At 38.9% G+C, this 1,124,605-nt stretch overlaps 6 protein-coding genes and 2 long non-coding RNA genes across 11 annotated transcripts; 3 read left to right on the forward strand and 5 right to left on the reverse strand.

Annotated features, from left to right (window-relative positions):
* Positions 1-39,095: 39,095 nt before the first annotated feature.
* On the reverse strand, positions 39,096-45,246 carry LOC115347107. Its single transcript, XR_003925374.2, has 3 exons — positions 44,997-45,246; positions 44,475-44,567; positions 39,096-39,249 (listed from the first exon to the last, which is right to left on the reverse strand). It is a non-coding gene; the product is annotated as an uncharacterized LOC115347107 (long non-coding RNA).
* An 820-nt stretch (positions 45,247-46,066) lies between these two features.
* HAND2 (heart and neural crest derivatives expressed 2) lies at positions 46,067-48,556 on the forward strand. Its single transcript, XM_030028083.1, has 2 exons — positions 46,067-46,648; positions 47,727-48,556. Exons 1-2 carry the CDS (start codon positions 46,094-46,096, stop codon positions 47,823-47,825), a joined length of 654 nt encoding a protein of 217 aa, XP_029883943.1. The 5' UTR covers positions 46,067-46,093; the 3' UTR covers positions 47,826-48,556.
* An 80,264-nt stretch (positions 48,557-128,820) lies between these two features.
* SCRG1 (stimulator of chondrogenesis 1) lies at positions 128,821-136,566 on the forward strand. Of its 2 annotated transcripts, XM_030009078.2 has the most exons (4): positions 128,821-129,354; positions 133,598-133,716; positions 133,981-134,243; positions 135,798-136,566. In XM_030009078.2, the coding sequence occupies exons 2-4, from the start codon at positions 133,603-133,605 to the stop codon at positions 135,850-135,852; spliced, it is 432 nt and encodes a 143-aa protein (XP_029864938.1). In that variant the 5' UTR covers positions 128,821-129,354; positions 133,598-133,602; the 3' UTR covers positions 135,853-136,566. The 2 variants fall into 2 exon arrangements, with proteins under 2 accessions (XP_029864938.1, XP_029865035.1); XM_030009175.2 differs by lacking the exon at positions 133,598-133,716 and having other exon boundaries at positions 128,832-129,354.
* A 2,777-nt stretch (positions 136,567-139,343) lies between these two features.
* On the reverse strand, positions 139,344-146,752 carry SAP30 (Sin3A associated protein 30). The gene is given in 5 exon segments (XM_030008745.1): positions 139,344-139,680; positions 141,722-141,820; positions 144,506-144,628; positions 146,103-146,280; positions 146,282-146,752. Coding segments are annotated over 5 exon segments (648 nt in total). The 5' UTR covers positions 146,407-146,752; the 3' UTR covers positions 139,344-139,557.
* A 13,479-nt stretch (positions 146,753-160,231) lies between these two features.
* Positions 160,232-162,697, forward strand: HMGB2 (high mobility group box 2). 2 transcript variants are annotated; one of them, XM_030008874.2, is made up of 5 exons: positions 160,232-160,345; positions 160,864-161,034; positions 161,221-161,366; positions 161,480-161,654; positions 162,138-162,697. In XM_030008874.2, exons 2-5 carry the CDS (start codon positions 160,885-160,887, stop codon positions 162,288-162,290), a joined length of 624 nt encoding a protein of 207 aa, XP_029864734.1. In that variant the 5' UTR covers positions 160,232-160,345; positions 160,864-160,884; the 3' UTR covers positions 162,291-162,697. The 2 variants fall into 2 exon arrangements, with proteins under 2 accessions (XP_029864734.1, XP_029864821.1); XM_030008961.2 differs by having other exon boundaries at positions 160,234-160,260.
* A 9,531-nt stretch (positions 162,698-172,228) lies between these two features.
* GALNT7 (polypeptide N-acetylgalactosaminyltransferase 7) lies at positions 172,229-249,792 on the reverse strand. Its single transcript, XM_030008414.2, is given in 16 exon segments — positions 172,229-174,467; positions 177,203-177,331; positions 178,668-178,766; positions 180,960-181,178; positions 183,244-183,366; positions 185,295-185,412; positions 188,869-189,051; positions 190,941-191,020; positions 191,287-191,417; positions 198,052-198,218; positions 216,220-216,677; positions 248,964-249,104; positions 249,106-249,399; positions 249,401-249,464; positions 249,466-249,561; positions 249,563-249,792. Coding segments are annotated over 16 exon segments (2,655 nt in total). The 5' UTR covers positions 249,778-249,792; the 3' UTR covers positions 172,229-174,329.
* A 21,087-nt stretch (positions 249,793-270,879) lies between these two features.
* Positions 270,880-782,943, reverse strand: GALNTL6 (polypeptide N-acetylgalactosaminyltransferase like 6). Its single transcript, XM_030018205.2, has 12 exons — positions 782,377-782,943; positions 606,999-607,107; positions 582,190-582,328; positions 559,863-560,029; positions 366,264-366,449; positions 360,517-360,700; positions 325,338-325,455; positions 314,296-314,403; positions 302,281-302,502; positions 293,917-294,033; positions 286,415-286,564; positions 270,880-280,369 (listed from the first exon to the last, which is right to left on the reverse strand). The coding sequence occupies exons 1-12, from the start codon at positions 782,512-782,514 to the stop codon at positions 280,202-280,204; spliced, it is 1,806 nt and encodes a 601-aa protein (XP_029874065.1). The 5' UTR covers positions 782,515-782,943; the 3' UTR covers positions 270,880-280,201.
* Positions 782,944-791,704: 8,761 nt separating this feature from the next.
* LOC115346816 lies at positions 791,705-871,494 on the reverse strand. 2 transcript variants are annotated; one of them, XR_003925271.1, is made up of 8 exons: positions 871,416-871,494; positions 868,490-868,591; positions 821,157-821,263; positions 820,663-821,017; positions 819,281-819,414; positions 812,598-814,458; positions 794,138-794,250; positions 791,705-791,966 (listed from the first exon to the last, which is right to left on the reverse strand). It is a non-coding gene; the product is annotated as an uncharacterized LOC115346816 (long non-coding RNA). The 2 variants fall into 2 exon arrangements; XR_003925272.1 differs by lacking the exons at positions 791,705-791,966; positions 794,138-794,250 and adding an exon at positions 810,973-811,981.
* Between the last annotated feature and the right edge of the window lie 253,111 nt (positions 871,495-1,124,605).

A 1,124,605-nucleotide genomic window follows, 5' to 3' on the forward strand; every position in this document is an offset into this window, starting at 1 on the left:
CTTCCAAAAGTTTGAAAGTCTGTCATCTTTCTCCATATACTCACTTCATTAAATAGTTTACAGCTTGCAAGGGGATCACAATGTTGGAGTAACAAAATGACTGTCCTGACAGATTCAGACAATAAAACAACCAGATTGTTATATGAATGTTTTCTCAGAGACTGTTGCTGCAACACGTAATAAATACAAATATTGAAACACCTGCATGATAAACATAATACTTTTAACAGATGTTAATCCCCCCTGAATGCGACCAGTGGATTTAGATCACATAAATGCAACTTGCCCCCTTCAGGTCTCCCTGGAAAATTACCAATCACATGATTGCTTTCTGACCAACTGCTGCAATCTGCATGCACGGTTTTGCTTTTCAGCTCTCCTACTATGAGCATTTTAAAAGCAATCCATAAATATAGCAATATGTAGGTGTGACACTGAAGCTCATCTACAAGTTAGGTTACTTGTCTGCTGTCAGCGTGAATCAGTTATATCATTTTCAGAAAAGAGTGTTCCAAGTGAAAAAACAAACCTATTTTCTCAAAATCCTGGCATTTCTTGGCCATGGCAAGTAGAGCAGAATGTTTCTCTCCACTTGGTGGGACTTAGTTGTTCTGCCTCAATACCCTCCGATCATATGCAGTTTCTATTGACTTCAGCCAATTTAATGGAGGTTCAGCATCTTTGAAAATTAGCTATTAACCCTATCGAAACACTACTGAGGTTTTGATACCCCTAGAGGAGAAGCACACACTTAAAACCCATTGGCTTAAACTTAAGCACCTGCTTATGCACTCTGTTGGAAAAAAAACCCCGAATGTACATCTGTCTTTTCATCACCAGAATGTATTTGAATGTCTTTTGGTGTAACTTAAGTTTATACAAATAGTTCTGCACCCGTATGGCCATATCAGTGTCACAAAAGATGACAGTATAGATTTCCACTGTGGTGAGTGAGTGGCGTTACTCAGTGTTAAGCTATCCAATCAGTAGGGTCTGACCTACTGACATGTGTAAAACTGAAAATAAGCAATATTGAAAGCAGAAAATAACTGACAAATTATTATTCATAGAAACAGAATGGTAAAGGAAAACCTGTAGACTTGATTTCATGCCTCCAGTCAATAGCTGCATTAATTCAGATAAAGTCACACAAAGAGAAACAGAGGCAGAACAGAGATCAGCACAAGAGAAAAATAGCAATTCATCAGGGAAAGGCAAAAATTTGCTTTCAAAATTGACAGGTAAACAAAGGAAATTTAATAACACAATCAGTACAAAAATTAACAATAGCTTGTTCCACCTCCATGTACCACCTAGGGACATCTAAGTTGACAAAAATGTGGGATGAGGATAGTATTTCAAAACATAGAAAGCTTCAACTGGTGAAGCATTTCCCCAGAGCAATTTGTGGATGTAGATCAGGAGAAACAGATGCAGCTGACTAGGAAGTAATAGAAGGGTTTAACAAACGGCTACAGTGAATCCCCGGAGTTTCTCTTGGTGACAAAGGAAGACAAATTCATGTCATAGATGCATGTTGGAGAAGAATAACCATCATTATCAAAAATCAAGACTCAATTTATTCAGCTTCAGTTGTACTCGTGATGAAATAATTACAGAAAAAAATGTGGTTGGTCATAATAATCAAGAAAAACCACCAAGATGTATTGCTTGAGATATGACCAGCTACAGGGAGATATCTGTTGAATGCTCTAAGACAGAGATGGACCAAGGAAAGTTTCCAAAATGTTACTATTCAGACATGAATAAATGGATTTACTTGCTTAAAGGCAAAGAGGAGGATTTTCTCACTACATCTAGTTAATTCTGCAATTAACTGCCAAAAGGTGAGGACACGGCACAGAAGAGAAACTTTTCTATTGTTCTAAATTCAGCTGATTCTTCCACTTTTTAGAATTATTAGTTCATCATAATTAAAACAGGAAAGGATGGTATTGCGTAAAAATTGTTCCACCTGAGGCAACATCATCAAAGGAGTAAACGCTGCGTTACAGTAAACACAGTACCTAATGGGTTAGAAGAGAACACGGACTTTTTCTAAGACAACAGCTATGGTTATGGTATTCAGCAACTGTAATAACCTGTGCAGCAGTGTTCACCACATTTTTAAAGGCTATTGAAGAATTAGAATGGGTTCATTAACAATTCTAAGTAATGCTGTTTGCAGGAAAATTCTCATGGGAAGAGGAACTGGTAAGATTCTTTATGTCATTAAAAGATCATAGAAAGATGCTGATAAAAACATCAATAAGATTAACTAAAAAGACCTTTTGGCCTTGTCTCATGAGATAATAACAAGAGAAGGTTCAATGAAAACAAAAAGTAGCAAATTCAAAACTGGGGAAGAGATTACTTTTTTATTCACCCCATACTTAAACTGAGGAGTGATTCTCAGCTATAGAAAGACTCAAAAATAATTTAGTCTCTTCTGTGGTTAACAAGAGTTTCAGGAATTGTTATGTATAAAGCCTGCTGGTTTTTCAAAGAAATTTTGCATCTTTTCCTTTTTTTTTTTTTTTAGTTTAATCTTAATTTTTAAAACTAAAGCCCTAGGCTCAGAGCAGGGAGAATAAACCTGCTTTGATGCAGCTTTTTCTAACCACTTTAAAGAGTTGATCAGATGAAGTAGGTATTTTCTCTGGCTTCAAAACTAATTTTTGGCCTGCTATAAGTATAGCAGACATTTTCACGCTTCTTCTGTGTGCCGTCAAAAGGCTGGTGTCTTGGTCCCTGACTGGCTTCACTGCTGTTATCAAATACAGAGAATGGAGGAAAAGGTCTGGTGTCTGGATGCAAATACATCTTAATTTTGCCAGGACTGTCTCTTCTATTCATTACAATGCCACATATTTTACCTCTGAAACTCTGAGTAACTTCCAATTTATAGCTACATGAAAAGTTTTCTATAAATTAATAGAAAAGTTACTCGTAGCAATAAAATATTTGCTCACAACACCACCCACATATAAAGTGTTTGCTCTCCTTTCTCCCCCTGTCAGATTCCCATTAGACATTATGAGCCCACATTTCAGCCTAACCTGAGATTGCGCCTGAGGTGCACCATCCCTTGTGAGGCAACAAGGCTTTAGCATCAACGTCAGGGGCGGTAGAGGAGTCTTTTCAGTGCCATGCTGCTGTTTGTCCTTGCAGGGCAAGGCAGGGGTGGCCACAGCAGGGATGGGACAGCTTTGAGGGCTTTCGAAACTGGCTCCCACGCATGGGACATCCCCAGTCCCCACAGAGCTGATCCGAGAAAGCTGAATGCAGAGCACCTGACTACTTCACAGCCTTAAAAAAGGCTGCTGCAAAGGTGTCCTGAGCTTGTGTTTTGAAAATAATGTCACCTCGCTTGACACGCAGACTTGCTGTAGCTTCTGTTGCGGCAAGTGGTGCGGTCATCGGGTTGGGGTCTCTGCTTAGGGCTGCACATGGGCACAGCCAAGCTCACCTGCTCATTCCTCTCCACCTCAAAACAGCAAAAATACTTAACCTGAGGAGACTGCAAGTGACTAGCACAAGCCAAACCAAAAAGGATCAAAACTGCCATTGCCCTCGGTGGTGGACTATACACTGCTTGGGCCTTTTTTTACTTATTTGTGCAAGCTCGTGCCTAACTAGGCCTTGTGGCTCCCGCTTGCCCAATCCACTGAGGTTGCTCTGAGCTTCGTTAACCACTTGCATTTTAAAACTAAAGCCTTGAAGCCTTCCATGTGCAGCTCCTCACACCTGGCATGAGGTCCCTGTAAGAGTCTCCAGCTACAACATTATCAATCTTCAAGATGACGATTGAAAACTTCTCACCTCTCTGGGTACAGGTGTGCTGATACCAGCATGGGTCACGCTACTAACTGGCACTGTTTGCCTGGGCTTTCCTGGCTACACATGTCTGCATTTATCTGCTTTCTCTCATCTCACGAACAAGTGTTAAGGCTTTCAGATGATGGTTTTGTTCTGTGTTTGCAGAGGGAAGGCGTGCCAGGGGATACTGCTGTGCGGCAATATTCCAAAGACTGTGTGAGTGGGGTAAACTATGGTTAAGATTATGATTAACAACAAGCAAATAGCCTTAACATGTTAAAAACAACCTTAATGATTTTCATTCTTAAACCCTGTTTTCACATTGTACTTATGCACTAGTGAACTTATGTTATTTAGGCATTTCTGAAAAGTCTACACTTTAATGGGTTCAAATGACTAAGCTGAAAATGAAATTTCAGTAATTAAAGTGCATGTAAGGGGAGGTGTTTCATTTAGGTTTTTGTTTGTTTGCTTTCATCTAAAGGCCTCCAGTGTTTTCGTATCTATTCTATAAACAGGATAAAATAAAATCATCTAGTTACAGAAGAAATGAAAAGTTGAATGATTCGTTATATTTATATGGCCCTAAAACATGTTGCAGAATTGTATTTATTACTCCGAAAAAAAACCCAAAACAATAAAACATCTTATTGAGTAGTCGATTATATGGTATTACAAAAATCTGCGTTCCAGTGGAATCCTTTGGCCTGCATATGTACAACACTATAAATCTTGCTAAATATTTGTTTCAGAAATTGTCCAGAAGGATGAACAGATTGATTTTCCAGACCTAAATCATTTCAACACCAAATAGTACTCTGGAGAAAACTGTTTCTCTTCTTGCTGTTTGCAGACACATTAAGATCACACACTGAGCTGCAGCAGTTCAGCTTTCTGGTGCTTTTGCTGGTTTGATAGTGACAAGACTGAAAAGACACAGCTTTCAGAGACTACCTAAATAAAAGTAGTTGACAAGGGGATAAAAACCGCACAGCAAAATTAAGGAACTACTGAAACCATTTCATTAATTCTGAACTTAGTAACACACTGAATTTCTAGCCTGTGGATTCGCATGAATTTGAAAACCTGAAGAAGGACAAAAACAAAGGGAATCCAGGAGGTTTTCATAAAATAAAATAGCATGTAAAGGTTTGGGGTTTTTATAAAACAAAATATTTTCCTACATTTTTACAAAAACTCAGCAAAACCTATATTTTTCAATTAAACTTGTCAAACTGTCAGGACAGCATTTTGCAAAGGAAAATATTTCAGCTATAAAAATTTCAACTTGTAAGTTGTTTATAATTTAATACCTCTATTTAATGGTGTTCGATTAATTTCCCCAAAGCATTTGCTGCTCTGTTCTGAGCTCACCGTTTCAATTTATATTCTATAGCTGTGATTTTTAAAATGCTATAATATGTATTTTTTCAACTGAAAAGAGTACTTTTTCCAAATGCACTGAAAAGATATCCCATGTGATATACCTTCCTATTAAAGACAATACATTCTTACGACTTAGGCACTTAATACTGTGCCTTTAAGTCTCTGGTGAAAGCCTGATGCCATACTTTTCCTGTTTCTACTGCAGGCTCCCGCCTGAAGTAGCATGCTTGCCAAAGACGATATTCGCAGATCTTTAACAGCAGAAAGAAAAAAACCTACATTACATCAGAGCTCATTAAAAACTGAAAAGTAAGGAGTGGTTTTTCTCACTTCTGTCATTCATAACATGCATCAAATACAATTATGTGTGTGTGCACTCATCAGTAACACTTTACAACTGCAGTTTTACTAGACTTCTAAGGCCCAGAAGTACTGATTCAGTTTAGGCTGGGTTTATGTAGGTTGATCAATTTTAACAAATCTATTTTTAAAATATGGGGGCCTGATTCTGCTCCATCTCTGGCAAAGATGAGGATTTATCTCCAGTATTGTCAAGTATGAACATATTGTATATCTGTCATGAGACCAGACTTAGACCCATTATCATGTCCACTAGATTAAATTCTCCTGAAAAGCTAAATGAAAAGTAAGGGCTCAATATACATTTTCTGGAGATTTACATCCCTTTAATGCAGGCATCCAGCTAGAGCGCTATGTGAAGGACACTAATGTCTGTCCATCTAAGTTAACTTTTAGTATAAATAAAGTTTAGTGTGAAACATCTTTTTCTTCATGGAGGAAAAAGAAACCTACCCCTTTAGCCTGGCAAGTCAATTCTTTGTCTTCAAAATGTTTTGGGGTTTGGTTTTTTTTCTGACAGGCTCAGGTTAAGAGAATAACGGTAATAAATGTCTCAAGCAAAGTCTCCTTGCAAGTGCAGTATAGAAATGTGGAATCTATAGAAAAGGAAAAAGAGAAATTTCCCAAACACAGCCACAACCTCTATCATTTACACTTTAAGCTTCTTTGGATCACAAATAAACAAGTAAACCTCTTGCATTTAGTCCCTACTTCTGAAAAAGAACCGTATCATCTAGACAGACCCTAAAAGCCATGTGGAAAGGTAGATTTTATGCATCTCTAAAAAAAAAAAAACTTCAACACCTGTTTGTCAAAACTCTCATTTCCTATTAAGTAAATGAAATTGAATTGTTGGTGTTACAGTGGTTTAGTGGGTTTCTCCTCTTCTAAATGAACACAACCTGCTGGATCCAGCAAATTCATTAAAAATGTGCATTTACAGCATAGAGAGCTTTAGGAGCTGCACAAACCCATCAGATTTTATGAGTTTTCAGACCAGTTGCATTCACAGGGTGCGAGTGAATATCTCCCAGTTCCCAGAGAGCCTCCCTTCACAAATAAAAACAACAGAGATAAGTTGAGAGACATGCAAGGTAAGCATAAAATATAATTAAAACATACTTGCATTCTCATTCTATTGCAGCTGCTAATCTTACTGATTAGCAGTTCTTCCATCTATGAGTCCTCCCAGAGATCTACTCATAGGGGGTCTGAGCTGAAAATCACTCTAGTTTTCAAGGATGCCAAAGGAGCAAATATTCAGACGTAATTCCATGTAGGCTGAAGACCAGTAAACCCACAGCATGAAGTGACAAAACATGTGTCTACTTTAAAACTATGAAGTTAATGGGATCATTTACATATATGTTAAGTGCATACTATATACACTCGCTGGATCAACACTGGTATTCTTTTTACATGCAGGAGGTTCAAAAACCAAGACAAGCAAAGTAAGCTGCTAAGCACAAGTTTCCTCCACTTGATATCTGCAAGATACACGTTGTGGTCAGAAAGTGAAAATAAAACCCAGGTAAATTCTCTGTTACTGCACTAATATCAGACAGCTGATCATAATTTTCCACTTACATCCCAGTTCACATAAGTGTTAAATATCAGTCCTGCTGGAGTTTTATGAACTTTACTCATAACGATTACAGATGGTACTAAAACCAAGTCCATTGTTTGGCTGTTCTTCACACTCCTTTCTTGTACATGTGGGTTATACATCTGTAGGAAAAGCATGCCAAGGTAAAAAACTCTTGGCCAAAAAAATGTAGAAAACAGGTGCTTGAATATTCAAATAAAGATGGGCTGAACATGTAGTATAAGATGCTCCTGAATGCTCATGTTCCCCTCCCCCGTGGGGCAGCTCCCCAGGCAGTGCCAGGAAAACTACTGGTGAATTGCTGCCTAAAATACCCGTTCCATTCAATGACGGTCTTGACAACTGTTAACTCCTTCCACTCGCTTCCTCCATCACCCCAAGCTGATGTGTCTTTTGTCTCTGTTTATGGAGACCTGTAGCAGGTTATTCTCTTCATATCACCAGGATGAGTCTCCCCCATCCTCCGCAGGAATGTACCTGATCTAGGAAAAGTGCCTCAGTTCCTGCTAAGCATTGTGAAGGGAGGGGGCAACGAGAGAGTTTCCCCCTCCAGATCCATAGCTGATATTTCAGATATTCAACTGCCAAATTCTAAAGCTGTTTATACACTTCTTTCTTTATGTACCAGCCTTCAAGGGCAATCACAGTACACACCTAGAAAAATGCAGTTACATGGGAAATCTGATACATGGGAGTTTGGTTAGTAGCTGGGATTACATGCTGGTTTGATGTGTTCTATTTAAGGGAAGTAGACTCACTCTGAAGGGTTTTGTGCTGGTTCGGTGCTCTGCCTCCCCAGCTGTCATGTATCTGCCATGTCCCACCACACTTTGCTATCCAAGGGTGCCACTTGCACTTTTCATGCAATAATCTTCTGTTCACATGGGGATTGCTCTCCTCTGGTCCATTCCCAGCCAGAAGACTGGGGCACCTCTCCGATGGCTCTGCCATCCGTGCTTTCCTGGGGTGGGAGCTGGGTGCAGCTCAGGCACGCACTAACAGATCTCTGTGTGGTTTCAGGAAATGTCATCCCAAGATTTTTTCACACTGTAAGTATGTTTAAGATTTCAGGAATACTTCAGTGGTTATTAAAATCAAAACCTTACAGATAAGAGAATGCAGATAGCCACCGGTCAAGTTAAATAAATGCCAAACGCACAGAGAGGTCCACCCAGGCATTTCTGGGTACATGGATTTATGCCTTCATACACACCTACCAAGGAATGTTTTGCATTCCCAGTTCTGAAAACCACACCCATTTTTGACGTATATGGTCATGAATCTCCTCACAGCATAAACATTTGTATTTGCAAGATGGGCCTTAGACAGTAAAAATTTTTACAGTTCATGTCTTCTTTGTCCTAAGCTATTTAAGTTTTAAAAGTTCATTACTCTAATTTCTTAATTTTTAACAACTCTATGAATGATTTTACCACTGTAGCAAATGTTTCCAATATTTTTTCAAACACAAAACCACTAAGCAATCTTTCTATTTACTATGCTTTGCTTTAATACATAAATCAAAAGACAATAACAAGCCTAATGTCAAAGAAAATTTTTGACACATCATACATTAAATAAAAGCAGCCGATAAACAGTTTAGATGAAATTATGGCTTGAAATGTAGTTCCCAAGAGGACTGTGGTTCATAAATTGTTTTTATACTGCCTCTGTCATTGTTGATTTGAGATATGCACAAGACACCCACAGTCATTACCAGTGCTACCATTACTTAACCTGCCTTTGGTCTGACTGATATTTAGACACATGGAGACTACCAACCATCTATTTCTGTGAAAAATGCTTTGTTTGGTTGTCATCACATGTGTAGCATGTTGCCTTCTATTTGAAAGCTTGACACATAATAAAAAAATTGGAAGAAAATCAGCCTTTAGGTTCTGACCATGCCTGAATCCCAGAAGCTTCTGTAGCTACTTTGGATATTCAAGGGGAGGGTGTTTTCTGATAGGTACAAAAGACATTTATTATTTGATTGGTAACTGACCTAGTCTCACATTGACTCGCAAAGGTGAACCATTTCAAGCTCATCAGTTCTTTATTGCATCACAGCTTTCAAATCTCTTTGAAAGACATACTTTCTTTTTCTTTTACACTTAATCTTTTTCTATAACTAAATGTGACCACACAAATCACTGCTTCAAAGTTTCTGGTCTGTTTATTACCAGAATATTTATATTTACTTGGAAATTAAAATGCCAGTGATCACCTTAGATATGGGAAATAGGGAACAGTTTGTGTGGAACTAACCATTATGACCTACAGCAAGCTTCAGAGCAAGAATTTCATTTCTTGTTCACTTCTGGGGGAAGAAAGTGTTTTTCAAAATACCTGAGATTATGTGATATTGCCCCTTTCACATTATGGTCTTGGTCCTTCAAAATTGCACTCTCCATACAAATATTTTCCTCTCATAGGAACAGAATGGTTCATTGAGCTGTGCTCTCTGTTATTTCACCACTGAATACTTCAAAATAGAGTTAAGAGAGAGCTAAGAGTTAACTCAAACATTCACTGTAGAAATGTTCTAATAACAATGAATTATAAACAAAACATCCACGGACGAATCTAGCAAAATGATAAATTTATTAAGTGTACCACTTGGGTTTTTATAGGTCAAGGTACCCTCTCTCTAGAAGCAAAGGTGGTAAGCTTCTCAAAGTGCCCTGAATCATTATGCTAACTATGTGACAGCACATTTGCTGAAAGCTATACAAATGGAGCATTGTACCTGAATGGCAACTATATGCTTTCAGCACAAACAAAACTAATAGATTTTAAAAGAGACTTTATGCCTTCACGAGCAACTAGTCTTTAAGGAGCATACATCCTTAGCACAAATCCTGATGATGAAGTATGTGCAAGCAGAGCTCTTAAAAAGAGCATATATGAAAGAGAGTCTACACGGCCCAGCAGACTTCCTATTTGCTGTGCTTTCAGTTCACTCTTCTAACACCTCTACACAGAGATTTCACAGCAATATACATTCAAGTGAGTCTATCTGAAATAAACCATAAATATATTCCCACTCCTCTACTCATGACATTTGTTGCCATTGTTTTGTAGGGAATGGTATAGCTAGCTGATAGCACCATTTTTTTTCCTCCCAACAATTTTTACTAGTAGGTGCCACTGATGCTGCAGAAAAACCATAGAAGCTGGCTGGCAGCTAGCAAGCTAGATTTGTAAAGTGAGCCTTGGGCAACTGTGCACATACAATGGGCCAAACTGAGAGAAGTACAAACACCTATTGCACTCATACAAGTCATGAATTTTTCAGTGGGAAGATTCATACCAATAAATTGGGTATATAAGCATAACACACGCAATTAGCTTAGAAAAAATTAACCAGAAGTGGAAAACATCTAACCTGTACTATTCATCAGGGAAGGTTGACATTGCCTTTTTTTGTTTTGTTTTATTTTCTTATTTATTTTAAGTATAATGGAAAGGCTGCTGCTTTTCTTCCAATGCCATTAAAGCATATAATTCATTCCACTGAAACCACAGGCTTTTCCTTATTTTCTTTCTCTTTTTTACTTACTTTTTTTTTTTTTTTTTTTTTTTGAGGGGGTAGGTATAAAACTAATCATCCAGTGAAGGGTTTATCCTTTTATGGTATGAGGAGTTGAGCTCACCTTTGGGCTGTGTCCAAAGAAAAAATCTACAGAGACGAAATGTATTCCTGGAGGGCCATTAAACTTGCACTAGGCATTAACATTGATAGCACGTTGATCTAGCTTCTGTCCTCTCTCCTGCCCTCATTAAAGTGACAAACAACCTTTCCTTCATCAGATCCCACTCCTTTTTACTGAAATCCCTGCTAACTTCAACACCTGGGACCAGACTCTTCTTAAACCTTTGACCTTCTTAGAGCTTCCTTCGCTCTTGTCCATCATAGCCAGGTAACTCTTCTCCTCTCTCCCTCCTCTTTTCTTTCTTGCTGCAAAAAAGAGAAATCTACAATGAGATTCAGAGCGTAGCCAAATCAACGTTGTCTTCGGTGCTCAGGACAGGAATCAGGAGGATATCTAAGCCAGAGATTCAGAAATCCTGTTCTGGAGCACAGACTAACTCTGGAGGCTCCTAAATTCAGCCAGCACTAACTCCACTGTGGACTACTGTGGATTCTCTTCAGACGTGGGTTCCCCACTTGAATGCACCCTAACTTAAGCTAATAGTGGCTGTTTGCCCTCTGCCTGGCCTTCTGGACAGAGCAATCAGTGAGGGCTACTCAAGAACCAGGCATCAGCCTTCCCCCCACCAAGAAGTCATCAACATATGTACAGGAAGGGAAGAGACATCCGAATGAGACCAATGGCTCTGGGCAACTCTGCCTCTTCCCTTTCCAATGTCCCTGTCCTGCCCTGGACTTTCAGGCTTGGTAGCACTGCTGGGACTGTGCCGTTCTCCCCTGACACCCGCACGCTTGCAGTAGTGACAAGGTCGATCCCCAGTCTGGCAAAGACACGGAGATATCCCAGAGGGAGCAGAGATGAGTCTGCATGCACCCAAAAAGAATGAAGTTGGCCAGGCTGCTAGGTGGCTGTTGGAGAGGCAGTGGGAGCTGATGATGGGCAGGACAGATGCCTGGGAACAAGGTTAACGTGGGTGCCAGGAGACACCCCTGCCTCGCTTCTGGAGATTAAATGTGCACAAGAATAGACATGTTTCATCTCTACATTATCCCCTCTGCTTTGCCGTTTTTCTTGATTATTCCATTACATTCCCAGTTATTTGGCGTCCCCGGTGGTCTTTCTCCTCTATGGCTTTCTCGGACAAATCCGAGCCCAAAATTCAGGTTGAGTCCCTTCATCTTTCCTTGTGATGACCCAAAGCTTTCTCCAAACCTCCTGACCTCATCTCCCTTTATTCTATACAGTAATTCACTCTGAAAATTATCATGGTTACCCTGTCTGGTAATCAGCTCTTCTAAGTTGGCCAGGGTTATCTGTGTGGTGTTTTCTCGGTTAGGTTTCTAACATCAGGCAAAGTATGCAGAGCATAACCCTGCACTGGAGTGGAGCTGAACAACTGCTGCATTTGACAGCATCCTGCCACGGCTTAGAGCACAGTTTCTTGACAACAGAAAAAAAGCCTGCTAACAGCCCACCTCAGCTCTTGACTTAAAAGGTTAAGATTCAGTTGTTAAGATTTCTTCTCTGCACACTTAAGGATTAATTATTGCCAATGGGCTAAAAAAAATATTAGCCACAGAAGAGGTATTCTAAATTGTTTTCTTTTGATGTCAGTTAATGATTTAATTTTTTCAAGGGCTTATGAGAAATGGACTGCTTATTCTGGAACAGGTATATAAAGTGACTTGCCTATATGTGGAACACACAGAAAGAAAAGACTTTTCACATAGTCCAAGTACAAACATGCCTGAACTACATTTGGTGCTTTCTTGCTTGTTCTTCCTGTGTGAGACTTAGTATGACATTACCTACTTTTTATTTTTAAGATTTTTTTTTTTTTTTAAAGAAAAGCAACTGAGGAATGTAGACACATTCACAACTAAAACAACCTCTTTTTATTCTTGACTGCTTTAACCTTGTCCTCTGAGAATAGTCCCTTGAGCCAAGGTTTATAGTCAATCACCAAAAAAAAAGTGGGGGGTCCATTACCTTCCCTTTTTAATTGTAGGGCAGGGGCCTTTAACTTTCTATGAAGCTTTAGTAAGAATTTCTTCTGGGCAGAATTTCCTTGAACCTGGTAATCAAGACCACAGGATATGTGTTAATTGTCTTTGACATGCAGAATTATCTGCATTTACCCAAGCTAATAACATCACCCCAGACACACTGTTTTTTAAACACATGGTTTAAAATCATCTATAAATTCAATTACTATTCAAATAATGCAAAGATTGACAAACACTAGAAAAGCTGAAAGAAATGAAGACAATTATGCAAATTTATCCTTAATTCACCCTGTTTGAATTCTATTCCCTGCAAGACTAACATGGCTTGGGAAATCACTCCTGTTTATAGTTCCTGTTCTACTAAGGCACAATTGCATTGATTAAACATCAAGTTGCAGTCTTAATTTTGAATGAGCTTGCTTCTCTGGGCTAAAGTCAATAATCTTTATGATATATACAACATTTTCATTTCCCTGAACACATTTTTTTTTCTCAGTGTCTAGCTGTATAAAATGTTGGAAAAGAAAAAAAAAGAAAAGACGCACCTTGTGGAAAAGTGAGGGTAGAAATGACTGGGTATAGTGGTTCTGAATCAAAATATCTATAAGCATTTTTAGAGCTTTAACAATTTTTAAGTGTTTATGTAACTTCTACTTTGAAAGAATATCATAGCTGGTAAATGTTAACCAGATATGAGTAAGTAATAGGTAAAACAATTTGACACAGTTCCATTTAATTTCCTTTTTATAATTTATCCACAAAACAAGAGAGACTGATTTAAACAATATTCATTGCTCAAAATTACTTGATTAATATTCTCTTAAAATTCATAACTTGTTTTCTTTACCCACTACTTAGCAGGTTTTCCACATGTAGCATTTAAAAGACAAAACTGGAAGCTGGTGTGGTTAGGCACCAATCATATTTTCATGACCAAGCTATATAATTTGATAAGAATAACAGCTTTTTGTTTTCTAATTCATGCTATTTATTTCCTAAAGACATCTATTTGTCTTTGCTCCACCTCCTCATTCCCACCCAAATCTTAAGTCTTGTCTTACACTATGCTTGTGGTGTGCAGGCATGAATGTTCCATATTTTATACTGCAATAAAGGCTTCACTTAGTAGCACTACTATGTTTTATTTGTTAAGTAGTAATACTGTGTCCTGATAAGGTGACTAAGATTTTCAGAATTAGTTTATCCTGACACAATTTTCACATTCAGATCTAAAATGTTGTGAACATTCAACAACTCTTACTTTTAAAAGCTGTCTTTCAGCAAATATTCTCATTCTTTGTTAGAACATCCACTGGAAAATGATAGCTCCGTACGGAGCCTGTGTAACGGGTCTGTGTATGTCTATAGCCTCAGCTTCCATCCAGAGTTAATTGAAGGAGAATTAACAGGCTCGAAACCCATTCATGCAAACATCAAAGCTAATAATCATGGGAAAAAAAACATTGCAATAATAGTTAAACCTTGCTAATAATTATGGTGCTGCACTGCCCTACCCAGTGTCTTTTCCCCTGCTCTAAATCAGCTGGACAGAGGACAGTACACATTGTGGTGTCTTCCTTCCTGCTGTAATTCTGTGCCTACCACACTGAGTTGTATCATTTTACTGTGAATGGCAGCAGCTGAAAGCCGAATGAATAGATATCAAATGCGTATTGAAGATGACAGTATGAAGATGACAGAGTGGTATGAAGCTTAAGATAACAGAACAGTGAATTCAAGGAAAAAGAGAGGTTTAGAAGTGAAGTAATATCTCTGAGATTTTATTTTTTCTACCAGCAAGTACTGTTTATTACCAAAAATAAGTTGATTGTAAGGTAAGAATGTGAGTGGTTTTAGGCACAAAATTGGAGCATAAATAGGAAAGGATGTAAATGCCTCCTAAAGTACATCAGGCTCTGCTGGGGTCCTGCCCTTGGGATAATCAGCCTCACCGGGAGCTGGCTTGGCTGCAGCCCCCTAAGCCCTGGTGGGGATGGGTGCCCTGTCCTGCTCGGTGATCTTTGCAGCTGTAGCTGAGCTCTGTGCTCTCATCTTTCCTCATGTTTAATTCATAGCAAAAGCAGGCAGACTGCCCTGACATGTCTGCCAGGGTCGTTGGCAGAGCCGACTGGGAAAGGTGGTGGCAGCACCCACCTGAGAACAGGAGGGGAAAGGGGAACGAGAATGGACTAACACACTTTGCCCTCAGTCTCCTTCTTCCCCCATTGTTTTTCTTCCTCTCTCATGATGGAGCTGCCTGACCTGACAGCTCCTTGCTTCACTGACTTCAGATGTCTCTAAACTTTCCTTTGAAGCTGTGAAAATCACACCATGAATCACAGCAGCGATGAGACACAAGTGCCGACAGACAGAACAAGAAGTCAGGCTGCCAGCCCTGTGCAACAAAAGGCTCTCCCAGGTCAAAGAGGTGGGTATGCTTTTCAGCAAGGTAAAACTAATGGGTGAAACCTTCAATTAAAAGCAGAGATAGCTCTCTGGATCACAGTGCTTAGGGTAGTAATCACCTCTCACAGTACTGGCTCGTCTGCCTTCAAGACTTCAGGAGTTGGTGCCTAAAGTGACCCCAGCAGAAGGTGACACAGTCTTCACCCCCTGCCAGAAGCCCAGGCGTTATCGCTTTTGTTTGGCCAACTTCGCATTCAGCCATAATCCTGGGGTTTTAGCCTTCCTTAAATTTGGTAGGTGCAAAGAAGAGGTTAGTAAAAAAGGGTCCCAGATCCATCTGCACCTTGCAGCTTGTCTTATTTCAGCACACAGCCTTGAAACATATGGGTAGGGGAGCTCTACCTGTTTGGTTTTATTTTTAGTGGTGCACGGCTTTCCGCTGTGGTGACTGTAGTTATAAATTGAGGACTGAATATCTTGAAGACAGTGGAAGCATTTTAGAGGCACAGTGAGTGGCACCAGGGGAACAAGCATTTGCAGAAAATATTTCTGCATGTAAAGTTGTGAGAAGACAGTTCAAACTGTAACTTCCATCATCAATTACTTCTCTTCATTTGTATCACCAAAGTTCAAGGATAAAGCAACTGGAACAAAAACAAGCAATGTTTACATTTTACCAGTGTTTTATATTCAATTAAACATCTTTGCTGCTATTTACATAGTTGAATGGCACTACATTTGCACCATGCAATTTCATGTTATTTCTATGTAAATATTTCTTTAAAGCCAGATGTAAGTTCAAATTAGTTGTGAAAGAAACACTAAAATAAAATAAACTTCCATTTGGAGGTGATCACAAATTACTCTAAAACTGAAGAGCAAGCTTGTTAAAATACAAAGTGAAAAGCAAACAATATTAAACCAAGCTGAATAAACGAGGGAAAATAACACACAAGGATGGCTTTAAAAATTTTACCTTATTGCAATAGATTCTGAGGATTACAGGTAAATTAAAATTCAATAGGAGTTTTAATTTAAGCAGCATGAAGTGACACAGTGGTTTAAAATAAAAGCTTGTTCCACATACATACAAGGTCTGAAATTCCTGTAGTGCAACTGAAAGCAGAATCTACCCCTTCTTCCTTTAATTCTAGTTAAATCGTAAACGGTAATTTCATTCTTCCATCCTGTTTCCTCCTTGAAATCTGCTGCCAAAGCACACACTCCCTCAGAATGCTGCCAAATTCTACATCATTTAAAAATAAACTTTAAGAGAAAGAATAGAAAAGCACAATCTCAAAACAACTAGCTCATAACCTTCCTTCACTCTTGTTTGTCTGACATCATGCTTCTCTCTCAGATGCAATCTTGTACCTAATTTAGACTGAAAAGTCCTCAGTAGTAACCACAGGTTTATTCCTTCTACATTTTTTTCCATTCTACAGATGATGTTACGTACAAATAATTAGCCAGATCTTTAAAGTTGTACATTTCCAAGTCCCTCACAAGTCTTGGGGAACTGCAGGTGTTGAGGAACAAAATCTGAGCATAAAAAAAACTTCTTGTTTGAGCTTTTTAGAGGGTTTGTTTTCAACCCACTTTATCTGGAAGACTTCATTAATCACGTGGTAGCTGGATGTTCATTTCCATGTGTCCTGACTTTCAGGTTTCTGGTGCTTAGATAATGGTATCCACAGAACAGTTATCAGTGGTTTGTTTTGCAAACAGAAAGGTGGATCAAGTGGAGTTCTGAAGAGATCTGTCCAGGGACTGATTCTTGCCAGTGCCTTCAGGAATGATCCAAATTATAAACTACAGAATATACATAAATTTCATACATGAATTTTATACATAAAAGAAAACATCAAGCTAGCAAGAACTCCATGTAGGTGGAAAGGCAAGACTGGAATTCAAAATTATCTTGATGAAATGGAAAAGTGCTTGGGGGAAAGTTATTACACTTTCTGGAGCAATCAACTGCATAATTAGATGGAGAGATCCCAGCTTGGGCTAATTTTTTAAGGAAGGATCTACTGGTTATTGTGGAACACAGGTTGAACATAAACCATCAATGCCAAATTACCATAAAAAAAAAGCAAACAGCTAGCAGGAGATATTAACAGACATACAGGCTATAAGATAAGTGAGGTAAACCTTCAGTTCCACTCAACGTAGGAGATGTCTAATTGCGCTACTGTGTCCAGTCTTAGCCACACAATTTCAAGAAAGGTACAGCTGAATTAAAGAGCCAGCAAAACACATTAGACATTTAAGAAGTGTAATATAAAAAAAAAAAAATTAAAACAGTTGTCTGGTGTAGAGAAAAGAATGCTTAAGAGGAACATGCTAATCAAATACGTAGAAGTCAGCTATAAAGAAGAACAGAATAAACCACTCTCCATGTTGACGGTAACTACAAAATGCAACGAGCTTCAGTAGCAGTGGCAGAAGACTCAGCAAAGATTCAGGAACAACTTCAGTCAGTAAGAAAGAAATACTGAAATCAATCACCTGGAGAAGAAAGGTATCTTCTCTGGAAATCTGTGAAAATACAAACCTCTGCCAGGGATGCTGTTCTTGACAGAAGATCACACCTTGCAGTAAAAGGTGAAATATGTGCCTCTTCAGACACCATCCAGCCTTTTGCTTTCTCAGGCTTCTTTAAGTTTTTACAGTGTAAGCTGAGATATCTTGACAAATTAACTTTAATATTGACATCCTTGGAGTCTAACCTTTCTTTCTGAAAACACTTTGGCTTTGTTTATTTGAAAACAGAAGAGAAGGGCCATTTTATCATGTCAGTAGCCTAGTCAGCATATTCATACTGAAGAAAAATAAATTTGTGGTCATTTTCTGATTATGCCACCATCCATCCAACACACTTCTTCAGCTAACTTTCAGTCCCTTTATTAGTATGAATTTTGACCAGGCCCTCTGCACAGGGTCAGCCCCTTCTCAGATGAATGTTCTCCAGCAAGAGATGTCACTTGATTTCATTTTATTATTAAGGTGCTCTCTCCCGAAGGTGAGGGGTTAATGATGCACCCCAAATTATATAGAAATTTCTTTAAGGAAGAGATTCATCTTAGACCTGCAGCTACAGAAAAGAATGACAGTGATTGATCTTTTCACCACTCAGCAGCGTCGGCAAAGCTACAAACATATATTGTTTTTACTCTTCTGGGAGTTATTTATTGAGCAAAGGGAGGGTGGATAGCACTTCCTTTGAAGTCAAACATCTTGCTTGGATAAGGAGATATGTTGCATGAAACAAAAGTAATAAAAGGACAAAATGCTTTATTAAATCTTCCTTATCACAATATTGTGTTCCAATAGCATGATCTAATTAAAGATGTATATGAACCTCTTTTCATCTGAGGATTAGTTCAGAGGCCTTCATTTATTCTGAAACAAACACACTGCTGAAAAGTTTCCAACATTTCCAATGATGTATTCTTTCCATTTTCTCTAATAGGTGTTGATGCTTTAACTACCTCTTCAAGATTTGTTGTGGAGGGGGGGAAAAAACAGCACTTTTTGAAAGGAAAAGACAAATTATTTCTTTCTTATCAAAGCAGCAAGAAATATACTGGTTAGTCATTTAATACAGCAAAACTTCCTAAGTTGTACACACTTAACAATGGGTAGCTCTTAAAGTGTATCTCATTGCTTACAAGTAGTTCACTTCAGGTCTTTCCATCATATGCAAGAGGTATAATATCAGATGTTTTAAAGGTACCTTGCACCAAATGTCTTTAGGAAAATTGGGTTCCTATGCATTTACCTTAAGATCAGCATGACTCCCAGATAAGGTGGGTGGAGGGTGTTACTAATTTCCCTTAGGATGGGGCTAGAGGAAAATATTTTGTGGGCTACAGCCATTACCTTTCTTCTGAACCACTCGACTAATTTTCCCCCAATACTTGCAGTTGGCTTAGTCCTGCAATAATATTTGCATTGAAAAGATCTTGTTTTACTTACAAAAACTCTTTCAACAAAGTTTGTTTCCATTTCCTGGTAAATGTGGTTCTGCCATAATTGGTATAAAACAAACAAATAAATCTGATATCTCATATTCAGTAAAATTGTATAAACACTATAAAATTGCTTAAGTGTACTATATTTCAAGTCTCTAATAGTAAGAATTGGATGACAAATAAATCCAGCCATTGCTACCTACACCTTAGTAACTTTTATGCAATAGAACTGTAAAGCTTACATAAGAAGCCTGAGTATGTATTCTGTAGTGACAGATTTGAAGAGTTTTTGTAAAATGTTTTGTATTGCTCAGAATTTCATCGAAGTCGACCTAGAGGAGATTGTTCCTTATCTGGAAACAAACATTTAATTGAAGGGATATTTCTCTTTTTTCTTTATTTCTTTTGCTCCTAAATTATTCTCTTCCATATTGTGCACATAGTTCCTTCCTTTTAATCTGTAATTGCTTTTGCTTTGGTTGCTTCATTCAACAGTCATCCCTATTTCTGTGTATGAAGACTCTTCACTGAGAACATAACTTGAGTGTAGTTTTTGTTTACTTATGCTCACAAGTATACTCCCAATTCCCCTTGTAGCCCTTTCCAGCTGTCATCAATCCTGCCTCAAGTCCTTTACTCTTCCTTTCTAATCATGTATGAAGTGACTGCAGTTAAAAAAAACTTGCCATACACAAGTACTTTTGTTCTTATTGATATTAAATATCCAAGACCTCTGTTCCTCCCGCTAAGCCCTCTCAGTGGATTCCTTATGACTGTACATTGTACTCCTTCTTACAGTCAAACAGAGCTTAGATTTGACAAACTTAGGACCTCATCCAAGACCATCTGTTTTATCAGGCCTTTTATCGACCCTTACTAAGCCATTATATTAAAACAGAAAATAGGGATGCATTATTAACTTCTGTAGTCTGGAGGAAGACAAAAACATTTTCTGCTTGAAGTGGTATGATATACCCATGTGCTAAGGCAATTGGAGCTATTACAAACAACTTTTAAATAATGCAAATTAAAGCTTACCTACAGAATGTGTAAAGCAAAATAACTTTGAAGAAAAACAGATAAAATGGACTGTTGAAGTCAAAGGAGGAGATACAGTGTGGGGGATGGGGAGTTGCGTACTTGTATTTCAAAATTAGGATTTGTACTTGTAATAAAAATTTAGCCTACATATTAAACTTTGGGGGGAAATGAACTGCAAATAATATCTACATTAGACTAAGTAAGAAGGTAATTCTACAACAGAATGAAAGAAGTATGAGCAGAATGGGACTTCCATTGTACCTAATTTTGTATAGTTCTTCTGATAACTGCAAAAAAATAAGGCCCAGCAATATTTAGATTAATACTGAAATGAACTGGCAGGTTTAATGGATTATAGAGCAGAAAGTTACAACAGTAACAATGCCACACTGTTAACTCCTAAGCGGGTGAAATTCCAGTAAGTCACAGTAAGAGCTGCGAGATTACTGTTGCAACAAGCAAGTTCACTGCCATCTCTGACAAACTGCAAGCTTCAGTATCTTTCTTCTAGACACAGAATCTTATCTTGTATCCACATTTAAGTTAAACTTTTCTTTTTCATTTCTTTTCCTGTGCCCATTCCCCTATGTATGTTCTTGATTTAAACATATAGTCTTGTTCTTAATGAATCTCTCAATGGATCCTGAAAGATATACCAAGGTCCCTCTCCAAACTTCTACAGAAGGCCCCTTCCAGGTATTACATGTATAAATTGATTCTTGGTCATCAAGATGGATCATGCAGTCAAACATCAAAGGACACTGTACTATGTACAGCAGTCCTGTCTGTGCCACTTCCTACCAAGCTGCCGTGCCTTCATCCAGCTGGCCTGATGAACTATCTAGATTTCAACAGAATTGCCTATCTATTTCTGCAAACGTTTTACTGTCTTCTAATATTCAAATGCTGTAAGCCTTAGTCAGTGACATGTTGAACAATTACTAACACAGATAAAGAGTTCCCAACTGGTTCTGATATCCCTCAGAATGGCAGGTTCAAAGACATCGAATAACCTCGGTACATTTGGCCTGTAATATGACAATAGCAGTTCCAGGAAAAATCCCATCACTTGCCAGTAGAACTGCTCATCATACATTTATTACAGCCAGTACCTAATTTACAATGCATTTCACAGATATAAGAGGAAAAGCAGTTAATGTCCCAAAACTGTTCCAACTGTAGAGAAGTGGAGAAATGTCTTTTGTTGGAAGAAGAAAAGAAACTGACCCAAGCCAAATGACAGCATAATGAAAGACGCAAAAGTGGCAACAGATTCAGCAACAGATTAGCAAGTCCTGAGCTAAGGTTAATGCTGGAAAACAGACCAAGAAGAGATTTCTCTGAGTACGTTAAGGACCTCAGCAGCATCTACAACAAACCAGGATAATTCTGACAGTAATTAAAGCTCAGGAAAAGAAAATGAACAATGTTTCTAGTTGTTTGTATGCTGGCATTGGATCTTCATCATTGGGTGCACAAGAGGTGAAGGAGAGAGGAGAGCAGTCAAGCTCATAATTAGCCTAGGAGAAGTAAACACATGCATTTGCGTATGTCCTTGTGTACTCAGCTCTCACCACATACCTGGAATACCATCTATATATGGCAAAAATGGGAAATCTGTATATATGCAAATTCATCACGTTTCTAAAAACTGAAGAAGGTAAGGCTTTTTCATCAGGCAACCTGAAAAAGACAGTGCAGGTTCTCCAAGATCTTAAAGTATTTTGAAGGAAAGACTTCCCCTCTACAGTCAAAGCAGTGTTCATTTCTCTTTCAATGAAGGGATGGTAGCTCAGCTTCCCCAGGAACAGACTTATCCTGTAGCACACCATAGATCTGGATGCCTTTTCTTCCTCCCTGAATGCTGTTGTTTTTCCAGCACACAGATGCTGGTCATTCTGGCAGGTTTCAGATTGCCCTCCGTCTTGCTTGCGTTCTCCCCTCCCAAGGAACCAGCAGCCAGGACAGTTGAAAAGCAGGGCAGCTCCCCAGCTTTTAGCAAAGCAAAGGGAAACCAGCCTTGAATTTCCAGGGGAACCCATTCAAAAGGCTTGGTGCACATCACCTTTCAGTTATCAGTAGCTCTTGGAGCAGGTTCCCAATGCCTAAGAAATCAAGGTGAAAAGTTATGATAGTTTGTATTCTTTTGTTTTGGACAAACAGAATCCTAATTCTACAAAAATACAAGTTTAACTTAGAACATCCTTTACAGAAAAAAAAATAAAAATTAGAAGATCCTATTACAAATGATGTCTCTTCCCACCTTAAAACCAGCCTTCATGTTAACAAATGAGGTCTTGCTTCACAGAAATTTTCTTTTTTAAATTGTTGTTGCCTGCACCACTTATTGTGTTCTTTGATCTTGGGCTGTAACTTTAAATATATGTCATCTTCCTTGGGCTGTTTAGATAAACGTAGCCTAATAACTTCGCAGTATTATCTTTAGTAACACAGATAACTATCGCACATTCTGTTTGCTGTTCAGTTGTGAACAAACACAAGATACTATTTTTAAAACTTCATAAAAGCCCTGCAGATAGCTGAAGGCACTTAACTTATAATACTAGTGGTTATCACTGTGATTGCAAAAAAGACCTATAAACTAATGGGAGACATCTTTTGTTTTATTATTTCAAAAACAGATATCAAAGAAAATATCATTATTTTATAAGGTCCCAGCTATTAAATAATTCTGCATTTCTTGTGCATTCAAATCTCAGATTTTATTAGTCAGACTTCTAGTGACAAATTAGGTCCCTCCAGTATTCATATTACTTCTAAAAACATTTCAACTTGTAAATCTCTTTACAGACAGTAACAAAAATCTGAGCAGGAACACTAATATACAGCAAGGTAATTTTAAAATAATGAAGTATTAAGCAGACTTGAATGCTTTACTTTATAGAAACCAAGTTAAAGAGGTTATGAGTAAACTACTGAGGGAAGATGAAGCACCAGTGGACTTATTACTACAGATTTCTAAAGAGACAGGATTTCACACAGAGGGGAAGTGTTGGTGGCTTTACTACCTAAGGTTTTCTGACATTAATGCCCTTCATGAATGCCTAAGAATTCAAAAAGAAAGATGAATCAAAAGTTAGGTGATAAATTATAGATTGGAAGATTTTGCTGAATATGGTTTCCACACGTTTAATGCCCTACACTAAAAATTTATATTGAATAAGCTCTTCCATATATTTCAAAAAACATTCCATGGCACACAGAAAAAAATATTTATTATTTTATCAGTTAGAATCTTTTGTTCTGAGCTTTTTCAAAATAGCTTCTGTGAATGAACTGATTCAGTTAATTCCAATTAAACATGATTAAGCTCATATTTTCCCTAACATCATTAATCATTCTTCCTGTTGCAAGTGATCAAAAATACAGTGTGAATAGTTAGAGATCAAATCTTCCAGTAATTCTTTCTTTTAATAGGGCCAAATATACCAATTCTGATACAGGTTGTCTCAGGTGACAGCTTAGTTTGAGGAATATACCTACTGTGTAAAATCAAGATATGCTTATAGAGTGTGAGAGATGCCTACACTAGTGAGGAGTCAGTGGTCTCTTCTATAATATCTGATCCTCCACAAAATAACAACAAGCAAGTCGAGCTAGGAATTATTACTGCTTCTTTTCACAGCGAAAGAAATGTTCTGCTGCGATAAATTACCTTTCTACTAGCAGTAAGGCAGGACAAAATGTGAGCATATATACAACACTCTCAACACTTTGCGAGTTACTCATTTTCTTCTGTTGTAAAGATTGAAGAGCTGGTACAATGGAAATGACCGCCTTTCTTTGCCTCAGTCCCAATCTTCATTTGACAAACTGAATGATAATGGTGTTTCCTGGTACCCTCTAAGTTGTTAATGCTACAGGTTCTGAGTAAGCTGGTTAGACCAGCAGCTGGGTAACTGGCAGAAGCACAAAGCAGGTGAAAGACATAGGAAAAAATATCTCCCAGATTAGCTTAGCCTGATCAATGTGTTCAAGTTCAACTAGTAAAGCTTACCGGTGATCATTCAGAAATGAATGGGAGAAAGCAGCATACAGACAGGGAGCACAGCTAATAAACATCCATGAGTCCAGCAGAAGGCCACCAAGATTCTTTCTTAAACTGAAACATGGGATGGTCTGGATATTGTGGAAAAAGATCATATGAAGAGAGCTAAGCACTGGGACACATTGTGCAAAGAGGCTGCGCAGTCTCTGTTCTCAAGAGTTTTCAGGACCCTACTGGAGAAAACCTTGAGCATCCTGGTTTGGCCCCATAGTTCACTCCGCTTTGAGACAGAGCTTGGGCTAGAGACCTCCAGAAGTTTCTTCAGCCTTGATTATTCAGTGATTGCAGATGACTGCAGATAGCAGCGATCAGTGGCATCTCAGATTTACAGTGATCATGAAGAAATTTCAACTTGTTTCAGACAATTTTGAAATTAAGAGTATGGACCATTAACTAAGGTGGAAAGCTGTGAAACAGGTCAGCTGTTTCACAGATTTTCCATCTCATGCCAGCAGCTCAATTGTATGTGCAGGAAGAGACTATAAAGCTCTGAAAAAAATTATCCTTGCAAGTATCTGTCTCTCTGTTGGCTTACTATGACCCATCACTCTACAATTTAACTTTCACACCATGGCAGGACACTGAAGTTCCCATTTTTAAACCATACACTATATGCTGGCTTTGTAGGAGTGTTGTTTGATTTTGGAGTGGAGAATAAGCAAGGGATGAGAGAAGACCAGTTAGCAATTCTTTTTTTATTGTTGTTATTGATAAAAGTTTGGCTGTAAAAGGAGGTACCGCATGATGAAAAAAATCTCAGAGAAGGTAAAATTATTTGGATTTGTCAGTCTGTAGTGAAATGGTTATTTCTCAGTTCTTTTAGCCTCAGCTTTATGGCTGACATTGTGTCGTACTATTTCCATCTACACGACTGCATCAAAAGTATTGGTATGTTTTTCATATTAATGGGGGGGGAAATGAGTAAATATAAATATTTCTTTAGTTAATCAAATATGGATTTTACATTTTGCTCAACCTCCACTGAGATTAAGGAATGCTGCTTGACCATCTTTTGAGGAAGCTCACTTAAAAAAAAGATAGCAATGGAAATGTGCCATAATAAACACATATATGGACCCATTACTGTCCACTTGCGCACATGTGCGTGCACACACACGCTTTCCACCATTTTATCATCTTGATTATTTCCCTCTGTCTTACTTAAGCTGTGTTTATTGTGATAAAAGGTGATATCTTTGTATGAGATATAGATGAGGCCCTCAGTTATGGCTTGCATAACACACAAAAGCAGAGTTTTCAAAAAGCCCATAGTAAGTCAGAGATATAGTCTACCCTGAGGGTCAATGGGGCTTGGGTGCCTGGCACACTAAGGGTCTTCTGAGAACTTCACTCTATCCGTGATTAGACATAGAGAAAAGCAACAGGACTACTAGTTAAAATTACCATCTTGTCTTTTAATTTTTCTTTTGCGCCTAAATCTGTATCTAGGGATTTTTACATACACACAGACTTATATCTAGAAATTAATTAAAATATATATTTGAATAGACTCATTTGCTTCACTCACATTGAAATACCACTGTGATTATTTGACAGCTTTCAGGAAAGTCACATATATCTGGTGTCCATGTAGCAATTAATATATTTGCCTTTTTGCCCAGTGTTACTGATTGTTCCTTGGGCTTAACCTTAGACAGTGACTTAGTTAAACGCTATATTGAATTTCACCATTTCCATTTGAACTACCTTGCTGGTAGTTCACTGAAGGGTTTATAGTTATCGTGAGTGACCAAAGTACTTGGATGTGTGTACTTAGGTCAGTGTATAGGCCTATACATGTGGGATGGGGGTGAAATCTTTTAAAATAAAACAGCTGCAGAAGAAATGGTCAAGCCATTGAAGGCAATATGATAGCTGCTATTAAATCCCACTTTGAGAAGCTTCCTTTAGCTTTGATGATTTTTTTTCATCTCAAAAGTTGCTATCAATTTTTCACTGACCTCAGCTCAACCTCACAAAATCAACCTAACTTCTAGTCTGCTCACATTTTTCTTGTGTGGGGACAAAAAGAATAAAATAAAAATAGTGAATTGCATTGAAACTGAAAGTGATCAGAAGTCAGGTTGGTTTCGGTTAAAAAAATTCCATAAATTTTGTTTTGCTTTTGCAAAGCCAATACCCTGAGGTAGCTCACATCAGGATCTCTTTTTGTCTGAAGTTCAGGGAGGTATGAATAAGTAGTTTGAGGCTTTGACTTTAATTGTAACCAAATGCCCTCTTATGAGGGATTGAGGATTACCGTAAAGGTGTTCTCAGCTTTTCTGGGGTTGTTGCTGTTCTTGGAATAAAAATAATTTACATAGTGCCTACTCAATATAAAGTCTAAATGGCTCATAATCTTTACTTATGTTAATAGCATCTTTATTAGGCATCCTTGTTATCGTGAACTCTTATATTCCTATTCAGATGGTAAATGAAGACATAGATAGACTAATGCCACAGCATTCAATGCAACACGAGCTCTGCATCGCCTAGAGTTGAGATGCCTGCCTGATAGTGGAACCTGGCAGCATGAGTCAGGCACTGAGCATCTTTTTCTCAGTGCGTATGAGGCACCTTGCAATAAGGTCAGCAGAATCACCATGCCAAGCAGCAAATTCCTTGTGGCCCTCATGCCGAACACATCTTAAAATATTGCCCCTCCTCAAGACTTAAGCATTTGGCCAGTATAGAGCTCCCATATTTCAGCCTGGGAAATCTGTGCAGCGTATGTGCACTCCACCCCACACTTCAGGAAGCAACACGTCCTGCTGCACATGCAGCATTTCATTGCTCTGCATATTCACAGTAAATCTGACTTACAAAGCCTTTACTGTGCATGTTCCCAGTGACTGGGCAGCACATGGGCAGTAGGTCCATTAGACAATCCCCAGAAGTGTAAGCCTTACTGTGCAGGCATGCGGTGACTTTGTCACATGTGCACAATAAATATGATGCTCTCTAGAAGTGTTGGCCTGACTATGAGGGTTCATGCAGTCTTGTGGTTACCACCAGGCTGTATACAACCTGCTTGTAGAGCAGCCTGGGCAGAGCATCTGACCTGCCACAGCTCCCAAACAGCTTGAAATCCTAACAAATGTATAAATTTCTCAACAGCTGCCCAAACAATGCTTCTGCGCTGAAAAAGGGAATGTGTTCAGGAAATCCAGCTGTTTGGTAGCCTTAAGTCTACGAAGCCTAAGTTTACTAAGGTGTCCCTGAAGTTCATGATCTTCTCTTGAGTGTTGGCACCTGTATCTCTTTCCTCACCCTGGGATAAGTGACCCTCTACCTCCACCTGCATGGTCCAAACTCCACCTCAGGTAGCGAAGGAGCCTGTTTCTTTCCTAGCCTGGGTGATGCTTCTGAAAAATATGTGATTTTATAAAGTCAGTAGAGGGACTGGCAACCATTATATTCAAAGCGATATCTACAGCACTTATTCAGAGCTCTGAATAATTATAAACTAAGAATGATTTCCAAGCTGATAAATACCTGCTTGAGGATTTAGGCATCTGTATTTTGGCTTGCCCAAAATGACAGAGAGCCTCTGGAGCAGAACTGGAGTGTCCCAAGCTACTAATTTTGTTGTCCCGTCATGGATGGAACAGGTGACGCATGATTTTCTAGTCAAGCCTTTCAACACAGGCAGAGTGACAGGCATGTTCTCAGGAACACTTTGCTTTCCAGCCTGCTCTCTTCTTTACAGAAGCACGCAGACCCCAGCACCACAAGCAGTAGCATGCAGTATAGAGGGATGGGATAGTCAGTGACTTGGTGTCTTTCTCATCCTGTCTCCTGTGTGCATTAAACTGTTTACTAGGAGATTTTTTAATGCTATTTTTGTTTCTAAATGTACACATATTAAGCGGTTAGATCTGAAGGAGAAAAACAGGAAGAAAATTTCATATGTTGGAGCTGGCGAATCCACCTTTCTGATGGCTCTTAGTAACCGTGGGGTGTCACCTCACCCTCCTTAATAGACCCCAGGAAAGTTCTGCCTCTTCCACAGAGTAATTTTCTTATGTTGACAGAAATTAGCATCCCAGGTGAGGGACTGGACTTGCCAGGCAGACTGCCTGTTCTAGAATTACAGTTTTCTAGAGTTACAGTGTTTTTATCTGCAGCGTCCAGTAGCCATTGAACATCTGGGTGAAACCTTGCACCACTCCACAGAAAGCCAACAGAGACTGTGCAGGGTGGGTAGCAGGTACTAGTGCTTGGTGGGGAGACCTGCTGTGGCACTCTGCTACCTGTCTGAAGCTCCTCACACATTCACATCTCCCTGCTCAGCTGCGTGGTATTGTTTTACTTCATATGGGAGATAGCAAAGATGTGTGTAACAGAAGCAGCACCACTCTCCACCAAGATGAGGCAGCCACAAGAAGTGTTAGATGCTATTATACACTGTTACAGCTATATGAAAGTGTCAAGGAAAAGACTGGACAGTTACTAGCACATCTTCGTGTTTATTTTATTTTATTTTATTTTATTTTATTTCATTTTTTTAATTTTCTTTTATTTCAATTCTTGAACAAAATCTCCCAGAAATTTGTAGTCCCTAATTTTATGACAACACTAGGAACTTTGTGTTACATGCGTGCTCTTGACAAATTTTCTTGTATAAATCTGCATACTATACCTTTTTACAAAATCTCCAGCAGAGACCAGAAGAAGTGAGCTAACGTGGGGCCAGGTTCTGTTCTCAAATACACTCTGGCTCCCTCTGACTTTGGTGGGATTTAAGAATGTGACATAAGGGCAAAACAAAATGCCTAAGAGCAAGCTTTCCGATTAGCCATATTAGTTTATGAGGCACTGGCAAGCTTCCAGTGAGTGTCATTCCAATTTTTATGACAAATTTTTCACTGAAGGTCTTCAGCAGGAAGACATCTTATACGAGCACTTTTTTTAATGGCTCTGGGACCTCCCCGAGCCAGCAGCAGCAGCCATGATGCTGGTTGATCCAAGGACGAGGGAGTTGTACCACTGGGATTGTAAAGAGGGATCACAGAAGGAATAGCAGTGGTGACGTTGTGATTTCATCACTGATATCAGTTTCAGGGAATCATCAAAAACCGGAAGCCAGACTGTGCATGTGTGGTTCTCAAGTTGGGTATGGTCTTTGGTGTCCACGGAGGGTCCTAGGTGACCTTATTAGAGCAGCCATAGGAGTCATTTAGCTTACAGCAAGGGCCAACTAGACTTTGAATACGAAATGCCACAAAATATCTGTCACTCAGCCGGAACACAAGTAATCGTAGGGAGTACATACAATAGGGTCTCAGTGCCCCATGGCATGCACAGACATGAGCAGGCTTGCCCTGTACACTTATACTGGGCACCTCCCGTGGCAGGAGCTGTTCAAGCCTTACCTTTCAGCTCCTGAGTCACTTCCCGTACCTCTTCCAGTTTTCACACTAGGTCCTCCTCTCACGTTCCAGATCTGATCTTTTTTTTTTTTTTTTGTCCTTTCCCTATAGTACTTTCACCTCTATTTTCTTCAGTCTGCTCTTCTTTCTTTGCTCTTGTCTCTCTCTATTCTTATTTCCCATTTCTTTTTTTGACTCGGTTTCTTTCTCTGACTCTCTCTTTAAAGTCTGTAATCTCACTCCCACTCAATAAATCTATTTTTTCTGCTCTTTTTAGGTTACTCTTTCATAATAAGTTTGGTTTTCACCAAAATCCTTAATTTCTGTCTTCTACATCTTCAGCTCACATTCCTTTAAATTCTAAATCATCACAGTCTGCCCAGTTCCAAATGTAACCTTCTTCTCTACTGTCATGGTATCTGTCCATCTGATGTTGTCTCAGCCACAATCTGCTCTGCTTCTCCATCCCCTTGGTTCTTGAAGTAAAGGAAATGGCATACCATGCCATGGATGAATGTCCATACAAAACTTCCGACTTGCTACCCAATCCTCTGCAGTTTTCTTCTTAACCCACCCCATCAGGAAAAATGTATCTGTTGTCTACATCTCACCAGCTGGTGGACAAGAACTCTTATTGCTCAAGAAGGCTGAGTCAAAGGCAATTTTGGTTCTTGGAATTCATCAGGAGTCCTATCCATTCTCTATCTACAGTGGAAGGCTTTTGATTATCACGGGTATTCTCCACTAGAAATCTCTTCATCCTGGAATAATCATTCTGTTGCAGCATCAAGTCTAGTTATGGAACAGGGAAATATCAATATTGTTCTGACCAGATTATATAAATTTAGGAAAAGGCAACTTTGGAGAACAAATCTGCTTACAAGAAATGATCTATGAACATATTCCAATTCTGCAGCTTTTCAACTGCATATATTTCCGTTGAGGATAAGAAAAACAACTGTTCATCTACCTAGTGTTTTTCAGTCTATCCCTCAAAGAAGTCATGTAAAGCATTGATTCTTATACTTCAGTCTATCTGCCAGTAACAATGTAGTATGAATCCATGGAAATGTTGCAAGAACCCAAGTAGCTGACCCCATCCTGATAGATTTTTGAATGCAATCCTTACTTTTTAAAAAACATTCAGCAGATCAGATCTATTTGACAGTCTCCCACAAAACCCTTTAAGAACATGTTTTACCATGTATTGTAGGTGAAAATTGCATATCTACCCATATCACTTTCAACCACAAAACCTTTCCCTTTCTATGCTGCTTCTTTTCTGATAGCAAATAAATACCCTGGACTGCCATACATCTCATCTAAAACTAGCAATAAAGACACAAATTACTCATCTTTCCTAGACTTCTTGCAATCTGACAAGAAATTCTTAAATGTGAAGGGAAGCCCTTGCTCCTTGCACAACTATCAGTTGATCTTTTTTCTGTGAGAGAGCACCCCAACACAGTATAATCTCTGTACTTCTCTCAGATCAAAGCCTGATCAAGAATTAAAATCCACAATGCCTTTTGCAAAGAATGATGGCAATTTGGTGCATTCAGACTGCTTGTTAGAAACATGAGGAGAAGGTTTGCAAAGCTAGAAGATACATCTGCTTAGAGGGTTGTGAATTTGATGTTTATTTATGCTGCCTAAAAATGTGAAGATGAGCAATGTAAGCACTCACAAATGATATTTTTCTTCCTCTACTGTATAGAAGGTTAAAGTGTAAACTATATAGAAGTTTAAAGTGTAATTGGGTGATGATTTCGTAGTGACCATAAGGATGATGTAAGGCATGTTTTGTATCTACAGATGCATGTCATGAATAACTGCAGAAGTTGCTTCCGGTGTGAGGATTAAGTAAATGCTAGACTGTCAAGGAGGTAGTTGCCTATTTGCAGACCAAAAATTGGTCTTGAGTTACAAATAACAGTTCTCCACTTTCAAATGTCTATCTTCTCTTTCTTTTCCATGCAATAGCAGACAGATTGTGCATAGGAAATAACAAGACTGTCAAATTTGGGGAAGAATGGGGAGAGGCTAGTATTAGCTTGGGATGCATATCGGGTCTCCTGTTGTGTGCTGGCTGGATTTCTCAGGGCAGGTCCTTCAGCAGAGAGGAAGACTGGACTCATTGGCACAGGCTTTGTTTCCTGCCTAAGAAGCCTGTACACATGCCGTTAGTGAATCCACCAGACTTGAGATAAGTTGATAGGGACTTGGACTAGCAACACAGAAATGAAAGGCTCCATTCTCTATTCATGGTCTCATAAACTATTAACTCCCACTTGAATTGCTCCCTTAGATTCCCACTGTAAGGTCTTCGGCTTCCTTTTGGTCTTTTTTTCTTCACTTTATCCCGTTGTTTGTGCAGGACACCATTTTAGACACGTAGTATTTTAAGCTCAAAGGTCTCTTCCATTGGAAATTTAAATAGATTGGACTGCATGAAAACATCTTACAGCATGCATGTGTTGCGTGCTACAAGGGAGTGCGGTTTCGGTCTGAGTCCAAGCTATTAATAATGATTTGTATGGAGACTAAGTAACAGAAAAAATATTTAGGAAAAGATTTCTTAGTTCTTATAAGATTGATTCTTTGGTAGGCAACTTTCTTAGTTTATGAAGTAATTTAGAAAGTGCTGTGTTGTAAATTACGAAGTACAGTACATAGCACTCAGGCTAAGGGCAGTTTTGTTATTATGACTGCCTGAGATCTGATAAACTATTATATCTGCCTTTATAAACACTTTATTAAATATCACACTATCACAAACCCAAGAATGTTGTATAAAAGCAACTTGAGCAATTCAACATCCACTTTTTGTCATAAAAAAAGAAATATTCTCTTGATTAGTTTCTATGAAGCATAATATCTGTAAAATAAACAAGATAATCCTTGTGTAAACAGCACAGGGTACACGGAGCACAGAAATGGATAGAGACACAAAGAACATTCTTGGCTCTAAAACATGAAAGCAAATTTCCGCTTCATTTAATCTAGTTTAATAATAGTTTTAATTGCAGTATTTTTCAGTCACTGAAAAAAAAAATTCTCTAACTTTTTTTTTTTGTGTGTGTCTATCTTCCTAGGTAGCATCTCCTGGACTGCAATGAATCTTTGCGTTCATGTGCCCCTTCAGACCTATCTCTAGATTTCAACAGTGGAGTTCTGCCTGGCAACTATCATTCTGCTCTTCGTATTTCAAGGAAACAAAATGTGCTTCGCCTGTCCTCAGAGTAAGTATCTAGCCTGCAGTCTACTGGCAACACTCCTTACTCCATACAAGAAAAACAACCAGTGTTTCATATCCATAACTGTAAGAAATACAGATTTGTCTCATAATCAGCTGTTTCCCTTCTATATAAGCATTTCCTTCAAGTCAGATGTAATGAATGGATTTTACTTTCTTTTTCTCATTATTTTCATCCCCAGTTTTGAAGGCACAAATAGTTTACATTTCTACAATGACTGACATCTAAAGCATTCTGTGCGAATGTTACTTAGTAAAACTCCATGGGGCCAGCTGGAATGAAGACACCTGCCTCCACAAAGGCCATGATTCATGAGAATCCCAAGGAAGCAGAATCAGACATTTTTCAAGAGCTGGATAGTTCTCAAATATTACTAATCCTGCCAGATCCCAATGTTTCTTTTGAACTAGAACACTAGTTAACATGGTTAAGATGTAAATACTGAAAGGAAATTACTAAATCCTGTTTTTTTTCAAATTCCTATGTATACGTGTATATGTATGTGCATATGCACATGTGTGTTTAACAACTTATATAGGATATAAACAGTATTAGAATTTAAAGTCCTGGTTTTGTCTTATTTATAACTTTATAGCATCCACCCTACAAATAGCAGATTTCCTGTGGACAGCAACTGTGGGAAGGTGTAGTGGCAATCAGTATTTAAAATGACCTGGAGGTCTTCCAGACCACTGCAAGAGAACCTGTCTTCAAACTCTTTTACCTACAATCCAAAGGAAAGACCAATTCTTCCCAATACAGAAAAGTATTTGAATGTATTTTACTCTTTTCTAAAAGATAGATAGGCATCAAGGTATTTTTTTTACTTAGTTTTACACTAACACCATGTTTCATCTAAGTTTCCATTTATACATCATTTCTGAACCCCCAAATTTACCCAGTGGCAGATTTATAAGGATTCAAAGCAAGAAAATGACTTTAACCTCCATTATTTACTTCTGGGTTGCACCATACACACTCCTATGTCACATAACACTTTCTCAGTCATGCACTACCTCCATGTAGTTTAAGGAAATGTCCTCCCATGGATTATCCTCCCTTTTTCTTTATTCCCATGTCAGCAGGATCAATACTTCCCATTTGCAACATTTTTTTTTCTATTTAAAGTCAGCATGACAGGCAAAAGCAACTAAATGTCCCACAGACACACCACAATATTCAGTGCAACTCCACCTTTGATTGCACTTATGTCACTAGCACAGCAATCAATGTGTTAAGTGGTAGTCAACACACATAATTACTCATTCTTGAACAGGCACGCACAGCTTAGCTTCAATATAAGAGAAGCTAAGACAAGTATTGAAGTTTTTCCCAATTATTTTTAAGGGGCGCATAAAAGGGAGGAGGTTTCTCTCCCCTGACTTTGCAGAGGAGTTTCTAGCCCACGGTGCCTCTAATCGGGATTAGATGATGGTATCTGAAACGCAGGCAGCTGGGGCTCCATTCACCGCTCTCCCCAGTTCCAAAACCGTGTCAGATAGCTGATAACAAACATTTAAAAGCCTAACGCAGACACAAACTCATCTCTTTGGGAGCTGTCTTGGCGAGATGAGGGTGAACCCTTGCCCAGTATGCAGGGCCTGATGGTCAGAGAGCAGCACACAATAGGAATCCCATTACCTACAGAGGTATTAGCAAAGTGTTCCAAGCTGAAAGCCTTTATCCAATTCCAATTGTTCGTTGAACAACAACATTAAGGGCAGCATTGTTCCATTTGCTACTGTGTCAAACAATGCAATGACTGTTTAGAATCACATTTTGTTTCCCGAGTAGCTGAATTTACTGTGGGAGTAGAGAAGCATTTACATCCAGAAAATCTGCATTCCTTAAAGCAGATGTTTTTAATTTTAATAACATCAGCCTATAGAAATGAATATCTGAAATATTCTGATTGCTGTGTGCGTGTTGCTGTTTAGGAGTAACACTCCATCTTGGTGGGTTTGCAGAAAAATTCGGGAGCCACCGGGAGAAATAAGCTGCTACTAACTGTGCTACCAAGAATAATGCTGCATTTTTTAATTTGAAAGGCACTTAAAAATGCCCTCCTGTGCAGAAGAACGTCATTTTCTGCGCTGTAGATATGCCACATTATAGACCCATAGGAATGGAAAATTGCACATGTAAAATTGTTTGCGGTGTGTGCCTTTACTTTTCCACACATGCAGCCCAGATGTGTGCATGCACATATCATACGAAATGGGCATGTACTGTTTTTACAAGCTAGGACATATCTGTATGAGTAGTACACGAATGGAGTCACGGGAAGCTCTTCATGGGCTCCAGGGTATGCAGGGCAGAGCCCCTGGCCTCCAGGTAAGCAAAGGTGTATGTATATAAAGTACTCACTTTTCCCACTACTCTGTACTGCAGACTGCAGCCTAGTGCAGCCGTCCTTGAAGTGGCTGTAAAACAGTACTTGCAGTGCTTTAGTGCAATAGCATAGAGCTCAGTCCAGGCTGCTTTGCTCTGTGAGCAACAGTAAAATTAGCCCGCACTGTGCTCTGCCTTCCTATGCAAGCCTGGTAATGGTATATGAGCTAGCTCGAGTATGTACAAATTGTTTCCATTAACAGTAGGCTCATGCAAAATTTGAATTCATCCAAATAGGTGCCACTGTCATGAGCAGTTGGCTTATGTAGTACAACTTGTACCGATGAGGTCTGCATCTGTGAGTTTTTGTGATCTTTCTTTTTCCCAGGGATATATTTTGTAGGTCTTGTTCCACACGTGATTAGGATTGACATGTCTGAACTGATCATTCTACAGCCTTTCTTTAAAAAATCGGGGCCCTGAATTCACTTGCCTGTTCTATTCAAAAAAAAGCACAGGAAAAAGGCAGTGTGACTTTCATTCAGCTATATATAAGAAAAAAATTAACTAAAAGGACTTATTTTTGAAAGAATACGTTTAACTGCATACGCTACCTCTGCTTTCACAGCTGCTAGACTTCCCAGTGACCAGTCAGTTAAAGAGCCATGCTGCGTGCATGTGTGTGTGCTGAGATAGGAAAAGCACTGCACTGTGAGATTGTATGTGAAGCAATTGTTTCAAGCTCTGCGCTTCCAAATCACTGCAGCCCAGCAGCAAACCACCGGACCTACCAGCTATTCCCTGCTCTCTAGGGGACCTAAACCCGGATTTGGGTGCTCAGGGTAAGCAATGTCAGGACTTGAGAATAAGAAAGAACCAAAACAAGGTATGGAGACAGATAACAAAACACACCTAGCACCTTCGATGCAAACATGCTTGCATTGAATAAAACAGTTTGAGGATGCATGAATGCTGTTTTACAGCGGAACGTGACTCCGAAAAAACATATTTTCCATGAGGCAGATTTTTAAAGGTATCGAGATGCAGAGACCTATGTATTTTGGTTTCCAAAAGTATCCAGGGTTTAAATCCTCAGAGGTATTTATATGCTGAACCTGCAGTTATTTCAAGGAGAGTTAGACCCTTTGCCACTTTGAAATCCTGCCCCTGAAGTACCTACCTTTATTTTAGCATGCGAATCTCTCTGAAAAACTGTCCCTGTAAAACTACAGCTGTAATTTATCTCCACGGATGGATAAACGATCTGAAACGTTAATAGTTTTGGAGTAACTAGAAAGAAAATAGCCTAATGTGCGCATTGTGAGATGGATGGTGGAGCGTTATTTCTGACTTAAACTTTTGCATATCAGTAAACTATGAAAGGGTAGTGCCAGTGGCACCATAAATACTCGAAGCGTATCCCTGCAGTGGTCAGACGCGGACTCTTGTGCCAGCGCTGCTCCCATGGAAGTCACAGGGAGTCTCGTCCTTGAACTGAGGGGGACAGAGTTGGGTCTCCCCGATCCGGGGGCGGGGGGCTGGAAGGTGGGATACGGGGTATTCTTTTCTATGTAGGTATCTTTAGATGTACCTGCAAAATAGTCGAGTTGTAAAACCGTTGAATCCTTGTGTTTTGCTGCTAGAGAAAATCCATAAAAAGAGATTTATTGTCATATTTCCCTTTTGTGTTGTACTGTTCCCCTCCATCATAAAATATTCTCGTCGGTTTATAGCAAAGCAAATATAGCAGCTTAGTTCATAAACGCCAAAGTTTCCCTCTGTTACACCCCGGCTTTCAGAGGTAATTGAATTAGCTCCTATTTTTGTTGATACTAGCGAGCGGATTGCTGCCCCGAGCCGCAGTAACGAGGCTTATCGAGACCTGATGTCTGCAGTGGGGTCGTTACGCAGGGACCGAGATGGACCCGCACCAGCCCGCAAGCCTGCAGGAACCCCTCCAAGCAGTTTTAACTTTTATTCTTCCTGCCGAAGATTTAAAGCGGCTTTGTACAATAGTCAAAACAAGAATAAGCAGCTGTGGAAAATATAACAAATCGTAAGAGTGGTTTAACGGAGAGAGGGGGAGCGACGCCCGCGAAGCAAACCAACCGCTCCGGGAGCCCTGCGTGGGGGACAGGCGGGACGCCTGCCTGATCCCTGACCCCGGCTTTAGGAAGCGAGGGGGGGCTCGGGGGAACTCTCTTGTGCTGGAAAGCTCGTGGCTTCAGAGCAGCGTTGCAAAAACCTCAGGCAGCGTTTGCAGGGGGAGATTCTGCTTTTGATTTTGATTTTTTTTTTTTTTTTCCCGAAGACCACTTGCTAAGTGGCTCCTCCGGGCGGTCCCGCTCACCTCCCCGGCCCCGGGAAAGGTGTTGGCGAGGGAGAGGCGGGGGGGGCAAGGGGGGCAAAGGGGGCAAGGAGGGCTCGCCCCAGCGGGCAGGTAACCACCAGCCGGGCCGTAATTACAAAGCAAACAAGGGTGAAATATTGGATGGGCCTCGCCCGTGACAAGATCTGCGCTTTTTGCCGCCAATTTGTTTGTGGAGCTCTATTTAAAGGCGCTTGATTGAGGAAACGTTGAAAATAGCAGTTAGGGTTTCCCTAATGAGACCTCTAGAGGAAAGCAGTGGCATTCAGGGGGCTCCGGGAGGAGGAGGAGGAGGAGGAGGAGGAGGAGGAGGAGGGAGGGGAAGCGCTTAACCCTTTCCAGCCGCCCCCAGCCCGGCGGGGCTCCTCCCGGGCGCGGCACCGCCCGCAGGGCGCCGCCGGGGCCGCCGGGGGGGACCGGGGCCGCCCGCCCCCGGGAGTCGCGGCGGGCAGCAGGGGCTAGCGGGGCCCAGCCCGCCTCCTCCCCCTCGGCCTTTAGCATTTCGACCCCCGGCCAGCGGGAGGGGCGGCGGCGGGCCCCGCCGAGGGCAGTGCCGGGGCAGGGCTGAGCATCCCCGGCCTCTGCCGGCGGGGGCGGCCGGTGCCCCCGGGCGTGAGCCCCGGCAGGACCGCGGCGTCGGGGCTCTGCCCCCCCGCCGCCCCTTGATTTACTGAGTCGGCTCGTCGGGTGGCTACGGGCTAATGCTTCGACCCAGCAGCTCAAGGGCGGGCTGAAAAAAAAAAGAGGGAGGGGGAGCCCTTAAAAATGCCAAAAAGACCGGGAATGTAGCGAACAAGATGTGTCACATCAATGTGCCCTGAACAAGATGTGTCATATCAATGTGCCCTGCGCTGGGGCCTTGTGACACTGTCGTCCATGTATTCGTTGCTCCCTGTTCCCTGGCTGTGTGAGCCTGCCCTGGCACTCGTTCCCGCAACCTCACGTAGGCTTACGTGCTCAATTAGCGCCTGCCTGAATCCCGCATTAAATACAAAGGAGATCTTTGGTAAAACGCATGTTGATACTATTCTGAAAGGTGCTAACGCCTGTGTAAGGGAGTGTGGGCTGCGGTCCTCTTTCAGGACTCTTCCTCGAAGCGCTGACACTTGAACGGTATTGAAATCTCCCCGCTCTCGAATTTACGAATCAACTTTAGTTCCCAAAACTGGGGCTCGCTTTCGCTCTTTTGCCTGCAGCCCGCAGGGCCCTCGGATCTCACCTAGGGCATGTCTGCCCGCTCCTCTCCCGGCCACCGCACCAGCTCCTGCACACACATCATCGTCCGCGTTTCTGTTGTATATGTGTGTCTATGTATGTATAGATATAGATATACACACCTGGACAGAGATCAAAATAATCTTTTAGAGAATATCTAATAAAAAGGGAGCATCCCCTCTTCCTCGAGGGAAGAAAAAATGAAAAGCAGAAAAACAAAGTGTTAACTTAGTAAAATATGTTCTGCTCCGTGATGTAAAATATTTATTTTTTGTTGTCGCATTTACACCCGACGTTTTGGCCACGGTTCCGTTTCCCTGCAGGTATGAGGAGGTACATGACACTCGGTTCTCCATTTTTCGGCTTCTTCAGTTACTTTCCTGAAAAGAAGAGTAATGACAGTTGGAGTTTTTTGGTTGCGTTGGGGTTTTTTTGGTTTGCTTTTTTTTTTTTTTTTTTTTTTTTTTTTTTTTTGCCGGCTAAAGCGAAGCAAATAAACATTTTGCGTATCCACGGACCGGTTGTATCATCTGTAAAGACAAATTACAGTACGGCCGCGCATTTCTAGTAAAGCCTCCTCCCTTCTGTTTACGTTATGCCATTTCTGTTTGTAATTATTTTTATTTTAATTTTATGTCATTTTTAACAGAAGCCAGACCGTTTTTCCCCTCGTGTTTTGTACACAATGCTCTCTGTCTCGATAAGACGTTCTTTCCTATCTTTTCGTTTTTTCTTTCAAAAATGTTTATAGTTCCCCACGAGCAATTCTCCAATATTCCTCGCTTGTATTTTAAGGACTTGTCCCTGCCTTGCTTTATTTGTTTGTGTGAAATTTAGTTTGAAAGGAGATCAGAGAGAGCAGGAGGGGTTTGTAATAAGAGAATGACCAAGTGACCTAAAGGCTGATTATATGTCATTAACTGGAGACTTGGTGTATCCAAATTACCAAAAAGACCTCACTCAGCCAGATCAATTACACCGAGATACGCATACAGGAATTGCGGTACGGGCTGATGCTTCTAACAAGTGTGCAGCCGACATTTGCAGGAGTCAACTGCTGAGTTTTAAGACGAGCCCCAGTGCTTCAGCCGGTCCCGGGCAAGCGGGAGCGGGGTGCGGTGCGGCAGGTACACGGCGCGGGGGGGCACCGGCAGGACGACACCGACATTTGGGGGCGTGCAGTCAGGGCGCAATTGCAGTTAATTGTCACTGCTCCAGAGGGATTTTTTTTTTTTTTTTTTTTTTAAGCCAGGCGAGGTTACCTTTGATCTGTGAACGCTGCTTAAAACCCAGCCTTGTTAAATGGAGACTTTCCATGAAGAATGGCGATAGAAGTGTTGATTTTTGTTAGCCTAAACCCCAAACGATGCCAGCCTAACCTCTGCTTCCTCCAACGCCTGAACCTCAGATGCTGGAGGACAGAATATTTATTCATGAAGGCAATTAGACTGGCGAGCAATTTCATCAGCGCCGAGCTCAAGAGCGGCTTAAGATGCTCCTTCCCAGGAATGCAAACAACATTACGTGACAAAAACGTGTGCGTGTCTGTGTACGTCCTCGTGCGTGTTGATACACGTGTACATATAGGATACATATGTGACAAACCCAATAAACAGAGACACACTGTGCGTTCACTGCAGAATTTTATAAGGTCTTTATGATTGTTCTTCTGACAGAGAAGGGGTCTTGATTGGCGTTCCTTGTGTTTTTCTTTTCTTTCTGTGATTCCTGTCTAGGGTCTAAATGCAACTCTGGATCCTCAGTCACAAATATAAGCAGTCCTCGAATAATTGCTTACACATGCAGTGGTAAAACGCGTAGGGTCCCGCGCTTACCGCCAATCATTGCGACTTACAAAATGGTCAGTGTCTCGGGTTTTTCTCATCCCTGCTCTTTTTTTTTTTTTTTTTTGTGTACACAACGGCTGCGAGATTATCATGCCTGAAATATGTGGGCGTTCATTACCGATAATAGTAACGTAAACCAGGGTTCCTCCACCTCCAACGGCAGCAATTAATTCGGGCCTGCTGGGCCCGATTCTGCCCTCTGCCCTGGGCGTTGAAGTCCAGGTTGTGTGAGTGTAACGGAGGGCATAAGTAGGCCTATTAGGCACAAGTCCTTTTCATTAACCCGCGCTGACAGGTTGACCTTCAAATGATATTTCTCCGGCGCCTATCCACAAAAATCCGTTTTCTTGCGGGTTTATGTTCTTCTGTGAACTCCTAAGCGATGGCCTCGGGACAGGCTGCGTCGCGTCCCTGGGACACGGGCTGCTTTGGCGTCCCCGAATCCATCCAGGAACGATACCCCTTTCTGCTACGTTTGGTCCCGGGTCAATGACATCATGCACTCTATAAATTCAAACGCGTCTCGACTTTTCAAACTGTGCACCGGGCGGTTGAGCGATGTGGTAGGCAGCCGGGCGGGAGGAGGAAGGAGAGGCACCCTGCAGCCCCCGGCCCCGCACCCCCGGGACTTTCGGAGCTGCCGGGGAGGAAAGCCGTCGAGGGGACTGCCCGGCCAGGGCTGAGCCTCAGCTGCGAGGGGTGCCCGTGGGCTCCTTTTGTGGTCGGGTTGTTTTGTTTGCTTTAATGGAAACTAGAAGGCAGAAGGGAGGACGCGGGCGCTGCCGGGCTCCGGTACCGGGCACCGCAGCGCCGGCGCGGGGCCCGCCGCTGCCTCCCCTGCGCTGCGCCGGGCGGCTTGGCGACCCCCAAAATCGCCCCGCCGGTATCGGAGGCTCCTGGAAAAGAAGGGGAGCAAACGAGTGAGACGCTCGCTGCTCAGGCACCGGCCAGGCGCTTTCATGCCCCTGGCCTGCTCATTAAAAGGCCCGGCCCGGTGTGCCTGCAGCTCTCCCAGCCAGCTAGCCCGACAGTCCCCAGCAGATGTGGGTTTCCGACCACCCAGGGTCGGCACCTCTTCCCCGTTTCCATACGGTTTCCACCGATTCGGAGAAATTAGCTTAATTTGCAGTTTAGCCTAATTCACACGAGCCCGGGCTGGGGACGGGTGGGGGGTGGGAGCACAGCTCTATTGTTTTGTTATCCCCAATCCCACCCTACCCTTGGCCCGGAGGACAGAAGTGACCTGGCGATAAGCGGCCCGGTGGCGGCCGAGAGCCGGTCCAGGGCAGCCGGGTGGCCCCGGCGGCGCGACCGGGGCCGGACCCGCTGAGCGGGCGCCCTGCCCGCCGCCCCCCGCCGCCGCCCCGCTCCGGGGCTCCTGTCTCCCGCTCCCCGGGAGCCGCGGGGCACCCACCGGCGGCGAGGGCAGCCCCTTCCTCCCGCTCAGCGCCGCGGAGGGCTGTCGTGCTGGAGAGGCAACGACCGCGGGGCAAAAGCAACGATACAGCCCCCTACCCCCCCAAAAAATCAAATTTAAAAAAAAAAAAAAAGAGCGGGGGCGGCGGGGGGGGGGGAGGGGGAGGGAAAACCAGCCTCGGCACAGTCGCCACCAAAATTTCTTAATTGCAGCGAACTAGGAAAGTCCTGTCTGGCAGCAGAGCCCAGCTAAATCGCCGCCTAATATGCAACCATTTTGGCAGGGAAATAAGTGACATAAGGCTAGAGGTTTTTTCTTTTTTTCTTTTTTTTTTAATAAGCAAATGATTTGTGCGCGAAAAAAAAAAAATCTAATCAAATCACTGAATGGAAGCTCGGCAAAATGCTGGTGCTTTTTAGAGGACTCGAAACCTAGTCTTGGGAAAGGTACTTTGGGCTGTAGCGGTTTCCAATGCGTTGATCAAACAGAAAAGGCTGTAACCCCGGCTCGGGCAGCCTGAGTAGTTGAAAGCTGAGGGAGGACACAAGAGCTGCATTTGCTCTAAAACTCGCTTTATAAAACGCATAAACAACTGCTGGGGGGTAGGAGGAAAAAATACATATATAAGGTCCTGCTGGGTGCTTTATCTAGAGACCCTCTTTCTGCAACGTTAATTAAGCAATAAGGATGCTAGCTTTGGAGACTGGTGTTCTGACCGGTATCTCCCGTGTCTTTTATTACTTTTTCTCTGCCTCATGTTTTCCGTTTCCTTCATCATTGGAGATGTTATCGGAGTGACCGTAGTGGCTCGCCCCACAGACTGTCACAGTTGCAGTCCAGCCTGCAGTATATTGGAAAGCTCCTACACAAATAAGGAGAGCGCAAAGAAACACGACCCTGTTTGCAAGCCAGTATACCTTTCCGGCCTTGACAATGCCCGCTTCTTCTTCGCATCAAGGAAAACATCGCAGCAAAATGAGACTGGAGAACCGCCGCAGAAACTGGGTGGATTTCCCGGCTGCGCCCTGCAGCCAGGGCATCCCGAGCGGCGGGGGAACGCTGCCCGGCCCCTCCGGGGCTCTGCCTGCACTGTGTGCCCACGGCCTTTCCTAGATTTAAAAATCCGCACGGTATGTCCTTAGGATAATACAATATATACGTGTGTGCGCCTGCATCTACAGATGCAGGTATCCATCAGTCAGTTACTAGCATGTGGGTGTACGTATAAGATGTACGTGTATATACATCAGTTCTACATCTGGACTAGTTTTTCACTTTCGTACTCAGTTTACACCCAGACGCACACGCATATGTGTATATACTTCTGTAAATGTACGTCTGCGTTTCTGCGCTCTGTGCACGTCCCCCCGCCGGGTCCAGCTCTGCGCTCCCCGTCCCGCCGAACCGCGGGGCCGGCGCCCAGCTTCCCTTTCGGCATTTCCCCGCCGAGGCCAGCTCCCCGGTACCGCCGCTGGCTGCTCCTCGGCGGGCGCCCTCATCGGCGGAGACTGCCCCCTCCCCGCAGAGCTTTCCCCGCCGAGAGCCCGCAGACCCACCCGCAAAGCCCCCGGCCCCCCAAAGCCCCCGTGTCCCGGCGGCACCGCCGAGGACGAGCCACCGGCAGCCCCTCTTCGCGCCGGCACCGCTCGGGCTCAGCTCGGCTCCTCTCCCCAGGCGCTGAGTGGGTTCCCCACAGAGAAGCTTTTTCGCCCTTTCCCCCCCCCCCCCCCCCCCACCGCCCCCCAGCGCTTCCCCCCAAGGCATCCCCACCGCCTCTGCAGTGGGGCCGGAGAGGGCACTGAGCTGCTGCAGATATCGGACTTGCGGTTCTGGCTGCCTCCTTTCGCAGACTCCTCCATCTCTATCTTTCTCTTTCTTTAATTTATGACCTCTCAGCTCCTGTTGACACAGTTTTCCACACTGCCTATATTGTAGGATTGCTTTGTAATATACGCCGAATCAGCCTAGCCGTCAGCCAACACACATAAGGGTGGGTATTTGATATTTCGCAGCTATTTAGTAATGCTCGGCTCCATCTGAAGATGACAACAATTCGCCTCGCCTCCAAGTTATCCATGAATTACAGCTTGAGATCCATTTTCCTTTTGTAATGTCTTCAAGCTTACCAAAGCAAAACACCTAAATAGCTACGGGAGATTTCCTCCTGGCCTGGCCGTTAAACAGACATTTAACTATTCCCTTTCGATAACTAAACCTGCTTTCCGCAGATGCTGGTCTTTTTTATTGCAGAAGCAGGAATGCGGCGAAATATTTATATATTTGTTAGTAAAAGCTAGAAAATAAGCTCTGAACATGCTGTAAAAAATATTCGGTTACTTACCGATCAGACCAGTTAAACAAGCATGAAACTGATTTCAGGAGCGTAAGTCATTCGGGCGAGTACTGGTCGAGGTAGGCGTAGGCAGGCAGCAAGCTGGAAAAGAATCGGTGAGAGTCGGGTTTATTGTTAGTGTCTCAGAGCAATTCTTTCTGGAAGAAAATACCGTCCCTGGCCGAACCCTGAGCTCTCCGCTCCCTCGGTTAAGTCGGCAGCCGCGAAGCCGGAGCCAGCCTTCGCTAACTCGGATCGCAAGCCGGGTGACAGACAAGGCGGAGTAACTTCGTCTCCCTCCTCACGGGAACTACTGAGCTCTTTGTGGATATTAACCAGCAGTAAAAATATAAGCCAGAGCGTTGCTGGGGCACGCCTGTCACAACCGGGCAATCGATAAAGTGCCCCCCGAAGCTGGTTTTATTTGTTCCTCTACCGGACCGGCACGAAGCGCTTGGTAAAAGCGACCTCGGAGCGCATCGAGCTCTCACACAGATTTTTGCCGAGAAGTTCCTTGGATCCATACTGTACCTGGTTGGGGATTATCCGATATTTACGTTTTAATGAGTTTGTTGTTTTTTTGATTGTCGGTTTTTGGTTGTTGGTTGTTTGGGTTTGTTTGGTTTTTGGTTTTTTGTTTTTTTTTTTTTTTTTAACGCAGATTTTACAGTAAGGCATCTGCTGAACACTTGCATTAACCTCTGCCTCCATGATAATTTTTCCCCCCTTGTTTTAATTACATTATGGATGCGGAGGGGCAGCCAATCCTAAAAGAGGAGCTCGGCAATTAGCAGGGCGAACATCAAAAAGTTTTATTGCGGAGGGCGGCGGGCCCCGCCCCCGCCGCCAGCCATTGGCGGCCGCCCCTTCTGACGACATATATTAACCCGAGCGGCCCTAAACATGTAGCTGTACATGGAGATCGTGCCGGGGAGCCCTGCCAGTGCCCCGCGCCGCGCCGAGCCCCGCCGCCGCCCGCCGCCGCCGCGCCCGGCCGAGCGGCGCGGATGCCCCAGAGGAGCGCTGGGGCGCTGACCCCCGCGGCGCGGCGGGCAGGGATGCTTGCGCCCGCCCGGCACTGACGGCCCCCGCCGCCGCCGCCGCCGCCGCCGCCGCGCAGGGCAGAGGGGAGCGCCGCCCGCCCGCCCGCCCCGAGCCGAGCCGGGGGCGCATGGAGGGGGGCCGCGTGTAAGTACCAGCCGGCCGGGCCGCGGCGGACTTGGCGAGAGCGGAGGGAAGCAAGAGGCGAGGAAGATCCCGGGCTAGGAAGCCAAGCCATTTTGTTTTGGTCGACTTCTCTCCATAGCCTTTTTTTTTTTTTTTTTTTTTCTGTGCGCGCTTCCTCGAAGACCCGGCCCCGGGCGAGGAGGAGGAGGAGGAGGAGGAGGAGGTGGAGGCACAACGCATGAGCGGCGGCGGCGGCGCCTGGGGAGGGGGGATCGCTCGGGCACCCGCGGGGACTCTGCAGCAGCGCCCTATGGAGAGGCAGCGGGCAGCGGGGCAGTGCTGAGGGGTGAGCGGCGGGGAGCATCGCCCGCCGGTGCGGCGGGGGGTGGGGGGCGGGCGGGGAGGGGAAACCTTTGTTTTGGGGCCCGGGGGGGCGGGGTGGGGTGCGCTAGGGAGCGGGGATGAGTCTAGTGGGCGGCTTCCCCCACCACCCGGTGGTGCACCATGAGGGCTACCCTTTCGCCGCCGCCGCCGCTGCCGCCGCCGCCGCCGCCACCCGCTGCGGCCACGAGGAGAACCCCTACTTCCACGGCTGGCTCATCAGCAGCCACCCGGAGATGTCCCCCCCCGACTACAGCATGGCTCTGTCCTACAGCCCCGAGTACGCCAACGGGGCGCCGGGCATGGACCACTCCCATTACGGGGGGGTGCCGCCCGGGAACGGCCCGCCCGGGCTCGGGGGGCCCCGGCCGGTGAAGCGCAGGGGCACGGCGAACCGCAAGGAGCGGCGCAGGACTCAGAGCATCAACAGCGCCTTCGCGGAGCTGCGGGAGTGCATCCCCAACGTGCCCGCCGACACCAAGCTCTCCAAGATCAAAACCCTCCGCCTGGCCACCAGCTACATCGCCTACCTCATGGACCTGCTGGCCAAGGACGACCAGAACGGGGAGGCGGAGGCCTTCAAGGCAGAGATCAAGAAGACAGACGTGAAGGAGGAGAAGAGGAAGAAAGAGCTGGTCAGTGCTCCGGGACGCGACGCGACGGGGCGGGACGGGACGGGACGGGACGGGACGGGGCGGGGGGGGGCGGCGGAGAGGAGGCTGCTCGGCCGCCCGCCGGCGCCCCATGCCCGCGCACACGGCGCTCGGCTGGGTCGGCTCGCCGGGCGATGTCCGGGGGGGACACCTCGGTCGCGCCCGTCCCCGGCCGTCCCTGCGGGCCGAGAGCGGGACAGGGCCCGGCCGCGGGGGGCCGTCGGCGCCCGAGGCTCTCGCAGAGCGCCCGGATGCGGCCCGGCGGCTGCGGGCAGCGGCGGGGGAAACGCCGCCGCACTAGGGACCCCCGGAGGGGGCCGTGCCCGGGCTACGGCTTGTCCCGGATCCCAGACCGCGATCCCGCCAGAGACAAGCCTCCGCTCGCTTAAATAAAAGGCTAGAGGCGCGACTACCTGCTGAGCCCAGCCCGGCTGTAAACCCTCGGCAAGTCAGACGTCCGCAGCGCGGGGCTGTCCTGCCCTGCCCGTGCGCTCTGCGCTTGAGCTTTTCCTGCTTTTAACGGGGGGGGAAGGCTCGGCTTTGACGAGGCAGCTCAAGCCCTGCTTCGCGTAGGCCCTGCGGCACGCCCGGGCCACAGATACTCTCGCAGATTTCGGTGGCCGCAGGCCCGATGTTTTGCCCCGGTACGTGCCTGTGCCCGTCTCCCTCCCGGAGCCCGGGAGGGGATGCTTTAGCGCGGACCTTACCGTAATCCCCATCTCCCCGCAGAGGGTTGGCGCAGCTCAGACCCCAGCCCCGCTCCCCGTGCCTCTGAGCGCCGGGGACCGGCCCCGGCAAGGCGGCCGCGCTGGCGCGGAGCGGGGCTCGGCCTCCGCCGGGGACGGCGGAGGCTTCACCCGCGGCGAGACCCCGCGGAGGCCGGCCCGCTTTGTCCCTGCAGGCCTCGGCGGGAGCCCGTGTCTCCTCGTAGGTTTCCCTCTCGGGGCAGGGCAGAGGCGGCCTGGAACGGGGAAGAATATCTCTAACCTTTTTTTCTCCTCTCCCCCTTCCTTTTTTCTCTCTCTCTCTCTTTCTCTTCCGTCGCATCCTGTCTCCCCAGAACGAAATCTTGAAAAGCACAGTTAGCAGCAACGATAAGAAAACCAAAGGGAGGACTGGCTGGCCGCAGCATGTCTGGGCTTTGGAGCTCAAGCAGTGAGCACGGCAGGACTGGAGGAGACGTCCTCTCAGTCTCGGTAGTGAGCTCTCCTCTGAGGACTCTTTGTATTTGGAATCGTCCGGTTTATTTATGTGCAATTTCTCCCCCAACCCCCCCAAAATGTGGATATTTGAAGGAGAGGGAAAAAGCATTCCATATATGAAGAGGAAACTCCAGCTTGGTAAGGGGTAATGTCTCTAATAGTTTCGTGAATGTTACTTGCTCTGTATAAAACACACGGGGAAAACAGAACCATAGAAAAGGAAAAAAAGAAAAAAAAAGAAAAAAAAATCCCTCCCTGGCATTAGTGTGTATGTGAAGTGTATCTTTAATACTTGGCCTTTTGGATATAAATATTCATGGGATTATAAAGTTATATTTCAACAGAAGCAGTTGCACCAATGTTTCGGTTGACTCGGTATTTAGTGTTGTAATTTTGTTGTGGTCGTTCAGTATTTGAAGATGTTTTCAACAGTTATTGGTTATGTGCACTTCCGTCCGTAAGGGAAAAAGTGGAATCTAATTAATATTGAAGGTGTAAACGTTGTAAGTACTCAATAAACCACTGTGTGTGTTTTTTACAAAACCAAAAAAAAAAAAAAAAAGAAAAAGGAAAAAAAGAAAACCCAAATCTTTTTATGTTTTATACCTCAAAATGTTTTGAATAACAGCGTTGTTTATGGCTTTTTTTCATAATATTTAAAATATTCGGAAGTAAACTAAATTATAAAGATGGCTCCTAAGTTTATTTTTAAACAAGTGACTGAGCGAAAGGAGGGGTAGAGGGAGGGAGAGATCTCGCCAGCCCCGTGAGTGTTGAACAGAAACCGGCAGTTCAGCCGAATAGGAATTCCTTGTGGTGGTGTTCTCCATGCAGGAGACCTCCTGCTAACGGGAAGCGGACAAGGCTGCGAACCCCGGGCGGCTCAGGCCTGGCAGAGGTGTGCGGTTTTCGTGCCGCCGGAGCCCGGGCGGCGGCGGTGCCAGGCGCTGGCGGGAGCCGAGCCCGGAGCGGGGCCGGGCGGCGGGGGCGGCCCCGCGGGGGCGGCTTCCCCGGAGGGGTGCCGGGGGCAGGCGAGGGAGGCCGGAGGGCTGTGCTCGGAGTGATTATGTAGCAGGTAATTTTACGTCAAGGAAGAAAGAGCGAACAAGGCGAGGGATTTGCGGGGGGGAGGGATATGTAAGATTTACAATGAGCTACGGTGAACTTAATATTAACTTTGCGGTTCCCAAAACTCTCCTGGGTTGCACGTTTCCAGTCCGCCACGGCGAGCATTATTTTCTGTAACCTTTTTTTCTGACTGCAGGCTGCAGCAGCCCGTGCTCTGGCTCTCTTTTAGGACGTTCATCTGCTCCCCCAGCATGATCTCTCTTCCCTCGTAACTGCGCAGTTATCTCTCGCCTCGTCTGCCGACTCCTTTACAAGGGTCCCGGTGCCAGGCCGGTGGCTTTTCTGCTCCCCGGTGCCGGGGCGAACTGCAGACATTCAGGGCTGGGAAATGCGTGGCATCCCTCTGTACCGTAGGCAGGCAAGGAAAAAAGTTAAAGCTTTTTACATAAAGAGTCCGCCCTAGGTGTTTTTGGCAATTCCCGGGGAAGCGCAAGGTTTCCCACCTTTTCCATAATAAAATTCGGGTTCGTATTTTAAACCCTTACTTAAATCATCTCAACTTAAACCAAGCTGGCTCTCTCTCCAGGTCCAGGGCCGCATTACCTGCCTGCCTTCCCCTGCCGCCGCGCCTAAGGAAGTGGCTCCCGAGGAGACCCGGCACTAAGCGTAGGTAGATGTGCAATTGCCCATAAAAAGATAAGGGAGCCCCTGCGCCGTTTCGCCGACCCTGCTGACAGTGGGGAGGTTGCGGGGTTACAACAACCAGACAAAAGTGATGTGCCCTCCCTCCCGTCGGGTCAGGCAGCCCGGCTCTGCGCTCCGGCGTGGGTCTGTGTTTACAGACACTTGCCTTTGTTTATAACACTTGGAGAGAAGAATCTCCCCGCCCCCCCTTGTTTGCTTTTCCTTGCCTGTTAGTTGCCCAGCTGATAAACCGGAGCATCTCGCACTCCCCCCGCTTGCCCGAACTTTTTTTTTTTTTCCCACGGCAAGCAAAAAAAAAAAGGGGGGGGGCGAGGGATGGCTGCGAGGGCTGCAGTGCGGCACGTCCCGGGCAGCCTCCCTGCAGATGCTGTGTCTTTCTTTGACCGAGTCGCCGGGCTGCAGCTCCCCCGGGGGATGCGTGGCGGGGTGGGGGGAGGCGGCAGGAGGCTCTGAACCCCGCGCCCCGGTGGGGCGTGGGGTGCGGAGCCTCCCAGCGCACCCCCTCCCTCCCCGCCGCCTGGAGAATCCCCTCTCCGAAATTTCCCCATCAATAATTTTCCATTTTTGAAACGTTTATTTCTCAGAACCGGGAGCTCCTCTGGATCCGCTAAGGAGGATCTCTTTTAATTGCTCGCTAATGAGGATGTTGCCATTTTCTCAGGAGCAGTCATTCCCGCAGCTAAATCACAAGAGCCCTAGACAGGCCGGAGCCGACAAAAATGTAGGTTTTGACGTTAAAAGCTAAATGGGGAAGCAGAAGGTAAATTGATGGTAGATGGGGATGTCAGTGCTCTGGCCCCAGCTCTCCGCCAGCGGAGCCCAGGCCTGATAACAGCGGAGGGCTGCGCCCGCACCCTGCCCGCACCCGGGGGCATCGCCGCCCCGGCGGCCTGCCCGTTAATTCCTGGGGGCCAAAGCATTTGGGGGAGCTTTTTCAGAGGTAAAAGGCAGGTAGGAGGAGGGATGGTAGCCTGGCCCCCTCTGCAGCATTTCTCTGCGCTGTGCGGGTGGGGGGAAGGAAGAAAGAGAGGGGGGCAGGGGGGCCGGTGCAGCGCAGCCGGGTCCTTGAAACCCCTGTCCCCGCAGACGGGCTTATGGCGCCAATTTCCTCGGATTTTAGCCAGTCGCCTCTTTTCATGGCTGGGGGAGTGAGAGCCTTCGCTCTGCCTCAAGAGAAAATAACGTTTTAATTTTTTTTTTCTTCCCCTGAAAGAGACACAGCAGCAAAACTCCCCCGGGTGGTGAGTGTCCCGCCTCCCCTGCCCTCCCAGGAAGCGTCCCCTCGGCTCCCCGGCGTGCGGGCCCGGCCGCACGCCCGAAAACAGCGCGGCCGCTCTCCCCGCAGGTCCCCCGAGGTCCCCGGTTTAGGCAAAAAAGCAGCCCGGTTTTTTAGAGTTGGTCGGGTTTTGGGGGAGCGGGGAGGCAGGGAGCGGCCGGCCCGCTGGCCCGCCGCCGGCAGCGAGCGCCAGGCGGCCGCTGGCGGCACTGGGTTTTGGGGGGCTCCCTGCAACGTGCGGGACCCCCAGCCCTGCCCCTGCTTTTGGGGTTGTGTTGCGTGCCCTCGTTGCTATCGGACGCGCATGGCATGCCTGCATTCCTGCAGGCCGGGAAGATAAACGGTGGTGGGGCTTTTTTTCTTCGTTTTGCTTTGTGTTGTGCGCTTTTTTCACCCCTTCGTTCCCAGGAGCTCTTCTCTGCGCCAAAAGATTATTGCAATAATTAGTGCTAATTTGCTATCCTTGTCAAAGAGGTGTAACGGGGCCTCTCCGGCCAAGCCGCAGACACTCCTAGAACAAGCGCCGAGACGTCCACGGGCAACTGTAAGCATATAAACACGGCCTGGGGATGCCATGGAGACAACGTGAGCTTGAAAGGTGGGCGGGGGGCGGGAGGAGGTTAATAATAAAACCTCTAAGCAAAATATCCTCCTTTTGCGCTTGGAAACCTAACCTTAATCCTCCTTTTTCACACGTACTCGCCCGGCGACTCACAAATACACACAGAAGAAACCTCCAAGTAGCGATGGGAAGGAAACGCATTCTGCACGCCTGCAAACATAATCCCCTCTGCTGTAACGAGGGGCTTATCAATGTTTTATATATTTTTAATTTGGGATTTTTTTTTTTTTTGCGGGCCATGAAATATGTGCCTTCACAAACGAGCTCCGATCTTTTCTATTTCTAATTGGCCAATTACTGTTCAGCTGTTTCAGCTCGTCCCGTACAATAGAGATTAAAGCAGAGTTGTTATCTGAATTATATATTCACATAAATTCTAGCAAATCCGGGCGATGCGCGGGGCCAACACCTCTCTGGGAATCCCTGTGCCCCCCTCTCCCCCTTCCAAACCAGCGTGGTGTGTGTCTCCCTCTTCCCCAGCCCCCCCCCCCCCCCCCGGTTTTCCTCTAGAAATGTCGTTGCTTTGATGATCCGATTGTAGAGCATTGATTACAAATTTATTCTCAGACACTATATAAGTCTTTATATCTGCTATTAGAGACATCTGGGAATGATTAGAGCCCTCCCTCCCCCGGCTCTGCTCCCTCTATCTTGCAGCGAGGAGCTAGAGACATGTTGACGTCAGATCAGACGGCTAGGAGCCATCCTGCTCTCCACTTGGGTGTAATCACGGCGGCGCTTTCCAAGCTCCAGCCCGGGCCGCGGCCGCCAGCTGGGATGCGGGTGCGGCGGGACGCGGGGCTCCCGCCCCCGGGGCTCCTCGGCACAGCTCGATTTTGAGCCCCCGGAGGCTCCGGCTCTTCTGGAGTTTGCCGCCGAAGTTGTTTGTTTATTTGTCTGTTTGGGATTTTGAGAAAGCAAAAGGGGTGCATTCCGCGGGCGGTGCTTCCCCCCCCCCCCCCCCCGCCTCCGCTCCCGCCCAGTCCCCGGCCCAGCGCTTGCTTTATCTCAGCCCGATTTCTCCCGGCGCATTCGCTCACAGCTCTGTCTTCCAAAATAAATATCGAGCCAGGCAGATTTCCACCTTATGTCTTGGCAGGGAGAAATTAGCCAAGCAAAGTGCAACGCTTACGAGCGGGCAATCGCCGGCGCGCTGACACTCCGCTATCCAAAGTGGTAGTCAGGTTTACAACCAGGCGGGAGAGCTGGAGGCTGCAGTAAAACAAGACGATTCCCTACCCAAACGGCAGTGCTGCTGGCGAGGAGATGGCTTTGCACCTGCTATTAAATCCTAATGAATCGCCTCTAATTGAGAGCTGGGGCTGGCTGACGGTAACGCTCGACAGCCAGCATGGTAGCCCCGGCTCAGCGGGACCCAAGACTGCGTTTGCCACGCTTACTTTCACAAACTTTTTACTTTATGATTTTGTACGCTTCGTACCACTGGTTTGGTTTTTGGTGGGTTTTCTTTTTTTTTTTTTCCCCGAGGAGTTGAAAAATAATAATTGAATAAATACAACTTGAGCCTCCGCCGGCTGTTCGCAAAGTCTTGGACGGCTGACACTTGTCCAGCTGTACGTTACAATCAGTGCTGCTACCAGGAAAGGGGGGGTGGATGAGAAAGCAGTTGATCTCGTCTCCAGAGGAAAGAGATAATGTTAGACTATTTGTATGAAGGATTAAATTCTCGGGGTAAAATACGCTTGCCAGGAGGGGGAAGAAAAAAAAAAAAAAGCTTCGCCTAAAAATAAATAAAAAACTACGCTTCCACTTCTTTGTTCCAGCAGAATACAATAAAATAAACCCCCTAAGATACCGCAACGCTCCGCTGTGTCTATCTGTAATCTCGAAAGGAAAAGGAACATTTCCTTTCTGAATCAGTGCAAACGGTATGCTGTGAGCTCGGCTTCCCACCACAGCCACCAACCCCAGGGCTAGGGCGGGTGGGGGTGGGGGGTGAAGGGAAGAAAAAAAAGGAAGTAAAGGGAGAAAAAAAAAATATCACCCCGTGAAACAAACCCGAACCGAAAAAAATCCCAGCAAATCCCATCGCTGGGCTTTACGGGAGCGCCCTGACTGGTGACGGCTCTTCTGCAGGGCTGAGGCTGTCGCCCCGGCCCCTCTCCCCGGGGGGAGCGGGGGGAGCCCCTGGCCCTGAGGCTGCAGCCGCCGGGTCGGCCGGGCCCCGGCGCAGAGCGGGCCGGGTCCTGCGGGCCCCCCTGGGGAGGGCGCAGGGGTCTGCAAGCCCGGGGGCTAGGTACGGCTGGAGCCGGGAGCTGGGTTCTGGGAACAGCAGTAATGTATTAGGGAAACAATGGGGCTCGGCGCGCCCGCTTCTCGGAGCCGTTTATTTGCTAACCGTGAAGGCCGTTCAAAGCAGGAACGAGCCCCTGCGTTGCCCAAAGTACTCGGGAGAAAAATGTAAAATTATATTTTAATGTATAGCAGTACAGTCGTTTTCCCGGCCACGTATATTGAACAAACATGTGGGGATAATAGAGAGGACGATTCTCCTATAGGGGTCTCTATTTGCATGCCATATGTGGCCATAGGCTGAAACAGCTGCGTATAATGAACTTTTAAAAAAGCTAAAGACGCATGCCAACCCATAGCAGCTTTCTAAAACCGGCCTAAAAGACAATGAAACGTCCTGCCAGAAAATACAGGAGGCGGAAGAGATTAAAAATAATAATAATAATAATAATAATATTAGCTTCCCCACCCCAGCCAAGCCTCAAGCCTCCGCAGGTTTGCTGGGAGCCCTGCCCGAAGGAGGACGCCGGCAGCTGGGGCGGGGTGCGGGGGTCCGTGGGCGCCCGGGGATCGGGCAGCGGGGCGGGAGGTGGGGGGGGGGGCTTGGGGGCACTGGGGCGGGCTGGCAGGGGCGAGCCGAGGCGCACGGCCCGGCCTTGACTGCCTCTCTCCCAAATCTGGTTTTCATAGAGCCGCGCAGTAATTACCTAAAGCCATAACTGTCTCCGAAATTATTCATTAAAGTCATTCTCGGGGATCTCGCGGCGCTCGCGCTTACATTTATGGCCTTTGCGCCATCCGAGCGTGACATCGCCTCTCGCCCTGCTTCCTCGGCGGCCGTGTGTTCAACATTGAGGAGGGGAAGGGCGGGCGGGGGGGGGGACTGGTCTCTCTTGCCTTCCCCGCGGTGTGCTTGTTTGCCGGGGGTTCAGGTTGCCTTCCCCCTTTTGGCGAAGGAGAGCGATGCAACCCGGCAGACACCTTGGGAGCGAGGAGGGTATTTTGGGGAGTTGCAGTGTTGTGCGGAAGATCATGTCTGTGCCCTGTGGTGCTGTCAGCGGTGACAGATCCCAGATGCAGCCGCTACTGTATGGCAGATTGAGTTTCTCAGCAGAAAACTCTCTCCCTCCCTCCCAAACGTCTTCAAAAACCTTCTCCAGATACTGCGGGTCACTTCGGCTCAAACGGCGAGAGAAAGGGGGGGGAAAAAAAGGCTTTCCCTCTCCCCCTCCCTCTCCGTTCCTCCCGCCGGATCTCTCGGGGGTGCGGAGGGGGCCGTGACGGGGCCCTTCCCCACCCGGGGGGCCCAGGCCTCCCCTCTCGCTCCCGGCCCGCTGCGGGCACGCCGCCGAGCACGGGGAGCCTCGTCCAGGTAAGCAAGGGGCGGCGGCGAGCGGGGCCGGGGCCGGGGCCGGGGTGGTCCCCGGAGCCCGTCCCCCATCTCTCGGTCGGGTCTCGCTGCCCGCCGGGGGCGACCGGGGGGGAGGGGTTGCCCAGAGTTGGGCGGCGAGGGGGGTCCCCCCACCCCAGGCAAGACGGGGGGGGGGGTGTCGGGGGGACGAGGTGGGACCCCCCCCACCTTGCCCCGCCGGCCGCGGCAGGAGGCAGCAGTCGGGAGCCGGGTCCGACCAAAGCCCCCGGCCCGGCGGGGCTCGGGCTCCCGGGAGAGGTAACGGAGCGGGGGTGAATTCGGGGGCTTTACGGGGAGACGGGGGACGGGAGGGAGAGCGGGCGGAGGAGGGGAAGGGCAGCCGGCGGGCGCTGGGCGCAGACCCCGCCGGGAGCGGGGAGGACGGGCCGGCTGCGGACCCGGGGGCACCGCTTCCATCACCGGCACCGGCAGCCGCCGCCCCGGGAAGCGGCGGAGGTCGGGAGCCCCCCCGTCTTCCCCCCCCATCCCCGACTTTTTCTCACCGCTGCCAGTAAACGGCAAGAAGCACGGAGTTTAACAGCGCCGGGAAACTCAGCCCCCTCTTCGGGACATACATCATGTATCAGCCCTGCCGTCCTCCCCCCCACCCCCGGAAAATATTCGCCCCCCCCCGAGTACCGAAATCAGAGGCCAAGGGGCTGGGGTGTCTCCTCCTGGAGCCCTTCTCTCCCCTCGGCGCGAGTGGGTGATGCTTCAGGGCTTGTTGGGGGCTGTGGCCGTGGTGCCCTCTCCTCCCCACCTTAGAGGAGCAACGCACATGCGGTGCCTGGCACCAGCGAGCTCTCCCGCCCGCGGATGAGCCCCCAAAATATTTAGCACGGCCGCGGGGGAGGCTTGCTGCTCCCGACGGGCAATTTGGCGTGACAGCCCTGGGGCCGGGGTGACCCTCGTGTGGAGCGCCCCGGACCTCGTCCCCCGTCACTTTCCTCTGGCTGGAAACAACCTGATTTTCCTCATGCCTCTTGGAAAGGGTTCCTACTAACCCCGCTCTCGGTCCTTCCTTCCCCAGATGAATTGAAAGGCTTTAATTCAACCGCTCGCCCAGCCCCCTCCCCTCTCTCTCTCTTTCTCTCTCTCTCTCTCTTTTTTTTTTTAAAAAAAAAGCTCTTGCCTTTAGCAGAAGTATAATTGTGACCCTGCCTGATCCACAGAGCCTCCTGTTGGGAGCAGTTAGCTGTGGTTGCATTAGGCCAAAGGACCTCCCAAGTGGCGGTGGCCTGGGTGTCATAGGAAGGGACTCTGCACATTGTCCATTCTTTCTCATCAAAGTCCCAGGCACCGTGGAGCCAACAGTTTGGTGGAGCAGGAAAATAGTAAACAAGCCTCCCCCCTCCATTCCCAATCCGGCAGTCCTGCGATCTTCCTCGGACGCAGAAAAGGGAACAAACTTTTTCATAACTTTAGCTCTACGGTGTGATTTACATTTCCGGCTGCTCTGTCAGAGGGCCAGTAATTTACAGCCTGATAAAAAACGCTTTTACAACACCAGAACATGTTCAAGTGGTGTCTTACTATGCAAAAAGATTTTAAAAGAGGACACACGCAAGAAAAAAAGCTCATTTCTCTGCCTTTTTTCACCGTGGCTTTCTGAAGAGACGAATGGGTTGAAATTGTAGGGTAGGCAAAAGGAAAAAAAAGTAGGCACAGGCTGAAGAAAACGGGGATGAAATCAATCCCGGGCTTTTGTTTATATGGTGTATGTTATATGTCCACATTTCTCCTATTGCTCCAAGGCTTTTGCTTAATGGATACTTCTATTTTCGTGCTCTCGGGCCAAGTCCTGCTTGTCTTGCCCCAGGGAATGCTTTCATTTGGGCATGGATCTATTGTGTTTAAACAATTTCTTTTCTTCCATAACTCATTTCTTCTCCGGAGTCTAAAATCGAGTAGGTCTGGTAGCGTTTATGAAAGGGGAAGCATCTTTTATTCAGTTCTAATTTCTCTAATCTGATATGGAAAGCTTGTCCAAATACCGCGGTAATAGCGTTATCCCTTTTTGAGGAGCATCCAGTTTGTTCCAGTCAGGCTCCTCCACCGGGGCAGGGCAGGACGGCTCTGGAAGCTAATGTGCAACATCCCTATCCTGGTAGAGACGATAAAGTTTAGTAAATTACAAATATGTGAATTTGGCAAACGGTTAAGGATTAAAATGATCAAACGATTAAAAAAAAAAAAAAGCAATGAATAAACCACATGTAGCAGTTGCCGCTTTCATGACTTTGGTAATTATTTACACCTGAATTACAGTTTACTCCAGCCACGGTTTCAAAAGTAAACCTTTAAAGAATTTAATTATTTCCAGTTTTCGGCAATAGAGATGAAAAAAAAAAAAAAAGTGTAGGTTAGGGAACAAATGCTGTCTCCCGAGCTCTCATAAAAGGCTTTACGTGCATTTCCATCCGAAGATACCAGCAGCCCCTCCGTGTCCCCCGCCCTCTCCCCGACACACATGGGCGCGCACCGTCATCTGGGCGCGCATTTACGGCCTAATGAGCGGGTGCTGAGGGGGCTCACATGGGACCATCCCGCTGCATATATGTATATATATGTATATATGCTTGTGTGTGCGCGTGTTCAGTCGAGGCACAATGCTGAAGCATGTGTGGATGGACTCCCCGGCTCCTTCCTTCAGCTCTATAATAGCTCTGTTATTTTTACTAAACGATCAGGATGGCTCTACGTGACCCCTCGTCATTTAAAACCATTTTCTATCATTGCACGTGTGCCGGGGGGGGCGGGGGGGGGGGGGGGAATCGACAAGTCATTGAGAATAACCGGGAAAGCCTGTGATGTATAGCACGTTTTATCTTTATTTAGGCAACATGTCGTTCGCAGGATGGCCTGGGTTTCCATGCGCGGTAGGGGCACGAAGCGCATCCATCCTCCCAGGGAGAAACAGGCAGGCTCGGGGAGCTCCTGCGGCTGGAGGGAGCCAGGGCCACCTCTCCTTCCCCTTCTGCCATTTTCTGCATGTGAATTAGGCACATTCGGGGGGGGGGGGGGGGGGGGGAGAATAAAAAAAAAAAAAAAAAAAAGAATAAGAAAAAAGCAAAAAAGCGGTTCGCCGCTGCCGGAGCTCCGCGGCCGCGCTGGCCGGGGCGTGTGCGGCGGGCCCGGGGCAGCACCCCGGGGGCTGGGACCCCCCGTCCCTGCCGGAGCCCGCCTTGCTGTGAGCACTGCAGTACTCGCAGCTTGCAGTTCGCTTTCACTATTTCATTGCTGCCTCTCCGTAAATTCACCCCCCAGCGCCCGCGTCGGGGCGACATTGGCATCCTTTCCGCAGCCGCGCAGCATCCCCGCGTGCGCTGTATCCCGGGGCCGGGCCGGGGTTTAAAGGGCTCTGAAACGGGTAGTTTGCCTTTAGGGAACCGGCACGGGCTTGACTCCGGTGGGGGTCCCGGGGGGGCAAAGGGAGGAGAGAGACAAGCCGTGGTTTGGTTTGGACCGCAGCCTTCCGCGGGCGGGGGTATGCTCCTTCCCTGCCCACCGCGGCCGGGCAGGGGGTGCCGGGCTGCGCCCTGGCGGGAGCTCCGCGCATCCTCCGCGCATCCCCCGCGCATTCCGCGGCGGGGGGAGGCGGTGGCCGGGGAGCCCGGGTCCGCCCGCCGCGGACCCCCTTCCCTCTGCCCAGCCGGTGCCTGGCGCGGCGGGCGTCTGCACTCGCCGAGCGGGGGGCGGGGGGGTGCCAAGGAAAAGAAAAGGAAAAAATATCCTCAGACACATTTTTTGAAACTTTCTGGAGCTTCCCTAAAACAGCCAACAACCCAAAATGGCTAGACCTGTGAGGGTTTTATATGCACCCCCTTTCCGTGACCCAGAGTAACACTCTGCTCGTGCGTTAGGCGCTAGCTATAGGAAAAACATCATATGTGTATATATATATATATATATATATATATATATATAGGGGGGGCATGGATAAAAGAGCTTTGCATCGCCTCGGGTTGAGGGCTCAGTCCTCAGGATTTTTTTTGGTGGCTGGCTCCCATTCTGTAAAACATCTGTTAGAAGTGATGATCCCTGCCGGACAACGAGCTCGGAGTTTTTTTGCCCCCCCCCCCCCCCCCCCCCCCGCCTTGGCTGAGGGAAGGGAATATCTCGCTGGATACAGGGAGGCGAGGAGGCACATAAGCTAACTGCAACTCATTTTCTAGAGGTAAATCACCTCAAGCATGTGCTTAGTCATACTTTTTTATTTTTGATGGCCAATCATCGTAATAGATGTCAATACTGCTATATTTATTACGTCATGTGTAACGCCATTACTCGCTCGTTTTTCTTATTTTTGAAAACAAAGGTATTTCTGACCTGTCCAGCACTAAGAAGACATACACTAACCTAAGATTAAAAGAGTACAGCTTATTAAAGACGGGCAGCGACAGTTCCCACTGCAGCGTCTCGTTACAAGCGACAAGAAAATAGAGATTGAAACATGATAAGGTCATATAATATACTCTGACTGAGTCTGAGCTGTATAAGCATAGAAGGTGTTTAAAACTTAAACATTTCTCTGTTATTTCTTTCGCACACATATGGTTTAAAAGACAAAGTCGTCTTTTTATTTAATTGTACATATATAGAGACATATATATATAAACCCTCCCGAAGAGAGCTCTGACACCTGTTGTAAGCTCCAAAACAGGATTTCACACTGTAAATGCTTTCTGCGTTGTTGTTGTTTTTATTTTTTTTTTAAATGATAAACACTCTTCTCAGACAAAATAGCTACAGGAAAACTTTACTAAGTAAAAGTCCTACGAAAATATCCTCGAAGTGGAATTAATCTTCGGTTGGGACGAAAAACCTATCAGATTCGCCCCATGTTTCCCAAGCCGGACACCTCCGAGGAGACCTCTGGCAATCTTTTCGCTATTTTATTAAATTCTGTGGAGGCTCCTTTACTGAATTTGCTTGGGTTTATTTTTTACTTGCTGAGTAGCGGGACGAAAAGCGTGGTAAAATTAAAAGGGCTTGCAGGGAGAGTCAGAAAAAAAATTTCTCGTTTCACCCTTCGCCGAAGCAAAGACTATTCGGGGACCCTTTCCCGGGGTTATCTGCATCCAGCCAGGAGCGCACCGGGTGCCCGGTGCCCGCGGAGCCCCCGCGCATCTCCCGAGCGGCGGGACGGCGCACCCCCCCCACCATGCGCTTCCCCCCCCCCCCCAGCCACCAGCCGGCAGCGCGTAATGGAGGGGGGCCGAAGCCGCCGTAATTGTTTTCCCTGCAGATGTTGTCCTGGTATTTAAAGGACTAAATCCCAACTTCCAGGCACACAGCTGGGGTATGTTGTATCCTATCAATTTATAACAAGGAGGCATTCTGGAAAGACTCGTAAGGATATTTATTTTAAAATGTGTGCTGAAAAGATATATGCCGGGGGGAGGGGGGACAGGGTTGGGCGTCTCGAGTTTTGTTTCTAAGCCAAAATGGCACAGTTCGAGTTGTGAACAAATGGTTTCCAGAGAATAGTTCTTTTCTCTTTCTTTTCCCTGCAAAAAGTTTGTTTGAAGTTCCCGGACTTTAAAATGTTAAATAATATTAATACCAAAAAGAATTCTTCGGGGCTTCTTGTTTTAATTTTGAAGAGCTGGCATGTGTGCTTGCTTGCTTGCTTGCTTTTTCTTTCTTTCTTGTCTTTCTTTTTTTCTCTTTTTCTCTCTTCCTCTCTTCCTCTATCTCTTTCTTTCTTTTTTCCTTCTCTCTTTCTTTTTCTCCTTCTCTCTTTCTTTCTCTCTTCCTCTCTCTGTCTTTCTTAACCTCTCTTCTTTTCTCTCTCTCTCTGTCCCTTTCTTGTTTTGGGAAACTCCTTCTTTCAAACGGACTGTGTTCGGGGTATTTAAAAGAAATAAATAACCCAATAAATAAAGCAGGCTCCTGTTATGACAAGTTCCAAGCCAGAGCAACATTTTACGAGTTAAAAAAGCCCTTAAGGGGAAAAAAAAAAAAAAGAAAAAGCAAAAGGGTTTAATAACAGAAACGCTGTCAGTTGCGGAGGTGTGGGGCAGCGGCGCAGGGCGCACCTCTCCCCCAGCCCCACCGCGGCGGAGCTGCCGGTGCCCCGGGCACCCGGGGGGACGGGGCGGGCGCCGCTCCCGGGAAGGAGGGCTTGCGGGATCAGCCCGCAGCGCAGGGTTTATCACCGGCAAACCCTCTGCGGAGCCGGCAGCACCGGGAACGGGCAGCTGGGCAGGGCGCTGCGGTTGCCTCCCCGCCGCTTTTCTTTCTTTCATCGCTGCCAGCGTGTTACAACGATTGCGAAAATAGCGAGGGGATCGCGTCAGCTTTCTGTGAGGGCTGGACGCTTCCTGCCCACCTTCAACCGGGAGTTATCCCGGCTCCGGGGGATGCGCCCGCGGCTCCTGCACGCCCGCCCCGTCGCTGCTGCCTGGGGCGGGCAGCGGCGGGGGCCTGGGGCCGGTCTCTGCCGGGAGCCCTCCCTCCCCCGGCCGGCAGCTCTAATCGTGCGGCCAGCGTGCAAACAACGCCATCCCGCCGTCTCTGGGTGGATTTTTCTCCAGAAATCGAGAGGGGGGAAAAAGAAAAAAAAAGAGGTGTTGGTAGGGGTATTGTGGAGAGTCAAAGTTTGGAGACGGTTTTGTTCCTCTGCGGGTCCTGGGAGGGGTTTAACTCCGGCCGTGGGGGGGGGGCGACCCCCAGCCGAGAGCGAAGCGGCGCTGCCTCCCCGGGGAGGGCCGGGGGAGGCCCAGCCACCCCCCCGGGGAGCTGCGCTGGCAGCGGTCCCCCCCCGGCCGGCGGGAGCCCCCCGCTCCCCTAATCGCTTGCATGTGCCTGCGCCCCGAGCAGCCCCGCTCCGAGCTGTGGCAAATACCGTAACAACTCGCGTGTCGTAAATTACGGAGACCTCACCCTGGCAGGGAGATGCCGGGGAGGCGTCCGGTTTGTCTGCAGCTCTGGAAGGCACGGGAGGAACCGGGCTTGCTGCTTCCCTGGTTTCCCTTTCCCCCGTCTCCCCCTTCAGCCGCCTCCTCCACGGAGGGTGATATCGCAATGACTCACTGACACGTTTCGGTGGAAGGGAGGCTTTTTCTCTTCACCCCCCCCCCGCCTCTTTTTTTTTTTTTTTTTTTCCTTTTTAAGCTGTTAACTCCCGTTTATGATCGAAATGTTACTCTGTGCGTTTTGTTTCGTTCTGGCTGCCATTGGTTGGCCTGGGTTTAATCAGAGGGAAAAAATGCTCGCCACAAATGTAGCTATTGTTTGGCTGGAGAGACGGGGACCGGAGGAGGAAAGCAGAGAGGACGGGGGACCGTGGGTGACAGCGACGGTGGGACCAGCCGTCCCTCTCCCGGACTCCTAGTGCTGCGCTCAGCCCTTCCCAACACAGAGCTCCCCCTTTCCCCAACCTGCCTGCAGCGGTATGCAGGGGAGCCGGGGGCATGTTATCTCAGGAACATAATACTAATAAATGTGCTCATATGTTGGACATTCCCCTTGCCTGTTTTATAGGGTTTCGCTGGTGGTGCTTAATGGGCTGGGTCACCGGGACTGATGCTAGCGAGGTTATTAGGATTAAGTAACCTAATGAATCGTATGGCCATTAGCGGGCTTTGAAAGAAGGTAGTTTTCCCTGTAACCTGGTCTTCTGCCTCTTAACACGGGCAATTATTTTTAACTGTCCCTCAATCACAGGTCGGAGGGGGGGGACGTTTTTTGGTTTGTTTGTTTAAAACCACTCTCTGATGCTCAGAAATTGATTTATTCACAGGAGGAGCCTGTCTTTTTATCTCGGGGTTCCTCGGAACCGCAGGGCGAGCCAGACGCCGCGGCCGCTCTCTCCCTGTCCGGCCGAAGGCAGCGCAGCGGCCGGCGGAGGAGCTGCCGTCGGTGCCCGTCCCCGACGCCGGCCACGGCCACGGCCACCGCTCGGGGCGCGGCTCCGTGAGTCCTCGAGGAGAATTTTTTTTTGTTTTGTTCCCAGCGGAGGGTTTTTTCCCTTTGTGCCTTTTGCCCAAGCCAGGTAAGAGGCGCGATGCTCGGTTCCCTCTCCAGGGGCTCGCCCCGCACCCCCTCCCGGGGAGCCCTTGGAGTCTCCCTGCCTGGCGGCCCGGGCCGGGGGGCGGACGGGACGGGCAGGGGCAGGCGGGCGGCACCGGTGCCTGCGGCAGCGCGGGCGGGGCGGGCAGCTTGCGGCTTGTCCGCTCTCCCCGGGGCAGCCGTGCTCGGGGGGGGAGCGCAGGTTGACAGGAGCGGGCTCTTGCGCCATCCACCGTCTTCTCTGGCGGGGAGAAACCAAACCTTTATTCTGTTTGGTTTGGGTTTGATTTTTTTTTTTTTTTTTTGGCACCGGGGTTTAAGATTACGCCGCGGAGGATGGTTTTGCAAACCTCGTTGCTTGCCCCCCCCCCTCCCCGGGGGAAGGGAGAGTCTGAACGTAGCCACAAGTTACGGGGCCGTAATGGTCACTCGGGGAGTGACCGTGCCAGCGGTGCGAATCTCTGCTTTAATTAGAACAAGTGTTAACGGCTGATTAAATTTGATCAGATCTGAAATATTTGTCCCGTGTTGATTTTTCGGACCGTTCATACTGAAATAAACCAACGCCAAAACGGGTGTACTGGGAAAAAAACCACCCCAAAACCCAAAAAAACCAACCGGCAAGAGGGTGTTGGGAGGAGAAGAGACCGCAGGCTTTTGGCCGGGCGCCTCCGGGAGCTCGGCGGTGCCTGCACCGCTCAGCCGGCGGCGGCGGCGGGTCCGGGACGGGGTCCCCGGGAAGGACACAGGGCTGTGCGGCCGCGGCGGCTGGAGGCAGAGCAAGGCCCAGCCTCCACACCCGGAGCAAAAGAAGCCGGGAAGTCCCGGCCCGGCGAGGCCAGGGTGCCTCCGGCAGGACTGTCACCGAGCGGCACCTCCCGCGCCCGGCGACGTGGCGCTGGCAGGGTGACAGGGGCGAGCGGACCGGTGGCAAAACGCGATGCCCCGTTTTCCAGCTCTAAAAGCTCACGGTCGAGCACCTGCCGGGCTGCCTGACCCACGGCTGCAGGGAAAGAGGCTGCCCCTTTGGGGGGCCGGCGGCGGGAGCAGCGCAAGGTGTCCGCCTGCAGAGGGGAGGAAAGCTCCAGCCCGCCTGACTTGGAAAGGATCCACTTTCCCACAGCTTTTTCAATCCCCAATACTTTTCACACCCTGTTAGAAGTTAATACCGCCGAAACCGCTAAACGCTTCCATGCCTAAAGGTACGCCCCGCCGGGGGCTGCGCCTGCCGGCCCCCAGCCCCCGGGGCAAGGCCGGGCCGCAGCGGCGGGGATCGCCGCCAGCCCCGCGGAAAGGGCTCCTTTCCCTGCTGGAAATTCCTCGGATGCTTCGTGCTTAGGCTAACGCGTCGGGCCTGCTTTCTTTGCAAGGGCTTCGGAGGGCAGGGGAGGGGAAGGATTCCCGGGATACCTTTTGAGGAAGAGCTGGGGGATACTGCCAGAGCAGCTCCAGCTCCCTGGGTAATATTTCAGATGCCACTCCCTCGGCGTGGAGAGCCGGCTCGGGGTCAGCTCTGCGGTCCGGGCTCTGCAGCCAGCATCTCCGGGCGGCAGAGAAGGGTCCCGGGGTGGGGGGGTGTGTGTCAAAGGCAGGCTAGATCTTGGCTGTAGCCGGCAGATTTTTTTTTTTTTTCGGGGCTGGGGGATGTTTTCCGCGTCTGTGGTTGAGCCTCGCACCTTTCAGCCGCCTCCCGCCCATCGTGGTCGCCGGCAGCCTGTACCGCTCCGGCCCGGTACCGCCCTGCCCAGCCGCCGGTGTCCCTGCAGCGGGCCGGGGCAAGCAGGCGCTCCGCTGCGGCAGAGCAAAAACGCAGCCAGGCCGGGAGCCGACCTCGCGTTTGATGTGTCCCCAGCCTCACCACTCACTCCGCAGGGCCAAGGGCAGGGAGAGGACCGCTCTTTCCCTAAGCTCACGGGGACGGTGCGGTAACTGAACCCACGCCGCAGGGAAGAGCCGATGGGGGGAGCATTTCCCGTCCTTGTTCCCCACTGAAGTAATCGCCGGGAAATTCCGTGTGACATTTCTTGCCACTCCTTTCCAAACCTGCAAACACCGTCCCCAGCAAGACCGACGGACTGGCGTCTCCCCAGCTCGCGGCAAGGGCACTCGTCTCCGAGAAGCACAAAATTCATCCAGAAGGCCTGATCCTGCAATGCCTGACGGGCAGGCCAGCTGTGCCCAGCCTTCGAGGCAGTGGGACTGGTAGGTTGGCATTCAGAGCCTCAAGGGTTTTGTTCGGCGGGTTTGGCTCCCCAAACCAAGGAACTTGTCCCCGGCGGAAAGCGAGCGCATCTCTGGAGCCCAGCTCTGCCGTGCTCCCCTCCAGCCCTCCGGACACAGGGATGCGTCTCTACTCGCACCCCTCAGCTCCCCAGCAGCCCTGCTGTTGCAATAACTCCGGGGAAGGCCGGAACACCAGTTCGGTGGGCACTAAGTGCGCGGGATGTACCTTTAGGTACAACGTCCCCAGCACCCCCCCCCCCCCCCCCCCGGTGAGCGCTGTTAGCCTTGTAAACGTTGCAGCACCCCTCAGCTCCGCGTTTGCTCTCCGTTCAAAACCTTTAAAACCTTGTGGCGGGAAAGGGAAATCCATCAGTAATACGCACTTGCAGGGATGCTCTATGGCCCTGATTTGGCTTTTCCCATCGCCGTCGGGAAACCGCACGGGGAGCAACCGCGGGTGCGGTGCCAGGAGGGCTCCCGAGGAACAGGCTGCGCAGATCTCCGAGAGCGGCCGGTTCCCAGACGGGGGGACGCAGAGATTTCCTCGACTGCCCAGAGATTTCCCCGGCTGCCCTGGCCCTGCCCCTGCCCCTGCCCCAGGCACACGCAGCCACCTCGGGTTACATCCCATGGGCTGTGGTCGGAAAGTGACACGGGGCTTTCTGTGTATGACCGGGGAAGGGGGGCCACTTCGGTTGTGTCTGGGCACGAATATATCGACATCTGTAGCTTTCCATTGAATCTGCAAGCCCTCACATTGCTTTTTCCCAGCCGGAGCATCGGATCAGAAAAAAGAAAATAGAAAAAAGAAACTAGAGAAGGAGATCCTCTCCTCTCCCCACCCGCCCGGTGGGAAGAAACCGCGGCAGCAGAGGCAACGACCGGGTTCAAACTCCCTCTGCAGCCCAAGGGCTCCCATCCCACAGCGGCTCAGCCCGCCCCTTCTCGCTTTCCCTGACGGCAGGAGCACCCTTCCCGGCGGCAGGAGCACCGCAGGGAGCCTCCCCCCGCCACCGCCCTCTGGTCTCCAGCCCCCGGCTCCTCCCCGCGCCCACCCAGCGCCTTGCGGCCGGTGGGGATGCGGATGCCCCACGCTCGGGGCTCTCGCCCAGCCCGGAGGGCGGGTGCCCTCGGGGAGAGGGCCATCTCCTCCCCCACCCTCCCCAGGCTTCAGCGGGACCCTAAACCCTGTCCAAGGTGAGGGACCCGCGGTGGGGGTGCTACATAACCAGGCAGAGGGCCTCACTGCTCAGGTGTAACTACAGAGGGTCTCTTCTCCCACCCAGCTGCAGGCCGGAGGCCTGAGGGTACGTATAACCCATACCCTGCCCGACACTGAGCGCATTTCAACGCGGTGGTATCATTTATGCAAATAGCATACAGACCCTCAAGTCGAGAGCTAGGAGGATCTTCAGGCAAAGGATGCTCCCGTCAGACGCCGGGTGAGGGTGAGGAGGAGGCAGGGAGCCGAGCGCCAGAAGGCACCGCAGCAGCGGGCACGGCAGCCGGGTGCCCAAGGCGGGCCCTTGCCAACAGCTGTGACCCGCGGAGAGCTGTCACGGCGTAGCATCCGCAGCCGCAAACTCTCTGCCTCCCGCGGGGCAGGGGGCACCAGCGAGATGCAGGCGCCCGCATGCCCCAATTCCCCGAACCCCCCGTCCCCCCCGCACCGCCGGGCCGCTCCGCGCATCCAGCACCCGAGCTTCCCTTCCCTTCTTCCCTTCCCTTCCTTTCCCTGGACCTCCGCAAAACTCGCAGAAAGAGAAAAATACAAAAACCGTGGCGTGCACAAAGGTGGTTTTAAGTGGCTTGGGTGTTTTGCTGTTGTGGGGTTTTGGGGGGGGGGGGGGGGTGCGAGGGAGTATTTTTGGTGTGCTGCCGCCCGGACCGCCGCGGCGCAGGCAGGGTGGGAACCGCGCTGCCCGAGGGGATGCTCGGGTTTAAAGCCGAATATCGCGCCCTCCCCACAGGTCTGAGAGCAGCAGCGGTGGGAGCAAACCGCCCCCCCTCCCTTCCCAGCCCCCCCGGCCCAGGTGCTTCCGCGGGCGGCGCAGCGGCACGGCTGCTCCCCGCGTGTGCGCGGCGGGTCTGCGTGGGCTCAGCGCGGCAGGAGGGGTCATCGAGCCTGGCTGGGGACCCCCAGCCCGGGCTGGACGCGGCAAAGCATGTAGGTGCGTGCGTGTGAATGCGTCTGCATAGATATCTATACGTATGTGTGTATAAATACATGCGCATGTACGATTAATATATGTTAAATTAACACAATTGAATATATATTATAGTATTTTAGTTACCTTATTAAATAATAGTGAGTTAGTCCTACAGTTTGCATTCGTTTCATGTACTTGGAGATCTGCAAGAAATACAGGCTGGGGAATATTTAAATATACATGTTACATATTAAAAATATACATATACAAATATTTTATACTCTATATATGTAAACACATATCAACATGTATGGATGAATGCACATGTGAATTTTACTGAAATGCCCCGGTTTGATGATATGGTAGGATGGGACATGTGACGTGGTATGACGCGATGTGATACAGCGTCCCTTTGGATGTGAAGCTGGCGGCAGGGTCTGCCAGGATCCCCTCCCAGGGCTGGCAGCTCGGCCCCCCCCGATCCCCCCGTGGGCTCCGGCCGCCGCGGCCCCGGCCCGGCCCGGTCTGGATGTGGCCCGTGGGAAAGGGACGTGATTTTCCCGGTGCTGCTGCCCTGTGCTCGGGCGAGGTGGGGCAGCGAGACATGAGTGCCTTGTCTGATAGCACGGTGTCATCTCCGGCTCTTCCCTGCAGAAATAAGTCTTATTTATCAGAGGAGGCAAGGGGCGCCTGGAGTTACTAGCAGATCTGCCCACACACCCCAAGAAAAAAAAAAAAAGTAGTTAGAAGGAGAGAGATCACTGCTGGCAGCAAGCAAACGGGACGAATGAAGTCCCTTCTCGGTGCACTGCGTGGAGGCGAGGCTGGTTTTCCTTCGTGCTTCTTTTTGCAAACCTTTCCCCAGTGCCTTAAGTCCTGCGATACCAGTTCAAAACTGCCGTTTGCAAAATTCGCGTCTCACAGACCAGAGCTGTCAAACACCTCCTTGCGAAAGAACTGGCATTTCCCCGACTTCTTGTCTTTTTTTTGCTCCTATAGCTGCAGGCTACGGGATAGAAGCGACGTGGATAAATGCATCCATCCATCCCTCCTTTAATAATCTCTTCTAAAGTCACCGTATAATATTTCAGAACAGTGATTTCAAACCTGGATCGGTCACTTAGCTAAAAGAAAAAAAGGAAAAAAAAAACCAAACCCCGCTGCTACCAATAATAACAACGGAAAGGAAAGGGAAGGGAAAAGGAAAAGGAAAAGGGAAAGGGAAAGGGAAAAGGAAAAGGAAAAGGAAAGGGAAAAGGAAGAGGAAGGGAAGAGGAAAGGAAAGGAAAGGAAAGGAAAAAGAAAATAAAAAACCAAGAAAAGAAAAGAAAAGAAAAGAAAAGAACAGAAAAGAAAAGAAAAGAAAAGAAAAGAAAAGAAAAGAAAAGAAAAGAAAGAAAAGGAGAGAAGAGGAGAGAAAAAAAGAAAAGAAAAGGCGAGAAAAAACAAAAGGAGAGAAAAGAAAACAAAAGGAGAGAAAAGGAGAGAAAAGAAAACAAAAGGAGAGAAAAGAAAAGAAAAGAAAAAAGAAAAGAAAAGAAAAGAAGAGGAAAAGGAGAGAAAAGAAAAGGAGAAAAAAAAGAAAAGGAGAGAAACGAAACGAAAAGAAAAGAAAAAAAAGGAGAGAAAACAAAAGGAGAGAAAAGAAAACAAAAGGAAAGAAAAGGAGAAAAAAGAAAAGAAAAAAGAAAAGAAAAGAAAAGAAAAGAAAAGAAAAGAAAAGAAAAGAAAAGAAAAGAAAAGAAAAGAAAAGAAAAGAAAAGAAAAAAGAAAAAACCCCACCGTTTTGATTATTAATATTTTCCCACCGGTTTCTTGGGCGAAGAGCCGAGAGTGGGCAGAGAGCAAGGCAGAGGGAGCTGCCGAGCCCCTGGAGCCCGGGAGCTGCAGGCTCCCGGCCGTGAGTCCGGGGGGTTTAAGCAGCCCTGCCTTCCCGCGGGGGAGGTGGGCACTGCGTTTCAGGGCAGGTACGCGGCCAGGCCGGCGGCCAGGCCGGCTCCCCGCGGGGCACGGCTGCCGGCCCCTCGCTGGGGCAGCGCCCGGGGCAGACCCGGGACTGCGCCTGCCGAGAGAGCAGGGATTTCGGTCAGGCCGGGCTTCAGTCGGGTTTGCAGCGAGGAAAGCAGAAAGCTCGCTCTTGGTTATTAGCTGGGGGGGAAGGGAAAAAAAATGAAAAGAGAAAAAGGAGAAAAAAAAACAAAAAAGAAAGAAAAAGAAAGAAAAAGAAAAAGAAAAAAGAAAGAAAGAAAAAAAAGAAAAAAGTGAGAAAAAGGGTAAGGAAAAAAGAAATAAGGAAAAAAAGGGGGAAAAAAGGAAAAAAAGTCTTGTGTGCTTGGGACTACAGGAGCAGCACTGGGGATGGGGCTGGATCCTCACCCCGGGATGGATGGTGCCAGCCATCGTCACGGCTTGGTGTGTGGGGCTGGCACCTTCCATCCCGGGGTGAGAATCCGGCCTCACGCCTTCCCATGAGCCGAACCCGACATCAAAGGGCACGCGATAGGCAATGTGGAGCGCACATGGGAGGCTCGCAAAGCCTTTTCTGTCAAAACGTGTTTCCTGGCGTTTTTCTGCCCTACCAGACCTAGCCCCCCAGCACCCGCGCAGGACTGTGGAGAGGCAGCAGGGACCTATAGACTTCTAGAGATGGGCTGTGCATACATACAGCATACATACAGCTTCCTGAAGTAAGCCCGGGGAGCTGCTGGTTTCCTTTCTTCCTCCGTGGGATGCAGTGACTTGCGGCAAGTTAATAGCCATTGTCATCCAGGGGTGTTTTTAATTATCTTTTTGGGCCTCTCCAGATTTAACTCGTCTTCTGCCACTTTGCTGTACAAACTGGGCATCAATCCAACATCCACTTTCAAACTTAGCCCTTGCAATCAATATCTCACCTGCTTCGCAGCTACCCCACTGGCCAACTTCTAGTTCAGCCGAACACAGTAACTGTGGTCACCTCAAGTCCAAGGACTTGATGGATATTCCTCTACCCCTGCTTAGCGACTGTGTGTGAACCCTTGGCATGATCTGCCAGGGTCTGGAGCCACAGCGGGATCCAAGGTGGGTTGTAATGGGAAATGGAGGAGGATTTCAAGGCTCTGGACTGGTGGGGACTGGAGAGGAGATGGGAAATGAATTTAGACCATTTGGTTGTGCATGAGTATTCAAGAAAAGAGCCTTATAAAGGTTTTAGGTAATAAATTTTAAAAAGTTCTGATTTAGGAGGGAACTGGGAATTTGTAGCACATTTTAACAATGATTTGTTTCTATACTTTTTTTTTGAAAAATTTTCATTCACACCATGTTGTCTTGAGAATTTACAAAAAAGAGCAATAGGTTTCTGTGCATCAACTAATATAATGCAGTATACTACAAAAAATGCTACATATTTATAGGTGTACTCATTTCTCATTGCCGTAACAAATCTAGAGGAAAACTTAACATTTTTGTAGAGATTCCAAGACACAGCATTTAGAAAGAGTCACTGCAGTATGTCATAGTGTCTGTACCTAGGAAATTCCTATTACTTAACTGGGACACAGGTCCAGCTCACAAACATACCAAAACTGGGGATTAGGTGGAAATCTGGTGTTTAAATGCAGACTATCTTTTTCATATCTTCATGCCTTTACCAAGTAACTCCCCCGGCACCAGGGAAGTCTCTGAGATGCCTGAAGTTCTGCTCCGCACATGCACCGAAGCCTTTTGGTCTTGACAGGGCTAAGTGTGTATCTTGCACCTAATCCCATCCAGATTTGCAGACAAAGCATTTCTCCTCCCCGGAGGAGCCGGCTCTGGCAGTGCACATGTAACGTATGCTCACACAAATGGGGTCTGCACAAAACGCAGTGGTACCGGAGCACGGTGGAGAAATGCCAGCAGCGAGACAGTGCAGTCAGCTTCATTTTACAGAGTAGGTTGTTAGTCATGAAGGACTTGAGGGAGCTAGTGACGTCCATCTTCTTCATCTCTCTGCTTTAGGGAATTCGCAACCACATCTCCCATCACTGTGGCGTGTGGCTTACATAATATCAGGCATCAGAAGGACAGGGAGAAGAAATAGTTTTCTTTCCTTTGAAGCTGCGTTAATCTGCATGGCACAATTAATGATTTGGTCCCTTTTCCCTTCTCCCCTCTCCTGTGCCAACACCAGAACAGCTTCTACCCAGACATCGGTATACTGTTACAGAGGGGGGGAAGTAGAAGTTTAACCTCCCTAAGGAACTGAATGAGGTCCCCAGAGCCTCATTTCTAGAAAAACGAATGTATTTTTCAGTTTCTGGTTGCAAAGATTTAATTTCCACTGCCACAATGCAGGAAAGGACTAGAAGCCATTCAGCCGGGCAGCCAGGTCCCTGACAGACCTCGGTGGCTCTGAGCTGCTTGCAGGGAAGTGACAGGAGATTTTGTTGCCTTGGGAGAGAGGGTGGGAGGGTTTTTAAGCCTCTATGTCTGTCTGTCTTGAAGCAGTCAGTGAAGAGGCTTTGGAAAAGGGGTTGTGTGAAGTGGTGATGGACTCTTAGATGCTGAGTAAGGACAGCGAGTAGCTCTGCCCGTGTGGCTGGAAGGCAGGAAACACGTGTCCTCAAAGGCACCAGCACAGGATGACGCTTGTGTGGGGCATCTCTGGCATGAGCTAACTGCAGCTGGAGTCCCCGGGGAGTGCGTGCACGCCAGATGCCTGTCCTTCTCGAGGACAAATCCTGCAGGCTGTGTGCAGCCACGTCCTCCACCACCCACTGATGCTGCCATCCCCTTGGTGGGGCTCCTCGCCCTCCCTTGGTTCCTTGTCTAGAGCTCGCTTTGCCCGTAGCATCTGAAAAATTACGTTCTTGAAGTTCAGCCTGACCTCACTTACAGCCTTTGTGGAACCAAGCCAAACTCATTACAGGTGAGGGGGCCTTTAAACGTGCATCTACTTTGCTTAATGTAAAAGAACTTAAAGGCCCAAACCCATGCACCTATTAGTTGCTGAGACTGCTTGAATAAGGAGTAGAGCAGAGGGTCCAAAAAGCACAACTTCTGAGAGATCTGAACCAAGTCTTCCTTCTGTACATGTCAGCATGGCCTGTCAAAGAAATTTATTCCAATAAATATTTTAAGATCCCAGGGATGGTGCTGAAATGGAATACTTCTCTCCTTACGCTGGCAGTCAAACCGACGTTTCCTAGAATTCACACAGCTGATCAATAGGGGAGGTTTTGGGGAGGTACAATTTCTGGTAAAGAAAGGAAGTGCCGAAGTATGGTTCATGTGCCCAAGGCCTTAATCTCCCCCTACCCCACCCCCATAAAATTAACCACATAATTTGTAATCATTCATAACAGTTGGAATTGTCTTGACTTTTAAAAGACTTTTCTCATTAGACAATCCTTTATTCCTTGTAAAGCATATTATTGATCTTAATATGCAGAAAATGCCATAGCTAGCAACTCAGAATGTCTGTGCCATTTTTGCTAAACAATGAGAATTGATGAGGTTTGGCAGGACATTAAAATATTTAACATTATAGCTTTGCGAAGGCTTTTATGTGTCTGTACTAATAGGAAAATCTTTTAACAGGAAAAATGTTTTTCTCTGCTCCACTAAAATCTCCAGTGAGGGCTGATTCTATTTGCATTAAACCCAATGGGAGGTTCGTTACTGACTTCAAAGTCAATTCCAAGAGGAATTCCAGTCTGGAAAATCATGACTAGAAAAAAAATCTCAGCCTTTTAGTCACATGACTAATGCCATTTAAATTAGCATTTCATTACACGCCCTGACACTTCAGAAAGCATCTGGGGCTGGGACATTTGGCTTTGCCCAGAGAAGTTGCACATTACCAGCCTGAGCATGGTGGAGATGCCAACTCCTACACTGTCACATCATCTGAAGCATGAGATGGACCAGGTGCAGCTCCCAGGGGAGCCACAGGCCTGAGTCACATCCCTCTAAGAGCCTACATTTGAGACACTTTTTTTTTTTTTTTTATTTTAGCTGCCCAGATCTCTGTTCTCACTATCCAAACCTGACTTGCAGGGCTGAGCTCTGCTACCTTGGCTGATTCTCTGTCTTTACAGCATTATGTGTAGGGTCCAGACCTTGGGGGAAGTAATAGAGGAGACAGCCGGGTGTTCAAAAACCAGGCCATCGCTACATAGAGCATTACAAGACCTAAATAGGTAACTGTGACAGGAAAGCGTATCTGGTTCGATTCCTTGACTCATCAAGGCATATTTGCCAGCTGGCTAATTTGCCTTTTCAGCTGCTTAAGGGCTGTGGCAGAGCCGAAGCAAAATGGGGCCATCGTCACCTTAGGGCTGCAAGAACATCTCCAGGCACTCCTCCATCCCGTGAGCCTGAGGTCTGCCTTGGGCTAGTGCACACCAGCGCTGAGCCCTGCAATGTGTTTAAGGTGAAGGAGGAAAATTATTTAGGCTAACTAGGCAGCCTAAAAGAAGTTTGTGATGAAAATGAGATTGTAAAGTTCATGCCTGTCTTCGTCTTTCAGTACTGAGCTCACCTGAGGATACTCCGATCCTCTGGGCACCTGGAGCACAAAGGTCCTTCTTGCCTGCATTTCTCTTAAAAGCTCTAAGGGCAGAGCTCCGGGGCCCGCTGAGGCCTCTTGGACCTTTTGTAACATTAAATGAAGGCTGGTACACTTCATTTTAACTAGGGAGCTCATCCCCAAATTTTCCTGAGGTGGGCAATTTAAATATAAGCATCACATCATTTGTGAAGATCAGATTTGCTTTACCATTCACAATCTTCCCTTTATCCCCAGAAGGACAGCACCTCTTATAAATGCCAGCAGGAAAAGAACAAAACGTAAAATTGGTATCCTGTAATCATATTTATTCCTGTACACAACAAGCTCAAACGCTGGGATCTTTTAATAGCTTTTTCCATATTGGACTCTTTGTTTGGATGTGGTTTTCCTGATGTATCCTAGTAACATGTTTAGTTAATTTATATTGTGTGTATGTGTAGACAGATATACACACATCCATATGTATGCACACACATAGTCCTCATTAAGTAAGTGTTAAACCTCCCACAGCAGAGTTGGGTTTGGAGGGCAAGAGGGCTGAAAACTAGAAGTCTGTTCCCTTTGCAGAGGGGTACCGCAGAGACTACTCCAAGGAGGCACACACAGCCCCCAGCGGGGATCTGGAGCCCCCGCGCCTCTGGTGTGAAGGTTGCTCTGACGTGTGCACCCCAGGCAGGCTGAAAACCCTTATTTCTCACTGGGAGCAAAGCGCCATGCTCACAAGCCCTCCGGGGGGGGGGGTTCGTCACGCCCCCCCCCAACCCACACTTGCACGTGCAGAGTCTGGAGCGCTCGGCCAGCCCCTTGGTAGCAGAGGGGTTGCTTGCACGTACTTGACGGTGTGAGGACTTTATCCTTAAATTGTTAGAGTATCTAGGCTGTTGCAAGACAAACTCCAAACCCGGAAACATTTGGCGGATGATGAAGACAGGAGTGATTCCACATATCGCACAGCAAAACACAAATATAACCTACTTGTCTGGTGTTACAAGACTCTCTTGAAGGACTCAATCCTGGCCATGTCTGTCTTCCTGAAAACAAGCGAGAGCTGGCTCCAGGGATACAATATGCACTCTTGGAAAAGCCACACACTCCTTATCCTCTTTTTTTTCCAGGCCCACAAGTGGATTGAATGAGTCCTGCACTGTCGTGTTTACTTAATAGCAAAATTCCCTTTGAGGAGGATTCTGCAGACCTAAGGACTGAGGAGTCAGGACTGGGAGCTAAGGAGAGGACATAAATAATTTCCTTCATAGCTGGTTTAGAAAAAGCCAGCTGCTTTCTACAGTTGTGCCAAAACTAAGAGGAGATGGTCTGAAGTTAAGAAACACGCGGGATAGTTTTCATACCAAATGTGAAAATGAGAAATTGCTTTAAAGTATAGTAACTTGCCATAAAAACGTGATACGTGTTCCCTTCCACCTTTAAAAGGAGACTTTATAAGCTCTACCATCTTTGATTTGTTAAGGCAACTTTATATTTATTTTTTTAATTCATAAGTTTGTGAGAAAACGTAATGAAATCCTTGATGTTGTTATGATCTCAATTAGCGCTTCACTGTATAAGTATTTGGTTATTGAAACATACACTACATATTACACTGTAAAATGCAACTTATTCAATATCTTTTGGAATTAATAGAAAAAAATGACAAGATTGCAAAAATGGTATTAATTTTTATTTTATTTCATTTAATAAAAAAGGTCACTTGACTGCACAGTCCTTTGCTTTATTTTCTTGCTTATTGTGTATATATTTGAAGAAAAATGTCTGTTGTATATCATCTATCTAACACTAAAAACTGATGCTGTTATTAATAAGTTACTGAGAAAAATAAACCAGTTTGCACTTTGATTTCTATCACTCCTGACGAGTGATTCTTCTGGAATAAACATAGCTCTAACACATGTAAACAACACAGGAAATTAATAACAAAATTCTTTGGATTTATTTCAGATGCCGCATATACTTTATGTAAATATGTGGCTTTCAATTTCAATGATTTTCCAGTAAGTAATAAACTTTGCTCATTAACCTCCTCTTAAACTAAACATTTATTACTTTATAAGTGTTATTTCAACTAAATCAAGTGGATGTTCTTGGTAAATTAATGCAACAGATCTGTTCAACCAGAGAAGCAGGATTGCTTCTTTTGAGTTGGGAAAATTCTGAGTTTCTACTGAAACTTCAAGGGAACGAGATGCAATATAATATGTTGATTTTTGATGCGAAAAATGTTGATAATATCTTTTTAAAATTAACCTACCTTTCCCTCATAAGCTGAGTGGTAAAGCATGTGAAAAATCCCATCAGTTGGATAAAGTTACATATATCTGCTCCATGAACCTTGGGTTAGTAGTTTTTCACAGAACTGGCTTGGTGGGTTTTTTTTCACTGCCAGTTGTGATTAGTCAATATTTTCCTGGAGTAATGAGTGGGGTAGCTTTTCTGGAAACAGAGGTCTTTTAAGTGTACAATTTTAAGAATATAAAAACAAAAATATTTTGCATTTTCTGTACCAACAGGAAAAAATACATATTAAGAAACATTCTGCTCTCATGATTGTCGTGATATACATTTGACTTCTAAAAAGTGGTCAGCACTGGCCTCTGTGGAGACTTCGGACCCTTTGAAAACCCACTCCCAGGGGTATTGTTGTGCAGCTCATGATGTGGAAGAGGCCCTGCCACGACGTAAAGGTTTGGTGTGGGTCACAACAGCACCTTTGTTGCTCTTCCTTACCTGAGAAACTAGGAGCAAACCCCTAGGGCACCGTGGGAACCAGGCTCTTTTCAACCCAAACTTCTCGTATTAGGGCCAGGACTGGGAGAAGCCCGCTGTGCCACTGCTGAACGCCCTCGGCTCGCAAGGGTGTTTGGCTGATGTCAGCTCTTTTCCCATGCAAGAGCCAGAAGGAGGCAGGCAGTGGCACGGCGTGGGCATCTCTGCCTTTTTAGGGGGTTGCTAGCACATGCTGGGGCTGCTGGCTCTGAGGCCCGTGGGAGGGATTTCGTTGCTGTGACCATGTCAGATATCAGCACACAGCTTAGTATTTAACATGAGTGCTAGGCTTCTGGATTTTATCTCTTAATGAGGCACAGGCTATCCTTGGGGGACAGTGAATCATCACATTTCTCCAGTGCGAGCTCGCAACCAGCAGCACTTATTTTAGGGATTGTGTTGGCCAGGAGTCTGCACGAGGTGACATTAGCTCTGATTACAGGACTCAAGCATTAAAATCTAGTAACTCAGATATAACAGTTTTCAGTTTCTTTTGGTTTTATTTTGTTTGGTTCAATTGGATTTGCTTCAGACATGACTCATTGCCACTTCCTGCATCTCCACGATGGTTCCTGCAGGACCCTCAGCCGCGGAGCATGGCTTGCACCCACTTCAAACACAATGCAAATTCTCATGTATATTTTTCATACTGAGGCTTCATCTAAATTAAACGTGGCAGGCCAGAGGGTATGCAGTACACATCCTTGGTTCCCTTAGTAGACTGAAAAGAGAACTACAAAGAAAAAAAAAAGGGGAAAAAAAAGGAAAAAAAAAAAGAAAGAGAGAGAAAGAAAAAACCTCTGGATATATAAAGGAAGAAGTCAGATTCCAAAAGCTCACAGGAAGCCAAATTCTCCAGGCACAAGAAAAGTGACATTATCCAAACCAAACCTTAACACAGCATGGAAATGTGATGAAGAGTAGGGCTGGTATTTTCAGTGAGGCTATAGACATATATGTAAATACGATCAAATTGGGAACACATTCGAGGGATTAAAGAGATCTGCGTAGCACTAGGAGAAAGAAGCAGCAGATGTAACTTGCTAACAACAAAAGAAGGGATTTCTGGCCAAACTTCAAGATTTTCTTGCACCCAAGCCCATTGTTGCAAATGAATCTGAACACAGTAAATAACGTGTAGCGACTTGTGGATCCAACTTCTTTTTGTTGTTGCTCATGAGCTAGCTGCCATTTACCAACATGCTGACTTTTATAAATGAGTTCCCTCAGAGCCGTTCAGCAAACACATAATGCAGATGTATTTCCATCTAGGCAGTGTCACTGTTCTATTAAACTGAGCTGCTACAGTGGCTGTGAGATGGAAAAGCATTGATGACTGAAGATGACCAAAAAGTTCTGAGCCCTGATCAGCAGGTTTCCGGCAGCAGAGGGGCACAAACTCACATGACGCTGACCTTCAAGCTTCAAAGAGGTCCTAGGCATCACGCTTTATGTAAGCCTGTCTTGATGAAAGAGGAGAGGTACTAGATGGGGAAGATGCCTTGGTGCAGCAATGGCCAGGGAAACAAGACCCATCAGGATAGTTCAACACTGATTTTAATTTCTTGGTGTCTGTAGCCAGAGCTCTCTGGCCATCTTCGCAGCAGGCATTAAATAAGCCATTAAAATTAGGCTGCATAATTAGAAAATTCTGCTGGGTCAAGACAGGCATTAAAACAATGATAAATAAGTCACCTCAACTTCCACACATAGTTGAGAACATCCCGAACACACAAGAAGAGTGCTCAGCCAAAATTAACCTGGAAATAAGACCCACCTTGACAAGTCGCTTACTTTTACTGGTCACCTGAGAAATATCAACGGTATTTCCAACATTATTAATTTAACATTCCTGTCTGTATGTTGTGAAGACCAGAAGCCTGATGGGTTAAGGAAGCACATACCTAGAAGTGTTGTACGCAGTGTTCACACACACTTCACAGGTCTCCACAGCAAATGCTGCAGTTCGACAACTTAAAACTAGTCAAAAATAGGAATGCCAGCGCAGATGACAGTCCTCTGTCTTACAGCCTGCAACAAGGGGGTCTGCGTCTCATGTCATTCAGTGATCCTGAAGGACAGAAAGGGCTACCATATTGTCCCAGTGGGAGACAGAGAAACAAATATCTTCTGTCCGTCATTATTTTTAAGGGATTGGCAGCGGCAGACCTTCCAGATCTGGGAGAAAAGGAGCTACGGGGTGGCGAGAAAGCGGAATTCCTCTGGTTCCCACGATGGTTTTCCATGTTGACGCCATAGCCAAGCAAGGCCACGCGCAGGGCCTGCCCTGTGCTGGGCGGTCACGCTGGCAGCCTGGCCATGCGGTGCTGCCCCAGCCCTAAGGGAGCATCACCGCCGGCACCAGGGTCTGCAAACCCACTGCTGCTGGCCGCCCCACGTTCCTAGATAACCACCCTGCTCTCCCTCACTCGCTGCAAGCCACTGCCTCATCTCTGAGCCCAAACCACAAGCCCGAGCTCTCATCTTCTTTACACTGGGGATGGCAGTAGATTAAACAATGAAGAAGTAAGATTATTTGTTCTATTTATTACTCAGAATGAAAGTCCCACTTTGGCACACAATCCTTTTATTTTTGTAAGATCCTGTTCTGTCAAATAAAAAAAGGGGCAGATAAAGGAATCAATTTTATATATAGATTTGCACCGCCCTTTTAAAGTCTTAAAAGTCTACATTCAAGCACTTCTATTAATGATCCAGGATGCTAAACAATTTTTAATATCTTATTACAAAAGCTTTTCAGCTTGCTTTTAACAAAAGGAAAAGCTGGTTTAATATATGAAGCCTGAAAAATTGCCAACTATAAAAGAACATCACTCTTTTTTTTTTTTTAATTATTTGAAATGCTTCTGAATTCCCAACATAGCTATTGGGATCCAAGGTTATGATCTAAGAGAAAAGATATGTTCATTTAATTAAAGTAGCCTTTTACATTTTTTAAAAATGTTACTTTTAAAGTGTTCATATCGCCATTTATGAGCTTTGGGAGGACAAGAGGCTCTGGGGATTGCTAACGACATACAGATAGCCATATGTTCCTCTCACCTCCGCTGTTTTCCCTGGGACTGATTCTTCATTGCTTGTGCCACGTGCAAAGTAATAATAATCTAGGTCTCTTTTATGGAGCTTTTCAATCTTTGATTGCAAAGTACTTAATGTTTATGTTGCAGATGGGAAACGGAGGCACTGGAGATGAGTTGATTTGCCCCATGGGGTCACACTGCAGATTAGTGGCCAAGTTTGCCCCTGAGCAGTACCCTCCCAAGTGACCCAGGCTAGGTGGAAAATGCTATCATCTGAAACTGCTGACTCCTCTGCAGCCCATTGCTACTGCAGATGCAAAGAATGGAGAAACACATCTGTTGATTTTAGTGATTTATATATACCTCATTGAGAAGAAAGTCAGCCCCAGAGCATCATCAGCATGATTAAAAAAGAGCAATAAGAGATCATCACCTAATCGGTATTTAATAAGAGATCAGTTTGGCAGTTTCATCCCAGCTTCAAACAGACAAGTGTCTACAGAGCAATGCTCTGGTCAGTCTTCGGGAACTGTATATATTGCAGCCACAGCGTGCCATCAGCAGCGAGTGCTCTTACTTGGCGTTCATTTTTTACCTACTGCATTGTCAAAGTAAATGGAAAGCTGAATAAAAAGCCAAAGCTACACAACAACATGAAGAAATTCATACAAAGGGATCTCTGGCTCTCACCAGTCAAATGGTGAAACAGTTTGATTTTCTTCTCTTCCTCAAAAGTTAAACCATGCTGACCTCCCTCAGAGCCACAGATGTACTTACGAGGTCTAGCTCCGTGCCTAATTACCAGAACGCTGTCTATGATGGAGCCTATTTTTAAATAACTTCCCTTCCATCTTTGAAATCAAAGAGAGAGTATGTGATGTAAAGAACAGCCTAGGTCCAGATAAAGTTTTAAAACTATAAGAAAGGAAGTAAAGAACAAGTAAAGGAAGAGAAGGATGGTCTAGCGGCCAAGATAAGGCTCATAAATTCCCCAGGTTTAAGGGCAGAGGAGTCATCAGTGTCAACCCTGCACATATCGTGGGCCACCAAATTTCACCCTGTCAGGCCGGCAATGAAGTCACACTGACTACAGCATAACTGGTATTGGCCCCTGCTTTATTTTGTCATAGCTTCAGTGAAAGACTAACCAAACCCTCACTGCAATGAAAGAAAACTTTCAGGAACAGGGGTGGAAATACAGTGAGAGTAAACAAAAAAAGCTTTCATTGGAACTGCCTGGGATGAGCAGCACGTCAGAGTAAAAGCTGGAGAGTCAAAGATTGTGTCTGTAGTGTCCTGTTCCCTAGATGCTTGAGCTAGCTTCTCTGGTGACCCACATGGTGGTGTGACCGCTGGAGCAAACATATCTTCCCTACCAAGGCAGGGAGACTGGCTCACCTTGCCCATGGAGGCAGCCTGGATGCAACTAAGGCAGACCTCATGTGCAGGGCGACCGAAGTGCGGGCTGTGGGCAGCACAAGCGCAACCGCAGACGCTGAGCTGCCCGTCCTCCTTGCACCTGAACTGCACTACCACTCCTGGGAATTGTCACTCCTCCAAAAAGGCTGGGTTTGCAGCGGAATAGTCCTTTTTTGTCTGTAGGGCACTCCAAATGTCACATCTTCAAATGGCAGGAATTCCTTCTGTGGTTCCATGCCCGGGTAACATGCAGTGCTGGGGAGAAAAAGCAAAACCAAGGCAGGAAGCCTCCCTAGAACCACCATTCCTCTCCTCGACTGGTACCACTGCAACAGTTTGCGGGAAAGAAGCAAGGAACGTATCAGATGGAGACGAAATGGCAAGAGGAGACTGCGAAGTAAGACACTTCTTGACCGTAAGCAGGTTTGCTTTCTCTCGACAGGCTCTCCTATTCTAAATACAGCACCTGGTACAAGCCTGGCGTGCAGATGGCCCCGCCGTGGTGCGCACAGCGCACAGCCCTCTGAATCTGGCAGGCAGCTGTTTCGGTTTCTTTTTGCCAGGCTGCCAGCTCAAGATTGTTTTTACTTTTCTTTCCCCTTTTCTGCTCCCTCTGTACTCAGCCTTACCCTCCGCGATGTAAATTGGAAGAGCAGATGTATAATCTGGGAAATTTTCCACATCCATCTTTTAAAGAGGAAGGTGGATAAGCTAACTCAGCTTTTTAAGGCCCCAGTTCGGAAAAAGCACTTTAAGCAAATGCTTAAGTCCTGTTGATTTAGGAAAGGCAAAAAAGGCTGGTGATTTCATAGGTCTTAAACACATGCTTATGTGTCCTTCCTGAAGAGCAATATGCACCTGAACAGTGGCCCAATTATGGCAGTGCAGAAGGCACAAAAATGAGTGTTCACTGTAAAATACACAAGCCGAGTAATGCCCCAGTTTAGGTCTTTACAATGATCACAGTTTCATTGATTTTTAAGGTCAAAGAAATATGCTGACTCTAGAGTCTCATTAGTATCGGGGTGCTCAAAAGCAAGTATTTAAATCCTGGTCGCCCCCGAATCCTCCAAGCTCTTCCTCTGTCAGTAAAGCCCTGCAGCCCTTATCCCTCAATAAAAATGTTGACAGCCTTACCTGAGCAGTCATGTTCGCATTTTAGGAAGGAGAAAATGAAAACAGCTAAGGATTCCTCACTAAGGATGGTTTCCACCAGATGTTGAGATTAAATGTTTTCCTCGGCTGTTGCAATACCACAGAGAAATGTGGTACAGCATAGGCAATTTTGCTGGTCAGTCAAGAGTACCTGGATATGAGCAGCAAACCAGAGTGAGCTGCTCCCTGGGAGGACCAAACGAGCTGCGTGCGACGCAATGGTTGTACCTCTCACACATGGGTTTTTGCCCTTTGTTTTCTCTCCTTCCCAGCACCTGCATGCAGCCTTGCTCTCTCCTTGCCCTTAAGCCCCCCCCTCCCCAGCAAACCCTCTTGTTACTGCTCCTCCGCCGAGATGGGGAACATGGAAAAGGGGGGGACCACTTTGGAGCCCACTTCTCCAGAGGGCACCCTGAGGACCTAGGCTGGCCTTTCCGTCCCCGGCTGTCTGTGGTCACAGCTTCTCGACTCGTCATCAAGGACTAAAAGCACTTTGCAGGCTGCCCTGCCTGGAAACACCTTCCAGTGCCCCAAAGCGAAGGAAGAGTGGGTAAACTGCCCCAGCCCAAGGAGCTGCCATCGTTGCTCCCACAGCCCTGTCACTGGCTGTCCCCTTCGGTCCCCATATCTGTTGCCACCTGAGCTCCAGGGCCCAGGATCCCCGTTGTGCAGAGTGAGCCTGGCATCTGCACCAGCTGCTTTTAATGGAACAGGCAGAAGTCTCATCTGGGTATTGTTGACACAGTGTCCCAAAACGCCTGACAAGCAAAGCACACAAGTGAAGCAGAGCTAGCTCCTGGGGCTAACGAGCAATCATCACTGCCATCTTCGGGGTCCTCTTTCCAGGGAAGAATAATTCCAGCCTTTACGACTGCCGTGTCACAGGTCAACAAGCACAGAGGTACGAATATAGCGATTTGGCTTTTGTCAGAAGCCTGTTGGCTGATGATTTCTGCCAAAAGGTTGCTGTGAAGGTCTCCGTCTGACTTTGGACTTGCTTTTTGCTGTCTTTCAGGAAGATCTGAGAAGAGCAGATAGCTGGAGGGCCAAGGCTCACCTCTGCACTCTTGGTGCACTGAGGTTAGGTATCAACAGGCACAAGTCAGACCAAGGAAGGAAGAAGAAACCGGGCTGGAGAAATTAATGAGGAGACAGGTTTACCTTGTCTTTTCCCTTAATCATGGCTTGTGGCAGATTAGCAGAGATCAGCTTTCATTGCAGCTGCCTATACTGTACTTGACCTATGCAGAAAGAAAGAATTTGGTCCCCAAGCCTGGAAGTCAGGCACCCTTGCCTAGCTCTGATTTCTCTTAAATAATTTTAATTAAACAAGGAAAAAAAAAAAAAAAGGGAACTGACAGTTATGAATAATGAAGTGGAAATGGGCTATGAATACAATAAGAACTAATTAAACAGTGAGGGTAAGACCATGTTGATTTATTTCCCTCTTTTTTTTTTTGTCAGACTTTTAAATGAAATACATGTGCATTAGGCCTAAGGAGGGATTTAAATCTGCTGCACACACTTTTCCTTCAGAGCACAACACATGACAGATGTTAGTCACATCACTTAATGCACTACTGCACTAGGCTTCAGACACTGGTGAACAATGCAGGGTAGGAACCCATATGGGAGGGCAGAGGAAATGATGCTGGAGAAGTACATTTTACCTTCTGTCATGGATGTGCTTGCACAAGTGCACACTGAACCTGTGGCACAACAAGTACCATAAAGCCAAATCATTCCCAAATGTTAAGATGCTTCAGCCTCTTCTAATAAAAGTATCTGTATTTCCCTAGGATGTTACTACTGAAGATGTGCAAATAACAATAGCAATATATTGCACCATAATGAAAATGAAATCACCGGCAAGGGACCATCCCACAGGCCACCTGCAGATTATATATCATTTCTTTTCAGAAAAGCTGGAGCAGAGGGGAAAGGGGATTATTTTATTCCACAGAAACTGATGGCAGCAAGCTGTAAATGTTACAGGCAATATTCATTCCTCGCTCCCAAAGAGAGGAGCAAGGGCCAGCTACAGAAAATGTGAAGGTTTTACTGAAGTCTTTCCTGGATGAATTCCTCCGCAGGCTCCTTACTGCTGGTTTCGAGGCAAAGGACAGCAGAGCACTGAAAAAGACGACCCATACAGTAGCTGACCAAGTAGCCTCTGCCTCCCCTGGCCCGGCACCGTGAATCCCGTCCTTTCATTAGCACTGTTAGACTTCCCACAGGGAAGTGGGTGGCTGAGCATCCCCCAAATATTATTGAGAACTGGCTGCCTGCCTCCGAGCTTGAGACCGACTCCAGGCTTCCCAGGTCCTGCAAAACGTCCCTCCAATTCCCTCACCCTGCGTTCGCTGCTTGTCTGCACTGTCTTCGAGTTTATCATCTCCAGCAGAAAACGTCACTGAGCTGGAAGGTCTGTTAACACCCAAACAAACCATATTTTTCCAATTGTCTTACGGAGCGGATTGTGTGATGTGGTTGCTGTGGAGACTGTCAGAGCCACAGCAGTATATCTGAGAACGGATCACTTCATACATTCCTTGCTTCTTACACATTTCCCTAAACAAGCGCCAGGGAGAGAGGAGGCAGAGGTAGGTGGATCTTTGACCTGAGCCACCACGGCGAGAGCAGGGGGCTACACCTGATGCTTGGGAAGCCCTCCTGAGCCGGTGCCCCAGTCTCCTTCCCCTACCCCTTGCTTAGAGGGACTCACATCCACGTACAAACCTTTGAAGGCCCTTTGATAACCTGCGTTCAGAGCTGCAAAGCAGTTTGGCCCATCTATGCAAAAAATGTAGTTTTTGTCAAAACGGAAGGGCTGTATTTTCACGGAGCTCACTTGTGCACAGAAAGTCTCATTTATGAATCTACTACATGCAGTGAAAATGTGCCCTTTTTGTGAATAAAGCCCCAACTGTCTACTAACAGTGCTAACACACTGACATCATTCTGCAAACATTTTCACGTAATACAGTCTCTGACAAGCTTTGTTTCCACTTGGGTCAAATTACTTGGAAAAATCACACTTTTCCCATTAAAGAATCGTTTTCTCTTTAAGCAGTTTCCAAGGTACTCCACCCCACCAACTTCCAGTTGGAGCTGGCTCACTTTACTTGACCAGGTCCGATGGCCAGACCACAGCTGGTCCTCAGTGCCGGGGCAGGTGGGAGCTGGGCAGATGCCCTCAGAACCAATATTTACCAAGACTACAATTGCTTAAGTACTTTCAGCTCTGACCGCAGTGTCCAGCCGACAGAGATTAGAAAGCTCTGCACCTCAATAAACAAGTAACTTGTGGTGATTTACAAAGCAACACTTTTACTCCCTGAGTTCATTCAGAGATTTAAATCCAGGTGAGCCTTGCACAGGGGTCATTTGGATAAGTAAAAGCATCCTAAGCTGCCGAGTAAGGTCCAGATTTGCTGATACACTCTGAATGCTTTGTATTTTCTAGCAGTACAAACCCAGCTCTCAGAGGCCAGTTTGTGAGACAAATAAACTGAGAGGAGCTATTTTGCCTACAGAAAAAGGTGTCACAAATCTAAGTGGAATAGCAGAGGAAATTTGATAAGTGCTTTGAAGATGAAGAGTGAAGTAATTGCTAGCTGTTGCCATGTTAATTATCCTTGGGCATATTTTCAGAAAGGGTGAAACCTCTCTTTTGTGGCTGTGAGTTGGACTGCAGATGAGGCTGCAAAACGGAGCTAAAAAACCAAATCAGCTTATTTCTGTATATGTCTACTTGACAGTAGCTGGAAATTCATAGCTGGAAATTAAGGCTTGATTTTCATTTTCACCAAGTCTGTGCAAATTTCAGGAAGGAAATTAAAACAAAACCATACACCCCCAAAACCCCCTATGACTAAGAAATCAGTCCTTGCACATTATCTTCTCCACAGGAAAAAAACTTGGTTTCAAGAATTTTGGCTTGATTATTTTTAGTATGGGTAATGACCTTAGTGTCACTTCCTCTATGAAATTCGTACTCTGACACCTTTCTACTTGATTCACTTCCTGACTTACTGAATGACGCTAAAGTGTTTTGTAAGTGAAAAGGCAAAGTTCAAGCACTATCCACATGCAAACTTCTGTCTTTCAAAAAAGCTATAAATGTGGACTCTTCAGACTCACTAAGATGTATTTTGCTCCTAGAAATAATTTACTTCTATTAGCTGTTTTAATGTGAAAGGTTGTTCTTTTTTTTTAAACTCCAAATAATAATACATAATGTTTTCATAGTGGTTTTTGCCAGCTTTTAAAAATTTTTATTATTTTTATAGAAAGCAGGCAATTTTGTTATCCTCATTCTACAGACAGGGAAAATGCAGCACAGATAGAGTGAAGTGGTCACACACTGGACTGATGGTGAGGCAAGGAGAGCACCTATGGCTTCAGAGGTTCGGTACAGTGCTTCAGCATAAACTGAGCAAAGCTGTTACACCCAATGTTTTTATAAGATTGATGACAATGTGAAAGGAGTTGAGATCCCTCATAAAGTCATTTCTTTAACCCATGCATCCTACAAAATGTGGAAGAAATGTCAGCTCAATATGGATTCCTTCAAACAAGAAAAATAGCACTGCAGTAATACTGTATGCGATTCAATCAAACAATTTTTTTGTTTTGTTTTGTCACCATTCCTTTCTGCACATTATTTATGTTTGCATCCCTACTAGTATATTGATCATCTAAATATCCTCCCGGGGAATAGTCATGTACTTTCTCTTTTTTCTTTCATGGTACCAATGTTTAGAATTGAGAATATTCATGTGCTCCTCTACCTAATAAATTATTATTCTAGGGTAGTTTCATTAACTACTATACCAGAACTTGCTTCATTTCATTAAAAATTGCCTATAGAGATGGTTGCAATGATTGCTGCATAAACGCATAACACAGACATTTTGTGTCCTGCTTGGCTTAAAGAAAACCAGAAGTCACACAGAAGGGATAAATGACATAGATACTGCACAGAAGCACAGGGGGAAGAACCAGAACCATTCTTCATTTATTTGTAATGAAAAATCAAGATATTGTTTTAAATTATTGGGGTTTCATAGAGGCAGGCAGGTGGGAAGAGGAGGAGAAAGGGAGGTAGGAGAGAAGAAGGGAGGAAGGTGGGAAGGGAGGAAAGAGGGAAGGAGAAAAAGGGAGGGAGGAAGACAAGGAGGGAATGGTTAAAGGTTAGCTCCCAAGTCTGATCAAAGGACTGGCTTTCTAGGCACCAGCAGCAGAGATCTAAAGAGGCCTGAGGAATGTGAATTTGCTGTGGTGTTAAATGGCTTCCAGAACTGACCCTTGTCCAGCAGTTCCAAGCACAGGCAGAGCAGGTGTGCAACTCCCTGCACACGTCTATGGAAATGGGGCCTAGAGAAGTCTATGGTTGAAATGAAAAGGCTAGGGAAAAGTACCTTTGGGCTATCTAGGAGTCTTGCTGTTGATGGGCATTTAGTCTTGTATTTGCAGCCTATATCCAACCTTGCACTGAATAATCACATTGCTTTATAGACAATCACAGAAACTCACGCGGAGCTTTGCTAGCACATACTGGGAAAAGTCTTCAGCTAAGGCAGTCCTGTTCAGTCTGAGCAACCGTTTCAGGCTTAAATTCCTCCAGGACTCCATGCCCCTCAGAGTTATAATAAGCATTTATGTCCATCACAGTGAACCAGGAAAAAAATCATATATAGATCTAAGGTAATCAATTAAGGGTCCTTCTAAACCAATTTGGGTGCAAATCAGTGTGATCCAATTTGTATGGCTGCTTTTGGGTGAAATTAATCACTCCTTAAAAGTCCTTATCTCTTTCCAATTGCTCTAAAAGGACTCTAAAAGGGTAAGTCAGATTTAGAAATTTACGTTATAGATGTCTGTAGCTGAACCCCAGTCTTAACACAGGTACCAAAGGTTGTGCTGATAATAACCTTTCTTGACTAAGCTGAGGAGATGTTAGTGTCTTGAAGGTGCTGGCTCCTTAAGGTTACCCTAAGCATGCTTATCATCCACTGACAGCAGTGAGTTCAGCTCCCAGGAGTGGTCACAGCGGCTTGCTTTTTCCTGACGTCCCCATCAGAGCACTTGGTCTGGAACTGGGCGATGCAGCGCTCGGTCCGCCTGCAGCCTGAGAAGGTTGGCCTTCTTACAAGGATACCCAAAACACCAGGCTAACGGGACGTTCCCACCCAACTCTAAGCTGACACTTGGCTGTTCTGCAGTTAGGGACGCAAAACTCCTTCCCCAAATTGACAGGAGTGTGCTGGCATCAGCAGTCTGGTGGTAACCAAAGAGAAACGCAGGAGTCCCTCTTTCTCAATCAGGTGCCTATCTAACGCAAAATGAATCCATATACACTGTCACAGGGGAAGGAATAAGTGCCCAGTCTTCCTCAGCCCACAGCTGGACTGCAAAATTAAGCTCAAATTTGCTTTTCTCCCCCCTCCTCCCTGATGCGTTTGACGTGCCTGGCTGCCCCACCTCGCTCTGGCTTGACCTCCTTGCCTACAGGCAGGATGGGCATTTGGGCACACATCAGCAGCACCGGCTGGGACGGCTGCCTCCTCCCTGCCCGCTCGAGCTCCGGTGCCAGCCGAGCCCCACAGCAGGGTGAGCACCGGTGTCTAAAGCAGGAGTCCTAGCCTGGGCTGGTATCTAAGCAAAAAGCAAACAAACAAACAAAAATAATCCGTGTGGTGTGTATTTTCGCGTGCTGCCGGGGTGCCAGATGCCCCTGCAGGCTTTGAATTCTGGAGCGGCAGCGCAGCTCCAACAGCCACAATTTTCCCTTTGGCTGGCCTGGGTTGCCAGCAGCCCTGCGGGGCCACACTTGCCAGTCCCAGTGCAAGTAGCCCATCCATCCCCAGAGGCGTTTGGTTAGCTCGGTACCCTGGTAACTTTTGCTTCCAGAGGCAGCACCATCTTCCAGTGGTGGCATGTACAGCACCCTTTCTGCTCTCGCCCAACACGCACATATGGGTGCTCTCGTGTATCGCACCCCTTCTTGTCTCCTGTCCTGTGTCGTAGGTATCAAAAACCTACTCTTGGTCCTGGGCAAAATCTCCTGGCAATGCTCGTGGGCAGGCTGGTGCACTCATGCCACAGGCTTTTTCTCACCTACATCGCTGCAGGGCACGCCAGAAGTCCCTTGGGGTGTGTCAGGCTCAGGTGGTCCACGTCAGTGGTGATACACCCCAAATACACTCAGTGCAGTCAGTCCCAGATCGTGCCGTGCTCAGGAATCTGAGTCTTGCCTGAGTTTGCCCTCAGTAGACACCAGAACTTCCTTGGCAGGTAAAGGCATCTCCTTGCCTCTCTACTACAACCCTTCCACTGTTTTAAAAGGAAACAGAAATCCTTTCTCGTTAAAGAGCCCCCAAAAGGTGTGCAACATGATGTGGTCCCATGTGAGCAGGATTTCCTGCCTGACATCTGAACATTGCTCAAGAATTATTTAGACTAATTTTCCTTCTAACATGTAATGTGAAGTTTTCCAGTTGTTATTACTTACAAATAAGTATCATGACTAATTTGACAAATAACTCCAGACTTGAATACCTCTGCTAGAATCTTTATTTAAAGACTACATCATTCTGGACTAGTTGTTGTGCAAAGCAAAGGAGAAACAACCTCTTTGGCAACAGATAGAAAGCAGCTCTTAGTTCTCATTAAGGAATGAAATAGATTTCGTCTATACCTGTGGTCTCGAATTTGGTTTTATACATAGATGAAATTTTGTCCCCACAGAGATCAGTGGGAATTCCAGCTGCCAACGTCAAAGGGCTGAGAATTAATCCAAGGTGAAAATTATGGTTTCTGGGGGAATTCTAAATTATCAGTGGTGTAAAGCAAGCCTGAGATTTCTCTTTGAACAGAGAATTTCCTGAAGAGAATTCTCTTAATTTTCATTTAACTATGTATATCAATAATGAATATGAGACTAGCAGTCTAGTCCCATGATACTGAATAAATTACTACCCTCTGGATCATAAATCAAGTGTTTGCATAATTTGGCTATTTACAAATCAAGCCTCAGTCCAGAAACTGCTTTTTCCCAATGCAGTCATTGTAGTTAAGCGAATACTTGGAAAACACACAAGGTTTCATCTATTTATCAGTTTCTTTTAAAACAGCTGTTCGTATCCGTAGTAAAAAGGAAGATGCAAAATGTTCTTGGAATGTATTCAAAATATGAAAATTATCACAGTAACAGTGAGAACAACATAAAACCTCACAGAGGGGATCCAACTTCCTTTTCATTGGCTCCCAGGACATGAATGCCAATGGAACAGAGCCTCCCGGGAGGACATTTTGATAGTGCAAGGCGGGAGCACCTTTTCCTGGCCGAGGGATGGCTGCACACGGAGCAGCCAGCACATCTGGTGGTTTGTGCCCAACTCTGTCACCATATCCGAACACAGTCCCGTGAGTAGGTCTCCCTTGCCAGAAGGGCACAAGTAACGTGTGCTGGCTCCTTCAAATGCTGGTATAATGGAGAGATTTGCTGCTAGGAAGAAGTCCGCGCTCAGAGACTTGTGCTCCTACTATTGATATTCCTGAGGCAGGTCGGGCCAGCACTTACTCCAAAGCCAGCCCCGACCTGAGCTTACCCAAGTGTACCCGTCAGGGGAGAGGGGTTGACCCTGTGGAGTTTCCATCTTTCCTTACACACAGCGCAGGAGTTTCACCCTGCTCAGATAAACGGCTAAGGGCCAGAGTCTGCCCGAAGTTAGGGCAGGACAACCCCCCGTGCCGTGCAGCAGGTAGCTCCCCCCCCGTGTCACAGGGAAGTCTGGCTTGATGGTCCGAGTCTGATGCTGCTCCAGCTGAATGCCCTGTGCTGGCTTCTCCACCCACTCCACTCCACTCCACTCCAACCCGAGGCGAGTGGGCGCGCAACCCTAGCCAGAGCGTTGGAGTACGCAGCGTTTCCACCCATGTAAATGGCAGTGTAAGGACCAAACCAAAGAGTCAGCTCGCTTGGAAGCCGTGCCTCCGACCTCATTCCAAACAGATATGTAGAACCATAATATTGTACTTAGAAATAGATTTGAGTTTCTGCAATCATTTTTAGATGCAATAAACTAGTGAGAGGCATGAAAGCTGGAATCGGCCACCATTCACATTTCCAAGATAAACATCTTAAAATACACTATGATCAAAATAAAGCAGACAAAGTTACGAGTAAGTTTTCCAAGAGTCAGTGGCTTGTTTTTCATTTTGTTTTGGTGCCAGCCTGCAAAGCAAAAATTCCAAGAGATAACATAAAGGTACATGCTCAAAGGAAGAATAAACCCATTATTCATCTATTGCAAGGCATTTGGCTACAATGAAGTAAGAGGGATGGAGAATGGCAAGTTGTTGACGTGTCCGGAAGATGGAGGTTATTTTATGGAATGTAGCGCGAAGTTTAGCGCTATCTAAAAAAAAGAGAAAAGATTGCTGGGTTGTGGGAGAAGGAAACCAGCTACCCAGAAGACAGAAGAAGCCCCACAGTCACAGCAACATCATCCTGGGTTAACCCATCCTGATTAACCAGTGTGCAACCATGCACTTGGGCAGGAGACACAAGACCTTTACTTCTCACACCTGCAAAACTCTTTCCTTCTCCTCTGTAACAACCATAACACCCGCAGTAAAAAACCAACACCTGCAACTATAAGATACTAGAGGAAAAGAATATTCTTATTTTTTTTATTCTGTTCACCAGCAGGTAATCGTCACATACAACTCCCAGAACAGCCTCGGAAGTGACCCACACCTCGCACTAACACCAGCGATCCCTGCCAATCTAGCTCAGGAGGAAAAAGAGCTGCAAAGCTAAGGCTCAAAACGAAACACATGAGCAGGTTACAGGAGTCCTATTGAGAAGCATTCAGTATCACAAGGCTCTTGGGAAAAGAGCAACTGCCAATACTTGAATAATACTGCTACTATTTGCTTTCTTACATCTCAGCTATTTTTTTTTTTAATTTAAAAATAAAGAATTAATCTGCTTAAGCAGGAATTTAAATCCAAGATTGCTGGATTATTGACCTCCATTTTTATAAGCTTTCACAGAAATAAACGGAAAGGAATGTCTGGGTTCTTGGAGTCTAACAAGGGCAAAAACATAGAAAAGGGAAAGTTCAAATTTTGTTGAATGACTATATCTTGTTTGTCTTAATATTTTATATATATATATAAATTTAATAAATTACATATATGTATGATTTGTCTATAGCTAAGTCAACATATTTTATAGCAACATTTAAGAAAGGAGTTATGTTATATTCATTAAACTTCTTTTATGTACAATTTGTTATTAAAGGCCATGTTCAATAATTATGTCAGTCCTGCATGAATGTCTCCCTGTAAAACACACTCTACTTTTCTGGCTCACACGTATGGTTCTCAAGAAAATAAACTAACAAATGAGCTAAGAAAATTTGTCCAAATCTGATTTTGCTGTCCCTGTTTTAGATACCGCTAATCTCCAACAGCGGCTCCAGCAGAATGACATTACAGCTGAGGATCTGTGGGCGAGCACGTACTCTCCATCTTCGCTGGGGAAGCACATCTCCGGTCCCTGCAGAGGTTTTAGCTGGCTCTCGCTGCCTGCTGGGAACAGCCAGATTGCCGAAGGAATCCTTCCACCCACAGATTCTGCAGGGAGTACCTGGGGGAAAACAGAAGGAGGGTTCAAGAAGGGGTGGGAAGTTCTGACCTTTACACTGAAATGAGTACATGCAAACTTTTCTGATGATAACAAGTCTCAAGCTTTGGCCAGCTATAACAAAGTCCCCCCTGGCTGAAGGCCTGGGCTTTTGGGGAAGCGAAGAGTGTTCCAGTGCAGATACATCACCTCCCATGGTGTGAACTGCACCACTGATCCCAACATAGCAGCTCTCCAGAGACTTTCCTTCCCCAAAATATAGTTCAAGGCGACCATTTTCAGCTGTGCCCTGGCAGTGATCAAGCTCATAATCTAAAATCACTGAGCATCAGGTGTTAAAAAGAGCCTTGATTTTTAAAATAGTTATTGATTAACTTTAACACAGTGTTGATCAACAAAAGTACTACGCTAATCAACATTTGACTGCTATCCAACTTATTAGGTCATAACTCATCACCTGTGTCTCAGGACTGTGCGGTGGCAGCTGTGTGATCAAGCTCCAATCCATCAAGGTTTCTATGGTTTTAGGGCTGCGGTGCTGGAGCCTGGAGCTGGCATCGTAGGTATCAGCTGATGTTTTCCTGCTGAAGCCTTACTGCGTGAGTCATCTTACCATTCTGGGAAGCAGGTCTTAAAAGGATTGTTTTACAGGCACAGTGGAAAGGACTGCAGTGGGAGAAGGGACAGCAGGACTTTCAGAGGTTGTCCTTCTGGAGCTGGGAAGGTGCATGAAAGGGTCCAAACCTGGCACTTAAGAGTTAGAGTAACCCCTCTGCCCTCCAGTGCCCTGGATGGATCAGCATTTGTTTGTCCAACGTGCCTACCAAATGAGCATCTGAATTAGTCAACAGAAGAATTACAATAGTAATACTGATGTTAAAATGATCAGGGAAAGTTCATTTCCAAGAGTGTTTTTTGAGGTGGATCAGTTTCTGACTTCCAACGCATTGTGATATAAATCCCAATACCTAGCTGAGTTATTGCTGATTTACACCGGTGTAACAGAGCAAAATTTGGTCTGAATATAGGCTGACGAGCAGTAATCACAACCTTCTGCTCCCAAACCACAGGCCTCTTACCACTCGAGCTAAAGGAAAACTTTCATTCATTTTGATTAATGTAGCGTTCTTGCTCAGGACTAATTTAGACCATGCAAAGCTGAGAAGCTTCTAACCTGACCTTTCAAACACACCTAGGGGACGACTTCTGGAGCAGAGTCATGTAGTTTATCTCTAGTTACCACAATTCCATGGAAATTTTGTGTCCTCTCACATACAGTTGTACAGAAAATGAAGAATTGCAAAAAAGAGGTTATGGGGGTATTTGTACTAGAAAAATAAATCCCACAGCATTTCAAGTTTCCTGCTTGAATAGCAGTAGCAAGTTTGGGGTTTTTTTTTATGACACTCAGTTTATATCTGCCATGCATTTGAGTTTTGCCAGGCAGAGAATTGTTTCAAATCTGAACAGCAAATTTCTCTTCAGGAATCGGCAATCTTCAGTAAACCTGAATCTGAATTTCAGGCTCATCAAAAAAAGCTGAAGGTGGGGCTTTGCCTGGTTTTATGTTTCATCATAAAAAAGTTGCACACCTTTACTCAGAAGTACTTGGTGAACCAACCATTAGAGGGTAAGGTTTTTTCTAGTGGTCAAGGAAGTAAGGTTCTGCTCAGCAGTGATTACAACTGCACTGTTTTCTTTCCTTCTTCAAAATATTTGATCTTAAAAAAATTAAGACTACCAATATTTATTGTCAAAAATACAGCTTTTTTCTAGTCCTAACATCTGAGGATATGGCCTTTTCTAAGCTGATGCTTGGCCTACAGGTTTTCTCCATCACTTTCTAGATCACGCATCCAGCTGATAGGCAGGATTCGAGTGCCTGCCTCCACTGACCTGTGTCTGGCATCTCTGGGTGGGCATGGCAGTGTCTCTGCAGCAATAACTGCATTTTCCAAATTCTCTCAAGGTCAGGATCTTGCTATTTGCCTCTGGTGCCCTCAGATTCTTTCTAATGAAAATTGCCAGAAATCTGCTCTGGCATGAATTAGAACATTAACACCCTCCTGAGCCATGAATATTTGATTTTTCTCACTTCTGCACAAGAATTAACATTTTTGTTGGGCTGGTTTGCATTCAAAAGATTTTTTTTTTTCTTTGAAAGGCCAAAGAGGGAGATTTTTCAAAATATTTTAGGACGTTAAGACATACACTTCCCTTAATTAATCCAATTCATTCGGATGGGTGAAAGGTGTTGAAATCAAAGCCAAGTACTTGATGAGCTTTGGAATCACAGTCAAAAGCATGTCCCTCTTAAGTACCAGCCAGACAGTCTTTCTCATTCACAGTTAGAAACAAGTTAGAGCAGCAAAATCTGGCTTTGCATTTCAAACACACCAAAAGGTATTCAGACCATACCACTGAAGAAACAGAGCCATCTATGAAGAGTAAGGATGCATCCTGCACCTTATATGCACCTTTATAAGGTCCTCCATAAGGGAGATGGGAAAAAAAGGTGTTTTAAGCCTTCTTATCCTTGATAATGTGCATTAGCACTGCTACAAAAGTGGAATATATCTTTGGCAAAGGGAATAACCCTGACATTTGCCTTGTAAGGCTGAAGGAGGGAGATCACTACCTCTTCTCCAAATAATTTTCCTTAAGAATGGTTACCCAAGACTGAGCTCTCTTGCAGGATTAACATTTGCAGCACTTTCTAGGCTGTGGTATATCTAGACCTCATCCATACCATAGGCCAGTCCATAGTGTGGAGTGTGCTGCAGCTCCTGGGCTGGAGGGGGAGGCAAAGATACCAGGACACAGAGGTGGAGGAGCAGGCCTGGACATGGTCCCCATTTCACTCCATGCACTAAGGTCCGCACCATGCTGCTTGGGTGTGCAATAATACCCCTTGCCCTTGCGTGTCTACACTTTGGTGTCTGAAGCAGTCCTAAAACATGCCAGATAAGTGTCCCACCATCAAATCAAATTCACTATTTTAAGTTGCTCTCCTCACACTTATCCCTCTCCTCATGTGTGTGGGGGCAAGTGGCTTCCAAACACTTGTTAATTGTGACTTGGTGTTTGGACACAAAACCATTGTGGCTGACTGCTGTCTATATGGTACAATTATCCACAGTTTCCAATAGTGTCAGATAGAAACCTCCTGTGGTTCTTTAGGACCCATCTAAAACACCTTTAATTTTTTCTCATCTTTTTATCACAAATACTATAAAATGCAGTTAAAAGACTGAAATAACAAATTCACTCTACTTGGTTTTTTTATTCCTAGAATATAGAAAAATTAGTTCTAAATAAGGGCATTATTTGGTTACTAACAAGTTATCTGGGTGTCATTACTGCTGATGCTGTAAACCTGGCATCCCACAAACAGAAACCTTAGTCTTGTTCAGGTTTAAAGGTGGTTTCTGGGACTTGTTTGTCGACTAGGTCCTCAGGCTGTGGTACATGACTTTACTCATGAAGAGGAAGATGTTGTCCATGGAGTATCTGCACTGTTGGTCTAGTAATAAATTTGCTTAAAAATATAATGTTCTGCATCGGTCATAGAGATTTAATCAGCTAATGGAAGAAATGGGGCTATAGCTGCAGCATCAGTAAACTGATTATTGTTCTGTCCATTGTGCTGGGCCTGTGTAGCAGTGAAGTGATGCACAGAGGACACTTCCAATAATTCCCTATGTACTTTAACATTAAAATGAAATAATTCAGGACAATGTCAACATAAAAACGTATTCATTAAAAAAAAAAAGTGTTGAAAAAAAAGTGTTATGCTATGATTGTCCAGCTAAAAAGTACAAGATTTAACAACAGAAGATCAATCTAGCAAGGTAATTGTTATATCTTCTGTTACTTATATCAATATTTATTTCCCTCCTTATTGACTTAAGCAAAAGCCCCTTCTACTCTCTAAAGCATAATGTGTGCCTCCAAAAAACTCAAACTGTTACTGCAATGGAGAAGTAGAAGTTAGAAAAACAGTATAGACAAGATTTGTGATTTGTACCACAGTAGTGGGAATGATGAACGGTACCAAGAAGTCCCATATAAAAGTGGGGGTTAAATTAGATGGCCCAAGTGATCTCTCCAGCATACTGCCTACTACCTCATAAATATACAACCCGGTTGCCATAGTGTATGCCACCTGTACCCAACATTAGTACCTGGGCCTTCTTATTTTTCTGCATTGAGGGATGAGGCTGTGTAAGACAAGAAGGCAACACTGTCCAACAGGTTCTTCACTCAGATCATTGATAATACTACTTTCTGCTTTAACTCTCTGAGCAGTAGCATACTATCCCAGTTTATTTAAAGCAAAAGACTAAAGGTGATCTGGTTTTTGCACCTTGGTCAGAGGTCCTTTACCCTGCCATCTTGGGTAAGGCAGCTGAATGGCTCCACAACCACCTCACAGGTAGCACCAAGTTGCCACCTCAGAAGTTAAGGAGAAAAAAGGGCAATCCTACTGATATTCCAATTTCATCAGATATTGCCAGCACTGATCCTGGATAAGAGGTAAATCCATGCTTCACAGCCCTTCATAACAGGGTAACAGAAATTTCATGACCTCCTGGAAGTAACTCATTGTCCATGTTGTGCCTGCCCAGAGCATATGGAAATTTTGTGACAGAGATGGATGAAGGAATTGAATCATCATGAATAAATGGTGCTACACCTACCTTCTAAAGTCTCTATGGCTCCTAAATCTTCTGACATGCTAAAGTTCCACCATTTTCTAGAGGATTAAGCAAACTTACCCTCAATTTTGTTTTTAATTTCTCTCTTTTATACCGTTTACAGAAGAAAAATATTTGGAACTTATAGGTCTGATATTAGTCTTTGGCTCAGGTTTGCTTGGCCATTGTTCTTGATTTCCATGTCAGATGGATGAAATCTGGTTTGAGGGGAAGGGAAGAAAAGAGGAGACAAAGCACAGCAGAAAGCCTGACAGGCATAAATTTTGCTTTCCAGCATGTCTGTGCTTGCAATCAGCAGCCTAAAAAGTTCTGCTATGATCATCAAGAGATGATGCCTATCAATCAGTCTTTAAACACTGCCCGTTAGTTTCTCTTGTTGAGGATGTAACTGAATCTACAATTCCCTGAAGGCTATTTTTATTCCATTTTGCAGCCAAAGGAGAAATAAGGGAAGTTCTTTTGCTTTCCAATACATTAAGTGGTGTGGATCAAAGGGATTAGCATCATGGCCTAAAAAGTTATTTTTTAGAGCTATAATAGAATCTATACTGCTTTTTTTTTTCATAGAATTGTTTAAGACATAATTCAAGTCACATAGTATTGATTGTAGAATATATTTGCAGATGTCACCCCTCAGTATAAAGAGACTTGATTTCTAAGTGTTTTATTTTCTGGTGCTGTAGGATTTCATACATTCAATAGGGCGTATGCGAAATGCATTATATCATTCTCTGAGTTTAGATTTTTTCCAGACGACAGGCGTTACTTTTATGATGCCCTCAATGGAATGACAGAGTAAATTGCCCTGATTTATACTCCATTACAACCAGTGATACTGCTGTCACGACTGCTGCTCTTTCTCATTGCACAACATCATACACTTCCTTGCCTAGCAATGAAATAAGTTGCAGTGTTCCCAAATACCAGCAACGCAGGTCGATTCCCATCGTGTGTCTTGCTCGCTCAGCCTGGGAACTTTTCCATTTTAGACCTCGGTCTACAGCTCCTCTTACGGATGGTTTCCATTCCGTTGCCTTATCTGGGGTATACATGGTATCCCATTCTTCATTTTAGATGTACTGTTTGGAGACAAGCACCAAAACAATAAATCATGGGGCTAGGTTATTTTTAGGCCACATTTCCGAATCAACATTGAGACTATTTCTGAAGAACCTGCACAAGGAACTTATTGTGTGCATACACAAATAAATGACACAATTCAATGGTTTAATACTATCTGCCAAGTTAAACTACTGCAGAGCAGCTGTGTACATTTAAAATGATCCCTGGCACTTCTGAAGAGTTCATAAATCAGCAGTAACATACTTTCTTCCAATTAAGAGAGTTAAAGGAAAAAAATCAGAAATTAATGTGTCTAGGACATAAATGACATCTCTATACACTTGTGAATGTGAATCTGAAAAAAAAAAGAAACCAATGCTCTTTACATTATTAGGATTATAATAATTTTAAAATGTCAGGTTTTGTAAGTAAGTGTTTCAGTTGTTGTCAAAAGTATTGTTATAAGGAGGCTTGCTTGAAGCCACTCAGTGATATTAACCCAAATCTACTGAAGAAATGAAAGACGGTCATCAACCAAACCTCAAAAGTACCTTACCAATGCCTCAAACTATGGCTCCCTCCACTAAGAGTAACATGAGATGTACTCCCTGTACGGGCAGCCACAAATCATCTTTTAGAACTCACTCTGAAAGCAATCTCTAAAATACTGATTATTGCTCTAAAGAACCACATTGCATAGTTTCACTATCTAAACTTTCCTGCCAATTTCCTGGCATCAACAGCAACCACCACACTATTGCTCAATGACTGTGTGCCTTTGGCTCTTGCGCTCTGCTATAGCAAACACTGCAGAAACACAAAGGAGAAAACAGGCATCACTGAGTCTTTACCACCTATGGCAGTCTGTTTCTTCTGTTTGCCCATCCTCTCCCTTGCAACTTCTTGCCTTCTCACCATGTGCCCGTTTCCTGCATCTTTTCACAACAGAGTTTGTTACTCTCCTGCTGTAGCTGGATCTTCATCCCAAACACATTTGACATAGTTTGTTTGTCCTTGTGACTACATGCGTAAAAAAGTATATTTTCCTCCAGTTTAGCTCTTACTAAGGGAAGCAGAAGGAAGAACAAGTGCCTTAATAAAAATATTTAAAAAATAAAAAAAACCCACCTCACCAAAACAACAGCTTTGTGCAGGAACCAACACCCCTCTGACCAAGTCATCTCCCTCTGCTCTTCAGCAGATTTCCCAAGTATACACCAGAAAACTCCAGCCAATGCAGCCTTGCTTCCTCCCTTTCTTCTTGAATGATATCTGCAACCAACTTCCCACAGCACTAGCACTGCAGGACACACAGTTCTTGCACACATGCAATCTGAGAAACGTGGGTTGGAAGGGACCTCAGGCAGTCACCTAGAGCATCCTCCTGCTCAGAGAAGGTTGTTAGAGCAGGTAGTCAACACCTTGTCCGGTCAAGTTTTGAATATCTCCAAAGATGGGGATTGCACAACCTGTCTGGACAATCTGCTCCAGGGTCTGATGACTCTTAGGGCGAAAAAACCTTTTTCCTTATACTGAGTTGGGATTTCCTGTTTTCCAGCCTGTGCCTGTTGCCTCTTGTCCTTTTTCTGCACACACCTGAGAAGATGGCTCCATCTTCTCTACACCCTCCCATTAGGAAGTGATTCCCAGCAGCGGGCAGCACAGAAAGGAGTTTCATTATTACAATCTATTTACTCATAAACTACTATTTCCATTGGATACTTCCTAAGATCCATAACTGGTCCTCTCTACACTCTAGAGGCGGGATATCTCCTTTCACTCTGTGCTCTGGCAGAATGGAGGACTAATGTACGCCTAATTGCCAGTGTGTCTGGAGCACGCTTGAATCTGCTTCTTGTTAACTAGACCGTCATTGCACATTTGAAACACAGAAGCTGTGTTAAAGCGTGTCCTCGTGTTTTAAGCTTGCAGTAATCCAGGCCGTCTTTGTTGTAAACCAAGTGTTGAATGGATAAGATTTGGAGGACTGGGAGACAAGTCTGGGTCAATGCTGCTGTATATTGATATAATGAGTTCATAACATCATTTAGCTGTAATTCTTAAACTAGTGCATAAAAGTTTCAGCATGGTATGATGTTAATTTAATTAGAAATAAAAGGCTGGCTTTAATACAGATTTGTAAGATATTTTGCAAAACTGCCGTATCACTTGATTCTTCCACGGTGTTATTTCCTTTGCCAGCTGTCTCTGGTGACAATGATCTGTTTGACAATTCAAACGAGGACACTTTAGGCCTGGAGAACTCCAGGAACTGAACAAGGAGACGTTTCCAACTAACAGCGTAACCCTTCTGGAAAGCTGACAAGCATTCGGGAGTGCTATAATGCACTTTGCAGGTTCTTCACTGCTCACACTCATTTGACAACAAAGATGAGGAGTTCCTGTTCTTCAGGTGAAAGCTGATTTATATATACAAAGTGTGGGCAAACAGGCATTATGTGGACACACTTCAGGGGGTGAGTCAGGTGAATCACAGCAGCCAGCTGGAAACAGGACTAACACGCCTAGGGGCTGAGACTGTCCCGCAGGGCTTCTGTGTGGAGGATGCTGCACATTAAAGGATATGGTTTTCCATGACTAAGGCTCTCCTCTGTCGCTGACCTCTTTGCTAGCCTCTGCAAGAACAGCCAGAGGATCTTTCTCTTCCACGTCTATGGGGAAAGCCCAGGCATCACCTGACCTGATAACTGATATGAAAATGGTCATCATCTTTGCTTGGTTTTTCCACCCCCCTGGAGCTAATCAACAGAACTGATTTGTTTTCCAGGGGGAGCATCCTGTGATCAATGCACCAAACTGGATAGTGATGAGAAAGCTAAGGTGGTTTGTAAATTCCCAGTGACAGAAAAGTAGGTAGACCGAGTATATCACTAGTACATAAGTGCTGGAGAGTGCTAGGCCAAGAAATGGGCTTAGACATCTCAGTCCCCACTGTTCGATCCCCTTCTCAGCTGCTGCTTGCCCAGAAAGAAGGTGTAATACACCAGCACCTCCACTTGCACCTTTACAACTTACTAGGCAAGGTCTGGACAGCACTGAACTGCTTTGCTTTGCCATGAATAAGCAGATTTTTACAAAGCTGATCCCAACCCCCGCTGAGTTCTAGCCAAAATGTCACTGAAAAAGGAGGCCAGGTCAGGAAACAGCAGGCAAAGCAGAGTTCAGGTGATACATTGCTGCTTAAGTCCAAAACTGTGATTCTGCAACCTTTACTCAGCCGAGCCCTGCAGCATCAAGCTCAACTGTCTTCTTGCTTTTTTTTATTATAACATTTCCCTGGCAGCCACATCTCTTGGGATTGCAGAAGAGCTCAGCTCACCCATTAAAAGGACAGAGAAACTAGCATCCCTACCCTGAGTGCCCAGAGGAGATGCTGCAGGAGCCCCCCCCCCAACCCATCTCACCCCAATTGCCAGGCTCCGATTCCTCACAAGCAGCAGTGAAAACTGCCACGATGGTGTTTTTTCAGTGCTTTCACAGTTACCCACCAGGAGAGTGCTCTTTGGTGTCTTGGGTGGAAAAGAGACTCTTTACCCTTCTTGTTGGAGATGTCCCTCGAACCGCCTGTGGATGCCACGCAGGGAGGGGCCTCCCCTGCAGCCCTGCGAAGGGGACCAGATTTAAGATACCTGGTGCCCTGTACCTGCCACAGAGCAGGGCAGCTCTGTGCAATTTCGGTTGGAGGGGCTTCCCTCCTGCAGCAACCCGCCTTTCTCCATGCACAGCCTGGGAAGACAGAGAGCCTGGCATCTCTTCCAGAGAGCAGGCACCTAAAAACCCATCAGCTAGGTCGTCTTCTGGCCCTAATGCTTAGGAATCAAATTCCCCCTTGCGAATAAAGAAAACCCAGTTTAATGCGATGAAATGTTTTATACTTTCCAGTAACTAAATGAGTAGGAAATTGAAGATTTTCCATTGTGGAAAGTTAAGGAATTGTTATTAGTAAATGCAAGTAATGCTGCAGAGTATAAATTTCTGAGGAAGTCTGTGTTTATTTTTGGGGAAGATAGTAGGGCTGATCTGTTTTCTAGATTTTCATGCCCCTGATGAAGTAATATTTTGCAAATGTTGTTTACAGTTTCAGTCTTACAAAGCCACATTATGTATACATGTATGTGTGTCTGTGTGTGTGTATATATATCTATATATATATATATATCTCCTTACCTAGACATTCTATGAGGAATCCATATCGCATGTGAAAAGTTAAAAATGCTTTTGCAGAATATACATCTTACTTTGCCTGTAAATATCTGGCAGAGACAAGAGATTTATATGATTATTTTTATGATTATTCTTTAATTTACTGTCACATCTAGCAGGTATAAAAGCCAAAGTTTCAGTTAAAGCACAAAATATGTAAAGACTCCCACCTAAAGAGTAGTATGATAAGCACAAAATGCTTTCAGACAATCATAATCTGCCCACTTTAAAAAAATATGCACTTCATAGCTGTAGAGTACATGGCTAAATGGAAGGAAAATTCCACCGAGTATTTTATCAGCTGGCTGCCATTCTCTGTACGTGAGCCAATAAAAATGGAGAATTTTATTGGGAAGCAATAATTTCCTCTATATCAACTCTTGCAAGCACTATTACATCAAATCCCAAGTGTGCTCACAGAAACAAAACACCCTTTTAAATGTTTTCCCAAGATATGATGCAGCCATTCCATCTATCATTTGGACCCCACTATTTTAACCAAACATGCTCATACTGAGTCGTCAAAGGTTTGAGCTGCAAATAGCACAGCCATGCAAAAGGACTACAGGCTTGGTAAGGCTTTCCTTCATTATTTTGGGGGGTTTTAATTTTGGGGGGGTCAAAATAGTGGGCTATCCTGGCTGTGATGTAACACAGCTCTAAAAGGTAATGGCAGGAAGACCACAATTTTATTGAACAGCTCTGGTTACACAGGGAAGGGATGTGAAAAGCCTTTTCAACACAGGAAGCCATAGTCACTCCCTTGACCAGAGGCAACACTTTAAACCAAATTAAACAGAAGTCAGGTGACTAGAAGAGCACCTGCATATTCCCAAGACCATTTGGCTATTGGTCTCTGGGACCTGACCATCTGAACCAAAATGTAAGTCAAATTATTCTTTATGACCTTAGAAAGCATTAGAGCTACCCCCCAACCATTTATGCCTTTACTGCAAAGTTTTGCTGATATGCTGAATTTAAATAATCTCCCATTTTGTAGATGGCTGAGATGGGTAACAGGCCATCTCTTCGACTTCGGTCTCAGCCTGGCTACAATAAATAAATTGATGCTTCGTTTACATATTTTTGTTCATACAAAACTGCACTATCTGTATAGCCACCCAAAGCCCTAAGGAACCTTTAACAATATCTAAAAGCAATCATTCTTTTGCCATCAGCGTCAGTCTACGTTACTACCTTTTGCTCAGCTGGTTAGTCAGAACCGAAGGTGAGCAGAGAGAGAAAAATTAGGGATAACACCTCAACAATGCCTAAAAGCATTTCAGCTTTAGATGAAACCGCAGATAATTGGAGGACACTGAAGAAACTCATTCCCCTCCGGTGGCTGGCAGTACACCAGCTCCCTTAGCTCTTGGGGGCTCTGAAATAAATGTGCATCCCGACATGGAGGCAGCATTTGGACTTGAAGACAAAGAGGCAGTAGCTAGGTGGGAAGAGTGCCGTGCTTTCCGGATCTCCTGCTTCTAGCTCACAAAGGTTGAATTGTCTCACCTGAAAAGCCTCATTCAGCTCTTGTCATTGCTCTAACTACAGACCACCAAACTGCCCATCAGAAACAACCCCAAACCCTGACCTGGTTACTGAACTACATGTCAGTGCTCAACAGCTGAGGTGGTGGAAAGGCACACTACATCCTAACAGGAACGCAGTTAGAAAACACTGCTTCCAGACCCAAGCATTTGCACTTGCTTTGAGTAACCTTCCTAACCCCCAGTCAGCATTCTTTCTTGAAAACCCATAGAGGCAAGGACACAACCTTTTTATAATATTTGTGGCCAAATATCCATCTCCATCAGAAAAAAACCCAAACCCCAGGAAAATATGCAGCAGGAAAATATGTCCTTCTTTGCCTTTTGATCAAAAGCTTTTAATCCAGCTCAGTTGAGCGCCAATAAGTGAACACTGATCATACCGGAGAAAGAAAACAGCTGTTGACACCAATAGCAACAGTCCTGCTGTATCATTTCATTTAATGATCTTCTATTTTTGCAGTTGATATTTACCTCCTTGAAGTTGGGTCCCATCCACCAGTGATACATCTTCCTTTCTTCCTCTTGGAGACTCCATATACATCATAATGTTCATTAGTCAAAGCAAAGCTTTCTTCCGTTTTTCTACAGCTGGCATTGCTGCATAGCACAAAATGAAATAAGTCATACAGCAGCCCCAAAATTAAGATCCAGGCAGTGAAGACATAGTTTTCTCAAGGGTATCTAGCCTGACCCTGAGAACAGGGGGATGCAGCCCTATCACTGAACCCCTGATCTGTCTTTACAGCAAACGTCCCCAGTCCATCCCAAAGGTGATTTCAAGAACGGTGGTTCTGGTTTAGCTTGGTTGACTTTGAGCCTCTGTTTCATGGTGAAATAGGTCGTCAGAAGCACTGGGAGCCACAGTGTTGCCTCTGCACCAATCATTGTAGATAACTGCAGGGCCACTGGCAGGATGGAGCAAACAGCAGGAGCGAGGCGAGCTGCCAGCCCTTCTGCATGCGAAGAGAGGGAGGAAGAGGAGGCGATGCTCCAAATGCTGGGTTTTGGGTGTTGCTTTCTCTTCCCTTCACTAAGCTGAGTCAGATTTAGAAACATAGTGTTCTGAAGAAAAAAAAAAAAAAGAATGAGAGGGGTTTCTGTAGAAAAATGTTGAAATGAAATATTCTGACTTTTCAAATTTTTCTTTCATGTTCTTGACTGAAAGGAACTTGCTAGGAATTTAACCTTAAGTCCCAGATAGTTTCAGTCAATCCAAACCTGCATTTCAGGCAAATGAGATATAGATACCTAACATATGTCAGTGCAAGACTGCTGACCATTTTTCCCACCAGAATACTGGGAGCTCTCATATGTCACTGAGAGCTTAGAGTATAACAAATTTCTTTTTGTTTTAAGCAATTTCCTTTAGTGCTCAGTGAATTACCCTGTCACACATTTAGCAACTTGTTTTCATATTGCTACAAGCAATTCTGCTGGATGAAATTAATGTAGTAAAATGTATTCTCAGTTTTTATTAAGCTCTCTTGGCTGAGGAAAGATCAATATTTAATAGGAAGACGGGGGAGGCAATGCAAGCAGAAAGGTTTCTCTTTTTTGTCTAGTATCTGGGAAAAAAAAGGGATCTAATTTCATGAATGACAGACCAATTCAGCTGGCTGGCCAGATTCTGCTGAGTACCAGTTGCAGTCACAAAAATCTCAGGCCTCTGATGCTTTGAAGTCAACAGAGCTGTGCACAGGCAGTACCATAAAAAGAAGAAAACAATCAGAAAGAAATGTAAAGGCCACATATACTGTTTAATTGACATGACTTTGGAGACGCCTATGTGAGCAAAGTAATTAAAGCCCAGGCAGCAGGGAGAACAGGAAGAAAACTGAGAAGCAGTAATTAATTAAAAATATTATGATGTTTCTCTCCGCAAATTCAGTAATTTTCACAACCTAAAAGTAACATCTTGCACCTTCAGGATGCTGATCTCTGCAGGATATAGACACCTACCCAATACTGTATGTATAATAGACGAATAAAAGGAACAATTGTTTCAGCTTCAGCATGATGGTGAACTTTGATGGCATCCTAGTAAAACATATAACATTTATTGCCATGATAAACTGCTCTTGAGGGAGTGATTTCCCTGCCCTCCCAGCTGGAGCTGTCGTGCTGCAATGACAGAGTGGGTAAGGAAGGGATGGAACAATAGCAAAGTCAAGAAGCTGGAGCCTGACCTTAACAGAGTGGGTGGTATTTGCTGCAATCCAGAAAAGCAAATAACTCACTCAAAGGTGATAGATTTTACTGGGGAGTGGAAATAACAAAGCTGAGAAATAAAGTGGAGCAAACATGGCATGAAAGCATATTAAAGTAACTGAAGGGGCGGGAATTTACTTGTCAATGGATTCAGCTATCAAGGAAAGAAAGAGAGAGAAAGGAAAAAGCAAAAGAGAGGTGAGAGACGAGAGGACTGGGGAAAGGAAAAAAGAAAAAGAAAAAGAAAAAAGAAAAAGAAAAAGAAAAAGGAAAAGGAAAAGGAAAAAGCAATCCTCATGACTGTGAGGTGTTCTTGATTAAATGCCTCACTCAGTAACATGTCCAAAACACACCAACCCACTTCATGGAACACCTCGCCTGACAGCGAGGGTGTAATTGAGTAGTTGGTACTGGAAAATTTGTTTCTGTTTTCTCTTTTTTGAGACCAGGGATTGCAGGGACCTACAAGCAGGAGAAATGTCCTTCTTGGTCGCTACCTCAAGTCAAGAACATGCAGGAGAAAACCCCAGCTTTCCAAAGCATAAAGAGCTTTTTTTTCCTTTGTGTAGGGCAACTACCTGTACATTTTAACCATTCTTGCCTATTGCCCTATTTTCCATAAAGCCTGAGAATGAGAAAGGCCAGAGACCTACTCATTGATCTAAAAATTAGGAGTTGCTTTGGTACCAGTGACTTTAATCCAGTTGCATTTGCTGTGGGCAGACAAAACATGACACCAGTCATGATATGTAAGTTGGGAACTTGAAAAGGGTCAGTTTTCTGAAGCTGAAATAAATCAGTGGAATGACTGACTAAAAAGTGGTATTGTTCAAGGATATTTTATTTGCTCAGCAAAACACCACAGATTGATAGGAAAAAGTATTCTGGCCGAAAGGAGACACAGAAGCTGCAATAAGCCATAAATATGCATCTAGAATGAAAGAAAAGGGGGAAAAAAAGCATCAAGGAGTTCAAGTTGCAAGCTTTTATGTCTCACAGCTGATTTAAAAAGGAAGATAAAGAAACCGACGAAGTATCCATTGCCTTTTCTGCAGGGGCTTTTTTCCAAAACATGTGTAATAAAAGATTCTCTCTCAGTCTGAGGTACTTTTATGGCTCCTGTTCATATTGCATTAAACTGCTTCAAAACAGTAAGGTATTTAATTTTACAGCATACTTTGGAGAAGCAGATGTCTCTTTTGCCTCCATGTTACAGAGGGGAAACAGGTACAGAAATATTCAGGGATATCCCCAATGTCAGATGGGATACATGCAGTGATAGAGCAAGATGAACTTACACCTCTGAAAATGGCAAGAGCGTGTCGTGGGTCATCCTTTCTCCAAGAATGACGGCCACTGCCCCTTTGAACCCTTTAGGGTAAAGAGAACATCATCATCATCATCATCATTATTATTATTATTATTACTACTACTACACAAAGCTGTTGCTGGGGACTACAAACACCCCAAAGAATTTACAGACTGGCAGAGAGGAAAGAGCAGATGAATAAGCCATTGGTAAGGCAAGTTAACTTGTATAACAAGATATATTCTTTTCATAGAGGATAAGGACCGGGAAGCCATCACCACCCCTTGCAGAGACTGCACAGGTTTCGGTTTCTGCATGCCTTGTGGCATGGGCCAAACCTAAACTGGGACTTGACTTGTGAACATCAGAAGTAGTGTTACACACTTTGGCAAATTGGCAATGTGGCATCAGCTTCAGGCTGTTTGATGGAAACCATGAGCTGTGCTGATGGCCACTGGAGGGGTCATCAGATCAGATGTTTCTAAGCATGTGAAGGAGTTTTTACTTCTTTCTATTCTAGATGGAATGGTGGGACGGGAGCACTACTCTTAAAAAGACAGTAATAAATTATAAGTGAATGGCCAGCTCTACCGTATAACAATGCCATGATTATTATTTTTCTTTCCCTTAAAGCAGTGTCTCTCAAAAAGCTAAGTGGCAACCAGCAGCTCCCTCACCCCACGTCCCTCTCCGTGGCCTCCTCCTGCCCCCCAGCCCCCAAAGGAATGGAAGGAGACCTCAGCTGCCAGGAGGCCCCAGAGCAGGCTGCAGCACCCCCACCACCAGATTCTGCCGCTGTTTGCATCTCCAGAGCCCATCTCCCCTTCCCCTCCAGCACGTCTGGGCCCAAATACCCTGTCTTCGCAGGAGCAAGGGTTACTGCTGGTTGGGACTGGGGCGGGACAGAGCATTTGGGGGACCCCAGTGGGGGCTTGCCAAGGCAAGCACACCGGGAAGATGCTGCTCCTCAGGATGCCCGGAGGCTCACCACCTCAGAGCTGCTTCTCACACACCGCCACCTCTGCCCTCCTTTTCCCTTGCCTGCCGGCTTCGAGAATCAAACATCTCGGAGTAGCTTCCTTTCTTTTTGATGTAATTACCCTGCAGGTCAGCAGTGGGCTCCTCACTCTCCACTCAAAAACACAGCATGATACATACAACCTCTTATGGAGAAGGAAAAAGAGAAGAGGTGATTACAGAAGCACAAAGATGTAGATGGGATGTTCAGCTTATTGCATGTCTAAGAGGATCGTGATTTCCAGATGCAGTGAGGCAGCATCTTCTTTGCATCTCTAGGTTACGTTACTGCAACTCACAATGCAGAGGCTGTACTAGAAGGCTGTTTGCTTGTGCGAAACGTAGACAACCACCAGGCATGGAGCTCCTGGAAGATCTCTTCCCCTTTGCTCCCAGCCCCAAATAGTATGCTGTACTACGTGGCACAGCTCTGTAAACCCCCTTACTCACATCAGCACTTATCCTGCTCAACTCAACTAATTTTATTGTTTTTTCCTACTTTATTAAAAAAAAAAAGTAATGTATTTACCAGAGTACTTTTCATTAATGAATCCTTTAAGTCTTGCAACTCCTGCAGAGCTGATGATTTGCAAGAAAAATATTCAGCAGCTGAAGCATCCCATGGAATATCTAAAAAATGATTTGCAAATCTGTGAGCGTGCCAATTGTTCAAACTGAGCTTTTCTAATCTTTTCATATGTGGCAAAACCAAACCTATGCCCGACTTGAGCTACACCACATAGCTGTGACTGCTTGGGTAAGTCATATAATACCATCTTCCCCAGCGAGAAAGCACTTCCTTTTGGAAGAGACACATAAATCTCCCCGGAGAGCGAATTTCAAACCTCTGGGCTACTGGATCGCCTGAATGCTTGCTGAAAGCAGACGTCACGTAAAGAGCCTGCATTTAGAAATGGCACGGCTGGCCGCAGCATTTCCTCCTCCCCTCCCACTCAGCTCACTCCAGGTATCGCTCAGACTTGGACATGCTGTCTGTCTCTGGGAGCTCGTCCCCTCTGATCCAGGTCAGCGGAGACATCCCAGGCTGCCAGTCCCCTGCGCGGGAGCTCCTGGAGCGGAGGGTCCCAAAGACACAGCCCCTCTTCCCCATGCGGAAAACAACCCGTTGTGCAGGGGAAGGCTAGGTATGCCGGGGTTGTTTTCCCTTCCCGGTGAAGGTACCGGCGAGGGAGACGTGGGAGTCGGACACATTTTTCTGTCAGAACCACTACGTTGCAGCCAGTTTACTTTTAATATTATTTGCGTGCACGTGTTCAATACGTCCCTGCAAGTGCGACAGCAAGACTGTGATAGAAGGTATGTATAAACCAAAATACGTGAAATAAGTAATTCTTCATAATTCAATATGACATCCTTCCTTTAATTTAAACCTAATCAGGGAATAAGAAACTAAAAACAGCTGTAAGCATTCACATTACATCTCTCCGGGGAAATGTACATAAAGTTAGGATTTGTTTTCACCCAATGGAAATTTTGCGATTTCACACAGCCACTCTTTTTGTTTAAGCTGCTTCTTTATTACATTTTCCATAACAGAATTTACAATCTCCACAAAATAAAAAGCAATTCCACTGCATTTTCCTTGGGCGACTCTCTTGCCCTACCTTCTCCCGCTCAAAACATGAAAAGATTAAACACATAAGTGTTTCTAGTAATCTGGCTATCTCGGCCATAAATTCAACAGGCAGGGAAGATTTTTTTTTTTTTTTTTTTAAATCGGTAAAATATGCCTGGAAACTGCGCATGGCCCGGCACGATGTGCGCGTTTTGGTTTTTTTTACCATTCATACAGTAAATAAGCATTTCGCAAACCACATCCAAAGGCCTTTTAAAGCTCTCTTCTCCGCATATATCAATCCTGGCCAACAGCACAGAACTAAAATGCACGGTGAGCTCAGAAGCGAACACTTCCAACGGTTAAAATGTTCCACCAAGCATTCCAGTAAGGAGACGCCGGCGGAGAGCATGAGGGAATGCGAGCCCTCGCGGCACAAAAGGACACGGCCCCTGGACTGCAGCCGTTCAACAATACCTCAGCTATTAATGGGAGCAGGGAAGGACCCAACGGCAGTGCAAGACAAGCAGAAGCCTGTATCCTCTGCATCCAGCGGGAAGCGAATAATCTGATTACGGCCTTCACTCTCTCTGAAAGTCAGTCGCTAATGAAAGTTTTGAGAAAAAAATGCTCCGCTGCTGAAGCTTGCTCAAATAAAATGCACAGTATTTGTGAACAGAGATGCCTTATGAGTCCAAAGTTAATGCTAGCAATGGCCTCTTAATCTGTACTTAATAATCTTCTGGCAGAGTAAAAGGCTGACCCAAGGCAAAGTTTAATGACCAAACTGGCAATTAGAGCTATTGGTAACAATTCATTTTTCGGCAAACGTGCTTTCTACGGTGGGAAGTGCAACTATTAAATTTCCAGACATTTTTCACTACATTTTAAAAAACGTGACATTATCAGCCATAAATACTGCTCGAGACTGTACCTGATGTTAAACCCAGGAACGGTGGCAAGAAAAAGGCAGTAGATGCAGTCGTGACATTTGGCTACGGTCACAGCCACGAGCGTTTTCTTCGTCTCGTACAGGAGGAACTTAAGGAAAAAACACTGTAAATTTTGTCTCACAGCAAAAGACTGAACTTGCCCTTGTAAAGGAGCAAACCCACAATGCTACAAACTAGCATCGCCTCTTGAGAGCCCATTGCCTTCAGTGGTACTGCCTGGGTTTATCAGAGGACAGACACAGGCCTTGCCAGCCTAATCCCCCAAAGTATGTAAGTACCTGCTTAATTTGGAACAAGTGGTTCCAGCGGGACTATTCACAGCACATAAACCGGGCACCGTGTCGTTCTCCGCGGCGTGGGAGCCCAGGAGCGTGACTTCTGACGCTCTTCGGCGCTATCGAGATTGCTCTCCTCCGAGGCAGGGGGAATTTTGCAGCTGCTGACTTTCAGGGGTGCATCAAACAAGGCTGGATGCTCCTCTCCGTGCATCCAGAGGTGTTGGCCGTTCAGGGTTGCAGCCGGATTATGCCAAGCCTCCCACATGCTCAGGGGAGAGGGTGAGGGATGGAGGAGATGTCCCTCACTCTTGGTGGGGCTCACAGCAGTGCCACAGGCAACCCCCCCCCACATCCCTCTATGTGATCGTGATGAAATCCTCCTGTAAGTCACTGGAGCAGCATTGTGTAGCTCTTATTATACACCTGTAATGGTAATGTTGGAATTAAAGTGTTGATGTACTTTTTATGACGACAGAAATGTGCTTGTAGGCTGGTGTACGAGAGAGTTGTGGGAGGTAGCAGGAAAGAGGCAGTAGAAGGAAAGCAAGAGAAAGAAGCCAACTAAGAAAGACCTGTTTTCACCCTGTTTTTAATGATTTGCCCAGCCAATATTGTAGGTTTTAAATGTGTGCATCAGAAAACTGGTGAATTTTTCTTCTGCATTTTTGGAACCTCCTTTTGTCTTTTTTTTTCAGCAATTACAAGTTTAATTCCAAAGGAAAAGGAAAAGGAAAGGGAAAGAGAGAACTATGAAAAGTAGATACTCTAAAGGATATTTTACTAGACCATTAATATATGCCTCAGGTATATAGAGGAGCAAATCTGAACTTGAGGCAAGAATTCATAGCCTACTAAAACACGTATCGTCATGTCTGAAAGATGCAGTCTGTTAGAATTATACTTCCAGTTAGCAAAGACAAAAGTGTTTAGCAAATGCAGAGAGTACAAATGCATTTCATATATGGCAGTGAATATGCTGAAAAAAACTTCTGGCCTATATCATCAAATTAAATTATGATTAAATTAATTTCGAATCTATCTAGGTTCCAGACTTGTTTTTAAGAAAAATACACACACATATACATCTATACATACATTGCCTAAGATAACCATAATCCTGTGTGCAATGCACTAACATTTATAAGACTTTTTCAATCATTACTTATAAATATAGTTTTCCTTACAAATTTCCTCCTAAAATTCATGTACCCCATGTAGTTGAAATCAGGACAAGACAAATCAAATATGGCTCAAGAACAAATACAGGTATATGCAATTCTTAAAACCGGTTTAATCTATTATCCTGACATTCCCTCTCTGTGTGGGTGATTGTTTTGTCTGTTTGTGTTTGTGTTTTCTCTTTTTGCCTTTTTTTTTAAGCCTGGAAACTGCCACAGAAAAGTCTGGCAGCTATAACCTCCAGCTAACTACTAGCAAATGCTAACATGCTGTAAAGTGGAACATTTATACAAGATCCATCTGGCGCATACAAGTAGGAATCCAAGATTTAAAGCCATTACACTGTGCATGTGCATTTACACCTTCACCAAAGCTGGCAAAAAGAGTAGATTTTACCCCATGACTCCAGTAGTAAAAGGAGGGGTGTGAAACGTGTGCTGACCTACGCTCCTCCATCCAATTGTAGTTATTATATACTGCACTTTGGCGTGTTTCATCCCAGGCTTCATGCCAGGAGTAAATTAGTCCAGTCCTGAACTTGCCTATCAGAAATTAAATAGTACAAGAGTGAAACATGCCTATAAAGTATTAGAGTAGCTAAGCATTTTCTTTTGATCAGTCTTAGAGCTTTAAAAGGGCACTCCACCAGGTCTGGTAAAACAAGCAATACTCCCATCAAAGGGATGTCTCAGCTGACTCTTTTTGCCATAACTGAACAGTAAGGAGGGAAAACCAGCTTTGAGCATTTTCGTTATTCTTCATGAAGCTCAGGCTTGCTCAACCATATGCCTAACGTTTTAGTATTTTTCTGCTTGATACGTTCCCATCACCTCAGGCAGAGTAGACCTGGGTCTGTCAGCAATATTTGATTTTATTTATATACAGAATGTATATAGGAAAATATGTGGATATGAAAACAAGGTATGCATGAATTAATGGCAAGCCTAGTCATCATCATGATTTAAAAAAAAAAAAAAAGGGTAAAGGCAAAGGGTACCTTTACATTACCAGTGAAGTTCAGATTTTTGTTGGGCAGCAAACCGCGATGCTTAATGCATTCATTAATGCCCTCTGCCGTCTGTCTTGGCGAATTTCAGCGAACGTGGACCGCCTCTCCCTAAGAGAAGCACCAGCTCAGAAAGCCGTTTAGGATAACTCAGATTTCTTCTTTTGTGCGCATTGCCCCACCTGCACGATGCAGCAAAGCTGGAGCTCCGGGTTACCGCATCACACGATGATTTCTGCCTGTAACCCAAAAATACGAGCCCGTTCCTCTGCAGGCACGCGTCCTTCCTCAGGCTGGTCATTTAAACACCAGGTGGCACCAAATAACAAGTTTCAATAGAACTGTGGCTTTTTTCTTTTTTTAGTGGGAAAAAGGTAGTGAAAAGATCTCACAGAAATGTGTAATGAGAGTGGGGAAAAAAAAAACCCCAGACAAACACCACCCGCCCCCCCCAACCAAAAAAGCCTCAGCGTGACTGTGGGGTGAGTTCACCAAGAGCAATGCCTCCACTCCATCCAGACGGAGACGGGCAGAGGTGGCAGGGCAGCCGGGAGCCCAGGCTCCACCTGCCTGCACAGATGCTCGCCCTGGGACCTGACAGCAGTTACTATCTCAGTAACTTCCAACAAATGCCTGTCTGAAGAGGACAAGCACTTTGGGAAGCTGCAACAGATCGGTCATTAACCCTTCTAATTAACTGCTACATAGTCACCAGGTTTTTGAGTGGGACTCTCCTTGCCACCGCCACTGGCTAACACCGCCCAATCTGATAGTAACACACCACCAAGAGCAAAGGCAGTACTTTGGAGGGAGGGAAATCATGCTTTTAGAGCATGTAAGCACAGACCAGACATGCTGGATAACCAACAGACACGATTTCTAGCCCTGCACTTTGGTCAGCCTGACAGGTCACCCTCTTTGTAACAGCCTAACCGTCAAATTTTGTATGTTCAGCGCAAAACTGGGTCATGTGTTACTGTGCTGAGATGGGGTAGAAAGGGTGGTGATTTTTCCTCAGTGGAATATTGCTCAGAAGTCCAAGAGCACAAATGGATCAACTGGCTGGTTTGCTTTTATCAACATTTCCATACTCAATTATAATTTTAGAAGCATTGTAACTGTACCTGGTACAAAGGCATCGCACTGTAGTGTTTCACGGAATCGTGAAATTATTGAAAGGGACTTTTGGAAGTCACAGACTGCAGACCCCCTGCTCAAAGCAGCGCTAACTCAAGTTAGACCAGGTAGTTCAGCATCTTTTCCTATGAAGTTTTAGAAACATCTAAGGTAGAAATCCAATGTGTTCCAGTTCTCAGCCACTCCCATATGCAGTCAGAGTTTCCCTTGTTGCAACTTGTCATGCACTTTTTAATACACACTCCTGGGAAGAGCCTGGCTCTATCTATCTCCTCGATGCTCCTGCCCACCTCTGGGGGTTCCTCCCGGAGCCTTCTCCTCCTGAGGCTGAGCAAACCCAGCCTCTCCTCACACATCACCTGCTCCAGCCCCCAAACCTGGCTGCTCTCCACTGGTCTCTCTCCAGTTTGCTGCCTCCCCTTTGGCCTGTGGAGCCCAAATCCAGGTGTAGTACCCCAGCTGCAGCCTCATAAGCACTAGGAGGGGAATCATCTCTTGCTCCTGTAGCTCAGTAGATGTCAAGCCTTCACCGGCACCGGGACACAGTGCTGGCTCATGCCCAATGTGGTCTGCCAGTACCCACGTGTCCTCTGCCTCTAAACTGGCCAGGGCTGGTCCGTCCCCAGCCTGCGCTGGTGCACGGTGTTACTCCAGCCCCGGTACAGGGCTGTGCGTTTGTCTTTACTGAACTTTTTGGCGGTTGGTGCTGCCCTGTTCCTCCAGCCTGTGGAGGTACCACTGAAGAGCTGCTCGGGCCACCAGTAGATCAACCAGGCCCTCAGAAAACGTTTCTTGTTTTAACAAAATCAGAAGTAATTGCATTAGGAAAAACATTAAAAAAACAGGACAAATGCAAAACACCATTACCTGTTAGGTAGCCATAAACCTCTATATTGATCACAGTGAAGTTACTTCAAATTGTCATTGATATAACCACTGAAGTTATTCTGGTTGGACGTTTTGTGTGTGTCTGTGCAAGAAAAGCAGACCTGAAGACTACCATGTAGGTGGTTGAGAAGCCACAGTACTGCTGGAGGTGAATTTTCAAACTGAGGGAAGGGCAATCCTGATTACACAAAGTCAATACAGTTATTTGAATAATTGTCTTTTACATGCCACCGGTGTTCAATCCGATGCCAATTATTTAATTTCGTTTCCTTTGCGGGACGCGAAAGGGAGCGATCAGAAGTTATATACTCGCATCTTGCCAACGGGCAGAGGTTGCTCTTAAACTCACAAGCAGAAACTTAACCCTGAAGCTTCCTCAGGTTTTGAAAGAATTTCAAGCCGCTATTAGAGATTGTCCACCAGATGGAGTGCGCGTATCCCAGCCGGAGGGTCGCTCCCCACGGGGGGAAGACGTGACCCGCGGGTACCAGCTCCCGCAGGCTGCGCATCCCCAGAGCCTCGGGGCAGGGCAACAGGGAGGCAGGATAAAATATGCCATATTATCTACACAAATATGTATGTTCGTACTATACACGCGTGCTGTATGACCGTTATGCTAGCAAACTAACCCTATGGACAGATTGACAGTTATCATGTAATTTCTCAAGGCAATGGCAGGTTTAGGGGTGTGATTAGCACAGTCAGAACAAGCAAAAGAAACCAGCACAGCCACAGCCATGTCCTACCTGTCTGATCAGCTAAACAAGTTGTGTAAAAGTCAGGCTTTAACTAATAAAAATAATTTTAAAGGAGAATTCGTTTTGAAAAAAATCAAACAGCCTGTTTAAGAAATGTCAATAAGGAAACCCAGTTCTGCACTTTAATACTTACCACTGTATTTTGCAGCTGAAGTTGTCCAAAGTTAATTATATAAACCTCACTGCTTTCTGATACACTAATGAGGTACATTTGCTATGCAATGTGTTTCCTGTCCCTCCTCTTTCCTTTCTCATTTACGCTACTGGGGTACAATTCAAATCGGAGGTGGAGACCGTGCTTGTCAGATTCTCTGTATGCTAGATGTCTTCAGACGTTCAACTAGGCCATAAACTTTTTAATGTGTTTTCTATCACAACGAGCAATCAGGCAGTAGTCTTGAATTTCGGGTTCTTAAATGGCTGAATTGGTGTCCTTCCCAAATCCAATAGCATTGGGGGTGCTCGCTCTCTCCACCGCTGAAGAGACAAAGCGCGTTGCTGAAACTTCCTTCCTCTAAGTAGAGGCTCAGGAAGGATGGAAGGCATGATGCAATTTTGCAAACTTCAGACTTAATATCTGCATGTCAGAATTACTGTTTAGGGTGATGATGGTGATGGGTATAAGAAATTGAATACCAGCTTCAGTAAATGATAACTTTTACGTTTGCTTCTGTGGTAGTTGTGTTGTTCTCTGCTGGCCATTAACATCTAAAGCAAGTAATGATTCAGGTTATATTTTTACTTTTGACAGGGCGAAAACAGTTTAAAAGATCTATTTTTAAGAATGCATTATTAGCCAAATCTCCCACTTATCTGCTCTGTAATTGCCTGTCTCACCAACAACAAACAATTCTGCTCTTTATCTGCTCTGTAATTGCCTGTCTCACCAACAAACAAATTCTGCTCTTCCTCCATCCACACATAGGTCCATAAAGACAAATTAAAATAAGCAAATATTACATGAGTAAAAGGTTGCAAGATTGGACACCAATCGCACAATATGGAGAATTCAAGATCAGATCCCTCTGATAAAAGGTCAAGGGTATACTCTCCTACAAAGCATTTCTCGTTCAAGCAAGTCATATAAGTAACTTTTCTCAGAGAGCTACTCACATGAACAATGTGACAAGACCAGGTTCTTGTGTACTATGTGAACTTAGATACTTTCAAAGTTATAACTCCTATGACAATGATACAGTGTTTGCCTGCTAGAATTAAAAATTATTTTTAAAAAATTACATTCTACAGAATTTTGTTATAACTTCTCATTTTTACGTTTAACCAAACCCCCCTACTTTTCAAAAGAGATTGATGCTTAATAACAAATGCTTTAAACTAGCAGACTGTACACCTAAAAAAAAAAAAATCTGTGCTTTTGTGCCACCATTACATCATTAGAATGTAAGCTGCAAATGTAAGCAATAATGGGCCAGAGTTACAAAAGGGCTTAATGACTTTAATCTAAAACTGTGATCCAAAACTCTCTTTATCCAAAGCCTAGCATTCCTCCCAGTGCTCCCCTCAGGGCCCAGGCTGTCCGGTGTCCTCCAGACTGCCAAACAAAACATAGGCAGTGGCAAGAGGAAAGCCACGTTTCATGCAATAGCTTATTTACAATGATCACAAAGATCAGCCTGGGTGGAATTAGTCATGCTTCAGTTTGGCCATCTAGAACTGAGACGTCTGATCTGCAATTGCCAGCTCATCTTACCTGTAACGGAGATAAGTTATTCTCTCCTCTTTCCCTTCCATAAACAGACAAGTAGTTATGCAAAACACAACAGCTGCCAATTATCCTACACAAACTATACCCTGCCTCTCTTATCTTGGTAAAGTTGGCTAACCGCTGAACTACTGTATGGCTCCCTTCCTAGCTCAAGGAAAGAGAAGAGCAGATTCTTGCTTTCTTTTCAAGTGAGAGAGTTTAGGCTTCTGCCTCTAAAAAATACTGGGCTATGAGGGCTCTTAAAACTCCTGGTATATTTAATCTGTAAGATCTCACATGATGGATACAGCCACAGACTTTAGATCTTCCTGACCTGTATGGTCTTTCTCTGCTCATCTTCTTTCTCTCCCTTTTAGTCTTGTGCAGGAACACCTTCTCCATCCATCTGGCAAAAACATTACCCTTTATGGACTATCTTTCTGCGCAAAAGCTTTTTTTGTCAAAAATCTCATTTCTTACGGAAAGTCATCAAGGAAGGAAGTTCCTCACAGTTCCTACCTTGCCCTCCCATATGTGTCTTGCATGCTTTTAATGATGATACTAGATCAAGGACACATATTCCAGGGAGCTGATACAGGGAAACATTATCCCCCTCCTCTATTAGCCACCCTGAGCAGAACCAAGCCTTGGGGTTTACATTTAAGACAAATCCCAGCCACTGCGGAGGCAGTGCCAAAACAACCTATAAATGATACGTACCCTCTTCAAACCATAAACCGGGAAAATAAAAGCCTAAAGGAATATGTGATGCCTACCAAAGTGACTTTTTTAGAAAAATCATTACCTATCTAGTGATTAAGTGTGACCAGTCAGGGATAAGTTGTGGTCAGTGGAAGTCTAATTTATTCCACTTCAGAATCCACCTTTGGTATGCTGCTACAGTGTGCTGTCAACAGCATTCATACTTCTACAATTTAAATGCTTTGGGGGTGGTGGCAGTGTTGTCCGAGCTTTACATGTGATAGGACAGTGATAGAAATGGAATAGCAAAAAAAAAAAAAAAAAAAAAAAAAAAAAAAGGAGCAAATTGGCTATGCTTAGGTTTATTTTTCACATTAAATTAGGCTCAACATCAAGTAATATGAGAGCAGAAATGAATCCTTATCCAAAAGGAGAACTTACCAAGTCATTAATTACATAAGATGTACCATGGAGAAGGCAAGCAAAGAAAAGGGCATTACAGTAAACACTGCAGGAGTATTCAAACCACGAGAGTCTTCACGCTTTTCAGCAAATCCAGCTTTATGGTATACAATTAACAATGAATTACATTCCTATTGGATAACTAAAAGCCCTCAAGAACTGGCAGAATAAGGACTAGGATTTAAGTAAGCCTTCCTATGTTTATTCAGTTGGTGAGAAAGCAAACCCAAGATATTTAATGCAGACAGCTTCCAAGCATGAACTCCTCATGATGAATTTATAAATGGTGAATATTCAGCACCTAGAAGTCAATTTGCTGCTTTGCATGCCAGTTATTTTCAAGCACAGATTTGTCAAACTGTACAAATTCTTTTAGTGACTGTGCTGAGAGAGCTTATGTTTCAGGGTATAAAAATGGTCCCTGAACTGTGTATGCTAATGTGCTGGTACTGACAAAAGCAATCTGGTAAAATTGACTCAGAATTAACAAAGTTCAACAGTGAGCAAGAGCACTGGCAAGAGGGGTTAAATGTAATTACAACTCAAGTAATCATTATTAAGTTGTGAATCCCAGGGAGACAGTCCCATTACAGGACAACAAAACAGACAAATATATGTTGGAAACAGGGAACTGGTTAACCTTTTGAACCAGTTAACCAGCTCTCTAAAGAACATGCCTCAAGAAACGTGAAGAAAGCTCACGCTTGGGTTGTCACCCTACCAGACAGAAAAGTTTGTCCGCAATTGTTTCTGAACTATTAAAAAAAAAACTATGAACCAAAAACTCCCACAAAATATCAATCATTTATCTGTAATCTGTAATCATCTGCTGTAAATGTATGTCATACAGGCAATTAAGCTTTTATGCTGTGATATATAAACAAAAGCCCAGATGGAACAGTTTCTATAGTTTACTCCCATTGAGCTATCTTGCAAATATGGTGATGAAATTTTTTAAGGAGAAAGATATGTCCTGATTAATTTAGTGGTGACAGGCACAGGGCAATACATAGAAAACAGTAATTTTATATAAATACTTACATAAATACACACAGCATTCTCAGGTCAAATTATTTTTGTATTTTGCAGTGTTGGGTGTATCTTAAGCTTAATGAGTGCCAAGGTTGCTGAAGCCAGCAGTAAACTGTTTCATAGTTTTTGCTTTATGCAAAATTGTCCTTTTTCTCAGGCTACTTACTGTCAAAACATGAACTCTACTAGGTCCAAATTGAAGAGTTGCATAATGTTTACCTAACACTCAACTGTCAGGTCTTCCTAATACAATCAAGGGTCTGTGCAAAGATGATACAGTAAAAATTCAGTTCAAGATACGCTGAACATGAAGCTTTGAAGTCTCCATTGAAGCAGGGACAGTCTGGAAAGTATTTTTGACTATTCTTTGGATTAAGTTCTCAATCATTCCAGCGACCCAAGGAAGACTGCATAAGAAGAAATTGAGGACCTATATATACACATATATTAGATAACTCATAAAAGATACCTTGTAAAGATGTATATTCTTATCAAACCTTAGAAATCAGAGATCTACTGTAAGACTTGACGTATTCAATTTAAATGCAAAGTTAAAAGCTCTGGGAACTGTTTACAGTGATGACAAGAAACATGCAACAATGAAGTAGTCACCTAAGTACCCTTGAAGGAGTTACCAAAACTGTTCCTCACGGAAACTGAAAGTACAAATATACTCTTTATTGACTTAAGGTTCACCAAGAAAGGCATATGAATACACCAGTATATGAATTGGTTTTTCAATTTAATTAGGGATTATGAATATTGAGGAAATAAATAGCATCAGAAGAGTAATGCTCTTGACCATAGTGACCTGGGAGAACAATGTGAAAGGTATTCATTGTAAGCTGTATACCTCAGCAAGAGAATAATCATCATCCCCACTCAGCTTCTGTTCAGCAATAAAGATTGATAAGCTGAATTTCACATTTCCACAAATAACATTCCTTTGTGGATTTTTCTGGGTTATGATGACAGTAAACTGCAATAGTAAATGGTCGTCTTTTGTAGTTAAAGCTGATTAAAAATGAGCTGCACTGACATACATTACAAATAAGACCATATTATTTGTCTCTGACAAGTGTCAAGTCTAATATCCTTCAAAAAAAGGTTTCAGCTGTGATTTGTAGTTTTGCTACCCAAAAGTCTAGGGAGCGGTCTCTCTCAATGTCAGTTATGACTGCAGTCTGTAGCTTGTACAGATAAGACACTGACGTTTTGACTTCTTGTTTTGAGTCCAGAATAAAAATCTGGATTCTAAAGTGATATTAGTAAAATTCCTCTTTTTTCATTATTGTAGAGAAGCCCAGACAGTGTTTAGCCTAGGGCCTCCAGCATACTTAAAACAGCCCTTCCAGAAGTAAAGCACACTGTCTCGCTTTGCATAGAGAAGTCCCCAGATGGGACTATGGAGATGTTCCTCTCTCCATCTCCATCCCCTAACAGAGCCACGTCTGCCTAAGAGCCGAGGATCTATCTTTTTTAGATATATTTCAGGGGGCTGCAGAATGCTCTATCTGCCAACAGCAGTGATGTTTGGGTGAAACATCTAAATGCCTTGTGTGGGGCTTCATTTGGGGTACACACATAGGTGTAGATAACAAGTCTCCAAAGTCTTCATCTCCCAAGATATGAAGTAATCTAAGCACACAGCTATGAACCCTGTTAGCTCCATTAACACTAGTGGATTTGCTAGCCATTTTGTATTACTCCTAAAGCTGGTAACGTTTGCTATCAGCAGCTGTATGAATCAAAGAGCTGGTACAGATAGCAGCAGTTCTGCTCAGGAGCTACAACACTTTACAGATACAAAACCTTTGTAGATGAATTTGAAGTTACCAAAGGACCTTGTAATAGATGCTGAAGGTAACAGTTCATTTGATGAGAGAGTCAGGATGGACAACTTTGCAAAAATGGGATGAGTACTTAAGAACCATAACCATTACTCTGTTAGTTATTAGAAAAACAAATCCCTTCCCTCTCAATAAGCATCTACAATTACCTCATTATTATCTATCAATAAATGAAGAGGCTTTGGTGAGACTCAAAGGCAAAAGTCCTTTTCAGCTTTTATATATGCCCAAAACTATTTCTGGCAGGTAAAGCAGGAGGAAGAAACACCACTGCGAGATGAACTGTGACTAAGCGGATAAGGGTGATTCAGCTTCTATCACAATACTTCACTTTCCAGAAAGTTTTTGGCAAAAATCCCTCATCAGAGGCTCTTAAGGAAACTAAATTTTCTATTCATACTTAAAGTTCAGAAACAAACGGTTGCATACACAGTCACTTGCCACGATGCAGGGAGGTTGCTGTCCTCACAGGGCATCTGGGCTGTGACCTGACAAAGAGTGACAGGGACCGATAAGGAGTCTGCAAACAGAAGATTTGCTTTGTCAAACCACGATTACATGAGCTCATTCAAGATGGTGCACCCAGTACAGGTGATACAGTTCTGGAGCCTATGGTAAACTGCTAACTGACTTCCATTTGAGCATGGGGCTGAAATCACAGAGTAGTTGAGGTTGGAAGGCACCTCTGGAGACCATCTAGTCCAACCCCCCTGCTCAAGCAGGGTCAGCTATAGCAGGTTGCCCAGGTCAGCTGGGTTTTCTATATCTCTAAGGAGATCTCCACAGCCTCTGTGGGCACTATGACCTTCTTCACACGTAAAAAAGTTCTTTAGACTTTGAAATGGAATCTCCTGTGTTCCAGCTGCTCCCCATTGCCTCTTGTCCTGTCACTGGGCACCACTGAGAAGAGTCTGGCTCTGTTTTCTTTACCCAATCCCCACCAGGTATTTTTAGATAAACAGATAGAGATAAAAATCTCCTCTGGGTCTTCCCTTCTCCAGGCTGAAGAGCCCTAGCTCTCCTGGACACTCTTCATACAATATATGCTCCAGTCCCTTAGTCACCTTTGTGGGCCTTCACTGGACTCACTCCAGTTTGTCCGCATCTCTTTCGTACTAGGTCACCCAGACCTGGATCCAGCATTTCAGGTGTGCTTCACCAGTGAAGAGCAGAGGGGAAGGATCACCCCCTTCAACTTGCTGGCAACACTCCTCCTAATGCAGGCCAGGATACTGTTGGCTTTCTTTGCTGCAAGGGTCCATTGCTGGCTTATGTTCAACTTGATGCCCACCAGGACCCTCAGGTCCTACTCTCCAAAGCTGCATTCCAGCCAGTTGGTCCCCAGCCTATCCTAGCGCATGGAGTCATTCTTCCCCAGGTGCAGGACTTTGCATTTGCTTTTGTTGAACATCACGGTGATACTGACAGCCTGTTTCTCCATACCCTTTGAGTGGCAGCTGAACCATTAGGTACATGGTCTCCTCCCTCCACTCCTGCTTCTTTTGCAAGCTTCCTGAGGTTGCCACCACTTCCTCACTCAATTGTGGGTAGCCATCTCCCTTCCCTGTTCTTCCTTGTTTAAGCCTCTCCTCACCAGGTTGGCCAGCCTGTTGGCAAAGATGCTTTTGCCCCACGCAGTCACACTTGACACTTTCCAGGTCTCTGCTGGCTGTACTGCTGATGACCACTCAGATGAGCAGCAGGGCTAAAAGCCTGAGGGCTGGACAAGCCTTTATAGTCTCTCTGCAACAGCCCAGAGCTGAGCACCCAGCAAGCAGCCTCGTGTAGGGTCAGAGCTACCCTGTAACAGGCAAAAGGCAGTGGTGTGGTCAAGGACTTCAAAAGTCAGTGCAGCATCCGTCATGTTTTTAGTGACGATGATGAAGGAAAACTAAGTCAGACCTTACAGTAAACATAAGTTTGGGGGTTTTGTTTTGCTTTTTCTTTTCTTTTTTTCTTTAACTACAGAGAAATTAGCACAGGTGATAGAGGCAAAGGTATCTCTCGGTTTTCTATCAGACTCCTGGCACCAACCACCTTCAGCAGCCACAGAATGCTCCACATCCTCAAGGCCAGGTGCCTTTAAGTATCAATAGCTAATGCCTAGCAAAGCAGTAAAAAAAAAAAAAAAAAAAACCAAACAAAACCCCATAACATTCTGAATCAACAAAGAATGAGATTAAGCATGGATTTCTAGGTATCAGACAACCAACATCTGTGATGGCTGGTAACTGGGAACAGTTTCCAAATTTAGAGTAATTTTTCCGTAATACATTCAAATTCATTTGCCAGCCTGAGACACCAGACTTTATACATACACACTTACAACATTAACTCATTTGGCCTGCCTGGAGTTGATAGTTCACAGCATCAGCAGGTTCTGAATATATTGCATCTTCTCTGCCTTCATAGAAAAGCAGCAACAGCCTGAGCATGCCAATAGACCATCGATCTGAGGAAATACACTAAAAGATGCCTTTGATTAGCCCAGTGCTTTGTGTCGCATATTTTAACCAAGCACAGCCTGCAGCCTGCAGAAAGAGTTGAGAAAACTAACAGCAAAACCAGGAAGCCAAAAATCAAAGAGAGAGGAAACAGAGGGGCCCTGGGACTCCACAGAGAACAGCCACTGGGAGTAAAGCAGCACCCAACAACAAAGGCAAGAGACAGAAGAAATGTTGCATGAACAAGAACTGCTATACACCCGATTTCTTCAGAACAATGAACAGTGTTCCAGAAAACTCAGATGAATCCCCCAGGCTAATGCAGGTAGAAGGTATAAAGCAAATTATCAGATGCAGGAATTGCAAAGGTAATTGTAGAGTATTTAACAGCACAGACATTTTCTAAAAACAATCATCAACAGAACAAAGGACACAAAATTAAAATTACACAAAGTAAAAGCACAAAAAACTGTTTTCAAATACTTTTTCTGACTGACATTATAGATGTGGAGTGATGGAAGGCATGACATGAGTGGCACAAGGCGAGTTATATTTGTTTTACACACGTGAAAATTTGCAAAATGAGCATGTAAGATTTTTTTATCTTTGCTTAAAAATCCATTATGCTGAAGATTGACTCCAAGGCACCCTACCCACTGTGATCCTGTAACAAATGATGACAGCAGTTAATGTCTTAGCTATGCCGGCACTGTCATTAAGTCTCCGAGGTCTTTATGCATCCCTACAATACTACATTCCTTTACAATCTTCAAGTACAGGTTTTAGACTGCATCATCCGCCAAAATCAGGTTCTGAGGTTCCTTACAGATCTCCTCATATAAACTCTACGTATTAATGAGCCAGCTGACTCATAGGTTAAGTGGTATCTTTTAAGAAGATTTAATGTGAGTGGAGAAGCATCAGTATTTCTCACTGTCAGCCTGCAAAGAGCTGAACGTTGATCTCAAGGATACAATAAGATGCAAAGTGATTTTTGTTTACAGAAAAAAGCTAAACCTGTGTGGCTTGTGTTAAAAATGCAAAGCACATTTAGAATGCTGAATACTTAAAAAAAAATAAAATTAAAAAGTAAGATTATTTTCCCAGGGCACATTACACAAATCTAGTCTAGAGTAATGCTGTATGTCAGAGGCTGCCACGCTTTTGCAGCTGAATTTCAGTGCTGCCTTTTCTTTCTTTTCTCAACCTACCAGGGGCCATTCCCCTTTGAAAACTACTTCTCTCCTATGGATTGCTGCTGCTACCTTGTCACCACCCCCTCCTGCCTCCATCTGCCACTGCCTCCTCATGGGCCATCACTTCTTGCTGGCTCCAACAGCTCCAGCCTGGGGGGGGCAAGAAAAAAGAAAAGCCAAAGCAGCTCCACTTTGCATCTTAACTCTAATATTGCCAGACCTCTTCAGACAGCAACAGGGATATGTATACATCTAATACAGAGTCTCTAAATATAGGGAGTTGAACGTGATTCATGATTACCATCTTTACGCAGACGAAGGAGGGTGAAAAAGCAAGATTTCCTTACGGTTCCCCTGCAGCTCCCAGATGCCATGGTGGGGATCAAAAAGCCTCTGCGATTTTCGATACCGCTCTGTCACGGCTGGCACCCCGCCAGCCTGCGCCAGACACCGGCTGCCGAGCCCGCTGGGGACGCGGTGCTGGAGCAAAAAGGCAGAAGGAAGCCGAAAATAAAGAGTGAGCCACCAGGGCTGGAGACAGGGAGGGAGACAAAGTCAGTATAGAGACAGATATTCAGGGTAATGGGTTAGGGGCAAAGTGGAGAAAGGGTGAAGGAGGTAAGATCTGGAAGTACTGCTTTGCACTTTGCTTCCTCCCATGGCAGGCTCCCCTGCTCTGCAATGCATTTTCCTATAAACTACCTCGCTTCTCACACCTCAAAGAGTTGTTCCTACAGCAGCCTTCTCCTACCTCCTCTTGAGTTGCATTTCCCTGCCAAAATTCCCTAAAACTTTTGCTTCCTCCAAATTCCAGTTTGCTTCCCAGTCTTTACTCTGAAGCAGCATCATGAGGGAGAAAATTTCCTCCTGTTCCTGAATGTTTTCAGTGACTGAAAACATCACACGTGGAGCTATGGAGAGAGAGGAAAAAAAATCACCAGCAAAACTCCAGCTTTGTTAGAACTGTCTTTTCTCAAAATGCAGCAGGACGTTTCCTGAAGAAAACTATCCCTCTCACACTTCACTTTATAAACAAATCTGTCAGTCCACCAGACTGCTGTCCAAACAGGGCTCTCAAAATGTGTTCCGGATACTCCCTGGAAAACACAAGAGAACTTAAATGGGCAGCAAGGGAATAATCCTAGTACGTTTCCATTACATCTTCTGACAAAAACTTCAAATTATTCATACGTAAATTTATTTGTAATTAACGAACTAAAAGGGCATCCAAATCCAGAGCATCAGCACAACGTGCTCTCATTCCCTCCTCCGAGTTTTATCCCTGCTTATAGCCAGTTGCTTGCTGATGGACATCCGCACCACGCTCCCGGCCTCCTCCCGCGGCAGAGCGCTGCCCCGGAACACGGCGTACTCCCAGAGGCATTAGGATAATCTCGTTTAAGGCATGGACCACCCTGGCCGGGATCCACACCAGAAGAGAATTTCTGTAGAAAAGCAGAGGCAGCACCAGGCATTTTGTCACCCTGAAAAGGCAAAGGACGTCCCGTTCCGACAGCAGCTGCCCGCAGCTACCTCCCCTTTTAAGTTGCCATGCCCATACAGAAGTGGCAAAAAATGCCCTGCCTGACTTCTCTAATCTGAATTAGAGGCAGGGGTACAACATGCATCCTGCTCTCTGCTGACCCAGCTGCCCACCTCCAGCAGAGCGGGGAACACCACGAGCAGGTAGGCTCAGTTTCAAGAGGTTTGCTTCTAAGCATCTGGGCCCTTCGCCTACTCTCCTTGCTGCAGCAGCAGATGGGACATGCACCTCTTACAGAGGCCCTAGTTCACTTCTGGCATACGATAAATCAAACCGAACAAGCACCAAGACATCAAATTTTGAACTGAGTCAGCTGAACAGAGAGGCACCTTTTTGTACTCCCGACAAACCCCTGCACTGGAAGCAGCCCAACAGAGAGAGAAAACCAAACTCTTACAAAGCAACAACAGAATCAAAACCATGCAGACTAGAGAATCTAAGAATTACAGCTCAACAGCTAAGGTGCAATCACACTTCTCTACTCACATCACAAAATAGATCCAGGATGGCCATAATAGAACAAGGGCCAAATTGCAACAGAAATATGAGGACACATGCTTCACCCTCAAGACTGTTTTCTCATTAATACATAATACTTCAGCTCCACTTAAGAACCTCACTCTGTGTTTTTATGGTACCAGATAATTCAATTAGCTATATTAGTCTAAAATAACTTCCTCTGAAATACTCTTCAGTGTAATGCTTTACCTCTTGATTAAATGTTTGGTCAGCAAGGAATTCAATGCATGGCATCGTTGAGTATGCTGTACTAGCAGTCTGGTTAAAGTAATTACAGTTTTTTTATTATTATTTCAGTTTCAAAAAACCTGAAAGAATCCCAAAGTCAGGAATTAAAGTATTGCATGAGATTGTTGGCTAGGTCTGCTCTTCTCCACCCAATGCAAAACAAGGCATCTGTCCAGCCACCACATTCTTCTGCCTGTGCAGTCCTGGGACCCCACTGCTTCCCGCTCCCCCTGCTCAGGCTCCACAGCAAGACACAGTTATTCCACGGGGTGTTTCCTCTTCCCCCGTTCTGGATGTTACGCTTCGCTCTCCGAGGAGACACCTTCTCATTGGATCCTGGATGAACTAATCGTTTCCTGCCGGAAAGGATACGTTCATTTCCCCCCCCCAGTCTAGGTTGGCAGTGACTGAAAGAGGTAGTTCTCGAAGCCCATCCTCTGGCCCCTCGCTGGAGAAGGGAGCACATCAGTCACAGGCAGAAGTCAGGACAAACAAAGGGCTGTTTGTACAGCATCTCCCATCAGCCCTCCCTCTTCTCATCCCCGCTAGCTCTCGCTCTCTCTGCGTACATCTAAAGAGATACAGCTGCCAAGGACGTGGAAGGGATTGAAGCAGAAGAGAAAGGTATGTCTTGCTCCTGAAATTATCCTCGTGCACTTGTTCTGCTGATGCTAGTTACAGAGCAGAGAATTCAAAGATGATTTGGCAGAAGCAGATATATTCTAGACAAGAGATGCTATTCAAGACAGATGCATGGATATGACCCAGCTAAAGATAATTCTTTTATGATCTTGCTCTTCAAAGTTGGATGCCACATATTAATATCTAAAGTCATTAAACATACTATATTGCCTTCCAATGCTCAATATTATTGCAAAATTGGTGAATATGGAGGGGGTGTGTTCACAATGAATTGCTCTCTTTAAGAAAACTGAATGGGTTTTAATGAGAACTCAGTTTCTGGAAAGAATCATGGTATTGATGGTAATTACAAAGCAGTAATTCACTGAATTCATCCTCAGCGGAATAGCTGCTGTCCTTACAATGCACCAACTGTTCAAGCAAAATAGATTTGAAGGATTTTTTTTTAATGGAAAAAACTTCTTCATAATATTATCAGTTATGCAGCTCTTGTGTAATGATTTCTTAGGAATGCACTAATAAACCTAACTAATATACACTAACACACCTAAATATTAAATGCTTAGCTCAGCATTTTACAGGTGTTTCTGAAATGGAAACTTGACAAACAAATAAAAAGACATTTTATTTTGAACAGATATTTTTAGCTCTTGAACTCAATGCACATTAAGAAGCAAATATATATATTAAATTTTTTTCACTTTAAGTGCGACTTGTTAACCCAGCACATGCCACTGGACAGACTGGAAAAGATCATACACCAAAAGTGTACCAATTAACATAGTCCTTGTTTTCAACATTAGGCAACTGGAGATGCAGCCTGCTTAATAACTCTGAAGGGTGTATTTAATGGTTGATAGACCAAACTGTAAATATTTACCTTTTCCCAAACATGCAGGATGTCTAGAGCTGCTGAAATAGACATTTCGTGCCATTTCTCAGCTTTCCGTATTTCTATCCCCTATTTCTAACACCTGAGCCCCCACTAATATCAGGTGACCTTTAAAGGGCATCATTTCTCATGAAATATTACCCTGTTGTTCTTGGCCAAGGAGGCTGAAACTTGTTTTTTTCTCTTTGGTTTTTTCTGCTTACCCCTGCATCTAGCAGATCCAAAGACTATATGGTGCCAAATTGCCTGGCAGGATAATTCAAACGCTCTCAGCTGAATGATCAGGGATAGCACTGATTCCTGGCTCACCATGCATATTCCCAAACTAATCACCTTCCTTTACACAAATCTCCAAATTACTTCAAAGCACTTGTATTCCCAGCTGTACTTGGTCTCAAACTTTACTTACACCATGTCAAAGTAACCAAAATAATTCACTGAAAAGAACTTATGCAAATGCAAGGAGCTGGTCTTAAGTATTTTTAGATGGCTTTACTCCTGCTAGAATTTGAAATGATATAATCTCGATAGAGCAACCTGGTCAGGCTTAGCATGATTGGCATTGCTACCTTTTCAGAAGGTTTTATAAAATAAAGAAATGTAAGAGGGTGCTTGCTAGCAGTAAGTTTTTGAGTCACCTTAGGGATTGGACTTGTTCATCACATTTCCCTGATTTGTTTTATGAGAAAGGACTGTTTCCATGGTATGTAAAAGCAGGTAAGGTCTTTGACACGCATTTTGAAATAAATATGCACGTACTAGCTCCGTTCTTTACCTAGGCAATCAGTGACATTCCATCACCTGTCCAGCCGTATTCAGGAAAAGAAGTTGCAGCAGTTTGTCAGAAAAAGATGTTGCATCTGAAAGGTCTGCCGAGTTTATCAGCATCGATCCCATGCAGGGAGCTGATGAAACGCTTCAGGTCCTTGGCAATCTTTCATCTGCAAATAGGGACCCTTCCCTCACAGGAAAGAAATAACCCGTTGAAGAAAGGTCTTCCGACTAAAAATTTCCTTTTGGTTATGATCTGCAAAAAACCCAGAGAAAATATAAAAGCAGAAATAAAGTTATAATAAAATAAATATTTTTCTTCTGAATAATAACAATGCTGAGCATTGGCAAGATGCACAACTGACCTGTTAGTGAAGCTGTCTATCCATAGCTCACCAGCATATTGACTTTGCTAATACTGATTTTGGCAGTCACCCATACGAACCCTCTCGATGATGCACTACAGCAATATCCTGTTATATTCCAAGGCAAGTAGTGAGCTACCTAAAATTGTAGGTTGCAATTTTTTAATCCAGCAATCTGACAGTCTATAGAAAATCCGCCCATTTTCAGGACGGAATGACTTCCTATGAATTTTGAGCAGACAGGCAGCTGGCAACAGATTCAAATGAGCATTCCAGCTGAACTCCAGGTAGGGAAAGGACACCCAAATTTTTTAGGAATAAAAAAAACATACACAAGAGCAAAATATGATGAATGCCTCATCCTCAGGGGAAGAACTCACAGAATAATCCAATCACAGGAAACAAAGGCATAAACGCCCTGCTTCCTATATTTCTCTTTCATGGAAATTTTCTTCCATTAAATACTTAAATAATTAAGCTCAATTATTTGAACAGAAGAATGTTAAACTGTACTCCTTGACATTGGCATTTATCAAGGTATAGTATAAACAAACTTGTTCTGTTTAAGCATTAAGACTTCTCTGAGCAGGACCCTCATAACTGCAGTGTTTATACTCCTACAAAATAAAACCATTATTATAATAATACAGATTCTTTACTCAAGTCTAAAAAACAACATCAGGCAAAGTTAGAACAATGTTTACTTTATTTGAGAAGTAGTTTTGAGGTCTAAAACTAATAAAGACAGTATGTTATTCAATACTGCACTCTAAGGTAATTAAAAAATAGATCCCCAAGGCTCCATTACTAGTAGTTTATAGGAGTCTCCTACTCAAAAGTTCACATACAAGTTCATGGAAACTAAAAGGAATCATTCAATGAATTTTGCTTCTGCAACAGAAGTTAAAAAATACTCAAGAGCTTATTTTCACTTCAGTCATGTTCTTTAATATATTGGCCACTTTTTAACACTTTATTTGGCTACTGGTCTTCAAAAAACAAGTTTGCAAAAATCTTATGCAAAAATACAATTGAAGAGCATCGAGGTGTAGTATTTTATCCCTAGTATGAATCCAAATTCCCAGATTTTCTTATAGTCTCTGGCGTGTCATTCATTGGCTGAAGAAACGGAAGATCAACAAGATAGCTAGCTATGGTAGTGACATAACTCCCCAGAAAAAATACTACATGTAAATTTATACATTTAATAGCTTATTGTTTGTTTTTCAAGGGTGATCTCAAGAGTTTTACAAAGTAACCTAAGCGGGACTATTAATTGACTTCCATAGCTGGCATGCCTTTCCCCCCCCCCCCCTTATCTAGATAATAGCTCTGCCATCTTAACTTGACCTTTGATAGTCTTTGATCAGACATTGCCTTATGCCTAGTTATTTTGGGGTTAGTCTAGAGCACTCTATCCTGCAGCCCTGCGAGAAAGACTAGGGCCAGCCCATAACATCACAGTGTCAGGGGATGGACTCTGAAGCGCCGACAGCATGAAGGGCAGCAAAGTCTTCCTTGAGGCAAACGCAACTCCAGTGAGGAGCACTCAGGGAGAGCTCGCCGGGCAGAGCTGGCCGTTGCTTTAGGTTAGCTTTCAGAGCAGAAGTCCTATTTAAATTCAGTAAGGTATCAGACCCCTTTCATTCAAGCACGAGGAAAGGTAAAAACCCCACTCTCTCTCTTAATACCAATAAAGTCTACGTTGAAGCACTATTCAAAATGCTAATTTAAAAGCGAATGCAAGTTCAAGGGTCTTATCCACAGCGTTGGGCATGGTCAGCCTCTGTGCAAAGCAGCACAGAAGAGCACAGCTAGCATTAAACAAGCTCATGCAGACGATGGAAAGCCTCGCCACCAACAGGCGAGTGTTACAAGGGGTAATTTATCCCGCCTTTTAAAAAGCCAATTAAACCATAATGACCTCCTGTAGCAAGACTCAGCTAAGCAGTTTGCAGTACCAAAAAGAGAGGAAAAAAAAAGAGAAAATTCTCAGTAATGCTATACCATGCCAGAGCCTGCAGTCCAGGACAGTGGCACTTGGCAGCACTGCAGAGACCTTCAGCCTCCTTTGCTGTTTAACGCTTCATTTTCTCAAGCAGTTGATGACAGAGGATTCAATCAGCAGACAGTTTTTCCACAACTTTGATGGGGAAAGATACTATTAATTTTATGTGAGTGACTCTTGTTTCAACAGGCAAAATGACCAGGAAGGCAAGGAAACCCACCCGGACATTTTCCCCCGGTTTGGTAGCAATCGATACACTCACTCACACCACCAAGAGAACACGGCCAGCTCAAAGCAATTTTCTCAAGGTGAGAGGCCAAAGAAACAACAAAATTGCCCGGAACAGAAGCCTCAATTCCCAAGGAAAGGATTCCCAAGGTTGTACAGAAAGTAATGAATATCAATTCTGCTGCAATATTATTTACCTCCTAAGAGAAAACACTCTCCAGCACTCAGGTTCAAACCTCCCAAAGTTCACAGGAAAGAAAAGAAAAACGCAAGCCAGAAAGCGAATTGGAGAAAGAGATCTGTTCAACAGCTATACCTGTGTCACGTACCTCATTTCTCTTTAGCACCTTGCTGCAGGAAGCTTCGCAAAAATGAAGATGGTCTCGGCGCTGCTTCTGCTGAGCACCCTCCTGGGTACGCCCGCGGTGCCGTCCCGGCGGCCCTCTTGTTACAAGAGGGCCCTCAAAGACCACGACTGTCACAACATCCCCGAAGGCATGGAGAACCTTCGACAGATCGATGACGGTCTGCAAGATCACTTTTGGGAAGGGAAGGGCTGCGAGGTGATCTGTTACTGCAACTTGAATGAATTGCTCTGCTGCCCAAAGTAAGACCACACTCATTTCATATAAACTTGTACAGTTCTGTATGACCGCCCATTGTATTTTCATCATTTTACAGTTTCCACTGGTGGAATAAGCTACCATTTTAAAGAAACGCATCACTTCAGATGGTTTCAAATTATATCAAGAGATAGCCAATTATCTGATACACTGCCAGTTTTCAGGTTTTGTTTTTCAGGGGCTCACCTAGGACTTGCTTAGCGTATTTTATAAACCTGCATGTTCTATTATAGGGGACTTTAGCATTTAAATCACCCAACTTTTCACTCTTCTGTTTGATCTAAACTAAGTATGAGAACTACATCAAATCTTTATTCGCAGCACTTTGCAATGAAGATGTTTTCAGGATCATAAAAAAACCCTATTTGATTTCTGTTCCACGGCAAAGAACTGTATTGCTATTCTAAGGCGCATGCACGTATGTCAGTTGAATAAATTATTCTGTAATGACAGCTGTTCAAAGTAGGAAGGCAAACAGCGGGGAACAGAGGTTCACAAATGCCTGCAAGGGAGGGAAAAGATTTAGCCCAAGAACATCAACACTCCTCTGGCTCACTGGCACTGCTGACAAAGCTGAACGGCGAAGTTCTCACTGAACGTGGGCTCTTTTGTTGTTGTACTACAGAAAGAATGTACATGCCAACAAAATTAATATTGAGTTAAACACTACCACCAGCCCATACTGGTTTGAAGTAATAAAATGTATTAAGACATATTATTTCATTCAGCTTTCCAGGAACATCTTTTCTTCAGGAAATTTAGATTAAAAACATCAACACTTCAAAACCTACTAATACTTCAGGGACACTAAAATGTGATGGCATTACATAGGCAAGCAAAAATGACTTTTTATATGTGCTCCTCTTACCACCCAAGTTTCTCAAGTCCCCTAAAATCCAATAAAAGTCAACTTTTCAGCATTCCCATGGGGGAGTAGATTTGAACCAAGTGGGAATGAATTCTAAAGCTAGAGACCTCACATTCAAACTGAGAGCAGGGTTTAAGTATTTCATCTTTCACTTTCCCTAAAACCGCATATGGCATCCTCACCCTGAAGCACACTTTAGGTTTCTAGCTTCAACCTCTGAGCTTTGAGCAGCCTAATAAAGCCTCTTACTTTGATACAAATACCTAAGGAGGTCTTCCTCCAACCACCCTGAGGTACAGAAAACTTACTTTGCAAGTCTGCTCTTGGGACAAATTGCACTAAACAGTATGAGTGTACATGCCAAAGTTCTTTATTTTTATAATATTATGTATTTGGTAAATTTACTTTCTCAAAGCTAAAATACCAGGGTGGAGTCCTGGCACTCTGGTCAGTCAATGAAAGTTTTGCCATCACTTCCAAACCAGGCCAGTTGAGGTAGAAATGCAGTACCTTCATCCAGACCTGCAGTTGCATTTGCATTGCTGGAGCGGCATCCCACAAACACAGTAATCCCACCATAAGCTAAAAAAATCCACAACTGGAAATGCATGTCATGTTAAAGCTCTGATAAACCAATCTAATTATTTAAATATCTGATAATATCTTTCAGGGATATTTTCTTTGGACCAAAGATATCTTTTGTGATCCCCTGCAACAGTCAGTGATGAACATCAAGTCTGCGGGTGAAGCAACAGACGTCTTTCTCTACCATCACATAACAATACTTGCAAGGGGAAAAACAAAACCACCACCACCAAAAAACCCCTTCTTTTCTAACCACAAGACAGTGCCTCTTTTTACACTGTGGAAAAATTACCTTTCTATACCTTTTTGGAATCTTAAATACATAAGAAGTTCTCCTTTCTGATCTGGTAGCTGACTTAATTTCCATAATGGTGTAAAAGACTGTACAAGCTCTTAATGCAACCTAATATGCAGCCCCCAGCAAAAAGCCTAACTCTTGTTACTCAGCACATTTTCAACTAGTTTGGATGAAGAAACTTCAAGCCTAAGCCTTCACATCATTAGGAATGTGACTCTCATTGCAACCTATGGCAGTGCGGCTGCCTATTGCTTTTTTTGCCATCACACAATGTTGTTTTAAACTGAAGCTACTCAGTCCCTGGCACTTCTGCAGACAGGCTCCCACGTTCTACTTAGGCATCTTAAAATACATGCACATACAAAAGGCAAACTTTCACCATTTGTATTTGAAAACTCCACTGGGGGGAAAAAAAAAAAAAGAGCCAAAACTCACATTAATAGGACTAAAGCACACTTTGGTCTTAATTTTATGGTCACCTGCATTAACTATGCGATCTGTAAAACCTGAAACTTCTTAATCTTAACATTGAACATTAAAAATACTGTAACAGTTACAATAGTGCGTGTGTACATATATACATTCAGAAAGACATCTAAAGAGGATGGGACTGATGCAAGGTCTGTTAAGGCAACAAAAAAATCCACACTTCAGCAGCTTTTTTTAATCAAGCCTTGTTTGAAATAGAGTACCCCAGAATAAAGTTAAAATGCTGGCTTTTTATTTTTAAGACTAGCCCTGTAAGGAAATAGCTAGGGAAGTGAAGACAAATCGGTATCTCAAAATAGTGGAAGTAATCATCTTTATGTTTAAGAGGTATCACGATCTAGGCTGTAGATACACAGTCACCTCTCAACACCTGCCAATACCAATTGCAATACAAGAAAAAAACAACCAAAAATTTATGTCCCTTTGTGAGTTTAAGGAAAGCCACCTGAATGAGCCAGGCTTACAGGCAGCAAGCCTGGCTTATTGCCTTACATATAAAAACTCTTTAGCTATCAAGTCAGTCACATGGAAGGTGTGTAGTACTGAAGTAACTGTTTAGTCTTTTCCACTCAAGAAGTGTACTGTTCATCTAATAATTTTACAGCATTACACCACAAAAACTGCCAGCAGCAGTTTACCAGACTTATTTCACACGCAGTATGAAATATCACGATGACTGTTTTTCTTCCTCTGTTAGTAGATGAGGGTTGGATAGTGGGGGAGGAGGGTGATTATACATAGCTAATAATAAATGTTTCAAGTAAATCTGTGTGTACTATTTTTGCCAAGTAATTTTTAGGCTACTGACTGTTAAACAAACAGTTTGTGTCACCAGGCTTTTTAAGCCTGGTTTGTGTAATTATTCCTGAGTCATTTGGGCTTCCTACCAAATCATCAATTAAGGGTAAAAAAAAACCCATAAATCTGGCAACCCACAGTCAAAATATCCAAAGTCAGTGCTCTGCTAAGAAAACATATGGTATCTGCTCTTGTGCAAAGCCCTCTATAAGCTTCTAGCAGTAATACGGGCACATAACTTCTGTTGGTTGTGCCATCTAGTTTCTACATGAATCATGTTGCATATGCCTGGCATTCACAGCTTTCCAAAGCAGCAGTAGCAAAAAATTTAAGGCAGATGCAAATCTGGGTAGTAAAGTTAGTAGGTGGTTTTCAGTTACTTTCCTTCCACCGCTCCTGGCTAAGGGAAATCCATAATCCACTGGAGAAAAATTTTGCCACTTTCCACATGCAGCAGGATACTTGGGCTACTACTTTAAGACTGATTTCCCAGAGAAACTTGCTTTTGTTTCTCTCCCCACCCTCCTTCCCTCCCAAAGCTTCTTCTATGGGTCCTGCCAGGCCTAGGTGAGAACATTCACCCCCAACACACACTCAGAGAAAAAAAAGCCTTTATCTTTCGGATGTCCTATCCACAGCCAGGTTCCCTGGCTGTTTCTCCAACTACTACTTTGAAGACGACCAGCTGAATTTGTGCAAAGGACATTTAGCAAACAACTTTATAGTCGCTGTAGTGAAATGGGCACTAAAACACCTCTTCAAAGGAATACCAATTTTAGCTGCCACTAGCTAGATATCACTAACTGTCTTGAACTTAGGCCAACACTGCAGAACTTCATTGTGGAAATACATAAGACACTGCAAGTGAAAGAAATCAGGCCACTGAGAGCTACTGGGAAGGCAGCCAGTTCGAGGTTAGGGTTTATCATCATTCAGCTCTGTGCAAGTGTCACAAGTCAAAAAAGCAAAGTGGAGTATCTTAGTTGCAGTGATGCCAGCAAAGTAGTAGTTTTCAAAAAACTCACAAGATTAATATTGAGCAGATTAGACCAGAGACATACTGCTTTCTCATTTTTCCCAAATTAAGAAAAAGCTTTTAAACACCTGGTAAGGTTATGAGTTGCAACAAATGTTAACTGAACAAGCTGAAGCTGTGTCCTCCTCTGCTTTAAGATGAGAACTCTCTTCCCTCCACCTTTTCTTCAACCTACAAGCACAGCTTAAAGCAGAAATCATATTCCATACACCACACATTTAGACTGGCAGAATAGTTAAACGACAATACAAGAAGTCATTCATAATACCATTTTCTTTACTAAGCTATTCAATTAAAAGCAAAAGTATTGCTGGATATTCTTCTCCTATGTTATTACAAGGTTTGGTTTGTGGTTTTTGTTTTGGGTTTTTTTTTTTTTTTAAACAGGCCTGAGCTAATGCATGCAATGAAAAAGAAATAGTATGCCTATTAGAAGATACCATATTGACCCAGCACAGACTCTGTCTTCCTTTCTCCAATTAAGTTCGTAGCCACAGTCTACGCAGATGAATGAAAAAGTCAGCAGCTAAAGGATTTCTTACCGAGTGGAAGGATTCCTCAGCACAGTAAGCTGCAGCAGTCTTTTCATCCATACTTAAAGCTTTGAAATTTGAGAGCTGCATTTTTTTCCATTTTAATATAGGAGCAGGAAGGCCTTAGTGCTTGGAAGCACATATCCCAGCAATGACAAGATGAATAAACAAATCAAAGCCCCCATCAATCCTTGTTTCCAAAGAGGAAAAAAAGAAAATGTTATTCAGCCATTTTTGCCCAGCTAACAACTGGAACTGTCATTTAAAGCCTTTTACCTTAGGAAAAAGAACCTACTGCCAAGTCTGTTACAGCTTTTTTTTTTTTTTTTTTAAAGGCATTGCATCATGAGAACTTGAAGTACATTCATAAATATATCCTTGGCACAATTTAATTGAAAAATATTTTAATATCACATAATTAGTCAAAGCTTAACTATTAGGTACAAGTAACTCACTAAATAAGTTAGACACACCCACTTGAGCAACAATATCAGTGATATTTATTTAAAATACTTTTGCCGAGGAAATTTGTTTCATAAGAGATGTTTTTTCAAACAAATCAGCAAGATTATGAAAAATAAGAGACAAACTCTCTGGGGAAAAAAAAAGTTACAAAGAAAGCTTTTGCATATCAACAAAAACCCTCAGTCTTTTGATTTGCAGCCTGAGTCTCAGTCCCAACTTTTCCTGTCTAATGAACCCCACTATCCATCTTTAGATCTGGTTTGTTCTTGTCATTCTTCACAGAGTAGATGAAATATGTTAAGGTGTCCTTTTCATTCACTGGAATTGTCCTAAAATGGCAGCCAATTATCTATAAAGGAAGAATGCAAGGAAATTAAATAACCACTCATATGCAGAAACTGAAGATTCAGATTTAAATTGACTACATTAAACAAAGTTTAAAAGCTTGATCAAGAAGCTTAAAAAAGAAACTAAAACCTACCTCTTCAAAAGTCTAACAGTCATAAAAAAGGTAGAACAAGAACCATTTTATTGAGAACTATGAACCAAGTATAGCAGGTTGTACCCTCATCTCCTAAGTAAAAAGCCTATGAAAATTTTGGGGGCGGGGGGGTTTCTCAAAACAAGCATAGGAGTAGTATTACACCTATATGGTCAAAACTTGACTATAAAGCAAGTAATGACTATAGAGTATCAACAGAGCAACAGCACAGCAATGAAAGACTACTGCTCATTACTCAGGTTGGGGGGGGGGGGGGGAGGAATATGTGTATCTGTATCAAGTCAACTATAGAAACATCTAAGACAATAAAAGAATCTTCAGGATTACAGTTGAACATTCAGCTCTTTGAAACAGAGCTATCAATGATGGAAATTCACCATCTGTAAGTACTAAAATACGACAATCTCTAAACAGTTCTCAAGTCAGAGGTCTTTTCCTTCATCAAAATGAACACCAACTTTAAAAGAAAGCACTCAAAATATTATACCTGCTCAAGCCTATTCTCAGGCTTTTTGCAGAATACTTTGGTAGACTAGAATTACCAAGTGCAAGTCAGAAAAAATGGGACTGCTCACTTAACTACTACAGGGTTTAAGTATAAATGTTTAGCATAATTAGCGAGTTAGAAAGCTTTCCAAACCCCACCCTCAAAAAATTCACAGAGAAACAGTTTGAGAGTCCTTTAAAGTGCACTTCTAAGCAACAGCTAGAGGAGTGTCTATTGTACATTAGGACAGGTTACAAGGAATCACATGCCCTGTAAACTAAGGAAGTTCTGCAGCTACGGCTCACAAATACCTGCAGGTCAAACAAAGCATGCGGCAGAAGCCTTGCCTATTCACATCAAACAGCATAAGCAGCATAAGCTAGTGCAAATACCTTGTGAGATGCACCTAAAGCAGACCCTTAGAAATGCTAGTTTTGCAGAACAAAAACTAGTTGTGCTTTTTCAAATTGCAGTCCTGCTAATTCAAGAGCTAGCTCTACCTCAGCTCACATAGGAAAAAACCATAAGACTCATTTTACATTCTTAATCATAGTGGCAGCAGCACTATTCTTTTGCAGCTCAGCCTTTTTAAGAACCTTGCTTTTAATCCACACAGATTAAGGGAGAGACCAACAAAACGTCACACCAAAGTAAAACTGGGCGTATCGCTGCACAGAAGTGAAAAAACGGTAGCTATACCTCCCTGTTAAGAGAAGATCACTGGTTCTCCCACGTATTTCCATCAGCATGCTGTAACTGCATCTTTGCAGCGCAGAAGTATTCTTTTAAAATTACAGTCACATGCAGCAAAGATGCTTCAGCACTTTTAGAAATATTGGTAAGAAAAAAACCCCTGATTTCATAAAGTTGCATTTTTCTGATGGCAGATGCCAGTGGTTTTAATTAACAGAATTAATCATCAATAGAAGCCTGTTTTTCAGGTTTCCATAGTTTACATATGGAGAAACACGTATGTTTGCAGTACCTAGCTTTTTAAAGCAAAGTCTGAACCTTGCTGGAACTTCACTGCTGCCTCTCAGTTTCTAGTTCTTTTCAGCTGGACACTTTGAATGAAGGTGTGACTGACGCACAGACTACAAATCCATGATTCTATGATATTCATGGACACGCAGATCATCTTACTGTTCCAACCCAACACTTTGTGTCTTTAAGCAGCGCACACTCCTTTCAGAAGTTGAGTCCCTCCTCTGGAAAGGGCTTTTACTTTTGATTTACTTGGCTCAGGAGCTGTGGCCAATGAAGGAAGCTAGATAAGCAGTTCCCTTTTGTTCTCATAAAATCCAGATTACATATGCTCTTTATGCAAGGATCACATTGCACAGAAAACCCCATGCCAAAGCAAGTTGCATTTTCTATTATGGAACAAACACTCATACGTACTTCAACGAGCTGTGCTTTGTTAAGTCCCGGTCTGGTCTGTAGCTTGAAGTGTCTTTTGTACCTTCGAAGTGTGTTTACTTGTAACTGATATAAATCAACCTAGAAGAAAAGGGGGGGGAGGAAAATAATCTAATGTAACTGAAAAGGATTCAGTCATTTATAGTTGGCCTCTCAAAAACACTTTGGACTCTCATGGATACACAAGCATAGACCATCAGCTCAGCAGATCTCATTTTGACAAACAAAAACCCTCCACCCTGCACCTTCCAGTGGAAAGGAAAACAGCCCAGTTCAGTTTAAGAGCATTTTACTGTTACTGAGCATGGCTCTGCCTCCCGTTAGCAGTGGACAATATTTGTAACTCATTATTGTCCTTTAATCAGTTCTGGGTTTTTCGTTTGTTCCCCACTTTGAGCGGGGTAACACAAAAGCCCAGTAACAACTTTCATACAACATCCACAAAGATGCTGATTCAAAGGAGGCCCCTATACTGTGTGATTTCAGGCATCAAATTTTACACAAGTGGCATGCAAGATATAGCACATCTGCACCATCAGATAGCACATATTAGAACCAGGAAAAAGTCTAGAACGCAAAGGTTTCTTGGCTTGAGGTGAGAGAAGAAAACAGCTGCTCTTGCTCTCCAAACATATCCCTGCTACATAAGCACAATGCAGGAGTTATGTGCACAGGCATAGTTGTCCAAAACTGTTTTTCAGTGCGACTTGACAGTTGAAAGAACTGCACAAGGTCCTCTCAGGAATACAAATACACAACCTTAACCCAGTACTCCCCCAGTTTTGAATCCCACGAACTCTGATCAACAGTCACTTCTCCCAGCAACAGCTTACCTTCCCACCCTCCTTGACAATGTAAGAGAGCTTAATCGGATGACTGAGTGGGAAAGCAAGGTGAGAAAGCAGGCTGAATGAAAAATTCTGCTAGATCAGTTTCAGATCTAGCAGTTGCAGATACTAGATACAGTAGTATTCTCCAAACTCACTGCATTAAAGATTGGTTAAGGCATTCACTTCCATTTTAAACTCATTTAGCAGCCTCGACTATGGAATATTTAAACAACAGCAGTGCTACTGCATACTTGGTAACCTGGCCAACCTTGACATGATGCTGCCTTGCATGATAGAGGATGGGTAGGTATCCTTTGGTATTCTAAAGTTTACATGGCACAAATTCCACTTCCCAAGTCACAGTGGAGAACCCACACCCTAGAGCACCACGCAGAGGAGGAGCAGCAGCTTTCCACCAAGTCCCTGAAGCTACCAGTACTGTGGAAGCCTCTTTCCCTCCCGTAGGAATCACTTCTAACAGGTAATGATGGTCATGACCGAGATGGAAACAGGAAGGCCTTGCAAGTCTTCAGAAGAAGGTTTTTTTTTTTTTTCCCTTAGTAAACTGGATAGCAATTGAAAATAAAGAAAGTCAAGAGCCAATGGGCATCAAAGGCACACAGTAGTCACATGGGATGAACATACTGCCATTGTCCAAACGGCCAGCTGAAACTCCTCAAAAACACCTCCCAGGCAGTCTTCTTTCCTGCTGTAATACCATTAAAAAAAGCTTGCTTTCTTGTTCTAGAGATATCCATTGCTTGTGACACGTTTTATAATTTTCGCATGAGAAAACCAAACAGGCTTGCAGGACAGCTGCAATTACCACTGTGCCAGAGAGCCACCTGAAGTCACAGAGAACATTAGCCTTAGAACTTTCCAAGAAGCAATCCCACATATTTAGCAGACAAACAACACAGCCCAGCATCAAACCACTCCCAATCCCCTAAAATCCTCTTAGAGGATCCTCTTAGCCTTCAGACTGGAGCCACGTGCCTTTAGGCACAGAGTCTTGCCCAAAGTTTCATCACTTGCATTGCTGGTATCTCCAGATGCTGACCATAAGGTTGTCATTAAATTAACACTTATGGAGCAATTGCTGAAGAATGCTTTAAAAAAACCCCTCTTGGAAGGGACCAGGTAGGCATGACAGGCTCTGCTCAAAATTAACACACTGAACAGCACCTGCTAAGCCAGGCTGTAGCAGAAATAACTCAGAGCACACGTACGAAAAAGAGCCTCAGGTGCAGTCTCTCCCACTATACTATGCAAAAGGTTTGAAAGCTCTAGCTCACTTTCGTAATGGGTGAGGTTTCACTGGTCTGCAGCAGAGAAAACAGGGGAGAAAAACACCATCTCTCTCCCTTCCTTTCTAGCACAGCTCCCTGAACGTTTCTTCCCCCAACATGGGGTAAAAACAAAGATCTACCATCATTAAACTTTCTGTTTAACGTAACTAAGGCAATGGAGTAATTGCAAGAGCCATCTGCAACACATTTAGCACAGAAGGAAAGGATCAGAGGGATGGGGCAGCGAAGCATTTATATCCCGAGTCCTATGTGCAATTCCCTTCAAGTTGTCAACTCCTGCAGAAGACAGACTGTGCTGAGATGTAGCAAAGCACCTCTTCTAGTAGGATGCTGGAGAGGAAGCATTAATAAGGAGAAAGTTGAAAAAAGCAGTTTTCTGAGAGAACTAGCGGACACTTAAAAAGCTAGAGTTGTTCATTCTACTCTGCACAATCAATACAGAAAATACACTGTAAAATTCAGTTAGCTTTTGTTAAGAACTGAGTGAATCAGGAGTCTTCCCTTTCCCTGCATGCCCCAAAATAAGGAGAGCTGCAAGGGTGGAAAAGGGGTATCTGTGCAGATGTGGTACCTGTCAAGTACAAGCTTAACACAACAATTAGAAAAAAAACCAACTACTTAGCTACCTCTGGAGTGTCGATGTCTTGCACTGGTGAGTCGCCATCATCATCGCTGCCTTTCCTCTTTCTTCTATTTCTCACGCTCTGAATTAAGTTTTTGTGGAAGTCACAAATATACAGATGTCTTGCCTAGAAGAGCAATAGGGCGTCTTTCAATCAAATCCATGTAAGCATTTCCCAGACTTATAAACGCACACACAGAGACAACCCTTCAGCAACCACAGTCACATTAACTGCATCGAGGAAGCTTTTCTACCGGATTCTTCTAAATAAAGAATGCGTTGTGCTACAGATCACTGCCACCGGCTTGGCCCAGAGGACGCTGAAGCGCTGCAATCGACTGATTCAGTAGTAACAGCCTGCAGAGACACACGACCACAACCCTCCCTCCAGCCACTCGTCGCAACTCGGGGATCGGGAAGCAAACAAACAAAAAACAAGCTTTCAGTTGTTCTTTGGAGGGCAAACAGCCGGCTCTCATTTCACACCGGTTCTCATTCCCCATCTATAGCCTCTCCTCCTCGTTCTACTTCCACTACCTAGGCGAGGTCAAGCAACACACTTTTTAAAATTTTCTTTCTTTCCTTTTAAAAAGTTTCCCTTTGTACGGACCTGCACGCTTTGGGAGAACTCTTCGGCGCGTACCAACCCTGAATTTCAGAGTTGCGGGCTTTAATGGCAACGAAAGCGCGGAGCTGCGTTGGGGGGGGGGGGGGGGGGGGCGGCGCGTTGAGGGCGAGGGACCCCCGGGCCGGGCTGGGGGTTTGAGGGGTTCCCTGGGGGCGCACGGAGCTCCAGCCCCCGCGCCGGCAAACGCTCCCGCGGTACCGGGCAAGGGCAAACACCCCTCCGAAACGCCCGGGCGTTTCATTCCGCAGAAAGGGGCGCGAAGGCGGCCCCCCCGTCCCTTCCTCCTCCTCCTCCCCTCCGCCGGGGGGGGTCCGCTCCCCCCCTGCCCGGCCGTGCCGAGCCGAGCCGCGCTGCGCCTGATGGCTGCCGAGCGGAAGATCGAGAAGCAAGGGGAGACGTGCAACGCTGCAACACGAGGCGGAGCAGCCGAGCGCTGCCCTCGCCAGGAACAGACACAAACTAGCGCGCCGGGAGCCATGCAGGCTCCGCTCCGGGGAGGAGGAGCGCGCTCCCCGGCCACGCTTCTTCCCCCTCCAGCTACACGGGGAGGGGGGGGGAGACGGGACGGGACACACGCAGCCGATGCCCCCGGCTCTTGGGGGGTGGGAAGGGACCCCAGAAGCAGGCGATTCCCTCCCCAGCCGCTTCCGCAGAGGGAGAGCACTTTCAGGCCGTGCTGCTGCAGCGCCAGCCGAACTCCACGGTGCTACGGAAAAAGCGAGGGGGGGGGGGGGAAACAACAACACCACTCCCCCGCCGCTAACCCCCCCCCCCCCAAACCCTAAACTTTATTAAAAGCCCCCAAACCAACTCAGCCGTGGGAGCAACCGGCCGGCGCGGAGCGGGGCTGGGGCCGGACACGCCGCCGCCGCCCGGGCACGCACCGCCGGGACCCGCCGGCCGCTTTTGTCTGCCTGCCCCGCCGGCGGCGGCGGGGGGCGGCCCCGTGTGTGTCCCCCCTCCCCAGACTTACGCTCTTGTCCAGCTCGATCTTCACCTTCTTCTGCGAGATGCTCTTCTGGATGCGCTTGCTGAAGCTGGCGTTGCCGGCGGCGCGGCCGCACCGCTCGCCCTCCTCCCGCAGGCAGCACAGCGGCAGACGGGGCCGCACGAACCCCGGCCAAGCAGCCAGAGAGGCGGGGCCGGACCCAGCCGGGGGCCGGCGGCGGCGGCGGCGGCACCACCTCCACGGCGGAGCCCGCGTTGCCCACCGCGGCGGCGGCGGCGGCGGGGTCCGCCCCGCGCTGGGTCACCTCCTCGGGGGCGAAGCCGTTCATGCCCGGCGCCACCTCCGCAGCCGGCGGGAAGCCCGGGGGAGGGCGGCGGGATCCCGCCCCGCACCAAACTTCCCCGGCGAGACGCCGCGGCCCGGCGGGGCGCTCCCCCGCTGCCTGCCCGCCTCCTCTCCGCGGCGGCACCGGAGCGCAAGCCCGCCCTCAAGGGCGGCCAGCCCGCACGCCGCGGGAAGGGCTCTGCCCGCCGGCTGCCGCTGACCCGAGCCCCGCGGCTACCGGAGCGGCGGCGGCGGCGCCCCGCGGGTCGCCCCACTTCCTCCTTCCCCCCCTGTCATGTGGAGACTCTTCAGCTGTTTCCTATGTAACAACAGCAACCTGCCCGCCGCCCCGCCCCGCCCCGCCCGGCCGCGCATGCCGGCTCCCCGCCGCGGGGCGCCACGGGAAATGCAGTTCTTCCCCCCGCCGCCCCCTCCGCGGCCGCCGCTGCGGGGGAACTACAACTCCCGACGGGCAGCGCGGCGGCGGCGGCGGGAGCGCGGGCGGTGGGGGGCGCGGCGTGCCGCTTTGCGGCGCTCGGGCCGGCGATGCCGTCCCGCGGTGGCGGCAGCAGCCGCTACTTTTTTCCGCGGCGGCGGCGGGCCGCCCTGCGCTGCGCTGCCTTTTCCCCGCCGCCAGGAGGCCGGGCCCGCCGCGCGGGAGCGGCGGCAGCGGCTCATCCCACTTTTAAAAGGCCCCGTTCGTGTCCGTCCGTCCCCCGCCCCAATCCTTCCCCCCTTGTCGCTCCTCCCCGCCGGCGCGGCCGTTGGGATTTGAACGGCGGCCGTGCGGCGGCGGCCGAGCCCGGCCCCGCCGGGGCGGAGGCGGGAAGGCGAGAAAGGCGCGGGGCAGAAGGGGGAGGCCGGCGGCCTCTCCCCCCGGGGCGGGGGCGGGCGGAGATCGGCGCTGCCGCCGGCGCGGCCGAGGGCCGAAACGTGCTTCAGCCAAAAAAGGTTGAGGCGCCCGCCCTTCCTCTTCCCTGCCCTCTCCCGTCGGCATCAACTCCCCCCGTTTGTACTTTTTCTAGCTCCGGCGTTTCGGTCTGAGCCGCGCTTCCCCGGCTGCTTGTTCAGGATTTTCTACGGGTTGTTGTGTTTTGTTTGGGTTTGGTTTTTTGTTTTTCTTTTTTTTTCCTTCTGCCTTCCGCCTCGCTGCCCTCCGTCTCGGTCTTGTCCCTCCCCGCCTGGCCGCCTCCTGTCTCCGCCACTCTTTCTGTGAGCCATGGCTGGAGAGCGGGTGCCCTGCCCCGGCGGCGGGAGGGAGCTGCCCCGGGGCCGCAGCGCAGCCTCCCGCCGCCTCTCCCCGGACCGAGAACGACCGAGGCTCCGGGTCCCTTTGTTAAAGCTGCCTTCAAAAGGCATTGTAATCGGGGGGTCCGTCTTGCGTTCCTTTGGTAAAGGCCTTTGAAGGCAGAGAGGACTCGCGGCGCCGGTTTGCAGTTTTGTCATTTAAAAGGAGTTTTTGTTAATAAAGGTGACTTTAACAACAAAAAAGACTGAGAGTGCAGAATGCTTTTCGCTAGTGAGGAACCAAGACCTTGCTGTGCACGCGACCAGCTGAACTAGATACTGTGAAAATGCTCGATAAAAGCAAGTGGTTCGAGACTCGGCGAAACTCCGTTAAGAGATGCACTGGCGTTAAACCATTTAACAATTCCGCTGCCGACAGCAGAGCGGCAGAAGCAGCAAGCTCTGACCTACTATTTTTCTTCAAGCGCATTCAAAGTGCACGCAAGGAAGGGTGAGGTTTTGCTTTCCTTTTGAACGGCCGCGGATATTCCTTTACATCTCAGAACCGGCATTCGAGCTGACCCTACTCAAAGCGTAATGATTTAATCACTGAAATATTTGCCCGTATCGCTTGCCGTGCGTTTCCAGCCTGCAGAAGGAGGAGAGGAGAAGCGGGGAGGCCGGTGAATGATTCGAGGAGACACAGATCCTGCGTAAGCCCAAGTTCTGCGTGAGCAGGGAACGCGATTATAGCGCAGTTTTGGTTTGCGCTGCAGATGGCTCCTTAATCTGATTGCATAACCTGGTATTAGAGAGCAAGGGTAGGTCCCTGCTCCTCGCAGTTGCAACTGAATGAAGGAGACGAGAACAGAAGCCAAACTGAGCATGAACTCACAGACGGCAGTTACCTAGAAGGCATGTTTCGGTGATTAGAGAGGGGAATTGGATAAAAGTTGGAAAAAATACCAAACCCCGTGGTGTTATCAGCCGAGCTGAACGCTACATGGAGTGCCTGGGTTCAGTTCCACGCTCTGCCGCTGTATAATCTCGGGCAACAGATGTTTAACTTGCTTTTTGAGTTACTTGTGATTTCACACTTGCAAAAAATGTAATAATGTTAAAAAAACCCCACCACCCCAAGCCCCAGTAACAATGATAGCGGGCCTTAAAGAATAACATAGGAAGCACGAGCTGGGAAAAGTGGGACAAGGGTGAGTTCCAGGAATTCTTCAGTGGAAATCTGGGTCATGAATAGCAATTTCTGGACTCTTAGGCTATGTCTTTTGAGGTCCCTTTTATTTCTTCAGAGGGATTTGACCTTACTGTGAGCATAAAATATGTCAGTCTGGGTTTAGCTGCTGTGATTCGGTACAATGGAAAGATCACTTGTGCATTTTAAATATGTTTCTGATCCTCTTTGTATAGTTTGTGAGCAGTTAAAAGCCCAATTATGTTACCCAGCCATGCTTGCCAGTATGTTAATTTAGAAGCGGAATTTCAAGTAAAGTAGCATCATAGTTTCATGATTAGATCACGATAAGACAGTAGAGGGGCTGAGAAAGACGGTTCTGCTTCTGCCGTAAGCTGCTCACTTTCACACCTGTGCCTTGTCCTTCTTTGTGCCTGTAAAAGCATTTCTATGGCTGCATGGCAAACTGGATTGGGTTACAACTAGACCAGCAAAAAGAAAATCAGTTAAGTTTAGCCCTGATCTGCTTTGTGTGATGTCCCAGCACACAGGAAGGTCCAGTGGAAGGGCAGGACCGTGTGACCGGTGCAGGGGGATGACCACCTCGTTTGGTATGAACGCCTGCTTACAGGAACAAAGAAATCATGTCACTTTTAATCTTGCGTCATATGTGGGATCAAAAAATACAAAGGGCTGCAGCTGGATGGGCTTATCGGGCAGTATGAAGCTCACTACAGGATGGATGCGCAAACTTTTACAAAGCTTGGGCCCCGTGAAATAAAAAAAAAACCACTCGTCATAGAGCGATTCTGCTAGATTGTATGTATGTCGTCTAAAATGATGGTTTTATAACATAAGCTCTAGTAGTGGTTAGTAGAAGTATTCAGATATAACTGAAGCATATATAGGGAGAGATTTTTAATAAACATCAAAACACGCAGTATTGCAACAACATACTGATTAGAGTAAAACATCAAAAATTGTATCAGTTCAAAGGAAACGGCAGCTCCAAACCAGTAACTGTACGTGAGACTTCACTAGCACTTATGGTCCATGCACACAAGCAGAGCAAAAGTAATCTACATCCCTCATGGGTGCCAAAAAGACAGCATGGATGACTTCTAAGTGGCATGCAGAAGGAGCAGGAGCTACAGCATCTTGAAGAGCGTGCCTGAATTCGCAGCTCCGAGGCTCCGAAGTCAGCAGGACTTGGTGGCCCCTCCTGGCACCGAGGCGGGCCAGGCGCAGGTGGGAGCAGAGCAGCTTGTCCCTCTCTGAGATGCCATATGTCCCAGCTCCTGTTAGCTTTTGACTGATGTGTTTTGTAATTTGAGAGAGAAGAATAATTGGACGGACGCATCACCTTGGATACATTGCAAGCACAGTGCAAACATATTATTAGTAATTAATCTTGGAAAGGAAATGGGGCTATAACTGTGTATACATCTTCACACGATAAGGTTCAACTGAGGATGACTATTCCCTTCCCCAACAGGTACCATTCATCTGAAGTCTAAGTGTACGTTAGTGCGTTTGTGTGCAGCACCTGAAATTACCCTGTAATAATAAGGAAAACTATTGGTATACATTTTTCACAGCAAATATACATTTTCTTTGTTTTGGATTGTAACTATTTCAATGAAAAATAGTTTCCTTTAAAACACATCAAAAATTCTGCAAATTCCACCACATGCCCTGGTGTTTTTGATAAAAGAGCACCCTAACCAATAGGCATTCACAGGCTGTGATAAGGAACAGTGACCAAACCTCTCCTTCCTTATCAGAAACAAGTCCTATTCTTTTTATTGTTCTTTTTTCAGATTTTGAATCTCTGATTTTTCCCTTCCCACTCCAGCACCAACTAACCACGCTACCGCCTGTTGCTCTGCCTCCAATTTATCGTCCAAATCTGTTAAAGCGTAGAGCCCAAAGCACAGGAATATTGGGACTTACCTACAGACTGTATTTTTTTTTTTTTTTTTTACTTCTTTATATGTTTTACACGAGGATAGCTAAAATGTAACTTTGGATAGTTAATTGTATAACAAAACTTAATCCACATTAGCACACACAGAGCTTATTGTATATGATTCAAGTAATACAGTAAGAGGAAAAAAAAAATCATACCTTTAACCAAAATGGTGATATTGGTGCAAAAGTGGTATTTCCAGGTCTTTGAGTATTCCAGCTGAAGCCATTGTTCCTTTTTTTTAAGCATTCTGCCTTGTACAATGGAAACTAAGGGTGTATGAAAGAGTTTACGTAACACAGGCTTTTATTAGAAGATTTAAAGCAGTAAACAGGGTCCAAAACTAAACATTGTATTTTAAGAATAATCTAGGTGTTACGGGATTAAAACTGATAAGCCTGTGTACTGTAAAAGCTTTAAAGATTTGTAATACATGTCCCTTAACAGTTTGTGCCAATTCACTTTCGCAATAAGCCATTAGTTACAGGAGGCATCAAAGGACCTTCTGTTGGAAGGCTTCGCTCTTACGTGCAAAAATACAGAAACGTTGGTACAGAAACTTTAGATGTTCTTTGTTGAATGTAGGTGACAGATTGTTTGTTGGGGGACTTAAACAATGAAGTGTGAGATAAGGGAGATACCTCAAACGCAAGAACTGCACAGAAGCAGAGAAGCCAACCTCCAGCTTTGCACTGAGGTACCCCCTACATTTCAACCCCCCTCCTCCTCACAAGCCCCCATTCAGCCAAGTTAAAAGTGGACATCTGTCTGCTTCTTTCAGAGTCACTGATCACCTGTCCATCCAGGTTGCTTTGATTAACATTTTGTTTCACATTATGAGATCTCGCAGTCAGAAAGAGACCCAACGAAATCGTCATTAGTGCTTTTCTGAAATGTAATGCAACTATCTGGAATATATAGTGGAAAAGTATCACCCCCAGGGGTTTTGTGTAATAATGCCCTAAAAATTCAGCTGTGAGTAACAGACCGATGTAGTATATTGCTTAAGAGTTATTTTTTAATCCCTTGAAAATAAAAAGCTTGCTCAGCTTTTTTTTTTTGCCTGTAAAAGAAACCGTCATATCTTTTCAGCAAATTTTGCTAGTCTCTAATGCACTTTTGATACCACAAAAAGCACTGTATACTCTTTGCTACAGTCTTACATTTTGTGAACCACTGTTTTCTGTTTATAGAAATTCAGATTCGACACTGTCTTTGATCATTTGCTTTTTGCTTTGAATAACGCGTATTACACCATCTCCACAGTTTTGTCAGAGGGTCCTAGAAACTACAGTGCTCCTTTACTCCATCATGTCCTCCTCTGATATGGATTTGTTTTACAGAAAGCAAAATGGGAAACTTCTGTAGCCCTGAAGCCTCTTCCAGTGCCCTTGTCTTTGCAGTACAGTTATAAGCATCTCTAGGTCTGACTTAGCTCTTGTTGAAGTTAACAGCAGGTTTTAAGTGCCCCTTGGGAGTGGGTGAACACTTCCTCCACCCGAGTCCAGAATGGACCATTTAGAAGGTCTTTAGAAGGTATTTGGATTCTGTCAGTAAAAACAAGATAAGAGTCCGACACTAATACAGATAGTTTTATAAAAATAAAATGAGTAAAATTACATGTGGGTTTGGGGTTTAAATGTTTTCCTGACTTCCCGCAGAGCTCATTCTGGGTAAAAGATAAAGGCTTATACTCCAACAAACTCAAGTATAATGATAGTTTTGAACTGCAGTTGGGTTTTGCTAATGTTACTTGACAATAAACCCTTACCTGAGAAATATTATGGGAAAAGGATCAGATAAAATGTTTTGCAAATTTTTTCACAAAAAATGGCCACTAGGCAGAATGTACCAGGTTTTCTACGTTTGGATAGTACCTGCTGCTATAATTCATTCAATATACAGCAGCTGATCGAAAGCATTGCTTCTTCATTAGATATTGCCATTCATCTTTAATGCTCCTCAAACCTCAACTCCCATACTTGAAAGATAACATTAGAGTCTCAGCTTTCATACTGATAAAGGTTCTAGCCTTTAAAGTTGCAAGGTAAGTTTGCAATCCGGTCAAGGACATATCCTAAGGCACAGAACGCAAGAGCCCCCCACCCTCCAGTTTCAATGCAACATTTTAACAGATATGGTTTTGGAGGTTTTGGTATCCAAGTGTTTGGCTGTTAATATTTATTAACATTATAAACACCACAGATGAGACCCGATTCTGCTATTACAGCTATCCAGAGGCACTAAAAGATCCTTACCTTTCTCCAGAAGTGACTGCTGAAGCAGGATTTTCCATGATCTTGTAAATTATTTCAGAATTAGGAAAATAATACAGATCTTTTACCTCTTAAACAACTTTAACTTCTTTGATTAGCTGTGTTTCTAGTTATATCATGAAAGTCTGTTCCAAAATGAATTACATGTTTACAAAGTAAATTTTTAACTACTGGAAAAGGAGAATGGGGGTTTTATGCTTTTAATATTCGTACATATTACCATAATTTAACAAGATGCAAATGCTAATTATTAGTGTAAAGTCTAGTGACGTAAAAATTGCACACCATGATCAAGCCTATGAACTGGAACGTATTTATCAAGATGGTTTATGTTGAAGTTGAGAGTTTACAGGTTTTAAGGATTCTTTTTTCCAACTTTTAAAAACTGGAAAAGGCATTCTTTGGGCTGCACTTTAGTTTCTTGTTAGCTTTGAATAAGCCTGCCTTTCTTTGACACAGAACAACTTCACTTGAGATTTCCTTGTTTATTTCTTCAAATGCATGACTGTGCCGCTCCCTATTTCTTTTTCATTTGTAGTAGGTGTTTATCCCTGCCAGTGCTTAGGGAGAGCTTCTACTTAACTTCACACATGGTCAGACTAAATGATGAGGATTAATCATAGGCCCAAGGGTTTATTATCGAACTTACTGAAGATTTTTTTTTTTTTTTTCCCCCACAAGAGTTGGGGCTGTGGAGTAGAAGCATTAGCTTTTGACTGGTATTATAGACAGGCACATTTTCTAGTAGCATAAGATCTCTGGAACAACCTTCTTTGTTACTGTAAAACACTTAACAGTACAGAGTAGGGTATACAGGGGGATCCTCTAGAGAAACTATACTTTTATATCATCAGTTGCTGGAAAATCCTACAGGATCCATGACTAAAAAATGAGACTCATGAATCAACACTTTCAAAATTTCCTGAGCATTTTCTTTCTAGTCTCAGATTACCTGTGTATCCTATGATCATTCCTATGACACACAACAGCACTATTTGCCAGAAATAAGAGGAGAAATTAATTATTCTACTATGACATCTACATTAGCAACAGCACAGGATGTACTCTGCGTGACCAAAACTTGAAACCCATTTAAGTTTAATGAGACCCATTGACATTAATTTAAGTTTTTCCACTACCTGGACCCAAGGGCAACGTGTTGACAAGTATCACAGTGCTTACAAGGAACTGGGCTTGTTATCAGCCAAACCCGCTTCTCTCTTCTGGCTGTGGGAGACAGCAGGGCATGACTCCTCCTGCCTCCTGTGGCCCGTGGCACACAGACTTGTCAACCCACACTATTCTTTCTCTTTCCTAAAAGATTTTAGAGCCACAATTACATTGGAAACAGCTTCTACTGCCAGGCTCTGCTTGTTTTTAAGTTTCTAGCACTCACAACTGCAGAAGAAAACAGTCCCTGAGATTAGACACGGTAGAAACAAAACGTTCTGCTTTGTTCTGTTGAAGTTTCAACATTTCGAAGTCACCATGGGTTGGTGCCTACTTCATTTGGGCAGCAGTGAGCACCAGTGGCTAGCCTCACATGGGTGCTTGCACTGTTCGGGAGATGGACAGTGATTACAGCCTCTTTGGATCTGCTCGCTGGATGTCACACCTCTGGCTCCAGACACAGTCCAACCCTTTGTCTTACTGCTTAGAAGGAGAAAAAAAAATAGTATCCTGGAACTATATTCTCCACATCCCAAACAACACAACATTTTTTAGTAGTAATTACATTTTATTCCTTAAGAGTAAGTCATGTATATATTTCAGGTAAAGTACCAACATTTACCATGGCTAGAAGAGTTTGGTGGTTGGGGACCAAAGGATAGAAACTTTTTTTACCCATTTAAACTGATTTCATAGTGTAAGTTACAGGTATCCACATTTTAAAGCCCCTCTAAACTGCCCGTGAAACTATCTAATGGATGAACAAAGGCAAATTACTGCTTTCTTCTCATACCTGTAAAAAGGGATTAACAATACAGCAAAATATAAAGGAGGTCTATTAAGATCTCCGGGGAAAACGTGTTATATAAGTATTGCTTTGAATGTAAATAAGAAAGTAAATGAAAGTGAGGTCTAGGAATAGAAAAGTAAAAAAAAAAAAAAAAAAAGCACATTAGCCCAATGCGAGTGGAAAAAAGTTCTTGTCAAATTAAGACTGAGAAAGTACAGATAACAATTATTGTGACCAGGAACAGCTGGTGTTCCTAATATTATCTGCATGAGTACCACGAGAGATTTGTTGTATTTATTTCCTATCATATGACCTACTGCAGTTCAGTCTCTGCTCTGCAGCTGTCCCGGGTAGTGTCTAATGTAGGCTGCCTTTGTTTTAGGTATTTGGTACACAGCACAAAGTCAAAACAAGTTTCTGAGCTTTCAGAATAAACCAGCCTGGTGTAACACGGCTGCTGTTTGCCTATGAGCTGCTTAACTGGTTATGCAGGCTTTACAGTAGCACATACAATAAAACTGTAATGTTTAAAGGGTAAATATATTTCATTTTTATAAAATACATATTATTTGCATGTTATACAACAACAGAAAAAATGGGAAAAGGTCTAATATTTTAAATGCAATTCTTTAAGATACTGACAGAAATATCAGTTTTGCAAACTTTTGGGCAGCTGCAGTTATATGTTTTTATTAAAGTACAAAGAAAGCAACTGCTTATAACTGGAACACTACAGTAAAGTAAGTTCTGCTTTGAATTTAGGTAAGCAGTAGCCTAGGTAGTTCTGGTTTTTGCGTTTCATCCTAAAGCTCCTACCATGTATCTAGTATGAGACGCTCACATGAAAGGCCAAAAAACATAGTTGCTGTCTGTAGACTTCATAACTCACATTGAAAGGGAGTTTTCAAAGCAGTGACCTGTTTAAATGCTTTTTGAGTCTTGGATTTTAATCTTTTTCTATAACAAAAAATTGCTGATTAAAGCTAAATTCGCTTTTTCTTTCAACATCTTGCATTACTATTAATGAAGTTAGGTGACATTAAAATCAAGAGCAGCTGTAACTCGCTTTCATTATTCATCTGGTAAATGCTGAGTTCTCAGGTCCATAAGAGAGACCCTTTCAGCAGTAATCAATCGAGAACTTTCGAAAGCAGAACGTTATTGCCATTAAGGCATATTCCATACAGGAATTTGGGTAATAGCAGAGTCTCTGGGGAGAGACAGTAGAGCTTCTTCATCCAACTGACTGAATTAAAACTGACAGTGTCACCACATTAATACACTTACACCAGAATAAAAGTTTGGTCAGAGTTAAGGTCATGCAACGGTAGTTTGCAATTTCCTCAGCTGAACGGTATCTTGTTGCAATGGATCTGCTGATGGAAACGTTAATTCACATAAAAGGTCTTTGTTACTGTCTTCACTTGCTTTGTCCATGCTGACACCAGTATCCAGAAAAGCTGTAGAAGCTGCCCACAGAAGCCAAGAAATATGGTATGATGTAAAGTATTATCACTCCAATCACACATTTTTATTGTCTGTGACATACTTTTCTTTACATCCATTTCTCAGCTCTGTAACCTGGTCTCACTCGCCTGGTCTTTTCCCTTCTTTCTATCCAGCATTTCTAGTCACTGCATTGCTCCTCTCTCCTCACACGCAGTTTACTGAAGATTAAGTGAAGTTAACAATAGCACCCAAAATTGTAATTGTGGAGCAGATTAGGAACTCAAAAGGGCTTGAAGCCAGGGAGCTATAAAACTTAACAGTCATTTCATGAGCTGAATTATTCAAGCAGAAGTAAGCTTCAAGTCCTGGAGTTTATGCTTCTTCCCCACAACTGTCTTCCACATGTGGTTAATAAATTAACCACGCGGACTGACCGAAGTCAATACTGCATAGATCACTGCTTTAGACGAGTAACAGTGACCAAATCTCTCGAGACAGAATTTGTGGTTTTGTCTGAAAAGGAACAGTGTGGTGTAATGAAAAAACGGTGACAGCCTATTGTGGAACCAGGCGCACAGAGAAGCACTTTTCCAGGCGTGAGGGTGCTGGGAGGAAGGCACAGCTTTGAGACTGACAAGTTTCTAACATTGGCATTCTTGCGTGGAGCTTTCAGCATTGGCGCTGCTGTGGAAAGCTTCCAGTATCATGTTCAGGCGTGGAAAATTTTCAATACTGCCTTCCTTGTTGGAGGACAGACAGATGTTAAAGAGTACAACTGTTTGGTTTCTTACGCTGCCCTATGTTGCATGACATCGCATGACATAACCCTCTATGTATATATTTAATTGTACAAAAGCTTTCTTTTTCAGAGAAAAGAATCTAGAAAAAGAGTATCGTCAAAAGAATCAAGAACCTAATTTCTTTCTCAAAACATTTGATTATATCATTTGAAAGGCAGGTCTCATTTTTTCCCATAGCAGTAATTACACTTTCTCACCCTACCTGCTTTTCCACAATCATTTTCTTCATATTCTTAGAGCAGATATGAAAACAGATGCAACAGAGGAAGCCTCGCTGCAATTATATCCCATAATTTCCAAAGACTGTTCCAAAGTAATTTTTTCCATGAACTTGCTATATTAATGTTAAAAGGAAGAGTAAAAATATGTTAATAATAAACTTACATAAAGCTTTTTTGTTTTTGTTCAGGAACTTACAGAGAATGGATTTGGAAGGGTAAAATGAGAAAAATTCTTCTTTCAGCTGTTAAAAATAATTTCTGGTGCCTGTAGCCATCCTGATAACTTTTCAGTGACAAACTCCCAGAGGTCATGACTTGCTATTTTAGAAGCACTGACACTGAGAAAACTCTGTTTCCTGAAAACTAGTGGACCACTTCATTGTTCTTTCTACTGCATCAGCGAGGATTCAGAAGTAAAACTGATTTTGATGGAGTTAACCTACATTTTTATATGACTGTAAACAACGCAGAAGGTACCTATCAATTTGTTTGAATGGTACGATATGGAAAGCTCTAGGTAAGTCTGGTGGACAAAGAATGATTTTAGACCAGATATACTAATGGCTGTACTATGATTCATTCAGTATGCATTAGCCTTGGAAGATTCTGCCATCTGTTACAAAACTACTTTAACAACTAGAAAACACTCTGCAAGAAACTGTCACATACAGGTGGTTTACCGCAAGGTCAATGAGTAACCCATCTGGCAGCTTAATTCACCAAACAAAATAGCGCTTTCCAAGTAACATATGAAATAAAGGCATTTTTAAAGCTACATAACAAATTAAAACAACTCCTTGCAAAGTGGCCAGGCCTTCACAGAATTCAGTACCACAGAACTGAGAACATCAATTTGCTACTGAGAAGTAGTGGAATGGTTTACAGTAGTAAAGAGCTGAATATGGAATAGCCCTCACGTGAATGTTTATTTTAGAAGGTAAGCGTAAGCTTTATTTGTAGGTTAAACACTATCAAAAGGAATAGCCACAGAAGTTAGCCAATATAAGAATTTGGGTAACTGGCTTCTGACAGGCTTTGACATCTGCAAAGGGAATACATATCTCTGCATTGCTCTGGCAATATAACTCCCAGTTATCCTCTCTTCATATTAGATTTTGACTTAACTTTTTTCCAGTTTACATTACGTCCTTTAGGGCTGCAGTTTGGACAAATACATAAAGCTTAAAACAAAACAGGGATAAAGGAGGCATTTAGTGCCATATTAGCAAACTGTTCTCCATGAACACATCCTCCTTGGACGGAAAAAAAGAACAAACACGAAGGACTGGACCGGGTAAGTGCTTCTTATTCGATGCTCCTTACACTGAGTGAACCTGGAATGGGGGAGACTCTGGAGATCATGACATTGGCCACTCTCACACCTGCAACTAGTCAATACCCTCAGATAGCTTAGGGACTCTTGCTGCTGTCTTTTTAAAGGTTTGGGGGTTTTTGTTGTTGTTTATTTTTACCACTGAGCTCAGTTAACATGATTAAAACTCTGCTGAAGGCATGGCATCTTCAGTAAGCAAAGTTATGACCTGCTTTTCACCAGTGCTATAAACTACACCCGAAGAAGCAAGAGTGTTAGAAACTGCCTAGATTGCCAAGAATATTAACCTCAACTGAAGTTAACTAGAGAATCGGATGAGAGTAACCAGACAGAAGAAAACCAACATCAGCAAAACCCGTATCGTGTAGACGAGGGTCAAATCCCGGCAAAACAGACCGACTGACTGACTGCAGGGCAGCTTCGGTTTTATCCCCAAACCGAAAGGGCCAGATTCACGGCTGGCGGTTCACTTGAAAGCAATCGACGCAAACCGCGGCCGTTCCACCTTCGGCCCGCTCCGCTTCTGCTCCCAGGCCTTCCGCCGCGGCGCCCTTCGCTTCGCAGGCAGAACGAGACACGAAGCCAGGCGACGCTCTCCCTTCCCACCGCCGCTGCTCTTAGCCCGGCCTCAGAAGGAAAACCCGCCCCCCTGAACCCGCCACAGCCACGGGCTCTTCCTCGGAGCCCCGCCAGCCCGGGAGGCGGCGGCGGACGTTCCCCCCAGGCTCCCCCGCCCGCCTCCCGCGCTGTAACTCCCGGGGAGGGAGCCAGGCGCGGGCCTCGCCAGAACCGAAGTCAAAGCCCCGTTTTACAGCGGGCGGCTGCCGCTGCCCGCCAGGCTCGGCCAGCCGTGGGCCCGCCCGCCCCCGGCTGGAGGAAGGTAGCGCCGAGGGGGCCCCACGCTCGCCGGCGGCCAGGCAGCTGCCAGCCGGCAGAGGCCGGTCCCGAGCCCCGCCCGCCCCGGCGGGCCGCCGACCCCGTCCCCTTCCGCGGCTCCTCCGGCTTTGCCCGCCCCACCATCCTCCTCGCTCCCTTTGTATTTTTAAACCACGCTACAGCATCCCGCACCGCCCAATCCAAACGCGCGCAGTCCCCGGCAGCCAATGGCGGGGGCCCCCGCGGTTTTTTAAACCGTCCCTCGCCCCCAATCGCCGCCCAGCGCTCTCGGTTCCGCCCCCTCCACTATCCTCACCCCAACCGGTTCCAGCGAGTATGAGCGCTAACGACCCCCTCGCGCTCCACCTAGCCGAGGAGCTGCTCGGCCGCTGACGTCGCGACGGCGGCTAGCGAATCCCCGGCGGTCCCGGCCCTGGGGGGCGGGGCCGCAGGCAGTTTGAACCGGCGCGGCAGCCAATCCGCTGCGGCGGGGGGCGGGCCCCCGGGCGCCGCGGGTCAAGTTGCTGTGGCGGGTAGGGCTGTGGAAAACAAGAGGCTGTAAGTGCGCCGCCGGGAAACCATTTAGCAGCCGCCGCGGAGGGAGCAGAGCCCCGCGCCGCCGCCGCCCGCCCCACGCAGCCAGGCAAGGCCCCGCGCGCCCCCCCCGCCCGCGGCGGCCGCAGGGCAGCGGGAGGGCGCTGAGGGGAGAGGGAGAGAGAAGGAGGGGGAGCCGCCGCCGGTCCTGGGCACGGAGGGAGCGCGGGGTGCCCAGGGCGGGCGGGCGGCGCGCCCGGGGCTGAGGGGGGAATTCCCACCGCCGGGCGGGTGGGGCCGGCCGCGCGGGGTGGGCGGCGGGCGGCCCCGCCGGGGCGGGCTGGGGCGCGGGCTCCGGCGCCCTGCGGGCCGCCCGCCGCGGGGGGGTGGGGGGGGGGGGCGGGTGGACGCGGCTGGCGGCGGCGGGAGGTGCCGCGGGGCGGGCGGGCGGGGAGAGAAAGAGGGGCTGCGGCGGGGGAGGGGCCGGCGGCCGCGGGGGGCGTGTTCGGGCGGGAAGGCGCCGGCGGTGGGGGGGGGGCGAGAGGCGGGAGCGGCGTGGGCCGCGGCCCCGCCCGGCGGTGGCTCCGCGCCGCGGCCCCGCCCTCAGGCCGCCCCCCCCACCCGCAGGGACCCGCCGCCGACCTCGCCATGGGCAAAGGCGACCCCAACAAGCCGCGGGGCAAGATGTCCTCCTACGCCTACTTCGTGCAGACCTGCCGCGAGGAGCACAAGAAGAAGCACCCGGACTCGTCCGTCAACTTCGCCGAGTTCTCGCGGAAGTGCTCGGAGCGGTGGAAGGTGAGCGGGGCCGGGCCCGGCCGGGCCGCGCTGAGCCCTGCCGGGCCGGCCCCGGCCCCGGCCCCCGCCCCTGCCGCGGGTTGCTGGGAAAAGATCCCTGGTAGCAGCTGCTGCTTAGGCGTTAGTGGGTCACCGGGCGCTTTATCTGATCCAGGCTCTTCTCCTTTCCCCTCCGTGTGTCCGCAGACAATGTCTAGCAAGGAAAAAGGAAAGTTTGAAGAAATGGCTAAAGGAGACAAAGCTCGTTATGACAGGGAGATGAAAAACTATGTTCCTCCCAAAGGCGAGAAGAAGGGAAAGAAAAAGGACCCCAACGCTCCTAAAAGACCGCCGTGAGTGTTTCTGTGGCCGGGGGAAAAAAAAAAAAAAGTATTAGTTCTCATAGTCTGACTCTATTTTAGACTCTGCTAGTTTGACCCTTAATCATCACTGTCTCTCGTTTTAGATCTGCGTTCTTCCTTTTCTGTTCTGAACACCGTCCAAAAATCAAAAATGATCATCCTGGCTTGTCTATTGGAGATACAGCAAAGAAATTAGGTGAAATGTGGTCTGAACAGTCGGCCAAAGATAAACAGCCATATGAACAGAAGGCTGCAAAACTAAAGGAGAAATATGAAAAGGTACGGTGAAAGTGATAAAATAATGGTTAAGGTTGTAGAGGTCACTGTAAATGCGTGACTTTTTGTTTTGTACCTAAACTATATATGGTTCGTAGTTCTAAATGTTTATGTCAGCCTTTGCCAGGCTTCAGAAAGATGTGGCGTGGGAGGTATCTGGAACCCTTACAGTGAACCTGAATGTGGTTTTTACGTGTCTTAAGAGATTTTACCAGTAAGACGCTTTACTTCCAGAAAACAGGTCACCTGCTTGGTAAAATACACGGTCATACTCCAGAGCAACTGCAGTCATAAAATTCCTAAAACTGTCTGGGTCACGCGTTCTCTTGCCAAAAGATGCAAGCATGAAAGTCTCCAGCTTGAAACCCTCCTTTTCTGCACACGCTGTATTGGATGTGCACAGTGTAGTATTATTAAATTATTGAAGCAGTACAAATTTGTCTTCAGAGTTATATTGCCAGCAACTAAACAGCATTTTTCTTGCAGGATATTGCAGCATATCGTGCCAAGAGCAAGAGTGATGCAGGAAAAAAGGGCCCAGGTAGGCCTGCAGGATCTAAGAAGAAAGCAGAACCAGAAGAGGAGGAGGAGGAGGAAGATGATGATGAAGAGGAGGAAGAAGATGAGGATGAAGAATAAATGAATGTCCTGCTGTAAAGATTTATGCTCAAAATCCAATATTTTGCTAAGAATGTGAACTCAAGTGCAGCTCATTGTTAGCTTCAGTATAAAAATCTGTACAGAATTGTGTATAGGTAACGTGGTTCTTTGTAGGGAGACCTCTATTTTTAATGTAAGTAGTAGCCGAGGGCTGCTACAGTTCGGTTTAAAAAAAAAAAAAAAAAAAAACAAAACAAAAAAGAAGAAAAAGTTGTGGAATGTTTCTGCATATTTAATGGTTTTGTTGAAATTCAGTGACTGATAGCCGGGTGTTTCTTTATAGCTAAGTAAAACAAAGGAGGTAGCTTAATAGCTGATCTTGTATTTTGTAGTATATTGCATTGTATTACTTTTTTAACAATTTTGTAATAAAATGTTGTACATGATTATTGTTGTATTCTTGATGTTTCTGAGAGGCTGGGTACTCCCAGAATGCTGAAGCCCTGTGCGGGATAGTGCTTTGCACTGTTGTTAGGCTGTTATCGTAAAACCGGCAAGTCTCTTAAAGTGTTGACTCCTGGAGTTTATACAGGGGTTTAAACTTTTTTAATGACAATTCTCTCTCCCGCATACGCTACCGTTAGTTGCAATTGATGTTTTTCCTTACAGTGGCATTTGCTTCTATTGCCTTGCAAGTGAAAAAAATACCTCTAATTTTAAGTACTGAAGTCACTGGTAATTAATTATTCCCGGATTGTTTTCTTTCCCCAAACTACTGAAGCACAGGTCTTAAAGTTTTGTCTTGGTGGGTTAGCTGATAACGAGTAAATCTTAGGAACTTACTTTCTCTCACAGAGCTCAGGGTCACCAGCCTTTTCTGCAGTCCATATCAGGACAGGAAAGTTGGCTATAGGACAGATGTGGTTAGAGGTATGTTTTCCCAGATGTTCCCAACTCCTTCCCACTCCCCCTGGCCCCAGTATTAGTGGCTTCTCATAAAATACACAGCTTGCAGAACAGCATGAAAAATGCTGGAATGTTATCTCTGCACATGCCAATAGATTCCTCAGAAAAGAGGAGGCATTTGTAAAGAACACGTGCTCCTGATAGGTTCCTGTTTGTGGTGGTAAGAGTTATTGCCAGTTCCACTATTTGTTGAGTGTTTTGTTTGTTTTGTTTTTTACTCAACCTTTAGTGTATTTAAAAGTCTAAATCTAGCTATCTAACAATATTTGCAAGTGGGAAATTGGAGATCCCACGGCTAAACTAATAGTTTAATTTGTTGAGATAAATACTAGGCAATAGCTTTTACTAGCCTTTGAAAGCCCAGCACTGAAACACATTTAATGTCTAAAATATTAAGTACTACAAAGGGCAGGCTTCCAACTTTTTTCTTCTTCTGTTTCTAAACTGTCACCCTATTGTCCATCAACGTCTGAAACAAATTTGCATACAGTCATTGTACATCTGTAAGATAAAAAGTGATTTCAGCACTATAACCATGGTAAATGTCTGTGGTAGGCTAACAATGTGCACTTTCTGAAACAAGTCTTGACAAAAACACTTTGTGTATTCCTGGAAGTATGGCAATAAGGTAACTGTAAAGGCAATTCAAACATTTTTATACTAAAGTAGGTACTAATCTTTGAAGGCCTTAGAAACCCAGAGTTGTTTTTTCCTTCCCACCCTGCCCCTGAGATGCTTAAAGTAGTATCAGAAAGGATTAGCTGCTGTTTTACATGTTGGCCCTGCCAGAGATACTCAGCACAGGCGGGATCAATGGCTCCATTTTGCAATCTCAGCTTTTGGGAAGCCGCAGATGGAAACTGGAAGTGAGAGGCAGTTGTTCTCTGTGCAGTACATCCAGTGCTCAAGAACATTTTCTCCTGTAGAGAGTTTACAATCCTAGAGCACCTTTATTCTTAACTCAAAAATTCCTCCAGCTAGAGGCAATTCCCTGTCATAGCATGTAGCTGAGACTATGCTGGTCTCACTCATTTTCAGCATATTCTGTTCAGATTTCCCTGTAGAAACGCACCATCACCTCCCCTCAATTCTCAAACTCCCTCCCTGAACAGAACTGTGATGCTTCAAGAAGTCTTTCTGATTAGATTTAAATAATCTTTTGCAGTGGAGCAGTAGCATCAGACTAAATTGACTAGTTTGATTATTTGAAATGTTTTTTACTTCTGCTCAAGTGCTTTTAAATTGAAATGAAATATAACCCTTCAGGTGTCCTAGAAAGCTGCATGGGTTACAGAATTTTAAATATGGTGTCAGAATAAGAGCATATCTTGAGGTAATTCAGAATAAAGGAGCTCTTTAATATTTTCCGCAGTGAGGTAAAATGGCTTTTGGGTTCTATTTCATTTAGTATTAATTGGCTAATTTAGCTTCAGCACAAATCAGTGCAGACCTGCCTAATGTTGCCACTGTGTTGTCCCCACATCCTAACGATGCTCTATGAAAAGCCACCTATGGGTTACTTTTGTTTATGATCTCATTTACAAATACATCCCGACTGCTGGAGCAAAAATAGTGTATCGCACCACTCTACTAGCCTGACCCACATCATTACACAGATCGTTTTGTGTGCATGCCATGTCAGCGTGAGCTGCGGCAAGCCACGGCAAAGCTCTGCATCAGGCTGATCTATCAACTGAGAATGATGTCATGATATTTAGATAATTAGTAATTTTTTAAAATAATATTTTGTCCTTTCAATAAGAAGGATGTTGAACATAGATTAAAGGCAAATGGAAAAGAGCATGTGGGAATTACTACTTTCAAATTAAGCTTTAAAAAGGATGGTATGTCTGGTCAGGGAGTTCGGATAATGCCCATCTGTGAGCACTGAAAGAACTAGTGCTGGAAAGGACTAGTAAGTGATCAAAGGGTAACGGGAATGTTCAGAAAAGATAAGGTCATAGAAGAAAAGCTAAATTAGTTTTTCACATCCATGTTCAATATGGACAATCTTATGAAATGACTCACTGGAAACTTTTCACTGGAGGTGAACTGGGAGGTCTGTCTCAAACCAAAACTAAAAGGGATGACCAAAATGATCGCAGGCATCAGGGGGACTGCTCACATTGCACTAAAGGTCCAGCATAAAGGCATACCACCCAGTAAAGCAGACCAAAAGACCACCGAAAATGAGACTGAGGTGGATAAAGAGCAGGTATGACAGAATAAAAAATATAGGAAGGCAGCCTTTAAAAAGTTGAAGTTATATTTCTAAACCAGTAAACCAGAAGAAAACTGCACCCTGACAGGCCAGACACAGCAATGTGTGGCAGGGAAAAAGCATCAGAGCAACTTCAGAAAACAGACGGACTAATAACTTTCAAACACATCAGAACCAGGAGGCCTGGCAAGCTGTCCTAGGGACAATAGATGCTCAAGATATAGTAGCAATACCTAGAGAAGATTTCAGGAAAAGAAAACGACTTTTTTTTTTTTTTTGTTAACCTCGTAGAGGAGCTTCAGGAAGTTTTAACGACAGAACTTTTTAATGGGAGAGGCATGGTGGAGCATCTGTCTCAAATCCAAGTGTAAAAGGTTTTGAAACAAAATGACAGGACAGATGGTATTCATCCAAGAGTTCTAAGGAAATTCAAGGATGAAATGGCTGAACTATGAACCGTACTTTATATTTTTTCACTTAAAACTGCCTTAGTGCTAGAGGAATGGAACGTCACAAATATGACACTAATTTTTAGAAAGCATTCTGTGGAGATACAGGGAACTTCAGACCAGTAACGCCCATATGGCAAGCTGGTAGGAACCATAGTACAGCCAAGTGTTGCTGGACAAATGGCTAGACAGTCCTACTGCCATCTCACACAAGGAAATCCTGTTCCACAGGCCTGTAAATATTCTTCGAAGAAATCAGTGAACATGAAGGTAAAGGAGATCAGGTAGTTCTGGTCTTCTTGAGTAAGTCGTCATTGAAGGCCTTGCATGAATAAATAGCTGGTTAACAATACAGGAACAAAATGGGAATTAGTCATCAGTTTCAGTGGAGGAAAATCACCTATGAAAACCCATAGGTTATTTTTGGAGATGGGGTTAATGACTAGTGCTTGTTTAATATATACATATGTGACTTGGAAAAAAGTGCTGAATGGTGCTGCAAGAAAGATGAGAACAGCGAAGAACGGCAAAGCCAGCCTGCAGCCTGAAGTGACAGGATAATAAAACCAGCAGGTGAAATACAGCGTTAATACAGAATGTATTACATATTAAAATGTGCTCCCCCAACACATGTGAAGGGGAAGAAACAGGCCTAACATTTATGTCATGGGTAATGTGGGTGGACAATAAACTACATTACATTAGTCTGGAGGAGATGCTGGAGCTATAATAGATAATTTTGTGAAGAGGTAATAGATGTTTGCTAGAAAAACAAATAACATGTTAGGCATTATTAGGTAAAGAGTTAAGAACAAAACAAATATTTAGTATTTCCTTACCATCTTCGTAAAAGAATATAAAGTTTCCTTTTTCTTAGATCAACTTAGAACAAAGCCTATTTACAAAGTTGGTCTTGTTTTTCCCAAGCAAAACCTATGTCTGAAGAACTGTAAATATGCCTCTCTTGGTTTTGGGGGTTTCTTTTTTTGGTGTGTTTTCAGAAGGAAAACCTTGAGTAGAACAGCTACAGACCTGGGAACTGAGCGCAGTATATACAGGCTTTAGAACTCCAGTAACACAAAAGAAATTGCAAATGGGTGTGGAGAGAAAATCAGAAAAAATGGAATAGGAGTTTTATCTTTGATTAGCTAATGATCTATTGAACTGTTTCATAACAGTGTATCACAGGCATCTTGTATATAACATTGGTACATGATCTAGTACATATTGCTCAGCGATAGATTATTTGCTGTGGTGGTGACTGTCACTGCTCCTGCTTCACTTGCTGTACCATCCTTAGCATATATTTATTTTTCTGCTTGTTTTCTCATTTTGGCTTGCATTTCTTTCCACATCTTGAAATATATGTGTTTTGTCAGCAACCCCTGCATTTCCAAAATTGCTGGGCCTCTCCTATGAGCTGCATCACAGCCCCATCTGCTTTTCCGTGATCCCATTTGAATCCAGTGTCAAGAATCCCGTAACGGAGCCCAGATGTCGAGCTTGCTGCTGCGTTCCCCAATGCACGCAGCCCTTAAGGAACGCATTAACTCCGCTAACTGTGGGATGTGCATGAGATTCAGACCTACCTGGTAAAAAAAGTTGACTGCCTATGCAGATTTCTCTTCATTGGTGCAATTAAGTAATTGTCACAGGCCAGCACCAATTAGTGAGTGAACCTGTACATTGCTCTGACTATCCTGATATCCTGAGATCATTTATCCCCCCTAGCCTCAGTGTTGGAGAGGGTCTTGATGTTCCAGGACTGAACATGGAATCAACCACCAGAAAAATCTTCATAGCCAGCAAATCTGGTGCTCCACCTCTAAGTTGTATGGCTACTCTCAATATTTCCTGGCCCAAACATCTAATGGTAAAGTTTGTACCCATAAATCAGTTCTCCAGCAGAGCTGAAGGAATGATGTTTGTGTGGACAAGACCACATCCTTCTAAAAAACCCTGTGAAAAACATGCTGTGATGATGTTACTGTCAGTGCTGCCACCTTGAAGCCAGCTCCTGGCTGGCTGGACCCAGCACTGACCTAGCACTAACTACTCCCTTCAGGAATTAAGACCTTTAACAAGCCTTCATAGTTCTTCTATATCTCACCGATTTGTCTCAGCAGAGGAACGAACCGCAGAGCCAGCATGCCTCTTCAGCAACCTTGAAACCTTTTGCATAATCAGATGCGACGGATGACCAAAGTCTGCCTAGATTCAAACAGCAGTTAGACAAATTCTGGACTGTTAAATAGAAAATGCCATCTCTAGCTCAGACAGTGCTTGAGTTGTATATTGCCAGAAGTAGGGACAATGCTAGACCCTTGCCCGTCCTTTCACTCTGCCCTCTACTCCTTGACCACATTGATCCTACTGACCACTGAGGGAGACAGGCTACTGTGCTAGCTGGACTTTTGGTCTGATCTTGCATGTACTTTTTAAGTTCTTATGTTAAGCTCACTTCTTATCCTAAGGCAAAATATTTTTTCAACTTTGTCCATCAGAGACAAAGGGTCCTGGTATTTCCGGAGTGCAGACTTGATTCCTCTCATAATCATCACATGGAAGATAATGGGATACCGTAACAGGAAAAAAAAAAAAAAAAAAGCAGGAGTGGTTCCTATCTCCAATTTGGAATGGCCCTGTTCAACAGTACTTTATCCCTAATAGCTTTAATATCAGTAGGAACCAGACTCCACTCTGCTACAGGGTTACAAAATTGTTTTCCTCAGCAACACCCATGCCATCTTACCTTCACTCCCAGGCAGCAGGACAGGCAGCTTTCCCTTCCACCGCCAGGTTGATTAGCTCTGTCTTTAGAGGTTCCTTGGCATCTTCAGGACAGGTAGGACTTCAGGGGATCCCTCAGTGCAACTGAAAGAGCAGTATGACTAGAAGCACTTCCAGAGCTTGGCGTGCTTTTTCTCCTGTTCAGCTCTTCCCAGATCTCCCTTCTTATGAACCCACAGGAATCCTCCAGAAGGCTTCTACTTTCATCCAGTTCTACTTCCGTTCATTGTTTCTGCTGCCTCAGAAATAAAAAATATGAAAATTGCAATCGTAGCTGCCTGTTGGGCAACTGTGATGGCCTTGGGGACTCCAGCAAGAGGGCTGATGGCCGCCGACGGCAGCTGAGCCATCCTGCAGGCTTTGGCTAGCAAGGCATCCGTTGCCAGGTGGGGCTCAGGGTCTCCTGAGCGTACCCCAGAACGACACGGTGCTTCCCCCGTGGGACGAGATCCCTGGCTGTGCGGAGGCACAGCTTGCAGAGGGCACCTTTTCACCCAGCAGCCCTCAGAAATGCAGGTTGGAGTCTTCATGGCTCTGGCCCACGTTCGTTACCCGTAAGCGCCAATCCTGGCTCTTTGTGACAGGCCCAACTCGGGGAACACGCACCCACACACAGAAGATCCAGAGGACTTTATACTCAAAAGATCCACCACCATTTAATGTCAGGGCTTGTTCAAAGATACTGGCCTACACTATTTTCCTGGGGAAATCCTTCCACAAATTTAAAGGGAAAAGGTTGTATTTTGATTCCTATTTCCACTCTAGTGCCTTCAAGTGATTCAGAAAGCCTATTCCAAGGAAGACATCTTAATTTCATTTGAAGACTGTGCTTGAACAACTGTCTGGGCATGCCACCTTTTTGACTGACACACACTGCCACCAGCAGCCCTTTCCAGGAAAGCAAAATAACATCTCTCTGTTCATTTTCCCTTCCCCTTTCAGGACCCGTGGGATGCTCAGCCAGAGGGCTGCTGTTGCCATCAAGCGCATCTCAGGCGTTAAGAGTTTTTGATTTGTTTTAATAGGAGTTAGTGCTATGCTGCTTCTCCCACCTTTCTGCTCCTTTCTTGTGCAGGAGACATTACTCTTGCACAAGAAACACCGCCGAGTTGTTTGAACTGGCAGCCCACTGGAGGCAGTTCTGCTTTCACATTGAACGATCGCATTCATGAGACCTGCGGGACCCAGCTAGCCCTCAGCCCTGCTTTACCTGCACGCCACTTTGGATGGGGCACAGTTCTTGTCCCTAAAGCAATCGCGTTTCTCTTCAGTGAAGTCTATTAGTGAGAAAAAGAAGGGATCTAACACACAAACATACCTTTTCATCTCAGTGTCTGAACAGCTCTAACTCCTCCTTACAGGCTTTGATCCTTGTCACCTTTGTCAACCTGTTAACTGAGGGAATGTGCATTTTTCATCAGTCAGTTAAGATCCGTCAGACCATAAGGTATTCCACTGCCTTGCTGAAGAGTCTCCATCCACACTGTTGTTCAGAACAGCCACAGAGCAGTGCAACGTGATAAAAACCCTGAGGGCTGTGCAGACAGCTTATTTTTTCTTTTACCAGGACCCATGTTACGTGGTAATGGAGAATACTTAGTTCGTTTCCCAGTGTAAAGAACGGACTAGTTTTTTTGATTTAAAAACCAAAGGTTACTAACCATTAACTGGGTTACCAAGATGCATAATCCACACAAACACCTCTTCCCACTTTTGCTGTGCTCCATGCTGGTTAATGCAGCCGAGGGCGCGATGAGCGAGGCAGCACACGCCGACGCACACACTTGTGGCAGCAGCGGGTGAGGGAAGATGACCAGAGGCTCCCCACAGAGAAAGGAGGGCCAAAGGGGCTTCAGTCTTCAGGGGTCACTCACAGTTCATGTAGCTTTTTTCTTTTTTTTTTTTAAAAAACACAAAGGGAGGCAAACTCACCTACATTTTTTGATAGGCTATCACTTTTTCTACCTAGACTTATTGTATGTAAAGATTCCTCCTATACAGTGCCAGCCAAACTACACAACTTACTATTCCAATGCTACAAGAGTTCAGAGGAGGCTTGCAGGGTAAGTAAAGTCAACAACCAGAAGACTAAATGCTGGCAACCGCTTCTCATGTTCCCAGAAAGTAAATATTACCCTGGAAGATAACCACTGACACTTCTCAAGGATTGCTCTCATAAATGTAAGCAAGATAAGATTTCAGAAAACAGCGAGACAGGATTTCAGAACACAGCAAGACCTAGTATTCCCATGCCTTTACTAGCAAGGAGAAAACCAACCAGAAACAGAAACACTGCTAATTTGTTTCTCCTGAGTTGTTTCTTTTCACCTATTACAATTAATGGATCTAAGCTTACCAGCAGGAAACAAACAAGAAATGCTTTTACAAAAAACCAGTTTGTGTTCAATGGTATAGATAATTTCTTCTGCATGTTCTGAAATTCTCCTCCTTATTCCTATGTCTCCATGGATCTTGCACAATTTGATCTTTTTTAACCTATAGGGAAAGTTGTGCTTGATACACAGCAAAATCTCCCAAAGCATCTTTTGTGTTTTTATAGGCAGCGGTATGTTTTTTCTTTTCTTGTGAAAAGTCTCACAGATCAGGGATAAACATGAAATTTTTACATCCCTGGCATAATGTAATAGATCTCAGGCTTCTTGGTCTAGTTTCAGAGTAGTAAGTTGTTAACTTCTGGCTTTAGGGACTGCAATTTGGAGGCAGATGGTATGGAAGAAGCAGACAGTAGTAAAGGAGATTCACTGGCATTAGGGAAAGAGGATGAATTAATTCTATGATGCCATCAATGGGGACAGCGTCTTTGGTACTGCCCAAAGGGTGCTGTTAGTTCTCCTGGTGCTAGGATCTCTGGTAAAGAAGAATGATGTCCCCTCTTTCCTATCAATCCCTGTTTCTCTACATAAAAGGGTATTCCCTACATGAACCGCTTGCTGCTATACCCCCGGGGTTTTGCCAAAGGAGCCTTTTGAAATCTGAATACACAAAAGTGCACTGACAGGTGTGGCTAGGAAACAAGAATACCATCTGTAAAGAAGTACTGTAGATTTCAGCATTTAGGTTTGCTCTTAGGCCAGAACTTGTGTCTTCCGTGTCCCAATTTAATTGCATACTCTTTTGCTAAGAAACCTTCTCAGGAAAAAAAAAGTTTGTTCGAAACATGTTTGTTGGTGGAAACATAAACGGACTAAGATAAAATATAGAGTCAAAACACTACCAACTAATCCTGACCTCTGGTTCTACTTTAGAAATCATTCTCAAGTTAATTTTTCTATTAGCATATTAAATCTACCTAATTAGATCGGGACAGGTGATACAAAAATCCAAATGTGTCCACGTGGCAACTCTCAGTGGGAATTTCATTTCATTTCACGGGAAAAAAACCTGAGTCCCCACGGATGAGACAAAAGGTACCTAGATAAAAAGTAAAATAAAACACTTTTAATATTTGTAAGTTTGTAACACTGAAGTTGTCTAGATTTTGAGATACGGGGTTTCTATAAAGATAATAATCCATTTTTACTCTGTAAAAGTATAGTAAACCCAAAAATTCAAATATTTTATTTACTTCACCTAAAAAACCAGCAACCCATAAGTAAGATATACATAGGTTTCCCAGATTTATCCCTAATAAATTTTTTAAAGATTTATACAATTTCTACAGAAACATACAGTGTATCAAAATCTGCATAAATCAAATTTATAAAATATGTAGAAATGCATAGTGATATTATCATCAACTTACAAAGCAAGAATATGGGAATTATTTTTTTCCAAGCCGGCTATAGTAGGAAAAAGTCATTACAGCAACAGCTTCTTACGATCTCATGTTTTGTAAGGTTTCAGTCTCACATACAGATTCATATTCACATACAGCATCAGCTTTCAATGAATTGCACAAAGTACCCATTTAAAATGCACACCCGCACAATTTATGTGCCACCATTCTTTCTCTTATGCATAGTCGTATGATTAAATTAATCTACCCAACACACAAAAATGGAGTCAGTTTTCATACACACAAGGAACAAGTACCAGCACACACCCTTATTCTCCTTTTTTTCCAGTTTCCCCCTCCTTTATTTTCTATTTTTCATAGCTCTGAAAGGATAGATGAGAAGTTTAAAGAAACTAGGAAAGATCCCAAACTAATAGATCAGTGCAGACAGCCCTGTAAAGATCAAACTCTGTCACCAAATAAGATACATAACCCTTGTTAACATCAATGGAAGCTGCATGCAATGCTATTCTAGATTTCAGGGAAGTATTTAGTCATATTTAATAGTGTGACATGTTATAGGCATAACTCTTACGAAATCAGTACACTGATGTCAACATTTAACAGTCACAAAATCTGGAATAAGGAAGTGAGGACAAGTCATTTCTCCTCCACCTCTCTGTTCACTCAGAGTAAATATTTATACTCCTAAGGGAGTTTGCATCAACTCCTTTCCAGAACATTTTTAGAAACTTCTTCGCATTCTATTCTGTACACTATAGCACCAAGCGGTTGTATTTTGTGTTTGTAATCCCTCAGGAGAAGTTTCCAATGACAAAAAAATGAAGAAAATTAGTATGAATAAATGTGGTTTCAGGATTTCCATTTCTCTTTTCAAATCTAAATCTGGCATCCAAACTGGTTGACAGATGTCCTTGTAAAGAATTACACAGATGTGTTAAGAAGCTGGATGTTTTTTCCTAATTAAAAGTTTTAGTCCACCTCTTCAGTGATTTCCATTTAAAATAACAATATAAATGAAGCATTGGATTCTTTCTAAGTTTTACATAATTGTGCAGCTTTATTTTATTTATTTTTTAAATTATTTTTATGTAAGGCATGGTTTAAACAAGCAAGTTAGTGCTTCTAAATTCTTAACTGGAATCGCGAGGGTGCTTACTTCCATTCAAATGTACCACATCAGCACTAAACTCGACACTAAGCTCTTCCTTGCACCGTACAAAGCGTCCAGTTGAAGTAGAGCAGCCGAACTGGCAATAGAAATTTGTCTTCGGTAACACAATAATTACACAGGGTAGTACGGTTGGTCCCTACCCCTGGTGACAGCTCAGAAAAATCCACTGGATAATTTCCAACAAATGCTTTTCTTGTGAAAGAGAGAAATGAAAGAGGCACTAAATATGTTGAAATTCACCTTCCAAAAAAGCAGCATGACTGTGAGAGAAGGCCACCCTGGCTAATAACCTGTGGCAGTGCTTAGTAAGATGTAAAATTAAATAAAAATATACAACAGGTTGATAATCACCAAGTTCTGTGAAAATCTGGTTACTCCAACCTTTTCAAGTGTGTGTAAAAAAACTGCCTTCAGACCCCTGAGTGTAATCCCAAAGAAGACGACAACGCTTTTAACTATGTTCCTATGAAACATAGCTAACAGCACATTAATTTACCAACATCTTAAAACAAAAAGATGTAAACATCTACAGAGTTTAAGGTAAAGCAGTTTTGTAAACATTAACTGCGGATGATAATGTTATTGTAATAATCACAGTTCCTCTATGTCCTTCATCCAAGCCAGGAGGCTCGCAGCTGTACAAAGTTAATAATTGCAGCAGTTTTCAGGCTATTTTCAGTCCTGTACAAATTAATGTTGTCAGTAGGTAGGTTTTGTCTGTCTACACACTAAGGATGTTGTTCATTTCCCATTTTTGCGTTGCTTTACTGGAGTCACACTCTGAAATGAAAACTTGATGGAGGACTTCGGAGCGATCCAAGCACTTCCCTGATGGAATGTGAGTAAATCTGTGCAGATTCTGGAAAACAAAACCATCAGGAACATGTGTGTTTGGTTTTGTTTTTTGTTTTGTTTTTTTTTTTAAACATTTTCTACACAACTGCAATACAGCTGTTTACAAAACCAGGTTTCAGGGTCCCAGAACAGACCAGTTCTATACTCATTTTACTATTTGTTAAACCTATAGACCTTCACAGCCATTCACATTATGAAGTGTTTGATACGTGTAGGTCCACTTGAGACGCCTCCCATTTCTCTTAGGCAACAAACAGCTAAGAAAATGAGCAGGACCGTGTCTAAAATGCTTCCAAGCCTTTTCATGCATCCTGTAACCAAACCAAAAGATTAATTTTTGAGGACAGCTCTATGAGAACTGACTTCACTGGGCAGATCCTCCTTTGGTTAGCCCTCACATAAAGCAACTGCACACCACCACCATGAACCACATTGGGGGAAAAAAAAAAACCCAAAACCACTTACTTTGCTCCCTGTTTGGCTGGTAGAAGGAAGAGAAGAGGGTATGAGAGCAAGTCTGGCCTCCCGAGCAACAACAGGAGGCCGCCTAAGAAACTGCAGACCTATTGTGCCTGGCCCGTTCAGGCTGAGACTCGCACGTTTGGCTCCTTCCACCCGCCCGCGCTGCCATGCCCGAGTCCCACGCATTTGCAAAGCGGCCTGTGGCTCCTCTCCCGCTTGCTGACCCCCTGCGCCAGACGCAGCCCCGACTCGCTGACCGGTTGCATCTAGCGTGGAGAGCAACGGAGCAGAAGCAAACCTGCGGCCGGGCTGGGGCTCTGCAGCCCTGCCCCGAGCGCCCAGACTCCCCCGGCACCGGGACCCTCTCCCTCACCCCGTCACTCCCACGCGCATCTGCGTGTCCAAACGTTGGTTCAGCTTGATACCCGCTCCTGCCGTGCGGCCAGACGCGGGGGTCCTCTACTGGGAGAGGTCAACAGATGTCTGGACAAAAGCAATAGGCAGACCACCACCAGCCCTGTTCTGGATGTTTGCTTATGGGCACTGAAGCCCTGCTACTGCTCAAAGCTCAAGCAGCACAGATGTTATGCTCACCAAACTGGCACGCCAGTGTTTATTCCAGAAACAACCAACCGACCAACCAGATAAAAATCTCCTGGCAGCTTTCATTTACACAAGGCCACAACATTTTTCAGCGGTTCATAAGCATTTCACTCCTTACACCCTCCTCATTAGAAGAAACGGTCATACCCTCTGTACTGCACAGTGGAGTGTGCCAAATTTCTAGTATTTGCTTGGTTACACACCCTTGGTGGTCCTTTTGCTTTCACCCCCCTCCCCTTTTTTTTTTTCCTTCTGGAAGCCAGTCAGTGTTTTGTTCTACAGCCCAGACCGTGCCTACTGGGCTTCCTTATAACTTGCAGTAATAAGCAAACAATTATGCAACTTGGTACCACTGTGGAGGAAATGGATCTTCTCGCATGAAAGAAATGCTTAGAGAAGAGCCAAGTAACATGCTGGGGCACACTAGAATGGCTGGAGAGTTAACAAGTGCTATATATTATTCCAATATTAAAGCAGAAGTTGGCAGGCACTGAAACTCTGCTTATTGATTTTTAAATTTCAGGTTTAAAGAATTTTGTCTCTCTATATGGCACAAGAAAACTGGGTGGAAATCCATTATGGTGCTTGGTATTTCCTAGCTCTATGCAAATACCAGAAAATGTGGAGTGGCTTAAAAGATAACAAACAGATTTCGCTGCACTCAGACAGTGCCTACATCTTTCAGGCAAACACAATCCAGATAATCAGCTAATGAATTAATAATTATGTAATATACTAGATAGACTGAAGAAAAATCCGACACAGAATAGTTTCTTAGACACAAAACCAAGTTATGTGTGACTATATCCAAGGATAACGTCACCCTTAAGACTATTTGGTCTCATTTTTTAAGAGACAAACCTTAGACATTTTTTAAAGTAGCACTTTCAAAGCTAGCGAGGACTTGGAGATGTAGTGACTAAATAGACTGTAGCAGCCCTCAAGTGTATAGGCCAACATTCCAAGTCTTTATTAAAAATTCACAGATTTTGCAATAGCATTACAATGGCGCCACACCCAGTATTCACAACAGAGCATATTATTAGCAAACAGCTAACGAACAGGAAAAAGAAATACTGAAGAAGGCAAAGACAACACAAAAAGGCAGAGTAACGCTATGTTTACCTATTCCTACGTAGGCTTAAAAAGATCTTGTGTCTTTAAGCAGAGCAACACTTCAATTTAGACCTCCCAAAATTAGACTTAATATTGACCCTAGCTGCTAAATGCACATCAGCATTTAAGTAATCTTCTCACAGTGTACATTAGATAAAGAAACTTTCTTCACAGAAAGCATACAAGCAGAGAGGGTGATGACACTACAAGCTTTTAGAAACTCTGTCACTGGTAGTGGACATCCTCTTTGCTTCCTCTGAGACAACTGCTAACTCCTAACATACCTGTGGCAGCACATGTAGCTTCATCAGGTTTTCCTTAAAGATTCTGCTACAGAAGACAGCAACTAGAACCACTAGCAAAAGCATCTTTCCCTAGAGGAAGTTTTCCTGGCAAGCATGGATTTCCAAGAATGTGCAATTAACAATTTACTCTACTTGGTTCAGTTAACCTTGTTGTAGATCTTTATTTTCAGATATACATAAAATAATTTTTAAAAGGTGCAAAAAATCAGGATGCAAATTCTAATTTCTTTTCTGCTATGTATCTGTTACATACCTTGAAGTATTGCCAATCCTTGTATTCATTCTGATTACAGTGTGTAATCATAATTTTGGATCCATCCGGTCCTTTAGTTAAGCACTGATCGTACTGCATGAGTTGATTAGCTTCATTGATTCGGAAAAGCTAACAGGAAAAAAAAAAGCCACCTTTTTAACAGTTGACTCAAAATAATGAGAATTTTAGAAACACTGAAAATACCAACAAAATTGCACCACTCAAAATATTCTCTGGTGTTATTATACCTATCTTTCAGAAGAGTTCTTTATTTTACATGATGTAATGCACTTTTACTATCACGACACTCAACTTCACGGATAACTTTCCTGTAGGATTTAGAAGGCTAAGAAACTTAGCTAGCAAGATAAAAATGATAAGAGTAAAGGGATTCCTATTTGGGAGACTTCTGAAAGTGTTTGATTAAAAGCCTTTGTATGATTTGATGGCCAAACAATCCACTATCTTTCTACAGGTCTGGTAGCAAGTCCTTGGTCCTGGACAGTAATTTCATTTAAAGACAGTAAAACTTTGGCATTTTACCCATGGAGGAAATCAAACTAATGCATCCAGATACATTAGCTGTCCTAGCTACTTCTTATGAAGTAACTGTTAAGGGTTTTTTGGGGTAACGTATACAGAAAAAGTAGTTTAGGGAACTTTTTAATTAAGTATCAAAATAAAAGAGACATTTCCAGGGGCTACCAAGAGCTAACCCAAATATGATTTTTAAAAGCATCATCCTGCACGTGATTTCAAGACTGCTGTGACAAAACTTGCCTGGTTCAAGTCTACATCAGCATAAACAAGGACTTAAAATGAAAAGTTTTCCAACTGAAAAAGGAGATGTAAAGACAGAACAGCATGTTTGTGTGGTAGTGTGGGTAGGTTTGTGAAGATACAGGTCAAACACGACAGCAGCTTGGATTGCAACTATCTATAAGTAACCATGTTCTGCCAATTAATTTGTAAACAGAGCAGCAAGAAATTTGTATTCATTTTCTTGTCTTCTGTAGTGGAAGATGAGTTACTGCACAAAAGTGTTTTATACTTTCATTATAGCAAAACAACTTTGTGAAATAATTGATCCAAAGCAAGTAAGGGGTTGTTTCCGGAAGGATTAATTATTAAGTGAAGATAAATGATGAATCAGCAGCAATGCTAAGAGCTGCAGTTATTCTAATGCAGTGATACGGTTGCTTTAAAACACAGTTCTTGCGTCCTCACGTACCTGTTTCATTGAAAAAGAGATTACGAATTTGCCTTCAATTTTGTACTGTTTGTGTTTGAAATGATACTTTCAGATTCCCATATTTTAGCAATGTCAATATGCTTATGGAAAATCCCTAGCTCCCATCTTTGTAGCTGGTACCTAAGTGACTTTACATACAGGCTTAACAGAAAACCAGCCTGTTACCATCCACAGCAAGCGATTCTCCTTCAGACTTGCCTCCAGGCTCCTTACCTGATTTCCTCCCATTCTGTGGCACGGCCCAAGCTCAACGAAGCCACCATTGGTGTGCCCCATGCTATCGATGCAGTAAGCGGTTTCAAAGCCTCTAATCTGGAAAAGAGGTTTTGCACTCTAAGTTAGTCTCAAGGAAAAAATAAGCATGAAGGAGTTCAGAAAATTCCCATGTATCTTTCAAACCAGAAACAGATATCTGACAGAGAGATACTGTGCGTGAAATTTAAATTCTGATGTTAACTGTTCTGGGAGATGGAGCTTCAAGCTGCCCATGCTAATTTGCAGGCTCTTAGTGAGTTAGAGTACACTGATAAAGCTAGAGTTGCAAAGCTCAGTTCCAAATTAATGACACCGAAATGTAGTACTTCCAAGTATTTTAATTTATTCAATCTCCTATCAAAGCATGTTCAGTCTCCCAGGTCTTCATAAATAAAGCAGGAGCTCAGCTAAGTTGCTCTTATCTTGTGGATGAGAGAAATGGGATGCAGAGAAGTTATGCACAGCAGTTATTAACTGCAGCCAGGCACAGCCCACTGACCCGGCTGCTCAGATGTACCTCTTGCAGCAGCAATTACATGGAAAAAAAGAGGTAAAATTGATGAGGGGCAGGCACAGGCATAGGGATAAAGAACAAAAGTCCTGTCAGAAAGCATGCCTCAACTGCTGATTACCCCATTCCCTTCTCAGAATGGCCAGCAAACAACTTTACAAAGACTTTATGACACCAATAACATTCTTTCCAGACCTATTTTCTTTGCCAGAGCCTCCTCCTTCTTTGTGATGGTAGAAGAAAATCTGGAGGACTAAGCTTAGACCTGACTTCCAGAGAGAGTGTTAAGGAAGACAAACCCCACACTTTCATTCCTGACAGTTCGGAAATGCAATTAGTGTGGTGTTACAAATGGGGGGCGTGGGGTGGTGGATTTCTCACATGTAGGATAACTAGCAGCCAGCGAAGAAGTATTGAAGAAAACTTCAGAGAAGTCTCTGAACTTCCGACTTTCCTGTTACTTCACCAGAGCCACTCGCTTTTATCAGGGATGATTTCCCACAAGGTGGCCATTATTATTTTATTCTCTTCAGATACTTTCACCTCAGTGAATAGTAACATATAACGTGCCTTCCCAACCCTTTATGTCATTTCAAAAGGAGGTCTAAGGCTAATGTAGTAACTGATGCTTTGTGCTAGCTTTTAGGTAAGAAATAAAGGTGGCATTGTTCAGCTGGTCCCTCAGATCCAAGACTATTTGTACCCCCTTCCACCATGCACACGCTCTGTATCACTAATTCCTCAGAGAAATTAGAGATGGCACTTGCTTGGCCACAGGAAACAGCACAGATCTGTACTTTCTGATGCTTTTTTGAAGTTACAAAAATGGGTCCATCATTTCTTGGGAAAGAAGGTTGTTAAATTTGGTGGGACACAGGAATCCTCCTCTGCTAGTGAGATGATTTTCCGATTTTGCCTCCATGATCTGCAAAAGTGAAATTAATAGCAGAGACAGGGCAAGGCTGGAACCAACTGAAAACGGCAAAAAAAAAAATAAAAAAAAAAATCTGAAAGCAGGCAGGAGACCTGCAGTAAAAGCTCCTCAAGGTGTGGGCTAGATGGCAGAACGAAACAGGCAGGGTTCAGTGAAGTGTCCTGCATTCACCTGGCAACATGCTGTCTCTCTCTGTCAACCACGCCAAAACGCCAAATTTGTAACCACATTCCTAATTTAGCATAAAGTCATACTCATATACACTAATGCTGGAAATGACTGTTAAGGAATCACATCAAATTATTACATGCAGATAAGGGATGTACTGAGGCTGTAACCGTATGAGTACATCCCACGCCAGCAAACATAGGCAGAATGCATTCCACCTGGATTTCACGATCTGTTCTCTAGGCCTTCACAGAAAAAGATTTTCACCTATTAATCTTTGCCAATACTCCTACACACACAGGATTCGCATTTTTTCTTTTAAAAAAACCTAAATTCCCATTAAGGAAAAAAGAGCTTTAGATATAACTGAAGACAAGGCTAGAGATAAAACTATCCTTCAAGGACCTATGGAGCTAATAAAAAAAAAAAAAAAATCACACCTCTTAAAATATATATAAAATTCTTTTCCTACGGTTATAAGCTCTATAGCTCTCTGGCTAGTATCATACACCGTAGTATACCAGTAATCAAAGAGCCTGTTCTCAGATTGATGTCAAGTAACAATCGCTTCCTTTTGAATTCCCAATTTTAAAAAAAAAAGCTCCTAAAATAAATACAGGTTATGTACTGTACTTACCTCACCCCAATCCACGTTTTTAGGTGGTAAGGGATAATATGAAGTTATATCATACGCTATTTCTTCCATAAACCACTTAAAACTTTTGCAGTTGTGATCTTCACGGAATTTTTTCAGCTCAGATATATCTCCATAGGGTAGTGCTTTTGTCTCCGGCCGACTGGCATAAAAGTAATCTTTGTATTCGTCCCACCACACTTCTACAACTCTGACATAGTTCTGTGAAGAACAACGACATTGCTCCACACTCAAAGCACACGCAACAGGTCACATGCAACTGCGTGTTAATTCCAGAAATTTAAGGATTTCCCCTCTTAAAAAGTGGCAGCATGAAATTTTTATATAGTACTAATAATCTGTCACCTTCAGCAGATTATACAAGACACACGCATATTATTTTCAAATGACAGTTTAGGACTGAAGCCAGCAAAATAAACTGGCTTGCTTAATGAGAGTACGAAGTCTTTTTCCAAGCTTAGAGAATGTTTATTTGAACATAAAGACTCTTCAGTTATGGGTGCAATAAAATGTTGCAATCATTTGCTGTGTACAAGAACTGCAATTTAGAGTTTCTATTCACCTTCTACAGTTTTAATACAGAGAATGATATGCATTAGTCCACTAAGGGTGAAAAAAAAAAAGTCTTAAACAGGTAGCTATGACACACCGAGGAGATTTTATCTTCTTAAGTAAAGTAGTTTATTGCTGCTTGGAGAAGGGGAAAAAACGGATAGGTCGCCTGGCGAACAAACCTCTCCGTCACATACTTCTTCTCGGTCTCTTTGATGGCTCTTATCTCTATATTACCTGTACAAGTTTTAGATGCACACCTCACTTTGTACGGTTCTGCTAGCATTAATGACCTGGTGTTAAAACAGTCTACTTTAATAGATCTGACTAAAGGCACAAATTATTGTGAGCTTTACTTTAATCCACATCCAGCATAAATTGAACAAAGCTATAAAAAAACACATTTACTATGGGGACAGGAGGGTGCCCGAAGAGGGAGAAACCTACTCCTGCATCCTGCCTTGTACAGAGAAGCAACTTAATATTTAAGAACACTCAGCAGTGTTTTGTTGTATTCAGTAAGCAGACAAGCAGACTCATGTAAGGTGTTTAGATATGCAGTACGTATTTTCGATCAGCTTTTCAGAAGAGTGAAATGGTTTTTATAATTTCAGACAAGGCAAGCAAACACCTTGCCTGCATTGAGCAATGGAGCTATCATTTGCTATCCTGCCTCCCATTGCTCTGTCTCTATTCCCAGCTATGCCCACTTCCCTCTACCCTCCCTTGCACTGGTCCTGGTGCTTGTTTGATCAAAATGTTAATCAACTCACATTACTAATAGAGGCCTTTTTTTTTTTTCCAGGGTGTCAGGTTAGTTTTCTACCATTAAGCTAGGCTGGGACATTCCCTTTTCAGCAGAACCAACTGCTAGCTTGGCTCAAGCCATACTCTGTAACCCTACCAATAGTCATCGTCACTGGTAACGTCTAGGAAGACGGCTCTGGGATTGGAATTTACGAAGAACTGGGTCTTTGGGAATGTGATTTACCAATGCCAAAACACTGCACAAGAGAAAGCTTAAACTAGGCAATAGGAAACCTTAACAGGAGGGTTGTCTCTCTTCCTGCTGGTAGGTGCAAACTTACATGAAACAGTTTTTCTTGATTCAAATTTTTTCTTCAGATATAGGCAGCTGGCTCACTCTTTTCTTGAGGTGATGTCTATTTTTAAAATCATGGCTTAAGCAACACTTCTGAACCTGCAAGGTGCCTGTGGAGTTACCAACCTTTACGATGAAGTGCAGAGCATGCCATTTTCCCAGGTGTCATTCACTGCCTCTTAATTAACAAATGCAGCCACAAAGGTCTGAGAGATGCTACATTACAGCGTTCGCTACCTCAGCCTAGAATCACCAAAGGGTGATTTCAAACCCATGATCATCATCTCCCGGAGTGACTAGAGTCGTTCGTACTTCAGTTGGGCACAGCACAGCAAAGGCTTGGGGTGTTGAGAGTAATAGGAAATGTGGTTTGTACCTCAAAGGTGGGGCAGGGTGGAGTAAGAAGATGGGTTCCAGGAATCTCTAGTCTTTACAACAGTTGGGATTGGCACAAAGATTTCCTTCCCATGGGGATGACCATCTTTACTTTAGACACTGAACAGCTTTGGATGAAGTGCTCTCTAAATTGCTACTAATAATTTAAATAGATTTATCTTAAACTGTTGTTATCCAAAATCAAAAACCACCTTCAAGGTTGCAGCAAAACAGTACCTTTAATGTAGGAGAAGACCCAACGTACACAGGGGGTGGATTTCCTTGCCAACCCTGGAGACGATAGATGTGTCCAACACGAGAACAGGGAACAAACAACAGTTTTCCCCCACACTGCCAGATCTACGAGTTAAAGCAAAGGTATTATTAATATATATGCACAGGAATTTAAGACAGATAAATAGATAACAAAATTGTGGGAGAAACATCAACTATTTTTCTTACTATACCAACTGTGCGATAGATTTAAATATTTTCGCTTCAGATGTAAGCATAACATAATAGGTCTCTGAAATGAAAGGCTGCATTGAGTACATCTTCAACTCAGCCATGAAATTACTCAACTAAATTGCTTTTTAAAAAGTTTGCCATCTCATTTCATCGCTATTTTAAGACAACAGTAATGAATGAGTGCACAAAGTCTGGAACTGGGTAATTTTTATTATGACAGAATTAATAATATTTTGATTTTATTAAAGCAATTCACATACCATCACTAAGATGGGTTTTGGTTAAGATGCCCATCACATTGAAGTTTCTCTTAATAAAGACTAGTAGGAGATAAGGATGTCTTTGGTAACCCATTGTTCCAAGTACAAACAGATTTTTCTCTAACTATAGTAGCCGAAAATAAAAAAATGGGTAAAACATACTACCATTCTGAAATTCACTCCCTCCCACACGTCCTTGGATAATGCATTTATGCGGAAAAGAAAACATACCTAAATCTGAATATAGCTGCTCATAGTTTTGACAAGTTTGAAATGTAGCATCAAATCGAAATTCAAGCTAACTTTGGGGATGTTCCAAATTAGTCTGAATTCCAGATTAAAAATATGATTTAACAGTATTAGGAAAGATAGGCAGAATAGTTTACTTCCTTCATTGCATCATCATATTAATTTTCTTAATTTTCATCAAAAAAACCCCTCAGATATGCAAGGCCATTATATTTGCTATCTAGCAGTCAGCATGCAAGACTGATAAATGTTGTTTAGTTCTTCAGATTAGTTGTGATCTACATGAAACCAATTTGGAGGTCTCTACATAATCAGCACTTCAATCACAAAACTCCTGTATGTAATTTCAATCATGATTTAGCTCTAAGCAAGATGGAGAATTAGAAGGATAAAGACCCTGTATGTGTAACATCCTTAATAACTACCTTTTGCATATGGATTTACAGCTGAGCAAGTGCACTTGGAGCTCTCCTCAAAACCATGAAGAGCAAGAGTAGCTAGGGGAGCTCTGAATGTACTTTTAGTAAAATTCAGCTATGATTTTACAGATCGCTACTGAGGATATTAGATGTCTCCACTTTTGTTTGTTAATTGGGACAGATTCCTGCCGTCTGCCACTTGTGTCATTATGAACACTGAAGCTACAAGAAGCTAATGATTATCATCTTACATTTCCTGCTAACTGAAGAGCATGCATGTGCCTAGGAGTGAAAATAAAATCTTCTGCAGTGATTATGAATTATGCAGTTAACGTTTCAATTATGAAGACTTCTCTCGTAAAGAAGTTCTTGAAATTTTGAGAAGTATACGAGATCATTATTCACCCCTAAAAATGGTAGGGAGGAGGAAACCAGCACAGATTACTTTTTGTTGCATCGTTATACACTTTACAGGCATCTATGCATAAACTGAATGCTACTTGTTCTCTATAATCACTTTCATTAGAAACAAATTTTTCTGTACTCACCATAAGAGCACTCAGTCCCCCCCCCGCCCCATCAAATTTGTCAGTCTGTTTTCAGATTAAGTATTTAGGGGTGTGTGTGATCCCAAACCATTAACAAAATCTAGATTACTCAGCATTTGGGTCTCAGCACTGGGCCACCTCTCTGAAGACTTCTGCCCCAAAGCCCACAAGGAAACATTGAGGACACATATCTCTGCCATAACATCTCCTCACGACAAAACCTTCTGGGCTTCATGAGGCAAGAGGTGGTACAAATCAGAGGTAGGTCTGTCTGAATGCCAAACAGAAGTATTTACAGAAAAAAGATCTACTAGACTGAATTAGTTTTCAACTTTTGGTGTTACCTTGTAAGAAATTTCAAAATTTTCACCACCCCAAATTTGAAGCCCTGGATCATAGAGACCCAGTTCAAAGAAGAAATCGCGTTCAATGGCAAACAATCCACCAGCCATTGCAGGGGACCTGAAAGAGTAAGACAGTGTAACTCCTTCTGCCAAAAGGATATGGTAATACTTGGAGAAAGCATTAATTAAGGAAGCAGCTCACTGTTAACATATAATAAAGATCAGATAAATGGCAATACACTGAAAAATCATAAAGCTTTGTCATCAGCTTCTAGCAATTTTCTGAAGCGACAACTGTATAATTTCTAGTGAAGTCCCAGTTTTTACTATGTTGTGGGTTTGGTTTTTTGGTTTTTTTTTTTTTTTTTGTTTTTTTTTTTAATTTAATTACACAAAATTTTGGTTGGAATTATCCATTCAGCCAGCCAGCATGCTTCTATTAAAATAAACAAAGGTAAGAATCAGTCTGACAAGACGTTTCTCTTTTGAAAGTTGTTGAAGTTTTTCAGATAACACATAAGAACGCATAGCAGACTTAGGTTTACACTCTGAGGAGCTGCCACATTGAAACGTACTGTCTATTAAACAAGCAACAGAGTTTTTCCAGCTAAAAAATACCATTCTATCTTCTCCCTCTGGCTCTTTTTCTACCACTGCCATATGAGACACTTTTCGTTATACTCAGTGAAATTTTTAAGAGGGCCTGGATCAAGTTGTAGAAGGTTTCCATTTTGGTTTAGGTTTTCTTTTTTTTTAGAATGGCTTTGTAAATCCCTCCATGTATGCCAAGGTGCAATTAGCAAGTTTTAATGTGTCAAAAAGATGTGGCAGTTTGGATTAGAGCATTTTTGCAGAATAGCTCTAACCAAAATTCTTTGGTAGCTTGCTCACACTGAAATAGAGAGTAGGGCATGTTAAGCCATTTCCAGCGCACATACCAAGCATTTTTCACCTGAGGATCAATAAATATATAGAAATCTTAATGGATACAAGCTGGAGTCCCTACTAAGCTGGCAATTGAAAAAAAAAAAGCTGGTAAGGAAAAAGTTGATTCTTTCTGACTTCAGATGATCTGCAGCACTGAAAGGAGGAGGATCCAAGAGTCCAGATCACTCTGGTGAGTCAAGTAAAACACAAGTGAAATATTCCTTCATGACCAAATTATTGAGAGATGGGTCATTTCTAGCACTATTCAGTCTCTTCATTCCATTAGATTTTTAACTTAGTGGTACTCCTTTTAACAGCAATGATTATTTATCTCCCTTCTGCACACAAATGTCTGGAGGAGAACTGCTTAAGAAAAAGTAACCCGTAGGGTTAACATATATCCCCTCTGCATAGCAGGGGCAGGGCAACAACAAAAACTGAGCTGCTGGGTCTACCAGCTAGGTGTAATGGTTATCAGTTTATCTGCTCTCCAAATCACCTGATCAGATGCTGAGTTACTCCTAAATGTCCCCTTCTACTTGTCTGCCTACTGTATTTTCCTCCAACGCTGCTTTTGCATCACAGGGGTTCAAAGGGTAGGAAGCCAGCGAGCACAGCAGGGAGAAGCACGTTGCATAGCACAGCCCTGTGGCTTGCCTGCATTTTTGGTTTTCCTCAGCACCATAAAGACTTGGCAAGTGTAGAGGCCTCAGATGCTGAAGTTTCAGTCTTGGCCTCCAACGTGCTGTCAAGTGTGTTAAAGAACACATAAACTACTGACCTTATGCGGATTTTACTTTTATAGGATATGAAGAGGTAAGCACAATATTACTGAAAGAAGGATTCAGTCCTGGGGCAATTCTCGCATTACAAAAAGTTTGTTTCTGCACTTTAAGCTGTTGAGGTTTTTTTGTTTGTTTGTCTTCTTTTTAAACTAAGCAATCCTGGCTATGGTTTCAGCAAGACTTTTACGTGGTCCTACTTGCCCTGGTATTGCTGCAACAAAATGCATACAGCCTGGACATAAACAGATGCAGGGAACGTCTCTTTTTAAAAGAAGCATTGTAACTCTGGAAGTATTATTAAAAATAAAGTCATCTTTTAAACCATTCTGAGAACATGTGTTCTGTGTTTCTGGGAACAGTTTAAAGGATTTTAAGACCTGTTTGGATGGTAAACACAGAACACAACAGTGATGTTTGAAATAGTTTATCCCCCTCTAAGCAAATATTAAAGTTCCAATATGGACAGCCTTGTCAGAAAATGGTATTATTTATACTGTATACAAAACAGATCAAAGCTTCATAACTTCCTTGCATGTGTTGCCATTTTAGCAGAGAACAATCACGGGTGAGGATAGGGAATTACCAGCATCAGTTCTTACCATGTTTAAATCATATATACAAGCAATAGAAGACATTAGATTCTGAAGATGTGAGGATTGCTTTCAAATGTAGTAACACGATTAGTTAAGTGTGAAGGGGAAAGTAATAAAAAACAGCAGAACCACAGTCTCCCAGTCTTGAAAAGCCATCCAGAAACCCTAGCTTCTAAGCTAGGGTTTCTAGCCAGTTTCTGTTTGCTAGGAAGAAAACATACCCCCTTACAAAGCATCAGAAAAAGGTGGGACTTCTGTGAAAGCTATTGGAGTTTTCCCAGAAAATAAGGTGGTGTTTTTTTCTTTTTTTTTTAATGTTGTGTGTCTTAAATTAAAATCCCCAAACATACTGACACCTTAGAAAATATCTAGCCAAGATTCTTAAACAGTATGCTTCTTTGTCAGATGTGATCTATTATGAAGCAAGTGGGAGAAATACGACAAAAGGGATTTTTTTGATGCACTTGCATAATCCATGAGCTGTATGCATGCATCAAGCCATGACAGCAGGCTACAGATTTTATGCATTACCGGCTATTACAAAGACTCACAGCATGCTCGTTATTTCAAATCAAATGGTTAAATAAGCACTGTTGTTTCCAACACTACTTTTAAAAAAGTATCATCGCTAAATAAAGTTTTGCCTGGAAACAAAGTCATACGATATTTTATTCTGCCAGACAAAACCCTGTCATTCTAATGTGCGCCCTATTAACCACACAAGAGCAGGAATGGAGAGGCAACACAAGGTAGCAAAGGTATTTTGAGCAAATAGTCAGCTGTGGTAAACAGGTCTGATTAAACAAAGCAGCTGCTGTGGTTAGAAATACAAAGATTTTCAGGCTAGAAGTACATGCAAGTTTTAGTGGATCAATATTGACTTCAGAAAAAAAAGAAACGGGTAAGTGATTTAGTGATTACCGATACGGTTCAGTTTTTGTCTTTCTGCTTTCCTTCTCTCGCTTGGTCAAGGGAACCCTCTTCCATAGCATACTCCAATCCCACGCTCCTCTAGCAAACCCATCTTCGTCACCACCCCCTTGCGGCACAATCTTATAAGTGTTGCCATCTATGACATCTATAAGCGGCACAGTGCATGTGGTTCTGCAGGGTGACGGATGGTGGCAAGGAAGATGCAGTTATGTGCAAGGACCCGCGTGGCACACGTGCACCGACCGTAGTTCATGGGAAAAGAGGGGGGGAGGGAAAAACGAAAGGGTTTAGACAATTATTCATTAAGATTCACAGTATGTAAACAGCTCGCTTTACCGATAAGGCTCAGTTTTATGTTTTCGTTTGGACTTTTCCTTGTGGCTTAACGGAATTCGTTTCCATAGCAAACTCCAGTCCCAGGCCCCTCTGGCAAAACCATCTTCATCCCCACCTTGTTGTGGCTCAATGGAATAATCATTCCCATCTATGTAATCTATTAGAGGTACAGTACATGTAGTTCTGAAACATTTATAGAAGGGAAAGAAAGAGCAAAATACAATTTCAGAAGAGTAATCTGTCTAATCTGAAGTTTACACCATTAATTTTTAAGCTTATAGAGCAGTTTATATGAAAAGTCACTTGTAAACACATTATTGAAAAATGAAGCCTCATTAGAAGAAAAAAGAGATAGGCCTTTCTTTATGTTTTAAGAGGTTCTGAAAGCAGAAAAGTTAGGTCTGAAATGCTAATATATCAATTTGTTTATCAGTACTTTTTCCTTTATGTGTATTTCTTGACATGGGTCTTCTAATAAAGCACTGCTGGAGGCAACAGAGGAGCCCTTAGAGGACTAGGGTTCTCACAGTATTATTATTTCTTGTAATTTCTATTCATATCAGATCTTAGCTGTCATCAATTACGATAAGCTCTTAGCTTTTACTAGTGTAAACAAGGATTTTCAATGTTCTGTCCTATTCGACTGCCCTGCAAATCCAGCCTCTCAGGATTAAAAAAATGTTACTGGTGCTCTCCTAGCAGCAGTCTTCAGTAGAACTTTTCCTGTTTGATTTGCAATATACTCCTCGCTGTGATCTATCACATACAATATTCACCAAGAAAAAGACATTATCTTGTTATTCTCCCCCAATTTTCCAAATGAGTTTCCCGGTCAACCAAACTTTGCGAGCATTTCCATCTTTTTAAGTCAAATCCTTTGAGATAGGAAAATAAGCGGGGTGAAAAGAAACGCTAACGCCGTGCTCTTCTGTGAGGCAGAAGCAGCAGCACGCTGCACCCAGGCTACCAGGGCTCGGAAGAAGGCTGCCGAGCGATGCCCTCCTGCACCGCACGCCTCAGCATCGCTGGTCCTCATGTAACCTCTGCTTGTGCGGGAGGTGCTGGAGGATGCCTCTAAAGCTGCCTGTTCTCACCAGCCTTTCTCGTGTAAAAGAGTAACACGCACTCGATGGAAGCACACAAGCATTTCCATCTTCTCTCTAGCACCCAAGTCCAAATACAGTCTTGAAGCTGAGTTACAGCCTTTAAAACACACAAAATCCACCTCTTCAAGAAAGTTCCGGTAATACGACAGGTGAACAAATAGTTTTTAGGATTAAGCAGTTATTTTGTGGGATTACAGAGTTTACACGAGCACATGGTTTCCTAAACACACATACCCCCTGACCACACAAGCTAAGAGCGCGGTAGCACACAGCAACAGCAGCATTTCAACAGCTGGAAGAAATGAAGCCCCTGGGGATGTCCCTCCTCTGTCACCGGTCGCAGATCCCACGCACACAGCGCAGGCATTTCCACCACTGACTCCGAGCAAGCGCCTGGGCTTGAGGCAGAGACAGGCTCAAGCGCTGGCCTTGGTTCGCTAGAGACAATGCTCCAAAATGCTTCAGAGGAAACAAATAAGACCATATTGCAAGACCAAAGATGAGAAAGTTATAAAACTCTTTGAGATCATGGTGGCTTTAAACCCCCATTAAATCAAAACACTTACTGCTACTTTTCCTCTACCAAAAATCACATTTTTGTTTAGTTATTTTGTTTAATCAGGTTCCTTATTCAGCCAGAACAGAACATTTTTATAACAGTCCCTCAGATCACTGCAAAAGACAAAAGCTGTCTTATATTTAATCTACACTAAGCAAAATATTCAGTATGCCTATTAGAATAAATTATCCAGAGATTTATTTGGCTGACTACTTTCCTTCCTCCTTACATAACTTTTACGCTGGGAGATAATAAAATAATCATACAGCAAATATTGATGTAGTTTGATATAGATATATATAGATATAGATATAAAACATATTGACTATAGTTTGAAAAGTAAAGATTGTTACTGTGACTTTTTCTTCCTAAGAGGCCAGACACTGGAAATAATGGGAGAACATTACCTGTCCTTAGATATAGGAGCTATAAGTGGCGCATACCAATTAATTCCCACCTCACAATGGGCATCAAGGTAAACCAAAACCTTCAAAAGAAAAAGAGTAAAGACATTTACATTTCTGTATATGAGATCATGATGATTTAATTAAGCTTATTTACACTGAAATGTTTTCATTATAAACAAAAAAAAAGAAGTTTAAACGAGTAGAATTAATCTCTTTTTAAAACAATATCGATAATACAATACTACGTTTCTGCACACCTATTTGAACATAGAACCACCACCACCACCACCACCTCTCCTCCCAAAAAAGAAAAATACGACAGACTTGTGCGTGAACCAGCTCCTACCTGTCCAAGTTTAGCCTTCTGGGCGCCAATGCTCCTAGCTTGGATTAAACCTTCTCTCCTCTCATTTCGAAATACCTTTACAAGGCCGTTCCACTGCTTAATATACTCATCCAGCCTTTCTTTTAAGTGTGCTATCAAATAACAAAGAAAAAAAACATTTTGGTGAGGTTTAATAATAAACAGTTTTGTACTCTTAATACAACCCAAATCCAACTCTACTTAAAAATATCTACAGACATTTAGAAGAATCTTTAATTCGACTGCTCATACTACCGCTCACAAACACTAAACATGAAGAGATCAAGACTTGGAGCTCTCTGACTTCATGGCACAGGTTTGGCTCTGGCATATCTGAAGAAAAAGCAGCTGAAGGGGTTGGCCACACCGCAGGGCAGGCGGGTGGACAATTCCCAGTCACTTCCATATATCACACAGTGGCTTTCAGGTCTTTGCCTGTATTTCAGCCAGGCAGAGAAGCTTCTACACTTCAGCACATGGTCTTTCCTCAGCAGATAAAGTCGCATGTGCAGTTGAAGGCACCACTTTTCAGTTAAACATTTCTGTTCACTCACTTTCTGCCTCACAAAATTTTCTGTCAGTCTATTAGACCTGGTGTCGTGGTTTAACCCCAGCCAGCAACTAAGCACCACACAGCCGCTCACTCACTCCCCCCCCACCCAGTGGGATGGGGGAGAAAATCGGGAAAAGAAGTAAGACTCGTGGGTTGAGATAAGAACGGTTTAATAGAACAGAAGAAACTAATAATGATAATAACACTAATAAAATGACAACAGCAATAATGAAAGGATTGGAATGTACAAATGAGGTGCAGTGCAATTGCTCACCACATGCCGATCGACACCCAGCTAGTCCCTGAGCGGCGATTCTCCGCCCCCACTTCCCAGTTCCTATACTGGATGGGACGTCACATGGTATGGAATACCCCGTTGACCAGTTTGGGTCAGCTGCCCTGGCTCTGTCCTGTGCCAACTTCTTGTGCCCCTCCAGCTTTCTCGCTGGCTGGGCATGAGAAGCTGAAAAATCCTTGACTTTAGACTAAACACTACTGAGCAACAACTGAAAACATCAGTGTGTTATCAACATTCTTGGCATACTGAACTCAAAACATAGCACTGTACCAGCTACTAGGAAGACAGTTAACTCTATCCCAGCTGAAACCAGGACACCTGGAAACCTCAGAGAGAAACCCACCATATTCAAATTATTGCCCTCCTTCATCTAGACCTGTTCCCTCTTGGGGTTGGGTGGTCTTACGCTAATCTTCTAATGAAATTAATAACAACTGGAGGGCCAAAATTGCAGTGAACGAGCTGTAGCTCATCATACTGATGAGCCAGGAAACCTTTAGCCAAAGGGACTTGGTCAGTAAAGGGACAAGTAACCGCCTAAGAATCAAGATGGGCTACACTTAAATGGTTACAGATTTGTATTTGCACATTGGTCTTTGCCAAACTGATCTGGAAACCACATTCCTACCACACAATTTGAAAAAAAGGATCCTAGTATTGCATAATATTTTTGCACAGATGATTCTGTTGAGAAAACTCACAAAGGCAGAAGGGCCGGCAGTCAGGCACTGGCCATTTGAGGCTACGCTGTTTTAACTAGCAGTGTTCATTTAAAATCTATTTTTGTACTGAAAGGCTCAAAAGAATTGCCTGCAGCTTCAGTTTCTCTCAGCTGGGAACCACAATAAACCACCTCAGCTACAGCCGAGGCATCCACGCACTGGTTTGCACCAGCTCCGAGAGGCTGCTAGATGCCATGCCTGTGCTGATCTAACAGGAGAGGGGATGTGCAGAGGTGGAAGGAGAAGGATGTCCCTTCCAGCAGCAACAAGCCATCAGGTTGCTTCAGCAGCAACATTTTCTGCACCCTGAATGAAAATGACTGAAGTCTGGACCTTGCTGCTACTTACATTTCAGTATGTTTTATATTCTTGCCAACAGTATTTAAAGAATTATAGTTTTAACAAAAGCTACAAATAAATAATTGAAACTGAAATGGTGTTTTTTGGAAGTGAAGTTTCCAAACTTGAAAATGCAGCAATTATACCAAAGAACAATCTTCTGAAACCACTATCTTTTAATACTCTTGTTATCCCTCCTCTTCAACTTCATAAAAGAATAAGGTTTCTCAACTAAAAGTTTTACGTATCCTCTTCTCCTTTCCCACACATATTTACAATTTCTTTTGTAAACCCTTGTGCATTAGGAAAACTTCAAGAATACATAAATATCAAACTAGAGAAAACAATGTTATCACATGCTGTATAGAATAATATGCCATGTAATATATATATAGAATATATGATATGATAGCTGTGATATAAATTTTTATAGGATAAAATCAACAAGAGTTATGAGGTCATACTGAAGTGGTACTAAGAGAATCTTTATACCACACCATTATTTATTCTGCAAATTCCAAGTACATGTTACAGAAGAACTGTCAGGAATGTTTTAAAGATTTAAAACCTGAAGTTATTTCCAGCTCTCCTGCCTACGAAGCCAAATGTTTTAGTTATCAAATGTTCAACTATGTAAGGCTCACAGGGAGCTGTAAAAACCTGTCATATTGATTGTGTAAAGTTTTTCTACAGTACAAGTCTCAGGACTTTGCAGTCCATTATCTGAAACCATGCCAGGGTTAGCAGCAAGTGCTATTTCCCACAGGAAAACTGAATTTTCCCTCCTTCTCATACTACAAAGCCTGCATGACAGTAGTGTATAAAATCCTGATACTTTTACAGTTAGAAATACTGTTTGGCCAACATTAAATTTTGTTCACCTAGAACATGTATTTATGACATCTGTTAACAGCCTTACAGCATTCTGGTTTTTGTTTAAAAATGTGTATTTTACCTTTCAAAATATTATAACCACCTAATCTGGTCTTCCCTTGTTTGGGTTCTTCTCTCATGTCTCAGTGCATGATTAAAGCATGGATCAATGTTATTTAAAAACATGCCCTCTCTCCAAAAAGATCTTAGGCGTTGCAGATTACAAGGGGGGAGAGGAGGAGGAAAGCAGTTTTTTTCCCCTCGACTCATGCATGCCAGTTTGAGAACTAGAAAAATGGTATCAGAAGTCATCCCTAAAGCAGCTGCCCTGAGTCCCCTGTACTGTAGTACTACTAACGTGGGGTGCTCGCTCTCAGCTCTAACACAAGCGCTGATTAATGCTTCAGTTTCCTCACTGCAAGCACTGTTAAACAAGTTAATAAAAATACTGTTACCTTTCTACGCTCATTACTTCCCCTTTGGTTATCTTACAGGATGCTGCATTAGTGGGAAATACAGATAGCGATAAAAGAAAAAATAAGTAAATGCAAAAGGTAGACAAAGCCTTTAAACACTACTAGGAACATTGGTATTTACCTTGCAGTCACTCTTTACAGGTGCACGGGCTACAAAAGCAAGCTGCACCAGCTGACCTTTACGCTTCAAAAAGAAATAAAGCTGGTACCTAAATACATAAGAAGTAGTCGTTGAAGACCTATATACACAACTGTAATTGTAGGGAGCTTCAGAAAATCTGGTGTTATGAATTCTCATTGCCCTTCCAGAACAGCTGTATCCTCCACACAGATAGCACTCACAGCAAAATAAACTGTTTCTATCAAGAAGCACAAGAAAAACTGGGGAAAAAAAAAAGCACGTGCAGCAGTGTGGCCACACTGACACTGTGATAGAAGCTGCTGCGACACTCTTGGACTCTAACATGCATTAATACAGAGGTCTCCATTGAAAATACCAGAACTAGCATCATTCAATCAGCTTGGCGTCATCTTCTTGTTACTGTTCCCTCTGTGCTTTGACAAAGGAAAAAATGCCCGAGCAGAACTCAGCACATCTCTCCATGCAGTCTTCCACAGTTAAACCCTGCTGTTTGCAGAAGAGATTAAGGAAGGAAGAGAGAGTGTCGTTCAGCAAAAAGACTGCTCCCAACTGACTCTGTATAAAGAACTACAATGAAAAGAACATTTTCCAAGCATTGCAACTGTTCCTCCCTGTAAGGCATAACATATATAAGCTTCTATGCAGCTGTAACTCCTTTCTGATGAAAGAGGATTTCTCGTAAAGGAGGACAGGCTGGGCTCTTTATGAGCTAGCCTTTAGAAGTGTTTGCAACCGCTACGCTCCATTTTAATTTCGTATCGCTGGAGAAGGCGGCAGCTAAGAAATAAGGACAGCCACACCGAGTGTGAGCAAATGTCTACCCAGTCCAGCATCTGTGTCCCTCAACACTGGTCTCAAAAAGCATAAGACGCTTTTTCCTGGGTGGAAAGGCAGGTATGAAGTGTGCAGTCTGAAAGCAGGTGGGGAAGGAGAAAATCCTGTATCTGTGCTGCCAGCACTGCTTTTCTTCTGGCTGAAAAAGCAAAAAGCCACCAGCAGCTCTGCTATGATTAAGATTGTTCGTGTTTTGCAGCTCGCCTAACAACTGGAGATCTCTTCAGGCAGCTTGGCACTCTTCGCAGCCTGTACTAGTTCATGCTTCTCTCTGGGGAGAAAGAAGTGGAGCAAGATTCTACTCTCTTGGCCATTTTTCACCTAGAATGCAATTTGAATTATTGAAATTAAGTTAATTATGTTTACCAAGTAATAGCCTAAAGCAGTTTGAAGAATTATTATAGTGAAACAGCACAGTTGCAGCAAGGTGTTCAGAGCCATTCCAAGTCCGTGCTTGTTTTCCAGTCACTCATACATGAGAAAATTGCATCTCGAGCTTGCTTTACTGAATTTTCTGATTCAAGAAAGTTACTTGGGAAAATGAAGTGTGGGAAATATAGAGACAAGGGTCTGCTGGATGTTAGGTCCAAGCTAGCTGTATCTGCTAACCATTCATATATGAGCAGAAAGCGTAAGTAAAGTTCTGTATTTCAAAACAAATTTCTTGAAAAATACTGCCTTTATTTAACAATCGATATACACTGGAAAACTGTAGTACAAGTTGTTATGCCAGACAAACTTATTCCATGAATTACATATACACAGCACAGAGTCACCTACAACTCATGTGAAACCCAAGTACTGAGTCCAATCATCAGTAAAAAATCTGGTAATTTTTCTAGAGACCATCAGTGTTGTAGTTATTTTATACAGCTGACTCAGTCCTTGAATAGCTCTGAAGGAAAGCTGTGATCCCAGCCGAAAAGGAGAAACACAGCACATGTCTGCTGACTGCATTATTAAAATTATATCCCTTAGGAGAGAAGATATTTTTGTTTTATAGCGTGTGTGTGTATCTAAGCCAAATTCTCAAAAGCTGTAAAAGGATACAGGAGACTATAATGTAGCAATCAGTATCTTTATTAGACTAAGCCAGATGTAGTCAAATTTACAATACAGGTAACTTTTCCTCTCCTGTAAAAACAAACAGAAAATGATACCTACCTACCTAAAGGTGTGATGTAAAAATTAACATACAATAACTACTTTTAATGATGATTTATACTCAAAAAAGTATAACCCAACCCCAACTATGTGATGAGTTCAGTTTTAAAATTTATAGTGGGTATACCCACAGCAAACAACCTCCTGTCAGGCTAGAACTGGGAGAAGCCCAGATCACTTGATAAAACGGAGAGTTTCAGAACAGAGTCATCTGCTTTCCATGCCACTACCCAATTCAGCTATTATAAAAACAAAGAGGAGGGTAAAGGGAACGTATCCTATGCTGCTGACCAGTTCAAACTCGCCTGTGCTCCTAAAAGCCATGATCATCGTCTAGAAGAAACTGTCATCCTGCACACCCAAAGTTATGTTTTTATTTGTGCATCTACTCTTTTTCTCTGTCAACTTCTATTCAAGAACTATGCTGCAATAAAATCTTGCAGACTGTGCAGCTTTGGTGCACTATTTTGAAATTTGTTTAAAGCTTAAAACCAGACAGATTTCCTCTATATCAATCATCTTGTATCTCTAGCATACCACTTCCAGTTCTTCTCTGTATTCAGCCTTAATTTGCATTAACACTGAAGATATCACTATTAAAGGAAAAAAGTCAGTGTATGTTTATGTATATAAGAATCACACCTAAGTACATGCATTCTGACTATAAACCAAGACCAGAATGTACATTACAAGGGAAAAGGAAAACCTCTGGACTTCTGAAAATGTTGCTATGCAAGACTCAAAGAAAGGCAGAAATTAAAACACACTTAAATTCTTAAAAGCCCCTCCCCCCAATAAGAAACAATAAACACCTTAACGTGCTGTTTAATTAAAAAAGGATGTTGGAAATTAGAAAGATATTGAAAATGGATCAGAATAATTCAATAGCCTTAGATACATTTTTATGATAGTAAAAAAAAACCCCAACCCCCCTAAAAACTGGAATCTGGACTCCTATATGGAATGAAGCAAGAAATTATTCCTAAATAGGCTTAACTTAAACTCCTTCAATACTCTTAAAACTACTTGTTTTCATAAGAGCTAACAGAGGTACTAGCTATCCCAGCTTTCTACTATATACTACTCCACAACTGTGGTAGAGAGTCCACCACAAATCCTGTATTTCAAACAGTTGAACACACATGAAGGACTGCCACCTTTATGAAAGCAGTTCATCGGAAAAGAGCTTTCCCTTCACTGAAAACTGAAAGGACTGTGAAGAAGCAACTTACTTTTCTTGCAGAGTTAACTCAATTCCATGGCACATAATAAACCAGAAGAAAACTATTTAAAGAAAAAATAAAGCTTCCTTTTCTACAAGTATTCGGTTAATATTCCAAATATACCTTTGTTGCTAAAATCATCAATCAGCACGATTTCTGCCAAGTATTTCCTTGGAGTTCTCTTAATGACACTGTGAACTGTCCTCATGAGTGTGGACCATCCTTCATTATGGAAGACAATGACAACGCTGGAGGTGAGCAGGTTATCATCATAATGCCAGTATTTGCATCTGTAAAAAGATTTGATTTTATTAGTTTTCACGCTGTGATTTACAGAACTGCTTAAGAACATCTTTGTGCAAATGCAATCTTCACTGATGGCTATTCTTCAGATTAAAAGAGAAACAGGATATAAAAGGTAATATAGCTTAAGCATCACAGAGGTATGAGACCCAAAGAGCAGCTTGCTTCCAGCCAGCAAGCCTTTTTGCCTTCTGAAAGAGGAAGGATGCAGCTGGTGAACAATGACTCCTGCCTCAACAGCTACATGCTTCCTCCTGTGTAGGTGGATGGCATTACACGGACCCTGCCGAGAGACATGCCTACCACCACCACCACCACCTCGCTGCTTGTGTGGCCAGTAGAGAACAGTGGAAGAAAAAGCCCCAAACTGCATCTGCCAAAATGGGGGTCCCCTTCAAAACATCAGATATCACAATTTAGGATGGACTGTGCCTTTGGCTCAACCTACTGCATAACATCGCAGTAAGACAGTGCTGTTTTTTTCCAAGGCTCTTTAAATCAGATTTACCCAGTAGAAGGACTGTCTGTAAAGGGTTTCTGTTGGCTTTATACAGTCCACATGCAGAATCTGCATAATTAGCAAAGTTACAAACATTGTTGTAGGAAGGCAAAACTCATTAATTTCTGCCCTTTCACAATAAAAGAGATTTGAACATAGTAAGTAAACTTGCTAGAAGTACAGCAGCAGCACATGAAATGCTCATGTCAGTTGCTCTGCATAAGACTATCTCGATTTGCAAGAACTGTCAGAAAAGCAGTTACTTGTGGGAAAAATGTAATCCCATGGCAGACAAGATATGATCTCTACTATTTATTATTCATGGTTAAACTTTCAGGTATAACAAACATAGCTAAAATACACCATCTTACCAAACCCATTCAACCCTCCATTCCCTAGTCAAAATGCAGAGTCACATTTCACCAGATGTAAGAAGGTTAACAGCTTTGGCCAAATTTGTGCAATTGTACATTTTTTTTTTTTAACAGATAGAAGTAAAAATTTAAAAAAAGTAGACTGCCAAGGACAGGTTTCAAACCTGGCACAATTTCAATGGGCTCCTTCCTTGAAAGAAAGGAGAAGAGGGGAAAAAAACGAGAGAGATGTGAGAAACCAAACAAAAACCATGTAGCAAACTCACAAGGAATAAAGTGAGAAAATGAACACTGAAGGGCTGCCAAATTTTAGAAAAAGGCCAAGAATTTATAGATCATTTGAAAATGTAATGCCTTTACAAAATTTGACAAGAAATGCTATCACAACAACAAGATGACAAATTTTGATCAAAATAAACAGTTTCTAACCCTACAAACGCATTGAATGGACATTCAAGTAACAGGTTCAATCAAGCATGTATCTGGCTATAACATACATCTTTCTAGTAGTCAACATGACAGATGACAATTGCATCAACCAAACATGCAAGACTAACCAGCGTCAGAAAGAGTGACACAGGAAATGTAACTATTGCCTATGTTCATTCCTGTTAGATTTTTTCTATTTAAGCATCTGTATCAGTGGGTTCCAGCTTGGCGTGCCATGAAAAGCACTTATGTATCCATTTAAAACACACTGCATTTCAATTTTACTGTGGACCTGGACTCAGGTCTTTTTTCCTGAAGGATGACAGATGATTTAGAAACAAGCAAAATGAGTAATTCAGTCCACACTTTCCAATATTTATTAATCACATTTATCAACAATGGATTTCATTTGCAATTGTAGTGTCCATTTCCCCAACTGCATCCCTAAATGAGACTGTGAACAGTCTCCCTAACTACAACCAGTCCAGCTATTTCCTTACCTGGAAGTTTCCCTACCTGATCACTAGCCCCTTTCCCAACTATAATAATACAATTCCTATCACCAAATCCAGAGACATGGCACTTTTGATTTCAATGGGCAAAAGACTTCCTTTTTTCATCTTTTAGCAAGTCAAGTCTCTACGAGGGAGAATCTGACCTTTCACAGACAACTATTATGTATTAAGAAATTATTCTTGACAAATAGAAACTTTTAAACTTACAGATGCACAGACTTCCATAGTTATATTTCTCTCTATACAATAAAAAGCTTAAATGCACATAAACATTCCTGTGTTTGAAAAATTACCTTAATCATCAGAAATAACCAGAGTTTCTGAAACTCAATGAAGTTAAACATGGAAAGAACTCATGTAACAGATCTACAGGTATTTAAAGAGCATTTTTTGGTAAAGAAGGATGTATTTCACTTATTGTCAGGGAACAGCATCAATATGTATTTCTCACCCACCAGAAAAAAAAAAAAAAAGAAATTGGTAGAAACAAACTATTAATTTTGGTCCTGTGGGAAAAGAAAATTACAGAATCAAAACAGTTTGTAACTAAGTCCAATCTAATAAGGCATTTCTTCTCTTACTCAGGCATGCCGTAAGCAACCTCTGAAACAGCACAATCTCTACAAGTACGGTTTACTGACTAAAATCCTCCAGCTCAATTGTTTTTATGCCTTAAGTAGCTGCAGCTAATCATATTTATCAGCTACCAATATACAAGTGCTAGACTGACTGTTTAAAATGCACAGTTCGGGCCACTGTTGCCTTCCTTCCACAGATCCCTCTCAAAAGATTTCAGCTGATTAGAGATTGCAATACAAATACAAATTGCATTTGTAGCACAAGCTACAAGAGACAACTTATTCAGCCATTTGCAGAGATAAAGTGGATATGCTACCTAGGTACGTTAAGTTGGCTGCGTAGAAGATTTTCCATTGTGTGTTTAATAACAGATTAATACCAGAACTGCGTTGCTTTACACATATATTCACCCGGATTAATTCTGGTGATACAGTTATGTTAAGATGGAGGAAAATGGGGTGTTACACATTCAAAATCAGCATGCCAGCTGAACACCATTCAAGAGCTCCATGTAAAATACAGTGGAAATTAATAGCACCTTTTGCCTCAAAGGAGAAGGCAGTATCTGATGCACTGTGCCACTGACCTGCACCTTCAGCAGTTTAGCTAGGAAACTTTTTTGCTCTCCAATAAAAAAGACAGCCAGCTACAACATTTCAGACTGCCTTCAACAGAAACAAACGAAACACTGCAAAAAAACCCAAATCTTTTGATTGCTTACTTGTCTCACTTCCTGCCGTGTAGGTAAGTCATATTTAGGAACAAAACGGTGAAGAGCAAAAGAATGAAAGACAGTAAGTAACTTAAGGTAATTTAAAAAAGCCAAACCTATTACAAAAACCTGAACTGAACAACACATCTGTGAGCAATTTTTAAGCATTTTTTGATTTGTATTTAATACCTTTTTAAAACATAAAACCAGAGGTCTAGACAGGCTTTTTGCTACATATCCAACTTAATCTCCTCACATCTGTCAGCAAGTTTTACTTTTTAAACTTGAAAAATCATGTGTTGCTAAATGTGCCATTTGCAAGCCATAAAAGCACTACATTTATACCTCTAGTAAGATCATACTTTTAGTTTTTTCCAGAAGCTTTATTTCACTTATTGGACAGTCCACAGACTGACTCATCAAGCCCATAAGCTCCAATAGACTGCAGTAACTCCTATGCACGATCTTGTCTCTCATCTTGCATTGAGAATTGGAGGTTTGAAACATGGTAGTTGTTTTCGATACATGCAGTTTTATTTTAATATTGAAGAAGTTTGAATAGTGAAAGAAATATTTTAATCTCTGTGGCAATTTTTTCCAGGAAATGCAAATGTCGCTCAAGTATTTGATCGACAAAAATCAGGAGCCTCCACTCTCATTTCCTTCACATCCACAGGGAAGGAAGCGGGGAAGAGCTTTTCTTCAGTGGAGCAGCACTGACATCCAGTGGTTGGCAAACCAAATACCAAGAAACCAGAAATGCATTTTCCTTGTGTTTGAAGCTGAATTTTACAGTACTAGTTTCCCTGTAAATTTTAGGGGCCAGAAAAGGAAAATAAAAAGGCTGAATTTCCAGACTCATGCTTCGGTTTTAAAAGATAGGGTCAAGTAGATACGAGTGTCCAGGCAAAAGCTGCAAGCTATTGAAAACTGGCATGGGCAGATTCAAAGTACAAAAGACTCAGTGACAAAGAGGATTGAAATATGTTTCACCTCCAGCTTCATCCCTGGGTGCTGTCCTGCTCACATACGGTAGCACGGTGCCCTTTCAGGTGCAGCCTGCAGGCCAGCTGTGGTTATATACTGTGAACCAAATCAGTAAACAAACTCACTTAAAAAAATTTAGTTTGAATTCTTATTGGTATAGCTGAGAGGACGGCACATTGCAGCAGATATGTAGGAATGAGAGGGTAGCATCCTTAAGCTAGTCTTGCCCCTAGACATTTCACATCGCTTTTCCTGGCCCCTGTAAAGAGTTACTGTACGGGGCAAGAAGGAGCAGGCACGCACCGATCTGCGAAGGGCTGGCAACGCCGTCCCTCGAGGGCAGCACTGCAGGGAAGAGCAGCTCTGTTTGCTTCCTTGCCTCAGGGAACTCAGGAGTGAGAGGAAGCAACCGCCTTCAGATCAGTCCATGAATAAAAACTTCCCGTCCCCAAATCAGCACTGGTGTTACTGAGCAAAAACATGGACTGACTCATCACTGGAACGAGAAGAAACCTTTTGAAAGATACAGCAGTGACCTAATGGAGAAACAGGGTGAGTAACATTTCTTCTGACTGTTAGCCTGCATACTTAAGACATGAATTAGTCCTACTCCCTCTCCACCCCTGGGAGGGAACAGCACTGTTGGAGACTGTGCCACACGCACGTCCCTGTCCCTCAATCACAAAGTCATGCGCCAGCCACAGCAGGAGAGGAGCCCTTTTATGGGGGACCCATACGGGGCTGGAGCACTCCTCGGCTTGAGGAAATTTCTGCTTTTGCAGCTTTATACTCCATTCATTAGCTTGCTCTTACTGATGTCCCCTGGCCCAACCAACGTGACCGTGGGTAGATGCTCCAAGGACTGGATGACCCTACAGCCTCCCTGTTAGCAACCACTGCGGCTGCAGATGTGGGCTTAAATTTCCTCAGGCTAAAAAGAGCCCAAGCTAGAGGCTGCTTCTACTGGAAGAGAAATCCAGGCATCAAGCAATAATGCAAGGGAATAAGGAGAGCACCTCAACAGCAATTCAAGGGTGAACCCCAGTAAGATAGATACGTGGAGGGCAATTTGAGATCTTGAGCCAACACAAGTGCTTCTCATGTCATCCTGAATTCCGAACTTCCCCTAGCATACCAGCACCTAAGCTCCAGAGAAAAGTAAGAGGTATCGTGGCCACAACTGACTCTCTATCCCGATACTATCTTCCTCAGGTCAACTATATAACTAGCACCTGCACTTTCCAAAGGCACATCAGTTCCCTCTCTGGGTTTTAAAGCACTATACTTGCGTGCTCAGACCAAAACATAGCAGCACCCATTTCTCCAAGACAGCAGGCAGTTGCCATCACATTCCTGTAACCACTCCAGCAGCCAACTCCTAAGAAGCTCGAGTCAGCTGTTTCAAGCCGAGAACCCTGAATCAGTAGAAAAGCTGAAGGTCTCAGGTTAGCATTTATCCTGAAATTGTAGTTGACACACAAAAAAAGGAATCTCTCTTCTCCATTAATATAAAACTGTTCACAATTTTAAATTGTATTTTAAGTTTTATTTCATGTTTAAAGTGATATGAGATTCATAGTGATATTATCACCTACTGATAATTGCTTTATAGTGCATGCATTTTTCTCACTCTTTGAGAGTGTCTAGCGCTAGCAGAGCCCAAAAATGTTAGGAGCTCTGTTTTCATTTGCAGCTTCCTCTTGTAGTAAGGCCTGTTCTTATCTTATAAGGAGACAGTCCTTCAGCAGACAGCATGCCATCTACATACTTTAATACTGAATTCAGGGCTGCTTGTTATTTTAAATCATCAATTTATTATGACTACTGCATCACCGCCCAAGAAGACATATGACAGTTTCTTTCACGAAACACCTTCACCAGTTTGCTCATCTGTACAGTTGAGCCACCAAGGTCCTAGCTGCGACCAGCTGCTTGATGCCTGCAAGTCAGATGGATCATTGCCCAAGTCTAGAGTAGGCAGAAACAGATTACAGAACTGGGCATTTCTTTGTTAAGGTATGACTAAGTAAATCTGAAGTTAATACTGGATTTGTTACCTATGAAGCCTTAAAGAGTATTTTTATGCATCATCAACATCAATGTAAGATTACAGTAGTCAAAAAACAGGGGTTCTGGAAGAGAAGTGAACAGACAACCCAAGAAGGACATTTTGATCAGCTGAGTAAATTTTTTTTTCTCCCCTTCAGCAGACAGCAGCAAAACCTCTACTACACACTACCTAACAGCTTAAACCTATGCTGAAACAGCATTTCCTATTTTTACAATAGCTACAAGCTTCATCTATTTCCATTCCTGAAGTAGCCTGCAAGGCTATGTGACTAAATTTTGTTATTAGTGCCCCTGGAAGCACAAGCTACGTCTCCTATCATACCTCTGAAAGTGCCACAATCCAAATTCAAGGCAAGGTTTGTACAGAGACCCAACGTCAGGGCTAACATGAAAATTAAAGGAATACACTTTGCATTTTTTTCAACCACCAGATTCTTGCCCATAGTGTCACTTGCCCAACACTGAAGAAGTTAAAGCAATAAACACCACAGGGCAGGAGAGCTGGGGCAGGTAGAAGGTCAAAATAAATCCCCTTCCTCGGGGAAGGGGAAGCCACATTACAGGGAGACGGAGCCAAAGCCCTCTTCTTTCCTGGTTTGGTTTAAAGCGGCGCAGTATCTCTCCGCACATCTCCAGCCCTTCTGCAGCGCCGCGACGCACCGTGCAGGGAGGAGACGGGGCAAGCGGGTCACTCGGCGCCGGCGCACGAGAGCAGTTTGTGGCGATGCGCTCCCCTCTCCCCTCTGGAGCAGCTATAGCGCTGCGTCCTCAGAAAACGCTGGCAAGAAGCTACAACTCGCTGCACGTGGCGGTTCTCCGCATTTCTCCACTGAGGTGGGCACTAGTTTACGAAGTTACGGATTGATGCATTTGCTTACGTACAGCTCAAGAGAATCCAGGCTGCGCATACTTTTGGATTTATCAAACGCTACCTAATATAACAAACCTAATTTACCTAATATCATAAACAAAAGGCTAGAAAGAAGCTTGGGGCAGTGGACTCAGTCCCACAGAAGTACTTTATTTCCACCATGCCTTGCTCATCAGAGATTAAACCTTGAAGTTCCTGCCCACGCTCAGCTGGACTGAATTATGACTTATATCATACATGTTTATTTAAATGCTTTACCACAGTAAGTTCTGGTTAACAGGAACAAGACAGAGCATAAGAAGTTCATTTAATTTTTTAGTTTCACATTCAGATTACAACTCATTTGACAGAATGCTTCTGCCATTTGCCCCAAAATTTCTATGATGCAAGACGGCACCTGGAAGGTTACACAAGCAGCTGCAGGAAACCTCTCAGACTTCTCTCTGCCCCCTCCTCCAAAGTCAAGGTTTACGGCAGTATTTAAATATACTCCAGGTGCTGCACTATACTTTTCTGTTGAGCAGGAGGTCCTGTTCAGAGCTTGGTCTTCTCATTTCAAATGCACAGGTAAGTAAATCCAACTACAGATAACACACCTGGTGCCTCTGTCAACTTCTTTGTACTCTTCCAGTGAACTATTTCTCTGTTGAAAATTAAAATTTGAAACGCTAGCAGCCAACACTAAAGAGACAGGATCCATCTTCACTGTAGTTTTCACTACTGGGACCTGAAACGTTAACAGAAAATGCTTGGTTTTGCTTTAAGGCCAATGCCTGGAATTCAAATCTTTCCTGACCACAAGGAGATGCTCTGACAATACATGGCTAATTACATTTTAAACACATTTTTTTCCTCCAGGAGTCTTGCCAGCAGTAAGGCAGCTGATAACCTGCAGAGGAAAGCCAGCCTTCCTGATTTAGTGTGACCACTATAATTCACCTGATTCTCAACCCCAGCCTTCAGTAAGGCATACAAAGATTTATGCGCATACTATAAAATTAGTTTTCTTGGTTACAGAACAGTTCCAGTGTACTATGTGGCACTTGAATAAAAGATTTTCCCAAGGTACCACACGAAATGAAACCAAGTCCCTAATGCTCCATTTCCAATGACACAGATACCAACAGTAATTACTGAAATCTTTTTTTCGTATAACAGTATCAAACATGTAATTTGCACAGTGCTATAATTAAGGAACTAATCACATTCCTGAAGAAAGCAGGCTCCACTCCAGAGCTTTTCTAGTCAATCTCCTTAGCTACAACAAGATTGACTGGACACCTAACTACTTACTGTAAAAGAACATACTAAATTCATGTTATTTGTCCAGAGTAAAAAGACCAGCCATTTCTAATGAGCAGCCAAGATTGATCTGCCTTATTTCACACCCTGAGTAATTGTTTACAACTAAAGATTTTGGTATTTTTTTGACTCAACTCCAGCACCAAAAATTTTCTATACAGTTTGATACTTTTAATAGCACTTCAGCCAACCAAAGGGTCCAAGCTGTCACCATCAAACTATGATAGGAAAAATATCTTTACTAACAGCTTTGCTTTACCAACACACAGCTCTGCATGTATGTATTCGTAAGTAAAGTCAGAAGGCTTTATTTTTGGCAAGAATTCCCTCCTCTGCTTGTACTAAAAATAATAAAAAAATAAAACGAACGCCCTTCAAAACTACATGTATGATTTTTAAAAACAAGCCCATTCTCATTCCCTTTTGATTTGTTTTATAAAATGTTGTGAGCTGCAAAAACAGTTTTCCAAAAATACATTTCTGTACACAAGGAACACTGTACTCAAGCAAGGAAGAGTTACTTTTCAAGGTTTTTTCAACAAAAGCTTATTACCAGTTGTTCTGTTTGAAGTAAAAAGGTGACCCATGGCAACAGATCCAATTATTCAAGTACAAATTTGTACGGCCCAGGGGGCATGCCCTGTAACAGCAATAACATCATTAAAAAGGAAAAGTCAAACTGGATAATCCATGGAAGAAAAAAAACACTTTAAAATATTTATTTTGCCATGGTCAGACTGACAGATGTGTGTGGGTGATGCAGTTGAAATTCTGGCTCACGCTGGTGAGCAGACAGTAGTTATCTATTGTCATACTGAAAAAAAAATAAAAATCCAGGAAGAGATTAATTTGTCTCATGCCATAAACCTGCACAAAGAATCACAATGCTTCCTCTCCCAGTCAAACAACTCAGGATAAGATTCCTGCAACATCTGTCAAAAGAAGCTGTCAAAAAAATGTAGTTTAAATAGAGTCAAAATACTAAAACCCTCTGGGTCAGTAAGAAAAATATGTAAGCAAGTCTTCCATGGGTTGGATAACAACAGCATATCAAGCCTGAGCAATGCGTGTTGAGCACTGATCCTTTCTTACAGCCAACACAGTAATTACCCTGGCATGAAATCTGATCAACAGTATGAACATCCCTGGCTTAAGGGCTCTACAGTAATGTAAGTTAGTTAATAGGACAGATAAGGAGTTTCACAGAGCATCACTTACAATATACTTTAAGAGAAAGCTTCTTGACTTAAATTTCAACCCAAAGTGCAATAAGCATGACCCAAGCCCAGCAAAATATACCAATAGAAATGGCAGATGTGGATTGGAGTGTTCTACTGTGAAAGTGAACTTCATCAAGGAAAACCTGCATTGCTCCTTAGTGTTTTTGAGATAAAAGAAACTACAAAGAGACTACTGCAACTAATGCATTGTAGATACCTTTTTTTTTTTTTTTTTTTTGAAATACTGAATACAGATTCTTTGGAACAACTCACACTGCTTTGGTCTTGTGTAACCAGGTGCAGCTCTTGAAATGAGCCATGTATCAGATAGCCTCCTCTCAGAGCTCCACACTCGTAGTCATAAGCGGTTTTATCCATCAGGCAGTTTCTTCTCCCTTTTTGACTCTTTCATAGAGAAACCATTATTTGAATGTTTCCTAACACCTGCCATGAGAAGTTCATGATCTCAGGTGTTACACCTTTGCCAAAAAGGGGCCAGGAATGGCTTATTTGAGGACAACCTCCCCAAAACACAGGAACAGCCCACTCCCACATGCAGTAAGTCAAACAGGCATGGCAGAAAGCCCACCTGGCTGCACCAAGAACTCCTGATGGAGCTCCAATGCAAAAAAGGAAGAGTAGGGAAGGTAGATGCATGGACTGGCTACCTAGGAGTACAGAAACATTGCCTGAGCACATGCAGAAAGAATTAAAGGCAAAGCTCCGGTGGAGTTGAAATCTGTGAGATGGGAAGGACAACAGGAAGGGCTTGTAGGCAAAAGGAAGACTAAAGAAAACACGGGCTTAATGCTGAATGAGGTGCAACTTGGTGTCAAAGGACACAGAAAAGACTGAGACACTTAACACCTGATTTCCCTCAGTCTTTACTTGCAAGGTTTGCTGTCACACCTCCCAAGTCCCCGCGTCTAGTGGCAAAGTCTGCAGAAGTGAAAGAATATCCACCATAGAGGAAGGGTGGTTCAGGGACCACTTCACTGGACATATCGCAGCAAATGGGATAAACATGCAGAAGTCCATGGGACTGGATGGGCCGCACCGAAGGGTGCTGAGGGAGCTTGTGATGTCATTGTGAGGTCACGCTCTACCATTTTTACAAGGTCCCGGTACTTGACAGTGGTTCCTGACGACTGGCGAAGACAAATGCCATGCCCTCCTTCAAGAAGGAGGATCCAGGGAACTATGGCTAGCCAGCCTAATCTCAGCCCCTGGAAAGATGACACAGCATATGCTGCTGGAAGTCATTTCCAAATGCATGAAGGAGAAGGTGACTGGGAATAGCCAACGTGGTTTTACAAAGGGCATATCCATCATCCTGACCGTGAAAAAGCTTCTAACTCCAAATTAATACCTTCTCCCCACAAAAACCAGCTATTAGCAACAGCTTCTGGGAATAAAAAGCATAAGGCTATGTCCTGCAAGGATCCATTTAGGATAATGACTTCAAAAGCAAAATGCAGTTTGCCTCTGCCTCGTCAGAAGGAGGCCAACACACAATGACAACATTTAACACTGGGATTTGTATTAATATTTTTTTAAACATACCGAGATTATTATACAACACTTTCTGCATAGGTAGTCATACAGCAGAACTAATGTCTTCAATGAGAACATATGAAAGAACATTAACCACAGACTCCATGCAATTGGACTTCTAAAAGTGACAGTAACTTCAATTAGGTCTCTATTTTAAATCCATTGAATTGGAGGACTGATTTTGCAGCAAGTGTCTTCAGTGAGGCTTTTACCCACAGCTCCAAATGCCACAGCCCCTTTGGCCAGCACCGTGTCTGCTTTGCCATGCCTATCTTTAGCTACACCATGGAAAGTAGTAAAACAGATTGGAAGAAGCACAGCAGAGGCCTGGCCCAAGGACTCATTCAGCATCTCATACCCACAGCCGTGGGGCGGAGAGGACATGGACAATTTATTTATTTTTTCCAGATGGGAAGAGGCAGAAAATAGCTGGATTTACCGAATTTCCAGGCAACGGCCAAAAACCCAAGAAGCAGAGCTTCAGTGCCTGGATGAGAAAATGGTGTAGGGCAGCGTGTTTTGAATTCATTAGTACCTGGTGAAATTTTTGGAATTGATTAACTTTATCCAGGAAGGACTGCCTTCTCTAAAATAAACCAGATTACTAGAGCTTAAATGTGCGAGGGACCTTCCAGCATGAAGACGAGGGGAAGCCATCGATACCACCACACAGAAGTACCGGCTGCCCAAGCAGGACTCAGACAGCACCTGCGACATGTACGGAGGAATCCGAGCACCTGAGAGGACAGAAGACACAGGCAGGAGACTCCCACTGCCTCAGGAGACTCCCACTGCCTCAGGAGACTCCCACTGCCTCAGGAGACACAGTAAATACAAACCGTGCTTCAGAGACCACCATTTCAGGCATCACTAGTTAGTGTTTCCAGGGGCAGCGCATCACAGAACCCACAGGAGAAGCAGCATATTTTGAGCCCTCAGCGCAACATGGAGCTCAGCTGAAGACATACCTGTGTAGAAGCCACGCTCTAATTGTAGCCAAATGCACTGAAGTTCTAACGCCAAGAGAGAGGTGTCCTAGTAACACCTCCTTTTGAAAAGGGGAACTACAAAGAAGTGAGTTGGCTTATTGAAGAGAGAAACTAAGGGTAAAATGCTTTCAGGTAGCATGGAGCTTTTTCAAAGACACCGTATTAGAAGCTGAGAGTGTTTATCATTAATCATAAAAAAAAAAAAAAAAAAAAAAAAAGCCTAGTCAGGAACTAGGGATAGCCAGCATGATTGAAAAACAGATGCTGTTAGTAGTAAGACAGACATTCTTTAAATGCACAGCGTGGTGTCCAAACAAGGAAAACAGAAATGAGCACTAATTCAGGCAAACTGAATGTAAATAATGATAGATTAAAAAAAAAAAAAAAAAGAAGTTTGAGAAACAGCTTACTGAAGTATAAAAGCTGCTATTGAAATATTTTTTTCAACCACCACAAGTAGGATGCCTGCCAGAAAGTCTGTTGGGCTGATAGATGATCAAAATGAAAAGAGACCACTTCAGAAGCAGGAAAGCTAAATTAAGTATTTCCGTTGAACTCTTAGCAGTGACCAACGCCAGATACCCGAGGAAGAGAACAAAAGCAGGGCAAGCATGCAGTAATACTTCCCATTTTATGCTCCTATCTTCAGCTACCTAAAGCTTAGGGACTTTGTAATTTGGAGATAATAGATACCTGCATGATAGCTTCTACTGGATTTTTCTGCCATGAATAGCCTAATTGCTTTTTTCATTTTTTTTTTTTATAAACCCAGTATTTCCAAAAGAATGCAACACGAATTGACAAACTATTGTGGTGTATAACTATTGCTGACACCAGCCTTGTTATCAAACAAACAGAAGGAGGAAAACATGACACCAATTTTTATAAAAGGGCCCCAGGGAGTTAAAAGAATTGCAGACCACTAGGTCTGACTTCTGTGCTGAAAAGAAGCTAGTAATAAATAACAAAATCAGTAAACCATAGACACAGCTTTTGTGGAAGAAAGCCATGCCACAGAAATATATTATCATCTTTTGAAGAAATCAAAAACTATGTGGACATGGGTGAGCCTATTAACGGAGTAACTTGATTTCCAAAGCCTTTGATGAGGTTCTTTGCTTTCTTTATAAGCAAAGTTCTTCATCAAAGTATGGCAGGGTAAGATAGAAGATCTCTTAGATAAATAACTGAAGTGTAAAAACTGTCTGTTCAGTCCAATTTTTTAAACGAGTTTGTCGCTATAGCAGCATAAGTGTCTGTGCTGGGCACCAAGCTGTCCACCTCCTCTTCCAGGTCATAACTGAACAATAAAAAAAGAGTTCTTGGTAGTTGCAATTAAAATGACTATAAACAGCTGCAGAATAATTCAAGGACACTATCAAGGAAATGAGCTGGCAGGAGAGCTCACTGCAAGTGCAAATGAATGTATGTGGAGTGTTAAGACCAGTCTTAGTGCACATACTCAGTGATAGACCCTGAACTTGGCATTACCATTCGAAAAAAAATAGATCTTGGAGTCAGACATGGATAGCCCTTTGAGCATTTTAGCTCAGAGTTAATGAAAGGGCAAATTGAATGGTAAGAATAATAAGGAAGGAATATGAAGGAATATAGTAGCTTGATGTAGATATCTCCCATATTCCCATATCACAGGGTGGCAGAGTAACAGAGTTACGTGACAGTATCCGGGAGGAGAGGTTAAACAAACACCATGTTCTTCAGCCTGGAAAAAGTCACTGACTCAGGATGTCATTAATTCCAAGGGTATAAATGCATTTAAAAGACAAGTCTGTGCACAGAAAAAAGTCTATGAAGCATGACAATCCTGTTGCAATTTTTGGCTCAAGTGTCCAAGCCCACTGGTTGCCAGGAATGAAACTTAGTCCATTCTGGTATGTTTTCTCGCAAGCATATGTTATTGGCCAGAGCTAGAGACCAGATTGTCAAGAAAAATGATCTCTGTTCAGACCCAGGATAGCTGTATTTTTTAGATTTCATTTTATTTTAAAATGCTCTGAACAAGTGGCTCATTATGCTGTAAAACAACTCACTTCTTGTTCTCCCTAGCAGCAATGCTCTTCAGTTACAAATTTTTTTTTGAGAGGACACACCTTGTTACCTGACAGCATTCATCCTCAAACCTAGGTCCATTTTTTATTTCCTTAGCATGGTGTGTTTGTCTTGAATCCAAGATAATTCAGAAACTTTATCACTCTATTTTTACCTCAGCTCTACCTCTGTGCAGACTCCTGATCACAAAAAAAAAAAAAATATCCAGGGAGCAATTGAATTAATATCCTTCTTCCCTAAAGCTAACATTAGTTTTATCACAGGTCTGCTAGAAGGCAGGGACAACATGTAAAATTCAATATACATGACTGCTCTTACAAGTAAAAGGCTGCCACCTATCAGTATAAAAAAAAAAATCAAAAAATGGTAAAAATTACCAAGTTTTAAGAAAAAGTTTTCTTCCAGCAACTGTACAGAGGTTTTGGACAGGGCCTGCTAAACCTGCTCTACTTCTTTGCAACTAGAAATAAGGTGGAAAATAGGTATTGCTCCCACCTAAACCCAGTTTATGACTCCCCTGGCCCTCCTGCAGAGTGCTGAAAGGCTGCAGTGAGATGATGCCATCTTTGAGATTTTGTACACTGACTTTTACATATCCCCATACATTCTTGATTTTGTTTAATCAAACCTATGACTTGCTGTATGCCAACAGAAGTGCTTGGCTTCAACCTCAAAACAGATTGGTTAAAATCCATAAGGCAACAGTATGCAGTACTGGCAAAATGGAAATATTCTGACGTACCTGACAAACAACTTCAACGCACCATCCAACGTTATTCCTCTCTACAGGGCGCAGCAAGAGTTAAGGCTTTTTACAGCAGCAGAGGCTGCCCAGAATCACCAGAAAAGTTCCTACTGAATCAATAAAGGCAGCTGGCAAATCATCTTGGCAACGTGTCCGACTCCAAAGTCAAATCTAAACAGCAGCATTGAATCCCCCTTTATTAGCATTTCTTCCTTCTTCCCCCTCCAGCAGGGACAAGCCCTAAGGCTATGTGGCTTTTAAGCTGAGAGAGACAGTTCTTGCAGCACTATTTCACTCCCGCTAGCACTGCCTGGGAAAGCATTTGGCATACTTCACTGAACAAACCTGACTGCTTAGGGTGACGCTTAGAAATTCTGATGCTTAAAGGAAGAGAAGGCTGAGGTGAGGTCTACCTGGATTGGAATGTCTATGAACGAATGAACACGGTCTTTGCCCGAAAGATCTTCCTCAATTAGCAATGCCAAGATACCATTAACCAAAAAAAGATGACTATACTGCTGTTTGGTAGGATTAAACTGAATGTTGATCAGCCTTATCAACCAAAATGGCTTCTGGACTTTTTAAACAGATTAGTGGGAGGAAAATAAATGGTGCATCCAACAGGCAATCTGCTACCTTTTGCTGCATTTCCCACTGGTATCAGGGGATGAGCAGGAAAGCGAGTATGTTGATACCTGAAAGCATATAGCAGTATCAGCCAATCTTACATTGCCTTCCCCTCTCTTCTGCTGTTCCCAGGTGACACACAGAAGCTATAAACCTTTAACCCATTTAGGGCAATTGCAAGCATCCCAAGTATTCAATACATGAAGTATTTTGATATAAAGTTGCCTGAAAGATGCCTTTTGTTCATGTTTTTCATGCTGTTTTGTTTGCTTGCTTAGAACATTAAACAATAAAATGTAACTTTGATTTGAGCTGCTGGCTTTGACCTCCATGGAAGACTTATCTGCAAGTGTGCTTGGAGGAAACTGTTTCTAAATTTCATCTTTTCCGCTCTGATCAGTCACATGGCTATCTCTCCTTTTCCTCAAAGTACGCGAAGCATTTAATTCTTCTTTGGGAATTTCCATTTATTACTTCCCTTCAGAACAGAAGCAAAGACAAACTCTGAGATTATGCCAAGAATACTTCAGGAAGCTATAGCTGTGGAACTATTTGGCAGATACGTATGCTCTCTGATGCCCTCCACCTTGGGGAAAAACGGGGGGGAGGGAGTACTTGAGCTCTGCTGCCAAATATATGGCTGACAGCCTGGGCAGAGGCAGCCCAGTCCCACCTGCACGTGACACGCTGCCACTTCTGCTTGGCTGTCCTTGTGGAGCAGAGAGTGAGGAGGGGAGCGTGCTTCCAGCTCCTTCCCCCCTCTCTCTCCAGGGAAGGCAGGGCCAAAGCGAGCTCTGCTAACGTGACCTCCTGCCATCAGCTCCCCTCTGCATCAGTTAACACCCGATGGGGAAATGGTTTTTCTCTGCGAGTTTCCTTAGTCCTGTTGCCTCCTACAAAAGGGGCCCCAGTGGCTGCAAATGCCTCAGCAGAAGCAGCAGTGTCTAGGGAATAACCTCCTGAAAGAAAATGCTGACCTACGTTACCCAGATCACTTCTTCCCCTTCAGAAAAATCTCATTAGCACAGAGGTCCAACGTTGATCGCAGCGAAGAAAGAAAACTGAAGTGAACCCTAGGACAGCCAATGCTTCCTCGCCACCGGCAGCAGACAGGCATGGTCCTCTCCTCTGACTACCAGCAAGTGGAAACCTTTAGTAAGTCACCTGAGGAACACGGCACGATGGAAGGGAAACACTGTACTCTGTGCTCTTCGTTCACTTTCAATGGGTGAGCACCAGGTAGTAAATTCAAGCAGCCGTACATGCACAGGCATGAGTCAGACTCACAGCTGGCCAGTTCTCTTCTACCTCGCAAAATGGAAAAACAACCACCATAAAAAGCCACAGCAGAGCCTCAGTAACCAGCCAGTGACCAACCAAACAGATCAGCTGCCACAGCTGGAAAGATACAACCCAGAGGTTGGCACCCAGTCCAAGGATTGGCATGGCTCCACTGCTAGGGATGAGGGGGAAGTGAAAACAGGCAAGTACCTCATTTCACATCTGAATTCATATACCCTCCCCTCCAAAAAAAAAAAAAAAAAAAACCAACCAAACCAAACCAAAACACCCCAAAACCCAAACAAACAAAACCCCTACCAATCAATCAGTTTGCTCAAAAGACCTATCCTTAGCTGATATTTAACAAGGAAAATTGTATCAAATGCAGATTAGCCTGAGAACAAATTTGGCTCCAGCATATACCAAAGATCAGAAGAGACTGTGTAAACCTGTTAGTAATTATTGAACAAATGTTAGTAACTTCCCAGAATTTCCCCACACCAAAGTAGACACCCTCTCAGTGAGTAAAAAATGTTTTTTCTAGAATTGCTTCCTTCTTTATGATAAACGTGGTGGGAAACTTTTAGAAGACTACTCTTCCATCAGCTCCATACCTGAAACACCACTATGGCAGATCTATACTTCTGTTAATGCAGGTAATTAAGCAGAGTTATTTAAAGGGAACAATATTTCTTTGTTTCTCTTCTCTTTATTTATTTAGTTAGTTTTAATTTTTAAAGCATCAAGGTAAAACCAAAGCTGATAAACTAACTAGTGTAGGAATTTCTGCAGGAAATAATAAAGAAAATCATTCTTTCTTAAAAACAAATCTTAAGAAGTTACGGATTAAGAAAAGAAGATAGTGCAACGAAGACTGCGGCTGGACCTGGAACATGCAAATACCTGCAATTAGACACTAAAACAGATGACTTCAGAGATAAATCAATATAGATAAAGTATTCATGAAAGGAATCATTGCAACAGCATTAAGAATAATATACGGAAACATTTGGTATAGTACAGCACTCTTGCCTGTCAGGACAAGAAACCTTAAGTATTTGGCCTAATTAATAATATTATTTTAAGCATCAATTAAGATATATGGAAAGAAAATAATTAAATCCCATAAAACCAGAACTAAAAGAAAACAAAAAGTTTGCTTACTCTTCTTGACGCAAGTCATTAACGCTCCGATCTAGTGAGATCATATCACTTGCCACCATATTAAACCCAAACTCTTTAATGCTGGCTTGAATGGATTCTTTGTAATCTGGTCCTAAAACATATGGCTTCGCTTCCTCTCCAGGGCCACCAACAACTCCGTGAGGCTCAGGCTCTTTGGGTTCAAAATTACCAAGGACTCCAGGTCGTAAAACAGGATCTCGGTATACAAATGTCTGAGGCTTAAATGTGAGATACTGCCTCTGGATGATGTTTTGCTGTTTGTTATCACCACCACCATGATGATTTAGTTCATTTTTGGCCTTATTTTTCCTCCGAATGGATTCTAAGTCCACTTCCACACCTTCAACATGAGGCCAAGGTACCACAGGTTTGAACTTCTCATTTCCTAGTCCATGGTCTCCTTTGTTTGGCATGGGTCTGTTGGCTTCTTTGTCATCCTATATATACACACAGAGAAACAGCAGGAGATCATATAAATTGGTGACCCTTTATTTATTTAAATCCAGTACCTTAATGCACTGAGGTACTAAATATACGTTACGCAAGAAGGGAGAAGTCTCTGTTAAGGGGCTCAGTGAACTCTTTTTACTAAAGCAACTGGCTGCTGGAGAACATCACCAGCCGTTGCCCACACTTACCTTAGCGAGCAGGTCCTGGAAATGGCCTAACGCCCCAAGCATTCCCAAAGACCAAACACCCACGTAGGATGTGATAACCTGAACCTCGTTCAGGCAGCACACCAAACCAACGTGCAGGGAGCACCGACAGAGCATTTAATGAAGGAGAGGGTGGTACGGAGGCGGACAACGCCGCAACGCGGAGCACGGCGTCCCTGGGAGCACCCTCGGACGCAGGGTGTTTCTGAGGCTGCGCATACCAGCTGCTGAGACCTCCGCAGGGTCTCGGTGGTTGCTAGATACAGCCTCAACACGCTCCTGTGCTGGGAAAGAGTGCCGTGACTACGTGTGATCCGGCACGCACGTCTGCGGCAGCCTCGAGCCACAACTGATCCCTACCCTTCACCCCCCGTGACTTGCTCCCACCACACACCGCTCCCTCTGCTGCGACAGCAGCCGTGAGGTACGCTGAGGGCACTGGGGACAGCAGGCAAAAATGAGATGCAGCCCTGATCTGATCCGCTGCACGGCCACACAGACAGACCCGCCTGGGGAAGCAGTGCCGGGGCTGAAGAGAGCTGCCCCAGGCACCGGCACTGATTATCTCCTGCACCCTTGTTTAAAACAACTTTACCGTTTTACGAGCACTCTTCCCTGCCTCCACACCAAGAGATCTGAAGTTCTCGCTGAGAACAAAGGCTGGGATTTTGAAAACTGCTCGGCATTTCTGGTGATCAGTGAAGTTGGTGGGGTTAGGAAAAGGGTGGGTGATTTTGGAAGAAACTGGACAGAAAGGCTCTGAAGTCTCCGAGTGTGAAGCCTCCAGAGTACAACAGCCCCACCCACGAACGCTCCCCAAAACATACAGTCACTGCTTTTTCCAATACTACTGTCCAAGAGGACAACCGGGAAACACTGTTGAAAGTTCAGATTTCCTGCTAAAATCATCTATTTGTAAACAGGACAGATGTTAGATCACACCGAAACCTGCAGAGAACAACGCACACATTTTAGCAATGTCTCGCTAGCTATTCACAAATACAGAATCAAACAAAAATTGAGATCAGAAGGATGTCACCTATTCAAACCTGCTGGAGGGAAGGATAGCTTCGCAGTCAGACCAGGTTTCTCACGAGGCTCGTCCAGTCACACCCCAAAAACCTCTGTTTTTCTCAGGACAACCTGTTCCAGTTGCTTGACCAGTTCACAGTGAAGGTATTTTTCCTCATACCTCAGTGGAAGCTTCTCACATTGCATCTTGTGATGATTGCCTCTTGTCCTTACTGTGTGCACCCCTCCGAAGATTTTACTTCCATTTTCTCTGCAAACCTCACTTTTGAGGGTGAAAAGATGCAATTAGATTCCCCATTAGACTTTTCTACAGCCAAACCAAGCCAAGCTCCTCTACCCTTTCCAGGTCTGTGTCACGTGCTGCAGCCCTCTAACCTCCTTAGCAGGTCTTTGCTAGGTCCTCTCCATTTGTTAATCTCTCTCCTGTGCTGGGCAGCGCAGGAGGAGAAACCAGACACAGTACTCCAGATGCAGGCTTGTTAATGCTGTGTGTCGGGAAACAAACCACATCCCTTTCCTTGGTGGCTAAGCTCTTCCTAGTGTAACCCAATATGCAGTTTGCCTTTACTGCGGCAAGGGCACAAGGCTGACTCATGTCCACGTTTAACTAAACCACACAATACTTACTACTACATTACAGTGTTTTCCTCACATATCATTCTGCATAATAAAACTTCAGAAATTAAGAAAAATCCAGTATAAAATACGTCTAGGTTAACATGATAACAATGGGAGACAGACTGGCTCCAATTCAAAATAATAAGAGTTTATTCAAGAAACTTTCTGCTCTCTCTTGCTTGTTCTGGTTTAAACAGGGAAGACGTACAAAATGCAGAAGTGTTACATGAATCTGTTCTGCCATCTCCGTTTTTTGAAGAACGCAAAAGCCAGCATGAGAAAGAGAAGGATAAGGGCGTGTGAAAAGGCACATTTTGCAAGGAGGTAGAAGGCTGCCATGGATCTATAAATAAAGCCCCAAGAGGACTTTTGAAGAGAGCATCATCTCATGCTTACCCTAGAAATCAAAAGGAAGGCTATGCCACTCGACTGTCAGAACACTGCTGAGCACTCAGCTCTTACCAACTTGCATCTAATTCCTGCTCCAAGTGCGGAGGCAGCTATAAAAGCCAACAAAATAGTAGGCACCATCAGGAAGGATGCTTAAAGAGGGCATAATTTTGACTGCACAAAATTTTGAGGCATTCATGTCTTCAGTAATATTTAGTTCTGGTCTCCACATCTCAAAAGGAGTTAGAGAAGGTACAGAGCAGGGCAACCAGAATGAAGGAGAAGGCAGATAGGTGCCTTGAGATGAAAGATCAGAAAGGCTGGCCTTTCGTCTTAAGACTCTGCAGTTTGGGGATGTGATGGCTGAGAGGGATACAACTGAAGTTTAGAAAATCATGAAGGTAATGGATAAATTGAGTGGAAACCCACTATTTACCCCAAACACAAGAACTGCAGGAGCTTGATAAAATTGATTGGAGATCAACCAAAAAATGTTCTTTGCACAGTGATCTCCTGGAATACGCCACACAGGAGGCTGTGGAGAGAGACGGTACAAACAGTTGAACAAGGGATGAGGCAACGTGATGGATGACAGGGCCTTAAGCGGACTGCAAAAGGGCTGAGCACGGAGGTACCTTCTAAAAGCTCTAATTCAACAGCTGTGGATGCTGGAAGAGCCCAAAGGGAAGGGAGCATAGAAAGCAGCCAGGTTTACATGCTGCCATTCTCAGACACCATCCTGGATCACTAGTCTCAATCAGGCAGGAATTTCTTATGCCTCTGGTCTGCATGAAATTAAATATCCTTTCATTCCACTTCTGTCACCTGTTTCATAACAGTTAGGAGCTTCCACTTATCCAGGTCTTCAGCTGAAACATAACACTTCTTAAAGTAATTTGTTTATTTTGCTGTCGTCGGAACTATGACTTATCTTGTATTACATTTAGCTTCATTATAACTGTTACACACAATTTGCATTATAATGTATTTATTTGCTGCTCCTTTCCAGATGCTAAATATATTCCATTTTTGCAGGCCTGGGAAAATACTGCATAAACCAAGAAAATTATACACAGACACACACACTCATTCACCTCTTTCCTCCAATTTTTATGTACCTAGGACAGATATGATGGAAGGCATTTGTTATTTGCTGTGGGTTAACCCCTGCAGGCAGCTCAGCACCACACAGCTGCTGACTCCCCCTGTCACAAATCTAAACCACAGCATCATATGGGATGCTACGAAGCAAATTAACTCCATCTCAGCGTTTTATGGGCATTTTTACAAAAAAAAAAAAAAAAAAAAGGAACCAGCAGTGTTTAAGTGCGTGCTGCAGACCACAGCTCCTGGAGGTTATTCATGTCTCCAGAGATAACTCAGACAAAGGTTTTCCAAATACTGTCTGGAAAAAAAGCAAAGTCAAACCACAATCAAAGAACTATTTTGGTCATCATATAAGCCACAATACCTTAGTTAAGAACTTCTAGAGCTTCTTGTCTTCTATGAATTATGACTTCCCCCGCCCTTTTAAAATTATTTAATGACATATCAAAACAAAAAGAAATAATTTTTAAATCAGTGTGCCTCACTGATTAAAAGTTTGGCTCAGCTAAAAATGTAGTATCAAACTTCTAAAAGATTCATACAACAATGACAGTCAAACTAGAAGGCATGCATATTAAAAAAACCCAAAACACAACAACCTTTCTAAAGTAGAAAAACAAGGTAGTCTTAAAATTGAGTCTTAAAGTCTTTAAAAAAAGTCTGAAAAACTTTGGAAGAGACAAATCAATGACAACAAGGTAAAGGGAGGGCTTGGAAGAAGTGAGCAGTGAGCATGATGTGCATCTGAGCACTGCACTTCTAGGTTATCCAAAAATGAGGGGAGAGAAGCAAAAAAATCTGTGAATTCTCTCACATCTGAAGACAAACAACAACAAAATCTCATTACATCTTTATAAAGGACACATAGTAAGCTCTTTACATACAGTAATACAGAAAAATGTTTTTTTTCCACAGATCATTGTTTTTTTTCTATAGGGCTAGATCCAGGATTTCCTGCCAGCTTTTCTAGCTCCAGTTCAGCGCGTGCTTCTTTATTTTTCAAATGTTCTTTTCACTCCTTAGAGGATTATGTATGAGTCACTGCAATGGGTGTTTCGGAAACAGAGAGATGACATAAATACAGTCAATTCCTGACTTGTAAAAAAAAAAAAAAAAAAAAAAAGAAGGAGGTATTTGGTATAATTTTTTTTGCAAATTAGGTTCTTCCTTTTTGTGAAAGAGGAATGCAATTGAAGTTTCAGGGAACATAACCGTATCCTTTTGGAAACATGTTTCTAAATTATACAAAGTAAAAGGAAAAAGTGGGAGAGGTCTTCAGAGGGCTGCAAGATTGGTCAACTGGTAGGAAGGTTGGAGCTGTCGCTGGCAATAAAACTGCAAATGTAAAAGTTGCATAATCTGCTTTTCTTCAGTCAACCAGGGCAAGACTGGCAACTCCCTAAAACTCCCTATGAAATAATGTCTGAAGTACAAATTGATGTTAAAAAAGTGGATTTGCTTAATTTCTAAAATGGAAGATTATCATACTGAAAAAAGTTTGCTAATTTAAAGCAATGCCTATAAAAGCATCTTGCTCATCTAGACAAAGATCAGTGATGCACAAAAAATGAAAAGGGGAATAATTAAGTAGAATCCAGTAGTAGTCTCATTACCCAAGGACGCAAAAGGAAATTAAAAAACCCTTTCATTCCCAGAATATACATGTTCATACCCAGCTGATTAAAGACAGATACCGAGTGTTGCAATATTCTGGTGTTCCTCATGAAAAAACTATAAAAACTGATACAGTTTAATATTTTAGTAAGGTAGGAGGCCAATCCCTACGTAGTTCTATTTTCTTCAGTCCAGCTTTTACCCTTCTTAACTCTTGGCTGCATCTACACCACTGCACTTGCCATGAAAGGCAAAGACAATGTATGTTCTTCTACCATAAGGAAGGGTTCAAGGACTTTTAACTGAGGATGAACCAATAGCTCTCAGACCTCCCCTGATGCAAGTTCCTCTTCTACACAAAAAAAGAAGCATTTTGAATAGAGCCTCTGCCACAGATACTCTGACACAGACCACACAGCTATCAGTTTAGCAAGGATTTGAACATATTTAAAGTATTTTGCTTTGTTTGCCTCAACTTAATGCAGCCATGCTCCTAGTTTATCAGAATAAAAAGGCCACTGGAGAGAAACGATACGGAGCCTAGCATTTTCAATTATTTGAGTAAATAGGAGGGGGTTGTTCCAATTTATTCAGTTACCTTGTAAAAAAAAAAAAGAAAGAAAAAAAAAGAACAAAGACTACAAGCTGGATTCACAGATTTCCTTATTGATTAGAGTCATGCTGGGAAGATGCTAAAATAATGCCTGTTCTCAGCCAAGCTTCTAGCATGATTCTGCTCTGCCAGCTAATAAGAGAGAGAAAAAACCCCAACATGTAGTATATTTCAGTTTGCTTTGAATCATTATGTGTGGGTCTTACTTACCAGGTTACAGGGCATAGATGGAAAAAATAAAGTGCTACACCAAATTACTTAGTCCTGTAACTCTTTTTGTGCCACATGATAGAAAGACTCCTCAACACTCTCACGACCAAAAAATGGGAAGACTTCTCAGTATACAGGATCAAACACAGACAAAAGGGAAAATCAACACATCCAACAACGTATTTCTGAACAGATTTCACTCTAGATACCCACTAACTTCAGAATAAATAAAATGAGCAATGATTCTCACAAGAGAGTTGGCTGACTGTGAAAGGGACCCCGTAGGATTGCACACCTTCCACTTCCACCACCTGTGGTAACCTCTATCCAAGCAATCCGAAGTTCTACCTACTGCAGGACCAGCTGCAGAGGGGAAAGCAAAACCAAAAGCACACACAAATGGAAATCCACAGGTTCTCACACAAGGATAAAGATCTATGGCACAACTGCCATCACTTCAGAAAACAAATAAATAGTTAAAAAGTCCTTTGTAATAATTACAAATTTTTTTGCACAAAAAAAGTCTGTTTTAAGCCCCACATGCAGCACTGCCTTCAAGTCCTATTTTGCAAAACCTTCCATCAAACAATTTCATCACAAGGCAACCACATTGACTCAAATTAGGGCAGAAGTTGGACCAGGAGAATTCTTTGCTGAATATGAGCAGTGGCATTCAAGCCACCTGGCTTGAAAGGGGCATACCCTGTCACAGCGCCTGGGCAAAACTGTCTCTCTCTTGCTTTGGCTTCTTCTGTCAGTGTATTTCAGAGGCACTCCAAAGGTGATGGAGTGCATACTTAGTGCTCAGTAGCTCCTACAGTGACTTTTAAAACTTGTGTAAACTTAGAACAGAGCATGTATAGGAACTGTAGAAACACAGAGAGAAATACAAGTTCACACTAAAGTATAGAAAACTTTTGAAGTTTAAAAACACATGCTTGTAAAAACAACAGATTGCTAAATCACTGTAATTGCATGCTTTGTACAACTCAAGTGAAAAACCATACTGTTGATGGTATTTGTCACCAGCGTTTCCAGGAAAACATAAGTCTGTGAGTTATGTTCTTATGTTCATAGTTGCCCTCAATTTTGACAGATATACTGACAACATCAAAGTCCATTATGCAACCAATGCCATCTCTCCATAGTAGATTTTTGCCCTGTCAAATATTCTAGGGGAAACAAAACATACTTAAACAAGACCTAAATCATACCTATTAGCACTAAAGCTGTGTAAATTGTGCTATACCAACCCAGAGTAAGCTTTGGTAGACAGAACTAACTTGACTACAGTTTTGTACCACAAACACATTACTGTGATGGCATCTCCAAAAAGCAAGTAATCCTACCAGACAATGACCGCATCAGTCTACTTTTTGGAGTGATCAACACAAGACTTGGTCAGAAGTCACTTATGAGCCACAAAGAAAACTCCAAACAATTAAAAAGAACCTTGATGATCTAAACAAGCAAGCATTACATTATATGCATAATTTTTATACATAGGTATGTTCTAGTCATTTAAAAAATACATAACTCCGTAGTGTAACTGAGGTGCAAGGGCCACAAGCAGCCTTAGAGAAATGCGTGTTCAGCACTAGTTTTAGACGACTGTGTATTGTACTCCCACTTACATCTGAAGAATGAAAGCTAAAATGTGTTTTTTTGGGTTTTTTTAATTTAAAAAAAGCAAGGCAACTTCCCCCTTCACCTACATTTCACAGCATCTGTCAAGCTGATTGATATGTGATGCACTACTCATTGCCCTGCACCATCCTTTATCCAGCTTACTTTTTCTTGTCCACTTTCTCCGATTTCCTGAGTAGCTCCTTGAGAAGGAACTGTTTTGCCAGGGATAGATACCTGTAATAAAACTGCTAGTCAGCAGTATTGAGGAAAATCCCTTTTCCCACTCATTCCTTATGTCCTATCTGATAAGGCAAAACAGGACAATCATTAGTATTTACGCAAGTAAATGCAGAAGTAACTTAGTTTTCAGTAAACAGCAGTCATTAATATCGGCTCACCCCACTGAAAAAAAAAATAAAATTAAGTAGCAGTATCTTTGAGCCCCCAAATTACCCGAGTTACCTGAGGCAAAACAACCTAGGGAGTAAGATCAACAATTTTCTTCTATCTTAGGGTTGACATTCCTGAGGTTTGAGAGCATTGCTTATGGAAAAGCAAGTCACATGTTCAAAAATAAAAAGGGCACATAATAAAGGAGAGGAACTGTTTGTAAAAATGTGAATTTGGCAACAGCTCAATGTTCTGCTATTATGAAGGAGTTTTACAGAATTTAGCATTCAAGTTCCGAGTGACTTGCGTTAATCTATGTGAGTCTCTGTATCACTGATTCAAAAAAAACAGTAAAAACAACTTCTTGCTACCCACCAATGAGTCTAAAACCTAACAATATTCACTAACATCTGAGGTCATCTCTGCTGGTGTTTGAACCTGTGAGTGGAAGAAAGACACTGTGGAAGATAAGGCTCAGTTTCTCAACTTTATTTTATTTTTTAAATGGTTGCTGTTGCTGTAAGAGTTCCCTGGGCAAAAAGACCAACTAGCTCTTCCTGTCATCTTAGATTTTTGTGAAGATACTGTCTACTTGTCACAACAGAAGCACTCATCCAGGACACTGACTTCAGGCTATTGCTACATACTGCCATGGTCTGCAGCCAACATCTCACAACGTCATTGCATGCAAACTTGTTTTAAGCTATGGAAGCTCTCAGGTTAACAAATCCTATGGAAACTGCCTCTGCCCCCTGTCCTTCCCTTTTTTTTGTGGCATATCAGTAAATACAAGTAACACTGATATTCAAATTTCTAACAATGCAAGAATACTTATTTTCAGTTGAAATAACTTGATTGCCCAGCTATTTGCCTAACAGAGGGGAACACCATAAATCCTGAGTTTTACCCATTTACCTGCAGAGTACCTTGTTTAAAGATATATATCCACATTTAGATAAGTCAGTATGATACCCACCTAAGCATCCCATTTAAATGAAATGGTTCTGTTGCAATATTATCTTTCACTTGCAAAGGGAATTCGTCTGCGCTAATGATGCTTCTGTCATCCTCTTTGGCCTTGCTGTCCACGTATCACTTCAATTCCTGCAGAGCAATGCAATCCTGCCACAAGTGCTGTTTTGGCTTGCACTGCTTTACAGGCAAGCGACAGGCAGTTTCACAATTAAGACTCTGCCTGACTGAAAGCAAGTAAAAATAAAGACAATGAGTGCTTCAGAACAAATTACTGTCAGAAATAGCAGTCTTTTATTGTCCTTGTTTTTACTGGCACTCAGTGTTTGAGGAATATCAAACCAGCTGTTAAACCTTTCAACTCGCCTTCCTTGTTGCTTGAGATTCAACTCTTACTCAGCTTTTACACATCCCATCCTTCCATTCCTGGTACTGTCATAGTTTATTATACTTGACCCATACTGCCCCTGGTCCCATCTGTAGTTCAATAGTCATGCTGCATTAAAGAAGTCTTGCCAGAGATCCACTTCACTCAAAGCCTCCACTTAAGAGATGCCCGAGAACTTTGTGGAGGTAGCCACAAGCAATGCACCTCTGCTTATGGCTCTAGAAAGCACCACGTAATCTGGGATAGCAATTAATTAGATCTAAAACAGGAGGACTCAGACAAATACCTGAATAGCAGATATTAAAGAAATCTCTGCTTAACTTTGTAACTTAAGGCTAGTTTTAAAGCAGGCAAAATAGCCTCTTACTATTAAGATTACAATAATTTTCAAGTAACACAAATATTCTTAAAGTGAATCATAAATGAAGCTGCTGTATTACCTAAGGTGATGTTGCATTTTAGTCTCTCCCATGTTCTAGAAATGGAAAGATGTTGGCATTAGTAGCCTGTGCAATAAAAAAACCAAACCACATTTGCAGCTGCCTGCTGCAGAAGAATAGAAAAGTTATTAGAGGACCCTGGATAAGACAGAAGTATGATCCAAAGCCTCCTAGATCCTTTCCTCGCAGACAGCACACCAAAGATGACAGAAAGGCTTTTAAACTCAGAACAGCAAGAACTGATTACAAGTTTATTACAAGTAGAATAATCAACATTTTCAGTAGAAGAAAGCCAAAGTGATCAAGTGGGACAGAACACATAAAAAAGCATAAAAGCAAGCATCTCCCTACACACTGCATCTTTTCAGGTGTGTTTTTGCTTCTTGTAATCAAGGGGCTTTCTCTGTCGCATCAAAGTGCAATTTCTTGGGTCCCCAAGAAACCAGAGACCACAAGAGACCACACGATTTCCTTGCCTGCAAAGAAGGTTGCCTGCACTGATCCCGGCCCCCTCTTCTTAATAGAACATGACACAAATCGAGACAAGACAAATACTGTACATCATACAAGGTAAGTCAGTTTAGGTTAAGTACTTAAGACTGGTCTAATCAACCACCAGCTGACTCAGAGACTGTGCTTCAGCTATAAGAGTCTGCCATCAACTGCTTTTCAAATGTTCATAACCTTCCTTCTTTCTCTGCACAACAGACAAATTTCTACATACTGCAGCCTACATTGTCATTAGCATGTATTTAACATGGTATTTCAACTGCAAACTTCTGCAGAGCATCATCCACAGTAATTCATTCTCAGAGACTGCAGTGACTCAGACCTCCAAGCCAACAAAGAAGCACCTGTTCAGTGTGTTTACCCTCAAATGCACCATATGGGTTGCTATACCATAGATGACACGCCGCACAAATAAAAAAAAAAAAAAAAAAAAATCAAATTCACATGCTGGTTGACTCACTTCATGCTAAATTCAGCCATTTAAAATATTTTATTGTAATTTAATTGTTCAGAACACTGTTATGGTAACAGCCAAGCCCCATAAACAGGCCAAAGAGCAAGGAGAGCACCAAGCCCTCGGGCACAGTTATCATTCTACTGCAGCACCAGGGAGAAACACTGTCCCAGGTAAGCAAAGCCCACCAGACACTGACCCCTATCTTTCCAAAACAAAGTCTAGTTTCTTGTCTAGTCTTGAGAGCAGAGACCCTAAGGACCCAATCGTTTTCCTTCTTTTCCGCAAGCAACTATCCACTTGAAGTCTTAAGGGATGTCAAGTTGCATCTACTTACAGGAAGGACAACGCTTATTGCCTAGAAAGTTAAACCTTGTTTTCTCTTAATGAAAATAATTATTTTTCAACTTCTCAACCTGGAGGCAATCCATGGGGTACCCTGCTGCACGAGAGGTTCAGCAAGGTGACTTGTTCCTCAAGCAAATATGCCAGCTGCTGTTGGTATCACAGGAGCAGCAAAGCAGTAGACAAACTGATGCATTTCTAAACAAAAAGGGCAACAAACTGGCTTCTAGGGACACAGTCAACCCCAGAAAAATGTTTAAGCAGATGAAGGCTGTGGGAAGTCTCCAAACGCTCAGACTTCTGGCTGGTTCTAATCAATATTATCATCTCTCATTTCTGTAAACATTTGTTGTTATGTATTTTGTTCAAATGCAACCTTCTGTTCTCCTTTTAATTTCTCTCAAATTTCCAGTTTTGTTTACATTGCTTTGATTAAGACGGTGCCATTGCTTACCCTATTTTAGAGGGGCAGAAGATGGAGGCAAAAGTTTTTTCTAACTCTTTCTTCTAGACAAAAGCTGAATATCAGGAAACCCCTTTTGAAAAGTGGATTGCAGAAATGGATGGCAGAAAACTCAAGATCTTTCTCCCTGTCTCCCTCCTCCAAGTGATGAGGAATACCACATTTGCACATGGCTATGTGGTTTGGAGCAATGCTACGCATTCGATCAGATTTTGAAAACAGTGCTGAATGGCTCACATAACACATCTAGAAAACAGTAAAATCAACAAAAAAAGGAAAACATAACTCTGCCCTTCAACTTGCATACAAGGGCTTCAGAGTCAAGTATTAGATGCTTTTCTCCATCTTCCCTAAGCTTTTCCTAGGAGACATGCGTTTGGACCATGTAATACAGAACACCTCACAACCCTAAGATACAGTTTTCTAATGAGGCCTGATAAACTAAAATCCATTTTTTGTTAATAGAAAAATAGATTTTCAAGTCAAGACCAGCAAAACAGAGTGAAGATAAAGGCATTTATTATCACACATTTACAGTAAAATTAATCGGAAGCATACTTGGGCTATAATAAATTGCTTCATAATAATTTGAATAACCAACACGTTGCTGGCCTATGAAGTTTTTCCCTAGGATACAAGGAAAAAAGGAGCATACCATAATTAGACAGCTGTCCACAATTTTTCTCTGTAGAGGAATTTTATAAATGCTTGACTGGAAAAATTATGAGTATTAAGAACAAAATGGACAATTGCTTAAGACATCATCTCCATCAGAGCTGACTGCAAGATGCAAAAGGGCCTCCAGGTATCAAGTGAGGTACCTATGACTCTTGGACTATTTCTTCCCTTCTTCAGAAAAAAAAAATGCATTGATTTTTCATCTGAGCTTTGCTATCTTTCCCTGTATTGCCAATTAGAGGCTAGCAGAATAGCAAATATTCTGTTAGTCAAGTAGATTAGCAAAACGGTATTCACACCAGAAAGCACGTCCCATTTCTTAGCTTAAATGACCTCTTTCCCTTGTAGATCCCTAAGAGTATTCAGCTTTAACAATTAATAAAAATTAAGAGGAAACGATCCTGAATACCTGAAAATAAATATAGTGTTGTATTGATGTCTTGTCAATTTAGTATATGCTGTTCCATGTAGTTTAACTATTTCCACAGTAATATTCTACTACTGCCACACGCACATGTGTTCAAGTGCTTGGCAAACAATTCCAATAGTTTTTGCAATCAAATGGAAGACAGAGGAAACAGCCATGAGAATGAATAATTTCACTGCAATACTGCCATAATCCAGAACACTATCATCTCTATCACTAAGACCTCCTCTCTGGTACTTTCTCATTTCACTCCTGCACTCCATGATCTTCAGCTGCATCGCCTTCTCTTTTGTGCCCCGCAGCTGGTCTTGTCCAGTCCTACACCTATGCTCAAGGCATTGCTACAATTGCCAAGAAGTTTCTTCCACAGCCCTTAATGGCTGAGCAGTAACGAGCCATCTCTTTCCCATCCCCAAAACCTCTTTCATCTTTTTTCCCTGTAAGTTGTGCCCTCCAAGGTGAAAGGCGTAAAACACAGCATCACCGAAGAGGTTCAGTACAAGATTTGTTCCCGTCACTGCATTTCAACATTCAATGAAGCTTGTGACCTTTCTAGTTGAGTCATTGCTCCTTCCACATTCTCTCTTGCTCCAGGAATAGCCTTCATTTTATGCACATGGTTGAATAAGATCTTAAAAATAGAACCCATGTTTATTCATATGGACATTAGAGATTCTTAAGGACTTCTAATATGTCCAGCTTAATTTCCTTCCATAAAGGAAGGACTACTCTCCTTTTCCCGTGTAGTAGTGTTACACAGTGGACTGTGAGGGGGCAATGCTTTTCATTTTACTAAGACCAAGCCCCTTTTAGGAGTGTTCTCTGTAGACTGAAGAAAGAAATAGATGAAGCTGTTTCTTTTGGACTTAAACAATCAAAATTTAAGTAATCAAATTTTGAGTTGTAGACATAAGCAGGTAAAAATAAGCATATGCTTTGAATTTAAAAAGTAAGAGACCAAAGAGTTACAATTTATAATCCGTAACTTTGCTATTGAAAATACCCAACTTCTATTATTTTTCCCTCCAGAGAGAAAAAGCCTCAGAAAGAAACAAGACCTACCATCAATCCTCATGTTCTAAGCAGCTAAGGACAGCTTTTCCGGCCCTCCAGGCATCAGCTATGAACATTGCACTGGTTAAAGCCCGCAGAGGAACTTCATCTTTGTTTCTCAATCATCTGAGACAGATGGATATTTAAAAATCATGCATTTGTCTTATATACCTCAGCAAGTAAATGACATTTACAATACAATAAATCCATCACTGATGGACATGCTTGAACAAAGAATGCATACTTCTGCGCTGTATCTTGTCTGCCTCAATTTTTAAAGACACATACGTCAATCTCATTCCATATTTCTTGCTATTAAGAAGCAAACTGCATTAGATTTTCATTTATCTTGAAATATTGTTACCATTCTCAAGCTTTACAACAGCCTATTTCTGTCTTCTTTTTTTAAATTGCATTTCACAATTTGATCAACCCTACCACTTTGAAAGCTTTTTCAAAGAAACAGCCAGCTGAAGCCAAAAGCTGCATTGTATAAAAATTACACATACAATTTACGACCCGTTTCTGCAAGTTTCATCTGAACTCCCGAAAGATTTCAGAAATTCAGAGTATTTACCTAATTACCTTGTGTACTGCTTGACTAGATAAGTGAGGGGAAATCACTTGTTACAATCAATTGTGTTCTCTGTCTCATCTTTCCTTGACCCTTCATTCCTGCGTCTTTACTACATAGGATATTAAAGAGAATCTGTGTGGTATTTGCCAATAAATTAGTTACATTCTACTGATTTGTTGAGGTAAGGTAAGTTCTTATCTGTCCTAAATACTTAAAAAATAAATAAATCAACACAATACATGCATTTGAAGCGTAAGAGGGAAAAAAGACCTGCAACAATCTAAACTAGTAAGAACCAATTTATTGACCAGATAAATTGAGTACTCTTCCTGTGACAAATACAGCTAGTGACATTAATTGTTTTGCTGTGAAGTAAACATGATGAATATCAAAACCTATTTCATAGCTTTGCTTTAGAAGCCACATCATGTGTGAGCACAGCCAGGTTCTTTGCATCGACAGCCAGCAAGAATACTGTAATACAATTCACAAACTTCTTCAAACGGATTCCACTGAACCTGTCTGCTCTCCACTATGCTTCCAGCCTTGCACTCAGCTCTGCACTCTCCATGCAGTATCTTTTATTTCGACTACAGAAGCCACCACGCTCACGTTGAGACCACAAGACCTAGCAGAGAGGCAGAAACGCCGCACTGGGACTTCACAAGAAACAGACTGCCTTGACATTTACTTTGTTTGTGCAGATGATTCACTGTGGTGCCAGCAATCTAAACTTGAAGCTGCCTGAGACTAACACTCAAAACATTGCTCTCAAAGCTGACTTTGGGAACCGACATCCTACTGCTTTCTGTTAACATGGCACCAAGGATCCACCTCTAGCCCTGAACATCTTCCAAGGGACCTGCCTACGTCTGCCAGATCCTGAAGAGAGTTTTCACGTGACCTTTGCGTTTCCAGCTCAGGTACGCTCTGGCCAGCATTTCTGATCACGTCTGGAAAAGATGCAAATGAACAGCATCCTCCCACATGCACCGACTCCTTTGCAATTGGACTGCAGCATTCTACTGTTTAAATTACTTGGCATACAGCATACAAAGATGCGTGAGGATCCATCTTGCTTCCAACGAGTGAAAGTCGGTGTTCTCAGCACTGGGTCTAACCGCAGGATACCCCCACCATCCAAACAGCATAGCAAGAGGCATTTCCCTGAAGCACTGTAATCTTTTCAACAAATGTTCACTCCTCGGAAACATTTCTGTTATGAAATCAGAAGTCTTGGCAATTCAGATTCTCCGTGTAAATAACGACAATGGAATTTTGGTTAAAAATTGATCTCAAAACAACAGCGAGCCTTTCCTCATGTTATACTTGCCCCAGTAACGCTGCTCCCAGCTGGAGCGATTTTCACAAGCCCTAAGCGTGCACACTCCTGGTACGCTTCAAATGGAGCTGCTAATAACTGCATTTATGAAAACGGTGCCCTTCACTCAGTGCATCTAACACAGAAAAGATAATTAGCAAAGCATAGTTATGATCTATCCAGGTCATTAAATGGGTGTTTAAATCGGAATGCACTTCGCTGAATGAAGACCTTTACATGCTAGCCTTGCACTTTAACTTCTAACAAAGACAATGTTGTTAAAGCCTGTCAGAAAACTCATTTCAAAAGCTCTCTGCAGTCCCCAAGAAAGAGAGTCTGTTGTCTCTAACACGGCAAAATCTGGCCAGCAGCTGGAGAAGGAAAAGTCAGTAAGGCAGTTCATAACTTAATGTCTGGCTGGGGAGAGACAGTTCCTCCCAAGAGGAAGAACTGCAAAAGAAGAAAGATGTCAGCATTTCGATCTTCAGTATGAAAGAGAAGCTACATGCATAAGCCATCAAATACCTGAGAAGGATGAACTGACAGATGTACCAGGACAGGACAGTAAACAATATAGATTTGTTTACTGTACATCAAAAGAGAATCAGCAAAAGAAACCCAAAAATCCTGGCCTGGTTTCAGCTGGGATACAGTTAATTTTCTTTCTAGTAGCTGGTATAGTGTTATGTTTTGGATTTAGTATGAGAAGAATGTTGATAACACGCTGATGTTTTCAGCTGTTCCTAAGTAGTGCTTATACCAAATCAAGGACTTTTCAGCTTCTCATGCCCAGCCAGCAAGAAGGCTGGAGGGCCACAAGAAGTTGGGAAGGGGCACAGCCAGGGCAGCTGACCCAAACTGCCCAAAGGGGTATTCCATACCGTGTTGACATCATGCCCAGTATATAAACTGGGGAGAGTTGGCCAGGGGCAAGGGTGTGCAGATCGTTGCTCGGGAACTAACTGGGCATTGGTCAGCGAGTGGTGAGCAATTGCATTGTGCATCACTTGTTTTGTATATTCCAATTCTTTTATTATTATTATTATTGTCATTTTATAATTAACACCACCACCACCACCTATTATTATTATTATCTTCCTTTATGTCCTATTAAACTGTCTTTATCTCAACCCACGAGTTTTACTTTTTTCCTGATTCTCTCCCCATCCCACTGGGTGGGGGGGGACGTTAGTGAGCAGCTGCCTGGTGCTTAGCTGCTGGCTGGGGTTAAACCACCACAATCCGCAAGGATGATACTCTCATCAAACTACAAAAGAATTAAAATCCACTGTGTTTTGCTACCTTTCAATAACCTGCAAAACTGTTATATTGAAAATACTAAGGAAAAGCTATACAGAAGAGCCTCTTCTAATAAGAGACAATACATTCACATGGTTGTCAACCAAACCAATATTACTGCAGTCATTAATCAGTCACCTTTCGGGATGAGGTGCTTTCTTTTTAAAAGCTCTTGCACACAAGCACAACATAAAAGGTATATGCTCTGTTTAAAACTGTCACATGCGAGTTACCCATATCAACACTTTCTCAATATATTACTTTATCATACAATGTAGACTTGGACAAATCTTCTAAGGTAAGACAGAGAAAACCAGAGTAAGTCACTATCCCACTAAACAGTTCCAGTAAACTAAAATAAACAAAAAAGCAAAGCAAAACAAAACAAACAAAAAAAACCCCAATGCAAAAACCAATGAGAAAACCCACTAATTTTTTTTCTTAAATTACAATTAAACAGTTCTACAGTTTTAAGTCTCATGGCACACTAAAAATATCAGGGACAGCAATGAAGAGGTGTCAGTGTGTTCTTTGGTGAAATTGATGGAAATATCCAACCGGATATTAAAAAAAAAAAAAAACTGGCACCATGAGAATGGCCAAACAGTGGGACAAGTTAGGCAGAGCGGTTGTGCTGTCTCCCTCCTTGGAGGTTTTCAAGGCCCAACTGGACAAAGCCCCAAGCAACCCGTCTGACTGCACAGTTGACCCTGCTTTGAGCAGGACGTTGGACTGGGGACCTCCTCAGGTTCCTTCCAGCTTGAATAATCCTATGGTCTTATGTAAGAAATTTGGACAGCCTTTCTGACATCATTAAAGCTGGAATTTTTTACTTTTTAACCCACTTCAATTAAAAAATATAAATGCTTAAAAGTAAGCTACTATTCAGCTTTCCATTTTAATAATTTCAACAGAAACATGAACAACAGAAACTCTGTGCATCTCTTTAGCAGTGAGCAACTGAAAGCCACAAGCAGTAAAAGTCATTTCAGACATAATATTCTACCTGGAAACAGTGTATTTTCCTTGTGTTTAGTATAGCATTTCCTGCTGTATAATTCTTGACAATATGACAACTGTAGATTTGTAAAGGATGTCAGATTTATGTAAGATGTGGCAAAAAAAAAAAAAAAAAAAAAAAAAATCACTTGCCTACTCTTCCTCCTGAGTAAAAGGGATTCAAGGCTGACTTCCCTGTTTTATTTAAAAAGCAAAGTTTGGAAGACTTCTGAACGTCAATACTATGATGCGATGCATTGACGTTTATCTTCCCAAGACTGCAGATACACAGTAAAACCTGAAGGTGATATTTTTCATCTCTGCTGCAAGGTGAACTGTGGAATAACAGGAATACGAATTACAAGATGCACCTAGCTCTTGCAGAAAGTTAACGAAAACTGTATTTTTCAGCCGCTGCAGACGAGCTGCCTTTACATTTTTACTTTTGCTAATTTGTTGTGGCTTTAAACCTCTGTCTGACAGGTGCTGGATTTTTCAAGCTGATGTTCTAGAGTAGGATGGATCCATTTCTACAAGCAGATTACCTCTCCGCTACACATTTTTGTCCTGCCTGCGCGCCAGCACAAGCACAGGCTTACACCCGCGCGCTGAGCCGGGTCAAGGACTGCCCGCAGCCAGCTGAGCGGGCAAGACAAATGAAACTGGCGTCCACAAGCAGGGCGAACACCAGCGCCGAGCTAGTTCAAAACAGGAGTGTGGGGGAGAAAATAATAATAAAAAAAAAAAAAACCAACCCACAACAAACCACCAATACCAAATGCTGCTGGAAGCGAGGGACAGCTGAAAAACACAGAGGAGAACGCCCTAGTAGCAAGACACGCGGAACACAGCTGCCTCCCCAGGCTGCTTAAAACCATTACCTGCGCGCAGGCATACAGCCGAGAGGCAAGGGCCGCGCAGCCCTGCTCCGTCGCCGGGGCCCTCCTCCGGAGCTCCGCGGGGCACCGGGGAGAACACGTACCTGCAGGCTGGCAGCAGAGCAGCTGCCTGGCTCAAGGGAGGGTTTGCTTCTTTTATAGCTTTAAAACAAAACAACACAACACAACGAACCCCGCTCCCCCAGAACAACACAAAACCCCAGAGCGCCTCTCTCCAAACCTTTCTTCCCCCTTGGAGGAGACCCGCTTGCTGTGCTGAGGACGGGCAGGTGTAAAAGCAGCACGCTTGTGTTCCTACTGAATTGAGGGCCAGACGCTCACAGTGCGCTAAGAGCATCAGAAAAAACCAGGCAGGCCTGCCCGGTCGTGTGGTTTTCCGAGTCACCGCGCCCAGACCCCATCTCAGTCTGGGTGTTCCAAGTGCTCCTGCGCAGGGAAAGCCTGTAACAGCAAACCAGAGCGTGTCGGGTGGCCTGCGTAATGGCTGCTGCTCCCCTCCCCAAGGCACCCAGGACTCTCTTTCCAGCACTGCCTGTGGTAAGCGCTAATGGTAACGCAGGAACACCGTTACGCCCTAAACAAAAGGACATTTCTGTTAAATATTCTTAGCAGCATGAATCTCCCTTTCCGCTTCTGAACCAAACCTACAAAAAGAAGATTATTTTCCCTCTTACTACAGAATTAAGGAGACAGCTGCACGTTCTTAAATTCTGGGAGGAGAGGGAAAGCGTGCATAACCAGTGGTTGCCCTGCACTAGGTGAGGGCACTTCTCCCTTTTCAGGAAAGCGCCAAGCCTCAGTAGAGTTCTCATCAAAAATATATATAAAATTTCTCAGCATGATGATTTGAACACATATTTCTAGATCTCCAGTACTACCCTTTCCTTAGAAAATGCACCCAAATGTCAGGCAGAACTGCCTTCCACGTAAGTATTTTCTCACTCTCGTATCCATTCTTCTATGCCACTGCAGCTAGATAAGAAAGGGTATTAGGGAATGTGCCAGTCTAGTGCTGGCCACATTTCTTCAGTCTACAGACAAAAGAAATCAAACTAAGTAAAGAAACCAAAACTTTAAAAGCAAAAATGTATGAAGGCAAAGGAACATCACAGAGGTTAACATGCATTGGGATAAAACCAGCACCGGTTGTAAAACATCAGAGTTGCCATAACTGGTCTCTTATATGGTTTAAAGTTTCTTTGAGTCCTGTAGCTGATACAGTATAAAAACAGTTAAGCAACATTAAGGTCTGACAAAATTAACACATGCATGCGGGGGAGAAAATGGACTTCCTACAGGGAAGTTGTTGGGGTTTGGTGTTAGACTATGAATAGATCTCCTAAATATACACTGCTGGAAGGCTTCCATTTGTAAAGCCAAAGTGACTTACAGAAAGTCAGCTATATACAACTACATACAGCAATATTTAATGGGTTCAGCTGTAAGACACTGATTCTGTATCCAAAACCTTAACCTCCTCATCAGTAAAACCGGGCTTAAAAATAAATGCCCGTGCATTTTAGTAAATATGTAAAAAGTATATTGCTCTGGACTTAGGAAATCTCAGGTTTGAGAATGCAAAAAGGAAGACAATAAAATACAATTATTTCTGATACGTGAAAGCATTCTCACCGATGAACATTTTAAGGCATCAGAGTCAAGATTATTCAGTTGTTATTAAAATATATTTTTGAAGCACTGACCTAAAAAGTGTAATGAATTCTGCCTGCAACATTATGCCTTTGGTAACGTTAAGCCGTAGATTATGGTTGTTACATAAACCAAATGAATAGATAAAAGTTCTGCCTGTTTCTTAGAAATTAACAGCCGTGAACCATTCCTGAAAATTAGGATTGCTGGGATTAGACTGCAAACTGTATTTTGACAAGTTATCAGTACAGACTAAATTCTTGGAAATATCATGCAAGATAAAACCTGTTCAAAAACCTGTTCAAGCTGCCTCTCCTTTGCAGCAACGTTAACTGGCCAAGTTCTATCAGTGAAAACTTTGGTGCTTAGTGTTTAAGGCTGTGAAGACTTCTTTAATCACAGACATGAACTGCAGAGTTTAAAATGAAACCCTTTTTTTCCCCCATAAAAACCTTAGCATTTTATATCCTGTGACAAACCTGTTAGAAGACAGACTGCCCAAGCTATTACAGAGGATAAAGTCAAGAGTAGTCAGATCATTTATCTTTCTCCCTTATTTCCAGATATCCATATCATTTAATATCTTACTGCGATGCAAGAAAACTCTTAAGCTGTTGAACAGTGGGTCGTGAGAATAAGCCTAATTAACTCCCCAAATTCCCACAAAGAATGAATGAGGAAAAAAAAAAACTGACCAGGAAAAAAAGAAATAAAGTGAGGTATTCATCCTTCAGCTGAGAATGAGATTGGAATAAGAACCTGGAATAACAAGAGATCAATGCACCTCATTACACTAACATGGACTTGTGCTGGCTGCAGTCAATCAGTGATCACCATCAAGCCTCCTCATAAGGATCCGATCATACCTGCATCACCTGATGCAAACATACAGGACTGTTTAAAAAAGGGGTTTTTTTTGTTTGTTTGTTTGTTTTTTTAAAAAGATACCATATTGTTTCCAGGAGATATAAAAATTATGTTAAGATCTGAAAATCAGTGTCTCGCATGCCTTATTGTAAGCCCAGCAGCCTCTCTGTCCTCAGCTTAACAGCAAAAACCTAACTAGCTACCTCTGATTACCTGCAGTCCCTGTGCACATTTCACCACGCACATATGTGCAAGTCAGCTTGGGTTTAGAAATTATGCACCCCTGGGAAATATTGCCAAAACAAACACCTCCCAAAGAGGCACAAGGCATCTCTCAACCACGAGATCTAGGCATATGGGAATCAGAGAAAGGGGACGTAGGACAGATGAATTGTGCTCAAGGACAGCAGATTTCAAAGAATTCTAATTATTTTTAAAGTAGGCCAACCCCCAGGACATATCCATTTCATCCAGAAAAATTAATCCAGCCTGCTCCCTGCCATCCTCTTTTCCCAAGGCCCCTCAGGCATACACAAAGATTAAAGGCTACATGAACTATCCTGGCAGTCTGCTCCCTTTTATCACATGAGCTTGACAACTCCCCTGTCATCACCAGCCTTGGTAGAAGATAATAACAGGAGCAAAACTTGTTAACTCCCCAAGAGGTGATTGACGTGACTATTTGTGGAAAAGGTAAGTCTGCTCTCTAATACGGCGACTCTGTATCTTACAGAGAGTCGCCCTCCGAAGCCTCGTTTCTCTACATGAAATAATGGCGATGGCACTGACACTTTGGACGCCTGCCTGCTGCTCCGTATATGAGCACTCAAGGGTCTCATCATACGTTGCCAAAGCTGGGCCAGAGTAACTGTTTGGCCCAGGTTTGACATCAAAGTCTTCTCCCAGTCTTGATTCCAGCGCCATGGACAGCTGCTTTCCTTGAGGATGTTTTTCCTGCTGGTGACCCTGAAGGAGGAGCTCATGCCTGGACCTGCTCAAAGAGCTTCACGGCCTCAGTGTTGAGTCAATGCTTCTTGGCCTTCCTTAGCCCAGCCTTTCTTGTACTGTTTACATAACTAAAAAATAAGCAAGTGTTCAAGGCAAGTATTTTGGATTGCTATTGCAAAACACAGAGAGGGACAGAAGACAGAAGGAGTCTTCAACTCTTAGACACCGAGATCACACAAATGCATCCCAGAAACTAACCTGCAGTCTTGCTTCAGACACCCAGGGCTGGAATACCTCCACAGAGAGTACTCGAGACCACTTTACACACTCAGTAAATCTCATGCTGTAGGAGTACCTTACATTGCATGAAATAGCAGCATTTGGAGCTGAGGATCTCCAAAAAGTGATACAAGAAGCAGCAGGCGATTCTTCTCCCACACCCACAGGAGCTGAGGCACAGGAGACGCATGCACCATCCTTCTGGACTTGATAGCTTCTGGCTAAGAGCTCTCCGATCAGAGGCAGGTGGTACACTTACAGGCAATCACTAAAAGCTCATATTCCATCAAAAGAAGCAAACAACGAAAAAAACCCACCTCCCACCCTTTTTCACCTCTGCAGATTACCGAGATACTGTTTTTAAGCTAATCACTAGTGAAGGTCTTGGTCCTGTGGAGAAGGAACATATTTCATAGAGGGGAGGGAAGTAAGGGTGGAAAACGTGGAAGAGGTGAGAAAAAACCAACATATTTCATAGCTGCTGTTTAAAGCTTCTCAGGGGCTTTGGCATGTTAGAATAACACTGTGGGAGATGGATTAGCAGAGACAGAGCAGGTGAAGCAGTCGAACGTGCATGATAAATGCACCATTGACACATGCATGGCTTATAAAAGACAAATATTACAAGCCTTGAAGAGCTGACTTCAAGGCCTCATTTAAGTGAAAGTGTAGCAAATCTTGTTTCAAGACTAAAGCATGCAGAGAACAACTTATTTTCTCTGAAGAACACGTTACCTCAATATTGTCTTTCTTGGTCTTCCTTCCTCAATAGGAGGAACAGAAAACTCATGACATTAGCATCCCAGATGCTTTTAACAGGCAGCCTGGTTACTTTTTTTGGCTTTGCTTCAAAATGTTATTACAGATGAAGCACTTTCTACAGCCAACTTAAAATTATAAATATCTCTTTCTTTGACATATCTAGAATTATTAACTAGCTCAAAACAAAGACATTGCTTAAATATCTCAAATCCATAAAGGCAGGAACTGAGAAATAAAATGGGGTGCTGCTATGCTTCAGCCCTGTTGAAATGCTACTCCTTGTTTTATTTAGTCATCCTTAAAAGGGAAATCTTTTACTACAGGTTAAAACCAAAGCAAATTTTAATCCCCAAATTGAGACAAAAATGTTCAAATATGAAAAAAACTTATTAAATGTCATTAAAAATATTTTATTTTTTCTAAAACACACTATTTAACATAATACTTTCTGCCTTATTAAAAAAAATCAACTGTATTCACTCAAGTCAGAACAACTCTTGCTGAGCTATTTTCATTGCCAATTTTTTAAAAGACAACAAAATAAGTAAGAAACTTTGTGGGCTGAGCACCATCTGCTTATGCTTTAATTTCATTAACAGTTGTATTTTGAGACTTTCAACTGTAAAGAAAGTTTTCCAAATGTAAACAGCATGTAAACTGGTATACTGTTTTTACCTTGCACTTTCCTACAATTCTCTCCTGCTGCTCAGGGGTTTACTGCACATCAGTGCTGACTGCTGCTATTTGCAACTGAACGTTCCACAAGGAAATCAAAGGAAAATAAGTTGTAGCTTAGGAAAACCAGAGCAATACTAAAAAACATTACTGGAGTCAGCGATTAGAATGAAGGATTCAAGAAGACGCGGTAGGAGAGAAACTTAAAAGAAATACAGACCACCATAGAGCAGCAAACAGTTTATTATAACAGAGCAGGGGCGAGGGGAAAGCAATTTGTTTTGCAAGTTGCAAGAAAGCATACTTGCGCATGGAGAACCATGTTTAATTCCTGCTTAATACAATCCTTTTTTAAGCATCATATCTTCATTACAAAAAGTAGCCATTTTTGTTTTACTAATAATGTATTGTATGTATGTAGCCCGGTATGAATAACATTTTTATTCCCACATGGGAAGTCAATGGGTTTTCAGAGAATAGGAATTCTGTGCTATAAAATGCATCCCTAAGAAAGCACCAACCCATTTCAAAAACAGCTTGCACTAAGCAAAGAATTCTTACAGATTTTTTCAAATTTCAGACCTACCAATTCAAATGATATTCCAGTGAGTAAGCAAGTATTTTAAACCTGTTTGGTCCCAAGCAGGGGGAACACAATAAGGATGTTTATTTGAAAATCAAAGGTAGAATACAAGTATTAGCCTTCTCCTCTGTATCTTTTTGCAATTCTTAACAACAAAACACCCCTTTTCCACAAAAACACTTTCCCAGCAAGCTCCTGCGAGGAGGAGGCTATAATTAAACTGATAAATCCCCACCTAGAGATCTGCTATAAAGTACAACCTTAACCTTTGGTTTAAGTTTACAGAAATCTACTGAGTTTAATTTTTTTTCTCCTTAAGACCTATATTAGGTGAAAGGCCAGAATACCCCCAAATCCAAGCCTAAACAGGATCACAGGTTGCAAAGATATGCATGCCGCTGGCTGCTTATTGCTCCCCTTTGTTAGGCCATTCTGCCAACATTTTCCTTACTGAACACGTTACCTTCACATTGCTCTTGGTCGTGGGTGGGGGGGACCTCACTCACCAGAACAGTGTCTAAACCTAGAGCGCTGTGGGGCGCAGGTGGACTGCTAAGGGCAGATTCAGCAAGATAAATTCCCTTTAATTCACAAAAAGATTAAAGAAAACTGATGGAGGAAGCAGCCTTTTAAACAGCATGTTGCTATTTTTAAACTAATCGTTCACAGTAGACGTTTGTTTTCCATACTTACGGAGGAAATCTAGTAATTAAACGTAACTGTTACCAGACTTGGAATCCTTCTCTCAGATTATATGGCCTAGTTTCTGTAAAAAGCATCCCACCCGCCCCCCCAAGGTATAAGTCAAACCTATTAATATAACAGCTTATCCTGCCCTATTTCCACTTGGCAGTCTCCCGTAATGCTGATTTAATATCTGACAAAAATAGGACAAAGATACTGTCATTTTTCATTAGGGAACGTCAGCTCAATACAAGCAATTTTAACTCTGCTGAGCTTGGATTAGGGAAGGTGCATGCTGCTTGGCCATGTGGCGAAAAACCCACCTATCTACTTCTGGATACGACATGCCTTCTCTCAAGGCTGGCATCCTGATGACCCACTGAGCCTTTTCCAATAACTAAATTTACTAGCACCAGAACTTCTGCTACTTCAGCTTAGCCATCGTATCTTAACTCATGACCTTTAAAATAGAGAGTTAACTATTACCTAGATTTTTATTTAAAGAAGGACTTTATAACATGCTCTTTTTAATGCCCCTTTGCTTGGCCACTAAGCAGCACGAATTATCACTTCTGTTATCTTATTTTTTTTTTTTTTAAAGAACAAATGACAACCTACCCAACCCATTGTGTTGATCCTTCTTTATTTTGGTGGTCTTACTCACAGTTTCTCCATTAGGTGCTGCAACAGTGGGATAGTTTTACCTGTGTGATCCCCGAATCAGACACAATCACTAAGTTTTTTATTGCATAATCTTACCTAAGAGTGCAGAGCCACCTTTCGTCCTATGCTGAGGATCCTGCCAAAGGCTCCCTGGATGCTCTAGATCCCCTTCTCCTGCAATGGGATTCTTGAAAAGCAAACACCAGCCTTAACTTAAGATCCTTGATTTTTCAGCTGTTCAGTTCTTTTACATTACTCATGAATGGTAACACTTGGGGCTAGAATAGAACAAAAGGAATCTTGTCACATACGTATAAAATGGTGCGACACTGCTCTCTCTGGAGGAGTAGACATTTACATAATTAATAGTATTGAGATAATAATGAATTATTTACCTAACTTATTACAAGGGATCTTAATGACAAAAGAGTTCAAGAAACTTTTAATACAATCTATGTATGTATACATAAATTGTAGGAATTATGTAGGCTTTTTTTTTTCTTCCCCCATTTCTTCACATAATTTGCTTTGTGGTCATTTATTCTGCAACATAACTGGAAGCATTTGTCAAAAGATTTCACTTTTAATATGGTAGGGATTGGGGTTTTTACACTCTCCCAAGGGTGACAAGCTTTTTCAAAGCCAATTTAGATGAAAGCACACATTAAAAAAAATTAGCATTTAATATCTCAAAACATTTTGCCTATTACTGTCCTAGCAACACTAAAGATTACTGTAATAAAGAGAGGAGGAAAAAAAACCCGATGCTTACTTCCTACAACAGCAATACTTTGGCTATAGCAAGCTCACTGCCTCCCTGCGCACAGATTTCAAACCGAACTTGTTGAACATGAAAAATTTGCCAAGGTGTTCATTTCTGCTGTCACACAAGCAGTAGTGACTTATTACGGTTTTGACTGTAGAAGGCAGCGTGCCCATGTCTAGCCCTGCACCTGTAGGGAGCTTTTCACACCCAGATGATGAATGATTGCATTGAGCTTTCAGGTAATGACGGAGTGGCAGAACTGATGTGGCGCTCCTTGTGTTAGGTCTCACCCCATTACAGAAAGGCAAACCAGCAAAAAAAAGTGACCAACGTCTAGATAACTATACAAAGCAATTGGAGAGAGAGAGAGATTATTCTGCTATTTGATCACCTGTATACCGCAATGTATCACGTCTTTACCAAACTCAGACAACTTGAATCCCTTCACTACTGAACACCACTCTCCCTGTTACATCAGATTTATCACCTTATTCCCTTTCCTCCAGTAACGATATCAACTTCAGACTCCTGCATCTCGGTTTCTCTCCTAAGCACATTTGCCGTTACTCCTTAAGGGAAAGTGGAGAATTTCCGCTGGGACTTCCACTGCAAAGAATCTAATTTAAACCACAATAACACCTCAAGTTCAGTCTGCAACTTGTCATTAAGTTCTCAGTGACAATCCAGCCAAGGCATACAGGATATTAGTGGTCCTTAAAGTGGGGGAGAAGGGGTGTCACCAGAAAGCTCAGAAAACGTCCATTCAGCTTTTGCTTCTTTTTTTCTAACTCCTCCACCTCCACATCATAAATTCTCCACCTTCTAGTGGCCACGTGGGAATTGTAATGTTTAAACTTGGCGGTCGGTGAGGTCCCACAGCCGCAGCTGCAAGCCCACCATCTGGCTTCCTGAACCGGGGGGACATGCCAGAATCGCCACCTGCAGAAGGGCCCTCGGCAGAGCCTCCCTTCCCGATCCGAGGGCAACCGCTCCTCCCTCGCTACGACACGGCTGCCGTGATCTATGGCAGCAAGGACAGCTGACCAACCTGGTGGAGAGACGAGGGTATAAAAGTCTAAGGGTGGGAGACTGTGCCCTCAAAAGCTCCCGTTTAGTTACAGAGCACTGAGAGCACAGCTGGCGTAGGAGATGGGCACGTTTTCAGGGGTGGTAGGATTGAAGGTGACAGTTTTCTAATTACTTGTACACACAAAAAAAGCCCTGGGAACCCAGTCCAGAAAGTCTGAGAACTGTTGATAAACAAATACTCCCTAAAGGAGAGCGCATTGAGAACATGTCACTTGCAGACACAGAAAATTAAATGCCTTCAATACATGGCAAGGCAAGTTAATGGCAGCCCATCAGTGGCTCAGGTGCAGTGGCTACAGGCTAGCTGAAGTCAGGAAATACCGCAAATACTATAATGCTTTGAATCTGAAGCACCAGGTTCCCAGACACAAGGCCAGGCAGCCCATGCCGAGATTTCAGGAAGTTCTCCTTGCTGCACACGAGAAGAGGGCAGAACAGGGAATTTATTTTGTGGGTTTTCCAATCTTGCCACCACATTTCTGACCTGTGCAAGGTCAGACACACACTTCCAGCAAATCTTTTACTACCTTCCTAGGCTCTGGAAGGGGATTAGTAACACGCTGGACAGTCTTTCTTACTTACTGTCCTTCACAGAGACAAATGAATAGGGTCATTTCTATCAGCTTCTTGGATTGCTCCAGTGAAGATTACAGTAAGTATGACACCACTGATCATACTACTACCACATAGACTATGAGCATGCAAAGTTGTACTTCGAGTTTTGCCTCAGGTAAGCTAAAAAGAGCTTTCAAAAAAACCCCCCAAAAAACCCAAAACCCCGACAAACAAACAAACCAAACCCCCGAACCACCAACCTCAATCATACATAGCTTTTAAAGCTTCTGAATACTAATCTGGTCACTTTAACGCTTTGTAATTGGTCAGATTTGGAGAGTTAAAGTTGACTTTATATACTACATTTATATGTACATATATATGTAGTATATACATGTATATACTACATTTATTCCTCCAAATAAGCTGTTTCAGTAATGAATCTTTCTTTACCGTTTCAGTCCATTGGTTCTGCCTGCTGTTCTACCCACTCCTTGATGACACCAGCTTTTAAGGCTGTACCTCTGAGGCTGATCATTAGCGACACATCTCGCTGGAGACCAACAAGTACTATAGCTGGGATCCCTACAGCAATCTTCTTACGATGAATAGCCTCAATCATTTCCTGCTAGCTCAAAAACCGTGATCCCTCGATCCAGAAGAGCAGAAGGTATCAGAAAACATCCAAAAGACCCCACAACATGCACATAATAATCAAATCAATGATTCTACCTAATCTTTTCTCACAGCCACGAACAAGAGTGTCCCTGCCTAAATCTTCAGTACCCTTGTAATCCTTACTATCAGTTAGCAGGTGTCCTTACTTACATAAAAGCAGATATGCTTTTAAAGACTCTGAGGATAGACCTTAATATATTTTCATTGTTTCTGTTTGGTTTAGATTGGAAACTAAAAGCTCTCCAGGATAAGAATTATTTTATTCTGTTTGGATACTTCTGATAATGCAGATAAATAAATACTTAACCTCTCCCTCTGAATCCTGCAAGCACTTTTTCCTCAAACGGTCTCTTGCAGAAACAAAGTTCCACAGTGGGGTTACCTGGTTGTCCCCCCAACTTCTGAATATGCTTTCACAGAACATATACATCTGTGGCAGTCTTCTATCAGAAAGAAAGGTCTTACCTCCAACTGTCTGTATTACTGTTATTACCTCTGTGTTCTCTCATTTCCTTCCTGAACAGCCACTTCTCCACTTTCACTTTTTCTTTGAAAACTCTCTGTACATTAATCATCTTGCCTCTCCAAAAGATCCCTGAAATCTTTTACAATCAGTAGAAACAACATTAACACAATGTTTGAAGGGAGAATATACTTTAAAAAAAAAAAAAACACAAAACTTTCTAAAGTTATAACACTACTACAAGATCTTCAGTATTACCCATTCTTGTCTGCTACTGTAAGCAGGAAAAGATTCAAGGTTATAAACATAAAAAGAACAACAGAGCAGAACTTATAATCTTTGCTTCTTTAATGCCTTGGTGTTATTAAAAAGTGCCCAGGGTTACAGTGCAGAGAGGGAAAGGGTACTGCCTGAGGTTAGCTATAAAAAGTTAAATTCTATTTTAAGCTGGTACTGTCTGAGGGGGAATTCTACATTTGTTGGCTAGAGCTTTCAGCACAAGCAAAGGGAGGAGGAGGGTGTTGTACGGGAAGAAGAAGAATTATTCTGTTATCTTTAGCTTAACAAACTTTCTGGCAACTAACAACAGAGCAAACATATTTGTATGACTTAACAAAGTGCACGCCACCAGTGCATTTCAGAGAAGCAGTTATGATTAAACTCCTAGTTCCAATGTGCAGGAACTGCACCAACGCACAGGTGTTGCGGGGAGCATACCCCCGGAGACAAGCCCACCTCATGGGGTCAGCGCTGCCTCACCTAGCAGGACTGCAGGATCCAAAGGCCCTTGCCTCCGGATGTATTCCCGGGCTCTGCCAGCTCCCCAGAAATATGCTGGAGCACTGCTAGTAGCGAGCCCGCTCACTATTGTTTAACTAGTCCTCACCTGAGCAGCTTGAGGAAGAAAGCAGTCCAAATCAAAACACAAATTTAGTAATAACAATACTGCTTCCCAGAAACGGTGAAGAAGCACGTGTTACCCACTCATATATATCACAACAAGTAAACAGCTGATATAGCTAATGAACCAGATATTCTGTTTAGATTTCATCTTTGACAGTGTTTACTTAATATAATTGTATTTGTTCCCAGCAAAGACTGAATTATTTCCTGAGGTGGCTGTCATAGACGGGTATTTCCTCCTCCAGTTAAGGCATGGGTAATCAAGACAGAGTGCTGCTTTATCAGGGGCTGGACTGTAAAAATTCTTCCAACTCCTTTATTGCCACGTGCACCAGCTAGAAAAGATTTCTGAATTAGACCTCACAAGCGAATGGAGGTGGATACAAGGGTTCAGCTCAAAAGTCTCTGAGCAAAAGCCTTCAGACTCATGAGAAAGGACAGCATGACTCATTACAGCACCTGAATAAACTGATAGAGCACGCATGCTGTAGGACTGCAATATTTCAGCTGTCATCGCAGAATAATCATCTGAAGATGGTCACTGACCTACACAGCAATGCAACCGCAACTTTTTTTTTTTTTTTTCCCCTCCCAGAGGATGTCACTTTACGGGTCTGTTACCCGTTCCTAAGCAGGAAAAGTAATTCGACTGGTTTTGATGCAAAATGTTTACCGCCCGACATTTTCTTGGGAGGTATGCTAGTAAAATTCCTGAAGATTTTTCTGTACACAGACAAGCCCACGTTGTATCTAGAAGAACAGATTACAGAAACTTCACCACTTAATAAACCGTGTATCTCCAAAAGAACCACTACGGCCTATTATCTCAGCAGTAACTGCCAAGACACAGCAAACTGTAACAGCTTCAGAAGACAGAGCATCTGCTGAAACAGTCCAAAGTAATTTCCAGTTTTCAAAAGCAAGAATTCTGTCAGCTCGCTTGCCTTCCACAATTATTCAAAGCAGCCCACTAGAGAGGACCAAGATCGTTAGTGAACGCATCATAAAAGATCACTTTTTAAGATAATCACCGTAAAATTTTATGACTTTACGAAGATCATTATAATCTTGACTAATCTTACTTCAAGCAGATCTCCTTAAGTCCAGTTACTGTCGACAGCTCTAAAACACCTGGCGAAAATGGAAAAAGCCCTTGACTCCAAGACCCGGGTGTCGAAGGGTCAGATTATTCTCACCTGACGGATGGATACAAGGCCACGGCAAGGCTCGCTCGGCAGAGCTGCCTGCCTGACCCGAAGCATATCTAGAGCTTGCCAGTCCCTTTCAGCCGAAGGGCTGCCCAGCCCGCGCCTCACGGGTCGGTCGCCCCACCGTTTCGGGCTGGGAGACCTGCACCGCCCGCACGATCAATCCCACGCCGTTGGGCTTTCCGTGCGCTGTTCTTAAATTACCTATCTGCTGCTTCTCCTTGGCGAAACCTGCCGCTCGGTTAGTAAAACGCCAGGAGGCAGATCCATGGCGGCGGGGCGAGCGGGAGAGGGGAACACCTGCAGCCCTTGTCGAAGCTCGCTCTGGGGGAAGACCTCTGCAGGGTACTCACGCCGCTTACACCAGCACGCTCATTTTAGGGACGGGAAAGCCCCCAGAGGGGACACGGACCCACGCGGTTTGGGCGCCCGGGGCGTCGCCGGCGGGGAGGTCCCGGGGAAGGGCCCCGTCGGAGCACTGCCCGCCCGCACCACCGCGCCGGCGGCGGACACCGGCGGCGCGCTCCCGGCCCGGCCGCCGGCGGGCGGGGGGAGCTGCGGCGGCCCCGCGCCGGGCGGGGCGGCGCGGACCGGACACCCGCCCGGACCGGCTGACGGGGCCCATCGCGGCGCGACGGCCCCGGGCCCCGCCGCGGCCAGCCCCCGCGGCGGCGGCGGCGGGCCGCGGCGCCGGATCCGTGGGCCGGCCCCGCCGCTCCGCGCTCCCCTCTCGGGCCTGCAGGCGCCGCAGGCCGCAGCCCGGGCAGCCGCCCCCTACCCGCCCGCAGCCGCCGCCGCCGGTCACCCCGCGGGCGGCGGCCCCGCCACCCGCTCCGTCCCCCCGCCCAGCGCGGCCGCACACTCACCCGCGTCCGTCCCGGGGGAGCCGGCTCCTCGGTGCGGGGCGACAGCGAGGACCAGAGCAGCAGCAGCCCCAAGAAGCTGCCCGCCAGCAGCACGGCGCGCAGCAGGAAGCCCAGCTTCAGCCGCATCCTCCCGCCCGCCCGCCCTCTCCCTCCCGCCGCCGCGCACGCAGCGCCCGGCCCCGCGCACCGGCGGGCTTCCGCCCCCCGCCCGGCGCGGCACGGCACGGCACGGCCCGGCCCCGCCGCCGCCTCCTCCTCTCCCCCTCCTCCCCCGGCCGCCGCTGCTCTCCGGCAGCCGCCCGCCTGCGGAGGCTTTCCTCCCGCCGCCGCCGCCGCACGTACAAACTTTGTTCCCCCCCTACCCCCTTCCTTTTTCCTTCCCCTCCTCCCCGGCAGTCCCCCCCGCTGCGGGCTGCCGCGCCTGCCTCCCCGCTGGGCGCAGCAGCGGCGGCGGCGGCGGCCGGGGTGATGCGGAGCAGGAAGTAGCCGCGGCGGGAGCCGCGGTTCCACGTGGCCGCCCCGCACCGGGGCGGGGGCGCCTCGCACCGGGCCGCCGCGCCGGCCCCTCCGGGCGTGGGCGTGCGCCTGCCGCTGCACCTGCACCTGCTCCAGCCCGGGCTGCGGCCGGGGCTAACCGCGCCCGCACCCCACCTGGGAAAGGGGAAGGGACGGAGGAGCGCGGGGGGGGGGGGGGGGGGGGGGGGGAGTTGAGCTTTTCTCAGCTGGGTGGGCAAGTCCGCTCGGGGCAGCGACTTGTGAAAATTAAGGTGCAAACTTCAGCGGTTGTCGTAGGAGTAGGGTAGCGCAGGCCCATTAATTGCAGCGTGCAGCCTGGGCAGAGGAACGCTGACAAGTCAACAGATTTTTCTTGAGGATAGGAGATGAAGTACGAGATTAGAGAGATGTTATCAGCCCTTACCTTGCGTGTGTTTTGTTACTTGTTTTCTGCCCTAAGTGTTAGGCATCCTATTTCCTCCTCTGAAGGAGTCTCACACGTGCATGCACGCACACACACAAACCTGATAGTACGAGCTCTCCACAAAGCAGAGCGATGCAAGAACAATACTTCCAATGTAATACTTTTGCCTCTTCTGTGTATTCAGTACTACCCGCTTGCCTTGATGCTTTTCAGTTCTGTTTCTTGTGGGCACTGGCAGGATATCAGATCCAAGGATCCTGAACGTTAACTTTAAGTGATAAGCACTGTAGAAATAAAACGGGATATTACACCCTGAACAGGATCACTTTGGAGAAAAAAAAAACCCCACACCTAAGTGACCTTTGTAGTTGGACACACCTAGACACAGAAGTCTTTGTTTATTCATACAACTTGGGCTGTAGCACTGTGTGGTTTCTTTCCCCATTCTGTAAGATCGTGGTACGAGACATAGACAAATGCGATGTTTCAAGCATGGGCAACATCTCTTATCCTTAGGAGTGTTGGCAGAGCCGTCTGGCTTCCACAGGTCCCCAGAGGTGTTTTCCCCAAAGCCCCCTCCCTGTTTGCGGTTGCAGTAACCACACAAACATCCCAACGCAAAGGTTTACGTGACTGTTGTCAGGTAGGTAACAGCACCTGCACAGGGGTGGGAGGGATTGGGTTTTTTGCTGGGAAAGGCGTAGAGTTGAGGTGTCCGCCTCTAAACAGATCCCTTGGCTCTCTGAGCCAGGTAGGAAAAGGCAGGTTGGGGCTACAAACTGTGAAGCTGTGTAGGCTGTCAAAGGTGTGGAAATGTTCCCCCCAACTTTTCTTTCACTGCTTTCTGGAGACATTACTGTGGCAAAAGGTTCTCTTTCCTCCCGTTGTTTTATTCTCCATTTTTGGGATCCCTTTTTACTGTCCTGTGCTGGTGCTCTGGGCACATTCAGGAAAAGCGAAAAGAAAAACTAAGTTACTCTTAGCACTGCACAGAGGGTACTGTAAAACCAGCCGCAGCCATGTGACATGATACCTCTGCTGCTGCTTGTCAAAGCTGAGAGTGACAGGAACAGAGCCCTCTACGTGCGAGTCGATACTACATGAATTCACATTTGTAAGGCTGCCTGCCGAAACTTTTTTTTTTTTTAAATGGAGGATTATGTTTTGCAGAAACCCACGGGTGACCCATGCATCCGTGATTATCACAGCGAGCTGCATACTGGAAGGTGACCAAGAGTTTTGTTGTGTTTTGGTTTTAGATACCAAAAGGCTCGCCATCAGTGAATTCCCCTGCTAGTTGTCCGAGGACAGCGGTTCCTGCACTGGGCATTTTAAAAAATCCTGTGTTTTCCCCTGAAAGAGAAGTAGTTGGTGCCCACCGGGAGGCAGTACGGGCCAATGGACAGGGTGTTCATGTCAGCTAGCCCCTCTCTCTTCTGGAACTGCCCGTGACAGGAGACTGGAGAAGGCATCATGTTTCTGTTTTACTCTTACACCTGCCTGCCCTGGCCCCTGCACAACGGGGAGCATCATCTGCCTTTCTTTCTCACACACAGGCCATACAGTGACTCCAGACGTATCAGGTTAATACTGACCTTGGAAGTAGTTTTTTTCAGTTTTATCCTCATTAAGGATGCACTGAAGTTTCAAATTCTGCACTTACAGTTTTTCCTATGTAGTAAAGTGCCTAAAAAGACCTGCAGAACATATTTTCACTCTTGCTGAATTCGTACCGGCTAAGACAGAAAATTCAAATTAAAGTTGGCTTTGGATTGCCTCCAGTAACATTCAAAATTACTTTAAAAAGTCTTTTATGACCTGGAGAGGGAGAAAGGGAGGGTTAAACATGAATTTTTCCCTCTCTCAGCTGCAAAATACTGTATAAACCATGATGCTTTTACTACCCAGCCAGCACTAAAACAAGACACAATCCTGACTGTTATTAGGGAGTTAATCATCTCTGTTAGAGTGATATTCTGTCATTCAAATGTTTCTAACAGACTGGCAACTGTCATAATGTTTGTATCTCTATGTGGACATGTCTACTGCTTGCTGCACGGAAATCATATGTTTGCTTCTTCATATGCCTCCAAATAAATATCTGATGGTGTTTAAGTCATTACAAAGCCTTGCTGCTCTTGAACCAGAGACCTACAATGACCTGGAGGTGAAGTATCCGATTACCAATCCCCTAAGTCCCTAAGTTACCTTATTGCTGGGGATTTGGGGGATGGTGTCTGGAGCAGGGTCACTAGCAAATGTCAAAATCTCATGCAGTTGCTCGCATTGGAGAAGCATCATGATCTGGATATGCCTCTTCACTCTTGTCCTGAATATCTGGCCGCAATAAAGCACTCTGCTTATTCATTAACACACTGTTTGAGAGGAAATTCCTACAGACTTTTGTACCTATCTAGATGAAAGTCATGTAGTACAAAGTTCCATAATACAAGCTGCTGTAAAGGCTTTGCTGTACATAAACCCCCCCTTTTGCTCATCTGCGGGTTTTTTTCCTGACAACACATAGGTCTCCTTTGCAAAATCTGCAAGTCAGAGACCAACTTCTCTTTCTACCCAGCGCAGTAAGCACAAAACACAAGTGGGTTTTTTCATGTAAATAGGTTCTTTGAAATTAGCAATGGATTGTAGACCTCAAGCAATTTCACTTTCCTTACAAGTTTCCAGATTTATCTACCAACACTTCATTTAGTGCGGTATTTCACTACAAAATATACTCTAGGCTTCCTGTAACGGCAAACTTGGTCATGCTTTGATTAAAGAAGAAAGTGCTGGAAAATGCCAGCTGGCAGACAGTAACTTGCTTTCCTAAACTGAATACTCTCAACAAAAGCAACACCTCTGCTCCAGTGAAAACTTCCAGCTCTGTGCAATCCCTTTTCCCATCCCTTCTGACCTTCCCTACTCCACTGGCAGCCCTTCTAAGGTCATTTGCATTGAAGTGGTCACCTCTGAGCAAAGCTTATGCAGTTTTCCATATTGCTACTTCGGCTCTAAGGCGAGCTGCCCATTGACACTTATGGAAAACTTGTGTAGTGTATGAGGACTACAGCAGATCTATTAGTGCTGCATATCGAAGTCCTGGGGTGTCCGGGTGCAATCCAAGACACAACTTCCCTAGTTTGCATCTGAGAAGGTAGACACTCAACGTGTGGCTGGAGAAGCCTGGCTAGATCTACCTTAACTTACGTTAAACAGGCTCATGCTCCCTTCTGACAGTGTCCCCAGCGTTGAGGGATGTGCAGTGAGATTCTGGATTAATGAGGTGGTTGCTGCTTGGAATAGTCCAGAAGGAAACCGTTTGGCATGCATATGCCCTAAATATTTATAATGTGTGTATATGTAACCTCAGAGTTGATAAAAAGGAACTGAAGTACAGGATTTTAAATTCTTAATTTCTGCGTTGTTTTAAAAGTACTTAAATTAAATAAGTGGCTCTCAGTAATACTTAATACATGCTTTTGCCAATTAGACTGAGATGGGCTTCATCTTCATTGTTTTGTGTTCATGATCTCTAGTCTTTACTACCATTCTTCCTGTAATTCTCATTTATCCTTCTTTTTTTAAGCCAGAGGTTTAGCAACGCGTGTCCTACCAGAAATTATCCTTCAGTATTTCAGGATTTGAATGGATGCTTTTGGCAGAGTGCAGTTTGCCTCCTTTGCTTTTCCTGTCACTTTTATGAAGAACATGTTATGAAGTTCCTGTCATATTTAGCCCCCATACTCCTGTCATGCCTACTTAGTCAGTTTTCCTCCTGCAATATCACCTCCAGCTCCTCTTCTCTTTTCCCACGCAACAACAGTAAGCGAGCTTATTATTTTGTACTGGTCTGGATTCTACCTATGTCCTGAAGACTGGAATGTAAAAAAAAAAATAAAAAAAATCTGTATTTTTTTTTTCAGCTGCCTTTCTGGTATTGAGTAGCAATCAATGTTTATGAATGATGTTGTATTATTAATACTGTTTTTGTCTAAAGAAATTTGACTTCTTTTGGATTTGCAGGTCCTCAAAATATCCACACTGTGATGAGTGTTGACAATCCTATGACAGATTTAGATCTCATTAAAACAGCGGATGGGATGGTCTGTTACGTGGGTGTTTCATTTAAGTTTGAAGAGAATTGGAATGATTCTAAGCATGGTTTTGCCATTTTGAAAGTAAAAGTAAAATATTATTTTAAGTGGCTTTTTTTAGGAACTCTCACCTGTATTTTGAGCCAGATGTAAGTATAAGTAGTCATATATCTCAGGTCCGGAAAATATCCTTTTCTAAGGTGTCATATTTCTGAGCACTTCGAACAGAAATTAACTTGCATCATTTCCTGAATCTAGGGCAGAGAAAATTGAAATAGGTTGCTGCAATTTCTGTTACGCTGAAAAAATGAACGGTGTAAACACCCACATTTCAGATGCTGATTTACTTTTCCAAAAAAACTTTTATAATACAGTAAATTAGTGGCGTTAACTCCATGAAATTGTCAGTCTGAACAAGATCCACAGTGCATTTGAGGTACAAAATGGGACATTTTACAACTATAAATTAATGATATTTTCATATTTCTGTGGACTTTTACTATTTATTGATAAACTGTTGATAGTCTAACAAATAACTGGTAACTTGGCTATTATCTATTCAGTATCATACCTGCTATATCGGCTGTAAATCTTCAATAAATTTGAGAGCTTTTTCTTCAGGTTATATTCTGGTTATGCTGTTCAAAATGAAACAAAACCTAACTGATGAACAGCATAAACATTTGCAAAGCATTAGATAAGTTCAATAAAGCCAACATGTCAAATCTGAACAAGATAAAGCCCTATGAAGCTTCATAGACAAATAAAAAAAGACACTCAAAAGTTGTTACATAGAAAAGCGTGGACGTGCAATAGTTACTAGTCCCTAAACCATGTATCTTTTGTTGTTCCTTAACTTAGTCACAGGGCAAGTGAGCAAAGTACTATTTCAGAAAGTGTCGTCTGCCTCATTTTACATAAATACGTAAAGGTCAATTAATAATTACTGGAAAAGTCCAGTCCAGTAGATAGGTTTATACATTAACATGGAAATAATAGAAACTGAATAACATCACTGAGATCAGCTGGAGTCTGATTTTCAAACTGGGGTCCCTGGATGCCTGGGGAGCGGGGAAGGTGTCTGCAACAGAAAACGAGAGCAAGAGTATTGCCATTAGTCATTTAAAGTTTGTGGTACAAAGCCTCCAGCACAAATTGATAACTGGAAGTTGAGAGTCTTAGTAGCAAAGAATCATTAAAGCATTGCTAGACAGCTCCGAGCTTTCTTACTTCTTTGCAGATTTCATAAGCTCTAAGTTTGATATTACCAGTGGTTGAGAACCAACGCCGGGGTGCTGAGCAGCCGCTTTTCTTACCGAGCTGCTACTTGGAGACAAATTCTTAAATGGTGGATTACTTCTATTATGTATCATCTGACACCAAATTGTATTGGTTAGTAATTCAATGAAATGATTCTGTTATAAAAGGCATGTTTTGTGGGAATTGCTCGTGGAATTGCAGGCAATAGCAGCTGTTGGATCATAACACTGCACACATTCAAGTCTTTTACTAAATATAACCATAATGAAATAGATTTCGTAAGGGCTTTAGTACATCATGCAGATGCATTGTTTTGCGGATGTTCCTCTCTTTTCTCGGGTCCAAAGTTACCTATAGATATCCTTACTTGATATGAATTAAATGATTTCCAACCTGTACAGTTTTAGCTCAGGTATCGATACATATACTTCTTTCAATTTTTTTTTTTGGGGGGGAGTATGTTTTCCATCCTTGTCCCAAACTGAAAGCTACCCCCCCAAAAAAAAACCCCAAACCTCGAAACAACTAACTAAAGAGAAAAAATTCCTAGGCCTGTCAAAAAGACTTTGAAATAAAGGTGAAGAACAGTAATAAAGTCATCATCTTGGCAGGCTGAACTCCATTGCTTTTTAGTCACCTGTGACAAGTAATAGTGACAATGGCAGGATCTCATCCATCTTCAAATACTGTGGGTTTCCAGATCTCTCAGTTCACTGCCATTCAAGTCCCTTTTCTAATGTATAACTGCAATGACTTAAAAACTAGTTGGCTGAGTATTCCAATTAAACCAAAAATTTTTTTTAAATTCCCAGGTGCATGCAATTAGCAGGAAGCAGACCTCTAGATTGTACTTTTATTTTAACACTGGCTTAACTAAATCTTTGTCCTGAGTAGTTTGATCAACTCAGGGACATCCTTTAGGTTTAGACGTTAGTTGGAATTTACAAAATAAGTGGGAAAAGATTAATTTAGAGTTTTGTCCTTAAAAAAATAATAAATCAATTTATTTCACTGGTTGCAACTTGAAAAGCATGCTTCTAGAACAGAAGACTATTCCAATTAACATGATTTCAAATTAAACTGAAGAATTACTGATTTATTCTTATTCCCATTCACTGACCCTTTGAGTAATGAAAGCTGCTCCTGTAAACCTTAGGCCGAAGTGTAGTTTATTCCATTCCTCATTTACTATCAACAACTTTGACATATTTGTATATATTGAAAAATGAATACAGCATCTGTGTAATTAATTGATTTTTTTTTCCCTTGAAATGGTGCTTTGGGACAAAGTAGAAGCAATAGGAAAACTTCATATTCTGTTAAAGCACAGTGATCCACAGCAGGGCTTTTGTAGACTCTTGGCTAACTGCTTGAAAAACGTGGTTGACTTCTTACTAACCTACAAGATATAGGAAGCTAAAACATGTCTTCGATACATTTTAGATTTAAATAACCAGACTTACAATATTAATAAAAATTAATGTAACAATTTGTCTCTCTTTCAGGCTTATATCCAAAAACTCTCTCCAAACTTGGCCTGCTAAGCCTTTGGTGTCAGGATTGATTAACAGAAAGGAGGAGAGAAAGGCACTGTTCCTCGCAACATTTAGGTCAGCTCTGATACTCTCCGGCATGTATCTAGGCCACGTCTAATTAATCCCAGAATATTCCATCACTGCTGGATTACCTCTGTCAGCTTCTCCTACGGAAACCTGGCAGCAAAGGTTTTTACTTTAGGTGAGGAATTTCCCTTTTCTAAAGGCAAATGGGAGTGGTTTTTTTCATTGTCTAACTACATAATGTTTATGCAACAACTTATTGAGCCCTTAGGATATAAAGTATTTAGTAGGGGTGAATACCTTCACGTGAAATTAGTGGAATGTTGCCGCTGATTTAAATAGGGCCAAGATTTCACCCCCGATTGTTTTTAGGATGAAATTTACCAGCTATGGCCTTCTCAACTCCAAATCTGATGCTGCTATTCAGAAGAATCACATATTTTTTCTTTTTCTAAGCCAAATGTGAATACAAGGTGTTTAATCAAACTAAGATCATAAAATACAGGAGGTCTACAAAATAAGAATTCCACCTAAAAGCCTGTTGCAGATTGGTGGAAGTTAAGGAGCTAAATTGTATTAGTGGACTTTAAACTGCAGTCTACAGTTTTCCGTGGTCATTACTAGAATTACATAAACAGTTTGCAAAGACACCCACCAGCTTGGGGAGGTGCTTAAATCAAGATGAGCTGCCACTGTGGAGCAGTGGATACACAACTGGGGGCAGCTACAATATAACCCAGACACTTACTGAACTAAGGATACACTACATCCTACACTGCAACCACAATAGTGATGCACAGAATCACAGTACTATAAATAGAGCATTAATTAGCAATGCCAAATTTATATGCAATTATGCAAGGTGCTGGGTGTCTCAAGCAGCACCACGTTTGCATCCTGAGGGCAAAGTATTGTGACTTTTTAAATCAGTGCTCTATAAGCACGCATTCATCTAGTATGCACAAAGCCAGATGATTTTTTTTATACCTGATGGTAAAGTACTAGATGACAAGACAACTTACTACTTGCAGAACAAGAAATACATGTTATTGGAGACCTATTAATACGCACTTAAAACATAGGCCCAGAACAGCACAGACATCTTTGTAGTGGGCAAGGTATGTTTTTTAACCCCACCCTCAGATTTTCAAATTATGTCCTTACAATCTCCTTTAATTAAACATCAAAAGGATTTTCACTGCATTTGGTACAGCACTGTTGTCAAAACCCTCATTTAAATGCTTCTACTTATACCTTCAGCATTATGTAATGTAACAAATGTAAATAAGATGCAGATTTTTCATGTGATTTCCTTTCCTGTGTGAGTTGATTACTAAAGCAGGAAATGCTATTCATAGATGCTTGATACCAACACATTAAAAAAATCCATATTGAAAAACTTCTTTTTTAAATTTCATTTGAGAAATAGTCAAATCAGTATCAACCATGAGTTTTGCCTGAGTTAAGATTTACCTGCCCTTTAAATGTGCAGTCATGGGTCAGCTGGTAGCTGCATTAACATGCCTTACATGTACATACTGTGTTTGAGAAGTCGTCTTATGTTTTAGCTTACATGAGAAGCAGGAAAGCAGATTTTCTTAGGTGTAGGATGAGTGCACCTGCAGCAAAAGTACATATAGGTGTATCACATTCCATAGCCAATGCTGTGAAAGTGCCAAATTCCACTGTCTTGCGCTTAATGTTTTAGAATGAATCCATAGATATGTAATAACATAATGTCATTTTGACAGGTAAAAAATGCACACAGGGTGGTGATGTGACATTAATAATACTCCACGTTAGTCTAAGCTGTCACAACGCACATTGCTCTTCCACCAAGGTCCCCTACTATGATACTGGACTTTGCTGTAGGGGAGAAACTCTTATCTTTTTCATCGTGGCCCACGTTTCTGGCTGTATCTCAGTGTCCTACAAGTACATGCAGCAACAGTGTGCAGTAAGGCAGGTAGGCTCTGCCTGGATTTTGGTCATGCAGCTCAATTCAGAGCTGATGGATGAATTAGATTTGTCAAAGTGTTTCTAACAGTGATGGACTTCCTGATGCTATGCATTAATCAAGATACCAAAATAAGCTCGAAGGTGTGGGACAGAGCACAGTTACTGAGGGATTATAGCAGATTTGTCCTTTTGCTTTAGGGATGTTACTCCTTCTTGTGTTTCATCGCTCCGTTCAAACACTGTATGAATTGTGGTTTGGTGGTGGTAGCAATATGAAGACACCAAAATGCTTTGTAACCTCGTCATTCCCCATCATGTACAATGCCCACTAAGCTACTAAATTTTCACCACTTTTTTCTGAACAGCCTCTCAAATTTGTCTGCCTGAAGTATCTGAGCAGGTTGTAGACTATTAGTGAAAGTTACAGCTGTTTGAGTTATCTGTAGTCTTCATGATATCAGCTTGATGAAACAGAGATAGATGAGCACTGCAGAGGGGAGTTATTTGTGTGGATTATACAGGTGCTAAACTTGGACTGTTACTGCTCTGTACACAGCAGAAAAACACAAAGTTGTTATTCAAAAAGCGAATTAGTCACATTAACTTAAAAATTCCCTACATTCAAGAATCTGTACTTTAGACTGTTAGGCATAATTTTCCCTGTAATACCTACAGAAGTTAATTAAACAAGTAGTTACTGCTTTGCAATCCAGACAGAGATGCACTATTAACTTAGGTAGGAGTGATCAATAACTTGCACTTTCTGAAAGAGTAAGTGCATATAGTACACATAAAATGCATGCAGTTATCTTAGAAAGAGCTTTTAAGTTTTTATGAGTAGCTGCACAACTTGAATTGTTGTTGAAAAATTAAAATAGTTCACTGTATGCCTCCCAGAAATTGCTTCATCTGATAACGGTGTCCTCTTTGATCATTCAAAGCTTTCACCAAATCCTTCCTTTCCTGCTACTGCCCTTTTGTTAGTCTGTCATTCTTTCCTCTCCCTAAAAAAAAAAAAAAAAAAGATTGTTTTATACAGTATAAGTTCCTCAGCAGGCTCCAACCTTGATACCCGGATTTCCAGTTTCCTAGTCAATTATCTGGGTACAATTTAATGATTCTCTCTGTTTAATTAATCACAATAATCTCCAATATGAAGGCAAGTGTTTCACCCTGCCCACAGTGCATGGAGAGGACCAGCGACAGCATCAGCATCTACACTCACTACATAGACTAAGAAAAAGCCAGAACTTTTTAAAGCTTCTGGTGTCACAGCCTTCTCCCTGCTACTTGCAGGTGTGGGAAATGCTTCTCACAGTGATCAAACAAGCCTCCAGCACTTTAGGGTAATACCAGTCTGTTGCTGATGAATCCTGAGACCTGGTATAAAAGACAAATAGGCAGATGCATTCAGTAAATGGCTCTCATGGTTGAAGAGCTTCTGACAGGCAAAGTCCTTAACAAATACCTGCACCCTGGGGATGATCACCCTGATGAGGTTTGCACCAAGGTAAAAAAGATGGTGCTTTTTTTTTTTTTATTGTTTCTTTTGACATAATAAAGATCTGCTGTCCATTGCTGGTTATCCCAGATCTGAAGCACTGTCCTGTCTGACTTTTTAAATAAAGTTGCATACTTTAAGAACAGCATTATGTAAATTGATCTGTCCAGAAATGCTTAGCGGATGCATCTGGTTTTCTTCATTCTCCTGTGATGTCATGTTTCAAATTCAATACATTATTTTATGTATCCCACTGACAGTGTTTATTTTTATGACCATGCAACTCTCAGTGCTTGTCTATTCTTCCTCAGCGCTGACAGTGCTCTGAACATGGCACTGGCTCACTGAAGCAATGAAAATGAAATACGAGTCACCTTAGAAATGAGTCTGCTTAACGTCACGACAGAGATTCCCTTGCCTTCTGGTTTTGAAATTTCAGTATGCAAAAAGATCCTAGAAGGTCTGCAGGCTCAGCAAGGGAGTACAAAGTTTGGGTACTGTCATGCTGACCTGGTTCAGCTCTTTATTTACCTTTCTCTGCTGTCTTTTTGCTTTGTACACTGCCTGTTGTGTATCTTTGTCCCATGTTTGCTCAGTGCCTAGCACAGACTAGTCCAGTCTGTTACTAGAGCACCTATAGGATGGTGCACGTACTTACAGTCTCTTAATCCTGGAAGAAGTTGAGACCTCAAGCACACGCACACATGCACACACAACCCACTTACGCGGGAGTTTCAATGTTTTCTATAGTTACAAAAACCCCGCAGGAATTTCAAAAGGTGTATCTCCACTAATTAAAGTCAGTATCATTTGCATGCCAGAGCTTTCCTCATCACCTCCAACTGCCCCCTCCACAAGTTTTAACATTCATATCATCCTGCTTCTTTGAGGACATATTTGAAAATGAGTTTCAAACTCACAGTTGATCTCTGAAGCAGTAATAAATCCTGTGACAATTTTTGTTTTCAATAAACCAGCTTGCATAGCAAGTCACAGCTTTCATTACTGTTAAGTTGCTTAATTCCCTAAGACCCCTGAGGCTGAACTACCTGCAGCTGTTCCGTACCGTTGACTGGGTGTTTCATCTCTGAAAATACAAGTACCTTTTGTGCATCAAATACTATATACTACTTTTTCTGCTTGTATTTTAATAAGCTCTCATCACTATTTTTACCTAATCATTCTTAAGGTCCACAGGCCAGATGCTGAGTATGTATAAATCATGCAGCTCCAAATACATCAAAGAAACTATATTCATTTGTCCCAGGATTTGGCTTCCTACTTCCAGTTTTACCAGACTTTTCTTCAACTAATCTTGCAAATGCCTTAACCACATCCACTTCCTACTGTACCCCCTCAATCCCTTTCAATTACCTCCTTCTTAACATATAACCCCTCCGTAATTCTTTCCTTTTAAATCCTTTTAAATCCTATCCTTCCCCCCCCCCCCTTTTTTTTTTTAAATTAGCTAATTGTTAGAAGCATTTGTAACTCTTTGAAATTGTACTTCTGAATTGCATTGTGGTATGTTGACTCTAAGGGCTAAAGTTTCTAAGCAGCTTTCAGAATAATGAGATTTGTGCGCATGAAGCCCTTGCGCTGCTTTAAAGATTTACTCTTTAGAGTTAAAAGATTTTCAAAAAATCAGTTTCTTTGTGCTGCTGGCTTGTAAACACTGCGCTCAGAGCATGCAACCTTTACAGCGCAGTTACCCTCTTCTCTTCCAGCTTACATGCTGTGCTCCAGGAGCTCGTGAACATCTACTCTTAACGTGCAACTTTACAACCTAAGGGTGTGTCACCCTTAGCAGCAGCTGCTCTGTGCTGCAGTTTTTGTCCCATTTGCCTCCAGTCTGCACTTAGCATTTGTATGCATAAAATATTTGCCCTGCGCATTCCTTTAACCGGCTACTTGCTCTCTTTCTTTGCCTGACCAACATTTCCACCAATACGTGGCAGCAACTTGTAGCTATCTTAAGTGCAAGTGGCAGTAACGTGCAGATATCTTATGCGAAGTTTCAGTCCAATCCAAAATGGTAGACTCATGCGCCACGTTTTCCAAGTTAGGAATACCTAAAGCGTTAATCTAAAATGCCCGGGTTTTGCAGGCTGGGTTGGTTGCCACAATTGTTCCTGACATTTCATAGCCCGATATACTTTGTATTATTATTTCACATCAAGTTGCATGACAAGTAAGCCTACCTAGCATCTAATTACGGCCTGCAGTACGCTTGACCTGGTGATTTGGGTTGGGTCTGCTTGCATTAAGCTGAACGCCTTTGTTCGCTTTGGCACGGATGCCGTAGCACAGGTACGCCAGCGTGCCACGTGGCTGGCTGGCCGTGCCAGGCAAGGTGGGTTGGCTTCGCTGATTGCGCCGGCTGGTCCGGGAGCATTTGCGCTGTCTGAGGTAAGGCTGGCACTCCCCCGTCCACGCCTGCTGCTGTGCGTGCTCCCCCGGGTGCTGCCGGACAGCCTTCGATCTGAAAGCCCCGGCTAGCGCTCCCTGATGTGAACCAGGGTGCAGGCATGTGCTGTTGCCTTTTCTTTCTTCCCCTCCTTCGCCTGCCTCCCCCGGCACAACTAAACTACCTCTTATCCTGCTATTCTCTAATCAAAGCACGTGCTGAAGCACTTTGAATCCCCCAAAAGCATATTATTCTACTGCTTCCTCCATATACCACATCTTGACTTCCAAGTTTTTGCCTCATTGGCAGCTTTTCGGTTAACCAGCTGTTTCTGTTAATAATGAGCTATTGAAACACAGTTACAAATAGTTGGAGAATAAGAATGCTATGCAAGTCTCTTGGAAGGAAGGGGGGGGGGGCTATCTAGTATGCTTAGAGGTTTTCACACATGGCCTCATTTGCCCTCCCATTTCCTCAGGGATTATGGGATAGTGACTTTATGATGACCCTGTTATCATGAAGTTATACATATGCCTAAGTCATCATTTGATAACCAAAGTACTAAGGCTTGTGCCGGGTCTGTTCTTCACACTGCCCAAAGCTGTGTAAGTATATTGGCTTTTTCATAATTAAGATGGCAATACCCGCTGACTGGATTTAACTGTTCCCTGAAGAGGAAAAAAAAAAAAAAAAAAAATTAAACTGTTAGCCGCAGACTTCTTAAAGACCCTCAGAAATGTTAGGGTTACAATAATGACATGCATTACAGATAGACATGAAAAGCTGAATGACAGGTAGAAAAATAAAGCATAAAGAAAAGTTAAGACTGTTGAGTATTTCCACGTGTTAAGGTGTTTACAAGGCTTCATTCTTATCTATGCTCTATTTGTTCCTTGTAACAACTATGCTTTTATAATTATTTTTAAAATCCTTAACTTCTTAGTGATACAACTTTAACACCAAGCATGTTCTGTAGGTATTTTAAAGTGTTTTTGTTTTGAAGAAAAGGTTTCCTGCATTCAGAATCACCTACTTGCTTAGCATGCACTGGGAATAGAGCCTGCAGTACAGAAGATGCGGCTGAATCCTCAATACACATTCCCATCCAGCACCTTTTAGCTGATCCTCTTTAAATGCAGAGGGATGGTGTGTGTGTGTGTGTCTGTCTTTGCTTCATTTTGCTGCCCAGTGACATTTACTTGGCATAGCCACTTTAGGAGAGGCGAAGGGAAGGAGACCAGAGTCAGCCTTTTGTTCCTTGGCTAGTGCAGTGTTTCAGGTCAGTGAGCCAGGCTGTGTTTGCTGCTCTGCATTCAGCCTCTTCCCTGTATTAACCCCAGCAGCTTTAATACACGTTTTTTTGGTGGAAAAAAATGCTTTTCTTCTCGAAATAGTTATCATCAGACATAGTTTATACAGGTTTAAGGAAGTGTTACACAAATGCTTTAAGCATGCAAGAGTGAACTCCTGCAATCATTTACAGACTTAAGCATGACAGGGTGCATAAAAAATTGTAATTCTTTAAAAAGCTTTCCAACCAGAGGATGATCCTGCCTGGACCCAGTAAATGGACCCAACAGTTCCCACAAATTCAGCCTGTCATAAGCGGTAAGGCTAAACTGTCTCTGACGACCCCAGACCTGGTACTGTAACCAGCGTCCCCAAAAGCAGCGTGCTGTGTTTTACAGCTGCTCTGCCAAGCGCTGGAGCAGGAGAGTGCAGAAAACAAGCCAAAGGAAAGATATTTTTCTCCTTTTTGATGCCAGCTCTTGCAACTCTGGGGCTTTTTCCGTGAGGCCTCAGTCCTTGCAGCTTTATGAATAACTTCTAGCCGTGACAACTAAAGAAAACCGCAATCTTCCCATCCTCAGTCCCCAAGTCCTATCACCCTCCACTCCCCCAAAAACCCACTGAGAGCTCAAATAGCCCTGAAGTCAATACAAACACATTAAAAATATACTTTATGAGGTAAACTGGTGAATTTTGGATGCTTGCCACTGGCAAACCATTTTGTCTTTCCAGCTTCAGACTTGTGCCTCTTCCTCCTTCTTTGAGGATAAAGCTTCCCAGGGTTTCTAAAGGTCTCTGGTGACCTTTTCTGGACTCAGCTGGTTTTTTCAGTAAGGAGCACTTCTGTTGCTATGGCAGTGGGAGCCAGGGCCCCTGCTCCAGTCAAAAGGTTTGGGGGCTTTCTTCTCAGGCTTCACTGCCACAAGTAAGTCAGCAATTAGGCGAAGCCTTCAGGTGTTGCAAGGAGACATCTCTCTCTATCTCTCCATATCTATATATGCTGCCTGGGTTATCTGACATGGCATCATTTGCTGCAGATAGCTAACTAAGTGGTTTATGGAGCAAATTACATTTTTCTGAATTTGGTAACTCCAAAGGTGCATTTTGGGAGCTCTTCTATACTTAACTTCACCATGGCCTGAGAGCATGTGCTTCAGCACAGTGGGTGGTGGCATACCCTGCAAGGGGAGTTACAGCAGCCCCACGAGCTCCATCTTGTTGGCGATAAGCCAAGCACTAATAGGTATTCTCCTTGTAAACTGTATTTCATTAAGAACTAGCAGACTCCTTCGCCCACCACGTGAGCAGCTGCAGTTCACAGTCAGATTCACAAACTATCTGGCACTGCAAAGCCCAAGCGCCTTCGCTGGGGTTTGGCTTTGCTTATGGGAACATTACCATGCAAGTAAGCTCATATTTGGTCCTTGCACACAGCTGCTGCCATTACAATCAATAAAGCTTAAAGAGAGACCTGCAATACAGTTTCAGGACCAGATGCACTCTAACGATGGCGGTACAAAACTCCCTTGTGCCAGTTCACTCTGCTCACACGACACAGCCAGACCAAGAGACTGCAAGAGTCTGCCCGAGGGCGATGGGTTAACTGGGCTCTTCCTATCCTTTCTTACTCCCTGCTGCTTCTTCCCCTCTCCTGTCATTACCTCTACATGATCTTTGGAAAAATAGATGCTGTGGAGAGTTTTTTTTCCTCCAGCTGATCAATGAGATTATGATTTTTTTCTTTTTCTTTTTTTTTTTTTTTCCTTTTTCGAGCCAGAGAGAAAAAGAAGGACTAAGAGCCATTCTCAGTGAAAATGTTCCTGTTCCGTGAATGGTCTAAGACCACTAAACTAACAAAGGCAACGAGGTTTCCTACCTTGCTTGAAAGGAGAACACTTACGAGCTTATGTTCACCCTCTCCAGAAAAGCGAATAAAGACTATGAGCTATTAAAAAAAATAATCTGAGAAACTCCACAAGAAACTAGACATGCCTTACGTGCCACATGCTATAAAAACTCAGATCTAAACCACTACTGCTTTTGGAAGAACGTAAATTCAAAGGTACCAGCCAGTTAAAATCTAATCGTTTTACTTAAAGAAAATTACTTAGCACACAAATGAAAACCTTAGTTAAAAACAAAGCTGTAAGCTTTAAGTATAAACACATACCGACAAAAAAGAAAAAAGTCTTAAAATGCCGTTAAATTATCTGTAAGTTGCTGCTCTTCTGGGTAGAGTAAATATTTTGTGATATACTGTTGTCTCTTCATTTGAAATGCAAATTGTTTTCTTTATTACTGATATAACACTTATGCTTTTTTAAAAAATGAGCTGCAATATTTGCATATGCCAACCACTGTGCTCAGACACCAAATAAAGAATGTTGTGGCAGGCAAATAATAGAAGAAAGTTTAGTTCACCTTGCTTCAAACATGCGCTTTAAAAGGGAAATATTTTACTCTAGGTTTACTTTGATGGAAGCTCTCAGGGGAACTGAAAATGTAATAGACCTTATTCATGGCTAGACTTTCCTTAATTTCATCACACATGCATTGACAAGTCTGTCCTGAGAATCACCACAGCTTCAGCCTTTTAAGAGTAAGCTAGCTGAAGATTATTTCAGTAATGGGTCAGATGAAAGACTGATGCAAGAGAAAGATTTTTTGCACGGAACAAAAGCTCAGCAACATCCCCTATACCAAAAGTAGCTAGCACAAAGGACATGGAATTTCTGGGTTTTGATTTTCATTTACTGAAAGTTGGAATGTGGTAGCTCCTGAACCAACATGTGCTCTTCTAGTACTTTGCATTTCTTAGTGCAAAAGCTATGTCAGAAAGAGGGAAGAGGCAGGATCTTGTACTCAAAGCTTTTAACAAAGAACTAAGCTCTCTTCTAATTACACAGAAAAAAAATGTTTGAGAAATGTTTGCCAGCCTGCCACACAGCATCAGATAATGAGATATTCTGCCAGATAATACATGTAAAGCTACCTTTTTTCCATCCCGTAGCTCACCTAGCCCATGCTATGTTGCCTAACAGCCTAAGAGACTGCTGGTATTGCCTATACTGCAAAAAAGTTTTGTCCTTATCTTAGCAGAAATGGCAACAAGCACAGCAGCGACGCAAATAGCACTGGGCATGCTGACAGCCGGGTGGGATGGGAAGCAATGCCATGTTACCTTTGCTCAGCAAGGCGCGCATCACACCATCATCCTTGCCAAGTGGCCAGCGAGCAGATACGGCAGGCTTTAGTTTCTTGAGCTAGAGCCTTGAAAAGCAGGTTAGAACTCCTAAAAGGTCAGAGGCATAGGTCTTAATTTTGTAGCATGCTGTTTAGAAGAAATAAACTGAAACCAGCAAATACAGCTTGCCGTGGATTTTTATAGTCCTATGTCCATGGTTATCCAAGACAGAGTGCCAGTGTGCCAATCAGCTGGTGTCCCGTGTTGGTACTACATTCACAAGCTCTTAGTAGCAAAACCATCCGCATTCTCAGTGGACCACATTGCAATATTGTCTCCCCACCTTTTCCTCCCCATCCCAGCTGCTATTTCAGAAACAGCTAAGCAGACAGTTCTTGCTATCAGGTCTAAGCGAGAACTGCACATGACTTCATGAGCTCCCTTACAGTACTGACACTTGACTTGCCAACATTAGTTTAGTCACTGACCTGATTTTGCGTTGGTGTGGTCTCCTTTCAGTTGCACGTTCCAGTGCTTGGAGAGTCAGGGTCATATCTTCTAAGGTGGCTGCAAACGCAGGTTTCTTAGTATGAAAATGGTGGAGCCACAGCTGCCACTAATCAGGAGGTACAAACAGGAGCCCCTGAAGCAAAACAGCTCAAAAACCCCTGAGCGTGAATCTGTAAAGGCTTTATACAACCTTTGGTATGGTCTGTTGCTGTGTGGGATTGGCGAGAAGCTGGGAGATACGGGATTGCTCAGGTGACAGCAGTCCCCCCTGACCGCAGTCTCCTGTGCTGGTGGTGCTGCTGGTGCCAGCATGGACCCTCCTGGGTCACCTGAAGCCTGTGGGGTGGCCTAAGGAGACACTTCAGGGGGATGCCCACTGATGACTGGCTTCATGCTCTCAATTTAGGTGCTGGGAAGCACCAAGGAGATGAGGATAGCCAAGTAATCCAGATACAGTGCCCATCTTTTCGTCTAGTTCAGGCAGTAGCTACTGAGCCAACCTCTTTGGCAAAGGGCTGCGAGTTAGCTTGCAGGTACTACTGCTGGGCTTAGTCCCCTGGCTCTGCTTTCTCAGCTCTTCCCACTTGTCTGCCTGCCTGCCTGCCTGTTGAGAGCTGCTTTCTTTCTATTTGTCAGTTTTGCTTCCCCCTGCCAGAATGAAAGTTCACCCTGGCATTTCCTTAAATTAGAAGCTTATTAGTTCTAAATCAGGAGACACGTTTAACTAAGACAGTGGTGAATGTCACTTAAGAATCACTTAGTGGCAGAAGAAAAAAAAAAAAAAAAAAAATCCTGATTTTTTTTCCCCTCAACCCAAAAGCCAAAAAAAGAATTAATTGGAATAATCCAAACACAAACACCCCACCAGACACCCTCTTCTGCATCCACTCCCCAAGGCCTCTGGTTGAAAAGGCCACTCCAATCCCCCTTCAAAACCAAGGAGGAGACCCTTCTGCTGACTAGGAGTGCACAAATGTGTCTCCTTCCCACCCGGCTGCGGCAGTTTGTTGACCAGAGCTCATAGCATTATCGATTGTGCAGACAGGCCACATGTCTCCAACTGGTGCGGGGAATGACCAGTCGGAGAAGCAGGGATTTAAGTACCACCGTTGAGCTAACAGGCAGCTAATGCACAAGCTGGTGGTGTCACAGGATTCTCGTGATGGAACTCCAGGCCACTGCAAGCGCTTCTAAACAGCTGCTGCTGTCGTGGAGCTGCATCTGAAGGCTGGTATCTTGTAGCTGCTGCTGACCTCCTCTGTCGGAGCAGTCTCCCTCCTGCACAGGAGCTGCCCAGCCGGGAAGATCACAAACTGCCCTCACCCTTCCCCATCCACAGGCATCACAGAGGATGGAGGGAGGGAGGGAGGCGAGGATGTAGGAGCCAAGCTTGGATGCTCCTCTGCTTCCAGACCAGCAGGAATACGTGTGGCAACATCTCAACCCTGAAGTAAAAGAAGAGTCAAAGCAGAAACCTGCTCAGCCTCCTTGTCCCTCTTCCCATGCTGAAATGCTGTGTTCTCAGTTGGCAAATGTGCACCAGTAACTGCTACGCAACTCCTCTCCATCGCTTGTCCCTGCAACCAGGGTCATGCCACTCATTCCAGAACAAGCTACAGTCCCTCCTCCTTTCTTTCTCTCCCTGCTTCAAGTCTTAGTACTTTCCTGATATGTCCTTACCTGCAAAAGCTCTTTAAAGCTTTTTCCTTGAAGGTTTGCACCTGATGTTATCAGGGGTAATTAGATAATTGATACACAATTCACATAAGGCTCTCTGGTTTCTTTACACACAGTGCTTTCCCAAGCCTGTGAACTTTCAATGATGCAAATGGGAGAATCCTTTGTTGTTTTACTGTGTTTAACTTTAGGCTATGTTAAAACTAATGCCTAATTGTTTTTGATGTATCTAAAGCACTTTATTGTTCTTGTAATAATAATTTTTCTTTGCTCCTAGTTGTTCCCTTGCCAAGGGTAGTGCCTGTAACATTAATGACTCCAGCCTCACAGGGACTCGATAGGAGTTTTTGCTACTCATAAAGTCCCCCTCGCTGTATTTTGTTGTGTTGTTATAATCACCATTTCAGTTTATCATCATTCTGGAAAGAGATTTACAAAGGTTTATTCAGTAGAACTGCCTGTAAGGAATTAGTCCCAAACAGTTTAGGTAGAAAATATCAGTTTTTCTTTTTTTTTTTTTTTTGCAGCTGGGGATGTCTTCAGCTTGCATTTGACTACAGCACCCTTTTAAGCTCTCTACACAAGGAACGGTCGTGTATTTTCAGTGCATGCTTAGAGTTTTCTTATTTTTGCTACTTTTGCTGTTCAGAGGTCTTCAGAAGCAATGTTCACTTTAACTGTTCCCTCAGAAAGCTGCCTGAACAAATAAAAATCAGATTGTGTCCAGTCAAATCCTACCACAACTCTGCCATATGCAGTGGATGTCAGGGATGAATTTAACCAACTAATTTAGATTAGAAAGTTTTAGGGTAGAGGTACAGCACGGAAGAACTGAAGTGTATGGGTATGCATAAAATTAAGTTATAGAGCTTAAAGTAAAGAGATGCAAATAAAAAAAAAAAGAAAATCATGCTTTTAAAGATAAATAAAATAATAGGTAATAAGCAACTCTTCCTTCCCTAGTCTTTGAAGATGATTGATTGGCTCTTACTGGTCCTCTACATGACTCCTAAACTTCTGCAGTGTGGGTACCCACCTTCCGTAGGCTAATCCTGTTTAGGAAGATGATGTATTTTATATCCTACCAGTTGTAGGTAGAAGAAGAACCAGTGGCACTGGGAATTTCTAGGTTGGGGTTTTTTTTTTTTGGTGTGGAAGGGGGACAAATAAGTTTTTACTTAACATGACTTTTTACTAGAATCAAGTCCTCACTGGCTTTTTCAACGCTTCCTTACTTGTCACTTGAGGACTATTATGTGTGTACGACTGTTTTGTCCTCCTCATTTCTGTATTTACCTCTTATTTAAGTGGCCATTCAAGGTACGATTTACGCTATTGCCAGAGCTAAGTGTGCTCTTCGTTGGAGAAGACGACTTTGGTTTCTCTTTCTGTTGGTATTACACAGCTGGTGTGGCTGGGGGCTGTGGGAATGGCGAGCAGCCATACAGCCCTGGGCAGCCCTGCAGCTGGTTGGGCTTGTCCGGTCCTTCACCCACTCAACACAGCTGGTTATTTAAGCAGCAGTAGATGTACAACAAATCGAAACATTAATGGTGTAGCTTCTGAGAGGTATTTATTCATTCAGATCATGGTAATTTTTTTCGAAACTACTTCAGCAATCTTCTTTTACTTTGTATTCTGTAACGTAATACATCCAAATATAAAATAGGACAGGTGTACAATTTTTATTCCATAGTTCAGCTTCTTAATTACAGTCTAGTAATTTACAGGCATGTGCTCTCTGTAAATCCTTTAAGCATGTCTTGAAAACATTATTTTAATGCATCGGTAAGTTGGTCAAAGCTTCTACAGCTGTTGTTTAATAACATCTAAGCCAACTATCTCAGACTAGTCAGCACAGAAGTGTATGTTTTCATTTTACTTATTATAATGTATATATTACTAATTGTAGTCTATTGTATAATACTTCAAATGCACACACCTGAAAATGTTTTCCCCATTTTTTCAGAGAGCTATATTTCCTAAATTACAATAACCAAAGAATTTGACCTTGATTCCCAGAAAATTAGACAACTCCGTCTCACTTGTTGATTGACCTCTACTAGCTGCCTATCAGCCCAGCTCATCACTGGCTGCCTTGCCTACTAGCACATTGCTTAGGGATTACACAAAGTTGTCTCCAGCTCTTCTTGGCCCTTTAAAAATAGTTTGTAATAGTTGAATCGCCAGGGAATGTTTTGTCCTGAATGTTGTTTAACAGTGAGTGAAGGCTGTAATTCCAGACTCTCAGAAAAGTGAGAGAAATGGATATTTTGCAGGATACCTGCAGGAAAGGGTGTGTATTCACAGAGATGCCTGGAAAACACTCTGACCATCAGAAAGGCTAGTGGATACATAGAAGCATCTCAGAGGCTCAGAAGGGACCACAAATTTCTACTTTGCCACTTAATGCTTGGTAAACTGTGTGAGTGTTTACGTGGACTGGACTGCTGTGAAGCATTAAGACATGTGCAACGGACCGCATCATCTCGAGAGCTGGGCAATACTGAGCTACTTTGGCCAACAGAGTTTGAGGTGGAAAACTGCAGGTCAGGCCAAAGTTGGAAGGAATGTGCCCCCTGCAGGGACAGCAACGGTGGAGAATGATCCCCAACCCTAAAGAACAGGTTTATGTAGCCACGGTGCAGATTTGCATGGAAAACTGGCAGCAGAGCCCTGATGAAGCATCATTATCCCTCCAGGTGTAGATTACCATGAAAAGTTTCAAGGTAGAGCAGGAGCTGCAATTTGGAGGCTGATATGACAGGAATAAAGGAAAACAAACTTTAGGAGGGTTTATTTTTCTTCTATACGAAATCCCTCTTCCTTGGCTGACAATCCTTTTAACAGTGCATTTGTACAGCCTTCACACTGGTAGTCTGGTTTCCTAGGAACTCATTTAATGAAGGGTCAGGGCACAACTTCTATCCATGGGTTCTGGTTACAAATAAATGACTCTGGGGGTGTATAAAAACAAACAGGAAACAAATGAAAGGGTTCTCTGCTAATAGGAAAGTAAGAGTGATGTTTTACTGCCACCTCTGCAAATGCAGCTTTGATAATGAGAATCATAGGGACATCTTTTTATAGATAGTAACTTTGCTGACATACTGGGGAAGAAATTGGAGCCCTGTACAGCTGAAAGCAAAAGCTGCTGCGCGTTAGATAATCTCTCTCTTTTTGGGGAAAGCCCTTCTGATTCTCTGCAGCTTGACTAGAGGTTAACCTGTATCATGCATTCATCAGAGATTACACATCCATTTCAGATTTGAAATAATGCCTTCAGCTGAACTTGTTATAACCCCTTTGGTGGCTTATACAAACCACATTTTAATATAATTCTAACTCAGTTTCTTGTATCTACATTAGCTCAATAAGGATAATCATGCGTTAAAACCTGCTTGCCAAGCTTAAATTCAGCTACTTCTAAACATTCATAAGAAGTATAGCCACTGAATAAGATGCTTCTGTTCTTACATATTGTCCTCTCTGGGTAGCACTGAATTTTGAAGATGGGCGAGAAAGTAGATCACCAATGCAATTTTCTCCCTCAACGATGTTTGTCTGTCTGTGCTACGAGCTATAACTCTTCCATGGACAAAATCTGTCGTGAGACTGACACATACAGACAGAACGTCTCCCTTCTCCTCAGGTGCCCTTCTCCTCCCCAGCCCTCTGCTAGCACAAGCTGCAGCAAGGAAAGTACCCGAGGCAGAAGGGCTTGTGGCTCTGCCAAGTCAAGATCAAAGCAGCTTTAGTCACTCTTATTTTGAGAAAGGGATCTGCAACAGCAGAAACACCTCTCAGCACAAACCAGAAAGGAGGGAAGAAAGAGGACCAGCATCTGGCAGAATCCTGCAGATGGGGAGCCAGCAGAAGGGAAGAAACACCAAGTAGGAAAAAGAATAAAGAAAATAACCAAAATGGATAAAAAGAGGTGAATGCTGCAAGGAGTCATGAAAACAGAGCCACACTGTTCTTTTTTTAAGAGCTGTACATGATATCTGAAGAAAAACACGGGTCGCCTTGATCCACATACGGAGTAGGCAGAGCTACTTTGTACTGATCTGGGTTGACATTTCCTGGAAAATTTAGCTAAATACTCTTCCTCTTTCAAAAAAGCCTGAGATGCAGAGAAATATTAATCTGAGGTAAAACAGTGACCATAGTGTTCTGCTTCTATACACTATCCATAAAGTATCCTCAGGAACACACATACATACCTTGGAAAACTCAGCACTGGCTTGGTGTCCAGCAAAGCTTTGCTCTAGTTGCACTCATGTATTTCATGATCAATACATTTCAGATTATGCAGTTCTCTTTATTCTAAATTTAAGTCAGTCCTTTGTAGGAGGCGGTGGAACTGATTGCCTCTCAATTCCTGAATATTTGTGATGGAAATAAACATGCAAGCCCTGGTGTGAAGAGGTATCCAAAATTATCAGTGGCTGACCTTTGCAGGTCATACTCCCTTCATATCCAGAATTAAACCCAATTCCTGCTTCTTCCCTTTTACCACGTATTTCCTCCTTCCTTTCTCAATTAAACTGCCAACTCCTAATCTCACCATTTGGCCTTTCACCTCCTCACAAGCTCATGATTCCTGATCTTCTTAATCTAGGATCATTACCATCAATCACTCCTTTAGGCAAGTGAAACTTTTTTTTTTCACGGAGAGATGCCAGAGGCCTACAGATCTTTCAGGCTGATAATATTGTTTTAGTTCTGGTGCCAGTTGGGGTTTTTCACTAAACTCTGCCTAGTGGTGTTTTGTGCCAATTAGATGCTCCACACTGATCAACAGAAATTTGCTTGGGCTGTGATTCCTTCCAACTTCTTTCATTTACTGGGAGAGGTGAAGGATTAACTTAATTAAATCAACTAATACTTTGACAAAGCATTAGGGATACTGCCAAGGTTAATGAGGGCTAAGGTTAAAGAGGACCAAGTTTTCCTTTCCTATCTCTTAATGTCTTTTAGATAGTACCGCTTACCAGACTTGCCTTATTGCAACCCCCCTCACGTCCCTTACGCTGTCCGTGATATCCGTCTCAACGCTCTATTCATCTGCTTCTCTAAAATGGCTCATTGTGACTTTTTCTACATTTTCTGCTGAGTACGAGCTTTCCTGCCAGCCCTCCTTCTCATTCATATATTCTGTGAAGCTGGGCATCTACCACAGTGGCCACACAAAAGAAACAAACTTCTCTTTGTGTATAATTAACCTGCTTGACAGTGCTGTGGACATGACACCTTCACGTAACCACAAATTCTTATTGTTTTAACCCATGTCCTCTTTGTTCCTGTTGTCTGCGTTGTTTTCATAAGGGCCACTGAAGCACCTACTGCACTACCAGGTCCTGTAAAAAAGACAAAAATACTAAGATATCGGGAACCTTATAAATAGCTAAGACTCTTAAGGCATACCAGACTGCAATGTTTGAATGCAATTTTTTCAGGAACTGTTCCTAGAAAGTAATTTTTTTTTTCTCTGGCACTATGCTGTCCATCTACTGTGCCAAATGATGGCACATAATTTTCAGAAGTCCTGCCTCAGGAGTAGTACCACTGATATTAAGGATACACGGAAAGAATAGAAAGCCACCGCACAGAGCAAATGTATTTTCTGAATGCTACTGAAGCTTTGGAAATGTGATGCATTTTTCTGATCATCTCTAGCTAAACTTTCTCCTTGTTTGTTTTTACACAAGTTTCTTAGATAGTTTTTAGAGGGTTTTTTCCCCACTGTTTAGACTTTCTTCAGTCCAGTTAATTCAGAATTATAACAAGGAGATATGAGATTACAGGATACCTCACACAGATTTATGTATTACACATGGTTAAAAAAAAAACCCTGTCAGCAACTAACTACACAAATTCACTAAAACTTGGTATTTTTTTAAGAGTAAAAATCTTAAATACAAAGCACTATACACTAAAGATTTACTAAACTACATTACTTATTAATCTAAATTTTTCCAGTCAATGGATACTATTTTAAAACAAGAAGTTTAGCAAAAATCTCTTGGTACACTAGACATAATAGCCTGGTATTTTTCCTTGGGGTTTTTTTGTTACCTTTTGGTTTATACTTCCTAATTTTTTGAAGGTCTTTCAAAACTTTCAGACAGGACAAGATGCTCAAAATGTTAGGTAAAAGCACTCTTGGACCCTTGTGCTCTTTCTAAGAGGATATATGGAACAGATTTTGAAGAGGGTTAAACAAATGAATTAATGAACTTTATAATACTAATACCAGCTATAAAAAACCTACTTCTGATCACCTTTTTTGTTTTCAAGAGTTTTGAAATGGTTTCCCTAAGAACCTCAATGAATTAAAAAAACAAAAATAAACCCATTATCATATTCTTTTTTTAATGTACATCTTGTGCTCTCTTGAAAAACGCTGGGCTAACAGCATTAAAGATTGATGCTCTTTAAACAGAAAATGGATACACCCCTGGTGCCAGCCACATTGAAAGCCTCCCAATACTGCCTTCCTAAAATGCTCCATCCCCAATCTGTCTGCGTAGGTCAAAAGTGTCACACTCACTCAGTCCCCTGCAGAAGTTATCAGTAAAAATGCAAATGAATTCTGATTATGATGACTTTTTTTCTTTTTTAACAAAGGTGACATCCACTCTTACAGAGGTGCAACCCATCAAATCAGTTTGGTTAAGCTATTTATATATGTTTCTTCTATGATCTCTGTGGCATCCAATTTCACTGAGTTCATGGAGACATTGATGCCTGGTAAATTGCCAGTAATCAAAGGTTGTTAAGTGCTTGTCAGCTTCCTTTCAAGCTTAGTCTATCTTTATCATGAGGAAGACCTAGTTCAGCAGCTACAGACCATTTATTCGTAAACTTATAACACCCAGGAAGTATGCATTATATCATTAAAATATCCATACTGTTGCAGAAACATTTGTTCTAAAGCCACCTCATTTTTCTGAAATAAACTGTGCCCAAAGTGAAGTCTTGTCATGCCCCTGCAACAAGGCTGCTCTCCAACATGTGAAATGCTTTGTTTCCCTGCTCCTCCGCTCTCGTTTAAGCCCTCTCCTCCAAGGCTTCTGTTTAGTTTAGATTCTGGAATAGATGCAGGGAAACACATGTGATTTTAGAGTTTTAGTTGCACTTGGTGTTTATTCCAGTTTTTCCAGTTGCTCTCTCCTGTAGTAGTAGTTTGCTGGCCACAAAAAAAAGAGTCAGATAACCTTAAATGGAAAAAGTTTAGGGTAGGTGCTGATGAACTCTTAAGATACAAAAATCTGCTTTTTCAGGCATTTTGATTAAAGCCCTCAGTCATAAAGTAATTAACTGAAAAAACTGAAGCAAGTCTTCAGCTGGGCCAGATTAGTATAGCTCCAGTGAAACGATGAGCTCCCATCAGTTAATGCTACCTGTGCACTAGATTCAAAATATGTTCAGAACTATCGGGTATTTAGAAAAAAAATTCTGTGAAGAAACTTCATAGTCTTCTGAAGAAATGCATATTAAAGCCTGTCCATCCTATCAAGTTGTTCAGATGTTTGTTGCGTGGAAAAGATATGGTTGTAGGAAGACAAAGAAATTCTGAATGTTAAATTAGTCATGAAATACTGTTATCAGTGGAAAGCTTTGGAGAATGCTGAAGACAGAATTTAACTGAGAGGTAGGGGTGACCATTTATTACTAATAAAACTTTCTGTTGAAGGAGCCCTGTGCTTAGCAAGTCATAACCATTTTGCAAATCCATCATCCCAAACGTTACAGGAGCACAGCTCTGAAGCACTGTCCTTAGGGCCACCTTCTACCCATAGGAGGAGGATTACAGTTGTCTGTGGTGAAGCTGCATGCTAGCTTTTTTTGTCTCAGTTTTTAAAAGAAGAGTAATTTGCTTAAGCTGAGAACAGTGAGATAACTGTCTTCACTATCAGTCTAATGTGTCTATCATTTTTTTTCTGTGCAGTTCTGGTTACACTAAATATTTGAAAGATCACCCCATGAAGCGAAAACAAACCTCTCTCCTTCAGCTACCTCTTTCCACTGGTCACATATACATATGTACATATACAGACACACATATATGTGTGTGCATGTGCGTGTTTCTATGCTGCACTGTGGCAAGGTCTTATTGAACCTTCCTCAAGATACGGACCTTCATTTAACCTTTATATTTCCAGACTGATCAACAGTTGCTCACTGCTGACCCACAACAAACTCCAATATATTTTTAGTATATTTTGTCTATAAAACCTGAAAACATTATGTAGATCATATTTTTTCCCCCAGAACATCTGAATATTAGTTATGTGGATTGTTTTCTGACAAGGACTGCTAGAGCTTAGTATTCGTGTCCAGCTACGAGTGAGGGGAAGGTTTCCTTTGTCAGTGCAAGATGCTGCGCAATATTACTCAATGAGGGTTGTAAAAGGCATAGAAGTTCTTTGCCCCAATGGCTGCCTAGTTCCCATTAGACATTTCAGAATCAGACCACTGAGATGCAGTCAGACGCTGAATGATATAACCCTGCCAATCTGTGCATAACATAAACTGCTTAGCTGGTTTAGCAATTCTCCTTCGCCTCTCTATTTTGGGCATACAGTGTTGCTTCCAGGACTTTGACAGTTTGGGGCCAGTTACAATCAGCAGCTTGAGGGCTGCATTTACATTTTAGGCAGCCATTTTCTTCTTTTTCCAAACCCTCTTTCCTCACGTTCAGGCTGCAAATAAATGATGCTGCACCTGGGAAGGCTGACAGTCTGCAGTGGCTAGTCTGGTTCTGTGTACTGATAACTAAACAAATCTGAAGTATCCTCATACAGTAGCCTTACTGCTTCCGTTCCTGAGTGCACCATATCTTCAAGTTAAATTTAAACAGTACCTAAACAAGCTCACTTATTTTAAAATCATAAAAGGAGAAGTCTAACTCTACAGACACATTTCTTTCAGAGTATTTGAAAGATCTCTTTGCTAACTTGCAGCAATTGCTCAGTGTATGGATGCATTTCACAATTTTCCAAGTGCATGCATCCTGAGTGCTACAGGATCTCATTCCCCTCCTAAAAAGTTCCTATAACCTATAATTTTGGGTCTTACTCTAGAACTACAAGGTGCTGCCATAAAATAGCACATAGTTATTGGCACTAGAACCATCCTCTGGATGCAATCAATGCTCTTTGTGCATAAACACAGCTTAAGGAGCAATAAACAAAACACAGTCACCCTACTCCCTCAAAACAGGGTAGATTGCACATCAGTATTTTGGTTAGTCAGCCACCTCTCCAGCAATCAGAATAAGCAACTTAATTACATGTGATATTTTTGGAACCTGAAAGCACTGTTACAGCCACCTCTTAAAGGATGTGATGTATCCGCATTTATGGTGCTTTCATCTGTAAATTCATCTCTCAAGTAAAAGCAGGCCATATACTTACTTGCTATAAATTTATACTTGCTCTTACCTTGAAAAATCCCAAACTTATCAATTATGTTCCACACATCAGTATTAACTGATCTCTGCTGAGAAGAACAGTAGGCCACCCTACTGTTTTAGAGGCCTCTCATGCCAACAGCTTGATGGGTCTGAGGGACACCATGGGCCATAATGATCATCAGTGTGACAGAAGTCTGTCTTACCCTGAATTGTGCCTGTGCCTAAAGTACCAAAATACTGTAACATTTAACTTGTTCGCACTTCTTGTTTCCTCCGTCATGTGAGATCTACAATACCATTCACTTGCTAACTCTGGAAAGTTCATGTGATTCCCATCACAGATTTCAAAAACTCTGAAACCACCCAACTAGTTTCATGTCAATTTTTCTTTCCACTCCTATCTGTCAAGAGCACTGTAAGATCTCTGCAAGATCTTTTAAGCTGCACTGCAGGGAGTCAACACGCTTTTAGGTCATGGCAGTGTACCAATGTTAATTTGACTAACCTAGTTCAGCATGCAGTATGCAATTATTTCCTACTCTCCTGATGTGGTTTTTTTTCCCAGCCTATTTTCAGTTTAATTTATATTTTGGTAAGGATTCTACCTTTAGAAAAGATAGCTAGTCCACAAGCCTTCCATTATGCTGCAGCTGCTGCTGTTATATTTGTCACTAAAAAAAAATCTCACCTTGTGTGACAATGGGATTTGAATCACAATTGCTAAATATATCTTGTATAGAAATTTGATTGCTTTACTTTTTTTCCTGAAGGGGGGGAATGTGATGGCAAAACCTTACAGTTTATTTCATGCTTCACTACAGTGTAATTCTAGACCCTAAGATTTCTACCATTCCTATTTTGGTAATGAGTGGAATGTAAAAGGGAGGTATTTAAAAGTAATCGCAGCAGTTCTGAGGGTTAAACCTGCTTAACCCAGCCTTTTATTAAGAGAATGTCAACAGAGCATATATCTTGTCTAGGGAGTGCTGGGACATCATTATTCTTCTACCAGCATGTTTAGTTCTAAAACCTGGGATTTCTTCAGGTTCCTGTAGCCGTCATGCACACCATATACCCATCCCAAATTATAGTGTCTGTTCTGAGCTACTCACTACAGCAGGATTTGACCTGAGAAACTCTAGAGTTTTGTTTTACTTTATTAACTTGGAGTACTTTTAAACAGTTTTTAAACAAAGTTTTTCCCTTGACCAGCAAGGGAATTTTCAGCCTGAAGTTCTCAGCAGCATCCGGTGAGGCTCTTGGCCAAGTTCTTCAGATACTGTACATCCACAAGGACAGCCTGCTGGCTCTTGCTGTGGTATTTTCTTAATCCTCAGAACAGATTTCCTGGATCTAGGAAACTTAATTCCTGACTCCTTTGACCCAGATGCTGGCAAAAATGTAGTCTGCAGTCTGTACGTAATTAGGTGTGTTCATTTTTTCTTTTTTTTGTCTTTCTAGGAACTGGCCTTGCTGTTAAATTTTTCTAAAACAGTCATATTAGTATGTTCAAAAATCCACTGTTGAGTTTCAGATAAAGGATCACATCTGTTCATGAAAATCTTCTTCTCTGCTGGGTTGCAATCTATGCAGCTGCTGCTTACTGGATGGAACAAAGTTTTGTCCTACAGGAATAAAAAAAAAATAGAATTAAGAAGCAAATGCCAAGTCATTGGAAGAGTTCTCATTTTACAGAACATAGATTAACACAGCCCTATCTGAAATGATTTTGTGGTCTCTGCACGCTAACCTTGTGTAATAACCACAGCTATTATTAGGAAGCTGTAGAGAATGGAGTCTTTTTTTCCCTTGAGTTATTATCCTTCATGAAATTGGGGATTCAATAAAGAATGAGGAGACATCTTCTGGTCTTCAACTAACAACCACGTAATATAATGAAAAAATAGAATGTCTTTTAATAATCTTTGCATGTCATGTGCTTGCCTGGAGCCCATTTAAACGTCTGAACCTGAAAAGTGGAGGGTTTTTTTGTTTGGATTTGGTTTTGACAGTTTCTATCGTGCTTCTGGGCAGGAGGGTCTGTAACAACCTCTCTGGAAAATGGATACTCTTCAACTTGATGGAGGTGTTAATAATTCATTTTTAACTGGTGAGATGGACAGACAGACACAGGACTGATGATCTCAGTTCTCACCCCATGAAATGCTGACTTTGCCTATCGCCTCAATAAGACCAGGCACTGAGAAACACTCTCTCTCCTAATAAGAAGGAAATCCTAACACAGTTTTAGCTCCCTATGGAGATTTTGGGAGGATAAGCACGGATTAAGTTGCTTTAAAAAGGATATTTATTATGATTAGTTTTATTAATTTTACTTCACAAAACTGGAGTGAATTGTAAGTAACCTGACTGTGAATCTTTGGTAAAGTGGAAACTACCCAGACAAGCAACTGGTATATGCAGGTTGGGTAGTTTCAACGTACTTAGTTCACGTAGGCAAGTGTTTGAGAGAGACAGATGTGGGAGTGATTAGATGGTTTGAAAGTTTCCAAGGACTATACATTTACTGTATGTGTTGAAATAAATTTCAGATTACTCTTGGTAAGCCACATCCAGGCTTTTCCCCTCTATGCCCTGTCAGTATTTTAATACTAATCCAGGATGTGCCTGCTTGCCCAGTTTGTATGTGTGTGTGGGAAGCTACTTGTCAAATTGCAATTGATTAAAAACTCAGAAAAAATGCTCTGCGTGCTGAGCAACAATCATACAGAAACTTCTCTTTAACTAAAAGTACCCCACATTCAAAAAAGAAGCATGAAGACAAAAATAAATATAACACAATAAACTGATAAGAACCAGTAGCTATTTAAAAACACTTTTGAAAAAGAAAGTGGTTTTTTTTTGTTGGTTTTTTTTAAATTTAGGAAAGATGAAATTGATTGATTTTGGGGGTTGTGAAACACTGGTAAAGTACAATGCCCTTTTTTTATATTAACATATGCAACAAAGAGCAAAGTCAAAGGCATCTTGTGCTCTGGCTGAGGGCGATGGTGTTACATCTGCCTTTCACAAACACTGGTTTTCATCTCCAGCATCTGCCCTTCCCCCAAAACAGTGGGTAAACACATGCACTCACAAGACTGTAATTCAGAGGAATGCTGTCAAAGCCAACAGGACTAAACTGAACGGGTAGAGGCCTTTCCGTCGTGTTCTGTTTTGCTCTATGAGGTGAGCAGGTAGGATACTTCAGCTTGCAAGAAGGGGCTAACTGTACCGTGTACAAAGGGCTGTCGTGTCCCTAGGAGGAGGTGGGCCTGCCAGAACTCCCAAGCACCCGATGCGGTGGTGCAGGCACCCACTTGCACCTTGCCAGCTCCTCCTGCCCTTCTGTGAGAGGTTGATGGAGCGGCACTGCCCAAAATCAGGACACAGTGACTGCCACGGCCACCTGGCCTGCTGTGGGGCCTTGGAGGAAGGTGGCATCTGGTTTTCCTTGCATTATAGCTGGGCATGAGGGTCAGCCAAGCTATTAGGAAGCTGAAGCTGGAACACTAGAAGCTTTAATAGGATAGCTGGTACAAGAAGAAAGGAAATGGCTTCAGTACAAAAAGCGTGCTATGAAAAACACTCCAGCCTTTCCGAAGAAAGCTGGCAGTCTTTCTTCTCAGAATAATCCAGGGGATGCAATTTTTTGAGTGAAGCATTGTTGGTGCTTTCTTTTAGAAAGTCTGGTTATTAGGACAGAAGAGCATCTTATAAGAACTGGGACACAGTTACCACTCTAGAAAAACTTCTGGCTGCCTTAGCTATATATAAAGGCCCATTAATTTATCATCTCAAGCTTATGCTGACCTAAGGTCAAAGCCTGCTGCTCTTACAGATTTCAGTGGCCACAGGCTCAGGACTTTAAGGGGTAACAGTTGCGTGCATCCCAGAGAAAAACTTTCCAAGAGAAATATATAAATTCCTATTCACACCAATACTAGAAAACCACAAGAGCTCTTCTGGAGACACTTCTAACACCTGAAAACAGCAGAGTGATTTTTTTTTTTTGCTTCTGCATGAAGGCAAGTCTGAAGATTATTTGCAGAAGGAGAAACTTCTTCATAAGATAATGGGCCTCAACAGTTCAGAGGGTTGGTAATGAAACACAGAGCCTTTCATTTCTTCTAGGTCACTGCTGTAACTATGGCCAAGGTCAACAGCAACTGGAAGTCATTATCAGCTGGTGGCTGCGGTAGTTTATCTGAAATTAGTTGGTAGCCCCAGCGCAGTTTCAGTAGGACAGATGTCCATATGGTAAAAGCCACCATCATGATGACATGTCTTCGGCTGTCTGAGGAAACAATCTATGCGCCTACTGTGTGAAGAGTGAACTTACTCTTACAGTTTGTCCCTGAAGCTGTCAGGAGAGTATGAGCAAACCATACTGTTCTGGGCACAGTTTTTGACGTTGTCAATCTAGCGTCTATCATAATCACTAGGCTCAGGGTAGAATTACCGTACAATGAAAATGATTTTGCACAACTGTTTCTTTTTAAAGACCTACTAAATCAGCCCTCTCTTGGATACTTGTGTTCTACAAATAGCACTAATGGGACTAAGGCACATAAACTGAATCATACTTTATCAGAACTGATGTATTATTACCTGTCAACACAGAATGATGCTACACTGAAAACCAGAGGTGTATTCCTTCACTGGGAGGAATGGAAATTTGTAGGCACTGTTGCTCTTTGGCTCTGGCATGCTTAGGAATCTCAAATAGAGTCAAGGAAATGGCTTTAGCTTGGGAAGCCACTGTTCTCCCAAATCTCTAATAATTTCAGGTTATTTACATTTATTTATCTAATTTCTCACATTGCTCCCATCACTGATGGGAGCCCCATTATGGTGTCAATATTTTTTTTCCTGGTATTAAACTCACTTTCTTCTATTTCCAACCCACAGTAGTGTTTACAGTATTACTTGGATTCATTCTACTCCATTGTTTCTTACAGGGTTTTCTTAAAGGTACACTTGGCTGTAGACCAGTATTTTGGATTGGTCCTAAAAAAATTGATTACTTAATATCACAGACTTACTAGACTTTCAAATAGTTGCTCAGATGTAGTTTAAGCACCATGGGAATAAGAATAGTTTTTTGACACATGTTTATTAGTGGTAGTTTTGGTTTCATTCATCTGAAAACAATCCAATTTGCACAACCTGAGACTGCACTGCAATGAGAAACAAAGTGCAGGTAATGGGGATAAGCTGGAAATTTTTTCAGAAGAGCACTCCTTACCCAAAGTAAAATATAAATGTATTCTAGTTGCCACTAAAATATTTAAGCTGTTTTTATTTGCCAGTATCCAAATACAGGTTGTTAGGGTTTCTATGCTATAAGAATAAGGAGTCTTAAAACAGTGCCTGGCTTCAAACTGTATTTGCAGCACTTCGTAATCACTTCACAGCCCTAACTTCTTCTTATCAGTGGCTCGAGGATGCAAATGATCATGAGAAGAGACTCATCCTTAAAAGAATAAAAACCTCTTAACTTCTAGTTTTATAGGAACAGTATGACAGCATGGTAAGAAACACTTCATATTAAGCATCTTATAAGATACTGACAAACAAGGTCATTTTTCCTAGAACATGGGAAAAATTATCAGCAGGATGGATATGTGACCATTAGGAAGCTACAGTGTCTGTAAGTGGTGCAGAGAACAGAACAGAGTTGCTGACCTGCTCTCTGTTTTTTAAAAGGAGGCACTTCTTGCTTAACCAGACTACTACTCTTATTTATTTAGGGTGCAATCTTAGTAGCATACCATCCTCCAGGTAAAGGGCTCTAGTACAGATACAGTTAAACCGATATAACATCCTTTTCTTGTACAGTTTGGTTTTTTTTGAGGGGGTGGGGGGGGACACACTATAAATCTTATTGCCAAGGTGCTTTCAAAACTAAATAAGCATTATATCATTAGGATTTTAGAGGTATAGCTGTACCACCAAAAATCTCTAATGTAAATCTGCCCTGTATCTGAGGATATAGACTATGTGAAACAATAAAAAACTACTCACTGTGTAGCCAAACTAAAACTAAGCCTAAAGAAAACCATGTATAGATAATTCTACTATTCCAATGCAGTTTCTTAATTTGAAGGTTTATGCAAACTAATCAGCTTGCTGTCAGGTTGGTATTACAGTTAAGACTGTGTCAGTACTTCCATCATAACAAAATTTTGTGGTGTTTCTTGCTGAGATGGAAATGCCTGCCTTGCACTGAGAATTTTTATATGAGCCCTGTCAGCCTTCTGGAAATTAAAAATGAAGCTGTGCAGAGAATTTAATAGAACTCACACTGTGTATTTTTTTCAAATATCATTTTTTTTAGTTATCTGCTGTATTCTGTCCTCATCAAAGGTGATGAGCCTTATAGAGGGCAGCTCCAGACCTGCATTTTGTCTTATGAACCGGCTACATTAAGCACCAATGAAGTGCTAAAGGTATGAAAGCTTCTTTCTTGCAGCTCGGGTAGGCAAAAAGATAAATCGGAAGGGTTTTGAAGCAAGAAGGTATTATTACGGCATTATAAAGCCAGATATGCAGCAATAGAGCCCTGACAATTTATATCCTCTAAATATGTGGCCCATACATTCTAACTTTATTACAGGTAATACCTCAGTTTCAAAGGGATTACACTTCTGGAAAATCTTGTGGTAGATCTCCAACTGTAACATAAATAGGGTAAAAAAGGCACAGGCTAATAAGTAGGCACTCAGAAAAAGGGTTGGGGCAAACCTATTTTCAATGGTTCTGAATTAGTTTTCTACTATATGTAATTTCAAACTAGAAAGCAGTATTGAAGTTTATCTGGCAAAGACCAATTCCTGGCACTTTGGCCTCAGCTTAAGCAAGGCGGTGGGCAAGGCACAGTGGTCAAAGAAAAATGAAAGATGTGTGAGAGAAATCCTCAGTGCTTCAGAGAAATGTATGTCCCTACCCTGCATAGAATACAGAGTTTATTAGTGAAATCTTTAATCAAGGCAACTTGCTGATTATCCATTTAAAAAAACTAACAACAACAACTTGGTAGCATTATCAGGACTTTTTGCCCTAAATGAGGCTCTGACATTTTCTAGCTTGACCTCCTGTTTCCAGTGATCTACAAAAATGGGCTGAAACTTAGCAGATCAAAGTAGTGTCTAAGCTGCTTATCTTTAGTTTATAAACTCCTGCCTTCTTTGGGCTTACAGCAGTGCTTTTAATGTTGGGTTGGGCTTGGTTTTTTTTTTTTTTTTTTTTTTTTTTGAGGGAGATTTTTCTGCCACTTGTAACCTCTAAAATGTAGTAAAATAATAATATTTAACTCATGAGCAGCATTTCTTGCTGCTGTCACATTGGATGAAAATATTTCCAACAGTGCCTCTGTTAAAATGACATAAGCATCTTGAAGTGCCAGAATGGTAAAACACCTTTCAGGGAACAGATCCAACACAGACACCCTCTGAGCTGGATCAGATCCATTTTCATTTAAATTTGACCTAAATAGCTGAACGCTCAAAAGGAACATACTCTAGAGGGATTACCACAGAATTAAATTGGAATAAGACAGGGTGGATTTTAAAACAAAATTTCTCTGATGGGAAAACACAAGCCTGTGCTAAACTGAATATAGGCTCAAGACAGTCTGAACCTCTGAGACGCCCCACAGTGACTCCAACCTTCCTATAGCTCCAGTGCTGGTTTCCCTTCATCCCGTGACAGTCATACAGTGTGACAGGGCTACTGTGTGAAATGGCGTCAAAGCAGAACTTCCTGGTGTGAAGTGGCTCCCCAGGGCGGATGTCTTCTCTCCAACCGAAGGTGAAGAGCTAGAAAAACAATCAGGCAATATAATGATACATTACTAGTGAAAAACATTTAAAACCACACACAAAGCTTGATGCATGTTTCCCTACTCCGCACATCCCAGCTGCTGGTGAAATGAGATCCTGCCTGTGTACGTACGATTCAGTGATGCCAACTGCCTTAATTAAAGTGCATCAGCGGCAATGTGGAATATACCCCAGGAAGGCACAATCCCTATGGCAGGGAAGGAAAAAAAATCTCTGGCAACACAGTGCTGTGGAGAGGAGAGGGGATAAGCTGTATTAAAGCCTTTAGTTACCCCAGTTAAAGCAGCACTCGTTTGCACCAGGACTACAGCTACCTAGGACTCAGAAAGCCTCTGCTAGTGATGTTCCTCTAGCTCTCATTTGGGTCTGAAGAAGCTGCCTAGAGAGATCTTGCCATCATAGCATCTTTCCCACATTTAATCATCAGTTTCCTTCTGTTTATAAGGGTTACTGTTAGCATATCCTCTCTCGACTGTCTCCCCCCCCCCGCCCAAAACACACGTTAAATGATCTTCATCTTTCTACTGTGAAACCTGTGAGCTACAGGCAGCTTGTTAAAGCCCTTTTTCTCGCTGCCTGAGAGGAATCATGGAGGCTCACAGTTAGAGGAATCCTTCTCATTTAGACACCAGCTGTCTGAAATGATGCTGTGACACTGCAGTCTTTCAATCATTAGATGAAGGTGACAGGTCTGACAGCACCAAATTTAAAAGATGCAGAGTGCATTTTTCTTTCCCATGGACCAATCCTTGCAGAAAACAGGTTGCAGAATGTAAATTACTACCTAGAAGCTCTGCTGAGAGCTGTGAGGTTTTTCTTTTTTTGCCTTTGTCTTTTTGGTGTCAGTGCTATTCTTTGGCTTTCTGCATGACTTTTGATTTTCCATAGTATAAACCAAAACATAACATTGGGAAAGTGAAGCTCTGTTTAAACAAGCAAACTTTGCTAGTGGAAACTGTTCAGCTGTGATGGTTCATGTGGAACTGCACACAGGCTCCTTACCCAGAGAAGCAGCTCCCCATATTGTGCTCAGACTGCCTCCAGCACTGCAACTACCTCATCTCAGCGTCGTTGCGGTCCCTTATCTAGCACCCTGCTCCCTGCAGCGTGTACATTCCCCGATAGAACCAGTACCTACAAATCCAAGCTCAAAGTCATGTGGGTCTGATCCTGAATACTTCTGTTGTGGTTTCCAGGTTTTAACCCTTTCATTGTGACAGCTATCTTCTTTCCATGGTCTTCCTAAAAGATACATCTTTTTAAAATGCTGCATCTTCAATGCTGTACCATCCCCCAAATGCCACATTTGAGAGGTGTTCCTGTTTCCCTCGGCCTGCAGGCACAAAATACAAGCATATATCTGCATATTTGCCTTTTTTTGTTGTGTGTCTTATTGTAAGCCCTTGTGCTCTCTGTTAGCTGCTGTTGCTCCCTATTTACTTCTGTATTACAGGTTTTCTAGACAACATTTTCTTAATCTGCCCCTGTGTCTTGCTTATTTCTTATTTCTCCCAGAGTGCATTTTACATTTATCTGCAGTAAAATGTAGTGGACAGCTTTAACTTAATTTTCAAAGCAATTTCTGCTTTTCAAAAGGTTAAGTCTTTCTCCACTTTTCTTCATGTTTCTTCGAAGCACCATCACGGACTCCCTACAAAGATAACTCATCATTTCACAAGCAAAGACAGAACTAAGATTTGGTACAGAAAAAAGCTACGCTGCTGTTTCTTTAGAAAAAGAGAAGTCTGAGATAATTTTCCTTTAGGGAAAAACCAACAAAAGCCATTTTCTTTCTCTTAGCCTTTACCTTTCTACAGCCAAGTAATAAACCTAGAGTTCAAAGTGATGAATAACAAATACCTAGAGGAATGGTGTGGAACAGTGGTTCTGTGATATTCTCGCTCTCATCACTACAAGAGAGAGATGCTCTTGCAGGACTTGCCTCGTCTTTCCCAGTGGGTGCCTCTCCCAATTTCTCATTCTGTGCATGACTGGTGAGCTGAGGGGCCAATTCCTGTGGCTCTCTGGACCTTGGCCCGATGACTACTACCCCGCTGAATGCATCGGTACACCTGAAAGAGCTCAAGCTAGCCTTTAAATCAGATCATACTGATCCAGGCTATCCCTTTGGCTTTTCCACTTCTGTGTGGTTTCTGAAGACGGCCAGGGCCGTGTCCTGTTTGAAAGTCAAGACATGGTAACAGATAGGGTTTTTCTTATTCCCTTCCACTGAAAACTGGGATCTGTGTAATACTAGATCTCAAAGTTTAGACTAGCACAGATTCTTTTTCCTCCTTATTAGCCTCCCGTTTTGTAAAACAGTTTCATTTTTAAAACAAGTACGTCTTCTCCCTAGTGATACTATTATAAAATCAACATTGTTAGGGGCAGGAACTCAGTTTTAGGACTAAGAGAGAGAAGAGAAGAAAAATTGATCAGAAAAAAGGTTGTACTTCTCTATACACCCAATTAATATTAAGATCTTGTAATTACAGGCAAAATTTGAAGGTTTACAGTCCCAATCTCATCATTCTAAGCTATCCTCCATTATACAGCAAATTCTCTCTAGTGAACACTAGATCTGGCCAATATAAAAATTCTCTCTCTGCTGCATAATGTGCAACAATGCTACACATTATTAGCTGAAGTCCTGCGTACATAATGCTCTGCTTTGCCACCACCCGTCACTTTGGATTTTCTTGTTCCTTTGACCTAAGCTGTTAGGAGCTATCTGCATCAGATTTTGTGAGAAATGGACAAACCCTTTTGTACCCCTTCATTCATTCCTGTCTGCTTGATGATTTGAAACAAGGCTGCGCTTAAATCTTAACAACATTATTAACAAACAGCAGGCTGGTTCTTCACCTGCAACCTGCAGGGCTGCTGTTCACTGCTCCTTGCTGGACCCAAGAAACCCTCTGTCCTGGCTCAGCGGATGCTCATTCTCCTCCACCGCCTTCCCTCATACCACAGAGCCTGTAAAAGCATCCTCTGCATTTGCAACCAAGCAACCCCTCCGCCCTCGTGCTTTAGCTTTTCATGCAGCCTAGCCCTGTCACGCAGTAACTAGGGAAAATACAGCTTTCCAGCTTCATTTATAATTGGCACAGGGCCTGAAGAATGATTGCCTGATACACCCATTGGCTTGGGACCATCTATAGGACAAAGGCCCTTTTGATACCATTAATACTTTCCAGCCTGACAACGTTGCTCAATTACTCGCTTCCTGGCTGGGGTCCGTCAGCTGGCGTTGTGTGCTTTGACTACGGCGTTAGACTTGAGCGGACAGCATGTGCCGTGCACAAAGATGAAACGCTGTGTTTCGGAACTGGGCTCCAACTCGCACTGTACCTCCAAGTAGAGAAGAGCAAGCTGAGCAGGCTTCACGGCTACTTGCTGGGCTGTGTTAGAGATGATGCCTGTCCACCTACTCCCTGGCCAGGCTGGGGGACTTGAGGAGAAAGACAGATGCCTGTCATTTTCCTTTGCTGCTGGTTATCAGTTCAGCGGAGTCCCAGTTTCCCCTGAAGCCAGAAGTTAGCTCTGGGAAGACAGAGGCAGAAGAATGCCATGCCATGCCATGCCACCCTCCTGCCCCTTTCCTTCCCCTCTGGTTTTTAATTTTGGGGAAATTTCCAGAAACCGCAGCGACACTCATCCTTGCTTCTCCTGTTCAGCAGAAAGCCTGCAAGTGCCCCACGAACCTTTTGTCTGCTGTTTGCCTGCCGGGGCTTATACAGCCCTGGGGTGGAAGGTCTCCTTCTTCTCCTGGGGGCTGCTAAAGGGCTGTGCCCCCCCAGCACGGCTGCTGAGACTGTCAGCTTTTAATTCCTGCCCTGGTAACGTGACATGGATCAAATGGCACAAAGGATCATATCTCTGTCTAGCGTCAGCGTCAGCACTAATGCCTGCTGCACTGGTCACATCAAACTACTATAGTATGCCAGTGAACTCTGTGTAAAATTATGCCAGACGTTAAAAGACCAGCTCAGTGTCAATCCATGCTATTTGAAATACGGTAATAAAATGCTTGATATTTTCAATAATACTGCTAGTTTCTACTGGCGTAGGTAGAAATCATGTCGGCAACAAACTCAAGAAGATATAAGCAATAAAGAGGAGCTCTCTGAGGGTTGGTCAGGTGTTCGGCAGTTCTTCCCAAACGTTCTTTAACAAAGTTAATCTTCATGGCTTACTGTGGTGCAAGTGGAAGATCACACCCTTTCTTCTTGGATGTTTGAGATGTTTCATTAGACTGTGGTCTTACACGCACTACAGGTAACGTTCCTGCCCCGGCAGCCTTTGGGATCAAGTAAGGAGAGCTCGCTGAGAAATTTCCATCAAAATATACCAACCTAAACCACACTTTTGTGGGAATTTTTTCACTTCTGTTGACTGTCACCAACATAGTGACAGATTTTGCTTGCCAGGTTGGAAGCTGAGATTTTTGCCCTGCAGGATCCTGGGGAGCTACAGGGCATGGAGGCATTGGCTGTGGCTAGAGTAGTGGAAGCCCAGGTACTAACACAGTGCGTATGGTCCCTGCCCTGTGAGCTGCATGAAACTTCAGGAAAAAGGGGGAAAAGGATGCTATCTTGTTTCTGAAAAAAATCCCCCAAGTCCTGCATCACCAAAATGTTTTGACCTTATGAAAGGAAACATTTTCAGAATTTCTTTTCTAGAGGAAAACTGAAAGTTCTCCTCTGGATGAAATATTTTGCACATTCTATCCCATTTCCTATGGGATAGAAATGCTGAGTTTCAGCCAGGTCTCCTATCTTGATTCGGTACTTCTTTCTTTCTCAGCTGGTATCTTTAAAATCTGTACCTTGCACAAACTCACCCTTGAAATCTATCAGCCAGATGAAGGTGCCTCGTAACAGGAGTCTGAAATACTTGAGTAAAATTAGTTTTGTTTCGTTTCAAAACTAATCCAGAAACCAATAGGATATTACCACTACTGAAATCATGCAAATAAAAAGATGCCCAGCAATACAGTAGCAGATATTATGCCAGGTCCTTCTACATTATGCCAGGTCCTTATCTGGTAAGGTAGAACACAAAATAATCTTCTAAAACTTCTGTTTTCTGGTTTTAGAAAATAAGGTTCCTTTCTAAGAGAAAGTGAAATTACATTTATTTATTTATTATAATAAATTCCCTTATATTTTTATATATATATTATATTTTTATATCTATATCCACAGATATCTCGATAAATGGATCATAATTGTATTTGTTTATCACCCCAACTGTCTTCTAAAGATTCTCTAACATTTCTCGCTAGGATTTTGACTGACAGGCGGCTAAACCACGGGTAGCGACGTTCCTGTCAGAGGGAAGAACAACCTGCGAGTGCAGCGCTCCCTCCTAGAGCAAAAAAACCCAAAACCCAAACCAAAACCCCACAACCCCCAAACCCGAACCGAACCGAGAGGGGCTGAGGGCCGAAGAGCCGAACCCCCCGTCGCTCATGGAGCCGGCCCCGCTCCCGACGCCACTCCGCTGGTGCGGAGCTGCCCTCTGCCGCCCGCCCGCCGCCCGGCAGCCCTCCTTCCGCCCCGCCTCGCCTCAGCGGCCGCGGGCAGGCGCCCAACCGAAATGGCGGGGCTCGGGCCTCGGCGGGGCTCGGGCCTCGGCAGGCCTGGCCCAGCGCAGCCGCGCCGCTCGGGTGGGACAAGCGTCCCCTTCGCGGTGTTTTCCACGCCGTCCCGGCGGCGAGAAGGCGCCGAGCGGTTTCACGCCAGCCCGGCAGAAATAATTCGTGGTGACCCCCCCCCCCCCGGGAGCGCGCCTCAAAGCGCGGGCCTGCTTGAGGCTCCCCGGGTCTGGTTCGGCCAGCCGAGGAGCCGGTCGGCTCAACTCCTTTCGTGCTAGCTTAACCCCGCTTGTTTTAATGAAGTCACCTTTCATCGTTAGCGTAGAATGAGACCTTTACGTCCGACCTGATCCCAGACGTCACAATGCTCTGGAGCACGCTGAAACACGGATTCCTCCCCGTCCTTCTCCCTTTGCGTCCCTTCCCCTTCCTCACAAGTACTGTCTCCTTCAAAGGGTATTTCAAGTCTCCCTTTTCCCTGCTAGTTTTTTTTCTTCTCTCACCTTTTCATCCAGTTTCCTTCCCTCCTTTCTCTCACCCCGGGCAGTCTCAGGACTGCCTCCCTTCTTGAGGAGGGTTTGGAGATCTTCAGGTTTGCGGATTTTAAAGCCAGGGAGCACTGTGGTGATGCAGTCTAGACCATAAAACTTCCTTCAGTTAATTGTTTGAATTACTGGATACCTTTCATGAACAAAACAGGATTATATTTATCTAGTCTCGGCATCCTATCACTGTGCTTTATCTGTGGTAGCTATGTGAAGAAGTCTCCTTTCAGCAACTTTCTTTTTCCCATATTGGCACTTACCTAAATTGCGATCATCCCTCAGCTTCTCCGTTTCATTCACTTGCACCTCTCCCCCTGCATTTCTCAGTATCCTCAGAGAACGATTTCTTGACCTCAGCCTTCAAATACCCCTCAGAACTCCTCTCTCCTGAGCTTTTAAGCTTTTACAAAGTGCCACGTGCGACTGCCAGGTCAATTTTTCTCCTCAGCATTGGGAATTTTTTCTAATCTGGGACTTTCCCCCATGAAAGGCACATTCACTAAAATTGCTAATCAACGGTTAGGTTGTACTTTTCATCTGGATTCTCTGCTCACCTTGGCCAGACCCACAGCCTGTGGGTCATGATCCCTTTCCTGTGGCACTCACAGCCACAATGAGTACAAATCAGAGCTCTTTTCCTCCGTACTCCTGAGAGCTCATCTTTTTCTACCTAACCAACCTAGATAAAAGCTTTTTTGAGTCTTTATCATTCCTTGTCTTTCTGAAACCCTTTCTTTCTAGCTTTTACCCATTTATCTCACTTACGCCTCACACTCATTTAAAATATAACCGCTTATTGAGCTTATTGAGATGAAAGCATAAAAGCAGAAAACCACTAGAGCTTTACAAGCCCAGGTACTATATTTAAAATATTTTCAGGTAACTGAACCAAAATCAACATGTTTTCATGACACAGTGGGGGAGAATGGGGCACCAAAAAGCTCTTTGGGCACTGAATTCCTTTTGGAAATGAAGACTAACACGCAGCCTGGGTGGCAGTTGGAATTTCCGAGGTTATGTTAAAGAGTACTTTGTAAAAGCCATTAAGGTCAGCAATCATTCACAAATTATTTCTACACCCTGCTTTGCCTTAGGAAAAGGAGAAGCCCTTAGAGAAATGTTTAGAAACTGGAAAAGAGAAGCAACAATTTTACCCTGTTTTTCTCTTTCTGCTGTTAAAATACCTGTTCGTGTGACCACGTCCGTTCTGAGCCATCCTTCACGCAGATGTCTAGCCTCAGCTCAGTCCCTGTGGCTCCGTGTTTACTGTCCACACACAGGTTGGCTGCCACGTTTCGAATCTGCAAAACCAAGCAGCAACAATTCACATTAAACCAGGCAGCGGAATAAAGCTTCCAAAATTAGGGCGTTAGGAGTTTAGCTCTGAAGGGCTTGAGACTGACCATTAGTTACATAAAACTGGTGGGAACTACTTTTTACAGGGTAGGAAGCCACGTCCTTACTCTTTTGGAGAGCAGCTTTAGAAGCAGCAAAGTTTGAAATAGTCTGCTTAACAAATGAAAGGTAAGTCTGTATGAAATATTTTCATGCAAAGAAACTAAGAGAAAAAAAGGTCCAGGAAGTTCAAAGCTTGGTCTGACTGCTTCTTCCCTCCTACCAGAGCAAGACAGATCAACTGTATTAAGAGGAAATGATTTCTGTATGAGTCTTTAACAGGCTTTGGAGCAGTATTTCTTGAAAACTCAGGCACGCCCTTTTCCGATCCTTGTTCTTACTTTGACACAATAACACCATTGTAGATAAGGTTACACACTAGTGCCTGAAGTGCATAAAATTAAAAAGTACTTAATAAATCTGTACTGAAACTATGCTTACCCATGGAGGTTCCTTGTGCTGTCTGCACGCCTTCTGCAAACACTCTGCAGTGTAATTTATTCTTAAAAGGAAAATCTCATTTTTGAGACTGAAGCAACTGAGTAATAATTAATCTGTGACTATCTGTCATACCAGTTACCTACCACTGCTGCCACATATATTTTTTTAAAAGACTGGGTTGAAAAGGAGTAGGATGCCCACTGCCACCAAAAGGAGTAAAATCCCAAATTTATTTTGCAAAAACATGCAAGTTTCTCCTTAAGTACCTTAGTTGGGCTATTTAAAAATCCTTTAGTCACCTCCAGAATGAACAGGATTTCTTAAAAAACCTTACTCTGTCAATGAGATACGCAGAAACTGAGTGAGTAATCAAAATGTACATACATGCATGGAAACATGCACAAATTCTGTATGTATAATATATAGAAAGCAGGTGCATATTTTGACATTGGCCACTCCTTTGATCCTTATTTAAAAAAAAGAAAAGCTAGATGCCAAATGGTGATACAGTTGAGTTGACATTTGTATCTTTCCAAGGAAAATATTTTAGATGTCACTGTTGTTGCCATATTATGTTAGACAAATGTAAACATCACCACTGCATACCTCATCCACATCCAAAGGATGGAAAACTTCTCAGCATAGCACAAAACATTGCAAGGAGGGGCAATCCTCATGCTTGCAAGACACATGGGAGAGCTACTCTGCTCTTTTTCTCATTCTGGAGGACTGGAATCGAGTCTATTCACCATGATCTAAGAAAGATTTAGACAGATGGGAAAGCAACAGGAAGTGGAGAAAATGTAAAAACCATCACCTTCAGGAAAGGTTTTAGGAGCTGTATTTGTTTAGCTTAGAAAAGAGCAGATTGGGCAAATGATGGGGGAGCATCAGTTTGAGCAATTAGCTCCAAGAACCTTTGAGCCTTCACCAGAGCTGAGAGACTTATTCTTCTAAAACTTGCACAAGCCCAGTTATAGATTGTTTTTACTTTTTAAAATACAATAAAAATTGCTATAGATGCGGTAAAACACTAGCATTTCATACACACAACCAGATGCAGAAACCCAGCACTGAGCAGCCCCCCAGTACAAAGGGTCATGTTAACTGAAAAAAAAAGGATGAAAGGTGATTAGTTCTCAAAACCCCTGCCTTTATTTTCATATCATCCAGCAAAAGATACAGGAAAGAATAATTTGAGGAATAGACTTTAATTTTATATTTTTAAAGTTTCACGTGAAATACCTACGCCAAGTGTAATTTTTTTGAGAGTGTTCAATCATTTCTCAGTGCACTTAAATTTACATTGTATAAATAAAGATTACTGGCCTAATACAAAATTAAATGATACATCAGTTCTGTTCTTAGAGCGTGCGAGCTAATTAAAGTGGAGCTGGTAACAATTGCCATTAATAATTGGGGTATATTTATGTGATTCAGAATTGTAAAATGGCAGTGAATACACTCCACATCCAATTAATGCTTACTGGATTAAAGGGCTTTCATAATTTTGTCTCAATGGCATTGTTCCATCCCATTCTGAGTCATTTGGACTATCTGGTAAATGTGTTCAATGCATTTCTGGAAAAGGTTTGAGCTGAAGCTACATTTAGTTCTTTCACTGCTGGAGTCTGTCTCCCCTGTTCTTTATTTCCTCTCCTCTTCCCTCTGCTCCTGAAAGGTCTCCTTGAGTTAGTTTTTCCTCTGGTTTGTTGCAGCTTACGTGTTAGCTCATCCCTTTTTTTTTTGTTTTATCCTTCCTTTCAACTGCAGAGGGGTCGTGGTTTGTTTTTCATTTTCATTTTGTAATAGAGGCATTTCAGTCAAGTCTGTGCTTTTGTTCTCTGGCATTTCTGTGTGGCCTTGGCAGTTGCTAGAAATTGAGCCATCGTGCTGCTGCCGGAGCCACGGGGAATGTTCTGCCGAGCACCAGCACCACACGGCCTGCAAATCCCCTAAGATGCTTTCACGGACAAAAGAAGGAAAGCAGAAGCACAGCAAGGAGAGGCTTTTTTCTCATTTATACATCAATATGCATTTGAACTGCCTTGTCTCCAGTCACACAGCACAATGGATTTTGGATTTTTGAGGTTATGAGTTACAACTAGCAAAGAAATAGCAAGTGATGGTAATACACTCACATTTCCAACATTTGTATTTGTGTAATTGTAGAGACTGGGGATGAACAGGAGACAGATTTTATCACCCGTGCAGGTAGGGCACTGAGTTGCTGCATACAAAGGTTATTTGCTCAACCTTAAATGCTATCATTTGTACACACATATAAGCACACAGGAAAAGCATGCTTTCGAGGAGTCTGTATGGACTAATAAGGATGGTTAGCAGTGATCTTAAAGGTTGTTTCAGAATTAAAGACATTCTGAAAAAAGCATAGAACACTATATGTAAGTCTGCATATTTAGTTCTTGAAATGCCATCCTAACACACGGTGGGACACAGATACTAAGACTATGGGCCCTGCAGTCCTCATAGAGAGCAGATGAGGCGTAAAAGCACAGAGAATACAAACTCTAAGGGGTCTGTTTTCTCCCTCTTCTACACTGGAGGTGTCTAGGCAAGGATGTACAGGCTTTTCAGGGCTGCACTGACGCTTGGAAAACAAAGACGTGTCACCTGAGTGGGATTTCTGCTGGTATAGCGTCTGACTTCTGTGCTTTAAATGAGGTAGCAAGCCATAAGGGGTAATCACTGGGTAAGCCTAGATGCAGTAATCCATGGGTTTTACAAAAAGCAGTGAACTTAGGTTAAACCTACAGCTTGCTTTCTCTAAGTTAGCCAGCCCGTGTTAAAAAGACGTTTCTCCAGAGTATGCCAGGCCTTGAGAAAGAAGTAGCTTAGCTCGCTGGCACTGCGATGGGGAAAGAGGAATGTGATGTAAAATAGGAGCTGGAACACGGGAGGACAGAAGGCCTGAAAGCCTAGACCTTAGGTTTGAAGAAGACACTGTTACCTCTTGACATTTGAAGCTGCTGATTTGATAGACAGGTATTTAAGGGAAAAAAAAAAAAGAGATATTTTTGGACACCGATCAAGAAAGGAGAATAAATAAATAAATAAATAAATAATGGGGTTCATAAACAGTGTTTACATATTGCAGAATATATGGTCTCCCAGATTACTTGACCTCTGGTTAAATTTATGTTGGAGTTTTGCAGAAAGCCAGCAGTTATATGATTTAATAAGATCCCCATGGGAGAGGCAGATTAAGATGGTCTAGCACTACACTCTCAAAACCGTAGTATTTGTCATTAGTATGCAGGCATAGAATGGAAACTGGAAAGCAATGGATGTCTTGATTACCATGATAATCTTCTTGTCGGAAAAGCAAGAGTCTTCTGAGGAAAAAGAAGGGTCATAGGCGATTGATACAACCTGCTAGGATTAATTTTGAGATTTTTGAACATTTTGGTGGGAGCTGTGTAATGGACACTAGCATGCTCCATGTTAAATGGAGAAAAAAGCAAGACAACCTCCCCCCACACCCCTATACTTCAAAGCAAAGTGAATTTCCTCCTTCCTTTTAAGGGAATGTACTTTAGGCTGAAAAAGAAGTTATAGGGAGAAATTACAGCTTCCCAGAGTACTGCAGTTATATTGACCAATATTCTTTGACAATTCTAAAACTCTACAACTTTGTTCCCAGGCAAACGAGTTCCTGCAAGATTTGCTGTTGAGATAGTGGGCGATGTCCTGGCTCCTGCAGCCTTGCCCTGCCTGCACTGGAGCCAGGCTGTCACCCAGGGACATTTCAGCCTTCCTGGGGGCAGAGTGAACCTGAGAGGGAGAAGCACTCCCAGGGGTCCTGGGAGCTACCCTGCATGCTCATGACGGCACGAAACTGTCTGCACCAAAAGCAAAAAGTGGGAAGGTGTAGCAATCTAAAGACAACTTTATATTAGATATGGTCATCTGTTAGAATGATGAATGTGGAACTGGTGCTGGGACTATCCTTAGGGTGCCTCAATACAGCAACTAAAGAGGCACTTTGGTGCTATCAGTTTATATAACACTTTCCATGCATCTGATTTAATGCCTCAAATAAGAAAGTGGCTGTAGCTCTTAGAAGACATTAGCAATGTTCATTTATGTTGCTTTTTTTCATTTGAGCAGCACTTAAAGCTAGTTTTAGTGCACTGCTTACATTCTCAGATAACCCTAGGGCCATCAATGTCTACAGATCAAATATGGAAAAATGAGCTACCTTTCCTGTCAACTGATACATAGTAATTTCAAAAGTATTTATCCTTTGTGTGAGCCATAAAAAGTTGAAGTTAAAAGAAGTCAAGCAGTGCCAAAGGCCTCACTGAAGAAACAGAGGACTCTGTTATTCAGTGTGACACTGATCCCGATGAAAGAATTTGAACAGCCCAGCTGTGCAGCACTTGGTCTGTGCAGGGTGGGGAATAGCTGGTTGTATCGCTTTTGTACAACAGACGTGTGACACTTGGTGGGCTGAGATTGACTCATTAAGGGTATGAGGATGACACTTTAAAAAAAGAAAGTAATCAAAAGAGAAGTTAGTGAGTTCTTAGGCTTTAATCCTTTTTCAAATGTGCTACTTGACTTAACTTCATGGGTGACATTTTCATGTCAGTGCTGTAAAACAGTTCTGTAAAATCCAGGAGTTCGGGACTGAGAAAGGGGTATTTTCAGGTCCTACAGCTTAGCACTGCTGCAGTGACTGAGACACTTGCTGTGTATTAAATCATTGAATAACAAGTTCATGTAACAGCAAGTGAAACCACGCTTAAATATTTCCCTTTTGACTGTAAAACAAATTATTTTTTTTCATATCCCCTTGACTATAGGACTCATGAAGTCTCAAATAAATGACAATGGCTGACATTATATGATTGTTTTACTGTAAAATGTGTTTTTAAAGCTATTGTTGGAAGCTGTGATATGCGCATAATATATTCATGCTGGATCACAGCTTGTAGATTCATGAATACTTCCTAAGAAAACATTTGGTGTCCAAATCTCACCTAATGCTGCCATTGTTTTAACTTCCTTCAAAAGGATTTCAAATACACATTACAAATAAATTATTCTGTCTTAGAAAGAGAATGGGATGGGTATTACTGTTTTGCAACTGGTAGCATACTTTCCAATATATTTGGAAGAATAAGAACAAAACCTGACTGAAAACTTTCCTTTTTCCCACAGTGGGAGAGGAAGAGTACCGTTATCTCACCCAGACATAGAACTGACAGTCTCACTAACCTTAATCTGTCTGGATTCGCTGTTACATTGCTTTACTGCCCATATTTCAGATGTTACGTGGCAGAACAGAGTAGCAAGGGAACGTACACCCTGCCAGCTACAAAGGACAAAAGGCACAAACATGCAGAAGAGAGAAGGCCATGACAAGTGTAGCGAAGAAGATTTTTTTTTGTTTTTCAAATTTCCTTCTTTTCCACCATGAACAGATTTTGTCAAGAAATGTGAGAGTCAGATTTTAAATAAATGTTTGCAGAAAAAGAGGAGTTGTGCAGAGGCTGTTTATGAGATGGCTGCTTTCACACCACACGCTTTTACTAGCTAGATATCAAAATACTGGAGCCAAAAATTGTCTGAGTACTTCATTGTTTATTCTTTCTCAGGCTGGCATAGGCAAGCAGATGTAAAGTCTTTCCAAGTGGAAGCAGAGAGGGTACTAAATGACAGTCAGTCTTGGCACAGACTTTTGGTGTGTATAATCAGCAAGGTTTCTAGAGCTCCTTGATTCTTACAAAGCAATAACACACAGTCTGTTTTTCTCTTCAAGCTTCTAATTATGACAGCCATTGACCTTCAAGTTTGTTCAAGTTCCTTGGAAGTGCCAACAAATTAATTAAAACTTCACAGGAATGTGACAGTCTCAGGAAAAAATAGAGTAGTAGGGCTGAAACTTCTCTTCTTGTTATTTTAGAGGAAGTGCATTTTAGGGGAAAAAGAAAGCCTTTGGTCTTCACTTCCTTCCTAAGAACTCAATAAGTGCTTTTAAGGTACAGATTTGATATCACTGCTATGATCTTTGATTTACTTTTTAAAAGTCTTGCTTTTATGCAAAGAGTATATTAATATTGCTGTGAAAAGAATGAATACCTGAATCACAGTCTCTTCCACTTAGACCCTCTGATTGAGTTAAGGATTGCTCAGCTGGCCAGAGAAATTACACATCTCATGATCACAGTCCTCCAAGGATGCACATGTATATGTGGAAGATGGTGAAGGAAGATCACAGTAGCAGTCACAGCACCCGATCCAGCCTCACTTCTACTGATAAACTCCTTACCTCGTGGTATACATTAATCCCATAAAGTGTGGGCAGCAGTATCAAAGATAGAAGAAACTTTAACAAAGGAATTAATTATTGCCAAGAAGTAGCAAACAGTAAGACACACATAAATTGAAGTTCCTTTGAACATCTGTAACTGGTAGCTTACAAAGAATAATTAAGGACTGCTACTACCACAGAAAGTTATTTTTAAATTTTTGCAATGAGGTAATTTGCATTTTTAAAAATAAATTCTGGAGAATAGTAGAGGGACCTATGTTTAGAAATCCCCTGCATGGTCCAGCCTTGACCACTGGGGATATGCAGAGGTGTGAGGGGTCTTACCAAATGTTTTAGTCAAAGTTTCAACTTCATCCTTTGGTTTCAAATATAAAAGGTAATTGTCTGAGAGCCCCAAGAAAATCTCCAGCAAATTAGAGAAGGCCAGAACTCACAGTACAGATATTCCTACGGTTTTTAAAAAAGTAGCACAATACACTGAAAGAGCAAAGCCTTCTTTATAAATCTTAATGAATTGAGAGGAAAAAGCCCTCTGCATACCACCTTTCCATGGAGTGAATCCACTGTGGTTCCTAGGAGTAAAAGGCCACTGCAATTTTTCAGCGCAGCTACAGAAGTAATTTCCCGTCCCTGCACTCTTTGTGTTTTCATTTCTTCTACACAAAACACACTGTCAAAGCAAGGTGTGCTACGGCTCTGCTCTTCAGAGAGGTCTGAATGCAGGTCTGAATCTTTGATCACGGGTGGAGAGTTCCAGCAGGCTGTTTGCTTGCCCCTGCTCTGGAGTGATACGTGGATATTGGCTTCTGTCTTGGTGGTCTCTCCCTCCCTTTCTGCCCCAAAAGAGAAATTGCATTTGTCTGCTACTGGTACTCGGTCATGACAGCACCTACAGAATGCAGATCACAAGCTAAGCAAAACCAGTCTTTCTAGAAGAAAAATATCCAAGCTTTGCTTGTCACATTTGCACGTGCGAGCAGAACAGAGCAAACCTAACTCCACCTACACACAATTGTCCTTGTAAGAACAGGAGGAGGTATATAAGTGGATATGCAAAAAAAGTGTTGCCCTCAGACCTCCTTTTTGCTAAGGTGATTCTCAGCATCTAAAATCATCTTGTGACATGCAATAATGAGTGCTACACAGTCTTTTTCACATTCTTCTCCTCATTGTGCATGCGTCTTATGGCCTGTACACACAAAATTGTAATGAATTATAAAAAGGACAGCGATTGTTCTAAGACATGATGGTTTCTCATTTTAATGGCTAGTCCAGGGTTTGTTCCAATCAGTGTGAACTCCCTTAATAACACTATTTATCATAGGAGCTGAATCTAATTTCATAATTTTAATTTCCTGCAATGTAAAATGTTAGACTCATTTAAATTTGATCTAATTTGTGTATTCCTCACCTCTCCCCAGGCAGCAGGTGGAGGCTCCACAGGAGGATAATATTTGGGGACATCCCAAGCCACTGCAGCCATGAACCACTTGAAATCTTTACATTTAAGGTGCTTGCGAAGTTCCTTCTGGGCAGAGATATCACCAGTTGAGAGATGTCTGTACTCAGGCCGTCGCTGGTAAATGTACTCTGCAAACTCATCCATCCATGTCTCTGCCACGCGCTTCAGGTTCTGTGCAGCAGAAAAAAAACAATCATTAATTTCTTCATGCTTTGAGTGAATGATATTTCTAATGGGGAGAATTAAACAAAAAAAAATCAGTAGTCCACACAACTTTTAAGCTTAGCTGGTCTGATTTCTCAGTCTTAAAACATGGAAAAATACCAATAAACGTATGCTATCTTCATTACAGCGTTGAGCAAACACTACAGAGTATTAAGTACCCTGCTTTCCTGCTGATACAGTCATCTGTCTGTTGAACATCTTATTTTCCTTCATATTCTTTATGCATCTCCACATGGGTTTTTGATTAATGATGGATGTTGAAGAGAAATTTTCTTTCAGCTGCTCACATTGGTACCTATGTGTTTTTCCTGTTAGTTCAGAACCTGCTGATGTGCAGGAATGGTTCAAACTATTCCTTTGCCTTTGAAAGGCATATGAATTTTCAGCTGTCATCATACTGCGTAGTCACCTAGCGATTCCTACCTAAATTTTAGGGCCAGGTCTTACATGCGCATGTATGGGGGCAAACAGTCATGAGCTTCCTCTGCCCCATCTCACAGGTGGTTTTGTACTACCTTTGGACTGAAAGCTTTGCTGTGTTGGTGTGCTAGCCAGTCTGTGCAAAAGCATAGCACATAACCTTGAAGTAGAGCTGATCTGAAGCAAAGCAGCTCATGGGATAGGTATGGCAACTTGTGGCTTTCTGCACTCATCCTATAGACATATCTAAGACTATTTCTGTTCCGTGAAACCCAGTTCTGGCTTATGTCCCACAAAGTTTATTTTTGTTGGCATTTTACAGGAAACAGAATTACCTATTTTGTTGCATAAGAATTTATTCAAATTATAATTAATTAAATTAGCTGACTCAAATTATAAAATAAAAAAAAAGACTTGTAAGGAAAAATCCTGAATAGGTGAGACTGAAGAGATATATTTTATTGTTATTTAATGTCATGGAGTCTAAATAGGCCCGGGGCAAATTTTTCTGTATTTTTGTTTGTTTTTAAAATTCCTCCTGCAACTCAATCCACACAGCTTTATATGCAGATGTTGTAGTGGAGTACAGGCTTAGTCTATTCTGCATTTCCACAGCTGCCCAATAACCTCTTATCCCACCAACAAAGCAACATCTCACTGGATAACACTAAGACACTAGGGCATTCTTATTGCTTTGCTTGTAAAAACAAGATCATCAAGTTTTGTAATATTCTTTTTATAGTACGCTAACTGCAAAATTCTGAGATTCGCTCTGTAATAAGCTGGAGGACAATATACATCTGATTATCATCAACATAAGGTAATGTTTCTTCTCAGAACATTCTCTGCATATAAGTAAGCCTGATTCGTACTCTGATTTGCTTTCAAGATTCATTTGAAAATTCCTTTCTTGAATTTTATTAATCCACACAAACTAAATGTCTCTGAACTAATAAGGCTTATCTGAATACAAAGACAGCAAGATATAGAACAAACGAAGTACTTTTAGCTGACACTGCAAGATAAGTTTCTATGTGCTTTCTTTCCGTGAAGCAAATACGTTAAAACCTGCAGGGATAAAGCAAGTAAAATGAAAGGAGTATAAGAATTCACAACACATATCCCTATTAAAAAAAGGCTCGTGCCCCACATAAGGTTGAATTTTGCTGTAATTTCATGAAAACCTGAATTACTTAACAAGAAATTAGAATTCAAGAATACAGGAACTGGGTAAGACAAAGAAAACCAGAACAAATTCAAGAACAACATCTAAATGACAATCCCACCTTTCTGGCAGAAACCCTGTAACACAGCAATCTCCTGACAAGTAAAAATACTATGTCATGAGACTTTGTAGATAAGGCCAAAATATGATTAAGCTCATTAAACTAAGAAGCCAAAATCATGGAAATAGGTGTGATCTTTCTAGCATATCTTCCCCTGTAATGCTGTACACCTCATTTACTACAATACAAATGCAGTTTAAGACTGTTCTAGAAAATATATTATTATTTGCAATCACTTTATCTGACAGTGCTATTTTCATATTTAAAAACCATGCTGTAAAAAGAACCATACAGTAAAAGTACAGTAAAAAAATTCTCTTAGGAAAGAAAAATTCAAAGTAACTCCAGCAGTGACTTATCCCATCAATATCAAGAGTAGGCTCTGCTGGAGTTTTCTCTTTAGTTATTTGGCTGCACTAAAAGAACTGCATTCTGCTTTAGATGGTTATAACTGAATAAAAGAGGAGTCCCACAGAAATCTTGATATTATACCTGGTCACTGGCTCGAACTTCTCATTCACCAGTCAAAAAGTCCTTTGTTTTCCAAGTGTGTGTGCGTAAACCCACCAAAACATTGCATTAGAAAAAAAATAATTCAGTCCTTCCCACCATTCCCCAAGTATCAGGTAAGACACTTTAGACAAATCTATTTAAAACTTTGTTCCCCAGTTCTTCCAAGACCATTTTCTCCATCATATGCTAAAAATCTTCCCAAACCTTGCCAGATCCTGTAATGAACCTATATGTTATCCTTAGCATGTTTATACATTGCTGTCATAAGCTGAACCCTTATGAGGCAGCCCTTTGAATTTCAATAGGTTCCCTTTTAAAAATACAAACTCTTGATTTGCTAGCTCCATATCTCCAGACTGTTTATGAACATGACTGCAAGGAACTCTCCGTCCTGGAGTAGCGGGAAGCTCGCTCTGAAGTTGCCAGTTACTAGGAAGCAAGCACTCAGCATCCAAACACTCGTTTTAAAGAGGTTTGTTGCCTTCAATTAGCATGGGTTTCTTATCCTTATTATCATGATGCAAGCTCAGTAATCACCACACTTCCTTTTAACATAAACATGTACAGACTAGTAGTAAAACTTGAAATTGCAGTTAATCCCCATACTTGAACTGAATGCAGTCAGGAAGAGCTGCTGTCCTGAAAGCTCTCTGGTGCAACCTTGCACAGTAAAGGCAAACACCATTTACATTCCTATTTAGAACATGCATGTTCCTGGAGCAAAAATACAGGCTGTCCAAGACGAGATGAGTGAGCTCTCCTAAGCTGAAGATGCCTGTTCTGTGGCTGTCTAACAGCATGAAAAGTTGCCCTGTGTGAAGAACCTCCTAGGAACATAACTCTTCTCTGCAAATTATGTCCCTGAGCTGCTGGTCTTTCACTCACCTAATCACAACAGAAAGGTAGAGGAGCATAACCAAAATGAGAGCACTCCTCTCTGAACACTTTAAGGCCTACTGATCAAGTGACTTACTGTAAGGTAAGGATGTGATTTCAAATCCTTTACGAGTCTCCCAGAGTTGCCCTTCCCACAATCTGGGTGAATGTCTGACATGGTGGAGAAAGGAGGACAGTCACTTCCCCCTTGCCTGAGCCTTAGGTCAGGCTAGACACAATCTGAGGATGTCAACATATTACGCCCACAAGTGGGCATGGTTATGAATAGCTACCAAATCTTGACAGAGTCTAGCTGTAATTCAGGTGCTAAGCGGTTCAACTTTGTTAGGACTTCACCGTGTGTGTGTGTGTGTGTGTGTGTGTGTACTGCTGCAGAATTTAGAGGTCAAAGGAGTTTAAGAGCCTACCAGATTAGGTGGCATTTTGTGAATGTCTTATAGCATCATTTAAGCACTCCAGTCTCACGGTGAAGATAATCTACAAAGAATTTAGAACAAAGTAAGAGTTATATTGCAATCTGCTTGATTTCTGTCTCTGTTACTCTTTGCATAATCTTCTAAAGAAAACTCCTTCAAATGCCAGTTCCTCAAATGGCATCAAATATCTTTATCAATAAGAAGAATCAGTTTTGGGATATCTTTGTGGTAGATCACACTTGCTTGGATTCAATCTGAACACCTCATCTAAATGCATACGGAAAGGAAAAACGAAACATGTTTCTACAGCGGAAAACTGATGTAGCTTAGTTTGGTTGTCAGATTCATTGCAAGGTTACAGATGTCCAGTTTGGTTACCCTGGTCTTTGAATAGAAAAAAAGGAAAAATAAAAATTAAATAGGAGCAATTAAATGAAGATCAACTCAATCAGTTACATGAATTGACACACAATGTAAAGGAAGTCACAGGGACTCTTGATGGACATCTGAGAAGTTTCTTAGGACCCATCCATGACAGACCAATGATCATTTGTTCTCTCTTGTCATTTTCAGTGAAAAATTTCTGTACATGAATAAATAAGGCCCAATGATATTTCAGTAGATACATATTTCTATATGTAAGGTTGTGACAGCTGTCACCCAGAAGCTGAGATGCATACAAAAGTGATGGCAACCACACTAAGACTGACGCATCAGCTGCCATCAGTTGCCTATGTATGCATTCTTGATATAATTATGTTCTGTGCCACTGTTACAGTTTTACTTTCTGGTAAATCCTTTACCATCAGGCTTACATTTAGACAAGTTTTCTTTAAGTTTGTATGAACTCAGACATTTAAGACTGTGACTTTGTTTTGTATTTTCACTCAGCAATAGTCTACAAGACAGTAAGTTACAATGTCACTGATACCCGGACTTCAATAAAAGAGTTTAAATCAACTTGACTGGAGAAAGAGAGAGATAAATGAGGACTTCTCCACTTGAAAAAAAGAAATTTTTCATGGATCATTTTGTCCCTTTCACTTTCTTCAGTGAGTAGGGAAGATATATCTCTCTGATCAAATGACTGTCCCTTCTTTTTAAGCGTGTAAGATCATCCATCATTTTCAAGAGACGTGATATTACTCAAATAAATGCAGTGAGAAGAAAGTAGACGCTGGCCGTGAGAATGGAAAAGTGGAGTGAGGCAGAGACATGTCAAAGGACAGATTCGTAAATATTCCCTCTAAGCAAGGTTTAACTAGATTGGTCCCTAACATGAGAGGTGTAGTTCCACATTTTGTAACTATGGCTGGTGTGCTGGCTTGCAATGACAGCACTGGTAAGAGAGCTACCTAGCTGTAGCCTGTTTGCTGTTGCGAGCCTGCACAAATCCATCCTCTAGTTGCATCTTTTCCAACTGACATTCCAGATGCAGCAGTTAAACTAATATAAAAATGTAATTCCTGTTTTCAGTTTCTCCAGATGTGCTAAAGTAGGTTTTTGTTATCCGGTGGCACTAAAGCAGCACAATGGTTTTATTATTTGTTTCATTTCACCTGCATAACCTGTTTTTTCCGCTTTTGTGCCTGTCTCACTGTTTGCATGAGACCAACCCTGACCCCAATCCACAGACTTTACTTTTGTCAATATTAAACTACTACAGGAACATTTGGGCCCTGTAATGAGTTCCTGTTGTCCTGCATTTAATCTGAACATTTTCCAGGAAGCTGGATGTCACCAGCTGGTGTAGGCTTATTTGTCGTGATAGTAATACCTCTCACCAGCCTGAACATCAAAAATCACTTTCCATTACACCAATCAAATATGAATCACCACAGCACATCTGAGGCCTGACTGTATTTCAGTTGTGAAATATAAGAGAGGATATAATTGTTTATTTGATAAAAATAACCTAACAGTCTCTGCAACAACTGACATATTAATCTCTTTTCCTTCCTAGTAAAATTCCAGTGGGGTTATTTTCACTCCACCTACATCATCTTTCTAATATAAATGTTTTTTATTGTTTGTTTTGTGAAGCACAGGGTTGTTGCTACTTCAGAATGGGTGCCCTGTTTACTTCTGGAAGCAGCTGTATTTCATTTGGCTGGAAATAACATAATATACAGTTTGTTTTATGTAAATTGTATTTAAAAAGTGCATTGGGATCCAGCCAGCCAAGACAACTTCATGTTCCTCTGGAATACGGGTAGCATAAAGTCACAATAAATCATCACGGAGGAGGAGAACAAAGTATGACTAGAGCAGCCCATCCAACAAATACAGATTAATATGACAGAGGCAGCAGGGTACAAAACTCCAGAGCACTCGCAAGGATTTAAATGGTACCCTCAATTTCATGCAAAGGTCCTTCCATCAGTGTCGGAACAAAATCATTTCTCATTTCTGTGTATTTCTACAGTGAAAGCACAAGATAACATTTCCTGGACACTAATTACAGCTTTCTGACGTTCAGGTCTCAATATCTAAGCTGCCCACATCAGTTAAGTCTAAATGGGGGTTTTCATCCCTTTGCCCTTCTTGCCTAACTCCCTTTTAACTTAGGCAGTGCTAGTGTTTGTCAATCTTTCCCCCTCTTGGGTATCTTATTTTGGTCCTTTACACTTAACTGTGTTTAAAACTTAACTGGGTTTCATTCCAGCAATGGTTTGTATTTGTGTAAAACAACCCCAACCGAATACAGAGATGTCTGCAGGCATAAAAGAAATGCTTCTCCATGGAAGACAGTATGCTAACTAGGTGACAGAGCCAGTGGTGTATATAAATAAATCTTGTGAGAGTTAGCACAGCTGGCAGAGAAGCAAGAGACTATTTATTCTCAGCCTGTAGTCTGCAAATACCTAGAACTAAAATTCCACAGATGTCATCTGAAAACAGCCAGGATTTCATTCTCTCTGTAAAGGTTTGCATCTCCACCGCAAAAAATTCTAAGACGTACACATTGGAAAAAAGTGAAAAAAAAAAAGCCCCCAAACCAGCCCACTGACTAAAGGCTACATCTCTGCTCGCTGGCTTGCTTGAGGCCAGCCTGCGGGGCTCGGAGGGCAGGGATGGGCATGGTCCCGGTGAGGATGCTGCCTGCCCCCAGCTCTGCAGCTGCAGGTCTCTGCAGGCTGGCCGCAGGGGAGCTGCGGGAAGCAGTGGCAGTGGAACAACATCTCCGCAGATTTGTTGGCTACCGCCATGCTCGCTTTACAGACCCATACTCTGCGGGCACGTACAGACCATAGCCCACCTCTGCAGCTAAGCCTGAAGAGAGTTCAGGGGTTTGATTCCAAATACATTTCTTTAGTCAAGTAACTTGGGCTCCAGCGCTAGCCTATTGAACGAATCCTGGAAAGTAGCTACCACCACTTTGATGTTGTTATCATCCAGAAACATCTAGTTCTCCATCTTCTTTGTATTCCTTTTGGATAGCTAAGCTGCCTGTCCTGTTGCGTTATTATCTTAAAAGCAAAACTTCTATTCGGATTGGAGAAAATATAAAATATTAGCATTTAAAAAAATTAGTTTGACTTTCTTGTATTCAGGGATTAGAAGATTTTAATTTGAAGATTTTCTTTGGTAAGCACTCTCTTTGAGATCTCGGTTCAAATAACTTTAATGATGAATTTATAAAACTGTTAAATGAAAAAAGTTAGAATGGAAACTTAAAAGCTGTATTGTATAATCATCATCATTATATATTATAGCTGTGCTGTTGCAAGACGGTGATTCTTGCTTGATTCCTAAGTAATTTGCTTATTCTAAGCTGATGTTTCAGCTGCTTACTGTGACTGCTGAATCATAACTGACTTTGTGCTACAGTCTGTTTTCCTACAGAGGTGATTGCAAAAGTGCCAGCAGTGCTCCCTTAACAGCATGCAACATCTATCGGTTTGCACTCTAGTCACGAGAAAACATAGCCATTACCTAACTGATTCTCCTTGGTTCTTTAACTTGCCTGGAAACTGAAAAGAAAATGTTCATGGGCTGCTTTAAGAAAATCCCAAACATTATCTGCAGCTGGGACCGCCCCCCCCCCCCCCCCCAAATGGTCACAGTATTAAAGGAAGCTCTGTCAAAAGTGTAAACGTGGTCACAGCACCAGATGGTATAGCTACAGTAATTTTCTTTGAAGATCCCTTCTGAAGCCACATGAAAAGGCTGAGCAAATGGTTCAGGTGGGAATCTGAACCCACCTTTATCAGCTGAATTCCTGAACCCAAACTCGTGCAAGTTCCAATTCAGCGACACTGTGTAATGAGGCAAATGTCATCGTGCTTGTGCCTGCTGGGTCAGAGGATCACTGTGCTCTGGGATCCCACGTCCTGGCGTGCAGGGAGGAATTCAACTTAAGGTTAGGATTCACCACGCTGCTGGGTTAGCATCCAAACTTGAACTTCAGTGGGATTGCCCTTCCCTTCAGAAAGGCCTAATGCTCTAATGTTCTGTAGTTAATGCTAAAATGCTGTGTAAAATACCTGCAAATGAAAAAAATTTCTGTAGATATATTTTGAAATTCTGAGTTCATCTCTGCATATCCTATGGAACAGTGAGCTTTTATTGATAAATTTCTTATGGCTTTTACAGAATCACAAATAGAAAAAAAATCCCCCCCCCCCCCAATAGGAAACTAAATAAAATAAATAATAAACTGAGATACACCTACAAGAAAACGCTAATAATATTTTAAAGTCTAATTTCATAGGTAACTGGCTAAAAGAAAATGGCTTAGCTAGAATTGTTAAAAAGGAAGCAACAGTCAAGAATACCACAAAGCAACTAAAATAATCCAGTAAAATAATTCAGAAGTTTTTAATAGGGCAACATCTTGCATAGGACTTCTAAGATTTGGGGGTTTGCTTTCTATATATGTCTATATATGTCTCAACTAAAACAAACAGGCAAAATTAGTTATTAGTCACTGCAGTTTTGTGCAGAGGTTGACAGGTTTGGAATGAATGAATAATTATGTGGTGCTTCCACATTATAATGTGGAATCAGTGTTGACATCTGCATGCCCATTAATCTTTCTTTATGTGCAATTACCTGTAAATTGGACACAGACTGCATTTGGCAAGCAGCAACATCTTAAGACATCTCCAGACAAAAATATTCAGCTTTTTTGGTTGTCACAGTCTGTTTTATAAATCTACTCCGCATGTTTACAGCTTGCTTTACTTTTGCTCTGTACCACCAAACAGTTTTACTGACAGAGTGTTTCATATGTGGATGCTTTTCAATTTATGGGGTATGTGTCAGCAAAAAACGTGCGTAGGTTTTGCAGGTCTTGAGTGACAGATAAGAAGGTAAGAAATACAATAAGAAGGACATAGAAAATTGATGTCACGATACATACTATTGTGTGTGGTACACCCAATATGTTATTGTGTGTTATTAAATAACAATGGTTATTTAGTGATGGGGAGGCGGAACAGAGTTTTTGACAAGTCTCTCATTTAATAAAGCATATGTGATCCTCATGTCAGGTTACAGCTCTTTAAAAAGATATCTAGATTATGCAGCTGGCTGAAACTCTGTGTTGAAACTTGCTGCTAAAAGATATAGAGAGCTGAAATCCCAAGGGAAGGTAAAATGGTCACTTTAAGCATTATTTGTGAAGGGTAAACATAAGCTGAACCAGCTTGAAAGCAAACCCATGGCATGATTTGGGCTATTCCTGAATTTGTCTAGAAGCTCTGTCCTCTTCCTAACTCCAGCCTCCATATCCCTTGTGCTGCTGCTGTGGGACAGGATGGGAAAATCTGTCATTCTTTAATGCAGTATCTGCACAAGGGAAAATTCCCCCTTGATTAATGAAGGGGCTCTTGCAATCATTTATACAATCACAGTTGGGCTTTGTAGGGCTCATTCCTTTCTGAACTGCATCTCCAGCATCCTTCTTTATATAGCAGCAGATGGAAAAGGATTTAGTAAAAACCTTTGTGGAAACTACTTAGAAGTGAAAAGTATTGCCTTTGGCAGCAGGGATAATATTTCCAGATATTCTTGAGTGTGTTATTCATTATATTCTTGAACTAGAGGGAAGTTTTAGATAAAATACTCATAAGGGGTAGGCGATAATATTTGGAGGATATAATATAATATAATATAATATAATGTAATATAATATAATATAATATAATATAATATAATATAATATAATACAATACAATATTTGGAGGATAATGCAAAGATAGCTGAAATATCCAGGCCACTCCTGGTACATACTCCCCTAGTATTATTTTGGCTAACAGCTCCATTTGGGACAGTTTATTTGGAACGCAAGTGGTCTGTATCAAAGGGATTGACACACCAAAGATGAATACATCCTTGCTTTTCATTTTCCAGCTTGGATGAAAGAGAATATTTTTAGGCTTAAAACTGCACACAATTTGATGGGTCAGGGACCAAACTCTCTTCCCTGGCTAGTTATTGAGATAGCCCCAAACACTAAAACATACAGAATTTTCTTGTGCTCTTGGCAGCCTTGATGCAATGTATCCTAACATCAATGTTTTGGTTTAGAACATTGTACTGGAAAGAAGCTGGGACTCTAAGAATTCAGATTTTCTTTCACTGATAAATATCTGCCAGAAATTTACCTAAGCATCATGTTTTGGACCCCCACAACACAGAAGAAACTATGCATTATTTGAATGGGATGGACAAGACCCATCCTATCAGCACACTAGATCTTTTCCCACAAGATACAGGGCAGTCAGTCTGTGCACAGGCAGAGATTTCATTTTTATAACCAGGAATGGTTTTTGGTAATACTTCATGAGTGATTTATCGAAATCAAGCTAAAATAAATGGTACAAGGAGGCTGCAGGCTGTGGCTACCTGATGGCTCTAAGTACTCACAGTGCCTCTGTGAAAGCTAGTTAAGTTTTGAACTGTATGAGATGCTAGTAGTCCAAATAGAAATGATTGTATTTTGCTTCTACAGGTAATGCACGAGACAGCATATTCGCTAATGAGATACTTTGTGCTGTAATAGAGAAGAACAGAGACTGAGGTTTGGATTTCCTGTTTCAAGTTGTGTGATTTTTGCAGTGGATACCATAAACAAAGCAGTTTATTTCAGCCAGTGCAAAAATCTGGATGGGGCAACTCTGATACTACGCAGAGCTATATTGGGGGAAGATTTTCATCTCACAGTTTAGTCAATAGAGTTTTTGTCACCACCACTAATGCCACCACTAATCCCATTACTGTATTGTGTGTCGCACTGTCTGCACTGATGCTCTTTCAAGGCAAATCCTTCTCTCTGTCTAGCCAGCTGTCAGGCAGGCAGCACAGGTGGCCTCTTTCCTCTGCTGCAGTTACTACAGCAAGCCTTGTCCCGTGGTGCTGAAACCAAGAACATCTCCCCCTTAAAGCAAGAAATTTATTCTTTTATTCATACCACATTTTCATTATTAAGAAAAAATATGATTCATAAAATATTACCCTATGGCAATATGCAGACTTTAATATTAATGCCATTTTATTAAAAAAAATAAATCCTCTAAACCTGAAAAGATTAAACTCAAGCATGAATAAATACTAGTATCTGCCTGGAAGCTACATCTGTGCCCTCTGTCTCCCATCTTTTGACATCCCGTGAACATCTCCAGAAAGTTATAGAACATTTTCTCTTGAGCAAAAAGCCCCTCATGGATATGGATGTGTTCAGTAGTCTTTGAGAAATGTCTAGAGGTCTTGTAACTTCTCACTTACATGGCTCAAAGCTGGCTGTATTCCACAACCAGGTTTTACACAATAATTAGACAGTCGCTCAAATCATTGTTACTTAGTCCTTTTGCCTCAGAAAAACATCCCTTCCACGAGATTCTGCCTTTTCTGCTGACTAATAAGAAAATGTGCATTCAAATTGGTCATGCTTGTAAAAACTATGACTGACAACACTGTGCAATTTGAGAACCGTAAGCCTTAGGTTATTCCTAGGTTCTTTTGAATTAGCATGAAACGCGCTTCTGTGCTGAGATGTCCAACCCTGTATTTTTAAGCTTCTATTTTATTCTTGGCAATCTTATCTCTGGAAGGCAGCATAACTGCAGCAATTGCACATCTCATTTCAGAAAAATAAAGCAAAGTTCATTTTCCATTTTAATGGTTTACTGGAAACTAGTTCACAGGTAATGAAGAGACTGATGATGAATGAAAATGAAAAACAGCAAGACCCAATTACTCACCCGTGCTAGGCTGGTTCCAGAAGGGACTTTATACGGGACGTACTTCCTGTAGATATGCCCAACTCGAGAGCATGGAACATCAAACATGCCACCTCCACACATCCACACCTGGAAAGGAGACAGAAAGCAAGTGAAAGAATGATTCCTGGAAACAAAGGAGGCAAAAAAGGCATTTTAAGTAATGGGTATGTGAAAACGACACCTTGTTCTGTACTGACCCCTCCCGCAGTCATAGTAGTGGCCTTTTCCATGCTGATAGCTGGGATTAGGTAACAAGGCAGACTCTCCTACCTGGGATCTCACTGCAAAAGCAGAGTATGTTCAAAATAAAATCATAAACCAGATTTAGAATATCTACCAATGGTCCTCCTGCAACACAACTAAGATATTATTGTATCTGTTGTTTAAAACGTACAGGATCAAAATTTCAAAAGAAGGCTATGTGAGTAAATCAAGCCATCAATTGGAAGTAAATTTTTCTTTTTTTCCCAAAACACCTGGCTTATATTTTGAATAGTGAATACAGAGCTCAAATATTAAGATGCTCTTCATTTTGCAAGGATGCTCATTTTGTAAAGAAAAAGGAACAAAAATCAATTTCCTTCTGATCAAATTTATGTAGGCAGAGGAAGAAGAGCATGCTGCTACATTTGATCATTAATACTTTAATACTGAAACAGATGGAACCATCTGGAGTACACAGGTTTGATGCTTCAGGTCTGAGCAACCCAAACTCAGTCAAAACTGACAGGAGCTGCAAGTACTTCACGGCTCTAAAAATCAAGCTGTATCCTGATGGGCAGCAAGTAGGGAATTCTTCACAGTTCTTCACCTAGCATGACTAGGTTTTACCAGGTGTACATGAGAGCAAGGTTGTGTGCCATGTCAGAGGAACTATGGCAATCATGCCAACCTATGGGCATTATTTTCTAAGCTCTGGCAGTGCAGAGCCACTGAACTCCAACATGGCTATTAGATGACTTGCACAGCATACTGACAACATTCATAACTTTCTGATTCAAAAAAAGCAATTTGACGTTGCAAATAAGAGAAATGGAAAACAACACAAAACCACCCCCAAAGCCCCCAAGCAGAACTGTTTAAGTATCCTAAAACAAACCACACAGCAAGAGTTTAAAATAAATTCAGAGTGAAAACAGTGGTATTATAAAAATTATTTCCTACTGCTGGCTAAACAATTTTTTATTCCCTCCAAATTTAGAACAGAATGACTGTTATTCCACGTAAGGGACACTTATGGTCTCAGCTTTCAGCCTTTAGACTGAAAACAAAAAAAAAAACCAACCCCCTTCCATCCAATTTAAAAGAAAACCACACCAAAGCTGAGAAAGAGAGAAGGCTTATCCTTTCCATGTCTCTTTATGGGGAGATACACAAAGATGCTTCATGAAACATCTCCATGAATCTAGATGAGAATTTAGGTCCATGCATTACCTATACGAAGGAATTTTACCTGTATTTGATGCACTCTGGAGCAAAATAGTGTGAAATAAGTTTGCAACTGAGGCTAAAGCAGAGCAGAACATCGACAACTGAAAGTTTCACCACCAATTTCCATATAGAAAGGAATTAATCCAAAAGTTGATACACTCTGAATTCAAACAACAGTAACCAGACCCTTAAAAAAACAGTATCGGAAAATATAATGTGACCACAAATACTTGACGTTCAGCATGAAGCCTGCAGAGAACAATGTGCATCTCTACACTTTTTTACCATATATTTCTTATTCCGTCTCTTTTGTCCTGCTCACCGGCTGGCTGTAGCTATTGGCTTTTTGAAATCACGGGAAAACAAAATGATTAATTCCATTCATTTAAAACAATAGTGAAAACGGGGAAGAGTTCGGCCTCTTCCGCTGTGCTTGCCTCTTTGTGTTACAGTGGGTATATCTGCTTGGTCCTGGCAGTGTGACTGTGAGCTTGGGACTAAATTTTAGTAATCTGAACATGCAGATGCTAAACACTGCAATATGGGATAACTTAGTGCTTGAGCATGACTTAAAGCACTTGCTGGAGGTAGCACACTGGAATTCAGCCCCTGAGACTGACTGTGCTATTCATACTGTGAATGGAGAAGATGGGGGTTAGAGTGAAGGCTTGAGTTGCAAAGTGATTTAGGAAGCTGCTTCTTATGGATCATTTCTGTACTAGCCCTTACAGTCCCTTAGCTATTAGCCATAACATCCAGCTGACAGCTGGTAATTAAATGTTTGAGGATCTACACCTCATTGCAGAGCAAACCTAAATAGGCTAGAGTAAATGTTTAAGGAAGGTTTGAAACCACCGAAAGCGGGGCAAGATCATGTGCTTGGCTTTGTCCTGAAATTCCACGGACACCCTTGCACAGTTGGGTACAGCCGAGAGCTTCTCAGGAAGCTGCTACTTACCACCTCCCATCACAGAGTTAACTAAGGCATAGGAGCTCTGGGCAGGTGCTTCTGGTGCACGCTAGCATCTCAGAAGAGGAAGCAAATTTTGCAGGTTAGTGGCACAGGGTAATAAAGGCAGTTGTCCTGGGCATCACTCTGCCAAATGGAAACACGTATGTTGACAGAATGAAGAGTATTTCAGTACCTATTTCTGCGGTGAGGATATCCCGTCTGGTCTCCTAGTGAGCACAGTCCTTCTCAGGGAGGAAATTTACTGGTGGGTTGGAAATGGAGACCCAAATGAATGCTCTCCATGCCAAAATAGCTCATTACCGCCCAGAGCAGTCTTTCAATGCCATGTAGACATGACCATTATTTTCTTTTCAAAAACATTTTGTAAAATCTGCTTCTTAAAGAAAACCTTGAAATCCTCACCCGTTTTAACACATCACCTAATTCACTGGAAAACATGTTCATAAACATATTAAAAAATCATAAAAATGATAGTGTTAAAATAAGTTGGGTAATGCCATCGTTAGAAAAACCCCGTTACTCACCTTTCTACCAATACTTTGTTTGTATGGTACAATACTTGTACCTTTTTTAGTGGGAACCTCCTCTCTGTGGCTGTCTTCAAACAACCCAGTGTACCAATGAAAGTGTAGACATATATTTACTATTTGTGCTTTTTTAAAAAATTAAGGTATGATTTCAAAGGCTAGACAAGATATTACAGTGATTAATCAAGGTTTCTTAGCCTTTGAAGAGTGGACAGCATAGCAGTTTGACTCAGACGAACGTTAGCCACAGAACAAATTTAAAAGACAAGAAAGCAGAAATAGATGTATATAGGCCAGTATTACTTTAACTCAGACAATGAGAGCTGAAGTAGACATATACTGCATTTCCTCTCAAGCAGTAGGATATCAGTAAAAAAGAATAAGAAAAGAAAAGGAGAAAAGGAATTAGAAAAAAAACCTGTCAGATATGCTGAGGCAATAACAAGTGGGAGGAAATAACACTTTGTGTTAGGCTTATATTTGATAGCTATAAAACTTGAAAATGCTGTGCTGCACCTGAGGTGCACTGTGCAGGGTAATTGAAATGAATCTTGGGCTGCCTTGAAGGACATTTAGCAGCTGTTCCTATTTATCTTTCAGCTTCAGAATTATTTTAAAAGCATTTTTTATATTTTCCTGGGAAGATAAATTCTGGCAACTTTGTCTTTCAAATGTGCATTGTTATGTTCACATGCACTAAATGCAAGAAATTGGAGAATGACTTCTGTGTTAAATATTACAGACCTCCAGTGTACCACAAAAGGAATTCAGGTGGTGTGGGACATTTGGCAAAATGATATCACAACACTGATGCATCTCTGTTTATCTAAGAAGCAAGCAGTGAAACTCTCAAGATAGCTAATGTCTCCTTCTTACAAAAGCAATGAATCTGGTCTGCAGCTGAGATATAAAAACCAAAGATGAAACCCAAACAATGCAATTTCAGCTTGGAAAGATCAAAAGAAGAGTAGTTTATGTGTCAACTATATACTATATCACAATTTATCTTTATATAGCTCCTTCCAACAGAATGTTGCAAAACACTTTATAGGAATGGTTGAAAGCAAAAGGCAGGCATTAACACAAGCTTTAAAAGAGATTAAGCTGTGGTTACGTGGCTTTGTTCCTGACTGGAGCTTAGATGTCACAGATGCGTTTTTTGGCTCTGTTCTATAGCTCTTGTGAGATTTTGGGTGAATCACCCTCTTTTCACATCACTCTGTCTTTAAAATTGAATTCTGCTTGCTCCTGTGGTTTTTTTCCCCTTGTCTTATCTCTCTAGTTTATGAGTGATCCAGCCTGGGGACTATCTGGAAAATGTAAATACTGTGCACAAGAGAATGAGACTCCAATCCATATGCTACACTGTAATCATAATTACTGCAGTAAGAGACTCATGATTTTTAAGCAGTGGAGGATGTGTTGCTGTGGAACAGGAACATAAACATACAGCAAATTATGTAAAAGATTGAGGGGGGACTGAATGGATTTTGGATCAGGCTTCAAAACGAATTGAGAAACATACTGCTGCCGAATCAGTAACAAGAAAAACAACAGTGAGAGACACCAAAACGGATGGAAAAACCAAACAAACAGTAAACTGGTGGAAGAGGAATATAAAGTACGTCATGCAAAGCTGTCAGTGTGGTGCTTTCAGCATTGTGCAAGAGGGATGGACTACAGACAGAAGAAATGTATTACCACAGTGGGGTTGAAAAGTTGTAGAAAATAAGAATATAAAAACTTTATGGGATTTTTCAGCCACTCTTCCTGAAATATAAGCCAAAAGAACAGATTTAGCAGTTGTAGAAAAGGAGAAAGAAGAATACTTTCCTGTGAACTTTTCCACGTATTGGGAATGTTCAGCTAAATGCAAGAAAAAATTGAGAAATAGGATCACTGACTGCAAATCTGCAGTCAATGGGTTCAAAAACAGCAAAACCATTTACTTGTGGTGCAGTGGGATTTCCTGTCAGAGATATTAAAACCGTACTGTGTAAACTGGGAACTGATGACTGTGGGTATTTCAACAATACTCACCGGCACCTCTAAAATGCTGAGAAAAGTGGCAATATTCCATGTTTGTCAGTTCTTCATATAGATTACAACTGCATTGACAAGTGGTAATGCTCCCCCACTCACTAACTCCTGCCAAAATTGCCAGCAGTGGAGGGAATTAATGATGATGATAAAGAAAGGGATTAATGAACTTGGAGGGGTGTGTTGGAAAACAGGGACGAAGAGAATCTGGAAGATGTGTCGGCATGGATAAGCATAAAACAACTCTAGATATAGGTGACTAGCTTCAAAGAGGCTAGGGTATCACCATTAGCATTTTTGTTAGGGTATGATTTACAATGCCTAAGGAACATCCAGTGTAAAGAATTGTACTGGGTGTGCATGGCAAGGTTTTGGTAGCAGGGGGGGCTACAGGGGTGGCTTCTGTGAGAAGCTGCTAGAAGCTTCCCCCATGTCCGACAGAGCCTATGTCAGCCAGCTCCAAGACAGACTCGCCACTGGCCAAGGCCGAGCCCATCAGCGATGGTGGTAGTGCCTCTGGGATAACATATTTAAGAAGGGAAAAAAGTTGCAGTGGGCACAGAAACAGCAGCCAGAGAGAGGAGCGAGAACATGTGAGGGAAACAACCCTGCAGACACCCAGGTCAGAGAAGAAGGAGGGGGAGGAGATGCTCCAGGCGCCAGAGCAGAGATTCCCCTGCAGCCCATGAGGAAGACCATGGTGAGGCAGGCTGTCCCCCTGCAGCCCATGGAGGTCCACGGTGGAGCAGATATCCACCTGCAGCCCATGGAGGACCCCACGCCAGAGCAGGGGGATGCCCGAAGGAGGCTGTGACGCCGTGGGAAGCCCGTGCTGGAGCAGGCTCCTGGTAGGACCTATGGACCCATGGAGAGAGGAGCCCACGCTGGAGCAGGTTTTCTGGCAGGACTTGTGACCCCGCAGGGGACCCACGCTGGAGTAGTCTGTGCCTGAAGGACTGCAGCCCATGGGAAGGACCCATGCTGGAGCACTTCATGAAGCACTGCAGCCCATGAGAAGGACTCATGTTGGAGAAGTTTGTGGAAGACTGTCTCCCATGGGAGGGACCCCACGCTGGAGCAGGGGAAGAGTGTGAGGAGTCCTACCCTGAAGAGGAAGGAGCGGCAGAGACAATGTGTGATGAACTGACCGCAACCCCCATTCCCTGTCCCCCTGCGCTGCTGGAGGGGAGGAGGTAGAGAAAATTTGGAGCAGAGTTAAGCCCAGGAAGAAGGGACGGCTAGGGGGAAGGTGTTTTAAGATTTGGTTTTATTTCTCATTATCCTACTCTGATCTGATTAGTAATAAATTAAAGTAATTTTTCCTCAAGTCGAGTCTGTTTTGCCCGTGACAGTAATCCGTGAGTGATCTCTCCCTGCCCTTATCTCGACCCATAAGCCTTTCATTATATTTTCTCTCCCCTGTCGAGCTGAGGAGGGGAGCGATAGAGCGGCTTTGGTGGGCACCTGAGGTCCAGCCAGGGTCAACTCACCACAAGGATCTTCAGCCAACACAGGAGATTTCACTACTCTACATTTTGGAGATTACTACATAAACTGTGCCTTTCTAAGAGATTTAAATTTAGGATTTCCTAAATAGTGGCTTCCCTGGTTACTGAGAAGAGATGCTATTAATCAGGTTAGGTCCAGCGCCTTGCCAGCTTTCACAAGTCTAGCACACGCTGAACAGTATCGTCAGTAAGATATCATACATCTTTTTAATTAAAAAATCGATCCTGAGGTTATGCTGCCAAAAAAATTAAAATGGTGCACATTATTTCTTATGTAAAAATTAATCTAAGGAACTATTTAATGAAGAGGTCATATTTTGAGACACGGGTTGTGGCTGCCTCACCAGTCACTGAATGTGCATGCATGTGCTCTGATTTGGAAACAGCAGTTAATCAGCATGGCACCCAGCGCTATGCTTGCTGCTGTCCTCTGCAGCAATGTTAGCAAGCAAGAAAAGAATGAAAGAGAAATATGTTGGGTTTTGTAGCCAAGGAAATAAAGGTCAAGCAAATTTTTAAGCAGCAGCTTTTTTTTAGCCTATCTCTTTGTGCTCCTGACAACTCAGCACCTGGAATAGTCATGCCTGAAGTTTGAGGAAGTTTCCTTTCCTGCTATGGCACAATTCCAAATGTCACAGAAACATTATAAAGTGAACTGTATTTTGGAGAAACTTATTGCATTATACTGCAGTAAATTTAGATTCACTGCAGACTCACTCTCTGTAGTATCTTTCTCTTTCCAGTGAACACCCTTCCCCCCCAAACACACACAAACATATATTTTTGCTCACACCACCCATCTTCTGTGTCTGTACAATGAGCTAATGCAACCTCCCCGCCAGAAAAGGACTTGGTTAGGTCTGTGGTTTGCATTGAAGCCTGATGTCTGTCACCCCAGGTCACACCTAGTGAAACTGCCAAAGAGAAACATCAGAATTGACACCTTCCCTTCAAGCTTCCCAGCCTGAGTACCTTTCCTAAATCTGCTTCGACCTCTTCTTGTCAGGAACTGCTGCCTGACTCCCCAGGCAACCGCTTGTCCTGCTAATCTAATTTTTAATCAGTCCTTGAACTCTGTCTTAGCATCTTGAACTCATAAAGCAATATGGCTTTGCTATTATTAGTGATTCCTTTGAGCTTGCATGATGGCCCTTGATCCAGCACCAGACTTTAATTCATTGCGTGTCTGGGGTTTGCAAAGTGCAGTAGAAGGTTACAGTGAGCAGAGCAGAGTAGTTGATATTAAGTTCGTGATGAAGAAGCTAGTAATTCCTTAAGTCAGAAGACTTTAGACAAACTATTTTACTGACTCTTGACTAGCACAGATCTAGCCATCATACTTTTCTGAAAGATCCAATTTCTTTGACTCTCTAAGCCCACACTTTGCACTCATGGCTTCCCACTTGCTTTGTAGCTAACACTCCTGTAACTTGAGTTGGGGGCATGACTGTGGATGTCTCTGGTACAGTAATGCAGAGGCTTTTGGTTGAGAAGATGCTCTTCCTTAATAGGATCTTAATTGTTAAGTGGTTTTTTCCCTGTATAATGTGTGAATGCTTCTGTGGAGTGAAGTTTCATTCGAACATCTAGGAAATTCTTCTCCAAATAAAATTAGGCAAGAGAATATCAAACATATACTGTTTCTTAAACGTTATTCCACGTTTGCCACCAGTGAATTTGGACATATAAACATGATATTTGACACACACATTTGTGAAAAATCTTCCTGAACATACCTGTAAGCTTTCCTTTGCATCAAAACATTAGCGGTGCTAATTAAAGACATGCCACAGCTTACTTGGACTCTGTAGTACCTGGACCTACTGTTAAATTGTTAAGCAGAAGGGTTACAGTAGTCTGTCGATGCACAGAGTTTAAAATGCATCACTGAGGACCAGAAATGATCTGCAAACACTCCTCACTCCAGCTCACAGAGCGGGGCAACCAGTTCAAGATGAACCAGACACTACTCCATTTCAGGGAGCACATGACAGCTCTCGCTCTGGCATGCATCCCTCCATAACTACATCGCTGTATTTGAATTAACCACAAGAATCCCCAGTCTGACACTGGGAAGGTCATGTCATCAGCATGGTCTCTGTTTATAGTAGATAGATTGTTTACTTATTTACCCTTATATTGCAGCTTTTGTACAAATAAATCTCAAAGTTAAAAATGACATAATGAAGGACATAAAAGGAACACCGTGTCTGTCTCTGAGGTTAAAGATCAGCCTGAAACAGTCCTCTAAACACAAATTTCCCACAGTTATGGGACTTTTCAAATTGGCTTCCTTTTGTGACTTCTTAAAGCAAATCAGTCCTATTTTTACAAAATACTTAAGAATTAGTTGAATCAAAGATGAAACACGTGAGAATAGCTAACTATCTGGTGGTTAGAGATGTTCTTGAGGCAGGACGCTCCAAATAATTATATGCCAAGCAAAATAACATTAATGTGAGACATGGCATCAACACAGGGCACCCATCCTATGACACTTCCACAGGCCATAGATGTGGACACTCTAAGAAAAGGTAAGATGTAGTTTCAGACCCACTCAAGTAGCCGAGGAAACTGAACGAGGCTGGTCGTCCAGCTTTTTCACTGTCTTTGTGAATTACAGAGAGATGGAAAATCCACCATCTTCCCAAGTTTTGTGAATAAAGCTGGTAAATTAAACTGTCTAGCTAACTTGTCCTCATTTAAATAAGTTTTAAGATGACTGAATCTATAGCTACAGTAGAAACTGTTGAAGCAGAAACCTTTCCCAAGCTGATATTGGTGATTCTGATATAACAAACCCCAGTCCTTTCTGTTTTTCCCTTCTGCCTCCATGATTTTTCTCCCATCTTTTGTCATTCCAAACCAAACAGCAGTCTTCTTTTTAAAACTTACATCTGTTAAATTCTTCCAAAAGAAAGTTGTTCCTATTTGGCAATCATTTCTAAAGAGTATTTTTTTCTTCTTTTAACACTAATAAGAAAGGACAGGGACCCTAAGGTTAGTGTATACAAATGAGATGAATCAGGAGATATGAGTGAAATGAGACCCAGTGTGACACAGCTGCCTCCAAAAAAACCTATCACTTGAGCAAAACACACTGGGACAATCTAGTATCTCAATTTCCAGTGCTGTTACCATGGTTTCTATACAAGGACTGGAGAGCATTACAAGTATATTCTTTGTGATGATGAATAAAAGGAATATTTGAAATAGGATAATAAAATCATGGGTGACCTGTCAGAGACCGTTGTGACAGCTACTAGTGACTACTTACATTTGCCTGTGAAACAAGCTAAATAGACAAAAAGTAAATCAATATATTCTAAATACACTGCCTAGCTATTGGGTTTCCCCTGCCTTCCTGTTCTATTTTGCTGGGGTATAAAAATGATATGGAGAAACAGCAGAGTAGCACAGTTAATACAAACCATTTTGCTGTTCTTGAGAACTGCAAAGACAGCCTGGCAGTCCAGTGTCGGGTCACGCTGTATGTTTTGTTCAACAGAATGGCCTCAGCTCTGTTGTTTTAATCACTGCTGAAACTCAGATTCAGCAAGATGCATGATATTAGTCATGGCTGACATAGTGAATTTATTTACTGAGCTTTTACACTGTCGGAGTTTGGAAGTAGGTTGGAAAGATCCTGAAGCTAAATGTGAATCATAATTTCAGTTCCAAGCTTTATGCAAATATGCTTGACTCAATTCATCTATGTCATGAAATTCTATCAAGTCATTGAAAAATCTTTGCATGTAGAGGCCATGAGGTAAAGTTCTTATGTCTTTGGGTATACTAGACCACAATAAACTCAATTTTCAAAATTAGACATGTTAGTCCTCATCAAACTAATTGAAATACCTATTTTACATGTGGAAAGTAACAAGACTTTCAACTTGACATGTAAAAGCCAAGTAACTGATTTGAATACACATGTCCACATGAAGGACATAAGGATATACCGTGGCTGGTTGTACATAACCTGAGCACTTGAAAACTCTCCATATATTTTGTCATTACAATAATTCAAATGCAATTAAAAAATCATCTGATTATGAAAAGCTGGCCTGTAGATAACAGCTCACAGCAGACAAGCTAGTCTAGTGATTCACTGCTACTGTAAGGGGTCCTTCTGCCTACGACTTTCTCTTTCCATTTCCACCCATTTCCCCGAGCTGACTCCAGGGGAGTCTACCCCCAGAGATGATTAAACTTGTTGATCTGGGCAGAAAATTATGCAATTTTCTTTTTTTCTGGATTAGTTCTCTGTGGGCTTATTGAGCTGGGCTCAGCACTTGAGCATGAAGTAAACGCAGCATCTGAGAGAAGGTAAATGGAGAAGACGACGAAAGGGACAAGGTAGAACTTCATTCTTTGATGGCGGTAAGCTACCACATTTTCAGAGGGAACTGCACTCAGTGTGATTTTTGTATGGCTTCTGGAGCGTATGTTTATGGCATAATTCTCTGAAATTAGTGGGAATTCCTAAAGAAAAAAGTAGTATTGTACTTACCTTACCTTAATTCACCTTAAAGGACTTACCTTAAAGGAGATTTCATACTGCTCTCCTCCCCATATTTCTAATCCCGGGTCATAGCCTCCCAGCTGCCAAAACCATTTCCGGTTAACGGCAAATAGACCTCCAGCCATTACAGGAGACCTGAAGGATGGATAAAACAATACAAACAGTAACGAAGATGTTTGGACCATGTGTGTGCGTGCGTGCACGTGCCTGTGTGTGTGTTTGTGTGAATGCAGCTGGTCTGGCTTCCAAAACTGCAAAGCTATGGAAGGCATAGACAAAAAGTACTGTAAACAAACAGCATTTACCTTTATTCACCCCAAAATGGACTCTAGATGAGAAACAGGCAATGTAGATAGATATAGAGCATGGCAGACAGTCATGCACAAATTCCTTTTTTAAAAAAAATAAAATTCTGTTCATTACTGAATAAACCTATGTAACAGAAAAAGAAAGGGACTCTGGAAACCTGCCAAAGTGTTTAATGTGGTCTCAGTACGCCATGCGAAGTAACTCACATTTGAAAGTTAGCAAAACTTTTCAATTCATTTCAGTCTCATAGGTGCTGGCTAGAGAAGGCAGAAAGGTGACAGCGGACAGCTACAGAGCAGCTGTTGGGAGTTAAACATCTGCTTCTCTACAGCAGCATTTAAAACTCCTAAACTTTGTCTCACAGTGGTAATTTAACTCATAGGCAAATAATTTGCTGTTTCCATTTATTCCATGAACAAACATGTGGAATTTACTTGAATTAACTCAGCCTTTTCCACAGATAATACAGAAAACACATGGGATATTTAAAGTTAGTGTTAGAGAATATTAATGAAAAATGCATTTTTAATTTCTAAGCAGGAATTTTATACTGGAAACTAAGCTTTTTTTTTTTTTCACTACCAAGAAGACCATGTTTCTAATGCAGTAAATACATTGACAGCTCTCAGGATTTAAATGTTGCTCACTGATTCCTTGAAGTTGTGGTGGCAGGGGGATACAAATGGATCTCCACTGAACAGGAAGGAGACAACAGGCTGAAGAAAGTCCAACCCAACTGCTCAGTTCATTCAGTGCAGGTCAACACTTGCCTTATGAGTTTTAGAGCAAGAGGCTAAAAGGAACACATTCCTGTGGATGGCTGGTCAACAAAAGAAAAGACACATAACGTAGGAGAGACCTAGATGGCTTCCAGGCAGTGCTTCCTTATCAGAGAATTGACATGAAACTGGATCCTATGCTGTGTGCTTTGTAACACTGCAGCCCCTGAGGGAAAATTATCCCACCTAGGGGCATTTTTGTTCTAAAGTACTATTGGTGGTTTGTTTGGGGCTATGGAAGCAGATGGTACCATCCCTGAAGAACCGACTGGAAAATAAAAACTTCCCCGTTTGCCACTGATTTAGGATTTGGCAGTGAACTCAGGACTGGTAGATATCACAGGAATCCATGCGTAAGTTAGAAGTTTATTCAAGAGGACATGAAATTAATGGAACAACATTCTGCCATATTTTCTCTGCCTTAACACTTTTTATATTGCTATCATTTATCCAAGCCAGTGGAGAAGATAAAATAGCAAGCAGACAGCTGAGTGGCCTCTGCCACCATTAGGATGCCAGCGAATCCCCACACGCATGAATGTTAGAAAATGATCCTCTCACCTGCATTCATGGTAATGAAAAACATTATGGATATTTTGCCTTTCACTTCTATAAGATAGCTTTTTAAATATATAGATTTTAGATTATATCTTATATCAAACTACCCATTTTCATGACTAGGGAGCTCTGTTTTTAACAGACTAATTCTATTTTTCTTTAGAGATTATATTTTTAAAAGCACATAGAAGCTTTGGGAAACAAAGCTGCAATACTCTAACTGGCAAGGCCGTGCACTGTAGCATACACTGAATGCTAACAGTTTTTTACTTTTATTGACATTTCATACCTCAAATATTGACTGTTCTTTCCACATATGAATAAATTCAATGGAGATTTTATTAGAAACCTTCCCTTGGGGATTCTGATTACTACAACACATTTTCAATTCCTACTGAAACAAACCTAATTACAACATGCCCTTTGTGACTTCAAGTTCTAAATAATCAAAACACAATGTCCTTTTATAAAGATGGACTTGCATGGAGAATGCTTATAACTAAATCATTACTGGCAGAAGAAATGAAGTCCCAGAAATCACTGGGGAAATGCAGGATTTGTCTAATTCTCTTTGGTACAATATCTTTCATGAGCATTTCTCTTGACACAGTGAAGGGCCTAAGAAAAAGGCAGGTGAATCGGACAGAAGATGAAAAAATCAGAGACTTCAAATTGCAAAATAATTGGCAGATACTTACAAATGATACTTTATAACTAATCTGTAGATTTTCCAGTGATAATACTGAGTAAAGAAACCCCTTGTTATTTAGATGCGAAAGTTCAAAACATTTATTACAATTAGCAAAACTACCAAACAACGACTGGAACAGCAGCAATCTCATAGCTCTTGCACTTACTGAAAAAAAAAGGAAGGGAAAAAGAAATTGCGTGTAATATTGCTCCATTCTTTCTTGTTCCACAATATGTTCTGACATTTGTTGTTTTGCAGGAAAAGCAATGGAGAGGACAACCAGGACGGCTTTCTGGTTTTCACTGGAATGGGATGAGCAATAAGCTGTGTGAACCTGACCACTTGGCACAGGATATATATTCTACTCCATGCCACAAGCAGCTGCTGCTGAATAGGCCTTAAATTGTGTCCAAAATATGAAGACAAGAGTCCATTCCTACAATCATGACTGATATAAAAAGTCTTTTTGTAGTCAATAGGATCACTCACACAGATAAGAACTGCCCCGAGCCCAAAGGAGAAGAATTAATCTCTTGTTTAATGGCTTCTGTATAGAAATGTCAAGTATCAAGCTATGTTTGTAGAAGTAATTTGTCATGAAATGTCCTACTCGGGACACTTAAACAATCAGACTTGAGCTATTGTAGCGTAATATTATGTGAGTAATTACAGTGGGAAGCTGTAAAATACTTATAGTCAAAAACTTAAAAGGACAAAGACTCCCAAAACATCAGAAAAGCTGGAAAGGCTAAGGCTGCTAAACTTAAAAATAGTTATAAAAACATTCCACATGAGAAGTACTGTCTGAGTGGTTTGGCACTGAAGGTCAGTTTGTCTAACGTATTCTGCATGAGGTGGACACATCTTTTCGGCACTCGTCTGTTTCTGTTCGGTAGGTCAGCACAGAGCCTTTAATCAGTCTGGATTATACAAAGAGATGCATAGTGCAATATGCCATTCACTGGATACGATTATAATGACCAAATTTCAGCTGTTCCAAGCAACTGATCCCTATCAGCCCTTTCCAAAGTGCCCCAATATGCAGCATCATCATCTCAATTCAACACTGATCAATGCACAGTGTAATGTTTTCTTTATGTTGAATAATAGATCACAAAACCTACGTTCACCTACTGACATATGACACTAAATAGATGTGTCATTGGGCATCTTCCAGTCCCAACATCAGCATACCTACTACACATGTCATCTAGCACAGGTACTTTCCTAAGTGTCTTTGTGCATGCTGTCAAAGCTCCTCTTTCCTTTTCACATCTTCACGAATCCTTTAGGTGCACTGTATATATCACTCTTGCAATGTAATGATTCCAGACCCCGCTATGCAGTTCATTTGTTTGCAGTATACCACAGTCGCTTCTAATGCAAGTAACTTCACACTCCTTTTAAGTCCGTGTCATTCTTTCTCTTACCTTGAAAATTCATAGATGATCTCTTTTCTTCCTCTGCATGTAAATTATGAGAAGTTACAAAATTCTTTGCTGGCTTGTGTTGGGGTGGGGGTTTTTTTTGCAGTCTCACTAAATCAAACTCTTTTTCTGTCTCAGCACAGGAATCTGTGACCTCTTGGGCCATTTTTTGATCAGCTGACTTTTAACTGCAATATTGTTCTTCTAGGTATAGTCAGTGAGACTCACTGTTGTATAATTTTATTGTCACTCCTAAGCAGTTGGGTTATTCTTATGTTAGTTTTCCTTCACTATATCTTTCTAATGAGTTGTTTGCAAAATTCATCATATGTTGATAGATTTAACATGGGTGCACGCTGCCTCCATCTTACCTACGATAAATACCTGTGTATATGCATGCATGTTTCATACATTTCTACTCACTGGCACCCAGTCAACTATTTTACAAGTGATAATTAAATTGTCCTTGAAGAGGCGTAGCACTAAAATTTCACCCATGTTTATTTCTGTGCTAAAAGTTCTCCTGATTTTTTTTTTCAGTTTAAAAGAGCACTCATGCGTAGGCTAGCACAAAATGACTAACTTTGCAATGATAAGTATCTTGCTTTTTAAGCAGTTCCATTCAAATTCTAGTCAATGTTGACAATGAAATCATTCCTTTCTCCAGAGCAGGGGTGCATTCGGATTTAGCAGAGTTCCATTATGTTTTAACTTAAAGTAACATCTTTCTTGAACGACTCAAACTTGTGAAATGCTAATGTGGCAGGAGAGCGGGTATGTACCCAACAGTACCCACTACTGATAGTAGCTGCTTGTGACAGGTTGTGACAAAGTTACACAAGCTTTCTGCTACTTCCCAGTGCAGAAGGCACTGTTAGGCTGGATGAAGATCCGGGCTAATTTACTTTGACTCAGACTTTTGCAGCCTACATCTCCACATAATCAACACTCTCTCCACTAAAATTGCAACAAGGCCTCATTTTGATGCCAAATGTGGCAAATTTCTCATGACCAACAGAGTTCAAAAAATTTGGATAAAAATTTGCACTCTTATGTAGTGACTGTTGTTGGAGATTACGAAAGTGCTACACAATCATCAGTTGGTTTCATTACATGAAACTGGTGCAAGTGGCATCATACCTGTATCACTTTTTTTGGTATTTAAGCAAATATTTTTACAAGTATGAAAAAGACAGAAAAAGGCATCAGGCTTAGTTTTTACATAACCTATCAGTTCAAATCGTATTAAAATAGATCATTGTGCTGAAACATGTAGCAGCCAAGTTGCATTACCTAAAATTAACTCATAAGGGCCTATAGAATTACATTTCATTTTTTAATTAGACTTTTTTTGCGGGGGGGGGGAGGGGGAGTGGAATATTAAGATAAAACCCCATTCTTCTCCAATGCACAGCCAGAAAGTCAGCTGCAGAGAGTCAGCTACAAAGAAAGCTCTAAAAACGTTTGAGGTTCAGTTTATAAAAATTTGCACTGTGATCTCATCACATGGCTTCTTGGCATATTTTGCATATTTTTCTTAACACATTGCTAAAGTTCATTGAAAAAATCATATTGTAAAAGAGTGATAAGCCCTTATGTTGGTAATGATGTTGAGGCCCATTTAGCCTTCCCTCCCATATTTAGAAAATTAATGAAGCTGTAGAAGAGGTGAGTCAGGTGAGTAGAGATGGAAGACTCTGAAGAGAAGGCTTCCCCTTCTCATAATTACCTCTCATAATCCAAGGAAAATCTATCTGAATTATTGTTAGAAGAGATCTACAGGACTCAGACTAAGGAGGTGGGTCAGCAGAAATGAGCATCCTGAAGCAAAAAGAAAATGAAAGCTTCTGGAAATGAATTACAGGCGAAGGTGTTCAGAAGGATAAAACTGAGGAGCAAAAGAACAACTGGAATATCATGCTGCAAGTCGTAGTAAAGAGACGGGTCCGATACACAAGCAGTCTTACAAGACTGAGACCTGAGCGCTGTAAAAGCAAGAAAGGGGAGCTGAGAGCAGCACTTCTGCTGAACCGCATTCATGTCATGAGCAGACATGGATCTTGGACATACAAAGCTCAACTGCAGCAAAAAAACCTTCAGCCTATTAGTAGGAAGTGAGTAAGAACTGTTGTGGGGAAAAATCCCAACCTCTAAGCCAAATTTAACACAACTCCATCAATTGACAGTACCTTTTCATATTGATGGGTACCATTTCTATTCAAGGTTGTCCCTTGAAAATATAATCTCTGAAAATTAAAGGTAAAAATAAAGATTGATCTGAGGCAAAATATTACCAACTGTCCCTAAAATAGGAAGTTACTTTATCCCTCCTGTACTTTGGTAACCTCCACTTTGAAGCATACCTAAAACTAAACACAAAAAAAGATTTTTTTTTTTTAAGAAAAGGATATATTCTTTCTTGACTTGTTTACATTCCCAACTATACTAGCTTCTGCATTTAAAGCTAACCCAAGGTCAGAATTCAAACAGGTAAGTAGTGTTTAGCACAGCCTAAGAATTTCAGAAGTGTAGGAAGGCACCCTGTCTCTGATTATTGTGAAAATCCAATTATTTTGATTATGAAAGCACGATGAACCTCCTACTATAAGCCCTCTTAATAACCCCTCTGGGTTATTATGAAACATGAGGCTGGAATTTTAAGGCAACGCCAATATTCTAACCTGAGTGTACAACTTATTTTTAAACAGGAAAAATCTGCTCAAGCTAACAAGGAAATCCCTGTCTATGGAAAGTAACACACAGGTAAATTGACATCTCATTTGACATTAAACTTCTATTTTCAAATAAGGAACAAAGCCAGCATTGTATCTTTAGATTATCCATCCTGGTTGCACAGTAATTCCATCACCACCTCCCAAGCATTAGGGAATAACAACAGTTCATTAAACCTCATCACTACCTTCAAGGATGTTCTCTCCGAATATATGGAGGCAGCAGCTAAACAGAATTACTATCCAATTACAATGTTATCTTCCTCTCTTTAGATGTAGAGGTATAAACCAGAGAACTAGCTTCCTTTTCCAGTGCTTACTTTTGCTTTATTGATTTACTTAAGCCCAGTATAGCATCATAAGCAAAGTTTAAAGTCAAGGAGAAATTTTTAAATTTCATTAAAGACGATAAATGATTGCTCTTAAAACAAAGCCACTGGCCTGAACATAGGTTCTTATTTCCAAAATAGTCCTTTAATTCAGACCTTGTCTGCCCAAGAGAAATTCCTAGACAAATAATGATAACAAATCCAAACAGTTAACAGTCTGCTATTAAAAGTTACAAGTAATTCTGATTAAGTTATTTGGATTACTATAACTCTATGACTCTGATTTCTGTAACTCTAAAACATTATGTACTTATTCCAGATTAAAGTAGATTTAAAGGCACCACAGCTCAGAAAAATAGCTTGGTACCTAATGTGTAAAAGTGACTTCAGAACTGGGGATTACAAACTGCTCCAGCAACATACTTTTTTGCGCTGCTCACACCTTCCAGCACAACCTCACAAGCGGACCAAGCCAGCTGGACCGCAGAGTGCTCCGGCAGCGCTGCTCACCGTAGCGTCCGCTCTGCAGGCAGGGCCAGCGGGGCTGCATCCATCAGACCTGTGTCGTTACCTGCACCATGTACACTCCATGGGGGCTGGTAAAACAACTGCTTGGTTCTTTTTATGGATGCCAGCTGAGGAAAAGAGCTCACTCTGATAACTATACTACATGCTGCTGTATAGCACCATATACATATTTGCAACAGTTGGGAAACTTTGAAAAAAGACAAAAAAGGCAGTCGAATTACAATCACCACCATAAACTCCACACAAAACAGAAGCTTTTTTTTTTTTTTTTTTTTCTGGCTCTCCTGCAGCATTTCAGGCTGAAGCTTTGTTTGTGCAACACTGAATGGTTTAGGTCGGCAAATGTGAAAGCTAGTATTGAAGCAAATGGCAACAGGAGTTTCAGTGGGTTTTCTTTTTTGTTCACCCCACTGTTCACATACCAGATCAGACTGAATAGTTAGTAAAGGCCATTTCCAGAACATCTCTGAGTTGCAAAGATTTTAAATAAGTGGAAGTATAGTTACAGTAACCTGCTCATGATTTTTTAGCAAAGTCTTTTAAGGTGCTGCTGCCTAGCATGCTGATGGAATCGGCTTTTCTTCAGGGTCCTGCAAACTACCCCTAGTGACTCTGATTCAGGCAGACAGAGCCCTCACGCTAGGCTAAGTGGATGAGACACACAGTTAATGATATGGCGCGTGGTCTGTCATGGAACTGAGGATGTGGATGAGTATTGTTCCACTGATCAGTTCTTCACTAGTACCACCAGCAACTGCCCCCACTCTACTCTTATACATCCATGCTGCTTCAAATGCAGAAAGGAAATGGGGACAAAAGGTAATTTTAATATTTTATTTATGTCTGTCTGTGGGGGTTAATGCAGAAGCCTAAAATGAATATGTGCTGACAGGGAGGGAGACTGGAGCCTGGGTAGCCATGCCATTGCTACAAAAAGCAGGTCATCTATTTGCCAGTGGTCAAAGGGACCTTAAAGATCATCTAGTTCCAATCCCCCTGCCATGGGTAGGGACACCTTCCACTAGATCAAGTTGCTCAAAGCCCCATCCAACCTGGCCTTGAACACTTCCAGGGATGGGGCATCCACAGCTTCTCTGGGCAACCTGTTCCAGTGCATAACCACCCTCACAGTGAAGAATTTCTTCCTCACATCTAATCTAAATCTACCCTCTTTCAGTTTAAAACCATTACCCCTTGTCCCATCACTACATGCCCTTGTAAAAAGTCCCTCTCCAGCTTTCTTGTAGGCCCCCTTTAGGTACTGGAAGGCTGCTAGAAGGCCTCCCCAGAGCATTCTCTTTTGTTCTCCAGGCTGAACAACCCCAACTCTCTCAGCCTGTCTTCATAGGAGAGGTGTTCCATCCCTCTGATCATCTTTATGGCCTTCCTCTGGACTTGCTTCAACAGGTTCATGTGCTTCTTATGTTGGGAGCCCCAGAGCTGAACACAGTACTCCAGGTGGGGTCTCATGAGAGCAGAGTAGAGGGGGACAATCACCTCCCTCGACCTGCTGGCCACACTTCTTTTGATGCAGCCAAGAATGCGATTGGCTTTCTGGGCTGCAAATGCACATTGCTGAGTCATGTTGAGCTTCTCATCAACCAACATCCCCAAGTCCTCCTCCACAGGGCTGCTCTCAGTCCACTCATTGCCCAGCCTGTATTTGTGCTTGGGATTGCCCCGACCCATGGGCAGGACCTTACGCTTGGCCCTGCTGAACTTCATGAGGTTCGCACAGGCCCACCTCTCAAGCCTGTCAAGGTCCCTCTGGATGGCATCCCTTCCCTTCAGCATGTCGACTGCACCACACAGCTTGGTGTCATCAGCAAACTTCCTGAGGGTGCACTTAATCCCACAGTCCATGTCACTGACAAAGATGTTAAACAGTGCTGGTCCCAATACCAACCCCTGAGGAATGCCACTTGTCACTGCTTTCCACTTGGACATGGAGCCGTTGACCACAACTCTTTTGAGTGCGACCATCCAGCCAATTCCTTATCCACCCAGTGGTCCACCTGTCAAATCCATGTTTCTCCAATTTAGAGACAAGGATGTCATGTGGGAGTGTCAAATGCTTTGCACAAGTCCAGGTAGATGATGTCCGTTGCTCTTCCCTTATCCACCAATACTGTAACCCCATCGTAGAAGGCCACCAAATTTGTCGGGCACGATTTGCCCGTAGTCAAGACATGTTGACTGTCACCAATCACCTGATTTTCCATGTGCCTTAGCACAGTTTCCAGAAGGATCAGTTCCATGATCTTGCTGGGCACAGAGGTGAGACTGACTGGCATGTAGTTCCCCAAGTCTTCCTTTTTCCCTTTTTAAAATGGAGGTTATGTTTCCCCTTTTCCAGGCAGTGGGAACTTCCCTGGACTGCCCGAGAGGGCCCACGTTTTCTCTAGTCTTCCTTTTATCACCAACATACCTATAGAAGCTTTTCTTGCTGCCCTTGACATCCCTTGGCCAGACTTAATTCTATCAGGGCTTTAGCTTTCCTAACCTGATCCCTGGCTGCTCGGACAATTTCTCTGTATTCCTCCCAGGCTACCTGTCCTTGCTTCCACCCTCTGTAGGGCTTCCTTTTTGCATTTGAGTTTGTCCAGGAGCTCCTTGTTCATCCATGCAGGTCTCTTGGCGTTTTTGCCCGACTTCCTCTTTGTTGGGATGTATCGCTCCTGAGCTTGGAGGAGGTGTTCCTTGAATATTAACCGGCTTTCTTGGACCCCTCTTCCCTCCAGGCCTTTATCCCATGGTACTCTACCAAGCAGATCCCTGAAGAGGCCAAAGTCTGCTCTCCTGAAGTCCAGGGTAGTGAGCTTGCTGTGCGCCCTCCTTGCTGCCCTCAGGATCTTGAACTCCACCATTTCATGGTCGCTGCAGCTAAGGCTGCCCTTGAGCTTCACGTTCCCCACCAGCCCCTCTTTGTTGGTGAGAACAAGGTCCAGCAGAGCACCTCTCCTCGTTGGCTCCTCCATCACTCGGACGAGGAAGTTATCAGCAACACATTCCAGGAACCTCCTGGACTGCTTATGCCCTGCTGTGTTGTCCCTCCAACAGATATCGGGGTGGCTGATGTCCCCCATGAGGACCAGGGCTTGTGAACGTGAGTCTGCTCCTGTCTGTCTATAGAGGGCTTCATCAGCTCGGTCTTCCTGGTCGGTGGCCTGTAACAGACCCCCACTATAATGTCACCTGTCCCTGCCCTTCCTTTAATCCTGACCCATAAGCTCTCAGTGGGCTCCTCATCCATCCCCAGGTGGAGCTCCATGCACTCCAGCTGGTCATTGACATAGAGGGTGACACCCCCTCCTCCTCTCCCCTGCCTGTCCTTCCTAAAGAGCCTTCCATTGTGTGTCCCTCCATTCCAACACTCCAGTCATAGGAACCATTCCACCACGTCTCTGTGATGCCAGTAAGATCATAGCCCTGCAAGCGTGCGCACGTGTCTAACTCCTCTTGTTTGTTCCCCATGCTACGTGCGTTTGCATAGAGGCGTTTAAGTTGGGCCCCCGATGAAGCGGACTTACCGGCTGGAATTCCTTTGTGCTGCTCTTCAGGTGCTCTCCTGCTGACCTGTGATCCCTCTCCAGTCTCTGGGCATCTATTGCTGGCACTGGCATCAAACTGGTAGGAGTGGGATGGATTGAGGTTCCCCTCCCTCAGCAACATTAGTTTAAAGCCCTCTTCACCAGCTTGGCAAGCCTGTGACTGAAGATGCTCTTCCCTTTCTCTGACAGATGGACCCCATCAGCCCCCAGGTTTCTGAAAGCCAGTCCTTAACTACAACAAAATTAGACTTCTCCTTGTCTGCACCAGAGGCACAACAATATTTTCTTGTAAAAACTGTGAAACAGTGAAAGCAGTTTTTCAAAAATGGAACTGACAGAAAAACACTGGAAAGCACTTCACGATGAAGGATGAAGGAGCTGAAAACTGATGAGGTTGAGCACTTCATTGTCCCATGACAGCATCTGCTTTTAATTTGATGTTGTTGTAAAGACGGGCAGGCAGGGCTGTGGAAGCCCAGGGAAATGAACCTTCCTGTTTTATCATCATAGTAAATCACATTAAAAAAAAAATCTCCATTTGATAATAAAAATAAAATGAAAGTCTGGTCTAGGGATAGCTCTCCACATTTGCATAAGCTCATTCACTCTGTACTAACAGTGCATGGAAATGTGCCTTAGCAATAATGAGCTAGAGAGAGAATATCTACATTGTGATCTATGGGAGATTAATATTTTTGAGGTTTTCAACAGCAAGGCTGTCAGGAATTGCAGAAGATACCCAATAGCTTATTTTATTTCCTCAAAGAAGAGTTATATCTAGTGTTTTGCTTTCAGAATTTGGATGTGAACTGGTTGTTTTAAAAAACAGTGTGTAGACAGCTTTCATTAACTGTTAGTAAAATGTTCTGATGGCAAGAGTTGCTGACTGCTGTTATGAATGCTCATTTCTGTTAGAAACTCTTTCAGCTATGTGAATATTTTGGTATGCAGCTGAGAGGAACATGGTCTATCCCGGTTGAAATATCACATTTTTCTTTTATTCTAAATATAAGTGTAGATTTACCTAAGCATCACAAGTACGGTTATTACACTATTTACTGATAAATGGTCATATCCAGAGGTGAAGCACTAGAAAACTGTATGGCTGAATACACAGTTCTGCTTGCAGCCAATGTCTTGCAAACCTCCAGCTGGGTCTTTAGATGGTTTAAGTGTATGAAGAATACATTGCCAGTGAAATTACGCTGTTGTACGTGAACTCTGGACCTGACCTTGAAGGCAAATAAGGATAATGAATTTGCCAAAGAGTTCTGCTAATTTGTATAGGCCATAGTGGAAACTATTCTGAACAAACCGTACGACTCTCAGAGCTGGAAATGAGAATCCCTATGTAGTGTAGCTGCCCACACACAGAGTACCTCCATCCAGTGAGAAGCCCAACCTCCCTGACCCTAGGAGTTGCACGCTAAAATTTTCATATAGCTGGAAGGTACAAGATATATTTCTGAGAACAGCAAGCAGAAAGGGGACCTCTGAGGGTAATTCAAGAGCAGGAAAATGGCAGTTCCCCAGAAGTAATCCTGCCTCATGTGGGATAGGGCTGGACTGGGTACACAGCTGGCTTTTGGGTGACTCACGGATAGAAGCTGCCTTGCAGGCTTTCTCCCTCCCGGATCCAGAGGCTCACACAGCGCAGCTACTCTTGTACCAGCATGGTCCCACTGCCTGCCACGTGACAGCGCAAGGATCAGGAGGGGTCACCCTAACCTATACGTATCTATAATGAAAATACTGCAAGAAAAAATTGAGAACTGAAAACAATAACATATAAGCACTGCAACTGCATTAACTCAAATCCCAAGACGCCTGTCTAGACTCGCTTTCAGGAAACGCTATTCTTTTGCATTTATCTAGACTAATAGTATATGGATAAAAACGATATGGTTATTTTAAGAAACATCTGAAGAGTTGGAGAAATTGGGGCAATCACCCCTGAATAATTTCCAAAAATTTGCTAGTGAAAGCCTTATCATTTCAGAATTAAATTAGAAAGCACACAAAAGGCATATCAAATCCTGAACTGGCAGGACGGTAAGCTGGACGGTAATAAGGACTCTTGCGACTGACCTATAAAGGCTTTATTGTTAAGAGTTTACAAAAAAACCAAACCACCCCAAACCCACCAAAAACCAACACAAAAAACACAACAGAAAAAGCAAATCCTTAATAACAAATAATCAGAATAATCTCTGTTAGAAATGGCAGCTACCAGCCGCAATGAAACTGTTGTTTCATCTGATCTCCTCCATCACGGTCACATTCACCACCACGAACAAAGGGGCTCTATATTGTCTAGATGGTTAATGACAGACAGTCTCGTTAAATAGATGACATTCATAGGAGGGAATTGGTAATACTGTTATCATTTTACAGACTACACAAAGAGTGCTCAGTGCTTCTGATCTAATAGGTTTCTTAGCTCCTCATGGAAATACTTCAAATGCAGATTCAAAGAGGATCGTCAGTGGCTGCTTTAAGGCCCCAAGTCCACACTCTGAGGTGTTTCCACTTTTCCCCAGCTTCTCAGCCTCAAACGCGAAGGCTGTTCTTGGAAGTGTGAACCGAATCTGAGTAAGAGGTCAAGGTGCTGCTGTAACCCACACTCAGTGTCAGCCTACGGACGGGCTTCATACCTCAAATCATCTGTTTTCCCCAAGGAGTCACACTGCTCCATCTGCCCAGAAACCTCTCACCATGGGACGTCACTTTAGCCCTGCAGGTACTTACATCACCTCTGTTGGACTGCTCAGTAATCTACCCTTAATCTTTGAGATTATCGTCTGTTATTTAGTGGCAACGGCCAAGTTCAGCACGGATTATGCTAACTGAACAAAAGCTGTATGCATCTGAAGCACAGAAGTCTTCTGATGAGAGGACTGCTTGTGTCTACACTGTCACCGTAACCTCCTTCCTTTTTGATCTCTCGACCTGAGTCCCCAGCTACCCACACTGACCCCATCCTACCTCGTTCCCCAACTCCCATCCGGGAAACTCCGCCAGGTCCCCTGAAAGGGGGGAGCCCTCAGGGGACGCTTTTCTCTGGCTAGCGTAAGCCAGGGAGCATGGGTCTCACCAGCAGGTTTCACTCCCTCCACTTAGGGCAGTCATTCCTTTACTTTCATAAGTAAAAATATTCCCTGACTACCAGCTAAACAGAAATGGGAATTATGATGCCATAAACAGCAGGATAATAAATCTGAATACTTTGCTAATGAATACATTTTCAAACCACTCCATCTCCAGCTACCAGAGGAAAGCCCATAGAAACTGTAGAGAAGAACAGTAATTAGGTCAGTCTGACATTTGTTGTCCTACGTTTGTGAAAATATTTTCCTGAAAACTTCAGTTATACAACAACACATAACCAAACTTAATACACACAGTAAATTGTTGGCTGTCATTACCACTAATGAGAGAGGAGAGTTATAGTTGCAAAGCAGCTGCTGTAGCATTCAGCCATATTCTGCTGGCAAGAAAATAAAACTAATGAAAGATTTAAAGGAAGAATGTTATGCACGAGCCTTCTCAGACACGCGATTAAATACAAATTGCAAAACACAAATAAGTACATTATAAAACACAGAACTGCAGGTCAAAAATTGAGATTATTAGCACTGACAGAATCACTTTTATAGCTTTCCTTCTGAAGCTATACACAGGATGCTATTCTTCTAAATGCTATGTTCATAAATAAAGATAAAATGGAACAGAACACTGCAAATATTTTCCCCTCATAACTATACTTTAACAGCAGAACCATGTCTCCGCTGTAATTACAGAAGATGCTATTCCATTAACAACTAATATTAGGAACGAGTGGGAAAGCAAACAAGCTAAAGGGAAAAAATCTGCTTCCAAGTATTGCTAAAAGAAACCCATTCATAACTGAGTCTGCTGTTTAGTGATGAGGCTTAATCTCAGTGGAGGCAGAAAAGCAATTCAGTCACAACTAAGCTGTCTTTTGGGGTCAGGTGAAGTGGATTCCTGACAACATCTTTCAATCACTTGCAGATGCAACTATTCCTGGAGGCCAAAACCTGCTGTAGCTGGAAGATACGATTTCTTGACAAAGAGTAATAGCAAGAAAGAAAGACTGAGTACATTTTCTTAGAAGAAGAATGAGCTTCACAGAGGTCAGCATTTTGTCTTTGTTGCTTCTCTTTTCAGAGCAGGGACAGCAGCTTCAAGCAAATCTGACACAGCATGCTCTGCATTAGCAGTTTTCTTCCTCCATACATCACCCTGTCTGTACCAATACCCTTTAGATACCTTCCCGTTAATCTGGGAGTGGTTCATACACCTGCATTTCCCAAGGAGAAAACTCAGCGTACTCCGACTCCCCATGTAGAAGCAACATACAAAACAACCTTCCTCTCCCTGCATCACAGGGGAGGGATTCACCTTGAGACTTGATTTCACTTCCTACGGGATTTATTAAATCAGAGAGCAATGAAGCAAGAGATGCACCGTCTGTTTGGGGTTCAGTTTTTAAATATGACTGCTGTAGGGGACAGACTCTCATTACTGTCTGTACAGGTGCCATCTGAAGTAATGACTAAAGAAAATTAAGAAACAGTGAAAAAAGTCTTCCTATTTTTGCTTTGCTAACTTGAGCAACTCTGAAAGTACACAGTAGATGCCAGCAAAAGATCCATGTATGCATTCCTGGTAGTTCTTCAAGATCAACATATTATTTGCTGTGCACTAATAATAAAGATGGGTGCCAGGCAAAACTCCAAATGAATAATATCAGCCTCCACAAACTCCCATTGCCATGAGCAATGGTGTCCACATGATGAACACCACGCAACCGAGCCAATATTCCTACAATAGATCTTCACATCTCTGTGGAATAATGAAGTTCACTCCACTGTCAAGATACATTCAGAGCACGTGTGTATGTATTTCATTATCAAGACAAAAGCCAACAGCCAAGTATTCAGCAAGAAATATGTATCATATTCTTGACAAATAGTGTAAGTAATAAAAAGCTCCTGTTTCAGAGAAGGGAATATAGTCAAGAACATTTTTCTTCTTGCATGAAAGATTTTGAGTTTAGTTTTCCAGCTACTGAGTTTTATCGAAGAAGCACAGCTAATTTGTACTCTAGGTGGAGATTAATGTAAGATCTTTTAAATAAATTTTCTAATAAGAAGTCAGCACGCAATCTACTGCAGTAAGTAGCAAAACATAAAAATAATCCATTTTCAGGAAGTGCATGGCTTGTCTGCTGATGTAAATAATCCTTTGAAATATCAATTCTTGCAAAAAGGTGTTTGTTTAGGAATTGATACATGAGGAGGGCTCTCCTCAGCCACTAAACTGCTCTAGCTGGGCCTGTCTCCTACAGCCTCAGTGCAGTTATACATCCTGCATTCATGCCTGCCTCGTTAGCTGCTGAAAACACCTTATTTTAAGAAACGTTATTTTTAATTTTAAGAATTCAAATACTGACCTATAATACCAAATAAAATGTATGCAGGGCTACTATGCAGGAAGCTACATTTAAAAAAAGTCTTTTGAAATATGATTTCGCACACATCCCTAATGTTAACTCTGAATATATTGTTTGAATTTTTGCTTGAATTACTTTTCAGTACTATATAATCTTAATCTTTAAAATAAAACTTTTTAGAGTCAAACATTTCCTGTTATTGTAAGCCTTGCAGACTGACTTTATTACAAAAGGTTTAATTACTATGCTATATTTCCCTCTTAGGAAACAAACACATAAATGAAGTACTTCAGTGAATGAGGAATGCTCCTTCCTACATCTCAGTTACTAAATTAAGTCCCTTGATTGAGCTGAAGAATTCAACAAATCACTAAGCACTGTTCTTTGTCCATGGAAATGCAGTTTTCATAGCAAAACAATAGCTGCGCACAAGTAAACCATCGCCACTAGAGTTTTATATAGCACTCCTTAAAATATTAAGGGCTGATGAAGCGGATTGTCTTCTTGATCACTTCACACACTGCCTTTGCCTGAAGCAAACTTCAGTAAATAAAGGGGGGACAATGCTACAACTGTTTGAAAACCTTCCCAAATCTCCATGGGAACAACTAATCACTATCCCCTTTTTAATGACCTTTTTCATGTAAGAAGACAGATACGATGTTCTCCCTCTCAGTCCTCTGTTCTAGATGGAACAACTGAAGTTCAGCTGGAGTCTCCAAATGACTATTGCATGGTTCCCAGGTACGGTGATCAAATCTGGACACAGCAATGCACCTGCAACTTCACAAGTATGCAGACTGGAACAGTTACCTGCAACTTCTTATGGATGTTAACACATTGCACAATGAAAATTGAACGTTGCTGTTTACTTATAAGTAATAATATAATAATATAATATATAATCATCCTTTCTCGCCACTGTGCTGACTAAATAGCTATTTGCATTCATGCTTTAAATTTCTCCCCTGCTGTGGCACTCGATGTTTTTCAGTGTCAAATATCATGTTCTTTTCTTCTAATTATTTCTTCAATTTGCCAGGACCAACTTGCATTTCGACCCTGTCTTCGCAATGACTTGTAAGCCCCTGCCAATGCCAGCTTGCTTTGTTTTTAAAAATTTACTACCTATTTTTTTTTCAGATAATTAATGAAGATACTGAACAGAACTAGGATGTGGGGTTCTGCAGCGACATTTGCTTCAGGGACCTGCATCAGTATTTGACACAATCTCACAGTTTAACATCAAACCATTCACAGCTACTCTTTGACAGCAATTTCTTCTCAACCTGTTGTGTAGTCATCTGATGAAAATAAAAGATGTATCCACACTCTGTCAGCTTTATGAGAAAGCAACATTGGCAGCACCAAAAGCCTTGGAAGGAAGATGGCATTTACTGCCTCCCTATTCTTCTAAGTAGCCGAGTTCCTAATATTGCTTAACACATCTAATATCTTGCTGCTACCGAAGGGAGAGATGTCACTCCCCACTCACTCCTCTAATCCTCCCCGCTGTAGCTTGCAGGTGTGTGGTCTCCTCCCCACGGAGTAGCTTTGTCCTCCTCAAACTGCTTAATTCACTCAAATGCTAGAAAACTAGTTATTTTTTCCTGAGTGTGGGGTTTTTTTTGCCATTTCACTGAGTTTACATGGCTCCTGGAGGTGGGTACTGTAAAGCGCAGGAGGCAACACTAAGTCAGCAGTGTGACAGACTGCCCCACAGCAGGATCATCCTCTCTCCAACCTGGTGGCAGGGAGCTGGTCATGTTCTCCCTGTGCCTCATGGCACCATATCCTCTGTCAAAGGAGGAAATTAAAGTTCTATGACAGGGTCAGTTCCTGACAAGCCCATATTAATAATTTTATTATCTTTTAGATAACTGCAAGTGGGTTATTTAGTATTTTTTTCTAATGTTTGATCCATGCTCAAAGAGAGCCTTATTCACTTCTTTCTGATTAGGTCATTTATAATAGCCTCCAAACGCAGATTAAGTATTCTATAATACCTACGATCATCCTTTTCTTTTCCCTTCTTTCCTCATCCAGAGCCATTCAATAAACCTGACTCTTGCCTGTCCCAAAATTTCATAGCAAGTATACATAATCTTGTGTACCACACAAATCCTCCTCCTCCTCACTCTCTGGATCAGATTTGCAAATCACTGGGGAAATCCCTGCATCTGCTGTTCTTGATAGAGCACTGCTGGGAGCATTCTGAATTTTAGGCTGCTTCTGAGACCCAGAACGGTACGTCCCCACCCTTTCCAGTCATGCTGCACCCAGCAGTATCATTTGCACCAGCAATAATGCCCCAAATCTGCAGGTTTCTGGGTGCTTGAAATCAGAATAGCAGAATCACTCCCGTTTTGGAAGAACCTGGGAAGCCACAGCCAGCACAACCTCTGCCTCAAACAACTTTTCCCTGGCTCACCTCTTCTGCTTGTTGTTGTTATTATCAGAGTGTGTTGACCCTGCCTTCAGGGCAGGAAAGTGCGTCTGCAAGGTGCACTCAGACTGATGACATCCAGTACTTCCCTCGGAGAACACCAGCTGGAGTGTCCCTGGAGCCAACTCTGACATCACTCCTGCAGGTAACTAATATGGACAGATGGCTAATTTGGCTTTAAGCCTGTCCTCCAGGATGTTCTACTCAGTAATCAAGCTTACTTCTGATAATGATAAAACATAACAATTCTAACACAACATTTGGTTTTATACCAGCATTTCTGATTATTCTCATTTTTTTTCCGTAATATTAACATTTGCATTCAGAAATCTCAAAATCAGAGCATTTTCCTTGTTGAAATCAGCTTCTTTTTAGGCCTATAAAATACTTGTGCACATTTTTCTCCGAGTGTCTTTGTCATTCAAAATTACTCCATTAATAATATTTTGAAATTTATCTTCATGGATCAAAAGCTCCATATTCTGAGCTGTACTGGTTGTGACCAGTCAACTGAGTCACCTGGTACGATACTGCTGTCTCTCCTTGCTTCAGTGTAAATATACGGCTGCCCATTTGCTTTCCAATAAGGCCTGTACACAGAAGCTGAAATATAATTTCCATGTGTTTTGAGATAATAAAGCTATGTATGCAACAACTGAAGACAAACTGAAAGGAGCTGTAGCTGACATTAAATATAGGTGGACTTTATTTTTGTGTTATTTTCTTAAAGGTATACACGTGACAGCTAAATGTCCAAAAATATTTTAGGAAATGCTTGATTTTTTTTTTCAATTTCTGCCAAAAACTGAATTAACTATTTAATTTAAATTAGTTAAATTATAAAGAAAGTTAACAGCTGGAGAAAATGGGGGAAGAAGGCCTAAGATGTGGCAGCAAAATTTGGCCTCAACAGTCCTCTGTGGACACTTCTGTTTGACTTTAACACTTCAGCACCGTAGTGTATTGAGTTCAGTATGAGAGAGTTTATAGACAATTGGATGGCTGACAAATTCTTCATAAATTCAAATGCTGATAGCTACAAAAAGCCTCTGCACTACCAGTGACATCCAGCAATAAGAAAGAGCACAGCCCTTTAAGTCCCATGTTCCAGTGGGAAAGTGCTATTTCCTTCCACAAGACCTCAGGTGTAATAATGATTCAAAATACCAAAATGATCCAAATCCAGAATGTCTAATTATTTTGTCAAGACACGGAGGAGATATTTGTGATAATTACACTGAATTTTGCTCTGTTCCTAGCTTTGCCACATGCCTCTCCAGTAAGTCACTTGTTCTGTACTTCATCTATTAAATTCAATATTAATATCTTTCTATTTCAGTGGGATGCTTCGATAACACATTCACGAAAGCTTGTGATAGAAACAAAAGCTTTTAAGAAAGATCTTTAAAAGCTCCTAGTGAAAGGTCAAAGAAACAAAAAGTAATTTCTTTTCATTAAGTGCTCATGGAATTAACAAAATACTTTTCTCGTTTCATTTCTTAAAAATTTGTTTCAATCCCAAGAAGAAATGTGTCCACTGTCTTTCAGAGACTGTCAAGGGTTCATTTTAGCCAGCGGCCATCTGACACAAATATCTGTGTTCCAAAGGAAAAATCAAAGTGGGTTCACTTGGTACTGACCAAGGGACCACCAGCAAAGCCTATTTCTCCCATATACATCAGTCATGGCAAAGACAGAGGTTATGTATTCTGCATACCTGATAGTACATTTTGCCATAGATTAGAGATGCATGATGGTTGCCAAGAAGAGCAATGCTTTTTAAGCTAAACCAGCCTATTCATATTGAAAGGAAACCAACTGGGAATACTCTGACTTACCATGAGACAAATATTAAAGCACGTAGGTACCTAATCAAAAGCTTACCAAGCTCCCAATCCTGAAATGTCACTCCTCTTTTTTTAGCAAAACATAGCTCCAGCACTAAAAGCAGTAGATCAAACACTAGCTAAGTAGTCTCATTGTTATCTTGGTGAGAACTCAATTAATTTCAATTTCCAAAAAGGGTGAGGCATGGAAAAAGACCAACCAAAACATTTAACACATGGAGAAAGGGACTGTCCTTCCATTTCTCTTAACAGTGAGATGGATGTAGGATAGATCACATTTCAGCATTAGTTTAGATCTATCTGTTTTTAGATATCTTGAGTGGTTTAACTTTTGCTGTTTTATACAATAGGAGTTTTTTTATTAACTTGACTGAGACCAGGATATCTTTTCCAGAGTTTCCCAGCCCTGCCTTGCAGGTTCCTGTGAACTATAGTTGGTATTTTAAACTGCTATTCAAGTATTCACAAAGCAATGAATATATAATTGGGACATTTCTTTTTTCCTGTTTTTAACCATTGCTTAGCTAATTATGCTCCAGAGACACTATCTGACTTAGCAGCAGCAATGCTGAATAATTCAAAAATATGGAATATCAAATGTGCAGAAAGGAAAGCTGTCATGAAAATCCCCAGGGGTCTGTTTTAGCTAACAAATCTGACAGCACATCAGTTACCAGCCCTGCCTCTGGCACTGCGATGAGCTACTACTGCTCCAGCTACTGTCATCATCTACAGATTTTTTGAGTCCCAACAAGAGAATCTCCAAAGCAGCACATTCTTCAGACTGAAATACCTAACTTTGAAAAATGGATTAAGGACACCAAAGTTTACTTTTTTCCATTATTATCATATCTCTGGAAGGATGTGTATAATGTTAACATTACTCTTACAGGGACAAAACCCAGAGACAGACCCAAAAAAGGCTCAGAAAGGCAGAATTCTCCAAAGTAAATATTAACAGACTCTGACCTTATGGCTAACATCAAGTTTATTTAAACAGATAGCAAATATACAAGACATCAGAAGTCTCAAGGAGTATTTTGAATATCAAAATGCTAGTCATCCCTGTCACACTTCCAGCTGGCAAAATTTACTTACTAAAATCTTGCTCACCGGTCATGTATGCTCATCTATGGTTTTCAGAAGTTTCAGAATAATTAACTGCGATAATTCTTCCCTTAAAAATGTATTGTATTTTCCATGCTATTACACATGCAAATCACAAGAGTTCAGAGTCAAAACAGCTTTTTAACTTAGATCTACATGGATTGTTTCGCCCCTAAACAAGTAGTAGTTGAAATGTAGAGATATTAAATATTAGTTATATCAGGAAGGATCAAATAACTCGAACACTCCTCCTCCCAACATACAGGGCCTACCCAAAATACTTTTCACTTCTGCCTCCAACTTTACGAGAACTATTCCCAGTACCATGCCATCACTATCAACGATGTTGCTGCAAATAAGAAAGTAAGCAAAAAAGCACTGTTAATTTCAGGCTTCATTAGAAATGGAAGTGAAAAAACACCAACACTTATTGAACGAAAATGGACTCAAGTATTGGAAAAGCAACACCAAAGTTCGCAGGCAATCTTTCAAATACATCTCATGTTGCTGCTCTCCCATACATCTTGTGCCCATTACCTCATCAGAACCAAGACTGGATCATTTGAACTGTTGCAAGAATAGCTGTTCTAAGTATCTGAGATACGCAAGGTCAGATAGTTCAGGAATGGATGAAACAAGTATCAGATAAGCTTTGGAAAGGGCAAACGCAACTTTAAGATCTATTAGTAGAGATCTTTCCAGCAGATATAGATCAATAGCACTGCTGAGGATTGCATGCAGTATGATGATGCATACAAATCTGGCCTGCTATTTTCAAAAAAGGAGAAATGAAACTAAACTTAGAGCCGTGCCAGAACAATGAGAGGAATTATGGATCCGGTATTTTAAAAGAAGAGGCTAAAGGAGGCCGCTGAAGTGAAGACTGAAACAGGATGCAATTTCTCATTAGCAACAGACCAGGAGTTATCTGACAGATCAAGTATTTTTAAACAACCTGGCTGCTTGGGTGTGTTCAATGCATTTCCAGAAAGACCAGCATTTTCAGAGATCTGAGGCATCATCTCTGCTGCTGTCAAGTTGCAGGAAGCCCTCTAGTCCTGCTGGTGTCGTGGCTTTATGAGTTGAACTCCACATCTTTCTGTTTCAATTCTGCTCTCGGGGTATTTCGGATTCTCGATTACATCCAGAATGTCACAACATGCAGAAATTTACAAATTAATTTAATAAAGTTTCATAATTAACTTTTGCTAGTTAAGTCAAATGAAACCATTCAAAAATCAGCTATCTTGAGAACTACAGCTATTGTCTCACTATGTAATTAATATTTCTGCTGGTGCCTATTGTTTACAGATACAGAGCAAAGTGCCTTTCAAGCGCCTTTCAGTCATCTTCCACATCTCTGGAAAATTTCTTTTCCAGCTAGGTAATAGCTGTTTTTCCATTCAGGGCACGCTCCTATTTTGAGTTATTTCTGTAACTATTTGAAGAAATTGCTCAGGGCAAAAAAAAATTTAGAAGAAACCTATTTTATTTATCATCTGAATTCTAGCACTGTTTAACATGAACTTCTGTAGAAAAAGATGCTTAATTCCAAGTGGCTCATATGACTTTTCTGTAGCTGCACCTGATGGGGTATCTGATCTAAACTGAGTCTTTGTAAAACTAAGAGTGTGTGTGTGGGAGAGTTACTATTGCTCAGCCCAGGCGTCAGATTTCTAGTTTCACCACACGTTGTACTGTATTTATTCTTTATATGACTACTAAGGAGACTCTGTACTTAATATCCTCACAACAGTTAAGATTTTACCAATGTATCTTTAGTAGGAAGCTTTCAGAAGCCAGCAACTTGCTAATTAAGCAGAAATTAAGTAGAAATGCCAGTCAAAGATTTTCAGGTGCAGGTAGAGAGGACGTGACATCAGCTCTCACAGGTGAATGCCCCATCTTAAAGAACAAGAAAGCAAAATCTTTGGAGAAAATTAAGGTATAAAAGAACACCTCATGCTGTAATTTTGTGTCTATTTATTCTGTGTTCCCCCCTCTCCCTGGGGAAATGAGGAAGAAGTTGTAGTGACTGAAAGACAACAGAAGCACGACAGATTCCATCTGAGGCTGAGAGGACATGATAACCTGACTTGTGAGGAAAAGGAGTAGGGGCCAGCTAAGATTCTGAAATATTTTGTAACCATGAAGGGCCAAGGGCTACACCAAAATAAGTTCCAAGATTGCATGTGCCCTTTTCACAGCTGTTATCACACTGGAAAGTCATCACTGTCTATGATCATCAGCTTTTACAAACAGCATTTCTCTTCCTCTACTGTTACCAATGGATGAAATCTATTCTGAAAGAAATTCTCATTATCAGTTCACTTTGACTTTGAACTTCTTGTTACTAAATTTCAGCCTCTTCTCTTTGCTAACCTCCAAACTGTGATTGGGATTTTTTTGTTTGTTTTTTTCCCCCCCCCCTTTTTTTCTGCTGGACGCCAACACTCATAATCACCCTACAGGTCAGCTGTATGAGTTCTTTGCTACAACAGATTTTCTGTTTCTTTTTTAAAAAATCATTTCCCTAGTGACATCATTTTTGTTATGCTATTAAGCTTTATTGAGTTACATAGGAATAACTTCCTGCAGGTCTACTGTGTACTTGCTCTTGGATGTGCTCCTGCATTCCCACTGAAAGGATCTGTAGGTGGGTTTAAATACTTTTTTTATTCTGATTTAAAAATCTTGTCATATTTTCTATATTAAGACCTAGGCTAATATGCATAGGTCAGCGAGTTTGAAGTCAGTGGCTTCATTATATACGTGGCCAAAGAACTTTGAACAAACTTCCCCTGAAAATCGTGGCTGTAAATTATTTTAATATCATAAGAAAAGCTTTCACAGGCAAAACACTAGGATTTCATTTAAACTAACATTTGAATGGGACTTTGCCCCATCAGCCAGTAGGTGGAGATGTAAGTCCAGTCATTACTGCAGAAAACAGCTATTTGGCAGTCCTTGATACAATTGAAGGTTTGTATAATACAATTTAACCGAGGTTAGATTTCTTAATAAGCATTAGATGAGACAGATGAAATCTGTCTGCAGTTAAGGCCCATCTATCAGCCTTCCTTGCCACAGACATTCTTACCACCTATAGTCAACTGTGCCTGTGGAGCTTAGGAAACTTTCATATTCAACAAACTATTAATAAAAGTAAAAAGGCAAAAACTTAAAGATCAAAAGATGTATTTTCTAATACCTGACCACGTGTTGTCAAGTATTTTAAAAAAACTTGATCAGTATTCTGTTATAACACATTAAAAAAAAAAAAAAAGCAGTATAAAAAAATGTGTAGTTAGTTATCTCAGTTATCCCAATACCCGCATTTTGGCAAGTTTTGAGTCCTTTCATGCCTACAGAAATTATGAGCATGTTATTACCTTCCAGTAGATATATGAATGTTCTTAAAGTATTACCACTTCCATTGAGACAGTCACAATACTCTGTTTTGGGATTAAAAATTTATGAATCTATTACATTATCAGTATAGGAACTCATACTGGAAATTGGTTGCAATAGCAATAATATCTTGTGATTCACAAAAACGCAATTGTATCTCTTAACATCACTCTGCTATAGAATAATAATAATACCCTATTTAGCAGAAATGGAAATGCAAACAATTACAGTAATATAAGATAAAGTGTAAAAATTAAGGCAATATAGTTGGACATTTATAGTAATTTTTTTGTCTTGGTTATGCTGCTTGATTTAAGGTCAAATGAGAACACCCCTGAAATAACAGGGCCCATATGATTTAGCTATATCAACTAATTATTTATATTGTAACTACAACTAACAAAAGACTATTCTTCTTCCCTGAATGCTGGTTGAACAAGTCAGGAACAAACAAAGATTGTGCTTTGAAGAGTTTTGCTGTTTAAACTGTCATTCTGTCAAAAAGAATCACTACAAAATAGGCTAGGCATTAAAACCTACTGCAAAGCAGCAAGCTGGGGACTTGAAACATTTCCTGTGGGCCAAGAACTTGGGAAGTTTGCTCTCTCCTTCAGTGCCTTCTGGGAGTCTCTTCGAAAGCACTACCCTGAGGTCCCCAGACAGCGGTCTGAAAATACTGCTCCAAACGACTTTCTTCCCGCTGTTCACCTTTTCCTCGGGTACTCTGGGAGGTCCTTTGCATGTTTGCAATGCTTTGAAAGGGAAAAATAACGTTACTGTTCTCCCCCTGTGCTCCTGGCTTATCACCATCTCTTCCACTCCTAATTCACTGCATGTCCACGGGTCATTTGTACTCATGGGAAAACAGAGCGGTTATTTGCCCTAGCACAAAAAAGCCAGGGAGGTTCTGCAGAATCAGCTAAACTTTCTGCGGGAGGACCAGGAGAGCGGTGGGAGCGGGGTCTCCTCTCTCCTTGCAGGCACCTCTTTCTCCGTAGGGGGCAAATGGACTTGTGTAATTTAATGCCTACAGCTCCTCTCCGGCACTGAAAATAACACTGACACACCAACCGAACAACAGAAAATATCAGAGGGGTTGATTTTCCAAATAATTCACTTGAAGAGATAGTTGTATGCTGTTTTCCCCCAAAGAAAATAGGTATTTTCAGAAATGAGCAAAGCTGATATATGAATCTCGTTCCCTAATAAAGGATACTGTCTTGGCAGTTTATGGAACATGTCAACTGTGTTGAGCCTCATTCGTTCCTGGTCTCTCAAAAGATATGCATTGCATTTTATAAATAAACTAACACAGCAAAATTTGGAGTGTTTATCATAATTTTCACCTCACAGGTTGCTGGAGACATTTGCCTTTGCCTCTTGACAAAACTTGTCTTCCAGCTAGAATAACGATATTTTGGTTACTTACATGAAAAGAAAACAGATGCCAGTGTGCCTGGGGATAATTCAGAAAGTGATCCTGCATGTCTTATTTCTAAGGTCCTCATCACATCAATACCTATACTGAACTCTCCTAATATTTTAAACAAAATTTGTATTAACTCTCTTTTTCTCACTCAAGTCTTAGATAAAAGATCTGATTCACAGATAACTGTCAGGATTAACAACTACAGAAATATGGAAGAGATATAATGACTGTCAGAGAGATGCAAAAACTGCTGATAGACATACTAAGAAGCAATCACCTATAACCCAACATCAAAATGGAAATTGTCTTGAGACAGTATCTGCAAACATTGCCCTGCATCTGATTCAGTTCAGTGTTGCATTAAAAACCTGCATGGTGCAATCCAGCAACCCTACTCCATGGAGCTTTAAATAGGGCTTTGTGCATAACTGTATCATCTTGGAGCATGTGCCCATGAGGTCCTAGATCTTGGTCTCAGGTCTGGAAAGCGACCTGAAGAGCCAGCTGCCATTGTGCTGTAAATCTGATGCCTTCTAGAGCATGTGGAGGAAGTCTTGTGTACCTTTTTATAAAGGTTTGCTCAGCAGGAAGCAAGGCTTCCAAATCTGACAAATTTTCCAGGGCCACAGAAGTGGTACATGCTGCATTTTTGGCTGAGAAAACAGAGGCACCACTGGATGTATTGTTGGAAAGCCAGAGACTTTGCATATCCTGATTTCTGGCATGGACGAAACAGACATTCTCACAATCAGGATTTAGAAGTGTTTGCCATTTGCATGAACCTCAAATACAGCTCAAATAACATTGCAATAGGATGTAAAAATTGGAGGTTTAATCAGAGTTCAAAAATCCTAGCAAATTGGAGAAGTGAAGTAAACAAAGGCAAAAAAGATAAAATTCAAAATGTTCAGCTACAATGTATCACACTGATCTAGGGATAATGAAGACAGATCACCTTTTTGGGCATGGCACTGCAAACAGATAGGAAGACAAATGCCTTGCCTTCAGCCATGTAAAATCTGAATTACAAGAGGAGGATGATGAACACTTGGCTAGACACCAGTTCTGCAGAAAATGATGTGGAGGTTACACCGCAGCACAAGCCTGGCATGAATCAACAACATCAAGGAACTATAAACAGGAACATAGCCTCCGAGATGAGCAAAGTCACACACCTATTCTACTAGGCAATGATAAGGCTTTGGCTAGTGCAGTATCTGCTCTCAGTATGGAAAAAGTTCAGAGGAGAGCAAAGATAATAATCAGACATCTAGAAAACATGACTTATTAAGAGAGACTGAAAAAATAAGATAATTTACTTGAAAATGAACAGTGAACTGATCTCACATGAGCCCTCAAGTGCTTAAAAGGTCTTCTCCCAGTGTACATGACAAACTATAAAGGGGCTAAATCTGTGGCTAGAAAGTTTCCGATTAGATATTATAAGAATAGTACTAAAATACTGGCTATATGCAAATTTCTTCCCAGCCCCTTCTTTTCATGCTTCCAGCACACACTGCATTGGCAGCTTAATTTTTTCAGACTGGAAGCCAGAAAAATCTGTTCACCTCAGGGCTAAGGGGGTCCTATGCCAAGACAGCTGAACAGTCAAAATTATTCTATATAAACAAAAAATCAGAAGGTATATATCGGCATGTGAAGATGCTTCCATGCCATGCTTAGTTGATCGCTGCCTCTGAAAAAAGAACCAGGGGCATTGGAGGGGAAAGGAAAAAAAAACATTGTGATACTGTGGAGTATCTGGCAGACCCTAAAGAGTATTAGTAAACTTGAGCCAACGAGCATGTATGGAACTTGCATCAATGTACAGATTTGGAAGTAGTTTGGCACAGAGGGGTCTAACAAAATTAGTTGTTTTAGTCTTTGTTCTTTCTTCTCTTGGAAGCAACTGTAGCACTAGATTGAGGCTTTAGATAGCAATAGGTCATTCTTTAAAAAACCACAACAACAAACAAACAGAAATGGAAGTGGATGTAGAGATCACTTCCAACTTCATGCTGGTAAACACTATAAAATGTAAGAGAAGGGTGTTGGTTTTCTGTTTCTTAGTACCAATAGGTGTCACCAAATTCTGCAGAAAAGTTCTAGAGAAAACAGCTTAAAAATATACAATTAAAAATAGAAATAATTATTTCTTTTTCTTCATGGAAAACTGTTCAGATATGATTTAAAATTCTGAAAGCCAAGTCATCTGTGTATCAATAGCATGTTGATAGTGTTAAATAGCTCACCTGTATGCATCGAGCAACATATCTCTGTCTTCATCTTGGCCACCATCCCAGTCTCTTTTATGTAAAGAAATATTAAATTCATGTCCAGAAAAGACTTAGTTTTCTAATTACTGGTAGTTTTGGTGACCCACTCTATGAATCTGCCCCAGCATATGGGCATATAGACTGTCAAACTCTAAAGTTAATACTTGTGTGAAGTAGCAGGCTAACACAGCCCTAGAAACAGTACATTCAAGATGTTTACATTTTTATGCTAACCATGAAGCTCCAAGTGTGAAAGAAAATTGGAAATATGAGTTTCCACAGACACAGAAAAAACATAGCTATTTTGGCACTGCAGCATCAAGGCATTATGAACAAAATCAGTTCCCTTTTGTCTTGGGAGGCACAAGCCACTAGGAACATTCAAGTGAGAAGTTGTGTATCAAGCCTGAATCTACCCAATTCAGCTAGTACTGAATTCAGTACTTGACTAATTCCTTGAGTGACTCTTGTGTGGTTATAAAAATTATACCAGCAGCAGCTTTTTATCCTTGATGGTTTTGGTCTTTTTTTTATTCTGACAGGTTACACTCTGTAGAGTTACCTCTTCTGAACTGGCCTTCAGAGCAAATGTACTGGCTGTACAGAACCTCTACACTGAAATCCCACCAAAGGCAGGGGAAAATGATTGAATATGCATATCTTCACTCATAAATGGTGTGTCAGTGTCAGCATTTTTCATCGAAAAAAATCTTGAGATTTTCATGGGGCCATGGGTGGATGGCAGTTTGTAAAAGCTATTGTTATCTCGACTAACAGTCTTCTACAGACCACAGCTTGTTGAAACAATAAATCAGGATCTTAAATTACACAAACTCATACTGGTTGGAGACTGCTTCTCTGTAGAATAATGCCTTTTCATCAAACATTCCTGTAGCACAGTTCAAAACAGTAGATTATACTCGGGCTTTAAAAAAATAGATGATTGTTTCTGGTTGTGAGAGGTTTTATGAATATGTTTATAGGCAGAAATCGGCCATAAAAGACACACACTATAAAGCACTGGGAGCTATAGAACAGAAATCATTGTCCAAAGCACTTTCTAAACTTCAGAAAATGATCACAAAATTGTAAAAGTACTTGTCAGATTTGAAATGCAGTCTTAGCAAAGACTTTCTTTGCACCAGCATGTTGTAAAAAGTATATATAAATACTGAAAGTAAGGAGCTGCAGAAAGTATTTCTGAGAGTATGTCAAATTCAAATAAAAGAGCATGCTGACAACAGCTTGCATAATAATAATATGGTTTTAGATATGCAATTAAACAGAAAGTGCCAAGTAATCTTCCAATCTAACACACAACTGGCTATATTAAGGTCATACACTACATCCAAGGTTGAGAGTCTGTGACGCAAGGGAAGAGAAAAATGTACTTATCACCTAATTTCAACCCTTCAGCATGTCCAAAATTTTACCAAAAAGTACATCCATAAACCGTAAGTGGCCCCTGTTACTGTGAGAACTCAATCCTATAACCTTTGCTAGACTCATACCCAAAGCAGGCTTGCGATGGTGGAGTGATTAAATTTCTATTTTATAAATAGGAAGCTGAGTACAGGAACTAAAATGCCTTGTCAGAGGTTACAAAGTTGCTTCTACTTCCTTGGCTAGCCCAGTATTTGCCAAACTATCATTCTGGTCCTTTGCTAGAATTACATGATTCTTCAGCTTTGTCACCCTTCAGGGAGGTCTGGAGATGACAGCTCTACATCAGAAGGCAAACAAGGAACTCTTGGAGAGTAAGGAGCGGTCATATACCAAAAAACTACTAACTTTCCCAGATGGGTGCTAGAAGTCTTGGCATCCAGTAAGTAGCACAACACTTCTCTCATTGGTTAGGATTTCCATCTTGAGTTGCAATTCAACAGCAGTGCTGTTAGGTCTCACCTGCACCTTTCCCTCCCTCTGCATCATAAAGTTACACCACCATAAAACTGCTCCGAGGACCTGTGCAGCCCTTTCCTACCCTAGTGGATCTGTGCCATATTAATCATCTCAATTAGTTTGTGTTTTTTCCAAATAGTTTTTTGAGTTGTATTGTTGATGTTTTCTTGTCATGAATGGACACTGATGCCCGTTTTCAGATTGGGCATGTGATAACATGAATTGATGTAATGTAAGTGCTGCCAGGAAATAAAGAGCAGTCATCCCCAGCAGGCTTGAGCATATCAAACCTCTGCTTTAAACTTCCACAGAGCTTTTAGCCCAGGCAGGCTATTAAATCATACAAACTGACAGGCTGTATATCGCAGTCCATTATAGTAACAATGTTACCCTCTTAGTTTAAGTGGCAATCGCCTGGGTTAGGAAAACTCCTCCAGAGACTAGAGTGCTTGCACCACAGAAAGAAACAGTCACACAAGAGCACGCTCTTAATGTCCCAAACCCGTATGTCCCGTAAGGGCATGCTCCCAAACCTCTGCCCTGACAGAGAAACAAACCAGCGAGAGATAATAAGCCAAGGTGAACCTTCCCACAAAGGATGTAAACATCTCTGGTCCTCCCTGCTTATGGACTAGAAGAAAATTTCCCAAGTCATCTCAAATTCTGCTGAATGATCATTGACCCTGGGATCAAGACAGTGAGCACCAACGTGACATGATGACAATTTCATGATTGTCTGACAATTTCCTACAACAGATCAGAACACTGATTTGCTCTATGTCATTTACACAACCCCGAATGCATCAGAGGAAAACATCCCCCTTTGGAATATACTGGGGTAGTTGTACATGAATTGCAAGAGAAAAATCACTAGAGCCAACTGTGATGAGCTGCAAGTGTGACAGATAAGTTGAATGCAATATAAAAATTCTCTTGTTTCTGTGGCACATGAGAAAGGGAAATAAACAAGGAGTTCACAGATTTAGTCTCTGGATGGGAAGGCAACATTATTAGGGGTGAAGTCTGATTTCCATACCTCTAAGGATTCAATGTATCCTGAAAACCAGCAACACCGATCTTTCAGAAAAATAGCTAATCTTAAAGGCTAAATGAGATCCACTTATAGAATACTTGTTAGAATTTCCTAAACACTACAATGAGCATAGAGCAATATCAAATAATTCACATAGGAGCTTTGGTTGAAAATACATTTTATATGGCTACAGTTTGGTTCAGTGAAACCTACGGGAAACTTGGTATGGCCAGTGAAAACTACATGTGAACCAAAACGATATATTTTGTAGATGAATGCAACCTGATCCAAATGCAGTTATAAATTTGTCATGTGACTCCCAGGTTGGTGCTAGTACATCATCTGTACCTGAATTTGACACTGGGCAGGCTGGAAGCTTCTGAGAGTGTTATACAGTCCTATAGTCATAGACATCAAACCAAATCTTGGTGTAAAGCTACTTGTAGCCAACAACTGCAGAAGGCCTGAGAATGGGTGTAGGTGTACATCAGGAAAAGCTGAGATTTGGAATGAAGCTCCAAGTTCTGTCACAGTGACGGGTGGAGATGCTGCCTGAGCGGCACCACAGGTGTATGGACAATAAACCATGCTCATGCTCACACCACAAATGGATGAGAATGTCTAGATTCTTCACAAGAGGGATTTTGAACTGAAAGGCTATGTCCAGATAGACTGCATTCAACAGGAGAGTACCTGTCAAACACCGACCATAGTGGAGTACAGCTTAAAAAAAAAAAAAAAGTGGGGAAAAATTAATTCCAGATAGACTAGCTCAGCTGGCATTGGAGCTCAGTAAGTTCCATGCTACTGTCACACCAAGAGCCTACCTGACAACACTTCAGTTTGTTGTGGCAAGAGCAAACACTCTGCTGATGTCTGCTGCAGCAGTATTTTGATCATGTGCAGATGGAAAGCAAACGTATCATTCAGATAATACAATGACTGCTCTTAGGTCTTCTGTAGTTTGATCTGGTTTTATGTACATTATTTCTAGGCTGATGCAACCTTTTCTGCTTAACACACATACTGAGTTGGCATTTTAAGTGAGGGAAAAAACTCATCAGCGCAATTTTTGGATCACATACCCATTATTCACTGGTGTTTTACTAAAAACGCTAGCAATTTTCCAGTTCATTAAGGATCAGCTCAGATCTGATGCTGCTGGCAAGAAATAAAGCTATTAGGATACCAATAGTAAAATATTTAACCTAAATAAAAAAAAAAAACCCTACTGCTTACAAAATAGTAACATAATAATCACTGTGCTAGCTGAAGCCATTTCTAGTTTTAGTGTATATGCACCTAAAGGAAAACTGTTCTGTCTCTTTAATTCTGTAGAAGCTGTCTTGGTCAATGAAGTTACCGATACCTAAATTGGTCTGTAACGTTTACCGTACTCGTTGTAAGCAAGGTATTAAAAGCTCAAGGTGCCAACAGAGAAGGCCCTATGAGAAAAGCAGTATTGACTTTGAATTAAAAAAGAATTCCTCCCCTAAGCAAAATTCATACTGATTATTTAAAGCACTTCTATACCCTCACCATTCTAGGCAGAGGGTACTTTCGAGCAAAGATACTGTCCTAGCTCAGCCAGCCTTCAATCGCTCTGATGTGGATCCTGTGATGGGAAGGAAGACTCACTGATCTGTATAAGAACTGGGAAGCCTTTCCACCCTTCTGGGAGACGACTACTCAGATGACAAGAGATTTATAGGTTGCGTTGTCCTATATGTTGTTTCTTGCGAATCTGTGTGTCTTATGAATGCAGGCAGGGCAAGGTGGGTATCAACTGCTGCCATGCTGATTGTAACAACAGTTCATGCAAAATCACATCTGTTCTGTACTGCACAAAAGTCTCATCTCTTCTAGAAAGTTTCCTATGAGTGTCCCCTCTTCAGGCCTCTTGTCTTCGAGAGATGCATACTACAAACTGAATGTGTGAAAAGGCTGATAAGCAACCCTGTAGCTATGCTGGCAATATAGAAGTTTTACGTATACACAAACTTTGAATGCTGAATCAAATTATATGATGTGCTAGGTAACTTTCAGTAAGTGGCAAGAAATTACATCTGCTTAGAGGACCAGGAAGACTTGTGGAAGAGCAATGGAGGCTCTAGGAGCTCCGGAGAGTTATGTGATTGCAATAGCTGCATCTATGTTGTGGAGTGGTCACACTGGCAGCTGATGGAAAGTACTTCATCAGCACTTACACCAATGCAAGATGAAGACTGATGGGCCTAGATGGAGGTAAGTAAAAAGGAACAAGCAGAATAATGAAAATAAGCCCACTGAGTCCTACTTCTCCCTATACAGAGCTGGTCATTCCTTGGATATAAGGGTCAATTTCTGCATTAATCAGATCCATTACTTCAAAATAGCACAGAGTCTAGGCCAGAGACACAGGTTTTCTGTTGCTATTGTTTCCAGGTTTTGTTTTGGGGTGGGGAAAATGCTGAGTTTTTAAACTGCCTAAACCTGCAGCATGGAGTTTCAGCCAGGGCTACCGACGGCATCAGAGCCAGTCCTGCTGCCAGACCTGCTGGGATGCGTGCTGTGCGAGGGACCTGGAGAATTTGCCACATTGAACCACGTCTGTCTGTCTGTCTGTCAGCTCACTGCTGATGCGGATTAATCCTAGCTGATCCTTACATGAGAGAAGGAAGAAGGAAGACAGAAAAAGGAAGACGGAAAAAGGAAGACGGAAAAAGGAAGACGGAAAAAGGAAGACGGAAAAAGGAGGCTCTACCTTTGTGAAAAGTAAAAGATCATTGCTGTGAATGAGCTGATCTATACAACACTGGGATTGGAGGCTAGCTTATAAAAAATTATTTACAAATCAGCTTGACACTGTTCAGGTTTGACAGCCCTGTGTTTAAGTTACAGCAATACATATACAGTAGCAATATCACCAATCATAAACAAAGCATCTGCTGGCAGAATGTGGGCTTGGCTATTGATGCATGTATTGCATCAATCTCCAGCAAAGAAAACATTACACTGAAGGCTGTTCAGGAAGTGCTCTGTGGAATAAACAGAATAACTGTAGTCACATTCACTCCTTGTCCAATGTCAATACTTTCTCTTAACTACAAGTATGTGCCTGTTTCTTTTATGTACAACCACTGGGCCAGAAAAGATGGGGAAGGTTTGTGTTTCCAGGCGCAGCTTGTGAATTCTGCAACTTGTTGCCCTGATCTTTTTCCTAGTTTTGAGGTTTTATCAACCTGTATAGAAGCAGTTTGTTTCTACTACCTTTCATTAGTACGAAGTGGCCTACATGGAAATTTCTGGGCTTGGATTCTTCTGCTACAGTTACCTTCTTTGCTTGTTCTGCTTCATGTTCCACTCTCCCCTTTATTGCTACTTACTCAAAGGGGTCGCTGGGATCAGCTCTCTGGAGCTCTGGAGGAATCGGTATTCTTTTGTAGTACATTTCCCAGTCAAAAGCTCCTCGCATGGCATCCCCCGCCTGTGCCTCGTAGCCAAAGTGATTGTGGTCAATGACATCGATCATAGGACACACGATGGTTTTGTGGTTTAGTGCAATCTGGTCTGAAAAATGAAAGTAGAAAATAGGAAACTGCATGTCTAGTCAAGCCATCTATCATATTACTGCAAAGTGAATCCCACAGGTTTTCTGATGTTTGAAGATTGCTTGCTTTGTTCCCTATGGCCCCCAAATAATTTCATTTTTCAAATCTGTATCAAACCTTTATCTAAAGTGGACTTAATGCAGTTGGGCAATGATTAGAAGCATTTGCAGTTCTTTAAAGGGAGGCATATCCCTGTGAGATCCACAGGAGTCCAGTCATCTGTATCTCTGTCACTTTGCTACTCTGAGCTGTCCCCAATCTGTCAGTTACAGAACAAGCCAGCAAGCAAAATGTAAAAATACACCTTCAGCTGTGGGGATTGTGTATGGCAAGCTCCCACGAGAGAGATTTGTGGTCCTAAATGTGAATCAGCCCTTGCAACCATTCAGCTACTGTTCCTGCGGCTCTAGTGTCTCTAGCTTTGAGACTAAATGCTACAAATTAAAGGCAAACTCCAACATGAAGAACAAAACAGGGGTTGTGTCCTTTTTTTGTACCGATCTTTGAGATATAAAGAAGACCCCATGGTATTATTCTTACTCACCTGTTTTCTAAAGAAAGGAGTTTCTTTTTGCTCTTTTAAAAAAAATTAGATCTGTGAGGCTAAATCAAATTCCTATCTCTAGTATAAGGGCAGGGTAGGCCTGAGTCTGCTTTGGTGAATCCTATTGCTTAATCCCATAGAGCTCCTCATAAAATAAAGGAAAGTAAAGAAGATATTCCAACTGCAAGAACTAGGCAGAAGAATAAATGGTTTGAAATGAGGAAGTACAGGGAAAATTTGTAGCTGCATTGGCATGAAAGAACAGTAAAATACCTATGAACCCTTGAAAAAACAAAATCTCAAAATTCTAAGTATAATAAAGCTTTTTCTCTGAATAGTAGCCTAGATTCTTTACAAAATGTAATATATTGTAGGGCCTATGTGGAAAACTTCTTTTTTAATAAGGATTAGATTTCACTGGTGCTTGATAATACCCTAAAAAAAATCAGAGGGATGAGTGTGGAATGAACACTTAGATAGGAAGGCAGGTAATGCTGGTGTAATGATTAATAATACAGATTCTGCTTCCTTGCTTCTAAAGGATTGAAATGAAGAAAAAAAAGATTATTTTAGCAAAACACCTGTAGTTTTCATATTTATTCTCAGTTGTTGTTTAGAGACTGCCCAAATGGGGGAACAATGCTGACGGACCACTAGTGAGAAATTACTGTGCCTGGAAGTTCAGCAGGTTTTTACATCCTTGTCCTTTAATAGTGAAATAAATTTAAAGCACAGGCTCTCACAAATTTCTAGGAAACTAATCTCAGACATAATGGCTGCATTACTGTTGCTATTGCCAAATATGATTACATTCACTGGTATACTGTGTACTGTTATCTGTAATCATTATGTAAAGTCATTTTTATATAATCTCTTTCCTGTGATGGTCCTGCTAATAGTTATAGGGCTTATAATAATCTGTCTCTGATCCCCCTCTTCTAAACTGATTGGAGGAGAGAAACTAAATGGAATTGATTTGGCTGGAGCAGGTCAAAGGTAGACTCATAATATATTAGCATCCTTCTACTGATCTTTAAAAGCCACTGCCTTTAAATAGACTAAAGGATTGGAAATCTCCAAGTCACATGCAGAGATAACCGGGGAGAAAATTATTAGAACATGCTCAAACTCAATCCCAGTCTTCATTTCTGCAACTCCACAAGAACTTTGCAAGTAAGATGATGCTTACCTGCCTGTTCTTGTGTGTTTCTGCAGAACTTACTTCTCAGCCCCCAAAACGTTTTAGAGATGATGAGGAATGACAGGAAGATCTTGACTTTTGAAGAAACCAGGGTGTTTGTAGTTGTGCACGCCAAAAGGCAGAGTAATCAAACTTGCAGCCTCAATGTTTCTCTCAGTATGCCTAAAATAATGAATTCTGCATACATACTTCTTAGGCTTAAATGTAGCCTCAATATCAATTTGGGAAACAGAAAAAAGGGCTGTAAGGCTAGCTTACATTTTGCAAGAGTGGTAGTATCATAGCTTTACAGATGTGAACATGCTGCTACCTTTGCCAGCCACTGCTCTTTATCCCACCTGCTCCTAACGCAAGGCACTGAAAGCCACAGCTGAAATGCTTTACAGTTTCTTTTCCATCACCTTTACTCATCATCCTCTCAAATTCCTATTGGTCTGAAAATTTCCATGCATTATTTCAATGCATATATGCTGCAGATAAAGGGAAGAACAGACACATAAGCATCATCCTACATGTAAAAATCTTGCAGATTTGAGGGAACAAGAGGGAACTTTTTAGAGCTTTCTCCCTAGCAATTTTAAGCAATATATACATACATATTTGAATTCAGCACTTTTAGTATCAAGCAGAGTGTGCGTATGTGGCAATAAACAGAAGTTTGCAATACTGCGTAAGTCACTATCTCAAAAATGTAGCTTTTATCTTTATGAGAAAGATGCACCCCTTTAATTTCAAGTGCTTGTTTCAATTTGGCCTGGTTAAAGTAACAATGCCACATTGCAAATACTCTTATTTTCCTACTTAAATATGTGATTACAGATGGTGACAACATTTGAGCGGCTCAGCAAATTATCTCTTGTTATCCGAGTTGTCATAAGTACTTGTACTCTCTGTCTCCCCACTGGCAAGTAATGCATCATACAAACGTTGTGGAGATGAACAGCTATAGCTAGCAGGTGTCTTGATAACTTGCTAAGCATGATCTAATCATGATATAGTTTTCAGTCTTGGTCAGGAAAAAAATCTGTTTTGACAAACCTAGTTCCAGTAGCCTATGGCACTACTGATCTATTGTCCACCTCCCCTCTTACTGCTCCCACAGCAACATCAGCAGAAGGAAAGATGTGCCTGCATTTTTCAGCTGGTTTGCCACTCAGTTTCTTACCTGCAATAACCATGACTTCACACTACACTAGACTCTCAACTACAGCAGCTGGAGCCCAAGTCACATCTTTCCTTCTGCTGACTTTATACTACTGAGGAGTGATAACAAACAGCTGTGTGTGCCAACATTTTTACATCACTACAGCTGCCTGCTCTGTGAACATCAGGCAAAACTCTCTGAGATCTCAGAGTGGCTTATCTCAGTTTAGAAACCCATTTAAGCTAAAGAAATAAACTAAATAAAGCTTAAAGAAAATAAAGAAAAGCCATTTTGCACCTGTTTTTAAGAAAGCAAAACAAAGGACTGTAACTGAAAACAACTGCAGCTCAGCTCCTCAAAGCTATTTAGATACCTAACAAGTACTGAAATAACTCAGTCTTCCTTTGGTCTAAAAACTGATAGTCAACTCTGAAAATAGAAGTTAGATACCTAAATAACTTTGAGAACTGTCTTTATGTGATTGCTCTTGGTTTCCTCACCACCTCCCTGTCCTCTAACTTTCAAGGTCTCATTTTGAACAAAACCTGGTTTAGACCAGTGGAAACCGCTGCCCTTCTCAGCAAAGACTGGCAGTCTTCACTCCAGAGCAGGGCTGAATGACTTTTCACTACACATGGAAGATACAATCAGAACTAAAATAGGGCAGCTTCAGAGCAGTAAATACCCAGTATATCCTCTGTTGTGGTTTCCTTGAATGACATTCAGTCACAGGCAGTGCTGAGTGAATCACAAGATAGATCTTTAGATAAACACTTGCAAAAATACATTAACTTTACTCTTATTAGTAGCCAGGTGTCATCTGATTTCAGTATAGTAAATATTTGCCACCTAATGGTTATGAGAAAGTTCTCTCATCCCTTTAGGAAAACAGGGCACAGGGCATCCTTAAATATACTAGCTATGTGTTCATTCTGTATTTGTCCTTTTTCAGGCAATGCTCTACTTTCTCTTTCAAAATAAAGCCTATTGATTCTGCGCTCCAGTATTCCTCAAGATTAATTTCTAGATCCTCTGGCTAGTTAGCTATGCATATTTCTACTCTATGTGGAAAGAAAAAGATTTTATTCCACTTAAGAACTAAGGAGAACTGGGACTTGGTCCCTGATGAAGCTTCTCTCATCTTTCCAGTTTTCTGGCTTGAGGTTGAGGGTTGTGATCATCAGTTCAATACCCAACCGCAACCTAAGTGCAGTTATGAATCCTCTGTGACCATTCTGTTTATTTTTCAGTTTTTATAGGGTGAAACCCAGCTAGATGTACCTTCATTTCAGACAAGAAAGCAAGAAAAGGAACCATTTTTGCAACTTGCAATTTTCCCATGTCTAAGTTAGCAAAATAGAAGGGCCATGTCTCATCTGCAGTAACTTAGCAAAAGATTTCAGAGGATGAGTGACAATCTTCTTGAGATTTTTTTTCATTAGTGGCAATGTATTATGTGCAGTGGGGCAAAATCAGAAAACAGAGGAAAGGTGGCTGTATATGTAGAGTACTCCAGAGTTCTTAATGGCTACTTGTTGGGGCTGCTTGTGGAAGGCTTGTTGAAACTTGTATTTCCCTCTGCTCCTTTATGCCATTTGGGCTTTACTTGAAGATACAAAGGTTATTTTTAAAAATGCTGATGCTGTGATTAAGGGCAAAGTGGTAACAAGGGAAAAGACTGTATGTGTAATTTCATATAGAAGCTAGAAAGGATATAAATTTGGAATTTTGTACATTATCTTGTTACTGATCTGAAGAAAAATTAGTTACTAGTATTTTTTTTTTGTCTCAAGTGACAGTTTATTAGCAGAACAGCATCTCTTCTTGGCTGCAAATGCTTTATCAGCTGATTGTGTGGCCAAACAGTCCCAGCAACAAAATTAAAGAAACAATAACCATTAATTGGTAAACCCCTATCCTGTCATGTACTTACTACATACTCTGTTAATTAATACAAATTTCTTTAATAGTAAACTCAGAAATTTTCTTTTTTTTTGCTAGCAAAAAAGCACTCACTTTGCATAGCACATACGCTTTGCATGTAGTCAGGTGTGTAGAAAAGGGGACATTGTTTCCTGAAGTGAAATCCTAGACTACAACAATTGATTCTTTCCATTTCTTTGACTAATGGAACTTTGCCAGCTGCAGCTGGAATCCAGCAAAGCAGTCAATAGCAAATCATTCTTTCTCAGCTTCCTATTGTGAATGCAGTTGTTACTGGATTTAACTCTGAGGTCTTGGATACATTTACAGCAAAAGCTGTTTTAATGGAATGTGGAGGACTAGGAAGGAGTACAATACCTGCATAACAAAAGTTTTCAGGTGTATAGTAAGGGCATAGCATAATACTAGATTTAGAAGTGTATTCAGCAGTAGTAATAATAAAATAAATTGTAACTCTAATAGGCCAAAGTGATACTTCAAAATTTTACCAGTTCTTTAGTCACAAGAACCATAAAATGGAGCTGCCCGCATTTCTGAGTTCTCTCTCATACTGACTCTTCAGACACTGCAGCAGAGCTCCAAACACTTCTATACAGTGTATGTCCTACCTATTGAGGGACATGGCTCCGATTGCTTGAGCTACGCTGTACGCTTTCATTTTAATGGCTGATGAACACTCATACACTTACTAAGCAAGGGAGGCAGCCAATTCACGTTGACTTCGCAATGGGAATCCAGAAATGTCAAGACTTCTCCTCTAGCCAGCGAGGCTCCTAGCAGTCTGGTCCGAATGAGCCCTTCTCGTTTCTTGGTACGTACAATCCTCACTTTGGCAAAACGGACCATGTACTCCTCCAGCTTCTCTTTTAAATGTTCTAGAAAGAAGGGCAAAAAAAGCGTCAGTGGTGCCAGGCCTGGAGGAGCCAACAGAAGGACAGGTTGGCATACAACCTGCAAGCAGCTTATCTACTTCCATCTCTTATCACTTCGAGTCCTCCAAAATCTGCCACAAATCCTCCCTGAGACAGCTCAGAAAGTGCAAATGTTCTCTGTTTTATCACACAGAGGAAGACACTGACACTCTGGACCTTTTACTGCAGTTGCTACTGGCAACCTGCCATCCACGATATAATCATGGCCAAAACAACTGCAGGATATTCATCCATCCTCTGGTTCCCGCAGCCCAAGGCCAGATAAACATTCTGGCATGCTGTTTTATAAACAGTGTGCTTTCCAAGTGGGTTTCCTATATCAACTGATTATGAAGAACTATGCAAGGAATAAAATTTTTAAAAAGTAAGTGTTAAACTAGCATGATTAGATTGTTTTTATAATGAGAAGGGAAACAGACATGAAGGAAGATCTTAATAGTTGGATACCAGTGTGAAGCAAACGGACAGCTGACTTCCTAATAAAATTAAGCTGCAAATGTAGAGTAGTTCATAGGTTCTCTTATCTGCATAACCTGGCTTGGTTTGTATCACAAAACAGCATCTTTGGGAAAATTTTTTCTTCTGACTAGAAACACACAGTAAGAATCATAAAAAAAGACCTAACAACAAAAAACACCCTGCAGTTTTGCCTCTTCCTAAATACATTTACAACAGAAATCCTGATCCTTTGTCTTTGATATAACACCTCACCTTGTCAGACTCATTACTTTGGAAAAATCTGGTAATTTCATTTGGCAGGGAAAGAGGGAGAGGAAAGCTTAGTCTCCAATAATTAAAATTGGTGATAAGCCACATTTAGTGATGCTAGGGGTTGCAAGCTAAGTCTCACTGAAATGGGTTTGCCACGTTATGATTTCTTCTTATATCAGTTACTAATTCTTTGGACTTTTATGGTCAGTACAGGCCTCGATCCAGACCTTACATCAATACAGATTGCAAGAAGTTTGCTACGGACTGCCCAAAAGGACTACCACTCAGCAGTACCCTGGCGCACATAATGCTGACACATAGATTAAAGGCAACAAGCAAACAAGTCGCAGTGCAGAGAATACAGGATCCTGTGTTAAAACAAAATCAAGCTCTGCTGAAACCGAGCTCCCTGCACATGCTCCTTCTTGTCTCTGCTCCTTTTCTTCCTAGCTGACCAACACACAAGACTTTCCAAATCTACCTGCAGATTGGGAAGGAGTAGAAATACTGATGTGTAGTTGTATGTATTTAGTGGGAGAGTACTGCATGGGATGCTTCTCTGTACTGAGGAATCCTGATGTACGCTGACACAGAAGAGGGAGCAGCCTGAGACCTGGGAACATCAGCCTGCAAGGATTACAGAACAGGTTGGGTTTTTCTGGAGGAGAAACTCAACACTTTGGATACCTGCTGAGTCAAGAGAGTGGTTTGTGTTCATAGTACTACCTGGGAAAAGTATTAGATCAAGTGAGGAAGGCCAAGTCTGAGACAAAAAAAAAAAAAAAAAAGAATGACATTCAGATAAACATCAAATGTTTTTGTCTTCTAGTCTCTGGTTGATTGTAGAATACATGTTTAAATTCTGAAATAAGAGAAAAAGAGGTATCTCTTTTTTTATCCTGTTTTGGTACTTATGTACTCAATAAAAAACCCAACGCAATCCCCCAACAGTCACAATGACAAGAGATGTACTGTGTCTTTGAATGGTGGTCTTTTTATGATCAACCATATTCACAGGACAAGGGTTGTGTGCCACTCTGACTCTTTTAAGGTACCAGCTACAATTCAGTATCATGACTGAACTGAGGTTAAATCAAGTCTTAGATCATTTTGTGCCCACGTGCAAGACTGTCTAAAGTGTATATTTATTGAACTGTTTTCCTGTTTTTATGAGCTCCATTGAGGCTATTCCCATAGTGCAGGAATATAGAAGAAGGGAAATAGAGCTTAAAAACAAAGATACAGAGACCTTGCAGGTAATATAAGAAAGTCTGTTAGGGCTGTCAGTCTGGATTTTTTTCTATGTTGTAAATTGTATCATCTCATAGCCATGAAAAAATGAAACAGTTTCAAAGTGACAGGATATTACATATTTTCAAAGTAAATCAAACCTAATCTGTTAGGTACCGTAGCTTCTGTTAGTCCTCAGACACAAAATTTCGTGTAGTTCTCTAACGTCATCGAACCCTTCTCCTCTGACCTCTTCCACCCACAAATCTTAAGTTTGTTTGCACTGTATAATGTATAGAAACCCTGCACCAAGATCAAGACCACATTGCTGCACATTGTACAATCAACTAATAAAAAGATTGGGGTTACTCAGCCTGAACACAGCTCTCCGACTATGGGAGCAAGCACTTAACACCTTGGCTACAGTGCAAATCCTCCATCCATCTTCGCCTGCCTACCCTCAGAGATGGGTTCACTGATGAGACTCCATCTGATCAGAGGATCCGACTATAGCTCTGAATTTGGTACATATCAGATGCGATTGCTTTACTATTCCCTGTGAGCTGGTTCTAGGTAGTTTGCCTCTTTGTACGTGAAGGCAGCTACCAAGGAAGCACCTAAACTCCCTGATGGAGAGAAGCAGGAGCGTTACTTGGACAACCTAAATTGTTCATGGTGTTGGTAGGCTCTCTGTTGCCTGTATTGAAATTCACGGCATACCTGAATTGGACCTTCACTAGTATAGGTGTCACAATGGCTAAGGTAAGGCCCTTGCAATAGACAGTTTGAATATGGTCACCACCGATGTTTAAATGAACTAATACAAACGCACTATTTTCATGCATTCTGATTGTTATCACTTGTCTTGGGCCACATAAATTCAGCAAAATTCAGTCTTGTACAAAGGACTAAATTTCATTCCTTTCGCATCTTGCAGCGAACAAATTCTGAAAGCTGAGTGCCTACCTCTTCAGGAAAACACTTCAGGGAGAGATGATGTAAACTATCATATTACAATACATTCTTTTCTGTTCTTATATCAATTGCTACATAACAAAAGAGCTGAATAATATAATTTGATTGTCATCAGTTGTATTGAAGCTTGAACTCCATGAAATCAATGGTAGTTCATACTATCCTTTCATTGCTTCAGGTTCCTTGCAAACTCAGGAAAAGAGGTCTCTCAAATTTTCAATATTTTAATTTTTTTTAGCGAGAATAATATGTGAAATTCTGTGGAACAAACAAAAGTTCTCTATACCACCTTCCTTCCTCTCTCTCAGATAGCTCTTCGCACATTTCAGACAGCACGTCATCTGATTTGTGAAGAACTGCATTAAAACATCCAGCACATCTTTTGATGCCAGAATCATATATCCCACAATTGCTTTCATCTACTCAATTAGTCCCACGATTGAATAATTTTATTATTTTCTCCTTGCCGCTCAAAGAACAACTCATAAAAAAGAAGAAGTATACAAACAAAATTGCATGTCTTGTTCACACAGAATTCTAAATGCATCCTCATTTAGACATATCTGGAAGTAATCAGGAAGAAACAAAAGTAATAAGTGTTAATTTTTATAGAGCTCAGTTAGACAAGTAACATAAAAAGATCAGGTCTATGTATGAATCAAAGTATATAGATTACTAGAGATACATAAGGTATCTAGGTTTGTTAAAACAGCTACATGTTAGTAATATCCTAACAAAAAGTCATAACATAGTCAAACAGATGCCAGTAACAATACCTACCATATCCTTAGTTTTGAGATTTGGCCAAGAAGGCAGTTTGGGAATTTATTTGGGAAAAATTCTCAATAACTACAAAAACATCATGAAGTATTTAAGTTCAACGACAAACTCCAATATGGTTGTGATAATGAAAATATCTTAAAGTGGAGGAAAAAATCCCTTTTGGATCCATAAGTAATGATTTTTTTAACTTAAATCAATATGAAAGTGCTCCCATATTGTATTTTACCCTGCAATGTCTTGTGGCACTATCTGTTTCAAATCTTACCAATCTCTAAAAGCACAAACAAACACAGAGTAACAGCCAGAGATAGTAGAACAGTAATAGTTTTAAAGAAAACTGTCGTATTTTCTACTATTTGTATAAGTAGTAAAAACATATCTTTCGTGTTGAACAACTCATTAAAGCCACTCCCGCATTACTCAATATACTGGTATTATCATAGGTGACACTCTTAAAAGCAAAACGTCAATTCTGCAGGACCTGTGGTCAGCAGCTGACTTTAAAGGCTAGCTATTTAATAAAAGAGCCCATGTTTGAGCCAGGGGTCATGAAGACATAGATGCTCTGACAAAGACAATACCTGGGAATCTCACAGCTCAAGTGTTGCTTAAAACAGACTAGACAAGACTTTAAAATTCTCTGTATGGGAATAATTTTGATTAACAAATAGTCTAGGTGCTTGCAATTACTAACAAATTTTGATTTTTTTTAACCTTGTCTTTTCCAAAAAAATATCAAAATAAACTGCCCTTTTCCACAGAACTCCATAAATTTCCTTCACAGAACACCAAATGATATTTTATTTCCCATAGTACAACTGCATTTTCTCACAGTTCCCAATTATTGTGTTGCTAATATTATCTCCAGAAGAAACATCTCACACACAAAACCTATATATTACACATATACATTTAGAAGGAAGTAAACTCAAGTGCCCAAGTAAACATGCATCAATCAACGTCAGAGCAAAACTATAATTCTAAAGAAATTCTCTGAAAGAAATTATAATGTGGTGTGTAAAATAGAAAGCAACCTGTAATAAAAAGGCCTTTAAATGTCCAGGGGACAACGCATTCTGCCCATTTATTACCAAAGGAAACTGTTCAAGCAAGCTTGCCATGACAATAAAACAGGGAGGTAGGATGTTTTCATCTATATGCTGTAATATTTCATACATTTCACTTTCAGAGTTAGGCACAAGAGAGAAGCCAGTATTTAAATTCTACAGTGAGATACAAATGGTGCACTTTGGATATAAAGAAGCCAAAGCCCCTGTAACTAGATATGGGGAGTAAATGTCTAATTTGGAATTTAAAAGAAAATACATCATTCTTTTCTTCACAGTGTTGATCAAATGAACCCATAAATCATACATTTGACACATGCCAGGCACCTGCCAGGGCAAGAGTTGGCACAGGTGATGACAAATAAAGAATAATGCACGGGCAGGAGGTTTAGAGGCTGTCACTGCTCTGACAAGTGATGATAAAGGGAAGCATTATGTCTCTTCTAGTGATAGCCTGTAAACGAATTCTCCATTGCAATTGTTTTGGGCCTTTTCTGTCTTCATTTAAAGTCTGGAGAAGTTTTTCTAAAAGAATAGCAGACGCACAATTGCCTGGTCATAGTAATTAAAGATATACTCAAGCAGAGTTACTTAATTTGGTGCCCAGAAATAAATTGGAAATCAAGGTTCTGCCTTTGTCAGAAAAAAAAATATAAAATCATAGTAGTAAGAAGCAGAACTGCGATTCTTCTCTCCTGGTGGGATGCATACAGGAAATATTTCATTATCACACTGGTACCCTGGGGCAACATGTGCCATGTGACAAGCAATGTTCCTCCAAGGTTATTGAGAAGGTGTTAAGAGAGGCTTAAAAGATGATGTGAAAGCTAGAGTTAGCCTTCAGGACTTGCTTGACTGCAGCATGGACTGTGAAAGAGGGAGGAAAACACAAAGAAAATAAAGCCTTTTGTTACACCTCTCTTCTGGACAGACAGGCAGGTCCATCTGAAATCTGGGTCTGTAACACAGCTTACTCTCTGCACTTCTGTAGCACCTCCAATTTCTGATCCAAAGTACTGACAACCTATGTTATAGTACCATTGACCTGCAAATTATCAAATAATTAAGAACAGCAACAGAGCCTGCTAAATGCCCTGATAAACAACCTGAACTAAATCTGTTTCTTTTTAACTTTAATTGGCAGAGAAGTATGTAATTTGAGCTGTTCTGCCATTCCCAACATGAGCCATATAAAATAGTTCAAGAAAAATTTACAGTAGTAGAAAACATATGCTGGCCTCTCCTGTTACCTCAGCACAGGCATATGGGAGGAAGCAACGCGGCCAAAACCATAGTGGTCTGTGATCTTAGGTCAGTAAAATAATCTGCAAGTGACTATTTCTGTTGGTGAAAACTAAAGCTGTCAAATGGCTGTTTTGACATGCAACAATAACGAGGCCAGCTTAAGAAGATTTTTCTCAATCTTTTTTTCTCTCCGGCCAGCAGCAGAGAGCTTTGTCCCCAATATGCACAGAAAAACCTGCAAGTACATTTATGCAGCATCCATGGCTCTCATCATGAAAAGGACCTCTATCACTTTATGTCATTTTCTGCAAGACGGGATTATCTTCCCAGGTAAAATTACCAAGGATATCCTCCACGTCTGTCCTGAGGCCCTGAGCATACATTTTTTCTGGAACACCTCAGCTTAATCTTTTGATGACTGAAATGCTTCTGTCTAGTTTAAGTCTTAAGCTTGACAGAAAATACATAAAGGAAATTTAGTGGTCTATGATTATTCAAGTTATTGTTTTCTGCTGCAGTTGACAAAATAGGCCTCTCCAGTGCATTGTCATTATTTTTACTTTCACTGCCTGTATATACACTACCATAAGAGCAAATCAGTCTGAAGGAGAATATAAGGCAAGCCCATGAATGTGGATACATAATCTTTCTTTCTTCCAGTTTTCCTTCAAGTTTCTTATTTGCAGAAGGTTGTTTGGAAATGCTGGTTAGACACAGAAATGTTGCAAAGGCTGTACCAGGTCAGACACCACTTTTTCTAACCAAGTCGAAGACTCCAAGAAGGACAATTCCCCTTGTTACACCTCTGGGTAAGCTACTCCACTGCCACACTACCCTTCTGGTGAATAACTTTTTCCTAAAGTCCAAACTAAATCTGCCAAGCTGCATCTTGGGGCTGTTGCCTCTTATTGTACCATCTGCCAGTACCAGGAGGAATTTGGTTCTGCCATCTGTGTCATTGACGTTCAAGCCACTGTGAGCAGCTATTAGACCACCGCTTAGCTGCTGCTTTGCCAGACTAAACAAGCCCAGGTTCCTCAGCCTCTTCTCAAAGGTCACATACTTTTGGCCCATGAAAGCTCTTGCTAGTCCTCTGCTAAACTGACTCCAGCTTTTGTTGTCCTTCTTGAACTGCAGAGCCCAAAACTTAATGCAGAATTAGAGGTGTATGCAGCACCAACATAATAAAAAGCATAATTTCATTTTATCTGCTCACTCTTATCCTAGTATAGCCCAGTGCAGTTTGCCCTCCTGGTGATTAAAGGCCACCACTGTCTCCTATTCACCTGGGACCTTCGCAGGTCCTTCATGGCACACCAGCTAGCCAGTTCACGTTTTTACTGGTACATGGGGTTATTTGCCTAGGTGCAGAATTTAGCACTCCTTGTTGAATTTCATGAGGTTTATTTTGCCCAATCCTAGAGCTTCTCTGCAATGACACTATACTATCTGATGTATCGACCATTTTCTCCATTTTAGTATCATCCACAGATTTGCTGAGGGTACACTATCTCATGATCCAGGTTATTGGTGAAGATATTGACTAATGTTGTCCCCAGTAATTACCTAAGATATTCTGCCAAACAGACATCAAGCCATTAACTACCCTTTGAGTCCATCGACCCAACCCATCTAACAGTCTTTTTGTGCAGCACATGCTTCCCCTGTCTGCCAGTGAGAATGTTACAGGGACTAAAACTTCTTAAAGTCAATGCAAGTTACATCCATCACCCTTCCCTTGACCACCATCATCATAAAAGGCAATCAGACTGTTCAAACATGATTTGCAGTTGATAAATATGTGATGACCATCCTATACTATTTTCTTGTCCTTCATGTATTTGCAGATGGCTAGGCACCACCCAACAAGAAGATGTGCTTCATGATCATTCCAGGCAGTGAGCCGATGTTGGTCTGCAGTTACTGGATCCACTCCTTTCTCTTTCTCAAAGATGTAAGTAGCACCTTTTTCTAGTTGGTCACCCATTCTAGTTGACTGCCATTTCTGATGGTTGCCCAGTCTTTTGGTTATCTTCCATTGTGCCTTTACTTTTCACCTAGAAGAGCGTGATAGTATTCTCTCTTCAGATACCCAGATCCAAAGTCTTCTACTCCTAATTAGTCCTGACTGAGTAATCCTGGAGGAAGGACGCGGAGGTTTTCTGCCAGACAGACTTTAGCATCTGATCCGCAGCCATGCCAGACTAAACCACATTCTAGAAGCAGACAGGTATTGTGAAAACTGTTGGATATGGTAAGTCTAACATAGACTGATAAATAAGAGCAAAATTTATAACTGCTTGGTATAATAGCAATTGGCTAACAGCAATCTCATTTGATAACCCATTCTTTCCAAACAGTTTTGCACACCTAAGAATAAGATCACTTGAGAAAAGCTATGTAGTTACTGCTGATCTGGAAGTAGCACTGTTTAGAGAGACATTTGTGCCAATCACTTGGAAACTTGTTCTCCTGGCTGTGATGTTTGGGTTAGCTGGGTTGGGGCAAGCTAAAAAGCAGTCTCTTTTTCTGATATTAATAATGAGCCAAAGTTCTTGGATGATGTACTACAAGGCTATGGAGAGCATCCTGAATGTGCAATAGTTCCGTTCATCACTTGCACATCAATGACTATAAACTTCCAGGTAGCACCTTCATTTCAATGTTAAGTTTCAACTACAGCCTGTTAAAGTTGAAAGACCCTCTGCACTCGACAAACGCACTTTGGCACAGCCTGAAAAAGTCTGCATTACTAAGAGCAGGAGGCTGAACAGAGCAGGTGAATATGTAGTTTAGCTTGATTTCATTCATGATAGACTTAAGATAAACTTCTCCGAACAAATCTGTTTTGTAGTGTATGGGCTTTCATATAGTCATGAAAGGAGTGACTGGGACTGCAGAATCTGTGAGGCTAGCTAGATTTGCTGAGACTTTCTCAGACTATAGGTCCAGTCAATAGAAACATAATAGAGACATGCAGAGATCCTGGCATCTCTTTGTTCCCCTTCCCTGAGCCCATGTAATTGTGACTGTTATCACAGTTGTTCTGTCGCCAGCACAGAAGCACCTACGCCCTCTTTGTCAACAAGGCGAGTGTTCAGGTAATTGAATACACACAGGAGGTTACTTAGATATAAGGTGCGATGACTTCTGATACACATGCCATGAAAGTATCATTAAACTCTTGAAGTACTTTTCCATTCCAGATTGTGCAAGCAGGGAAAGGAGTGAAACACTTCATTTTTAGGTTGCAGTAATTTAGCACAGTAAGTTAGACCACCCCGTGAGCAGCTAGGGCTGGCTTGCTAGTTTGTTGGCAGTGCTGACACGGCTCCGAATTTTCCCTTTTCATAAGGAAAGAATGAGAGATGTTTATTCATTTTTATGGATTTATTCCAACTACCAGTTGTACAAGGTAGTTGTTGATACCCTCACTGGTGTTGTAGTATGATAACTCATGTCTTTTCCACAGCTGAGAGCAGACGCCTTCATCTGCTATGTTTGCATCAGTCTAGCTCTAAGGAAGGGGCCTCCAGCTCGGAGAAAGGTGGGGCTACCTTTTACCCAAAGACTAAATGATCTCATTATTTATCGTCTGAAAGCCTCCAAAATAACAAATTACCAAAATTGTATTTTACGTATCACAATTAAATCCTTGGAATTAATCAATGCTCAATGTATCCTTACAATTGAGGCAAAAAGAACTTAAGCACTTACTCCTCATTAATTGATCTTACCTGCTTAATACACAAAACTAAACAAATTAAAAAACCCCCTTGTATCCACCTCTGCTTTTTGGCCTGTCTGTTGCAGCCAGGACAACTAAATATATCTCCCCAAAAGAAAAAGATCTTTTTAACTAAAATATTTAAAATAAAGACAGTTACTATTTCTTTGTATTTTCTTTGTATCTAATTTAAAGCAATTATCTTTTACATATATTCAGGCTCTTCACATCCCTTTAACGTCCATGTTCAGAAAAGGGTTTTGGAACTGCCTGAAGAGAGCCTATGACGCCCTGTTTCATATATGTGCCCATACCTATTTCTGAATGCTTCCCCAATATTAGCTTTGAAAAGAAGAGCGAGGAAATATGTTAATTTTATAGCTCTGTTCCTCTGGTTGTATCCAAATGGTTTGCCAGCTATAATATGTGGAGGAATAATTTTGTTCACCAGAGGAATGACACGTTATAAAATGCAACCACCTCATGCTAGATAGATGAGGAAGTTCATTAAGAATATACAGCGAAGCAGTCTTAAGCAGGAAGTAAAAATTAATTAGCAGGAAATTATTTTTGCTGCAAGGTAAATATAATAATCACCCGAATTGGAATGTGATCAAGAAACTGAACCCAATTAATGATACAGCAGATTAAATGGGAGAGAGCTCTTAGCGCACAAAGAGGAAATGGAAGCTACATTCCTCTCTGCTTGTCCTCTTGCTAACTGTATGGGTTGAGAGCACTAAAAGTACAGTGCCTGAACTTAAGGGTGAAAAGAAACCATACGACTCATGTTGAATGGCACTTTGCAGAATATTTTGCTCCCTGCAATAGCTTCACCACTGCAGCAGCATGGCTTATGGAATAAAGTTCAACCAAACAGGGAAGGATTTGTTCCCAGTACCATCTTGGTAGTCCTGAACCTCATGTGACCCACACAAGCATGCTCAGGGACACACCACCCACTCAGGTGATGAGAAGGAAGGCAGAAGAGGTTGCAAACCCCTTTTTTTATCGACAATTTTTTACAATGAAGACTTTACCCGGATGGACGCACTTACTTTGGCACTTTTGTACACCACTAATTCAATGAATGTAACTGTGGCTACAGCTCAAACAAGAATCTGGGCAACTGGATTAGTTATCAGGGAAACTCTCATAAGTATACAGTAAGATAACAAAGAAATGTACAGCTGCCTTTACAGATCATTCTCTGGACACAATTACATAGTACAGACCTGTCAAAAGGGCGACCTTGCTGCATTAAAATTTGATTCTTTTTAACAGGTCTGTTTACTACACAGGTATTTATACAGTAACTCACCCCCCAGGGAAGCATGTTGTGAGGTTTCTTCCAGGTTGCAAGGCCTATTAGAAGAATGTTATTTTGAAGTGAATCCAGGAAAGTGTAACTTTCCTTGAGATCAATACATTACTCACAAATGCCATCCTCTTGTTTTGAGTCACACTTTTGCATCCTGACAATATTAATTGTCAAAAATTGTAAACAATGACCTGTCAAGCAAGACTTTTTGGGGGAACATATTTCTAACACTGCACACAGTCTTGTAGATTTTGAGACCTGTCTTTACACTGACATTTTCTCTGCTTCGCCTGCAACTATCTTTGACATATTTTTAGTTCTTCCTCCAAAATATATCACTGACTTTTACAGTATGTGCTGTCTTCAGAGAACAGTTTTCTCTCATACTGCTCTTTTTAACCTCTCAAATGCCAAGGACAGACTGTAAGGGAGAACTGGTGAAACACTGCTGCGAGGATGGCACTGACCTTATATTTGCAGAGAACAGTAACATTGGTCCTTGGGAAGGGCGGAAATAGAAGTCATACAGCTGGTGTAATTACTTTTTAAGTAGCATAAAATTCTGGTACAGTTCCCTACACTGAACACTTTTATTTCCCAGAGTAATTCTACTGACATTATAACTCGTCGCAAACCTTAGGCTCTACTCACCTTAAGATATTGGAATATGGCCATCTCCTAATAGAAAATTTGAATAACTTTCTGCCTAACTGAAGATGCTACACTTCTGTAGTTCTTGTCCATTCTATGTGCTAACCATCCTGGGTAAATGGTCAGATCCTAAACAGAGCTTGCAATTAGTCCTTTTCCTCAAGAATTCAGTGGTTTTTTTTTCCTAGCGCATGGGTTTGTTCTTGTAAATAAGAGAAGTCCTTGAAATACACTTTGAAACTGAGATTTCAAAATACAAAAGAAAGTTTGGGCAATACCTTATTCTCCTTGAAGTTTGTTATTATATCAGGAACTTGCTTTTGTCTTCCAACTTTTGTATCAACATTTGCCTTTTTAAAAATGCCCTCTCTGACATAGGAATTGGAGTTCTGAGGCATCAAGTCTTTACTATGGAATGAATTTACCTAAGCTCTGCATACTGCAGCAGAATAAAACATGAAGGTACTCAACGAGGTTTCTCTAACCTACTGAAAGAGGCCTTAAATTCCTAGTAGTGCAAATGCTAGAACTATGTATGTAGCCATAAACTTTTAAATATCCTTTTGTCGTGGTTTAACCCCAGCCAGCAACTAAGCACCACACAGCTGCTCATTCACTTTCCCCCCACCCAGTGGGATGGGGGAGAGAATCAGAAGGAAAAAAAGTAAAACTTGTGGGTTGAGATAAGAACAGTTTAATAGGACAGAAAGGAAGAAAATAATAATGATAATAATAACAATATTAAAATGACAATAATAATAAAAGGATTGGCATATACAAAACAAGTGATGCACAATGCAATTACTCACCACTCGCTGACCGATGCCCAGTTAGTTCCTGAGCAGCGATCCCCCCAGGCCAACTCCCCCCAGTTTATATACTGGGCATGACATCACATGGTATGGAATACCCCTTTGGCCAGTTTGGGTCAGCTGCCCTGGCTCTGTCCTGTGCCAACTTCTTGTGCCCCTCCAGCCTTCTTGCTGGCTGGGCATGAGAAGCTGAAAAATCCTTGACTTAGTCTAAACACTACTTGGCAGCAGCTGAAAACATCAGTGTGTTATCAACATTCTTCTCATACTGAATCCAAGACATAGCACTATACCAGCTACTAGAGAGAAAATTAACTCTATCCCAGCTGAAACCAGGACACTTTTCTATCTCCTGAATTTTATTTCCTACAACACAGCACCCGGCATTACTAGACTTTTCACAGCTGGAATGCAGGCCTTTATAAGCTTCAAGAACACTTACTGTTGAAGCAAGTATCCAGTTCCTTCTCTTGATTGCTGGATTCCACCATCCAAACACTTTATTTTCTTAGCTGTTATTTCAAGAGTTTTTTCTTTTCCAACTTTGTCTAGAGTGGAAATACATCCACTGTTCTGAAACTTCAATACTGAAAAGTTTCTGTCTTTACTAAGCTAGAACTGTAGTTCTCAAAATTGTTTCACTCATTTGTTTGCAAAAGTTAGCCATGTTCTTGGTATAACCTTTGCAGTCAGTTCTATGTCAAGGAGTGCAGTGAAAGAAGATGGAGTTAATATTGCTGAAGAGGTTTTCAGAAAGCTGCAGTCCATGGGAATTCTCTGACAACCTACTGGCAAAGAAAAGCAATCTGTTTGAGTCATGTTTTTGAGATTAGGTCAGGTGTCTTTTTTTTCTCTTTCATTATTTGCAACAAACAGTTTGCTTCCAAAATTAGGTGTGTAGAAATCTTACAGTGAAAGAACTAGACTGCTGTTTGGGTTACATACTTTGAAGCATGAGAATTAATTATCAAAAAGGAAACCATTCTCTGTTCATAGACTAATCTGCTATGATGATGTTCCTCTACATAATGAGGCAAACATTGATGCATAATTAGGCATCTCCTAACATCAGTATGAGCTATTAATCAAACAATAACACCATGTTTTTTTCATGGATAGATGATTGGCTTTTCACTTTTTATTCAAAACAATAAAAAGAACAAATAAATGAGCTGCTGTATAAATCAAGCTTTGGAAGAGGAGACATCAAGTTTTCTTTTCTTTGTTATCTTTTTGTCTCCCTTTGTCTTACACATTGAATCAACCTGTCTTTTCCTATCTCTCAGCTGTCACAACTGTTCTGCAGTATCACTGATGCTCTTCACATCCTCTTTCGTCTGGCAGGTTCCCTCATTAAGGATGTGAATTTAAGAAACAGAAAGACATACTGAATATTAAATGAACATCTAACATTCAAAGTTTAAATAAATAAATAAATAAATATTATATTGAATATTAACTAGCAGATCCAAGCTCCTAGCAGCTTTCATATGATGACAATGTGTTTAGGCTCAGACTATGCCCACACATTTCTATAGAGCTTATTTTGAACACTCCTCCATCACCTTCCCTCCCCCAAACTGTTGTCTGTCTTGCAATGTCAAAAGACAGAGGATGTGACGTAGGATATAACCTGGTATTTTTTACTTTATATGTTAACACAGTTTACAGTAACATGGTCCTCTCTGGTTAGAAGGAATAAGGATGGCATGGACTGTTCTAAATCCCTTTGGAAAGCTGAGCCTTAGGCTCGTTCCTTCTCCATATGGACAGCCACATGAATCCAGATCCAAGCAAGAATTTGTTACATCTGGCCTTTACTTGTATAAACACAGTCTCCTCCTCGTGATCTTTTCAAATCTTTCATAAGTAAACGTGAGAGACTGAAGGAGTTAATGTCTCAAACATTGTGTTGGGGCAAGTTCTGCTTAACGACAAACTCTGCATAACAAGGAACTCTGCCTAGCAAGGAACCCCAGGTGAAAAGAAGCCCATCAGCACCCACCAGCAACAGGAGGGGAGGGTGCACAGCTCCCTGTTCTGATACCCTGTTCTGATACGCAGAGCAGGACAGCTCACCATGCATGGCCAAAGATCATTCATGTCTGCAGGGAAGGGGAAGTTACTCCCCAAACCACCCCCCCAAGCCCATGGCCCAAAGACTACCTCATTAACCTAATGAGTTCGAGTGCCTGCCCAAAGGAGGGGCAAGGATGATAAAAGGACACAAACTGCAGCCCCACCCACGAAAGCCCACCGGAACCAGACCCCTCGGCTGACTGGACCCCTCAGATGACTGAACCAAAGCTGGCCTCAGGACCGGTGAAATCTTTCTCTTCTCTTTCTCTCTCTCTGTGTCTTGTTTCTCTCTTTTTCCTTTTCTGTAATCCCTACACATCATCCCTTTAGACATAAACTGTTGACCAAGTCTGGGACTAGGAGCGGATCCAGCCACCCCTGGGCTCCTCTCTAAGGAGGAGTCTAGAAGGCAAGGGGGTCCACTCTGAACCTCGTGACTCAACAGGAGGGCTCTCCTTATTGTCTTCCCTGAACCAATTCCCAAATAAGCAAGGCCTGTAGTATATGTTTGGTGATGTAGGGTCAGCATGTGTTACACAGTTTACTGACATAGTTTCATGCCAATTTTTGTTGTGAGCATACCAATTTTGGTGGTGAGCATGCCGATTCTTGTCGTGAGCAAATAAAAATTGAGTTTTGTAAGTTAAAGGATCCCTGGTGTCATTTCACCTTAATCCTGACCTGGGAATTGGCAAACCTGAGTCATCGTCCTGAGAAATTGGGACATGACAGTAAAGGATTAACAGATTAGCAGATATCAAGTGAAAAATAAATCATTGCCATGAACATGACTTATTGCTCTTGGAAACTGTAAAGCTATTTCAAAACTGGACTGGTCATATCTGCTTTACAGCATTTTACTGACCCTTAAAGATGGACAAAATGCTGTACTTCTGAACACAATTTTCATACCTTTATTACTGTTAAAACTACAGAGTATAGATTCAATAGAGGAAATAACCTTTGTATTTCAGATTTCCTTAACATATGAAAACTAACTTTGTCCAGAACTGCATTTAAATCTATAACAGAAATGCCTGAATTAAAGAAATGCATGAACAGAAAACCAAAAGATTCTCATTTTCATTTTAAAGTACTTTTTACTTAAAGTATTCAGCAGACTGTCAATATCTTGGCCGATCCAAGAAGCCCCACTGGTCCTGATCAGAACTGTATGCATCTTGCCCTCACCATCTTTTTGCTGAACTAGAAATGTTGTGGTTCACATATAGCGTGTCACTTACTCTTCTCCCTAGTTTTGTGCCGGTGTGAGGTTTCGCACCTTTAGCAGAGAAAGTCTTTTAAAAAAGGTGTAATAAAAGGAGTGGGAAAGTTGTTGCCATTTACTGCAAACATTTAACCTTTTTAATCAAAGTGTCCCCTGCACTCTAAGCTGAAAACCACCCATGTGAAGATCTACTGTGGTAAGCATGTAGGTGCAATGCAAAAAACATCAATGCAGAAAATATTCTCCCTGGGAACACTTTTCATTGTGTGAGTCACATATCAAGAGAGGTACTGTGTTACAGATGACCTCCTCCAACTACTCAGAATCATGCCGGCAGCTGTCCCTTTCCAATAGTCAACTCACTAATCTCTAAGGCAGCTCCAGCAATGGCTTGCCTGGGAAAAACACAAGTATTTTTGCATTTTATCTGGAATTTGACCTGTAGAGTTGGTAGTTTGTAATTGCTTTTCTCAATTTTTGTCAGGTTTTGTTTAATTTTTAATAACTTATTCCCCAATGTTTGGTTTTTTCCTCTTCTTGTAAGGGCATTGCTTAGGCCCAAGTAAAATAGGTAGAAACCACACAGAATAGGTATAGGTAAAAGCAAGTACAAGCAAACAGAGAAACAGTGCCACCAGTGACCCCCATACCAGTTTTGTAACTGTTCTCATTTAGTGGATTTACTTTTAGAAATGAATAAAAAATTGTGTCCCCCCCAAATTAAATGACTCAATTTTCTGATTCACTAAGACATTCCTAGAATCACTTATCATCAGCTGGAGTGCCAGATGCTCATCAGGCTCTGGAAAGTAAACTGTGAGAGCACTTAAAGGTCAAGTAACATGTTTAGCTTAATTTCAAAGCTACCTGAGAGCAAGACCTCTGAATTCTTTTCTAGAGTTATGTTTCATATTTTCTTGGAAACAGCTGAAAGGAAATAGGAGCAATAGAAAAATAACAGGGGAGTAAATAAAAGCTACAGTGGGCAAAGCTGAATACGGGAAAACTATAAAAACCAAAACAGTAGAGAGTACATAAGTAAAAGGTAAACTACAAGTAACTACAATATTCTGAAATGAATATGACTTCTATTCATACCAGCCTATCATTCCACTGAAGAAAATTTTGGGCTTTTAGTTCTGCTGTAAAGGGCCTGCATCTTAGCAATACATCTTGTAATTTAGTTCACTTTGCAGCTTAGAGTGAAAGGGAGAACACTTAAAACTCACAGACAAATGAAATACAAATGAATCTGATTTCCAAATGAACAACTGGAGATGTTCAGAAGCAGGAAATAACATGCTACCTTCTTTCTTTCACTGACACATGCTTCACTTCACCCAGATGAAATTCTCTCGAGGATAAGAGACTCCCGTAACAGGAAATTTCCCTCGGTACAAAGGTAATGTGCTCTATTTATTAAGATTACCAGCCAACTCTTTAAAGCAAGAGCTTTACACAAATGTAAATTTAATTTTCAAGGGAATTAAGGATTGAAATGCTCATGCATATTGTAGGTCTGTGGACCACTCAGTTTGGCATTGCCAAGTGCTAGCAACAGGCCTCAGTCTTTATAAAAAAAATTAACCCTAAGTAACTAACCCTGGGGGGAAGAAACCCTCACCCTCAAATTCATACTCCTGGCAAAGAACTCAACTCAATGGAGCAATGCATAGGGAGGGTGAGCATAACACCAGAGAAAAGGGTAGATAATAGGATGCTGTCTTAAAACTATTTTAATTGCATCATTAGTAAGAACAAGGAATAATTAGCTAATTTGCATAAGTGTAAATACAATTTAAATTGCACTACATTAACTGATTGTGGCATTTTGATTAGGCAATTAAAACATTAGATTAACAATACATTCTAATTCTTGGATACAAAGGTGTGCTCTTTTGTTTTCCGTGACTAAATTGTATATAACAGTACACTTACATTACGCTTTTGGAAGGATCTCACTGAATGCGAGAAAATAAAAAATACTTCAGTTTCCTTTGAACATATCTTAGTGACTTTTCATAATCTCTTGTTTCAATAACCCTACTGTGTGTTTTTCTTCAGCAACTACTCTAGCAAAACTCTGCAGAATACTTTGAAAGCAACAAAGTCAGCAAGGCAGTATTTCATCTATTCGTCAATGTCAATATTGTTTTTTCTTTTAAGACCCTTTGCAGCCTCCGAACACCAGAGCTGTTTCATCAGACAGTGGTTTACCATGGGACTTAGGGCTTGTTAGTGTAATGATTCAGTATCTGCCATAAGACTGAGGCAGCTTTACACACAGAAGCAATGGTTTTAATACATTGAGTGAGTTTATGAAAATGCACTTTGTTTTAAGCCAAGATCTTCTGAAAAGGACTTTCATATAATAGATAATTTGTGAACTATACAGGGAAAACTTCAGCATATACAGAAGAACAGGAGGTAGAATTTATAACGCCATCTCTGTATTTGATGGCTCAGACAGGCACAAGCTTCACTAAACCTCAGCCAGGTACAATCTCTCCGAGAGATGCTGTTCACCAGAGCCGCTAAGGTACTGTGGGACCCCAGTTCAGTTCGTGTCTCATTTCATTTTTCCTGGGCCTCAATTTCTGGGGAGCGTGAAGGCCTCAAGAGTCACTACCAGGAGGAGCTTTAAGAACTGCTGGGGAGGCAGGGAAATTTCTGACTCCAATGAGCCAGTGTAGCCTAAGGACTGCAGAAGGTAGCACCAGGTCTTTAAGACATTGCCCCCAAATAATAATGCAAAACACTCTACCTGTGTGTGTATGCACATGAGGACGGGAGGTGACAGCAGATAGGAAATTCTCTCCCTGTGAAGATCCCATCTAAATCTGGTGACTGGTTAGACAACAAAAGCGAACGAATTACCATCTCAGGTGGCTAAAGCTGAGAACAAATAATTCTACTCAAACTCAGGGTGATTTATTTTATGAAAAGTTTTCTGAACCAAAGTTACCTGCAGGAACCAATAATAGCAAACGTACGCATGAGAGGCCTTATTCTAAGACACATCCCTGGCCTCCTTGAATGTAAGCTATCCCTTGGGATCTATCCACTGAAGTGAACTAGGTAGCTTATCCAAAACTCTTTGCCATCAATTTATCCACAGACACAGGGAAAAACCACATGTGCGCCAAAACGTCTTCAGAAAAGTAACCTGGAAAATAGTGTTGAGGAAGAAATAGGTACATAAAACTAGCCAACCCCTTCAGGACACTAAACACTTTGAATAATAAATTATGTTCATGGAGGAAATAATTCATTATTAATTAATAAGTTGGATGTTAATGCAAGATTTGGCAAAACAGTAGGAGTCAATTTAATACCATGACTGAGCTTTTCTAAGTATTTCTGCTACACTTTGGTGTTTTCACCAAATTAATTGCCAGGCTGCAGAAACTTTCACTTCTTTTTTTCAGTGAAGCCCAGTTTGTTTGTCCAAAATTTCACCTATTTTTTAAACATATCTGCGTAGAAAAACTGTAACTTTGAATCTATTGCATGCTTCTGATTAATTTCATTTTATTTTTCCATAGGTTCCACATTTCTTCACAGTCTCTCTTCCTGGACAAAAATGGATGTGTTGCAAAAAAAAATGCAGAGTCAGCCAAGTCAGCCAATTATGTATTCATACATTTTCACACACACTACATTATTGCCATTAGAGCTACAGTTATATGAGATTAAAGAATAAAACTAGACTGGGGGCACTGTTTTAGGGGAAAAGACAGACATCACTTGTCATTTTTCATTATTAAAAGCTAACGTTAATCCCCTACTCATGTTTCTGAGCGAAAAAGGTGATTGCCTTAGTAAAAATGGAGAATGGTTACTATTGGTAACTTTGTGAAACACTCCTACGTATTCTGCACTGGAATGACATCATGTATTTCATGTTGTGTAAGACTTGCAAAAGTGACTAAACTAAAAGGACTCTGCAGGACAATTTTTTTTTTTTTTTAATATTTTATAATACTCCCACGTGCACTTTTAAACACCCAATAAGTTTTTATGACTGTTCTGAATTTTTCTGAAAACAAACGCAAGGTGAATATATGTGCATTTAAAAAATGGTTACCTTGCACTAGATCTCTCCTGAAAACTTCAGCCAATGTAGCAAAGCAGAAATAGTTGTATATAGTCATCTGATCCACAGTATCATCTCTCAGATTTTTCTGTCATCGGGCATGAAAATTGTATGTAAAGAACAACTTGTTTCTTTGTTTTCGTTCTGTTATACATCCCAGTTTCAAACAACGCAGCATTTGACCCATCAGAAATACATGGATCCAGGCTCTGCTGAATTTTATTTTTTTTCTAAATCACTGTAGTCTATATTTCCTCATTTTTCGTATCATCTAAATGACTTGCCTTCTACCTGGTTGCTGCGTTTTCCCCTTTAATTGCAACAGTAACACCTGCTCTTGAATCCAAACTGTCTGCAGGACAATGTAGAGTTGGAAAACTGCGACCGCTGTTACCACAGATCAATGCTTATGGGAAGCATGAAACGATACATCCTGCAGTAGCAATTAAATTACTGTCTTGCGGAACTGAAAATTTCTCCCCAAGAGTAATCTAGATCCTATAAATGTTCTTGCTGAAGCCAAATGCAAAGACTGCTTTCAAAAAGACCTCACTGAAAGATTCATGTTCTTTTTACTTTCCACAATTTATCCCTGCAAGGATAACTTATGAATATACGCTTTAGCAACAATTACTCACATTAACAACTTCAAACAGCTATGAATTGCACACACCAGGCAGGAAGATTTTTCTACATTATCTAAAATTTTCACAGTTCAGCCACATGTTGCAGAGCATTAGGAAAAGACTTGCCATTTATTTAATCTCTGAAGATCACTTTACTTCTTTATCTGAAGTGAGAGGAATTAATGGTAGTGAGTCAGGTGCTTTTAGAAAAGTTTCCTTGCTTACATTTGTATATTCTCATTAAATGATATGGCTAAACTAAGTAGAGAAAATCCTGTAACAAGCAATCACCATGTCAGATAAGCTAATCGGTAAGTAATGGCCAGAATCCTAAAGGTCTTCAAGCATTGAGCAGTCCTTGCTAACAATGAGAGATAAGTATTTAAATACCTTTAAAACTCTCATTAATAATGAAAAAGCTTAATAGGTAAAAGTATTCTGACCACACTTTCTGCTATTTTTCTTCAGCAAGTTCATTTGTAAAAGCTACCTGAAAAATGGAATTGGATATAATCAGTGAGCAATATTTATCACTGTACAATGACTTAAAAGCAGTGCACAAGTACTTACGAATCCAAGCACCGTAACTCAGATAAGGAGGAGAGTTGTGAGCAAAATCATAATTTTGAGTACTGCTATTAATTTAACTGATGGGATTATTACATTATGAATTATCTCTGCTTTATAATTATCTTCCTTCGTGAACAAAATGTTTTGGTCATCAGTAGTTACTAAAAATCTCTTGTTCCTTCCACATGCCACCCGCTTTGCCAGGGGTAGCAGTGCTGAGGGTGAAGCAGAGCATCACAATGGGATGTGGAGACTGAAGTGTGAAGTACACGCTGAAGAACAGCCACACAAACACATGTGCTAGAGCATATATTCACAGTGCTGATGGGACTGGCAGACAGTGAGGCTTAACTCATTTCAAATGGCCTAAATTTCAGAAAAAAAATTAAAAAACCAAAGCACCTTTACTAGTGCAGGTGACAACACTTGCACATGGACAAGGACATGGAGAGCAGACAAATGCAGATTGACAGAATAGTAGATAACAAGTAGAAATAAAGCTTGCACACTGACGGCTTCGGGCAGATGAAGACAGTGAGGAATTATCATTGTTATACTCTCTAGCATGTCCAGAAAAGGCTTTGTAATTTTTTCAAGTAGGTTTGCAAATGTTACTGGACAATGTAATCCAGTAATACTAATAATATGGATGCAGCCCATGGCTGGCAAAAAAATACAGAAAGAGAATTGATCCATGATCTTGACAAATCTCCTCAAAAAGTAGAATGTTAATCTGTACATCCTAAACAAGGTCTTAGAAGATGCTCTTCATTAGAAGTGATAATTACCACTCCATGACTTACAACATTCAGAATTTGTCACCAGCTTCCAAGGTGACTGCATGTGTTACTGTGATTATTATCAGTCTGATTGACACTGTGAAAATGTTTCTCTGGAACTGTTTACAAATTGTTAACTACCAACCATTAAAGTGTATTTTTTTGGCATTTATTCAGTGGTAAAAACAGGCAAACAGAGGTGGAAAGGCGACAGAAATATTTCCTTTTTCTCTGACTTGACGTAACCAAGTTGTGGTGACCAAAAACTATTCAGCAAGTTTTGGGACAAAGATGAACAAAATGGTAAATAGCTACATTTCATATGCCACAGAAAGGATGTTTTTATAGCCTCTGATGTTTACAGTGCAAGACTATAGATTTTACCTCTGCTTTAACACATCCTACTGTTAAACTAAAATTAAATGTACACATTGAAGAAACTCTATAGTCAGAAGTTAGCGTACTGCAAGCAAAGTTGTCTCAATATCTGCATGAATTAACAATTTAACCCAACAACAGCTTTAACTGACAAAATTCCTATTGGTGTACCTAATATAGTACAAGGCAATTTAAGTAGCGAAATCGCTTTTGGTCATTAGGCATTATCAGACTTGCAAAAAAAGCAAGCTCTCTTGGCCAATTTAGCCTTCGTTAAGTAACTACCATGCTATATGAGTGTTTGTGGCTCACTGATAGTCAGGTTGTTGAAAGTCAGATTCTGTGGAGGGTGCCTCCAGATCTGGTCCATCCTACCCTCTTCCCCATTTCGAGCCAGCCTTCTGCAGCCCCTATGTGGGTAGGTCCCTTTCCAGTGGAAACCAGAGCCCAGGGAGTGGTAGGTACATGTCCTGGTACTGAAATCAGGATGAAGCCGGTCACGCACTCATACCTCGATGAGTCTAGGGATGCCTGGGACTCTGCTTGGAGGTGAACTGACCCTGTCTGCCTGTGAAGGCTGAACCTAAGATCATGCCAACTCTAGAAAATGAAAACAGTTTTAACTAATACAAAATTCCAGTGGTTATTATCTCTGAGCTTTGGCCCATGAAGGATTCTAAATATCAATATGCATTTGCATTTTGCATTTTTCATTCTGCTGGGAAAAACAAGCTAACAAACAAAGTAGCATTGCAGGTCTGAACTGGTCTAAGCTTAATGAATTTAGAATCTGGATCCCTATTTGGCAGTTTAGATCAGTTCCCCAAATTACTGATGTACATTGAAGAAAACTTGTGAGTCTATTTGATGATTTGGGGCATAACCCTCATTATCATATTACACCTTACACATTAGAAAATCAGTTTCACAAAGAAGAGTCAGAATAGGAAAAAAATTGTGAAATAAGAATAAATTTTGGCACTGATATAATGCATATAATAAAGGGATTTATAAATGTTAATAGAGGCACTACCCATTAAAAATTCAATCATGATGCAGTTACTTAAGGACTGATATGGTAGGTATTTGTCCATGCTGTGAGCTCAAAGACTGATTTATCTACAAATTTGATTGTGCAAAACTCTTTGCTATGTAAGGCTCTTCTTTTGGGATGTGATTTGGAGCTTATTCCAGCATAATAGTGCAATGCCTACAGAGACTCACCCTTTTTTCTCCCCCCCCCCCCCCCCCCCCCAATACATTCAGTTCCATAGAGAAACATTTCCCTTTCCACATCTGCAAAATTAGACTAGTTTGTGCACTGAACAAGTGGAGTTGATAACTTCAGTCATGATATGGGTCTGGAAACAAAAGGTTTAGACCCTAGAGGAGAGAAATCTATGATGTTTGAACTGGATATAGGGAAAGGAAATGATGATAATGATGAACATACAGGATGATAATGGCATCGGTGTTTATTATGAACATAAATCCTTACACACTCAACAATAACAGTAAAAGATACTAACCACATCAGGGAATTTTATATTTACCCTAGGAGTAATCCCTTGCATTATGAGTCAAGATGCCAAAAACATATATACTTCAAAGTTTGAAAGATTTCTTAAGTATCTTGTATATATCATATGTGGCGTATACAAAATATGTGACAGTGTGAACTAGAAGCTTTAGTAACACATTAACTTGGGATTCACAGAAGGTCTGATGGTTTTCTCGTCCTAATTTAAACCTTTACACTTTACCATATCACCATATTTGCACTCTGTATGTACTGCAGATCTCCTCACGTTAGTACATGCATGCTCATTTGTGTGCTAGAACATTACAAATTATGTCCAACTACATCTAACAATGACTTACCAGGGATGAATAAAAACTCAATTTCTGAGAAAGATTATATTATGTATTTTCCATTAACACAATACTTGGAAAATGTGGTGTGATCTTGCAGGAGACCAGACTAGGCTCATCTATTTTGAGACAACCACAAAAAGACTTAATGCTGCAGATATTTATGCTCAATGTTTGTGTCCTGGTTTTGGCTGGGATAGAGTTAATTTTCTCTCTAGTAGCTGGTATAGTGCTATGTCTTGGATTCAGTATGAGAAGAATGTTGATAACACACTGATGTTTTCAGCTGCTGCCAAGTAGTGTTTAGACTAAGTCAAGGATTTTTCAGCTTCTCATGCCCAGCCAGCAAGAAGGCTGGAGGGGCACAAGAAGTTGGCACAGGACAGAGCCAGGGCAGCTGACCCAAACTGGCCAAAGGGGTATTCCATACCATGTGATGTCATGCCCAGTATATAAACTGGGGGGAGTTGGCCTGGGGGGTGAATCGCTCCTCGGGAACTAACTGGGCATCGGTCAGCGAGTGGTGAGCAATTACATTGTGTATCATTTGTTTTGTACATGCCAGTCCTTTTATTATTATTGTCATTTTAATATTGTTATTATTATCATTATTATTTTCTTCCTTTCTGTCCTATTAAACTATTCTTATCTCAACCCACAAGTTTTACTGTTTTTTCCCCCAATTCTGTCCCCCATCCTACTGGGTGGGGGGGAAGTGAGCGAGCAGCTGTGTGGTGCTTAGTTGCTGCCTGGGGTTAAACCACAACACTTTGCTTTAAGAATCTGGATAGTCTCATTCAGGTAAATGGGACTTTATTGTTTAAAGTTAAAATGCTTTTTATAAGCTTGCAGTCAGCACTAAGACTAAGAAAACAGGCAAAATCAAACTCCCAAAGTTAAGCTTTCAGAGATGTCCTTAAAATATTCTCACTCAAGTTAGCTGAAGAATTTCATAGTCTGCTGCTCAGGCGAGTGATTAGAGAACAGGGTGATAGGCACTTGAGTCAGATATTGATTGAACATCATGAGAAATCAATTCTGAGAAGCTCTTTCAGCATGTCTATACAAGAAATGGTAATTTAAAATACGTAGTATACACACAATGTCAGGAACTATTAATGCTACTCCAAAAGAGCAGAGATCCAGTTTAATTTCTAATATATGAGGAGAGGATTCCTGAGGAGCTGAGAGCAAGTTTCACCAAGTTCCTACTACCTATTGTTTTATGCTAAGGCAGAAGCCTGAAGATATGAGACACAAAAGACACAAGATAAAACCCACAAGAGAGAAAGAAGAAGAAAATGGTTGAAGCTGTTGTTGATGGTAGTCTCCTATCTTTTCATTCTCTTCATGTAAGTTCTTTTAAACAGTACATAGGTAATTTAGTTACCTAATGCCACTCACGGCAAGAGACTCCCTGATGCTTTAGGAAAATTATGTCTGCATGAGAATTACTAATATCACTGTTATGTAGCTGTGACGGCCTAAGAGTACAGGGGAGACAAGGGTTTGTAATACAGATCAAGTCTTTCATTAAAGTAGGTAATATAATGAATCTAGTTTTTTTCAATTAGATTGTCAGGTCTAATAGTTGTTACCTAAATAAAATAAATATTAATAAAAAGTAATCTCACTTTAAGGAAGTCAGTGAGACGGATTCAGGTTAGCAGTCTGTAATTCAAATCACAATAGCTCAAACATTTACAGAGGTGAAAGACTTTGTATGAATATTGCTGTGAAATAATTTAAACAGTGCCAAAAAAATTCACAGTGTGAACGTAGACCTATTAGATGAAATGAGCGTTTCTACCAATGTTAGCAACAAATGTTCTACCCTTGATTAAGTTAAAATAAATAGAAACATAAATATACAGTAAGAAGAAAAACAGTCTTTGAGCAGATGGGCTGGTGATCCAGGTTTATGAATAATCTGCTATAGATATTGGCGTAGTATTATTCTGCAGACAAAATAAATACAATGCAAATTTGTTTCAAGGATGGTCAAGGAATTTTTCAGCCATTTAAAGACTTTTATCAGGTTGAGCAGTATTTTTCTTGCATTATTTGTGTCAGTGTCCTTTGATTAAGGAAGAGATAGATGAAACGACTGACTGGCATATTCCTATCACCTTAAGATGAGGCTTACACTATTCCTTGATATGACCATAAACAATGCAATCACTACTGCACACTGCCAGCTCCCAAAAGGGAACTATCCTCTTGTACTTACACAAACATTGATGTCCCTTCTTCCACATCTTTGAAGCACCACCCTTAGCTTTCTCTGGACTTACCATTACAACAGCATTCTTACAGTTACTCCACCTCCCAACTAATTGGAAATAAAAGAAATTCAGCATCTTGCTACACAAACCATGTCTGACGTGAATGTTTACACGCTTGTTATAAAGCTACTGAAATCAATACTTAAATCCAGTCCTCGCAGCATATCTCAAAATAACAAGACAAAATACTAGGAAATAGCATAATTATAAAATAAAAAAAAGAGAGACAAGTTTGCCTTAAAGCTTATAGTAATCGGATCTTATCAGATGTACTTAAAATGCAAATACATTTGAAAACCAAATAAAAAGGTGGCTTTTGGGATTCACTTTGAATGCTTAAAATTTACTTGTGTGTGAAACTGTGAGTTTTAATCCTCCAGAAATGGACCTCTCAATGAAAACATGAAGTTTCAACAATTTAGTCCAAGGGCCATAAAGTTCCACAATTAACAATTTTTCTGTAAAAGTGCAATATCATGAAAATTCAATCACAACTGAATTCTTGGGAAGGCAAGAAGCCCTGGAATAATGCTGATAATGCCTTTTCTACAAAAATAAATGTTTTTCCTTTGCTTCAGTAGCAATAGTTTCTCTGTAATAATTATTTTGACTGACATTTAGCAAACAGAAAACATTTCAAATCTGTTACTCCAGGCTCCCCAGAAATGCTGAAGGAACTCAGCACCTTTGAAATGTTTTGCCTTTTACTGAAAGACAGTCAAAATTCAAGATCAATACTACCTATACTTTGCTGTCATAATTAACACAGGGTGTCTTGGAAGACAATAATTATTTGGTTTCGTATTGAATTTGTGTACTATGAATAATTATTTAAAGATTATTAGAAATAACATGGAAAATAAATAACATTGTTTAAAATAATATCACAAATAATTACAATTCAAAAGTGAATTGTTTAAAAAAACCCCCAAACTTACATTCAGATTTCTAGTGTACTTCAACATGAGCTTTATTAGTCAACAGCATTCAGAAAAGGTGAATGCTCCTCTCAAAATAATGACTGTTCATTAGAAGTATATATTATTAGAATACTTGGGGGTTAGATTATCATGTTTCCCGACAGTCATAATTCTGCTATTGAGAGTAGCAATTCCACTCTTTGCCAGCCACACTAATAAGTGGAATAAATTATTATTACTGAGAGTGAAACAACTTGAAAATATCTTACACTAAGCTACTTGGATGAGTGAAAATAGCAAATGATTTATACATTTAGTAAACAGTCAGAAGAACTGCAAATACTGAAAATGACCTCCAGGCTGGTCTTTTGTAATGGGAAAACTCAAAAATACTACTTTTTTAGTGGTATTTCAAGTAACACATTAATTCAACATATTTTTTTATAAACAATTCATAACAGCCCCTACAAGCCTTTCACAATGCTATTTAAGTGTGGGAAACTGTCTGAAACTCTCAAATCTCAAGTGAAGTCATCTCACCTACGGCAAAAGCAGACCTCCTACACTTCAAGACAAAGATTTCTATCTCCTTATTTACAGTTCAGATCTCTTACAGGAACACACCCTGCACTAATTCTTAGGTGTCCAGGGCATATAGGCTCTATGGTGCCCGTGGCCACCCCATTAGGTACAGAAGTCAGGATTACAGGTCAGAGATTGATTTTCCCTCTTAAGGCCAAGGCTGTAGAAAAATACACACATAAGCTTGTATGCAAAATGGGACAGTAGTATTCAAAAAAAGATTATGCTTATTATGTATGCAATTGTTTTTATTCTATGGAAGTTAGTACTGGCAGCTCTACTCTGTTACTGAAGCACTGCGCTGGGCTCTTCTCTCTGAAAATGCTGCTGAGATCCAGCAGTACATTTCTGATTTTCTCACTGGGCCTAGGTTAACAAACCTGTCCCACCATACAAACAAAGAAGCAGAAGAATCCACTGGCCGAAAGCTACAAACTCATGTGCCTACTCTGTACGCAGCATGAGGGACCCAAGGACAAATCAAGGTGTTCTCACTGTGCATGAGATGTTCTCATGGTACAGAAAGCTAAGCACGTGCATATGCACTTGCTTTATCATGCTCTGCATTCCTCTCTTGCCAGCACTCATACCAGTTAGAGAGTCTCTTGCCTACCCTAGTGAAATACCAGTAAAGTTTTTAAAACCGTACTTGGGGTTCTCTACAGGGAAGAAAAAAATCATTTCCTATATATAAAATTTAAAATCATTTTGCCCTCAAACAAATTAATATTTGCCACTTACTTTGGGATCTTAAAAAATGAATATATAAATACCATTTCAAGCCAAGTGGCTTTTCCATTTGCCGATTTACTGCAGATTAAAAACCTAAACACGATGTCTTGTTAAAATTGAGCAGCAACAATAATAATGATATATAAATATGCAGAATATGAATACCTGACTAAAAATTACATTTTTCTTACACAACCTATTTGCAATATTTTTGTTACTAAACAACAAAATGAACAAAATTCTTCTATTATCCAAAACACTTGCATTATTGCCAGGGTGGCCTTAATACAACTTTATTATCTCAATTACTTCACTTGCTGAGCATGTGGAGCAGCCGATTAGGGATAATTAGACAAGGAATGAATGAAACTCCAGTGCAGTCACATCCTGAGACACAGATGAAGTATTGATTTTGATGATTCTACTAACAGCCATTTAATATGCATAGCTACTAAACATTTGAATTGATATGTCTTCACTCTCAATATGTTGTTAAATGTATTCTAGGTTCTGGCTGAGCAAACGATGTTCAGCCTTTATGACACTGCATACCATTCATGGTTATTAAATACAATTAAGCAATGCGGAAAAAGTGTGAAGGTTGAAGGAAAGCTCACCAGAGCAGCTTTAAATTTGTCCTGGTTTCTGAGGTAGGATGGAAGGGAGAAAATGAGGTAAGGTGCTTTTCCAACATGCACACTCACCTGTAGGACGTAGCATTCCTCAAGATGTGTTGTAGCATAAATCACGTATATGTTACAATATTGGGGAACGAAATAGGGTGCAAGCTAGGGAAAATCTGAGATGTCCCTATCAGAGCATTGCATAACATGATTAATGATTTATGCACCAACAACTGTATATAAAATAGTGTTTTGAGAAAGGTTGAAATTTACTTTCAAAAATGTTTTTATATAAGATGAAATTTTGCCTTTGGTTATATCATTACAAATACAGGCAACAGAAACTAGGGGAGTTAACCTGGATTTATGTTCATGTAAGTCAGTGTTGCATTTTGTTCTTAAGGTGCAGAGGAATTGCTTCTCAGGATTAAAAACTAGTGCTCCCAAGCAGCTTAAGAAATGTTTCACATCACATTACTCAATGGAGAGGTACAGAGGAGAAAGGGAAGACTACTACGCATAATTGAGAGTACAGACGTTATTTTTATCAAAAAATCACGTGAACTCAAATATCCCCAAGATATTAAGGCTAATGCCCATAATTTTCTGACTCTTAAATAGAACAGATCAGATTTTCATAGACTGTACTCTAACATAAATCTAGATCAACCACACTGCTTGCAAGTCCTGCGGTCAAATAACTTCTCTGGACTCAAGCCAGAAGATACAGCAGTATAAATGAGATCATATCCCATTCTCCCAAGTGGTCAAGACCTCATTGCTCATCCAAAAGACTCAAGGGCAAAGACAAGAAAAATAATGTACTGAGAATCAATAGCAGTGCGCCTGGTGCATCCTCATTCTAGTGAATAGACTTCAAGACCTGCTACTGAAAGCCTGAAAATACAATGGCTTTTTAAGCTGAGGATCACTCATAAGGTTTATGTGTCTACATGGGAGATTTTGTGTGTGTTTGCTCAGGCCACTCTGCAAACAGACCTGACGCTATCCAGCTCCGAAACAAGCCCAATTTCTGCACAACTGAATCGTGCTTGTTCAGACTTAACACTATGACCACAATTGCTGTACGGCTTTTGGTTCACACTGGATGGTATCTGGCTGGCCTGAAACCCAAGTGTCTTAACCATACACCTCAGACCACTGAGGATGGGCCTCAATTGCCTAACTGCCAAAAGAGGAGGTGTCAACATCCTGCATTACTGGCACATTGTGGTCTCTCATCAGGCACTATATCTTTCAACGCAAGAAGTTGCTCAGTTCATGTCACAAGTGGGATTTTGGTCTATGACAGAGTAGTAAACTCAACAGCAGCAGAGGCCCTAGGGAAACTTTCTGACACCCCATCACTATGGATACACTTCAGACTTACTATATGTTCTGCAGCAGATTTATCAATGACGTCAAGGAGAGAATACGTGCTCTTCCTGTCACCAGCATCCTCAGAAGCAGCAAACTGAAAGCACTGCTAGGTTTGGGAGCGCAGGGTCTAGCCATGGCTGGAGTTGATGTCAGATACAGAAAATCCTGTGGTAGATTAGAAAGTCCTGTTTCAAATTAAGTTAGTTAGCCAAGATCATTCTGATCTTTTCTTTTCTTCCTGTTTAATGGTGCCTCACCTGGAGCACCAATTCTGATCCTTCCTATTCTTCCTGATTGATGGTGCAACCCTCTTGGCAGGAGAATGAACCACTGACCCGATACAGAGCGACTTAGTGGTCGAAGTGAGGAGGGGATACCTCCTCAAGCGACCACCGAAGACCACCCCAGACCCTTGCGCATGCGGAGAAGGCATCTGATGTGTCATGGTTATGTAATCCTATGCATATACATTAGATAGTTTGAATATGTATTACGTAGGAGTAGTTTAATAAGTTAGATGCAATTGTTACTGTATAAAAGGGACACACCTGATTAATCTGGCGTGCTTTGATTTGTGGAAAGTCCACTGAGCACCCTGCGCAGAATAAAGCAATATCTCTCCTGAGTGTGTGAGGTTGGTCTATTGCACACTGGGTAGCGAATCCGCTTTTAGGACAACAGAGTGATTGGCTTATTTTGATTCTTACAAGAACAAAATCAGGAAAAGAAGTAGAAAAAAGATGCGAAGCAAGGATTTGATAGGTTAGGGAATGAAGGACTTGTAGGGCAGAAAGCTGAGGACAAGATCCTTTTATACAGTGATGGGATGTATGCCACAGATAGGTTGTCTGCATTTATTTGAAGAAGGTGCTTAAAATGGTGGGGTTCTTTGTATGTTAGTTTGGATTGGGCTTTTTAGAACTAGAGCGGCGCCAAGTAAGATTGAACTCAGTCAGTCTCAGACCTCGTGCACGCGAGTCCTGCGGTGGAGAGCCAGAGCCAGCATTATGCTGGCTGATGTTCATTTCCAGTGGCGAGCAGGTAGGCAAGACAAGCTGTGGCAGGCGCTTCAGGCGCAGCAGTCTCATCTGCTGAGGGTTCCTCTGGTGACTCTCTGATACCGGCAGTGGTGTGAGAATAAGGAGTTGGTGTGGTGGGAGGAGCAGTCTGACAGCAGCTTATACCCTGTAGTATTTTTTGCTGGGTAGGGAAATAACAAGCAGATTTGATTCATTTTCTGTAAAATGATTTGGTATTTTTTAACAAGGCCAACTTCACTGGCACAGGTCATCGTAATATGGCCTGAAACCACCAGCGGGAGTTAAGACAGGGACCTTCTGAACTGTCCTGTGTTGACATACTAAAAATACTAGGTAGGAACTTAACATAATTTTGAGTTACAGTAGGGAAACAACTATTGTCTTGCTGGGAAGACAGGAAACACCAAATCCTCCTCGTGATGCTTCCTGTGGCCCAACAGAGCAGTGCAGCCCAACACAGCAGTTGGGAGATGCCCAACACAGCAGCGCAGGTAAGGCTGCAGCTTCCAAACTAGGGGAGCTCAGTTATGAACAGAAGCACAAACCCATCAAAAATTCGGCTGCTGATAATTAGCTGATACTTGAGTTGTGAACCTAAGAGTCAAGAAGCATGGTTTCAAAGAGGAAACGAAACTTCAAAAAGTTCAGGAGCCCTCTGGGTGGTGGAAAAGATCTGGGGTTCGGTGGTCTCGACTTCATGCACAGTAGTGAGATGATCTTCGTCAGCACTAACTACAAGCTTCAGACTAAAAACTTGCATAGCATGAAGTCTCCTTCCCATAAATAAAAATACAAATGTAAACTGTTAGAAACCACAGACAACAACATTTTGGCTATAAACTAATGTCATATCTAACACTTTAGTCCAATAAATCTAACTCGGTTAGCTTTCAAAGCTGTAAACCACACTTGGCTGTAAGTTATATTTACAAAGTGTTCAAGAAATTCACCAGACTCATGCCAAGAGGCCTTTCAAAGGGAGAAATATTGGCTTATATCCATTTTGATGCTGTGAGAGTAGTGTTTCTGAAAAAAACTTCAAGTGTTTTAATGCATTACTTTTATGATAGTGATTTGAATTTTAGAATGATTTAACAGCATAGAAATCATTCTTAAAAAGTACTTACTGAAGAAAGAATTAATTTTGATAGCATGGGCCAAAATACCGTTTGAAAATGATCGACTGGGCAGTAGGATTAGAAAGTTATATCCACTGCTGTCAGATTAAAGAATACTGAATATAAGGATCCTTTCTCAAATATTCCTGTGAACAATATAGACATAGTTAATCAAACGAACTACTACCACTTTTAGACAACCAACATATAGAAAATCTTCGGTCTCAACCTATAACAATAAATATTATGAGAATAGACTCACAAAGAAAAGACCTACAAAAACCCCTCTGAAAAATGTATGTGTCTGTCTAGGACCGCAGTTCCCAGAATCCACCTAATCTTTGCAGCACCTAAGTAGCCAGTAATACATTCTTCAAGGCCCCCAGCGTTGTGCGTGTGCACGTGTGTGAGCCTGTACATGCATATCCCCTTTGCCTGATACAGGGTAGCTATTTCACACCCTGCTGCCGATATTGCATAAAATATCCATTGGATAAAATATGTAAGCAGTCCATGGAATAAAAACTTCCAGTTTCCATAGGGAAACTATGCTACATAGTGATAACTCACTAACCTTCCCTTCCTCTGGCAAGTACATATGGCGTAATTTTTACTCCCACATTTACCATACTTTAAAAGAATGGTCTCAGCCTTTCCTATTATTTGGAAGAAAGTGCATAACTCCAGGGGACAGATCCGAGCAGTTCTTGCCAAAGGCATGCAAACAGGCACTTGTAGCTTGCCTAAGAAAATGAAGGGATGTTATGCAAATCCCTCAAATCAAAGTTTCCTACCAGAAGCAATGGGCAGTGAGATGGTTCTCTGAATGCCACTTAGCAGCAGCAATCCCTAACTGTGCAGACATGCATATGCATAAACATTACAGTCATTAAATGCCTCATTCAGGACAGAGGAAGCACTCTCCAAGCATCTAAAAGAGATGCTGACAGTCTTAGTGTCTCCATCTCTCTTCCAGGCCTTTACCCTCAGGAGGGATAATTCAGCCATATAGCACCTTTAAAAAGTATCGCACTCACCCCTGACCAGGTCATATCCTACAATTAGGAGTACCTTACATTTTCATCCTTGTTTATACTCCAAAAAATACAGTATTTATTAATGCATTCTGCAGATATGAGCCAAAATATCTCTACTAACTTATTCATTGGGCTGGCTTTGTTTTGACAAACAATTCTGCTGACTTGGAATACAATACTGTTCAATCATTCATAGCTGCCTTGGCTTTTCAAGGCTAGCAGGAGTGAATAGATGAAATCATCAGCTATGTGACCACACACAAGAAGGCACTCTTACAGTTCTGTTTCAGATTACAATGACTTTTTTTCTAAACCATCTTACATGGCACTGATCAGGCTACATTGTCACAAGAAATAACAGTGCAATACAGAAAACTCTGGTTATTCTAGCAACCATTTGCTCTCAAAGGCCTGATTTCATGACATTTACTGACTGTCCATTGATGAATGCTGGCACATAAAAGTACTTCATGAAACTCATGAGAGGGAAATTTTGATCATAGGTTAACCTCTGTGTGTGCGTGTTGTATCTGTGCATGTGCATTTGCAGTTTGGTTTGTGTCGTGGTTTAACCCCAGCCAGCAACTAAGCGCCACGCAGCCGCTCACTCGCTTCCCCCCCCACCCAGTGGGACTGGGGAGAAAATTGGGAAAAGAAGTAAAACTCGTGGGTTGAGAGAAGAACAGTTTAATAGAACAAAAAGAAGAAACTAATAATGATAATGATAACACTAATTAAATGACAACAGTAATTATAAAAGGATTGGAATATACAAATGATGCACAATGCAATTACTCACCACCTGCCGACTGATGCCCAGTTAGTCCCTGAGCAGCGATCCCCCCATCCCACTCCCCCCAGTTTATATACTGGGCTTGACATCACATGGTATGGAATACCCCTTTGGCCAGTTTGGGTCAGCTGCCCTGGCTCTGTCCTGTGCCAATTTCTTGTGCCCCTCCAGCTTTCTCACTGGCTGGGCATGAGAAGCTGAAAAACCCTTGACTTTAGTCTAAACACTACTTAGCAACAACTGAAAACATCAGTGTGTTATCAACATTCTTTGCATACTGAACTCAAAACATAGCACTGTACCAGCTACTAGGAAGACAATTAACTCTATCCCAGCTGAAACCAGGACAGTTTGGAACTATTTTGCCCATCTCTGTGTGATTTGGTTTGGAACTATTTGGTCTGTGCAATCCAGAACTGTTTTATCTGTCTGTGCATGTGTGTGATTTGATTTAACCTCCATCTGTGTGCAACCCTGCTGTAAGTTTCAGGTGATCCTTGCCATTTTCGAATCTTTAACTAAGTTGCAAATTTGATTGTAACAAATTCCATTGAATCACCCTGCTAAATTGGCTCATAATTAAGTACTGCTAAAGTTATACAACCTAATCTTGTGATCTATCTCAAAATATTAATAAATCCTAAATTGCTGCTAAACCAGGGCCATGTAACAAAATGTCATTCACGACAGTTCCACACCAGCAATTAAAAGCTTGTCACAGTGTTTTCAACACTTTGAGTTGTAAACCAATTAATAACTAGGTTGGACAACATTTCTGGTAGCCTTCCCCCCCATTTTACTGCTTGCTATTTAGCTGAAATCCTGACTTTTCTGTAACAATAAACTCTGTGCTTTTATCAAAACTTTGTGATGCAAGAGGAACACTATGGAGGCTACTGAGTGGCAGCAGCTCAGGATCTCAGCATAAAGACAATAGTAAGTACTGAGTCAGCTCAGGGTTAATATAACATTTTATTTTGCTTGCCATTCACTCTGGGTCATCCTTTTCATCTGTAATAGACCTCCCTGCAAACAAGAAAGTACTTTGTGCCACTGACGCAAGACCAGCAATATAGAACAAAAAGAAATAACAGAATGATAGACAGTAATATAGTACTGTCAAACACATCTTCTGGACATCATTCTATTAAAACAGTCTTGCTGATTCTTATCTTCCCCTGCACAACATACAGACACAAAACCAGCCTGAAGTTCCTATTAAAGGAACTGGCTATGCAAATTCCTACAAAAACTAATAGCACAGACATTGTGACATGACCCTTATGAAGTATATGCAAATACATCCAAATCCAGGAGAAAGTTACCTGTTTTGGCTTACAACCCTTACCTGGAATCTTTAAAGAAATTTTACTGAAGTTCATTAATGGATTGATATGACTCATACAAAGATGATAAACACCTGAAACCTGATAACTTTGATGTCTAAGTTTTCAATTTCATACTCTCCCCGTAAACTAAAAAACTCAGACCCTTAAGGTCTGAAAGACTAGAGTGAAAAAATAATCTGTGATAAAGTTTCTCACAACTCCAAGAAGAATAAATCCCTCTTTTCAGACTACAACACAGCACTACTAAAACTGAGTAATAAGCAGATATTCAAGTTCAGCTAGAGAGATTTGAAGTCCCTAACTGAAAAGTCACTTTGGTAGAATATAAACATTTGCTTGTGCTGCCTGGAATAACCTGGGAATTTTAGGGTAAAGAACACTGATGGGTTAGGTGATGGCACAATACAATGCGGAAATGCTACTTATTTCATCTCAGAAGTGAGACAGCAACAGTGGCCAATGGCAAGGAATATCTTAAATTACATCTTAGCCATTAACCACATCTCAAGAGTGAAACTGATGCCCAAGTGTGCAAGTGCTCCTCCTCCTCCACTGTGTGTGTCATCAAGTCAGACAGATTGATTCACACTGGGTGGGTGAAGACACTGTACTGACTTCACAGTCAAGAGGAATGAGAGAAGCACCAGTTACAGCTGGTTCACAGGTATAGGAGCACCTTAAAATGCTGTTCCTTACACACACTTTTGGCCAAGTTTATGTTGTTTTTACCCACAATTCATCCAGACGGCAGTCACAGGAGAGATCAAAGGCAGATAAGGGTTTGAAACTGTCTGCTGTCCTCCAAAGAGTTTTGAGACATATTCCCAAGGCCACCATTGTCTGGGAACAGGGTGCTATTCACTGTGGACACCTGAGTGACTTAGGGAACACTATCGCAGACTTAACTTTATTCCGAAGTACTTTACATCCGTCTAAAGATTTTAATAACCTAAATACATACATAAGCTAGAAAAACCGATCACTTACTCTTCAACTTTCTTCCAGTATATTAGTATACATCAGGCTCAGGTTGCAATATTTGCCCAAGAAATGGAAAATACTTTAAATCCTATGGATTTCTGTAGAAGTTGCATATGCCACAAGTTTTACATTATGAAAACAATTTTCTTCCCTTTCAGTAAGTGATGACCCTTATCATAGTGTTGTTAACATGACCTACAAAAAGAGATAGGCTGACATTAAGATTTAGATACAAAAGACCTTCCATTGTGATACTGTTGAAGGTTGAACTTGACGTGTTATGAGATATTTGGCTATATATAGCTGTATTAGAAACGTCTTGCTACAATAGATGTACTACCTTTAGCATCAGTGACAGTAGATTATCTTTTAATTAAATATGCCCTACACATAATTATTTGGATATGAATGTTTTTATAAACTCTAGAATGACATATTGTTTCATATTTGCAGAGTACATTGCTGGCAGACCTAATTATGACAGGGAGAAATTCAGTGTGTAATAGGATATGCATTTTTTCACTTTTCTCTTTTTATGTCTGTGCAGGTTTACTTTGTTTTCATTCTCTTTTTAGTCCTTGAATTTGCATTTTGCCTTAGATTTTCTATTTCAGCTTTTCTTACAGTATACATTAAATCTACAGCAAAACTGATACGCTCCTCCTTAAAGTCATTCTGGTCATGTGTAAGAAGGCACATGTTTCTGCTCCATGCAGTTTTGACACTGAGTAAACAGACAGCTTTTTAAGTTCACTGATTTTTAATCTCATTTCAAAAGCTATACTCTTCATAAACAAAAATCTGTTACTAAAGTCAAAAGTAAAACAAACAATATCATAGTGACTGAAGACAGAAAGCACCAAAAAGCTTCCAGAGCCATCACCAGTTGAAGCCAATTGTCATACTTATGTAAGTAACTCTTACAAGAGAACTGAACCAAGAAAATTTAGTTAACTCACAAACTGTATCAGTGGGTGCTAGGTGGGAGTGGGGACAAAAGTGGCATGCCAGGGGATTCATAGCGAGAATTTAGGTTTGCAGTGTTATTGAAAAATGTCAGAACTAGTAACATAGCATACTACATCATATCAAGGAGTACTGCAGAAGACTGTTGGCTTTACTTTTGCTGTCACCTATGTGTCTTTTTATAGAACTTGCTTCCAAGAATTTTCTGTTTTCCAAGCAGACTTTGTTTCAAATGGCGGCACCGAAGTAGAAACTGAGTGCTAGAATTCAGTCCAAAATCACAGTTTTTCCCCCAAAATAATTTTCTTCCCCCAAAAGCTTAAAAAATATTTCATATTAAGGCGAACCTGCAAACTGCTTTTCAATTGCCACCACCCCTTGAAAGTGCAACCAAGTCTTTGGAAGTATCTTTTCCCACATGTACCATGATTTTTAGGTAGAGTAACTGCAGCGAACATGGACTGCCAGTGTTTTGAATTTTGTTCACGTTGTAGGTAAAAATTACAAGTTTAATGTCGATTTTTAATACAGCCTACTTTAATGTATATTACAGCACAAGCATTTCTCAAATCAAAGCAAAAATTCAGTGCAAAGCAGTCTGGTAAATTTTACAGAAGCCTCACCCCAAAAAAGCTCCCAAAGACTTGCTTGTTGAAAGAATGAGGAAAGGGAAGCATTTTGAATGCATGCAGTGCTGTGCAATACACAGGAATTTTTCAATCAGTTTTCTTCCTCTTCCCAGGTCTCTCTCTCTTTTTTTTTTTTTTTTTTGGTATTACCTTTAGTTTGCAAGGTGTGGTTGTGTGAGCATTAAATTGGTGGCTCACAGACTGGTGTCAGCTCTGCCACAGCTAGTTCTATCATTTGTACAGCTGTTTCTTTACTTTCTTGAGCTTTTCGTAACAATTCCTTGTTACTTAAAGAGTAAAGACTTTTCGCTGTTGTTGCAGTGAAATGAAGGTTTGTGCCTCTACTTTTGCAACTTTGCAAAAAAAAAACGCAGCAAAAGCCTTAACGACAGTGCAATATTAAGGGGGAAACCATTTCTATTTTCACAGAACATAAAAGAAAGGCTTATTTGTTCTGATTTGTGCTCAAATGAAACAAAGAAATAGCTATTACTGTTTCTGCAGCACACTTGCTTTTAGTTCTTTCTGCTCATTTAGGTCTTGAGGAGAAGCTCAAATGCAGGCAAGGAATCTTCTGAGTAATTTAACACTGAAAGTCCTTCAGTACTCCAATAAGCTGGATTTATCATTCAGAACTTCAACACCGTTGGATGAAAATCAAGAGAGATCTTGTAAAACCTCATACATCAGAAAAGAAATGAGCTATACCTCTGGCTGGGAAGGGATTATAGTGATGCAGGAAATTTTTCTTTGGCAGTATTTTAAAATATTTTATTCTCCTTAAAATTTAATGTTTCACACCCATATTTTCCCAGATGAATTCTTTCTGGAAAAGGGTTGATAATTCCACAGATGCTAAAGTTGAAAATCATCTTCCCAACAGAGATTGCCCTGGGATAGAAGAGTGCACACTCACACCTAGAAAATATTGAGATTCAGAGTCTAAATGTGCAAGTCCTTTTATAGTTCAATAGATCATAAAAGAAGCGATGCAAGGGCTATTCAAATGGAAGGATTTATCACTCATAGGTACATCCTGGAAGCGTGAGGGGAAAGTGAAGCACTGGGAAGAGCTGACACCAATCACAAAAACACGTCAGTCAGCATGTCTGACTGTTCCCATACTGCCCATTTGCTTTGAAACAACATGATAAGGAGGTATCAAAAAGCCCTGGAATAATCTACTGTTTATGATTGTTTTAAATATTGTACTAAGCCTACTGGTCCTCTCTCCTAGCGCACTACAGGGTGGGGAAAACCTCTCTCAGTCATTTAGCTCGAAAAAAGTAATTCTGAAGCAGAACAGCGTGCTTCAGAGGAGCTGTCTGCTGGACTCCATACCTGTAGACCAGACCAATACTCAATACACGGTCAGATATTAATTTCCATGCTCTCAAAGCATACGTTTCAACTCAGGATATGACCAGCATCACAGTATGAAATATACCAGATAAGCCAGATCTTGGTTAAGGGGAGTTACCTTGAACCACTGCAAGTAAGTGATGGGGGAACTGCAGTTTCCAGGTACGGCTGAACAGCAGCAGGCCCATGCCATCAAACACAGATGATTTTGAAATAGACTGCATATCTCCTTCTGACAGCTCTGAATGCCAGGGCCTCAGCCAGCCAGGACACTAAGCCTGGCTTATACGGTGTTATTCAGCTGATCCCAATATGTAGCAAATCTTAGTTCCAAACTCTGACGTTCCTGTGCCATCATATGCTCATTCATACAGTCTGTATGGTTTGTGCCCGAATGTTAGCAAAACAAGGGTATGATAGATACATAAAAAACTGTTTGTGACAGCTTGAAAATTGATCTTGCATAGCTTGCAAAGATAATAAAAGACATCTCTTTGTTCAAAATCGGTATCCTTTCTTGGTAGAACATTTTTTTCAGATCACATTGATAAGGCTAAGCACTCCAAGCTTGATATACGGCTCTTACATTAGCGTACCACAACCACTTTAATATTTGTAATAAACAATTCATTTTATGGTGGGTAACTTTCTACAACACCACATACAGTATGCTTCCAATATAAAGATATTTATGAATTAGTTCCTAGAGCTCCCATTGCAAACACTGAGAGAAAGCTTAGATTTTAAGTTTATATTACATTGCAAAGCTACTAAAATTATGGTGAAATATTAACCTAAGTGGACCTAAAATACTTTGGACACTAAAGCTTTCTAAATAGCTAACTTACACATAGATATCCTCAACTCTAGGAAGCCATTATGTTAGTATATCACTTCCAAAGTAGTTTCCGATAGCATCCTATATATCTCCTGGCTACTTCACAGAGAACAAAAACCCCAAACTTTATGAAGTCAGATGAATAAACAATATATTTATATTTTTCTACTTTTTAAGCATTGTCTGAAAGTCTGCATTTTGCAAGATTTAAAATAAGCTTTTTCATAAAAAAGAAAATAAAAAAAATCAAAACACCTCAGGTTGATGAATCAGCTGCTGTCATCCAGAGCAAATCCTCTATTAGCAGTATTTGTCTCTCAATACACAAAATAATTAAAGATGTTACATTCCAAAGAACAAGCCATAGGCTGAGGTTTCAAGAGTTGTAGCTTCATTTTAGAAAGCTTTCAGCAGAAATACAGGCTAGCCCCCTGTCTCCCCCAAACCCCAAATAAACAATAAAAATGTGGAATACATACAGGGGAAGCTATAAAAGCAGCTTATGTAAAAGATCAATCTGAGAAAGAACACAGAAAAATTGTGAGTTTGAAGTGTAGAAAGACTCAGATAATACTTTTTGACTTCACCTTGTGCTTTGGACTTATACTTTAGGTAACTTTAAGAACATAGTAAGAGTGAAAGGGGGCATGTGCAATCAACAGAAAATATTAAAAACTAAGTGATGATTGTATTATATCATGAAATGGTCTACCACAAGAACTGATACTTAATTATTTTAATATATGATATTATTGATATAGATTAGATAATTATAACTATCGTATGTATTATTTTTAACACATTCCTTTCCCAACCTGATAAACACAAGTCCTGTTTGATGGATACAGGATTGTTGAACTGACTATTAATATAAAGATTCAGTAATCTGTGACTCAGTTGTCCCTGAACTCTCTTATATTTATTGGAAAAAAATACCCCCCTTTCTTTTATCTCTATTACTTCATGTTTTTCTCTGTTTTTTAGTAATTTATTTCACTAGAACTAATTAGATTATGGTGTGTGTTAGAATAGATGCTAGATTTAAAAAGAAAACTAAAATCCAAACAATTTCCTTCCCCATCCTCTGCAACTGGCTTGAAGCACGTTTACAATGGAACTCTTCTAGATTCATATAAATATATGGCTGTGCTTTCTTACTTCCTTTCTACTCCTTCCTTGCCAAAGCAATAGAACCAGCTTCCTATTGCTGTTCCTAAGATAGTAATGAAAAAATTCCATCTCCTTTTTTTTTTTTTCCTTGAACCCACAAAGGGTGGGCTTCTGGCAACACTTACATGACAGTTCTTTCAGCATAAATCCAGAGCTATTGTCTGGTCTACTCTGCTAACAGTCTGTAGATCAGTTAATTCCTACTGGAGTATTTTTGTTCTGTCTTTAAAGAATATCCATACTTGATTTAAATATTGCCAGGGAGGTGATTCCAGCAGAGTTCTTGTTAAGTTCAGTTTCCAGCTGTTAGATTGTATCTTTGTTTCACAGATCTAAGGTTCTAGTATCACATTTCTATTTTTGTGTGGATACCTATAAATAACTAAAATTTGCATTGTTAATTTACATAGACTGTGCTCCTGTATAATGCATGTTTTTATGGCTTTCCTCTAAACTCTTTCAATTTTTATCACTGTCTTTCCTGAATTACAAAGTCCAGAATCAGACACCCTATTTCAGCAGCTGTGCGCTAGGACTGAATACCTAAGTAACGTGCTTCTGCTTTCAGGATTGCAAGTCTCTCCCTACTATCCAAGGTGGGATACCTATAGGGACATAATTCCTGAAGTATTTTTGGCTAATCTGGTTTTATGAATAAAGATGTCTTCACTTTCCCTAGCCATCTATTCCAATGTTTTATGCCTCCTACAGTGAGAAAGTTTTTCCTACAGTCTAACGTTAATCTGCCTTGCTGCAGGCAGTTAGGCCCATTTTGTCCTATATTGTCCACCATGAATTTGAGATGGTCTTTTCCTCTACAAAGCAGCTTTATATGTACATGAAGACTTGTCACTTCCTTCAGTGCAGACACCTAAGACATCTCACGACCTCTTCAAACAATTTCCACATGTCTGAAGCTTTGCCAAATTCTGGAAGAACTTCTAGCTCAACTCTCGGCTGCCTGTTGTTGGTGACCAGTGGACAACTTCTCACGCACTGTTTATTTGCTTTGTGCTTTGTCAGCCTAAAAAATCTGTGAAGATTTACAGATTTATGATTGAAAGCTGCTTATCTTCCCAGAAGGGTGCATAACGGATTTCACAACTGCTGTAATTTGATCTGACTGAAAGCAAAAGGTAAACCTTTCTAAGACACTGGAGAAAGAACAGCTCTGGCTTCTTCCAGTTTATAGTGAAAAAATGCCGTAGGCAGCAAGTGGAGATGCAGGAGCTGCTTCATGCTCTTTTCATGAGCTCAGTGGGACAGAACAAACCCCTTGGCCTGTAATCTCCTGATTCTTCCCAGTTTTAGCAGACATCTCGTTGGGCAAGTTTCTGCATTAGAAAATTCTAATTTGCAGACCAGAACAGTGTGGTCTTCTGTATTCCACACGAGCCACTGAGAAAAACCCAAGTCCTATCTGCCATACACAAGTCCTCGGCGGCTGCTCTGCAGCTGGGGAAGCTGTGCAGGCTTCCTCTGGCACACCTGCTTCCACATTCTTCCACTGAATTTAAATGGGATCTCTCATCATCTGACTGACTGCAAGTGAAAATATCAGGTGCAGGGAAAACTGCAGCAAGATATTCTGTGCCCGAGAGTGCCATTTTGTAATTCTCCCTACATATAAATATCAAAAGGCATTTTAAACTACTATCTGTTAATGCTGGATCCTTATGGCTCTTCTTTTTTTTTTTTTTTTTTCCCCCCAGATATGTGCTAAGGACAGCAATTGGATAAAGCTCCCGGTGAGCGTACTCACAGCTCTATTTATGGATATAAAAATACACAGTCGCTGTCTTTACAGAGAAAATCAGGGATTTCAATATTTATGAGGCTGTGAATATGTGACAGAATTTGTTGTCCTCAGATGCTTCTGCACAGCCTAAGGAAAGGAATGAAATCTGATATTCTGTGGTATCTGGCAGCTGCTAGCTAAAGAAAAAAGCATTATCTTCACATCCGCACTCTCTCAAGCAGTTTGTCCAGCCTGAAGGAGGAACCACAGAAACAGGAGCTCAAAAAAGTCTGTCAGAGGAATGACCGAACTATTCTGTGCCTGTCTCAGATTGAACAGGTAACACAGTACATAATCAGCCTTCAGTGTGAATGGAATCTTGGACTAAAGGAACAAATGCCTTAGGAGTTTATTTGCTTTTTGTCACGTTAAAACTTGCACCAGGGTTATTTTTCTCTTGTTCTACCTGGTATCATTTGCTTGTTTTTAATATGAGAAATTCACAAGGTGTTTCTTTGACTATAAATGATTCCAGGACAATACTGGAATATACTAAAAGTAATAGAAGAAAAACTGATTAACAGAGGAGATGAGATTTTCAATTAGACTAACAGAACTGTACCTTTATCCTATTCAAGCGCCTCTGTGTAGCTTTAAAATTTTCAGATGACTTGATGGTCTGTACATGCTTCCTGACACCAGAGATCAGAAAGATGTCACATTACCTCCCTATTTTCCCCCAGTTTTCAATATACTTCTATAGCTTAAAATGAGGCCTCAGAAAGAAAATGGGATGAAAAGGTAAAAAAAAGAAATTGTCCTCCTATCAGGGAAGGAGGACAAACTCAAGCTATATATGAACATTTGAATTACAAAACTTGAATTATAGATACTTGTCATTCATTCCCATCACACCTTTCAAATTCATACAGAACATTTTAAGTTAAAGGGAATAAATGAGTTGAACGTGAAACACATACCTTTTACTAAAGTGCATCTCATTTTGCATAGTCTTATTTTCTTAGCCATTGAAAATTACACACAGTATGTTATATATATATACACACAGAGTACAACTTTAGTTTAAAGTTGTCAGGGGAGGGGAACCTCAATCCATCCCACTCCTACCAGTTTGATGCCAGTGCCAGCAATAGATGCCCAGAGACTGGAGAGGGATCACAGGTCAGCAGGAGAGCACCTGAAGAGCAGCACAAAGGAATTCCAGCCGGTAAGTCCGCTTCATCGGGGGCCCAACTTAAACGCCTCTATGCAAACGCACGTAGCATGGGGAACAAACAAGAGGAGTTAGACACGTGCGCACGCTTGCAGGGCTATGATCTTACTGGCATCACAGAGACGTGGTGGAATGGTTCCTATGACTGGAGTGTTGGAATGGAGGGACATGGGCTCTTTAGGAAGGACAGGCAGGGGAGAGGAGGAGGGGGTGTCACCCTCTATGTCAATGACCAGCTGGAGTGCATGGAGCTCCACCTGGGGATGGATGAGGAGCCCACTGAGAGCTTATGGGTCAGGATTAAAGGAAGGGCAGGGACAGGTGACATTATAGTGGGGGTCTGTTACAAGCCACCTACCAGGAAGACCGAGCTGATGAAGCCCTCTATAGACAGACAGGAGCAGACTCACGTTCACAAGCCCTGGTCCTCATGGGGGACATCAGCCACCCCGATATCTGTTGGAGGGACAACACAGCAGGGCATAAGCAGTCCAGGAGGTTCCTGGAATGTGTTGCTGATAACTTCCTCCTCCGAGTGATGGAGGAGCCAACGAGGAGAGGTGCTCTGCTGGACCTTGTTCTCACCAACAAAGAGGGGCTGGTGGGGAACGTGAAGCTCAAGGGCAGCCTTAGCTGCAGCGACCATGAAATGGTGGAGTTCAAGATCCTGAGGGCAGCAAGGAGGGCGCACAGCAAGCTCACTACCCTGGACTTCAGGAGAGCAGACTTTGGCCTCTTCAGGGATCTGCTTGGTAGAGTACCATGGGATAAAGGCCTGGAGGGAAGAGGGGTCCAAGAAAGCCGGTTAATATTCAAGGAACACCTCCTCCAAGCTCAGGAGCGATGCATCCCAACAAAGAGGAAGTCGGGCAGAAACGCCAGGAGACCTGCATGGATGAACAAGGAGCTCCTGGACAAACTCAAATGCAAAAAGGAAGCCCTACAGAGGGTGGAAGCAAGGACAGGTAGCCTGGGAGGAATACAGAGAAATTGTCCGAGCAGCCAGGGATCAGGTTAGGAAAGCTAAAGCCCTGATAGAATTAAGTCTGGCCAAGGGATGTCAAGGGCAGCAAGAAAAGCTTCTATAGGTATGTTGGTGATAAAAGGAAGACTAGAGAAAACGTGGGCCCTCTCGGGCAGTCCAGGGAAGTTCCCACTGCCTGGAAAAGGGGAAACATAACCTCCATTTTAAAAAGGGAAAAAGGAAGACTTGGGGAACTACATGCCAGTCAGTCTCACCTCTGTGCCCAGCAAGATCATGGAACTGATCCTTCTGGAAACTGTGCTAAGGCACATGGAAAATCAGGTGATTGGTGACAGTCAACATGTCTTGACTACGGGCAAATCGTGCCCGACAAATTTGGTGGCCTTCTACGATGGGGTTACAGTATTGGTGGATAAGGGAAGAGCAACGGACATCATCTACCTGGACTTGTGCAAAGCATTTGACACTCCCACATGACATCCTTGTCTCTAAATTGGAGAAACATGGATTTGACAGGTGGACCACTGGGTAGATAAGGAATTGGCTGGATGGTCGCACTCAAAAGAGTTGTGGTCAACGGCTCCATGTCCAAGTGGAAAGCAGTGACAAGTGGCATTCCTCAGGGGTTGGTATTGGGACCAGCACTGTTTAACATCTTTGTTGGTAACATGGACTGTGGGACTGAGTGCACCCTCAGCAAGTTTGCTGATGACACCAAGCTGTGTGGTGCAGTCAACATGCTGAAGGGAAGGGATGCCATGCAGAAGGACCTTGACAGGCTTGAGAGGTGGGCCCGTGCAAACTTCATGAAGTTCAGCAAGGCCAAGTGTAAGGTCCTGCCCATGGGTTGGGGCAATCCCAAGCACAAATACAGGCTGGGCAATGAGTGGATTGAGAGACTTGGGGATGTTGGTTGATGAGAAGCTCAACATGACTCAGCAATGTGCACTTGCAGCCCAGAAAGCCACCCTATCCTGGGCTGCATCAAAAGAAGTGTGGCCAGCAGGTCAAGGGAGGTGATTCTGCCCCTCTTCTGTGCTTTCGTGAGACACCACCTAGAGTACTGTGTTCAGCTCTGGGGCCCCCAGCATAAGAAGGACATGGACCTGTTGAAGCGAGTCCAGAGGAGGACCATGAAGATGATCAGAGGGATGGAACACCTCTCCTATGAAGACAGGCTGAGAGAGTTGGGGTTGTTCAGCCTGGAGAACAAAAGAGAATGCTCCGGGAAGACCTTCTAGCAGCCTTCCAGTACCTAAAGGAGGCCTACGAGAAAGCTGGAGAGGGACTTTTTACAAGGGCATGTAGTGATGGGACAAGGGGTAATGGTTTTAAACTGAAAGAGGGTAGATTTAGATTAGATGTGAGGAAGAAATTCTTCACTGGGAGGGTGGTGAGGCACTGGAACAGGTTGCCCAGAGAAGCTGTGGATGCCCCATCCCTGGAAGTGTTCAAGGCCAGGTTGGATGGGGTTTTGAGCAACTTGATCTAGTGGCAGGTGTCCCTGCCCATGGCAGGAGGGTTGGAACTAGATGATCTTTAAGGTCCCTTCCAACCCAAACCATTCTAGGATTCTGTGATTCTTAACTTTATAAAATAGAAAGAGGTATCATACGTGGATTTGCTGCGATCTGTCCTGGATTTGCTCTATTTTTTCCATTAATGATCTGAAAAAGGGCATACCATTTATTAAATAGCATATCAGTTAAGTTTCCACATAACAGGGAGCTGAAAAATGCTAAAAGATTTGAGATTATGGGATTGGAATTCAAAATGATCTGCTCAAACTGGAGAAACGAACTGAAGAAAAGGGATTTTATTCAACAAAAGGAACCGCCCAACATTCAGGGACAAATAAACAGTCGTAAAAAGGCTGGATTGGAAGCAGTTTCCTTCATCTAGTAGTTCCTCAAAACAGTTCTCTGATTTATAGTAGATCATAGAATCATTTAGGTTGGAAAAGACCTTCAAGATCATCGAGTCCAACCATCATCCATGCCCACTAAACCACGTCCTGAAGTACCCCGTCTACGCGCTTTTTGAATACCTCCAGGGATGGTGACTCAACCAGTTCCCTGGGCAGCCTGTTCCAATGCCTGACAACCCTCTCAGTAAAGAAATTTTTTCCTAATGTCCAACCTAAACCTCCCCTGCTGCAGCTTGAGGCCATTTCCTCTCGTCCTATCTCCAGCCACCTGACAGAAGAGACCAGCACCCACCTCACTACAACCCCCGTTCAGGTAGTTGTAGAGAGCGATAAGGCCTCCCCTCAGCCTCCTTTTCTCCAGACTAAACAGCCCCAGCTCCCTCAGCCGCTCCTCATAAGACTTGTGCTCCAGGCCCCTCAGCAACTTGGTTGCCCTTCTCAGAAGCTGAATACGAGTCAATAAGGTCAAGTTATTATGAAAAGGCAATCATTATACTGGGAAAAAAATAGAAACATATAAGACTCATATAATCATCAGTCTTCAAAATAAGAAGATGTCCTTTCAGCTGGGATAGAGTTAAATGTCTTCCTAGTAGCTGGTACAGTGCTATGTTTTTGAGTTAGGTATGAGAAGAATGTTGATAACACACTGATGTTTTCAGTTGTTGCTAAGTAGTGTTTAGACTAAGTCAAGGATTTTTCAGCTTCTCATGCTCAGCCAGCAGGAAGGCTGGAGGGGCACAAGAAGTTGGGACAGGACACAGCCAGGGCACCTGACCCAAACTGGCCAAAGGGGTATTCCATACCATGTGACGTCACATCTAGTATATAAACTGGGGGAAGTGGGGGTGGGGGGATCGCTGCTCAGGGACTAACTGGGCGTCGATTGGTGGGTGGTGAGCAATTGCACTGTGCATCATTTGTATATTCCAATCCTTTTATTATTACTGTTGTCATTTAATTAGTGTTATCATTATCATTATTAGTTTCTTCTTTTCTGTTCTATTAAACTGTTCTTATCTCAACCCACGAGTTTTACTTATTTTCCCAATTTTCTTACCCATCCCACTATGTGTGGGGGGGGAAGTGAGTGAACAGCTGCATGGTGTTTAGTTGCTGGCTGGGGTTAAACCACGACAGGAGAAAAAATCCATAAGCTGCCTCAGTACTGACACAATCTGAGGTGAAATGCTGTGCCCAGTTTTGGATACCACTCATCGTGACCAATTTCTGTAACTGGAGTGGCTCCAGAAGACAGCAGTGAGAATGATCAGGGGCCTAGAAAACATGAGGAAAGATTAAAGAACTTGGAACTAAAATTGGAAGAGAATGATCTTTCTTTTTACCCATGGCATGTATGAAAAGATGTAATAGGTTTAAACTGCAATAGAAGAGATTCAGTCTAGAAATACAAATGAAATGGGAAGCGAGCAGAGGAATAAGTAAGCCTAGGTGATGGAGCACCACAATGGCAAGTTAGACAAACATCTGTCAGCAAGGACAAGCACACAGACATCCTGTCTTGAAGTGGGAGACAGAGAAGTTGGTTTCATGAAGATGCTTCCAATCCTGCTATCCATGACTGGCTATGGGTTAACACCTTATAGTCTGAGGGAACAGACAGACCCCTCTACTTGACTGCAAGGAACCATCACATCACACATATAATAATAAGAAACAGAGATATCTGTATTTGTTACTGCTACAAAGAGTTTAGCTAACTTCAGTTACCAGTGTAACAGCTGCAATGTTATTAAATATTAGTGATCCTTCTGGACTAGAAAATTTATTTATAATATATGTGTATCTGTGTATCTGTCTACTGCACCTCACAATAGTGTGTCCTGTGTTCTGCTTTTGGTTTGCTGCAGATTCTCTCATTTTCAATAAATCATGTGATCTCTGCTGCTTAATTCCTGCTGTTGAAACCCGAATTGTTTATATTTAATCCTATTTGATTAAGAGGCTGTGTGAATGCATTGATTAATAACTGTTAGATGTTCCAACATCATAGTGAAGGGACTGCAGAAAAGCTCACATTCAGCTAAATAAAAGTAGTAGTTTTAGGACCAGAAAAGATGGTTCCTACCATTTAACAAGACTCTTTGCATAATATAGATCACAGAATTTTGCTCAGTGATTTCCTCTTAGATATCTAAAATGGTAGGAATGTCCCACTTCCAGGGCAAACTGAACTGGGATATCAGGATGTCTCACATAAGCATTCTACTGTTTTCTTTGGCTTTCATTATATGCTGCTATGCATATGATCAGAATTATGCTATGATTCTTATGCTATTCAGCAGTAAATCTGCATTTGAGTCTACAGCAACGGACTGCCAGAGCTGACAAAGAACAAGGTGGAGCCATGGAAGTTTATATGTATTCCTCCTGCTAATGCACAGACTATACCTAGCATACCTCCTGTTAGCGTACCTCCCTGATCTTCCGTGTCTGTTTTTTGGTTACTACCAGAGCTGTTATGACTTTTACGCTGTAGAAGTCTGGAATGGGAAGCTAGCCCCAGTGGACTGCATATGAGGTGTGACTGAAAGTCAAGACCAGATCCACATCTGCTTTCAATTCCAAGTTGAAAGCAGGGCCTTAGGTGGAGCTTCAGGCACCTGAGGATGTCTACTTGTTTAGTATAGTACTGGCATGCTGTACAGGAGCTTAGCCAGCAGGTAAGGCTTAACCAGGTAACCTGTGAAATGAGGGTCAATGTGACATACAGAGTTCACAGACTGCATCTATATTCATGAAATACTCACTGCCAAATTTTGCCCTCAGGCCAGCTGAGGATTGGTGACAACCATGCTATTAACCTCTCTGAACCTCCAAAACAACCACACCAACCCCCAACCTGCATAACCGCAATAGTCATGGTCCCTGCTATCTCCCAAACCATGCCTGGGAACTGTTTTGTATGGTTGGTTCTCTTAGGCTTAAGCCGTACTAGGAACCCTTCTATAAATTTAAAATGTTTAGCCATCTTGATCACTGAGTTTAAGTATTCATACATGTGCCTGGTGCTGTTCAGCTTACAGCTACAGACCTTGCCACAAATACTTCAGGTATCACTTTGTAAGATAAATGAAAACAGATATCTACACCAATAGATCTTTTGCCATTCTTCCCAATGATGTTGGGTTTTCTGCCCTGCTTATTACAAAATGGTGTCAATTCCACAATTTATAAGAGAAAAATCCACTTTCCCACATGTATCAAGCTTAGATTACACGTAATCAAACTTAGAATTAGTAAATGGAAAACACTGGTAGCTGCACATGTTCCTGTAAAATCTTTCTTGATCTTCTGAATGTATCTACACATTAACAAAAGTAAGAAGCACAATCCATTATGCTTATTCTCTTTCTCTTCCAAAATCCTAATATCTCAGGGTAAGACTAGTTACAGTTTCTTCAGCTATGACATATGGGTACACAACATTTTTCCTATTAGGGAGAGGGCAATTATTTTGTCAGTAACTACCTACAAAAGTACACACAATTTCCCCCTCCAAAACAGTAAGAAAAGCGAGACTAGTTTTCATCCCTCCATAAAAAGACAGTACTGCACATATTCTGTACAAAATAGTATAGAAGAAGCAATGTATCTTAATACAGTCTGGAAGCAAAGCCAACAGCTATTACGCATCTTTATAACTCCCATTTCAGCCCACAGAAATACAGAATATTTAAGAGAGCTTTCGTAAACCATGCCAGTGTGTAAATATTACAATGCTAAGTACTAATGCCTTGTCGGACCACATTCAGATCCTCTGCAGAATTCAGAGGGAGATAAGGTGCAAGTGCCTGAGCTTACACCCAGCCTTCCCCTGCAGCAATTAAGCTTGGAGAAGTAGATTTCTGTCTGACAGATTTCCTTAGCCCTTCTTGGTTTAGATGCTACTACAGCATGAATAACACATTGCAGCTGTCTTATTTGCAACAGTAGTTGTTCTCAAACTCCTGAACACCTGGCTTGCCATATCTTAAGACACTGGAGTGGGACAGTTAAAAGACAACTCTTCATATTGGGATACTTGTCAAAAAAGAGTAGGCACCAGAAGAATTTCACTTGGAATATTTTAGAAGCAAAGACAGACCTCCATTCCATTTTGATTCAGTTGAAGAGATAGAAGAAAGGGCACATTAACAGAAGGAAGTCAATGTGCAAAATTCAATGAATTGATGAAGAAACACTAGTTAAATTAACTTTAAATTTTCATCTAATGAAATGCCTTTTGTACTGTTTGTCTCTTCCAAATCCTGCATATTTTATGAAAAGAAATCTACTGTAGTGTTTAGGTGTTTTTTTCTAGTGAATGGACTGTTATTATACTACTGTTTTTAAAGGTATGGCAGGCTCTCAATTAAGTGATGCGGTTACAGAATTAATTGCATGAAAACAACCCTACCTTTCCTGCATGATAACTACTGAACATTGCTATATCCCCACAGGTGACAACCTGCAGGCAAAGCCAGCAACCCTGGAGAAGGTGTTATTTTCAAACAAGGATGAGGAATGGGAACCAGTCAGACGGTGTGCAAATGATCTGAAGCACTTCTCTAAAATCACCGATATGATAAGCCAGGAAAGATTTCTCAAGATATGTAAATCTTATGCTTGACTACCAGTGCTGTTTCTGTCAAAGTAGCTTTTTATGGATCAAACACTTGACCACACAAACTGTGGAATCTCCACCATTAGAAATATTCAAAACGGAACTGGGCAAGGCCCTAAGCAACTTGCTTTACCCCTGAAGTTGGTCCCTTCCCTTCCAACTTCAATTACTTTTTGATTCTTAAAAAAAAGAAAAAGGAAAAGCTTCCAAATCTGGAAAATGATTAGTACTTGTGCAGAGTTTGTATACTAGTAAGCATTTTTAAGCTTGAGTTATATAGTTGTGATGGGGAACAGCTTAGGCAATTATATTCTTTCAGGTGAGTTAAAACCTTGCTTGTTTTGAAGTTGCAATGAGCTTTCCTTCTAACTTTAGCAAGAACTGGTCATGTATGATTAAAACAGGCTGCGATTGATTCCTCTTTGTGTACTCAGGGGCTCTAAGATCCATTAAAGGTGACATTTCATGAACATTTTAAGCTGGTAGTTCCAAAAGAAGCAATTTGCCCACCTTTTCACCCCAACACTTGATCTTGTTCCTTTTATGCTGGCACAAGCATTTATGCAGCTGTGTTGTAAGTCAGATTAGGGAAATCCAGGTCAAAACTATTTTGTATATTTATTTATTTTTAGTCCATTTTGCTTTTATAGGTATTAGTGAATTACTCCTGACAGCATAGCTAGAGATTAGGGAAGCTGACGATTTTTTTAGATGAGGAAAGGGAAGGATGTACAGACAACCAGAAATGTGCCAAAATTAGGCATGAAAGCTCTTAGAGTCAAGAATTTAACTAAGATGCCCAAACTTCCTCTCTTTTAGCAGTATTTTCTTCACAGGAAAGTGTAATTAATTCAGTTACCCATTGATGCAATGATTTTATTTACAGAACTTGAAAGGTTTTCTACTTAAGAATGACTATATTTTATTAATTTAATTGTACTAAGCAATTTCCAGAAAGACATATTAATACTTGCAAACAAACAAAAAATTGCTTTGTCTTAATAATTAAAAATGAATGGCAATTTTTTTTTCCTCTGTGCACAGGTCAGCTTTTCTCTTTTCTCTCTACAAATATTTAGTTAAGCCTGAGGGATAATGCATAATTAGATTGATCTGGGTTGATATTTTAAACACAAAGCAGTAAGCCCACCTGATAGTGGTAAGAAACTGGCAAGATACAGTAAGCAGATATGTGATACATACTGTTAGTGAGTTAGTCAGAAAATACTTGCACTTCCTTCTGTTTAAGAAAAAAAAAAATTCTTACAGTTGTAAAGCATTTGAAGAAACTTTGTCCAAGTTCAACTATTTTTGACTTTCATACAAAATCAATTAATTTCTTTGCAACCTATAACTGAAAGTGTCCCAAGAAAAACAAGCATCTGTAACATGACAACTGAATCCCAGTATTTAATGGCTGAAATCACATAATCTATGGAATTTTCCTCCATCTAGTGCCTTCAGTGTAGTGGCTTTGTACCCAAATGTTTTACGTGTGTGACTACATGTGTGCATACAAATACATGTTTCTTTTCACAGAGGACAGCAGTCATAGATCTTTGCACCATGGTTTTGAAATCTTGAAAGCTTATTGTCAATGCCTTCCACAGACTCACTTAAGCCCAGTTTATTTAGTGGACTCCCCTCCAGCATGGTATCAAACTAAATGCTTCCCCAAGTAATCATCAAGATTACTTTCAGTTAATGGAAAGCTCACGAAAAAAACATTTGGAGCGCTGATTACAGACTCCTCTCTGGCATTTGCCTGTGCTCTCTGTGCACCTTTCTCACTTAATAAATGTCCCTGAGAGTCTTCAATTAATTATTTGATTATAAAGCCATTTTTACGCACTTTGTTTAATTTAAGTATTATGGATCATGCCATAATTTTAGTTTTGAATGAACCTGCTGGACTAAGGCTAATTAAACTAACTTCTGGGTCACAACATACACATTGCCACTAAAAATGTTATTTTAAATGGCAAACAGTCTAACATGCTCTTATAGGCTGCAGAAAAAATTATATGCACAATACTACTATTTATCAGAGGAGAGTCGAAGCACGCTGTGCTCTGGTTGCCCAAAGGGGAACTGTTCATTGTAATTCATTCTGTGAAAACTGAGTGAAAAGTTGGCATGCCACAAAACCTAGTATGTTTATGCTTGACATTGATTTTGCAAAGGTGTAAAAGACTAAACAAGGCCCAGGAACATGCAGACTTGAGTCTGTTGTCTCCATTTTTGCTGTTCTTCCACTGGATTCAATAAGTCCATGTCAGAATGGACAGCAACTGTCTCCTTGCACTTCTGCCTCTTCCTTTCCAAACCCCAACCAAAGGGAACACAGGGGACACAGTAGTTTAAAAATATATATGGTAATATACAACTACAGAAAACTAAATCTAACTGAATTTTTTTCCTCTAAAAAATGTGGAGTTAACAATAGTTTTAGAGTTACCAGGCCATTCTTGTCAAATGGAGCAAAAAAGCAAGTCAGTGCTGAGTAACACACACACACACACACTGAAATGTACAGTCAAACCAATTTTCAAATGAAACATTTCCACTTTCTGACTTAATCATTCATTTCAATTTCATGCCACAATTTCACTAAAAGTTGAAAAGTATTTAAACAAAATCTCAAACCCAAAACATCTCATTGTGATCAAAATGTTTAATTCAATCCAAACTAGTTGTTTTCAGTATTTTATCTAATAAACATTTTAACTGAGAAAAAAGTAACGAAGCAATCTGATATGATGCTTCTAAAATAATTGCTAATGTTTCAAAAGGATTTACTACACTTTTTCTCCTTAGGACAAACAGAAGGATGAAGCTGTAAGCTGTGATGATACTGAGCAGTGGAGAATTACAGTATTTATGGAGACATTTGTTAAGGGTTATGTAGCTGGAATTTTGAGACAACTTGAAAATTGGATAGATATTCCTCCCCCCCCCCCCCCCCCCATTTTGTAGGCTTTCTGTAAGAAATTTCATGAAGTATTAGTTTTTACCTCTTTTGCTTTTTTTGCCATTTGTTGGCTTTCTTTCATAGATTTTTAGTAGCAACTGAAATAGAGGTGCATCCGAAATTATATTTGGCACTGTACTTTTCTGTTTATTGGTGTCTTTTAGAGAAGTATTTTCTGCCTAAGTAAAAACTGTTCTTCCAGAGACATATTTTACCATTTCAACGACATTTTTACAGAGCATACACAAAGCCAGCAATCTTCTCATGACTTCTCCAGCTGGGGGTGTCACATGCAACCATGACTCCTCCTCTATATTATCTCCCAAGAAACTAGCATGCATCCTGGTAATGAACATAACTTTTACTGTCCCCAGAGCAACAGCCAAAGATATGTCAAACTTCTGTAAAACTTTGATAAGCATGAAACAAATATGGCATAAATGTGAGTATCACTGTCAGAAATGTCCCCAAATGGGGATGTAGTAATGCAAAGTGTGGAAAACATCAGCACTTCTTTCTCCTCTGAAGCACTTACTTTTCTTTATCTTGGAAATACCATGCCCTTTCCAATTTTGTTGCTAAAATAGTTGTTGCCCAATCCTCCTTTATGAAAAAATGAAAACTAACATCCTCTCAATTTCTCTTGAGTTGGACTGTGCTATCACTACTTAAAAATCTTCAGAAATGATGTGCAGTGTATTCTACTTAAAAGAAATACAGAAGGCAGGAAGCAGGTCAAATGGCTCTTTCTAACCTTTGATCTCTACCTCACTCTTCCTAAATTCTCAGGAATTGACTTAAAGATCAGAAACTAGCTTTTAACCAACCCCAGCCTGTGTCCACACCAAGTTTCAGGCTCAAGTCCTAGAAACTCCCTAGGGTAAGGAAAAGAAGCAGTAATGGGTTCAGTTTTCAAGTCTGTCTGTCTGCAAGTTATTCATCACCACATTCTTCCTACAGCTAATATGCTGCTGCTTTGCCCAACTCTAAGCATGAAGAAAATTCCTATTTTTTCCTTCCTGCAGTGCAGTTCCCAGAAACACACAGTATTTCTACCTTGCAATCCTGCCGTAGTCCCAGGACCTGTTCTGTTCAAAACAGTTTTCTTTTGATCCAACTCCAAAGCATTCTATTTGCTCCCCTTTAGACCTCCCCACCAACTAAAACTGTTACTTAAGCTTGGAAATCATCCTTAAAAGCCTACACATTGCAGGGACCTCACCTTGGAAGCTAGATGTCAACACAACTGCATCTCTTCCTGGACACATGTAACTCAATTTCTTCATGCCTTATTGCTGCATTAGCTTGCTAGTCCCCTTCTGACCCTCTGACAACTGTCTAGCTCCAAGGCTCTTCTCACTTACCACCTTATCCTCATTTTATACATCTATAAACCCAGCATCACTTCTTTCAACCGCTGGAAAAAATATGGAAACAGCTCTTAATATAAAATGTAGTGTAAACAGAATTGTCATAGTTAAGTGGATCACAGGGAGGATAGCACTGATTTACAGCATATACAGTGGGAAAAAATCCCATGGGTAAATGATACAGCATACCTTTACAAACTGACACTACGGACATAATCAGTGAGAAATACTAAGCAGGAGGAAGCAAGGGGTATTAGACCCTTCCTCTACAACCAAAGAACAACTATTTTGCCAGGGCAAATGCTCCTATAAGAGCAGCTGAGAGTTTTGTTCTTATGTATTATTTTAAACTGATCTCTCATTTGTGTATAACAGATACTCTAGTACTTTTAGTGCAGTGATAGGCAGCACTTCATTGACTTAGGAGAAATATCAAGAATTTTGGGGGGGTCATGTCTCAAATAGGATATATCTTGGTAAAAAAAAATATTATGAGGCAATATTAACCCAATCTGTACATCTAATCTTTATGCTTAGTGCCACCATACAAATTTTTAACTTCTACAATACACAAGGCTACAAATCTTATTCTAACAGTGCAGCCAAAACAGTTGTTTGGTAGTCTCAAAACATTTTGAGGCTGTTGTCTTTATTATAGTTTAATGATAACTGCTATGCTGACTCATACATTTTTAACCTCAACATTTCATTAGTGCCACTCTGTTTACCAGTTTACAGTGTACCAACTTCAATTAGTGTAGCTTTAAGCAGGTCAGTCCGATGCATTTTAAATCCTGTTGCTACGCTGCTGCCTGTGATAGAGTCACCTCTTGGCATCTGCTCAAGTACTGAATTACATTGATGTCAAATCCAGAAAATCCTGTGGTAGATTAGAAAGTCCTGTTTCAAATTAAGTTAGTTAGCCAAGATCATTCTGATCTTTTCTTTTCTTCCTGTTTAATGGTGCCTCACCTGGAGCACCAATTCTGATCCTTCCTATTCTTCCTGATTGATGGTGCAACCCTCTTGGCAGGAGAATGAACCACTGACCCGATACAGAGCGACTTAGTGGTCGAAGTGAGGAGGGGATACCTCCTCAAGCGACCACCGAAGACCACCCCAGACCCCCGCGCATGCAGAGAAGGCATCTGATGTGTCATGGTTATGTAATCCTATGCATATACATTAGATAGTTTGAATATGTATTACGTAGGAGTAGTTTAATAAGTTAGATGCAATTGTTACTGTATAAAAGGGACACACCTGATTAATCTGGTGTGCTTTGATTTGCGGAAAGTCCACCGAGCACCCTGCGCAGAATAAAGCAATATCTCTCCTGAGTGTGTGAGATTGGTCTATTGCACACCAGGTAGCGAATCCGCTTTTAGGACAACAACATGATGAAGATGAAGGTGAAGATGACATGACCAGATGAAGGGTCAGGAAACAATTTCCACATGTAGCATTTTTACCTCTCAAACTACGCCAACTGTATCAACATTTTTGTCCAACAAGCAAGGACACACAGTGATGAAGGGCAAGAAGGACTTCCATGCTACAATGGTAGAAACTACAAGGTAGCTTCTATGGAGTATTAATTACAAACAGAATGAAAAAATCTTACCCTTTACTAGTTGACAACATTGCCTGTAGGTAGGTTTACAGCATGTAAATGGCGCAGACTTCAAAACACTTCAAAAGAAGTTTTAGTAATCTGTAAAACTCTTACTGATATAAACCAGACAACCTCTGACACTTGTACCAAGTTGTGCTGCTTCTAAATATACTTCCTGTACTTCACCTTGTGATATACGCCCATCTCCTTGCTCTCCCTTTTCAAACAGTAAGACAAACAGGATTTTTTAAATATTTGAGAGTCATTATTATTATTTATCTTATGGTAGTCCTGAGGACCTAAATGAGGAAACAAGCCAAGGCAGAGTAGAGACAAGTGAAAAGGAGAGATGTCCTTTTTAGATAGCTATAGGTTTGTGGAAAGACACAATAGACTGACTGGATGGAGAGGTGGATGGGTGCTACAGGTAAAGGAAAGGAAAATGCAAAGAAAGAAATAAACAAGGAGTGTAATAGTCGCAAGTTGTATAAGATCTCAATGTTTTACACTATTTTTACAGTGTATTTCAGCTTTGCAGTCCCTCCCTTTTACACATAGTTTTGCCTTAATTAAAATGCATCTTGCTTTTGCAACTTTTAAATCTGTCCTTAGAGCATAACTGCTTGTGATATCATTGAATGCTCTTTGGTGATCTTTTTCCTTCTGCATTTTAATTTTTGTAATACATTTAATTTAATACTATTTTTCATGGTTTAAAAAAAAGATTAAAGTCAGTACATACGACAGTATTACTTTATTACTTATCAATCTCATTTTTTTGTGTAGGGATGGGAAAATAATCTAACCATATTATCCAATTCCCATTGAAGAGAACAATAAAACAAATAAGGTGTCCTCCCCCCCCCCCCTTTTTCCTTTCTCTCACTCTACTTTTTAATGTTGTTTTGTGTTTTTTTAAAGGCTGCCAGTAAGTGAATCCAGACCACTGGGCTAGCCTTGTTTGGCATTACTCATAGGAAGTATGATGACAATTTTGACAATGTTTTAATAAGTATCAGGGCTTTTTTAATTGCAGGACAAAATGGCAATGTTATGAAACCCAAATCTGAAAACCCTTCTGTTCTAAAGTAAAAAAAAAAAAAAAAAAAAAAAAAAAAAAAAAAAAAATCAGGAGATGACGATAATACTTAAGATATGGGCAAATTATTAATTAATAGAAAAAAGGCTGAAAAATGTGATAATTCCAAGATGAACTGATCTTGGGCAGCAAGTTGTACTCTTACCCTCATTTAATACATTTAACATTATAATGCAGTGAAGGGAGGTGAGCAGATCAGGAAAAGGGTGACATGGAAGAGATTAGGTAGCAGTGGCTCTAAACAAACTATAAAAAAAGCTGGTTTGTTGAAAAGTTGTGAAGTGTAACTGAGAAGTTAAAGGGAGAACAAATTCTTGGGAGAGATGATGACCTCTTTTCTTCCCTGAATTCTTTCTGTGAAGTTCAAGACAGAGGAGAAAAAATAGCAGAGAACCCACCTCAGCTCATACTACCAAAAAGAACTATTTTTTCCTGTACAGACTCTCATTATGTATGATCAGAAAACTATGTGCATCACTTTAGTTTTCAACATTAAAAGTTCCATTTTTACAATCAAGTCCAGACGCGTCTGTCTCCTCATTGCAGCAAACCCTGATTTCACTTTCCCCTGTTTGCTCCTGTATAGTCTCACAGACAGAGCTTCCTGCTGACTGAGTAGTGCTTTTGATCTGATTAAGCTCTGAGGCTAAATCTTAGGTCCTTACTTTTCTGGTAAAAGAGTGAAACAGGCACCCTTCTGTAATCTTTCGTCCTCTTGATGATAGATCTTTTTATAGGTCTTTCCTATGCTAAATCATTTATATGGCAAGGGGAAAGTTCTACCATTTTTGCCCAGGATGCCTAAATAATAGCAAAACCAGTAACATTTTTTATTTTTAGATTTGTCAAAGATGAGGGTAATCTTGTCCCACTTTACAAACTGCAAAATAAACACAGAGAGGAAAGTGACTTGCTCAACATCAGGCAGCAGCTGCACAAAAGTCCAGAAGAAAAATTTTATCCAGAGTCCTTTGGATTCTGGATTTTCATAGAATCATTTAGGTTGAAAAAGACCTTCAAGATCATTGAGTCCAACCATCAACCAAGCCCACTAAACCATGTTCTGAAGTACCCCGTCTACGTGCTTTTTGAATACCTCCAGGGATGGTAACCCAACCATGTCCCTGGGCAGCCTGTTCCAATACTTGACAACCCTCTCAGTAAAGAAATTTTTCCTAATATCTAACCTAAATCTCCCTTGCCTCAACTTGAGGCCATTTCCTCTCGTCCTATCTCCAGCCACCTGACAGAAGAGACCAGCACCCACCTCACTACAACCCCTGTTCAGGTAGTTGTAGAGAGCGATAAGGTCTCCCCTCAGCCTCCTTTTCTCCAGACTAAACAGCCCCAGCTCCCTCAGCCGCTCCTCATAAGACTTGCACTCCAGGCCCTTCACCAACTTGGTTGCCCTTCTCTGGACACCCTCCAGGACCTCAATGTCTTTCTTGTAGTAAGGGGCCCAAAACTGAACACAGTACTCGAGGTGCGGCCTCACCAGTGCCAAGTACAGGGGAACAACCACCTCCCTGCTCCTGCTGGCCACACTATTTCTGATACAGGCCAGGATGCCGTTGGCCTCCTTGGCCACCTGGGCACACTGCTGGCTCATATTCAGCCGGCTGTCAACCAGCACCCCCAGGTCTTTCTCTGCTGGGCAGCTTTCCAGCCACTCTTCCCCAAGCCTGTAGCTCTCCATGGGGTTGTTGTAACCCAAGTGGAGGACCCGGCATTTGGCCTTGTTGAACCTCATACAATTGGCCTCAGCCCATCGATCCAGCCTGTCTAGATCTCTCTGTAAAGCCTCCCTACCCTCGAGCAGATCAACCCTGCCTCCCAACTTGGTGTCGTCTGCAAACTTGCTGAGGGTGCACTCGATCCCCTCATCCAGATCATTGATAAAGATATTAAAGTGGCCCCAATACTGAGCCCCGGGGAACACCACTTGTGACCCGCTGCCAACCGGATTTAACTTCATTCACCACAACCCTCTGGGCTCATCCACCCAGCCAGTTTTTCACCCAGCGAAAAGTATGCTTGTCTAAGCCATGAGATGCCAGCTTCTCAAGGAGTATGCCATGAGAGACGGTGTCAAAGGCCTTCCTGAAGGCCAGGTAGACAACATCCACAGCCTTTCCCTCATTCACTAGGCAGGTCACCTGGTCATAGAAGGAGATCATGTTGGTCAAGCATGACCTGCCTTTCATGAACTAATGCCGACTGGGCCTGATCCCGTTTGTCCTGCACATGCCATGTGAGCACACTCAAGACAAACTGTTCCATAATCTTCCCCGGTACAGAGGTCAAGCTGACAGGCCTGTAGTTCCCTGGATGCTCCCTCTGACCCTTCTTGTAAATTTTCACTACTTTCTCATCATCAGACAATAGTATCTCTGAAAAGGGCCCTTGTTCATCAAAGTCATTACTATTTAATATAGAATACGTCAATATTACAGAATTCTAGCAAATAAGCAACAATCATTTCAAGTATCCAGAATCTGAGAAAAAAAAGCTTGACAATGGTTCTAACAGCAAGGTAAAGAAGCATCCCAGAAAGCAAATGAAATTCTGGAATAACGTGTTGAGGTTATGAAAGATTTCACTGGAACAGAAAAGACAGAGGATGAAGAAAACTTTGGCAGAATTTTACAGTTACAACTCAAAATAGAGACAGAAACGTCCATACACATGGTGTGAACTCTGACAATTAAAGGAGGAATTGAACAATAATGAAACAATGAACTCAGGGCTTTGCATTCAGTGAACTACATGACACAAAAGCAGTGTGGATGCTCCTTGTAAACAATATAGTGTCAATAAATAACATACATATGCATACATCGAATTCTGTCCAGAAGTACTACTAAGAAGCTGTTGTGCTTTTATGTAAAATACAGATCAAAATATAATAAAGAGAACTGAAAGGGTCTTAAGAGGTAGCTAGTCCATCCCTCTACTTTGAGACAAGAGGAACTGTCACTTCATTTTTATGGCAGATACTTAGCCCATGTATACTTAAAAGTACTCAGTGGTGGAAACATCATCAGTGACAGAACATTAGAAGTCCAGCTTAATACCAGTAGATGAAACAATCACCTCCCATTTTAGGAGAAAAGGACAGTGTAATTAAATACTCATTGTATAGCCATACATGATATAGTCAGAAGTCAACCCACTGGGCTGGAAGGCAAGGCTTATTTAGGATATATGTGGGGACTAGTTCAAGGTTTACTGGATATAATTGATGCACTACAACTTTGGGTCTAAAGAACATGAGTGGCCATGGAGCTTTCAAAGAAGTGTGGCTCATATTCTTATTAATAAGATAGCCATACTGAGTCAGACTAAAGGTCCATCTCATTCAGTATCCTATTGCTGTCAGACAGACACTAACTTTTAAAACACCACAAAAACTACACTCAGTTTAACGATTTTCTAAAGTGCTACTTTTTATAGACTGTTTTTTTAATATTTTTCTTTAAAGAAAAATAAATCAAAGATTGATCTTTTGCACTAGCTTTCTGCCAGGCTAGCTTCAGCTGGAGTGTTCATCAGGAAGAAAAAAGGAGTGGAATCCTATCTCACCTGCCTTTTGTGACTAAACTATTTCAGGTAGAAACAAGTATAGACTGCAACACTGAAATCATTGTTGCCAGCTCTTCTTTATTGGTCACTAGGCCAAATTTCCCTCTGATGTGTTCACTAAGGTAGCAATTGCTCTGCAAGTGCTTGCCATGTCTGCATCCTATGCTCTAACACTCAGATGCAGCAATGCATTTGTGGGATCCTGGACTAAAAGGATAAAACTGAGTAGCTCTAAGACTGGCAGTTATAGGTGAGACATATCTTCTTGTAGGATTATCTTCAAACACCATGAGGAAGGGTACACACTATCAGCTGATACCACTAACCAGTGCTGGGGGTGCCAGAAAGTAAAAGAATAATTATCAGCAAGGGTCAAGAAAGCCTGCAAGGAATATGAAACTTATCAGTAAAACAAAAATCAACGAGAAGAAACTGACAAAATTTTCAAAGAGAAGCTGTGAGATGCTATTGTCAAGTGACTGTAAGAGGCTGAATTGTTATCTCGAACCATTTGCCTCAAAGATTGTTAGGTATGAGGGACTGGGCTGTCATCAAGGAAATGTGAACTGCTCATCTTGAGCCCTTTGTCTCCAAGATGGCCGGTTTAAGCGGGACACTCCTCTGTCCATAAGGACGATTACCAGGCCATTGAGGCATCCAGGGGAGGAAACTGGGCTGGAGCTGATATCGATCACGCGAAGGTTGTGTGATAAATGAAACCTGCAGCGCATGACATCATCGAAATATGCCCTATAAAGAACCCCTAGAAACAAGTGGTGAGGGGGCCTTTTCTTCCTCACCAAAGAATTGAAGATTGAGGACCAACGGGACGCCGCTGGATCCGTGCTGGTGACCATCCTTGCAACTCCCACCACCGACTGCTGGCCTGAGGACCAACGGGACGCCGCTGGATCCGTGCTGGTGACCATCCTTGCAACTCCCACCACCGACTGCTGGCCTGAGGACCAACGGGACGCCGCTGGATCTGTGCTGGTGACCATCCTTGCAACTCCCACCACCGACTGCTGGCCTGAGGACCAACGGGACGCCGCTGGATCCATGGTGGTGACTATCCTTGCAACTCTATCCCGACTGCTTGCTTAATTTCTACCTTTTCTTCCATTCTATCCTATCGCTACCATTTTCCACTTTTGATACTTTTGATAATAAAAACTCTTTTGACTATACGGCATTTGACCTCGTTTGTGTCTTAATCTCGCTCTTGGGATCATATAGAAACCTTCCCCGACATTGGATCAGGACAGTGACAAAAATGAATGCTGGCTTATTCTCCTGAATCTTCATAAACCTTTATTATTGCAGCTAAGTACAATCTGTTCTCCCCGACTACATCCAGTGTGGCTGAGGGATCCTATCATTATGGAAACATTGGACTACAATGTCTGTGGGAACAACGCCACCTTAGCCAGTACTAGGCAAGTTCAGGGAACAAGCCACAAAGAACTTCAGGCTTTCTAATGGTTTTCATACAATAACCTACAGCCAAGATACTGAATCCTTAGAAGGAAGAACATTTTCAATGAATCTGAGCGGAGATGCCTTGACAGAACATCAGTCATCTCCAGATACATTGCCAAAGTGTGATAGCAAATATTCATGTTACTTTCAGGCATCTTCTATTCATCTTATGAGGATACTTTATGTCTGTCATGAGTATAGCAACAAGACCTTTCACCCTTGCACAGACTTCTCCCCCTCACCTGGTGCCAAAACTAATATATCCAGTTTCTAATTTATCTAACTCCTTTTACTATGTACTAGATGGAAACATAAAAAAACCTCCACCCAAGAATATCAAAGCAAAATCTTCAAATGTGCATTTTTTCCACTGAGCTATTATTATCACTTCCACGGATGATTTCATCAAACCCTACAGAAGAGTTTAAAAGGCAAAACAGGAAGATTGATTGGTAGACAAGAGCTACCAGCTATGGGCTCATTATTCTTTATGCTCCAACCCTGAACTGGCCTTTAGAAGACAAATTTCTACTATGCTGTGTAGTTTCTGCACCATGGCCCCATGATTAATTATCAGCCGCCACATACAAAATCCACCATGATGGATTGTCTGCCTGCATCAGCATAATTACTAACCACAGTCATTGACAGTCCTTGTTACTGGAGCAACCAACCAGTAGGACTGAGAGGTGAATGAAAATACTTTGTAAGACAGGGCAAAGAAATGCAATTAGAAAAAGGAAGACCTATCAAAGCAGTCAGCATAGTCCCTTAGCTACAGGGACCTACCAACAGACAGCTGACAGCAGAGTGAGTAATTCACAACAAATAATTTAGGAAATGCAGTGTCTTTAGATGCTGAGTATATAGACTCTATAGTATCCGACACTTAGAATTTGAGTGTGTTGCTTAATTGTTTCTAAAAATCACATCACTGTGTCTGATCCTTGATGGAATGAACCATGGTTATAATCATAAAAAGAGTTGAAAACTTTGAAACTTTTACAGTGACCGTGGTTTTCTTCTTAAGATGACAAAGAAAAATCGGATTCTGAACTACGATAAATTGTAAAACTTCTGAGCATTACTTTATATTTAGGCTGAAGCTTTATTCTTAGAGTTTAAAACTGAAGTCATGTCAACAGATGGACACCTATTGATGGGGCTAGACACTACCTACTATTTCACCCTTCAGTAGTCTACAGCAAATTCAGTTACACAAAGTGGGATTCCCAGAAGTCTGACATCTAAAGGCTGCCTTCAGACTTGTGTTTGCTCTCTTTACTTGTCTTTAGTGGCCTTCTTGAAGAATTTGAGGAGAATGTTGTCTTCTGAGCCTACCTCTTTCCTTTACATTGCTTCCTATGTCAAAGGAAAGTAGGTAGAGGCAACAGGCATCTCAAGAAGTAAATAATTTGGTTGTTCAGAAAATGTTACTCCTGTTCATGTCCCTTGCGGATTCAATTCTGTTAAAAACAGACACACATGCTGTATGGAAGAAAGAGGCGTAGGCTCTCAGCTCTACTGGTCAGCTATCAGCAGAAAACAAAAGTAGGTATGTTTTTTTCTCCTAATGAATTGGCCCTTCAAAGCATAACCTTTTATTCCCCTGTCCTCCTAGTGTGAATTTTTTTAACAGAAATATAAATATTGAGTGGAGCTCTTAATTAAGGTGAAATAAGAATGGTGGGGGTAGAGAAGAAAAATCCTGCTGCAGGGAAAGCTGTGTATGCATGCTCTTTTGTGATATATGATGATAGACCATGACAAACATAGATTGGCTGTATGCCACTGAGTCCTATGTTGAAACTTAACTGCATGAGAGTGGCAGGCTAAAATGAGACAGCTTTTCAGGGGAAAAAAAAAAAACAACCAAAAAAAGAGAGATGTCTTCGGGTAGTTTTCTTGTAGCATTACGATCAACTTGCACTTGGTTACAACGTGGACCATTCAATGACCCAACTGCTCTCACAACTGGGTCAATTCGGAACAAAACCCGTAAGTATTCCCTGCTTAGAACATCATAAGCAATATCTTCAGTAGCTATAATACATTCTTGTACTTTTTCACTAATAAGTACAGATGCAAAATTACAAAATGAAATTCTGCATACAGAAATTTGTACTGTCTCCTCTAAGGAATTTAGCTGTAATCTAATTAACTGGCTAAAAAATAAATAAAAAGAGGTTTTCTATTGCTGTTGCTATTTTTAAAACTAAAGGTGTTTTATTGAAGAGTTTTCCATTTTTATAAAATATATGACAGCACTGTCTGATATGGGTGGTGAATCAGCATGGTAAGGCATGAAGAGAGTGGCTGCTTGCAATTGCTCAGACTGTTCTGAATATTGCATTGCAAAAAGCATACATCTGATTCATTTTTAAAAAGATTACACTGAGAAATTTTACTCAGAAACACCACCATTTGTTTGTCAGTATCTACTCAACAGGCATGTCCTCAGCCAAGAAAAAAATTGTAATTACTGTACTAACAGTAAGGATGATGATATTAAATTGTAGAACTCATTATCATTAGGGATCAACAGCCAAGGATTAGGACTTGTAAAAACACTGTCACATGACAAGACAATAACCAGCCCATAGAAAACATTCCAAACTGTAGGCAAAGTTAATGCATGAAAACTTAGCCTCTATATGAAAATGAGAAATATATCTGATTATCTCAAATATCACAAGTTTATTAAATATTAGACAGAATTAGGCAATAGATATTTTATTATGTATATATTCCACTAGGTAAGTAAATACATATTCCCTTATTCCACTACAGTGTTTCTATGGAACTTCTTTCTGACAGGAAGCATTGTGCCTTTCATACATGCCAACGAAGCACATTTTAGAACACTAACAGGTTGTGCAAATTTTAAACCAGATGGCTATACTCTGACAGAAACACACCAGTATTTCTGTGAAACAAGAAACCTGTGGAATGAGGTCCCTAAATATCAATCATGGTTCACCTCACAAGAAATGGTAAACCTCAGTAATTAAATAAGCTTTTCTTTTCTGATTTGAAACTTCTCTGTTATAATACACCTTCGTTAAAATATCTCTTGTGTAAGTAATTTGACATGTGTTCTACTATGGACATCTTTGACTTTTAGAGGAGGACAGAATCATATGTATTTTTTCTGTTCCAAGACCACAAGTTTAAGTTCAGTTTCACTGCCATCAGGCATTGGAGGACAAATTCCAGGAAAATATGAAAGCACCTTAAAGGAGGGAGTGGGTTGTACGTATGTTTTAACACATATCTGAGCAGTCCACAAACCTGCTGATTAAGAGAGAGATCCTATAAACATATTCTCCTAAAGACACCCTACCCATAGTCTTCATTCATATTGGAAAAATCCTTCATAAATGTGAGACAAGGAAATGTTACACCACTTATCAGCATTTAATAAGTGAATGCTATTCATTACTGATAATTTCTGCAGAAAGGTACATGGCTTCCAAAATTTATGAAACAGATTTGTGTGTGAACTGTAAGCAATGGGGTAATTATGGATAATTTCTATTAAAAAACCTCCTAGCTATAGGCTGTGGATAAAATCCTGGCAATGTATGGTTTCAGGTATTTGGCATGCCATAGAATGCATTTTCAAGATGTAACAGTACGAGAAATATGGCATACTTCCTTATATATTATTGCTAAAGTATTTCACACTACTCTGGTATATTTGGGAAAGGAAGCAATTTAGGTTTCAAAAAAATATGGACCAAATATTCTTTTCTTTATAAGCTTAGACACATGTCAGAGCAACAAATTCACTATAAATTATTAAATTAAAATGTTAAAATTATTAATATTTCAATTATTGTTACTTGAGTTACTCCTCTAATAACATTTATAACCTATTATGGCCAGAAAATTTAGAAAACAACCATTACTATGAAGGGAGATTTGTCTGATTATGTCAAACTACAGAAGTTTTCAGAGATTAAGAAGAGCTGTAATTATCTGTGGTACGCCCTAGTACAAAACTGTGCTAACTACACAGAAGAACAGAAATACCTACAATTTTCATTCCTACATTTAACAAAGGCATAAAGAGGAAGACTATACGTTTATGCAGATCATCTTTCACTTTCCATTGTTTCATGTCTGTCTTCTTTCTTTTTTACAAAAGGATAAAAATTTGTCTATTTTCTGTGTCTATACGATTCTCTAAAACTCTTAATAAATTTTCATATAACATATAAACCAAAGAATTTTACATATATAATTTCCCATTAATACTGTACGTTAGCAGAGGGGAACTTCCTAATGATATTTCTAGGATAAATGAAAAGGCCAGAAACAACATTCAAAGCTAACTACTTTGTTTGCAAACTGTACCACCTTTCTCTTAAAGACTCTTAGAGTCTAGCACAAAGTCAATAAAAACTTTAAGCAGAAGTGTCAAGTCAGATTTTTTAACAATATATGATCACATCACTGTACACAGCAGAAATGTAAAATGATTTTATCTTAAAAATTACATTCCTACTAAAATTATACCTTAATCCCCTTGAAGTGTAATATTTAATTTTTGTATCAGTTATTGCATATGTTCTAAACTATAACACCTCAATTTTATTTTAAATTACAAGCTGAATGGCTATAATGCTCCACAAGCTTTACCTAAAGTACCATAACTTTCTACATAAAAAAGTACCTGCATCCATATATGTGCTGATTTTGGCTGGGATAGAGTTAATTTTCTTCACAGTAGCTGGTAGGGGACTATGTTTTGGATTTCTGCTGAAAACAGTGTTGATAACACAGGGATGTTTTAGCTATTGCTGAGCAGTGCTTACACAGAGCCGAGGCCTTTTCTGCTTCTCACACCGCCCCACCAGCAAGGAGGTTGGGGGGGCACAAGAAGTTGGGAGGGGACACAGCTGGGACAGCTGACCCCAACTGACCCAAGGGATGTCCCAGACCATATGACGTCATGCTCAGCATATGAATCTGGGGGAAGAAGAAGGAAGGGGGGGAAATTCAGTTATGGCATTTGTCTTCCCAAGCCACCGTTAGGCATGATGGAGCCCTGCTTTCCTGGAGATGGCTGAACACCTGCCTGCCCATGGGAAGTGGTGAATGAATTCCTTGTTTTGCTCTCCTTGTGCACATGGATTTTGCTTTACCTATTAAACTGTCTTTATCTTCAACCTGCAAGTTTTCTCACTTTTACCCTTCTGATTCTCTCCCCCATCCCACTGCGAGGGAGGTGAGTGAGTGGCTGCGTGGGGCTTAGTTGCCAGCTGGGGTTAAACCATGACAATGTACATGCATAAAAGGTCTTAAACCAAATTTTTTAAGGTAATGGCTTGGAAACCACGCCTTTATATTCTGGCTCAGAAAAGAAACATGCAATCCATTAGCTGAATTTCTATTATATGCTATTAAAGAAAGCACCTATCCCTGCAACCACCTGGAAACACTTTTCCACGTAAATCTAGTCAACAGCAAAGTTAGGAACAAAGTGCCTTATGATGGACAGCCCAGACTAAACAAGAGGTTTTAAGGTAGCCAGCAGTTGACTTCAGGGAGAACACTGGAGGAAGCTGCTGGTTCCCAGGCTGGAAGAGCTGCCTGGCAGTTTTATAATTTCCAACTACATTTTTAGCTGTGGAAGCTATTTTAACAAAGGTGATCAAATCTCACATTTCAGCATGTAAAGCGATTACCTAATGGTCAGAAATAATTCATCTCTCAATCATACTAGTAATAGTTGCACATTAAAGGAAAGTATTGTAGGGCTTAGAGTATTTCTTCTCTATCATTTCAAAGCATCTACTTTTTAAATGGTTAAATTGATTTTTTTTTTTTTTTTGTCATAGCAGAGAACGTAGATTTGCTCAGAACAGTAAAGCATATGATCCTCTAAATTTTCAGCATACCTGGAAATGAAATCCTGTGGCTTCATTAGCATGTCCAAATTTTTGAACGTATATGCAAGAACTGCACACTATGAAATTCCTCAATGTAGTTCAACTAATTACTGGTTTAGTATTACAGAAAGTTGTCTGATTAATACTCTAAAAATAGAGGCATCAGATCTTTGTGAAGTGCCCAGGAAATCAGTGCTGCTCTGCTCCCCCCCCCCCCCCCCCCCGCCTCGAGATTTTCTCCAAAGTCAATCTATGGATAAAAAAAAATGAAATAAATGTGTCTGTGCAGAGACACTGGATTATTATGAGAGGAAGAATGCATGGGGATGTTGCTTGATTTTAATATGGATACAGTTGTTTATAGTCTATATTTTAAATCATGTGAAGCAACACAACGCAGTCTATTTGGAAAATATATCTAAAAGGTTGCAACTCCTCAGAGAGCCATCATGAACAACTGGCTGCTGCTCCTTTTTCCCATCAGCCTGGCACTACAACCATTTTTGAATCTTTTTGCCAGTCATTATAAGCTCTAATGAAATTACAGCTTCTTTTCCCCCGATAACATCCTTTTTTCTCTGTTTCATTAGTTACATTAATCCATTAATTTTGCTTATTATCATTTTTCACAGGAAAAAGAACAGCAGAAATCTGAAGGACACTGGGTTCCAAATACCTTTGCTGTTGCTGTTAGTGGAGAAGCAGGTCAGCAAACACAAGGATAAAATAAATACTGCTACAGTAAAACAGCTGGGAAGAAGTTTGTATTTTCTGCCATAGATCCTGAGATGATAATGCTAGCAAAATAATGATTTAAGACATTTGAAGCCTCCAGACAGCAGAGAAAACAAAGTCATCCAAGATATAATTCCATTCTAAAAAAAAGCATAAGGGAAAACATACATAACATGGAACTTATCAATGCTACTGATTTCTTACTGTTTCATTTCATGCTGCTTTTCCAGAAAGGTTTAGAGCAAAGTCTGAAACAAAAATTGTGAAATAGCTTATAGAGGCTTACTTTACTACAGGGGTAAGTGTGAAAGTGCACATAGGTAAATAGGTATGGATTCTTCAACACAGACTTTGAATTTTATGGTGCTCAATATGGATGTCAAATGAAACGAAACAAAAGGATGGCTGCCCAAGAAAGCTTCTAGGGATACAAGTAGTGTGCGTGGTGGAAAGCAGTTTGCCAGCTAGTATTTCATGTGAAGCACCAAACTGAGGGAAGGCTAAGAAACAGCAAGAACAGGAAAAAGTATAGACAAAGGATGCCATAAAAGATGCTTCTTGTGCTCTTCTGTGTGCAAATCTTGTACCAACTGATTTGCGCTGCCACTCTACCATGGATTTTTTTTTTACAATAAAAAAAATAACAGAAATCTTTCACAAAGAACAACCATCTATGCTTACACGGCCTTTTGATTAAAACTTTTACTTCAAATCTTGTGTATTGAAACCATATTAATCTATTTGTCTTGTGTTTTTCCAGTGTTACCAGATGGTAAGTGTTGTCAATAAATGGAATAAATGAACACAGTGTAGACTTACAGATCTGATTTTTCCACATCTTTTTAAAAACATTTACTCCAGAAACTTTCACAATGTGGAACCAAAACCTGAATAGTGTACGTCAATGGAGGCATTGCCATTTCTGTGAAATATAGGATGTGTGTATAGGAATATCACCTGCAAGCATTTTAAACTTTGACAACACAAAAAGACTATTAAGTCAAACTACACTTGTGAAGCACCATAGCCCCAAGTTCCCATTCTAAGTAATTGCTACTGAGTAAGCTTCCCTGTTCTCTACTTGCTAATTATTTCTATTTCTCTTATTATATCTATTTATATATGTATTAATATATTCTGTTTCAAAGCATAGAAACATTGCACTAGCCCTTACTGAATAGCATCTCCTTATTAGATTAATTTACTTATTTGTCAAAATAATTTTCAATGTTAATCTCATCCTTCCATGTCTTTGCAAGCCCTCCAAACTTGCTGCTGTCTGCAAAAGCACAAGAAGTAGGTTTCCTGAGTGTGAAGGCATGAAATCCATCTTTCTACAAACAAGGAGCAAAACATATTATAAAGAGATATCTTGTATTAAAAAACTGTAAAAACAACCAAAACTTCATAAAAGTATGGCCCAACAGAAATATCACTTCCAGTATTTTATACGCACCATGCAGATGAAACTGTCAAACACCTAATATCATACTGCCATTTCAGACAGGTATATATCAATGCTTTCTGGAAAAGAGACACAGTGTAGACAGAAATCTTCCCTACTTTTTTTTGAAAGATCTTTCTTCTTAAAAAAACCATAACTTGTCTGAAACGAGCTCTGTAGCTCTAGTAACATAGAATATACATTTTAATATTCAATAAACTTCTTACAATATCCTAAGTGAAAGATAAAATGTAAAAGACTCATTAGATAACAAGGGCAAATGAGTATGTTTGCTTCCAATTTATTTTTAAAGAGATCTTAATTCATATTTTATTAGTCTGACTTGGATGGCACTCACAAAAGCAGTTATTCCATATTGTTTCCTTAAAAATACATAAATTTAAAAAAAAGTGGTTTATAATTCATAAAAATCTTCCTGTAATTACAAGATAGGGATTCAGGAAGACAAATTAGAAACACAGCACTGCTGTATTTAAAGTTTGTTTAAACACTTTAAAAGTAGTATCTATTACACACAGCTTCCTTCTTTTTACAACATTAGATTGACATTATTATTATATAGCAACCAAAAATGTGATAAAGAGGACTACTGCAGTTTGCATGGAGTAGATGATAAACGTGTGGTTAACAGAAGCAATGTGCTTCAGAATTAGGAACCATGAAGAGGGATTATGCTAACGCTCTATCTATGACTTGACCTTCACTTGGCAATAAAGTGATAAAAAGAATTTAACAATTGGAGGCAGCACATTCCATTTCAGCAGTAAGGGGAAAAGATGCGGTAGTAGAAACAGCACGAGCAAAACGCTAAACCAAACTTAGTTCTCTCTGGTGTAGCAGATGTTTTTCCTGTGGTTCCTAATTTCCAGGGTTTTAAAGGCTCTCAGCTTTAGCTTGTATACTTGCATGGTCAGTGTTCCAGAACCCCGCATGATAAAAAAATGGCCTTTTTTGTCTATGTACGAAAACATGGAAAGAAAAATCTTCCATGTTAAAACAACTTACATAGAAGTTTAAATAAATATGCACATTCAAATGTAAATGCACAGCCAAAAATACATCCTTTTATATAGGTATAGTTACATATTATAGAAGATAATATACATTTATATTCCACATGTAATTATGTAACATACATGTATACATATACATATATATGTACCTATATATAATTACACATAGAATCTGCAGTAAAACCAATCAATGCTTACACATATGTAACCATAAAAGGAGGGATTCAAGAATTCTTTTTTTTTTTTTTTTTACCCCAAAAGACCTGTTTCTTGCCCCACTGATGCCCTCAGACCAGCACAGCTACACCACTATTAGCTCTGCTTTTAATAAAAGCTATGAAAGCTGCATGCTTTATATATAAGTGGAACAGAAAGGCTTTTAAACTCTGCCTGTCTTCAAACTTTCTTATTCAGGTACCAATCTTCAGAGAAAGTTTCAAAGAACACCTTGGGAATTACAGGCTTCAGTAACAAATTATAAGAAGGTATAACTGAAGGACACCTTGCCTGGATAAATACAGAAAAAGTCAGCATGGCTCCTGCAAGGCTACTGCAAAAGGAAATCCTGCCCTGCCAAAATTTCAGATTGCTTTACACAGAGATAAGGGTGGTCTAGCTGATAGAGTCCACTTGGATTTCCACAAGGTTTTTAAGGAATTTAATAAGCCATAGCATAAGACAAAAAACCCGACACATATAAATATACAGTGACTGAAATATACGGTGTAGAGGGTAAAATTAAATGGTTAGTTCTTACAGGAGATTGCCAGTGAAGTTTTGCCATAGCATGTACTGGGACCTATACCATTCAGTATATTAAAAAATTACTTGGAAAACAAGGGGTAAACCACAGGGTGACGTTAGTTTGCTGATGATATGAAGTTTTTTTTAATATAATAAAGTCAATGCTCAATGGTGAAGAATCACAGAAGAACCTGAAAGAGGAGCCTGGGCAATACTTGGGCCTGATGAACCAACACCTGCCTGCTGCAGCAAAAGTCTGAAAACCACTGTTACATTGTATGTTTGAAAAAGATTATTTTCTTCTTAAAAAGCTTGTATAAGAAAGCTGTCATGTCTTCTCCTGTAACATTATCTTCCTGTAAGTAAGTTTAAATGCTTTTTTCACTAAGGTGGCAGTTGGAAACAGCCCTTTTGCTAAGCGAATGGGAGATTTTCCTTCATCAGGATTTTGTTCCACGTGATTCTCAATGTATAAAAACAAGAAAAAGCCTAAAAGTGATGGTTGCTTAAGTTTCTAACAATTTCAATACTATGTAAAATGTAATCTGGTAATACAACACTGGGCTGAAAAACAAAGGCCTTCCCATACGCATTAGATTAAGAATTTAGGGCCACTTATATTTAATGCTTTTTTTCACTTGGTGGCACTCAGAATATACATCCTGTCTTTGTAAATCTGACTGTACAATGACCCAATGTCTGAACAGATCAGAGTTTTAAAATGTAACATATGACCATAATATTTGAACAACTCTGGGAAAATTGGTATCAGCTGAATAAAATCCCTACACTAGGCTTTATATGGTTTCTGGCACATCTTCCATTATTGATATGACTGTGTTTAAGAGAGAGTATGTTGTTGTTTTTGTGTCAGAAACAGCAGATGGAGTTGGAAATAGAAGATTTTGTGAAGTCTGTCAATAAAGGAAACAGCTGTGGTAAACATATATTTACACTGAATTTCATTTGTACCTAGTGAAAATTAAACTGATTTGTTTAAAGGGAAACCAAAATAGTTGCAGAAAGATGGTATCTCAGTAACAAGTTCTTACTAAAGAAACTGCTCCAGATCTTTAAGTTATGAGCACGCACATGCTGACCGAGTAATACTGGCTCTGAAAAGATGAAAACCCAGTCAGCTTTACTCTATTGGTAAACCATTTGATGTAACTGTCAAAGTTTTGCAAATAAAAATTGCATAAAAAAAAGGCAAAACTTCCTATTCAAACAAGACAAATTCATACTTGTGGAAGCTAATAAACAAAAAATTACTCGTTATTAATTAGGAGAATGATACCTATGTTCCAGATTAAGATCCAGCTACCTGTGTTGGCAGCATTTTTTAGGACAGCAGTAATTTAGAAGCCGAAAAAGATGTTATAATAAGGAAATGAAGTCATATTGTATCTCCAGGGACTCACTGCCATCTTCAGAGAAGTGAGAGTTATGGATTGGATTTATAAGACACAGACATTCTTGGTACAGATCATAAAACTAATTGTGAATAGCACAGAAATAAAGACAATGAAACTCATTGTTTTCATCTCATGGGGAACTAAGTAGACAGAAATAGCATCTTTAGGCTATAAAGCATGCTTAATCTGCATAAACCAATGGACCTGAAGAAGAAAATAGGAGCAACAGGAAAAAAACCAAAGCCTGATAAGCAAACTATAGTGTTACTCATGTGTCTATGTGATTTCTGCTTTTCATCATTGCTTAAAATAAATGATCTGCTTGATAAATTTTGGAAGAGCAAGGACTGAAGAGGAAGGGGAATAGAAAAATATGGAGATTACTAATGGTTGAAATATATTTGCATTTTCACTCTTTCTACACCATCATAACATCATCCTCTGTAACGACCAGCCAATAGCTCCATCTCTGGCACAGATAAATACGTGCACATAGATAATGGAATGTGAATTGGCTGAATTGTCTTCTGTATGAAATTGTGCTGATGCAAAATACAGACTACATCATCAACTTCAGAGGAAAAAAAGGACATCACAAAGATGTGCACTTCCCTATCTTATTCTAAGTTAAAGAATTTGTATCATGGTTTTAAATACACTATTTCCTTAGAACTTTAAGTTCTTTAGTCTTTTAAGTTTATTATTGCTTAACGTGCATACTAGTAGTACATACTTTAACATACTGCTTCTAAAAAGGGCAGTATAGCATAAAACTTTATTTATAGCTAAAACCAAGCTCTTACACATTATCACTATGATAAAACACAGTTAAATTAATCAGAATCAAAAGAATGAAGGTACTTTCCCTCATTCGTAATTTGGAAAGTGGAAATTCCCTTTGGAATACACATTTTTCATAATTTCAGATCACGCTTGACCTCACCTCTTTTGTTTAACCAAGCCTATTAATCAAATACATCCCAGAGGTGGCTAATGATCTTCCAGAATTCTAATAGAAGCAGAAAGTCAAGGACAGCACGAATTGATCCACATCACCTACCTTATTAAGTTTACAATGCTGACAGTGCTTCCCTAGTTTCACTCGGAATTGCAGCCCATCTGGTTATTTTAAGACTACTGCTTAAGAATTAAAACAATTTGACATACTAACTCCCAAAGGACCAGGTGACAGATTTTTGTCTCAGTACAATATACCCCTTCAAATCTATGTTGTAGGTTCCTTCCTTCACATACAAAGTTAAGGGGCAGCTAAAATTACTTTTATAAACATCCCTGAAACATGCAAGCACCTTCCCATTGAATGACCATTGTTGACTGAACGTTATCTAAACATATTTTTTAGAAATCGTGTATATCAACTTTTCCACATGGTTTTGTTCTCAGTTTTGCCTTCCTTTATTAGATGACAACACAATCAGTTTTCATTCTTCAAATGTATAAGAAGAATTTTGTGCTCGTATGATCAACACGTTGAAAAGATATGCTAAAAAGTGCAGCTGAAAAAAACGCAAACCAGGACACAACAGTGAACAGTATTTCTGTCCTTCATGGGCCTCACAAAATAATGCAGATTTTTCCAAAAAGGCAAAAATTGGAAATAATACTTCCCATGCTGCCTTTACACAGCAATAACAAAATCGGAGCTCCATTGCTACAACAGTTACTCATATAGGGAGGATGGGTTCTACCTTACATTTTGCATATCTCTGATTAAGAGGATCGGAACATTTGTTGGCATAGATGGGCCAAACTGAACCTACCAACTCAGTTCCCACCCAAAACAAACAGTGATGGGAGATGGAAGTTATAGCTTGGGGCACTGCTGCTTAAAGAATATACTGCTATCCCATAGTAAAAACTTGAAGAATGAAGAGGAAACATTGCCTTTCCGTGTCAAGGGATGAATGCCTATGACAACAAAGAGATTAATTAATGAGTTAGAGATTAGCTGTGTTGTTAGTCACCACACATACTACATTTTTCCCCTGAAGAAGTGTATATCTGAAGAAAGTTAGACAGTATTTGAGGCAGAAATAGGAGGTGATCTGCTATTAGAATGTATACAGGGTATTTTTCTTTTTTTTTTTTTTTTTCCCCTTTTTTTTTTACTGAACAAGACATTGGTCATACATACAACACAATTTTATGTTTCAGGAATCTAGGTGTGTATCTGCTGTTAAGAATTGTGTCATGTCTGGTAGAAAGAGGATGCCATGAACATAAAAAAAATGAAGGACTCAATTCAACAGGTGCTGAAAACGCAATGTAGTGAAAGATCCATTGTTATTCATGTTTTAGATGGTAAACAGAAGAATGGAAAGGCAATAAAACAGAAACCCCTAAAATCCTGTGATTTTTCAGAAAAGGAAGAGAAACAGATGACAGAACAGTTAGAGATTTACTGTATGCTTTACTAGTGTGGAAAGAAATGATTAACAGAGCACAGAAATGTACAAAGAGGAGAACATAAAAAAGGAGTGAGTATAATATTGTTTAAAGAAAATTACTTTGAAATGATGTCTTTACTTAAATTGAAGACATGAAAAGTAATATGAAAGAAAACCTCAAGAACACTATGAATACACCAAAGCTTAAAGAAAAGTGAGAGAGGAGCTTTGTTCAGAGCCCCATTAACCAAAAGCTTTTGATGACATGGTTAGAATCGTCTTCCTAGTTCCCCATTGCTCCAGGGAAGGGACTTAATGCCCTAAATATAGCACATACTCCCATATTTGAGATGAAAAAGACTGCTTTGCTAAACGCTTAACAGGATAGTCGCAGTTCTACTCACTGCCCTCCCTCTGCTTAACTCAGAAATGGAACTGGAGCATCAGAGGACGTTCTTACCCATGTTTCAAAAGCTAAACTAAATGTATTAAACCTCTGTCTATAAAATAGTTTTATTCATGACTGCCTCCTGGATTTCAAATAGAAATGCTCACTTCAAAACCACTGGTTTGGTTTCTAAATCCAGAGGACTACATGACAAGAAAGTTTGAAAACTATCGATCAAGCACACAGAAGTCACCAGAATTCTGAGTAGTGACAGGCGGTAAACCTGAATTACTCGAGATTTTACTAGAAGAAAAGATAAAATGACAATTCCTCTAATTACATCAGTTCTATAAAGACATCTGAAAACTGTTATGACAGAGAAAAAATTGTTGAAATAATACATAAAATGTTATCAAATAATCTGATATAACTGACTATGATTTGAAGGATCACCATGCTCATCTTGAAGATTACCAGTTTTATTCTCTCCTGTCTATGTGATGGAAGAATGAATACCATTACAGGATTTTTGGAGGGGCAGATTTCTTTGCCACCTGCTCCCACATCTCCAAGAAACCACACTCTGTTTACTTTGACATTCAAAATACAGACCTGAAAGAACAGGTCAAGTCCGGCGTTCACATAAGGGCTTTGAATTCCCTCGAAATCAAGTACTTCTTAAAGACAAGTTAAAAATTATATAACAAAAGCTAATTACAAACAGGAGATGGAACCTGCACAGCATCCAAACAGTAGTTCCCCTATCATAAACTTATCCTTTTTATGGGAATGCCATAATCTTCATGCTGCAGTGATATAATTTCTCTTTTTTCCATGATCCCAAAGAATGTATTTTTAGGATATATTTTTACTTTATACATTAGGTATTATTTTTGCCATAGAATTGGCTATTTATTGAAACTTTTTGCTTTATATACTTTCATTTTGTTGCCTTTTGTTCTTCAGTTTTTCCCCACAATGGTCAGCTAATTGGAGTCACCATCCTTCGAGATACTCAAGAGACACCTGACAGTTTTGGGCAACTGACCCTAGTTGCCCCTGCTTGAGCTTGGACAAGATGACCTCTAGAGATCCCTTCCAACCTCCACCATTCTGTGAGTCTGTGATGGCTTTGCAAAGCAACCAGGCTGCAAAGGAAGGTAAGCTGATTCAGACCAGGAACACTTTATGACATGAGCGAAAGCACAGTCAAGTGGGACAACAGGAAGATCTTTAAAAGCACACACCAGCTTCTGACTTAAACAATATTGAAGTGGCACCCATTGCATGGTAAGACTTAGAAACAGGGCCGAGATTTGGTGAGTCAAGGCTCGTATCTTTCTGGAGTGAATTCCTGATGAGTATGGCATTTTGTATAACCCTGTGAACCGTCAAATTCTCCACCTGCATTGAACAGAGATCTTTGTAGCCTAAATATAGGAGAAAATTTAGAGAGCCAGGGCAGATAAAACTAAACACTGTGGTCTGAAAACCTAATACTGAATCAAAGCTGGAATTCACTACTCTTCATAACTATGTTCACCATGCTTATAACAGGGCTAGGGTGGCTTGCCTATCTCAGGACACTGTGAAGAAGAACAAAAAGATGACTATATAATGAGCCAAACAGCTCAAAATACACAGAAATATATTTTATCTTCTTAGGGAAAATGACTTAGCTATCAAATTACATACAGGATAATCCACCTATAGAACAATCACTGTGCAGGCAATGTTAATCTGCCCTAAAATGGTCCAAGTGGACCTGGTTGAAAATCATTCTCTGCTCCTTCTGCCTTTATGAAAGCAAGTTATTCTTGTTATGGTGGGAAATCTTTATCAATAAAAGGCACTGTAAAATACCCTCCACATGAACAGAATGTAGAAGGCGTACATCAGTCTCCATAAAAGGCTTTTTCTACAACCATACTCCTCGGCCAAGACTACTTTATCTCTGGCTGTCACAGGCATCGTCCTTGGCCTGGTGAGCTGTGTTTGTCTCACATGGAATCAACTGGTTTGGATGGTCACAGGCAATGCTGCAGTTGCTGATGTGCTTGGGCACCTTAACTGCTGAACTGACAGGGAGAGAGTCTCTGCAAAAAACAGTGGGAGCCCAGAAAGGTGCCATTTGGTTGTGTGGTGTAATGGCACAGGGACATCTAAATTATTAGCGTTGCTGAAGCAGTGGGTACTCTGGGCTGGTCTGTAAAGTTTGTGTTAGCATTTAAGTAACACTCACCGAGCCTGAGGTAAAATCCTACCTACTAAAGATTTTATTAGGCTTAAAGACCTTAAGAGATATTGAGCACTTTGACTAGAAAGTGCTAGATGCATCTGTCTTTGTTATCACTAAAATGAATAAAAATCAATCCTGCAGCAAACTCGGAGCTGATCATATTAAGGTATAGAAATAATCAAATCCTTAGACATTACGACAATTATCCCTGTCTCAGTACCATGTGACCTGGTAAGTGGAAACTTGCAAACTAAATAAAATTATCCATTAAAAAATACTTTCCACAATTTTAAGTATTGACATCCAGTTCTTCCAACATGATAATACAGTTCTCTCTGTATTACTCAAAGCAAAATTAACTCATATTTAATGATACTAAAGCAGTACTAGGCTATTGGTGATTCCTGAAACATTCCTCGAGGGAACACTGAAATACAGCATGATTAATGATTTAAATTAACCCAAGTATAGCGATAACAAGTATTTTAATTTGTGAGAAAATCATATCAGAAGCTATGCTATGGTAATTTGATATAATGCAATTTTTAGAATTGAATGAAAAGTAATCAAGTTACAATAAAGACAGTTGAATAGGAATGTGCACAGAGCTAAAGTAGTACCACCTCCCATTAATGTCCCCTGGTAGCAAATCTATTAGTTTTGCAACTGGGATCCAGGAGGATGCAAATGAATAGGGCACTAGGGACATTAATTACATGTGGCAATATTTATATAACTAATATTTTCATCTATATTACTGAACAACAAAGTTCCATTAGCAATTCAATTTGGAATTTTTACCAAAGCCTATAACAAAAGCCTTAAGCAAATTATGGCATATGTCATCAGTAAAAGTTCATAAAATAGCACGAAACTAACACAAAGAGTTTACATGTCCTCAGCATCACAGGCTGTCTTCATAAAATAATCTGCTGATAATGGCCACCTCATCACCACCAAGTAGCAAACCCAGCCCTTGCTGTATTGCCTGCAGTAGCTATCGATCTCCATGAAACCTAATTGGTTATCTGTGAATTTTCTCCTGATGCTGTTTTTTAACTTTCACATATTTGTATCTTCTGTATCTCTACTGATGAAAAAAAACCTTCTTCCTACACCACTTTACTTGTGTATCCTCACATTGTGGCGTTTGTTTTTGGAGGTGTTAGGGATGTAAAGAGTAAAATCTGTCTGACCTGAATGCTCGGGTGTTCTATTTTGTAATCTTTGCTCATGCAGGTGGAGCAATTATTCACAACAATAATCCCATTCAAATCCACTGGAATCAGTTGCGTAAGTGATAATCAAGAGTACGAAGAGTTTAATAATTATATAACTGGATTTCAATCAATCTTCACTTGGAAAGTTATCCATTGAAAAAATCCACTGCTCCAATAGCTATGTAATAAAGTTACAGATTTTTCTTCCCAGTGGTCTAAATTATATTTCCTGTTGTAATAGGGTGACGTTTTGATGTTCCAAACACATAAAAGAATTCTGGACTCACAAATGCAATTCATCTTGTGAGATTGAATGATCCTTTATCCTCCACCACATTTACTCAGCAGCAGAATTGTATGTTGTTTCTATAGATCCAAACAAAGGGTTTACAAAGCAAAAGAAGAACCAAATAGGAAGCTGATCTAAGGAACTACCATTATAAATGAAAGAACTGTCAAATGTGGATGGAAACTGTACAAGTTTCCTCTAAAAGTAGGGAGATATTTTTTAAATTTTGTTCTTTAAGTGTAGAAAAAATTAAATTGACCCATGACTGTATTTAATTCCAAATGCAAATGCATTCTCATTCACTTTGTCCTCCAGCAAAAAACACTATGACACAAGGGAAAAAGGTTGTTTTATTTTAATAGGAAAAATTTAGGGGATACAGTGTTTTCTCCTTCCTCCTCCAGCTTCGGTGTGTGCATAAATATGCTATTCCAAGCCCTAAGGAGAATTTCTCTTTAGTACTCATGATTTGAAAAGAGTATCATCATAGAGAAACACTAACAATAAAGACTGCAAGGCCAACACATTCAGAGTACTGAACACACTCTGCCCTTCCAAAAATCAACTATGCAGCTCACATGCAATAAGTGGAAGTTGTACAGCTCTGGCCTTATTGCTTAGCACCCAGATCTCGTGGGCAAACATGTCACTGTTGGTACACCACTTCAGATGACAGTAGCTCACAACTTTCTGTAAAGATATGATGATGATGATGATCTCCACTACAGAAATCTATTAAGCAGTATCATTATTGGAATAAGGCTAATACTAATGTAAAAAAGTATTACTAGAAGGATCACACATCATATCTATATATGGCAATCTCAGATGTTTGTTTTTCTAACCAAAACATGCCTACACTTAACTGTATAAAAATAACACAATATAAAAATAATCTTTTAATGTAACAAACTGCTCTTGATGTCACTTTTTTTTTGTTTTTAATCACAAAGTTTAACAACAGTTTTAAAAATCCAAATCCAACATTGTATGTAGTGGGCAGGTTTAGCTCCAAGTATGGAAGACCATTTAATTCCATTCTGAATTTGGCTGCTGGCTGGAAAGGAGTCTAAGCTCCTGACCATGAAATCTTTTAAATCACTGCTATGGTATTGTTTTTTAGTATTGAATTCTAAGAGGGCTTTGATCAAGGGAGTTCTTATGCTAGTGAAAAAATCCCAATGTAATTATAAAAACTAATAAATATGAGCAGTCACTACCAGCCCCTACCCAGTAATGGAGAAAAGATAAGGAGAAAAAGCGAGATCATTTTCATGACTACCATTAACGAGTAAAGTTTTTAAAAAAATAAATCCATACTTTGGAAAGGTGAAAGCACCATTTAATTTCTTATCAGTTCTGCTCTTAACTTGCACAGTATGTATGTCTGACCTAGAGCTGGAGGCTTGTTCTGGGAACTCACTAGCCACTCAGTCACAAACCATTGCACTCATTCTAACCTCTAGTCTCCCTGTACATTAATGGATTGCTTGGTGGTACAGTCTCAACAAGACCGATAGTGTACTTTTTGCTATGTATATCACGCATCAATGCATTAAACATAATTTATGATTTTAGATTTCACATAAATTATTATTACAGCTCATTGTGAGACTAAGACTGAATTTTCCTGAGATGAAAGGAGTCTTGTAACTCATCATTTGCCTTTCAGAGGCCTCATTTTAGGGCATTTACTGTACATAAACAAACATTCAGATTTTAAATATAAGTCCATTTACTGTGGCTTAAAATTTAAACGTCTACGTTTCCCCATTACAGAATCTTTGAGTGTGAAATTGAAAAGTAAATTTTAATATTCTTAGTCAGTGAAGTTCATCCAACAATTTGTTAGATTGCAAAGAATCTTATTTAAAAGCATAGTCCTACAGAATAAACAGAAAACTAAATTTCCATTGCCTGTCCTTGCCTAAATGGTTGGTATAGATTTCATTAATTAAAAAGTAATAAAAGTGTTAAAGAAGAAAATAACAGGCGGCAATATTTGCTGAAACTTTGTCAGATTTCTCTACACAGAAGGATCTATACCCTGAAGGACTGTGTCACATCTCCTATACGTAGGATTGTTGTAAGGTTAAGAACAAGGTTAACTTCACAAATGGAAACACATGAAATTCAATCTGAACATGAAAAACACTATTTTTTACTGTGAATTTGGCCAAACACTGGAACAGATTGCCCAGAGAGGTTGTGGTGTCTCCATCCGTGGAGATACTCAAAACCTGACTGGACACGGTCCTAGCTGACCCTGCTTGAGCAGGAACATTGGATGACGTGATTTCAGGAGGTCCCTTCCAACCTCAACCATTTTGTGATTCTATAATCACAACTTGTCGGTAATAATGGAATTATTTGAATGAAGCATGAGATCAGTTTTGTGTTAAATGCTTGTTCAAACAAGTCGCTCTGCGGGGATCAGGCCCATCAGTGTCGCAGACTATTTGCAAATTTAGGCAAGTATGTTGCGAAGCTGTTTCTGTACAGACTTCTATGACAGGTTGCTGACCTTTTGCAATTTTTTTTCTGGAAGGAAATGAATCTTGATAACAAAAGCTCATGAAACAATAACAGTATGGATGTTTCTTGGTTATTTCAATGGTATGCTGTCAACAGCAGGGTTTATGAGCCTGATAAATGTGTGTTCATGCAGAATAGGGAAAAGGCCACATTTGCATTGAAATTCAATTTTTAATTGTCCTTATTCTTTATTGATGCTTGGTGAATTGGATCTATAAAGAACCATTTTTAAGCAGAATGAAATTTGACAAATAGCATAGCTGTGTAAACAATTTCAGTGATTATGGCAGCAATTATTCTCTGTTCTATCTCTTGGTAGCTTTAAAAAGGAGAGAAAGAAAGTGACAAGAGACCAGCTTTAGAAACCCTGTGGAGATCACAGCATCATGAAAGTCAGAGAATCCAGATATCAAAACCCTATGCAACATAGGTTTAGCACAATAAGATAAACATTGTCCCTATACTGAGTTTCGAAAAGGAAAACCTTTCTTACTCAGAGAAATCAATAGACTCAACTGAAACACGTAGGAAAAATACCACCCACGCAAAACCAGCACACAAAGTTGTGCAGTCACAAAATATTATACACCACCCTATTATTTATACAACTACTAGAAATCATACTGGCATTATTCTCTCTTCAGGCTCTGTTAGAAAAATCAATCATTGCTCAAGAAGATAATGAGGACACACCGGCAGCCAGAGATTAACTCTTCAGATAAGTTTTGCTGTCTTCTGTAGAGGCCTGGTTACACAGCAGGTCTTTTAATCTGGAATTATTGATATTTTCAGTGCAGAGGGAGAAGATATATACGTTCTAGCTGCACTGGTGCTGTTGAGTGTATGATCTCTAAAAACCACAGGTATACTGCATGCAAATATACAAGAGAGATCAGATTATGATAATATTCCTTTCTGGACCTAAACCTCATTAATCATCCAGTATCCAAAGTGTAATAACTCCATCCCAACAGAGCACTACTTGCCAGTTTCTCATTTCACACTAACTACAAGTGAGGCCACTGGGAGTATCGTCGTACACTGACTACGGAAAGCAGAAAGTCCTGAGCACGTCAGTGAATTCCTCCTCAGAAGAGAAAGCTTTGAAATCAGTTAGAAAGATGACAAAATGGCAACCATTTACTTTAGGAGCTTAAAATACAATGCAGAAGACACGCAGAGAAAAACATAGACAATAAAACAATAAACTGAATCTTGCAAGGAGAAAAGAAGCCTATGAATTCAGAAACAAAAAAAAATAATAGCTTTAACAGATGAAGAGCAACAGAAAAAAGTATCTTTATGACTACAGAACAAAATGTTAATACACTGGACAATACGTTACTGATGAGAAGCTAAACTAATTTACAAGTTTCTTGGTCCTCTAGCTTTTTGTTTTCCTGAAACTCATACTGAAAGGAATACTTAGGAAATGCAAAGAGAAATATTTTCATTATCTGTCCATTACGAAGTTTCAGAGAGCTGTTAGACACAGAGAACAGTACACCTTACCTAGCAAAGCAAACCTGAATAATTCAATTAATTCTTAAACCAAAGCTAAAGCAGTTTTTCTTATTTTATTTTTCCATTGCTCATAGTCTTGCACAAAATACTGGAAGTTATGTGGCATTGCAAAGAAAGAACGTGTATCAAGGTATGTGGCCCTCTGTCCTTCGGTAGATAAGAGTCAGATTGGAGGACTTCGTCCAAGAGAGCGCACCACGTTTAAAAGTTGTCTTAAGTGAAGCAGATGTTACACCTACTTTTGCGAGTATCGACCCCCCTGTCACAGTTTTGCGCTTCAATCTATTCTCAAGGCACAGAAAAGAGCAAATGTTACACAAAAGAACATGGAATCTACAGGCAGGGTTTGACTGAGACTCAGCTCTAGAAGCATCAGAGTCATCGCCGCACAAAGCACATGTAATACGAAGGTCTGCAGTTTATGGATAAGACAAAAGGCAACAAGAGGATAATCAGGATGATAGTGCACCTAGTCTGACTAATCAAATGATCAGCATCACCAGTAGAGGAAAGACAGGTATTTTGCAGGCATCCCAGCACAGGCTGTTATTTTAGAAGAGATTTACAGGATGACCAGCTAAAGAGTCAGAGGTGTTCTGCCTGCACAGCAGATCCTCACAGAAAGTAATTATTTAGCTCCTGGCAGGACACACCATCAAATATACTGCTTTGGAAACATGGAACTAAGTCACCAAGAACTGAAAGACTCCTAATGTTTAGCGTCAGACAGCTGACAACTCAGTTGCCTTTGTATACGCTGGGGACTCAATTTTTCCATTTCTAAAATCGAAAGTGCGGCAGCCTTGCTCTTGCGTTGTGGACCAAGAGCTTCCTCTGAGAGAGGTACCCGTCCCTGCCCCAGTCAATCCGCCAGCCGGAGCTGCCTGTAAAACAGTTGTTACCTCTACCCTCAGCACACAACTACACCCCTTCTGCGTATACAGCTCAGGGAACAGTTTACTTTTATATGTCAATATTATTCTTAATTACCTGTCTGGATTAGCAGTGAAGATGTATTTAATTAGGCCATACAAGTATGGACTACTGCATGACTAAAATATAATTAATCTAAAACCTTGAAGAGCTGATGTATAGGGTAGTCTAATGGTAGAAAATAAAACTTAATGAAGCACAGTTAAGTGTATGAGAATGCTAATATTATCAGAGAATAACAAACAGATTGTAATATTAAGAACATGAGTCTAATTACTATGATTTTGCATTTTTAATACTGATCAGAAATTTAATCATAGCCCTCCCCTTGTAACATAAATAATGGGATATAATTATGTAGCTTTTATTTTAAGGGATGAAGAACTGTGCTCCTTATTCATGCCCACATTTTACTTCTTACCATTTCATTACATTTGACCTGTTTACTATGATGGCTTCTTCCTCCCCTCCAAATCCTACAACATACTGTGAGTCAGTTCATTTAAAGACATGATGAACACAATTGTCTTTTTCTCCAATTCTCTCTGGAACACATGTTATTGTTTGCTGGGGAATACCTTGTTGATGATGTACCAGTTTTCAAATCAAGATAGCATTCCTGATATGTCATTTAAAATATAGATTTCTTTCACAATTCCTCTGGCAATCAAATAAATTCATTGTAAATTGCTAATATGCGCATTCTTAAATGTGCAAAATATTAACACAAACCAACCACTACAAACCCCAAAAGACAAACAGAAGCCCACTTCTGACAGTATTTAAGACTTCCCTTGCCTTTTGAGGTATCTACACCTTGTTTATACCTAAGAATCTCAGCAGCAAAGTACTGAGGTAACATTGCATCAAATAATATTTTTGAAATTAGCTAGTTAAGGCTAAAACCAGTAGAGATGGTTGGTGAGAGCAATAATGTGATATGTATAACTTGGCCATCTAGCAAAACCATAAAGGATTAATTAATCACAATAAGAGTTGATGGGCTTCTCTGTTTAAAGATTAAGGATGGAACACGTTGTACTATCAACAAATATATGAGGAGAAATTGTAGGAAAGATGATGGATGCTAAATATTTGAGATACCATCAAGATTTTGTCAGGTGCTATAACCAGGTCACTGCATTCACTTGTGTCCTTAAAAGCCATTTTTGCCATTTGGATGGTATTCAGTACCTAAAGAACTTCACATAATCACTTTCAACGTGCTATAAGGTATTCAGGAGATTATGATCTGTAGAAGAACACGATTACAGACATTGAACGATTCTAGAAAGGGTCAGAAATATCTGACTAACCCCAGAGAAAAACTGCAATGTCTCCCCTAAGTAGATGATTTCCGTTCAAGAGAATTTATCACATGAATGGTACCGGTATTAGTAAAATTGATACAACACTGCCTGTGCCCCAAAATAACAAGATCAAGATTCGTTGCAGAGGTGAGTTTGATAGAAAAATTTGTATTTTGCTTGTCTTATAGAAGCAACCGGAGAGCTCTCAATACTAAAAGAATTAAGTCTCTGTGGCAGTGTCCACCAAAACTGAAGTTATCACAGATATCTGGTAAAAGTCTTCTAAAATTGTACAGCATCTCACAGAGTAATACACATTATATGATTACATACTGGTACCATATTGATTATACTTATATAGAATAGGTGGCTTTGACAGTAGTCCATCAGCACAAAAAAACGTCTATTCACATGAAACATGCCTTAGGCAGGAAAAGTCCATGTTAAAGAATATTGACTGCAAACTGCTAGTATGATAACCAAACAGGTCCTAACAAACATTCCCTAGAAAATACAGATGCTGGGTTTTTTTCTTTTACAAATACAACTTCACAGTTAGATTCCTGAAGAAAAGGTGCTGCTAAGCAAGACTCACAACTAGACTGCTTGTTCAAAAAGGAAAAAGGAAAAGGACCTAAGCACATCTGTCTCATATCACATGAAAAGTGGAGACTGCTTAGACATATAGCCATTTCCGTCATTAGCTGATCAATAGCAATCAAGGCCTGAGGGTTCCTACTACTTGTTGAAAACCATAGTGTATGTCTGTAACAGGAAAGAACACTCACTTTCTGACATAAAAGACAGGCTTATAAAAGAACAAGGTTGCCCACACACAGACATACTCCAGGAAGAGGAATATTTAATTTTAAAATTAAGAACTGTGATCCAGGGCACTAAATCAGTGTTTTGCCTGAGAAAGTCTCAGACAACACAAAAGTCCATCAGCCTGAGAAAGCTTCATCTCAGGAGATGACAGCCAGAGCTGAGTAATTTCTTGCCTCTTGCCTCAACTACTAAAGCTGAAAACAGCATGTTTTCAAGACACTAAAGCAAGGCACCTTGGGAGAGTCACTGAAAGTTAGTTCATATATCAGGTATTTGAAATGTTGCACTGTATTAATGTTACAGGTATAATATGCTATTGATATGGAGAAGCCTCAATACGAAATTTCTTTTTAAATCCTTCTGAAGCTGTTACTTCATACATATTGTGCAAGGTCCATCAACCAAAACTAAGCCCTGATTTAAATTTGGCTGCTGCGCAATTCCTAGCATCTGAATGGTACCTGAACAACACAGGAGACACCCTTAGCTCTTCTCCAAGACACTAGCCTGACCAGAGGCTACCTACATGATGGATGCAGCTAGCATAAAGCCAACAGAATTAACACGGTCTGCTAAGGGCAGACTGAGTACTAAGCTTGGCCCTTGGCACTATGCTATCACAAAATGTTGGATAGTGAGCAGTGAATCTGTATAGTGAGTTACATTTGCCCCTCAGCAGTCACCTAGACCTACTCCAATTGGCAACGTGACTGTGTAAGGCTACAACAGGTGTCCTCTTATCCTCCTACGTGATGACAGCTAAAGTAACTGAAAATTGTTCTGAGTGCATTCTCTGAAACTGCTTCTTTATTATGGCAATGAGAGCCAGAACACTTGGTGATTTGCCAGATTCCAGCATCCACACAGAAAAACAGAAGGAATGAAAATAAGTATTTTAATATGCTGCATCTGGCCCAAATCTACACAGTGTTTCAGAGGACAATAGAAACTCCAAGTGGATTCTTGCTACTAAACATCAAAGGTTTGCCATGAAGATTAGAAAGCTTTTGGAAGAAAAGGCAGAAAAGAATTGTTGTAATGATGGTCTTCTCAGCAATAGGGATAGCACAAGTAGCAATCTTTTTCACAGCTTTTATTATTACTTTTTTTATACCTTTAATTTCTATAGTCCACAAGAAACTTTGACTGATCAAGCCACATAATCCTAAATGACTTATCGTAATAGTTATATTCTTTCAGTTTGGAAAAAAATAACAATATTTCAGGTAAATTAGCATTCCCTCTCCCTTCCTCTAACCACAACATACTTTCCTTGCTTGCTTTTTTCCGAACGCATTTCCTACTGAAACAACTGATCTACATTTTAAAACAAATTTTAAAAAGTACTACACTAGTGGACCTCAAATATTAAAAAAAAAAAAAAAAAAAAAAAAAAAAAGACACAGTGCTAGCCAACTTGTCAGAGGTGCATTTCTTATGCTGGTTTTCAGTTTGAGTGCCAGGGACTAATCTGAAAGCTGGATCCTTATACGAGTCTCACAGTAGCTGCCAAAACTACTTCAAGGCTCCTCAGTTCAATGTGCAAAAATGAATTTTCTGTCAGGGGGATGAGTCCTAGGCCATTTTTCACAAATAAAAAGGCTTCAGGGAACTAGAAGAGGGCTGGAGAGACAGCTTGGACAGTCAGCCTCTGCTCATACTTCCATAACAGATACTCTTTATCCTTGAAACTACCCTGTTGGAGTCAGCCTGACACCATCACATTTTCCCACCTTTTTTTCCCCATCAACTAGTATTTCTGACAGTCTGTTCTAAAGCAATTTTTTTTACTTTTCCTCTGCTTTGAGTAGGTTGTGACTGTAACATCACATTGTATCAAATTTTCTGAAGTAAATACAACCACCAGCAAGCCTTCTTGGAAGTAATAATAATAAAAAATCTATAGATGTGGGACAGAGCAAATCAAATAGGGATTGAAGTTGCAGAAATGGCTCCTCTTTTACTCACACATAATACACAAAATGGCTGCTTATAAACTATGGAAGTAACTGTATACTATCAACCCAATAAATGGACTTCCTACATGTCAAGACACCACAGGGAATAGCACTATATTTAAGGATTGCAAAACCACTTATGGGAATCTCTTCAGTGAATTTATCGGAGTGGTTACTTGCCCACATTCTTGAAATATCCTATTTAGATCAATAGAATTAACTCAAAGACCATAAACAGAGGCCCCATACTACTAAAGCAAGTGGAAATACCTAGGATCAATAGGAGTTTAGTATTACTAATTGACAGATAATATTGAATTACTACAACAAAATACAACACTTTTGCTTATTTATACATAATACTTGGACACAAAGTAATTTTACTAGGTATCTTAAAAGGTATCCATAAAACCCAGTACTGTTAAATCACTTTTTACCTTCTAAGCTCATCAAAGATGTTAACTACTTAATATTCACAGTCTCCTTCTGGGGAAGATAAGTACCATTTTTCCCCACATGGTGAAACAAGCAGCAAAACTGTTTTGTTTGTTTGTTTGTTTTCCCCCAAGACTACTGATGGAACCCTGTATGCAGACCACTAGAGGCTCCCTTAATAATTAGCTCCCCCAACAAGTATTTGTCTCTCTTCCCTCTATTCTCCACATTAACATCTTTATCCTGACACATGAAAATTATGATATCAAATGCATGATGATTTGCTGTGAGCTTAGACATAAGCAAGTATGCCAAACTCAAGGTGATTTTTACAATATGAATTTCCTAAACAGCCCTGCACGTACAATAATTACAAAGCAATGGCCTTTTTTCCTCTGGGGCACATGACCAAAATGCGCCTTTTTGATGCATCTCAGGTATTCAGTTTTTAAATGTAACAGATTTAACTCCTAATTTTAAATAAATAAAAAAAGATTTTCACCAAACTTTTCAAAGTTTGTCAAATGTAAAACTTTTGCATAGGAAGAATTAGAATATATCCTTTTTTTCTTTTGTATATTACTCTACCTCCATAAAAACATCTTTTGCTGCCCATTATGAAATGAAACAGAGGACAACTTTCGAGCAGGCATGACTTTTCAGAGGTTCTTGCACATCTAGACTTTAGAGGATCTTATGTTCTGTGATTCTTGTTCCTTTTGGATAACTTAGCAACATCTGTTCCCAGGGAATTGTAATTAAGCACACTCATATAGGTCTGATGTGAAAAATTGCGAAAATAATTACTATACTCTGGGACATTTGTTCCATTGAGAAATTCCTACTGTGTCACTTCTGGATTTATTACTTTTGAACATTGTCCTAATTTTTAGGTATGTCACTAGATTTGTAATTCTGGCATTTATCTTGTAAGCCAATTTTGTGGTTATTGACAGCATCTTAAATACTATAGCTCCAGTGGTGTTGCATCACGATCATATCTACTTTATAAGCACTACGAGGCATATTTCCTCCCCTCCCCCAGAAACACTGGAATTTCAAGTCAAAGTTCCTCAAAATATTCTCTTGCTCCTTCTGATTCAACATTTACTATGATTATTAGCAGTAACTGACCTTGAAGGAAGCATGTACCACACTCAGTTACATCATATAGATTAGACTGGGCCTGGCAAGTTATTTTCAGCATTTTTTCCCCCTTCAGCTAATTTCTAGCTACTTAAGTGTATCCAAAAATACAGACAAAGTCCAGCTTCAAATACGGTTTGAGGATTATTGGCAGCACAGAGAGTCACTTCTGGTATTAGATCCTTCCTATTAGCCAAGTTTCAATAACAGCAATTCCCTTGATTAAGCAGTGTTGTCTTTGGAAGGTTTAGGTGGAAAAACAAACAAGGGCTATTTCACAGGAAATTCAGACTAAATAACCAGTCATGCAAATGCTTAAATGATTTTGCAGACTCAGAACATTGAGGACCAACCTGACTTCCAGATGACTCTGGTTACTCAACATCTGCACTGTAAACACGAGGAGAGAGGCACAGATATAGGAACAGAGATTTTTGGTTTTTTCATTTCAAGAAAACACTGTGAGCATTTCTACCACGTAAATAAGCTCCACGCATTCTGACGCTGAGAAGTACGCTATGCTATTCCCCATCATAGAAAAACCATTGGCAACAAGAACGCAATGTTTTATTTGTAGTACTCATTGAAGGACTTAATAAAACAGAATTTATCAGTATTACCATGTTTGTCTGATTCCAACTTAATTCTTAGCATTCTTAAGCCCTGCAAATCAAAAGGGGAAAAAAGTTTATTTGCCTTCCTTCCTGTACTCAGGGTTCAGGTTTTTTTAATACATCATTTTGGAAATCTTCATAACTACCAGGAAAATATAGTCCTGCAATGTTTCTGTATTAAAAAAATCATGCAAGGTCTCTGCTTCTCCAGGTAAAAGAGTGTGCCCATCTCAAAAAGCTAGTAGTTTGTATAATAGGAATGAAAACCCACTTGAATATTGAGAGGACATTTCAAATTAACATACAGAATAATTAAAAGTACTTTATTTTACATCCCTTGAAAATCATCCGCACTGTAAAGGCCTGATCCACCATCTGGGAAGTACTTGGCATCCTCTTCATTGGAAGCTTTAATTTCAGAAGATTCAGTCTATGGCTCTGGGAAATTCAGATTCTGTATTTCATGAATATTGGGGTAGGATTTGAAAGACAGAGCTATTAATTTCAAAACCAAGGCTAACTAATTAATAACATTCAGACTTGACATGGAGGCTACCGTTAAACATCACCTGCCCAAATACAACTGTGACTATTGCAGCATTTTTTCTTACCTAGTGGCACTGAAAAACACAAGAAAAATAACAGAATACTGAAATACAAACCAGTGAAAAAATCAGCTGCCTACATCTGACTTAAATGTTAATTGTATATTAAGACTGTAATACTTCTTAATGAGTTACATTAGTTGATGTGGTAAGTAGCATTATAAACACTTCTAAAGCACTTGTGTAATGTATTTGAGTTATGTGAGCCAAGGAGTATTTCAGTATTTTAAACAATAACTAATAATAATGTGTCAAACTCACAAAGTTCCTAGAAGGTGAAAAGGGATAAGGTCGAAGATCTTATCCTTCTATCCCTCATTAATTAGCATAGAATACTCAGTAGAAGTGCATATGCACTTACACATGCAGGACTTTAAGTTACACTAATTACTATGAACTGCAGGAGACTTTAGAGTCACCTCTGTAGCTTCACTTCCTTTCAGCAATGAATTTATTAATATTTTAAAGTACTTTGTTTTCATCAAGGGACCTTTTATATGAAATAGGAAGCAATATATCATAACATTGAGATATTCTGACTAGTAAAACAAAGTAAAAATAAGTAGTAAAGAAAAAAATTGAACTGGAACCAAAGATGATGTACATTAAATCTTTTGTAGCTGTTAAATTTTCGTAGTATTAAGTATTATAAAATTAGTTTTTAGAATCTGTCTTGCAATGCAACCACCACATTGCCATTAAACATTAAAACTAGTCACTGAAAGGTCCTTTTGGATTATTTGCAAGAGTGGATACTGCATTTGATTCACAATCACAGATTTAAAGGTAGGTACGACTTTACACAATCCTGTAATCTCCCTGCTATATCTACTAGTTAATAAACAGCAATTAAAATCCCGGAAACCTGTAGTTCTTTGTTTCTTCCAATAATGAAGATGAAAAATGAAAACAAAAAATGAAAACATAGAAATAATGAGGGCAAAAAAGTGCTTAATCTTATTTTTCCTGCATGTGTGTTACAGAAGTCATTTAGTATCTATTTTAGAATAAGAAAAAAGAAAAAAAAATTAGTTTCTTTCAAATCTGCTTTCAAGTCTTGTTCATTAAAAAGATTTTCTGTTTTGATACATGATATCGTCTCTTCATAACAATAGATGCCTCTGAAATGATTCGTGGCATTTTTTCATTAGTGAGATGCACTTATAATCAAGGTAGTAAATAATACTAGTCGGATTGCATTTCATAAGAGAACATCTGGGTATTAGCCTGTTTGCAAAATCTTTTCATTTACAGTGCACAAATTACAATGTTAGATTAAATGCCAAACATCACATTCCCAACCTTTAGAATTCTTAACTGTATGCATTTCGGAGAATTTGGTAGTAATAACCAAAATGTATAGATGGTGAGTAACCCACATCGATGAAACAGTCCCCCATCTGTGGTGATAACCGAGTGACTGAGACAAGATCTGAAAACCAACAAGGGGGAGCAAATACATCCCCTATAACAGCAGAACCCTTTAGAGACCCAGCTTCCATTTGAAGTATGATGAGAGGCTTTGAAATATTTGCCAATCAGCAATTTCTAAAAGTACCTTCTGATGAAGAGGAGAAGCCAGAATAATTTTAAACTCATGGGCTTATAGCCTTTCATTTAATTGGAGGTGCTAGACCTCAGGAGCGGTGTGGAAGGGAAAGATCTTACTTTGTCTTATCCTCACAGTATGTAAGGAATTCAAGCAGGGCACATATTGCCAAGCGCAACCTAAGGGATGCAGGTAAAGGAAAGAAGTGATGTAGGACTGTCTTTTCTTCATGTGACCATGTATATTCACCACAGTCAAAAAACTAGAGGGGTAGGAGAGGAGAATTGTAAGTAGTGTTCTCCTGGTATGTTATTTCTCCTAACTCAGCTACATCAATTCTTGGGTGTAAAATGTTAACACGGAAAATTGGGAATTATAGCTTTATTTGTCACTTAAATTTAGGGAATATTTTCACAAAAGGAGAATGTTGAAGGATCAACACTCTTTTTCAAGAGGAAAATTTGAACTTGAATATTCCCTACAAAAAGTTAAAAGCTAACAGAATTGTACCAGTGTTGAATTCCTGATCACATTAATTATCAGCTGCATGAAGGAAGGAGCAAGGGGACAGCAAGTTTTTGCTTTTGGTTTAGGGATAAATCAATTAACCATGTTTTTCTTTCATTAAATTGTGTATAGTTAATTTTGGATTTTGTACATTAATAGACATCTTTTATCTTAATTTTATTTGTGTTAAGAAAGATTTCATGGATATTAAATAACATCAGGGCATTCCAGCACAGTGGAATTTGTAAATCCTGGATACTACAGTGCTTTGCATTCAGCAAAACACTGGTACCTATTTTTGTGGAATACTCAGAAAATATCAAACTGTTAACTCCCCTTAATATGCTTTAGCTGGCAATTATACAGTCTGTGAAGACACATCTTCAAGAGCCAGTGTTAGCCAGGAAAACTTCTTAATACGTGGCAGATTAAAGTAGTACCAAGATAGCTGCTAAAAACTGCTTTAGCTGAATTTAGAGAAATGAAAATTATTCTCCCTGATTGACTTTATTTGTACCTTGCTGCTTTCCCACCAATAACTGATCCCCTTGGTAGAGTTGATAAAGTACCAGAATCATTGTCTTTGGTGCTGTTAGCAATCGTCAGAATTAGCTAATAATGATGTAGCTATTTTTTGGTCTCATATATTGAAGTTACAGAAAAGGTTTAATAACATCCTTTAGAGAATAGCTTTTCTCTTTCAGCACTCCAAGGAGTCTGGGAATCTGGAATAATACATAGCCCCTGTGTATATTACAATGGTCCAACCTTACATACTTGTAAGCTGAAGAGGAATTTACTGAAACAGAACCACAGCTAGAATTAATCCATGTAGCTATATTGAATTAAACAGAACGATACTTAATTGTGTAAAGTGAGAATTTAATCTATGATTTAATGTAGGTCAGGACATCAGTACACAACAGAGAATACTGTTTATGTCTTGCTAGGTCCTGCATGGCAGTACTTCAGCTCACCTTAGAACCTGAAACAATTTTTCTCAACTAGTCTGCAAGATGCAGAATGAGCTCAAAGCCTCAAAGTTGACAGTTGATAAAATAATTTTAAACTAAAAATATTCAACAAAAATTAAGAACTATAGAATTGCTCACCCATATACCAGGTGATGCTATATTGGTGCACAGGTTACTAAATACATGTATTAGTCTGTTTTAAGGTCTGGTACAAAGAAATGAAGAACTGTTCAGGATAAGTCAGTTATCTGCAAATACTAAAGGAGTGCTAAGAGATAATTCTGTAAAGAAAAAGAGTGCTTTTAGCTTGAAGCATAACAGACATCAAAAGAACGTAGAGGTTTAAAAAGCAACACTCTAGACACAGTAGGGAACTAGGAACAGGGAGAGCAAGGAAAGACATACAATTTACTAAGGTTAACTGAAAGCAAGTCTGTTCAGCTAGAAATTACAGAGTAGCAAGACCTTTAGAAAAATAAGTGTGTGGAGTATTTTTAAACGTGTTTTTCCTCTTAAAAGGCCTTGTCTATTGTTAATATGAACACTGTTATTTCAAAAGGCTTGTCTGATTGTTACATATGCTAGTGCCCACAGCCAAGAAAAGAATCACAAGCACTAAAGGCCGTCAGACCTGCTGAACAAAAATGGTTGCTACATCACAGTACTGTCTCCAGTTGAAAATATTACATGAGAAATAAAGGTTCATGTCTAAAAACCTCCGCAGAAGCATTCAGAGACATGCAGAAGGAGACAAAAGCACAGCTAACCCTGTAGCTGGGAAATCTTACATTGCAAGAAATAAAATCTTATAAGAAACCCCCAAACCTAGTACTGGTGAACACTTTCAAAAACTCAAAAATAGCTGTAGATATTTGAGATGGAAATGTCATTTTTATTGTTTTCCATATAAAAATATTTATGAATAAACATTTACCTTTTTGATTTCATATACCACAACTTGTGACTCCCTACTCTTATATATCTTTAAAAATATACACCTAAAGCTAAAAAAAAAATCATTGAAGATGGTAACAGAGAAGAAAGGAGCATCTCAGCTCTAAGTTTTTCAACTATCCTCCAGAGACAGTAAGTATCTGGCGATCATCTCAACTAAACAGAGAACTTGGTAATATTTCCTCATTGTGTGGTTGTCTAAATAAAGAGGTAATGTGATGTTTTGGTCTGAACACAAGTAATGAAATCCAGAAGGGAGCACAAGTTTAGAATTTCAAGTACGTTTCTCTCAGTTTTTTTTAAGACGGCCCACAGGGATTGCTTTAAAACTCACACAACCACTTTACCAAGTCCTGTAGCTCTTTGCTGGTATGAAGAATGCGTTAGCTAAGGACGATCACAATAAGTAGTTATGTTATGAAAAATTTAGAACCCTGACTGAAATATGATAGACTTTCTAAAAACTTTTCAAGATCCTGCAGCTCTTTAAAGCTACACAGGATTGATAACTTTGAGTGTCACTACTGACACCTGAATACCGTCCAGTTGAGCTTGCACTACAAACCGGAAAAGGCGCTGTGCTGGTTTTTGGCTGGGTAACGTTAATTTGCTTTATAGTAGCTGGTATGGGGCTATGTTTTGGATTTGTGCTGAAAACAGTGTTGATAATACAGGGATGTTTTCATCATTGCTGAGCAGTGCTTTGACAGAGCCAAGGCCTTTTCTATTTCTCTCACTGCCCCACCAGCGAGTAGGCTGGGGGTGGACAAGAAGTTGGGAGGGGACACAGCTGGGACAGCTGACCCCAACTGACCAAAGGGATATTCCAGACCATATGACGTCATGCTCAGCATATAAGGTTGGGGGAAGAACAAGGAAGGGGGCTGTATTGGGTTTGTGTGGCAAGGTTTTGGTAGCGGGGAGGGTTACAGGGGTGGCTTCAGTGAGAAGCTGTTGGAAGCTTCCCCTGTGTCCGACAAAGCCAACACAAGCAGGCTCCAAGATGGACCCGCCGCCGGCCAAGGCCGAGCCAATCAGCGACAGTGGTAGCACCTCTGGGATAACATATTTAAGAAGGAAAAAAAGTTGCAGCAGGCACAGAAATGGCAGCCTGAGAGAGGAGTGAGAACATGCAAGAAAAACAACCCTGCAGACACCCAGGTCAGTGAAGAAGGAGGGGGAGGAGATGCTCCAGGCGCCGGAGCACAGATTCCCCTGCAGCCCATGGTGAAGACCATGGTGAGGCAGGCTGTCCCCCTGCAGCCCATGGAGGTCCACGGTGGAACAGATATCCACCTGCAGCCCGGGGAGGGCCCCATGCCAGAGCAGGTGGGTTTCCCAAAGGAGGCTGTGACCCCATGGGAAGCCCACGCTGGAGCAGGCTCCTGGCAGGACCTGCGGATCTGTGGAGAGAGGAGCCCATGGAGCAGGTTTTCTGGCAGGACTTGTGACCCCGTGGTGGACCCTCACTGGAGCAGTCTGTGCCTGAAGGACTGCACGCTATGGAAGGGGGACCCACGCTGGAGCAGTTCGTGAAGAACTGCAGCCCCTGGGAAGGACCCACACTGGAGAAGTTCATGGAGGACTGTCTCCTGTGGGAGGGACCCCACACTGGAGCAGGGGGAGAGTGTGAGGAGTCCTGCCCCTGAGGAGGATGAAGCAGCAGAGATAACGTGTGATGAACTGACCGTAAACCCCATTCCCTGTCCCGCTGTGCCGCTGGGGGGGATAGGTAGAGAATCCACAGTGAAGTTGTGCCTGGGAAGAAAGGAGGGAAAAGAAAGGAGGGGTGGAGGGAAGGTGTTTTGAGATTTGATTTTATTTCTCATTATCCAACTCTGGTTGACTGGTAATAAATTGAGTTAATTTTCCCCAAGTTGAGCCTGTTTTGACCATGACACTAATAGGTGAGCAATCTCTCCTGTCATTATCTCGACCCACGAGCCCTTTGTTATATCTTCTCTCCCCTGTCCAGCCAAGGAGGGGGAGTGATAGAGAGGCTTTGGTGGGCACCTGGCATCCAGCCAGGGTCACCCCGCCACAGGGGGGAAGTTCAGAGTTACGGCGTTTGTCTTCCCAAGTCACCATTAGATGTGATGGAGCCCTGCTTTCCTGGAGATGGCTGAACACCTGCCTGCCAATGGGAAGTAGTGAACAAATTCCTTGTTTTGCTTTGCTTGTGTGCATGGGGCTTTTGCTTTACTTATTAAACTGTCCTTATCTCAACCCACAAGATTTCTCACTTTTCCTCTTCCGAGTCTCTCCCCCATCCCATTGGTGGGGAGTGGGCAAGCGGCTGTCTGGGGCTTAAGGATAAACCACGACAGGTGGTCTCATGCATAATCTTCTGGGCTAATGACATACATTTTTGTTATACACTAGCTTTCTTTTTTATCAGAGCAAACATTCAGAGATTCATCTCTTTTTCCCTTCTAAAGTACTGCAGAAAAACACTTCAAAAAGCAAATAATTAGCTCTGCGAAAGCATCAGCTTTGCTGCTGTCCAGTCTTTCTATGGCTGGTTTGCTTCTCCATGTTAAAAAGATAGTATGTTCAACTCTAACGTCTTATACCTATTTGGTTTATTTGATGGTGGGCATCCGTGTGCAGTGCACAGAGATGAACGAATCCTTGTCTTTATAGGGCTAGAGGATTTGTAAGACCTTGAGGTTCATTAATCTTGTTGATCCCAACTGTCACATTTTCAGGACTAAGTCATACCTAGACTGGTGGAGATGCTATTTAAGTGGTTAGTATAAAAATACATACTTGGTTTATTTTCTACATTATTTATGATTACAATGTTCTTTTCTATTATCTCTTCTACTCAGTAAGTAAATACTGGAAAACTATTGTTAAAATAAAAACTTTAATATGATGTGATTCACCACTATATAGTTGGAAAAATATAATTTTTAGTATCTGAGACATATTCTAATTTTAACTCCATAAAATTTAACTTTGTAAGGTAAAGACCAAAGAAAAAGGCACTTCAAAACATAGTATTTCACAAAATGATTGGAACATTACTAATTTTTACTCTTCTAATCTGCAAACTTATGAGACATATATCAAGGCATTTTTTAGGAACCCATGAGAAAAGAGTCACTAGAGGAGAACTGTAGGTAATGGGAACAATAATACCTGCACTAAAAATTCCTTTGCCTTTCAAAAGGAAGATCAAAGGAAAACTTTAATCAAAATGAAAACTTTTTTTCTGTTCTTTTATAAGTAGCATGATCCAGGGCTTCAGTTAGTTAGGTGTTTTCATTTAAGGTTAAGGTAGCTCATGAATATAAGAATTCCATACAGTTATTCTGAACTAATGTAATTATTTTTTTCATTTGTTTTTTCCTGTGATATTAGAGAATGTATGCTCCTGACTACTAGCTTTCTAATTAGAATGAAAAATAGTAGGAATAAAACCTTGTCTTATTTTACATTTGTAAATGAATAAGGATATGTGAACTGTCACAGAAAACTAATGTTCAAGAAACTTGATTCTAAACTTGATGCTCAGTGCATCATCATGACTGTACAGGTAAGTCAAAGTACAAGGAATTGAAACATTTCGATCCTTCTACTGGCTATTTTACAAAATCCCTCTGTTGGTAATTTACCAAATTCTTTATTTCCCAGGTTATCTACCTTTTAGAAGAAAATGGTACCATACTAATCCATACTGGGCCTAATACATTACCATTAAAAAGTGGTCAGTACATACTGAAGGTGCTTACTAGAAATGTTATACAGAGGAAATTGTAGCATTATTTACTAACAATGTTTCTCAACAATTCCTTGTTACCAGACTGTTTTCAGTTTGTCAACCTTACAAAAATAAATGAACAGTACTGAAGTGTTCCATGTCATGGACGTAATGAAGATTTATTTTCATTTTCATCAGAGTAACTTCAGAAAATGGTTCAACAGCTTATAAATAAGTAGAAAAAATACATTATTTCTTGTCGTGGTTTAACCCCAGCCAGCAACCAAGCACCACACAGCCGCTCACTCACTTCCCCCCCCAGCCAGTGGGATGGGGGAGAGAATCAGGAAAAGAAGTAAAACTCATGGGTTGAGATAGGAACGGTTTAACAGAACAGAAAAGAAGAAACTAATAATGATAATACTAATAAAATGACAATAGTAAGACTAAAAGGATTGGAATATACAAGTGATGCACAGTGCAATTGCTCACCACCCACCAATCGACGCCCAGTTAGTCCCTGAGCAGCGATTCCCCCACCCCCACTTCCCCCAGTTTATATACTAGATGTGACGTCCCATGGTATGGAACACCCCGTTAGCCACTTTGGGTCAGCTGCCCTGGCTGTGTCCTGTCCCAACTTCTTGTGCCCCTCCAGCTTTCTTGTTGGCTGGGCATGAGAAGCTGAAAAATCCTTGACGTTAGACTAAACACTACTTAGCAACAACTGAAAACATCAGTGTGTTATCAACATTCTTCTCATACCTAACTCAAAAACATAGCACTGTACCAGCTACTAGGAAGACAATTAACTCTATCCCAGCTGAAACCAGGACATTTCTTTGAGAAGAAACCCCAATTCTTAGCATCTTTGCTTTGGGAAAAAAGAAAAAGGAAAAAATCCTCTTGAGAGCCTTTGATTCACAACAGAGAACTGAAATTTGACAGATGTGGGTGAGGTTTGTGTCAGAGGTTTGGTTTTTGTCATTCCTATGGCAGTCTTTTCAATGTAGTTTGCATAAGTTCCCTAGAGATGGAGATTTTAGCAGCTAAATTATTTGGAGCTTCCCTTCACTCTTTTTAATTTATATGCTTTGTGTTTGCAGCTTTAGTGAATATTCACAAAACCCCTTCTCAAGACAAGCATTTCACAAATCCAGTCTCTAGAGAAGCTACACTGTGCCATTATATAGTTAATAAAACAAAGAATAATGTTTGGATTTACCTGAGTAGAAGGTCACAATTAGGTTATTACAGTATCATTTGTGCTCATCCTTGAGAAGTTCTAAAGTGAAAATTCAAACTACTAGTAGGACTCAGCTGGATCAGGAGATTTCAGGGAGCCAGACAGAAGATGCTGCACTTGCCTGACATATATATGTGTGGTGTCCATGCCTTTCATTCACAGGCCATCACTTCAAATGGAATTTAGTGACAGCTACATACATATGTCTACAGATTTATTGCCCCACCACACATAAAAATGTTCTCTATACACACACACTTATTCAAGAAAGAAAATGTGAACAGGAAAAGAAAAAGGGGGAACAGAAAATTGAAAAACAGTTTTGATTAATATAAGTAAACTTACAGTAAAGATAACACTTCCATTGAAAGCCTGTATCTACCTTTACTTCAGATATTGGCAACACAAGAATTAATGTTATATTAGAAGAGGTTTTTTGCTTATTTTAAACATTCCTTTATAAAATATTATCACTTAAATTACATTTAAAACTCTTCTAAGGAAATTCTTTCTTTCTACTTTTGCACAAGCATGTAACAGTGCAGGACTACATCTGAGCACTATCAATATAAATTCTTCATAATCATTGCAATTTTTTCAGCAACATAACTGAGAGCATATTAGGCTTACACAGAGGTGAGGGTGAAAAGCAAGAATAGGTCAGTTACTGAGATTGTTCTGCCAAAGACTACTATAATTTCATGGAAATATTTGCACTGCTATGATGTAAAAATCAAACAAATACACCAGTCACCCTCTTATCAAATCCTTTGTTATCATCATCATGTCATTTTGTGGCAACACACAGGAACAGATGGGGAAACATATGACATGCATGATCAGATCCCTATCCTGCTGGTAGCAGCCATCCATTTAAGCCATCATTGAAAAATCTGTTTATTTTGCATTTATCTTTTATGAAAGTCTGGGGTTGCATGATCAACTACCTTTTCTTTGGAAGAAAGAATATACAAAGGGGAACTATGTACGTATCTGTATGAAACTAACTCTTCAGCTCCAATTCCTGACTATTTGACTACAAAACACCAAAATAATCGTGGCTTCATGTATTCCTCTCATATATTATTATTCTATGTATTCTGTACCCTTGGGGTGTAGAAAATACTACTTAAATTTCTAGGACCTTTAGAATATGAGTAACTCTTAAGCATTTCAAACAAATTTGTTTGTGTAGCTGATACTGAGTCATATTAGTGAAACTAATAAGCTTAAACTAGGACTTTTTATATTAAAGTGAATGAAAATCTGCATAATTCATGTTCAGATACTCAGATGCAATTTGCACTTTGAAAAAAACAAACAGTAAATTAATCATATAATTTTAGAACCAACTGAAATGTAAAACTGCAATTTACAGAATAAAAGTGAATATTTTAGCAGTACAAAAATACATTAATTGGCAACTTCAATGAAATTGAGTTTTACTAGAGTTAGAAAGACAACAAACTTTTATGAACTGAACTGAGCTGTACATCAGTTGCAAAAGCCCAGCAACAAGGTACATTTGAAATGATTTAAACTCTCAGCAAAGCATGATTTCCACAAAGGATGTAGTATAGTTCAGAAGGTAACGAATGCAACATTAATTCTGAGGTTACATTGAAACCATCTATCTATTTCAAAACTCTTCCTCACCTTGACTTCACAAGATACTAGATTATCAAATTACAAGAGAGAATTAAGCTAGCTGGCATGTATTTGGACCTGTATAATGAAATGCTTTCCTGTTCTAACCGTGGTTGAGATCATGTCCACAGAAGGACACTTGCAAGAGAAGATAAAAGAAACTTTCTTCTGGACACAGATGCATCAGCCAACAGCTGAGACACTGGCAAAGTAAATCAGCTCAAAATGCCTCTCTTTTGCATCCCATTCTAAACCCCACTATCTTTCTCAAAAGAAATAACATCATGGAAAAATTAACATTTTTTTGTAGAGTAAAAGGTTGCCATGTCAGAGTGCAGAACACGTAGAAGCCCTTCTGTTCAAAGACATTTTAATGGTTCATCTCCCCTTGGAACTCCAAGAAGCTGCCTTCCACAAGAATCAGGTGTAACCCATGCCTTTATCTTGCCATAAAACATGAGTTTATATTTACCAAAATATAAGGTACTGTTCTGAGACAGACCTTCTTTGACACACTATTCCCCCACTCCAAACAGAGTGGAGGGCAGTATATAATCAATACTATGGAAAAAAAAACCCAACCCAAAACGCCACGCCACACTTTATGCTGAAATTGGCACACTCTTTTTGTAGCAAAACATACAGAAAAACATTAATGATTTTATGCTCAAGCCTTACATTCCTTCACATTTGATATGATGTGAAGGAAACAAAGTCCGCCTCAATACTGAGTCACCTTGCTATATTATTAATCTACCTCAGACCACAAGTTCCTAAAACTGCCTTTTCAGCGAGTACTGAAATGCCATTAACCACAAGAACCCTAAGTGAATGGAAATCTAAATCTAATTTTCTAGGAGGCTTCATTTATAGAATAAAATTTACCATGTTACATTAAGTTATGTTATTGCTTTAAAAATGACACCACTCACGAAGAAAAGGCCTAGGGCCAATCCATTGCTAGGAGTTTCAGCTATTATACATTTTCTAGATAGCATCTGACATTACTGTATCACTTGGTGCCAAAGCTGTAAAATCAGAGCTAAAGAAAACATTTACAAAAATTATGTTTGCTGTGCTTTCCGGAGAGCATATCAGAGCGCAGGCTAAAGTGCAGTGCTTTCTATAACTCGGACTCTGCATCCACATTGCCACCTCCAAAAAGCCTGCTAACTCAGGATGCGCACGCCTAGGCGGCCCGAGGACAAGCCTGCCATCGCCACTCCAGCCACGCTGCAAGGCCGGGAGACACAGGGTGAGGACACGGGGCAACGCATGCTCGTTCTTTCCCCCTTAGTGCACTCCACGGCTCACCTGAATTAGATGTGAGCTCAAGCCCGAGAAGGAATCCTACGCCTCTACTCAGAAAGTAACCCAATGAACACCACAATAAAAATAAAGATTATTAGCTGAGCACCACCATTAACTACTACAGTTAAGGAACAGCTCAAAAAGACTGAATGTAAAATGTTGAAAGTACAGCAGAGGATGCATGCTGGTTTCAGGAATTACATTGTCAGCCACCTGCACTCCTTTCTAGCAGTTAACATGTCACCAACCATTATCTTTTGTCACTTTCCTTCAGTATAAGGACTGTAATAAGGACTGACACTTACAAAACCAGATTTAAAACCATGTTGAGACAATCCCAGTTTGTCATTATATTACCAGGTATGTTAATGTAATAGGATTCAAACTGCAGAAAATAAAGGAATTTTTGTGTCTGAGCACGTCATCTCAAAACAGTCAAAACTATCTGACTTAGATTAGTGAGGTTGGTTGTTTTTAGGAAAAATTGGTGGCTTGGGAAAGAAATGATTTTATTTGTTTTGAAATATTTTTAATCTATTGTTGGATTTAGATCCTCTTTTATTAAACATATTCCTTTAAGAATCAGAACTGTAGCTTCCAAGCATCTGGTATTTCACGTGTGAAATCTGTAACTTCTCGTATAGTGGACATCTACTCTTTTCTCTTTTATATTCAAGTAATAACAGCAATTAAGTACTGATTCTTGCCAGTACTTTCTGAATTAATGCAATTAAGTGTGAGTCTAAAACTCTAGTCACACAGACACAATACAATTGCCTTCTCATGAAACTGTAATGAATAAAATCAAACAGCAGGAATTCCACTGGAAACAATGAATAGTAGCAATCTACTTCATCTTATATTACACTGACTGCTTCATATAATTTCATTTCATTTCTACATAAAATAGAGAATTCTATTGTCTGCTCTGCTGCCATTTCTCTTGATATTTGAAATATATTTAATTATACAAGGTCACATCTGAAGAGATAAAGCTCTCTGGAGAGAAAGAAATTGAACTTTTCCATATCAGATCACTTCTCTCTCCAGAAATGAATTCTTTATTACCCCAAAATTACATGGTATTATCCTGAAATGACATGATACGTCTTATTTTTCATCTAGCACATTCCTGGAATTAGGCTGGAGTATAAAAGAAAACTAATGGTTCTGAGAATTGGCTGCTCCAAAGGGTTCACTCTTTCATTACTCACTCTTGATAATTGGCAGTCCACAGCAGGAGAAGCAGGAAGAAATACACCACTTGCATTTAGAGATGGGAGTTATGGCCTTTTCTTTATGATGTTGCATAAAAAATTATGGCAAATTATAACAGCTGTTACGGATGTGTTAAACCTGCCAAAGGTCTGTTTGTGCTAAAAGAATTTTTTTCCCCCAAATTCTAAATTTAGAGTTCTTCAGTCCTTCGAAGGCCTAAAAAGAGTGTTTCCAATGAAGTGGCACAAATGGAAAGTGTAATTAATGGGAAGACAAATGTCACTGAAGATAAAGAGAGGTTCAAAAATTTCCAAAACTTCCTTTTTATCCCCATATTAAGTACATTTGAAATAACAGACACATTTCACAGCTATATATTTTAGTCATCAATAGATTTCGTTAAATGTTATACTGTTTGGATTGTATCTAATACCCACAAAATGTGTAAATATAATAAAACACCTATTCCATTTTTTCTCTAGAATTTTTTTGGATCTACTTACTATGGTTTTATAAGCAGGCAATTGTGTTACAAGGAATTTTATCATTATTTTTAATGACATCTATTTGAACTACAGACACCACCCCCAATAACTATCTATACAGAATAGAATTGCTTATGTTTGCTACAGTTTTCCAAATTTATTTGGCCCGCTTTCCAAAGATAGGAGATAAAAAGTTCCAGAACAGCAAATGCTCTGGAAATACACTAAATATTTGGAAATACACAAAATATTATCTATACGGACATATACATACAAATCTTGTAAAGTGGATCCTGGAACCTCCTCTAGTAACTACTTCTACCAGGTTAACCCACAGTTACAAGAACGATCAGCTTCTCAAAGCTGTTCAAACATAACATTTCCATATTACAAAGGCTGTTCAAATCTTAACAGGCAGTTTTAAATTGAAAAAGACAAGTCAGTTTGTACCTGACTTCCTGAGACACTTAAAAACTCAATTTTCTGGATAAAATCCAGACTTACTTCATCCTGTTTGTACAAACAAGTGATAAGGAAGCTTTAAAATTTGCATTTTGGAAAGCAGTAAAAGAAAGAGACTTTCTAGAGTGTTCAGTGCCCCAGTGATGTATGGTCCATACACCTGTCGTGCTGCTGTAGAGAGATTTGGTACCATAAAAGCTACAGAGCTCATGCTGTTTGATACCATGCAGGCTAGCTTTAACTGAGCCCATGGTTACCTTCTGCATCTTGATGCTTTTGCAGCCTTTTAGGAGGCACTCTTAGGACAACCTACAGTATTCTTCATAAAGTATTGTTTTTGTTGGTGTCAACAGTTCAACATTTTTATATCTGCTACAGGTTTAAAATTAACCATTAACAAGTAGTGACAGCTGCAGGAAAAATGCATTTGCAGATCCAGGGTGCTACAAATATCATATTGAAAGTACAAAGGAAATAAGGAACTGCAACTAAAGGGAGAACAGTTTTTTCAGCCTGGGCACTAGATTACAATGCTCTCCTTTCAGATTGCTCGCACTTTCTAAAGATACACAGAACTTGCAAGATCAAAAGAAAGTTTCATGAAGGTTGTAGTTGCGAACTATAAAAGCCCATGTTCTGCCAACTAGTTCAGGATAGCATGCACTGTCACAGCACACATACACAGCACAACACTGTTATATTATTAACATTTTCTACATTCATTAAGCTTTAATTAGACTTTATTTAAACTTTCATTAGACTTTAATAAATAGTTGGAAATCCTGTTTCCATTAATATATCATTCAAAAACCAGATTTCCCAAGTCTTGAAATAGAACAACAGGGCTACTCTTTGATATGTCTTTTTTACAAAGCTTTCAAGGCATTATGCTGTGTACAAGTTTGTGTTCAGGTGCTTCATAATTTATTACTGTTTCTTATTTATATTTGCCTGTTTAGCGAAGCTAAGCAAAAGAACAAAAAAAAAAAAAAAAAGAAAAAAAGAAAGGAGATGTAGGGATAATTACAGAATGACTTCTTTGAACCACTTCAAAACTGTTTAGCAAAGCTAAAAAGTTAAAATATATGCAATCCTAAAATCTAAGAATGGGTCAGAATTGTTTTGATTTCCAAGAGTAAACTATGATGCAAGGTTAAGTGAAAGTGGTTTTGAAATCGCTTCTAATCTCTTTTTTTTTTAAATTTTCTATTATTACACTGTTGAAGTGTTTCAATGAAAGCGACAATTCTTCACAGAAGAAATGACTGATTTTCAGAAAACCTTATTTTCTAAAGGGAAAACATTTCAATAAAAAATTATGAAGACTTTCCATATTATTTTCACAGCAGAAATTATTTTCCTTCCCTTGGCAAACAAATGCCAAAATTAAATTAACAACTTTGCCGTAGAATCTGTAAATGCCAGTCAAAAATATGATCTGAAAGACAAACAGAAAACTGTAGAGGCAAGAATTATTCTGTTTTTATAATGATTAACATGTTCTGCATACAACTACAGTATGAACTAAAAAGTAGCAATAAATAAATGACAAATGGTCTCAACATTTAACCTTGGCATTGTGGAAATTATGTGGTTTTTTTTTTTTTTTTAATTTAAAGTTTCAAGTTCTTGACAGTTTTCACAACTAGTATCAGATGTACACGTTAAGATCTTATACAGATAATAAGACGGGAAAAAATACTGGTGCAGTAATTTATATTTCAATAATTAGAAAGTGATAATGAAGTTTTATCTAATGTTATTTTCTATTTTTTCTACTACTCCTTTATGGGCTTTTAATACACCATTAGCTCAGCTTCCTTTATGTCCAGTCTAACTCCACTCCCTGGCAGATAATTTTGGTTTGCATTCTTTGAATTTGTTAAGCCTACAACTCCAGCTGTATTGTTTTCTTGAAGTGTTATTCCTTTGCATTAGATCAAAAGGAAAAATTAGACCAAAAGGAAAAATGACCAAAAAAAGTCAATATCTTTATTTCACAGAAGTGAAATAATGTCCCACATTTCATGGAACTGGAAAGGGACCAGACTTTTAAAGACTAACTTGTCTGCGATTCCTGTTGTGACAAAGAAAGGGAGAAGGTGGCAATGAAAGACTGAGAAAACACACTACATATGAACTTCTTTTTACCTTTTAAAGAACAGGTTAATTTTTGAGTACTTGGATAGTCTAAAATTCCATTTTGGATTATTTAATTAACGTCTTTTCACCAAGAAAAGAGAGGCTCAAAACTGGACATTGATTAACTTGGAATAAACCTGCAGTAATTTGAGACAAGTCTCCAGATTTCTATTTGTGAGCAGCAGAATTCAGCCCTGAATCATTAAATTAGAAGTTCTCATGAAGAATTAACATGATGGTCATTTAACAGTAATGATGATACCTCAATAACAGTAAGAAAACCAAAAAATGGGTTTCCATTAAACACAATCCCTTTCACTTTCTTAAAACAACAGTATCTCTTTTCCCATAAATATTCCTCTCCCATTAAATAATTACTCACTGATCTATAATTTTTCTGTTCAGACTATACTTTTAGAAATTAATTTCCTTGGAAAAATAAAGAGTGGAGTAACTCTGCAGTTGTAAACCAGGGAAAATTTCCTTCACTTCAGAGAGGGTATGTAAGTGCTCTAAGGCAGGGTCACCTGCCCAGCTTAACAAATCTGTGTGAAAGTTTTCTAAAGCTGGATTTTATTGTTTCTTATTCTAACTTTATTTTATTTTATTGTAAAAGGAATTTCTAATGTACATAATTTCTCAGTTTCACTTTTATCTTGAAACAATTTGGAGTAGAAGTCCTTTGTGGGTTCAGTTAGTCCAGCATCTTTTGGAGTGATCGATAGCAGGTAATTTTGAAAGCATATGAAATCAGATGAGTTTACGATTATATCCTCCCACACCTCTCTCTATTTCTAAAAGTGTGAACCTCAGAGTGTCCTGAGGTGAAGGGCTTGCCTATGTATTTATGAACCCTCAATGAATTTGCCTTAAATTTTTCCAGTCTCGCAAATCAATATAATCATTCAGCATCCATAACACTTGTAGCAAAGCAATTTCATATCTTTGAGCATTCTGCTGTGCCTTTTTTGAGATAAGACCACTGCACACAGGATTCAACTTGTGGATGGATCAAGGGTACATTAAATGGCATAACTATGTTTCTATTTTCTTTACTCAACTCCTTTCCTAATTTGCATTTTTGGCCACTATTTCAGAGCCAGCCTTTCAGTCAACATTACCTGCTTTTAGGTACACCTCTAAGGTGGTATCCGCAAGTTAAACTACATTGAGAAGGAAAAAAAAAACAACCCCAAACCCCAAACTTAAAATCCCTAAACTATAATGTTATAACTCAAAGAACTGAGGAAACATGGTCCTTATGGTAAATAATATGTGAGATGAAGGACTACATCAGAATTTTATACATGTCCTAAAACTCCAGGCACTGTTCACGGAATGAATTTTAGTCAGCATAGCTCCACCTTTCAGTCAGCAAAACATCAGAGGGCATTTTTAAATTGCTATCTATTTTCTGCAGCCAGTTCATTTTTAACAGCTAAGAAATAACCACCGTCTGTCTTTGGAGAAGTCACCAACGTGAGAGATGACAAAGAAGATTCATCAGATCTTTGACTATTGTACAGTGCCAGTTTCTCAGGTAACAATTCTGATTCCCTCCTTCTTCTCTCCCTCCCCTTTGAGAAAGAGCTACGAAACTTTTCAAAGCTTTGTAGAAATTTACTGAGATAATTTACCGTTACTTTCCCTTTAAGAAACCTTGGATTTCTGAAATTGTCAGCAAATTTTATACAACCAACGTAGTTGAAATTATTTCCCTTGATCACTGCTGATACAGCTCGAGGTGCAACATCATTCATACTGCCCAGACATCAGCAATTGTCTCGTCCTTTCATCCTCCAGTGGCTAAGCTACTACGTAGCTTGAGAAAGTATCATAAACCTCCAGCTGATCTCCAGTTTTTCTGTTAATGAAATTTTGCACATCAGCTTCTATGAACTCTCAGGATTCAGACGCTTAAGGCATTTTCTACAAACCCCCCTGCCTCCTCTTGATAAACTTTCCTCTCTTAACAAGTAATACAGGCACGTACTCATTCATCGGGCTCAGTGCATATATCAGCTCTCCAAATTAAAATCAAAACAAAACACAACACCTTTTCATCTTCTAGGTATCACAATCCCTGGCTATTCTGAAGACAAAGCAGTATTCTTCTCTGCATGGCTGCTGACAAAGCAATCTAGTCACTTCCATCAGCATATATTGTTGTGCATTGCGCCTAGTCACCAGAGTTGGAATTAAAACCCCATAATTTCACCTTCCATATTTTAAAGTCAGTGAACAAGTCTACCTCAGATACTCTCACTTTCCATCAACAGACCAGAAATTTCCATAAAGTTGACCTTGTAGAGAGGCAAGATTCACACAGAAGAATGAAATTTCACTCAAAAGGAAATGTATTATTTTTGTTTAATGCTCAGCATTTGTTCTAAAGATCCAGTTCATAACACGCTCAACTATTTATTTAGAAGTACCTAACAGACTGGTTGGCCTTTCTCTGGTTGCTCTGAATATAAAAGAAAACTATTAACATCCCACATCAAAAGTATCTCTTGCATATGCTCCATGCAACAAAATCAGAGCACAGTCACTCGTGTTCAGGTACCTGCAGGAAGCAAGCAGCAGGCTGCTATCTCCAGACTGACCTTTCGAAGAGAACACCTTATCAGGTGCTATCGCCTCTCACAAGCTTACAGGGACCGCACTCCTTAAAGTTTTATGAATGAGTACATTTCTATTGAATCAGGTTATTGAAAGGAAGATGGCACAACCTTCTTAATACTTCAGTTATTTAACCTATTGATTATAGTTGTAATCACAGTGCGTACACACACAGCTACCTCATATACTAAGTTTTCTTTCTAGTCTATAGACTTGGACCACACTGTGACACTGGACTAAACAGAACTTAGTCACAAAGGCATCCCTTAACAGAGTAATACTGCATCTAGGGTTCATACCTGTGTAAGGGTACAATAACAAGTAAATAAAAAATGAAAGCTGCAAGTCTGTGACGCCCTTTTGAATCAACTGGTACAGTGAGATATAGCGTGACCATTGCCACCATCAGCAAGAAAGAAGAAAGATTAAATGGAGGAAACAACAGCAAAGAGCAAAGAGCAAAGGAAGAGTATTGAAGGGGGCAGCTCAAAGCTGAAAGTAGTGACTTCCAGTAGAAATGCAGGGGTGTGGGCCCCGGGAAAATCCTGCCAGAGATATCCCAGTCTTGATTACCCATTTAATAAAGTAAGGAATTTCCGCATTGAATATCCACAAAAAGGGAAAAGAGGAGAATACTGTGGATGCTAAAAGATCATACTATATCTCTACTATACTGTAGTTAACACTCCTGGAACCTGGCCACTATCAGTAGGACAAGAGTTGGAATTTGCTGAAAGTTATCAGATGGATGCTGAGCAGTAAATGCCTAAGCTTTGCAACAGAAGCCAGGATCAGCTCACGGTAGTCAAAAAGAACTACTGCCACACTGTGGTAGACTGTAAAAAAAGGTAATTTCTTTATCAAAGTAGCCTGGCAGGATATGTCTGGTCAAAGAGAACTTTTTTTCTTTGTGACCAGTCTGCTTTAGTACAATGCCAAAAATACGGAGAGAACTATGCAATTGCTTGGCACCTCTCAGTTTACCTCCTGAGAAATGGCTGAGCAGTCACAATGCCACGTTCACGTAGCAACGGATGAATCAGACAAAGGAGCTAGTTTGCTGGAAAGATGACGGTTTTTGACTAAACATCTCTTGACAGAACAATCAGCAGGGAAAAAAAAAAGGACTGAGGTTATTTAATAGATATTTAAATAAAATACTATGTTTTGTAAACATTGCAAGAATGTGGAGTACAATCATATACAATCATACATACGCTACATATGGCAGTTGAAACACTTGTTTTTTCTTTAGGATGCTAAACTAGCTTTAAAAGGTTAAACAAACCTTAAAAATGTAAAACTGCAGCATATTTTGGAATAGAATTAATTTTTCATTAATAAGTTGCTGAACGTATTTTTCAAGCAACCCTTCATTTAAAGTATAGCATAGCAGATGATGCTAGGAAAAGCACAGATGATTCTTAATTCTACCTTACACCCATTACAAAAAGATGGAAAAAAAAATATATATAAAATTGTGATTTTTATACATATACATACATACATGCAAACACAATTATTTTTACTCAAAAATTCTTCCAGCATGCATAACAGAAAAAGGTAGTAACATATGCAATTTTTTTGGAAAAAAGAAAAAAAGCCATCTATTGTGATTAGTAGTTACAGATTGCCTTTGGGTTTTAAGCTTTTATCGTTAGAGATTGCTCAAAAGTAGTCCTAAAAGACCCAACCAGTTTAGAGAGAGATTTGAAAAAGTGATCTGTTTGAAATGTGTACAGGTGTTGAATTAGATGAGAAAAAACAGAGGAAACATGTCTTTAATATTTCATGAAGCTTTCAAAGGAAGTGTCCAGCACTAAAGTTGTAAGAAGATGAAAATCAAGAGTCTTGACAGCCCTGCTTATCACTACAGGCTACTGAGAAAGCAAGCTCTCCAGAGGCCGAGACCCAGGACATGAAGCAAGCATCTCTCAACTTACTAGAACACACTGAAGTGTGTTTTCCTCCAAAAAAACCCACCTTGTAAAGATGAATTCTTCTGGTATTGATACCTGCTTTCCCCAAATGGGTCCAATACAGAAGTTGCTCAATTTGCAAATCAAGAAGTACTTCTTCTCATTTTCAATGCTATAAAGTCCAGAACTGAAATCAAATTACATTTGTTCTTCTTCTACCACTGCTAGAAAAGGTTTTGCTTTTGTAACTTAACTAACAGTTTTATTAGTTGAGTCAAATACAGCTTTACACAAAAGAAAGTTTATAAGCTACAATTTTCTGCAAAATGCATTTCAATTATGCAGAAACTGAGAGACAACAAAAGAATCATATTAGACAAATTAGGATAAGGATTATGTTTAATTGATAATTAGATTCTCAAGTATATCTGATACCAAAATGAGTGCATGAAGTTGCTAGATGGATAAAAGCCAATTTAAAATTGGCCATATACAAAGCTTACATCTTTTATATTCAGCTGCAGTGTAAAGTCAGTGTAAGCTAGTTCTCACAGATGGAAGGGCATGGAGCAGAAACAGTTACTAGATGACACGCTACACCAGGTACTGTTTTGTCTCCCATCCCCAGGAATTGTAATGGCATAGTAAAAGTGCTGTTATAAGTAGAAACAAAGGCATTCAAAATGAATGTGCTGTTATCTTTTTTCTTTGTACTTTTGTTTTGGTGCATGCATTTCCATTCCCACATGTAGCTGAATACAGTCCAACAGTCCTTATTGCAAGAGACGTAACTATATTATACCGAAGAGTGGAAGGATTCATTCCAGCAGCTTAGGAGAGCTGTGCCTCTGTGCCTGGAGGGATCAAGCATGCCTTATTACTGACTATTTTTACAGACTTCTCATTTTATGGACTTACTATGCTGAGCCCACAGAGCTTTGATCTTGCCATGAAGATGCTCAGAAGAAAGGTGGCATATTCAGCTACAAAATCTGTGGCTGACCAATGGATAAGGAAAGGAAACGTCTTAGGTACAATCCTCCCTGAGAGGGAACGGTAAGTCCCTGCGTGCAGGTGGCAGAAACAAGCAGCTCCCCTCCTCCCGGACTGACTTAAGCCAGCACTCTGCACAGAAATTGATAGTGATCAACTCAGGGGGACCGTTTGCATTGTTTCTATATTCTTTTATAGCATCAGTAGAAGCAGAAATGCTTCTAAGCTGCTTTATTGCTTTGTAGCAGCATCACTTGAGATTGCAGGCTCAAAAGTGATGTTATGGAGACAGTGTATACCTGAACCACATACTTCTGTGCTTCCAGGGATTTAGATTCAGCTCACCTGCATGTTCTGGGAGGGTATTAGAAGTTACCAAGAGATCCTGTTTCCACATAAATCAAGTTTTGATTGTTTGATTTTGAAGTCTTCACTTTTCTTAGTTAAAAAAACCAAACACAACCCAACAACAACACATGTGCACACCCCAAATTCCCTCCTGACATTGTTTTTTTTCTCATAGCGATGGCTATCATAATTGACTTTGCAATGACTTTGTTGGTTCTTTCATTTTTCCTGAATCATCTCAGACATCCTGGCCAGTTCATAATGGTTTCTGTAGCTCAGATGTCAATCAATATTGGACACTCAGGACCTAAAAGCTGAAGAACAGGCAGGGAAAAAAAAAAATTGGACACTGACCTGTGCTCCTTAGGCTATATTTGTGTGGCAGTACACTCCCCCACTGCCCCCTTGCCTCCTTGGCAGGAAATGAAACTTCTCCAGGCAGGGAGAAGAGGGAAAAAACCCCTAAACCCTCGAGGCCGCAGGTTGAAATTTGAACTGGCCAGTCGAGACGTGCCAGGAACATAGAGGTGACCTTCTTGGCCAAAAGGGAATAAATGGCCACAGATCAGATTTGACAAGGGTATAAACGGGGTCCCGCCAGAGGACATGTTGGAATCAGTCCTCCTCGGAGCAGCGGGTCTGCAGTCAGGGACTCCCCCTCGGGTCAGGGCACCGCCCGAGGTAACTCCTCGAGGGAGAGAGCCCTCAGCTTTTAGGTGAGTGATATGCGCATCATTGAATCATTACTTTTAAATCTCAAGGATTCTTAAGTCGGCTGCGTAGTACTAATTCCCCTTACATCATTGAGCCTGTAGTTCACTAATGTTACCGGAGTTCTAACTAACTTTTCTACTGAAGAATAAACCTGAGGTTTAACACCTGTTGGATTTGATTGTGCGTGCATCCGTAACAATTTGTAATGGGAGCATGAATTTAAAAGGGAAAGAAATTTTTTTTTTTTTTGAAGTGACACCTGGAAGCCTTCTCTTTTTTCACCAGTTTTCAGTACCCTGCTCCAACACTCACCATAATTTATTTCACTTGCTACTTTGACTATCTCTATGCACTCTGAACCCTTTTTCATTTCTATTGTTGTGACCAACCAAACCTTTTCAACTCCCACAAAAAACTTGGAGGCATGAAGTTTATCATTAGCCACTTTTAAGCTTCAAGGTCAATAACCTTCTTGATGCTGTTTTCACAAAGAAGCAGTGGCACAGTGTGCTGACTATGACCAGACAAAGGATGATTAGGTACCACTAACCCACACTAGATACAATATTCATGAATGAAAATGGAGGCTAGAACGAAAAAACAGGGAATGAATGAGAGATGATGAATGACTTTCAAACATCATCAGAAATACGCTACCAGTCCTAGACAGCAATGATGCACATGAACAACTTGAGACAATTCAGATAAGGATACAGGTTTTGGAACAGTCAAAGTCAAGGGACTGTTTTAATCTCATTAAAGTGCAACTCGAGCTCTGCTACATTAGCCAGGTTCAGTTTAGCCTGATACTTAGTCCGGGTAGCTACTTTCCCTTTACTTCCTGGCAAGTTCCTCATGCAAAAAAGCAGGATAATTTACATACTTTCAATATAGTTTGATATGTCATCTGGCACAACTACACCCTGATTCTTGTTGTGGCTCTAGCATTCCACTGCATGCCAATAATTATTTAATTAATAGTATAGCACTTTCTATTCTCTTGGAGGGTAAGCTGCATTTGTTTTTCTGAAGCTCTGAATATCAAATTGATCAATGTTATTACAACATATAGCTTCCACACACATTCTGATCCTTTTCTCCCAGGAACGTCATTCTACTGCTACCTTTTTACCTTCAATTTTAATTTCATTTGGGAGATTTTGGTGTCATGATCAAACCTGCAGATGCTTCAGCTGCATAATCAGCTGAATAGTTATGCTGAAGTTGGTAGGAATACTTGCCTCAATGAAAATTACTACCACAATTAAAAATTCAAGGGGCTGGGATTCCAGATTTACCCAAAATATCTGGCAGGAAGTTGTAAACTAAAACAAGCATAGCACCAATGACGATGCTGGCTTCTGTTTTGTTTTGTTTTTTTTTTTTAATAAAAGCTACATTCTCATTTGTTTTCTTCTGCATAGGTCTCTACAGTGTTCTCCAGCTAATGTAGTCTTCAGCTCTAAAGTGCCTACTCAGTGAATTTCCACTTGCATGTGTATTGCAATGAACCAGTAGAGAAGAATTTCTGTTACAATTAAGCAAAAGACATACATTTCTTCCCAGATCCAAGTATCTCCATTCAAATATTTATATTTCCTTTCCAAATATGTTTTGTTTTCAAGTAAACTGAAACAGAGGACAATGATTAGGAATTTGAAAGGATATAATGAGTTGAAAGAGGGCTTTGAATAGTACTGGATATGCCATTTTACAATCAGTTTCTAGTTGTAAAAAGTGCAGAGCCAGACACAGTGATAGGTGAGAGAAATCTGATTACGGTTTGAGTACTATAATGCTGAACCTGTGTTATAAAATGAATGATGCACATATTAAAGATCATTTCCACCACTTCTTTAAAAGGAAATTTAGTATGCTAGTTCTTGGAGTAATTGAAGAAGACTTAGAGCATTTTGCTAAGGCTTTCAAATAGATGTGTGCCAAAATTAGGAAAAGCAAGATTTCAAAATGATAAAGGCAAAAAAAAAAAAAAAAATCTGAATTCATTTAACTAATATACTATGTTTGACTTTGTATGTAAAAGCAAAACTCCTTCATTTTAAATCCTGTGCTGTTATTTCATTTTCAGTTCAAGTCCTAAAAGGCTTATTTCCTTCTGATACTGCTCTAGTTGCTCTCTGTGGGAAACTATAGAGTTTATATATTATTCATCCAACTAAAAACCCTGAGGCAGGACCCCTATGGAGCTTCTTCAGTAATTGGTCTCCAGATGCTGGTGATATGCAGTGCTCTAAAAGTCCTTAAACATCATGAGAACACAATTCCATCTGCTTTTCAAGCTGCGTATGTTTAAAGGAACAACACCGACTGCTTACCCCCATTTTCAGCCAGATCCTACAGCACCTAATTATTCAGGAACTCATATGCATTGAACTACAATTTATGTGGCTAACACAACAGCATAAAAATTTGCAAATGAAATAATCACTGTATTATTTAAAAAATATGTGACATAGCTGAGCAATCTATCCACAAAAGCAGTGTAGATCGGCAGCAAAATTATCGATTGCTTTAATGTTTCCAGAATACGCATAAGTAGGAGGCCGAGAGTGAAAAGCTGAGGACGAATCATTCTGTATTAACATATCCTGACAAAACGCAGATATGTGCAGTGAAAGTTCATTTGGCTTTTGCATTTATACCCTGAAACAGTAAAACAATCACAACATTTAAATCTTATTTCAGTATGAGTCCAACATGGGCATTTATGCAATTCACTGAAACAGGTCTTGAAGCAGAACTAAAATTATTTTGTTCTACACTTGAATAGTCAAACTCTGTATTTCCTTGACCCCCCCAAAAAACTGTAATTAATAAGCGTTTTAATACTTTTTCCAATAAGACCATAATCCAAAATATATTAATTTTCAGGACATCTCACTTGCGAGCATTGTTTAAATGCTAATCATGGAAGTCATTAATGATAAATTAATTTAGAACTGCAAGGGATGCTGACAAATCAATCAGTCATTCATCTAACAGCGCTTTCTCCTTTCTGTCTCATTTTGACCTGTCTCCAGGGCTCCCTGCTACAGCCTGTACAGTATCACTGTTCTTCTCACAAGTCTCACCCAATGCCTTCTGTTTCCCTCAACTGCCATATTGTAGAGAGACTTGAAAGGCAGCAGTTCAAGGCTGACAAACTAATTAAGTTCATTTAGCCTAGAGCTGCTGTTTGCCATCAAGGTCAGTGAGAAGCAACTGACACAAACTGGTACCATGGTGCCATAAAGGAGGCACATCTAGGTGGTGAAAGAAGAACTACCTGACATGAAGTCAGATGCTACACAGTCAGAAGCAGCAAGGACTAGCAATCACGGTTGATACAGAGACATGCCTCCTCAAGAAGGGTGAAAAGAAAAGCTAAAGTAGGTATGTAATGGTACACATTAACAAGATGAATATGCTAGGTAATAAAAAGGAGTAAGATAGATAAAACCCAAGCTACTTGGGTTGAAACCAAATTTTGCAACAAAATGATGAAAGAGGTTCTGACCAGGGTAACATCAGAAGTCAGGTACAGGTCTTCAGGATGAGACAGGAGGTTTTCTTCCAAGGGAGAGACAAAAGGACCAACTGCTGCTTACTGATTGCAAGAGCTAACAGATTTCTCACCACTAGCATTGAGCCAGTAAGAGGCAAAGAAATTTTGGATGTAAAGTTTTGGCCAGCTATAAGAAAAGCTGTCAAGACAGTATCCTTAGAATAATCATGTATGACTAAAAAATAAAATAAAAATTAAGGCAGTAGCTCAGAGAACATATATTATAATGTCACTGTCACTGCCTACAGTAAAGCAACCTTGAAACAAACTCATGTGGCAATGGTCTTGTGGTGCTTACTTATGTGAACTCTTACAGCTATAATGAAGACGTTCTCTGAATCTCAGTAGCCAAGGTCAAATGTACAGGAATAAATCAGTAGAGTGTTCTGGACTGGAGAACCAGCCTAACCTAATTTGGAGTTAATATTAGGACGGTCCGCTCCAAAACAAAAATTCATTTACACAGTCTTTACCATTGGTCATAGATGTACTGCTACTCATTTTAGAATTATTACAGCATGTATCATTTACCTGATAATTTTTAAATAATGCATGGGGAGTTGCAAAGCTCAACAGAGCTCTACCCTTGTATAAGGCTTTTACTCATCACTGGTACGTAAACAATAATAATTCAGCTGTTGTAAACTGGTACCACTTCAGTGAACTGAATGGAACTGTGCCAATATAAAAAGCTGCTATGCTTTTTAAGTTATCACAGCAGCAAGTATTCCATGTAGAGATGGGATGCAGCATTCAGAAGACCATGAAAATGTGGTGCATCTATTGATGAAATAGTCTCAAGAACTGTGTCACAGGAAAATTACAGACGATGGCAAATTTCTATGAAAATAGAAACATCATAGTGACTGCTAATGGGAAAAGGCATTTATGACCCTTGTCAGTAGCATAACATCACCTTTATTTACAATGATAATTAAGTATTTATAACATCCTTTGGAAAGTCTAAGGTAAGGTTAGCTTCATAGATTGTTAAGATCTATTTACCTTTATTGAATTTCACTTTTATAATGAAGTCTGGCTATTAGTTTTTACTGTAAAAAAAGCTACTAAGGAGAAGAACCACCTTCAGTCCAGACCCTCTCACTTACTGCAGCCACTGGCCTGCTCTTCATTGGAGAGAACCTCAACCTCACAGTGCTCACCAAAAAAGGCAGAGGTTTCTCTTAGAAGAGATAGTACATCTGACAGAGGAAATATCGGTAGAATAAAGAAGCTTATCTGAATACAGAAACATGATAACAGATGGAAAAGGAACCTTGTGGTGTTGTTTTAGAAATAGAAATTAATGATAGATGCACACTTGCAGCATTAGGAAAATTGAAGAATACATGTTTATACAGGCAATGTATTCCAAAGCAATGTGTTGTGTATGCATTTACACCTCCCCCCTGCCCAAATGTACATACTGAAATTATATTGTGATAACAGAGGAAAGCTAATATAAGCAATTATTGCAGTCCTAAGCATGCATTACAAAGTCTTAAAAAGCTTCCAAGTAATCCCACCAGCAGGTACTTGAAAATTCTGTATAAACCAAACCATTATAAATAATAATTGGAGAAAAATTTTTTTTGAGCACAAACATATTTATATACAGTTTTAAATATCACAGATACCTAACAAGAAACTGTAGAAATGCAAGGCTTGCAGTTATTAGTATATGCCTGCCTATGACAGGGTTTATGACCAGCAGAGCCTTGAAAAATTCAAGATAATTAGAAATCAGTACAACGACTTTTTTCCTTATTTTTTCCTTAAATACCTAATATGATACAGCTTTACAGCTGTTACATTACACTACTTTCACTGCTTTACAAAGCTTACAGTTTCTCCTAAAGGTATTTACTCTACAGATAGGTGTACTTTCCATGAAATGCAAGTGAGAACATGGAACTGTCTTGCTTTTTCCTATTCCTCCCCCTAGTCTCCATGCCTGTCCTAGCAGAATAGCTTACATATGATAGAGGAGAGGAAACCCACCTTGGAAAGGGTTAAAGAACAGAATCCCCCTTCCTTGAACACCAGAAAATCTAGTTTCTTCTCACAGGTTATCTCAGGTCAACATAGATATATACCACTCCTCACCCGTAACACCACTGCTCTGGAAGGAACCTTCTGGGCCACACTCCTTGCTGTCACAGGCAGTCTTAAAGTAAGGTGTGGTAACACAGCCTCTATACAGCAACTAAAATCTTCAACCATACGACAACTGATACCTTTTTTCTTCTACTTTGTAAAAACAAGTAAGAATTTTCTCTCTTTATGAATTTCTCTTCCAAGAGAACATACACCCTTCTGAAACTCCTATTGAGAAGTCTTCATTTCAGATATGGAGAGAACAAATGCATTGCTTTTCTAGGTAAGCTGCATATCTTTTTGTCAATTCACATTTGGAGGCAATATTTAGCAAAATACAATCCTATATAGATTTATTACCTTAACCATCTTCAAAATGTGTATAGTCACAAGGCATGACAACAAGGTGATAAGAATTCAGTGCCTCCTCCTCCTCTAAACAGTATTTACCCTTTGACATATCTGTTCTCACATCTACATATTAACTTTGTTTTCTTAGTATGAGAAATTAAATTACTTTAAAGATGCTTAAACTCCTTCCAAGAAAAATGAAAATGATACAATTTTTTGCATAGGTATGCAGAAAGACATGTGACCCTTATACACACAAAGCATATATATGTGTGTCTGTGTCCGTGACTGCATTTACCATTTGTAAGAAGTCTCTTCCTTTACACAATTTTTATCACTCTGGAAATCATGATTCAGAGTTTTTACAGTTAGGTAAAGAATCCTCCCCACCAGTATGACGAAAAAACTGACTACATATAAATTATAAATACTGTAATCAAATAATTGAGACAAGCAGCATAATGCTCTGAAACACAATATTTGAAGCAATTACAAATTAATATTTGAAGCACCTGCTGCTTGAAGCATTTTAATGGCATTCCATTAATTATCTGATGAGGTATATACGGCAAATAAAGTATATATTTTTTGCCTGCTGTTTGTCCTTTGTACTTAAAGGTATGCAACACAGCAGTATTATTCATTAAAGTTTTAAGATTCAGAATATTCTTTGATGCATTGGATCTCTCTTATACATACTTTTACTACATCTTCATAACTGAATTTTATGGTCCAAAAAGCTACCCACAACATTACTGAGTTTAAGTTCATGAGGTTATATCAGCAGGTTATATAGCTCTGAACCTGTTTGACACATCAGACCTCACACTCAGGTTAGGATTTTAAGTTTAAAACACAAAGTTATTATTTTAATGTTTCTCATAAATGGGGTGGCATTCTGTGATTGTTGTACTGCAAGACGTAAAAATATTTACTATTTGCACTTATTATTACTCTATGCCATCAGTTCACTGGGAAAATGACACTTTGCTATGAAATGACTTCCACATGGAGCAGCTAGGGAAATGCATTTATAATGCTTGGAAAGTTAAACAGTAGTTCAGAGAGTTATGGCTCACAGCTGAGAGTTTTAAAGAGATTATATTAATTTTCTCAGAGTAAATCACTGTAGTAGAATAATCAAATTTATGACTAAGAGAAATGCATAGGCAAAATAATCCAGGGAGGACTGGGAACATGAAACAATTACAGTAAAAGGCAACTTTATGGATTTCTGGTTTACAGTAGTTGTGTCCCAAACCCCCGTGAATGAGGCCTATTTCTGAACATATTTGTCCAGGGAGAGCTGAAACAAAGCAAACAACATCAAAGTACATGGAATAAATACATTGCATATTGCATTTGTATATGTAGTAGGTTAAATAACATAGTAATCTGGGATAGATTGTCACATGGATTTAGCGTGTATTTGGAAGGCAAGACTAGAGCATTTCTTTCCAGAATTAAAAATATATCTGGAAATCAACACCACAGTAAAATAACAATTGCATTAATCTGCTAAATAGCACGGGCTAACATCTGTAAATCTTCACATCCTTCCCAAGTTACTTGAAAGGATAAAAATTAACCATTAGTTGTTACATTATTTTGAATTCAGAATCAAGAATGTATTCTAGACTTTATGGTTGGTTTGCCTGATGTAAAAGACCCTGCATTAAATCACCGTAATAGCATTATGGGTTATAGCAAGTAAGTTTATATAGTCTGATGATATTATTGATTATGGAAGGTAACTATAGTTATACAATATTGATGTCTTTCTTTCCATTGGGGAAAATATTTATGAAAGATACCAGTGGAATTACAATGGAAGTTAATGGTCTTCCTAAACAGACAATCGAAGAAAAATTGTAGCAAGACTGCACTGACGAAATGCTTTCTCTACCTTCTGTAGGAATTACTTTTAGAACTAAGGAGTTCATTCCTTCAGTGTATTAAGGTGATATTAAGGTCTTGAAGGCAGCATCAACATGCTGCTTTTGTCCCTCTTTGAGGCCTTCGTATTTCATTTAAATCAAAAGCAGACTAGGTTTTTCTTCCTACTGCATATGGAAGAGAGTCATCTGCACTAAATATATACTAGAACATACAGTTTCACCAGTAACAACTGTACATGAATTTAGTGGGGGGAAAAAAAGAAGGCAGCAAAAACATTCTAAAGACCTATTAGAACACATTTGCAGTTTGTAAGAGCATTTTGTTCTTATTGCTGAAAGTTGAAAATATAATCTATTTTGTGTCTATTATGTGTACAACACCATGTACATCGAAGTTGCCTTTGCAAAGATTCAGTGGAGATACAGATGAAATGTAAGCTAGGAAATTATTACCTTAATATCCATACAACAGCATTTAAAAGCAGCCTAGAATAATTTAATGACAAAAATAGATTCACCTACATGCTCAACCTCCCTAAACACCAAATGTATTAGTCAATAATGTGTTGCTAGAGTGTAATCCTTTTATCTCAACTCCTCTGAATTCAGAAGATTAAGTCTGGTGCTACCCAAGCAGACAGATCACCTATACCATAAAAATGGTTCCTGTTAAGGAAATTTGAGTTGCTTCTGTCCCAGAGCAAATGCACAAATTTGGGTAGAAACAGGTGTTACAAAACTGACTTTATAGTTGGGTAGTTCCAAGCTTTTCCGGCTGGAAAGCCTGAGAGGTGCCTGACTGTGGTGCTGAAAGGTCAGGCTTGATGCCTTAGATGGACGTGACCATCTGCCAGGGATCAGATCCAGCTTGCATCCATCCACACTTCACTGAAGGCAAAACTGCTCCAACCCAGGACCAGAGGAAGGCATAGTGCTGCACTGTCCCACTTCTTACACTGCTCAGTAGCAGAAAATCAGAAGGGAACAGCTGGGTATAGAGTGATCCCCCCACAGTAATGCTTCCTTAGCTAGCAATTTGGGGAAATACAGACCAAGCAGTTGCACCTGGAACATCATTTTGCTCAGTAATCAATAAATCTGGTCTGTATGACTTCACCTGACAAAATTCTTGCACACCCAGTTACACATACAGCATCCATAGTATCTTGGAAGAATGAGTTCCATGTTGTAGTTATACTTCATGAGACAAAGAGCAATTTTTTTCCTTTTATCTTCTCAGCCTAGTAATTTCTTAAATACTTCTCCATTGTTACATCAAGACAATGAGAAATAACATCAACATTTTCCTCACCATCTTCTTTTCCCCATACCTGTGTTGATGAGGACTAGTTAGGGAATTTCACTACGATGCACTAAATCTTTCACTAAGATGCTCAGCGTATTTAATCTATGCAACCATGCTTAGCATTTACTGTCATTTTTGTCTACCCTACTATTTAGTCTAAGCTCATGCATAATACTGAAATAGAAAACTACTTTCCCCATGTTCTTTTTGATAATACAAAATTATCCTAGCTAGAGCTTATTGTTTTACTTTAAATAATAGAATAATAAACCAAAAGTATACACATGCTACAATGAAGGAAATTCATAGCTAAAAAACTATCACTTCAACTCCTGAACTCATAGTTAAAAAAAACCAGTCAGGGTAATTTTAATTTACAAACCAATGGATAAAGCAGTCTGTGTTCAATGAAGACCAGTTAAAAACACATTAAAAAAAAAATCAGAAAAGTATTCATCTTATTACCAATCTTTGCCTGTAAGATTTTTTTGTTGTTGTTGGCTTTAAGTTTAAGAAAAGTTGCAATCATTTCTTTCCCATCTTCTTGCCAACGCTCAAAACAGTATCCCATAATCAAATGGGATTCAGCTGATCAGATTTCAGGGCAATGACAATGAATGACTTTTGGCTCTGGAAATAACTGGTTTTCTGGAGGTCAATAACCAAGAAATGAAACAAAATATTTTGGTTGGCATTCAACATTTTTCAGTTTCTATCCCAAATAAAGTCCACAATGTAAGAAAGGCTTTCTTCAAGCATACAAGGAAGTGTAATGAAAAAGAAACACTTTTTTTCAGAAATCGGCACTGGAATGAAACCCACGAAGAGTAGACCAGAGTTGTTCTTGCTCTCACTCTGCCTTATTGCCACAGGGAGCGCCACAGCCTCAGGAGGGAAGGTAATGGCAGGGCACCAAACCTAGAATAACCTATGATTTGATGATTAGGAAACCCTCCTATTTAAATAAAAGATACAGACTGCATCACTGTCATACAGAAGATGAAATCTCTGAAACTTTGGGTGACCATTCAACTCCCCAAAATAGCAAATTACAAAAACATCACTTGGATGAGGACCGAAACGAAGGCACTGCCTATTGTTCATCTCATTCTCTCTATAAACTAATTCCTTGGCAGCAGCCAAACTGTAAGACATTAACTAGAACTAAATGTAGAAGTAGCCAAAATCAGAAATTACTTCTGAAATGACACAGCCAATAGTCTCCACTTACTGTGCTTTGGTACACTTCATGGAACAGGCTCAGAGAAAGCAAACTGGATTGCTTCACACAATATTAAATCAGAAGATGCTCTCCAGAAGCACATCCAATATCCTTTTATTGCTAATGGATGTTCAAGCAACGGGATGAGAGTAAAACTAGTCCAGAGTGACTCCCTCTAATAATAACAGTGCAGATTTTGGTTCCTCAGCACCTACTATTTCCTTCTGCAAAGCATCTTCTGCTGCACTGCATTACTAGCTGCAGGCTCAGATCCCTTGACTATGTGGGGATTCATTCAAATATCACCAGAGGCAAATGCACAGCACTAGAGACAGCATCAAGAGGAACATCATGGCACAGAGTTTTACAAAACAGGGTTACCGAGAAAACCACAGACTAAGCAAGGGTGGAAGTTGCTAGAAAGAAACATTAAAGGCTTTCCTGAAAAACTAACCTGATGCGGCAGAAAGACACTGTGACATAAGGGACATAATGTAACTGCTTTAAAGAGATCTTCTCAAGGAGACTTGAATCAAAAAAGAATATTCATAAGAACAATAAATTATGCATAGCTACTCAACAGGATTAATAATCTTAAGGACAGAAGGCCCAGCCCAGCTGACAGCACTTGATGAAACTCACCCTCGAGTAACCAAGTAAGCATCTGAAGCACTCTCTACACCATCATTGTGAACTTATGGAGGACGAACATCCCAGAGGACTGGAAAAGGGCAAACATGGTATCTGTTTTTATAAAATGGAAGAAAAACTGAGGACCTGACAATTTATAGACTAGTCCAAATAGTTTCAACCCCCAGAAAAACACTAGAGCAAAAAAAAAAAAAAAAAAAAAGCCAAACCAAAAACAACGATAGAGAAAAACATGAGCACCTATAAAAGAACAAGATGAGAAACCACCATCACAAGTTTGCCAATAGAAAAGTATCAAAAACAATTCAGTTTTGTTCTCAAACAGGTTAACTGCCAACTGGATGAGACACTGTAGAAATGCAATGCATCTCGGCTTTTTGCAAGGTTATTTGATATGATGTTCTTGTAATAAGCATTGCCTGATATCCACAAACATTTCAGAACATTAAAGCCTTATGATATACAAGTAACTTCAGTTCTTGTTTTACCTCTATATAAAGGGACACAGATAATTTTTTAAGTCAAAATCAAGCACACAGATTTAGCAACACAAAATTAAGAATACAGGGATTGGGATTCATTCACAATCAAGGAAGACATGGCACTTAGTCTACAGCTGCTCGTGGGAAAAAGCACCGTAGGATTCATAGTTATCAAAGAAAGATTTCGAGACAATTGTGAAGCACAATGTAGGATATCCCAGATCAGACTGACAAATACTGCAATTCTGCAGCAAAGAATTGGCTAGAATAAAGTCTGAATGTGAAAACTAAGAAAACAGCCATGAGCGAGACTTGTGTGAGGGTGGAAAAAAAAGAAGAAACAAAAATACAAAATAAAAACAGAACCACGAGAAAGAAAAAAAAAAAAAAAAAAAAAAAAAAAAAAAAAAAAAACAAAACGAGAAAAGCACATTTTGAAAAACTACTCCATTTCGTATGTCAATATTTTTAAAGGATTGCACAGGCCCTTTTAAAAAGATGTACACAATCTAGTTAAGAGGCCATGTTTATGAACTCAGTTTTGGTAAATACACCATGATATCTGGCACAAATGGCAGTTACGTGTTTGCAAGTACATGTAGGAAAACATCAAATAAGCAAACGCATGCCTTAAAGCTGACTCACATTGATCCTCATGGATTTGATACTCTTGTAGCAATCACTTTACTAACTTTTGTTTTCAGAAACGTCAGGACTCACAAGAGCAGATGCAAATGCTTGCAAATTCTGCTAGACACTAAAATATATTTCATCTCTCCTTCAGTTTCTTGGAAGAATATAGTTATGGTGAAGGCTGGGATACTAAAAATACAAGAAGGAAAAGGCTTGGATTATCACAGGAGAGGGATGAAGAACCCACAAAGATAAAAAAATCAGAAAAGCATGCAATAGCTTAGAAGCAAGGAGGGGAGAAGAAAACTTGTAAAAGGATTCAGAACCTCCCCCCGAACACACACAAATACTACAGCAAATCTACTAGAACACATATAAAAGGGCTTTTATGAGAAAAATGGTGAAAATACTGCAGTAAGGTATTAAACAAAGCTTGGGGCTCTCTTGCTTTGGTGACTAACCTTGCAAAATTTATACAGAGTATTAGTGAACAATAGTTCAGAGATCAGTTGAAAAGAGAAAAGGGCTAAAGCTGTTCTCTTCCAGCTGTATGCACACATTGGAAGATGAAGCAGTAACGAGCTGCAGGCACTTAAAAGTGAAAACCACAACCCATTAACTGAAATAGGGGAGTGTCACCTCCTGGAGCATTGTACTTGTGAAGATGGGAATCCCATGGGAAAGGTGCTGTTGAGAACAGAGCACCTGCTTTCGCAGTAGGCAGTGTTTGTCTGAACAGAACATCATCAGAAACAGAGACAATATAGGGCAATATGGAAATAGACTCCCAGTGGGAGACCCATGCGTCTGTTCTGCTTTAGGAAGACACGCACGTTCAATCTGGAGAAGAGGCAACACAGAAAAACAGCAGGACAAGCTGTCAGCTCTGACTGGTGGGTCACAGGAAGATCTGCTCAAGAGAACGTATGGTGCTTTCTCGTCTTCTGTAACAGAAACTGAAAACAGCCTACCCTTGGTGGCCTATGGGAGAATGTAAACTATATGCAATCTGACATGTATGTTTATTTGTGGTTTTCTACTTTTCCCCTCTCTATTGCTGAATTTTTAGATACTCAAGGCTTGCTTTCAGGGAAAGGGAAATAGCAAAAAGCCCCTGGCCTAGGACAGTTCAACATAGCAGCATGCATTAACAGCACCCAAATCCTTTAAGTGAAAGATTAGGAACAAATACATATTCTGATTTTAGACAGAAAACAGTTTTTATTCTCATCTATAAGTAGCTACGAGTGTTTTTCATTACTGTTTTCTGATTTTGCTTGGTACAAGCAAAGTAACACGCAAATCCGTACTTCAGGGTTTTTTTTTTAAACTTCTTTTGTTGCCTTTTTTTTTTGGTAGCTACAAATTTTCTTTTAGTTTCTTTGAAAAGCCTCCTTTCACAGCTGGCATGGGTTTCTAGATTGTTTCAACCTCCTTATCCCAAGAAACAGCAGGTGGGCTCCATTGTCATGGGATTTTCTTGCACAGAATAGCAGTAGTACAGCATTTTACTTATTTTACCAGTTACTTATGGAAAGAAAGCACATGGATAAAAACATTAAAATATGTCACTAAGGATTTTTGTGCAGTAAGTTGTGTTATTAGCAGTGGTGACCTTCCAACCAGAGGTTTTCTGCTGCTGCTTTCTGTTCAGCTGTTTGTGAAACAACTGCCACGGAGAAGCCTGCTGAGGGAGGCAGCAAACAAAACATGGCAGACTCTCTCATTCACACATATTGGAAAACACATTTTTCACATGTATTAACAGTTCACCTTTTCTGAGTGTAAGCCTGATTTGCTTCCATCTACTCTCCCTGCAGGTGGCTTTCTTGGGACTCATCCCTACCATCTCCTTACAAGCACTAAGGCAAAGGTAATGAGGCAAACACAATGAATAGTATATCTTTCTAAGGTGGTTTACTTTTTAAATCAACAAACTAAACTTAGTATTTATACTCAAGAGTTTTTGCCTCTTTCACTGACCTCCCTTTTATTTACTTTTGAAGACATCTCTAATTGCACAACCATGGTAATATCTTAATTAACTTTAGGTTGCTTTCTTGTGCATGTTAGAATTACTTCCGTAAAAGAGGACAGAAAGGAAATTTTAAAACTTGATTGTAAAATCTCTTGAAATATTGTATTTTTCTGTTGAATCCCAGTGGGTAAAAGTCAAGGTAGTTCACTCAGTGTTAATGGAGGATTGGCCCCAGTAATTAAAAAATCATGAAAAAATGCAATAACTTTTGCTCAGACACCCTCAGTAACGAGGCTGAATTCTGCTCTCAGTTGTAATAAACTAAATCCAGACAAACATCAATGATGAAATAATACTAATAAAAAAAGGTGACAACACATCACAAGAGGCTTCACTTGGAATAAAGGAACAAAAAAATCCAAGGCAGGCTTGATCAGCAAATTATATCAAAATGGATCTTTATTCCCAGCTGTGCTTTAAAACTTCTGTGGACTTACTGGACATTTAGAAAGTAATACCTAGAGCATAACTGTTTCTATAAAATTCTAAAAAAAAAAAAAAAAAAAAAAAAAAAAAAAATTTAAAATAACAGCTGTAAACATTTTAAGACTGTGATTCTGTATTGGCTAGCCAGAAGAAAGATGCATGGAAAAATGGCAGAAAAATTCTTAGGAAAAGAAGAGAAGCTATTTTATAGCTTATTTATAGCTGATATGTAAGTATTACAGTAGCTCCACTGACTCACTAGAATTAACAAGTATATCAGGTGAGGACCTGCTCCTAGATGTGTTGAATATGTGGACATGTCAGGTCAATGTTCACCCAGAAATTAAATAGTAAAAATCTATCCGCTGTCTTCCTAGAAAAGCAAAAATAAGCGAGAATTCAGTGGTAAGAATTTAGTTCATATTTAAAAAATACTTTAAATAAGCATGGACATACATATGTAAACACATACAAACGCACAGACTTGTCAAAATAAAATGCTGACACTCCTCTCATGGGATACATTCATTGTGTTTCTTATTGCTTTCCATATGGAGATGTATACTGCTTTTGGCAACATATCAGTTTATGCACTGTGTGTAAACATCATTTTCATATAAAGATGTGAATTTGCAGAGGGATGCACTCTTTACAGTTGGAAATAAATTCCACCTTACATCATTCGTTCTCCCTTATCTGACCTGTACCTATTTTCATCAAATTCTGTACATCAGCAGTAGTAGTAAAAAAAGGAGAAAGTCAGAAGTAGGGAAATTGCAGACGTGTTGCTGTGCTCTTTTCCACTACTTTTCTCTCCTTAGTTCCTGTCTTAGACTGCACAGACATACAAGCATGGAGATTTCAGTTCACAAAGACCTGGTTTTCTGCAAGCAACACAAGTGAGACTGCAAAGCAGAAAAAATTTCCTCTGCATTATTTTTACATCTTCCTCTATCCTTCCACACAGCTTCTGTATACTTCCAGAGTATCAGAGTTGAATAATTGAACAAGTTAATGCGTGAGAAATTAGAGTCACAATTGCCTCTCACCTCTTACGAATCATTTCTGTGTTCATCCCTTTCTCTGTATTGGCACACTCACACTGCATTGACTATGCCTCACGTTTACTGCAAACATGCACAGAGAATGCTCAAATACTGCAATTTAAATTGAGTGAAATGACAGTACATATGTGAAAGGAATTCCTCATCTTCTCTCTCTAACATAACAGATTAAATGAACAAAATAGCTGAAACTGTCAGAAGGCATTTAAAATGGCCCATTTCTCTGTTGAAATGTCATCCCTTCAGTCCTTTAGTTCACCAAGTCTAGCTCATTCAGCATAACCTCAGGGATCTACACTGCACTGCAGCCTGGGCAAAGGAACTCACCTACTGATACCAGATTGTGAATGTGCTAAAGGACCCCATATAGAAACAAAAGAACTGTAGGCTTTGTCTAGTGTGACAGATGTGTCAGGTAACATCTGGCCAGTTGGTCTGATCAGACGGAAGAACCACCGTGATTCCCAAATCACAAGTTACTTTCCCTTTACAAGTGTATGCACTACGCAGAATTTAATTAGCACTTCTATAGCTGTTCACTAGGAACCACGATACTTCACTGAGGTTATCTTCTGCTTGACAATACTGTTAACATATGTAATTTGATAGATGATGCTGACCCAATAGTTTTCACTGTCATCTAAATCAGGCTTAGCAGGCGTGAAGAAAATCAAAGCCGAGAAATCAAGGACCTGGTTGTGACCACGCTGGAAAGTTCTCTCCGTTCTTCTTGATCCGTGTCCCAGACTCATCACCCAGAAGTCTGATGATGCAAAGAAGTACTGAACAGTCTTGATCATGATAAAGGCACCTGAAAAAGTGCTGAGCATTGTCAAGCAACTACTGTACCCTGAGTGATTCAAATTGCTAGGCTGGAACCAGCAGGCGGAATCCTGCCCTGCATGCATTCCAATACCTACCATGGAGTGACAAACCTGAGAGGTAACTAACTCAATGGTGAACATTCTTCACGTAATCAAAGTTACTAGGATTATTATCACCTGATTGTTACTATGGAACTACACATCAAAGTTGATATAAATGCTTTAACAGTATTTTTCTCCTTATTTAATTGGAAACTTATCTGGGTTAAAACCAAAGATCTCACTTGAATGATTTTGATTAATTATATTAATTACATTATATGAACTGTATTAATTATTAATTACATTAGAAGCTAAAAGAGCATTTCTGCTTTTCTGTGGCATGTAGGCTGAATTGTTACCCAGGTAGAGGAAAAAAAAAAAGAAATTGAATCCCAGCTATTAACAAAAAAAGAACAGCAAATGATAGGAAGCAAATGAATTTGGAAAGAGAGGTAGAAGGGAAAAGATAAAACAATAAAATTTATTGAGAAGAGGATTTTACTACTTCAGTTCATTCTTTGCTTCACATTTTTGTCTGTTTGAATAGAAAATATTTACCAATTTATTTTTTCCACAGGGAACCACAAGCAGTAAAATTAACAAAATGCACAGTAATGTTCAGTACCCCAAATATCAACACACTGGATAAAGGAAGAAGAATAGCCTACCTATTCAGACAGTTCCATTAGTCTACAGATTCTGATAGCATCATTTCTTCCGGTTGCTTTCAAACAAATGATTAAAGCAAGTATCTTCCACAATTTTTCCCCCCACACAATTAAGTCTAAGCCAAAAATGTTTACCAGTGGTATCATCTGTTCTGCTAACTGTATTAAGAACTGCAAAGCAGTTTTTGCTCAGGACAGTCCATCAATTATTCTTTTAGCCATTTCTCACTGAACAGGAGTTTTGGTACTGAGCTGCCTCTCACCACCTCAGCATGCCAGGTGAAAGACTCCACTAAATAAGTTTTTTACAAGTCTTAGATATTAATCCAATTAAATAATATTTCTAACAGCTTTGGAAGCATTGCCACGAGTAGGAACAGTGTGGTCCTGTTCCTGCCAGCATCGTTACACTGAGAAGAACAGAATCTTTGTTTTGTTCACTGGGATGTTTGCGTATTATACATGCAACTAACAGCAGATTAATGCTCACTCTGCAAAACTGAGATGCCTGTGCATTAAGTCAGTGAACACTTTCCATCCTTACTGTCAGGTGAGAATAGTTTCCAATTGTTTAGGGACGCACAGAAGTTAAAATTTAGAACTTTTAACAGGAAGAAAAATCTTTCAAATTCTGAATGCTCACTGTGTGGTTCTCAGTATCTCATACTCCTCTGTGCAGCACAGTTTAATGACTTTAGTGCTTTAAGGAAGAAAACATGCTTTCCAAGGAGAATAAAGGGGGCTGCACTTAATTGGAAGACTAAATTTACTCAAAGGGTCTGACGTCTGCCAGATTCTTCTCAGTGACACTCACTGCAATCTTGAAGAACTAAAAAAAAAAAAAAAGTAAATAAATCCCTGTGGACTGCCCCCAAACTAACTGCAACATACTGGCATTTAATATACAGAAATAAATTAGTAAAATGAAAAGTAAATTCAAAAGATAGTGAAGACAGAAATGTCATTACATTTTAATTATGTTTTTGAAAAAAAACTGGTTTCCAAATTACTTTTACAAAACTATCACACTGTGGTAATGGAAAGTGCGTCTTTATGAAAGCACACAAAGCAAAGAAACAGATTTGAAAAATTCCGCCAGCTCTGAGTAGCAGAAATTCAGAGTCTGCAGGCTGGCGAGCTAATCATTTAGTCATTCTAGCCTATTGTTATAAATTACATTGTTCAGACTATTCAAACTGAGGAATGAAAAAAGACATAAAATGCGTATAAAAGTAGTAAGTGAAAATTTCTCCTTACTTCAAACATCATTCTGTGTTATTAGTCTCTTACAGAGAAATGAAAAAAAAATTATTATGGTGCATGGACCTACATCCATATTTACAAATAAAGGGAGCTGATGGACTTTCAAAAAGAAAACTTTTTTCAGTATTACCTTAAGCTTAATTCTTTTCCATTACAGCCCTGTGCCGTAAGAGAAGAGCATTTATCTCATACACATCAAAACATTAGAATATAGGCAAATACAAAAAGGAACCCACTCCAAATACATATGCACATTTTTGAGTGCAGCCTGGGATGTTTACATAAATGTATTAAGCTGTTTACACTGAAGTTCTAAACAGTATTTCAGTTGCTATATTCAAACAAGGAATAAGTACATGCTTTACACACCAGGATGGAGTCATACTCATATCTGAGACTGCTCATTCCAAAACCAGATCAAACTTCCATTCAGGTGTGGTACTATGACAAGTTTTTGTGATACCCTCTGCAGTCACTCAGATCCATGGATCTACCCCTTTGTCATCACGGTGAAACCAACCAATAAAAGCACAATTATATCCATACACAAAAATGCTCATGAGTGTTTATGGCCTTGCAATAAAGCCATAATCCTCAACAGCAAATTCTCTTTTCCAACATACATAGGTAACAGAAGATGCCTTCTCCTTCCTCCCTCAAAAAGTATGCTTGTACAGTGCAATAATTTACAGAAATACTGAAATACCACCATGAATATTCAGGTCATCTGCATTTTAAACAGTGTAATGTTCATATTTTAGAATTAGGAAACGTGTAAGCTAGATTTTTTAATTTTTTTTTTTTTTTTTTGCTAACCATTGTGCATTCAGTAGTCTGGTATTTTCAGAAAGAAGGTTTTCAAAGTCATTAATTTCTTTAGAAAAATGGACACAGACAAGTATTTTTACTTGCACTACAAGCTTCTTCGCAAAGCGAGAATATATAACTTTTTGTCATCCATAGCTCCATTATTAGTTTCAGTAAAATGATTTACGCAAAGTTCTAGTGAACAGAGGGGAAAAGGAGAAAACGAAATAACAATGAACAAATTGTTTATATTTTTGATCATTTCCTTGACCCAGAAATCCTTAAAGCACAGGTGTAATTTCAGGCACATGAATAGTGCTATGACTCCAATGGAAATTGCTCCTAGAAGTGCAAGAGTAGAAGCCTTTCTCGAGAATAAAGACTAAAAATCTCAAGCACTAAGCAGACAGTAAGGATTTCACGCATTTTAAGTAAAAAGAAGTCCTCATTTTTTTCCTCATATACTTTTTTATATACTTTATAAATACTTTTTCTTAGCTAATGCAAGTGTACAGCAGGGATTCTGGAGTTCTTAACTTTGTCTTAGAGACACTGCATTGAGGACTGACAAAAATGCCTACTGCTACAAAGATATACACCAATTGGGGATTTAAGCATTCAAGTGAGTCTAAGTAAACAAGACATTAATTTGTGTCTGGCCTAAGATTAACTTCCCTTCAAGACTGGAAAAAAACCCAAAACAAAAACCAAACTCCAAACCCTAAAACATTCCTTCAATTTGGAGTGGAACTCATGCTCACATTGGGTTGCTGTAGTTAGTCTGAAAGTGAAAAACCTGACTGGACATAAATACAAATGGACCGACCTCTCATTTACTCCTGCCTACTGGGGTGGAGCTCAAATATTAAGTTGCCACACTAACACCTTCATTCAGTAAAATAATCTGAGGAATCATTAAAACGGCATATACATGAAGGTGGGCCAAGAAATTTTAACCTTTGGGAGTTAATATATTTTTGAAGTTTATAACAAAGTTTAAGATAGACAACTTCTTACATCAAATAAAACAATCAGTTTTTCAAATTCAATGAAAATTGAATTGAATTCTCATCTTGAGAATTCATCTGTCAGCATTTTAGAATAAAATTCACTCTTCAACATGGTCCCAAGAAAAGGACAATGGTGCAATGAATAAAAACCTTCACATGTTAGTGGACTTCAGTAATTCCTAGAATTCTGGCCATTTAGTGATCTTCGAAATGCACTTCACATGGTGAGCATGCACTGACCCACATCAAGTAATGTGTACTTTTTAAATTTTAATCATGAAAAGTTTATACAGTTACAATACGACCTCCAAGGCTCAAGAAGTTGCCCTGCATAGAACCTTTAGTCTTGTAATTTATTAATTAGTCTAAAATGCATTTCATATACTACTACTGACTTCATAAAACTATCATTTACATTTATTAGCTTTAGTAGAACATATTCTTTATAATTAATGGCATATCCTAATATAGTTAAACCAGAACAACAGTTCAGATTTCATCCTTAGGTTCATTAGACTGTTAATCTCAAAGATGAAGAATGACAGCAGTTAACTCCTATGTTTTGATGCTTTTTTTAATATTTGTCTCCAAAAAAAAATAAACCCCTTCCCCCAAATTTAAGGTGTTTTCACAATTACTTGTAGTCTCCTGTTTCTTTATACCATTATTAAAACTTGAATCAAACCCTGGCTCTTTACTACTGAGCCAATACTACAAAGAGTGAATTCTTCACACCTCGCAGAACCATGCTACACTAAATACTTTTTCCCCAAAATGTGTACTATTAGATTTTATTTAATAAAGCAATCAATTAGCCAGGGCCACCTCCTGCTTAAAAGTTCTCAAAATCTTCCCTTTGACCTAACTGCATTTTGCTACTTTGGGTATTTGGATGAAAGACATGAATGTATTTTATAACAACAGAAGTTTTAGAAAAACAGATGCTCCTCCAGCTATGAGCACTGCACATTACTATGTAAGATTGTAGCTTATATTTTCCTAAAGCCTCTTAAACTATTATTGGAATGTAGAAAATCTGAGACAAATACAGTAGTCTTTGGCTTCGCAGCAAACAGGAACACATTTAAAAAGAAGGGCACAAAAGTCAATGTTCAAAAACATGTTCAAAAAAATGTGTTGCTAGGTACAATCACAGAATTTTAAATAACCCACACCATATATTTATTGAATACATTGTGTAAATTACATATGGGGGAAGAGGAATAATGTTAGCATGACTACAAAAGAAAATTATTTCACTTCCATTTCAGATATGCAGTAAGAGACTGAGGACAGCAGATGAGAGGATAGAAAACTACCTCTTCTTGAACTATGAAAAGGATGTAATTTGTCAGGGGCAAAAAGTAACCAAGGGACTGTTCATATAATAATGTTTAATTTTTTATATATACATAGAAAATAATATATTGTATAAAACATGCTTCATCGTGTTTCCTTGCTAGTTAAAATTTAGAATGGAAATGATGCATCTTAGCATGAAGCAACACCAACCGTGGACTACTTTTCTATGCCATTCAACATATACTCTTACATCTGATAAGCTATCTACTGCAGGATGGCTTTTCTCTAAAAGTGATATGGTGAAAGGAAAATCGTAACTTCCTGCTTAGTGTCACTATTCCTAAAAGCTGGGAAAATGTTCTTTGAGTACATAATGTTTATGTTACCTTCATTAGGAAACACAACTTGCTACAGTCAGCTGCTTTATTTTAGTAAATATCAGTAGATATTTTCAAAATACAAAAAAAGGAAAAATATGTAGTAATTACTTTTTGAAAACACTGAATTGTGAATATCCATATATATTTTTCATCCACTTTATTAGATGTGCTTCAAATATCCAGACAGGCACCCAAATAAATTTTTAATCTTATGGACCTTGGTTCACAAGTGCAGAATTTGTTTTGGACAGGATGCCAATTTCAACAATACTCTGACAAAAACCAGCCAGAAATTATGCTGTACAATTAATGCATCACCACTTGCATTAGATTCTTGTGCATTTTTAGGCAGAGCAAGATACAGTAAATTTATCTATGAAGTCTTGAAAGGTCATGAGATCTTTTATAAATACCATTCCTGAGTCCCTGACTCCAGCCTTTGAGCTTGTTGGATTTTTTTTTTTCCTCACTCCAATTTAAAAATAGCGGTTTTTTTTTTTTTTTTTTAAGGTATTTAGATCATGCCCCACATTTAAAAAACTAGGAAAGGCTGATGTAGTGATTTTACTTATATCTGTACGTTTTGTGTTCGTATGGTATTTGTGATAGGGTAGAAACTCAAAGTATGTAGCTGAAGCTTATTCTGCATGGTGGCCATACTACAAGACATGATTTTACTGTCTAGTTGGGTGCCTTCCAAGTCTGGGGCAGTAAGGAACAAGATGAAGAGAGCACAGATCATTTCCATCTAAAAGTAAAGTAGGTATGTATGAAATTGTTTCAAATAGAACATCATGGTCTATAAGTATCTATCAACGTGTCAGCAAGAGTACAAGAATATGAGGAAAAATCATTTAGCTGTACCAATGCTTTGAAAGAATTTCTTTGCTGAAGTACTATCAGAGCTGGTAAACAGTGTTTTCTTTTGTGAGAAGTTAGTCTCCTCAGCTGTAGGCAGGTTTTTGATTTACATCATACATGAAAAGAAAACTGATTGAACCAGGAAGAGTTGGCAACTATCACTTAAAAATTTCACAGAAGGAACAGGCACACTGGAAAAATGTTTCATTCTTATGCAATTTTGTTACTGTGAATAAATAAAATATTTCTTGATTCATTAAAGATATAACCACAGTATTAAGCAATTGTACCTATTGATCTTTCACACTGATGCTAACAACACACTTGGCACAAATCAGGTTTCCACACATGGGCTGTTGGTTGCAGCTATTGTTGACAACTGGAGAATTTTATGGTACTCACAAATAACTACACTAATTAGTATTACTTTATTTCTCATTTTAAAATCTTTATCAAACAGTCATTTTTTGAAATGCTCCAAGACGTCTGAATATAGACCGCTGGTACAAATATTCATTACAAAGGGAAAAGATCGATTGAATTGTGTAGCTCAGTTCTTTCTTTAAGTGCCAGCAGAACTGCATAGAAATCTGCAATAGGCACATGCTGGGCTGCCTCTCTCATAGTCTCCCCAGATTAACAGGCATGGGGAGGAATTATATGTAGGAAGACACACACAGCTCGAGCACTGTGGCCAAGTGCTCAGCTGTTGAGTTAAAGGCTGTGTTAAGCCAGCAGGGAACCTTCAATTTCACACGTGAAAGGATGAAAGGATAATTCTTGTGCCAAACCTAGACCTCAAATTAAGAGTCTGGTACATCTCTAATTCTATTTGACATGAAACACTCTCTCAGAAGGGTTAGAGTAAACAAATGTATTTAACTAAGCTTTATTTACTAGAATTTTATTCATAAGAAACTGGAGGGACAGACCCAGTAGAAAAAAATATATTTTCTTCTTTATTCCCCAAGGACTGGTAAAGAATTAACAGAATTTAACACTTGGGAAATTTCATTCAAATGGACCAGTTAGTTGTTAACGGATAAGCACAGATCCAAACCCAAGGACACAGTTGTCAGTATGTCAAAACAAAGGTGCGTCAAACTTTTAGCTCAGATCCTGGCCCCCTGCTACTGAACTGATTAAAGATCATTTGGTACATACAGTGCCCAGCTAGCACATGAAGGTAAATGCTGTGAACCTCTATGCTGTCTGACCAGTTGACGAGCAAGCAGTTAAATAAGGCACAGCATATTAAATCACTCTGGTAAAGAACCTCCCAGCATGGAAGAAATAAAGCAGCACAATACATACTATATTAAATACTGGCTACAAAAATTTTTGTTAAAAAAAAATAAATCAAGAAGTCCCCACTGTTTGAGAAGACCACAACTATTCCCTAGTCAAGTAGTCTGGAAGTTCTGCTCGCTTTCAGACTTGTATTTAGAAAAGTATCAATGTAAGTCAGCTAAAATCAAGTTTTCAAATAACACCTCCGAAGTTTGCCTTTACATCATAGTTAATTGTCACGCACACCATGTGCATGAGAATGTGTATCCTATATTTTCAGACATCCATAAAGCCTTTACATCAGAAGGATTCATCTATATGGTAGAAAAACAGAGATTCTTGAGAGAAAATCTTGAATTTTAACTGTTGGGCTATTTGTCCAGCAAATATACAATCAGGCTGCCAGAGTGAGACCTCCTACAATCTTTCTCCATTTGCCCATGGAGGGCAAAACTATCAGTATGGAGGATGAAACCCAATAATATCAATTCACATAAAGAATCAACTAATCCAAGCAGATATGTGTAAAGACCACTTTTTTGCATTGTGAAGTCTGGCAAAGGAGAAAAATGGAACAACCCAAGATTAATTTTTTTAAATTTTAACTTTAAACTTGCTCCCTGTAGGAGCTACTTCCTGCCAAACTTCTAACCTATCAAAGGCTGACAGCTTGCTTTGGATGAAGCAGCAAAAGGCTGTCATGTAGATCTCCCACTTAAGGCACTTAGAGAGGCAACTTAGCAGCTTCTGGTTGCAATTTGTTACCCATAGTGAAACAGCAGTAATAGCTGAGGCTTACCAGCTACAGGACTTCTTCTGAAAGTCATTATATGGTTGACTGGCATGGCAAAGGGTCAAGCAAATGCTCACCTTTACAGATTTGCTACAAGCAATGAACTATTATACCCTTTTCTCTATGGAATGTTCTTTTGTCCCTTCTCCCCACAACTCATCAGAACCCAGCAACTTCTGTCACTTCTGAGCAATGCACTATCCAGAAGACTCTCGAATGCAGAAGAAACCTGAGCTTTTAACTCTACTTGTGCCCTGCTATATGTGCTGTTCTCTAGCCCAGGCCTAGAGAGGGCAACGCTAACAGAGGCAAAGACTTTTTGTACCATAACCGTATGAAGCAACCAAATCCCGCTCTGACTCTTGAGCTGCAGTAGTTTGCAGAGACAGCCTTGAGCGCGTCACCGTCCTGAGAAGAGGGATAATGCCTTCCTCTGCTTTCTGGCCATTCACTTGATGTGTGTGGACTCTCAAAGAAGCTGCTGCAGCACATTAGAAAGACAAGTGCCAGTGCCACAGCAAATGACCAAGAGATTAAGCTATTGCCTCCCTCCTCCCAGGAAATATTCGGACGATGTACAGTTATTTATTTCTTTCTAAACCTTATTTCTTTCTAAATCTTTGACAGAAAAAGCTCCTTAAAGAACAACTCAAGCTCAGAAAAAACACTAGAGACATTACAAGCTACAACAGCAACATAAGCGACAAGAGACATTTTAAAGCCATTTGTATTAAAAAAAAGTCCCTACTCAAGGCTAATGATGAAATTACCTTTCAAAGTTAAAATAAGTAAAATTTTTTTCCTGATATCATAAAGCGTAGTCTGAGAAATAACTAGGCAGGTCTAATGTTTGCCTTCTAATGTGGATCTTCTATATTTGATTGTATTCCCCAACATCTTTGAATACTCATGGAAATTAGTTTTTCAAGCTCCTCCTACAGAACATCATCGAAGTCCATGGAGGTCTGCATTAATAGCATCCGTTTTGTTATCTTAGAATACGTTGGGGTATCTAGAGTACTGTCAGCTGCTGAAGTACAGCAATTATTTCACAATGTTGTATATAAACAGTTATGCACTACAAAGGAAAGAAGTGGTAATCACAAAAAAAAAGCTGATTGTATTTTCAGGATCCATTAATACCCATGTAATAAACATGAGGCATTTTTTAAAGAACACTTACAGATACAGCAAAACATTAAAAGACTGTTTTTCAAGGTCAAGGAGCAGCCTGCTGCTACTGCTTATTCTACAGCTGAAAAAATCAGAATATATACATCAATAGGAGGAGAATTTACTAGACCTAGAGAGAAATGTGCAGCAAAATTCCTTCTTCAAACCAGAAAGGAGGTATATAAACTAGAATTCAGAATGAATACCATGCTGACAAACTGTTTCCTGGTAAAACTATCAGCTCTTGACAATGAACTGTCTTGTTTTATTTCAAAGCTTAATAAGAGAGACCCTAGCATCATGACACGATGTTTTCACTTTTCAGCATTGACTCTGAAGAAAACTGCTGGGGGAGGTCTGCAGTGCCTGAAAAAAAGAGCGAGTGTGGGCAGACCTGGTTACTAAGGCACTCTGGCTACCAAGGCAGTAGGTTAGGTGCTTCCATCCTCCTTCCCAAATCTGTGTTACATATGGTGGTCTCACTCCAGGTCTGCTACTGCAGTTGTCGACTCCCTTCCTTTTCCATTTGATGCTTCAGCTGTTCCACATTTTCTGCACAAACATGAACTCTCTGAAAAGTCCCCAGAATGTACTTTTACCTAGATGTGTTTTTACCCACTGGAAAATTATCACTGAAAGATTTACTAGCAACATTTGTGTAATACATTTGGTCAAAGATCAACGAGGCTACAAAATTTTGTGCTGAAAGGCTGCTGATAAGTTATTGTAAACAGACTATTATAGATCAAAAGTTAATCTAAATCAAGGGGAGAGCATTTCTTCATGAAGTTTAGTCACAAAGTGTCATGAGATTAAAAAAACCCAAATGAAATTCTTGCTCATCTGGCCCTACCATTTTCTCAATATTACATGTTCCTTATTTAACAGTAGGAAATGTCGGTCATAATTAAATTAGACTTTCCCCTTCACCCAACTAGAGAAAAACCCCCACATTTTTATTTTCTTGTTCTACAAAAGCATGCTTACAACAGGCAATAGGCATGTTCTTGCAATTCATTGCTGACTCTAATATGCCAAACAGAATCATTAAATGAAATTGTTTATGAGAAGGCTGAATTTTAAGTAGTATATTATAGCTGTAAATATAAGCCAATGACTCCTGCTATGTAATCCATTACAAATGTGCTAGACAATCAAAATTCAATTAGATTTAATCCACTGATGTTCAATAAATGTGTCAAAATACTGTTTATAACAAATAGTTAGAAATCACTATCCTTTGTCTACCAATGAAGATACTTATTCAAGGCAGAGTTATCAAAACCAAGAATCCATTGTCCAAATTACACAATTATTTTGACTAATTCAAGTACTCAATTTGACTTCAATTTGAAAATCTGGAAACCCTTTCATTACTTTTCATTTAGCATCAGCAACATTTCTGATTAGGATACTTTATAAATGATGGCTGTTCATTAGTCACTGGTATAATTACAACTCACATAATTGTTCAAGTGAGATTTGAACAGTGTTATTTAAGAAAGCTTAAACCTGCGGTGTTAGTTCAGAAGCATTCAATACAACTGCAAAAAAAGCACTTATGTGGTATGATCGGTCTGTCTTCCATGTCATGTTTTCAATTCCTGTTTAAAAATGGGGAAAAAAATGTCTATAAATGTCTGTAAACTGTATGTGAATTTGTTGGTATCAACCAAAACCACCGAAGAAATCTGAAAGCCTTCAATAAGAACAGCTCACCATGTTTAACAAATAAAATTTTACAGAAATCATTAAAGTTATAGGCAAGCAAAAGAAAGAAAAAAAAACCCAACAAACAGACGAAAAAAACCTTAGTAAAATAGCTATAACCTAGTAACTACTTTGAGCTTACAGGAGGGAACATGATTAGCTAAGAAGTGGTAAAAAAACAGGCACCCAGGTTTGGAGACAATCTTTCCATACCACTGCCAGCGAGAACAGATTCTGCACAGATTTTGTTTTGCTATATTGCACTGAAGTACTTTAAATAACAAGCCCAGAAAACCTAGTTAGTTGTCTACACCAAAGTTGAGACTCGGTCAGCACAACACAATGAGTCTCCCTAACAGTAACATGCTGTTACTGAAAAATTATTAAATAGCATACTAACACAAAAGTATGGGTATATATAATCTCTCCATATCCTATCTTGCTCTGAAATAAATTTTGTATTAGAAATCACTCCATATATACAAAATTATTTTTGGTCTTTGGAATGTGATAAACATAGGCGCTGATCTTGAAAGCAGTTTTCATATGGCCTCAAATTTCAGTCCAGACTGTGCAACTTCCTTCTAGGGTTACTGTCGACTCCTTGCCTTTGCAGAGCCTTGTGACCATGAGCTTGGCAGAGGAAAGAGCTAATCTGAGGCAGGTTATGTGCAAACAGAGAAATGAGGAAATCAGCAATATCTAGCAACATCAGTGATATCACTCATTACAACAGTGATGCAGTTTCTTGGCAGGCCTGCCTCAAGCAGCCGGAAGGCTGGAAATCCAAATGTACATCTAAGATTTTAGAATCTTATGTAATACAAGTCCAACAAAATGGATTAAGTATATACACAGTAAAATCGGACACAAAATCCCAAGCACATTAGTCTCTGTCCTTTGGATTTGCACTCCTTTGTCCTCAATAGATGCACACACAACTCTGGTTCAAGAGCATCTGTAGGTCTGACAAAATCAGACTTACACCTACTAGACACAAGCAGCTTGTCAATCCCACAGCCTGCATAAACATTAAAGATTTTACCCTATAGTCTTATTTCTGAGTATAGCCCATAATTTACTTAAGTGGCATAACATGAATAACAACTCTTCACATGGGAAAGTATATGTTTAAAAAGGTTTTAAACTGCAATTTCTAGTTTTACAGAGGCAGTCTTGGCCCTTAAACTTATCTTCGCTCACAGTCAATTGAAGGCACAGATAATAGAATTTGAACAGATGTAATTAGTTAAGCAGGTATATCTGATAAATTGCTACTGTAATTACACATATAAAATTAGAAACAACCTTTAAGAAGGAAATATTATTAATAGAGTAATGTCAAACTTGGGATGTGAGAGATATGAACAATTTTTATGCTTCTGATCTGTAACTTTATTTTCGGTAAAAACTTCATCTCACCAACCTGTGGAATAGACAAATAAATGCATAGCCTGTGATATGATAACAGTACATCATTAACTATTTCTATTTTGTATTTCCCTTTTTCCATTTACATATAGCAGATGGTAGCTGTTAACACATCAGCACTCATAACTAAATCAGACTCAATATCAGATCTTGCCAAAATTTTTTAAAATAATTTGCTGAGCAATGCATTTTGGAGTCAAATGGTTGCAAAGTTCATGTTAAATTTAGTAAATTGTTCTGATCAAAAAAATAAAAATTGAAGTCAGAATTTTCATTTAAAATGCTTTAAATGCAACCGTTATCTTGATTTGGAGTTTACTTCTGTTATTTTAAGATTAAAAAGGAGTATTTTCCTTCCAGCGAAATTAAATGTTTTATGTAAAGAAGCAAATTTTGTGTAATGTTTTACTTATGTTTTCAAGAAAAAAAAAAAAGAGATGTTTGCAACTGGAAATTGGTTGGAAATTCCAGTTGGTTCTCCAACTCCCTGGTTTAGTAAAAAATCAGTTACAAAATGGAACTTTCCATTCAGCTTTACTCATCATAAGAACACTTTCAATAAAATTCAAGTCGTAATATTTGAAAAAAAGCAAACTAAATAGAAAGAAAGTAATCAGCTAACAAAAAGTCAGATAGAAATTGTTCTCCACTAGAAGCAGACTTAGCTAAAAGTAAGCCATCTCTGAGTTCAGGTCTACATTAAAACAGACTGCTACATACATACATATATATATATATATGCATATGCATGAATCAAAACCAGTAATATCTGCTACTGATTTTTTTTTTTATTTCACCTCACTTATTTAGCAGTCAAAAATAATTACACATTCTCGTTAAATCTCCTGTTAGGTAAGATCAAGTCTGATAAATTTTTTGTCATAATGTGAAGAAATGAATCGTAGGAAAGCAGTTTACCTTCTGTCTTTGGATAAATTGGCTACGTTACTGACTCTAAATCCAGTGTTTCTCCAGTAACTGAGGCCATCGGATCCCAAATGATGTATGTTTAGGTAATGCATCATGAAACATTTGCCTGAAGCAGTTTTCTTAAAATTTTTCAGCAGGATCCTGTTAAGCCTCATTAAGGCACCAAGTGGGTATTGCAAGAAAAAAGCCTTCCTCACTGAAATCTAATACACTTGATTCTGATGTTGAATCTCTTTTAAAATGATCAAAGCAGCACTTAAAATGTTATCTATTTCTTATCTGTTTTATACTCCAAGAAAATATTACCACAACTTTTTCAAGGGTGTAAAATGATCAAATGCTTCCTTTCACCATAGACTCCAGAAGAATGTCTCATTCTCCCAGCAAGTACCCAAAGACGATTAAAATTTTTCTTCAAAACAACTCAGATTTGTATTACTCAGAAGGCTACTTTCTTTCCCTAATAGCTACATCAATTTTTCCATAAGATTCATTGTACTGATTAAGCCTGAACATACTTTACAACTACAATCACAGTGTAAATCACAAGAAATGTGAAGATGTAGGTTGTTGGAATCTTACGGACAAGAAAAAGCAAAATCTAAGTGCACAAACACATCATTTCACAATGACAACTTACAACATTTTACATATTACTCTTTTGATGGACTTAAAGGAGTGTCTGCCATTCTCTGCCGTACTATACCTAAACAAATTTAATTTTAATTACTTTTAATTGGTCTATTTACAGGTTTTGACTTTGTAACTTGACCTTTATGCTTTCGTAGAGTTAGGAATAACCTTCCAGACTCCATATTTAGAAAAATAAAATTCAGATATATACTACATACTAGGAATGCAGTATATTGTGTGTGTATATATATTACAAATTTAATTTGTAAATTTACTACTGTTTCCCCAACAGGTATAACAAGAACCTTGATTTTCTAACCAACTTCCTTTTCATACAACATTTCCATTCAGATCAAAATCAAATACTGAACTTTTACAAGTGTTTTTTGTGCTAAGAGCCTTCTGTAAATACTTTAGACTATTAATAAATCTAGGCAGTACGGAAGAAGGCAACAACAATTTTCTTTCAGAACGCAAACTCAGCTACGGCTCATGGTGCGATGTAAGAATGGGCGTACAGGATTAGACTAAGCAACCACTTGATTCAACTTTCCTGTCTCCAAAAGCCATAAAGAGATGTCCAGGGAAAATTAAAGAAAAAATAGGGCAAATGTACACAATACTTCCCCCAGTGCTCTTCGAGACTCTAACAATTTTCATTAAAGGTAGTTTCAGAGCCACCTGGCTTCTATGTATTTCTGAATGAATTTTTCAGTCTTGCCTTGAACCCATCCACACTGTTATTCCATATACGGAATATCTTGCTAAATTCTACAGCTGCACGATTTGCGTTTCATAAAAAACTACTCTTCCTTTGGTTTACTTAGAAACCAGCTTCTACCAGATTCAACTGATAATCTCTAGCTATTGTACAATATAAATAATGCTTATTAAATAACAGGTGCTAAATATATTCCCATCGAGTTCATGTGAGGATGTGTAAGTATGCTTAACTACCAGCAGGCAAACTTGGACTTTGTGATATCTATCTAGCATCAAAATATGCTTATAACAATACATTTGAAAAAGAAAAATGCCAAATTATATTTCAGTATGTTAAAAAATAATGCATAAGAACTTAGAAGAATTCAGTTAGAATAAGGGATAATATAGCAGTTGATCTAAAGGAGGATCCGATGTAAACATGTCAGCTTGAAATGCAACACATACTTCAAAAGCTAAAGTGATTTGAACAGTTAAGACAAATATTTAAGACCAATTGATATGATTTTGAACATATTCTTAGCATAAAACTAAAAATTCTTGCTGCTGTTGAAAAATGCCTCATTACTTCCTTGAAGTAATGCTGAAGGAAGATAACCCTATGAGGCTCAAGTAAAGTCTGTACCATTATCATAAATCTATGATTACAGATTTACCACAACAGCTATATCCCTTGTACTGCTGTTGCTTATCTTGCTTGCTTGGTCAATAAAATTGAAAATGAAGAGTAAAAATTTAAAGATTAAAATAAAAAATAAAGACTAAATCTCAGTAACTCACTTTATACTAAAAAAAGTGCCTATATGTTTATATACACATAATAAAAATACTTACAAAGTATTTGATTTTCCTTGTGCAGTAATTTCACTTGCATAGCTGTGAATTGATACCATTAAATTATCTACCTCCAAAGTACATAGTTATTTCACTAGGTTTTTTTGGCACACACGACTGCTACATAATTATGAGGGATGTCTGGCCAGCTCCACTGTCCAAGAGAGATGCTACTGAACTGCCAGGGAAATCTGCCATTGAAAGTGAAGCAGAAATAAAGTACTTCAGAGCATTCAGTCAAAATATTGGGAAAAAAACCCATAATATTCAGTTGCCTCTCATTTTAAAAATTTAGAAGAAATATATAACTGCTTAAATACACCTAATAATTTATATGCTATAGGTTTTTGGCAGTTACAGCTTAAGCAATGCAAGTCAATTTAAAAAAAAAAAAAAAGCTAAAGCTGTATAATTTACAAGTTTCATTTATGCTAGAAAACCAGTGAGATAAAAGATCCCCCATACGGTTTTCCTTTTGAAAAGAAAAAAAAACCACCAAAAACCCCAAACAAAACCAACTAGTGCTGCAACACATAAGGATACCAAAAATGATTGGCAGATTTTCTAATGCTTTTGGCTGTGCGCAGAGGAATATGTTTTTATTGTATCTCAACTGTTACAACTTAGAACTGGAAGACCAGTGATGCCATCAACTTTTGGAAGACATGCTGTGTTTTGTTCTTTGGAAAGAAATTGACTTCTCCCCCCCCCCCCCCTTTTTTTTTTTCCTCTAAACAGACTGAAAAGTCTTGTTGCTGATGACTTCTACCATCAAGTACATAATCTTTGAAGATCCATTCTGATGGAAAGTTCCTAAAATGCAACTTTTTTGAATGAGAAAGATTTCCATTATGAAAAATATCTTTCAAACTGAAGTCTAAATTACACACTGTAGTTTAAGGAAAAAGGATATTATTTAAGCAATAACTCACAAAAAACGTATCAGGACTCATTGTCACTAGTTACAAGGCTGTTAATCCTCCTTGGGAAAGCCTGAAAACACGTGGAAGCTACACTGATTTGTCACATTTTGGCCATGTCTCCTCTTTGACCTTTATGACTTTAAGTACAGATGCTAGTATGTCAGTGAGGTTTTCAAGTACTACTAGAATATATTTAAAAACCTTATTTACTGAAAAAGCATAAAGCTTTTCTCATGAAAACAGTCTGTTTCTTCTGAACCTACGAACTCTTATGAACAGTTTCTTCCCTGTTTTATTATAAAATTATTTTCACAGTATCATTTAATAGTAACTGCACAGAAATAGAAGACTATATTTTCAGGAAGAGAAACCAAATGGAGGGAAGTAAGCTTTGCATAGATGTGACATGCTTCAGAACAGCCTTATTTTTAGTACTTGTGTTAAAATATTTCATATAAAAATTATAGGGGAGTTGTCACATTCTTAATGTTAGCTTTAAAGTCCATACTACAAGTACATTAGAAAAATGTAGACATACGCTGTAGACATGTGGACATATCTTGTACTTGCAGACCACTATGGATCCTTTCAATCTTTCTTGTACTTTCATGGCAGAAGAAAGGGCAACCATTGTGAAATGGTGGCAGTTTACATCCAGCTGAAAAGGTAAAAAATGCCTTTAGGATAAAGCTAGGGAGAAATCTACAAGCTTCCTTTTTTTGTGAAGGTTCATGAAGACTACAACTGAGTGGAGGAAAAAGTATTTTGCACCATCTTTTGTACTGTTGTTTATACAGTTCACTATAGCTTTTGCATTTTTATACAACTGTGGGTTTGGGGTTTTTTTTTGACTCATTGGCTGCTGTAGTTTCACTGTACCACACTTTTAGATATACATGTAGATGACAGACTTACAGATATCTACACACATTTTCTCAAGCCTACTTATACCCAAGATTTCCTCATCCTATACTTAGTAAGTTGAATATTTCTGTTAAAAGGAACACCACCACATCTGTCCTTGTGAACTGCCTTGTTGCAAAAAAATTAATTACTTTTTCCACATAATTTCTCCAAACAATCAAGATTTTTTAAAACTGCAATTGCGCAACCAAACCTATGCAGATTTGGTTCCCAGCTTTTGACTGTCATTAGATGTAACAGGCACATGTGCTATTCCATGTTCCAAGAGCAAAAATACATAACGCTATCAGAGCCAGAGCACAACCCTATTGATATCCATATACACCTCGCTATTTTGATTAGGAACCACTGAGCATCACTGTGAGCACAGCTGCATATGCAAGAGTAGTTTTACCTATAGTAGGAGTTACTAATTTATGCAAATGTCATTTATGAGTTTTTAAACTGAAAATCATATCTTAACTCTCAGCCACAGTGGAAATGATCCATAACTAGAACTCTACAAAAGTGTAGCAACACAAATTGCAAAGCAATAGCAGCAACAGCTTCAGAAATATTTAGACCAGTCTCCTAGTTTCAGCTGGGATAGAGTTAATTGTCTTCCTAGTAGCTGGTAGGGTACTATGTTTTGAGTTCAGTATGTGAAGAATGTTGATAACACTGATGTTTTCAGTTGTTGCTAAGTAGTGTTTAGTCTAAATGCAAGGATTTTTCAGCTTCTCAAGCCCAGCCAGCGAGAAAGCTGGAGGGGCACAAGAAGTTGGCACAGGACACAGCCAGGGCAGCTGACCCAAACTGGCCAAAGGGGTATTCCATACCATGGGACGTCACATCTAGTATAGAAACTGGGGGGAGTGGGGGCAGGGGATGGCCACTTGGGAACTAGCTGGGTGTTGATTGGCGGGTGGTGAGCAATTGCACTGCGCATCATTTGTACATTCCAATCCTTTTATTATTACTGTTGTCATTTTATTAGTGTTATCATTATCATTACTAGTTTCTTCTTTTCCGTTCTATTAAACCGTTCTTATCTCAACCCACGAGTTTTACTTCTTTTCCCGATTCTCTCCCCCACCCCACTGGGTGGGGGAGAGTGAGTGAGCGGCTGCGTGGTGCTTAGTTGCTGGCTGGGGTTAAACCACGACAACCAGGAATAAGGGAGAAAGAATAAAATAGCTTAATCTCATGCAAAGGAAAGTAGCAAACAGAAAAAAGTTGTCAACATTCATATCCCTTACAGAAAACATGCATGCTCATTCCATTCCTAAACCCATTTGTTAGGTCTAAATATGGCAACACTATTGCACTGTTGAGAGTAAGGAACAATAGCCCTGCCACTGGACATCCTATTGACTTACGCTATTTATGTAGTAGGATACACATATTCAGTGACATGTTTTCCACACACAACCCTGAATTTCCTGAAAAAATTGTTTGCCAAAAATAGCAATTTGGAACTTTAATGTACTTGACACAAAGATTTCTGGTAACTTGCTGTTTGCTTCCTGTTGTTATTTTTCTTTCCTCAGATATTTTACTTGTAGCTAAGTTATTCACTACTGGTTCAAGCATTTACCGTCCTGTTATTGCCAGCACATTTACACAGGCAAGTAACTTAATTGCTTTTCCAAAATTATCCAAATGAAAACTACAACCGTGAAAGAGGAGTGAAAGCGAAGAAAGGAGAGGTCAGACAGCAAAAGAGCTCTGCAGGCTGGCACCAGTTAACTTTTCTTTTTCTTTTTTTGTTTTTAAACATGACCTTGTCTTTTTTTTTTTTTTTTTTGAGTTCATCCTTCTCTTAGCATATTGTCTTGTCAGAGCATGAAGTGCAGATGATCTGTATCCCAATGAAATTTGCATGTGATGAATACATGTTCAGAAATATTCCAGATCTGTAAGACTGATGTCATTTTTATGATTTTAATAATCATAACTCAATTTTATTGACTTGTACATTTGTGAGGAAACTAATTAACTTTTAAATGTAGCATCTCCTTGGGGAAAAATGTGTTGGAGATTGAAAAAATTATGATTCAGAGCTCCCAAGCATGATGGCGTGGTGGTGAAATTAATGAAAGTGAAGACAAACAGCAGCAACATTAAGTGAAATTTGGCTTTAATTCTGATCGTGTACTTAAGAGACTCTCAAAGTCTATACCTCAACTCTATAAATGACTAGTCCTTTTAGGAAGGACAAACTTTTTTTCTTAAAAGTCCTAGATTGAAGACTCCACTAAACAGAATGTTGATAGAGCCACAGGACAACATACCATCAACAGTCAAAAGAAAAAAAAAAAGTTTAAATATCTGTTTCCATCATGTTTCATTCATTACATATCTAGTAGCATCTAGGTGCTCAAATATTTTTTTATATCAACACTACATATGACTAAAAATTTAGTCATACATATAAAAATAAAAGGCTATTTCCAACTTACACATAAAATGAGTATGAACAAACAGAACAGAAACACTGTTCCACAAAAATTAATTCTCTGAATTTAAATCCTTGAATGATGTGGTACCAACAGTAGAGAGCAATGAAACATGACTAACAAAAAATCAGTTAGACTTACAAAACTTTTTTGAGGGGTGAGGGGATGAGGAGGGCCTATTATAGTAACACATAAGATGGAGCTAATCAAGTGTGAGAATGTGTTATATCAGACACTGTACAGAATAACAAACAGTCCCTACCCATTAATATATAATTTCATCAGAAAAGAACAGCTATTGAAGATATAGAACATTGTTACCAAAATATACACAGCAGGTCAGTGGCAAAAGCCACAACCGCCCAAAGATGCGCAAACGCAAGCTCAGGGCTATTTGCAAGGACCACCCTTCTCGCGCATCGAATACTACTACAAGAGACAGTCCAAAACAAATCTGCATTTTAGGCCTCTTTTATGCTTCTATGTTTCATCAGCAACTACAACCTCTCTGCTGGTCACTGGCCTTCTCTGAAGCAAATTTGCACCAATTCCACTTGCTGTATTCGAGTAACATAAATCATTGTCATAACTGAGGGCAAATAAACCAATAATTTTGTATTCATTACTGAGGACAATACTGTAACTCCAACTGCATACCAACGCAGAGATACTGTGTTACAGTTCCTGATATTCCACAGATGGTACAGATTATGCCCTTGCAGTTTATGACATTAGTAGTACTGATTATATTACACCATAATCATGTCCTCAGCTGAAAAATAAGGGCAGATCTTGCAGCACCTGCACAAATACCTTCCAGCTATGAAAAGACAACTTGGGATAACAGTTCATCAGCATAGTGAAGGCAGAGACTTTCACAAATAATGAATCGGTTCATCCATTCTCATACTGTAACTATTCACTACTGAAAACTGAACCATTTTGGAAAAGATACTACTTTTTTTTTTTTTTTTCTGTCCAAGATAAATTAATTTTTATCTTCACTTTCATTCAGATTTATGAGTAATTGCACAGGTTGGATTTGAATTATTCTACCATTCCCATCATTTTGTGAATTGGGTTATTCTCTTCAGGATAATCAAGTTAGATAAATTAATCCTTTCTTCTGGTACTTCAGCCCTGTGAAAACTGCACATATGCAGTGGGAAGTAGTATGACTGTAAGAGAATTATTTATGTTTTGATTAACTTTGTGTTAGGCCACTGATTCTTCTCACAAATCTTATATTCTTGTACAATAGAGAAAAAAAAAAAAGAAACTGGAGCTCAAACGTAAGACTGATGATGTTAATGTCACACAGAGAAATAATCAGTTCAAATGGTACTCTTCAGAGCAACTTCACCTAAGATCATTTCTGGGTAAAAACATGCCTGAACTTTTATTAAGATTCTAAAGAGGGAACTAGTGTGAAATGATTTCTGATGAGTTCTGAAATGACAAAATATGGTTGAAATCATATATAAGGCTGCTCAAACACACACTATGTCTTCATGTAAGCAAAATTTCTAAATATTAACCATCCACAGTATGCTTTTTAACCTTTTTTTAAAATTTATATATATATATTTAAGATACAAAATTTCTTCAAAGGCTTTTATATGATGATAACTCAATGTTTTAAATACACCTCATTAGCAAGTTGGTGCACTGCTGAAAATTACAGCAGATGATACTTTACAAATAATTCTTTGAGAAATGCTAAAAGGCAGGCAGGCATTTAAAGGAAAAAAAATGATAACAAAATACAAAGCAGAAAGTTTCTCTTTATCAATTAACTTTATCAATTAGATATTTTCCAAAGGTTACAAGTTTTCTGAGCTGAATTAGAAGTCTAATTAAGCTGGCTGCAATAAAGATGACTAAGCTTCATGACAAATGGCAAATCTGTAATATCCCTTTTCATCTAACCACAATGCCAAAACCCAAAGATGACAGTCTGTGGGAGGGAGCACTTGCTGTTTTCATTACTAGTTACCAGTGTCTTTGAAAAGTTTGAAATTTGTGCCCTGTTCTTTAATTTACTAATGCACTCTGGAATTAGATTAATAACAGAGAATTGCTACAGGACTTTTGTTAGTTTTCTGACAAATTCTGTTATTCAAGGTCACTCCTACTACTATATTTTCCTTGTGGGCAGGCACAGGTGCCTACTTTCACTGTTAAGAGAAATCCTCTTTTTCTGGCATGTTAGTGTCAACATGTATCATGAAGTGTAAAAAGATGCTTGCAAAACTGTCACAACTCATGACCTTTCTGTAGCTGAGATAGCATTTGCAGTATTGCACAAGATTCTCATCTAAAAACATGTTTATTTGGCACCTATTCGAAATGGGCTACATGCCATCTTCACAGATGGCTGTAAGTGTTCACCACTAAACTATCATGTAGCTTAAGAAACGTGAGAGTCAAGGGCAGGGTTTCTTATATGAGAACATTCACATGTTGTCACATTTAAGTTATCTGCCATTGTAACTCTGCAGTGAGCTAAATTAACCTTCAAAGCGTGAAACTAAATTTTGCAGACAGGTAAAGGAATACTTAACTTGTTAAGAGTGACCTACGAGGAAGGAACATGAATTCAAATGCCTTGAGTATTTTCTGCATACAGCTCACTTGCCCTCCAAGGGTTTTAAAAGTAAATACTATCCTACTTTACAGATGAGAAAAACAAGTTGAATGATATTTCCAAACAAGTAACGCAATCTACTGCGAATCTTGGAACCAGAACTCAGGAGATATCGACACACTAGACTAAGTGTTTACCTCCCATTCCAGAGGCAGAGATTTATCTCGGTCTCCAGCTGACTGGCATGCAAGTTGGATGCTGCAAAGAATTGAGACTTTTCATGTTTCCAACAGCTGCTTGTCAAACCAAGTCTGTTTGCAGAAAAGAATCCACATTAATATGTCCTGAGACTTTTAAACGTAATTTTCCTAAGGCTCCCATGAACATTGCTGCATAATGACAGGCACTGAGCAGGACTGGCAAAATGGGAAAACACCCTGCCTAGTTTAGTTATACTAAATTAATATAGCATTTGAGTTTACCTGGATATCAAGGCCAATTTAATTTCTGAGACTAAAAAACTGTTTAACAAATTTGTTTGCTAATGGCAAAATGTGATATGAGACATTTTTAAAGTCTATTTTATATAATACTGTATTAGAAGAAAAGAAAAAGAAAGTCAGAAGGTATACTGTTTGTAGGAAGAGATTGCCTATACTGTAAAATCAGATAACAAGGCTTTTAAGTCAGTAATTTGACATGAGAAGATTCCAAATAACACAATTTCATAAACAGGACAGAACATTTTTCTTTTTTTAAATGTCAAGAACTGCTTGGGGAAGAAAAAGGGAAAAAAAAAAAGGAGAACCAGACTTCTAGTCTTTCTCCTGTTACTAACATGTTTAGTGATCTTAAGAGAAACTGTGACTGTGTTTGTGCCTCCCTGTCCCTATCTGCAGAATTGAGACAGTAATGCTGGCCTCCCCAGTAAAGTACTTCTCACCAGTAGTTTGAAATGCACTGTGTCAGAGTCAAGTATTACAAACATATCATGAAAAGTGTCTGTACACATGTAAAACAGTACTGGGGACCTCTTTGACCAACACCACCACCAAAAAAGAGAAAAACAGAAAATCAATTTTTATTTCAGCAGCTTGTACCATGCTAGCTTCTTTAAAATAAACATTTACATAGTGCTGCACTGAATTCCCATTGAAAAGAATTGATGTCTGTCAATTTAGAATATGTGTGGCTTAGGAAAAAGGTCTTTGCCCATGGTCTGATTCATACACTCAAAGTAACAATGGTTTATTGACTTTGATTCTGGTGGTGTTTGATGAAAAAACAAATACTTCCTCAGGATAGTATGAAGTCAGACTTCAAGGCTATATGGAATGACTGGAAGATACTGGAGGACAACTAATATATTCATAAATATCAGCCATTTGATTTTACAACATTTGACAGCAGTTTCCCTATAATTAAGGAATGTGATACTTTCTCAAGGTTAGAGATATCATTTACCATTTTTACATATGCCACCAAACTTTAAGATAAAAATCTTCTGAAAGGTCAAAACTGATCTTTTGTTATTTTCCCCAGTCTATTCATGCAGTATTTGTGAACTTATCAAGATTCCCATGTATGAATTTGTAATAATAATGGGCCAATTAACTTATGCAAGTAATTTCTGCTTGGTAACAGGTTCACTGAAATACTTGAATTCAAAACTTGAGCAGAAATAACAAACTTCAGATCTGTAATGGTGTGAGCGCAACTTTTAGTTTCCCAAGAATTAGTTTAAGATGCTTTTAAGAACAGAAATCAAGCAATATTTTTAAAGAAACTCAATTTTTTAGAACTACTTTCATCAGTAAACTAATTTACTAGAAAATTAATGAAAAGTATGCTCAAAATATATCTTACATAATTCAACAGTTTATTACTGAAGTTTAAATACGTTTTAATAATACTCTGGAGCCAGCATTAAAAATACTGTAATAGCAAAATGCACCTCAGAGTTTAGTCACAATTCCATGTGCTTAAATGAGTATCACCTTTTTAATACTGGAAATCCATTGTACTGTGTTCGTACCAACTACAAGTCCTTGATCCAATTCCTTTAATAAACTGCCATTCAATTTAAGAAAGCAAAACAACTGCACATTCTAGTTAATATTTTCCTACAAGCATACCATAATTTATGTTGCAATTTATATATCCCAAGTGAAAATGATAGTTTGACAACTCTGTCCTTTTCTCCCCTCAGATATTAAGAGAAGAATCTGATATATATGAGAAATGTGGACATAACTACATAATTTTATTCGTGTTTCAGAAAAGCAACATATAAATATGTTGCTGCCCTAATTGGATTTTTTTTTAAAGCTTATCTGAAATTCATGCACAGAATGTCTCGGTGGCTTTAAAATTTTTTGTATGCTTATCTATTTCCTTTCACTAGTATGTGTTTTTCAGCTTTACTTCCTAAAGGGTGAACTGACAGTTCACCCAAGAAGTTCTGGGCCCTTTTACCCCAAAGTCTATCCTCACAATATGGATAACACAATACATTTCTGCTATCTGGATAATACCATACAAACTTGGCAGTGACACTATAGAAGAGTGGAAGGAGTTTCTGTGCCACACTTGAATGCTGGTTTCAGTTACCTGATTTCCTTAGAAATCTTCATCTCATTGCAGCTGCAATACAAACATACCAAAAAACCTAATTTCCTCCTCTTCTCTCTCCTTTCTTCTCTTCAGCAAAATTTATTTTGCCAATACTAGTTTTCACACTTAGTGAAAACTAGTCCTAGTTTCCTAAACTGTGTGAATTGAACACTTTCAGATTGCTACTACTAACCTCAACTGCTTATTTCAGTGATGGTTTTCAGCTGAGACATCTTGGTGTGAGTGATCCATTACCATTTCTGGAATGGCAACAAAGCTTTAATACAACTAGTGATATTTATTATGCAGAAAAAATAACCCCAAATTATTACCAGGATATCAAAGCTCATACAATGGGCTTTCTCTTTGGAGTCTATATATGACCTTTATGCTTAAAGCTGAAGTAATCTCAAAATCCCCTCTTTTCCCACCTTAGGAAGAAAACATTTCTTAGATGGATTCAAGGCAGCAGAAAGGCCTTGATGATTGAAGTTTCTACCACGTTCAACCAGAAATTGGCATGAATATAAATAACTTTAATTTCCAAAAGGTTGTATGAACATATTTCCATTTACAATTATTATTAATATTCATCTATAGTTTGTTCTAGATAGAGGAAATATATGAGCACTCTTTAAAGAAATGAGGATGAAAAACGACCAGTTGTCAAGCTATTGCTAGTATTTGTGAAAAATGGGGCTGTGTGGAGCAAAGTCCAGTCAATGTTCCTTTTGAAGATGGCAGCTTGAACCGAGTGACAAGCTATTAGTACTTCAGTAGCACCAAAAGATGTGCTAATAGCATATTTGCAATATTGCAAAGAAGTCCCAAAGCAAAGCAACCTCTCACATAAAATGAAATTTCCTCTCCTTCAAGGGAGACCAATACAGGGTTTGGAGAATGGAACAGGAAAATACGTGGGTCTTTTAATGACAAAGTCCTAGATTATTTATTCTAAGGGTTTTCAGGTAAGTTCTCAAACTTCAGCACTGACTGAATTGAGCTGACATTGAAGAGCCTGTGCTGCATGTTAAAACAAAATATATTTGCCTTAACGTAACTGTTCAAACTTTCTCCTCTTGTCATTAATCTGCACTGTCTAAAATCTCAGTTAACAGCTGCCCTCTACCACTTAGGGAGCTGTAGTCCAATGGTTCTACATACACGACTGTAAAATGCTTCATGAGAACTGCTGTGTAAGTGTAATGCATTGCTACAAAATACTTTGCTTAATTGAGATATGCTGAACTGGGACTGCCATTTCACTAAGAAGTCCCAGGAAACTGATTCCGCTAACAATACAGAACAGCAGTAAGTGTTACTGAAACAGGACACTATTAGCATGAAATCAGTGTAATGGTTATGATTTTGGATGGCATTAAGTGGTGTTTAATGAAGTGATAAATAGAAATCAATTGTTAACCCTTATCCTTTAATACACAAGTGGTCAAATGCACAATTAAAGGATAGACATAGACTTGAACACACACAGGTAACACTTGAGTACAGCTGGCTTCAGGAGACCTCAAACCAAACAGTTCCACAAAAGGATCATGAATGCAAGATGATTTCAGTCAGAATGATTAGCAATCTGTTAACCAAAATGAGACACTCTACTACCAGTAAAAATTGCTGTCTAAATGGAAGTACTTAGCAAGGTACCTACTTAATACTTATACAGACAGTTGTGATTTAATAGTATTGTACAGCCTAGAATATGCAGAGTACAAATGTGTGCATTGTGCATGCATTCATACATGTTCACAGGCAAAACTTATCCAAACGTGCAAACTTCTAAAATCAAAGTACAAAGTCATGTATCTTCCTCTTCTTATGCCACACATACACTTCAAACACTCTTTGAAATTATTTCTCATGTTATGTAAAAAAAAGTAAAATCATTCTGACAGCAAACATCAGACATAACTGAATTAGTGAAGTTTTGCAACACAAAAAATAGTGTTAGCATTCCTAAAAGAAATGCCATATTTATCCATAATCTACATTAATAATTTTCAATGGTAGTATTGCCACAGAAACATGCATGAATAATCCTGCAGTTTACATCTATTCATCATCTCCAGTCAGCTGAGTCACTATGACTTCGGCCTGCTCTGTGGGCCAAACCATTAATCAATCTTGGCGTGTCATTCCCTTTTTTCTTCACTAGCAAACCAAACCCTAGACACCAGTTCTGTAAAGTACACCCAAGAGGGCATCATAAGCATGAAAATTAAAAAGACTTATCAAATGTAAGCAACACAAAATAGCAAAATAAGATATGGTACAGATACAGCATATGGAGACTAGAGTACCATAATAAGCATTCTGACTTTCATCAGTATTTTCATGCTAACTTCTGCAAGATCAAGACTATTTGGGCTGGTTCACATGAAGGTTTCACAAAGAATGCCTTTTAATTTTTTTTTTTTTAAACTATATAATGCCATCTCATCCCACCCAATGATTTTCAGACAGTTCTTAGAGCTACAGGCTTATGTTTGAAGTTGTTTTACATTTGCTCTAACTAAATCCAATTTTTACTAATTTCATAGAGCATCAAACTTTTACTTGTTGGTTTTTTTTGGGGGGGTTAGGGGGTAGGCGGGGGTTGTTTGTTTGTTTGTTTGGGTTTTTGCAAAAAAGAAAGAGAAAAAGAGACAGAGCAAGAAAGATACATAGCCGTACATCTTATTTTCCGGAAACACAGAAAAATCCCAGGTCCTTTACTCAGAGGAATCATGATCTAGATTTCATACAGAACAATAACAAAAAACGATAAATGCAAATACCAAAGGGAACAAAGTATCAATGCTGGTGCTCACAAGAAACTAGACAAAAAATCATGCAGATACCTCAGGCACCAGTCCATTTTGAGGTAGTTTGCTCCTGTGTTCCATTCCCCCTCCCCACGCAAAGGAATAATTTGGTTTGAACTCAGCTTTAAAATTCAGATTAATGGGAAATCAAAGTAAGAGAATAATTTGTGAAAGGTCTATCTCGTAACACAAATCTTGGTTAAGGAGATCAAGGGAAGAAGTAAACGACTGTGTGCTCTTTGAAAGCGTGGATAAGGAGACTAGCCTGTAAATCCAAGATCAAAAGAGAAAGCCGGGAGCCACCTCTAAGTTAGAGACCAGTCTTCATCCAAAGTGCAAACTTTGCTGAATATGACAGTGTTCTGTTAAAATTATTTTGGAGACAACTGAAATTTCTGAACTCTAGCCCTGCAGATTAACAGGAAGACCACTCATAAATGAGAAAGAAATACTTCAGTACAGTACAATAACCATTTAGTACTCTACTGACAGTACTCTTCTGTCAGATAGAAAGGGAGAGGAGAAAAAAAAAATGTAGTTGTCTACAGATTCTTCTCTAGAGTAGTACGGCTAACATGCACACTGGGTTAATATATAACCATAGTACCTTTCCCTTCTGTCTGATGTCTAGTCTGGAAACTGGGAGAATAACTCTGGGAAATAATTTTTGCTGTGCCTTTGCAACCTCCCCACATTCTCCAGAGAACAAAGAAACAATTAAGGAAATATAAAAATAACTATGAAATTCTCTACCACAATATTTTGACTATGTCTCATGAAACATAAAAATATGGTTCCGCTGGTAGTCTTACTAGCAGTTATTAACTTATTAGTTTTGGAGCAGATCTGTTTAGTGAAACAGATTTTATGTTAGAATATGGTGCTAAAATCGAAAGCATCTATAATCTCTCATTGAGAATGTATACATCAGAAGAGGCAGAACACTTTGTAAATAGTGATTTTTTAAAAAAGGTGTTCCCCGTGCCTAACAAATGTATAATCAAATGAAATTTGCATGTACTTATTTCCTCTCTGGAATTTCAAAATAACATTGCACATACATGCCTTCTGTTGGAGGCTATATAAAATGACAGCCCAGAGAGAGTCAATAACTACCAGTGGCTACTATATTCTTCCTACTAACATTGTTATATCCTTTCTCCAAGAATTCATTATAGACCACAAGGTGTTGATCTAGAAATTTGGCCTGGTCTGTCTTCATGCTACATACTAGCTCCAAAACCAGTCAAAACTCAATGGCATCAGAGCAAATAGCCACTTTGGAGCTTGTGGGGGAAAACCCCACTAATTTGTTGGAGTTAAATATCAAATATTTTTCAAAGAAGTCTGCTTCATATAAGTTCAAGCCCATTGCTGTTGATCTAATGAATATGCATTTCTGTATTTGGGGTGGTTGTCCAAATCAGACCATTCATCAAGGGTCACCTGTCACTAAGCAGGATTAGAGAGGAAATAATAAGAAGCCGCAGCTTCATTATTCTGTGTTGCAGGAGAAAGCAAGCAGGATGGAGATATACAGGAAGAAATTTATTCCGTGCTATTGTGCCAAGAGAGAAAGTGTATCAGGCAATTTCATAGGAAAACAGTCCCAGTGCACCATTTAATAGATTAGAAGCCTTTGTGTAAAATAGCATTCAATCTACTGTGGGTGTCAGGCTTAAAATCGAACAGGCAATTACACGCATCTATTCAGAAATAAATTATTCTGATTGCTTGAAAGTACCTATAAGAAAGTATGCTTCATGGAACTCGAAGAAATTAATAAAACCCAAAAGATTAATGGAAACTTCAGAAAAACTAGAGAATTTATCCCGTGCTGTGAATTTGTACAGTGACCAGTTCATCTTTCCACTTCAGTTGGTTGATCTGACAGTAAACATAATTTAGAATTAAATAACAGAAGCTCTATCAGGTCATCACCAATTTCAACTTAAGCAGAAAAAAAAAAAATTAAAATATAGAAATCTAAAAATCTTTCAATCAGCACAGAGCTGACACAAACATAATTCTATCAGAAATTCTCTTTTAGCCTTGTGGCTGCCAAGATGACCCTTGACTCCATGCAATGAAAGTACAATGGGAGAAAAGGAATTGCAAAAGGACATACCAGACCTCCCAGCTGTCACCAATGGCAAAGGCTTCTGGCTAAACAACATTTTCAAAGCCTACCTGCCTTAAAGGTTAGGAAGAGTGCTTTCCAAGTCATTACATCTTACGGTGGGCTTTTCTAGAAGTGCTATTTAATTCCTTCCAAGAAGTGACAAAAGTGTGGGGGGGGTGTGTTTGGGTTTTTTTTGTTGTTGTTTTGGTTTTTTTGTTGGTTTTTTTTTTTTTTTTTTTAAGTAATAACAATGGAAGGGAAAGAGGTAATCGCTCTGGTCTCCCGAAATAGAGAGCAGTTGCTGTGCTTTGGGCAGAGTTCCACTGTTGCTTTTGTAAATGTACTAATGAGCCATTGTCATACCAGTGCCAACCTGGCATTAGCACTCACCATAAATTTACTGCAAGAACACTGCTGTTTGTAATTAGCTCTTCATTACACAATAAGGCTGATTTAGAGAAGCTCTCATATGATTTGCTCAGCAAATGAAGCAATATAATTACACCTCACTTGAAATCAACAAATTAGACTGCTGTTTGCAATTGGCTGTATTATGTGCTGTTAGCATTCTAGCAATTGCAGGCCTGTTGCGGCCTTTAGCACTTAAATAAAGTAAGCATAATTAAAGGACTGAATATTTTTGAATTTGCAAGATCAGCTACATAATAGTCACAATTCTTTGCAATTAAAAAAGGAGCCAAGATTTATGCACCACAAACTCTCCATAAGCTTAAGTCACAGTGTTCATAGCACCTAACGATACATATAGAAATCCGCTAAAAATTGCAGTGAGGAAATAGTCAAAGGGCCAACATTTGCTTCATCATGATCTATTTTGCAGACAGCACTGAAGACTTGAGTCTATTCAGATCAAGAGCAGTAGGCAGCTATTAGCTATGTCTTTGTTTTTTTCACGTCCTTAATAAAAGTAAATGTAACAATCTTCGCTTTTTACATTTTATAAAACATTTCTGAAATATTTCTCTTTTCTAGGTACATGGTTTCATGTCAATCCCTTGGATGAGTAAGAACAACAGAGGACTAATTCAACTGTTTGAATGTCATGAAGAAGCTTAAATGGAAGTGGTTAACCAACAGGAGTTCTCTTACATGATCACTTGGGGCCAGGCTGTAACAGGATACAGAAAAATGCAGTGCTGGGTGTACATTCAATTGTTTATAATAAATACATTAACATCAAGAAGTAAAAACATACAAAACATGTTAGAAAGAGGAGACAGATGAGATTGTGTGAAAAAAACACCGTGTCTGCTTAGGAAGGACATTCAGGTATAATTATTTATATTATGCTTCTCTAATGGATCAGCAGAAATCCAAATGTCCTGAAGATACTATATCGGCTGACACTGAAGAGGCAAGCACTGTAACAAGTCCATTATTTGCTATTATGAGCCAGTCTGATACACTCACAATAGCAATAACAGATAATCAGCTCCTCCACTCTGTTTTAGCAAGACTTTACCAGTTACCCTCCTTTACATAGCAGGGTTACTAAATCCTGTGGGTTCTACTGGCTTGCCAGAAGAGATGTTAAGAGGCTAAATACTTAAAGACCACATGCATATAGATCCTACTTGAAAAAAAATCCCAAAACAAATTATAAAGACTGACTGTCATCTGAGTTGCTGAGCAGCACTAAACTGTTCATTTTTCGTTAAGATTAAAGAAAAGACCATGGTAAGCCACTGATCAGTGTAACTGGACAGCCTCAATTCTCTCAATGTGTGGCAATCTAGCATCCAACAGTGCAGCGAAATTTCTGTTGTTATGCTGACTTGTTTGGTTGGTTGGTTTTTGGCAGGCAGTAAATATGGACTGACATTTCAGGTCCGATCAGGGAAAAATGGTACTGTGCTACAAATTAAATGACCACCAGGATTGTATCAATGACTGTGATATGCTAATGGACATTAGAAAGATTTGTGTGTAGGAAACATTACAAAATCAGCAATGACTTCATTACCAATGCAATTTACCTAAAGTTCAGGTCAGGACACAATTTCAAAGACTTATTTTCTGATATCATGAATAAGTGTTATATGTTAGTACACAGTAAAGAAAACTACATGAAGAGAAACAAGTTTTTACTTGATCCTGAGCAGTATTCAAGATAAGGTTTGAATAATTTAATGCAACTTCCACACAGATTTTTAAATTCCCTATATTCTACATTTTTGCAGAAGACTGAAGTAAGATAGTCAAAGAAGAATTACATCAAAATAAGAAAGTTCAGTAAGAGAATGTTAAGAGGAGCATCTGAAAGGGTAAAACGCACCTCTGAAGCATTGAGGGATTTTTGGCTTTGGTACTCTTTGTTTCGTTTGAAACAAACCACACTTCAGTCTCAAAGCAATAAATGTACAACAAATTAAAAAAAGAGAGAGTGAGAGAAAGAAGTTCACCTGGTCAAACAGTAAGGCATCAAAGCCTGTTTAAAATAAAGGTTATACTCTAAGTCAAGTCTAAATGATTAGAAAACCTCACAGCTAGAAAATTGAGTGTCCTACCTCAAGAAGGTAGGACAAAGAAGAAAAAAAAAGACATTTAGGAACAGCTTGCAAAGGTATACATACCTATTAATATACTCTTTTCCAAAGAGGGAAGCTTGCCAAAAAGTAAGACTACTGTATAAAAGCAATTAGGATAACGGCAGAAATCTATGCAAATTACGTGGCACCTGCATCCACTGTAGAAGAGTTTGTGGTGATTTTCACATTACAACTTCTACTTATCACAGAAGTGGTGGAAGATCTGTCTTGAAATCAATCATTAGTATAAGAAGCTGTAAAACAAGTTTAAAATATGATCAGTATCAATGTTGGAAGCAGAAGCTACTCTACCTGGAGTTTAAGGGAATCCTAGCATGAAATGGCTGAATTGCAACTGCAGCACATAACTATCACTTCGCATTTTGACACTAGAGAAACAGTAAGTGGCAAATGTAGCCTCAGTATTTACGAGTAGTGTGTCTGCAGAATCTGGAAAACTACAGCTCCTAAAGTCTGACACCAATATCAAGAAACTGATAGAAAGTGCAAAAAACTATGGAATTTATGCACATATGGATAATACATCATCCTACAGAATCTGTGTGTTGTTTTTACCAAACATAAAAAGAGAAAGCAACTAAAATGCTAGGGAGGGAAAATTTCTTTCATGAAAGGATTAATGCCTAATAACGAGATTAATGGTAGGCAAATTGCTAGTTTTCACATCAGAGGGAAACCAATACTGGAATTCCACAAAGACCTAGTTAAGGACTGCTTTTCAACTTATTTCAAATATGATTCAGAAAAGAGTTAATAGTGAAATTGCAATTTTTTTTGCTGACAAAAAGGCTAGTAAAAAAGACTAAATTCTCCCATCAATAACTGGATGGCAGATGAATTTCAATGTAGATAAACAAAATAACTCACATGGGAAAGAAAAGGCTAACTTCAAATATGTGATGGACTGAGCTGACAACTACTACTATGCAGAAAAAATATTGATACTAGATATAAATAGACATCTCAGTGGAAATGACAGCTCAATATTCACTAGTAATCAAAATAAGAAATAGAACGCAAAGAAAATATAAAACCTGTTTATGCCACTCTAATTCCTGTGTGCCTGGATCTTTAGTATTATCTACAGCACTCTCTCTGCCATCATGCAAGATATAAGACAGGTAGAAACAGTGAAAGAAAGAGCAAAAGAGATGGTAGAAAAAAATATTTCCGAACAAGGAATGGTAGGAATGGTAGACAGACTAAAAGTCTTCAGTGCAGAAGAGGTGACTGAAGACAAGTCTTATGTGTGAAATCATGAATGATGGAGGAAAGGTAGAGAGATAACACTGCTTCTGTTTACTGATTCTTCTAATACAAGTATGAAAGCAAATGCAAGTGAACAGGTACTTGTCCTATACTACATGCATTTAAAAACAGAACTCAGTGCCACAACACACTGTTCAAAAGAATTACACAAATTCCTGGAAGGAAAAGCCACCAAGTTCTAAAAAGGAAGTTAGTACTTCTGCCTCAAAGAGTTACTAAGCCACAGATTGCTGGAAAGGTATTTCATGTAAGCACCACTACTTTTTTGACTTGTTCTACTCTTTCCTAAGTATGTATCAGCCTTGTGGGGATAGGCTATGGAGCATTGCACTGACTATTTACGGTAACGCTTGTAATTCCACCCAAATTAAGAATTTAACTGTGTCCCAGACATCCAGTACCTCTTTAATGATAGATAACTATAATTTTGGTCGATGGCATACAGTCAGCTCAACAGGGAAAACAGAACAAGGAATTGTATGAAGATTGCTGATTATCTGTGGATATTCAAAATGGGAGAGTGTAGACTTTGTTGGGTTTCCAGATACTTCAGAATAACTGAAAGATCAACAGCGAGTAATAATACTTTTTGCTACCTACAAATATGGTTGGTACTCCTGTCTCTACAAATTTTGTATTAGATGATCACAATAAAGCCAAATTGAACACTGCAGCTAGCACTGAAGAGAGCTTCATTTATAATAGTGTTTTACTGTAAAGGATACAAGCAAGTGGAAAAGTGAATTCACTGATTGTTGTAATGTGTTAGTTTAAGGTCTGAGCTGTCTGACACTCTATTTTGTGCAAAATTCAAGTTTTGAGTATACTGTCCAGATTGGTACAAAACAAATGGAACTGCTGACATTGACAGTGTGATAAAAAGACTTGTTTTTTGGGGGAAGAAAAATTTATACAAGTCGAGAAGAATGCTATAATGATGATGATGATGACATAAGCTTACACTTAATATTATACTGGCTGGTTATTATTACATAGTGGTTATTGAGAAACTATTCTTTTCATTTCATTAGCATTTAGACATTCTAGATAGTTTTAAAGATACACATTTTACTGCGTGATTTACACTATTTAAAAATCAGTATTTGTATTTGCTATTTTTGTACGATTGTCGCAAATATGACAGCTGTTAAATTCACTTCACTACAATGAAGCTGCTATTACATTCCCCAGGCAAAAAGCAAACATTTTAGAACATTTTAAAATCCCAGTATGAAAGAGTATCAACTTAATACCTCTGTAAGAGTATGCTTTCTTTAAAGCCCATCTGTAACAATACTAAGTTCCTGATGAAACTTGCCTTAAAAAGATTGTAAGCATTTCATATAAGCAATGGGCTACTGAAGGTGCTTTGTATAAGTACAGTCTAGAGTCTTTTGCAAACAAACTTTAAGAAGTTATTTAGATCAGTAATACACCAGAAGAATATCTGCAGTGGAAAACATTCAGCTATGATTAGGCAATCCAAACAGACCTGGTAGATCTTAAGTTTCCATATCTGAGATTTACAAAAGATATAAAAAATTCCAATGGGGGGCAGAGGTGCTGTTTATTTTGCTTTCAACTAGAACTCAAAGCACGCAGATTAACAGAGGCGATAAAGTACTTTAAAATCAACTAAGATGAGATAATAGGCTTGTTTAATATATACATAGACATAGATAAACAGTTACATAAATAAAATCATTATGAAGACCAATAAAGATACTACCACTTTCACAACCGGAAATACTTTTAAAAACAGTAAAAAGCATTTGTGGGGATGCAATCCTAATATTACCTATTTAAAGAGAACAGTTTGCTGTCTACAGATTTGGTTTATGCCTCAATAAATATCAGGGCAAATAGAAACACAAATGCTACAAAGTGGACCTGGGGAAGTGAAAAGGATAGAGAAAAATATTGCAGACCTAAAAGCTATATTAAAAAAAAAAAGTGTGTATATTGTGTACTTATCACAAAAATGCTGTCTATGCAAGGATAGGTGTAGAAGTAGTAGAAAAAAAATATATATAAAACACACACATAACCTTAAAATAAATTCTGGTTTTACCTTCTACTGTAGTCTTTATCAAATAACAGCGATACTAAGTTATAATTGAATTTCATAGCAGCTTTTTTTTGTTTATTTGGTTTTTTAATGCAACTGTAGTTCTGTTTTGAAGAAAGGTGCCTGCTTTTTTCCAGTTTTTACTTTCTAGGTAAGTTCACCCAGAAAGTTTAAGTTGGTTTTGTTTTTCAAACATACAGAAGCTTCTCTGAGTTCTTTTGCAAAATGTAGCCAATTTGCTACTATGTTTCCATTCCTTATCTCTCCCAATTTCATGTCAGAAATAATGAAAAATCCCAGTTTCTTATTCTAAAGAAAGTAATTTGCATTAACCCTTTTGGCTGTCATCTTCACAGTGCAAACAAACCCGCTAACTAGGGAGGGAGGTGGCAGGATGCTTTAATATACACTACTGGCTTTCACCTCCAAAAATTAAGTTTGACTTACGTTTTGCAACTGGAATAAATTTGGTTGCCGAGGTTGTGACAATTAATTCTAGAAAATGACAAGAAAAAATGAGCAATATTCACAGGCTTAAGGAGTCTGGGAATTGAAGTCTGTACATAGCTAAATGGGAAATTAATTGAAATTAAATGAAGTTTCCAAATCATGATCCAATTCTTACAAAAGTGCTTTAAGAAGCACTGTGTATAGCATCAACCTCATCGACATTCACGCTCTAGAAGGAAACTTTAAGAGCAGAGTTAGGAGCATGGGGTTAACAGTGCACATTAGCATGAAACAGGAACAGTTAACCATTTTAAATGATCATTTACTACTTGGGATACCATAGTTTTCAGAATATATAGTGTTAGAAAATTTTGCGAGGTATTTCTACAGAAAACTATATGCATTTCCAAGAAGGTACAACCTGTCACACAAAATGAGAAAGGAATTGAATAATTCATGAACAGAAAAGCATAACTGCCTCACATAATGGCAAGCCTCATTCAGACTAAGGCATTCTTTAATATTCAAGCCATTGCTACTAATTACCGTTAAAAGACACAATTAATACTAATTGTTTGTGAGGCAACCCATTTCTTTATACTTTTTATGTGCTTTGTAGTAATTCCTACATGCATCGGTTGAGATCAGGACCATGCTAGACATACACAGACACACACTCCCCAAAACCAGTTCTTGCTGTAGAGAGTCTGCAGCTGACTGCAGGATCATACAACAGGATAAAATGATAACTGAAGAAACTCAGCCCTACAGGGGCCGTTGGCATTTATTTCTTTCCTTATTTTACTTTACTTTTGCAGTGCTTCCATCTGTTCACTTGCAAGACATTTGTGTACATCTAAAAACTTTCTGGAGAAATGTTAAAAATGTAGTCTCAAGAATAGTTTAAGAGTGTGTTTCTAAAAACAAAAAAAAAAGTTGCCCTTGTGACATAATTTCTGCTTTTATTGAAAGAATTTTGCTGCTGTTATTAATGGGCAGTTAGGAACTACCTAGAACATAAAATGTCTCCAAAAATATAAAGTGAATACAGATGCTGTGCTGTAAGTTTCAGTAGATAATTTCTTAAGAAAGATTAAAAGCCAAATTTGAGTTAATGCCTAGAATAACCATCCCTTCTGAGAGGTAAGAGCAATTAGACTTAGCTAAGTCAGAAGGCAGCCAAGACAACTGTGCCTATATATGTGCTGAATTCAGACTCCTGAGAAGGCTATCTATTTTAATTTCTCCTACATTCCCTGCTTAGCTGTCACAACATCTATGAAAACACATACAAGTTGAAGACTATCTCAAACTGTAGCATTATTGCAAAAGTGTTAATGAACAGATAGGAATAAAACATGTATTTTATTCAAAAGTCTACTTTTTTCTCCTATAAAATTTGGTCAGGTCAGAAGCCCCTAGCATTTAATTTTCACATGTGACATTGTAACATCATTACAGACTTAATTCAAAAAAACCCACCACACAATAAAATGAGGAGATCCTTGGATAAAGTACAAAGCTTTAGAAATTGCACAGAGAAGAGACCTATTTTCGCTTCCTTTCTTCAAAGTTAACAGCAAAATACTCCAGTGTCTGAACAGCTAACATCAACATTCACCTCACAAGGCAAATGGATTGTTCACGATCATCTGTCTAGCAGCATACTTCAGACGCGTGACCACATTTAATGCAGAAATTATACTTGATCTGCAGCCTACAAGTCTGGTAGATGCTGGATGGATAAGAAATGCACGTATAGTTTCTTGTTCAGTGTTTAAAATAGCAATACATTACAGATTACAGTATACTTTATACAACATCATACACTAAATATAACTAATTGCTATGAAAGTATGTGCTTTAAAAGTTAAGATGATGTTTTAAGTAACCATAATGGTCTGAGAGGAAAGTTAAGCACTGATAATGTCAATAATTTGTTATGCTGTTTTGTCCTTTACTTTTTCAGTCTCTTCTTGCTTCAGTCGTGACCTACAGTCAGCTTAAATCACACCTGACAACCCTGCAAGAAAGGCTGTAAAAGCAGCAATTAGGAACACTGAAAACACCCAAATAATTTATTGTCACCCTGAGAGCAATTTGTGTCTGTTACTAAAAAAATACTAGAGTCCATCACATCACAAGACAGTCCCAGACCAAGCTGTCTCTCAACACCAAGAAAGAAAACTGGGGAAGTGCTAGCAAGGTGGGGAGAGGTGAACAGAGCCTACAGCAAAGCTCTTGTTGAGGCATTAGGAGAAAGGAGACCATTCAGAGTAATTTGGTCCCCTTCTTCCTATCACAGGTAACTCTCTCCTGTCCCTCTCCGCCATCCCCGTTTTACATTCTGCCTGCAGTGCACAACTTCTCAGAAAAAAACCTCAGAGTTAAATGGATTTCCATTTGAAATCTTCCATTTGAAATTCATATTGAAATTGGAAAAATTCAGACAGTGATAATTGGTTTTAAGGATCAAGTGCACCAAGTGAAAGTCCTCTCATTTATTTACTTCATAAAATAATTTATGCTATGCTGCTATATTGGTGTATTCACCAATATCCTGAAGTGTCACTCTAAAATTTACTTTATAGAAAAACTAAACTGATAATGGAATAATTTATTCTATTAAAACCAATTTCAGTGCTCAACTACAGTTCTGTGACCAAAATAACTTTATCATTTTAACCCATTGGTCATAATCTACTATTTTAATGATTTATCAAATTCTTTTCAAACCTAACTCTTATGCTGAGGCTAGACATAATCTGAAATTGCAAGTCATTAATATAATGCCAATAAGGTCAGCCAAATTATGGAAGCAACTTGCCCTACATAGCTGCTGACCTTCCACTTCAATGTAAGGTCAGCAAGGCTAAACATGATCCACCTCAGTGTTTATCCTGCATTAAACAATTAAGGAAACCCCTTTAGAAGATTGTATCACTTCAGTGTGGGCAGTTTTATTAGCATAAAAGCATTTATACTGTTAACTTTTCTCCAATACATGATATATAAGTTGCTGTAACAGCAGTATAGCAACACTCAAGATATTATAAACTGCAGGGAAAATATCAGCCCTAGATGTCTCATTCTGCTGAATGCAGGCTTAAGAAAAATGTATGCCCTGCCTTAGCTCCTGTAGTGACCTGAGGCATGCTCACCCCCCCGAAATTTCTTAAGTTTTGCAACCTCTACAGAACTGAGATTAAAACAGAAGCTAAAACTGCAGTGGCCATTAAAACAAAAGGAATGGAGAAATACATGGTCATTCAAGTAAGTGTCATATTCCCAAGACAGAGGTTAATCTGACAGTATTTGACAGTAATAACACATAGGCGTAAGGGGAAGACACTAACTTTCTCCAACAAATTGTGCTAAAACAATATAAACTTTCCTTATTATTCATTGTTTGTGTCATGCCACTAGAGTACACCGCACTTTATACACATCTTCTTTTCATTGCATCCCAGAGCCAAACAAACATTTGTCTTACTGTTCAAATGTTGGAGTCATTAACACGTGCTTTGACGCACCACAAACTGAATGTTTCCAATTGCTGCGCAATAATCTGCTGGCAAGGCAAGAGATCCGATCAGAGCACCAGGGAACTGTGTAGAAGTTTAAAACACAAAACAAGCATAAATGTATGCAAATCTTGAGACCCACCTGAGAACATTCCCACAGCACATCTTTTTCGTATTATGTTAACAGTAAGATGTTAACGTAAGATGTTCTGTGCCTGTCCAATATCGCTGGACAACAACAGCAGCAATACCCGTTCAGCATGAAGCTTCTCATATGCATAATCTTATCTGCTGGGTTAGCTTTCCAGCTGGCTAGAGGTACTTCTGGGCAAAGTAGTGAATGAGATCCTTTCCCTGGTATGTGACCATCATACAAAGCAACAGGAATTTTAAGGAGGCTAAGTTCATTCTGCTCAATTAGATAAGATGGTGTTGGTTTCCCTGTTGAAAAGTGATTGGAAAAAGACAAAAATAAAACTAGATTATGATACTAGCAAAGCAAATTTACTGCACGATATCAAAATACCAGGCAGATAAGAATGACTTCAGAGTTATATATGCTCACAGATGTCCAATATCAAGAAAAGAAATTCAAGACAGATCTTAAACACAATTTAAAAAGCTGAAAACAGGATTAAGGTAAAAAATCCTCTCTTCCTCTAAGACATGCTCCAATTAAAAATAAGTTTCTTACACCAGATTGCTCAACAGAAAAAGGATAACTTGAAATGTCCAAGAGAAATTCTAAATATGTTTCCCAGAAATTAATTAGATTTAATTTTGTCTTGTACTTTAATTTCTGCTCAACTCTACCTTTCCTAAAGCAGTAAAAGTCACAGTGCTTAGTTGTACTGATCAGAGAGGAAGTACAACTTATCAAAAGCACCCATCACTCACCAGCTTTCATCATAAAATTAGACAGCTTCATATAACAGAAGTACCACTGACATAAACAGGAAGAAATAATGTAATCAATGTAAGAATCAATAAGATGCATTATTCCCTATTTTTTTCTTTAAACACAAAGTTTTACATTTTGGGGGTTTTGGTTTTTGTTTTTTGGGGGGTTTTGTTCTTTGCTCTCAAATAAATCTTGGAGGACAGCCACCTAGCACTACAAACTCAAAGAACATAGAACAAAAATCATGATGCTGCATTAGACAACTTTGTATATCCACAGGCTATAATTCATAAGAATTATGAAGTTAGAATTAAAAAGGTAATTTTCATTAGAAAGATACACAACCTGAAAACAACAATACCATCTTAATGCTTTCTCAAACTCTACTCTGTAGATGCCACCGTATCTAATAATGTGCCCTACAAAGTTGCCCAACACAGAAGGGACAAGCATTAGATAGATCCACGTATAGTTGGAAACATACACTCCTGTTCCAATGGATACAAAGACAGCTTATTTCTTGTTTCCACACAATACATTTCTCACTTATGTTTCACCCTAAGGTTATTTGCTTTTCATTATCATCACTTGCTTAATTTTGTTGTTGTTGTTCAATTTTAAAAGGAAACTGTCCAGATGAATACTACACTCTCTTGGCCAATTCTTCTAGCTTACTCTTCCTCATACATAATCAATCTACTCTAAGCCTTTCCTTGTAAAACAGGCGATATACCAAGGAACAACATGCCTTCTGGGATGAAGATTACATCACTGACTTTTTACCTTAACACATCAATCACTCTACTTCAAATCTCCTTGACAACTACTAGTACCCTAAAGCCATGCAGAAAAACAGCAAAGAATGGCATTTTATATCATCCCAGAGCTGCTTCATCAGAGACCCAGAAATGAGCCGTTTTGCATCTCTTTGATCTCTCATGGCTTAATCTAAGTATTTTAATTAGCCCCTGCACTTTCTGAGTCTTACACAAAGGAGGAAAATCAGATTTGCAGGTAATTATTATCAGTCACGTTAATCCATTTCCCTTGCATTCGCTGTGCTTGGCCAGTTTTGGGTGCCAGCCAGCCAGCCATCGCTTTCATGAGACACGGTGGGGCAGCTGTTAACTCCTGGTCAGAGATACTGACCTCAGTCCTGAGGCAACTTAGTTCTACTTAAATATGAAAGAAAACACAAAATACCCATTTCAGCACTTTTCAGTAATATTTCTTATGAAGCTGGGTAAAAGCAAGTGTGTTGCTCATAAAAGCCTTAATGTGTTTCTTCACACAGTGCATTTCTGTAACTAATTTAAAGGAGAGAGTTGGCATGCCACAGAAGAGGCATGCTTATTTTGGTCCTTTTAGAACACCTTATTCTTTCAAAAAGCATACATACTAAACATCTTTCTTATTTGATACAATGACAAACCAATAAAAGAGTAACTGAATTGAAGAACAATTTCCATAAATCTAATATTACTGGTTTTCCTGTGTAATACTTCTAAAAGCAACAGAGTTAAAATAATATGTATATATGGCAGCAAACCACAGAGTTGTATTTGAACATTCAATAAGAATCTTTTTACAGCAAGATACTCTTTGAATGATTTAGAAAGCTTTATATAATACTTTTTACAACATGGCTTTGAATAAAACAGTCAATTAAATAAAAGAGCATGCTACTGTCAAACAACCAAAATCGCTCATAGTTCTGGACTTGTTTTTTTGAAATACGCCTCTCGGAATACTAAATTTACTAGACTGCTTATATTTACATCTAATACTTAAATAATTCCATTTAAACTCACAAATATGTTAGAGAGACATATTGTAGCAATGAGGTTGATGTATCACATACTAATCTGAAACACTAGGATAACCTTATCGTTCCAAAGCTCTGTCCAGCTAAAGCAGACAGGAAGAATTGCAGTTATATATTGTATTCATATATAAATATAATCAGTAAATCTGCTTTTACCATTACAGCAAATGGGAGCTGGCTTTTAGATGTCTGATTGATACCTGATTAATACACTGAGAAATTAAGAGAAATACTGCTGAGTCATCTTAAAATGCAACCTTACGCAGAAAAATAAAACTTAAAAAGCAAATGCATCTCAAAGTTTAAAATATTTGTATCAGAACTATGTTTGTGGTGTGACTTGAGTTTTTCTACCAGTCACCCCTTCTTGCTATGATGCCCTTCTGCATTTCCTGCAAAACAGATTCTCATTCTTGCCCTCAGCTCCCTCCAGATTGCACTGATCAAGATTCCCTTTCAATACACATTTTTCCAAGAATTACTTCACCACAATCCCTATTCTTTCTCCTCAGCTACTGAAACCCGGAATCATTCAGGTTCCCTGGGATTTTGTAGCACATTCCATAGCTATGAAGGGGTTTCAGCTTCAGGGACCCTCTTTTTTGGACAAAAAACTAAAAGAAGCAAGAAAAATCTGTTTCCTATGATGCTAAGAACACAGCCTGAAGGAGGAGAGTGAAGACGGGAAACAGACAATTTCTGTTTCTCCTCCACTACTACTCTCTCATATGCATGCAGGGATGTAACTTTGTTTGTATGGTTCTGCTACCTCATTCATATTTACCTTTGTATGACAAGAAGGCATACACATTTAAGTGGCTTTACAGAAACACTCCACAAGGATACATTACCAGAAAACCACGTATGCCTCTGCAATACAACTTATAATAGCAAGAAAGGTTAGACTAGCACCTCAGAGTTAAAAATTATTTCATACAGACTAGCATGCAGTTAGATCACTGTACCCCTGACTTGCCTCACAGCTCATGCTGCTGCTTGTGTAACGCAGGAGTGCCGCGCGAGTTATGATTTTCACATCACAGAGAGACTGTGATGCAGCCAATACGTTGGAATAGAAGGTGACTCTATCCTGAAATAAAACATCATCTGCCTAAAGGAAAGGAAAACCGATTGCAAAACAGACTGAAACCAAAATCACTATGCCACGTTTTTCCAAAGATTTCATAAGATAATATTCAGTCCTGGGTGTGGTTTGGTTTTGGGGGGATTTGGGTGGTTGGTTTGTTTGGTTTTTTTTTTTTTTTTTTTTTTTTTTTTTAGTAACAGTTCTTGGGCATGATGGGTTTGAGTTTCGGGTTTTAATTGGACCTAGAGCAGGTTGCTAAAATTCAACCCAGTATGTGCCAGCTTAATTAGATAACCTACAAGACATACAAGCCATTTCATCACAGATCTTTTTCAGTCAACATAATTGTATTATACTAGGACAAGTCCACCTGTTCTACTGGTGTTTACATGAATTCTGAAAGTACCCAAAGAGGACAAATGAAAACCACTACAATGCAGTGGAATGCAAGTGATTGTTCGTATCGAAAATGAAGACGACACCATGACCAACAAATGGGCTAGATTATTTTACTATTTGTATTTGCATACAGTTTACAGAATTTCACACCTCTTTAAAGGACTCCCAAAGTCTATCCCACTGAAATAAAGGAAACTTGCTTTTAATTGCATTTTTATAACTACTGTTATTTTACAGTATAAAGTCATAGCATTTTAGAATATATAACATTTGACAGGTACAGCATAAGTTGCCTGCTCCAAGAAGGAAACAAAGTTGAAATAGATAACACCTCACAAAACTAATACAAACAAAAAAAGGTGGGGACATGAGAAAGGGGAAGAAGAAATTAGCTCACAATTCTTGTTGAAGCTCTAACTTCAGTTAAAATTACCTCAACTAGCAACACTTACAAGACTCTATAGAAATAATCCATTCAGTTCAGAAGTAATAATCATCAATTACCTTTAACATTTAATCACTCATACTACGGGAGTACACTTTAAAAAACAAACTAAAAAAAAAGCTTCAGCATAATTGCCACTGTCAATCTATTTTACATTTCATGCTCTTACATTCATAGCTGGCATCCAGATTGTCACTCACTGGTTAAGAACATCTTTAACTTTCCTCCAAAGAAAAAAACCAGGTAATATGTCAAAGGAGGATATTTAAGGTCCTGTTAATAACTCTCTGACTAGATGCACATATTTTAATTTGTCCTGTAGTACACTTCAGTGCCATGTTCATGTATTATTAGTTTTTAGCACAAAATCTCTTTCCTATAATTAATATCAAACTGCCAGTAGAAAAACAGAAGGAGGTTTGCAGATAGGAAGCAAGCACTTCAGTTAGTCTTTTCAAATACATTCAAGGACAGCAATAGTTTTAAACTCAAATATAAGTTTGGATGATTTTCATTTATCCATTCATTAGCATAATCTACCATTGCTTTCTTATTAAAATTAAATTAAAGTTAAAAATTGCAATAGGTAAACCACTCAAAGAAGAACAAGACTAACATCTGTTCTGAATTATTTTGCAGTGCTAAAGGATACTGACTTCAATATCATTACATTTGTTTGCACATAGTATCTCTTTCTTTCTACACACCTGGAACTACTTTATGGAACAGACTGTGGGACTAAAATCCTTGAGTAATTTTTTTTTCAGTTCTCATCTAAATGAATCAGTTGTACTTGAAACATGTTTTAAAGCACCATCACTTCCCATCAGAACTGCATAACATTTTTAAAAAGAAACTTTGAAGTTCAAATATTTACAAATTTGTCTTAAATATGAGTGACTTTCTGTTTTGAGTAGAAATACTGTACCACAAATACAGAAAATGCTGCAAAAGGCAAAGGAAGGTTGCTCACAGCTACTCTGTGGAGCTGCAGCAGAAACAACCGCTACTCATATACATCAATGGAAGTTAGAAATCTTATGCCTTATTAATTCTCCTTTAACTCTCCTTCCCCATCAATACATCATCCTTCAGACTGAAAATCAGTATTGTGTGGCTTTTCAATATATAATTCCATTTTTGTCAGAAAAACAACTTTAATGGTATTTTGGCCTTTAACATTAGGGGATACATATGATGCCCAGAAAGGTTCCCCACTCTTATAAAACACCCCCTTCTCACCCAGCTGTTGTACAGGCTGCATTCCCTACAGGCAATGATAATTAATTAGTTGATCAGAACATTTAGAAATCCTTAAAGAAAAAGGATCAGCAATCAAATTTCACATTTCTTACAATAAAATACTGGACTGAACAGGCAACCACTTTACTCAGTATAGCCAGAGGACATCAGAAAAATCCATGTGGCATGGGAAGGCTCTCTTCAAAAGGCTTCCACACGTGCAAACATCTAAAGAAAATTAATTTGGGTCTCTTCTGCAATTAAATGAGGCAGAAATGGAGGAAGATAACAAACTCATGTCTATCTTGCTAAATCTAAAGCAACAAGTTTGCTATTTTGATAGCTGTGCACAAACAGCACCTTTTCAAAAAAAGTCAACTCTGTTTTGTAAATTAGGTGTGTTGCCCTTCAGACAAAGGGGAAAAAGACACCTTAGCCAGACATCCTCTTCCAGAGTTGTTGAGAGATTTCTACCTATTAAAGATTATTAGGTCCCTAGTAAAGAATCAACATTTTGAATGTAAATTAATATTATGCATTCCCTCTGATTATTTTTTTCAGAGATAGAAAATATTGTGGAAAAGTATCCTGACCTAGCAGTAAGAGAAATTAGCTTACATATCTTTAAAAACCAGAACAAACCAGAAACAAAACACCCCCCCCCCCCCCCAACCCCTCACACCTCTCTGACAATGGCAACACTCACTCAAGCTTCCAAAACCAGAAACCAGCAGAGACTGGAAATGTGCATCCCTGAATGCCAAGCACATATTTGCAGTATGTTTTACAGATGTAATTAGAAGTGTTCTCTCCATCACATAAAAGCAAAATCCCTAACAATTGCCTGTTCTAAATGGTTAGGATTTTCCGTATCGTGCACTCTGCTTTGCCGAAACACTGCAGGAGTTTGGCCTCTCTCAAGCCTGGGTGGTCTGGTCACCTCTCCAGCCAGTGTTACATTATGAAAAAAAATAAGGCCAATAGACTGGAAATATTACCTTCAAACAAGCTTTACATTATGTATTAGCTTTTCATAAACATTTTTCACATTTCTTTTTCTTTCTTTCTTTTGTATTTTTTTTTTAAGACAGATATATGAATTTTATTTTCAGTATTAGCTTCATTTCAGGTTTGAAGCATTTGTCCTAATGCTTATTTCTTGAATTTGTGCATGGGGAGGGCAGATATGGGGGTTCTTACAGCAGGTGAACAAAGGTTGCTAAGTCACTGACCATAAATGAAATCAACAAATTTGTATTCCTCTGTGTGCTGTCTGTGTCTCGGTGGAATTAAGCAGCAGCCTTAATGCATAAGCATACAACAGGATAAAAAGGGGGTGGGGGCGGGGGGGGGGGGGGGGGGAGAAAAAGGAAAAAAAAAAAAATCACTATTGCAGGTAAAAATATTTTATATCTGTAACTTGGGAAGACAGAGGGGAATGCTCAAAAGCTCGTGGCATGTACCAAATCATCTTGCTTCTGGCACTCTCTTCACCAAAATCTTCCACTGTATGTGGAACTTACTTTAATTTAGAAAGCTTGATTTGACCCAGTCCTATTAAAATAAATCCTTTATAATTGGTAGATACAATTTATTAATGTTGTGTTCACAAATCAGTAACATTTAAAAAACAAACTATGCATGACAGATCCATTAAAGCGTTCAGCCATTTATAAACTTCATAAAATTGCCCATCTGCCTGAAAGATGCATGAGCTCAATTTGGGAAAACAGCACATACAGAAAGGCCCCCAAAGTTGACTGAAATGTCTGGATAGTGATTTCTGAGAGCAACAATAATATTCCTTTTCAAGCTAATCAAAATTATAATTGTATTTTTTGTACAGAAGATTTGTAGCTAGACAATTCCATACGTCATTAATGCCTCCTGTGAGACATCCAAGATGCACAGAGCAATGAACAAACACGCATAAGTACACTTTTGATTTTTGACTGCACAAAATAAAAATCTGCATAAACACATACAACACTAAACAAAATAGATGCTTTTGGCAACAGCCTTCATTTATGCAGGATAAATAAATTAAATAAATACAGATGATCATGGAACTGCTTGCCATTAGCCAGGAAAGAATCATCAGAAACAAATGCTCTCAAATTATGTATTGTGTTATCTCAACAGAAAAGCATCAAGATTAAATGCATACAAATGAATTGCAGCTCTTTTAATACTCATAGAAAATATTCTGTAAGCTTTTTTTATTTGTTTGTTTTGACAGAAATAGAATATACCAGAGCTTTAATGGAAACTGAAATTATTTTCTGTTCTACTCTGTCTGAAGCAAGGTCAGAATAGCTATTAGAGCTCTTTAAACATTTCTGATTTTGTCAGGGTTACCAAATTAATAGGACAGGACAAACCTTTGTTCCTCACATATAAAGCTTTGAAGGCATTCATTTGCTAAACTTATTACAGGATTTTTCTTTCTCTAGGTTGTGTTAAGATTTGAAAATTAAACACTCACTAGGAATCCCACATATAAGAAGCAGTCTAGAAAAGACACCAGCATTTAGTCTGGAAAAAAATGCATATAGTTAGCAATGAAATCAACATTCTCCCAGCCATCTCCCAGAGAAATTATTAGAAGCTACTATCTACACCCAGTATTTGACTGTAAGGGCTTTTACAGGCCAAACCACAGTGTTTTACTACCAGAACTCTGGGTTTAAAATTCTCTTACAAGTGAGGATCATAATTTCTTGCTTTGGTCATCTCATAGTTTTCTTTATACTACCCACCTTTATTTCTTACCTTCACTTGGTACCAGTGAATGAACAAGAAAATAACTGCTCATTTATACTACTGGTAATATACTTGGAATAATGTTAGCAGATCTCAGGTGTGCCTGTGATTTGCAAACAGGAGGGGAAGAAAACCCCAAAGGACAAAACAAAACACTAAACATTTATAATATGGTAAAATAATGTAAAAGGTTTTCTGAAGCTATGTTCTTTAAGATGCATAAAACGTATCTCATGGCATGCACAATGGTATTGCCTGTTCTTTAAGGATGTTACGATTTTGCTTGGTGATTATAAGTCTACTTGAAGGTCTGCATTCAAGAAAGGGGAAAGATATTTTTAAAGTCTATTTAGCTGAACTCAAATGCTGCAATTAAGACAACCCTGACTGTAACAAACTACCATCTTTGGAAAGACTACTAGGATGTTAATTCAAAAGCTTGTCACACCTTATTAAACTGCATTTAACTTTGAAAACAAAGCTGCTAGCCCTTTCTGTGTACAATGAGAAGATAATGAGTTATTTAAAGTAAGGATAACATTAAAACAACAGTCAGGTATGAAAGAGATCATGAATAAATTTTAATTTTTAATTAAGTTTCTAAATAACAGACAACTAACGTTTGGCAAGAACTCTTTATGTTGATACTAGAGCAAAACCTAGTTGATTAGGTCATGAAAAATACTACTATATAACATCTCAGGCCTGTAGTCCTGACACCTAATATTGAACCTGAACCACCCTGAAAAGAAAATTTGCTCTGTTTAGATGGACTGTTTGCAAGAGGTCCAAAGCAGTGGACTTCAACTGCTATCCCACATCATCTGACTACAGGTTTTCATGCTGAAGGCTTTATTCAGGAGACATATCATCCAAAGACGTAAAAGTTAATTAACATCTCCATTACACTACTCACTGAAGTTGTGGAAGTAATACATTTGGAGTACTAGCTAAGAACTGCTAAATGCCAATGAGATTTCCAAGATCACCTAATTCATACCATCAACTTTGACATTTTAAAAAAGTAATTAAAAAAAAAGAATTTTCTTGAAACTTACAACACTAAAAGAAAGGAAAGAATGTAGGGCAATGTGTAAGATCTATATCTTTTCCCATTTTTCAGCTACTAATATGCATCTTTTCCATAGTTCATTAATTACGACAGCTGAAGAAGGTAACCGTGAGCTAATTGTTCAAGTCTCTTGTAAAGTTGTTTAATGTATCACTGCAATATAATAATGCTTTTTTGAGTGGAAAGTAAACAGCTGATGTTTGAGAGAAAAGGCAATGTAGAAACCAATGTTTACTCAGGTTTAGAAATTTTATTTCCTATTTATGAGATCAAATTTGAGTATTCCACATGAAGAATTTTATAATAATTTAATTTTAGCCATAATTCAATTTAACCTTAAAGAAATGTAAATCAAAGCTGAGATGCATAGTAGAAACCCCCCCCCCCACAAAACTAGAAAGCATTTCATTTACTACACAAATAAATACGCTTCTAGTATTTCAAGATTCCTCAGAGTGAATATACTAATTTATTTCTGAATCTACTTCAGGTATCACGTGACAACAAGTATGGCATAAGCATTTTTAGAAGTTGACACACAGAAGACACAATCTTGCTAAGTATAGGCTGTCCATTGGTTCTTATCTCAAAAATTCTTTGCACATTCACACAAGAAAGGGATGCAGCCTACAGCCATCAGCATGATGCACACCCAGCAAGCATTTCCTAGGGTGGGCAAGCCAAGAAAGACTCACCAACACAGAGCTTGCAGAAACACAACCTTCGTATTCTGACTCCACAAGTACTCAAAAGTGAATTTGCTCATCTATTATAACCAATTCAAGGAACTATGTGAAAATAAAGATTTGTTTTCATATTAACATTGCATGACTGGAGTTTTCTTTTTTACAGCTGAGTTGTATTTGAGTTGCCTGAGTGCAGGCAGCACTGGGATGTGGGGGTATTCCTAACTTTCTCCCATAGCAGCCACATTCCCAATTAGTACCATCTAGGTGAAGTCTACAATTTCAATTATTTGAAGTTCTTCCCACTACCTTTCTCACAACGTGACAATAAGCTTTTGCTCCAGCAAATAAAAAAGCATTTTGAGATGGGCTGCAGATGCCTTCAAGATGACCATTACTCTAAGCTGAACTCTCCTCAACCTCAGCGCAACCCTTTCTTTTCCCATTGGTAAAGCCATTCTGTCAAGTCAGAATGCCTTCAGCAATGAAACTGCTATTGCAAGGTACATGAAGGAGCTGAAGGCAAAAGCCTGTACTCTGTAATTTCAGAATAAAAACCCCATAGCAGAAATCATAAAATTAAATAATCAAAATTGAGAATGGACAGTGAAGAACAGAAAACTTGGTATTACTGATTCAGATCAGTTTATTCCAACTCATGCTCGGATCTTTTAAATTGTACTTGTTACTTGTTACACTGACAGTACTTTATTTTGACCAGAAGCAAGTCCAAGTTTAATAAAATTCAAATAACATCTGTGTGAGTGCATTATAGAGGAGATGAAAGAGGCATTTTATAGCTGGATATCCCAAGTATAAAAATGTAAATCCTGTGTTTAGTTAGATCTCTAGTCACTATAGACATCTTGAAATTGTTTCATTTTCTATTTGGCCTTTTACTTTTTTTTTTAAAAAGCTCCTTTTAGATATGGTGATGCATTATTTTATCAACTTTGGATAAAAAGATTTTGACCCTATATGAGGGTCAGTCTCATAATTTTTCTGATGTAGTGCACATGAAGCAGTAATATGCTAATGTTAAAGTCAACATTACTTCAAAATTTTGCTGCATTAAACTCTGCTCCTGTAAAGGTTTGCTTACTCTATCAGTGATATGAACAGTGCAGCTGAAGTTGCTGGGATCACTCTGCATTCCGGGATGTTACATTAAGCAGGGGTGAAGCCACCACAAATTCTTTAGGGAGTAGAAAACATTTATCTTTACCTTTGTGTAACTACTTGACTGCAGCAATAGGTTTCCCAGGTGGTAAGGCTATGTGTTTCAGGTATAACTATTCAGCTATAAACCTCATAGGTATGTGGATTCACAGTTGCTTTCTTACACGTAATGTCTGTTTGAGTTAGGTCTAGTATTGCAAATACCTGCCAACACTGTGGTTAATGAGAGCACACTTGACAACAGTTTTCAAGATAGCAATGTCAGCTCTCTGAAGTTTACAGCTTTCAAATAACTAGGGCGTCAGCATCTACATTTGGGATGACTTTTGGATGACACCGATTCACTTGCAAGTCTTCTTTCTAGGTATCATGTCTACTGCAAGAATCATACTGTAATTGGTAGGGTCACTGAGCAGCCTTATTACTAACAGCTTATTAATCCTTGTAGCAAGGCGAGTCTGTATGCTTAATACTTCACAGAAGGCCCATTTTATATCGCAGGCAGAGATTGCTCCTTGCAAGTCACTTCCAGGTTGCCCAGTCTCCAGTTATTTTAAAAGATGGCAAGATCTGGCCTAGCACTTTCAGCTGATTGGAAACTTACTTCAGAGAACTGCTCCCTACTGATATAACAACACTTTTCACCACAAACTTCTCTGGCAGAGCTGTATTTTGGGTAAACCTAGGAAGGAAGGGGGGAAGAATAATAAAATTCCATTTGCAAAAGTATATGCTTATTTAATTGCTGTTTTCATTGCAGTTCCACACAGACACTCACAATTTTGTTTGTTTGTTTGTTTTTTAAAAAAAGACAATTTCAAATATTTCTACATCAAGTACCAAGCCTTATCCAAGGACTTTTATTAGCATTTATTTTCCTATTACCCAACGTTTCTTTCTATTAACAATACCCAGCAGTTTGCTTCAGAAAGTTGTAACACCACACAGATTTTGCTGTTGGTATAGGAATAACATTGGCCACCTCTCAAAGTTCTTGCCAATATGATACACAAAATAGTGATGAAAAAGATAATGCAACTCCTCACGCCTTCTATTAGAGTAAGTGGGCTTCAAATTCAGTGTTCACCGCTTAGTTTTATCTTCTCTCTCAGACGTTCCAAAATGAGGCGGATCTCTCTAGTCTGTACCAAATGACTAGTGTTCTCCAGAGGACTGCTGTATATTAAAGTCAGCTTGACTTAAGTGCACTGGTGTAAATATTGATGCACATGCACTACAGCACTAACAAATTGTTTTCATCTGTAAAGCTGAAACAGAATTAGCCTTAATTTTTCAACTGAATTATTTCAGTTTAGTACGCAGTTACTCAAGGTGACAGATTTCTGTGCACCTTTATCCCACTCCTTTTTAACTCTCAACAGTTGTTAGTCTATCCTGCTGTATAGCAGCTGATTTCTGAAGTTTTTCCTATCCTATAAACTTCCAAGCATAGGACATCTTATGTAGGTAGCAGAAAGTTGCATCAGCACAGCTCTCCTATGGTAGATATTTATGCTGTATAACATAATGCCAGAGAGAGAGTTAAGCTAGCATCAGTACCAAAAGCAGTCTAGGCTCATAAGCACAGCATTTATCCCCAGCTCATTGACCTTACTCAGCAGCAGTTTATTACTTGTAACTTCACTTGGAACCCCCATTTTTAGTATAGGAATACCTGTAGAAGCAGGGATGCTCCTGCTTCCGCCTTTCTCCTCCCACTGTTTTTGGTTGGTTGGTTTTTTTTTTTTTTTTTTCTGCCAGAAAGGGGTATTCTAATCACATAAACAATGCTCAGTATGCTCAGTGTCCCATATCATCAGAGCATAAAGAACAGTAACAAAACAAGCAAAACAAAACCTTTCACCATCATATACAAACCCAGTGATTTGTCATAAAATATTGCCATAAAATTACTTGCACAGAATTATTTTTCTGTATTTATCACAGCTTTCTGAGAAGCCATACACAGTCCGGCAGCTGTTAACTTGCCATCAAGAGCAAGCATGGTCCTCAGCCCCTCCATCTGCCACCACTGTTGCCTCCACACATACCACTGATAGCAGCTAGGCCCTCTCCGACTTCCAGCACGTCTTGTCCAGGTTCTGACTTCTGTTCCTACCAACCACTTTTTAGTTATATCCTTTCTATTCAAAGGAAAGGAACATCATAGAACATTTTCCTGGCTGCAACCACTTTGGCCATACACAGCACCAGGAGGCAATCCCAGCCACCTTACCACAAACAGTTAATACTGCCCCATTCCTTGTCCTACTGTGTCTCTGGGAAAAGCACTAATGAGCTGTGTCCATGTACTTTTTGGGATGCATTCAGCATGGATGCTGTTGGAAGTGTTGTTTGGTGCCCCAGTGCCCACAGGCACACGCTTTTTTTGAGGAGAAGGGTGGTTAGTTTTCAGCAATGGACAGACACCCGAGTTCAAAAGTATAGTCTCTGATATATAGAGGTGGAGAATTATTAAAGAAAAGCAAATCCCTTGTGCAACTTTAAAGAGCTCAGCTTAAAATAAAAGTCATTGAGCAATTATATACCATTTTGAAAAATGGGCTCCTAAACTTAAGGAAATGGACAAAATTAAAAGCATTTTCTTCGGTAGAGGTTGACTTCCACAACATTACAACATCCTCTTCCAATTTTCTTTTTTAAATGTTGTATATTTTGACGACAACAGCAATTTCTGGAGAAGTGAGCTGTCATCATATCAGAGAAATGCTGTCTATAGCAGAGGTGTACCTATGACAAGACAGTCATTCATACAATATAACCTTCACTTTCATTTCATCAGAAAAGTTATATCCAGCCATGATCTGAAGCCAAGCATCCATAAATTGGAATCACAGGTGACATGTTACATAAGCTAGCTTTCTACAAGCAAAATACAGGGAATTTCATATTCATGCAACAAATAGCATGTATTTCTTGAGTGGGAAGTTGAGCAATCTGATACTCCGATAGAGCTGCTCTGCTTTTAGCACAAACTCTCTTATCCTACTGTTATTGTATAATATGACTAATATAATTTCCAGAACTAGAATTAAAAAAAAAAACCAAAACAAAAAAACCCAACAAACACCACCCCCCCCCCCCCCCCCCCCCAAAACAAACACAAATCGGACAACCTCTGTAAGGCCAAAAAGGGTTTAGCAGGCTATTAGGGTAACTAGGCCATAGATCAGATCTTCCTTCACATTCACACAAAACAAAGCACATCACTGGCATTGAAATTCACTGACCAATTAAATTGAGTTCTGATCAAGTAGTCACAGGTTGCTTTTGCAGACTGACTTGCACATTATTAATCTGGGCTATTCAGAGATCTGGCACAAAGCATATGGTGTCTGGTTTGGGACAGTATGCTACTCCTGAATGAGTAGTGGTACAGAAAACAGAGCTAAGCAAGGGGACAGACATAGGAGAACATAACAGATGAAAAAATGAGAAGGGACTGGGCCATCAACATGAATGAAAAGTTCCCAGTTTGTCATTTTCCAACAAAACACCAGTTCATTGCCAGTGACAGAAACTAGTTGTGTCCTGCAAGAAGCTGTTGGCTGCTAAGTTTTCCTTTGTTTCTGTCCTTGGCAAATCTGACTGATTTTTTGGAAACTAAAAGAGTGCACGATAACTGTTACTGCTAATAAATTCATTGTTGGCTGTGGCATTGTTTATTTTTTCTTATAATAGGTGCTGTACCAGTTAGAGAACTATGTGGTAAGGTAAAAATGCTTGGTAAGTCAATTTTACATGCATGGGCACGTGCTGTGTTAGTAACAGTTCACAGGCCTGACTATGCTAATAAAGTCATTAAAACACAAAAGGAATAAAGGTTGATGTACAAACCTATCATGTGTTTGCAACCTACACGAACTGTTTAACTAATTAATCACGCAAATCTATGTTCCCCCAAAGTTTTAAAACATTAATTAGAATTTTTAGCATTCCTTTGTAAATGCAAGCTGTTCCGTAACAGAACCAATGAAAAACTTGCTTCCTTTTTCATTTTGCCCTTTCCTCTAAAACTGCTGCCCACATTCTGCTTCTTGCCATGTTTTCAGAGATCCGTCTCTGCCAACAGACTGTAACTTCAGAGCAAACTATGTCAACGATAAACACCCCATCCCCAAATATAAACCTGCAAACCAACCCCCCCCAGCCAATTTCAAAACTCCCTCACACACAGAAAAACCCCAACACTCCCAGAAAAAAACCAACCCAAAATCCATCACAAAGTCAGAAATATTCTGCATACCTTAGTATGCAAAGGTATGCATATTGTTAAACTTTTGTGGAAAAGCTACGGTACTTGGACCTAGAACTGAGTTATTCAGTGGAAGTCTCTAGTGAAGACCTGACTGCTAAATCAGTTGGGAAGAGTAAAAACATTCTTAAATTTAAGTGTCTGCCAGCATACAGCATAGCCAGGTTCCTTTATCAATAGCTTTCTGTGGCAACCTAAGTAGAAGTCTAATATTAACCTCTCTTTTATAGAGCTTTTTAAGTGACAACATATTTTTATGTGTTAAAACTCCTATGAACTCTAGATTCAGTTCCCTTCCATCTCACCAGTTCACCACCGTTTGGCCATTTGTGTTTACAAAGTAAATAAAAACCCATTACTTTTGTTGAAACAAAGAGCTCCACTAATTCAATTTTCTCCATCCCATTCCTTCATAATTTTTAAGTATATAAATTCTCTATAAATTATATGAACAAAGATATTTTGCAACTTTGCTTACCTATATTTAAATCTACATTTCCTTCCTACTGTCACAGATGACTTTTTATATTCATGTAGTTTTTTTATATTAAATTTGTCCATAACTAAATATTGTACTTCCAAATCTCATAACATTTGCTTACCTCCCTCTTATTACCAAGTCTCTAGTCTGCCTTATATTGATATTTTAAAAGGTGCAGCTGTCCTTTTACTTTTATAACATCTAAATGTCATAATTTACAGTGAACATTATGCATGAACTATCTGAAGTTTCTGGTTTTGGTCACAAAAGCCAAAGAAGTGAATATGAATAAATGAAGGCACACAAGTAATTTTGCAGACAAACCAGCAAACTGCAGGGTACCTGGCTGTGCACTAAAACATTTTCATCATCTGTTATCAAAAGTTCTTTATGTGCATTTCAGTATTTATATTTGCATTAGTTAAGAAAACAAAAAAGCTCCAGCATTTTTATCCATCTTTTACAGAGCTTTCAAGTTTCTACTTTTTCTCATCTACTCTATTTCTAACAGGGACTGGCTTTTCATAACAACTTCTTAGACTTTTGTAAAAAGGAGAAGTTTGATTAGTAGAACACCCTACAGAAAAAACATTTGTCATTTAATCAGTACTATTAAAATAACAGTGCTATTGAAATATCCCATTCTCACTTTCAACTATCAACAAACAATGTTCAGGTTCCTAGCAGAAAACTGTCTTTATAATACAAAGTTATGGAATAAGTATAGCATACACAATATCACTTAAATAGTATATGACTGATTTCACAAAAGAAAGTAACAGCCATTTGTCAGCTATTTGACATATGAAGCTTCATGAAGAAATTATACAATAAGAAAAAGGGATACAGATTTATCACTAAGCACTATACTGCTTCAACACTGCAGGAAACTTTGCTTGCAATGATTCTATCAGTTTTGACAACAACTGAACACACTTATTTAATTTTTGACCTAATCTGTCTTCAATGTCTTTCACGCTGCTTTACTGCTCTCATCAGTCTAGGAAAAAGCAACTAAAGGGTGAAGGCCTAATAACTTTAAACTAGGCATCTATTCAATCACTTTTAAAGATTATTTTATGAACTGGGAGGGGAGGGGGATAGATATCAGTCAGCATTTTTTCAACATAAAATAACCTAACTGTATTACGTGTGGCCACTTCATGAAAAAGAAAAAAAGGCACAAGAAAACATGATATAGCCTCAGATAAGTACAGTTTAGAGGATCACAAATACAGGAATTAAACCTGCTTCAGATGTGCCAAAATGATTCACCTGACTTGAAATTCAATGTTACTGAATTCAGAGTAGAGATGCCAGCACATTTTTCTTATGTGTTTGCTCTTCTCGAAACATACAGTAGCAAATATGCTCAAGTTCAAATCTGGCAACCATTCAAAAACGCATTTCTAATCTTTAGTTTAATAATACCAAAAAACAGAGAAGTAAATCTTCCTAATGGTACAACAGTTCTAGGCCCCGCTCCATACAAATCTTCTTAATAAGTTTCAGATTTTCAAAGCAGACACTTCTGTTAAGCATTTCCATGTTATATGAACCACTTCTTCCAGCTGAAAACTGTTCCACTGAAAAGTTAGATAGGTTTATATAACTGGAAATGAAGAAGATTTTGGAGATTTTTATAGTGTTATAGGAATTAATATTACAGGTAATGTTTACTCCCAAAACACTTTCAGCCAGCAGCAGAACCTAAGTTAGGGCAGGCAAGAAAGAGCAACAGAAGTTATAGTATTCCCTGTTTACTGGCATTAATTCTTTTCCTAATAACTGGGGAGTAGCTAAGCTTTCTAAAACATTAACACTTTTAAAAGTATATCAACAATAGTCAGTATGATCTTCATTAAAAAATGCTACAGTATCACCATATTGAGCAAGCATAGCCTCAATAGCTGCTGTCTCAGTATAAGAAGCATTTTTACTTGTCAGACACCTCAAAACCAATTTACAGACTTCCCTGTAAGTTGTTTACTACTAGGAAATTGTTAGCCTGCAGAAAAATTGTTGTGCTACTTTACACTTCTTGTTTTGAAAACTTTCATCCATGGTCTAGATTTTATAAACATAGAATAGCCAGAACTGTACTCACTTTACAATTTCACTTAAATTGCATTACAGATAGAGAGGCAGTTCATCAAAGGACATACTGCAACTAAACCAGCAGATATGAGAGGGTAAGATAGATGTGTGAAGCATTAATCTTTCTAACCCCTGAAATACAAAGTTAAAAATCTTACAAAAATGATTCCACTGCAGCACTCTACTAATATTCCTCTTGTTTACCCAGGGGCTTCTCACAATAATAGGTCAGAAATCTGCTCCTGTAAGCTCCTGAGACAAAGGTTTTACCTAAAACATTAGCAAAGAGCACAATTCTCTCTTTCGCTATCAGTCTACTCGGAACAAGGCTCATATACACACTAGCAACTGATGTTTCAACAGAAACAACCAAAAAAGCACCAAAGACCAAAGAAAAGTCAAAGCTCTTAATGCTTGAAGTCCTAAGAGATGTACTGAAATTTGAAAGAAGAAACTATTTGCCAGTTCCATATCATTGTTATGGATGAATTTTACCTAAGGAATTGATAAATTTCATTTAAGGAACTCAGAGCATTCATTTCTTCTGTTGCATTCCAGAAGTAATGATGGCAGAAGTCATTCAGTGATTGCAGTTTTCTTAATTTTACTATATATAGATGATGTAAACTTTGATTAACTATTCTAAAGCAGTTTTTCACATTCCATTCAAAAGAGTCTCATTTCTCTGTATGGCTATTTTGTACTAGTACACGAAGCTGTCTAACTCAATAAAATTCCAGGATTAAAATCTAATGAGTTGCATCCAAAATGGTCAAAGTTAATAGGTTTTCTGAGTAAAAGAGAAGCCTAAGGAAAAGATGTTGAAACACTAAAATTTGCAGTATTTCAGAAGTAATATATTCAAAACGCTGTATTAATAAGGGCCAATGAACAGTTCACAGTCTCTTCCCTCTGAGATGAAATTCAGTATTCATGCAAAGTAAATCAAAAGCAACTTATACAAGTTTATCCAGCTAACAATCAAACAGTGTTTCAAGGCAAGCAGTCCAGCAGGTTATGGTCTCTTCACTTTTTGCTTGCCTTTAGTTTCTCTATGGACCACACTGCATCATAAATTTCAAGTTAAAACAAAACTGGTTGGGCCTTACCTCTGTCACTGAAGTCATCCACAAGAATGATTTCTGCTATCAGGCTGTCTGGAGTGCGGTTGATAATACTGTGTATTGTTCGCAAAAGTGAAGTCCAGCCTTCATTATGAAATGGGATAATTATGCTAGTATTAGGTAGCTTTTCCAAGTACACCTTGTGCTTACAGCTGGAGAGACAAGAAAATAATTGTATAAGCATACTGAAAAGTCTAAGTCAGCATATCCTGCTATCCATTTGGGCCATTCAACCATCATGGTTTCTGGCATAAAATCTAACAGTGTAATCAAGCAGCACTTCCATGTGACAATAACTAGCTCATTTAAAATATTTATATTGCTTACAACATACAATAAATTTGAACAATTACAAAATTTAAGTGGAATGAATAAAAAATTTAACTGGCTGGAATTAGATTGTTTTCCTTCACTAGAAACTTTTTCCTGCAAAATGACAGAGGACACATCTTCTATGACATTATTTCCAGAAAACAAATCCTCTTGTCAGAAAGAATTGTGAAACATAATATGAAGCAAGAGAAAATCTGAAATGATCCTTCTTTTGTCCATAGCAGACAAAATTTGTAAAAACAGTCTACTATACTAAGAGACAAACTCCAGAAAACAATTCAGTATTATCTTGGGTGACACGTGCTTACAACATGCAAAACAACATCCACAAATAAAACTCCAACTTCACATCTAGATATCCAAAATGATTGCTGCTATTAAATACAGAGATAAAACAACACATGATTCTCAAAATGCAGATTGATACAGGAAAGAAAACGTAAATAACCTTTCATTTTTGAAAGGAAAGCACTGCACCTTCAGCACCTTAATTCAACAGCATCTATGTAATATCAGTGCTTAACCTTACAATTTTCAATATTGTGTTGTTTACATATTTGAGCAAAACCCCATTCTTTAAAAATAAACAATGGCCTTGCAATTCAGTTTCTCTTAATAGCTGAAAATATTTCATGAATAATGTTTAGGTTACTGAAACTGATAGGATCTCTTCTTTCATGTTTCGTTGAAAAAGGGGGAAAAGGGACACATTCCTCTGTTGTTAACATGGCATGGCATTTTCAGCTCTGAGGACAAAGTAACTGAATGATTTCTCATTCCCCAAGAGAAAGTCGCACCCTGATAAAGGTATCCCTCCAAGCAGAAACATGTCAGTTTTGTGATAAACAAACAAAAGCAACAAAAAAAGGAAAACGGTTTAGACCTGCAGCTTGTAGGTTTAAAAAAGCAGATATCTTTGCTGATTTTCAGAAAGAAAAATTATGCATATCAAATACTGCTGTAGGTTATAATGTTGATTTACATATATTTGCAGCTTAGTTTGCATTTCCACTTTATAAATGTCACTTAGAAATCAATATTTACCAATTTATCGTACAGCTACTACACTGAAGAAATGTTCCAAAGAAATAATAAGAACTCATAGCTACTACAGCTATATTTGAAAAAGATTAACTGTTATGTAGTTGTGAATAAACAATCAAATTTTTGGATGCTTTCCTAAAAAATAAGATTTAAATTTTTAACTCAGACATTTCTTCTTAAAATGTGGCAATAATTAATTTAATGATAAGCCATTTGCAAAAATAATACTTTTTGAAAATCTTAATAAGCGGTTTGCTGGTAGAACATATATGCACACTGGAAAAAGGATAGTTACTTTGCAAGAATGTGAAGTTTTGAAGAAAACAGTGCACATTACCTAGTGACAGAAAAGTCTAAGTATATATTCTAACATTTTGGGAGGAAAAAAAATCCACTGCAGCAATAGAGTTCAGTAAAAATTCTTTTTCTTATCTGTAGGAAGAAGTACAACAAAGGAAGCCCATTATTAATGTGTAGCTGTTTCAGCTGGCAAATTAAGAAAACCACCCACCAAAACCACCGCCTACTGTTGCCAGCTGTTGGCCGACAGTGATGCTTCTTGGACTAGAACAAGTGCAACTACTATACATACATGTAATTCTTATGCTATTTTTGAAAGCAAGATTTTTTCCTTTAGCATTTTTAACTCCCAGTAAGTATGATTTTAAAACCAGTAAGTTCTCCATCTCCATAAAACCCCAAGCCAACAAACACAAACCAAAAATAACACACAAAACCAAGCAAAAGAATGCCATGTGTCAGACTACAACTTCTAAAGGGCAAGGGGAAAAAAAAAATAACACCAAAACCACCCAAATATATCAGAATGTTGTTTCTTTTTAAAAATGTTGCCCCTCCTGTATAACAATATACCTTTTGCAAGAGGGTATACTGAAATGTGTATTTGCATGGTCAATAGCGTAACCTTAAGTGTATACAGATGGGGAAGGTAATTGCATTTGGATATTCTCATTGATGGTTTCAGAGTAATTGCATATTTTAAGTGATGAGAAGCAACACTGATGGACTTAGTTTAAAACAATTTCATTCTTCCTACAGAATAGATTGCTCTGAGTCCTAAGAAAGCACCATGCTTAGAAGACAGAAGAGGAAAACATCTTACATTTTCTTAACATCTCCATCATTCCACTTTGACCTTTAATCCTCATTTATATTTACTTTTACTTTGATAGTCATTGCAAAGGTACCTGGCTATATGTGAAGTGATTTCTAGTACGAGCCACAAACCACCAAAATGCCCTTTTCCTACTTTTCTCAAAAAAAGCTGGCCAGATTCTCAAATTCATAGAAATGAAACCTTAAATTTCATCATCTTCTATTCTTAAGACAGTCTGTTAGGTTTCATAGTGGTGGCCTACCTGCCTTTCTTCAGCAAGTTAAATTCTGCTCATTTTCAGCCCCTTGCTCTCTGACATGAGACTCTAACTGTAACAGAAGATTACTATGTTTTAGAAGGCGTAGCACAGAAATCCTTTTTATTTGAAGTTCTATTCAGCATTATCTATAGCAGAGTATAGCTGGCTCTGTGCTGTGATAGGCTGCAGGACAAATCTGATGGATAGCTGTAACACTCAGGAAAGGCCCATGAATTGCAATAAAGATGCAGTTAGACATCCACTGCTGAGACATTGGATTTACCAAGAGAATAATCATATACGCATACAGCATTTGTTCAAAGTCCATCAGTGTGGTTCTTTATATCCTGCATTTTAGGAGTGATGCCAAATACCCTGGCTGCAAGAAGACTACTTGGAAGCACAGATATTGCTTCTTGTAAGCCATTAGTGTCTTCGAAATAATGATCAGTTTTTTGTGCCTAGGAAAAAGAACTAGTGAAGTCCATAGTCATAAACTATTATTATATTTAAATTTATTAATGGTGCCTACAACATAAACCAGTCTACACAGATGTATGATTTATGTATTAAACAGAAAAGATAACTTTTTTAATATGCAATAGTAACTGACATCAATCCATAAATCTTGACATACATAGATTTAGCTTATCTAATATTTCAACTCATCTGTGTTTTACTGATGAGAATGATGTTTAAAACCAAGAAGCATCAGCAAGTTATCAGATAAGCTACTAGAAAGATACTTTTACCATTAACTGCAAAAATTTTGTATCAGCATCAAAGATTTTTAGAACTGTTCTTTGAGCACTAGTTCATTCTGTAGTGTGCATTTGGAGAGGTGCTGACAAAGTCTGAACATAGCTTCAAACTAACCTTGTTTTATTATTTATGCTGGTTCCAAGGTTCTAACCTATGTCTTGGTAAATAACTATTGCATTTTTCAGCTACTATGAAGTCATACTTTCAAGACTACATGCTTTTTGCTCTCACCAAACTAATCCTACCATGATAACAGTTTTTTAAGCATTCCCAAGCAAAATACAGACCCTGATTTCAATATGTCTAGTCTCTAAAACTAATTTGGTTAATATAATAGCTTAACTACCCTGGGGAATGAATGTTTTAAAAGTGAGATTCTTGATTCTCCAAAGAAATGAGAAATTATAATTCGAGAGTCTTTCATATTTCCTGAAGAATGCAATCTTACCAAAATTTATTAAAATAAAAAATAAAGCAAGGTTAACTGTAGAAAGGAAAAATGCTATGTATAAAAGATTACCATTACCATCCAATTTTAACAGTGTTTAAATGAGCACTAATATTCATTAGGTAAAACTTTTTGAATTATGGTATACATGTTAAATGAAACTGAACTGACTTCCTACAGAAATATTACAAATACTGCTGAGCAAAATAATTTTATTTTCCAAAGCCTCACAATTTCAGTGGAAAATTTTGCAAACTTGTATCAATTTAGAAATTGATAGCACTTGCACACATGAACTCCAGTTGTCAGCCTCCGCCTGAAGACACTGCAACTTACTTGCACACTTTAAACAAATGTAGGCACTATGTGGACAGTGTTATTCAGGTAGTTTGAATGGCAGAACAAAGTGTCCAAAGAACACATTGTATTTTCATTAAAGCTTGGAATACTGGGAAATCCACAAAGGCCTGGAAATAAATCCTTAAATCGATATTCAAAAAAGGTTAGTAGATTTAAGACAGACAGATAGGCGGTTCAGACAGTTTCAGTCAAGTAAAGGTTTGCTCCAACATCTAACTCAGCATAGAAAAGACTGTAACATAGTTGATGTCAATCAACATTACTTTCTGCTATCCTTTTCATTATCAAATCATAGTGCAACTGAAAAAGGCAGATGTATTACTGTAGAGCTTTAGTATCACATCATATTCTGATTAAGGAATTAACACCACCACCACACCCCCCCTCCAAAAAAAAAAAAAAAAATCAGTAGGGAATTAAAAAAAGGCTGCAACTACTAGGTCTTTCCAAATAATTTTTAGTAATAGTGTATTATTTGTTATTTTTAGTTTGTTTCCACCAGGACCAGTTTTTGCCCTAGTGGTATTTTCATCTGGATTAACTTTAACAATAACTCAGAAGTTTGCAGTAACAAGATTGATTTGAATGGTAAGTGAAGATGAAGACTGGTCATTTGACTCAGATAACTTGATTCTGTATTGTGGGGGACTGAAAGAGTTAATGTCTCAAACATTTTGGTGGGGCAAGTTTTGCTTAACAACGAACCCTGCACAGCAAGGAACCCCAGGTGAAAAGCAGCCCATCAGCACCCACCAGCAACAGGAGGGGGAGGCCGTGCCGGAGGGTGCACAGCTCCCTGTTCTGATAATGCTGTTCTGATGTGCTGAGCAGGACAGCTCACCATGCGTGGCCAAAGATCACGACTGCAGGGAAGGGGAAGCTACTCCCCAGATGACCCCCCAAGCCCATGGCCCAAAGACTACCTCATTAGCCTAATGAGTTCGAGTGCTCGCCCGAAGGAGGGGCAAGGATGATAAAAGGACACAACCTGAGGCCCCAGACACGCAAGCCCACCAGAACTGGACCCCTCGGATGACTGAACCAACGCTAGACCCAGGACCGGTGAAATCTTTCTCTCTTCCTTTTTCTCCTTCTGTCTTGTTCTCACTTTCCTTTTCCATAATCCCTACACCTAATCCCTTTAAGACATAAAACCATTGACCAAGTCTGGGACTAGGAGTGGATCCAGCCTCCCCTAGGCCCTTCTCTGAGGAGGAGTCTATTAGGCAAGGGGGTCTGCTCTGAACCTCGTGACTCAACGGGAGGGATCTCCTTATTTCCTGAATTGATGTATATGGTTACCATGGGTTACACGGTTTACTGAGATGGTTCCTGTGGCGGGTTGACCCCGGCTGGGCACCAGGTGCCCACCAAAGCCGCTCTATCACTTCCCCTCCTCAGCTGGACAGGGGGGAGAAAATATAACAAAAGGCTCGTGGGTCAAGATAAGGACAGTTTAATAAAGTGAAAGCAAAGGTCGCGGGTGAAAGCAAAGAAAAACAAATGATGTTATTCTCTACTTCCCATCAGCAGGCGATGTCTAGCCACTTCCTGGGAAGCAGGGCTTCAGTACGCGCAGTGGTTGCTCCAGAAGACAAAAATGCCCCCCTTCCGTCTCCCTTTACTTAGCTTTTATATCTGAGCTGATGTCATATGGTATGGAATATCTGTTTGGTTAGTTTAGGTCAGCTGTCCTGGTTATGTCCCCTCCCAAGACCTTGCCCAGCCCCAGCGTGCTCTGCAAAAATGTTGGAGAGACAGCCTTGACACTGTGCCAGCACTGCTCAGCAGTAGCCAACACACTGGTGTGTTATCAACACCCTTCTAGCTACTGATGCAGAGCACAGCGCTATGAGGGCTGCTATGGGGACTATTAACTCCATCTCAGCCAGACCCAATACAGTTCCATACCAATTCCCGTTGTGAGAAGCCCCGCCACCTGCTGATACCTCCCAAGTTCAGTTTGCTTCTGTCATGAATAAAATGTTTAACTGATCGTTTGGTGTCATTTCACCTTAATTTAGCCTGAGAGAATTCTGAATTCAACATGACTCCCTGGTCTGTCCAGTCCGGGTCGTGACACGTATATGTTGTGAAATGGCTCGTTTAAATGAAACATTAGCATAAACATACACAAAGCATCAGAAGGAAAACCTCCCATGAAATTTGATAGCTTTGCCTATGGGACCGAGGGCAGAAAACTAAATCAGTCTACCTGAAAATAGTACACCAAACTGATTTTTCACTTCAGCTTTGATCACAGTAATTGCCATGAAAGTGTTCTCAGTAATCAGTCCTGGCTATCTATGTATACTCAACATCATGCCCATACGGATAAGAGGATAAATATTTAAGGATGCTAAGAGCACATTATTTGACTAGTTTTCCACTGTTTTCATTATATTTTTTTCCCACTGTCATCCTTACCTCCATACTTGTGTTTCCTCAGATAACCAAATAGCTCAGTAGAATTTTTAATGTTTAATGTTTGAGGTAGCATTCATTCACTTTGCTCAGAAACACATCAAGTTGTACTTGAGGTATAGGTCCCTGTAAGTTAAATTGCTAGAGTTAAGAAACCTCACACTACCTCTTCCTCAGCTTCCCTTGTTCAGTTACATGACTAATGCAGCCTCCTCATCAATCGTTGGTAAGTGACCATTTACAGAACTGAAGGCTTAATTGCTCAATGTTTGATGTTGTCTTCTCCAAACTATTCTGAGATCCCAATCAGTCATTTTAGCTAGGTATATGCCACGCCACATCATCAGCACCTGGTGCAGTAGAACAGCAGGCACCTGCACATCCTGTGGCACATCCTCACTGAACAGACCCAGATCTTCCCCAGAGAGCAGATTTGGGATTACTCCTAACTTTATAGACTGCCAGACTAGGGTAGTGAATTCAAGCAGTTTGCCCATTTCACAGCCAGGACTGGAACCCAGCAACGTATGGGAGTGTTACTCTCTTGTTCTTACACCATGCAGTCTCATCATACACATGTAATATGCCAACTCTTAAGAGCTTCAAAAGACAGCGGCTTTCAGTGATTAGGACTATTCTGCTTATACTATTAATCTTCTTCAGTTAATCTCACAGAACCTCTACCCAATACTTACTTTCTTGGAGGCAGGGACTCCATCTTACTACTGACTTCCACAGTGACAACATTTTGATCTTGGTTATGGTTTCTAGCTACTATGTAATTGTAGGAGTATTTGTATCAGACATGCATGCTGTACTGATACGCCTATTCTCTTTCCTCCTAATAAGCTTGAAGATATAACTAATACACAAGTTACTCCTAAGGATGTCTCCTCCACCCCTAAGCGCGCACACAGTAACTGCTTGCACTCAGTCAGAAAAGATCGCACAGAACAAGGGAACAACCTAGCTTACCATTACTCCATATGGCAAGTTAGCTATTAAACCAAAATAATTTGCTTCTGCAGTATAATCCTACTGCAATCTGGTACCATTATAAAGGCAAACTGGAAAATGGAAGTCCATTGTGTTCTCTAGGTGGACTTTTTTTTTTAATTTAAAGAAAGCGTGTAGTTCAAATTTTTTCTATTTTTAAACCATGCACTTGCCATAGACACTTAAAAATGCAGAACTTCTCAGGCAGAGTTCAGTCAAATAATAACTAGTCTTGTGGTTGTACTTTTCAAAATGAATAAATGGCTGCCATCAGAAGAGATTATTTTAAGACCTTGGAAAGCAAGGTCTTTTATTTCAGAAGTGCAGTATTCAAATGACTGAATCGACAAGTTAGGAGGCAGTAAGGGGATGAATAAACAACTGTACGTATCTAGGACTCATGGCAGGAATACTATTCAAGGAGGAGAAGACCCTGACGATTGAAACTAGAAAAGCGCTCCTACTCAGCATAAGCATTTTCTGCTTAAACTTAATAGACTACTACAGATTGACCTTAATAAAGTACTTGCAGATGCTTTCCTAAAGATGTGTCTTGTCTTGCATTTGAACATCACATATTCAAGTGCAGCACACCAGTACTTATTTGTGGAACAATGCTCAATAATAGGTTCAGTAGCTAGAGGTTACGAGAAATACAATTTCTTAGCATAAATGTTAATAGATTTCTGCAAACTTATTAAACTCTTAAATCTCAGAATAATTTCTGTGTGAAGTTTGAAAATTGTTTACAAATGTCTTGGTAGAAATACCTAGGAAGACATAACCATGATGTCATCCTGCTAGGTAAATAGTTCATGCCTGTATTTTCTTACTGAAGTTATTATATTAGCATTCAGAACAAAGGGAGTTTAGAAGAGGAGAACGTGCAAGGGGCATTATGCATTTCTCTCGCACAAATCCTCAGAATTATTAGATAACATTAGCAATGTGGACTTAGCCAGAAAAATATTTTATAGACACAAACACCTGTGCATGTATGTATGAAAAAATTGGCACCAAATGATGAATTTGTTGATGAATCAGATACAATGACATTTTCAAGATTATTATAATGAATCAAAAGTTAAGAACCTTAAATTACACTTTCAAATACTGCTATCCTTGATCAACCTTGTCTTTCTTTCCATGATATTTCAGAACTTAATAGCTGATATTTCTTATCAAAGAATAATACTACATCATTAAATTTGTGCCTTAGAGACTTTCAGATGAGATTTTTAAAAACAGAGGACCTATCTACCAGAGCACGAGCTGTTTCCAAATACATTTTCTAAGCAGTAAGTACCTCTTCACTATCTCTGGACAAAAAAAATCTCCTTCCTCTCTCCCTTCCATATTAGATACATTACTAAGCACTGATCATATGTATGATTCAAGTATGTTGTTTTTCAAAACAGTAATAAACTTGGAAAGCTGCACAATACTGTTTGTTATATGCACCTACCACAGAGTAACCAGAAAATGGCTACTATGAAATTAAAGTTCTTTACAAAAAGGTAGAATTTATTTGTAAATAATTTGTATAGTGAAAAATGTTAAACATACATAACTGACAAAGTGGAACTTTGTACCAGCTTTGTATTTGACATGCTGTTCCTACAGTTTTGTTATCACAGCTGGGCATTTGGCTCCAGGAGTTCAAGGCTTATTCATAAAAACAATACACCATCACACCCTTTAACTTACTTTAAAACACTTAATATTGATTTAGTTAGTCTTTTGAGATACAGAATTCTGCTGGGTTGAAACAAGAGTCAAAACCAGTTTCTGAATAAAACAATTTTAGAGTCAGCTTCAAAGTTGCAGGGAGACTTTTAGAAGATTAAAAGAATAGTAAGAGGTTCCTCTATTCCTGAAATACTAACCTGCCTGAGGAAGAAAAAAAAAAATTCTCACAGAAACACCTGGAAGCTATTTGCAGCAGGCACTAATAAAATACAACTTGAAAAGAGGACCACTCATAAAAAGACAGGTAGTGAAAAGGAGTTACAATTACATTTCCTTGTTATTCACTACTGAGAGTCCTAAGACTATTATGATTTCATTTTGCAGGTTAACCTACTCTACTGGGCAGAAATAAAGAAATAGCACCCTTTTACTTCAAGGTATAGGGATAGTTCTGTTTAATTCCCTGATGAGTTTATAAGTAGAAAAAAAAAATCCTGAAACATCATATTAGCTTAAGAAAAGATGCAGAACTGCAAAATTCTCCATCTTCACAGCTTCTCTGTTAACAGAAACATGCAGAAATCTACTACCTCTGCAGAAGAGCACATGAAAGAAAATGGGCTTCTAAAATGATGAGAAAGGAGAGCAGGACTGGCACCATATCAGCCACTTTACAGCAAAAGCCGATTCATAAAAGCAGCAATTTGTTTGACCCTGTGGATATAACAACAATATTTTATGCACACTAAGGGATGCCAATAGCAATGCCTTGGTCAGTTACCAGGCTCTGTGCCTTCGAGACACATCAACAACCTTGTAAACCTCCCTTTCGGATAGATAATAGCATAGGAGAAGTTAAGTGTCTTGCAGACATCCCTTTGCTGCATTTAGGAAGCAAGGTAGCAGCCTACTACAGCAGATACTGGATCATAAAAGTAGCCCACCTCCGATTTTCTGCTCTTACAGGAAGCGCCAGAGAAAGTTAGAGCAAAACAGAAAGAGATTTTCAACCTTTATTTTTTTTTCCCCCACTGGCTTGTCAGCACATGCTCTCTTAGCTGAGCTGCTTTTTCAGATCTGACCTTTTCTTTCCCTTTATTAAAGGAACTACAGCACTCACTGGACTCCCAGCTACTGACAAGCCCTCTATAAGCTACCAGAACAAAACATTTTTCCAGTGAAGATTTACATAGTAATTGTCTTAGCATGTCAAAATATTCAATTTACGGCAACAAGCTTCAGTCACACTGTGTTTCTGTTCCAATCTAGCCTTGTCAAACGAGCCTGATAAAGTAGTGATAACTAGTAATTTCTGCTGCCATTTCACAAGGCTGTAAAATTAGCTTGGGTGTGAGCTGATGGAGGGGAAAGTAACCTTTATTTTCACAGTGGCTCACAGCTGGGAAGCAAGCAGGCATTACCGGGTACGGGCCTCAATAAATGTCACAACATTTGCCCTACTAGAACAAACAAACCTTCTCCAAAACATTATTGCTATTTTCATTAAAAAAAAAAAAAAAAAAAAGATTACATTGTACAGTAGAAATAGTTTGCATTATTGCTGTTAAATGCAGTAACAAACAACACGTCTTGGAAACTAAACAGGCAAAGCCCTATGTTCTTTACATATGTTCCCCTCAGTACAGACTTCTTCATGGCTGATACAGCCAAATTAGGTGCTTGTTACTTTATGTCAAATTGCATCATTTTGGTCTGTCCTGGACAGTCTCTCCAGCAGCACTGCATGTCTTTGAAGAAATCAAAGTCACTGAGCTTGCCTCACTTTGTCCTTCAAACCAAAAGACTTCTTTGACCAAGGGAAGAGAGTAAGAGGCAGATAAGCCTTATGACACAAAGCACGTTTATGTTTGCAAAGCATTGTCTTCCAACATAGTGAGGTATAAAACCATCATCATTCAGAAAGATCTTTCAAAAAAAAAAAAAAAAAAATCGCCCTAACATTCTACATACCCATATGTATTAAATCTAGGCTTGGGAAAAAAAATGAATGCATATAGTAATTTTATACCATCTCAAAATCCCTCACAAGCCAGCTTACATCAGCAGGCATCTTAGTACTGTAATTATACTTCAGCTTAAACCTTGCACTTTATCACTCATGAGTTCCAAAATATCAGCAAGCAGCCCAATTTATATAATATATACACATATACACATGCACACACCCCCAAACCACTTTTTTTGAGAGAGAAGATTGCAGAAATATCAATGTACTGAAAGTTCATTCATTCACACCAAGCACACTTATCTGATTGTCTCTCAAAAGTCAGGCAGACCTTAACATAATCAATAAAAAGCCTCTATTTTGAGCCTAGGTTTGTTTTCCTGGCTAAGGAAAAGAAACAGGATTAGAATCTCAGGTTTTTGTCATCTCAAAGTGTGTTTTAAGCACACTGCTTCAGGAACAAACCAACCCATGACATTCAACTGCCTTTTAACTTCTGTTTCAGAAATCCTAATTATCCTTTTACCACTTGCCCTTACATTCCACAGCTACCCGTAGGCTTCTAGGAACCCTCTGGCATATCAGCCACTCCTCCCAGTTTTGTGGCAGTCCTCAGGTACCTCTCCCAATTACCATGATCATTCAAAACCAGCTGAGAGGCCAAGCCACTCTCTATCATCTATCAGCGATCCTGGTCAACAGGGGAGGTCCCAGAGGACTGGAGGCTTGCCAGTGTGACTCCCATTTACAAGAAGGGTCAGAGGGAGGATCCGGGGAACTACGGGCCTGTCAGCCTGACCTCGGTACCGGGGAAGATTATGGAATGGCTTGTCTTGAGAGCACTCACATGGCAAGTCCAGGATAAGAAGGGGATCAGGCCCAGTCAGCATGGGTTTACGAAAGGCAGGTCCTGCTTGACTAACCTGATCTCCTTCTATGACCAGGTGACCCGCCTAGTGGATGAGGGAAAGGCTGTGGATGTTATCTTCCTTGACTTCAGCAAGGCCTTTGACACTGTCTCTCATGGCATACTCCTTGAGAAGCTGGCATCTTGTGGCCTGGACAAGTGCACTCTTCACTGGGTGAAAAACTGGCTGGATGGCCGAGCCCAGAGGGTAGTGGTGAATGGGGTGAAATCCAGTTGGCGGTGGGTCACAAGTGGTGTTCTCCAGGGCTCAGTATTGGGGCCAGTTCTCTTTAATATCTTTACCAATGATTTGGATGAGGGGATCGAGTGCACCCTCAGCAAGTTTGCAGACGACACCAAGTTGGGAGGCAGGTCGATCTGCTTGAGGGTAGGGAGGCTCTGCAAAGAGATCTGGACAGGCTGGATCAATGAGCCAAGGCCAATCGTATGACGTTCAACAAGGCCAAGTGCCGGGTCCCGCACTTCGGTCACAGCAACCCCATGCAGCGCTACAGGCTTGGGGAAGAGTGGCTGGAAAGCTGCCTGGCAGAGAAAGACCTGGGTGTGTTGGTTGACAGCCGGCTGAATATGAGCCAGCAGTGTGCCCAGGTGGCCAAGAAGGCCAACGGCATCCTGGCCTGTATCAGAAATAGTGTGGCCAGCAGGAGCAGGGAGGTGATTGTTCCCCTGTACTCGGCACTGGTGAGGCCGCACCTCGAGTACTGTGTCCAGTTTTGGGCCCCTCACGACAGGAAAGACATTGAGGTGCTGGAGCGTGTCCAGAGAAGGGCAACCAAGTTGGTGAGGGGCCTGGAGCACAAGTCTTATGAGGAGTGGCTGAGGGAACTGGGGCTGTTCAGTCTGGAAAAGAGGAGGCTGAGGGGAGACCTTATCGCTCTCTACAACTACCTGAAGGGGGGTTGTAGTGAGGTGGGTGCTGGTCTCTTCTGTCAGGTGGCTGGAGATAGGACAAGAGGAAATGGCCTCAAGTTGAGGCAAGGGAGATTTAGGTTAGATATTAGGAAAAATTTCTTTACTGAGAGGGTTGTGTTTGTTAAACATTGGAATGGGCTACCCAGGGAAGTGGTTGAGTCACCATCCCTGGAGATAGTCAAAAAGCGAGTGGACAGGGCACTTCAGGACATGGTTTAGTGGGCATGGTTAATGGCTGGACTCAATGATCTTGAATGTCTTTTCCAACCTAAATGATTCTATGAGAGTGGCCTCAAAATGATATCACTTCCTTCAGCATTCATGGGTACATCCCATCAGGGCCCATGGACTTACTATGTCATGGTAGTCCTTCTGTGATCTACCTACATGTCTTCTCCACTCCCTTTCACAGCAATATGTGACCAGGCTTACACCTCTCAACATCATCTTCCATACACAATATACAAGATAAAATAACTAGCAAGACATTCCTAGGTCTGACCAGTATCTGTAACACCAAAATCACACCCAGTAGATGTGAGAGCAAATGTTGTGAGAGCACTGCCATCAGGCCTCATGGACCACATGTGCCAGCATGATCTGTAAGTTCTCATGCCTGCCACCACATCTTGTGGCCAGTGCAGCCTTCAGAAAATTAGAGCTTGATAAGGTTAATCATAATCAAACCAGGCAAAATAGAAAGAAGTTACTGTTTCATTCCAGCCTTGCTGCACATTTGCTGTCCTTATTACACAAGGTATAACAGCTAATTCTGTTGCCAGTGAGAATGTACAGCTGGCACTGCCTGTGTTTTTTTAATATTAGAGCTGAAATTTGCTTAAGAAGTATCCCATCTTATGCAAATTCACATAATTGGAAAAGAAGCAAGAATGGATATATAAGAAAAAGGAAGGTATACTGAGGCTTTTCATAATACTATTAAATTAACAGTGTATAACATCATCACTTTCACCTGCGAACTGCAAAGGTACAGATCCCCCAAACATTCCACATTTCTCACAGATCTTAGTGAAGTTACATGTACTTCCCAATTTTAGTACCGTATTATTTGAGTTAAAAGTTCTGGCTTTAACCATTGCCAAATGCTAACAGACTTGGCTATCCCAGATGTACAGAACAGGCTGGAGGGTAAATATCCTTCAGTATTCCTGTGCCTATTAAGTTTAGATTTCACAGTTATGTTTACTGCAGCTTGCAGCGTGGGAGGCTTTACTGGATTCTAAGTAACATACAAGGCATCTAAACGTACAAGAACTACTTTCCTCCACTTGTATAAACAGCTTATTTCTTTTATCAAATTCTTTTCAGTAAACAGACCCATCAGGCTTGGGCCCTCCTCAGTGGCCTATTAAACACTGCACTCCGTTTCTCACCAAAAGGACAGAAGGGGAACCATCAATCTTCAGCCACATTTTAGCTGTTGCTGCCATAAGAAAAGACAAGCAAAGCGCCCAGGAAGCACTTGGGAATTATTCCATGTTATTTGTTACTATCAATACATATTGTGCAGAGGAACTGACAGCAGGCATGATGGAGACAGAAGGCCACAAGTTTTCTTGAGTATAAAATATTCCTGATCCTGTTTTGAGGAGCTGCACTTCAAATGGGATGCCTTTGAAGCAACTGCAGAGAGAACAATCTGGTGAGGCTTGGAAGTGGGGACGTTGCCTATAATGTTTTGGACCACATGACTTTCCACCTTCACTACATTATTCAGTAACTACACAAAACACTTTGAAAAATGGTCAGAGTAATAACCTCCAACTTTCTCACCACCCCACTAAAAGCACAATTTGAGTTTAACCAGTTGCTCTGTGGCCAGATGAGGTTAAGGTAACACTAGTAAACAGCGGTATTAAGCAATGCAACATGTACGTGTGTATGAAGGCATTTCTGATTTCCCAAAGCAAATGAGAACTAGAAAGAAACCTTCTATTCTCCTACTTTCTTCCAACATATAATCAAAAATTCAATAGAAGATTGATCTAAACAACTAATTACTTCCATAAGTCTTATTAAATATTGTGAAGTTCAGCATACTTAAATTAGATTAAATAATTTTTCTTTTAGTGTCTTGAAGCAGGACAACCTAAGCCTCTCTTTAAGATCATAGAACGCTGAGGGAATTCACTGGAATCTTCGAGTACTGGATTAAAGATGGATTTTTAAATTTTATTTTTAAGGACAATATACATAGCTTAAACTGTGACAAATACACTATATTTACAAAAAGAAAGTAATTAAATACATTCAATGCAATAACCGAAAATTTTTAGAGTATTCAGATATGAACTACTGCATGACTGTATAACTATAATATTTATACAATATATCCCTTTCCCCTGTGAGTCTAGTAATTCTAGTCCTTCTGCAAAGTTTACTAAAACATAATGAAGGATTAACAGTAACTCTGCAACTGTTCCAAAGACACAGAAAAACACAGCCAAACAAAAACCAAACAACTCCCCCTAAGAAATCCCATGACATAGTCATTTTAGCCTCTTTAAAAATACAAGGGACAGCAACCACACTGCATTCAAGTATTTTGAAAGAATTCAGGCATTCTCTCAGCTTCTGCTACTGACAAGGAAGGAGAGTTGGAGAGTTTCAGTTATGCAGAATGGGTAGTGAAATTTGCTTCTTTTACTATTAAAAAGAAATAAAATCTCATTAGCGTTCAGGACACAGAAGATCTCACAGGCTTTATCTAAATATGCATATTTCTTTGAATATGAAAATGCATTTCTTGAGGCCTGTGAAAAATTTAATGTGTAACAAAAATGAGCATAGCTCAGACTTCTGAAAAGGAATACTGCTGGGAGTGACAGTGAAGGGCCACCACTTCACACAGCAACAGCAAGACCAGCAATCAATGCTTGGAAACACTGACTCCAGCCCATACAGGCTAAAAACCAGACATCACAAAAATCAGGTTGGGCATCCTTAACATACAATATGAACATTAAGAATATCAGTACAAAGTGAATCTATCTATGCCCAGGGAAAGCTAAAAAGGATGGGATTTCTTGTGATAGATTATTCAGGCAAGCCAACAAGCATTTGTGCATCTGATCTGTGACTACAGCAGTTATCAACAATTAATCTACAAACTGTAGATAAAAGGAGACCTGTTATTGAAATCAAGGTATACAAACATACCAAACCCAAAGATTGTAAATGATAATGCTCGCAACTGTATCAGTATCAGGAATTAACTTGAATTCCTTGATTCAAGAATGAAAAGTTAAAAAATTGGATGCTCTAGTTTACAAGGACTTATGAGTTTGAAACAGGATATACCACAAAATTTATATTCACTGTTCAGACTAGATGACTGCAGGCATTCCCCCAAGCCTCATTAAAATCAGATTGAGTTTTGTTTGTTTGAATAAAACTGGTATGAATGGCAGAATATTTAATAATGTTGAGAAGAATTAATGGTAACTGCTATATTAAATAATTAAAATAAGTAGCATTTGTCTCTCTACAATAGAAAACAATACCGCCAGCATTTTTCTGAGCTTTAGTAGGTTTGCTGTATTCCAGACTACAGAAAGTGGCATGGGGCAGGTGAAAAGAAAAAATAAAACCCCTATTCTTGTGGGTCTCGAAATATTTTTCATATTGGTACAGAACTTGTAAATCTTAAATTGCAATTCTATTGCCAACTCTCAATACTACTGTTGTGGAAGGTAGCAAAGCGGAGCTACAGGAGCACACAGACCCCACCCAAATAAGATGTAAACAACATGTGGCAATAACAGGATAAGATTGTGAGGCTACAATAGCACAGGAACGTATATAGGTTAGTGAGGCTATTAGTATGTTTTCGAGGGTTTTAAGGACTTTGTTTAGCTGCTTAAAAGCAGTCATTCATGATAAAGCAGAACTCGTAGCTTGCTTAATGCTCTTGCTTAATGTTGACCTATTCTCTGATTGGAGGAATAAGAAGATTCAGAAAGCCCCAGAGCCAGTTTGAGCCAGAAAAAGGAGACATAGTAACCACTAGCCTAAAAAACAGGAAAAAGAAAGAACCCACCTAGAGACGAGAAAAAGACCCAGTGAGAGAGAAGGTGACCCCAGACCCAAATATTACTATTGGACCAGACAGACGATGATTTGAGGGGTCAGAACTTAGATTGCAAGGGTCTAACTGCCCAGGGATTTTAGCGTTAGGGCTTCCCCTCCGGAAGCACCCAGCTCAAAGATAGAATGAATTACGCTTTTTATATTGAAGGTCTTGATTAGAGATTGTGCTTCAGGGAACCTAGGGTCAAGCCTGAGGGAAGAATAAGTGCCTGAGGGCGAGCCTGTGTGTGAGGAGTCAAAAGGGGCACCCATCCGCTCACTGGAGTCGCCCACTGCAAAGGGACTCCAGTCATAGCAACTAAAGTCTCGGGTGGGGCATGTGCAACTCCTTGATCAGTGCGTGAACGCTCAGGCAGCAGCTGCTTCTCCCTTAACACTACCCAAAACTCATAATGTTGCCTTCCACTTCAGGTGACAAGAACTCCTACTTTCACTAAAGCAGTCCTGAAACCCAGTGAACCTAGATGATAATCCTGTTTCAGATTTTTATTTGGAATTAAAGAAAAAAAAAATTGTTTGGTTTTTTAGCTTAAAGCTGGGGGTGATCCTGGACAAAGAACAGAGAATTAGCTAATGTAACTTATTGAGAGCACCCACTGTGAGAAGACTTTTACATGAGAGTGGGACACAAGACATCAAAGACCACTCAGAAATGGAAAAAATATTCTTCAAGTGTAGCTGTGAGAGACAGAAAAAAACATGGGAGATATTAGAGGCCTGCAATAGAAACATAGTAAGGACACAGGGAAGCTGTTATGTCAGCCTTAAAATGGAAGTTAACTGTTTCATTTCTCTAGGGATTTTTCCAGCACACACATTTTCGTCTCCTAAAAAGGAAAGAAGCATCAATCTGAATACATCTTGCTGAATTGCTTTAAATATATCATACTTAAAAGAAAAAACCAAGAATATTAAAAAAAAATAAATAAATTGAGAACCTGAATTTCTTAGAGCTCAATCATCTAAGCATTTGTTTAGTTCCATCCATCCCCCTCCCAGAAGATGTATTTTGCAAATCCTGAGCCCAATTTCCAGAGAGACCAAGAAAGAGAAAGTTCATTTGGATTAAAAGGAGCAAGTTTTGGTTATCTGCTCTATTTGTATACTTCCCAGAGAACCAAACGCTTAGAAGTGGGACTTGAAATTTCTTTGGTCTAAGACTCTGGAATAAATTATTTTCAGTGAAGTTATTTCAGAAAAATGTTGAAACTACTGTAGCTGCTCTTTCAATTTAAATAACTTTTGACCCAAATTACAGGATTCACCACTCAGTTTTTGTTGTATTTGAAGAATTGTTTTGTGACTTTTCTCTACTGATGGCAATAAAACCATTCTATTTGGTTCTTTAAAACAAATCCTAGGCAAGTGTCATGGTTTCAGCCCAGCTGGTAACAAAGCACCACGCAGCTGCTCACTCGCTCCCCCTCCGGCCATGGTGGGATGAGGAGAAAATATAAAGGCAGGCTCATGGATCGAGATAAGGACAGGGAGGGATCACTCACCACTTACGGTCACGGGCAAAAGACAGACTCAACTTGGGGAAGAAACAAAACCAATTTAATTTACTATCAATCAAATCAAACCAAGGATAATGGGAAGTAAACCCAAACCTCAGAACACCTTCCCCCCAACCCTCCCTCCTTCCCGCCTCAACCCCGCTCCCGGTTCTCTCTCCCTCCTCCCCCTGGCGGCGCAGGGGAACAGGGGATGGGGGTTGGGGTCAGCTCCCCACACCGGGTCTCTGCCGCTCCTTCCTCCTCGGGGGCTGGACTCCTCACTCGTCCCCTGCTCCAGCGTGGGGTCCCTCCCACGGGAGACAGTCCTTCATGAACTTCTCCAACATGAGTCCTTTCCACGGGCTGCAGTTCCTCACGAACTTCCCTGGCGTGGGTCCTTTCTGCGGGCTGATCTTCAGTCACCAACTACTCCAGCGCAGGCTTTCCCATGGAGTGACAGCCATCTTGGGGGGCCTCTGCTCCCCCACTCCTCTCCATGGGCTGGGGGGGTACAGCCTGCTGTCTCACCACGGGCTGCAGGGGCATCCCCTCCTCCGGCGCACCGCCTCCCCCTCCTTCTTCACTGACCTCGGTATCTGCAGAGGTGTTCCTCTCACATCCCACTCCCCTCCTCCACTGCAGGTTTCCCTTCTTAAATATGTTATCCCAGAGGCACTGATGGGCTCAGCCTGGGCCAGAGGCGGGTCTGACTTGGAGCTGGGGAAGCTTCCAGCAGCTTCTCACAAGAGCCTCCCCTGCGGCCCCCTCCCCTGCTACCAAAAAACTCCATGCCACACAAACCCATAACAACAAGGTTTTCAGGAAATTAGTCTTCAGCACAGACAAGCCCCTGTGCAAGTGGTATACACTAGAGACAGAAGATCAAAAACTCAAAGTCTGTAATAATAGTATCCCTCACAAATATGCAAAAGAAGAAAGTTAAAAGCTGAAGGGTGGTTAGAAACTCCACAAAGCAAAAGCCCTTTATAACACTCAGAAGCTGACCAAACTAGATCTTGTCTGCTATACCTCACCTGAATTACCTACTCGAATTTCAGTAAGAACACCCCTTCCTGGTGTACAAGTTATATAGTTTTCCAATGAGTTTCTCTGAAAGCAACCTTAAGAGGCATGAACTATTTCACATTTCACACATGCTTCTGAAGAGAGGACACATTTCCAAAAGTGAAGTGCAGTCTGAGATTGGCCTGCATCATATTTAACACACAGCAGCTGAGAGACAGGTTTGTTTCTGCCAGTAAGTCAGAAAGCATTGTCAGACTTCTGCATGTCTTGGAAGTTCTAGACATAGACTTGCTTCAGGGTGTAACCATCAAAAGTATAGGGCCCAGCTTTGTCACCTTAATCAGTGTACTACTTAGTACGTAAAGTTAGCACAAGAACATTTTTTATCTTTACATTTAGATAATGTGATACAGTCAATTAACTAATGGACTACTTGTGTTACGAGAGCTTAACATAAGGATGGTTAGAAGGACACGACCCAAATCAATTTACTCAGGACACTACCAAAACATCCACCATAGAAAGACTTCACTGAACGCCCTAGGAACCTAGCTGAATGGGAACATGAAAATGATGCAGATACCTAAGGACACAAGCTTCCTAAACGAGACACTTAGGTGAAAGTCACTAAAGGACTTGTGCAGGGGGAAGGGGGGCAGAGAAAGGCTGGTGTAGCACTGACTTGTTCTTAATATGTCACTTCTGACAACACATTGCTCACATTGCTTCCGGGGACATGCATGGAAACGTCATTGACTGTGCAGACAGTAGCGGGTGAGAAAAAAGTTGCCAGAAGACCAAGTTACAAAAGACACGAAGGGAGGATAAACATGTCAGCTTCCTTTTGTATTTAGTAATTGTCCTCTGCAGTTTTGCTAATAGAGAAGGATGCTTGATGAGCATATTTATTATGCCAACAGTGTAATTTAACACAGGTTTGACGGTGTACAGCTGTACGTTAGAACTCAAACTTCTTGGAAATACTCTTGCTATGAATAATTTCAGGTAACTTGGCAAATTAGAAGGCAAAGCAAGTATATAAAACGTAGAGGTTGTTAAAAAAGTTCTTTCTTTTGACTTAATTCTATGCAAACAATACTAATACACACAAATTAACAAATAAAGAGTGTTTTCTCAAAACAATGCAACATGGCAATTAAATAAGAAATGCCTCCAACAAAAGATTTAAAAAAAAAAAAAAATTTTTTGTTAATTCCTCCACTGTGAATTATTTTTTTTTAAATCTTACTGTGCAAACATTTATATACTGTTCATTCTTTGAAAAGGACAGTTCCACATTTGATGGAACAAGAAGTGTTAATTACCATGATATTTCTCTTCACCCCTCCACCCCCAAGAACTTCTGTCAAGCTCTCAAGTTCTGTTCAGTTCCCTGAAGCATTTCAAACTAATTCACACAGCAAAATTGTATAGGTTAAGAAGTGAGTAGGTATCTTAACCTGAAACATCATATAATAAAGGGAATTGTACCTGCAGAAAAATACAAACCTAGTCATGGAGACAAGTAGTTTTGTCACACTCCTGTACCTTTCCCCCATACACTACTTGCATAACACCCAATTAAGAGAGGGAAAACCACCACATAAAGAGACAAATAAATCACCCCTTCCTTCAGAGCTCAGAATGACTCTAGAGGACTAAAGCCTGAAGCCTAGAAAGGCATACATGCCCTTTCTTGTTACACATAGAAAGCTTTACTCTTTGTATGAGGGAGCCCAAAATTACAGAACATGAAAAGAAAGTTATGTTCACCGAGAACTGCGTGACCATTTTTAGCTTAGTGGTTATTTTCCAGAATAATCTTTATGCTATTTCTCTGTAGGATATTACTACTACTAAGGAACAATACCATCATCCAACCCCCCCCAAATTCTTCATATGCATTTCATCATTGCTCATTCTGTTTTTACTTAATTCTATACTGCGTAAATCAGCTGTAGTATCAGCACCTGTAAGCTGTAACTATTGGGCTGCTTTCACTTTTTATGTAACAAAAAACAAAAGAAACATTTTGGAAAACACTGGTCCATATGTTTAGCCAAAAATTTTAGGCAACTTGTCGCCCTGCCCCCCAGCCCAAAGATTTGCAGCTATTACCAACTGAGAACCTGAAAACCTATGTGAAATGTTATTTATCACTGCCTAACAAATCACTGCTCAGAAATGCCATGAAAATCATTCTGCAATTAAAAGAGGTCTTCTGTAGTCTTAATGTGTTACTAATAAGATCAGAGGTCAGTTTAGAAGACAGATAGAGCAAATGATTCAACAACAGTGATAAATTTTCCACTTCCTATTTAATGAAATAGTCACTTTTTGTTGGCTGAGGGTTCATATTTGACCTTCTGGGAAAACAGGTTATTTAGAGATATACAAAGATAAAAACTTAAAATGAAATAGTCCAGGAAACAATTTACGTACTTAGGATGTCGGATGTCTGGCAGGGATCGTTCCAGTGCTATATTGTTGCTAACAAATATGTTGAAGCCATTTTCCCTATAAGCAGAATCATCATGGTCTTCCTCTGTAAGAGGGTATGGTTTTCCATGTTCACCTTTCCCTACAATGAAACAAAACAATTATTTGCCTCAAACTGACAGCACAAAATGGACTACAAAGATAAAAATAAGTTAGACTGAACTTCAATTAGTACACCGTGTCTGGAACATCTCTAAGGAACTTCTTGCAATCCTTAGCGACATTCCTATTATTTCCAATACAAAAATACAGAGTAGGTACAAATAACAGGACTCGGAAGGCCCTCTGAATTCACCCAGTTCATCTAGCTTTCCTTCTTTCCAGAGACACAATCAGCTTAAAGCCATTTTATGCATAAAAAATTGAATTGTAAATTACGCTAAGACCTTTTTGCATCAGAATCAAGCTTTCATAGCAAAGTTATGAACAAATGGATCAGTTCCAGCAATACTCCTTTTGATTGATATGAGGAACCCAATTACTCAGTTACTTTACATTTTAGCAGTCAGAGCACCCCTCCTCCCCCCCACCACCTTTTCCAAAACCAACTTTAACATTGAATAAGTTTAGAGTGTCTAACTTTCCAGAAGAAGTGGTAAGGAAACCAAACGTTTTGTTCTGGGCTCCTTGAACACCCTTGCACTCCAAGGGACCAGGCAGATGTACTCAGTGCTTCTAATATCTCAGCACTGCTGATTTGGTTTCAGAAACTGGTCACTTTGGTTCCCTAAAGAAACCATCTGCTTGTTCCCTGACAAAGCACAGGCTTTCTGTTTCAGCTTTTTATTCCCAAGTTAGTTCTCATCATCAGTCACTTGGCTTAGCTTAGTACCTACCTTAGGCAACTATACCTCTATCTCTTCCACTCAGAGCACAGAGAACAAACAAAAACACTTCAAAGAAAATCAGAACATAAAAGCCTTCACTTCTTCTCAACTATCTTTTTTCTTCTCATTCTTGCAGAGGATGAACTCGTCAGAGTTTCTAAGCCCTTCATGCCTACTCAGGTTCTCAAGAAGATACATTTTCCTCTACAGCTAATTGATCAGCTTATAACCTCTCTGTCCCTCTCCCTCCAGGCCCACTCGTAAGAAAATATCTCCTTTTACCTGAGCTGTTTTAGAGAAATTAATCAACTTCCCAGCTGGATTTGATAAGTGACCAAGGCCACCTGATCCTCAGCTAATCAGGAGCAGCTGCAGGAGAGGATGAAGAGGAAAGCAACTACCAGCTGAGAGAAACATCCAGTATCCTTAAAGCCCATGAGCCTCTGTCAATGCTCTACTTCATATTGCATGCGCACCAAACATTAAAAACATAGAATATGCAATTAAAGATGCTATAGTTACTCAATTTTAGAATTCTTTTGCAGATAAAATAATCATTTTTTTTATTCCAAACTTTGTCCATATAATTACAATTTCATTTAAATTCTTAATGAAAATAATGTTACTCACAAAGGAAACAAGTTAAGTTTGTATTGTGAAAAACTGTGTACGGTATTTCATTACTAACAGGTATCTTGTAATTTTTATTTTCAAACATTGCCAAATGCACGTAACACACTAACATAATATAAAATCTGAGACTAAGCTTCTATGTGAGTCTTCATGATTTCATACTAAATATGGGGAAGAACTATAATATTAAAGGAGCAGCTGATGAGTCAGAGTACTACTCAAATTCAATAGTACAATTATATAAAATCTGTTTCATAATACAGTAACAATAAGCTAATGTAATTCAACCCCCAAGACATAGAAATTTTAGCCCCTCTCTTTCACCATATATTCTAGAGTAGACCCAAAGTAACTATTTTAATTTGCTTTTAATAAGAGATTTATCCAGGTAGTTACTAATATAATGGAAATTCCAGAATAAATGACCTATATGATAAGACATACTACTGCTAATCGATGTTTTTGCAATATAATTTTCTGTATATTCCAGCTATTCACCTTGTATGAAGAAAGGTGGATTCTTTGCTTTGCTTTTCTTAGAGAAGTCCATTTGGCTATTCAGGAGATGAATATTTTTTACAGCACTACAGTTTCTTCACATTGTCTCCTGCTAAAGAAACTGAAGACAAGTACTTTTAAAGTACTCTTCCACCTTTCCTCACTGAATATGGAGCACTATCACTAGCATAAGCCAAAGAGTAGATATCATGAGTTGCTAGCTAGAGCAACTCAGGAACGGGCTGAACTTTCTCACATCGTGCTGCAGAAGTATTTGACCAATTGCAGTCTATAAATTGCTTTTGCACTTACATAGTAAGTTGGGCCATGAGGTGCACTAGAAATTGCGAAGCATGACTCTTTCCTAACACTGTATTAAAATATACACGTAGAGCATTAACAAGAGCTTGTGAGCTTTTATGAATCCCCTAAATATTTCTCCCAGCTTGCTTGCTCTCTCACCCTGCAGCTCCTCCCCGTTAGCTGGGGATCAGGTGGTCATCTATCAGATCCAGCTGAAAGCAGTTAGCCAATTTCTCTAAAACAGCTCAGGTAAAGAGACCATTTCTTATGAGTGACCTTGGGAGGAAAGAAATAGAGAGCTTAGAAGGTAAGTATTAAAAAAAATTAAGTACAACTTTTGGATAATCAGTAGGCCTGAAGGGTTCCCTTTGTGCAGAAAACTGCCATATATGAGTCTCCTTAGCATCACAAATTATCATAAGCACATTCAAACTCTCTTCCATCACTGATTTGCTTTCCTAGATGACTGACAGAAATTGCCATCACTGCACACTGGTTTGGAGCTGGACTACCCAAAAGTTTACCTAAAATGCCAGGGTGACAAAGGGAAACTTCACAATGCAGGAATAGTAAAATTCTGGTGAAAAAGAGCATGGAGGAGTTTAATATCCTGTACCCACCAATAGACACATATAAGCCCTCCTATACCATTTGTTCTGCCTGAAGGCAAAATAGCAATTCAGAAAGTGCATCAGGGCTATAAAGGGAACCGAGAGAGTGAAAAAGCCAGATGGTGAATTTTTGGCCTTTTGGGGTTTAAAAGGGGGCTCAACCAAATGTGATGGATAAAACCAAGCCATCACTAAGACCAGATACTGACCCTCTCTGAGGCTAATTTACAACTGCAGCATAAATAACCCCAGAAACCAAGGACAATCAGAAGTTTTAGTTCAGTTACTTGCATTTTGATTTTTCAAGGAGGAGGGAAAGGAGGGGAAGAACCCAAAAGCACAAGAATGACACATATATTCAACCTGGGCCCAAAAATCCCATCAGAATGCTGCATTGCGTGGGAACCCTAACAGCACTGTTTAATTCATACAGTGCTATCTAACCTTTGTGCTTAAGAGAGTTATTACACTGATTTTTAACTCAGTACTCAATGTAAGCAACATTTTGAAAATAGGGTAGATTTTTTCTTTCAAACACTATGACGTTTTTGGAGTTGACATCTCTACATTGCTTATATTGTAAGGGTTTTAATGCACCATCACAAAATGCTTCTCCATAGATATTCAGATAAAAAAATGGTAAAGTAAGATATTCTAGCCATTCAGATAAAGTACTGGCTTGGCCAAATATCAGATGCTCTATAAGGCTTTTTTAGCCCCACTCAAGGATGTTACTGTCTCCTAGGAAACAAAACACTCTATACCTAGCCTTAAAGGTTTAAGTTTCATGCTTGACAACTTGTGATAACTGATAGTTCAAGAACACCTCAGTTAAAGCATCTTCTGCTTATATTAAATACCGATACAGCAGAAGGAGAATAAACCCTCTTGTTCAACAGATGGCATGAAATGAAGAGGATTAGGGTGAGACAAGAAAATAAAAAACCATTCTGTATACTCAGTACAAATGTTTAACAGCAGAATAACGTCTCTGGATCAGCAATGTTGGTACAGTTGCCAGGTATGATAACAGGGGTATTGTTGGCAAAATATATCAGCTGTAAATCAGTTTGAACATGCAACAGGAGTTCTGCACTACTTCCGCATGCAATGGATAGCGGACCTTGCTTAAAATTATGAACAACAAAAGACATTGGAACAGGTTCTGGTTTCAGGGTCTTTGGGGTTTTGTTTTGGGGGTTTGTTTTTATAATTCAAATGAACATTATTTATAATTCAATAGGCATGGTAAAAAAGATTGGCTTTGCCATATAAGTTAAAGGAAGTTAAGCAATTGCTTGATACCTTAACACAGGAAACTAAGTGGATAAAGAGCATAAGCCACTCAGTGTCTGTGGGGAAGAACTGTGTACAAATCTGTATTATTTACTGTTTATACTCACTGCTATTAGTTTACTCAGGCACGACTTCACAGTCACACCAAGTCAAGACTATAATTCGCAAAAGTATTTAAGCACACCCTTTAATTCAAGCATCCTTTAATCCAGTAACATTTGTAACAGGGAATAAGAATTCTCCATGTGCTATATTCTTTACTAAATAAAAGGAGTTTATTTTAATACGTGAACCTACAAATAAGTAAGTCTTCTTATTTACAGTGCATCTTACTATTTTGGATAAGATTAATTCTGCCATTTTTTTAAAGTATATTATGAATTTTTTCTACTACCCATAAATATTCCATCCATAATCTAGTACAACATTGTCTGTGCACATCACATGTAAACTCAGAGCCTATCCTCTCTCATGAAAGTTCTCAGGGGGAGAATAGATATCTAATCTTATCCTAGAGCAATATTTCAATACAGAACTGGAGTCCCATGGCAGGGGGAGTGATTGTGCTTCTTAGCAAGGGTAGACAGAGGAACACAAATTCAAAATGAGTGCAGTCACCTATCAGCTTCAAAGAAAAAGTGTAAGAAGGGGAAATAAAGATCATCAGCTGAATAAAAACACTGAGTCAGACATCATCTTCCACCTTCTTGCCCCATAAACTTCTACACAATAACCTTTTATGCTCCCTGATAGGGGAGTCAGAGTGCAACTAGCCAAGTCAGAGAGCAAAAACTGTTTAAAGCAATCAGTAGTATCTTTCACATCATTTCTGAATTTCCCTAATGCACAGCTGTATACAAGTTTGCCATCTTGTGCTGTGGAGATGGACTTCATATTATTTTGATTGATAAGTATAACAGATGATCAATTCAAATTGCCGCCACATTCTGCTTTTTTGGGGAGTGAATTTCCATTTGAGTTCAAACAAAATGATTTTGTTCCTTATTTTTCCTTATCCTCACAGACAGGAGAGTGAGGTGCAGCACATCTGCTAAAATACTGGTTAAATTATCTTGAACAGAGAGGTGATTTGATAAATGCACAAAAGAGATTTTATTTTATTTTATTTTATTTTTTTTTTTGGACAGTAAATGTCTCAGCTTCTCGTGGAGTATCTACTCTTGGTGGAGTCCTCATCGTGTTTGGAAATTTTGTATTTTGAAATCTGTAGAAGACATGTATGTGAACATTTTTTATCTAAAATTAGTTCAAGAGTAAAATCAGGGACTAGTACAGACTAGTCCTTGGCAAAAAAAGGGGATAAAGGAAGTTGTTTTATCAAATCACTTTCTCCTTTCTGCTTGCTTTGAACAAATGCCTTTTGTGGTTTTGCATGTTTATATTAATTTCCAGTAAAAAGTACAAAAACTTTAATTCAATAAATGTATGAAGGAATTTTCTTTGCCAATTTGTTATGGAGAGAGAAAATTAAAACTGCATATGCCTCACATGAAAGTAATTGCCTTCATATCAAATGAGACTATCCAAGTAGTAAAAAATGTATATATATATGTCATGGCTTTTCAGATACAAAATAAGAACATTTTTGTAACCGTCTGAATAGTGAAACAATGGGATAGGCAATCCAGGGAACTGTGGAATCCATAAATAGTCAAGAAAGAAATGATACTGTGCCTCAGGGAGATGATCAATACAACTTTGGCCATCTATTGAGGTTGATCCCAATCTTCAATTTCTATGAACTATATGAGAAATAGGAGGAGGACTGGGGATAAGTTGCTGGAATTATATTTTTCCTCAGAGTCAATAAAACTTGTATCAGAAGCTGAAACGTATTCATTACAAGTCTGTTCTACTTTTCCCAAACTTCTCAGAGTATCCCACTAGTTGTACAACTTCATGAGTCTTATTTATAGGAAAGCAATTTAATTGATTTTACACCAATGGAAAAAGGATCAAAAATACCTATTTATTTTTTTTTGCTACTCTACCTTGTAACAGTTTGGAAAGCCATTGCAGTAAGATTTACAATACTTTTAATTATTTATCACATAACTCTGTCAAAGTCTGAGGCAATATAAAAGGCTTTCCCTTAGCATTACAGACACAGCTATAATCAAATCTTACTTATGCAATTGGGAAAAATAAAAACCCTGTCAAGGAAATCCTGAACAATACATTTTTAGCAAGAATAAATAATTTCTTTATAAATACATAAAAAAAAATATTACTGTTTCAATATCAAACTACTACAGAAAACAAACAATCCAAAATTCACTCCAGTTTTCTGGTAGAAAGAACTCAAATTTCTACTGTTTTATTACCCTTTAGATGCCAGTAGCATATACAGGTTTTCTTTTCAAGCACCATGTAGTCCTCAGCAAGTGGTATAGAAATGTTAGTGGGAACAAATATGAGGCCTTGTCCTTCCTGGATTGCTGCTACAGTAACATGATGGCTGGCAGGAGAAATATGAACTAAATTGCTTCTCTTTTCATGAATGGCTTTATACAAATAGCACAGGTTGGGAGAAAAAGGGAGAAAAATATATAACTTTAGATTTTGTTATTTGACTGCCTGCTTGCATCCAGAACTGACAAAAAAAACCAACCACAAGAACAAAAAAACAGAGAGAGAAGAATATGCTGCTCAAAAAATTTAAAAGGCTACATTCATATTGTACTGTAGTTGGATCTTTAGAGTATGGTTTGCTTAGCATTCATGTGAGATAAAAATGAAAAGAACCTGTTGCTGACATAGAAACGAGATCTACACTTACAGCAGTGATGTGTTCCCCCATCCCTCAACAAAAAGAAATCCCATACTGGGTAGGAGGTAGATAAAGTAAGAGCATTTCCTGGAGAGAAGAGGAGATGAGAGGGACAAATGGCAACCTCTGAAATGTACTTATTTTACGTAAATTTGAGAAGAATTTATGTAAAAAGAAATGCATATCAATATGAAAAAAACCCCTGTGAAATACAGCTTAACTGCATTAGACATAATTTCCAGATTTCCATAGAGTAACCACACCTGGACTGACTCTTCATGCTAATCTGAGATCATAACTTCTGTGTCAGACTGCAAGGAAAAAAATGGCACAAGATTTTTTTAAGAGTCCATGAAGTAGGAGAAGCTGATTACCAGTATTCTGTATACATTAAGGGCATAGCAGTGCTTCACGTGCTCTTCTTAAAAGCTAATCAACAGAAACAGCTAGCAAAAGACACAGTGGTGAGGCAGGGCAGCTAAAAGATGAGAAGAGCAGTAGTGGTGGTGAGCAGAAGAATGAAGCAGCATAGCAAGTGGAGCAAGAAACAGCATCTGGCAGAGTGGCAGAAGCCCCAGGTCACAGCACCAAAGCTCTGGCAACTTGAACTGGGCCTTGTTGAATTGCAGGAGTCCACAGTTCCCAAAGTAAGGAAGGTTTTAGTTCAGGAGTGGGGAACAGTCAGCTGGCCTAGCTGTTGCCTTGCCAAAGAGGACTGCAAAATTATTATTGCTATACTTAAGGAATTAGCCCTTATGTTATTTGTTTAATAAAATATTGTTTGCTGAGTCAATTAATTTGCAAGAAGAAAAAATGAGCTCAGTGCTCCTGAGATTAATTCTTGCAGGTATCTAGGCATTTTACTAGATATCGCTTTAAATTTCAACCTGGCCCTTGCTGTTGGCAGTTGTGTCCTGGCAGAAAAGGTGCATTATACATCTAACAGTTGAAACAATCCACCTCTGCTTCTGATAACTTTTGTATCACTCATTCCATTTTGGTTATTTGGAATCAAGACACTGTGCTTTATCTTAAATATGTGCATTCTCTCAATCAATAATTAATTCCTAAACCTTATAGCCTGTGCTTTATGAAACATTAGAGTAGTGTTTCCCTCACATTTTTCATCCATTTGAAACATTAAAAATGCAGCCTCTGAATTTCCAACATACATTGCAGAGTAAAAATACAGTGTGTGTGTGGAAAGTGATTGCTTTCAAATACGTCATGAGGTTAACCAGTGGCATTGTTGTGTTTCAGCAGAAGGGTGAAGCATATGAACTCTGAAAAGTAAATTGTCTGAAAGCTTGAACAAACTCTTCACAAAAATAAATAGAATATTTTAAAAAAAATCTATGGCTTTTAACACTTGCTGCAAGTACTACAATGGCTTGGCAGGCAGCAAGACTCGTTCTACCCCCTTTCCCACTCTTATAAGTCTAGGGGAAAAAAAAGGAAGAAAAAAAAAAGACCATACTATTTAGTATGTCCGGTGTATTTAGAATGCCGCAGTGTACAATGCAAGATAAGCAGCAACACATGCTGTTTTGATGTGAGTTGCTCTATCACTACGGCAGAGCAGCAATATCCTCAGTAGCATTCTGCAGGCTGAGCTCAATCTAATCGTAACTCTGTAGCCAAGGGATGCACAGTACATCTTCTATTTAGTCTTAACTACTTATCACCAAATGCCACAGCCACTAGAATGCTTTTTTCATTTAACATTAGAACAGACGGGCAGTAGACCATTAATCAGAGCCAAACACTGAATGAGCAATCATGTGAGAAACAGAACTCAGCCATAAAAAAGGCTTCACAGTTTGGTTTAGTAACTGAATGACCTGCTAGGATAAAAAGGACCTACTATGGAACAAGATTACCTGAAAAAAAAAATCTACTAATAGTGGTAAGGTGTTTGTTTCAGTGCTTAAATAAATTAATTCATACAAACTGCATCTAATAGTCTCTAGTACCAGTGGGTCTTCTATAATTAATGCATGTGTCCAAGCTGATCTCTTGGAAAAGCTCAAACTGAAGTGTTACTAACAAGGTATATACAGGAACTAAACAGCTCCACAAAGTTAATGCAACACTACAGTAGCGTAGGTACTGTTTTAGAAAGCCCAGACATACAAAATGATAGGGTTCTAACAGCTCTAATTAACATGGGACTTTTCCCTCCCCCTCTTTTTTTCTTCATTCTAAAACGTATTATAACTATGTGTCATTTACCGCATACCATCACAGGAAAACGAATACATGGCACAGGATGTGCCATGTAACAAATCTATTAATAGGAGTTCTTTAATTTTTTAATTTTCTTTTTTTTTCATGAATTCAACCGAACCTAGCTCTAGAAGCTGGCTTTGTGGCTGTTACACAAAGAAGATGGAATAACATGTAAAAAGGAATTTAGCTATGTATGAGTCAACAGTGTGCAATAGCGTAGTCACTTTTGCACTAGAAGCGCTACTCCATGATGCATATCCTACAGAGAAAGAATACATGAGCTGTCACTGCTCCCAGCAAATTTAGAGTTAGCCTGTAAGACCCTTACCAGAAAAAAAAAAAAAAAAAAAAAAAAATCCGTTCGTACATATGGACATAGTAAATATTTACAGTTAAAGTTTGAGGCAGATCCAGGAACAAGAACTATGCCACCTGATTCAGTGACAAGGCCATTCTTCTTCCTTCTGTAAAGCTGACAAGAGTGTTCATAAGCAAGCAGAACTTGCACACTAAGGGCCAAGAAGGTAACTTCCTCAGGTAGTATATATGTATTTTATTGCTTTTTCAGGTCCACTAGGATCTATACATTATAAAATACATGAATTTAATATGAATTATTGAAAAATGAAAAATACGTGAGTTTAATATGAAACTGAAGCTGAGTATGCAAATAATGACCTGGTTTAATAAAAAAAACAGGCACCCCCACAAATTCAGAGATACTAGAATTATCCTCAAGACAAGAAATATAAGCCCAGGGAACTGTACTAACAAGATATAGCAAGGTGCAGTTATGGCAGATAAACAACGGAAACTCAAGTTACCTCCCGTTCTTGGAATTGGTCTACCTAAGTCCTTCTGCTTTACTTAAAACAGGATACATTTTTTTCTACCACACCCAAAGTAACACTTTGAATCTCAATGCTCTTCTCCTTTTCACATTTTCTTTTGGCAAATCAGACACATTACTCTTCTGAAAACTGTTTCAATACTACATATACTGCTGCATATATTCACCGTTACTGAACTTAATGCTTGACCCGCTGTGAGCACAGCTCTACACAGCCCTCCTCCTCCCTTGCCATTGATTCACCTATTTCTGAATAACAGGAGTCTAATTAATGCCAACTATTTTTCAAATCCCTGACACAAACTTGAGTAAATTTCCTGTACTAAAGCCGACTGAAATTTCCAGTCAGTATATGCTGTGGAATCAAGGAGAGGCAGAGGTGGAGACTCAAAAAATCACCTTCAGCCATGAACTGAACAGATTCTCAAATAATTAGTTTAAAATATTTTCTGTTCAAAAGGACAACTCATCACCTACAGAACAAAACTAAATATTTATCCCAAGGACAACTTTTATACATATTTCAGCAGGAACTCACATATGCACATTGGGAACTTTTATGAAAAAATTAATTTAATTTGCTGAAAACCGATGTTTGGATTCAGCCAAAAGTATTTGCTGAATTTCTTTCGTTTTGTTGATGTCTGGGTTAAAAGAAGCAAATCAAACTAAACTTTTAAAATTACAGTCTCTGTTTTTCAAAATCATATAAATGACAAAAACTTAATTAACATTATCAAAGGATAGATATGCAAGTTGAAAATCCTGTTTGTGAACAAAACAATACTTTCTCATTTTATCGTAGACAAAAAAAGTTTCAAGTATCAACCCAAAAAGTCTTACACGCACACAGCTTTAACTTTCAGATGTATATGAAGCAACTCCCTAAAAATTTCTTTCTCATTGAGAAAAATTAAAAAATGCTAAATTCCATTATGCAGATTCATGATGTATTTACGCAGCACACAACAATTCTCAATTCTACTTTTGTCTGTATGATCAAAAGCCCCTCAAAAAATACAGTCTTTGAGGAGAAAGGAGGGGATCTTTAGCAACCATGCTAAGAGAGCAAGCATACACACTTCCCTAGCCCTCCATTACCACAGGTAACAGAAGAACAGGACTTAAAGCAGAGATTAACTTAAATTGTATGCTTTGTTTTAGAAGTGTTACCAGAAATTCCACTTTTTAATTTGTCAATTATATTTGAAACTAGAAAAGCAGAAAGAAATCATTGTTCCTCGTATTTTCCAGAGGAGAAAAACCCACTTAGCTTGTCTATTTTGTTGCCATTAATTCATCACTGCATTCATATGATATGCTCTAACTTACAGGAAGTTTTTCTGCACATGTTTAATTTAATTTTTCCTGTACTTTCTTAAGCAGTAAACCTACATCTTTAAAATAGTTAAAAGCTTCACTGTGTATTGTTCAATTGAGAGAAATTATGACAGAGGACTTGGACTGGATTAAGAAATGATGTTCCACATAGAGGAAGACTTTCTGTATAAGGTTACATTTGGCATTTCCAAATGTTTTCAATTTTTGATATTCATTCTAATTACCGAGTCTTAATTTTTTTGCTTCAGTTATATTTTCAGAATACATTTTTCCAAAATCCATGATGCTTTTGCTAAAATCAGATTTGCTGCTGACAGAAATCACTAGTAGTGAGCTCACTTCCTTTACAATAGATTTATCATCCAGATGGTCTATGAAAATGTATGAAATACACTTAAACTATTGAAAGAATCTATCCTTCAATATGCCTTTAAGAGTCTTTGCTAAAAATAAATAAATGCAAAAAAAAAAAATCCCTGCGTGGTATATTCAGGTTTTACAACCAATCAATTCCCTTCCTTCTCACTTTTCCCTTTTGTTTGTATCAGTTGATCAAAAAATATTTGAAAACATAAACTGTTCTTCATCCAGGCATTCAGACAGACAGCTACCCTAAAGGATTATCATTAAAGGACCTCAAAATGGGGATTTAGCTCCTGAACTTAGTTCTTACAACTGTGACATTAAGCTTCCCTCAAATGATAGGTCTGAACTGAACTATGCCAGCAGGCTAAAATTATAGCCAAGACTCCATCTTTTTATTGGTATACTTATTAGCATTTCTGAGATGTGTAATTATTATCCACTAAATAAAACAGATAGGAAATGAAAAATATGAGTATATGACATTGCCAAGAAATGCTCAGGGTCTTATAACTTCCATGTAAAACTTCAGATTCCTCAGAAAAAAAAACAGATGAAAACATGGTCTGTATCACAGTTTGTTACAAACTTTAAAAAAAGTTGATAGTTGTATAAACTGGGGAAAAAAAGTCATTTAAATACCATACTGAAGTGGCAGTATGTTAGCAACTTGCTTAACTTACTGATTAATTGCAGCTAATTAAAATGTCAGCCCTCTAGAACTGTTAACAGCTCACAGCTTTCACTCTTCTTTCTGAAGCACGTGAAGTTTGGATTTCTTCCCAGTATAATTGCTTTAGTAAAAGCTGGGAACAAAACGTATTGAAAAAACAAATAAACTAACATGCTATTTATTTAGAGGCTTCTTTTAATTTTTGCGTGACAATATTAAAATTAGATTACCCTCTGAACTAAAAAATCCCTGAAGAGTGACTCAAAGTATTCAATAACCAGAATAGCCTTTCCTCAAAAGAGCAGGAAAGCAGACCTGGGAGGACAAGGGAATCAGCATCCTTTCAGTATCTGCAACTCACCCTCTGGACTATTCCTTCCCCAATTTATAGACCAGTACTCACTGTGCTTCAGGATCAGTCTCACCTTTTGTAAGCTGGCATGGAACAACAATGCAAAGAGCAACTAGAAGCATCAGTAGCCTCATAGACATTGACGAAAGTTTACAAAACACATACATGCTATCCAATTAATCAGCGTGTAAAACAGAAGTAATAGGGTAACCTGAAATTACTTTAACTATCATTTTAAAATATAAAAATATAAAACTCTTTTAAGAGTCAATTAACTGTCAAATAACAAAAGCAAGACTGTCACCATGTTTTTAGAATATTTTTAAATTGCATTATCAGTATATCTTGATTATTTTTTTTAATTTGAGCATTAAAACTAGTTTGTTTTTCCATTGAATTTCCTGGCAAGTCTTACTATTCACATTTCAATATCATCTGCAGGCCTTTTAGTTAAGATTGCCTAAAAAAAGAGTTTGTTTCCAGCTTGTAGACAGCAGAACTTTCACACAGGTTGGCAGAACAAAATGTCACTCCTAGAAATGTGGTTTCGTTTTTTACTTTCTTTTTCTTAGAAGGAGGACAGATTCTCCCAGATACCACTCCACTACAAGTATGGAAGGCAGATGACTTTGTGTCACATAACCACAGCCAAAATGTAGCCGTGTTCCTTGAGAAGCAGTGATTACAGAGCATCATTTGATGAGCTAGTGTCTATAAGGCAAATTATAACAAAACAATCATTTATCTCTGCCTTTTCATATATATTGATTGGATGTCAGACAAATCGTTTCACCAGTCCAATAATTTTCCTCTGTCAGCTTGTTTAATGAAAACTGGAAGGAGAAGAAAGGAAAGTCACCTTACAGATATTTAAGTCATAAACTGCATTGAGGTAACTATACTAGACTTTTGTACTTGTGAACTTAATTCATACCCTCAAAAGAAAAAAGCTATGACAGGAAAGTAGGCACAATTTATTGGGGTTTTTTTTAGGAATGATTGTTAAATTCAAACATCTTGTTGGCCTTTTGAAGGCCAAAAGGATAAAAAATACCCCAAAATTGTGTTGGTGAATTTAACTGTGTCCTCTACTAAACTGTATTTTCCATACATGAAAAAAACTAAGTTTACAACATCAAGTCAAATAGATGCACGTAGGTAGTATCATATACCAATACATTATACATCATCTTCAAAGAACCTTAACAATTGCAATGTTAAGGAAAGCAACTGATGAATTTTAGAGTATAAAGAGCTTTCTAATTTCTTTGGAATGGTGTGCTTGTGATTATCATGGTTATTCCAGATGATGAAGTCTGTAACACACAGGGTTACTGACTAGTGTGCAGGTGATATGTGGCACCAGCATACTACACTGCTAGCAAATTCCCTCAAGTACTATGTAGATTAGACCCCAAAAAATGTCTTGGTCAATCATTTGGCAAACCTTTAAAATCAAAGTTCCTCTTATGGGTCTTGTGACCTGGATTCAGGTTAAAGGAATGTCCTCCTTAAATCTTTAAAAGAAATAGTCTTTAAAGCTGGTTGACAGCAGCTTATTCCATGTTTTAAACTTAAAAGACGGCACAAAAGTAGTAAGGAAAAATTCCCTTTTGTCATTGCTTCTGAATTGAAAAGTATAGCCTTGATATGCTATAATTGCTGTCAAGTACTTGTTCCAGCTCTTTTGCCACAGTTTAGTCAGGATTCATTTTCCCCTTCTTCTTTGAATTGGGATTTTCATAGCAAAACAAGCAACAGCTAGAAACTGAAATACAAAAGAAAACAATGTTTCTTTGTGCCACTGAGTCAAGCAGTAATTGCCCTGAACTGACAAACTTAATAATTTTTAAACCTAGCACAAGAGACAATCAACTCAATTTAGATGGTCTATAGAGCTCTCCTCCTCCTTTTGCACAGACACATCTAGTCTGAAGGTCTCTCAGCTGTTTGTTCATTTCAAATTCTCCCTGCAAATGAGCCACATGTTTTAGAAGACGATCCAGATAAAATTCCTTTTCCAGAATTACTACAAAATACATTTCTCTTTAAAAAAAAAAAGAAAACTGGTATCTACAGGTGAACTCCTATTAAATTTCATGTAGATAGTCCTGAAAAAGTTTAAGCAAATGGAGAAAGACAACAAGGTGCTAACAGTGCCCAAAACACCTTCCTAGACTGCAAGTGACAAATTAAAAGACAGATTTGGGCTGAGACCTCCTCCCCCACACACACCCTGCCCCCCCCCCCAAAACTTCTAAAGTCAAGCTTCTCTTCTTTTTCACTTACTTCCAGGCAGCAACTCTAATAAACCCTCAAGTATTACACATTAAATACATTCACCAAGATCCGCACTTCATCACTAATACTGATGTGAAGCCACCGACAGATCTTCACTACAGTACAGAAAAGATAATCATATACTTGGGACTATCACAAGTTAATTGGCAGACGGCATCTACTTCTTGGCGTTTTCTTTAAATTTTATTTTTCCTTTGGCTTGTTTGCTTCTCTCTTTTTAGAATTGTGTAAGCACTGAGATCACCATTCAAATAAAAGGGGAGAAGGTACTAAAGAGAGGACAGTTTGGTCTATTAAGGATTTGACACCACACTTACCCCCACAGATCAAAATATAGAGAAAGATGAAATACTGGCAACTTTAATAATTTTTGTAACAGAGCACTTCTTGAAATTTGAACATTAGTTTCAAGCTAGAATATGTATCATTGGTTTACGGCATAGTCATAGACATTTCTTGCTGAGTACCGGAAATACAATTTTCTTTTTGCCTGTCATGGTAAAAATCAACATGCCAATGCCCAGCACAGAAGGGTACACTGAAGATCATTTTCAGTGCTCTAATTAATATGAGACAAAGGGAAGTAGTATGAACTCTGTTCCCCCTTCCTTAGCCTCTCTGGTAGTCCTTAAAAATTAGCTAACCAATTACATTTAAGTGCTATCACTGGTGAAATTTCAAAGGCGGGGGGGAGGCAGGGAAGAACAAGGGAAGAATCTAGTTAACTTCAACCACAAGAAGTGTTTCAAGTCTTTGCTGTGACTACTGAGACCAGAGATTCATTGTGCTTTTAAAAAGGAAGCTTGACTCTGACATAGCCGCACACAAACTCCTTTTTCATATAGATTTAAGTGGCAAGAGTTAGTTCTATTGTGCACAGTTTTCTGACAGAGACAGCCGCAGCCTTACACTTCCTGGCTGCTTCTGCAGCAGTGTAAAATTAGGTTGTAACTTGAGATCCAGTGGGGGTATGTACTAACCCCAAATCACCACTTAAATAATACTGTGAGATGCCATTTCACAATCTGAGGAGGCAAGTTTGTAGTTGTCCAGGGAAAAACTTAAGCACTTGTGAAAAAACCAAAACAAACCATATTTTCTAGATATCAGGGTTTAAACTTCTGGAGAAGGCATCATTGAAAAACCTCTCTTTCCAAATCAATATTTGAGAGTATAATACCCTTATTTGTGCTTGGCACCTGGCTCCAAACTGATCTCACTGTTTTCATTAGGACATCCAGACCATTAAGCTTGAGTCAGAGTGGTAAATCCAATCATAATCTACAGTGCTTTGTATTTACAGAGCAAATGTGTTTTAATGTGTGAAACACTTTATGTAACTGCAGTAGATTGTAACCATCTCTTTCATATTATATATCCTTTACCTGCCATCTCCTTGACAAGCTATGATTAACATTATATTTTATAATTTTTTAATCATGTCAGAGTTGCATTAAGATAAACTGATGAACATTTTTCCCTTTTAGAGAACAAGACATAGTAAACTGCATGAAGCTTATTCATGATTAATGCTATGAACAATTAGGTTATGAGTGTTTATTGAGACCTTGGCACCCACTACAGTTCCAATTCTATTGCAAGTTCTCAAATGCTTTCTAAAGGAATTGCAAGTTCAGAGGCCTAAATTAAATTTAGTAAATCTGTTTAATACATAATGCTGACAGAATTCCCAGTGTATAATCCCATCTGAAATATGGGATAAGTAAATCAATATTTTAGTATACGCTTCTTTCCCTGCACAACTTTGATTATATTTATCTGTATAGGTATCACAGAACTAATTTTTTCATAACCAATAGGGAATTACATTCACCATTGCTATCTGTATGATGCTGCCTCGTATCTTCTAGAGGTACTCTGGCACTAGTTCTTCTGAATTTAAGAATGGGCACTGTTCAAAATGATAAGGATTAACCACAGAAGTTTGGCAGTATTATTCTACTGCACTTTATTCTCAAAAATTCTTGAACAGAAATGATGGAAAAAAAATCACCAGTGCACAATTTCTTTAGGTCACAGAGAAGTCAAATCTCAGGTGTTCACTACTTTTTATTGCTGTACAAAAGCACTCTTGATTCTTTTGCCTCCTTTTAACATTCCACTCCAAGAATACAGTTTCATTCTATTTCCATTTTCATCACAAACATACAGTTCGCTTCTTTTTCTAGGTCTCTGTTTAGTTTCTTTATAGAATTAATCTGTATGAATGTTTGTTTGTAGAACTATAGAGCATACTGTCTGTTTATAGAACTAATCTTTATGAAATGCCTGCACCGAGGCATGTAAAGGTCAAGATCTTTAAAATCCCCTTCTCCTGGTCAAGATAACATTTTGAAGAAGCAGAAAGGTAAAGACTATACTGAATATAGGAAAGAATTAAAATCTTCATTCCTTCCCTCCACATAAGGCTTCTAAATGCTATTTAAATATACAAATAGGAGTAACAAAGACTGTGCAAATGGCTTGGTAAATGCTGGGATAACCACTGGGTGATACAATACATTTTAAAAGTTTTTTCCTCTGAGATCTTATTAGCAGACAGGAGCAAAATGGCTCAACAGTCAAACATAGAAAGTATTAACAGCCATGTCTTAGAAGTCACTTTATCAATTCTTTAACCAATTTTCTTTTGAAGACAAAGGTTTTTATAAATTTGTATTTTGTGCTATAAACACAGCTCCTTACCTATTACCATTCTCTCAGAAATTTGCTTTCAATTACACTGAATTTTCAATGCCTCTCATAGAACATAATCATTTCAGCATACACAAGCAAGCAGTCAAAAACATCTCTAAACCATTTAAAGAAAAAAAAAAAAAGACAATATTTAAAGAACAGAAATTGGAAACAAAAAACCGCACTGGAACTTGCAGTATGCAATCTTTCCACATCACTTTATAGGCTATTAATTTCATTAATAGAATCGGTAAAAATTTTTTCAGAATTAAACCTTATTTTTTGTTTTCCGTCAGTTCTGCTCAGCTGGAAAGTTTCCATTTTTCTATTCCTCCAGTTCCCCCTTTGCAGTATTTTACAATAGGAAAGCTATCACTTGTAGTTAGAAATAGCTTTTCATGATCAGAAATAGCACCATATTAAAATATAAAGATTCAATCTGTACTTCTTTAAAAGCCCAAGAATTACACATTTGCATCCTTCCTCTCATCTGAGAAGGGCTGTAATTCATCATTACTGCTATTACTCGTAATTGATGAACACATACAGCTGAGAATTTCTTGAGGGAAATGGATAAAATAACTTTCAGAAATGGAGTAACACTGACATTGACTGATTCTCTAGGACTCTTAGTCTCACTACCCAGGACATAAAGATAGAGGTGGAATAAACAGAATTTCTTCTCATGGGTGCTTTTGAATTAGTACCTTAGGCCTTCATGGCTCTCTTCTGTGAATCTCATCCCTCCTGGGAGCATTCAGGGATCTCAGACTCCTAGAGTTCTACACAGAAAGGCTGGAAAATCAGTGGCCATTGGTGCCAAAGCAGTTGCCATGCTCCTGAAATTAACATCTTGATAGACGTGTCCTCAGAGTCCTCCCCAGACAACTGAAGAAAAGTAGGGAAATCTCTGATGAAACGAAGAAACTTGCCAAGTCAGTAGCTGATAAATGGCATTATTAGGGGCTTCAGCATCCAGGATCTCTTCCCTATCCAGAGATGCAGGCAGATTTACTCTGCCATGATACAATCAGTGTTGCTGTAGCTGGACTAATATGCATACCGGTAGCTACCTAGGTTATTACTACGCAAGCTGCATTTACATAGGGTGCACTGAAAACTCTGAACTGCAATGCAAGAACGCTTTTCTGATATAAATAAGACATTGTTTACTACTTACCGAAACAAAAATTATGACAGATGTAAGATTTGCATTTGTTTATAGTTCTCCTACTTTTTAATGCAAATTAAGCATATTCTTCATCAAGGCATGTCATCAGTTGTATTCCCAGAGGAAAATAAATTAATAGAAACAGCTCTTATTTTAGATGCTGATTTCTTGTCAAAAAGATGACATATCAGCTCCAATGAAGTCAGTTTCTCTGATCAGCTTATTCTGTCCGTCCCCCTCCCTCCATTGTAATATCTGATTGACTTAATGGCTTACTTCAGAAAATGGAAACAATTAAGCATCTTTTTTTTTTTTTTCCTAAAGTATCTATCACAACTGTGTAGTCAGGAATTACCCCCCCTTTTTTTTTTTAAGGTAAACTTTTGCATTCCTTTTCCTCTATTTCAATCACTGGTTTTGAGGTAATGACAGAGTAATATTCAGAGAAAAATGAAAGTGATTGGGTTGACTGAATGAAATAATTTTCATTTCACTATGTCTATTCAAGTCATTAAACGCTCGTTTCTGCCTTTTAGTAAATCAGGGCTTGGATAACTGGCAACTAATGGGCTATCATCTTCCCTGTTCTACCAACAGCATAGCAATTAGTACTTCTGCAACCCAACAGCACATTCCCTCTATTGGCTTCTTGCATTCTTGTATCAAAATTAACCAACTAAAATTCTTAGAACTGTTTTGGAAGTCTTATTTCCACTCAAAGAGATCGAAAATATTGAAACTGCATTAAAAACTTGGGAAAGAGAAATAAGCTGCAAGTAAAATAGCAAATTAATTGGTACTAGAGAAGTAGTTCTGGTGCTTTTCCTAACTCATATTAAAAAAGCAAGAGTAAACATGATAGCATACAAAAAAATAAACAATTAACCTGTCAAAATCATTCTATCATAGCAAAGAACTACAAGATTCCAGACAGAATTAGAAATTTTGGAATGGAATACTTCCAGTGACAGTGGATAGAGGATGAAAAATTTGGCTATATGAAAGGTTATTTATCAAAGTAGCTGAAAACAGCAAGAAATGTGTTTCCTAAATGAACAGCGTAACCAGGTGCAGTCTTTCTTTCCAATAACAGATGGAACAGACACTGCTTAGTCTGTTTATATGTACATTTAAAATAGGGGTGCTCTTTAGTTAGCCTTTTAAGGAACATAAACTAATGCATAATATCCCACACAAATATCTTTAATACTGTGTCTCAGTGTGGCTGGGTTTTGTTTGTTTGTTTTGGTTTTGTTTGTGTGGTTTTTGTTTCTTTTTTCTTTTTTAAAGAACAACCTTCAGCAATACAAATATGTATGGGGAAATCTTCTCAAACATAACAGACTCATCTCTCAATCACCTGGACCAGCATCATTCCTGTGTCTCATCTGGCTGCCCTGTGAGTTTCAAAAGTTCTGTACAGGTAAGGTAAGCAACAGGAACACATGAATAACTGATTTCCAATTTTCTAGACAAAGAAAAAAAAAATCAATTCGGGGGATTTAAAAATAACTCATTTAAAAAAAAATCCTCTCAATTTTTTTGATTTTAAAACAATCAAGTTCCAAGAAAAAGCATAACTTTGAAATAAAAAATTGGGATGTTTTGTTTGGAAAACATCAACACTAAACTTCATGATGCTTTCAACGTGATGTTCTTTTTTCAGCAATGATCCATACATAATTTCTTTAAGAAAGGCTGGGCATTCCATCTACACTGACTGACTAAATAATACTTTTACCAGTATCATGTAAATTAATCTCTTTCCATATCTCTCTAGGACTGCTTTAGTCTTTTTATACACAGCAAAAAATACGTCACAAGTAACCTGTGGATCCCCAAGTCATTCCTTCTTTGCAAGAAAATGACCTAACTGGGATGGCATGAAGTATCTGTTTCACTGATCTTGCATTTGACCACTAAGAAATAATTTCTTAAATTGTAACCATTTGTGCTGGTATTGCATGGGTATTTCTGGAGATGAAGGAATCACTCACATGGCAACTGTATCTGCAGATCGGTCAGTGGGGAATTTTTAACCCATCTGTGTGTCCCCTTACCTTCAGAAAATGCAAGTTGTCGATTCCAGAGGTGGCTTGTATGCTTTTTCTTTTCCTTTCTAAATCAAAATGACATATGGTTTGAAGTCAGAGAGGAAAATCAAGCAGACTGAATGATACTTTCCCTTCAGTGGTGGCTGTACAGTAGGTATTCCGTTACAGAAGATACAGCTGGGAATAGGTGTAGGGGCTAATTGCTGTTTTGTGCATCTGTGCAACAGTATCAGTAAGATCATCGCAGTATCTCAGAGAAACCTGTGCGCAGCCCACTGGACTTGCTGTGATAAGCAAAACTGATAGTAGTGCAGTCCCACATCACATGCTAATTTACAGATTTTTACTAGGGTACAGAAAAAATATGGCTGTTGGACAAATTAGTTGTTAAGGAATTATGACTCCATAGACTGCTTTGCATTTTCTCCACCAGTAAGAAACAATATCCTACAACATTCTTAACAGAGCCAGAAAGCGCTACCTCTTTCCAGGAAATCAAGTCACAGAGAAAATGAAATACCTGTGAGAAAACTGGAAATTATACTTAAATTTATAGACTCCCAGACTGCTGCCTTAATTGCAGGCCATACCACCTGTGACATCTTACATTGGTATACCTGCTTGATGAGCTTATTTCTTTCTGTAACATCATTAGCAGTGGAACAGAATATACACACACACACACACACATACACATATATCCAGTAAGAGTACATTGCTTCTGCATTCAGAACAGCGTAACAATCTGCAAGGGCACTAAAAAAAGACAATCTGATGTCCAAGTCTAGATGTAATCTTACGCACATTTGAAGAGGCATGCCTGGACTTTGCTATGTGAAAGAGCTTCAGATATGCTTCTCCTATTCTTAACGCAGAAGGCATGTATTTTCCAAAAGTAAGCACCTCATCCCAAGAAATACCCACCAGGAATACATATCACAGGTCTTTAGATTACCAGTGTAGCTACTAGTTAATGTGTCTTCTGCTGTAAAACTGATATCCTACAGAGTGGGACTCTAAGCTATCAAAGAACGTTAAATAAAAACTGTGTGGCACAGGCAGACACCAGACAGATTCAGACCCTCACTGATGGAACAGTGACAGCAAGCAGCAGCTATGGTGTGATTGCATCGTACCATCCTTTGTTTTCTCAGGTGGGAAGCCCACAACGGTGTTTTCCACTCAAAAGGACCTCAGCAAATAATGGCAGCTGAAGGAAACTGACCTTGGAAGGATCTATATCATGAGCGAATTCCATATAAATGAGAAGTTGAAAAAGCAGTACCAGTTATTGAGGCCTCCGTCTCTGCAAGAGTCTTTGAATATTATGTTTTGGCTACATGTAAAGCCTTGCCACTCCATTATTCACTTCAGTCCTTCTCAAGTACCACCATCAGGCTAACAGAACGTGAACTAATGGTAGAAACACCATGAAGGTACATTTGAAACTCGGGTCGTCCAACAAAGCCCCACAAAAACAAAAGTAACATAAGCTCACTTTGGCATTTATGTGCAAGATCATTTGTAATTTTAGAGCCAAAAAAAAATGAGCTAGAACACTTGAAATAAAGAGAAATAGTACCATTTTTCTGCATGTCTTGCAAATGGCTTTTCTCTTTAGCTTTAAAAAAAAATGAATGATTTCCATTGAGGAGATACCACTCAAATTCAGGAACATTGGTTTTAATTTGGTGGAAAAAAAGGGGATCAAAATATTTGGCCTTGAAATAGAAGAACTAGCCATGGAGAAACTAGCACCTCTCCAAAATTATATTTATGAAATTCACATTCCCAGTGCTCAGGAAATTGTAAGCTTTACAGATAAACAGCTAAACTGAATTAAAAAAACCTTCACTCCTTTCTTCTTTTCTGTGTAACAAGCATTGACTGCCTTTCCTGAAATGTCCTGAGAAGCCCTTTTACTGGTGTTATTTCATGCCTTTAGATTGATTTTTAATTAAAAGTTGGTTTCAGATATATTTTGTTATGTTTTTAGGGACAGAAACTATATAGTATGTCCCAAAGAGTGCATTGAGATACTCTGCCTTTGCATTTGTATTACTATATTGTGACTTTCAAAGAAAAAAAATAATTAGAAGTTAATCTAATGAATAATAATGAGATAGAAATAAAAAAGATTTCTTAAATGGTCACATTCAGCAAACACTATCACAAGGAAGCCAATAAAAACATAAGTAAGTCAGAATATTTTAAGTAGTATTATTATTACCAAGAACAGAAGTTTACTGGAAAAAAGATTCACATACTAGGGCACTCTACTACAGTTACAATGTTCCCAGTAGGAGTGGGAATTACAAAGCTACATAACATGTTTTGATAATTTCTTAGTCAACTCCATGCAATAGCTTGCAGTACATTGGCAATGCTATAGCTATCCATCAGATAATCATAAGTATTATTGTTTATTTTCCAAAAAATATGGGGTCTACATTATGTATTCAGGAATCAAAAGTACATTGCCGAAGCATCAGTGCATATCCCTCAGAAAGGTCCATTCTAACCAGATAACATGTGATATTCCCTACACATGTGCATGTTTCTAAATACATGCTGCTTCTATTTCGTACCTTCTCTCTTAGATAGTTGTCATTTTACACTTAGCAATTTGGAACACAATTAATGTTGATCTGACAACTCCTAAGATGCCTAGAATAACTGCACCCCCCCCCACCACCTTTTTTCCTCCTAAGCACATGTGGGAAGGAAGGATAATTTTTTTTAGTTAGTGATCAAAAAGATTCAAAAAAGAAAGGGAAAAATGGCTTATAAAATTAATGTACACTTGAAATATTTTACTTGTTCAGGCCCCTGCAAAATTAAGTACTTACCAAGCCTTATGAATCTGTCAACTGCATTCAGTTATAGAGGTATTTTGGCAGAGGTGTTGGCTGTCCTCTGACAGTGGGATCAAGATAGCATAATTTATTTTATAATAGTAGATTGCCCTTTGTAAAATAATGACTTTCAGACACTGATTAAGGTGCAATTCAACTGCTGTTTCCCTTCCTTCATTTTAATTTAATTCATCTTATGTTGAATAGGTGTAAATTATAAAAGAAAGATTCAAATCTGAACATGCTCTGATGACAGAAAGAGGAACACAAACCTTTCTTTGCACATATGGCATACAGCACGTGAAGGTACATTAAAATGACATTACTCACTGTAACAAAGTGTCCTTCAGTGTATCTACAAATACAATTTGCTCTCATTTTCAAATAATTTTAGACTGTCAGAATGAAGTGAAGTAGCTTTAGCAAGACTAAAGGATTGGACTTCCGACAACGGTAAAAGTGTCAGCGTCTGTTTCTCACATAACCTCGGATGTTCTTGGCAGTTATAGGTACTGGACTCAGGTTTTATCCACTGATTTAAGGACCACCCAGCTTCAGTTGTAACATATGTCCCTTTGGAAAAGAACACTTTTGCTTATATTTGGTCACAGTGTAACAACTGATTTCAACATCAAAAATATTTTGTTAATGTTTTTGCCCATTTCCTTGTACAATCATTAAATAGCTATTCGCATAAAACACATTATTTTTATTTTCACTTGGCTATTTTCAGAAATAAGGTATTTGTGCTTGGTCTGACCCCTCAGCTCAGAACATTATGTCCTTGTGACATGCTGCAATCAAAAAAAGCCTGTTAGGAATGCTTTTTAGCTGACATAAAAGAAAAAATAACCATATGGAGAAAGAATGAATAAACCACTTAAATTTGCTCTGAACTTATGTATACCTGAACGCATAGCATCTTTTTGAATGCTTTCATAATCATGCCAGTCCTTCCTTTTCAAGCCATCAGTCCAGGTAAAGAGCTGTCCGTCTCCCAGCCCCAGTGGAAGTGTCTGTGAAAACAGTAAACAAAAAAATAAATATATACATACATATGTGGTTTGCATTATTACAGAAGAACATTTATATGGCACAAGTAAATAAAACATTCAGTTTATCCAATGCAAATATTTAAACTTTACTGTAGTAAATGAAGCTATTTTTCTAAATAGTGTGAGAAAAAAAAACATTAATTTAGTTCTTGACAAACAATTAAGGGAAGTATGTCAAATAACTTGTGCTTAACATTTCTCTTTCCAGCAGTGTCCTGCTACAACTGCTTGGCAAGAAGCTCATGAAGTAAATGGACCACTAAAACTGAACAGGTTCCAAAAATGCCTCATCCTCCAACTCATGAAGTACCTTGATGTTTTCCTTAAACTATCACTTGTGCAAAACTGGAGTTATAGTTACTCAGCACCTTTCAAAGTTCCCCTTTAATTTTGGGTTGTGGGGTTTTTTTTGTTGTTGTTTGTTTAAATAGCTAATGATGAGTTACATAACACATAAGGCCAGGCTCACTGCATCAGAGGCACAGAGCAAAGAGACCCTCAAAGCACTTTTAAATCCTGTAGATCTTTCTTCATGGTAAGAGATAATGGGAAAAAACCAAACCCACCCACCTCCCCCAAAAATACCCAGCAAAAAGCCCCCATGCAACATGCAGTTGGTAAGTTGACTTCTCCTTTCCATACTCCAAATTCTTGAGTAAATCGAAGAACTGCTTTTTGCTTCTAAGCAAATTTATCTTTCTAGAGCTTCTCTTTTTTCTCATTCTTTCTGCCAAATGCTGGTATTTTATAAAAAATAAAATACTAAAGTACCATTAGAAGCACATTAGAAGTACACAAAATTTAGATCCGTAGGAAGTAGTACAAAGTCGCAGAAGGTTTCAAATAAAGTCAGCCTTTTTTTAAATGCTTAATTTACAAAATATGAGGTAAAAGAAGCAGAGAAAATTTTGATGAGCAAAGAAGATGATCTACTGTATCTGTGCTGAAGAAAGTGAGGAAGCAATTCATTGCTGCTTAGGAGTAACATGAAAACTCTAGTTCTGTTAATTCTAGGCTTGAACCAGTAAGTTGTCCAGAACAAAGCGCATACGTATAATGCATGTTACAAATGTTGTTATCAAAGGGCAGGTGAAAACACACTTGAAAAGCAGTTCCAGGGAAGCAACATTTGATCAGCCTTCTACTAGGAAATATTGAAAGCTCTACAAAAATCTTACGCATATGTAAGAGCGATGCTCTGAACTTCCTGTATGAAGTATGTAAACCCAATGAACATTGGACTCACCCATCTTCTCTTACTGATTTTACACTACTGGCAGCACAATACTGGATGATACTCAGTGGCTCCAAGTGAAGTTGTCCCAGCCTTTTCAGTTAGGGTTTCTCTTTTTAGGACAGACAAATATTTGCCAAGCTACGTGGTGTGGATCTAGTAGCTAAGCCATCCTTAAAACTGGGGGTTGACGGCTTTCAGAGTTGTAAGCAAGAAGTGAGGAATGCCAGGCATGGCTGGTTACCCTCAAGCAAAGGATCCCAGAAATCCTGGCTGACAAAGATCCACGCAGAAAACCTCTGCTTTGGGCCCAGCTGATATTTCTGAGAATGTTGGATATTCAGGGCAAAGTGTTGTGAGCTCAGTGCTCTCCAATAAATACCTGAGTTACTGAGAAAACTCCATCACATTCTGCTACCATGACCTACTTTTTTTAGTTTTAATATCAAAGGCAACTTATGTTACATATCACCAAAATGCAATCCAGCCTGTGTTTATTCCTCTATTACAAATTTTGCAGATATATTCCAAGAAAACACTCTGTTGTCATGTTTTAATATAATAAAAGTCAGAGGTTCACACCTGGAAGAACTGAAGAAGAATTGAAGATACCCTGATAAGACTATTTCATGTTATCAAAATATCTAACCTTTCCTTGAAATGAACTCATTAATTTCAATAATTACAGAGTTCAAATAATGCTAATGTTCTAACAGTAATATGAAAGAGCTTGTTTCTTAAAATCAGAAGCGTAAGGTAGAACGCAGGCTGCAACAATGTTAACCATGATTCTTGAGCCCAAATTCCTAAAATCATCCACTCTAAAGCACTAATTGGCTCTATAAAGTCAGGCCCAGACAGACTGGCTTCAATTAAGCTTCTATCCCTTGTTGATACGGGAACAGCTAGCGTAAAGCACTTGGTCCCAAAAATTCAAGACTATCAAAACTATCAAAAGCAGGATAAACTTTATTTTTGTGACCCTATATTCCTATGCTGTCTTATTTCCCTAAAAATAGTTATTTAAAAGGCAAGTTTGCAGCACACTGAAAGAAAGCCGAGTAGCAGAGTTTGCAGCTGGTTTCCTGTTGCCTATTTGCATTTTGATGCCATTACTCTAGAAAATATTAATTACTTGTAGGTACTTTACCTGATAACATTTACAAGTCTAATGTACCAGGGGGCCCTCTTGCAAGCATAATATAGTTAAATAAATACATTCACTAAAATTAATCTAGCAAAAGGATAAATATAAATCCAAATACCACGTGATACACACAAAGCTAACTGACGTCTTGCTGTGGCTCATATTTTGGAAGGGTTACATTGCCCTAAGAGGAATTGGGAAACAAACAAATCCAAAAACAACGTCTTGGTGCCATCGTAAGTCCCTGTTTAATGATTGAGGGTTTTGTTTGGATTGTTGGGTTGTTTTTTTTAAAATAAATCCCTTAACTGTCTCCCATCAAAATACATACTGTTAAGAGAAATCGATACCATGGTGATTTTTTAGCTCTAATATTCTTTCAGTGTAGCAGGGAATTAAATACAATGCCCTTGCAAGTAGCTTCCTAAGAGTGGTATTCAGACAGCATAATCTCAATGAGGAGTGAACATTGTGGCCATTAGAGGGACTGGACTTCATGAAATTCACCCTGTGTACACACTAGTTTTACTTCTGCAGTGAGCATGAAACAGGGCTTAGGAAGGGATGTAGAGTTTCACAGCCAAACTCTATGGAAAGCAAGAGTTTTGCAGTGAAAATTTTACAGCTCTGAAGAAATCAAAACTGCCTTCAGTCCCTCAACTGAAAAGAATTTTTGTTTTCTTTTTTGATGTTACTATATTGCTTAACAAGATACAAAAGCACTTGAGAAAACTGGTTCCTCTATTTCATTTCTGCCTAAGGGTAAACAAATTGCATTTTGAAGACCTTAAAACACAGCTTCTGGAATGTTTTAAAACTGCTAAAAGGCTCCATTGTAAAACTCTGTCTAAGTATACTCACATGCCTCCTTCTTCCAGATGACAATGACTGGAAGAGCCCCCATTTCTAAAACATCTCTAGCTGGCAAGTAAGCAAAGGAAGGATAAGGAAAAAAAAAAAGGAAAAATAATTTAATAGTCTTATTCTAGCCTTGCCTTCTCCCTACATACTCTCTACTTTTTTTTCCTCAGTTCTCCATCTTTTTGGATACATTGATAATTTACACTATTTTGCATCAAACTAGAACAAACTCTGGTTTTGTTAAACACAGGCTATGAGTATCTGGTGTAATGGCTAGATAATAATAACCAAGATAGTGTTGCTACTTGTAAGTACGCACAAGAAAGCCCAGAAACCACATCCCAACCTCTACGGTCAATCTCAGAAAGACAAGTTCTGAGTAGGTGAATATGAAGTCACTTCATGAGATCGAATGTGCTAATAGATCCTGATTCTGAATTTTTGCTGAACACATGTTTAACCATAAGCTGATGGGCTAAACTCAAATAAAATTAACCACACCACATAGGTAGAAATGCTAAAGGCGGCAACTGTCGTGGTTTAACCCCAGCCAGCAACAAAGCACCACGCAGCCGCTCACTCACTCCCTCCCCCGCATTGGGACGTGGGAGAAAATTGGGAAAAGAAGTAAAACTCGTGGGTTGAGATAAGAACAGTCTAACAGAACAGAAAAGAAGAAACTAATAATGATAATGATAACACTAATAAAATGACAACAGTAATAATAAAAGGATTGGAATATACAAATGATGCACAACGCAATTGCTCACCACCCACCGATCGATGCCCAGTTAGTCCCCGAGCGATGATCCCCCCGCCCCCACTTCCCCCAGTTTATATACTGGGCATGATGTCACATGGTATGGAATACCCCGTTGGCCACTTTGGGTCAGCTGCCCTGGCTGTGTCCTCTCCCAACTTCTTGTGTCCCTCCAGCTTTCTTGCTAGCTGGGCACGAGAAGCTGAGAAATCCTTGACTTAGTCTAAACACTATTCGGCAACAACTGAAAACATCAGTGTTATCAACATTCTTTTCATACTGAATCCAAAACATAATACTATACCAGCTACCAGAAAGAAAATTAACTCTATCCCAGCCGAAACCAGGACAGCAACAAAAGGAATTTTAGGGGTAACATATGAGCAGCCAGACCAAAAAAGATTAAATTCATGCTATAAAACACCTTATGAATTCAGCACAAAATTGGGTTTAGACATTTAAACAGATAATCAAATAAGCTTGGGTTCCAGCCCATAAAAGAAATATTTATCAAGGATTACTAATCTGTGGCTAAGCAAATTACTGAGCCATAGCTCATAGGAGACAAAGTATTCTGGAGTCTGTTGTTTGCACATTCTGGGTTCTCATATATTTAAAAAGCAGCAACACTGCAAGATTGGTGTGAAGTGTTAGGTCTACATATACCTGTAACTGCAAGGGTAACAATACTGTTTTGGTATATGCTAGGGCCTAAGAAATGGGAGCATGACTGGAGAACATTATGGTTCCTTCCAACGTATGCAGTAGGGCTTCTTTCCAGTGGAAACCAAGGTATAAAAAAGGAGAAGACCCGGGCACCCCTGCTCCCACCAGTACCTCACCCTAACCATATAAGCGATGCTTATATGTGTTCTTTAGTGACATATCAATATATAGGAATGAGAAACCAGCACAGCTGATTAGCTGAAACATACTCAGGGTTTTCCCCTCCAAAACGTTTCTGTAAGTCACTCACAAATAGTGCAGTCTGCCTCTACAGAACTCAAGAACTATTTTTATCATTGTAGCACTATTATAATAGCAAATATCACTCTGTATACAAAGAGCTGGATTTTGACCGGCTGTCAGAAAAATCCTACAACAATTTATCATCCAACCATTTGTTACACATAGTATGCAGCTGTGAGTTGCACATTTTTAAGTGTTTCAGTCTGAAAGGCATTACCCACCTACAGCAACATTACATACAGCATCTGCCTTACTATTTCATTTTCACATTAACCTCAAACCTTTTGGGATGCAAGACTGATGCAGTACTACACAGACTCAGAAGATCCTTCTCCTCTAGAGAAGACTCAACATCTGGTTCAATTACAGAGAATATGATAAGCCCAAAAAATAGCACAATTATCAAAACCTCACTCACAGACTATTAGATCCCTCAGAGGGGGGGAAAAAGCTTCTCTGCTGTGACATTTGAAAGCTCGAACTCAGAAACAAGTGCCTCCATTGAATAACTCATTTATTTTTAATTTCACTCTTTGGAGGCAGACAATTAGAGGGGACTCAGCCAAAGGAAGATGATATATCAATGGAAATGCACCTTTCTCAAAAAAGACGACATAATTACAGATTCACTTTGAGCCTGAGGATTTGCTTACTAGCTCTAGGGTTATTTTACTAAACACCAACATACAATCAAATACTGCATTAACAAAACATCATATGCTGATCAGCATAACCATTTCCAATTGTTTAATGAATTTTAAGAAATAATCTTACCTAGAGCATAAGCACTTGTTCCTGTTCAGGAAAAGATGCACATGGGAAAGAAAGGTTGTAAAGTAGTACTGAGATTAAACAGCTTCAGGGATGTTTCAAGAGAAGAATAAAAACAACCACTGTTTGATTCTCCTTGTTCTTGAAATAAAAGATTCTGTATAGTGTTTGTAAACAGTGTTGTGTAAAGCAGATAATTCTCTATTTTTTTTCCATCCTCCTAACACAGATAACTCTCAGGACTCTAAGCAACTCAGACCAACTACTCTGATCAAATGACAATAATTAAAAAAAAAAAAAAAGAAACAAAACAGAACCCACTGAGCAATTAAATTCATTCCTTTAGCACAATAAAGTTAAGGATCACTTTTTAAAGAGTGGTGTCACTGGATATACCACCGTATGTTTACTATAAATCAGCTGCAAAATCACAATGTGTCCATTTCCCAAATTTCTTTTCTGGTATTATCACAAGCATAGGAAGACAGACATTCTCATGAAGCTTCTTCCCCAACAGTTGGAATGGTCATGAAAACTACTAATTTGGAAAGATTTCCCCTTTTTCTGTTTATGCTAAATTTTAGCATGAGACCATGAAAGTGAAATATTAGCACTACAGCACTCAAATCTGAAGTCAAGTGCTCTCTCACTTGCACACACAAGCAAAATCCATTCTTGGGCAGTGACTGGCTGAGGATATTACAGATGAAAACCAAAATATTATTTCCCCTATGGATGTGCTTGATATAAGGCAGTCTGACCTATAGAAAAGGTATAAAATCCAAACATCACACTATCTCATCTCTACGCCTTTATGCTTAAGCTCTGAACATCACCTGTGTGTCTCTCCTTCCTTGTATCTCTTCAGTGTTAGACTAAAACCCAAAAAAGATCTTACATCTGAACCACCAAATATAACTGAGATCTGCATATAGATATTTTGCAGAGCGAATAGGTACGATACAGTCCTTAAGCGCCTGCAAACTTAAATGGAAGTATAGCAATCTGGATCCACCATGATCTTTCCTAAAGATACCAAGGAGCAGGCATCACACAGCCTGAAAATATCAGCTGACAGGTGTGAACCCCCAGGCTACATGTTTCTCAGGGTCCTTCTCTGGGATGCTGTCCCTCTAGGAGGGGAGCAGTGGCTGCAGCGGGTGCCGTGGCAGGCTGGGGGGGGGGGGGGGAGAGTGGGCAGCAGTCACCTTGCCCACTGGGGCACCCACCTCTCGGTGGCATTCACTCACAGACAGTTTCGGTTGGCCCTGCACTGCTGCTGGCCAGCCACCGCCTCCCAAAACCGCTGCCCTTTGGAGCAGCACTTCGGGGACATACAAGAGATGCCCAGGGAGAACTGGAGAGACAAGAGAGCCACAGGAACATTTGAGGGACCTCATCCTACAGTGCCACCCTCCCACATACTTCAGAGAAATGACTGCCATAGATCTGGATATCCTCATTAGGTTGGAAGACACTGAGGACAAAGCAAAGGTTGTTCAGTAAAATGTAGAAAACTACTATCTGCTATCAAGAGAAGGTGGTAAGGGTTCTAACGCTCAGAATCTTTCAAAAGAAGAAAAAATCAGAATACCTTCAGATATAATTACTGCCTTTTAATTTTATTTTTCCTTTATTTTTAAGTACTTTAAAAACATTTTTAAAAATACGAACCTGAATTGTTTTCTAAACCCTTGACTTGAAGAAATATAATAGAGTTGAAGACATGATGCATTTCTTCATATGCTCAGATTTCCTGTGCCATTTATTTGTTATACCACAGCAAATAAGTGTTCATTGCACTGACATTTACATTAGTAGAAATAATTAGCCTAGCACATCAAAAAAAGGGCAGCACTTGATTTAGTCTGCGACATCTGAATGACTCAAGGTTATTTCATTTTTGAAACACTTACATCAGACTTTCTGTGCTTTTAGTTTCTAGAATATCATGGACAACCCAGTAGCATCATGTCATCAATTCCAAATTAAAGCTGTTAATAATGTTATTTAGAAAATGCCAAGCTCTCCAAGCATTTCATTACTGAGATTTTTATGGACAGGTATAAAAGCTGTTATTGCTGCACTACAGTTACATTGTTAAAGTCACAAAAATGCAGAAAAAACTAAGTTAAAACATGAGTTTTAAAAAGATCACAATTTCCTGTTGAGCCAGTGTATGAGTGCTTGAGCACTGGGTGAATGAGAACTCTGTAAGGATGCATTTCCATGCTGGAAAGTTGTAATTTATCATGTCAAATTATGGAGGATTACAGTTGCTTAATAATATACTTTGGTATGAGAAGACTAACGGCTTCTCTAGCACAGATAATGTCTTACATCCATCATTCATGGATTAAGAGCTTGGACCATGCACTGCCATTCAGGATGCAGAATTTTAAACACATGTATTTTACAAGTTACCAGGAAAAGGGTTCATGGGTGCCTACTATGTTGACTATATCAGGTGATACCAAGGAAAGTTCTGAGCTTTGCAACTCCGATGTATGTTGAAACTATCCTTAAAAAATTATTTCTCATTTCTTTTAACATCTAGCATTTCCAAAACATCTACTATCGCCTCAATGAAAGGACCAGGGCAACTTCAGTTAATTTGTCATATGAACAAGGAGTTACACGCTGGCATCTCTTACTATTATAAAGGAGAAGCAACCTGAAAGTTGACATTCGTATTTCCTGACTGCTAAGAATGACTCAGGTAACACAGGCAAAAGTATTCTAAATCCCCAGAAGACTACAGTGGAGTGGGACAGAAGAGCACCAAGTAGCTATCCTGGGCACATCACAGTATGTCTAAATGGATTTTTCTGTATTTCAGTCAGTGCCCATTGCGTTTTGCCCTTTCCCTCTGCACCACCGAGAAAGGTCTGGTTCCGTCTCCCACTGGTTTGATGGGTGTAAATACCTTGTCTTGTTAGGGCTAAACAGACCCAGCTCCCTCAGCTTCTCCCCATAAGACAGATGCTCCTGTCCCTTTGGAGGGGGACGAGGGTATTACTAGGTACACAGATGGGGGATAAAATGCACTGAATTCCAGAGGAGTTTGGACTCCGTATCTGTTGAACCGGAAACACCATGCATTACCAACGGTGGCCTACAAAGTCTGGCAGTGAACCTTGGCTTCCTAAATGACACAATTTCAACTGACTGTAGGACAGGAGGTAGGGTCTAGACTTAAGGGATAATAAAAAAAGATTCCTAAGAGCAAGCAACTCCTACCTCTTTCTGCCTGCTGGTCTAAGCTGCTGACAGATTTGCTCAATAACTAAAACACCTAAACCAATCTTTTCTTAATGTTTTATTTTCACTTGTCTCAATTCCAACGTGGTGAAAAGAAACCAAACTCAAGTAACATAAGCATCTATGGCAGATCTAAATGAACTAAAACACATGCTGACACTGTGCTGCTTCTCCAGGTCTCCTCCTTCAACTCAAGAGTGCTTTGCCAGCACAACAGGGTAAGCTTGCAGAAGAGCCCATATCCATACTTGACTATTCATTTTTGGCAAGTTTAAAAATCATACCTGATGTTGTGTTAATGCTGCTTATTTTTAATGACTCCCTCTTTCAGAAATTATTTTTTACATCAAAAGACATGAAAAGGGTTTGAAGACACTCAGCAGGATTTTTGCCAGCATGGCTATTGGTTGGTTTTTGAACCAACAAAGATCTCTGTAAGACCTTTCTGAATGAATATAAACAATGACTGTGAGTGACTCCTGAAATAACTTATTATATGATAGGTTTCTGGGGTTTTTTAGCCATGTGCCACATGGTCATAGGAAATTATAAGTATGTTCTTTTAGATAAACAGCCTTTCTTTTCTCCTTAAAATAATTTAAAAAAATACCCAAACAAAACAAAAAACCAAACCCAAAGCCAAACCCTATGTCCATGGCAAAGAATTAGATTGTCAGTAATTTTGTTAATTTTAAAAATCTAATTAAAAAAAAAAAAAAGAAACAGAGAGAAATCTATTTACGGTTTGGGGACTGATTAATTTTTTTACTACCTGCAGTTTGCAATATTGCAAGGATGAATAATAAACATATGATAGTACTTATTGTTAGTAGACTTTTCAGATATATGCATTTTTCCCAAGTTTAGAATAATGTCTTTAGATTTTCACTATGCTAAAAATCATGCTGTTTCGTATTGGCCACTGCACCAACTCAAGACAAAAAGTGCTTCTGTAGGATTCAAGTGTTAGGTGTTTTCAGTAGCAAATCATTTTTCACTTTGAGATACCTGTTCAGTGGTGACTAACAATCATATTTTCTTATGCTAACTTACTTCTAAAGTAATTTGCCTTTGAATTTCTTTTAATAAAAGCACATCTTCTCTTAGGTAGTATACACAGAGTACTGGACACATTTTATAAACAGTACAGAATGATCACTACAGTTAGGTTATCACTAATGAGCAAATTTCAACTTATTTGTTGTTGCATGAGACAACAACAATTTCAGAAGCATTTTCGATTTTTTTTTTCTCCTTTGATGCATCTTTTACTTATAAAAAATTTTATTTTCTTCCTGAGTGTAACATTCTTCAAATCTCTGTGGTATAGCTCATAACAGTTTTACAGCAAATCTGATACCACTGACCCAGCAGACCCAGCAATATTAGAAAAAAATAGCTACCATTTATTATTGCTTTTTTTAAATAACCCAAGCTGACCAATATTTTCAATAGAAATGGATTTTTTTTTTTTTTTTTTGGCATATCCCGTTGCAATAGAAGCATTGTAAGAGAAAGGTCAGATGCAGAAACTAACTTTAGCCAAACTTGGTACCTGGCATGTTTCAGTGCTAAATAAAAAATTTGCTACAAAAAATGAGTTTCTGCAGCAATGAGATAGCATATTCCATATTTTTGACTGCAGTATAAGGTAAAACTTAATTTGGCCTCAGAATGTTTGCAAAAGCTAATAGCCTTCTCTGAGTACATTTTTTTAATTGTTACAATAGAAAAGTAATAGATTTTTTAATCAGGGTTTTAATGAGCTTTAAATTCTAATCTCTTTAGATAAATTACTGTACTATGAAAGAGCCTCTGCATGCAGGTGAAATACAGTAATTTTTTATTTTATGCAATTGTCTGAACATTTATACAAACAGCATAAGGAAAATACTGATATATTTAAATAGTATTTCTGAAGTTGTTTGCTGATCCATGCAACAACAGTGTTGCAAGGGCATGGATTTGCAGAATACTCAAGCTTTTGGCAATGCCCATATGGAGGAGGAAGACACTTAACTGTCTTGCTGAGTGTCACATAGTGCTAATCTGTTTACAAATACTCCAGACTATCTATATTAAAAAGTAAAACTTTTACGCAAAATAAAACCCACAGAAAGTAATGCTGTTCCTATTAGGAGTCTCTCTTCATGCAAAAAGATCTGTCAGTTCAAGAACTGATATTAAAACATACCAAATAAATGCATCATTAATACCCAATTCTGGAATTTGCAGTTTAAGTTACACTGGATTAAAGAAAAAAACCCCATTGTTTAATTAACTAAAGTAATGAACCCACATTGGAACAGAATTATTATCTTGCACTTTAAAGAAGACCTTGAATCAAACTAATCTGCCCAAATGCAAGTGCCAACTCTTATCAGCAGGCTTCTGATGCTGCAGTGTATGTATCATTACTCGATCTCTCGAAGAGTTCTTTCCTATGTGGGCATTGGATAGTAATTTCCATTGTCTAAGAGATTTACAAACAAACTCAACAGACTGCTGCAGAAAGAAAGCCGACTGAACATAACTGACAGGTTTACATTCTTGTTCAGCCTTCTTAAGACAACACGAAGCTGATAAGGAGACCTCTTCCAAGGTCTTTGGAAGCGTGACAATTTCTATGCTTTGTGTGAACTTAACCCGGGTTTACTGAGGCCAACAGCAGTCTTGATAGTGATTCCAGCGTGATGAAGTTTGGAACTAAAGGAACTAAAATTTTTGGTGGTTGTACGTGTTCACAGATGATCATGAGAAAAGTCTAAGAGTCATCTACTTTTAAAAAAAACCAGTTCCTAAGCTATGAGCTACAGACTCTGTTTCACTTCCCTATGTAAAGTTAGATTATATTTGGAATACATTTTTTTCCAGTCTGCACTATAACCCTTCTTCCTGCTATTAATAAATCGGGTTTAGGTTTTGGGGGTTGGGTTTTTTGGTTGGTCTCATCATGCTTTCTGAATCTGACTTAACTCCATGCTCATTCCTTTCACAATCTCATGCTCATTCCCACAATAATTTCCTTTCCTTTCTTCTAAGTGTTTTTAAGTCAAGCTATTCCCACGCAAATACCTTTTTATAGGTAACTCTCTAAAAATAAAGTCAATTGAGGGAGATTTGACAAAATAACATTGTTTAGTATACTCTCTTCATGTGAGAAGGTTTTCACTCTTACTTTCTACCAACTGAACAATAACATAAGAATACAATGAATACTAACATTATTAACATACTAAAAGAGAATAGATTTTGCTCTTCTTTAACTGAATCCAGTTAATTGCAAGAACAGGTTAAATTATACCAAAGAAGTTCTGCAGAATCTTAATACTAAGATATTATGGCAGTTCTTGTTGCTGCCGTCATGCGCATTTTTGTTGAAACACCAAAAATAAATTCACTACTACACAAAGTTTTAAGCCATGTTTTATTGTGTGAAATTCAACCATCAGTCACAGAATCATAAAAATAAATCTGGAAGGTCCTTTGAGACATAATCTTGCCCCACCTCAAATCAGGACTGGGTATGCCTAAAGCACTTCCCTGAAGTGTCTAACTAATCTGCCCTTGCAGACCTCCAATAGCAGAGATTGCACAATCTCTCAAGGCAATCTATTTCAATACTTCATTATTTTTGCAATTAGAAAACTTCCCCTTTCATCTAACCTGCATTACTTGCTGTAATTTAAGCCTTTTATTTCTTTGTTCTTTTCACCAGGGACAGGAATAACATATTTGCCTTCCAGCAGCTACATTTCATGGACATGAAAATTATTCTCTCCTGTAGACTAAATGCTCTTATTTTTTCAACTTCTTCTCAGCTCTTGTTGCTGACCCTGGGAGTATATGAAACTTTGAAGAGAACAGCATTACTTTGTTAGTAATTGGATAAGACTAAGAATAGCAAGTATAAACTGCTTATTAAAAAACCCCAAACAAACCAACAAGAAACATTAACACTAACTGGACAAAGAAATAAGACAAGTACCTCGAGGTGACTATTTCCTGAAAATAAGAAAGATTAAATTATTTATTGTAACATGCTTTTTCCCTCCCTGACTGACAACAAAATAGCCTAACATACCCATGTTGTGCATTCATATACTTCATACTTCCAACCCAACCTCACTATTTTATGAAGAAGCAGTGAATTCTCTTAATTAAAGTGGGAAAATGACTGAAATGCTTACACATAATTAAGGCAGTCAAGATTAAATTATGTCACAAACCTGAAAAGATACTAAAGTTCAATGGGATTCATATACTTAAAATTACCAAACTACTAGGAATGATGATCTAACAGGTCTTGTACTTCTGCTTGTGCCTGAACAAATGCTGATTTTTCCCCTAGCAGTGAGAGCATATTTAAAGAATTTGGATACGCACAGAAACTCTTCCCCAGGTGGTAAAATAGGAACAGGAGTGGAAGGAGGGAAGACTTATGAGAGGTTTTAATGAACTATTTCAAATTCGAACAATGACCTCATTTTTTTCCTCTGAACCAAAAACTTTGAAATTGGACAAACAGATGATCTTCTCCGTCTAATGCCATTTAAGCTGACCTTTCCATATTATGCCAATAGTTTTCAATTACAAAACCAATCACAGTATATTTCACTAAATGGAGTACTGTGATTAGTTAAATCTAATTTTATCAACAGCCAGAACGTGAACAGCATATTAAAGTAAGGTGAACAGCTTTGACTGATACACTGAGTTTTCATTTCTAATTCCTTGTCCCCCATCTTTTGGTAGGAACTGAAGGTTACACGTCATCAAACAGGGTAAGCTACTGTAACTCAAACGTAGCTTCAAAGATTTGACCTTCAGGTTTTCTCAGACTTCTTTTCCCCTGTAGTACATAGACACCAAATTGATAGGTCTGGAGCTATGTGCTATGCAGAAAGTTTTTAAACATAAAATCCTTTTTTAAAAAAACGAAGACTGACATGAAAATTAATTATCATAGTTCTCTGGGCAGAAGAATCTATATCCACCTTTGCTACAGACTACTTTCACAGATTTTGAAAAAGTCTTTAAAATGCAAGATAATAATTCTTTTCCAACGTGCGTTCATTACTTGAGTTAAAGACGACCTTTAGTCTTCTAAGAACTAGAACCCACCCCAAGTCCAAAGATAGGTATTTGAATTTGCATTTACTTATATTAACTTAAGCAGCTTAATTTTCACAGGCACCCACAGCTCCTGCTGATGTCAGCACTTAAGTTTGAAAATGTTAGTGTTAGTTACTATATCTAAGCATCTTGTACTTGAGACCCTCCTGTGCCATTGCACTGAGGAATTCATGAAAAGACTGTGCTCAAGGGCCATGTAAGTTCTGCAAAAACCATGGCAGACAGAGAAATGGTACTGCCCTTTCCATGGCCCTCACCCCTGAGAAAAGGTGCTGCAGCAAGGTCTTACGGACCATTTCCATAACCCCCTCCTCTGAGGGCAGGTTTTCCAGTAAACTCAAGACAACAGACCTTCCTGCCAGCCTCCCGCTGGGGCACAGCTGTGGTACCAGTTAACCCTGGCCCTTGCGGAGACTTTCATCCCAGCAGGCTCATGTCCTCCTGCAGGCTGGCTCTCACCAGGCCTTCTGGCTGACAGCTTAGGAGAGTCTTGGTTCTGCCTTTGCTAAGTCTTTATGCATAAACATAAAACACTCTTATTCCCTCCGCGCTACCTTGGCTGAACTCAGTATCCTTATGTTCCCCAGCAGATCTGATATCCAGCTACGCTTCAGTGGCTCTAAGGCAAACTCCAGGGCTCCCTTAAAGGCCAATTCTCTCTACAGCCAGGACCATTACTACCACGTAGACACAGAGAAAAAATTATATTATCTCAGCTAGCACCATGAAGTAGCTGCTCTTTAAAAACTGACTTTTTACTGATGACTGTTACAATTACAGGGATTAATATTATTAGTCCCCTTTTTCTCTTAGCTGGATATTTCAATACCCAAAAACCCTTAACTTTAAAATGTCTCGGGTCTGGGGAGGAGTCAGAAAGGAAACACATTAAATTGTCAGTTTAATATATACTAGAATCCATGGAGACGTTAAATTTCACTTTTCATCCATGAATATTAAACATTAATGAGGTCTCAGGTAAAAAGACATTAAAGTGAAACATCAGAGAGCTATGACTTAGCTCATATACAGAGAAAGAAAGTTCACAAGGGAAGCTAATAAAGGTCAAAACTACAGAACTACCATAAAACCAGAACATACAATAGATGAAAAAGAGAGATTCAAGTAAACCTGATTTTAAAAGGGCCATTAAGAAATATATATACATTTCCACAAGCAGAATTTTCATATAAAACACAAAGAAATGGAAAGTAATTAAATACATAGTCCTATTCATGTATGTATTCTAACAAAGTAATGTTCAGACTGAGAGCCCACAGACATCTCTTGGGTGACTCGAGAACAACTTGCAGAGGAAGCTGACAAACCTTGAAATGAAGAATTCAAAAGCACAAACAAAATCATAGTAATAGCTGCACCCTGATGGCCCTTGCTCCTCCCACATTGCCAGTTCTGGAGACTCCAATGCCTACAGCTATAAACACAATAATTCAAAAAACCCAAACACACAGTGATTACACGAAAAGATAATAAGGTAATAAGCACTATCTGCATGTCAGCATACCCAAACTACAAGGGAAAAAATAGTTAAGGATGAATAGGAAAGCAAAAGATCATAGGCCAAGCAAATGACGGCTTATTTTTTGTATATTTGTAATTTACTTTTCTTCCTCTACCATTTTATTCACACATACAACCCCTCCCCACAGGTATAAAAGCAGATATTCCTTTCCTCCACCCCTGAAGATAAAAATTTCTAGTTACAAAATGAAAACCAACCTGGGAGATATTCTGTATTTGGAGGCACAGTCTAGCACATCTGACATAAATATAGTGAGGCAAAATTCAATACTAGATGTTCCATAGATAAAACCCAAAACCGAATGTCACAGATCTCCCTAACTTTATATAGAAACTAAAATTGTGTATCCAGGCTGTATTTAAAGATGTAATTCTGTAAAATCAGAGTTACTAGCATATGATGGCTAGTACAGCATATTCTGAATGCATAGTATTCATTTAACTGGAAAATTTTCACTTCTAAATGTTGTATCATCACTCTGGTATACAATGGCTTGGCACACATACCGTACAATGAAATATTAACCACTCAATAGTAATTTGTAAAATATCTCAGAAATACATTTAAAGATAGATACACAGCAAGGTCTTTTTATTATATTACAGCTTCTCTCACCACATTAACAGTCACCAATACATGTGACTTGAGAAGAGAGATACCAAAATTCTTCACTGTGAGGGTGGTGACGCACTGGAACAGGTTGCCCAGAGAGGCTGTGGATGCTCCATGCCTGGAAGTGTTCAAGGCCAGGTTAGATTGGGCTTTGAGCAACCTGGTCTAGTGGAAGGTGTCCCCGCCTGGGACGGCTGGAACTACGTGATCTTTAAGGTCCCTTCCAACCCAAACCATTCTATGATTCTATGAGTATCTGTACCCTTAGATCTCAGATAAAGCCATTTGAAGAAGCCCATCACTTACACAGAGCTGATCAGGTCACCACAAACGCTAAATGAAGCAAACCTCTGACAGTCTTTTACTCCAACTCATTTTCTGAGCAGTAAAATCTGAGCCCCCAGAAACACCTGTGCATAGTCACGTGCATCCCTGAGTTTACACAGGTGAAGCCTGTTAATCCTCTAATTGCAGGTGAACTATCAAATCCAGTCAGGGTGAAGGAGAAGGAATAAACTGAAGTTATGCTCTTAGCTGTGCTCAGCATGAACCATGTTAACTGAAGTAAAACAAACGGATATGGTTTTGTTGCTAAATTGAACACCCACACCTCTGCGTTCATACTAACTGCACATCTATTGAATAGAAGTTTTCTTTTTTTTTTAACGGAATGTCAGAGTGCAAGCAAATCTTATTAAACTTTTCCCATGGACACATTTTCAGCAACAGTATCAAGAACAGCTGTAATTAAAGTTTTACTATAGATCCTTCACTATGACAGTGTCTAACATCCCTAGTTAAGAATCACAAGCCTACTGTGCTCAGCAGCAAAACCTAGGTTTTGCCCAAATGTGTTTACAATCTAAGCCTAAACAGACGAGCAGAGAAATATAAGCAATGAGACAGTACGATTCAGCATGGAAAAATTTATTTTCAGTGCGCTACGCACTTAACTAGTACTAAATTCAAGATACAGTCATCACAACAAAGGATTTTTCTTTTTAATTAAGGAATAGTTACACTATTTCACAGAAGTTTACCTTGTGCTCCTCCCAGGCACCTACACAAAAGGGAGATAAGGGTTTAGGCTGAGTTCCATTGGCTGATGAGATTCGCTGTTTCAAGACCTAATGAGAGAGCTGGGGTAATCTCTGAACCACTTGTGGATTAAAATCAAGCAGATAATGCTTCATGTTTTATATTAGGGACAACAGAGTGGCATAGTCAAGGCAGTAGCCGCCTTCTTGTTCTTTGTCGAGGCCAGGGAGAAAGATACAACAGTAATTGAGATGCTGATGCCTGAACAAATATTCAGCTCTATGGATGAATAGGAAAGGTTGCATCTCCCTGAAGATATGGAGAAAAAGCCTTAAGTTTTCAATTTGTATTCAAACAAGATATCATACGTTACCTTTAAATCAGAAATAACACTTAAGCTCCTGGATTTTTCTTATAATTGGTCTGGAAGTTTTGTAAGATACAATTTTCTTCATACACACCCTTATACATTAAGCATGCCTGTTGGATTTTACACAGTCAACTAGATCCATGCATTCCTGCCCTCCAGTACCGCTTTATCTCATTCACACAGGCATGGCACTGATCACACAGGTGGTGACACCAAATTGCACTATCAGTAAAGGCCTCACGTTACCCTGCTCTTACTGGAGAATACGTGCATGATACAGCCCTTTGTCAGGTCTATATTTCACTGTTTACCTGTACCAAGCCCACACTGCACATACAAACCCTAAAGAAAATCCATCACTTGGGTATTGCAACATCTTCCCCATATGTCCTGACTTGGAGAAGTCCTCCATCACACCTCCTGGCATGCAAACATGCACCAGTCATATGCCCACAGTTTCATTTTCATCAGCTGCTCTGTCTTCACTACCATTCAGTACTGATTCAGTACCAGTGTAAGTCAGTATTTGTCATTCATCTATGTTCAGGTATTCATCTATATCAGATTGTCTGTATTTAGCAACATACATAAATCGTTTAAGAATAGTTTCTTTTAATGTTTCTGCCACCCAATTTCAGTTCCACATACAATTCTCACTATGAGAGAATAGTTCTCCTTAAGCTGACCTGAGGAGGAAATAAGAGCTTCAAGAAAAGTTATAACCTAGCTCTTCTCATACCAGAGGTGGAAAAAAACCCTTCAGTTATTGTTAACAGTCTCTTCTAGGATGAAAAATATCATCATTTAATCTCTAATCTATAATATCAATATCTGTATCAAGTGAAACTTAAGCAATTCATTCAATAAGCAATTCAACTAAAGCAATTCATTCAACTCAAGACTCATTCAATTTCTGTGGCAACTGGCTGTAACTTCTTTTTCATCCATTAATGTTTTCTACACCTCTTTAAAGGATGGGCTCATCCTTTGAATCAGTGCTTGATTAATCACCAGGTGCCTGTAGCTAATGCACATATGGAAAGGGAAAACTCACTGCAGAAAAATCTTTTGGAAGAGTTTTACTTGAATTTGAATTCATATATAGCTTTTTTTCTTTCCATCAACGAATTAATATTACCTGAAAGCATTGTGATTCTCAAAACAGAATTTAGATAACTGTAATGTGATCATTATGAACGCTATACGAAATTATTTTTCACAGTGTATCTTAATTACTAAAGTGTAACTTGATGGCAAATAATCACACGACAGCCATTCTTTTAACACTTCACAGTTTTTAGAACGAATCGGTATATTAAGAAACTGTATTATGTAAGGTACTTTTCATACTGAATAATCTCGTCAGGGCCCCGAGTGCCACACCTCCCCCTCTGGACTCTGGCTGGGGGGGGCCTATGCCTTACCCGAGTGACCGCCACTGCCGAACTGGGCCCGTCCACGGGCCTCGGAGCCGGGCCGCGACCCACAGGCGGCCCCCTCGTCCCCGTGCCCCTGCCCGGCCATCCCGGGCTGGGTCTCACCCTGCTTCTCCTGGCTGGGCCTGATCCTGACCCTCAGCTGTGTGCTGGTGGCCCGGCTCAGCCCTGCCACCAGGCTCCTGAGGAGCGGCCTGGCCCTCCGGCTGGGCCCTTGCTGCTCCCTGGCCAGTCCTACACTGAAAATACTCCTCGCTTTCCCAGGTTCAGGCGGCCTGAAAAACAGTTTTAAGCGTCTTTTAAAAATACATAACTCACCAGAAAGCTGGAGGTACATGATCCACAGAAATATAAATCAGTAAGTGGGCCATTATATAATGCGAATTAATACTTAGCATAATAATGATTGAATTAATTAATCGTTACGTAATGTGAAGTAAGAACAGCATAAAGTCAGCTAAAAAGTCAACAACTGCAGCCACACAACCACTGCTACAGGATCACCCTTGTGAACTGGAAACTAAGAAACGTCACAACTTAAAGAGTTTTCTCCAGAAAGTTGTTCTTGAGGCCTGAGAGCCATCCATCCACATGGTAATCTGCAATACAAAAAACCAAAACCCAGCACCATCCATAGCAGACCATCTGCTCAAGTTGCTTGGTGAATGTTACCTAAGAAATACGCTAAGCCTGGGGTGAACTAAATCTGGGGAACAACAGATGGAGGTCAATTTTCTGTGGCTCATGATGAACCTGAGTTTATGGTGGCCTAGAGCCTTCCTCAAAGTGCCTCCGGTGAAACCACGCAGCCAGCTGACTTCTGGACCCGACACGAATCATTTACAAGAAAAACACCATACTGCTAAGGCCATAATGTGTTCGATTAAATTAACGTACCTGAAAACAAATGCCATAAACAGCAGCCTCTCTTTGTAGAAAATACGAGGCTACAGCCACGCAGTACTGTCTACTAAAAAGAAAGACCACACGTCAGAGAATATACTTGCCATAACGCATATCAGTCATAAAAAGTGGAACATAAGGTAAAATAAAACCAACAAGGGAAGGGAAAATCATGAAGAAAAATCGTTTGCACTGCATGTAAGTCAAATCACTATTGGAAAAAGCCTGTCATCTATCAAACAGGTCTAGATAACGGAGCTATTACTAAACAAGGCACTACATGAAAGCACTGACATCTCATGTAATTCGTTGCTTTAAAAAGGGTAATACTCTGACAGGGCAGACTGCAGCCTATTAAAGGCGACTGGCTATATCTGCACTAATACATTTAAAAGTGCTTGGGCAAGGGAATGTGGCTCTTCGTAACTGAGAACGCTTTTGTCCCTTGCCATCTAGCCCACATACATTTCTGCAGTGATCATATTCTGAGCACCAATTCCCATCAGGTGTTTTTCATCGAGAAATCCTGTTTTGGAGACCAGGAGCTGCATAGTGTGGATGCTGGCCGCTCCGTGATAGCTGGCCACTATTCACAGCAGAGTTAAAAATTTGGGGTATTATATACAAGAAAAGCACTGCTTGGACACAGCGTTAATGCAACACAGTCAAATACCAGCTGTCACATTGCGTCGTCCAGTTTCTCTGTTCTGACATTTACATTTAACGAATGTGAAAAATATTAGCAAACTCTTTCATACCTGCAACATACAGTTAACAGACTTAATGTCAAAAATCTATAAAGGAGTGTTACCTGTAACGCTCCTAACTTTCATTTTTAATCTCAGTAATGTTGAATCCTTGAAATGCCTGCTGAAAAGACTACAGGCATTACTCGTAGTGTGCAATAGAGCACTGAGCAGCACACAAACAAATTTTCATTACTGCAGTTAATTCACAGGGTTTGAATCATCAGTTGGTACATTTCAATTCAGGTACAGTAAATACACATGACACAGCAATATTATCTAAGATTGTAAAAAATATTCAATCTATAAAAGAGTCTTTGCGGACATAGAAATAAAAACCGTACCTACATTGTTTATCATGTATTGATAACTACAATAGCTTGAATGCTTATTAACTGAAAATAGAGAGAATTATTAAAGTGCCAAAGGTGTTTCCTATACCTTCCTGTTACTTACCATATCAAATATCAGCACTAAAAATGTCGTATGATGATAACTTCATCACAAATACTGAAGTATTACAGCTATTATACAGTCAAAAATGTATGCAGACAGAAGAAAATCTTCATGGTCTCTAACTTATTCTAAATAACACCTTATTGTTTCCTGCTTAATCCTAACAGTTTAGTATAATAGACACGTCTGTACACATCTGTATCAAAGTTGTGACCTTCATTTGACATTATAGCTGCCTTTCGAAAAGTGTGACCTATGTTTCAAGAATGTTATTTCAACTGTGAGTAGCTGTCACATGTAAGCAGCTGACAGGTTACTGGAATGCCTGTCACCTTCTTGGATGGCTTACAAAAGTGTCACCGGCGGTGACTTTCATCTCAACATAAGGACTTCACCCTTAAAAGGTTTTGCTAAAGAGCATGGCTGAAGTGACGCTGAGTAGTGGGTGACATAAATGGAATGAAACTTTATTAAATAAAGTCTTTCTCTCAGTTAACCACCATTATCAAAGAGAATCTGTAGATGCAAGAAGGGCCTGCCTGAAAGAACAGCTGGTCTAAGGAGTGAGGATAGACACAGACAGGAGACCCTGCTGTGTTTTGTCACTTTTCCTGAAGATCTAAAACTTTCATGTGCCCCGAGCCCCTGATCTCTTGCATGTTGTGCAAAGCCCATGTTCCTTATTTTACTTGGTATGCTGTCCACAAGGGATTATACTACATAATAACTGCTTATGGGCATGGTGTTCTGTTGGTGCATATAGAACTGACGGTGGGGACAAATGTTTTGGATCCTATGCAGCCTAGCAACCTAAAATACTGTGCCACGAGGAAATATATTAGGCCATGTGAATGAAATAATTCCAGTACGGTGCAGTACCTTTGTATGGGGAAGACCCAGGAGATGCCCATATGAGCACAACACCCTTTCCTACAGGGTGAAAATGTAGGAAAATGCAAATATAGCCCAGACTAGTCTCAGAGTACACCATCCTTAAATGTGGTTTTCGGAAACAAATATGGAGGGTGCACTGGAGCTTAATTCAAGCAGTGTCAAAGAAGTGTTTTTACATAACATTGTAAAGCACCTTAGAAAGTATTTTAACTGGTGTCATGGTTTAACCCCAGCCAGCAACTAAGCACCATGCAGCCCCTCACTCACTTCCCCCCCCAACCAGTGGGACGGGGGAGAGAATTGGAAGAAAAAAGGTAAAACTCATGGGTTGAAATAAAGACAGTTTAATGGAACAGAAAGGAAGAAACTAATAATGATAATAATAACAACAATAATAAAATGGCAATAATAATAATAAAAGGATTGGCATATACAAAACAAGTAATGCACAATGCAATTGCTCACCACTTGCTGACTGATGCCCAGTTAGTTCCTGAGCAGCGATCCCCTCAGGCCAACTCCCCCCAGTTTATATACTGGGCATGACATCACATGGTATGGAATACCCCTTTGGTCAGTTTGGGTCAGCTGTCCTGGCTGTGTCCTCTCCCAGCTTCTTGTGTCCCTCCAGCCTTCTTGCTGGCTGAGCATGAGAAGCTGAAAAATCCTTGACTTAGTCTAAACACTACTCAGCAACAACTGAAAACATCAGAGTGTTATCAACATTTTTCTCATACTGAATCCAAGACATAATACTATACCAGCTACCAGAAAGAAAATTAACTATATCCCAGCTGAAACCAGGACAATTGGATGGCATGAAAGCATTGTTCTCTTTGTCTTTGTGTCTGTCTGCTTTCCTGCAAAGCTGCCACTTAGAATTTTCATCAGCTTTTTAAATTTTTCACATAGATATAGTCCTTGGGTAACAACACAATATTTTAAAAAATGCTGGCATGCTGCAGAAATCTGTTTGTGTGTCCAGCTACGATTACTACTGAAGATAAGTACCATCAAAAACCCCCAACATTCTCCAAGTGTGAAAAGACAGATTCCAGAGAATAATGTGTATTTGCTTTTAAAGGAGAGGGGGGAAAAAAGGTCATAATTATGCAAAAATATGCCTCACCAAAAACTTCTAGCATTTCCAGCTTGCAAGCAATCTGGATGACCTAAGCAATGATGCATCAGTTAGTTAGCAAAAACTTTGTCAACTTACAGCGGTCCCCAAGTCTCCTTTTCCTGAGGATAACATAAGGTCCTTTGTGTACTACCACCTGCCAGACTGAATATTTTCTAGCAAACAGGTGGATGTAAAGGCATATCATTTCCACACAAGATTATCCTATGTGTTTATGACAGCAAAGCATAAACTACATCTATGTTCTACCTATTTGTTTTGTCCATTAATTAGCCCATTGCCACCACAGAAAAATTAAATGGGTTATATGTTGGCATAAAGAATTCAGTTCTTATTTTATTTATATTATTTTTACATATTCTGAGTTTACTTTTGAGAATTTGTTATTTGCAAACTCATTAACAGATTTCAATTTCAATAATATATGCAACACATTATTTTCACCATTCTCAGAAGGAAATTAAATCCTTCTGTACTAAAAAAAGGTGGAAGTTTTATTTCACTGATAAAATAAATAAATTTTTTTCTACAAAAGAAAAAAGAAGATAGTGTTGTTAATGCTTTAAATTTAATATAATACTTAAACTCAGAAGATATATAAGTTTATCTTAAAATAGCTTCATAGTTGTAATAAGAAAGCCTAAGTCTCCTAGACAGCTGTAGTATTGGAACGTATGTACTGATGATTCACATACTCTTGAAAGTTTTTTTCATGCTTCCTTTGTGGCTGCTCTAAATAGCAAATTTCAATCAAGTCTCATAGCAAACTCTCACAGAAACTTCGACTTCCCCCAAGGGATGAATGTTATATCTGTGACACCATCCATATAGTATCCTTACGCATTTGTTTCTACAATTTTTTTTAATCTATCCTTGTTTAACAAGCTGAAAGTAATTCTTTTGATCATCAATTTCTCTTGAAACTAATTTCTGCATGGTGAATACTGTGCTTTCTGGGACTGCAAACATTTTTAAAGTCAAATTACAAGGGGTGGATTTTTTATTTTTAGAACTGTTTGTTGACTTTTTTTTTTTCCAGTGCAGATCTATGATTAAAAAGCAAAACTAAAGGAAAGTATGAGCACACACATAGGTATATATAGCATTTAGGTGGATATTATTAAAATTCAAATCCATCCGGAAACAGAAAATCTGGTGGGGAAGAATGGAGCCTGGTTGAATAGTACTCTGAACTCTGTTCTTTGTTACATGCTGAGTATCTAGCAAACTCACATAATAGTACTTGCTATATTATACTGCAGAAAAGTCCCCTGCTCAAGGAACGTGGCTAATCCAGAATGGGGAGCCCACAGCACAACAAAGTACAGCCACTGACCATCTGTTCCCTGGAGCAATACATTTTCTTTGCACAGATGGGATGAGTGGGACTAAGGAAAGAGAGTTGAATTTTCCAGCTGAACTTGTGGAAATAAAGAGATTCCTTTTAAAAGAAGAGGATATTTTTTTATTGACACCATATGTCATGTATTCATGTCATAAATTGAAGAAAAAAGGGCAAGGTGCCCTCTCCACCCAATCCAAACACTCAGCTTGAACCTCCTTCTCCAAGTGCTTTTAAAATTGGCTATTGCTATAAAGTTCCTCTGCTGTGCCCACACTGCTTGCCATCTAGCATATCCACAAATGGGTTAAACTTGATGCCTGAGCATCATCAGATGCTGAGGGAATGTATGCATGAGTGAGCATGGGGTAGACACATGGGAGACCCAAGACACTGATTTCAGAGTTGAAATGCTGCAGTCAGCTTGTTTAAAGGGAGGATGTTGGACCAGAGTCCCAAGACTACAGGAGTGGCCAGAAGCCCAGAACAGAAACAACTAAAGCTTCTCTCCTTAGGCTGAGGATTTCAGAACACTTCAGACCAACAGCCCTGTGACCACATGGTTGTAGGCCAGGCAGTAACATGCATGGACATGTTTTGAATGATGAATTTCAAACTGCTAGATATTATTGCTGCTTCCCTCACATAGCCTCTGGAGCTCTGGTCAAAGTTTGATTTTCATCACTTTTGTCCCTCCCTCAAGTCAGGTTAAAATTTGGCTATGAGAGTAAGTTTCTTTTAGTTAGAATCGTGCAACACTACCTCAAGTCATTTTGTTAAATCCACTCTTTCTATTTGAATTAAACTAGAGTCAGAAGAGTTTACTTATATTTACTTTTTAGATGTGCCAAGCAAGTGAGCGAGGAATATGGAGAGAGGGTTTGGAGCTTTTAATCAGGAGCCGTGTAAATAGCTTAGCTGCTATAATACCACTTCAGGCTATGACAACCCTAATTAGCAGATCTCACACTCTCCACCTGCTCTTCCTCCAAATTGTCTTGAACACCTCTGAGTGTCTAAAGCTTACAGCAGCACAAGTTCCCTGTGCAGGTATCAGGACAACTAAATTGGTGCTCTCACTTGCACAGGATTTGGTAATATGTGAAGACAAAGAGCAGATTCAGAAGATGTGCACTAAAGCATGATGGTTATGGTCAAAAGCTGTATTTGACATGACTGCTGTATTTTTTTCTTAAAACATCTGGTATTTTTTAAAATTATATTAATTATGTAACAGACCTACATTACCCTAATGTAACAAATTATTTCAGATAGTTGTGTATATATATTACACACATCTATAATATGCATATGTAATATATACATAGTGTATAACAGATATTTTTCAAGTTATGTCTGACCTTTATTTATGATAGAGTTACTTGCTATAGAGTAATGCATTGAATATTGGTCAATTTTGCTACAGGGGTGCATATTAAATTGTAAACTAACAAAAATCTACGCGTGATCAATGTTTATGGAACTAGAAAATACACATTCTAGTTCTAGAATAGATGATGCACCATTACATTTTTAAACTGAAGCACAACAGCTTTCTTGTTTTATTAAAAACCTTATACATTGTGACAAGTACATGACCTTTTTAAGATAATAAAGTGTGAATATTGATGATGAAAAGAATGTATATTTCTGTGATAGCAAGCAATCATAAATATACTCATTTGACTGTAATCCATATTAATTGCACTACCAGTTTGCATTATATGTCCATATTTCATTCCTGTGTACGTGTTTTTGTCTAAACATATACGCTAAATAATGTATTCCTTCATCATGTCATAGATTTTAAAGTTTAATTAGATATAGTTTAAACAGGGCACAGTGAATGATTATTATAAGTAGGGTAAAATTAAGAATACGCACAGACACCTCCTGTATGTTGCAGAAAAGATGAAAGAAACTCATGCAGCAGACTTCAATTCATTGGACACGCTTAGGGCTCAGAACTGACGGTCTATCTAGCTCTCAGCCACACCAGGATCTAGCAACTAACTGTGGGACAGAAAGCAAGGGGACACCTTCAGCAATTCCCCACCTGCTCACAAGCATTATTCACACCTGCAATACAGTGATAAGAGTAGTGAGCAGATCAGGTTCAGAGTGGAGTCCAAGTGCAGTGGATGCCCCAGAAAGCAAAGGGGAAAAAAACAGAAGAGAAAAGAATATGCCCTACATATGCTGACAGTACAGAAGAGCAGAGAACATACGGAAATGTTATTTCCAATTGAGATTTTTCTGTCATTGACCTAGAAACTTATCCCTGCTCCTGCCATCAACACTAGGAATATTCCAACTTATATGGTGTGAAAATACAGATGACTATGCATCCAGACATGGTGATCCGATGCGTGAATATTTATCTTTTTTCTCCCCTGTTCATTGCCTGAAACAACACAAAAGAAATTCCAGATTGCTTGACGTGGAAAAAACAACAACAACAGCCACCACCACCACAAAATGCCAAACCAAAACCATTTTAGGTCCGAGGTGCCAAAATGAACCACGTTAACCTTTCAAAACCAATTTTGTTCAGCCCTGTTCTGATGCTGTGCAATCATACAACCTATGTTGGAATCTGAAAAATAAAACTAAAATATATTTAGTCAAGGGGATTCTAGAGTTGAAACAGTCACTCAAAATGTCTTAATTTAATTCATATGATCCCCAGATGAGACTTGGATGTCATGATCCTACCTGAGGTTGACTAAATTTCCATGGGCTTATACCTAAGAAGTTAAGTAAAGAATAATAGAAGATAATCATGTCTGGCTGATAAAATTTGACCTGACTCAAACAACTTCTAGGATATTTTAAACCAAACACTTACCAGCTTCATACACCATAATATTTTTATTACTATTTGCACATACATTAGTATTAATAACATGCACTAGCAGTTGTAATAAGAACTGTAGATAGAGGAAATACAAACAGTGAGTCGTCAGTGTCAGGGCAGTATTTTTTTTTTTTTTTTTTTCTAAATGTCATTAACAGATAACTGCAGAATTTCACAGGAGGATATAAATCGCACTTGAGGTTTTTTGGTTTAAGTCTTTCAGTCACAATCCCTGTACCAAAAACTCAGTGATGTTGAGACTGAAGCATATGATATAGAGTACATCCATGATCCTTTAAAAACCGTTCCTGAAAGATACAGAACTGAATAGGCTGCACAGCAGATAGGTCAACCTTTCAATAATGAGTTCAGCTGCTTTAGTGACTGTTGAGACAGATTAGACAAGCTTTTTCTATAGGCTTAAAATCATCAAGATACACCATTTTCTTTATCAGAATTCTGCAGATGCCTTATTTACTTCTCTGATAGCATCATCATACTCTCATGAGAAAATACTTCTACCCTCAGCTGTCACATTCCTGAATGATCCACAGCTTTCTAGCTAATGCAGATTTTATGTAATGAAAATAAATTACGCCTTTCCATAAGTATTTGGAACCTCTACATTTTGAATCTCAGAGCCTTCTGATTTAAAAAATTCAGTTTTTTAGTCTCAAGGTGTTTTTTAATGATAATTGGGATGTTTTTCACATTTCTATCTAAAAACTTTACATTAAAAATTCAGGCTAGTCTCAAAAGTTACATTTGATGGAATGAAAATGACAACTGCCAACTCCAATGCTTCAAGACCTCTATATCAAGAAAGAATTGCCTTGTATTAGTATTAGAAGTTCATAATACATTCTTTCATTTGGTATCTTCCCTAGTCTTTCCAGCCTTGTCCAAGATAGTAGATAAGATGCTGGTTGAAACTCTTATACTGAATTCCTATTAACATTAGCATACAAGAAGCTTCAGTATATCAAATTGAGAAAAAAAGAAAAAGACTGAATAATTTTACGGGATTATCTACCAAATAAAACTCAAGACAGTGATGCCATAAACCTACTGAAAATGGATATTGGACTGGGTTTTCTGTGGGGCACAGGTTTCAACCATTTCCTTAATTGTAAACCTGTCATAGGGACTATGGTGCAATTATTTAGGTCTTTCAAAGTAAGGCTCACCTCTAAAAATTTTCTGTGTTACAATGTCAGCTTTTTACAACAAATTACAGCTTTTGTATTATAGTTAGAGCCCTGCTTCCTTACTTCAATGGTGATAATTATAATTACCAAGTTTTATTAAGAATACTACTTGCAAGGTCTTATGAGCAATAAAGTATGTTACATTATATTACTTTTTCTGCAGCAATAACAAAATGACTTAAAGTTATTAATGCCTTGATCAACAGCTGAGAATTGGTATAAACATTTCATCACAGTAGACAATATGAAGAAAACAGGATAACATCAATGTTACAAAGGTTTTAGCACTTTTAGTGAAGATGATACAACCGGAAGTAAGTGCTGTCCTTGGAGCCTTATTCTACTTACACCCGAGAAATATGCTCCAAGACTGGGACTTCTGGGCACTATGATAATCCTAAAATAAAAAATTAAACCCACAAAATATGACAGGAATTACTTTGCCAATAGCAATAATTTAACTGAGTTCCAGAATCTTAATTTCCTGTATCCAAAGAAAGAAGCATTATTTTCATGGGAGTTTCCAAGATACCTTGTCTCAGGTTATGAATTTGATTTTGATACATGAGGGCTATTTATGTTAAAAACCCTCTCTGCAAATTTATAGTACCCATCTCACATGAGAAGCTTGACAGGTAGCAGACATTCTCTGTCTGGGAAACTGCGATAGAAGAACCAAGAGCTTTTGGCACTTCACAGCTCTTCTACACTGGAATAATATGCTTCCCACCAGCATGGCCATTACCTCTGAATGTCCATTTACTCAGGAGCTGATGATATGGAACTGGATAAATCTCAGCAGCAGAGCAACAACAGGGACATATCCCATTTTGTTTTTAAATGCTGTGGGTTTTTTGCACAATGGAGCCCGAATGGACCACCAAGAGCAAAACAAGACCAAGAAGGCCACAAGACACCTCATCAAATGACCAAGTGCAAACAAAGACTGAGGTGTAGAGAGATGAGCCTGCTGTAATGGTAAAGTCTGACATTCAAAAGCTGGATTTCAAGGTGCTTGAAAGACACATCTGTAGGCAGTCTCAAGCACCATTAAAAAAGTAGAGCTGCAGCTTCTCTTCAGCATTCCTATTTCAATACAAAAAGAATAGAGTTCCCAACACCACAAACTGCTTCTTAATAGAATATTCCATTGCTAAGTCTGTGCGCTCTGCTTTGCTTTATTAACACGGAGACTTTCAAGAATGCAAGTAGTTCAGAGCCATGAAGACAGAAGATAAAAATACAGATATTAGTAGAACTGATTCCAGTGACAAAGTAATTCACTTGTGAAATGCCACTGCCTAGGATGTCTGTCAAACATGTGACTCTACAAAGGGGTCAGCTTGAAAGGCAGATCAGAAATAGTTATGATGAAAGCACAAAAAAGACATGAGGCACTTAGTAGGTGAACTGTGTTCACATCAGCTCTAGTAACTGTTAAGAGCAGAAGTGGTCCTCATAATTTTGATACGTATTTTACTGTTTTATTCTAGTGTTCATTTTAAATTAGGTAATTACATTATCATATCAATGAAAAGCTACACGCTGCTAGATGAAAGCTTATTTTAAAGGTAATTTTATCCTTCAGATTTACTTTACACTTTAGACTATTTTCATATTTACAGCTTGGAGGTTATACATAAAAAAATCTGTGATGCAGCTGCACTGTGGTTGTGTGTACACAGAAGTAGTATAAAGAGAAGTTTATCTCAGAGCTACTTCTCTGCCTCCCACAGCCTGATCTCCCATAGCATAATCTGCATCTCTCAGTAGTAATCTTGCTATTTTTCACCCTCACCTGATTTCTACTGCTACAAAATCTGTCTTGCTTTTCATCCCCCCCTGCTTCTGACTGATTAGAAGAGGACTGTCTGAATGTGTGGGCTTACTTAAGTGTGGGGTTTATGTCTATAAGTATGGTAACTACTTTATCGTAATTATGTACTCTTAGTTATCAATGATACAGAGAATTTATTTAAAATTATATAAGAAAGAATAAAGAAATACAACAAAAATTACTTTCACAGGTTTTTCCTTTTTTTACTTCAATAGAAAACTGTGAGTAGACATACATCCAGAATTAATTGAAGGTGGATGAAGTATTACTCTTCACTACAGTTAGCCTTTTTTTCAAATTCAATATTAGAGCAATAACGAAATAATTAGAACTATCCAGAATGGATTTAGTTTCAATGTCCCTTTCATAAGCATTTTTTGCACTGTATTGCAACATTAAGGAAGCTTACCTGGGAAGATATTTGCAACTAGCAAGTCCCAGAGATGCCGGTATCCTAGTTAGCCAAAGAAGCCACATGGCAACAGTGTTTCGCAAGGACCTTTTAGCTCTTTGCATGGCATTGACTTTCAGCCTCTTTCCGAAGATCAGCAGTTGCAAGACTCAGTCTCACACTGAGGACTTGAAAGAAAAGCCTTATCTTTCCAACAAAATGAACAATCTCTTGGAAGAAACTGAAGAGCACCATACCTGTTTTCAGATCCACAATGACTGAATCACAAACATTATAAAATATGAGCTGCAGCTTAACTCATAAAAATATAATCTGAGTAGTCTGCCTTGATGGCTTAAATAATCCTTACTTCACTCCTACATACTATATTGAAAATCTGGATAACCATATAGCTGGATAATAGCAGTCAGGAGACAGAGTACTACATGAAGAAGTGGATTAATGTTTCTTGCTATGTTGTTATAGACTTGGACTGCAACAATTTATTTGAGCTCTGTGAATAAAGGCTTATATGTTTTGGCAGGTGTGTACGATTTCTTCCTTCTATCCCCAAAATCTTGTACACATTACAGGTTGTATATTTATTATAGGTATGAAGGCAAGTTTTTATTGGCACAAAATGGAATGGCATGGATGTTTGGAAAAATCAAATCACTGTCCTGGATGTTACGGGACTGTGGGGCACACCTTGGACACACAAAGTTTAATGACAATTTTATTTTACAAGGAAGTGGCTGAAGCAATGTTTTTTAACTGTCTGCTTCTACATAGGCCTGAATCAACTTGAGAGACAAGCTTTATCAGCTGACACACGCCAGCAATGAATTAGTCAGTAGAAGGCGAGTACAAAACAGGAAAGAAATGGAGAAGTGCAACTGATGAGTACAAGACTATGTATATATCACACAGGCAGGGAAAGTATAGGGAGCTTAACCTTCAACTTTACCTTTACATCACAAAAATCTCTGCAGAAAAGTTATAAAATCTCTATTATTTGCTCTTTCTCTTTGAGCACACATAAATGATGGAAATAGAAAAATCTTCACGTACTGTGTATGTTTCGGATACAAACTAAGTGAAATAAATTAACAAGTAACATTCAAGGTAGCCTCTTTAATATGGTTATCAAACATTTTATTGTGATCATTTTAGAACTTCTTACTGGGAATAATTAAGGTCTGTCTAAGATCTTGGAGGGTAAAGAATAAAAAAAAGAGAGGGGACAGACCAGGGGATGAGGCATGGATGTTAACACTGAAGTTAAGGAGAAAGATTTAATGGAGGAGCTTCCACTGACCCTTGAAATTCTCCTTCTGCACAGTCCAAAACAATGCAAACAGTTATCTTGTTTGGACAGTATGTGTTTGTGGAACCAGCAGCACAAAGTTTAAACATATCTTATATTTTTCATACACAACAGGAGAATGAACTTGCTTGTATTTCTCTTACTCAGCTATATCCTAAAATGTCTCGGGATAAGTTGTAATTACCAATGACTTTGATGGATAATATATTGCAATGAAGTCCCCTCCATCAAATCAAGTATTTATTATGTCTGCATGGAAAAACTTATGACTCCTAATGATCTCTTTGTTTCTTAAGATGCAAAGGTAAGATGAGTACTTCAATGAACACAGCAGAGTTGTCCAAACTAGGATGAAAGTATTAGCTGAAGAACACAACAAAGATCTCAATGGCTCCATCACATGCTAAGGAATGAAGTGACAGGTGATAGTGAGCATGTTTGGTTACAGAAGAAGAAGGTTATACATACTATGTGGGAAGCAGGAGAAATCATTCAGTATTTTTTTGTGAGCTTTTAAACCTCATTTTTCAAACTCACAAACCCCAAGGTTTTTAATCTCTTACCTGGAATGAATGGACTGAATGCAAAATGAGTTTAATTTTTCATCAGCATTTAGTTTAAACCCCCGTTTCTTCATATGCTTATGTTCCTATCCAAAATAACAAGCATCTATGCATAACTTGTCAATTATATTCTTTCATTGCTGTAAGTGTTTAAAAAATGTCATAATTTTATTATCTAGAATGGTTGGCAGCAGAAAAGCAGTACAAGCTGGTGCTTCACACCCAGCCATGCAAAAATTAACTTTGTAGCTTCTCGGTTGAAAAATCAATAGATAGGGTGGGAAAAGTCACAGAGGTTTGATCCAGTAAGTTGCCACAGTTATGCCTCGCATCAGCCTTCATAGTGTATATTACTTCATCAGCCTCATAGTATATATGGAAGAGGATTTTTTTCTTAACAAATCTCCAAGCAAAATTCCCATGAAAATTATGCTTATTCACACCCTGTAATTAAGATATTTTGCCATTCATAGTCTTGATGTTTACTAATTCGGGGGTTTACTAACTCAAGACTTTTGACAGGTTCTAATTATTAAAAAAAAACCAAAAACTGTAAAAGTCTTTTAAAAAGCAGAAGAAAAAAGCAGAGAAGCATAGAATCTAAATCAGCTTTGTGTGTGCAATTAAACATTGTTAGCAATAAAGTTTTAACTAAATTGTTTCAAAATAAATTGATTTGTCATAATAGAAAAAAATTACGATAAGGCATCATTAAAAGTTATAGATCTTTGCTTAAAATTAGTAACATACTAATTTCTAAAAACAAACAAAATCCAGAGACATTATATAACCTGGTGACCCTGAAACAACCTACTTTCTACAGATATACCACCAAGCAGCATCAAAACATACCTAAATACATTACACCTGCAGCTCTTCTTGCAAACAGATTGACCACAGAAGTTCTTGATCTGTCTGTGGAAACTGTCAGCAAAAGCTGATGTTTCCTGAGGTAAAAAAAAAATTGAAAGTCTGTGAACTGGACTGAAACCAATCTCAGTTCACAAAGGTATTCAGTGACCCACCGGAATACGAAAAAAGCTCTGATCACTAATCATGGTGACCTTATTTACACCGGTTACTTCAAGGTGATAGATTATATATCCCATTACCATTCTCCTGAACTATACAATTTACCCAAATAAATAAATTATAAAGTAAACTAAATCTGTTTCCAGATTATACCAAGATCTGGCTTCAGTTGTATTTGCTTCATTTTCAAGCCACTGAGAAAACCAAGACTAATCAGAATGGAGAGATTAATTCCTGAAGTTGAATTAGAGTCACCTGTGCTCTGAACGCCTGCAAAACAAAATAAAAGCCACAAATACTGGTTAAGCTGGATCATTAAAAATAAATAAACTGAAATGTGGTAGGTTTGGGGGGCTTTTTTTTTTTTTTAAATTTATGTTTTTGCACCTATCTCTTTGACTTCCAAGGATCTTATCCAGTCCAAAATCTAGCCTCTAAGCAACACAGGCTTAACACCTGGTTATCACAGATTCACAGAATAGCTGAGGTTGGAAGGGACCTCTGGAGGTCGGAAGGGACCTCTGGAGGTCACCTGGTCCAACTCCCCTGCTCAAGCAGGGCCACCTAGAGCAGGCTGCACAGAACCATGTCCAAATGGCTTTTCAGTATCTCCAAGGGTGGAGATTTCGCAGCCTGCTGGGGAAACCTGTGCCAGTGTTCAGTGCTTTGGAACAGTGGTCCTGTTTTCTTTTAAAGATTCAGTTTTTTCATCCTTAATGTAATTTTTCCTTAAATTGTCTCCCAGGACCTGAATTAATGCCCACTGATATACTGTCCCATCTTTATTGATTTTGAAAGCACAAATTCCTTTCACTTTATCTTTTAAAAAACCCTATAACTTGTTAACAAATTAATTGTGTTAATTATGTCAAATATGAAATGCTTCCTTCACATTTTTAAAAAAATATTGCAGTTCATTTTCAAAAGCTTATTTATAAAAAGTTTCTAGTTTTCAGGGCTCAAAAATAATGCAGAAAAAGATAATCTGTCTAAAACTGTCAACTGCAAACTAAAGCAACATTATTACATTGCCTAATGATTGATGAAGTAATGGAAAATTAGCAGTTTAGCATAATTTATGTTTACAATAGACCTTACATTAAATTAAACAATGCAAAAGGCACCAATTTTGGCCTAATTTTCAACCTGTGCAAAATTAATGTCTTCCAAAGACTTACAGTGAACTGACAGAAACAATGAAAAGAAGCAATTCCTACTCTTCTATGGAAGAGGAAACATTCTCAACTTTTCTCAACTAAGAAACAAGACCATACACTAAATATTCAAAGAAGGTAACCTAAGTGATTGTGTTGTCTAGGCAGGAAACATATTATTTAAGGTACTGAAGCAAGTCAATAATGCTAATTATCAATCATGGTTAAAGCCTCCTCACTAGCAACTAGATTTTTATGAAACTATGTTAAGTATCTTTCTTTTTATAAAATCAGGATCTACAAGTTCAGAAAATGTAACGTTTGAAATGTATGAACCTTATCAAGTGTGGCTTCAGATACACAACAAATAAAAACTAACAACTCCATTAGTTAAGCTTGGGAGCGGGGAGTGAGGAGAGGGGAAGTGCCCCAACTCCCACACACCTCTTCATAGCAAGGAAATGTGCAGTTTTGCTTCCAGGTGATGGCAGTACGTATTTATCACGGTATTGCTTGCACTCTGTAAGGTAAAACTCATGGGAATGAGCATTCCCAAATGAAGAAGAAAGATGAACTCACGCACCCTCTGGATCCTATATTTCAAGGAAGTCTTAAGGAACCATATTTGTTAAGTTTGAAATCTGTAGATTAAATGTATCGTTGTCAAAGCCTTCAGTACATTTAAAGACAATGAATAATTATTATTGATGGATGCTGAATTTTGCTAGAACTTACTCCTGAAGCTAGGCAAGGAAAAGAGACAGTTGCCTCCTCTGGGAAATCATAAATACAGACAGATGTTACTTCCCATTTTAAACTATTTTGAGATTCCTATAGCATTAACCTTCCAAATAATCAATTTCAAGTGTGTATCTCTACTCCTAAATCAAATGAGAAAATAGACATCTTATCTCTACCAAATTAAAATTCATGCTGAAAGAGCTGCATCTTGTAGCCGTGTCTCTGTCATACAAATAAATTTACAGCCTCATCTGCAATCAAATAAGCCATCAGCCAATAAGGCACCATCCACACATTTGAATATATACCTAATATTAATGGCTCCTAACCGCTCCAGAGACAAGGGCAGGACCAGCGCAACTGATGATAAATTTCATGAAGTTAAAATAATTTCTCTTCTATCTTTTCCCTTCCATGTCTACTGTGGCCCTGCTTAGGAGGCAACTTTATTCCAGAACTTAAAACACATTCTTTGGTGCTGTCCTGAATGCAAATGATCTTCAGAGCTTAATGACTATTTTTGAATCAGATCTTGTAACACGGAGAAAAGGGGATTAATTCAAAATACCTCCCAAATCTAATCACCAGCAATGCAGGTGAAATCAAGACTCCACAAAGTCATCTGCCTCTTTTCTTATCTGTACTTCATCCTGCTTTCACTGCCCTGTTTCCAAAACACCTCACCTATCCCAGTGCTACCATCACCAGATCAAATTGTACAGATTCTCTTCCCACTCCTAACTTCTCGTTGCTCTGGTGCCTTTCCTTTGTAAATCCAGTCCTAGCCTCTTTCCCCCATACCTGTCTTGTAATCTTATCAGATTCTATGCCTATTTTTCTCCTTTCCTTTTCCCACGTCACTTATGACACAGACCTCATCTGCCACACTTTCCATTCTAAGCTTCCCTCAGGAGACACCATGACATGCTCCTCTCCATCTTTCCCACCTATTAGTCCATAGGATTCTGTTCTGATACTCTATGGAATGATGAAGGTTAATGATGCTAAGTGACAAAAATATCTTTGAAAATCTAGCTACCTAGGAAGAAGTGAAACACCTTCATTGGGAATGCAAAAAGTGGTATTATTAGAAGTCTTAAAACTTCTCCAAATTTGGGCCTATGAAGCAGACAATAAGCATGGATTTGATAAAATCCCCTTCTCCATGTAATTTCACCTTCCCTTGTCAAAGTAAGAGGACATTAAGACTATTTAAAGTAAAATAATATGTATAAATAAGCAAAATATTGTTTTCCCTACTTGTGATTTCTGAAATATGCATATTGCCTGAAAATCTCCCTCCAAATATTCAACCTGATGCAGATACCTCACATTAGGAATTCCAACCATTATGCCTTATGCTCAATAGTGTCATAAACTAAGAGCATGTAGTGATAGGACAAGAGGTAATGGCTTTAAACTGAAAGAGGGTAGACTTAGATTAGATGTGAGGAAGAAGTTCTTCACTGTGAGGGTGGTGAGGCACTGGAACAGGTTGCCCAGAGAGACTGTGGATGCCCCATCCCTGGAAGTGTTCAAGGCCAGGCTGGATGGGGCTTTGAGCAACCTGGTCTAGTGGAAGGTGTCCCTGCCTGGGACAGCAGGGAGGTTGGAACTAGGTGATCTTTAAGGTCCCTTCCAACCCAAACCATTTTAGGATTCTACGAAACTAATTAAAATTGAAAATTATATTGAGAAATATTGAACAAACTTAATAGACACTTCATCAGTTCTACTTATAGTAATTGAGTGCAAAATTGTACAATGTATTAAACTGTTTGAGCTAAATCATGGAAGTCCCTAGATTGCTCTATTACAATATTAATTGTTAAAGCTCACAAAAGGAACCTGCTGTCAAAAATATTAAAAATCAATTAGATATTTAAAAGTATTTGGCACAAGAACTGCAATTATTTTTACAAAGCAGCACACACTTATGCCATACAAATCACTTGCAATTATCATTTCTTCACTTAAGTAATTTGCTGGTTTTAATGATAGGGAAAATTATATAGAGAGATCTTTTTTTATGCAGTATTTCAAAACTTGAAGTTTATATAAGATAATGTATAATTTTTCTTTAAATCAAACTTATTGCAAAATGCACCTCCATTTTTGGACAAGGCTACAAATTTATGTATATATATCTGACCATGACACTTTAATGTTGTGTAAGGAGAACCAGGTGTCTAGGAAAGGAGTTTACTACAGTCAGCATGCTGAGCACAGAGCATCTATGCTAGTCACTACAAAAGGCTGACAAGAAAGCTGAGTCCCTTCCCTTCCACAGGCTCAGGCAGCTCACTTGTGGCAGAGGATGGCATTTATCCCCTGATTTGTAACTGAAACTTTCTGAAACAGGGTCCTGAGCTTCATTCTGAAAACTAAGCAACATCGATTCTTTCAAAAGAAGTTTGACGGAGTTGCACTTTTACCTGGTCGCTCACTGGTTAAAATACCCACATGCGATAACAGAAAGCACAGGTTCAAAACCCCTTCAACTAAAGGGCATCTGAATACTTGCTTTCCACTTTCAGAAGAGTGCCACAGCCAGCTCATGGTAACAGACTCTGCATTCGTCCTCGTACTCTCGTAGCGCACCTCCCTGGCACCACAAGGAATCCTGAGATACTCCCTGGATCATCACGAACACGTAGGAATTGCCATAGCTCCATGATTAGGGTATTCACTTGGGAGGAGGGAGGACTGAGTTCAAGTCCCTGCTCTAATGAATGCTTAATTTAGAATACCAAAATGTTCGTTGTCGTGGAATCTGAAAGCCTGATTCCCCATCCCGAAGGGCTGCCTTAATCACTAGGATACAGAGTTCTTCTCTCTGGCTTAAAAGATATTTAAGTACTTAATTCTAAATAGAACAGCTCCATCATGAAAGTCTCTGACAGGACTAGCCAACTGATTAACATGAAAACCTGACTGTAAATCCCTCAGAAAAGGGAGGAGGTACGACTCCAGACTCTCCAATATTTCATCAAAATATTTTAAGCAAAACCGTTTTACACCATCTTTTCTGGCAGTTCTTTTCTCATCAGCTCATTTAAGGACATCCTCTGCACATCACCACAGAATAGAGCACATGAGCATCCATGCTGCATATACATTGTTTTCACAAATAGGGCCAATGATTCAAACAGGTTACTTGCAGCTCAGCTCACTGGTCACATTCAGTAAGCCATGCAAATGCTGAGAAGCAGCAAATTATCAGTTTACGCAGCTATGGAATTTGAAACTAAAAATCCAAAGGAGTTTTCTTCTCAGTACTTGACAGGTGAGGTATGAATACATTGACATTTAAATGCTTGATTTAGATGCCTGCAGGGACATTTAGGCACCAGCATCCCTCTTGTAAACTTGTCTTTTGAACACTTTGAGATTTACAGACAAACAATACTTGTAATAATGAATTTGGAGAGTTTAATAATAATGTCATCAACTAATCTGTTTAAATTATCTGAGTTTCTTCAGCTAACCTGAATTAAAATGTTGCTATTGACTTTCAAAGAAGCAGGATTAGGCCTATTTTCCATTGCTAAAACAAAAAAGAACACTTAAGTTAAAAATCTGGTAAAGATTGCTAGGAGCCACAAATGTTCCTGCTATATCATTCAGCAAATCACAATACTTGAAGGAAAGGAAGAAAATAATTAACTAAGTCTATCATGCCTTGTACTGCTTGCGCACAATAAACATGAATACAGTTTTACAAAGTATAAGTAATTGCTTTTTTGTCACAGGTAAGATTTACCAGCTTCCATTTCAACTTGGTGTTATATAATTCATAATGTAATAGCACACCATAAGCAGGTATGCTTTTTATGTAGAAAACAAAACAAAAAACCCCAACAACCCCAAAACAACAAACAAAAAAAAAAACAAAGAAGAAAAAGAACCCAACAAAAGTAACCACCCAAGATGTTCTGACAGAGTTCAGGACAATTTTTGCTTGAGTCAGTGGGCAAACTGCAAAGGTACTGATCCAGCAGCTTCTGATGCTTACTGCTAACGTTCTGCATGCAGAGTTGTAATAGAATTGCTTTGCTAATGACCTCCATTATATTCTTCATAGATTTTTAAGAACAAATAGGCTCCCACTGCATTAAAGCAGAGTAATCTACTTTTCAGTCCGATATGGGTGGGTGGGTTTTAAGAGTAATAATCTAACTAAAACCTTCTTGTTCCTACAAGAGCACCGTGGTATCCACAAGCTGGGATTCAGAGTCATTTTTTTTTCTACTGCTTCCCTAATAAGAGACAACAAATAGCACTCATCTATTTTTGGAAGGCAAAACTTTTGACCATGCTAATGACCGTGCTTTTCAAAGGCTTATTCTCTTTCTCCTCTGTGAGGGGAGTGCTATATGCACATTCTCACACATCAAGGCCCTGATAAAAATCCCTTTGCTTCAAATAGGGATTTATGTTCTGTTGTCAAATTACTTTAAAGCAGACTTTATATTATAAAGAAACATAGACAAACACTCCCAATTACTGTGTGTATCTTTGCTTTTAAAAATAATTAAGTGACTCTCTTGTTCAGTACAATCCAAATCACAAAGGCTAAGAGACTGCTGTTCTCAATGATTTGACCCTACCATTAATCGATTAATTGTCCTAAAGTAAAAGATAGATAGAAAAAAGAATTTGTTTCTGAGCAAGCAAATTGTATAGTAAACATAGAAAACCTTTCCTAGTTTAAGAACATCTTAAGAGGCTGATGAGGAATTAAAAGAAAGTGTGTTTTATTGTGTAAATTATTTTACTATTACTCGCATTACAAGTAAAGCCCAACTTCATGAAATCTTCAGTTTGGATGCCATGTTTGGAATTTCAAATCCTTACCAAAAAAAAAATCAAACAATTCTGCTGATGGGGCAGTTCTTTATCAATTTGTGAGACAGATGACTGATGAAAGCATTAAGAATAAAGGTCTTTCTTGATGTCTTTCACTATTCAAATTCTGTAATATTTCATATAATTAAATAACCACCTCTTTAGGATTGCATTTCTTCACTGTGAGAACATATATGAGATTTTCTATGCTATAACCATTTTCACAGATGTATGTGGCAATATACAGCTTAACTGTTCTATTCATGTTCACGATTAATGCGATTTTTGAAGAACAGAGACATCACTAAAAGGCTTGAAAATTCCTATACATCCTTCTCACTGTGGATTTTATATGAATCTTTGATTTGCATTATATGGTACATATGATCTAATCATGCAGGTTGGAAGTTATAAACGTAAAAACAAATCACAAGTTGTAGGCATTTCATTGTAAGGACCTTACTCCCAATATTGGGCACTCACTGACATCAAGTCACTGAATAGTCATCAGTATCTTTGGAGATCAGCACACTGAGTTAGACAAGTAAATGGCAATTAGGATCACTATGTGAGGCAACTATTAATAAACTACTAAACCAAAAAAAATCCTGTAAGCATGAGATGAGATTTCCTGGAAGGGAAAATACAAGAAACTGTGTGAAGTGTGTGGGGTGGAAATCAGCCTTTACTTGATATATCTAGATATCCTATATAATTACTTTTCTTACATACTTGTTTACCACTTATTCATGATTCATATTTTTAAAGTAAATAACTATAAATGGAAAATAATCACATATGGTGCAGAAGATAAATCTTTTATACAGATTTAAGCACAATCATCTTAAGGAAAGCACAGAACTTGTATGAAATTATTATAAGAAATAATTAAAAGTATGACACAATTTAAAGAAATTGGACAGTACACTGAAAGGCATTTCATAACAGTGAGGTTACTTAAATCATAATACAGTTTTCCAAAGGAAGAGATTATATTTCATTAAAATACCAAGGGAGGAAAGGAAGGAAAATGTGGTATATGTGTATACCTACATAGTAGTCTTCCTCTGCTTGGGCTTCTAGGCTACATCTATACAGACTTTTGTGGAGAGACAAGAACCAACTGCCCAGGCTCACAGAACTGAGCTTTTCCAGATCTTCTACTAGCTAACAGCTAGCGAGCATTCAGTCCATGGGACCAGTCTAGAGCTAGTCCACAGTGAATCCCTCTGGAGCGCACGTAAACTAGACATTGGGTCCTCAGCACCAGCTGTTGTGCCATCAACACTATTTGTTGATGTAAACTTAGCCACCGATGGCCACCCATCAAAGCCAAAACTAAAAAATGGCATACATCAGCTTGCATTCTGCACTGTGCAAACACAACCAAATAGTTTCCAGTTATTCTCAGCAGCAAACTCATTTGCATCAGCCTAAACTATTGACAGAGTCAGCTCACATCAATCTGCAAAAGGTTACGTGGATTTTCTGTCAGTAGAGTTTGAGCTATTGGCTTTAAAGGCTGCTGAAGCTGCAGAAGTCAGCCAGCTGCAGTGGTCTTCCCCAGTTACGCTGCCTCATCCCCAGACAGACTTTCCTGGCTGTGATGCTGTGGCACAACACGGTGCTTCAAAGAGACAGTGAACCTAAAGCAGACACAGCCTCAAAGCGGTTGAGTCACTCCAGTGCAGTGCTGAAGACTGACTGGTAAGCTCAGCTAGCCTCCACATTCCTATGTTATTCAGTTATGGAAACCTTCAATGATGGCTGTGAACACATTCACACTGCGAAACAGTATTACAGCACTTGAAATAAGAAGCTTGCTTAAGTTTTATTTTAAACTCAGCATTCATAACAATAAACTTTATCAGAATATAAAGAACAGAATACCCTGAAAAACAAGAATTTCTCATCATTCCGATATGCTCAGCAGCTGCCTGTCCTTCATGCTGGTTTTCTATATATTCACATCTATTTCAAAGCAGTTTGGAAGGAATCCAAAGAGCTACCAGATGCTGTTTGCTGTTCCCTAAAGAGAACCACAGATTATATCATAATAACAGACTGCAAATCAGAATTAAAAGTGATACATCATAAATCCCTTTTTAGGGTTCCATTCTGTGGTTTGAGGTTTCTAAATATGTTTTTCTATTTAATATTTGCTCATATTTTCTTTTGTTTTCCACAGCTGGTTTCTTTGGCTACCATTCATGCTGCCCAAATTGCAGACAGAATGTTCTTCCTCATGTTGACCTTTGTGGCACTGCTTGCTGAGAGCATATTTTAATTTAGATTTCCAATACTGGCACAGAGAAGTGTGCAAGGCTGCCTGCATTCACATTAGCAGAAGGTGCCAATAAGCACACAGGAGATGTGACATTAGACACATCCAGGCCTAGCACAAGTCAAAATGAAGATAACTAATCTCAGTCCCACCCCAAGAGAGACACTTTTTATAGAGAGTAACAAACATTTCCATCTGATCTATAGGCAGTAGTGTTTTGAGTAGGACAAATTTCTGTATTCTGACCATAACAGTAGAAAATCCTAAGCAGTGTGAGATCCATCCACAGATCTACTAACACCACAAAGTAACACTTGGTACTATTTGACTGGAAATATTTTTTCCATTTATCATATATATTCTCATCAATGGAGAATTAAAACAGAAATACACTCAAAACCTTTCGACTTCCTGTCTACTTGGAGTTTCTTCCCAAATGACACAGAGGACCAGATTCCTTGAGTGCTGAGATGATCCTCTTTATAGTGTTCACGTGACCCAAACCAGTCTTTTCTCTCAATAGGTATTTTTCCTCTATGTGCTTCCTGTGTAAGTATACAGAAACACTGAAATCATATTCAATACCACCCTATCCACCAAAAGCATCACACAGCGCTTTTGAAGCAGACATGCTTCAAAAGCATCCAGAACAACCTCTGAAGCTACTGGGTCATTTTGCCTCTCCTCTGCATTAACAGAAATAATGTTCTTAATCCCAAAAGGAGAACTTCTTATTTAAAAATTTCAAGAAAAGATCTCTTTTGCTGTTTGAATTGTGACACTGCTCTCCTGAGAATATGATACGGGTAGTCAGCGCCACTTTATAATTTCTGGTCTTATTCAGTATCTCTGTTCACAGAAGAAAAGGTACATAATTAGCAAATAGCACGACTTCTGCACTTCGCACATCAGGAGGGCTGTGATGCTACGCTCCTGCCACCATTTTGCATTCCAGCTTCTGTAAGGCTGATGCGATAATAACACACTTTCAATTCACCAACAGTAATAGGAGCACTGAATTCTTTGTACAGTAAAATCACAAATGAAACAAAGGAAAACTATTAATGTATTGGTGAAGGCTCACATTTAACTTAAATGTCATGTCTTTTTTTTTTTTTTTTTTTTGAATGTTAATACTGGAAGACAATACTTCATAATAGCTGTTCTGCCACCCACAGAGTAAATGCAAATAAATTGGACAAGTACTGAACTTCTTATAAACCAGCCCGTTAAGTACTCAAGGAACTCTTGTGCATTTACATTACAACTTTCTTTCATCCTTCTTTGCATCAGAGGACACATAGAAGACTTACATTTTAATTTACCTGCCAAATGCAAAGCCAACACAAAAATAAAAATGAAAAGTAAAGCACAAAAATTCTTTGAAATCACTCGTGCCATAATCCATTCTTTTTTTCTGCAACTGCTAAAGCTGTACACTGTGTCTCTTCTTGCTTTCTCTCCTCCTCCCTGGCCTTTCTAACTGAATTTCTAATTTTGAATCAATTCAAGGTGACAATTCCAAAATTGCTTTCCTTTATTATTCTATTTTATTACTATTTTACTGCTATTTTCTACTGCATGATACCCTACCCCCTACATTATGTCTCCACCATCTTCTGTGTAAGAACTTTTTGGCCTTCATATTCCAAGTTTTCAATGACATTAAATCTGGCTTCATCCAAGTCTCAAATTAAGTCTTACTGTGAAATCTCCCTATAAACTTACTTTTAGTGCTAGTGTTTCACAATACCTTTACATCTTGTTTTGGGGAGACAGGATTGTGGGGGTTCAGAGGTTTTTTTCTGGGTGGTGGTGTGGCTCTTCCATGTTATTATTATAATTTTACACTTCACTATCATATACTGAGTTAAAGCAAATATGCCCCTTCAACACAAATACTTCCAGCATACTCATTTAAAGATAAAATAAAATAAAAATAACATCACTATCAAGAGATTTGAAAGTTATTTAGTTTGCCAATTCTAGCGAAACATACAGATTTCTCTCAAATCCATTAACCTAGCTGTCATTTCCAAACTATTAGGATGTGTTTCTTCCAAAATGTTGTTTTATGATTTGAACTAATGATTCATAAGTAGTTAAATGTGCCTTTTGCATAAGCGCATCACATATTTTTGAAAAACAATGAGTCAGACAAACTCGGGTTAAGACAGAGGAGTAATACTAATATAATACTCATATATAAAGGGATTACTGATAGGGTGACACACTTGTTCTTTATAAAAATTCATGTAAGCTGATCTTTGCTATCTGAAATTTCTATAGTATGCTAGAAAAATCACAGCACAAATCCTTTTGCTTTATCACAAATGCTATAATATTGTGACAGGAAAAGTCTATGGCAGATCTCTAGCAAAAATAACCCATTAGCTCCTTCTGGTTGGTTACTTTTTTCAGCCTTTTCCTTCAGATATGTTACTATGGCTGCTAGTTGTCATGACATATTATTTATGAGGCATATGTCTTTTGTTAAGCACTGTTCTTTTTATTGATTTTTTTGACAGGTTTTATTTACTGCCAGATAATATACTAGAACATTTTACTGGCATTGGTCATGTTAGGACTGTAAATTAAAGCATCTTGATAGGGAACTGGAGCTTAGTAACTCAAATTATAACCATTAGAGATTAGGAAAGTTGCGATATTTGAAAAATGAGGAAAATAAAACTTTCTGTATTGCCAAACATAGCTGACTATTTGTGACAAGACATGCCAAAATAATCATGTCAAAATGATCCATCTGCATCAAGAAGAGTATCTCCTCGTAAGACATGAAGGATAGCACTAAATACATCATTATTAGACAATTTTTTGTTTCATTGCTCCCAATACTTCAACTTTAAGCTCATTTACGTAACAGGACATTAAGAACTTATATTAGCCTATAGATATAAAAGAGGGAAATTTTATTTAATCTTTTCTGCTTTGTTTAATTACCTACACTGAGAAGCAGAGTAATATAAACCCAGGTGGAGTACTGTGTTAGCTGCTAACATGCAGCTGTACGCAATTATCTCGTGCCATCTGAAAATAGTGCTCTACCAGGCTGAGCTAGCTTGAATCTCTCTGCTTTGTTATGTTACGCAAACCTAAACAAATGTTATTCAACAAGCTTCTCATTTTGCAGAGAATGAATAGGACATACTATTAACACATTAAACATCTGTTAGAAATCTCTACATCAAATCAACATACCAATAATTCATCAGGGGAGGTTTTATCTAATTACTTCACTGATACATGAGTATGATAGCCTATGAATATGAACAGCAATAGCAGAGAACACACACAAATTAATACGCAAGGTCTAGTAAAGATAGTATAATCCACATAGAAATCTGTGCAACCGTGACATCACTGATGATGCAGGCCAGCTCAATTAAAGGTAGAACAGGTATGCCTAACTAATCTGTTCATCATAGATTCTGACTGCAGTACAGACATACCCACAGCAGTCACAAAAACCTAGGTGGTATTTTAAATGTTTTCATAAAGCTACCCCCCCCCCCGCCCCAACTATCCCCCTCCCAAATACCCCACCCTCAAAAAATAGGTAGACTTTTCTAGTATGGTATCATTATTCCATTTACTTTTTTCTTTTTTTTTAATTCTTTTTAAGTCAGGTGGATACAATTAGGCCAGAATTAATTAGGTGGAAGAACTGAAGGGATAATAAATCTCTTCACAGTTCTAATGCAATTACTCGAATTTAGGAAACAGTCTAAGCAAAAGGTTGAGCTAGCTCAAATTCAATCTATTTTAGGAGGTCCTACAAGGCCATAAACTGGCTCAATCTCAAGACACTTATTCTGGCTTTTGGAAGCTCAGTACTACTCAAAAGCTTTTCCTAGCCTGGAAACTGAACTCACTTCAGAGGTTTGCTTGATGAGCTCATGCACTTGTATATATACATTTATATGTATGTTCAGCAAACAAACACCTACCAAGCAGAAAATGACCTATAATTATGATAACAATTTAAGGACTTTCCGAAAATATTTCATTTCAATTAGTGTAACCACCATGCAATTTTAAGGCAAGTCAACAAAATCCCCACACCAACACTACAGCTTCTGCTAGTTACAAGGCAATAGCTGTGAAACTCCCAAGCCGAGTTCTCCAGCTGTAATTCGGCAGTTGCTATTTATGGGGTCTCAGGAAAGACACTTACCTTCAGGAAGGTAATATTTATGACTGTGTTGTTACCTCTGCATCTGTTGCAGAGGCTGATGGAATACCTATCAGGCTTTATAAGATACTGCTTCTTAGAAACACCCAGGAATTTGTAGATTAATGAGTTCTTTTAAACAGCCTCTCTCTATCTACTCCTGGTCTTCCCCCATACGTTTAGCCCAACGGCTATGTGAGGGTCTCTTGTGATTTCTTGATGTGAGGCCTGTGTTAATATCTTATATTCTAGTAAATGTCCTTTTAAGCCTTTTTTTGCTGCTCCTCAACAGGAAGTCTGGAACTACAGAAATAAGAGTCCAAAGTGGGCCATTTAGCCTAAAATTACAGAATTTCCCAAATTGCTGTAACTAGGTCAACATTTCATACACATTCTGATTTCCTTTTTGGATACCTACCTTAGCATGCTGATAAATAATTAGTAATTATTAACCAAGCTCCCGGCTTATTCAAAGGAGAGCAATAAACTTCTCCAGAGGACAATTCAGAGCCTTAAATTAGGCTTCTGCTCAAGAATTACTCTCTGGAGAAGCCATGTTCTCTCATATACTTTGAAGAGATCCTAGGGAGATTAGTCAGGTAATTTAGCCTGCTAAATTAGATACTAACAGCCATGCCATATTGATATCGTCTCCTAAGTTTGAATATAGTGCAACTCCACTTGCATATTTCAAATGCGAGTTTGTTGTGTTGCTCATCTGCATTTAAACTGTTCTCTAAGGCAAATAAAATCGTACATGCATTACCTTTACATGGACATCTTGTTAAACATAATGATTATCGTTAATATCTCTTACAGTATTGGTACTTTTAGGCTCGTAGCTCCATAATAATCTCATATATCATGTATGGTGACATGCTCAACGATTCAACTTTTCTTAGAACTGAAAAAAAGATAAAGAACTGAATAAATGTTCTTATTTAATATTCATTCAACAGATTCACAACTAGTGAGGTTAGCTACAGAATTAAAGACAGGTAAGGCTATTCTCCAAGAATGAAAACATACAAGTTTCTTAAAGCAAAACCTTTGGTAGCTCTTGATCGAAATATCTGAATCTACAGAGGATCTGTAATGTCATATAACAACCCAAACTTCATTTACCTAACCTCAAAGGGGTAGAGGAAAGAGAGTGAACAATTGAGCAAGAAAGAAACCACTTGAACAGTCAAAGGCACAAAAACAATTAGCAAAAAAGAGTTGTATAATTAGACCCAAAATATTTCTTATCCACTGCGCACGGGTTCCTTGTAAACTACAAATCCATAATTTATTCATAAAAATGTTTTTTTAATCATACAACTCACTTCATAAGAGATGTGAGCCCCCCAATTACACTTTCTTTGTTCCAGACAAGAACTTAAGCACTGGCAATAAACTGAAGTCACTTTCTGAGGCCTCACTCCTGCAATGTCAAAAATCATGAGAGGAGTACAGGTGCAATTACTTCAGAAAATGAGGCTGCCTCTTTATCCTTGGCCATCTCTATCCCTGCTGCAGCTGTATCATTATTTCTAAAATGGTATGTCAGTTTTTCAATTTACATCCTGATCTTAGCCATAAAAATGTTTCAAAGCCAATCTAAGGATGCATATGATTTATTGCCTTACTGTAGTGTAAGTCACATTAAATTAAGTAGTAATATAATTCATTACTTTCTCAAGACTAAATACTCCTTCATATATTATTCTATTGGAAATAACAAGAAAAAATGAATTTTTGACATAAACTCCATGAGAAACATGAATATGGGAATTCTGCATCTACATTCCTTACACTTAGCAAACTATGGACAGACAGAGATCTACTTTTATGATATTTACTTTCTGTGTTGTATAGTGTGTGACACCTCATATAACCATCAAAGGAGAACTGTCCCCTTCTCAACTTCTAAAAGAGAAAAAAAAAAAGAAGATCAATAAAATGGTCAGTTAGAAACCAATTATGCACTGATAATGGAATATAATAGCATAATGTTTTATTTTCATGCAGAAAATAAACTATTCTCAAATTTTTCAGTAGCTTACCATTTCTTCTCCAAGTTCATACTTCATGTTGCAATATTGTAACTGTCAATTAATGGTCCAAGAAAAAAATATCTAATACAACAACAATACAGAAATTGGGTCCTCTGCATACTGCCTCATGGTGTTTCACAATACAATGGATCAGTTATTGGCGTAATCTTATGCCATATTCAGCTTTCTATGTCTCAAGCACTAGCTTGAAATCCAGCTGATTTCAACTGGGATATATTGGGTTCTTCCCAGTTGCTGAAACAACTGTTGTAGAACCTCTACATTTGTCTTGGTAAGGCTGAGAAAAAGATCAAGAGTTGAGTGTGTGTACTTGTATAGCACTTCCCCCCCATGGTTCATGCCTAGTGAGGATACTATAGCTGCAGAAGTTAAATAGCCATATGATTATGTTAATGGACTTCCATTTCCTCCATAAGAAGTTAAACAACTCAATCTGTTTCTACTGTATTTACAATTGAAATATGTCACTGATTACTAGCAAGAGAGCCCAAATGATACTCTTCAACAGACTCAAGAGCTCTCTTATACTGAACTGAAGAGTTGCTGAAGAACAAATCAAGTAACATGAAACAGGTGGCAACACTGCCATGCATCTAATCCAGCTCAAATTCACAGTGCAGCTGAAGAGAAGAGCACACAGAAGGTATGACTGATTCAATGTCAAGCATCAAAGGAGAGTGGAAGCAGGAGCTCTTACTTAAACATTCAGCCCACAAAATTACTGCTGCTTGGAACATCTCTGCATGTGATGTGCTGCTGACACCCTCACCCCAGTTAGACTGGCTACTTCACCATGTCAACATCTGCATTGCTTCCTTTGCCCTCTACTGTAAGCACTTCTATTAATAGGAAGGTCTTGAAAGGCATTATGAGAGAGAAAAACTTTTGCAAATCCATACTCTGTACTCTATGTCTTAACTAAGACCTTAAGAACTGCTTGCATAACCAAAAACAGCCACAGAAATTAACAACTATTGCTACATGTATGGTAATATACTATAGCCCTGAACACAAGTGTCACACAACCACAGAAGGCGGCAATCCCTGAATTTCAGTGGGAATTCCTGAATTTCAAAAATAGTAGAAAAGAACACCTGAAAAATGCACAGCATTAATACAAAGGTGATAAAAGCAAGATCAAGTGTCAACCAGTGCTCTGTCAAATAGGAAGCAGGTGGGGTAAGCAAGGATAAGGTGAAATCACAATTTTTTCAAGAATTAGGAGGAGAACACATACTCTGAACTTAATCTGTAGTCAAAGATAAAAAGTGGTTAACATGTTGACTAAAGATATAATATTACTGGATAAATATAACAATCATTTGACTGAGACTTTATCAAGATACACTTGGAGAGGAAAAGCTCTAAGGGACAAATATAAACCACAGAAAATACCGACTAGGGCACAGTGCTGCAGGAAAAGATATGAGGAATAAAATATAATATAGTGAACATAAACAGAATTACAAAATTAGCACTGTGTGCTAGAGATTGTACATAGAGAGGCTGTACAGACAGCTCTAGTGGGGCAATTTCTCTTTCTGATGTACTGATAAAGCTTAACACAGAATACTGTAAATATGCTACTAATCTGTAGAGTCAGAATAGTGATAGCAAGCATGCAGAACAGTAAAAAGATATTCTGTAATGCAAGAGCAGTAAGTGTGATAAAAATTAGAAGGCATACTGCATAAAGAAACCAGTAGGAGAAATGAGTGAATACACACTAGAAGAAAAAAATACTACTGCAAGAGTATAGTAACTCTTTATAAATACATAAGGAGAGATAACGAAAACAATGAAAAGGTATATATAAAGTAGTTACTGTCAGAACATGAAGAAATGGCCCTCAAAGTACGAGAAGAAAAATAAGCCTAAACAAATGCAAGCACATTTAGTGAGGCTAATTGGGTTGTTTTGCTGAAAGAAAGGCAACAGGGTCACCATCTTGGAAAGTGTTCACAAAAGAATGGAGAAAGGCAGAGGGGGAGTCTAATGAGTATTCTGTAGAAAGTCATAAATAACTTCGAAGCTGCTGGAATGGAGTCATTGAACCAGACTCTCCTTCCAACCCCATCATCCACAAATGCAAGTATTGAATTATAAAGGATGCAACTATTAAGAAAAAAAGGGCTCTCCAAAGATACATGAAGTTGTCAGAAATTTAGGGGAAAACAATACATGGAAAAGAACAAAAGACAGTGTATTATGCAGGGTCAGTCCTGGCTCTACTGAGCATGGTAATATGACAAAATGACAGGCAGTACATGAAGAAAAGAGCACAGTAACATTAATCATGAAACTGTTCTCATTAACATGAAATGAAGTAACAAGTTCTATCTAGAAATAAATGTAAATACCCATGTCGATTCTTTTAATTGAATTATAGTAATATTCACAGTCAAATGTCTGTGCCTATTTAAAGCAAACAAGGCATTGATTAGGAGGATAGCCAGGCTCTGGATCTGGCCTTAATTAATTTTCTGACACTGGTCATCTTTTGACTAGGAATTTCAGGGTCAAAGTTCAATCCAGGAAGCAGGTGACTAAAAAAGAAAACAGGTTCCTAAATATCTTTGAGGATCTAGTCCCTCCTCTTTTTGCTCCAACTTAAAATTTAAGGATGAGGAAAATGGTGTCATGGAGCCATAGTCACTTCATGTTGAGTGTATACCCGTTCTTGGGGAAGAGACACAATTTCATATTCATAGATCTTGGCTTGTAACTTTTTAAACAATAGAGAGATCAAATATCATACGGGCTGTTCCATGCAACCTGTGACATAGTGCTTGATTTCATAGAAACAAGAAATTGAAGAACTCTAAAACGGTAAAACAAGAAATTGTGAACTTACCAAGAACTTTAAACTGTGATAAAAAAGAACTTAAAGACCAACCATAAAATGAAAAAAAAAAAAAAAAAAAAAAATTTCTTGTACTGGCCAAGACAGACAAAGAAACGGCAACAACAAAAAACCAACACTCCCCATAGTTTAAATGACTTAAAAACAACTAATGAAAAAACCCTTCTAAGAAGCTGTGGCATTCAAAGCAATGTTCTAGCTAAATGACATTTAGGGTTTTTCTTAGTGTTATATTTACCAACGGTCGCAAATTTACATCTTAAATTCACTATAACAAGTCAGTTCACCAATCGAGACAAGTGGTTTTGGAGGGGATTTATAAGGGAGAAGTGCATGAAATGACTGTATTGACAGAGCAGGAATCACAAAGAAACTGCATCTCTCATTCTTAGGAAGGTTATTACAGAATTTTCTGTCATTGCTATTTGAGTCTAACTTAGCAAACTTACAGTATAGTAACTACTTCACTGGTGGAAATAATACAACCTGTTTTAAAAAAAAAAATTACTTTCACAGCCCATGCACCGCAAGCATCTTCCATAATACTAAGTCAGATCATAGAAAGATAATCACTTTATAGTAAATATGGTACCTATGAAATATCAAGTTTATATCACACCCAGTCTCTAGAACTTCAGCCCATTTCCATAAGAGACAGTATTGCTCGCAGCTGTAAGAAACTGAGAGACTGTAATTACTCCTGAAAGCATCTTAGAAGCACAGCTAGAAATTTAAATAATTAATTACACAGGTAATATTCTTAGTAATAATTGTCTTTTATTTCTCAAGCATTGATTTAACTTTTCAACAGAGAGCTATTCAAGCTAGGAGTTAAACTCTGACATATGGCAAAGAGCACTACAGACTTATCTGGCAAAAATAATATCAGAGGCTGAAAAGCAGCTTTTTCAAAACTGTCTTTGTAATGTCAAGTGGTAACTTTAGAATCTGTTTTTTAAAAAGTCCCATTTATATAGTTTTACCAATCTCATCATTGTAATCTAGGTTTTGCTACCATTCCTATACCTTTCCCAGAGCTTCTCTACTAGTCACAAAGCATCAGAAACTCCTTAATATTTGAAAATCTTTCTACTCGGTGGGACAGAAATTCAATGCAAACCAACAGCAAACAATTAAAAAAACCCCTAACCCTAACAGTGATAATCACACTTCTATGACTGATTTAATAATAAAACAAGAACAAGAAAAAACCAAGAACATTTGGTATAGAAAAAAAAAATTACGGTGAGAGTACAAAGATGATGTTCCAGGTGAAAATGGTATTGTTTCCTTGTGCATTTGGAATAAAGTCCTAGAGAAGACATGGGGACAAAACAGATGCTCTTGGTTCTCACAAATACATTTCTAGATTTCTATGCTTTCATCAAGGTTCTCTTGAAAAAATGGGGAGTTAACGTAGTACTTTTTTGTTGTTGTTTGTGGCAGAACAGCCATGCCTCTTGTACTTTATTAGAGTATCATTCATTTTTATATTTATTTATACTTATTGATATTTATTTTTTACTGAGCAATTAAATAATGTTTTTCTTAGTTTTCTAACAGAAATAGAATCTTCTAACATATAGGGGTTGATGTTTACATATTCATCTGGAAGAAGTTTTATATTTAGTCATTCAGATTTCAACTGACTGTAAATGTTCCCTCAGTTTTCAGGATTATAATCAATTAATTGTACAGTTTTGTTTGGGTTCTTTTATTAGTCTAAATTCATGTCAACAACACTAAACCTTGGTACCAGTTCTCAATGAATCTTCAGAGTAAGGGTACCAAGGAATTTATCGTGTTGACAAGCTCAGCATCTTTGAGTTCTGCAGAAACCAAATAAAAATCAATGTCTCCTTAAATTTTCTGGGAGTCAGTTATGTGTGCAACTGGAAAATATACTTTTCCAAACTAACTGAATTTATCTTCCTCTGTTTCCCTTTTATAACTGTTTAAATGCTTATACTATGACAAAGAATGGTATCTTATAATCTATGCTTAGAAAGTACCAAAAAATTTGATAAAACAACTGACTGGGCAATGACTGAGTTGAAGAAGTATGTGAGAAATATTCAACCCAGCTGAATTCATGCATTTCTTTGGTATATCTAAGTCATTCACATATAATTCATTCTGAAACCTGACATTTGCACAAACCCGTCAGATAACTGAATTCACAAACCAGAAATGAAAAAAAAAAAAAAAAATCAGATTTATAAAAAGCAATATTGCTGACCCTACAAATCAAAAAGTAATTATCTGCCTCTCTTCCATCACAGATACGGCAAAGAAATACAACATTCTGAAACAAACAAACAAACAAAAAATCCATTTGTATTTTCTTTACATTTGAAATACTACTTCAAATAAATGTTTTTTGCCTTTGTGGATCACAGGCTTTGTCTGTTCCTCTCATTAAGCTAAAAACACACATTCCCAAATGAGGACAGAAAAATGTCTTTCCCTCTCTTCCACTTTACTCCAGCTCCTTCCAGCAAGCCTACAAAACAGTAAAGCATTTCAAAAGTAGAACAAGAGCTGCCAGAACCAGAAGTATTATCACTTTGGAGAAATATTCGCAAAAAAGGATTTATATTGGAGCAGTGGGACAATAGTTAGCAGAAATTATAGCTCTAGTACATTTTGTACTGTATGTCGACTTGCTTGCCCCAATGCCTGTTCAAGAGTAAAAAAAGATACAGAACAAATGCTGGCTCTTTTTTTCCAAAGATAAACTAAATGGTACACAGAAATAGGAAAACAGAACAGAACAGAACAGAATAGAAAGAATAGCTTTTCCTGTGTGCAACAGATAATTTTTGAAAGAAGTTAGGCCATCTTCAGATTGATACAATTCCTCTATATACGGCTTTTTTTGAGTAGTGGATATGCCAATGACATGCTGAATGGCTCCATCTAATCATTACAGAGTGTGAGATTTTAAATTATTTAGACATATTTTAAAGAGAGACAATAGTTTCTGGTTTGCCAAAGCACAGAAAGTAAGAGAGAAAATCAGTTGTAATAATTACTTTAATACAATAAAGAATGCAAACTTGATTTTGGATTCCTTTTCCTTCTCCTTTTAAAAGATTATTTTTTGAAGAGGATTGTATAAAGGATGAATACTGGAAATTTTAAATGGGGATTTTCTGCCTTCTTTTTCCAACATGATCAGCATTCAAAACAACGGAAGATGAAAACTTGCTCAAAAGCTGCATGTCTTATCTTTGGTTCTGGGCAAGTGAATGAAGGCACAGAGGGGGATACCAAAGACATGATTAATATATTGGCCTTAACTCCTAGCAATGAATGTGGGTAGAGAGCACTATTTCTTACTTTCTGTATTTATAATACGCATGAATATTTTAGTCTTTGTAGTGTCAGATGTCAGTGACTCCACTCGACACTCACTTAGTGAGGTGTAAAGTATTACATCTAAATGTCGGAAAGACTTTAATTCCAGGTTGAGAGATGAATTGTCCTCTTTTGTCCTCAGACATCTAAATCTTACGGTCAAGCAAATAGCTCAGCTGCCAGACATGCCCAGGAAATAGTAACAGAGCAGAGCATAAATTCCAGCTCTGTTCTAACTTTAAAAAAAAAAGTAAAAAAAAAAAAAAAAAAAAAAAAAAAAGTGAAGGCCATCAATGGGATTTTCAACAGTAATGACAAATGTTACAGATGCATAAATTTCTAAACTATTATGCAATGTAGTAAGTAAATAAAGCATATTAGCTTCTGAATTCGAAAGATTATATTCTTCTAATAGATGGGTTTGTTCTGATCACCAACAAGCACAAATTTTTTCCTCTTGATGCTTTAACCAGTCTGCTTACCTTTTTTCTTCTATTAAGAGACATCATCTTTACTAACTCCTTCATACTAGTTACATGATATTAATACAATATAACCTAATTCAAAGTGATACATTAAATAATGTGACTGTGCAATTTAAAGTATTTCTAAACTGGTTTAGACCTTCTAGTATTTAAAACATTTAGTGTCATAGCATCCAGTCTGGAACATTTTCAAAAGGAATTGCCATTGATGTCACTAGCAATGAAGCCTCTAGCACTCTAGGGGATCCGAGTCTAAATTTTCTAACTCTGATTATAAGTCTTCAGAAAAAAACTAAGTTATGATTTATAATTTTCTCTTTTAGAATTGGCCAATAGGGGCAAGTGTTCCAATTCAGACTAAGGATAGAGTATAAGGAGATTTCCGTTTTGAAGTTCAATCAAGAATGAACTTTGAATGAGCTTTTCTCCTGCCGATAACAGACAAGGTACTTTATAGGTACATTTGCTGGGTGAGCAGGACTCACAGGACCTGGCTGCATTTCAGAGCTTTGACAATTCCTTACCTTGGAGCCACTACAGAATCATAGATAGAGACCCCCCCCAAAAAAGGCAATGCTCAAGAGAAAACACATAATGCAAGCCCCACTTGGGGCTTTAAAAGTAGCAAGAATGTCCTTCCTTGTTTTCAGTTCATGAAAATAGCATCAAGGTTCGAAAACGAAGGATTACATGTTTTAAATGTAGTACTTCCCTGAGTGTAACGACTTGAGAGTGTTGTAAAAAGCACGTAGTAAGAAATGAATACAAGGGAATACTCCTTAGCACTAATTATCCTCTAATTTTTAGAACATAATTATAGCAAAAAAAGATTATAGTACTTATAATTACATATTTTTTACCGAGAACAAATTGAAACCCAGGGCTGCTCCAAAACTTTTCTGTTATTCTCATTAATCTTTTCATATTCATTTCACGCTTACACTTATCACGCTGAATTGCTTTCTAGCTGTGAGCGGTGTACACTTCAGACATCAGAAAACACATGGGTTTTTTTCTCTGTTGAACTAATAATTTTAAATGTCCAGCCCATTTTTCAATATTTTCACATGTTGCGCACAGCAGCACGGCTCCAGTAAAAAATTCAGTAGATAATGAAGAATCTTATGAATGTTTAACCTGAACGTTTAATCTCTAGAGGAGTTGCTTAAAAATCACCCTGCACGAAACAAGCAACTTTGTACATTACTATTTGCAGAATAAAACTTCAGAAATGAAAATCTGAAGTCTGAGCTTTCTGCTCTTACTGTCCGCAGTTCACAGACGTAGCTCATTGCTGCTCTGCATTAATTGTTTTCCAAGAAGTTGCTTGAAAAACAGGAGCTTGTCATCCTGGCAGGGAAACAAGAAGCTCACGAGAGTCTTAGCAACAATCCAAGAGTTGACCATCACATATAGGATGCCAATATATATAAAAAACATAGATCGTATCTGTTTCCAGCTGACAGCAGTGGGTTATGCAACAGGTGGAGAGCAGGATCAGAGCTCTCCCTTCTAGCAGCAAAAAGGATGAAAGAAGATAACTTTCTGTCATCCTAATTCTTTCAGATTTTGACTTTTACCTTAAACATATTCAGAAATATTCTCTTGAGAAAAACAGAAGGGGCTGAAATTCATTGATATGGAACTCTGTGACAGTATGTACTGTACCATCATTATCATCCTAGGTCACAACTAGCTCACCTGTAACAGTGTGCAACCGATGGTAAGATTTCTTCACCATACAGCCCAGGGAGCAATAAGGGTGTCGAAGAGCAAAATGGGAAACCACCACCAGTACGTTTGGGGAGACTGAACTGGGAAGTACTCCCGGGACTGGAACTCAGACCAGGCAGGGAGTCTGAAACTCCAAATTTCAGTCTGCCAGTGAGCTGGTATTTAATTCCACCGAATATCTCATGCTGACCGCACACACATAGGTTCTAAACATACAATAACATAACATATTGGCTTAGCTAACAAGCTTGAAAACCTCAAGGGAGAACTTTCTGACAGAGCCAACTGTGCGTTGGAGAAGGCTGGTACAGCGCTGTGTGCTACTGGCCTTAAAACCATCTGTGGCCTTTGTGCATTTTGATACCGATATACGTAGCAATGTTATAGTTATTCTCCATATTGTAATGTAAGTTAATGTAGGTAATGATAATGTAACTCAATCTTTAAAAAACAGAATGAAGATAAAAGATATGGCAATCCTTTTTAAATATCACAATCTCTAGCAAGGGTTATGCCCATTTGCAAGACCTCAAGCGACTTTAATCATGCAACAGGTGAGGAAGCAGAAGCTTTTAAAATCAACTTGGAAAGTGTAGTTTAGATGCCACAGTTTATAATATTCACACAAAATATAGACATCAACTAGATAAATTAGCTGGACAGGCCACAGGTAGTTGTGAATGAGAACAAATAATTGTGTATTATGATAGTTTTATTTTAAAGTACTAACGATACTTCAAAAACTTTTTGAAGAGATTTCCTTCATTCTCATTTGAGGGTAGTGAGTAAAGTTTTACATAAAGGAACAGAATTATCTGTGACCTCAACACTTCTTCTAAACCAATCCAACATATACTATTCAATTAAAAAAAAAAAAAAACTGAAAAAAAAGAGAATCGTTATCTGTTAGCATTCTATTTCTCTCTCTCCTTCCAATCTACTACATTTTAAATTAGCACGTGTGACTTTTTTTAATCAAAAAAGAATTCATAGTAGGCAGTGCGCAACTGTAAATGGATACAAGGGACCGGGAATTCTTCTGGTTAGAACCACTCTCTCAGTGCCAATGGGACAATTTTGTCATATGTTCTCATATCAAGAAAAAAACCCTCTTGGCTAGACTCCATCCCTCTATTCAAACAGACAAACACTTAAATTGCTGCGTTCTGTTCTGTTCATTTATTTTAAAATATTATATGCAGCATGTAGTTTCAGATAAAGTAGTTCTATTATATTCTTCAGGGCTTTATGCTTGAGAAAGGCAGAATTGACAGGCTTCATAAACTTGTGGCTTTGAAACAACCAAGTGTTTTACATGCAGCTATTGTACTAATGTTACATTACTATTTGTTTTTATATGCAATTATACTACTACTGCATCCCGTATACACACCAAAAACTCAGCCCAGGTGTCAATAAATACTGTTTCTGTAGGCAGATGTAAAAGACACTCATGGTGCACATCAGCTGTCACCAGTAATGCGATGCTGTCACAATTCTCTCCTGCTCTTTTTCACGCTGTGCTCCCTCCTACTGTCTCTGCTAAACCTAATTGAATGTGTCCTGATTTAATTTAATCTGGGTTGCCCTCTATCAGTAACTTTACTGCCCTGCTCAGACTCTCTATTGATCTAAAGGCCTAGATACACAACTGATTTTATACCAGGAGATAAGTTGTAATGCTGGTTTGAGAGATCATGTGTTCCAGTCCTGACTAGAATAAAGTGTTTCTGAGATGGCAGAGGGAGGTTTTCTACAGCCCCATGAAGAATTTGATTTGGAGTTTTCCAAGTTCTTAGCAATTTGGAAAGGTTGGATATGTGGACTGATAAGGAGCAAGTCTTTCACATGTGCAAACTGGATGTGTCTAATCCTGAATGCCTTCTTGATTTAGATAAGCATAGGTGCCAGGCATGTGTAACTAAAGATAATTACAGACCAAAAGTTAGACACACACTTTTCCATTCCATTAGAGCTGAAGGGAGGTGAATCACTTCACTAATAAAACTTGACTGTTCAAAATACTTTTATTTTCTGAATTTTTTAAATTTTTTTTAACAAAAAGAATGGTAATACTGTATAGAACTTCCTTTACCAAGGAACTTAAAAATTAATGAAAAATATGATTTCCTTTTTGGTTATAAAACCATTGGGCTAAAATCTACAAATGAAAAAAAAATTCTATCAATTTAGTCTTATGAAATCAACATATACTTTTTTAATGATGACTGAAGCAATTCAGTCTCCATCTCAGCTACTTTCACTGAACTTTCTCAGTGTTTTGAGATTTAGAGTTTCTTTTCCAGGTTACAGTGTAAAGAAAAAAAGCTAAATAAAATTCCACTAATATAACTTTTTGACACGTTTGTTATTTAGCCAGTGGTGTGCAGCTTCCTATTGCTGATACAACAAATGTTTACTGCATTTCAATTTTAATGAATGTTTTAAGCCACTATAATTCTTTAATGTATTTCTACACTATATATCCATTGCAAGAGAAGACCACAGACTTGCCTATTTAAACAGACAAGTTTAAACTAATCAAAAGCTAAGTCCAACAACAAAAAAACCCCACCCTAGATTCAAGTGCTGCTGTCTCAGTGAACTTTTTTACCAGAAAATCAATAGAGAGCTGCAGGGGACACAGCAATGAAGAACAGCAGCTGATGGGTCAGTCAATTAAACAGCGACAGTGAGTAGAAGAGGAAGAAGGCAGGTACCCTTTCCATGCTTAAGCTCAGTGTAACGATGTTGAGAAACACCATACCTGGTAAGGTTCTTACGATCATACATCAACTGCTACTCATCTCCCCCTCCAAATTTCCCTATTGAAAACCTTAAAATGCTGGCCTGTCTTCTGCCACTTTGGAAAAACAACAGGCCCAGACAAAGACTGAGACACCAAAATGTTGGAGATTAATTTAGTATGCAACTTAGTAAAGTCCTGACATTTTATAGCGTATCTGATGAGCCAAAGAGAATATTAAAATATTGACCTTTCCATTTAAATCTTCAGCATAGAGACAGGATCTGGGCTTTATGATAAATTTCCAAATTACACTTCTACTCCTAATTTCTTCCTTGCATATCTCTTTGTTTATTACTTAATTGTTTAACTTTTGCCCTGATAACAAGTACAGCCACTTAATAATCATGAATAGTCTAGCTGAATTAAGTGGAAATACAGAGATACAAACAGGTAAGTAGCTAGACAGAGTTGTTTTTGAGGATTTACTAGTATCCCTATTACTAAACTATCTACAATGTTAGGATAGAACTTGAAAGAAAGAAATGAAGTCAGAATGTACTAGAAGAGTTTTTATACTGAAGGAATTAAAAAAAATAGTCACGCAGATCTGGCAAGAAAGAAGAGACGCTATAAGATAACATCTTATTGGATTTTTTTTTCTATTTTCTACTTGCTGATTGCTATGAATTTAATTTGATCACAGCCACATCAAAACTTTACTGCATGTAGGCGACAGGGAGTGTCCTTGCCCACAGGGATGATACATCTTTTGTGGTAATGGGGATATCCCAACAGTTTCAGAAAGATCTGAAACAGCTGGGAAAGACCAATGCAAGTTTTTGGGAACTCAGGTCAGAAGAAAGGGAAAAACTGGCAGACTGTTTTGGATGACTGTGCCAGAGATCCACAGCAATCAGCGGACACTGAAAAGCAATGAATAATGAAGGGTGAGAGCAGGGCCTGAGGAGGCTCTGAACAGAAGGAGGGCACAGGTGGGTGATGCAACAGGGACCAGAGATGGCTGAGGTGGAGAGAAGGACTGCAGAGCTGGTGAAAAAAGTGCCAAGAGATGTAGCTTTGAGGATTCCATCAAGACTGAGGACCTCAATAAACCACTGAAATGGCATAGTACTTACTGACTCACAGCACACATTAACCCGTACCATTTCTTTCTAAAAAAGGATAAGCATACATTTCAGATGTAGAGAAATTACCACATAAGTATATTGTATACAGGATTATCATTACTATTATTTAAACTCCAAATTTAGAATTCAAAGTTCTCTGTTGAGTGTTCAGCACAACCTTTTCAAACATCATAAACTGAAAACTTATTCTTTTCATGCTATTCTGCTGAGTTTGTCAACATTAAATTTAGCAGATTGCAGGCTAAAGGGGGTTGGCTTGGATTTACATCTTCACCCCACTTCTCAAAGTCCATCTTCTCATCTTCACTGACTTCAGAGCTACTAACATTTTAGATACTTTCCGAGAATGTTTCCTGATGCTGCCAAGAAACAGGGAGGGAAAACAGGCAAACTGCAATTGTTTCTTCTGAATTTGCATTCTCACGTCCATTCAGTTTTAACAATCTCATCATTATTCAAAAGGTCAAAAACTGCCACTGGCGAAGACTGTACCTGATGACTTGTCTCACGGTAATGTCAGTGCTCCATTTACTAGCATGACTAATTATCCATCATTACTTGCTGATATTCAAATTAATACTGTATTGGGTTTGTGTGGCAAGTCTTTGGTAGTGGGGCAGGGTTACAGGGGTGGCTTCAGTGAGAAGCTGCTGGAAGCTTCCCCTGTGTCTGACAGAGCCAATACCAGCCGGCTCTAAGACAGACCCGCCGCCGGCCAAGGCCGAGCCAATCAGCAACAGTGGTAATGCCTCTGGGATAACATATTTAAGAAGGAAAAAAATGTTGCAGGACAGACAGAAATCGGCAGCTGGAGAGAGGAGTGAGAACATGTAAGAGAAACAACCTTGCAGGCACCCAGGTCAGAGAAGAAGGAGGGGGAGGAGATGCTCCAGGCACCAGAGCAGAGATTCCCCTGCAGCCCATGGTGAAGACCATGGTGAGGCAGGCTGTCCTCCTGCAGCCCATGGAGGTCCACAGAGGAGCAGATATCCACCAGCAGCCCGTGGAGGACCCCACGCCGGAGCAGGTGGGTGCCCGAAGGAGGCTGTGACCCCGTGGGAAGCCCATGCTGGAGCAGGCTCCTGGCAGGACCTGCGGATCTGTGGAGAGAGGAGCCCATGGAGCAGGTTTTCTGGGAGGACTTGTGACCCCGTGGGGGACCCTCACTGGAGCAGTCTGTGCCTGAAGGACTGCACGCTATGGAAGGGGGACCCACGCTGGAGCAGTTCATGAAGAACTGCAGCCCGTGGGAAGGACCCACGTTGGAGAAGTTTGTGAGGACTATCTCCTGTGGGAGGGACCCCACGCTGGAGCAGGGGGAGAGTGTGAGGAGTCCTGCCCCTGAGGAGGATGAAGCGGCAGAGATAACGTGCGATGAACTGACCGTAAACCCCATTCCCTGTCCCCCTGTGCTGCTGGCGGGGTAGGTAGGGAATCCGGGAGTGAAGTTGTGCCCAGGAAGAAGGGAGGGGTGGAGGGAAGGTGTTTTGAGATTTGGTTTTATTTCTCATTACCCAACTCTGGTTGAGTGGTATTAAATTGAGTTAATTTTCCCCAAGTTGAGCCTGTTTTGCCCATGACGGTAATAGGTGAGCGATCTCTCCTGTCCTTATCTCGACCCACGAGCCCTTTCTTATATTTTCTTTCCCCTGTCCAGCCGAGGAGGGCAGAGTGATAGAACGGCTTTGGTGGGCACCTGGCATCCAGGCAGGGTCAACCCACCACAAATACATTTAAACAAATGTCTTTTTCTTAATAATATAGAAGATTAAAAGGACCCGCCTATCGTATATGTTCCTAATTTTTCATGTTACCTGCATGTTTTATTGTATTATTTTTACTAAAATTAGTACTATAGCATATTCTTGTATAAAACAACATGAGAAAGACCCAAGAATATGTACACATGAATTTAACTGCCTGTCATTGAAAAAATTAAATCCCCTCCTTTCATGAGTTGCACTTGACTGGAAAATAAGCTAAGATTTAGAATCTGTTCAAAATACTAGAATGTCAAACTTGAGCATGGCTATAATGCAGTATTACGAAGCTAGACAGAAACTTGATGAAAAGTAAGAGTGATGCAAGAAATGCACATTACTGAAAATGTCACTGTTCTGAGCAACTGCTCTGAAAGTACAGCTTTTTTATTTTTTTGTTTTACAGCTGACTGGTGCAGCCTTTTTTCCCCCATCAATTCATGATTACTGTAACTGATTCTAGATACACTGAAATTAGTTTATAGTTAATTGAACATGAGCAAAAGTTCAGTGTATTTCACACTACTTTCATGTCTTTTGAGTGTATACACATCAGAGCAGCAAGTCCAATCTTTACTCCACTCACTTTCCTGCTGTTTTCTGAACATGTAGTAAGTACTACATGCTCTAAATGGAACATGGCAGATGATAATTTAAAGTTCAAGACTTTCTACTGATGTCTACTACTTCTTTTAACAAAATCACTTGTAAATTCATGAAAAATACCCACACCTTGCTAAACTATTCACAAGAGAAGTAAATAAGATGAATTACATCAAGGACGATGTGTAAACAGTATGCAGATTTTTTCATCATATGTTATCCATAATTTAAAGTTAACATCCTTTTTTTGAGGAAGAAACAAATTCTTTCTGTTCTTTTATCAGAAACTGAAGGCCAGAGGTGAAATAATCTGTGACTCAATCAATAAATACAATAAAGGATTTACGGACTGACATCTGGGAAAAGGTAGCTTTACTGATGCAACTGACAGGTTGATGGCAGATTTACTAGCTGTGCAGGATTACAATAAATTTGACTTCAGCTCTGGGCAAATCATGTTAAGAAATACTGCCACGTCAAAGAATTTCTCAGAGATGTCCCTGTTGTATAATGGCATGTCACCCGAGAATGTTATATTCTCTAGTGACCTATTCCTCATCCAGATGATGAAAGAGTCTGATTAGTATTCCTTATTTAAAAGTGCCATAGCACTGAAATATGTCTTGATCATCTCACATCGGACAACAGTAACTACAGAACTGCAATTTTTTTTTTTTACTTTAATATATTACTCTGGAATATAATATATTACTCATTGTCCTGGTTTTGGCTGGGATAGAGTTAATTGTCTTCCTAGTAGCTGGTACAGTGCTATGTTTTGGGTTCAGTATGAGAAGAATGTTGATAACACACTGATGTTTTCAGTGGGTGCTAAGTAGTGTTTAGTCTAAAGTCAAGGATTTTTCAGCTTCTCCTACCCAGCCAGCAAGAAGGCTGGTGGGGCACAAGAAGTTGGGAGGGGACACAGCCAGGGCAGCTGACCCAAACTGGCCAATGGTGTATTCCATACCATGCGATGTCATGCCCAGTATAGAAACTGGGGGGAGTGGGGGGGGGGGGATCGCTGCTCGGGGACTAACTGGGTGTCGATCGGCAGGTGGTGAGCAATTGCACTGCACCTCATTTGTACATTCCAATCCTTTTAGTATTACTGTTGTCATTTTATTAGTGTTATCATTATGAGTTTCTTCTTTTTGTTCTATTAGACTGTTCTTATCTCAACCCATGGGTTTTACTTCTTTTCCCAATTTTCTCCCCCATCCCACTGGGTGGGGGGGAGTGAGTGAGCAGCTGCGTGGTGCTTAGTTGCTGGCTGGGGTTAAACCACAACACAATGCTGTGTTATGTGAAAAAAGCAGGGAAATACTTGCGTACCTGGGAACCCAAGATAAAGACAGTTACCTCAGTATCTTTATAATCTCCTTGACTTCCCATCTCTGTGTGGCAAAACTGATCTTAAATACTGCTAATACTGATTGACTAAATGCAAGTTTTGATAACCATCAAATCTAAAAACTTTTAAGGAAAAAAATCAGCTGATATAAATCACTTCAGTTTCAGTGAAAGCTATGGCTTTATTTCAGCTAATGGCAGGTGGAAGTTAATTCTCTGGTTTCTATCTAGAATATTAATAATCTGAAATGCCACTTCTGCAAAGCTTATGCATATATAATTTTATGAGAACTCTTCTTGAAGTTAATGGAAGTTCATTTGAATTTATATATACATGCACAAAAGTGCTTAGAGGATCAGTATTTAAAATGAGAAATAACAATAATTATTGATGAATGGAAACAGTAAGCCAGTATAGTAACATTTCGTGGTTACCCTCATTGTTATTTATTAATCTTCATGTTCATTTCTTAATAAAAACAATTAATTCCTTGCTGTCCCTCGCTCTCGAAGTTTAATTACCTGTGGCACTGACCACAATGAATACATTCAAGTAAAGGTTCTCTTGTGGTAAAACATATGTCTGCAACAAGTCAAATGTCTTTCTTAAAAAGTCATTTTTTTACAGGGGATAAGTATAATTAAAAACCCCAAACATTTCTAGAAGCTGCAAAAACATGTATTAGAATCCTAGAGTAACTAAAATCTAAATAAATTATTGTGAAGTAACTCAGACAAGCCTGAATTACTGTAAGGGCAGATGAATGACCACTGCCACAGATTTCACAGCTGATATAATCAAAATATCAGATGCTTTTGCAGATTTTGCAATTGAAGGAAAAGTTCAGGATTTATCCTCTGCGATATCAGTTCTAAACCTTGTGTTCAATTCAAGAATTCAAGACTTAATTCAGATGCCATACCTTTTCATTGAATTCTAAGGAAGTTAAGTATATATTTCAAACAAGTGTTTAAGTGCTTCCCTGACTAAAGATGGATTGAAGAAAATGTTTATTCATTTTTCTGAAATGGGTCTTGCATGAAGTTAGCTCTACAGAGCTACTCTCTAGGCTATGTGACTACTCAGTGCAGCAAAGCACTTAGTCGTCAACACAAATATCTCTACTGCTCCGGACCTACCACCACATAGCAATATTTACAGAGCAGAAAAGGACAAGAAATGGTGACGAACTCTCTGTATAATGAATTTACCTTCAGATTACCTTCAGATCTACTACTACTACTACTACTACTACGACTACTGAACCATTAGGATGGTATAAGAACTGATTTCTGACTATAAAACTTTCATTGTGAATTTAGTGGGGAAAATATTTTTGGTCAAGAACTGGTTAAGAATGTCCCATTTTGCCATTTGCCTGCAGTGTACAGCATCTGCAGTTTACACACAACATGATTTCACAGCACTCCTTAAGAACTCTACCACAAGTGGTATGAGGACCAAATCAAGCACTGAATAAAATGCAAAATAAACCCCCACCTCTGCACCGCCACAATACACTGTCGGAGCTACTGGTGAAATGGAATCACAACCTGGGTTCAAAATAACTTTAAAATGGATATATTTAGTTACTTTTAATGCAATTTGGATCACAAAATCTGCACTTGGCCTTGGGATTGTATTTCCTCTGACTAAAAAATCCCTCTAACTAAAAAAATCCCTCTAACTTGTGGTTCAGATAGAGAAGAAACTCCATTAATTGCAACAGTTTGAAGTAGTTAGCTATTGCTTTGAGCTGGAAGCACAGTGGAACTCATGAAATTCCAGTGATCAAGGTCTAAATCCTGTTCATGTTTGAATCTAACATGTTAATTAAAATGAAATTAAAATCTAATTGTAAAAAAAATGCTTTTTCATTTGCTTCGAGTTTTGATAGAACCAGAGCTCCAATTGCAACAAAATCCTTATAGAATTCAAATATGGAGTTTTTTGCTTCATCAAAAGATAGTTAAGTTAAACTAATGAGAGACTGTACTCTCTCCCATCTGGCTGTATTGCTTTTAAGTAAAGCTGTATGTGAGACCCTACAGTCTTGTCATTCTACCCATATACCCATGAAACTCAGGATCCTTGTTAAAATACTGTGTGCCAGGACTATAGAGGAAACATCCTGCCTGTTTTTTACAGTGTCATTTACAAAATACATTATATCTGACTTGAAAGCATGTGATCATTTAATGTTTACTTTAAAGATTCTTAGCTTCTTAGCTTCCTATATTTTCAAATCTAATTTATAACAAGGACCTTTGGTGTGGGCCAAACACTGCACTTTCTTTAAAGCACATGCTCACATTCTGATCATCACCTCATTTTTAATGAGTACTGGATGAACTGGAAGGAGTTGATATTATACATGCTTTTCGAGTTTTCATACTGACAGTCTCTTTCTTATTCTTTAAAGTGTATGAGAAGTTATAAAAACCCCAAACTGCACAGGGCTTCATCCACTAGGATAATTCCCATATTCCTCCCTGATTCCTCCTCTCAGAACAACATGTTCTGCCACTACCTTTGATTTTCCTTACAGACTAGTCCAATTACTTTCCGAAGGTTTTGTTAACTTATCCTCTCCTGCTGTTAATAATTCAGTATGAACATGATCCCCACCTGAACCTTTGTTGTTTCAAAACAGTCTGACTTCCTCTTCAATCTCTTAAAAAATCAGTTTCTTACACAAATAGCTCAGCTGTCTGGAAAACGGTTGCCTGTAGTTTAGTCTCTTTGATAACATGAATTAATATTAATGCTATTTTAATCATATTTACAATTTTAAATCATTAGTTTCAGTGCTGATAAAGATCTTTTTTTCCCCTGGATTCTAGTATATTTTCCATTACAGTAGTATTCTAGTAATTTTAATAAATGAAAATGCATTTTAAATCAACATAGTCAAGTGTAATGGGAAAAGAATACTCTCACTCACAAATTATGTTTTCTGTAGAAGACAAATGTGGAGATATATGTTGCATGTTTGTGTATGTGGCTGAGTATGAAGAAGAAACCACAAGTCAGATTCCTTCTAATTAAGCCATTTTTCTAGCTGACAACTGTCAAAGCCATCCCAGAAACCCATGAATATTAAAGTGCTGTTCACTGGCACATTTGGCATTTTGAAGCTGGGCAAATAGAAGTCATGAAATATGAAAGGAGTGCCCCATGTCATTTTGTAGAAAATGTTGCCATTAAGATGATGTATGGGAAAATTCACACCTTCATCTTCTGGGAGTACTATACTATATTTTCTGTATTACTTTGCTTCAAAAGCATTACTAGTGGCTGACATTCTTCCTTCTTTGGCTGAAAGAAATTTATGAAACATATTACAGTCAAGATTTTAAATGCCTGTTAATATTGATATATATACTTACCTAAACCAAGTGCATATTTTTATTTATAATGAAATCCTCTGCTGAGAGAGCATTCTAATGCAGCTCTTTTTCATGTCTACTAACAGCAATACAAAGTCATTACATTAGTTCTAAAAAAAAATTCTACAATTTTTTACAATTAAAATCCATCACAGAATACAACAATAGGAGGGGACTTCTTTAAAGTGCAGACTCAACTTTATCTATGTTTTGGTTCTCCCATTTGTGATGAGCAAAATTCTCAGAAAATTTAAATTCTCATCACACAAAATACTTCCTGTCCTCCAACCAGCAAAGTGTTTCAGAAATACAAGACTCTTCCCCAAATTATAAGGATATAACAATCATAAGAATTGAGCCTGTCTGGGTTATGTACCTAAACCTGTCACCCAATTTATAGCATGAGTTAAACACAGTGATAGGACCTTTAATACAGTTATTTGATCTATATACTAGCAAGGAATTCGCTAACAATCTGGATGTCTGCTTTATCACTCATACATTTAATACACTTTAAATACCCTATCAAATTCACATTTAAATGCATGAAATGCATTTAACACATGTGCCTGGCCCTGAAAGCGACAGTGCCCCGTTGGTGGGGCCCAGCTGCCCATGCCCAGGTTGGCCCAGCAGCTTACATACTCTAAATTTACCTAAATTACCTAAATTACCTAAATTAAAGCTGAAACACTAACAAAGACTGACATTATTCCCCAGAGTTCACATGTGCCTGGAAGCACCCTGGAATACACTGACCCTTCTAAAAGATCTCAGACCTTGCCATCAAGGGCCGGAGAGGAGGCTTCAAAAAACCATCTCTAATCACCGTCATTGTCTTTGTGCTACTGTTCATTATTTTGGATAACTTCATCATTAATTTATTCTCATCTCCAAACTAATGCTCTCATATACAAATAAGAGCTGAGCTGCAACTCAATGGCAATTTTAAAATATGTAAAGCAGAAACATATCTTTGATGAACAGGTCAAGAAGAAATGGCCTCAAACTACTGCAAGATGCATGGTTTGCTAGTGAGAAAAATATTCTAATGAAGCTCTGGAATAGACTACATACTGTTGCAAGCTCAGTAATTAAGCAGGGAACTTCAGCGTACTTAGACTCCTTATGAAGAGGAGCTCCTAAGCTAATACTGTATGAGAAACTAAGGTTCACTAATATTCCTTTGTTTTTTTCCCCTCAGAAAAAAAGCATTCTCATTTTTTATCCAACATTCCGTACTGTCCTCACTAAATAACAGAATTCACAGGAAGCCTGCAACAACTGTAAAAGCTAAAATATTGAACAATTGCTAAAATCCAGCTTAAAATACTATACATGTATAAAATCATTATCATCTCCTTTCAATGTCTGTATTGCAATGTCTCATTTCAGTCCTCTTTCTGTGCCCAAATAAATTTCCTGATTTTGCTTCTCAGAGGAAGCTATGGAATAATTTAAATCATGTTTATCCATAAGAGGGTTTAGCAGCTTATCTTGACAATGCTTAACTGGGTTTTCAGGTTAAAAAAAAATCTACAAGTTATTATATCCAAAGTAAGTATCTGTTTACAGCACCTTATGTATAAATTATCACCTTGAAAAGAAAGAAAAATAAGATCTCCACTTGTTCCTGGGGGGGGGGGGGGGGGGGGGGGGGGGGGGGGGGCGGGAATTTGCTTTCCTTGAAATACCTTAGTAGCAGTATCCCAGAGAAATGAGCTTCGATTTCACACTGACAAAATGAAAAGAAACTTCCTAAGTTAACCAAATACTGAGAGTGAAGATACTTTCAAAAAGGGAACTGAACTTGTGTGAGCCACTGCAAACAACAAAGTTTTCAAATTTAAGTTCTACTCTGAAGCAAAGAAAGCAAAGCACAACTGTGCCTTATCGTGCCTTATCAGCCACTGTACTGCTAAGTACTATTAATATTGTAATACTCTTTTTCCAAACTTAGTTCCAAAGATGAGACACACATTATCACTTGCAATCCACGTATAGACCCAAGCATTGAATTTCAGATGGCCCAAAAAAGTTGGTAATTGTGGCACAAAAATTCTCTAAACTTAATTTGCCGTGTTACATGAGTAGACTTTGGTCATACCTTTCTTTGCAAGGTCGTATCATTGGTGCATCCCTGTATGCACATCACCTGTGAGTAGTTATGCAATTAATTTTTCAGCACATACGGTAAGTTTAAAACCTTTCTGATTTGACACTCACGAAAAGTCCATTATAAATATGTTTTGGGGAACATTTGCATCCATAACCTGATAACAAGCATTGACTAACTAAAATACCATCTAACTGTGGAACTGAGAGCATCCAACCAACCAAGAACAAAGATTAGATAGCAGTAATATAAATATAAAATATAAATATGTATATTTATATTTTTATATACATATAAATATAAAAGTGTCAGCAATAGGCCATGTGAGCATATTCAATGGGTGCACAAAGGGATGATGTAGTTAGCACTTACACTCATTTACCTCTTATTTTTGCAAACTCAGAGAAACAAAGACACTTACAGTATCATCAGTGGTGATGGCTTTCACCACTTCTCTAGGCTTAGCTGTAGGAATCAACTCATCTCTGTGGTACCACCCCATTCTAGAACTTTCTGAAGGAACCTGCCTTCCCTCTGCCACACAATGTACTTGTACTGAGCCAAACTCTGAAGTACCTGAGGTTGAATAAGCAAATACGCATCTTCAGACATACATAAAACAAGCTATCATTTCATAGGAAACCCTGTTAGTCAATCTCACATGGCAATGCTCCGTTATGAATGGCCATGGCCATTGGATGCACCAGTTAGGAATTTCCAGTAAATGGAATTCTGGAAATTTACTGGAAATTTCTAATTGGTGCATCCTAGTATACAACATCCAACATTCTCATGCATACCTTCCCCAGGAAAATCCTATCCACCTGCTCAGTGACATGGGCACGCATCATTAAGGGGCCACACTTTGAACTGTCTCAGAAGCTCTTCGCTGTCTATACATAACTGTCACTTAAATGATGTATTTCTTATGACTGCCGATTATACTTTTTTTTCTTTTTCTTCTGGCCTTGGTTCAACTAATTAAACCCAACAGAAAGAGAACGATGAGCTTTTGGGGAAAGTAATATTACTATTCAATTTTCATTTTGTTTTAAAAAAGTATTTTTAGTATTGTCATTTGAGCCTAAACCCCAAAGTTCCTGGCATGTCTGTGAGCTATAAATCAATACATGATTTCATCAATGAGGATTTAATTAAGATAAAAAGGCAGTCAAGTATTTGTTCCTTTATCTAACAGATAGCCCCTAGGAGTTTGTGATGACACTCGTATGCTTCCAAAAATACACAGAAATAGAAAAGAGAGCTGCTTAAATATGCAAGGAGATTTCAGATGACATAGCTTGCATGCATTGGAATAAAGAACCCTGAAGATACCTTTGTGAATAAAGACACTAATATTTAGCAGTTGGTTTATCAAATCCTTGTTCCTTAAATAGTACATTGATTTTAAGCTGATGTATTCTAAAAGCACAAAGTTACAGGCCTACTGTAAACGCAGACAGGAAAAACATCCCTTTTTCTGTAGTCTGTACAAAATGACTCCTGCCCTTTTGGCTTGATAAAATGATCTGCAATAAATACTTCTCATGTTCCTATATCTTTAATAATTCACTTTGAAAAGCCAACAATAGCTGTAGGCACAGACTATTATGATTAATGGCAGAAGCACTGGCCTTTGTGTAACAAAGCTCTGCTGGTTGTAGAAGTTTTCAAGGTCACAATTTCATCCAGGAAAGTTCTACTTACCTTAAATATTCTTTAAATATGACCAAATTTTCATGCAAAGTAAGAGGTGTCGTATCTTACAGGAAGGATGATACAAAAAGTGTATCATGAAGCTTCAGATTAATAAAATTCACATGCACTTCAAGGAAAACTGCAGTGGGGAGGTAAAGGTTTTGCCACCCCTCACTCATATGGTGGAAGAACAAACCACAGCTCAGATAATTTTGCCACATTATCATTGTTTTGCTACACTAATGATCTCCACATAAGGCTGAAGCTAGGTAAACTACGTTTAGCACGGTCTGTTAAGAAAATTAAATACTGATAAAAAAATCATGCTGTGAAACTTCAGATGTCATTATAAAGAAAGCCTTATTTTCCAGACTGCCTTTACAAATAGCTCTACCAGAAGAGAATGACAGCTTTTGATGCAAAAGTTTTGCTCTTAGCCTTTATAATACCTGAGAGACTTATCACTGAGAAATTGCCACCACTTACATACTGAAACATTCATCACACAGTGTGAAAGATAATTATCACCAAACTTTCCAATATAAATATATGCTCCTGGTGCTTTATGTTCCTATATTTTTCTTAATAGTCATTGCCATACATTAAAACAATTTACTACACTTAACAGGATGTCTTCACAATCTTAAAGAGGACAATAAAATTTCATACAATATTATATCTTTCACAGAGAGCATATGCTAAAACACTTCACAAAATCAAAGTTTATAGCAGTGGTAAAAGGAATATCAAGTAAAGTAGATCATGTAACAAATAAAACCCTTTTATATTGTAAGATGATGAAGAAAAATCTGAATATATATAAATAGCTAAATTTAAGCTTAAAACAGAATGAAAACTGTTCAAAATAAAAGGAGCTTCATGCAGACTCCATTAGAAGTGATGGAAAAAGTTAATGAGTAAGGAAATGGCATAGAAAATTACTAAAATTTTAATGATTCTTATTTCCAAAGAACATATTAGAGTTGTTCTGCTAATCTCTGGCTCTTAGAATGACCCGACTTTATAAAAACCCTATCTTCTACTTAGCGAAATATATCTATAGTTTCTTGAAGAAAAAGAAAAAAAAGGCACAATTTTGTGTCCCATGGAAACCTGAAAGTTTTAAAATCATCTGTGTGTTTGGACATGGTTTAAAAGAGAATCCATTACTTTCACAGCCTCAGGAAGCTGTGAGGAAAGGATGCTCAGTCACATACAACAAAGTTACAAACAGCAAAAAACGACGCAAATTTAAGTTAAGTTGCAGACAAAAGAGGATTTACAACTGCATTTGGAATTATTAAACTTGTTTGGGAAAAAAAAATAAAAAAGCATTTTCATGACATTTTGAGCATTTGAGCAGTATAATACACAAACTGCCTCAGAATAGGAGGAGGTGAAGCAGGAAATTGGGCAGAGGCAGGACTGCATGTCCCAGTAGTGTAAATACTACACTAGCTGGTACTTATGGAGGGACAGCATTAGGCTAGTTTGCCCAAATAAATTTTTGTCTATTTAATTTAGGGTAACTGAAGAAACTTACATAAACCTCTGCTTGGAAAAAGTATTAGTAAATCAGCAATATTTTTGCCAATAGATGTATGACATGCATCAACATGAAATTTGTTTTCTTCCAGCAATAAAAATAAGTTATTGCTATGTTTTGCTAGCAGTACTGTTATGGGTCTAGATGACAAAGAAACTAGTCAAGATCATTCAGTGTCAGCGGAACCGATAAGTAAGTTGCAGTCTTTCGTGCTATTGATGCCTCTGCCAGGAGAACCTACCCCAATTTCCAATGTTTGTGGGAATTAAGTGTGCAAGAATTAACATAAAACTAACAGAAACAAAAATTAAAACTCCTAACAAACAGTGCCTGTCAAAAGATATTTACAACCAAACAAAAAGAAAGAAATAATGAGCAAACCACCATTATAAAAATGACATGCAACACTGTAAAAAGATCTCTTCAGTGAAGTTTAATATGGCCAGATACTTGTTTAAGCAACTTCGAGACATACGGTCTAGACAGAAAAAAAAAAAAAAAAAAAAAAAAAAAAAAAAAAAAAAAAAAAATCACATTTTAAGCATCCAAAACTAAGACAGAATTAAAGTTAAAATATCACAAAAGAAAAACTGATTTTGTACTCTTACAGTAAGACTAGCTTTAAACTTAAGTTTCAGTCAAGATGAAAATGTGGAATCACAAAATCACCACATGTAGCGGCAGAAAAAAATGAAGGGGATAAATGCACATTTTAAAGCAGTATAAATAAACTCCAGCTAGCAGAACCAAGCCTGGCTCATGACCTGGTCTATTAAATCACGCAGTACATCATTTTGGATTAGTGCAGAAAACTGCAAGACACAGTCCTTGTCTTATAGTTGAGTGTTATAAAATAAATTGTGAAGCAGCACATAATGACAGGGTGCAATATAAAGGTCTACAAGTGAAATAAAAATGGACATATAACTGCTGACTATGATTGCTTAAGAGAAACAAGATGTTTAAAAGTGTTCAAGGGTGAGCATATCCAGAAGACATACTGATAGACAAAGAGGATGTAAAATGTTCCAAAGCACATGACAACCAGTTTAATCACATTTCAAGTATATTTTAGTACATTAAAACTACATGTACTGTAGGCAAGATTTAGTTAGGACATCAAATTGTAATAGCAACTGACTTGAAGTACCAACTCTACCATGGCATAGATATCTTATATACTCTGTAGTACAACTATTGAGTGCACCGTGTATGTACATACAGGGACTGTTTATAATTCAGCTCTTCACATAAATTTTACACCCCTATTGACTTTTGTTTAAAAAAAATAATCATTAGCTCTTTGGCTGTATATTCTGGTATCTGTTGTATTTTACATACAAATGCAACGTAAGAAAGGAGAGCTCTGAATGTTAAGCTTGCTTTCACGGATTGAAGGATGGAGGCCCCTAGTCCCCAAAGACCCATTCAATAATACTTTTCTTTGTTCACAGTAAATACTTAATGTGACCTTCCACACATCAGTGACTAAGATAACACGTTATGCATCTTCCCCATTTTTAACAGTCTAAACTAAAAAGTCAGTTTAATGAATAATTTTTGTATAAAAAAAAAAATACCTAACACTGCTCAAATTATTCATTTTCTAGTGTAAGTCCTCACAGATACCAGTTGGTGCTCGTAGAGCTTTGTAGAAATAGTTCAAGCTTGTTTTGCAATATAAATCTGAAGAAAAAAAATCAGTGCTTCCTTGTATCAGCAAAGGGAGTTGTAAAACTGACATTGTGTAAACTGCCTTCTTTCTACTTAATAAAACACGCTACATGTGGAATGACGGGGAGGGGCAGAGTCCCTTTGCATACAGGAGCTGTGCAGAAAGACTGCATACTTCTGTCACCTTCAAGAGATATAGGGGAAGATGGTGCACTGAACTTGATGGTCTATTTGTATTACTGATTCAGTGATATTTCCAAGTAATTTAATAACTGTTACACTGGGTCCATGTAGCCCAATATCCTACTAGTGACCACTGCCAAAAGCAGAACTTCATACTGGTTTCACTGGCATAAAAGGACACTTGAAGATGATCCTGAGCCTAAGTTTACCAAATGTTCTCCCCACACACACACACATGAATGTTGATCAGCGTGGCCCATTAGAAATATCTCAACATATGCAGATGAAGGAAGATTTCCCGAAACTTACTCAAGGGAAACGCATAAAGATTGCTCAAAGTCTTGTAATACATTTCATAGTGGGAAATACCCACGTTAACTAGCTGCTATTAGCTTGGGTGCCCCATTTCTGCTTGATATGTTTGTGCTTGTCCTAATGCCAAGTGACACCTAGGAAATTATTAAGATCAAGTTATCAAGTTCACCTCTTCCCATCCATGACAACTGATGATAATGCTGATAACCTTCTGTTATCAGAAACTTGTACTTCAGCAAATACATGTTCATTGTGGCAGATGTTTGCGTGCGCCAGGGCAGAATGCAGAGGCAGGGAGGGTGGTAATTACTTCTTTTGTATTAGGTCCCCCACTATCTTAACTATGTCAGCAGCACAGGGCTGCCAATATACTGTCTTATTTTATATTCTGTTTATATTTAATTTTTATTTATATTTTTCTCCTCCACTTGCGTTGCTCAAGACACGAAAGCATTCAAGGAATATTAAGTTTCAATGTTTCTTTTTACATTCAATATATTTTTTAACCTTTACTAGCAGAAATATGGGGAGATAGAAGTGCAAGAGGAAGCTTTACAACTCTGCAGAAATTTAAAAGAAAGAAGTATTTTATTTTAAATTAAAAACCAATCAAACAAAAACAGGAGCTGACTAATGTATATTGCTTAAACAGTACAATATTATATTTAAAATTAATCTAATTACACTAAAAAAAAAAAAAAAAAAAAACACCACACAAAATCTAGATGAATGAACTGAGTGTTAACAGCATCTTGCAGATCCAAAATCTGGAAAAACTGAAGTTCCCAAAGACAAGAGACAGAACTCAGTCAAGGACTGAGATACCTCTTGTATATAAGGAAAGGTCAAACCACAGCAGCAGAGACACTTAGAAAGGAATTAACAAAAACTTTTAATTCATTCCCAGTGTGCTTTCTCATCAGAGGAAAGTGAAAGAAAATGGGCAAGGACTGTAGGGGAGTAAAAGAAAAATAGCCCTCAGATAACAGCTAAAAATTTGAGGAGCAGATAAAAATAGCCCTGAGTGCCCTTCTGCCACAAAACACCTCTATATTAGAGCATAAGGATAACACCAGCAGTAAAAATCTTTCATAAAATAAAAGGAGCACCGCTGTTCTTATCTCATGGGATACGTAGTCGTTAAGATAATTTGATAATCTATATTTAAAACACCTAGAATAAATGTTTCACTAGGTCAATATTTCATTGGCATTTTAATTAAATAATTGGTCTAAATTCTGAACTGGGAAGTGAAATGACGATCTTATTTAAACAGAATAACTGAGGTCATCAAATGACTTTTAATTAAATTGTTAATTGATTTTTCTTTAATTCTTTAGGATGATTGATGGCCACACACTTACTTGCTGAGTTTGTTAATTACCATCATGAGTCAATTCCATGCAGTGCACTTTCGTACGGCTGCTCTAGTTATCTCCCTATTAAAAAATGAAAAATTTTCATAGTTTTGCTACACTATTTAGCATTACTCATGCACGCTTCCTGATGCGGTACACTTTTAAAAAATTGGTAAGGTAGATCAATCATTTCCATTGCATGTAGTTTATAAAATTAATCTGCTAGTGAATTAGTAGCGCAATCATATTTTCCAGCAAATCTTGCTCCAATCGGCTTAATAACCTTTCCTATGATTGTCAGAAAGAAATGTTCCATTTCATTTTTCGAAAACTATGCAAGACAAGGTACCTTAAACTTCCTTTAACAGTTGGTGTAGAGATGGCAATTTTTTTGGCATGTTCTCTAGCTTCATTTACAGAGTTCTGTAATCTCCTGACAACAGACCTTCTGTGATTATGCACTGAATAAAGACCTGGAGAAATGACAGCTTGCTTTCACGCTTAACTACTGCTATCTGTCCTTAGTTTGTTGACAGCGTAATTCCTATTACCACCAGCAGCACAAAAGCAGTGTAACTGTTTCACCTTCTGTGAACATAAGCTCTGGATTTAAACTTTTTACTTAGGGTTGAGATAAGCAATTATCGCAGCTCATAACACTTAAAAAAATAAAAGAAAAAAAAGAAAGTAAGAATTCTTTTCTGCTTTTTTCTTAAACAAATTCTACATTCATGAGAATATTGCTGGCAAGACCTGAGCTTCCATGAAGTCTTTCTAAATGTGTATCTAAACAATTTACCAGCAGTTGCCTTTCTCGCATTTATAAAGTAAATTAAAAAAATCCAAACAAATGACTAGTCCAAGGTCTACTGAGCAGCCATCTCCGCATATCTCAGTAAAAAGAACACCATTTCACCATCTCATCACCATCAGGGATGGTAGAGAATCACAATTCATATTTTTGAAAGATATTAATAGAAAATGTACAAAGGTTGTATGGAGAACAGCACGTCTAGACTACCACCCTACTGGTAATGTTTTACTGCTGTATACTCAAGAGCCTAATAAAAATTACAGGATCCCTTTTATTATTTTACCTGTGATTAATACACCAGGGATAAATCGTTACCCCTCACCAACATACAGGAAACACTATGTTGTCAGAAGAAATGTGTCTGCTAGGCCACAAATTTAAAAAAGAAATAAATAATAATTTTTAAAAGTAGTGATAAATTTAGATCTGAAAAAATGCAATGGGGACACAGTTAAAACAAACAAAAACCCCCAAAAACCCAAAAACCAAAAACTCCAAACCAAAAAAACCCAACAAACCAAACCACAGATAAATGGATAGGAAGCTTATTTTCTACAGAGTTCATTTTGACCACAATTACCTTCTTATTGATTTCTTTGGTGTTTTTTGCTGAAATGTAGAAAGTTTCAGTTCTCTTATCAAGTGATTATTAACACTTTGATGAAGTCTACTGTTTTACTTGAGTCCCCATCTGTTCAGAACTAGAAGGCAGAGTTAGGAATACAAAAGCATACATCTAGGAATTTTTTTCAGTTTATCCACTATGTTTGAGTAGATGAATGGTTAGTTACGACCTGTCTCTACTTTGGACTTAATTTGTGTATTAAGGTTTGCTAAACCAAATTGCTTGAATGAGTTGGAGTTTTAAATCAGGCATTACATCTGTAGCACATGTAATTCTAGGTTTTGTTCAATAAATAGAAATGTTTTCTGTTGTTCCAGCATATCCAGGAAATCCTGAAATCAGGAATAAATTGATAAAAAAGAACAGTTCTGGAAAGGAAGGAAAATGAGAAAATTCAGGACAGTAAGTGATGCAAGCAAAGGGTTTTGTTCCTTTTTCAACTTTGACCTGAACATGGGTATCTGCACAGCTTTATTGCTTCATGAGGGCAAGAAAGGGGAAGAACTGGAAACCTTGGAATTAGTCACTGGGTGCAAACAAGCCTTCAGGAGCCAGCAGAGAGAGCATAGAGACCATTCGAAATCTTATCTGAGAAGAAAAACATAACGTTATAGGTCAAAGGAACATGAGAAAAAGTTGAATAATGGAAGGAGATTTAGTTTACTCGATTTAAAACTGTGACTTCGTGGAATTTTTTTTGCTTCCAGTTTAAAACATATTTCATCAGCCTTCAAATATGCCTGCTTATGAAGGAGATGGCCATTTTTCCCCCAGGTAGCAGTTTTTAAGAACTGAAAAAGCCAGCCTTTATCAAGATGCCTTCAGACACATTTCACGCTTGTGTTAGTGAATTAGATCCTCTTCCCTGATTTTCTGCATTAGTACTCCACTAATAGAGGAACTAATTGAAGACGCCCAGTTTGTCTTCCTTTAATGATTTTCAGCTTTACTTTACAATGTACTCGCTTATCCTCATTTACCAAAATGTTGTAAGTTCTTACATGGGATAGCAAAGACAGAGTCCCCCTTTTTTTTCCTGCTTTTGGGACAGCCAAGCTTGGAGATTAGCATGGACAGGATGGCACCCATGGTCCTAGCATTGACACAGCATGGAAGGTAAAATGTATTGACTTGCTTTCATTGTTTTGCTTTCCTAGGCAAACTTATAAAAAGGACAAGGCAATGGAAGCAGTATCACAGTTTACAGGCAGAGGTTAGGAAACCGTGTAGGGCACCTAGAAACAAGGCAAATACCATATAGGGGTTGGCACAGAAACTCCACAGTCCTTCCGTTGGTTGTGGTTTTGTTGGTTTTTTTCCTTCCAATTCTTTCTTTTTTCCTGTACTTGTCTTTGTGCTACCCAAACACTTATACAAAATCCTGACATCTACCACCTGAGGAGACTTTTAACAACAAACTGTGAATAATAGGGTTTTTTTCTCCGTTTGCATTCCTGCTAAGCCAGAGGCAGCAATTAACCCTTACAAGCTGTTTTACAACACGGGCCATGTCTTCCTGTTTTATATCATGTTGTCAGCTCTCAACAAATTATCCTAGTGGCCATGTTTATCATCATTGCAGTGTGCAATTCAGACACACACCAAGTTTTGACCCTTCAAGTGCAAAATATGACTCCGGATATTTTCACTGCTATTTATAAAATTGTATTTTATCTCAACAGGATAAAAATGGATAGACAGAATCATGAGATGAAAATCCTTATACTTTCATAGAAATCAAAAAGAAATAGAAAGTAATGAAGATGACTGCAGGTGAAAGTTGAGGGAAGTAATGCTGGGAAGGATGCAAATGAATTAGTCTACTTTGCCTACAGAATTAAATTTAAAAGACAATGTCACGCTCCAGGATCTGATCCCTATGCTCTGTAGTTAGTCCTTCCTATTTTAATTCAATAAGCAATTTATTTGTGGTATATTGTGGGACGATCATTATACAACATACCAGCAAAGATATTCCACATGAAAAATTCATATTTCTAGGTTTTGGCATCAAGATAATTTAGCGTTTTCTGTTAGTGAAACACTGTCCTTGACAAAAGTATTCTTGGCTCAAAGTAACTGCAAAATCAAATGTCATCTATTTCTGTCAAAAGAAGGAAAAGGAAAAATACTAAGAAACTTCTCTTGCTAAATACCCCTTGCACACCATCTATGGTTATGCTAATGGCCCCTGTACTCAGATCATCTGTTCAAATTAAAAAAACTGCCTTCACAGTAAGAAATCTGCATAGACTGTCACTTGTTCTAGTTCATTACCTGTTAGCAAATGTGAAGAGCCAAAGCCAATTCTGACATCTACGTATAATGAATTCATTACAATGTCTGGCACATTTAGCTTTGGGAGCAAAAGCAAAGGACAATAAAAAGGAACAATGCAGATTAGGCTTTTATTAAGAACATTTGTTGAAAGGTTAGTAGCCAGAATAAATTCTCAAAAGCATATTTCAGTCTTTTCTGAAGTCTCATTTTTTTAGTAGTTTATTACATAATTTGTTGTTTCAGTTTTACGATATACATATATAATATTTATAGAAAAGTGGATTAAATGAAATACGGGCTTATCATCAAACCAACAGTCATACAGCTTTCCATTTAACAGATTATACTAATATAGGACTTCCGATTTTCCTGGATTTCAGGAAATAACTGTGTTACTTGAGCATCCCCACTACAATACAAAGATACGCTTTTCATATGAAGTATTAGGAGAAAATAAAGTGTTCAAATTAGATAAAAGCTTTATTTGGGGATAATTTATAGCATAAGACTGGATTTTTTTGAACTATTTTCTGTATTTACTCTCCAAACGGAGCATTTTTTAAATATTCAGAATTTTAATTACTATATTTTCAACAAACTAGCATTTAAAAAAAAAAAAAAAAATCTCCAAAGACCATATCCATTTGAAGCGGCAACAGTCAGAAAAATAAGTTTTGCCTGTCCTACAGATATGCTACACGTTCATTCTTTCTATCAAGGCTATTTAGTTGGCCATATATAAGTACATACATACAATTCATAATAAAGTTCTATTATGGATCATCAAAAAAGGTAGTATGGTGAGAGTTTCTTTTGAAACGATTAAACAGGAGCATCCAAAATCCCAGACTTAGTGTGAATGGGAAGCTTCAGTTACCCAGGTACGTGTTTGATAAAGGACACAGCTGAAAACAGCTGCCCAACAAGTTCTTGGGATGTGTTGGCAATTAATTAACAAATTCTTTCATGTATGGACTGTGGGAAACATACCTGAAAACTTATTGCAAATGGTTCCTTATCAACTAAGACAGCATGTTATTTAGTGCTTTCATTTCTGACTCACTAAATCTGCAGGCAATGTCAAGTTTTAGGGGAACAAATGCTTTGTGATCCAACAGAAGGCGGCAAAATATTTTTAAACAAATCAAGAAAATTAATTAGATGGGATATTAGATCAGTAAGGACAAGTGTAAGATTTGGGGAGCATCCACTCTTCAAAAAACAAGACGGGAGAAGGACTAACTTGGCAGTAGTAACCTCTTATGCTACTCTGTATACAACACGGACCAATATTTCTTCTTGAGAGCTAACAGTTCCTGAACTGATATGCCATATATGATATAATATGAAGTATTAAAAACAACTGACCCTTATTGCTTCCTGCAGGGGCCACCTTGCAGAATATCTTTGCCTGGAGCATCCCAAGTGTCAGCACTTGCACCAGGCTGACATGCAGCACACACCACCACCGTTACACTCCTCCTCTTCAAACCCCTTGCACAGGCAGCTATTTTGATTTTCTAGCATGGCCATCTCTATGCCGCAGTATCAGAGTGCCTGTCCCCAAGGGAGCTGCTTGCCTCTCTGATACAGGAACCTCACACCCTCCCTCCCTGCCCGGGCTCCCAACAAGCACCGTGGGCAGCCAGTCAAACCCTCACCAAAACCTATCGTGGTCACTGGAGTGCTACCCATGTGCATCAGCGTGACAACCGCACCTACCCTAATTAAAATTTATAGGCAATGGCATTAATGATGCAGCTCTTCAAGAGGATGGAGCCATTACTTGATTTTTGATTACTCAAGTCTTTCAGTCCTCCCAATAACAACATTTTTAAAAAAAAGGGGGGGGAGATCTATGACTGCATATTATTCCTTAACGAGATTATTTAACTGTAGTTATTCTTTTTTTTATAAAAGATCAAGGTGTCTCTCAGCTTGAAGAATACACTAACAACAGATTTTAATCATTTTAGCTCAACCCCTGACACCGTAATTAAAGTCAAACATGGCCTAACTGAACAAACGGGCATTATCATCCTGTACACAGTATGTATCTCTTCACAAGAAAGAAAAAAAGGCAGACCTCTGTACACATGCAGAGCCTACAGAAGTAAGGAAACATCAAATTTCACAGGTCTAAGATTCAAAAAGCACCCTGACAGCTTTCTGCTTTCTTTGTCATTTCGCCGCTACCCTGGGGTAGATTTTAAAACTCCTCTGACTAAACTTGTGGTCTCAGTCATTGAGCTTCCATGTGTCTTTACTGCGCTGAGATGACTGCAAACGTTCTCTACTTTGGGAATGGAACTGACAGTCTGTAAATGAAAAAAACTAGAAAGTTAATGCTAAAAGAAAATAGCACCTGTTTCAGTCAAACCAAGCAAAAAAATGAGGGCATATTTTTTCATTTCCTACAGCTGTATGCAACAGAAATTTAATCAGGTGATAAAAGATTAACAAAACCCCTACAGAAAAACTACAGTCACTGACTAATTGATTTTCACTTTTCTTTAACTATATCATTTTGATAGGCTTTTACCCCATGGTAAAGCCAAAACGATGCTGCTGTTCTTATCATTACAGTTGATCAATCTTCCCTGTTTCTGAGGGGGAATCCTGTAAGCCTTCTCCTTTCAGCACATCCATCAGGCAGACAAAACAAAAGGTAAACCTGGCAAACACTGCTTGTTCAATTACAGCTGGCTGTAATTAGGAACAAGATGTACGAACAGACAAAAAGCAATAAATAACTTTAAACCAGAAATGTGATAAGGTTTAAACTCAAAGACTGCACTGGGGTTTAATCTAGCTTAGTCACTTCACTGGTATTCCTCTCTGTAGCAGCATTTAAGTCAAAATAATTGTAGAACAATTAATGTACAGCACTTTAATGTTTTGCATTATCAGCTGCTGAGAAATCAACTCAGGATTTCACAGGCTCCAGTGCATGTGGACCCTGCTCATTCACTAAGCCACCCCTGGACCTTCAAGGACCACCCACTACCTACGAAGGTCCAGACTAACATCTGAAATTCCTGTTTGGGAATCCTGCTGACCGTGCCAGGTTCTTCTCTTACCCACATCCTTGCTCACAACGGGGACTTCCGCTACATTTAAAATAGCTCCTGTGCATAAATTACCTTATTTGCTACCACTTCCAGAATCAAGTGGACCATTGCCTAAACACCTTGAAAACTTACCTTGGTATACAAGGCAGCATATGATGAACTGCACACAGGAAAAAAGCAAAACTGATCAGAACATTTACTCACACCCTGTAAGTAGAGATGTTTGTTAAAAGGTGACTGCGTCACAGAAACCGAGAAGCCTAAGACATCATGAGATTCACTAAACCCCAAACTGGATACTTTCAGAAAACTTTTTAGGATCAATAAAATACCAATAGGAGAAAGTTTCTTCCTAATTTAAAAAAAAAAAAAAAAAAAAAATCCTCCAAAAATCGATGAAAGCCTGAAGCCTGATAGGGTGGTTAGCAAATAGAGCTGGCAATTAGGAAAAAAACAAATACATTAAAAAAAAAGTAAAGACAACAAAAATGTATGAACGGCAGAAAATCAAGTCTAAATAGACACTCTGTGAAGAGCTTTGAGTGAAGCACATTTTAATCCAAAAGTAAAGACAAAAAATCCTATGTCCTTATATATTTTTTTCTTTTCAAGTTAAACAACTGAAATAGCGGTTATCTGAAGTCTTTCTGTTTCCTATACTTAAGCAACTATTGTCAGAAATTTTTCAAACTGGAAGATTTCAACTCTTGGGTTTGGTAGTTGAAGATGTGACCAAATAACATGGTGCTGAATCTTCCAGTTGATTCAGCTGAACATACTTTACCTTCTTTCTACTCTCACTTACTTAATTGTCATGATATATCTGGTATAATAAAAAGAATAAAACGAGCTCAACACTCGCCAGTTCCTATATCACATGAAACACTGGCAATTGGTGGAGGGTGGCTAGGTAGGTATTTGTAGCCCCATGCAGAGTTAACGACACAAAACTGCTGCCAAAACAACCTGTAATGGTCTCTGCTGTTTCCTAGATATAACGGAAACAGGGGTTAATGCTCTTTCTTTTAGTCCATTCCTATTGATCAAGAAGAAAAAGAGAGAGAAAGCAATTTTCATCTGGCATTTCTCAGTGATATACCTGCATAAGCACCAGTTTGAAAGATTTACCCCAGTGTGACTACTACTATGCTTTCGAATCACCGTGTCCAGGTTTTCTTCAATCAGGAAGCAAAGGATGACTTCATTCCAAAACATGGAAGTCCATTCCCTATCTGACAGATAATAGCATTAGTAGCATATAAAGGCTTCCCAGATTTACCAGGTTCAGTGTGTAACTCAAAAATCAATTTCCTGAAAGCATATTGCCCTAAGACAAAGTATTTAATTGTGATATATGTTTTTGAAACACCAGTGACCACATTCTGGTGCCAGCTAATGGAATCAAAACGGCATAAGTGAAAACAGAATTTGTCATTACATTTTAATGCTATTCTATAAAAGAAAATTAACTTAAGAAAAAGCTTAATTAAAACATGCATTATAAGGTCACTGTTAAGAGAAAAAAACCCTTCTTTTGACAGTATGCTGTGGGTTAGCTACAAAGATTAACCAAGTTTTAGAGTTTAAAAACAAATCTCTCTCATACATTCCCAATACAGTTCCAGACAGTTATTACAAAACAGTTTTGAGCACAGCTTATGTAAAAGTTCAAAAAGTTTTTCCAACTCGCAAGGCTTCAGACTTAACTGACTTCTATTGTATAAGCAACTCTATAACCTACATGAAAGCCTTCCTACCAAATTCATGAACAAACTCCTTAACCAACATTACTGCAAAGTAACATAGGACATACAGCATTTTTGTTGTTGTTTGTTTGTTTTCCTAGGAAAAATGTCAGCATAGACAGAATTACTGAAAAAAATAAAAAGCACATAGTTTAAATATATGTATTTATTTAATATGGCTTCTTTATTGATTTTTAAATAAATGTAATATAAAGAGAATGTCAACAAAGTAATTCAGCTTCTGCTTATGCTATGAAAGAAACAGGAGAGCAGAATTAAACGCTGTCAGCTGCGGCACACTCCAACAACAGAACCACAATTTACATTTATTCTTTAAAATAACTCAGGTAATGAAAGCAAAGCATAACAGAGATGGTTCTTTTTCTTTGGGCAGTGCAGTAATAATGTCAAATGCAATGGCTGTCATAAAAAGGTAAGAATACTAAAGCATATATCCTCTTTTATGTATTTTTCTTTTAAAGTGCAGGCAGTCAAAGATTTTCAGTTTTGCAGCCATTTTCCACACTTGTCACAGATGTAAATTCATTTATGTCAATTGAGATACTACAGACCTCCACAATCGAAGATGACCAAAATTGGGACAGATAACTTTGTTAATACTGAAATCTGTCCTTAATCGACAACTCCAGATTTGAAAACTCCCAGAATCTCAGATCAGCTTCGATACCTTTTAACAATTCAGAAACTTATTTGATGCTTGCTTACCTAAGCAAAGCTCCGACTTTCTGCTCTCACTATTGTCAAAGATTTTACAGGAAAGCTGTAATCTTTGAAACGCAAACTCCATGCTAATCCAGCATCTTAAATACATATCTAAGAAATATCAAAGTAATGACACATCAGTATGTAACGTCTTAAATACAAACATCTCTCTAAGGAAATACTGAGGTAGAGCAGATTCACACACTTCAAAGATCGCAATTCTACATGAAATAGCATTCTTCAGGATCTCAGAGTTGAATGGACATGTGGCAACTTGCAGTACTGGAGCTTATTTGGGTCTGAATATACTGAAGATTTCTTGGGGTAACTCAACCCCAGAAGAGAGCTGACAAATAATGGCATGGTGAAGCTATTATATCAAAACAAGCAGGAGAAATAATAGAAATCAGTTTTCTTTAGCAAGGTATCAGCTTACCTAAATCTGAGGTTTAACAGAATTATTCCAAGAGAGAACTTGTAAACAAAAAATCACATACCATTAATTGGCAACCAACTGATGGCCTTCTACTGGATAGCTATCTGAAAAATGAATTGCAATGAAAATTTGCTTGCAGACTAGGGATGTCTGGTGTAAAAAGCTAAAAGAAAAACTTAGACACAAAATGTCTCCTTTAAGGAGAATACACTTCATCATAACTCTTTGTCATAATTTTCAATTACTTAATAGATACACTTAAACATGATAATGGATTTTTTTAATTAACTTTTTTTCCTTCCAACACCAATGAAGTTATCTTTCAAAGTAAGAAAGGAACCCCAGTTTTTCTTCCTTCTGCCATTTCCTCCTTTATGCTATTACAGCATGACTGCTGTGTCTGTCCATTCATAAATCTCATGGAATTAAAAAGAACCCCCCCCAAAATAGCTGCCAAAACCCTTTGTAGGAAAGAAAATCAGGGATTTTGTTCAGGAACTACTTCAATTGGCAGGTAATCAGACTCCCTGAGAGCTCAAAACATAGTGCTCCTCCACCAAGGAGAATGCTCTTTTACAAAGACTAAAACTTCTTTATAGGATACCTTTAATTTAATGCTCTAAGGGAAAAGAAATAAAAATAATAAAAAATATCAAAAAACACAAAGAACTGACTATTTAGTGTTATCGTAGCTTTTCTTCTCCAAGCCTTGAGATACTATTTTTGTGAAATGCACTGGTTAATTGGGTAAGATGTGGTTAACAATCCAGTTTCAACACTCCAAAAGAAGCATCTACTGCATTTAAACACTATAAAAAAAGTTTTTCAAGAGAAGTATGATGAAAACCAAAGCTGGCAAATACAAATCAGTGAATTTGCCTGAACGATACTAGAATACCACAATCCTTTCCTTCTTAAGGAAATTTATCTCAAGCATTGTTTCAGCCCTTGTAACTGCAGATGATGTAATCTACCTGAATTAAACATGCTTACTGTACAGAATGGGTGCAGATCTAAATGGGAAGCCGTGCACCCAGACAGCCATGGCCACCACGTGCTGTGCCATGGGCACTCTATTTGGCTATGTCATGACAAGTAAATTTTCCATAAATATAAACTCCAGAAGAAGTTAGGAGTTGCTATTTCCTGAACTCATAAACATAAGTTTACATCCAGAATTGAGAACTTCTTCCCTTGAAGGATAACCTACTGCGACGAAACAATCAATGTTCTGAGCACCAGGAAAACAGATTCGCGAAGTTACAGATCAGAACGAAAGGTTCCTAACACTTGTTAGGGATTTATTGCATTTATGCTCAGTGGAGTACACTTCGCAAAGTCATTCTCAGCAGAGGAAGAGAAATGCTTGCTATGATGGACAAATACAGTTTTTCAAGTGAAGTGGAGATAAGAGTGACCACGTGCTTAGGGACACAGACAACCAACACAATTATCTTGAAAAGAGTGTGTATTACCTGCAGGCTGGAAAGAAAAACTCTCTTCATCCATTCTAAACCACTGAAAATTATTTTGTGACTTCCCATGAGACAGAACACCTTGGACACAGGAGGAGGAAGATACACTATTTGAACTAGCTTATGCAATGCTGACGACTACAAAAATTTTCTTGCCACTTTCAGTACGCAGAGTGTCAGGCATTGTGGATCAATATAGTCAGTAAGGAGTAGTGCAAGGAGTAGTTTTTAGCATACAGACAACTAACAGCCGCTGTATAGGATGCAGAACTGCTTAATCGTGGACAAACTGAATACAGAAACATAGCGAAAGCTCCATCACTTGGATCCTTATGTGAAAAAAAGATAAATCTCTTAAAATAAAACAGAATTCACAACAGATTTCCTATCATTCAGAATGGCATGAAAACCAAAAATGTTTGCATATAATTAAGTTTATTCTGCCCATATCATGATGCTGTTCTAGCAACCTACTTACATTTTAATATAAATAACATTTCCTCATTTTACTAATGAAATGAACATTAGTTGGATGGTGCTGTTTGCACATTGAAAGCTACAGAAAATTAAACAGCAATCACAATAAGCTAACTGCAACAAATGCTCCCCTTACCAGTAATTCTATTATATGCTACATGGAATAAAATATAGATACTGTAGTAATAAAAAATTATATCAATATTTTATAGGTGGGAGAAAAATACTGCATGCAAGAATGCTTCTGTATACCTATTTTTACCTAAGTAAAAGCATTTTTACCTAAGCTACTTCTCTCATGGTTTTTTTTTAAAATGTTTTTACACTTACTAAAGAATAGTAATACTTAAACATTTAGTGATTAGCATTAATAATAATGACTTAAAACTGGTCTTCTACACATGGAAAGAGAATATAGAGCTAATTGGTTTTGGTTATGTAATGCAGGATTTTTTTTTCTCAGAGGTTAAAAAAACAAAGCTGCATTTAATCTAAACTGAAAACCAGTCATTCCCAGCTCCAAGAGATGCTAAAAGTTGATCCTTTTGCCAGAACTGGTCAAATGACAGTGTCACTATTACATCACTAAGAATATTCTAAAAAATATAATTTTATCTTTTGTTTCAAGAAATATGCTTACATATACAACTGCATGGAAGGCCAGCACTTTGTCTTTGATAAGCAGCAAATAGGAATCTGATGCCTAACAGGGTGAAAAATTTCTTCTTGGGATATGAATCTCATGCCGGTTTCCAACCTGAGGTTATTTGTTTACTGTAGTGTCAAAGATGCACATCTTTCAGAGATACAAGAAAAGACAGTCCTGCTTTTAAGGACAGACAAAAAATTCAGGAACAGCAAGAATAAACAGATGCTCCATTAGATAAATATAACCTGAATTCATGGAAGATGTCTGTCCCTATCTATGCGTGGGCAACAAGGATGCTGTTTACAGGCTAAAAAGAAGCGCCAAGGGTGACAAGATCAGACGCAGTCAAAGAAAACACAGTGGCAAAGCAAAGATGGAATTCATAGGACACTCCTTTGCACTGGAAAAAACCCACACATGTGTAGCTATTTATGTATATACATCTATAAATTACAATTATGCATGTACCCAGGTAGGTAGATGCTCAGAAAATCTGAAGCACAGCAGATGGGGTCCAATGAACATATTCAAGCAAAAAATATGATCCCATCAGTGAAAAAGAATTTAGAACGCACATTCTCTGTACTCAAAGAAAAGCAATACTCACTTGAGAAGCCAAAAAGGACTGTGCTTCTGTGATGAATGAATAGACATTCCCCTTCAGCAAAGAATGAGAATTAGAAGAGAATGAAGAGACTGAATATCTGACTTCACCGGCACTGGGTAAGCACTGAATTGGAAAGAAAGGTGATGAATACGTCTAGAAAAGAAGCCCAACATGCTGTAATGATAAATATGGGCAAGTGGTATCAAATCAAACTAACAGTCAAATAACAAAGAATAATTAGTTTGAATTATTCTTATCTTTGCAGTATGCAATGCTGAGTGAGCAGCCATTTCAGAAATGTAATTCCAGTAACAAAAGCTCCATAGTTGAAGACTGAGATGGGAATGCGTGTGCTGTTACATTACCTGAGATATCAGTGTGAAACTTAAATTTATAGGAAGCAGATCATTGCCAGGATTAAAACCAGACAGTCTTTTCAGTATGGTACATAGAGGCGAACATCACCAGAGAAGGAGGAGCAAGATATATTTGATGCCCCTGTACAGATACTGTCTCAGAAATCAATAAACTGAGTCACATAAGCACTTCTACCAACTGAGGACACCTCTACAGGACAGTCGTGACCAAGGTGACAAATCATACTCGCAAATATAGTAAATTTATCTCCCTATAGCATGTGCAGACCATACAACTACTGTGCTATTTTGTTAGTGGAATAGCAAGCTTTACTATTTACCACCTAGGCATTCTAATTTTTAAGACCTATGGGAAAATGCGATGGATCCAAGACAAGCTCCTGAGAAAGTGCCTGCTCCTCAGGAAAGCAGAGCCTCTACAACCTGTTCTTGTTCAAGGTACTGCAATGATCAGCTCTACCCATTTCAGTAAACATTTGGATAGCCTATCTTGAAAAACAGATATATCCAGAACTTGACTTCACACATCTTCAATTTTGGCAATTGGATCATTGCAGATGAAAAGATAATTAATCAATTATTTGCTGAGACATGTAGACTATATTTCACAATATAGTGATGTGACACTTTATACGGTATTTGTAAAATTCAGTAAATAGTACTAGGAGACTAAAATATTTCACTGCCGGGGAAGAAAAGCTAAAGCTTCGTTGTCCATTTCAGAACTTTACTTCCTTTTTAACGCATCAAAAGTCACTGAATGTCATCTACGCATTTACTGAATCCCACTTTGTTTTTAAAGCCCCTCCAAACTTCTGAGAGACTGACACATGAAAAGATGGAAAAGGAAGCACACATTTAAAGCAACCCACCCAACAGGCATAACAATCAGCAACAACACACTACAATTACAGCAACAGACTTGCTGCTGGTTTCAAGTGTGTAAGCCTTCAGCAAGGTCCTTAGTGCTGCAGGCTTATATTACCATTTCTAAAACAGAAGTGCTGATGACACACTAAGTTTTAAGCATAAAATGCACTGATCTCCTCTGGAGGTAGAGTACATGGTATTGATCTTAGCACTCCGGATACAGACAGCAAGCTGTGACTGCTAAAAAGCGTTGTTGTTCTTAAATGCTCTTGAGAGGACTAAGAAAGCAGATGCAAGGTGACAGAAATTAGAAGGGATTGAGAGCTGCAGGTATATTTTGAGGTAGTTGGCTCAATAATTAGAAAACAATTTTGAACAGCATTCCCTGATTCTTGCCTCATTCACTTGCTTCTAACAGGCAAAAGCATGCAATTACCTAGATACCCATTAGAAGATTTAAACTCTTAAACTATGCATCAACAAACACTCCGTTTCCACTGGCTATCAAAAATCCGCTGCGTTTAAATATGAAAACAGATTATTTCCCCTCAGCAGCCAGCTGTGGGCTAGAGAGGTCAGTGGACTTTTTGCTATCATGCAATTATACGTAATAAAGTTTTGGTAATCCAAAATGGACTCTAAACATCAGCTGCTTTTGCTGGAACCTCACAGATGTAACTCATTAGCTGTGGGTAAGCCATTCTGCACTAGAAGAGAATTCAGCTAACTCAGCCAATGACGTATCATGGTGTTAAACTGTGCTAGAATAAACAAACAATAAAAAATTCATCACTAGATGTAAGGAAATACACAAAACCAGAAACTACTAAATACTCTGGTATCATTTTTACACACCTACTCTAGAGCAGAGTAATACTGAGCCAAAGAACATAGTATTTAATTGAGCATGGATCAGGCTACCCAATGGTAAGAATAACTTGTTTCTCTTGCATGTCCCACCCTTCAGTCCTTTGGAGGGGGAGAGAGGGAAGTTTTGTGTTGTTTTTGGAGGAAGGAATCTAGCATGCATTGGATCATAGACGCAAGTTAATTTCTGCATAACAAAAAGACATGAAAAAAATAAAAGCAAATGCTTATTTGCTGTTCTTTTAGCATTAAAAAAAGCTATCTGAGACACATCACCTTATGTCCAGCAGATTCCCACTTAAGCTCTTTAAAAATTGACGCCCAATACACTCAAGAGTTTGGGAAAATTAACAGAATGTGTTATTTTTTTACTGATAGTACAGAGATGAGAAAACAGCAAATTCAGCTGCCTGCGTTAGTCATAATTTCATATTCTTAATACCTCAAGAGAACATAATTTTTAGGAGAAAGGCATTATTTGATTTTTCAGCTCATTGATTTGTCTCGTTCAAAACTTCCAAAGATTCTTACAAGTTTTTATTCACAAAAGGCATTACCAAAAAAAATTTCAGTGTTATTGATGTATGACAAGCCAGCAGATAAACTCATTCTCAATACACAATAGATTATCCAAATACCAACATTCATCAGACCTCTTCAAAGACATGATATCAGTTTTAAAAACCTTTAAAGAAAACATAATCATCTGAGCCTTCTAACAGTCAGGTGGCAGATGATGCTAAAACATATTGTAGAGAATTGCAAATGTAAGACCTAAGTTTAGATTTTCCTTTTCTTTACCAGCTTATCTGAAGATATTTTTCACTTAAATCTTTATAGGAATATATGAGTAATCTCAGCTTGCAAACTAAATACAAGTGTATGCATAAACATCGAAGACAACATAACACTCTATTTGTGCTTTACATTTAAATTAAAGCACAACAATTACAACTTGCATTTTGAGGGAATAAAGTTTATGCAATCAGAGGGCATGATCTTTAATGTTGGTACAGCATGTTATATATCTAGAACTGCACAATAAATGTTACCTCTATTTACCTCCCTACAGTATCTTAGCACCATGCTCTTTACTGTATGCTATTTTCACAAAAAGAACCCCCCCAAGATAAGTGTATCATATAAGTATGTATTTAGAAGCCTATCCAATGGCAAGATACAGAGAGTGAATGTATTTACAAGGAAAGATTAAATCATCAGAAAAAGTCAGTAAGAATATCTATGTGCTTAAAATCAAACAAGTTTATACAGTGTGGTGGCCTGAGGTCTTAAGGCACAGACACTAAGTGAGCAATTCTCATAGATTATGTCACTAACATTGATTTACAACATTGTCTTCCTCTTGACTACCACAATCATATAATTCAGCAAAAACAATAGAAGAAAAGTATCTAAATGGTAATTACTTTTTACAGATTGAAAGCAACTCAAAGAACAGAGAAGAAACCCCCCATTTCTCAAACATTTAGATCCCTGCATTAGAAGTGCTTTGAACCTCATCTAGATCACCACAGAAATCTGCTGTCTAGATGAGGCAGCTGGGTTTTAACTGGAGAAGCACAAAATGACATGATGATGCACAGAAGTAACATTGCTACTTTTATGGATGACCATTGGTTTTCTGTATTACAGGGATCTTTCAGACAGGGAAGGAGCAAATAAATACCTTATACCTTCCATTCTCTGTACCCAGAGGTTTATGAACCACAAATCAGCTTTTGGCTGGGTCAGACAATTTTTGGACTGTTTCAACACATGCCTCTTACAAAGTACTCCCTCAGCGCACTGGCTAGAAGTGCTTGCTGACACCTCTTCTCAGGTTTAACCTCCTGAGTTCCTTTAACACCTCAGAAACACCCCTTCAGAAACAACCAACCAACTTCATGGCCTGCCCTGAAGCAGTTTCATTCAACTTGATACAAGAATGACTAGCTGACATTTTATAAAGTTGTGCTCTACAAAGTGATTTTTTTGTATTCTTAGGTTTGACAGAACTATTAATGAAGTCCCATTGCACAGATGAGCTGTACCGAAGGAGAACCCTAAGGATTATCAAGGTCTCAAATTCAGCCTGGCATATTTTTCCTCAAAACCTTCCCCAAAAGCAATGACCCATGTAGTAAGGGAAATTTACAAGTTTCAGAGATAGCTCTTATTTTACCAACAGCTGGGATGAGATGATACTTAACAATCACATTTTGGATACTAGCCTTGGTAATCAAGCTCTAAATGACCAGGCAGGAATGTCCAGATACAGATATATGTATATACTTTTCCCCTGTCCATTTCACATTTTTTGTTTTTGTTTAGTTAAAAGTAGATGAGCAGTATACCAGAAGGCACCCTTTTTTCTTAGCCTGCATAACACATCTTGAGATTCTTTACATCTCTTTTACAGCTGATCACAGGTTAGATGCACCTGAAAGCCCTACAATCCATCTATATAACCCTAAGGGGCAAATTTTGACTTTTGCTGTGATTTTGACCATCAAGATTTTGCCACTTCACCTCATGGTTAAAGGCCACAAGATTGTGCGAAGGCTTGAACAATGTCATTAAGAAAGATAAACAGTGTGGTAATGTTTGGCAGGCACATCTGGAGCTGCACACACCTGGTAATGACCTTTAAAGGTCCTTCAATGCCTCTGAAAACATGTGCATCAAGGAAGAAAGGCCACTGAGTTACTCTTTGTTGGATGACAGGAAATATTCTAACATTCTGCTACTCAAATGCTCATTTCAAACACTTGATAATGTACTCAATATTTAGGTATGAAAAACGACAGAAAAATAACTTCAGTCTTGGTGGTTTAGGTTTTTTCTTTTTTAATAATAATGTTTGCAGTTGTTTTGTAAAAGGTATCACCTAGGGGCACATAACTAGGAAACGACTGTGTATCATGTAAAAAAAGTTTCTCTAGGAAGATTATGGATCATCCTTACAAGCATAAAGCATTTAAGTCAGTTTTCATATATACAAAAGTTATCGACAATGTAGATTTTCATGCCAAAAACCTCCAAAACCTGAATAAAACCTTTGTAATCTTGATGCTTTTAATGTTATGCAAATGATTTATCCATTTACTTTATTAATAAAACAGCATTGTATTACATAGAGGCACATTTTGCACTTCTGCTTTTGAGCTATTTTTAAATTAGGTTAGATTTGACAAGGGACTATTTGTGGTAATGTGGTAATTAAGATTTGAACAGATGTCAGCATTAATAAGGGACTCCAATGAGGTGTAGGGAGATAAATGTACTCTTTTAGCTGTGCTGGCACACCAGGCATTGAGAGGAGAAGACAGCATTGCTTCAGCAGTTCTTTTTTCAGGAGAGCTTCTGGAAAATTGTCCAGTAACTCAAGTTTTCTGATATTATTCAGTCATTTTGCATCATCTTTCAGACTGTCTTATTCTCAAAATAAATTACTGTTCTATCAATATTTATGACATTACAGAATTTCATCAATACTTTATAATTTTTATAACAGAAATTATTATCTTTTGTGCTATTGATCATCACTTTAAAAAATATTCTCTACCTTGATTTTCATATTCTCTCTGTTACTATAGGTTGCATAAGTACTTAACGCTGAGCAAAAACTTTCAGAAATTATGAGCTAAATTGACAGACAGGTCCGAGTCCTGGCCAAGAGTTTTAAATTCAGTTCAAAAAAAACAGTATTTATATTGTGTGTAGTAAACTGGAGTAAGCAGTACATAAATTCACCACTAGCTAACAAAGATGAACAAAAATGAGTTGATTACTTCATTTGCAGGCACTCATTTAACCTGTATCTACACTGGTAAATAAAACTGGTCAAAGACCATTCTCTGCCCCCAAAACTAACTGATATACCATGTGCCAAACTCTCAAAGCCCTCACATCAGTGCAGCCACTTCCAAACAAATTTGTGAGTGGTGACCAGCCATCCCAAGCCCTGAATTTTGTTGATGCACTGTTTAAGAGAGTGGTGGCTGGCATAAGCAACACCATGTTCTTTACATTGCTCACTGTACAGCAGTATGGTGAAATGGGTGCTAGCGCTCTGAGCCAGGCCTTGGCCCTATTGCTTTACTTATAAGTCAGCAAATCCCTTTGTCTATTGACTGAAATAACGCACATGTCTTCCCTGTCTCACATCATAAATGAATAAAATTTTTACTAAATTCTTGAATTGGTTTCTCCATTGCTAATCTTTTTCCCAAGGTCACTTCAATAGAGTTTGGTCAGAAAAGAAACAGTATAAGAAGCTCTCCTGATAAGGAAGGTTGGTTGGTTGGTTGTTTTCTAAAAATCTCTTTCAGAGAAAACACTGTCTTGTTCACTTTTTGTTCCATTTCTCATGACATATTTCAGTGTCACATTCCTCTAGTACCGTATTAAGAACCTCTTTCAATTAGAATATTTTCATGTCTCATTACAAACTCAGAAAGAAGATGCATGAATTTGACCATAATAGTTTATGCAAATATATTTCAGCCTATCAAGCATTCATTATACTTTTAAAATAGAAAAACAACAGATTAACATACAATAACAAATTGCCTCATTACCATGCAAAAACTGGCACGTGTCTAAGCAACAACCTCTCTGCAAACTAAAACAATTTATACTTTTGACCCCGTGATCATTTATACTAATATCGTATGTCAAGAAGTGTACTATTAAAAGGCTTGGGCCGTTTAAACTAGTTGTTGGAACTTGTTCCTGTCTTACGCAGAAATTATAGTATGCAGATTAGATTATAGGCACTATTAAGTAAAGCTTCATGACTCTATGCAATTTCTGAATACAGAAAGCAAGCTGAAATAATATTCACTAAGAATGTTTAAAAAGACTCTTTAAAAGAACAGAAATTTGTAGGAAAAAAGGAATTTCACACAGCACTTCAAATTATTGTTGAGTACTAGTTAAAAAATATTGCTTATTCTCAATGAAGATGACAACTGGTTCTTATGCACTTTTTTTTCTTCCTTTTTTAAGGCAATAAGGTATCAGTTAACTTAAAGCAAGCATGTTAAGACCATAACAAAATTCACAAATACTGCAATCTGCCTAAAAATCTTCCAGACTACTGAGTACCTGAAACATGACCAGACTGTTCTGGACCAAAACACTCACAAAGATACATCCTGGCCTTATGTCTCAAAATAACTCTTGCAAAAACTCAGGATGTGCCAGCCGAGTATGCTGACATTTTCTGATCTTATAAGCAACCTAAGACCCTACAAGAAAAGAGAAGACTATGGATAAAAACTTTATGAGAGAGTTGAAAAAAACCTGTTCTGGAGTAACTATACAAAATAGTCAAAGTCCAAAACTGTCTGGAAAATGACACAAGAATACAATCCACATTACATACCTTTGCAACAGTTTACAACCACTGGCGCTTGCATAATATGTATGACAATGTGTATGAAGATGTTGACAGAAACCCCACTGCACTATGGGGAATGCTATCGACATATAATGCAAAGTACTATGAGAAATATTCCTGAAAAACAAAAGCAAATAGGACAAAATAATTAACTCCACACAGAAAAATCCAAAACCCAAACAACACAAAAACCAGCTCATGTATTGCAAGCCACACAAACCGCAGCAAGTGATGCAAGTGTAGGCAGTGCCTAAAGTTGGAAGAAGTTGCAAAAAATGGCAAAAAAATCCACTTTGCAAGTTTTTCAAGGATCAAAAACTGAATGTGGAAAGACAGCAAAGCAAGTGCAGCACTGCCAAAAAGGGTAAGAAAAATAACATTAGTTCAATGAAGTTCTTCATAGGAGGACTGGACAAATATTGCAACTGAAAATTATCAGCTTATCAGTGTCAATGGATATGAGGAGTTTATTTGTTTCAGGTTTGACAGTGACAAAGTCCCACGTGTGCCAGGAGCAGCAATATTAGCAGTGAGTGAATAGCCATGGCACCCTAAAGTGTTAAGAACTGATAATAGTGATTTTAATCTTACTAACGGAGCGTTCACTTGGAACAAAAGATACATTAAAAAAATGGAAAAGGCAAGATTTGTAAGAGAAAGGAAAAGTCATTACTGGGCTCAAACCCATGTAATTTCTGTCATCAAGTTGCTGAACACAACAGAGGGAGAATGAGAAGCTTTTTTTCCATTTTCGGTTTTATTTTTATATATATAAATTAAGGTGCCAGTAATTGCTACCAACTGCTGAAAATATGGCACTATCCCAATCCAATACCATGGCTGTAAACGGCAGAGGTGTCACAGACATGCAGTTCTCACCCACGCAGGCATGTACCATGAAGTACGAAACAATTCCCTAGTTCCTTAAAAGGCAAAGAAAGAAATCAACAAACTGGCTGTTTTTCAACTAACCTCCCTCAGATTAGCAACAGCTGTTAAGACATCAAGGAAAACTACTAGACTAACTGGCACTCACCAAGAGGAACTAATGTTTAGGGGAGTCCTGAAAGTTCATCCAGTGTTGCAGGCACCAGTTTTTCAAACTAAGTGTTTGAAAAGTCTTTGACATACAAATATTGGTCATTATTAATTATAAATCTATTTAACTGGGAAAAGAAGACACAAAAGACTGTTTCTGCCAAGAATGTGGAAGCTTATTGCACATAACACAGACCAGTTCTTCTGCTTCAGACTGGCTTCGAGTAATTACTGAGCATGGTAAAAAGTAGGAAAACACTTGGACTGAGCAACAGATCAGAATTAAGCAAGCAACAATTATTTTGGATTATTCTGTTATGTCAAGAAGAAAAGAATTTTTTTAAAAGTTATTATTATGGCTAAACAGTAGTTCAGCTAAACCCGATGAAAACTCAGTATCACGGCACATTTGGGTTCAGTTTTAGGGTCTGCAAGATACTCACCTTGAAGCCTAGGTCTCCAGTCCTGATACAGCCATGACATAATTTCAAAGCAAAATTTTAAGTTGTTCTAAATTTTTGCAACTGAAGTTAGTTGTCCTTGTTATAGAGGACCAAAAGCTCAAATACTCAATAGGAAAACAAACCGTGAAAACTTCAAAATAAAAATCCCCCCTCACGCACAATCCGTATGTTAGTTTTTTTCCTTATTTATAGCTGTGATCTAGAGTATCACACATTGCTATGCCAAAGCATGAAACTAGTTCACCTATTGACACTCAGCACAGCATTCTCTATTGGGGTCATTTATATAAACTAGCAGCTCATTACCAAATTGAAATACACCTTATACAAAAGATATTATACTGCTAAATTTTGACAACACTTGAGTGTATAACTGGGAAATCTGTGTGTAGTTCTGTAGTGAGTGCTGTAATACATTTACAGTTTTTTCTCAACCATTTGCAATGGATTATTGCTCACACTCTTAACAGCTTCTGGACTCCTAACAGATTATTGCTATAACATCTGTTTCCTCAGTGTTCATTTCACTGCCCTTTTGCTAGGTTATTATTCTACCAATCACTCCATTTTCAGCAAGTTAAAGAATTGTTTTAGCTAATACTTGTTTCTCTGGCCTCCATTGTACACAGACAACCTGTCTCATATGGCAAAGGTGATATTTATATGCATTTTTATCTTTTTATTCTCTTGCACTCTCACAGTTCAATTCAGGCAGCAGGATTTCCATCTTGTACCATTTGGGCTGGCAAAAACTGCAAGCACGCTGTATCCCATGCTAATCCTCTTGTCCTGCTTCCTCCATGTGTTTTACTCTGTCACTTTATTTTATTTACTGTTAATTATTAGTAGCAAGAGTACCAATCTCCCTTCTGCTCTTCTTCCAAGTCTCCTCAAGTATTAAATATTATGAATAGTATTGTAGCTTCTTCTGAAGAGGGTAAAAAAAAAAAAAAAAAAACCAACAAAGCAAAAGCCCTACTACTTCTGCATCAGCATTTAAAGCACATGTATTTAAAATGTCAAGCCACCCTGTAATGTCAAGGTATCCCTAGAGCAGAACTTCATTTCTCATATGGTATTACATTAGCTAGATACACAAACCTACTTTCTGGATTATCCAAGATATGCACTGAAAAAACCCCAAACCTGACCAACCAACCAAAAAAAAAAAACCCCAAACCCCACCACCAACACCCCCCCCCCCCCGCCCCATCATCAGAATTACTAGCCCCTCCAGGTCTTGAAACGTGAAAAAAAAAAAAAAAATTTAAAATCATAATTTAAAAAAAAAAAAAAAGAGTTACTTTTGCTTTGTTTCCCCTCTTGCTAGTTTTTTTTGAAAATTCACCCAGTCCTGTGATTTTGCTAACCTCAGTGAATTAGTCACACACAAAATGTTACTACTGCTACATCTCTCAGAAATATAAAGAGACTTTCCTTGCTTCCCCAAAATTATCTTGCATCTTCTCATCATTCCCAAACACAGTGTGATCCTCCGTGACCTCAAGATTTCTGTTGCAGTGCCTGAATTTCTGTACACATCACAGTGATGTGAACCTGGAGATTTCCAGGATCACTGTAAGCGGTATTTTCTGACTCACCAGGTAGCACCTAGGATCCTGAAGCAACCTCCATACAGGGTGGGCTGGAGAGAGCTTCCTCCCAAGTTACAACTTTACTGTATCCCTCTGTACATCCCCTGGTGGCATTTGACCTGGTGACATAAGAAATATTCTATCCCATAATAAGCAACAAAAAGTGGAAAGCTCTATATGAAGACCTGAGTCTGCTGCACTGAAGTTAGTTAAGTTAAAGGATTTCCAGCTGGTAATGATTTATACATTTGATACAGTTTGCTGAGACTCATGTAACGTTTGCTGAAGTAAGCCAAAAAGTTATGAAGACAGCAAATACTCTTAGCAGCAAAAAAATGCTGAACTAGAACAATAGCACTAAAAAGAGTTTGTGATTTTAATTATGCGACATGACTTTGCTTATAAAAAACCCAGAAATTCAGTGTCTATGTGACATTTCCAGAGACTGAGCCTTAACAACTCTATATACGATGGCTCCAGATATTCCAGATGAGTAATGTTGTTATGAATTAAAATATTAAAGACGATTCTCTCAAATTCTGGCAAACACAGAAATTCTCTCCTTTGCTCTTCTGCATGTAAGGCACAGTGCTGCACCCTCTCTCTTGCTATAGCCACCTGAATGAGTTAAGAAGCCTGCCTTGATCTGCTATCCAGCTTATGGCACAGAGTCTGTCTATATTTTTGGCTGAATGTAGCTCTAAGTGATTAAGATATCAGACCATCTGTATGTAAAACACTCTCTCACAAACACATCATATAGGAAGATTATTTTTTCTGATTTACATACTCACAGTGTTCAGAATAATAATTTAAAAGATACATTTCCAAATATATCCACTAAATGGTCTTTTCTATAAAGCTGTCCTTAGCAGTAGAACACCAGATAAAGCAGAGATGCAGTGAAACAGGAAATATACCTGCTTTACATTATATGCATGTTTGCGGCTAAAGAATAGTAACGAGCTACAGAAATTGTAAGCTTAGAGTTATGGCCTTAGTCACACCGGTTTACAGCTTCCATTTACCCATCAAAGCAAAAATACAGCACAGAGACAGGAGAGAACTATGCTGAGCACCTCAGATGGAGAGAGATGAAAAGATTTTAGAAAAATTATTGTATCTCTATTTACTAACAAAGAAGATACATAGAAAATGTTTTCTTGTTACAGGATGATGACAATCTACAGTTTTCAATTATTCACAGCATTACTTTAATGTCAGTGAGAAGGAGATATTAATGTTTGATTAGGTTAAAGGAGTTTATTCCTGCTGACAAATCTAACTATGAGCCTGACAATTCCTTATTTATATTCTGTTAAAGCATTTTTTTAAAGAGCATTTCTTCACCATTCACACTCTTTTACATCCTGTGTTGTGGCTGTAGAGTTTTGGTGTAATGACTAGTTACAATCACCGGCGTTTTACATCCAAATATAACAACCATATAGCCCCAACTGACTTCACGTATTATTTTAACAATGCAGCATCAGGACCATGGAAGACACTTGAATAGTCACACAGAGAATGTACATGACATACCTTTTTGCAGATTAGCTCTGAGCCTATTTGTCCTCATTAAACTACTGCAGATTGGAATGATTATATTGGTATTGGCATAATTCATGGGAGACACTGATGGAATAAGAGACCTTACTGCAGCATTTATCTAGAATTGTCAAGTCATAATGTTGGTTCTTGGCCTCGTTAGGCAAATACGTGGCCAGCAGACAGAAACCTCTATAAAGAGGACATGCAGTACCATCTCTATTAATCATTACCCCATGCATATTTTATGTAACATCATAAAACAATTGATTATATACCTGCCAAACAAAATCACTAACTTGAAGGACTCATAAGGGTGAATTTCATCCACCAGAAAAGCAATTCCGGTGGCATTCCATGTAATGTGGTATAGTAAGTATCAGCTTGAAGAAAGTTATATTTCACAAATATATTTGGATTCTTAAAAGTCAGTTAGTATGGAAAGAATAGGCTGGTCTTATTGCCTACCTGAATTCTCAAAATGCTTTCACAGTTTTTAAAAATTTCTTAAAGAAACTAACCTGTCCTAGAATAAGATCAAAAGCATTCTTGTGGAAGATTATGTATTGAAGATGGGAAACCAAAGAGAAAAACCTATGGTCATTTCCACAGTAAGTAAGCAGTACTTAAAAGTTTTACAGCACACCTGTCCTGAGCTCTGTATTTTTCAATATGTTCAAAAATGACATGGAAGAGGGAATGTATAATGTTATATCAAAGTTTAATGATGATTTGAAATTATTCAGAATAATGAAAAGTAAAGCTACATGGAAAAGAGGTGTAAGTTGATAAAATGAGAAATGAAATTGAGTGTTGATAACAAAGTCACTTATTATGATAATTTTTACGAGAAGTTGTAAATTTGTTATTATCTCTTAGGAAAAAACAGAAATTGGAATCTCTTTCCAGTAGAAGCCAAAAGGATAACAAAACCTCTGGAATTATTATAAAGGAATAGAAAATAAATTATTAGGCCACTCACTACATAACTCTATGGTAGTCGAGCACCTTGAGTATTGCACAATGTTCACCCTATCTCAAAAACATATGACTAAACTAAAATTAAGCTAAAAACCTTGTACACAGAATGGCAAAGGTGATCAAAGGCATGAAAAGCTTCCAAGAACAGCTCCAAGACTCTTCAGCTTAGTGGGCTATAGAATCATGAATGGTATAGAAAAGTTGAATAAGGAAACATTACTTATTGTTTCTCATAATGCAAGCTGTAAGGGAGCACCCTTTAATAGAAAAAAAAAAAAACAAAAAACAAAACCTGAAATAACAAAATACTTTCTCAGACATTACAGGAACTGTGAAATCCATTATATTTCGTAGATTCGAGGTGCTTCTGGAAATCTCAGCAGAAGGGCCACTGAACAGACATTCATCAATGAACATTACAGTTAAAGGACTTCTCAGTAAAGAAGGTGAATATTATTTCCTTTCTGCCCCTGAGCTAAAGACAAGGATGGTGCCTGTTCTTAACAAGTTTATTTTGGAAGGATTCCTAGGAAGGCCCTCTTCCAAGATGTGCCATACATCAAAGGCAGTTTATATTCCAAGCAGCCAACGTAGGATGCTGTGGAAGCCAGATATATTAAAGATCGGATAGTGGTAAAAATTCATTAGAAGGCAGAAATCTTATGTTTTGTAGAAACTTCTATTTTTCCAGATATTCTAAAGAACAAAAGGAAAGCTTTCAGGTTACAGAAGGTAACTCTAGGGCTAAAAATTCCCTCCAGATGCAACATTCCCACACAAGAAATTTGACTATACCTTCTACTTTCAAGTGTTTCTACCAGGTACTTTTTTTCAATGAAAAATGAACAATTTCTCACAAAAATTTCTCCTACTTTTAATATGGGCATCTTAATGTTTAGAGGATTAAAAAAATGATCCATATAAAGCAGTGAAGTTAGTAGAAGTGAATGCAAAGAAACCTCAACATTAAATTGGAAAGAGAAAAGTTAATTCTTAAAAAAAAAAAAAAGTCCAATAAATTAAGTGAATTTATCCTTTCATGTTAGCAATTATTCACTTTTTGGGGGGGAAAACCCAACACATTTATCACAACATTTTGTAAATAAGAAGTCAACTGTAAATCATCAGTGTCATCTTGTATGGCACATTGTAGTTAGGATCATGACTGCTGCTCTGCTGCATTCAGAGTTTGCCAAAACTGCAAAAACCAAAGTACTTGGGCTATGATAAAGAAATTATGAAACCCCTTAAAAATATCTCCAAACTGAACATTGCTTTGACAAGGGATTAATTCAAGCTACCAAGTAACCAATACCGTTTGACAATATTTTGAAATAGTGGTAGATTTTAACCATAACAACGATGGCATTAAACAAGCTGACTCTGAAGAAGAAAATTTTGACCTACAGCCTTGCATACTTCCATTAGCAAAAGAAATCTGCAAACTGCAGCCTCTACAACAGGACTTGACACTGATGTGAAGACATCTGCTCCACTGCACCTCTGCCAACAAAACACAATAGCAACAAAGCATTTAGAGTTTTATTTGTAAAAGAAAAAGGAAAATGATTAGTTTTCTGTAAAGACTTTCAAATACATCCAGGAAATCAGTTCATTCTTAATTACATCTATTCTGTCAAGTAAAAATATCCTTGGAATTGGCAGAGTATTCCTCATTTTACAATACTAGCACACAAGTGTACAGTAGCTAAATGATTTAGGAAATGATATATGACATACAGTTACAGGATTTACAAAGGGTTGTAAGAAAGAACATACTGTAAGGTAACATGAACAAACCTTGAAATCTTGATTCAGAGATAACAATCTAATTTTTTTGAAAGGACAGTGATAACATTTTGCTTTAAGTATGTTCTCTTCATTATGTGTTTTTAAAGACTTTATGACACCTTAGATCTCAAAAAGCTTCTGCTATAATATAAATAATGGTAATATAAAATACATATATATATATATATATATATATGACTTCTGTCTATGACATGCCAATCATATTAAACCACGGTGTGCTTATCTTTGAAGAAAATAAATTTCTGTAAGAAACAGATACAACTTTCAAATGCCCAAGTCCACAGAAGTAGTAAAAATATCACTTCCAAAATAAATCTGAACAAATCTTAACATCATGAAACTCTTTGCCCTCTCACAGCTAGAGTGAACAGAGAACTCCAAGAATCCATCACACCTGTAACCCAAAGACTTGCAGGGGCTCTGAATACACCTAACTCCGAAGATCTAAGGATTAACCTTACATTACAGGTCTGGATTCCTATCTCCTTCTACCACCTGACACAGTGACCAATTTAGCAAAGGGTGTAAGCAAACCCTCAATTTTATTAAAGCACAAAATTATTCCTAAACCTGTATTTGAAAATAAGGAGGTGCTTGGGATAGTATCAAGTGCCATTGAAGTGGCAGACTTCACCTGAAAAGCAAGCATTCACACCAACTCAGGCACCTGGGGAAGGATCGTCTCTTTGCACAGCAGTTCTGGCACTAGCAGCAACTCACAAGAAAAACAAGCAAAGCCTTCAAAGTGAAAAGCAGTTTACAGAGAAGTCAAACCAGTTTCTTCTGCAAGTGTGGAAGAGAAGAAGATTGCTGCTCCAGAGACACGGTTTGAAATTAGTGATGCTCACAAGTTGGATAATTGCTCCCTAGATACAAAGAAACGTATACGTACACACACACACGTGCACATGCATGCCTTAGATCATTGTCATTACAACATCGAGGTAGGTACATTTAGAAATTGAGCGTGTTTTAAAAAACGGGCATTCTGAAAAGAATATTCTCGTGTATTCTTTCACGCAAATGAAAAACTCGTGCATTCTGAATGAATATTCTCAGCATAATTTAAATGAATGAGCATCCTTTAAAACTATTTTCTTAAAAAAAAAAACCAACAAAAACCACCAAACAATTGTGTATGTTTCTTAATTTATTAAAGAGTCTAACCATTGCTAAATATACCGTACATTTTCTGACCTCAGTCATAATTTTTCAATACTTCAACACTGAAGCCACTGGCATATACAAATTACTATATATGCTACTTATTTTAGTTTCAAATTGAAGAATTCTGTAACATCAGAACAAATAAAAAGACTTTATGCAAAAGTTTTATTTCATAAGACAAGTACCACAGGCTGACTCAAAGCAACATTTACTTTTTTGTTTATGTCTGCTACTGGTTCAAAAGAAATAAACAAAACATCTTTCCTATTTACTGTCACTTTCACAGGAAATTATATTTTGTTTTTAACCTTACTTTCCTTGTCATGCTTTCACAAACAAGATGAGAAAAAGGAAACACTCTTTTGTTATTTCTTCCCCATGGAGAAACTTCTCTCCCCAGCTTCACAAAACCCCACCACCAAGTAAACACAAAACTGAACAAAGAAAACCCCAAAACTGCCCTCACTCCCCCCCGATCACATACACAAAAAAAGAAAGAACAGTGGTACTTAAAAATGGATACAAATGACAAGGCTCAAGTCTGCCTACAGAGTTTCACAGATTTCAGAGATGTTGATTTTTAATTGTTCACTAGGTTTCTGCATTTGTACTGGCCATGTCTAGATCAAAACCTCTACAAACACTAGGAATGCTTGGAGTGTTGGTTTGGATTTAGTATAAAAGGAACTGCACTATAATCCTGTTAAGCTGTGTTGTAGTAACAGCCACCACCAATAAAAATAAATCGTAAGTTTCACCTGGACCTTTCTCTGCCATAGAAAAGAACTGAGTTTTATCTTGACATTGAAATACAAATCTTTAGTAGGAAGCTGGGTGGTGAAAGCTCTACCTCCTCCAGTAGCAAGAGTGTGGGTGGTACTGTGCCGTCAGCTGGGAGAGACTGAGAGTACCCACAAACAGAGAGGAGGAAGGAAAACGGGAGTAGTATTTTTGTCATTTCTGTGGCACAAGCGGTAAGAAAGCTGCTACAACCCAAATGGCACTCCTTTTAGAAGAGCTAAGCCTTCAGCATGAAAAGAGGGATGTACCCTATGGCATTTGGTTCATTGAAAGAACCAGAGCTTAGATACCCAGCCGGCAGCCACAGAAGCAAACAAAGGTCAAGAATGAAAATCAACAGGAATCAGAGGAGGAAACCTGGTTTGCAGCCACAAATTGATGCTAACAATGAAAAATACCCTTATTTGTTATTCGGAAACCACATACCATAGGATCCTGGGGGGTAGGTGTGCAGAATAAGGGAAACTGGTTTCATTTGCCCTCATAAACAATACTGAAATATTTACAAGAAGGTATTTTCCAACTATTCAGTAGCTAGGCACACAGGCTCCTCTGCAGTTTTAGGCACTTGGAGATAATATTTTTTTTAGTTATCGGTAAGAGTATGCTTGCAATGTAGCATTTGTTCTGTTAATGATAACTGAATTTCTGGACACATCACATGAAAAAGGCAGCACTCTTGAGACGATTTACTAATGTGAGAATAAAACTGTCAGACTGAAGTCAATAAAATTTTTTAAAGAGTATTCACACTTCATATCCAGTGATTTCATGAGACACGGTGTGCAGCAGTCACTAATGCTTAGGTAATCAATACAAAATTATGAGACTGGTATTTTTCTTTTATGGATATCTTTGTAATCAGTTCCCTGGCATTCTATCCAGTGCTCAACACAATGCTTTAGAGGAAAGATTCTTTACAGAGCGATTAAAGGAAAATACACCTACCTGCCCATATTTATGCAACTCTGGAAAATTGTTCTTGTGGAGAATTGCCAGCTTGCACGGGGGAAAAACATATAAAACAAAATGTCGCATCTTTGATGTTCACAATAGGGAACGGGGATAAGTGACCAGCTCACTACTTTCTCAAAAGTTGTGCAAGGTTTTTCTTTAAATTTGGCAAATTTATGCAAAAAATTTGGTGTAGCTTAAATACAGGTTGAAATCTGCACATATTGTTGTTTATAAAATGTTTGCAAGATTCTTCACTTTAGTGTTTGTAGAGTGTGCAGATGGCACTATATTTTGGAGGTTACTTGTTCCTAAATCACTTTCTAAAGTATACATAAGACATTTATGAATGCACACACTTAAAATTTCTTTCAACTCCAAGCTGGGATTTGTTAACACAGCTCAGAATCACATAGGAGTCTTGCTCCTTTCTCTATCTTTTCTGCCAGATGAGATCATACCCAAGATGAAAGTAGATTTTGTTATTATGTAGGGACTTACAGTTGCTGTAATGACTCTGTTTCACCTTGTGCAACCTGTTTTGCAATAAAGAACTAATGCTAGTGATAAAAAGACACTGTCATCTGTGATTTGGATACCAGAATACTACAAGGTCTTAGGGAAAAGAAAAAAGAATAATTCAGATCCTCAAAGATTATGGTCTTTGTCAAATGCATAGCATTTCACCAGGAATAACAATAAATCTGAAGCTTGATTTTCTTTTTCCAATAAATTAGTTCTACAATAATAAATCAAGGAATCTCCTGAGTAGAGAAAGACATGTTATAGCCTGGGACATATATGTGTGGAACAACATAGCTTTTACAGGTAAGGATTAAAAAAAGAAAATTAGAGGAAGTAATTTTTACATATTTCTACACCAGGTACTACTCCTCTTATAACCACCTTCTATTAATAAACGGTACATTAAAACATTCCAACATCCCACATTAAAATACTGACAGTCACAGACAGTCAACAAAACTATGACAACTGAGTATGTAAGCCTGACACTTAAAGCGAGACTCATGCTAAGAGAACAGCAATCCAATGTCATGCGGCTGGCTGGTAAGTAATCCCATAACCATTTCTATAGCATTCTTGGAAGCAGTCTGGGAAGGTGTAAGGTACGATAGTCAAGCAATACATTTAGGATAGTAAACTAGATAACTTTTTTCACCAGAGCAAAAGGGGAACCCATCCACAGAATCAGGTGTACATCTACACCCATGCCTGTGCACACAGAAAACATGCCCAGGACAGCAGCTGCTTCTGCTGCTTGGGACTACTGGGAAGTTGAACAGATCAATCACAACTAATCAATAACAGGGTGCTTCTGAATTCATAGGGTATTAAAGAGAACTGCTTTGGATTTGTTACTTCAAAATGTTTAATTTTGCATTCTTAAATGGAAAACAAGACACTTCACATGGCGGGGCTGGTTCTGAATTACAACAGCTCTTGATATTGGTTTCCCTCTTTAATTGATTACAGTGCAGTATGCTTTGTATTTGATTTGTAATCGTAGATTAACAGCATAGAGACTCATGGCGTGGGGGGAAGAGAAGAGCGAGCACTAACCATTCATAAAATACAAAGTACAGCTTCATGTTTTAAAGACTACAACTTGCACATGCACAAAACTCAGCCAAAGTTACACAAACAACAAACTTGCTTCCAAAAACTTTATACAATTGTAAATGCAACCTCAACCATTTACAGACAATTCCATGGAAAAATTAATAAATTTTAAAATTAAATTTATTAAATTAAATCCCACCTCAATATCAAGAATATTTTCAGTAACTACAGTGAACATCTCTGATTATATTAAGAATGTCTCGTCTAAGAAGCTCAAGATATGTTACAATTTCAGAACATAATGGCTTTTAATACCCATGAGATTTTTTATGTTCTGGCGGACACTTCAAAATCTATTCATAGATGTAACACATTCATTGATTTATTGCTGTAGGTAAATAAATTGCTTAAAAGCTATTCCTTCAAAAATAGAAAGAAAATTTCCTGCAGTGAATACACATAAATCATGTCAGTATACATGTTTATAATACACAGTATTTTTTCCACACAATCCTTTCTTCTCAGGATTTTGACATTTCCTTGGTTAATGATTTGTAGATAAAGGAAAAAAAGCCAGCTGCAGGAAGAGAAACATATTGACAGGATATGTATTTGCATATGCAGTTACAAGAGAACAAAAAGGTACTTAGCCTAAGGTGTTCTGCACAACTTCTATTCTAATACAGTCCATTTTGATAACAGTTCTACATCCATCTGTTTTATTACTACTAAACATGGCACGTTCATTTATATTAAACAGTCTGGTGGAGCTGCCCGAGACCAAAAAAAACCCAAGAAAATCTCTAAATCGCTGTAAGCCACATCCTCAGCTATCTTGCTTCAATGATGCAAAATCTTTCTGCAGAGGGAGGTTGATCTTACTGCTGTTCTTTGTTCAAATTCTCACCAACTACAACGGAAGTGTACTGCATGGAGAAATCACAGTGAAAATGATGGAAATTTCTGACCTAGTTAGGTAGAAGTTTTGAGATACAACAAAAGAACAGGCAGAGGAAGAGAGTATCATTTATTTCAGCTTGTCAAAATGGTTTCATTAAATTTTTGGTTATTCAAAATAATGAAAAAAAGTTTGGGAGTGTTGAGGTAAAAGCAGATACCTAATTCTTCCCTGCTTTTCTCAGAATAACGTCTGCAATCACTATACCAATATAATTGTATTTTTCACAGTATGTATGTAGCATTTATTTGTATCACATTTGCAATTATATACACAATTAAACATGCAAAGAATCACATTCCAAAGAAGATACAAGTTGCAAAGTATATATCATCTACTGTATATTGTAGGGTTTGTTCGGTTTTTTTCTTTTATTTCATTGCTTTTATGGAAAAAAATTTGCTCAGAAAACATTTTTTTTTGAGCTTAGGAACAACAGGACTGTGAAATGCTGACCTACCCAAGTGTCACTAAAAGTTGAAGCAGCAAAAAAAAAAAAAAAAAAAAAAAAAAAAAAAAAATCAATTCTTATTTTCTTAGGAAAGATAAACCAATTTCAGTCAATTATTAACTCAAGCTTTGATTCTACAAGTAATAGAGACTGAAGTGGTAGGGAAATGGAAAAGGGAAAAGAAAGAAAAAAGCAAGACAGACAATATCTACAGCTCTATTTTTTTCTGCATTTGGGAGGGAGGGAACAACACTAACAAAAACAACCAACAACAAAAAAACTGTACCTTACATTGTAACGTTATCATTTACCAGAATTACAGGCTTGGCTTTGTGAAAATATCAGTGAAGTGAACAGAGAAAGCACTGCAGTTTGAGGTGCAAGAATTAAGGGGAAATTAATGTGTGTATGTACACATGAAATATATAATGCACATACGTTCCATAAAATAACTTACGTTCTCAGTGAACAGGCTATGAAAATGTAGTAGTCCGAATTCTGCAAAGAGCAAATTACAGAAAAGTCTCATGATTCCTTCCTGAACTGTTTGCAAATGCACACATTCTTTCAAGGAGCAGAAATAATATGACTTAGCTAGCCAACAAGGGACAAGCTAAAATTAAGGCTAATAATGAAAATATAAAATAATTTTATTCAAAATACAATCACTGAATATATTCAGTTGTGCCATACAATTATTTAGCTTTCTATTTTCCCTTTTAAATGACACAGTAATCATCCATATTGCTGGCATCTGTCATGAAAGTACTTTGAAGATAAGGGGGGAGAAATTGTTCTCCCTTATCACTGGTATGGATCACAGCCTCTTATCCTAAAAATCTCTGTGTGACATTTTATAATGAGCTTTTCTGGTGTCCTCAGGGAGCCAAAAGTCCTCAAATGTGCAATAATCACACTATCGCACGCTATCTAGCCTATACCCCTCATCATTCTCTGTACATACTATTGAGTTTATAATTATGGTGGGATGGGGACTACAGAGCTATGGAACCATATGCGTCACTAATATTTAAGTATTACTGTAATAAACATGATAAATTTAATTATTTTAAAATATCTACGCTTTATTACACATTACATTTAAGAAACATTAAATCATATTTCACATATTACCTTTATCTACCTCATATTACTAAAATAGCCCTTAAATCTCATTGCTTTTTAATATTAATTTCCTTTTCTCCAGCCTTTCATGAGTACTAACTCATAAATAGTGCCAAAAAATTCTCCACGACCATTCGGCCTCCCCTCTGAAGCATTTCCCCTTCTTTGAAGAGCTGTACAACAGGAGACCTACATACAAATAACATCCCATCTACCAGCTGCTTCCCATCCAGGACAGATTTTGCCATTAAAAGGTTTCAGCAAGCTCGCTGGCTTTGGGCTGCCTCGTTCAGCTGCTCTCCATTGATCATGAACCTTCCCAGGGCACTCTCTACCTGCTACTAGTTATTGTGGGGTTGCCACACCAAGAGAAACGCAAATCCTCCTGTAAAAGCTCCAATTATACGAGTCTTAGCCAGAGCTTCTTTATGAATGCTGTCACCAGCTGACAGCACAGAGCATGCATCTTTTTGTGAAATGAACTCACTAAAACAACAACAACAACAACTAAAGACATGAATTTCAAATTCCATATTTGTTTCTGTTTTTAACTCTAAGCTTAGCCGGTGACTTTGATGAGAGAGATCAGATCTTATATGCAAGCCGCTGAAGAAAAAGACTTGTTCTTATTTCATTATTTGTATGGACTTCATCTGCATTATGATAGGTCTAGTAGAAGAGAAAGCAACCGGAAGATCCAAATGAAAACACCAAATGTCCAGATTATAACTCTTCATTCTGTTCAGAAAAACACTTATGTAAATCTTACAAAGACTAGAAAACTTCATCTTCAGAGCAACCAACAGTCTCTATTTAGTGATAATAGCAGCTGCTGATTCATAGCGATTGTCTTTCTGCAGCAGATTGGTTTGGAAACAAGTATTCAATAGCAAAATAAAAGCATATGACTGATTGTTCAGCTCTATTCGCTGAGGATGTATTAATATTCCTTTATTGTTAGGCATACTATGAGGCAAAGCCAATGCATTATAATAGTAGAAAAGATAACTGGAGATTAATAAAGTACACTTATCATCATTCACTTTCCATTTATAATTAATCATCCAACCGTATTAAACAAAGCTTAAATTTTACACCTTGCTGTATCATTAGTATTGAAGTACAAAGAAAACAAGATTTAAGTTTGAAGAAGCTAGGTCCAAAGAAAGATTAAGCAATTTCCAAGTAATACAGCATTTCAGGCCTATGTTTTAAAACAAATCAAATTTATTCATATTGTCTGTCTTTGCTTCCTCAATATCAATTCATTACTTTTCTCTTTGGTTATTAACCATGCTATAATTTCTGTACTCTTGTCCTTCTCTGATCTTATAGCAAAGATTACACAGATACTGGGCATTAGACTCCCTTTCATTTCTATTTGAGGAACAAAGATCTCTACTGAGGATTTTTAGGAAAAAGCCCCCATACACCTTTGGAAGGTAAGGCATGTTTCCCTGCTAGTCCTCTATGAACCTACATGTAATCTCCTTGTAGTATCCACTACACGTACACCTAGAATTACACATTATTGCTTGTACAAAATACAGTAACTCATTTTTATAAGCACGTTATTTTCTCACTTTAGCAGAGAAACATTCTGTAAGTTGGAGTGGGAAATAAAATGGTTTTCTAATTTTATTACTACTGGTTTTAGATCTCTATATCCTTAAAAACAACTGGGTATGAAAGCCTCTGGTTCATGGGAATGTCTGGGACAGATTCTGGCATACTTTGTCACACTTGACACATGACAGCAAAAGACATTTCTTTAATTTCAGCGGTCTGAATACAGATTAAGGCAGTATTTACTGCAGGTGTATGAAAAAAAAAAAGTAATTTTTCCTTCCACCTGTATTCAGCCAAGAAAAATCTGTTGCTATCCACTACAACAAAGAGAAATTAAATATTAGCATAGGACTGATTTCTGCTTGGCTCTTCTGTAAGGATGCAAGAGGAGAAGCAGGGGAATATTCCATTTTTCCGTTGTTCCTTTCTCATCTGTCAGGTGATGCAAGACATCACCATAATTTCTGTTTCAAAGGTTATTCAATATTCTCATTTCCACTAACTGAGCCTGTGGAAAAGGACTCAGACAAACTACTGAAATGAAGGGATAGACACAGAGACTCTACAGGAAAAAAAAAAAAATTATAATGCTTGGAGTTTTGTTCTACAGGAGTATGGAGAGGGGAAAAAAGCAGAAATTATAGTCTACCTCCAACTCACTTGGCCCTATTGTTTCTTCTTTCTAGCTGGTTCAGTTTCTAAAATTCCTTGCTGCAAAATTCTGAACCCAAGAAATGGTTTCCAGACAAAAAGATCGAAGAAAGATGCTACTTTTTGCAACTGAACTGCCTCCTTCATGCAACGTGAAGTGAGATCAAAGCAAAGCTGGAACCTTTCTGGCTTTTCCAGAGCATCCTGTGAAAGGTAACAGAAACAGCAGCTAGTGTAGTAACTTGGGGGCACAAGGGGCTGGGGGGGGGGAGTTATGTGAGCCACCGAGACCAAAGTTAAATAATAAACCATTTTTATGATAACACAGTTCAAAATGTTAGCAAAAAATGTTACCAATTTCAATTAAATTAAATCTTAATTAACAATTAGGTAGAAGAGATGCAGAAAACTGCGTCTGTTCTGTGCTTTTGGTTTTTTATCATAAAAATTGTCATGGGTAAAATAATAATAATAAAAAAGGAACCTATTGCAATTAAACATTGAATTTAAAAGGAGTTTGCAACTAGCATGGTGTTCTTTTATTCTACACTGCTTTATTCTACATTACTTTATCCATCAAGGCTGAAAAGTCTTTTTTTGACTTTGTCCAATGAGAGATGATAGAATTCTATTCAACAAAACTTTTTTGAAGGTGTGCTTTTTTTCCCCCTAGTTTTCTCCTGGCGCAAAAGTGAAAGACTGTAAACTCCTTTCAGAAGATCACTAGAAGTTAAAATATAAAACAGAGTAACAACTCCTCTCCTCTGTTATTTTCAAGAGGGAATTCACAGGCATGACAACCCAAAATGAATACACTTCTTAAGCAGGTTATCACAAAGTTCTCCACAAAAAAAATACATAAAGTAATTATGAAAATGATGTGTAGCTAGAATAGATATCCCAAGTTTCCCTGTTAAATGTGCTCCATCTGTTTTGGGCATGGCTTCTGTATTCTCTCAGTGTTGTCTATTTATTTACGAAAAACAAGTCACAAGAGACTGGATGAAAGCAGAATTTTCCCTACTTTCTAGAAGTTTAGCATTGAGCTATTTAAAGAAAACCCAAAACTTCAGGATGAAAACCTCTCTTTTAAGAACTACAAACACTAAAGCATTTTTAAAGGGCGAAATTCACTTGTGTATGGAACACCAGTTAAAGGACACAAACACCAATTTGTACATGCTATGAATCTCATTTTATCTTGAGGACAAAAGCTCAAGTCCAGATAGTCTGAATTCTATTTATGTTCCCGAGACCTTCGGTTCTGGAGACTTACAGGCAGTCAATAAAGAAACAAAGATGAAGTGGGGACCTGGGTGGAAAGTAGGTCATCTGGATTTACATATAAAAATCCCAGTTTTGCAAGCTGCTGTGGGCCACCTTGATGACTCTGAGAGCTCTGACTGAATGGAACAAGCCCAAGGACAAGGCTATTTCAGCAACGTGTAGACAAGTGATCTACCACAGAAATGAAATTTTCCCTAATCAAACACTTTGCTTTAATCTATGGCAAGAGAACACTTGACTGTGTGGTAAAGTTACTTTCAACACACTGCTTGCCTCTCTTCACCATCAATACCTCTTAAAGATTACACAATGACATAGCCATACAATATCTAAAAATTCCCCAACAATCTGCTGCACAATTTGCACGTACTTCTGAAGGGAATTATATTATTTTTTTTAAAGCCTCCAATTTTAATATAATTTATATAATATGCTTTTAAGGTCAGGGATTATGCCACAATGTTTCATAGAACTTGTTTATTTTTTTTTAATTGTACAATACAACTCCGGTCATTTCAAACTGTAAAAAAACAAACAAACAAAAGTGAACAAATATTTACCGCATAGTATTTTTTTTATGCTAAAATACACTTGAAACAGAGAGATTAATTCCCAGAATTTTTCATAGCTAGGAAATTATATGAACCTAACTCATTCCATTGAAATTACTTACGAAAAACACAAATCTGTGGAAGTATGTGCAGTTCCTTTTCCCCACTGAATCTGGTATGCCTCTTATATTAATGGCAAAGGTCTCCTTTTCAGCCTAGGGCCTACAGCAATTACTAACCTAGCAACAAAGACTTCTAAACCTAAATAAAAATGTAATTTTAGGGAAATAAATTCCACATTTAAGAAAGGAAACATTCTTGATAGATTTATTCATGCATTTATTTTTAAGCAGAGTTACTGTCCAGCACTGACTTAATTGGTCAGGACACTAGTATGGTCTTGATGGAAATAATTCTTCAAATATTGGGTAAGGAAGGAGACCAAAGCAAAACAACTAAATTTATTGCATGACAGTGTAATATATTAACACATGTTTAACCAACAAACACAAACGCAACTCGCGGATGCATATTCACAAGAGATGGGCAAAAGTGCTCAGTAGTGTCAGAAAAGACTAGACATGGCAGACAAGAGCTTGGGTTCTTGGTAACTGTGGGGCTTCAAAAGAGAGTTGACCTCAGCTCAGCTATGCTTCAAAAGGAAAAGCAGTGAGGTACATCTCCTTTGAAGCTACAAATCAGCTTTACAGAACCGAGTCAGCATGATGTTCCTCTGAATCCCCCCAGGCACTTGGAAAGCTAGAAGGGAGGGCTTTAATTCCTCTTTGGCCCTTTCCAACCCCATGAAAGAAACTACCTGAAGTCATCCTGAAATATCTAAAATTCTGATATTTGTCACATTCTTCTAGAGATGTAACAGTGTAACTTCAACGGGCTACAAAGTCATTATCCAAGTCAGGAAGAGATCCTGATGTTTTAATCCTATGTTCCCTCATATTTTCCATTTGTGAATTAGAAAGGCATGTTTTAAAATGAAGAAAAAGAACTACCTCTGATGCCAGAAATTACCACAGTAATTACCCTTTTCAGAAACAGAGTGGTACAGTTGTTCAGCTCCAGGGAATACCATCTGAGGATACACAGCACAATCACAGATACACCAAGTCAAGCACAAGCTATTCCCCTGCTCAACACCCCTCAGAGATGACATCTAAATTTAAAAGACTATATAATCCAAAAAACCTTCCAGTGACTGTCAACTCTGACTAGAACTTCAATTTTTTTTAAGGATACACATTTTTGTGTAGTACAGTGATGCTGATTAGAATTATCAGACGAGAGAGAAAACATGTCAACTGCACAATTTAAATAAAATTAACTGGAGAGCCTAACTTTATAAAAATATCAGAAATTCCTATCCAGATTTATCAGTTCCACAATCAGTCCCCACTGAACTTACTCATGGGGGGGGGGGGTGGGGGGTGGGTAGGGGTGGAGAAAACAATCTACTGCCCAACTGTTTCTTTTTTCCTTTCTCTGACATCTGGATAGGCCCAAAGAACTAGAGTATGTCTCCCCTCCAGCTTTTTTTACATCCTGACCCACAGGCAAATTATGCTGTGTTACATTCTCCTCTTTCACTGCTAGGCTGGTGACAGTCAGCTGTATCACTCTCACAATCATCTCCCTTCAAATATATTCCTGGTTCTAGAAAATTCAGGTACATCTGCCCATTAACTCTTTACATATTAATGCTTGGCATACATTAAAAAAACCTTCCAAAAGACTGTTTTGTTATGGTTTTTTTGTTATGCAATCTAGCTGGAAATAAAGTTACCCATAAATTTAGAGACAGCATGAGAAACATTTTCCTCTTGTGGGAAAAGTCTTACATTTCCTTACCAGAAATGTTGAGAGTCATGGATTGCCAAGTAACCCTTGGAATCATAAAGCAACCCATTCAACTATATTTTGACATGAGTGAAGACTGAAAAAATTTAGAATTTTGTTTTGAAAGAAAAATTTTGCAAAAAGCCACCTCAACTTTACTTTGATATTCTACAAACACTAGCTAATCTCTGCAACAAAGGAACATTTTGCTCACAATACAAACACATATGCAACTACTGAAAGGGTTTGAAGTCAGAACTGCAATATGCAGTCTGCTTTTATTCCCCTCAGAAATTTGTCCAGAGTAAAGAAGATAAAACCACATAAGCACAGGACTGGCTGCATGCTAATAGTGAGTCCAACATAGCCATGATGACTTCACCGTGCAGTAAAATTGACACCTGCGTATTGACTCCAGCACCATCACAACTCCTTAGACGTGCCAGGCTCAACCTGCAAACCCAGATCACGCTGAATTAGCAGCTATGTGCCAGCACACTCGCAATAAGCCAGAAGCATCAGGCTCACCGTACAAATGCTGCACCGATTAGAAATGTGAGAATCCTATGCCATATTAATAAAGACATGAAAGCCAATGGGCAGAGCTGGGATTAAAGCAGACTCACACTTCACCAGAGCAAATTTCTACCCTGTTTGTTAAATAGTACAAGGAGTAGAAGCTCCATCCCTGCCTGCTCGTCAGTTTTCATCTCACATTATTTCATCTGAAGTTAAAGTTCTTGAACAGTCTTACATCAAGTACCAAATGTTAAGTATTTCCTGGATCCACTGGCAATAGATCACTGGCAATACTTCTATGGAAGTCAGTGAGATAAAGTGAACACTGTTTACCAGGACTCCCCAAATTTAAGTATATTCTTAAAAATACGAACTCGTACCATCCTCCCAGAAGAGAGGAGTCATCAGAGGGCATTTCATTAAGCAGATAGTGTATGACTAGAGACATTCTGTCTCTGCTGACAACAAAAAGCTATACAAACATACTTCAAAACAGGAGAAAACATGAATTCTTTACACAGAAATTCTGAGTCCATCCCCTCACTTACAAACTCCTGTAATGGTATCCTTGCTTGAAAACTGACAGTATGCAATAGCCCAGTCTCCTGTTAGCAGAAAACACTCATCAGACATAGTTGTGCTCAAACCAAATAATGAAGAGTATCACACTTTCTCCTACATTCACACTCAACTTCAGTCACAGATGGCTTTTAAGCAATAGGTTTGTGACCCTTTGCTACGCTACCTACTAGGTAATCTGGCACTTCAGACCTTTGTATTTCTTTGTTTCAGGAGCCTCCACTAAACTATATCCATGTTGCTATTATACTGCCAGACATCGTTACTCTCTGACTTCACTGGAACTGCAGTCTGAACATGCAAAACTTAGTCCGGGCCTTCAAATCTTTTGTTCCCATTATTTTTTATTTATTCTCTTTCCGGCAGGCAATAGAACAGGTAAAAACTACAGCTGTATGAGCTAAAAGTAAGGAGCAATTTAGTACCAGTATCAAATCAACATTTACATTATTTCAGGAGCTACAATCTTTGTAATAATCATAAAATATAAATTATAATAAAATGTAAAATGTAAAGTGTATCATATAATAAAATGTGTACTTACTGTAATTCATAAACTCTATCATTTTGTTTACCGTATTTTCTTATGCCAGGCATCTGTTATATTGAATGACCTTTTTATGAAAATATTATACTATCAACCATACTGTGTGGGGGTAGTACAGAGATGTGACCAATCCATAAGGAAAGAATTTACATCTATGTATATGAAAGTATGTGAGCATTATGCATTATAGCTATACTAAATAGCATGAGTACATACATATGTCTCATACACATAATTATTTACACATATCCACATTACAAATAACTAAAATGGCCCCTTTTTCTCTCTCGATGATTATTACTGCTGAAAATTAAGACCTGCACATGAGAAACAAGCATCTGAACACAGAACAGAATATCCTTCTCTACTTGATGTCTCTGTCTAGTGAAGATTTTGCCACTTATGGAACCAAATCTCAGGTTTAATTTAAAGTACTGTCAATTAAGATTGAACACAATATCCTGTAATTGGAAATGAACAACAACATCGGTAATGCCCTCATTATATCTTAGCCCTCATTTGGCAATGATGCTTCTTAGATAACAAATCTTGTACAGATGCATATAAGATATCAACCACACCAATCTTGTCCTAGTGAAAAAAGTCGGCAGCAGTATGAAACCTCTATCACAGTTATTTTTCTGCTTATCTAATATAAAAACAATTAGAGACATTATAATCTCATTTCTCTGTTCTTTTCTCAAAAAACAGGCACATTTGGAAACTCTCCAATTTTAAAGTTGTCCTGTTTGCAAGATTCCTTTAAAATAATGGGACTGGGCCATACACAAGTTTAAGCAGAGACTAAAATAAACTAAACTTAGAAGAAGGAGTGTCAGTACTCTGGAAGAACGGCTGTTCCAAGTGGCATTTAAGGCTCCTTGGTTATTGCAAGATTTATTGCAAGAACCCAGTGATTTGAGAAAATTAGAAATGTAAGAAATAAATGGCTATAAAGAATCATTTTAGCAATAATTGGTAATCAACTGATGGAACTCAATTTAAATTTTCATGTTGCAAACTGCAAAGCACAGTTTTACACAGTTAGCTAGTAGAGAATTATGAGATCTTTTAACATACTTTATTAACCATTTATTAATAAGGTCTGCAAAAAAAATTACTTCAGACTTAATGAGTTATTAACATGATTTCAGATTTGCAAAGCTTTATTTATGAGCTACCAAACCAATTCAATCTTTCTGTAAATTTTAAGATAAAAATAAGTTTATATTATTTATATAAAATGTAGAAAAAATATGCTTATTTATAAATAAATAAATAAATAAATAAATAAGATGAAGCACTTAAAATGGTGAGTCCTACTGATTTACATAAGATCTTGTTTTCCATTGTTCAGATCTTTATAGCAGTTAGGTTCCCAAGTTGAATTTAAAAATCAAGATTTCGTTCTCTAAGGATGTGGATCTTACATGTTTAAATAACCTGTGAATAAGGGATATACATTACTTCCATTTAAGCACAGGTAGCCTTTTTTAAATGTAACTTTCTTGTGCCCAAAGGCAACAGCTTACTGCAACACCTACTCTTAATTCCAGTTTCAGAAGAGGTTAGAAAACACCAAATATTTTTACCACTGAAGGTACATACAGAACTATATGCGTACATAGAATAGGGTGATTCATAAAAGCTTTTTAAAAACTTTTGCTCAGTTGTGCTTTTCCAGTCAATAATTTATAATATAAAAGAAGCATTATGAATAATTTTAAAGCCTACATTAGAAAGGACTGTAAAGATTCATACTTAATACATTAATCTGTCCTGGTATTTCAAAGCTGATGTTCTTGATGCTTCAGACATTTTAAGAAGATGTCTGATATGCGTATGTATCAGTTTACATATGTTACAAAAATGTTAAAGTCCATTGAAGTTACCTAGTGATAAAAATGACAGATCTAAGAAATGGCAAGAACAACTCTATCCTATGTCAGGAGAGAGGGTACTTTTCTTGAGATTAAAACGTGTTTTAAGACATACAGCATACTCTATTTGAAGAGAGGATTTTAACTGCAGTACTATGAATTCACTAGTAATTAGATACGCTTTCTCCACACTGTATTTTTTCCACTAAATTGAAGAAATTTATTAAGAAATTAATTAAAAGTAATTTCAATTAACTGAACTAATGAAATAATTAAACAATGGTTTAAAATGGTGCAGCAATGACTTCCAAAATTTACTCTGGAACTCTCTACAGTTGTGATGGTACTTTCTTCTTCGAGGTCTGCCTTTTGCACTTTATATTTACACAGCATGGTCATGAAATGAACATCTTTGAGGACTTGAAATACCTCTCCATTGAAGGTTGCTGCCTACAGAGTGAACAGCTGCGTGCATCCATCTGGGTAACCACTGGGCATTTGGCATGCAGACACATTATAACATCAGAGGAATCAGACTGATACTGAAAAGTTTATGAGAAGATGGCTTTATAGTTCTAAAATTTTACTAGGCAACTGTGGTGTGTACAGGTTTTCTTTTTAAATTATACTTAAGCTAGTAACACCGCTGGAGTAGATTTGCTTTTGTCTAGACAAAATGCCTTATGCCACCAATTACTTTGTCTGATTAGATCAGATTTTACTATGATACTTTACTACCAAGAAACCTTCACCAGGCTTTGCATAATCACTTTTTTCTTTCTTTTAAAGTACAGCTATACCAGGGAAATTTTGCTATCTAACTATATTTTAATATAGTTAGAATCTGAGTGTAGACAGTGCCTCACTATGCAAAGTATGTTTACATTATGCTTTCATCTCTCCCCTGAAAATACGCCAATGATTATTTATTTTCTTTCTGGCTCATTCTGTCAGATTTCAGAAACCTTCTTCAGTAGATGTCAAGCTTGGATAAATATTTTTTCAGAAAAAAACAACCCTTCTGTTCAATAGTTGATATGCAAACCCTCCCATACATGAGTAACTTTATTCTTTTGTGCATCTCCATTGACTTGAATGAACAAGGCATATTAACGATCACTTTAGAGTAGTTGGGTACATTTCAGTGTTGGCAGGGTAACTTCATTAAGATACAAAGATAGGAACTCCATTCATGGAAAACATCCATGATACTCAGCGGTACTCAGCAAGTGTTTCCACCATCACAGATTTTGTGCAATGGTGTTTTCTCCAACTACCTCGGAAAACATATACAGTATACGCATCCTGCTACAAAATGACAGGTTATAGTCATGATGCCTCATGCAGTTATTCGGTGCTGTGGCTGAAACAGTGCTTTCTTTCCTTAAGGTCATGTGTCTGGGGAAGACTGCAGTCTTTGCTTTCCCCGCTCAGGTGAAGTTTACACAGTATGGTCCTGAAATATCAGAGTTAGAGCTAAATGACCTGATGACTCCAAATGACACCATAAAGAAGCAGGGCAGATGCAGTTTCAAACCCAGCAGCAGTAAGCAGTGGCTGCTAAACATCATTACTTATCTCTAATGATCATTACTGATGTCAGTTACATTTAGTTACTTGGGCAGTATCAACTCAAGTATCTCTGATATTTTAGGTGGGTTGCTGAGGTAAATAATTTTTATCAGGTAGGACATTGCCTTGAACTTGTTCAAGTTGTAACACTCCTGTGCTACAGATTCACCCTTATCACCAGGCTAAAATGAAAACATTGGAGAAGGATTGTGGCATTTTACAAAGAACATGCGAAAGTTTTTGTTTTTCATTGCAATACAGAGCAAGTACAATTTTGGATCCTTCTCAGCAAGGGTGCAGCGCTCATCTCTGGACCAACGGTCTGAAAGGAGCTGCTTTCAGAATCTTAATAGTAGATATAATTATTATTGTTTTCTCTTCTTTTTTTTTTAATTTAAAATTTTTCAGGCCTCATTTTATCAGAAGTGACACATTGTCTCACTTCGAAATCACCTGGTTAAAATCCTGTGCTTAGAGGTAAGTAGGTTTTGAAATGCTTCATCAGATATGAACCTCAAAGAGCTCCTGCTTCTAAATGGCACACAGAGGGACCAGTTGTCTACTAGTGGATGTCATTGGGATTTTGTTCAAGTGAAAAAAGCATGCCCATCTATAGAAGCTTACTATGAAAGAAAAATGTACTGTTACTAGTCCAAGTCTCTGTAGCTATTAATATTAAGAAAAGTTAAAGATCTAGCATTCATAATTATGATGACAAATATGAACTACTTTAAAACACTACATTTGACAAAACTTCTTCAGGTGTTCCTCACTGCTTTTAACAATTGCTCTAGCTACAGCTAGAGTTTAAATTTAGAATTTAAAGTCCCCTTTTGAAGTATTCAGGAAAGAGCAGAGGCTTCCATTACAATTTGGTTGAAGACAAATTGCTGATGACTAGAAGATAAGCAGCGTGTCACACCTGTTAGCCCTTAATGCACAGAAAACATATTTTTTCAAATATAAAATGCAGTATTTAATTAACAAATTTAGATAAGCCCAAAATGTGGAATGTACTTCAATATTGCTGGAGATCATTGTACTGATAGCGTTGCATTAGCATGTGTAGTTAATGTATTCACAGCACGCAAAACTCTTATACTCCTCTGGGATACAGATTATGGTTTGCAGAGATTTTCTCTGCCCCCCCCCCCAAACATGAAGGTTGTATTTTTAACTTTTCTTGAAAGCACTGTGGAATTGACTCTCTGCTGATTGTCTCTAAAAACCTATAAAATGTTAGCCACTAGAAATAAGGAACCCAATTCTTATTGGGATTCCCATCCAGATCTCTCACTGACCCTCAAGTCAAATTATAAGTTTCAAGACATTTTTTATAATGAGCAGATCAAATTTATGGATTACAGTTTCAGAACTCTATTCCTTTACTATAAACATGTAGGCTATTGCCCAGCTTGGGTTTTTTATTTGTTTGGTTTTGCAATCTGTGCAATAAAAAGCAGTATTACGGGTATCTCCAATTTAAACAATGTGGAGTACATATTCCCCACAGAACTACTACAGTATCTGTACACAGAAAAAAGCACATGCTTGTGTGCCTGTGTACAAATGAGCCTTCGAAAAGAGGTAGAGAAAGCACAGCCCATTTCAAACTGAGAAATATAGTTTCACTTAAAAAAAAAAAAGTAGTAGTAATCTTTACTTACTGAACAGGCTTCAGTTAAGTATTTCCACTCAGAGTGTGGGAGGGTGGGGGGTGGAAAAGAGGAAAATCATACAGCAAAAATACCTAAATACTAAGTGTTAGCTTATAACCTTTCAATATTTGTATCTTTGCTAATGACAATTTCATTACACCAGGTGCCTGTCTCCCTCAGTCATCTTTCTACTCTCTGAAAGAAGTGACATGACCATGAAAAGATCAAGAGAGAAAAGACAGAATGCTATGAATTGCACAAAACTGCAGGGATGATATTAAAAATAAAACTGTTGAGGCATCCCAGCTGATGTCTTCATAAAACCCAGAACTAAACCCTTACACATTGTCCTTAACAGCAGTGAATGCAGCCCCAATTAGAAGTCCTACATCTGTGGCAATTGTAAGTTAACACTTTTTTTTGCCATTCTCTCTGCTTCAGAACTCATTAATGCACTGCCATTACTCCTCTCCTGCAGATCTTCCTTTATTATCACAGCATCCAAAATAACTGCCTTATCTGCAAAGTTCTTTTTTCTTCTTCTTCTTCCTCTTCTGACATTTTTTTATATACTTCTATAGTTCACAAGATTGTACTATGAATACCGTAGATTCACTTCTAAGTGTCTATAAAGAACATACTTATTTCCTCACTGGAGTTTCTACATAATCCAGATTACAAATTACAAATGCATTAATCTGCTTTTTCTTTCCTTCCTCTGTTGACTATCAGACCTAATCCTTCTTCAGATAAGTTAAATCTCCACGGACTATACTGCTTAGCCACTGAGTATAAAAAAGACAAAATTGCATGAAATGCGCTTCATGTAGAGATACAGAATTTTGTGTTTATGCCCATCTTCTATTTGAGTGTTTTCACCTGTAAATTTATTTGGGTTGTTGGTTTATCTATGAAAGCAAAACTCTTTATTCTTTTTGAAGTAGTCCTCTTTCCAGCCTGAAAGTTCCACATATTTCACTGACCTTTTTTATGCCCCACTTTGTTTACTGAGCATTCCACACATAGCATCTACCACACAGCACTGCTGGTTAATGTAAGACAACACCTTCTCATCGGCTCTGCTTTCAGTATAGAAGGATTCACACAAAAGATTCCAATGCTACAAATACATGTGCTCTAAGTCCAACAGCTCTCCAGCATTTACGTCTTTGGAAGGCAGTAATCGGCATCGCATATGTCACTTACTTGAAATTGAGGGAACAGAAAGAGAAGTTTTATAATGGTATTCATGCTAATTATTTGCTTCAGTGATAGGACTTACAACCACAGCTTTTTTAATAAGGTGTATCAAAAATCATATTGCAACAGCAGATAAATCATTGAAGAAGCCGCTACTGAAAGACCAAACATTGAAGAATTTCTTCTCCTAAAAAGATTCACCGTTAACTGTTCAGTGTCTCCTTAAGCAATTTCTGAAGTCCTTCTGAGTTTTAAAATAGAATGCTTTTTCCATTATATATAAACTGCATCAATAAACACTTTTGCTCATGAACAGGATGTCAAACATCAATTATTGTAAACATTCATTTGAATATTTCCCCCCCCCCTACAGCTTTTGCATTTTCTTTCAGGTTTGTGGAATCTAACAGCAATTTTCCCCGAGCTCAGCTACTGTGATAAATTATTGAAGACTCAAAGTGAAGAGACAGTTTCTCAACACATTAGAATTAATTCTGAAGTCAGTAAAATTACAGTACTTTATACCACTTAAAATCTGGTACAGGTGTTTTAAGTGTTTACCTGCAATATTTGTATGTCTTTGGAATATTTTTTTTTTTTTTTTTTTAGAAATTGAAAGTTCATAGCATAAAATTGTTAAGGCTGCCAGAATTTTTTAAATGGTTGGAACTTGCGACTCTGCAACCAAACTACAACCAGTAGATTATTGGAGTAAATTAAAAACCTAAGAATTCAAGATCAGATAGTTTTACAACATGCTTCCTATTACCACTTATTTCTCTCTCTCAGCTAACATAAAATGCATTTATAAACAAAATAATTAATAGACTTAGAAATACCAAACATTAATATCTATCACAGACATCCTATACATTAAATGTTTCTATCTTTTGGGTTTCAGTTCCACAACAGCTAGAACCATCCCTGACTCATTCCTCCTCTTTAGCATTAAATAGTAGGGACTCTTCTGGTTGGGATGTTTTGCTCAGTGCTGAACAACACTTAGTACATAAATACAAAATCTTTCCCTGGAAAGATAAATGGAGAAAAGGAACATGGAGAAAGGGGGATGAAAAAGGGAATGGAAGACTGCAGTTACTTCTCTTAATATAAACTAGCAAATGCTCAAATTACCACTCTGAGACTTCAGATACACCATTAGAATCTAACAAAGCAATAAATTTTCTACAATTAGAAAGAATGCCAGTAAAAGCATGATTTTGATTGCACAACAAACGTAACTGTAAGCTTAAGCCTTGAAAATATACAATATTGCTCTTTCACACATGTAAACATTTTTCCATATGTTATTGCTTGTAGTTAGTTTCTCAGTAAGATGTCTCCCTGAATGCACGTTTGTATACTTTTGTATTTTGCTACAAAAAGTGACTCTTATTTTTTTCCCTACATCAGCCTGGGAGTTATCTCCTTGTGGCAAAATATCCAAACCACAGGTTGCATATTCAATTGTTATTTAGGTCCGCAGTCATACAAAGCCTGATCCCTACTTCACAGGTAAGGAAGCTTCCTCAAACACTTTGGATGGAGCTAGACACCTTCTACGAGAAGCAGGGAGATGAGCCTCAGAGAACCACTGGTGCCAAACAGCCGAGTTGGGCAGCATCTGCAGCACATGGCCTTCTAGCAGAGACCACTGCCTGCCTGTTTCAGTTCTCCTCTGCTCTACAAAACATCAAATTGTTTTCACGTACACTATCTGTAGCACTTTTCTGAGCTGGATGGAAGCAGATGAAGAAAAGCTCATCCAGACCGGCACCGCTATCAGCTGAGAGCCAGCAGACGTTTCACTTGGTCTCTGCTCTGCTGGTAGTTTCCAACTCCATGCTGAATACCAGCTGTTGGCTTTGAGAACAATTTTACGCTCTGCTTCTGTGTAAAATCAAATAGCTTACATCACAGATTTTTCTGACGTGTATCTACTTCGTCACACATTTTTCACACTCGGCACCAATCTCTGGTACTAGAACTAAATGGCTTCTCAGGCCAGAGTGGCTCATGTGCACACTGCTCAGAGAAGGACCTTCATGGCATGGTACTCAGCCCCAGCTGGAAGCCTTCTACAGCCCAAGACATAATTTTGTAGTTTTCAATTCAATATACTTGAAGGACTGTAAAGGCTGTGGTGCAACTTCTCAGTACATGTATAACACAGTGCTGAGGACTTCTATAGCATGCCATAAGGGTATGCGGAGAAATTTTAGGACAAAATGTGCTTACTTGGATATGACTGAAAGACCAGGACATAGAAACAGACTGGCGAATTTGAGAGTACAGAAGCACAATTTCATCCCACTTCTTACCAATTTCTTAGTTACGTAATTCATCCCACAATTTATCCCAAATGTCAGATTTTTATTCCCTCCAAACCAGTGCTGTTATGCTGTTTCCAAGACCTATTGAAATACAAATATTAAGAATGCAAACCCTTTCCCTCTTTTGTCTATCTTTGCGTTGTACAAACTTGAATGCCTTCAAACTCCTTATTATTAACCACACCGGAAACAGCTTTAAGGATACATAAGTACATAGAGCAACAAGGTATTCACAGTATGTCTTCTGTAAGTAAAGTTCCTATCATATGCAAACAGTATTGCAAATGTTCCTATAATTTAAGAATAATCTAACAATTTTAGGAAGAATCATGCACTCTAGTTTGCTTGAGCTGAGGTTAAGTAAAAATTATCAACAAGTGACATATTCAATTAAAAATAAAGTTAAGCTGGCTTGGAAGTTATACCTGCTTTGATATATTTTGTGAAATATTTTGTTTATTAATTCTTAAATGCCTGTTTCCTCTAGCACTTTCCCAAATTGTTGGTGTGGAAGAAACCTATCACAGAAACCTGCCTATTGATTTTTATTTTTTATAACAATACTCGTAACAGTGTAATTAGTCTATTTAGTGTGTATTTTAAAACACTAAATAGAAACAAGCCAAGCAATCCCTGAAAGAAAAATGCTTCACCTTCCTTTTGCTTTCTTCTTCTTTGTCCATGTCCTGTGATGAAGGTTCTGTAACCTCCTTTGTAGCAGTAAACTCAAAGGCACTGTGATTTTCTTTCTTTTACACTCTTTTTCAGCCCCAGGCACCTTTGGCTTTCCATTGGTAATAAACATGTCTTCTTTTTTATGGAAGGATCCTTTCCTGCTATTGGCACATCACCTTTCTCCTAAAGTCTCCTGTCCCGCCACTTTTACTTTTTTTTCCCTTCCCACTGCCTCTTTTCTGTTTCTAATCCACCCTAACCGCACCAGAAAATGAGTTTAAACTCATAAAACAAATCACAGTAGATAACCAGGTTATTTTGTATATAAACATGTAAACCACACACAGTCTTACGGAAAGTATGAAGCCCAGCTCCAAGCAGTTAATTCTTACTAAATGCCACACAGTTCTCAGATCTTTGGAGAAAGGCAGGAATAAAGGGATGGAGACACCAGTTTGTGCCTCCAGCTACTTAGTTTAAACTAGATTCTCTTTTAAGATTTCTTACATTTTGTTTTTATAAGTACAGTATTAAATTAAGTCCACCAGTATCTCTGTCTCTCTGTCACACACAAAAAAGAGAAATAATCAGTCCCTCCCCTCAGCATGGTTTGCCAGCAGCTCCTCTATTCAATACTTCAGACACTATAATATTTTCCTTTTCTCTCTATTTATTGCGACCCATATTCTGCTTTTTCACATGTTCTGGTATTAGCACTGTAAAGGTATCATCATGTACCTTGAGAAAACAATACACATTCAGGTAATGTCCCTTATACAATCTAGCTTATATTGAACAATAACATAGACATATTTCACGCATAAATCAATAGCACAATACAATCACTTTAGACAGACATAAGAGAGGTTTTCTGTAATGTTGACCTATGCCATGGAGAGAAATAAAGGAGGGCACAAGTCAAGATGAGTGCAAGTTACCAAGGAGAACACAGTACAAATAACCCTACCACATTAATTTAAGCCCAGAAAATCCAAAAGTCTTGCTACCTTTCAAGTCACATCTATAAAAATCAGCAATATCAAACTTGGCTCCTGTGCTCTCAACAGTATTTCATAGCTTTTGAAAGGAGGACTTATCTACTTTTTTTTTAATACAAAATATATCTTTCTAATACCAAAATTGGGAAAGAACAGGCAGTAGTCCACCCAGCTTTTCAGTATGAAGTTCTCTCTTTACGAAGCTCACCACACTTTTGGATTTATACCTCTATTACTTTAATTGGATCACCCAGAAAAAAAGGTACCAAGGGAATACCGTTCCATTTATGTTAAGTATCTTTTCAACATATTAGATCATCAACATACAAATAATTCTATGAGAATTCAAAGGAAGGGGGAAAAAACACCCACCCCGCCCCAAAACCTTTTGAAAATTAGTAACTTCCAAGAGTTACAAAACATGCAAAAGATTAATGTTCTTCTTCTTGGGCAGGTCACAGAAGTGTTTTCCTTCTTCACTGTGAATGACTGCATAGCTCTCCTGATAAAGACGTATTAGTATATAATAAACACCGCTTGCTCCAGTCTTACCACTGTTCTGCTCCGTGACTTTTGCACAGGAAAGACCAAAGATGACTGAACTTCCAGCTCTGAAGTCAGTCCTGTTATTGACTTCACTGGCAGCAGGAGGAGGAATAGAAGGAAATTTCCTCAAGAAGGAAAATTCACTTTACAATGTTTTCATTTCTGGCTTACAGTGTTCTGCAGGAGACGACACCAAGACACACCTCGCCTTATGTATGCAAAGTACTCAAGCCATTAGCCTGAGAAATCAGGAAACTAAGCTGCTACACCTGAGCTTTACCAAAAGATAATCTTGCCTTCCTACTGCCACACTTTTTCTAGCCTGCAAGACATTTGTCTAACAAAATCTTATATAGTAAGTCCCAGCTAAGAATGTGTATTTAGGGCAGAATTAATATTCCCTGGGGAAAAAAAGCCATGTAATTTGTTCCAAATTTAGTCAATTTGTTTCAGGACCTTTGAGGACGCTTCATTAAGGTACTAAGGCTACAGCAGATGAATGAGAACAACAGGAGTAACCCCTCATGAAAAAAAATTCTTGGAAATACCATTGGGCACTAGACCTGTCTGCTTATTATCTGTATTTTGTGTAATGATAGCTGGCACTTGACCCAAAGTCACAGTAATGCCAAATCACTTTATGATATAAAGGATTACACATTTTGCCAAAACTGCCATAATTTGCTCAGACTCGGATTTGAAAATGGTGGGGAAAACTAGCTTTTGTAAATTGAAACACACTTCTTTCCTTGCTTCTTCCTTTGCAGGCTGTTGAGAGTTTGTAACCTTGGAGTAAGCAGGTCACAGCATGCCCTGCAGAGCTCGTACTTACTGGTTTATAGCTGATGTTGTCTATTTGTGTATGAACATCCACTGGGGTCATTTATTGTGAAAGGAAGTTAATGTGCTTAGAATTTGGAATATTAGCGTCACCTTTTCTGACTTGTCTGCAACTGTTTGGATGAGATTGATTTGTTGTCAGTTCTTCATTGTCTTTCTTGAAGAGGATCTAAAGGGAGCTGATGAGAAAAATCCCTGTACCACAGGGTATTTTCCCACCCTTCATGAAGTGAAACCAGGATTACCTGCAGAAAAACAGGCAATCAAAATACATACCTTCCTTGTTTTCAGGAAACTCACCTGAATACGACAAAGTGTAATTCACATAGCAGACATAAGGCAAGACGACACAAACGCACAAACCTCATTTTATCCCATCCTGAAAGAGTTTCTAGCCACAGGCTTTTCAGTACGTCCTCCAATAATGCCCATCAGGACACACCTTTCCAAATTTTGCTATGCAACATCTTGGTTACACAGGAAAGTACACTGCCAATTCACTGACACTATATACACTTCATAAGGTCTGTAATTTTTCTATTATTTGGCAAACCATTACAATATGCCAGTCATACCATCTTGCCTAAGTTTATATGTAATCATAATAATGCTATTATTTTCTACAGCAAGACATACTCCCTTGTATAAAAGAATACTGCTAAACCCACTCCAAGGCCCCCACAAATACTTAACATGCTACCTACATACACACACAATTCTTCCTCCCTGCAATACCAGCTCTTTCCAAATGATAATTTTCTTGCAGTGAAAAATAAATAAATAAATAAAGACCCAGTTAAATCATAATACATTTTTCCTCTACATTTCCAACAAGAAATATTTGTAAAATGTTTTGCTGATTTTAAGGAGCGTGAAAGCTTGTGTTATAACAAAACAGTCATAGTTGGACTCTTAAATTTTTATGGTATTTTTCCTCCTCGCTTTGTCCTTTTGCTACAGGCAGCTAAACAGCAATGAAGAACTGATCTGTTAGTCAGTGAACTACTGAACACCATCCACTTGCACAGATGCTTTCCTGAAGATCTTGCACCTCCAGCAACTATTTGACTGATGAACAATGTGTCCATAAAATGTAGATAATTAATCAACAATTGAATTTACCAATTTGCCCCCCCCCCCTTTTCTTTTTTACACGAGGAAAGGGAAGAACTGTGGATTAAAGGATTGAACGTTACGAATATCTCACAACAATGGAAGTTCCTTCCCACTGCAGGAATAGTCTTTGCTTAACCACCTCACTGCAACTACCAAGTCATCCCACAGACCAAAAGAACAGTTCTCACATTGCCAGGACACTGAGAAGTTCATTCAGCTACTTTCAGTTACCAGAGAAGAGCAAGTACAGATGGAACAAATTGGTAAATCTCACTCTATCACTGTTGGTATAGTTTCCCTAGAAACAGCTAACTATAGCTAATGAGGAGAATGGATGACTCATTTAGCTCATTGTATGAGAATTTTTTCCTCTTTTTCCCCTCAATAAAAATCTCACCAACATTACAGTTTCACACTTATTTTCTATAACACTATTGTACTCATTGGAAAGAAGGTAAGATAAGAAAAAATGAAAGCATCCAAAACCAATAGTGAATGACATCCCGAAATACTAATGCAGTGAACATTTGGTATTACTGATAATATTTAAGGGACCGTATTTTTTTTTAAAATCCAACGGTAATAGTGTTTCACCTAACCTACCGTTGGTGAGTTTCATTTAGCAGCATTTAACCTGACTTCTTCATGGTTTTCATATTCTGACATTCCAAAGCTCCCAACTTTAGGCAATGACTAAGGAAAATATAAAATAATCAGATTCATCTTTCCTTCTTACTACAACAAGAAAAAAAGCCTTAAGGCATTAAACTAAGTTTTGTTTTATAAAAACACCAAGTTATCAATCACTGTCTGACCTGAGTATTCTTTCTGTCTAGAAAGTTTTGCTATTGTATTGCTTAACATTTTAGAAAACAAACAAAAAATATGAATCATTGTTTCAGTACCAGGCAGCAACTATCTTTCAGTCCTTGCTAGCACATGGGAAATGAATTCATTCTTTACTGAAAGCAGTGTCTTACTCCACTGGGGCTGTTTGTCAGTTCCTCCAGAGTGACACTAAATCAAGTTGCAAAGCACTGTAATGTAAATCACAGCCTAATTTACTTGTCACTGTGTTGTGACACTTGGTTAAAAATGTTTTTTAATTGCAAGGATAAATTATACATTAACAATTCTTAGTGGCAGTTTCAATACTACATCAGATTATTTCACTCTAGAGAAAGGAGCTGAACAACTATGCTATGACAGAATATTTTTAAATCGTCGGGTTGTTCAGATTGATGGTGTTGGTAGTGTTGTGATGATGAGTTCTGTCCCCCACAAAAACAGAAGACATAATCAGTCTTTTATATTCAGTAACTCATAAAGAAAAAGTACTCTCTTTTCTTGAACCTTTCCGATCGCTCCAGCTTCTCGCTTGCGAGTTATTAGTCAGACTCCCTAAAGTAACATGAACTGGTTTTCAGTCATGCTGAAAAATAAGCCTCTCTCTCTTCTATAATCTAGGACAGGGAAATGATTGAAGATAGAACAAACTATGTTTTTCAAAAAAAAAAAAAAAAAGGACGCTGTTGAATAATTTTTAGTGATTTTGAGCATCTCCACCTCTGGGATTGCAATTCTCTCTACACAAACAGGGTTTTGTCCGGTGGAAGTTGGACTGGATCTGGCACCTCCTGCAGCTAGTAGCCAGCAAGCAATGACCAGTACTCAATTTGAGCTCATACCCTGCAGGTAAAAGGCTCCACATTGCAATTAGTAGTATTAGATCAGAACAAAGCACTTTGCAGAAATTGGAAGTCAATCCTATGGCTCACCTGTATATTGCATTTTGTATATGCTATTCTTAGTTGCACATTTCTCAGAGTTCGCCATACTAGTGCAGTATACTAGTATATCTTCTACAGCCTACTATAGTATAGGTGGCTCTAATAGATGGAACTATGCCCCTCCCAGTCTCTTACTCTGCGATCCAGGGCTTGACATAAACAGAAATCTGCCAACCGTAACTCACAAAGTATGAGCTACAGATATTCTGTCAGTAAGGGGCAACACAGATGTATTATGGAAATTATGCAAACGTGACACTATCAATGATGAGATATGAAATTACACATTCATTTTAACACCATAGAAGAAATTGCTGGGGTGTGGGGGTTTTTTTTGTTGTTCAGATCTTCCGATTCCGTTGAGGTGATGATGACCTCAACTTTGATGGTCTCAACCCTGAGAGACAAACAGACTGAAGAGAGCTCATCTGGGAGGGGAGCCAGAATCAAAAGGAGGATCTGCCCCCTCCCACACTTGGGATCTTGCCCTTTTGTCAGACATTTGATTTGGCAGACAACAGCCGCCCCTTGGCCTACACCACCTGCTGCAAGGTGCTTGCCGGGCGTTTCCTTCCCAGGCCACAGCAGCTGCCTCATCCTGTTGCTTAGCTAATTTTCTTAAAACAAAACCGGCCTTTTTCCAGATCTCTAGGCTGCCCTTTCCGTTGCTCATCAGCGGGGCACGGCAGCTGCGGGGCCTCTGCTCGCACCCCGCGCCCACGCTTTCAAGGCCTTTGCTGTTACCCCTACCCTTAGGCTGTACGACACCATAGCAGCACCCAGCACTACGACACTGTTTGCACAGCAAGTCCTCGGAATTAGTGGATAATGAGCCTAATAAAAGGCCAGGACCAGGCCCCGCACTGTTAGCGTAAAGCCCGTTCACACGAGGCACAGCGAGCTTAAGGTTATTAGCAATGACAGTATCGTTTTTACTGGGCACAAAAACGCTTCAACCGCTACAGCATTTAGGATCAAGCAGGCCTCTCCTTGAGTTGCAAGATGAAAGGCAGCCCCCGTTGAAGCACCAGAGGTAGAGCAGCGCCTGCTGCTATTGCAGGAAGCGCCCCGGCCATGACGCAGGGCTCCTCTGGAGCCCGAGCCTCCCCGCCGGGGCAATGGCCGCACCTTCACCGCGTCGCCATCCCAGCTGCCGAAGCTGTCGCGGAGCAGCTGTAATTGGTTCCACTTTCCACGCAAAACAGAAGCGTCCTACCTCGGAGGCTTGCTGGCACCGTCTAAAAGACCTGAAAACTTGTACCAGATATCCTTTTGTATAACAGAAATGGAAATATTTTAATGAGGTATTTCTGTCAGAATGGCATCGTGAGCTTCGGAAAATAGGTACGGGTCCCGAGTTGAATCTTTTATCTTAAAACCTTGGACTATTTCTTATAAATTAATTTCTGTGATTTGTACTGCTAGCAAGCTGCCCTCCTCTTTTCTGACTTTAATAGTACTGAATAGATTTAAAAATCAGGTGGCAGATTTCCTATAATAATTAGGTATCTAAATAGCACGTAGGAGCTTAGAAGACTTCTTAAAAAGTACATAACCATCACTGAAATATGTAAGTGCTGACACCTAATTCGCTAATTGTGTCCTGAAACACAGTTGGTTGGTATTAGGTTGTAAATTATTGTTCCTGGTACGCATAGTAAATCTGCTTATTAAAATTCCCTTTCTGAATATTTATGCAAAGTCTGCAACCCCCTATGCATAAGAGACCTGTATTATCACACGGAGTAACTTGGCAGTTTCAAAGAAACCTAACATAATTATATCAAACCAAATCAGAAATGGAAGAAAGTACAACTGCGTAAGGGGCTGACACCCTGAACTTTCCCAAAACTGTGGCGTTAGAAGCATCCAGCGTATTACAATACCAAACTGATTTAGAAGGTCTTCTAAAAACACAACTCGTTTGCATTTTTAATTATGTTGTCCAGCTAAAGTCTTTAATATTAAACAGATTAGCCCTTGAGCATTTCTGTGGCATTTCTACTTTTTGGAGTATATTTTTGAGTGTGCCTTCAATACAATTTAGTATTTTGTAGGGGTGAAACATTAAGGGAACCCCCAAGACACTGACTTCAGCTGCCTACTACCTCGAAAACTGCTCAGTCTACTTCGTAAACTAGTCAGACATAGTCTCCAAGGATTCTTTACCCCTTTATTACTGCTCTGATGGTCTATTTTTGCATGATTTTTACATTTAAGGACCTCCACATTTCCAACTTGATGTGTTCCTGACCAGTTTGTAATTTTGGGCATTCTTTTCTGCAGTTGTGCTGGATGTTTGAAGATGGGTTGTTGTCTGGGTTTGGTTTTTTTTTCCTGATTAGCAAAACACAAGAGGATCTTTTAATCTCCTCCTGCATGTTCCATCTCCCCTCCTCTGGTTACCCAAGAGGTCTCTCTGCACACGTGTTTACATTCGTCGTTTGGGAAGAGGGGGGACCAGGGCACAGCACCACCAGCAGTGTGTGGGGTTGTGCTAGCACTTCCCCTTCTCCTTCCTCATAAAATTACAGTCACACGTCTTTTTCTTGCTGAATCACATTAGTAGACAGCAATTATTTAATGATCTGATGAGACTAGGTAGTTTTTTTCAGCTGTCACTTCCAGGTGATGATCTCCCTTTTTAGAGAAGAAATTCTTAACATCTAGATAAAACACATCATGTATTTTTGTATAATATGATTTCATTTTAATTCCTAGCCTCTTACTTCAAGAAAATTCAGTTCTTTGTAGCAACGAACCATCCTAACTTTGCAATGAAATTATTCATATGATACAGTCCTAGTGGCTTATGGGTATCATGAGTACAAAATTTGTACACGTAATTTTCGGATGTATTTCCACATAATCAATTTTGTGAACATTTGTGATTGCAATGTACTGATGCTATGGAGCTTGTGCTGTGTGACTAAAGGAATAAAAATGTGGAAAATTATAACAATATTTGTAGAAATTAGATAACTCTCCCTCCCCACAACAATTCTGAGGCCAACAACAAAATTTACAGTATAATCAAAATAAGTTATAGATGAGTTCTATACACAAGTCAAGTCTCTCAATACCAATTTGACAGTACTAAAGAAGTTTGTAAATGGCTGCACATCCATATCAGTAATGGCTTCATAAACCTTTATAATGCAACAGAGACAGAAAAAATTTAAATTAAAAAGTATAATAATTTAATCTCATTGGAAATTTTCAAAATGCTTTCCAAGAAGCTGATTTTTTTTTTTTTTTTTAATTTAGGGAAAATGTCAGGTTGATGTTGTACAAAGTAGAAAATTTAAATTTTTTTTTTTCTTAAGAGCTCTTTTGAACTAAACCCAAGTATTTTAGATCATCAAACAACCTGAAACATCTTGTTTGAAGTCATAGCAACATTAGTCTCTTTCTTGCAAGTCTGGCAGTATTGGCAGATACCATATTTCATTAGTTGATGCTTTGAACTCACTTTTTTGAATTCTCTCTATTTTGAGTGAAAAAAAGTATCATTTTTCCGAATATAAAATTTGTGAAAATTTTGTTCTTTGTACTTTGTTAAGTATTGTTGACAAGCTACTGCCACTTTCTTTTTCTTCCCTTCTTCAATTTTTTTATTTTTTTTTTTTTAAACTTTGGAAGCTTCATTTCTCAAGGCCATATGTAAAACTCTGTATACAGTCATTTCAGTGTTCTGGTAAGAATTTAGTAAGAATTTATAACACAGCTTTCGATCTTTACTTGAAAACATCTATTTCTGCATATATATGGATATATTATTTACAAATATATTCTGACAGTTTTAAGTTTGCAAAATGCAAACCATGTAATTTGGGTAAAATACTGCAGTTAAGCTGATGCAACTGAATTTAATGAGAGAGAGACAGAGAGAGAAATATATACCCTTAACTTACACATATATGTGTGTGTGTATGTTAAGAACCAAAGCATTTGACTTTGATGCCTAAAGTGTTTAAATACGGTTTTTATTCTGAAGTGCTCATCACGCCCGGAATTCCCACCAAAAATGTTTCATTTGTTTAGTACAGAGAATCAATTTACTCTGTTCTTCTTCCTGGCTGCTGAAATGCCATATTTACAGAATCTAAGTGTGTTGATGTACTTTTAAAAAATAAGGAGTTTCTCAGCCAGTGTAAACTTTTATAGCTCCATTGGCTTGAAATTACAAACTGCAAGAAGCTAGAGTAACTGAAGATTGGTCATGGAATGTGTTCTTTGCCTTTTGGTCCTTAACCTCAACCAAAATTCTGACATTAACAATATACCAGTAGTTTAATGGGGTTTTTTTGTCATTAAATCTCATAAATTTGAAATTTTCTAAAAATTTATTTTTCCAAAGTTGACAGCCATTATCGCAGAGAAAGTTAATATCGGCGTCCTTGAACCGTACAGCCAGGGCCTGCTGGCCTTGAACAAGCGCTGTCTGAGTTGAGATTTGCAGTTCCCAACACGGAGAGAACTTTGGGTGCATTGATTCATATGACCTACCATTAAAACAACAGAGCTCTGTAAGGACCCACCTGACACCGAAGCAAAGGGGAATCTTTCTACCCATGCTGCCAAGAGTAGGGTCAGGTCACAAGGATCTGAAGAACAACTGTATCTGAATTCCCAAGTGCTCTTCTGAACCATCCAGCTCCTCCCAGCATTTTCCTCTGACAAACACCTAGTTATGATTCAGAGTGAGAAAAGAAAAATTCCTCCAGACCTGCTGTGAAAGTCGAAGAGTACAATGGGAAGGTGGGAAAACCTCAAGCTGTCTTGGCTCATGCTAACAATATTTGTGTTACCAGCATTTGTCATCTCCTACTGCATCAGCTCTGTGGTACTGTATATTCACAACTTATGCAGAATCCAAGTTTTAAGGACTGACTCCTTTGAATACACAGTGACAAAGATTAATAATGTACAAAAAACTATTAGCAGGAGGTGTGGTGTTAGTGACTGCCTAGCTTAGTAAAGTGTATAACTGGCCTGATAGATCAGTCTTCTAAACACTCCCATCACAGCAATCTCGAATTCCTTAGCTGATACATATACTTAAACTCAGTTACACCAGTCTAATTGCAGTATTTTACCCAAATTCCATGGTTTGCCTTTCTGCCCACGTGAAATTGTCAGTGCACTGCAATGTTCTCTCCAGTTACTGGCCAGAATTACAAATGATACGTGCTAGGGAAAAGTAGAGTGCGTACTAGAGACAGCACTCAGCAGATATCCAAGAACACAGTCAGAATGCCAAAAATTATTAGAAAGGTAATAAAAGAACGTTACTGTGCTGCTGTGTAAGTCAAGGCGTATCTACATTTTGAAGGATGCATGAAATTTTGGTCCTTCCTAATTTCATAAGTTTTAGTAGTGCTAGGAATGGATGATCACAAGCACACAACCTGCCTTCTTATGAGGCAAGATTAAATAGACTGGGTTTCTCCAGCTTGGGAGGATGATGACTGAGGAGAAAACAGAATAGATGTCTGAAAATCTCTAAAAATCATTAAAGATAGGGCAAACAAGAAGGGTAAATGACTATTCACTATATATTTTAAAACTCATTTCAATTGCTACTTTTTCAGTTACTAGCAAACTGAAAAAATCCATTCTCTACAAAGCCCTCAATACGGCAAATTTCAGTAAAATAAGATCAATCGCACCAACTGAGAGAAATAAAGAGAACAGAAAAGTCATCCCACTGTTGCTTGGCAAACAAGGATCCAGAGCTAAAGTGATTCTAAAAAGCAGAAATTAAGATCAGTTTTATATAACAAAAAGGCAAGCACAAGAAATAATGACAGTAGAGGCCAGAGACAGCACATTTGTCTGATGAGGATGGTCATGATCAGCTTGTAAAGTAACAGTATCATCAAGATTTGCTCACATGCCTAATTTGTGCTGCCCTAAATATCCCTCCCGGTAGTTCCAGAGCATCCCGGAGAGAAGAGGATGGGCAGTAGGAAGAAGAGTAGCTGTAACAAGGTCAGAGCACACAGAGGGAACCAGAAGCGAAGAAATGACCCAAGAACAACCAGGAGTGAGACAGAGACAGCATTTGCAATGTCACTTCAGCTCACAGAGGAGGAGATGATGGTTTTGGAGGCAGAGAGAGGAAGAGAGAGACAACAGTAGTTCAGATTGAGTCGAAGGGAAAACAAAGTTGCCCTAGGGGATGGAAATAAGAGAGAATTTCCCTGTGATTCAGAGAAATGCCACAGAAGAACTGAAATTGGTAAAACACATAACAAGTGCATGGAAGCAGGTGGTAAGCTCAGTAAAGGAGACAAGGAGACCCTGAGCTGTCAAGGCACAGGGGACTGGGGAGAACAGGGAAGGAAAACAAGAGAGGAAAGACAAAAAAAAAAAAAAAAAAAAAAAAAAAACCAACCAACAAAACCCCACACTTATATTGTAAATGCTTTATTTAAGCCAGAAGTGGAGGTGGGATGAATCAGAGCTCTCTTGAAAGACACAACCTTGAACCCAGCCTTCCTACAGCTTCAGTTCTTACAGGGAGAACCAAGAGAAAGAAGAAAATTGAATGAGAAGTAAATTTGAAAGATAAGTAAAACACCAGGTGTGCCAACCCTCACACAGGACCACTGCAAAATACATGAAGTAAAAGCATAGTCTGTAACCTATTTGTTGTTCTTTTGGAGTAATGATCAGCAATGCTTATGTTTCCTTGCTGGCCAAGTTCCTTCCTAGTAAGTGTTCAGATGGCTTTCTTTTTCTTTCCACATCTCCCCTTCCAATCCAAACACTACATATTTCAAATGGGCACACAGCCTTAAGTTTAGTTCTTAATTAGAAAACACAATGATTCTGCCTCATCCCTAAATGAACAGGAGCACCTATTAGTCAGATGATCAAATTTAGACAGGTTAATTAAATCCGTTTAAATACACCTCACCCTTTATGCTACAGTAAGAAAAAAAAGTCGTATTTCTGAGTCACAGGAGTTAAATGAGTTCATTAGTCAGGCTTTGAGTCAAATTCTCACTTGATGTATAACAGCACAGGTCTGTTGAAGTCAATGGTGCTGCTACTATCTACACGATCGAGGAACTGACTCATTATTCTACCCTAACTGCATTTGCATCTTCACATTAAAGCACATTATTCTATTGTCAGTGATCAAATTACCACTCTTCAGCAGGTGAGGGCCACACCAATGATGAGCTCTTAAACAGGGATGTAGAATCACAGCAAAGAAAATCCCAAGGGTCCAGTTAAGACAATTTAAAAATCACTTCGTAGTGCCAGGATGATTCCAAGCAATAGAGCAGAGCTAAAGACCTAGTCCACAACTTTGAGAACTTCACGGAAAAAGGTTCCGTTCAAAAAGTAAACGTGCAGTGACAGCACGCCGTTAGCTACGCAAAATGCATTCATTCCTGTCATACTTAAAACAGGAAAAACGTGTAAAAAGTGTCAAGAACCACTGCAAATTTAAGCCATTCAATACACTGTTCATTTAATGAAATACTTCTATACAAATAATTACTGCCTTTTAACAGAAGTCCGCTTATGGACTAACTCAAGCTCTTGCATTTTAGACAAAAAGTTTGTTTTATTTGAAATGGGTTTTATGTATCACCAAGTGCCTGCAGAAAGGCAATCCACAACTTGCTGATTATTAAAGCTGGTTTGGATGTTTCACAAGTGATTTAAATGACCTTGGTTGACCTGTGCGTGCGTAACTTCAGATGTTTCCCTTGCCTGACACACCTTCTCACATAGTCCAAACAGCTTCATGGATAGCATCAGGCACAGATCCTGCTTTCTACCAGTTTTGCATGGTTGGTGACACGCTGCGGATTAATACCCCTTAACACCCCCGCTCTGTGTCACCTCAACCAGCCGGTGTGGTGTAACGGGGAGGGCACAAGACGCACGCTCCCTCTGTGTTTCCCCAGGAGCTGGCCAACAGCCATTCATAAGTTATTCAGTCAGCACTTTCTCACCAAAGCCGTGTTCCTGACGGCTGACTTCCTGCTTGTAAAACACGCTTTCTATCTTCAGTACAGCCCATAGCTATAGGATTGACTTCGGCTTGCACTGAAACATCATCAGCACAACTATTTCCACTAGGACAGTATAGAAAATTATCCACAGAAACATACCACCCTTCCTCCTTTCCCACACCCTCAAAACTAGCATCATGGGGCTATCAAACTCCTTGGTGTAGACTGACACAACAGTGCTCCGGTTGATTTGGCTCCCGTTATTCAAATGGCAAACTTGAATCTGCCAAAGGAAAATTTCATTTGGCGTGTGCTGCATTTCCCGCAGAGGGCTGTGGCCAGGCACCACCAGCAGTGCTACCTTAGGGACAGCTCTGTCCTCCACACAACCCCTCCTCTCCCACAGCCTGCAAACGTCACTGTCTTCACTCCAAAACTAAGCTAAAATTATGTTAGCATTAAGTTAACTTAATTAAGTTAACCATGTAATACCTCGAACTGTTTCTCTTTCAGTCTACAAAACTGAAGTACAGAAGGAAAAAAAAAAAAAAAGACTCATACTTAAAAATCTCAGTGATTACACGAGTTGTCAGACACCAACCGGATTAATTCATTCCCAGCTAAACACTAGAAGCTCAGACTATTAAATCTAGGTTTCAACGCTGGTGAGTCATTTTGTTGAAACACGCATAGATACAAAAAGAACAGGAAGGATTGTAGAAATGATGCAGGGATCCATCTGTGCAGATCCTATGAAACTCACTTCTTTTCTCACAAACTCAGCAGAACATCATCACTGAAAATTAATCTAAAGTGTTTTATATTTTTTTCTAGAAGCAACTGTGTAGTCCTCTGAAAATTTTTTTTAAAATGCCTTTTTCCCCTGCCTAATATGTATGCAACAGGAATTATTTGTTTTATTTTGAGGCAAGCAGAACATATTAAAAACATGGACAAGAGAGGAAAAATGAAACATTCAACACTAAAAGCAATAAAAAAAATTGTATATATTATATAAATTGATAATTGATTTTAATCAGATTATCATTATATATCAGCACTACTTTAACTCCAGTTATTTTCCAAAGTATGTATTAACTCAGAACTATAAATGCAATGTCTGCAACCTCATAAAGATAACCAGTAAACCCCCTAAATTCTACAACATAGAATAAACAAACTGTAGTTGGCCTAGGTTAATTTCAAATTGCCCTACCGAGACCTCTCCCAAACGCTTTTCATGTTTCATGGAGCTTTAATGACCAGTGAGCCAAGCTGAGCAAACAGACTTCGAGTTCAGAAATTTGGGCTAGACTGAAGGGAGGGAGAGACAGACCTCTTAATTGCTTTTTTATTACTATTATTTTAAACTCTGAGGAAATGTGAAACAAAATGTCTCTGAACAGTTTTGTTGGAACTGATTTTCAGCAAGGTTTATGGGTCTTTAGACTCCTTTTGACCAATCTTTCATTCAAGTCACAGATTCAGCATAAGAAGTCCTTTAGACTGATCATAAGGAAATCCATGCATATAGTTAAGTGTTTGTACAGAGCCACTCAATTCCCATTTTCAATAGGAATTGATGCATATGTATCTGAAAGCAAAGTCAGAGGAGTAGAAGACGAGTAACTATGATGCTGACCACTCTCCCGCTGTAGTATGCCACTGCGTAAAAAAAATATTTTTATCTTTGAAATATTACTATAATCAAATATTCCATGAGAGAAGGACATGGAATACACTGAAATACTCCTACAAATAAGTTAATGTTTTAAATCAACAGAAGATCTGCAAGACAAAATACTTTTTGTGTCTCAATCTCAATTAATCTAGACTTGCCAAGATAAAGCACACTAAATTCTTCAAGTATTACACAGTAACAATAACACTAATAATATAAAAAAAAAGTTTAAAGGAACTTTATTTAAAAGACACAAAAAGCATTTGAACCTTGTGTGCTAAATAATGGTGTACCTTTCTTTAAAGATGCCAAGTTCATTACAGAATTCGAAGAGAAAAAAAAAACCACACACAAAAACACAAGCACAGAAAAGCACCCAGGATAAGCAAAACTTTAGTTACTAACTCCAGTTGCATAAATTCTGACTTTATATTTGTCCTAGTTTCAGCTGGGATAGAGTTAACTGTCTTCCTAGTAGCTGGTAGGTTGCTATGTTTTGAGTTCAGTATGAGAAGAATGTTGATAACACTGATGTTATCAGTTGCTGCTAGTAGTGTTTAGACTAATGTCAAGGATTTTTCAGCATCTCATGCCCAGCCAGCGAGAAAGCTGGAGGGGCACAAGAAATTGGCACAGGACACAGCCAGGGCAGCTGACCCAAACTGGCCAACAGGGTATTCCATACCATGGGACGTCCCATCTAGTTTAGGAACTGGGAAGTGGGGGCGGGGAATTGCCGCTGGGGGGACTAGCTGGGTGCTGGTCGGCGGGTGGTGAGCAATTGCACTGCGCATCATTTGTACATTCCAATCCTTTCATTATTTCATTATTTTATTAGTGTTATCATTATCATTATTCGTTTCTTCTTTTCTTTTCTATTAAACTGTTCTTATCTCAACCCGTGGGTTTTGCTGCTTTTTCCCGATTTTCTCCCCCATCCCACTGGGTGCGGGGGGAGTGAGTGAGCAGCTGCGTGGTGCTTAGTTGCTGGCTGGGGTTAAACCACGACAATATTCAAACATGAAGTTACAGAATAAGTGAAATTAACGTGTGGGGTTTTTTATTTAATAGCATATCCAGCTCAACCACACTGACTTATTTTTTCTATATGAGAATCCAGTGTAATAAGCTGCTTTGGCAATGTAAAATTACATTAGAAAATACCTTCCAGAAAAAAAGTAAATGTAGGTCTCGGACATTCCTTGGGACTATTTTGATTAATTTATTGTCTTGTATTGCATGGTGATATAAAAAAACTAAAATAATGAGGTTTCTGTATCCTTCGCACTATTTCTAGTCAATCAGCAATAGTGACAGAGTGAATTCACTTAGGTTTCCTGAAGTATGTGAATTTTGCTTAAGTTTTCTACAAGCATACAGCTCAGAAGCTGCCCTCCAAAGCAGAAATGGATTATTGTATTTTGCTGTAGCTCTATGTGAAGGAGGTCTATGGCATCATACATTTTTTTTTTTTTTTTTTTTTTTTTTTTAAACAAGGAGTATATTTGGCTGTAGACACAGAGATGGCATTCCTCCTTCCCTGCCCCCTCGCCTTTTTTTTTTTTTTTTTTGGCAAACTATCAACATGGTAGGAACAAAAATTAAAATCTACCCAAAGGCTCATCTACCTATGTCTACTCTTATCAGCCACCTCCCCTCCCCTTCTGTGCTCTTTCAACAACTTCATTTCCATCCTGCTCTTCTCGACCAGAGAGGTTTCTTTATCAGGTAGGTTTTTTTCATTTAACATTCAATCCAACTTGCTGTTTTGTTTCCTTTCCACTTCAATACCTGAATAACCTCTTACTTCTGCACAGATGGGTGGAGACAGATTACCGCCACAAAAAGGTGACAGACACCAGAGCTGAAAACTCATGAACTAGCCAAATCTGTCTGAAAGCAAGAGGCACAATACCCCAATCTGGCAAGAGACTGTCATAGCCTGTAGGAGAGAAGAAAATACCAGCTGCTGTCTTCCAAAAGGTAATGCTGGGAGTAACATTTCAGGGTTAGCGCATCTAGTCAGATGCTATGAGAAGAAAGTATGATTATAATCCTCCTGTATTATCCTTACAAGAGGATTATAAAAATTTGAAGTAACACTGTGGCAATCTGAACCCAAATAGCAATATCTGAATTTATCAAATTTGATAAAATCCCTGGGTGTTCAGTCTATACATTAGTTATGATCTCCGTGAAAGAATCATTTACTTTTTACAGCTCTAGTTTTATTAGCACACAGTGCAACCAGACAATCTGTCCATAAATCAGATCACGGCATAAAGATGGATCATCAGTTAAGATTGTGTGTACTTCCACATCATGTTTATTTTGTTACAAAAACAAACACGAGAAACTATGCTTAGATCAGACAGGATTTTATTTATTTTAAAAGTATATTAACTTCTATGTGAGCACAAGCAAAGGCCTGTCTTAAAAAGGTTTGCCACTATAGCTATAAACAAGTAAAGATTTATCTCGCAATCACCCACAGCAAAAAAACAAACAGAAAAATATTTTAAGTTGCTGTATTTTCCGTAAAAAAAGAAAGAAAAAAATTCTGGTCAAGAATGAAGAATAAGAGCATGATGTGTACTGTGTGTTAAGATTTATACCTTCTGAACCAGGTGCAAAGCAGATGTGAAACACTGCTGTTCTGTTTTGATAGCATTTTATTCCCTCTTTAAAAGCACACAGGTGACAACACATGGTTTAAAAAGCAAACTAAAACAAACCCCAAACAACACACAGGAAAATAGGTCCCTTATGTTTAAAATGCAGATTAAACCAAAAATGAAGCAACAACAAAAAAAATCTCAAAAACACCCACAGCACAACAATATCGAGTCCTTTAGTCCTTGAAAAATAGGTAGAGAACTTTCTATAATCACCTTGACTATAAAGGTAAGGTAAAATCACCTTGAAAACAGAACTTGGAAGCACTAAAAAACCCCCCAAATCAATCATCTTCTCTGCAATACACTTACCTCCATTTGCTGGATGAATCTCATATTTCCTTGTTTTACATTATTTTCCAAACAACTGCATTGCTTTATTACATGTTATTCCAATGCTGAGCAGAAAATAGTAAACTTGAAACAGTAACCTTGATGGGACATTAGCTTTCCATGCTAGGTCTGAAACTTTATTACATTTCAGCATATATATTTGTAGAAATTACAATGCTTTAAGGTTATTCCTTCAAGTACTACCAAAATAGTTATATAAAAGATACAAATCATGCTATTCCATTCCTGAAAATGTTCCCATTGTAGGTTAATGATTTAAGCGTAGCAACTGAAGCAAAGGGCACTGCCCAAAGATTAATTTGCCTGTGAGGGGAGTAGGCAGCCTCAGCTACAGTCAGGAGCCTTGCAACTCTGCAGGTGGTCACCATTCCCACCAAACAGCCTCGCCCACTCTTTTCTTCAACTAAAAGTGAACAAGAAACACACAAAATTTTGATGGCAAGTTGTGGGTTTTTTTTCCACACACTGTGCTTCCAAGCTTCTTAGGAAGGAAAGGACCTTGTGCTTTAGAACCAGTCAAACTTCTTGAATCATGCTGCACATTGCAAATGAATCACAAATTTACAGTTTTTTCTGTTGTCACACACACAAAAAATTATGAATCAAATCATCTTTGAAAGGCAGCAGAACAAATAGAAGCCTTTAAAATATTTTGGACAGAGATTTCAAGGCCTGTGACTGTATTTGAGTTCGTTTTTTTACTCTACTGTGAAAATCTGATCACCCAGATACATTTTTCAATTGTCTTCTTCACAAAGTTTTTATCATACAGTCAAACAGTGCTGGCTATTAGCTATTTATTCAAGATTTTAACCCCTCTCTCATTTCTTTATTGCTTGCAGGGAACCATGGTAAATTTTTATATCTATTCTCAGTGGAAAATTCATCCTGCAAGACCAATCCTATGCGTGTAAAGAAGAATTGGAGATCCAGTATGTTTTAGGGAGTAAAGGAAAGCAAGTGAGGGATGGGTAAACAGAACTTCATTGTTCTTGGTTGCTTGGTGAACCATAGGAATAATCCCCTGACAGATGATCAGGCTGATGGGAAGTCTAGAGTAGTCACATGTTTGCAGTACCACGTATACAAAAGCGGAACGGGAGACTGCCCAGGATAATTCTGCCAAGAGCAATGGTATTTAAGTCCATGGCCACGACTCTTCATGTATATGTGTCTAATTCAAAGTAGACATACCGCTAGCTAGACACTTCTGTGGAACCAGTCAGAAAACATTGTACCTGTGTAGCCTGCTGCTGAAATTTTCCTTCTGTACCACATTTTTTTGAACACTTCTTTTAAAAATATATCTATTTTTAACAGATTTTAGCATTGCCTTTTGATGAAATTTAGTTCTAAGAATCTCTAATTGGGGAGGTGGGGGGGGGGGGCGACACATGACAGGACACATATCTCTGAACCTCTTGGTTTTACTTAGGTTTGCTATATTCTCTTTACAACTTTGTTGATTTACTGTGGAATCCACTGAAGCTCATTGCTTTCACTGCCCTCTCATAATTTATTCTGCACACTTATTACTCCTTTGAACTGCCTTTTTCATTCTGTGAAAACTAATTGCATGACCATGTAGACTTGGCTGTATATGTCTGTGCTCCTGGCAAGACACCATTCAGCATTATTGCCATTTTTCCTCCCTTTTACAAAGCCCTCAGAAAACAAGCAGCTTCATGGTGGGTCTATTAACAAGAAGATAAAATTACTCATTTTTTCCCCAGCATAACTTGAGATTTCCAAGACCAATGTTCTTCTGGGTAACCAGAATAACCAAAGAATCAATGATTCTTGATACTTCACTCGTGATACTTTACTAATGATTCTAAGAATCACTGTGCAAAACTGCAACTGAAATTTCAGGCTTTTACACAGCCCTTTCCTCCCTGTCACAGGCCTTGATTTGCCTTGATTCCCTTAGCTAGCAGAAGAGTGCTGGCACTCCTCAGATGGTACTTCACATCTGGCAGCACACGCACACTCATACACCAGAGTCTAAAGGACTCTGCTTGTTCACCCTCTCTCCAGCACACGTCTACTCCCACTCTCCACAGATAGAATCAGAGAATCATAAAATCATTTAGGTTGGAAAAGACCCTCAAGATCATTGAGCCCAACCATTAACCTAATACTGCCAGGTCCACTACTAAACCATGTCCTGAAGCGCCATGTCTATACATGTTTTAAATACCTCCAGGGACGGTGACTCAACCACTTCCCTGGACAGCCTGTTCCAATGCTTGACAACCCTTTTTGGTGAAGAAATTTTTCCTAATATCCAGTCTAAACCTCCCCTGGCACAACCTGAGGCCATTTCCTCTCACCTTATCGCTTGTTACTTGGGAAAAGAGACCGACACTCACCTCGCTACAACCTCCTTTCAGGTAGTTGTAGAGAGCGATAAGGTCTCCCCTCAGCCTCCTTTTCTCCAGACTGAACAACCACAGTTCCCTCAGCCGCTCCTCATAAGACTTGTGCTCCAGGCTCCTCACCAACTTGGTTGCCCTTCTCTGGATACGCTCCAGCACCTCAAGGTCTTTCCTGTAGTGAGGGGCCCAAAACTGAACACAGTACTCGAGGTGTGGTCTCACCAGTGCCCTTCTAATTTTCTTACTGCATAACCTCACAATGGTCTCCACGGAGTTCAAGTTACCCAGGTCTTAGGGGTCATCAAGGTCCAGTGACAGGATCTTGCACCATCTCCAAGGGAAACCAACACACAGACACAAGAGGCAGTAAATCATAGAATCATAGAATCATTTAGGTTGGAAAAGACCTTCAAGATCATCGAGTCCAACCATCAACCATGCCCACTAAACCATGTCCTGAAGTACCCCGTCCACTCGCTTTTTTAATACCTCCAGGGATGGTGACTCAACCAGTTCCCTGGGCAGCCTATTCCAATGTTTGACAACCCTCTCAGTAAAAAAAATTTTCCTAATATCTAACCTAAATCTCCATTGCCTCAACTTGAGGCCATTTCCTCTTGTCCTATCTCCAGCCACCTGACAGAAGAGGCCAACACCCACCTCACTACAACCCCCCTTCAGGTAGTTGTAGAGAGCTATAAGGTCTCCCCTCAGCCTCCTGTTTTCTAGACTAAACAACCCCAGTTCCCTCAGCTGCTCCTCATAACACTTGTGCTCCAGGCCCCTCACCAAATTCTACATCGTTCAGACAATATCTCACCTTGGAGAAGCAGTGTTATTTCCTGGTAGCATTGAGAATAGCTGAGTTGCAGCACTAAATGCTCTTAAGTGCCCTACACCATCATGCTCTTTCACTTTTTAAGGGGGTTTACACATATAAAATACAGACCTCTGAGGTTTAAAGATTTCTTCTAGTTCTAAAAACATCAGCTTTCATTTTCATAGAACAACTCTGGACATACAAATAGTTCAATTTGTCTTCCTTTAACATGGGTGCCTATTGACTTTAGGAAATAATTTTTCTTTGTACCTTTAAAATGTCTGTCTGTAAAAAAACAGAAGTCCTATATTGATACAAATTTGTCTAATAACTTGACATCAGAACCCAGCTCTTCCCTGTCCGTTGTAAACATTTCAAATATTTCTAACCTAATAAACCACATTTTTCCAGTTTCCGAGCTTCAATGTTAGTGACAGATGTATGCACAAAAAAAGCCCAAAACCCAAAGTTAATTCTCCCTGATAAGTCTTATCAGAGCAGCACATGAGTTCTGCCAGTTGTCATGTCACCAGCAAAAAAATGCACAGCATTGCAAATTTTCCATCTCAACTGCCGCATCCTTAAATCAACCGAAAACCCCACAACTGTTTAAAATTTACATACTCTTCAATGATAAAAAAAAGCATTGCCATTAGAGTTGTCTGCATATGACTTCTGGTTTTTACACATTCTGGCTCAAGGTATTCTTCTTAGCTACACCTGTGTGCCTCTGTGAGCACCAGTGAGGATTACGCAGATGAAACAAAGACCCTAAATTTGGCTAATGACGCTACTCTGTTGGCAGTACATACAAGACTACCACAGACACTGACTGATCTTCAAATAACTTAACAATCACTAAATTTATTCTTTTTCTAAACCATGATGAGGAGATTTGACAAGCCCATTTTGTTAATGGATTAGTCAAAAAAAACCCTGACAAAATACAGTGCAGAAAGAGAATGAACAGGAACTCTGACACAACAAGATGTCTCAGTAGAATGCAGTGAGGGTGCTTCAAGACAGGCTTTGTTGATACCTCTTTTCACAAAACCCTGTAAGGAAGCTAATTTTTTGTTGCCAAGCTAAGATATTTGATACTGTATTTCCAGAACTCATGCTAAATAGGCTGACCTCATCTGCAGGCTTCCTTAGTTCAGAAATGCACCTACCTCTTGACTATTCAGCAGATAACTCAGTTGCACTAAACCTCTTACTCCAAGCACAGCACGGAAGTTGCCCAGTATCCCCTATTTCTTCAACCACTTAGGTGCTGTGGATACTGAGCATACCCGGAAGTTAAGCCACTTGAGAGACAGACACCAAAATAACATCATTTCCCTAGACAGTAACCAACAAGTGCTGAGTTCTTTTCAGGTACGTATCTTCAGCAGGGAGCAAGGAGAGCATTCTTGTCTTAAAATTACCTGAAAATTGGCAGTTTCTTTCTCCAGAGAAATGAAAACTGACCCTTAGCTCCCTTCAGGCAAAGAAGGGAACTGTACCTCAGTCTACACAAGCTCACATCACTATGTTAATGTCTGAGAGAAAAATGCTGAGGAAAAAAACCACCACCACTGCATCTCCTTTATACAAAAGGATATTAAAATACAGCTCCAGGGTTACTCTCATTGAAAGCTGTTTACATCTCACCTCAGCTTGGCTTCTTAAGAAGGCTGCAGTGAAAGAATCGGATTTTAAGCAGCAATTTTTTTCCAGCTACTTCCATGCAGGCCCATTCCTTCTGCCCTTAAGTTAAGCAGGTCACAAGTAAGCATATGATCAAGACACTGAATCCTCAGGGTCCAACAGGCTTCTGGAACACTTTGCAGTTGTCCTAAGTGTGAAGTGTTGAAAAGCTCAGCACTTCTAACATCCAGGCCTCTTTTCAGACCTAGCCTTAAGTCGATCAAGTCAAAGCACATACTCACAAATTCCAAAGGTGGATTTGTATGACTTTACCAGAGTCGAGACACTACCCTAGGGCTCCAAGCTGGTTAAAAGCCATAAAGAGGTTTCTGAGCTGACTTGTGTATCATGAAGTCCCAAGACAAGTCCTGGACTGGAAATTCAACATAAGAAATAATTAGAATACTCTATTCAGTGTCCCTACTTACCTGCTAGAGATTTTGGGGGCACTGGCAAAAAAACAAAAACAAAAACAAAAAAAACCCCGAGCATAAGCAAAATCACATTTTCTTGACATGCTTCTTCTAGTAACTCTTCTACAGAGAAGCCCACATGTTCTCTACATTATTCCACAGGGATTCACAAGGGTGATATTACAGTAATCAGTGCATTCTTCTATCACAGGTTACTACAGCAAGCTTTATAGAGCTTGGATGCAGAATCAAACAAGGAAAGAGAGAAAGAGAGAGGAAAAAAAAAATGTAGGCAGACAATTCCAAGGAAATTAGAGAGCTGGTGTGCCTAAAAAAAATAATTATGGTTTAATATAGTCAGAAGGGGGAGGGGAAGAGCCAGGAGGACAGACCCACTAGTTTTTCCATTAAAGCATCATTTTGCAACACATTTCCTTTTCTTAGCAGTTATGAACACAGTTTTTCAAGGCATGTTTTTAAACTGCTAGCAAATTTCTGATAACAATCTAAAATTACTATGTCCAGAGTCAGGAAACTTCACAGACAATAATTCTTTCCAAATATTGCACTGAATCGTCTTTACTTTTTCATTGACAAATTCCATATTGTTAATAGGTGTTAATCACAACTTCATCAGTATGCAGAGTGCCTTCTATTGTGTGGATGCTGATTACAGGTAATTTGGCAGCTGTTATAATGTGTTAGCTGCTTCAGCAACATAGCATATATAATGACAGCTTTACTTTCTGAATTTTTATTTAGTCACGAATCTCTTTCTCCCTGCAAACATTCAGTTCAGGTGAAAGCAAGTCATGATGCTCTCGTACTAACGGGAAAGAGAAGCATGGCGTGTTTTACAAGTAAATAGGATGATGTAGCTTGGGTCACCTGACCAAAAGTCAGTCTTGAGGGCTGAAATTGGGGATTTGCAAAGGTAGTCTGAAGCCACAGCCCCTGGAAACCACAATCCTGTTGTCCATTTGACGCTAACTGTACAGAGAAACCCAAAAGGTACCTAAAACGAGAAAGAAGGCCCCTGCAATAACTAGTATTTTATCTCTGCAAAGTAATCAGGTGTCCTGGTTTCAGCTGGAATAAAGTTAATTTTCTTCTCAGTAGCTGGTATAGTGCTGTGTTTTGGATTTAGAAAGAGAATAATGTTGATAACACACTGATGTTTTAGTTAGTATAAACGCTGTTTAGCAACAAGTCAAGGACTTTTCACCTTCTCATACTGCCCTGCCAGTGGAAGTTGGGAGTGCACAAGAAGTTGGGAGGGGACACAGCCAGGACAGCTGACCCAAACGAGCCAAAGGGGTATTCCATACCCTATGATGTCATGCCCTGTATATAAACTGGGGGGAGTTGGCCAGGGAGTACTGTGGACTCAGGGATTGGCTGGGCATCAGTCAATGGGTAGTGAGCAATTGTATTGTGCATCACTTGTTTTGTATATTCTATTATTATTATTTTCCCTTTCTTTTCTGTACTATTAAACCACCTTTATCTCAACCCACGAATTTTACTTTTTTTCTTCCAATTCTCTCCCCCATCCCACTGCAGGGGCAAGGAGTGAGCAAGCAGCTCTGTGGTGCTTAGTTGCTGGCTGGGGCTAAACCACGACACCAGGAACTGAAACACAGAGGAGGACAAAGAAAACAAGGCAAACAAAATAATGTGTGGCTTTCCCTGAATCTGCTTACCAATTTGCAAAATACAGGAAATCTGTTGTTTTACAATTTTTCTGGTTAAACCGTACATTCTCCTGTGTATTTAAGTATCTTCTAATTGAAACTAGTTCCATTTTAGCTTTGGTCTATGCTAAAACCAAAATAATTCTTCATTTCCTTATTGGTTTGTATTACATTCGTTAAGAAATGAATTGAAACATACTCCAATTCATTTACTCTAACCATTTAGCTCTGAAAGGATATTTTGCCTTTCCAATCGTATGATTATAGAACACATTAGTTTTTTATGAGCTCTGTACATGAGCAGGACATTGAGTAGCAGAGTAGATCAATCTTGGGGGAAAAAAATTAACTAAATGAAACTAGTTTACTTTTTCAGCACTTCAAAAGAAAATATTAAAATAAGCATGAGGTGCTGAAGGTCGCACTTATAAATGTCATTCCATTCTTGATAAAAGGTGCACAGGTTTTCAATCTGTGTGCCCTGAAGCAGTCTGTGATTCTCCTTATGGGTTTTTTTTTTTTCTTCCCTGCCAAAGTCAAACTTATTTTTAAGAGATTTTTCATGAGATAGCCCCGTACTATAACTGAAACATGCAGTGTCTTGCTTCTGTAAATTTAAGTTCTGTTTGAAAGCATTATTGCTTTCCTCCAGTTGCAGAGTAGGTTTAAAGAGAACAATAGTCTCTAAAAATAAACATAATATATAACAGTCTCTCAGGCAATGTCAAATGCAATGGAAAAAGAGTGATGAGAGTTCTCCAACATGAGTTTTAATGAACCTTTTTTCTCTCTTGTGTCAGTGCAAGTATCATTTATTTTTAAAGCAATCGGTCACAGCCTTCTGTTAGAATGATGGCCTCTTGACTGATTTTGTCGAAGTGCAGCACAATAAGGAATAATAATATTCCCAAGCTGGAAGTCAGTAATGAACAAAATTTGAAGTCAGCTAAAATGAAGTACTGTATGAACTTAGCTGTAAAGTATATGGGATATAAGTCTTCAGACTACAGGACATAAGCCAACCACTAACTGACAAGGATTAGGAAGAAATAATTTTCCCTGTGGGCATGTTATTCCATACTCATCCATCACAGGAACTCAAAAAAAAAAAAAAAAAAAAAAAAAAAAAATCCTCTTTAACACCTCTTACTAGCCAGGGCTGGAGAGGGGCTCATGAAACTGATATAAAACCCAATCTATCCAACACAGAAGTTAATATTTTGCAAATATACTGTGATTATTCATTGCAAATAAAGTGAAAAAGGCAAATAGTTACAACAAAAGCTAACAAATGTTTATTAAAAAAAAGTTGACATAGTAAAATTAAGTAGTAGTAATTTTTACCTAGGTCCTAATAATGCCCAGATTTTTAAAGTGACTTTTTATAAAAAGTGGGCAACTTTCCTTGGGAAACTACCACTTCAGAGGAATTCTAAGACACAGGCATGTTTCTAAGCTATCTGAAGAAGCTCAGTCAGACCAGGTACCATCAGAGGACTTAAGCAAGAAACAGAAGTACACTAGGGCCACTAAGGCATCCTTCCTAATTGCAGATTCCTTTTGCTCTACATATGATCCCCCACTATTAAATGCCTTGTCTTTTTACAATTCCCTGATGACTGCATGTATAATTGATTACTGTATCATAGAAGGTGTTTGAAATTAGCTGCTTTTGCAGGAACAAGACTGATTCACGGTTTATAACAGCTCAGGGCCTGGTCTAAAAAAAAAGTGATAAAATGATGGAATTGTGCCCACAAATAAGTAAGTGAAAGCCCCCATGCTGACAAAATACACTTGAAGAGATCACTAAAGGCAGAGGCATCCAACAAAGTGTGTAGCAACAACAAATTTTTCTGATGCTTACGAAAAACTCCCATGCATTGCTCCATTACAGTTTCAAGCATCTCCTCAACTGTGTATCATTCACTGCCTGGAAAGAAAACCTAATCATATACGTGATCTTTCTATATCGGTTATGACATCACAAGCTCACTGGCCCCTAGAGTGAGGGCTGGTACCATCCTAAGAAATTTGACTGGGAAAGGGAAGCCATTAAGTGACAACAGGACAGTGGTTGTTCCTCAGACTTTAAATTTTTTTCCCCCATTTCAGCTAAAAGTGCATGAACTTAATCAGAAAAATCCCAAGACAGACAGAAAGAAAAGCCAAATTAGGAGCTGCCGAAGCTTTGCCTTGAAAAATATGAGTCTGGTAAACTATCAGAGCTGCTGAAAGCTGATACACTACAGCCAGATTCCTCATCCTTGCTCACACCTATTATTACTCTGCAGAAAGACACCACAAGTAACTTTGGTGGCAAAGTTCAAAGGATGCTTTTTTTTTTTCCCATATCTATTCGGTTGCTTAGAAGGAAGAGGAAAATGGACAGTTTTCCGTAACAGAAATAGTTCAGATTGATTGCTTGGGGAACCTTGAAGATTTAATGTAAGAATGACACCATGCAGTTGGAGGTGTAAGGTAATCACAGCTATCTTATTCTAGGAAAAAAGGCACAGAAGTAGCCAGCTCTACCAAAAAGCCTTCAAGAAACCATTGTAAGGGAAAGCTGAGCAGTACCATCAGTCATCTGGTTCTTATGTATCACTCTCTTCATCTGCTATCCAGAGGAATTCTTTCTAGCTGCATCTTAAAAATAAGGGAAGCTAATCACAGAGACACAAAGTGATAAGCTAGACATCGCAGAAGGACAGGCCAGTACCTGGTCATTCACACCACTTTCCAGCAAGAAATGGATTTGATATTTGGAAAAAGTCATGTATCTTACGCCAACTTAGCTTCTTAGGAAGAATATTGCTTATTCTCATTTCAATACATTTAAACAAATGAAATTATCTACAGATACTGCATGTCAGTTTTTAATCATTCTGCAATGTTGTTATACTTTTCCAACAGCCTTCTACTATTCATGCAAAATAACCATGAGTAAATATAGCATGGCAAGGTGTTGTCGATCCTATAAAATCTCTAGTTCAATTTTCTGTTACACAATTGTCTGTTGCCACATTTTCTAACCTTTGAAATAAGCAGGGCTTTTCATACCAGGTAATATTTTCCTTTGAGAATGAATACAATATGAACACAGTAATCGGTTTTTTTCTACCTGTAGGCTATCTAGTCACAATGTGAGAGAGTTTGGGGGTTTTTTTAATATATACACTAAAAAGCCTACTGCTATAAAAATTACTGCTTTTTCCGTCTCTTTGAAAGTCTATATCATCCTTGTTTATAGTTCAAATCAAATTCATAAGCTAGCAAGAGTTCACTCAAATTTTGTTTGGAAAAAATCACACCCCCGAAACCACTTGGAAGAAAGGCTGCTGTTCAAATACATACAAATCTCCTCCATGCATGAGTTGTAGTGAATATCGTGTCTGAATTATACTTAAAACTCATTAATTAAACCACATGCTAACTACTGATCTTTATTTCATTAAGAAGATTCATCCCTTTTTAAGCTTATCTTGGATTTACTTTCAAAAATGATTTTTTTTTCAAAGTTATGTATTTATTATTTCTAATACATTCTCATGTTTTGTTTTCTCTTTCAAACTGGAAGGTTTTAGGTTCACACTTTTCATTCTATTTGCCTATGAAGTGCCAAATAAATCGTTGGCATTTAACATTAACTATGTCAGGGTGAAAACACTGTATGCAGGACTGTTAGCAACCATCAACTCAAAACTACAGGTTTTTTAAGTCTTCATAAATACGGCTTTACTGAGTAAAAGCCCTTCAAAACCAGGTTAGATTAATGCTACTTGATCTTATTTTCAAACCTGTAAGAGCTGACACTTTTGTAAGCTATTATTAGGTTAACTGCCATACTAACCAATTTCTTTTATCCACAGAAAAGACTCAAAATCATCAGTGGTTCAAACTTCTCCATCAGCCACTGCTTTGAAATATCACTTGTAGGGATGAGAAAAGGGTTTGAGGTCAATGCCTTCTAAGCCTCGGCCTCCTGACAGATCTTCTTCAGATGACCGTGATGTTGCCTAGTGTTTGGTAATAGATATTATTGCTAGGGTACTTCATTGTGTACACCCATGTTCAAAACGTATTTTGAAAACAGCAGGGAGAATGAAGATTTGAGAGGTTGCTTGGAGCACAAAAGAGGACGTGAAAGAAAGTACAAAGGTTGATGCTGGAAACAAGTCAAAAGAAACTGCCTGACAGATGGCATCCCAGAAAGGAAGGACTCTATGGTAAGAATCAGATATGAAAGAGAAAGTCAGTACAGATGGTGACTGACAGCACTGATTACAAAACTCAGTTCCCATTGAAGGCAATGGGAGCTTTACTTCGGTAATGAGGATGATGGCAGTGAAGTCTATTTTTTTGAAAATCCTGTTGTTTTGCTATGAAATACTCTGCAAGGACTTGTATAATACTAAAATTCAAGCCCTGACACCTGGTTGACAGTATAGTTGACAGTATCACTCTGCAACCTGTATATAAAAGTTAGCACTATATAGCCAGCATGTATTTAAGAAGGAAAGAAATAAAACAAATTTCTACATCATACATAAAGTACAGTGCAGAAGCAGGTTTTAGCAAATAAGTACAAAATGATCCAGGAAAACCTTACTGCAGCCTTTCAATATGTAAAGGGGGCTTACAAGAAAGATGGAGAGAGACTTTTTACCAAGGCCTATAGTGTCAGGACAAGGGGCAACAGTTTTAAACTGAAAAAGGGTAAATTTAGATTGGACATAAGGAAGAATTTTTTTTTTATGATGAGGGTATTGACATACTGGAACAAGTTGCCCAGAGAAGCTGTGGATGCCCTGTCATTGGAAGTGTTCAAGATCAAGTTGGATGGGGCTTTGAGCAACCTGATCTGGTGAAAGATGTCCCTGCCCACGGCAGGGGGGTTGGACTAGATAATCTTTAAGGTCTCTTCCAGCCCAACCCATTCTATGATTCTAAAAATAAATTCCAGGAGAGTGCCAAGTGCTGCAGTTGGGTCACAACAACCCCATGCAACACTACACATTTGGGGAAGAGCAGCCTGGCAGAAAAGGACCTGGGGGTGCTGGTTGACAGCCGGCTGAATATGAGCCAGCAGTGTGCCCAGGTGGCCAAGAAGGCCAACGGCATCCTGGCCTGTATCAGAAATAGTGTGGCCAGCAGGAGCAGGGAAGTGATTGTTCCCCTCTACTGGGCACTGGTGAGGCTGCACCTCGAGTACTGTGTCCAGTTTTGGGCCCCTCACTCCAGGAAGGACACTGAGGTGCTGGAGTGTGTCCAGAGAAGGGCAACCAAGTTGATGAGGGGCCTGGAGCACAAGTCTTATGAGGAGCGGCTGAGGGAACTGTGGTTGTTCAGTCTGAAGAAAAGGAGGCTGAGGGGAGACCTTATCGCTCTCTACAACTACCTGAAAGGAGGTTGTAGCGAGGTGAGTGTCAGTCTCTTTTCCCAAGTAACAAGCGATAAGGTGAGAGGAAATGGCCTCAGGTTGCGCCAGGGGAGGTTTAGACTGGATATTAGGAAAAATTTCTTCACCAAAAAGGGTTGTCAAGCATTGGAACAGGCTGTCCAGGGAAGTGGTGGAGTCAGCATCCCTGGACGTGTTCAAAAAACACGTAGACATGGCACTTCAGGCCATGGTTTAGCAGCGGACTTGGTAGTCCTAAGGTTAACGGTTGGCCTCAATGATCTTAAAGGCCTTTTCCAACCTAAACGATTCCATGATTCTTTAAAAACACCTTTTCCATCTTAGATGTACTGCTTTGCATTAGCAAAGCTAATTATGCTATTCACTTCCAAAAAAAAAAAAAAAAAAAAAAAAAGGGAAAAAGAGAGATGAGCTTTTATCTTCACCAGTTACTGTCAGCAAACTCTTAAGTGGTATTCTGGTAAGCACCTGGCAAATCCCTGACCAGCACAGCCTATAGAATCCTAATGAAGAAGGTTTCCTGTAAGTAACCTCTACTGAGGCGGGGGGGAGAGAAAAGATATTTTCATTATTCCTAGATTGTTAAGATAGACATTCCTTTGGTAGATTCTATCCATACTGAAATCCAAAATACAGCCTTGATATCAAACAAAGTTCAGTACCAGGAAAATTAGAACCATGTGGAAATAGCAAAACATCACATTTATATCTATACATACTCAAGAGTTCAAGTTACAGGGGAATGAATGTACAGCTCTGCAGACATTTCACAGAGTAATTTAAAACATTTTAAGGTCATAATCTCCTCTTTATATGCAATGTGTCAATGTAGGCAAATATTTCCCTTCGGTATTAAAAAAAAAAAAACCAAACACCAAAGCAACAACAAAAAAAACCCTGAAACAAAAACCACAACCCCCCCCAGCTGTTCCACATATACTGACACAATACCACAATCTCAGACTTAAGATGTTCCTTATGACACTTTACCATATTCAATGTATCCCTGTTTTACCCTGAGGAGGAAAAATTTAACACTCTTTAGGAGAGGGAAAAAGAGAAAATGTTGCATAAAAATTAAAAGCAAACTAAGTATGCAGAAGACTGGGATCCTGTTGCTAGCACCTAAGAAAGGATGGAGATGATAAGGATCAGTCCCCCTATAAGTACCAATTAAAGTTTAGAATCTTGAAATTGTGTCTTTAGTCTCCTTCAAATACTAACTCATACACCAAGACATGCATTTATAATAGGAAAATGTATATTGTTACAGTTACACTTCACCTAAGGTGCCTGATTTCTTGGTGTGCCACACCTCAAATTCACTATAGAGCTGCAACATTGAACCTGTCTGGCATTTATTATTCTTTCTGGCTTACCAGAACACTCTCCAGCATCAAGTAACTCATTCAAAATCTCCTGTTCCACAACTTGATCTCCTATCAGCAGCTACTATGGATGACTTTCACTTACACATTATTAGTTTAAGAATGACTTTTATAGAAGTCATACAAAAAGGTCCATCTAGCCAACTATCTGCTTCTGACAGTGATCAACAGCAGATCCTAAAGAAAGATATAAATACATGGCAAACAAACAACTTCACTTTCCTACAGTACCCTTCCAGCCTCCAGCAACTGGTGGTTCAAGGACACTGCAAGCCAGAGGTGCCATCTTTAGCCTTAATGGATTTTTCTTCCACGAATGTATTCAATTTTTTCTTGAAGCCATGTAAGCTTTTAATATCCACAATCCCTGCTTCAGAAAGCTCCACAGCTTAATAACCTATTGTACAAAGACCTGTACCTGTCATTTGTTTTGAACCTGGTACAGTATTTAATTTGATGCTATTATTTCAATTGAAAGAGAGTGAATAAAGTAATCCCTGCATATCTCTTCCATGTTAACTCTCTTCTCAGATAGCTCTATCGTATTCTCAGTCATCTCATCAGTCACTCAACAATGAAGCCTTTACTTAATTCAGTCACCCTTGATAGGTATCTTTTCCAACCCATCTGTGATGATTACGATTGCACAAGAATTGCGCACAGTATTTGAGAGTACACAATGAATTTACACAGTAGCCATAACATTGTTATCCTCTTTGAAATGAAAGCTAACATTTTCATAAAACTAATATAAGCATCAAGAGCTCCTTCCTGAGTAGCAATTACCATGTCAAAAGTTATTGCTGTATATGTAAAACTAGGATTATTTACTTACCCATATACATTATTTTATATTTATCCATATTTCACTTCAGAGGGCTAGATGAAGAAAGACAGAAGATTATGTGGAGAGATCTTTAGCTATAGCAGTAAAATTCTGCTTGTATCCTACCCCAGATTTCCCATTTCTTATTTTCTCTCTCTTCCATTATATAAACTCTTCCCATTATAATGAATCTTCCAAACACTGGCTATTGATCCCACAGATCATTTGTTTATGCCCCTGTTTCCTACGTATGGCTCATATTCGTTTTCAAGCACCTTGGAAGTACCCCAGTCTAATAACTACGCTAAACATAAAAGTGTTTTTATCTTCCTTCCCATGATTCTTCTGGAGCAATTGGAATGAATCTTTCTGGTCTTGTTTTACATTTTGTTTCTCCTCTTAAGTGGCTTGATGTTCAAGATCTCTGCTATCTCTTGAGCATCTCAGTCACTGCCAAATCACCGTTCTCTTACACAAGGCAGGAGTCTTAATTTTAAACAACGTTTTTATCCCTCTTAGATAGTTAACAGACCTCTAAATTAGTTGAAAACATTGTTCTGGGGAGGTGCATATTCTGTTTACTTTAAGCAAGTTTCTACAAGTTCTGTGTAGGTGCACTTTTGGGCTATGACTGGGGTCAGTTTTCAGCTCCTCTTCCAGAGGACCAATTTAACAAAAAACTACAACCACAGCCTAAAGTTACTGGTGAAACTTAACGAGTTATTCAAGCTTCCAAAGCACTGCCAAACCTGTGAAGTCCAATGTCGCTGAAGGGTGGGCAATGCCAGTTTTATTGAGATGAGACTGCATTACTGAATTTTGTTATCGAGATTATTTTTGTTTGTTTGTTTGTTTTTTAAATTTGCAGCATAAGCTGCCCATAATGTTAGAATCTAGTGGAGAACTACAGTACAGCTGTGAACAGAAAAGCAGACTAGATTAAAACATAGAGATGTATTCGGGATGCGAAAAAACATATCCCTGCATTTTGAAAAATATGCAATAAGCCCTTGTTCCAGCTCAATTCTAAAGCAGAACACAGCAAGTAACACTTTCCACTTCTAAAAGGAAAGAAATACAAAGTTACCTGCAAAATAATGAAGGATGTGAATTTTACAAGAAAAAAAAATTAAAGGCACTGCTTTAACAAATAAAGTTTTGGGAAATAATCTGTATTACAGGATTCTCCCACCCTGCACCACAAATTTCCCATTTGTGTACCAAAGCTAGGCATAAAACACACTTTCTTCTTACGATTTTCAGCCTGAGGTACCTCGCAGACCACCTTAATGACCACATCACTTCACATTTAAACACCGCTTGACACCACACTCTGCCCAGCCATGGCAAACGCGATTCAGGGAGGCCACCCCGAGCCCCATGTCAGCGTATTAACCAGGTGTCAACGCTGTCTGTGTCCACAGCACTGTGGGGGAACCGAGGCCCTCCTCTCCACATGCACTGCTGTTCCTCGGACATCCTCTGCAAAGCCTGTCTCCAGCTACAGACATAAAAACACCGCAAAGCATCGGGAAGTGAAGTAAGGCGGCCCCACTAAGAATTTCCCCTTGGTTTTGGTAGGAGCTCAAAATGCATCACACCAAGCTACAGTTCCCACACTGAAACATCCTGAACTACTTGCTCCTTCCAACCTTCAGGCTGCAAAGGAAGAGAGAGACTGTTTTGTCCAAGTACAGGTGTGGTAGCATGGATCTGTTAAACTGGGGGGGGTATAGCAGGGACGAGTGCACCAACACCTAATGTGCCATAAGCAGCGCCCGCACTTTTTTGCCTTTGTATCAAAAAGGCAAGCCTGGTTTCTCAGAGCACTAGTGCAAAAAGGTGACCACATAGACAACAGAAGAAAATAAGATTATAATCTCCTCTTGAGAAGGAACCTCAGTTTGCTACATAAAAATATGAAGCATGCTTTATTCACACATTTTCAATTCACTACAACATTAAAAGCCCACTGGTCATGTTTGTACGATGCGGTTAACATAAAACTAAGAGCTTACTGCAATCAAAATAAAATATTCCTCACTGGCACTACTTCAATAATTGACCTAGCCCAGGGTCATTTTAAAACAGTTTAAATGCATCATTAATCTAGGGTATTCCAAAGCAGCTTTACTAATATGCTATAATAAATTAGAATAGAGAAGGAAGGTTGCAGTTAGCATGCATTTAAAAAAATAATAATATGATAACAAGATATGCCAGAGATGCAGATCAGAGCAACATGAAAGAGAAGGCATAAGAAACATGACAGCAACATGACTTAGAAGTTCCAGAAATATATTTGATGGCATGTATTTTCCTTATTATTCTCCTGGCTGTACATTTTCCTTTCTTTCATGTTTCCTTCCTGTCACTTCCATCCTAACGCTCTGGCAGCTTCTCACTCTCCGTTATCATTAAAAGAGAGTAGCTGGTCTCTCTAACAACCAGATCAGTAAATTGGAGGTTAATCTGCGATATGAAGAAGGTTACTAAGTGGAAGAGAAGCTCAGTCGTTTGATTATTTTAGGTCACACATGTCAGGAGAAAAGCAGGTTAGCAAAGTATATTGTAAAGACAGCAGCCTTGGGCAAGTATTTTTTTGAACAACCTTGTGTATGATGTCCTAAAGAAATCTATATGGGTGTCCATTGTCTAAAGAGTAGAAACGACTAACAGGAAAGATTGGAAAGAATCAAGGGCATAAATGAAATAAGCCAACATCTTTACTTCCTACATATTCCAAGACTTAGAGCAGAGAGGGGAAAAAAAGTTCAGTAGATCGTCTAAAGTTATCGCTGTTCAAAAACCAAACATAAAGCCAGCCTACACACAATCTGTGCATAAAGAGGGAGGAGAGAAAAAAAAACAAACCAAAAATCCACATTTATTAAAAAAAACCCTGGAAAATGCCAAAGACACTGTAGATTGTACTGAATTTATACTCATAAATATACACTTTCCCATGTATTTGCATGGTGTCTTTCACAAAATCACTCCATTCCTCTTAGGATTGTTAGGGCATGTTACATTAAGAAAAATAAACTCCTCCCTGTAGGAAGCAAAGATGGTCTCCTCACCTCCTCCTGCCCATAAACAAACATACACAAGTGTGTGTATACATATATATAAAAATAAAAGGAAAAACTCAAAGCCCACACTACTAGCCATTTCTGAAGAATCTATTCTCATAATTTCTTTAAAATGCATTGAAGAAGAGTCTCAATTCACTGAATTTTAGTTTTAAACTTAATTCAGTAAGATTTTACTCTCGTAAGTCACAGAACAAACATTACTACAACACAATAAAAAGGCAAGTTTTTCCAAGACCTCTGTCTGAAGGGGTTACAACATGCACAGGCAGTAAATACACGTCCTGGGCTTGATCTCCTGTGTTAATTTGTCATGCACATCCATTCCAGATGCAGAAGCAGGTTGCTGCTTAGCATGATGCCATCTCCATTTCCCCTATCCCAATATATAATACAATTTTTCTTCATTGCTTCTGAAGGAGACATCTGTTATGCGTCTTGAGCATCTGAAGAAAAATTTCTCTTTCAGTCATTCATATTGAAGTTGCTTCAATGAAAACACCTTTATCTTCAGTGACTGCACTATTACTCTGTGTGGGGTCAGCACATGAACTGCAGCACTTGGAATTTCTGAGTAGTAATTTGCTGAGATACCACCTCAGTTTTATAACAAGTAAGTCTCATGTCAATAACAACTCTTTGCCAAGCAGTTTCTCTCTACGCTTTGCGTATGGATGGTTTAAACAACATCTCAGCATCTTTACTTCTCTTGGTGCATCCTCTCCTCATGAAGTGAGGAGACAGGGAAGATGGGGCAAGATCACATAAGGTAGTGGACTGTATTTCCAGTCAGATTTATTTCCCAGCCCTCTGCAGCTTTGCTGCTTTCCTTGATGGAGCTGCAGAAGTTTCCTGCCCTCCTCTGCAGCCCTTCCTGCACACATGGCATGCCAGTCTGCAGTGCCGAAGATGACAACTTTCGATTTGGTTTTGAAATTCTATTAGTATAGGCAGTCGGTGGAGGTGAACGCAATTTCACTTTCTAGTTAGCAAAGCATAGACTAATATGTATGTTCTGGCTGCACTTTCTTTGGGCTTATATCTCTTAAATGGATTACTTTAGGGAAAATGGAGAGATTAAACCTTCTCTCAGACTGCTATATAGAACAAGAAGTAATATAGATCAAAATAAAATCCAACCATCATTAGGAGGAGTGTCTCCATATACTTGGAGAAATTCCCACTGCTTCACCATCATTGGGAATTATGTCAAGGATGCCCTTATGCTAAAAAAGGTTTAATCTGATGTGAAACACAGGTTAAATGTACTGCAGGAATATTTTGCTGTGAAGCTTTTGCATGTCATTTTTGAGTTTTCTGCTAATTTTTACAGCCATCCCAAGTACTTTTTATGTCCATGTATGCTGCATCTCTAACGATTTTGTAACTTTAGCAGAGAATTCGTTACTTAATGTCATAAAAGTTCTGGATTTACATTTTTATACTGGTGTTATAATTGCAAAATTTAATCAGCAATTTGACTGTCACTTTAGTTTACGTTGAGCAATTCTGGAAAAACAGCATCCGTTCAAGCCTGTCATTCATTTTGTATCCATATCAAATGCAACTTAAAATGTAGTCATTTATCAGAGCCTGAAAAATAGCAATATATTTCTTGCAGGATGGCATCAATGTGTCTTTTTCATGCATTCCCCATGCTAATGTGAAACTACTACTCTGTAGAAAAAGCAATCTAAAAATTTCCAAGATTCAAGCAATCCCATATAATAATTTACCCAGCAATCAAATGAGATATCAAAAACACTAAAGAAACTGAAATGTGTTTTTCCCCAAAAAAGCAAATAAAAAGGAGAGAAAGAGGCAAGAGATGGAGGTGTGCTGCTATGTTGAAAATGAGGGCTTTCCCCATTCAAGGGTCACAGTAGGTATTTTGCCTCATGTAAAAAAAATTATATATAAAATAAGTGGACTATTGCATTAAACTGTGTGTTATGTACTGTGCAAGACAAATGATTCAAAGCTGGTGAACCACTGAAGGATACTGGTTTCAGCACAAGATTTGGTACGATTTATAGTCTCTTCTCAAGTTACTTAGCTCTGGCTAACTAATGCTGCATCTGTGCAGGCTTTGCCAGGGACTGGCAAAATTTTGCCAAGGGTACAGTTAATCTGTGCAGAAGAGAGATTTCAGTGGCCAGTATCTGTTGGAACTAACTCTTGTGGGTGGGAATACCTCAAACCTCCCAAGTACACGAGCACTTGTTTGACCTTGCCTTCTCCGACACAACCACGTAAACCTTCAGCAGCATTACCCGAATGTTACAAGCACAACTTTTAGCCCAGGGATTGGATGACAGAAAGACAAACTGCCTGCAACAGACAATTATCTAATGCAAAATTGGGAGATTTTAATCACAGTGAGGCAAAAACATATAGGATAAAATTCTTCTCTCACCTACAGAAGCCATTAACATTGCAGGAACACATGGGCAGGGCCTGTGTTTCCCAGACATTGGCTCTGAACAGAGACACAGGGAGCCCTTGCTCTTCCTCATCTTCATATATAAACAGAACTTGTCACAGGCTGGCTATAAAATGTTCTTGCTTGTGCTAAACATTTGTTTGCATTCTCCTAGTACTTAATTTACAGAAAACTATTTTCAGAGAGCAACAATAAATAAACAGGCTAAAATTTTCTAAATAAACTCATCTGTTATTCTATTTTAAGTACAAGTATGAAAAATTATGCTTCTTTAAGCAAATGAGCACCTTAAGTTAGTCTGATAAATATACACTTACACACTTCAGTGAGCAATCCAATTTCTAAAGCACCCTGTGTTAACACTGGTGTCCTGACCAAATTCTAGTTCAGGTAATTACTCCACCTAGCTAAATCTCTTAGCAGTATCACATCCTGTCATAAACCGCTGTATGGCACAGAAGTAAACTGTTAAATCGCCGTTGCATCTTAAGCACAGAATCAATGGTTTACCGCTGATTGATGAAACATTTAAGCCGTATGGGCCAGATTTTCTAGTCTACTATGTCCAATTTGCACTGTAAATTTGGCATTAAAAAAACCCACCACAAAACAGGCAAAGTGTAGGAAACTGCACTGGACGTGGTAACTCTTAGCTGGCACAAACCTGACAGAAGTTTCGGGGCAGTGCACGTTCACGGCCCGGCCAGATGTCACCAATCTCCAAACTCCTTGTTGCTGCTGTTCTCACAGGTGATTACTGCTCACATGGCTCTGAAGAAGACATGCAAATATTCTTCAACTACTTCAGGGAAAAGTCTGGCAGAAAGGCTTAAACTGTTGTGGAGGTGGTTTCAAATGATCCAGTGAAGGACCTGTCAAATGCCGTTATGTTCTGTCACCAGAGATTTTGCTGAAAAGTTCAAGCATTGGATGGTAACCAACAACTGGAGGTGATGGGGGAAAAGGGATGCTGTAGTTATCTGTTATATCCACATGTGGCTAGATGACAGCCTCGTATTTCAGCTAGTGACTGCTTCCAAAAGCGAGGGCAGAGGTCTTCAATAAACAAGATCTAACCAGGAGAAAGAGGGGATAGGAAATTATTTCAATAAGATCTGCCAAGAGATCTTAAAATGGCAGTGTAAGATAACATTGTCCCTGTGAAACACTACCTTGAACAGGAACATGGCAGCTCTGACCCTGCTGAGTACAAACATCCAGAAAACAGTGGCATATTGTAGCCTATATATTTCTATGTTAGCTGCACATACACCTCATTATTTTTATTCCTACAATTCTCTTAATATATTGCTGTTAGTTTGGCAATTAAATAGCTGACTTGAATCACCAGGTGTTTGCATAGACTTGGAGTCATGTCATCTTCTCTATGAAGAAAGACGTGTGAAAATTCTGGAAATGAAGGTGAAGAATTTGAAAGAGAAGCATAAAATCCTATTAAATTCCTGCAATAGATTTTCTTCCTCTCCTTTACCTCTGGAGCAAACCTCATCAAGTAGGTCTCTTCTATAGCATTTTTTCATAAAGAAGAAGGGAAGGATTTCTCTGTTGAAGATGTATGTTGAGAACGATTATCCAGCCAAGCCCATCACGCAGTTAAAACTCCTCCAAATGTGACAATTGTCAAAACCAGTTTGAAACCAATAAATCACAATAGAGCTTGACCTTAAAAACCAGTTTACACTGGAATTCTCAGAAAGGAGTTGGTTCAGCAGGTTGACATCTCCTAATAAAGCCTTTTCACCTTTTAAAGAAACATTAAAAAGCTGGGACTGCTATTTCTTTCACTCAGTGTAATTTGGTCTCTTGACAGTGAGGAACACTTACGATAGATGTAGGATTTTTAGCTTGGGATTCCAGAGCTGCATTGTATTTAACTTGTCAACCTCCGACTTAATTTTTTTCAGTCTTATTTAAAGTAACCAAACATGTCTGCTCCTGGCCCTGATCCATTGAAATAGTTAGCATACACTCAGTTTTGCTGAAGTCAATTGCTATAAATGTGTGCATCAGCATATCGCTAGACAAAGACCATAAGTTACCTGTCTGAGCATTAAAAAAAAAAAAAGAAAAAAAAAAGAAAGAAAAGCTGAATTGTTCTTTCTTCTATACGTGTGAACAGACACCTGCCTACACACACAGTTGCATCTCCACAGAACGGCTGGTGCAGTGGCACAGTGCAGTCTGGCTCCCAACTGGGATGCCGCTACGGTAGCGCTGCAGTTCCTTGGACCCAAACACAAGAGCTACATTCCCTGCACAAGGAGATGAGAAAGTTTAGGAAAGAAGTGAGCATCATGTCCCAGTGAGGAAACAAAACACAGCTTAGATATGTCCCCCTAATCAGTGAGCAATCTTGTATCCCCCTGCTTCGATAAGGCCACAGAGTCCCCCTCATCACAGTTGTCTTTCTACAAGTCCAAATGCTGGCATACACAGAAGTTTCTTGACCTTGTGTTTTGATTTGGATTAATCTGAAATGACTGTGCTTAAAAAAAAAAGGTAACTAGGTAACTACACACAATAATATCAGCTGAAATGCATTACAAATGCCAAGTTAAATGAAAAGAAAACTAAATATAGAAACCAGTCCATTTTATCCTGTAAGATATACTCTGTTTATTAACATTCCTGAAAATTGATAGGTATTAAATTAACCACAGGAGGGCTCCCTCTGGTATACTGACTACAACAGAAACATACTGTTAATTGCCAAAAATAATATTGTATCTTAAAAGTGACAAAGGTTTTAGACCTCAAACAGTATTTTCCTCAGTAGGCTCCAATCTATACAGGGGAAAAAAATTATACATGAACAATTCAGATAAAGAAGTGAATTACAGAAGTGTTAACTGTATGACTGTTACATACTTAAATGGCAAATGCAGATTGCCAATGCACTGCATTTTAAGACACTAAGCTCTGTTTTGCCATGCCATGTATAGGGGCTCTTGGAGCTGACACACCGGCACAGCAATGAACAGGGCTGTAGAATAAAAGAGGATTGAACACACCAGGTCCCAGCTGCTGCTCTGGGGAGAGAAATGAGGGCTTGCTTGAAACAGCACACGCATAGAAACTGAGCAACTGAGCACAGAAAGTGAGGCTTCATTTAATCAGTACTTTTATGGTCGGCCACGCACTCTGCCAAAATAGTACAAATTAACATCAGCAATAGTCAAGCAGCTACTTTTGTAGACTTGGGCCTGTTTGTCACTCTATTTACTCCTCTGTTAAAGAGAAACAAAACTCTCCCAACCTCCCAAGTTTGTGGTAAAAGCAAAGGTAAGCAACTGAAACAGTGGAACTAAATACATAACTGACAGTGTCCTGACAGTGCAATCATAGGAAATAGCTGTCTATTTGTGTCCTAACCAAACCATACTTAGTACAAGATCTTGTAGCTGTTGAAATCAACTGGAAAAGCAAGGGAAATACAGCTAAGTGGGGGGGTAAGAATCAAGATGCAGCTTTTATGCAGCTCCAGAAACAGAATTCAGCAACCCAAGCTTTGTACTTCACTGGGATCAATAGTGGGTAAACAGAGTTAACTGTCCTGGAACAATTATGATTATCAGAACCCATGTACTAAACAGTAGGAAACATTGCACTTTGGGGCAAATTTAAATTTTCACTTCTTTCACAGACTTCAGAAACTCATGACTGTTTACAAGACAGATTTCAGGCTGAAACCGCTTCCTGGATTCAGAAGCCAAAGTCAGTACTTTCACAGCCACCAGGTTTGGAAAGTAGATTTTGTGCCTGTTTCCCAACTACACTACAGGCCCAGGATTTGTAAGAACTAAGTTCTCCTTACCGTGAGGAGTTAATTTAAATCTATACCTCACATATCCCAAGAGAAAGACCTAATCCTGGGCTAACCAGACAGAAATACAGAATTTAGAGGACAAGGGAAAGAGAGTATGACTCCATCCCATGGAACAACACCTTCCCCTCACAGCATGGGTGTGTTTTGGTCTTTGCTCTGGGCACTGTGCATGCACCAAAATATAAAGGCCCATCACCGTTGAGGGCTCCTCCTGCAGAAGTGCCTAAATCAGGAGGTTAAAGTAGCATGCCCCACTGCGCCAAAGCATAAGTGAAACAAAGCCAGAAGTCTACCTTCTTTCCTTACTTTACACATCATAAAGCATTTCAGTAATACACCTGTGAAAAAGTATTACAGAGCATCTGTGACTAAGAGATGCTGCTGTTCAATCCAATTCTAAGTTAGTGCTACTTTATTTGGCTACAGTAAGGCTTTATCCTTGTCTGTTTATATACTTTCAATATATGAAAAATAACTTCACATAAAAGAATCAAATTTCTTGCAGCAGCTTTCCAGTGTCCATAATATAGGTATTTGGTGATAAGTGTTGTGAGATATGTTTCTTTCCGTTTTTATGGGGTACCAGTGTGGTTGACTATTGCAGTCTAGTGAAGTAACCCCTAATGCATTTCAACTTCATTTGGTATTTTCTTCATTCAGTTGTCATCTCCCTGTTTCCCAGTACGTTTACTCTTGAAGCTCCACTTTAAATACTGTGATAAACCAAAAGTAACCAACAATTATCAAAATATAAAGATTGAGCCTATCAAGTTCGCAAGTGAAAACCTTAGGAAAACATGATGGGTTAAAAAAAAGGAAGCTCGTATGAAACACTTAGAGGTTAATAATGCTTATAGAATTAATGTACAGTGATCAAAATCATTGATGCTGTCCGAAATCAGGGTTGTCAATACCATTTTCTCATCTTTTAATCTTTCCTAAAGAAGAGCTTCTCTGCTCAAAAACAGAATTTGCACGAAGACAAAAAAATACTCTTATGTAACTTATTGCAGCACTATCTTAAAGAATAAAAAGTCAACTTAGTTTGTCATATTAGAATTTCTACATAGCACTAAAGAGCACAAGTGCCCTCTTCTAGGCACTAGGAATGGCACAGTCCCCAGGGGACACTGTTCTGCCATTGATAGAAACAGATTATTTTTGCATTGTGGACTGCTTTTGAACAGCTTCTCTGCTTACTGCTGTCAGGATATCAATGCCTCCTCCATCAGCCTGCTATTCCTCCTTCGCTCCAGTGCTATGGCAAGCAGCTGAGGTAGTGGGAGAGGCTGACAGAGCCCTCATTCACAGGGAAGTTTGGGGATGTCTACTTCAGCAATGAATTGGAAAGTTTAGTTTATAACTAGTCAGAAAATCAGAATTTCACCATGCCATCTCCTCAAAAACACCTGACAATCAAGAACATTAATTTAATTGATCTTAAAACAGGATTTTTATAAACATTACTGCCAGTGTCAGAATACCGCCAGACACACATTTTACCCATGAGGGCAAAACTAGTTCAGCCTATGGCTAACTTATTAAAGTCACTGACAGCTCTGCCACTCTTCCATGGTCAGGACATACCACAGCAGTCTGACTGCACATCACTGTCATGTGCTGACCATACATACATACCTACCTACGTAACCTAACACAACTTTAGAATATATAAGAAAAGTCTGCTGCAGTTTCAGTAGGACTGACCTTTAAACTTGTGTTAAGTCATACTAAGTATCGAGTAATTGAACACCTCAAGGGCAAAGAATGAGTGCGTTGAGTGTTCAAATTCTTGCATGTCCTACTAACTTAGCAGGGGAAAAAAAAAAAAAAGAGTTATATTTCTACTATGATACTATTTCACTATTTCTAATGCAGTCTTTTCTAATATGACCTCATTTCTAGCATAGTCTCAAAGAAATACACTGACCATCTTCTTGCAATTTCCTTTATATTTAAAGGAGTTGAACTCAAAACTTGTACTTCAACCCTTGCTCCTTGTATGCATTTTGGGTTATAACGTGCACGTCAAAAGACACAAGTACTGTAATTGCATTACTCACCTCTACTTCAACCTGCTATCCTTGTTGGGTAATGACATTGCCAACACGACTTCAATTCTGACAGTGATAACGGAATTACATTAGAGTCAGCTGTAAGGTTCAAAGTTTCATTGCTCATTTTTATTGTTTTCCCATTAAACAGTCCCATTACTGCTTATTTAGTATTCAGGTGGGGAGAAAAGGACAAAAAGAGAGAAAGGGAAGCTAGTAAAAAGCCCCTTTCAGAAAACTTAGGATTTAAAATTTGCTGGGGTCTCATTAGCAAGTCTCACTAGCCTTTCATGTATGCTCAGCTGCTGATCTCCAAGGTTTTCTTCCACCATTTTACCCAGAACTTTTTATTAAAAAAAAAAAAAAGTTATTTCCCTCTGAGTGATATCCAGTCATGCTCTACTTAGAGTACAGTCTTGAACATTAGAAATTTCATCTTATGTCAAGGCATGTGTCTTTCAAAGAGCCGTGCAACAAACATGGAAATTATTTGCATTGAATACCTTAGCTTTCCTAAATCACAAAGTAAATTAGAAATTGCAAAGACTACAGTACGCACCTTGTAAACTAATGACAGACACTTATGATCGTGTATAATTTTCTTTCAGCAGAAATTACTTCCTACTAAAATCTAGCACCTGACACCTCCTGCATTTTAAAACAATTGGAAAGACAAAGTAAGCTTCAAATTAAGAAGCTATCCCTAACTTCCTCCTGTAGTAATAAAGTATCTTCCATTCAGCATATTTCATTAACCAGTTATGATACTCTGGAGGACTAACTTCTGTAATGGATAGCTATATTAACAAAGAATCAAGTATGTTATCGTTCAGTTGAAGCCGGTGACTTAAATACATTTAGTATGTGGAAAGTGCATTATATACATGGGTGATGACCTTTGAATTTAAGACTACTAATACACTAAAATGATACATGATGCTGTCTAATATGCTCTAACATAAAGGCTATGCAAGTGGTAAACAAGCTAAAAGATCAAACAATCCCATAATTTCTTACTAATGATCTATGAAATATTTATGTCATATTTAAATTACACTGACAATTACAGTGTAGGAGCATAGCACTGTTGAACAGAACAAATACAAGCTTTGGTAAATTACAGGCAGGGTTTTAAAGCACTGCATTACAACAACTCCCTAAAACTAAACTTCACTTAATACAGGTCATGCTGTGATTTACGAGCCATACGTAATAAACCCAGCGAGTTGAAGAATAACTTAAGAAAAAAACAGCTTATGTCAACTGCTGTTATTAATAACGGTGATTGAGGAGACTGTAAACTGGAAAGATTTTAAAGTTGGTTGTGACATCAGCCTGAAAAGCAGTTACACACACAGAGCGTAGCTGTATCAGGGCACATGAGCAACATTCAGAAGAGAGAAAGACTGTCAGTCCCTTCTGTCGAGTTTTCAGCAGAAGGGAAGAGGAAACAAGAAATCTAGGCGGTTAGTTACCTAGACGGATCCCGAGCAATTTCAGCGGACATACAGCCACACATCAGTTCAAGAAGCGTTACAGGCAGGCAGACAAATAAAAGTTGCAGTAAAAACTCCACTCCTCGTAAGGAAGATTAGAGCCCAGCAACACCCTCGGCTAACCAACGAAGCGTGCAAAGCCCCCGTCCTCCTCATTTCACAGCCAGCTTCTGCCCCAGCTCGCCCTTGCCCTTCCCGGGGAAACCCAACCCGCCAGGCTCAGGTCTTCGCCCACAACTTTCCCTCTCCACCGCGGAGGCAGGACGAGCACATGTGCTGCCGCTCACCGCTCCGCACCCCGCCGCCAGCCACCGCCCCCCGGACCCCTCCGCCGGCGCCGGGCCCCCGCTCAGCCCCGGAGGGGGCGAGGGCGGGGGCGGCGGCCCGAGGGGCGGCAGCCCGCCTGCCGCCCGGCGCAGCGGGGCACCGCGGAGCGGCGCGGGGCAGCGGCTCCCGGGCGGCTTCGCACCTACCTGCGGCTCGGCAGGCTCGGCGGGCTTCACCAGGTGCTTCTCCTTGTAGAGAGACCAGAGGCCGATGTCGGGCAGGAAAATCAGAGCTGCGGTGAAGAGCAGCGTCATTTGCAGAAACCTCTTCTGTTTCCTCTTCATGGCCAAAGCCGGGCTGCTCCGGTGACGGCGGCGGCGGCAGCAGCAGCTACCCCGGCACCACGGGGCCAGGTCCTTCCCTCCCCGCTGTCCCTCGGAGGGGCCCGGCGCCGCGGAGAAACTTCGCCCGCCCGCCCTCCCGCCTCACGGCCGCCCACCCCGCGCCCGGGCGGGGCCGCCCCCCACGGTGGCGGCGGCGGCGGCGGCGGCGGGGCCGAAGCTGGCGGCTGCTCCCCTCGCCCCGGCGCGGCGCTGCGCGGCGGCGGTGCCGCTCCCGGGGGAGCTCATGGATCCACCTGCGCACGGAGCGGCAAAGAACCAGACACGCAGCGGGAGGGGGAGGCGAAAAAAAAAAAAAAAAAATTAAAAGAGGGAAAAAGCCCCACGACCCGAGCGCAGCGAACAGCGCCGGCCCGAGAGAGCGCCCCCTCCTCCTGGCTGCGGGGCACCGCGGGAGCGCTAGCGCTGCGCGGAACCCCCGCGGCTCGCCGCACCCGCCCGCCTCACGTCCCCCTGCCTGCCCGGGCCCGGGGCGGGGGGGGCGCGGCATCATGAGCTCATCACGCGCAAATTACTAAGCAAGAGTTCAAATAAAATAAAAATAAATAAATAAAAAATAAAAATACGAGAGGAGCGCGGAGGCCGGCGCCACGGCACAGCGCGCCCCTCCGCGCCGGGGAAGCGGGCGAGGAGGGGGCGGCCCCCGCGCCCCCCGCGCCCCCCGCCACCACGTGCGCCGGCCGGGCCGGGGGCCGGGCCGGGCCGGGGGCGGGCAGCGCCGGGCCCGCCCCGCCGCGTCCCCTCATCCCGGCCGCCCCGTGTACGCCATCAGCCGCCTCCGCGCCTTCCCGCGCCGGCCGGCGGGCGAGCGAAGCCCCGCGGGGGCGGCCCCCGGCCCGGGGACCGCGGGCCGGAGCCCGGCGGCGGCGCCGCCGCCACCGCCGCCGCTTGCTGCTGCTGCCGCCGCCGCCGCGCACCGGGGACGGGGCTTGCAATTCCCGTTCCGGTCTGTCCTCTACGGCGCTACATGAAACGCGGGGGGAACCGCGCTGAGAGCCCGCGGGCCCGGCCCGCTGCGCCAGGCAGCGGCGGGGAGCTCACCTGCCGGGGGCTCCCCGGGCTCCCCCCCCCAGCGCCGCCTTTCCCGATCCCGCCCGGCTGGCAGCCCATGCAGCCCCTGCGGTCCCCGCAGCGCGGGGGCTGAGGTCACCCCCCGCTTCGGGAGGACCACCGAGGGAAGGAGATGTTCGAAGCGGTGTCGCTCCGGTTCTCGCCTCCACCCTGCTTGTTGCATCAGAGCCGTTTGGGCTTCTGGTCTGAGTTCAGCTGCTCGTTCTGACTACGTGGTGCGGTTACTCTTCCTTCTCAAACTAACTCCCCTCAGCAAAACAGGAGGACACTTGGGTTAAGGACCTAGTGCCCTTTCAGCTTTGTCACATCAAACAGTGGGAAAACGTGTACCAGACTCGTAATGTTAATTTGTCTAGAACGAATACTGAAAAATAAAGGTGTATATCTAAGTTACTTTTTTTCTGCCCTGCATATATAAAGCTATGCCTTCAATTACAGTCCGTATTTCTATAGGTGGCTGAAGTATTTCTGAAAGTCTAGGTCTAAACCCTGCAGTGAGAATCCTTTTGCCGTAACCAAAGTGCATCTCTACAAATGGTGAGAAGTAGTCCTGTCCTTTTTCACAGGTGAGATCGATCTTGTCCATCCACAGAACTGTCTTGTGCAGAAAGCATTTTCTACACATGCATAAAATAGTAAAAGAGACAGTTAAAGGTTATTTTTAGGAGAGTAGCTCGAGATAAAGGAAAGCTTGGGGGAGGAACAGAAGAACTCTGAACGCTGAAGGTGGGGTGGGAGGAAGCAGCATAATGCTCTTCACATAAAAGTAGGACTGGAAGGGACTTTGCGAGGTCAGCTCCTCTGTGGCTCTGCCCCAAGGCACGATCAGCTACATCTATGTCATTCTTGACAAGTGTTTGTCTAACCCATTCTGAAGTCCTCCAGCGATAGCACCACTACAGCCTCCTCAGGCAATCTGTTCTGACTTGCAGTTACAAACTTTTCTTTAATGTTTAACTTGAACCTTCCTTGCTGTGATTTCAGAGTATTACATTAGCCACCAGAGACAGAAAGCAGAGTATTCCCCTCAGTCTTTACATAGTTAAAGCCCACTTCCAGATACTGTTCCATAGGCACTCCAGGACATCTCAACAGCTGATGTCTCTTACCGCAGGACTGTCTTCAACTGATTTGTATCTTTCTTGAAGTGCGGTGTCCAAAGCTGGATGTAATATGCTACTTGGGACCTTGTAAGCGTTTATGAGAAAAGATGGATAATTGTGCGTGTGTCACAGTGTATACTCTTTTTCCATGCTTCCAAGTGGAATGCAAGCTTTGGTTGTAACAGCAGCAGGCTGTTAAGTAATGACCGTTTTGGGATACAATTTAAGTTCTGGTTGGTTTTGTTTCCCTCGAAGTAACTACCGCCTAATTCATTGTTCCTATTTCTATCTTTATGGCTGAATACTTTTCCATTTTGCACTGTCTCTATTGAATATCATCTTTTTTTTTTTCCCCAGAATATTTATCCAGTTTGTCAAAATCACTTTGAATTTAAGCCTATCTTCCACTGTCATATACAAATTTAATAAACAATTTGTATTCTGTAATCCAGACTGTTAGCAAGAACTTCAGCGTGTTCAGATGCAGGACAGATCCTTGCGGAGCAATGCAAAATGTATCCTCCCACACTTGGGAGTGAGTCATTGATACTTCACTCTTTCTGTAGTTTCCAGACAATTTTGCACTCACCCTGAGAGTTGCAAGACCTACATAAACTAATCTTGCTTACAAGAGTGTCACGTGCAAGGCTTTGCTCTATTGTCTTAGTGTCAAAGGATATACTTCATTGTTTTCTTTTCACCCCTGCCAGGCTGAAAGGATGACGTAGAAGGTCACCAAAAAGGCTATGCAAGCAGTTACACTTTTTGATTGTCGCAGCTAACCAAGAAAGTATTCAGTTCAACCAAGTCTTAAAAATTTGGGTTTGTATTCAAGAGCTGAATTCACCAAAAGATTAGAAGTATTCACAAAACCAAAGGCCATTGATCTTTTTGTCAGAAATTCCACTTACTTTTTTAGCTCGTCATCCAGGGTTAGGAAACTTACCCAGCATATAGAAGATTTTGACTCAGCTGCCTTTTTGTCTGAAGGGATTCAGCCCTGATGTTCTTCCACTCAGTGCAAAAAGCATAATAGCTAGAACCATCCTAAGTATAGAAATGATTGCTATGAGATCATATAATAATTATATAGAAAAAGTAGGACTACTGGCAGAAAAGATTTAGGAGAGGTTGCATACTGGAATTCCACAGCGTGCTGGTTAAGTCCCTCTCCAGAGGTCAAAGTGAATGCAGACATGCACTCTCAGGAGATGAAATTCAATTTAATTTCCTGAATCCTGAGAATGATTTTGTAGCTGGGGTCATAGTCCACAACTGGCAAATTCAGGTCTGCTTTGTAAAGAATAAAGGCACGTTTTTCAGCAAATAATTTTTTCACACAATCATGAGCCACCTAGCCCTAGTAAGAATTGCTGAATTTTTAAGACACTAAGCTAGTTTAAAGGAAGGAAGAAGGAAAAAAAAAAAAAAAGCATCACTGTTCAGTGAGTTAAAAGCTGCAAACGCACATCTAAGCATGTTGCGATAACATATGCTTGCCCTAGAAGAACTTGTAGTGGAGCTGCAGAATATGCAGTTTCTTCAGTAGGAATACATTCAAACCTTCAAGTATTTGCTGTTTGAAATCTCAAGCTATATATGAAAAAGAACGAAAGAAGTGCATTCTGAGACCGTGCACACCTTGGCACCACAATTTAATATATTGGGGACATATTTTCATTCCCACTCCCATGTGTCCTCCTAAGCCAAAAGTTCCACCAAGACTTCTGATATGACCTAGGACAGAAAATCAGAGAAGAGTGTAAAACACCCTAGCAGGGATCAGAGCTACCAAGTGATTTGACGTTGAGAAGCTATTCAGCCATGCATTTCAAACCTAGAAGCTGAAGTCAGACAGCCTGCGAGGTAAATTTTTTGAGATCACAGCTTTACGTATAGAATTACTCAAAAGAGACTCCAGCTCATGGCTAATCAATACTCTTCATGCAGGAAAGCCACTATTCAGCGCATGTATCGCAGGAGCCAAACTCTGCACTCACGCGAAAGATAAAGTACACACCTCTGTGTTCACTGTTACAAACAGCAGAGGTTGATGTGCTCTAAACAGAGAATGAATCTAGTAAAATGATAATTAACCATCTGTAATACTGCCATATAAAACAGTGGATAACAGTAATGGAATGGGAGTTTGCTTTGATTACAGTATTTACCTCCAGGTAACTTGGGATATAAAGTGACCAGGTCTGTTCCTATGTTTTGTTTCAGTCTGCTTAGCTGGAGACAACACGTAGTCTTGCAAACCACTCTCAAAGGCAGGAAGAGGGGCAAAGGGATCTGTTCTACTAGTGGAACCCAGATCTGAAACGGAGCTGCAAACAATCAGAAATTCTGGTATTTAGGACTGACAGGCTTTTATCATGGCTGCTTTTCATCCTCAGACCTCCAAGGGTCCCCTCACAGCACCTCACACCCTCTCTCTGTATCACTTGTCTTAAGATCGACCAAAACCTCAAGGGAAAGGCATGACACTGGTAGCATACTAGAAATAGAAATGGAAATTCAATGTGATAAGTACTTTTTTACAAAAGTTCAAAATCCAAGATCCTCCAAACTCCCACAGAGCACATATATTTTCAATGTATTCTGCAGAGAAAAGTTTCAACATATTCACCTCAAAAACTGAAATGCTCATTTTTATAGAGACTCTGGCTATAAATAACAATACATGTAACAGTTTTTTATTGACCTTCCTTTTCTAAGTCATTTTGGCCACCTCTGTCTCCAGTTTTGTCATCCAGTTTCAAAATCATCATCATATATCTGTACTGCCACTAACTGTGGAAATATTTTTTGTAAATCCAATTCACTGAGTTTTTCTTAGAATCAGACTCTTGTTCTCAAAGTTAACTGAGAATTTCAGCTGAAAGGGAAAGCTAGGAGCCCTCCTACTCATATAGGAATCACAGAAATTCACTCCCCAGAGAGAAACTCAAGAGAAGTTCCTTTTATCAAGATTTTTGGATCCTGACTTTAAGCTATTAGGTTTGGCACTACTGCATAGAGTCAGAAAATTTACTTGAGAAGTATACTACAACCATTTATTAAAATTGAAGTAGTAACAAAACTGAAGACATCTTCTTTTTAGCCAGTGGAGATTTTTCTAGTCATAGTACGCTTAAAGGTTCATTACCTTAAATAAAAAGTTTAGTCGCAGTGAAAAGAACTAAATCATATGAAAAGTTTTTGGGGGGAGTCCCCCCGAAAATCTTTGGCATTTAGAAAATAATGTTATTCCGGTTTCAGAATTATAAAATTTGGTTTAAATTCCAGAGAAAAACTATTGCTCCAGCAAAAGTCACATAGAACTTCAATGAATAAAGCTAACGTCATGCATTATTTCCACTTTCAAATCTTTATTCTGTTTGACTAGCTGGATGATGGATGATTGCTTCTTCATTGTTGCTGTGCCACTACAAACTCAAGAAAGCAAACAAAAATGCTGATGGATCAGACTTTTTGCCAGTTACCTCACAAGCTGCAGATTCACTACTGCACAAAAGAAATCACTGAAATGTAAGGGTAATCAGAAAAGTTTATTTTGAGAGGGAAAATCAGTACAATGTCAAATATTTCTAAATAGCTCAGTAATCATAAAACACTGATGTCAGGAAAAATACTTGCTCATTCTTCCTTTCACAAAAATCCACAGTAATTTGGACCTAAATATGGTACAGGAACACGACATTTGCCGGAAGTTGGATGAAAAAGTTATCTTCTTTTAGATCATCTTTTTTAACAAACAGAAGGCATATATTAGCTTTACAAGAACAGAACAAGCTCAACTCTCTGTTAGCTAGGAAAAGCATGCAGCTTTTTTGAAGACCAATCCTCCTTTTAGGTCTTCTCCCTGGCCCATTTCAGAAAGCTCGCTATACATTTTCCAAGTATCTAGTAAGGCCTCACATCAACATTACTCTTTTCACATCCAAGAGTTCCCTTTCTCTGATAATACATACGGTCTTCACACTCTTATCAAGCAACCTGATCCAGGATGGATCTAAAATAACATTATATTACTGGAAATAAAGTAGTACGTTCTGCAAAGCTTCCTTAACAAGATTGAAAGTCTCATCTCACCAAATTTTTAAAATGTGCAGAATATAGCAAAAGGTAGCAGATGTCACCTTCAGATCTGATTTCTCGCTAGAGACATCGCCAACAAACTTCGGAGATGTCTACACTGATAAACAGGAGAGGAGAATGGGCTAGAGGGAGCTCCACATTACTTTGTTGCTCATTTGCCTCCAGTTTTGTTTTGGGCTGCTCCAAGCAGTTCCTCCCAAGACTAAGCCCAGGTCCAGCACTGGGAATCATTTATTTCAGTTAACCATATTAAAAGGATGAATGGATGAGATGGCACCAGGTCGTATCTCTGTCATCCTCCATGCACTCCCAGCCAGCCGAGCACCACATGCCCCAAACCCTCACCATGCCTTCCTGTCATTCCCTAGGGTACGTTACACATCCTTGTGGGTCGAAGAAAGTCACTTTAGTGGCATGCACAGCGACCTCATGTCCCCTCCAATACTGTAATGGCCTGCACCTTCTCCTCTCCCTGTTGTGTCAGAGATCAAGATGTCAGCTTGAAAAGTGAGTAAACTAATGTGTTGGCTTGCTACTAACAGTTCAATGCTAATAACATGCAGCGTTTCCCTAACTCACCAAGAGTTGACTATTAATTTCTGTGAAGTATACCTAGGACAACAAATGCTATGTAAATACTTTCTTCAAATTTGAAGATGAGGAAACTGTCAAAGAGAATTTAAATGAAGATCATAATGCTGACAGCTCCAGTTCCATCAGTGCAAATTTCTAGTATAAATATATATAAAAACATGAAGCAAGTAAGAAGCAGCACATTTATACTGCATTACTGCACTGAATTCCATCATGTACTGTAGAAAGGCGTCATTGATGCCATAGAAGGCAAGATGATGGTTTTATATATTCTGGGGTGCAACCCAGCAATTACATGACCTAGATTCTAATGACTACGTATTGCTCCATCATTAAGGAGAAAATGTCATTTTATTTAAAATTATAATCACCAAATCCAGTGATTTCTGATGAGCTGTATGAATGCTATTTGCAATATTGATTCCATCACATTCAAGTAAGAAAATAAATGCTGAAAGAAACAAGGCTCAAGATAAATACTTTATATTAGAAAATATTTTTTCTAAGGGGTACTAGCAAGAGTTTTTTCTGCTTTTTACTGATTAATATATTTGACATTTTACATGCAGACATTGAAGACTAGAGATAAGCCAACCAAAGATAAAACATAAAGGACTAGAATGCCACTCAGAAAAATGCTTATTAAATGACCAATAGTTATTGTCAGGTTGATCTACAGTCTTACTAAGCACATATTTAATATTCTTCCATGGAAGTTGTTATCCACATTTCAAAATAGCCGTCATGAACTGGAAGATTTTTTTGGCTATTACAATTCCGACATCACAAGTTGTCTTTTCAGTTTCAGACTTCATTCAGGCTCATAGGATATTCAACAGTAGTAGGACTCAGAATACATTATAGGATCAAACATAAAAAATAGAGACATTGCTGAATATTATGAAGGAAATAAAGATAAAACTAACCAAAGAGTTTCATCAAAAACATACTGAATTCTTTGAGCTAAAACCTATAATTGCAACAAGTTTCATATTAGCACGAAGGTGAGAAAATAAAGTATTAACGGCTCTCAGATGTAAAAAAAATGTTACACCAATCTAAGTGACCCTGAATGTAAAGAAGCTGAGGGTTTTTTCATTTGGTTTGTTCTGGGGATTTTTTTTTTCTCCTCATACCCTAAATTAAAGACAAGATAATAACTCTCAGGAAACTGAGAGCAGGGACAATTTTAACAAATGTGTGGACATCTCCATGAGCATGTGTTTGTCCTTTTGTTCATGAGAGCTGGCAATTTCTGGTGTTAAAATATCCACAAATCCATTGTTTTGAAATACCCAGCTTACCGTATGTTTCTAAATCTTGTTTTGCCTCCAAAGAGTCAGAAGCAGCACCAGGTGCTAAAACTGCAGTAACTTAACTTGAGAGCTGATAGTCCTTAGACAACACTGAAATGGACATGGGGAAAGCCAATAACATCATCTGCTGCTGTAATGTGAATCAATAAGCATTCTGTCCTGTCCTTTCACTTCAGAGTTAGAGCTCCTGAACACATGTATCTGGCTTGAAGTTTTTCCTTCAAGTGAGAACAAGAACAGTTTCATTTTAGCTCCAGCAATGTGGGGTAAATGAGAGGTGAATCAGGCTACAGGCAATAAAACAGTACTCGTTTGTGTGGCTTGACAAACTTATTTTTTAGAAAAAGCTAACATTCTGAAACAGAAATGTTGTTCCATGGTAATGCCCAATCTTAACAAATGTAACTTAGAATTCCCCCCCCCCCCGCCCATTATTTAGAGGAAACATTTTTTGTAACTAGGATGTAGAGGGTCTTCCACATCTTGGGAAGCTAATTTTATTCACTTAATACGATATCAAGTGGATCATTCCATGTTCAAGGATAAAAATTAGCTAAGAACAGAGCCAAATGGATTTTCAAAAAACTTTCATCCTGAAGTTAATAATAAATTTAAGAATAGCTAATGTTAAGAGCTCTTTATGAAGTGATTAATGAAGTCTGTCAAGTAGTAAATCCCGAATTCTCTAGAACTTTTTCCAGGTACATGCATCTGCAATTTTATATATACTAGATGAGACAGAAAAAAATTAGCAAGAGGCTTTCTGCTGTAATTATAGATTCTACTCACTGAAAAAAATCAGAATTTGAATTGATGTGGAAGCAAATGGATTGGTTAAAAACTAAACAATGAAAAAAAAAAAGGTAAAACATGACGACTGTAAGGAACCTTTTAAAATTTGAAATAGCAAAACCCCCTAAGACCTTTTTAAACAAAATTCAAAGAAAGTACTCCATTTCAATGTATATGAGGGCTTTTGTTTAGCTCAAAATGAATTTTCTTTTTCAGTTATTCCTTTCAGCCATCAGAAAGGCCGTCAGCTTCCTTCTCCTACCCACCTGTGTTCCCACACACACATGCTTAGTTGAGCAGTGTTTTTCGCTTACGTCTCTCCCATGCTTTAAACGACCTGGCATTGAGGGCATTGGCACATCAGGAACGTGGATGTATAATATTGGAGCTAATTACTCTGATACATGTTCCTGACCTGAAAAACTTATAACAGGCATGTGAAAACGTATCATACAAAGCACTTACCAAGATAAAGAGTCACTGCAGTTTGAACATCTCAGCAATAGGTAGGGATTTTGAAGGTTCTTACAAAATCTTCAAGCTCATGTTCTCAAGATATCACACCTGAGTTAAATGCTTTCCAGCCTTTGGAAAGCCACCAGAGCAGTTTGCTTTAGTGGTATTAAGCCTAACTTATATGTTTCAAGCTTTTCAAGACCATTTAGCATCTAAGGGTAAGGCTGAAGGCATTATCAGCCTATACACATAGGAGTTAGTATCATGGCATCTCAGGCTACTTCACAATGAAATGCCTCTTTTCAGATGACGTTTACATATAAGAACAAGTTAAATTGTCATCTCTTCTTTCTTTCAGGTCTCATACCACAGCATTCTGCTAGCAGAGAACTTCCTTGCCAAGATAGCGGTCTCCATCTGTCATTCACTCTTCATGTTTCTCGGCGGAGTTCAAAAGCCTGACAGTTTCCATGAATAACAATGACACATACTCTTATATCTTGTGAAGAGGCACAAATTTTATTGATGAAAAAGGGGGCAAAAACCCCCACAGTATTTAAAGAGTTTTCTGAGCACTGCTTATGTCTTGTTTTGAGTGAAGATGGAACTGCCATTGTGCATGAATCAACTACCCTGCTTATATCTGTTATCACGTAATTGCTGTCTTGGGTCACTGCAACTAAGGACCTGTCTTCACTATGAACACAAATCTGTTTTGCAACCCACACCCCATGCTTTTACGAGAAAGATTCTTCTGTATTTTGCAATTGCCCTTGCTTAGCTGGGGTTCCAACAGCTTTTAATACACAGTTGTTGACCACGTTTATGCGTCTACACTTAAAAAGCTGCTTAAGCACACTTGCTTGAACACCTTCTTGAAAAGTATCCTAAAATCATAGCAGGAAAGCATGTTTTGGAGGAGATGCTCACAGGCAGCATGTAGAAAATGTGCTTTAACTGCTATGAGTAGTTTTCATGGTAGGTTTAGCAAACATAATTGCATAAATATAGTTATAGAGGCACATCTATACTACCTAATTTTCAGAAAGACTGCACTTCTGTATTTGGTAATAGTTTTATTTTGTTGGTGCAGAAGACAATGGGAAAAAATTCTCAGGAAGGGAAAGGGTCTCAGTCAAGCTTACCTAGTTTTTGTGATTAATAACACAGCACTATGTCAGTGTTTGGTCATTGTCGGTCAAAACATTATTCCTAGCACAAGCTAATTCAAATTTCAGTCAGTCTGAAAAATTTCCTCTGGTCTCTTGAGGTTCTGTACAGAGAAAAAAGTTAACCCATGTCCCATATTAAATATTATTATGAAAGAAAAAGGATGCCATCTGCATATAGACCTGTATTTAGAAGCACTTTTCATTATTTGCATGAGTTATTTGGTATTTTGTTTTTCCTTCAGCTCCGTTCTTGAACTTCTGACTGTACTCAATCAAGCTGACTGAGAAATATACTTATGTCTTTAGGGAGTATGCATTATTTCAGATTATAATTTAGATATATGTTCCTTTTCTTTTTTAGATAAATCTATCTTCACTGTGTGAAATTCAGCTCTTGTAGAGGCTGGTCAAGCATTGGTCTTGGGGAAAAATGCTATTGAATATTATGTTAGTGATCTTGGCACAAAAGTAGGTATATGCTAATGACATTTTGAGAGTCATCAGCAATAAAGGAGAAGATTAGACTGTTATGCAGGAAGAGCTAGATGACCTTGAGCGCTAGAATAATAAAAGTGAAACTGAGTTTAGTACAGTTTGGGACAAGATCATATACAAAATCTCCAGGGGGAAAAAAAAAAAAAAGATGGTGAAAATTGGGAATAAAATGTTAACTAGAAACCAAAATTCCATCAAGTATTAGGAAAAAGCAACTTAATCTGTTTTAAAAGGATCTTACTAAGTTTATGATTAGGAAAATGTATTGTGGCTATGTGCAGTAGCAGATCCCTCGCTTGATAGATCCAGGGGTCCCTTCCAGCTTGAGGGGCTCGACTGACTTGTTTAATCCATTTGACTAATGCTATTCCTCCCTCCTTTCTTAATGAATGTTAAGAAGAAGTCTGAAACTCTCAAAATTGTGTATTCTCCTCCTACTCAAGGGCGAGAAGCATTGTCTTACCTGGTTTTCCAATTATCTACTTCTTTCAAGAATTAGTATTTCAAAACTGGATCCTTTTGAAAATGCTTTGAATTCAAACAGCTGATGGCTTAGTCTCTTTGAGAAGTCAGCTGCTAAAGGAAAAGAACAGAAAATGAAGCAGACAAAGTACAGAAAGAGAAATATTTTTTCTGCCCAACTGCAACCTTATTGAAACCAAGCTGGAATTGGGTCAGAGTGCCTTTTAAGAGAAGCAATAAAGCTGCTTCTATGTATTGGGTCACCCACTATGTACTGAGTCACATAAGCCTACTATTTCTTCTCCAGCTGATTCAGAGCAAAGGTCCAAAAATGGAAGACTAAACAGATCTTAAGGGTTTTTTGTTGTTGTTGCTTGCTTATTTCTGAAAGGAGCAAGCTGAGTACACAGCCTAAGTAGTTTTGGTCAGTGTGACTGTATAAGGACATTGATGATAAGTTGAAAACTGTCAAAGTTCCTCAGTATACATCAGGATAAAATGAAACATACGAAAATTCTACTTTTAGGGGGAATCCACTCCATAAAGCTCCTGGCTTCACAACATCTCAGATGCTGTTTTTTTCCTGGCTGGAATGCCAGGTATTTTGCATGGCCAAAGCTTCACAGAAGTTCAGCAGAATTTTACATGCACTAAGTTTCAGAAACTTATGTGTCAGAGAGCCTACTTTATAAAGACGGTGCCTGAAGTAAGGCAGAATTAGACTTTGCACATGTTTATTTTATTTATTAATATGGCACAGTCACAGAATGCTTAAAATTCTGAAAAATGAAAATTCATAAAGTGACTCATTAATAAGTTGCCAATATTTTGGAACAGGAGAATCTATTTCAAACTATGGTTACCTTGGGGAGGCTTGGTTAGTCATCCTTCTTGATTAGTCCACACACAGCAATCTGTATCAGATAGAAGGATTGATGAATCTTCCCAATAAACGCAAAGCATGTCCTAAAACTAATAACTGCCATTTCAACTACCTGTGTCTAAAACACAGTGAATCTAACAATGTGAACTGTGCTATGTCCTTATTTGATGGTGTACTAGGAGATGAGTATTATGTGACATGTGCTGGTTTTGGCTGGGGTAGAGTTAATTTTCTTTACATTAGCTGGTATGGGCCTATGTTTTGGATTTGTGCTGAAAACAGTGTTGATAACACAGGGATGTTTTCGTTACTGCTGAGCAGTGCTTATGCAGAGCCAAGGCCTTTTCTGCTTCTCCCCCCACCCCACCAGCGAGGAGGCTGGGGGGGCACAAGAAGTTGGGAGGGGACACAGCTGGGACAGCTGACCCCAACTGACCCAAGGGATGTCCCAGACCATATGACATCACGCTCAGCATATAAGTTTGGGGGAAGAAGAAGAAAGGGGGGGGATGTTTGGAGCGACGGCATTTGTCTTCTCAAGTCACTGTTAGGCGTGATGGAACCCTGCTTTCCTGGAGGTGGCTGAACACCTGCCTGCCCATGGGAAGTGGTGAATGTATTCTTTGTTTTGCTTTGCTTGCACATGGGGCTTTTGCTTTACCTATTAAACTGTCTTTACCTCAACCGAAGAGTTTTACTTTTTTTCCCTGATTCTCCTCCCCATCCCACTGGGTGGGGAGGGGAGTGAGTGAGCGGCTGCGTGGTGCTTAGCTGCTGGCTGGGGTTAAACCTCGATACATGTCACTATGTGTGATCATTTTGTTATATTTCAAAATGCATTGAGCTTATTTTTTAATTTTTTTTTTTCTTACAGGTGTGTGAGGATGCAGTTTTCCCTTTTGTGGAAGACAGTGATAGAATTTAAAAGCTGAGGCTAACATGGAAATCACACAGTATGAAACATGAAATAAATAGTATATTACAGTTTTCAAATTGGAAACAACATCAATAATCTTCACCAAAACAGACCAAAGTTCTGCAGTTTTGAGATATGTACCAAGATGGTTCAATAAGAAGGCACATTTTTATGACTACCAAAAGTTCGTAAGCATAGGAAAATGATGATGAAGTTAAAGAACTTCAGAAAGTTAAAGTGTTGTTTGATGAATAGGAATGTACTAAAACACCTTCTTCACTGAGAATTTAAAAGAATTTTTTCATCATGTTTGTATTTCTAAATAAAGTCTCAAAAATGCATTAACTTGCAAACTATAATTATTACTTTTGATAGCTTAGCAATCTTTCTACTCTTCCTAACTATTTCCTGATAAAACATCGTGTGCTTTTAAAATGTCCTGTGACTTTCTGAAGTTATTCTACAAATAGGTAGGCTAGAGATAGTAATATAAAGACATTTAAGTTTAAGATTCAAGTCGTATGATGAGTGTCAACAGTGCAGTTGCAGTTACAATTGGTAGCTCCATGGTGGAGCCAAAAGCATAAGCTTTGCACTTATTGCTGCAAGAGAATCAGAAACGTAGTGTAAGTGTGAGAGCATCCAGCTTCCTACAGGAATGCTTTGTTCCAGCATACCCTACATAACAGCGATTTCTTAGATCTAGCTGCAATTGAAGAAGTGTTTCAAAAAGTCTATTTCATTAACTGAAATATAGCTAGTTCTTTATGTATGGTGCCAGTCATTAAGTTTCATTGCTGCTGAATGTAGATTATATCATAGTATACCAGTAAGGGGGAAATCCCCATTTCAGAAATGAAATCATACAAACAAAGCCATTCCACAAAGATTTCAGACTGTAATCAAGTGTCCTGGGGACAGTCAGCACCTTTGATTTTAGGTAAATACTTTTATATGCCAATGAAAAGTATCATTCAGTATAAAGCATCTTAACTGAGATGAAGTGCATAAATCAGTCCTTTGTTAAATTATCACTCCAAAATTAGCTTGATAAAGCAAAGACTATTCTTCCCTATTCACAAGCATATTTTAAAATACAAAGCACCATATAGATCACTTTTTAGTGAAGCCTTAATCTCATTTCCAAGACTGAAAGCTGTTCTGCTCTTTAAAAATTTTTTTTAAGCATTATAAATGTTAACACTCAGCTACACATTAAAATAATATAAGTAAAAAATAATAATGTAAAATAAGAGCGATTCTAGGATATTTTGTACTAGCTATGTACTGCTTTTTCATTTAAAAAAAAAAAAAAGCATCAAGACTGAAGTCGTGAGTGAAGCTCAATGCTGCTCCCCATATCCTGTCAGGCTAGATTATTCTTGGAAGGAGAGAGAATGGGTGCTTCCTAATACATCTCTTCTTGTCACACCGGGGATACTCAAAAGAAAAAACCCTACCAGTTTACTACTTTGCTTGTGAATTTGTGGAAATAGTGTTCAAATGCCAAGTTACTACTCCTGATGAATCACTGAGTGTCATAGACAGTCCAGCCTGTTTGATGCAGGCATAGGATGACATTCTCCTAAATCAATTAAGAGCTGTATGTTTGAGAGGGAGGGCTTCTTGTTGTTGCACATGGCACTACAATTCTATGGGTTTGTGAACCTTCACTTTGAAACCTTCTAAAATTCATGTTATCAGAAGGACTTGCTTATGTCTAATTACAGCAGGTTGTTTCTTGTCCTAAAGCAAGCAAAGAGCGCTCTTTAAGTTGAGGAGCCCAGGTTTCAGTTCCTAGTTACAGCTGGAGAAGATTCCTTGGACATTGTCTGAGTGTTGCCTGGCTGATGTAAAGAATTAACAGCATCCTCCCAGGTGCCTGCAGTGACTTCACTGGTAACTAGCACACTAGGAATGAAATTTCTTCCTCATTTAAGAGCGGTAACAGGATGTCACTTCTGCAAATTTCTGGAGAGATAATTTTCAGGGCTGTGCTCTTTAAAAATACTTATAAAGGCTAATGAGCTACAAAAATGTGTTAAGTGTTCGTTTGTACGTATGAGTGTCATTCAGTGTATTAGCAATTAGAGGGACTATCATATTTTAGGCTGTATGTACAACTGGCATGCACATCCTGTACTCATTTTGGAAGGGGGTACTTCCTATTCAGAGGTAGATATAGAAAGCTGACAGAGTACATTTTCATACATAGCTGTTGGCCTATCATACTCAATCCACCTCCATTTATTTAAACCATTCATTTAAACATGAGGGAAAACTAGCTATTGAAATATACAGCATGAGTTAGTAGTGAATTTCCATTTGTCTTAGTGTTAGAGGTTAAGTAAGCTCTAAAGTAAGAGCTGTACTGTTTGAGTACTATTTGAACTAAAATATACCTTTCTAATTTGTACACTCTTCAGTTAAGAGATGTATCTAATTACACAGTATTTCAGAGACTGGAGAAAAAGAGCTGGAAGCATTACTACAGCTAAGGTGAGAGTGAAGGCTCTCAGTACTAAGTACAAGATATTGTGCCAGTTGCCTGGAGAAAAAGTAAAAATGCAACTGTAAATGGCACAGAATTATAAAATTATATGCTGCCTCTAATGACATACTTCACCGTCAGAGACCTGTTTCAATAGCAGAAGATTCCAGGGTATTAGCAAAATTCTAGAGCTATTCTTGCAGCACAATTTGTTATTGGGAGTGCTGCAGACATACTACTATTTGCATAGCTACCGCAAAGTGGAAGACTTGTTTTTGCAAAATAGTGTACAACATCCCCATAAGGGAGAAGGCTAGACAATGAGAACAGGCTGCATCTCCACTGATGATGATAATGAGCTAATGATCTCAGAGACTAGCTGGACATCAAGGAGGCTGTTGCATTAGCAACAGGAGAAAAGGGTGCTGAGATGACAACTGTCATGCAAACTCCTACTCAGCATATTGCAAACAAGTTCAGCTGAGCTGACAAGGAATATAAAACTGCTTATATAACCAACACCAGTTGTTTTGCTAAGGAAGAGAATTGTTATGACTCATGAGAAGAGCAAAGGAATTGCCGGGAACCTGGCAGAACAAGTCAGATTTTTGCAATGTTAAACAGTCACCAGTAAGCTGCTTACAAAGATAGAGAAGGTTAAAAAAAAAAAAAAAAAAAAAAGAGGGAGTCACTCTATACTAGACAAATCTGTAACTAAATCAAGTACTGATAATGCAGAACCTTAATGCATGTGAATCACTGTAATAAATAAATTTACACCCCCCCACATTTAGGAAACTGTGGTAATTAAGAAAGATCATGCAAATATTTGAAAACAGTTATTTAAAAAATATTACCAGGACAAGTTCATCCTTAAGAATTTTTCCAACATGCATAAAGAAAACCTGGATTTGGGGCAGTACAGTTTGATTAAAGCATATAGGATACCAAACAGTAGAATAAGAGCAATGGTAAATGAAGAAGATAACTTCCAGGCTCAAAAGACACTGCTTTTAATTGCAATTCTGATTTAATTCAGACGTCATTATGTTGAATAAAGATTTATCAATAACAGAACTGGACATTGTTTCGGAACCTACAGACCAACAGCAATAATGCAGCTGCCCACCGATTTCTCCGTAAGGAGAAAGAACATAGTCCGAGCCACTAAGAATTGTGTTAGTACATAAATTTTCAGAGGAGTGGTTTTACCCAAAATGAAGGCCATCATAAGCAAAACAGGTTAGAAAACAATGTTTAAAGAGAAAGATGTCAAAAGAAATTTGGAAATTCTTTAAAAATAAGATGGCTGCTAGAAAGCAAGAATCATGCAGTAACAATTCCACTATCAAGATGAGAATTACATCCAAAAGTGCATCCTGGTTCAGGGCAATGTGAGGACAGTACTTAACAGTATAAGAAAACAGCAAGAAGGAAATAGAAAATAATTCAATATAAACTTAAAACTTACAGGATGTAGAAACCTGATAAAGGATGTTAAAGGCATTGTGGAAAATGCACGGTAGAATGGGCCTACAGAAAGTAAAAAGATTTAAGCATTACCAGGTCAAATGTGTTGGTGGGTAATTAGATGCATCTTCTGATGGACATTGTGAGGGACCTTGCAAACTGCTTTTTTTTCCCTAAGCCCCCCAAGCAGTGGTAATTCACGTAGTGCCCAAGTACCTTCACAGGGAGAAAACACTGCATGACACTTAAAAAAGACAAGATTAAGAAACAGGCACTGAAAGTCCAACATCGCACAAAGTCATATGAGAAAATGCATGCAATTTCAACAATCAGTGGGATTAACTACTGCAATCCCTTATTAATAGGATGGGTGGACTCACCTGCTGCTTTTCTGGAAGACATGCTTTATCCAGGAATATTTTTGGATTCAGTACAGGGTATCTTGGCAAAAGATACGGACCAGTTACTATAGAGATAAGGCTAAATGCTCCAGTAATACCTGCATTTGGTGAAACTTTGAATAATACCATTGCAATAGCCTCTTCTGATGTCTTGCTTACTAGAGGAGATAAATCCCTGGCTGTATGCCCTGGGTCTGTTTCACATTGTTAATCACTTTGTAATTTCCCTTAGACAATATATTGACTAAATAGCCTCAGTCTCACAATATTCCTTTTTGCCTTTATATCTCTGTGAAGCATCTATAGCTTTTCTTTGTGCTGGGAAAAGAAAATAACTTTACTTCTTTTAATATTTCAATGTTCCCCGTGACTCTTAGTTTTCTCAAATCTGAAGTAGCACACAGATCCTTTGGAGAGAAACTCCAAATTTGTAGAAGGATTTTAAAATCCTTCCTCCGTGGTAACTGGGAAGCTGCCTTCCAGAAATATTTAGTTCCTTGCAATTCTTTTTCCTTTCTTCAACTCTAATCACACTTCAGAAAAAGTTATCTCTATGAAAAATAAATTAATTGAAAAATGAAGTTTCCTTTTCCTTACATATCTTTCTGCCCTAAGTGCCTCAGCAGCCCTTCTAGTTTGATTGGGTGGAATGAAAAGAAGAAAAAAAAGTTTATTTTCATGCAGTTTTGTCTAGGTTGTTGAATATAGAAAAAGGCAGGAAACCAAATAATATTAAAAAAAAATCACAGTTTGTGTCTAAAACATGACATTTCTGTCTAGAAAAATACCATGTCTTTAGCTGATAGTATTGAAATGAAATTAAAGGCTAATTCTTGTCAAAAAAGCCTAAGGCAGCAATGAAATACTTTGCTGATAATCTGGTGTGAAGCTGGGACAACCAGTCCCAATTTAAGAAAGCCATGATGAGGGGGGATCTAGTGGGCCACCTGCATGAATATATTTTGAACTTCAAAGCATATGCTTTGATGCTTTTTCCCGATGCAGAAGCTGTACCAAGAATTTATCCACAATGAATCAAAGCACAGGAAAAAAAAAAAAAATTACAACAGTACAAGTAATAATAAGCCTTTCTTATTATAAATTTCCTATTATAAATTTATGTGTTAAGACCAGTATGCAGACCTGATTGGGACTCTTAGGAACTGTGACCACTAAAGATACTCACAGGAAAGATCACATCACATCACAGTGTATCCAAAGTACCTCTTTCTACTGCCAGAACTGTAAAAAAAGCTGCAGTGTCAGGCTTACTGGCATTCCCTTTGTCAGTTAAACAAAAGACTAACCTATAAAATTATGTAGAGCACATACAAATCTATGTTAGTTACGACTTTATGCAACATATAAAATTTCTTTCTATCTAGTGCTCTGAGGCACAAAACATTTGTTTGATTTTTCTTTGGACTTCACTCAAATTTAAACTCTCCTTCAGGGCTATCAGATGAGCTGCCCAGAAGAAGCTCAATGGAGCTTGAAATATAGCAGGTGCTGAATGGATGCTCTCCCTTGCCAGTAGCTGTAGCATGTAGCAAACTTGCCTTTATTGGCTTCTAAGGCAGTGAATCTGCCCTAGTTTTTCACCACAGCCTCAGGCATGCTGCTGATCATTTAGATTTAAGCTTATTGGAAGTTGTAAATGCATCTCGCTGCAGCTACCTGTAGCTTTTCAAAAAGATGCAACTGGCAAGTCGACTCAGAAATCTGCCTCAAACTTAATCTCAATAAATTGCATTTAATCTGCCTACTGTTTGATACAAAAGATCCTCCTTGTTAAAAAACACATCCACAGACTTTGAAGCAGAATATGGATGAATGACTGATCAGACTCAGCAGCTGCTTACAAAAAATATTGATTTTCTGTAGATAACAAAGCATCTAAACATTTAGGGCATATTACCATTTCATATAGCCTTAGAAAATAAGGTACTACAGCCCTCAGTATTCCAGCAAAGAAATTTAGTCCCTGGCTGTTAAGGTATTTCTCTTGAAGTATTTTGGTTTTTGTCCTTTCTCAGAGTGCTCTAGAGGTAGGTAATTATATTTCTTTGTGAGGGAGACAGATAAACTAGATGCTGTAAAATGCATCTAGTTACTCTCTTTTTGTTTTATTATACATGGAAATTTAAAATTTATATAGATAGGAATATTTCTAAGGGCCATTCCCGTTTGCCTATATGCAGTTGACTACCAATATGAAGTAAAAGCTTATCTTAAAATACCTTAAACGTGATTGTATTTGCTCTCAATGGAAAAACAAGCAAAATCAGCAACCAGTTCTTAAAACCACCTATTCATTTGCACATATTTGGAAAAATAATCCACAAGATGACCAAGATAAATAGTTGGACTTTAAAAACTGCAGACTTGACCTAAATTGCTATGTAATTTGCTGTTAAAAGTGTTGATTTAGGAAATATTTGGTGTAAATGTTAGCAGCTTAATATATGATGAAACATGTATCTAATTTTCAGGTTTAACAGTATTATTCCTATGAGTAAGCTTTAATTATTACTAAGTATAATAAAATTTATCCATAACCTGGATGGATTCTTTCAGAGCACTGGGGAACAAAGAAAAGCAAAAGGAAGATACCACACCGGTGAAATAAGAGATCAAATTAGTCCAATATTGAAAGATTCAACAACTGTTGTGCAGTCCAAGCTAGCATTTAGAAAAGAAAATATGTAGTATTCAGAAGTCACTGGCTCAGCAAATTTTGAACAAGTTTGAACTTTTTTACTTACTTTACTGGTAGGAATACTTTTAGTGGTAGAATTTACATTCCTTTACTTCTGTAACTTAATATGTCAGTGTACTGATGTGCCTAAGGGAGCATCTGAAATATAAAACTGGTAAAGACCAAATAGGCTTCAGAAGCAAGCTTAGTCCATCTTACTGACAGAGGTCATTTCCATTAATATCATATCTTAATAACTATGCCCTTCGACTGGCACAGAGCCTTGCACATTAGCTTTTCTCATGAACCCTAGGATTGAAAGTTGTTTATAAAAAAGATAAAAGCGTGACACATGGTTATAAAAAGGCATACTGTATGTATTAAGATTGATCTTTTACTTCAGTACACATACTTCGAAAACATGTCTATTCCTTTAGGCTGAAGGTGAGGAAGAATTATACCTTGAAGCCAAAAATCACAATAAAAACTATTTTTTAAATATTTCTAGAGCAGCTCCCTCTGGTGGATAATAATTATCAAGAAGAGTATATGAAAGATTAGACACCATCCATTCCTACTGTTCTGCTCTTGTAGTGTCATGACCATAGTAAATAGGATTATGCATGTCTGAAAAATCCCACTGCTCCACAGCTATTCGGCTCTAGAGTGATGCCTACCATCTCATAGGGACCAGGACCCAGTCAAAGGCGTTAGCTGGTCCATGCCCATGACCATCTCCCACATCTACGGAATACACCATGCTTCATGATTAACTAATGCATTTTTTCTTGCAAATGAAAATGTACTTTCCCCATCAGATTCAGTCTAACAGAAGAAACGATCAAAATCCAGACTTTTAAAAACTAAAGCATGGTATATTAAATCAGTGCATTTCACAGCTGAAGGAGGTAAAGGGAGCCTCAACTCTCAGCTCTTTAGTGATACCTAGCTAGGCCTTAGTAATTTAGTTCCTTTGATTATCTACTCTTACCCTAAGGATCTTCACTGTGGTTTTTACTGCTCTATATTGCACAAAGATTCTAAATGGTGAGAACTACCTTCTATCCCTCTCTCTTGCTTAGGAAAGGCACAAACGGCTGAGGACAGGAAATGTATTTCTCCTTTGTCCCTTACCTAGCTCCTTCCCACAGGCAGGTTCTTCACAGACCGAGGATTTTCCTGGTATGAATTTCCAAGCTTTAGAATTATTTTTTTTTGTGCCAATTAGTCTGTAAAAATAGTACAGACCATGAGCCGTTTGACCTTTCCAGACCTCAAAATTATTTCTACATCAAGAATAAAAAATTATTCTGCTTAACTATGTGAATACAAGTTTCAGAAGAAAGAAAAAAAGAGAGCTCTAATTTGCATGAAAAATCTGAATGTTACTGCAACTAGATATAAACAGTGTTATAAAAGCTTTTTTAGTCTGTTGTTAACTGCTGCTGAGCAAGTGTCAGACTAGTTCCACTGTCATCTAGGGCAGCACTTAAAAGCACAGAAAACATAACTGGGAAAAGATGGCTGAGAGGTTGAGGTGTATCACTGACTAAGCAGTGTGATACCTGTACCATTCATAAGGAGTGTTTTCCTTTATCAAATTGTGATTGCCTGTCCTAGGGACATGAGAAAATCATCACCAACAAACTGAAAGAACCTTGAAGAGTTGGAAGAGCACCAAGACAGAAAACAACAAGTCAGCACTAGGATGCGCAGCCCCGCGGCTTGTCTGACACCAGTCCCAGAAAGGTGTTCTGTTTTACACAGGGGCTTCTCCGTCCCCCATAGATCTGCAAGTGGACTGGACATTTGGGCCGAATGGAGTGTCCTCTCCCCCAGGCATTCACCTTGCTGACAGAGGTTTGCTAGTCTGTGAAAGCAGTCACAATGCTCAAGACCAAATGCCCAATCAAGCCCTAAATCCTGTTGTATCCTTGTCACACCTTGCCATGCGGGTCCACTCTATACCTTTTGAGAAGGAGAAGCAGAAGCCTGTGCACAGTTTTCAAAAGAAGGGGATGCCATAGTTTTAGAGAGTGGCAGAATGACTCTTTGTGTCCGCTCCTCTTTTTGACATTGTTTGATTTTTTGGAACACTGTACATTGAAATGCTGCTCTCTTCGAAACCATTTATTGTAATGTGGATAGCTTTGTCTGCTGCAGTCCCATAATCTCATCCCTGAATAATAATAGCCAGCTCAGAACTCAATACTGCATACATGAAGTTCAAATATTTTCCTTCTATTACTTTACATTACATACCATTATTTTCATCAGCCATTCTATCATCCAGTCACTCAGTGGGTTTTTTGTCCCTTTATAATTACTCACAGCTGGTCCTTTTCTTGACTACACTCCCATAATTTAGTTTAACAACAAACCATTTGCTCTCACTTATTCAACTCCCTTTCCAGGGTATTTAAGAATACATTAGTCAACATGGGTTCAAATAGGGATTCCGGTGGGACTCCAGTGTTGACCTCCTTCCACAGAAAACCCACTATTTATTTCTAGCTAGTAAATAGACATTTTAATAATTAAGAACATAGAAATAACACTAGGGTTTATAGCAGTTAAGCACACTCTATGGCAAGACACCATCACCATATTTCTCCAGATTTTCACACAAGTATCAGCAAGTTATGCTTTTAAATGTTACTCATAGCATGCATCTCCGTAGGCTGTATCTTTTATATTTCACAATAAAAACCAATCCTAAACAGCCTCCAAGGAGGGAACTTGTGTTTTGCTTCCATGATTGTTAGAAATTATATAATAATCACAATTCACTTTAGTTATCTCTACTGACTGTGAGGAACAGTTAAGTACGATTGACTATTAGTCCAGAAAATACTTACATGTTTAACTTGCATTAATAATCCCAATGACTTCATCTGGTTCCTGTTGCAGGACTGAATGCCAAATGGGCTCATTAGGCACATGATTAAAGATGCATATTTGGCTTTCAGTCCCACAACAGGAACCAAATGAAGTCATTGGAATTATTAATGCAAGTTAAACATTACACTATGGTGGCACTGCTAAAGTGAGTAAAGATTAATACACAAACTGTTTGTGAAATCAGGAGAGGAATAATTTCTACAACTTAAACTTTAGCTTAGCTTTAACATAAAGAAAGTTTTTGAAAAGAAAGGGAAATAAAACAATGAATGATGCTGAGTACCAAAAGCAGAGATTTCTATGTGAAAATTGACACATCTCTTAATGGAAGAGTGACAGAAATCACGGAGAAAAACGGTAAGATAGTGGAGAATGAATGCATGCAGAATGAATAAGAGCACAGGATACCAGTGCCAAGAGAAATGTTTCATTCTATCTAGCATTAAAGTCCTCATTTCTTCTATATTTTTATATTTGTAGGGAATGCTGCTATTTTGAGAATTATTGAGAATCTTTGCCTTAGCTCTGATCCTGCAAAACAGGTCAAAACATTTGGGATTCTCAAGTCCTTCTGTATGTCAAAACCTAGAATAGACCCATCTGTTCCAGTTCTCACCTGTTTAATTTCTTCTACTGCAGTTACAATGTCTTGTAAAACTTGTAATGGGAAAACAATGGGAAAATATACTTTGAGTATGCCCAGCTTGTTTGATCTTGAACCTAGGTGTTTGAGCAATTATTTCACTAGACCATGAGGCATACGTGTGAGAAATACTCCTCATTCCTCATAATTGTGTGGTAATGATGTTAAGCATGAAAATCTTCCTACTGTTTTCCAAATACATTTCTCTCATGAACCCTGAAGCAATTTTTGAGTAAGGTGATGAGGACTTGTTTGTCCCCTGACATCGATAATACTGTTTAAATGGCACCTTTTGAATCAAGGACTGACATAATCAAGCCTTGTCTATAAACCACCTTTACTATCAATGCTTCCAATAATAGATATTTTCAAACAAGACAACTTCACTCATAAACTAGGAAAAAAATTACTACTTTTGCTGTTAAGTGAAATTAATGGAATATGATTAATTTAAAGCAGTTATGCATTTATTCTGCTTTGCAGAAAATCACTTGGGAGTGTTTTCTGCCTTTAATTTGCCAGGGTTTTGCTCTTCTACAAATCAAATTAGTAACTAAGTCTCTCGTCAGGCAAAATTCTGATGAGACTGGAGTTCATGGGCAGTTAGGCAGAGGTGCCCTAAGCTTTTGTTTCTGCTGGGGTCTACTGCTTGCTAACAAGATGCCATCATAGGACAAGAGTGCCTAAGGCTTCTGATGTGACACAAGTGAGACTTATTGGGGCTACAAAGCAAACTGCGCATCCAAACGCTGTGATTTATGAGCATATTTGAATCTCAGCTGTGTAGTTCTATTCTTTTGACTGTTTCTTGTTATGCATCTGTACTAAAATATCAGCAACACCGAAGTCTTTCTCTGATATGGATCATAAAGCACCCATACTGGTCTTTCTATATCAAGAGATTGTCAGCATTTCTGAAGACAAAACCTGTTTTTTCTCTCTCACAATGATCCTATAAATTCTTTGTAATTCACTGTAAACACTTGAGTAGTCCTCAATGACTAAGGCTGACTAGTATATACAGGAGCTGTAAGATCTGACAAGAGCTTTACAAGAGACCACTTCTCTAAGTGGACCCAACCTGGTGGTATTCTTTGGAGGGATGGGATTATGGTATGCATATGTTACGTAGTAACATTACTTTTAGTGTGGCATCAAGAGTGTTCTGAGGTAGAAGTACATCAACATGAAAGTAACCACTCAAAGTAAGCACTCCACTTCTGCAGAGTTCTCACAGAAAGGTCTTTTTTTTTTTTTTTTTTTTTTTTTTTTTTTCCCATCTGAATCATGCATTTATGCTGGGTAGTAAATCAGAACAACATGATACAATTTCCATTTCTTCTCTGTTCAGTTATGCCATGCTATTCACCAGACTTCAACTATTCATTCTAGGATTGTGGGCCAGAGAGGGAGACTACATTATCTGAACAGCTACAGGAACATCTTTTTCTTGCAGTCTTGGAGATCGGGGCTACAAGGAGTAGATGCTGAAGACCTTTCTCCAACTGAGGCATTAGGAGTTTTTCCCCAGAGTGAATGAATGCAAATGTAGAGCTCAAGTGACTTCTGCAGAACTGCACTCATTGTGATACAGCAAAAACCTTTAACAGTTTGACATGTCACAGTCTGTTTCCTTTTATGGATTATTAAAAGTAATTTACAGATTACATAGATAGGCAATTCATAGCTAGTACTTCAGTTTAGTGTTTCATTTACAATGACATTTGTACAAAGTGCCATGAGTATGTTTGCATTTCAGAGAAGGAATACTAGTGTTAAGTACAAATCCAGTACGTACCAAGTCCACAGACTCAGCACAATGAAGCATACCTTAGTAATTTGGGAAAAAACTTATTTCTTCCATTTATCTTGAAACCCTGTCACATCAAATTACAAAATCGCCCTGAACCAAGTGGTGAAAGACTAAATTAAAGCACAATTTCTACCTCTTCTTTCTCCACATGAAAGCAATTTGCTATCCTGCAGTTTTGGGTGAAATAGGGGCTTTTGAGAGTTATTGTTTGGGTCTTGTGTAACCTAGTGATCATTAAGTTTTACAATATTCTCTGTTATTCTCTGTAGGCAACTTTATTTCACTCTTCTAGAACTCCACAGTTCCTCCATGGACTATCTCTATATTGGCTCTTTGGAGAAATTTGCTTTGATCTTTAAACAACTCTTAATATCAGTTTCTTCAGCTTATGGAAGACCTTTATTCCTTCCTCATATAAAAACTGCTTTCTTTCCATTCCTTATCTGTGGACTAGATTTCCCATGGCCCTTGTGAAATTAAGGTTCCCAAAGTAATTCTGGGATCCATTTTAATAGTAAATACAGTTCAGCGTGTGTGAGTAAATAAGATCAGAAGTTTGATTGATCTATTTTTAGGTCAGAAGAAAGGCTCAATTAAACTGATTAATGGATACCTTGTTCCAAGAGTGGTCAATAAAACCATAAATGAGAACATAATCCACAGTGGATAAATGTCAGATGGTATATAATGCAAAGTATAGATTTTTTGATATCATATGACTGCTACTCAAAGCAACTCATTGCAGAACTCACAAAAAGAGAAAAAAAAATACTGAGTTAGTTCTGAACAAGGGCAGAATTTGGTTCAAAATACCTCAATCAAATAGTGACTTTTGACCTATATCCTTATAAAAGAAAAGAGATACAGTATTAACTATTCATAATACTATCGCTTACTTTCAATTAGCAGTGGTATATAAAAATGTGAAGCTTGTAAAAAAAAGGAAATGAAAAAGAGCAGCTGAAAGGGTAAAATACAGCATGGAAAATAGCTAAAGACACCGCACTAGCCAATCACAATGAAAATGACATCACACCAAAAGCACATCTAAAATGCCCCCTCTTTGAAAAAAGGGCCATCTTATTTATAGGATGTACCATAATTAAAGGAAACAGGATGATCTTACAGCAAAAATACATCAAAGGCAGGGAAGCTAGGAGTAGATCAGGCCAGGAGAAGCATTACCTCTCATAACATATATATGAAACCATTAATGATGCAAGACAAAGGAAAGATTTGAGGAATGTCTTAGTAAATACCCCAAAGCTATGACTAATCTTACAGACTTATCATAAGCATGGAATCTGCCAAATAGCTGTATGGCCTTGCAATCTCATGCCAAATATCTGTGATTTCAGGGTCGATAGATCCCGTAGGTACAAAAAGGATGCTATGGAAAGAAAAAGCCATCACAGAGAAGTTGAGCATCCCAATGCCTTGATGTTCATAGCAGAGAAGTCTAAGCTGATACCACAGCCTTTCTTTATAGGAGATAAGACTGAGGAATTGTTTCAGTTAGACATGCTAATAGATAATTTTCAAAAAGAGATCAATAAATTGAATATTAATAAATCACACAGATCATGTGATAGTTGCTCGATATTTCAATGTGAAATTGCCAACGTGTTAAGTATATTAGTTATCCTTTAAATCAGCTTTACTGCTAGAGGAAAGGAAGATCGCTGGTAGAATTTCAGCTTCCTAGAGAAATCTAGGTTATTCTGCAACAATGCACAAAGAAAATTGATAAATTCTGTAAAACAGACTTGAAATAGAACTTTCAAAAAGAACTAGAGATAGGAAAAAAGGGTGATGAGGCTAACCATTGAGTGGCTTCTATATAAGAACTTATAGGTAGCTATATATTATCCACCTTGAAAAAGGGATGGCTCAGAGAGAATCTGATAGAGACCTATAGGCTTATGTAGGCTCTGAATTAAGTGAGAAAAAAAAAATTCTATTCACTTTTTCCTACCAAAACAACTGAACTAGGTGACATGCACCTAAACTATCAGGCAACAGATTTAAAACAAGCAAAAGAAAATAACAATTGTAAAATTACATAACTTTGCCATGGCATTTAGCAGTAGCCAAAATGGGTTATGAAATAATTAAAGAAGTAATAAAAGAAAAGCCATCAAAAGCTTGTGTATATGATGTAGGAGAAAATAATATAATAAAACATAATTTATTGATTTTTTTAAAAAACTTGGAAGAAATATTAAGGGATCATACATCTACTCTACTTTTATTTTCAGTATGCTTTCCCTATGCACCTATGACTGGCCACTGTCAGAGATGGGATACAGCAGTGATGGATTGTTGCTCTGATCAGCAGGATCATCCCAATGCAACGGCTATTGCTACATTTCTAATGCTATAAGCACTTTGACAGAAGAGGATGCTAAGGCAATGAAATCATGTTCAAATAAACCAGGATGCTTCATATCATACATTTGTAGCTTTAATTTTGAATTTGCAAAGCATTTGTCAATAACTGGAATAATTCAGTTAGCATTTTTAATAAATCTAGTCATGGCTATGATTTTTTAAAGGTGGGATGTGAGTTGGTTTTTTTTTTGGGGGGGGTGTTTAAACAAAACGACTACTATGCACATCATTTAAATTTAGATGTTTGCATTTATTTTATCGTATTACATATTAAAACCTAGAGTAGTGCAAACAAACTGGGCAAAATCCGAGGGAGAGATTATATAACATTCAGACAAGGTACAGGGTTCATGGCATAGTTACTCTATAATGTCATTCAGATATGAATTTGCACATGATAATCATTACTTGTTTTGACATTTGCCAGTGCCATGCCTGACTGTTACTTACTTAGAAGGCTAGTTTTATGTAATTTTTATTCTCATCATGTATTTCTTCTGACATTCCTTCGCCTTCAGACAGTCTTGATGTTATATATTTGATTATTATAACCATAGAGCATTCAAAGAGTATTTAAAACACACTGCAATATTATATGACAGTATGTGTGTATGATTATCAAAAGTTATTGTTAAACAAGACATTTAATGAATTTTTTAATATTAATGGCATTATTTACCCATTAAAATCTATTATAAATTTGGGTTCACTTATGTGAGAGTACGTGTGCATATGTGTATAAACATTTGTGTGTATACATGCATATATGAGATCTATGTGTAGCTGTACTAAAAAAGAAGTAATACAAAAGATAATGCTACGCTTCTCAACTCTTTTGAATGTTTTATGGAGGTGAATCTAACATAGAACTGTATAGGGTTTTTAACAACAGGGAGAAGAACCACCTTCCCTTACGTTCAGTGAGTGGATTTCTAGAATTGACAGCTGGTATAGAGCTGTTGCATAAACATCTAATTAAATTGGTGCAATCATCCTACCCAGCAACTACTGTCCTAGAGACGTGGACCTGAAGAGGCCCTCACAGCTGTGCAGAGCCAGAGGAAGGCTGGCTGGTCACCGACCGTACGGAGGGTTACGCTGCTCCCCTCGGCTCCACTCCCCTCTCTTCTGTCACTCATGCCTTCGTTCAAAATTTCAATAAATATCCAAAGTAGCTGCTGCAGTGTTAGAGCAGAAGAGTTTGAAGGAGCATTGGGAGGCTCCAGGTGTCTCAAATCCTGTATAATTGCATTAAAAAGCACAAAGGAAGACAATCAAATACTAGGCGTTGTTTGCTATGAGATACATTCTTTAACTGCTTACACACTTGCTCAAGCAGGGCTTGAGGAGCGTAGTGAGGTCAGATGAACCTTGTCAAAGGCTTTACTACGCTACCATAAATCACAAAGTTGTACAGAAAAGTATTGGTCTTGTATCTTTCTTTAGAAATATTGTTCCTGACCTTTACATGTAAGAGCCTAAATTATCCCTTCAGAAATACATTCTGAAGAGAAAAAATGAGACTGGAAAGAAATATTTTCTGTAATGTGCTGTTACCACATCCGCTTTATACGACATCCCTAGTTAAAGTTGCAACCAATACTTCTAATACTTATGTGTCTCCCTTCCTTTAAAGGGAAAAGAAATATTTTTTGTTTAGGTGAGGAAGCTGCAGAACTTTTTCTCTTTTAACTGCTTAAATTCTTTGTAGCGGCAGACACACATTCAGGCAGTTTTTAAAAACATACAATAGTTTATAAAAACTCTTTTTGTGTGTGGCATTGTGTCTGAATGCCATGACACCTCATTGAAAATCACATAACATCTAAAAGTGTCGCAATGCAAATGTATTACCTCTGCAATGGAGACTGCTGCCCTTTAAGAAAACAGTTTTCTTCCTTTGATAATATTTTGAGCCATGTCCTGCTGCTGTTCCTTTCAGAGCGCTGCTTTATCTTACTTTCTCGATGACCTCCTGTAGAGGTAGGCTTCCTTCCCATTGAATCATGCAGCGTGGAGCACGTCAGGCTCTGCAGAGTTTCTTAAATATTTGGTTGAAGGTCAGTCCTGCCATCCAGGGGAGAGCAAACGCATAGCTTTATGCTGTGCTACACTTGCAGAAACTTGGAATGAAAAAACAAAGCAAAACAAAAACCCAACCACTTTCCCAGTATGATGGTGTTAATTTGTAACCCGGGGACGCTATAACCTGTGCTACTGGAGGCTTGCCAACAGTAACAGCTGGATGCTCAGGCATGCATATTTCACTTATTTTACAAACCAGTAGAAAGCACAGATTCAGGCAAGTCATATGCGAAGAAAAGGCTCGTTTTTTTTTCTGTTGCTGACACCGTGTAATTGAATTATGGGCAGTGGTTTGGTGCGAAGCCTTGATCCCATTGAACAATGGCAAAACTCCTGTTGTTATCACTTCATCAGGGGAAATTCATGTGGAGCTTCTTGGAATAAATCATGGAGACCTAGAGGCCCAGAGAAGCAAAGCTTTTACTGCCCTTTGGTTCTCTTCCTCTTTATGCCAAAAGTTTGCGAGTGGGTGAAAAACACTACTTTAGGCAGATTATTTGGAAATCCAGAAATAAACATGGCAGGACTTCAGTGCTACTCTTTAGCTAGAACAAAAAATCATGCATATGCACACAACAGATTCATTATTTGCTTAGAAACACACTTTAGAAAATTTGATAAAGCTATGGGATAACCTCTGAATAGCCTCAGACAACTACAGTGTTCAAAAGAAAATAAGGTGCTTTGCTTTCACACATGGAACTTTCCCTCCAAGATTCAATCCTAAACTAGCAACACTTAACTTTGCATTAGAGAAATATTTGGCACATGATGCTTCACTGAGCCTCCAATAATAGGAATTCAAGAAATCTAACTTCCCAAAAGCACAAGAGGCCTCTGTTTTATAACCTATAAAGAGGTAGTGGGACTTTGCATTATGACAGTAAGACTGAAGCTCTTTTTTAGATAATTTCACAGATTTCTACAATATGCTCATTATATATTTTGCCCCACACACTGAGTATTCAGTTTTTACACACAAGAATCAGTGTTAATGATCACAAAAAGTGGTAGCAAACATAATAAAGAAAGAAATATTTTCTAAATATTTTTTCTGTAAAACATGTAACAGCCACAGAACATGCATTGTCAAAGTATGGCAAATGGTTTCTTGACCACAATGGGAAGGGTCTCTGTAACTCCTGTTTTTAAGATGATTCTGAAAGTTACTCTTATTTGAGCCATGAAAGCCTCCATTGCATGTCACCATGACACTGTTTTACCTCCGTGCTGCACTTCTGTTCAATTTGTTTTGCGCAAATCATTCTTCCAGGTTTTCTACCTTCTTTTGACTTTTGTAGGCCCTACAAGCAAATACATTTTTCATTTTATTCCAATGGTAAAGTCTTTTTAGTGACTTCTCAGGCTTATAAGCCACTGTTACCGTTGCATCTGAGACCTTTCTTTATGATCTTACAACCGATGAAGATCAACATAGCAATAAGGTAGGGAAAATTTCTTATTTTTATTTTCTACATGGAAAACAGAGAAACCACACTACCCCAGCATGAAAGAAAAAAACACCGGACTGGCTTTTCCATTTTCAAAGCTTCCTTTCTGTGATGAGATTTCTGGTAGTGTGTTTCCACTTCCGCATCAAGGTGCATAGATTGAGCTTGTGGTTGTCTGTCTGAGCAAGCAGACATATTATTAGAAGCATATTATGTGTAAAAATACATTTTGATTCAGTTTAGATTAGTTTCTACCTTAATCTCAATTATATATGCAACAAATACAATTATTAACCTAATAAGTATTCTTTGGCTGTAATTTCAATGTTAACAAAAGACAGCTTAATTGCTTTAAGAAATTTACTGTTACTGTATTTTCTATGACTTATCAAGCGTATATTATGTACATCAATCACTGTTTTAGTCTTGAAAAAAATTGCAATTACAAGAATAACTCACATTTTAATAATGCTAAATGCTGTTTCACTATGTAAGAGTCCATTGTCAAGATGCATAATATTCATATTTCCTTTCATTTAATAGCAGAGCCAATGAAGAGAAAAAAAAAGAGATATAACTTTAGTACCATCATATTTTCATTTCTGTTAAATATCACACTGAGTACGGTTCACATTTATCAATTTGAGTATGCAGCAGTTATGGGCTATGCTTTTGTGTATGTAATTTCTTTTATTAATTTTCCCACAAATCAAATTATATGAGAAGAAAAAGGGGAAATAAAGATAATAGTTTCATAAATATCTTAAGGGCAAATCATAAATTGCATCTCGAACCATTGCTATATTGTTCTTTTTCTCTGTCTTTCAGCTGGAGAGAGGAATCAGAAATTCTCATATAACCTTTCTTTTCCTCTCACAATAAATCATACAATGATTTAAATGGTTTCCAGCCTTCTTTCCGTATGCTTCCTTGCTGCATTACATAGGTACTAAAAATTAAGTTTGGGGTTGTTTTTTGTGAAAGCAGGTGCATCTATTTCAAAAGCATATGCAATCACAAAAGCATTCGCAAAACCAAACTCCTGTCTTTAAGAAGCAGTCATGCCTCCTTTGACAATTAAAACATTCATTTGGATTTGCAAATGCTGCTGCTTTTTTTTTTTTTTTTTTTCCTTTCCATTTCCCAAGCTACCTCTGACCTGGTTGCCTTTACCTTTCAAAATACCACGAATGGGTCTCTTTACTGACGTAAGTCAGAGTACATTCCAAAATAATGTGGGCTGTGCCCCCTGAGTGAGAAGGGGCTGCCCTGGCAGCTAGGCACCGCGGAGGCTGGGCGAGGTGTAAGGTGAAAAGCTGCACCACGTAATGCTGGTATATGACAATGAAGCTCAGTGAGGGTGGCTTGTGGTCAGGAACAGTAACCTTTTTAACCCCAGAAGCTGCATACCCGAGTTTTAGTATGCCTGAGGTGTATATCACACACCTTGGAGAGCCTAGGAGAAGCAGTTGTGTGAATCTCCCAGGAAAGAGGTGGACATGCCCACAGGAGTTTCCTCAGCAATTCCCCACTCCGTTCACTGGTCAGGGAGGTCAGCCTGCACAGTTCCTCCCGATTTACTTACTCCTGTATTTCAGGATCTGGATTAGCTTTGCACAAGCCAACCCCACCTGGCAGCGGTGACCTAACCCCAACGAGACCCATACTGCGAATTGCTCGAGTGCTGAATGTCAGCATCTTCTCCAGCTGGGTGTTTATGTATCACCTATGTATGTTAAGACCTATAGACTGTATCAGCAGCTATGCTTTGTGCATCTTCAGCTGGGGAATATCCACTGAGATCTTAAGCCTGATTATAAAAAGAGGTTGAGAAGAATGAGCTTGCCAGATGTCACATTTCATAGCTTTTTAAATGTAGGTAGCTGAAGTCTAATTTCAGAAAGAAGGGCTGTTGTACACTTCTGAGCAGCATTACCCAATGTCTTTTCACTTCAAACTGTGCCGGGAAAGTACTGGTACAAGATAAATTCATTTCATCTTGACTGCTTTGTCAATCAGTGTAAGAAGATATTAAATCACAATAGAAAAGACATTGTAATACAGTGATTATTCTCCTGAGATATCCTAAAGCATGGAGGGCAGCCAAGAGTTTCGTATAGTACAGGACAGTAATTATCTCATGACAAGTATGCTCCCTGGAGATCACTTTAGAGCTATTTTAAAGATATTGTGGAGTAAAGCATGTATATATGTTGTACTAGAAGACGACAAAGATGGCACTTTACAGTCACAAAAATGAGTTTTAGCTGACTGTGAGGTACACACTGATTAATTTAAAGTGTTAACAGCCAATTGAACACCTCTTCAGTTGAAGCATATTTATAACAGTGTAACAACCAGTAAATCACACTTTGAAGCTACAGTATAAAAAAATAAGTTGGAAAACAACACTTTTCTTTTTTTCAGTTATTTAGCTTGATAAAAAGCACTTCCTTTGTGCTTTGGCCTCTTAAAAGTACTTTAAAAATGCAAGACAAATATTCCATTTTTTTTTTAAAAAACACCACATTTGACACAAATGCAGAATATTGCTAAAGAAGGATTGTTGAAGGTTTGAGTTCTGGGGAATGTCAGTGACTGACCTAAATTGAAATCAGTTTACAACTCCTGCAATAAGATATTCAACAACTTTGCCATATGCCTCATTCCCATCTTGCAGTACACATTTGCTTACACAGTTCTAACACTTGACTATTTTAATACCCCTGGAAAACTGTGTACGGTTACCATTTCTCCTCTTCACACAAGGACAGCAATTAAGTTAATTTTTCTTTAGCCTTAAAATTTCCCTTACACCCAATATACTTGATTTCTGTTTCTATCATAACAAACGATGTCATAAAGATAGCATGTGTGCTTCAGTGTGTGTGCTTGTGCATGTGTAGGAATATTTTCCCTGAACTGCCTATGGTTTCCTCGAAAACGTGACCTTCATGAAGTATTCAGAAAATTGAATTGCTGTATGCGTAAATATTTGCTTACAAAATTTTGTATAAAAAAAAAATCTTTAAAAATTACCATGATAGTTGAAAAAAACCAACAAATTAACTAAATTATAAAACACAAGTATTGATAGGTCAGTGCTAAACAGGCTTTAAAAGTAAATTCTATAACTTGATGTTTAGAAAAACATTACTGCAGAATACATCCACATCTGCAGATTTAAGACAGGATATTATCCTTATTTTTATCAAGAATCATATGAAGACAAGGTTAGTAGCAAATACCTGTGGATGCAATACGTATTCTTCATGTGTAATAATGTCAGGGGGATCAAAAAACTACAGTGATGCAATATTGATTACTCTTTTGCATAGCATGGAAATGAAAAAATGGTAATAACACATTTGCAATTTTTTGTAATGTCCCCCTAGGGCATATGCTGATATTGAAACAGGACAGGGAAAAAAAAAAAAAAAACAAACCACCAACATGGTTTTGAGGATATTATTTACAAATAGGTATTATGAAGTGCCACTTTATTTGTATTTCCTTCTTTTACTTTTTCTCTAAACAATCTCACTAAGATATAAGAATGGAGAGACATTACTTCATTGCCAGTATTCTTGTCACATTCTTTAATAAAGGACTAAAATATATATTCACATCCAAAAAGCTCAAGGACTTCTTAGCAGAAATAGAAGACTTCTCACAAAGGAAGAAGAGGAGTCAGAAATTCATGCCAAAAAAGGTGAAATTCATTGTTGGAAATGGGCCAGCACATAGTCCATGTCCCATTTCGGTTTTAATTTGAAAACTTCATGCAATCCTGTGCCCAATGCCTGCTCCCAGGATGAATTTCACACAGGATAATGGAAGGTAGAAAAAAGGCCAAAGAAAGCATTAAGAGTTGTAGTGTTTACAGGACACATATAAAGTATAGTCTGCCTAAAGATAAGCAAAGTTTGAAGCAGCATCAGTAGATGCAGCTATGGGTTAAGGATCCAAATGAACCACCAGTGGTTATTTTATTTCCTAAACTTAAGTGAAGAGGAGGGACTTTCTGAGCCCTGAGCTATTCTCTTAACACTTATCATTCCCTCTTTAGTATTCTCTTCTTCAGCTCTCCAGTACAACACATCAGGCATTATACCCTATCTCCCCTACAACATGTCCCCTGTGTCTTTGCAAAATAAAGCTCTGCTTAAAAAAGGCTAAAGATCACCTCCAACAGATGACTCGGGATCACCAGAGTTTCAACTGCTATACAGTTTAACCTTTAGTTAGAGACCAATCTGTGAGAAGAGACATTACATTTTTTTTCACCCCCCCCGGGTAGTTTCTGAAGACAAATTCCACTGTTCATGTGTAAGTAGAAAGCAAGAAACAGAAAATGCTAGTTTTTGGAAACGGAGTATTTTCTAATAGATTTGGAGCTATTTAGGAAGCAGCACAAAAATGGGTTTTGTGTTAATAAAACTGGTATGCTCACAATCTATGTATTTTAATTTAATTTTTTTTTTTTTTTTAACTGAGTGGGATGAAGCTTTTAAAAGCCTCTTAGCTTTACCAGTGGTGGTGTTCCATTTTACCACTGTTTGTAATTATCTATTTACACTAACATAACAAATGTGGTGCCTCCAGCAGAAAGCTAAAGGTTGATGAGAAACAGAATGAAGAAGCACCTAAATGTTAGACTAGTCAGCAAGATTTTCAAGTTTGTTAAAATTAATACAAGCTATCATTAGAGTACTCTACAGTTCAGTGCTTCATAAATAGGAAAACCAAAGCAGCAATGCTTTTCGTATCGTTCAGCCTGATTTTTACTTTGTTTTATCTTCCGTTACCAAATCAGGATACAGAACGTCTTATAAAGCTTCCAGTATAGACTAGCAGTATAGTAATTTGCTACATGCATCCTGAGCCACTTAGAACTTAAATGCATCCAGAACAGTTGAAAAATACATTCTGATTATAGAATACACAGCATCCAAGAACAAAGAATTCTCTCTCTCTGTGCTCTATGGTGAAGATGGGTACCTCTTCAATACTTTGCCTGCTTCACTCACTGACCCAGTTGTCTTGGCAGGGGAAAATAAAAAGTTTCTTCCGCTTCCGAGTCCTACGTGTCCTGAAGAGCAGTAGGGTTCCTTCCAATTGGTGGTCATGATTTTCTAAAATGAAATAAAATATCAAAGTATACCTGTATAATTTATGTACCAAAAAGCATGAAAAAGTGCTTCAGACTGAGGACTGAGGCTGCTTCAGAAATGACACAGTGGGAGAATCAGTGCCAATTAATTTTGAATTTTGCAAGGTTCATTCAAAATGAATGAGTGCATTACCATATAATTTTATCAGAAGAGGAGACGTTAATTCCCACAATGCTTTAAGTCACTTACAACCTCAACCACTTGCAGTGAAGCTTTCCAGGTATGTTAAACAATTAAAACCTTGGCAATACAAAAGTGGGTGAAAGAGTTCTTTGGTAGAACATTGAGTTATTCAAACATTATTTAGAAAACATTTGAAATTCTGAATGATGAATTTATTCTGAGAATCATAGGGCATTTCTTAATAAAAGTTCTATGCAGGAGGGCATACATCTCTTACTCAGATACCTATAGTACAATCACACCTGTTATTGCACTAATAAGTATTTGACTCATTTGACTCACAAATCCAGGTAAAAATAACATGGAAAATTAAGTGACATTAAACATCTGGTTGCAATCTCAGCAGCAGTCATAAACTGTGTCTTCATATATAACAAATTATCAAGAGCTATCAAAAGCCCCAGGTCCAACTAACAAACAGAGAAGGAAAAGATTTGGCCCACATAGATCTGAAGGTGTTATTTTAGGCTTTTTAGTGATGCACAGGCTTAACAGACAATGAAGTATATAAAAAAACCTGAACGCATAGGGTTGTGAAAATGGCCATAACATTTTTATGTTTTACGTAATGTTTGTAATATTTAGTGTCCAGACATTAGGACTTTATTTTAATGAAAGGTGTCATATTCTAGAACAATGCAAGGAAGATTTTTGTTTGGTTTTTTTTTCTCTGAAGTGCTAGAAGCAGCTAGAAAAATTAATATCATCCCCAATTTTGTACATGAAATGAAACATTTACAAGAAGAAAATACATCAGGATAATCCAAAATGAAAATTTTGAGCTGCAATCTGAGAACTCCCATGCAAGTCAACAGGATTTCTCTGCTCAGGAGCTGCAACACTAGGCTATTAATTTTACTGTGTTAATGCCTGATTTCAAAGCCACTGTTTCTAAAAAGTGTAAATTTAAATATGCTTTCTTTTCTCTCAGGTATGAAAGGTATGTTAGAGGAACTGCAAGCATGAATTGAAAAGTTAGCTTATCTTTACCTGCATTTTACAAGGTTGCAATAGATAAAACAGTACCTAATATTTCCCTTTTTGTCGAGAAACTTCAATAAGTATCATTGTCCAGAACTTCTCTGAGTTGGATCTTTCTCTCCTTTTCCATTTCTACAGGAGGCATTTTTCCACATGCTTCATGCATATATTTTTTGTCACTACAAATATTCAGAGGACATCTGGAAACAGACTTAATCTGAGAAAAGCAGAAGTGTCAAATGGAGTAACCAAAGTCCAGAGGAGTGTTCCCTGTTGGTAGATGATTCATCTTGAAGTGGTCAGTGACTCAAAATTTGTACCACCTTTTGCTCAGCAGCATGGTAAAAGATGTTGTGTTGTTATGATGTCACCATTCATCAAGGAGGAAATCCACAAATTCCTGAAATATCCACAAAATGGAATCTAAATTTAATAACAGATTGTGAGAACTGTGAGATATTCAGCAATTCTGCTAGCATATTCCTATAAAGATTTATACTTCTCTGACAACAAGCATGCCTGAGACTCAGGGGTACAACCTGCAAGAAATAGTCCTGCCTCCATGGTTGAAGATGAGGGTAAGGCCAGTGAGTTTATCTTGTTACTCAATTTGGGCTTATTAATATGGAATTCTTTCTTCTCCAACCTGTAGAACAAAGATAAGTAGCAGATGGAAAGCTATAAGTTACAAAGGTTAATGGCAAAACAAAAAAATAATGAAGAATAAAGTACGCTATTTTCATTATAATGAAGGCCATTTGGTTTCAGCTTTAGAAGAAAGTTATTTTAGGCTCTCTAGTGAGGCAAGGGTTTAACAGACAATGAAATATATATAAAAAACTGAAAGCAAATATGTGTAAAAATGGCCATAGTATTTCTTTCATCAATACGCTTTAATCCCAGCCAGGATTCTGGAAAGGATTCACAATTTAAATTTAACATCGCATTGGTTTATAAAACCCCTGAATTTTGCTTTGGTATAAGTAACTCTAAAAAAACCCCGATCACTCCTAAGTTTTCTTGATTTTGTAACAAAATGTAACTGGAAGACTCCCCTTGACCTCAAGCTGTCTCATCGATGGTTTCTTGCAGTCTGCTCTCTGCACCACTGCTGCCTGCTGCTCCCTGACACCAGGTCAGGGGGGATGGCCTCCTGCCACCCAGGTCCCACCCCAAACCAGGGGTGCCCATCTCCTGGGTGAGCAGAACAAGGGGAAAACCTCGGCTAGACACTAGTCCCGGGTCTGTCCCTCTGACCGCTGTTTGGCCCCAGTCCCCAAAAAACTCTACTTTTGCTTTGACAGAGTGCCAAAGACAGTATGAAAAAGTAGGCTGATTATGGTTTGAAGGTTAAAGAAGCTGGAGCATTTCTTCCAGCACAGAAATACCAAACGCCTCGTGGAGGTGAACGCAATGATGGACAGGAGTTTTTGTGGAGTGCCATCACATCGAACTGTCAGGCACTGGCTTTATTTGCAAATCTTGTGAATCTGTAAGAATGCTACAGGCAAAAATCCTTCCCTTGTGGTGCATCTCCAACACCTTCTTCTCAGGAGCTTTAAAACCTAGGCTTTACTGTCTTTCTCATTAATTTTTGAACAGCAGAGTAGGCATGCCCAGTAAATGAAATTCACAGATAAAATGTCACAGAGCCCAACCCCCTCGCACAAAGTGTTGCAATCCAACTCTTTTCTTTCATTTGGGAAGATGGGGCTATCTGTGAATAAAGACCTCATATCCCCAGTAGTTGTCAGTTCCACAAAATTTTTGTTTCAGTGTTTTGCTGAATTTGAGAGTACACTGTAAACTTCGGACAAAATGCTGCCTCAACTTCATCTGACATCATTATGGTTTTAATGAATCTGACCCTCTAATTGTCAGCTCTCAAAACCACCAGCACTGGTGTAATGAACTGACACATTGTTTAGAATACCTTTTTTAAATCTCATTTAATTTTATAGTAGATTTTTTTGTCTTAAAAACTTACAATTTTATTGAGCAATTAAACTGTGTTCTCAGTCAGGGGGAAGAAATGATCATAAAATAGCAATAAGCTAAGCAGTAATTTCTAGACAGAAGTTGCATTTTTATTTCTTCCATCATAATAGGAACAAGTATTTGTTTTGTAAAATAAGGTGCAGAGTCTTCTAAAAAGCTGAAAATGACAATTGATTCCCCTCCTTCCTTCCCCCCCCCCCCCCCCTTAAGTGAGATTAAGTTTAGAGTGCTTGGAATAACAAACTGCTGCTGCTGTACTGGCCTTATCAGATCAATCAGTCAAATGAAATGAGGAATAGTTGGTGGAATCTTTTTCTACAACCATTTTGCTGACTGATGGCTGCTTTCAAAGCATCACATATTGAATTTGTTTCCAGAAAGCACCTCTGCTTTAACATGAACATTTTAAAGGTAACCTTGTTGCTGCCAACGAACTAGTGAAATCCTGTATCTGTTGTAAACAGTTCTGATTTTAAAGAAAGATGACTGGACACCTCTTTGTGATGGTGGAATGACTACCAGTGAATTTTAAAGATGATGTTTAAAAGTGTAAAACATTATGTACAGTACCTAAGTATGTTTTCAAGTGTAATAAACACAAAATTAGGTTTTAACAAATGGGAATTCGAAAGGCATTGCTATTTAAGACTATATCAATGTTTTTTATTTCACTTATCACCTCTATTATTAAGTTGCTCTGGTAGATTCTAAAGTATGTTTCTATCCACCATGAGTAAGGAAGGAAAAATGTACACTTAAAATAGTTACACAAAACTGCCTAAAATATTTTAAACCCCCCACCAATATGTATTTGGCTTGAAGGAAATAGTAAACCATGAAACTATACACTGCTAATCTATGGAGAAATTCTCCTTTCTTTTTCCACTACTAATTAAATGTCGTTGGAAGAATAAAAAAATTCAACAATGTGTCTTCTAGAAAACACCTTGTTAAAATACCTCTATATTATGGATACCTACCTTACCTACTTAGTCACTTTCACTTTCAGTCAACACGAATACCTTACAAATAATTTGGAGAGAGACAATGCAGCTTAATCTGCATATTAAAAGATTAAATTATAAAAGTTACAGAGCCTCATAAAAAGGAAAAATAAGTTCCTCTGCTCTTCATCCACATTGCAGCACAGTAGACAGAAGCATGTGACAAGTTGTTTTAAGACTCAATAACAACTAAGAAGTTTATGAACATGCTTCAAAATTGGCTAAGGCCTGAATGCTAGCAGACGTGTGCTTCAGTATCCGGAAGAATCCTGGCACTAATAGCATAATAACAACAGTAGGCCAAACTCTTTAATCTTTATGTAGATGCTAAGTAAATGAATTATTATTTTAATAATGCAAGTTTTTATAGGATTATAATCTTAGTCCTTTCTAAAGTAAAAATCCTACAGCCCCTATGAGAAAAGCAAAGGCACATGTAGCTGCTGCACTACTTCAAAGACATTCTTACACAGAAATACAATCATTCTTCTGAAGTGTGAACAGATGTGACAAGGGGGTGCTTTTATTCATTATTATCCCCTAGTTTACAGCAGATTGAAACCTGACTACCTAAACAGTTTCTATCAGCAGATACTGATTTTATGAAAACAAAACATATCAGCAAAATCTATCAATGTCACTGACATTTAGGAAAAAAAGTTCTCAAAAAGTTTCTTTGCAGTAAAATTATGTCCTTCATTTTGAATATTACATTCAATCATGAAATCAAAATGTTTTACTATACCATACTCAAAAGGAGCATAATGTAGTTGCAACAATGCAATTGTTTGAAGTGTTCCAGTAACATCAAAACTAAGCACTTGAATCTCAGAAAGAGTGTGTTTCCAGAATATACTAAAAAAACTATGCAATAATACTTTTGGAAGCATCTTTTTAAATATCTTTCACAAGAGATTTTGGCTGCATGTTCCAACTTAAGAAAAAAAAAAATTCAAAATAATTATACTTATTTCTGATGAAACACACATTCCAAATTTTGACCAGCCTTGACTGGAGTCACACTCCAGTTCATGCTTCATCTCTTTTACAGCACACTGTACTGCGCTGTGTGGAAAACTGAAGAGTTATAACACTGAACTCTAATGGCTCTTAGATCAATAAAGCACTGTGACATGTTGTACTCCCAGGTGAAAGGAAAATTGAGCTGGCAATTGACATCTCAGATCTGCCAGTTCCTTACATTCACAGAGACATTATTATTTAGTTTGGTTGAAAGCTATATTCTAATATAACCAAAGGTCAGGGTTGAGTAATAAATCTGAAGCTAGAGTCAGTTTATCATAATGCTGCCATGTAAAAGTCACAATGTGTAAGTAAAGGTCAATTTTAGCAAGTCATATTCAAGTGTTCTTCCTTTGGGCTATGGTAAAAATCCAACCCTTCTGTGTTACGTGATAAGTAAATACCGAAAGGTAGAGCAGTCACTAAATATCATATTTCATATTATCTTATCTAATATTAATCCTGCTGTGTATCAGATTCTTTGAGACTGCAGCACCATTCCAGTCTGGTCTTTCAATTTTTCAGCACATCACCAAATTAACCTTACAATACATTCTCCTTAACTAATAAACATTATTACCTCATCAGACAGGTACTTCCATGGACTTCCAAAGTTTCCTTACTTTTTATGTGTCACTGAAGGCATTGAGGGATTATCATACCATTTAGGAAGATCTTCGCTTAGTAAGCAAGCTGAAGCAATGCTACGTGAACCAGCCTGCCTTGCTGCAATTTTCCTGTAGACTTTTAAACTGAAGCAAACTGTACCTTTGTCAGCAAAGACTAATGTTCTGAAAAGCACTACACTAGTCAAATAGCTGGAAATACAAAAGCATTCATATGCCATTCCTCCTTAGGACAGCAGATTTCAGCTGAAAACCTGTTCCATGAATCAGGAATTGCTATCCAAACCTACAGTCTCAAGAAAGCAACATTAATGTGGGAGGTGTTTTACACTGAAAAATAGCGTGAGTGTTACCGTTTGAATATTGCATCTTGCTGAGAACTCAAAATAATGTCCCATAACGAGCAGTAGTACAATATAGCCTCATGCTGTGTAATATGATGCAACTGAATCATTATAGTTTCTGGGTCAAGAAGCTACACCATGAATTCAGGTAGTATGCAAGATCTGTGAGTAATCTGTGTGTAAAGTTGTAACGTAAACATGGCTGATTTAAAAAAAAAAAAAAAAAAAGAAAGAAGGAAACAAAAGCCTTGTAAGACACAGATGATAGTCAATGTCCATTAAATTGGCCTTAAGTTTCCAGACAGAAACTATAATCTAGCAGTGAGTCTTGGAGGGAATGTACCTTCCCCAGGGAGTAGTAACCATGCAGTGCAAGTTTCTGGACTTCTTACTAATTATGTTTATTATCAGAGGTCCACTGAGATTTTCAGTTTCTGTAGATATTTATATCACAATTACCATTATAAAAGCCTTTATGAAGCTTTCTGAAAGATTATTACTATTTATCGGCTTTCCTCCTTCCCTCTTCCTGTGCCTTACCAGAGTGTTTACTATAGAGATGTCGGGAACCAACAAGAATTCAATTCGTGAAGATTTAAAGGTCCACTCTGTTATTTCAGGAGTAGAAGAGGCCATGCAAAATTTATTTCTGTATCAGAGCACATTTCCTTACAGAGAAGAAATCGACAGAACTCTGCCTTTTCATTTTCATTAACCTAACCATAGCAGTATTTTCTCTTATTCCTTAGCCTAATCAGATATGATAACCTTTACACTATTTGTAATTATTTAACTGGAGCTGCCTACAGCTACCAAGATCCCTAATTTTTTTGTGTGACATCCATTAAGGGCACTCATAAAAACAGCAATAGTAAATACCATCTGTTGTCTTTACTTCCCTCCCTTCCCCGCCATCCGGTATTTGTACACATGGATAAGCCAGAGCCTTCTTTTCTCCAGGCTGAACAGTCCCAGCTCTCTCAGCCTTTCCTCATATGGAAGGTGCTCCAAACCCTTAATAATTTTTATGTCCCTTTGCTGGACTGGCTTCAGTATGTCGATGTCTCCCTTGTAGTGAGGAGCCCAGACCAAGACGCAGCACTCCATGTGTCTTACCAGTGCTGAATAGAGGGGAGAAGGTTCCCCTATGTTTTCAAGATTATCATTTTACCCATAAAAAGTAAGAAAACCTTTTTAAAAAGGAAGTTTGGTTTTTTTATATCTTTCGGATATCTATATTACTGCATAACATACTATTTTGTAATTCTTGGCAATTTACTCAAGATACAGTATTAAAGAACTATTACTTAGAAAGATACTAGTTTACCTTGGAATTTCTGGAACTAGCCAAGAATTCTCTCTGCATGTTTATCAGCTCCAAATTTATAGTCACTACAATTTGCTTAGAGTACTTTATCTCCCATTACTTGTGTGTGTTTTACTTGCTGCATCCTGGTTTTGCACGACACTTACCCCCTTCTTTTTCCCCACATATATGTGCTACTCTGAAATCTATTACACAAAGGAAACTTTTTTCACAATGTTAGAATTAATTACCTTTGAATCACTAAAATAGTCTCAGAGATGAATAACTACTAAAAGAAAAAATGTTAATACAAGTTTTATAACAAGTTATTGTAACCAAAATTTCAACAACATCTCTTAGATGGAATGCACTAAACTTCTACATACTATAACACACCATATTTATATTCCTTTACAATTCCTGGTTTCAGACATAATCAGGGCCAATTTAGATATATTCATAGTGTTAGTGGGGAAAAATAAAGTGTTAATTGGGAAATAAGACCCATCTCCCATACTAATCAAACAAAATACAAAGATAAAGAAAAGTTATGGTTGTCCTTGATGCTCTTTGGTGCATTTTTGTTGTGCATTGGTTATGGTTAAACAAGAAACAGCTATTCAGACAGCTCTGAATACCCTGTGCAGTAATCTTAGCATTTATGGCTACCTGCTGGTTATAGTTACATACTATTTTGAATATAACGGCTTGGCTTTAGCTTATTGCCATGCTAACCACTGCAGGCTCCATTACCTTGCAAGTACACATCGTAAATGCTGCCATTAGCCATAGCCTTCCTTTTGTGATGCTGTTCCTAGTTCTTCCAGATCCAACAATTATATCACCACTATCTGTAATTTGACCTCTATCTTACCTGATGAAAAGGTGCCTTTGGTTCTAACTAGATCAAGCTAATTTTGGTCTTGCTTTCATTCTGCTTTGTTGTAGCCTCTGTAATTAAATTGCTTTTGGTTTGTATTGTGACAGAACTCAACTAGAATGCCAAATTTTACATTTCTCTTACACGTAGGGCACTGAATCAGGTTAAATGTAGGAATGTAGGCTTCTTAATTACGTATGTTACTGCTTTGCAGAACCATTAATCTTTTAAAAATAACAAACTTGCGCTTCAGAAGGCACTGAATGGGCTGTTGGCTCTGCTGTTATCTAAACAGAAAACATGAGCTGTAATGCAAATGCACAATCACTGTTGTGGGGGACCTTTGGAACGATTTAGGTTTCAAGCTTTCTTGTTTGTGAGCAAGACTCAGCTACTACTGCTGAAGAGCATGAAATTGAGCTGTCATTACTTACTCATATTTTATTTTGCTAGGAATCATTAGGAATCAAGGATGTGAGAATCATGAGAAATTGGGAGTTTATTTGTATCAAGTTCTTACTGTTATGCTTCTCTTTCCAATTTAGTATTATTCGAATTTCTCCAAAATTATTCAAGAATATTTTATTATTATGAATTCTTCCTCTTGTGTCAACACTACAACGATAATTCTCATTCTATTCCCTTCTTACAATAACCCCACCTCTAACGCATCCCTTAAAAACTACAAACTAATTTATCTCTGATTCTTAACAAGCATTTTAAGATTTTTCACCTTTTCCAAATACCCTCTGCCTTCAGAAATCAATGGCAAGCTCATGTTGTTTGAGACCAGCCCGTTAAAGGGTTGCTTTGAATGACTGAAGGTCTTCTACATAACTATTAAGGATTTAGCAGCTCTCCTCCACCATTTAACTTCAGGTAATCTTTATTTAGCCACCTATTGGCACTGTTACATGGGAAACAGAATTTCTTAAATTCAGCAAGGTAATTTTTGAAGTGTTTATTTGAAGTTTTAAAGTCCCTAAGCCTGGATAGACATCTTTTATTATAAATAACAATTTTTTCAGTAGGTTAGTAAAATACCACATAATGTAGACTTGTAGATACACTGTTTCATTGTCAAAAAGGATAAGCTTGACCATATTGTGCACTAATTAATATTCGTGTAAGAAAGAGTAACTTAAGTAACTTAACCGAAGTTATTTGGATTTATTGGGAAATATATGAAAGTAGAATTTGAGTTTAATTTAATCTAGCATTCAAGGTTGATATTTTTAAGTACAGGAGAAAAGACCAATCTCACAGTATCTTGGCTAATGAATTATATAGTGTCATCAATGTCATTTGAATTCAGCAAAGTAAAAATAAATGGAGGCATATGGTCCAAAGACAAACCTGTAACTTTTAGATTGTTTTCATGTTTTTTGCAGAGCAACTGTTCTCCAAAACTTTTACAAGTAGTTTGAACATTTACAAGCCATTTGAACAGTAATACTTCTATTTGTCCTTCAAAGATCTTTGTTGAAGTGGGCATGAAATGACTCCAGGTTGGATCTATGCTTCACGAAAGAGTCCTTCTGGCTTGGCTTATTTGTTTTCATGTTAGCAAAACAAGTGTGACAGTAACAGGAAAAACTGTTTCGGTTAGACTGCCATAAGACTCGGAGAACTGGTGGATGATATGTTTTCTTATTTACTACAGTCCTATGTTTTAACTTCTAAAATATCATTAATGTTAACTATGACCTACCTACTACCCCTAATTTGTCCTTGGTAATGGGAATGTTATAATGTGCAAGTGCTGAAACTGTTAGTTTAATATTACAAACAGGTTTTGCAGAGAAGTGAAGCAGAATGTGTGCACACTTATGCAAATATTTCATTTCAGAGCATGTAAGAAAAATCATCTATGGTAGCTAAATTTGTAAAATTGATAGTTTATCTAAGTTGCATGAAGCTTCTCTCAGTAGGGAAGGTATTGGTAGATGTTTCACCACCTGATCTCCTGGGTGACAAAAGCTATGTGCTGTTATTATAGCTCCATATGGATTACTGCTAATAGGTGGGGAAAAAAAAAAAAAAAAAAAAAAAAAAAGGGCTGTAAAGCTATGGTTCTGTCTCATGGCAGCAAAATATCTGCAGGGAAAGCAGACGCATGATGTTCTGAATTTTTAGCCTTACCTGTGCTAACATTAAAGAAAACCTTGAAAAGGATGGTCCTAGAGATAGCTAAATTTTAAATGAAATGTGGCATACGCTCAGCTTAACTAGGTTTCAGATTAATAGAATTGCACTCGTACAGTTTAGCACACAAAATTATTTCAGTGCTGTTAAAACCTGAGGCTTCAATACCCTCCAGCAGAAGGAGGAGGAGAAATCAGTGTAATGTTCATTTGACTTAATCATATGTAGTTTTGTCAGCAGAGCCTCAAGCCTCTCACAACTGTAACATTTTCTAATGTGATGGGACATTTTCTTCTCTTCCACAGACCACCTGGATGAATGGTAGGTCTTTGTGGGGAGTTTGGATTCAGCTATTGCCTTCACAATACTGATTCTGATACCAAGGTTCAAACAGTAATGGACCATGTTTTTAAATTCAGAAGTCTAAGTGGAACTTTATGGGACTAAATTTAGTGCTTTGGGTCTCTAGTTCCAATACTGTTGAAAGGTAAAACATCACTTTTTAGCTTGATAATTTAGAACTCATTTTAGGTGTAACCGCTTGGTTTTATTTGTAGAAAAATCCTATAATTAACTATAAAGCCCAACATGGTTGCATATCTTTCCCTTCACACTTAAAAGAACATAGTGAACGGTTAATCGTACAGTCTCACTGATAAGTAGTTTTTTCATTAAAGCCTGTGAATGGGCATGATAAGAGAGCAACACAAGATCCAAAAAATTCCTTGGCTATATTTAGAAAGTGCATAGCATAAAGCAAGAAAAGGAAAAAAAAAAAGGTCTCCAAACTGACCCTGAAAATACAAATTCTTAATGCTCCTATTTGACAAGTACTGCATGACTGTTCTCACACGCTTACAGAATGCTTACAAATGAGGAGGGGGATGGGCTTGGAAAGAAAGCTCATTAATTAGCATTTTTAGTATCTCAGATGCAAAGGACAGCATAGTCTTGCAAACAGCATTACTACGATATCTCTAGTGCAAAATTACAAGCAGAAAGAGAAAAGGGGAATGTAGAGGAGTCCTTCTGTACAAACCTTAAGGAAATAAATAGATGACAGTACACAAAAAGCAAATCAATCTACTTTCTCTCATGAATGTTCACTTCACCCATTAAGCTCTCAGTCCCAATGTTCCCCAGGCCTCCCTAACATTAAAATTTAGGAGTTACGTGTGTTAAGGACCAGGTTACAGTAGACCATTTTCCCTACTCCCCTGCTCCAGGCACCTGTATTAGTAGCTGAATGACATCTAGTTTTGTACAGTGCAGCCACATTGCTCTAACCTGAGCACAAGCTGACTTACAGATCTTACTGGCCTTTGCAAATACAGTACTGGAACCCTTCCAGGGTCCCAGATTTTCTGCATGACATTGATCATTTGATGTTGCTGCAGGGACAGAATAAATATACAGTGGCAAGCTTGGACTGGGTATACCTCTGCCTGGCTTCTGCAAGTAGAAGTGTTTTTTGGCTCCTGCACCCAAATTTTTCCCTACAGCATCGTAAGAACCATCTTGTATTCCAACAGCTTGTGCACAAAACGTAATTGGGAGTAAAACACATTTCTGTACAGGCCTAATGTTAGTATCAGATTTTGATCTCATAAAGGTGACTTTATTTTGCCCAGAACGTATTATGTACTAGGATAAGGGGAAACCAGAGTTAAATCAAAATTAATTTTTGTTGTTGTAAGAACTCCGTCATTTTTTCTAATAACAAAAATGAAATATTTCCAGAGATGAGTAACTGTCACTGAATATGATCCTGGCCCTTTCAAGGTGTAAAAATACTTCACTGATACACACTATTTAATGTTGAATGTAGTATAGTCTCCAATACAAACATTAAACCAAAGACTTAATACCTTTCTTATATAATAACAACTTATCAGAAAAGCTATTAGAATAACTACTGTTGAACTTTTGCTCTCAACATGTAGAAGATAAATTTTCACATTATTACAACAAAGACCTATCAGTGTAATCACTTCAGAGCGTCTATGTTGTGGCCATAAATTTGTGACTGCAGTACTGCTCCTGCAGTTTATCTATGCTATTATATAGAAATAGAAGATTATATAGACACTGATAGTGTATATGCACTATGAATTGCTAGATATATATAACTAATAATGTGTTATGCACACATACTGTCACTGTCTATACAGTAGATATACTCTTATAAAGATGAATATTGGGAATAAAAATGGTCTCAAACCTACATGAAAGCTAGCACTCTTTCTCCTAAAGACCTATTATATAGTGTCAGACTAGCCAGTAATGAGAAACAAGACAACGATGGTAAGATGAAAATGAAAAATAGTGAAAGACAGCACTAAAAGTAATTTTGGTGTTTTATAGGCACAATTGCTGAAAGTGTGAATATTTTTTAAAAGGCTGTACGGTATGGAAAAAAAAAAATCCACAAAATGCCAAATGCCAAATAACTGAACATAATTTGGAAATTCTTCATAACATATATGCCTTGCGGGCCTTCTTTCTAGAAAATGAACACTCTTGTAGATTTTGCAATTATGGTATTAAATTGCATTCAAAGATGACCTCCAGCATTCTTAGCATTGTTACATATGCATAGGTCAATACATTCATAGAGAAGTGTAAAATTGCTCACATGAAGAGTGTCTGATTAGTGATTGTGGTCTTCTACACAAAATCCAGCAAAAAGTTGTGTATGAACAAGACATAAGCAAACTAGCTTAGTGGCTTCCTTATGGAGGATATAGCTTTGGCTACGCTGAAGCAGAAAGTGTCATCTAAAAAGATGCTCAATACCAGAAAACTTCAATATTGAGATACTGTAGTTGTTAAACACTTTTTACATCAGGACAAACGTGTTCTACAGTCTCCATGTGATGTCACAGGGAAAATTTACCAACATTTATTACAACTGCAGAAAAGGTATCACTAACACTAGGGAGACATCTGAATCAGGACTCGGCTGTTTTCTAACAGTCCAAGTCCGAAATTGCAAGCATTGAAATCTACTCAAATTCCATCTTATAACACAGTTTAATTACACTCTCTTCTAAAGGAGTTTTTGATCTTGAATTTTCTTACATATGTCCTAGTTCTGAAAAAAAATATTTCACTGCTCAGCACTTATGTTCAGTCTGTTTAAGACAAAACACACATTCTTCCAGTAAATCCCCCAAAGAGCTCCATTCCATGGTCTTAAATTTTGCCTTTTATGTTTTAAAGGATGGGACTCACAACAAAAAGAATTGGTAGCAATCACTTGTTTTCAGAACAGTCACGATGCCTTTGCTAAACCCTACTCGCTAAAGCGTCACTTACAAAACAGGGGGAAACGTTCAGTTCTCCACATTTCTCACCTCCCAGGACAGCACCTCCAAAACACGTGGCCCTCAGGCAGGACACACGGGTGGGGAAAAGACGATTCTGACAATAGATATCAGAAATACTATCAGACCACGTGAAATTAAAATCCCTAACTTGCATTATCAACATCCTAATCCAATTTTCTTTTTAACAAATATTAGAATTGGTGATAGACACCAATGTTTACACATAAGTTTTTAAAATACCTTGCTTAAGAATTGCATCCCTCTGAAAACTTCAATTCTATTGTTTCAGGTGGTTTGTTTGCCTGTTTGTTTGTTTTTAAAGAAACAGCTTGCTCCGGAGTACCTATCTTTGCTAAGCCTCTCTTTAGAATACAGTTCTGGGGATCGACTGTCTTCTATCCTTGGAGACCCAGAGTAAGAGCTGGGAACCAGCCTCTCATTATACAGCAAAAATAAGATGAAATTTCACAAATGGAAAAAAATAGGGAACTGCAAAGGGAGAAATAAACAGAAGCTGGCAGAAAACTTTAGTATCCTAACAATTCATTGTTTGGGTCTAGAAAAAAATAACCATTTTACAGAAAATTTAGACATTTCACTCATAACCTATACCAGGCTGCATAAGAAAAGGCAAACTTATTATTTTACAAATGCTGTATTGTATGCAATAATATATAGTCTACTATTTATGTATTTATTATATTGACATATTATTTTACTATAATTATTATTTTTTTTTTGTTTGAAAAGCTGGTTTTGTTTTTTTTTTTATCTTCAGGTTCTTACATATATAAATAGACATGATCAGCTTTCAAGTAACTAATGCCGTTGTAAATGTAAGAGAAAGATGCAAGAAGCAAAAATAAGCTTTTAAAAAATCTTTACCTTTTGTACTTTTCATAAGTCAATTAATTAAGGGACTAAAAAAAATAAATTTGTAGGGGGATAGTAAACAGCCTCACAATAAAAATATGTAAGATTTCAGGTATTTCCAAGGACAAGCTTTTCCGTTTTTTCTAAATAAAAACCAGATCCCATTTTTAAAAAAATTATCCCTTGCATATGTTGTCCTATGAAACACCTTCCAGAAAATATTTTTAAATAACTTTAATTTTGAAGGTCAAGATGCTTATGAAAATATCTCGTATATAAGAAATACTGTGTTTCATAATAAAAGAATATTACTATAGCGACAATTCAAGTTGTTATGGTAACTGGGTCTGTAAAAAGGGTAAATGAGCTTCGAAAATGTTTAGGTATTTTTCTCTGCAGAATTTTTATGTAAAGCTTTTCTATTAAAATTCTTTAGAAACAATCCAGAGAATAAAGTATGGAACAAAAGAACTACAAAGAATTAGATGGCGTCATCATTATTTTTCAAAATATAAACACCTATTACGTTTACACTCTTTATATGTTAACAGATATGTAACATTTGCGTACTCTGAAAGAAAAGGGAGAACAAGCTCAGTAAGACCTTCTATTAGCCAGTTTCCCGTTTCATTCATATTTTTAAATTTGCCAAAAAAAAAAAAAAAAAAAAAAAAGGGAAAGAAAGAAGATCATTCAGGCAATTGGAATAGCGATTTGATTAACAGCGTTATTTAGGGCTCATCAGAATTAGCAACTTGGTTGAATCATATTGTTCTGCAGGCTAAACATAGCTGCTGGGTACACACAGGAGACAAGCGTAGACGCCTGGGACAAGGGGAGTTAACATCTGCCTGATGCACTCATCGTTTCACAGACTCGCTGCCTAGGCTTGCCCGCACAGAGCCCAGGGGTGGAACCATACCTGTAGGGGCTACCAGAAAAGGGTGGAAGTGGGCCCTAGCAGGCTCTAGTGGGGTGAGAGAGGGAAGTCGTGGACTTCACGGCCATACGGGCGGGAGGCTCAGAGCGGTGATACACCTTCGCAAGAAGCCCTGTCCTTTGTCGTTGTCTCAACAAAGAGAGTGCGGCTGGAAGACAGCACATCGATGCTTCTGAGTCACTGACCGCTTGCCGGTCCTAGCCAGATCTCTTGTGTTGCTGACCAATGTGAAACAGGCCTTATTAGTGCTGAATATATAGTGCTCTGCCAAAACCAGCAACTCTATTCCTTACTCTGTTGGTTCTCAACAATGGTTTGATTGAGCTTGCAAGCTTTTCAGGAAATAATTTCGATGCTGAGAGCCGATCTGCCAAATACCAGGTGAAAATAAAACATACTTATGAAACTGCAGCAATAAAACCTCCTGTGATTGTCCAAAAAAACGTGAGAAAAGGAAAGAGAAATAGCAGAAATACCTCAAATAGTATACCTCTGCTTTACATACTGGAGATATTCAAGTGATGGTCACTGATTTTGACCTAAAATCATACCCGATTCTGACTAATATTACGATGAAACCAATCTGGGGAACTTTCAGCATGGGGGAATTTAATCAAAAGATGAGAGCGCAATAGAATATTTTGCTGAAGATATGTATTACATTTTCCATCTGTTATTTTATGATTTTTAAAAAAGAAATAGTTTCCTAATTTAATTTCTAATTCAAACATGCTGGAGAAACAAGAAATCACTTTTAGTTGTTGGGCTATGGGTGAGATCCAGGATATTTTTATATAGCTAATTCATATTGGAAAAAATAGCTACTTTAGAAAACAGAGATTTTGATCATTAAGAGTCCAAAAACTGGGTTTGAGCTGTATTTGCAAATCTGGAGAAAGCTATAAACATGTACTCTGGCACCTCATGCAAAGTTAAAAAAATTATGGATTGAATATACTCCTTATGAAAACCCAAGACCTTAGCTCAATGAAGAAGCATCTCCATTTGCAACTAGAGGATACTGTGAAATGACAGAGCTTACTAAATAATTCTCTGTAATTAGTACAGTATTCAAAGTATTACCTAGTAAAGTCCAGAACTACACCAGACACCTCCATTGGCAGGTCATCAGTAAAAAGAAAAAGCTCTTTTAATTTGGGGAAAATATCAGAATAACGGACACCAAACAAAATTTCTGGACACACAAAGAGGAGGTTTGGTAGGTACACGGACATTCCAGTGTTGATGCATCTACAGTGGGTGATGCCAGTGGGAAGTAACCTGAATCCCATCACTTGAAACACTTGAGTCATTTAGAACTAAAAAAACCCAAAACAAACCAACCAAAACAACAACAAAATAGATAACATACTGAAAATTTTTTAGAAAACAAGTAACAAGTTTTGTATGAACAAAGGATAACTAAAAAAAAAAAATAAAAAAAAATCTACCACGTTATGTCTTTTCCATCTCTACTATTCATGATTCTATGCAGCTGCTATGTGAAGTATTTAAACAGTAAACTTTATTTAAACATTAAAAAGTAAAATAATTGTTCTGTGTGTAAAACTCATTTTAAAGAATAGTGGAAAGTGTCATTATATAAGCTCAGCTACTGTGGGTTTCACTGTACATGGCAAGAAATACTGCTATTTATAAAACCTGGAGAAATACTTCATAATTAATACTATACCTAATTAATTTTACTTTTATGCTTGTGAAGTGTTTGCAGGTAGGAATGTCTGCAGGTACAGAAGCTTATCACTCTATTTATAGCCTTCTGTAAACTAGAATAGTCCCAGAAAACAAGTATCTGTTATTACAGAATTAATTTTTGAAAAATTGGGTGGAATATCTGGAGAGCATTAGGAACATCACTAATGCAAGGAAAAATAAGTGCATTCTGCACTTGTTGATCTAAATTTTCTTTATTTTAATACCAGAATATTCCTGCAAATAAACACACTCTATATGTAGAATCTACTGGAACAGTTTCAGAGATGAAACAATTCTCAACTGGCCCCGCAAGGCACGGTTAATGCCCTTACAACACCATTCTCTTTTTCAAGATGGCTGTATTGATTATTCCTTTACTGGGGTGAAGCTGCCCCAGTACAGATGATGCTTTCAAGACCATTTGTCATAATCCAAGACTCATTCATCTCTGTGGAAAACATTTGGGTATCTGGTAAAGAGACTTAAAATAAAAAAGGTACGTTATGAGAGTACAATGCTGTGGAACAGCATATGTTCTCTTGTATGATACAGAAACCACAAGTATTTTGTCTAGGAAGAATCATGGCGATAGTCATTACAGTACTGCTTCCTGCATAACCAGAAACATGAAATTAAGTGCAGGGTTGGTTTTTTTTGTTTGTTTTTGGTTTTTTTTTTTTGGGGGGGGGGGGCGGGTATCTATTGACCAAATTCAATAAAAATTCTGCCAAAAAAGGCATACGGAACGAGATCCTAAAATAGCAATTCAAGTATTAACATTAATTTCTTATTAGCAAAAATGGTAAATTAGACTTCTGTAAATTTTTATTTATTACTTTGTGAAAATATTCTTTACATTGTATATTTTAATCTCCCATCCACTAGGTCATTGTAGTCTGTTCTGTAAATTGCATATTCCACTGATTAAAATTCACTATATTTGAACCAAGTCACAGTTATGACGTAGGTCTCCTGCTACAATTATATTTATTTGTGAATAAGGCAAAGTCCCTGCCTACCTGTGTATCAAAAGCTTCCTATTTAAAGAAAAAAAAAGAAGTTGGGTCTAAGTAAGATTATATTTAATTTTCTTCAGCCAATGAAGTAATCTATGAACTAGTCCTCTGTGCACTGCAGCTAAATATTCAGATTATTTAGAGCCTCTATTATTCCCTTCCTGGTCTATTTTTATGTACACACAGAGTACTTCAGCTCAAAAATGCTAATATATGCAGTGCTATTTTACTGTTCTGAAACCTCTGTTTATATATTCCAAGCTAGCTGGAACTTTTTCAAGAACGTTCATTATCTTAGACATTTTGAGAATATTTTGAAAGCTTGAATAAATTGCCTAACCACCAAATGCCTAGGGCAGCTAGGCAGTGTCTGAAGACTTAGTGAATTGAGTGACTCTTAAATTAGACATTTGCATGGTTATTTTTAATTAATCACCATATAAAATGTAATTAGCATGCACCACTTATCATTTGAATAGCAGTTGGCAATTTTTTTATTTTGTAAATTCTTCTTACAGCACAGAGTTCAAGAGGAAAGAGGGAATCCCAGAGGCTGATGTCAGGAATAATCAGGGGTGATTTAGTTGGCTGTTGCTCGGGATATAATGTGTAGTTTATTTCACTCTCTATTGGTCAGGATTTTTTTTTTTTTTTTTTTTTTAACTTAGACATATACAACTGTCCATGCTTGCCATCTCTCCCCATCGTTTTGGAACAGCGACGTGCTCGATAAAGAAATAACTGCAAGACTCGCACAGAACCTCATTCTCGAGTGCTGTGTGGTTACTTTGTGATGCTGACATTAAAGACAGTGGGACGTACCGGAGGTGCAGGGCCCCCACTGTCTTCAATGAAGATTTGTTTGTGCTGGTACGAATGAGAATTCCTAATACTGCTTTAAAGTGGATTGAAGAACACACAAGAGCTGTAAGACAGGTAGCATCCCTAGAGGAACACCAGGAAGCCAATTTCTTCCTGTCTGGAGGCAGCCAGCTCTTAGCCGGGATTCAAAGGTACAGATCCTCCCTAACAAACAAAGGAGTCGATATCAAAAGCTGCTGCACACCCCTAGCATCTCCAAAGGCTGCAGTTCTCACTGCCACGGTGCCCAGAGCTGGTAAGGACATTCAGAATCATACAGATGCACTTTCAGAGACCACGCGGAGAACGGTATCTGTGCTTGCTTGGACAAGCCCATTCCCTACAGTTATACGAGATGGTAGGCAGGTCCTGCAGCATACTGAGTGTCTGGACTCATTAACGTCAGTTCCTGATGACGTATCTCAAAAAGGCGCTTCGGATTTTTTCTGGAACTAGTAAAGTTTGGAGTGAAGCAAGCCAATTTCTGACAGACTGTGTTCCCGCCCCTAACTACCTCTGTAGACGTACAGATAAGGCAACGCTTTACATCTACAGGCCCAGTCTTAAGCTCTGGCCAAGGCAGATGACTGCAACAGAGCAAAGTGAAAAACGTCATGGGGTTTTGCTTTCTTTCAGCTAAGTACCCAAATCTATTAAAGGTGTCTTGGGCGCTAATTTTTTAAGTTGATCATGTTTCCAGAAGAACAACTACAGCAAATGAACTCAAATTAAAAAAGCAGGATAAGCTGACAACATCCCCTTGCACTGAGTGCATTCTCCCCTGTGAGTCACACAGCAGCATATGGACTGCATCCTTCATGCCATGCATCACCAGTGTGCACTGCACTCAAGAGGGTGCTCCTGAAATTTCATTTGCAATACAAAGAATTTTATCTTTAGAAAAGATTTGAAAAAATCACCTAATTTGAGGATGAGTTAATTACTACATTGCATTTGAACACTGGCCAAATTCCGGAAATAAGCTGAAAAGGCTTTCTGGAAGCCTTTTTAAAGCCAACTCTTACTTTTCCTCAAGAAAAAGACTGTGAGAAGGGTGGGGGAAAAAACCGAAAAAAACCAAAAAAACCATCTGGTTCTGCTGTTCTTCACTGCACCTGAGGAATACAGAACTATTACTCTTTGGGGTTTATACACCTCCTACCTAAGCTTTAGTAGCCTGATTTAAAATAAGATTTCGGCATCTGAAGCATGACTTAGACAGAAGATAGCCACTTAAGTCAGAATTTATAGATCTTGAAATCCCTGCTTATCTACCTCAGCATACTTAAAACACTTCAAATTGTCATTGTTGCCTCCACTTCTTTATCCTAATAGTTTCTCAAGTACTGAAAGATTTTCTTCAGTGTATTTCAACAAACAGCTCGGTACTGACAGAGCTGAGTAGACAGACCACACAATCTCTGAACTAAACCTTATATCATATAAGAAACTGGCTTTTTTTAAAAAATTTTTATTTTTCTGTGATTCTTACTGCTTGAAAGTATTCATAGAATGCCTTCAGCATAAAGCTATGCATAAAGTCATAATAGTGACCTCTTAATTCTTCTAAACATGCATAGGAAAATATTGCCAACTCCTTTTATGTAGTAACTCAGTTGTTAAAAGACCATGTAAAAAGAGAACAACTATGAAAGAAAGAAACAAAACAAAACAAACTTACCTACAAAGGGAAGCACCAGGTGCCAAGGCTATTTATATATTTTCATGAAACATTAACTGGGTAACATATGTAAAATACTACAGACTAGACTTCTCATGGTAATCAGCTACCATTGACATTACAGAAATACAACCACCAGGTTGTTTTGTGTCCCCCTCCCCTTTTCCCTTTATTTGTTTCTTTTTAAAGGAGAACTGTCAACAAATCCCTCCACATCAGAGTTCCAAAGTAGACAAAAATTAAAACTTTCAGCCTCTGGTAGGTAGGTCACCTATGCTCTAGAGAGGGAATGGATTTAAAATACATCTCTACACTGAACAGTTCCTATCAGGTTTTGGATTCCACTCGGGAGATCAATCACTTAAAAGCAAGGCACTAGCAGTATTTTGTAGCAATATATAACCCTTTTTCATTAGCGTTAGTTGTTTAAAATTTTTTTGCTGCACTTGCAACCATACAAATTAAAAGTGAAATCCCTCCATAACAATATCCACCTAAATCAAATAATAGAATAAAGCAGTAGTCTGTCCCTGAAACCTCTTGCTCCTAATCACCCTTTAGCAAGATTTTCCCCAGGACACCCACCTACACAAAGCAACATGCTCCAAGCAGAAGAAAATGACTAATGCCTCACCCAAAGGCTGATGTCAGAAAACGTTCTCTCTAGTCCTGCACTCTTCCAGCAGGTGTTTGTTTCAGACTAATCTTTTCCTCTTCCCTTTTTCTGCCCGGTGGGGCATGTTTTCCAATTCTTTTCTAGCAAACGTTCCTTAGCTTTTCCCAAACTGGGCATTAGAGAGTACAGTATAGATATTATTCTAATGAAAATGTCATTTTTTTACTACCTCAGTAGCTGGTAATAAAACTTGTTTGCCTATTGAGACCTTTTTAACATACTATTTGTTTTAAACTGCCTATATGCTTGTAAGCAGCTTAGATTACTGTAAATTGATCCACCTGACATCCTTCTTTCTGGCGTGGATAGTCAGGATAAAGCGAAGGCCAGGTTAATTACAAAGAAGATGTGTTAATTAGGTAATTAACACATCACACTTCTCTGTAGCAGGTAGAAAGGAGGAGGAAGATGACTGGGGAATATGAGTGAAGTTATAGTAGAGATTGGTTTATGCAGCAGAGAGAGCAGGGACCAGCTTTGATGAGACACCACAGCTGTGTGTAATGCACTCTGTCAAAACCTAAATCTCTAGTAAACTGCACGAATTAGCTCAGACATTCATCTTCTTATGAATGCAAGGAGTACAAGCCATACTAAGTTAGTCAGGAGTTTGTCTTGGTTTCTACAAACCTGGATGAGTCTGGTCCTTTCCTAAACTGTATAGCAGAAGACCTCACTGGGGTCTACATAGAACAAAGTGCTACTTGAAAGGCAGGAATGTAGGAATGGTATTATCCTAAAATTCAATCAATCACACCCAGAGAAATGGATGTTATTGCTGGTATCAAAGAGCTCTAGCTTATGGGGTTTTTTGCTTTTATTATGGTTTAGTAAGGACATGTATCTTGTATATCATGAGTTTTGTCTCTGAGTACAAAATCCATTTGGACCCAATGTACTTGTAAGAAATGCACCTTTTACCCAATGATCAGTTTGACCCACACCTGTCAAACATTCCATGAGGTTTTGCAGTTTCAAGCTCACACTCCCTAAGCCAACCAAGATACCAGCGCAGATCTAACCAACATAAAATATGAGGTTTCCATGAAATTAAGGCTTTTAGGGCGCTTGTTGAAACTGGCACATAAGTTTTAATTTCACGTCTGTCTTTTCCAGGCAAAGACGACAACAATATACAGAACTCTGCTGTGTAATTCCAAATATTTGTAACCTATCCACTGACTGAATTTATTAATGCCATTTAACCTCTGAAATGCATAGTGCTGTCTGTCACTCATACTTACTGCTGTCAAGAGGTGCACAATCACTTTCAGGCAGTGTTATGAGGGTCTCGACTGTCTTACAAGGCATGTTACACTTCTGTTCAGAAGCACTGACCTTTTCTGAAATAGGGAGGGGGAAAAAAAGCTGCATATTAAAATCACCTCTCTAAAATGATACTGTTTGCCTTTTTGGTAATTCATCCACCCTTTTATTGCCAGTCTTCCATGTAAGTGACTTGAGATTCAACACGCTGTTTTTTCCCTGTTTTAGCAGTGACTTGGATTATCAATTTCAAAGTGACAACTTTGTGTCATACCCCTACAAAAAAATTACCATCATAGATAGGCAATGTGTCATTTTGATAAAGCAATAGTGATTTCAGGGATTTTTTTTCTTCTCCAGTCTTACTCTATATGTCTGTAATTTCTCAGTTCCTCTAACATCAGCATCTATTACAGGCATTGAAATTCCGTTTCCCATAAAAATTTCTGTAAGTATTGAAACATGTTTCACTGCTGTTACCCTATAAGTTAGCAATGTCAAATTCAACTCAGTCTGATTCTACAACTTTGTCTAATCATTGCTTTGTTACCTTCAATCTTCTTTCACTGTTAGGTTGTGATGGTAGAACTAAATGATTAAGATCAGGCTTATCTGATTAAGATCTGCTTATCTACGTAATCTCATGCCCACTAAACTACATTCTCAGTTTAGTGCTCCATTCTGAGCTTTACTCATGAAACCAGTAGTAGGGCAGAATTTGGGAGGTCTCAGCACAAGCTTGACCCTGTCAGAATGATGTCTTACGTGTAAAATAAATTTCTGAAATCTAAAAAAAAATTCATTTATATGTGCAGTGCCATACTTCTCAAACTTTTGTAGCTTATGTTTATAGTTGGTCTCTTTTGTGTGACTTAAATAAAAATGTTAAGTATGTCTAGTGTATCAAAAACCACTGTTGGTTTCTTTAAGTAGCATACTTTTCACCTGCGCACATTTATTGAAGATATGCTGTAGGTTATGTTTTTTCTTTGCTATTTCTTCAAATTTAGCTCTAGTGGATTCCTCCCCCCCGCCCCAATCTCCTCTTTCACTCAAGTTATTTTCTTAGTGTCTTCATACTGCTATTTCTGTGTGATGCTCAGGAATCACTGTTTATCTTCTCTATTACAGCAAAGAAGTTCCAATGCTTCTGTAAAACTTAACATGGATTTATACAGAGCTCCTTTTCAGTTATCAAACCTTTGAAGCTAAAGCTATCAGAGAGCCAGTTTTCGATTTCATAAGTCTAAGCAACATCATTGTTCTAGACCTATAAACAACTGAAACAAAGTTATTTCTGCTACTAGATTGATGGGGTGTAAATTTGTGGTTATGATTTTTAAAAAGTATATGTGTTTGCACCTGGACTTCCATACACAAACATATTAAATGGTAAACTCAGCAACAAGATTAATTATCCTTCCGTGTTGGCCTTGATGAGTATTACCCTCATTTAGCTGTTTTAAAATTTACATCTACTTTTCAAGTTTTACGTCTAGTTTATTTCTAGTTTTCATGATCATACTTCTTCCAGGATAAAAACTATGGCACATTTTCAAGACTGTATAGCAGCTCCAGCAAGAATTAAATCCACAGATTATTCACAGCCCCATTACTATCTGAATGCCTACTTAGTGCAAAGAAAGAGCAAGCTACTACCTACTTTTTTGCGTTACAGTTTTTAGATTTGACTATCTAACTACATGACATTGTTTGTTAGTCTAATTTTAAGTTTTCAGTGTCTTCATTATTGATGATACAGACAACATACAGGTTTGGAAGTAAAGTCTCCAAGATCTATCAGTGGAGTAACACTCCTTTAATTACACTACACTAGATAAGGAACAATTGCTTTATGTAAATTATGCCAACAAAATCCCAGCATTTTGATTGTATCATGATCTATTAATATTGCAAATATTAATTAAGCTACATGCATAGTAAGTATTCATACAGCAAGAGACAGTGTATCAATTGTTCATCCAAATGATTATGAACACCAAATATTTCAATAGAAACCTGGCAAAAAAGCAACAGAAGAAAGCTGAAAGGAGGTGAGAAGCAGCAGCAGAAAAGAAAGACTGAGAAGGACAGAAAAGAGGTCATATGAGAACAGAAATAAGTGGAAGCAATCAAGGAATGGCACTTTGTAAAAGATCCCAGGTGAAATAAAATTGGTCCAAGTTGTCATATCTAGCTGACATTCTTTTCTCTGTAATAAGTACTGTGCCAATTTTTTTGCTACATTTACTGATTAGTAGAGGCTCAAAATTCTTCCAAAGAATAGATGAGTTTTAATAATGAGATACAGCCTTAATTGTAGGCTTTATGAAGTAGATGGGAATAGCTGAATCCACATCCAACCTCAGGAGACACATATTAACTACAGAAAATATGAGAAATAATATGTGAAATGGAGAACAGTTTGCAAGAACAGAAAGCAGGTGAAAGAAGCTAGGGAAAACTGGTATCAGCGCTGTTCAGTGCTTTTAAGAAGTGGCTTTTGAATTGGATTTTCAGTTTCTTTTAGAATAGTCTTTAAAATGTTGTTTATAACTGGCAGAAAGGCAGACTACATTTAAAATAATATTGAACCATTTTCTTACTCACTTTTTACTAAAGCAGCATTGACATCATGAGATCCAACATGAATAAATTCTAAACTTCACAATGGTTAGCTGATATTTTCTGTATTTACACAAAGACTTAGGCTCTTTAGAAGATTCTTTTGTGACCTTTTTTGCAACATTTTTTTGCAGACACTGATTTCCCTCTGTAAACAAAGTATTTCACATGTCTTAAAATAAGGTCATTTGTGTGACTATGTTCCAGTACAGGTGTTCAAGCACAAAAGCTTGAACCATATAATCTCACTGTAAATGTATATATGTTTTTATTTGTATTTTTACATAAGGTAAACAAAGAATGGAAGAAAAAATAATAGCATTCTCCTTTTGCAGGGAAAACCACTGAAGAACAACCTAGGTTCAAGCCCTCCAAATATTTATCCTTCATTAGCCAAAGTGTTTCCCAATAAATGAACACCGAAGTGTGTTCATGCTAAGTGAGAGAGTGTTGGCACCTTGCTATGGAAACTCTCCTAGTGCATTAATTAAAAAGAACCTCGCTTCTCCACATGTTCTTTTTGTGTTTTCATTTGTTTTTCTGAATAAGCAGGGACCTAGCACTTTGAAGTAGGCATAGCATAGAGTGACCAAACAAAAAAGCAATGATAAAGGAACTGTTCACACTATGTCATGCTTCAGCTGCACAGCCATTTCAAAACTTCTTTTAAAAGTGAATTGGCCACCTCACTCCTTTTGTATGCTATGCTAGCTTCACAGACAAAAATCAGAAGCCCAAGGAAAAGATCTTGAGGTGGAGGTATGCAACGACTTGTTATTGAAATGTTGACGGCTCTGTGTATTGGTTTCTGCAGGATCTTTTAAAACCTAGAATTACAAACTGTAGTTTCTGTTAACTGGTATTGCCCATAGTTAAAGGAAATACTTTTGGAAGTGATGCAATGGGCCCAATCCTGCTTTCACTGAATTCAGAGGTAGTTCCTCTCCTGTACCGTCTCTCCACCATATACTGCTCTGAAACATGATAAAAAACCTAGAAAAAGCTGAGTCATGAACATGCTGTGAAATATGTCCTTTAAACTGTGATGCCTGAGACTTATTTGGCCCACATCTCAAGCGTGTCTCTGTTAGGCGAAGCTGGTGATCCTGTGCAGAATGTTCTGTACTTCTGCGCTTCAAACTCAACACTTGCAAATAGGTCTGCTTTTTGACAGTTCAGTGATGCTAATGTTTCTGCTTTCTCTAGCCTCATTGAACAGAGATGACATAACGGATTTCATTCAGGCTTGTACAAATGATCGTGCACACACTGAAAGTGAATGCCACTTCCTAGATTTTGAGTGGTCTGTTTAGCTTGTCTCAGCTCATTTGTGATGTACATTTTCTGCAATAAACCGGCATTGGTTGGATCACCATAAAATAGTGAAGAATAAACTCTTGTTGATGCTTCTGTGGAAAACCATACTGTTTGATAAGTATTTGAAATTCAGCTTACTAAAAGTCTTTAATGTGACATGTAATTGCCAACCTAAGAATAGCAAAACCCTAAGTTAACTGCTGGTGTAATCTGTATTGACTTCTTAACAGGTAGATTTATAGACACTTTCCATTACCATCCAGTGAAAAGGTGTAACAGTGCACTAATCATCAACTGACATTTCACTTCTACCTAAGGGTATAATTTAGTCATGATAAAACTGCAGGGGAATTACAGAAATCCTCATAAATCAGTGTCTAATATCTTGCATGTTAGGAAAGTGGTACATAAACTCAGATTCAACACAAACATTCTAACATACAAACACTTACTTTTCACTCAAATATGGATGTTCGTCTCAAGTAGTTCTCATAGCTTTCATAGTTTTCCTCATTGTATTACTTATTTATAATTAAAAAAAAAAAAGGAATATTCAATAAGTATGTTTGAAGGCTAATAAAGACAGCTCAAATAAAACTTTCAAAGCCACCAGGAAGATGGTAGCTCAAAACCATCGTTCACAGCAACATGAATTCTGTATGTAAATCACATAAAACCAACTGGAAAAAAAAATTACAAATCAATGTATAAATGATAATTATTCTCTTGATGAGTTACTGTTTGGTATACAATATTACACTAATCTTGTCTTATCTAATACAAAAGCAAATATTTGTGATGAACTGTGGGTTTTTTTAGTATAATAAATAGCTGCTTTTGATCTGGATACTTAAAGCCTTTCAGGACCTCAGTAATGTCAGTAATGTCATTGGCAATCAATCACACAGATACCCAGTTTAGTTTGGGATGGTAGTAATTTAGGAACTCTGATTTTTAGAGTTTCCATTTTTGTTTTGACTGCTCAAAGAATTCCAAGTCTGAGATTTCAAAAAACAAATATAAATAAATCAAGCACTTCCTTCTCCCCTTTAGAAAGTGTATAAAACATGTTTATCTCTTGGGAAGAGTATGAAAGGATATAGGAAGCTAGAAAAAAACCTTGGTGATTAGTTATTTCCCACAGGTTTCCAACAGTATTTTGCAAAACTGGGAAGAGCCATTCCCTCAGGACTCTTTGCTATCCTAGTCAGTCATGTTTAATTCTCCAAATCTGTGCTAATTTTAATTCCTTCAATGAATACCAAAATGTATGTTTTCAGAGAATGAGAAAAGCTATTTGGAAGTATTAATGGCTAGGCAGTGAGTTAAGAAAAAATAATTAAAATATTCAGCTTTTCAGTATTAACAGAGATGGATGTTTTAAAAATTTGTGCAAAATAGTTCTGATAATGTAAATATATTTGTATTTGGTATTATTATACTAATAGAGCAGAAGTAATTTTCACTCTGTTAACAGAAGTTGTAATAACAGTGAAGGTCTTTCAGCCTTGCCTCTGTTCTGGAATTATCTATTTTCTAAAAGTAAACTAAATGTCTGTATTAGAGCACTAACACAGCTGAATTTAGAGTTTATAACAGATTTCAGTGGTTTGTGATTGTTGTCTTCTCCTCAAGGTATGCATTGCATCTGTGTGCCATTGAGCACAACACTAAGCACTAGATTAACACATGAGATTTTTTCAAAGACACCTCTAAACTTTACCTTCTAAAATGAAGTTTCCCTAACACCTAACAGGATTTCTGATCCTAGCGTAAGTGACCAGCCTTCCCAAGAAGACACGTGAAGAATTTTGACCTTAGTGATACAAAATCTGAACAACGTGGAAGTGAAATGTAGAGGAAAAGATCGAGTTTGGGCACCATGGAGACTATCCACCCTGGACAGGTGGTAGGTGTGGGGGCTTCTCTCAGGCTCCTGGTCCCCCGGGTGCTCCCATTGACTGTGGGGTCACATTTTGAGGCTCCTTTCTCACAGCAAGCAGAATACCATAAGGCAGAAGTGGAGTCGCTCACGTGCCACCATCCAGAGGAGCTGGGACACAGCTGAGAGGTCACCTGCACCAGAGAGAGAGCTTGTAGATTTGGAACGGTTTTCCTCCTATTCAGAGGCGGCTAACCTGGAGGTTCCTCCTCTGCTCAAAACCCTGAAACAGGATGCTTAAGTCAGGTTTCAGTGTTAGACAAGGAATTCAGAAAAAAACACCTGTATTCCAAAAACCAAGAGCCTTTAGGAACTAAGCTTCCCTTATCCTGTGCTGTCTCTCTCCCTAAAGATGCTCTTGGACGGGGGCATACATATGTTTACATGTATATACATCCAGGTTTGCTGGCAGATCGGAGTGGAAATATGGAGCTGGGGCTCGAATTCAGGCCCTAACCTGGCATTAGCTATGTCCTAACATAAGCTGGACCTGGATTTACTTAAAGAAGGGCTGCCTTTAGCTGAGGTCTTCGTAGCATACATACGTAAAAGAAATAAAACCAAAATTCTGTACAAGACATAATGACTAGAATGTTGCAGCAGATGATGAAAGGAGTTGGTTCAGTTGTGAGTGGTCCCAGGGGCTGCTTCTGAATTTCTTCCAGAAAAGCATTACATAGTCTCCTGTATCCTTGCTTGAACTTAATGTTGTCTCTGCCTTGAAGGGTTTACTGACATCTGCAGTTTCTTCCATTTCCAATGATTCTGCAGTTTGTGGTGACATGAACCCTGTCAGATTCTAAGAGGCTTGTTTGCTAGGGAGTCAGCCTGTTTATTGCAAAGTTTTTGCTAGCAGAGATTCTGCGCCCCCCCATTTTGCTGATTGTTTCATTCTAGCAGAGGATAGATGATTTGGGGATTGCTCTTGAAGACAGTAAATTTAGCAGATTTGTTCTTACGATCTGTTTGAGCTCTGCCTGGGCTCTGGTCAGCTGTGATTTCCATAGCTGAACTGATGGTAACTTTTCACTTATGTGATCCACTCTTCACTGTTATGTTTTAAAGTGGTGCTTGTAATATTGTGGGAATACCTAACTGTGAAATCTGGTTTTGGTTTTTGTTTGGTTTTGTGGGTTTTTTTGTTGTTTTTGGGGTTTTTTTTAAATCTAAATGACATTTTACTCCATTTTTTTTTTTCTGTCTGAAGCAGATACACTTCAGCTTAGTCAGACAACTGGTCTCAGGTCCCCCACAGAATTGATGGGAGAGTTGCTAAACTTTTACATAAATAATACTTCACGGAAAAGTGATTTTTCAAACAGGAGACCTCTGGTATGGTCTATAAAGTTGTGAACTCCTGAATAATGCATAGAGACTGACTGACAATGAACTGACTTGTCTGTTACTTTTCCTAGCATCCTTAGAAGGAGTTTAAAGACAATAGTTTAAACATCACTACATAGGGCATTTACCATAATTTGATTCAATAAATAGAGTAGAATGCCATGTTAAAAGGACAAGTGATAGAGTGGAAGGCAGGATCTTATGCTCCTCCATTATTTTCAGATCTGCTAGAAGAGTGATGAAAATGACTTTTCTGTAATAATTCAAGCATAACATAAGAACAAGAGACTTCACATTTTGATAAAAAGACACAAGTAAGCAGTATGAACACCATTTTATAAATAAATAGTTTACTGTATTTCTTACAGCGTTGCATTAAAATAACCTGAAAATGAACACTATTTGTTACACACAGCACATATGGACTGGCAATATAGTTGTTGTAGGATGTCCCTTTTAATTGTTTTTTATCTCATTATTTGATATATGAAAACAAAGAATTGCTTGGCAAGGTATTCCTACTATCTCTGAAAATCACACAAAAATGGATGAAGAATATAAAAAAAAAATTCTGATTTTTATTTCATGAAGCTAATTATGTACTTAGCTTTCTCCATGAATGAGGGAGGATTTGGGGAGTGGCGGGGGGGGGGGGAAAGCCCACCATCATTTAAAAGCCAAATGTAATTATTTGAGAAAAAATGCTCCAAATTCTAGAAACAATTTGCTGTCTGATTTTTTCAACCTATTTAATATAAGTACAGAGATGCTTCCTCCCCCCAAAAAGCTTTCATCAAACATATTATATAACAGAACTACAGGGATGTACCTGTTTCTGAGTAAAATTCCAAGACAGAGACAATATTAAGATAGCTTTAATAGAAGTCCCATTTTCAATAGGACCAAGTTACCAGAGTAAAATGAGCAATTTCAGCAATTTACTTTCATGACCCCGTAAGTGATTACCCAAATTTAGTCCTCAGCTATCAAAATCAAAGAATGTTGACTGCAGGGACTTAATTTTATACAAACACCTCATCTACTTTATTTGAAAATCTTTCACTATCTTTTTAAAATGATATTTGTTTAAAATTTTCAGAAGTAAAATTAATGACTTCAGAGTTTTGTTAACCTGCAACACCCATAGCAAGGGCCATAATTGGAAAGACTGCAAAAAGGACCAACAATAATTATGTAATCATCAGAATAAACTTAGTGAGAAATCACAGATAATGTATTCTCTATATCTCAGGTTTTGGGAATCTTTCATGCTTGATGTGCAAAACCTCTCATTGTATACATGTTTATTATTTTAATTACTCATAAGGGTTTCTGAATGATCCAAGCATGCTGAAGATAGCTGGAGGCTTTCTACTGATATAATTTAACTATTAATATATTTATGTAATTGGGCTTATGCCTCAATATTAAGTTTATAGTTTACCTAGGTAAACTATTAGGGGAGGAGGTAGAGAAAATCAGGAGTGAAGTTGTGCCTGGGAAGAAAGGAGGGCTGCGGGGAAGGTGCTTTAAGATTTGGTTTTATTTGTCATTACCCTACTCTGATTCAATTGGTAATAAATTAAACTAATTTCTCCAAGTTGAGTCTGTTTTGCCCGTGACAGTAATTGGTGAGTGATCTCTCCCTGTCCTTATCTCGACCCACAAGTCTTTTGTTATATTTTCTCTCCCCTGTCCAGCTGAGGAGGGGAGCGATAGAGCGGCTTTACCTGGCACCTCGTGTCCAGCCAGGGTCAACCACAGGAAATTTACTGAGGAATTATTCCAAATTTTGATTATTAAAAAAAAAAATGGAAATATCTGCTAAAATATTCACAAATTTCTAAACTGAAGGTCCACCCTGAAACATGACTGTAGAAAAGCACTGGCACTATAAGAAGTCCTGGGTAGTGTCACAGGACTACATTTTAAGGAGGGACTACTGTTAGTTCCAACTGTATTCTAAACATGGTAGACAATGTAAGTATGCTGTAAATAGCAGATAACTGCTGATGAGAGCCTTCTGAATGTATTTGTGAGATTACAGTTTTAAAACAGAACATGTGGAGGAAGATTCTAGTCTTCTTCGTGTATCATGGTATCATACACCACCATTTTTTTTCAGTAATACAAGATCAATAGCAGAGTGAAGCACTGGCTATTGTATTAGAATTTGACCCTTTATCTGCTGCTCACTACATTTAATGTAGAATTACTGAAAATTAATAAGCATGTAGACCCTTTTTTTTTTTTTTACAACACTGTGAGTGATGATCAGTAGGTTTTTTATGAGCAAAATAAGCAGTAGTCTACAGAGAGAACTTGTTCTCTCCTGACTAACTCACAGTGCTTGCTATCAAGTGTCAACTCTTTGATCTTAGTAAATGACAATTTTTGGAAGATTCTTTGCCTTAACATAATATTACCCAACCAACATATGAGGCAATAAAAGGCAATGCTCAGAATAAATTTTCATATGTATCCAAAACTTCCCATGTACTCACCATATCCTGGCTATACTAAATTTACCTGTATTTTTCATGACCTGTATAATGTCAATAAAAACAATGTATTTTAATGTCACAGTGAAAAATGGAGTTTGCAATTATGTAAGGATATATATATTATTAACATGAATTCTAAAGAAACTAAGGATTGTGGTGTGATCTATGTATAGTTACAGACTCAATATTTTATTCCAGAATTCCTCGTCTATCCTAAAATGATCACAAATGGCTGTGAAGGAGCTGATGATAAAACATATTTGTGGTAAGACTGCTTCTCACATGATGGATTACTGAGGCTTAGAAATTGACAGTCTCATGAATTTGTGGTGTAAAAAGGAACAGCCATATATTTTTACGCACTGGAATTGAAGTTTTAAACCTAAACTACAGATACTCTTAACTAAGTCATCAGCTCGCATTCCATGAATCCTCCATGAGAAAAGGAGAGCAACTAACACTTCTTCACAAGGACCTCAGCTAAGCAAACCACATGCAGCCTTTCCTTGGGGTGAAAATAGTTGGGCAAGTGGTTCCATGGCCTTTCTAAGCTCTGCAAAAAATGTACTAGAAATTTGGCTTTTAGCCCCCAAATATTTGGCTGCATGTGCCAAACTTTTAACACTGCAGTATAGCAAAACTTATTTGAATTAATCTTAGGTTGTTATTACAGCAAATGACCCCATGCCAGGTCAGTGCAAATAAGAAAAAACTTGGCTGGTCTTAGCCTAGGAAACTATAAAATATGTCAAATGGATGTCTCTCAAGTGTGTGATAAAAATGCATCTTCACTGCCTCCAGCAGTATTGTATCTGACCTCAGAGCATTAGAGAAGAGAGACCATACTGAATGCTTTCATTTCCACATAAAATGCTGATCATGATAGTTCAGACATGCCAGATGGAAGTAGTAGTGATAAATGGTGTTGATGCCTCAGGAGAAATGAGCTAGTAAAGTTATATTATGTTCAGTTGGGATTTTAAACATGTAATATAGTTAAAACTGTTATTCTCCTGCAAAATCATACACCTCATATTTCAGTTCCATGCCATATATGGGGAAAAGAATTCCTCCCATCATGTGCTACTATGAAAAGCAGATTTTCCATGTCATAATAAAACATCCCTACACACAGTATATACAATATTTTTTCATGTATGTATATGTATACATGAAAGGATGAACCACCTGTATAGGAAAATCCAACAATGTTATTTCTCCTTTATTTGTTATGTGGGTCTAGCAATACATATCTGGAAACAGGGATGCTAGATTAGATAAGACTTACCTCACATTTCTAAAAGGTCCTTTTTTTCCTTTCTAAAATTAGCAATTCTGAGCAAAAGGCCATCATATGTAATAGGATGCACACGGCTGTCTTTAATTCTGAGTTTGATCTGGCTAACGGTTTAACTGCAACTAAAAGATGTTTTAAGAAATTTTACTGATCTAGGCATAACTTGTATCTTTGCCAGAGATGCAACTCTACAGGACTTTCCCTTTCAGTGTCTGAGAATTTTAGAGGGAGAAGGTAGACGGTCTGTACCCTGTAAGCAGAAGTCAGTCTGTTCCCACAAAACCCAAGGACTTGGAAGGCTAGAGGTAAGTTGCAAAACCATCCTGTCCTCTAGTTGTATTCCTGGGACTTAGATCACTTTACTAGTGATATGTCTGCATTCATTCCTTTTCACTAGATTGTCTTTCATCAGCAGCATTCTCTTGATCTTCCACCATACAAGGAAGCACCAGAGAAAAGAAAGAAAGTTAAAAACCGCAGAGTTGTTAGGAGACTTATTTTTCAGTTGTTCATTTTAAAGTAATCACCAAGAACCCCTTTTTCTGAAAATCACCCTTACCTTTTGTTCACATTTGGAGCTACCCTTTCTTTTTCTGTGTCTGGGTCAAGAACGTGCTATAAAAGCATACGACAAATTTGTTCTTGCAGAGAAGGCGGAGTGCTTATAAGGGAGACTTTTATATCCAAATTGATGAGGACCAACTGCACCTTACTAGAAATTAGAGTGTTGTTGATGGAAAGGAGAAACTACACCCAGCAACTATATAGTGTTAATAATACCATGCATACTCACTATACATACTAAAAAAGAAAGAAAATAAGGGATGTTACAACCTGTATTTTCTAGAAAAAGAACAGAGGTGCGACAGGAACCCTGATTTGTCATATTTTTTGTGTATATTACTCAAACTCTTTGTCCTTTGGCAACTTGGAATTTAATTTCCTTTGTCTAACTTTTCTTATTTAATTTTATTAATTAGAAGGCAGCCAAATTTAGAAGAAGAAATATTACAGAGATATATAAGAAATAAGACAGTGGAAAAGTCTATCACGCAAAGATTAATTTGTCCAATTTCAAAATGTATATTGCAATATTTTATAGCTGACAGGTGATCATGGGCAGATAGTCATTACAATTTATCACAGCAGGAAGCTGTTAAAATGACAATATGGGCAGGTATAAAATTATATGAAGGAGAAGTTATAGAAGATAATTTTGAAACTCTAGCAACTTGTCCTTTTAAAGTTTCAATCACCCAAAGAACATAATCCAAAATCTAATTATAATTTTAAAAGACAGAGTTGGAAAAAAAATAGCATGTTGGGGGGGGGGGGAGCGGAATTTATGCAGGCAAATTTCCATTGTTACTTCCTCCTATTCATCAAAATTTATGCTTTGCTACACGGGAATTGTGTAAAAGTTTTTTGCCTCACTGTTTTTGTTTTGAGTTTATTGATTGATATTCCAAGAAACAGAGAATGGATGTCTAATCCCAATTTATGCCTTTGAAAATCTCTCTCTCTCTCCACTTTTGCAACCCTACCATTTATAAACAGCAGCCACATGTTATTTTCAAGTGGAAAAGGAATGTTCTTTGGCACTGATCAGCCTTGAGTGAAGTTTTATAGCAGTCTTATAAATTTCTCAATAGCAGGTTTTATAATGAAATTGCTTAAAGTACTCTGACTCTAGTCTGCTAGCTGGCACACTAGACACTGCTGAAAGGATCCTTGTTATCAACTAACAAAAGGAGCTTGAAATTTTTCTTCCCTGTTGCTGCTAGCACTGCTTATTGCTTTTATAATTCTACAATCAAAGGTCCATAAGTTTGTATATTACAGGCTTTTCTTTAGGCTTTTCTGTGCTCCGTTTCATCACTGGGATCCATAACAAGACTTGGACCTTAAGATCGTAAGCTCTTGGAGGTAGGATTGTATTGTACTATAGGGTGCAATGTCTACCACAGAGCAACCATCGAACAAACGTGCTATATAAATGCTGTTGTAATAGAAATACTAACAGATGGTTAAAGCGAGGTATCCATTTTACACTTTATGATATGCAGAATGAGCAGGGGTATTAAGATCTTTCTGAGATCTTCTTCTAGTTCCCCCCCCGCCTTTCAAGACTGAAAAGATCTGTCCTAAAGGGGGGTATTCACAGAAGCCTAGTGGAAAAGCTGCTTCTGGCAGGAGCAGTTTAATAGTGAAATACTGAAAGGAGGGAAAAATTAGAACAAATATTCTAACCTTTCCTTTAGTTATTGGCAGAATTTTAAAATTATCTTCATGATCTGCAACTTTGATGCTAAGCCAAACATTTAGGCAGGTGATACTGGGTCTCAGCCAACCAATATGCAATAAGCAAACACTCTTCTTAATAATTTGTTTATACTTTAGTATTCCCACAAAATCCATATAATCAGTACAGAGGACCCTCCAATCCTCACTGAAATCAAAGTGAGGTAAACTGAGACATGACTACTGGCCGTGTTATAAAGCATTTCCTTAAGTTCAAGTTTATCTTAGTCTCTACCTCTGGCTAGGAAAAGGACTAATCTCAATCTAGAAAGCTACAATCTAATCATATTTAGTTGAGCTTTCACATCAGCCTGCTAGAGGAGACCATTTTGTGCTTTGTATGCAGAAATACAAAACATAACCTTTTCAATTTTAAAACAGCTTGCCTCAAGAGAATACAGTTTTCAGTTAAAAAGTATTACTAACTTACATGCACCTTAAATCAAACCTTTTTTTTTTTTTTTTTTAACACATACATTGGTGTTTCTTTGCATTTCTACTCAGGTGCCACCCAGAGAGTGCTGCTGAGGTTCACACTAACCAGCACCTCTGACATAAAAACCACATGAGAGACAAGACAGGGATTCGTGTGGATCCCTGTGGAAATATCCGTCCAGGCGAGAACACTCAGCCAGGTAAGGGAAGTTGGGCTGAAGTTGAAAAGAGAAGCCAATCCGCCCGTGTTTGAAATGGATTCCAAAACACAGTCACAGCATTTTTAAATTCCTGTTACTTGAATATTTTCACTGAATCCTTCTGAAAGCAGAATTCAGATCCTGGAACCCAGAATGCCATCATGACATTTAATACTGACTGGGTGAAATTTATTTGTGTACATATCTGGAGAAACTTCTCTGATACCCTATAATAAGCACCCTACTGAGAAAATAAATGAAATATCTACATTACTCTGCACCTCACGGAGAAAAAATTCTAGTTTCTGTTGAAGCCAATGGCAAACCTTTTTTCTTTCAATGAAGCAAGTTCCTCACCATTGAGATAAAGTAAAGAATGACTTTTCAAACCCTTAAGCAAGGATTAAGTAAATTTAGAGTCATTTATCATCTTTGCACAATGAATGGATTTAGTCTTTTTTTCCTCCATTTTCTGAAAACCCCATGTTTCATGCACTAATAGTGGCATATAGTAGGAGTATAAATATTTTTAAAGTTTTTAAATTCTGAGCAAGGTTGAAATGTATCTGTTTTGTTTTGTTTTGTTATTGTACAGAGCAAAGGAAGCTTTTAAAAATCATTTTAACTCAGTTGTTAAACATTACTATAATAAGCGTATGTCTTTAAAAGGTGAACATTTTGTCACTCGTATCGTTTACATATTCACAAAGTCTAATTATAAATATACAATGAAACATAAAATGCCATGTGAAATAAGCAAGAGAAATTGATTTAATGTATTTTTAATATCTGCCACCCACAACTGTTCTGGTTCCATATAAAATAAAAAGAAAAACATTTTCAACTTTATTCATCCAATTAGAATGTATTGCAAAAGCATAATTACTGCTCAGAAACATCCCATTTTGTCTACACAAGATTGGATGCTACTTATAACAATATAGACTTGTAGCCATGTACGAGGTCTTGGCTTATTCATATGTTGCTATGAATAATAGGTTTTTAATTGACTACCTAGGACTATGATCATGCTATGCAGGCATTGAAAATCATGGATATCTAGTCCAGAGGCAGAAGATACCTGGATGCATATTCATGACCTTAAATAAAATTCCTGTTAAAATTAAATTCTATTGCTTTATTAATACTATCTGTTTATATTTAAAGTACTTCTGAGAACTACATCAAACACTATTATCTGAGAAATATGATTAAGTAGTTTTTATGTCCAGAATGTTCATGCATGACTGTCACATTCATATGTATAAGTTTAATACATTTCCTTCTGTCATTTTCATACATTATTGAACTGAACAAAATTCAATAAAACACAGACTCCATAGTTCACTTGTCAACATCAACTATAGTTTGCACAGGCTTTTTCAGCTAATCCACCTGAATGTAGTTCTTCTTTGCATTTCTTGAATCAACTTCTTGCACGTCAGCTTACCTGAATAGGCTAAGAAATTTAAACATGAATACATGAAATTCACAGGTGTTTGTAAATTTAGTGTCTACTGCTCACAAGACCTAATGGCCTGAATTAAATCCTGCTGCATTTGTACATTCCAATCTGCTCAGTGCAGTACTGTCTTTTCTTTCTACCTCTCCAAGCCCCATAATAAAGCATTTTCTGGTCTTACTGTCTTAAATAAGGAAGGAAAACAAGGGATCCTGGAGTGCAGAACTAAGTAAGCTAACAAGTAAACTGAACAGCAAAGAATCCCCCCAAAAGTCTGATGTCTTTTCTCTTAGAAGGCACATAGAGGCCCCAAGTTGAATCATCTTTCCTCGTGCAGTACTACTATCAGAAAGTCTGTATGAATCTCAAAAGCCAGAGTCAGGCTATCAGGACTGAAACACGGAAAGCACATCAAGGACTTCAGCTGCCTAAACATTTATTTCCAAAAATCTGTGTCACCAAATAACTTTGCTGTTTGATTAAAGATAACATCAATAAAAAATGCCAAGAAGCAAATTCTGAGTACCAAAAGGAGTTTTTCCATATAGTCACACTAGAAAATGACAGTATTTACATATGATCATTTTCAGAGTTCAGAGAAGGCTAAAGACAACCCAGCTGTGTGGTCCCACACAGTACTGTACACTGATCAACCTCTCCTTTGAAGATACAGTGTGTCTTGCAAAATTACAGGGAGATGCTGAGAAAGAAGAAGGGAAAATGCCTATTTATCCTTATATCCTACACCTTTACGCCTTTTGAAAAAATGAAAAAATTAACTGTAAGCCGCTATAAGCAACAGATAATTGTTTTTTTTTTTTAATGGTGTGTCCTGGTTTCAGCTGGGATAGAGTTAATTGTCTTCCTAGTAGCTGGTATAGTGCTATGTTTTGGATTCAGTATGAGAAGAATGTTGATAACACACTGATGTTTTCAGTGTTTAGACTAAGTCAAGGACTTTTCAGCTTCTAATGCCCAGCCAGCAAGAAGGCTGGAGGGGCACAAGAAGTTGGGAGGGGACACAGCCAGGGCAGCTGACCCAAACTGGCCAACGGGGTATTCCATACCATGTGACATCATGCCCAGTATAGAAACTGGGGGGTGTGGAGGCGGGGGGATCACTGCTCGGGGACTAACTGGGCATTGATCGGTGGGTGGTAAACAATTGCACTGTGCATCATTTGTATATTCCAATCCTTTTATTATTACTATTGCTATTTTATTACTATTATCATTATCATTATTAGTTTCTTCTTTTCTGTTCTATTAAACCATTCTTATCTCAACCCACGAGTTTTCCCCCATCCCACTGGGTGGGGGAGGGGGAGTGAGTGAGCAGCTGCATGATGCTTAGTTGCTGGCTGGGATTAAACCACGACATGGTGTGATGTAAAAATCTGAGACAGCAATATATATTTTAATACGAAATGCAAAAAAACACTATCTGTAGGGCTGGGTTTTTTTTTTTTTTTTGATAGCTTTACTAGTTAGCCTGTTTTCTCCCACTGCCTTTTGTGCAGAGCAGATATGCCTACCCTGGTTGCTTGGGGGTTTAATGTTTCCAGCTTAGCAAGGAGAAATGTGGTTGTGAGCCCCACTGCAGGTATTTAAATGCCTGATCGAAACATTCAACAATAGATGTAATTAAGCAGGCTCTAATTTTACTTATGTGATTCAACATAAAGAGAAGAGCTCCATTACTTAAGTGTTTACGTCATTCCTTGGAGAAATGACCTTAATTTATTGTAATTTCCAGTTGGAAGATTACCAAATTGGTTTTGAACGTAAGTAGCCCTATGGGCTCACAGTCATTTACTGCCAGATTACATGAAGTACACTGATTACTTCCAATTATAAAAGACTTATTTTTCTTAATAAATAAAAGTTTACCTTTATTACTAAATAGATACTACAGTTAAACTTTTCTGTTAGAATCATCTTGCATTTGGGCAGCTATCTTTCGCCAGATAGTTAATCAAAGTATCTTTACAAATGGAAATACAAGTTACATAGTGTATGTACAAAGGCATCATTTTGTGTATCAGTCACATGAACTTAGCCAAAGGATAAATAGAGGTTTGGGTGACTGAGCTGAATTTTACACAGGAGAGCTATGTTTATGCAACTATTCTTAAGAGAAAAATATTTAATGGTAGTATGTTAACAAAAATTAGGTTTTATAACTCATGTGACCATAATCAACACAGTCCAACTGACACTCCAAACAATCAGCCAGTCTTTCCCAGTTCAAATGTTCATTAAAAGTTTCCAACTTCAGTAGAACCTCCTGGGTACAGAGAGCTATTGTATGAGGACAATCTATTATGCACAATAAAAAAGCCAAAAAGAGTTTAAAATTACAGTGAACAAGCAACAGTAGTTCAAAATAAAAGCTCTACTTCAGACTGAAGCCAGTGGATAGTTTCACAAAATACAAAAATGAAAACAATAAAAATACTAATGAAGAATCTCATACTAAAAAAAAATAGCAAGTGTGCTCAGATCAAGGACATTTTAAGACCACAGTCACTAATCATAAGTCTTAGGAATTCCTTATGATGTCGAATTTGAGAGCTTTAACAAGTCAGTTAATGTCATATATAATGCCTCACAAATAAACTTAATCAAAGTGCAAAATGTATTTCTATTCTCTTTACGTTACCTCCTTTTCTCATTTCTTTGAAAAGCTTTATGGGTGATCACCATTCGTTTGCTGGAAGAAGACTGGGCTACATACATTTGAGACCTGATGACAAACTCTTAATTTGTCACCTGCATTTCCCTGTGAAAGAACTTTTGCTGTCAGCAAATATCTTCACTTTTCACTTTGTTACACTGGACTCACGTTTTTCAGACTACACCTGCTTGATCCATCCTACAGAGATTGTACAGTAAACACTTCTTAGGAGCAGCTGATAAAACACAATATTGGTCAAGTCCCCCATGAAATGTCTGTACTGGAGACAGCCCCAAAACAATTAAGAAATCCATAATGGAGAAAGGGGGGGGGTGTGTGTGTGGGTGCACATGTGCATGTGTCTGTGTGTTTATAGGGAAGAAGCCTTTCTCCTAGGGAATTTTAATTGGATGCTTTTCTTTCTTTCCCTTCTTTCATTTTCTTTGTTAAAATATGGACTTGCTGATGTCTCATATATTTTTCATAATGAACAGGGTTAGGAAATTAAAAATCCAGAGGCAATGCCTAGAAACGGATCTTTAACATTCAGATGGGATTCCTGCTCAAATTGGAGCATTTGTCATGCTTATTGTGGTGGTATCATAATCTGTGCACAAAATAACTAAATCTCATTCAAGGATGAGTGCAGTACACTCCTACTGAACTAAATGTGGTTCAAAGCCAGATTAAACTTCCCCTGTGGCCTGAATGCCTATTAGGTTTCTTGTCACTTCTCTGTGTTTTTATATAAAATACCTACAACAAATTCATATTTGTCACAAATAATCACATCCTTATCCATCACTGGAGCCAACTGAAACCAATACAACCCCAGATTAAAGCAGTATGGATTCTTTCCTTGTGTACACAAAAGGAAAGATTAAATGTTCCTTTAGGATTGTTTCCTTCTTCCACTGATAATATGATTTACTTATTTTTTTACCATGTTACCAGAAGTGTCTGCACTGAAAGAGTTATTTTCCTTTCTGAAAAAAATCTGATGTCCGAGTAACATTCTTTACTTTAGTATTTTAGAAATATTATACTGTTTAATAAATTTTACTAAAACTGAATACAGTCAAATAACTTGATTATCAGCATTAATTTGGGATCTAAAATGTGCTGAATAATTGTATGAAAACTCCAGGATTTCCAGTGCTCCCTCTCCATCTGTAAAATTTAACGTCCTTCCTCAGTATTGAAACCATGACTTTTTTCACCATTTTTGGAATATTAAGTATATATGAGGCATTACCAATAATGGGGCTCAAAGTAAAATTCTGAGTGAGGTGAAGTTGTGCCTGCCTAGGCGCCATCAATTTGGATGCCTTAAAAACACTCTGAAAAGATATGTGACAGTAAAGTCTGGAACAAAAGCAGAAACAGGTTAGGAAGAAACACAGAAGGAAGCTTAAAATCTGTGCTACTCATTATGAGTTAACAGAGCACAAAGCCAGGTCATCTAGGACTAAAACCTTGCATAAAGGACTGAAAACATCTTCCATGTCCCTAGGCAGACACTGAATTGGTCAGGCTCTGGAGTTCCTTTTTCCCAAGAGCTTCATGATCTTGGATTCTCCTCCAGGAGCTTCCATGAAAGCACACATGTCACTCACTGCATTTGCTGGAGAAAATGGTTGTCTGAGTACCAGAAGCATTTTCTGAGACTGCGTGTTATAGCCATTGCTTTCCTGATCCAAAGTGACAGAAGAAAAGCAGAAGCTCTAGTTCATCAAAACCGACTCCTCTGACTTCCCGTAGATCAATATACCTCACCTGAACCTTTGACAGCTGATAACCAACCATTCTTGGTTTTCAAGTAATGCTAGTTAAATCTGTCTGACTGCCCAGATGCCAGTCTGCTAAAATAGCATCCTCTAAGAAAGTAAAATGACTAATAATGATTACTTAGACTTTTTGGAACAAATAATCTTTCACAAAACCAGCTGTTTACCACAGAGCATTTTTAGGTGTACCCATCTGCCAAAATCTGCTCTCCTAAGGAAGGTAACATGAGATAACTATCTGTGTCTATGTGCTGATTCTCACTGGTGATATTTTAAACAAGAGTTTACATACACAGCAGCCAGCGTGGAAGTGTCTTTGTGAAATTGATAACATACCCATTTCAGTAAAACTACAGGCATAATAGTGAACCATTTCTATTTCAAGAATTGGCAGTTCAAATGCTCCTGTCTTCATTTCACGGTCTAAACCACCTAATTCTTTTCTGTGTTAATTTCTGTATTCAAATCAGCAATTAAAAGCTCACTTTTACTGATACAGGAGCCACAGCCTGAACACAACGCTGTGGCATTGCAGATGTTCATACTAGTAGTTTCCTAGGATCCTGAACTGCGGACAGAAGAGGGTATGTGACACGTGCAAAAGGATCTCAGAAGGGTTTGCACATCAGGCACATCATATCCTCAGGCATCTTAGCACACAGGGCTCAGTATGTAGGCAGCATCATCCTCTATAGCTCAAATTTTAATGCAAGGCATCATGAGATAATCCAGTCTCACCTGAAAGCAAATGAAAAAATAAATACATTTCACTCAGCACTACCTGAATACTTCAAATAAGAGTGTTTGAGACAACTAGATAGCAAGCAAAGGGAAAGGCAACCTTTCTGAAGGTTTTCTTTCTACGGGGCGGGGGGGGCGGGAATGGAGAGAGAAACTTTTGTGTGCGTTGTGTACAGAGCTGAAAAAGAAGAGTAAGAAGCCAGAAGCTGTTTGGAAGGTTTTTCTCAGACACTCTGGGGAAAACTTCAAAAAATCCTGCAGAAAAAAAGGCTTACACTTTTACTGAAAAAATCCACGCCAAAAACCCAAACAAAAAAATAGACTCCAACCTCCCCAGCACCTGAACTTTAACAGGACAGTAGAAACACTGTAGGACTCCTGAAATATTGAAGAAAGTTTTTACTTAGAGGACAAGTGAAATAGGAGGCTTACTGAAAGCTTGAGGGGAAAAGGATATTCTAGGACTGAACCCAGACAAGAAATAAATTCTCCAAAAGAAATGAACCCAGGGAAGAAATGCATAAGAATGCAGATCTGAGCTGTGGTATATCAACCAGGAAATCACACCAGCCAAACTTATAAATTTAACCATTGCCATAAGAAACTTCATACGCAGAAGCAGCCCATGACCTTGTCATTCCTCACGTTCTTTTCAAGCCAGCTGTGGGTGCAAAGACACTGTCTCAATACTGATCCTAAGACATCCTCTAGCCTCTTACTATTAGCCATCCAGGTAGAGGCCATTTGTATTCATATCTTGAATTCTTTCAGAAAGGATAGTGACAATCTAGCCTAAAATATTCCTTGCCCATACTGAAAGGATTTGATGAATGTTTGCAAATGCTTCAAACACTGTTTTATTGTAAGATTAAATGCCTCTTATTTGGATGCTTATTCTTTTTGGGAGTCATACCTGCTCACACTTAACAAAATTATTCCTGTCAAGTCCAAGAACTGCATTTTCTGCTGGACTTGTTTGATCTCATCAGCACCTCCTAAGCAAGCTGCATTTCTTTGTGTTTTTACACACTCCAAAAAGTAATTTTCAAAATTACTTCCTTATACATAACTATTCATTAGGATTTCTGAATCACTTACAGTAATCGACATTTTAGGAATAAAAGTATTCACCTATTAGAGAGGCATTTATTAGAACTTGATGCAGTAGTAAACAATTATAAAATTCACCATAATGTAACATCATAAAGGGTCCAGAACACTCTCTGTAAGTGGTGCTGTCTCAGGGATTTAAAAATACTGGTTTCTCTGAAACCCACAAAACCACTCCTTCTAATCAGTGGGTCTTGGCTTTGACCTGAAGTTAAATGCAAATGGAAATACCTCTTAACAATAAAGAAAAGCACAACAAGAAAAAAGAAAAAAGCTCTTACGGGTAAAACATAACAAGGAAGAAAAAATAAAGATTATTTCATTTCACAAGGTTCTCATCTGTTCCTGAAATATGTATATGTATACAGTGTACACAGATGGGTGGAAAAAAAAAAAAATCCATCCTTCTTTGAAACAAAAAAGTTCAGGAACAACAGTTGTTGCTGTGCTTAGAGACCATTTGTCATTTCTCGTCTCTCATCTATAGAGAGAACTGGCTCCACATACTTATCGGAATAGCCTTTACCTCACTCCTGCACAAACGAGATCAGAGGTAAGGCCATGACCCTCAGACCCTTGTCCATGCCCTGTTTAATGCTTTGAAATCTCTTAGAGTTGCAGCTCAGAGCAATGCCTGCCTGCCACAAACTCCTCCATCCTCTTTTGTGAGTCTTGGGCTGGAGTTAGATCAGTGCTTGGGAAACTCTGCCAGGAAGTCTCTGGAGTGGAAATTTTGACTAATAAAGAACTGTTATTGTTCTTGAACCACTATTTTCATCAATATTCATTTCACCATGTCAGACAGAACATCTTTACTATTGAGGAGACTTCAGGGTTGAATGATACTTAGAAATTTGGGACTAACAGTAATTATGGCAGAAATAATTACCTTTCAACTGGAATCTCATGAGAAACACAAAATTTGAATCTGTACTTCACCCATTTAAAAAGCTTCAGAGTATTTGGAATCAACATTTCAATTCAGGGCCATCTCTATATTAGCCACCAATTTGCATAAATATCTATAATAAAGATGAATAGAATTATAATTAAAATTAGCTAAAAACCTCTGTGTTGTTCTGACAATTCTAATGGCTAAGCTCTATGGACCTTATTGAAAATTGAAAATATGAATGATAACAAAAAATGTGGCCCTATAGTAGTCTGGGAACCTTTCTAAAAGTTGGTGGATGTGCACAAAATGATTGATCCTTTCTCAAAGGTGTCCTTGAGTACTGAAGGTAGCAAATAGGAGAAGTGGGTACATTATGCCATCTGAATGCATTGCACACAGTGCTGAAGTGGTAAGAGCATGCTTTGATTGCAGCAAATTACAATATTGTGCTAAAGCAACCCTGGGTCTAACAAGAAAGGCTACACTTACATGCCTTTTAAAAACTTCTGAACATTTAATTGACCTTACTGTATTTTCCCCATTAGCCTAGCAACAAGTTCTCTTACTGAATGTGTACCACTTGACACACAAACTTTGGTGTAACTCTAAATTTCTTTTTTGTTTAAAGTCAGTATTTCCCATAAACTACACTCCAAGGATGGACACTTAGAGCAGAATAAATGAATATTTGTTACAGTAATTGTTGTCCTGATGAATTTTTATCATGTAACAAGTTAATTTCCATTTGGTGCAAGAGGCGTAAATAGTCCAAATAACCTGGAAGGGTTTCAATATAAGATCCAATCTGTTACAGGAGAAGTAGAGTAGAGCATAAATATTGCAAGGCCAGTGCCATCTAGAAGGTATAGCTTTCTAGAAGGCAGCATATCTAAAACCTGCTAAAGCACATGGTACTAAAAGGAATGAAAAGTGCATGCAGTTTCCTGTGTTTCAAATCCTATCATTTGATGAAATACTGTATAGGAATTTTTAATGTCCTGTAGTACTATTAGCAGGATTTTCTTATTATCAGTAGACCTTAAATCTATCTCTGAACAGGGTAAACATTCTTTTTCTATGAACAAGTTCACATTTAATTAGTTTATTGCATGTGTTCACTTTATTTTTCTGTATAATTAATCCTGTACTTATTTTCTTCATATCAGCACATTTCAGTGTTAAGCTGCTATTTATAATGAGTCTGAATTATGTCTTGATTTGGTTCCTTCCAGTTATATCTGCACTCCATATTAAAAAATAATATTACGGTCATTTCAATTTTTGTTCTAATTTCTGGCACAACTCCAAAATAACAATTTATAAAACACTAAATGAATTACACATTTTGAACTTAGGTAAATGATACTAAGGAAATACAATTACGTACACTAAGTGTCCATTTGATCACATAAAAAATCCATTACATCATTCGTCACTACTGGAAATGCCTCCTCCAGAGAAAAATCCTACCCTTACGTGAAGCCAGTGGCAGATTTCAGTGTGTGCAGACTTAGCAATTTCTGAGAGGCAGTTCTCCACCTCCTGAACAAAAGTGATGCTGAAGGTCATGTCTGAAATTTCTTAGCACGGTTGTGTACACACTTGGATTCAGTAGGTAAATCCTCTGCAAAGCTATTAGAACAAGACTTAGCATTTCGCATTGACAAATTCAGTGTGAGTTTTCCAATTCACTTTTTACAAAATACTTCCACTCTAATTCAGAAGTCGGTCTGCTAGTATGTTACCAAAGTTTCTGTATACTTTTCTTTCTTTTTTTTTTCCTTTTTTTTTTTTTTTTTTTAAGAAAGTATGCTATGCATGTTAAAAGGGGTGAACAGGAAATCTGTGGCGTGGTCAGGTAGAAAAGAGAGACAAGAGTCTCAAATATACTGGGCCAGATCTCAGAATGTGTAGTTCCTACGTTTTGTGCTATATTTACAACAACATGCAAAAATACCTCCTGGGTGTTTTCCTGGCTCAGCTGAAGTCAATGAAAGTTTTGCCCTCAAATGTGCTGGAATCAGAATCCTTATTCATTGCATTATTATTCCAGGTCTCACTCTCAGCACAAAGCAGGTGTTTAAAATAACATCACCAAACTTCATACCAGAATCTGACCACTTCATGAACACTAGACAGTTGTGAACTGTGTTTCTGCTCTGGCTTTTGCAGCTTCGGTTTCAATCACATTGACTTTCAGTGTGTGAAGGTCCTTCAGTTGCCTTTGTTTACTCTGTATATGACAAACTCCAAGGTTCTTAAAGCTTCATCTAAAATCTGAATTCAATAGCCTTTACAGTTCCTTAATTTTCTCAGAAGTATAATTATTAATATTAGACATAAATTTATAGGGAGCTGCCATCTAAGGACTATCATTTATATTTACTTGCATTTATTTTCTTGCTCACACCAAGTACAAGATAACCACCAGTTATTCTTAATACCACATTTACAAAACCTCTCTTGCACACTGCCAGTGAAGCCTGTGGTTAAGTCAGCCTGTTGTACACCAGTGATCAGTTCCTTTTGTCATTCTGAAACACTATTTCAATGCTGAAAGCAGATAATTTGAATTTATAAATGGTAAAATCTCTGAGGTTTGAATAGCCTTAGATCTGCTCTTCCCAGATGTCTTCCTTACTGGCTTAGAAAGAGAGTTTTTGTGATTCTGAATCATAAACCACAGTCTTGTTTAAAGTAGACCTGCTATTTTGGGGGAGTACAATAACACTCTGACTGACATGCTAATAGGTGGTTTTACATGTTGGCTCCATTGTCCACTATTTAAGATAAGGCAACTTGCATTGAGATTTTTTTTTTTTTTTTTTGTTCTCGGCAGATTATAAATAAACCCAGAATGAATGTGACTGCTAAAAGGAAACTGCTTCTACCATTTAGGTTTGAAATGCAGAAGTAAACACATGGAATTTACATTTTAGAAAACCTTTGCTGGGATTGTTTTTATCAGTATTGAAGGTATTTTGAAAAGCAAGAAGTCTGAAAGTGAACACCTGACATTAATATAATCAAACCTCATTTAATTAAGTCATTTTGTAATACATTAAAAAAAAAAAAAAAAAACAAAAACCAAACAAACCAAAAAAACCTAGAAAACTGTATGCTTAATCTTATTTTAATTTAGAGCTTGAACTCCTGTCCTGATGGGATGTAAAACTTGGACAGAGGAGTGAGCAGATACATTCAAAAGCACCGGTAAACGGAAATTTCTTTGCCTTGCCTGAGTAATCCATGGTGGCTGCTGTAATCCAATGGACAGGCAATTATCCAATTCTTGTCATGAGCAGAGAGGAAGAAGACCTTTGAAGCTTATTAAGATGGTTCATTCTTCTGCATGCTGATGCACCAAGAAGACAACACGGTCTGGTGCAGATTTACTATGGAAGATGAAGGCAAAGACAGCAGCAGCCTCCTGGTGAGTTCTGCCTACGATGGAGCATCCCTCTGCTTGTGTGGTGGGATTTCAATGCCTCAGCCCTCCAGCCCCTGCCTCCCCCGCTCCCCATTCTTGCCCTTCGCACTTGGTACATAACCTTTGAAAATTTCTGGACTTCCTTTCCTTGGCCAGGATCTCCCCAGCTGCAGCAAAGACAAGCAGTATTTTCCTCCACTTAGGCCAAACTGTACTTTGATATCTAAAGAAAATAAGGATAGATAATCTTTAATAAACATGGAAGAAAACTGTGCCTTTGTGAAGCCACTCACAGACAACAGGAAAGATGTGCTGGTCAAAGATACATATATCTAAGGTTTATCTGAAAATGATAAATCTGGCCAACTTGCTATCAGGTTTTCAGAAGAGATATCAATACTTCTGTAACTAATTAATTATTAAAATTTATTTTAGATTAGATGGGAAATCTACTCTTACCTGATATGAGAGTCCTCAGGTTTATACATTCCAGGGACAAGGAGGGTGAGATACATATATTATTTCTTTATTAGTTTTTAAACTCCCTGCTAGATTTGCCAAAGGGTTTCACTGTCGCTAACACTGACATTAAGTTCACTAAATATTCTTCTAGTGCAAAGCTACACAATAAGCAACTTACTTGCAATAACTCATTGATCTCCGTTACAGCTGTCAGGTGCTGCTGAAATTATAGCAACACCAGACAAAGACATTGCCAGAAGTATCCGAATCTGATATTTTGACTCCTAATACACAAGATGTATCTCCAAAACTTTGAGCCTACCATGGCATACATTTTTGATCACTTAAAAAGAACTTTGACTATTAGTCTTATTCCACTATAGATGATGGAGTGAGCAATTCAAATTCTCTGCTGAATTGTTCCAAGTTGTTTGGCCTTCAGCCAGAAATGACAGCAGCCCTTTGATTTGCACATCCCTTTACCTGTCTGCCATAAAAGACACAGTTTTAGAAACCTTCAAAGTCAATTTTCTTCTGAGCATCCAAGCAGCTGTAATAGGACAGAGGATATCATGACCACACCAGTGAACAGCTGAAGCTGTTACACCGTGCCTTGTGTTTGCGTGTTGAAGTATAACGTAGTTAATGTGACATCACTTTTTGTAATACAGCCATGCTATACATCAGTTGGAGTTTGAATCAGTTGCGCAAGGTGGAAAATGAATACCTTGGAGCTCAGATTTAGGGAGAATAAATTTCATCACATTTTCTTAACATTTCTGATAGTCTAGGCATCCTAGAAGGACAAGGTGTATTAATAAACAAACTAGACACTTGGATGGAATATCATATGATTCAAGACAAGAGTATTTACTATTCTAACTGATCCCATTCCCTTTCTGCACTTAGTCTTATTCCCTCAAAAAAACCCAGCCAACCAATGAACCAACCCCCAAAAACTCCCCCCAAACCCCCCCCCCCCCCCAACCCTAAAGCTCAGAATCACAGGAAATTAGGAAAGAAGAGACAGGAACTCTTTGGCTGGATAAGATCAAACTTAAATGTCTCCAAGGTTCTGTTGCAGGTGCACACTGCCAGACAATTCCTGTCATTAGGAATCATGACAGAGGGTAAGGAATAACTGGATCAGCTATAAGCAAGAAAGGGGAAAATATAAAATATTTACAGAAGTATGGTGGCTGAGAATTAGATGCTTATATATTACTGAAGTTACCCTGCAATACTTGTTGTCAATCAGTAATCACACTGCACTGAAGTGCAACATGGGACTAATTTATTCACTGTTTGAGCTCTGACTGATCTGTGTGTTGCATAAAATTAATCTCTGTAAAACCCAAAACTTGTTACAGTGAGCTATTGCAAGAGTTACCACAGTGGTCCCAAAATAGAATATTTCTATAATTGAAAGATTTATTATATGTTCTGAGAGTTTGTGTCATAATTATGAAGGTTGAGACATGCTCACATATATCTTATTGCATGTATAACCTTTGACAAAATGATAGGAGTAAAAAGGCTTGCAAAATACCAGTAAGATTGACTGATATGGGCAAACATATTATTCCTGGACTTTTCTCTGCTGTGCTGAACTTCAATTTTTGACATTACTAAATGACATTAATTTGTTTGGATATGAATGAATCAGCTGTAACGGAATAATTGGTATTTCTCTTATGTTATATAACAAAAATAGCTGGAGTTTTTGTTGTCAGACTGTTTAAAGAATGTGATAATGTCAAAAAAACCAACTGAATACAGAAAATAGTTTCTGTGCCCTGTACTGGCCATACCCAGCTATAGTACTCACAGACTTGTTGCTAAAAGTGATGGAGTGATTCTGGGAAACACTGCAGTGATCAAACATGTTAGGTACTGTTCTGTAAATATACAACTAAACCATAGACCATATACTAATACAAAAAGATTGCTACACTGAAGATTCTTTTTTGGCTATAATATTGTATTAATGTACTGCTAAATAATAATACAAAAATTCCCTGTATGTGTTCCATTCCCATTTAAGTCCTGTTTCAAAGGGTAAAGGAAAACATATTTTTAACTCCTAGTCTAAATATTTTATTACATTTCTTAATTCAAACCACAAGATTTCTGTCAAAAATAACCATTTCTAATTAAGATCTGGAAGCGATTTCTGCAGAAGTTACGTTCATCTGCTGTAATGTTATAGATATTTATTTCATGGTTCTTGGGTTTCTCTGGGCTCTCAATTTATATAAATGAGTTGCATTATTTTTTCCCAAGTGATCATTGCTAACTGTTATTCCTGTATGACATAATGTTTTTGCAATGATATAATTTCAAAATTTAATGTATTTACATAGTTATACACACATACATAGTTATATGAAAATATGCAATTGAATGCAAAATGAAAAGAGCAAAGTATAATCTATTTTCTCATCTTCATTTTTAAACATTTTGTTTGTTAAAAAACCCACAAAACCCCAAAGTAAGGTAGCTATAATATAATCTTGAACAGTATCTTTTTTTTTTCAAATGTGAGTTTTCTGACAAAAGCAAAAAGCAGAAAAATAGTCACTTACTTAACGTGTTATGAGATCCTCAAAGACCTTTCCAACCCCAGCCTAATAAACTTGAAGCTTCTGTCCTTGCAGCCAATAACTGAAAAGAAACAGAGCTGCTTACCTTTGTATTTATTATACTAATATAATCAAAGTGAGTTATCTGTTATTTAAGGTTTGTCATTGTTAAACCTGAATGATAGCATAAACAGTATGGAATTTTTTGGTAAGAAGTGAAATTCTGAAGCTTCTTATTCCCAAACAATTCCGAAGTTTAAAAGAAAAATAATTTAATTACTTCAATAGTTCCATTTGATGATTGAGAAGTTCATTTTAGTATACAAAAATCACAATGAAATATGATGACATCTAAGGTAGCATTTTCACTAAGAATTAGAAAAATGTATACAGACATGGCAAGTCTCTTAAAAATTGAAAAATCTAAATACTTATTTTTTTTTAAAAAACCCTGTATTTTGAAAAATAACATTTTTCATTGGGAAAAAAAAAAAATCCTGTGTGAATTTTTGACTAACTATAGTCACTTTTTAAATTAGAAACCTTCAAAGAAGTGGTCTATTTTATCAGTGGAAAAAAACAGAAAAATCACTTATGTTTGTCAGAAAGCTTAAGTTTAAAATATTACATATCAAAACTAATCACAGATAATTGGTTTTGCTCCTTCTAAACTCCGGGGTTTTTTTAAGAACCTTTATGGTATTTAGAAGCTTCTCCCAGATACCTAGTACTGGACAAGTAGTTTTACTAATCTGCCAATCAGAAAAAAAATAATCATCTCTGTCGTAAAATGAAAAGACTAGATAGGCCTATTCTAACACTTGCAAAATTCAGCGTGTGTAGTGTCAGCATATATCAACATGAGGATTATGTCTTGGCTATGTAAACATTTGGATTCACATATAAAAAAATAACATGGTTGCTCTTTTGCCTGATCCACAGAGCCAGGGAGATGAACATCTATGAATCAAAGAGCTGCCGGTAGCATTGAGCACTGGAGTCAGCAGACCGTGCACCTGATGCACACAAATGCTGCATACTGTTTCCATGTTCTCTTGCCTGTTCCCCTCTGCTGACACTACGAACTACTGCTATGAACTTCCAACAGACCACAGTATTTTATGCTTGATTGCTTAAACCAATTAAGATAATTTGTTATGTGCTGAGCTTCAAGTGTTTAGTTATTACAAAATTCAGAAAACCACTACCTTTTCACTTATGGAATACACACCATTCATAGCTCACCTCTTAGAAGCCGTACGTTATGATGTCAACTTGATAAAAGTCTAAATATACACACACTATTATTTCCAGGCTATGCAACTGTTGGTGGGGTTTGCCTTCTTCTTTTATCTTTTTAGGAACCTGCCAGCAGCATCAGACAGAAAATACAGACAAATGGTGTTTGCTGCCCAGCATGAAACTTGCCAACAGTCATCGCGAGAAGTCCAAAGGCCATGTATTAAATTACTGACAATGCTTTTGTAGCACCTTCTTTACATGAGAAGGTTTCTGGTTCCAAGAACAGGCTCATTCCAAGTGTTTACTAGAACACTGCGGCAGAAATGCTCTGCACCCTTTTTTCTCTATGTCACGCCGCAGATGAGCTAATGCCACAATCATCTTCAGAGATCTTACCCATTTGGTGCTGAGTTTGCTCTTTTAAACAGTGAGAAAGATGGTCATCTCTTTCTAGCTCTCCAAGAAAAATCAAGGCAAGGTGATGGTTAAGACTTTAAAATAAATATGACAAACATACATGTACAGTGATGACTGTTTTCCTGAAACGAGCTTATATTTTTTAGAAATATGACAAACTAAAATTCTATTTGACACATACGATAATAACATGAGATATAAAGATAAATTATCTTTCCTGTAGCATGCAATATATCTCAAGGTGCAGTAAATTTCAATAAATTGCAACATATCTGTACACATTCTTTTTTCCAGTCTGTGATGAAATGGTATATTTTTTCAACTTGGTTCAATTTTCTCTAGGTTGCTACCAATAAATTGGTTAAATAAACATCTATGCTGTAAATAAAATAGTGCTACTGTATTCACTGTTGTTTTGTGACAGAAAACAATTTGTTTTACTTCCATTTCCCCACCCCCAGCTCAGTATGCAACACAATATTTAGACTGTCAGTACAAAATTGGTGAAGTAATTTTTAGACAGTTTTCCATGTAATCTCAGATCTAAGATATACTTTTTGTTAGTCTTTATGCAGGTTTTGGATGAATGAATTAGTTGTATTAGTTAAATATGAACAACATTATTTAAACATGACCTTTCTTCCTGAAACTGTAAACAAAACTCAACTTGTTTCAACATTAAACTAAACAATAACAGCATGTTGCATTTACCATGTAAGGCCATCTTTAATGTTTATACAGCATCTATTATAACGACGGTCTAATCCTGACTGGAGCCTCTAAATGCTACTCAATAGAAAAAAAAGGAATAATGACTGTATTAATTTTCTCTTTAGTAATCCATGGATCCAGTAATTCAACCAGAACAGCTGGCATTCTTACTTCACTTATCAGCAAAAACTGAATAAGCAGACTGTTATAATGAGATCTCATGATATTAAAACATCATTAAAGTTATGGCAGTTACTGTTATGGGTATGCTGTAGAATAAAACATTTCAAAAACAAATTATGAACTAAACAATGCTCTGCAAGATTACAGAATAAAGTACTTTCTGCGATACGTCGATCAAGTAGTAGTTATATTACTCTGAGGTTAGGAATCATTCTGCCATAAAGGGCACCTTGGGCAACTTTGAAGACTCCCCAGATTTTGTCACCTCTTTTTCCTTCTCCACACACTAAGGTTATGGACGACTTGGCTCTGCAAGACCAAGGCAAGTTTTCCTTGCTTTTACTGCTGGGATATGAATAGCCAGTATGACTTTACCACACTGCTGCAGTAACTAGGGAACTTCGTGGCCTCGGTATATCACCACACAGTCTTTAGTATGATTAAAAGGGCTCTCCAGTTGTTTGCTATTTCATCCTAGAATACAAACATTACTTTGTGCACTACAGTAAAAGATCATTTTTCCCAGTCATTTCTGTATTTTATGCTCCTGCTGTTCCTTCTCTTCTATAACATATAAAACATAAGTGCTACTTTTCCTGAGTTGCTAAACATACTGATCAAATCACGGGGAGTTTTAATATCAAATATACTTCTCTGTATATTTCTATCTGATTTCTCATTGTTTTTTTTTTTTTCAGAAACACCTTTGTAGGCCTGCTGTTCCTGACATTTTTAGTGGGAAGATTTTTGTATCCAGTATCATTTCCTCTCTGTCTTAAAAGGCCTGGGAGGTAGCTGCTTTCAGACACCAAACAGATCGTTTCACGTCAGCCTGCATTTTTTTTTTCCTCCTCTTCCTAACTGGTTACCAAGGGCCAAGCAAAGCCCAAATGGAGCATTACTGTTAATGCAACCTAAATATTTCAAGTGGAGTAAACGAGATAGCGTTGGATACTAAATCAATACTATTTTGCCCATAGTCAAAGTTCTCCACTGTTCCCCAAGGAGACCATATGACTCGTCTGAGTGCCTCTTCAGTTTTGCCTGGAAATACTTGTAAGCTCCAGAATTATGACATTTACATAAAAACACAGAGAAACAGAAAATTAAAAGTGCTGTAAGGGGAAAAAGAAGTATCTTGATGAACAACACATTCTTCCAATGACCTCAACAACGCTTAACAGTATAATGCCCTCAGCACCTTCATTAAAGTGTCCTCATCCTTCATCTAATCATGAATTAGACTGAAGGTCATGATTTAACCATATGCCAGGGTAACTGGGAGGCAGCAAATTTTAAGGGAGGGGAAGAGCAAACAGGCAGGCTGCTCTTTTCTAGAATTGTCATAGTATAATTTCCAGAAATCTCCTCTCAAGCATAGCGAAAGAGAATGCATTTGTGACTAAGTTTAGGGCTTCAGCCACATGACAAAAGGTTACTTTTTCCACCTTTAATTGCTCTCCCTTTGGGTTAATCCAGCATTTCAGTGGGTTGCTGGATATAGCAACTACTTCCTGATGATAGAAGAATGATGACTGGGTACATAACAAGAACGATGGTTGAGTACATAAGACTAAAGATTCATTTACCAGACAAGAAAGTTAGTATCTCACTAGATCTTATACAGGATAAATTATGAACATTTTTTTCTTTCTCTTAGGAACCCCAAATCCTCCTTGCTATAGAAATTTTCTCTCTGTAATGATGGAAATATTTTGTGTTTCTACAGGTCTAACTATTCCATTATGTTTCATTTTACATTCACACTACAAAACTATATTATATTTACAAACAATACATTTCTGAGCATCTGTCTATCATGTAAGTCTTGCTAAACCTTGACTATAGGGAACGAAATAGGGATTTTCTTTACTTTAAACCATGGAATCTGTAGTAACACCTAAGCACCAACTTTCTCAGAAGAACCTGGGATCTGCAGGAGCCACGAAAGCTGCAGATCACCTGATGTCTCTTTTCAAGTATAATCTGTACTTTTGAATATAATCCTGGGTTTTACCTGTTCACGACCAACAGCACAGGTAGATATCGGGTCTGGCTAGAAGTGTTGCAGTACATATCCTGGGACACAGCATTACACCAGAGAAAATACAGAACAACAATATTTGCTGCCACTAGACACATATAATCATTCAGTGACTAGAAAGGATTCTGTGGGTTCGACTGTACCCAATTTCCAGGTAGGAAAGAATGCTGACAGATACAGCAATTCTGCAATTTTGGGTTGATTAAGTAAGAGCATGTCATTAGCTTTACAATCCAGAGTTGGTCAAGGTATTAGAGTCTTACTTTATTACTTTGTCAAAAAATGAATAGGGTACCACTTCTTACTGAAAACATTGGGACCGAAACAGCTGTAAGAAAATTTCCTTCCTCCTTTCAATTTGGCTGGAAGCTTTGGCTGTATAAAACCAGAGAACTCGCCCTCTCTCCCTTTAATATTTTAAGTATGCGTCAAATATCTTTTTATTCTTCAGTGCCAAGCTTTCTGTAAAACTTCAGAAGATTTAGAGAATACACACCAAAACAACTACTTATTGCACTGACCAGCACTGTGTTCCAGCCTCCCACTTCCTCTGTGCATATGTCATCCTATGGAGCACGCTTCTGTTCTGTGTTTATAGAGCACCCCCGCCATGTCCCCCATGTCCCAGTGTCATATGCCAGAACAAATAAACAACGATATGGAAACTACGATGGGGTCCACTACTTTCTCACGAGCACTGGGAATTAAAACCTGGATGAGCTGGCATTAGTAAAACGTTTGTTACTTGTTGGTGGCAGAATAGCACCTAATAACTTTGTTATTTTAAAACCAGAGGATGGATAAATAGCAGATAAAATGTATATAAGAAACAATCTGAAGAAACACCAGTAAGAGCATCATTATGAACTAGAAATATTCATACAAACATACTTTCCACGTTGTGAAGTTTAACTCATACACATAAATCAAAATTCTGCTAAAATCTCCTAAATTATTCAGCTAGTCTCACTAAACAAAGTAAGGCTATATATAAAAATGGAGAGATAATACATACAAGCAAAGTTTTTCAGGATTGGAACTATTAACTTGTATAGTCCTTTTAATGTGTGGCACCAACAGATTAATAATGTTTCTTTTTAGTTGGCTTCTCTGGCCCTTATCTGAAATCCAGCATGTATTTTCCATGGCCAGAATAGAATCAACCGATGGAGAAGTCACAGGGAAGTCCCCTTAGGTTCTTCTGGTTTTTTGAAGGACAGATTTTATTATAGAAATTCTGTTCAGATGGCTGAATGGCATCTATTCCCTGGTCTCACCCAAGGCAGAAGCTGACTACTAATGCTCTGTGAGCCTTGCTTCATGATCATTAATTTGACACAGCACTCCTCTGAGTTCTATTCCAATTCAAAACTTTTACTGGGGAAGTTTGTGCTCAGTGAAGTGAGGATCATAGTTAATTTTAGATTATTTATGTCATATCCAGAGAGAAACATATTAATAGCATTAGTTTGGTTCAGTCCTTTTTTTTTTTTTTTTTCCCCCAGAAGCAGATTCTGTTTCATTCTGAAGAGGTTTAATAAAAATTAGACTGACACATATATACAAGTGCAATTGAATGTCACAGCATCCCTGATTAAACATTTAGGGTGGCATGTCAAATTTTTGGCAAAGTCTAGAATCGCTCCAATTTTCCAGAAGGGATTGGCATATACATAATGTCACCATTTATCACAAAGCTGCTGAGCTGCATTTTTAATGAAAAAGAAATCTTTTACTGCGGTCAGTCTACACTGTGTATACTTACATAGTATTTAAATAAAAACTAAATTTTAAGGTGAACCATAAATTGACCGATTGACAAAAGTCTAAGTCCTAGAGTCCTACTTAGCATTAAATTTAATGTGCTAATCCTATAAAATCAAGATCTCAGAAACATAAAGACAGCTTACCATTTATAGATCCAGGAACTAATGATCAAAATACCTTTCATACATTTTTCTTTACGACTGTAACAGGCAAAATAATGACAACCAGATTAGAGGTAGTGTAATTTCTTCCATTCAACCCTTGATGTCACCAATAACCTTCCAGTTTTTTTCTCTCATGGATTCATGTTTTTATATGAAAAAAATGAGAAATCAGCTTTTGACAAAACAGACAAGCAAAAGTAAAAACATTCATATTTTAAAGGAAGATCTTCATTATTTTTAATTGTACAATCAGTGAAGTGATTTGACTATAAAAATAAGTAGTTGGCAGTATTCATCACTGAATCAAATTCTTCAATTGTTGGACAGTGTTTCTGTTCAAACAAATATTCAGGCAATTCAGGTAAGGTGTAACTTTTTCACTCTTGCCATTATTCATTGCCTTTAGCAGCAGAAGTAACTCTTTTCATATAGGTCAAAGATTTGGTAAGTTTTTCCACTTACCTATTTAGATACATGGCCAAGCGACAAAAGAGATCAATCTCCCTTTGAGGCAGAGAGAATGAGTATCTACAGACACTGAGGGCTGTAAAAATGTGTGCTTGACGATACATTGGAGAGTGAAACAAAGTATACTAGCAACTTTCAATAACATATGGACAGATTTTCTCACTAATGGCACGAATTCCTGATTACCACTTCTCCAAAGTATGTTCAAATTTCACTATTTTACATGAAAAATAATACGCAATGTAACCCTTCAACAACATTAAAGTGGTTGGTTTTCTTATTTGGACCTGCAGGTGGTATTTCTCTTTTGGGCACAGTCACATAAGAAAACAGACACTTGAATAAATTTTTTGAGCTCAAAGTTACATTCAAATCTTATTCTGCACATACACTACTGGTCATAGTTTGGCTTCAAAACACAGCGACTGCTTTACTCAAGGTTACGCCACCAATTATTAAAATTCCTTATTTTATGGAATTTATAAAAACAGTGCTTTGGAAGACAGTAGTAGAGTACACAGGCATATCCTCTTGCATGCATCTTGGTTCTGGTGCACTGTCTTCAAAACTGTATCTTCCAACTATTTGTTCACCATTGAATTGCATATAAATATAAAGCGAGGTAAAAGGAACAAAAAACCACATCTATCATTTTTACACTGAATGAGACATTCAGAAATGCACTTCAGATTATCACAAGGTCAGTGGATTATATCTAGATGGCCAAATACATCCATTCCACAGACTAGCTGATCTATAGGAGGAAAGCCCATTGTAACACTTCAGGATCTAAGTTTCCAGCTTATTCCTGGAAATTCCTAGAGAAGATAGCACCTCTTCATCTGCTTGAACATTTTGCTAGTAGAACATAGATATTTCTGTTAATGTAGAACAGTCTTAGGCATATTTATCATGGATAAACATCATGGATGAGTTTCAAACATCTCATATTTCATTTTAGTTTTGGGAATACAAATATTTGAACTAATAAGACGAGACTTGTATAAACCTAAAGAAGAAATTGAAGTAATATTTGAAACTCACTTAAAACAACAATATCTGTCATGTGCACTTTATTGGGTTCCAGAGCTGATGCTTCAGTTGTTAATGCAGGAATCGATCTCAGAAAAGCCTCCCATTCATTTCCCTTGTACTCCCTTCTGTCACCTTTGTTCCTTTTCTCCTATAGTGCATGCTTTTTGTATCATCTATAAATGCACAGTGCCAAGCCAAGAGTCTGGTAAGATGCATTTATTCCACTGCTAACCATCTCAAAGGACTTTTCATTATCATGAAAACCTCAAAATAATAATAATAAAAATCTCCCAGTTAGTTCAAATGGCCTGTTCTGCTTTAAATACTTTGGAGGCTATGGGAATGTCTGTATACGCTTTGGACACATGGCTTAGGAATGTAGTCTCAATGGAATGAAAAAAAGTTTCCTTCTAAAGAAGTTTCTAGTGTCTGCTGAAGCAATTTTTTAATGGAGCTTGATATCTGACTGTTTTGTGGAATACTGACAGGGCTGTGGCAAGCAGAATTTGTCCTATACAAAAGAAAAAAAGCCAGATTTTCTTCCACCTAGAGTCACATTGATGCCAGTCTTCATAGGTCTCCCTTGTCCTTGTGGCTGGTGTTTCTGTATCTGGAAAGCTGTAGGTTATCATTTTCAGGACAGGACTCAGGCGGACTTGTGTTTAGAGTTGACCATCCAAAAAGAGAAGGGAAATAAGGACAAACAACAGTGGAAAAGAGCACACAAGATTTTTGCTAAATTAAATGGTCAAACAGCTGAAGTGGTGATACTGATCATCTATAGAGCTGGAAGATAAATCCTTTCCTGACTCAGGTACCATAAGCTATTACAAATATAATTCAGATCCCCCTTTTCCAAGATACTGTTACTGCAGTTTAGTTTCCTTTTGACAGCAAATGCTAAATCCCCGATTGATGCATTCTGTGTTAATTGTGCAATGCCACAGCATCTCTAGGTTTGATCTGCAGCACACCAAAGCAGTTACACCAAAGCTACACTAGTAGCTATATACTGTAATATAGAAGTAAGAATTACCCCCAGCAGTGCACTACACAACTTACAGTGTTACCTGATAACTCTGATGGCGCAGTGCTAACAGCGTGGCTGTCTTGTCTTCCTTCCTACCAGTCTTCCAGAGGTATTCCTACTGGAAAGTGAGCAGGGTAGCCCCACTTGCTTTGTTTCTCTTGTAAGAGCAATTTGACATCTAAGGGGGGAGGGAAAAGGTGCAAATAAAAAAAAATACAAAACCACCCCAGTGTAAATCCACCAAGTTCATAATATAGGGATCTGCACTGTATATACCAATCACGGGGTATTAATATACGCATTCCTTTGAGCTGTTGGGGTATCTCTTAGAAAATGCATCCCAGGTGTTTCATGTTCCATATTTGTCTCCAAGGTTTAAGTTGGTAAGATGTCCAGTCCGGTCACAGAGTCTCCCCACTTACCGAAATATTGCTGTGCTTCCTGTAAGTCAGATCTTCTCAGAGCATGAAAGAAGATGCACATTAGCTGGGACTGAGTGATCCCATTGAGAGTGGTGGGATAAAATTCTTGAAGAATGCAGGTTAAATGTGAAGCAAACCCACACAAATGTTTCAACTGGAAATTTTGGTGTTTGTTCAACACTCAACTTGTATAATTTAATTTTCAAGGTTAAAACTAACAGCAATATTTACAGTTCCCCAGGAAAGGAAAATCTCAAATTTTGACACACTCTAAAATCACATTTGCAAATTTGACATTTAATAGATTAACTTCCTTTCAAGTAAACTGAAAACAGACCTTTTATTTCCTAAACAATATTTTACCACCACTCCCTGAGAAACCTCCACTGTCAAAACTAAAAAGACTCCTATCAGCTATTTTAAGCTGATTGTGATTTCCCTCCCCACAATTTCGTGTTATAGTATGTATAGAGGAATGAAGCTCTTTAGTGCAATATACCAGACAAAGAAATGATGGCTAATGCAGTTGTCCCACCATATAAATGTTTCCAGTAATTTATCCATCAAAAGCAGGAAACATGTTTAATTATATTGTTGTACAGCTGCTGCAGGAATATTTTATCCATCAGAAATGACATGCACAGTGATGGCCTAGTGAAGTTAAATACTATAAAAAAGAAAATAATTCATAGCAGAAAGTTCATGAATTTTCATTTTCTCTTTTAAAAAGACTGCAGTAGAAAAACCCAAAAATCTATGCTATGAAATAATTCATTTTTCAGCGCTATTAATTCAGTTTACTCTGGCATGAATACTGATGCTTTGCAGAGCACACCATATCTAAGACCAGCCATTTCAAGGGTGAAGATGGGAGAGATTTCATTTATTAGATTTCTCCTGTTTCCTTTAATATCTCTTTTGGTAGGAAGGATCATTTAGGCTTTGTTTCAGATCAGGAGTTTTACTCTTAGTCTTCATTACTGATGAAAATCTGGGGACCAACAGCATATTCATTTAATATACTATAGAATAATTCATGCCTGAAAGACTAAAGTAAAAGGAAAAAAAAAAAGAAAAAGCAAGCCTCCTTACTAAAAAGGGACATTAGTCATTTCTCTCTGACATTTTTTTGGCAGCTGATGTTCTGTGTTTTGTAAATCATTACATCTAAAACAGCTGAAGCTGTAAAACTAATGTAGCAGGTCAGGGAAAACAACCAAAACAGGGTCAGAGAATCTGAACCCGTGTTGCCAGTTCAGTCAGTCTTGCGTCACATCACCTACTCTTCATTTTAGCATGCTAACTTATCAATATCACTGCTAATAAGGAATACTATCCTCTATACACTTTGCTGCAGAAATATAAGAACTGGAAGTTTTGGAAACAAAAGGAGTAAGGCGTTTTCTCGAAGCAAGTATATTTAGAAAGACTTTGTGATAACAGTACATAATAGAATGACTGTTCATGTCACAGGAAGCAAGAAGAGTAGCAATGAGAAACAAACCAGTAATGTGAAGCAAGAGAAGATAAAGAACAAGAGGCAGTTATTAGTTTAGACATGTGAGGCGAGACCCTTTATTAAAATCAAGGCAAAGGGCTTGAATTTGATTCTGCAAGAGATATGAAGGCAAAAACCCCAGAGTTGAACAGAAAGAAGCAAGTGTGGGAGAAAAAGACATATCAAGTATCTAAATTTTTGGTACAAAGGAAGAAGGGACAAATTGTCTACAAGGATATAAACAGAAAGGAGGAAAGGATGGATTTTGATGATAAAATGGAAAGAAGGCTTATTGAGCTGCAAAAGAGAATAAAGAGGAGTCAAGAATGACACTGAGTGGATTAGCCAGAGCAAAGGAAACAATGAAGCTCATGAATAAAAAATACTAGTCATTGATCTAGTCCTACTGTACACCTCTTGTCATCTTTCAACCACAACATCAGAACTGCAGCTGTGTTACTTTCAAATGCAAAAATGTTACCATTGATTTCTTGAATTTGCACCAGCATGCATTGAAAAAGGTGCTGCTCACACTATCTTTAAAGCAGTTTAGAGAATAGAAACTCAACATTTTCTGTAATAGCAACTAAGGACTGATGTATGCAATAAAATTTTTATGGAATGATCTCCATTTCACTGGCATAAAAATAGTACTTAATAAAGACATATTTATTTCTCCAAACTTACAGAATATTTATCTACAAACTTCAGAACCAAATACAAATATTTCTTGAGCAGTATTATCATGTATCTCCTTCTGTAATTCATTGATTTTGTTTGGAATGCATTGCCTGGTCTTAAACCTAATACAGAATGAAAGGAAAATGCGATCCTAAAGGTCAAATATCCAAACTAAAAAGAAAATTTTTAGAGATAGAAATTAAAACCAGACATATTAAAACCCCCCATTATTTGTTTTTAGCTGACAACTACATTTCTGTAAAGAAAACTTTGTCAAATTTAGAGTGAGCTTCAGCAGGTATTAAAAAAGAATTGATTAAAATTACCAGAAGAAAAAACAAATTTCTTTGGTACTTGAAACTATAAACCCATTTACCTGTAAAACCATTAACATATTTTGGAGGTTTAGGAGTGTTTGTGACTAAATGATTGGTTTTTCTGTGTACTTTTCACTGTATGCTTTTCCAATTTTTTAAAATATAAAATTCACATACTTTTTGTTACTAACCACTAAGATATCAAAATAGAGAGCTCCTAACATCCACCTAGTGGCATTCAGTTGGATCAATATGTCAGAAAAATGCTTTTCCTTTAAACAAGATGAAAATATTAACACTGCATTTTCTAAACAGCTTCCATTTATATTTCCATTGAATCATCCAATTCTCTCATAGGATGCGTGACTATTCATGGTGACGTTAAGGTCAGTACTAGATTCAGCAGAAAGCTGTTCCTGAACCTGAACATTCAAATAAGACTGAAGTGATATATGTACTTCTAGACTATAATCCACACAGTAATCTATTTCAACCCAAGTTTCCCCTTTTGAAGTAATATGTCAAGACTGCTTCTTCACAAGGTGTCTGAAATAAGATTCTCTCATTCACAGATATGGAAACTGAACTTGAAACCCTGGCAAATACAGTCTATATACAGCAAGGAATGGGGAATGACCAAAGCTCAACTAGCTCATTTTACTTTCTTTACCATTGACTCACATTCTGTCAGACATTCAAACATGCAAACAACAAAATGAGTATGCTTGCTCAAGAGACTGGAATCTCCTGTGCATCGATATAATACAGGACATTTATGGTTTCATCAGTTTTGAAAGATGAGGAGATAGTTATTTCTCATTTCAAATGAACATAAAGTAGTAAAACTGAAGCTCTACAGATGTTCATTTTGTTTCTGCACCCATATTCCAGCTCCTTGATGTTCAATATAATTTGATATTTTCTAGTTTTTGGTTGTCCAGGAAAAGTCCTGAGGACCTTTAATTGTACTTTATAGCTTTATTTTAAATAAGAATAGCAAGGTATTTCTAGAAAGGTTCAAGTTTCTGAGTTTTCAAAAAAAAATCTGTTCTCATACACAGAAGAGGAGATTTCTTGTAAATTCCTACTATTTAATTTTAGGCAAGTAAGAAAGGACACCTTTGGGTTTGGGGAAACATCTTGGCATTTTCCTACAAATATTAAAAGAAGACAGCATTATGAGCAATGCTGAGACGTAAAGCTTCAGGAGTCTTACTAGTCTCCATGGTTGTATAATGATACATGGTAGAATTTAGTAATGAATAATAGACTTTTCTTGGAATTTTTTGACCATTTAATAAAAGATATAAATCCTTATTAGACTTTAAAGCATGATTAAAAAGGAAAAATAAGGAAGCTTTGCACTTCTCTGGAAGGTTCTAAGGGATTTATTTATCAAGATATGAAAAAATAACATTAGATTAGGAAAGAGTCTTCCAAAAGCATAACAGCATCAGAATATGATTTCTTAAAAGCTTGACTAATATAACCATCAAAGTACTACATTCCTAGCTGCATCTTCTTCCTGGAAGCTAAATCTGTAAGCATACCTGATAGACATTTCCTTAAACAGTTTGTGTCCTATCAATCTGTCATATAATTGACATACTTCTTTACCTTTAAATTAAACCAGTTTTATTCGGTGATGTGAAAGCCTCCCAGCTTTCTGTCAATATATCTGTGCACACAAGAATAGTGAAGTTGAGAGTTTTCCTATCTGGTTAGCTATGAGCAGCTACTACTTAGTGACAGCTCTTTTCTTGAACACAGAAAGCAAACCCAGAAATATTTTGGTTCATTTTGGTGTATAACTATATATGTGTGTGTATACAGCAAAACATGTATTCATACATACATATATATATGCACATGTACACATTTTCACTCAAAGATACAGTGGAGAACTTAATTGAATAACCAAAGTTTCAAATAAATAAATAAAAGAGATTAGCATTTGTGAGATGGGACCCCCAACAACCCATCTGCTGAGAAAGGTATAAAGAAACTTGACTGGCCAATTGCCTTAACAATATTATAAAAACTACATCAAAGAACTGAACTGATGGACAAGGTGCTTTGGAATAAAAAGAAACAATTACAAATGTAATTTCAGCAAAGCTCTTTCTATTTCTCTGTATCCTACAGAGAATGAAAAATGTCTGTTCTGATGAGAAATTTTGTAAAAGTTATTTTGTGGCTTCATTATGGGCTTTGTTTAAAGCCCATTTACAACTAGTGACAGGTTTTCAGCTCACTTCAGGGGTTTCAGAGCACAGTGTATTTTGCTGCAAGAGGAGAGATACAAAAACCCTCCTCTTTTAATTTCTGTCATTAAATATTAGAACTGTGGAACTGAGAGTATCACCTTTGGTTTTCCTAGTATTGTTTTTTTAAGGCACTGGTTTTAATTATCTATAATTTTAACATAATAGAATCATTAAGGCTGAAATTTTCCATGCAAGATTACTTTAATTTGTTTTGTCTTAATTTTAGCAAAAGCAGTTTAGAGAAAGTGTGTTGTTCCCTAATATTAAAAGAAATTCTTATTAGTGATTGATTCTCATCAACTATTAGTTGGAAAGCTATAGAAATACCATGGTTTCAAAGCAGGCTCTGAAAATATAGCAGGGAATGTTCTTATAGGAAGCATGAGCTAGCCATGCCTGTGGAAGTCTGCCCAAATTATCTCCTTTTAAAAATAAAAACTTAATGTGCTTAGAAAAGATAGCTTTACTGTAACTGACAAGTTTCATTTGTACTAAGAATGCTTCAGACTGAGGCCACCAGGTATTTTCCTGTCAGCATCTGAAGACCATGTAAGATCCAAGGCTGCTTATTAACACTGATAATAGGAGCCCATCTCCTCAGTCTCAGTTCTTCCTTCCCCAACCTCAGCTTCTCCAGAATAAACCTGGGATTATAGCAACCACACGAAAACAATCTCACAATTAAAGCAGCTGAATGAAAACCCATAGAACTCAATCATATTTTTTCCTTAGCTACTGAATTCCTATGTGCTAATGAAAAAGCCATTTAAAATAGACTTTTCATGGATGGCCATTAAATAGGGACACATAATTAGCGATCACCTGATTTCTGACCTATGATCCTGATATGCAGGCATACTGAAGAGTAACATCTGCAAGAGAAGTCAGCAGGAGCTTTGCTTTAAACTACTGTACCATTGAGCTATTTGTGATGCTAAATAGTCTAGAAAACAGGTCATGGGTAGCGCAGTTTGTCAACCAAACTGAATGGTATTTTGACCTTAATCTCCATGTATGACAGTATATGACAGTATGTCACCATCTCATCTTGCAAGGCGATCTGAAAATAAATAGTTCTGAAACAAGTAAAGCAGGGTTGTTTGCCATAGAAAAGCAAGGAAAGATGCTGGAAATTCTGGAGTTGGAATAGGTTGATACAATGCGAATGGAAGTAGAGAAAAGAAAAAAGAAATCCACAACTTTATCTGCTGAACCCAATGTATGACACATCAATGAACAAATGAAAAGACAGGAAAAAAAAAAAACCCAAACCCAACTTTCTCTTCCAGGAGTGGATTTTCTAGTATATAGAAAGAGAACTGACTTCTTATTCTTCTACCTGCTCTCCAGAGCATAATAGCTGGATGATCTTTGATCTTTATTTAACTGCTGTTTATTCACCCACATTTTAACATAGCATAAATGGCTGATGCAAATATTGGAATTTTGTTAACTTTGTTAAGTGCTATTGCTTATAGCTATAGTTGTTAGAAATTAAATAGGCAGCAGATTCAATATATCATTTAAAAAGACATTGTCATTCCTGCAGTAATGAAAGTGTATTAAATATATTTTTTCTTCTGTAGTAATTAATCATCTTTTAAATCTAGGCCCAGAGAAAGTTTTGTGCATATCTGTCACTATAAACAGCTTTCCTTCTCTTCAAAAGAAAGACAGGTTCTCTTAATTTTGTTTCTCCTATTGCTCTTACCTTCTCTTGCTGCTATACTCATAATTTCCATCATAATACCCAAGATCCTTTTTTTCAGGGAGCTGGGAAATACAGACTGCCATTAAATGTTATTTCATGACTCAGCTTAACTGAGTTAATTGTAAAGTTACCCATTACTCTTCAGCTGGCAGCTTTTGGAACTGCAAGAATCTGAGCAGGTTCATTCTTCTTGGTCACTGCTTTGAGCTTCAAAAGCTTCAAAAATCTTCAGACTCAACACGAAGTTTGGTTAAAATTAATAATTGCTGCCCTTTCTTGCCAATAAATCTAAGCTATTAATTGTTTTCCAAGACTTTTGACAGAGCAGATTAATCTAAACTTAAATCAGCAAGGAACTCTCAGATTACTTGAAGTAGATACAATATTGCATTTCACAGGAACGATTAAGAAACATTCCAGTCAAGGAAGATGATAGCATTTCTGTGATGTGTGCAAACCACTACTCTGTGCTCATACTGTGAATTTGCTTCAAAAACAGTTGTATAAAAGGAAAAAACATAACTGACAAAGCTGCAAGTCAAAATTAATCAGGTCATTAGTTCAGAAACCCAAAGGAGAGCTTAATTAGATATGAATTATCTAATAATTGTGAGTATCTCTGATGTACATTTGTTTGGACACCTATTACTGAGGGTCTCTATCTCTGTTCTAACCTTACAGCTAAATTCAGGAACAACCCCTTTGAGTCCTATGTTGGCTTCCAGCTATCTACATATTGCATTCAAATCCTTAGCTGTTAATGTGAATGTCAACAGAGCTGAGTTCTTTGTAAGAATTTCTGGCAAATTTTTAGTGGTTGTATTTCTTGTTTTCAAGTATGATTGGTTTGAATAAGTTTGACTCTACATCTTTAGATGTCTTGCAATCTCAGATACTCACTCCTGTCCCTGATTATTTTGGCTAATATCAATACCTTTCCATTCTGACACCAGACAAAAAGGTTAACTCTTTCTATGTCTGTGCTAAATATTCCCAGGCATAGCAAAGTTTCACCTTCCTTTTAGCTTTTCACCAACACTTCTCTGTCTGACATAAAATCTAACTTCAAACCTAGAATACTGTCAAATTTCAACACAGTAGATATGAATATAAAATTATAAAACATGCACAATAGCTTTTGTTTAGTCAGCTAATACTTTTCTGCCTGTTAGGCTCTGAATTTACCTTATCCAGGATCCAGATATGCCAGTAGAAGGAAGAACTCACAAGTTATCCTTCTAAGAAGAGTAAGCAATACATGCAAGCTATGCATTTAGATTTAAAAATTACTGGAATAATTAAAGGTAGAAATCTACCCCTGTATTTATGGTACATATCAATAAACACCTGATTTTCAGCACTCAGAATTGCTGTGTGGGGAAAATATGCTTGAGCTACTTACTATCAAATACAGATTTGTGAACTAAACTGAATGTGTGAAAACATTAAATGTAGTATTTTTTTCCTACAGGTACCAAGAAATATCTTACAGTTTTTCTCAAAAGACATATTCATGAATAGATTAGACAAGCACTTGTCACTATAGCAGGTAGGCATAAAAGACCTTTCAGGATCTCCAACAACAATCAATTTATCTGTTTCTGATTTTACATATATCTTAGACTGAAATTTTAGCCTCTTTTTCATCGTCAGGACAGTTACTGTATTGTAATGAAGTAATCATGTCAAAGGCGGTGCTTGAACAGAAAGTTTCTTATCGTATGTGTAGCGCAGCGGACAGGCATACCAAGTACCTGTGTTAGACGAGTGACTTACTTACATTCTACTGCACTGAAAATTAAAAGGAGAAAAAGTGAGGCTGAAAAGAAAAAAAAAATAGCATAGTTTCCCTTAAACTCAGATGAGATGTTATGAAGAAATAATCAAGCTGGAACTTATTTGAACTTCTCTGTTTAAATCAATACAGGAGTAGTCTGTCTTTGCAGTGATAAGACAGAAAGATTCAGCCTTTCTATTGGGCTCAAGGCAGAAGTCACAGGTTGAAGTGTAATCCAAAATTATCTCCTAGCTCTTTCTAGCTCTTTTTTTCTTCCCCCTCCTAGAGATGAAGCTTCAATCGATGGTCTCAGAGCTTCAGATTATCTGTCAGACAGAGAAAAGCTGTTTGAAGCAGCGAGGACCTCTAATCAAATATTGACAGATGAGATGTTCTGGGTGATAAAAATAGATTTAAAATCCAAAGTGACATTTTTTGATTAGAATCATAGCCTAACTGTTAAAGTCATGATGTAAGATAAATGATACAGTCTAAGCCTTCCAATCAATTTATTACGTTTCCTAAATATAATGAATATGAGTTTCCTACTTAAGCCAAGGTCAAACCCCCACAAATTAATCTAAATAGCTTGATATTTTCTCTAGATTGATAAAAAGTCATCTCTTCATGATTTAAACAACTTCTACTTGATTTGAAAAAGTTACAAATTTGAAAGATATATACAGAGAATAGGAAATACTGACAGAAATGATCATACTCTTCAACATTTAACTAGTATACCATTCTAACTGAACCCATGGTAACAGTGTGGTATTTAACAGCTCACCTAAAGAGAGTCCTATAACGAGAAAATATCAATCAGCTTCAAAACTCAGTTAAAACTTCACTTAAATTAATGCAGTAAATTACACTATTTCATAGGAGTACGCTAGGTAACAGAAGAGAAACCACAAGTGAACCAGACTAAACCTGCCACCAACTAACCACCAAAAAATTCAATAAAAATGAAAATAATTCTATCTGCTCAGAATTAGATAGCTTTATTATAAATCCAGCTTGAACTGATGGGCACAGAATTCATGGGTCATAGCATAAGCCTACTAACAAGACGCTATTGCTGGCAGAATAAAGGGAGAAGCATGTCTTCAAACAGACCCTCCTGTATAACTTCTGTATTGCATCAAAGTGGTTTAAATGAATATAAAAATGTTACCCGTAACATGGCAATGGTGACCTTGATGCTGCTTTGCTATAAGAGCATTTAAATCTGTGCATTAATTGATTTCCTAAAAGCATGGGGCACTTCGAAAGGAAGAGAAAAAAAAGGGGGGGGGGGGGGGGCAAAAAAATAATATACATAATTTTTCCCATATTTGGCTTTGGGTTCCTGAAGACCACAGCCACCATCAAAGGGAAGATCATAAAAATCTGCTGCAGTGTAGGAATCAAGGAGAGATGGAGAAGGAAGATGCCAGGCTATCACTTTTGTACAGATACATCACATACCTGCACACAGTGTTTCAGCCCAGGAAACATCCTTCCCAGCAGGATGATGACAAGCAATCATGGTCTGAATGATGCAATATCAGCCAAGGCTAACAGAAAGCGGCATATTAGAAAAAGAGTGAGTGTTGAAGAAAGGAGAGAGTTTATGCCTGGGATGGAGACATGGTCGACTGTGGTGCAGAGAGCCCAAGCACTGTAATAAGTGAAGGATTTATGATAGACATGCAGTAATGACAACCAATTAGGAGGTGTATGACTCAACATACATCCCACAATATCTTGCTTGTTATTTGATGTGTATCTCAAATACCAGTACACTGGGGAACCGAGAAATGCATAGACTTTTGTGACTGAGTTTATAAGTATTTCTAGAAGAAAGGAGAGTAACAAAAAGGAGCTTCAGGGTAAGACAAATGGATGAGGAAGCTGTGCTCTGGAGTCACGGGAGAAAAGTTAATGTAGATCAGTCTCTTGAGGCTATTCTTATCTGGCCAATACTGAGACTAAAATCCAACTATGATTCAGTACAGCTATTATAAAACATTTGGTGTTATAGGCCGAATATATCATAGAACACATGGAAACTTAAAGTGGAACTTTATTTTGGATTGATGAAGCATTTTCAAAGCACTGTGGTCATGTAATGTAATTCACATGAGAAAATCCAATAGTAGACTAACTTTTCTTTCAACTGTTAAAATGGTATGCAGAATAGACATCTACATTTTCATGCAATGATGTGCTAACTCATACTCAGTATCTGTTAACCTAGAATATGATAGAATAAACTTGACCTTTACAATTTTATTCCCCCAAAAAGTTTGGGTATAAACATTGTGCAAGCAATCAACAAATGTAATGTTCCAAACAATTATTAGATAGTTTAAATTGAATGTATATACCCATGGTATGTGTATATAAATATATAAAAATTGAGGTCACAACTATATAAGCAATAACTTAAATGAAATATTCTTTCATTTATTAAAGTACAATCAAAAGAGTATAATGAAAATCATCAGAGCTAAACTAATAATAATAACAACAATAAAATCCTATTGTGGGACACTAGGGCAGTACCAGCATTTAACAATCCTCAGAAGAAATATATTCTCCTCTCCAGCCTCCTTACAACATCCAAATAAAACCTTATGGAGATAAAGAAAGCTTTCTAACACCAGCACAGAAGACAACTCCCTACATTTTCACTATCATTCTTCAAGAAGAAATTTTCTTAAGAGTATCAAAATAATTCTGGCAAGGCATGACTTGCAATTTAGTGCATAACCAAAATTTAACTAAACAATTTGGCCTGTGATTTCTCCCTTGCAATACTCATGAAGATTTTATCTGCTTTGGCTGTTTATAGGCTTTGTTGTTACAAGAACCTCATGCTCCTTATAAGCAAAAAATACTGATTAGTTAAGTCTCACAGCATCCATTTTAAGCAGAAAAATGACATCCAGTTTACAGATAGGGAATTTCATGAGTTCACCAAAGTCAAATCAAGGTCATATGTAGTCAGCTGTAGAACTGCCACTGAATTCAAGATTAATCTCAAACTACAATAAAGCTCACGTTAAATTTAGAGGAGACAAATTTTACTTCAGTCTCCAGATTCACAGTGCTGGGCACTAACTTCTAGCTACAATGGTTTTGAATTAACACTGGCTTGGTCTTTTTTTTTTTTTTCTCTTGGATTGTTGGTGACAACACTACTCAGCTTGAGAAATAAAGCCCTGACTGTAAAGGAATTAAGATAAAATATTACTAAAACAGGGGTTAAACTAGACTACTCCGATTCTCATCAGAGCAATTCCACAGTGTGGTTGCTCTGACAACTGCATCCATTGCACAGGGATTTATTTCACTACATTTCATCTGCATCACACCCAGAGTTATTCTGTGATTTTTCCACAGTGTAAACTCGATTAAGAGCAAGTGAGGCAGAAAACTGTCACTTGGATGATTTTTTTTTCTATCCAGGGTTCAAAGGACTAGCATTACAGAAAAAAAAGTTTTAAACATTTTAGAGCCCATAAATTATATATTTTCTAAGTCTTTTTCAACCAATGAAGAAACACACTAATTTTCACACTTCTATTATGCATGCATTACATCATGGGGGTGTGCAAAGGTATTTCTGCAAATCTCTCCTTTGCTCTTTTACTCTCTCATCTACAGCCCGTAAAGAAATAAAGATCAAGTTATGGTGGAAAGAAGGGAGTTGTTTGTTTTTTTGTTTGTTTTTTTTTTTTTTTAATTGTACTTAAAACATGATCTGTAAACATGCACTTGCTTTTTCCTGCATGAATGTTTAGACAGACGTACAGTGAAAATTTGCTTTCTGATTTATGTGTTCTGATAAAGATTCTTGCTAAGCATCCATAGGTTATGTCCCCCCCCAGTACCTTTTCTGGAAGTTTAGCACCATGCATACACTTAATGGAAGTGATGCAGATAATTTTCCTGATCCTTCAAGCTTGCTTTCTTTTTCAGACCAACTATCCCCAAAGCATTTGGTTAATCAGTAGATACCTGCTCTGTATCTCTCTACAAAGCAAAGAACTGTCAAATAAACCACATAATTACTACTTCCTGATCTTAGTGCTATTATTCTATAGTTCCAATTTTGATAGTTTTCCTTTAACACATTACATTAACAGTCTAAGGTACACTATTCATAAAATAAGATGTCATATAAGCAGGAATGTGCTTTATCTTCATCTGAAAGCATATACATTTTTTTCACATACATTCAAATTCCAAAGGCGTTTCTACCACTGACTTCAATTTGCTCAACAGTTTTGATATTTTACTCAAAATTTGTTTTTATTAAGAGATACTAGCAATCACGTTTTTCCAGTATTATTTTGTATTTCTTCCCAAACCACGTGTTACCTGTTTATTTAGCAGAGCACATTTACTAATGTTTGTATCTTAACGTAAATGCTAACAATGTGAATTCCTCTAATGTGTAGAAATTGTCCATACACTGAGCAAAACTCAGAATTAGATTTTGTGTACAGAAAGTTTTGTAAGGTTTTAAAATATAAGCACTGTTTGGAACGCTCTTTAGAAATAACCCCACACAGGCAGGTTTATTTAGTCCCAAAACAACACTGTGTTCACTGTCTCCCAACCTCACTTTCTTACTGGACCATGCAGACCAGTAAGCTCCCATGTTTCATTACACTGACTTGCATTGGCTTCTCACTGCACAGTATATACAGGTGACTGACAGCTACGTTTGACACCTGCCCTAACACTGTATGACTATCCTTTGCTTATTGATATTATCCAAATCCTCACCAGTGGGTTTCAGCTGGAAGACAGTGCTTAAACACTTGCTTGTAGTCCCATTTAAATAGCTGAGCAAACTAAAACCTAGCTTCTTTGTGTGGATGATGGGATTGAGGTGAGTTATAACTCCAGTGTCTAGTTAACTGTGCAGTGAAAACATGCTACTAAATATCAGTAGCAATTTTAAAGCCACTTGCAAACACTAGCTGAATTTTTCTCACTGCAGTTAAAGGAACTGGAGCTGTTTTAACTTAGATCCTGACAGAGAGCAAAGTGGAGTAAGGTAAACAAACAGGAGTAGGCTTTGAGCTTTCTTTTAAAACCAAACCAAACAAAACAACCTTTTCATACCTTCATATCTTCCAATTAAAAAATTAATTAATGTTTTGTTTAAATTGACATAGATAAATAGTGCAAAAGATTGCAAGGACATTTACTTAATTAAAAATGAGGCTTGTTTTATAAACCAGACCTCAATTCAGCTTAAGTGAATCCAAACCAATTAGAACTGGTGTATTTCCTATAGTTATATAAGACTCTGGGTATATCCGAAAAGCTCCTTACTTACGATCTCCAAGTATGACATGTTACCCGATATAGCTATTGGCCATGTTGTTTCAAGAAATTTTAAGCAGAACACTCCATTAGCCATTATGAAATGATCTGTTATGAAAAAAAATGGTGCCATATGACTGATGACCATACCTTTCAAGAAGACTTGGAGATAATTATTTATTTATTCTCGTTGGGCAACACAAATACTTATGATATCTTTGGTGTCAGTTTAGCAATTTCTGCTACACAGCATTATTTTTTGATTTACCTTCACCCAGAACTCATTTGCAGGCAACAACAAACATCTGAATGGTGACACAAGCATGGTTGAAACTTTCACAAGTTAATACAGCTCTTGGGTTAAATTTTTCCTCGTGTAAACAAAGCTATACAATGTACTACACTTCTATGAGCAACTTAAATTTTTTTTCTTTACACTAGCAATGAAATTGTTTCTTTTTTCTTTTTTTCCTTTTTTTTTTTTTAAGAATAATGTTATGACAGAAGTCAAAAGTAAGTTCAAGAAAGACAATAACAAAATGAAGTTGCCCTATTTTTTTTTAACATTTGGAAATACTGTTCTCACAAATACAGCTTGTGTCAAAACACCAGGGTATCCAGAGCTCCGATTGGCTTATGATGATTTATTATAAGCAATAATTCTGCATTCCTAGCAGTTGCTAGGGCAAGGCTGTGCTTGAGGCCTGTGCACATACATATTGGAATTAATGGAGCAGCAGCTCATGCTGCTGTGAACAGCTGGGGGTGCTTAACTTGTTTTTCTCTACAGAATTTTTGGATTTCATTTGTTTCTGGCAGTTATGGAATGCAATAAAAAGGAGAATGGTGAATGAAGAGAAATGGAGCTATGTAAAGCAGGAAAATCTGGAGCTAGGTCAACAAAATATGCTCCTCTGATAGTGTAGATAAATTTATTTTTATATTTTACACTATTTTACCTGTTCTTGCCTTCTCCCAAAATGCTTTATTTGATGTCAGTAAGATTAAAGATAGCTGCGGATGGGTCTGCAAAATACACCAGGCAGCAGGATACAGACCTTCAACCTCTTGCTGATCAAGTCTGCCTCAAAACCAGAAGGAAAATAAAAATGGGCTTTTAGCTGGGACAGTGCGTTGCTAATATGGTCCTACTGTTTTCAGACTTGTGCTATTATTATCTCCAGGGCTCTTAAAAAAAATGGCACCGCACTAAGCTGTGAGGATATGTTACCTCTGATTGCACCTCCTCTGGAATTTCTTTCCTCCTGAAACCACTGTTGCACTTAAATTGTACTCACAACAGCAATTTATTTGTGATAGTTAGTGTGCACAGCTCTAGAGCTCCAGCATATTCTTAGGGCAAATGGTATGTTCTCACTTTTTAAGTTCTTAGCAAACTAAAATAAAAAAGAAAAAAAGGAGCAGTAAATGTAAAACAGCGCACTTGAGAACTGATTTTATTAGCACTGCAGCCGATTGCTGCAGAACATGCAAACAGTCCTGAGCTGCTGTTTGGGAGCGTTCGTTAGGACCAGAAAGAGGGAAGCAAAGATGGGTGTTTCAGCAGCTGAATAGAGGCTGAAGGGCAGCTGCAGAAACTGGAACGTATGTGATGCTTCATGCAGAGACTGCGGGTTCTGCAGCTGCTTAATTCCCTATGGAACTTCCCCTTTCTCATGAATATGCCTTTATTCACTGTATCTCCTCCAAAGGGGTTGGCAACGCCACATCACAGGATTCTGTCTAGTACTCTTCAGGGTCTAACTTGCTATTGCTTTTAAAGTCAGCTAAAGCTCTGAAATGATTGCTTATTGCTGGGGCATGTTTTGATTGCTCTCCTGTCTTCCTTAGGCTATTCAAATGAAGGCAGCAGCTGCATTTTGCCATTCACAGTCATTTATGCCTGAAGGCTCATGTTTCCTGTCAAAAGCTGGAACCAGTTATTGTATATGATTTTTGTTCTTCAGTTTAATCGTACATCACCGATATGTTTTCATAGCATTTTCCATCTAGTAATGACTTTATTGATCCATTCTTCAGTCTTTCAGCTTTCCATGCATCTAAGCACATTGTAACAAACTTCAACCGATCATTTTGTACCTTAAATTGCACATAAATATATATTATAGAGCTATTCAATAATCACTCAATATCAACAGGCTTACTGTACAAGGGCCCAGGACAGAGCCAGGCATCCTTAACTCTCACTGGAAATAATCACAGCTAAAAAGGAACAGAACTAGGTTGCTATCATCTGCTTGGTCTGTTTCCCATTGCAAAATCAAAATGAAAAGAAAAGAAAGAAATAAAAAAATTAAGAAAACATGAAAGAAAAAGAAGCCTATGACCACAACAGCAAACTGTAAAAAGATCTTCCTTTCTTTTTTCTTAATAAAAATATTAATTCATGTGCAGTGATTTTAACCTTTAAACTTATTTGCTGAAAACATATTTGATAATTAAGAACTTTATGCTCTTACATTTTAGACATCCTCATGAAGATAAACTGTAATATCTAAATATACTTACTGTCCTCTGATATACTGTCCTCTTTTTCTCTGATGGTTTTCCAAAGAATCAAAGATATTTGTGTTGAAATGAAAGCCTCTTCTACTGCATCCACGCTTTCAGTTTCTATCACATTCTACTGCTACACAGCCCACAGTGCTGGATTTCTAATATTGCTAATATCACTTCCATAGCAACACACTAAGATATCATAAACTTGGCATTATGGCTTTATTCCTAGATTAGGTCTAAGGAGGAGCTGATTTCAAAAGGCAGCACTTATTAAAGCATACATATACATAATAATCAAAAGTAATTGCCAGTGGGATACAGATAATGGCTTTCTGAGTACTGTAAATTAGTCTTGCAGAAAAGTTGTCCCTTTTCAAATCTGACCAAGAACAAAGAACTTGTTTTGTTAGTGATGTTTAGAATATATTTCCCCAGCCGTCCTTAAGGAGAGTAGCAGATAATCACCGGTATTCAGTTTCTATGAAAGATAACATTACTTGTGTTTTTCTCATGCTGGATTCAGTCCATTACACGTTGGATTCAACGCAGTGTAAAATGAGGGTAAAATTTGGGTCCATCCTTTGAGTTGCAAATATTAAGAATGCACAAAGAACAGAATGAATGAATGAATGAATGAGAAGGAATTCAACTTCAAACACCGGCAAAATAATTTTATCAATAAATCTTTTTACTTTTAAGCACAAAATGTAATACATTAAGTAGAACACATATCATTTTGGTCAGCATTCTGGCATATCTTATGATATATAATGACTAAGGGCAAATGGGCTCCACTTGTTTCTTCCTGGCTGGAATCCTAAGTAAAATTATAAAAGGAGGATAATGCAAGCAACCATATACAGGTTGTACTGCCTCATGCTTTGCAAATGGCTGAATATCTCAGAAATAAAAGGTGTTATTTTAGGAGTAACTAAATCTACACTAGTTTTACTCTGTACACTTTTCACTGGCAACAGTCATGATCACAGAGGAAAATACTTCTCCCATATTGGTCTCAACACAGGCTTTCTTTGGGGTTCATCCGGAAAGCAGAACATCCAGATCTTGATTATGAACTAGTGTGTAGAAAAGGAAGACACAATTGTCTATTTCTAAGGCATTCAAGAAGGTTCCTCTTCCAGCTCTAGATTAAAAGGGAAGGTTCTACAAGGATGAATTCAAGGTCAAAAAAAGCAGAAAAAAGAATGAGCAGCTTTCAGCAGAGAATACTTCAGGATCTGTACTAGTACCTGCCTTGTTCAATATATTCACAACTTGTCTGGGAAGGTGAAGAATGAAGTTTCACAATATAAGGTTATTGAGGATAGTGAGGAGTGAACTGTGAACAATTTCGGGGGGGTAAAGACTGAGCAATTGTACCATAAAATAGCAGATAAAATTAGGTGTAGAAAGATAGATATACAGTGATGCATATGGAAAAAAAATCTGAATTTCACATACAAAACAATGGACTTTATGCTTTCTTAGGAGTGGTGTCTTGGGGTTTTCACTACTTCAGCTCAAAGCTCAGGAGCAGTGAAAAAAAATGAATCAAATGCAAGAAACAATAAGGAAAATAAAAAAATAGAAAACATTGTCATGCTGTCATGGAAACACATGATGCACTGGTGTCTTGAATATTGTATGCAGTTGGATTACAACATAGTAAAGTTATGGAAGAACTGGGAAAAGTCCAGAGAAAAGCAACTGGTATGACTTAAGCCTGGGATTCTTTAGTCTGGACAAGACACTGTTGATAGGAAAAAAGATAGGCATCTATATATTTTAAAAAAAGGTAAGAGGGGTAAGAGGAAAACAATGATTAACAGTCTTCTCCAAGAAGTATGGAAGATCAAATTAAACAAGAATTCAGCCAGAAAACAAATGTGGGAGTTGGGTTGTTTGGGTTCTTTTGTAACTATATGGTCACATGTTTAATTAGTTTGTGGAACTTCTTGCTGTAAGATGTTGTGGATACTAAAATCTTATGTGGGTTAAAAAAAATCCACAATTGAACAATGTAAGGACTTATAAAAAGCTGAGAAGATAGCATGGCCTAATGACTACCTGAGGCACAAATTGTTGCGGGCTGGAAGAAGCATGCTTGGGAGCTCAGGAAAACCTCCTGCCTTTGCCAGGGCATCCTCTTCTCATCTCTTTGGCAGAGGTGGAATGCTTGGCTTGAGAGTCTCTCCTGGGCTGACCTCATACAGCCACTCTTTGGTTGTTACTATCTGCCCTTTCCCTCCAGCGTGCATCACTGCTCTTCTGCCACAGCAGAAGGACTGGAAGTGTTTTCTATATTTCTGGGAGAACAGAAAGCCCCTGACCTGGCCATAAATCCTTACCTGCACGAGCAGGGTAGGTTATCCTCTTGCCTTAGCACACCATGAACTAGATCATCATCTGTTACTCGTAATTTATTTACTCGTTTTCTTATCAATTCTATATTGTTGCTCTTGGGATTTAAATAATCATACTATTGTTTAAACAGCCACACTGAGCAGTTCAGATGAAAGAGACAAAGGAGCAGAGAGCACTCTGTGGGAGGACTGGATGTACAGTTTCACAGACTGCAAGACTCAATGGCCAAACCCACAGTGAAATCTCATATAATGAGTCATGGCTTTTATAATGCACTACTGTCAGTGGTCAGTGTGGCTGGCAGTTCCAAAGGGATCTAATATATTTTCCCATATGTCACTGGATGTCTCTATGTTTCTATGAAACTTTTAAATGCAGCTACTTCATATATGTCCTGAACCCTTTTTTTTTTTGACAGGAATATGTCCCTCTACACTGTTAGGGCTACTTGTGCCAAGCTCATGTATTCAGGAAGTATACGGGCCAGCGGCCAACAGCCTGCACTATTGCCTAAGGTATAGTGCCAAGCAAATACAAAACTGGAGAAATACTACAGTTTGTGCTTCCTGTACTGCAGTGGCAGAGGAAGTACCTTTAGGCAGCATGCTGCCTGCAAAGTGGGGTCTTGCGTGCAAGATCTAAATTTCAAGTTCTGCCTTACAAATTGGAACCAGAGGAATAATTCAGTAGGCAAGACAGAACCAAGCCCCAAGCTCACATTTATCTAGTCTATAATTTGTCCTCCTTCCATCGGGGATGAAGGGAACAGACAACTCCTTCCTTCTTTCAGGAAAAAGAAACAGTGATTTTTCACTGTCAGGGACAGCATATTGGTTAACCATCAATTAATACGTGACAGGTAAGTTTTTTGGCAGTTAGAAACCTTTGGTTTAGTATCTGAAGTGTCTCGGACATACTTGTCATTTGAAACTCACTGAAACAAAGTATAACCTAGAAAATGTCCCGGAAAAGGGAATTTTCACTTGTACATAGTATTAACCTTAATTGCTTTGGATTGCAGTTATTATTTTACGTGAGGAGAAAAAAAAAGTTGGGGTTTTTTTGGCCTGTGTTCCTTCAAAATAAATATTTCAGCGTGACAAAGTGAGAACATGAATTATTGAGCAGGATAAAAAAATTTCTTTTTCCCAGGTCCTTATTTCTGTACCTTTGTGATATTTGGTTTTTTGCTTTTCTGTGTTTATAATTTAATATGCCTGTTATAATTTAAACATGCCTTTACATACATGTAAATCTTTGAGTAGCATGGTAGAAGTGATCTTTCTTTGATTTTAAATGCTACATGAGAAACACCTTATAGTTCACTTCATTACATTTTACACATTTAGGAGTATTGTAGATGTGACAGACCACTTTGAGACATTATTTCCTGCTGAACAGTATTGTTGCTTGTGAAAAGTACAAGTGTATATTCATGTTCTTTTTTTCTTTTCTTTTCAAAATGAAATCTTAAGAGATTTTTTTCTATCTACACATTCACAAACACATGGATTAACTTGTTTCTCCAACTAAAAGTATGAAAGTATTCTAACTAGATGACTAAATAACACCTCTGGGGCTGAACTTCATTCTCCATAGAGATACTATGCCTGGTCTTGGATGATGAAGTTCCAAGGAAGTTCTCCTTTTACTTGCTTGGGAACCAGATCAAGATCTAAACCTGATGTACACTGAGTACACCGACTTACCCAACTGCTCCAGAATCATATCACTCCAATTTAAGAACAAGATGAAATGCCTAAATATGACAAAATTCCAGAATTAGAAAATGAATCTGCAAAGACACTCAGCAAGGTGCTGAGCATCCAAAACTGACACTGAATGCTCAAAGGCTTGTCACCAGTTACTGGTTCCAACAGGCACTCAGTAAAATTACACTCCTTGGCATTAATTCTGCAGAAGTGAAAAAAATACCAGTTACATAACATTGGTTTTGTGGTTCATTCACCAGAACAAATGACCTGTACTGGTCCGCAGTAATTTTGAGATAATACTGTGATTGTACCTATGTTATCTCCTTCATTTACCATGAGGTCAATGCTATTCTAAAATATGTGGGTTTTTTCTTAAATCCAAGCAAAAATGGGAAGAAAATCACTGCATGTACTTCTTCAGTTCTTCTATTTGACACTTTGTACAGCTCTTTTCCTGCTTAAGATGTCAAATACTGGCTCTAGTTTGGCCCTACTCCTTGAGCATATTTTAGTAGTTTTGTGGACAAAAGTGTTTTACTTTTGCAGATAAAAACATGGTTTTGCTATGTTGCTGAAAGTTTTGAAATATAGATATGTATTTTGCATGGTTCTTATATGCACAAAATGCACAAAAATAGGACTCTCACTCCTGAATTTCACACAATTCTATCAGCTGTTGTCTGTTGCCCTCCACTAGAAGTTAGCTACTAAAGGATAGTAACAGGCTCAATGCCACACAAATTACCATTTCATATTACCGTTAAAAACACTGCTTTCTCACCAAGAATAGTTTAACACAATGCAGAAAGTAAGTTAGAAACATATTTTTTGAACTTTCTTAAACTAATCTGTATTCTCAGTGACTTTTATACAGTAAACCGGTCTTTTCTTTTCCATTAATCTTTATCGGTTATTTGGTGATTCTGCAATATCCAAGTGATAAAAGTCTGTTTCTTGTATTAACCTGCATTATTTCACCTAAAATGGTTATGACATTCCTTTGCTTAGCAGTTAAAAAGTCCACTACAATAACTCATTTATCGTGGTATTTGTCACTGATACCAAGACAGTGTTGTAAAAGCTGACGCATTTGCAGCTCTCCTTTTTCCTGAAGAGGCAATTACCCCCCCCCCCCCCCCCCACCCCTCAAATTGTTCAATACCTATTTCCCCTTAGTAACAAAATGAATGAGAAGACAGGTGAGTAGCTGAAATAAACCATCCTGCAGATGAAGAATACCCTGACAGAGCAGCTTATTTAAAAACCACAAGCAGATTTCAAAGTATTGGCTTTAAAAATAGACCCAAACAGGATGAATGAGCTAAATATTTCAACTCCTGCAATTTATATTTGTTTTAAATACTTTGACATAGTTTTCAGTTCAGAATGATTTTTCTCTATTTCTATGATAATGGAAATTGTAACGAAATACTTTATCTACCTCAGTGAGAAGGCTCATCTTGTCTGACTGGCTTTTGATAAATAGCAGGAGCACAGACTGGAAAAAATTGAAATAACTAATAGATAAACTTACTTGTAGCTGGAACCTTGTATGAATCTTGGAACTAGAAGCCCTTATTGATACAGTTGTCAAAAGATCAGGTCGTAGAAAAAGTTTCTCCAGTTTTCTTTTGCTCAGAACAGTCATTTTTCAATACCTTATAAGAATTTTTTGGCATGTTAACTTAGTCATCCCATACACCCAAATTCCAATGATACTTGCTAGGTCAGGTATAGAGTCAACAGCTCAAGAGAAACTGCTCCTCTAGATGAATCTAAACTTAAAAGTTTTTTCTTCCTAATATTGGGCTATAAAAGACACCTTTTGTCTTTTCCACAATAGCTGGAAACACAGAGGGCTCATTTTCCAAACAGATATGACTAAGCAAGTGAAATTCAAATGGTTTGCCTTATTTTCTAAAATATTTGATATTAACATCTGTATACCTTATCAGAAATGGAATATTAAATACAGAATTTTTTTTTATTAGAGTAAGTCACAAGTACAAAGTAACTGGTCTGTCTACAGTACTATGTAGTATGTTAACACTTTATAATCTGAACATGGTTCTGGTGGGGTTTTCAAAATAATTTTGCACCAGTCTGTGCTACCTCTACCTTCATTAATGACCCACATGAAACAGATGTGGCCCAGAGCAGAATAATTCTGGAAATTCTATGATTAGTCTGAAAAAATAACAGAGAAGTCTTTGTAATGAAGGCCGCCTTTTCCTAAACACGGGGATGCATATGTAGAAAACTTTAGTTTTGATACATATTCTATTTTTCAGTTGTAAAAATACATGGATTGTTCAATTTTCATTAAAAATTCTTATATTGTCCTCATAAATTAAGCCCAAAGTTATATAGGAAAAGTGTTGTAAATGAACTTGCAATACACCTTTTGGAAGAACAACCGCAAAACCCCACTAAGATAAAAATAAAAGTAGCTAAATTAAATTGCTGGCATTATATTAATAAATAACATAAGAACTGAAGAAACAGTAAAAATGGCTTTAAAACAAATATTATATCCACTGCTTTTCTCAAGTAACTTTCTAAGTTTTTAATATGGCTACCTAAATGAAAGAAGAACTTAAAATTCAGTGCTATATATAATCTATAGCACATGACTGGATATATATCTTTAACGTGATATTATTAATACCTTTGTTTTCAGCTTCATTCATTCATCTCCCTGATGAAAAATTCTGGATGCTATAATTTACAATCTGTCAAGAAGATTCGTGGATTAAACTAGATTTGTGGAAGTTGCCTGTCTCTTGCCTGTTTAGCATAAAAAATTTACTCTCATGAGAAAACATTGTGGCTACTTTACAATTAGTCATAGCTAGTTATCTTCAACACAGAAAAGACAATTTATGTACTTTGTACTACATTCAGAATTTTATTAAATGTCGCTAGTTGGAATAGCAAAGACATACTTAGCTCTGAAATATTTACTAGTGATTTTTTTGGTTTTGTTATTTTTTTAATAGCTGGAACGTACTTACCTCTTTAAGATTTAAAGTCCATGACCTATACGGACACTCCAGAATTTATAGGAAAAAGAGAGTTACCTATTGCCTGCATGATACAGCCGCCTTTGTGGAACATGTCATCATTCAGGGTTCATCATTTGTGAGTACTTCTGTGCATTAAGAACTGTAATGACCAACAGAAAAGACGAAAGAATAAGAAAAGGTGGATTCTCTGGCCCCAATACACAAAAACTTTGATTAACTCCCATATATGTTTTCACATGTCATTGAATTTCTTCGCTTAGAAAACTAAAGTAATAAAATACTAAAGAGGAGGCTGTACTCACCATACTTTTCATTTGGGCAGAAAAAATTTGCAATGAATGCTCTCCAGAACACACATTCTTGTAAAACTTCTTTACCAGTTTACAAAGGTAAATAGGTTCACAATGTTAATATCAGAGAACCACCAGGGTGTTGGTAACTTTACATAAAACAAAATGTAAAAATGAGGGACTTTGGACATTGCAAAGCACAAGTTATGAATCTGCATGGCTATGATTCAGTTCAGTAAATACCATATTGTACTATGTTTAGAAATGGAAATATTTACCATGAGAATTCCCTAAGTGAAGCTAAAAGCTATATAACCAATATTTCCTACTGAGAGTTTCAGTAATATGTGCACGCCTGTGCAGTTGGTGCCTAGTAAAAATAGAAAGATTTTGGCTGTGAAACAGAGAATACATTTTTCTACCAGAAGAATGTGCCCTGCCACAGAAAAAAGAAATGAACTAGTGAAAATAAACCCATAAATTAACTCTGGAATTTCAAACATAAAGCCATTTAGCTTGGTATAATACAACAAAAAATTGCTGACAACAAAATTATTTGTGTTACTATTAATTTGAATCTAACCAAAATGTCTTTGTGTACAAGTTATTAAACAAATACTTAAAGAAGTTGAAGTGTTCCCTTCTGACCCAAAATTTTAGCCAAAAATACCATGTGTTCTATAGAATCTGAAGGTATGAATATGAATGTATTCATTTTTTGAAAATTACTTCATTTTTTCAGTGAGCGATTATGAAGAATAAAGTACAAAGCTCAGAGGTGTAGCAACACAATGACTTTCTTCATGATGAATTGATTATTGATGAACTCAAAATCTTCCTGATCAATGATATGAAATCCTAATTTAGAATTATTCTAGATACAATAGTTCTAAATTTGATCACTCTAAACAACAGTGGATACTGAAATTTTTTGGTTATTGGATCTGGTTCCAACATAAATAAAGCTTAAAAAAAGTTTTGTATTTAAATTGGATCTGATTCAACTTAATGATCATGGGAATTCTGAGACAGTCATGATAACATGGTGATAATATAAGGCCCCAATACAATGTATGCTTACTTGCATACCCATGTAGAAAAGATAGCTTCTATAAAGTACATGAATATGGAAATTTGAAATGTATAACAAATCCTGTATATCTGCTTGTCCACTCAGGTTTAATGTTAGGACAATGGAAGGTCTTTTAGGCTATCATAGCATGAGTCATGCCGTGTTTTATCACCCATGAACAATTGCAGAAGTTTTGTGAGGTACCTGATTAAGTGCCTGTATATTTCTCCTTCTTTCCCTTTTCAAGTATCTTCTTGATATAGATCATAATACCTATTTCTCTACCTATTTCTCTGATAAATATGTCCTTCCTCTAGAACTAGAGAAGACTTGGCTCTGTTTTATTCTTGAATGACAAGTTATCAATGTTACTTGCATGGTCCCGATTTAATAAGTGGGGTCACATCAAGTACATTATATCCCCCAGGCAGCAAAAATTTAACAGCTCCATAAATGTGTCAAGATGACAAAAACCTCATAAAGTTGATATAAATTTAATATGAATGACCACTATTCTAGATTTTCCCGCAGGTATCAGTAAAATTACTTCCCCCCCCCGCTTTTTTTTTATTAACAGCTTCCTGAGTAACCACACAGAAGCACACTTAAATTAGAGTACAGTGCATTCCAATTTATTTTAGAAAGCATTTTAAATAAATTGATATCCATATCGTGTAAAACATGCTGTTGGCAGCCTTCTTTGTTTTGTTCAGTAACTGAGGTACAAATTTAAAATAATCAGAGTAAATTTTGCACAGGATATGGAAAAAAAAGTAAGACTATTTAGCTATTGAAAACAAACAATAGAAAATATTATATCTTTCACAGCTTCAACATTGCCTATTCAACCCCACCAAAAAGAAAAAAAGAACTTAAACCAGTAAATGAAAGGAATATTAAAGAACACTCATAAAATTAAAAGTGAGAATTGAATTCCAAAGTCCTTGGTGTTCACAGGAAATGCTTAAGTGAGAAAGACACAGAGCTGGCTACTGTCTACATTTCTGTTGAAGTTCCTGTTATGCATTTTATGGATTACTGCTAAAAGGGAAATTAGATAGCCTGAAAACACTATAGAAAAGGAGGAGTCCGAACAACAGTCCAAGGAGATCCTTATTCAAATCAAGTAATAGTGTGGTATGCAGCACTTTCTGCAGTTCCACATCAACTCATAGACTAAATAAATAACACAATAAAAAGATACTCACATTTACTTTTGTCTAAGTCTTTCTTCTTTCTCTTGAATTACACCCTATGTAGTGAAGAATTGGGACAGTAATAAAGAATTTTACTATTTTTGTTCTCTCGGCATTTTATTTCTAGAGTCAAGACAATCAAATAACATTATCATGCCCAACATAAGCTGTCTGTGTTTTTCATGAAACTTTAACCTAATGAACAAGAAGTTATATCAATTATGTCATGACTAATCAGTCTTAGGTGATCAATTGCTCTTATTTCATATCTGAAAATACATAACTGTACAATGGTGCAATTTTTATCCAAAATTTCTGAGCATGTTAAACTTGCACCCTCCTCAAAGCAGGACTCTATACACTTGATGAAACCCTGACTGCATGAATCAAGGACCTAGATTGCCTCAGATGTCAGTAGAACCAGGATTTTACCTGACTTCCTTTTTAGTCCAATTTTAATTTTCTTTTGATGATATTTAATTAGTATTTAAATTATTTTAAGCTTCTTTTCCTTCTCTGATCAATAGGATTGACACAATCCACAGAACCTTTAATGCTGCCAGTTTGATGGATCAATGAAAAGAATCTTGTTACATGAGTTTCCTATATACAAATACTTTTTTCATACCCAAATGTTTAAAATAGATTATTTTTTTTTAAATTGCCTAAGATTGCAGGTGTTATCGTATTCCATTAATATAACTATTAACACAGTTTGCTAAATATTACTGTTGTTATAATAACCTTTTTTTGCTGCCAGACAAAACTAAAAAAAGTTTCAATTTAGACAACAGAACGTTTGCTGTTTCTCACAGAAAAATAACGGATACTTCCCAGAGGACTACCTGAGTCTTGACAAAACAGTTAACAGGAAAGGAATTCAAGTATAGCATATTGCTTTGAATTAATAGCACCCATCTGAACTGTAAAAGAAGTAGAAGGTAAGTTTCTGCTGCACCTGTTTCACACTAGCTCCTGGAACATTCACATTTCTGAGAGCTGTCTGTCTTTCCTAAATCAATGTCTTCCACTGTAGGTGAGGTCTTCAGCCGTCAGCTGCTTATTAGCTAGGGTTTTTTGTATGGGTTGCAGAAGCTAATCCATGCCTATTTGTCATTGCAGTGTGTTACAATTAGAGAGTTACCATATACCTCCTGAATGGCAGCAAATTCTTCAGATTTTTGTAGATAATGTGACTGCTTGCAATCCTGCAAATACACCTTTATGCACATACAAAATGTTATGTGTATGTTATCTAAATTAGTCTCCATAACTAAAGTGATTGAAGTTATTAACTTCAATTAATATGTGAAATTAACTAAACATGGATTATGTTACCTTAATTACAGTAATATTTTGCTAAGGTTCATAATTACAGTAAAAGTGAAAAAGCCATGGTTTGCCCTCTACAAAACTTAATCTAGACTCCAGCAAATTCATTAAGGTCCTCCATTAGCTCCGAAAGACATTCAACTTAGCAGAAAATAGTATCGTCACATAATTCAGTACTGACATGGGTCCTGATACAGGAGATTGGCCTGAGTAAGTACTGAGAAGTAAACCATGTACCTAGTCATTAACGACATCTCATTTAAATCACTAGAGAAAAATGCCTAATACTAAACTAAATACTAAATAATTATTTCATGCTAGTCATCTAAATAAAAATCGTAGGAATAAAAATGCAGCGGAAAGCAGCATTTGATTTTTTTAAAATAAGATTCTGAATTCTACCCATCCCAGAAAGCTGGTAATCTAAGCTCATCTCTAATGACATTTGAAATAATTTCTGATACTGTTCCTTTGCAGTTTTTGTCATTTGCGTGCTTGTTTTTAAATCTTCAGCCTCTCAATTTCTTTCCAGAGTGTGCTCTTATTATGAAATATGCAAGCAATCCCTCTTCAATTAGAGCAATACATTTAAAAGAATTGGTGAAATAAAATGCTCTCAGTTTTAGTATCTAAAGAGATAACAAAAGGTAGGGTGTCCTGGTTTCAGCTGGGATAGAGTTAACTGTCTACCTAGTAGCTGGTATGGTGCTATGTTTTGGGTTCAGTATAAGAAGAATGTTGATAACACTGATGTTTTCAGTGGGTGCTAAGTAGTGTTTAGACTAAGTCAAGGATTTTTCAGCTTCTCATGCCCAGCCAGCAAGAAGGCTGGAGGGGCACAAGAAGTTGGGAGGGGACACAGCCAGGGCAGCTGACCCAAACTGGCCAACGGGGTATTCCATACCATGTGATGTCATGCCCAGTATATAAACTGGGGGGAGTGGGGTTGGGGGGAATTGCTGCTTGGGTACCAACTGGGCATCAGTCGGCGGGTGGTGAGCAATTGCATCACTTGTACATTCCAATCCTTTTATTATTGCTATTGTCATTATACTAGTGTTATCATTATCAGTTTCTTCTTTTCTGTTCTATTAAACTGTTCTTATCTCAACCCATGAGTTTTTACTTCTTTTCCAGATTTTCCTCCCCATCCCACTGGGCACTGGGTGGGGGGGGAGTGAGTGAGTGGTTGCATGGTGCTTAGTTGCTGGCTAGGGTTAAACCATGACATAGGGGTATTACAACACGAGTGACAATTTCAAGAGATGCTTCCAAGCAAGTAGAAGCATAGCATGAAACTGAATATTTGGATCTCTTAAGCTGACACTTTAGATGGTGTATAAACTCAATATTTGAATGCTAAATTACCCTGCTGCAGCAATAAAATACCAAGAATTAAACATGCAATAGTAATAGGCACGATCCAAAAAAGGTTTAAATGTAAGAGTCCATTTTAAAGGATAGGAAACATTTTTCCTGGCATATTCAAGTATGTGGCTAGGATTTTTGGAATCTACTAATATTTATTTCTTGTTAACTATACACTGCAGGTGGTTAACCAGCCTCTCAACCAGCCTGTACACCTGTGCCTTTAAGTTGGCAAAACAAATAACTATGAATGGCTCGTGTTGAAATCACGTAAAAAAATACTCTGGGCTAGTCATTCAGATTCACTTAGCTCCTGTAAGCACCTCCTACCCCAAATCCCTAGAATTCAGTTGTTCTCTAGCCCCTCATTGGTTGAAAGCACCTCCCAAGGTTTTTATTAAAAGTGTTAGCGGGTCTGTAACATACACAGTCCCTTTTTCTTCATTTCCCTAAACAGCACACCATCAAGGGACAACACAAGGAATACTATAAAAAGGACAAAGTCAAGCTTGCATATGAAAACCCATACTGATATGAGTGTTCATCCGATAAACAAATCAGTTAACATTAAGCACGTGTGTTTATCAGCTCTTCAGAGAGTAGTAACCTACTTCAATCTAGAGAAGCCTATTCCAGTCTGGTTTCACTGACCTACTGCAAAGACCATGAAGCTCAATATCGTAATGCAGTCCTGCCAGCTAGGTTTCCTAAGATATATAATAGCTATTCTCAGAAGACAACTTAAAGGTAATGAAGTGAGACTATAAGAGGTACTTTCAATAAAGTTCCCATACTCCCAACACTAAAGTTAAATGCAAGAATTTACGGAATTTGGCCCATATGGCTGGTACACTTATTGCCTTATTATTATCAGATGTGCATGAAATTTCAAACCATCAGTAATAAAATCAAGAATGAAAATTAGTAACTTAATTTTTATTTAGACCAGATGTTTTCCTAAATAATTGTTAGTACACTAATGGGAATATTTAATCACTGTATCACAGCATGTGGAATAAAAGAAGGCAAAAAATTTCAAATAATAACAATAAGAAGAAAACAATGCAAGATACAAGCTGGGAGACAATGACTAAAGAAACATGTGAAAGACAATTGAACTACTTATAACATTTGATCTGTAATTCTCCACAGTAGTGTACCGAGTTATTTCATCAGGAAGTTTTAATTCATTCATGAAAAGACACGTCAAAAATAAAGGGCACCAGTTTTGCAAGTAAAAAAGTACCTACAAAAACATTAAAACAAGTCTGTTTGGATTTTCATATTTTGTAAGAGTTTAAAAAAGGAGAATAGCAGCTGAATAACTTCATGTGTTTTGCATGAGCTGAGAATATGAAAACTGAAAAACAATTACATTGATTGACTAACAAGGATAAAAGAGTGATGCAACATTGCTGAAATTTAAATAGTAACTATGGTAAACACATATGCAGTTTCTAACAAATGAGTTCATGAAATATGTTAACTTAGTTTGTAGAACCAAGTTCCTCAAGCTGGGTGACTCCCAACTTCATTCACCTAGCTAAACTTACTTTTCAGGGTCTGAATCCAAAACTCCATTTCTGAGTTGGACATCTCCATTCCTTGTAACAAACCCACAATTTTTAATCAGGTTTTCTTTTTCCAAAGCATTGTTTGAGTTTTGCAAGTTAATTTCTGGCAGTGAATTAAATTCCAATCACATTCAATTAAACAGTTCAAGACTTACCTGCTCTGTTAAGCCTACCAGATGGCCCTCAGCACTTGGCTTGGAATGAGTTACAGCCCATGCTGCTTGTAGACCAGCAGGAGCTAGGAGAAATAGAAAAAAGAGAATGATACCATGCAGGGTGAGGGGGAGCTAGAGGTATTGCAGCGGTGATGGAAGGAGAAAGGACACAGAACTGCAGGAAACCAGAACTCATTAGCTTTTGTGCTCAGGGAGCAGCTTTTCATCCATTGAAGTTCCTAAGCTGGTATCCTGATCTTGTCAATAAGCTAGGCAGGAGAAGGATTTTTTAAAAAAGAAAAGCAAAATAAAGCCAGACACTATGCAAATGTATGGAGAAATGAAGTATGCGTTTCATTTAAAAGGTATTAATCAGTAATGTTAAATCCTAAACCAACTCACTTTGCCTGCATTCATGACGCATAAATTCAGTTTGCCTAACCCTTGAAAAAAGAGTAAGTAGAAGGCAAAACCACTCATTCTAAACATCTTCCTTGCCATGATTAAAAAAACCCCTAGCTCTCACTAGGGCAGAAAACAATTTCTTTACTAACATGGATGCAGAAGTTTGATATTCAACAAAAATTGGGGAAACTTTCACAAGCTGAATTTCCTGTACTGTAGCATTCATCAAAGTGACTACACTCTCTTGAGCTTAGTTATTCCTGGTTTCTATTAACATAAGGGAGATGAGGATCAGTATTTGCAAAATGTACTGTGCATCTAGTTCACTTTTTTAATAAAAAGAAAACATAGTAATAATAGTAATTATAGTAGACCACAATGATAGTGGATGATTACTAACATCTTTCAAACACAGACATACAACAAGAAGGAAAACAAAAAAATAAAAAAGGTCATATCAGTGGGTTTCCATTACAATTTGCAGAGTTGGGGCAGTGTAAGAACTACCAATGATTCTGTTCATATTTCAGGTCATAAAATCAATTTCCCAGTACAAAGTACAATAGAGAGCTTTTTGTCTGTCTTCAGTCTATTTTCCTCTTTCCTTGAATATACTACAACAGAGTAAGCTCCCCAACTTCTGTAATTGAGACAATCTCAGCTATACCTCCTTTCATCTACAAATACATCAGTTAATCCACTGTAATCAATACAATTGATTACAGCAATGTTGAACTGACATGAACTGAGTAAAATGAATGCCATGCCTTGTACTAAGGGAAAAGTGCAGACACAGTAAATTTCAGAAATACTTTAGGCTGTATTTGCAAAAATAAAACTTATGCAGTTTTAACAATTATATATTTAAAAGAAAACAAAACACCCCCCCCCCCAAACCAAACCAACCAACCAAACCTAGAGCCATTTCAACATAAAGAAAATTGCGTATGTGTTTTTGTTGTTATTACAGTGCTTGAACTAGTGGGACATGTGGTATACTACACAGCTGTTGCAAAGCTTTCTCTTTTAGCGAGCATTTTTCCCCTTTTGGTAGGTAACTAAATAATTACGTAACCCAAAGAGACTAACTACTGTTTGCTCTATAGTTTTTGACTTTCCGCACAGTGTAACCCTCACACTGCAGAGGCCCCAAATACCATGAGACTCCAAATAGGAACTATTTTAGGCCATTATTTAATTGACTGGAACTCAGAAACTAATTACAGATTTGCATGAGACTTCACAGAAAAATCAAGCTTTAATGAAAAACTGTTTACTGGAAAAACAGGAGAAGAAATTTTTTCACATGAAACAAGGAAAATGAGTTGCTACTTAGAGTGTAAGAGAAAATGGAAACTTCTACACCTATACAGAGGTCAGTTCTGCCCAACAATAATAATTGACATAATTGAACCAAACTATACAGGCAAATATACATTCAATAATTGCAATTAATTAGGTATAAATAATTGATGGAACAAGAAACATGGCATTCTGTGTACACAAACTCTGTGATCCACAGGACTGCTCTGTTTTCCATCTTAGTTTCCAGGATCAAGCCAAGTGTTAACTTCAGGTTAATTACTTCAGTCTAAAGAAACACCAACGTTGAATTCTAGCTGTCACACTTGAAGTCTATCTTGGAATTCATATACATGTATGTATGATGCGTATTCATCTATTTGAAATCAGCAAGGACAATTTTCATAGTAATATAGTAGATTTTTACTCAATATATAGGAAGGTAGGATGTTTCTCGGAATTTGTTTCCTCTTTGATCTGACAGAATGTCAATTTTTCTCAACCTTCTGTGACAGAAACATCTGTCTATCAGTAGTTCTCATGTGCAAGTGCTTTACAAAGCATGAATGCCATGGATAGTGCAAAGACTCTGTTCAAATCTCACTCAACCACCATTTGAAAATGTTCACTTCAAGTACTTTTGAATTGGTAGCATGACTAGAAATAATTGATGGCTGCATATGTTAGATGTGGGGAGTGTAAAAATTACCAGTTCCATATCTGGGTTATTTTAAAAGCTTACCAAGGAAGTAATCATTTATTAAAAAATGTAGAATCTCTTCTACAAATAAGGAAAAGGTTGTGAAGAACTTTAGGCCAAGAGGAATTTAAAGCAATGAAAAAAGGAAATAATTTGCAGAGGAGGAAAGGAGCCTTTGGAAATGAATGGGTTTTGTACTGCTGAATTAATGATAAAAGAGGAGCACCCATATGTGTGGATATTCTCCACTGGAAGAAAAGGGTATAAGCTAAGATCAAGATGGAAATTAAATGTGTGGCTGATGATTACTATAGACTATTCATCCAAAGCCTTAATAAATTTTTTTTTTTCATTTCTCAGTGACCCATGTTTGCATGTTTTTATTTTTAAGTATGATTGCGATGATGGCAATCCTGTAAGAAGAAAGGAGCAAGCAGCAAAACCTTTAATGCAATTAAAAGTTTACTAGTATTAAATTTAATTTGATAATCTATAGCTAGGGAAATTAATTTAAATGATAGTAGAATACAGTTAGGACTTTCAGATATGATAAACTCAAATATTCTTTCAACTAACCTTCTAAACAAAAGAGAAGTGCTATCACTTGGTATTTGAAATGAATGAACAGAGAACATTTTTACTGCTGAAAGATATTTGTGACTTTTCATTATAATTTTTTAACCAATTCCATTTTATTTCAGTATATTATTACATATATATTACACTACAATTACATGGAAATATAAGGAAAAATGCAGCAAGGAAGCAAGCTGAAATGCTATAATAAAACATTGATACTCTTCAAACCCAAGAACTGATACTATTTTTTTTATTAGTTTTATTACAAATAAAACCACTACAGAACAGATCACATGTAAACTCTGAGTGGATTCTTCAGTCTTTCTTTTAAAAAATGGATTTGTTTCAGCAGTATTATCTGGAAATTATATACACATAGATGCTATGCAATAACCTCAGAATAATTAAAGGAATGTTTCCAAGAACTTTAAATTATATTCTAAAAAATCTTTTAATATTATAATCACATATTCTGCTTGAAAATAAACTAGAATTTAACAGATGTGCATTGAGAACCATCACAGATGACTCTATGAATGTACTACATTCATGAAGAGTCATTATGTCCTTCACTGTGTTTTATGTCTGCAACATTTAGTATCTAGATGACCACAAGAATTTGGCAGGCAGTGCTATGGTTTGAATATTCCTAGATGTATTCAATGAATCTCATTTGCTTTTTCACCCAAATGCCTTGACACTGTTCTACAAGTGCTTACACAAGAACCCAATTCAAGCCCCTATATAATTCCACCAGGTCATGTCACAAGGCATCAAGGGAGGTGAAGAGACTCTTACCTGGAGTGTACAGTAATATTTGCAATAAGCAAAAAACCCCAGCAACAACTTGAATCACAGGCACTACGTACACTTTCCATTTGGGAGCAAAAATTTAAGCGCAGACTGTGATTGGCACCTGTGCCAGAAAATGGTATATGGAAAAACATTTAAGGAGTCAGTCTCCTCTTCGTCTTCCCTGATTAGAAAGCAGCCACAATGTCTGCAAAGGAAATTCTGTGCCAGTACTCCTTTCAAGTTAGAGCACTTAGGGAAAATGGGGTCTCCTTTTCCACTGTAACTGATGGTCAGTTTCCCATATTGTTAATTTGCTGAGATTCTTTGAGGCAACCTATGATTTAAAGCCATAATTAGACTTCTATAGTATGAAAATAAGCCAGCCTCTCATTAAAATCTCCATAGCATGCATGTTTTGTTGTACAGTTAACAGCAATTTTTCAAGAAAAATTAAGGAATAATAATTCTTAAAACTTCCATCCTTTCACAAAAAAGGTAGAAGATTCAGGAAAACTGTCCACCACAAAGACTGATGAAAACTTTGGCAGTTCTTCTAACTACATTAGCTGTCTACTATGTGGTGTTTCCTCTTACCATTCATCACAGGTCTCCTCTTTATCAAAGTTACAAATCTTCTTTTAGCATTTTTGCAACACTAAATTCTGAAAGTGCTTTTATGAATTTTAATTAATCTTCAGCATAAATAATCCAAGGCAGGCAGGTATTATTCTTAATTTACAAACGAGAGAGACTGCATACAGAAAGTGACCTTGCACAAGTTTGTACAGAAAAAATCTGAACAGAAGCCAGGGTTACATCTCAGGGGTTTCTTTCATAGTCTACCAGCCATACTTCATCTTTTCATTTCTTGCTTATGGTCTCCAAACTTAGTAGCTGCTTGTGCTAACCTATTTGCAAAACTCCTATCAGTTTCTGGGAGAGCAGACACAGACCTTACTACTCCATACTCAGTAAAAGTTGGTCAGCCTGTATTTCCACCTCATCCCTCCAAAGAGGTAAATATTTCTTTTCCTAATCATTTCTACAGATCCTCTGAGCATGTACTTTAAGGAAAATACCAGATTGTACTTTCTGCTAACTGCTGAAGCCATTTTGCTGTGCTGGGGCTTGCCCATGCAACCTGTTGGTGCACGTTGCTTTCTGAACAACTGAGCTCAGGAGTTGTTCCAATATGCCTAATAAGTTATCTTGCTGACACAAGATCAGTTTTGATTTTTTAAATTCTGCAGTGAAAGCTTCATAGGCACATCAGTAGCTTTTAAGCTGATTTTGAGACAATAATACATTTCCCCTTCTAATGTAATGGTTTGTTGGGTGCTTACTGTTTCAGTAGTCAGTACACTCTTCAGAATTACATTCTGTGTAGTGACACTCACCCACCTTGCCTTCTGTCTCCTTCATGTTTTCACATATACCCCTGTTTCTGAAAAACTGAGATTTAAAAATGTGCTAATAGCACAAGTAAGGAAAATATTATTCCTACACAACTTCCATCAAATTCTGAGGTACATTTCAGTTACATTAGTCCTAAAGTTTGATTCATGACCATTCTGTTACCCAATTTGTGAACCTCCTTTCTTCTATCAGCACTAGAGCCAAATGACCTTTTTTCAAAACCTTTTTTTTTTTCTCTGCTAGATATCTATGACTAACCCACATTTTTCAGGCAGCGTCAGGAAAATAATCATCAAAAAGACATCAGGACCATCCTCAAATCTGGAAAAAGGCTGTTTGGTGAAGCGAGGTGAAGAGAACAAATACACTGTTAAAAAAAAAAAAAAAAAAAAAAAAAAAGAGAGAAACCAATGATACTTGTTGCTCTTTCTAAGCTGCAAGACTTTCCTCTCCTCCTTTCTTGCATACAGAATCACTTCCGCATTTCTCCCACTACCTTCTTACTGCAGGTAAACTGAGAACAAACAACAGTCCTGAAAGAGAGCACCTGTGTTACCAGATCCAGTGCTCCAGAACTGATGTTATAGTTCCAAAAGTGTTTAGTCAAGGTCTATCTCAGAGGCTATAAAATACATTCCAACACACTGGAACAACCCTCTTATACAAAGGACAAAAAGGGTGGGGGGGGGGAATCCTCTAAATGATAATGTGGTAATCCCACTGCTCTTACTGTAAGGAGCAGTAACTTACATATTTCCAATATTCAGCAAAATCTTCATGTATTTGTGCTGTAAGTGTGGACATTATTGCATTCTCTGGTCTAACAATGTGCTGTTTATCAACCACTGTCACTTGAGCCATTGGGAGGGAGGGCCGATCTGCTCGAGGGTAGGGAGGCTCTACAGAGAGATCTGGACAGGCTGGATCGATGGGCTGAGGCCAATTGTATGAGGTTCAACAAGGCCAAGTGCCGGGTCCTCCACTTCGGTCACAACAACCCCATGCAGCGCTACAGGCTTGGGGAAGAGTGGCTGGAAAGCTGCCCAGCAGAAAAAGACCTGGGGGTGCTGGTTGACAGCCGGCTGAATATGAGCCAGCAGTGTGCCCAGGTGGCCAAGAAGGCCAACAGCATCCTGGCCTGCATCACAAATAGTGTGGCCAGCAGGAGCAGGGAGGTGGTTGTTCCCCTGTACTTGGCACTGGTGAGGCCGCACCTCGAGTACTGTGTCCAGTTTTGGGCCCCTCACTACAGGAAAGACATTGAGTTGCTGGAGCGTGTCCAGAGAAGGGCAACCAAGTTGGTGAGGGGCCTGGAGCACAAGTCTTATGAGGAGCGGCTGAGGGAGCTGGGGCTGTTTAGTCTGGAGAAAAGGAGGCTGAGGGGAGACTTTATCGCTCTCTACAACTACCTGAAAAGAGGTTGTAGTGAGGTGGGTGCTGGTCTCTTCTGTCAGGTGGCTGGAGATAGAAGGAGAGGAAACGGCCTCAAGTTGCAGCAGGGGAGGTTTACATTGGATATTAGGAAAAATTTCTTTACTGGAAGGGTTGTCAGGTATTGGAACAGGCTGCCCAGGCAAGTGGTTCAGTCACCATCCCTGGAGGTATTCAAAAAGCACGTAGACAAGGCACTCCAGGACATGGTTTAGTGGGCTTGGTTGATGGTTGGACTCGATGATCTTAAGGTCTTTTCCAACCTAAATGATTCTATGATTCTACAATTCATTTAGGGTGCATCGCACCAAACCGTCTTCTCCAGGCTCTGGAACTCATGTGTGGAAATGCATGTATGCACATAGACAATGCTTTGATTTAAGCCTTTTATAAATCAAGCCCTTTTTTCCTTGCTTTTGTAAAAGTCAAGCAGTGCTGATTTTGGGTTTGTGTTTTGTTAGAAATCATTAAAATAAGCCTTCTTTAAAAGGCAACTCTTTTTGAACAAAGTAGCTTATGCAATAACAATGTTACTTAGCTAACCCAGGATGAAATGGTAGTAAGGGGTGTAAAGTGAGAATATTTAGCTAATTTGTTGGCAAGGGACTCACTCCTATTCTCAGCTGTGTGATGAAGGCAAACTTCTGTTTAAATTAAAATAAGGCATGCTTTGATAATGGAAGCAGTGTCAGGCAAATAATCTAAAGATACTTAATTTAGGCCCCTCAATCTAAAAGTTTCTCAAGCACCTTCCAAAATAGGAAGCATATGCAGCTTATCAAAACCTTTAAGAGTACTCAGATTTGCAAGCACATTTTGTTAAATCAGTCCATAATTAAAACCAACCAACCAAACAAACAAAAAACCACAATAAAATATTTTTCTTACCTGGGTCAGAGTATCTGTCTTCAGCAGGTACTGTATTTGAAAACCTACAGCAGCTGATAGTGTTCAGCTCAATTCTCTAATTCATTTCCTCAAGCACCCTGATAGAATTCATTCTTGGTATAACAGTTTACGAAGATTAGTCTATAATCAAATTCTAATTTCAATGTGCCATCAGCAATACAGGGAAAGTGAAAGCAGGCTGCTGAAGGCCTTAAGTTATCTTTGGGCCTACCTGCACTAGGTATTTTGTCATTCTGCCCAGACCAGAGAATTCTGCAACATGTATCTGTTGTAATTCAAGGTGACCTCTATCACTGCACTGTGTTACTCCCACTGGTGTAAAAATTAGATGCTGTGTTCCCATCTTCATGTCATAACTATTGCCTATGAATATTATACCTATTCGAAAAATTTCATTGATTCCCAGGGGAAAAGTATGGACATTAACTTTCTTGTCAACGAGATTATTGGATTTTCAGTCTACTAAATACTGAAAGAAATCTCAAGCAGATTGGTTTTGCCTCAGGTATGTATTCTGGTTGTGGAGGTCAGTGGGGTTTTTTATGCCTTGCATTTGATTACTGCAATACATCTTAGAATATACAGCAAAAAGAAAAAAAAAAAAGTCTGAAGTTGCTCAAACATCCAGTAACACATCACATTCATCTAAATATCACTTTCGGGTGTTCAGGATATACTTCATATTTTAAGACGCTGAAGTGATCTAAGATTACGTTTTTACTATAGGCAGTAGCATAACTGCAATCTTTGTAGACATACCCAAGCTAGTCTAAAATTAGCTAACTCCTGTACTGCTACCATTGTTGCCATAGCAGCCTAGAGCTCAGTATTTATTATCAATGCCCTGACACGGTTATGCAGCCACAGGGAGCCTCATGCACGTAAACTGTATGTAAGCCAAGTATTTTGAAGCTAGGGTTGTCCACGTCACGTATTTAAATGCAATGTTGTCATTCCCAAATAGTTTAGGATCATTCCTAACTGAATTCCTGTCTGGATTCAGTTCTTCTCGCAGTGGCACGGCATACTGACTAATTTTATAAAAGTATTCTGAATACCAGAAGACCATTATTTTACCCTGAGTTTTCGTATAAAATTCTTTTAGTCCCCACTTTGCCATTTTTCTTCTTTTCTAGGCTGGTTGTCACTACAAAAGAATACTTAGGCATAGTTTGTAGTCTAAACGTACTCCTCCAGACACAAAAAACTTTATTGATTTAAGCACAAGTAAAAGTAGTAGAACTGAGCTACATTAATTCTAATTACAGATAAATAGCTGAGTCTAGCAGTAGTAAATCAAGGGAGCAGAAGTATTTAATTTTTATAAGGTATTTATTTTGATTTCCCAGTTTCCAAGAGTCAATACTCTTGGGATAACTTGGTTTGCTTTGCCTAGAAAATCTAAGAACCTTATCAGTAACCAATACTGCATTACAAGAAGTCTCCAATCATATGCTGTTGGTAGAAACATGGTATTTATTTTTTGGTTTCATTCCACATGAGGAAACTCCAATACAACCTTGTTGAATAAAGAGAGATGAAATAAAATATGTAAAAGCACTTTCTTTTTTTAAATACTCTTGGTAATACGAAATAGGAATACATAAGTAAGATTTAAGCTATTTACTGACAGTATCAGGAAATACCTAATGCTGCCATTGAAACTTCAAAAGGCCAGTTTGGGAGAAAACACTGCAGCTGATTTTCAGTAAGTAGAGTGAGTAAGATGAATTTCTGATATAGCAATTAAAGGGCGTTGCCCTGAAGTAATAACTGCTGTCTATTCTCCCCTTAGCCCTGAAATTACTGCTATTGCATAGTCAACTTGATAGCAATAAAGCTTTATAAACTTTCGAAGCATACGGCAGGAATAATAAATGTTAAAGGAGTAAGAAAACTACATCTACCACATCTCAGAATGCATCTCTGAGTCTTAAACAGGTCTAGCAAGACATTTGGAAACCTGAAATTATCTGAAAGATTCACAGATTCTTGAAGAATAATTTTGCACATCGTAGGACTCCCCAAGGAATCTTAAAACTTCCTCCCACATTTTTCTTTGCAGATCTATTTCCTCTGAATTTTAAACTGAAATACAGTCATCTCCCCATGAAAAGAAACAGTACTTTGATTTCCCACCTAGCAACAGAGTTCTTCACTCAAAGACACTACCCTTCACATGGCAAGTGAAAAACCTAGTAGAAATGCAGAGACAAAAATTGATGTGGAGAATAAAAAAATTTTTAAAATAGAAAAAAAAAAGAGAGAGAGACATTGTCCTTGTATTTCAAGAGTTTCCTTCTCTATTACAGACAAAAGAATGGAGTATGGCAAAATCCAATATGCCTTACAAGACAAAAGCTTTTCCCTGTGCCCTCTGCTGCCTAACTGTGCTAGAGGTTAAAGAAGTGATGTAAACACATCACAAACACAAAGAAGCAGTAGAGATGGAGAACCTGAAGAAGTTTGGCACTTTGAAAATCTAAAAAGCCTGTTTGATATACTTATTAACTAAAAAATAAACTGTGGTTTCTTTTTCCTTTTAGAAAATTTGGTTTTAAAGTTTTAAGTTACATTAAATGAGTTTCATTGATATGATATGAAATACCTTACTTGCTTTATCACTCTTTCATTTCCTGTTTTCCTGAGAGTAGGGTATCTTCTTTCATATGTAGCAATAATCATTCATTTCTATCAGGTATTCCATCAGATATTCATTCATTCCTATGGCTTTATCATGGTATTAATCATCTGGCTTCCTTTGCTTTGGAGTAAAAGAGTTCCCTGACAAGTTTTTATTGTGTTTTCATTCACACATCTTTGGACTAGATGAACATTTATTTTAACACATTCCAATTTGAGTCAGGTAACAGCATTTTGCCTCATGATTTTTACTTATGGCTATTATTAATAATGTAACAATAATTAATGTGATAATAGTAATAATTAATGTCAATAACCACAGCAGTGATTATTGAACCAGGCAAAAATTCTAATGCAAAATACAACCGATATTAAGTGTGTGGGTGGGTATCTCCTTTAGACTCACTACAGAACACTTGACTTCTATTTCTTAAGGAAAGCTTTTATGCAATGAATACCTTACACAAATCAACAATGATGAACCAATTAGGGATAGGAATGAAAGATGAGCACAATCATTTTTTCCAGATTAGGTGTTAGTTTGAGGTCTTTTAGTTTTAACTGTGTGTTCCTCCCTTCCCATGAAAAGGAAATTTCAGGCTTTTAAGTAGCAGGAAATGCATTCATTTCACCGCATACAGCACAATCCTTTTTCTTTCTGTCAATCTGCAGCACCAAATCTCCCTCACCTGACAAATGTTTTCCTTTAGGGGAAAAGGAAAGACTAGAACATATGTATGGAACTCTTTTCTATATGGCATTAATTTTTTTTGTGGAAACATTCTTATGATTTATTTTGAATACAGATAAGACATGAGAGTTTGATTCAGAGATTTTTTGGAATACAACAGAGAAGTCAGTAAGTTTCGCTACAACATATATAGTGGTTGTGGTACCGCAATATATTCTAGCAATCTAGAGCAGCAATAGTCTGGGGTGGTTTGCCCTTTATATCAGTGTAATTTTGTTTTGGTGAGGATGAAATGGAAAGAGTTGGAAAGGCTGAACAAGGATGTTCAACTTCCCAACAGCTTTTCAAGGATGTTGACATTCTCCATCTCTTTCTTTAAATCGTGCGTGCTATTTACAGGATGACTGTATACTTTATATGCACTGTGAGAACCAATAAAATACGGTTTATTATTGCACATTGTGTATTTTTTAAACAGAAACAACAGTAAAGCTGGAAAGAAGGCAGATTTCTAATACCAGCATAAGATACCTGGCCTGTCTGACAAGTATCAACTTCTGGGTAATTACAGGGATAGCATATAGTGCCCTTCGTGACCTTGTCATGTTCCATCTTCTGAATATCCACCTGTGCCTCAATATGCAGCAACACCTGGATTATTGACATTTTGAGCTGTGCATCAAGGAGCAGCAAGAGTGTGGCTGCTCCAAGAGGGAGGACAAGCCAAGAGCCAAAGACCACCATAGCACAGACAGTGCCCTCATCAACAAGGTCACAGTCCCACAGTATCTGAATAGGCCTAGACAAAGTGAGGTCCAGTGTCTATTCAGGGAGTTCAGTCACAAACAGCAGGAGATGGCCAAAAAGGGGACTGAAGGCAAAGCAACCTACATTGTAGGTCTATGGTTCATTCAGGAAGATCAGTCAGCAAGATGGGTCAGCTCTAACATAGCTCAGACAAGATCTAGGTGCCCAGGAGATAGATGGAGCTCCTAGAGGATGTGTAGGTGGATGCCACAGGTGAAGCTGGTCAAGATGATTAAGATCTAGTAGCATACGCAAGGCCCTGACACTATGGCAGCGCCACACTCTGTTGTGACAATACCATTGCCCAACATATCAAGAGGCTTAATCTGTGTTTGCATACATTAATTTGTATGATAGCAGTAACTTTAACATGGATTTTAAGGTGAGAAAAAGTGTCTTTGTTCCAAGGTGATGTGGATGGCAATAATATGGAGAAGACCCCTTCTTTGGTAAGAGTTTTATTTTTATGGAAGCAGATCTCTCAAATTGTGTCTATAGAGTTTTAGGAATTTTTCCAGCTCCAGTTCTAATGCAGTTCCTCCAGTGAAATAGTTAGCCCAGCAATAGAGACTGTGTAGGATCTCACTAGACTAATGCCTGTGACATCAAATGTCTGTGAGATTTAAGCTAGTCTAGTATAGGATTCTATTTTCCATGTCAGCCTGAGAACCTGAACAGTAAATATGAAAAGATATATGAGCAGCTGCCCATGTGGTGCTTAGGTGTCCGGAAGTAATGCTTCTCACATCTTGTCATTTTATATGTAGACTTTTATTTATTTATATGTGCTTAGGCAACCTTATGCATCCATCGGAAACAGGACTTCTCATCTGAAGCCTAAGGAACTGATAAGATTAACACAATTCTAGGTGTCTGTTACAAGTGGTTATCTTTCTTTTTTTGAACCTGAGCAGTAGCTATGTTTTGCCATCTAGTCAGTCATATTCATTCATGATCCATTTGCAGATTCCTAAAAAAAAATAACTGCTGAAAGTGTCACTGAAAGTTTTTGTTGTTTTGGTTTGGTTTTGTTTTTTTTTTTTTCCTTTGTCTAATAAGCATTTGTTGTCAAATGGATGAAAGCAATACAAGGTCTGGAAATTGGAGCTCTGGAAAAGCTCAAGGCTAACCAATTACTGGATCTAGTAAGGCAGTTTTCAGGAGGTTTCATCTTGATTGAAGTTGCTGTCTGATTGGCAGCTGACATCAAAATAAGGTATTCTATCAACTGATCATCTTGCGTTGGGCTCAGAAGGGAACCAACTGTTAAAAGCTTTTTGTGAACAGGGGGATATTTTCCATGTGTAGTTTTACATGCTTTCCTGATAAAGATTAGTGACAATCCTTGTGTAGGTGAAACTACCATATCAAATAATATTTTAATGATGACTGAGATCTCAACAGCAGAGATTTTATAGCCCTCTATGTCCCCTCACACTTACTAAGGATACAGGCAAGAACACAAGGTAGTGAATTTTAAGACTGCCTTCGGATGATTTCAGATGTTGTTGAGCAATATTCATCCAAGTGAAAGATGCTGTTCAGCTCCCTTTCAATTAAAAACACACACAGTGTTCTGCTCTGCTAGTTCTTAGGTTCCAGCTACTTGCTTTCCTGGCTTAACCCTGGCAACACCTCTGGCTGATTAAGGAAATAGATGTTCATATTAAACATTTGGGTTAAACATTAGGATCCCCTGAGAGTTGTATTGGAGGCCAAATAGAAGGTAGAACATTCTGTTTCAAGTAAGGACATGTATTTATTTTTCTTCTGCCTCACAAACTCCAGCCTAATTATACTCAGGCACAAACACAGTAAAAACGAAAGGTGAAGTTCCTTGCCTCATCTGAACTTTTTAGTAGTCTATCTTCTCTAATAAAAGATGCCTCAAACAAAACATATAAAGGCTTAATTTTTACTAGGGTCAGACTAGAGAGAGAAGAAAACAACACAGTAAGAGATTTTGCTGCCTGACAAAATGGACTTGTACCTGCAGAATAAAAATAGGCTGACTACTGTGCAGACAGCTCAGACGTGCCAGTTTGGTCAGCATTATGCACCCTAAGCCACTCTGCCAAACAGCAGGGGACTCATGAATTTTCACTTCCTTCCCAAAGTGCCCATCTCGGCTGGACTATTAAGTATATTTCAACTGTAATCTCACTGTTAACTATCCAGCCACTCACCACCGCCTACAAGTTTACATGTGAAATGCACATGACCTAAATGTAACATTGCACTTCGCAAGCAGAACTGATTCTATCAGCTTCAACACAGGACATTTCCCAGTGTTGTTCTACATGGGCCTAATTCTAAACATGTGCTAGCAGAAAAATAATACATGGTGAAAGAATAGTATTCAGTACACCTTTAAATCATTTCACAACACAAGGCTCTAACATACTCTTAGAGTACCATATTATTATTTACACACTTCAAAAGTAGTCACGTCAATGTAAGTGTCTGAATTTTCATGTTCTCAAAGTATTGTTTATGTTTTCTGGATTTAAATGTTGATGTCATGGGAACATATCTCAGGACAATTTCTCTCTGAGCTCCTGGAATTAACAGATTACAGTGTCAGTGAGACCTTATGCAAGTTTTATTATGTTCCTGGAGAAGAAAAATCTAATTTTGGCAAACAAAACAATCTCAGATTGCCACCTATACATCTGCCTGGCTGTCTGGGAGACACCAGAACACTGAAAATGACACCCTACGTATACAAACTTACATTAAAGATGCTAAACAGAGCATCCAAATCACAAATGGAGATTACTTCTCCCTCCATCAAACTCACTAGTTTACACTCCTCTGGTCCAGCTAGCTCTGCTTTTTCTCCATTTTCCCATTCTCCATTCCCATTTTCCTCCTCCAACTTTTATACCCTTCTGACCCAGCTTTTGTCTCCCTGGGTTCCAAAGCCACAGACTACTCCTTTCTCTCTAACTGAAAGTCATTCGAGGCATATGATTTTCTGCTGCCTCAGTTATTAGCAGAAGAGAAACAGACTTCTGTCCTCCTTCCAGCTGCACTCCTGCCTGGTTTCTCTGTGGTAACAGAGCATTGCCTTGTCTGCAGTGGGAGCTGCAAGAGAACTAAGAGCAGTCACTCCCTGCCAATAATAGAGTACCTCAAAGCTTTTAGCTTCTAGGCAAAGCACATAGGATTCTTCAAAAGTTTTTGGCTTAGACACATTTGAGTAGATTCCACACAAGTCACAAGGCACTTCCTTACAGAAACCATTTCCCTGTCAAGTTTGAAATTCTCACTACAAAAACACAGATGCTACAATTATACTGCATATACCAGTAGGAAATAATGTAGTAATAATAATATATATATTGCATATAAAATATGAAATACTAAACAGAGTTTCAGATTTTTTTCCCTTTCTATTGCAACACAAGATATTTGCAACCTGGCCTTGCTTTCATACCTAGATGAGCCGTGTGGGGTTAAATGTTCATAAAACAGTTAAACTTTAAGGCAGGTACATGACACGGAAGACATCAACCCAAATGTTTAGCATTTGGCAAGGTTACAAGAGGCAAAAACCCCACAGTCTTATTACAGGAAATTAATGCTAATGGTGAATTGCAGAGCCCACCCTTCCAGTAACACCGAGGTGGCTTTTATTCCTTGTAATCATTCCTAATTTACTTTAAAGGTTTGGGAAATATTTATGTATGAATTTCTGTCATGTTGGCTGCTACTCATCAGTAAGTGTCAAAAGATCACACAGAGGTTATATTTGTAACTATGATTTCACCTGTCATAATATGAAGTTACTAGCCATATGAGAGCCCTCATTCTCAGGAGCTGTATATACAAAATTGTCCTTATACCAATTATAATAATTAATGAATAAATTACTATTAAATTATTATTTTATAATTTTATTAAATTGTATTATCTGACTGATATTATTTGAAGAATAAGATGGCAAGCAGTGTACTGAATAATGAGGAACTGGAAGCAATAAAAATACAGCCTGCCCACAAAGTGTCATCACTACTTGATTGTAAACTGATTTCATATATGACATGAGCAATAACGTTTTAAAAGTATTAATTTTTTCTATAAGTAAAAGTAACATCTGGTATGTCAGACAATTATGTAATTATGTCACTAATTATTTGTAAACATCATACAAGAAATCTCAAGATGTGATTTAAAAGAGGGGAGAGATCATTTCAAGAATGCAATCCCTTCCCCTTACCCACCTCCTGCCATATCCCTGTGGACATGAAGAAAGTGAAGAGATGATAAAGGAACAGCAATAAAACAGTTGTTAAACAGAGATATTGGAAGTATAAAGGAACACAGCATGGAACAGGAAATGGAAAGTCAAAGAAATTATATATTAGGAGATAAATTAATTACTTTGAAGTTGAGAATTAATGTTACAAAGCTGGTATGATAGAGAAAGTGAACTGGCAAAGGGACTGAAAGGGGTGATGAAAGAAAATTCCCAGAAGCAGTACGTACTCTGCAGAACTGCTGAGCGATGGGGAGGCACAGAGGACTAAAACAGATATCAAAAAGCAAATGCATAATCCCCTTTGCACTGTATGTTCATACTAAGTGGAAACTATATTTCAAAACATGCTGGAATTGCCTTGAAAATGTATGAATAATATCCTCAGAACATCTTTGTATGTGCCTATAAATGTACTGGATTAATATCTGTACTGTAAATACAGGGTTATAAATTCTCTCTATGGATAATTAAGGTAGTAACCCTCCCTGCACATACCTGAAATCTCAAACAATGCTTATTCTTAACATTCTCATTAATTAAACCCAAACATAGCCAGTAAGAATTGAGGGCATTTCACAGAAATGACTTGTCCATACTGGGTTTTATATTGTACATAAAACTAGTGGCCTGAATCCTGAGGAGTAAGAGGATTATCCTTATGAAGGCTAAATAGATAGGAATTTTCTTTCAACATCCATCGTAGGAGAAATACCTAGAATAAACCAAGGAACAGAAGAAATACAAAGGTTCTAAAAATCAAAAAGGGTCATTAAAATATTGAGTCTCCTTTTTGTGACAGATACTTCAAACTGAAAACTGTATGTTGCATGTCACTGCACTCTTTGCAAAAGAATTGATACAAAACAAGGGCTGTGGTGACACATGGCCCAGAAAACCAAACCAAACCAGCTTTGCTGAGACCTACCAACTTTATGCAGTATAATAATGACTGTTTTAAGCAAAGTAGTATAGTGATACATCACAGGGTGTAATTGAAATTTAAACATTCAAGGGGAAATATACTTGTTTCTGGTTGAAAAATCTTATTGATTAAACACTTTTGAAAGGACAGTTAAAACCTTGAATACTCCCTTGTTTCCATCAGTCAATTCCACACAGAAGAATTACATAAATAGATTACGATATGTTGACTTGCATGGATTAACACTACTTTACGAGAAGTTGGGTTATTTTGAATCATAAAGGTTCACAAAGCAATTATTTGTTTCCTGCAATTACAGATTTTCTAAGTAATTGATTTTGCCTGTTAATATTTATGTAACATTCTTCTCTTCTGTAACATCTGGCATACCAACGCTATTTTTGCTTACTGTCAGGGCCCTTGCTTGCCGGGAATTCAACTGCCTGTACTCAAGGACAGCTCTCTGACGTGGCACCCATCTTAATTCACACCACACTGAAGGAAGAGCTGTTCAAGAAGAGCCTTAAAAGACTTGTGGGGGGAGACTTGCCCCTGCTTCATTTGGGAGCTGCTTCAGGCCACCCCCTTGGTCCTTGCTTCTGTGCCTTGCCTGTGCCTGACCACATACCTTCCTGATCCAGAGCTTGATCCTGAGTCTGCCCTGGCATTACAGCCGTGATGAGCGATCACTGGGCTGTGTCTGACCCTGCTCATCATCACTGGACCTGCAATACAGATGCACCAAAGAAATCAGCCACAATGCATAAACTTTGTACAGATCAAACAGACAGTTATTGCACATTTCTGAGTGTTATCTCTAGCACCTTACCTGTAAACTAAATGTAAGCTTCTCTGCATCCATCCTTTTTTATCTGATGCCATGTTCCTTGCACCACCTTTGCCTGCCTGCTTCCTTCAAACAGAAGCTGCTACAAGGAATTGCCAATGGCAATGCCAGATGTATCTTTTAAAGTATGTAATGACCATTAGTGCTTATCTTTTCCAAAAACTTGTCCAGTCTTCCCTTGAGCCCATGTGAGCTTTTAGCACCTTCAGCAAACTCAGGCAAGGATCTCTACAGGCCCCTGTATGAATAACCGCCTCATTTGGGGAATCCCTATGATAATACATGCTTCCCAGATCCACACCCCTTCCCCAAGGAAAAGGATGTCAAGACAAGAAAACTAAACTTGGTTGAATAAAAAGCCTGATGCTCAGGAAAGAGAACAAGAAGAGTATTTTGAATTCTGAATGTTTTTTAAAGGAAGGTACAAACGTTCCTTAAATATTTTGTTCTCCAAGTGTTGCACCACCAGGAAAAAAAAAGTCCTGATACTATTTTATTATTATTGGTATTGCTTAACAACTCTTAACTTCTTAGTCACAGACATGCAACTTACCTAATGCTGTAAACAATTTAAAGATAAATGTTCTGTTTTCTCCCTGTAGAAGTAAAGAAAATAATGTGAGTCACTATCTGAAACTGTAATATTTTTCAGTACAACTTGTATAAAGCTAGTAGAATAGCGCTCTCTGAGGAGTAAAATGGAAAAACTACATACAAGTTCTGGTAAGTTTAACGTGATGGAACCTATCGACAAACCAAGACTAATTTAAGTAGCTAAGGTATCATGGAAATAACTACAAAGTGTGGCTTTAGGGGATGTTGGAAGATGATTTACATAGTTTCCCTGCCCTAATCAAGATCAGCGATACCTAAAATATTCCTTGCAGATGTACAGCTTATAAACTTCCAACTGTCCTACACAATTTATTCCAGTGCATCATTGTCCACAGCATGAGAAAGTTTTCTTTTCTGATGTTAAAAATCTAACTTTTTTTCACTTAAATCTTTTCCTCATTGATGACTTCTCTTAACTAATTCTCTAATTCATGTCTTAGTTCCCAACTCAGGCTTCTTCTTTTTGGGGCTAAACAACCCCAAACCATATATGGGTATACCCCAAACTGTATATGGATAGTATTATCCATACAATAATAGTAGATTATTGTTCCAGTACTTTTCTAGGAAGGCAAACTGGCTGTCATATTTTCCTTGTTTATCTTTTTATGGACAGACACTAGTTTTTAATTTTTTAAAAATGTTCTCTTTTTTTTATATTCCCAGAAATGACAGTTCAAGATTCTAAGGTTACCCGAGCCAGTCCTTTGAGAACCAAAGAGTAATTTTAATGAAGTAATCATCACAAAAGTTTTTAAATGTACTGCAGCTGTTATTTTTCAATAGGTTTTCCTTCCTACTGATTGGTAAATCTACTCTTTCCTTAGTCCTTCTCTTAGTACTAAGTGGAGGAATTCCATTTATGCAATATTTTCTTTTTTCCCTTCATCTCCTTTTGCCAAAAATATATCACTTTCTAGCTTTGCACTTCTGAGATTTTGCCTAGGTTTTTATGCTATTTTTAATGTCCTCAATAGTTTCCTATATTTTCCACATTCTGTACACACCCTTTTGTTTGAGATCATTAAAGATTTCATTACATTATCTAATTCATCCCTGCTTATATTTTCTAGTCTTTCTCTATCCCAGGGTAAATACATGCATGTCTTTAACTTAGTCTGTTTAGGGAAATGGAACTGCTCTGAACTCCCTTTCTACTTAGACTTGCCTCCTATCACATTTTTCCTACCAGTTCTCTGAATAAGAGGTAGGAAGAGAAGTAGGCTCTGTTTAAGCCTACTTCGTTAAGCTTTATTTCTTTGGCTTTTGTTTTTTATTTTCTTTTCTAAGGACTGTAAACTTTCTCTTTTCACAGTCACTCTCACCCAGGCTTTTTGCTACTTTCACATTTTCTGCCATTCCTCTACAGTGTTTAGAATTACATATCTAATATTCTTTTTAGTTCCCTGCCCCTCCCCCCAGGCTTTTCTGTATAACAATATGCTGGAAATTCTGTGCCTTGTTGTATCTATTTTCTAAAAAATTTTTACTACCACTGTCTGTACAACTGAAAATTTTGCCTTTTTTTTTCTTCCAGAAAAAGTCTTCTGCCTCCCAAGAATCAAATCCTATCTGGTGGTTCACAGTTGATTTGGCCATTTTATCCTTATCCAGAAAATGTGTAACATCTCTTTACGGATCTACTTGCCATGCAAAGCAATACATTCTCTCATTTTCCCCCCTTGCAGATGTCTCTGGAGCAAATTATACCCACTAATATTCTAATCATGTGAATTATCCCACTGAGTGTCTCATATGCCAATTGAGATGCTGTTGTGATCATTAATTAAGATTTCAGCTCTTCCTGTTTATTTCCCTTACTTCTCAAATTAGTGCAGAAACAATTAAAATATTTGGTGGATTGGCATACTACTATTCTACTTGTCCTTCTTATGACTTTCTTAAAATCATCCCTAAACTCAATAGTTTTTAGGTCCTTTTCCTAGTCATTATTGTTTATACATATCTATGAATATTTGCAATCCCTTTTGATTCTAAATTAAAGACTTTTTCATTACTGAGCGACCAAGACTGTGTCTCAAAATGTTGTTCACAACAGCAATACCATATTTTAAGGATCAATATTTATAAAGAAATTACAATATGTCACAGAGCTATTCCATTGCTCAAAATAAATAAAAAAATCAAGTTACTGTATTGTTTCCTCCTCTCTCCTACCCATGCACATGCAAGTACAAATGCAGATTTCCTCTCATTTCCTCTCAAATTTCCTCTCATATTTCATCAGTCATATCCCTGAAGAGTTCAGTTCAAAACTGCAAGTAAACTATTGATTCTGGAAGCTTTCCTGTATAAACATCACTTAATTCTTAGGAATTAAGTCTTAGGAACTTCCTCCACTTACAACTCCATGAGCAGTTATCCTATCACTGAACATGTCTGCTTGGACTGAATTCAACTTAACCACATTACTGTGCATGTTATTAATTCGCAAGTATGCACCTGAGAACATTTTTAAGTGGGAGGCTGCTACTAGTGAAGCTAAAAGAACTTGTAAACACGTTCCTCTATGAGGAAAGTGAGGAAATCAACAGTAAAAGCAGCCTGAAAAGGCCTGGGGTGAGAATATTTAAATAAGACAAGCTGGTGCCATCCCAGTTCAACACTACATACAGGCCCACTGGACTAGGCCTCACTTTGTGCAATGGCACTGGCACAGTTCCTGCCCCAATACAAGGCAGATTTCATCATGGTAAAAAAGGCAGATAAAGATTTAAACTTAAGGTTCTGATTAACAGCTTAAATTGCTACACCAACCTGCCCAGAGAGCCTGAGAAAAATGCAAAGTACTCTTTGAGGTGACCAATAGCAATAAGTGATGTTGAAAGAATTACCATACATCAAGACTTACTATTAGATTAATACACTGTTTCGTAAGCACTTTCACAACAATGTTCATAATAGACTGCAATTTCAGATAGACTTTCAGTAAAAAGCTATTTCTCAGCAAAAAGCTCTGCCATGTATATCTTCATGCATGCCTTCAAACATCAAATGTTAGGTGGCAGTTAGCCATTTAATTCAATTTGTTCCAAAAAGCAAAGCTTTCAATGATTGTCTCCACCTAATGTCGAGTACATCAATTACTCATTCACAATCTTTGGTAATACTTCTGTAATTGTAAGGATTTTTAACCAGAATAATGAAAAGCAACCATATAAGAATTTGTCCTTTAGTTAACAAGTACTGTCTCCTCAGCCATCTTCAAGGTGAACTGATTATAATTCAACTAATTTTTCATAAATTTTGCCCTCTCTCTCATGTATGCATTACAGTGTTCCCTCCACATACTTCTGAAATTCATGACAAACTATTGCAGTTCTCAGGTTTATTAATAAGTATGAAATAGAATCAAAGCACTCTGCTCTTCTGCAAATTCCAGGGCCACCTGATGGCTCCAGTGTCTTCAGTGCTCTCTATCTGCATTCAATATGAAGGAAAGTAGCTGCAAGAATGAATTTACACAGCATTTGCTGTTAATGCTATAACTGCCTACCACAGAAAAAGTGATCTTCTAAAGCAAGAAGAAAATATTCTAAATGGCATCCATCTCCTATCTTCTAGCAAATTATACAGTAAAACAATATGCTACGTTTAGCACTGGTAATTAGAGTTGTGAGAATTAAACCAAAAGTACTTAGTTTTCCATTATCATAGTTTTAAAAAATTGAGTATTGACTTAAGAAGAGAAAACATTATCTGACGTATTAATCAGCACTGAAAACAAATCAATGTTGGCCCTTTTGTAATTTCACTAGAGCCTCTGTATTGAAGACTAGGCAGAGGGTGGGGTAGTGGTTAAAAGTTATTCCATGTAGAATACTCTGGGACAAAATATGCTGTTTAAATATATCCAATGTTTATTACTGTATATTTATTATAATTAAATTATTAGAAAGAAATTTTAAATATACTTAAATATACTTAAATATAGATATAAAGCACAATAACTTAGGAAGTAATTAAATTATTAATAATAATAATTTAATACTTATTATAATTTATTATTAACCCTCAACTCCTAAAGCAAGATCAACATTCCAGAAATTCCAGATTTACTCTTTTTTTTTCTTTTTTTTTTTTTTTTTTTTTTTTTTTAATGGATGCCACAGCTTCTGCTTTTTTAATTGCACTGTTTGGGGCAGACTGCAATTTGAACTACGGCATCAGGGCTGAGCATTTCCAGTCTATGTTAAAACTGAAAGAGATTACTTGTTGAAAAGCAAAGCCTAAAACCATGATTCCTGGTATTTAAAAATTAACCAGAGGCATTTTTTAAAAATGTATAAAAGTATTTACACATTCTATGAGCAATTAATCTTTTGTTCAACTCACAGTTTCTGGATGTTAGTGACCAGGCACAACAGCATCTCTTTTATTGTATCTTAAAGTGTCAAATATTTCTTTAATACCTGTTCATCATAATTACCTGCCCTGGGCAACTCATCTGAATTCATCCAGAGACTAATTCTGCAAGGTGTTGAATTCCTTGCAAAAAAATGCTGAGTGTCCTCAGATCTTATTAGTGGAACTGAGAGTCCTTAATGCACTAAAGAATTAGGCCCAAATGCAAACCTTGTTTCATTATCAACATCACAGCTCTTGAGCCCGTTTACACAGGCTGTGATGGCTACTGCGCTATTCAAGTCTGGTTTTCCCAGAGCAGTTTTAAGAATTGGGGCTGGAAGACAGGAAACAACAGTATTTTAGAGGGAGGGAACAACTTGCTGCAAAGATGCAAAGATGCCCTTTACCCTCCAGTAATAAACACACATTTCTTACTGAGCTTGTGCCTGGTATCATCAATCCAGAGACTGTGTCTGTGCTAATCCACACGGAAGATGCCTGGAAGGTCACACGAAACACCATTTCCTTCTGTGGAGAGCTGCCATCATTCTCAATGTTCTCAGCACTGCCAAGTGTTTGATCTATAAACCTATATTTATGGCAACAGTTCACACTCATACTGAAAATCTGCAAACCATTTTGCCCAGCAGTCTTCAGTACATTAATTTGCAACACAGTTGGCAGAGCATACAGTAAACAGAGTGGTCATCCAGTTTCCTTCAAACTTCACTTCACAGAGGATGAACATGCTGTTTGCTTTATCTCTGAAAGCCTGTATAAATGTGTACTTTATAAGGTGATGACATTTTACTCTGTTCCCAGAATTAAAAATAAAAATACAAAAAAACCAATGGCAATTGTTTTCTGTCACTATCTGCAGAATTTTCCAACAGAAGGGCAGAGGGTTTTTTCTCCCTTAATATTAGCCATTTTCTAATTTCTAAACCAAGCTTATTTCTTGATCACAGCACTAACAGCTCTGAAAGTTATGGCTAAAGGATGTATTAAACCAGACCCAAATGGATACAACATTCCTCTTTCAAGAATTCTGCAAAATTGGTACAAATTGTTTAAAGTGAATGTTTTGAGGAGTATTGTTCAAGGAGTATTCTCACAAGAATATACTAATACAAAATTTAGCATAAGATATGGAATGGGTAAGTATTTCTTGCAACATCCTGTCTGGACTCTCCACCTCCCTCTGCTTCAATCTTCCTCTGAATAAGTGGTGGTCCTAGCAAGGTCTTTAACCAAATGAGCATTTGATCATCTGACAGTTTTAACTAAGAGAACAGCAAGCCTAAAGTTTATGTAGAAAGTCCTTGAAATAGTCAGCCCCAAACTAGTGAACAAGCCTGAAAGGACTCCAGGAAATTTAGAGCATTTGGGCAGCACACCAAGGAGATGAGGAATATAGAAAAATGTTCTCAGTTGTGAAACAAAAGCCTCCCAAGTAGAATTGAAAATGAAGAAATAAACAGATAACAGATGCCAGGTCCAGGATACTGAGGACTGCAAGTGGGGTGAAACGGAGCCTGGAAAGCACTGGAAGACCACTATGTTTAGAGTCAAGGAACTGAAAAATGTAAACTAGTCCATCCGGCATTTGTTGGGAGTGCCACAGCAAGTCAGCTTCCAGAGAAAAGAATGAGAGAAAGATGGATCTCTGTAAGGGCAGAAGGATAGCAGGCAGAGGTCACCAGCTTAGGAAGCCCTATTAATTGCGTGTAGCCGTTATGCCAGTGAATGGATTGACAGTTCTTCTACAGGACTTAAACTGGAATCAGTTTCAAATATAATGGGTTTAATGCTATCTTTGTCATAATCACAGACAGGGGAAACCACATCAAACTGCATGCAGTTTTATTTCTGGGAATATCAAGACCTTCTAGTGCCCTTCATTCTTCTGAATAATAAAACAAATTTACTCATTTGTATGGAGGTGTTCATCATAACCTTGTATTTTCAGTCCTCAGTAAGATATAGTGTAAGAAGTTCAGAGAAAGGAGACAGGAGAGGAATAATATTTAAATAATTTGAAAAATACTGCAGTCAGTAAATTATACTTTTGTTCTTCCCTAGTGAATTTCTCACACTGTGGCATGCTTGACAAATATGCATTAGTTTAAAATTCCTATTTGTAAACTGGCAGGTTGAAAAAAATTCTAAAACACGCTTGTTTACTTGGGTTGAAAGCTTGAACTGAAAGTCCCACATTCTCAGCAGAAGTGACTTCTCATGAAGGCTGAACTCTGCCCTTGTCATATAATCTCTGCTGAAATCAGTGAAATGTGCATTTACTACCAAGCAAAGAAATCAGTTCAGACATGGCATTCTTATCAGACATTAGAATTAAAATAGCTGCATCAAATCTTAACTATCCACTCTATTTTTGTGTCTTGTGTTGTCCTTGATACTTCTGAAGCTCAATCCAGTTGAGATCGTTGGATCTAAAAATGCTTGTTTTTCTTCAAAAGCTGTGTGTCCCCTTACAGATCCTCTCTGAATCATATGAGGTAGAGAAGGTACATTCCCACAGTTGCTGAAGCAGTAGAAAATACAACAATAGAAGAAGGATGAACATAGACTATATCTAATTTAGCAAGTAGCATGGCACAACAGGAGTGAAATCTGTAGAGTGAATCATTCACTGCAGAGGACCAGCAGTCCATGTTAATATATTTGAAAGGGTTATAGCTGACTAGCTCCAGTTTGATCCTGTGAGCTAATGCCCATTAGGGGTTAGAGCTCATTAGTTGCACTCTTACAGGACAGCACCTTACTAATTCAGGGTCATCAGGGAAGAATTGAGTTAGAGCACTCTGAAAACACTTGAAGGTGAACCAAAGCACAACTGTAAAGAGACTCCTTATCTAATATAGAACACTAAAGTGGACACACTTGTAGTTGCCCTAGACATTGTTGCTTAAGATCCCCCTGACAAATCATATGCTATTCCTGAAATTCACAATAGGAGCACATGATAGCAGGAGAACCTTATGCCAGCTGGGCAAAAAAACCCCCCAAACCAGTGGGATAATCGACTGATGGGACAGTCTCATGCCTGAAAAAAATACCCAACCCTGTGAAGTCATGGTTGCACAGAGAACTTCCTGGAATACAAATCTAAAACGTCCAGAAGTTTAAACCATTCAAACCAACTATATTACAGAGCCATATTATAGGCAACTTTCTTCAGAGTTGTAGAGCTATAATTAGCTTTTTCACTCCATTTCTGCATAAAAGGAAATGGCATAAGTACAGTGTAATTTGTTCTTTGAATGTGAGTATTTATTATCTTATGTATTTGAATGGCGTGTAGCAGATGGGACCCTTATTCTGAGTGGTGTTTAGGATACAGTGTTCTCTTCATTTTGGTTCAGAAATTTTTTGCCTTTTATCATTCCAGTGAGCTTTTAGTGTATTGCAACCCCAATTTTTGGTTTATTTTGGCCTGTTGTTTTTCTTTTGTTTGTTTCCCTGTTTGTAGAATTTGAGGCTTCACTATATGTTGTACCTGCCAGTTCATTTAGGAAAAAGTTGTTTGACCTTCCACTATGTTATATATATGTATAAAAACCTTATGGGATTTATGACTATTAAAGAAGTCACTTATTACTGAAATGATAGAAACCTTGACTGGAAAAACTATTGACAAAGACTGAGCTATAAAAGCCATGCTAATCCCACCTGGTAAAATCAAAGCTGATTATTCATACTGGTTTAATTTGAAGCATCTGACTTCCCTTCTCACAGAGATAAAAACTAGATCCTCTGAAAAGTCAATAATCTAAACAAATTAATCAATATTTATTTTCACATGGGAAGACACCTCGGAAAAACCAGAAACGCTTACTGATAATTTATTAGTAGTACCAGTCCTACTCCCACCCCACAATGCACTTCACTTAAGCTATTTCTGCGAGGCTGATTATACCCCAGCTTATTCATAGCAACGATGGTAAACAAGTTTGGGGTAAACCATCAGGATAAAGAGGGGGAAAAAACCCCAACAAAACCCCAGAGTTTTTCCAGCTCAAATAGTAACTGAATAAAATCATTAGCAAAAATTAAAAAAAAAATTGAAAGCTCAATATAATGACTGACAAGACTTTTAATAAAGAGTAGATGGCCTTTACATATTAATGATGTTTACCTCTTTGTTAACAATATGAAGTATAGAAAAATGTTATTTTGATGTTGATGAGATTTCTGGAAGATTTCTGCAACATCAGTAGGCAAAAGTTACTTCTGTATAAGCCAACCTATGAGCAAACAGGCTGTGTATGACTACATTAGGTGATAGTATGGTAGCATGGAGGTAGTATGGACATTAGAAGGCAACATGGAATGAATCTGGAGAAAAAAATACCTCAGGCCAAGGACCTGACATCTACATTATGAGCATTTCAGCGTGTTTTATTTTGGCATAGCTATAGTCTGATCTCAACAGATGGAATAACCATTAGCGCTTAGATCACATTGTGCATGCTCCTACAGCATGTTTTCTCTTTTACTTTCATGTAAAGAAAATCTACCTTGTGTACTGTAGGATCACTATGCAACATACCAGGCTGGCAAATCAGGGTGATCAGAACATTTGCTTCAAAAGCGCATTTCTGATCTGAGGTAAAATATTAACACAGATGAACCCATAGACTCAAGAAAGTTGTTTAAGTTGTTTTATACACATGCCTCGGACTGAGAGGCTGTATACGTTATGCAAATACCACTTGGTTTCGTTCAGGTATATCATAATACTTTGACTCATCTGGGTCAGATCAATCTGCAGTTTCACATGCACTTACCGTGGTTTAATAGTGTCTGCACTGGATATTAGGAGCTAACTTGCCAACAGTGTAGCAGTTACTTCCCACAAAGTCCTGGCGTTCCCTAGTCACTTTTGAAGGAGAAGTAGAAAAAAGGTGGGGCAATAGGAAACTCCAGTTTCAAAACTGCCATGAAGCAGGTAAAGTAGGGACTTGAACCAGGCACTTTCATATTCCTGAACAGAGATGCAACGTGGGGCATAGAATGGTGGCCTCAAAGCTCAGGTTTGAATCTAATGGAAACATTGAAGGATTACATTTACTTCCCCTGAGGAAAAGACCGTGAGTCTGAATTTTAAGAAATTCACAGCATTATCATACTCCAGGTCAAACCAAATCTAGAATGTTTGAACTACATGAGAAAGTTAAAGGGATCAGAGGGGCAGAGACATGCTTTTTTAACAGTATTGAATAATCTTTCAGCAAACTCTTAGGAGACTTCTGATCAAATACTGCAGACTAAGTTTAGATATAGATAAGAATCTTGGTTTCTGGATCTATTCTGAGTTACGCTCATTCAATGGATTATGCTATGAAAAACCAAATTTACCTGAAACTATATTCATTAAAAACATTCAGTATCACAAGCTCTTGTAAGATTTGTGCATTTTTATTACATGTTTTAGAGATATATCCTCCACATTAAATAAATAAACCTGAAAAAGAAACAGAAAGGCACAAGAACTGGAAGAACCAAATATTGTACAAATTTACCATTTAATAAATCTGTGTTATTTTTGGAGTGACAGAACATGCTTTCTGACTAAGCAAATACATAGAAAATACTGTATAAAAAGCAATTTTTTTCATTATCTGTGGCTACAAGCTTGTTACTTTCCTCTATCTCCCTTCACAAGAAGTCCATTCTCTTCTCTCTGTCTCTTCCTCTTCATCCTTACCCATTCATTCAGTGCTGAAGAAGCTATAAAAGCTGGGATACTCTTCAGATGGAAAGAGAAATTTCTACTGAGCAGAGTAAACTCAGCCAGCCCATATGGTAATGTCCACTGGACAAGATTAGCAGCTAGCTGAGCTCTGAACAGCCCTGAAGCTGCTGTGATTTGTATTTTAGGCAGGAAAGGTCCCTGCCAGGCACAGCATCTGTTTGGTATTAAAGCTGTACCGAGAAAATTCCTTTGGGCAATTGAAGTTCATTCAGACCTTAAAGTTCATAATTGTTCATCACAAAACAGCTGAATGTTTTAAGAAATCCTTCTCTGACAGAAATCAGCATGGTCCACCAGAAATCCCACCTTTTTTCTCACAGTTGAAACCTACTGTTCTAGCAGCTTTTGCTATACCTACCTCATCCCAGCATGGAGAGAGGCCCTCTAATGCCACTCTTTTGTGGCAAGAAGAAGGGCTGATCTGTGTACATCTGTGGCTTTTTGATGGAGGAGGCAACTTGCAGGCAGTGAACATTAAGAGGAGACAGATACCCGTGTGGGACTGGTAAGCTGCTGCTTAGGGAAGAAAGTCAAAAAAACACCTACATTTCAGACAAGGAATGCTTGCTTAGGGAGAAGTAGGTTGCTGCTGCTGTGGGCAGGGGATGCAGAGAAAATGGAAAAGGCCTGCAGGACCCAAACCCTAGAATCGCTTCCCATGGCTGCTGAGGTTAAACCATCCTGAAAAAATGTAGCTTTTTTTCCTGAGTAATTACACTAACAATTCTGCTAAAATGTTCAGCCACCTTTCAGATGAAGATTTCTGTTATGCTCTGTCTCTGTGAGGATGGTACTTTGCCATGCAAATCAGTACTAGAGTTCCCTGAAGTATGGCTGTACCACAGTCAATAACAAGAGCACTGATTATCTTAGATGATTCAGGTGACATCCCCAAGGAAAAGATCTGTGTCAAAGTAGGAGAATCCCATAGACAACATACTGTTGCTAAATGCAGCAAATTTAGTAGAGAGGGTGCTCCTTGCCCTTCTCCTCCAATGACTCACACTGATGTCTTCTGAGAGCAATTAGAAGCAAGATTTTTCCCCAGGAAAGAAGAATTGCAAGTTGCTGAGGATTAAGAAAGGACTGAAGCCAGTATTTTCAGCACTAAGAGTTCCTTCAACAGTAGGGCTGAATATAGCAAAGGATTCTAAAAAAATGCTCAGTACCTGCTAGATCACACGTAGAATACTGCATACAGTTTTGGGACTGCCAATACCAGAAAAACATAGATCAATGGGCATAAGTTGAAACAAGGGAGGTATGGACTGGTTTTCACCATGAGAACAGCCAAGCAGTGGAACAGGTTGATCACAGCAGTTGTGCAGTCCCCATCCTTGGACGTTTCAAGATCAAACTGGATGAAGCCCTGAGCAACCTCATCTAACCTTGCAGACCTTGCTTTCCATAGAAGGCTGGATGAAAGACCTTGAAAGATCCCTTCCAAAGGCAATTGTCCTATGATACTAGGAGAAAATTTAATAACTAAAAGGTTCAAGATGGACAGTATCTGAAGCTCAAACTTCTTGAAAGACCTTATAAAATAGTTCTACAATATAGTAGGTGATATTAAGAAAAAGCATTTCATGGGTTAATGTAAGCACACTGAACTACTCTGCCCTGTACAGATCTTTGTTTCTTTTTCAGTTTGTTTTTTTTTTTTCCTAAACAACAACAAAAAAAAGAAACAATACAATTGTCTCTGGAATAAACAGTTCAACAGCATCTGAGCAGAAGCAGCAATCATGACAGGCTGATTCAATTTCTAATTCCCAAAATTCTTGTTCTATATGGTGAGACTGGCACAAAGATGTAAATCCGTAAATATATTTTGCTGGCATTGTGATGCTGACACAAGTCAACTAGGTATTAAGACCGACTATCAATATGCTTCAGAATTGACCTCCAAACTACTGTTAGAGAGTCTGCATTACTGTTACTGTGGAACTTGGGCAGATTCAGCCTGGAACTTTATAACTTTTCTACTGACGGTTTTTCAGGGATGAAACTGTAATTACTGATTTCTCTACTATCAAATCCAGGTAAACCTTCTACAGATAAAAATTCAGAACAAGAAAAATAAGAGTAAAATACATGCAGATATGCTCCCATAAGTTTCCAAAGCAAAACTCAGATAGCCAATTTTTTTTAAAAATGTTGATTCCCACAATAAAATCTGTCAAAATTTCACAAATTTATTGCAAGCAAACAGCATAAATTTCAGTTGTAGCCAAATTTCCTATTAATGACTTGCATAAGTACTAATAAAATTCATGAGTGATATTAGCAGGTCAGAATACAGAAATCTACAAAGAGTGTATAGGATGCAGTAGAAATATGGGTAAAGCAAATTAATATTAAGCTAAGAAAATACAGAAATTCATAAAGATATGAAAGAATCCTGAATACAATTTTTTACAGAAGAGCAGAAACTAGGACAGCAGTCATCATATGTTGGAAATGAAGAGAAAATCAGATGCAAATTGGCAGATATGGAAATAAAGAGTGACTATTAAAGCAGATCTACCATGTCATCAAACAAGCCTGGACCACATGACAGTGGTGAAACTGCACTAAGAACATGCTTTTCTATTTCAGTTCCTTCTTACCAGAACATAAATGGGAACATGTAGAAAACAACTGCTGTAAGAGAACAGGAAGTGCTTTTTGTAAAGAAAAAGAAAAAAAAAAGTATGAAACAGAAGCAAACTTAGCTCCACTGTATACTTGGAGAGATGTCGTCACCTGGAATGAAATAAAAGGGATGACCTGTAGTATCTCAAAAGCTTTCAGCCAGTAAAACTTGCTAGACTGAAAAACTATCCTACAGTCTTTGAATTACTTGGGACAGATGAAAAGAACATAGACACAAAAATAAAGTATACACCAGGGATAAGTTCTGCATTGATAGAAAGAGAGACTAGAAAGAACATTTTGTTCTGTGAGTGAAAACTGAATACAACCCAGTTGTTTTGGCTGGCTCACTTCCTAAAGTATGCATCTATCTATAGAGTACCTGGGAAAATAACTTTCAATCATATTTACAGATTTTAGGTCCATATATCCAAAATCCAAGTGAAGCGATTAACAGTGTGAAGCGATTAACAATGTTGGCATTTAAGCAACCTGAATAGGAATACAAATCGAATTCAATAGCTCAGAAAAACATGTGCGGGAGGATCACCCTTGTGGCAGCTTGTCTGGCAGCTCATTCATTACTAGGTCATACCCAATTTCTCCAAAGAGAAAAGCCTCTAATTATATGACAATACAAATGGCGGAAAACCTTTGCAAAGCTGGTAAGAAACTCGTTTTTGCTGTGCTTGTAGTGCTCCACTCTCATGCTCATAAGTGAAGAGACTTCCAAGCAAATAACATGTAACATACGTATCTTTAATTGCCATTTTCTCTGATAACATGTTTAGCTTGTCTTACCTGCCAGCTACATGTCATTCTTATTTGAGAGAAATGCTGATTTTTGGAAAAAAAAAAACCAAACAAAACCCCCCCAAAAAACAACTGATGATTTCAGAAGATGGCATTTAGTCATCCAACATCATTCCATAGCGTGACATGTCTTAGCATGCAGGGATTTTCTCTTTTTTTTTTTTTTTTTTTTAAGACATTTTTCATTTTACACTTATACATAAATGAAGATTTCTTTCCCCCATATACACAGGGGAGTGTTTCTAATCAGAACATTTTTCTTTTAATTGGACAAGAAAGGTACATGCTGTCATTAATAATTTGATTTTATTTTTCTTTGGCAGGTACAATTCTGAGATTCCTAAAAAGTAGTCACATCTGAAAAAATAATAACTGAAAGATGCTTATTTTTCATAATTTGGAAAGCTTACTAAAGTGTCCTATAAATCATCTATTTTAAGAGTTCAAACTTTATTTATTGTACTGTGTCATTCTGAATCCATGTTTTATTACTTCCTGTATGGTATACAACGAGTCTGATATTTGAAAGATTTTATGATTCTGTATTACAGTAGGCATGATTTTAAAATAATTTATTAAATTTTATGGTTCAGATAATGTCCTCAGATATCTATTGTATACTAGGAAAGTGGATTTGTTTTTACATGACCACAGATTTCACTTTATTAAAATCCGATAGTAGCAATTAAATTTTAATAAAAAATGTCTTATTTTACGACAGTGATTTCAGAGTCAAACACCAAAAAAATAGGAGGAGGTAGAATCCAGGTAACCCTCTGCCTACATACAATTTGTAGTAGAAACCTTAGTGATGTTATTGTATATAACTTTCTCCACAGAATGCTGAAGGGCAAATGAACTACTATTCATCAGATCCTGAGATGACATCTCAACCCCTTCTAACTTGGCTCTGCCACTGCTATGATTCCCCATCACATACAGAAGTCTCCACAGATCTTATTACACTATCCCATCTTCTACCCTTTCCTCCTGCCTCTGCTGAATACCATTAATTCAATCCCTCACTTGCTGCAGTATCCTTCATATACAACAACTGCCTGTGAGAGCTGTAGCATAAAAAGTCTGGAAAAACTGCTATTAGGAGATTTCTCTCCTCCTTCCCTACCCAGTCTTCACTTTAAACAGGCAACACTTTTACACACTTAGGAAGTGCATAATCCCATCAGTTAATTAACATTGTAAAACCAATGGCTGTTGCCATTCTTTAGAGTGCGTTTAAGCATCAAGATAGCTACATCATTTACCTTCCTTTTGTTACACTTCCTTTTGGTGGTGCTTGACACACTGAAAAGCAGAAATCTGCTCGGATGGCCAAAGAACAGAGCATTATCCACATTCAGCTGCTGTACACAAATCAGTTCAAGCCTTGTCCTTCGGGTTTGCTGCTCAGCTTTCAGCAGCGTTCAAGTGCAAGGGAACCTCTTTTTAATGTTATTGACACATAATGCATATGCATTCTCTCTTCACCTACTATCCCTGGAGAATATCTGTCAATTTCTTCTCTCTGGAAAAGTCTGCTTTTACTTTCCTGTACCTTGGAAAGCATATGCAGCTCTGAAAGGTGCATGGAAAGCACGTGTATCTCTCATCTCCACCTCCTTGATGGCAAGCGTCTGGAATGATGATGCATTCTGTTACTAAAAGCATTAAATTAACTCCTCCTACTTTCATCATCTGCAAAAATTTGGTGGGATGAGAGCCAGACCCAATGGTTAAAGTGGGAGATTAAAAAAAAAAAAAAGTCTACACCTTAATTCTCTTAAATTGCTACAGTTCATTCTGGTGCCCCTAGGTAGTATTATAAAAAACTTAGAAAAATTAATTCAATTGAAATGCACTTCTGGGTGGATTTCAGACAATTCTTCAATGTACTGATTTAAGTATAAATAAAATCTAATTTAAGCACCATTAAAGATTGGAAATATTTACTTGCAAGAAAGAACACTTGCTTTGTGGGGCGGGGGAGGAGAAATTCTTTTATCAAGAAAAATATTCACTCTGGCTGTTCCAAACCCAGCTGAACACAGCATGCTATAGTCAAATTTTCCTATGGAAGTAATTTAATTACTTTTTCATTAGTAATTCTGGAAACCACAGTAGACTCTCCTTATGTTTTTCATCACACTGTATATACCGAAGTATATTCTTTACCTGAGCCTATTTATAGAGCACTAAGCAACATTCAGCACTATGAATAAACCTTGCATCCCCAAGATTCATTTTTGGGTTTGTATTTAGTTACTTTATGTGGGAAGAGGACAAAGATGTCTGATGGGAATACATAAATCACCCCTCTAATCTCATTCTCAACAGGTCATTGAGAGATGGTTTATGCATCTCCTTGTAGTAATATTTGTATACTACTCAAGTAGCATTGCATAGTGTGTGAGCACAGGTCTGATCACAGCAAAAAGATTGCTCAAGCTGTCTTTCCCTCAGCCTACCCAGTTTTCTTCTTCAGTAGCAATTCTCCTCCCTACTCTAGCCTTCTTTTAGCCGTCCGTCTAGTCCTGACTTGGTTTCATTTTTGCTGGTTTGGACCCAGCTAGTATCCCAACCATCTTCATGCAGATCACAATGAATTGCTCTTCATTTGTTTTGAGTGACATTGTATTTATTCACCTACTGCAGAGAAAGAATGCTAGCACAGTGAATTCATCCTTACACCTGCCATAACACTAAAATGTCTCACCAAATTACTTCAGATGTCTAAATACAGGTGTACTTATTTTCTGTGCAAAACTGCAAGGAGAGCGCAGTAGTAGAAAATCCAGTGAGAGAGAGGACACCCTCACTGGAGATGAGATAGCAACCTTTACATCTGTGCTAATCGTAAATCTACATCTTGACATTGGGAGGTCCACAAAGCCAATAAAGAGGGAGAATGAGAAAAAAAATTAAATATAGATTCAGATCGAACAGAAGTAAATATTTCCTACAAAAACATGCTTGAAGGTGGAGTAAACAAAAATTATCTCCAATTATTGCAGGAGTAGAACTGCTCAGAACTAAGATATTTATCCTGTAGTTTCTACATATCAGCAGCTCCCTTTATTTATCAGAATTACATATTAGTATCTAATCTGGAGTGGAACTTTATATTTAGTCTATGCTAAACACTAAGTAAATGCATATTACGCTACTGTTAGCTACTCAAATGCCCAATACATTCAGGTAGTTGTGACCAAGAGACCTTTGCTTCTTTCTTTTTGATTTAAACAGACAGGAGCCACTACTTCTTTTAAGTGCAGTCCCCATCACAAACCAGCCAGATCTCTGTCTTTTTGACAGCAGCTATAATGTATGCTAACCAAAGCTACCCATTGAAGCCACTTGGAAGTGGAAGCCAGAGAAAAAACCCATAGCTTTATACATATATAGCAGTTTCTATAAAATATGTCAATCTTGGAACTAATTCTGCTCCTTATAGATACAGTAGCATCATAAAGAACTTAAAGTAGAAGCTGGTCCAGTCTGGGACTATTGTAACTATGACTGCTGAGTATACGAGAGAAAGAATTACAAAGCTCAGGTGTGGAAACATATTTAAATTTAGTGATTGTACTTTGGTTCTTAGTAGCTTTTTAAAGTATACTCGATTTTTTTTTGGCATATATGGTTGGAAAACAAAACACAAGAATACTATTAAAACAGCCAGATAGACTTTATGCACATTTTCCAGACCAATATCTAGTCCTCTCAGTTTTGTTTCTTTGAATACAGAGGGAACAGAGCAGGAAGGTCTTCAAATTTATTGTTAAAAAAAGGGCCAACCACAGCACATAAAATATTCTATCACATAGTACTTAAAACTTCTCTTTCCTCTCATTTACTGTAACAGAAAAGGCTATATATATTCTCAGTTATTTACACAAGTATAGCTTCTGTTGGAGTCAAGGAAAGTCACAAAGGCAAGAACTGATTTATCAGAATAAAAATAATCCTTCATGTAGAAAACAATCAATAGATACTTTTTACAGTTCTACACAAACCAGTATAGGGTTTTGTTTTTGTGTTTTTTTTAATCAATAATGTTCAGCAGCAGTTTAGAATTCTTGGGAGACAGTTTTTCTGCATCAGGGGACAGTGCTCATTTAACATAGTGTGTAAGTAATATTTTGCTTGTTTCATCTAGAAAAAGCTTTGTGAAAAAATTAAGAACTAAAATATTTCTCAAAACACTTCTCTGGAAAGTCATGCCAACCAAAATTCCCATTTCCAAAGAGCCTTCCTTTTAATTTTAAGCATTAATACAAATAAAAACAACCTGTAAGTAAGTTGGCACTACACTTGACTAATTTCCACTTCTTTTTCATGGTTATAACAGATGAAAAAGACACAGTTGAGAAGGCAGAAATTCTCCTTGGGCCAGGTAACATCTTTAAGTACAGTATACTGTAACTCTTATCTAAAATAACCCGTCAATTACTTCTTAGAAGAGAGAATTTAATAATAATGACACAAAACACACAAAAAGCACAAGGGAGATGAATGACACTCTCTCCTACCAGCTAAAGCATTCAGGTCTGTTTCTCTTCCAGACAATCACTGGCTTTCCTATTTTCTGGGCAAATAGTCTACACAATAGTTTGTTTCACAAAACGTCATCACAGACCTTCCCCTGAAACAGAATGGCCACAGCTGTATTTCCTGAGGAGCAAGACCTTGTCTGTGTTTAAGAGGTGTAATAATTGGGCCTGCAGAAAATTTAGAGAAGTGTCATCTGGCTACTGGATTCTGCTAGAGCTTAAGCAATGCTGGAACTACTTTCTGTACAGCCAAAGAGAGAGATTTAAACTAATCGAGAAGGCTTCTAAATACTTTAAAATTGCCCTGAGCCATGGCATCAATAAGTTTAGGATTTTTTAACAATTTTGGACTTAAATGCCTAAAACAGACTTTAAAGCACCTAAAGCCTTTACTAGTTCTAACTTTCAGTCTCACCCCTTGCCAATGAGATTTAGATTAAGTCAGTCAAACTCTGAAGACCTGAATAAATATCTTTAAGAGTAAAAGCTTATGCAACTTTTTAATAAGCCATAAATATGCAGTAGAGTACATATACAGTGCTCCTTTTCTAAAATGAAATATATTGCTATCCTCTTCACCATTTCACTGACTTCACTGGTCTGACTAGGTCTGGCCATTTTTAAGTGGAAAGCTTTATTTCATTCATTCATCCTTTCATCAACACAGGTTTGATTTAAAAACAATCAAACCCAGAAAAACAATGCATGTGCATGGGTAGTTTGCATACAACAAATGGTGTTTCTATTAATTTCTTTGCAAAGATGCAGACTAACTTATTTGAGCTCATTATTACACATACCAGTTTAATTCAGTCCGTGCACCATTTAGACCACATCTTCCCTTTGCACGATTGCAAATGGGAAAGTATTTACTTGCACAGTAAATATATGGGCACACGCAGTCCAAGACAGCATGGCCAGGCCCTTCACACAATGCATTGAGCTAGAAATGTACTAGAAACTTCCCCAAATGGAAATACCACTGTTTGGAAGTGATACGTGTCAGAGTTAATGTGTGTCATCATTATCTTTCCTAAGTAGTCTCTGCAGATGTAGTAAGGGCAATGACATGTATCCTCTGTCATTGTTCCTTCCCCATTTACAGACCAGTTTTGACAGAATTTACAAGAAAGGTCAAATTACGTCCCCAAATGGAGTCCGAGGAGTTTTCATTATTTCTGTTCATACATACAGTGGAGGAGATTTAGGACTCAACTATTTTTCTCCTTGATGACAGTATAAATAGCAAGAGCAATGGAAAAGATATGAGCAGCAGTACTTGAGGAAAGATAATTATTCTAGGACCTGTCTCAGACTCACGGGCTGGATAACTTTCACTTTGATTCTCATAATATTTTATTTCATTGTTTTGCTCCTGATGAGTTTAGCAGGGTATAAAATAAAGCCAGCTCAACAAATGGACACACTAAAGTCTGATTCCTTTATATTCAAGGTGTTACTGTGAGAAGTTAATGTTCAATCTCAGAAACAGTATTCACGTATCTGATGTTCATCTGCTGAGGCTTTCATTTATGTATTCACAGTTCAGTTTCAAAATGCCACACCTGAAATACTTAGTCTTGATTTACTCATTTTGTAGAATAGTGTTGCTGAAGAAGAAAACCTGAATTTAAATTAAGGAAAAGCTGAAGTTACTTCGATTCACTAAAAATAAATGGCATGAAAGGAAAGGCTACAGATCAAACTCTCAAACTCCACAGATCAAATTTACCAGGAGAGCAAACAGTCCTTGGGATGATATGATATTGATGGCTAACATGGATCAGATTCTGAAAAAAGTCTTGTGAGACAGCAAAAGAACAAATTGGTAAAATATGAGGTCACACTTTTCCTGCCTTCTAAGGAGCATCTAATGGTCCTTGGCAAAGAAGTACTCTGCTATTAATAAATTGCTTTCAGAATAAGATATTCTGAAATTTTACCTGTGCCTTTTGGAGTGAAACGTTAATTGTCAGTTCATTTTCTAAGAATGCACAAACCATGCCCAAAGAAGAAAATTTAGGATGATTGTGAGAAAGAAAATATCCTCCTGATCAGGTCTGGTCTAGGGTCCCAAGGAAACTGACACAAACCCTATCTTTTTTGCTGTTTAAAACTAGCCTAATAAAGCAACAGTAAATGTTCTCTAGGAGACAAACCCGTAGCTGCACCTGTGACCTGATGCAACTTTCTCATCATTCAAAAAAAGTGAGTTGCTTGTACTTGCAATTACTGTCTGTATTAACAAATGCTGCACTCACTTGCGTAGCACAACAGACAGACAAAAACATCAAAAAATGATTAAGCAAGGCACTGCCATCAATCATTATGCAAAGTAATTGACAGCAATTTACTTACCTTTCATAAAAAGAAAAAATGCAGTGAAAATGAAGGCAGACAACAAGGCTAGTAAATGCTATGAAAGAACTGAATAAAGAAGGAAGTTCATTAAAATAAGACGCTACAACAAACTGAGACCTGAGCTTGACAGTGACCCTTTACTTTAATATTATCTTCAAGAGATTCTCTGAGGAAAAAACACTTTTCCAAAATTTTTAAGCTTTCCAATCCATGTACTGTTTCAACTTCTAGTCCCTTGTTCTTTTTACTGTGGCTATTTTTCCTTTCTGAGTCCTGTTCTTACACTTCACCTCAGTCCAGTTATAATCTCTGGATTGACTGAGACTACAGTTTCAATCACAGAACAGTTTCAAGCAACCAAAAAACATAGTCAAAGGGATACAGATTAGGAAGAAAAGGCCAATGTATTTTCTACCGCTTCCTCTCCACCCCTACCATTCACAGGCTGCCATGTATGAGATGCAGGTTCAAAAGAAGATCTTATTCAGTAATTTTACCAGAAAATGTTCTTCAGCAGAAGCTGCCCAAAGCTTTGTTGTCACAAATGAAAATAAGAAGAGACACCCAAGGAATCACCAACTTGCTGCTAACGCAGAAGCCAGGAATTTGTTTAGTGCTTTGGCAATCACAGGAAAGACTGAGCCCAAATCATGGAAACGGACACACTCAGATGTTGTTCTGACTTCTGAATATGAATATTTTAGTCACCCTTAATAGAGACTATTCATGTTTTTCTGATTGTATTAACAAGTGAGAGTTCTTTTGCTCCCTTGTTCACAATTCTGTCAAAAATCCCACCTGTTCTCTCCTCTCTTCCGTATCTTCAGCTATGCTGCATGATGGTGCAGTAGCTGTCAGACTTAGGGATTTAGGATGAAAGATGCCAAAAAATATAGCGCTACTGGAAGACCCACCTCCTTGTGAAAAGGACATCGTGTGTCACAGCATGGAGAACAGTGACTGCTGCAGGATGCTGTATGCCTCGAATTCCCATCAGCTCCCAAAGGGTACAGGACTTCACAAGTTTGGGCCTCAGGTGATTTCAACCCTGATTCAGCATGCCCTCCCTCAACAGCCCTTGTTACTCATAAAAGAAGTGAAATATCAAGATTTACAGGAGAGAAACACCATGTAAAGTCCCATTTTATGAAGTTATATCTTTTTAATCAAAGTACAGCCCATGACTGAGATCTTTATAAAATGTTAGCATGTTTCATTTTTACAGTTTTTATGAAACACGTTTATTTTAATGGCCTAACCTTTCAGTTATTTTCACATGCTGTGTTAGGTAAAGTAAATTTGTGTAAGTGTCATTGACAGTTCTCTCATGTCTCTTTCTAGAGACCACAAAACTCCCTGTGAAGGAAGAATAGTCTTTGCTGCTAGAAATTTTTATTCCTCTTTACTTTTGCAGGAAGGCTCTAGTAAAGAAAACAGTTTGTACTCATCATCTTAATTAAGATTATATTTTCATTTGTTTGCATTTCACTTCAGCAACTACTCAGTGCTAAAAATCTTTATAAATAAGTATTTTAAACACATACACTCTTTCTTCTTGAAAGGTATACTGACACTGGAGATCAATGTCAGCAGCCAATGTTTCAATTGTGAGCAACAGATGAAGTAGATTTCAAAGCTTACTTATTCTTCAGACAAAAAAAGACAATAAATTTAATTTATGAAGCATCACCTGCAGTGTAGTCAAATATTTATGTCCAATGTTTTGCTTACCTGAGCTTTACAGAAGGGTATTATATGACTGATGTAACGGTTTAAATAACCTTTGGTTTTTCAATTCCATAAAAACTCATTCTGTCTCTACTTATATAAATTACACAAATTTATGATGAATCCATGGGACAACAAGCTTTTCAGGTCACTCCACTCATAATTACAACTAATTAAAATGTGCCAAAGAAAGGATAGAAATTTATCACTGCTCATTAAACCTGTAAAGACTCTGTTAATTAGATGTCAGACTCAGTAATTCACATAAATGTTTGCTGCCAGTCTAAATTTAGTGAAAAAATAAACGCATTTATAGCCACTGCTGCAAGACAGGAGATAGGTACTGTTGAATTAAAAGGGTTAAAAGCTTTTTATACTACAAATCTCTTGTTTTACCGATATGCTTTTTATCCTGAAAACAGTGTGCATGAATTTTCTGTTGCTATTTTTTTGCCCAAACTTAAATATTCCTTTGATGAAAGGGAAAAGTAATGACACACCATAATTTTTGTAATGTCATATTTTCAAATATTGCTTACATTCATTATCAAACATTAATTTGAAAGAGTTAATTAAAAATCAATATTTACTAGCAGTTATCACACTATTGCATCATCTATGTTCTTGCTTGTCACCCACAGCAACCGGGAAGCGACTCCACTGTGTTCCCCAAAATTTATAAGCCAAAGCCTCCAATGCTTCAACTAAGTCTTCTCACAGGACATCTCATAGAGGTCGAACAATTTTAGTATGAGGCACTGTATATATTGATTAATTTGAAAGCAAGTCATCAATTCAAGACATAATTAATAGGTCAGAATGTAATAACATAAATTGTGTTCTTTACAGATTAGCTACATGTACAGCTTATAATTACAATGTCACTAGACTCTTCCTATGGCCTTTCATCACAGGGAAGAGGAATGTATGGTGATACCAGCTGAGAATTTTCACTTGCGTATTTCTAAACGAGGCAGGGGGGAAAGTGCTGAGGTGCCTGGAATACCAATATCATAAAGCTGTATATTACAAATGGAGAGTAATATATAAGTTGTACATTTTAATCATTGAAGTTCCAAACTGTAGTGAGGTTTTCTGAAATTTATTCATTGAAATCCCTGCAAATAGGCATTATTAAAAAACAACAGGCTTATTAGTCTGTTGAACGAGTCAGGAATTTGTCCACCTGTGTTTACTGCTTTGAAACCTGACTCAGAGTGCTATCACACAACTCTGACTACCACCACTGCTTTAGGCTCTAAGATAGTTTTTATGCCTGGCCTGTGCAATACTTGTGAGTTAGCCTTACGTTTTCCATAATGCCTTCCATCTGCTTACCTTCAATTTAAGCATTTGTCTTAAAGGTAACTTAGTCTCTGCATATGTTTTTTTCTCCTGCTGTGAGGAATTTCAAGTTAGGCATGTAATACAGAGGAAACAAGACCTCATCATTCAGTCCTTTCTCACCTGAACAGTTCAACCACCTCAACAAGGCTGTTTAGATAAGCGCAACTCCCAGGATCAGGGCCTAGTTATCTTGGTTAATCCCAAGCCTTCATAAAGCAAGGGAGCTATATGAAAAATCTTGTTAGCTGCAGGCATTCATTTATCCTCTAATTCAGTTAATATTCTCGGTAAGACATGTTGCTGGAGGAAGTAGGTGGGAGAAATGTTCCATGGCAGTATTCTGTTAATTAACAGCACTTCAGTTGAAGGATTTTTTTAAGGTCTGGGTTTGGATGTACAGGAAGGTGTCAGGACTGGGCTTGTTTGCATAAAAATTATAAGGAAACAAAACCCCACGTGATCCATCTCTCCTACAGATATTACAGCAGAAATTCTGAATATCTTGCTAAATATTTTTTGAGGAGAAGTTACTACCTAAATGACAATGTTCCAACCAAGTGCCAAGGAAAAAAAAAAAAAAAAAAGATTACTTTCATCTGCTGGAAGAAATTATTTTGGGAAGAGAGAGACCATGTTCATGGAAAACTTGCTGTACAGAAGGACTATATTGAAATTGACTTGAAATTTTCTCTGAAGGCTAATTTTTCATTAAACTTCATAAGATTTTGCTTTTGAGTCAAACAGCCAGCACATAACACAGCCAAACTTAAGAGAATAAGTATATGATCAACAAGAATAATAAAGGAATAGATTATTTACTAATCACTCAGTCCTCACTTAAAAAATCAGAGAGAAATAACGTAGATTAAAGAAAGAGAAGGAAGCATATCAGCTGGTCAGAAAAGGGTTATTTTCAGGAGTTTTAGCTGGTACAGAAAGTGTTTCTTCTAAATTTACAACATCTGCTGATTTAGCTTACTGTGGCCTCAGTGCTGTAATTGGATTCACATGGACAGTCATCTCTATCTGTGAGTCTGCAAAGGCTCCTGGGGCAAGTGCCTGTTGAGCAGAGCCAACAGCAGTCCCATCCAAAAGCTAGTAGGTTCAACTTCTAAAATTTTAGATGCTCTGTTACTGTTTGTTTTCAATTAACAGTTGCATTTCTGCCTTGCTTCTATCATTTAAGCCTACATGAAGACAATAGGGACCAAAAATTTGGCTGTAGAAATGACATTCCCCTAAAAAAACCCCCACAATAAACAGCTCCCTGCTGTCCCACCTCTCAAAACTCAAATCCTCACTAAATTATGTTAGGATATCCAAGAAAAGCAAAACCTTATTTGCTGGAAAAGTCAACACCTTTCCCCAAGACAAAAAAGTGACAATGTAGCCAGCAGTTACCATAATAAATAAATACCCCTGTTGCCTTCTCTGAAGTTTTACAAAGAACAACCTGAAGAATGAGAATTTGACTTCTAACAATAATAAGAAATAGTGTTTGCTCTTTACACAGATCTAGCCTACACTTGCTCCAAATTCCACATACTGGGTATTTACAAAAGAGGTACCAGCTACCTTCTTACTCAGTGCAAAGGCTGTGATTGTGACAATTCAGTATATTACTGGGGAAGAGCTTAAAGGACTACTATACCGTCCTGGTTTTATTTAAACCTGTATGAAAACTTTATATGAAATCCAAAGAGACAGGCAAACCCCAAGGCACCCCTGAGTCACTGTCTTCTTGCTAATTTGATAAAATAGACACTGGGTTCTTTTGCTTATGGATATATTTCTTTATTTACCATCTTCAGTTCCTTTGACTTGAGCCAGAAGAACTACCTAGCAGAACAGAGACTATTCAGAGTCAAAACTGTAAATGTCACAGATTAATAGATTTAGAAAGGAACATCTTACTTTGAAAACATCCAGCAGAGATACCTTATTTAGCGTGCTAGGAGAAACAACTAACAACAATCTAGCCAGTTGTATTAGCCTCCCCTATTGTAGGTCCTAACATGGTCTGTCTTGTTTTGTTTCGGTGAGGAGGTAGGGGGTTTTTTTATTATTGTTTGTTAAGTGCATTCATTGGTATTCCTTTCATATTTTCTTCTGTCTAAGGGTCCAGTTAATACCCCCAAACCATTGTTCCCATCCTGAAAGTAGCTGATTTAGTCACTTCCTTTCCCCCTGAACTCCCCACCCAAGCAAAAAATCCAAAACATTGTGGGTTACTTGGAACGACAAACAATTGCCATTATTAAAAAATTACACATAAAACTGTGAAGTAATGGTGTTATCAGGTTTAAATAACACATCTGTTCCACTCCCCCCCCAAAGCTTAGTATTCTTTCTTATTTCTTCCCATCCTTTCCTCACTCATTTAAACAAATCTGTGACCCACAACTCCTCTACTAAATCTGTGCTGTGACAGTGACAGATGCTTTTTTTGAGTTGATTTTAGCTGATTGGTTGTGAGAGGCAAAGCACCCACGGATGTCAGCTGCTGTTCTATCAGACTTATTGAGACAATCAGATAAATTTGGAACAGACAGTGAAAATTACTCCAAGAATATTTCTAGCCTTCTAGAACAAGGCTAGAAATAGTACAAAACTATTATTTTCTATATGAGTGCACGAGGTTCCATCAGAACAGCAACAAAATCACATCACCAGTCAGACAGACAGACAGCTCTCATCTTGTCTGTCACGGTCTCAGCATTTATAAATTAAATGACTGTTTATACCAGTAACTGAACCTCATTAACATTGCTACACTGTGAAAGTCAATGAAAGTAGTCCTGGTTTAACGATCACCACTCAGAGCTCATGAGACCTGACAAAAGTATTAGCCAGACATACCTTCCAGTGCTTGACTATGCAGAGACACTGATGAAGATACAGGTGATTTCTCATGAAATTTGCCCTCAAATGCCATTTGCGTTATGAAAGTGAAAAACAACAGCAATAGGATTCTTTCTAATGCTTTTCTCTACACCTTAACCATAAAGAATTTTAAAGTCCATGTCAATTTGTTATGTAATGTAAAGGTATAGCTTTTTTTTTTTTTAATTGTGTAACTAATCCTCTACCAACTAATGCTACAGTATTGAAAGCATCATAGCCGCATAAAGTATGGAGACCTTGTAAAAATGTGTCACAGTAACATTAATAGTACATGCCATTCTGGCCAACATGAGCACTGGAAAACAAAAAAAAAGTTGTGCTGTAGGAGCGGAATAAAATGCCAGTGTTCACACATGCACTCCAGCCATATTACATATGTAGTAAGCTAAATACAGGATCACATGGTCCCACACGTGTCAACCACTTCAGAATCAAAGATAAATACTGTAAATCCTTGTCTTCTCTAGCCTGATACAGGTGGGATAAAAGGAGTGGCCCAAACAAACATAGTTCTATACAGGAAGGGAAAAGAAGAGGGCAGGGGCAATCCAACACAAAAGAAAAAGTGGACAAGGCAAACATACAAGGGAGATTAAAATGCCAAGGGCACAGAATACTGGAGATTTTTTTCCTGACTGTGAACCAGAAAAGACTGCAAGGAACTGACTGCTAGTGAGCTACCCTTTTCAGAGGGGAAACAGGAGGAGACATTCCTGGCAAAAAACCTTAATCTTGAAAGGCAATTGATCCAAATCCCAAAGATGGCTTCCTGGGGGCATGACGTTGTCTAGACCTCTGTATTTCTGTTACTCAAATTGCAGGGTACTTTTTTTTAAATCTTCAGGAAAGTCTGAATGTAATATAGTTCAGATACCGTGTGTCACCAAAATGATGACCTGTAAACTGGCGTACCCTGGAGATGTGGGAAAAAGCTTATGGGCAAGCAGCTTGCAAATACCTAGGTGAACAGATGCACTAAGGAATCATCACTCAGAGCTCAGAAAAACTGGATTGCTAAACATCATGAAACAGTAGCAGATTGGAAAGTCAAATGTATGCCAGAGGAGTGAAGGATAAAAAGAAGCTGGCAATTAAAAAAAAACCTCAGAATGTCTAAAAGTATTGGAAATTTTTCCTCAAATACTTTGCCTTTGATGATATTTTTCAATTTTTTTTTTTGGCAGTCTCTCTCCCTTTTCTTTTGAAAGCTTTCAAATCCTCCAAGTTGGTGGAATTTGAGAAAAAAACCCTTGATTTTCAGTTTTTTGTCTTTTTTAGTAAACAGTCTCAGAGTAGTGAAAAATATTTTTAAAACCTTACCCTTTTATCAAAAGTACTTTCTTTCAGGAGAATCCTCCTGATACTTCCTGCTTGCACTTGTTTGTGGTCTCTTGGCTTTTTAATTTAGTACTTTACTACACAGGCAAGTAAGGAGAACTGGAATCACCTTGCTCAGCCTTCTTGTAATAGAATGTATCGTGATCTTTAATATGACACTTTTTGTAACACTCCTTCTATATGCAAAAACGTGCCCTGTACCTTGTTAAGAAAAGGATTTTTTTCTTTTTATAACTAAAAGACAGACGTTCCAGCCAATCCTCTGCACAGCATGTACTTCCACTACATAGACTGGGAGGGAAGCACTAATAAAATGTGAGATGCAAACAATAAACAAATAAATATAACTAAAAACAAGGTCTGGTCCTGGAAAACAAGAAATGTGCAGATGTTGCTTCAAACTTTAAAACTTTTTACAGTATTACATTATATTTCTTTTGGTTTTGTAAAACTGAGCCAATAAATCAGTTTGGTTTTTCAGTACTACATGTATAATCTTTTGTTCTGCTTAGTAAGAACAATAAATTTTCATTATTTCATGAGAATACTTTAAGTTTATAAAGAGATTTTTTCATTATTATTTTCCCAAGTTGAAAGATTTATGTACAAAGCCATTTTCAGTTAATACCTGCTTTTACTAATATGTTTCAACTAATACAAGATAGTAGACTATTTTAGAAAAACAAAACCATAACACACACTACAGGAAGTCAGTGTGTATGTAAAAAAATATACATTACATATCCAGATATAGATATGATGCCCCATATATCCTTCTATGACTAACACATTGGAAGTTCCAGCAGAATTTCTGGAATCAGCCTGTGCCTGTATCAGGTGTCCTTACACTGGGGCTCAGTTCGGATGCCTATACATGCACCTAGTGTCAACTGAGGTGTATCCTGCCTGCCTTCTCACGGTTGTTTCCATAAAGTCATGGGTCACCCATAACCCATCATATATTCCACCCCCATGGAGATGTTTCTGGAGCTATGAAGACTGGCTCCCACCAAGTTTTGTCTGGTAATTATTGCCATGTGGTCTGTAGAGGGTATGCAGTACTGCACGGAGCCACAGTCTGCTTTGCATGTGCTGAGTGGTTGCTCTGCATATGCAGTGTACCTGGGATATAGCAGATATAATGGGTTCAAGCTTTGCATATGTAATCTAACTACATGCACATGTAGTTCATCTGATGCTTTTTAAAATAATCTGTTTTATTAAACATGGCTTTGCTAGACATGGCCATAATATATAGCACTTCCAGATAAGCAGTATCCCGGCTGGTGCCATAAAGTTTATTAAGGCTAGCAGATATACAGAAAGCCCAGATAAATGTAAACCTTTCAAGTACCTCAGGACAACATTTCTAGGTAGAAAAAAAGAGAGAACATCCACAAAAATTGTATAACACAGCCCAGATACCAGGGGTCAGAGAAATGGGGTGGGAAGCCATTTTATTTCGGTTTGGTTTTCTGAGTCCCTGATAGAAGTAGAAAATGCAGCTGTTTTGAACCTTCTTCCTAAACCATATCTCTTCTAGAAATAGATTCTTTAAGATGAAGAGATTAAGCTTTACCTCACTGAAATAGTGACACTTGTGCTTAAGGCTACAATCAAATACCAAATGCTACTCTGCACTAAAGATTAGAAAGCCCCTGCAAGAAAGATGAAGGCTGCAGATATTTACTAGAGGTCAAGAAGCAGAAAGAGGTTTTCGTACATTTTTTTAAAGTATAGGATATCTTGTCTCCGAGATCTGTTTGATTCTGATGCAGCCCTACACCTTCACAAAATGTTCTGCCTTGATTACATTGTATTGCTTATGAAGTAGATATAAACAGGAAGACTAGAAATCATATAAAAACTAACTGGACACTGTACTATTACACATACCTGTCTTACACTGCATAAAACTGTAGCTAGTGTTCCTGTATTTCACTTAAAAGAGAAAAATATGCCAAGACCTACGAAATTCTAAAGCTGTGCTCTTTGTCATTTACCATAAACTAAGGCTAATAAATATTTATAGAGACTTGAAAGCTATTTGGTTTTTTGAGCCTCCTGCAGTACAATCTCATTTTGCAACTGAATCATGGAGTGTAAATATTTAACAAATATTCCAAATGAATAAAGCAGTCTGGGAAAATACTGCTTGTATTTCCTAAGAAAAAGAAGTCAAATATAAATGGTTGGATTTTCTTCTTCTCCTACATACAACTTTCACAAATCGTTTCCACTTCTCTGCTAATACTTCAAAATAACAATGCTTCTTATTTTTCAATTTATATGGTTTCTTTCCCTTATCGTTGTCTTTGGATACAAAAAGTGCTTTTAGCAAAACAGTAATTAGCAGTAAATGATGTATAGTTAGAGGCAAATCATAAAATACAGTTGTAGAATTTCATAAAATATGCTTTTTCATAAAATTCTGGCCTCTGTTCAGCCTTTTGTTTAAACCAGAAGTGTATATAACATGCTTTCACAATGAAGTGGACTGAAAATATTTCATTATTATATAACAAAATATTGTGTGACTATTTTTTCTCTAAACCACTTCAAAAGCTATATTGAAAGTATTTTACAAGGGTTAGGTATCATCATTGACAATTGTTCAATTACTTCAAGCCTATGGTACAAAAATATCCTTTGAAAAATCCTACCTAGACAAGATTATATATATGATAAAATGTAAAACTAAAAAGCTTGTTGTCCTTTCAATATGCATTAACAAAAGCTGAGGGAAATATGCTCTTTCTAAATCAAATCTGAAGCAATGAGTACAACTATATTGTTTGTTTACTCCTAATAACTTGTTTGTATGACTATTCGTATCAAGAAAACATTAACATTAAAATTTAATGCTATGACTATAGTAACAAGCCTTTAGATTTGCAAAAACTGCATGTGTGTTTCATTGAATGATTCAAATTATGCTAGCTCAGCGAAAAAGGCAATTGGATACTTAATAGTAATAGGAAATATGCCTTTCTGAAGTAGGGTTTTATTTTCCACATTTGATAGTCTGCTTTGGTTTTCTGACTAAGGAAGCATATACACACAAATTAAGAGACTTCATAATCTACTTTTCAACAAAGTTATTATATTAAATCAGGTCCAAGATTAGGTTGGATATGTGTTTTATGGGCTACTTATCACTTTCACTGATTTATTAAAAAGTAACCTTGAAGAGTGTGAGATTCTGAAGAGCCTGTATACAAATTTTATTACACACATTAAGTGGTTTGTATAATTTGATGCAAATTGATGTATTGTCTAACTACATTTGAAATGTAAGATAATTGCCCATGAGAGGAGAAATGAACCTCCTTTGTAAGGATGGCACTGTAAGTCAGTAGTAGGAGAAAAGGTATTCATTGACCTGGCTGTATTGCAATATAAATTCTCATATCTATATGGTTAAGAGCAAATCCATGGCATCAGCCAAGATATACACGTAACCTAAACTGCATTCCCATAAAAGTGTAAAAAGTTAGGTAACCGCCATCTTCACATTGTTTTGTTTACTAGGGAGTGCCATTTTATTTTCCATGACTCATTTGGAGTCATGTACATGTCCTTGAAAAAGTCCGAGGCACTGAGCAGGTGGAAAGATGGAATCCAGGTGAACAACCCAGAGACCAGAAAAAGGACAGGACATTGTCTGTGACCCTGGAAGCTCAAAGAACTCACATTTTGGATAAAAATTTAATGCATGTGTAACTCTGTTATGGCAGATTTGGGTCATATAGATCATCTTTTTCTTTATTTCTTTAAGTGGAACCTTGAGAATGCTTTGGTTTAAAAAACAATAACACTGTGTTATTTTAAATTACTCCCACAAGGATAATAGGCTATTCAGTTTAAACGTGACATTAAGGAACTGGCTATTTTCCAATGTTTCTCATTGCACAAGATCCAAACCTACCTATGGATGTACAGTCAAAATGGTATCTTTATGGATTGTTATTCAAGCTGACATGCTCAATACTGCTAACAAAGATGAGATGTCAGACCTAAATAATGTATACATTCTGAGGTTTTCTCCACTGAACAATCTATCTTGATTTCTGAATGGATCATCTTCCCAAAGAAATCAAAAAACACCACCCCCCATCTGTTCTATGAATTAAGAAATGAAGACTATTTGCATCAGTAGCAATTAAGCCTAACCCTGATTAAATAATATTATTCCCAGAACAGATACTGCTGACTTGCATCCTTATAGGATAACTGGGAAGATAATACAACTTCATTATAGAGAAAAATCTGTATAATGAAATTGCTTACTCTTGCTTTCTAACAGGTGTGCGCTTATTAGGACAGGTGGGCAACAATCCTGCAAAAATCTAATTTGTGCTTTCACTAAGAAAATGAAAAATTTTCATTACTTCTAGCATTAGTCTGAAGATACAAGTCTTACCATGCCAAACAGATGACTAAGCAGTCACCATTTATCTTAATTAAAGTTTGTCTTAATCAAGGTACTGTCTGTGAGATATAATGCTACTTAAAGCTAAGATTCTTAGCATAGTTGCAGGGTTCCCAGAGGGAACATCTATCAAGAATGAAAGTATAACTACAACTTAGTCCTGCTAAAAACGTAAAGAAAGAAAAAAAAAGCAAAGCAACAATTAATAAAGCAAACACAGCTAGTCTCTTATCTGTTGCTTAAATGATTCAAAGACCAACTACAATACCCTGCAAAGTCAATTTTGTCCTCAGTAATATACCTACTGTATATTTTCTTCAAAAGTAAGTACCTTTCCCAAATACGTATTACTAATTTAAAAGGAATTATTGCTGAATTCTTCAAAACAAAGATCAAAATTTGACCCATCCTAAAGATTTTGGTGAAACTAGAATTTTTTAATTATTTTAAAAAATTTCTTCTACATTTATGTAGACCCATTCTCCAGAAAAAAAAAACTGCCTGACATTCAAGTAAGTAGAAAGCAAGGTCATACTGGAAGAGACCACATTTCACTTCTTTTAGAAAGCTCTCTCTTTCATCTGCTCCATTTTGAATCTATAAATGACCTGTTCTAACTTTAGGACTTAGGAATCCTGTACCGAGAAAAATGTTTTTAGATGATCAGTTGATCCTTTTTCAGAAGAATGAAAACCAGCTTTATTTCTTCAAGAAACGTTTTAGAACATCAGCTGCATATTAAGGTAGTAACAGGCAAGAGAAAATTATTATTTTCTATTCTAACTTCTAAATTATAGTTTTGCCTTCATTCCAGAAACCAATTTAAACTGTGGTACAGCTGTAAATACACCCTTTTCAATGAACTGGGTAACTCAGCCAATAGGGTAGTGCCCTTCTTGGCTGCATGAGTAATCATTAAAGGGATGCAATGGTTACAGCGTGTATATAATGTACGTTCTTGAGCACTGTTCCTTTAAGTAGCTTATCTTTCCAAACTCAGGGAAAATGAAGAGGGATATTAGAGAAGCATTTTTCCTAGGGACAGCAACAGTTGGTAATTCACCAATGAAGGGCTCACCAAAAGAGCCTGACTGATTCCCAGAGTTAAAAATAAAATAAGTTGTGGAGAACACTAGAGCAAGTAAACTTCCACAAAGGTTAAAACTTTAAAAGAAGAAGAAAATAAGATAATCAGCTCAACACTGTGTATCTGTAGGCAGTGGACGTCAACAGGAAGATGACAGTACCTGCATCTCCAATAGAATGTTTGGGTGCTTTCAATGGGTTTTAAATTTTCCATTAATTAAGAACTGGAAATCAATCATAAAACTATCACACAAATGTAAGCAACATCACACTCTGCAACGGTGAAGGTGCAGAAATGAAAGGAAATTGGTAAAAAAATTGGTCATTACTTTCCATAAATAAACAAATAAAAGGAACACAACAGTCCTGCCTTTGGAGAAGCAACAGTCTTGCATTTGGGGAAGACCGAACATGAAAGGCTAATAGGAGCTCATATTGTGGTTACAGTCTAGAATTAACAAACAAAATCCCCCCAAAACAAAAAACCCCAGATATACAAACCCCACAAACCCAGACAGATAGATTATTGGTGTGTGCACAATTACCCTGGACAAGACAATTAGAATTTAACCAGAAAAGGAACTTTCTTCCAGAAAGAAAGCTCTGGCCCTAAGCAAAGCTTATAAAAACAGTGCTCTGGTACCATAAACATTACTGAAAATGCAAAATGCTGCAATGAAAGGAGACCTACAGCTGAAAGGAATACAAAGATAGGTTAAAATCAACCTGTGCAGCTACATCTGAATGAGAAGTGTAAGCTTGTTCTGAACATTGGCCTGTGGCCTCGTGTCAATACCGGAGTGTAGGGCTCTCCATTTTCTCTGTGATTTGCACTATATTCCTGGCCTGGAGCTACAAGAGCAAAGAATAATCATGTAAATCAGCCCTAAGTTAGCCTATTTTATTTCCAAAACTGTCCCTCTTTGAACAATGCACATGTCTGGATTTACATTTAAAGTTCTTCATATTCTTTCAGATTTGGCCCCTGATTTCCAGAAAGCAGCTAACAGAGACAAAGTAATGATAACTTCAGCAATTACAAGAAGTAGCAGTCATTATTATTTCCCATTACTTCCAGCACAGACACACTGCTGCAGATATAAGACCAGCTCAGTATTAATTTGAGAGCAGCTAAGGATTATTTCTATACCAGTCCCATTTCAGTACTACTTTTTTTTTTTTTTTTCTTTTTCTTTCATTTAGACTTCACAGACACAGTAGTGAAACTAGTGCCTCCCATTGAATCGGCTGCTGTTTCAAAGCTTTGGAAAGAAAAGAAAGAATGGAGAGCAGCCACTGCCAATTAAGGACCAGAAGAGAGATATCAATACTCATTTTATAGCACTAGAAAAATTAATACAGGAATTACTATTTCCTGGGCTTCTATTTCAAGAAGAAAAGAGAAAGATTGAGAAGACTGCATACCTCAGGATAAATGCCTATGTTGTACTGACCTGTGACCATAGCTTTTTTCTGTGGGTCTGCGTAATGATAAAGAGAGGCATTTTTTTAATATATACAAAAATCCTCAAAACTGATAGCAATTACATTGTTACTAATTACAATAAAATTATTCAAATGAGAGGGGTGAAAAGAGGTCATATTTTACTACTTATTTATGAGACAAACCCCAAATTCACAGAATTATGAGTTGTAACATGAAAGTCACATCAGCAAAGCAATATTATACTGGGGCAAAATTCTCAGCAAGACTTCTGAATTACCTGTGCCAAGAATGAGACTACACAGATGCTTTTCTGCCCTTCATTATATATTTAAATAAATCACAGTTTTTTTGGCACACTTAGTTCATTCACATGTTAAAAGACACATCACCAGTTTTCCCTTATGAATTCTTAAAGGTTATTGTGTCCAATGAAAATATTCTTTCAGAATTTAACTGAATGTAGTAGCAGTAATAATTTAAAATTAACTATCTTATTTAAACTTAAAAAAAAAACCCAAACAAACTTGAAGCTAGCCAAGTAGTTTAACTTTATCTCATCACACTAGAGTGAGGAAGTGAGGCTGTGGATGTAACTCAATAATCTTGATGCTTCAGGAAGTTGGCAGAACCTGGATTTGTCATGGGAAAGGCATGCTTGGTGTTCAGCTCTGTGATGTGAGTTTAATTTTTACAGCAGGTAAGCACTGCTGCTGCTATGGGGAAATATAAATAAGAGTTTACAAGTTATGTGACTTGTAATTCTTCTGAGGTCCCATAACAATTGAAATAGAGCCAAATTTTGGCTTTTTTAGTGCTGATGATGTTACAGACTAACCAGCATTACAATAAATTCAACAACTTTCCCCCCAGGGGAAGATCATCCTCTCTATTATTCAGTCTGACTCTTACTACCTCATCCAGTATCACTGAACTTTTTATATGTAGTCTGTTGCCTGGGCAGGGGCTCATGAAGAATTTAAAGAGCTAGAAGCTAAGCATTTTTTTCATGTTTAACAAAGGGATCGCTATGCAGTAATAGCCAATAGCAATATAAATCATTATATCTAAAAATAAGAGTTTATCAGGCATATTCAGCAAGTCCTCACATCCTTTAGATTAATTTTACCCTGCAGTGAAATTTGCACCCATTGAACTATTGGCTGGTTCTTCATCCTTAGTGGCCTAGATCAGAGATGATAATCTGGACTAGTGAATAGGATTTCCCTCCTGTTTCTGGGTACTCTGTGGTGTTCTGCTAATGTAAAGCATTTCTAAGGCAACAGCACCTAAGCTTTATTTTGTAAGGTATAGACTGGTAAGTGGCAAAATATCACCCTATCAATCTCATTGGCTGGAAGTAAAACCGATTTGCTGGATTAAAGAGTAGTGGAAGGATGCTGGAGTCAGCAATTCCTAGCAACTGGTTTTTGCAATCAATCTCTTTGCTGACTGGAGAGCAAAAGTGGCCTGATATATTTCATGCGCTTCCATACACACATGTTTTTGTTTACACACCTATGCATATGCAAATACACAAACATGCAAGCACACAAATATCCCAAAGTGCTCAAGAGCCAGGACAGAAAATCCAGTTTTCTTAAAACTAGATTTCTTAAATTTCTTAAAATTTAAATTTCATCATCAAAATATGTGATATCTATTAACTTTATTATCTCTTGTTAAAAAAGAGAGCACTCATCCTTGCATGACAGTTCTCTTCTGAATAAAACTGTGGTTTATGCTTTCATTTCCTTCTCGAATGTCTTTTAATGGGTAAAGTGTCTCTAACTCCACCTCAGTATTTTTGCCCCATTTTTCCAGCAGCAGAAGCAAGCCATACAGAACAGTAAATTCTAACCTTGTGCCTAAGGTCTGCCTTTCATTCATCAGCTTTCAACAAATCCATTAATCCTTGCCCCCACTTTCCTTGTATCAAAAGCAGTGTTGGAATTGCTCACAACGCTTACCACAGAAAGGTTTTAATTAGACATCCTCTCTAATCGCTGGAATCAATTTTTTTATTGTATAGAAAAGATAACATACCAACAAGTGATCAAAACTTAAAATAACTCTGCTCAGGCCTTTGCCTAAGCTTCAGTTCAAGCAATATACAAGTGCTGTAGAAAAGCTCTGGTTGGGCTTCACAGGTAGTTTTCTGTAAAAAGGTGAAATACTTGGTGATGTGCAGCTGGCTTGAAATTGTCAGTCCCAAGGACTAAAAATCATGACTCTGTTTCTACAAAATCAAACAAGTAAACAGAAAAAAGCAAACTAAAACTCAGATCATCTCCCTTCTGGCTTTTGAAAGCTCTATTTGTGTTACAGCTTAGCCTGTTCGCGAACTCCAAAAAATGTCCTCACTGCCTTTAGTCCAGTGTTACTTCATATTTTTAAACTTTTACATACAACATATTAAAGCTGAGCTTTCTTTTAATATATAATTGAATGCCAAGGCTTTTTGTACAGCATCATTTCAGCACCTGGAACACAACAATTTTTAACATGAATATTGCTGAAATTTGCACACTACCTAGCCAAAGTGGATCTAAGCCAGTTTTCAAAACTTTATGCAGGAAGTGTTTCAAAACCCATTGGAGTCATGACTGCAGTACCACAATGCCCTAGGGGTAACATGGCAATTGCAGACTTAGGCAATTACAGGTTATAGATTAGACTCAGATATCAGGAAACATAAAATAGCATCCAGGCAGCTGTGACTGAAACTCCAGCTACACTGTGTCAATTTTTTACCAGAGATCTGGGCATTATGCTGGAGTTTCTTAGGACCTTCCACTTGCATGAGCGTTTTCCATAATTTATATTAATGCTCAAGACACAGAAAGGCAGCAATGACTCTGATTAAAGAAAACTGGGAGCTTAGGTGGATCAAAACTAAAGAGAATGCATCTGGAAAGAGATCTGACATGCAACTGTGCAAAACCTGAAATCAAGTTTTAAAATTCTATACAAAAATGCTCTACCTTGAAAATACAGCAGAAAATAAGCAAGAATCTATTATTATAGTAGACCTTGGAAATATTTAATTAAAGTGATATACAGACATTATTGTGAATCATGATGCATTTAAAAAAAAAAAGCAATAAAACATAAGCAGACGATAAAAATGCAATTACAGCCAAACTTTTTGAGAAAGATTATTCAGTGTTATGAAAGGGCATGATAATACTTTTAAGCTTTTTGGTTTTTTTTAATACATTTCAAGAATCTTTAATGTCTTTTCTTCCAAAATGAACACTGAACTATTTAATCCTAGTTATTAAAATGTATCTAAAATTACTTCTACATTGAAGGTTTCCTATTTTTATATACATAGTATATACCTAAGAATAAAAAAAAAAAAAAAAAAAAAATAAGTCTTGGTTTTGTGCATGGAGTAACAAGCCTCTGATCACTGAAAACTAACACTTAGTGAATTATTATATTCTGTGTTTCTGTCCATTAATTTCACTGAATGCTGTGTTTCCTCCAGGAAGAACATGAGGATGGGCTTGCTTTGTTTTCCCCGTTACTTGGATCAGGTCTTGTGAGGCAACAGCAGGTACATCCCAGTGGAAGAGCCAAGAGTCTGACTCTGGCTAAAAGTCTGACTGCCAAACTTCACAGCTCTAAGAAAGTGTGGATTAGGTTTACAGCTAGTAATCTTCCATTTCAATTGTGGTCAAACTTGTTCAAAACCTGAGTCACTATTTAGAATATTATCTTCTGGAAGTAGAAAGCAGGGAAACTTGCCTGTTTTAAAGTAGTTTGAAAAGGTTAAAAGATGAAATCTTAGTTTAAAGCATGTGACCATTTTAAAAAATTGAGAAAATTAGGAAAACTTTATGTAATTCAGTCTGATTATAGTTTACTAATTATGTGTAGATGTTTTCTTGCATGACTTGGATTCATAAGTATGCCCTAAGAAGTGCTTGGAGCATTGTCTTGTTACAATATGAATACAGTAGTCATTTGTCATAAATGGCTTAATAAGTATATCAAAGCATAGAACGGTATTTCTAGTTCCTTTAAGATAAAATTGTGTAGACCAGAATGGAACTGTTATAATCAAAGGTATCACTAGACTATGAAATCAAACAGCCAACAGGTAGGTAGTAAAAAACCCTCCATTTGTTGCAGGTATTGATCCCTTCTACACATATCAGCTCTACTCTAATGTTACTGCTTTGCCAACAGAAAGCCCAGATGGGCAGAAGATGGAGCTTCTGGAAACTTTCCACTTTTGGAAGTGGGAAAAGAGCAAAAGTGCCATGTCAATCCAGATCACATGTAGCAGATACAGCAAAGTGAACAAACATAATTTAAAATAGGTCTGTAGCCAAGGGAAACCAGAGGCTCAGGGAACACTAATCACTGTCTAATCAAACCCATGTCCCTGCTGAGTCTATCATAAACTGGATGAAAAATAAAATACAGCCCAGCATGTTCTATTCACAATTTTAAAATCTTATGGAAAGTTTATTTTGTTTTGGTTTTTTTCTGAAAGAATATATTTTAGGTTAAGATGTAGAAAGCTGTTGCAAATTTGATAAGTTAACCCACCTGAAAGTTAAAGTTGATTTCATAAGGAGGAAAAGAAGAGAGGAGAAAGAAGAGAAGAGAGGAGAGGAAAGGACTCATAAGTTTAAAAACCATTCGTAACTCTAGGCCAGTGAAAAGACCCACTTCAGTGATATTGACTCTATGCAGTGTACTGTGCTGGGAACATAAAAATGACAACCGGGTATTTACAGATTTATTTCCTACTGAAAATAAGCACCATTCTTAGCTTTCAGACTCAATCTACCTCGGACTGTTCATGGGACTATTTCTGTCTGCCCATCCATTCCCTACCCCCATCCCATAAATTTTGATACTTGGTTCATTTCAATCAATTTTGAAAGGAGGCAGCAGGAGGGCACAAGCTGCTTGCAATGTGTTTCATAATGGGGTAGAGGAGGTTTAATTTTGTGTTGCCCAAAAGGAGTGTGATGCAAGTTCAACATTTTCTATTGTCCTGACCTTTTATTTAGCCAGTCCTAAAATGCATACCTAATTAGACTACGTGTATTTTGAAGCTAGCCACAGCACTCACTGCCACTTAACATGACAGTACTTAAGGAACAAAAGAAGGAAGCAAGGGTAGGATAACAGCATTTAAAGAAGCTGAAAGGAGCTGGAAAAATAACATCATGCGGCAAGGAGAGGTTTGCGAGAGATGGAGTTAAGTTTGCTGCAGTAGGCATGCATAGAGACAAAGGACAAAGTATCAAAAACCTGGTATAAACAGAATACTATACAGGTTGATGGCAACGATACAGTATCTACGCCAACTTCCCTTTGGAATTTTTCCAGCTCACCTTAATGTAGAAGGATTTATATCTTCAACAGAAAATAGGAAAAATATTAGTTTCCTCTAAAATCTACCATAAATTCTGCTGATCCTAAAAAAGTCATACCCTACTGTCATGGTTTAACTCCAGCCAGCAACTAAGCACCATGCAGCTACTCACTCACTCACTCACCACCCAGTGGGATGGGAGAGAGAATCAGAAAAAAAAAAAAAAAAATCTCGTGGGTTGAGATAAGACCAGTTTAATAGAACAGAAAAGAAGAAACTAATAATGATAATAAGAACAATAATAAAATGACAATAGTAATAATAAAAGGATTGGAATATGCAAGTGATGCACAATGCAATTGCTCACCACCCGCCAAACGATGCCCAGTTAGCCCCTGAGCAGCAATCCCCCCCAGCAAACTCCCCCCATTTTATATACTGGGCATGATGTCACATGGTATGGAATACCCCTTTGGCCAGTTTGGGTCAGCTGCCCTGGCTGTGTCCCCTCCCAGCTTCTTGTGCCCCACCAGCCTTCTTGCTGGCTGGGCATGAGAAGCTGAAAAATCCTTGACTTTAGACTAAATGTTATTTAGCAACAACAGAAAACATCAGCTCCCATCTTCTGTCTACCCCTAGAGTGGCACATCTGCCATTTTATGATATTATTTCCTCCCATTTGTGCCACAAAGGAACCAGGTCATAATCCAGAACAAAATGCAGTCATTACGACTTGCCCTTAAAGGATGCATGCTTAATAGAACTGATTTCCTCCAGACAAGACTGACAGAAAGAAATGCATTTTCTGATAAAAACGAAATGAATCTGAAGGTTTCCAGCAATAACCATCACACACCTAATATGATATAAATTAAAGAAAATTCCCTGCAACATACTCTGTGAAAACAAGAATTTTTATCTACACTGCCTTCCCTTCTTTTCCCTTGTACATGTGCCACAGATTGCAAAGCTACTTTTACACTAATCTATTTAATGTGCTCAGGAGCATCCTCAGGCACCAAAGCTATCTTGGCATTAAATGGCTTTTTCTGTAAACTTTCTTATGCTCTGAGAGGTGACTATGTCCAAACTGCTTTTTGGAAGTGGCCCCTCATCATGCACACCCCCAAATGGCACCTGAGAACCATCTGTGAGCCTGTGGGTCAAAACCAAGGCAAAACTGTTCCAACAATTTATCAACATGACAATCAAGTTCCAGTGCCTGGAACATTTCGATGTTGAATTTCCTCTTGTTTATGTAGCCTAAATTTGAAACAGCCTGGCTCAGGTCCACATTCTCCTACAAAGACACATTTAATTCCCAAGATGTTATGTTCAACAGTTAAATAAATACCTTGAGAAATACCTTAAATAAACAAACTTGATGACGGCAGAAATGTCACAAATCCATTTTAAGTAAAAATCAATATACAAAGAAGAAATCTTTCATGTTGTCCTTTCATTTCCTTGGATTGCCTTAGACTGATGCACTAGAATTTTATGAGAATGAATTTCTTTAGCTGGGGCTTTCCACTGTAGGCCTCATCCTACTGATGGTATTGTGCTGTTTAATGCTCTTCACGCAGCATCACAGGACAAATAGCTGTCATGGTATGGCAGGCGAGAGCAGTCTTTCATGCTTCACTGCACTGTTTCACAATGAAAAACTACTGTGTAGAACATGTATACTGCCAGTGGCAAGGATGGAAAATACATAAGTATTTTACACAATAATAATATGCAAGGACAACAAGTTTTTAATATATAGGAAAATATACAGCACCATCTGTAGCAAAAGCAGTGGTCTTTGCAAACATGAATTTTTAAAATAGCTACACATAAAAGAAGCTATAAGTCATTACCTTCATTATAGAAGCTTATTGATAAAGAGCCACTCTTAAATACAATGTTGTACTGAAGTTACGAAATAATTTCAAGACCAGATACTTTATTGACAAGTGCCACTTTAATTTTTTTAATTCAGTAGAGAAAGTTTGGGAAATGAATAGCATCTTTATTAAACCTAATTTTCCTATAGCTGGTTAGCCTACCAGCTTTAGAAAGTTGGAGCATCAAAGAGGTAGCAAGGGTTAAAAATTGTGCAAGATTTCAACTAGACCTTTTGATAATTAAGAAACTGATTTCCCATTCAATAGAAAAAAAGGAAGACTGATAGTTTAGGTGTTTACCCCACAGTGATTACGAAAATGAAAAAACCTAAAAATACTAATTAATCACTATTCCATATAAAAATAACGTTTTGAGGGTTTCAGGAAGCTTAGATTTCAAATAATTTCAATATACAATAAACACAAAGTCATTTTATCCTGAAAAAAAAAAAAAGGTTGATTTTCAAAAGCAGAAAATGTTTAAGATCTTAGTGGAAAAATTCATTTCAGTAATTTCATATTTTTTGTTAAAAAAACCCTAATTTATCAAAAATTGTCAGAATGTAGCTTCTAAGTTATCAATATTGTTAACGTATCAGATGCTATGTATCAATAGAGCAGTAAAATATATATTTTATGAATATATAAAGATTTGAAAAAAATCTTTTATCTTTTTACATAATCCAATAAATAGTACAAAAAAAGATGAAATATGTGATTGCATCCATGAGTGCAAAACTGCATAAGACTAAAATATGCAACAAAAGTGCGCAGTGCTTACAAATATATAAGTTACATCTGCCATAAAGACTAACAGTTTAATGACAAAGTGATATCATATACACAGTACCACTCAAATTTTCTAGATAATGATGTATGAAAGTATTCTAATTAGGAAACAGTATATTCCACCAGGAAATTTCTAACAGTAGTGAGTCTCATCACACTCCCCAAATGTGCAACCTTTTATATCCTTATTGCTAGTGGTATCAGCTTACCTCTGTACAAATTCATTATAAGAACATTTTTTTTCCTAGGAAATCGATATTTACCTCATTAAGTGCAAATTCTATTCATTCTTACTCAAGGTGTGGAACAATTCCTAACTGAAATCAATCAAATTCATTCAGGGACAATCTGCTTTTTCATGATTTTGGCAAAGTCTAAATCAATCTTTTTGGTTCAACTAATCTTGTCTGGCTGATTTAAGATAAGATTTTCCAGGGTGTCTTATATCTGCATCTTCCTATGTTTCCTAAGCTTTAGAAATAGTAATATAGATTTTCCTTTGCTATGTACAGTGCAAGACATACACCAGATCAGAGGTTTGCTTGGCTTCTACCAACTATTTATATGTTTAAGTTGATATTTGTGAATTTGTTTTCCCAAAATACAAATCTCAACCATACAACATTCTATTCTTTTTAGAGCAAGCCACATAATGTCATACAGTTCTTTGATATACATCATATTAACCACCAAGCTACATATAAGGAATACATATATATATCTGAGTGCTTCTATTTTCTTTGGTATAGAAAAATACACCACATAAGGGTGAAACATGCAACAATTTACATTACCAAAAAACCCCCCCAAAACCAAACCCCAAAATCAAAGTTAGGTTTAAAAATCTGTAGATATCCTATGCCTTCACATCTGCAAATGCAGTGTCTTGGGTGATAAAGTCATGATCATAGCTTAACACAACATATAAATTCATACCTCGTGACCTTTGCTCACATTGCATTAATGTCTACTTTATGCTATCTAATAAATGGGAAAAAAGAAAAAAAAACCAAACCTGAAGGCAAGAGAAGTATTAAAGAATATATCTTCATTTCATTTACATAGATATAGAAAGAAGAGAAACTAAATTATTTTAAAATTAATTCAGATCTGCTAAAACATCATTTTAACATAACTATGAAGAAGACATTACATAACCAGTCATCTTGCCTTAAAGAAAATAAAAAATCCCCACAATTGAGGTCATCAAATTTTGAGCTTTTAAAGTATTAAAGCAAGTATTTTGCATGCAGGCAGTTTTTGTACTCTGCTTTAATTTGACTCCAAGACAAAAAAATAAAATCTAAGATTGTTTTGAAAAATGGAACTGTGTCAAAGCATGCAGTTTATATCAAAAACTTCATGCTTACCATACTATCTACCCAATGTAACCTGAAATTGACCTTTTCCCCCAACTTTCAGGACCTGATTATGCTTTTGCTTCCCTTTTATACTTCAGAGATCCTATTTCACAAAGGCAAGAACTACTGTTTATTATCGGATGGCTCCTTTCCCACAGATAGAAAGACTCAGAGAAAAGATTCCTCTGTGCCCATAAACATATCATTACTGAAAGAACCCCAGAACACAATGAGAAATCCTCTAAGATATATAAAACAGTATATCAGGAAAATCAGTAGTGTGTATGAGGTGTATATTAACCAAAGGAGGATGAAAATTCTTTATGTAAGACTTTTAGTCTTATTAGTATCATCTATTTTGGGATCAAAACAGGAGACTAAAGAATTGCATAAGGTCTTTCTCACCTGTACTTGTTCTGCAAAGCACAGAGAATAGTATGACTCTGACAATGAAATAAGCATTTCAAAATGTGCCTTGTTAGAAGAGTATAGTGAAGGAGACATAACCATTTAGTCAAAAGCATTGCAGCCATGTGGTTAAATAAAAACAATTTGTCCTGCAGCAGCTATGAGATATTCAGAATTTGCTTTTCTCTCACAGCAGAATGGGACTATACCAATTTGTCCACCTTTAAATAATAAAAAAAAAAAATAAAAAAAATAATCCCCAAACTGTTTCCCAGTAAGCCATCCCCCTCCCTCCCTTTCTCTCTTCAGAGTTCATTGAGGGCCTCAAAAGCCTTCTTGATGAAAACCTGTGTCAAAGCCAATATGCTAATACATCAGCTTGGATAGAATACTTCCCCCCCCCCCCCCCAAAGGTGTTATGCAAAATGTTTGGTAGTTGTGGTCAAAAATGTTAGTGCCGGTTAAGCATGCAAGACCTAAGATATTAATCCAAGTAAGAGTATAATCATTATGTACTTTTACAGTAAATCACAAAAAACGTGTATAACTGACAAGCTTCACTGACAGATGGATATGCGACCATGCAAGAAGGCAGGAGTTCAAGAAATTTGCAGTTTGTCAAATGATTCCACATACACTTGAGCCTAAGCTTAGACAAACCTAACACTGACTTTATATTTGCAGCCTCAGCCAAAGGAGATTACTGAGGCTAGAAGCCTACAGTGGTTCGAAAAACAACTGGACAGACAGATGAAGCAGAGTCTCTTAAACAGAAAGAAACTACCTTTGGTTCAATAACAGTTGAGCTACAAATCACTGGATGTTGGGAGAGTAATGTAGGGCAGTATCATTATGTACTTGTTCTGATCTTGCACATTTCCCTAGGCATCTGCTATTAGCCAAAGGATACAGGCCAGATAATGATTTGTCTGATATGGAACTGTTGCTCTTATGTTCTTATTTTCTGAGGTTTGCTTCCTGAAAGCTCAACCATAAGCCAAGTCCTTAGAGACTATGTATGATATTCTTTGAATAGAAACTGTTCCAGAAAGTATAGTCTGGAAGCCCAAAAATCCACATAACTTTCCTTGTTTTCAGAATTTAAAGCGTTCACAGCACATGTTCACCGTTCAACTCTTCTTTTGATTCTGTAGGTATTAATACCAAACGCCAGAGAGTGTTTTATTCTAAGATTGGAAAGGCTATATAATGCCTAGGCCATAGGCATGGCTATGTTAGGAAGATGGGAAAATTATTCAGTGTGTGAGTTGCTTTTTGATGTTGCTTTAGCTTTTGCCTAGAGAACCTAACATTGGTTATAACTATAGGAAAGGAAAGCATTCCTTATTCTGTTTTACATAAATGATTTAGAGAGGAGGAACATAAGAATCCAAATGACAGCACCTTAGGATAGCAAAACTGCATATTTGACATGCTGTAGGTAGACACTTGAAGCTACAGAGAGTGATATAATCAACTTTTAGGAGCAACTAGAAGAATATACTGAAGGAATAACTGGGGTTCCTTCAGACATGGCAGAAAACCAATGGCAAAGGTGTGTTCCATATACTGGAGTCAGAGATATACAGGGGAAAAAAAACAACCACCAACCAACCAACCAAAAAAAAAAACCCCAAACCAAACACCAACCCAAATATAAAAGATTACATATTTGACAGCAGAAACATGTAGTAAGTATTCTACAGTCAATGAAGACAGACTTCTGCAGATTTTGGAATATTTGTACTGTGGTAAATGCTGTCAGGAAAAAGGTTGGACTCAATGATCTTAAAGGTCTTTCCCAACCTAAATGATTCTATGAAAAAATATTAAACAAATAGAAGAAAAGAACCATTTTCCCACACATGCAGAAGTCATTTGTGATATTTGATAGAACCAAGAACTCACCTCCAGAAGGTTCAAGAAAAACAAACGAAACCCCTAAACGTGTTCACTTCCCACTCTAATACTGAAGTTGTATTTCACAGTTTTCCATTACATCTTTTCAGTACATGTTTTTTGAGGACAGAAATCTTTTTTCCTTCTTTTCTCCCCATGCAAAGCTACTTAAGCACATTTCAGTGAAATTGACAAAAATCCTGTGGGGAAGAAAATTACATTTTCTGTCAGTTCCTGAACACTGCAAAAGGTAAATATCATTAGTGAGACTGTGGAGGGAAATGCTGCACATGGTGGAAGTATCTTTCAGAAAAATAAAACTGAATGTCATATTTATTAATAAAATGATGTCTCTTAAAGGAGACAAGAAATGCACTAAGTTCCTGAAAATTTTCAAAGTGTTTCCTTATGCCCTGTTTTGCTAAAGCATTAAAACAAAAACCCCACAAGCTCAGTTAGTTCTCAGACTCGCTGACACATACAATAATCTCACAGTGTTCCCTGCACTAACTCCTCAATCACAGATTTTTTGATTGTTTCAGCTGACATTTTGAATAAACTTTCTTCTAAAGTGCTTCTTTTTAAAAAGGAGGAAAGGCAAGCTTGTTGACATGATGTGAACTGACAGATATATAAAAAAACTGGCTGCATATGGTTGCTCTTGACCTGTAGCAGGGGCACTGCACAGGATTGCAGCATGTAAATCTGCGTGGTGGCGCGACAGCCAGTTGCAACATTACACCTTTTAGACATACACAAATGTGTTTGAGTATGGATGATCAAAAGGAAGCAGCAATTTGCAACTAAGTATTTGCACAAAACCCATATTATAACATCATGCTACAGAAGCAGCATGCATTGAAACTTGTGTCAGAAACACAGCAGGAATGAGTTTAAAGCAGAACACAACAGGAGCAAATTCGGAGGAAACAGACTCAGCCAGCGGTGTGCTGTATTCTGATCTCAGCTAAACCAAGTTAAATACAGAATAACAGCTGCTTTGACCAATTTTTTCTAGATTCTCACAAAACTATCATGTCTCAGTCACTCTGCATTGGACTTACACAGTTGATCCTTATGTCACGCTCATGTGTAGCCCAACCTGTATAGAGCCTCTCTCTGCTTCATAATCCTACATATTCAAGGCAGACAGTCTGTTCTGTTCTCCAGATCAGTTGGTTCTGAGATGTAGGATTTTCATAGGAATAAGGGGGATAAATAATTTATTATTTTTTTTAATCTTGAAGTGTAATAATTCAGCCCTGCATACTTAAAATATTCCTATAGCAATAAAAATAATAATTTATGAAAATATTTAAAGGAATCAGAGAAACAATCTCCAGATTTCATATAGCATATCCTCCTTAATTTATTTGCTCTTTACATTCACTTGCTACGAGGTTAACATAAAGGTATATTCTTGGTTTTGGATGCCATACTTTCATACTATTTATTTTGACTCTGTCCTTGACTTTTCTGCTCATTTTTCCCTGATGCTTTTTTTAGAAGACACAAAGAAACAGAGAGCTTGATCAGACAATTCCCTAACCCCTCGCTCCTTTGCTATAACAGTCACTGGGAAATTGTTTTACGTGTGACATAGCTCTTGTTTATCTCTGCATGCTGGGGAAGGGACATTAGGTACTGATCTCTACAGTTTGATCTGTTACACACAAGAGCATTCAACAGTAGCATAAAAGAGAAGCTACACTGCTTACTTGTTTCAGTAAATTTAGCATTAAGCTATAGCAATAATGTTCCTAAGACATTAGAATGGAACAGAGATGGGGGAGCAGGGCATTTCCACGGGATAAAATTATCCAAACAAAATTCATGTAGCCCACAAACGCTACTACTGCTCTTTCAAAAAATGATATAGACTATTCAGTAAGTGTCTAAGCACATCAGTTCATTCCTTGCTCACGATGAAACATAATATATGAAGATAATAGTACTACCACTTCAGACGTCAATTTTCCTCAGATGGTTCTCATCCAAGAGCCAACTGTGGCCAGTGTGAATGGATGGCAGCATTCAGTGAAATGCTACTGCTGAAGGCACTTAGCAACTTTCTCTTTTATCTGTATTTTATTTTGATATAGGAAGCAAAAACAAAGGGATTATATATTTAAAGAAATAGAAAGACAACCTTCAGATATACTGAGTCAGAAGGTCTCTAACAAAACCTAGTGGAATTCATTTGTGCTTTCAATTTCACCAGAATGCAATGTAAACAACCATAGGAACCACACAGCCAACTTTTAAATTAAATCCTACAATGAATAATTTATATTTTCAAACAAGGATTAGAAGTCCCATTCAATTGCAGAGTTTCAGGGGTGGCTTTAATAATTTACATGCTTTCCAAAGGTGAATAAAATGCCCTCCTGAACAAATATCAAAACAATCCAAATATTTTCTTTGTTAAAACCACGCTGTGATTGACAAAGGAAAGGGCCACTGTTGTAAAGTTGAATGCATGTGCTGTGGGAGATAGGCAGGGGAACTCAATAATTTTCAAAGTAGAAGTTTCTGTGTGCAATTTCTATCACGTACCAAAGGGAGTTAGGAAAAATAAAATACATTATCAACAGCAAAATCAGCATATAATATAAATTTTGCCCTTTACTGAAAGTCTCAGAATTCTACTGTATTTTTTTTTGTGCAGGAGACCACACCATTCCCTCCCAGCAACTGGAAAAGAACTCCAGGCCAAACATTCTCAGTATTACCAGAGCTCTCTCTGACCTTGCGGGAAGAAGTCAAATACACAAGATAAAAACTCTGCGAAGCACTATCACCTAGCTACAAGGAAGACACACTGGCTTTAGGTGACCTATTTAAACTATAGCTGCCTCACTGGAGTTTTTTGTAGATAAACTGGCTCCTTTTGCTGTAATTCACAGCCTCTGTTCTTTTCAGTCCTAATAAATATTCTTCCAATATCTTTATCCTGAACATGTGTATCCTCCGAAAAAGGGCAAGGAATATTGTGCCTGATGAAATAGAGTCTACCGCTCTGGAAAACTCAGTGCAATCACAGCACGAGTGATCTATATCTTAAATGTTCAGGCAGCATTAAGGTAAAATTTAATGCAAGACAAATGCCCTGTACTGCAGACATAGTTCATAAATTAATTACACATTCTGAATTGATTTTCACTTCTTTATGAAGAAATAGTCCAGAAGATGGCTGCTTCCTTCAAACATAGAATAACACAGTCATTAGACCATTTGCAAAGAAATAGTCTGGACCAGACAATGGCTTGCAATTTTGGTAACCAGCATGACAGGTTTAAGAACAGTCAACATTCTTAATCAATCTCTGCTCACTGTAGTACTGACACAAGTTAGATGTCACATATGTCATCTGAAGCAATATATGAAAGAAAAATATTTTTCAACCAAACAACATAGTTTATCATATACCCATTGTAACAGGAAAAAATAATTGCAGGGGGAAAAAAAATAAATAAAAAATCAGGTGATGGTAAAGATCAAAATGACCCCAAGCCCAAATCCCAGCCAAAGGAAGACTGCTGGCAAAAATTTTGAGGCCAAACAATAGTCATCTCCAACTTGACTCTAATCAGACAAGAAGGATGAAGTATACATTTTACAAATGTGAAAATGAAAGGTGGAAAAATTAAGTCACCCAGGACAGCACCAGTTAATGAACACAGATCTACTGAGTCTAAGTCTGGTTCTTTGTAAACAAGAACATCCACTCTAACCTAAGTGACCCTGCTATGAATCAGGAACAACTCTATTTGCCTCTGTGGAATACTCAGGCATAAAGACATTGCCTTACAGAGAAGTAACTGGCATAAAGCTGCCTGCTGCATTTTCACTACCAGGGGAAATGATCCTCAAATTCTGAATGCAACGCTCAAGTGAAAAGTAAGTTGTTGGGGGTTCAGTTCAATAGTGTGATGGAACACCAAGTCCCGCAGCAAAGATACCTGTATGTCCTTTAAAGACTATGCTTGATCTTTCTAGAATTCGAATCTATCAGTATACCTACTGATAATTAACTTGGGAAAGTTTGTCCTCTCAGGCTGGGATGGGGAAGGGAAAGAGGGAGGAAGATTTTGAAACAAATTTTATTGCCTGTGGATAGATATACAACATTAGTTTCATCAAAGAATTAAGGCCACAATCTTCCTGTTATTTCACTGTTTTTCAATTTTGCTTAGGCATCTAAATAGCCTTAGGACTCAGTACTGCTGTGTACTGAGGCACGTTACTTGCACTCATCTTTATCAAGCTCTAACAAACCTTACAATAAACTAAGAGGCAAAACTTAATTCTCACATAGCTTTGCCTCAACCCTAAAATGATGAATCAGCATTATGAGCACTGATGAAGATGTTCAGGTGTGAAGATCAGGAAAACAAAAATCCTGCAGAGCATATACGCACTGAGTAACATAGGCAAAAAGAAACTTCAAACATCTCCACATCAGGAAGGTGTTTAATAACGATCGATAGGTGGAAGGGTTTTTATCACTTTATAATGGCCACTCCCCCTTCCTTCATGTCAGTCTATCCAGCCTCACTGCTGTGCGCATTAAAACTTCCTCCTGAAGAGCAACCATTTTTTATACAAAAAGGTGTCTCCACCAATGCCCAGAAACTAAATTAAAGCAGGATCAAAAATATCAGTTACATACAGGAAAGAAGATAAAAATCCTACACAGAACTGTTTTGTATGAGTGTGTGCAACTTACAGTCTTCCTTAAACAAGAATACGTCCTTATTCACTGTCCTTTTTCACAAAGTGGTCTTGTTTTATGCAATATTGTATGGAATTGCTTTATGGAAACAATTTTCAAGCAGGGTGTAGGCTGACTTAACCTCGGTGACACCTCCAAGCTAGATGAACCATCATCCTCATTATTGTTCCACTTGCAGAGCCTCACACCTGTGCCTGTCCCAGGGAAGGTAGGGTGCAATTCCAGTAGTGTCTCTCCCTCCCTGATACTCCTCAACCTACTCACCTCCTCCTAGAGCTCTGTCACTAAGCGGAGGAGTTCCTCTACCTGAGGTCACGTCCCACAGGTGCGCTCGCTGCTGCCCTCCGATACCAGCAGGAGAGCAGGGCACAGCTGGCAGCCTGGCACGAGGGTGGCAGCCTGTTCCCACCAGACCTCTGTCTGAGCAGCTGCATCAGTCATAGTGGGTGCAGAGCTTGGAGAGGCCGTGGCCTTCTGGGTGGATACCATTGTTCCCTGGTCGAGCGGGCAGAGCTTCAGTGCCCTTCCACAGGAACTGCCGTGCCACGCCCTTACTGCTGTGCCACGCCCCATTTGCTACCCTTCTGGTTGCCTCCCTAAGGGCTTCTTTTATACGTGTTGGGGGGGCTTGGCCGCTGTTGCTCCCTTTGTACTCAGCACTGGTGAGGCTGCACCTTGAATACTGTGTTCAGTTTTGGGCCCCTCGCTACAAGACAGACGCTGAGGTGCTGGAGCGCGTCCAAAGAAGTGCAATGAAGCCTTCAAGTGTGTTTCTGAAGCTTACCTCATCTTTTCTTGATGATTTCTGATGTAAGCAATTTTGCCTGTATTTTAATCAATGCTCCCCCCCCCCCCCCCCCAAAAAAAAAAAAAAGAGAAGAAAAACGTACTTATGGCTTTCTCCATCTTCAGCTTCTCTCAAAGACGTATGAAAGAAGAACTGGAATAAGAAAGAAACCCAAGCACCTCAAGCACTTTAAGAGGAATTTCAGTCTACCTTGCTTGTAAAAAACATTAAAATCAACTTGAAGAGCTGGAGCAATCAACATACCTGCTCATACCGGAGTTTATTTCACTTTCATTTACCATCAGTTTTCAAATTCCTGAGTTTTCAAATGCAAGTGCTTATGGTAAAGTGTCTGAACACTGGAAGGCAACATTTGGAAATAAAAAGAAGCTTCATGCGCCTTGGTGGAGCTGAGAACTTCCAAATTTAATTGCACTTTACAATTTCATGGGAAAAATATAAAAGGCAATTTGAAAAGCAGAAAATGTATAAAAGAGATATCTGAATCAGGGATTATTTTTTTCTTCCCCTAAGTGCTATTTTGAGGACCATGATGGCATTCAGATTTTTCCATAAAATATTTATGAAACGCATTTGTTTCCAGACTTTGTTAAAGACCAAATTCCCCCAAGCCTGTACTGCTACTGATCTCAATTATTCATTGTTATAATAACTATGCAAGATGATTTAGTAAAAATGATAGAATATGGCCCTTGTGGTTTAGTGATAAGTGCAAATTTTATCTCAAGTTGATTTACATTAGAACAATTTTCAAACAAATATATTACACATATCATCAAGTATTCAACAGCCAAATGCACATAATGATCCCACTTAAGGGCTACCATCATTACAAGCTGAGGCTGCTCCACTGCAAAAACAGTTTGCCAGTGTCCTAAGAACATGGCAAACACCTGGTTACTTATCTTTCCTATTACAATGAGACTACTTCATGGAGACATCATCCCAGGCTCTCATAAAAAGAAAAAAAAGCAGAACTAATTATCCTTTGAGATACACATTAGAAGCCAGAAACAGGAAAAAGGGCTGCTGAAGAACTACTAACATTTGATTCACATCAACATATGTGACCAATAGAAACACAGGTACTTTTAACTACACTGACAGGAGCCACCAGCTCCTGATGTTCCATGGCTAATTCACAAATGCTGGAGATATGGCCATCATTTTAGTTCTTTATACTCCTTATAAATGAGATTCAATAATGTAAATGAAAAAGGACTTTCAAAGTTGTTGCCAATTGGTACATTTTAAAGGGTATTATACATAGGCATGGGTTGCTTATGCAGGAGTTCACAAGGAAAAATTCCTGTGGAGCATTGCTTTACTCTTACTGCTTCACTCAGGTGAAATGAAAGAGAAATCTTCTCTGTAAATTTTAATTTATCACAAGCTGTCCGGAATCTTTAATCTTGTGGTAACCCAGATCTCTCCTAGGCCCTCATCTTACATTAACCTCATCAGCCTTTATCAGTGTTTCAAATATCTTAACTTTCAGAAACCCTGAGACAAGATTTTGGATAAGAATCTTCCAATAAAGTGTTTCAACTCTTAGAAAATGCGTTATCAAATATTCCTGCCGAGGAACAAATTTAAAGACCACTGTGCCCACTTACAGCATTGGCCCAACACCCCAGAAGTTCCAACATCACTTGAAGCAAAAAAGCACTCTATTTCCCATTCACTAAATCTTATGATCCCTTTTGATCTCCCAGGGAGGGCAAGTCACCAATATCAGGCCATTTATCTCAAAATAAAATTGTATGTTGCCGACTTGCTTATTATCTGTACATTTTCTCCCCCAAGTCAATCACTCTGAAAGCATTTATTTCTCTTGACAGTCACTTTTGGAAAGGCATTTGACATCAACATGCATCTGAAATCCTCTAGGCAAAGGCTAATGTAATAAGTAAAATTCATAGATCAAGGAAGGAAACATATGCACCAACTATGTTGTACACTGGTTGCTCTAGAGATCAAATCTCTTTGATATTAAACTGGCATAATGAAAATGTAATTCAATGAAGCTACACGTGATTTAAACCAGAGCATGAGAGAGTCCCAAAGGGTAAAAAAAATATGAAATAGTTCCAGTTAGTTAAAAAATATATTCTCTCCATGGAAAATTGCTTGCTTTTTTTTATTTATTTATTTCTAATCATGAACATCCATCCCAGAACTATGTTTTCTTACACCAAAACTTACTATTAATGTTAGCAGTTAGCTAGAACTGGTGTTTCTGATTGTGGACTGGTTTTTTATTGCTCTGCAAAATTCTGTGATCTAAAGCCTATACTATTTAGGCAATACAAATTAACTTTTTTATCTGACGTTTTGAAACTCACTTGAGTTTACCTGAATAAAATTTGAGAACAGACTTCAGGATTGTACTTACTGAATGTGTTCTACTTTTTTGAAAAAGAAAAGCGTAGAAAAGTTTCAATGCAAATATGGCTATGAAAAATGTTCTCCAAAAACCCCTTTTCAAAAATTCTTTTCCAGCCCTAAGAGTTTACATTTTTAAAAAGCAAATGTAAGTTAAGGAGGCAATCACAGTGACAGACTCAAGGCAAATCCTATATTTAATATAGCTTTATTTGTACAATTGCTTATGACTTATGCATTGTCCTGCTAGTCTTTATTATATCCCATAATTGCCAAACTCTGCCTCTTTACCATAACACTGTACCACTGATATTTAATCCCTGAATACAGCAATTGTAATGAAAGCAGATGAATAAGAGCACCAAGGTCTTCTGGCCAGAAGTTGCCTGGGCAAAGATCTAAGCCCTAGCATGCTAAACACTGATGAACAGACCACATAACGTCTACACTGCTTAAAACTTTTGCTTGCCCTGGAGAAAAAAGTGCTGCTAGGCTCTTAACAGCATGTTCTCAGCAACTTACTGGATTTGTTCCAGTTAATTGCTGTACAAATCAAATCAGAATTTTCTGAAACTGACAGCTGTATGATAGCAATAAACTAAAAGAAACAGTAGAAATAAGAATAAATAAGTGAACTCCACAGATGGCCTGTCAAGGTGGACCCCATGCATAAGCTATTCCTTTAGTCCTGCCATAAGATGCATTTATGTACTTAAGGGTAGAAAAGAGCACCGTGATAGCTGTTGTTCATCTAGCTTGGAGGTGTCACCAAGGTTAAGTTGGCCTATGCCCTGCTTCAAAATACCTTCCATAAAGAAAAAAAGATGGGTCAGTTTCATAGAAGACTCCCTTCTGAAGGGAACAGAAGGCCCAATATGCAGACTGGACCCACTTCTTAGGGAAGTCTGCTGCCTCCCTGGGGCCTGGGTTAGAAATGTGAAGAGAAAGCTTCCTACCCTGGTGTGGCCCTCAGATTATTATCCATTACTGATTTTTCAGGTAGGCAGTGATGAAGTTGCAACAAAAAGTGCAAAGGCAATCAAGAGAGACTTCAGGGCCTTGGGATGACTGGTTAAGGGATCAGGAGCACAAGTAGTGTTCTCTTCTGTCATTCCAGTTGCGGGGAGTGATGAGGGAAGAAACAGGAAGAGCCAGCAGATCAATACCTGGCTCCGAGCCTGGTGTCACCAGCAGAATTTTGGTTTTTTTGACCATGGGTCAGCTTACGCGACACCAGGCCTGCTGGGAACAGACAGGGTACACCTGTCTCAAAGGGGGAAAAGGATCTTTGCACAGGAGTTAGCAGGACTTATTGAAAGAACTTTAAACTAGATTTGAAGGGCAAAAGGGATAAAACCAGGCTCACTGGAGATAAGCCTGGGGGCGGCATGCCAATGTTTGAGGAACAGTGTGCTAGCAAGGTCCTTAGGTCTGCTGTCTCAGTGGAGGTGGGGGATGGAGATCCATGTGGCAGCAAAGATGCAAGGGTTACTGATGATTAGCAGCAATGGATTAGAAGCAATGGCAGTGCCTGAGAATGGTCACGTAGGAATTAGGGCTTCTCCCCACAAAAGGGTGGTGGGATCAATAGCCCAACTGAAGTGTATCTACACCAATGCATGCAACATGGGCAACAAACAGGAGGAGCTGGAAGCCATCATGCAGCAGGAAAACTATGATATAGTGGCCATCACAGAAACATGGTGGGATGACTCGATAGCTATAAACTCTTCAGAAGGAATAGGCAAGGAAGGAGAGGCAGTGGGGCAGCCCTGTATGTTAGGGAGTGTTTTGATTGTCTAGAGCTGGATGATGGTGATGATAGGGTTGGGAGTTTATGGGTAAGAAGCAGGGGGAAGGCCAACAAGGCAGATATCACGGTGGGAGTCTGTTATAGATCACCTAACCAGGATGAAGAGGCAGACGAAATATTCTATAAGCTGCTGGGAGAAGTCTCACAATCACTTGCCCTTTTTCTGGTCGGGGACTTCAACTTACCGGAAGTCTAGTGGAAAGGCAATACAGCAGAGAGGAAACAGCCAGCATAGGTTTATGAAAGGCAGGTCCTGCTTGTCTAACCTGATCTTCTACGACAAGGTGATCTGCTTGGTGGATGAGGGAAAAGCTGTGGATGTTGTCTACCTAGACTTTAGTAAAGACTTTGACACCATTTCCCACAGTATTGTCCTGGAGAAACTGGCAGATCATAGCTTGGATGGGTGTACTCTTTGCTGGGTAAAACACTAGCTGAATGACCAGGCTCAAAGAGCGGTGGTGAATGGAGTTAAATCCAGTTGGCAGCTGGTCACAAGTGGTGTTCCCAGGGCTCCGTATCAGGGCGAGTTCTGTGTTAATATCTTTACCAATGATCTGGACGAGGGGATTGAGTGCAGCCTCAGTAAGTTTGCAGACAACACCAAGTTGGGCGGGTTTATTGATCTGCTTGAGGGAAGGAAGGCTCTACAGAGAGATCAGGACAGGCTGGATCGATGGGCTGAGGCCAACTGTATGAGGTTCAACAAGGCTAAGTGCTGGGTCCTGCACTTGGGTCACGACAATCCCATGCAATGCTACAGTGGCTGGAAAGCTGCGCAGCAGAAAAGGACCTGACAGCTGGCTGAATATGAGCCAGCAGTGTGCCCAGGTGGCCAAGAAGGCCAACGGCATCCTGGTTTGTACCAGAAATAGTGTGGCCGGTAGGACTAGGGAAGTGGTCGTCCCACTGTACTCGGCACTGGTGAGGCCACACCTCCGATACTGTGTTCAGTTTTGGGCCCCTGACTACAAGAAAGACATTGAGGTGCTGGAGCACGTCCAAAGAAGGGCAACAAAGCTGGTGAAGGGTCTAGAGAACAAGTCTTATGAGGAGTGTCTGAGGGAACTGTGGTTGTTTAGCCTGGAGAAAACGGAGGCTCAGGGGAGACCTTATTGGTCCCTACAACTACCTGAAAGAAAGTTCTAGAGAAGTGGGTGTCGGTGTCTTCTCCCAGGTAACAAGCAATAGGACAAGAGGAAACTGCCTCAAGTTGTGCCAGGGGAGGTTTAGATTAGATATTAGGAAAAATTTCTTTACTGAAAGAGTTGTCAAGCATTGGACCAGTCTGCCCAGGGAAGCGGTGAAGACACCATCCCTGGAGGTATTTAAAAGACGTGTAGATGTGGTGCTTAGGAACATGGTTTAGTGGTAGACTTAGCAGTGCTAGGTTAATGGTTGGGCTCGATATTCCTAAAGGTCTTTTCCAGCCTAAACGATTCTATGATTATATCTGGCTTCCAGAAATAACATCTTGGGCATCCCAGCCCTAGCTCAGTTTGCAACAGGATGTACTCAGATCTGATAATGCAATATTATTGCTAGCTGGGAATAGTTTCAGCATTATTGTATTGGAGATATGGATACCTTTGAAATGCATTGTTTTCCTGTAAATTACCTCCAAAGGCTTCAAAGTTATTTTTCAAAGCAACAGTGAATGCCAAAACCCAGTTTTAGCAGTATCTCTATAGTAACATGACTGCAGTCAGGTGCAATATGCAAAAACAGTTCTGTGACATAGCATATTTTTCTCTCAAATTTCCAAACTCTTATTGTAAGGGTTGACATGAGACAGGTATTATCCACAGTTACATTGTAAATAACTGATTATGTGTTTATCAATGTTCTTTTAAGAAAAGCTAACCATTTTCTGAGAACATAGGCAAATTTACCTAAGCTGTCCCCTCAAGTTGTGAAAAATAAATGTTTCTCAAAAAGCATACTCTGCAAAAGACAACAGAGTAGCACTACACAGTTGATTTTTTTTTTTAATAACCAAACTGTTGCCATATTATACTTAAAGAATTTTTTATTTTAACCCCAAGGCTGGTATACATTCTCTTAGCTGATACACCGATGATTCTATTGTGCTATAAGCTTATGTTCTGGAATTTAAAATCTACAGGTTTAGGGAGATAAAAGTTTCTTATCATAGATGTACTGCACAGATTGATTTCAACAGAAGTGGAGACTGTAAATATTTTACCAGTTTACATTTAGTGTTGTCTCTCTATCCATTCCTAAGCGTGCTGTGGGAAAAGGAGGCTACAGCAGCTCAGGAGTGGTACAATCTCCAGACTATACGTCACCTTAAAGAGCATCCAAACGGAAGGGCAGAAGGCACTGTGTTTATAACTTCCATCTAGCCTCTAGCACACCTTCAGAACCATGTTGTCTGTTGCAAATTTAGGTCTCTGAGAACAAAATCATTGGTGCACAGAAATTATAACATATACAGGGATGAAAATGCTAAACATGGAGTTCAAAAGGAATTGCAATTTTCTTCTAAATTCTGCCTAGAGAAATAAAAGATCACACTTTTTTCAGAATGAAGCGTTAGTGGCACACCACTAGGAGACGGTTCAACCTGAGCCACTAATACAGCAATCTGGGAAAATGGCTAACTCGTGAGCTGGATTATGGATATATTATAGCTGTCTGCTATAGTGGTGGGATGAATACTAGCAGACAAGACAAAACTGCAGTCAACATTTGTTTAAGAGGAGATGAAAAAAGTTGAGTATGCAAAAGATAGCTAAAAACCTGTTTTGTGTAGTAATTCAAGTAAGTTTGCTTTATCTCTCAGGAAGATTGCTGACTTTAGTTATAGTACTTATACAGCTTCACATGGAAAAAAAACCAGCAAAGAAACAAAAGTTCTTTAAAAAAAGTATAGGAAATAGGAAACAATGGCTGGGTGTTAAAATTAGAAAAAATTAAATGGAAATGGTATGAAGTTGTGTCAGGGGAAGTTCAGATTGGATGTTAGGAAAAGGTTCTTCTCTGAGATGGTGGGTCAGTAACTGGAACAGGCTCCCCAAGGAAGTGGTCACAACACCAAGCCTGTCAGAGTTCAAGGAGCATCTGGATGATGTGTTTCGTCATATCGTTTTTTTAGGTAGTCCTGCAAGGAGCAGGGAGTTGAGCTCCATGATCCTTATGAGTCCCTTCCAACTTGACATATTCATGGTTATATGAAATTAGGCAGGTACTTTTTACAAGGATGATTAGATTCTGGAATGAAATGTTAGCAGGGGTATAATCAGTCCTCTCTATGTCCTCTGATTTAGATCAGACACATCTGTAGAGAAGTTCTGAATCACATACAATTAGTCAACAACAAAAAGCCAGCATGAAGACAGTTATGCAATGATTCTGCCAGCTTTAAAAGGTTTGTGTTTTTAAAAAATGTTTGACCCACAGTAATATAATTTTTATATACTCATGGCTCAGATACTGAACAATTTTTTAAATTTCTCAGGTTTATAGATGACATGACTCTTCTCTGGTTTTATTACTTTCTATATCTCAGCACAGTCAGCAGAAAATTCATCACCTGTGTTCTGGACTGTCTTAGTTTTGAAATGGTTCAAAATAGCAAGAAAGATAGACAGTATTTTATGATACTGATTTAAAGGAAATTAATTCTTTCAACCCACATTCTCAGCTACAATGTTAGTGTGTATCATTTTTATGTGATTACTATCAATTGGTTATAAAAAGGAAGAACACACAAATGAAATCAAGTAACTTAACAGAAATCCATGTTACTATTTATTTACGTAAGATCAACAGCATGTTCAACTTTCCAGCAGCTCTGAGCATACGGAAGAACAGTAACCATTTATGCCTTCAAGGGAACGGTCTATGCTAAAAATCACTGAAACCAGAGATGGACCTATCTTGTTTAAGTTAATCCATTTCTCAAAAATGTTCATTTCTTTCAAAAGGTGAGGGAGAAGCTGCCAATCCTTCTCATTCTTGCTCTGTAGCTCAGAGGTTAGAATACATAGAGAGTGGTTTAATTCCCTCTTCCTTCTTATTGATGGCCACAGCTCCCCCCTCCTGGAAGCTTCCTTAACTACAGTACCCATTAATCTCCAGTAACACATTCAGTCCTTTCCACTGAAATTATTCAAGTTTCTGTGGAAAACCTGAGGATTATCTGAATCAGAACAAGTACAGAAGACTACAAAAGTCTGACCATATCCTCTGCTGGTTCATCAGACATACATGAGTGGATAGGAGGTCCAAGGTATCTGTGTCAGACAAAATTTACTTATTAAGCCCTGTTCAGAAATTAATTCCTGAAGAGTGCTCTTCTCCAAGACAGCGTGCTAACTGCCACAAAGTTTACTGTTATCTTTTGAGACAGACAACTGTTCTCAAATTTCTCTCGGGAGTTTTCACACATTCTAAGGTGTACAATGCTACTGCTGATAACAGCTTTGTATGCAAGGAAGTAGCCTACCTCATTGACTCAGTAGATATCCAGCGTTATCTCAAAACATAGTTGTTTTGCACTGTTGGGCTCATCAAGGCTAACAGAGAGAACTAAATATTGAATTGGGATCTCCAACCTAAAAAAAAAAAAGATCCCCAGCAGAGTACCAGGGTTCATGTAAGCAAACATGAACACAAGGTGAAAACTATGCAGTAGGTCTGAGAACACTATCCTACATTAATGATGTGATTCTTCAATATGATGATATGAGACTCTAAGACAACTCCCATCTGATGAAAGAAGAAAGGCCTAAAAGAGGAATACTGGGTGTTAAGGGATATAGAAGGAAACTAATTTATCTTTTGTATAGGTTCTCCCCACTCTTTTCCACCCTAATTATATGGCAAGTAAAGGAACAATTTGCTAGAACATTTTTAATTTGGCATCCATACAGTACTTACAGTCTATTCCCATGGGTAGACTCACCTTCCTTTACCCACAACACTAGTATGCATAAGACTAATAAAAAGACTAATGTACACTATTATTGTTTTAAAACTACTTGTTCTAGAAGTATTAGATCAAATTCAGACTTTTCACAATTATCTGTATTTGGGTTTGCATATAATACAATCAGAAGTTTGCCTGGTGCTCTGCATGTTACATTGATTTTAATTTGAAAGACCTATTTTTCTCTCTCAAAAACATGAGGTCTAAAACTGTGTTTCGGAAGGTGTAAATATTTTTTTTCTGCCCCCCCCGTCCCCCCCCCCCATTCCCCCCATTTGAATAGCAATCTATACTGATTAGCCTTTATGCTGTGGTGGAATCTTTAGAGTGCCAGGTCCCTATTATTTTGTCACACAAAAATTATACTTTTCAGCACTACTGTTCTCCTTATAAAGCTCTTAATTTTTTCTACTTATTTTTCTTAAGAAAATATCAATCTTTTCCTCAGAATTTCTGTTTCTTAGAATACCATTGAAGAGTATTAAAACTATAGAGAAAACAGAATATATATTTTAAAAAATGACTTCCTTGGTGCTGATGTTCTTGCTACCATTTCTAATTTAACCTGGTTAAATTTCATTCTGCACTCTCCAATGAAGTTTTTTTTTTTTAATTTTGTTTTGGTTTTCTAAACTTAAGTATTATGCCAAATCTGGAAATCACCTTGAAGATGATAGGGAAAATGGTTGCAAATGAGTTGCCATACTGTAATAGATTATGGGCAAAGAGAGCACCTGCAAGAGAAAAGCTATAATAGAGAGATGATATAATAATACATATTTTTCATATAAGTCATGATAAGTGAGGGTTTTTTCCCCAATATTATATACCTATGTCAGTTTGTGCTTTATAAAGTATGTGTGCCTACACACTAATACATACACTCTACACCAGACCAACCTTACTTCCACTCATATAGTAGGCAAAGAAGGTACTTCAAAGTCAGCAGAGTTATATCAGAGATTAATTTGAGCTATATTTTGAGTAGCTATTCATTTTACCCTGACTGTTGAGAGAGAAGAACATACAGTTACTGATGTGCAAATACAGTAGAAACTAAGGAAGGTAGAAGTCACTCAAAAATGGTTTTAACTGCTGTTCAATTTTCACATAGATGGAATATTTAGGCGACTTCACTGGAACTTAACCAATATGTAAGACATTGTGGATTTCCCTTTCACAAGTGTAACTTTTACCCTAACATCCTTTATTTGAAATCAAACACTGTTTTTCAGAAGTCATATATGTGTATGTTTGCAGAAAAAGAGAGGGATGCAAAACATTTCTAAAAGAATCTGGGATTAGACTGATGGAACAAGAAATCTAAACCAAGAAATTACTGCTTAGAGTAGCCAGAGTTGACCCCATCCAGCTCTAAACTCTCACTTATATTCATTCACAGACTTTATATAATTTTTTCCAAAGAAATACTAATACATATTCCCAAACAATAATTGATTACTAACTGAATGACATCTCCAGTGAATTTCATACCAGACATCTGCCTGCACACAATGCAATGAAATAGCATCTACCACATCCATCATGTCTACTTAGTTCATCTCAGTCTTTTCAAGTGAGTGTCCAACCGTGATACATTTGTACATAATTACTTTTACACATGCCAGATCATTTTTATCGCAAACTCTGAGGAAGATCAGCATCTAATACTTAATTACCAACATACTTTCCAGTGATCAGTGCTGTTTATAGACATTTCAGTCCAGGCAACTCCTGGTTTAGAACTGGTCCAAGACTAGTCACAGCTAGGTCACAACTGATTATCTCACCAGGAAGACACATTATTCTAGATAAACCATATGTTCTAAACCACTTGGCCCTGATGTCCCATACTCAGTTTCCTCTCTAAGCTTCAAAGATTTCTCTTGACTTTTAAAACTCTTTTATTCATTTTCCATAAAGCTTTTACCATTTTCTCCATTATTCATTAAATAGAAACCAGTATATCTATCAGACTAGTGTGATAATCATGCACTTCTTCACTGAGCACATGATTTTATTGAACATCGAGAGCATATCTAGCTTTTTTAATCTTGTAGTATTTGAATATTTGTACTCAGACCTGATGCTCTATCCTGCTGTAGCTTCACTAGTCATCCATTGTGAATATTTCCTTTTAACTTTTCAATAACAGAAGAAATTATGATAATGTGGAAAAGTTCATATAAACAAAGGACAAAATCTGAAAATTAGTATTAGTTTTATGGTAATTTTGTGTATATTTTTCTTTGCATGTATTTAATTTTTGTTCTTCAAGAAGGTACAGGCACATACTGACAAGGATATTTTTTACCATTTCAGTAGAATACTAATATAGACACTGACACATATTTTTAAGTATTCAGACAGCATTAACAACCTGTAATTTCTACTGACTACAGAGCTTTAAAGGCAGTGTTCTCTTTTCTCAGGAAGGGAAGATAACATCTTAAATAAAACTTCAAAACCCGTTTTACCTTTATGGCTTTAAATGATTCACGTAAAGACTGGTCAGTTACCTCTTTGCTTGAGTGACAACTGAGACCTATGTAGCCTAGAACAACCTTTCTAGCAGAAAACGTCCACATTTAAATGACTGATTACAAGATAAGCTGACATTATTTTGCCATACACCTACTGCAAAGAAAAAAACTGCACTCCCTTAGATTTTTTTCTAAAGTTAACAATATAAAACAGTAGGATTTCTACTGTCTATTCCTATCCTACATAAGTATATTTAGGAGTGGCTGGAGCCAATATTTTTGAAATACCAGATACCTGCCTAACTCAGCCCAATGCCTGCTGAACTCCTTGGTATTGTACACATAGTTCTGACCAGCAAGTCAGCCAAGTGCCTAAGACGACTCTTTTCTTCACTTGATGTCTCCTACATCTTTAGCAAGCTGTCCTGTTTTCAGCTGGAATAAAGTTAATTTTCTTCCTAGTAGCTGGTATAGTGCTGTGTTTTGGATTTAGGATGAGAATAATGATGATAACACACTGATGTTTTAGTTGTTGCTAAACAGTGTTTATACTAAGTCAAGGACTTTTCAGCTTCTCATATTGCCCTTCTAGCAGAGCCTAGAAGTCCACAAGAAGTTGGGAGGGGACACAGCCAGGACAGCTGACCCAAATGAGCCAAAGGGGTATTCCACACTGTATGAAGTCATGTCCAGTATATAAACTGGGGGAACTGGCTGGGGGGCACCATGGCTTGGGGATTGGCGAGCAGGTGGTGAGCAATTGTATTGTGCATCACTTGTTTTGAATATTCTATTATTATTTTCCCTGTCTTTTCTGTCCTATTAAACTGTCTTTATCTCAACCCACAAAAAGTTTTACTTTTTTTTTTTTCCCCTGAGTTCTCTCCCCCATCCCACTGAGGGGAGGGAAGTAAGCAAGCAGCTGTGCAGTGCTTAATTGCCAGCTGGAGTTAAACTGTGACACAAGCAAAGCTTTTCAGGCAGGAAGCATCTCCAAAACTGTATTTGAAACAGTGCCTGCCACTGTGGATCTTGCCACTTGTGCACTGCCACAAGAGGATCACGGCAGCATTTGAAAACATGCAAGTATTACTTCAATTAAAAAATACTAGGAAAAAAGGCATTGAACATGAGAGAAAACTGACTAGGGTGAAGCAAAGAAATAAAAATAATAGAAGGGATGAAGTAACGCACAAAAATTAGAGCACACATGATGTGAAATTGCAAGGTTCTGCAGGTGTTGTCTGTGTGTGATGAAGGGGAAGGGGGAGAGGAGCAGACCAATAGAGGGCAGAGTATATATTTTATATTTTACACATGTGGTAGCTCCTTAGATTATTTCCTTGTTTTTTATGTTTTTCAGTTGCCTTACTGTAAAAGTTTATTTGTAGTGCTTTGAGTGCCTTTGTTTCTATTAATAAAAAAGTATCTTTCATACACAATAGAAGAAATGTATCAGGAGCAGGACACTCAGCCATAAAGCAGTATCTTCAAAAAAACCTTTTGAAAACTGATTTAGGTACAAAGAAATTGTTTTGTTGGCCAGATTACATTCTACCTGCCACTTCTCTTTCTGTTTGTTTCCACTTCTAAAAAACCAGCAACTAATAAATGCAATCACAAACATACCATGAGGCTGAAGTTCCATTTTCTGTATATAGCATGTAGCTTTATACATCCTTGTCATTTTAGCATTTATTTTACATAGTGTATTTAGAGTAACCTGAGAAAAACAAAATGAGATAACAAAATCTGCAGCACAATTGAAGTCAGTCTCACCTGCTAAAGATTTTAAGCAACAGCATATTTATACATATTCACAGCTTTCAAAGTGAACTGAATAATCTTAGATGCAAGTTTAACTGTAGATAGCTCATGGAAATGTCACTTCAGCACACACCAATCAGAAAACAAAGGTGTCAGGTTGTGTAAGAGATGAGAATAATACTAAACACATTAAAATGCCATTATATAAATTAATGAAATTGAAACTCTGAAAATTCTGTTCAGCTCGATTACCTGTTCTACAGCAAGAGCAGAAATAGAATAGTTCCAAAGGTCAAATGAGTCTGATTAGAGCACGGACAAGGTGTGGGCCATGCTGTCAGAGTGTGCTGCAGCCCATCTGTGCTCTGCTGCCCAACCCAGGGTAGTGTGGGTGGTGTCGGTGCAGGGCAGGCTGGAAGTGCCTGGCTTCTGGCAGCAGGAGAAAGGCTCCTGCTCCACCTGCAGAGCTGCAGCTTCAGGTGTATTTAGTGCCCTGGGCAGTAGTGAGAACAAGACCTGTTAGCATTCATCAGGACCAGCTTAGCTTGAACCATATATCTGCACAACAGGGGAAAGGTGAGTGATGCAGGTGATCGATGAACAGACTATAATAGATATTCTGTTGGATCTACTACTCACAAACAAGAACTGCTGGATGATGTAAAGTTCAAGGGCAGCCTTGGCTTCAGTGACCACAAGACTGTGAAGTTTAGGATCCTAAGAGTAGTGAACAAGATAAACAACAGAATTACAAACCTGGACTTGAAAAGAGCAGATTTAGATTTGCAGAAAGCTAAGCAAGCATTGAAGAAGATGAGCATTGATGAACACAGAGCTCCTGACTTGACCTTAAATACAAAAAGGAAGTATACGGAAGGCGAAAGCAGGGACAAGCTACTTGGGAGAAATAAGACGACACTGCCCAAATGTAGGAAAAAGCCAAAGCTCAGATGGATTTGAAACAACCAACAGAGGTAAAAGATAATAAAAATTATTTCTCTAAGTTCCTTAGTAGCAAAAGGAAGGCTAAGATGAATGTGGGCCCATTGCTCAGTGGGGCAGGAAGTCTAATGACAAGTGATGAGGCTGAGATATTCACTGCTGCCTTTGGCTCAGTTTTCACTGGTAAAGCTTGTTCTCAGGCATCCTGGGTCTTTCAGGCAGAGTCTGTAGGAGTGTAGTAGTACCCACAGTAGAGGAAGAAAGAATTGTGGATTGCTTAACCCTCTTAGACATGCACAAGTCTATGGGATTGAGGTTTATGGATCTGGTTGTGTCACTGTGAGGCTGCTGTCTACCATCATGGCAATCATCAGAGGTTCCTGATGACTGGAAAAAGGCAGATGTCCTATCCATTTTCAAAAAGAGCAAGGAGGGAGAATTCAGAGACCTAGACATTGGTCAGCCTCACCTTTTTCCCTGGGAAGGTTATGGAACAAATCCTCTTAGAAGCTATTTCTTAAAACAAGAGACAAGAAGGTGATTTGGAGCAGTGAGAATGATTTACTAAGGGCAAATCATGCCTGCCTAACTTCATCACTTTCTAAGATGAGGTGAATGGCACTGTGGCCAAGAAGAGGGCAGTGGATACCATGTACCTTGATTTTTATCAAGGCCTTTGGTACAGCCTCCCATAGTCCGTTTATCACTAAATCAGTGAGATATGGGCTGGATAAATAGGTAAGGCAGGTGGAAAATTAGCTGGACTGCCAGGCTTAAAAGAGTTATTATAGGTGGTTCAAAGCTCAGACTGCATCCAGGAACTAGTCGGGTTTCTCAGGCATCAGTACTGGGACTAGTGCTGTTTACTGTCTTCATCAACCAGGACAGTGGGATATCAGGTTTACAGGCAACACCAAACCAGGAGAGCAATCAGTATGCTGAAGGGTAGGGCTGCTGTTCAGAGGGACCTAGGAAAGTCAGAGAAATGAGCTGACTAGAACCTTAAGAAATTCAACAAGAGCAATTGTGAAGTTCTGCATCTGGGTTGGAATAACCTGATGAAAGCAGCTCTTTCTAGAGAAAAGGAGATGGGGGTTGGGGTTCCTGCTGGACAACAAGTTCAATGCTGGGCTGTATCAGTAAGAGTTAGCCAGCAGAGATCTGGGAAAGTGATCCTTCCCCTCTGTTTGTCACTTGTGAGACAGCATCTGGAGTAGCGTGTCCAGTTTGGTGCTTCACTGTACAAAAAGGGTGTTGACATACTGGAGTGAGTCCAGCAGAGGACCTCAGTTAGGTGAATATAACATGCAAGGAGAGACTGAATGAACTGGGTCTGGAAAGGTTCAGCCTGGAAAAGAGCAGGCTCAGAGGGAACCTCATTGCTGTCTACAACTACCTGATAGGAAAATACAGAGAAGACGGGGTTAGGCTCTTCTCAGAGGCGCATGGTGATAAGAGGAGAGACAACAGATGCAAGTTGAAACATTTTACCTTGAGAGTTTGTTAACTACTGGAACAGGTGCCCAGAGAGGCTGTGGAATCTCTGTCCCTGGAGGTGTTCCAGACTTGACTCGACATGCTCCTGAGCAAATTCATCTAATTAGACTTGTTTTGAGCAGGTGGTTGGACTAGATCTCTGGAGATTTCTTCTGACCTACATTATGATTCTATACCTTCCAGAAAGGGTTGCAATCACTGACTTACTACTACTGAGACCAAATCCCAACGTTTAATGACCCCTACCTTCCCTTTCTCAGTCTTTAAATATAATAGATGGTAGATATGCAAAAGAAATCTGGCAAATTGCCAAACTATTTGTACAGACACAGTAGTTTCCAGTTTGCCCAGTTCATGGGTCTTGATAAAAGATGGCAGCCAGAAGAAAATTATCATCTAGAGACTGAAATGGAATTTCAGTTTTAGTTTGGCTTCCTAGCTTTGGTTCTCTGATTGCATCTCATTAGCTGACAGAAAATTATGGACATAATACCTTTAAATACTCCTACATAAATTGTATGGCCTATATGTTCCTTACACTTCGAGCTGTACTTTTTTATTTCCTGCCTTTGCCTGACAATGAAGTAAACACATTTTGATATGCTTATGAAGTTCTTTTCCTTTGTTGTTTTAACCCCATCAGCTCCCTACATACACACGGGCACATACATAAGTGTGTTAAAGCATGCAGCAAGCTGATAGTTGCCACAATTACTAAGTAGAGCTTTCATTTTCATTACCAGTAAGCGAACTATTTCATGGGTCTGTTATTAAGGTCAGTCTGATCCAGTAACCTACAACTTTCTTGGGCAGAATAACTTCTCTATTGCTTTTTATCTTTTAACTGGACATGTACCAAAAGAAAAATCAAGCTGACTGTGCATGGTTACAGATTAGGAACAAAAAAACCAACAGCAGATATATTATTATGTATGTCTGTTAAACTGATATTAAGACTTTTGTTGTCTTTGGTCTTCTCACAAGCATCATTTAACTTGGATTAGTGTTCATGAACAGTCATGCCATCCATCTAGAAGATCAGAAGCTGACTGTCTTTTATCCTTTAAAAACCTCAAGGTTTTGTAAAACTGAGTAAGAACATTAAAAGCTCTCCTTTCCTTTCCTAGCCCTAGATGTGCATGTAAGCACTAAGATCCCACTGGAAAAAAATTCTTCATTAAGAAAAATTCAGTCACCAAAGAGTTTTTCCTCTAATTTACCAGCACTGAAATTGAAAAGTGAAAAGACTGAACGGGGCGGGGGGGGGGGGATGTGATGGTCATAACTGTTCAGTCTCGAAACTCTTTCTTCAGTGTTTGCTATTGTGAATACAGTGCTATCTAAAACATTTGTAATCTAAACTAATTTTAAGTATGTTCATTTACAATAGTTAACAAAAAACTACTTAACAGCCATGCCTGCATAAAGTCCTCTGGATTGTCTATACCTTTCTACAGAGCTGGCAGCCATTCCACCCAGCATTATGCTCAACTCCAGTTCTGACAGAAATCACATGGAAATTATTTATCTGTTTGACCCCTGTTTTCAAAACTCATCTGATTAGAGCTAAATTAGGTAGCACTATATATAACGACTGAAAACTCTTGAGGAAACTACTATATTAATTGGATACAGCACAATGAATATAGTTTAGACCACCACCATATGTAGATAGATTTTAACACATCCATTTAATTGCAGCGCAATTCTTATCCCATTACAGTTCACCAGAACCAGATAAGAGCTAAGGGAGCTGTTTTGTGCTCAAGCAGTTCTGCATCGGTCATGGGAAAGGATTTTGGTCTTTCCTTTTCCCCGGCCAACTTGGCAACTACTGACTGCATCCCCCTTCCCTAAAGGGGAAAACCCATTCTCACTCCTCCTCCTTCCAGTATATTTCCCCCTCCCTCAAATTTTAATGTTGTTATCTACAGTCCATTGCTGCTTAAGCTCCATAAGAAATTACTAACTTCAGACACTTTTTTATATGCAAGTCCAGTAACATCACTTATTGGAAAGCATAATCGTGCTAGAAATACTTCAGTTCAGTAGAATGACACTTTTAAAAGTAGCTCCAGTAATCTCTGATGCATCTGCTGCTACCTCCTTCTTTATACAGCCTAATGTCAGCTTAAAGACCTGCCTTTCCCCATCCCATCATCAGTCTGCTGGGACTCTGACCAGACAGACCTCTAGCTCCTTGTATGAGAGGGAGAAACTTCTGTTAACCCGTTGTTATGGGTTTGTGTGGCATGGGGTTTTTTGGTAGCAGGGGAGGGGGCCGCAGGGGTGGCTCCTGTGAGAAGCTGCTGGAAGCTTCCCTGGCTCCAAGTCAGACCCGCCTCTGGCCCAGGCCGAGCCCATCAGTGACGGTTGTAGTGCCTCTGGGAGAACAGATTTAAGAAGGGGAACTGGTAGCGAGTGGGGGGATTGGAACGTGAGAGGAACCCCTCTGCAGACAGCGAGGTCAGTGAGGAAGGAGGGGAGGAGGGGCGCCGGAGGAGGGGATGCCCCTGCAGCCCGTGGTGAGACAGCAGGCTGTACCCCCCCAGCCCATGGAGAGGAGTGGGGGAGCAGAGGCCCCCCAAGATGGCTGTCACTCCATGGGAAAGCCTGCGCTGGAGTAGTTGGTGACTGAAGATCAGCCCGCAGAAAGGACCCACGCCAGGGAAGTTCGTGAGGAACTGCAGCCCGTGGAAAGGACTCATGTTGGAGAAGTTCATGAAGGACTGTCTCCCGTGGGAGGGACCCCACGCTGGAGCAGGGGACGAGTGAGGAGTCCAGCCCCCGAGGAGGAAGGAGCGGCAGAGACCCGGTGTGGGGAGCTGACCCCAACCCCCATCCCCTGTTCCCCTGCGCCGCCAGGGGGAGGAGGGAGAGAGAACCGGGAGCGGGGTTGAGGCGGGAAGGAGGGAGGGTTGGGGGGAAGGTGTTCTGAGGTTTGGGTTTACTTCCCATTATCCTTGGTTTGATTTGATTGATAGTAAATTAAATTGGTTTTGATTTGATTGGTAGTAAATTAAATGGTTTTGTTTCTTCCCCAAGCTGAGCCTGTCTTTTGCCCGTGACCGTGAGTGGTGAGTGATCCCTCCCTGTCCTTATCTCGACCCACGAGCCTGCCTTTATATTTTCTCCTCATCCCACCGTGGCCGGGGGAGGTGGGGGGAGTGAGTGAGTGGCTGCGTGGTGCTTTGTTACCGGCTGGGCTTAAACCACAACACCCATCTCCTGTACTCCTGGGCTGCTGCACCTTCAAATCTAGTCGCTATTTGGTTGGAAGCCTATCTTCTCTAGAGAGTTATATTTCACAGGGAAGTCAAACATGAAACAACACAGCACTGTGCTTCCTAGTGACTCCCAAATTCTCTTTCATCCCTGCAGAAGCAATCATTAGGGCGTACATGTCCATTGCCTGCACTCCAAGCCAGCACTCTTTCCCATGGCGGGGGGGAATTTATCAGTGTAGTTTGCCATCTTCAGACACAGAACTTTTAGATTAGCAGTGGCTCGCACCTCACTGCTTTGGAGGACTTATGAGAAAAGAATGGAGTTTAGACAGAATATTCTTGCACACTGTACAGATCAGATCAGTGGGCCACATCTTTCAATCAGAGGGGGAAATTCAGTCTTTGAAGTTGTGAGGTAAACTAAATAGATAGGACTGGATTTTCTACTGTAAACCAGTCCAATCTATATTAAAAAAAAGACTCACAGGCATTTTACATGTTATTACCTGTACTGGTCCATATGTGACCATCCCCTAAACTGAGTTTATCATCTGATTTTCTGGTCTGATATTTTTAATCTCCTAATATTTTGTGGCGCTAATACATGAAAATATATCTGAAAACAGGGACAGCCATGGGATAAATGGTGACTTTGTATAATTGAATTATATATCATTTTTAGTGATACACAATTCAGAGCTATTTATGCTGTCCTTTAGGTAGTACTCGATACACAGAACTATACCTTATTACTGAGCTTTTCAGTTGTCATATCTTTACGCTCCTGCTGTTAGGTCAACTTGTGCCAAATGGCAAAGTGCAAAAGCCCCTTTCTGTATGTAGGATGGTAATCCAAAAAATTCAATGCAATGTCAGTGCAAAAAAAAGGAACAGTACAGACTCAGAGAGGGAGAAGCTGAGAAATACGCAGTAATAGTATGAGCACACAAAAAAATATATATTCCAATAATTATTTGTAGCAAATGTAGCAATAAACAAGTACAAAAATCAGGGGAATACAAAATTAGTTTGTGCTTTATTGTTGCTGACCGTGAATATTTTCTCTACTAAGAAAATCCCTTAGTCCCTTTTTAAATTAAGTTTGTACATGTATGAAAATATAATCTGATACAATTTTTTTATAGTACTAAGTATGGCAAATCCACCATGGAATTAAGTATTAATATTGTTATTCTAAAACAATATTTCAAATACCTTTGCTTTCTTTACTGACTAGCAGGTTTACAGGAATTTTCTAATTGAACAAGTTGTAGCAGAAACAAAAAAATGCCCATTTCACAGTTTTTTCTTAGTAATTTCCCATTGCCAAGAGCTTGACAGAAGGAATGATCCATAAATAATTAGTAAGTTCTTTTAGAGTATCAACATTTCTATCATGTTACTCATTTAAGAACATTTTGATTCCTGAAAAAAGGGATAGAAAAAGAACAAGTCAATGTTACGGTTTAGTCTGATATATGAGCATACTACTCTGGTTTAATCCTTCATCTTAACAGCATACCAGTTCCATTTTTATGCTTCTATGTCTTTACTTTCCTGATATTAATTTCATGCCTATGTTCCTCAATGTCCTTAAATTCATCAGTCTTTTAAAATCAGTAGCTGGAAAAAGACATTCAACAGTAGGAGTAAAAAAAAAAAAAAATTCATGGGACCAAATACATTTTTGAAAATTAGATATTCCTTCAGATGGTGGTATCAGACAGTGAAGAGTAGGTCTAAATATTGGGCCGTGTTAGGCTGCTTTTAGAGAGGTCACAATTTCAAAGTTATTTTTCTGCATTTCCTATGATGGTCCCATTGCAGCTGAACAAAATCCATTTCCATTAAGGACATCGCACTTGATTTGGTGCTTTTAAATTCATTACAATTTATCACCAACATTTCCCTCCAACTTAAATGGACTTTCTCAGCAGGACATCCTATCCAAATCATAGCATGCTAGAGTACTGTGTCTAAGCAATCACTGTGTCTCCTAAATCACTCAATAAAATTAAACTGGGAATAATCTGACCATTCCATATATTTAGAGGAAAGAGCACTGCAGTGCTAAAAGTCCCCAAAGCAACCAAAACCACGCTCTGTCTTATTCTTGCCTCAATTATTTTTTAAGGTAGACACATCTGAGTGCTTAAAAGAAAATAAATAATTTTTGTTTCAGCAATTAAGTCCTTCCTACTCCTCCTTGTCATTTTCCTTCAATATGACCTCTATCCACTTCCCTCTAAACGTAATCTGCATCACACCAAAACCTGACCAAATACAGTAAAAGACAACTCCCACTTGTGAGGATCTTCTAGCTTTGCAGCCACTTAGGCAAAAATATTTTTTTTTGAAGATAAGCAATTTGAAAAAAGACTTGGAATGAGAATTCTGATTCTTGCCAAGATAGCAATATATAAAATTAATTTCCCTGCAAGTGCTGGTTGTGAAGAAAACAACAAAGAAACCTGTTCCTAAAACCTGACTCCCCCCCAAGTCAAGCTAGAGATGTGGGGAGTACAAGGTACTATAGCTACAGACCTTTCTGATTCCAGACTTCTTAAATTCCTCTAAGCACAGATAGGAATAGTGTACAGGTAGTTAAGACTTTTATGGAAGTCTTTAATTATATAGAATACAAGTCTTCTTATACAGAATAGTGTTAGTTGCCTCTCTTGCATTACTTCAGATTTTCTATTTTGCTATTGACAGACCACCAAAAAATTATACTGCTTGGTTTGGGAAGATGCTTGAAGCCAATCAACAGGAAAATTCTTGCAGAATGAACTTAAAGTCTATTTGTTCAAGGAAATTGTTTCTATATATAAAAAAATGTAGCTCTATATTATAGTAAAAGTTGATAACGTGGTAAATAGGGAAGGTAGGCTCACCTTTTTAATATGTAGGAAGAGTAGGTAAATACAGTTTTCCTTTTTCAAACCTTGATATAGCCAGCAATTTTCTATAAACCTATTTAATATTCCCTCCCAGACAAACAAACTGGGTCTTAGCCACACAGGGACTAGGAGAAGCCAAGACTTCAAATAAAAAATATTGGCAGATTGCTAATAGAAAAACCAAACAATACCAGAGCAAGCATCCCACCACTCCTCAGTTATAAGAGAATGAAAAACTTGGTAATGCTTGTGTCACTAGTTCTCAAAAAAGCTGAGGGGTATAGTCATCCATTGAAAAAGCAGGTCAGCATATTTCTTAATTTAGTATGAAGAGATAACAGTGTATTAGAGACATCTAATATAACATCTAACTGAGATTTGCTTAGAAGGAATCTTTCAATGAAAGAAAAAGTAGGAACCAAAGTGGCAAGGTGAAAGCTGAAAAGGTAAGAGTACACAGAAGTATATCCATGGCAATTTTAATATGAAGTTATATTCTAAACAGAATCAAAATCAAGTTAATATTTTTTTTGCAAAGCAATAAACTTTTTATTGTTATGAATTTTTTGTGCTAGTAGAGAAAGAGAATCATAGAATACTCAAGCCAGTTAAAATAAATTGTAATTCCTTTCATAATTTTTCTGATGTTTGAAGAAAATAGCAGTGATTTCTTCCTCTGGAAATACTCATGATCCCAAATGCTCCATTTCTGTTGAGCTTGGTGATGGTCAAACGCTACACTAATAAATCTTACTTTTGCTCTAGTCACAGAGTGGTTTTTTAGAAAACAAGAGCAACACATGCAAGGACACAGCATAGCTGTTATAAATGTAGTTAGTAATAATGTTACTCAGTGTGAAAGCAAATGAACTTATTAGATAAAGTCCATTGTAAAGTGCAGATTATACAAAACAGCAATGGTCCGTAAGGGTATGTCACACCTGACTAATGTCATGTTTATGCAGCATATGAAGAAGCTATCTTCTCCACCTCTGACTAATGCATAGAAGAAAAAATTAATTTCAATTTCAAATACCTTTAACTGCTCCCTGGAAATTTTAATTCCCATTTGGCCATCTCTCAGTCAGATAATTCTATAAGACATGACAATTTGGGCAATGAGGGAGAAGGAAGCAGCTGGTGATACTGACAGTGAGCAAGGCCAACAGACATCTTTCTTTTCTTATTGTAATCATTCAGTCCCAGCTGGCTTACTTCTCTGTTCTTGTTCACCTGTTTAATATTATCTGTGTTATGTCTGGTACCTTTTGTGTTATTTTTACATCACTACTCTCGTCTTGCGTTTTATTTTCCAGTCTCCTTAACATATTTTTAGGCTGTTCCAAGGAGTTCTGAATTCACCCTCCCTCACTTCTAGATCTGTTTGAATGATTAATGCATTTGTCATGTAATCATTTTTTGTGTTTTTGTGTTCTGTATTTTTCTTACTGTACTGAATTTTTTAGTTCTGGACAGTATTTGAGATAAAGTTTATAGAACAAGTAAAGTAACCAAATCTGCTTTGCACTGTAATTTTAATCTAGTTAAGTGTAAAATAACATCTAGAGCAAAGCCAAAGCGGGGAAATGAAGATACTGGGTTTCAGAATAACAGAGTTTAGGGGAAAAAAATTCAGCAGGTTGAGTGCAATCGAGTGTAATAAAAAAGCAGAGGGGAAACAGCAGAGAGAAACTGAAACGTGTATAATGAGATTAAAGTGTGCCCAAAGGATATGGAATGCATAACATACAGCAATAAACCGAGGAGTTTAAAAAGCCAATATGGCCAAAGGAGGGAAGATAGGGAAAAACACCCGGCACAGTAAGAAAAAGCACTACAGCTGGAGCCTCACTGAAATTAGATATGAAAAGATGTGTGGTCATCTTGACCCACACAGGTTTTGATAATATTTAAAACACCAAATACAGAGAAAGATTTGAAGCAATACAATGAGAAGCTGTGAATATTAAAACTAATTAAAAAAACAATCCTGCAGCATAAGACAGCCAAACAGAAAATAGAATAAGCAAAACTATTTCGAGGGACTGATGCAAGAAACTGGGAAGAACTTTATTTTTCCAGCCTACGCATATAACTATTGCCCTTTAAACAACAGGAGCTGAGAAATTACAGGGACATTCATACCAAAGGCATACAATACAGGAGGCCTGGGTTTTGAATTAGAATTGAAAACCAAATTTGATTCTGTAAAAACGGTAATTTCTGACATTTTTAAAAAAATACCTTTTTTTTTAAATTCTGATTTGGAGTGAGGTAGGTAAGCACAAGTTTTGAGTGTATTTTTACAAGAGGGAAAATTCCAGTTAAGATATTTCATTTTAACTTTGTAGATTTAAAAAAGTGGTGAAGTTCAAATATTTCATTCATTCTTTCAACAGATGGGAAATGTTTTGATTTTAATTTCCTCAACATCAAACATTACTGTCCTCATAATAACCCGTTGCATTGTGGAGAAAGTTGTACGTTTCATCTGCACCACCCAATGGGCCAGTCCTTTTGTTGATATTGCTTGGATAAGGAAAGTTGCCAAGGAAAGCAATTTTCTTGTTTTAAGGGAGTTACAATACTCAGGAGACCAGCAAATATCATAGTAAATCTTATCTCCACCAACTCTTACAGAGACTGACAGTTCAAATAAGTTTTGAAACCACATTTTCCCAGACCTTACAAATATATCTTTAACAAATTATTTTTATTTGGGCAAAAGCTAGCAAAAATCTTCACAATTTATTTTTATGTCACTTATGGGAAGTCAAAGATTTTTCTAGGGAAAAAGTAAAAATTTTAATTTTATTGAAATGCATTTTCTGTTATAAATCAATTCTGAAACCTTAACTTCACAAATACTATCACAATTAAAAAAAAAAATAATCTGTGGTTTCCATCTGAAAACTACAAAGAACAATCTGTCCATTATACTATCTATCATTGCCTTCCTCTCAATTTCTTTCTCTTTCCCCCTGCTCCTTACTCTGTCTGCATTTAAGTCTGAGTTCTTCTTCTACATGAGTGACTTGCACAGGTACTCTCACCACACAAATTAAAGGCCTTTTTTTACTACCACTTGAGCCAGTAACCTTCATTAGTAAGGGAGGTGGGTTCCTGCAAAAGGTAGTTCAGAAAATGTAAGTTGTGATCCTTCTGTGAATTACCTTCTGAGAACTTCACTGTTTATGGGTCTAGAGGGAACCTAAGGAGACTAGCTGGATAACTCAGATTAATGAAGTTGAGCAGGTTAACAATGTTTTATTTTCTTTACGCAGCCACCTCTCAGAACAGCAGCTTTTCAGTAAACTTCCAGGGACAAATATTGTATGCTAGAAGAGATGCACTGAGCCACTAATTTAGCTATGAGTTCTGTATAAACACAGGTTTAGACATGACTTAGTAGTTTGTTTCAAATTATAAAACAAGAACTTTTCAGACAGAATAAATAATAATCAAGCACCGAATCAAGCAATTAGTATTAAAACAAGCTTGCTTTTAGCAGGATCCTGATTCATGCGTGTTTTCCTGACTGACCGCTGACAGAATGAGACTGCTGAGCTAGCTGACTTAATAGGGAAGCTAAGAAGGAAAAACTCACAACAAAAACAGAGCATGAGAAACAAATAGCTAAGTAGTTTGAGAGTTATAGTTCATGCACCACTTAGAGGTACCATCTGTTTCTGGACATAATTTATCACTGTTGCAACCACCAAGAAACTTTACAAGTAGATCTATTCCTCTCCAAAGTCATAAAATGATACTTTTGAGGTTCTTGTACAGTAAAGCAACACAGAGAATTGCGTAGTTCCTGCCACTGTTTTTTGGCACTGCAGCACAGTAGGCTAGAAGGGCAACTGCCCTTAGCTACCTGGAACTATCAGCCAGAATGCCTCAGAGATCGTTCAACAAAATAAACTCATATGGGAGTTTCACATTGAAGAAATATTTGCTTCAAGTCAAACAAAGGAGAAGACAGTTAAAAAGTGTGAAGAATGTTGCTTTCTGATTCGTCATTTCCCCCCGTATTAACAAGACGACGAAATGTAAAAATAGATTAAACACAGCAGAACTTGTAGGTTAAATACAGCAGAACTTAAGATTTAAAATCATAAGAACAGATGAACATTCATAACAACAGTTCTTTTCCAGGTAACTGTCTATCTATGCCAAATTAAATCTGTTGAATAATTCTTAGATTTCTCTTTCCACACAGGAAGTTCATCACTTTCAAAGACATAGAAGGGCAGACAGTTCCCCATGACTTTGTAAGAATCTGGTTTGGTTATTTTTTTTCTCTTGACCTAAGTAACCCGGGTTGCATGCTGTTGCACTTGGATAAAGAAATATTAAGCTTTAGACAAGTGTTTGATATTGAGAAAATAAATCAGTTAACTAAATACAGTTTTAAAGAAAGGCCTTTTACTGGGCAAATTGCCTAGCCCTGAAAAGCCTCAGCATGAACACAAGACAAGCATGGCATAGATGTTCTCTTTTTCCTATTGACTCATGGCATTTTAAAAGTTGTTTTTTTATCTTCAGTAGCTAGAGTATATATACTCCATTCATAGATACATGAATCCTAGACTGTTTGCATTACTAGTACATCCCTTGCTGTCATGGTGTCTTGGAAAAGTCAAGGAAAATGCTAACCTAAAGGCTTTCTATACTTTTCCTTCTGGATGTTTTAAGAATACTTTACATACTTTATAGTTTGTGTCCAATAAAAATAGTCCTCTTAATACTGGACAGATACACCATGTCTTTCGTTTCAAAACCCCAGTCACATTCTCTTTCCAGTTCTGGCTTAAGGATCCACCCTTATATACTTTTCAGAATAATTCCCTAAGGAGCATGCTTTCTGATGGAGTATTTAAATAATTCTTTTGAGCATTAAACTCTAAGTCTATATTTATTGTCCTCTGAAAAAGTTGTAAACCAAACACTTTAGCAAAACATGTTTTGTTTTTAGAGCAGAATGAGTTTCCACTACAAATGTAAAACTTTGCCTATTGACAAATATCCACGAGCACACTGGAAAAATTCGCAATAACAAAATATGAATGTGTATAGCCTACACAGTTATTATTTTGATGTCAAAAGAAGCAATACACTTTTTTTACTTAGTTTAAGAAGTAGAGTCCAATTCTTTTCTCAGTACACAAATATAAAGCTATATACAATTCCACACCAGAGTAGCTGTAGTTCAGGAGTCTTGAATCCTTAACTATTTAATCTATGAGAATTTAATACCTTATTGTGTTTAAAGACTCTCAGCTCTCTTTTTACAATGTTTTGAGAGTGATTGTTTAATATGCTTATTCAGGTTAATAATGAGTCAAATCATTATACATATATTAAACTGAAAGTATCCCATCTATTCATATTTCAGTTCCCACTATTTGCCTTACTCAGTAAAATTCATTCATTGAACAAACTTTTGAGCCATTGTCTTTTATCTTCTGACAATGAAGTGTCCATATGTACTGTCCATAACATACAGTCCATTATGTACTGTCCATAAAGTACACTACAGCAAAAACATTTTATAAAGAGTTTTACAGAGTAAAGGCGGGGGTGGGGAGAGAGCAATCTTTTATAATGTATATTTGGCATTACAGTCTTGAAGATACTGCACACATTGCCTCTCAAGATTTGTATGCCATTATAGTAAATGAGCTGAAATCAGAAGTGTTAGCTATTGGTATGACTTCAGTTGATAAACTATATTTATTCTTTTTGAAGATATCTATATCTGTAGATTTAGTATATATACATATTTTTATATATAAATATATATGAAAATTTATTCATATATTAAAAATTTATATCTATATAAAAATAGTTTTCACTACAAATATCTTATTGGTGAGAATGTAATAAAATTTAACAAAAAACATCAAAAGACGACTGTCCTTGAAGCTAGCACAGAAAGTTCAGATCACAAGGATTGGACTCCATCTGAATATGCAATGCACTCTGGAATAGAGAGTCTTTGGCTGACTGAAATCCATTTCACCCTTTGTGGTGCAGAAAAGCTGTCCAAAATCATCAATTAAATTGTTAACATATTTAGGGACAAGACCCCCCCAAACTGCCCAGATGTTTGAGGCGGATCAAACAAGACATTTTCATCATAGTAAACACCCTAAAAAGACAAGGTTCTTCAATAAGGAAAAACTCAACTTCTATCAAACTACAAAACTCATTGCATCTTAAAAAAAAAAAAAATAAATAATTGAAAAGTAACTAGGAAGTTAAGAAAAAACAGTCTTTAAAAAAAGTACAAAAACCCCATGTCTTTAAAAATACCTCTCTCCCTGTCCCCTTCCCTCTCACTAATGTCCTCAAAAATCCCAGAAGAGCCTATTACTTCATTAACTTTAGATCTGAACTGGGGCCGAGTTCTAGCTTTCTGTTCTGTTAGGTAAAGTAAGCTATTGCCAAGTCCAATGCAGAGAACAAGGATAACTGTCTTTAGCTACGATTAGGACAGATTTATCCACTATATGTTTTACATATAGTTCAGTACTGAAGAAAAAAAAAAAAAGACATTTTTCCTCATAACTTGATTTGAAAAGATAGTTTTCTTCATAGTGGTTTTTCACTTGCTTCAAGGAGAAATCCTACAAAGGGAATTTTGTCATATCCTTATGGCTGTTACCCAAGTTCCTCTCCAACCTCCCCATTTCTCAGCTAACGTCTTTTTAGACATTTGGTCATAGATTTCCGTAAAACAGAATAACTGAAAATGAGTTTTAAGGAAGTGACCACATGCTTTGTTTTCCTCCTTTTATGTTACCAAGTAGGTCACCAGACCGGCAAGCTGATCAATATTGTTTTTCTTACCTCCCAGACACCGGTGTTATCTTCTTTATTTAGTGCTTCAACTATTTGATCATCTGGCATTTTATATCATAAAGGGGTATAGACAGACAGTCTGAGCTGAGAATTGTCCATTTTAAAGGAGAAACGAGAAGCCAGGTAAGTGATAAATGCATCTCTTACCTATTGCACACTGGCAGATAATATTCAGAGTACAATTTACCTTAACAAAAAGCAGCAATAAGCAAAGAAAAGATTCAAAAGTCTATCTCTTACATAAGATGCCCATACTAACCCAATATAAACCATGTTATTGTAGTGCACAAAACAAAGTGCGGTAAATAAAATACATGAGTAATAGTAAGAATAAGCAGTTACCATAAGCATTACCTCTTTTAAGTAACATCAAGTTTGATTACCTTTCAATCCTTATCCTTGTACATACCAGCCCATCATTAATGGAAGCATAGACACTTTTTAACATTGAGGATTCAACTTTTGATCTGACTCAGTGGCTACCCCTTCATTTATAGCATCAGGATACTGTGGGAACCGTCCACTCTCTTGGAAGCAATTGTAGTCTATGAGTGGTTTTGCCTTCAAAGCCCATAAGATATTTTCATACATCCAGAAAGTTTCCCGTTAAACAGGCTGAGGCATTTCTAACAGTATTAAGTCTGTGGAGCTTCACCTACCTGCAGGTTTCTGGCTGCATTCAGAACCGGAATAAAACTGTGTCACCAGGAGTGCTGACCAAAACATTTGTGTCCTAAGAGAATACCAGATGGCTATTTGAATATTCTGAAATTATACTAAGTATACATATTTTCCACAAGTATTTGGGATTAACTTTACAAACTTCTCTTACACATAAATCTTTAGAGACACAATGCTTACTACACAGAATGCAGGTATGCATCATGCAAGTAAGAACAGTGGCAGCAGATTCATAAACAAAGTTCTTTTACTTCTAATTTTTGTTTTGACAGTCCTCAGAAAAGACACTTATATGGAAAGTTAAGCATCTATTTAACCATTAAAAACTGTAAGTCTGAACTAAACTGACAAATCATAAAGCACATTTTGGCTCAAACTACATACCAGAGAAAGGGGGTCATTTGAAGTGCCTGTACACAAAGGCATGTAGACAGGGGAAAAAAAAATTAGAGGCACTAGAAGCCTGTGAGCAGTCAGAGAGTTATGATATCTTTGGAATTGCAGAGATGCAATACTATAGCACATACAACAGGAGTGCTGTGTTAGATGGATACAAACATTTCAGGAAAAACAAGCAGGGAAGACAAGAAGGCAACAAAGTGGTATTAGCAATCCAGGAAATTTTTGAGTTGCACTGGATGCTATTTTTGATATGTGCTAGCTGGATGGGCCAACAGGAGAGGTGCTCTGCTGCATCTGCTACTTGTGAAAAAGGAGAAACTGGCTGAGGATTGGTAGTGCAAGGCAGCCTTAGTTGCCATAAGCATGAGAGGGTAGAAGTTAAGAGAGTGTGGAAGTGAGGAAGGCAAGCAGCAGGAGGACGACTCTGGGCTTCAGAAGAACACACTGGGTTTTTTAGGGCACTGATTGGATACCTGAAGATCAAAGGAGTGAAGAAGAGATGATTGATCTCTAAGGTCAACCTCATGAGAAGACCCTTTTGTGTTGTTTTGTTCTTCCCTTGTGTTTTGCCAAGGTACAGTGAGACTTGGGTACATGCTGCTATTTTACTGTGGATCTGAATATGCAGCTGTCTGTGCAAGTGAGCATCAAAGAAAATTAAGCAATGCTTTAAATCCTTTTAACCCTTAAAGTAGGGGCCAAAACCTAAGCCTTAACTACAAAGAGCGGTAATCCAGAGTCTGGAATGCTCTGTGGTAAAAGTACAGAAAGCTAAACTAGTCTTGTTTCAGAAGTAAATATTCCCACCTGCCTATCTAGGGACTAGCATGATTGTGTAGAATGAGACACAAAGCAGACATCTGTTGTCTTCTATCAAGGGAGACTTTGGAGTTGGAAGACTCCTACAGCTTTTTCATCAAGAAGTGATGTTGTAGGTAGTCTCAGTTCAGGAACATTAACTGTATCCATCCCTGCAGGCAAGAATAGGCAGAGTTACAGCTCCTCTGTGGACCCTGAAAACACTGAGGAATAAAGTTACTCCCCATAAAGAAGTCTGAAGTCACTCCTGTTCACATTCTTCACACTCAGGAACATTAGCAGGTAATTTAGCTGGTATATAGAGACTTCAGCTAACAAAGTCCAGAATATAGCTCTTGCTTAGTTGCACCTCAGTCTGAAGGACTAAGTGACTGCTCCTATGCCAAAAATTTCTGTGAAAGTCAGTATTCTTAAAGCACATAAGAAAATGACAGTAGGTTTTGAAGGTTTCTCTCGAAGTTCTTTGGAAAGAAAAATAAAAACAAACAAAAAATCCCTGGAGAAGTTTTCTGTGAATGTTTGAATTTTATTTTGTTATTAGCACAAGATGATATTATTCAAGGTCAAACATATCTCTACTCCGTGACTCCCCCAGGATCCAGGAGCTGTCAGAGCTGCCTGGGTGTTTACTCTGATGGAGATCCCAGACATACTGAAGGCAATGGGAGAAATATGCCCAAGGCATAGACTTTATTGTTCAGTCACGTTATTCCCTTACTACTGAGTCTTTCATTAGTTCAGTGATACTCTGGTATAGAATGAAATATACTCAGAAGTCACTCTCACTATTATTTTGTGAAAAGTCATCACTGTTATTGTGATCCTTTCCCCCCAAAAAGAGCCATGGTGTTCTGCTCTCACAATCTAAAAATTTTGGAAACAAGAACTATGAAAAAAATAAAGACATTCCAAAAATTTCTTCTTAACAAAGAAAATGATGAGAGTTGATGCCATAGTGACTAAGTAACCTTTAGGATTTTCAGTACTGTCAAGTCACATATGTTCTTTTCCATTTCACTCAATTCTGCTTCTATCTGAGTTGACAGAGCTTCACTTCTACATCTGCCAGAGGTATTGGTATTGAAAGCTTATCTAGAAGGTACTATGTCATATTCTAGTTGCCTGTCTTACACATTGAATTCATGCTGCCTTAAGAAGAACATAAAGCTTATCACTGAATGGCAAAGAATAATTAAAAAAAAAACCAAACTTTTTACTTTGATCCTCAGTTATTAGTATCTCAACCTCAACTTTTGGTTCTGTGTTCTCTGATTTAGGGACCAAACTACACTGATGCCCATATGTTTGTATGAGTTCTTGTCATGGTTTAACCCCAGCCAGCAACTAAGCACCACACAGCTGCTCACTCACTTCCCCCGCAGCCAGTGGGATGGGGGATATAATCAGAAAAAAAGATAAGAACGGTTTAATAAAACAGAAAAGAAGAAACTAATAATGATAATAACAATAAAATGGCAATAGTGATAATAAAAGGATTGGAATATGCAAGTGATGCACAATGCAATTGCTCACACTCACCTGCCGATGCCCACTTAGTCCCCTGTCCTGGTTTCAGCTGGGATAGAGTTAATTGTCTTCCTAGTAGCTGGTATAGTGTTATGTCTTGGATTCAGTATGAGAAGAACGTTGATAACACACTGATGTTTTCAGTTGTTGCTAAGTAGTGTTTAGTCTAAAGTCAAGGATTTTTCAGCTTCTCGAGCCCAGCCAGAGAGAAAACTGGAGGGGCACAAGAAGTTGGGAGGGGACATAGCCAGGGCAGCTGACCCAAACTGGCCAACAGGGTATTCCATACCATGTGATGTCCCATCTAGTGTATAAACTGGGGGGAGTGAGGGCAGGGAATCGCCACTGGGGGACTAGCTGGGCATCGATTGGCAGGTGGTGAGCAATTGCACTGTGCATCATTTGTACATTCTAATCCTTTTATTGCTGTTGTCATTTTATGGGTGTTATCATTATTAGTTTCTTCTTTTCTGTTCTATTAAACCGTTCTTATCTCAGCCCATGAGTTTTACTTCTTTTCCAGATTTTCCTCCCCCATCCCACCTGGGGGCAGGGGGGAGTGAGTGAGCAGCTGCATGGTGCTTAGTTGCTGGCTGGGGTTAAACCACAACATCCCCGATCAGCGATCCCGCTACCCCCACTCCCCCCAGTTTATATATTGGGCATGACATCACATGGTATGGCATACCCCTTTGGCCAGTTTGCATCAGCTGCCCTGGCTGTGTCCTGTGCCAACTTCTTGTGCCCCTCCAGCCTTCTTGCTGGCTGGGTAGGAGAAGCTGAAAAGTCCTTGACTTAGACTAAACACTACTTGGCAACAACTGAAAACATCAGTGTTATCAACATTCTTCTCATACTGAACCCAAAACATAGCACTGTACCAGCTACTAGGAAGACAATTAACTCTATGGCAGCCAAAACCTGGTCAGTTCTGCAAAAGAATCTAGAAGCATTGAGAGATACGAGAGAAAGCCTGTGAGAGAATTATATTGCTTCTATTTTATCCACAAATGAGAGATCCATCACCCAAGATTTATGCTGTTTGACTAAGGTCTGATAGCAGGTATGAGGCAAATGTGAAAATAGGCACCAGAAGTCCAAAATTATTTTTTTCCAATCATTATTTTGTTGCAGCTTGATTTATTACCTGAAAATGTTCTTGCTAGAAAGGAGCATGAACCAAAACCTAAGCTTAAACCCTCTTAATGAATTCATTGAAGAACTCATGACCTTGTCCTCATTACCTAATTAAGTATCCTCAATGGGGAGTGGCAAGTCATATCCTAGTTTAGAACCAGTTTATTTTATTTTTATAAGGAACTTTTTTTCAGAACAGATGTCAAACTGGAGGGAGCAGCATCTATTTGATTATTATTTAATCCTCACTAATTCACAGCACTGTCAGTTCTTTGTTTGAGTCCCTCCTCCACTTTCCTTCTGACTCCACAGATAACTTGCTCCATTTGGTTTTGATGACAGCATGAGTCATTATCCAACACATAGACTGGGCCATTAAAAAGAAAGCAACAATGTTTGATGGCAATACATCAACCAGAGTACATTTCTGCTGTCTGTTAAGCAAATGACAAGGGAATAGAACTTCCAAGTCTTTTGCAAAACTCGAACTAAAATATTTATTTCTTAATTACAAAGGAAAAAGAAACTAGAACAAAGGCCCTTTGTGGCTGAAAGGGCTTTTCTCCTTATTCCATAATTAAGAAATTAATGAAACATAGATGAATTAGGGTGTATGAAGGAGGAGGAAGGAGAAATTTGGGCAAATATGAGAAATAGAAAAGGAAGGTAGAGGGGATGGAGGGTGTTTCCCATGGCATCTGGCTGGCATAAAGAAGGATGTTCATCAAATGCTAAAGTTGTCTGGTTTACTTCATGTACATGCCTTAGAGCTACAAGTCACCCTTTCCATGAATCCAGTAACTTGAAAGTTGATCACAATAATCTCTTCTACTTTCAAAGTTTACTTTTATGTGTCTGACAAAAATGGGTCCTTGAAAAAAATAATTTTCTAAATTCTTGGATTACTTGAATTACTGAAATTCCTCTAGCTAACTCTCTGAAAACATCATGTTTTCTTAACAGTCATCCCATTTCATTTATACAAATTCTTTAAGTTATTTTCCTAATTATTCATAAGCAGATTTAAGCCTAGGAAGTGTAACGATTTTGAATGGTAAGAAAAATAGAGAGATGTGAAGATGACTCTGAAATTGTGAACTACTTCATGCTAAGGCTACCTAACCTTCCATGTTAACAATGACTACTATATCAGACAATTTTGTTTTTCTGAGAGCCAGCCATAACAGTTTTGTAACTTTTTTCAACCTCCATCATGCATTGGCTTAGTTTCCAAGATCCTTCTGGCGAATGCTGAGGGCTTGAACAATAGTATATACATTGCAAGAGCCAACATAGGAGTTCATGGAGTTTCTCCCAGCCCTCATATCCAGGGAAGATTCCTAAAATTCTACAAACCCAATTCTGGACAGACCAAGATCATCAGTTGCATAAGTATAGTGGTCTGGTAGCATTTGAGATACCTGGGTGTATCTGAAACATCTGCATATAGCTGGAAGATGACACACAGAGTCTATGGAAAACTCATGCTGAAGTAGTAGCAAGAGGTGAGGTCATCTCATACAGCTAAACAGCTGTAACAAGAACTGATATACTTAGCACACATAGAAGTATCCTTGGTGCCTGTAAGTAGAGAGCTAATTTTAGGCGTCTTAATCCCAAACACCCAATGAATAGGTGGCCAACAGATTTATTGGATAAATAAAATAATAAAAATAAAGAGGTTCACCAGCTGAGTCCAGACCAATAATTTGTAAGTTCAAGAGGGAAGTGTCAGATTTAGAAATACAGCTTGGTATTGCAGTTCATGTGAGAACCCTTATGATCTGTGAAGTAGTTCAACAGTAGCTGGAACAAGACTGCTGCTATCACTGAAGGCAGAATGAAGAGGACCTGAACAGCAGCATGTAAGACCATTGCCAAAAAATAAACTAAAAAGACACAGACATGTAGTGTTTGCAACTTGCTCAATATCACAACAAACAGCTCAGTAACAGAAAAATTGGAAGATGTGGAAAGGTGAAATCTTGTTGGAACATCAGGAAAGCATTAGGAAGAAGCATACAATGTGTTAAATTAGTACAGATACGCTTTCTTGTTTCTAAGGAGAAAGGTGGTGTTGTGTTTTTATGGACTTTTGAACAACTAGTCTTAAGAGGTTAGTTTTGTATAATTTGCCAGCAGAATGACAGGTGAAGCATTTGCTTTAAACGTGTACAAGGGAATGTACTTTGGAAGGAACAATTTAACCTACTTGTACACAGATAGGTTGATAACTAATTCAGAGCCTTTTCACAAGAGAGATTCAAATGTCCATGTGGACACTACAAAGTGGATGCTTAGCCTGAGTAGACTAAAATAAGCCTTGAGAACAGCACAGAAATTTATCAACAACATCTGAAATGGACAGAAGCCAGCCTACAAACTCACTTTCTTGTTACAGGAGTAAGTCCATGCTAGTTCACATGGAAAAGAAAAAACCCTACTCCCAGACTCAGTGTTGAAATTGCACAGCTCTCTATCTGTATGTTGGAGAACAGTTTTTGCCACTGCAGATGCAACTCATTTTCTGACCATCTGACAGGAAGGAAAGCATTAAGTCTACCTAAATCATAATTCTGTGTCACATCTCTATGGGCTATTTTTCTTTGGTTTCTTCTTACCTTTTTTTGTGTGAAAGCATAGCACCAAAGTAGACAACGTTACTGTACATTGGAGTTTGGGGCAATGTGAGTTTTCTGCTGGCCAGTGTAACCCTGTCCAGAAATAAGGTTTTGAAAGAATCACTGGAATGATTTCTCTTTTTTGTTTTATGATTTATGGAGAAAGTTAAATTCTTTTGTTACTAGAAACTAGAGAGCTGTGGATTTACTAGGCATACAGCAATTTAGTTCACATAATTTTGTTTAGTTTGAAATGGCTATCTTATGTTAAACCAGGGTTGGGTTTACCATTCCATCAGGCTTACCACAGAATACAAAGATGACTTCTGGACTGGAAGACAAGGGGGAAGGAAAGATGTGATATTTTCATTTGCCTGGAACCATGCAATCATGTTCAGTTATAAATCTGTTGTCAGCTCCACTGATCAATAACTATTAGCAATAAGCACCACTAGTCACCGGCTTGACATTGATGAATGGTATAACCAAGAATGGGAGAAGTCTCCTGATAACAGCATCTAGACTCAGTCATCCATCCTCCTCTTTTTCTCCTGTCCTTTACCCCAAGGAGTTACTGCTATAAATGAGTACCACTCCCTTTTTCACCTGTCTCAAGTTATGTTTAGTACTAACTTTGCTTTAGTGATGTCTTGCACACATCATCTTCCTATGCAACTCACTAATTAATCCACCTTGCCATAGCAATTTCTAAAACATAAGCAATTGCTTTACATATAAGTACTTCTGTTTTCCTACAAAGTTCAGAAGATAGAAACAAGAAAAGAAACCTTCATCATACAGCAGTTAGCTTTCCACAAATAAACAGCCAAGCAATCTTCAAGGCTAGCTGTTGAAAAATTTATTTTATTAAATCTTGGGAGAAGAGTCTTAGATTTCCACACACACACATATATATTGTGCTCAAGTGTTCCTCCAAAGAAGAAATATTGCAGTCCCAAATTGGCCTTATAAGAAAGAGTTAAATGCATTATATAGGACAAGTCATGTCACAATACCTTTTTATTATGGCTAACACCTGCATAAGTCACATGCTTAGAGAAAGGGCACAATCTATTAAAGCATCCCATCAGATTTAAAATGCAAAATCATGCACTAGATAAGCTTACCCAATTTTAACAGAGCAGTACACATCTTTGTGTCCTTAAGAAATATACCAAGCAACCCTTAAAGTCTTCAGCTGTATACCATTCATACACAGAGTAATTTATAGCCAATCTGCATTTTATATTAAATTCCTTGGCTTTGCATTCCAGTGCTCTTACCACTTTGGTCTGTGTTGCATCTTCTCCGCACCCTGGGTGGGCACATTCTGTACAGAATTCCATCTGAGATCAAAGTACTGACTATCCAATGAGGAACTGCACTGTGGATTACCAAAAAAAGTTCTAAATTTGTACTGTACATCTACAGCAGTACTTGTTTCTTTCTTCTGGTGTTTGCCTTGAAGACAACAGTGGCCTTATTGGCAGCTTGCAGCATTGTCAAGAGGAAAGGAAGCATCCCAGTAGTAAAGTTCTGTTGAAAACAGCAAAATATCCACACAAGTACTAGAAAGGCACATTTTCTCAGATTTTACCCCAATTACAAATAAAAACACAACACCTGTTCTATCTAGTAACAATATAATCTAGTCACTTTCATATTGCTTTTTCTCACATGATAAATATCTTTACCAGTCAAATGACAAGCTCAGATTTAGACAACTTTTGTCAACAGTATATGGTACGGTCTTACAGCAGCAGCTAAACTGAATTCCACTTTTATTGTTCATCTCTCTTTCTGGAAAGAACAGCAATTAAATAATCAATAGGTCTGATTCATTTCTATACTGCATAGACATATAAATACGGCAGAAGTTAACATAAATTATTTCCTGTATAGCTTTCACCAGAATAAAGAGATGTTTTCTTTGCATAATATTGTCACACTCAGAATGCCATTTTTAATCACTTTTCAAATACCAGCTCTTTTGTTTTATGTAGGCTAAAACAGAATTGCTTGGGAATATTGTCGATTTGCTAAGAACTTGCATTTATATTTTTCTTTTTTTTCTTTCTTGTTTTAAGGGTACTTCCCATTTCAGTAAAACAAAGCTAACAATTAGATTATGGAAAAAATGCAAGAGTTAATTTCTCCTCCTTTCCTTTGTATTTTAGTTTCAAACCAAAACAATTATTTTTCAATTTTACTTGTCTTTTTCAGAAAAAGTTTACAGAGGAATGGGATGAAAAATTGTAAATACAACATGGAAAATATTTTCCACATAATAAAAATAAGGGAAAATGAAAGTGCAGAAAGTTGGAAATAGGTGCTATATTCATCATCATTGCAGTAGTCAGAAATCAGATTACCCTAATATCACATTGCCAACGTACTGAGGCAACAGAGCGTATTTTGAGTCACAGCAAAAAAACAAGAAATTGCAGTCAGACTTCTATTTTTATGGCCATTAATTAGCAGTAGGTTTTCCCCTCTCCCCATATCAAGCATGCCTTATATCTGCTCACATTACTGCTTTCTCTTTTAACTTATTTATTCAATCTAAGCATAGTTTACAGCTAGCATGCAAATGACTAACTAATGGCACACTTGTTAGTGGCTTCTGTCATGCATGTTCAATTTAATAATCTTTTATGAATCAGTCAGCTGCAGAACATGTACGGACTGCAGATCTAATGCAGCTGAGGCAACAAGCTAAATGAAGTAATGAGTAAATCCCTGAGAAAAAAAAAACAAACAAACAAGCTTAGTATTTCTACAGTGTGACAGAGAAATTCCAAATCAGAAGCATTTTAAAGTGGTTACCATCTGATAGTCTATGTGAAACAAATAAAACCTCTGCCAAGTTACCCATGCACTGCTGTTCTTACTTCTTCCACCACACAGAACAGTTTCACATCATCTAACACAAAGCTAGATACTTAATGGTGTCTTTAATCAGAAACCAAAATAGACAAAACTAGGATTGCTTTTGTTTTGGGTTTTTTTAATATCTTAAAACAATTCCTCCCTGAGAGTGATTAACTAGGTGTTTGCATTTCATGTTGCATTAAGCCAAATCTCATCAACTCCAATCCATTCAATCCAGTGAGCCCCAAGAGCTACCTCCTCCTCCCCCAAGAATTACCTTCTCCTCCCATCCCACTCCAGTTTACCACAATGAGTTTTAGCTCAAGTCAATAGCAAGGAACTACTGTGCAATGCTACCAGTAGGCAAGTGGTATGGCTAGCTTTTATTTCCAGTGATTTAGTCTTCACTTTTCCTGAGCATCTGAAAGGACCCCAAGCCCTACCATTCACTTGTTCTTATTTCTTCATTTTGCTCTTCTAACTACATTTTCATTTATCATAGTTGTTTACAATTCAGACCCTACTTATTTCACTTATTTCTAACTTTCAAGATCAAGTGGAAAAAAGTATGCATGCTGTCTCATAAGGGTTTATATTCAGACTAAAGAACGATTTCCTTTTAGTTGTGAGGTCACAGCTGCCTGCCTCTCTTTTCCACTATACTAGTTAACCACAAAGATTAGACCCCTCAGGGCAACCACCTGCATATTCACCTCTTCAAGAGAAACAAATGGAAATTGTCCTGTCCTTTTCGAAAGCAGCATATTTATCTACCAGACATTTAGGAAAAAAAGGTAATTGATTCAAGGGTATGGTGGTATAAAGTGCTTTCTTTGGTAGAAATGAACATACTTTACAATAAAATACTAACAGCATTTTAAGGAATTGTATGTAGCACCCTCATGTATTCTGTTGTCAGTGCTTGTTTTAAACTTTAAGAGGAGAGAAAAAGAATATAGGATGAATAAAACAAGAAAAAATTTTACATAAGATAAAAATTATCCTGAACCTAAACTGAAACACTGTACGCTTCCTTTTATTTTTTTTTACAGCAACATAGTTTCTTCCTTCATCTTCTCTCTTTTTGGTCAGGATTGAAATCAGAAGTCGCAGAACATTATGATACAGACTATAGTGCTCAGAAAGGGAATGGCTGCTCCAGTATTTAAGCTCCATGGATCATCTCTAGTTTGGCTTATCCATTCTACTGTAATGGGTGGCTTTAGGAATATTCTCTTTTTCATTTGAGCAATTTTGGTATCGATTAAGCTCTCTTTCAACCTCCCTTCAAAGTCTGAAATGCAATTTACTGAACCTTCATTTGTTCCCGTTCAGAAAGGAATTGTAAAAGGAATCACAGTCACACTAACACACATAAAGGGATGCCACCTTGCTATAGCACAGCTAAATGTAGCTATTTGTAAAAAGATGTTTTAGGTACACACACACTTTATCTGAAGTGAAAGAAAACTAATAATACAGACTAACTACTTATTTGTAGAGAAAAAAATTATGTCCAAGTCAGTGTTCCCCTTTCCCTGTGGGTTCCTTCTGAGTTTCAAAAGGTACTATTCCATTAGGAGGAAAATACTTTTAAAAATCTACATTGAAAATATTTCCTGGATAGATAAAATACTGCTAATAGAGTAATAAAATTACCACAGAGCTAAGTTTTTCCACTGATCTTTCAGCCATCATTACAACACCCGTTCTCAGGAGAATAAAATATATGAGCCAAATAGAAAGACTGTGAATTTTACTTTTCCTTTTGAGGAGGAGGAAAAAGCCATCAACCAAAAGCTCTACCATGAGACTGGTAATTAAAAAAAAAAAAGTAATAGAGTGATTCAGAAGGCAACATATGGATCAGGTCCAGCTTCTTTTACAAAACTGATTAGTAGAGAGGAAATCAGACAAAAGCCAGTCTTAACAAAATGATGTTGTGCCAGGTGTAGAAATATGCAACTTTCACAAGTGAAGATCTGTATTGTTATGTTTTTCTGCATCAATAGCTCTAAAAGCTCTCTTTTGTCTTTCTAGACCCATTTGGGATTTCCTTCATATTTCATAAGCCATGGCAGCACACTAACGCGATCTTTGAAAAGTGAACACCTATTCTGGCACTTGCTCACAAGCAGACAGAAGTCTTAAACACAGAGCCAAAAAACTCACAGAGTTAGTCCATCATTCTTTTCAAACAGTCTAGCAATATAGACTTCCAACTTGACTGACAGCTTAAACCAGGTTACCTAGTATTAACAATATCTGCTGGTTTCAGGATATTTTTAAAGTTTAGAAGAAGCTAATTTGGTTTTATTAGTTGTATAACATCAAGTAGAAATAAAATAATGGACTAATTGTATATAGAAACAGAAAAATATTTAGTTGCTCATTAAAAATTAAAATTCATTAAAAACATTAAAATACATATTAAAGTCATTTTTTGCAATATTCTTTCTTCTTACTTAAGGATTCCTCTGAAGAGGGCCATCTTATGCTTGACAGCTTACATATATATTAAAAGTACATTCAAAATAAATCAGTCATAGAAAATCAGTTGTTTTTTAAAAGCTACAGTGTAAGCCATAAGAAAAGCAGAAGAATTCATGTTTACCATTTAAGAAGTTAAATGCACAGCACACCTTAAGTTCATGACAACTACCCTGGGTCTTTGGAAACTTTCACCAAGATCAAACTGTGGAATTACTTTAAAATGGTCTCCTGGATGTAGGGTGACAAAAATAATTTTATAATGGATGAAAAAAGCCAAAAATCTTTAAAAAGGCAGGAAAAAAAAAGAAAAAAGAAAGTAGGTAGGCCAAATAATGTCACAGGAAAAGATTCTTTAGAGATTTTAATTTCTTCCTATGCAAGTCAAAGCAACATCTGGTTCAAAGTTGCAAGATCAATCCTTAGCTAAAGAAGGATAACAGTAGAAGCAAGAGGTGCTCTTCAGGACTTTGGCTGATACAGCATTACATGTTAGTTTCCCACATCTGTCAGGTGATTAACTCTGTAGATGGCAGAACCTGTAGTCTCATACAAAAAAAGCTCATATTCTTCTGTATCACTTATATTGCCTTATTCCTCCAGCAAGCATTCTAGAAAGATTCCTGAGGGCTGCCCCTTCCTGCACTCATTTATTTGTTTATTTTAAGAGTTAAATATATATCTAAGAGAAATTAATAAAGTCAGAGCATACAAACCCCATTGTTACATAGAAGTCTCCTCAGAAGAAGGAATACTACTAACAGAAATCAGGTCTACGATATTTCTAGCTTTAGGAAGACATAAGCCAATTTAATGTCATGGTATTCAGCTAGCTCACCCCACCTCAAACCTCCTGACCAAGGTATAGAATAGCATTGGAAAAGGTTCAGAGATGGACTGTAATGACGACTACAGGAACAGAAAACTAAGTTAGTTAGGTGTCCATAGACTAGAAACAGCTGAGGAGACATTTGGCAGATTCTTGTTCCTACAAATCAGACAGAAATCACTTGTTCAATGGGTTTTTTTCCAACAGAAGAATTAAAGACCACCACATTAAAGGCAATTACAAGTTTCAAACAAGCAAAACACAGTTGTTCTTCATGCAACAGATAGTATAATTGTAGGACTTGCTGCCAGAGGATATTGTGACTAATGGATGTCTACATAGGTTCAAGGACACACTTGACAAATATTTTGATGGCAAATGTGCTAAGGGTTATCAAATGCACAAATCTGTATAAGTCTCTAGAAGGGCCCCAAAGTTGAAATACCAGGAGGCTGGAAAATTATTGCTTTTTTCTCACTCTTTTACAGACATTTCCTTACACCTGTTGACCAAGACAGCATATAGCACTAGTTCAGGCTTTTGTTGTGGCATGGACAGCCATCCTTTGACTGCTGTAGTCAAATACATCATTTTTTTTATAATGAAAATATTTGTGTTTTCTCTAGGAGCTCTGTGTTGTGAGTGTCAAATGCTTTAGGGAGTGTTGACAGACGTTTACAGGGTATTTCCATCCCTAGGCCTATGGTTTCCAGAAGTATGCTATAGTTCTGAGAACCGTCAGACTGAAAACAGATCCAGACTGCTTAGAAAGCCCAGCACACCTCCTGGACAAGACCTTTAATGTTCTAAAACAACCATAAAAACCAGACAGATACAAAAGTGGTGGGTTTGGGGGTTTTTTTTTTTGTTTTTGTTTTTGTTTGTTTGTTTTAGAAAAAACAACAAAACTTTGTCTTTTGTTCTCCCCTCTTTGCTCACTTATTTTTTGTCATATCTCCACTTTCTTCTATTTCTTTCTTTCTTCCTATGGGTTATCTTCTTTTCTTCTACCTTTTCATCATTCCTGTATTAAGAAGTTCCTCAGGTCTTCCTCTGTCTGCAGGGACCAGGAAGGGTTTCCAATGAAACAGCTAGTGATAGAACAGGAACACAGATCCTGGGCACATTTTACTCTTCAGACAGCATTTAACAGTTTATTACATCTGCAGAGAATGATTTGGACAGAAAAAGCTGAAAAATCTACTAGAACACCAATGCAATCATAAATAGATTGCATTACGAAACATATACTTACCCTGTGCAATCTAATTTAAAAAACAAAACAAATATAGCTATTCTTTGGAGGAAAAACCCTGACACAGCTAGATCAGCCTCACCACCTGTTATTATCTAATGAATTTGATGCTGAATACTGGATTTTGAGTAGGAACTTAGGGGTCACCTAAGCTTACATTCTATTCTGCTTTACTCTATTCACTGAAGTTATGCAAAGTGACAAGGAGGACAAGAACGGCTCTTTAGACTATGGAATAATGTTGCATCTTTTACAACCAAGTATCTTCAAACATGAAACTAATTTGGAGCTTTTGGTTTACAAGCAGTAAATCTGTAACTACAATATCACAACTGAGTAATCTTTAAGTAACTTATTCCAGGTTTGTGTTCTGTCCCATAATTTTATTTTTCTTTTAAATTAATAGATTTTTGTAGCTAGGCATGCCTAACATTGGTGTGCTGATTTTGGCCAGGGTAGTTTTCTTCATAGTAGCTGGTATGGGACTATGTTTTGGATTTCTGCTGAAAACAGTGTTGATAACACAGGGATGTTTTCGTTACTGCTGAGCAGTGCTTACACAGAGCCGAGGCCTTTTCTGTTTTTCACCCCACCCCACCAGCAAGGAAGCTGGGGGGGCACAAGAAGTTGGGAGGGGACACAGCTGGGACAGCTGACCCCAACTGACCCAAGGGATGTCCCAGACCATATGACGTCATGCTCAGCATATAAAGCTGGGGGAAGAAGGAAAGGGGGGAAATTCAGTTATGGCATTTGTCTTCCCAAGTCACCGTTAGGCATGATGGAGCCCTGCTTTGCTGGAGATGGCTGAACACCTGCCTGCCCATGGGAAGTGGTGAATGAATTCCTTGTTTTGCTTTGCTTGCGTGCACAGCTTTTGCTTTCCCTATTAAACTGTCTTTATCTCAACCCACGAGTTTTCTCACTTTTAATCTTCTGATTCTCTCCCCCATCCCAACGCAGGGGGAGTAAGCGAGCAGCTGTGTGGGGCGTAGTTGCCAGCTGGGCTTAAACTAGAACAGTGGTCAAATAAGAGAATAAAAGTCTGAAATAACATCCTTGCAACTTGTTTAAGAATTAACAGGAAATGAAAGTACTTTAGGTTGGATTTAAATTACCCATAGCATGGTAAACTAAGAAAGTGAGGTAAGTTTTTCAAAACTGTTTGAACAATTAGAAGTTTCAGGCCATGTTGTTGTAACTCATCTCCCAGGACTTGATTGGCAGCCAATTATAAAACAAGTAGAAAAAGGCTAAGTTCATTTTTAAAGATCACTAATCAACAGCTCAAGTGTCTGAGTGAAATCTTGTTTCTAGGCATTCCTCAGAGACCTGGAAAACTTCCAGCAAAGCCTTTTGTTGTTGCATGTCACAGTTCCACTGCCAAGCACAGACAGGAGAACCATCAGCTGCTCCTCTGGCAACCTCTCAGCACCTCAAAGTCAGACCAGAACCACCACAGCCATTAGAGTTCAAGGTTGAATGCCTGAGTTCTAATTTCCCCTGGAACTATGGGATAGTTCTTCAGGGCAGCTAATACCTAAACTCCAGTGAGTGGTCACATTGCCACTAATTCAGCATTTATCTACTTAACTACAACTTTTAAAGATACTAGTTCTCTTGTCTTTTTTTTTTTTTTTTTTCAAGATTAGAGGATTAAAGCTACATTTAGTTTGCATATGCACACACAGCTTTTAGTACCTAGCACAAAAATTACTGTGACAAAGTAAGAAATAATATTTACTGCTAGCCAAATACAACCAGGAAGCCATTTTACATTACCAGTTGGAAATTTGCCTATTAGTAGGCAAACAATCCATGCTGCAAACTCAAAACCAACCTTTCCTTAGCCATTCCTAAGTTCCTAAAAGCACAGCACATAAACATCAATCACCTAATTATCTATGCAAGCAATTAAACACAGTCATGGTCCATAAAATCAATCAATTGCAGAGTAGACTGGATATGTAACTGGAGATAACCAAAGTAAAAATAAGATTATCAGGACAGAGGGTATAGCTCTGATCCCTGGTCTTGTACAAAATATAGTGATAGGAAAAATATTATATTTCAGAACTGGAGCTGTTAAACATTCAGATAAGTCTTGCTGCCAATAGTCATGATGGCAATGAGAAGAAGCGCAAAGATGACAGTGAATCAGTGCAAAAATATATGCATGTTTGCCTTTTTGTTGTATTTTTGGCCTCTTCCCTACATTATCTTTTTATATGAGAATTTCAAAGTACTAAATATCAAATCTATAACCCTCCTTCAATCCAACTTGGAAAAGTGAATTAATTTGTTAGCAGCAAACTTCTCAGTAATCATGGTACTGGCATGAAATCATGCTTTCTAAATCCATTTTTAAAACCATGTCACACTTTCCCACCTTCCTCTAGTCTTTTATGTGGTGTTCTGGTGCATTAGCATTTATTTCTCTAGCTTTCTCATCTATATTCTCAATGTCTCAGGAGGGTAATATGCATTTTCCCTGGACAGTCAGACAGGGAATAACACTGGAAAAAGCAATGTTTCTGTGTGCATTTTTCCTACTGTAACACTCAAATGATATGAGCACCTTGATATAAGGTCAGACATGATTGCTATTAAATATGTGCTAAAAGTCAGATGATTAGTAACATGAGAAAGAAGGCATATTATTTATCATGTAAATGGCTGCATCAGTAGTATCTCGGTTACTATACAAATATGAGGAAAAATGCTGTGACACTAGTGTCATTTAAAAAAATTCTTCCATATTCTTTGTAATTATGACATTGTGTTCACCAGTAGCTTGTCAAGACAGTTTACAGCCAAACCTTATTTAAGAGGTTAATTTTTAATAGATTTCATTAAAACAAACTTTCTTGGTACATCTAAGTATGTCTGCATTCTGAATATTTCATCTTTTTCACCTTTTAGACAAAATTCAACTATAATATTATTTAAATATAAGTAATTTAGAACATCCTTCTAATTTTATAAAATGTACTAGTTATGAACTAGTATATCCACCAGTATTAGAGCCCTGTGAAGTCAGGGTGAATGGTGACTGTTGACTTTTGGCAGTAATGAGGAGTCATAACTAGGCAGCCTGGCATTCAAGTTATTAGATCAGAATAGCAATCTACACTTTAAATTAATCATAAATAAAACTTGACCTTAGCACTATGTAACTTACAGGCTCTGGAGGTTAAAATACGTTTTCAAGTAGCTCCTTAGTTAAAGCAGGTACAAAAATGGAGAAAGTCCAGACTCAGCACTCCACACGTAGGTCAAGCTATCTCAGGTCTTAGGATTGTAGCAGATGTAAATATTAATTCCAAATCTAAACAAAGTCTATCTCTTACTCAAGCATTTTGCCCAAAATAGGTAGCCTCCACATACTAGATTCCACAACTTGGTTTCCTAAACCTCTTACTTTTCCGCAGATAAAAATTAAAAATCTCACAAGGGTTCATATTTCATTTGCTTGAAAAGCAAATATGCATACACAAACATAGGGTTTCTAAAAATAACATTAAAAGATTAAGACCTTATTAACTTGAAGCATTTTATGCCTAATGCCAAATATAACTTTATAAAAAAAAACAAACAGAAAACCCAACACACTACCATGTCTCCCCCCCCTCCCCCAAATCCCACAAAACCAAACATATTTGTCTAAGCAGAACTGCTTGCAACAGCATTTACATACTTGGCTGAAGTTTAAGCAGAAATTACTAAAAGCTTGGTTCATTACTCTTTTCTTGGTTCTACTTTGTTCCCCTTATGCCATCATTTTTCTGAAGCTGTATGTCTTTGTATACATACCAGTTTTTCTGAACAGCTTTTTCTAGTCACATACCAAATCCTGTGCTCCTGCTATTTTTATTTTGCCAGTCCCTTGATGCACTACTGCCTGTATTCCATCTTCTCTTTCCTTTTGACTGTAATCTAAACCTTGGGCTTAAGAGATATTTATGTCTTAAAATTCATGCTTTTTTTTTCCTTAATCTCTCATTTCTTCTTTGATTTTTCATGAAATGTTAAGGAAGCATTTGAATGGAGTTCAAGAGCTCAGGCTAATAAGCAGTTATGAACAATTCATAACTGCTCTTCCTGAAGACAAACCATAAAAAGGTTTTCATCAGATTTTCAGTTTTGCAAGGGCCTGAGGACGGTGAAGACGGATATAAAGGGAATTCAATGCATTCACTAGCATTTTAATGTTTCTGTCTGCTAATTCATTTAATCCAAGAGGTAAAGATCTTCCAAAACCATTGCATTTTAAACTGTCTTCCATATACCATGTAAGCAAGATGCACCACAGAAGTACAAATTCCTTCCTGTGTGTCCTAACACACCCTTGTACATGTACTTACTATGGCTCTTATTGTCTATCTGGAAAACTTCTAGTTGAAAAGCTGATAAGAGCCTTTAGAAAAAGATTACAGCAAGTAGTCAGGATCCAGCTTCTTACACATCTCGCTCACAACACAGAGCAGTGATCCCTTGAAGTTTCTTACACAGAACAGAGTTGGCTCCTACACTAAATTCACTTTTAAAAGTAAAAACCAATTTAAAAAAAAACAAACCTTGTAAAAAGCTCACATTTTACATTCTCTGGGTTGTTTTACTTTTTATGTATTTGAGATTTCTGACAACTTTTTAAACCTAGTAGTTTCCTCTGTATGAAAAAGTTGATATAAGCTAGTTTTCTCAGGTTACAACGTCAGCTGAGTTATGTAGCACAGAATGCACCAGGAGCAAGGTATACATAGGAAAAAAGAAAATTCATAAAAATGCTAAAGCAAAAGTTGTCCCTTAAAAATTGTTTATCCATTCAGCTGTGTCAGCTAATGGTCCAAGTAGGTGCAATTCCTGCCTCCTGTTGCTAGCAGAATGAATCAAATAGTCTTGGATCTGAGATTAATACAAGTAAATCTCATCAGGGAAGAATTCCTGTTACCCGAGTAGAATTTAGCCTTGAATAAAAGGGTCATACTGCCTTCTTAATTAGCCATTTCTTGAGAGCAGTAAGTATAGATAACATTCAATAAGGCTGATGTCTCAGAAAAAAATGATTAAAACTGCAATTATGCTACAGAACAAAAGCATTTTATTAAATACAAATCAGTTGAATTTTATCAATAATGAGGTTTCCACCTTCATTAAGCTCTTAAGACTATCACAAACACAGGTGTAAGTACTTTCCCATTCATTTTACCTTTCATTAACAATATTACATTTTTCATTATAGGAAACAGCAAGGGAAAGGAGGGGGAAAAAGAAAACCAGTCACCATCTTTTCATTCAATTGAAGTGATGAGGAAGGACAGACTATTTATCTTAATTACTGTTCATCTGAATCAAATTCCTGGCACCTGAAAGTAATAACAAGGTTCTTCAACTTGAAGAAAGATTTTCTTGTTTTGTTAAATGATATAGGCAAGTGATAGGAGACAATTACATATTTGATTAGCCATATGATCCCTGACATGCAGTTCTTAGACTCAGCTGAGACTGAAAGAAAAAAATGCCAAAGAAAATCCAAGTAAACAGTAAGGGACAAAGAAAATGGCATGGTAATATTGCAAAAGTTTTTGAACTAACCCCAAAGTGAGATTAAGGCAGATGGATAAAGCAAAGCAGAAGCGGACACATTGCCATTCTGAAAGCAAGTGAAATATCTGCATTTAGCAGTGAGCACCAAGGGTCTGACTCAGTGGAGACTTTGGAAGCTATCTAGTCCAAAGCAATCCTTACTCTGCAGCATAGAAGCTTCACAGACATTGAGACACATGTATATGTGGGGACTGGGGAGGGAGGAGAGAGACTTGGGCCTCAGACTTGATCAGTCCTGCAGCCACCTCCTGACTGATGACCAAGCTGAAGACTGACTGTATCTTTGAAAAATTTCCAGAGAAAGACAACTCAGGAATGCCAAGTTTTTTGAAACCAAAAATGCTACAGCAGTTATGATTTCCCTGCCTTCTTAAGATCCAAGTAACTTCCAGTGATATGTTGATAATAAAAAAAATCTGAGGCTTTCTTTAAGTTCTTCCCTTCTTCTGGCTCCTTCTGACAGAGGGTTGTGAGGAAAGAACCTCAGCTTGCCTTACTGCAGTCTGATGATTTCAGCACTGGCCTAGGATACAAGAGAGAAATCAGTGCTCTTCATCCCAATAGTGGCTGAAGCCAGGAGTTCCTGAGTTTCCCACATCTCATGCCTTTTGTATCAGTTTAAAAGAAATCAATCACAAAGTACTCCTCTGTTTCTCTAGCTGTGCTCAAAGTACCTAAAACCCTTCCTCTACAATACTTCATTTTAAAAAAGCAAAGCATCTGGTCAAGTGGAGTCTTGCATCTTAGTATCTTCAGATATCTTTGTAGATGCCTTTCAGGACAAACTGGAGCCTGGCCATTATATTTTACCACATTATCAAATACTGTTTGTGATCTTCAGTCTAGCCACAGAGGATTAAACTTGTGAATTAGTCCAGCCCCTCACCTGCCCTTCAGCCACTTTAGAACAGTAGGTTTAAGGAACTCAACATAAAAAGGTATTACTAATCTAATATTGTTAACCCTTATTGAAAAAAGAACAAGGAAGCACATTCTTCAGCAGTGCGTTCTTTTCTGCAAAGGGGTAAGAAATGAGTAGAAACAGGCTCAGGTATTACATACAACCTGTAGGACTTGTTTATGCTCATTTTGGCTTAAGAGCAAGATGCTGCTCTTACTGCTGCCTCAGTTGCTTGTCTTCATCACGTGTATTCAAGCTGGTCTGGTACTGATACCTCTGTAGCCTTTTAATAGCTAATAGAATTCATATTTTCTTGTAGCCTTTAAGCTCTGGAAGTTGGCTATTTTATTCAGGCTCATGCTTTCAGTGTAGTAGTTTAGAGTCAGACCCCAGAGACAGCATTTTGGAATGCCATTATACCTTTATCATTGTGATTTTGGCCTTCTGTTACAATGACAACCATACAGAGAGATCAAAATGAAGTTACGTATTCAAGCCAATGTGTGAAATGATATCCAGAAAACCAAGGTACGGCCAAAATGACCCCTTTGCCATTTGTTGTCTTCTTGCTCCTTTACAACCAGTTAAAAGAACTCTTTGTTCCATTGTGCATGCCATTTTCTCACATCACAGCAAGACTGATACTGAAATTAATATTGTACATGAAATATTTATTTATGACACTTCATAATCTTAAGAAATGCTGAAGTAATTTGATAACTACTGTGAAGCAGCAGCTGAGCTTGCTGGCAACCCTGAAAAGACAAAGTACCATATTTTATGAATCATACTGTATACTATACTAAAGCAGATCAGGTTTCTTTATGCATAATCTAAAAACCAAGGAATAAGAGATTCAGATCCACTCTGATGCTGGGCTATCTAAACACAGTCTTTAAGTATGATATTTTAAAACAATAAAAATTTTCCATTAATTTGTCTGTGAGATTCCACTTTTCTCTCCAGGTTCCAAAAAAGAAAAAAGAAATCAATATGAGGACTAACAAGCCAAGAAAGAAAGCAAAGAGATCCAAAGAAAATAGGAGAGGAGTCCATGTCTCCCTTCAAATGATTTCAGAGTGAGAGGACACATTCAAACCAGAGTTCCAAGGAATGCGAGCATTTCACAGAAAGGAAATGGATGTTTTTCATTATAAAGTTTCTGATGTACCACATATCACAGTGGTTAAAATTCAAAGCAGCTCAGACTATATTGCATCCAATGTACTTGTCAGTTGTATTTCTTGGGTATGTAATTTACTTGACAGGCACAGTTCAAATGCTTTAAAATAAACCATTGTACCAAGAGCAGATGCAGTCTAGTAACACGGCTTTAAGTTTTATTAGGCTTTTAAATGCAACCAATTTGTTAGGGTGAAATCTTTAGAAATGACCCCTAAAACCTGTCAGTGGAAGAACCCATTTGGATTGCGTTTTTTCCCCTCATTGAGCCACTCAAACCTTTTGCATTATTCATATGCAGAGCCTCCTGTAATATATTTTCTGTATTGTAGAAGCTACTGTGACTGTGCACCTATAGCTATTGTAACTCATGGATGAGCACTGATGAAAACCAGAGTCAGCGAAAGATTCTGCTAAATACTTCAAAAGTCAAAAGGGATTAAAACATTACACTGTCTTTCCACACATGCCTGTTCCATCCTTCATTTCTTCTTGTACATTAGGTAATCTTAATGGTTTGGGGGTTGGTCTTCTTTTGGGGTTTTGGTGTGTGGGTTTTTTGGGGGGGGGGGGCGGTGTTTTTTGTTTGGGTTTTTTTTTTTTTTAGCAAGTTCCTTTAGATCTAACAGTGTATCTTTCAAACACTAATGAAGGTTGCCTGGCTTAGACACAAGTTGTATAAATACGCTCTTAAAAAAAGTTGGTAAGTTGGCACTAGTCAAACATGAGCTTGATTCCTCTAGGCACTAATTCAGCTACACATTCTTAAATTTTTTTCAAAATGCATTATCAATCTACTAATCTCATGTTGAAAATGGCAAATCCCGTTCCACAATTAAAATATTCCAACTGAATGAGTTATGTGAAAAAGTTGCTGATTGAAATAAACATATTATAGTACATTCATTATGAAACTGCAAATGCCAAATAGAAAGGGAAAATACAGTCAATGCACTGAAATGAAAATTTTCCATAAAAGTTTCATTATCTCGGAACAGAGATACATAAGCAATAAGGTTAAACTTCATGCTACTTAAACTTAAATTTGGATACCAGCTGGACAAAAAGATTGCAGTATTGATTAAATCTTAGATTTCTCTAATATATACTCCATGCTCTAAAATGTAGGTCTGTTTCCTTCTCTAACTTGTTGGGAATGGTTTTGTAATACTTTTCTGTTTGTATTTCAGTTGAGTTGACTCAGTGAATTGTCAAGGTTACCTATTCCTCTTCTATTGATTAAGAGTTTCTATTCATTAACCACTCAATTTTATTGATAGATGAAGTTGTGGTTTGGGGGATTTTTTTTTTTTTTTAACATTAGAACCTTGATACTTATAGACAACCTTTCTTGAAAGCCTATGTAAGGCCTAAAAACCTAAACTAAATAGGAATACCATGAAACAAATCAACATTATCAAGTATCAAGGAATAAATTATGAGGGAAAAGGCAGCTCTTTGTAACAAACACATGTAAACAATGCAGAAGTGAACTAGTAAAACTGGTTACATGCAAAGGTTTCTGGCTTCCTGTGGGCCAGGCTCTGGACTACAGTAGAAGACCTCAGAGCTAGACCTTAAGTGTAGAAGGTGAACATGTTGGCCAGTTCCCAACTGTCATTCAAATGAGACTTGGGTGTTCTGTGTCACCTTCTTGTATTGTAAGGAAACACTGGTGTAGGACCAGCTCTAACATTTAACTTCAGCAGCCACAGTGTAAGTAGTACACAGTTTCATGACTATATTGAAAATATTGAGAAGGAAGAACTCATTACACAGGAAGAACGAGATGATGGTATTGTAAACTAATTAATGTTTAATGCAAAGTCATGATCTTAATATAGAAGTAATCCATTATAAATGTACTTTCTTATGCTAAAAGTTATAAAATCTCTCACAAAGTCTAGTTCTAAGTCAGAGGAGTTAAGCATTCTTCGCCAAATCAATCAATGCTTCAACCCACAAACTGTAGAAATCATCTGGAAATTAGTAAGAAAGGGCACTGTTGCCTGGCAGACATCTACAGCTTAAGCACAGACACAAACTAAACTGTACTATAGTCTCCCTGTCCTTGCCTCCAGAAGTTGGCCAGAGCAACACAGAACTCACAAACCCCCATAGTTTGCTGCTTAGATCCAAGAATGGCAACTTGAATACAAATACATGCTAGGTATTCAAGGCAAAAACCCACAAAGATGAAGTAGAAAAATTCTGCTGGCAAGCAAAGCTGTGTGCATGTGATGGGGGAATTGTAGTACTTAAAACTGTAAGATATATATTGACCAAATAAGACACAGCATACATGGCCAAGGGCAGTAGTCAGCAGGAACTGAGCATAAGCCAACCCTTTCAGGTACAGCAATGAGTGACCAATGTTGAATGGAAAGGTAAGTACACTGAATTTAAAGAAACTGTCTCCATTGGCTTCCACAGACTTTAGATTGGGACCAGATGAAGGAAAATTAAGACCTTTTGGGAGAGGAAGCAACAACTACAGTTATTTTAATGGAGTTATCTGTGCAATGTAAGTCTGGATTAATTGCTCCAAGTAGTACTTTTGACTATTTTTTTTTTTTTGTAAAAAATTATTTTCAAAAACTTTTAATTATTCAGCAAGTGCTAATGTAAACATTAATCTGTAGAATTTAAAACAGGAATTGACCTCTTGCCTAAGAAAATAAAATCAAGAAAACGGTCAATTTCTGCATCCATTTCATGGAATAATGTACCATTTCCAAGAGCATCCTGTTAAACTCAAAGTTCCTTATCCCAGTAGAACAGCTTTCTGGTGTCCCCACTGAAGTTACTAAACACACCAGCATACAGGAATGAACTCATTTCCAGTTAAGCATACAAAATCCTGTGTGAAATTTAACCCTCTGAACTCATGATCATACTGAGACAGTGATTTAATGAACTCTAATACTGGCCCTAACACCTAACACATGCAGTACTAGAAGCCCATACTTCTTTTGCTGATCCAGTCCAGCAAGTGTTTCTAGTATTAAGAAGGTACCAGGGTACAAACGTGTTATACATTGTACCTCACACTTTTTCTTGCCTTGTCTCATGCATCCCTATCTGAAGAACTCTGCAATTTCTTAGTAATCTCAGGACATCACTCATTCTTTTCTTTCTCTCATATTAAGTTCCATCAGCTACTTTCTAAATAACAGGCATGTTCATACCTGAATATTTATAAACTAGTAATGGGTACAGAAAAACTGTTGCTTTTTAGGCACACACTTGAAAAGGATGCTTTAGTGAAACCAACAGTGCTTTATAGGAGGCAGAATAAACCTGAAAATGATCACATCACATTCTCAAAACAGAAACAGATTGAAACCAATGGTACTTGGTACCTCCATTTTTTTTTTTTTTTTTTTTTTGGAGGTGATGGTGGTGTACCAGAGCTAAGCTATGTATCATTCACCTAATGGAAAAGGAAGCCACATTTGTGTCTTGGACAGGTACAAAAGTTTTCAAATTAACACAGTACACAGCTTTTTCAAGTTCTCACCATTATGTTCTACTCATTCATTCCTGTTTCTTAGGAGTATGTAGTACTAAGCAGGTCTTTAAATAAGAAATAATCAGACATCTAAAAAAAGATACATGAAGGAACCACACAAAGAGTCAATAAATATTTTATTTGAGGGAATTACAGTTTTACTACCAGAGTTCAAATTTCTACAGCACTGATATAGCAAAAACATTTGTTAAAATGCGCTAGCAAGATATATGCATGCCTGTGCATTCACTTTTTGCACCAGCACTACTCTTTGCCTTATCAGGGTATGTTACAACGAAGCAAAATGCAGGGATCACCCAAACTACTACCGGGCATGGGAAGACTTGACTTTCATGCGGTAGTAGTCTGAAGTACAACCGTGTACTTTCAAAACTATTTGTAGGCTTTTAACTTACAGAATACATTTATATCTATGTATCTATATTAGATACCTATATATTGCCTATCTGTCTGTACTGATATCTGTCACTTTCTGTCAGAGGACTTGAAGACAACCAGATTAAAGTTGACCATCAAAGTAAAAAAAGGTGAGCAAGAACAACATTGGTAGATTCTGAATTCACTGCTGTGCATTTAGTTAGCTTTGCAAACTACAGAATTTTCTATCTTGAGAGAGCACATCCCCTAGTCCACTCCTTAAGTTTTGCAAGTTTCAAAAACAGTATCTGTAATCTCAGGGGAATGAGACATTTAGGACACTGAGATCAGTTTCAGATCTAATAAAGCCTAAATGTGATCCTAACAGTCTTTTATAACATAACACAATCTAAGAGGGTACCAGTTTGTGTGGTTTGAGTTCCCCTTCCTTCCCCCAACATATCCCCCCACTTCAATAGAGCAAGGCATTGGTTTGTGCCACACCATCTGGAGAGGAACACAGTAGTGCTTTTACGAAGTGTTCTACCCATCTTTAAATAAATTTAGAAATCCTGTAATGTTTTTGTTTCCTTCTCATCTCTTCCTCCTAAAGATCAAGTTCAGTCAAAAAAAACCCCCAAACAGTTCAAAATATGAATTAGAGAGGTTGCTCTCTTGCAGTTGATCAAACCAATCAAGTACTGAAGATCATGTACCTATGATTGATAATAAGATTTTAACAAGGAAGGAAATGAATAATTCATTTTCAATGTGATCTCTGGACTGGCATCCCCTGGTTCTTCTCAAATTCACTACTTCAGAAGAATTACTCTGAAGAGATTTCACATGACACAAAGATTCCTTTGTACTTGTCAGAGAGTCAAGGTGGCCTCTCATCAACAATATGGCTTCAGGTTGATTTTCTTTCTCCTTTTCAGAGTCCATTTCCCTCTTCTGAATACTGATTAGTACCGATATCTGCCGTGTTCCTTTCTATGACTTTCAGTCTTTTTATTTTAACTGAGTCAAATTCAACTCTGTAAAGACAATGACTGGAAACTGTTTGAGGCAGGAGTATGCGAGATCTCCAAGATTAAAGGGATTGTTTATCCCCCCCCATGTATTCTTATACTCCACTGTACCTCAAAATTGGGGTGAATAAGACACATTTCCTTCGTTCTCTGGAGTATTGTGTACACTGCAACAGTTGACAAGAACAACCTGATACTGACTTCTTTATTATAAATCTCTTATTATTGCAATAGAAGTAGAAAGCATGAATAAAATGTATCACAGAGGGTAAATTAGACATGAAATTAAATACTTTTTGAAGTGAAGCTCTTGGACATCAAGACATACTGACATCCCAAAATATGCACTTGACATGTTTCTGTACTGTTCTTGGGTGATCACCAATTGTTTTTCTCCATAAGAAATCCACTTTGGCTAGTATTTCTTCTGCTCATTTAAAAAAAAAAATATCTGTTATTGACCTCATACCTTATTTTCAGAACACTAACAAGGTCTTCTAAGAATCCCAAATTGTTTTCTTATTACCTGTGCAGTGTTTAGTGCTTATTGCTATCAGAATGCTAATATTTAGAAAAGGAGGGGCTGTATTACCTATATATTCTATTTGGGACAATAAACAGTGAGATTGGAGGTCAGAAAATCAGGAAGAAAAGTAAGCTTGTTTGTTAGCACACCATTATGTGCAAAAGCTTTCCAATATCCCCATCATATGGCCCAACACAAGGAGGGAAGGAACACAGATGGGGTTTTTTTGCTCTGGGCACTGATTTAAGGAATTTACCTACCATATCAAAGGAAAAGATGTAACCAAGAAAGTACCCATCTCTCCTGGAATGAGTCTCTATTTTTCTTTACAAGAGTGTTATTAAGTGGGAATGCTCTTAAATTTTGGGAAAAGTGGTCTCACAGAAATTAAATGGGGGATGGCTTTATGTTTAATAGGCATTAGCATGTCTGTCTGGGGAAAAGAGTCACGAATCTGTTTGTACAACAGTTCCTTCATTACTGAGCTCTTGTTAATATCAGAGAGCCTACCCTGAAAAACTAGCTGCTTAACGTGAACAAAACCTATTAAGACTTAACAGGCTTCATTGGTAATCTTATATATTAGGCAAGATTTCAAGATCGTTTTTGATTAAACAAGTACAAGCCCACACTAAAGCAAGACAGAACCCATGTTTGTTGAACCTTTTAAGGATAGTTTGGAGCAAATAACAGTATAAACAAAAATACCTTTACTCCCACACACACTTTGTATAAGACCTTGGAATGAAAATAGTTAAGAGATCATAAGAGCGGGTATTCCTTATGCTGTAAATCACTCTATATAAATTGATAGCACATCTTAATACAAAGCTGAATATTTCCAGAAGTAAAGTAATATCAGATTCACTCTACAAGTACAAAACTAAGCATAACTATTTTCAGAGATTTTCAACTCTCTCAACAGAAAAGAAACATCAGTTCTGATATAGTCAAATTATTGCGAGTAATCTGACTAAAGAGCAATTTATACAGGCAGTCACTTCTATCAAACTCTAATGGTATGTAGGATTAGCAACATGATACTGAATTCAAAATATCCTTCACTATGATAACTCCCATCCATTTCTAGACTTACATAAAGAAAAGGAGAGAGGAAGATAAATAGGGAGGGCACAGAGAAAGCAAGGGATTATTTCTTTCACACATACAACGTAAGGGAAGTATTTGACTGAATGTGTGTGGATAAATATTAGGTACACAGAACTCACCTCTAAAGAGTTACATATAATTACAGAAGAATGTGACTATTCCAGGAATCTAGGTCTCCCAAGGGCTAACAAAAAGTGTAATTCTGCTATTTCTTGTTCTTTTCTGCACAAAATGAATGCTCCCCTCTACCCCCAGACAATTCTGTAGTGGTTGCAGTGAAGTGAGAAGCAGGACCTGCAAGTTCTCCTTCAGTCAGTCTGTGCATGTGTTCTTTACAACATACTGGATTTTCCCAAATATAAAAGAACCAAAACAAACTACTAAGTAGCATGAGGATTAAAATAAAAGTCCAGAAAGTTTTTAAAGTAACATATATAAACTTTATGCATAGAGTAGCAATTTTAACATATGGGCATTTGTTTCTCTCCTAGAACTTTTTGGAAAGGTAATCAAGAGAAATTGATTCAGATTTGTAATTTTCACAGAAGCCTTCCATGTAACACTACAAAATAAACTGTCCAACATCTTCTACACATCTTCAACTAGCACATCTCTGATCTGAGTGGGAACACATATCAACCTCTGAAATAGAATTGGTTAGACAGTATATGTTCCTCCAGTCCCTAAAGGGCTACAGACCTATTTCCACATCAGTAAATTCAGTGAGAGCTTTTTTGCTGACACAAAAAACTCAAATCAGGACACCAGCAGGCACACTGTGGGCTACAGCGTGACTCTAGGCACAGCTGAGACATACAGATATTATGGTAGCTACTTCTATTACTATCCAAGAGATATTAATACCAGGAGTCACTATAGTCCAGAAAGACATGTCAATCACAATTGTCTCCCATTTTCTTCTTCTGAGGGTACACTTGTTTGTTTTAGAAAGGACCCTTGGTAATTCACCATTCACTCCATCCAGTCTCAAGCCAATCTGGCCAGGAAGCAGGACTGGAGGCAGAGATAAGATCTCATTCTTTCTTGATTAGTTCCCAGCTGTGAGAAAAGGGTATTTTGAGAGGCTTGGACATAAGATCTATATGGCTCATCTAGAAGAGCAAGATAGGGAACCAGAGCACCTGGTCTTCCACTCCTCCCACAGGCCTATTCACAGAATGGTTGAGGTAGGAAGGCAACTCTGGAAGTCATCTAGTCCAACCCCTTGCTCAAAGCAGGGTAACCTAGAATAGGTTACACTGTGCATCCCCTTTCTAGTTGAACATGCTCCTTCTCTACAGGAGATGACCATGTGGCTAATAACAGTTTTTAAGTGTTTTATCTGCATTGTACCAGTGTGAAGTAGATAGAATCTAACACGACAGGTACTACACAAATGTAAGACACTTAAGTCCTACTGAGGTGTAATAGAAAGTCATTAAGTTTACAAGAACTACTTTTTCTTCCTGTGGTAAAATCTCTCATATACAATTTACAGTTTCCAAACTTGAAGGGGTAATTTTTGCCAACAAAAATTAAATACTATAATTCTTTTTCCTGTTACTTTAGAAAGCTAGCAAAGTATAACTTGGGTAGGGAGCAAGGTAACAGAAGGAGATACATATATGGAAATATTAAGAATTACTAGTAAAAGCTATATAGAGAAATCCTTGTTGATATTTCAGATAAAGTTTGAAGTGGACTGAAAAGGACAAGCAAAAGAACAAGGGCTTCAGAAAAGAAAGGGGTTTTTTTATTCTCTATGCCCTGACCAAGTAAGAATGCTGAGCAGAATTAACAGAAACATCCACAAGATTCCCCTCCATGGACTTTCAAAACAGGGAACAGATCTGATCTACATCTATGTAAATGGAGGGGGAAGTTAGAGGAGAGTTTCCTTCTGAGTGCAATGTGAGAAATGCATCCGCACAACAGATGTCATGATGGACAGAACACTCTTCCAGAAGAAAACAAAACAGTCACAGAGGGAATGGAGTCACTGAAGCAAAAACTGCTGGAAGATAAAATTGAGGTAGTGGCACACTAGCTTTTTCCTTCCCTTCAGTTAGAGGAAAATGCATGGAAGCTATTCTTGTAAAGAAAAAGTCTCAAATTATAACATACACAGCATTTTGTTGTAACACTGAACATTGTTAGTAGTTTTAATTGGTTTGAGTATATACACAAAAATTAATTTTACTTTTGAGGGGAAGAAAAAAATCTACTAGAAAATCTTTTTTCCAGATGGTCTGAGAAAACAATTATTGCTCTTCCTTAAACAAATAATTAACTAAAGCTTCATCAAGAACAAAAGTATTAAGACCAACTGACTGTTTTGATTTCTCCTCAGACAATTCAGATTGTCTTAGATGACACAATTCTTATTGAGCCTGATTTTTTTTTTTTTGCAATTCGTGGAACATTAATGACAGAAGAGAAATTATTTCATAACAAAGTAATAAGTACCTCTAAAATGTAATATTCAGAAGAACAAAACCAAAGAGTTCACTGCTTTGTATTAGGGAAACATAAACAAGATGGACCCATGAAGAAAGCAGAGACAGCTTTAACAAAACAACCACAGCTGAGATCAGTTCTCCACTGACTTGCATCTTTTGTAATCAGGGATTTTCACTAAAACAGAGCAGATGCTTTCTCCTCTTCTTCCTTCCCCCCTCTGCAGTTTGCACAGGTATAGATTACTAAAACAGGCAGAGTACTGGTAAATCAAATTCAGCAGAAATCCAGGCATATTTGCATCTGAATAGAATTATTACAGCTTCTCTTTGCAATCGCTTTCAAAAATATCATTGCTGAAGAAAAAGCACTCCATCATTGAGGTATATCAGAACTCTGCTACTTTCTCAGTGTCACTGGGATGGCATGAATTTCAAAGTTACTTTGAGAAGTCAGTGAGAGTTCTGCTTGACTATGGCCTTTGAAATCAAACCTAGGATTCACTTTTTAGCATTTAGGTTTTGCACCTAACAAATAGTAAGTACAAAAATAGTAACTGCACTGCTCTGAACATGTACTTTTTCTTCAAAGTACCTTAAATACACAACTCTCTGCATAATGGTTTTTACCACTTTTATTCTGAGTCACCTTTTAGTGCTTCCAAGGTAACTGAGGGCATCTTATAATCTTTGCTCAATGTTCTTTCCATCATTCTTAAGAGAGCAGATGGGTAGTCACTAAGTAGTCAAAGCTTTGAGAAGAATAATATGAGTATTAACAGCATGGGTTATGGAAGAACCTCCATCAAATTTCTCTAACATTTGTTTTCTGACAAATAAGCAAGAAGATCTACACTGCATCCAGTTATACCACGGCAAAGCAAGAACTCCACTACAAAGCACAGGGCAAGTTTGAATTCATATAGCTAACAGTAGATTCATTCGTGTTTGTGTTTTTCATAAGATAGGAAATAATATCTTCTACTGCCAAAGTAAGCAAAATATAAACAACTTCTATGTTCAAGAATTATTCTTAAATACACTTTTAAAAAATCCCCCACATAGTTTTCATCTCTTTTAATTGTACATTAACAAAGTGTAATTATATTCCAGGGGAATTATAGAGTTGCTGTCTGATCATGCAGGGATAGGGTTAGGAAAGTCAAGGCTTATATGGAGTTAAATCTGGTAAGGGATGCAAAGGGCAACAAGAAAGGATTCTACAAATACATAAATAGCAAAGGGAAAAGGCTGGAAAATAGAAGAGGCTGAGGTAATTAATGCCTTATTTACCTCAGTCTCTACTAGTAAAACCAGCTTTCAGGAATCCCAGACCCCTGGGACTAGAGGGAAAGTCTGGAAGGAAGACTTGCGCACAGTGCAGGAAGGCCAGGTTAGGGAGTATGTAAGTGCATAGGACCTGATGGATTGCACCCATAAGAGCCAAGGCAGCTGGTTCACGTCTTTGTGAGGCCACTCTCAATCATTTTTGAACAGTCATAGTGATTGGGAGAGGTTCCTGAAGACAGGAAGAGAGTAAATATCACTTCTACTTTCAAGAAGGGTAAGAAGGAAGATCTGAGGAACCACGGACCAATCAGATCCACCTTGATCCCTGGGAAGGTGATGGAGAAAATCCTTCTGGAAAGCATTTCCAAATATATGAGGGACAAGGTGATTGGAAGTAGTCAGCATGGATTTATGAAAGGGAAGTGATGCTTGACCAACCTGATAGCCTTCTACAACAAGGCCACTAGCTCAATGGGGAGAGGAAAGCAGTGGATGTTGTTTACCTTGACTTTAATAAAGCCTTTGATACCACATCCCGTAACATAATCATAGACAAGCTGACAAAGTACAGGTTAGACAACCAGACAGTAAAGTGGATTGAAAATTGGCAGAACAACCAGGCCTAGGGGGTTGTGATAAGTGACACAAAGTCCAGTTGGAGGCAAGTCACTAGTGGTATACCTCAGGGGTCAATAGTGGGGCCAGTGCTGTTTAACCTCTTCATTAGTCACCTGGACAATGGGACAGAGTACACCCTCAGCCAGTTCACTGATGACACAAAAGTGGGAAGAGTGACTGATGCACCAGACTGTTGTACTGCTAGAGACATCTGCCTCAGACTGGAGAACTGGACAGAGAGGAACCTTGTGCAGTTCAACAAGGGGAAATGCAAAGTCCTGCACTTGGGGAGGAATAACCTCGTGCATCAGTACATGCTGGGGGTTGACCAGCTGGAGAGCAGCTTTGCATAGGACCTTGTGGTCCTGGTGGACAACAAGCTGACCATAAGCCAGGAATGCACCCTCACAGCAAGGAAGGCCAACAGTATCCTGGGATGCATTAAGAAGATCTTTGCCAACAGAGTGAGGGATGTGAACCATTCTTTCTACTCATCACTGCCAAGGCCAATATCTGGAGTCCTGGGTCCAGTTTTGGGCTCCCCAGTACAATACAGACATGGATTTACTGGAGTGGGTCCTGCACAGAGCCAAAGGTGATTAAGGAATTTAATTTTATCTTTCACATGAGAAGCTAAGAGAGTTAAGACTGTTTAACCTAGCGAAAAAGAAGGCTGAGGAGGATCTGATCCATGCATATAAATACCTGGTGGGAGGCAATGAAGAGAATGGAGCCAGGCTCTTCTCAGCAGTGCCCACTGACAGGACAAGAGGCAATGGGCACAAGTTAAAACATGAAATTCAGCCTGAACATGGGAAAACACTTTTTTACCATGCAAGTGGTCAAACACAGGAACAGGTTGCCCAAAGAGGTCGTATAGTCTCCAGTGGTGGAGACATTCAAAACCAGACTGGACACAGTCCTGGGCAACCTGCTATAGCTTACCCTGCTTGAGCAGGTGTGTTGGACTAGATCTTCAGAGGCACTTTCCAACCTCAGCCATTCTGTGATTCTGTACAAAGACTTCATTAAAAATATTATACTGTATGATCCTTTATGTTACAGGAACAATATTTATGGACTAAAAGGATTAGTTTCTGTGATAGTAATTTATTTCCTTAGCAGAAAAAAATATCCTAAAGCATTGTGTGTGAAATCATTTGAAAAACTTAGTACTGATTTGTTTTCATTCTAGGTATTTTGAAAGAGTGACATAAGGCCTCTCTTGTAACTCTTAATTATTTAATCACTTAATTTAAGCATTAATTTAAAAGTTTTGTATATGTTACATTAATATTTACTAGTCAGTAACAAAATCCTTTTTTGTAAGTAGAAAAAAAAATCTAAGGCCCTTAAGGTGTAAATTGGAGTTTAAAAAAAAAGAAATAAAAAGATTAAGGATCCTAATAAAATGCATCTCCAACTAGAAACTGCAAGAACAGAAACATGAATGATTCCAGGGTAACTACTGGAGGTAACACCCACTCAATGCCACTGAAAAGGGAATACAAAATACTCAACTTCTCTGCAGACCTCAGTTTACCTGTAAGACACTACTACAGGATACATATTGAGATAAGTTTCTGAAAAGCAGTAGCACTTTAAAAAGGGTTAGAGATTTTTATGTATAGTGAAAAACATCTATAGCTGTGAGGTAAGATTAAACACTAATCATAATAGAAACCTTCTTGAAAGGGAACATTACCTGTAGGGGACAAAGAGCAAGTATGTCCTTGAGCAAGTAATTACATAATTTCCAGTATCAAATAGATTCATTTTCTCTGAAACACTGTTACCAGTTACTATATCTATTCTGAACAAAGATGGATAGTCCTACACTCATAATGGTTTATTCTCTTAACCGATAGGATTCATCTGGATTTACAAGTACAAGAGGGAAACAGTTTGTCTAGTGCAGAGAACAGAACTATACCTATGGCATTACTAATTTAAGTAACTGAAAAGGCTTAAAAGTATCACTATAACAGTTTTAGCAGCAGCAGCTTCCCTTCCTGTATCAGCCCTCTAAATTATCATGCAAACATATCACACATTAGTGCGAAATAAAACCTGCGAGGTCTTTAACTGTAACAGTTAACACTAGTATGTTTACATTTGCACTTAGAGACATCCGATCTGAAATATTAAACATGAGGATCCAAAAGTTCAAATATAATGTTTCTCTCAAATCTTCCAATATCGATAATGTAGAAAATAAAGCGTGGTAAGTGCATATTAAATATTTAAGTTTTTTAGTTTCCCCTTTATTTCTTTAGATGGAATCAACCACACTAGTTGGAGCCTATCTGAACATATTTTATTAAAGGGAATCCAGAAAGCTACACTTGCTATCAGCAATATAAAAACAATTCATGAAGCTAATCAGTGTGAAGTTATTGCAGGGCACTGGCTAGGGCAGGCTAGAATTGCTGATCAGTTTTGAAGGGAGTCTTTCATAGAAAAATTCTAAGATTTTCAGCTGGAAAGTATTTGGGCAATTTTGATTCATAGAAATATCCAAAAGCTTTATTTTCATTCTACAGGTCAATGAAAACAAATGCCAAGACTTTGAATATTAACATGGACACACCTACTGTCCTCAACCAGGCACACAAAAACTAAAGCCTGGAGAAGTTTGAACTCTTGCCTCCCACATCCTTCTCCATCTCTGGTTTTGAAAGGGGAATGGGGGGATCCCTTACAGGAAAACACGGATAATACTATCTTATTTGGATCACGTTTAAAAAAAAAAAAAAAAAAAGCCCTGCAAATTTAAGTTCATAAATGAGGAACAAATTAGCTGTAAACACAGAAAATTAAAGATGATTACATCACAGTAAATGGGTTTGAGTAGCTACTATGGGAACATATGACCAGCTTGCTTTAATAGCAGAGAGATGTTAATAAAATGAGATTTTTTTTTTTCCTTGAAGTGTGCTGTAAATAAGCAGCAGCATTGCCACAGCTGAGAGAGAAGAATTGAGCATGAATTATTTATACTGTCTGGAATAGATTTAGATTCTTTCAGACATTCTGTGAGTTTTGCAGTCAAGATGCAATCTTTCAATAATTCAGATGTCATCAGAAACGAATAAGAAGTCTTGTTTGGAAACATCAGAGTAAACAAGTTTAAAGTGTTGAAAATATACAATACAAGGACAAAACAAAGTTATTGTTTAGGTGGCATTTGAATTAAATTGTTTATATTATTAGGCTGACTATGAGCTACAAAATAAAGGGGTTTAAAACTATGTAGTCCTATGGAAAAGTAGGATGAACTAGAATTATAAGTGACAGATAGAGGAGATGTTCTGAAGGTGTTAATACTGAAAGAGAGAGAGAGCATAAAACCAAGGAACACCACTGAATTTATACAGATAACCATTTAGATTTTAATTCTGTCCAGTCCAAGAGGCTTTTCTTTGAAATTTGATGCTGTTTTTTAAGGCTAAGGAAGGTTAAGTATTAAATGGTAACAGTAAAGCCTGGGTGTATAAAATTCTTTACAGATTTTATCAAATAAATAAAAATAGCTTTTGCCAGCTTGGTAATTCCTGATCATACTTTCTTATTTCTGGTAATTCTTGATCTTCCCACAACAAGTGTGGCTACAGCCAGAACTTTGAGGTAGAATTGTACCATATTTACCTCAAGATAAGTTTATTAGTCTAGCTTAGGCTGCTCGGTCTGCAAAGGTGATTCATATTATGCCACAGAAATAGTGACCTAGAACAAGATATCTCTAAACAAAGAACGTGAGAACTCATTGATGAAGCAGATAATGATGTCCTCTCTGTCCAGTATTGCATAGGACCCTTTCCTCCAGTTTTATTTTCTAGTGTGGAAACTTTTAGTGGCTATCTTGGTCAAATTCAGAGTCCTCTTGAATCCTTATAAAAGTTTCATTCCTTCTGCCCTGTGGCAGCTTAGCTTTAGGTCTGCCCAGAAGCCTGTTCCTCTGCCTGCACTGCTCCCACAGCTCCCTGCTTGCTCGGTCCCTCTCTGCCTGCTCAAATCCACACTTTGGATTTGGAGCACTCTCAGCTAAGGGCCTCCCACTAAGAAACCCAGAGCAAAACTAGGAAAAAAGCAAAAGCAGAGCAGCATTCCTTCTACAGGTACAGTTACTACTTTTAACTAATAATTGAAAAAAAGCACAGTACATACACAGTAGCCTGTTGAAGAAGCAAACCAGTCATCCATTTGCCACAGACATGTACTTCTATAATCACATTTAATGACAATTAACCTCTATACATTTTTGTAGTCTTTATTATTTAAAAGCCAGCATATGTATACATCCCTACATATAGCAATGGGTACTTTAGCAAGAACCAAGCTGTGCTGTATAAATGCACAGTAAATAACCAAGTGCTGCAAGTGCAAATATAAGCATTTCTGTAGCACTTGCTGTAAGTACATGCCTATGTGTTGATCAAGAATATGAATCCTTTTGTCAAAGGCCTTACTGAAGCTCTCTACGCAGATATTTCGTTTTCAACAAAATTTGCTATGAGAAGCATTTTTGTATTTCTTATTTTTCTTATGTTGGATATTCGCATGGAAACGAGTTCTTTTCCTTAGAAGTTTATTCTTTACCTGGAGCCATAATATTTCCACTGAAAAATTACAATGATGTCACAGAGGCAAATCAAAAGAGGAAATTCTGTTTAAGAACTGTTGATGCTTACAGGGTTGTTCTAATAATGAAGGACAGCAGGTATCCCAATGATTAGTTCAGAATGGAGCTTCTCATGTACTAGCAGCCTTTAAAATAAAATACAGCTTGGAAAGAGGTTCAGATCTTCCCCTTCCAATTTAAATATATTTTCCTTCTCTCTATGTTTAATGGACAAATCCCACTGGTAGTTTTACTTTCCGTTTATATGGTGGACAAAAAAAACCACTTTAGGTTTCAGTTTATCTTAACAACCATCTAGGAAGCAATATTAATCACAACCACCTGGGAGGTAACATTAGTCACAAGGAAACATGCTACTTCACTGGACATTGTTCTGGTTGCAATTAAGGACTGTATCCCATCTCGTCCTTCTAAACCACATTGTGTTCTCCCTGATGTTAGAAGTCTTTCCTCTGTTATGTATACACACCTTACCTACAGCATTATCCACTGTATAGCCTCTGTAATTCCTACCCATTTATCAGGCACTGAAGCATATCAAGTCCCTTCTAACCATGTTGCTGCAACTACCCTTCCCATATATGGCTTCAGCAGCTTTCTGTAAAGGGCACACAGACTGAAATTGACCATTTCTTCAAGGTTATTCAAGAGAATCACCAACTGCATGGTGAGAAAGAGCAACATACCCATCACTGCCATGTAAATTAGGCCAAAGACTAAGATTAGACAGAAATAGACATGAAAAATAGCAAAAAGGCAAATCACAGAGGGACAAGGAAAACAAAGTAATATTGCTGTCTTTCAAAATCCCATTGCTTTAAAACTATTCATTTCATAAGCCCATGTTTATGAAAGGACCATTAGAATTGGGAAGAATTTGCTTAAAGTCAGATGTTTACATGATTTTTTAAAAAAAAATTTTTTTTTTTTTTTTAGACTCTCCAAAGCAGCAGAGAACAGTTGCAGTAGCTATGTTTAAGAGGGCTAGGATAAGAACTAGCAGATAAAGAGGAGATAAACTGGTAAAAACTGTTACATCAATAAGATTGCAATGATGTATTTTTAGAAAAAAGAAGGCTGAAAGAACCATGCCCTACAACTTCCATAACACAAGAGTTTTTGTCCAGGTCAGCAGAAGAAAACAAAATTCAGGATTTAAGTAAGCATTGTAGAATGGCTGAGGTTTAACCCCAGCCAGCAACTAAACACCACGCAGCCGCTCACTCACTCCCCCCCCACCCGAGGTGGGATGGGGAAGAAAATTAGGGAAAAAAAGTAAAACTCATGCATTAAGATAAGAACAGTTTAATAGAACAGAAAAGAAGAAACTGATAATAACACTAATAAAATGACAATAGTAATAATAAAAGGATTGGAATATGCAAGTGATGCACAATGCAATTGCTCACACCCGCTGACTGATGCCCAGTTAGTCCCTGGAGCAGCAATCCCCTTACTTCCCCCAGTTCCTATACTAGATGTGACATCACACGGTATGGAATGCCCCGTTGGCCAGTCTGCATCAGCTGCCCTGACTGTGTTCCCTCCCAACTTCTTGTGCCCCTTCAGCTTTCTCGCTGGCTGGGCATGAGAAGCTGAAAAATCCTTGACTTTAGTCTAAACACTACTCGGCAACAACCGAAAATGTAAGTGTTATCAACATTCTTCTCATACTGAACTCAAAACATAGCACTGTAGCAGCTACTAGAAAGACAATTAACTCTATCCCAGCTGAAACCAGGACAGAATTATAATCTGGACTTTTGTTCCAGAAAAGTAGCATTGTGAGGTTCTAAATAAGAGTTCCACTTATGAACAAAACCTAGAGATCAAGTCATGCTTTTCTAAACTTAGTACACCACAACACCAGGCTAATAAAGCCATCCTGAAGGTAGTAAACAACAATCTGGTAAGTATGGCAAAAACTTGGAACTACGTTTATTTCAGACTCTACTGATTTGTTTAAATCAAAGATGAATCTTGGCATAGTAAAAAACCCAGAACGAAATCATATCCATAGGATACTGGAATATTCAAATCAGGTTATTCCTACAGCTGTCTGGAAATATGCAGAAGAAACAGAATCTTAGCAGGCTAACCTTATGGAAAAATACATAATTTCTTATGAAAAAGAGTATTAGTCTTTCTGGAGTGTTTCAAGATTAAGCGTTTTTTTCTTTCTTTCTTTTTTCCTCTCCGCATTCTTACAAGAAGTCAGTAGGCAATTAAAAAAAAAAAAAAATCAATCAAGATTTTGGAAGCAAACCTTTTCTGTTCCCTAAAGCCAGTGTATTCAAAATGTAACAGCTTACTTTTCTAGTGAATTGATCTTAATAAACAAAATGACAATCAAACCAAAAATTTAAAGCATCAGGTACCTCTGAGCCCTTTCTCCAATAGAGCAAAGCTATATTCAGCCTTCTTTCATGAATGATAACAGTCCCTGTATCATTTAGATGTGTTTCTTTCATCTTTCTTCCAATAAGAATGCAGAAAAGTATGATACCTTAGATTTATGGAGGGCTATGTCCATATATGAGGGGAAAATATGCTAAGCAGCTTTATAAGAGAGGATGGTGAAAACATCACCTTAGTATTTCTTACTGTACTGCAAGTTGTGAGAGATGGATAAGCAAGAGCTAAACAGGGTCCAAGTCCCATTTCCTACACTGCAGGGAAGTTTGCAGGCAGCATAAGATAAATTGCTCTAGTCATAGGTCATCTTTAATGTTTATAGAGCACTTTCCTTGTGAATGATCCCAGAGTGAGTCATGAACGTTGTAAACAAATTACGCTAACATTAAATAGTGGCTTGTACTTGCCAGAAATACCAATAAAAAGGAATTCAGTATGCAAATGATACATACTGCAGCTTCTTGGCTAAATAAGAATTTCGCTTCATAGACTGAAAAATTACTTTGCAAAAACATAACTGGACTAAATTTAATCATTTCCTACCATCTCAAATAGGAGTTAATATTAGTCCAAAGAAGTCCCTGGCTCCTGGCCAAGAGTCGGTTTCTTTCCTTCCTACCCTTCAGTAGAAGATCACTGTATAGTTTAATCACTAGATACAAACCTTGAATTACTAGTGTTCTTTCAACACCGTGGTTATTCATATTGGAATTTTTGGCAAGTTACTACAAGCAAGTTGGGGTTTGTGTTTTGGTTGTGCGTTTAGGTCTGTTTTTTTTCCCCACCATGGAGAGTTCTTATTCCACTGGTTCATCATTCAGCCTTCATTGTGCAACCGGAAGAACTGACCACATAAGTTGCATTACAAACTTATATTATAGGACTGTCAGATGGGTGCACCAGAAAATATTAACTTGTTGGGGGATGAGGGGAGTGGGATAGGGTGCAAGGCACACTTCATGAGAAAAATGTTTTTTCTTTCTATCCCTGCTCTTCTGAAAATAAATAAATTCTACAGTCTTAGAATCACACTACTGGGTTCAGACCACAAGCAAAGCAGCAGCTGTAGTCCAGGTTCAGCACACACTCATGTAAATTCCCACTGCCTTCTTTTATGCATGCCTAGAAACCCAGCCATAAAAATTGAAGCCATGTTTTTTCTGACTCATCCAATTTCCCAATAGGTATGTGGTTCAATGAATCAGTCTGTATTTTCAAGTGCAGACCAACAAACCTTGCAAGTGAATATTCAAGCTAATGGGGTTTTTATTTTTATAGCCATCATACATTCAGTGCCTTTATGTCTAGCTACATCTGTTATCCTTTTCACATCTCTAGTAAAGCTCTGATCCAAGAGCCTTTGCAGATCACTTGATCATTTACAGGCATGTGTCCATGTTCATTAATGAAATTCTGCATTTCCTAAAATAAAAGCAGCTCCATCAATTTCATGTTGTGACTCAGATATGCTCTCATTAAAACAGATTTATCTTATTGAAAGAGAGATCACTATTACAAGAAAATTTGTTAGGAGAACTACTGTCAGAGAATAAAGTTTTGAATTTAAATCATGTAATGCCCAGCACACTTCCATAGTTAAGTGTGCAATCATACAGCAGAAGGGGAAACCTGAGTTTCAAATCTTCACTTATGATACCATTCCTGTCAGATGCATAAAGAAAACTCCCTTGCTCAATAGACTTTAGATTATACTAAGATAGCATTAAATGCCCTTGTCCAAAAAGGGCAAAAGTCAGTTTTAGCAGATTTTGGTCAACTGTAGTGCTTTGAGTCTGTTCTTGCTTAGAGAGAAAAAAATTAAAATTAAAAACCAGGGACAAAGAGAAGAAAAAAAAGTTTCTGTTGCTGCTTTTTGCTATAAAACTACAGAATGTTCATTTCAAGTTGTGGGTAATTGAACACAATTAAGTTGTGGAGTAATTTTACCTCTTTCCTTATGGAAGTTTTGGGTTCTCACATACTATAACAAAAACATCTTGCATAGCATTTCCATGTTCCTGGCCATTCAGAGTTCAGTTTTATTCTGGAAACAAGATTCAGTGGTTTTATTTTCCCAGCGTTTGTTTCACAACAGATCTCTACTGCTTCCCTTAAAATCATCAACATCAGTCTAAATGAGCAATAAGGAATGTCAGAGATGGGGAAGGAACTTGATACAAAACTGTTCACATTTGGAATTCTGCTGCCTGCAGTGCACTCTCCAGTAAATTTTCATCCATATGAGTACAGAATTGAAACACTTTTTTTTTCTTTTTAAACACAACTGAAATAGTAAAACTGGTCAGTGCACGTGAAATATTTTGAAGTATTACTACCTTAAATTGTTATTTTCCTATAGAAAACCTGTCTCCTCATTAGCACAAAATGAAAACAAACAAAGAAAAAAAGCTTCTGTACTCTTAATGTTAGGTAATACTCAAAGCCCAAGCAAAAGAAACTAACTGTTTCTTAAAATTTCCATTGCAAATAAGTTTATTCAACATCTGCTATTATATTTTCATCATAATATTTCAGTGAAATCCAGGAACTACCACCTGCTATGAGACAGACTCCTCTCCAAGTGCAGCAGTGTTTTTATCATCTTCGAATTAGAGGATATGCACATATTAAAAAAAGTCTAGTACAAATGTCAAACAACTTAAAATATGCATTGCCCAAAACAACTCCTCATATTATAGGTATTTGGCTTTCTGATTGCTCAGAATAAAACAAAGAATGGTTTTCCTATTTCTCAACTGAAGCACAAATACTTCTGGGTTTATTTTGCTAGTTAGTATCACTCACAAAAAGGAAACCTCTCCCAATTAATATCATGAATATATCTGGAGATTATACTTCTCCAAAATACTAATAAGTTGTACTACATAGCAATGCCAACAGCAACATTTTCTGATTTTAAAAGATTTTAACTCTAACAGCATGCTTATCCTGCACTATTGTATATTACTTCTCCCCACAGATTCAGATGCAGAAAAAATAAATTCATTTAAAAATTAACAACTGAACAAAAATATTTCTATGCCCAATCTGAAATTAATCACTTGTACTTGTCATGAGAGCCTAATCTCATACTACAGCCACTTAGAAAACTATCTGAAGGACACGTTACCTAAAATTACACCTCCAGCAAGAAAATAAAGTGATCGAAGGTCAACACACAGGTGGCAGATCAACATAAGGGATAAAACACATGGAGGGAGAGAACAAAGTCTATTTCTGAAGAACAATTTACAGCCATCAAAAGCAAAAGAAATACATTCAAAATGATCACTAAATTCTGCGGTCAACAGGCACACTCAAAAGCTTCAATCGTTACTTATCCAAATTGCACCCGAAGCTTCCCCACTAAAATATGTTCCCAACCTTGGAGAGAAATGCTAAACTCAAAATTTGTAACTATTTTAAATGCAGACTACAAGAGTAATCCCTAAAATCAATGCTGATTCAAGTACATACTTTCTCTACTTCTCAAGACACCTACAGCAACAAAAGCAAACGACTGGCAGGCCCCATGAAAGCATTCCAAAAACCAATCAGTTCTTATGCAATGAATATAAAAATAAATATACAAGCATTCACTAAATCAATGTAAGATGATGTAAAAGCAAAGTTAAAAAAAAAAAGCAGTCTTTGTACAAAGCAACAAATATACGAACATGTACCAAACAAAACAGTAGATGCTTCTTGTTTCTACTTCCTACCTTTCTTAAGCATTTTGAGGGTGTAGTTCAAAGCTCTCCTGAGCATTTTGCTGTGTGGTTTCTTCTCCAAACCACAAAGGCACTCCCACTAGTTTTAAAACACTCTTTAGTTCCTGATTTATTTTTTCCTTCCCTTACAGTAAAAAAATTCTTATTTCTAAGTGATTCATAAAAGAACCAAAACTCCCTTTAAGTTATGAAAACTTTGAACTTCAAATATTAAAAAAAGCCAACACTTAACGTTTAATGTTGAATACACAATATAGTTCCTTAGATGGGACACACAAAGTTTAAGGAGCCTACTAGCATCCTAGCAGGTACAACAAATCTATTCCTTTACATCGCTATGTCTTACCCCTATAAAGAGGCAGAAGGAAACAGGAAGCCCTCCTTATTTACATGGACACATGAATCTAATGAGGTTCAAATACAATTACTTGAAAAAGCACAAAACAGTTTCAGTAAGAAAAAAGACACTTTAAGCAGCAGGCAATTGAAAAATGCTGTGCAGATTCTCAAATGCTTTATGGTTGCTGTAACAGTGCTAAGGACTACCTGACCCCTGTCAATTGAAATCCATGTGAGGCTATCAGAAGTTATCATCAGGACAGCTGGTCAGCAGGGAGGATACTAGTCTCATGCTAATAATACAGAGGTCAATGGATCACTCTTTTAAGATCTAGGGAACTGCTTTATAACACCACCAATCTGGCAGATAAAGGTCCTGAAAGTTTATTTGTTTAATTTTAACAAGGATCCAGAAACAGCCCTATACTGATTTTTCTTAAGTATTTTAGGATACTTCAGTAAAAATTGAATTTGTTCCTAGTTGCACCAATTCCCTTTCATTCCTATCTTTCTAATAACACCAAAAGGAACAGAGATCTTGAAGCAAAATTTAGTAAAACAGGATAGGCAGCAAATGTAAATTACCTCTATGAATTGGATTGCCAAATTGCTTCAGGTGCTCTTCAAGTGTTTCAGATTAACAGGGAGGATATCAGATACATTATCTATTTAGGGTTTTTTGAATCTAATTTGCATAATGGCATTTGAACACTAGAAGACTAAAAGTAGTATTGTTCATGCCCTAAACAACAGTGTTCTGAGTATCCCATGTAGCTCAGTGGGTGGTTTTTTAAGGCCTTATTTCTCTACAGGCCAAGTCACAGTTTTACCCTGTAAACCATGGGCTGCTGCTAAACAAGTCATTATCAGAAGGACTTTCTGTGGTATGATAAGCTATGATATTCACACCTTTCCTGTATGAACATATCCGTTAAATCACAAGCACAACAGAACACAAATGCATATGATGATACTAATGAAAATTACAGCCTCTTTTAAAAAAAACCCACATTCTTCCCTGTCTCCTCCCCCCAGGTGCCTAATACAGTAATTAAGAGTGAAGGAAAAGACAGTATGGAAATCAGTCTCTCCAAGCATCTGAAAAAAAAAAATTAAGGTTTTGAAAAGGAGAGTGAGCAAAAAAAAAAAAATTTTTGTAAAAAGTAAGAATTAATTTTCATCTGCAGGTTCATTCTATCAAAGGTTGGTGATTTTAAACAAGTCACCGCCTATGCAGGCTCAGCAAGCTGATATAGCTTATTGACTAGTTCAAGAATCAGGTCATGAATATAGTCAAGGTCTACCTCTAAAAGTGTGGTATGATAGTGGAGCAGCATACTAGTGTACTCATGCACAGGTGACAACTGATAGCATATGAAGTAGTCAAACCTAATGATTAAACAGGATAAAAAGCACAGTTGATACAGACTGCATACCTGAAGAGAAGCTTACGTGACAGCTATGATGCCATTCACCACTGCATGTAGAATAAGCTGGAACCAACAGCAGTATTACACTTTTTTCCCCTGGAAGAGTTCCCTGAATAATTCTTCTTTTGAATGGCCAAACTTTTCCAAACCTTTTGTTGAGCAGAAACCAAATTTGCACAGAACTTTGATTCAAAGCATCTCTCAGGAAAGGATGCATTTTTACAAACTAAATAGTATGGCAGAGGGAAATTCAATTCTTGCAGGATACAGTAACAGTTGATCTTTGCCAATATGGCTGGAAACATAGAAGCATTATGTCTATTAGTTTTATAAACAATAAATTTCATCTCTCCAGGACAGGAAACAAAAAGACCATGTAATGGATAAATTTTGTATTACTGCGAATAGGACATTTGTCTTAATAAAATAGAGGCGTGCAACTGATGTGACTCTGGTACTTATTTAAATAAAGGCTGTCCACACTTTTGTGTGCAAAAGCAATTTCCACAGCAAAATAAATTGGCCTATGGATAAACAACAACAAGACCTACATACCCTGAGAGTAATAAAACATGCATGTGATGAAAAATGGTTTTTCTTTTGCACATGCTGACCTATTCATATGACCATAAGTACCTGTAAATCCAGTGTGATAGTTGAAAATATGTCAACTGCACAGCTTGTTAATTATAAACCAACAGATAAAAACTAACTAAACAGATAATGCTCTTTGTCATCTTTTTTTTAAGCAAGCCAAACCTCAAGATATTTTAAGAACAGGAGGTTTATGTTGGTCTACTTAGAAATTAATAAAGAGACACAGAAATTCATGCTTTGAGAGCAGTATATAAAGAACACAACAATGGTTTATTTTTTGCATATGATTTTGAGAAAGGAGGATGCAAACTGCAGTGAAGTGCATCTTTTTTCAGCCTGATGTACAGCTGCTTGGATTTGAAATCTCTGTAACACCCTGTTTGATATAAAGAGGAAAATGGTCTAGCTGAGGGTTTTTTTCATGCTTTGGGGTATATGGCTATTTAGCTTGCTTAAAAATCTCATATCCTTTTTTCTAATATAGATATATTAATTAGAAGTGACAGTATGTCTCTCCTTAAAAGCAGGCACATGTTAATGACCTGTTCCTCTGTTTTCTGCTATCTTGGGGAATAGAGATTAATACAAGAGCAGTTTCTCTAACAGTAACAGCACAAAGCTCTTTGAAACATTTTAAATGTAGCTGATAATCAAGGACAGGAAAAACTTCTGCTGAAAAAAGAAAAACTTGAATCCAATAATGTTACTGTAATATTTACTTTGACCTTTGGTAATGTCAAATGCATAACAATCAAATATGTAATGATCTGATAATGAAAGTGAGAATGCTGGTGTTCTTTCCTGATGACGTCTCTTTATTCTGGTGGTAACTATCTCAAAACCATAGCATGACCTATGAAAGTCCTGCTTTTTATTTGCATTGTGGGCAGTATACAGATGCCTGCTCATATTTAGTCTCAGAGTCTAATCCATAAATATTTGAAAAGTTTTGTGACTTAAACAACCAATAGTGTCTTTAATATAAAGTGTCACCAACCTGTTATCTCTCCTGCCTTTTGGGGTGAGTTTTATTCAGGTGAGAAGGAATTGCCTTTCTCAATACATGTGTGAAACTTCATCTTTCCCTCTCCCTCTCTCTCTCGGTCTCCTTCTCACTACATGTACACATAAACCTAATTGGATTTAAAACCCAGGAGAACATTTCTAACAAACCTCCAGCCTTTGAGGGAGTTCTTCCACAGAAGTCCCATTATATGATCTTAAAGTAATAAAAAGACAACCCGAAGTGAAAAGCAGACCCAGAAGACAGTTTCATTCCAGATCTTCATGCACACTTTTGTGGGGGCAGGAGAGGAGACTTGGAGAACTGTTTATGTAACGCAGGAGCATTTGGGAGCATCCAGAAATAAGAGAAATAGTGCGAGAAACATAGAACAATAAATCTTAATATTCACAAAACCAATAATTTTCATTGGCTAATGGAGACCTTTATGAAGTAAAAATACCAACCAGCTAACTGGGAAGAATTAGCATTTTGTGAAAAGGAAGAATTGACTGCTTTTAATGGAAATTTACCCAGAAATTCTAAAAAAAACCCAAACCAAACATACATGCATCCTAGCATATACTATGCAAAAACCAACCTCAGAAAACACTATCTCCTTTTCATAGCATTCTTAAGATTCTTCAGTGGGCAATCTGTTCACTAAAACTACAGCGAAATACTCCACAGCATCACTTGCCAGACATGTTGGCTATGTGAGAGAATAGCAAAATGACCTAATTTCAAAGAATGAAAAACAACAGACATCTGAACAATTCCAGTAATTTGCAAAGAGCTGGAGTTTCTCCTACTTGACCTGTGCACAGGTGCAAACCATATTACCCAAAATCCAATGGACTAGCTGAAGAATACAGCTAAGCCCATACTAGCAAAACAACCATAGACCTTTGTTTAAGAAAGCAGCTGCAGTATGCGTTTACTGCAGAAAACACCTGAAAGACACCAAAGGAAACCATAGTTTCATGCTGCCTTTTAAAGAACAGAATGCTAAAATCAAGCAGAGTTGGTCTACTCATACTTGGGAAATGAAAAACTTGAGGAAAAAAAATCCATAATCAGGGCAATAGAAGTGTTTTAGAGAAGGATTCAAAATTACTTTCACATGTTCACTCTGATAAGATGACATCTAGGAGTAACATCTCAGCAGAAAATATTCAGAGAATATTATGTATTTAAGCTAAAAAACAAATTCATAACAAAAATGCTAGTGGTTTAAGTCACAGTAAGACCTGAATTTCTTACTCTTTACTGCCTGTAGGTTTTCTTTTCCTGCCTTCAGTTTCTGGTATCTCATAGGCTTGTACATCTCTTTTTTTAGAATTAATAGAAGTATATTTACTTTTCAGGTAATTGTTTATTCATTTTTCCACTGCAACATTGTCCATTTTTCCTATGACGTATGATGTATTTCTTCACACTAGGGGTGTATTTTGTCCAAGATACATACGCTCTGCAATTTAAAACAACTCAGTGATGTCAGCCACAGCAACTCTTTCATCTTCCCCTGTATGCTCACAGATTTCCTTGGCTTAGATTCTATGCATTTTTTTGTGGATACTGATTTTGAACTTTTAGTATTGTTATATTATTATGCAGTCTCTTTATTATGTTGAATGTGTCATAGTCTTGTTTGTCATCCGTACGTTTCAATCCATACTAGATGATTTTCTTCACTGAAATTCAGCTGTGTGATTTGAAAGTAACCTTAGATCAGTTCAAAGATCACTGAAGTCAACAAGGAGGCTCCTGTTCATTCCAGTGAGTTTTGTTTCAGGCTGTTCACTGGCCCAAATAGTCTTCATTCATCAGACTAACAAATGAGAAAAGATGCAAGGGTATTTTTAGCTAGAAACAGATTAAGCTGAAAAATCTGCTGCATTCAGTTACAGAGTTTATTGATCCCTGTAAACAGGAATGAACTTCAGATTTAACCTTAAAGTGTCAGGTGTTACATACAAAAATAAAAAAGAACATATTTTGTTAAATCAATCTCAAAACAACCGGGTATATCTTCTTATCACTTTACTGGATATACATAGTCAGGACCTGCGGCTGCCCCAGTGAACCTCAGATTTACTTAAAAGGCAACTTATTTTTTCAATGTTTATGTTATAGACGCACCTCCCTATAACTCTGAGGGAGAATCCAAGCTTTACATCCATGAAAGATGTAAAGAATACACTTCATTAACACCTTACTATCACTTTTTTTTTACTTGCTGGACTTCATTACATTCAGCTATTTTGAAGACACCTGGAAAAATATTTCAAGATATAAATATTTTTGATACCTAGTGCCTTTTTATATCACCGCTTTACCTATAGATCTGGCAGCAACTTGATTGATGTATTCATTTGCATGTTATCCAGTCCTTGGATGGGTGATGGCCTGCTTTGTTGTGTTGAAATACTACAAAAGCAATTTGTGAGAGCAATGAATTTTTGTAGTTTTAAGAAAATCTGTGTTCACCTTTATTCTCAAGAAGGGAGACAAACTTGCCACCATAAAATAATGAATTCAATATCTACTTTCTTAAGATACTAAAAATAGCAACAGTCAGAAGTTAGGAAATTAAACGGTTAAAAGTTTTAGAGTAAAAGTCTTAGGTACACTGAGCACAAGCAGAATTTTAGAGTAAGCAGTTAGCAATGTAGGCCTGCCTCCTACAAACCATTCCTCCACTGTCCCAGAAGGAAATGTTCCTTATGTTCCTTTACCTTTGAAGACAAGCTTTCAATAGCAAAGTTTTTAAGATACATGCTTAAAGGAGAATAACAGGAACAGACAAAACTGTCCTTATGTTTGTATCACTCTTTTGTCATTGGATAATCACAGTTTTTAACTACTTTCAGACATGTATGTGAAAAAATGCACGCGCGCAATATTATTTTAAAGGAATTACTCATTTACCTGAGCTGTACATGTATGTATGTGCAGCAGTAACGCTGATGGGCTTTGAGCTGTTTTCTTTTAGAAGATTAAAAACAAAAAGAGTAAAAATGGACTCAAATTACCAACTGCACATCTGCAAAGCTTAAGAGAGTACCTCTGTGAGACAGAAAAAGAGATAGCTGGGGACTACACCAGAGTCTGACTCCTGTTAACACAAAAACAAGGTGCCATTACTATAGCAACCAGCTTTGATTACAGATGGAGATAGCTGACATTTTTTCCTCTCTCTCCGTAATCTCCCTATAGGCTACATAAGAACTCAGGAAAACACATCTTTTCTGGAGGTACAGGGTTTTGTTTCAAAACACACAGAGGAATTTTATCCATTGCGCAGCACTGTTATCACTGACTGGAAGCGCAGGAAGTACAAAACATCCACCTTCATGGCTGGCAGGATGGCACCCAGTTCGGAGGGGTTGCGTTCATTTGTATCGACTGTGATTTGAGCCATTCTCTGGTGTTATTGCAAATCAGAGGATATACACTGAATCCCTAAGCTTACATTAATTTCTTCCTGTCATGTCTTTTAAAAGCCTCCTTTCAGTACGGCAGAGGCATAACTCCTCATTTTTTTCCTGCCTGAACTTCATGAAAGGGACTCAATACCACTGAAATAGTTGATAAACACTTTCCTGAAACATAGACACATGCACAAGCACCCATCCATCTACTCTTCCTTTCTTGGACGGAGCTAAATGCCCTATGAGTTATATTGGCATTATCATTGTGAAAATGGGCTTATTGGCTTCTTAGCTAGAACAGTAAGAATGACTTGCTTTATTATGGAAGTTACTAGCATGTAATTTATGAACTTCTCTCACTTAAATACATTCACATCCCAGAGACCAAGCTTGGCAAATGACATAAATTTTCACAGAAAACAGAAGACCCTGCAATATAGTTATATTTTTTAACATAATCAGGTTTTAGTATTGAGTAAAACTGATTTTAAGTGTAAATGCTGGTTTAGCACTTATACAATACAAAGGCAAATGAACCACAGATTCCCTATATTTAACATATATACGTTTCCTCAAAGTAGCTTCATTGCTCAGTACACAAATGTCTTCTGCATGATGCAGGCTAAAGACTGGAAAAACAGGATTTTAAGTTTTCGTTAATAATATAACTTTTCAGTCAACTACCATGTTTTTCGGGAAGTCACATGTAACAAAAAATGAGTTTTCCAAGGAAAAATCATCTTAACCTTAGCAATAGTAAGGCAATTGCCAAATGAAATTTAAAATTGTCTCTGTTAACATTTTTTAATTTGGTGTCAAGCACAAGAGTAGGTTTTTCTTTAACATTCCTATTAGCATTTAAGTATTTCAGATGCATAAGAATTCTAAATGTAAGACCTAATTCCTTTGTTCTTTGGTTGGTCCAGTGTGCTAGACAGCTTAATATAAAGTTTCAATCTGCAGGGTTTTCTCTATTGTTTTTCATTTGGTAATTCTTCTTTTATAACGGTCATAAAGGCAACAGTCTGTAAAATCTGTTTCAGGTTTTCTTGCTCCGTTGTACTAATCTTGGTATCTTTTTCTTTTTATAAGAGGCTGGTGTCTTTCCTTTTTCAATTAGAATTCTCTGAATGATTCTTCATGATGTGGAAAGTCTTTGTCTCTTCAAGGAATCTGATTCAGTTAACCTAAAGTGACCTCAATTTTGTACACAATAGAAATAATTTGTTTTCTTTACCTCTTCCTTTTAACACAGTCATGCTTAGATGATCTTTTCTGGTAACCTTAGCAAGAACTTAAAAAGAGGATTTAGGTAAAACATTATAGGAACAGAAAAGCTAATTGAAATTTCAATAAAAAATTAATTGCCACATCCCACTATAATAAAGAGGTCAAATCATCCTCTTATGCTCATAGTGCACATTGTCAGAAAGACACTGATGCAGAAAAAAGACCAGTAATGGTACCATTGATCTTGCATTCATTTGCAATTGGGAGGAGGGTAAAACAAAACATTTATTAACCCCGTTCTCATCACAGCAGAGTGAACATACCCAGAGGGATAGGAAATGTCCAGATGTATGCTATCAGAATTACACTATTTTGCATACATTCGTATAGTCATGTAAGATTTAGTTCTGGGATGCTTCTGATTATGAGTTTCTATCAACTAAGTCAAGAATGCTCTGGAAAATTCCATGGAAGTTTCCCCTGTATTTCCACAGCTTTTAGGCACAGCATGATGGGTCCTTTCTTGCTGCCTGTGGTTTCCTCCACTAATATACATGTTTGTTCACTGCAGGGGATCCTTTTGGGAATATCTCCACACTGCTTATTTTTTTTTCTGACCCAAACCAATCCCAAACCCATGATAGCTTCATACCCTTGACACACTTGGATCTTTCCCATGTTTCCTCCCCACCAGACTGGCACTGTTGGCTGCTGCTGTCAGGATTTCTGATGGACATTGATATATTTTTTGTATATAGCAACTATAGCAGTGATGAAAATCTGGTGTGATCTGTCTGTAATACTAATGATCTCCTTCTACTACAAAATGAATGTAAAACATCCGTGTCACATTTCCCGTAACTGGACCAGTTACCTTTTTATTTTGGGCTAATAATAGAGTCCTATCTTTCATGCTTGCTTAATCTGCTTACAATACATGCAGGAAAAACTGTGTAATCAGTAATTTTTCACTGAAGAATAGAACTTCTCTTGGATGTTTTACTTAGTCTCATCAAATTTGCTGATGGCAAGTAATGTTTTCATGAAAAAGGTTTTGTTAAGGTCTTTTTTATCCAATTTTGATATCTGGATAGAACTACAAGGAGTATATCAATAAATTTTCCCCAAATGTTATAAGAATCTTTGCCTACAGACTTGCACTTCACCTAGATGGTCTCTGTCCACTGCTAATCTGAACTCCAGTTTGTTGTTAAATAGAAAAGAAGACAAAAATAATTCTAAAATTATAATCAAAGTTTTATACTATCTCTGAAGAGGTTCTATGATATATTATCCTGGGATTAAAAAAAACTCAGAACATTGAGTTAAAAAACATACTAGCTTTATTCTATACCGTTATTTTATTGTTTTTACATGGCTTCCCTCATCTTTTTTATTTGGTGGAAATACTGCATTTATATAAGTTACATTTTGAATTAGCTCATTAAATGTTTGCTTTTAGAACACCCATTTTATTTTCCTTTTTCATTGTATGTAAATTAGTATGTAATGTTCCTCTAGACATTTTTGTTCCATACTGTTAGAAAGCATTTAAAGATTGCAGTATCTGTAACTATTTCTTGCAGGGAATGTTTGAGAGCACTGCCTAGTCACAGGTATTGTGAATGCATTGAGTGGAGTTTCATGTCCTTACGCTAACTATTTCAATTTCCTTTTAGAATTGTAAGGAGCTGGCAAATATGAATGTCATGCACAAAGAAACTTGATCGGAATCATAACTGCTTCTGAAAATTACACTAAACATCTACCTATATTTTTATTTTATAGACTTAGAATTTTTGCTTAAGTACCTTTAGAAGCTGGGCTATGTCTAGACTGTGGTGTAAATAAAGAACAGTGTAGAACTATCCTCTTGAAAATTATTGTACATCTTTTTGCATGCACAATTTTGTTAAGCCCAACTGAGTACTTTCAAACTTTATTATTTTGAGAGTCAGTATTCATGTGCTATATGGAAAATCACACATAGTCCCTAAAGCAAATAGAAAAGATCAGGGGTCAGAGAAAGGACTCATCTCAGTAGTCAAGAAGAGCTAATTAAGAAAAAAGTTTTCCTTTATTCTTTTCAAAGCAAGTCTTATGTGTTTTCAAAAGTCATGGGGTGAGCTAAGTAGCACTGAACATTGAGTTAAATGGTATTGAAATTGGCACATGTCATTCTCAGCTTGACATTCAAGACTGAATCAACAGCTAATTGCCCACTATACCAACATCAAATGGAGAGGGCAATATTGCGCTTTGTGGGTAAGCAGTTTCCCAGAGCTAAATAGCAAAGGCAGAAGGCTAACTATTGGGATTAGCATGTATTTACCTCAAAACCAAAGGCAATAGGGTATAACAAGGTGATTTTGGTGCAACCACTGGAAACAGTCTTTCCCGCTCTTTTTTAGTCCCTTGCCTTCCCTTGCTTCAACAAAACTTGAAGACAGACCTTTTTACCTCAGTCTGTATTGAAAAACAGCACAGAGCACTGAAAAGAAAATGGCTCTTGTTGCATTCCTTCATGTTTATGGAAAAAGTATTTAGAACATTATTTTTTTTTAAAGAAAAAAAGGTTTGAATCAAACTCAGCATTGATTTGCCTTCCTAATTTAAACAAAGTGCAAATTTGGATAACCTTCAGTTACTTTAAGTGTTATTTTAAGCCCCCATATCTTCCACAGCTAATAAACCCATTTCAAGGGAAGAGATGTGGAATTAAACTTAGACTTTAATTACACTGCCCCAGGAGGAAAATCTGCCTACTGCATATAGAGCATGTTAATACCATTTACCTACCTAGAAGAAAGGAATTAATAGATTTCTAGATAATGAGTGTATGAATACTGGGCCATTGCTGATTTCAGCAGGAGCAGCAGTAGAGCAAGGCAGAAAATCACACTTAAAATTTCAAATTCAGAGAATCAGAGAAGCAATGAATAAACCATGTTGGAAAAGATAAAGAAGGTGAGGAAACTATAAGGGATATATTAGAAACTTTCTTTAATCATATCATTAAAGAACTTAAATCTTGTTACGATCACAGCACAATATGAATCAAGAATGGCTTTAATAAAGTCACGGTTATACTACACCATTTTGAATTTGTCTAAGGTAAAATTATGTCCTAAGCACTATTTCTTCTAGGGCTATGGAAAAAAAAATTTGTGTTTTGATTTATCACGTAGCCAGGGATGGCCGGTGACGATCCAGTTGTAAGCATTATTGCAAGGAATTTTATTCACCACTGAAGATACAGTGAGCTGACTCACTTTTCTTTTGACTGATCACATTTAGAAAGCCAAGGAATTTTTAAACAACTGGTTTATTTATACTTATTATACATTCTTCAGAGCTGTCCCAGGTGTCAATACTTACCCTTAAAGAATATATGCATAAAGTCACATTATAGGTAAGGAGACAAAGTGAGAATATGAAATCGATTTCCACTCCCTTTCCATTAAAAAACCTAACCATTTTTTGCAAGTATCTCTGCCAGTTCAATGGAACAGTAGCATAATACACTATCAAGTTCAGTCAATGGTATTTGCTGACATGAACATTTTAATTATGCATTACAGAAATGTAGTCAATTTTGGACGATCTTTATACTTGTATCCTCAATTCATAATTATTTCAACAGTTTCGTATGTCATAGCTTGATCAATTGAAGGGCACAGGAAGCCCTGATGTATACATTACAATGATACAGTATCTGTAATAAAAATGCAGCACACAGCAAACTTCCTCACCACTACTTGCAATACGGTTTAGCCTGTGATAATTGAACTGATGCTATGTACCTAGTGATAATGGCAGGCCTTGCCGTCATTACCTTGCAAGGCCTAACTGAACATAATGACCAAGAAATAAAACTATAAGCTGCCTGGAAGTGTCAATGGACTTCAAAATAACTGAAATAATTTCCTCATTAGCACAGGACTTTGATTTCCACAAAAGGACCCTGAAATCAGCAATGTCTTCCACAGCCACACAGACAAGGGGTCTTTCCGTCTCGACTCTGTTCAACTTCCAGTTGCCAAATTGGCATCCTGTGTAGCACAACTGAGCTTTGTCTTCATAATTTGCAGGTCCTTCTGTAGCAAAAAGAAAAGTTGTCATTGCTCAGGCAATACTGGCTGTATGTTTAACATTAAAAGGGATGCAGGAGAGGTAATCTGCCACTCAAATCACCTTTCACTAGAGCTGTGCAGGGCTCTGGAGCATAAACATGAGTTTGCCAGTTTGAATTTGAGTTGGCAGCAGCACAGCAGCAACAGAAAGCAGACTGACAGCGAAAGGTCAGGTGTGATGAGTAGATCTAGAAGGTGTCAGTTCAGGGGTGGTATTTAGCGATACCATCTCTAAATGGGACCAGATGAGGTGGCCTGAGGACAATCTGTGGGAGACAGAGGAAGGAGAATGAATCTTGGAGCTCTAATGGAAACTGAACGTAAAGAGAAGCTGAAAAGAAGTGCGGCTTTGATTGTAAGAATAGAAAGGAAGTTAGCAGGGTATACAATACTAGTCTAGATAAAAGAGAAGGGACTGACAGATTATAGGATTTCAGAGAAAGACTAAGGTTACGAAGCCGGAGAAATATTCCCAGCATTGTACTGCTATCTTCATGTATACTGACACAATTTCTTAGGGGCAAAAATGAAGTCTGTTTAAAAGCAAATTGAAAAATCATAATGGAATATAGCTTTTCCAATTGCTCAAATAAATTACTATTTATACAGCGAAAAACCGCAAAACACCCATCTTTGCACTGCCCTTCCCCTCCTCAGTCAAGACCAACTAGAAATGGGCCAGCATATTGTACATCAGATCCATGATAACGTATGACATTTTACTAGCACCATTTAACATGTGTAACCATGTAGCTCATTAACAGAATTAATGTAAACTTCATTGTCTTGCACTGGAACTAGGATTCTGCATTACCTTTCCAGGTCAGTGTTGCAAGAGAAAGCATATTCCTTCAAGCTTTAGCTCACTGATCAGTGGATCTTGAGGTTTTTGTCCAAATTGGGATTTTCCACAAAAGAAGTCATATCCCAGACACTATAGCTGAGTCCTTAATTAGGGTATTCTCCCAGAAGATATAGGATGTAGTTTTTGACCCATCTCTGAAAAAGGAGGTATTAAATTTCTCCCCCATATTCTGGGCAAATGTGCTAACTACCAAGTTATTGTGGGAGACTAAGACCACCTTTGGGAAGATGCAAGCTAAAAGAAAGAGTTTGAAAAGAAATCACTCAAGAAAGAAATCCGACTTGTGAATCCTAAGTGAAGAGTATGTATGATCTTGAATAAGGTACACAAACCTTGGGGAAGAGAAGAATGAAAGATACATCCATGTGGTCTGTGCTTTTCATGTCCCTCTGAATGAGGCAGCAGTTTAAATGATGCAGCCCTGTACACTCATGTACAAAGCCCTCTTCAGTCCAACACAAGACATCCAGGGTTTTTTGCTGTTGTATTTTAAATTGCAATGTCACATCAACATAAGAGTCCAATCAAACAAAGCAGAAAGTGAATTCTGTATTATTTCTTAAACTGCTTCTTCAGAGTGTCAACAAATACTGTGATTCCAGATAATCTATTAGATCTAGGAGGTCTTTCTTCCTATTTTTTACCTAAAAATGTTGGACCAGAACTCAATAACAAAAAAAGGGATAGTGAAATGTTTCTTATTTCCAGCATACACATAAATGTTTTGCTTATTTGTTCCATTAGAAACACTGATGAAAGTTAACAGTTCCAGGTGCTTTAGTAGTCTGTTCTTAGAATTATTAACATGGAAAAGAGAATGAAACCACACACTGAAAGGAAAATGAAACAGTCCATTAAGTATTGTGAGCCAGGGTTGGGATTTTTCCTCTGAAAAAAATACTACTTCACCCTCATTACAGAGCTTTTACCTTCTGTCCTTTCAGTTCACTGAAATCTTGATACAGAAGACCTATAGCAGGAGCTAAAAATAAAATGTATGGTTATTTATTTGAATCAGCTGAACTTTTGTCCTGTAACCAATACAGGGGTGAAAAAAAAATGTATAATGTATTCAGAAGACATTTGATGGAAAGCAATGCCAAATTTAAAATCTCTTACATTTACCAGTGGCAAAACAGTATATTATGTACTTAACTCAATGATTACTGTCTTGGACAGTCATAGAAAAATATCATGACTATTATTTTTAGCTAAAGGTATGTTAACAAATATCACTATTCCTGAAAGGATAAAATAAACTACAGCACTGTATATAAATATCTAGTAATGACTAAGTTGTAACAGGCTTTGTTAAGCATTGAGATGCTCATACAACTTTTTTCAAATCACTTTGGTTCGGATACCAGAATGAAACTATTCTTTTTTAAAAATAGAATTTTCCAACTTTGCCTGGAGGCCAGCGGGACAAGAGAGACATAGGAAATCAAAGCCTAGCAAATTCATATTGCTATCAAATTATGTTCTGATTTCATAATAAATAATCTTTCTATTCTTTTCAAAATTTCATCCTTAACATCTTTGGCACTGTAGAAGTTATTAAAACTTTTCAAGTATAAAGAAATGTAGGGCACTGCCCTGTAGAGCTGATTTCATTTTGCTGAAAAGCCATTTCACTTTTTTTTTTTTTTTTTTTAATACTTTACCCCAGTATCTTAGACTGTTCTGCAAGAACAAGATCCCAGATGTTTTCATATTGCTCCTTGGTAGTCTTTTTAATTGTCAAGTTATTCATGCTGCAGTGGATTACAACTATCTTGCAGTTTTTTGAGGTTTTTGTTTTGTTTTGTTTTGTTTTGTTTTCATGGTGAGACTCTAAGGAAAGGTGGAGAAGAATAAAAAATGCTAAAATAGTATTTGAATATGTCAGAAAGAGTAATGTAAAGCACCAAATGTGCTGGGGCAACTATGGAAGAGCATTCACATGCAGTTGTAACAGAGTTTTGGGACAGAGTTCAAATACAAGCTCTACCCCAAACCCATGTTTTCCTGGCAGAAGAAGCAACATTATATACAAAAGATGAGCCGGAGCATAAGCCATCACATAAACAGAATTAATGATCCAGACTCTGATGGAAGCTATCCAAGTTCAAATTTCATTAAGACCCAAAGTAAGGTGGTAGAAAAGACACATCACAGGAAATTTAATGGTACTGTTTGCATAACAATGTGTTACTCATCATTACCAAAGGATTCAGAACGTACCTCTTGGGAAATGTCCATTATTGCCACAGATATAACATAAATTTGAAGATATTAAAGACCACCCCACCTTCCAGATCTGATATTGAGGGATTTATTAAATTTTATTCTGGAGAAGATGACCTTAAGAGACTCTCTTATTGAAAAGGCACTGTGTAGGAAAGCACATATGCAGGCAGGAGGGCACAATCTAAGAATTTGGGTGTACAGCTGCCAGTACAAATCCCACTGATAAGAGTCCAAACAAGACAGTTTTTACCAAACTTGTTTTATGTACAGATCCTTACATTTCTGTAAAAAAGGATAATCAAGCTTACTTTAAGTTAACTGGAAAGCTGCTGCTTTGGAGCACCACAGGAAAACAAGTTGAGGGAAAAATGTGTCCTTCCCCAGCTAAATATTGTTTTCTTCCTGTCATAACTGCACAAAAAGAATGAAGGCTGCTTCTGGTTTGACATTGACTGACATGTTTGAAGTTATGTATGGGGAGTAAAAGTCCTACTTGTTCTCCTTTTCTGTTCTTCCTCCATCTCCCCTTAAAATTCTTGCCACTAACTGTAGGTTGCCTTCAAATTCTTTGTACTCTGCGATTCCTTGGGGAAAAAAAAAAAAAAAAAAAATCAGTGCAAGGGAAAAAGGAATAGCATTCGATCGGCCCTTAACAAATCACCTTTAAATTCCCCACCTCAGCCTGCAAGTAAAGCAAAGGTCAATCTCCATTTCTTGTCCTGTTGTCTTCCATCACATTGTGCTTCATCCCTCTGGTTTTGTCCTTTTCACATCCTACCTTCATTCCGTTCCTCTCCCCAGCTCTTGGTGGGGCACAAGTTCCTGCTCCCCATTAAAGAGACTCTTAGCCTTCTTTCTTGAAAAAATTGTTCCAAATAGCTATTCTCCTGGAGAGTACAACATTTTCTCTGTAACCTGCCACCGACTTTCACCTGTACACAGAGAAAGTCGCTGACATCTCCTACATCTTTCTAAGCAATTTTGTCACTTTTCATCCGGAAGCTTACTAGAGTAAATGCCTCTATTTGTGTTTCATTTATTAGTAATCTGCTTATATTTAAATTACAAATTATCTGGAAGTTTTTCATTTCCACATGTTACAATGTCTATAGGTAGGAGTATTTGCCAGTAAAACAAAAATGCTTTTAAAAAATGGTTAGTTAGATTTAGAGCTTGTCTTTGCTTTGCTCTGTCTGAGTAGACAGCAGTAGCCACCCAACAGCACTGAACAGCACTGACTGTAAAGCACTGTGCTTCAGACTGGCCAGAGAAATTTTTTCACTCATCATTTAGATCTTTCTCAAGTGGAAGAAATCAGTATAACTGGCACTAACCTTTCAGATTAAAAAAAAGTAAATAAAAGCACTGTGTGCATGTTTACATATGTCTATATATACATATATATTATACAAGGGTACATGGGTAAGAGGTATCCAGTACACTAACTGTTCAGTTGTTACTTCTTAAACGCACAGAAGCAGCAGAGGCGGTACTAGTTAAGTCTGGGTTTGAGAGTTAATATGGAAATGAAGTCAGCTGGTTCTGTAGTTACAGTGGTTGCTTGCTCCCTCCTAAAAAGTCCTTTCAAGAACTGCTTGGAAAACAGTTAAGGGTTTTCCATTTTAAGAAAAGTTGGGTTGATGGCACATCATTTTCTGATACTATCACTTTGATGAATAATGGAAAACCATTTTTTAAACAATAAGGAGGAATTTCAGAATGCAGATGTTTTTCCCAATGAAGTGTGTTTAATAAAGTCACTATGAAATAAGCTCAAAAATAAGAACAGTTTTAAAAATATTCTAATACAAAATAAAAACATTAAAATCCAAAAAAAAGAAGCATTGTAAATTGTCAAAACATTCCAAATTACTTTGAAAAAACGTTTTAAAGTTTTCTCTTCGTGACATAATGCAAGACAATGTCTATCATGTCTTTTCCCTTTGCAAATGGATTTATTCTCCCTTATAAAGCTACCCACATCTTGCCATTCACTGGGGTATCATTTCTACAGGACAAAGGAGCAGAAAAAAAAAAAAATCATCTCTAAAATGCATCAAATCCAAACCTCAGGATATGCAGGTTGATGTTGTTGCACAGTACCTCAGGTGCCTTAGTGCTATCGCCTTAGTAGTATTTAAGCCCCACTGTTTCCAACTCTGGAGCCTCCCTCCCCAGCTGCTGTAGCTGTGTCTTCTCAGCACCTCTGCAGCAGTGGTTTTCCCTTGTGTTCCCATGCTGTTTTTCTTGTGCTGTTGGTCCCATGACCTCACACTTGCAAAACCCTGGGATTCTTGTTGTGGCAGTTCTCGTGGAAAGCAAATACCACTGGTGGGATGTTGCCCTTCTTTCCTGTGCTTTCTTTACCTCCTGTTTTCTGGGGTTTGTATATATGAAAGCTAAACACAGCACAAAATAAGGTACATAACAACCATTGAAATACTTTGTAAATATTACCCAATAGTACATGCATACAGGAAATTAACAGATAAACAGGATGCTCTGCTTGCACCTGGTTAGCATACTCCCATCGGTGCTAACAGCCTTGTAAGCAAGAACAGGCTGTAGGGAGTTTGAGCAAGTCCCAGTGTAAAGCATATAGTACTAGGGAGAAAGCATGGCAAAAACCTCATCATCACCTTTATCACTCATCACCTTCAGCATTTCCACCTTCTGTACTGGAGAGTGCCCCCAGAGGCTGACTGCTGGGGAGAGCTTTCCTTTTCCCATTTCTGTCTCTTTCTCCTTTGTTTTTATCTTACCTCAAAACTACTTTTCTCCATTCTAATGTATGCTGTCAGCTACAGATCCCACTATGAAATCTTTTCTCATGTGAACCTGCCTCAATATCCTTTGTGCAACAATAATATTGATGAATAGATACTATAGTCTTTATTTGGTTCGGGCATTTTATTTTGAGTGGTTTTTATCAGCCTAATCTGTAATAAGACAGTAATAATGGCAATGTGTCATTGCTTTACCTCTCTGCACGTAAGTTGAATATAAACTCAAATATTTTCAACGTGATGTGGCTTCCAAGCAGTAGGAGGCTTCTTTTAGCTGCCACTTGCCACCTGCTAGCTGCCATGACAATCATTTTGATATGTTTCTGGTTTCCTTATGATAACAGAAGGAGCTGAGCCTACCCCAAGGCACAAGCCTGCCTTTGAAACAGCAATCCATGCTGGAGTCCATCCATCCATCCATCCATCCACCCATACGCACGTACACTCTCCAGTACATTAGTGATTGCTGTTTTAAAAGGAAGATAAAATAAAATCAGTTACCTTTTCCCTAACAGGGTCTACTTTATATAGCACTAAACAATATTTAATGATGAATTAACTTACCAGGAATTTCAATTTCAGGGGTGGGGTGAGTGGGTCTTTTTTTCCTTTGCTGTCTAGCAATGTCAAGTTGCAGATGTCACTGTTGTAACATCTGTGGTCTGTGCATCATGTGGCATGCCTAAAAATCTCCAGTTAACAGGAATTATAACATTTCACAACTGCTGAATTGATATGATGCACTAATAATACAATGAGCTTTGGATTTCTATTGGTGCCAGATATTTTTCTAAACCATCTAAGTTAAATCTATGACATGAGAAAAATTAAGATGCCAGTCAAGATAGTAGGAAGCAGACATGACTTACCACTATATTCAGCATAGGCATGCTGATTATCCTGGCTCCTTTGTCTGATTTTGCTGCCACTTCAGAGTCTGCTACCGATACCCTGATATGCTCCAGCTTTCATAAACATCCCCAGACCTTTACGTCCTCTTGGGTGTGATATTGCCAGACTCTTGTGGCTTTAACAACTGTTTAATCATTTTTTATTCTTATTATATCAGGGAGAGAGAGAGGAACTCGTATGTAAGTCAGGCTTACAGTCACTTTCTCTTAAAAAAAAAAAAAAAGCTGTATGTGAGCTTGACAAGAAAGCCAATGCAATAAAACCTTATGTTTTCTGTCTCAATTTCAATTCATTATGCCAGTTTAGCTAGATCAGAAGTAGAAAAGTGTCCCTTCTTTAAGTGCCAAACTTTCAAAAGAGGATTCAAATCTTAATATAAAATGTTCATGAACAATAGTGCCTCTTTGCTCTCTTTACATTCCCATGAATTTATTTTCTTACTTTGCTTTTACATTAGTCTTACTACTTTTGCACCTCATCCTCCCTTTCCTTAGATTTTAAATCAATTTAAAGATTTTTGTAATGCCTTGTATGGATTTCTGAAGAAATACCAATGTGAGTTTTGATGCCATCTACTTGTTAGAATAAGAAATGCATTAAATAACAAAGCATGAATAGACAAAGGACAGAAAAAATATAAAAAAGGTTAATGTAGAGAGTTTCCAGGAAAGCATGGGGGGTCTGAAAATGGCAGTGGCTTTTTTATAAGAGGAAGTCACTATTTGCATCATTGCCTTAATTTCTAACATTTGCATCTGTTTCAAGTTTGTGATTTCTCAAGGACTTTGTTTATATATAGTTAGTAAAGAAATTTTATTCCTGCTTCAAAAAGTCATAAGCTAAGAACAAACACTCAAATATTTGCTGACTTACTAGTTGCACTTTCAGTCTCTGCTACTGCTTGTTACCGAGTCCACATTTCCAGTATTCTTCATTATGCATTGATCAATGAACCAAATTGTGCAGCAATGCACTGATTTGTGCAGCAATGCACTTATTTGTGCAGCAGGTCACACACAAATTAATTTTGTATTTAAAATACAAACCAGAAACATATGCCTGGTAGCTGAATAACTAAGATTCATAAAACATTTGCGATCCACATGCATTTTCACAGACTTCACTTTGGTGACTGACACCATCTAGGTAACAACAATACAAACCAAGAAAGCAGGATGACAGTGAACGACAGGTTCATTTTGCCATAATTTAGCTTGCTCACTGTTGAAGTTTTCCATATAACCAAATTCTAAGCAGGCAGAAGCCTAAACACTGATAACAAATTTACATTGTTCATTTTAAACACCTATTTTGATGATTGTTTTCTTCTTTATGGCCATTTAATTTTTTATACATCTACTCCAAAGAGTCAAGCAACTAACCTTTAAATTTTGTAAATATTGAAAATTTAAGCAGAAACCAAATACAAATACCGAATACATTAATAAACCTGACCAACAAGGAAGTGACTCCAGAGATAAGCAACAGCTTCTACTGAACCAGAACTCTCCTTGCCTTTTCTTTCTAAATGATAAAGGTTTTGACATCCCTTAGAATTTAAACTAGCACTTTCCTTGTATAAAACCTATGGTCACATTTAATACTACTAATAATACTACTGAAACCAATATTGAACCAGCCTAGTACATACTCATTTTTGAGTTCTTAGAAAGTGGTTATATATGCAGACCTTATAGCAAAGTGTCAATAAAGAGGATACAAATTAATAGATATATGAAAAATTAAGAAAGTTATATTCTTTCAACTTTTCTTTCTTTTATGAAATTGATTTTTTTGTGACAAGCTCACAATTGTGAATTAAATATGATATCTAAAGCCGTAAGAGCTTCCATTCCTCTTTTCTGGCAAAAACTCAGATTTTGCCCTCCAAGTGAAAGGTCCCTTTAACTATTGTAGTTTTTGGATCTGTTCCTGTGCATTTGAATGGCCTGCTTCTTTGTCTGGAAAAATATAGCCTCTGAATTTCAGGCAAAAAATTATTTTATTTCAATGCAGCAGTGAAGCTAAACAGGCAGTAGTGTCACCAGGTATGAGCAATGCTCTTCTTCATCAGGATGAAATGTAGTAGAAGTTGAGCCACCATAAAAATCAGGCATAAAAAACATTACAGAATGCCACGTAATTTTTGTTATATTAAGGTTTGTGATTTTATGTACTGCTTACTCGTTATTCCTAGTATGTTTTTTTAAGTACTCCAGACTAAGTCAGGAATAGTTCCATCTTACTGGTAAGATATCCATAAAAATTCATTAAGAAATAAATTGGGATATCTGTATGTAACATCTTCAAGATTCATTAGGATGATTAGATGTTAAAAATACAAAGACAACCATTAAAGTGAAAAGTGTAGAATTAGTCCATAGTTCTACAGTCTGAGGAAAATTTTAATAGCCAGCTACTGACTAATAAAATGTGTTTCCCCCACCATTTACTCACATGCTTGCTAAAACATAGATGACTGGCAAAGGTTGACACTCCTTGTTTTTAACAGTACTCCAAATCCTAAAATTAAGCCTTAAGAATATTCCAAACAAAATAAAACTCTTAGGCTAGTGTCATGGTTTAAGCCCAGCTGGCAACTAAGCCCCACACAGCCGCTGGCTCACTCCCCCCTGGTGGGATGGGGGAGAGAATCAGAAGATTAAAAGTGAGAAAACTCGTGGGCTGAGATAAAGACAGTTTAATAGGGAAAGCAAAAGCTGTGCACGCAAGCAAAGCAAAACAAGGAATTCATTCACCACTTCCCATGGGCAGGCAGGTGTTCAGCCATCTCCAGGAAAGCAGGGCTCCATCACGCCTAACGGTGACTTGGGAAGACAAATGCCATAACTGAATTTCCCCCCCTTCCTTCTTCTTCCCCCAGCTTTATCTGCTGAGCATGACGTCATATGGTCTGGGACATCCCTTGGGTCAGTTGGGGTCAGCTGTCCCAGCTGTGTCCCCTCCCAACTTCTTGTGCCCCCCCAGCCTCCTCGCTGGTGGGGTGGGGTGAAAAACAGAAAAGGCCTCGGCTCTGGGTAAGCACTGCTCAGCAGTAACAAAAACATCCCTGTGTTATCAACACTGTTTTCAGCACAAATCCAAAACATAGTCCCATACCAGCTACTATGAAGAAAATTAACTCTATCCCAGCCAAAAACAGCACAGCCAGGAACAGATTTTACCTCTGTGTTGGTAAAAGAGGTCACCAGCCACTATTTGGGTATTACTACTATGCACAACTCTAATGGAGAGGTGATCCTGTGAGAAGTCCAACATCCTTTTCAGGAAAATCTGATTAGTTTAACTTCAAAATGCTTTCACCAGGATTTAATGAATTTGCTTCTGACTGACCTGATATGATCCTTTCCTTCAAAGGACCTTTGGAACAGTAACCTCTACCATGTAGAACCACTCTATACTCTTAAGAGTCTTTTTAGGGCTTAAGATGTTAGGTAGTGTAGGACTGAACTAAGAATAGATAGATATAAGTGTTTTAATCAACATGACTAATGGAGCTCTAAGCAACAGGGGCCAAATTTTGACAGTCGTTATGCTAAGTTGGGCTAACAAGAATAACCTACTCTGTAAAAAGCAGTGGAAATAAATTATATCAGAGCATTACATGAGCCATGATTACTCAATACCAGTATTAGAAAAACTAGCTTAACTACAGATAGCTGTTTCTGTTTCTATTCATTACGCAAAGAAGTTAGTTTAAATAGGTGAGAAAATAATAAAACAGGAACTTCAGACCATGACAGTGTTTCTCCTATACTGCACATATGTTCACACAGAAGTACCTGTTTGCAGATACACTGAAACATCTCTAAAATGTACGTAGATGAGAAAGACTTTTTCTTGAAGATGAGCCAATTGTTAGTGATTTGTGATGTATTTTTAAAAAGGCAGAAAGTTAGCCACATAAAAACCTAGTCATTTCCAAACAGAATATCAGTCTACAATCTGAGAATGTCACTTTCTGAAGCTTCCAATATCAATGAGGGGTTTTGGTTGGTTGGTTGTTGTTTTTGTAAGATTTAAACGTGTCAGTGTCAAACGGCACATAAACATCGCATGGACACTATTTAACACAATGAGCAGCCGAGCTCTTTGTAAGCATGGGTGCTGTTTCCGTTTCTCTCCAGCATTTCTCCTGAAGATTTTATTCAGTTAAAAGCTTGTATCAAAACATTATCAAGTTCAAGAGATGTTGAAATGTGAGAGATCAAAGAGGAGAATGTGACTAGATCTTAAACTCTTTAAAAACCCCCACATACTAAGACAATCAAAACCTGGTATTTCAGAAAACCTCACGTGCTTTTTCTTATGAGTAAGGAGTGAATGCCTGACAGGTGCATGGCACATACATATATTTACAACTTCTCTTCAGTCTGGGACATACAGTAGGTAATTAGTAATTCTGGGCCAAATCTTTAGAGATTTTAAGCATCTGCTAATTAGCCCAAGAGCTGTTAACAACAGTAGGCACTATAAAGTCTCAGCACATCCATAAAACATTGAATGAAAAGTCAGTACTGCAGTTTATCATTTTATTGCAGTGTGTCATTTTGTAGTTTAGTGTTTCTTGCTTATTCTTGTACTTTTTGCTGATTAGTTTATGTATCATTTTATTTTTATTTTAACTCTTCAACCAAATATTCCATCATCTCAAAAAACTCCCATCCAGAGAAAAAAGGGAGGAAAATAATGAGAGACACAATCAGGATGCTGACAGGCAAATACCCATCAACTCTATTGTCTTTATCTATATACAAGTTCTCAGCTACTTCATTACCAAAAGCTATACACTATGACTTCGGGGGATTTTCTACTACAGAGAATACTTGAGAAGAACATTCCTAAAAAGGAACACCTAAGCAAATAAACAAGGAACATCTCAGTCACCCATCAGTTCTTAGCCCACATACTGAAATTAATGACTGGCATGGCCATTTGATAACTTTTGCAAAGCCCTCTTTATACCTAAACTTAAGATCCTCTGGGAAACACCATTCTACCTATAACTTTACTTGTAGGAAATATGTTGTTTATGAAATGTTTATATGAATATAATTTTGTCTAATTTTGTTAGTGTTTCCCTAATATCTCTACTTTGTTTTATTGATAGAGCTTCAAACAGGAACTACCTTTAAACATTTGATAAAATTCTATTCACACAGGAATTTTGCAGAAAATGTCATGCAATAAGATCAGTCCATTTTTAAAAGTCTAATTAAAGACATCAGAAAGAAATGTCCTGAGGCTAGGAAGAGCAGTTAATGGATGTTTCTTGTCAGAAGTTGTGAAATGTGTTTTACCAAAGGGATTAAACATATCCATTGACTCCATCCTGTCATACAAACATTCATTATTTGCCAGCTCAACCTATGAGAAGGAGAAATATTTTCCCATTTCTCATAGTTATGAAGCTGCTACTCCTGTGGTGACACACGATCAGAAGCCCCTCTAAATTAGGAGAGGCCAGTTTTATGTATCCCTAAAGCCCGTAGGTTAGCCTCCTCTTTGCTCACCTCCAGCCTTCCTAGGAAATCTCTCGGACTTCCTTGTTACCACAGCAAGGAAAACAAGATGAAGACCCCTTCTTGGTGGTGAGGTGCTGTACTCACCTGCTGCACATGCCTGCCATGCCATGCCAGGAGCCTGGAAGGTGACTTGGTCCTCTGACCAAGGAAGGCACTAAACCACCTGGTATTCATGACTTGTCTTATCATGAGTGCTTCAAACAGAGGGCAACATGTAAAAAGTTGGGTTTGCTACTATCACATTTTGAAAGAAAAGGACTACTCAAGGATTGCTTCCAAAAAAGACTTCAGGTCTGTATATGCGAAACACAGAGAGCTCCTCACTTAAAGTCCTGAGTCATTTGCTTATGCTCAAGAGTAAGGTTTGGATAATATATAAATTACTGTGTTGTCATACTGGCTGTTCCTCTCCATCTGTCAGGGTTTGGGGTTCATCATGCGGTGCTTTTGTCTGCTTGCACACAGAATAGGACACCTGGCTGGCTTCTGGGTTTAGCTCTAGGGGACAGAGCCCTGAGCTCTTCCCACCCTAATACTGTTGCACCAGTTTCCTCATTTGACTCCAAGAGCATTTAGTAGTTGCCTATTGCAACAGGACTGCACTCAGAAGTGGTGGGATGGTGAGCCCCTCAGAAAATAGCTTGGTGGAATGAAGCAGGAGGAACCGTAAAGGACTCATGGGGCTCCTGGCTTCTCCAGCTGTGAGCAGTGAGATATGAGAACAGTGGAGGCCAAGCTCATGTAACCGTTGTGGGATGGTAAAGCAGCACTGAGCACTCTGTGTTTCATGGCTCTTGAGATTGTCAAGACAATTCTGGACAAATCTGATCTCATTTAAAGCTAAAGTAGAAATGGAAATTCTGCAAAATGGAAACACTAAAGCGATAATAATTCAAGTATTTAAATAATAATCTGAGTCTCATGAGGAAACTTCATGTTTAATTTTATGTATGATGTGGAGACTAAGTTTATTACTGGGTATCTATTAATCTTTCTGCGAGATTTGTTAATATTTTTGCAATGCCCAGCGGACAATGATAAATCATTGCAATTAAGATTGGGCTAAATTAATCTTGCGGCTTCATTTTATGTCTGTTCTATCTCACTTGGTTTTGATGATCAGCTTTTAAATTTGGGGTGATGGCAGCGAATAGGTAATGTCACAGAACAGCTAGAAATCTTGTATAATTACATATTGCTTTTAATGTCATTTGCAATGTGTGAATTCACTATGTTTGATTTCTGTTGCCTGCTCCTTATGGAGTTAGCCTCTCTTGCTGGCTGATTCATCCCAAAAGCTACTGCAGGCATAGCAGAGACTCCTGAAACTTCAAGAGACTGATTTACAACTGATCTCTAGGAATCACTGGCATCCAAGGAATACTGACCAACAACCAGTAATTCAGGTAGAGCTGATCATCCATCCTGGCCACAGTATTACTCCTGAATATGTTTCTATCCAGGGCCTGGATACATGCAGTCATGTCCCCTCCTAGAGTTGAAATCAACATTGAGCCTTTGCAGGCAGTAGCAATGGTAACTTCAGTCTATAGCTGATTAAAGGGTATCATGGCAGAGTTACGTGCCCAAAGACCTGAATACAAATCTTTTAATTGGCACCTTGTATATTGAAATGCGCATTATCTTAGTTTTCAGACTCTGCTGGCTCTCCTCTCTGGCATGTGCATACTACAATCTGATCTATGCATTCACCTTCAGAAGTGTCACTGACACTTCAGAGACTGTCCTGGAATTTCATGAAAGTCTATTTATCTGTTTATACTTTGATTGTTTTTCGATGGAAAGCCATTAATAGATCAGCCATGATCTATCTGTTTACCAGCTCCCGCTAATAGTTTGACAAGTATAAGAACTGGGCATTGTCTTTTTCAAGCCTGCATTGTACCTTTTTTTTAGATAAAATCTCTTTTTCTTTGCTTACAGGCTATTGAAAAAACCCTGCAATGAAGGCAAGCCTGGTTTTGTTTTGCCTGTTATTCTAACACATATGCAAAAGCCCTCCAGGTTTGCAAAAGCTGGCATTGGCAGGTTGGCAGGTCATCTCCTGACAGAGCTCTTAAGACAGCTTTCTTCACCTAAGACTAAAAATCAAAAAACAGCTTCTGCCCATTTCCTTATTTTGCATCTCTTTTTCCTATTCATTTATTATTGTATTGCTTCTTAATAATTCCAAGCGATAGATACATATCAGCAAAGAATATATATCATCGGGAATTACAAGCAAATATTCCCAAGCAACATTACAGTTGAAAAATAGTCCAAGGTAAGAATAACACATTACATATCCGGAACATGTTATTTGTGATCCATTTTCTTTGCAATACACCAGGCTTTGTTCGTGTATAATAACACCTGCTGGTTGATATATAACACTCCCAAGCTAGAAACAATTTTACAACTCAAACAGTATTAAACTTAAAATAAAAATAAAAAAAATATCAAGCAAATCAGTCTTGCTCAAGGTCCATTACCACCAAATCCTTCCTGTCCTGATGGTTAGAAACAAAACACTCTTTCCAAATCTCTCCTCAGTGAACTCTTTAGTGAACTTTCAATACATATGGGGTCAAAATCTTGCACACCTATTGCTGATGTTCTGATGTGGATGTTACATATCTGCAGAGCAATAAGACCAATAAATGAGTTTTAGAAAAGGCTGACAACGTAAATCCTGAAAAAGCAAGCCTAGGCATGAAATGACATGAGAAAGTGGTTTTTTTTCAGATTTTGAAGTGTTTCAGATTCTTTTCAGATTGCCCATTAACAATTTTTAAAGGGGTGTATGACTAAATCCACGCACAAAATCGAAGTCCAGCATGCACATCAGTATCAGCAGACAGCCCAGAACAAGTGCTGTGGATGGGCAAAATTGATGACTGGTTGTACATACAGAATATGATAAATGAGTAATAATATGCTAAATAATACATGGGCCAGCTTATGGCACACCAATTTTGAAGCTTCTGGTATATGTGTGTTTATGCGTGTGTATACATACACATATTTGCTGCCATTTTAGTTTTGCTCATACAGGCAATAGTATCTTGAGAGCTTATTAGTAGCAGGTTAAGTGCTTTTGCCTTCCTAAATGTCACAATTTGATATTTAATAAATGCCAAGAAATCTCACCAGATGTCAAGTGTGCTGTTGGCTGACTTTGCACTGGCTCTTTAACTCATAACCCTTACTCTGTGGTAACTATATCCTTGTCTAACCAACATGTCATCTATTTTTGATAAATTAAGAGAATAGTTGTAAAACGTCAGAAATGAGTGACATGTCTAGACCACTCCAGTACTAAGCAATGGGTTACTACTTTACTGAAAAATGGTCTACTGATTGAGAAAGCTTAAATTCTTGACTAAATCAGCTGGCTACTTAAAGACAAACTATCCTAAGATGGAGTTCTTATAAAATTTTAGGGCTAAATTCTCAGTAATATGCAACTTAAATCTAAATCAAATTTCTGCACCAAACACTGACTATGTTGAAACATAGGGCTTAAAGAACTAAACTTTGTCCACTAGTAGTCTTACTATTTGAACAAAAATGCAGCAGGAGATCTCAGGTATGGTCTTAAAAAAACCAAAACGAAACACCCCCCCCCCCCCCCCCCCCACCAAAACCAAAACAAAACGAAAGAACAACTGAGTGCCAATACAGGAAATTTCATGGGAATGCCCAATTTAAGTGAGTAGAATTTGATTTTCATTTCATTTCCATTGACTGGAAGCTTTGGTCTTGCCTAGTAGAATACTAAAGTACCAGAGATCAGCCAGATTACTCACAGAAAGGTTATTAGTATTTACAGTTTTGAAGAACCTCTTTCTGATGCTCTAGGCTAGTGGATCATACTAGCAAAAGCCTGCAAAATGGGTAACTTGGATTGCAGCTATTTGTGCAAGCACAACAAACATTGATATTTACAGTTCATCAGTTCATGTAGTTATGTTATATAGTTATAAACATTTTTAGGAGTTGACAAGAGTTCATTTTTTCAAAATCAGGAAACAGTTGTGTAATTATTATTTGTTTCAAATTATTGGTCCTCCCAACAATAACAAAAAAGCAAATCTAGTAAATATTAGATAACATTTTAGTATATTGCAGGCTTTGATTTGGTTTATTCTATTAGGAATCTAAAAGAAATACAAAGCCTAAGAAATGAGAAGGAGATTGATTAACCAGTCTGCTTTATTTATTATTGAGCAAGAAGCCATTTTCATTTGCATCTTGGTTAGAAAAAGGGATGCATTTGCTTAGAGTACTCCAAGGAAATCTCAGCTCATTCAAGGCAATTACATTTATATGTTTAAATTATGTAAGCATTAAAATTGCTGCTTTACTTGCCAGTTTTGTAAAATAACATGTAACAGATGCTTCAGAACTGATTGTTCTGTTTATTTGAAGGAAATAAGTATATTTTTATTTCATGTATTTACAAGAACACACAAACACAGGAGGTGTATTCTGTGACTGTTTCCTCATACATTTCTCAAGTTGCCTAGGTTACATCTGGGCTGCTAGGATGATTTTTTTTTTTCTTTTAATTGCTACTTTTGTTACAGTAGGGAGAAGATTGCTGATAACCAATCTTAGGCTGGAACTTGCAGTGAGAAGGGTTTGGATTTTTTCCATACCTTCTCTGAGGATTTTCTCACTGAATGTGCTCTTGTATTGAAGTTCATATTCAAAGTTTGGTGGGGCAGTTTCCATTTTGACCACTTACATGTGTCAAATATTAGTATCCGCCAAATACTGGAGATAGAATCACTTAAAAACAGATGGGAGTTTCCACATTTAGAATCTTTGCCAGCAATTGTGATTCATATTTTTCTATCTAATATCACTGGGACAACTCTTCTTTCCTTGGCTATGGTTCCTTACTTCAAGGGAAATTTATTAACACACTTTAATCTCCTACATCTCTTCTGCATAGCTTAGCTGTAGCTGTATCTCCTCATTTATATTTATTACCTGCTTTATTTATATAAGGTGAAGTATTGTGTTCATGGTGTCCCCTCCTAGAATACTAATTGCTTCCTATATTTTAGGCACTTATGCTTTTGAGTGTCTAACTTAAAATAACTGAGAAGAAAGGGGGTTTTGTTTGCTTGCTGCTTCATCATTTACAGGAGGATGCTCTGGGTTGAGCCAAGCCAAAAGAGTATGATCATTCACAGTCAAGGTGACTCTTTCTTTCATGGAGTCATAAAACAAGCCAGAAGAGGAAAAGACCTGGAAAATCTTCTCCTGGGGTCTGTGGACATTGATTAACCCAATGGCAGAGAGTCATAATTTATGACAATTTGAGTGCAAACAGAAGTTGATCTGTGAATGTCGTTCTATTATCTTTATTATTCTTCATTATTAATGAGAATGATATTAACCTCTTCCATCAGCAGGGTTAAATCTTACCACCTATACACCTATACCACTGCAAGTTGTAATAACTTTTCTCTTATTCCCACTTCAGATAGGCGTTTCAATGTTTTGAAACGTTTTAAATTCTGTTTCATTCTACCAGTGAAATTAACATTTATATAGCTGACCCACACTTTTGATACATTTTAAAACTATACAGTCAGTGAATAACAAATCTAGAAATGTTATTTTATGCCACTGTAAAATTTACCCAACCAAATAGAAGTTGATTTCAAATGAGTGTTCCTTTCTTTACTTTGCTTAAAGAAACATTGCACTGCTTTCCTTCTGCTCTCCCTAGTGAAAATTAATTAATTAGGAAGTATAGCCTCCAATAGAAGCTATTGGAGCTAGGAAACCTTGTTCCATGATTAATAATTCCACATGGGAATTTTTTTTTTCCCCAACAGATTCCTGTCACACAGAATAAAGAGCCCTTGTTTAAGCATGTCCAGACTGGTTACTTACATATGGTATAGAAAGAGAGTAGAATTGACTTCAAAGGAAACACTTTCTCAACTTTCCTAGGTTTGGGTGACTAGGGAAAAGGGATGGCGTAGCACTACTAGATTACAAGGAAAGATATACTAGATGCCTGTCTAATGACTTTGTACTGATATATGCTGATTCACTGTGAGAATTTTAATTGCACGAGTTGATAAAATTTGAAATTACGAGGAATAATAGCAGAAGCTGCTTTTCAAAATGCATCTGCAATCCTTGCACTTCTTCCCATGGGGTTTTCTTTCTAACCTCCCTACAGACCCTGCCCAGGTTGGTCAAAGTAATTTACTCTTTATATTTCAGCACGACATGCAGCCTTTAATTAATAATCTTGGGTATTAACTCTGCTCTTCAGGGTGTACCTGGACCCCAGATCTCCTACATGGGAGGAGTGAGAAAAGGAATTCTGTCCCACATGGAACAACTTGAACTATGAGAGGAATAAAGAAGTTCCATGCAATTTTCTCCTTGCACCAGAACCTTCCTGATGTTTTCCATGGAGAGGATCTACGTGAACCAGCATCTCCTTTTCACTCTCCCTTTATATCACATAATCATCTTTTCTCAAGGTCAAAAGTGAGGTCAGATTCCCTGGGCAAGCTTCCATTCCTCCTTTGGGAGAAGTACTGTGACAGTGTGGGCTGAAGTATCTTTGTGGCTACAAGCGCTGCAGTGAGAATGGACTCGGAGGTGATGGGATGGATGCAGAACGGATGGTACCAAAGGCAGCAGGCTGTCATGAGACAGCAGCCAGAGATGCCTCTCTTGTTGATGGTAGGCTGACAATGAATGAATGATATGGACACAAGCTGTCAAGAGGGGTGCAAATAGACAGGGTACTCATTAAATAAAGTAATGGTGATACTTATAGCACCCTGCAGTGAGTCATCATATAGATAAATGACCAGATATGGGGGCTGACAGATGGTGAATGATGCTCATATAATTGAAAAGTACATTTGAAGCCTGCTGAGAATGTTCCAGCAGCAATTTTATGATTTCATTCCATTTTGAGGAACAATGAATGACTGGGGTTTTTCATAAATTTTACATTTGCTTTTGCATTTTTCACATGAATATTATAGATGTCACTGTGTGTAATTTGCAGTTGTTACTTCTTTCTAAAATAATTTCATATTCTGTAAAGGGAACTATCAAATACATTTTTTGGAAATTTCATCACTGCATTCTGTGAAAGTATAAATCTTTACAATGATCATAGTTCTAAACATAACATCAAAATAAATTAAAACAAATTTAAATTAATGCTGCAATTCTCAAAAGATTATTCATTGTCTGTTTCCCCTGAACATTCTGTCAACCATTTAAAAAATAAAGCCAGCAGAGTCAGAGCATTTACTAATCAACAACAAGAGAAATAATACTATCCATTTTGCTTAGGGCAGTTGAACAAATCAATATCACTTTATCAAAGATGCTTGGATCTAACTGCCTTCTAGATGAAATGTATTATAGATATTAAAATGCTTGCTTAAATAAACTCTTAAAATTATGCTTCAGCTTTTTCCCTAAGAAATTATTTATGCAATTACAGTATGCAAGTAAATATGCGTATTAGGGAATCAGAAGGGATTTGATGTGAACAAAGAAATACAAAATGGCTTATAAAATTTGAGGCTGATGGAGGACTTTTTTTAAAGATACCATCAATGTGTTTTCAATATATGAGCAAAGAGAACCTAGCGTTCAGCTTGTAATGGAGGGCTTATGCAAAGATAACACAGTGGCCAGGGTCAGAACAAGTTATTGCGAGTTGTTTTTACTTGGGCAGTTTGCATTTTTGGGTAACGATCATGTCTCACTTATTCTTGGATCTTCAGTCTGTTCAGACCTGATCTATTCACTAAGAGTCTTTCTATTACTTTACATGAGTTTTGAAACTACTGTGTTTATTCTCTTTCTCCTTCAGCAGGAAAAATGTCCCTGAAATAGCTCAGAACTGGCACTCCTCCTCCACCCAATTCGTTCACTTACACAGTTCTTTTTCTCATTAATAGCCTAGCATTCTCAAAACCTATGGGTGGTTTTGGTAAGACTGGTTTAGAAAACATCTGACTTTAACATGTAAATAAAAAGGTTTCAAGTTTTAGATAACTTTCATACACTCTTTTTACTGTTGAGTGTATCTGTCCATCTTTGTCTAGCGAGAGGTGGATTTTGCTGTCTTCAGGATTCACTTAGTTACCATGACTGCTTTTGAATTGCCAGATAATGTTGCATTGATCTTACAGGCCAGACTTCACTAAGGATGGAATAACTACAGTGTCAGAAACCCCACTTTAAATTCTATGTTTTTCCCGAAACCACTGAGTTGGGACTATAGTCAACTGAGGGTCAGGCCCTGGCAAAGGAGGTCAGGACTTTCCTCCTTGTGAGAAAAGGAGAAAGCAGAAATAAAATAATAATAATAATAATAATAATAATAATAATAATAATAATAATACAGTAGGAAAGCACATTTAAAAATCATTGGTGATTTTTATGGTGGTGTTTTGATCAGACTGAGTGGAGTGTAGTGATAAAGAAAAACAAGAATAGAAATCCAAACATAAAAAGCTTTATATAGGGCAGATTGTGCTTCCAGCAGATATCTGAAGGGGTTATCTGATTATAATCAGAGTTCTATACCTTGTCAAGCACTAAAATATGATTCAATTGAATTATATAGTTGGAAACTGAGTAAAAAAATGAATGATGAGGTCATGTATTAGCAGGCATGTAGTACAAGAAATAAACTTCCACATGTGTAGCCATTCAGAATATTCACACATTTCTGTCCATGCATCTGAGAAGCAGAGTGTATGGAAATGCATGGGAATACAGTTGTGCTAATGGGAGAAACCCATTCACCATCAGATAAGCGAGTGCACCAAAGGAGTTATGTGAAATAGGGTTATTGATATTTGAGGTGTCTGCTTACTTGCCTCAGTCACATCGTGGCAATTTCTTCTCTGTGATGGGATGACTATCGTGTTAGGAATGAAAATGCAATTAAAGAACAGCAAATGTCAGACAGGACAATGTATTCTCTACAGATTTCTGGTGAGCAATGATTTATAGTTGATAATTCGTGAACATACAGTAATTAATTAATATTTTGTGATTTGCCAATATCTGTCCAAATTGTCATAAATAACCGTATAAATTGTACTGCACAAAACTCAGTGTTTCTTTTCTTGAAAGCAGTAAAAAGAAAAATAGTGTTTTGGTGAGTTTGTGGATTATTTCTTACTACTCTATCAGCTGCGCTTGTGAAGAACAGCAAATGAAGAAAAGCAATGCAATACATAGTGATGTAAATAAAATGTATGCACCTGGCTGGTGGATGACAAATGCAGATAAATGTAGAATAATGAGTTTGCATTAAAAGAAGAGACAGTGTATAGCTGCTAAATGGAAAATGAACATCAGGGCATTGACCTAAAAAGAGATTTGGGAACTATTATAGACAAATCCTTAAACTCTGTAGCCTATTAAGTGGCTAAACTGAGAAATATAAATGAGATATTGGGATGAAGCTAAAAGTGCACAATACAAATCAAAGTATAAACTTATTTTAGTTAATGAAGCTTCATTCACAACAGTAAATACACTAATTATCACTAAGAGACAGGATGCCAAATCAACCCGTAGACAGGACAACCTTTAAAGATGGGGGACAACAATTAGGTTTCTGAATCTGTATTTAGATCAAAAGGCAAGAGACTTAATATCAAGAATGATGAGCACTTGGCAGCTTTCATTCAAGTAAACTCAGATGCCTAATCCTATACTCTGTACAGACAGTGCACACAAACATTACATTCCCCAGTCTTTCCAGGTAAAGATCCAGATTTCATGGTGAAGTAGTTCGGTGCAGATTTGGAGTACTCAACATGGCTACACTTTGTATGAAATCACAGCAGATTTCTAGAGGTAACTGGGCAAGAAAAACTGCTCAGATATTAGAGTTATGCAGTGTTGCTTTATGGTTGTTGCATATCACCTCAAATTGGTCTTCAACATACGTGCCCAGTTGTTTACATACGTATTTGTATATACATGTATGCATACACACAGTACAACATTCTATAGTATATTAAAAAATGTGTATAATATATTGTATAAAAATTAGTTTAGAATAATGATTTTGCTGAAAGCTGTTCCTTTTTTCAATGTATATATTCACCAAATATTCTCAACAAATCATTTTCATAACAGAACTGTTTGTGAGCGTAAACTAACTACTTTTGACATGTAACTGGCCTTTGACATATTTTTACTCTAACGTTTTAATATCTTAACCTTTCTTAACAAAATGAATAACAAGCGAGGAAAATACCAGGATTTTGTTATGAACAACTGAAAAGTGAATGTTATTTCTTAATTCAGTCAATAAGCTCTTACATTACAAACCTGTCAGAACTTCCATAAATATTAGTAGTAAGGAAGAGAAATCAAAATACTGTAAAGACTGCCTTCCTCCTCTAAGTACCTCACAAAACCCTAACCTTTCTCCCTCCCCTGGAGGTCAGAGCACTTACAGGAAAGACAGTGAGGACTTTTAGCCAGAAAATTGTTGAACCTCACCTAACAGGAAAGAGTAACCATTAGTCTCACAAATATAACTTTACCCAAGCCCAGTCCAAAGAGGAATTTCACCAGCTGAACCAATCCCTGTTCTCTGCATATTTTTTTCCCAAAGCAACTCACTCCTAAATTCCCATGTCCAATGCGTATCTTACCTTCTCCCCTCTGCAGGATTCTCTTCAAAGAGAGAGAGAGGGACGCATTCACTGAGCTGCTTCTACCTTTCACTTTTGAACTCTGTATTCTACTTCCATCAGTCACGTACTTATCCTCTTTGAATCTCTTATCTAAGAAGATACGGTCTTCAGTTAACCACCGTACTCTCTGCCACCAGGCTGGGTATGTGAAATCATCTGCTTGGAGAAGATCTGCAGCTTGAGCTCACTGAATTTCTGTGTTGATTCATATAATTGACTAACATTTTGCTTAATCCCCCAAAAGAACTCATTTTCTTAAAGTAGCCAAAGTCCACATCTCTCATTTTGTATGGCCATGATAGAAATGTTAATTTCTTCTTACACGGGAAAAAAATATTTGCCTTCCAACTTGTAAGTCCTCATTCAGGAACTGGAGGCTTCCAGCACACAATGGTTCCATTTAAGGGTAAGGCAGGAGGTACGTAAGTAACATGGATGTTATTCAGAACGCTAGTGAGAGGAAGCAGGATATCGTCTAGAAGAAAATTATGTTAAAAGCCAAGATAGATTTTAAATATATCTATGTCATCATAAAAGTTTGCCAAATTGATAGAACTCCATTTACATCTGCATATAGTCAAAATTGTAAATATATGTATACAGCTAGCTAGATAGATGCTTATCCTAAATTACCAGATAGTATCCTCTAACATAGAATCAGCTTCAATTCCCATCCATCTATAGGTGTCACAGTATGTTAATCACTGAGATTGAAAATAGTTATCATATCTCTAATGGGACATAGACATCATATCTCTAATCTGGCATAATAGACAGGCAGGCATATTTTCATTCAATCACTGAGGCCTCAGCAAATTACATCTGAAGCTTTGGATTTTGAAAGTACTTTTGTTTAAATGCAGCCCTTTTTGGTAATGATTATATGTTAAGGCATAATAAAGGAGTGTCTTTATAGTTCCAATAGGGAAGTGAAATACACTATGTGGAAACATTAAAAATATTCATCTCTAAATGTCACTCAACTACAAAGCTCAACAATTGCACAGGCTAGCACAAACAACAACGTAGGGAGCAATACAAAGTCCTGATATTGGATAGGTTTTGAAAGGCAGCTGGGGACCACAAAACCACACTGCAACTATTGTCTGACTCTCACCACATCGTAACTGGAGAGCTCTGTGGGACAGTAAAAAAAATTAAAATACGATGTATTTGTTCAAACATCTATGAGTTCAGAAAAGCATGGATGGTAGGCTGTTCCTCCAAAATGTACACATCTTTACAAATCCACAGTCACCTGGAGAAAAAGATAAAGCTTTAGAAGGATATTTGCAGAAAATATTTGTGTAGTTACATATTGTGTATGCTTTAACTGACTGAGAAAAATTCTTTATACACATTCTTAGCTTTACACTTCAATGAACCATCAGTTGAATTCTATTGACTTTACTCACATAGCTGAAGTTAAGAATACACAGATATGCTTTCCTGGATTCTTTATTCAAGTCCCCTTCCTTATTGTAAGCCTCTGTATGTAACTGCCATTTTTTTAAATTGGATTAAAAACAGGCAACTAATGTGGCAAAGCAACAGCCTCATCAATATAGCTGTCATTATTATCAATGGAGAAAAGATTTTTCCCATTTTTCATACAAATGTCTCCTTGAGTAGCAAAATTCCATGGTCACGCATTATTGAGATTTAATGTGAGTTCTGCTATTGATTTCAGCAGGGGAAGACCCATGGTGAGAAAGGAAAACAAAAAGGAGCAGAGTGTTCTGTAGGTACTGGACCAAATTTCTTGCTGAAATCAGTGAGGTTATATGTGGTGTAAAACCAATACAGAATTTAGACTGTATAATTTTGAGTAATTAGAAGTACCCAGACTTGCATGGTATCAGTCTTCTATTGATTTTGTCATTGCCTTACGACATGTGTTTTAATAGCAATTATATTTTCTGGCAACCTTTTTTTCTCTCTCAGCATCTAAATTGTTGCTTCTTGATTAGTCAACAGGAAAAATCAATACTCTATACATTGCACTTGCAAGCTTTAATTCAATTACCATCTGTGAACTAATCAAACATTGATCTAGCTATGTCAGTAAGTAGAAGGTAGGTTTTTTTATACCACTATCTTTCCTTGTCATTAAAGGTTACACTTTAGTTCATTCACCACAAGTCTAAATCTTTACTGTAGCTGAAAAAAAAAAAAAAATCTCCTTTCAACTTTAATTTCATTTAATTAGAAACTCATAAGACCTTTTACGTCCTTTTGCCTATTTTCTGCCATTCATGCTCCGCTAGTACAGGAGTATTTCCTATGCAATAGTCCAAAGTGCTTTTTCCAGTGTGATTTTAATAGACTGAAACAACAAAGAACAATTCCTTTTTCCTTGTTGTCAGAAATTACCTTCCATCATTCCAATTCTATTGGCATAGACTTCCTCCTCACTTAATAGCTGTTTTGTCCATCCAACTAAGGCAAAGAGTTCTAGGGGTTTTTTAATGAATAAATCCCTAGCAAGGTATTTTTTTCTCTTCCATGAGCTTCCCAGTCACTAATTATAGCAATTGTGCTTACTATATGTCTGTTGCTGAGTGTCAAATAATTTTATCTTAAAAAAAACTACTCACAGTTTTCAGTAAAGGTGGGGTTAAACTTTCATTTACTGTCTCTGTGGAAGCAATTACCAAATGGTAACTCCACTATTTTTATTACATTTGCCCAGACCTGGGGCTATCATCATTGAAACAAGTAAAACAATCATAATGATCAACATTATCTCTATTACTATTATTATATTAAAAAAAGAAAATTTAAACAAAATAGGCAACAGAAAACAAAATTCCAGGGCGCTCTCATACCTTGGATTAAAAGACTTTTAAGAACACAGGAGTGCCTGGCCTGAGGGGGCAACACACCTGACTATCTTACCTCCCATCACTAAAGAGAGCTAAAGCAAGAAATAAATAGGTAAACATTATTTATGCTGGTTAACTCTGCCTAATGCAGACTAGATATCCTGAATATCTTGTAACAGTACTAGGGGCTGTAACCTATAAATAGTTCCTAAAAAACGAAAGACAACAGTTAAGTTACGTAGAAAAGGCACATAAGAAGTTGCCTTGAAACATGCAAATCATTGAACAGCAAGAGTCTTGAATCCAAATTAAATTGCCCTGTTCCTTTCTTTTCACCAAATCTTAGCTTATTCCTCCCTTCTGAGCACATGTGATCATTGAACAACTTGGTGTTTCACAGGAATTGGTTTCTGTATTATACTACAACTTCAGTAATCCACATCAGCTTTATCTAGATGTTTTAAAATTAGTCTTTTGGAGCGATTTAAACTTTTTTTCTCAAAATTCCAGGTACCTTTTTAAATAGTAGCTGTATTTTTTTTTTTCTTTTACTCATTTCATTTTCTGTGCAAGCTTTTACATTTTATTTGGGTTTAACAAGTGCTTATTTTTCTTTTATTTCAAGAAACAAACTATTGGATTCTTATACAAATCCTCTCAACTTCTGAAACAGTGTTAGCATCCTCTGGAAAGAGTGCTCTGGGTTTGCTGTGCTTGGAAGGAATTTGCTTAAGCATTGCCAGGTAATTACTTTCTCCAGTTGGTATCAATATTCTTATACTAATAACCAGTTGTATTATCAAATGACCTCAATATATTTTTCATAAATCATGTAATTATTCCTCTACAAGAGTATTAAGAAATTATTACATTAAGGTTATATAAAGATACACAGCATTTACAACACATCTTAAAAGGCTCTTGTCACCTTAGCCATAAAGAAGAACCAAGATTTATTATACTGAGAGGAAATATGAGTCAAATAAAAGCTAACCAATGGTGTTACCATGTTCTTTTATTGAAAATACTTTTCTATGAATCAGAGGTCTTTACTTGTGAAAGGAGTAGAAGCAAGTTCTTTTTGTAACAACATTTGCAACTCTAATTAAGATCTCAATACCATTATGTTTTCTTGTTCCTCAGTAGAATGCCTTTACATCGTTCTGCATTAAGGATATTTCAAGGTCAATCTCAACCTCAGTTTTTCAGCTAAAAATAATTCCAGTATTCCAAAATTCAAATACTCGCAAATGGTCCAGTTTCTGAGGAGACACTCTTTATTAGACGGCTTCTCAGTTTTTGTGTCTTTGTGACTTGCAATTACAGAAAAATCCCAGTAATCAATATTTATTCTTCAACAGAACATAAAATAAATTGAGAATTAAAGTGGCATGTAAATTATGAAAATCTGCATTTTGGGGTCTGCATAAAGTCTGGCAGTTTATGATATTTAATTATACCTTCTCTGACATTGCTTTAGCCATATATGTATACACATATATGTAGCCAGAAACCCACTGGCATTCTCTAAACCACTGAAGTATTGCAATAACATGAACAGCTGAAACACAAAAATCTACAGTAGCATATCTGAGTATAACTTCCAGATAGTAAGAGTATACTAGTCTATGTCTCTTTTAAACATTAAAAAGACTCAGAGAAGAATGCAGTGACCTAATTTCACAAGAAATACTAGCCATTTTATTAAAAATGTATTTTCATACATCAAAATAGCTCTGTGCTGTGAAATTCTGAATATCTTAAAAAAAATGAGATTTCAGTACCTTTCTGGGTCACCTTGTTCAGTACTTCACCACTCTCATCATGAAAAATATTTTTCTTATGTAAAAATACAAATTTTTCTTGCTGCATCTTGTGACTGTAATCTCTCTTTATTTCACTGTAGTCCTCTGAAAAGCCTGGTCCCAGCTCCTCCTTAGCTCCTAAGTAGTGGAAGACAGCAATTAGCTATCCTTTTAGACACTTTTTTTTTTTTCCCCAGGCTAAACAAACCCCTGTCTAGAACCAAGTAACCCAAAACTGAACAGGATATGCTGGGTGCAACCTAAAGAAAACCAAGCAGAAGGGAATATTAATGGCACTTGACCTGCCAGCTACTGTCTTGCTAATACAGTGCAGCTGAGGTTAGCATTCCTCCACCTGAAAGGAGCGTTGCTGACTCATTTTCAAGATGTTATTCTACATTTTACACCTTCGTCCTCAAAAAACCCTGCCTGAATTAGTCTGTAGGATGAAGGGAGAAGAAGAGAGCATTGACACAGGTAGAGTTACTAAGTTCAAAGGTTAGTGCATGCTTAAATGCTGTTTTGAATGGGACTGGATTTAAACATTGGTATACATGTTTTCCTGAGCAGGTATCCCCAAGCATTAATAGTCAAGGCAGGTTCAATTAAATAATAACTTAACTGACCCTTTGTTCAAAAGAATTGAGCATATTTCCAGTTATTATACTGGAAAAAAGTTTTGTGAACACTTTTTCCCCTTTTAGGTATGTGATACAATTCAATACATGGTTTCTAGTCTCGGGTCTGTCTCACTAGTTATGTGATTGGAGTCAAGTGGCACTGCCACTAACCGGAGCTGAATCCTACATTTGCTGCTCAGGAAAATCCCATTAAAGTCAGTGGTGCAGAATGAAGTCCAGCATGATCGTTTCACTACACAATTTTATATATATATATATATATATATATATATATATATGTTTGGTTTTTTTTTTTTCAAAGCAATTCCTGTGGAATTTGCAGTCAGGGGATATAGCTCTCTGCATTAGGTTTCTCAGTTAGGATTGGCTTTCAAATCTCATTTTTTTTATACTTCCATGGAATCAGCAAAAATTACTCAAATCAACATTATGTAAGTAATTTTATGACTTTTCCAGAGCATACAATGGGGCACTTTTATTTTACTTTATTTTTTGGCTGATATGATCAATTACTCCGCTCCCTGTTGACTCACTGGTAATGTTGTCTTTAGTTCTTGGGCTTTAAATTTTAATATCCAATGCTGACCTCTGTCCTTAGTCGGTTCTTCATAAAGCACATTTTGTGGGAGAAATTCACAGACCTCCTTTCGTCCCAGATACAAATAATGAGATTGTTCCTGTTATAATTTTTGTAATAGTGCAGCACACTCACCTCCTGCCAGGCAGCTTATACAAATTACTACAAACATAATGGTAAATGTTATTTTAACACTTGTTTTGGACTCCAGCATAGAACTATATTACATATTTTATTAGCTCATTTACCACCTACTAAGTTATATTATTAGCTAATTCATTAAACATGATATGTGTTAGGAAGGTTTGGCTACCTAACATTTTGAAGTGTCTCTTATCTGAGCCTGGTTTGTGTTTTTGTGAATCCACAGAAGTTAGTCCACCTGTGGTTTCATAAGCGAAAAATAAACCTCAGAGATGTAGTAAGGCACAAAATCGAAGGGTAAGATCTGCCCCTGTCCCTCTTACGTACAATACCTTATTATAATAAGTAATTGATTTCTCATTGCCATTGTTCAATAGCTCTAATTCACAGCCCATTAAGGTAAATGGAAGCAAAAGGCCCGTGAGTGAAACCTGAACTTCATTTAAATCCTTGTTAACACCCACACTGACTCTATGGGATTGGGATTTTGGTAAATGTCAAAGTGGCAGAATCTAACTCAGACAAATCCCTTTGGTCTTGGATTTTGGTGGGACACATGATCTGAAATTCCCAAGTTCTGTTGAAAATCCTCATCATAAAGGAAACATGAACTAAGACTTTTAATAGCCTAGTGCTACTGAGCATTAATTGTAAACCTTGTGTTTGTTTAAGCCTGCTTCAGTTCAGGTTGTCAGCAATAACCAAGTTATGCATGCTACTGTTTAATACATAGATATTTTAGGGACTGTCACCTCTGATAGCTGGTTCTGTCTCAATAAAACCTGAGTTCACGCTATTAAAGAACATCACATATTTTTGTGTCATGTGAAAAGAATTTGGCAGTCTAGCTTTTTTCATAATATCTGGCAAATATGTTTTTAATAGCACCTCTGGACTCTTTGCATGGTAGCACCGTGATCCACAAACACATCAGACATTTCCATGGCACTAAACAGGCTTAAGGAATCCCCTGAGGATCTTAATACTATTAAGAATGAGCAGCAAATAGACATGGTGACTGGTCTGAGAATGGAAAATGAGGAGCATTAGTTAGGGTAGGACAGAACAAAAAAATGTATCAAAGAGAGAAAGGCTGTAATAGCCACCATCAAGCAGAAGCATTCTGCAGTTTTACAGTAAGAGATGAAGACATTGCCACGCCATAAGGGGGAGTCAACTTAATGAATGACATGAGGTCAAAAATAACACAAAAGAATAAATATAAGTAAAAGTCTAAATAAAATCAAAGCAACATGCTGAGGAACCAAACTGTGACAAAGTCCCACAGTAGCTAGTAAGAGAAGAATTTGTTGATAAAATAGGAAGAGAACCTGAAGATGTGATAAATAAAAAGCAGTGACAACATAACATAAAAAAAGAGGGATCATGCCTCTGAATGCATGAAGTGCTTTTTACTGTAGGCAGAAACTAAGGAATTAAGAAGCAAAAGAGTGGGAATCACATTTAGATCAGGGCCAAAAGGGAAGAAATGTGCAAACAGACAAAACTGGTAGGAAATACAAGAATGGACTGAAAGGAGCAAGAGGCAGAACCCACCAACACTCCCGCCGTGGTTTAGAGGAAGAGACAAATCCTTTTATGGCCTGTGTGTTTACGGTACCGTGTGGTAATATCCTGAATCACATCTTAAAATAAATGCAATTTCTGTAATTACCTACTATCACAGCCATGTTGCTGTGCATTAGGATATTACAAAGAGAGAATCATGGAGGAAGACTTACAGTATTTTCATCTGCTGGCCATAATCTTAACTCTTGTATTTCTCACTGAGGAGGGGGTATCTGTGGCGACTGGAGCTTTCAGTGCCATACAGCTAAACACCATTGCAAGAACATCTGCACAATGTGATGGCAGAAATGCTGTTCTTGCTAGATTTATACCTATGTAGACAAAGCTGTATAAATGAAAGAAAAAAGCCCAGTGTTGATAAAGCTCTGAAAGTGTAATATCTGGTTTGTGTTCCCAGTTTTTTATATCTCTGCTTGCAAAAGGACCCCAGAGCTTTGAAGCAGATCTGCTCAGATATTTTCCTGGTAGAGAGCCCTGGTAAAGGGTTTTTTTAAAAGGAAACAGTAGGTATAATAATAATACTACTAATAATTAGAAAAAAATATATATAAAGCAAATCTCTTTTCAGCCACTTCTTGGAGACGAGGCCTTGCCTTGGTGTAAGGATACTCGATGCCAAAACCCCTCCCGGTCTCTAGGATGTGTCTTTGCCAGTGAGGAGCCTGAAGGGCCATCCATACCCTGCACCCAGCAGGCTCCCAGCCTCACTAGCTCCTGGCTCCTACCTGTGATCACTTACTCTCCTGCTTGCCCCAAACACCAGCTACTAAACTTCCCTTCACAGGCATGCTCAGCTGCTCCCCTCCTACCAGAAGGTTCTACCTAACCCAATCACTCCTTTTTTCTGAAGTAATGAGACATAAAAACCAAAACTGAGAAAAGCAAAGAAATCTTGTCTATCATTCTGTCTCTCACTAGCATGTCTGAGCACATCCCATCTGGAGGACTGAAACTAAGCTTAAGAACTTCAGATAAACTCCTGTGTGACACAGCAGTATCCTTTTCTCTTTCAAGCACAGAGAATTAATAGTTCTTTAGGATTTTCACCTCTCCTATGACTTTAGCAAAGGGTTGGCAGAAAGAAGAGGTCCTGTGGAGATGATTTTTCTCTAACAACAATCTTAAGCAATATTTAAGGAAAATAAGGAAAATAGGGAAACAATATTCAAGGAGATAACTTAGCCCTAGGGCACACCCACCTATACTCATAGGGTGCCCAGTTGTAGTCAGTGGAATAAAATCTGCTTCCAAAGCCATGTCGTAATGGGGTTGACAGCCTTCAGCTTCTCAGGATAATGTTGCTGTCTTGGCTATCCTGCACATTAAGATTTAAACAAGTCAATATGACAGAGGGAGACACTCAGGAGTTTTATCTGCAACGCAGACTCTTGTATTTCCAATACTTCCCCAAGAAGCTAAAGGCTTGCCAGCTGTGCCACTCAAAAATTCTCAGTAGTGAGTTTCTGCAGCCTCCAGCATAAGCTGTGGCTATGGAGAAATCCAAATTCTTCATGGTGAACATTCAAAGGAGCCACTTGGAATTATGAAAAAGGGCTGGATTAACTTTTCCTTAATTAGCAGTTTATATTTAATACCAGTCATAGTAATAGTATAGTCATTATATTAGAGGAACCTGATGGTTACCCAGATGGTTTTTGTTCACCTAACACCAATGCACACTTTCCACTGACATTTTTTCTCACTGAACTGGGTCAGGAGTAGGGACTGAGGGCGCCAAAGTGTGTACCTCCAAGCTTTCTTCATGCGAAAGAATTCGCTCCTCCATTTTACTATTATCTTCCCGTTTGTTTTGTGGGCCACAGCAGAGTGTATTAGCGTGACCAGTTATCCTATCAGTGCCAAGAAAGCTTTACTTTTCTCTTTGGCCTCTCCTCAGCATGTAATCAAGGCCAATTGCCTTTTTGCCTCATAGCTTTTTCTACAGAGATGAAAGTGAAGCCTTACTGACACACACAGGATGGCAGTGTGATCACCAAAATAGCTTGAATCCATTGGTACAGGCATGATTAAGCTTTTCTCCTGTCATTTCCCTTAATGCATGCCAATTTGGCCTTGTCAGTCATTTTATCGAGTCTGACAGGAGCTTTCATCCAAATAACACCTCCAGGAGCAATCCAAAAGCACTATGGGTAGAGCTGGGCTGGAAACACTTTTCCTATACCGAGCGCTTCCTTTGTTCAACTAAAAAACTTAAGCATTCTTCATTACTGAATTGTAAAATCAGTTTCAAATTTTAGAAGTGGTCAGAATGTCCACAGTAGAGTAAAAATAAAAAATAAATTTAAAAAAAAGTCAGTATCAGAATTAGTTGCCTAGTCTTAAGAAGGGGCAGATATTTCCTCTAACGCTTTCACATGAAAAAAGAAAACTATTGGGGTTTTTGGCCGACAAGTTGATCAGAAGTGATCACCTTCCTTCTACAACAGCCAGTCCCTGACCATTTTCTCTGCAGTGCAGCACGTCTGTGAAGTATTTTTGCCATATGGTTAACTGATCTTCAGTGCATTCTGCTGGCTGTCACTTTAAAAAAGATATGACTTGATTGCTATACCATCAGGCAAAGTATTTTCAAGTTTGTCCCTTCATTCCTCTTCATCAAAGCTTTTTGTTTAGAGGGGAAATTAGAAGTAAGGAAAACCAACAAAAATACTAAAAGCTAAGAATTAAAGAATTTTGGGGGTCAGTTTTCCTGATGTTTAACATTCCACAGCCAATCTGCAAAAACTTTGTCCTTTTGGTGTTCATTTTCAAGTGGCTTGAGTTAACTGGAAGACTCTACAATTTACTTGCCCATTGATCTAAATGTTTTCCTTCTGTGAAGAAGACCCTTGAGAGTCCAGGATATCAAGCATCATCAAATCGTGGCTTGTATTCCTTCCAAACGGGAAATGCCTTTAGTGCCTTCTTTTTTTTAAAATTTAATTCCAATAGGATTGGTAAGGGTGATGAAAAATCTTATGATTCTGTTATATTGGGATCTCATATTCCTATAAATAATCTCTTTCCTCTTTTCTGTATAAAAATGAGAAGTTATGTAAAGGGTAAGTTTCCTGCCTGAAGTTGATCATTGTTTCCTAATGCTTTCTTGTTACAATTTGTCTTGCAGCTTGGGGCCTAGGCTGAAGACTTGCAGAGACATTAAATTGTCTGGACCTGTTGCACTGCACAATGAAACTAAAGTACATTTGGGGCTTAAGGACTTCATCTGTTTGAAAGAGAAAGAAAAATAACTCATGGATCAGAAAGTGACCCCTTCAGAGAATAAAATGTGTTGGATGGTAGATATCTTTTCTGTTTCTTTTTAAATTTTCCAGGGCGAATCTTGAGCAACTCTGGGTCTGGCCTTTCCAAGCCACCCCTGAGATTTTGAATGAAATACAGAGGGCAATGAATAGGTGGCCAAGACGAAGAATTAGTCATAACTGAGTCCATTGTCAAGGACTAGCAAGAAGAGAAAGCAGTTGAAGAAAAATAAGTCTTTCCTTGCAGGCTGTGAAACACTTACTCATAATAGCATACATTTACTTAGTTTTCTAATCCCTGTGACATTCTTGGGAATAAATAAGGCTGAAAATGCTGACAGCATGTCCTACCTTTTGTGCTTATGGGTAAGCAGACATATTATGCTTACTACACTTGCAAAGGAAATAAAATGCAAAAAAAGCGCAGGAATGATCCCTCCTATTTTTAGCTTAGAAAGGAAGGTAATATAACAAGCTTAATTTGGAAAGGAGCCTGACATTTTGAATCTTTTGCTCAGTGTCATACACATGACTTGCTAAGAAGATAACTTTGAATATCTGAATCTTTTAATTATCTTTAATTAAATTACAATAAAACATACTACACTTCTAGGCTGTTTTTTTGTAAACTGACAAGCAAGTCCAACAACCCAGAGCAAGTACTGATGTGCCTTCCAAAACCGAGTGGCAGACACTGCATTTAACCTTGTCTCTGGTTCTTCAGTATGCTTTGCCATAAGCAAAGCCAGCTAAGCTTTCTAATAGGAAAACCTGAACAATATTTTTTTGGCTGGTACCATCTGTCAGTTATAGATCTAATTGTGCTACTGTCTGCTTCCTGGGCTAAGTATTCTTGCAGGTTTTGCAACTCTCCTACTCCTTTAACAAGCCTGAACTAGATGAAAACATATTTGACCAGATTTAAGTATTCATGAGTCTTATTTCCGAAAGCTTGTGGCCAAAGTAAAACAAAGTATTATTTATGCTTCAGTAAAAGCAGAATACTTACAGGGGGAAAAAGGACCGTAAAACAAGCAATGTACACATCTGTCTTGCCATTCCCAGTGGTTACCTAAGCAAGACTAGATAAGGTTTTTTCCTGTCAATGTTGCAAGGCATGTCTACAGAGTAGATGATTTAAGCATAATGCTACTGCTGGAAAGTAAGATAAGAAAGCATCTGTGCTGGTTTGACAATGAGCCAGCTGGGGTCCAAAGGATTACAGCTGTACACAAATAGAAAAGCAGACATGCTGGTAAAGTCCTCCCAGCAGAGTTCATAAACATGGGGTTACCGCACGCAGCCATGATTAAACCGCACTCAGCCCCAAAGCTGTCACATCCGTGAGGCAACACACAGCACTGTGCATTACACCCTGCAGATATCTGCACCAATTACCCACCTGTTCGGAGGGTGTGCTCCCTTCTAAATTCACTATAGTTTCTTTGATGCTCCATGGGGACTGGTTTTTTGCTGCTTGTGACTTTGTCTCTTACCACATCTTAAGCACTCACTGAGGGATTTTCCATAAAAATATCTAAGCCACACTAAATACACTCCTACATTAAACAGCCATTCTAGAGGTAACACCCATTATATTGCTACAGGATGGCTCCAGATCTTCTCACTACCTACAGATTTAGCTTTCTTATATGGGCAATAGATAATCTCAAATGACTCACAGCCTTTTTTGTATCCCAGAAACAGAGCTGGCTGCCCATAGATTAAAATGGACTATACACCCTGAAGAGCCTTCTCTGAAGGTTTCTGGTGTGTGGGACCTGGCACCTACCAAAGTTCCACATAGCAAAGTCTTTTTTTCCTCCAAGACACCATTATTAATGAAGAAAACTACAAGTCCTGTTTCTGCCTTTAAAGAAATATCGACAGTCAATGCTACAGATTAAAAATTGCTTCCACTCAAGTAGCTTCACTGATAGCATAGTTTAAACTACACTATGGCTGATAAAGAAAGAAATATGCATATCTATTTACTCTATCATCTAGACACTGTTACTGTGCCTTCCAGCTAAATCACTGAAAATGCTAAAGGGATTATAACAAAATAGAGTTACATTAAAGTTTCCAGGCAGAAAGGAGAGACAGACAGGCAGTAAAAACAGAAGGCAGACAAGGGTTTTGGGGAGGATGAGAGGAAAAAATTTGTTTGGTTTTGATCAAATTCACAAAGCTTTGGTTCTGTAATGGATATGCAATAAAGCAGATATTGTGTGTAGCATAAATTCAAGAGAGATTAATGGTCACATTAACCTTTTGAAAAACGACAAAACAGATTTATCCCTTTGCAATTGGTGTGATAAAGTAATAAAAACATAGTAAAATAGACCAGAATTCATGTCTTTTTTCTTTGTTCAATGATCTGGCCATCAAATAAACAAGTAAAATAATCAACAAAGATTCACAGCATGAACAAATGCATATGATAAAACCTTACTTGACATTTCATCCAAGAAACAGAGAAGCACAATTAGAGAGATGATAATAAGACGTTCTAAAAAGTGCTTGAAAATTGTTCCAAAACTAATTTCAGCATCAGAAACATTGTTACCATTCCCTTTAACAAAATTTAAATGCATAGAGACATCCAAATCAATCTCTTGGTAGGTACTAAATCGAGAAACATTTTTCGCTGTGTTAGAAATAGCCTTTCATGCTTGGCACTATCTACACAAAGTGAAAGTAAGGTATAATGTGAAAAAAAATTGACCAGAAATAAAAAGAAAAAAACATGATCATGAATAATTTTGCTTACCACAATTGCCATAAAAGTTAATGCTTAGCTGTAGTGTTGATTTCATGATCTTTAAAAATTGTCCTCTTTTTTTAGGTAAATATCATGATTTCTGCCAGCTTGAAAACATCAATTTTCTTTCTGATGCAAGGACCTTGGAGAAAAAGAAAATTCATCAAATAATGTACATAAGTCAGACTCCTCAAAAAAATCATGCTAGCACAATATCTGAAATTCATAAAAATCACCTTATCAATATCACTGTCAAAAACAAATGCTTAGAAAAGGTGAAATCAGAAAGAAAAGAAAAGAAAAGAAAAAAAATAATTTACATGTCACTTAAGTTGTGTGTGCACCGCTACCTACCATGAATAACGTCTCTGTGAGACTCTAAAACAGCCTGGCCAAGAGACCAGCTGTGTGGGCTGTGCACCTTCACCTACTTCACCTGCACTCCATACTCATACTCATTTCCACTGGACTGGACACTTTCAAGCAGGGGAACTCAAACTTTTAAACAAATCTCCTCTTGGTAGCCAAATTCTCGAGGACTGCATAGAATGGACCAACTTTGAAACCAAAATTCTAAAAAACCACAAGCATGTAAGGTATACGCTATGCCTGGGAGACGTTTCACTGAACTTTAGATGACTGAAAGCCAAATGTCCAGTTGAGGCTGGTTGTCTTGGCTCTTCCACAGCAAATGAAAGACACAAGCACCTAGAAAAAGTGATTCACCATTTTGTAAGTGTTGAATCAGCCTTTCTCATCAAGTTCTATCCTAACTGTCAATAAACAGGAATGCATGTGAAGGACAGTCAATGATGATTTTAGAAAATAAAGCAACAAAAGATATTGTTTATTCACAAAAGTAGTGTGAAGTCTATTGGTGATATTTATATCACCTCTGCCCCAAGTGAGAGCTAAACTAAATAATACAGAGTTCAAGACAGCAACAGTACTGTATGGTAGGCAGGACATACTTTAATCAATCTATTAACAAGGAACAGGCTGCCTTGAAACTGAAATCTTAAAGGCAAATGAAAACCAGATGACCAAAAAGAGTGTTTACAGAGTAATGTATGTGGATTGCTGGAATTAATATTACAGCATTTTGTGTTTGTTAGTTTTAAAGAAATATTAGTCCTTTAAAATGAATGAAAAACTGCAATGCAAAACTCAAATGAAGTTTTTGATGTAGTAAAACAGGTCAACAAATTGTTAAACAAAATTGGTATCATCTACTATCAACTCAATACAATCAGCTGACATTTATATTTATGTATCACTGTTTCTCTGAATTTAATTTGTAGAATTATAGAGGTCTGGGTTGGAACAAAACTGATTTTTCTTTGTTTCTAACCGTATATGTTGTTGCACTGGAATGTTAAACCGAGTAAAATATTTTTACCACTATTTCTTGCAGAATTACGCACTGTGTAGCAGTGTACATGTAAAACATCAGCGCTGCATTCCACTACCTCTCTGTGGCAATCAACTCTCACTAAAAGGACCTGTAAACACTTTGGGACAGACATCTTTTTTTCTTTTACCATCATTATCTTCCTTACTAGACTTCTAAAAATAGTGTGTAAATATGTTAAGATGTATAGATGCAGGCCTTCACTGGCTACATGGTGTGAGATGATGAAAACAAGAACAGACAGACTGAAGTATCTTTACAGAAGTGAACGAGATTTTCCCAGCCAGCATTAGGGCTATTTCCCACAGTGTTTGCTTCTTTTTTTGTACTCTAAAAAAAACTCTTTGCAAATTTCCAAAAGTTCCAATGTGTATCTTTTATCTATTTCACAGAATAGTCTAAAGCATCTACTTTCTTATGTCCCTTCGAGGTAAAGAGTGTTGTAAAAAGCAATATGCTACTAAATCATAAAAAACTTCAGAAGCTCTATCACCAACTTGCAGTATCACCTAAATATAACCAATACAACATTTTATAACATCAGGGACTACCTTTAGTTCCTTTCTACTGCTGATGTTGTCACTAAAATGTGCATTAGTATTGATCAGTTATTCTACCATGATTTTCTTGCAGCTAAGTCAGCAGGAAGATAGACCAGAGTGAAATGTACCTTTTCTGAGAACACTACAGTTAAAAAAGGAACAATTGTTCATGTAAAATATTGTATGTAAAACATTGTAAATATTTCCTAGCTGTTGGAATAAATTCATATATATATATATTCATATATGTATATTCCTTATAAAGCTAACCAATAGCAATTTGTTAAATATTGCTTTAAAAATCATTATCACAACTGTTATGTACATCATATTCTGGAAAAAAGTTAAAGATGTAGTATGTTTGGTGCATTCAGTTTATGTTAGTTATCATCTGATTAGTTTTAAAATTTTTCATTAAAATATCTCTAAATTAAATCAGTTCACAAATTTTAAACCTCCTCCACTGAGACAATGTCTGTTCCTAACTCTAGTTGTATCTAAATATTTACACACACAATAATGCATTCATTCTCTTAGTGATTATTCAGATGGTTGAAAAGCTAAAATCTTTCATTAGAAGCAAGGGAGAAAAGAATAAATTAACATGATCAGAGTAGGGTCGATGGAAATCATAAGAAGAAATTTAGGAAAGGCTTGTCAGGGGAAGGGAAGAGAAGAAAAAAACCCAAATATAGGGTGGTTTTGCATCAAGCAGAATTCTTGGCAGGTATGGCATGCATGCATGTGTCTGACAAAACTAGAACTGGCCTGAAAGCGACACAAGGAGTAACAGCATAATTTCCGTGCACATGGGCTTCAGAAGAGTCTTACTCTTGGAGGCATCCAGTTTACTATCTTCTGTCACAGATGAATGAAAATCTGATATAATTCTTTGAAGAAAAGCACTGTATTGAAAATTCCCATAAAATCTCCACAGTAGCTAACTTCCCATCAAGACTTTTTAACTGATACTGATATTTTAAAGTCTTTTAAAAGAGTTTATGATTACCTGAAGCAAACACCTGCTGTCTGATCCCAGTAGCATACATTATAGGCAGCACTTAAGTATCTGAAACAGACCAGGGAAATAATTTAGCTACTGCATAAAATATAAGGTAAAGATTTCTTCCCACACCAAGCACAATTTGCTAGAAACGCAATGCCCTTCTGTTCCTCTGGAAGAAGTCCTTTTGCAAGTTCATGCCTTTCATTTTGCAGAGGGAGAAGGAGAGGCAGGAGGATGGGACTTCTAACACCACAACAACCAACTTAGTCCTAAAAAGAGCACAGAAAAGATGACAAAGACAAGAGACATGCTCGCATAAACTGCTGCCAAATACAGTGTATTTTTATGTACTTCCTTCAGCAATGATTATATTTAGTAGTTACATTATTAATACTGTACATTTTATGGTTACTGATTAATATTTGTCTCTCTCAAGTGAGATCACTAAAGTGTAAAAAAGTGTTGGAAACGTTCACACTGTGTTAACTCCTCTGGGTACTGTCCAAATTCATTGTGTTTAAATGATATGCCTAGGACAATTTCAATTACATCAAACCATCTTAATCATCAGTGTGCGAGAGTCCATGGGTATCACAGATTTTTCTGCACAGCTTACAGCTGGTGAAGTAATTGGTGAAGAGATCAAGAATCCCGGTGAATGAATGGGGCTTTTTCTATCTACACTATCATTCTTATTTAAAAATACATTAAACCAGCCATTTGATCATCCCTGTATCTTGAGCCAATGACTCAGACTGTGATCTGTAATACAAACGAGTAGGACACTTCATAAGACTAAAAGGATTAGGGAAAAAAATACAGGATGTGAAGAGAAAGGTGCAAATAATGTACTTGGGACCAAAGGAAAAGTGTAATTTGGAGACCAAAAGTTTATCAGAATGCAAACTTGCTGTACACAAATGCCTAAGTTAAAGGACTTTTTTAAGACATAGCATTAGATTTGTGATGAATTGTTGAGAATGAAATAGTTCTTGCAAATCTCCAAGAAAGCAGAAAAGTGCTAGAAAAGCCAGTGAGCTTAAAGATCTATGGGGCTATTGGACATAGCTGGCACATCTCCTGGAGCATCCGTATCATAGCCAGAGTTTTTTCCCTGCATCTACATGTTGAACCTTATCTCCCTGCTCTCCCCATGGTTGCCTAATCCTCTTCTCTTATCCATAAGCTGGAACAGAAGGCATAGAGCAGAAGCTAATGCTATTATGAACATTATAAGCTTCTGCTCTTTTTTCCACTGGGTATCTCCAAAAAACTTCCCCCTTTCCCTCTATGCATTGGCATTTTATAGCTCCACTGCCCAACTGCACAGTATTTGGGGATGCTCTTTGCTGTCCTTGGAGCATACAGCGAACACTGTGAATGGTTTATCAACTATTTCAAGAAATATTTAGAAATATGTTGAATGAACAGACTCTCTATATTGCCAAGAAAAGTTTAGAGAAAGAGCTAGGAGTTGTGGGGACAGGTATAGAAGCAGGAATTTGCTAAGGATTTGGAGAGGTTGGGGAGGTGGAAGAATAGGGACTTTGAAGCAAGTAGAGAGAAAGGGTAGGCTAAGAAGAAAGAGAAGTCAACTATCAAGTAGTTGCACGGTCAGGGATATTTTTATCAGCCAGTTCTACTAAAATAGTGCAAATAACCCTGAATAACATGCAAAGACTTAACTTTTAACAAAGACCTTGAATAACTCTTGAGATTTTTCTTCACAGAAAGCCAAAAAATACAATATAAGAGAAATAGAGCTGACAGTTACCACTGACGTATTTGGCTGGTTTTACATTAATACTTCTTTGAAAAACTGTTATGCACATGAATGTACCTTTATATCTTTGAATAATGTTCCTTTTAAATAATTACCATCTGTTTTGTGAACCTTTCCACCCATTTCTTCTTTTTTTATATTAAAAGTCAGGTGTTTATAAATCAGATGGTTTTTTACCAAGCGTACCACTCCCTGTCTGTAAAGTGAGATGAGAGCTTGATGTTTATGTGGTTAAACACGATTTGTGCTTCCTGCCTTTGAGGTGCAGCCATAGATCATACTGTGTTATTTATCTTGCTTACTCTAGCTTTTTGTGAGGAATTATTAAAACATGCCTGGAAGCATGGAGCCATTTGGAAGAAGGGTCTTACTGAAGAGTAGAACAGATAAAAGCACTGAGATAAAACAAGCAACCCTGTCACCAGCGGACACAAGCAATACTGCAGAGAAGAAAAGCACCATTTCATTGGTCAAATTCTGCTTACAGCCACACTAGTGAAACCTCACCTACTTCAGTGAATACAGTAGGCTGCTTAAATTCATCAGCTGCTTAGAAAATAGTATAGTGACTATCCAAAGGCAAAACTGCCACATGAAGCATGGAAATGTCATTTACAATGTTAGTATACCTGCAGCTAGACTTCAAGATGACTGAAACAAGACACTAATGCAGGAAAAGAAAAGTTTCTTCTGTAATTGGAGTCTTCATACAGTTTCTTTTTCATCTCAAGAGAGGTAAACAACTACAGGATTTTTCTCCCAAGGGAAGCACTCAGACATTGTGCTGGGTGAAAGTATGCCTGACTTTTAAAGTAATCAGAAAAGAATTTCTCTGCCAAGTATTGCTACCTATAAATTTATAATATTCTCATTTTAAATTTTTTCCATTTAGCTACAACTAATTTTGGCAAAACTTAAACCAATAGCATCAAAATTTTGCCATATGTTCCAAGTTAAACTTTTTAGACAACTCTTAGGCAAAAAAGGCTCAATCATTTCTGAGAACAAAGTCAGAAAGAAATACGTTTTTGTGTCCTGTTAAACTCTCAGAGCCACTTCACACAGAAGTCCCAAAGTCTGCAGCAGACCATGAAATTTGAAAGGAGGACTGACAAGAGTCAGAGATCTGCCTTTTCCAGATTTCCTAAAGATCTTCCTATGTTACAAAGCTATAAAAAGTAAGTTTGCATATGCTGAAGTAACATGGGTCAGACTTTAGCAGCTAAATTCTTCAAAGACTTGCCTTCCCTGACTGTATTCCTATATTGTGCATGACATGTACAACTATTGCGTAATAATTCACTGTATTCATTGTATTCCATGAGGAAGTTAAAGATTGGGTTCTACTAAGGGAAGGGAGATGCTTTTTCTCCCCTCGATTCTCCAGGTCACTTCTGGACTCCAGCTGCTGGGAGATAGTTCAATGACTACCCATAACAGTAACATGCCAGAGAGGAAGAACTGAGGCAGGAGTCAGAGCACAAAGGAGCAAAGACAACAGCAGATCGTCAGGTTGGGACAAGCAAGTCTAGAATAAAGCAGTAGAGGGCAGCTTGGGGAAAAAAAAAAAAAAAAAAAAAGGGAAAAAAAAAGAAAAAGAAGAGTGAAAAAAGGTGGGAGCAAGAAGTGAGGAAATCACTTGGAGTTGGGTTTTTTCGGTGATTTGGATTTTTTTCTCAACCAAGAAAAACAGAAATAATGTCATTTTGCCAATATAAGGATTTTATTTGACTAAATACAGGATATTTTAGATCAGTTTGGACTAAAGCCTCCATGTTAAGAAATACTAGGTTTTTAATATTAATTAATCTTCTTTTTAAGTGGAAAAGAAACCCTAATCTCTTTTACTTAAAAAAAAAAAAAAAAAGGCAGAAAAAAAACTTTCTAAAATGTTTCCTCCCGTATTTATGGAGCCAAAATATATTCTGAATTCAACCTAATTCTATGTGAACTTTTATTCAGTCCTGAACTGTATTTTTAATAGATTAATTACTTTACAAAAAACATTATGATAGACCTAGAAAAAATAGTGATTAAATAGAATTTTTTAAATGGCATTAACAGAAATAATTATTTTCTATAAGCAAAAAGTTGTGAATCACAAAGGGATAAGAAATTACATGCAGGTGGCAGCAATACAAGTATTTTGAGGCTGTGAGTTTAACAGTTGAGAAAAGTCAGATTCACAGTTACCTTTGTACCTTAGCACTTTACATCAGCTGTGCATAAGCATTAACTATGTGATCCCATTCCACTCTATGAGAATCCCCTCCCATCAGAGCATAAGATGAATGATCTCCAAGGTCCATGGAGATGCATTTGTCTGTAACACCCCTGTAATAATAAAAGGTATTAACAAAGGCTTGGTATCACCTTTTAAACGTGAGGATGTTTGGATGTAGTGCTGAAAAACTGGATTCTCACCTGGCTGCTGCTCTCCGGCAATCCAGTAGTTTCAAGGCATGCTCTTGACAGGCAGCCAGAATTTATGTGTTCCTGTTTTCTGGGAACCTTACTTGAAATCCCAAGGTCTGAGCTGTTAAAACACAGACAATTCACAGCTGCAGCTGAAATCAGTGGGAGTTGTAGTTTTCTTCTCCCTTTGCAGGGTGTAAATCACATACCTCACTCAGAGGACTTTAGCAATGTAAATTCATCAAATCTTGCTTGTGAACACTCAGGTGCTATACTGCTGAGAAACCCAGAAAAGGCTATGAGGAAATTAATATTTTGTATTTAGAGCAAGATACGGATGATTTACAAGTCTGTTGTGGTTTAACCCCAGCCAGCAACTAAGCACCACGCAGCCGCTCACTCACTCCCCCCCCACCCAGTGGGATGGGGGAGAAAATTGGGAAAAGAAGCAAAACCCGTGGGTTGAGATAAGAATGGTTTAATAGAACAGAAAAGAAGAAACTAATAATGATAATGATAACACTAATAAAATGACAACAGTAATAATAAAAGGATTGGAATGTACAAATGATGCGCAGTGCAATTGCTCACCATCCACCGACCGACACCCAGCTAGTCCCCGAGCAGCGATTCCCCGCCCCCACTTCCCAGTTCCTATACTAGACTTGACTCCCATGGTATGGAATACCACGTTGGCCAGTTTGGGTCAGCTGCCCTGGCTGTGTCCTCTCCCAACTTCTTGTGCCCCTCCAGCTTTCTCACTGGCTGGGCATGAGAAGCTGAAAAATCCTTGACTTTAGTCTAAACACTACTTAGCAACAACTGAAAACATCAGTGTGTTATCAACATCCTTTGCATACTGAACTCAAAACATAGCACTGCACCAGCTACTAGGAAGACAATTAACTCTCTCCCAGCTGAAACCAAGACAAAGTCAAAACCTCAAGCCACACATTTCAAGATGAAACCAAACTAAAATAGTGACTGTCTTTCCTGTTTTTCATTTAGAGAGTCATGTTCAACTGATATCCTGAATAACAAAGCAAAGATTTTGGAAGAAAGAAAAAGTTACAACATAATTAACTATAAAAGATATATTGCACTTAACACAATGAACCTGAAGTAATTATGACATGTGCTAAGGTAACACTGAAGTAAGCTAAAATTAGTAGGAAAGATTACAGTATGAAGCTGAAATTTGCAACGCTGTTGACTTTACTTCTCTTTCTTGCACTTAATAGACACATTCATGAAGTAAAAAAACCAAAAGCAAAACAAAAAAAACCCAAAAAATCAGTCGCAGTGAAACCTCAATTTTTTGTCCCTTTTCCAAAGATCACCTATGTATTTTAAAAAACAACTAGACTGTTGGAAGATGTGAAACAGAAGAATCTCCTTTCTCTTGGATGCATTTCATAACAGCAAAAGGAAAGGAGAAGATTTCAAAACTGTATGTTGACCACTGCTGCATTTTACAGGGATCTCAGTTCTGCATAAGTCTGAGAAGCACACTCAGGTGTTTTTCCTGACGGAGTCATCAGGAGACTTTAATAGACAAAATTTTCTTAAGACTAGCTGGTCCTAAACATGAGTTGGACAGGAAGACAGATATCTCTGTCAAGATGCAAGGAGTTTTTTCTTGAGCTTGAAATTAGGGTCCATTCACAATTTAGATCCCTTTGGGATTAGGCAATAGCTCAGCTGGGTTTCCAGGACCACAATTTTGGATTTAACTGCTTAAGTGCTCTTCAGATGGCAATTTTGATATCTGCAATCTTTTCTGCAGTCTAGCCCAAGAAACTTTTTCCATTCAAATGCTCCACAGACCTGATAAAATGACAAAAGCCACCAAATCCTGAGTGTGAGTCATAGTACAGCATGTAGAAATGCAGAAAGAATACCAGGACAGAGCTCTCTTTAGAGAAAGTTTTAGAAAGTCTTCAAAATCCAACAAAACAAACAAAAAAATCTCCTATTCAATATTAGAATGTGAATAGAAGAAGAATTTTTGGTGGTAGTACCTTAAGACTCCTCTCTGCTTGTTCTTCTGCGAACTGCACCTTCTGTGATGTGCTGTAAGGCATGTAGTGTGTTACATAGATTTCCAGCTTAGTGAATCATATATATGTCTTCTGTCAAAGGCAATAGGAAAACTGGACAACTAATTCTTTAGAAACTGTGCTAACAGCTTACTACACAGCCATACATACTACAGATTTTAGATACATTGAGGCAGCTGTATTAAAATATTTAATCACCTTATAAATTCATAAATGTTTCTTAAGTGTCTCTTTATAATGCCAGCTTATGAGGTATGCAGCTGTAGCTTGTTTGCAGTTGAAAAGTAAAGAGAAAAGGGACAGGTAAAAGAAATACATGCAGGTGTACAACAAAGAGACAGTAACGCATTGTTTACAGTATGGTTTTCAGAATCTATACAGAAACTCATCCTGCTAAACTAACAAACCATAAGCAAAGTGCCTGGGAACCCAATAAATGCATAGCAAGTTTTGCAGTAAATTAGAGGCAACTCATTTCGCATAGACATTTAGTTTAATTAATTAGCTAAATTCTACAATTTGTAAATACAGACAAAAATTCTAGGCATTATTTTCCATGAAGTTCACTGCAAAAAATTCTAATAATGGAAGATAAGCAATTAATCTCCCCATTTAAAATACTGTATGCAAGTCTTTAGATGTACACAGATACACAGTAATGCTGCTTTTATGCAGCTAAGCCTCAACACTTAAATACTTTTGGCTAATATGTGTTTGCTGCTATTAAGATAGTCCTCAGAAAAGTGCTTTGAATGTCAGTCTAAAACCTATTAGCACTCTACAGCAACTGACTGTAAACAGATTACATCTCAGAGCAGGTATTAGTAATAGTGCTCAATACCCTAAATTCACTGTAGTGTTTTTAGCAATAGTATTTTTTAGTAAGCAAGCCCATGTAAGAAAGTTGTGTGAATGGACCACTTCATCGCTTTGATGATGGAGATCGGGGGGGTTACCTTTGCTAAACTGGAAAATTATCAATAGGCCAAAAGAGACCCATCTGCCAGCAGAATATCTGTGTATTCAAAAAGGTGAATCAGTCCTTGATTTAGTCAGTTTTGACACTGCTCTTTTGCCTGAATGAATGAGAGGCAAAAGAAATCAGAGGAAGAGAAGATGAGCAAAAGAAAATTGGATCAGAGTGGATTGGACAGAAAAGCTGATATATAATTTGCCTGTAGGTGTTCTCTCTGAGGAGGACAACCTGAGATACAAGATATGATGTGAGTAAGCAGGATCTCATAAGAAAATCAGGCCAGGATCCCCAACTGATGGGAGACACTACTATCATTTAACCTTAAATAACAAGGTTAAACTTGGTTTCTTTTCCTTCCTTGGAGGTGTGTTTATGGACATTTGTAACTGTGGTGTCTATGCTGGGAAATATAAACGGACACTTTTCATTGCATTTTTCCTTAGCTCAAACCCCTTCTGTTAATTTCAGGATGATGATTTTCCTCTTCCAGACATACTGAAAGACTAAAAATAGTGGTCCTGGAGCCCAGTGCCACAGCTTCCTGACATAAAGGTCCAGCATACCAAAGAATCAAAGACGACTAAGATTTTTTTTTTCATAGAAAGTCTACTAGATTATATCTCATATCAAAGGGAACAGGAAAGAAGTGGGGTCAGTCACTGTCACACAAGCTTTCTGACATATGGTTAAATGAACCCTGAAGGTTCAAAGGAAGTTTTGTGGAGAAGTGACAAGCTTAAAACAAACCTTTCCTGAATGTTTTATATGTTAATATTTACAGAAAGATAACCAGGAGCTCTTGGTTTATCTTTTGTTTGTCAAGGTAAGGAAAGATTTCAACTTTTCAGGATTTTTTTTTTCTATCCTGCTTTGTGACAGGCAAAAAAGCATTCAAACAAGCAACATTTAATTCAGTCACTTTCTGCAAAAGATCAGTTTGATGATGTCTACGTGACTGAGTGAATAATTATTTGGTTATATTTTTCTGTTGAACATTAGAGGACATGATTAGAGCAAAGCTGTAAAGTTAGTCTCTATTCCCTGCCATGAAAATGTTTTTGTTTGAAAGATGGTAACAGTAATCTGATCACTTTCCATATACTTCTAACACTTGGAATAGTTAAATGATTCTTTTGAATTAATAAATGCATAATTTTATACATTATTAGTCACCCTTCTACACTATTATTTGTATAAAAGATGCAATTGGAAGGGGTTTTGGTGTTTTGGTGTTTTATCTTCTGAATTGTTAAAGATAAAATTCAAATTATGAAAGTTTTCATCACCCAGTAACAAGATCCTGACCTTGCTGGAAGCAGAAATCTTTCTTCTGGAAATCCATAGCCCTTGTTTCAGTATTATTCCCTCTGGATGTTGTTACCTCTCAGTGTACTTTATTTGCAAGCATTTGGACTTACAACGCAGAATAATATAAAGAAAAAGTCACTGGCAAATCCCACCGGGCATTCTTTTTTCTTCTTTTCCTTTTCCTTCAAAGGACAGATTGAATCTAAGAAAATATCTTCACATTTCTAAGTTACATGTCTGTATTTTCATTTTCTAATCTGAAAACAAATGACCATAACTCTTCTGACTGCAGAGAACATGAGAACATTCTGGGCAAATATTCCCAGATATATTGTGGATATATTTCTCATGGAAAGGTCATGGCCTTTCCAAGAGGGCAAAAAAGTAATAAGGGGATTGAGTCATCTATTTTAATGAAAAGAGTCTTACAGAATACAGTTGTCCTACAAAGCAGTAAGCTTAGTTGCTATACAAGTTGTGTGTAAACATATTTCTTGCAGACAACTAGATCAGACAAATACGATTTCCTCTGCAAGCAATTGAACTGGTTTATATTAGATTAGTTATGATGAAAGACCAAGTTTTTTATTTACTTATTAAGGACTAGCACCTGGCTCTACTGAGTCTTCATTCGATGGCTTCTGCAACCCTACTGCAATGTAACTGTTTCTATGCAAGCAGACTAAGGATTGGTGGTATCTCCATTGGCTTGTGAAACAGGAAACTGCTCAGCTTTAAAGAAACCTCAGGCCCCAGTAATTCATTTCCTGACAGAACCACAGGTACCTTTGCGCTAGTGTTTTGCCCAGCCCTGATGGGATATTTCATTGCTGAGTTTGCTGCCGCAGCAGCAGTCAACAGTTAAATGTTAAAAACTTCATTGATTGCAGTACATACAGGCTCCGAGTAAGGACTCAACTAGGAGGAAGGGTCTTCAGCCTACCTGCTCTCCCCAAAACAACCCCTTTTTCCTACATACAATTCCAACTGCATTAATCCCTATGCACTAATCTTCTCCAGAGCCCAGATAAACATTCCATGTTTAGGTGCTCCTAACCACTGATACTACCATCCCTCTAAGGATGCAGTCAGAAAACTGGAGAAATAAATCACACTAGCCAGATTCCCCCTCATGAGAAATACCTCTACATTTTCAAATGCTAAGTCAGTTCATGTTTAAATATTCCCTATACTTCAGGAAGAAAAAGTAAAGGACAATAAAACAGCAACTTTGGAAATGAGCACAATCAACAGTAATGACGTTACGAATGGTCTCTCAGAGTACATCCATAATGGCAAAATCTCAGTCACTGTCCTACCACTTCGTGCAGCTGTCAGGGTAATCAGATACTTCTTTTTAATGGTGGTTATACAGCAATCACAGTTCATTCTGCAGGCTTGAAGGACTCCAGGTGTTGGAGGTTTCTGGAGAGCTTTTCCAGCACAAACGAGCACAGGTCTGTTGCTAGCTAAGTAATCCCCTGCCAGGAAGCAATAGCTGCTGTAGCCTCAAGAGCCTCAGAAAAGTGGCCCGTGCTGCTCCATCATGATTTGACTGCTTACCACTTGCAGCAAGCCTTCAGATGAAACAGTGACACACAAGATCCCAAATTTGCAACTGAAAGAGGAGTTTCTCCTCCTCCACTGTCTCAGTCCAAAGCTCTTTGACACTATCACAGTATAGGGATGCACTGGTAGGAACAATCTTTACACTGCTAAGAATAATCTTTAATAGGATAGGTGGACAACTCTCTCTGTCAATACAATTTCCAGCAAATACTATATTTGACTCAATTTCAAATCACTTCAAACCATATAAGAACATGTTTGCAAATAAAGCCTTCCAGTTGTTTTTCTCTGCTTGCCTACAGATGTCATCAAGAGTATCCTACAAAGAACTTCTTACCCCTTTGTAAATATACTGATTTTATTACTTTATTATTACAACATGGAGACACACATGCTTGAGTCTCAATAAATCAATGACATAAACTTTGCTAAGCATAAACCAACATTAGATAGCAGAGAAGTTTTCTTCACCCTTGAGTCCTACTGTTAAACACACTGCCAAATAATTCTAATTTCAAACCTCTATTCTTCCTTTCTTATTCCATAATTCATTAATGGCTCAAATTATAAACAATACATGAATGGAACTAAAAAACAGGTAAACAGCTTGTCCTTTTCTCCTTTCAGTTCTCCCTCTCCAGAAAACAACACAAACAAAAAAAGAAACAAACCACAAAACACCATATCCATGAACAAAAAAAAACCCACAGAGCAAAAAAACCCCAACAAACACAAAACGAAAGAATGAAAACCCAGAAAACAATCTTAAGGACACAAGTGTTAGGGATTCACAAGACCATTTTTCATTCAGTTTCCTATTCATTGGGAAGCTACCAGGTTAAAGATAGGTGTCAAACATGAGCTTTTTCAAAGCAACAGCCACATCAAATTCTCTTCATTTTTGCTTTAGACTTGAAGGTGTAGGGTAGGAGTACATTAGACTTAGGCTTGTATTGTAATCCAGCATCACTGGTCAAACAGTTAATTTTTATTGGTTAGGAATGGTAAAAAGCAATCTGACTTAGTGGGTTGAGCAAAACAGCTTGTACTTCTTAGAATGACAGGACCAAATATCATACAGTATTTAAATATTTGTTACTGCTAGGGCTGAAATACAGGTATTCAATTTTCTAAATAACTTCCCTACCCACTGATAGGCACTCAGTACTCATTTTCTTCATGAGCTCTCTCACTTGGTGGATATTTCAGCATTTTTACAGATATGAAATGTTTCATTCAACCTGAAATAGCATCGAAAAAACTGCTTTTGTCAGAAAAATATGGATTATTTTTTTCCTGTGTGCACACATGTACATACATGTAAATTTCTTCAAATAAGTAGCTGAGCCAAAGACCTAAGCCAAGCTTTACATAGTGGGAATTAAAACCTTTTTCTAAATAAATCCTTGTCTGCTGGAGATTTTTGACTGAAGATTTACTGGTGCTAAGCCACATGATGAAGTTTACAACCATATGCCCCACTGATTTCAATAGAGTATCCTTGCCCCTCAGAGGAAACCATCAAATGCAGACAAGTAGCAAGAGGCATGTCATATCTGTAACATACGACTGAACTATCAATATTACAAATAGATTTGTATGCTGGAAATTAGTTTGAAATTCCTGCCTTGCTCAGCTTAAAAACAGACAACATCAGAGAACTGCTGACATTGCACATTAAAGGGAGTAAAAGCATAATATGTCACTACGAAAAAAGTCCTCACGGTATTCTGGGTACATTTATGAGGGGGTGATCCAGTGCATAACCCATTCTGTATGAAAAGACGCAAGTTCAGTGGAAACCAAAATACATCATTTTAAAACATTTCACTAAAGTTATAAATGAAATCTAGATCCCAAACAAGAATGACGTATGGTTCAGAATTCCATCTTTTGATGCAATACAGCCATCACAGCTTAAGAAATGGTTTCCCTGCTTGAACACAGCAGAAATTCTTTGTTTCTTTTTCATCACTGCTGACTTTTTTTCCCATTCCATTAAGAAAGCTTAATTCCAGCTTGGGCCATTTGATTTTTTTTCTTAGTATCTTTAAACCTCAGTTGTAATTGAATCAACAGAAGTACTATCTAATCATATTGTTCTGCTCTTTATGAAGCTTTATAAATCTCTCTGCAAGTAAATTAGTGTCATATCAAACTGCTGAGCCTGAATTTTGCTGGCAGAGACAGATGTAGGGCACTTTCCTTCAGCACGGAACGGCAGATCCTGTTTTAAAAATAATTCCTTCCCCTTCCCCCCCCCAGTCTAGAGTATTCAGGAATAGGACTCTTATGTGGGTCAGCTACAACTAAGATGAAGCTATCTAAGCTGCAGCTTTCACAAAGTATGTATCACCTATTCATTCTAACATACTCATTACTGCTAATTAAAAACTAGCATTTTAACTCCTGCTAAAAAAATTATTTTAAATCTTATTGTTTTTCACAAAAAAAAACCCTTTAATTACTTTTGACAAAAAGCAGCTTCAGTGAAAGAACATTTAGTGATGCCATAATAATAGCAAATCAAAATCTTTATGTATCTAGTGCAGCCCATATATAAATGTGCAATCTCAGTTTACAAAGATAATTTTGCAGTCTCAGGTGAGAAAACTAAACCTAATTTTGGTTCCAAAAAAAAAACCAAACCAAAACAAAAAAACCCCAACAACCAAACCCCCAAATCATTAATCTGCCACATTGGAAATATTTAGCAAAATGATTCTAATTCTCTTGCCTTCTCACAACTTACCTGTCATGCATTTGGTTATCAACATCCAAACTCATGTCTTTTGACTTTAAGGACTGTTGACTTAATATAATTTGAATTTATATGTCAAAACATTTTACATCAGCTTTTGGACTGTATTTTCTTTAGTATATAGCATCAAGATATATTTTTAAAAGTGCTTCAAAGGGAGACAAAGGATAAATACGCTGTTTATCTGGAAAAAGTACATTGTATAATTTAATAATTATGAAATAATTTACATCTCTAAATCTTTTTTAACAATTCTGAAAGTTGTACAAAACCTCTATGACTGACCTTTTCAATGAGATTTTGCACATCAGAAGAAAAATAAAGAAAATAAAACCCACTTTTACATACCAGATTTGCAGCATAAGTAAATCACTGTAGTGAACTTTAAAGAGACAGGTTAATTTACTGCACTTCGGGATGTGATGCTATACACACACAAAAAACCACACTTTACAGCATGGTCAACCTTTTCAAACAAGACTATGCCTACAGGTAGCCTCTGTAATAAAGCTACTGATCGCCTACTAAAAGTAACAGTGAGAAATCAACAGCTCTGGACATCAGGTAACTCTTATTTAAACATTTAAAAGCGTATTATGTGAGTAATGCTAAAGAAAATTAGTTTGAAACATGGTCTTTATTTATTTTTACATGAATAATACATACGTCTACTCTTAGTTAGCTCTTTAAACTTGCTATTTACACGAAAGCATTAAATATTGGCTGTCTAAACCCCTCCAAACTAAATCCTAGGACATTTATTTTTATGTGGGATATGCAGTCGGAAAATTAACTCTAAAATAATATACTCTCAGCAATGGAGTACACACACACAGTCACCCCAAGTAACTTTCACACATGTTAAATTCAGGTGGCTAATGTAGGAAAAGCACAAGCTCCAATGGAGTGAACTTGGAAAGAATTAAATTTTTTAGGCTTAGGTTTGGTTTTAGTTTTGAGTGTCTTTTCTGTTTGCTTTGTTTTTTTAAATGTCTGCTAATGTGCTGCTATGTTTTGAGCTATTTGTCTATATATCAAGCTATAAAAGCACTACAGTCCCTTTTGAAAATACTTCACCAGCCTTTACGTGGTTTGTATTTCTAATGACTTTCCATTGTTTGTGCTGTAGTAATAGGCCAGTGCTGCTTTATCTGGCTTTATAAATACCTTGAAACTGCTGCTATTTTACAAGATATTTGAGAATTGTTCAGAGTACCCAGCTCTCCTGACATTAAACTTTCTGACGGAAGCTAAGCATCTTTCAACGTATGACCAAGACTGAGTAGTTTGAGTAGTCAGAACAAGAATATTTATGACGACTTCAAAATAGGAGCTAAAGAAGAAATATAATTTTAAGAGACTAGATTGGCTGTGTTGAACAGAGGCTAGTAAATCATGATTAAATCCCTTCTGGAAGAAGAAAAACCTCTGTTAAAAATACTTTGAATGAGTCTTAAATTCTAATAGAAAGATTACCATTTCTCTCTAGAACACAGTGTAAAACTCAAGCCCAGATCTGAATAAATTACAGATAAATCTGCCTGAGGCCTAGAGTTCTGTTGACAAGGCTTACTAATAAATAAAATGCTTCTTTTGCTCCAATAACTGTATTTACACAAAAAATTATTTTAAGTGGTGTACCATGCTAATCAATCACAATAATAGTCCAAAGATTTTCTTTCAAGTAATTCCTGTTGACAATAAATTTTCTCCTAGCATTTGTCTTCTGGTGTGCTGTATATTCCATTTATTTCTTCTACTCCAAAAATATTAAAATATTCCAGAAGGAACTTTCTCTTTTCAAACACATCTTTTTATATATACACTAGTGTTTATATACGTCTTTACAGACTTTTTTTAGTTTATGGGATTTTTTTAAAATGTTTTTAATGGTGTACCAGCATTTTCTTTCTCTTATCATCAAGCACTTTACTAACATAGTAATGGATATGTAAGTTCTCCAGTTGTTACACTGATAATTCCATGCTCCAAGTATTAATGTGGTGGGACATTTGGAGCATGGAGGGAGGTAACAAATTAGTTTATGTGTACTAATCTTAAATTGTTTTATAGCTAAACTCAGCCTTTTTTTAATCTCAGTTAAAGCCATTGCTTTAACAAAGCACCCTGGTATGTACTTCCTTCATTCTGAGCTTGACTGTCTATCACAGGAGACAGTTAATGAAAATCTTGCCATTGACTTAAGTAGAAGTAGAACCAGGCTTCACATATTTGAAATGAAGCAAAAAAATGTCTCACAACACTCCTAATTACACCCTGGGGAAAACTGCCACTGAAATCTACAGGCAAAGAATTCTGCTTTGTATTCCAATTGTTAATGTTATGCTGATTAATAAAAATTAAAATAGAAAATGTTTGAATCTTGCTACAATAAACTTCAGCATTTCAATTACTTCCCTTGTATCTAAGTGTATTTGTGTGGAAGATGCACAATAGGTACGTTTGTTCTGCTTGGTGTCGGTCTGCTTCTCTCTTCCCAGATCTCTTAGGAGGATTTCAAGTTTTCAGGTAACAAGCTTCACCCCCCTGCATCTGCCACCCACCTCGGTTGGTGGGAGGTAATTTTGTACGCTACATTTACCCTAATGATAATGAATTCTTAATAATATGAAAATCTATTCTATTTAGGGGATAGGGCAATGATATGTAAAACCAGTGCGTTAAATGTTTATAATTCTATAAACTAAAATTATTCCTTCAGAGTACAGGTCCTAAAACATATCGCTTTTTAAAAAACATACACCGTCTGTTTGTCCTGCCTGTAAAAGTGAATGGCCCTGCTCAAAAGACTTCAGTTGTGTTAGTCCTGCAGGCAAAGACATGGTTTCAATAACCCTGAGCAAAGAATTTTTACCACAATAGGTTTTCTCTTGAAAACTATTGGGTCTGGAATGATTTGGATACCTTTGGGGCACTACACCCAAGTACTACCTTTTAGACTAAGGCCATCAAAGAAGAAGGAAAGAATACTATAGGTTTCCATACGCTCAGGGCAAACATGCACTCAGGCACAGGGGAACCAGCCCTCCCACTCAGAAACCCCAAGTGGCTTCACTGATAACCAGGAAAGCCAGCAGTAAAGTATCCAAGCTGCCTGACCATCCTAAGCACTACAGTTACCAATAGTGAGAAATGGATTGCTAAGAGCAGATGCAGAAGAGCTGATCATCCAAAAGTACAAAATAATATAAATAAAGGAGAAAAAATGAGGAGTACAGCTAATGTAAGAGATTAGGAATGAAGATAACTAAGCAGGGCACCTAGCAATAAAGCTGCAGATGACCCAAGCTACTGGAAATGATGTATAACCAGCATGATTAATATAGCTAGCAGAGGGCCAGCAATCAAAGGAATAATACTGAAGTTCAGTAATGACTCTGGTGAAGTTTCTTCCTCCAAGATCTGAGCAGTAATTATATCACACTGAGGCGAAAGCCTGAGAAATTAAATAATCTCTTTGTAGCTACCTGCCTGTTAGCTGGACTCTTCTCAGGTTGTGCAAGTGGAGAACACAGTGGGGACATGAAGGGGAGCAGTGGTTGCTTTTCCAGCAAGTCCTGTAAGTCTAAGGAGCAGGATGGTCAGGCCACTTGCTAGAGTATTTTGCAGGCTAATGGGGAGGGAGGAAGGTGGGAAACGAGCTGTCCTTCCATCTTTTTGCAAATATTTTGTTGAGTAATTATTCAGTGATTTCCATAATCATACTAGAATGCTCAGATGTTTTATAAAATACATAAGGTCAGAATATTCTTTTTCTTTGTATCTACTTGCTCAGCTTGTTGTGTGAGAGTGGGAAAGCATTGCTCTTTGAGAATGTAGCATCAGTCCCTTTCTCAAGTTTCTGGATGGGTTGTACCATAGCAGTTACTCAGGTTTTGATGCTGCTGGTCAGTGCCAGGAGTAGCCACAAACCAAAGTGCCTTCTGCTAGAGTGTGCTGTTCATCTAAAATAAGATGGTGTGGAAGGCAGGAGACACCGTGAAAGAGTGCAGGCTCACCTAATGGGCTAGAGCAGCTATGCTGCTTCTGGTACCGAGCCTGCTACCTGGCATGACTTCCTTTTGCTCAAATGTTTTACCTAGAAGAAGGGTCACAGTGCAAACTAAATAAAAACTGGTGATTCCCTTAGGAAAAACAGGAAATGGTGTGTGTTGCTTGCCAATTTCATAAAGTTTGGTTCCATGTGGTAGTGTATATTAAATTTTGCCTACTTATGGGGCCACATCATGAAAAGCACAGCTGCTAATTTGCAATACATATTGACTTAATGGAAAATTGCAAACATCCACCATCTTTCCAGATTTGCTTTGCGTCACTTAATATTTTTGAAAGCCAAGATTTTACAAACAAATAAGAGAACATGGCACTAAAACTTTATAACCTGGCTTGAATGTGAAAGAACAAACAAATAACAGATTGAACATAAGGGACTAGTGCATTTTAAGTTTTAGACTGCCTTGTACAACAATGAAAACAGAAAAAATGAAGTAACATACATTCCAATGAACTGTGTTTCTGGAGCTTCTAGCGCTGCAGAACATTAAAAACAGCACTTTGTCTTGAACTTTATTCACGTTGACACAAATCTGTGTTCACATACTACCTTATTCTTCATTCTCCCTTCTCATCCTCTACTACAAAAATTACATACAATAAGCCTAAACAAATTACTGTCCTTTCAGTTTAATTTTATTATATCAAAGCTTCACTATTTATTTGGGTGTGGAAGATTTATTTTATAATATTTCATTCAACTGCAACTGCAGAAATATTCCCTGAAATCTGCATTTCCTCTGACTCTTATTTTTCCTTTTAAGAAGTAAACATTCCTTTAATATTTTCCATTCTTATTTACGTAGTTTTCAAATTTTTCAAACTTGTACTTTTTTGTTTCTAAAAATAATCCCATCATACGTAATCAGCAATTTATTCAATCAAAAAGTATGTTCTGCCTTTTTAAATCTGATGAATTAAAGTGGTAATCCTAAATCAGTTCTGTATATAACCTCATAGGTATGTACAGTAACACCTTTCTGAAAACAGACATTATGTGCAAAACTAGGAACATACTAGCTCACTATAAATTGTTCCCTTTGTTGCCACTGGTGCAATTTAATAAAGCCTACAGTAGAACTGCTCAAAAAATGTAATTCAAATGTCTTCCTCTTGCAGATGAAACAGACTTTAAATGATCTTTGCATAAGGTCATGGGTTGTTCAGCAGCTGCAAGGGGCCGTGGATGTTAGATTGCCACAGTTCTTCAAAGCAGCACTGATCAGTGTGCCCTGCTGATTCCTGGAGCAACCAACTCAATGTGCATCTTCATAGGCCAAGATTTACAACAGTGTCTCTAAACCAGAGTAATCCACCCTTGCCTGCACTTAGGGCATCAACAGTTTAGACAGTATCTTTTATCTTAAACTCGTTCTGTTCTCTTGTTGCATAGAAGAGACCATGGTCACCCTCCTACTTACAATGAAAGGTGCATTTGGGGGTTGGGGGTGGGGTTTGCCTTCCACAAATGTAAATGTTACTCTGTTATACTAAAAATCACCTCTCACTTAACCTGTTTTTTCAATAAGGTATAAAATGCTTGTCTCTCCCTTTGAAAACTCCTTG

The sequence above is a fragment of the Aquila chrysaetos genome, chromosome 1 (genome assembly GCF_900496995.4).
Source record: "Aquila chrysaetos chrysaetos chromosome 1, bAquChr1.4, whole genome shotgun sequence".
Lineage (NCBI taxonomy): Eukaryota > Metazoa > Chordata > Aves > Accipitriformes > Accipitridae > Aquila > Aquila chrysaetos.

Coding starts and splice junctions, on each gene's coding strand:
- HAND2 (XM_030028083.1), top strand. CDS start 46,094: ATGAGTCTAGTGGGCGGCTTCCCCCACCACCCGGTGGTGCACCATGAG. Junction 46,649..47,726: donor AGAAGAGGAAGAAAGAGCTG/GTCAGTGCTCCG, acceptor CTGTCTCCCCAG/AACGAAATCTTGAAAAGCAC.
- SCRG1 (XM_030009078.2), top strand. CDS start 133,603: ATGACCAGGAAGGCAAGGAAACCCACCCGGACATTTTCCCCCGGTTTG. Junction 133,717..133,980: donor CTCAAAGCAATTTTCTCAAG/GTGAGAGGCCAA, acceptor ATTTCTCTTTAG/CACCTTGCTGCAGGAAGCTT. Junction 134,244..135,797: donor GAATTGCTCTGCTGCCCAAA/GTAAGACCACAC, acceptor AATATCTTTCAG/GGATATTTTCTTTGGACCAA.
- HMGB2 (XM_030008874.2), top strand. CDS start 160,885: ATGGGCAAAGGCGACCCCAACAAGCCGCGGGGCAAGATGTCCTCCTAC. Junction 161,367..161,479: donor AACGCTCCTAAAAGACCGCC/GTGAGTGTTTCT, acceptor CTCTCGTTTTAG/ATCTGCGTTCTTCCTTTTCT. Junction 161,655..162,137: donor TAAAGGAGAAATATGAAAAG/GTACGGTGAAAG, acceptor TTTTTCTTGCAG/GATATTGCAGCATATCGTGC.
- GALNTL6 (XM_030018205.2), bottom strand. CDS start 782,514: ATGAAGAGGAAACAGAAGAGGTTTCTGCAAATGACGCTGCTCTTCACC. Junction 325,456..360,516: donor GATCCCAGCGACCCCTTTGA/GTAAGTAGCAAT, acceptor TCCATCCTTCAG/GTCTCCTGTAATGGCTGGAG. Junction 280,370..286,414: donor AGCACTGGAGCTATAGGAAG/GTTGGAGTCACT, acceptor TTATTCCTGTAG/GACAAAACTTTGTTCCATCC.